This window comes from Schistocerca gregaria, chromosome 1, assembly GCF_023897955.1.
Source record: "Schistocerca gregaria isolate iqSchGreg1 chromosome 1, iqSchGreg1.2, whole genome shotgun sequence".
NCBI lineage: Eukaryota > Metazoa > Arthropoda > Insecta > Orthoptera > Acrididae > Schistocerca > Schistocerca gregaria.
Window position 1 is genome coordinate 1924320 of NC_064920.1, and position 1153433 is coordinate 3077752.

The window sequence follows — 1153433 nt, forward strand, 5'->3', positions numbered from 1 at the left end:
TTAGTGATTCTGAATATAATGCTTTGGAAGGTTTGTTTGAAACATTACGGTCTCAGGAGCCTTCTTGTAAATCGGTAGGTGAGACTGCATAAGTGTGATGACACTTTATTACACATTGATAAGATCTAAGTTTTGGAGCTACAGCTTTTATTGACTGAATTTGTCAGTCAACAAATCACACAATTCTTCAAATGAGAGACTACTTGGTCTGACTAACACACAAATATTATGAACGGCATGGTATAAATGATTGCCTGCAGACAGTAACGAAGCACTTTGATTGTGGGACAGTAAACTGATGTGGTAGGGAATTTGTTCAAGATTGGACAGGTACTGGGACCACAAAATAAAGTATTCCTTAACAACAATTTATTATTAAAAACAACTAAAATCTATGTAAAGAGAAAACACATACAGCTAGATACAGGATGTGGCACCATTCACAGTAGGATGTCAAAAACACACCATCAGGCAGTAACTGTAATTTATTTATTACGTCTCATGTCAATTAATAGTTAGAGGTATGTCACTTACTAATGTATAAGTCATTCTCCATTGTGTGGATTACTTTTTGAATATGACTCCTGTCAAATGATGCCCCCTCTTCACAATACATTTATCTAGGCAGCATTGGAAGCTTTCCATAACTCAGTGTAACGTATTCCCAGGGACATTGCCGATGGCAGTTCTGATGCAATCCTTCAACTTAGGAATGGTGCACAACATGTTTGGAACACTTCTTGCTTCAGGTAGCCCAAAAGGAAAAGGTCTGCACATGAAATATCAGGAGAGAAGGGCAGCCAGTAAATGTCACCAAAACAGGAAATTACTCTAGGGAAATGTCTGTCACAAGAAATCCATGCAAATTCTGGCTGTATGTGAAGTCGCTCCATCTTATTGAAACCATAATTGTTCCACATCCACATTGACCATACCTAATTGGGGAAGAATGAAGTCTTGTAGCATCTTTAGGTTAGCACTCACTGGTGACAGTTACAGCCAAATCACTGTCATCCTCAAAGAAGTAAGGGCCAATAATTCCAAAGGAAGCAACTCCACGCCACACTGTGACACAAGAACTGTGCAAGGGCTTGATGTGCAGTTCATGTGGGTTTACATCACTCCAATAATTCATGTGGGTTTACATCACTCCAATAACGCATATTCTGTTTTTTCACTGAGCCACATAACTCAAAATGAGCTTCATCTGACATCAGGATGGTGTGCAACATTTGTGGCTTTTGGCGAAGGAGATAATGCATGGTTAAGCACAATGTTTTGCGTGAAACCCAATCACAAGGCCTAATTTCCTGAACTATCTGCAGCTTATATGGGTGAAAATAGAGATCTTTGTGCAATATTCTCCTGAATGAGCGATTGGACATATGCACAGTTTGCACATGACAATGAGCAAATCTTTTTGGCTTATGCAATAGAGCAGCACGAACATTTTCCACAGCTTCTGGTGTCCACACAGTTCTTTCACTTCTTCCTGGTTTGACATTGCAAACAAAACATGTTGTTTGAAATGCATGTACTCACCTCACTATGGTCCATCCGTCTGGAACTTTCCCATGGCGTCCCAAGTTGAAATGTTGGCAAAATAGATGCTGGGAAGCAATAACAGAGTTGTTATTCTTGAAATAACTTTCAACAGCAAAGGCATGATGCTGTGCACTCCACCGCTCCATATCACTGTCACACTTCAAATGGCAGCTCACTAGTACATAAATGCAGCCTGAGTTGGTGCGCATTCCTGCAGTACGTCATTATACTACACAAGTAAAGTTATGCTATGAACACTGCTGCACCCTGTACTATCCTTGAAATGGATGGGCATAAGGTGATAATTCAGAAACAATAAAGATCAACTCACACAGAAAGCCTAAGTGAAATCATCACTAATTCAAGTACTCTGAAGTCGCTAACAAATTTTCAATCATTCTTTGATATTGTTTGTTCACAGAAAATTCAAGAAATGGATTAACTATACTCAGCAAAATCAGCTTAAGTCACAATAGAATGTGTTTATTAGTAAGCCAAAATAATTTAGTGTTACAAGTGGGTTATTAGTACAAGTGGTTAATAAAAGTTACAGGCCATGACTAATCAAAGATTACTCTTAGCAACTACGAAATGGAGTAAGGCTCAATAATAAAGGCCTACCATAACTAGACCAAAATAATTTAAAAGTACGAAGTAGTTGCAGTGAGAGTATAAATAGACAACTGCAGGTCAACAACATCATTTGATAAAACAAATAATTACACTCAGCAATTACACAAATGACTCAAGGCCCAATGAAAAAAAAAAATAAAAGTACTGAAGTTTTATATACAAGGAATTTTAAATAGTATTTAAAAATAATATTTACAGGATAACTGAATTAACAGTCAGGAGCCATGAAAATAAGCTTTACAGTCAGCATAGATGCTTTAGAATCTGCCTGACATTTGATTAAAATACAAGGAGCCCATAAGTAACTGACAGGGACCTTTATAGCACAGAGGCCAAGCAAAACAATAAGGTGATCTTATACTAATTATCACCTATAGGCAGTATTTACTTAAGGGGCAGCAGATAACCTTAAAACAAACCATTTACGTCAAACCACGTAGAATTTACATAACTGAAAGAATGTGAGGCAAATGCTTAAGCACAGGCATAACAGATAAGCAAAAGATGACAGCAGTTGATAAAGTACACAGACTGAATGGGTAAGGATTAGCAGGTGGCATGGTAAATAACAAACCATCATGTAGGTGTCTAGTTTGCAAAATAACAAATAACAAGTATTACAAACTTAATGCAATCAACTGTCCAGCTGCTCCCTCCGCCTCCCCTCCCCTTCCCTTCCACATAGAGTGGAGCTCTAGGTACATATGGATACAGGTATTTCATTACCCTATTATCCTGCATGACATAGAGCTCTTCTCTGGGGCTTAGTAATCTCTTTCCTGCAGCTGTTGCCTCTTCTTGAGTTTGTTATTTGGTAGATGTCATTTCTTCTGTGTGTTGCTGTTCTGCATTATCTTCAGACACAAACATGTGTGCAGGTTTAACCCAGTCAGTGGAGATAGTTTGTCCCTTTCCATGACGGTTCATCTGCAGCATATGCTCATCTCTTGCCAACGCTTTAAATGGTCCAGTATATGGTGGCTGAAGGGCTGACTGTACAGCATCTGTTTGCAACCAGACATAAGGGTAATTTCTTAGCTCATTATGTACAAATGGTATATTTGTGCTGTGCTGAGAAACTGGTGCCAGGTATAGATCCATCACGGAACTATGCACCTGCTGCAGTAAATATGGCATGTCACCCACTTTTCCACCTGGTGGTTCTGTGAAAAGCTCTACTGGTAGTTTTAGAATGTCTCCATTAAACAGTCCAGTGATGGAGGTGCTTAGTTCCAGCTTACATGTGGTTCTGAGACCTAGCCATACCTAGATATGCAGGCAATTTTTTAACTCGCTGTGTACAAACAGGGTATTTGTGTCATGCTGAGAGCATATGGCAGCTGAAGGGGTGATTGTATGGAATCTATTTGCAACCAGATATACAGGCATTCTCATGTAACTATGCACCTGCTGCAATACATTCAACATGTCACCCACTTTCTAATCTGGTTGTTCTGTGAAAAAATCTGCTGGTAGTTTTAGGATCTCTCCATAAACCAATTCAGTGATGGAGGTGCCTAGTTCTGGTTTACGTGTGGTTCAGAGTCATAGCAGCACTAACAGCTATGCCGATGTCTACTTGTATTTGTGACATTCAGTGCTGTCTTTAGTATCATATGTCACCACTCAACCATGCCATTGCCCACTGGGTATACATGGTAGTGCAGTTGTGTGAAAATCTACATAGTTTGGTCAATTGTAGGAAGAATATGGGTTCGAATTGTCACCTTTGATTGGTTGTCACGTACAGCTGACACCTAAAAATACTCTCACTGCAGTCTCTGTTTAAATGTCTGACAGTGGTGATGCTTCTGCTCAACTTTTATAGTGATCTGCTGCCATCAATAAATATTTGTACCATTTGGAAGGTGGTAATGGACCCACATTATCTAAGTGCATATATGAGAATTTCTTTGTAGCTGGAAGAAAATTTCTCATAGCTTCTTGTATATGGCATCCGATCTTTCTTCTTTGACATGGCATGCTTGTCTTTACCCTCTGTGGCAACCTTTTTTTATGCCTGGCCAGATGAAACACTCTGTCATAAGCTTTATGCTTGCTCTAGATACTTGGGTGATTCATCCTGTGGATGCTATCAAAAACTACCTTCTGTAGCTCCATTGGGACAGGCATTTCTCAATTTATTGGCTTCAAAGGTTATTGGCTTATGGTCAGCGAACACATCAAATGTTCTTACCTCTACATACGGTCAGAAGTACCTGTTTGCTTAATATATTTCCAATAGTTTGTTGTCATAAGCACTCCACTTAATTTGTGATACTGCAAGTTTATGGGGGGGGAGGGGGGGGGGGAAGAAGGCAAAGGCTGTCACTGTCCATTTATGTACCGATGTAGTGCTGCTCCCAGCGCTTGCTGAATCACATCTACTACTACTGGTAGAGGTGCCTGTGATACTGTGAACCTATTAGTACTGCCTTCATTTGTTGACTAGGTGCTTCCCATTGTACTAGGTACTTGCCATTTGCAAGTTTCTCTGCAAGAACAGCTGTTAATGGCACCTGTACCTCTGCTGTGTTTGGAAGATGCTGTCAATAGAAACAGACTCACCAAGAAATGTTTGAAGTTCCTGTTAAGTCGCTGTTTGGGCCATCTCTTCATTTATCACTGTCTTATCCCTGAGTAGATGTATTCTGCCTGCTGAAACATCATAATCCAAAAATGTCACTTGCCATCTCCACAGTTTACATTTTGCATCATTAACTATTATGTCATACTTGTCAATATGATCAAACACAGCAGACAGTAACTAGCTCATTGTGCAGTTCTTCTGACATCAATTGCTCCAATATTTCATTGAGATAGGCAAAACATCCTTTCAGCTCTCTTAAAGCTACATCTATAAATCATTCATGTTTTGCGCTGCATTTTTCAACTCAGAAGGCATAATGATGTACTCAAACCAAATGGCATTGTAATTGCCATCTTAGATATAATATTTTTACCTCTGGTATCTGGTGATAAGCTTTTTTACTGTCAATAATGCTACAGATGTTCACCCCTGCTAAGAACCTAGGAATGGGTGGAACCACAGGCACTTGGCTTGAATCCTATCTGTGTGGCAGAAAGCAAAAGTAATCATGGAAGGACTGCACGGTGGCCAGGTATCTTTAGAATGGGGCTCCATTACTGCAGGAGTACCTCAAGGCTCAGTATTGGACCCACTGCTCTTTCTAATATTTATAAATGACTTAGCACTATGTACAGAATATGGGAAAATGCTCATGTTTGCTGATGACGCCACTTTATCAGTTAATAATCTCTCAGGGATTGTGTCAAATGAGGTGCAAATAAAGCTTTTGCGGATTTGACAAACTGATTTGAAACCAATGGCCTTACAGTAAACCTAAAAAAGACAAATTACATTCATTTCTCTTCTAATGCAAATGTTACTAAAGAAATGAACCTAAAAATGGGTGAGCATGAGATTTTGAAGGTTGAGTCCTCCAAATTCTTGGGTCTGCATATAGTTAGCAAAATGAAGTGGCACCACCATATTCAAGATCTGTGCAAAAGGCTAAGCTCAGCAACGTTTGCCTTAAGAATAATTTCAGACACTAGGGAAATTAGCACAATAAAAACTGCATATTTTGGCTATTTTGACCAACTTATGGCCTATGGTATAATATTTTGGGGAAATCAACCAATAGCAAAAAAAGTGTTCCATGCACAGAAGTGAGCAATATGACTTGTGTGTGGAGTACATCCTAGGCACTCGTGCAGGGATCTGTTTAGAGCTCTACAAATCCTTACAATACCTGCCCAATATATTTTTTCCCTAATGTGCTTTGTTTCAAAAAATAGTAACTTATTCAAAATCAATAGCTCATACCACAGTTATAACACCCAAAGGAAACTGGATATCCATTATGAGCTAAAAACGAAAAGCATGGTCCAGAAGGGGGTTTTATACAGTACCACCATACATTAAAGAACTGGTTGGAAACATACCAAAGTTTAAAGAAAATCTGAAGCAGTTCCTTTTAGATAAATCTTGTTACAGTATTGATGAATTTCTTAGCAAAAATGCATAGAATCTCTTTTTTGTGCTAAAACTTTACTGTGTGACCTCTACAATTGATTAATCATAATCTGTTAGTACAGTGTAACTTAATACAATACTCAAATTTATGTATGTCTGCATATGACGCCTGTATAACTTAAGAACAATACCCAAATTTACGTATGACTGTATATTCTTTCAGATGTCCTGTATCTTACCTAATATGTAAGGGTATATGCTAAACTTCACAGTTTCTTTAATCTAATGATAAGATCAATGTATCTGTCCACAAAACAATAATCTGTAAAAAACCTTGACTCGTTCTATATCCAGGGATATGTTCCCATATGGAACTATGGAACACGACATAAATAAATAATAAATAAATAAAATTCAATTGTGAAATTATGAAGGTCAGGTACTGTCTAATAGTATGGTATGGTATATGGAACTATGGAACACGACATAAATAAATAATAAATAAATAAAATTCAATTGTGAAATTATGAAGGTCAGGTACTGTCTAATAGTATGGTATGGTATGAAGATTCAGCCTGCAATAAACTCCACATGGCCTCCACAACATGTCTTTTCTTCTTCACCAAATGTGCAGGTGATGCCCATGGGCTATCTGATCTATCTATCACACCTGTTGCAAGTAATTCCTGAAATTCTGTTTTCACTGCTATGAACAGATCAGGTGCTAACCTGAGAGGTCATTGATGAACTTGTTAACCAGGCATGGTGTAGATGTGATGCACAGTCTTGTGGATCACTGTGGGTATGCTTATCACCTTTTTAGCCTTTTTGCCATGAAACATCACTCCCTATTTAAGCTTGATGAATTTGTTAACCAGGCATGGTGTAGATGTGATGCACAGTCTTGTGAATCACTGTGGGTATGCTTATCACCTTTTTAGCCTTTTTGCCACGAAACATCACTCCGTATTTAAGCTTGTCAGTGAGGTACCTGTCTTGTACCAATATAATAGTTACCATCTCATGATTTCCTTCAGTTTGTGTATTATTGATATCTGTTATGATTTTCATGTTGTAAAGAAAATGTACACCTAAAACTGCTTCTGAAACATCTGCCAGAATGAGATTCCAGCAGCTGCCTTGCTCAAACCCTAAGTCCAACTCTAATTTGCATGTCCCCTGACTGACTATAGCATATTTATTTCATGCAGTTAATCACATTAATGTAATTTGATTCATGTACTGATAGTCTGTGAAAGTTAGTACACTGACATCTGATGCAGAGTCCACTAATTAATAGTGGTTTGGCTTAATGTCCCTGACATACAGCCTTCTTGAAGGAGTAAGAAAATTTTTAACATTACTCACCCTTCTACAGTCCACATTGCCACCACCCTCTGTTGTAGGCACTCTTATCGAATGTTGCAGCCCACTCCAAATACTGCTGACAATTGTTGCCATTTGGATACATGCATGGCTTCAAAGATCACATAGCTCTATCCCCAAAATGCAGGTGGTACTAACACATTTGACAACCAAGGTTAGCTTCATCACTTTTTCCATTATTCTTGCCATGCATGCTCTTCTTATTTTGCAACAACTGTGATACCTACTGTTATAATGGTGTTACTTGCTGTGAGAGTTCTTGTAGTTGTTTAGCGCCATCTGTCTGTTGAGTCTTCTGTATTCCTGCCATCACTTGTGATGCATCTCTCTAATTAATTATTACAATGCATGTTGCACATAAACTGTCCAAAGTCATGTGTTCTCTGCCAGCTATCTCCAGCACAGTATGCATGTTGTCTTTTCTGCTGGTTACAACTTCTGTTTTTACTGTGCCTGACAAGTGAGCCAGGCATATGTGCTTGACCATAGCATCTGGCAAATCCACTTTATTGACAATCCCTCAAGGATGTGTTCTGATGGTGTCATAGCGCCTATATATTCCTCCTTCAACACTTGCCATATGTGTTGATTCAATGGTTTAAACATTCTGCTCATTAAGACTTTTTTAATATTGTATATGGTCATTCTGATGGAAGTCAGAATATTGTTTCCTCTCCCATTGCTGCTGCTGTGGCATCAAGGGACTCACTGTCATTGCAAACTTCGTGTGCTTATTGACAACCTTGTTCTGGAAGAAAGGGAGCCCTATTGTCATGAACCAGAGTTCTGGTTTTTTTTTGTATGAACTGTGGTGTCTTGTATTTTCATCTGTTGCTTGTTTTCAATCATGCTGATATTGTCTGCTAAAGCACACATGCTTGTCGTTGGAGCAGTTTGCATTTCTAATAGCTAGCTACTGAAATTCTTCAAGTCATCTTGGAAGCTTGCTAATTGCCTCTCCTTGATTTTCCTTAAAGCCTCTGGACTCAAATATATCATTCACCTTTTCATAATACTTCTTGTTTAGCTTTAGTTTTTAAGGTCACCACTTTAGCATATGTGGATCTGCTACAGATTAAACTTTGGTTGATCTCACTCTTTATTTTGATATTCAAATTACAAAGACAACTGAAGAAAACTGTGAACAAAGGGAACTCTCTCCACCAAGAAAACAAAGTATAGACATATTATGGTGTGACATTTGTTGTGGAGTAACCACCAATGTCCACTGTATGTTTCCACTATGTTGCTGGTGGTTACTATGAATGCATTAAATATTGGTGAACTTGTTCTGTAATACACACATACAGGCAGAATAAACACTATTCTTCTTAAGTATAAAACCAATGTATAAAAATAGGTTTGACAAGCACCAAAAGCATTACACAACATACCAACAAAATACAGGAGGCCAATGCATAAATTTGTTGGGCAATCAGAAAGTGCCAAACAGTATTTTAATGAAATGCCAGAACCATCACATGGCTGATGAACATTGAATAAATACTATTTTCGTAAATCACAAAGTACTAGATAACATGTAAGGCAGGTAGGTAAAAGTTAACCTTAATAGTAAGTTCCTTGAAGACTACTTTAATAAAATACAAAACACCTTAAAGAAAACTGGCAAACATGACACCAAACAATCAGGGCTAGTATTCTACAAAATGATATAACAGAAAGCACCTCTTGTGCACACTACAAGCATGCAACAATGCCAATACTGCTAAGTAGTGTGATCATTAGACAACAAAATTTGAAATTTAATGCATGTTTGCCACAAATCGCTAATACATGCCTAGCATCAAAACAAAGAGTGCCTACTCACAATACTAGACTGGAGTAACAACACAAATATCAAGCTGATGTTTAAGTAAGCAGGATGCAGTTGTTTATATGTAAATTCAGAATAAAATTAATGCTTCTTCCCAAAAGGGCACATCATAGCCCACAATATGGGCAGTCTATGGTTATCTGAGTGGGCTCACTTCCTTGAATGGTTGTGAAGATGAAAGTTAAACTACCAACTGGGTGATAGTGCTGATGACAGTGTACAGGCCAGGCCACTACCTCCAAGCTATGGTTGGCCAAACAGAGTGTTCATATATCCTTGGTAAATGAGGATCTCCAACTGCCCTCTGCTCCTAGCAAGTCACTTCCACTTAGCTACGTCAGCATGGCCCTATATCCACATCCATCACTGCTTATGCATGTTCTCTTGTGGCCAAACAGCCTCTAATCTCCCACTAACAGGCCAGAGATGAACGCAGGGAAAATAGAATCGATACTAGAGTAACAGAGAAATTGCATGCATATGACACAGAAATGACACAGACAGATGTCTTAGGTTTTATTTGCATTCTCAAAAGAGATAAATGCTGTCACAGAAACACTGACAATGGTAATGTATTCTGTCTGGGATAGCAGCTGTAGCAATTCATTGTTTTACTGCTGTTGTCTCTCTAATATTCTGATGTATCTATTATACAGTGAGTAAGGTCTTCATCACAAATTTAGTAGTGCACAAGAATCCACAGTTAAAAGCTGGGATTCATGAGTATGAGCAGGGGAACTGCAAACACTGAATGCAAACCCTGGCATCCTCAGTGGACTGCATCAGACAGGGAGCAGAGTACCGGTTGGAGAGATCCAGTAGATTAGAGCACCAGAAGTCATGGCTCAGTTGTCACTTCAGGCACACTAGATGTCATTTTGTGATGCACAGAAAAGGAAACATAGCTAGTGTCAGTGCCAGTTGCCAAGTACTTCAGTGTTACTACAAGTCGATTGTAAGGTTAACTTTAAGAGCAAACGTTTTAGGTTTGGCTTTACTGTGACTGTTATTGACATAAAACGAAACAAGTTTACTGCTATGAGTCATTGTGACTGGAAAGTGTAAATGTAGATTGAATACTATAGACAAGACATCCAAATGGCAACTGCAAATGTAGACTGCTCATACAAACCAGAGTGTGTGAAGAGCCCTTTAGTGTTCATACAAACCAGACAACAGTATCATAATGGGAGAAACTCTGCAAGTGTTGTTCGAGAGATTGAAATCAAGCGGCATACACTGGTGTCTCAACAAACGTATTTTTTTTCCAACCTAGAGTCAAGTATCTATGCCATACTTTAAGCAGGAATGAATTGAAAAGAACAGATGAAAATATCACTGTCATACATCACCTTTCTGCCCCTGGAAATCGGAAAGCCATGTAGTCTACAGTAGGTTAGTTGTTGGAATTAAAGGGATCAACTATGAGCACATCAGTCCCTTCATCTTACAAACAGAAATAATCCTCAGAGAAAAAACACAAAAGCCAAATGCTGGGAAGTCCAGTTGTAACCAAGATACTATAAGACAGAGACAGAATCAAGAAGAAGTAGCAATGGAGCAAGAGGGAGGAGGGAGGAGGGTGGGGGGAGGCGGTGAGCTGCTTTACCCAGAATGCAGTTGGAGGTCCACGGGGCATGGTATGTGGTGAGAGACACACCCTCTGTGTCCAACCGGCATTACCTTGCCATCCATTACCTCAAGAAAATGAGTAGCACAGAGAAGATGAAAAAATGTTAAGAAAGTCAAAACATAAAAAACAGCAAACATCAGAGAATAAGGAGAAGAAAGAGGTGAGAAGGATAGAGAGCAGAGGTGAGAAGGATAGAGATCAGGCCAAACAGCTGGGCAAGACACTGCCATGGGTCCCTTGGGTCAGAGCAGGTGAGGATGCCCCTCAGGTGCTCAATGAGGCATAAGTGCCCCACCTCATAGAACAAGTAGATACCACCTTTGTGGGTGAAACATAAAACCAGATCAGCCACTTTCATGTCATCCACTAGCACCTGAGGTGAGTCAGGAAGTTTTAGACATTTCTGTAGTCTACTAGGATGTGGGATACTGTCAGGCAGGCACTGCATCAGCAGTAAGGTGGATCATCCACAATCCCTACAGACTGGGCTGGCATCACAAAAGGAAGACATGTGCTTCATTCATTTAAAGCAATGCATGGGGGAGGGAGGAACATGGTTTCATGTCACATTGGTATACCAACAACTTGACCTTTTCAGGCAATGAATCATCCTCAAAGACCAAGATAAGGACCCTATCGTCACTTGGCCCATGGACATGATGGACTAAGTGCACAGTCCATCACTCCAAGTTGGAATGTAGCTCAATGTCAGACTGCAAGAGGAGGTCACATTGGAGAATGATGCCTTGAACTAAGTTTGGAATATTATGGGGAGTGGTAGTCACCAGTATGTCACCCAGCTTGTCTGTGACTTTGTAGGGGGTGCTGTTTTAATCATAACTGCCCCACTCTTGATTTTGGAAATGACTGCAACTTTCTAATACTTGTACTCTATATTCTTTACCAATATTGAAGGCTTTATGGCCAAAAAAGAATCCTCGTCTGTCCTTGTAAAAATCAGGTATTGGGGGGAGTATTTCTCTGCTCGCTGTTTAGCCCCACATTCCTCTCATAGCACAGCCAGGGAAGGAAATATTTTGATGTCATATCTCTCTGTGTGGAACGAGTTCTTTTCTTCTGAAGAGACTGATGGAGCACCTGTGGAAGAAAGCTTTATTCACTTCATATGCAAGTCATCTGCCATGTTTCCACCCACTCTGAATGAGAGCTCTCTTCATGGGCACACCCAGCCTCTGCAACGGCTAACTGGACAGTAATCTGCTGCTCGGAGTCCCCAGACCCCATTAATGATGGGAACATACTCCTTTGCATACATGGGTATGCTTCAGCTCAGGCAGCCACAGCGCCATGTCAGGGGCTAACATCGTGCAAGAACTTGACGACTCCCCACAACAGGATGGCTACCTTGCTGGGTTTTGGGCATACTACTGTACTGGAAAGAATGAGTACTAAGGTGGAAAGACACAAAGATGGAACAAACATCACAATGAACAACCTTCCCTTCAGGATAAGCACTCCCTAATAATTTGGAAAAGTGGTGGAAAGTCAACCCAAACAATGGAGACCATACATTTATTAATCAAAAAGTGAAGAGAGTGCCAGAAGTGAAATGGAAAACTAGGGTCTTAAATCACGTACCACGTCCAAGTGGAGTCTGCACCAGAATGACCATCTGATGGAAAGACTGAGAGGAAAAAGGGATATTGGAAGTACAGGCTTGCAGCGCAGAAAGGAAAAACTGCAAAGGCTGGGGCACCAGGGCAGCCAAACATGTATCCTCTGAAGAGTTGTGAGCTGCCAGGGGAGACCTCTAGTCTGTCACAGGTAAAATTAACTATTACACTAAGTTTGAAGGTGGCCACAGTAATATAACCACTAAACCATTTGTGCAAAAAAAGGATTCAGTCCATATGGTCAAAAGTATGCCAGAAATCATAACTTCTGTGTAAAAAAATTGAAATTGTTATATTATTAGCTTCTAACTAAATGCCAGCTACTTATTTAGTTTTTCCCATGTTCTCTCATAGTTTACCCCTTAAGGTTTGTGCAATTTTATGTATTTATGAGGCACAGTCAGACATTTTCTCTGTTGGGCCCAAAGTGCAACAGGTCAGGACTGCTGGTGCTCTGTATAGTGATGACTTTCCTGCCTGGGTAGTATTGGTTCATTAGTAGCTTAGGAGATGGTAGTGGATGGCATTGGTAACTGAAAAGAAACAAATGATGAACATAGACACTTCTTCATTAATTCATTCAACTTGGGCAGCCATCTGAGTGCACCCTCGTCTCTGGCATCATTTAGCATGTTCTGGTAAGATTCTATCTGGTAGCACGAGCTGACAGTGTACAGTTTATTTATTTATATGTATGGCTCACATGCAATTTAAAAATACAAGTATATGACATTATTATATGTGTATAACAAGAATACAAAAATACAATACTACATATAAAACTAACTAAATGTCAGTATCTAAGTTCCTAATCCATATAAAAGCTGTATCATCAGGTTTCCTTAGGTCACTCCAACTCCCCTGAAATGAGCACAAGGAGCATTGATCTCTAATGTGCTCGGTTATCTGGTTCGGAGTCCCACAGTCACAAACTAAAGATTCTGTAGCACCCCAATTGTAAAGAGAGTCCTTGCTCAGCGTTCAGTTTGACTCATATACTCATAGTTTACTGTTGAGTTCGGTGCGAGCAGTGTTACAATTATACTTTTGGAAGTGCTCACACTCTTCTGGATTTTCAATAAGTTGACAGTTCTGATCCCAAAGGTCTCTCACCCTGGTATTAGTGCCATTTAGCTATTCTACTAGCTGTAACGGTGGGTTTCTTGAATGGAGTCTATGTCATAGTATGTCTCCCTATATGGATAATTCCAGGTTTTCCTGTAGCTTGCAGTATTCCCTAAGCAACATCTCAGTTCTACAGGTTAAAGATGGATAGATGTTGCTCAGCAGAAGAAGCCAATGAATTGGTGTTGGTCAGATTGTCCCAGTTATTATCTGCATAGTGTGGTACAACTGGACATCAGTGAAGTTGGTGTGGCAGCTGTTTAGTCTCACTGGGGCACAATACTCGGTTGCAGAGGAGACCAGTACAATAGATGAGGTGCACAAGGTATCTGCTGGAGCTCCCCATGTCATTCCACATAATTTTTGAATACTACTGTTACGAGTTTTTATCTTGCATGCTATTGGCTGACATCTTCTTCACAGCCCTTTCCATCAATTGTACCCAAATGGCACACAGGTGCTTGACTTTACGCCATAACAATAGCAAAAGTGATGACAGTGATATTACACATGACCTACTCCAAAGTCTTGACTCTGCTAAAAGAAGAGAGGCATGGAGTCTTCTGCATAAGCTTGGTGAAGCCTCCAACAAACCCAGGCAGATGCCTGGTATTTCAGGTAACCAAATCACTAACCATATAGCTGAAACATGTACAACAATCAACATACTTCCAAAATAAAATGAGAACTCACCTCTTTCAAATATCCGTGCCCAAATAAGTCTAATTTCTCTTCACCATTTACACTGACTGAATTGAAACAAACTAAACATCATAAAGCACCTGATCTGGATAATATAAACCCAAAATATCTTATAGACATGGGCTATTATGAAAAAATGGTTGGTCTGCTTCTTCTCCAACTTCCTAGATAGGGGATCATTCCCCAAAGAGCTAAAGAGAGCAAAAATTTTGAAACCACATAAACCAGATGACCTTCATCAAAGTTTCAAACCAATTTCCCTTTTGAGCTATACTTATAAACCCTTAGAGAGACTCATTTATAACAGAATTAGCGGTTTAGTTCTACAACATGTCGAAGCTGAGTAAGCGGCTTCAGAGAAGTTGCTGCAACCAGGTACTGCTCCTAACAACTTTCATAGAGGTTGGTTTCCAAGAAAACTTGAAGACATCTGTCGTGTTCATAGACCTAACTACATGGTATAGAAATTACGAAACACAATGTGATGCTGAAAACTGTAACTCTCATAACACCGTGATAAACAATAGATATTTCTGTGTTTACCTGGGAGACAATGTGAGGAAGGAGAGGATATTAAGCAAGGGTCTACTACAGGGCTCTGTCTTAGCCCCCCTATTACTCAAACTATATAATACCAGGTCAAAAAAATTCTGCTACACAGATAATATCGCTCTTGCTTGCAAAACCAAGGATCTCAGACAAGCAGAGACAATTCTCAAAGAAGATCTATCCTTTGTGAGTTCCTATTTTTGGAAGTGATGACTTAAGCACAGTACAAGTAAAACTGAAGTATGTGCATACCATTTGAACAACAAACAAAGTAACATGGAGCCCAGAGTGAAACTTAACAGAAACACTCTCTAGGAGTTGAATGACACCAGTGACCAAGGCAAGATGCACCTTTGCTATGTACTGAAGGCACCCAACAGCATCTTCTCCAGTGTGGCAGGTCATAGCGTTGCCCAGAATCTAACTCTGGAGTGAAGGGTGCAGAGCAGCAGTGAGTGGCCGGTGGACTCCGGCGGCAGGTATAATGGTGAGCCGTCATGTAGTAGTGGTAGCAGTGTGTTGGCCACGGAGGTCTGGGTAATCAGGGAGCTGTCCTTGGGTAGCAGCAGTACTGGTGGTGACATCATTACGCTGAAGACTCTGAGATGGCTGCAGCTGACACAGATTGGGTGCAACTACATTGCCCGTGTGGCTGATGGAGTTGGTTGGCCCAGAAGCATTTAAACACCACTATTCCTGGCCAATTTCACAGAACTGATCCTGCTTCTGTGTCACACTGGGATGACCTGGAACATGGTTAGTGACCAATGCTCTGGGTGATCAAAAAGTCAGTATAAATTTGAAGACTTAATAAACCACAGAATAATGTAGGTAGAGAGGTAAAAATTGACACAATTGCTTGGAATGAAATGGGGTTTATTAGAACAAAAAAGAAAAACTAAAGTTCACAAAAAGTCCAACAGATGGGGATGGACAGCAAAACATCAGTGACTGTGCATGACAATCATGTATAAAAGGAGCTGTAATGAGAGAGAGAATCAGATGCATCAGCAGTTGCAGCATGTTGACGTTACCTGAAAAGGTGCTTTTAGTGAAGCTGTATTATCAGAATGGGGAATGTGCTAGTTCAGCATTCTGATCCTATCACCATAGGAAGGGGATTCAAATGGATAAAGGTTCATTGACAAATGCAGCTGTGGAGAGAAAGTTTTCGAAGTTCAAAGCCACGGGTTGTTTAGACGACAGACCCCGTAGTGGCCGACTGAGCACAAGGTGCAATGCTGCTGAGACAGTTCAGGAAGAAATGCAGACTGTAGTGGGTTCATCTATGAATGGGGAAGTCAGCACTCGTATAGTCGCATGTCGCACTGGCATTCCATATGCTACTGTTTGGCCAGGGGGAAAAATCTGGCTTATGTGAAGCGAGCATTGGTCACCTAATCACCCTCAAAGCAGTTTCCTTGGCACTTCACACACTTCTCCCAGCAGTGCCGTCATTTTTGGAACATGCCAAAAAGCCTCTTTCGGATTGGAGTATAGCTTGGCTGTCATTGCTGTCATAATGTGCTTTCTTGTCTGTAATTGCGTTCATTTCAGTAGCCTCTTGAGTTTGGGGTACAGCCAGACGTTGCAGGGGGGCCATATCAGGAGAGTAAGGAACCTGTTGAAGCACAGGAAATTGGTTTTTAATCAAAGAAGTTTGAATCAAGTGTGAGAAGTGTTTGTCATGATGGAAGCACCAATTTCATGTTGACCAAAAGTCTGGTCTCTTTCACCACACAGCATCACATAGGCAATGGAGGACATCCCTGTAGTACTCTTTGGTGATTGCACAACCCTGTGGTGTGTGCTCATGGTGTAGGATAACGCAGGAGTCAAAGAAAGCAGTCAGCATCCCTTTGATGTTGTTTTGCACTTGACAGGCCTTCTTTGGTCTTGGTGACAAGTAATGCTTCCACTGTGATAACTGGGATTTGGTTTCTTGGTTATTCCTGTACACCCATTGATTATGGCGCTCATGAAGTCAGGGTCACTGCAGAGTCTAGCATTTTCTGTGAGACTTCAACACGAAGTTGCTTTTGCTCCACCATAGCAGCTAATTGCTGAATGGAGCAGGAATCCTCTCCAGCGATGTGTACCCATCTTTAAACCAGTTGTATCACTCCTTAATCTGTGTGATATCCGCCCCTGGTAGCCGAGTGGTCAGCAAGACGGAATGTTATACCTAACAGTCCAGGTTTGATTCCCGGCTGGGTCGGAGATTTTCTCTGCTCAGGGACTGGGTGTTGTGTTGTCCTTATCATCATCATTTCACCCCATCAACATGTAAGTTGCCAAAGTGCCGTCAACTCACAATACTTGCACCAGGCGAATGGTCTACCTGACGGGAGGTCCTAGCCACACTGTATTTATTCATTTATCTGTGTGATGCTCATAGCGTTGTCAGTGAAAGCCATCTGAATCTTCCAAATGGTTTCCATCTGGATGTTGCTCAGTTTCTGCCAAATCTGATGCAGAAGTGCTGCTGCAGTCATTCTGTCATTTCCTTTCATAGATAACTGGCATGAGCACAATACACCACCTCCCTAAACTGCTGCTTGCCAATCTCCAAACCATTTTGCTTTTGTCTCCAAAACTGTAATGGACCTGAAGTAACAGCAGAGAAACAAGAGTGTAATATAAATATGTCTTTTGTGACATCCATTCAACTTGGGCAGTCATACGAATGCTCCCTCACCTCTGGTGCAGTTTAGCATCCTCTCATAATACGAGGGTCGGTCAAAAAGTAATGCCTCCCATTTTTTTTCTACTTAAAAAAATTAAGTTAAGTGAAAAATTTGAATTTGGCGCCATTCCTCAAACCTTCTTCTGCAATCCACAGCAGTAGTAACTTTCTGTGTCAACAGGTGGCAGCACAGCAGAAGTTTGTAAGATGGCCGACATCGATGTTCGTTTGAGACAGCGTTGTGTGATTGAATTCTTGAATGCAGAAGGTGAAACGCCCATACGCATTCATGAAAGACTGAAGAAGGTGTATGGTGTTGTGACAGTGGATGTCAGCACTGTTAGACGATGGGTTCGTCGTTGTAAGGAAGCTGAAGGGCAAACACCGTTGACTGACGAAAAGCGGAGCGGCAGGCCGGTGAGTGCAGTGACTCCACACAACATTCAGCAAGTTGATGACATCATTCGTGGTGACCGTCGGGTGACTGCAGATGAAGTGTGTCGCATTATTTCTCTTAGTAAAGGCAGTGTGATCACGATTATTAAACAATTGGGGTACTCAAAAGTTTGTGCACGGTGGGTTCCAAGAATGTTAACCGATCAGAATAAAGAGGCAAGGAAAACAATAGCCTCCCAACACTTGCAGCGCTTCCGTTTGGAGGGAGATGAGTTTCTGAAAAAAATTGTGACCGGGGACGAAACATGGGTGCATTTTTTTGAACCCGAATCAAAGAGGCAGTCAATGGAGTGGTGTCACACAATCTCGCCGAGGAAGAAAAAATTCAAAACTGTGCGATCGGCAGGGAAAGTTATGGCAACAGTTTTCTGGGTACAGAGGGTGTGATTCTGGTTGATTTTTTGGAGCAGGGATGCACAATAAATTCTGTTCAATACGTCACAACCCTCAAAAAACTTAAAGCACGTCTTCAGCGAGTTCCCCCAACAAAATCAATGGCAGATGTTCTTCTTTTGCATGACAATGCAAGACCACACACCAGTCGTCACACCTCTGACGAGATTGTCAAAATTGGATGGGAAGTTTTGCCTCATCCCCCATACAGCCCTGACCTGGCACCATCAGACTTCCATCTGTTCGGGCCACTAAAAGAAGCTCATCGTGGGATTCATTTTGAAGATGAGGAGGCCGTCAAAACATCCGTGCGTCAATGGCTTAGGAAGCAGAGCTGTGATTTTTACAGTGCTGGGATACATGCCCTTGTTCAAAGATGGACCAAAACTGTAGAGACGGGCGGAGATTACATTGAAAAATGACAAAATGATCCTCAATGTTGTGGTTTTCAACCTATGTAATTGCATTTAAATTTCCTGACAATGAAATGTAGAAAAAAAATAGGAGGCATTACTTTTTGACTGACCCTCGTATTCCAACTAGTAACAGCAGACGATAGAGTACAGTGAGTGGTGTGCATGTGCTGCTCAGAAGGTGGCATACTGAGGTGATACAGCTTGCACATTGAGAACTGAGTTAACAGTGGTGGCCATTAAAGACACAAGGCAACCAGTAGCACTCCTCAACTGCAACATGTCACAGAATTTCCCAGAATCTGACTCTGTACCAAATTCTTGAGAGTAGCAGTGAGCATCTACCGAACTGCAGAGGCAGATGCAATGGCAAGCAGTCCTGTGGATGCATCAGCCAAGTATTGACGGCCAAGTTTTGGGCACTCAGGAAGTGGTCCTTTGAAGCAGTCCAGCAGCAGCAGTAATGGCAGTGACGCGGTTGTGTTGAAGACTCTAAGAGTGTAGCTGACACAGACTGGACACAGACCAAAGGAGTTTAAATGCAACAACTCCTGGCTACTTGTTCTGGGTTGCTGTGTCAGCTGGAGCCTTGTCCAGTGGTCGATGTCCAGGTTCCTGTTGCTCTGTTTGAGGCACTCTTTGTGACTGTCCCATTACAACTCCTTCCACTGAGAAGCATCTGACCCATAAATTTATATTGTAGCTACATGATTTCACAAGGTGGGAAGGGAATGGAAATCAGGATGGCATTCTAGCCCACTCACGGGTTTTATGCTAAAATATATTCTCATATTACATATTTCTAATAACTTAAATGAAAGTCTGATATACAACTTTCAGCCAAACCCTGTATATACATGAACAACAGTATGTGCACTTTGGTACTAATATCAAGGAGCCCAGGATCAACCCGATGTGTATGATTCTGTTTTCATTGATCTATGTGCATACTGTCCTGTTACCATTTCACTATGGCCTAACAAATAATGAAAGTTATCTACATGTGGAAGGGAGTGAGTGGCAGCATTACTGTTACAACATTATCGGTTGTATACATGGGGGTTAATTCTATATCTCCAATAACACAGTCCATTTTATCTTCTTAACAGAATTTTTGCCCTCACAATGCAGCACTAAATGTACATACAAACAGTCCAGTGATCCCATCACACTGAACTCTCTAATAGCATGGGCTTACTTTTTGGGTTACTGTTGCTTTCTAGCTACCCTTCTTCACCATAATACATCTTTGACAAACTTCATAATATTTTACCTAGTACTGATATGTTCTTCAATAATATCAAATTTTACAAACACCACAGGCAGATTTACTGGTGTTATGTGGAATATATCCTGGCAGATGTGTAGCAGTTTAATTGATGTCATCATGTCTAATGATCATCTAATGTCTGTGTGGTGCTTCAACATGTTGCTCCTTTGGGTCAGTGTCTCATAATGTAAAGACAGGAAATCTCAACCACCCGATTCTGTGGCAACTCTCAGAACATGCTCTACCTGCTCAGTGCGGTTCTGCCACTGGTTATAGTTTCCCTATTACTATACATGATAAATTCATACTATTCACATATTCCACATAATACACTCCTGGAAATTGAAATAAGAACACCGTGAATTCATTGTCCCAGGAAGGGGAAACTTTATTGACACATTCCTGGGGTCAGATACATCACATGATCACACTGACAGAACCACAGGCACATAGACACAGGCAACAGAGCATGCACAATGTCAGCACTAGTACAGTGTATATCCACCTTTCGCAGCAATGCAGGCTGCTACTCTCCCATGGAGACGATCGTAGAGATGCTGGATGTAGTCCTGTGGAACGGCTTGCCATGCCATTTCCACCTGGCGCCTCAGTTGGACCAGCGTTCATGCTGGACGTGCAGACTGCGTGAGACGACGCTTCATCCAGTCCCAAACATGCTCAATGGGGGACAGATCTGGAGATCTTGCTGGCCAGGGTAGTTGACTTACACCTTCTAGAGCACGTTGGGTGGCACGGGATACATGCAGATGTGCATTGTCCTGTTGGAACAGCAAGTTCCCTTGCCGGTCTAGGAATGGTAGAACGATGGGTTCGATGACGGTTTGGATGTACCGTGCACTATTCAGTGTCCCCTCGACGATCACCAGAGGTGAACGGCCAGTGTAGGAGATCACTCCCCACACCATGATGCCGGGTGTTGGCCCTGTGTGCCTCGGTCGTATGCAGTCCTGATTGTGGCGCTCACCTGCACGGCGCCAAACACACATACGACCATCATTGGCACCAAGGCAGAAGCGACTCTCATCGCTGAAGATGACATGTCTCCATTCGTCCCTCCATTCACGCCTGTTGCGACACCACTGGAGGCGGGCTGCACGATGTTGGAGCGTGAGCGGAAGACGGCCTAACGGTGTGCGGGACCGTGGCCCAGCTTCATGGAGACAGTTGTCAATGGTCCTCGCCGATACCCCAGGAGCAACAGTGTCCCTGATTTGCTGGGAAGTGGCGGTGCGGTCCCCTACGGCACTGCGTAGGATCCTACGGTCTTGGTGTGCATCCGTGCGTCGCTGCGGTCCGGTCCCAGGTCGACGGGCACGTGCAACTTCCGGCGACCACTGGCGACAACATCGATGTACTGTGGAGACATCATGCCCCACGTGTTGAGCAATTCGGCGGTACGTCCACCAGGCCTCCCGCATGCCCACTATACGCCCTCGCTCAAAGTCCGTCAAGATATCTGATTACAGTGGGAATTGCACGATAGCAATATCTTGCAGAGGAAGAAGAGGTGGTTCTGGGATGCCTGTGCCCTGGAGATGTGTTTTGTAAGACGAAGTTGGTGACGGACTGAAACTGGTGATACCTGAAAAGGTGAAATTGTGAATGAAGGGTGTGGATCCATTGAAAGGAGTTTTTACAGTTAGGTTGGATGGGTGGGGGGTGGTGGATTCTTTGGTTGGGCAGCATTTATGGAACCGGATGTGGGACTGGGTTTTACCTATAGAAAGGGGTGCTTTTCTGAACTAATGGAGAAAGATGGAGCAGGATTCCATTGTGGCAGTGATGGCATTGCAAGTGGGCAAATGAAGATATTAGGTCATTGTGAAGGGAGCTGGATAAGATGAAAAGACGCATACAAATACGTGTAGGCACCTGTTAATACGTTAAAATGCGTAAAAATACAAATGCGCATAAATACATACAAGAAAGTGGGAGAAAAAAGACAGAATGGGTGAGGTATAGGGCAAAGCGTGTGTTAGACTAAGGCAGGCTACTCCAGCTCGGTGGCTCTGTTGTGAGCCGCAGAGCGCTCCCTGCTCCAGGGAGCCGTGTCGCTCGCTGTGACTATTAAAATGGGCCAGCATATTGCAAGGCTGGCTGAGGCAGGCGGTAAGGCAAGTGTTTTGATGTGCTAGCTGCGTCTTACAAGATCGACAACCTCATACTCTTAGCTCCTAAGACGTGGTGACATGCTACACCAGGAAATACGATGTTCAGGAAATAAATAAGAAACAACTGTTTTACAAGAAATTGCATACTAAATTGACATTTTCTTTTCATTACAAGATCGGAAATATCAGGCATCAAAGTGTTCGCAGCGATAATGCAGAGGATGGCCTTCATTGTTGCATCCTGAAGAAACGATCGTTCCTTACTTTTTACTCTTTTCATTGCTGAGAAAAGCTGCTCACAACAATTCGTAGATCCAAACATGCACATGATCCGAGTGACATTGTTGTGAAGCTTGGGAAATGTTTTTTTGCTGTAATGAATGATACCATCGTGAGGCCGCACAGAATCCACACACTTCACGACATCTTTCATGACGCCACCTATCTCTACTATTTCAGCACACAGTGCTGGTGAATAAAACAATGAAGAGTCAAAATTTCTTTACCGAATTCGTCCCTGAGTTTATTTTTCAAACGAGAAGCAAAACCTTGGTGATGCCCGATCATTTGTGGTGCACCGTCTGTCGCTACAGAATGGAGCTTATCCCGCGGTAAACTCATAATATTGTCCACTGATTCAGAAACAGCTTCAAAAATGTCACGTGTAATCGAGTTGTACCACATCCAAGAGTTCTTCAGTTACTTGCAGCTCCATGTCGACACCACGCACAAAGACTGCAAGCTGAGCACCGTCCGATATGCCGGTGCTTTCGTCAAGCGCTAGCGAAAATGCAACAAAGCTCTCCGCCTTTTTCCTGAGCTGTGTCTCTACATCCGCTGCCATGTTCAGGATTCGACAAGACATTGTTTGCTTTGACATGCAAACCCCTTCAACTGCCTGCACCTCCCTCGGAAACAAACATTCTGCAACTGCTACCACGAACGATTTTACGAGTGGTCCCCCCGAAAACGGCTTGCCAGTCGTCACAGATGATGTGAGCGACCGTGTAGCTTGCTCGAATTGCAGATTCTGCGAGCTGCCGCAGTGAGCGCTCCGGAGCGCTCCGGTTCCCTGGAGCTCGGTTGGAACAGCCTGGGCTAAGGGAGGAGCTGGAGGGGGAATTGCACAGACCCACATCCTCGTGTGGCACAGGTAAGTGCTCAAACTAAAACACGAAAATACAGGAGGATGACGCAGGAAATGTGATTAACAGAACAATTTAACTTGTAATTATCGGTGGGGAGAAATTGGGGTGTGAGATGTTACACCAACGATCCACGCGGGTACGCTAGTACCCTGATGCGGACAATACCATTGATACAGTGTGGCTCAGAGCGTGTGTGGTTTGAAAGGCGATGAAGAAACCCAGGATGGAAAAGAATGACTGGACACTAAGTAGAGCAATGTTATAGAAAAAAATAACAAAGGAAAACATCACTGGGTTGTAAGATGGGACAAAGGCCGTTAGGCAAAATCAAACAGTGGAACATCACCATAAAGAGGATGTATTACTATTTACCATACAGATTTCAAGCTGATTTTCATATACTCATGATGAAAAGACTTTACATATAAAGTATTCTGTCAGTCAAAGCCTTCTTCAGAAAAGAAAAACGCACACACATTCACAGAAGCAAGCACACCTCACACACAGTCGAGGGAGGATGCATGTGTTACAATTCATACCTGTGGAAATCCAACTTAGGTAACGGCCACAGCCATGCAACTATAGTTGTATGTTATGGATCATTACTTGTATGAACGAATTACACTCAGAAATACCTATATTATTCACTCTTCTGGAATATGAGGTGTTTTTAAGATGTTTATTGTAAACTTTGCGGTAAATAATTCCATCAATAAAACGAAAATCCCACTGCACAATTTGTATATGCCGCCCAGACAAGTACACTACCTGATCAAAAGTGTCTGGACACTTGGCTGAAAATGACATACAAGTTCGTGGCGCCCTCCATCAGTAATCCTGGAATTCAGTATGGTGTTGGCCCAACCTTATCCTTGATGACAGCTTCCACTCTCGCAGGCATACGTTCAATGGCTTTCAAGAATATCCCAAAGGTGTTCTATAGGATGCATGTCAGGACTCTGTGCAGGCCAGTCCATTACAGGGATGTTATTGTTGTGTAACCTCTCCGCCACAGGTCGAGCATTATGAACAGGTGCTCAATCATGTTGAAAGATGCAAACGCCATCCCCAAATTGCTCTTCAACAGTGGAAAGCAAGAAGATGCTTAAAACATGAATGTAGGTCTGTGCTGTGATAGTGCCACGCAAAACGACAAGGGGTGAAAAACCCCTACATGAAAAACATGACCACACCATAACACCACACACTCCGAATTTTCTGTGTTCGCCACACCCACACCCTGCCATCGGATCACCACATTGTGTTCTGTGATTCATCACTCCAAACAACGTTTTTCCACAGTCGTCCAATGTTTATGCTCCTTACACCAAGTGAGGCGTCGTTTAGCATTTACCGGCTTATGAGCAGCCATTCGACCATGAAATCCAAGTTTTCTCACCTCCCACCTAACTGTCATAGTACTTGCAATGGATCCTGATGCAGTTTGGAATTTCTGTGTGATGGTCTGGATAGATATCTGCCTATTACATATTACGACCCTCTTCAACTGTTGGCAGTCTCTGTCAGTCAACAGATGATGTGGGCCTATACGCTTTCGTGCTGTACGCGTCCCTTCACGTTTCCACTTCACTATCACATTGAAAACAGTGGACCTAGGGATGTTTAGGAGTGTGGAAATCTCGGGTACAACTGTATGGCACAAGTGACACTCAATCACCTGACCACGTTCGAAGTCCATGGTTCCACAGAATGCCCCATTCTGCTCTCTCACGACGTGTAATGATTACTGAGGTCGCTGATATAGAGAACCTGGCAGTATTTGGCAGCACAATGCACCTAATATGAAAAGTGTATGATTTTGGGGGCGTCTGGATACTTTTGATCACATAGTGTACTTGACGCTCTCCCCCCATGTTTTCCTCAGGCTGTTATATTTCTCTCTTCAAGTTCACAATTCCTTTATTCCTTTGTACTGTCTCTCAACCATTTGACTTAAACAGCTGAAATCGACTCTCATCAGTAAATACAACCTTCCTCTGAAAATAGGCCCATCAGAGTAATGTTCTCATGCAAATGCAGTCTTCACTGTGCTGACAGGTCCACCATTTCCTGGAAAGATTTTCCTTTTAGAAACTACCTGATGCAGGTTTCTCTCTCTTCTTTAGTAGTTTGGCGATCTATACTCCTTAAACATCACGCAGCGGGCCGGCCAGTGTGGCCGTGCAGTTCTAGGCGGTTCAGTCTGGAACTGCACGACCGCTGCGGTCGCAGGTTCCAATCCTGCCTCGGGCATCAATGTGGGTGATGTCCTTAGGTTAGTTAGTTTTAAGTAGTTCTAAGTTCTAGAGGACTCATGACCTCAGCTGTTAAGTCCCATAGTGCTCAGAGCAATTTTTTTTTTTTTTTTTTTCACGCAGCGGCTTTGAAAAACATATGGATGAAGGAAGAGGGGGAGATGCGTCCGTCAATATGGCAGCATAACGGGGACCTTGTTTGACACCAGTTGGCGTATGATTTTAAATGATCTGCATCTGTTCCCAAATTAAGCAACATATGAACTCAAATAGCGTTGTATTTCTAAATGAAGGTATTAACTAACGTAAGGACAATAATTATTTCTGACATATATTTTGTATGATTGTGCTTGTTATGTTCTATGCACTAGTGGGAGATGAATACTAATTCGAGTCACTTTACGCCTTGCCTACCACTGAGAAGTATATAGACATGATGCATGTAATTATAACCAGTGGCGCTAGTGGGAGATGAATACTAATTAGAGTCACTTTACGCCTCGCCTATCACTGAGAAGTATATAGACATCATGCATGTAATTATAACCAGTGGCGTAGTGTGGTTGTTAAGGTTGGGGAGACTCTTATATTTATTATAGGTACACAAAATAGTACAATAAACAATAATTTAAACAAATGAAACAAAATTCATCAAATAAAACAACAACAACTACTACTACCGCTGCCACTAATAATAATAATAATAATAATAATAATAATAATAATAATAACTAACTAACTAACTTTTTCAAGAAACGATGACAAATTTGTAGAACTCCAGCAGCAAGAGAAGAAGCACTTATATTTTCTTGTGTTCAAGCGCAATGCGCCTGTCTTTTCTTTCCACGAATCAGTCTATAACTCGGTCTACAAAGATCTGATCACTGGATAGCTCTCCAAGTACTGTCTTTTCTATTGCTAATGTGCTCAAACATGTCATCCGGGTGTTGGACACTGAATTCCTTAAATAATTCTTCACTCGTTAAAGAGTACTCATGCTTCGTTCACTGCTTGCTGTAGTTGCAGGTAGGGTCAAAACCAAACGCAGGAACTTCATTGTTTCTTCATAAACAGAGTCTAGATTATTGCTGACAATGTACTTTAAGAGGATTCTTGGAGATATTTTTTTTTCACATTAGCGTAAATGTTACACAGCGCATTTTCAAGTTGTTCTTGTTTGAGGAAAGGGTACTGTTCTAATAACTGAAGCAGTTTCAACTTTAGGAATTCTTTCTGATAGTTCGGGAAACACTTTTCGTTCAAAAGTTCACAAACTAAACTTGGGGAAACTCTTGAATTCTTCTTTCCATCTGAACAATTTGCAAATCCAGTATCACGTAAGTTAGTGAACTGAAAGATGTCTTTTGACTGTCACGGAATGATAAGTTGCCATTCAAACACAAACTGCATTTAATGCATCCATCAACGAATGTTTCCGTTCTTAATTCCCGTAAGTTTTTCAAAACAGTTCTTATTTCATCGTCGCAAGCAGTTAACTGACAGATTTTGACTGAAGAACATTAAAGAATTGAACAACATAAACAAAGCAACCTCAGTAGAAACAAAGCAAGTAGGCAAACGTAGGATTATCCGTCCGTCGTTTCATTCTCACAGCACAGCTCAAAGATTCTGGGTCCCATTGAGAGTCTGTATCATCAACTGTATAATTAAAAACACTATATAGCTCTGAGAAATGACTGGATATTGTTCAAACTGCCCTGGCATAAAAGTTCCAGCGAGTGTTGCTTGCACGTGACAGTTCTTAGCAATACAGTTCGTTTTGATGATTTGCTGAAAAACGAATGGAATGCAGTAAAATCACTTACAAACATGCGTACTTGTCGTATGATTTTGGAGGCATGTAACGGTACCAAATTCAGTTGGTGTGCGTAACAATGAATAAACAGCGCATGGGGACAGAACTGCTTCACCAATTGTTGTAATCCTCTTTTTCTCTGCCCGCCATTACTGAAGCGCCATCATATGTTTGACTAACCACTCTTCTTTCCACATTCCATTCTTTCAATACTGCATGAATAATGTTTGACAAACCTTCAGCAGTTTTATCCCCAGAAAAATTGTAAAATCCAACGAATCTTTCCTCAATTTTGTCTGCAATATTATACTCGTTTGACTGTTGAATGACACGTCTAATATTTCAACAGCTTCAATCGAAATGAAATTGCAGTTCTGAATTTCAGATCTTATTTTCTCATTAACTGCCAGAGTTATCATTTCTATTACATCATTCTATGTATCTGCAGAAGTTCCTTTAAAGGTTGAAGATGATGACAGATGGTCTTGGATTAACTGGTCTCCTTGAGCTAGTACATCCAACAATTCCAGATAGTTATCTTTGTAGCTGGAGGATTCATCCTCTCGATGGCCGCGAAAGGTTAGTTCTTGTTTACAAAGAATTACAATTGCCTGAATAATAATACAAGCCAATACTCTACTGTTGGATACAACTTGTTCGTTGTATTTTATTGCTGTCAGATGAGCGGCTTCAGAAAGGGCGTGCTCAATTCTACTTTTGCCCAATAACTGAAATTATTCTTTGTTCTGCAGGTGATATTTTGATACCTGGTGCTTTGGTGCTTTCAGGTCAAAGTTCATTATTGAACAAATGCCCTCATTGCACCATTCCTTTTCACCACTAAACGGAAGACATATACAACAATATAATCTGTTATTAACTGCATTCGCAGTCAGCCAAGTATACTTTTCGTACCAGGCCGTCTGAAAAGTGAGTTTTTGTTTGGCTTCACTTAAAACTACACTGAGTATAGGAGTAGGTCGTTTGTCCTTCAATTCTCACTTTTTTTCGTACGTTAATGAAGAAAAAGGCGTTTTTAAAAAAAATTATTTATGGGGTTCAGTTGCTGGCTCACTCATGTTGGCGACACAACGAAAATATGCACTAAAACCACACAATAATGATTATGAACACAAACCGCGCGACTTCACTTCCGTGTTAAAAGCCAGCATAGAGGCGGCAGAGGGTAGTCTCGATACCTGCTAGCGAGTGCAGCGCACCGGCCTTCGTGGAAGAGGAGAAGTGGAGGGGAGCCGAGAACGCTCAGGCGCACACAGCCAGGTAAGGGAAGGGAGGCAGAGACTGGGAGCAGTCGAGTCTCAAACAGGCAGATACACCAATACTCAGGGTGCGGCGCGGGCTACAAGACTGATGTCTTCGCACATTTAGAGCTCTTCGCAGGAAGTTGTTTATATTTTTGTTATGAATTACTATTGAATCTTTTTTAAGCACGAATACAGGGGAGACTAAGTCTCAAAGTCTCCCCACACGCTACGCCACTGATTATAACAGAGGTGTGTTTGAATATATACCATCTGTGGGCGTATTTGTGACAGACAATGTACAGTCGGTGACAGAATTTGCGAGACGCCTCGCCTCATTGTTATGATGAACCGCACAGCTTTACTGTCTGTTAACACAACATAACATGCAAGGGAGACGAAGCGCTACCGACTTACAGGGTACGTTCCGAAAGTAATGCAATTGAATTTCCCGCGCCGCTCCTAGTAGTCGGAGTGGCAGCGGGCCAAATGGAGTAGGTGGGGGGGGGGGGGGGACGCTAAGCTTTGCCGCGAAACCGGTTTCAGTGCTGTGGAAGCGGCAGGACGTCTGTTATTGTAAACCTCTGCGCGCCGACCGTGTCACGGAAAAAATGGAATCGACGATCGAGCAACGTTACGCGATTAAGTTTTGTGCTAAACTGAACAAATCTTTTGAGGAGACTAACAAAATGATTCGTGAGGCTTACGGGGACTCTGCTCTGTCCTACTCACAAGTTTCGAGGTGGTTAAAGGCCTTTAAGGAAGGCCGGGAAGAGGTTCACGACGAACAACGCTCTGGGCGGCCGTCAACCAGCAAAACCGACAACAATGTGGCTCGTGTGCGACAACTGTTGGACTCTGACCGTCGATTGAGTATCAGGATGGTTGCCAATGAACTGAACTTGTCGTCTACTGTTGTTCTTCGCATTGTTACTGAAGATTTAGCGATGAGGAAAGTGTGCGCCAAGCTCGTGCCCAAGGTGTTGTCAGACGACGAAAAGACCAACCGAGCGGAAATTTCAAGTGAACTTTTGCAACGTGTTGAAATTGAACCTGATTATTTGGACAACGTCATCACTGGTGATGAAACCTGGGTTTTTGAATACGACCCAGAAACAAAACGCCAAAGCTGTGAGTGGCACACTGATCAGTCCCCCAAGCCCAAAAAGGCAAGAATGAGCAAATCAAAAGTGAAAACAATGCTCATTGTCTTTTTTGACAGCAAAGGAGTGGTCCATAAGGAGTTTGTTCCTCAAGGACAGACAGTTAACGCTGCCTACTACGTGGATGTGCTGGAAAAACTCCGCAAAAGGGTCGTCAGGACGAGAAAGGACATCTCCGCTACCTGGCAACTCCATCACGACAACGCGCTACGAGTCCGCGAGTTCCTGGCCAAACACCAGGTGCCAACGCTGCCCCACCCCCCCCCCCCACCCCCCTATAGTCCTGACCTCGCCCCAGCTGACTTCTTTTTGTTTCCTAGGATTAAGTCAGCCCTGAAAGGAACCCGTTTTTCGTCCATAGACGAGATCCAATCCGCCGTGACGAAGACCTTGCGAGAGGTCCCAGAAGACGCCTTCCAGGGCGCGTACCGGTCATGGCAGAGTCGCTGGAAAAAATGTGTAGAGGCCCAAGGACAGTACTTTGAAGAATTTTAAGTGTTTGTGCAAATCTGTTCAATAAATTACTTTTAAAAAAATAATTGCATTACTTTCGGAACGCACCCTGTATTTCTACAGCTGGAAGTCAAAGAACTATCCGAAAATTGTCACATTATTTTAGATAACGTGGGAGTCGCCAGAAACAACACGCAGTTCAGATCCCGCTGTAAACTGAAGATTCCTTTCTCCGGTTGGATATCTGAGGTACCGGTAGGTTAGGGACACACAAGCCGCCGAAATGGCGATCAACAGAAAATAATAGCACAGGCTACTGAACCACACGAAATTATTATTATTATTATTATTATTATTATTATTATTATTATTATTTAGACACATAATTAAGTTTGTGCGGAAATCTCGGAGCGTGAGTCCTGTCGCACTTATCCGAGTTTATGTGGGACTGCAAAGCTTCCTCCAAAAGCTGACGATATATTTATTTCGACCAGCCGACAGCTATTTCTGTGACTTTCTCACCTCAAAAAAATAACAGTTTTTTACTAGAGATGACTGATCTGTGCTTATAACTAAATCAGCGGTGAATTCAGAAATTACGGTGGATGTTTGAAGTTGAAAGGACGTTGCTGCTTTCAGTAATTCATCAAACATAACTTTGTCATTGGCGTTGATGTATTTAGTGACACGGCAATGCTGAGTTCTGTTTTTCCTCTTAAATGAATTCCACCAGCTGTTTGACTTCAAAACTTTCTGACAGCAATGAGGCTGCTGCAGCAATCGCCCATTAAAACAATACTAACCTCATGTCTGTTTCTTCTAGCTAGCCTATAAAAGATCGAACACCCATGGATCGCTCGTTTTATATTTACAGCGAGTCAGTGTTCTGCTTTTCACTTGGATCCTCATTCGCGATGTATAACCCTTCTCAAAAAACTGTTGCTAACAATTTTTGTTTGGCTGCAAGAAGTCAGTGGCAAATTTGATCCTTGAGTACAACATGTAAACCAGTCAGTGGAACGGCATCATAACGTGTATGCAAGAGCCACAAAATCTGGCAGCTCACAAAAGATACCCATCTTCAGTGTTTGGAGAAAATTTTGTGACCTTACACAAAAATGAAGCCGTTTCTGTAGATTATTCAGTCATGGGATGGGCAAAACTTATCCCTCCTTATGCGATGACCTGGCTGGCGATGGAATCGGAATATTGACTCGTTGATTAAAAGCAATTCTGCCGAAGTGCATGCCGTTCTGTCAACCCTACAATGTATATATTTACTGAGAGGTGAAGAATTACATTCGCCCATTACAAAAGTGGCCTATTCTCATCACACAAAAAACGGAAATCACAAGCAGAAGCGATGAACTTAATAGAATATGTGCTTGGATTCATAAGCTATTGCAGGCTCCAGCTATCGAGGAAATGCTTTGCCACGAAACTATAGCCAGATCGCGAGCTATTTAGAAAGTTAACGAAGTTGCTTTTCGTGATGATATTCGTATTAAACACTATGATTACGGGATATGTGTCTTCATACCTTTTGCACATTGCTGGTGGTGCTTGGATTTTTTTATGCTTTGAAAGTTTTTATTGTAGATAGCACTCTGACGAATACACTTGTTCTAAGTATAAAAGTAAAAATCAAAGCAAAGATTGATATATTAGAATTCATACCTTTTCCTTTTTCAGTTAAAAAGGTTCTATAAGATTTGTGATGATAAAAAACTAATTTTAAAAATAAAGCCCGCCCACTTAGCGGTGCGGCCTAACGCACTGCTTTCAGAGTGGGAAGGCATGCCGGTCCCTGGCACGAATCCGCCTGGCGAATTAGTGTCGAAGTCCGATGTGCCAGCCAGTCTGTGGACGGTTTTTAAGGCGGTTTTCCATCTGCGTCGGCGAATGCGAGCTGGATCCCCTTATTCCACCTCAGTTACACTATGTCGACGATTGCTGTGCAAACACTTTCTACACGTATGCGCACCTCATAATTACTCTACCGCGCAAACACTGGTGTTACACTCATCTGGTGTGAGATGTTCCTGCGGGGGGGGGGGGGGGGGGGGGGGGGAGGGGGGGGGGGAGGGGGGGGGGCACTGGAAGCCGAACTGCACGATAACAGGGATGCGGTGTGGGGCGGCGGTGGGGTGAGTGGACTGCTGCAGCCTGTCGTGGGGTTGTGAACCACTGAGGGCCGTGGAAGGGATGAAGCCTCTCCATCGTTTCTAGGTCCCCAGTTCCATAAAATACAGTTTTGATAATATTTGAAATGTTTATTTATTTTTTAAGAAATTCCATTGTATTTTCTGATGTCACAAAAATACTGGTGTCTCATACTTGCGTGACAACAAAAGGAAATAACAACAGCATAAGATTGGATTTGAACATGGAGGGCAAAATTCGATACTGTGTCGTTATTTGGTACTCTACCATCTTTCTTGGTATAGCATCATGTGTACGAACTGGTGGATTCGCTTCCAGACTTTGTCATTTTCTGGGAAACTATTGAGTGTTGGCACCTAAGACAAAATAAGTATCCGTTCAAACAAATTTCGGGCTTGCAGACGGTCTTCGTTTAATTCATTGCACGATATTTCGACTGGGCACTTGCTAGTCATCTTCCAATGAGTCATGAAAGACTGACAAAGACGTGCTCTGTTCCGCCCTATACACTGCACTACGAGTATTCCTCACATGCATCGAAATTCAAGTTGACAGATGGACCACACGCCACAGTGACAACACTTTCGCTTGTGGAACCACAGAACTCAGCTGTCCTATATGTTACCACTCACCGCGGTCGATTAGAACAAATCGTGAATGTGATGGGGTTCCTCGCACTATCCAACTGGTAGCTGCTATCACAGTTCACCACGCTTAGTTCCATGGATGGTATAATAATGAAGTTCCAAGCAGATGTAGTTGTGCTCTGTGTGTGGTCTGTTTGTGTGAGCCATAAAAATGGTTCAAATGGCTCTGAGCACTATGGGACTCAACTGCTGTGGTCATTAGTCCCCTAGAACTTAGAACTACTTAAACCTAACTAACGTAAGGACATCACACACATCCATGCCCGAGGCAGGATTCGAACAGGCGACCGTAGCAGTCGCACGGTTCCGGACTGCGCGCCTAGAATCGCGAGACCACCGCGGCCGGCTGTGTGAGCCATACCACACTGACAAAGTATGCTGTAAATTCTGGCCTTCCACAATAACAAGTCATCTTTCACTAACCCCAAAATGTCTGCAATCTTAGATGGTGGGCGGAAAATCTCTTTCATTTGAAATTAACAGAGGATTCTTGCTATTTTCAACGAAATGTGGCCCACAAATGAAAGAGAAGCTAAAGATTTTGCCGGTGTGTTCTCCCCTTATCCACTTCCGGGGTCTTTATTTTAACTGGTAGTGCCTTGTTAATCTGCTGGGTAGAATATCTATTCTTTCTAAACACTTCTTTAGCTCTTCTGGCAAACTGTCAAGATCTGAGACAGTGTGGGCTCTGTGTAGAAGTGTTACATGCACACTCATATTTCACAGTGGGTGATGATAACTTGATGTTTGCAAATACAAATCAGTATGAGTAGGCTTACAATAAACTGAATGCCCCAGAGAGTCACCATTCTTTCGTCTAACAAAGACATCCAAGATAGTCAGACAGCTATCTTTCTCTGTTTCCATGGTGAACCAAATGCTGTTATGAACAGAGTTGAGGTGCTGAAGAAACTCCGTCAATTTATCTTCTTCATGAGGCCAAACTATGCAACTGTCACCCATGTAACTCCAAAATATAGTTAGTTTAAGGGCAGCTGGTTCAAGCGCTCTCTCCTCGAAATCCTCCATACAAAAAAAAGGTTTGCGTCCAAGGGAGACAGAGAGCTGCCCATGGTGATGCTGTCAGTCTATGAAAAAATATTCTTGGTTGAGCATAAAATAAGTTGAGTGTAGAGCATGCCAAAACAAAGCAGTGACATCTGCCTGAAAATTTTTGGCAATTAGTGTCAAAGAATCTGTGAGAGGGACCTTTGTAAAAAGTGATGCTACATCAAAGATAACCAAACAGTCAGAACTGCTCAGACAGAGAGTCCCCAGTATGTTTATATGGCCAGCTGAGTTATGGATGTGATGTGGGTACGAGTATTTTCCCACCAATTGTCTCAGCAACGAACCCGGCTAAATCACATGAAGGCGCTCCAACGTCGCTCACTATTGGACGTAAAGGAACATTTTCCTTACTAAGTTTTGGATGGCCATACAGTCCCAATGTTACGCCACCATCTGGTCTTAACTTCTCGATGATCCTTTGAGGTAAGGAGGAGGAAATTAGCAGTGCAGAAGTTTCCTATTACACATGTTCTGTTGCCTTACCTTCATAACCACTACATCAGTGCCCTCTCGTAGATTTCATAATGCAACCCTTTCTGCAGAGGTTGAGCTACTACATTGAGGAGGAGTTTTCAAACGAGAGTGGCAAGTTTCCCTAGTTATTTCTTCTGCAGAATCTGATGGAAAGCGTAGTATGGCTTCTTCAACACCATTCACGAGCTAATTAAAGGCAGTGCACTAGATGCAGATGCAAAATTGATTTCCTTGCTTAATACAGAGAGTATCACATAATTCACATTTTTCTCCTTGAAACTGACAATGGACGAATGCTGTGGCAAGAAACGATCAAGTTTTGACATCCGCGAATACTTGCATCGTTTTGGATCCAATCGAACTTGCCCAAAACCATTCCATCAACCCATACCCATGATACAAAATTCAGAAAATAAGTGCCCATTTACATTCACCCTTCTTTCACCACGAAAAGCTTCGACTGTGTCAGAGAATGTCCTATTGCGGCTCCTTCTTGCAGGTATAGTTTCAGAAAGCTGCTGATGTAACTCCAAACCTGCCCATGGAAGTGGAGTTCTTCTGTATTCTCACACAAAAACATAGCTTGGGCAATGCCTATGGTCCCTAAACGTCGATCTTAAGAAACCAATGTACTATCGAAATTAATCACTACATCATTCATCCCTCAGGATTACTGTGATGTAATTAGGCTTGTCAAAGTAATGTGAAACTGTGCCGATTCTGTGGAATCTGACAGTTTCATTTCCTTTAATGTGTGGAGTTTTTTATTCCCCCTTTCTGACTCTCTTCCTGAAACTACATAGTTGCTGAACTTTTCGATGACACTGTAAGATACTAGTTGGTGGTCGCATCGCACCGGGACTGGGATGACGACAGCCTTGGAGGGCGGACGTTCCCCACCGACACCTCGAGTTACCAAAGCGTTTGAGAAGACTGAAAGAGTTCTTCAATCACCTGTATTTGGCATTCGTTATCTGTGTAGGGGCAATGTGAAACCGGAAATAGTTACAGAAGGAATGATTTTGCTTTCATCTCCAAATGTCTGATACATATTTCAACAATGTTTGATCTAAATTCGTTACCTTACCAGTGCTTAACTTTTTCGTGTCATTTCACAATGACAGAAAAAGTGACATGTCTAGTCGCCATGCCAATTTGTCCTTTTGGTTTTACCCTATTTATGTGACTTTTCAGTTAAGCAAGAGCCTGTGAGCAACTTTTTCAGGAGACAACTTGATACATGGAGTGACTATTTTGAAATCATTATTAAACGTTTCCAACAGTCTCCAGGATAAAATTAAATTGTAGTTAGCATTGGCTCCTGAGTCAGATCCAGCCACAAGTGCTGTAATATTTTAAACGGCAGTCTGTGTTGGGAGTTACACAGTGGTAATTCGCATGTGAACAACAAGAACTAAATTGAGAGTAAAATGCGCCAACTGTGGGCTACTGCATAGAAATTCCTCCCCACACTCTCCTAGGGTATGTTAGTTCTTGTCAGTCTTACACTATCTGAAAATTGAAAGTAATAGAATTCTTTTTTTAATTTTGTTCGTATGCCACCTTTAATATGTACTGTAAAGTAATACAAAGTAATGAATGCTGACATTCTGGAGTTTTTCCACACATCAAAATGGTCCTCACATCAAATTACTTGAATTTAATTTCCATTTCTTTCGAAAAATGAGGGAAATAAGTATTTCATGAGCATATGCGCAAATGATATAATTAACCATTTAAGACGATTTCGAGAAAACAGTCAAATACCATATTTTCAACCGACACGAAGATAACTAAATAAAAAATCACCAGCTGGAGCCCTGTATGTCATGACTATTACTATTAACTTCCTGTGAGTTTCTCCTTCTGTAGCACAAACTTGAAAATGCTAACCAGTGTAAAACCTAAGGGTTTACCTAAGGTTTACGTATTCCTCCTTAATGCAAGTAACAAATACAGCTTCAGTTTCACTTTTTGTATGGTTGGAGCTCCCTGAATAACTATAAATCCAAATGTAAAGTTCTTACAGTATGTGAAACGAAACAAAACTACGTAGCCTCGCTCATGACTTTGTCACCAGGGAGCCATATTGTCGCAAAAGATTCATCAGTTTCCACGGAAATTCAAGTGATCAGTGTTTAACCCCTGTGATCTGCAATTTGCCACACACTTACGATTTGCAGAGAGGATCATGTGCCCTGGCAGTCAATTGCTTTGATCCATTCCATATGTTTTTAGCAGCAGAAATATACCAACTGGAAGTGCATTAGTTACAACATGTGAAGTATGTGTCTCTTCGTGATCTTTCTACACATGCATAGAATATGAATTTTATTGCTGGTCGTTTCACTCACAGCAATTTAAGCTATCCTCTTAAGTTCCTTCTTAACCACACACTTGGAAATTGCTACACATTCACAAAAATATGTATTTCATTCTTCTAATCAGACAGAAATGTAAATAATATCAAATAATGCAGAATATACTTGCATTACATTCATGACAAAGTCCCAAAATGTATTAAAAACCGTAGGAAAAAAATTAGAGCACAGTAGGACATGAACATACTTACTTTTACTCTGTGATCCAACACACTATCCATTATGCTATGTTTCAGACATGCGTTTTCCATTTTGTGTCTTGGCTATACAGTATTATTGATGCATAATTAATGGGTATTTAACAATAAGTGTGATGTGTTTGTGATAACCTGTCACTGCGCTGTTGCCTTTAAATGGTATACAGAAACTTAAAATTCAAAATAGCTAAACACACTAAAATGAAAATGGTGCTTGCCACATCGAGGCAAATATAGTTGGTGTGTATATATATATATATACAGTATATTATAGTCAGTGGTCCTAATAAGAAGTGGTATAATTCTTTTCATTATACATGTTTCATGATGACTTATATATCGTTTCCATGATCGTTTCATCACTGGCATTAAAAAATATAAAGTGTGCATTCTGAGAGTTTTCTTTGTGTGGTGCAAAATAAATAATTATTTCACTAGAAGCCACAACTGGTGAGTTCGACATGACAGTACATAAGACTCACTCGAACCATTATTTAATTTTACTATGGAAATTTAAGCCCTTTTTAGGTAAACTAATCATCAAACGACGCAAGTATGGGAATTTTATATGTGGCGTTGAAAATAGCACCTTTCTGGCCAAAAAAATGTTGATAGGGTTTTTCCAGGTGGAGTTCCAATTTACCGGAAGTAATATTAACAATGAGATGACAAAGTATCATTATACTGAATTCCACTGCCAGCACAAGTCGAGGTCACCAAAGGATTGGCGGGAGAATTGTCCAACTTGAAATAAGCTGCCTCTCCCCCCCCCCCCCCCCCCCCTATTGCTCTCATCTAATAGGAATCATTCGAGTTCTGTGTTCTGCAATGAGAAGATCCTTTGCTTAGTTATGTAACAAATTATTATTTTAAAAAATTTATAGGAGTGGCGTTGTGACACTTTCATCACACTGACGTGACTTCATTGATGCACTGGCGCAATGCCACCATCGACTCCAAATCGACATTTCACCTAAGTGCTACAGTCCTGGTATGTGTTGTGTAATGACTGCAAATTTTCCCCTGGCCTCCCAGCACCCACACATGTTGCAATCGTTTCTGCAAATGAGGCATCACGCAATTTTTGCAAACACCCCATTCATGTGTTATACACAGAGCGGCAGACATTAAAAAAATTATCCTGATAATCTATATTTATAAATAGAAGTTAAACTTGCACACATTTTAATTACATTGCCTGGAACCCACAGAATGTAACTCTGCCGAACGTCAGTCCTATAGTGCACTGACTTCACGTTACTAGCACTGGAATAACCTAGTTCAGCCACTGTGGTACAGTCAGTGACGGAATTTGCAAGACCTCTCATCTCATCTTTATGATTAACTGTACAGCTTTAACACAGCATAACATGCAAGGCGACGCAGCTCTACCAACATATTGTCTACAGCCATGAAGTCTAAAAAGTATCGGAACATTGTTAGACTGTTTTAGATCATGTGGGAGACTATAATGCTGCTGAACTATTCATTTCTTATGTTTGCTGTGTTCATCAAGCTAACGTAAAACTGCCATTCACATGCACTGCACTAAAACAAATGAATTAGACGTTATCATGATGACATTACGAAAAAGGCGATTATAATAAAACAAAGTATCCCAAATTGTCACGAATTAGCAGGATAATACACACTTGCGGCTTGGAAATGACGTGTGTCTATGCTCAGTCCACTATCATGATGAAACAGCGTCACAGGATTACCATGGAATCCAGTAACAAATAATTCAGTGCCACCATTAAGTAAAAACGTTTGAAAGAAGCCAAAAAATCAGGTGCTAAAAACAAGTGGGCAATGCAGCAAGTTCTTCATCTTCAAACCTATGGGGTTCAGAATCAAGGTAGCGAGAAACACGATGAGGAAGAAGTTGTCTTAGGATTTCTTTACTGATTGTCGATCGGCCAGCTCTTCACTCTTTCACAGAAGAAGTAAAAACCTCGTCTCCACCGAGTTTAGAACCAAAAACCAACGCACGCATCTGCTTGAACGGCAAACACTTTACCACTTTTTTTCGGTATAGTTCGTTGCGTTTGGTCTGGGCGGACGTCACAAGACATCCGTTCAAGTTGATCGTTGAATCCTTACTCAGTTTTTTTTTTTTTTTTTTTATTACAGAGAGCGCGCAGCCCTCTGACCGAACACGCTGAGCTACCGTGCCGGCTTAATTTTAGCAGAGCGTGTACCACTCAGCTGGCGTACAATTATGGCATAGGGCACTCCCTTGTTCTCCCAGCGAATCATAAGACAGAGAATTCACAACGTAAATAGCGAAATAAGCTGCAGTTTCTGTTGGAACGAGCTTCCTGTACTCAAAACCATAAATTTGTTACCTCTGTGTCATCCCTTAAGTGAGAATAATGCAGACTACTTCATCTAAATGGCAATAAAATATCAAATGAATTTACCAAGACAGTTCTGAACCAAAACAGGAAGTAAACCGACACTCACATAGCTACCCAATGTCTTTTAGAACGTGGCCAATTTCCTACTGGACTAGTGACAATGAGACTACATTTGCTAAGGCGCTGCGAATCTTGAGTCGCTGTAGCTCGTCCTTTGAAGATGCAGTCGCACCAGCTGACACTGCGTTGCCTAGGAACAGAAATGGCTAGTATAGGCCGATGAGTTTTATTCGCATTTCTGTAACTAGGATTTTGGTCTTAAAGTGCAGTCATAAGAAATATTCAGATGAGCTAACTGCAACTCGAACATTATAAATATATATCAGCGAAAATGATTTCAGCAGTTTTCCTCTTTTGTAGTTGTGATAGTTTTTTCCCTGGGTTAATCTAACAGCAAACTAGAAAACTCATTCACTGAAAGCGATTCGCTTTTTTAGCAACACAAGACGCTGCTAACATTATGAGTAATTAACATTCATATTAATATTACATAATTGAAAACAATTTTACTGTTACACATAATAACACAAATTAAAACACAATATAACACTGCTTGTGGCTATTTGGTGTTTGTAACACTTACATGTGCTGCCAATAACATGCAGTTTCAAATTATATAAACAAAGCATGTAAGGAAATTCTTCGCAATGATCGAAACCTAGGGTTCAAAAGTTAACAGATAATTAAACAAGCGAATCATTGCAGTGTAAATTCGATTCCAGATTCTGATAACCTGGAAGGAGAAGCAGTTACAACGGGAATGTGAAGCAAGCAAAAAAATGTGCCAGCAACAATTTGTCAAATATGTCATTACTTTTGAATACATTGTGGTGTATGCAGTGAACAATGTTATTACAAATATTTACTATCAAAAACAGTCTTGGTGACAAATTATTTATTCAGGTGACCGGTTTGGACCACAACTGTGGTCATCTTCAGACTAATGAGTAAGAACCTCCTTCTGGTGGTAAATTTGTGATCACGACTGTTTTTGATAATAAATATGTCATTCTTCAGCAAAACTATAATTTAGTCTACAAAAACCAAAGAGAAGAATAGTAATCATCTGCTCGTAATGCTTACCATATAACTGCTGGTGCCATTCCCATGAACCATGGACCTTGCCACTGGTGGGGAGGCTTGCGTGCCACAGCGATACAGATGGCCGTACTGTAGGTGCAACCACAAGGGAGGGGTATCTGTTGAGAGGCCAGACAAACGTGTGGTTCCTGAAGAGGCGCAGCAGCCTTTTCAGTAGTTGCAGGGGCAACAGTCTGGATGATTGACTGATCTGGCCTTGTAACACTAACCAAAACGGCCATGCTCTGCTGATACTTCAAACGGCTGAAAGCAGGGGCAAACTACAGCCGTAATTTTTCCCGAGGCCATGCAGCTTTACTGTATGGTTAAATGATGATGGCGTCCTCTTGGGTAAAATATTCCAGAGGTAAAATAGTCTCCCATTCAGATCTCCGGGCGGGGACTACTCGTTATCAGGAGAAAGAAAACTGGCATTCTATGCATCGGAGCGTGGAATATCAGATCCCTTAATAGGGCAGGCATGTTAGAAAATTTAAAAAGGGAAATGGATAGGTTAAAGTTAGATACAGTGGGAATTAGTGAAGTTCGGAGGCAGAAAGAACGAGACTTTTCGTCAGGTGGATACAGGGTTATAAACACAAAATCAAATAGGGGTAATGCAGGAGTAGGTTTAATAATGAATAGGAAAATAGGAGTGCGGGTAAGCTACTACAAACAGCATAGTGAACGCATTATTGTGGCCAAGATAGTTACGAAGCCCACACCTACTACAGTAGTACAAGTTTATATGCCAACTAGCTCTGCAGATGACGAAGAAATTGAAGAAATGTATGATCAAACAAAAAAATTATTCAGATAGTGAATGGTGACGAAAATTTAATAGTCATGGGTGACTGGAATTCGGTAGTAGGAAAAGGGAGAGAAGGTAACTTAATCATAGCTAACACTTGGTTCAAGAATCATAAAAGAAGGTGGAATACATGGAAGAATCCTGGAGATACTACTCGGTATGAGATAAATTATACAATAGTAAGAGAGAGATTTAGGAACCATGTTTTAAATTGTAAGACATTTCCAGGGGCAGATGTGGACTCTGACCACAATCTATTGGTTATGAACTGTAGATTTAAACTGAAGAAACTGCAAAAAGGTGTGAATTTAAAGAGATGGGACCTGGATAAACTGACTAAACCAGAGGTTGTACAGAGTTTCAGGGAAAGCATAAGGGAACAATTGACAGGAATGGGGAAAGAATTACAGTAGAAGAAGAATGGGTAGCTTTGAGGGATAAAGTATTGAAGGCAGCAGAGGATCAAGTAGGTAAAAAGACGAGGGCTAGTAGAAATCCTTGGGTAACAGAAGAAATATTGAATTTAATTGATGAAAGGAGAAAATATAAAAATGCAGTAAATGAAGCAGGCAAAAAGGAATACAAACGTCTCAAAAATGAGATTGACAGGAAGTGCAAAATGGCTAAGCAGGGATGGCTAGAGGACAAATGTAAGCATGTAGAGGCTTATCTCACTAGGGGCAAGATAGATACTGCCTACAAGAAAATTAAAGAGATCTTTGGAGAAAAGGGAGCCACTTGTATGAATATCAAGAGCTCAGATGGAAACCCACTTCTAAGCAAAGAAGGGAAATCAGAAAGCTGGAAGAAGTATATAGAGGGTCTGTATAAGGGCGATGTACAATGTTATAGAAATGGAAGAGGATGTAGATGAAGATGAAATGAGAGATATGATACTGCATGAAGAGTTTGACAGAGCACTGACAGACCTGAATCGAAACAAGGCCCTGGGAGTAGACAACATTCCATTAGAACTACTGACGGCCTTGGGAGAGACAGTCCTGACAAAACTCTACCATCTAGTGAGCAAGATGTATGAGACAAGCGAAATACCCTCAGACTTCAAGAAGAATGTAATAATTCCAATCCCAAAGAAATCAGGTGTTGACAGATGCGAGAATTACAGAACTATCAGTTTAATAAGTCACAGCTGCAAAATACTAACGCGAATTCTTTACAGACGAATGGAAAAACTGGTAGATGCGGACCTCGGGGAGGATCAGTTTGGATTCCATAGAAACACTGGAACACGTGAGGCAATACTGACCTTACCACTTATCTTAGAAAAAAGATTAAGAAAAGGCAAACCTACGTTTCTAGCATTTGTAGACTTAGAGAAAGCTTTTGACAATGTTGACTGGAATACTCTCTTTCAAATTCTGAAGGTAGCAGGGGTAAAATACAGGGAGCGAAAGGCTATTTACAATTTGTACAGAAACCAGATGGCAGTCATAAGAGTCGAGGGGCATGAAAGGGAAGCAGTGGTTGGGAAAGGAGTGAGACAGGGTTGTAGCCTCTCCCCGATGTTATTCAATCTGTATATTGAGCAAGCAGTAAAGGAAACAAAAGAAAAATTTGGAGTAGGTATTAAAATTCATGGAGAAGAAATAAAAACTTTGAGGTTCGCCGATGACATTGTAATTCTGTCAGACACAGCAAGAGACTTGGAAGAGCAGTTGAACGGAATGGACAGTGTCTTGAAAGGAGGATGTAAGATGAACATCAACAAAAGCAAAACGAGGATAATGGAATGTAGTCGAATTAAGTCGGGTGATGCTGAGGGAATTAGATTGGGAAATGAGACACTTAAAGTAGTAAATAGGTTTTGCCATTTGGGGAGCAAAATAACTGATGATGGTCGAAGTAGAGAGGATATAAAATGTAGACTGGCAATGACAAGGAGAGCGTTTCTGAAGAAGAGAAATTTGTTAACATCGAGTACAGATTTAAGTGTCATGAAGTCATTACTGAAAGTATTTGTTTGGAGTGCAGCCATGTATGGAAGTGAAACATGGGGGATAAGGAGTTTGGACAAGAAGAGAATAGAAGCTTTCGAAATGTGGTGCTACAGAAAAATGCTGGAGATTAGATGGGTAGATCACATAACTAATGAGAAGGTATTGAATAGAATTGGGGAGAAGAGGAGTTTGTTGCACAACTTGACTAGAAGAAGGGATCAGTTGGTAGGACATGTTCTGAGACGTCGAGGGATCACCAATTTAGTATTGGAAGGCAGCTGGAGGGTAAAAATCGTAGAGGGAGACCAAGAGATGAATACACTAAGCAGATTCAGAAGGATGGAGGCTGAAGTAGGTACTGGGAGATGAAAAAGCTTGCACAGGATAGAGTAGCATGGTGAGATGCATCAATCCAGTCTCAGGACTGAAGACCAGAACAACAACAATAACTGCTGGTGATGATTTGCCAGTGCAAGAAAATGCGCAGTCAGTAGTTGCAGCATACATTCGCATATTAAGGTCACAAGAGGACAGATCACGTGTGATCTCATGAGGAATACAGATGGCTTTCACACAGTATGTTTAGGTTTGATTTCTAGCATCGTAAATTATTTTACTTTTTTCTTTATCATTTACAAACGTACAAGAAAACCCCTGATTTGATAGTGAAAAGAATTGTTGCAATGTACGTACATAGCGCACAGCAATGTCTCCACAGAAATCTTTTGAGCTCTTTACGACAAAAAATAAAGAATATCGTAAAGGAGTACAAGTATTGTAAAGATATACCTAGGACATTTCGCTGTATTTCACAGTTTTTGGTTTATTACAACGTGCTACCAATTTCAAAGTACGTAAAAATGAAAGTATTGCCTTGGCTATGTGTTTTAATGCATAATTTGTCACTGAACAAATGGACAGTGGCAATCTACAGCACAAACACTGAAGAGTTTAACTTCAGATCCCTCAATGGGTACAATAAGTAGAAAAATAGAGAGTGCCACTAACACGATTTAATTTGAAAAGTTGTATTTGTAATCAAAACAGCACGAAAATTGTCGTTCATAATGAATTGTAAAAAGTGACAAGTTCGCAGGGTGACTTTATGTGTACGCATGAATTAATCTGAATCTGGGTAATAACTCCATAGCTGCAAACATGCTATGTAATTTTCACTGTGACCACAGATGGTAATGTGCTTTTAAAAGAAAAATGCATTTGACAAAAAAAGTAGCAATTTTCTTATACTCATGCATCTATGGTGTGGTTTGTAGTTGCTTTAGAGTCAGTCTCTTCACAGAAACGAGTAATTTTTTTCAGAGAGTAGGTTTATTTTACTTACAGTGAAATTTTCACGTTTCTTATTTCCATAACATAAAAATCTGCTTACAGGAAAAGTACAGAAAAGCACTAGCAACTTCGACTTACATTCCTATAAAACACGTATGGCTCCATCTTACTCCTGGGCTGTGATGTCACCTGATCATCAAATCATTTTCAATAATGTAACCAAATTCCGAAATTAAATGATTTTTAAGCTTTAATTACATAAAAATAATGGATATTTTGTGAGAATGTTGAATGAAAATGCTATTTGAATGTTATAATCATTCAGAAGAACAATAACCTGAAGATTATTTTCTTGCAAACTATTTCTGGAGATCAGAATATAAGGGTGGAGGGGAAGAAGTATTTGTTAAAACAGCTGGGAATTATTTCAGCAGTATGAATGATACATGCAAAAATTTACCCAAAAGCAAAGAAAAAGATTTTGAAAGTGTAGGTATTGTGCACCATGAGTTAAAAGTATTCTCTGTGTACCTGTCGCCAAGTAGCAACATAAGTCCTTTCCTCAAAAAATGCAACAATCTGCTAGGAAAAATGGAAGACTGTGTAACATATGGCGATTTGAATATTGGTATGGCAAGAGTAACGCAATGGAAGTAAAAATTTGAGGATCTGCTAATACAGTACAATATGAAGGCAACTGTAATGCCAAGAGTAACTATGGAAACTTAGTCAATTATTGATAATATTATCACTAATATATATAGCAATGCATGTACAACAAAGGTTCTACAAATTGGACTTCCTAATCATTTTGGATGGCTATGAGAATTATTGGGAACTCTAAACTCACAAACTGAAGACAAAAATGTAGAAGTGGTATTAGGCTTTTGAATCAACAAAACATCAACATATTCAAAGTAATGTTGAGAAAAGAACTGTGGGTAGACACTCTTCAGGCTCAACTTAAAACATTATTTCAATACAGCATTTCCAAAAAATGAACAGGAAAAAAGAGATTCTCTAAGTCAAGCAGAGGATCATGAAAGAAATAATAAAACTGAAGGCTACCTTACGAGTGATACAACAGAGGGAAAGTATTGAATTCTACAAACAGCACCAGAAGAAGTACAGGCAGCTGATAAGACAAGAAAAATCTAGATCAATTAAGATGGTTATTTCAAAATCAACGAATAAAATAAAAATTGCCTGGGGTATAATTAATTCTGAGAGGGGCGACAGAAAAGACACATTAGAAAGAATGAAATAGAAAGTATAGACGTGGGTAACAAGATAAGTACATACAGAATATAAATTGCCAACATCATGAATAATAATTACACAGATACATTAGAAAACCTAACGTATGTATCTAATAACTGAGAAAGTCACCAGACATCAGAGACACTTAACCCATGCCAATCAATGTTTTTGAAACTTGTATATAAAGAGAAAGTGATAAAGTTTACAAAAAAGATTAGGGCAAGGAAGACTGCTAGGTATAATGTGTCAGACTATCAAATGAAGCAGATGACAGAAGAAAAGTGAGGGTCACTCCAAAATAAATGCACACTATTTTTGTAAAAATAAAGTTTTCGTTCTGTATGTGTGAAAGTTTTACAGTGTGTAGATATATCATTCCCACTTGTTTTCAAACTTAGTGCAATATGTTCCCATGAGTGGCGCTGTCACAGCATGTCTTCAAGATGGCTGCTACACTGGACGTTCGTCAGAAGCAACGTGCTGTCATAGAATACCTGTGCTGTGAAAACGAGAAACATCCACAAGAGGTTGAAAAAGGTGTGTGGAGATGCTGCTATCGATCGCAGAACAGTTAGTCGGTGGGCAAGCAGGTTACGTGATGAAAGTGGGCATGGCAATATTGACGATTTCCTCGCAGCAGCAGGCCTCGTACTGCACACATTCCAAACAATGTGCAGAGAGTTAATGAATTGGTGACTGCTGACAGACGCATCACAGTGAACGAATTGTCACGCTATGTTCGAATAGGGGAAGGAAGTGTTCACAGAATACTGAAAGTGTTGACGTTAAAAAGGTTTGTGCCAGGTGGGTTCCCAGGATGTTGACAAAAAAAACCAGAAACAAGGTATGTAGCGAACTTTTGGAACAGTACGAAAATGGTGGAGATGAATTTCTTGGAAGAATTGTGGCAGGTGATGAAAGATGGCTCCATCATTTTTCATTAGAGACATATTTGGCTAAGTTTCCACAGCTAATAGATCTCTGCTCCCTGGGACTCGAACCCAGCGCATGTTGTCGTTGTTTGCTCACACAAAGAGGTGTCAACTATCAAACTCCATTTCACTAGTGGTTAGGATCGCACTATTCATAGAGACAGGGATGAGTTTGGCATTGTGAGGAAGGAACGAATTGATGGGACAGTGTCATCTCAAAGGATTCAAGTCCAGAGAAAAATTGGAATTGGCGGTCGAATCCCAGTCCACTGTTAATATTTTCAAAATCTGGACATTAGTTAAAATAAGAAATTAAGATCCTATGACCTTACACATTGGCTTGTGAACTAAAATAACAATGCTAGTGTAAGAAAGCTTACTAGAGACAGAGTTTCTGCAAGCAACGACTTCCGCCTCTGACAGCCAAAACTAATCCAACTCTGTTCCTGTCAGTACCAAATGGAGATGTTTCATGTTGGTTTGGAACTACAGCACAGTCCTGCATTCTTTACTTGGCGTGGCTGGAGGTGAAGAGGGTATGTTTGTGGATGTTAAAAAGTGGTACCCACAGTGTGAATCAATCCCACACCTTAGCCATTACAAGCTAGCCTCACTTCAACCAACCACCGGATTTCACATGTGTTACCATCATGCTTTTGTCATAATGGGATACACAGCACATGGTACGAGACGTGGTGACATCCACCTAAGCTGTTGTTGTGAATAACCTGTTCGTGGTCTAGTAGTCAACATTGTGTAGTGAGACATCAGAGCTGTAATATCAGACTCGTAATTATCTATTTTTTATGCTGTATTCGGACTGTCTGCTGAGACCATCTGTCTGACACAAGATCAAAGACAGTTACATTCATTTTCTAACCAGACAGTAATATACAAGTCTTGCAGAAACATATTTGTGAGCCGCACAAGGTGCCTAAGCTCTGCCATGGTTCGCACAGCTCATCCGATTGCAGGTTGGAGTCCTCCCTTGGGCGTGGGTGTGTATGTTGTCCTTAGCCTAAGTTAGATTAAGTAGTGTGTTAGCCTAGGTACCGATGACCTTAGCAGTTTGTTCCCATAATAACTTACCACAAATTATCCATGTTCATGATAGGACTCATGGACATCTGTCATGGTAACACCAATTTTAGCACCATCAGCCACTGCCCACTTGATACAGACTGGCGTCGGCCCAAGTGATCATACCGCTTTGGGAAAGAGCTCTATGATCTCCAGTGGACTTTTCTGCAGTCAAATTAACAAGTATAACATCAGTTAACATCATGTATGATTTAATACTATGTTTCACTATGATCCATGCCGTTTTTGCATGGCTTGTGGCTATAAGCGTATTTAAGTATCCTCGTTTCTTTCGTTGTAGTACAGCTCATGCCATGACAACTAGGATATTTCTTATTTTTGACATTGTGAGCAGCGTCGTTTATGCACTAGAAAATGGAGTCTAAAAGCGGGTAAAGTCTAACATTTGTGATGCCATGTTCTGTTTGTGTTTAATAAAAGGGTGAAAGCTGTAGAGGTAATTCGAAACATCTGTGCCCTGCATGGCGTCAGTGATATGGGAAAGTCAAGTTATATCGTTTGAAGTACAATCGTTTTGAGATAAATGAATCGCCACATTCAGGTATACAAACAGGCTTTGATGAAGATAATTTCTGCAATTTACAACTCTGTTCAATGACAGTGTATCTGATAACTAGCAAGTGTGATGACCAATTACACTTCGTGCAACACTTTCCATTAGTAGCTATATTGAGGTTTAAAAAAAGGATGGAGTATTACGGTACAATGTCCCGTCAAAACCGAGATTAGACGTGATTGTAAGGATTTCTGTGCCCTTTCAAAGGATTGATCCTCGCATTTGCCATAACAGATTTAAAGAGGTCAATATAAACCTAAATTATTGTAAAACAAAAAATAGGAGTGCGGGTAAGCTACTACAAACAGCATAGGGAACGCATTATTGTGGCCAAGATAGACACAAAGCCAATGCCTACTACAGTAGTACAAGTTTATATGCCAACTAGCTCTGCAGATGATGAAGAAATTGATGAAATGTATGATGAGCTAAAAGAAATTATTCAGGTAGTGAAAGAAGACGAAAATTTAATAATCATGGGTGACTGGAATTCGTCAGTAGGAAAAGGGAGAGAAGGAAACATAGTAGGTGATTATGGATTGGGGCTAAGAAATGAAAGAGGAAGCCGTCTGGTAGAATTTTGCACAGAGCATAACTTAATCATAGCTAACACTTGGTTCTAGAATCATAAAAGAAGGTTGTATACATGGAAGAATCCTGGAGGTTCTAAAAGGTATCAGATAGATTATATAATGGTGAGACAGAGATTTAGGAGTCAGGTTTTAAATTGTAGAACATTTCCAGGGGCAGATGTGGACTCTGACCACAATCTATTGGTTATGACCTGTAGGTTAACACTGAAGAAACTGCAAAAAGGTGGGAACTTAAGGACATGGGGTCTGGATAAGCTGAAAGAACCAGAGTTTCAAGGAGAGCATAAGGGAACAATTGACAGAAATGGGGGAAAGAAACACAGTAGAAGAAGAATGGGTAGCTCTGAGGGATGAAGTAGTGAAGGCAGCAGAGGATAAAGTAGGTAAAAAGACGAGGGCTAGTAGAAATCCTTGGGTAACAGAAGAAATATTGAATTTAATTGATGAAAGGAGAAAATATAAAAATGCAGTAAATGAAGCAGGCAAAAAGGAACACAAACGTCTCAAAAATGACATCAACAGGAAGTGCAAAATGACTAAGCAGGGATGGCTAGAGGACAAATGTAAGGATGTAGAGGCTTATCTCACTAGGGGTAAGATAGATACTGCCTACAGGAAAATTAAAGAGACCTTTGGAGAAAAGAGAACCAGTTGTATGAATATTAAGAGCTCAGATGGAAACCCAGTTCTAACCACAGAAGGGGAAGCAGAAAGGTGGAAGGAGTATATAGAGGGTCTATACAAGGGCGATGTACTTGAGGACAATATTATGGAAATGGAAGAGGATGTAGATGAAGATGAAATGGGAGATACGATACTGCGTAAAGAGTTTGACAGAGCACTGAAAGACCTGAGTCGAAACAAGGCCCCGGGAGTAGACAACATTCCATTAGCACTACTGACAGCCTTGGGAGAGCCAATCCTCACAAAACTGTACCATCTGGTGAGCAAGATGTATGAGACGGGTAAAATACCCTCAGACTTCAAGAAGAATATAATAATTCCAATCTCAAAGAAAGCAGGTGTTGACAGATGTGAAAATTACGGAACTATCAGTTTAATAAGTCACAGCTGCAAAATACTAACGCGAGTTCTTTACAGACGAATGGAAAAACTAGTAGAAGCCAACCTCGGGGAAGATCAGTTTGGATTCCGTAGAAATGTTGGAACACGTGAGGCAATACTGACCCTACGACTTATCTTAGAAGAAAGATTAAGGAAAGGCAAACCTACATTTCTAGCATTTGTAGATTTAGAGAAAGCTTTTGACAATGTTGACTGGAATACTCTCTTCAAATTCTAAAGGTGGCAGGGGTAAAATACAGGGAGTGAAAGCTATTTACAATTTGTACAGAAAGCAGATGGCAGTTATAAGAGTCAAGGGGCATGATTGGGAAGCCGTGGTTGGGAAAGGAGTGAGACAGGGTTGTAGCCTCTCCCCGATGTTATTCAATCTGTATATTGAGCGAGCAGTAAAGGAAACAAAAGAAAAATTTGGAGTAGGTATTAAAATTCATGGAGAAGAAGTAAAAACTTCGAGATTCGCCGATGACATTGTAATTCTCTCAGAGACGGCAACGGACTTGGAAGAGCAGTTGAACGGAATGGACAGTGTCTTGAAAGGAGGATATAAGATGAACATCAAAAAAAGCAAAACGAGGATAATGGAATGTAGTCAAATTAAATCGAGTGATGCTGAGGGAATTAGATTAGGAAATGAGACACTTAAAGTAGTAAAGGAGTTTTGCTATTTAGGCAGTAATATAAGTGACGATGGTCGAAGTAGTGAGAATATAAAATGTAGACTGGTAATGACAAGGAAAGCGTTTCTGAAGAAGACAAATTTGTTAACATCGAATATAGATTTAAGTATCAGGAATTCGTTTCTGAAAGTATTCGTTTGGAGTGTAACCATGTATGGAAGTGAAACATGGACGATAACTAGTTTGGACAAGAAGAGAATAGAAGCTTTCGAAATGTGGTGCTACAGAGGAATGCTGAAGATAAGGTGGATAGATCATGTAACTAATGAGGAGGTATTGAATAGGATTGGGGAGAAGAGAAGTTTGTGGCACAACTTGACTAGAAGAAGGGATCGGTTGGTAGGACATGTTTTGATGCATCAAGGGATCACAAATTTAGCATTGGAGGGCAGCGTGGAGGGTAAAAATCGTAGAGGGAGACCAAGAGATGAATACACTAAGCAGATTCAGCAGGATGTAGGTTGCAGTAGGTACTGGGAGATGAAGAAGCTTGCACAGGAAAGAGTAGCATGGAGAGATGCATCAAACCAGTCTCAGGACTGAGGACAACAACAACAACAACAACAACAATGATAACTACATAAGGAGAAAGTTGAGGGTAAGCCATAACAACCTTTATCTCAAACAATAGCCCAAATGATGTATATATATATATATATATATATATATATATATATATATATATATATATATGGTCTCAAAAAGAATGTGTTTTGTGTAACAAACTGCTTCACAGGGATGTGCCCTTCGCAGTTGACATCTACTGCCAGCACATTATATGCACAGCAGTAGCAGAGTAACAGATGTGACCTGTAAGATAGAACCAAGGAGCCTGGCTGGAAAACACACCTACCACACGTCTTCTAATAAGGCACCTGGATGTGTTTACCTTTCTCGCCCCTTATCGATCAACCTCCAAGTCAGTTTCTGTTTCCTTTTATTTGTTTTGTCTTGGTGATGGCGCTTAAAATGTGGCTTAACTCAGAATCATCAAGTCATTACAGGCATGAGACCGATAAACTATGTGCACATCATTAGGCGATTTTCGATAACAAGATGGAATATATTTTGACAATTTTTGTGGTATCTTTGTCTATTTTGTTCAATAATCTACCAGGAAACGCAATTAATATGCGCTACACTAATACAACTAGTGTCTCATCAAAATACCATACAACAAATGGGTACCATAATTAAATATGAAGTCTTTTGTCATACTAAAGTAGCTTTACCGGACTAAAATGTAAATACAACAATGTGGCTGTGAGAGTAGTTGCTGAATGAGACATAGTTGACAGAGTATTCAGTGGAACGATTTCATTAACAGATTTGTGTATTTTCAGTTGCAGTTCCACTGTATTTTATGTTTCTTACCTTTAGATCTACTGGTTACTGACCATGGAGAGACGTCTTATGGTGACAAAATTTCTAAAGATGGCGTTTTGAGTTCGATATATCTGTTTGTAGCTCGGTCAAAGGGGAGGTAAATGCCAGATTGGAACTGAGAGCTGCTGCCTCTTACTCTTTACACTGAGTCGGCATTTTCATGGAGCAAGCAACCAAATGCAGTGTTCATCGCCTCCTCATTGCCCGTGTCTTCGCTGACACAGATAATTCGCAATTCAGATGACAAGATTAGGTGTAGTTGCTGCGTGAAAGTAATCTCAACTGTTTGTAAACACATATTCGATAAATTTATGATACACCAAAGTGGAATTGATTTATAATCTTTAATTGGTATACAACGAATATACAAAGTGAATCTTGTAAGATAACTCTCTGTCAATGCAGGACCTATCAACACAGTCACAGCGTCACCAGACATGCTCCACTATGTTCATGACCCTATCATTATCGTAGCACGATGATTATGTATCTACAGTCAATGTCTTTTTTGAGTGGACTAACAGTTTAGGAGTGCATCTTGTGCATCAACAATGCAGTGGTTTAATTACTTTTTCTAGAATGTCATGAAGAGTATTCTAGTGTTTATGACGAGGAAGAAGAATGGAAAGTTGCACAGCCACCACAATACACACAAATGAAAATAAACTCAGACCACTGATTTACAGATCCATTTCATTTCAACATGTAGCAGGATGAGTGAACAAATACTTTGTTCCAATGTTATGAAATATACTGAATATTACTTATTGACATCAAACCAGCATGGAATAGGGAAGCATCACTCTTGTGAGACACAGATGGCACTTTATTCACATGATGTACTGCATATAGGGGCCCTCAAATTAATTCCATATTTATAGAGTTCCAAATGGCTTTTGATATCATTCCTCATATGCAGCTTCCAAACGCATTACTTTCATATGGACTATTGTCTCAGGTGTGCGAGTGGAAATGATGAGTGTGATTGCGCAAGTGAAAGTACGTAGTCCTTTTCCCTTTTCCAATATATATAAACTAATGAGGAGGTATTGAATAAGATTGGGGAGAAGAGAAGTTTGTGGCACAACTTGACTTAAAGAAGGGATCGGTTGGTAGGACATGTTCTGAGTAATCAAGGGATCACAAATTTAGTATAGGAGGGCAGTGTGGAGGGTAAAAATCAAAGAGGGAGACTAAGAGATGAACACATTAAACAGTTTCAGAAAGATGTAGATTGCAGTAGGTACTGGGAGATGAAGAAGCTTGCACAGGATAGAATAGCATGGAGAGCTGCATCAAACCAGTCTCAGGACTGAAGACTACAACAACATAAACTATTTAGCAGACAGTCAGAACATTTGTCTTCGATTTGTGACAGGTAATGCTGCCATCTAGTAAAGTCCTCAGAAGAGCAAAGCGAAGCGCAAAATGAAGTTGAAAATACATCTTAATAGTGCAAAATGTGACAATTGACCTCAACAATAAAATGGGTGAGGTTCTTCACATGATTATTAAGAAGTTTTCGTCAAGCTTCGAGAAACGCATAAGCAACAAATTTGAATGTAATAGATCTAGCTACAAATATAAAAGAAGCACCTGGGAAACAACACATATTGTGGCACTGATGAAACAAATGTTGGTTTATTATGTCGTGGAAATAACTTGCCTCAGTGAAATAACACTTGGTTTAATACTGTGTCGCCCCCCATCCCCCCTCTAACTCCAGGGGGAAAGAAAGAAAAACATCCATGAAACTTGCTCCTCTAATTTGTTACAATACAAAATCAGTTGCATTCTTTCGACGTTTTTGATGTGCGCAGTCAATCCCATCAGGTAATGATCACACAGTGCTGAGCGGTATACCAGAGGACAATATGTGCTGGGTTCGAGTCCCAGGGAGCAGAGATCTATTAGTTGTGGAACCTTATCCAAATATGTGCACATCTCGCTACTGGTGAAGAAACACTGAGTATTTCATTTCTATTTGTACCTATAAGAAAACAAAGAAAGATGTGGCGTCTGGATTCCTGGCAGACAAAAATCATTTGTCTTGTCCTTTCAGTTTCCAAAATCATGTTATTGGTGAACATATTGAATATCTGAAATGTAATTGTGCTTAGATAACGATTCATACAGATGCTAGGTTCTATTCCCGATCCATCTCCACAACTTTGGGGTGCAGTGAAGGAGCCTCCCTGAAGATTGCAACAGCAAGATACAAAAGAGAACCGCAATCAGGTGCATCCCAGGCAACATTGACCTATCAGCGGCTAATCCTTCAACAACCGGAACGGACTTCTGAGAAAATGAAGACCTATAAAACCCTACCCAAATGATCTTTTCTAAGGCCACTTGTGACGATTGCGATAAACATAGAAGGAATATCAAGAGACAAAGAAGTTTTTTTATCTGACCTGTGTAAAAAATGTCAATGTGACTCCTCTTGATTCAAGAAACTCATCGGGGCATTACAAGACCCACACCCAAAATAGATCGAATGAAGATGATCTTGGAGAGACCACATGAACGGTATGGTAGTGTCATCTTCGCCAGGCCAGGAATTAGAGTCACTTCTGCATCACTGACTGACAGGCAAGACATTGAGATATTAACTGTTCGAACTCCACAGTATAGAGTCACCTCTGTGTACAAACACCCAGAATCAGATTATGTCTTCATTGAGCCAGTTACCAAGACTTTAATTTTGTATTGGGCGATTTCAACTGTCAGAGCACTACATGGGGCTATAAAGAAACTAACAGCAGTGGAGTGGGACTAGAAACCTGGGCTGAGGTACATGATCTACTGCTCATACATGACCTGAAACTGCCAAGCTCCTTTAATAGTGACAGATGGAAGAAAGGGCACAATCACGATAACATCTTTGTTAGCAAGAAACTCGCTGGCCAATGAGGAAAACTGATTGGGGACCAGTCCCCCATACTCAGCATTGGCCCATAATTGGCACAGTCAATGCAGTTGTTAAGCCTGAACAAGTTCCTTTCAAAAGAAGGTTCAATTTTAAAAAGGCCAATTGGAAGAAATTTAGTGAGCTCACCGATGTAGAAATAACAAAAATCCCCCCACAACCTGAGATGTACGACTCTTTTGTCAAACTCGTTCAGAAGGTTCAGAGGATGCAGAACACAGTATATTGTGGGACTGTCTGAGGACGCAAAGCCACTACTGGAAAGATACCAGAAGCTCTTCGATAACGACCCATTTGATTATGAGACACTTCTAGCAGGCGATGAACTCATGTCAGTCATAGCTGAAAACCGCAAAGCCAAATGGCGTGACCTCGTGGAGAACCTGGACATGAAAGTGAACAGTAGGCGGGCTTGGAAACTGTTAAAGAACCTTAACGGTGACGCCACAAAGTCAAATGATAAATTTACTAACGTCACGGCAGACCAAACGCCACTACACTCCTTATGAATGGCAAACCCCACGGCAGAAAGTACCAGGAACCATTAGCACGTGATCTGGCAGAGGAAAATCATCACGTGACGGCACCATTTACAATGTCAGAACTTACTGCAGCCATTTCCAGCTTGAAGATTAACAGAGCTCCTGGTATCGATGAACTTACAGTCGAGCAAATTAAAATCTTTGGCAGTAATACCCTACAGTGGCTGCTAGATTTGATAAACACATGTGTAGAAAGGCTCCATATCCCAAAGATGTGGAGGAACGCCCGAATGGTTGCACTTCTGGAACCAAGAAAGGACGGACTCCATATCCCAAAATTGTAAAGGAAAGCCCGAATGGTTGCACTTCTGGAACCAGGAAAGGACTCTGATGACCGAAAAAACTTCCGACCTGTGTCTCTTTTATGTCATTGTTTTAAGATCTAGGAACGTCTGACGCTAAGTAGCATAGAAAGCGTCTTGGAACAACAGATCATCCCACAGCAGGCAGGTTTCCGACCAGGCAAATCGTGCTGCAGTCAAGTCCTGAACCTGACCCAACATATTGAAGATGGGTTTGAGAGGAAAGAGATTATGGGAGTGACATTTATAGACCTTTCAGCTGCATATGATACTGTAAACCATCGGAGGCTCCTTAGGAAAGTATATAATGTGACAAGAGATTGCCATTTAACATCACTGATAGGTATTTTCCTGCATAAGAGGAGATTTTTCGGCTGTCTCCAGGGCAAGAAGATCAGGTGGAGAAATCAGAGGAATGGTCTACCTCAGGGAAGCGTCGTCGCCCCAGCTCTGTGTAATATATATACAAATGACCAGCCAGTGCCAAACATCACGCGCCAATTTATGTATGCCGATGACACTGCATTTGCAGTCTAAGGTAACAATTCCATAGGTGTAGAGGAGAAATTAACCAGTACCTTGGAAGCTCTCTCCCAGTATTATGAGGCAAACCACCTCAGGCCGAACCCTTCCAAGACGCAGGTCTGTGCATTCCATTTAAAGAAAAGGGAGGCAAATCGTGAATTAAATGTAATATGGAGAGGTGAACGTCTCGAGCGTTGTAAAACGCCCAAATATCTTCATGTCACGTTAGTTCGCTCACTGACCTTTAAACTGCATTATAATGCCACAAGGGAAAAAGTCTCAACTAGAAACAACATCATCAGGAAACTAACCAGCGGATCCTGGGGTGCAAACCCAAAAGTCCTGATAACTTCAGCCCTTGCGCTCAATGTGTCAGCCGCGGAATACGCCGCTCCAGTATGGTCTGCATCAACATACGCGATGAAGGTTGATGTCGCGGTGAATGAAACGGCACAGATTGTTACCGGATGCTTGAGGCCAACCTCAGTGCACAAGATGTACTTAATCATGGGGATCGCATCGCCCAACATACGACGTGACATCGCTGCCGAAGCCGAAAAAGCCAAGCAAGGAAAGGACATGCATCACCCTTTATATGGACACCAGCCTGCTGACCGATGGCTTTGTTCAAGGAAGAGTTTCCTGTCACGTACCCGAGCCTTGTAAGGATTGGCTGCAGAGAATCGTCTGAAAAGGTGGCAAATCGGCCTGAGAAACCCCCATAAAGATGTAAAAGAAGAATTGGCGCCTGTTGGAGATCTGCCATACATAATCTGGAGAACCCTAATCCTTATGAGGGTACAAGTGCCAAAGTGCAAGACAAACCTGCAGCAATGGAATTTCCTAAAAGAGAATGAGAACACTCTGTATATATGGTTCTGTCCAGGATCTTCAACACCTGCTTATCTGTCCATATTTAGACCAGCCCTGCAAAATGAATGACTTATGGGAGGCAAATGACAAGGCCATATTTGCTGCCGATTTTTGGACGTTTGAAGTCTAGTTTCGGGCACAGAAAGTAAGTATCACAACTTTACTTCATGGCGTTTCACACTTGTGCATTGCACTTTATAAGATACCTTTCGTGGTCACTTCTCATGGTCAATATAAGCGTCATGGGGTTCATGGTGCAGTGCTAAATGTAATGTCATTTATTTACAGGTTTGGACATTTGGTTTTGTAAACTAATACTGGTGAACACTTCATTTTTCATCTCTTTGTGTCTTGTTCAGTCTCGGTGAGACACACAAGCTTTTTTTGGTTAACAACGGGTTTAAATTTGGATGACAAACAAAAACTTGTTATGTCATTTAATGGGTGTGACAAGATTTCTGAAGTATCACTGCTCATTGTAGCAATCAGTTCAGATGTAAACTAATACAATAAGTAATGAAGTTTAATTTACAAGCATTAAGGACTGTCGCTTCTCTAATAATGTATTTTCTAATATTTGTTGTATTGTGGTATTAGTTTACATCTGAACTTACTGCTACAATGAGCAGTGTTCTCTGGTAGTCTCTTGTGGTACCCACTGTGTAAAGTCAAACGACTGTACTGCAGAGGGTTTAGAGGAAATTGCCACACAATTATGCTGTTTTGGTTGTATATATTCTGGGGCAGCCTACTCATTGGAATTCAGAGGTGGCTCGCTTTTTGTGCTGTCGAGTGTATTATATAAGGTAATAGGACGCCACAAAATTGTATTTCTGTAAATTCTGGTGTATGTATTGTCAATCATTGTTCATTATGTAACATTATATATACAATATGCAAGCTATATTTTCTACACTGTATGCATGATGGCATGTCCTATGTTATAAGTACACAGGTATACAAAAAGTAATTTGTGGAACCACTAAAAATTACGATCACAATATTTTTAACTTTGTAAAATAGCTTATTATAAAGTGTAAGTGAGGATTATCTGTCATTGAAGTATGAAATTTGTTTTATGCTCATGCATTAGATGTTTCTCAATAACAGACCTCTCAATAAAAATCAACATGGATTCTGTAAACAAAGGCCCACTGGAGCACAGCTTGTTCTGTTTATCCATGAGATCCAGAGTCGATAGACAAAGATGCTCAGATTGATGCCATGCTCCTTGACTTTAGGTAGGGATTTGATAAATTTTTGAACTGTCATTTAGTGAACAAAACGAGAGATCATGAAGTGTTAGACCAGATCTGGATTCAGGATTTGCTAGCACACAAAACTTAAAAACGTTGTTCTTACCTAGGCATATCTGACAGATGTAAATGTACCTTTGACAGTATTGCATCCATTAAAATGTACTGGATTTTACAGCATCACTGATTACTCAATAACAGATTGTTTTCCCCAGTTAATTAATCTTTTGGAACCTCTGCAGCCTTGTTAATCATTTGAACTGTGCAGTCGAAAATCGTTCGGTTTGAGTTGTCCAACTTCTGTCATTAAAGTCGATTAACCCTGGGAATCCTATGTTGACTAATTATATCAGACATTAGAGACTTGATGTACATTAGAAATTAAAAGTACATAGTTGAGAGCTATTTGTCTCTCAATATTTAAATTACTAGAAGCAGAAGAAGTATCATATTTCTGCTTTGGCGTTCCTCTAATTATTTAACCTCTTATTATTTAACCAAGAGGCTATGGCAAAAGCCCTCTATGCAATGCATTCTTCGTTTTTCACACTGTCAGCTAACAGTGTTTCAGTGCTGGAGACGACAAAAACAAAACCATTCTACTATCTATGTCTAAAAAAGGTGCTGCTTATACTAATGACACTTTCAAATCATACACACTATAACATCTGTTACAGCTAAACCCATCAAGTCCTAACTTTGGACACTGTTTCAAACGTGACCAGTCGGACTACTGTGCTGATGTGACCAGATTGAAGAGAACACGTAACATGCTGTCATAATGGACAGTACACACACACACACACACACACACACACGCATGCACTCAGGATGAAGCAGGTACCATGGGCCATTCCAAATGTGTCCAAAACGAGTAAACATATCATGGTGTGGTTTTCGATTATTATTTTTTTTTAATGGAACTATGTTATTTTGTCTGTGACAGTAATACGACATGTGTAGAATTTTAATATCAAAAAGCAACAAGATAACAGCTCCGCAAACCAGTGTCCTGCCATGAGGGGAAGAAGTCCCACACTTGCCTGCCCTGCTGGATAGTAGATGCGAACACACGAGACTCTGGCATGGTCAGTGTGTTTAGCTGTGTGCTGGACGCCTATCAGTCTGTGCTCAGCTGCTGTAGCAGTCGTGAAACTTGCTCGTCTAGCTGTAGACTTCAACAGTGTACACAACAGTCGGAAAAATCAAATATGATCTTGATGTAACGCGTATATCGCCAGACTGTTAGAGTAACAGTGTGGTTGTATACTGGAAGGGAGCCCTCAGTTTGCCAGGCCTGCACCAGCACTCTTTCCAAAATTATAAACAAAATTCAAGAAATTTTAAGTTAGGAGACTAAAATACTCGAGCAAAAAGGAGCAACAGCTGTTCAGAGAAAGACCATTAACATTTTTGCTGTGGTATCAGAAACATTCACGTGTCACTAAGAGCCACTTGAATCTATAGGTGGGATCAGTTAAAGGAGTATTCTGTGAACACTGCATTACAATCCTTTCCACATTTCAGTCTGTCAGCAGCTTAATGGGAAAGACTTTAACTTCACTTATAGTTTTCTGCATGGTGTCTATGAATACTGCAAAGTGGTGCGAGGTTTCTAGGCAACAATCTGTGTGCAGATCAATCTTTGCAGTATACCCCACCGCTCAGTTGAATAGTCACTGGCTGAGAGAATTAGTGTGACATTGCTACTGGTTTTATTCCTAACAATTCAACCACATTGCGACATAACATATTCTTCTTTAAATGAAAATTTTATATTAACTTGCTGCAGTTCAAAAGGCATAAACTTATTTCCATTTAAGCTAGACAAAATGTGAACAGTCTATATGGGTGAAGTATCTTAGCACATATAACTTGATATCTGCTCATTGTCCCGGAATTCTTCCTGAGAATTGGATTCATATCTTAGATTCGTTCAGTGTGCCTAGATCCGTTCAGTGTGTCTAACTGCACAGCAAAAAGTCGTTTCGGGTTTGCCTCATTAAAAAAGGAATGTTTGTCCTTTTTTTCTCTGGCACTTAGATACTAGTATTGCCACTGCTCTTTATCCAAACGAGATCACTTACTTGCCATGTCATCGTAAATGCGCATGTGGCTATTATTTCATGGCTGCTCATAGATCGCTGTACAACTGTTGAATTTGAGCACTACAGTACTCCCTAAGCTCCTTCACTGCTTACATCTAGTTCCGAGTAAACATACAATATAAGTTTCTAAAGACTTGTGACATTTGACATGATGGAACTGTTGTATCCATGAAAGTCATTGTAATAAAGATATCTTGAACGCTCTTTGCCTAGTTGCAAAGACTATAAATAGCGTACAGCGGTGTCGTTTTATGTAAGGTTAATTGAGTTCATTTTTAAGAATGGCCGGTCTTTACCAATGCCGTCCAAAATGCATCTGACTTTGTTACTCGCTATGTATGTATGTCCTTGGAAAAAAGTTTGACTAACATTTCTACAAGAAGAGGCAGGTACTAAGATCTTTGTCTCCGTGTTCAAGCTGTAGGGCAGAAGTGTGGTGTGTGGAAAATTGTACGGCGTGGGACTTCGTTGCATCCTCGTTTTAGGAGGATTGAAGAAGTGCTAAATTATCTCTTTTCTTATGGCTCAGATTGAGGAGGTCGACAGTGGAATGGAATCCTTAACAGCAAGTAGTAAAGACCTTACGCCAGAGAAGATCCGAAGCGGTTCTGACGATGAAGATGATTTGTCGGATGAGGTGAGAAATAACGATCTTATCCTCCTTGACAGCGTTTTCGTTAATTGCTGTTTGCGCAGTTAAAACCATAAAATGTTGTCAGTTTCTAGCTGTCGAACTATGTGTCTATTTTTTGCTTAGGGGACAGTCATTTAAGGCTAGTAATAGTTTATGGTGTCCATGAAGGAAAAGTGACTGCAGCGTCATCTCGAGGTATAGTTAAAATTTCATACCCTTGACTACAAGAGGAGCTACAGTTTGTGGGTGGAGATGACATAATCATGTGAGGGCCAAGATGTTAAGCTAATAAACTTAATGCCTTTGAATTTCTGAGATTAGTTTATAACTTAAAGCCATCAACGTTTGAAAGAGTTTGTAATTGAAAGTCGGGAAGGAATTTACTTCATAGGTTAACTTGGATCATTTAAACTGTAACTTCTCACTTGAAGCGTTTAAGTTCCCCACTGAATGAGAAGACACGAGCAATATTTTGAGATATACAGGATTTTGTGTGTAGCGCATTCCTGTGAAGGAAGTGACATAGAAAGTATTAAGTGGACAGTGTAAGACTTATAGTAGTAGCAGGCTTCAGAACTACATCCAGTCATGTTAATGTAATCATGGTTGTCTAGTGGCCTTTGATATAAGTCTTGACAATTTCAGAAGGCATTAACACACTTGGATTCAGAACAAGAGCTAGGGTGAATTTGACATCTTTGGTTTGTGTGTATTCTACTGATATCACTGTTAAGTCAATGAGATTCATTAAGCCTATGGCATGAATTTGAATTTCAGTTAGTGACTAGGTGCTGGACGTTGATTAAATACATTTTCAGAAGTAGAAAATTTAAGATACTGGAAAACAGCACAGTGTTTTGATAAAGAGGGCATGTTTGATATTGTGTACAAATAAATTAAGAGGGTTTTCACACTTTACAAATTGATGAAGCATGAAAAGCTGTATTAGAACCAAAGCAGGTGGGGGACTCACCTGTGGTATCTATCGAAACACTCAACTTCCTCCCCATTTTTGTTGTGACAGACTGATCTGAGACTTAGCCCGAGGCCTAGGTTGAATGTTCGTAATAGGGTTGAGTTGGCAAAATCAGCGAATGTTAATGCTAAAAAAGAATAGTGGCACTGTAACAGATGTACAAGTAGTGTAGAATAATGTTTACGTTTGTGCCATATTTAAATGCATTTTCATCATAAAAACTAAAATTGCAAAGTAAATTCAGAAAATTTAAATTGTGATGATCACATATCAGTATTTTGATACATTATGCGCTTATTTCATGCATAAAATAAGAAAATGGTGAGAAGGTACACTGTAACTTTTATGGCAAATGAATTAGTAGTTGGAACAATTTGCTTTCTGAAATAAGATAACCTTCTTGGACTTGCAGCATTTCTTGCTAGAATACCAAAAGTCGGTATATTAACATTTTTCCTTGGGGTCATGGTACCAAATCTAAAATTGATGCTGAATTTATTACAATTATTACAATCCCTCATATTGGTGACGTCATGGGTCAAAGCAGACGGGTGGAATCTGATGCTTCTGTAATCCCCAAAATGTTTATGTAGTGTATTAGTATGTGTATGTAAAAAGCTTACAGCTGCTGGAAATTATTCATTTATTGCTTTTTGTGCCTTATGGGTGGACTGTTGAATAGTCGATAGCAATTTATTACAATTTATTACAATATTTGATTGTGGTTGTGTTTAAGATATCTCCATTTAAAATAAACATGATTTATCCATTTGTGAATTTTGAAGGGTGTGTCTAAAAATAAATGTAAGATGGGTGAGTGATTGAAAGGGAAAAGTTAACTTTGTTAGTCCATGAGGTGTGATCAGGTAACATGATTGATAAAGTACTGTCTGAAGTGCAGTGATTCTCACATTCTCAGGATGCAATACTTCGTAATTTAGACTTTATAGTCAAATGTAATAGTGTCAATGATAGGGCCTTATCAGTAATCTATTAAACAGCAGTTACTCTTAAGTTGGTATGTAGATTCTGAAACTGCAGATGTACCATCACACATTTTCAAAAGTGGCATGAGCATAATCCAGAAAACGGGACATACAGATAAGTGTGAGAACTATCGCACAAACACTTAGCAGTTCTTGCACAAAAGGAGATTGAGGGTCTATTAGAAGTCGGTCAGTTTGGGTTCGGTAAAGGTAATGACTGCGAGCAGTCAGTTATAACAGTATACTTGTAAGAGGAAAGATGATTTAAGAAAATTAAACACTTTAATAAAGTTTGTTGACTAGTAGAAAATGTTTGACAATGTGAAAAGATGAAAGAATTCAAAATTTTTACTGAGGTTAAGTAATTGACTACAGGGAATGACAGATAGTATGCAATACAAAGAACAGAAGGAAAAGCTGGAATGGGTGCCAAAGAACAAAGTGAACAGATTATAAAGGGTGTAAGTCAGGCATTTGATCTTCAACTCCTGATATTCAATTTATACATCAAAGAATCAATGAAAATAATAAAGATTTTGTGTTAAAGCACATCATTGATTAGTCACTGATATTGATGTCCAGAGTTATAGTGATGGGGTCAAGGGAAATGCCCATTTCCAATTTTGGTTGGTTTTGTGGTATTGATAGTTATGGCGTGATTATAATTTTTGGAGGAGTTTGTTGCTTAATTTGTGGTATTGACAATTATGGTTGAGCTATGTAGGTGAAGGGATGTGACAGATTCCTGTTGATATTTTAAGTGTATCGGAATTTGGAAATTTTGTGGTGTTCTTATGTCATCGTCTTGTACGTTTTGGGATCATTGTGTGTCTGTCCCCACCCTAAAACCCCCAATTTTCCACACTGGTCCTGTTAGTTTGATTGCATTTTTAGTGAGAGGTGTTTGTTGGTTTTGTATGTATTTTCTTGTTTGTTGTTATTGTTGATGAAATGACATCATAGGTGCCATATTGGAGATTTTGAGAATGGTCGTTTCCCTCATATTGGTGACGTCATGGGTCAAAGCAGACGGGTGGAATCTGATGCTTCTGTAATCCCCAAAATGTTTATGTAGTGTATTAGTATGTGTATGTAAAAAGCTTACAGCTGCTGGAAATTATTCATTTATTGCTTTTTGTGCCTTATGGGTGGACTGTTGAATAGTCGATAGCAAAGAGGGGGAAAAGAAAGGTGGTGATTATGATGTTTGGTTTGTAAAGCACTCAGCTGTGTGGTCATCAGTGCCCGGGAAAAAAAGAAAACGAGTTGTTAGAGATTGAGCACCAACCCTAGAATCCTGTATCCATGTTTGTAAACAGTACATTAAACCTATTGTAAAATATCTTGTGTGATTCAATCAACAGCAGTCTTCTAAAGCCCTTTGTTATACTTTTATCACTATTATTTCACCAATTTATGGGGTGTACAGCATGTGTGTTATTTGCGTGTATATTTTTTATCTATGTTTTAGCTGCCATTAACTAACAGAGGCTAAACAAATTACTGAATAAATAACATTCAACTGAAGTTAGAATTCTCCTCGTAATAAACAGAAGACCATCAGTTTCTTTGAGCAAATTATGACAGGCACTAGATTTGATCAAATAAAGTTGACAGAAGGTGACATTTGGCAAAAGTTCTCTATTACATTACATCAAATATATTTATCAGTCTTAAATATATGAAAATGGGGGAAATATGTGCAAGATATACCTCTCACACCTATCTTTAAGGGTTTTTACCTTAACAGCTATAATATTACTTTCTACATGTCAGTGGAAGCTGACACACTTCCAATATCAATGGTCTCGATGACTGATCCATGTAGAAACTTCCAGGGCAAGCATTTTCATCTCTGAGCAGAATCTGCATCCAACATTCTCAATTATTTGTTGAACATACTCCAATCTGTCTTCCCCCTCAGTTTTTGCTGACTACACATTTTGTACCATGGAAGTTACTTCTTGATGTCTGAACACATACCCTATCATCCTGGCCCTTTTGTCATTGTTTACCACATTTTCCTTTCCTTGCACATTCAGTGGATAAATTCATTTGACCAGTTCACTTAATTTTCAACATTCTTCTACAACACTTTATTTTCCCTCGTCTCAAATGCTTTGATTCTCTTTCCTAGTGTCCATGCTTCATTTCCACACATTGTTGTTCTCCATACACATCTACTCCGACATTTCTTTCTGAGACTAACGCAAATAGTATACTCATTTCGGCCAGAAATGCCATCTTTGCTTGTGCAAGTCTGCTTTTTATGTCCTCCTTGCTTCATCTATTTTGTTACTTTGTTACCCTGTTAGCACCATTCTTTCACTTCATATACTCTATGGCCCGCAGGTTTCATAAGATTATTGCTTATCTTATTTCTTCTACTCTTCATTGTCTCTCCTCCCCCCCCCCCCCCCCTCTCCCATCGATAGGTCAACAGCAGCTCATGATACCAAAACACACGTAGCTATGACAACAAATTGGGATCAGTCACTTCCCATGACCTATACAGCTCAGATAAAACTGACTATACCAAAAAAATTGAAATAGAGTACTTCCCCTAAGATATATATATCAACCACAAGTGCTGATATCAAAACATCAACCACCAACACATGCACTAAATAACACCAATCCAACAACACATAAAAAACCCACTGAATATAACACACGAACTGTAGACCCAAAAAACGAATATTTACTATAAAAAAGTTCCGGCGCTACACACTAACCTCGAACCCAAACATTCTGCTTGCATACACCGCATTTCACTATCTCGGTCACAAGCCCAAAAAGTTGCAGAAACTTAATGATGGACAACATGGCATCCCCATTTCAGCCCGCAGATGCGCACTATTGTACTTAGAAGTCATATCCATACTTAAAAAAAGAAGCCACAGATTGAATTAAATGACTTACCTCGTGACAAACAGCAAACCAATAAAATAAGAAGACATTGCAATACCATAAACACAACAGAAATTCTTAACTCACTGACACTAATTTCCGTTCTATAACAGTCATGACCGATAAATGCACACTTCAAGCACCAAAAGCCAATACACCACATAACATGTGGACCATACACACACCACCAGAGGACACCACCAACCGCAACAAGATGATATCTGCAAACACAACGCACTCATAAACTAAACTCCGCGCCAACATGATGTCTCACAACACTCTTACATCACTGGTCAAAGCCGACGGGTGGGATCGGACGCCTCCGTTGATGCAAATGTTGATTGTACATAACAAATATGTAAATTGAAGGTACAAGGGAGGAGAAAGAAAATGGGACTGTTGGCGTAAGCTGCCTCGGGATGTTATGTGGAATCAGTGGCGACCAGTGAAAATGTGTGCTGGACTGGGATTTAAACCCGGGAACTCCTGTTTACTAGGCAGTTGCATTAACCACTGTACTACCCAGACACAGTGTTTATCACTATTGCACGGACTATCTCGGAATACCTGTCTATGCCGCCATCTAGTGCCACCCATCCGCAATCCACAGGTTTGAAATAATTGGCACCACACATTCATTTTAAAAAATAAGTTTGGTATTATTTGTTATCTTCTGTTCAAACCAATCCTTGGGCTTAAAACAGCTTTACCTACCACAATGTTAATATCGTTACCTGTTGAATTTCTTATTGTTAGGTATAATATCAAAACAATTTATGTGAAATTTGTTTTTTGAAAGTGTGATACTAGAGGCTCCATTTTAAAAATTTAATCTATAGTGCTAGATGTGGTGTGTAAATTCTTGTATTTTGTCCATCAACCGGAAGATTGGTTTGATGCGGTTCCATTCCTGTCAGTATTGTAATATTCTGTAATGGAAATAAACGGAATATTGATGTTTGCTACATCTGTCACTTAGATTGATTATAAGAATGAATTTGTGTGAATCAGTAAGCTGCTGAACAAGAAAGAAACATACTTTCGTCACCGTTTATGTAACAGTCAAGAATTAAACTTCCTAGTAGATTAAAATTGTGTGGCTAACTAAAACTCCTAGAACCTTGCTTTCTTGTGGGCAAAGTTCTTACAGAAGTAGCTTCTCTATATACCATCTCCACTGAAGCTCTCCTCCATAATCAACTGGATTGGAAATTTGAAAAATAGGAGAGGTACTGGCAAAAGTGGAAACTATGAATGCATGTTGTTATGCCTGGGTTAAAGAGCAGTTGTGTTGTGGGTGACTTTTCCACTGTATGCTGCTGTTGACACTTAATTTCTGTTGGTCATAGCCAAGTGGGTGATTGCTGAATCTAATGAGTTCTTTTCACAGAAGGTACAAATTGATTACTTTTAGACATGAGTAGCATGCGATTGACAATTATTGATCTGAATATTATAGATTATAAACTTGGTTATGGGCCTTCCTATGTATTTCTTGTACTATGTGTTTGCTTGAATAGGACAGGATTTCTTGGGATATTATTTTATATTCCAGTGTAATAGAGTTTGGTTGTGAATTGGTGAAACCATCCAGTGTAACTGGAGGAAACGCTGGCTGCAGTGACTAATGATCCTTTCAAAAACTTTCTTCGATATTTTCAAAATGTCCTGGTTTCTGAGGTTGTGGTTATGTAAAAACCGAAGAGTACAGTTAAAATTTATGGAACATTCTGTTTTATATGAACATTCTGTCGAATATATTCCATTATGCCACCAAGTAATTTCTTACTCTCCATCATGACAATGTTTACTGAATACTATTTTCTCGGCTGATTGTCCAGTCGTGGTCCGTCATGTTCACTTCCCATCATTCAGTTTGCATGCATAACAGAAAATCTGCTCACACTGTAAGCACACTTTTACCTGTGCGAGACTAGCCATTGGAGGGAGCATGGTCCATCAAAGGAAGTTTGAAAACAGTGTACACTTTGGTACACTGTCCTAACAGTCGGGTGTTTTTTTTATACAGCAAAAATGTGGTGTTAAATTAGTATAAATTCTTTGAAGAAAAATCAAGAATGGAGAAATTAGTCTGAGGTATTGTAAGTTGTATAATGTTTTCTGAAGGCTTTTTAAAGAGAGTCATAGCTATGTGTAAAGGCAGATTGTGGTAGTGTGTAGGCTACAGTATGAAAGGTTATTTTACTGTTGAGCTAATATTTTTAAATGTTTTCTTGTTTTGTAAATTCTACAGATAAAAGATAATTCAATCCTAAAGATTGTTGTGAACATAACAGCACTTTACTTAGGCATGGTCCTGTTGGAGGTGGTATACTCTTGACCTCCTTAACCAAATAACTTACCCAGCAAACTTCAACATGGAATTTTTCACACCAATTAATCATTACCAGAGGTGAAAGAAGCTATAAGTGACAGAAAAAACGTCTGGAACCAACTGTGGTGCTGAATCCCAGGTTTTTGATTAGGAGCAGTTGAAAGGAATGGGTAGTTTTTTCAGAAGAGTTTATGAGCACCAAGAAAAGGAAAAACAAGGATAGTGAACATAATGAAATAAATGATGATGTAGAGGGAATTATATTGGGAAATGAGATGAGATGTAACAATAATAAAAAAAAAGTTGTCCTGTTTGGGATGAAAAATAACTTTTGATGGGGGTACAGGAGAGGATATAAAATGCACACTGGCTTGTAGAAGCAAGATGTCTGAAAAATAATTTTTCAACACTGAATTTAAATTTAAGTGTTATGAAATATTTTGTGGTGTATATCCTTGCACAGAAGTGGAAATGTGGGCACTGAACAGTTCAGAAGAAAAGATTTTGGAATGTGGGGTTGTAAAAGAATGAAGAAGATTAGATTGGTATATCATGTAACTGAGGCACTAAATCAAATTGAGGAATAAAGAAATTTATGACACAAATTGACTATAAGAAGGAATTCTGAAGCTACACAATTGTTAATATGGCACTTGAGGGAAGTGCGGGAGCAAAAATTGTATAGGGATGAATTAGTAGTCAGTGAAGGAAAATTAGGGAAATAAATGTGTGTAGTTGCAAATTTGTGTACTGATAGCAGCAGGGTAATAAAAAATACTAAAAATCTAGACTGTTGAGATGTGAATGTGGGGGTGGTGTTAATTTAAAGGTCACTATTTTATGTCTTTCTAGAATAACTAGAAGACTACTGCTTCTAGTGAAAATGTTTCCCTGTACAAAATTAAGCTGTACTAAATTCCACACAAAAAAATCTTATTCATTTTTCTCGAGGACGGATAGTTTCATGTTGCAGGTGATGGAAAAATTGCAGATTATTACAAATAGGGATCAACAAATTAGAACAGCATTGGACAAAGTGTATAAGTCTAAAAGGAGACTGTCGAAAAATAAAAAAGGGTTACCCCAAACGCATAATAGTTTTTATTTTTGCTCGGACTTTTCAAACGCCCCTCATACAATGTCAGTTTCATTGTCTCCACTATCAATGGCTGGAATACTTTTCACAGTATGTGAAGATATCAAATGCATAATCCCAGCCTCAACTATCCCAACATCTGAAGAGGCCCAGAGGCATAAATTGATTCCCTCTGCAACAGAAGTTAATCACTTAGATGTTAAGGAAATAATGATACTTCAATACAAGTCAAGCATTTAATTACAGCAGATTACTGTTCTAGGTTTAAACATGATTAATTCTTTTCCTTCAGGCATATTGAAACCCACTTTGCAAGATTTACTGTGGGTGTGCAGTAAGTGGCTTTACTCACTTCAGCCCATTCTTTAAGTGCCACAATTCCTGACTGGAGGAGATTTATGCAGTCCACCAACACATTAATTGTAAGAGAAGTGCGGTGACTTTCTGGTCATTCATTAATTTACCATTGAGTACAACATGGTTACTGGGCTTAACAATGTGCTGTCAACAAAAGACAGCATCAAAGTGCCACATTTACCATTGCAATAACTCTCTCACCAACATTACGTAGGTCCCTTATATCGTCACACTCACAAATTGAGCACTTCTCAGCCATTGTTTGTAGGAATGTATTTTACACAAAAACTCACTTAGCATCAGCAGATAATTACTCACTTAATAAATTGAAAGGAACTCCTGTGTAGAAACACTAGTTCAGACAAGTTATTTTGTATACTTACATTGGAGAACTGGACAGGGAATGCCGGGGAGATACAGTCAGTCTGTAAACTGAAAACCACTTGTGGGGTAGGAAATAAGCTTTCGTAGAAGGAAGATAAAACTGATGCACAGCATGACTTAATTTCCCCCGTTGCAGTGTAGGTTAGTGTACAGAGACTTATGTAGTCCATATGCTTTTCTTTTTATATTATAAGTAATCCATATCTGTATTCAGTAACATAGTGTTACTAAAACTGGGAAAGAAGGGAGAACCAACCAATAGAGGTACTCAGGGTACCCTCTGCCACACACTGTCAGGTGGCTTGCGGAGTATGGATGTAGATGTAGATGCAGAAAATAAACAACCCCTCAACCTACTGGGAGTGTATGTGCACTGTCATGAGTGATTCATAAGGTGATCTGCAGAAGGGTTGGTATACCTCGGTGACACTCTCATTGCTTTTTATGACGACGTGTGGTAAATAACATTGAGAAGTGTGTGCTCACTCTTCATGACCTATGAATGAGGAACTGCGTGACAACAATCTGGTAACGTACCTCCCTTATGTCTCCAGAACACAATTTATCCTTGAATAATTGCAAAAGGTGGGAAATTAAGGAGATGGGACCTGGATAAACTGACTAAACCAGAGGTTGTACAGAGTTTCAGGGAAAGCATAAGGGAGCAATTGACAGGAATGGGGGAAAGAAATACGGTAGAAGAAGAATGGGTAGCTTTGAGGGATGAAGTAGTGAAGGCAGCAGAGGATCAAGTAGGTAGAAAGACGAGGGCTAGTAGAAATCCTTGGGTAACAGAAGAAATATTGAATTTAATTGATGAAAGGAGAAAATATAAAAATTCTGTAAATGAAACAGGCAAAAAGGAATACAAACGTCTCAAAAATGAGATCGACAGGAAGTGCAAAATGGCTAAGCAGGCATGGCTAGAGGACAAATGTAAGGATGTACAGGCTTATCTCACTAGGGGTAAGATAGATACTGCCTACAGGAAAATTAAAGAGATCTTTGGAGAAAGGAGAAACACTTGCATGAATATCAAGAGCTCAGATGGAAACCCAGTTCTAAGCAAAGAAGGGAAAGCAGAAAGGTGGAAGGAGTATATAGAGGGTCTATACAAGGGCAATGTACTTGAGGACAATATTATGGAAATGGAAGAGGATGTAGATAAAGACGAAATGGGAGGTAAGATACTGCGTGAAGAATTTGACAGAGCACTGAAAGACATGAGTCGAAACAAGGCCCTGGGAGTAGACAACATTCCATTAGAACTACTGACGGCCTTGGGAGAGCCAGTCCTGACAAAACTCTACCATCTGGTGAGCAAGATGTATGAAACAGGCGAAATACCCTCATACTTCAAGAAGAATATAATAATTCCAATCCCAAAGAAAGCAGGTGTTGACAGATGTGAAAATTACTGAACTATCAGTTCAGTTAGTCACACCTGCAAAATACTAATGCGAATTCCTTACAGACGAATGGAAAAACTAGTAGAAGCCGACCTCGGGGAAGATCAGTTTGGATTCTGTAGAAATGTTGGAACATGTGAGGCAATACTGTCCCTACGACTTATCTTAGAAGCTAGATTAAGGAAGGGCAAACCTACGTTTCTAGCATTTGTATTCTTAGAGAAAGCTTTTGACAATGTTCACTGGAATGCTCTTTCAAATTCTGAGGGTAGCTAGGGTAAAATACAGGGAGCAAAAGGTATTTACAATTTGTACAGAAAGCAGATGGCAGTTATAAGAGTCGAGGGGCATGAAAGGGAAGCAGTGGTTGGGAAGGGAGTGAGACAGGGTTGCAATCTCTCCCCGATGTTATCCAATCTGTATATTAAGCAAGCAGTGAAGGAAACAAAAGAAAAATTTGGAGTAGGTATTAAAATCCATGGAGAAGAAATAAAAATGTTGAGGTTCGCCGATGACATCGTAATTCTGTCAGAGGCAGCAAAGGACTTGGAAGAGCAGTTGAACGGAATGGATAGTGTCTTGAAAGGAGGATATAAGATGAACATCAACAAAAGCAAAACAAGGGTAATGGAATGTAGTCGAATTAAGTCGTGTGATGCTGAGGGAATTAGATTAGGAAATGAGACACTTTAAGTAGTAAAGCAGTTTTGCTATTTAGGAAGTAAAACAACTGATGATGGTCGAAGTAGAGAGGATATAAAATGTAGACTGGCAATGGCCAGGAAAGCGTTTCTGAAGAAGAGAAATTTGTTAACATCGTGTATAGCTTTAAGTGTCAGGAAGTCATTTCTGAAAGTATTTGTATGGAGTGTAGCCGTGTATGGAAGTGAAACATGGACGATAACTAGTTTGGACAAGAAGAGAATAGAAGCTTTCGAAATGTGGTGCTACATAAGAATGCTGAAGATTAGGTGGGTAGATCACATAACTAATGAGGAAGTATTGAATAGGATTGGAGAGAAGAGAAGTTTGTGGCACAACTTGACCAGAAGAAGGGATCAGTTGGTAGGACATGTTCTGAGGCATCAAGGAATCACCAATTTAGTATTAGAGGGCAGTGTGGAGGGTAAAAATGGTAGATGGAGACCAAGAGATGACTACACTAAGAAGATTCAGAAGGATGTATGTTGCAGTAGGTACTGGGAGATGAAGCAGCTTGCACAGGATAGAGTAGCATGGAGAGCTGCATCAAATCAGTTTCAGGACTGAAGACCACAACAACAACATCAATATCATTTAACAGAAAATATGAATTTTGTACCATTCAGCTACTATTTCTAATAAACAGAGATTTTTCCATCCAAATGGTTCCTTTTTGGGGAAAATGTAATGTAGTTTTAATTATGTGCGGGTAAACGGTAAACAGTTGGGGTAAAAGCCATAGTGTTAATAATTAACACTTCTTTAATAATTAAAGAAAAAACTATTAAGGGGCCTGTACACCTGGTGCCCTACCCATACACTCACATCACATGCGTGAAGATTTTTAGTATTTTGTTCATAGCAGTGTCCCCTACAACTACACGCAGTTTCGTACAGCTTACAAATTTTGGTGTTCGTTGACTGAGCTAAATACTAAAACAGGTTCACATTTATGTAAGTTGCAGTAGTCATTTGGAGAAGGGGGGGGGGGGGGTGGATAGATTACCGTGGAGAGATGCATCGAACAAGTCATTCTTCTGTAGACCACCATCCCAACAGTGGGTTGGACCTACTTCGTTCACCACTGAGCCACATGTCAGAGATATTTACGTATGTCATATGACTGAGCAACAGTTAGGATTCCCTGCCTTACCACAAATAAATTATCAACACTGATACTCTGTTTTCACTGCTTGGTGTGTATTGGAATTGACCTGCTAAATTTGCAGTGAAAGTGTTGACAATGGACACTAGTAGGGTGATTTCCTGGTTGCAACCTGTAACACATTTACAGTTATAAGAAATGATCCTTCCACTTCAAGCACTGACTGTCTCCTCTGCCATCTCGCTAGTGCCATACTGTTCAATTTCTCATTTCTCTGAATACGTGAGAGCATCTTCCAGCAACTCCTTAATGTAGCTCTCCTATCACAAGTATCTTGCTCTTCCACTTCTGTTTCTGCCACATTCCCTTTTTTTCAGTTAACTTTGTTTTTCTCTCTATCTTCCGTTGCATGTTTTCCTTCCTTCCTTCATAATCATCCTTCTTCTTCAGGTGGTGTGTGTGTGTGTGTGTGTGTGTGTGTGTGTGTGTGTGTGTGTTTTTCTCTTTCCTTCGGCTTGCATTTTCTCTTTTCTGTATGTCACTTCCACTATAGCTAATTTGATTAACTGTTTTGCTGTGGTCACAAAAAACTGTGCATATCAACAATTCATTGCCTTGTCTTAAGTATAAATTTTAAAATTAAAACCGGTTACGTTGTGTCCACTGGCCTTGTCTTTGGCTGCACAGTGACTGGAAGAAAGTTATTGCTGTAGTTACATATTTTGTTAATTTAATAAAAGTTTATTTCTATTTCCTTATTAACAGTCTTAAGTCTGACACATGATTGTTATTATTATTTCAGGAACTCGATGAAACTTTGGCTGAACGATTGATGGGCCTAGGTGAAATGTTTCCAGAGAGTGTTCGTAATATTACATACTCTCTGGTCAGTGGGACCTATCAGGGAATAAAAGGTTTATAATTACTGCATTTTGTAATAATTTTAATTCAACATTTTTAATCTGCTTAAATACTGCCAGTGTTGTATATTTGATAAGAGGAAAAAGATTTATGTACCATTTGTAATCCATAATTTTGATTACAGGTCTTTACAGCTTTGGGCGAGTTGCAACATGGCTGTTCTTCAGTTCCTCAGTAATCCTGTTTGCTCCTGTCATTTTTGAAGTTGAAAGAGCTCAAATGCAAGAAATGCAGCGTAGCCAACAAAAGCAGGTGTGTATTAAATGTTTGATTCAGCAGATATGATGGGGTACCATAAGGAGTTAGAGTAAACCAATCCATGCAGAACCACCGGTTGGCTTTGATGTGCGATGTATGTTGTTACGTGATGTCATGTTTGCAAAGCATATTTGAAATGCTTTGTGTGTGGGGATGACATTTGTCTGTTAGTGCTTTGTAGGGCTGAATTCCTAAATTCAGGAATTGTATGTTAGTGAGGCATTGTACTTAGTGATGTAGGTTACTGGTCGTTTGTTTTTGTTGGCTTGTCAGCAAGTTGTTGTAATGTCATTAGCTACTGATTTGTGTTTTTCTATGGAAATGTTAAGTCACTGTGTTGTTAATGGTTAGAAATTAAACTTTTAGATTGTTGCTACTAACAATGAAATACAAAAAGTTGTGCATTAGTTGTTGCGATGGGTGGTGGTATTACCATGATAAATAATTCATTAATATGGCCTAATGGTGGAATTTTGAAGTGTGAACAGGGTGGTGAATTAATGAAATAGTTGCTACATCTCCAACAGGAATGAGTTTATGGTGGTGTCACTGTGGCAGTATTTGGAGATAGGTTAGGATATGTACCTGGTTTGAGAAATCTAGGCAGGATATTATTTTGTTGATTTGTTATTACTGATGTTGCTTGTCAATTGCATTTTATGCCCATGAGACAGGTGAGAGCTTGGTTTCATCTTTGTAGGGAGGTTTCTTCAAAGTTTATAAACGACAGGACAGAGGCGAATTTAAAAATTTTGCATCCTGAGCACTCCATGTTATATGCAACGCCCTCCAACTTCCCACAAAAAAAAAAAAAAAAAAAGTTTTAAATAATAACTATTACCAGATCAGTTCACATTTGCTGTTTTGGCTGGCAGCGCTGTGAGCTGTTTCCGTACTCTGTGTTGTTCTGAAGGACACGTCAGCAATCTAGTCGCGCTCAATCAAAATGTAGTATCTTTCCTAAACTGTGTTTGGTGTACGGCAGCAGATAAACTTAAAACTGCATCGTATTAATAGATTCTTCTGTTCAAAGACAACAGAAACGAACACAATGAAAATGACTTTTCTTTTATCGTTAAAAAATTCATCAGATCGTGTAGGAGACAATGGATTTTTGTTATACATTCACTTTTAATATGTTATTTCACACAAAACCACTGAAAATGAAAGTAAAGTTGTTACGATCTAAAAATTGAAGTGAATGTGTCAAAAATTAGAAATTAATATGTACTTTTACAGAGATGCGTTCACAATTAAAATTGTTTTATGATATAATGACTTCAAAGAAAAAACAACGTTCGGTATTAATACACGAATCTATAGGAAATTGTAAGAAATAAAAATGAAGTAACATTTCGGTGCCTGAACTAATAACTAAAGACAAACAAACACATAACTGGATTCGCTATTACATAGTTGTACAGACTAGTGTGGAAAAATCAAATTTGTTTTATAATCTAATAATTAATGTGTAAAGCATTAGGGGCTGTGCAGCTAGATGCTGCATAATAAGTGTACACAATATCTTTCATCCAGGGCTGAACTGTTTTGTACTGCAGCTACTACTCTCACCGTAGCTCTTTCTAACGGTATTAGCAAAGCTTTTCCGCATTTATCGATAGAACTGAACTAAGTTATTTATTAACAGTTTTTCATCTGAGCGATCTCTCTGATGAGATATATATATTTCTGCGATAACTATACTTTTCAGCTGACATCAGGAATACATATCAGTTGTAAAATACTAAAGCATCAGCATGACTTGGCTGTACAGTGCGGAGTGGCGTGGGTCATTCGGGTATTGTTTAGTTTTGTCGGGCGCCTTCGGTCACGTCTACATGTAAAGAAGGTTTAGTTCCATGTTCTGCCATTGGCAATTGTATAACAACAGATAATACGTAGTTCGTAAATGGAATGAATGTGATCGTAGTTGTAATAAAAGAAACACATTATAATCTTCCATTTTTAAAACTAATATGAATAAATAAACGAACTTGCCAGACAGCAAAGATTTCATCTGGCTTTGATGGCAGAAAACTCCTTGATCATATCTTCATAGTTCAGTCTTTTAAGAGTCGAAAATGAGCATTCTGTCGAACAATTTGTAAGTGCCATACATATAAATATTTCAAGAGCAATGGCAGCATTTGGAAACACAGATTGTAAACTCACTTTTCAAAAAAAAAAAAAAAAATTCCTGGTGTATCACTAATCTCAGAAATTTTCAAAAGTTCTACGAAATGTACACATTCACTAGGGAATGTAGGCTATAAATCTGTGTCATATGATGCTTGGAGTTTTGCTGCACATTCAGAAATATTGTCAGGTGAACTTCTTAATGTTACCTAAAACTGTGGAGTCCAACTGTGTCTTATAGCTTTCCTTCCTCATCACTAACTTGGTGTAAAAGTTGTTGAGTACTGGGAGAAATGTTTAGATACTAAATTTTTTCCTTCCAGTCAGTAAAATTTAAGAGTCCGCTTCTTTGTCATCATGAAGTTTGTTTTCTTGATCTGTTATAGGTACATTGTCTATATCAGTCACAATCTCCATGGATTTATTTTCATAATAGTGGAACATGCCATGGATAGATGCAATAAATCCTACAAATGATTCATATAATTCATGCACTATGTTAGTATTAATATTTAAACTTTGCAATTTCAGATTTATGCTATTTAATCTCTGGAGTATGTCCTTCCAAACAGTCTTCATGAATACTGTTTCTAGTCTGCTGAGGTGATTCAATAAAGCCGATGTGCCATTTCATCCAAGTGGTTTTTCAAATGTATTATTGGTAACTTGTAAGGGGATTGATAACTCTCTCCCAGTTTTCATATAGACTTCCACATGCTTCCTCCCTTGCTGACAAACCTGTTTATCAAAAACATTTTTATGTTGTTGCTTCCTGGTTTAAAAGTAACTTTATCCCAGTGCTGTGTAGAAGCAGAGAAAATATTATATAAAGGTTTTGCACTACATTGAAAAATGAACATGCTTCCCAATAACAGCTTGCAGCACTAGTGCCAACTAAATTCAAAGAATGTTCTGCACAAGGCACATAATGCGCTTTCTGATTTTATTCTTTAATGCGTGCCTGCAAACCAGTATAGGTTCCTAACCTATTGCTAGCATTGTCATGTGACTGGCCTCTACAGTCAGTGATATCAATGGAATTTGTAGACAGGATGTTTAGTATGGCCTCAGCTAAGTTTTTGGACTTGCAAAAACAGAAGGAAACGTCACCATTCTCATTCACATATCTTAATATGAAAGATAATTAATCAATATATGAATTGTCCGCAGTAGAATCTATTATTATAGAGGAATATTTGGCCTGTTTTATTTCACTTATGATAATTCTTTTTATTCGTTCAGAAAGAAGCTCTATTATTTTATCACAGATTGTTGGAGAAAGATAACTTGTGTGTCCCTGCCCTGGATTTCCATGTCGTTCAATGTGCTCTGCGAAAAAAGGATCAAACTCAGCTGTAAGTTAAAGAGACATCATAAATTGGCCATTATGTAATGAATGGAACCTTTCAACGTGTCCACGTAGAAGAGATCCAAGACTTGTTAGCGTCTTCACTTGTGCAAACACTGTTTTAAACACACTGCGCTAATAAATTTTTTCTGTCTCAATATATGACTCAAAATGGTTATGTATTGTTCCAAGTGACTTTTTTCTTGTTAAGACTGATAACTCAGAATTATTGTGTTAAAGTGAATTGTAATGATGAGATAAAATATTAGAAATATTTTTCCAATCTGCAATACCATTAGCAGCAATTGCGGCCTTACCTCCTAACAATTTACATGGTGCATAAAGAAAAGCACTGGTGCTATACTTAAAGTAAACTAGAAAATCACCCAAAGTTGATTCTCCATTTAAAAGTTTATGGTTAAATACATTTTTGTTCAGATATCTGATTTTATCACCTATTGATCATGAATTAGAAAAATAACTGTACAATTTCGATTAATATCATGTTATAAGAGAATGTTGATTGTTGCTTCATTAACACACTATTCTGCAGGATGATCACTAACGAGGTTATTTGTTTTTGTAATGTCTGACTCGATACTTAGTTTTTCATGAAACTCGAAATCAGGAACAGTTTGCTTTTCATCATTTTTAATTTTTGTTTTGTCTGTATTTACTTCTTTTACAACAGCTGCAGTGCCAGAAATATCATCCGTACTACTTGAACTCTAAGTCAAACCAGCAACATTTTTTGTGAAAAATTTATCTACTTTGCCAAACATTTGTAGAACATTGGCTTCTAGTTTTCACCTTTCCGTCGATAATTTCAGAAATGCCACCCCACTTAATTTTGACTTTTTTGTAACCGCACGTGAGCACAGAGCTTTTTACTTTAATCATGGTGCGATGAACTGACCAACTCGGATCACTCAACATCACAGTGCAAATTTTTGCAATTTCTTGCAGTGAGGTGTTCTGGATACATTCTTATCCCATTTAATCTTAAAACATTTTAGCGGTTTCTGTGGGCATAGAAGACAAGACTACACAGTTTAAGTAGGCTTGTTGGCAGTTGATGTGGGGTGTTGTCATTTGTGTGAATACTGCTGTTTGGTATACACGCAAATGCACCTTTTGTTCCAACATAAAATAAAAATAACTGTTCCTTGAAGAAGAAAAAAAAGCTTAGTTAAGCAGTTTAGTATAAAATTTGCAATCCCACGTAGTAATTGATTGCTCAATGTGGGAACTTTGATAGCTTGCAGGGTGGAAATTGAGAGCCTTCATTTGGAAAGGCAGTGATGCAGTTGGTGCAGTAGGAACCTGGATGTGGAAGGGCTGTTGCTTCAGGGATTGGGTGTTCTGATATCATATTTAGAGTGGTGCTTCCTGCTCCTTTCCTAGAGGGCTTACGGCTTTTTCATGGGTTCATGCTTGCCACTCATAAGGCGTCAAGCTGTTGTGGCCCTCTTGTCCTTCCTGTGCTGCATTTCCTTCCCCATGTCCTTTCCGCCCTATCCTCACTCATACCCTCCCCACAGTCTCCTTCCCTTCTGTGTCCATACTTTCATCAGCCCACATTTCCTCCTGGTTTCTGATATTACTTCTGGTTTTAATTTCTCTTGTTTTTTTTTTTTTTTTTTTTTTTTTTTTTTCATTCATCTTTCCTGTGTTTTTGGTCCCCTTTGGGAGTTTGAGCTCCCTTTCTACATTTTCTCTCTGTAGTGTGAGCCAGCTGCAGAACACCACCATAGCTAGCGTCTTTGGCATGTGGACTTACTGCCTATTCCATCTGTTCCTCAATGCTGTTATTCTTAAATGCTCTATAACCAGCACAGTTGCCAGATGTGTGGTGGAGTCATTACATATCCTTTTGATTGAGGCACTAACAACATGGGAATATTCTGAGCTGTTGCCTAGGTGTGGTTTCCAATTCTGGAGAATCTGAACTCCCAGCAACAGCCGCCGTGCCAGGTGACCTGTGCTATGGGTGGTTCGTGCCCAAGGGGAGAGCCCCTGATGGGAGTGGGGTGTATCTGGGTGGGCACTTTGCATTTGAAATGCAGTATACTTCAAAAAACTGTTCTTCTGTGGCTATCTCTTTAGTTGACAATGGATCTTCTAATGGTGCTTCTTATGATCTGCAGCCTTCCATTGCATGGCTACACACTGGGAGGAGGGCCAGGCTTGCTGGCTTGAGTAAACACTTTCCCCGCTACCTGGTCTGCACCAATACTGACGGAGAACACTTTCACAGCCACCAAGCCATTGTTTTTCATGGAACCTATCAAGGATGCTATTGTCAAAGTGAACTCTGTGTAAGAGGTTGTCGGGTTTACTGTTGATCGAAGTACTTCTGCTGTCCACTCTGTGGTCCAGAACTGATGAGGGACTAAGGGCCAGTCTGGAATGGCAGATAGTTAATTTCGTTCAGCATGTTCAAAAAGGCCACAAGGAAAATGTGTAAATAAAGGCTCCTTTATTCTGACATTTGAGGGGAGACACTCCCAGAGGTCATAAAGGTTGTGTGTTGTAACTGGGGTATAAACCTGTATGTCTTGCCACCGCAGGTCTTTCCACTGTACAGTGGCCCATCCGTGCGGTGAATGTGGACACCCTTTCCATGAGGGGAGCCCCTGTCTTCCCCCATTCATTATGTTAATTGTCACGACCATCACTCTCCACGCTCCACATATTGCTCAGTTTATAAGAACGAAACGAAGATGTATGAGTAAAAGTCCCTTGATCATCCATCCTACAGTGAGGCTCCAGAGAGAGAGAGAGAGAGAGAGAGAGAGAGAGAGAGAGAGAGAGAGAGAGAGAGAGAGAGAGAGAGAGAGAGAGGTGGGGGGGGGGGGGGGGGGAGGAAGAAGAAACAGAAGTACTAGGACACGGCTCCAGAGGTGCCAACTCCCCCTCAGGACCTGAGTCTGACCTTTTATTTGTGGATGTAACCCCATCCTTGTTGGTGACAGATGGTGCCCCAACAGTGTGTCAAGGGTGCCCCAACAGTGTGTCAAGCTTTGGTTTATTTACCTCCCATTTGGATCCTCATTCCATTCTTATTCAATGGAACTGTAATGGATCTACAGACACCTTTTGGAGTTGCAATCCTTCATTTCCTTTTACTCTGTAGCTTGTGTCATACTCCAGAAATCTCATTTTACTGATGCTCACTCATTGAGCCTTTGCTGGTTCCATGTTTTATTGGAATGAGGTTGGTCTTTTGAGGGCTTCTAGTTGTGTTTCCACATTGGTCCATACAGACATTGTTAGTAGATGGGTCCCCCGTTGTGCCACATTGGAAGTGGCTGCCATCCGGGTCAACTTAGAATCTACGGTCACCGTTTGCAATCTCTCCCCCTCCTGACAGGCCACCTATGCCCACTGACCTAGTTGGCAGTTTTCAGCAACTTCTCCCTCCCTTCCTCATCCTTGGGGACTTAAATGCGAATCACCTCTTGTAGGGCAGTGCTTTGTTGTCTAGTGTCGGCTCCTCCTTATAGATAGATTTGTCGTGGATCACAACTTCTGAGGATTCCCCTACCCATTTTAGTGTTTCTTGTGGCACTTTCTCTGCCATGGATCTTTTGCTTACTTCCTCTCCCTTGCTCCCTTCCTTACAATGGTCACCACATGGTGACCACTGTGATGGCGACTAGTTCATGTTGATTTTGTTATTCCCTTCCCACCTCCCAAGTTCCAGTTTGCCAAACTGACTTTTCCTTCACACTGACTGTCCTCTATATACCTCCCAGGTTGTTTACCCCCTCTTTGTCAGGTTGCATTGTTTGTCATTCTGTTTTTTATTTGGTTGATATACCAGCCTAGAATTCAGATGAATTTAGTTAGTAAATACGTTTTTATAGTTTTTTTTTGTTTTTGTTGTATAAGATAGTATGAGTGTTTATGCACAAAATTTTCATTGAGATGTGTGGGGAAAAAGTGGTATCGAATTAGTTTTTTTAGGATTTGTGTGTTCAGTTGTTAATTGAAGTTCATAATTATTAGTTGATATTGGTGGTCATAATAGTGTTTTGTTGTTTTGTTCAGATTAGACTTTCAATAATAGTATTTGTATGGAGTGTACCCATGTATGGAAGTGAAACGTGGACGATATATAGTTTAGGCAAGAAGGGAATAGAAGCTTTCGAAATGTGGTGCTACAGAAGAATGCTGAAGATTAGTTGGGAAGATCACGTAACTAATGAGTAGGTATTGAATAGAATTGGAGAGAAGAGAAATTTGTGGCACAACTTGACTAGAAGAAGGGATCGGTTGGTAGGGCATATTCTGAGGCATCAAGGGAGCACCAATTTAGTATTGGAGGGCAGTGTGGAGGGTAAAAATTTCTGAGAGAGACCAAGAGATGAATACGCTAAACAGATTCAGAAGGATGTAGGTTGTAGCAGATAGTGGGAGATGATGAACCTTGCACAGGATAGAGTAGCATGGAAAACTGCATCAAACCCGTCTCTGGACTGAAGAAGAAGAAGAAGAAGAAGAAGAAGAAGAAGAAGAAGAAGGTGATGACGACGACAACAGTAGTTACATCTGAGAGTTGTGGTCAAGAAGTAATGGAAAGTGATGTGGAAGTTTGGTACTAGTCAGTGGATGAGGACAAAGTAGTTTGTAAATTAAATGTTGCTACTTGGTTGGCATATATCAGACAAGAATGCCTTGTGGGGCATGTTGAATTTCTTGCAAAAATAAATAAGATAAGAGATTGATTGTCGTTTGTGTATCTTATTTCTGTGTTGGTGTCATAAAATATACTAATTAGTAATTGTAAATAGTTCCTGCTCACTTTAGGTTGACTTTACATTATTAAAGGAGAAGAAAACGAAATATTTATACTTTACTGTGGTGTAAGTTTAATGCCATAAAAATCAGAAATAACAAGTGTCTCGTGCTGGCTATTTTCGCAGCAGCTATATATAAATACCCCCTGTGGGACCCGGGGTAACAATAGACCCGAGGTATTCCTGCCTATCATAAGAGGTGACTAAAAGGAGTTTCACACGTTTCGGCCTTTATGTGATGGTCCCCTGTAGGGTTTGACTTCCATTCTTCAAAATTTTCCTGCAGAGCGAGCAAACTGGGGAAGGGTGCCTTACATGCTGCATTGTGTCTATCAGCATTAAGATCTTTAGCCCACTTTCTCATCGTCACATTGCAGTGTCGCCCATTCTCCATCTTTGGCGAGGACACCTTCCTGGGTGTGTTTTCCACCATGCACTTCCCCTTGGTGTTGTTCCTCCGTTTCTGCACTACCTACTTCAGGAGCAACCCCCCCCCCCCCCCCCCCCCCCAACACCTCCCCCGCGTGCAAACCATCAGGGATGTCAGTCCCAACTTTTAAGCCAGAGGAGCCTAAGTCTTCTTCGGCTTGTCTCGCTAGGAAGGGGCCTCTTAAGTCGCTCCCTTCCCAGGTTTCTGCTAGGGGAAAGAGGGCATATGCCAGTGGCTGAAGAGCCCAAAAGCAGCTGGTCATAGGGCTTCACGCTCATCCTCAGTCACGGAGACTGAGCAAGTGAAGTCCACTCAGCCAGGGAAATCCAAGGAGCAGCGGAAAAAAAAAACCTAAGCCCTATGAAATGGTGGCGGCACCCACACCACCACTACCTACAAGCTCTGTGTCTGAGAATGGGGTGGAGATTTTGGCATCCACTGAGGACCTACATCTCACCAGACCCTCAGTCACATTGGATACAGACTGCTCAGGCAATAGGTAGTGGCAGCAGGTGACTCAGATGTGTAAACTGCCTCATTGAATTTTCTGTGCCTTCCCAGTCTCATATCATCATCATCCTCCTGTGGAATTGCGGTGGCTTTTTCCACCGTCTGGCTGAGCCATAGCAACTATTAAGCTTTACACCTGCTATCTGCAGTGCCCTCCAGCAAACCTGGTTCCCGGCAATGCAGACCGTTGCCCTTCCCAGGTATAAGGGATATTAAAGGAAATGTAGTGACTATAATAGTGTCAGGTGGAGTTTGTCCTAAACTCGGCCTGTAGTGATGCTGTGCCCCTTCAAACTCCTCTTGAAGCTGTGGCGGTCAGAATGACGACGACACAGGAAATAACTGTCTGCAATGTATATCTTCCTCCAAATGGTGCAGTACCCCCAAATGTATTAGCTGCACTGATTGATAAATTCCCTAAATCTTTCCTACATTTGGGAGATTTTAATGCCCATTACCCCCTTGTGGGGTGACACCATGCTTACTGGCAGATATAGAGATGTCAATATTTTACTGTCTCAGTTCGACCTCTGCCTCTTAACTACTGAGGCCGCCACACATTTCAGTGTGGCTCATGGTAGTTATTCGGCCATTGATTTATCAATTTGCTGTTCAGGACTTAACACATCTATCCACTGGAGAGCACATGACGACCTTGTGTTATTGACCACTTCCCCATCTTACTGTCACTACCCCAGTGTCAGGCCCATGGATGCCTGTCCAGATCAGCTTTAAACAAGGCGGACTGGGAAACTTCCACCCCTGCTGTCACCGTTGAATTTCCCCCACATGGGAACATCGATGTGATGGTTGAGCAGGTAACTACAATTGTTTCTGCAGCAGAAAACACTGTCCCTCACTCTTCAGGGTGCACAAGGTGTAAGGCAGTCCCTTGGTGGTTGCCAGAAGTCGCTGAAGCAATTAAGGAATATCGGTGAGCTCTAGTGGCATAAGAGACATCCTTCACTGGACCACTTCATAGCCTTTAAACGGCTCTGTGCCTGCGCTCGCCAGCTTACCAAACGACAGAAGCAGGAGTGTTGGGAGACCCTTGACCATTGAGTGCCACACTTCACCTTCCCAAGTCTGTTCAAAGATAAAGTGTCTTTTCTGGTACCAGACCCCTACAGGTGTTCCCGGTGTTACCATAAATGGCGTGTTATCTACTGATGCAAATGTGATTGCTGAGTACTTTGCTTGAGCCTCCGTGTCTGAGAATTACTACCCAGCCTTTCACATTACAAACGGTGGCTGGAAGGGAACATTACCTCATTCACTACATGCCACGGTGACTCCTATAATGCCCCATTTACAGAGTGGGAGCTCCTCAGTGCCCTTACAGATTGACCCGACATAGCTCCTGGGCCTGACAAGCTCCACACCCAGATTTTTAAACATCTCTCATCTGACTACAAGCGACAACTCCTCGTCACCGCCAACTGGATCTTGTGCGATGGCATCTTTCCATCGCAATTGCAGGAGAGCACTATCATTCCAATGCTCAAACCTGGTAAAAACCTGCTTGATGTGGATAGGTATCAGCCCATCAGCCTCACAAATGTATGGTATGTCAGCAGTTGGTTTGGGTCCTGGAGTCACATGGCCTACTGGCTCCATGTCGGGGTGGCTTCCGCCAGGGTACCTCTGCCACTGATAATCTTGTGTGCCTCTAGTCTGCCATCCGAAAAGCCTTTTCCACTTGGCAACACCTGATTGCCGTCTTGTTTTGACGTGCATAAAGCTTATGACACGACCTGGCAACTTCATATCCTTGCCACATTGTATGAGTGGGGTCTCCGGGGCCCGCTCCCAATTTTTATCCAAAACTTCCTGTCTCTCCACGCTTTCTGTGTCCAGGTTTGAGCCTCCCATAGTTTCATCCATATCCAGGAGAATGGAGTCCCGCAGGGCTCTGTATCGAGTGTCTCTATTTTTAGTGGCCATTAACTGTCTAGGCAGTCTGTGTATGTACGTAAGTGTGTGTGCGTGCGTGCGTGCATGCGTGCACGCGCGCCTGTCCATTTTTTTCCCCCTAGGATGGGTCTTTCCGCTCCCGGGATTGGAGTGGCTCCTTGCAGACTTACCAAGCGGGAAAGCGCCGGTAGATAGGCACAATAAATAAAAACACACACACACACACACACACACACACACACACACACACACACACACACACACACACAGAATTTCGAGCTTTTGCAACCGGCAGCTGCTTCGTCAGGAAAGAGGAAAGGAAAAGGAAAGATGAAAGGATGTGGGTTTTAAGGGAGAGGGTAAGGAGTCATTCCAATCCAGGGAGCGGAAAGACATAACTTAGGCGGAAAAAAGGATAGGTATATACTCGCGCGTGTGCACACACACACACACACACACACACACACACACACACACACACACACACACACACACACAAGCAGACATATTTAAAGGCAAAGAGTTTGGGCAGAGATGTCAGTCGAGGTGGAAGTGCAGAGGTAAAGATGATGTTGAATGACAGGTGAGGTATGAGTGGCGGCAACTTCAAATTAGCGGGGATTGAGGCCTGGTGGGTAACGAGAAGAGAGGATATATTGAAGGGCAAGTTCCCATCGCCGGAGTTCGGATTGTTTGGTGTTGGTGGGAAGTATCCAGATAACCCGGACGGTGTAACACTGTGCCAAGATGTGCTGGCCGTGCACCAAGGCATGTTTAGCCACAGGGTGATCCTCATTACCAACAAACACTGTCTGCCTGTGTCCATACATGCGAATGGACAGTTTGTTGCTGGTCATTCCCACATAGAAAGTGTCACAGTGTAGGCAGGTCAGTTGGTAAATTGCGTGGGTGCTTTCACATGTGGCTCTTCCTTTGATCGTGTACACCTTCCGGGTTACAAGACTGGAGTAGGTGGTGGTGGGAGGGTGCATAGGACAGGTTTTACACCGGGGGCGGTTAAAAGGGTAGGAGCCAGAGGGTAGGGAAGGTGGTTTGGGAATTTCATAGAGGTGAACCAAGAGGTAACAGAGATTAGGTGGACGGCGGAAAGACCCTCTTGGTGGAGTGGGGAGGATTTCATGAAGGATGGATCTCATTTCGGGGCAGGATTTTAGGAAGTCGTATCCCTGCTGGAGAGCCGCATTCAGAGTCTGATCCAGTCCTGGGAAGTATCCTGTCACAAGTGGGGCACTTCTAGGGATCTTCTGTGAGAGGTTCTGGGTTTGAGGGGATGAGGAAGTGGCTCTGGTTATTTGCTTCTGTACCAGGTCGGGAGGGTAGTTGCGGGATGCGAAAGCTGTTTTCAGGTTGTTGGTGTAATGGTTCAGGGATTCAAGACTGGAGCAGATTCGTTTGCCATGAAGGCCTAGGGTGTAGGGAAGGGACCGTTTGATATGGAATGGGTGGCAGCTGTCATAATGGAGGTACTGTTGCTTGTTGGTGGGTTTGATGTGGACGGATGTGTGAAGCTGGCAATTGGACAGATGGAGGTCAACGTCAAGGAAAGTGGCATGCGATTTGGGAGTAGGACCAGGTAAATCTGATGGAACCAAAGGAGTTGAGGTTCGAGAGCAAATTCAGGAGTTGTTCTTCACTGTGAGTCCAGATCATGAAGATGTCGTCTATAAATCTGTACCAAACTTTGGGTTGGCAGGCTTGGGTAACCAAGAAGGCTTCCTCTAAGCGACCCATAAATAGGTTGGCATACGAGGGGGCCATCCTGGTACCCATGGCTGTTCCCTTTAATTGTTGGTATGTCTGGCTTTCAAAAGTGAAGAAGTTGTGGGTCAGGATGAAGCTGGCTAAGGTGACGAGGAAAGAGGTTTGAGGATGGGTAGCAGGTGATCAGAGTGAAAGGAAGTGCTCCATTGCAGCGAGGCCCTGGAAGTGCGGGATATTTGTGTATAGGGAAGTGGCATCAATGGTTACAAGGATGGTTTCTGGGGGTAACAGACTGAGTGAGGATTCCAGTCTCCCATCCTTCATCAAAGACACCAACCACTTTCTCGAACGCCTGGAATCCTTACCCAGTCTGTTACCCCCGGAAACCATCCTTGTAACCATTGATGTCACTTCCCTATACACAAATACCCCACACGTCCAGGGTCTCGCTGCAATGGACCACTTCCTTTCACGCCGATCACCTGCCATCCTATCTAAAACCTCTTTCCTCATTACCTTAGCCAGCTTCATTCTGACCCACAACTTCTTCACTTTTGAAGGCCAGACATACCAACAATTAAAGGGAACAGCCATGGGTACCAGGATGGCCCCCTCGTATGCCAACCTATTTATGGGTCGCTTAGAGGAAGCCTTCTTGGTTACCCAAGCCTGCCAACCCAAAGTTTGGTACAGATCATGAAGATGTCATCAATAAATCTGTACCAAACTTTGGGTTGGCAGGCTTGGGTAACCTGGACTCACAGTGAAGAACAACTCCAGAATTTCCTCTCCAACCTCAACTCCTTTGGTTCCATCAGATTCACCTGGTCCTACTCCAAATCCCATGCCACTTTCCTAGACGTTGACCTCCATCTGTCCAATGGCCAGCTGCACACATCCGTCCACATAAAACCCACCAACAAGCAACAGTACCTCCATTATGACAGCTGCCACCCATTCCATATCAAACGGTCCCTTCCCTACAGCCTAGGCCTTCGTGGCAAACGAATCTGCTCCAGTCCTGAATCCCTCGACCATTACACCAACAACCTGAAAACAGCTTTCGCATCCCGCAACTACCCTCCCAACCTGGTACAGAAGCAGATAACCAGAGCCACTTCCTCATCCCCTCAAACCCAGAACCTCTCACAGAACAACCCCAAAAGTGCCCCACTTGTAACAGAATACTTCCTGGGACTGGATCAGACCTTGAATGTGGCTCTCCAGCAGGGATACGACTTCCTAAAATCCTGCCCCGAAATGAGATATATCCTTCATGAAATCCTCCCCACTCCACAAAGAGTGTCTTTCCGCCGTCCACCTAACCTTCGTAACCTCTTGGTTCATCTCTATGAAATCCCCAAACCACCTCCCCTACCTTCTGGCTCCTACCCTTGCAACCGCCCCCCCGGTGTAAAACCTGTCCTATGCTCCCTCCCACCACCACCTACTCCAGTCCTGTAACCCGGAAGGTGTACACGATCAAAGGGAGAGCCACATGTGAAAGCACCCACATGATTTACCAACTGACCTGCCTGCACTGTGATGCTTTCTATGTGGGAATGACCAGCAACAAACTGTCCATTCGCATGTATGGACACAGGCAGACAGTGTTTGTTGGTAATGAGGATCACCCTGTGGCTAAACATGCCTTGATGCACGGCCAGCACATCTTGGCACAGTGTTACACCGTCCGAGTTATCTGGATACTTCCCACCAACACCAACCTATCCGAACTCTGGAGATGGGAACTCGCCCTTCAGTATATCCTCCCTTCTCGATATCCGCCAGGCCTCAACCTCCGCTAATTTCAAGTTGCCGCCGCTCATACCTCACCTGTCTTTCAACAACTTCTTTGCCTCTGTACTTCCGCCTCGACTGACATCTCTGCCCTTACTCTTTGCCTTTAAATATGTCTGCTTGTGTCTGTGTATGTGCGGATGGGTGTGTGTGTGTGTGTGTGTGTGTGTGTGTGTGTGTGTGTGTGTGTGTGTGTGTGTGTGTGCGAGTGTACACCTGTCCTTTTTTTCCCCTAAGGGAAGTCTTTCCACTCCCGGGATTGGAATGACTCCTTACCCTCTCCCTAAAAACCCACATTCTTTCATTTTTCCCTCTCCTTCCCTCTTTCCTGACGAAGCAACTGCCAGTTGCGAAAGCTCGTAATTCTGTGTGTGTGTTTGTGTGTTTTGTTCATATATATTTTCCAAGACTTACCAAGCGGGAAAGTGCCGGTAGACGGGCACAATAAAATAACACACAAAATTTGGAGCTTTCGCAAACAACAGTTGCTTCTTCAGGAAAGAGGGAAAGACGAAAGGATGTGGGTTTTAAGGGAGAGGGTAAGGTGTCATCACAATCCCGGGAGCGGATAGACTTACCTTAGGGGGAAAAAAAGGACGTGACACACACACACACACACACACACACACACACACACACACCTGCACGTTTACAAATGTGTGTGTGTGTGTGTGTGTGTGTGTGTGTGTGTGTGTGTGTGTGTGTGTGTGTGTGTGTGTGTGTGTTGGGGGGCGGGGGGGGGAGTGTATACCTGTCCTTTTTTCCCCCTAAGGTAAGTCTTTCTGCTCCTGGGATTGGAATGACTCCTTACCCTCTCCGTTAAAACCCACATCCTTTAGTCTTTTCCTCTCCTTCCCTCTTTCCTGTGTTTGTGTTTGTTTGTGTGTCTATCAACATGCCAGACCTTTTGTTTGGTAAGTTACATCTTCTTCGTTTTTTTTTATTTTTCCCACGTGGAATGTTTCCCTCTCAGTTTTGGGTTCCCTGTTGTTGTTTTTAAGGCCTTAACCTTTTACCTTCAGTGTAGAGAAGAATGTCAAACATGTCACAGATTTTGAATCAGCCGTATTGGATTTAAGATTTTGAGACTTAAAGATGAAAGTGTTTATTTTTCCTAATCTATGCTTGTAACATTAAGGAATTAATTACAGTGTCAATTTAAAGTAGCGTAGCTTACACTTCTTAACATACCCAATCTTTTCGTAACAGGTGTTTTATCATGATTTTGTGTTACATTTAGGACACCACTCTAAACATGAAATGGTGGTGCCTGGCATGCCTGCATGTGGTTCATGCCACAGGTCAAATCTGACAGGTGGTGAGAGATGTTGGACATATCAGTATTCTAGGAGCTGCTGTGTTAGTTATTTCCTTCTAATTTTTCTTCTAAACTGTTCCCAAATACTCTAATATCAAGGGTCAAATGCTGAAATGAAGATACAACAAACTGCATATTCAGCTCTAAAACTGAATCCCAGAAAGAATCAGTTGGAGATCTTAAGGATAGTAAATGACAGCTATCTGCAGACATACATTCAGTATAGTTTATTGGCTTTTCAAAGAAAACAATGCAATACAGACCAGAAAAATTGTCATTACAAGGAACTTTAGTAAAAATTGTCATAGATGTTACCTCTACAGCTGTCATGCTTCATTCAACTAAGAAATATGTTGTATGATATTGAGAGATGTCATGTACTTTTTAAACAGAATTTTGAGGACTCTTACTTAAGTGACATCCTCACTGGAATCATCCGCATTGGGCAAATTCTTGTAAAAATCATGAAGAAAAGGGACACTGGAGCATAGCATTGATTGTCTGCGTCCTTCTCCTCTGTTATACTTTAAGGCCAATGTTGTGAAACTTAGCTACCTGACATCTTGTTTAGTTAACCTCACTTTGTAGCATTCCACATTCCCATTTTGTTTTTACTTTAACTGCAATATACTGGGCTTCTGTTTGGTGATACTGATGCTTCCTAAGTGCATCATGACTATAGTTTATTCATCTTTTTTCCTGTTTATAAAAACTGACGTTAAATTGTCAGAGCTGAAGGAATCATCGCTTTTGTGTCCACCACACGAAACTTAAAGTAAATGGTACAATTTTTTGGTTGCCTCATCTTGCTCTAAATGTGACTGAAGTAATTTTCATTGGTCAGATAACTGTTGCCTGGGATAAAAAAATGTATTGCATGATCTGTTTGATTTGGTGGGGATGGTAGTCAACTAGTTTGCAGTAGGATGGCTAAATCTTTGACACATCTGTTTTGGGTAACTTCAGTGTGAAAGTACTAGAGTTTGTTCTGTGGGCTTAACATCCAGGTGCTTCAAATCAGCATTGCATCTCATCAGGTCATCTGCCTGCTACCCCCGGATACGAGGGGGTGAACAGTTACATAGAAGTAAGAAAGTTGTCTACAGTACACAATATCAGAGGTTCTTTCATAGATCAAACACAATTTCAGTTCCGTCTTCCTCCCATTATTAACCTTGCAAGGGTCAATCTGTTGACAATGCAGTTAATTTATGTTTACTTTGCAAGAGCCTTTACAGTTTCAGGAGTCTCACAACTTGCAATTACAGGCTTGACTTTATTTTGAAATACATAATCATTTTCCTGTGATAATGCAAATTGAAGCTTACACTCAGTTTTCAAAACTGTTTCATTTAACAATGAAAAGGAAAGTTACTACTCATCATATAGTGGAATGCTGAGTTACCAATAGGCACAATCTCCACTATGTGGTGAATAGCAACTTTACTTTTCATAAATTGTTACATTCCATCCTGGCTTTTCCATTGTTCAATTTTCATATAACAATTGTGACACAATTATAGACTGTGTTTTTGTTTACTATTAGTGCAACGTAAAATAAAGAATGTAGTGCAGAAGCCTCCTAATGGGACTACTCTTTTTGTCAGTAGTGGCTCCTATAACAAAAATGAAGGATTTCTGGCACATTGAATTCAGTTTCTTTACCCAAATCAGCATCCAAACGAATTCCACAAAACTTAATATAACAGCAATCTTTAGTGCCTGACATATGCTAAACTGAGCCAACTGCATACATTACTGATGATCTTGACATTAAATGGTTGTAATAATCAATTAGAAACATATCTTAGTGGACAGCTTTGTGTACTTCTCTTAATAGTTGTCAAATTTAGCATAGGACACCCTCGTTCAGTTGTTTCACTTTCATGTTTGACTATAGCCTAATATAATAATACACAAGAGAGCATTTCACACCTTTTTTAACATAGTTTATGTAAATTTAAATATACAACATAATGCCCCCCCCCCCCCCCCCCCCATGAACCATAAACCTGGCCGCGGGTGGGGAGGCTTGTGTGCCTCAGCGATACAGATGGCCGTACCATAGGTGCAGCCACAACGGAGGGGTATCTGTTGAGAAGCCAGACAAACGTGTTGCTTCTGAAGAGGGGCAGCAGCCTTTTCAGTAGTTGCAGGGGCAACAGTCTGGATGATTGACTGATCTGGCCTTGTAACACTAACCAAAACTGCCTTGTTGTGCTGGTACTGCAAACGGCTGAAAGCAAGGGGAAACTACAGCTCTAATTTTTCCCGAGGGCATGCAGCTTTACTCTATGGTTAAATGATGATGGAGTTCTCTTGGGTAAAATATTCCGGAGGTAAAATAGTACCCCATTCAGATTTACGGGTGGGGATTACTCAGGAGAATATCGTTATCGGGAGAAAGAAAACTGGCGTTCTACAGATCGAAGCGTGGAATGTCAGATCCCTTAATCGGGCAGGTAAGTTAGAAAATTTAGAAAGGGAAATGGATAGGTTAAAGTTAGATATAGTGGGAATAAGTGAAGTTTGGTGGCAGGAGGAACAAGACTTTTGGTCAGGTAAGTACAGGGTTATACATTCAAACTAAGATAGGGGTAATGCAGGAGTAGGTTTAATAATGAAAAAAAAAAATTAGGAGTGCAGGTAAGCTATTGCAAACAACATAGTGAACGCATTATTGTGCCCAAGATAGATATGAAGTCCATGCCTACTACAGTAGTACAAGTTTATATGCCAAATAGCTCTGCAGATGATGAAGAAATTGATTAAATGTATGATGAGATAAAAGAAATTATTCAGGTAGTGAAGGGAGACAAAAACTGAATAGTCATTGGTGACTGGGATTCGAGAGTAGGAAAAGGGAGAGAAGGAAACATAGGAGGTGAATATGGATTGGGGGTAAGAAATGTAAGAGGAAGCCGTCTGGTAGAATCTTGAACAGGGCATAACTTAATCATAGCTAACACTTGGTTCAAGAATCATAAAAGAAGGTTATACACATGGAAGAATCTTGGAGATAGTAGAAGGTATCAGATAGATTATATAATGGTAAGACAGAGATTTAGGAACCAGGTTTTAAATTGTAAGACATTTCCTGGGGCAGATGTGGTCTCTGACCACAATCTATTGGTTATGAACTGTAGATTAAAACTGAAGAAACTGCAAAAAGGTGGGAATTTAAGGAGATGGGACCTGGATAAACTGACTTAACGAGAGGTTGTACAGAGTTTTAGCAAGAGCATAAGGGAACAATTGACAGGAATGGGGGAAAGAAATACAATAGAAGAAGAATGGGTAGCTCTGAGATATGAAGAAGAGAAGGCAGCAGAGGATCAAGTACGTAAAAAGACGAGGGCTGGTAGAAATCCTTGGACAACAGAAGAAATATTGAATTTAATTGGTGAAAGGAGAAAAAATAAAAATGCAGTAAATGAAGCAGGCAAAAAGGAATACAAACGTCTCAAAAATGAGATCGACAAGAAGTGCAATATGGCTAGGCAGGGATGGCTGGAGGACAAATGTAAGGATGTAGAGGCTTCTCTCATTAGCGGTGAGATAGATACCACCTACAGGAAAATTAAAGAGACCTTTGGAGGAAAGAGAGCCACTTGTATGAATATCAAGAGCTCAGATGGAAAGCCAGTTCTAAGCAAAGAAGGGAAAGCAGAAAGGCCAAAGGAGTATATAGAGGGTCTGTACAAGGGAGATGTACTTGAGGATAATCTTATGGAAATGGAAGAGAATGCAGATGAAGATGAAATGGGAGATAAGATACTTCGTGAAGAGAGTGACAGAGCACTGAAAGACCTTAGTCGAAACAAGGCCCCGGGAGTAGACAACATTCCATTAGAACTACTGACAGCCTTGGGAGAGCAAGTCGTGACAAAACTCTACCATCTGATGAGCAAGGTGTATGAGACAACCGAAATACCCTCAGGCTTCAAGAAGAATATAATAATTCCAATCCCAAAGATAGCAGATGTTGACGTGTGTGAAAAATTACCAAACTATCAGTTCAATAAGTGACAGCTGCAAAATACTAACACGAATTCTTTGCAGATGAATGGAAAAACTGGTATAAGACGACCTTGGAGAAGATCAGTTTGGATTCCGTAGAAATGTTTGAACACATGAGGCAATACTGGCCTTACAAATTATCTTAGAAGAAAGATTAAGGAAAGGCAAACCTACATTTCTAGCATTTGTAAACTTGGAGAGCTTTTGACAATGCTGACTGGAATACTTTCTTTCAAATTATGAAGGTGGCAGGGGTAAAATACAGGGAGCGAAAGGCTATTTATAATTTGTACAGAAACCAGATGGCAGTAATAAGAGTCGAGGGGCATGAAAGGGAAGCAGTGGTTGGGAAAGGAGTGAGACAGGGTTGCAGCCTCTCCCCGATGCTATTCAATCTGTATATTGAGCAAGCAGTAAAGGAAACAAAAGAAAAATTTGGAGTAGGCATTAAAATCCATGGAAAATCAATAAAAATGTTGAGGTTTGCCGATGACATTGTAATTCTGTCAGAGACAGGAAAGGACTTGGAAGAGCAGTTGAACGGAATGGACAGTGTCTTGAGAGGAGTATATAAGATGAACATCAACAAAAGCAATACGAGGATAATGGAATGTAGTCGAATTGTCGGGTGATGCTGAGGGAATTAGATTAGGAAATGAGACACTTAAAGTAATAAAGGAGTTTTGCTATTTGGGGAGCAAAATAACTGATGATGGTCGAAGAAGAGAGATTTGTTAACATAAAGTATAGATTTAAGTGCCAGGAAGTCATTTCTGGAAGTATTCGTATGGAGAGTAGCCATGTATGGAAGTGAAACATTGACGATAAATAGTTTGGACAAGAAGAGAATAGAAGCTTTCGAAATGTGCTACAGAAGAATGCTGAAGATTAGATGGGTAGATCACATAACTAATGAGGAGGTATTGAACAGAATTGGGGAGAAGAGGAGTTTGTGGTACAACTTGGCAAGAAGAAGGGACCGGTTGGTAGGACATGTTCTGAGGAATCAGGGGATCACAAATTTAACCTCCAGCTGCCCTCCAATGCTAAAGATCGTAGAGTGAGACCAAGAGATAAATACACTAAACAGATTCAGAATGATGTAAGTTGCAGTAGGTACTGGGAGAAGAAGCTTTGCACAGGGTAGAGTAGCATGGAGAGCTGCATCAAACCATTCTCAGGACTGAAGACAACAAGAAGAACAGTGTGTGCTTGGTTGTACAGAGGATGGAACTTACATCATGTAACCACACACCAACATCGCTGTAATTTGACTTGTGAATTTCTCAATCTTGGTCTGTCATTATCATTGGATTTAGTTCACTTTTGCACTGATGATAACTGTAGGCTTAACATATGTCAGAAGTACTGACATGAAAAATGTCACTGTGTAACCATTGTCTTGGTTCATTTTGCCCTATGAACATTTGAGATTCGACCAATGAAATTCTACTCAGAAGATGCTGAAATTTGTATAACCCATACTTGCAAATGACTGTACAGCTGAATGCTGCTAGAAGTGGTATAATACATGTTACATTCATCAGTTTTTTCCATTTTGATCACACTTCTTCACGATGTGTGGTAACTCCTATTTGTGGCAACTGCAGCTGCCCTCTCCATGTGGGGAGTCCTTGCACCTTACTGCCCTACTGCATGAACTGTTGTGGTGTACATTCTTCTTCTTGCGAGTCAGATTGCCTGATCTATAAAAAGGAAAGGAAGATTCAAGAATTTCAAAACTGTCTACTATATATCCTACTGTCAGGCTTTGTCAGTCTTCGCTTCGTTTGCGTCCTTTCATCCTCCTCCCATTACTTCCTGTTCACCTCCATCCTGTCCCCCTTACTGTTCCTCCTTCCTGGTGGTTGTTGTTTCCTCCCTTCACATACCTGCTGCTTCTCCTCAGCCTAAGAACAAACCCTCTTATCTGGCACCTGCCAGTTATGGGGCTCCCTCTAAGAGCCCCCACCCAGACATCTCCAGGACAAGGAGCTTCTTACTTTTAGTTGGAAACACCCTGTGGGCCTCTAGGCCACTCATTCTCTTTGGGATGCTGATTTTGCTGTGACTTGCTCTCTTCCCAACCACACCTCCACCTGTCGTGAGGAGGAGGAGTGTAAGTGTAAGTTTTGGGAGAGTGCCCCCCCCCCCCCCCTCCCCCGTTGACATGACATCCCAGAGGGTGTCGCTTCCTCCCCCTCAATCAGGGTTCGATCTTACATTCATGGACATCACTCCATCCTTGCCAGTGATGAACACTGACTCAGTACAGTGATTGATTCTGGCCCGTTCAGTGTCCATCTGGGCTCTTGTACTGCTCTCCTCCAGTGGAACTGTAATGGTTACTGTCATCACCTTCTGAAATAGAAGTCTCTTCCCCTCTACTCCGTAGTTTGTGTTGTTTTGCAGGAATCTCTTTTTGTGAATACTCATTCACCAACTCTTCGTGTTTTGTTCTGGAACTGGGTTGGCCCTTTGCGAGCCTCTGGTGCTGTCTGTACATTGGTCCACATGTTCATTGTTACCGCCGACTGGGGCAGGACTGATGACAACACGCTGGCAGGGCTTGATATCTGCCTCCTCAACACTGAAGTTCCCACACATTTTTGTGTGGCCCATGGCACTTTCTTGGCCATTGATCTTTCCTTCTGTGGCCTTGGCTTTCCCCTCTCCCCCCCCCCCCCCCCCCCCAAATCAGTGGGGACGCCCTTCTATGTGGGCGCCTACTGATGCTGATGCTGATGCTGATGCAGATTGGGATGTGTTTCCTGTTGCTGCCATCCCAACTGCTCCACCACATGAAGACATTGACAAGTCCGTACAGAGTTTTACTGATGCCGCCCTTTTAGCAATTTCTCTCTCTCTCTCTCTCTCCCCCTCTGCCCCCCCTCCCCCCTTTGGCATCCTCCTGACGGAAGACTGTCCCGTGGTGGACTCCCAAAATTGCTGTTATTAAAGACTGCCATCATGCGCACCACACGTGGCCTTTAAACAAATTTTTGCCTAGATCCGTTACCTAATTAAATGCAAGAAACTCTTTTGTTGCAACTGTATGTTGCTACTGTAAGGGTGTGTACTCCCCCTGTGCATGTGTGCAACAATCAGGTGCATTTCTGGCTGCCATCTTAGTACGGGTGCCCATGAATTTCCCTGAATAGTGTTATTCTCACCAGCCTGGACTCCATCGCTGATCGTTTTGCTTGTCATTTCACCCGGTCCTCAGCATCAGTCTGCTATCCACCCACTTTCTGTCTTCTCAAACTCCATCTGGAACAACTCCCATTATCTTCCATTCGCCATTGCTTGAGCCTTATAATGCCTAATTTAGTGAGCGGGAATTCGCCAGTGCTCTTGGTCTCTGCCCCAACATTACTCCTGGGCCAGGCTGGATCCACAACCAAATGCTTCAACACTTGTCTATGGTTAGCCAATGTCATATAATTGCGATTTTCTACTGTCTCTGGAGCGAGGGCAAATTCCCTCCCCAATGCCAAGAAAGTGTCATTCCAGTCAAATTTGGTAAATAACCTCTTCAGGTGGACAGCTATCGTCCTATCAGTTTAAACAATGCCCTGTGCAAGTCACTTTCCTGGGGCATACCCAACATGTAGGGGAATGGGGTATCATAGGGTTATCATCATCATCATCATCTCCTCTCAGTGGTCTGGTGGCGGCTGTGGTACCCACTCCAACAGTTGATAGCTTATGTGTTGAGCATCTGCTGCTGCCTGGAGCACACAAACTACTGTCTCCTCTTTCCTGATACAGAGATCTGCCTCCTGCAACAGCGGTCCAGGTCTGGGGTTAGAATTGTCATTCACATCTGATCCACCCCCCCCCCCCTCCTCCCCAGAATTCCACTTTTTCTCTTTACCACATCTCCGGACTCACTCATATTCTTCTCCATAGTGCACATCTGCCCATAGTGCTCTGCCTTGACCTGTCTGAAGGACTCAGTTCCACCCGAGATCCTCCACTGTCTGTTCTTTTCCATTCTCATTGCATGTTGGGATTCACAAGTAGTCTATACTGATGACTCAATGGTTGCCAGTCACTCTGGCTTTGATTACATTTGTGAGGAATGTAATGAAATCTGCTCCTTGCAAGATGGCTGCAGTGTTTTCACTGTGGAGTTAGTAGCAGTCTCTCATTATTTTGAGCATATCCACTCTAGCACCTGAGAGTCCTTCATCTGTAGTGACTCATTGAGCAGTTTACAAACTCTTGACCAGTGATACCCTTACCATCCCTTTCTCATGTCTATCTAGTATTCTGTTTTTGCCCTCAATGTGGATGCTTGGTAGTTTTTGGTCTGGATTTTGGGTCACATTGGGAGCCCTGGAATGAACTTGCTGACAGGCTGACCAAATTAGCTATTGGCAAGCTGTTTCTAGAGAGAGGTATTCAGACACCAGATCGATGATTGGTAATATGCTGTCAATTTCTAAGGATATGGAATACAGATTGGCATACTCTGACTTCACTGAACAAACGACAGACGCATGACTAGTGGTCATCTGCTCTGTCTCATGGACCCGCCCCAGTGTCATTGTCATGCCAATTTGATGGTGGTCCACATTTTGTTGGACTGTCTGAACCTAACTGTCCTCTGGACTCTTAATCTTTCTGGCTTGCTACCCCTAGGATTGGATGATGCCTCAGTGGCTGACATAATTTTTCAGTTAATTTTGCTCCCTTTAAGGGAGCCTCAGCCTTGTTGGGCCTTTTAGGGCTTGGCAAGACACCTTGTTACCTCCTCTGCCCTGACTGGGCAATCTATCTCATCTTGGTGATCTGCCCCAGCCCTCAACCTACCTGCCCGTTGGCTCTCCTTCCCTTTCTTGCATGTTCTGTCTTAGTGTTATTCCCCTGTTTTATTGTGCTTCTCGTGCCCAGTCCATGTCACTAGTTTTTACTGTGTGTTGTTGAGTGAGGTGTCTTTGGTAAGTGGCAGGATGTATCTCCCTCATCAGTGTCTGCCTGCGGGCCTCCTGCTGTTCCTTGGACTGGGCACCTTTTCCATCTTTCTCCCCCCCCCCCCTCTTCCAACTTTTCTTCTTCATTGTTCCTTTATCTAGGCTTTGTTGACATTCAGTAGACCTTAGCATTTTCTTACCTTGTATTTTGTGCAGTAGGGCCTTATTTTGTGTGTAGTTTTGTTGCCCTGCCTATTTCAAGTAGGAGGGACTGATGACCTCACAATTTGATCCATTTAATCCTTAAACAAACAAATTGACCAACCATCTGCTGACATCACACAAGAAAAAGTCAGTTTTGTCCACAGGCAAATCGTTCAAGGTATTTGTAACACCACGGGACTATCATATGGCACATGTCTGCAGATTTTGTCAGAAAAATTGAACATGAGGAGGATTGCTGCAAAGTTCATGCCACAGCTGCTGAGTGGTGATCAGAAAGAGCAATGCGTGAATAGATTTTCTTTCTAAGGTCATTACAGGTGACGAAATTTGCGTTTATGAATATGACCATAAAATTTGTCACAATACAAGAAATTTAGGTGGAATTAATCTGAACGCTCAGAGGGACAAAGACTTCCAGGGTGCATTCCATTCATGGCAGAAGTCCTGGAATCAGTATCTGAGCTCCCTGGGGGACTACTTTGAAAGTGATTGGCGAATAAGTCTTGTATGATGTAATTGTGTTTAGTGTTGGATTTTAGGAACTTCTGGGTAGTGCCTCATAAGTTTCCTTACCAGAGTTTCTCTCACAAAAATATTTTCCACTAAAACACACACTAGTTTTTGTACGCCAGCTATCAAACTGAATGCAACAGTGTTAACTGTATAAAGGAAACTGTTATAGATGATCATAGTAGTCCCTGAAATAAATCTGGGAATGGGTATCATTGTTTCAAATTAATAAAAACATACATACATAGAGAAAAGTGTAATCATTTAATTTTAAAATCATGGTGGTATTTTTATGTGGTTTGAAAGAATGCAATGAATAATATGTGTCCTTAAAATAATGTAATTGTGGTTTTGTTATTTACTGGGTCTGAATTACTTAGTTTGTTGCTGCAATAGCTCTGTATAGCACAGAGCTCATGTTATCAGTAGTTTCTAGGTGCTGATGATAAGCAATGGCCCTTTCACCCCAAAGAAGTAGAACAGGCTGAAGACTGGGTAATTCTACTGTCCAACATCCATAAAAAGTTTCTCACAAAACATAACTATACTCCTTTAATAGTAATCTCATTGTGCTGAAATCAAACTTTGCAGTTCAGATTATTAAGATTTTTGTGTGCAAAAGGAATTGTAATGTGTGCTGGGGTGAATTAATGGGAATTGTTGACGCCTTCTAAACTAAAGAATAATAGTATAACCATTTATAATGGCAATTCTTCAGAGCTTCAGGTGCATGCTCATTACTTGATTCTTTGAGAGACAGAGCATTCACTGTAGAAACGTCTAGGATAAAGAGTGAACATGCCATTTGGTTCCTCGTGTCCGCTTTGAAGCTTTTAATCATTTTATATGGAGGGGATTTGTGAGTGTAGTTGATCTATACTTAATTTCCTTTTCTTTGAAGCTTTGAGATCAGATGTTAAAACACATTTTAAGGCTATAGTTGAAGAGTTGAGGATGTTCTACTGTTCTTCCGTAATCTGAACACACAACACAATGTTGAATGAATTTTGATAGGTTGCTTTTGAAGCCTTATAGTCTTTTTGTCAGTAACAGAGTTCAGGTTCTAACAGAAATGCTCAAATACATGTGAAATTTTATGTGACTTAACTGCTAAGGTCATCAGTCCCTAAGCTTACACACTACTTGACCTAAATTATCCTAAGGACAAACACACACCCATGCCCGAGGGAGGACTCGAACCTCCGCCGGAACCAGCTGCACAGTCCGTGACTGCAACGCCTTAGACCGCTTGGCTAACCCTACGCGGCTCAGGTTCTAACATCTTAAGTGCACTTTTCATACTTCATTAGCAATTTGGATTTTTGTACTTTGAAGTAGTAATTTATATTGCTCGTGAGAAGTGGCTATCACAACTGAAATGTAAGTCCGGTTTGGCAGTATTCAGTTACTTTTTTATTGATATTAAGTAGCACACATTGGCGTAGTAACTAGATGAAACCTGGATTAGTTGTTTCAGAATGTCTATCCAAGTAGATTCAAGCCTGCTACTGCTGTATCACCAATCAAAATCATTAGCTACATAAATTGTAAGATAATATTCATCATTTATGTGAAGCTCACCAGCCAGGAAGGAAATATTGTAGTGTCAAAACATGCAAATTGGTGAAAAGATGAAAATTGCAGCATTGCTTTATTTGTTCCTGGTTCAGCTTATTCACATGTTCAATGACAACTAATATGTCATTCATTTTGTGACATTGTATTCCATTTTCATCTTTCTTTCACAAACACCACCACCACCATCCACCTTTTGCAGAAACAATTCCCTCTCTCAGGGAAAAGTAGCAGCAGAGAAGGGGTGTGGGGGATGTAAGGTCATCATTTGCAGTCAAAATTTAACTAGTGACACCATAAATTTGTGTCCTATATGCTATGCTGTACCTTTTAGTAATTTCACTCACGAACAAAGACAAGACAGAAACTGTATGAAATAGTTTAAGGCTCTTTTAATCTCAGCTGAGAGTGGGGTTTGAGATACACATGAATTATCAATACTGGAAACACTAAAAGGGAAATTGACAAATGCAAAATCTTTGTGTATGAGAACAAGAAAACTTGTGGTACCCTACTAGGTGCATAGGAAGTTATATTTCAGCATACACCTAATGTCTGGCTGAATTGAAGTGGAAGAAAGGAAGGCACTGTATAATTCTTCCACCCATTTAAACACGTTAAAGTTACCAAGAATTGAATCCAAGGAGTGGTCAAGTGTGGTGTTAGTGCAACAGTTCCCTTGTATTAAGTTGATATTTCTGTTAATCACACTTGGCTGGAAACATAAGATACCATGTGCCCAACTGTAGGCAGAACTTTCAGACCACCAAATCTAGTTGGTCTTTCTTTGGATGTTTAAGCTTATGGGATTCTGGTTTACATACAGGGTGTGGTAGATAAGTAATGAGACTCAGTCTAGAAAAACAAATTTATTGATCCAATTTGTACAAAATGTTAATATTCTTCTAAGTACTTGCCTTGGGCGTCGACACAACGTTGCCAGCGCGTTTTCCAAGCTTCATAGGCCCCACTGTAGTCCGTTTGAGTTATCGCAGGTAGTGCCTTCGTGACAGCACGTTGGATGTTCGGAATATCATCGAAACGATGACCCTTCAGGCATCTATTGACCTTCAGAAATAGGAAGAAATCAGGACGACTCAAGTCAGGGCTGTATGGTGGCTGTGGCAGAACTTCAACTCCAATTCGGGTCAAGTAGGAGGTCACGAGGAATGCTGTGTGCGCCGGAGCGTTGTCGTGGTGGAGACGCCAGTGTTGAACAAGGTCCTGTTGCTTCCGTTTGACAGCTCTTTGCAATCGCTGAAGGACTTCTTTATAGAATTCGGCATTGACAGTCTTCCCCTGAGGGACAAACTCTTTGTGAATTAACCCCCGCTTGTTGAAAAACACAATCAGCATTGTCTTGATGTGGGACTTCGACATTCTTGCTTTCTTCAGCCGCGGGGATGCCGGTGTGTCCCACTCCGAGCTCTGGGCTTTTGTCTCCGGGTCGTACTGGAATGTCCACGATTCGTCGTCTGTTACTACTTTGTCTAAAAAGTCTGGATTATTTTCCAAATCATTCAGCATCTCACGGCAAATGTCCATTCGTTGTTGCTTTTGTTCGGCGGTGAGCACTCGGGGAACCAATTTTGCACAAACTTTCCTCATCATCAAATCTTGCGTAACAATTTGGTGAACCGTAAATTGATTCACGGAGACCTCATTGGCGATCATTTTAAGACTTAGACGGTCGGAGTCCAGGAGTTCTTTCACTTTGGCCACCGTTTCATCCACACGACTCGTTGAAGGGCGTCAAGATCGTTCCATGTCTTCAACGGATTCCCTCCTGTTTTTAAATTCATTAAACCACCGGAACGCTTGAGCTCTTGATAGGGAGTCTTCTTTGTAGGCCTCCGTAATAATAGCAAAAGTTTCCGAAGCAGTTTTGCCCAAGCTAAAGCAAAATTTGATTGCATACCGCTGTTCTATCGAGCGATCCATCTTCAGCGTTTTCACAAGTGTCACGGGCACACAAACAACGTAATACGCGAAGCTCGACCCTCACTGCACCAGAGCTCCGACGCGACTGCGAACCAGTTCTATTTTTAACTCAGATCCCCCACGACGTGACGTACAGGTGGAGACCGTGCTGCAAGCGACTGGGGCACCGCGCGGCGGCCAGTCTCATTACTTAACTACCACACCCTGTATGTACCATTATAATAAATTAAGATATTCTTCTAGCTTGGGTCTCCTGTATTCTTAAAAATCCATTGTGTTCAGCCTCATTACTGCTGCTCTCAAAGTATTTTCCTGTTGTTCATTTTAAGATCCTGAAGCTCATTTTCTTTAATACGTGTAACACTTCCCATTAATTACCAATAAAATTTGTAGTTTCTGAGTTTTATGTATGTTTCCTGCAGTTGAGTAAAAAAATTCCGTGATGTGAAACATACTAAGCGATTCTCTATGACACCTACTTCTTTCTCATGACTGTGAGGCTTATCTGGCAGTTCAAAAGCTGTGCATTGGTAGGTTTAAGAAAACATTAATTAAGATTTCTTGATTACCACTGGATAATACTCGAACATGCACAACACATTCCAGTAGCTCTTGCCTGGCAGTTGGAAATGCTGGGCTAAGCAGCTTGTGTAGATACAGTTATGCTTGTCTGATGAAGTTCACATACAGGACACAATAGCTGTAGCTTGTAAAAGTAATACTTGACAATTTCCGTTTGTCACCAATAACAAACACTACAAGAACATAACCATCTCCCATATGGAACGTACAACACAGGTGATCATGTGCAGGGTTCCATGCCTTTCCAGTACTATTCTCTCCCTTTTTCCATGCTGGAAGTGTAACCTTGGCGGGAGTGTCCTGTACAATTAACAACCCCCCCCCCCCCCGAGTCAGAGACTGGGTCTTCACCTGTGGTGGCCAGTAATGAGCAAAGGGAAGTCCGGCTTTCCGAGTTTGTTGCTGTTGTGGTCTTCAGTCCCGAGACTGGTTTCATGCAGCTCTCCATGCTACTCTATCCTGTGCAAGCTTCTTCATCTCCCAGTACCTACTGCAACCTACATCCTTCTGAATCTGCTTAGTGTATTCATCTCTTGGTCTCCCTGTTCAATTTTTACCCTCCACACTGCCCTCTAATACTAAATTAGTGATCCCTTGATGTCTCAGAACATGTCCTAACAACCGATCCCTTCTTCTAATCAAGTTGTGCCACAATCTCCTCTTCTCCCCAATTCTATTCAATACTTCATTAGTTACGTGATCTACCCATCTAATTTTCAGCATTCTTCTGTAGCACCACATTTCGAAAGCTTCTATTCTCTTCTTGTCTAAACTATTTATCATCCATGTTTCACTTCCATACATGGCTACACTCCATACAAATACTTTAAGAAATGACTTCCTGACACTTAAATCTATACTCGATGTTAACAAATCTCTCTTCTTCAGAAACACTTTCCTTGCCGTTGCCAGTCTACATTTTATATCCTCTCTACTTCGACCATCATCAGTTATTTTGCTCCCCAAATAGCGAAACTCCTTTACTACTTCGTCTCATTTCCTAATCTAATTCCCTCAGCATCACCCGACAATTCGACTACATTCCATTATCCTCGTATTGCTTTTGTTGATGTTCATCTTATATCCTCTTTTCAACACACTGTCCATTCCGTTCAACTGCTCTTCCAAGTCCCTTGCTGTCTCTGACAGAATTAAAATGTCATCGGCAAACCTCAAGGTTTTTATTTCTTCTCCATGGATTTTAATACCTACTTCAAATTTTTCTTTTGTTTCCTTTACTGCTTGCTCAATAAACAGATTGAATAACATAGGGGAGAGGCTACAACCCTGTCTCACTCCCTTCACAACCGCTGCTTCCCTTTCATACCCCTCGAATCTTATAACTGCCATCTGGTTTCTGTACAAATTGTAAATAGCCTTTTGCTTTCTGTATTTTACCCCTGTCGCCTTTAGAATTTGAAAGAGAGTATTCCAGTCAATGTTGTCAAAAGCTTTCTCTATTTCTACAAATGCTAGAAACGTAGGTTTGCCTTTCCTTAATCTTTCTTCTAAGATAAGTCGTAGGGTCAGTATTGCCGCACGCGTTCCAACGTTTCTACGGAATCCCAACTGATCTTCCCAGAGGTCGGCTTCTACTAGTTTTTCCATTCGTCTGTAAAGAATGTGCGTTAGTATTTTGCAGCTGTGACTTATTAAACTGATAGTTAGGTAATTTTCACATCTGTCAGCACCTGCTTTCTTTGGGATTGGAATTATTGTATTCTTCTTTTAGTCTGAGGGTATTTCGCCTGTCTCATACATCTTGCTCACCAGCTGGTAGAATTTTGTCATGACTGGCTCTACCAAGGCTGTCAGTAGTTCTAATGGAATGTTGTCTACTCCTGGGGCCTTGTTTCGACTCAGGTCTTTCAGTGCTCTGTCAAACTCTTCACACAGTATCGTATCTCCCATTTCATCTTCATCTACATCCTCTTCCATTTCCATAATATTTTCCTCAAGTACATCGCCCTTGTATAGACCCTCTATATACTCCTTCCACCTTTCTGCTTTCCCCTCTTTGCTTAGAACTGGGTTTCCATCTGAGCTCTTGATATTCATGCAAGTGTTTCTCCTTTCTCCAAAGATCTCTTTAATTTTCCTGTAGGCAGTATCTATCTTACCCCTAGTGAGATGTGCCTCTACATCCTTACATTTGTCCTCTAGCCATCCTTGCTTAGCCATTTTGCACCTCCTGTCGATCTCATTTTTGAGATGTTTGTATTCCTTTTTGCCTGCTTCATTTATTGCATTTTTATATTTTCTCCTTTCATCAATTAAATTCAATATTTCTTCTGTTACCCAAGGATTTCTACTAGCCCTTGTCTTTTTACCTACTTGATCCTCTGGGTGCCTTCACTACTTCAGTCCTCAAAGCTACCCATTCTTCTTCTACTCTATTTCTTTCCCCCATTCCTGACAATTGTTTGGTTATGATCTCCCTGAAACTCTGTACAATCTCTGGTTCTTTCAGTTTATCCAGGTCCCATCTCCTTGAATTCCCACCTTTCTGCAGTTTATTCAGTTTTAATCTACAGTTCATAGCCAATAGATTGTGGTCAGTCGACATCTGCCCCTGGAAATGTCTTAAAATTTAAAACCTGGTTCCTAAATCTCTGTCTTACCATTATATAATCTACCTGATACCTTTTAGTATCTCCAGGGTTCTTCCATGTATACAACCTTCTTTCATGATTCTTAAACCAAGTGTTAGCTATGACTAAGTTGTGCTCTGTGCAAAATTCTACCAGATGGCTTCCTCTTTCATTTCTTAGCCCCAATCCATATCCACCTTCTACGTTTCCTTCTCTCGCTTTTCCTACACTCGAATTCCAGTCACCCATGACTATTAAATTTTCATCTCCCTTCACTATCTGAATAATTTCTTTTATTTGATCATACATTTCTTCAATTTCTTCGTCATCCGCAGAGCTAGTTGGCATATAAACTTGTACTACTGTAGTAGGTGTGGGCTTCGTATCTATCTTGGCCACAATAATGCGTTCACTATGCTGTTTGTAGTAGCTTACCCGCATTCCTATTTTCCTATTCATTATTAAACCTATTCCTGCATTACCCCTATTTGATTTTGTGTTTATAACCCAGTGGTCTCCTGATCAGAGGTCTTGTTCCTCCTGCCACCGAACTTCACTAATTCCCACTATATCTAACTTTAACCTGTCAATTTCCCTTTTTAAATTTTCTAACCTACCTGCCCGATTAAGGGATCTGACATTCCACACTCCAATCCGTAGAACGTCAGTTTTCTTTCTCCTGATAACGACATTCTTTTGAGTAGTCCCTGCCTGGAGATCCGAAGGGGGTCCTATTTTACCTCCTGAATATTTTACCCAAGAGAACGCCATCATTATTTAATAATACAGTAGAGCTGCATGCCCTCGGGAAAAATTACGGCCGTAGTTTCCCCTTGCTTTCAGCCGTGTACAGTACCAGCACAGCAAGGCCGTTTTGGTTATTGTTACAAGGCCAGATCAGTCAATCATCCAGACTGTTGCCCTTGCAACTACTGAAGAGGCTGCTGCCCCTCTTCAGGAACCACACGTTTGTCTGGCCTCTCAACAGATACCCCTCCGTTGTGTTTGTACCTACGGTATGCCTATCTGTATCGCTGAGGCACGCAGGCCTCCCCACCAACGGCAAGGTCCATGGTTCATGGGGGGTTCAGAGTTGTTGTTTGGAAAATGCCACCAGTCTTTTGTTACTTTAAATTCTGGACATGCTCCAGTGACCACTGTGGGGGATGATCATGCAAGATTGTATGTTTTGGACACTGAGGATTTTATAAATGTCTGTATAAAAATCCTCAATCTCAAGCTGTGTTGAATATCAGTTTGATAGATGGCTATTTAGACTAGTCATTAGTAGAGAACCTTAGGGAAACCTGCTGCACCTCAGCCTTAGTCAGCCAAGTGAAGCTTTTGCTGGGATGGGGCTGTACAGATCCATAGTTATAGTGCTAACAGTGTGGACCCTCACACAAAACGGATCGGTTTATAGTAAGAATGTGCTGTTAGAATGGCCAGCTGCACACAAGTAAGAGGGTCCCCCGAAGGAGACCACATGCAACCACATTAAGAGCATCCAACCTCAATAGTTGTAATAGGGCACAAATTTGTCAGTCTTGTGGCAAAGTGAGTTAAGGGATGCACTGAGTCTCTTAGTCAACAAAATGTTAGTGTGTTCATGGAACTATAAAGCCAGTCAAGCAACTTCATAAAGGAATGCTTTTGGTTGAAACTACTACATCTAGACGAGCAAACACACTTCTGAACTACAGCAGTAGAAAAGCTCAGCACACTTAGCTTCAGTAATGGCGTCAAAAGTGCTAGCGATATATTACACATAGACACCATTGAACTGCACAGAGAATGAGGAATAGGGGTTATAACAGAAGTTCAAAATAAAATGTTGAGAGTGTATGGAAGCTGCAGAAGACTACCCTCTTTGATTCTTTGTTTGCATGCACTTCCACAGCACAGAAAGGCTTATTAGACTGATGGTGAGTCCTTGTGACCCAGCCTGAACCTTGGCTATAAAAGTCAAAGATATGGTCACACCACAAAAGGATACAATAGCTAGGTAGTACGTGGGAAAGTTTCCCATGAAGCTGGATCATTATGCTCAATGCCAGGCTTTAGAGTGAGTTACTCAAGTAATTACAAAGAAAAGACAATTCAAGAAATTAGTGAACATTGCGAAAGTGATTCTGTTGCCATGCAAATGTGGGTAAACGTTTTTGACAAAAGTAAATGTACATCCAATAATAGCTGTGTTACTAAGCCTGCAGGTGCTCCTAAGCCACTTCTAGCAAAGGTCACTTTAAAAATGCAGACATAACCCTCAGCCACAAAGCTAAATGCACTGAACAGTTTAATCTTAGCCAAAGATCCTAACCACAAAGACAACATGCAAAATCCATACCCAGGAAGAGGCAAAACCCAAAGAAACCTTGCTTGAAACAGAGGAGGAAGTATCATTGTCAACAAAGCTTAGTCTGAAATGAAACTAGATACTAATGGAGGGGGGGGGGGAGGGGGGGGAAGTGAGAGAGAGAAGGGGGAAGGAGCACTCTTATCTGACCTGTTCTGATTAATAGTTCCTGTACTGAAATATAATGTAAATAATTTAAGTAAACTTGTTGCAGAACTGAAGCTTTTAAAGGAGTTTAGATCCCTTGTCTACATCAAAGACACATTTGAAGTCTTGAAGCAACACTGTGCTTCTACGGCTACACCATTCACAAGAAGGATGATACAGGTCGTGAGAGGCTGACGATGGAGTGGTGGTATTTGTCCATAATGCATGCCATTCTGTATCTATTTACCCACATCACTCACATTTCCAGAAATAGCTATCCCTCGTGAACATGTGGATAATGAGGCTGTTGAGGACCTCATCCACAAATGCCATCCCTCTCTCCTGTGAGATTTCACTGTGTGCCATGTGTAATGGACCTATACAGAAAGTTGTCTTAGAAGCCAAATATAAGAATGATGCCGCACCGTACATTTACGGTCCATGGCTGTTGTTGCCCCTGATGAAGCCAGTGTGGATTTTTGGATGCATTTTAAGTAAATTTACATTAGCATGATGAGTAAACATCGCTCCAATGGTAAAGAGCACATGTTGGGAAAATGTAGGGTCATCTCTCAGTTGCTGAAGGGCAAACCTACAAAGTTCTGTAAAACATTCAAAATCACGGTTGTCGAGTGCTTGAGTTAGTGACAGATGATAGGGATAGAAATTCTGTTGATGCAGGATGCGAATGCCACCCATCTGGCTCATTCCACACTCCTTAGCAACATGGGTCGTACCACTGTGTGGATTCATGGGGTTGTAGGCAGAACAGTTTTTTAGTGTTGTCAGTTGCAGTCTTCTTTCTTGCCCTCTTTTTGACATTATAGTAGGCTGTCCGCACTAGCAATCTTAATTATTTGCGCAGGTACCTAATGTGTTGGTCATTGGTGATCTGGATCAATAGCTCTGTACTGCTGTACTGTTTTTGCACCAACTTCTCATTGGTTTACACATCTGTATCTAATGAACGTTGAAGCAGAAATAAATGGCTTGCGGTGCAGACAAGATAACAGGAAAATGCATTGACATTGACAGTGTAGTGTGAGAGCTGTACATGCCAGTGTTTGCACTAATGTCGATTCTGGTCACCTTGTTCTCAAATTCTAGGAAATTGCTCGAATTTTTTGATGGCATATTTCAATGTCAGCACAGACAAATGCCGCATCACTTGTAATTGTCTTCTCAAGAGCTAATGAATGCAGTTACATAGTATAAATTTCCATTTTATAAAAATGTACTTGCTTCAGTATCTCTGTTGGCATCAATGCTACAAACATACATGCACCTTGGTGCTGTAAAATTTGCCAAAAACCACATCTCAATATGTGTAACCATCCACAAAGTAGAAGGGATGTTAAGACTTCTCACCCTATACTAGGTGAACCGGTATGAAATGAGCATTTCTTTTTTTTGGGGGGGGGGGGGGGGGAGAAGGAGACACTATTTTTGAATTGAAAAGTAAAATTTTATTCAATGTACTGACCATTGCTTTCTATACATTTTGACCACATTTCTGGCAATTTGTGGACACCGTGCCAGTAGAAATGCTCGTCTTTTGAAGCAAACTAATCACACCCAATTTTCGACTTCTTCGTAGGAATCGAAGTGTTCCTCAGCCAATGCGTGTCCCATTGATGAAAAGAAATGGTAGTCGGAAGGGGCCAAGTCTGGTGAATACGGCAGGTGGGATAGCAGCTCCCAGCCAAGTGTTTTGATTGTTTCCTGAACCAGTGTTGCTTTGTATGAGGGTGCATTGTCGTCTGGCCCATTCTGGTCTTTAATTTTTTTTGATCAATGCATAGTTCAGATTGATCATTTGTTGTATGTAGTGATTAGTATTCAGTTTCACCGGGTTTTAGAAGCTCATGATACACCATACCTTTCTGATCCCACCAAACACAGAGCATTGTCTTTTTGCTGAATCGTTCTGGTTTTGCAGTCGATGTTGAAGGTTGTCTTGGATTAACCCATGATTTTTCCCGTTTAGGATTCTTAAAATAAATCAATTTTTCTTTGCCAGTAACTACTACATGCAAAACATGATTTTCTTTCATGTTGCTTTGACAAATGGTTTTTCAGTTTTCCATCTGTCTTTCATTCAATTCATGTGGCACCCATTTTCCACACTTTTGGATCTTTCCCATAGCTTGTCGTGCAACATTTAGCATTGCTGCCATTTGCTTCTGGCTCAAGGTATCATCATGATACAATATTGCTTGCAGTTCAGCATCTTCGAACTTTTTTGGTGGTCTTCCACATTCTTCATTTCTTACATCAAAATCATTATTTCTGAACCGTTGCGACCATCTTTTGCATGTTGCTTCTGATTGAGCATGATCGCCATATGCCTCAACAAGCATTCAATGCAACTCTGCAGCACTTTTTTTTTTCAAATGAAAACAAAATATTAATGCTTTCCTCAAATCATCACTTTCTGGTACAAAATTCGACATTGTTAACTCGATGAAAACATATGATGTTTGTTCCATGAGTTGATGTATACTAAATATCTTTGACAGATGTCATACCAACCAAACAAAAAAAATGTTCCCTATCGACATATTTGTATCTTAACACTTCATTTCATACCGGTGCACCTGGTATATGCATGCCTCATGTTACACACAACTCCCTACTCTCCTTAATTGCAGTCGTCTCTTGGGAATTTGTTTCCTATGATCTCAACAAGACAGTTAATTGACACTTTCTACTTCCGTGTGTAACATAAAACTAAATATTTTTCTTCTTTTATAGTTGTTTGAAGTTTCTGTGCCATGCTTTCCCTCACTTTGTATTTACAATCTTCCAACTAAAAACTCGGAAACTGGCCAAGAAAAATGAAATAAACTGACAGTTCATTGTGAGAGCAAGAAAATAATTGTGAAAAGTGTAGTTTTCAATAAATTTGTAGAAAATGGACGCATCTACAATTTAGTTTATTCTGAATCACATTGTGGCTTGTCATTTTTGGCAGCGAAACTTGGCAGATATCCTAATGTGTTAATGCAGAACCAATTTACGCTAGGGAGAGAAAGGTTTCAGTTTTGGCCAAGAGGTGCAAATATGGTACTGTGAATGCAAGAAAGACATTTAGAAGTGTTTCCATATGTAATTGATTGGAATGGGACACTGGCAGCAAAAGGTCAAACAAATGAGAAAGGCATAATGTAGACTTCATTATTAATGGACACTTTGCTCAATATGAACACTGAAGATGTAAAGGAGATGCTGCAACTGTAAAACGATATGATCAACATTTGGTCACAGCAGGTCTGACAAGACCTGAAAAATTTATTCCTGTGTCAGGTAGAGACCTAACATGTCCATGGTAAAGGCATCCATTTAGATATGCCCAGAGCCAAAAGTCACAAGCATTCAAGTCAGATGATTAACACAGACCATGTGTTGGGAAGCTCTGGAGATAACGTTCATGGAAGGTTGCATTAAACAGATCATACACTGGGCTAGTAACATGAGGTGTTGCTCCATCTTACTTGAAAACAATAGTTTACACAGTTACACTTTTCTAAGTCAGGAATCACTTTGTGTACAAGGAAGTTTCGATACTGTGCAGTTAGTCATAGTACATCTGGCAGGCCGTCTGAGTATATTCTCTTCACAGAAGAATGGATTGAGAATGAAAGTGCTTGTGAATCTATACCACACTCACATAAGGCTAGTGCAGTGACTGATTGTGCACAGCACACAGTTTCACAGTACAGACTTCAGCAGGTCTGTGTATTCATTGCACTCTGCAGTGTAAAATGTGCATCGGCCCACCATAGAATATTTCTCAGCCACATATCGTCTGTTTCAATCCGTGCCAGAAAACTGAGAGCATATTCAGAATGTTGTTGCGGATCTTAAGGTTTCTGTTATCTTGATCTTGTATGAGTACCAGTGTAATATAGACACAAAAACTTTCTGCCCATGGATCGGACAAGTCTCCCTAGGTCAGACACTTGCTGCATGCTTAGTTACAGTAGAAGTAATCTCGTCTTGACCTTCACTGGGATAGGACACATTGTTCTTCTAGGTGCCACAGCAAGCTCACCTGTGTTTATGAATTCCACTATAGTCTTCTTTAAACCATTTAATGACATCGGGGCTCTCCAGATGTTTCAGTCGGCGATATTCTTTCAATATGGCACTGTAATTGCTGCTGTTAACATAAAACAGTTTCACTAACAGCGCAAAGTATCTCTTCTCAATAACCATACTATTCATTCACGTTATGGCTTGTCTGACAGTTATATAAATGTTTTACAGAACCAGATTTGCCCCTGGTGGCCACAATTGGATCTGATGTTTTTTCCAATGTAAATTGGTTTTGCAGTAACACATTAGTGTATCCACCAATTTTCATTGCTATATGATAACTACAGCCAACACTGTACCTCCATGAGTAGCTTCACTGTAATTATAACCACTTGGTATCTCCCTTTTGCCATACTGTGTATCCTATCCACTGCCATATCGTGAACAGCCTTTTATCATACACTGTTAAATGCAGGCGCCACTCCTACACTTCACCATGCCTCTATATGTATACTCCGAAATCCACATTATGGTGTGTGACAGAGGACATTATGTACTACTGTGACGTCACTCTTAACCTTTTCGTCACAATTGGTCAGCGAGAAGAAAGCTAGTTGATAAGCCACCACATGATCTCAGATCTCTGAAATTTTACCTTCATGGTCTTTTCATGAGATGTATGTAGGAGGAAGCAATACACTGGTTAATTTTTCTAGGAACACACACTCAAAGAATTGTAGCTGTAAACCATACCATTTGGCCAAGAGTTTCTCTTGCAGTGTCTGTGAAACATTTTTGATTACTAAATGAACATGTAATGAAGCTTGATGGTCTTTTATAGATATGTTTCCTTTATCAATCCCGTCTGGTCAGAACCCAGATTGATGAGCTATATTGAAGCATTGTCAAACAAAGGTTTCTAAGCTACCTTCATTGTGGGTGTACTGCACTTCATACAGATTTGTCTAATGAATCTCTGGTATCTGCCTCACCTGTGGTCGCTTTTACGTGGCCATTCCACTTCAAATCACTGGATACACATACTTCAAGGTCTTAAATTAATCGTACAGCAAAAGATTTTTATGCGTATTTATGTGCTTTATCTTAAGTGTACAATAAGATTATCTGCGTAAATCCCCAGAACTTCGAACACTATCTACTATGTTATTTGTGTATATTGTGAAAAGTAATAGTCCTAAAACACTTCCTTGAGGTACGCCCAAAGCTGCTTTCACACCTTAAGAAACCTATCCTTTAAGAATGACATGCTGTTCTGTTTGCTAGGAACCTTTCAGTAAAATTACATATAGTCTGATATTTTGCATGCTTGCATTTTGTTCAGTAGGCAGCAGTGCAGAGCTGTAGCTAATGCCATGTGGTACACAAGTCAAGGAGCATGTTATGATCTTTTGTTTTCACATAAAGTTTGTCTTGTTGTTTTTGTCGTCAGTCCAACTTCTGTTTGGTCACACTCTTGACCTTTTCTCAAGAGAAATCCAACAGAGAATCTCCTTAGTCTCTCTCTCTCATATTTTTGTCTCACTACAGACACAGCCTGTGTTCATCGTGTGTGTTAACAGTTTGTTAAACATTGATTAAATGGTAAAGTTTTGTATCGATCTTGGTGTAAAAAATGTCATTTTGACATATTGATGTAAACTTGTACAAAATTTTTGTTTTCTAATGCAATTATGATTTTCTTGCCTCAGGCAAATGCATGCTCCATTCTGTTTGAAGGAACGTACAATTTTTTCCACTTTGCCTCTTCATCAGAATTGATAAATAGAATAACTAGGTACCAAGGCATCCTCTAATTATTCTAGTTTTGTTACAAGGGAGTTCAGAAATACAGTTTTGGAATCTGAAAACCACGTTTTGTGCAAATCATTTATTACCGTACCTCTCCATAACAAGTCAATCATACTTATGCCTCCAAATTATTAGAAAAACATTGCAATATTAATGGTATACTTCTGGGGCTACAACCTAGCTGTTGTTTCCATTTTATGCATCATCTAATGCGACATGGATTTGGTGTAGTGTCTGAGAAGAGATTACCTAATCTTGCACCTTGTACCTGTGGCTGCAGCTCTGATTTTTTTCTTTCTCTGCATGCTAGTTATAAATTGGGAATTGAATGGTGAAAAGAATTACACATTGCTTTTTCCCCTTCATAAATGTAGTGATTTTCTCATGTTTTCTTAGCATAATCATTGCATTCCATTTTTTCTGTAATAAATGGAACTTTCCTTACCAATTTACTGTTGGGCATCAGCACTGTTCGAGAAAGCTGTAAGGACAACAAAACTACCACAAAGGAAATATGTTACTACTAATTCTCCCTTCAGTTTACATTGTGCAGACATATATACCCCCAGAGATAAAAACTGATTATGAAGTGAGATGCTTTCATTGCAGTAGTTAAGATACATAATTACCTGAAAGAGTATGCATGGCACTAGAGTGCTGTCTTTATCCTTTCACAGGTGGTTTTCTCTTGCAACAGACCTGTACGTTATGTACCATTCCATTCCAGAATTGCATATGTTCCTATTCCTGTTAGATTCTATTTCATATTATCACACATTCCCATTGCTTCTTATGGATATTAGAGGCTGGAAGCTGTTTTCATTTATTGTGTGACAGGTGCATCATGTTTTTCATATTTTGTTAGCTTCGTTACATTTAGAAATCTGGGAAGGTCATAAAAAGTGACAGATAAGAATATTCAGTGAATTTCCTTTGTATATTTTTCATATTAAGAAGTATCTTGACAGTCCCATTGCTTCTTATGGATATTAGAGGCTGGAAGCTGTTTTCATTTATTGTGTGACAGGTGCATCATGTTTTTCATATTTTGTTAGCTTCGTTACATTTAGAAATCTGGGAAGGTCATAAAAAGTGACAGATAAGAATATTCAGTGAATTTCCTTTGTATATTTTTCATATTAAGAAGTATCTTGACAGTGATAAATATGTTACGGTCATATATAGACTTATTTACTAGAAGTGTCTATGATACTTAAACTGTATTATGAAAAAATAATATTGCTACTCACCTTGTAGCAGAGAGGTTGAGTTGCAGATATGCACAACAATATCAAATAAGTAAGCTTTCAGCCCAAAAGGCCTTCCTTGGAATCGGACAAAATGCGCGCATACACACAAGCACACACAACCACAGATCAGCCTCTGGCTGCTGAAGCCAGATCAGTCTTGGCATCCAGTGTGTGTGTGTGTGTGTGTGTGTGTGTGTGTGTGTGTGTGTGTGTGTGTGTGTGTGTGTGTGTGTTTACGATGAAGGCTCTTTTGGCCAAAAGCGTATTTGTTGGACAGTATTTTTGTTGTGCCTATCTGCAACTTGGACATTTCTGCTATATTGTGAGTAGCAATCCATCTTCTTTATAATATTGTCACTGTTTCATCCTGGATTCTCCATTGTTCGATTATACATAAACTATGGTCATCTAGCAAGTGCCTTATTACACCATACCTGAAAATTTAAGGCATGTCTTCAAAGGGTGTAAGTAAATGAAAGAACCAAATGCATTGTTTTTGTGCTTGATTTAAACTGTTCAGAAACTGGTTTAGGAGAGTAGTATATAAAAGACAGTGGTTGATTTCCATTGAGAGGGATATTGTGCATTCTCCAACAGTAAAACTAAATAATGAGCAGTGGGGACTCAAAAATTACATTAACTGGTTTTCCTGTAAAGCCTTTTTAGTAAGTTGTGTACAATACCCACTGATTAAAATTAGTCAAAGTACCATCAGTATAGTAGTGTTTAAAGTTAGTCAAAATTTTATTATCTTGTGGACATTTGAGTATTTCTCCCACATTGTTCCTCCATACTGCCTTAGTTATTTGTCCTACAATGGAATTAAATTTCTGATTGTAACTATTCTGCTCTTCAGTGAAATGTACCTGACATCTTGAAAAACTGAGGAACACATTGTATTCGTTATTAAGTACTTGTGTTTAATCTGTTTTCAGGTATTACTTGGGCCAAACTCTGCTGTATCAGGAACCATGGGTTTATTGCCACCAGTGCCACGATAATAATAACCTAATTGAACGCTTCTGGGGAAGACATCAGTAACGAGGCAGTACAATGAGCCACTGTGTCAAGAAGACAGAAGTTGTTAAATTTCTGTAGTATCCCAAGTTGTACATTTGCTTGATGTATAGTTTTTTACATTACCGTGTTAAAATTTTTTATGTGTAACAACACGCACTGTCTCATACTGAGAACTTTTGTAAATTTATTTCTTGGTATGTTTGATTGCGTGATACCTGAATTTGTTTTATCAGTATGTTAATTTTTTTTCTAAGAGCGTTACTCCTCAATTTATAAAGTGTAAGAACACTACAGACACATGACTATATGGTCGAATTTGTAGCATAGCCAGTAAAATTAAAATAGTTGTATTGAAACATCTACGTTGGTTCTTGGCATATCGCATCCAAGGTAGTTAATGTAATTTGTTGCCAGCGTTATGGCAAAGGCAATTTCCCAATCAGCATTTTACCTCATTTGGTAATCCAGTTGCAGAATAAAGTAATGGCAGAGTGACTGATCACACTGTATGTTAGTAATATATAAACAATCTAAAAACAGCTTAAAAAAGTAAATGTTTGGTGTATCCATGTAACATTTTGTGTTATTGTATGCATGTGAGTGTGTGTGTGCGCCATATCACGAACTTTGATGTCAGTATGTCAGATAAATATAATTTACAAAAAAAAAAAACTGGAGTGTTCTGGAATTAACAGAATGTTTTCAGAAACAACCTAAAATATTGTGTAACTTAAAAATCCCCACCATGTAGAGAAAATGTTATTTCCTTATCAATATTATGTAAATGATATATTAGATTACATAAACAGATGTCATTAAACATTCTGTTCACTTTGTACAAGTTAATAAAACTGTTTCCAGTGTTGGAGTACAATGGCCTAAAGTAACTATGGTTGCAGTCATGATTAGGACATTTTCTGTAATTTTAAAACTTAAGTGATGAGCTGTATTTCATTAAGCACTTGGCCAGAGCTTTTCTGTCACTCACTTGCTGTGGAAATTTGTAGTAATCTTTCAACAGATTGATAAATACAGAAGTATAATCTTGGTGGAATATGAAAAAATTCTTTGCCCATGCGTGTATTGAACAGTGTAGTGAAAGAATTAGAAAGGAATGTGTCAAAGTGACCAAAAGAAGTTTCATGTTCCACTTAACAGAAAAGGTTGTCATGCGTGAAAATATAACTGCATGCTGCTATTACATTGAAATTACATTTGTGTGAATGAATGGGTAGTATCGGCATATTCCATGTACAATGAAGCATTGAGAATGACATGAAACACTGAGAATAACATTTGATTTTGAAAATGAAATAAACTACATAAATTTGAGTGTCGAACACTATAGAAAACGTGAGCACCCTTAAGAGCCTTGTGACAATTCTAATGAGTACTTTCCTGGGTTTGAAAATGGGGAATTTGTGTTGCTGCAAAATATGAAGACATGGTGGAAACCAGGTGCACATTCTCATCCTGTAGTTGAAGGTAGGTCGGTCTCTCTCTCTCTCTCTCTCTCTCTCTCTCTCTCTCTCTCTCTGAATTTAATTTATAATGTGTAGAACATCTTTAAAGAGTTAAAAATACCCTGTACTAAGGAAAAAAGTCGGAAAGATAGAAATGGAGCTTTGCAGAAAAGCACCATAAAGTGGTGACATTAATGCCACGAAGTTCTAATTATTTCTTGTTCAAAGTAGATAAATGAAATAGTGCAAAGGTCTCAACAGGTTTAGGTTTGTGAGGTTACTGCCCAGTTGAACTACTGCCTTTCCTCTGTAACACTGAAATTACAAAGTCTCCTCTGCAATTGGTCGAATTTGAGTGATGTTTCAGTGCCTGAGACACCATCATTGATTTATATTTGAAATTAATTCAAATTTATTAGTGCCAAAACACATAATGACTATAATCGCTCGTGCGATCAGCTGTTTTTATAATTCAGCTAAACTTAGTTAGCAACTAGTCTGGGTTAACTGTAAACATTTTTATAGTAGACATTTCCACAGTGTCAGCACTCATGTGGCTGCAAATGATGAATCTTTACAAAACACCGTGTTGAGAGATCAACATATAAATTAATATTGTGGACTGTATTCCGAGATGTTACTGAACAATTACTGGGTGCAGACTGATTCAAAGAACAAAACAAACGACTACACCATGCTACAGAAATGAATGACTCCTGCAGACTGCCAGAACTATTCCCTGGTGTTTCGGTGTAGATGAGGGTATTGAGTCAGCAAATACATTTCAGTTTGTTATAACACAAAGATCAAATTTAGTTCTGAAGCCATTCTTAGTGATCCAAGCAGTAAGTTAGTTTATCTATGAGATGGATGACTGAAAATTTACGAAGTTGGGTAGACTATTTCATTCATACCTTCTGCACTACTTTGGGGATTTACTGAGCTTTGTGCTAAATTCACAGGTTTGAAATTTAATTTCTTAATTAATAAATGATTCTGATAACAAAATGTATTTTCTAGTTCAATAAAAATTAGTGTAACATAATCAATTATTTAAGTTAAACATTTGGTCCAAATAATTAAGATATTTTCTGAATGGTGGAAACTTTAGTTACAATTTTGTTTTGTCAGAAAAAGAAGTGTTAACTGAAAAGAGTGAAATCAGGATTTTAAAATAAACTATGGCCCTTTGGAAGTAAACAATTATTAGCTCGCAATATTTTTTTGAGCATGCGGTTCCTGAACATAGTAAATTAGATTTCTCTCAGAACATTTACTGAAAAACTAATTATGACGTTGGTATTAGCAGAACTGAAACTAACGAATAGATTTTCCTGAAATATCTCCTAGGTAAGAATTGATACTTTAGGGAGTGTGAGAAAAATACTGCAAGTGTAATATAGAATATGAAAAGTTAAATAAGGAATAGAATTGTAAAAAAGTTATTTTGCCTTGATGTTTCATTGAATTATACAGTCAGTCTGTGTGCAATACATAAGTACAAATTTTTGAAAAATAACAACATTCAATATATATTAATACAAAATCCCACAAAAAGGTTATCACATTTTCAGTCCTGTTTACAAACATTTTTAAAGAAATTATAAATTCTCGAAGACTTTTTAAGTGCGGCAATATATTTTACATAAACCTCGATAAGTCCTTCAAATATTTAGCACATTTTATAAGTCTCTAAAATTTTGATTTTGAACACTTGTGTCCATGACTTGCAGAATTTTGAAAGGTGGGTCTCACTCCCTTTTTTCGTCAGTTCCAAGCTACTCTTATCATCTGGATATGGTCCATTCTTGTATGGCACTGCCTGTCTAGGTATCCAATTACGTAGACTTCAAGGTTTACGTACATGCAGAGAAACAAAATTACTCTGCATGAGTAAACTACAAAGATACTGCACAAAACCTGCATAAGGTTGTAACTTTCAGATAATGAACTGCAGACCAAAGCAAATTACTTAATTCATCAACCTTCAATTATTTCAAGCCTAACTTGGTTCATAATATCACTTTGTCAGTTTTTTTGAACACTTTTCTATTTAATCCAGGTAATAACAACAGACTGTTTCATAATCAGTATGAATGCAACAGCATGAGCTACCCAATACATTCCAAAATGCTGTGCATAAAAATTAGATCTTTCTGGGACTTATACCTCAGGTTCTGTTGGTGATAGAAAGGTAGGGTCAACTGTTTTGGACAGCCCTATGGCTACAGACCATTTGTATTATTCAACAGAAGAATCGTCTTAGTGTCATTGTCTTACAGGACACGATCAAAGTATAAATATTACATGCTTCCTCCTGCTTAGTCAAAAGGAGCAAATCATTTGGTTCTTTTTGCATTTGGTGTGGTTTAGGTGGGCCTTTAGGTGCTTATGGAACCACCATTAGGTCATGTGCAGTTTCTTAGGAAACCACAAACAAAGGATTCTTTACCATTTTTTTGTACCAAAACTGAGCAGCAAATTTCAAGATGTCTGCAGAATGAATGGCTGACATTTACACAATATATTCCAAAGATCCTGATCTTGAATAACTGTAAGAATTGCCGTGATATTTTATTTATTTCTGAGCTATTCAAAGTTACTGTATATGTCCACATATAACACACACAATTTGGTGTAAGGCTAAATGTAAGTAGCAACTAATCGCAGCAAATTGCTCAGATTTTAATGCTGTATCCTCTAGGCCTTTATTGCTCAAATTTTAAAGCTGTATTCTCTAGGCCTTGATGTTGAAGTTCCATCTTCCTGTTTTCAAAATGCTTTATCCATTATGAACAGACTACCCAAAAACCTGGTTCTTGGGTACTAAAACCGAGCCGCAGATTCCAAGATGGCTTTGCATTGCAAATGAGTGTATTTGTTTGGATATTTTTTTAAGATTCTACTTAATTTGGTCCCACGGAACAATAAATAAATAAAATAAAAAACCACAAATATGTTTGCTTGTCAAAATTTTAGGGAAGATTTTTTAAGGTGCTGAGGAAGGTAGAATGAGGTAGCTGGTACCCCACTTTTCAGTCAGGAGCATATTCGCCTTTTTTGTGCTGTGATAGGGGCATTTTTCTACTGGTATCTTTACTGCTTGACATTAGTACAGAAATGTCAACTCACACAAGGTAGGCATAACCCTGAAGCCAAAATTCGTATCTGTGTACATATGATTTAATGATATAATTTAAGATTCCATTCAACCTTTTTAACCCTTCTAATGCCAGGATCTTCCCCCCCCCCCCCCCCCCCCCCCTCCCTCCCTTGACTGAGTACCTCTGTGGTCAGAAAGAACTCAAGTGATTTACCTGAGAATTATTAAGTCTTTTAATGAACTAACATTACAGCTGTTGAATGTAGCAATCACCATGCTATTCTCATAACTCTTGAGATTGGGGTCATGTTGACTCTACTGGTACTAGGAGGATTAAATAATTTTGACTCCAGTATACTAGGAGGGTTGAATAATTGTGGCTCCAGGGGTACTAGGAGGGTTAAATAATTTTGTTGCAATTTTTCAGTATTGAGACATTACTGTCCTGTTTTTAACTACAGTTCTGTTACTTTCACATAAATTATCAAAAATGTTGCCTCGAATCACACGGCATAGATATTTTACTATAGCAAAAATTTATAGCTTCTACATACTCCTACTTACCATTTAATAATGTCTGTTAAATCATTATGTTTTTTATGTACGAACTTGTTACCTGAAGTAGCACATTTGCACGAAGTCATGGTTTGTAAAACACACAAGTGAAGGACGTGGTAGGCAAAGGCTGAGGCCGGGGGCTTATGGGAATGTAGGATACATTGCAGAGAGAGTTCCCACCTGCACCATTCAGAAGACTGGTGTTAGTAGGATGGATTTGGGTGATGCAGGCTGTGTACTGGTCATCGAAGTGAGGCACATTGTCCTGGGCAGCATCTTCAGCAAGTGGGTGGTGCAGCTGCATTTAGGCCACAGTTAGTGGGCATACATTTGGTCAGAAAGTTTGTTGGTTGTTATGACCACGTAGAAAGCAACATGTGGAGCCCTGCCTTTGATGGGACAGGTGATATCTTGTGACTGGACTGGAGTAGATAATGTTGAGAGAACGTATAGGACAGGTCTTGCACTCGGGGTGGGGAGCAGAAGTGAAGTAGGGATGCAGAAGGATGTTGGTAGTGGTGGGAACGATAGCGAGTAGGATATTCGTAATTTCACAGCACAATGAGAGATAGTCAAAACCCTGGCACAGAATGTAATTCATTTGCTCCAGACTTGGGTCATAATGAGTCATGACGATAGTACTACTTTGTGGCCAACTGAGTGGGATAGCACACTGGACTTGCATTAAGGAGGGTGACGGTTCAAGCCCACGTCCAGCCACCCTGATTAGGTTTTCTGCGATTTCCCTAAATCACTTCAAGCAAATGCTGGGATGCTTCCTTCAAAAGAGCACCGCCACTTACCTTCTCCATCCTTCCCTAATCTGAGCTTGTGCTCAAGTGCAATGTTTCAACTGCCCCGGTATAGAACCCAGGCCGCTGAAACATTGCACTTGACGTTTGCGTATGAGGTTGGCAGCGTAACAGTGTAACAAGTGAAGAACGAGAGACGCTAGGCATTCAGCTTGGGGCGCCAGCCAATCACAGCGCAGTGAGTACTGGTGTTACTCACATGCTGTGACGTCAAAGTTCCCGCGTTGCCGGCTTGGTTTGTGAATGTGTAAACAATGTGAATTGTATGTTGTTTACCGCGTGTTTTCGTTGTACTGTGTTCTATATCGTAGTGACTTTTGTTTCGTTGTGAGTTTACATACTCGGAAAATACCACCGAAAAGACTTCGTTCACCTAGTAACAATCCTTTGCGTCGAGGGGTGCCGCTAAACAGCCAGGCACTGAAGTTACTACGCAGAACTCGTGAGTTTTACGAGCAGGGGAAAAACTACGTAAGCATTCATAGACAGCCATCAATTCCTGCCGATAAAGTGGTGGAACGTACGTCGAAAACTCTTGGAATTAGTTCAAGAACTGTAATAAGTAAGGGAGTATTACTACAAAACTCGAGAGATACTGAAGTGAGCCGTAATGATTCCGAGCTGGATCAAATAATACATTTTTAACGACCCCGGGAAAGAAGAGAAAGCAGCCTAGTCCTATCACAGATTTAGATTCTTTCCAGACTGATGCAATTCGCAGGCATGTTTATGCTTACTACAGCAGAAAAGGGTATCCACCTCTAGCCAAGTTATTAGTCTTTTTAAAAGAAATTGAATTCTTCAGGGGAGGAAAACATCACCAAAAATTGTGCTAAAAAAATATGGGTTTCCGTTACAAAACGCTAGACGGACGCAAAGTACTGTTAGAAAAGGCACATATTGTTACCGCTCGAAGCATTTTCTTGCACAAAATTGTAGGCAGAGACATTCATTCCATAATTTGGCTAGACGAACGTGGGTTAATGCCGGGGAAGCTGTCAGTAAATGCTGGACGGATCACACCCAGCAGTAGCGGCCATCTGCCGACGGGAAGAGGTGCTAGATTAATTGTGGTCCATGCAGGCTCCTCCAGTGGTTTTGTCCCCGACGCACTTTTAGTTTTTAGATCAAAAAAGACTGCTGATTACCATGAAGATATGGATCACACCGAATTTGTTGAGTGATTCAGAAACCTTTTAAAACAATTTCCTGTCCCTACAACAATTGTAATGGACAATTCTCCATACTGAAAAAAGCCTCAACCACAAATGATCGGAAAGAATTTATGGTGCAGTGATTGCAGGTTCGAAATATTGCAGCGGATATGAGTATGACAAAGGTTCTATTATATTCTCCTGTTAAAGAAAATAAGGCTACGACACCTACATATATAGTAGACGAAACTGCTAAGGATCAGGGTCATAGTGTAACAAGGCTGCCACCATATCACTGCCATTTGAACCTTATTGAGTTGGTATGGAGTGATGTAAAAATGTACGTAAGGAACAAGACCTTTACAATAACAGTGATGGAAAAGCTGTTGCGTGAAGCTCTTGTGACTGTGGATGCAGCCTCATGGAGGAAAAAAGTTGAGCACGTCGAGGAGCTAATACGAGCACCACAGGCAATAGAAGGCATTATCAGTGGCTATGAACAGCTAATGATTTGTCTTGCTGATGAAGACGGTTTTGGCGATGAATCGGACAACAGTGACGATTTTGGATGGAATTGCGCCATTATCACTGTAATAGGTGAGTGAAAAATTACTAATATTGGTTATTTATTACACTCTCGGTTATTATTTATTTTGTAAAAACTATGTACAGTATTGATTTTAAAGTACAGTCGTCAGATGCTTGTTTTCTGTATTTCTTTGCTCCGTTATCGAAAGGGTGTGCATTCTTATGCTTTCACGTGTATTATTATACGGTTGTTTACTTCCTGTCATTGTAGTATAACTAAAAAGGAGTTTTTATATACATTGTAATTGCTCAATCGCTTGCATTTACGAGATGGGACGGAAAACTATCGTCTGCTGTGGGTGTATAGAGGCTGATGTTGCGACATCGCTATTACAATATAGCCAACTTAACTTGACAAAAAGCGAACTGTCAAGTGCAATTATAGTGACTTCATTGTCTACGGGACGTTAAACTGATATCCTCCTCCCTCTCTCGTTTGTCGCCAGATGGTGAGAATGTGGTTCAGATAAGATTAGTTTTTCGTTCCATAGATCCGTGCTGAGAAGATCCTCATGGATGTGGAACATGTCATTTTTTTAAAACTGAAATAACAATACTAATAGTATAAATATATACAATACATCATTAGTTTCTATTAATAATATCGCCAGTGGATTAGAAGGAGTTGGCCACTACTAAGTCTTTCAGGCTCCTTTTAAACTGATATTTATTTGTAACTAAATTTTTTATGTTCGCTGGCAAATTATTGAAGACGAGTTTTCCGGAGTAGTGGGCCCCTTTTCGAACTAAAGTAAGTGCTTTTAAGTCCTTGTGCAGATCACTTTTGTTCCTGGTAGGCCTATCGTATGTATGAACTGAGCTGTTTGTTGGAAAGAGAGATATATTATTTTGGACAAATTTCATTAAGGAATAAATATACTGAGAGGCAGTAGTTAGTATACGCAATTCTTTGCAGCGGTTTCTGCAGGGCGTCCTTGAATTTACTCCTCAGATAATACGTATTACACGCTTTTGGACTCTGAAAAGTTTTGTTTGACTTGAAGAGTTACCCCAAAATATTATACCATATGACATTATGGAGTGAAAGTAGGTAAAGTATGCAAGCTTTTTGATTTTTATGTCGCCTATGTCTGCTAACATTCGAATTGCAAATACAAGTTTGTTAAGGCGTTGCTGCAGTTCTGTGGTGTGCTCCTCCCAACTGAATTTATTATCAAGTTGTAATCCCAGGAATTTAAGACTGTCGACCTCTTCTATCTGCTCTTCATACTTTATGCATATGCTGGGTGGAAACCTCTTACAGGTTCTGAATTGCATATAGTGAGTCTTTTCGAAGTTTAATGTCAGTGAGTTGTCTTTAAACCATTTATTAATATCCATGAAAATATCATTAGCAGATCTTTCTAGAACTACACTCGACTTACTATTTATTGCAATGCTTGTGTCATCTGCAAACAAAACGGACTCTGCTTCTGGCAGTGTAACTGATGAGAGATCATTAATGTACACAAGAAATTTGGCCCTAAGATGGATCCTTGTGGGACACCACACGTAATTTCTTCCCATTCTTATGATGACTGATAATTCACTAGTCCCTTGCACTGGCACCCTTTGTTTCCTGTTAGTGAGGTATGACTTGAACCATTTTGCAGCACTGCGTTTGACACCCTAGAATTCTAATTTATTTAAAAGGATGTTGTGGTTCACACAATCAAATGCCTTTGACAAATCACAGACAATACCTGCTGCTTGTAATTTGTTATTTAATGAATTAAGTACATTTTCACTGTAGGTGTACATAGCCTTCTCGATATCAGAACCCTTCAGAAATCGAAACTATGTCCTTGATAATATATTATTCGTGGTCAGGTGGTTGAGAAGCTGCCTGTACATTACTTTTAAATTTTTGAGAATCGGTCTGTATTTGATGGTGTCTCTTTATCCCCTTTCTTGAATAGAGGCTTAACATCTGCATATTTTAGCCAGTCAGGAAATGTCCCAGTTATAATTGATTGGTTACACAAGTAGCTTAGAATTATACTAAACTCACAAGAACATGCCGTAATTAACTTTGTTGATATTTCATCATAACCACTAGAATGTTTTGTTTTTAAAGATTTTGGTGAAGCGAGTGATATATTCATGTACCTGCAGCTATTTGTAAAGGCTAGTTTTAGATAGTCAAGGGCATTATTTACTGATCCTGACAATCTCACTCTATCAGTAATGGATATAAAGTACTTGTTAAATAGATTTGGCACTCTATGCCCATCGGTTACTAATATGTCATCTACCTGTAATGCTACTTGCTCCTGTTCCTTTCTGATTCTACCAGTCTCCTCTTTCACTATATCCCATATTGTTTTTATTTTGTTCCCTGACATTGCTATCTTCTTCCCGTAGTGCATTTGTTTAGATGTCAGAATTACTTTTTTTTAATATTTTGCAGTATTTATTGTATTTATCTAAATCATCAGCATTGGAGCTATTCTTAGTCAACAGACACATTTTCCTTTTTGTCTTACAGGAAATCTTTATTTCTTGTGTAATCCATGGTTTCATTATAGACTTCTGTTTATTTTGAGTAACTTTTAGAGGAAAATAGTTTTCGAACATGGTACTGACATTGTGAATGAATGTGTTATACTTTTCATTCATGTCATGAGCCCTATAAACATCTTTCCAGTTCATATCTTTGAGCAGTTAGAAAACACTCAATTTTTGGTTGATTGACTACTCTCCTGTACTCAGGTTTAGCAGTCTTGATAATCTGCTTAGAATTTACATCTAGAACAAGGAGCTGCATGTCATGATCCGATGATTACAGGTTTTATGGTACGATTTTGTTCCTTTGATTTGTCTATAAAAATGTTATCAGTGGCTGTCCTTGAGGATTTAGTGATCCTAATTGGAAATTTTACAGTTGAGTTAGATTGAAAGACAACATTACTAACTGTAGTAAATGTTTACTGGAAGATTGCATTAGAAAATCTGTATTAAAGTCACCAGCAATCAAAATTTCTTTGTTTCTTCCTGTTAAATAAACCAAAAGAGCTTCTAGATGACTTATGAATAGATTATAATTTCCTGTAAGTGCTCAGTAAATAGTTACTATTATATAGGATCTGTTATGGAGCTCTATTTGTGTTGTACATGCTTCTAGATGCTGCTCTAAACAGGATTTATTAATGTCAATGTTCTTGAATTTATGGCAGTTTTTAATAAATGTGGCAACTCCTCCTCCATCCATTTCTACTCTGCAGAAGTAGGAAGCTAACTTAAATCCTGAATTTTTTTATTTATTTATTTATTTCGTATTCCATTAATCCGTATTGTGATAAATCACAAGGATGTGGAATGAGTCATGATTACATGCAACAGATATAATACACATATATAAAATGACAAAAATGTGCCATAAGATTATGAATAAGTTTGTAGGTTAAAATCAAATCAAAGGTATAGCTCAAGTAATATAAAACAATACCTAAAAAGGAAATATAGTACATTTTCCAAATTAAACAGTTAATGTGACCTATAGCAAACAAATTTTTATCAGTATATAAAATCATTGCTTTATCTGTAGATACTCATCAAGAGAATAGAAGGAATTTACCATTAGGTATTCTCTCAATTTACATTTAAAAGTAGGTAAGACATTAATGTGATCTTTAATACCTGATGGAAGGGAGTTGAAAATTTTTGTGGCTGAATAATGAACACCTTTCTGAACAAGACTTAAATGTTTCAGATCCCTGTGTAGATCATTTTTAGACCTAGTATTATGATCATGACATTCACTATTAGTTTTAAAAAGAGATAGGTTGTTAGAAACAAAAATCATCAAAGAAAATATGAATTGAGAGGTAAGTGTTAATATTTGTAACTTATGAAACAGACTCCTGCAAGAATATCTTGGATGAACACCACTCATGATTCTAACAGCTCTCTTCTGTGCAGTAAATATTTTTTTGGCTAAAGGCTTGTTGCCCCAAAATATTATGCCATACGACATGATAGAATGAAAATAACCAAAGTAGGCAGCTTTAGTAGCGTCCTCATCACCAATGGGGGTGATTACACGCAGAGCATAAGTTGCCACACTGAGCCTTCTATGTAGGTCTAAGATATGCTCAGACCAGTTCAGCTTGCCATCAATTAGAATGCCCAAGAACTTAGATGATTCACAGTGTAGTATATTTTGGTTACCACAGTTTAAGTGGCATACTTCATTTTCTTGTTGAGATGTGTGAAATTGCATATACTGAGTTTTCTGAATGTTAGTCCGTTGCACTTAAACCAGTGTAGGATGTCAACGAGTACAGCATTACATTTATTTTCTAGGTCACTGTTAGTTCGACTTTCAAGCAGAATAGTGGTGTCATCGGCAAAAAGAGTAAATTTACACTCGGTGTCTGTGCAAAGTGGGAGATCATTGATGAAGATAAGGAAAAGCAAAGGTCCTAGGATGGACCCCTGAGGCACACCACACTTTAATGTGCCCCAATCAGAAGAAATGGGACTATCATTGGCACCATTAATTATCACCTTCTGTTTTCTGTTTTGCAGATATGATTCTATCCATCTACCAATGCTACCTCGCAAGCCATAAAAATTAGCCTTATGTAAGAGAATGTTGTGATCCACACAGTCAAAGGCCTTAGACAAGTCACAAAAAATTCCAATAGGTGACATTTTATTATTTATTGACTCTAAAATTTCATTTGTGAGAGAAAAAATAGCCTGCTCAGTTGATCTACCTTTTTGGAAACCAAACTGGTTTCTGTTGAGTATGTTGTGGCTGTTAAGATGTTCTACAATTCTTGTATACATTAGTTTCTCTAATACTTTTGAGAAACTACTTAGTAGTGATATTGGACGGTAGTTAGATAAATTAGTTTTGTCACCCTTCTTGAAAAGTGGTTTCACAACGGCAAGCTTTAATCTCTCTGGGACAACACCTTGCTGGATAGACTCATTAAAAATGTGACACAGGGCTTGACATATGTGGTCACTACAATGCTTCAGTATTTTTGGTGAAATGTTGTCAATACCAGTGGAATTTTTATTTTTTAAGGCCTTGATGGTATTTTTAACTTCAGTAATAGTAACTGGGGCAATACAAATTGGGTCATACGTGTTAGGGTTAGCTCTGTGTAATAAATGCGTAGCAGCATTTAAGGAACCGTTACAACCTACTTGTTCTGCTGCAGTTATGAAGTGATTGTTGAATATGTTGGAAACTGTTACAGGATTATGAATAACCTCATCCTTATAGCTTATCTCTGTGGTATTAACATTCTTGTTACTCTTGCCACACTCTCTCTTTATAACATTCCAAACTGCTTTTATTTTGTTCTCAGATTTATCAATTTCAGACTTAATAAACAGGCTCTTGGATTTGTTTATCACCCTTTTTAAAATTTTACAATATAACTTATAATGAGACCTTTCAAGGGGATCATTTGATACTCTTAGTGAGGCATGTAACTCCCTCTTAGTCCTGCAAGAAATTTTTATACCTCCAGTAATCCATGGTTTACTGGAAGAAACCTCATTGTTCTTTCTGACAGTTTTTTTTTGGGAAAGCCATTTCAAATACAGATATAAATTCATTTAAAAAAAAGGTTAAATTTATCATTAACATCTGATGTGCTGTACACTGGCTCCCAATCTATCTGCGACAAATAGTCGTTAAAGGCAGACACAGTTTCAGTGTTTATACATCTATAGGACCTATAGGTGTGGGAGATTTTATTGCACAAACTGATGTTATTTACTTTCAGAAGTTGTCCATCATGGTCAGACAGGCCATAAATTACTTTGCTCACACTAGCACTGTTGACTATTCTTGTCAATGAAAATATTATCTAGAAGGCTCTTGCAATTTTCTGTAACTCTAGTGGGCCAGGTAACCATCGCAGCCAAGTTGTAAGAATTCATTAAGTGGTCCAGGTCAGTTTTGAGGTTGTTATCAGTTAAGAAGTTGACATTAAAGTCACCTACAATTATTAAATTTCTAGTTTTAGAGAACAATTTGGTCACAAGAGATTCTAACTTATTCATAAAGATGCAAAACTTCCCTGCTGGAGCTCTGTAAATTGCAAGCACAGTAAGTAACATGTCCTTTGCAGAAATTTCAGTCCCGCAAACTTCAAAATGTTGATCTACACAATACTTACTTAGATCTAAAGATTTATAAATGATTTTACTGTCTATATAAATTACAGCACCACCTTTCTCCTTACTTGTTCTGCAGTAATGAGTAGCTAGATCATACCCATCAAGCTGCAGCCCATCAATTCCAACTGTTACATGATGCTCAGTAAGGCATAAAACATGAGGACGGTCAACAGTGTCCATGTCCCCTAAATTTACAGATAAAAACTCTAATTTACTTTTGAGACTTCTGATATTTTGATGAAGAATAATAAGATTCTTATAGCTACCTCTACTGTCCTTCTGCTGGTCTGCTTGTCCATTAACACCGTTTGTCCCCGTTGCACTCAAAGCTGTGTTGGATACATTAAGACCTATGTCGCAGCTGGAGATTTGTTCACTAGATGTCGTTGGCGAGGTCGGGTGGGTGCTGGCCATAAAAAATCACTGTTTCTTTTTGGAATTCTTCTTTCTCTCGTAGAAAATCGGGGATTACCTTTTATCCTTGGAGATACTGCATCGGAATTATTTTCCAGTCCTTGAGGTTCTTTGGGTGGAACTTCATCATATGGTATTAATATGTCATTGGCAGTGACAGGGTGAGACACAGCTATACATCTGTTTCTTGTATTCACATTGGTTCCCTGTCTATCTTGGCATGAATTGGTTTCTACAGTACCGGTACAAAATCTGACCTTTCTTGCAGAGCTGGTTGTAAGTGTTTTTACTACATCACACTGTTTCCATGGGTTTGATACTGATGAAGCAATGTTCCTGCACAGTCTGAGCTTTCCTGTTTTGTTCAGGTGTAGTCCATGATTAGTGTAATCAGGCCTTTGCAAGAATAAATTGACATCAATTACTTTCACATTAACAAAATTAGATGACAAATTCATTATATATTCATTAAATCTGTACACTGTTTCGTTGACTTCTGGCTTGTCATAACAGTAGGGAACGGTACATAACAATAGCTTTGTATGATCAAGTGCTGCAGTCAACTTTTCTAAGTCTGGAATAAAGTTGTTTTTCTTACGAATGTCATTTATTCCTGCAAGGATAATAACTGCATCGTCCAAATTGAAATCACTAGTAAGATCTGATGCCCCTTCAACTACACCACTGAGGCATGCATTTGGTTTAACAACAGATGATGTGTAGTACTTGGGTTTCAAAAATTCATTTAGCAATGATGCACAGTTTCGCCCATGACTGTCCGATAGTAATAAAATCTTATTCGTTGGCTGACTCTCAATTGGTATTTTTGTCGAATTTTTAGGAACATTGTCTCGTCCTACCACCTGAGTAGATTTCTCTGTTTCATCAATTTTATCACTTAAGGCACTAAAACGGTTGCTTGTATTCAGATGATATAACTGCTGAGAAACGAGATGTTTTGGTATCTTCTTGGGCTGGTGACAATTTGTGCTCTCGTCTTGGGATTCACTTTTGTTCTGTTGACTTCTGGCAGACAATGTGACATTTACAGCTTTCAGTCTTTGCAGTTCTTCTAACAACACGGAAATTATTTCTTCCTTGCTGTCTATAGTGCCCACTTTTACGCAATTATCACATTTCCATATCTCTTGTTTTGAGTCCACCTTTGCACAGTTATAATGATAAACAATTTTACACTTAAAGCACATAATACCTTTAACGACTTTCTTTCTGCATGAGCATAGTTTGCTGTTTGTTATTTCTTGAAGCGCAATTTCGTGGCTGTATGATGAAGTTGATGCTAAGCAAACACTGAGTTTCTCATTTTTTACTACCACCTTCATAATTAAATAACAAGAGATGCACTTCCCATCACTAAATACGTCGAACTTCTTACACTTCACACAAACTTCGGATTGTTTGCTTTTATTTGCGGAACTCATGCTGTTCTGTTTACTGATCGTCAACATGGTTTCTTTTTCACAGTTTATAGATGCATCACAGTTTTTTTCAGATACTTTTAACACAATATAACACGTAATACATAACTGGTCACAATACCAACCGACATTTCTGCAAAATGCACACTTTTCTTCATTAAATTTACATTTATTACTGGAACTAACACACTCGCGAATTTCATTCGGCGCCATCTTGAAAAGAAATGTCTAACATATCTATGCCAGTGGTCACTTGATGTTCAGAGAGGCAGATTGTATCAATTTGGTTTGATGAATTCATTTCATCAATACAAATGAGTAGTTCATCAATTTATTTCTGAGTCCCGGAATGTTCTGGTGTAATAAAGATAACTGATACTGCATACTAATGGGATTATAACTGCTTTAGCAAAGATGAACTGGCAGTTTCTGATTACTTTCTGTTAAACATTGTTTAAATGGAGGCTGTATCCTAAAATCTGACTCTTGTTCATCTGTTTTCTCAAACTGAGTGTGTCTGCCAATCTCTGTTAAATCTCATTTTCTTTCCCCCTTCCCTATCCTAAAAAAGGCATCTCTCTGACACCTGCGACCACTGGTATTTTACCACTTGTGGCAGTATCCCCCCTTAAGTTTTCCGCAATCAACCCAGACAGTTTTCCCTTCCCTTTCCTATTGAGGTGAAGGCCATGCCTAGTGTAGTCCCACCTATCAATAGCATCCACAGGAAGCAAACCAAAATGGGACCCTATATCCTACCTAAGCAGCCACTCCAACTCCAAGTTCACCCTCCCGACGGAAGAGTTCAAATAAGGCCGATCATGGTGTCTCAACACAGACACAAATCCCACAATCGTATGCTTCGTTGCTGATGCTATCTTCACCGGGTCACTCTCTATGGAATATGTGAGGTGGTAGGTGACTGGAGAGAAAAGCCACTGGAGATCTGTTTCTGTACGTGGTTCGAAGGGAAATTTCAGTCTGTGAAGTCCTCAGCGAGACCCTTGTGTATTTGGAGTAGGACTGCCATGGTTGGCTATGCTGTGCAGAAGGAACTTCTTGGTATGGAATGGGTGGCAGCTGTCAAAGTGGAGTTATTGCTGGTGGTTGGTAGATCTGATACAGACAAAGGTACTAACACTCTCATCTTTGAGGACGAGATCTATATCAAGGAAGGTGGCTTGTTGGGTTGAGAATGACCAAGTGAAGTGAATGGAGAAGAAGGTCTTGAAGTTCTTGTGGAATGTGGATAGGGTCCCGTGACCCTCAGTTCAGATCACAAAGATGTCATGAATGAATCTGAACCAGGTGTGATTTTAAATTGCGGGACTTACCTGGTGAAAGGACTCTGCCAGCTGTCAAATTTGTCCTACAAACTCTGCCACATTGACCCCATTTCAGAAATCCAGCAGGATCTCCAGTCTCCTCTCAGACCTGTCCCAGAACCTGTGCCAGCTGTCAGATTTGTCCTCCTACAAACTCTGCCACATTGACCCCATTTCAGAAATCCAGCAGGATCTCCAGTCTCCTCTCAGACCTGTCCCAGAACCTCTGCTGAGTCTATCTCTCTCCCTACCCCTACCACACCCCACACATCTACCTTCCACATGCTTCCTAAATTTCATAAACCCCACCACCAAGGATGCCCGATTGTGGCTGATTACTGTGCACCCACTGAGGGAATCTGTGCTCTTGTGGACCAACACCTTCAGCCTATCCAGCCTAATTTTGCAGTATTAGGTGAAATCCAACATTTACTTTACAAATCATTTGCCAGTCCAATGCAGTGTAATAAAAAACGTAGAGCATTACAAATCTTTCAAATATCTTTTCACTAAACACTGCAGACATACTGAAATTTGCCTTCTGTACATTGGTTACTCTGCTGTCATGTTCAAAAAGTTTGCTTTCATTTAATATTCTACCGTCATGATACTTTTACAAACTTTATCTGTCACAATGCTATTCATGTTTGTCTTACCTACCATTTAATTTACCTTTTTGTTAATTACTGCCTTTCGCATTCCTCTGTCAGCTTGCATTTACTTATGGTTCACTTTTATTCTACACGAGCATATGATTGTGTCGGCCTTATATTTGATACTCGCTTATAATTCCTAGAACAATAAGTGGCAGCAAAGCGGGGCACATGGTTTCACAAGTAATGTTCACAGAATTCCACTGATTTAATGGTTAGTGAAGGTACGAGGAAGTGTTTAAATAACACTTTATTTCAGAATGTAAATGTTCATATAAGACGTCTGTGGCCACCTGATAATCAGTAGGTATTATAGCTATGTAGTGAGAATGTTGAAAGTATTTTTTCTCTTTGAAACAAATGTGAGTGCAAATACGGAGATCTAATTAACTTTGAAGGACAGTGGACTAGATTTGTGATAAAGTACAGTGGTTAATAAGCTGCAAGTTGGTTTTGTTTGTGAAATAAAGACTTAATTTCACAGAACAATGGAGTGTTGTTTTGTTGCATGTAAAGTGATCACGTAAGAATGTAATCTATTTGTTGCTGGAATTCCTTTTTACAGACATAACAACTGATTATGTGTGCACTAATGGTTGTAATGGTAAGTTAAGATCATGACTGAGATATATGTTCCCAATTGTGTAAAATTGTCAAACAAAATTGATAGTGTGTAGAATGACCTAAACATTCTTAGCAGGGGAAAATGTGTGAGAGAAACAAAGATAGGCCTTACTTGATATTAATTGTAAGCTTTTGACTTCAGTGATGATGCTTAATTGCACCTAAGCTCAATCAGAAATTTTAATATAAAATTGTCATGTTTCTACAACTAAAACCACATCATTTCAGTGCTTACATTCTGAAAATCATACGTTTTAGTAGTGAAATGATTGCAGAGATCTTGTGCCATTTCCTCTGCTAAGTAATACAGCTAAAAGATCAGTTTAAAATGATCATCCATCTTGGTTATGAAAGCACCTATCACATGAGCACCTATTGTTGCCCATGTTTGAATTAATTAGGGGCTGTCCATTAATTATATAAGCTCAAAATGGAGGGGGATGTGTCCGACAAAATCTCACCAAATCTCATTTAAAGGGGAGCATGTAAAACTCACATCAGCTTTTAATTCTAAGAGTGTATGTTATTTTATCAGATAACATTTTGTTTTATACACTATCCAGTCACATTATTGTGTCCACCTGTCAGAGGCCTGAATAACCTCTTTTTGCAACATGGAATGTACAGAAAGAGAGTCAACAAGGTTCTCGAAGGTACCGACAGGAATGTGGAGCCATGCCGGCTTCAGTGCCTTGGCCAGCTGGCATGAACAGCCTAGTCTAGGTGGTCCCAAAGATTTTCAATTTGATTTAAACCCAGGGAAATTTGATATGGTAAATCCACCATAGTGATCATTGAGCCACCCATGTACACTGTGAGCTGTGTGATGTGTTGTGTTGTCCTGCTATTAGATGCCATTGTGCCAAGGAAAACAAATAGTGCATAGGGGTGGACGTGATCCCCAAGAATAGGTGCACACTCGTGTTGATCCATTGTACCTTCCAGAATGAAGAGATCATCCACGGAATGCCACAAAAACGTTCCCCAGACCATAATGCTCCCTCTGGGTTGTGGGGTATTTGCTTTCAAACATTACATGACAGTCTGATGGAGCATAAAATGTGATTCATCTGAAAATCCAACTGTCATTCCCAATGAACAACAGTCAGCTTGGGTGCGTAAACTAGTCACCTACTTTGGAAGCCAAATGCAGCAATGTTCATTGAAGGGTAATTGAGGAGACACTGTTGGAAGCCCCTTTGTTCAGCTGGGCAGTCTGTTGCTCAACAGTCACATATCTTTTTCCTGTACACACCTCTGTACCTGTTGTTCACCCCTGTCATTTATGGAACATGGTGCATCATGTTTGGCTAGAGTTTTGGGTAGTGTGTTTTTGCGACACACAGTATACTTTAACCACAGCAGCAAGCAAACAGTCTAGAAACCCAGTAATTTTGAAAATGCTTCCACCATGGCCTGAAAGCCAATAATCATACCCGTTTGGACGTCAGATAAATTGCTCCATTTCTGCATTACAGCGATGACTCCACTATTTTCCACAGCCCCCCCCCCCCCCCCTCCGCCCCTGCAACTTTCTATACATACCATCTGCTGCTAATGTTGCCACCTGTCATCTGTGAATGGTTATTGCATATTGATGCTGAATATAGGTGGTGGTCACATCAATGTGACTGGACTGTGTATAAATAATCCCAGCATAGACTACATTTGTCCACTAGTCTTTATGGCCTCTCTAAACTGAACTGAATGTTTATTTTTGAAGAAGTGTTGCAAAAGTGTGAGATTTCATTCCGGGAGTTCCTTGCAACAGTGGTCGAAATCACTGCATGTCAGGCCTGATATTTTGTAATGCATATAAATCTGAAGTTATTGTGTTAAACATGAATTTATGTCAAAATGTTTATGATGTGTCTGTTAAGTGGTACATCAACAACTCGAAAGCAACATATGAGCAAGAAGTTACTCTTTTTTGGAAGGAAGCTAAGCTGAAGTTCACTGACAAGAATTCTCTTAGTGATCATATAAATCAGAGGACTAAAAAGCTACATAATCATACCATTCAAGGCAAGGTACAAACAATATTGGTTTCACCTGCAAAGTACATGGTGATGTCAATTTTTTAGTAATGTATGAAAATGGTTAATGTTAAAAACACTGTTTAATATAGTTTATAAATAAAACATGGTGTTATTAAAACGTTTAATGAAGTTTAAAACAAATGTTTTTTTTTTTCAATTTTACACATTTTTATCTGATGATGGGGTAAACGCAGTGTGTTGCAGAGAGGAGGGGGGATCCATGACATCTCACCAAGGAGGGTGCAAATTTTAAAGAAAACACCTCACATAACCAATGGGCATCCCCTTTGCTTCAACATAAGGCACTCATAACTACACGGAAAACTATTCTGATCATGACTGACACTTGGAAAGTATTGAGGACAATGAACTGTGATTTATTTTCAAAGAATATTCTTAAGAATTTATTTTATTTACTAGCTATTCATCAAGAACATTAACACATTTAATCACACTATGTAAGCATGGGAGTAGTTGCCAGGGAGTAACTGGTGAAATCATAACCAAATTCCTTTTAACAAATGGAATTTTTATTCACTTTAATAGTGCCTAAACCATTTTTTTTAAAGAAACAGATTTAAAATTATAATCAGAAAGCACCCTCTACATATCAAGGTTACAATTTATTCAGAGGCATAAAAAAACAAGTTTTGACTGAATGAGCTTTCGTGCAGAGAAGCTTGCCATTCCCTTTTGAACCAGCCGTAGTTACTACCGCTCGCAACAGGCTCTGAAAGACTACTCTGGTGCAAATCTGCAACACAACAGATAACTTTAAACTAAGAGTTTTAACAATTTACTCAAGCACACAGGCTAAGAATCCCCCCCCCCCCCCCCCCCCCCTTGTAGGAGGGATGGAAATAGTACAAAACACTAACAATTAAATATTAACCTTGCCACCAAAGATGCAACTTGATTTTAACTTCTAAGAGAAGTCTTACAGTGAAAGGGTGGCAACTTTATATAATAAAATGATCATTTTAAATAAAAGCCCATGAAATGCAATCTTATATAAAATTCTTCAAGGTTGGCCAAACAATAGTTAAGATGCTCTACAGTACACAGATACCGACTCTTAAGATCATAGGCAATAATATCAAAGTTTCCAAAGTTCAAAACATTTCAGGTATTAGGCCATTACACTCCAAGCAATAACTTCGTTAACGCACCAAATCCAACAAACATGACAGAGGCAGCTACTAACGTATGGTAGATTGATAGGAGAAGAATGGCGGGATGACCCCAAAGCAAAACGGCTGGTGACCTCACCAAGAAAACAAGAGTAAATCAAACAACATATTATCAATCACTTTATCTTCTAATAAACTGCAATTCCTCGAGAAGACCTGGCGCAGCACCCTCAAATCGCTCTCCCAAACCGTTCGCTGCCAGCCGCTTCAACGGACACAGGAAGACGCGCCGATCTCCCGTCTCCCGGTGTCGCAGCTCGCACCGGCCAGACTGATGTCGTGGGTTGACTCCTGTTGCTCTCCTGTCGACCGCGAAGTCACTACCCCTTGCTATATGCTGCAACCCACTGGACTCACGTGGCAACCTCACATGCGACGACGCTCAAGATGGACAAGTCATCTTGTGTCTCAGTGCGCGATCGACCAACTGATCAATCCAACTGCCAATGACCATTGCCTGAGCAAACTCGAGCAGACTGGCGGCCTAACACGAAGACTCAGATGCAGGAACTAAGCCCCGACCGGGCGACCACTCGCTGAGTTCTCTTACTGGCGGAGTGAAAAGACTCTCATTTTGCCGGCTTTAAAGTTTAATCCGAACGACAGACATACTAGGACTCCGAACGACATACAGACACTAACTGCCTAACAAATGCGGACGAGAGACAGACTAGCAAGCTGGGGACGAGAGACTGACCCAGACTTACCGACTGGCGAGCTCTTAGCGTCCCTTAAATGCACATGAAGAGGCAACCTTTCCCCTTTCCACCAGAAGGAGACACCAAAGCTGTGGTGCCACTGCCAGAAATGGAGGGTGACTGCTTCACACTACGCGCAGCGCTCTTCAAAACAGCAACTTTTACCACGGCTCAGACATTACAGAGGCTTTGCTTGTGATCAAATACGACAGTGCAACATGTAGGTTTGGGTAGCTCCCTCATTTATGTTCGAGCATGCATTTCTTCCATATTTTTGCCCAGTTCCTGTATGTTATTACTTTACTTGAAGCTTTTGAATATGTGCCAGTTATGATGTATTCTTTGGAGCTATAAATGAAGTGAAGGTGATTTGAAGTTGACAGAGTTTTGCATTTTTATGGTTTATAGCAAGAGAAAATCACTTCATGATGTGTCATGAACGTTTTATAAATTTAATTTCTATATTAAAAGAAGTATTTTTTTTATATTGTGAGTAGAACAGAAGGTTTTAAGGGATATCTCCAGTTTTAAAGTTGCTCGACAAGAAGACGGTAATGAAATGTGGAAGAAAAATATTTTACTTCAAATAATTCAAAGGATCCATAAAATACATTACAGCTCAAATAATTTGATTTAAATTTGAGGATGAAAAATCAGATGGTCAAGTATATTGAGGCGAGCACTCTATTAAACATAATCACTGGTTGTCTAAGCAAAGCACAAGTTTCATGCAAGAAGTCTTAAGGCAATAAAGCCTGTGTTTCTTCTCAAGAAGACAAATCTGGAAACTAATAAATAATTCATATACATGAAGAAGAAGTAGTGGTGTACGTGTAGCTGTTCACAGTACATGAAAAAACTTAAGAAATTTTTCCAGTCAGATTGAAGAACATCCAATATGTGTTGTAAGTTGCACATAACAGCATACAAACTATTTTTCACAGGTCTAACTATTACTATTTTCATTATTTATGTCATTATTATTTCTATGTGCAATTCCATATTAGGAGGAAATCAGAAAACCCTGTTATTCTTTAAAGAATAGAGGTCCCGTGTTTGAAACAACTTCAAAGGTATGACTACAAATGAGTTAATGTGTTAAATATTAGCTTCAAGCTTTAAGTGAGAAATAGTGTAGGGAAGGTTTGAAATGATGCTTGAAGTTCATTAGGAGTTGCTAAGTGCTCTCATCGTGAAACAGTGGATGGATGGTGGGACATAAACTAGGTAATTTGCACTGCATTTTAAACAAAAGCTAGATTTTCACGCATGTAAATGTTCATTATGTCATATCTCCTGAACAATGATGTAGCTGTATAGGTAAATCCAGTGATACTTTCAGATACTGTCTGTGAAGTGTGTTATCAATATAGTTAGTAGTTATCAAGTAATAAATTAAAATGTCATGCATGGCGAAATTTGTGTCCACACCATTTCAAGCAAACATTTTTTCATGTCTGTAAGTGTTTATGGCTTCATATCTTTTGAACTCCATGTCATACAATGATATAATTTTGCAGATACATTCAGTGATAAATGTGGACAATGCAGACTGTGAATAGAGTAAGGAAGTAATAAATTAAAATGTCATGGCTAGAAACTGCTCTTTTACTACCCCTACCACCCCCTGAACCACCTATACCTTAAAGACACAAACCATGTATAGAATAAGACTATCATAAATTCAGTGAACCTGCAACCACTGCACAGTACACATGTAATCTAAATAAGACAATAAGAATAAATTAATGCTTCAAGACACCTATATTCCAGAACAAAATATTGCAAATGCAAAACGTGACACCCCACAAATAACCTGTAAAACATAGCACAACAAGACAAAAACATATAACTGTAAGATTATTAGTTTTAAGAAGAATTATAAATGTTCAGAGAATAGTTTTTAAGTTAACTTTGAGCATTTTACATGTTCAAAAATAATCCAAATGTGAATGCAACACAAAGGGAGCATGAAATTTTTAAATGCATAAATAATACAAGTATACTCTGAGATGACAAAAGTCAGGGGATAGCAATATGGACATACATGGATGGTGGCAGTGTTGCATGTACGAGGCATAAAAGGCAGTGCACTGGCGGAGCTGTCATTCGTACTCTGGTGATTCATGTTTCCGATGTCATTGTGTCTGCTTGACATGAATTAACAGACTTGAACACTGAATGATAGTTGACATGAGGCATTCGATTTCACAAGTGGTTAGGAAATTCAGTATTTGAGGCCTACAGTGTCAAGAGTGTGCCGAGAATACCAAATTTCTAGCATTACCTCTCACCAGGGACAACACAGTGGCTGACAGCCTTCACTTAATGACTGAGAGCAGCACTGTTTGCAAAGAGATAGTTAGTTAGTTATGTGTTCCACTGACCAATCTCATGGAAACTGTTATGATGTGGAATGTGTCAAGTGCTTAAGACATACACTTTTTTATTATTTTTTTAAATCTTAATATTTTTATTACCTACCCCATTCCCTTAAATGGAACAAAATGTGTACCTATAGATTTACTTATTCCTATAAAAGAATTCATCTATGGTATAGAAGAAGTTGCCAAGGAGATATGATTTCAGTTTATTTTTGAAACTATTAATGCTGTCTGTCAGACACTTTTTTTTTTCATCTGATAATTTATCGAAAAGTCTTACAGCAGCATATTTTTACCCCTTTTTGTGCCAACGATGGGTTAAGTAGAGGATAGTGAAAGTCTTCCTTTCTTCTGATATTATAATCATGAATGTCACTGTTGTTTTTAAACTGGTCAATGTTATTGAGAACAAATTTCATTATTGAGTAAATGTACTGTGAGGCTGTTATAAGAATTCCTAATCTTTTAAACAGATGCCTACAAGATGTGTGACTATGTGCTCCATGCATTATTCTAACCACTTTCTTTTGAGCAGTGAATACTTTTTGCCTAAGTGTTGAGTTTCTCCAAAATATTATTCCATATGACATCAGAGAGTGATAGTATGCAAAGTATGTTAGCTTGCTAATTTCTATATCCTCAAAATTAACAATTATTCTGAGTGCAAAATCTGCTGAATCTAGTTGCTTTAGGAGGCCCAAAATATGAATTTTCCAATTAAGATTCTCATCTATACGTACACCCAAAAACTTAGTGTGCTCTACCCTGGCTACTGACTTTTGTTGAGGTGTTATATTTTTTGAAGGAACTGTGTACCCCTTGCAGTAGAAAATTGGATGTACTTTGTTTTTTCAAAGTTCAGAGCAAGCCCATTCACAGAAAACCAATCAATAACTTTTCCAAAGACATTATTTGTATCATTTTCTATTGGAGTTTCTTTTACTGGATTAATGATGATTCCTGTATTATCAGAAAACAGTGTCAGTTTAGTTTCTTGTTTGAGTTAAGAACAGAAGGGGACCCATGATTGAACTCTGTGGAGTTGTCAGTTCTAACAGACAAGCAACACTTTGTGAAATAACCACAGACATGACTGTGGGACATATGACAGGGCAGCGAAATTTGGTGCTAATCGACTATGGTAGCAGATGACTGAGGCGAGTGCCTTTGCTAACAGCACAACGGCTCCATGATGGTGTGGGCTGTGTTTTCATGAAATGAACTGGATCCTCTGGTCCAACTCAACTGTTGTTTGACAGGAAATGATTATGTTTGGCTACTTGGAAACCATCTGCAGCCATTCATTGACTTCATGTTTCCAAATGATAGTGGAATTTTTGTGGATTGCAATGTGCCTTGTCACTGGGTCACAACTGTTTACAGTTGGTTTGAAGAACATTCCAGACTATTTGAGTGAATGATTTGGCTATTCAGATTGCCCAACATGAATCCCATCTAACCCTTAAGGGACATAATCAAGAGGTCAGTTTGTTCACAAAATCGTGTTCTGACAACACTTTCACAATTACTAGAGAGTCAAGCTGGTTCAGAATTTCTGGAACTGACTTCCAATGACTTGTTGAGTCAATGCCACATCAGGCTTCTTCACTACACTGGCCAAAAGGAAGTCTGACTCAATATTAGAAGGTATCTCATGATTTTGGTCACCTTGGTGAATATGTGAGAAACGAAAAGTTTTAAATATTAATAAACTAAAAGAAAAACTGTATTACCTAAGTGTATGAAAAGAGCAATCAAGACGCTGGCAAACAGCGCAACCCAGAGGATGGGACTAATAAATAAAATAAAATAAAAAAGTAAAAAAAACTGCATGAACAGCAGAAGTATAGTCATCATTTTGTGGGGGTGGGGGGGTGGGGAGTGACAGCAATAAAAAGCTTCGAAAAGGTTTGATGTTAGGTGTAAGAGTTGTTGGAAGCTGCTGAGTGCTCTCATGCATAGATAATCAAATTCTTGTTGCCCTGGGACCCATTGGGTATGCTACCTGAAAACAGACCTTGTAACTGTGCCCTAGGATTTGGGATGGGTGTTTATTAATGTAGAGAACCAGCAGAAAAATGCTCCTGTTGGAGTGCAAAAATGGCAAATATGCTCCTCTTTAAAAGACTGGCAGGAAAGTGGGGAACCAGCTGTCTCAATCGTTATTCCACCTTCCTCACCAAAACTTGTGCATGCGCACATAATCACACTCTTTTAACACTGAAAGTTCTAATTTTTTTTTACCCATTGTCTCTTTGTAATGAAACCTTCATATTCAGCATCTCCCTCTCACTGCCACTGTCTATATACACAGATCAACAGGGACATTATGACCATCAACCTACTAATGCTATAAACCCGTCCACACAATAAGGAATGACTGCTGGTCAGATACACATAATCAGATGTGGTATCAGTGATTAGTAGAGCAAAGCCAGTTCTGGGGCATTTGTTAGTGCGAGTTGCTTATGTTCAAGGACAAAGTTGACTGATTTATGACTCCCCTCTCCCACCCTTAATTTTTTGTTCTGTTAATTGATTTACGACTCACTGGGGCTTGATTTATGACCCTGTGGATATAATCTATCCATCTGAGAAATCCTTCATCCCTCCCCTTCCTTCTCCCCCACCTCTCTGGGTAGCTCCATTGACGATACATGCACGCCTCCCCTTCTGGGAAATCTCACAGCCCTCCCCTCCCACCTCTGACCAGAAATTGGTGGGAAAAGAACTCAGTCTATGCTGGAGAGGAAGGATCTCATGACAGGATATTAAATTACAAAGCAAAGGATATACTGTTTATTTATAAAATCCAATTTACATGGGTTGGATCTCTCTTTTATTTGGTGGGGAAAGCTCATTGTCCTTTCCTGTTTCAGTAGATGCAGGTCTTGTAAGATACATCAGAAAGAAGTAATTAAATAGATCACTTTTTTTCTGATCGCGCGAGGAATACTGTCACAAAATCAATGTCAACATAATTCACTGCTCTTAATCTTCTAATTGCATCTTTGCGCCGACCGCAGGGCAGACGTGGCAGCTGCTTCCTGTATTTCCAAACGCACAGGGCCTGCAAATGCTGTCGGTTACCGCACCACTAGCTGCCTCGAGTATTACCGTGCGTGCAGGTCAGGAGAGAGGTGTGCTGTAAATTGAGCTAATCCCTGAAAAAAGTGTCAGTTAATGACAACCCTTTGCATGACTGTGCTAACAGGTAAGAGGTGGTAGGAAGCACTAGCTTTCCACTTCCAGAAACATCACACATGATGTCCAGCTCTGATTACAGTGCTACAGTTTGGCAGTGGGAATAACATATCGCAAAAAAATAGTAGCCTAACACATATGCGGCAAAAGGTCTCTATAAGACATGCACCCACTAACAGCTCCGAGTAAGTGCACAGTGCTAGGAAAAAATAACTCCCTTACCACGCATTGCTTGGACCATCACGACAATGTGTCTACTTCCCACTGTGTCTGGAAGCCTTGTGGCCAGACCCCCAGACAACTAGCGAGTGATCCCAGCGTCTCCAAGTGACATTGGTGGGAGCTAAGGGAGTGCCTCGAGTATTGCCACCTGGACAGTCCAACGACCCAAAGCAGAAGTCAGTGTCATTTTGTTATTTGATACCTGGTAAACCATCCAATGACCCCAGGGCAGAAGTAAGTGTAATTTTTATATTTGACGCATGGTAAACCATCTCTGCTCTCTCTGAAGTGCTTACTTCCGGCCCAGCGAGCATCTGTCATGTGCCACACTAGCCCATCTTTTGTCCTGAACAAAGTAGGGGATAGCTGGTAAATCTACAGCTGTGGCTCCCTTGGAAATATTCCCTCATTTTATCAGATTGATTCACTAATTAATTGCTGCCAGTAACCCACGCTATCACAAAGGCAGCCAAATGCATCCTGTATGGTAGTTCACTATTCACCCACCTAGAGAGTGCCTTGAGTGTTGGCACCTGGACAATCCAATGAACCCAGGGCAGAAGTAAGTGTCATTTTTATATTTGACGCATGGTAAACCATCTCTGCTCTCTCTCTGACGGTACTTCTTGGCCAGTGAGTGTGTATCATGTGCCACACTAGCCCATCCTTTGTCCTGAACAAAGTATTAGAAACCTGGTAAATCCCCAGCTGTGAATGCCTTGGAAATATATTCCCTCACTTTATCAGATTGATTTACTAATTCATTAAATCAATACCCTTTGTGTGCGGGCAGTTTCTCCCTGCATCTTATTGATGGATACCGGGACTGGTATATTGCCAGGATTCGATCCTGCAGCTCACCGATTTACAAACCCTACTCTTCCCCTTCTGGATTATTTTTTCCTTGCCTCCTGCTCATGGATACTGACACAGTTAGGTCATTTGGTAGGAATTCCATTATGTTGGAGGTAGCTGAAAATTTCAAATTTCAAATCAGTTGCGTGCTATGTCCTTAAACAATTTGTGCCACGGGATGGGCAGATGCTTTCAGAAACAATAAACTGGTCAATTGGGAATTTGATGTTGCGACTGATTTTTTTAAAGCACTATAGAATTCCTAAATAGGTTCTCTCCTCTACATTCAGGAGGAGGAGGAAGATCCTATTGCCTCATAGGATAGAGACAACAACAAATACCACAGCAAGACAAGAGTCCACTGTCATGTTCTGTGAAGCACTAAACATGACACACTTAAACCATGATCCAATCTGTAGTAGAAGTAGTAGTAGTAGTAGTAGTAGTAGTAGTAGTTGTCATGGCTACAGGTAGGAGATCACTGAAACACTTGCACATCCCGCACACTCAAGTCGCAATCTCCACACACAGCACCCCGGGCCAGATGTCGCACATCACTAGTTGCCATTGTGGATGTGCGTCTCAGTGAATGCAGCCAGACTGCAACCAGACTCGGCCCACCAGAGATAAGTGCCCAGTCGTGGAGGGCATCCAGGGCGATCAGAGTGGTGGGAATTCAGATGTTATCAATACATACAGTGTCAGAACTTGTCCATGATCAGTACTGAATCTTCTCAAATATCCACATAAAAATTGGAAATACTCACAACACACATCCACATTTGTCGCCACTCAACCAGCATACTGGCTAGATCACTGTTCAACTATCCACAGGTTGCTGCGTAGGCCACCACAGGACTTGTCCCCACTGCTCCATGCAAGAGCTGACTCACTGCCCAACCAGAATGTTTCTCTGCACTCACCACTTGCAACAGCCTTAAGCTGGAAATGTCAATTCGTCACAGCTACCGGCTACCTCCACCATGCACCCCTCATGCCAAATGGTGTTGTCCTAGAAAATCAGCCACCTATTTATTTCTGTAATTACAATAAAAGATAACGATTGCATTCCTAAGCTGATGACATTCGACAATGAGTGAAGTACTGGAAATAGCTCCTCCTGATGGCTGTGGCTTTCGAAATGTCGATGTCTATATCCTCCTTATCACTGGACATAACTTTCCACATAAAATCTTTCATCCCCCTTACGGCTGTTGATGCACTGGAATCGCAGTTTTCCACGTCAAATCCATACCTGTCTTACGATCAGACATAGTCATTTACTATGCACATGTCAGAATACTGAGCACAGTAACTTTACACTCCAACATATACTTTATGAGCTTGCTAATCACAGCGAATCTATCACGCAGCCCATGCTAAGTATAATACTTCACCAATAACTGAGTGCTGGTAGCACCAAACAATGCTGCGAGTAAATTCCGGAATATATGGACATGCTCCATTTCTTTTTCTTGTGAGTGGTACCAGTGTGTCCTAGGAAGAGAGACGTAATCGTCTTACAAGCGACCAGTTTATTAAAAACATGATCACAACGACTATCTTACTGTCACCCTGTATAAAAAGAGTTGTTGGTTCTACAGGCATAGACAAGGGCAGCTAACTATAACCATGTTAAAAACTATATTTGCTTTATAAATTGAGGTATGCTATTGCCTCTGAATGACACAAATACAGTGACACTGAATGTGGGTGGTGGTCGCTGGGGTGTGTATTAACAGACTGAAAGTGCAGATGCAAATTGCCAGTGGTGTAAGCTCGTAATAAAATCACCCTTCTCACCGAGTTTAAGAAGTGATTCGGCTAAAGAACATGGTATTTGCAACTCACTCATGTCGGTGCTAGATTTCTCATACCAGTGAACAATATTTGGAATGCATTCTATCTCAGTGCCTTGTAGTCAGTGTAACAGAGGTTCCGTGATAAAGCTACTGGGTTATAGGCGAGGGAGGCTGATGTTTGATTGAGAATGATCACATACAGTAGGTGGTATACTATGTGAAGAATCACTTAAAAAATATAACGTTAGATTGAAGTCATAAGAAATGTACAAAACCCTATGATCAATACACTGGCTTTTCAGATCTACAGTGTTATGCTTTCTGGTAGAAAGCGATTTGGAATCAAGTCTCTCTATTCAGCCACATACTTGCATTGGATCCTGTGGAGATGTCTTTTAATGATTACAGCCACTCTCATATCTATCTTCTACAGTAAAAATCCAGTGTGGTTTTTAGACATTCTCTCTGCATCTTGTGACTGTTCCCCAATCTCTGCCGCACTCTCCATGCAGCTTTGTCCATGTGATAGTTTCAGTTTAAGCTGGAACTGAGAGGAAGTCAGAGAGTGCCATATCTACCACCTTCTGCATCCTGTGAAGAAACACGGTGAGCTGAGTTAACACGAAAGGACTGTGTTTGACCACTCGGTGAAAGTGGGAACATTTTGTTGTAGCTCCGCTAACTGTATTCAGTGTGTAAGGCCAGCTTTCTCCTGCAACACAAGGTAGTAGAAAAGACAATACAAGCAGTACAGTGGTGTTTCTTATTGGAAAAATTTCTACAACTTCACATCATATGAAATCTGGAAGAAGGATGAGGATTTTGCTACTGCTTTGTGGTACATTTCCAAACTACAGACAGTTAGCTCAGTCTAAAGGAGATCCGCATGTCTCAGGCTGCATTCGAATATGTCAAGCAAACATTCTCTGTACTGTGGGAGGACCATATCGCATAGACTATCAATCACAAGATACTGTTCCTGTGTTGTTCTTTCACAACACATCCATTTAGTGTGTGACTACAGCTTTGTACAATACCATACATTTTGTTTTTCCACCACGACTTTGAGGTCTGTGTCAGGTGCCAGATGTCAGGTGCTAAACCAACATTAATTGGCTTTCACTTTAAGCTGGATATCACATGACACAAATTATGCTGCTCCTGCAACACAAAGGACAGTTGAAATAAAAGACAGAGGCAGTATTTCTTATTGACAAAAATGTGGAGGACATCACAACATATGGAAACTAAATAAGTTTGTGGCATTGTGGAGCTTATTCAAACAGCTGCATGAAGCTCATCTTCCACAGTCTTCCAGATGTCTCAATATTATGTTTTTCAAAGACACCCTGAGCATTGATTCCTCATATTGGTGGTGTTTATTGCATCCACGTAAATAATTGCTGCCGGCCACGGTGGTAGGCGCTCAGTCCGGAACCACGCGACTGCTATGGTCGCAGGTTCGAATCCTGCCTCGGGCATGGATGTGTGTGATGTCCTTAGGTTAGTTAGGTTTAAGTAGTTCTAAGTTCTAAGGGACTGATGACCACAGATGTTAAGTCCCATAGTGCTCAGAGCCATTTGAACCATTTTAAATAATTGCTGTTTTGGTGTCTCAGGTGGTAGTCATCCTGATCTCCAGATCTTTGGACACTGCATCTTTCATTTTTATGACTTACAGTTCATAACCATCTGTGGAACAAGGGGGTATTCTGCAGGACCACAGAGCATGGATAGTATGCACCAACAGCTGTCTATCCTACAGGTGGAGGAATGGAATGATTTGCAGATACCCAAGCGAGCATGTAAGTACCCTCATCTGTCCACATAATTGTTGTATTTTCATCAGTTCTATGTGTTTTCCATCAATTTTCATAATTTTACTAGGTGTCCGTAATTTTAATGCATTTTACTTGATTACTTGACGTCCAAACCACCATTCGTGAGCCAATGACACTGCAGAGTTGTTCTCAATTTCTATATCATTGCTAAATCATCCCTTCCATTACTTTTCGGGGATGATATACATAACTTATGTTACACAGTCTACATCACATGACACAAATATTGTTTCTTAGTGTAGTAAATAGCCATCAGCAGAGAGGAGGTGCAAAAATACATTCCTTAGCCGAAACACTTTATAAATTCAGTAAGATTTTGTTGCAATTTGCCATGCCCCCTATGTGGATGAAGTCACAAAGTGAGAGATTCGAAGCTCTAGCACTCAGTCCTCTGAGTGAAACTATATATGGCTTCTCTGTATGCCTCTCATGACTTTTCCTCAACCTTTAACCAACCCTCCTTCCCACCCCCCCCCCACCCCCCTCACCCCCTTCCCTGCCCCGAACACTGTCTCTAATTTTATTTGAAACTGATCAGAAGTAGGAGGGTACTATACCCACTACATTCGACATCTCAATTAGCTGAGCTATGCATAACCACTACACTTCGATATTTTGCTTTCACAAAGGGTATAGCAACTGTTGCAAATTTGTACTGACTGACGCTAGTGACGCAGACTGCTTTTCTTATTCCAATACTGTAACTACCATTCTGTGTAGTCTGTTCCATACCAATCTTACTCATGTCACCCATCCAAATACACATGATCTGTCTAGATGCTTGCATGCTGAGGAGTTTGGTGTATAATAGATACTAGCCTGCACATTTGTGAGTGTTGTGGTGATGTAACAGACAACTAAGAAGAGGAAGCAGAAGAAGAAGAAATGATTGAGTTATGCATGATGGAGCTCCAGATGGAAGGAGTTTGATACATTTTATGTAACTCACCTGTGCTACCACTTCTGTAGAATTGTTGCAGTGTTTGGATTCCATGCCATGAAGTTGCTGGGAAGAGAGAAATGATAATAGGACATACACAGAAATGCATAGGAGAACTGTTTGATATGTAAAATTACACACAATGCTGCACTAACTCTGTGAACAGAACACACTCTTTCTCACACACAATGAGTGCAGTACCTCACAATCCCCTGTCACTAACTTAGAATCACTGCAGTTATGAAACTCAATACTCGATTTATGCCCTATGACTCTGAAGACTCGATTTCTATCCAAGATCTGGCAGAGAAACAGAGTACTTGAAATACATCTTCGTTCATCTAGAGGAGTATGTTGGAATAGGACACGATTCGCCACAAATGTGTTGGAAATCCTCTGCTGGCTGTTGTATGGAGATGTTTGCTGTTAATGATTGCAGGTAGAGAGTGCTCTAAGTCACACACAGAACACGCTATTGTATATGAGTCGAACACAAGTTATATGTTCATGACCAAGTGGGTTACAGGCAGCATGTGGAGGAGTGTGCTTGTGTTCTCAAATTTAATTACTTCTTTTTGATGTATTTTACAAGTGCCGCATCTTCCAAAACAGCAAAGAATGATGAGTTTTTACCACCAAATGAAAGAGAGATCCATGCGAACTAAACTTTATAAATAAAAATAAACAGTATATTTTTTGCTATGTAACTGATTTTCCTGTCGTTTGATTCCTTCTCTCCAGCAGAGACTGAGTCATTTTCCCATCAATTTCCAAATTGGGGTGGTAGGGGAAGTCTTGGGGGCTTTCCCAGAGAGATAGGAGTAAATTAATATGTCGATTTAATTAATCAGTTGATTTATATCAAAAGTGTGCTCATATTGGCGAGGGAGTTTCCCAGAGGGGGGGTGTTTGAGGGGGAGGGGGAGAAGGGTTCTCTGAAGGACACAGGGGTTCACAAATCAACCTCCACGGTGTCATAAATCAATTAACAGAAAAATAGAGTAAGAGGAGGAGGAAGTGGTCATAAATCAGTCAACTTAGCCCCTGAATATATCCAACCCACATCAGAAAAATGCCTGAGAACTGGCTTTGGCCTACTACTTCAATGAGCATGCTATCGTGTGTAGAATGGGGACTCTTGCGACCCTACATCTGGCCATCATGACTTAGGTTTTCTGTGATTTCCCTAAATTGTTTGAGGCAAATGTCGAGATGGTTCCTTTGAAAGGGTACAGCCAGTTACCTTCTTCATCCTTTTCTATCCGAGCTTATGCTCCGTCTTGATGACCTACTTGTTGACAGGACGTTAAACACTAATATCCTCCATATAATGCAGAAGGTACACAGTCTATGTGAGTTTGACCAAGGGCCGATTGTGATGGCCCGGAGGCACATCACAAGGATTTTGGAAACAGCGTGCTTGTTGGGTGTACGAGGAGTGGTGTGGTCAGTGTCTCCAACACATGGCGAAAACACTGTGAAACCATGTCCAGACATTGTGGGCTGGGTAGCCATCTCTCATTACAGATGTCAGACATTGTAGGCTGGGCAGACGGGTAAAACGGGACAGGCAACAAATTGTGGCGGAACTAGCTTCAAACTTTAATGCTGGACAGAGGACAAGTGTGTCTGAACACATTGTGCACCAAACACTCCTAACAGTGGGTCCCTGCAGCTGACGATCCATGCATGTGCCAAAGTTAACACCACAGCGTCAGCAGCTATGAGTGAAATGGACATGTGACCATTGGTACTAGACACTTGCACAGTGGCAGAGCATTGCATGGTCCGATGAATCTCGATACCATCTTCATTGTGCTGATGGGAGGGCGCGAATACAGCATCTTTCAAGGGCACAGCTCTTGACACCTGTACTGTTGGATGGAGACAAGCTGGCAGTGGTTTCATTATGCTCTGGGGAACATTCAGTGGGAATCTATAGGTCTAGTGGAGCTCGTGAAAGTTGCATGATAGCACATTACGAGGAAGACAATCTCTTTGGCTTCTGAAGGTACATAGATGATGATGCGCAGAACAGTTCAAAACTGGGCCTCCTGTGAGCTTCACACACACACACACACACACACGCACACACACGCACACACTATAAATGTCGTCGGATCTTTTTCTATACAACCTAGACTCAGTGCGTTGCTTGACCACAAGACTAGCGAAACGCTCCCGCACTTCCAGGGTCACTCGTTCTATTTATTGTTTGACATTCTTGCGACCTATATCTCTTCATGATGGCCATGTTTTTCTCTCCCACTGTCTCGTTTTCTCCCATTTACACTTTGTCCTGTCTGTCTCACCCACAGTCACTGTCTTGCTCCCTTTCTCTCACTCTTCTTTACCACTGTCTTCTCCTCTGCCGCTTTCACTGTCTCTCTGACCCACTGCCTCTGTTTTGTCCCATTCTTTTTTTCTCCCTTGCCACTGTCTCCTTACAGTGTGCTGTCTTTCAAGAAAATAAACAAGAAATAGGTACACATAACGTAAGATTAACAAAAAATCGTCTCCCAACCAACGCAAGATCAGTTTGGATTACTTTATATAAAAAGGCACAACATTCTTTAGGCTATGTCTACAGTTTGCCAAAAAAAGCGGACCAAGGAAGTCGTACGACAAAATAATTGCTTGTATTGTGCGTACGCCGACAGGTGTCACCGTCAAATAATTTCCAGCTGAAGACAATTTGTATACACAGCGACGGCAAGTTATAAAATTTTATTTGGGATAAAATGACTCTAAAATGGTATCGAAAAAGTTTCAGTGTTTGCGGAGAACATCACCTTAGGAGCATACACTGAAGGACCAAAGAAACTGGTACACCTGCCTAAAATCGTATAGGGCCCCCGTGAGTATGCAGAAGTGTCGCAACACGACGTGCCACGGACTCGACTAATGTCTGACGTAGTGCTGGAGGAAACTGACGCCATGAACCCTGCAGGGATGTCCATAAATAGGTAACAGTACGAGGGGGTGGAGATCTCTTCTGAAGAGCACTTTGCAAGGCATCCCACATATGCTCAATAATGTTCACGTGTGGGGAGTTTGGTGGCCAGCGGAAGTGTTTAAACTCAGAAGAGTTTTCCTGGAGCCACTCTGTAGTAATGCTGGACGTGTGGGGTGTCGCAATGTCCTGCTGTAATTGCCCAAGTCCGTCGGAATGCACGATGGACATGAATAGATGCAGGTGATGAGACAGGATACTTACGTACGTGTCACCTGTCAGTATCGTATCTAGACGTATCGGGGGTCCCTTATCATTTCAACTGCACACGCCCCACACCATTACAGAGCCTCAACCAGCTTAAACCGTTCCCTGCTGAATGCATGGTCAATGGATTCGTGAGGTTGTCTCCATACCCATACACGTTCATCCGCTCGATACAATTTCAAAACGAGATTCGTCCGACCAGGCAACATGTTTCCAGTCATCAACAGTCCAATGTCGCTGTGTCTTGCAGTCATCAAGGGTACACAAGTGGGCCTTAGGCTCCGAAAGCCGAATGTTTCGTTGAATGGTCCGCACGCTGACATTTGTTGATGTCCCAGCATTGAAATCTGCATGAATTTGCGGAAGATTGCACTTCTGTCACGTTGAACGATTCTCTTCGGTCATCGTTGGACGCTTTCTTGCAGGATCTTTTTCCGGAGATTTGATGTTTTACAGGATCCCTGATATTCACGGTACACTCGCCATACGGAAAAATCCCCACTGCATCGCTACCTCGGAAATGCTGTGTCCCATCGCTGTAACACTACGGCCATACTCACTTAAATCTTGATAACCGGCCATTGTAGCAGCAGTAACCGATCTAACAACAGCGCCAGACAATTTTTGTCTTATATAGGCGCTGCCGACCGCAGCGCCGTATTCTGTCTGTTTACGTATCTCTGTGTTTGAATACGCATGACTCTAGAAATATCTTTGGCGCTTCAGTGCATGTTAAAACTTTAGACCATTTGCTATGAATAAAAATTATAGAAATGTCCATCTCCACAACTGCTACTGTTGGTATCCAAAAGTCATCGTTTTTCAGATGTATGAAGATTTTCGAATACGGGAAAGTGGTGTTTCTAGGTAAGTGTGCAGAGTATACGGTTAAAATTTGAGACGTTTTCTATGGTTAGTTATTTAGATAATTACGAGTTACGGTTCAAATATGGCTAAACAGTATTTCTACGGTTTTCTGCATAAGTACGGTAAATTTCTACTCTGGACCTCGGTAACGAATAATGATCTCAAAAGTTTTCGAAGTTCCCGCCATCATCATCTTAAGAATATACCTTACAGAAGAATTCCGACGGTTTGCCACGAATAGAAATTATAGAAGTGATGTTCTGAGTACTCGAAAATAATGGTTTTTCGGAGTTTTATCATAAACCGTCCGTGAACAAATGGTGCTTTTGTAAACCATGTAAGGTCGAGCCTAGACTGCACCTAATGCAAAAGCAGGAACCGATTTGCTCAGTTTGCCTAGGCTGGAGGAGTGCTTAATGTTTAAATTCTGACCTTGGAGCTGGCCGTAGTGGCCGAGCCTGAGCGGTTCTAGGCGCTACAGTCTGGAACCGCGAGACCGCAGGTTCGAATCCTGCCTCGGGCATGGATGTGTGTGATGTCCTTAGGTTAGTTAGGTTTAAGTAGGTCAAAGTTCTAGGGCACTGATGACCTCAGCAGTTAAGTCCCATATTGCTCACAGCCACTTGAACCAATCTGACCTTGGACTGTGGGGCAGCTACAGTATGCCCATCGTTCCAATAGGTGTACGAAAGATCGCTATCCAAATTAGCTGACCCGTTGTGGCTTGTCGATACCAACAGAGACATGATCGCCTGAGAAATAGCACGTGCGTCGCGGCTTTTCGGAACATATTGGTAGCGGTACCGCGGTCTGTCGTGCATAATGAATGCAATGTAAAAGATGTACAATATTTGGTTAGATGGAAAGGTCCCCGTACACGACCAAACGTGCTTGACAAAATCGCACAGGACAGAGTAGCATGGAGAGCTGCATCAAACCAGTTTCAGGATTGAAGACAACAACAACAAATATGCATGTCAAATACTTGACCGTGTACGGTGCTGTTTGACATGTTTGTCAAGCATAGATCGTGTTAGCGAGAAATTTTGATTGACTGAAAATTTGACAAGATTGCGGACGTCGTTTCTGTCGATGTGTCGCCACGTATGTATAATGTTTCGTGAGTTTACACAAATATGAAAACTACTATCAAGTATAAAAACAACACGGCACTGACAATTGATAAAGGTAGAGGTGAAACATGTTTCCCAGCCATATATTCAGCATGAAGAGGTTATGAACAAACACTATACAAAGAGTTACACAACAGTGACGTAAAAGCGCAGTGGAATGGATTAAAAGCTTCTTCATCTCCCAGTACTTATTGCAACCTACATCCTTCTGAATCTGCTTAGTGTATTCATCTCTTGGTCTCCCTCTGCGATTTTTACTCTCCACGCTGCCCTCCATTACTAAAGTGGTGATCCCTCGATGTCTCAGAACATGTCCTACCAACCGATCCCTTCTTGTAGTCAAGTTGTGCCACAAGCTCCTCTTCTCCCCAATTCTATACAATACCTCCTTCTTAGTTTTGTGATCAACCCATCTAATCTTCAGCATTCTTCTGTAGCACCACATTTCGAAAGCTTCTATTCTCTTCTTGTCCAAACTATTTATCATCCACGTTTCACTTCCATACATGGCTACACTCCATACAAATGCTTTCAGAAATGACTTCCTGACACTTAAATATATACTCGATATTAACAAATTTCTCTTCTTCAGAAACACGTTCCTTGCCATTGCCAGTCTACATTTTATATCCTCTCTTCTTCGACCATCGCAGTTATTTTGCTCCCCAAATAGCAAAACTCCTTTACTACTTTGTCTCATGTCCTAATCTAATTCCCTCAGCATCATCCGACATGCATATTTACTTTTGACAAAATGTTTGATCGTTTACGGTGGCCTTAAGAGAAAACTCGATGGCCCTTACCTTGCCAGGATAACAAATAGAAAACGGATGTGCCCTCCTCCACACACCGGAAATTGGGTTTGCGGAGTAGAATGTTGAAGTTGGAGAGTAGAGGTAACCAGTAACAAAGATGCACATATTCGGCAAAATGTTAGAAAATAAGGAAAGAGATTGTTACACCAACTTGGTGCAGCGGCCGAAAGAAGTAAGAAAAAGGAAAGAAATATCCAGTTTTTGCGAGCACTCCACTGGCAGAAGGAATTCGTGGCAGACAGAGAGAAGTGGTCGCGAGAACGCTGCCGGGCGCTGAGGCTGTCGCCGCGTGTTCAGAGCAAGTAAGGCTGCGGTCAGAGTGGCTCCGACGACGGTCGTCAGAGGCCGTCGCCAGAGGTGGCACGATAACATCGGCCGACAGCTTGCTCACACTGCGGCCAGTCTGATTCGTCGGTTTTTGACGGAATAGAGGAGGTTAGATTAGAAACTATTTTATGCATGAAGTAGGTTAATTTTAACCTCCAAGGGCGGGACGGATATCGCGACGGCTCTGTGGTCGGAGACGAGTGCTGCAGTGCCGGTTTTGCTGTTATAAGACGCGTGCAAACGAGCTGCAGCTGTCTCAAAGCGCACGTGTAGATTCCATCCTCAGTTACTGGAATTACCAGACAAGTTTTACGAATAAACGAGACGATGGGAAAAACACAACGCCACAAAAGTTAAAAACGCTTTAACTTTGTGACGCCATTTTCCTTCTCTCACCAGCGATCAGCTTCAGAGGGGACCACCACCTTAGAAACTAACAGTCCGTAATTGAGGTTTTTCATACTTATAGGTATATGTTACGAAAATATATAGTTTCAGTGATACACTGCACTACTAATGATCTGTTCAGAACACATTGTTCAGAGTGTGGTTTATTATACTACAGTGGCAGGATCTGCGACTTCAGTCTATAAAGTTTTTGTCAATGAGGTTATGAGCACATAATGCTTAATTTACGTGGTGAAAGTACATGTTTCTATTATACCATGCGTGGATAAAATTTGTATGTAAGGAAGCAAGTGTTATCTAATTAAAGACAGATTTATGGTTTCACAATATCTTACTTTTTTCTGAAAATGGTGAAAATCAATGCAGTACTGGCTAGATATTCAGATAATCAGATTCTAGTACACTTCACGGCTCCCTAAACATGTAGCCAGTGGATTCGAAAAAGGAAGTAACAATATCCCTGGTCGCAGTATTATTTCAGATTGAGTGTCACTTTTAATAAAGAAAATCAAAATTTGGTTCAGAAAAAATTAAAAATTTCGTAGAACAGGGATTTGAGGTGCAAGAGTGAAAATATTAGATTTCAAATTAGTATTTAGAGCATTATAAATAACATCTAACATATCATAGAAAAACTTTGAAACTATACTTTTCAGAACGTGGTATAGGCCTAATTATTAGGAAAATGTAATCGACAGATGTCAAATATAAAAATTTCATTTCTGGTTTTACTTGAACCAGAACTGCATCTTTGATATAAGAATTGGATTTTTGTAATAGGACACGAATCACACCTCTACAAGTAAGGGATTACTCGAAATCTGTTTTGCTGAATTTATTTAACGTTGTGCAGGCACACGTCAAATAACCTCTAATGACTGTTATTCAATATACGTCCCAAAGACAAATATAAAGTTTAATGTAAGATACTCTGAACATACAACGCACTGAAAAGTGGAAACACACATGTACACTACATTATCCTCCTGCTGCACCACACTATTAAGCAGTAATAATAATTTGTATACAGCTTATGCCCACCTGCCACAATACAAAAAGAACCACTTCAGTAACTTTAAGCAACAGATAAGCCATCCTTTTCACTTGAACAAATTATTTCTCCAGGATATCTAAAGAAGCTTTCCTTTCTGGCAAAGAACATACACTCTGTCCTCAGTTATCGGAATAACCAGACAAATTTTACGAATATATGAGATGACGGGAGCAACGTTCTATCATACTCGAGATAATTCATGGTGACCTTGAAATGCAAGCTATAAACGGTGTGTTTCGCTGTATGCTTTTAAAGTTGTGCTGATGTACGTCAATTAACCTTGAGCGAGTGTCATTTAGCACGCGAGTGAAAGAGAAGCATAAGGTATAGCATATGTCGGTTAACCTTCAGTGACTGTCATTTAGCACACGAGTGAAAAACAAATGTGACGTGTAGTATAGGGTACTCTGAAAACCTAAAGCACTGAAAAGTGGAAATACATACCGCACACCACATTTGCAAACCATATTAACAGCATCACTACCCTACTGGCATAAAACGGCAGTAAGCACCACAATAAAAATGCAGTACAGTAGCTATAATCCACCGTTTCCACTTGAACAAATTAATTTTTGAAGTTATAATCTATGCCTAATATTTCCAGTAAAATTTTTGCCTATTTGAGGTTTCGAATAGACCTCTGATTTCAGTTCATAGATTCCGAACTTTATCCCGATTGTGATATTTTCATCCTCAGGATGCCACAAACTCAATCCGTCTTGGCCTAAACTTATCAGTTTCTCACGATCGATATTTCGTGTGCGAGAACGTCGGTCCATTTGTCGCAGAAAAACTGAATTTCACCGAATGTCGTCCGCAGTCTTTGCTTTCGGGAGATAGGGTCGGCTGTAGTGTGACCAAGGAAGTAGTGGCGTAGTGATTTGAAAAGATCGGCCATCTCCGGCCGATGTCGGTCGTCGGCTGAATCACAGACATACATTGCTAGACTGGCAATACCGTATAACAGTGTCACTGGTGCGACTGAAGCCGCGGTTTAGAACTGCAGTATGGCGGCGATCGCAAAGGACGTACAAACAGCTGTTTGTGTATCGATAAAACAGTCGTAATAAATGGGAATAAACTGATACGACGACGTTATTTTTAGAGTTTTGACGTAACAGTCAATGCATGCGTCGTGTTTGGCTGTAATTTTTCGTACAACAGACGGAAAATACAAGGAAAGCAACATGTCTCAGTGGAAGCATAACTTGAGACATCTTACGTATTTTTGATTTTGTACTGTATGGAAGCCTAAATAATTGTATTACAGTTTGCCATATCCGATACGCCGGTACTATTTGAATAGTTTGTGTATATTTTAAGGAGTTTAACGATTAGTGTTAAGAGATGTACCTTAATGATGTTCTTTAAACAATTTTGATCGACTCGGCCTTTTCGTCGAGTGGTTATGTTCGTTGTGAAAGTGCTTCTATAAGTAAAACGTACTATTTCCTAGAAATGAGACCAAGGTTTCCTAATATGAGACAGTAATAATATTTTGCTTTAATTATTTTATTACAGAATAATATACAATTTTTACATGTTCATTAATTTATGTTATCCTTCACTCATTTCACACTACTTAGGAGGTGTATTAACGACATCCGGGGCAAACAGAATTGTCTTCTGTGACACCGCACTCTTCATGAGCCCAGCGATAACATTTCGTGCACTGTACCCGTTTCTCCCCGTGTTTGTCTTCAGAAAAGCGCCCAGTACAGACACTCGGCGTCATCGTCATCACTGCTGTCTGAATCCTCACTGGCATCAAGATGGATATCGGATGGCGGTCACCAGACGATTTTTCTGCTTTAGGTCTACGATTTGAAGATTTTTCCACTCTTCTCCCCAAATAACTTTCTGGCTGCTTTCTTAGCTTCAGCCTCTGATTTCTTCTGTTTAGATTCTTGCAATTGCTTCACACAAGGAGTTGAAGTTAGAAACGCAGCAGAGCACGAACGCGATGTTTGGCCTATTTGATCATCTCCAGGTGGTTTTGCGATGTGTGGGAGAGGTCTGATGTCCACCAAGACTGACAGCTTGACCATCACCGCCAGTAGTTTCATTTCCGTTTTTGACATCTCTTTCTTGAAGAGCGTCAGCATGGCGATGAACTGAAAATTCATGTTCCCTAAAGATGTTTCTGTTGCATGGGATGAGACCTGTTTTTCTGAAGACATTCGCAGATGCTTTCATTGTTGCTGTTCAGCTGTAAATTGCCCAAATAACCTGGCTGTTAATAATGGGGCGATAACACGACCTGGGTTACTTGCCAACCACGTTTCTATCTCTTGGGCATAGTAAGTTTTCAAAGGCCCCATAAATCCGACGTCAAGTGGCTGCATTTTATGCGTTGAGTGAGGCGGCAAACATACAATATGAACATTGTTTTCACGTGCTTTATCTAACACATCGAGATTCTTTGTGTGGGAATAATGCCCATCGAGAATCAAAATGACAGGGTCATTTGAAGATGGCTTTACATGACTCACAAAATGATCAAACTACTGAGTATAAATGTGAGTTTGTATCCAGCCACTTGCATGACAAGCTGATATTGATCCTGCAGGTGCACCGTCCATCAATTCCTGCTTGATATTCTTCCTTGGGAAGAAGATTAGGGGTGGAACATAAGTGCCAGCTGCGTTCATACACGTTACAATTGTGATGAGATTTCCTTTTTCTGATGAAGTCAAGGCAGGAGCTTGTCTCTTCCCTTTCATAGCAATAACCTTGCTGTGTTTGTGCTGCACAGACGTCACCCCAGTTTCGTCAACACTGAAGACTCGATGCGAGTTATGGTTGACTTTAGATAGCACAAATTCGTAAATATCAAAAAATCTCCCCACATTTTCGGGAGTGAAAGCTTTCACTCTTGCTGCTCAAGACCCTGAGGAGTGCTCATTGATAAAATGGGATGTCTCTTAAGGAAAGCCCGGAGCCATTTCTTTCCTGCTGAAGCGTTTCCTGAATTGAAGGGATTCTTCAGCTTATTCCTGACAGCGAACTGGAAGGCCATACTTCGTGTGTCCTTAAATTTAAGAACATAAAATCGCTCTTCTATTGCAAGGCAGTATTTCACTAGTTCATCTGCCAGTTGAGATGAGAGGACAGGCCTTCTGCCAAGATTAACACCAACCAGCTTCTCGGGTGTACGAGTTTTATCCTTCACATACTGAGAGGACAGGCCTTCTGCCAAGATTAACACCAACCAGCTTCTCGGGTGTACGAGTTTTATCCTTCACATACCTTTCCAAACTACATTTTGGTACAGCAAAAAAACTTTTGAGGCTTTTAAGTACCCCATCTCGCCATTTCTCACACATGTAATGGCACGAACCATGGTGTCTTTATCCCACGTTTTCCTTTTAGGTGCTGTCCACTCAGCTTTAAGCTGAAATATTGTCTTAACACTGATGTCGCAAAAACTCCGAACACAAGAATTTTGTATCAACCTCTACTTACTGTGTTCGGCTCAACTATGGCGTCCTGCTCGCTGAGTCGTCGTATGGCACGCAATAGACGTGTTTAAGAAACTCTCCACCACAGTGCAACCCCTAACATGAGCACAGTTGGGGTGTCTCATATTAGGGAACTATCGCATAATAGGCACCTTTCCTCTATGTCTGTGGGCGGGATCCAGTGATATCGGAGACACTGTGACGGCGGCCCGTGTGCTGCCGCGCACCGCCGGACAGCGGCGGGATGTATCGGCGACAGGTGTGGTGAAGTGGCCTGGCAGAGTCCGCGCCTCGCCACCTGGTGGGGGGTTCCCCGCGGAGGGCGGTGCTCCGCTATTTGCAACCAGTGTGGGAAATGGCCGTGTCGCCTGCGGCCGCCGACGTCCGCTGCTCGTAGCGACGCGGTAAGTCCACACACACACACACACACACACACACACACACACACACACACACTGTGCAGCCGCGCCGTCTCCGTCCGACCCGTGGACCCCGGCGTCTCCGAATATCTCCTCATGTCACTTTTTACGTTCTCAATGTGAAGTTCCCCCCGCATCTTACAGAAAAAACAGCGCAGCTTCTGGAATCGAACAGTTGGTCGCAAGAACGATAAGTAATAGTCAAAACGAGTGACCCTGGAAGTGCGGGTGCGTTACGCTAGTCTTGTGCTCAAGCGAGGCACTGAGTCCGGGTTGTATAGAAAAAGACGCGACGACGCTTATAGCGCCGACGAAGCTGGCATTAGGCCCAGTTTTGAACCGTTCTGCGCATCCTCCTCTACTTACCTCCAGAAGCCAATTGATTCGGTATTCCTCGTGACGCCTTGTCAATAGTGTCGTATGGTGGTTAATGCTCTCCGTCAGACTGCAACAGGGACATACTTCAGGGACCGTGCTGTTTTATTAATTTTTGTCAAAAATAACACTTTTACAGCCAACGCTCTTGCCGCAGTGGTTACACTGATTCCCGTTAGATCGGCGAAGTTAAGCGCTGTTGGGCTTGGCTAGCACTTGGATGGGTGACCCTCCGGTCTTGCTGAGCGCTGTTGGCAAACTGAGGAGCTACTTGATCGAAAAGTACGGTTGGGACAGTGGTGTGGTGACCACCTGCCGCACCATATCTGCATCTAGTGACGCCTGTTGGCTGAGGATGACACGGCAGCCGGTCGGTACCGTTGGGCCTCCACGGCCTGCTCGGGCGGACTTTAGTTTTTAACACTTTTATAACAGGAAGGGTCTCTTAGTGAGGGCTGTGACTCTCTGCTGAGGGAGGCTGTTGGGCAGCTGAAGAAAGACCAGTGACGATTAAAATGACGGGCTCGATTGCAATGATTAGCGGACGTCGCGGAGAACATGACGTCGATGGCGTCCGGCTGCTGACTGCGCGGGTTCCGCTACTACGTCGGCGGGTTCCCTCGTTTCGTGACCGTGGGTCGTCGGACTGCGTCACACTCCCGGGCTCGCAGCTTAGCGGCCTTCTGCGGGTGACGCGGCAGGCGACGGACCCCGACGTGGCGCTGTCGGGACAGCGGCAGAGCGCCGAGCTGCTGCCCCTGGAGCGCGGGCAGCGGCTGTGGCAGGAGCGCCTGCGTCATCGGCGCGGTGCGGCTCGGAGTAGCACAAGGCTGACGTCACGTCGCTGTCCGGCGATGACGGGCTGGTTCTAGCGTCCGTAAGGCCGGTATTACACTGCCAACTTTCTCTGACAAATATCTTTGTGAAGAATCTTTGTCAAAGATATTTGATGGTGTAATACGGAACTTTGTCAAATGTCGTCCAATATTTGATCAAATCTAGAGCCTCGCTGTACGTTCGATCAAAGAAGTCGCTTGTCTTCTGTTCACTGCATTGTGACATGTTACCACATGGAGTGCTAGCATCGCTGTGCGTTTTTATAAATATTGCCGGTAAATACAATTGGTTTCTGCTGGCAACTACAAAATTAATAGAGATGTATGAAGCTGATGAGGCGCTTTACAACGTAAGGCACGCTGAATACAAAAATAGATTAAGAAGATTGGAGACCTGACCTAACCTAACCTAACCCTTTTCTGTAGCAAGGAATCGGAGTAGTGAGCCTGTCTTCTGCAGATGTAGCAGTTCTTAAGTGAATATTGTGCTTTGTGATATGAGGATACACTTCACTGAGCACATACAGAAATGTATGCTCATGCATTCTTAAGTAATTGATGTACGACTTGACGTCCTCCACTGTAAGCTCACTTAACAAGTTTTGTTGAATGCTTTTATCGTGTCGTCGTAAAACCCACGGCTTCACCCAGGTACGTCTCCTTATTTTCCCCCGCTTCTCTTCCGCATGTGCACACAGTGCAATTGTGGTACATGCAACTGCTGCAGTTAATAACAAGTAGCTGTTGTCAGCCGTGTTGAACTTTGATGAAAAATATGATGACAGTGTGCAATACCCCTTCTAGCACTACGTCAAAGATCTTTGTCAAATATATTTGACGGAATATTTGATCACATCTTTGATCAAATGTTTGACAAAGAAATTTGATAGTGTAATACCGGCCTAAGCGCTGCTCCTGCCTGCAGACTCTCCTGTTTACTGCGGTTAGTGTATCACGGCGAGCAGGCCGGAACGGGTCAGCGACCTCCCGTTGCCGGCTCTTCATGTGTCAGCAGCAAGTGGCGTCTGCCGTCACCGCGGTCTTGCTGACCGCGCAGCCCCATCGCCGGATGTCAGCGACCTGGCGGTGCCCCGGTTTCGTTATGATGCTCTCCTGCCGGTTCCGGGACTTGCTCTCTACACTTTATAATGCTTTGCTTAGTAGAAAATGTTTGCCCTCCCTGTAGCACCACGCGGACTTGCTGACAGGATCAGCAGAATCGAGAAAAGTATACATCTACATTTGCATCCGTGTACTTTGGGTCAATCTTCACTTGTTTCGGGTCACTGCCAACCTCTCCCCAGCATGCAATGCAGTGCGCTCTGACTGTTGTCGGCCTCAAGTGCGGATCGAGGGTTGGGTTCTGGGCAGTTCGAGGAGACAGTTTCTCCCTTTCTTCTCTCGTCTCTACCCCCGCCAAAATTGAACTTACAGTCACATTTACTTTTAATTACCACAGCTGCTTGGGATTTAAATAATAGTAGCAAATATAGAAAATATATTTAGCAATAATAATAATAATAATTTGTTTGTGTTAGTGATTAGTACATAAATTTAATATAACTTGCAAGAAAGTGCAGTTCAGGAAAATACATCATTTTCAAAGTATTCGTCCAAAAATTTGAGAAATTCGTGTGTCGTGGAACTGATTTGAGAACTATAATAGCAACAACGTCTCACAACTTTCTCATCATAATTGGGACGATATAAAATTGAAAGCTGCACACACTATTACCAACATTACGGCTGTGTACACAGATCTGCAACCAGTGGAGTAGTGTGGATTTCTGCCACCTCGTGCGAGCCTTAAATTTGTCGCCCTCCTTTTTCCGCAGTTAAGAAAAAAAAATCAGGATATGTGTGATGTAAAACTGATCTATCCTGCTCGATGAGCTACTGATAAGGTGAGTGAATCTGGAGGTGTTGCCATCCGTATGTCGCGATGTGTCGGCGAGATGAAGGTCCTATATAAAGGTCTCGAGGTCAGGGTGGGGTGAATGGCGCAGCAGCTGGTCAGTAGGCACCAGCATACATCTGTCACCATGTCATCCAGTCGAACCTGACACTGTTTCGATATATTCTCTGTGAAAAAACATGAGCGTCCTCTCCTCGTCCCGACCCAGGAGGACAGTAGATGTTAAGTAACTGCACGGCGTTGACCATATGGCCATGCCCCTCAATTCTGGTGATATCGCATGTCAGTGGTGAGCAAACTCCTACATAGAAGAATGGCAACACTCCTGTCTTTGGCGGGCATGTGAGACACTGACCACATATCCAAAGAAGTCAGGGAAGCTTGCTACATGGAATTCTTGTAAGAAGGCAACGTCAGTATCTGTTGCAGCGAGCATTTGTCACAGCAGGGTCAGCTTATGCCATGTCCAGATTGTACTGATGTTAACAGTGACTAGACAAGATGTGCTGTCTAGGCCTGCCAGCTGGAGGTGTTGTCAGAGCTGACAAATGGGAGAGAGAAAGTCCCTGACCTTCATGGTCTGCCACCCTGGTTAATGGGGCTGGTGATCCGAGGTGACAGACGAAACGCCAACGCCCTCCACTTCCCCCGTCGCCACATCATCGGCATCCTGAACGTCATCACCCCGTGGGAAAAGAGAGGTTGTTGGTGTGAGTGGTGACTCACTATTCCCTTCATCGTGGGCTGCTGTGTCATTGGCCAGTGCTATAGGGTCGCCGTTCTGGCTATCTGATGCTGGAGTCTACCTGGGGACTGATGTGATAGATCAGTGTGCCTTCCAAATCACCATAATCAGCCGTTCTCTTCCAAGCCAGACGCATGATGGAAGTGGCCATTTCTTGTGGCGCCAAGGTAATCGTTGTTTATGGACATCCATGTCGGTGTGCGGTGGATGTTCCATTGGTACCTCATTATCCGTAAGGAAGCCAAGTGTTGGCACAGTATTAGTGTCCACGTCCATCTTTCCTGAGTACATCCTCAGGCAGCTGGTGGTCTGTGGACGCAGTAGACACCTTCGGAGTTGTAGAAATCTCTGAAATTGTGTCATCCTGCCGTCCAGTAGCTGCTGTTTCCTTTGGGACATCCCTCCTTTCGCTGTCCACTTAGATCGGCGTGGAAGGCCTGACAATGTAGTGGGAGAATAATGGTCTTCGTGGGTACTACAACATCCTGTGATGCCGAGCTCGTAAGACGACGCTGAAGGTATGCTGACCTAACATGACCATCTTGCCTTCATCCAGAGCACGTTTGAAGTTGGCCGTAATATATGATGATGGCACTACATTCAGCTATGTTCAGGCACAAAGGGCCATGTTTTGAGAGGTCGATTTTAACCTGATGTACTTCGTTGCAGACTTTGTACGTTTTGGAAGTCTGTATTTTTCTGCCCTATTGTGGGGCGGCAGGTGGAATAATTGTTAATTTTCCTATTATTTATTTAATGCTGTTGTTTTCCGTTCTCAACACTGGCTCTCTAACTACAATATTGGCAACCATAAAGTGATTAGCAAAACGTGAAGCCTGTAATTAGAATTCCTAGTGCCCACTTCATCTGAGAAATAAATTTATAGCTACAGCTTACAGCTCTGAGGAATTAGGAGATTGTCTGGGATTCATAATCAAAAACCATTCTCTCTAAAATGTTCACTAAATTCTGAAAGTCACAAACCAAAAAGAATCCACACAATCCAACTACCAGAGCAGTTCAGAGTCTAATGCGCTGATGCAACTATAACTGTTCAAATTAAATGTTTAAGTGCAGTTCTGCAGTGCTAGCTATGCAGCGAGCAGGTGTGGCCAGCGGGTGTTGACGCTGCGCGGCCCAGCGTCCGGATTTGGGCGTTGTGTGACCGGCCAGCACGTTCGTAAAAGGTGCGGGCGGCCGCCTGGAAGAGTTCACGCAGCAGAGGTACTTCCGCGATGTCGTGAATATGAGCGGTGGGGAAATCGTAAGGCAGGTACAAGGCCATCCGAAGAATGAGATTCTGCAGTGTCTCCAGCATCTTCATGTTCGTGTGGCAGAGCAGCGCCTTGTAGAGAGTGATGCCCAGACGCGGTGGTAGGCCGGAGCCGGGGTTCAGCACCGGCTACAGGATGCGGAGCCGGTTCCGCACTTTGGACTTCACTTCGCGGATGTGCGGAACCCACGTGAGTCGGCGGTCGATGGTGACGCCAAGGTAATGCGCCGTGGGACGCCACGGGACAGGGCTGCTACCGACGGTGAGCGGTTGCAGACCCGTAGGAACGAGTCGCCTGGTGACGACCAGGAACTGCGTCTTGGCCCCATTGAATTGTAGACGCCACTTGACGGCCCAGGCTGCCAGGATGTCAATGGCGAGCTGCAGACGGCGGCGCATGACGGCGGCATTGAGGCTCCTCGTATATAGAGCCGTGTCATCCGCGTACAGGGCGAGTCGCACACGGTCGATCTTCGGCGCTTCAGAAGTGTACAGCGAATACAGGAGTGGTCCAAAGACCGAGCCCTGTGGCACACCGGCGTTGATGCGGCGGACGGAGGACAAGCCATGCGCGGCCCGCACATGGAAGGTCCTATCGGCAAGATAGGAATGGATGAGACGGACGTGCGACGTCGGGACCCCAAGTTCAAAAAGTTTGAACAAGAGGCTGCGGTGCCACACACTGTCGAAAGCACTCGACACGTCCAGGAACACCGCGCCGAAGAACTCGCTCTGCTCGAGGGCGACGAACGCATCTTCCACTAGCCGTAGGAGTGGGTGAACAGCCGAGTGGCCCCTGAGAAAGTCGAACTGCTCTTCGGGCAGGAGGCCTTCCTCGTCAACGTGGCGCTGCAGCCGCCTGATGTACACCCTTCCAAAGACCTTGGAGACGGCCGGCAGTAAACTAATAGGTCTGTGGTTATCGGGCTGACGCAGATCCTTCCCCATCTTCGGAATCGCCACGACCTCTGCATGCTGAGGAAAACTGCAGGACCGGAGGATTACATTAAAGACGGCGGTGGGATGAGTGACAGCCACCGGCGGCAACTTCTGGAGTAGGGCGTTGGAAACCTCATCTGGGCCCGCAGCTTTCCTGGGGTTCAGGGCACGCAGGATGGACGACATCTCCTCCGCCGTCGTCTCTTCAATGACGTCATCGTCGTCGCGTGTCCCCAAGTAGCGTGGGAGCCGGTCAGCAACCAGGTCCTCGTGGACAGCGACGGTCGGGTCTTCGATCGGTGTAAACGCAGCCTCAAAGACGTCTGCGAGGGCATCAGCCTTCGCAGCTGGTTCGCAGACAGCCTGACCATTGACCAGCAGCGGAGGGATACGTTGCGTGCGGCATAGGAAACGCTTCGTCGTCTGCCAGGCCGTGCCGTCGTCAAGACAGAGGGTGGCGATCTTGTTATTCCAGTCGCGATTGCGATGGTTGTCAATGGCGACCCGGATGTCCCGCCGCATCCTGTTGAGGAGGCGTTTGGTGTCGGCATTTCTTGTCCGCTGCCACTCCCGGTAGACCCGGTTCTTCTCAGCGATGGCCACAAGGATGTCCGGCGGCAACTGGCGGGAGTAGTCAGGCGGAGTGCGAGATCGGGGCGGCGTTGCTATGTTGGCAGCGTCGATCGTGGTTGCCGCAAAGTGCAGAAGTGCTGCGTCCGCTCCAGCTTCCGCAGGGGGCGGCGAGGCGGCGAGTGAGTCCGTCACGGCTGCTTGAAAACTGCCCCACTCGATGCCAGCAAGTGATGCCTCGCCTGGGCTGTTTCAGGGCGTCTAAGTCGATATCAAAAACCACTGGGACATGATCAGAAGACAGTGCCGTCCTAGTCGTGGCGGTGATCTGATGAGGGATGCTCTTGACGACTGCGATGTCGATTATATGCGGGAGGCCACGGGCAGGGAAGATTGTCGGGTCGTACGGCCCCACCACAAGCGCATGGTGGCGTTCCGCTACCCGGAGCAGGCAGCGGCCAGCGGCATTGGTGATCCTGGAGTTCCAGGAGACATGTTTACTATTGAAGTCCCCGGCGACGAACACCTGCCCCCTCAAGGAGAGCAGAGCATCGATGTCAGCAGGGTCCAGTGGACGAGACGGCGGTCGATAGGCAGCGACGAACGTGATGGCGCCCGCCGAGGTGTGAATGACGACACCAGTGGCCTCCAGGATTGCCAGTGGTGGAAGTTGTATCACGTGATGACGAATGCCATTGCTGACGTAAACGCCTGCCCCACCACTCGCCGTCAGTCGATCGGTGCGATAGCTGGAGTAGTTGGCCACCCTGACGTCGACCCCAGGCTTCAGGTGGGTTTCGTTGATAAGGCAGACGTCGACGGCTTCATCTCGAAGAAATTGGCGAAGTTCACCAGCTTGAGTGCGGACCCCGTTGGCATTCATGCGACGACCGTGAGCCCTCTAACACTGCTCATGGTGCAGCTGGTGAGTGTTGACAGCGGTCGGGGCCGGAGAGGCCAGCGGCACTGCAGCGGTGAGTTGATGCGACAGGACTTCAATCAACTTCGTAGCACTGGTCACCAAGGCAGTGAGCTGCACGACGAGGTTGGCCAGGTCAGCAGTGGAGGCAGCCGGCGCGGCCCCGTCGCTGGAAGGGGGAGGCGTGGCTGACTCGCTGTGAGAGTCCACCTGGGGCTGCTCGACTGACGGTGCTGAGCGCTGGGTACCCACAGGGCGATGACCCCCGCGCCGGCGATTGGCGGGGCGCGGTCCGGCCGACGTCCCGGGAGAGGCAGTACCCGGGTCCGCCACTAGCAGCTGTGGTGGAGGCGCAGGAGCCTCAGGTATCGGCACGGCATCGGACGCGGCAGGAGCAGGATCAGCCGGGACGGCGGAGGGCGCCGCTGACGTTGCCGCCGCGAAAGAGACGCCGGGCCGTCTCGTTGCTGGCTCCTTCGGACGCGGCACTGGTGTTTGGCCACGTTGGCGAGCGATGGCACGCTTCCACACCTCACACCCACGATAGCTGGCCACGTGAGCACCGCCACAGAGTGCACATGTCGGCTTCTCGGTGGGCGGACGGGGGCACGCACTTCCTGCGTGGGCGCCGGCACATTTAACACATCTGACAGGCATAGAGCAGTGGCGCGCGACGTGATTGATCCCCTGGCAGCAAAAGCACTGCACAGGGCCTCTCCTGGAGCGAAGATCTTCGGTCTGAACCGGAACGTCGGCGACCCACAGTCAATTGGTATAGTTTGCGGTTCTCCACGGTGTCGGAGCAGACGACCAGGAAGAGCGGCATATCATCGCGTGATTTAGGCGACTTCTTCTTCACGACTGCCCGTATGTAGAAGCCCAGGTCAGCGAGTTCGCGATGCAGGTGATCGGCTTCCATGTTGAATGGGAGGTCCCAGATTACAATCTTCAAGACCTTGTCAGGTGCGGAAGCGTGGGTATAGAACGGGATACCACGCTCAGACGCCTCCTGAGTGACCCGGCGATAGTCGTCAGCAGTGCGGAGTGTGACCCTGTACAGGTCTCGTCCGGCAGGCTTCACGGTATACACCTCCGTTGTCCAGCTGCGCAACAACTTCTGCAGTTCCCCATAGGGCGGCCGAAACTGGAGGACCACCGGCGGGAGATGGGAGTCTTTCTTTGGCGCAGGATCGCGCGGCAGCTGGTCCGGCGCGTCAGCGAGCGCGTCGAATGAATTGGCGACGGCAGTTGGAAGCGTCGTCGATGACTGCATGCGTCTTGCAATGCGCCGGGCCGGGACAAAACCATCAGCGTCAGGGACGAAATCTTGCTTGCCCTCTTCTCGATCGGCGAGCTGCGAACAGCGGACGTCGCGGCTGTTGCCCTCCTCTTGTGTTTCCCGCTTCTTCCGCGTGGCTGAGGGGCGGTGGAGCTCTCATCTTCAGAATCGGGGAGCGGAGCAGACAGCTCTGTCTTCAAAGTTTCCGGAGCTGCGTCCATCAAACCCATAGCCATACCACTGGTCGTCATAAGTGGGGGCTCAGATGGGGCCGCCGATGGCGCAAGCGCGGCCGGACGGCGCTCTGCCACACCCTTCGCGTCGCTAGCAAGCGCAGGTACGTCCTTCTCGCGGCTGCACATCTCAGCGACTGCGTGGTGGTGCGTCTCTTCGTCTCTCGGTCAGCGTTCTTACATATAAAGCCGCGGTGCGGACGGCTAAGGGAACGCAGATATGCTCTCCCGACTAACCGCTGGGCTAGTAATGCACCACTTCAAGTTATCGAATAAATCATTGCTTCCTTTGCTGATGGCCGATGAAGCTCTCAATTTAAATGTGCAATCAGCACACAAGTAAGTAATCATAATAAAAGTCCGACGTGGCTAAGTCAAATATTTTGGGCGAGATAATTAATTTAATTGCACTACACGCAGTAGACGAGCTCTGTACTTGCTCTTTGGAGATACGCTATAGCTATAGTTCTATAGCTATTCTGTTGAAACTTCTCACATTTTTATGACTATGGCGGATCTTCCTACTACTTAAATTTAAACATCCTAGCTTTATTTATTCGCCTACTTAATCTATCTTGCTTCCTTAATTTCTAAGACAAAAACCAGAAAATCATGAACTTAAACTAAAATTTTAATTTGTGAGATCCAGAATACTGTTTCTACTACACTCCTGGAAATGGAAAAAAGAACACATTGACACCGGTGTGTCAGACCCAACATACTTGCTCCGGACACTGCGAGAGGGCTGTACAAGCAATGATCACACGCACGGCACAGCGGACACACCAGGAACCGCGGTGTTGGCCGTCGAATGGCGCTAGCTGCGCAGCATTTGTGCACCGCCGCCGTCAGTGTCAGCCAGTTTGCCGTGGCATACGGAGCTCCATCGCAGTCTTTAACACTGGTAGCATGCCGCGACAGCGTGGACGTGAACCGTATGTGCAGTTGACGGACTTTGAGCGAGGGCGTATAGTGGGCATGCGGGAGGCCGGGTGGACGTACCGCCGAATTGCTCAACACGTGGGGCGTGAGGTCTCCACAGTACATCGATGTTGTCGCCAGTGGTCGGCGGAAGGTGCACGTGCCCGTCGACCTGGGACCGGACCGCAGCGACGCACGGATGCACGCCAAGACCGTAGGATCCTACGCAGTGCCGTAGGGGACCGCACCGCCACTTCCCAGCAAATTAGGGACACTGTTGCTCCTGGGGTATCGGCGAGCGAGGACCATTCGCAACCGTCTCCATGAAGCTGGGCTACGGTCCCGCACACCGTTAGGCCGTCTTCCGCTCACGCCCCAACATTGTGCAGCCCGCCTCCAGTGGTGTCGCGACAGGCGTGAATGGAGGGACGAATGGAGACGTGTCGTCTTCAGCGATGAGAGTCGCTTCTGCCTTGGTGCCAATGATGGTCGTATGCGTGTTTGGCGCCGTGCAGGTGAGCGCCACAATCAGGACTGCATACGACCGAGGCACACAGGGCCAACACCCGGCATCATGGTGTTGGGAGCGATCTCCTACACTGGCCGTACACCTCTGGTGATCGTCGAGGGGACACTGAATAGTGCACGGTACATCCAAACCGTCATCGAACCTATCATTCTACCATTCCTAGACCGGCAAGGGAACTTGCTGTTCCAACAGGACAATGCACGCCCGCATGAATCCCGTGCCACCCAACGTGCTCTAGAAGGTGTAAGTCAACTACCCTGGGCAGCAAGATCTCCGGATCTGTCCCCCATTGAGCACGTTTGGGACTGGATGAAGCGTCGTCTCACGCGGTCTGCACGTCCAGCACGAACGCTGGTCCAACTGAGGCGCCAGGTGAAAATGGCATGGCAAGCCGTTCCACAGGACTACATCCAGCATCTCTACGATCGTCTCTATGGGAGAATAGCAGCCTGCATTGCTGCGAAAGGTGGATATTGTGGACATTGTGGATGCTCTGTTGCCTGTGTCTATGTGGCTGTGGTTCTGTCAGTGTGTCAGGAATGTGTCAATGAAGTTTCCCCGTCATGGGACAATGAATTCACGGTGTTCTTATTTCAATTTCCAGGAGTGTAAATTATTATGCAAAAGGAATCTAAATATAAATTTTTAAGTTTCTAGCTCTTTTCTGTTGTGCCAATGATTTTTACAGAAAAAAGTCCAAATTTAGAAAATAGTTAAAGTTATTGAACTTATATTCAACACATATTGATTTAGTATTACTCCTGACATGCTAGAAACGTTTCAGGTTATTTACTTGATTTTTAAAGTATTGCGCAACATTTATGACGTCAGAGCCAGTTAAAGCGGACTGGCTGGCACACAATGGAAAGACTGATGTGAATTTTATAAGGCGTGAGTAGGCTGCTTCCCTACACTATGTCTGATAACATTGCCATAAGTCAAAAAGCTGCCGTGACATCTTACAGTACCTCAAAAGGTAGCTGAAGTAATCACAGCATCTGTGGGCCAAGTCCCTTGTGGTCCTCCATGACAGCTCTGAGATAACTCTCGATGTGTCTGTACTCAGCGGTATCCGCGTACTTAACGACCATGTCAGTGCAGACGGGTGCAGATGTCATCTCTACACAAATGATACCGGCCGTTATGGAAAAATGTGTGGCCACAACGAGCGATGGATCCAGTCTGCGTTGGTCTCGAAGATCCTGCTCGATTTCGTAAGCAAGTGGCGTGGCGTGATGCAGTTGAAAAGTGATCTATACCGTATCTGCCTGTAGGTAAGTGCGCTGAACGTGAAAACAAAACTAACCCTTAAGCGACAAGGAAGTAAACACAAAGTACTCGTGCGTGGTTCAAGTGGCGGGACGCAGCAGACGTCCTCACCTCGCCACTGCTTAAAGCTGACTGTCACTTTATAGCTATGACGCCTCGATCGCTACTGCAGCGGTACTTTTGTTGAACGCCGTTTATCATACTGCTACATAAGCAGCAGTCATAAAATGGCTTTCTAGTAAATTATGCGTTTGCGGATCCCATATATGTTTATCGAAAATGTTCAGTTCCAATTACCTATCGATGTCATCAATTCTGAGTCGATGGCGCATCATTAAGTTTAGGGGTCGTTTTCTCAAAAATAGAAGGTTGTCGAGCCAAGATATTTTAGAGTTTTTCGTTTTAGGTTGTACACAGCGACTTGCCAAATGTGAGTCAAATCGATTGGCCGTGACTGAGACATTCCACTTGTCAGCAGAATTTATTTAAGCGTGTTTAGTGCATCCATTTACGGCAGCTTGGACCCGATCCGGAAGAAATGAGAAATAATGAAGAACAGGTCAGATCGGTACATCAAGAGGGATTTCCTTTCTAGCTCGTCACAGGTGAGCTAATGTACAATTCTGTGGCGTTTATCCACAACTCCGTGTTATTCACAAGGTTGTTTGAATAATCAAATCAGGACATTTGGCCTATGTCACTGACAAGAATGACCTGCAAATGGCGATCTGTTGGAATGATTTCGTAACTTTACATTTACTTGTGCTCGTTGGATTGCATTTGTTTACGATATAGCGTCGGATGCCAGTTGCCAGTTTTTCTGTAAATATTTCTGCGAATCACAACACTTTTCTCGATATACGATCTCTTTTAAAGGAGCAGCAATGTTTGCAGTTTAATACACTGAGCTTCCAAAATTCAGTAATAGCGATATACTCATATACAGATGGTGATAGTATCGCATACACGAGGTATAAAAGAGCAGGGCTTTGGCGGAGCATTTGCACTCAGAGGATCGTGTGAAAAGGTTTCCGACTTGATTATGGCGGCACGAATGGAATTAACAGACTTTGAACGCGGAACGGTAGTTGGTGCTAGATGCATGGGACATTTAGTTACGGAAATCGTTAGGGAATTCAGCATTCCGAGATCGATAGTGTGAAGAATATGCCGAGAACACCAAGTTTCAGGCATTACCTCTTACCAAGTACAATGCACGGGCCGATGACCTCACGACAGAGAGCAGCGTCGTTTGCGTAGAGTTGCTAGTGACAACAGACAAGCAACACTGCTTAAAATAAGTGTAGGACGTAGGACGAATGTATCCTCTAGGACAGTTAATGGGCCGTGCCAACAGAAGACCGACGCGAGTGCCTTTGCTGACAGCACGACATCGCCTGCACCGCGTATCTTAGGCTCACGACCATGTCGGTAGGAACCTATACGACTGGAAAACCGTGGCCTGGCCAGATGAATCCCTATTTAATTGGTAAGAGCTGATGGTAGGGTTAGAGTGTGGTGCTCACACCACGAAAACGTGGACCCAGATTGCCAACAAGGCACTGTGCAAGCTGGTTGTGGCTCCATAATGGTGTGGGCTGTGTTTACATGGAGTGGACTGGGTCCTCTGGATGTTTAGCTGCTGTTCGCATCCATTCATTGATGGTATGTACCCAAACAACAAGGGAATTATTATGGCTAGCAATATGCGTTGTCAATGTGCCACAATTCTTTGCGATTGGTTAGAAGCACATTCTCCACAGTTCGAGCGAATGGTTTAGCCACACAGATCGCCCCCCTCCCCCCCCCCCCCCCCCCCCCAGGAATCCCACTGAACATTTATGTGCCATAATCGAGAGGTCAGCTCGTGCAAAAAATCCTGCACGGGCAACACTTGACGGCTATAGAGGCAGCATGACTCAAAATTTCTGCGGGGGACTTCCGACTCGTTGAGTCCATGTCACGTCGTTTCTGCACAACGCGGGGCAAAAGGAGGTCAGACACGATCTTAAGAGGTACCGCGAGACTTTAGTCACCTGACTGCAAGACGCATGTGAAAGTCAGGTAGGTTTGGACATGGCGCGGCTGCGCGGCCGAAGCCTCACTGTTGCCTCTTCAGCACAGCTGCTGGAAAGCACGTCCATCTGAACCTGCTTACAATAGCCATGCCTTGGTCTGCCTCTACAGCTTTTGCCCCCTTACTTCCCTGCATTACCAAACTGACGATACTCTGATGCCTCAAGATGTGTCGCATTCCTTCTTACAGTCATTTGGGCCATTACTTTCTTTTGTCCTCATTACGATTCATTACCTCCTCTTGTAATCGTCAGCGTTCTTTTATAGCATCCCATTTCAAAAGCTTCTACTCTCTTCTTGCCTGAACTGTTTATCGTCCGTTTTTTACCTCCGTACTGTACAAAAGTACACTTTAGAGAAATTACTACAGAATATACTACGCAACATTTAAATTTATATTCGGTGTTAAAAATGTCTGTTTTTAAAAATCTCTTTTTTTGATAATGCCAGGGTGCATTTAGCTATCCACTCTCCTTCCATCGTCAGTTATTGTGCTGCCCAAATAGCAACACTGGCCAACAGCTTTGCCGCAGTGGTAACACCGGTTCCCGCCAGGTCACGGAAGTTAAGCGCTGTCGGGCTGGGCTAGCACTTGGATGGGTGACCATCCGGTCTGCCGAGCGCTGTTGGCAAGCAGGGTGTACTCAGCCCTTGTGAGGCCAACTGAGGAGCTACTCTCGGAAACAGACATACGGCCGGAAGAGCGGTGTGGTGACTACATGCCCCTCCATACCCGCATTTTTGGCTTGAGGATGACACGATGGCGGGTCGGTACCTGTGATGTACAGACGGTAGCAGAGCCAGGATGGGGAAGGTGTAGCCACATTTATTTGGTCCAAGCCTTGTTGACACAAATTTATTATTTAACAATAATTGGTTATACATCCAAGTTAATACAATAAACAGTTTAAAAGGAAATTTTAGCAATAATTTTTTTTAAACATTCTCTAGGAGAACGTGCAGCCCCACTCTGACACATTACATAAAGGTACTGTTAGTAAAAGTTATATTATATCGTACAATAGTGCAACATGTACAAATATTAACAATTACACCAGAAAAATATTGAACTTGTGATTTGTACTACATGTAAATCAAACCTAAAAAAATCCAATTTGGCAAGAGTGCAACAAATTCCCTACTGCCTGCTAAAAAACATGTGGCAATGATAATAGGTTTTTTACCTTCTGATTTCACTTAAGCTTACGTAAACCGTACACAAATGTCAATGTCATGTGACATCAGTTCACCTTTCGTGACAAATACACAAAATTTCTAAATTATTTCATACCAGTCAAGTAAGCTACAAGACAGAAATAACATTAACGACTGGTGACATGAGTGAACGCTGTCAAGTTTTCAATTTCACGACGGTTGTGTTATCTAGCAAGTTTTCATTTAAATACTCCCCCCACGTGTTCCAAAATCAATTCAGTCAGTCTCGAGAAGAAACACAACTTAATACCCAAATATGGCAAAATCAAGAAATAGATGGGTTTATCCCAAGCAATATTAGTAGAATTAGGAAATTTGCAATTTAAACGCACCAATTTTAACAAAGTGTAATGTAATAATAATTTGGACAAAAATTTCACAAAATGATCGATGATAGTGGATACCGTGGCCATACACTATGAAACAAATTAAGAATTATTCACAGTAGACACCTGGCACATGATATTTCCCCCCCCCCCCCCCCCAACAAACCACATCTGGTCATGGAGAACCACGGTAAGAGAGCGAGCATTCCGTCCTCCGCACATGTTCGCAAACTGCCACACTCATCGCAGTCCTTAATCGGCAGGCACCAGTTGACTCCCCGCCGCTTCCGTCCTGTCGCCATATACGGATCGGGCCGTCGTTCCAAAAACTGTTGCTTCGCGCACCAGCGCCAACAGCGCTCAGCGATCACGCCCCCCATCGCTGCGGTGAAAACAAGTGAACAATCTCGCGGGTAAATAAAAAATGCTGAGCCGTGACCCGGCTCAGTACCGTTCGGCCTTCATGGCCTGTTCTGACGAAGTTTAGTTTTAATAACAAAACTCATCTACTATTGTTAGCGTTTCATTCCTCAGTATCGCCTACTTTACCCCGACTGGATTCCACTACCGTGCTTTTACTTTTGTTGACGGATCTCTTTTCTATACACCGCCTATTTCCGTCCCACTGATCTACTCTGTTTAGCTGATCTTTCAAGTCGTCTGCCGCATTTGACAGAATTACATCGACAAACCTTAGAATTTTTATTTCATCACCCTAAATTCTAATTATGCTTACAAATTGCTCTTAGGTTTGCTTCGTAGCTTGCCCAACGTACAGACTGTCAGTTTCGTAGAGTAGGAATGTTTATGTAATGAGCATTCATATCCGTAGAACAGGATTTTTGTCGTCAACAAACATGTGAGTTCGGTATTGCGTAAAGTTTGCCCGCAAGCACATTACAGATTTTGAACATCATTACGACTGAAAAGAACAGTGGATTTTGTACACATATTTCACGGGCATCGTAACAAGTAACACTGGACGTCGCCAAAGAACTTGGCTTAAAGTTCTGAAGGGATAAATGCAATGTTATTTCGCTTGTTTGTGGCTAGTGTCGCACCTCGGATGTGACAGTTTTTTCTAGCAGGGAAAGAAGGATGGGCATCGCCATTTTTGAGGTTGAGGCAGTGCGCTTGGTCCGCCTCCGCAGCCGACTGGTCAGCTCGTGTGGCTCTCCTGCGGAGGACACGGGTACAGTTCCCGGTGCTGCCAGGGGTCTGTCCGCAGTGGCTGGGCAGCACTCAGCCTCGTGGTGCCAGAGCGAGAAGCGGCCGCGGCCGCGGGAGCGGGTGTCTCCATCACGTGCCGCTGCGTCCAACAGACAGGTGACGTAACTGGCGGAGCGTGGCACAGCCGACGGTCGGCATCGCGTCGTCTTCACGACTGCTCACGGATTTCTCAACTAAGGCTGTACACGATTCAAAATATTGGTCAACTGAACAACACTTTTGAAGCAGACGCTGTTTGTCTATGCTGCATTTTCACCGTAATAGGACTGGCTACAAATTCACATAAACTACTTCTAACGTTGACTCTGGTACTGTGTTTAACGAAGAAGAAGAGAAGCACGTTGGTCCAAGGAATGGTTTAAAGTGAGAGGAAATGTTACACTCGCAACCTGATGATCACACCAACTTCCTCCGAATGGACAGTGAAACTTTTATTAACTTGTTTAGAGTTGCTTCGTTCTCACGTTGAAAAATAAGACACTAATATGCGAAAATTTATTCTCTTCCGCCGGCCGCGGTGGCCGTGCGGTTCTAGGCGCTGCAGTCCGGAACCGCAGGACTACTACGGTCGCAGGTTCGAATCCTGCCTCGGGCATGGATGTGTGTGATGTCCTTAGGTTAGTTAGGTTTAAGCAGTCCTAAGTTCTAGGGGACAGATGACCTCAGATGTTGAGTCTCATAGTGCTCAGAGCCAGTTGAACCAGTATTCTCTTCCGCTTGGTCCTGTAATAACAGTTTGTTGAAAGCTGTGAGAAATGCAAAACTGAGGCACGTCCACACATTAAACGGCAAGAGAAATACACCAGCTGTCCTATGGAAAAACCTGCGTAATCTTCGTATCGGCAAAGTAAAAGCTGCAGCTGATTCCATTAACCCAGCCGAAGAACTGAACCGGCACTTGAAATTACCTACAACCACATTTAAACCGCAAACGAAGCAGACTCGTTGACTACTTCATGGAGGTAAACTACTGTAGCTATGAAAAGTTCTATCTAAAGCGTATTACTTGGAATACCGTAAAAAAAGCCATCATGCGTATCTGATCAGGATCTTCTGGACATCATTTCATCACAGTCCAAATGATGAAGCTTGTTATTGATCCACCACAGCTCACTACAACTAATATCTTCAACCACTCCTTAACCACAGATGTTTTCCCTGAGAGCTGGAAACAGGTATCAGTAAAACCATTACGTAAAAAGGAAGCTGCCTCTGCACCCCCTTATTACCGACTTATATGCTTTCCTCCTGCACTGTCCTAGGCCTCAGAATAAACAGTCCACGACCATCTAATAAGCTACCTAACTACAAGCAGCCTACTAGGCGAATACCAATCAGGCTTCCATAAGCAAAACAGCGCAACTGCCATAATAAAGGTTTTTAACAGATGATTTGAAGCTTGTCATGGATGCGCAAGAAGCAACTATCTTGTGATACTTAGGTTTCAGCAAAGCCATTGAGACCGTCAACTATGACAGTTTACCTGGTAAAATTAGCAGCCTAAAATTATCAGCAAGTGTAGTCCAATGTTTTCGCCCATACCTGGCCTCCCGCCAGCAGTACGTCATGTCCGGCTCCTTAACGTCACAATGGAAGCAAGCAGGATCAGGTGTCGCCCAGGTCTCGGTATTAGATCCTATACTATTTGCATTGCATGTAAACGACGTGTCGTAAGTTTTGTTCTACTGCAAGTACCACATGTGCGCTCATGACTTTCAGTTGTATTTAAAACCAATAAATCTGAAGGCAGCTATCGGGAATCTCAATGCTGCTCTGTGTGCTCTATCAAAATGGCCATAGGCTGTAGACTTAAAGCGCAACCCAACCATAACCCAAGCGATACTGGTTGGTCATTCTAGACTCATTAGCCTGAATTATCGGGAATCCCCAGCGTCTTTAAACCTAATTGGGGCAAATATCAACTTCTATCCTTCAGCAAAGAGTCTAGGAGTAATAATAGATAGAAATCTAAATTGGAATGAGCACGTAACTGCAATGTGCAAGAAGGCATCAGCATCTCTCCAAGGTCCGCAAAAATATAGATAGGCTCGTAGCTCTTGATCTGAAAAAGAAGCGTGCACAGACATTTACACTTACAATTACTGATTACAGTGATTTTATCCTGTAAGGCCTTTCTCAGGAAAGCTCATGGCGCCTGGAACTTGTTATGAAGATCTGTGTTCGTTATACCTCTGATATTCGAGTCATTGATCATATCTCACCATCATATGCACAGTTGCCGTGGCTGCGTGCAGACAAGTGCGGAGATTTCTATGCTTTCTGTCTTCCCTACTGTCTTATCAACGAACAGTGACCCTCTTATCTTTCATCGACCTTCGCGCTCTTATCTGAGCAACATGGCAGGAACACCCATTCCCATCAGACTTAAATTCTTTTTGTATCATCCCATCGTCCAGCCGCTTTCCAACTTCAGAACACAGTTAATGACTTTTCTGATGAAGCAACAGCAAGGATTACCATTGGCCCTGTATGCACTCGTTACCCTTGCACATATTTTTTCCAACCAGATCTTCCTCTTTTCCCTGTATTCTTAGCTAGTGCAGTCTCCTTAAATTTCTTTTCCGCGTAACTCGTTGTGTCAGAAGATACCCATGTTGTATGCCTATGCATTCTCTTTATACCTGCCACTATTGGCAGCAGTCGCAGTAGTACAGATACTGCGAGTATTAACTTTATTAGTTCATACCCAGTGTTATGTACTCACATTACCACTTCAGACCCTCAGATCATTTTAATACTGTTTGTCATATGTGTGCTCCCTTTAAATGGCCTACACATATAAATAAATGTTTGTAATAATCCTTAGTCGTGCCGTCCTCGTGCGGCGAAGATATCGTAGGGAGGTATAATTATATTTAAGTAAGCTGACAGAGAATTGGAAGTTATATTATCAGTTTTTTATGTCCTAAATTGTTTTTTTTCCCTTATCCCGGTGTATGTAGATCTTTTCAGCTCATGCGATAAAGACGTATATACCTGCACTTTCCCAATATTTTGTTAATTAAAAGTTATAATATGCGGAAGTCGCAATGTTTCATTCTCCTACCGAGCTACACCCTATTCTCCACACCCCGATGTGACGAGGACTCGCGTTTTTTAATGGAGCTTTCCGGAGAAGAAGTGAATACGAAGAGAGAATGGCCAATGCAGTCACGCCAGCATTGTTTTGCATCGTTTGCGAGACGAGGTAAATATCAAGTGGTACACCAAAACTCAAAGATATTAATCTTCAATCAATGTTGCAGAACTGCCACAACATTTCTTAACCCGCACGCATCCATGCCTGCTTGCGTTTCTGGAGTTACAGTTTCTGGTGCAGCAAAATGTGTATCAGAATAACTATGTCAGCTCTGAACAATTCACATTATTACGGTATATTGGTAATTTTAACTTTTGAACCACATAACTACAACTGAATGAAACACAATTTTTGTGCCATATGCGTTTCGCCTTTATTCTCTGCAAGGCATCTTCAGTAGCGTAGCCGGCTGGGGTGGCCAGGCAGTTCTAGGCGCTGCAGTCTGGAACTGCGAGACCGCTACGGTCGCAGGTTCGAATCCTGCCTCGGGCATGGATGTGTGTGATGTCCTTAGGTTAGTTAGGTTTAAGTAGTTCTAAGTTCTAGGGGACTGATGACCTCAGAAGTTAAGTCCCATAGTTTTTTTTCAGTAGTGTAGACTATATAGTTATTCTTACCATTTGGTTAACATTTTGGGACAATGTACCTATAGATTATAAACAGTTCTGGTGGTTGGTTTTTCTCCAATGGAGCAATATTTTAAATTCCACTTACAGATTGCGTGGACGATTTTCCACATGTTGTGTTTTTGTTCCATTTTTGGTGCTGTTCCACTTCTTATAATTGCCACTTTGGGTTTTTCTTTTCCACATTTCACAGCACTTTGAACTTAACACTTGTTTTGATGCATTGTTTTGGTTTGTATTGCCGACTGTCGGATGTTATTGCCAAAGATCGAATGTTATTGCCGAGTTTGAGTGTAGTTTTTGAGACATCTGTGATCTGTTTGTGTACTGCTTCTTCAAAAAGAGAGAGGGGGGATTGCAGGGTATAGAGGAGGTAAGCTCCGCCTACCGTCACACAGCATATTGGCGGGGTAATAAGTCGCGCTAACGTTACGCAGTACTGCCAACACTCTGGCGTCCACATAAAAGTTGTGCTCCAAGCGTTATACACAATGCCATCTGTTAGCTGCAGCAGCAACTCTTTAATGTTGCGCATATACTAGCGCAGAAGCGGACAGCCGCGTAATAGAAGATTGCAGGATACATGAAATTATTTATGTGTAAAACCCAATATAGCAATTTCGACGGTTGGCCGTTATGAAGTGAAATCGAAAGTTTCGTATTGAATGATACTGCCTATTGCTACTTCTCTTGGACAATTTGGCATTATACAGAACTAGTAGAAAAACTTACATTGTGGCAATAAAAAGAGAAGGAATAAATTTGGAATCACTTTCATTGTACTCCTTCTGTGTGTGCTTCATGTTCGTCGCTACTGTCCGCTTCGGCAGTGTTAATAATGATATCGTCTATTGCTAGGTTATTTTCTTCTTGCTAGGTTATTTTCTCCTTCTAGTTGTTGGACCTTCCTGCAGTACCCTTCCCAGTCATCGGCAGCTACAGACAAAAGGGATTCACTTGCTGTCACAAAAAGGTTAACTTTCGACATGTCCCCTGAAATGTTTTGCTCCCTAAACAATCGTTTTAATTTCGCCCATGCCAGTTCTACCGCACTCAAATCACAATTGTTGGGAGGCAAGCGTACAACCATGTGGCCTTTCTCTTTCGCCATTTCGTGAATAACTTTTTTTAGCAGGTCTATTCTCTTGTATTAAAACGAACAGAACCTGATTTCTCATGCTCTCATTACAGGCGACACGCCTATTTTGAAGCCATTCCAACGTCCTCATTTTGGTGTCATACCGTGTGGGTGTTTTCTCAACCTGCCTGTTAACGGTATGGAGCGTTGTCCATCACATTTACCGCCTTCGGAGGAAGTTTCGGGAGCACCATGCTTGAAAACGGCATACAACGACTCTCGCACTGCTCCGCACGGAATATCGTGGAAGTAATTTGCCTCTGTTCGTGATACGATACAATAATGATGTCTGAAATGTTACTTTACTGCTAGAGCGTGGAGATATTGTTGATTGGCGGTCGCGTTTCATTGTGCAAATGAAACATCTGAGGGAAGCAGCCACAGAAATATTCTATTTGGATGAAACGTGGATCGACAGCAATATGACAGTAGATAAATGTTCGCATAGGAGTGGTATTGTCGGCGTTGTGGGTTGGGGAACGTCCTGAAATGTTACCAAAAATAATTTTGTAGTTTTATCAACTCGGCAATAACATTCGATCTTTGGCAATAACATCCGAAAGTCGGCAATACAAACCAAAACAATCATCAAAACAAGTGTTAAGTTCAAAGTGCTGTGAAATGTGGAAAAGAAAAACCCAAAGTGGCAATTATAAGAAGTGGAACAGCACCAAAAATGGAACAAAAACACAACATGTGGAAAATCGTCCACGCAATCTGTAAGTGGAATTTAAAATATTGCTCCATTGGAGAAAAACCAACCACCAGAACTGTTTATAATATAGAGTTCTCAACAACTTCCTCGCGGGAAGTTTCTTCGCAGTCCTACACAACGAAAATTCATCAGTGACTACATTTTTCGTTTGTACTTTTTGCCACGTGAATCCCATGGATTACAAAATATTCCGCAGTGAAGTAACACCCCATGTCCATTCGATCTTTTCTTGTAGTACAGGACGAAGTGTTCTCAGACCGGGAGCAATCTTCATTCAATTCATTCAGTTCAGTGTTACATCACTGAGGTTGGCAGCAGCCGGACGCTAAACACGAATGAACCGAAGTGGACTGAATTTTAAAGACTCAGAACTAGGGAGGCCTGGCTCTTCTTTTTGTGAAGAAGCAGTATGCATTTGCGTGTGTGTGTGTGTGTGTGTGTGTGTGGGAGAGAGAGAGAGAGAGAGAGAGAGAGAGAGAGAGACGTTTTTTATGGCTGCATGTGCAAGAGGGAGGATTTTTATCATAGCACTCTCGCATATTCAGCCGCAAAAAAAAGTACCTCTCTCTGTCCCTCTCTCCCTCCCCCCCCCCCCCTTCCCTTCGCCTTCTGGTCACACACACACACACACACACACACACACACACACACACACATGCATACACGAACAGATCACAGATATCTTAGGAATTACAATCGAAAGTCGGCAATATCGTAAGATCTTTGGCAATAACATCCGACAGTCGGCTACATAAACCAAAACTTTGCATCAAGACAAGTGTTCAGTTCCTAGTGCTGTGAAATGCGGGAAAGAAAAATCCGAGGTGGCAATTATAAGAAGTGGAACAGCAACAAAAATGGAACAAAAACATAATATGTAGAAACTCGTTCACGCAACCTGTAAGTGTAATTTAAAAATATTACTCCCTCATAGAAAAACCAAGCACCATAACTGCTTATAACCTATAAGTGCAGTGCCCTAAAATGTAAACTAAATAGTAAAAATAAATGCATATTCCAGGCCACCGAAGATGCCTTGCAGAATATAGAGGGAAAACGCGTATGGTATGAAAACTGTGTTTCATGTAGTCCAAACGTAAAAATTTTCAATATACCGCAAAGTACATGCAACTGAGGAAACAGGACTACAAAAGTTGAAGATTTCACATTATCTCTCTTCCTGTCCACTGCATATATTAAAACTGTTATTTTTTTGGGGAGCTATGATGTAAAAATGGCAATATACATGAAACCATGGTTAGATGGCCCTAATCAGATCAGATTAAATAAACAAATAAAGAAATAATATAAAATAACTAAATGTGGCCCGTAGAACAACCAGAGAACTTCAACTTTTTTATTTTAGACTCCCACTTGTAGGCTATGTTGTGTGCAGAAAACAGAATTTCTTCTTAGCTTCTTCATGCATAATATATGGCTGGGAAAGATGCGACATCTATGCCATTTCGGTATCTGGTCTTGCTATTTCGTTTTTATCCTTGATCGTAGTTTCCATAGCTGTGAAAACTCACGGTTTAGTAAAATAAATTGTAACAAAACTGACAAACTGCTTATTTGCTTCTGTCTCGGGTTCTTCGGCCGACGTTCGTGTGATGATTTTGCTGACGTTTCGCCAGCACGAGTGGCTGGCATTGTCAAAGCTTCACCCTCCATTGCCGGAGGTGAACTGGAGCCGGGCTCGCGGCCGCAGACTATATGTACCTTGCGCGCCAACGTCCGAGGGCTTCTCCGCGGTCATTTCCGCGGTCATTTCCGGTGCGTTTCTCCTCTTGCTACCTGCTACGGTCGTTCTCTGCAGTACGGGAAGCCAGGAGCCGTTTACCTTAAGGCTTTCTTCTTTCTTGTTGAAGCTGTTCCCGTGTTTGTGTATTTCTACAGCTTCTCTGTACAAGCGGGTGTGATAGTGCTTCTCTACAGCCAGAACTTCCGTGTCGGTGAATTTTATTACATGTACCTGGTCGGTCTCACTCAGTGCGTGTTCTGCCACGGCCGATTTTTCCACCTGTCCCAACCTGCAATGTCGCTTATGTTCTTTGATCCTGGTGTTGATTGATCTTCCAGTCATTCCGACATAAACTTTCCCGCATGTGCATGGTAAGCGGTATATTCCTGACATTGCAAGTGGGTCCCTTTTATCCTTTGCCGATCTAAGACATTCTTTGATCTTCCTTGTCGGTTTGAAAATTGTCTTTACGCCGTGCTTGTGTAATATACGGCCGATTCTGTCCGTCACTCTGGGAATGTATGGCAGAAAGGCCGTACCCGACATTTCTTTTTCTGGTTTCTTACTTCGCCGGTGGTTTGGCTCTGTTACACTTCTAATATCATTTGTGGAGCCGCAGCACCTTAAACGCGAAATGCAACACCTGGGAAGTGTTCTGAGGAGCAATGGGTACTCCACAAACTCCACTTCGAGCAATGGGAGTCTACTTGTCTTTCGTGCTGAAACTTGGAATTGCCTGAGTTATAAGTCAACATCTCGAACTGTCTGTTGTTTACACGAGGATGTTAACGTTCATTGGCGATTACTTCCCCATGACGAAATACGATTCCTGTAGAACGACTGCAGCCTACTATCGATGTTCTTGGCTCAGAAAAATATCCTGTCTCTTCTTAAGGATCCCACACATGACCAACAGATGACATAAATCCGTCGCCGGGTCGCGCTATCTGTCCGTAGGTCGCACGTGTGTGCGCAGGTCTTTGGTCGAAGAGATCCATCGCTGATCGCTCCTAATTCCCAAGCAATTTGATAAAGGGCATGCAACGATCTTGAATGTGTAGTAATATGGATACCTTGCTGCGAGTCGTTTACCAGGTTATCAAGTGTAGTTGTGAGTAGTTGTGAAGCATCATGTAGTTTCACTATGTCCACGTGGAGTATAATTTATGAGCGTTCATGGAGGACGAGTCTCTCTGAATAATGAAATTCAGGCCGGAATTGCCACTAATATTAAGAAGGAATACAAATGAAAAAACGACGATACTCTCAGATTTTACAAAGACAAGCGTTTAAATGCTTATGCCGTAGAAACAGGAATTCATGACAAATTCGTAGTAATACATAGCCAAAATATACTGCGTTGCAGCAAGTGCATTTCAGTTTTTATGAACCAACAAGACGCACCACTTAAGTGATTAACTTACGAAACAGCGTATTAAGAGCACATTTTGATCTGAATGTTCAGAGCGTAGCTGGACATAGCTTCATTGTGATTTCACCAGATCTGTCTCATACAGTTTATTACAAGAGCGATGAAAATAAGCAGCGGTGCTATTGCTACCATTTCTACAGCCACATCGAGATTGCAAAATTAAACTAAAAGACTAATAAATGAAAGATAAATCTAAGACTGTAAGACGTATTTGTTGTTGTTGTTGTGGTCTTCAGTCCTGAGGCTGGTTTGATGCAGCTCTCCATGCTACTCTATCCTGTGCAAGCTTCTTCGTCTCCCAGTACCTACTGCAGCCTACATCCTTCTGAATCTGCTTAGTGTATTCATCTCTTGGTCTCCCTCTACGATTTTTACCCCCCACCCTGCCCTCCAATACTAAAGTGGTGAACCCTCGATGTCTCAGAACATGTCCTACCAACCGATCACTTCTTCTAGTCAAGTTGTGCCACAAGCTCCTATTCTCCCCAATTCTATTCAATACCTCCTCATTAGTTTTGTGATAAACCCATGTAATCTTCAGCATTCTTCTGTAGCACCACATTTCGAAAGCTTCTATTCTCTTCTTGTCCAAACTATTTATCGTCCACGTTTCACTTCCATACATGGCTACACTCCATACAAATACTTTCAGAAATGACATCCTGATATTTAAATCTATACTCGATATTAACAAATTTTTCTTCTTCAGAAAAGCTTTCCTAGCCATTGCCAGTCTACATTTTATATCCTCTCTACTTCGACCATCATCAGTTATTTTGGTCCCCAAATAGCAAAACTCCTTTACTACTTTAAGTGTATCATTTCCTAATCTAATTCCCTCAGCATCACCCGACTTAATTCGACTACATTCCATTATCCTCGTTTTGCTTTTGTTGATGTTCATTTTATACCCTCCTATCAAGATACTGTCCATTCCGTTCAACTGCTCTTCCAAGTCCTTTGCTGTCTCTGACAGAATTACAATGTCATCGGCGAACCTCAAAGTTTTTATTTCTTCTCCATGGATTTTAGTACCTACTCCGAACTTTTCTTTTGTTTCCTTTATTCCTTGCTCAATATACAGATTGAATAACATCGGGGATAGGCTACAACCCTGTCTCACTCCCTTCCCAACCACTGCTTCCCTTTCATACCCCTCGACTCTTACAACTGCACATCTGGTTTCCGTACAAATTGTAAATAGCCTTACGCTCCCTGTATTTTACCCCTGCCTCCTTCAGAATTCGAAAGAGAGTATTCCAGTCAACATTGTCAAAAGCTTTCTCCAAGTCTACAAATGCTAGAAACGTAGGTTTGCCTTTCCTTAATCTTTCTTCTAAGATAAGTCGTAGGGTCAGTCTTGCCGCACGCGTTCTAACGTTTCTAAGGAATCCAAAATGGTCTTCCCCGAGGTCGACTTCTATCAGTTTTTCCATTCTTCTGTAAAGAATTCGCGTTAGTATTTTGCAGCTGTGACTTATTAAACTGGTAGTTCGGTAATTTTCACATTTGTCAACACCTGCTTTCTTTGGGATTGGAATTATTATATTCTTCTTGAAGTCTGAGGGTATTTCGCCTGTCTCATACATCTTGCTCACCAGATGGTAGAGTTTTGTCAGTACTGGCTCTCCCAAGGCTGTCAGTAGTTCTCACGGAATGTTGTCTACTCCGGGGGCCTTGTTTCGACTCAGGTCTTTCAGTGCTCTGTCAAACTCTTCACGCAATATCATATCTCCCATTTCATCCTCATCTACATCCTTTTCCATTTCCATAATATTGTCCTCAAGTACATCGCCCTTGTATAAGCCCTCTATATACTCCTTCCACCTTTCTGCCTTCCCTTCTTTGCTTAGAACTGTGTTTCCATCAAAGCTCTTAATTTTCATGCAAGTGTTTCTCCTTTCTCCAAAGATCTCTTTAATTTTCCTGTAGGCAGTATCTATCTTACCCCTAGTGAGATAAGCCTCTACAGCCTTACATTTGTCCTCTAGCCATCCCTGCTTAGCCAATTTGCACTTCCTGTCGATATCATTTTTGAGACGTTTGTATTCCTTTTTGCCTGCTTCATTTATTGCATTTTTATATTTTCTCCTTTCATCAATTAAATTCAATATTTCTTCTGTTACCCAAGGATTTCTACTAGTCCTCGTCTTTTTACCTATTTGATGCTCTGCTGCCTTCACTATTTCATCCCTCAAAGCTACCATTCTTCTTCTCTGTATTTCTTTCCCCCATTCCTGTCAATTGTTCCCGTATGCTCTCCCTGAAACTCTGCACAACCTCTAGTTTAGTCAGTTTATCCAGGTCTCATCTCCTTAAATTCCCACCTTTTTGCAGTTTCTTCAGTTTTAATCTACAGTTCATAACCAATAGATTATGGTCAGAGTCCACATCTGCCCCTGGAAATGTCCTACAATTTAAAACCTGATTCCTAAATCTCTGTCTTACCATTATATAATCTATCTGATACCTTTTAGTATCTCCAGGGTTCTTCCATATATACAACCTTCTTTCATGATTCTTAAACTAAGTGTTAGCTATGATTAAGTTATGCTCTGCGCAAAAGTTCTACCAGACGGTTTCCTCTTTCATTTTTTACTCCCAATCCATATTCACCTACTATGTTTCCTTTTCCTCCTTTTCCTACTGACGAATTCCAGTCACCCATGACTATTAAATTTTCGTCTCCCTTCACTACCTGAATAATTTCTTTTATCTCATCATACATTTCATCAATTTCTTCGTCATCTGCAGAGCTAGTTGGCATATAAACTTGTACTACTCTAGTAAGCATGGGCTTCGTGTCTATCTTGACCACAATAATGCGTTCACTATGCTGTTTGTAGTAGCTTACTCGTACACCTATTTTTTTATTCATTATTAAACCTACTCCTGCATTACCCCTATTTGATTTTGTATTTATAACCCTGTATTCACCTGACCAGAAGTCTTGTTTCTCCTGCCAACGAAGTTCACTAATTCCCACTACATCTAACTTTAACCTATCCATTTCCTTTTTTAAATTTTCTAACCTACCTGCCCGATTAAGGGATCTGACATTCCACGCTCCGATCCGTAGAACGCCAGTTTTGTTTCTCCTGATAACAACGTCCTCTTGAGTGGTCCCCGCCCGGAGATCCGAATGGGGGACTATTTTACCTCCGGAATATTTTACCCAAGAGGACGCCATCATCATTTAACCATACAGTAAAGCTGCATGCCCTCGGAAAAAATTACGGCTGTAGTTTCCCCTTGCTTTCAGCCGTTCGCAGTACCAGAACAGCAAGGCCATTTTGGTTAGTGTTACAAGGCCAGATGAGTCAATCATTCAGACTGTTGCCCCTGCAACTACTGAAAAGGCTGCTGCCTCTTTTCAGAACCACACTTTTGTCTGGCCTCTCAACAGGTACCCCTCCGTTGTGGTTGTACCTACGGTACGGCTATCTGTGTCGTTGCGGCACGCAAGTCTCCCCGCCAACGGCAAGGTCCATGTATTTGTAATTACAAATTGGAAAGATGCTCACAAACCACTGGGCGGCAATGAAAAGTGTACTGTTTTCAACGATATCAACTACCGCTGCCGTTAAACATAGCAGTCCATTTTTCATTGCAGAACTTGACTTGGTACATCACTCGTGCATCGTAGTGAGCGATTTATTACAGGCGATCCCACTATAGTGGCCGGCACGAAAATAGGGCTTCAAGGTCATCTCACCGTCTTGGTCTTGCGGTAGCGTTCTCGCTTCCCGCGCACGGGGTCCCGATTTCGATTCCCGGCGGGGTTAGGGATTTTCCCTGTCTCGTGATGACTGGGTGTTGTGTGTCTTTCATCATCATTTCATCCCCATCGACACACAAGTCGCCGAAGTGGCGTCAACTCGAAAGACTTGCACCAGGCGAACGGTCTACCCGACGGGAGGCCCTAGTCACACGGCATTTCCATTTTTACCGTCTTACAGAATTGCCAGTTTTTTATAGTGGTAATTTCAAATGTTCGTAACAGTTAAAAAATATTGAGCAACTCCATTTTTAGTCTAGAATACGATGGAGTACTTTCCAAAAGAAAGTTCTCACTAGTTCCTAGGAAAAAAATGAAAACTAACGTTACAAGGAATTTTGGCAGAAAATAATTTTTTACTTCAACCTGTGGTAGTGACAGAATTACTAATGTGAAAAAAATGAACATCCTCAAAGTTTACACATGCTTATTCTGTGTCTTTGATCTCGGAAACATAAAAGCATTCTTAGAAAAAAAAAAAAAAAAATATAAGAGGCGTTAAACTGTGCCGACTGCGTAACGAAAAATGTAGTCACTGATGAATTTTCGTTGTGTAGGACTGCGAAGAAACTTCCCGCGAGAAAGTTGTTGAGAAAACTACAAAATTATTTTTGGTAACATTTCAGACATCATTATTGTATCGTATCACGAACAGAGGCAAATTACTTCCACGATATTCCGTGCGGAGCAGTGCGAGAGTCGTTGTATGCCGTCGCCAAGAATTTTGTTCGGATGGCTCGCTTTAACATGACCGAGAATATTCCCTACTTCCCGAAAATATTTTACTGGCTTCATCATTGCATCCATCACTCAAAACGCCAATATAGGCTACGCAAAAGAAACTGCAGTTATGCTGAAGCCAATATTTTCACTGAAGTCGAGCAAAATATTTGTTCTAAAGGTTTTCTGACACCCAAGTTCGCTGTAAGCCTATTATTCTGAGCACGCAATGCGTGCTTGGGACACGAAAACCTCGTTCTTACTACTGCAGTGTTCCTGTCTTGTATTACAAATTTCTTCTACCATTACAGTTTCTGAATTAAAAATCAAGGGGGTGGAGAAGACAGTGCATTGAAGTCACTGGACAGAATGCATTTCTCTAGCCACCGGATACAATCCTGTGTCATACTAAACTAATATAATTCTACGTTCTAGTTTTTTGTAAAAGTAGTCAAATATCATAGATTTCCATGCTCTTCTGGGAGTATCAGAATAGGTTCTGGGACTGTTCTGATGTTATTGCACTGTTTATATATACAGTCGATACAGAAGCACCACAACGTTTTGTCATTTTACGAACTGCATTACCTTCACTACGAAACATCCAGTAAATCCTTCAATGAAAAAAAGAAGTTAAATTTCGAATGTACAAGTAAACCGAATGCATTAAGATTATGTCCGATTGTAAAGACATTCGATACAGGTTTTTTAGGAAAAACTTGTTAATTAATGCAGAATTCACAAACATATTTAACTGACAGGTACTGTCGGGTAAACTAATCGCCAGCACTTGTGATAAATTTATCAGACGTTTACTCTAAGAAAAAACATTCGTAGTATGTCCTCCATAACTGAAATGAATAGACAAACACTTGAATCAAGTCAGCTTTTCACGTAGACGGCACTTACCTAAACTGGGCCGGCCGGAGTGGACGAGCGGTTCTAGGCGCTTCAGTCTGGAACCGCACGACCGCTACGGTCGCAGGTTCGAATCCTGCGCCGGGTATGGATGTGTGTAATGTCCTTAGGTTAGTTAGGTTTAAGTAGTTCTAAGTTCTAGGGGACTGATGACATCAGATGTTAAGTCCCATAGTGCTTAAAACTATTTGAACCACTTTGAACCTAAACTGGAGGATGTTCTGGCTCCGTGTCTTCAGATTCACTTTCGCTTATTTGAGGAAGTGTATCATCACAGATTCCACTATGGTGTCTCTTAAACTCTGGTTCAAGAAATCAGTTTCTTGCAATGCTTCTGCATGTTTTACGCACCTCTCCCAGTCCTGCTGAGTAACATTGTCAAGAGCTTGGTGTGTTGGCTTCTCGACACCAGCAATTTTGAAAGCAGTATTTTTTCTCTCTACTTCTTACTTTACTTTGACCCATATCAATTCAATTATACTGGTAGTGATACGGTGGCAGACGTACCACTTGGTGTCCAATTTTGTTTGCCAATTAATTGATTTCGTAAGTCGTTTTGGCACCTACGATTTCTTCCTTAGACAGGAGTTCAGCCTTCGTTTCATCGACTTAAAATGAAACATTCTTTCTCTTTAACCATTCCATAATATCTGCCTTGTGCCAATTTGAAAGTGGCAGCTTTTCTATCTGAATGGAATGGTAGCTGGCGTTATCCATCACAATAATTGACCCTTCTTCCAGCGCAGACAACAGTCGAATAAACCAATTCTTAAAAACTTCTCCATTCATTTCTGGATAGTAATCGGATTGGCAAGGACTTTTCCCACCACGAAAAACAAGTCTGGTCTCTGGTATGAAGCCTGTGGTTAACGAACCAGCATGGGCGATGATTAATCGGCCACCTCAACCATTAGGCACTTTCAAACCGCCGTTTCCTTTGGAGTCGTGCCATATACTCCCACTGGTGTGGTTCTGTGAAACCGAACTTTTATCCAAGTACACTACAGATCTAGTGTCTTCAGCACGCAAGAAGTGCATTATACGCAAAAACTTCGTTCTTGCTGCAGCAATGTCTCTGTGTTCCATTAAGAATTTCCGTTCGTCATTACAATTCTTGATTCGGAAACCAAGGGAGCGGAGAACACGAAGAATGGAGGTCTCTGAGCCCGAGTAATTAATTTTATTCACGGAGGCCTGTAAGTCAATATTCCGCAATTCGTGGAAAATAGTTGGTTTCGCCGCTCAGATCATGGTAGGCAGATTTTGCAAACAATTCAATACCTTCTGGTAAACAAGCAAAAATGTGTTAGTATTTTGTTCGGAATACCGTCCCTTAGGACGGCTGCAGTGTAAAGAGAGGCGCACCGAGGACTGCCACACCCGCTCTGCTAGCCAGGAGATTGACCCACACTCCCAGCCGCTGGATCAGTCCCAGGCAGCCGCGCATACGCAAGTGAGACTTAGCTGTGTATCGTACGCCACGCCACGAAGAAAGGCTCACGGTCCTCGTACTTGGAGACGTAACGAACAGGGTGAATGATTACTGTCAAGATACAGCTGACGCAGCATCTAAATCCTGTCATCTGTTCAACACTGAGAAATACACTGCGTGCCTTTTAATACTTGGTTACCAAATTACGCTGTTTCTTATAATAGTCACAAACATATAAGTACGTGGTATCACGTAGCATTCCGCCAATGCGGACGGTATTTGCTTCGTGATACATTGCCCGTGTTAAAATGGACCGTTTACCAATTGCGGGAAAAGGTCGATATCGTGTTGATGTATGGCTATTATGATCAAAATGCCCAACAAACGTGTGCTATGTATGCTGCTCGGTATCCTGGACGACATTATCCAAGTGTCCGGACTGTTCGCGGGATAGTTGCGTTATTTCAGGAAACAGGAAGTGTTCAGGCACATGTGATACGTCAACCATGACCTGCAACAAATGATGATGCTCAAGCAGATGTTTTAGCTGCTGTCGCGGCTAATCCGCACATTAGTAGCAGACAAATTGCGCAAGAATCGGAAATCTCAAAAACGTCGGTGTTCAGAATGTTACATCAAAATAGATTGCACCCATACCACATTTCTATGCACCAGGAATTGCATGGCGGCGACTTTGAACGTCGTGTATAGTTCTGGCACTGGGCACAAGAGAAATTAGGGGACGATGACACATTCTATTTAGCGACGAAGCGTCATTCACCAACAGCGGTAACGTAAACCGGCATCATATGCACTATTGGGCAATGCAAAATCCACGATGGCTGCCACAACTGGAACATCAGCGACCTTGGCGGGTTAATGTATGGTGCGGCATTATGGGAGGAAGGATAATTGGCCCCCATTTTATCGATGGCAATCTAAATGGTGCAATGTGTGCTGATTGCCTACGTAATGTTCTACCGATGTTCCTACAAGATGTTTCACTGCATGAAAGAGTGGCGATGTGCTTCCAACATGATGGATGTACGGCACATAGCTCGCGTGCGGTTGAAGCGGTATTGAATAGCATATTTCATGACAGGTGGATTGGTCGCCGAAGCACCATACCATGGCCCGCACGTTCACCGGATCTCACATCCCCGGATTTCTTTCTGTGGGGAAAGTTGAAGGATATTTGCTATCGTGACCCACCGACAAACCCTGATAACATGCGTCAGCGCATTGTCAATGCATGCGCGAACATTACGGAAGGCGAACTACTCGCTGTTGAGAAGAATGTCGTTACACGTATTGCCAAATGCATTGAGGTTGACGGACATGATTTTGAGCATTTATTGCATTAATGTGGCTTTTACAGGTAATCTACTGTAATAGCATGCGTTCTCAGCAATGATAAGTTCACAAAGGTTCATGTATCACATTGGAACAACCGAAATAAAATGTTCAAACGTACCTACGTGCTGTATTTTAATTTAAAAACCTACCTGTAACCAACTGTTCGTCTAAAATTGTGTGCCATATGTTTGTGACTATTATAGCGCCATCTGTCATAAAGCGAAAAAAGTGGTCCAGCTAAAACATTCATATTTATTTACGTACTAAACGAGTATGAAATAAAAAAGAGGTGTTCCTATTTTTTTAAAAGAACGCTGTTGATATCCGTTTGACCTGTGGCAGCGCCGTCTAGCGGGCCAACCAAAGCGCCATCTGGTTTCCCCATTCAAGCTAGACAAGTTTCGTTCCTTGTAGTTTTTTCATTTGATGTTTATTTCGTGAGATATTTGGCCCGGTCGCGATCAATGGACCACCCTGTATATATATATGTGAGACAAGTAGCGTACTAGTGGGCGTATACTGCGTCAGTTTGTTGGATGAACACACGATTCGAGCAATGTTCACCTGCAAGTAAGTTACGACAGTTTGAGTTATTTCCTCCGAAGCTATAGATCTCTAAGCCATTACGCTTATTTTAAAGTAGTCTTAATAGAAATATGTGCTATTAGTAGAGGTAATCGTGTGCAGAATACGTCGATTAATATTTTAGTTTCCCTAATGTTAACACCACCCACGAATCATAGACCTTGTCGAAAGAGGATTTTAAACTCTTTAAGACATTTCGAGGGACAATGTAGACTATGACCATAGTTTATCAGTTGTTAAAATTGGCATTCAAGGGAAGCAGCGACTGACGGAGGGCGTAAGACTGTGTTTAAGCCTGTTCTCGATGTTCTTCAATCTGTAAGTTGAGCACACAGTCAAGAAAACCAAGGAGAGAGTTGAAAAGGGAACTAAAGTTCAGGGAGAAGAAATAAAATCTCCGCGGTTTGCCGATGTTACTGCAATTCTGGAAGAGCAGTTGAACGGATTGGTTAGTGTCTTGAAAAGAGCTTCAACAACATAAAACAAGGGTTGTGGAAAGTAGCCGAAAGAAATCGAACGATGCCGAGGGAATTAGGCTAGGAAATAAAACACTAAAATTAGTAGATTAGGCTATTTGGGCAGTGAAATAGCTGATGATGGTTGAAGTAGAGAAGCTATAAGACTGGCAGGGAAGAGTAATTTGTTAATATCTAATATATACTTAAGTGTTAGAGAGTCTTTTTTGACAGTATTTGTCTACAGTACAGCCTTGTATGGAAGTGAAACGTGGACGATAAGCAGGTCAGAGAAGAAGAGATTAGAAGCTTTCGGAATGTGATGCTATAGAGAAATGCTAAAGATAAATTGTGTAGATCGAGTAATTAATGAAGAGTTACTGGATCGAACTGGGCGATAAAGAAATTCATGGCACAAGTTGATTGAAAGATAGGACACACATTTAGACGTGAAGGACTCGTCAGTTTGGTAATTGAGGGAAGTCTGGGGGGTAAAAGTTGCTGAGGGAGACCGAGGGACCCAATACAGCAAGCTCAGGTGTTGCAATAGTTCAGATGGCTCTGAGCACTATGGGACTTGACATCTTAGGTCATTGGTCCCCTAGAACTTAGAACTACTTAAACCTAACTAACCTAAGGACATCACACACATCCATGCCCGAGGCAGGATTCGAACCTGCGACCGTAGCAGTCCCGCGGTTCCGGACTGCAGCGCTAGAACCGCACGACCACCGCGGCCGGCTGTTGCAATAGTTATTCGGAGGTAACGACCCTTGGAGAACTGCATGAAACCAGTCTTCGGATGGAAAACTATAATAACAGCAACAACAACAAAGGATTAACAAGAGTAAAAAAATTGTGCCACAAAGTAAAAATGATAGAATCTCGTCCCTAAAACTACTTCAGTGTGTGATAAGTGGATAACTTGCTGCATGTGGTAACTCCAAATTTCAAGTTTGCGGTTCACTTTCACTTCGACGTACTAGAATGCCGTTTCGCTATCGTAACATAATTTATTAAAACAGAGACTCGGTAATATGATAAAGTGCAGTACAAAATAGCAGTGGCTACCCATTCACTTCCTGCAAATATATATATATATATATATATATATATATATATATATATATATATATATATATATATATATATATAGATCTGGGTAGTTGTAACATTTGGTGTTTATCGCTTCAAAATTTTAAGCCAAGTTCACTTTTTTTCTGTTATAGAATGCAAACTATTCAGAAATCTTACGAATCTGTTGTGCAAAATCTGTTGCACTTTTGAACGGACTTCGTCTTTAGTAGTAGTGTAATTATGATCGATATTAGCTGGGCGCATACGAGCAAACCTTAACGCTGTACCACACGTAGCCAAGTGAGTTTGGAGGCATGCCAGCGCCATACATATTCCTACTTTATTGTGATATCGCCAACGATTTATCACCCATACATACGTAAGTATTTCTTACTTAAGTTCTGATATTTTCTTGTTTTATGCCCATTAAGCTCTAGCACTAAACACTTTGTTGAATTCCCGAGAAAGTTACATTTGCTGCCGACGGTCGCGATTGTCCTTTGTTGCCCGCACGACTCTTTTCGGGAAATAATTCTCAATATGAAGTCCATTTGTCGTGCACTATGGCGTCTCAAACATGACGCTGGCGATGTGTGACCTGCTGCACTGTTCTGGTGACTACTATAAGGTGAACACGCTAATTTGTGCAATTACTGATGCACCTTACCTTATAGATACAAGCGAATTTCTTTATAACTTTTACTTATAGGCTTCATTATTGTTGATTTTGAGCAGGATTCCAGATACATGGCCAGAGCTTTTTGTTCCAGCGGCATGTTTTTGAAGTGGCTTTCAGCAGTTGTAAGAACGGTGAAATTGTCAGGTTTCATGTCATATTGATTTTTGTTACTCTGAAAAGAGCGGGCTCCAGAATACCTAAACGAGAAGAGCTTGTATAACTATACAGAGTAGCCTTATATATCGTTGTTTTAGCTCATTTTTTTTCAGAGGAATCCTGTACAAAAAAATAGAGATTAGCTTAAGTAAAGTTTATATAGATGCAAATTCCATATGCCTATTATAGTTAGTGTTCAATACTTCATTTAATTCTGTGTTGTCGATACGTCGAGAGACACTAAATCCATTAAAGAGGTGTTCTTCAATCAAATCATTTGTCTGACTTTTCAGACGGTCATTAATATCCAGAATATACTATGTAGAAATTTGGCAAATAGGACACTTACATACAAGAAATGATAGTAAAAACATACTGATCTATATTACTAAATGGCTAACCCCTTTTCATGGTTCATGGCTCATTAAGATGTATAACCTCACTGAGAGCTCCTAATTAATTGCAACAAATTTGACACATAATTTGTAATCATTAGGGCATTTTTTCTCTTTGACATCGCCTCAGAATTACGGAAGGAAGAAAAACTTTACCACTCACTTCACGTTCGCTGTTCGTGCAGTAAAACTGCTGCATCAGGCATTAAGTTTTAACGTATTACTTCTTTACTAATAATTCTATTCGCAACACATTTTGTGCAGAATATCCACATATACCACTGAATGTACTTGCAAAATTATGTCACTGTACGGCGTATAGTTCAGGAGATATGGCGTCATTGAGATTAGTGAAAAACTAGCTTTTGCTTAAAACAGAGTGCAAATTGCAAAGACGATACTCATTTAATCTTTGATAATGAGAGACTTAGCGAGTTACAATGAACTTTAAACCGAGTTTCAAAAGTTTTCTAAACTTTTTGTCGCTTACGTGGTTAACGTCACATATTAAAAATCAAATGGCTCTAAGCACTATGGGACTTAACTTCTGAGGTCATCAGTCCCCTAGAACTACTTAAACCTAACTAACCTAAGGATATCACACACATCCATGCCCGAGGCATAATTCGAATCTGCGGTCGCAGCGGTCGCACGGTTCCAGACTGTAGCGTCTAGAACCGCTCGGCCACCACGGCCGCCCACATATTTAACATATTAACCCAGTTGTAATGTAATCAGAAGTTTGAAGCCATTTGACGAGGTGCGACAATGAAGTAATGAGACAAATTTTCTTTGCAAGATGTGGCATCCCTGCAGGCTTGCGTAGGCACAATATCTTTGACCTCACTCCATAAGGTGCTTCTAGTCCAAGTGGCACATCGATGCAACTGCTCAGTTGTGAGTTGTGCTGTAATAAGTTAACATGTGTTTGTGTCTCTCTTCACGGAAATGGAACCTCATAATATTGCGCAATGGTATGCCATTTCCTTTTGCGTTAAATTATGCGAAAACGCTACGACAACTTACAGTAAGCTTTAGAAGGATTTTGGAGAGGAGGTTATGTTAAGATTTCAGGTTTTTCGTTGGCATAAAATGTTTAGTGAGGGCAGAACGAATATTGAAGATGAAGACCCCAGTGGACGACCATCAACCTCACAGACCGATGTCAACTTGGCCAGGGTGCGTGAACTTGTACGATCTGATCGAAGATTATCCGTGAAAATGATTGCAGAAGAACTGAACATCAATCGAGAAACGGTTCGTCTAATAATAACTGAAGATCTTTGTACGAGAAAGATTTGTGCAAAAATGGTCCACAAAATTCTCACACCACAACAGCGAGAAACACGGAAAAATGTGGCAGCCGCTCTGTTAGAGCAAACGGAAATCAATCCAGAATTGTTGAGCCGTGTTATCACTGGCGATGAAAGTTGATTTTTCCAGTACGATCCAGAGACAAAACGCCAAAGTTCGCAATGGTGCTCAAAGGGATCACCGAGACCAAAAAAAGCTCGCATGTCAAAGTCAAAAGTGAAATGCATGCTTGTGTGTTTCTTTGATTCCGAGGGTTCATAAAAAGTGGGTGCCTCCAGGACAAACAGTTAAATTTCTTTGTAGTAATATTGGTTAACTTCGTAAAAGAGTTCTTTGTGTCCATGCCAACATTACTGATAATTGGATTCTGCATCGCGATAATGCGCCATCCCATACGTCTCTGTCAGTACAGCAATTTTTAAATACAAAACAAATTTCAGTACTACCACAGCCACCTTATTCAGCAGCTATCGGTCCGTGCGACTTTTTTCTGTACGTGGGAGTTCGATTCTTTAAACAATAGGGGAGTTACAGGTATTTAGCTAAAATCTTAATTTTTTTCTATGTCATTGGTACTATTAATACAGTTGTACACTGAACATACACTAGACATTATTTGTGATTAACAAAAATACTATTAAGTTATATTTCGATCACATAAACATTATCTTCCAGCATCTGTCGCACCTACCCAACTTAAATGTTCGGTGCGTCTGACGTAGATGTGGGGCAGCTCCAGTTACCAAACCAGGTTGAGGGCACGTTGTCCACGCGGTACGCGGCGGCCGCCGCTAACGATGACGGTATCGCGTTTCCCACCATCGCGCCAACGATTCCGAGTTACGTCTATGTTCAGAGAACGGGACTTCTACCACTGTGATCTTGAAAAGTACTATAGCTTATTACGTTTTTTTTTTGTTTAATTGAAAGTCTTGAATCGTTTGATAAGTGTTATTAGAAGTTGGCCTATACAGACCATTAGTATCTTGCCCATTAGGATATATAGGGTGAACTGAAGACATTCAGATATCTCGAAAACTACACATCGGATCAAACAAAGTTATTATCCCAATTTGTTTGTCTCGGAGGGGACATTCAATGTTACCACACTCGATCCCCCACCCCTCTCTTTGCATGGACGGCTGGGGGCAACCTTGAAATTTTCAGTGCAGATTACGATTCTACGGCTGTTCAATGGCCCTTGAATATCCAATGACACATGGGACCCCACCTCCATGCTGCGAGGGTAGGACCGACCAGTATTTCATAACTTGTAATTGAAAACCCCATTCGCAACGTTGTATTCCTACGACGTTTCGAACAGGGGGCTATAGATGCCCCAGTGTAGGCGTTAAGCGAATTACAACGTTTCATAACAGGCAGTAGACTGCCACCGGAGCTCAGCCACCGTGCAGACACAGCATTACAATACTTGTGCAGTGTTTATTGCGTGCACACCTACATATCGTTTGGAGAACAGACGCGCAAGTGGATGATAAATGTTGCACCACAACTCAGAAGAAAAATTGAAATGGTTCTGATTTACGTAGAATGTAGAAACGTTGAGACTGCTGTTGCCTTGTATGTCGAGCGTTTTCCACAGAAAACTCGCTCTTGTTTATTCTTTTAAAAGGATGCGCACATGTGTCTTACGCCACCGTACAGACCGGCAAAGGGAAACGAAGCACTCGCGTTACTGGAGAAACGAATGATATAACTGCACTAGCGGCAGTGCACCACAATCCACGGATAAGCGCCTGGCATCCACACCGCAATTTCGGTGTGTCCGAAGGCACTAATATTACAATACTACACCGACATAAGTAGCATCCATATCACGTATCACTGTATGTAGAACTTCATGGCTTCGATTTCCATAACCGCGTGGCAGTTTGAAAACGGGCACGTGGGTACTAAGTGACTGGGAGAAACGATGACGAAGCTCCAACTTTACACTAGTCATGGTATTTGGCTACCTGACTATCGTCCAATCGTCTTCAAAATCATTACAGCCATTTCCGGTAGTCCCACGAGCGTAATTTCTAATTGCGGCCTAAAGGACGGCAATCATTGATTACACATGAAGAGGCACTTGGCTACCTTAAGATCGTCCTATCTCCGTCCAAATTCAGAGTGCCTCATGAGGTTATTTTCGAATTTCAGCATGTAGTGTGGCACCCGAAACGCTCGTGACGAGGCATTTGGCTACCTTAAGATTGTCAGATCGCTGAAGAACCATTACAGGAAACTCTGGGTGTATCATGCTCTTCAAAATCTTAGGTCAAAAGACCCAAAATCGCGGCCTTTAACGCGGTGTGGAATCATGCTCGTGAACAGGCTTTTGGCTATTTTACGATAGATCAACGACTGTCAACATTTATAGTGCAAATTTCGATTGTTTCGTAAGTCTAGTTTCAAACCAAAACACCCACTATTGCGGGCTGTAGTATGTTGTGAAGCAATAAACGGTAACCGCCATTTGGCTACCTTACGATTACACGATAGCCGCTAAAATCAATACAGTATAATTCACGATTTTTTACAAGACTATCTTCAAAATTTCATACCGAAAGACTACAAATTGGGCCCTATGTAGAACCGATCATACTTGTAATCATCTATTGGGAAACTGCGAAGCTCGGGTTGGTTAACTGAACTGAATCATACACACATCAAAAAAAGTTTTGCATTACCTAGGTTCCGAGAGTTCCGGAACCTGTACAGAAAATAGGAATAGAGATCAACATAAACCTCCTTTCCGCCCTTTTTATTGCTCATGAAAACCACAAATTGCATATTGTACCGCCATACAGTGAGACCTTCAGAGGTGGTGGTCCAGATTGCTGTACACACTGGTACCTCTAATACCCAGTAGCACGTTCTCTTGCACTGATGCATGCCTGTATTCGTCGTGGCATACTATCCACGAGTTCATCAAGGCACTGTTGATCCAGATTGTCCCACTCCTCAACGGCGATTCGGCGTAGATTCTTGAGAGTGATTCGTGGATGGGTCATGTCGTCCATAGCCAGCCCTTTTCAACTCTATCTCAGGCATGTTCGATACGGTTCATGTCTGGAGAACACACTGGCCACTCTAGTCGAGCGATGTCGTTATCCTGAAGGAAGTCATTCACAAGATGTGCACGATAGGGGCGCGAATTGTCGTCCGTGAAGACGAATGCCTCGCCAATATGGTGCCGATATTTCTGCACTATAGGTCGGAGGATGGCACTCACCTATCGTACAGCAGTTGCGGGGCTTTCCATTAGCCGGCCGAAGTGGCCGTGCGGTTCTAGGCGCTGCAGTCTGGAACCGCGTGATCGCTACGGTCGCAGGTTCGAATCCTGCCTCCGGCATGGATGTGTGTGATGTCCTTAGGTTAGTTAGGTTGAACTAGTTCTAAGTTCTAGGGGACAAATGACCTCAGAAGTTGAGTCCCATAGTGCTCAGAGCCATTTGAACCAATTTTATAACTAATGATTGGTTACTTCTTAAAATTCAAAGTAGACTGTGAAGAAGACGCACAATTCTCTGTAGACCAACAAAACAATAAATACAGTAACAGACAGGCGTATAACATCAAGTGAAGGTATTGACGCTAGTCAAGAAGAAGTAATATTTAGTGCTCAGAGCCATTTGAACTATTTTTTGAGCTTTCCATGACCATCAGCGGACCCACACAATGCCACTCCAAAACAGCAGGGAACCTCCACCTTGCTGCACTCGCTGGACAGCGTGTCTAAGGCGTTCAGCCTGACCGAGTTGCCTCCAAACACGTCTCCGACGATTGTCTGGTTAAACAAATATGCGACACGCACCTGTGATGCCAATCCTGAGCGGTCCATTCGTCATGTCGGTAGCCTCATCTGTACCGCGCTACATGGTGTAGTGGGTGCAAAGATGGACCTCGCCATGGACGTTGGGAGTGAAGTTGCGCATCGTGCCTATTGCGTACACTTTGAGTCGTAACACGACGTCCTGTGGCTGCATTATTCAACAAGGTTAGCGTTGCTGTGAAGGTTCTCCCGAACCATAATACGTAGGTAGGGTGGCCTATTCGAGGCATGTCATCGACAGTTCCTGTCTCTCTGTACCTCCTCCATGTCCGAACCACGTCGCTTTGGTTCACTCTGAGACGCCTGGACACTTCCCTTGTTGAGAAACCTTCCTGGCACAAAGTAACAATGCGTACGCGATCGAACTGCGGTATTGACCGTCTGGGCATGGCTGAACTGCAGGCAACACGAGCCGTGTACCTCCTTCCTGGTGGACTGACTGGAACTGAGCGGCTGTCGGACCCCCTCCGTCTAATAGGCGCTGGTCATGCACGGTTGTTTACATCTTTGGGCGGATTTAGTGACATCTCTGAACAGTCAAAGGGACTGTGTCTATGATACAGTATCCACAGTCGACGTCTGTCTTCAGGAGTTCTGGGAACCGGGATGCTGCAAAACTATTTTTGATGTGTATAGTATGCGCAGACGCGAAAGAGAGAACGGCGTTCAGTTTTATCTCAGTTTTCCCACCCGCTTCGGTTTAACTCGATTTGCGCAAAGTTTCAACTCGGTTAACTCGATGTGCCGTAACCCCATCGCTCGCCTGCCGTTACAAAATATGGCTGCCAGTGATGCTTATTTTTGGCACCCAGAGCGCTGTAACGCATAGATAGCCTCCACATATTGATTATTTACCTCTTTGACGTTATATTATGCAGTAGGTTTGGTTCTTCAGAAATGGCAACAAAAGGACACTGAACAGACAACTCATATGAAGTGAGTCTCCTGCAGATCCGGAGAAATCTCTGAATCGTGCTGTAGTTAGCATAATAATCAACGAGGGTTACTTCGTGCAGTTCTGTGTATAAACTATTAAGGTAGATGCCTGCGCGTTCACGGTACTGACGTAAATACGTACTTCGAGTCAACAGTTTCTCGGGAGCAGCTGTTCGTTAAAGCACGTGGCACCCCAACCGTAGTGCAACGTCCACCAAGTGCATGTCGACTGTTTCTCTTGAGTGGCTGTCCGTTTCAAGTCAACCATTTTGCGTCTAAATTATGGGGAGTGATAAATGCGTATTTTTATCGCCCGTCAATACGGCAGTCTTTGCAGACAGGATCGTCGACCATAGATGTAATCTTGATGTTGATTTTCAATTTTGTTTCGTGTATTTCACATACTGTACGTAAAAGAAAGAGATATGTCTGTTAGCGATAACAACAAAATCAGTTTTAAATATTTACAGTGGATAAAGTGCAATTATTTCCACTGATTCTCTAAATATTACTTCTTGACTAGCGTCAATACCTTCACTTGATGTTATACGCCTGTCTGTTACTGTATTTATTGCTTTGTTAGTCTACAGAGAATTGTGCGTCTTCTTCACAGTCTGCTTTGAATTTTAAGAAGTAACCAATCATTAGTTATAAAATTGGTTCAAAGGCTCTGAGCACTATGGGACTTAACGTCTGAGGTCATCAGTCCCCTAGAACTTAAAACTACTTAAACCTAATTAACCTAAGGACCTCACACACATCCATGCCCGCGGCAGGATTCGATCCAGATTGTAACGCCTAGAACCGCTCGGCCACTCCGGCCGGCTATAAAATAGGCTAACTTCATTTTCTTCTGTCGTTTTTAAGCTATAGATGTCCACTTCTTTAATAATAGTAGTGCTTTTGATTCCATCTGATCTGCACTTTACTGCTATTCTGAGAAGACGCATTACTGAACTGAAATAAAATGTTTTCCATTGTCGTTCATTTATAATCCATAATTCACATCCATAATACTATTGCAAAAGGCACTGTTTTTTAGTTCTATATTATTTTTTGTGCCAATCACATATAAACTGTGACAATTTTTTATGACTATATTCGTATTCTTAAACGTTATTACAACCTACGTAACTGAAATGATAACTTTGCTGATACTTTCTGATGTAGGCTACAACAGTTTGTTAAGGAAAAGGATTTCCACTTCATAGCGTGTTGATACAGCATCCAGTATGCAGAATATGGTGAAAACATTAACAGTCTTGGTTACAGAATTGATTTTATTGCTTTATTTATTCATGACGCGCGTTTCGCCTAATACAAGCTTCTTCAGATTGACCTGCATCAATTACACTTGTATTAGGATTTTGTTGAAGGCACTGGTACTGTAAAATACCGTAAGTTGCCTATACTATTACCTTTATACAAAGTATAACTTTATATAAGAAGGGTTAAAAACAACAACCATAAACGTAAGGAAGTTAACTAGGAGTACCACCTCCACCTACCGTGAAGAACGGTCAGTGCCACGGAAGCATAGTGTATCAGATCGAAGAACGGCGCCTCGAGCCTATGTACTATGTGACGGACAGTTCACTAGTGTAGATCTGATACTGTCTTTTATTCACTGATATGTGCTTGACAGACCTGAAAGGTAATTTATTTAGTCTTTCTTCTGCTTTCTTACCCATACGGACTGTAGCCATCGTAAAGCCAACCACTACAATTCTTTTCATATTTTAATTTATTTTATTTCAGTGTATAACATATGACGTGAGCACATACCTGCTTGGATTTATTTTACTATGCATGAGGAGGGCACTCTATTTTTGCCAATGCCGTAATCGTGGCACCCAAAACCCACGGCTTTGATATAGTCAAGCATAGTCTAAAAAAGACGTGAATAGTGGGGCTACACCGATGTCACCCCACATGCCATTGTTGCTAAATTTATTCAAGATGGCGGCGATGACGTCGTCCAAGATGACGATGTGCAGACATGGCAACTGCGCATGACGTCATCCAAGATGGCGGATTTTAGCGGGAAGTTTGAATTTTGGCGTGAAGATTTGCACAATTGAGCTACCTCCACTAACCTAACACTCCAAAAAAATTGGCTGGAAATTCAAATTGCAGCAGGATAACACATCACACCACGAAAATTGCGGGAAAATAGACCAATTGGGCTACGTCCACTAACCTACCCCCAACCACCTAGGAAATGGAGGCAAGTTCAAATTCCAAGAGGATAATTCACTACACTGCTCTTATCTCTATTACGCAAAGAAAAACGCTCGAAAATAGCTCACTTGACCTACCTCCGCTAACCTAAGTCGCCAGCCGGTGTGGCCGTGCGGTTCTAGGCACTTCAATCTGGAACTGCGTGACTGTTACGGTCGCAGGTTCGAATCCTGCCTCGGGCATGGATGGGTGTGATGTCCTTAGGTTAGTTAGGTTTAATTAGTTCTAAGTTCTAGGCGATTGATGACCTCAGAAGTTAAGTCGCATAGTGCTCAGAGCCATTTTTTTTAACCTAAGTAGTAAGCAAAATTCACTTCACATATGTCTACTAAGCTAACAAAATGATGCGAAGGAAAAGGCACTTTACTAACCTCAGTCGCCAGACTGCCACCACCACCTATGGATTCATGGGAAAAGGACTTGGACATAAGACTTTATTCAAACAATTCCATGCAGTTGTGTTCACCACAAGGTCAGGACTCCAACTGACGTAGTACACATCGCCACCTCCAGAAGGCGCTCTCATCTGTGATGTAATCGAAGATGGCGACATCCAGTGTATTCACTACGAGGTCTGGACCCCAACTGACTTAGTACATAGCGTCACCACTAGAGGACGCCAATGTGACGTCATCCAAGATGGCGACCGTGACGTCAATCAAGATGGCTGCACCTAGTGTATCGACCATGTGTAAGATTGTACACTTGGCCTATCTCCACTACCGTAACCCCCTCCCCAATAAAAATCGCGCTATGTTGAAATTCCAGCACCATAATGGCGGGAAAACCGGACTTGTCTTTGTTATTTAGACAATTCCGTGCAATTGTCTTCACCACAAGGACAGTACTCAAAATGACGTTGTACACACCACCACCAGAGCGCGCTCTTATCTGTGACGTAATCCAAGATATCGATCACAGCTATGAAAAAATGGTCTGAAATAGGCCAGTTGTGTCACATCCACAAACCTAAGTCCACCTCATCCTACGAATTCTCGCCAAGTTTGAATTTTGGCGGTCAATTACGTTTTCGCTGCTAAGCTATGAAAATCGTGTAAAATGAAGTACACTTTTACTAACCTAAATCACCTCTTGTCGATTGGCAGGAAATGGACTGAAATCTTTATTTGATGCAGTACTGTCATCACTTTTGCTCTAACAGACTTAGTACACATATTTGAGATGGCTACACTTAGTGCGCTCGTGACTATGTCCAGACTCCAACTGACTTAGTTCAAATCGTTTCCAGCAGAGGGGGCTACCCCTGGCGCCACCGGTCAGAGGTAGCCCTCGGTCGGATTGTTTCCCTGGACAGTGGAATCTGCCCTGACGTCATACAACCGCTGGTCCATCACGTGGCTTGCTCGACAAAGAATGCTATCGCTAAGTTAACTGATGATGCAAGTGTTATTATTCAACCCACATGGCCCGATGCATTATCCTGCTAGAATTTGAATTTTTCACCAATTTTTTTTTCTGGATGATTAGGTTAGTGGAGTAGCCCATTTGATCTATCTTCCTGCCGAAATCAAACTTCCCCTCAAAATCCGCCATCTTGGATGATGTCAGCTCTGTTGCCAAGTCTAAACACCGCTTTCTTGGACGATGTCATCGCTCCCATCTTGAATAAATTTGGCAACAATGGAATGTGGAGTGACATCGGCGTAGCCCCGCTACTGTCATGCATGAACTTGAAGAATATCCAGATTTGAAAGTTGTCGAGAATTGTTGTAGGAGCAGATTTCTTCGTCTATATCATGGGTGACGGCCGTTGGTACTGTGCAATATGGTGCATTTCATCGATCCATTCATTGTTTTCACCAAGACGTGAATGCGTGACAAACTTCCTCGCAATATGATTCAAAAGAGTCAGTTCTCGCTTATGTAAGATGGAATTCACTTTCACAGTAGGCTTCAGTAGGATATTGTAATATATAACCTGAATGTTCTGAGGGAATTAATTCATGTGCTTCCGCGGCGTATTAGTGACTAACGGCAAGTCTTTTGTTTTCTAGAAATACGTGTACTTTGTGACGTGTGCTTTTCAGTCGGCCTTTATGAACATCTTTATGCAGAGTTTGATCATTGTCACTGAATGTGTTTGCGATTCTACATTTTACTCACGACGAAGGAGTTTTTCTTATACAAGGTGTACATACAGTCCGGGAAGATTTTCAATTATTTATTGCACAAAGAACTCAAACATTGAACAGATGTCATACAGATTGTATTTTGAAGAAAAACTCTATGCGAACATTGAGTGACCCAGCAGACATTAATGCGATACTGGAATTCGTACCATAGCCGTCCCAGCATGGCATCGTCAACTGTGGCAGTTGCTTCCCGTATTCTCTTTCGGATCTCCGCTACATTACGTGGTAGAGGCGGTACATACACCAGATCTTTAATGTGTTCCAATAGAACACGGAGTGAGATCTGGAGATCGGGGAGGCCATTTCATGAAACAGTTGTCCCGTTCTGTAGCACGGTACCTGCACTCGCCATGTTTGCAACTAGCGCTGACTATTGGCAAAATTACAAAACCACGCTGTGAAAAAAAACTTCCAAGGTTTCTCTTCAAAATGTCGTATGTATGATATCTGTACAATGTTTGGTTCTTGTGCAATAAATAATTGAAAGTGTTTCCGCACTTTGTGTACACCCTGTATTATGTGAAAAGTAGCGACTCACTGACGAGAGCGAATTTTATCTGAGAAGTGATTTCTTGCTTACGTCGTTTTGGTCCTATAACGATTTGTTGTTCTTAAGGGTATACAGAATTCCCTATGCTTACAATGTTAAATTGAGCTAAAAGTTAGGAACATTTTCTCATTTGTTATTTGGATGATACTCTTGATTTTTTCACAGAACGCAGAGATATGTAGTGCTTTTATGCTGAATTATTAATTTTGAAAAAAAAATAACAGATAGCTTTTCAAATATTTTATTTTTTTAAATGTTAAAAAAGTTATACATTTAACAAGTATTTTAAAATTTACATTCATTAATTCAAAATAATTCCTCATATCTTTTAATTCAGATATTCTAGAAGGTCTTAAGGAACAACTACAAAAAAATTCATCTTTCTACTATAAATAGGCCCTGAGAAAATGTACCACAAAAAAACCAAAGTTACGGGATATTAGCTTCAAAGTTTTTACTTCAGTACAAGCCTGCTCCATAGCTTGTATCATCAGAATCGTCCAACAGCTTCCTCTTGATGGCTCTGCTATGCTGTCTAGCCATCTTTGAATATACTTTTATGGCATTATCTGAAGACCTGAGCCGTTCCTTGTCCAAACAATGCATAGCTGCGGCAGTTTGTAGTCCTACACAGAGCCCCAACTTCTACAGAACTTTGCACTTTGTTATATTGCTCTGATTGAATGATGAAACAGCATCATAAACGCCAAAGTGAAGTGTGTTTATACCCACAAACACAGTTTTAGGTTGTCTATTCCAGATCACATGGTTCACACACTCATTTGGATTTTGAGTCCGGCCATGAAGACATTTCTTTAGTAGACTAATGTCTGTGAGGTCTCGGAATATTGGTTTTATTTCATCCATTATGGCAGGTGGCAGGTGATGAGGGTGATTGTATTGTTTCTTAGTTACCTTGCCTCTGTTGTACTTGCACCAACTATCGTCTCCTTTTGGACATAGCCCATGTTGGGGATTCTCATTGTTTGAAGCTGTATTAAAAAGCAGAGCCCAGACTGCTCTTCTCATTAATTCTTATTGCTAGACCATAGCACTTCTGAATATGATGTATTGTAGGATCTGTCAGTCTATGTTTCCCATCTAAAGTTTTTCCATCGCTCAATTTCTTGCCTTTCATGCTAGCCTTGAGCTGTCAAAGTCTTGATTCCATCCTTTTCTGAACATGGCCAACACACTCCAGTTTGGAAATTTTCACATTGTTACCATAGTGTCTCAGTTCCTCAGATTCTTTGAAAGCCTTTGAGTCACCATCTCCAAGATAATTTATGTATCTAACGTACCATTTTACTGAGCGTTGATAAATACTTCTTACACCAGCAACTTCCATACCACCACTTGACCCATAGTAATTTGCCATGCACTCCTCTTCATGTTTATTTTTCATTTTCTCCTTGCATCTGCAATGCTTGGAAAGTATTGCCACATCAACTACCTTGCCAGTGTCCATACTTGTAGCTCTTACTACACCATTCAGAGATGTGTGGCCTCTCTTCTGCCAGCTTCCATCAAAAGCTATGGACAAGTCTCTGCTATTATTATTTTCAACAACTGCTTCCTCAACAGCATCCTTCATGTTTTCCAGTGCCACATCTTCTATAGCAGAGCCTATAGCAATTATGTGTTTGTTAAATTTTGAAGGTGAGGAGGGAGGTTCATCACACCACACAACATGGCACCTGCTGCCCTGCCCTTTCCTATACACCGTAATCCATAAACCAGTCTAATGTTTATATCGTATAGTTTACCTGTATCTGTAGTAACATGTGAGGAATTGAAGGAAGTAACACTGTGTTTTCAATAACTGCACATCAACTCTAATTCACAAGCAAGTCCTACATATAAGTTTGTTTTCGATGAAACAACACATTTTCCACATTGTTTGGAGCACACATTGTTCTTCAAAACGTCTGATAATAGACGTTAATTGCCTCATATTTTGTAGTCCCAGCATTTAGTTTCTTGTATTATTCTTCAATTCCAGCTAGTTTTCTTCTTGAAGCACTTTCCGGTGTAGTGGCAGCAGCATCACTCAATGTATCGCTACCAGTGTTGAGGTTAGTCGCTACTGGGACATCAGATACTGATGAAGATGAATCAGACGAATTTTTAGTACACTTTACTTTCTTGTGCCAATGTACACGCTTTCTAAATACCTTCAGACTAGGTCTTGGCATGTTGAAGGAAAGAAAACTCAATGACTTCTCCGCATACGACTTTTACAACAATGACATGGATGTACTCACAAAGGAAACAATACAAATGGTGCAGAATCTATTGTCAACTGTCTAGCAGTGTAGCCAACAGAAAAGCTAACTCTCTTGTGCTCAATTATATCTCTGGCAAGGATGTCTATATCAAGTATATTTCGCGTCTCATATACAAGGTGCGGAACATCGTGTGTCGAAATTATTTTAAAAAATTATTTAAAATAGTTCTATTCACGTCATCCAAATATTTTATATATGGTATTAAACGGGAGAGTCTAAAGTTTTCGAAAACGCATTTACCTAAAAATCGATTTTTTCATCGAAAAACTCATTCCGTATACCCTTAATACTGTAGTGACGTAGCTTACCAGTCTTCGCAGGTAGAAATCACCCAACAAGAAAATTCTTTGTGTTCCTACGAATTATCGGCATTTCTCCGTTACTGTCTTTATTTTTTGTCGTTTTCTTTATCTTTTTTTCAGAAGTAGTGTGTCTTGTCAAATTATCATCGAAGGCTGGATGAAAAACTAGAAATTTGTGTCTCGTCTATGATTAGCTTCCCAACGATTCAGCGTATACCGTAGATCCCATCAAGACAGAACTCTTATTTGAGGCACACGTGCCGTCCCATGCTAAGACCGTTGCGCAGCATTGTCAGAGGAGAGTACAGTGCATATTCTGAGTTTCCTGCACACACCACTCTGCTGTGATACGGATGACAGCTGTTATCACAGTGTGCGAGTAGTGCCATTGGATCACTGGGTCCCGGGTTCGATTCCCGGCCGAGTTGGGGATTTTCTCTGCCCGGGGACTGGGTGTTTGTGTTGTCCTCCTCCTCCTCCTCCTCATCATCATCATTCGTGACAGTGGCTGGACTGGATTGAGTAAAGAATTTGACAGTGTAAAAATTGGGACTTTGTACGGGCGCTGATGAACGCGCATTTGAGCGCCCCACAAGCCACACATCATCCCAGTGTGCGAGTGAAATGGCGCGGCAGCTGGAAACGTTCTCAAAAGTTGCAGTACACCGTACTGTACGACTCGTGTGGGCAAAACATCTAACTTGCACAGATATTCATCGTGAAGCTCTGGCTGTGTATGGACCAGAGTCAACTGTTGGCAAACAGTTGGACCAAGGCCTCACAGACGTGTGTGACGCTGATCGTGATGTCCAGATCTTACGCCACGGCATTTGCATTCTTTCCCCAAACTGAAGGGTGGGTGGAGGGGAAGAGCTCTTCCACGTTCACTCAACGATTCTCGAATGGCTCCGTGACCAAGGACCGGATTTCTGTCGTCGTGGAAGTGGACGGTTAGTGGGACGTTCGGACCGTTGCTTACAGAGACTTACTGTGTTGACAAATACTGTGGCGTATCTGTTTCGCTTCGCATTCAATGCAAGAAATCTGGCCTGTGTCCACCCATTTAGCTGAATCGCCAACGCGTCTGACTACCACGCAGCGGGCCCGGGTTGGATTCCTGGCCGGCTCGGAGGTTTTCTCTACTCAGCGATTGGGTGTTGTGTCGTCCTTACCATTATTTCATCACCATCAACACGCAAGTCGCCCAATATGGTGTCAGCCCGAAACCACTTGCAGCTCGGAGGCCCAACTTTCCGAGGTGAAGAATCCCGGCACTTCAGTGCCATACGGCCTTCCACTTGGCCTGTCATAACAATGTATAACTTGCTTCCTGATATCCCGTCGTATTAGACAGCTGCGGTTTATCTGTTTAGCTGAATTTGACGGTAGTTGTCAAGAGAAATAGTTCCCTTCACCTATAACTTACGCTTATCACACCGGCATTTGCTATGTCGCTAACGGCAATGATCAGAGTTTGACTCTTGATCATTAGATAATTTGTAGGCGTGACTAATGTAGTAGGTGTTTTATTTCAATTTAAACGGTCTAAGCTTCCCAAATTCTTGCTTTATGTTAGATGGGAGCTTGCTGAGTGTTACGGAGCCCCTTAGCTCAGCTGAGCCGAGCATGAAGAATGAACTCCCGTTATCAAACTAACAGTGCTGGTATTTACCGTGAAAGAGTCGGGGAAACTACGGGAAACACAAGTCCCTATCGACAGGCTGGGATACGGATCCCTCTCGCGAAGAATGCCTTCAGCATCGTGGCGCGCCTCATTCGGCCCTGTCACGTCACTGTGATACTTCACTTGAATTGGACTGTTCATTTTGTGTGGTCTGGATACACAAGCTGTCTCAGCCCTTGTAAACGGTGGATCTTCTTCCCCGGCAGAATTCCGCAGCGTTCGCTTTGGCGCTCCCAGCATGAGTGACTGAGAGAGAGAGAGACATATATAAATAAACAAAGGTGTCCTGAGGCGCCGCTTTGCTGGCAGGCCGCGCGATGCCGCCTCAGTCCGCCGCTTGCAGGCCGACGCGCTCAGCGAAGCGCCGGCCGGGCAGTCGTGTGTCGAGCTTCCACGAGCAGTGAGCCGGTCTTGTGCGTTCCGAGACTTACGGCGAGTTGCGTGGTTAAGACCAGCGCCTGCTGCCGCCTTCGTCTGTGGATAAGGTTGACCGGGACAGGATTTACGCCAACGAGAACTTGTTCAGCAGCGGCACTTTGTCGTATTCGGCGGCCCGAGGTGCTTATTTGAAATTTATCTGTCCCATTTTAGAGTACATATTTACAATCCTTTTCATTTCGCATGCTTAAACTGTAATTGTTAATACAACACACTCATATTTTTCTTAATATCTTGCTCAGTCATTAAAAATGGTTTCAGTGATAGAAAAATAATACATTTGCTCCTTCGGGTATGGAATAATTTATTTCTACACAGATGACTTGAGAAAGAAAAAGAGGATGAAGAGAGTTAAAGAGAGATGCAGGACTTGTTGAATATGTATTTGTCGTGTTTAAAACCTGTTGTCGAAATTTTAAGTCGGCATTAAATAACAACTGCATGTGAATGTGTTTCCAGTGATTTGAGTTACACTACACTGACTTTGCATGTTCTAATGTATGCTAATGTTCTTTTTGTAAATTTTGATTAATTAGGAAACTAAAAACTAACGCAGTGCGTCTATGCACTATTACGTCTACTAAGAACATGGTTTTACTGTTATTCAACTGTGTGTAAACCATGCTAATGGCATTATTTACCGTAGCCATGTACTTCGTACTAAACCTATGTAATTCGTACGAATGTGAAACCTCACCCAAATTTTGGTTGTGTTTGTTGTAATAATTTGTTATTTTTACTGCCTTGTTTGTGGTATCCACGTAACTGATTCATTGCTTCATATCTTGCAGAACCGTATCAATTTCGATGTTTGTAATTTACTTACCGAGTCGTCCGGTCCCAGTTCTCTTGTTTCCCAGGCATCCTTTAACTGCCAGTGTCTGAACGGGGCTCACAGCAAGATCACTGTATGGTGCACAGTTCCTGCTGCACTTGCAGCCTCCTTCCCGACTAACTGCAGCATATTTTACTTTGATGATTACCGCAACCTTTTTTTTTTTTAGCATCGTGTCTCAGCAGCTTTACTGGTCTAGTTTCTCTATAGTGTCCATGGAATACCAATGGGTCATACGTGTTAAATGTTCTTTGTCAACAGCCAATTCTTTCTTTTCGTTAAATATGCTGTCTAGACTTACAACTATAATAGTGACTGATGGAAAAAGTGATAACAGATCTTTCACGTAATAAAGTATTGGGTCAGAAATGGTATGTTAAAGTGATACCTACAAATATTCTACCAGTCTCCGACAGAAAAGTAAATGCAATATTTACTTATTGTGATATGATAACCGATATATAAGGAAGATAAAGATGTTTTTGATGTAAAGAGTGGAGTAAACATTATTTCTAGCCTAACTCAGTTTTCTTATTTTCTTTGATTCGTACGAGTGAGAATCACACTGTTCTAACAGTTATATTTCTTGTATTTTAACCTTTGTCCATTTAAATAGTTTATACCCTTTACAAGAAAACATACTTTCTGACAAAATTTTCCATCTCCAACCATAAAACAAGTATAAAGTTTGTAGTAACAAAACAGCAGAAAATAAATATGTGAATTATTACTGTTTCCATACAAATCTTTTTCGTACAGATAATGTCCGAAAAAAGTGACGGAATACTAGAAACGTATTCTAATGAAATCAACTAATTTTATTTAGTGAATAAGGAATAAAATAATATTACTTGAAGTAGAAAAAAAGGTTTTGTACATTAAATTTTCATCTCAAAGCGTTCATTTTACATACGGGAGATGCATGTTAACAAGAGAGTACGTAGATTAATACCGTTTTTTCTCAGAAGATATGTTGGTAGACAAATACAGTACTTCAAGATCATTCTATTCCGCGAACACATCGGAAACAAAAGACCATTTACTTACAGACAGGTAAATAATGGTTATTGTATAACATCGTGACAGGCGGCAGCTAAGTTATTGTCTCTGACGTCTCAGAAGATATGTTGGTAGACAAATACAGTACTTCAAGATCATTCTATTCCGCGAACACATCGGAAACAAAAGACCATTTACTTACAGACAGGTAAATAATGGTTATTGTATAACATCGTGACAGGCGGCAGCTAAGTTATTGTCTCTGACGTCTCAAAAACATGGAGATAAAAAAAGAGGGGAGGTAACATTACTTCACAAACCTAAAGACGATTCCGCCATTTTAACTAGCCTAAAACATTAGGTTCACCGCATTTATACCGCGCGTTGACACTTCCTCGTGACGTTACTCTGAGTTGTGTCATATTAATAGAGAAAATACGCATTCAAGAACAGAAAAAAGTTCTAAATTGCCTTCCTGGCGCTATGTTATTCATGTAAGCTCTACGAGGCCTGTCTAAAAAGTATCCGACCTCTGGCCAGAAAAAAATATTTCGAATACCTGACGAGATTGGGACCCCAATCCCCTTCAGAGTAGTCCCCTTGCGATTGCACACACTTAGCTGAGCGATCCTTCCACTGCTGGAAACACCTCTGGAAGTCATCTTTTGGAATGGTGATCAGCTCTATCGTCGTGTTCCACATTGCCTTCTCTACTCTCAAAACGACTGTCTCTTTGCTTTTGGGTCGTACCCAGTTATCACGGTGTTCAGATACCCAGGATCAGTGTTGGTTGTGTCCAGAAGGTCCCGCGCAACGTCAAAACTGAGGTCTTTTTGTTCCGGCGACAACAACGTGGGCACGAATTTCGCAGCCACTCGGTGTATGTTCAAATTGTCACACAAAATTGCACGTGAAGAATCTTACTCACTTCGACCTCTGGGGCAATCTCCCGCACAGTCAAACGACGATCTGCCATCACCAAATTTTGCACCCTCTGAACAACAGCTGCACTCCGACCAGTTTGGGGCCTGCCAGAACGCCGGTCACTCTCTGCTGATGTGCGGCTCTTTTTGAATCTGTTGAACCACTCCTTAAGTTCTGTTACACCCATCGCAACTTCTCTAAACACCTGCTGAATCTTACGATTTGTTTCGCTTTGAGAACCACCAAGCTTTTGACAAAATTTGATGCAGTATCTTTGCTCAGCACGTTCACTCATTTTGATAGAATCGGTAATCCGACGAGCACGTTGTGTAGCACCTCACTCACCGACCGACAGGCAGCGACTGACGCGCTGGAAGACGGGGACAAAATTCACAAATGCCCAGAAAGGTCTCTTCCTTCAGTGTGTACAGTGGCGCCGTGCTATCCTCTCTATTTTGCGCCGGAAAATCAAAGGGCGGATACTTTTTAGGTAGACCTCGGTATAATGTCTAGTATTTAAAACATTTACTGCGCGCACACGACAGAAATAATGAACAAGAAGCACTTGTAAATGGTAGTCTACTAATGTTTTGGGCAATTTAAGACGGCACCTACTCTGGCTTCAAAGCAGCGTACAACATAAGTCTGTAGTGCCACCTCCTTTCTTTTTTATGTCCATGCTCAAAAGGTTCTTCACGTCTTCATTTCTTTGAAACGGACATAATAAGGTGAAGAATTTACTGCTAAAAATTCTGCAGTGATATCTCTTCATCTGAAGAAATTACTAAAAAAATAAATCAAGATACTGAGCACAAGAACACTCCTCCACTCCCTCCATCGTGGGACCTTTTTTTCCGGCATAACAATTTTCCCTTCAGTACGTGTCGTGAATTGTGTTTACTAACAAGTGTCTTAGTCCTAGTTGTGAGCATTCGTTTGTGATAGTGCCACGGTTTAAATTTACAATGACTTGCCAACTGACGCGATTGGAGTTTGTTGTGTACCTCGGCCAGATAATGAGCCATTTTCTGAGCAGTTGGCTCAGCGACGTGGTAATTAACTTGGTAAATGAGTTCTGTCTACCTAGAGGTGACGTCGGCGTTGCTGGTTCCAGAGCTGTGGGCTGGCGGCAGTCGGCGGCGAGCGAGAGCGAGACAGCGGCGCGGCCATGGCGGCGATAGGCCGAGCGTGGGACTCACTGTGCAAGGTGGCTGTGCGGGAATGCTGTCTGTCACACTCACACACTAGGCTAGTCCACGTGCCCAGGGCAGGCACGAGGCATGCCCCTCTGTGCTTGCAACACTAGCGTGTAGAGTCTCCGTTTGTTGTCATTGTCGTTTGGTTCTGGTAGTGTTACGGAAACTAGACTGCTCCTTGCATCTTCTCGTCCGTACAGTTTTCTGCCCCTTTCTTACTTTAGTGAAACTGATTGTGAGTTCCTTACCTTTTTCTGATTTCCATGTGTCATTAATATATGTGCCACAAGAGTGTTGTGTAACAACCTTATGATTCCAGTACGTGACGGAAAGGAAACTTTAACGTAGTTCGATGGTGAGGTTTGTCTTCTCATAAAAAGGGGTCGCCAATTCACGATTCTGCAGAGATAGTCGTCATTGAAAAAAAACTCGACAGCTGTACAGACTTTTAACTCAACATTACAGACGTAGAAGTTTCCTGCAGAGCCGGTCCTGTAGACGAGTGGTGAGCGCATCGAGCTCGGGTTGGCCTGCTTCCCAGTATTGACGAAGCTTCTTTCCTCGTGCAAAGTGTTCTTTCTCCACAAATAGTAATAATTTCAAAATTAAAATTAGTTTTATTAATTTGGTGTGGAACAAGTGTCAACGGGGTCATTCACTTACAGCTCTCTGGATAGTAGTATTTTTTCAAAATTGTCAGAATGCCCGAGAAATGCTACAATTGAGCAATGGAATAATGCAGTTGAGGTTTATTGTCATTTAAAAAATTCAATTTTATCGTATTATATGAAAATGAAGTAAATATGAACTGCTAATGAAATAAAAGTGCGAAGTATATTAACCTTCGTGATCTCTTACCTATATAATGAATAAAACTATTTATAATAGCCCACGAGATGGTTACGGTCATTAGGCTTTTTCTCAGAATCTAAGAAATATTGAGCTAGAAGTAGAAATAAATCTAGATTTTGTTTTTCAGTGACGAACATCTTTACGAATTGTTTGCAAAATCCCAGATGCCCAGTCTGTAGAGTTTTTGTATAGAACGCATGCTTCAAGGAAAGCAGGACTCCCCTTCATAGATGAACTATAGTATGATTACAGTAGTTTTTGTGTAGAACTCATTTTTCCATGAAAGGGAAGTGGGTTACAAAATGTTTTGTACAAATAAACCGGCATCATGCATGTTAGCTGAGTAGTGTCAAATTTTTGTTTTGCACATACCAATAAAGTATGTGGCGAGTTGGTAGATCCTGTAAGAGCATTCTGCTCTTCTAAGTGCAAAGCTTTTATTTTTCGTTAAAAATTGTTTTAAGCTTACGTTTACATTACTACAATGAAGAACCTTAAAATTGCAAATTGTGCTCAATTAATTTAATTTTCTCTCCGTAATTCAAAGTCTTAGACAAATTAAGTGTGGCTTGGCGGTACAGTCAGAGCGAGACTACATTTTAAAGGTCTTGAATTTGATCCCAAGGCGCTCCTATGATTTTTCAGTTACTTTCTGGTTCACCTCTGCCAATGATATGGAGATGTGAAAAATGCCAGGTAGCACTTTGGACTGGAGTTCACAAATTGTATAACGCCTAGGTGAATCAGATAAAGAGTTGAAGGAAGGCAAGACCATGCCATTTAAAGCATTGTGGTGTTCAAACCAGCCTTGGACATAAGGAAAGATTCAATTTGTTCCCTTACTGACAGTAATCAACTGCTTTTTCTCTCTTGTGTTAAGAAGACCATGTGTTTGTGTGAGGCTCACTGATTGAAAGTGAGGAATAATACGCTGCAGTCCTTAAAATGCGACCATAGCTTACCTCCTCTGGACGATGACGAGCTGAGGAAGCAGCCATTACACGACTTGGAGTGGGACATTTGCTCATTGATGTGTGGCTTTCTCTTACGTCGCAAGGAGCTACGAGTATGTCAGAGTTGTGGGGTGCAGCTGTCGATAGGACATGCTTTATATGTCACGGCCAGAGTGCTAATCTGAGTCGCCCCCGGGACCTGTCCTCTATTTTAGCTGATAATGTGGTGAGCGTGCTTCATGTTTTTAAGATTTTTTTGTGATGTCCAGAATTCTTTTTACAGTACTGTGTGAGGTGAAGTTACGTGTTCCAAATACATATAAAGTCTCAACATCATCTATGATAATAAGTACAGTCCGAAGTAATGAATTAACATGGGTCTTCTGCAGTGTGTTGGTCGCGGTGCCAGGAGGGCGCTGTGGTTAGTGTATCTGCCTAATAAGCAGGAGAAGCTGGACTGCAAACAGCCCCCCGATACAAATTTTAATTTATTACTTTGGCCTGTATTCGTCATTGGGTGTGAGATTTTACTTTCACAGAGTGGATGGGTCAGCGTCATTCAGCCACAGTCACCTTCTTCTTCTTTTTTTTCTTTTTTTTTCTTTTTTAAACCTGTCTGTATTGGCATTTTGTCCTTGATTTTATGTAGTTATTCTGCTGTGTATCGTCTGACTTTTATTGAGGGTTCTACTGATACTCACCTTATCGGGGTTGTCTTTTAATTTCCTGTGTGTGAAAGGAACTTAGTCTTCCGATTTATTATTCTTTTTTAATAGATTTTCACCACCATCGTGTATCATTCATGCATGGGGTCCTCTTACCGACAAATCATCATCTGTTATGTTGGGTTTATGAATTCAGTGTGGCATATGCTGCCTTTTATTTGGGAAAATCGCCGTCCGTTGGTAACGCTAATGTTGATTCTGCGTTGGAGATCGTGGTGCCGAGATCTGTTGTGTTTGTGTCTTGTATCTCATTAATTCGGACAACAGAGTATGTTGTTTCGTCATACATAAAGCGGATACTAAATGTACTGACAATTTTAAAGATCTGCAACAGCAGCTGTGATTTCTTCGTTTAGAAGTGGAACTGAGCTTAACCTGTTGGTCTGCCATCTGGGCATTCGCCGGAGCCTGGACGCCCGCTTGCCCCACACACAGGCAGAGACATGCGTGCAGGTGCGTATGTCTTCCTCAACATTCCATTCGCACATGTGTTCATACTGGGCGGCTCCGTTTCCATGTCGGACAAGATACAGCCGCACAGGTGTAAACCCATCTGTAAGGCGACGTGTGCCACAGCCTCACACTGCTCGCCTGTCCACGCAGTAGCCACTGTGTGTCCCATTCGTCCGACGCGAGATGACCCTTTTCCAGCCCTCCCACCAGACGGTGCGAGGGTTATTTATTGACTGACTAACGTTTTTTTGCAGGAGCTTCTAGTATTTTAGCACCATAGAATAATTAAAATACTACAAAACGATTTTGTTCATTGCATTGGCTGTGGATAAGTAATATTGTATGTTTGTGTTTTTAGCGACTGTACATGTGAACAGTGCACTCTGAAGTCTGCGGTATTGCGATCACATAGTTTGGCAACGGGCACCCGGTTTCACAGTTTGGAGCCGGAGGGTTGTCGTTCTGATATAGCCATTTCCTCTTCTCTTCCACCAGAGTGGGATGTTGTGTTCAATCTTCACAGCGACTGTAGATACTTATGAAAGAGGCAAGACGCGTAGAGACGACTGCAGGTGCATAGAACTTCGTGAACCGTGAAGTGTCACATAAGAGGGATATTCAGAAACTGACTTACGGTTCAGAATTTAAAACAAAAAGCAGATAAAAAGAAATGTTTATTACTTACACTTGAAAGGCTGTGTGCTAATATTCAGCTTGATTTGCGCTATAGATTAGGATATTTATCGTAACGGTGCACCAGCTTCTTAACTGCATCGTCATAGAATTTTGCCATCTGAGATTTGCCCTTTGGAAGGACGCCTGCATGCATTTCCTGGTGTGTCCCGCACTCCAGCAACGAAGCACTGCCCCCTCCCTTGCCAGGATTTCTACCGCCACGGTGCTCAGTTGGTGCTGGAGGACCGGTTATTCTTCATGTTTTACCGTTCCTGTTAATATATTTCGATCAAACGGATATCGCAATAGACCATTTTGCGACTGCTCTATCGAAGGCCTCGTAAAATTCCACTTTAAAAATATTTTTTTTTGTTACTGGAAATAAACCGACTATTTCCATCGATAGTGGATGCAAAAGGCGTGATAAGCAGTATTTTTTTTTTTATGACTACAGCTAGACACTGCAAAAACGAAATTGCATATATCTGCTGAAATGACAGAGGAAATGCGCCTGACGGCCTTTAGGAGAGACACCCTGCATAAGACGGTACAAAAACTTACGATACAATTTACTTTATTGTCTGTTACCTGACTGAAGAAAGGCCATCAATTCTGGTGTGATATTATCCTATCGTAGGCATTTTGAAATATAGGAATCTGAACTGCTCGCGTTAATCGATTTGATTTTGATGATTATTTTGTCTTTCATCATGCAGGGTAACAATTATTGAACTAAATAAAATCGTCACAACTTCTGAATGGTTTGCGTTACGATGTTAACTGCACGGTTGGCCATGGGGCATGAAAGGAATTAGTATAAGCATGCGTGGTATGGTTGACCACGAAGCTCGCTTTCATTTGGATGGCTTTCTCAATAAGCAAAATTGGCGTATTTAGGGGACTGAAAATCCGCATTTCGCGGTGAGAAATCTCTTCAACCTCAAAGGGTGACTGTGTGGTGTGAAATGTCCAGCCACGCACTAATGTATGCGATATGCTTTGATGGCACGGTGACCATCGAAACGGTACTTGAAGGTTTTAGAGAATGATTTCATCCCCATTATGCAAAGTGACGCCGATTTCGACAAGATGTGGTCCATGCTAGACGGAGCTCGACCTCATTGAAGCAGGAGAGTGTCTGATGTCCTGGAGCAGCACTTTGAGGACCGCATTCTGGCTCCGGCGTACCCAGAGGCCACTGGTGTGGCCATCGATTGGCTGCCATATTCCCCGGATCTGAACACATGCGACTCCTCTTTAAAGACAAGGTGTAGAGCAATAAGCCCAAAACTATTGCTCAGCTGGAAACAGCCATTGAGGAGGTCATCGACAGCACCGATGTTCCGAAAGTTCAGCGGGTCATGCAGAATTTCGCTGTTGGTTTGCGCCATTTACATGTTGAACAAATTGTGTGCACGCCGTAGTTTGTAACTAATTTACGTTTTTTTCATACGATTCAGTAACTGCATCCTTTACTTGGGCCTTTTTCGACGTCCCAAGACTACACCAAACTATGACTAACCCATATAGCGTCACCAGCAAGCGCTTCTATTAAGCTAAGCCAAGATTTTCCACAAAACGTTAATTGCACCTTGCTCTGTGACCCTGACGCTTCAGATGCGGTCTTTCAGGTGGCGAACGTGTCCCACACAACCACTTCTGTTCAATTTCTACCAGTGTATCCTCAGAGATGGGTGTCCGTCACTGGCCGGAGGAAATCTCCCTCATTGTTCGGCAGACTTTGTCGTATTTCTGTAAATGCTTTTGAATTTAATCCTAAGTTGTAAACTGACTGTGACAGTAAGAGCAGCTCGTGTGGCGCTAGCTGGCGCTGGAGGGGATCTCGTCGCCTCCCGCAACTTGCGCCCAGGTGCCGGCCGGACTGCGGTGTCACCGCGCTGGATCCGCGAGTCGATGCTGGGGCCGTGGCTGCAGCTGCTGCACGCGCCCGGCGCCGTGCGCGGCTGGCCGGCGCTGAGGTTACGGAGGCAGCTGCGGCTGTGTGCATCCGGAGGCGCGGCGCGAAACGAAAGCACAAAACATATCCTGCTGTACCGCTCCACAAACCAACTTCCTCAACACAAAGATAAATTCTTCAGTTTCACTAGAGCGCCTATATAAGATTTCGATGGAATATTAAAGAAAATTGGATAACGTAGGGAAGGAAACAATAATCTCCTATAATACTATACAGGATGGTTCATTGATAGTAACCGGGTCAAATATCTCACGAAATAAGCGTCAAGCGAAGAAAATTACAAAGAACGAAACTCGTCTAGCTTGAAGGGGGAAACCATATGGCGCTGTGGTTGGCCCGCTAGACGCCGCTGCCACAGGTCAAACGGATATCAACTGCGTTTTTTTAAATAGGAATCCCCATTTTTTATTACGTATTCGTGTAGTACGTAAAGAAATATGTTTTAGTTGGACCACTTTTTTTTTGCTTTGTGATAGACAGCACTGTAATAGTCACAAACATATGGCTCTCTATTTTAGACGAACAGTTGGTAACAGGTAGATTTTTAAATTGAAATACAGAACGTAGGTATGTTTGAACATTCTATTTCGGTTGTTCCAATGTGATACATGTACCTTTGTGAACTTATCATTTCTGAGAACGCATGCTGTTACAGTAGATTACCTGTAAATACCACATTAATACAATAAATGCTCAATATCATGTCCGTCAACCTCAATGCACTTGGCAATAAGTGTAACGACATTTCTCTGAACAACGAGTAGTTCGCCTTCCGTAATGTTCGCACATGCATTGACAATGCGCTGACGCATGTTGTCAGGCGTTGTGGGTGGGTCACGATAGCAAATATCCTTCAACTTTCCTCACAGAAAGAAATCCGGGGATGTCAGATCCGGTGAACGTGCAGGCCATGGTATGGCGATTCGACGACCAATCCACCTGTCATGAAATATGCTATTCAATACCGCTTCAACCGCACGCGAGCTATGTGCCGGACATCCACCATGTTGGAAGTACATCGCCATTCTGTCATGCAGTAAAACATCTTTTAGTAATATTGGTAGAACATTACGTAGGAAATCAGCATACATTGCACCATTTACATTGCCATCAATAAAATGGGGGCCAATTGTCGTTCCTTCCATAATGCCGCACCATACATTAACCCGCCAAGGTCACTGATGTTCCACTTGTCGCAGCCATCGTGGATTTTCCGTTGCCCAACAGTGCATATTATGCCGGTTAACGTTACCGCTGTTGGTGAATGGCGACGCTTCGTCGCTAAATAGAACGTGTGCAAAAAATCTGTCATCGTCCCGTAATTTCACTTGTGCCCAGTTGCAGAACTCTACACGACGTTCAAAGTCGTCGCCATGCAATTCCTCGTGCACAGAAATATGGTACGGGTGCAATCGATGTTGATGTAACATTCTCAACATCGACGTTTTTGAGATTCCCGATTCTCGCTCAGTTTGTCTGCAACTGATGTGTGGATTAGCCGCGACCGCAGCTGAAACACCTAGTTGGGCATCATCATTTGTTATAGGTCGTGGTTGACGTTTCACATGTGGCAGAACACTTCCTGTTTCCTTAAATAACGTAACTATCCGGCGAACGGTCCGAACACTTGGATGATGTCGTCCAGGATACCGAGCAGCATACGTCACACGCGCTTGTGGGGCATTTTGATCACAATAGCCTTACATCAACACGATATCGACCTTTTCTGCAATTGGTAAACGGTCCATTTTAACGCGGGTAATGTATCACGAAGCAAATACCGTCCGCACCAGCGGAATGTTACGTGATACCACTTACTTATATGTTTGTGACTATTACAGCGCCATCTATAACAAAGCGAAGAAAGTGGTCCAACTAAAACATTCATATTTCTTTACGTACTACACGAACATGTAATTAAAAATGGGGGTTTCTATTTTAAAAAAAAACGCAGCTGATTTAAGTTTGACCTACGGCAGCGCTATCTAGCGGGGGAACCATAGCGCCATCTGGTTTCCCTCTTCAAGTTAGACAAGTTTCGTTCTTTGTAGTTTTTTCGTTTGATGCTTATTTCGCGAGATATTTGGCCCGGTCACGATTAATGGACCACCCTGTGTCAAGACAAGTCGTTGTTCAATGTTCTGCCCAGAAATATCTAAAATTACTTGACCGATTTACTTCAAAATTTTACGTGATACACTAATGAAAATTTCAACGGAAATAGACGATATGTTTATTATGCAGTGATGGAATAAAATCGGAACATTAAGGAGTTGTGCGACACAAATGAAAATTGCTAGGCGTGTTTCTACATCAGAAAGACGATGTCTATTCAAATTTCGCGTCTGTGATACAAATCAGGTTTGCTTTAATTACACGCTGTATCGGTCGTGAGCTTTAGCTGCCTTCGTGCTTGGACGTGGTGAGTTGATCCCATTCAAGAATACCTCTAACGCGACAAAGACGCAATTATCGACACCTCACTGAGTTTGTACGTGGTCGTGTAATATGGCTACTATATGCTCGATGTTCCCTCTGTGATATTGCAGGAATACTTTTCAGGAATGTATCCAGTGTACATGACTGCTGGCAGCGGTCGCCACGGGAACGTACTGTCGCGAGCTGACCGGGCTAAGCGGATTTTAAAAGTAAATAGCTTTCGTGGCAACCTTGTCAAATAATTGTGTATACGTAGCATGTCATTCACATTTTAAGCACTTATAAAGAGTGCTTAGTGTCTCTGAAACAATAAGTGCTGCACGACGAAAATTACCTTCTGCCGAGGCACTTCATTTACTTCGGAATGATACACGTTTACTCTGTACTTCAGTTAACTGTTTCATAAAGGATTCATAGAATGGCTTAAATATCTTGACTGAGTTCTAATTTCTCTTATGTTAATACAGTTTTTATGGCGGTGGCAACAAAAGTTGCCTGCATTCGGAGGAGAAAGATTGTGATTGAAATGTCGCGGAAATAGCGTGCCATGGTGGAAAAGCATTTGTTTTAATACTGCGTCCCCAACTCGTCCACTCGCCTCCTCCGCACTCCAACCTCAAGGAGAAAAAAGAAAACCATCCGCGACATTCTCTCCCCGAATTCGCTGTACTTCAAAATCAGCTGCCTTTTCGATGTCCTCCGTCAATCCCGTCAGGTAATGATCACACAATCCTCAGCAATATTCCAGAAGAGGTCGAACAACTGTCTGGCCGTCTCCTGAGTACACTTCTTGGTTTTTCTAAGGGTTGCGTCAATAACCCAACATTTGTTTCACGTTCGCCACAAAATGTGAAGTTTCCCAGTTACTTTGTTTATGTTGATAACCCCTAGGACTTTCGTTACATCTGTAGTTGTTGTTGTGGTCTTAGGACTTTCGTTACATCTGTAGTTGTTGTTGTGGTCTTCAGTCCTGACACTGATTTGGTGCAGCTCTCCATGCTACTCTATCCTGTGCAAGCTTCTTCATCTTCCAGTACCTACTGCAACCTACATGACTCTGAATCTGCTTTAATAACCCTCAAATTTGTTCTACTTATAGATTTCTCGTAGCCTGACGAAACCTTTTCACAAGGAAAGCTCTCCATCGTACCCCCTCAGATTTAGTAGTAAGAGGGCCCAGGGACAGCTCGTCAAAAAATGAACACAGATCAAGCATTAAAACAGAAAGAAGGTCTACTAGACTGCAAAAAAAAAGACAAAATAGACGCAGTGAACGATTCAAGAACAAGAAGTGCAATATAGAGCAGCCAGGCAGAGGAATCGCGTCCTGTTTCAGTGGTTGCGGTTTTCCACTGCCAAGCGGGCGAGCCGTGTTGAAGCGTTCCTCGAGGTAATTTATCTAGTTTCTTCTTTTTCGCTGTCCGCTTTACTCTGTGTCGTGGTCTAACGTCCGTTTGCAACAACGAGGTGCAAGCTAGGGACCTATAACAGCTGATTCTGGACAAGTACTCTATTAGCAGCCGAAAGGAAGTGACTCTCGAATGGGAACCAAAACGTTGGATGACAAGGCGTCAGGTCAATAGCGTCCTCCACCGGAAAACACATCTGGTGTGTCATACACGGCATTACTGACAGTACATGTCATATGACAGAGATTTCTTGTCGACGCACCTAATTTGTGCGACTTGTAAGTGAATGAGATATGCCGGTTTGCTCGATTTAGTATTCGTATAAATGTGAATGTGATCGCTCCCAAGGAAATGATGAAAACATAATAGTTTCTCCCATAAACTGCAACAAATGAACGAACGGTTTCACAATCACGCAGTTTCTCTGTGCTCTGTCAAAACATATGTTTCTAAGGTTGTTGCAGTTGAGTTCCCTTTTGGAAGTTTTGACTATTGAATTCCTTTGTTGTAACATAGTTCACATCCGTTTATTTGTTGTTTTTTTTTTTTTTTTCATTTCTGTGAGACGTCTGTGTCCAACGTCGCCTGCCCTTACCATTCATCACATTTGCTTGCGACGGTAACGTATTCTTACATGACTCGTATTCTGTAACCAATGTATAATATGAAAACTGCCAAGTCTACAGAAAGAGAACAAACATTTTAGTGACCAGATGCACAGTTGATAATATTGTGGAAAACACACACACACACACACACACACACACACACACACACACACGGAGGAGTTCGTCGGTTTACCGGCCTAACACTGCGACCACTTACCCACGACGCCATTGATATTTTAGGTTGCTCTTTAATGCACTTCTTGGACCGTTCACTGTTCCTAATTTGCTTTTTTTCATAGTTCAATAAACCTTCTTCCTGTTTGCATGCTTGATCTTTATTCAGTTTTGGACGAGCTATCCATTGGGCCACCTTACCACTAAATCTGAGGGAGATGCGCTGGGGAGGTTCCCTTGTTGGTAATCATGTGGAGAACCTCACACATTTTATTGTTTAGGGGCAATTATCACGTTTAGAACTGTAAAGGTATATTTCCAACATAATTTTGCAATTCGCTTTCCTCTTCTGAGGTGTTACTAGACGGCAGCATTACCTGCCACAAATCTAACAGAAATCTAAGATTGCCTGCTAAATAGTTCATATAAGACATAAATAAAAATTACACCACTCCGGTTCCCAGAACTCCTGAAGATGGACGTTGTCTGTGGATGCTGTATCACAGACAGTCCCTTTCACGGTTCAGAGAGGGGGTCCGACAGCCAATCAGTTCCAATCATTCCACCAGAAAGATTTTGTATCCCCTCTGGAAGGCGGCGCGTGGTTGTGCTCCTATAAACTGAAGGGTATACCGAATGTAGGAAGTGAATAGGAGCAGAAAAAGGTGAAAATGTCTCGGTACTGCTATTAGAAATGGTTTTACTATATCACAATATTAACTGAATACATAACTTTGCACTGAGGTGCGAAGCCTTAGACCCGTCGTAAGTAGTACATAGTCTCAAGAGCAAGCTGAGGTTGAAGTGATATTTCCAGGCCGTCTGCTCCTGATGAAATGAGCTGAATCTGGAGCGGAGCTCGTAGAGCTCCACAGCACTGGCTAGAGGGCGCTGTTGTCGGTGTCTCGTAGTAGTGCCAACCTAGTAGAGCGCACCAACGTTGAGGCATCGTAGCTATGGATACCACTGAAAGAGGTGCACGGCCCATGTTGTCTGTAGTTCAACCATGCCTAGACGGTCAATACCGCGGTTCGGTCACGTCCGCATTCTTACTTTGTGCCAGGAAGGGCTCTCAACAAGGGAAATGTCCAGGCGTGTCATAGTGTTTGGACATGGAGGAGATACAGAGGCAGGAACTGTCGATGACATGCCCCACTCAGGACGCCCAAGGGCTACTGCTGCAGTGGATGACCGCTACCTGCGGATTATTGCTCGGAGGAACCCTCACAGCAACGCCACCATGTTGAATAATGCTTTTCGTGCAGCCACAGGACGTCGTATTACGACTCAACGTGTGCGCAATAGGCTCCATGATGCGCAGCTTCACTCCCGAAGTCCATGGCGAGGTCCATCTTTGCAACCACGACAGCATGCAGCGCGGTACTGATGGCACCAACAACGTGCCGCATGGACCGCTCAGGATTGGCATCACGTTCTCTTCACCGATGAGTGTCGCATATGCCATCAACCAGACAATCGTTGGAGACACGTTTGAAGGCAACCCGGTCAGACTGAACGCAGACACACAGAGTGCAGAAAGGTGGAGGTTCCCTGCTGTTTTGGAGTGGCATTATGTGGGGCCGACGTACCCTGCTGGTGGTCACGGAAGGCGCCGTAACGGCTGTACGATAGGTGAGTGCCATCCTCCGATCGATAGTGCAACCATATTAGCAGCACAATGGCGAGTCATTTGTCTTCATGGACGACAATTCGCACGACCATCGTGCACATCTTCTGAATGACTTCCTTCAGGATAACGATATCATGGCCAACATGTTCTCCACTCATGAACCCTAACGAACATGCCTGGGATAGTTTGAAAAGGGCTGTTTATGGACAACGTGACACACTTACCACTCTGTGGGATCTACGCTGAATCGCCGTTGAGGAGTGGGACAATCTGGACTAACAGTGCCTTGATGAACTTGTGGGTAGTATGCCACTACGAATACAGGCATCAATGCAAGAGGACGTGCTACTGGGTATTAGGAGTACCAATGTGCATAGCAATCTGGACCACCACCCCTGAAAGTCTCGCTGTATGGTGGTACAACTTGGCAATGTGGGGTTTTCATGAGCAATAAAAAGGGCGGAAATGATGCTTGTGTTGATCTCTATTCCGATTTTCTGTACAGATTTCGGAACCGAGGTAATGCAGAACCTTTTTTGATGTGTTTCTATTAGAAAAAGCAGAAGGTCTACATCACTTTATATGCGGAATCACACTCATCACTATCCCTATACTAGATGACGTCCTGTCAGTTACTGCGAATTATGACCTTTCAGACAGGAATCACAAATCCAGTCGCACATCTGAGACGATGGTCCATAGGAACGCAATGTGGTTGGAAGCCTTTTATGAGGAATGAAATCAAAAGCCTTTTAGGAACTATAAATGCGGAATCAATTTGAGAGCACTTGTGCGCAGCACGTGATGATGGCACGTATGTCTCACAAGAGTGACGCTTTGCTAATCCATGCTAGTTTAATGTCAATAGGTAATATATTCGGGGTATGTCATAACACTGAAAAAAATATTTGTTCACACGTTCTGCTAAATGTCTATTTGACTGAAATGCGTCTGTAAATCAGTGGATAACGTTTATTTTCTTTCGTATGAATTGCAGTGGTCTGAGAAACTTTCCATTCTTCTCTCTCACTGTAAATACTAGAATATTCCTCATGATGTCGTAGTAAAAATAATTAAACACCTGCATCGTCGGTTCACAAGATGCACTCCTAAATTGTTAGCCCACTCAGAAAAGACATTGCGTGCAGAAACAAAATCGTCCTGCTGCGACTATGATAGTCGTGAACACGTCTGGTGACGCTGTTATGGTTTCGCTACTTCGTTGAATGACAGAATTAGCTTGCAAGATTCATTTGCTATATTTCTGATATACCAATCAAATATTCTGAATGAATTCCACTTCGGTCTGTCATGGACTTAAGACATTTATGTTTACAGACAGAGGGAGATTACCTTGACGCAGCAGCTACAATTAATCTCGTTGTCTACATTGCTGGTTATGTGATTCAGCCATCACGAGGCCAACAAGGAGGCAAGAAATGCTGCAGCTGGTCGCTTGCTCCATGAAAATGTCGACGTACTGTAAAGAGTAACAGGCAGTAACTGTCAGTTCCAAACCGGCGCGAGAATGACATTTTACTTCCTCTGTGACAGAACTACAAACAGCTATATCGAATTCAGAACGAAATCTTTAGAAATTTTGTAATCGTAAGACTTCTCACTACGTGCTCGTAATTGGACAAGAGAAGGACTCACCATTGTAACTTGTGTGATGTACGTGCTGGGACATGCCGCGAGGATCCGAGCAGAGCCGTCAATGATCTGTGGTCTGCAATTAGAGTAAAGCAGCAAGTGCGTGACCCCCCATAAATGATAGGCAACGCCTCCCTTTCAAGTTGAGTGTAGCTGCGTTGCGCCTCGGTCAATGTCTCTGGCACAAACGCAGTTGACCTGTCACTGGAGCTTGCTCGGTGTGATAACACTGCACCAGTGCCACGAGATGACGCGTCTACTACAAGAGTCACAGGCTTGCTTGGGTCGAAATGGACCACATACCGATCGCTTAGCACTGCGTCTTTCAATCTCTGGAGAGCGGCCTGACATTCGGCCGAACATACGAACGGAACGCCCTTGTGGTGTAACAGATGTAGAGGCGCCACGATCTGAGGAGCATTCTGAGTAAAACTGACGTAATAGATTAGATTCTCCGTTACAAGTTGCAATTCACGTACACTGGTTGGCGCAGGCAAGTCGCGAATGGCAACTATGTGCGACTGTGACGGATGGATGCCGTGCGCATTAATCACGTGGCCAAGATAGTCAATTTCACTGAGAAAGAAGGAATACTTAGAACGGTTGCACGTCAGTCCCGCTTTGGACAACACTTGAAACAATGTCTCTAAATTTGGTAAGTGTTCTGCTGACTTACGAGGCAACTATAATATCTAAATGCAACAAGGAAATACCTGCGATGTCAGCTGCTCCATGTACCTTTCGAAAATAGCTGGGCCGGAAGCGCTGCCGAATGGTAACAGCTTAAACTGGAATAATCTTTTGGGTTTGTTGATCACAAACATCTTTGGCTCTTCATCTAATGGCAGTTGAGATCAGTTTTTTTAAAGGAAATGATCCAGACCTAATTTGTCCATGAAATCCTCAGAGCGGGACGACGGGAAACAAACGACAACAGTGTCTGCACTGACTCTGAAGGACCGTCAGTGGTGACAGCTATTGGCTGGCCGACACTGTTTTGATAAAACGTTCTGCTCGAACCGCTGCAGCTCTGCGGCAACCCGGTGGCATAATGCATAGCTGATACAACGAGCACGAAAAAACTTGGGCTGCGCAGTGACTGTCACTGTCACATTGGCCTCGAACCCTTGGGCCTTGCCTAAACTAGTATGGAACAGAGAACTGAACTTGTCACATAACGCATTAATGTCGATCAGGAACCGAGATAAATTAATTTGTAAGACTTCCCCGTGAACTGACAGTCCGAAAAAGTCAAAGCTGTTCATGCCAAAAATGTCAGTAAACTCGCGAGAACACAACACATGAAATAAAAATCTTTTAGTAGTACCACGGATCGTGGCTCGTAAACTACACACTGCAAGCACTGGACTAAGTTGTCCATTGTATGCTGACAGTGAGTTACGTGGTTTCTGAAGCCGTGACCCAGATAACCATTCATATGTAGCTTTGTTGAGCAGCGTCACAGTAACATCAGTATCTAGCTGGAAATTAACACACTTGATGAAGATATAACTTATTGGATTGCCGATTGATAAGTTCAGAGTTTGTGTCCTGTCAGTCTGCCGAAACAACAGGATCGGCGGACCGTTGCACAGTAGACACAAAGACACAGCATACGCCTCACTAGAATCTGTGTCTGACATGGAATGTGAAAGTTGCCTAACACTGTATATATACTTAGACATACCGACTGTATGTGGCCCTGTTCGCACGGGCACTGCGCCCCATCATGTACTTGAAAGCAACGCGGGCAGGACTCCCGCGATTCTGTGGACTGCGCCACGGCCTGGTGGTCTGACTGGTTCGCATATGACGCAGACGTCGGACGACATCCGACTTGAGCGGGGGTGCGCGGGGAGGGGATTTTGGCCCCCGAACTGTCTCACTCTCGGCATCAGAAATTGCAGGTGCTTGAAACTCACGCTCAGTTACATCGAAAATGTCCTCTGACTCAACAGTTGGCAATACTGTACTGAGGTCAGGGGTTGTTTGCTTTAGTATGGCAGCACGAATACGGGAATCAGACACATTCTGAGTAATGACATCTCTTATCATAATGTCACTCTAACTTAACCCACATGAACACTGAAAGTAACATTGTTTACTTCTATTACCCACAGTTTGTAGGACTATCCCGGCAGCTGTTTTAATCTGAAAGACTTATAAACGAGCAGCCGCTACATGCACTTGTAATTTAAAATGTTTTGATAGTTTTGTCAGCTAACTCGTTGTAGGGGACCTCATTAGTCTGGCCATCTGCAAACAGTTTTACTATTAACTCAAGAAGTCACCCTCAGTCTGCCAACGGCCTTGTCAAAGAGTATGGAGGAGCGGACAGAAGGTTCAGTGTAGAGGGCACGGGTTCGCAGGCTATGCCCATTTGCTAATCCATAGCAGAATATCATATCCGCCATTTCACTTGACGACTAGTAGGCGGCTATTGATAGCAAGTGGCGGGAAAGAGGAAATGTAAATATAATACTCCATTTGTACATACAAACAGTGCAATAAAAGTAAACACACAAGTGAACCCGCGTTTGGAAGAAGGTAAAACCGAGGGTTGACTATATTGTACTATAAGGCACACAAACACGACCTAAATTAACGTAGCCTACAACACGACTCGAACCACACAGCTAAGTGCAAATCATCTACCAGTTGATACAGTGCTGTGGATAAGACGTCATAATACCCTGCCGACGCATTTAACGGAGCGCCAATGCAAGCGAGCGTCACGCAGTCCTCCCTACAGACGCGTATTTATCTCGGAAAGTGTGCGTTTCGGACCCTTCTCCGTTGGACTTATTTTTCTTGCTTCTATGAGTACTACCACCTCTCAAAGTATTCGACACTTTTTTGAACACTCTATATAGGCTCTGTATTTCTATTGAAATGTTTTTCGCAACCGGGGAAGTTGTATTTTTAGCTTATCGGCTTATCATTACATCTACTACAGAATCTGAATTTGCCATAACAGTAAATGAGCTCAAAATCAGACTGACAGCGGAATAGCAGACTGACAGAGGGGTGGGAGGAAATGGACAGAGAGAGCGGGTGGAGGAGAAGATGGAGATAGAAAGGAAGGAAGAAGTGATGAGGAGGGAGAGGGGACATGAGGACACGGAGTAAGTGGGACAGTGGAAGGGGATGAGGCGATGGACAGAGAGGGGAGGGGAGGAGGGATTAAAGATGATGGTCAGAGACAGATGGTAGAAGGAAATTAGTTGTTGCTGTTGTTGTTGTTGTGGTCTTCAGTACTGAGACTGGTTTGATGCAGCTCTCCATGCTACTCTATCCTGTGCAAGCTTCTTCATCTCCCAGTACCTACTGCAACCTACATCCTTCTGAATCTGCTTAGTGTATTAATCTCTTGGTCTCCCTCTACGATTTTTACCCTCCACGCTGCCCTCCAATGCTAAATTTGTGATCCCTTGGTGCCTCAGACCATGTCCTACCAATTGGTCCCTTCTTCTTCTCAAGTTGTGCCACAAACGCCTATTCTCCCCAATTCTATTCAATACCTCCTCATTAGTTATGTGATCTACCCATCTAATCTTAAGCATTCTTCTGTAGCACCGCATTTCGAAAGCTTCTATACTCTTCTTGTCCAAACTATTTATCGTCCATGTTTCACTTCCATACATGGTTACACTCCATACAAATACTGTCAGAAACAACTTCCTGACACTTAAATCTATACTCAATACGTATATTCAATTCCCGTACATATCAGCAACGTGTGCTTTCTCTTTCTGTTCCATTTAACCTGACTGAGCCACAGAAAGTCATGGCTTGGAATAGCGAATTAAAAACAAATGGAGATGCTTGCTTGCATGACAGGTGTCGCTCCATAGTTACGTTTCCCGCCGAAGCGCAATACGGGCACTCATTTCGCTATCCTGTTACCTTCCAGTTAAGTTTTGTGACGTATTAGTCGGTAAACAAATACGTTATCAGCTTTAGGTAGAGTACAGGTGTCGTCGTAATGGCTGAGGCGACACCCATAACTTAAAACAGGTCGACCACTACAAAATTTCTCGTATTTCACTGCCTGTGTTCCCTTCGTTTTAACGGAAATTCTCGTCATCCTAGCACATGGTTCCCACAGGTACATGGGACGTGATACATTCCCAGCTGTGGAATCTCATACTAACACCTGGCGTCCTGTTTAAAAGAAGCCTCAGCATCTCATCTTACACGGGCTGTGTTGATACAGGTACAAAATAGCACAGATTGTGCGACGACCTGAGACCGGCAGAGAGTAGCCGTCCGTCGGGTTTGGCGCTCTGTCAACTCGATCTGAGCCAACGTCGTTGTCTGCAGGACACTCAGGCGCTCAGCTGTTATTAGCCGTAATGGCGGGCGTTTCGCACGTATTAAATGCGTCATTGCTTAAGACCGTGGGTTCTTTTCTTTGGCTTGCTGATCACGAGTTTGATTATGGCCTTCTGGTATTCGAAGAGGATTGCGCTACAGTTCTGCTGCAACCATTGCATCTTTTGGGTAGGGATAGCGAGAATAACGTAGGATAAATCAGGCAGTGTACCAATGATGTGTACAGATAGATTTCTGTCACTCAGTACATTAATGGAACAGTACTTCTTGTGAAGTCCATCCGCTATTTTCGGTGCAGTAGCTTGGGGTGTAATGTGTACATACAAATGTCAGTTGAGGCAAAGCCACGAACACTTCTTAAGATACAGCTCAAAAATACCGCTGGAACTGATGCACTTATAAGATATAGAGTCTACTTCAAAGTATAATATTTTTTTATATTTACTTCAAAAGCCGAAGTTTCTGAGTGAAAGTAGCTACAGTGAAAGAGTTATCTCACTTTTTGCTTGAGTTGAGGGACATGACACCTCTAAAATAACAAATTTAAATAATTCGGAAACAAATTCTTCGAGAATACTTAATTTATAGCTATTTTCAATCAAAGAATATAGAGGGTGGTCCATTGATCGTGACCGGGCCAAATATCTCACGAATTAAGCGTGAAACGAAAAAAATACAAAGAACGAAACTTGTCTAGCTTGAAGGGGGAAACCATATGGCGCTATGGTTGGCCCGCTAAATGGCACTGCCATAGGACAAACGGATATCACCTGGATTTTTTAAAATAACAACCCCCATTTATTATTACATATTCGTGTAGTACTAAAGAAATATGAATGTTTTAAATGGCGCTGTAATAGTCACAAACATATGCCTCACAATTATAGACGAACAGTCGGTAACAGGTAGACCTTTGTGAACTTATCATTTCTGAGAACGCATACTGTTACAGTGTGTTTACCTGTAAATACCGCATTAACGCAATAAATGCTCAGAATGATGTCCGTCAACCTCAATGCATTTGGCAATACGTGTAACGACATTCCTCTGAACAGCGAGTAGATCGCCTTCCGTAATGTTCGCACATGCATTGACAATGCGCTGACGCATGTTGTCAGGCGTTGTCGGTGGATCACGGTAGCAAATATCCTTCAACGTCCCCTACAGAAAGAAATCCGGGGACGTCAGAGCCGGCGAACGTGCGGGCCATGGCATGGTGTTTCGACGACCAATGCACCTGTCATGACATATACTATTCAATACCGCTTTAACCGCACACGAGCTATGTGCCGGACATCCAGCATGTTGGAAGTACATTGCCATTCTGTCATGCAGTGAAACATCTTTTAGTAATATCGGTAGAACATCACCTCGGAAATCAGCATACATTGCACGATTTACATTGCCATCAATAAAATGGGGGCCAATTATCCTTCCTCCCATAATGCCGCACCACACATTAACCCGCCAAGGTCGCTGATGTTCCACTTGTCGCAGCCATCGTGGATTTTCCGTTGCCCAATAGTGCATATTATGCCGGTTTACGTTACCGCTGTTGGTGAATGACGCTCCGTCGCTAAATAGAACGCGTGCCACAAATCTGTCATCGTCCCGTAATTTCACTTGTGCCCAGTGGCAGAACTGTACATGACGTTCAAAGTCGTCGCCATGCAATTCCTGGTCCATAGAAATATGGTACGGGTGCAATCGTTGTTGATGTAGCATTCTCAACACCGACGTTTTTGAGATTCCCGATTCTCGCTCAGTTTGTCTGCTACTGATCTGCGGTTTAGCCGCGACAGCAGCTAAAACACCTACTTGGGCATCATCATTTGTTGCAGGTCGTGGTTGACGTTTCACATGTGGCTGAACACTTCCTGTTTCCTAATATAACGTAACTATCCGGCGAACGGTCCGGACACTTGGATGATGTCGTCCAGGATACCGAGCAGCATACATAGCACACGCCCGTTGGGCATTTTGATCACAATAGCCATACATCAACACCATATCGACCTTTTCTGCAATTGGTAAACGGTTCATTTTAAAACGGGTAATGTATCACGAAGCTAATACCGTCCGCACTGGCGGAATGTTACGTGATACCACGTACTTATACATTTGTGACTGTTACAGCTCCATCTATCACAAAGCGAAAAAAGTGGTCCAACTAAAAGATTCATATTTCTTTACGTACTACACGAATATGTAATAAAAAATGTGGGTTCCTATTTTTAAAAAAAACGCAGTTGATATCCGTTTGATCTATGGCAGCGACATCTGGCGGGCCAACCATAGTTGCATCTGGTTTCCCTCTTCAAGCTAGACGAGTTTCATTCTTTGTAGTTTTTTCTTTTGATGATTATATCGTGAGATATTCGGCCCGGTCACTATCAGTGAACCACCCTGTATATGTCCGAAAGTGTCACCATGTATATCTCCGAAATTGCCACACTCATTCAGTTTGAAGCTTTGATCATTGAACGATGAAAATACTTACGGTAAGTGCTTTATCGTAGAACAGAATGACTGATATCTGTGCTGTAAAGTTATTTACTTGTTTGAAAGTCATACATTTTATCGCCCACTTTCTAGGATTGGCTGTTACCTGTCTAAGTATAATCGAAAATTACCGTACACAACAGACTGTTTGCTACTCTGCTTAAATGAGGTCAGCTTTGGGGGCGTAGGCTCATACTAAACATTATTGATACTTCAACAAGACATGTTTAATTCAGTGTTGTAAATATGCTGACTATAAAGTGGAACAGTGGAATCAGTACTGAAAAAGAAACTGGAAGTATTCTTACAGAGAGGTTCCCAGGCTGCTTCTACTTTAAGGAATTACAATTTTCTCGCAAAGATGTTTATTTCTCTCAGTTTAGAATCATTTGGCATTTGAAACAAATGTTCAAATTATACACGATTTTATTCAAACCACAGTTCAGCCCTTGCGTAATACGGATGTCACACCCGGTAGAAAATGTGTGGCGTACCTCGTATTGTATTTGCAGCAGCAACTACTTTGTCCACAGACGTTCTGTCATGTTAAGAAGTCTTAAGTACATACAAATAAAAGTTCGGTCAACGCTGTGAGTCTCAGCAACGAAAGATAAATAATGGTTAAGTGGCTAAAGGCCAAAATGCCTTAACAAAATGTTCAGGTTCTGGTTCAGTTGGAATGTATAGGTGTTTCTACAACAATTAGTAGTTGGTGGGTAGCCAGTGTCTAACGAAGTAAATTCAGTGTCTCTAAGGTCAGTAGAGAATAGAAGTTACTCACTGATCGTCTCGGTAGAGTCGGAAATAAAGGAAGACGATTATTCAACAGCGGGATTCTGACTGGCGGGCTACAGTTGCAGTAGGCAACTGGCCCAGAGAGTTAGAGGGAATAACTGGTTCGATATCTCAGACCGAACTGCTGATTTGGTTTCTTATTTATACGCCGTAGGTCGAAGTTCCATTGCCGAAGACGATTCTGACTTCAAAGCGTAAGGTGATAAGATGCAGGGAATCCATTTATTAACACACTTTTGTGGGCAACCTATCATGGGCCTTATATCTGTCCGTAAGGTAACATGTATCTACAGGACATGTGGCCCGTAATTGATCTCTCCATTGGCAAAAGATTCCGGAATAGAGCCCCATACGGATCTCAGAGAAGGGACTGTCAAAGGGGAGGTGACTATGAGAAAAAGCTCGAATAACCAGCAGAAGGATAACGTTCTAAGAGTCGGGGCGTGGAATGTCAGAAGCTTGAACGTGGTAGGGAAGCTAGAAAATATGAAAAAAGAAATGCAAAGGCTTAATCTAGATATAGGAGGGGCCAGTGAAGTGAAATGAAAAGAAGACAACGATTTCTGGTCAGATGAGTATAGAGTACCATCAACAGCTGAGGAAAATGATATAACGGGAGTTGGATTCGTTACGAATAGGAAGGTAGGGCAGAGAGTGTGTTACTGTGAACAGTTCAGTGATAGTGTTGTTCTTATTAGAATTGTCAGAAAACCAACACTGAGAACGACAGTGCAGCTATACATGACTACGTCACAAGCCTAAGATGCGGAGGTAGAGGAAGTACTAAAAGGGTACTAAGCTCGTAAAGAGAGATGAAAATGTAATATTAGTGGGGGACTGGAATGCAGTTGTAGGGGAAGGAGCAGAAGAAAAGGTTACAGGAGAATATGGGGTTGGGACAAGGAATGAGAGAGGAGACAGGCTAATTGAGTTATGTAATAAATTGGAGCTAGAAATAGCGAAAACTCTGTTTAAGAATCACAAGAGGAGTTGGATTACATCATGGTCAGACAGAAATTCCGAAATCAGGCACTGGTTTGTAATGCGCACCCAGGAATAGACATAGACTCAGATCACAATGGAGTAGTGATAAAGAGTAGGCTGAAGTTCAAGAGATTACTCAGGAAGAATCAGTACGCAAAGAAGTGGGTTTACAGAAGTTCTAAGGAATGACAAGATACCCTTGAAGTAGCCTAAGACTGTAGACACAGCAGTAGGGAAGAGCTCAATTGGTAGCACCGTAGAAGAGGCAATCACAGAATTTGGGAAGAAAAACATAGGTACAAAGAAGATAACTGCGAAGAAACCATGGGTACAGAAGAAATACTTAAGTTGATCGATGAAAGAGATGCAGAGGAGAGAGCAGATGAGGTGGAAAGACTACATTAAAGGCCTCTATGAGGGGGAAAATTTGATGTGATAGGAGGAGGAACAGGAGTTGATTTAGAAGAGATAGGGGATCCAACATTAGAATTACAATTTAAGAGAGCTTTGGAGTGTTTAAGATAAAATAAGTCAAAAGGGGATACGTAACATCTCATCAGAATTTCTAAAATCATTGGAGGAAGTGGCAACAAAATGACTATTCACGTTGGTGTGTAGAATATATGAGTCTGGCGACATACCATCTGACTTTCGGAAAAATATCATCCACACGATTCCGAAAACTGCAAGAGCTGACAAGTCCGAGAATTATCGCAGTCAGCTTTACAGTTCATGCGTTCAAGTTGCTGGCAAGAATTATATACAGAAGAAAGGAAAATAAAATGAAGTGTTAGATGACGAGCAGTTTGGTTTTAGGAAAGGTAAAGGTACCAAAGAAGCAATTCTGACGTTACCGTCGACAATGGAAGTAACCTAAAGAAAAATCAAGACACGTTCATAGGATTTGTCGACCTTGAAAAAGGTTCGTGTAAAATGGTGCAAGATATTTGAAATTCTGAGAGAAATAGGGGTGAGCTTTAGGGAGAGACGGGTAATATACAATATGTACAAGAGCCAACGAGCCGAGAAGGAATAATAAGAGTGGACGACCAAGAACGAAGTGCTCCGATTAAAAAGAGTGTCAAATAGGATGTAGTCTTTCGCCTCTGCTATTCAAACTGTACATCAAAGAACTAATGATGGAAATAAAAGAACGGTTCAGGGGTGGACTTAAAATTCAAGGTGAAAGGATGTCAATGATTCGAATCACTGATGATATTGCCCTCCTCAGTGAAAGTGAAGAAAAATTACATGGTCTCCTGAATGGAATGAACAGTCTAATGAGTATATTATGTGAATTGATAGTAATGAGAAGTACCAGAAATGAGAACAGAGAGAAACTGAAGATTACTATTGATGGTCACGAAGTAGATGAAGTTAAGGAATTCTACTACCTCGACACTAAAATAACCAATGGCTGACGGAGTAAGGAGAACATCAAAAGCAGAGTAGCACTGGCAAAAAGGGCATTCTTGCCCAAGCGAAATCTACTAGACCTTAATTTGAGGAAGTAATTTCTGAGAATGTACGTTCGGAGTAGAACATTGTATGAAAGTGAAACATGGACTGTGAGAAAAACGAAACAGAAGAGAAACGAAGCATTTGAGATGTGGTGCTTCAGACGAATATTGACAATTAGGTGAGCTGATACGGTGAGGAATGAGGAGGTTCTGCTCAGAATCGCTCAGGAAAGGAACATGTGGGAAACACTAACTAGGAAAATGGACAGGATGGTAGTGCATCTGTTAACACACCAGGGAATGACTTCCATGGTGCTACAGGAGCATTAGAGGTCAAAAGCTATAGAGGAAGATGGAAATTGGATTATATCCAGTAAATAATTGAGGACGTAGGTTGCAAGTGCTACCCTAAGATGAAGAGGTTGGCACAGGAGAGGAATCCGTGACGGGTCGCATCAAACCAGTCAGAAGACTGATGACTCAAAAAAATTCTCCAACTGGTGGAGTGACATCATAGTGGTGTTTTACTGAAGAACGAAACACTTATACCTGTGCCATGAGAGAGGAACAGTACGCACCGGTTTTGTATATGTACAAAGTACAGCACATCAATCTTGTGATGCAGTTTCGTCGACCGTCTACGTACTGCTTCCATGATCGTGTCCAGACGGAGTTCTGCGTGTGGGTCGACGATGCTAATGTACCGACTGGCACCCAGTATCCACCTTATTTTGGTGAACCTGCTGGTGGACGATCTGATGTGCGCTGAGCCGTACGCCTTATTCCGAAGTGACGCATCGTGTTTATGGAGAGAAAACTGTTAATCCAAAGTGACCTCCAGATGCTTTACTGTTGGACTCCAAGGGATATTTTGTCTATATAACCACAGACAGGCAGGAAGTAGAGGCTGTTTCTTACTAAGATGGGTAGTCGCCGTCTTAATGGGATTAAGTTGCACCTTATTAATCGTAAACCTGGGAGCCGTGGCGTCCGGTTAGGTGTGGTGGTGGATTATTCGTGGTTGAGCGCCAGCCTAAATAGTGTCGTAGAGCACGGATAGTGTGCGAGCTGTGCGTGACATGGCGGAGGAAAATGTGGCCGTGATCGTAGCGCCACGGCGTGGAAGCGCGCTCACCCCGCAGCTGTGCGTGACATGGCGAAGGAAAATGTGGCCGCGATCGTAGCGCCACGGCGTGGAATCGCGCTCACCCCGCAGCTGTGCCTGACATGGCGAAGGAAAATGTGGCCGCGATCGTATCGCCACGGCGTGGAAGCGCGCTCACCCCGCAGCTGTGCGTGACATGGCGAAGGAAAATGTGGCCGCGATCGTAGCGCCACGGCGTGGAAGCGCGCTCACCCCGCAGCTGTGCGTGACATGTCGAAGGAAAATGTGGCCGCGATCGTAGCGCCACGGCGTGGAAGCGCGCTCAACCCGCAGCTGTGCGTGACATGGCGGAGGAAAATGTGGCCGCGATCGTAGCGCCACGGTGTGGAAGCGCGCTCACCCCGCAGCTGTGCGTGACATGGCGGAGGAAAATGTGGCCGCGATCGTAGCGCCACGGCGTGGAAGCGCGCTCACCCCGCAGCTGTGCGTGACATGGCGAAGGAAAATGTGGCCGTGATCGTAGCGCCACGGCATGGAAGCGCGCTCACCCCGCAGCGGTTTTGGCCCCTTCCCGTGGCGACGCTCACAGACTCTGTGGACAACAAATCGGGGTGTTGTTGTTGTTGTTGTTGTCCTGAACATTTACGGACATGCGAGACGAGCGCGGTCTGTGGTTGGCTCGCAGGAACTTCTGCCTGTTGTGGCAAACGATGCCTGCAGCGTGGCACGAGTGTGTTGCAGGTTGCTGTCTCGTAGGAGGGATACAGCAGTCCAAGTAGCTTTCACTAACTATTCCTTTATCAGTGTTGATGGAGCAATGATAGCGGGAATGTGGCTGCAATATGGTGAGAGCGTTTGTGTCGGTCCGGGTATGGTGGTTGTGAAAATTGAAAATCCCATGTGTAGAAAGTGTTTCTTTATCCGTATCTAATACTCTGCTGAAATACTCTGTATATATGTTCAGCAGACAATTGCTGCATGATGTACGATATTAGAAAGAAAGACAAACTTTTAAATCCTGCACGGGAAGGGATACGCTAGTTGTTCTGTTCGCCGATGGCCGTGACAACAGAGCAACCCTCGAAGGATAGATGTTCGATATCCTAGTAGGTGGCACTAGTTTTAATGTGTACAGAAATTGTGGGCCTGTAACTGGTCAGTATGACGATGTCTCACTAATGAAAGTTCGCTTGTTGCAGAGAAATCAGTTGCGATATGGATCTGTAAAACATAAGGCACCTGAATATATATCCTAGTGGCAGGCGTGCTTATTGCAGATACGTGATTTAACACTTAGACGCAGGAAGAACCAACAACTTACAAATAAACAAAGGAGTGATTGGAAGAAATATTATAATCTTGCAGCTTCCAGGCTTTAGTGACAAGAATATATCTAAACCACGTCTACACATATACAGGATGGTCAGAACCAGTCTGGAAGACTTGTAAGGTTGTTGCAGCGGTTGTGTTGAGAAATAATCCCTAAGAAAAAAAATGCGCTACTTTCTGTCGTTTCCGAGCTAATTAGCATAGACGTCAGCCAACCAGGCAGTTGCGCGCGCAAATTCAAGCGGCCCGTCAGATACAATAGATACAATCAGTGTCAGTTGTTCTCTTAACGTAATTGCCTTTGGCCCAGGTTCGATCCTTACTACCGTCCCGTGTCGTATTTTTGCGTCGCTGTCATGTTCGGTTTTAGGAAATCAAACGAAGAAAACGTTTGACGATACCGCCTCAGGCGGGTCTCCTGAATTTGTGAGCACAACAACTTGATCGGTAACTCGGAGACGGCGCAACGTATCCAACGTTTACGTAACAGTTATTTCTCACTACAAGCTACCTTCGCGGCGTTCCGCCGAGTCCCGTAAGAATTCGAGCGTGGTGTGTGTCGGCACTGAAGGGATCATTGGCCAGCCACGCCTTAATTAAGTACGTGGTGCGTGTTCTTTCAGATTTGTCCGAAAGAACAAACACCATTCTGGTTCTGCAGCCATTGTGAATCAAGACACAGGAATGAATGACATTTAGGTGCATAGTGGGAACTGACTTACATCAATAGGGGAAAGTTGAAAATATGTCCTGGACCAGGATTCGAAAGAGGTCTCGTGTTTACTGGGCAGATGCTCTGATCACTAAGCCACCCGGACACAGTGGTCAGAGCAAGTGCACGGACTACTCTAGCGCGCCTTCCGTCAGGCCCAAACTGTCAATTTATCCACACGTTACTGACTGTCCATTACTCTCATTACTCGCGTCATTTAGCCAGTTGAAGCGTGCTGTGCATCTGCACCCTGTCTTACTTATATGTGTAAATCAATGCCCACTACGTAGCTAAATGTCATTAATTCCTTTGTGTCTTGATTTATAATGGCTTCAGGATCAGAATGTCCGAAAGAACAGACACTGCATGTAGAAAATAAGAGTTTCATTGTGAACGGCAATGTTTATGGGACCATAAGAACTGTCATTATAAAAACAAACTGAAAAGATTAGACGCTTGGGGGGGGAAATAAGAGAGATGTTAGAAAGTGATGTGCATGAGGTGAGGAAAAAAGTGGAGTCTTCACTGACATCTTTCGCCATGAATTCCCAGTTGCTAAATATCTCAGAGTGACCATTAACATCTCTGGTGCAGATACAACTCTCCTAGTAGAGATGTCTTCTTTGGAAATTTTAGGGTCTACTAAATTCAATAACAGTTCGATGCTTTCATTCGGAAAAAATTATGATATAGGGCATATTCCAATTCAGCTTTAACTTCAGACAATTTCATCCCACCACACTTCATCCTCGTCCACCAGCTCCATTTCTTCATTTTCTGATCAACTTTTGCAGTGAACTAAATGCTGCACATGAGACTACTTCTAAATCATCTTCTTCCCTCATAACAACGAGCGGTGAAATTGTAATTAAACCAATAATTTATTGTAATAACAAAATGGGAGCAAACTCGATAAGTTATCAGAGCCAATTGCGATTCCACATAGCCGAATCCCTTGGCCCCAATCCTTTGGTTTGAGAGGTCGTATGCCAATGCGTTGGCGAAAAACGCTCGACCGAAGCCATTGGCTGTCGTACGTTGGTCTAGTGTGTACCCGCCTTTAAACATTTTACCGTCCAGTCCCAGTCCGTTTTATGGTATTTATATTTCTAGAGGCAAGCTAAACAAAAAAAGCCAAGACATAACATGTGTGTCGTGAAAAGTTCGCAATATGGTTTTGTTCTTCAGTTGGTTAGGTGTCAAGCTAGGAACGCAGAATGTAAGGTACTAACCAACGCTGAATTTCTTCCACCCTGAGATCTACGTCTACATCTACGAATACATACATTCTGTGCAAGGCACCGCGAAGTGCATGGCAGCGGGTACTTCTGATTTTATGACATACTGTGCTTTTTCCAGTCCATTCTCGTATTGTGCACAGGAATAGTGACTGATGCTTTAACGTCTCTGTAGACACTGTAATTGGTCTAACCTTATTTCTGCGGTCGCTGCGGGAGTGATACGTCGGTGGGAGGTTTCAGTGTGTACCGCCATTCGTCGCTTAATACTGGTTGCTTGTTCCTTACGAGTAAAATCGTTGGTCTGGTTAGTAACCTCTGCCGCCTCTTTGTGCAACCTACACTAGAATTCGCTCGCGGCAGCCGGTACCTGAGCCTTATGAAATTGGATACTATTGTCCCTTGGCTGCAAAGCATTTTCTATCACTTTCTCCCTTTCTGTTGTTGCCCTTATGTGTTTGTAGTCAATTTTCCCACCGTCCATTTTGTGGTACCCACGTACACGTCCTCACAAGTACATTGTACCCTGCAAATTCATACTTTTTCAACGCTTTGCGAAAATCCTTGGCCGACTTTAGATGTTTCGGTTTCATTTCGAGGCTTTTGTACAGGGTGGCGATTTTCCAGGAACGGGTATTATTATACGCTATCGGCTGTAGGGAGAGGTGAGAGAGATCAGCCGGCCTGGATGGCCGTGAGGTTTTAGGCGCTACAGTCTGGAGCCGCGAGACCGCTACGGTCGCAGGTTCGAATCCTGCCTCGGGCATGGATGTGTTTGATGTCCCTAGGTTAGTTAAGTTTAAGTAGTTCTAAGTTCTAGGGGACTGATGACCTTAGCAGTTGAGTCCCATAGTGCTCAGAGCCATTTGAACCATTTGATAGAGATCAGTACACGCCAATACTTTTAATCTGAAGGGGGAGCGTGTTATCCGAATGACGTCTGCGTTCCGTTGCTGAAGAAGATGTGTACTTGTCTTACAGCGTGGGGCGATGTCAGTAGCGGATGGTAGCGATCGACAACCGGAAATGCTCTCGAGTTTTGGAAACACACAACGTCACGCATGCGCACGGGAGGACGTGAAAAAGATCTCTCACTGCAATCAGAGGGAACCTAGGCTGTGCACAGACATTCGTACGACAATAACGATCACCGCACGCCCCCCCCCCCCCCCCCCCTCCCGCCTCTCTCCCCCCCCCCCCCCCCCCGTTAAAGACGTCGCTCGCAGTTGTGGAGGAAACTGTGGGTTTCACCATGCAGTTCATTGCAGAACGGCAAAACGATCCTGAATATTTTAGCATGTGTGACATTTGCGGCAGTAAATGTTCACATTTTGTAATTAGAGTGTTATTAAGCACGAAAGAAAGAGTAGCGGAGTGTTGATTAGCAGTGTGACATTGAGACAAGAAACTTGTCTCAGAGACTAGCACCCGAGACCTCGCCTGCTGCGTCGAGATTAACTCAAAGAAACAGAGCTTCCATTCACTGACACACTGTTTGCGTCCAGCGTTTATTTCCTCGTACCTGGCACCGTGCCCAGACTCTAGCTGTCTGTGTCGAATTCCTGCACACCGTGTTCCCGACTCTCACTTTTTCTCGTTTGCGTTAACATCATTTATTTCTTCTGTTCCTTTACTTTTATTTCCCAAAGTATCATTTTTTACTTTGATACTGGACCACCGCTACGATTCGCATGTTTCTACAATATTTGTCGCACGGCTATAAATGAAACAAAAAGACTGCATCATTTTACGAGACCTCTGGATTCCTACAATACTGGTATTCACGTACCCGTGGGGCATTCAATAATAATGCAACACATATTATTTTCTCGGACAATATCAGTTGAAAAAAATGCGGGATTTGGTTGGGAGACACCGTGGAATATTCCCAATTGCGCCGCTGTAGTTTCATGACGTTCCGATAGGGCTCAACACGTTAGAAGTCCTCTGCAGAAATACTGAGTCACTCTGCCTCTCTAGCTGGTCATAACTGTGAAACTGCTCCCGGTGCAGGATTGTGTGTACGAACAGTCTTCTCGATTATGTCCCATAAATGTTCGGTGGGACTTATATTGGGCAATCTGGGTGGCCAGATCATTTGCTCGAATTGTCCAAAATGGTCTTCCAACCAATCGCGAACGATCGTGCCCTGGTGACATGACACATTGTCAACCGTAAAAATTCGATTCTTGTTTGCGAAAATGAAGTACAAGAACGTAAATGGTCCACAAGTAGCAGAAAATAACCATTTCCAGTCAATAAATGGTTCAGTTTTACCAAAGGACCGAATCTATTGCATTTAAAGACTGTGTAGGGCACTATGGAGCCACCACGGGCTTGCACAGTGCCTTGTTGACAACCTGTATCCACGATTTCATGGGGTCTGCTCCACACACGAGCCTTACCATCAGCTGTTACCAGCCCAGGTGCTCTATTCTGTATCGATCATACCGATCGGCGCAGTAAGTTAGTCTCGTTATTTTCGGTTCTTTATCCGAAGTTCCTATTCAGTAAACTTCTGAGACCTGTTACTGATCGGTCCTTCTGCCGATTTTTCGACAACTGTAGTGAGAGGTCTTGGATTTCGGTATGAGCCTCTTTTTATGTTCAGTGATTTATTTACATCTAGAACTTGTTATTTTAAACATATTGAGCAGTTTTAATTTCTAATTTAGTGATTGTGTTACTGAAGAATCACCAGGGTATGTCTAGGTGGAAACTGAGTTTATATTGACTATTTTTCTTTGTTAGAAATATGACTTTTATTGTTGTTACTGTGAACGATATAACATAAAAAAACAATTTCGCTCAAAATTCTCACAAAATGCCTGTTATTTTTACGTAATTAAGAGTTTAAAAAATCATTAAATTTCAAAAGGTTGGCATATCACATGAATGTTAGCTGAAATTACCATTGACATCGCGTACATTTTTTGGCAAATGGTTTACCTATTAATTATCAAAACGTGTGTAAACCTTTTAAGTAACAATGCAAAGGAATTTTGTGAATCCTGATAGAGGAAACCTTCCAAAATTACATGCTTTTACGGCTTACGATCGCATCATTCGCAACGAAGTCAGCCTGCATCTCTCTCCACTGGAATTTTGTGAAATAAAGCGCTGTGGACAAGCGAGTTGTAGTGGAACTGTGCATAAGGCAACCAACTGCCGTGTCAAAGGAAGTAGGTTCTAATACTGCTGCGCACCGAAATATTCTTTTTCCTCTTAGTGTTTGTAACGCATTGTGAGAACTCGTTAATTGTCAAAGTTAAGCATTTTTCTGATATATTCGTTACTATTTACACGTAAGAGCGTGCTTTCTCAGTAATGAGTATCTTCGATTTCGTGATTTCCATATGTTTAAAAAATGAAGATGAAATTACTGTGCATGAAACAACTGACAGTGACGTTTATACTTTTCTTGTCACAAATAAATTACAATTTTTTTCTCAATACGTAGCTATTTCCGAGTGTGTGGTCACATAGGAATTTAAGAGCACAACTTAAATTACTTTGAATTAATCTAGCAGTAATCATCGTTATACTTTAACTTGTCACAAGTATTTATCTGCGATCGAATCCTTAACAGCAGTAGACTTATGAAGGATCCCCCCACACACACAAACACACAATATTTTTAGACTCTACCACCATATGTGAAACATTTTGATTCATCAGATACATGTTGTAAACTACAACGAACTTCTATAGCTGCACTCGCCACACGGTCTCTCAAAGAAATTTTTTTAAAATTTTGTTTTTATGAATCAAATAGTTGATTTAGCATATAGCGAAGTAGGCTACTTGATCATTTGGATCTCTAGGAGCGAGGTACAACCACATTCTATGGATGTTCTTATTTTTTGACACTCTCTTAAACATTTCTTCTGGTTCATGGGGATGTGTTCCGTCTATGCAACTAAATGGAGGCAGTTTGTTTATTGCATTGCGCGCTTCGCTTCTTTTATTTGTGAAGCACCTTCACGAATAAAATAAGCGAAACGCGCATGGCAATAAAGAAACTGCCTTCAAATTAGCTGCATAGACGGAACGTACTTCCATGAATTTTGAAACAACTAAGGAACGACGGAAAACAGAAAAATGGCGAATTTTTCACGTATTTCTATACACGTATTTGTACAATGTGGTATTACACTCCATTACTAACTCATATTCCGAAACGTAAAATACAAAACAAGACGCCGATGTGAATGAGTGACAGTTTCCATAACACAGTCAATATTCTGTCGTATCACGGATTCATGAAAGCACGTGGTCAGCGCAATTTGAGCAGTATTACGTACTCTAACCACACGTTTCGGTACTGTGAAGAATAGCATGCGTTTGTCGACGGCTAGCCGCTTCGGGTTCGTGCCGCTGTGGTGCTGCAGCGCGCGGACCTGAGGCAGGTTGCTTTTGATTGGTTGGCACGAGGAGAACTGACAACAGCGTTTCGGTTCACTAGGACCGTTCGGCATCGCTTCCGAAATACTTACAGATTCATTTTGGGGCTCCCGAAAACGAGACTGTTTGGTGCACTGGACTACGGAACCGATCGGCAAAATGGCGGAAAGATACAGAATAGGGCACCGGGAGAGACACTGCAAGCGATGTCGTGCTATTAGCAAAGACACGTCGATCATCTGCTCATTTAAGCCAAAAGTCTTCGCACTGTCCTAACGGGTACGTTAGGCGTATGTACCATGTTGATTTCTGCTGTTATTTCACGCAATGTTGCTCGTCTGTTACCACTGACAACGTTACGCAAACGCCGCTGCTCTCGGTCGCCAAGTAATGGCCGCCGATCACTCCGTTGTCCGTGGTGGCAGGTAATGCCTGAGACGTGGTACTCTCGGCACACTCTTGGCAGTGTGGATTGCGGAATATTGAATACCCTAACGATTTCCGAAACAGAACGTCCCCTTCGTCTAGGTCCACTACCATTCCGCGCCCAAAGTCTGTTAATACGGCCGTAAAGACGCCGCAAACCTTTTCGCGTGAGTCACCCAAGTACAAATGACAGCTCCGCCAGTGCACTGTCTTTTATATGTTGTGTTCGCGATACTATCGCCATCCGAATACGTGCATATCGCTATCCCGTGACTTTCGTCACCTAGGTGTGCATAAGTAATCCAACACTTTTTTTTCGTCGGGTTTCGGTTAAAAAATGCGGAATTTTGTTGTGGGGCATCGTGGAATATACACTACTGCTTATTAAAATTGCTACACCAAGAAGAAATGCAGATGATAAATGGGCATTCATTCGACAAATGTATTTTACTAGAACTGACATGTGATTACATTTTCACGCAATTTGGGTGCATACATCCTGAGAAATCAGTACCCAGAACAACCATATCTGGCCGTAATAACGGCCTTGATACGCCTGGGCATTGACTCAAACAGAGCTTGGATGGCGTGTACAGGTACAGCCGCCACAGTTCATCAAGAGTAGCGACTGGCGTATTGTGACGAGCCAGTTGCTCGGCCACCGTTGACCAGACGTTTTCAATTGGTGAGAGATCTAGAGGACGTCCTGGCCAGGGCAGCAGTCGAACGTTTTCTGTATCCAGAAAGGCCCATACAGATCCTGCAACATGCGGTCGTGCATTATCCTGCTGAAATTTAGGGTTTCGCAGGGTTCGAATGAAGGGTAGAGCCACGGGTCGTAACACATCTGAAATGTAAGGTCAACTGTTCAAAGTGCCGTCAATGCGAACAAGAGGTGCCCGAGACGTGTAACCAATGGCACCCCATACCATCACGCTGGGTGATATGTCAGTATGGTATGACGAACATATGCTTCCAATGTGCGTTCACCGCGATGTCGCCAAACACGGATGCGACTATCATGATGCTGTAAACAGAACCTGGATTCATCTGAAAAAATGACGTTTTGCCATTCGTGCTCCCAGTTTCGTCGTTGAGTACACCATCGCAGGCGCTCCTGTCTGTGATGCAGCGTCAAGGGTAACCGCAGCCATGGTCTCCGAGCTGATAGTCCATGCTGCTGCAAACGTCGTCGAACTGTTCGTGGAGATGGTTGTTGTCTTGCAAACGTCCCCATCTGTTGACTCAGGGATCGAGACGTGGCTGCACGATCCGTTACAGCCATGCGGATAAGATGCCTGTCATCTCGACTGCTAGTGATACGAGGCCGTTGGGATCCAGCACGGCGTTCCGTATTACCCTCCTGAACCGACCTATTTTATATTCTGCTAACAGTCATTGGATATTTACGACCGCGAGCAGCAATGTCGCGATACGAAAAACTTTTATCAAAGTCCGAAACGTGATGGTACGGTTTTCTCCTCCTTACACGAGGCAACAGCGTTTCACAAGGCAACGCCGGACAACTGCTGTTTGTGAATGAGAAATCGGTTGGAAACGTTCCTCATGTGAGCGCGTTGTAGGTGTCGCCACCGGCGCCAACCTTGTGTGAATGCTCTGAAAAGCTAATCATTTGCATATCACAGGAGCTTCTTCCTGTCGGTTAAATTTCGCGTGCACGTCGTCATCTTGGTTTAGCAGTTTTAAAGGCCAGTAGTGTAGATTCTTCAGTCTCGATAGTTTCGTGAAGCTTGTCCACCAGCTTGGGTACCTGAACACGTGCGCCCACTGGGTCCATCGCCGCCTAACAGAAGACCTCCGTCGGTTTGGTCCAGTGAAAGATGCACGCGTGAAGCTGCACGTGGATGAGGGGACTGGTGCAGCTCCCACGACGATAATAGAATGGTACTGTGCAAGCATACAGGACCTCCAGTAAGGTGGCGTAAGGCTGTGGCATTGAACGGAGGTCATGTTGAAAAACAGGGTTGTTTTAGCCAGAAGACTGGGGAATAATGTGGTCTATTGGAATCTTGAATGAAACCAACCTGCTTTTGGGAAAAAAGTGTTGCATAAGTTATCGAAAGGCCCTCGCACATCTCGTGCACGAAACAGTGTCTGGTTCTGATAATGCATACGCATAATATAGCTGCGTTCTCTTCATTAATGAGTCTCAAAGATGCGCGGAGAAAATCTCAGTGGATTCAAGAGACGCTGAACATATTGGTAGTAGAATTTTATTCTGTTGCTGATATATTTGAAGAAATTTTCGGGCAATGGCGAGAACCTTCGGGCACCGATGTACGTTTTCGCGGGGTGTTAGCGCAACAATTCGAAAAAAACTCGTCATTTAATATTCCCTTGTTGTGGCAGTGAGCTGAAACAGCACATTTTCACAGTTTGTTATTTATCTTATAGCAAGAGCTAGGTGTGGCACTTTAGCTTTTCTAAGCTATATTCCTATATGGTTTCAGCCGGTGATGTAGACAGTGGTCTTCCTACATACTGACGCACGTTATCGAAATACGACGGAACTTAAAAGTGTCGTTAACGTGCTTGACATTAAATTCCACCTTGTAACAGAAATTGTCCCCCTCCACATCGTCGTTGGCTTTGGCGATCCGTGTGACGACAGCTTGGGGCAGGGCGAGTCATCTGCCAGCTTCTACGGTAGAGAGGTGGCCTTGCGCCATCAACGGTAGTGCAGAGCAGCTTCAGCAAATGCGCAGTCATCTATTGGCTGACAAAAATCACTATTTGATTGAAGACGATGTTGTCCATTGGCGCCTTTTCACGTTCACTACTGATTTAGCGACGGGAAGACAACTGCAGGACTGCAGAGCAACAAGTCACCACGTTTACGTGCTACAAAACTCGGAGCCGACTTTAGTGGACGTCGCGCTTAGTTGTTAAGCTCCATTCGAGTTTGCTGGCCCGAAGGAACATTGGTTTTTCAAGCGCTAGTTGTTTTGTTTGTAAATGAAATATCCGAAACCGTTTGCTCGATGATGTAAGGTTATCAGTACTTTTATAATATTTTTTATAAAGAAAGATTAGGGTTTCCCTACGGATGTCACTGAATTCGTTTTTTTAAAACTCTTGTTAACCGCGCTGGAGAAAAAGTGTTAAATGAACACTGGTAGATGATTCTTGTACACAAATGTTGTACGCACTTGGAATGTTTAGAAAAATTCCGAACGAATAAAGGAGATATTTGTTTTTTAGTCTGTCCCATAAATAAAAATGACACAATGTGAAGTCCGGTGGCCTTGGAGGGGGTGGGGGAGGGGAGGGGACAGAGGCCTCTACTGACAAGCCTGTTTCTGGGGAACACGTTGGTGATGTGACCCGTTCTTTGGTTTGCTGTGTGAGCTGTCGCTCCATACTGTTGCAATACTGCATCTGTTAATTGTGTACAGAAATAGTCAAAGATTTCTACGTATTTGACACTGTTCAAGGCGTAATTGAAAAATATGGGTCCAATAATGTGCATGCTGGATAATGAACGCCAAACAACTATCTTCTTTAAGTGGACAGGTTCTTTATGCAGAATATGTAGATTCTCCTACGACCAGTATCTGCAATTCTGGAGGATTACAAATGAAACCAGGCCTCAGCTGACATGAAGTAAAGCGAAGGTTCCAACTAACCGTTAGCGGCTGATGTTAACAGCCAGTTACAATAATGAACACTTTTTCCTCATCCTCAAATTTCAATGCTTGCACCACACTTACACGATGGGCTTCTAATGTCATACCTTTTAGCACACTGTGACACCATGTACGAGAGATACCAAACTGCAGCGATAATCCCCTAAACGGCTTGCGAATTCTGTCAATACCTTCAGGGGTCTTCACCGTCAGTCGCCTGTATTCTGAACGGGCCGTACAACTGTCCATTTCTTGCACAGATCTTGAAAAGTACTGGTCGTGGGGAGTTTCCTACCAGGATACTTCGCACGGAATTTGATAAAATTGAAAGCGACATTGTTACGTGTTAACTGTGGGATGTTGAGCATCACATAGAGCAAGAACAGAAAAAATTTATGTACTGCACATCCACGCTTCCAGGACTTAAGGTTATTTGTATTTAAATTCTACGATTTACGTCCAAGTAATAGAAGTGCGTCTCGCCACTTTTGTAAAGTTAACTCTTTATTGTTACATAATTCTCCCGCAAAAAAAGGCTCAAATGGCTCTGAGCACTGTGGGCTTAACATCTGAGGTTATCAGTCCCCTAGAACTTACAATTACTTAAACCTAACTAACCTAAGCACATCGCACACATCCATGGCCGAGGCAGGATTCGAACCTTTGACCGTAGCGGTCGCGTGCTTCCAGACTGAAGCGCCTAGAACCGCTCGGCCACTCCGGCTGGCTTTCTGCCAAAAAAGCACATGAAGTGATTCAAGGCATCACGCTGGGCTTAGAGTAGCTGATCTTTTTTTTAAGGTGTATAATTTGCCCAAATGTATTTATGATACTCTGATGTAGGTCTGGAACACATTAAAATTCCATGACTTTTACTTTTGTGTTGCGATGACGTGGACTGCGTGTTAAGAGTGTCAATAATCTATATGCTTCTGGAATACTGGGCAGTCTGACTTGCGGTCACTTATCATGGCTAGCATTGTCTCCGTCTATTTTAGCCCCCATACAACCTCCCAACTCCTATATACGGGTTAAGACTATAATACCGGTAAGCATACAGTTTAGCACAAAAAACAACATGATCCCGTAATAGCATCACACGCAGTGACAGATGACATTGAACATTCTATAATTATGTGCAAGAATTTAGCGAATGTTTGGTCACTAGAAACTAATTGTTTACGAGAGACTCAGCCACTAAAAGAGAGAGTAGATTTCACAGTTTACAAATTAGCCAGCAACACATAATATAGGTTAATTCTTACAAAGAAGAAAAAGCAACCACCCACTATAAATACTGCTATTTATTTAGGTAAATAGCGCCGTTACCGGTTTCGAACTGGCAAGTTTATCATCAGGCGGCTGTTCACATGTATCTTGAAAAGTGGCCGGCCAGAGTGGGCGAGCGGTTCTAGTCGCTACAGTCTGGATCCGCGTGACCGCTACGGTCGCAGGTTCGAATCCTGCCTCGGGCATGGATGTGTCTAATGTCCTTAGGTTAGTTACGTTTAAGTAGTTCTAAGTTATAGGGGTCTGATGACCACAACAGTTAAGTCCCGTAGTGCTCAGAGCCATTTTATCTTGAAAATCACGTGAACAGCCGTCTGATGATGAACTTGCCAGATCGAAACCGGTAACGGCGCTATTTACCTAAATAAATGGCAGTATTAATAGTGGCTGGTTGCTGTTTTCTTCTTTGTAAGAATTAACCTACATTAATTGTACACAGCCACGGTCTCACCATGTCAGTTTTAGACAAAATAACGTAATATAGTATTCTTGTCAGTCAGTTCACTTTTTGTTATGCAGCAAATGTGTAATCCTTTATCTACCTCTTTCCATATAAAAAGATTTTATTTTTATATACACTCCTGGAAATTGAAATAAGAACACCGTGAATTCATTGTCCCAGGAAAGGGAAACTTTATTGACACATTCCTGAGGTCAGATACATCACATGATCACACTGACAGAACCACAGGCACATAGACACAGGCAACAGAGCATGCACAATGTCGGCACTAGTACATGTATATCCACCTTTCGCAGCAATGCAGGCTGCTATTCTCCCATGGAGACGATCGTAGAGATGCTGGATGTAGTCCTGTGGAACGGCTTGCCATGCCATTTCCACCTGGCGCCTCAGTTGGACCAGCGTTCGTGCTGGAAGTGCAGACCGCGTGAGACGACGCTTCATCCAGTCCCAAACATGCTCAATGGGGGACAGATCCGGAGATCTTGCTGGCCAGGGTAGTTGACTTACACCTTCTAGAGCACGTTGGGTGGCACGGGATACATGCGGACGTGCATTGTCCTGTTGGAACAGCAAGTTCCCATGCCGGTCTAGGAATGGTAGAACGATGGGTTCGACGACGGTTTGGATGTACCGTGCACTATTCAGTGTCCCCTCGACGATCACCAGAGGTGTACGGCCAGTGTAGGAGATCGCTCCCCACACCACGATGCCGGGTGTTGGCCCTGTGTGCCTCTGTCGTATGCAGTCCTGATTGTGGCGCTCACGTGCACGGCGCCAAACACGCATACGACCATTATTGGCACCAAGGCAGAAGCGACTCTCATCGCTGAAGACGACACGTCTCCATTCGTCCCTCCATTCACGCCTGTCGCGACACCACTGGAGGCGGGCTGCACGATGTTGGGGCGTGAGCGGAAGACGGCCTAACGGTGTGCGGGCCCGTAGCCCAGCTTCATGGAGACGGTTGCGAATGGTCCTCGCCGATACCCCAGGAGCAACAGTGTCCCTAATTTGCTGGGAAGTGGCGGTGCGGTCCCCTACGGCACTGCGTAGGATCCTACGGTCTTGGCGTGCATCCGTGCGTCGCTGCGGTCCGGTCCCAGGTCGACGGGCACGTGCACCTTCCGCCGACCACTGGCGACAACATCGATGTACTGTGGAGACCTCACGCCCAACGTGTTGAGCAATTCGGCGGTACGTCCACCCGGCCTCCCGCATGCCCACTATACGCCCACGCTCAAAGTCCGTAAACTGAACATACGGTTCACGTCCACGCTGTCGCGGCATGCTACCAGTGTTAAAGACTGCGATGGAGCTCCGTATGCCACGGCAAACTGGCTGACACTGACGGCGGCGGTGCACAAATGCTGCGCAGCTAGCGCCATTCGACGGCCAACACCGCGGTTCCTGGTGTGTCCGCTGTGCCGTGCGTGTGATCATTGCTTGTACAGCCCTCTCGCAGTGTCCGGAGCAAGTATGGTGGGTCTGACACACCGGTGTCAATGTGTTCTTTTTTCCATTTCCAGGAGTGTATTACATGATTTTACAAGTACACAAAAGTATGAACAATGAAATGAAATGTCCAAATCTGACAACCAGTCCACAGCACATGGAATCACTTGGTGTAGAGCCCTCAAGATCACTGTCAGATGCTCCCACGGGGCACTCGTTAAAGGTGTGTTCTGTTGATCGCTCCTCAAATCCACAGTCAACAGATGAATGGAAACCTCACTTCTTCAAGGTGTAACCATACCTCCCCTGATCCATCCTAATGTGATTCAGCCTCGACCGGGTTTGGAGCGGTGGTTGGAGTTCCTCAGCCTTCTTTGTTGGATCTATAACCAGGAGAGCGTTGCTGGGTGGATGTCCAGCGTTGATATCACTTGGAGGTCATGTGGAAGGAAGTGATACTTTTTGAATTAACACAAGGTGGTTTATGTGATTTCAGACGAGTTGTTGGTGGATGTTGTAGGACATCGTATATGGTGGAGTTCTCATTGGATATGATCTTATCATAGGTGCTTTCTTCCTTAGATCTTACGGAGCTGTATTAGTTAGGACAGGTAATCACTGCATGGAGGTAGATCTAACAGTCCCAGTGATAACTTTCAAGGCTCCATTAAGCTGGACATCAATCTTCTTTGTGTGGGCGCTGTCTTTCCACAGGAGAGCAATATCCATCAGCAGAATACACAAGAGCGAGTGCAGCAGAACATAAGAATATTGGCGTCCGCACCCCAACTGCTTCCAGCTATCTTGCAAAGTAGATTCACTCTTGAGCAAAGTTTCCGAGATAACATGATTCACTGTTGTTTGATTACATAGAACCGATCCAGAGTGGTTTCTAGATATATTGGGTTGTAGTTACGTGGTACTTTGATTCCATCAAAAGGCACGTGCAACTTTGAGGTTTTTATTATGCAGATGGGATGCAGTAACTCAGTTTTATGTGGATTAGGATTGTAGTCACTCAGTTTCATCAGATCACTTGTCCGCACGTTCTCCATATATAAGATCTTTACTCTGGAAGACTATTGCTAGGTCATTTGCAACTGGATTTTCACGGAGTGCGTGTCTGACATGTGTTTAAACAGGGCCGCTAGAACTGATTCCTGAGGCAGACCGTTCTTAGCTTTTCCATTCAGGAACACATGAAAGCCCCTGTGGGAAAGCATGTTGTGTATTAGAAACGCTATCTTTCGACATGGATGATTTCAGTAAACTTCGAATTAAATCTCTCCCTTCATACAGTCTCATAACCTGTCGTAAGATCCACAAAAACTGCAGCTGAGTTGAAACCTCTTTGAAATCCAGCTTCTACTAGAGATATCAATGTTAACGGCTGATCGCAGCAGATCCAATATTTCCTAAAGCCACTTCTTTAGGCAGGTATGTTTTTATCGATGGCCTCTAGCAGCATATAGGTCACGCTTAGTAGCGATGCTGATCGCTAGTGAGAAACATCTGTTCCGTCTCTGCTTGGTTTTACGATAGCAATTACATTAACATGTTTAATAAGCTTCAGTAATTTTCCGGTTCTCAGAATCTCACTGAAAAATTCAATGAGCCACATTTTTCTTTTAGTTCCTATGGCTTTAAGAAACTGGGATATATGGCATCAAAGCCAACAGTCTTATTTTCCCTTAGTCTGTTCAAGGATTTATCAACTTCCTCAGTACAGAAGTCTGAATGTAGTTCTAGATGGGCATCTTTATGTAAATTCATTTTTCACAGTTCTTGTTAGTGTCTTTTGTCTACTTCTGGTTTCGAAACCTTCATTAGTCTGGCTGGAACATAACTGGCATTCACATGTGTGACTGTACTTAACAACCTTGATCCTGTACCAGATTTTCTTATAAGGCTCCAGGCTTTCCGATTAGAATCTGTAAAATTGAGCCCTACCGTAGTTTCACACCATTTTTCTCTTCTGGTCTTATTGAGAGCTCTCAAGAGGTTATCAGACGTTGTGTCACTGTGAGATTCCCAATACTTAGCTCATTACTCATATCATTCTTGATACCATCCGGGGATGTACTGCTTTCGGAACCCATGTGGAATATATTTACTGCCATTAACTTTAATTGTACCCACACATTGTTCATAACTGGACGGAATTGGGAGAATCCGTTGTAAAGGATTATTCAAGATCTATCGGAAAAATACAGTCGAGGCTGAGAGACGGATGTGGCTAATGGAACTTCAGTACCGTAATGAATTATGGCTGGCCTGTGCTGGCCGTGTGAAAGAGACCTAATGACCTTTTTGTTTGCCTGTTATTTCCAGAGTTAGAAGTGATGCACGAATCAGGAGAATAATCCTTTAGGATCTACCAGATTGGAACGTTCCCGGAGCTTTAGTGGCGTACACAAGCTGGAGATTGAAGATATCTCTCCATTCATTTAGAATAGCTCCATTGCTGTCTTCTTCTGATATCCTCAAACATGATTATGGTTGTTGAAACTTCCTGGCAGATTAAAAGTGTGTGCGGACCGAGACTCGAACTCGGAAGCTTTGCCTTTCGCGGGTAAGTACTCTACCAGCACTACTGAAGGTAGCAAAGCTGTGATGACGGGTCATGAGTCGTGCTTGGGTAGCTCAGTTTTAATCTGCCAGGGAGTTTCATATCAGCGCACACTCCGCTGCAGAGTGAAAATTTCATTATGGTTGTGGAAGTCACCAACATAGACAACTGGGTGACTGAAGGGCCTTGTAGATGGATTTGGCCAACTGCGAAGGTTTGTAAATATCCACAATAGTTGTGCCGGAAATACCCATAGCCAAAACAAAGACATGTGCTGTTCTAAGTTACTTTGCACTTCAGTAACAATCTGTGTCATGCTTGGTGTGAGCCTCCTGTACTGTTATGAGGGCGTGCTGAAAAGTAAAGCCTTCGAATTTTTTATGTGAAAAATCTTAAAGCTTTTTTAGTGAAGTAAACGTTGTTAGCATTCTTCATCTTTATTCTTCATGTCTACATATTTGCATCTCTATGCCGCTAGAGGGCTCCGAATTGTAGCGTGTAACATGGCGGAGTGTAACGTCACCATGTCAGTACGTGAGTAACACAGTGGTGCAGTTGAGCTTCGAATTCGAAGAACTTGTTCACACATGGGGCGCCCCCTCCTTGAGCATGACAATGGCAGGCCACACACGAGCGCGCGGCATATGGTTCAGTCCGACACCTTGAGTTTGTCGTTATCGATTATCCTCCATAAAATCTCGATTTGGTCCCATCCGTGTTTCATCTGTTTCTAAAACTTAAGGAACACCTTCAAGGACTTAATTTCGATGGTGATTATAAGCGATGCATGCAAAGGTGAGGTTGTGGTTCCGTTACCAAAGCCAAACATTCCACAGTGACTGTATCAACAAACTAGTCTGTCGCTGGGAGAAATGTGTTCGTCACCAGGGTGACTATGTTGAGAAATAAATCTGTTGCCATGAAGGATAAAGATGTAAAACGTTACGTTTTTTAATAACTTAATAGAACGTATTAATGTTCGATTATAATAATATTTATTAGTTCGTATGAACCCACTTTCGCCTTCTTAGGCCATCGTCAGATAATGTTGAACAGACAGTGCACACAACTTAAGCGAGAATTGATAGTTGTACAACGAATGCTGTACAAATATATGTGAGATCTTACGACTATATCGATACAAAAGACAAGCATGATGTTATACCTAAAGAAACACCGAACAAAATAGCCTTAAATTACCGTGTATTCAAATAGGAAACAGAAATGTTCTACAGGTGAGTAATGGCACAGGGTACCATGTCTTACGGACAAACTGGTGAATATGAGGAACAGATCCAATAAAGGGAGGGGAAAAAGAAGTTTATAGAATGTGGGTGTGGAACAGTTATAACAAGCTTATTAGCTAATGGTGAGAGGAAGAATAACTTGTTGCTACTTTAATAAGGGTGAGTAATGAAACTATGTTGGTCATTAAGGACAGGGTCGGATTCTTTGAGTAATGTTTATTAGTGGCCAGAATTTCAAGTAATGTTAATTTTCTCCGTTAGTTCCTTTGTGGAGAACATCACATTTCACATCATAAGAATGACGTTCATTCAGAGTGTCTTCAGCAAAGGTGTTATCTATCTCAGTCTCCAACTCCTTTCATGCTCAGTCAGTCTAGTAGTTACAGCCCTAACTGACGGACCAATGCCACATAGATTTCAGGAAGTTCTATAAATTCCAGTTTGTTGTAAAGATGGAATCCGATCTTTACTGTTGAACACAAGGTGGGGAGCAAGTATTCTTAAGGTAAGAAGCTGGACTATGGTTTCCCGATTTAAACTTCGTGGCAAAAACCTCTGAAGTCCTACCCACATATAGCATCGGGGCCCATTTGCTACTAGTGCGGTTTTGTGCTGTCTGAGGTGGATAAAGGAGAGCTGTTATGCTCTGTCTCTTACTCACCCTTATTAAGGTAGCAGCCAGTTATTACTCCTCTCAACATTGGCTAATAAGCTTGTTGTAACTGTTCCACACCCACATTCTACAGACGTCTTTGTTCCTCTCTGTTTATTCGCTGTGTTCATCACGTTGACCAGCTTGTCCATGTGACATGGTGGCCTATGCCATTTCTCACCTGTACAACATTTCTGTTTTATACACTCACATAGTTTTATATGTGAATATACTGTAATGTGAGATTTATTTCCTCAGTACGTCTTTACGTGTTGTAATATGACTCTCTTTTGTATCGACATAGCCACAAATGTCACATATCTTTGTACAGCTTTATTTGTACAGTTATGAATTCTCGCTGAAGTTGTGTGGACTATTTGTTAAACATTTAATTATCTGACGATGGCATGAGAAGCCGAAAGATGGTTCATAACGAACCAATAAATATTATTGTGGAACACTTATACGTTGTATTGGAGTTATTAATATGTCTATGTTCCCCCAAGTGCGACGGAACATTTCATTAATATTAACTTTTGGTTTATTTAAAAAGCCTTAAGACTTTTTACATAAAAAATTCAGAGAAATTACTTTTGAGAACGCCCTCGTATGATATATACAGCATTCTGAAGCAGATGAAATCGATTCAGTGATCAAGTGACACGTCCGTAAGTTCTTATCAGTTGGGATGGATGAGTGTTGTGTACTTGGTTGGTCCTGAAGAGGCTATTCATAGATAAGTCCTCTTGCATAGTTATTGCTGTGTAGCAGCACCTTCTTGGAAAAAAATTAGTCGGTATTATACCGTTACAGAGGTAAAAAGTGCTTCTCTTGAATTAAATACAGGGAATGGATAGCTTTCTCGTCAGTCGAATCCTCCTTTTTTTCGTTCACTCCACAGAAAATCGCTCCGTCTACATTAATCGACGTATTAGAAAGGAAGTACCGACCAGGCAAAGAAATGAAGTCTCAGTTGCGCTTACATAGTAACGAATATGGATTCTTGAAGGTATTTTCCGAAATATTATAAGAAACGGCTTAATTTGGCGACCGAGTATTAACAGGCATGCAGTGTATTTCTCAGTGTTGAACAGATGATAGAATTTAGATGCTGCGTCAGCTGTATCTTGGCAGTAATTATTCACCCTGTTCGCTGCGCCTCCAAGTACGAGGGCCGCGAGGCTTTCTTCGTGGCGTGGCGTGCGATACACAGCTAAGTCTCACTTGGCGTATGCGCTGCTGCCTGGGACTGAGCCAGCGGCTGCGAGTGTGGGTCGATCTCCTGGCAAGCAGAGCGGGTCTGCCAGTCCACGGTGCGCCTTTGTTTACACTGCAGCCGTCCCAAGGGACGGAATTTCGAACAAAATACTGCCACATATTTGCTTGTCTACCAGAAGTTATTGAATTGTTTGTAAAATCTGCCAACCATGGTCTGAGCGGCGAAACCCACTATTTTCCACGAATTACGGAATATTGACAAAAGCAGATGAATGTCACGAACGCATTAGACTAATTAATGCAAAAGTTGAATTATTTGGTACCAAAGCAGTGCTGGAAGCAACAGCCAGGTCGTGCCCGTGCAGATTGAGGTGCATTCTTCAAAGCAGGGCGTCAGAGCTGTGCCGTAACACGCAGCAGTGACTGGACCGAACGGTGTCATCACGTATTTAGTAAAGGAACTGGGATACATGGTACAGATGGAAACTGCGTATCAGTATGCCGAAAAAAACCGACATTTAGTAGTAATTAAATTGATTTTCGTGATTTGCACTGACGGTGTATCGATAGGGTCGACGCATTTCTCCAGTATATTGGGCTTTCGTAATTTTGTTTTGTTGATTAATGAATTTATTTTGTGGGCTGTGTTTTGTTTATAGACATTGTTACACTACCATCTATAAATGCTAATCTGATAATACCTCATAAGCTAAACAAAGACTACAAAATGAATCTCTTTCGAATTATACATTCACAACATAAAACATGGGTAGAACATACACAATTACAAAGCTTAGGTGGTCACTGTGAACTTTCTTAGAAGCTTCTCAAGCATAGTAGGCAATACACAATAATTTTTACTGCCCTCCGCTCTGTAGTGATTCAGATTGAGAAAACGAGAACTTCCATACCGATTTATTATCAAATAAATATACCGGGTGTTTCAAAAATGACCGGTCTATTTGAAACGGCAATAAAAACTAAACGAGCAGCGATAGAAATACAGCGTTTGTTGCAATATGCTTTTGACAACAGTACATTTTCAGGCGGACAAACTTTCGAAATTACAGTAGTTACAATTTTCAACAACAGATGGCGCTGCGGTCTGGGAAACTCTATAGTACGATATTTTCCACATATCCACCATGCGTAGCAATAATATGGCGTAGTCTCTGAATGAAATTACCCGAAGCCTTTGACAACGTGTCTGGCGGAATGGCTTCACATGCAGATGAGATGTACTGTTTCAGCTGTTCAATTGTTTCTGGATTCTGGCGGTACACCTGGTCTTTCAAGTGTCCCCACAGAAAGAAGTCACAGGGGTTCATGTCTGGCGAATAGGGAGGCCAATCCACGCCGCCTCCTGTATGTTTCGGATAGCCCAAAGCAATCACACGATCATCGAAATATTCATTCAGGAAATTAAAGACGTCGGCCGTGCGATGTGGCCGGGCACCATCTTGCATAAACCACGAGGTGTTCGCAGTGTCGTCTAAGGCAGTTTGTACCGCCACAAATTCACGAAGAATGTCCAGATAGCGTGATGCAGTAATCGTTTCGGATCTGAAAAATGAGCCAATGATTCCTTTGGAAGAAATGGCGGCCCAGACCAGTACTTTTTGAGGATGCAGGGACGATGGGACTGCAACATGGGGCTTTTCGGTTCCCCATATACGCCAGTTCTGTTTATTGACGAAGCCGTCCAGGTAAAAATAAGCTGCGTCAGTAAACCAAATGCTGCCCACATGCATATCGCCGTCATCAATCCTGTGCACTATATCGTTAGCGAATATCTCTTGTGCAGCAATGGTAGCGGCGCTGAGGGGTTGCCGCGTTTGAATTTTGTATGGATAGAGGTGTAAACTCTGGCGCATGAGACGATACGTGGACGTTGGCGTCATTTGGACCGCAGCTGCAACACGGCGAACGGAAACCCGAGGCCGCTGTTGGATCACCTGCTGCACTAGCTGAGCGTTGCCCTCTGTGGTTGCCGTACGCGGTCGCCCTACCTTTCCAGCACGTTCATCCGTCACGTTCCCAGTCCGTTGAAATCTTTCAAACAGATCCTTTATTATTGTATCGCTTTACGGTCCTTTGGTCACATTAAACCTCCGTTGAAAACTTCGTCTTGTTGCAACAACACTGTGTTCTAGGCGGTGGAATTCCAACACCAGAAAAATCCTCTGTTCTAAGGAATAAACTATGTTGTCCACAGCACACTTGCACGTTGTGAACAGCACACGCTTACAGCAGAAAGACGACGTACAGAATGGCGCACCCACAGACTGCGTTGTCTTCTATATCTTTCACATCACTTGCAGCGCCATCTGTTGTTGAAAATTGTAACTGCTGTAATTTCGAAAGTTTGTCCGCCTGAAAATGTACTGTTGTCCCAAGCGTATTGCAACAAACGGTGTATTTCTATCGCTGCTCGTTTAGTTTTTATTGCCGTTTCAAATATACTGGTCATTTTTTAAACACCCTGTAGCAAAGCCGGTAGTCTATACTGACAGGTGTAGTGTACTTAGTGGTACAGTTATGGCGATGCAGGAAACGTCAGGTAGTAAATAATGTGACGTCCTTGCGAGAAGACTGTTAGATGCAGAGAAAAAAACAGCTAATGCACTGAAGTGGACACAAATTAAGCATATCAAGGTACCAAATAATCAAAATACAGTATAATACCCCTTACTTCTGATTAACTGTATTCTGCAGGGGGATTAGTTTGTAATCGTTCAACTGATCTAAGCTTCCTTTAGGCGATGAAATTCGAAAGACGCAAACATCAATAAGAATGCCGTATGTAGCTTTGGTTCGCAATGTAAGCTCTTGACTTTCATGGTACTACACCTCTGTGATCTGTGGATTGTTTTCGTTTCGTCCTTATACGTGACATTCAGTGGGGTAAACGCATGTACGTGACGACTTGGACTGTGCTTTGCCGGAATCTCTTGTAACGCAGTGTGCGCTATTTCGGAACTGCGTATCGTAGTGGCATTGGATTCGAATGTGGAGCGTTGCCTTTCGCGGTTAATGTTCTGCTGTTACTCACTGAGCTGACAAGACACAACCAACCTGCTACTCCCTCATACTTCGTCAGTACCTATGTCTTACATTCCAGACTTTGCGGAAGTTCTCCTGCACAGTTCGTTGGACTTGCACGCCGGGAAGAAAGATGTTGGGGAGAAATAGCTAAGCCACAGCTTAGGTTTTGTTTCCCGAGTGGAGTCGTGACCTGCGCCTGCGTGTCTCAGTCAGTAAGATCACTGTTTCATCCACGTCGACTTGAGAACACCCTCGCTAGATCAACGTCCAGTGATACAACACTGAACGGAATCAAGCATAACAAGAAGCTCAGACAGGCAGGTACTAAAGATGTTAAAGTATCACAAGATTCTAATAAAAGTACAGCGAAAAATGATGTTGGTATATTGGATCAGCGTATCAGGAGATTAAAAAAAAACAAAGTAAATGAACTTCTGGTTTGTTTGGGAGATTTAGCAACAGAGAATTCAATAAATGCACTATACCCTGTTTGAACATCATATAGTCACAGATATGTAAGTGGATATTAACTTTCAGCATATGTAAGTGGAGACAATATGGAAGAAGGAGTTGCCATACATGTTAAAAAATACGATAACGTGAAAAATTTAGAAACTAAAAAGCTACATAGAAAGAATGTGCCTGTGAGCTTAAACAAAAAATGGTATTTTTTTATCTGTAACTGTGTTTGGGTCCCCATTGGCAAATTTTCAAGTGTTTCTGCAAAACCTGGATTTCTTCTTGTGCTATCTGTCAGGCAGTCGGAAGCAAATTAATATTTGTGGGGGATTTGAATGCAATTTTCTGAAAGTATCTGATAGGAAGTATTGTCTTGAAGTATTACTCGGTTCTTTCAATTTGACATCAGTTATTGATTTTCCTATTCAGGCAGTATAGGAAAACAGTAAACTGATAGATAATATTTTCATGGCCCAAATAAATTTAAGTAAATAAACATTTGTCGTGCTAAGAATCGTCTCTGTGATCATGATGCATAGCTAATTACAGTATATAACAAGCTCCATAAGGTAATGCAAAACAGTGTTCCAAAATGATCATTCAATTAATGATTTAATGACTGTAAATTTTAGTCAAAACTTGCAGCAGTTAGACTGGGACGATGTGTACCAGGAACTTGATGCTAATTTAAAATATAACTTATTTCAAGATACATTTGTCAGTAGTTCTGAAAACAGTTTACCTAAGAAACTGTGAAATGAAATTGAAAGAAACCATGCAAAAACATGGCTTACTAAAGGGATAAAAATACCTTGTAGCCAGAAAAGGGAAATCTATCTAATAGCAAGAAAGAGTAAGTATCCGGAAAGATAGTGTTCTACATCAAGGAAAGTTATTAAAAAGCCCAGAAGTATGTATACTATGTCTGAGATTATCACCTCTGTTAATAAAATCAAAACAATTTGGAGTATTATTGAAAGGGAAACAGAACAACCAAGAACACTGAAGGATTGTGTTACCATCAATATGAATGAAAAGTTTATTAAAAAAGTAGGAGGTTGAAAATATTTTTAATAATCATTTTTTAAACGCTGTGGAGAAAATAGGATACAGTTCATTAGAAAAGGCAAATTTGTATATGGAAGAGGAAATACGTGTGTAGTTTGATGAAACTGAATTTCTACTTACCTCTCCTTCTGAAGTTACGAAGATAATAAACTTAGTCAAAAGCAAAAGCCTACAAGGAATTGATGGTACCTCCAACGAAGTACTAATATCTTGTTCCCAACAGATAAAGAGGATTTTCAGACATATATGTAGTAATTCATTGAAACAGGTCATTTTTCCTGATAGACTGAAGTGTGACATTGTTACATCATTTCATAAAAAGGGGGATAAGCCTGATGCCAACAACTACCACCCAATCTCACTTCTAACAGCTTAGTCCAAATTTTATGAAAAAAGTAAAGAATAGCTTCACATACTTGTAAAAACAATTTACTAACAAAATGCCAATTTGCTTTCAGAAAGGCTTTTCAACAGCCTATACTATATATGCTTTCACTGATCAAATATTAAATACTCTGAATAACCAAACATCACCAACTGGGATTTTCTGTGATCTCTCAAAGGCTTTTGAGCATGTAAATCATGGAATTATTCTAGATAAGGTTAAGAGTTGTGGAACGAGTGGGACAGTGCAGAATTGTTTAATTCATATTTAACTAGGTTGAAATAAACAATTCATATAACGCACAAAACACCCAGTAGATTCCTCAAACTGGGGAGGTATCAAGAATGGGGTCCTACAGGGTTCAATTTTTGGTCCCTTATTATATATTAATGATTTGCTGATCTATGTTAACAAAAGTGAGAAGCTAGTTCTTTTTGCTGATGATATAAGTATAGTAATCACATCCAATGGACAAGAATTATCTGAGGAAATTGTAAATAATGCGTTTTAGAAAATTAATAAGTGGTTCTCAGAAAACTGATTCTCAGAAAACGTTGATAAGACACAGTATATATAGTTCAGTACAGTAAATAGCGAAACACCATTAATAAATATAGAGATTGAACAGAAGTCTGTAGTTAAGGCAGAATATTCCAAAATTTTTGTGTGTGCGCATTGCTGAGAGATTGATTTGGAAGAAATTCATTGATGATCTGTTGAAACGTTTTAGTTCAGCTACTTATGCTATTAGGGCTACCGTAAATTTTGGCGATGAACATATAAGTAAATTAGTTTACTATTCCAGTTTTCATTCACTGTTTTCAAATGGCATCATATTTTGGGTACTATATCATTAAGGGAAAAAGTATTCATTGCACAAAGACGTGTAATTCGGATAATAACTGGAGGACAGTGAAGATCATCTAGCGGATATTTATGTAATGGAACAAGGGATTCACAGTAGCTTTCCAAAATATATACTCTCATGAAATTTGTTAGTAATAACCCATCCCAATTCAAAACCAACAGCAATGTTCATAACTATGACACTAGGAAAAGGGCTGGCCTTCTCTACATTGGGTTAAATCTAACTTTGACACAGAAAGCAGTGAATTATGCTGCCACAAAAATCTTTGGTCCCTTACCAAATAGCATTAGAAGTCTGACACATAGCCAACGAATATTTAAAATCAAATAAAAAGAATTACTGAATCTATTCAATAGATGAAGTTTTAGACGTAAGTTAGTAATTTTACAACTAAAAAAATTGAATTAAAATAAAATCCTGAATTATGGAATCTAAAGAAATCCCTTGTTGAACTGACACGTTCCACATCATTACGAAGTGCCGTATTCGTGATATATGGAATTAGTATTAATCGAATCAAGTCTGATAGCAGGGAGGATTTCTTGTATGAATTTCACTGTTTATGGTCCTGTAATATAACAGAATATGCATGAAATTATTGTTTAGAAGGCTTCTACATTATATACAAGGGCTTTATATTTTACGTACTTGAGGATAGGTTTTCCTTTATGCATTACAGCTCAGAGGACGGCGTCATTGATATGGAGCATGTTGAACACGATCTTCACTGAAATCAAGATAAAGGCGACATGTGTTAAAATGTGACGAAACGCCAACTAGCCATTTGATTCGTTCAACAAATGAACTAGGTAGTGTAGTAATAGCAAACGACCTGAGCTTCTACGTCTGTGGATACATGCAGGCTGAAAAAAAAAAAAAAACTTAAGTAAATCAACTGACGCTGCTTACATGCCCCAGCATGGCGACACAGAGAACAGCATTCAAGAAAACATACGTAGAGATGCTTCTTTTCTAAGAAAGGAGTACCGATGATTTTGTCGGAGGAAATAGAAACATGCAGCCACCGACACAACAAAGCTGACTGTTTCTTGAATGACCAAATAGAGCACATAAACCAAAGTACCTACAAAACATCATCTAACCTTTGCACTTCTGTGCCGATGATGGAATTTGTATTCTTTCATAGTTCGTGTACCTTAAGAAAAACATTCATCTAGAAAACTTTCAGTTTACATTGTCAGTATTAAAAAAATTAAATGTTTAGTGTCTATCGCGATCTAGGCTAATAAACAGAATCCTTTCCTGAAATATGTAAAGGTAATATAATGTAAAAGATTTTGTAAACAAGAAAATCACGAATATTCCAGGGAGTATTTTTCCAACAGGGTAATGCTCATCCACATACCGCTGTTGTACAGAAATCGACATATTGCCTTGGACTGCTCGATCACGAGATCTGCCTCCAATTAGAGCACCAAAACTGTGATACAAGAAATTCACGGTGCCACCTGACTACCGACTCAGGCCCGAAACCATTTACGGCGAAATAAATAATTCACCAGCAAGTGTGGCTGGTTTGCAGTTTTTTCTTCAGTGATAAAAATACGATCATTGGCTGTGGAAGCGAAGGCGTCGGGTTCGAGTCTCAGTTTTAATTTTCCAGGAAGTTTCGAAGCAGGTTTTTCGTATGGCTTCAATGGTAGAATGTCATAACAAGTGACCCTTGATCTTAATCTGTGGCGTAGTGAATCATTAGGCAAGCAACTGGCTACGTCGAAGAAATGAAGTACTCGTGTAAACCACTGACTGCTTAAGATGAGGAAATAAACTATAGAACGTTCCGTGGAAGAAAATAGTAACTCACTTTGACTGTGACACTGACGCAAAAAAATCACAACACAAAGGAGGAATTGTGCGGGGTAAACGAAATTTGGTAGGTGTGTTTCTACCTTTGAAAGATGTGGTCTCTTCAAATTTCGGGCAAGTCGCACTAGACTGACCCTCATAGCGCCAGTATGAGGATGCAGATCAGGTTTAATTTAAATACACGCTGCAATAATCGTGACTGTTAGTTACTTTCGAGATTTGACTTGGTGAGTTGATGTTGGTCAAGAATGCCTTTGAGGTGACAAAGACGCCATTATGAACACAAGGTCGTGTACTACGGCTACGAGAAGCTGTATGTTCCTTCTGAGATGCTGCAGAAGGTCTTGGCCGGAATATAGCCACAGTACATGGTTGCTGGCGGCGGTGGTCACGAGAATGTACAATCACTAGAAGACGGGGCTGCAGGCGGCCACGTGGCACTACCGAGAGGGAACACCATCGTGTTCGGATGTGGCTCTGGCGCGTCATACTTGATCTGCAGCAGAAACTTGAGCAGTTAAAATAAAAAGAAGGTCAGCGTTGGCCGTACCATCTTCAGTGCTGTGGTGTACAAATTAAACTCAGACACTGGTATCAAGTCATCAGTAACCAAAACTGAGAAGCGATCACAATAGAGTTGAAAATCAATTTTGCTATCAATATAACATCAATATTACGGCCAACGCTGACCTTCCGCACAGCACTCCATGGAGTCGCCAATCAATAATTTCAGCAGTAGTTGGCACCACAGTGGTACAACGAACAGTCAAAATTCGGTTAGTTAAGAGCAACTCCGAGCCAGACGCCCTGTAACGTGCATCCCACTGATTCCGAACCATCGCCATTGGCGGCTTCAGTGGTGTCAAGCGAGAGCTTATTGCAAGGGAGAGTGGAGATCTCCAGCATTTTCTGATGAAATCTGATTCCGCTTTGGTGCCAGTGGTGGCCGTGCGTTGGTTGGAAGGAGGTAAATTGAGGGCCTGTCTGCGTACTAGACACACTGGATCTACACCTGGAGCTATGGTTGGGGGGCGGAAGAACTCTCATGATTATCGTAGGCATCTTGACTGCGAATTTGTGCGGCAGCCTGGTGATTTGACCTGTTGTGCTGCCATTTATGAAAAGTTTTTCAGGAGGTGTTTTCCAACAGGATAATGCTCGTCCGCATACCAATGTTGTAATCCAGCGTGCTCTATATAATGACGGCCATAACGAGCATTAACCGTCCGTGTATTGTCCTACCAAGTACAATAAGCACGGAACTCTATCCTGCAAACTGAGATCCGACACCTGTACAACTCAATGCTTGCACTTTTGCGCTCTGTAGAGCATCTTGGGCTACAGCAGCGGTATGTGGATAAGCGTTATCCTGTCAGAAAACTCCCCCTGGAATGTTGTTCATGAATGCCAGCACAGCTGGTTGAATCTCGAGACTGCCGTACAAATTTGCAGTCAAGGTTCGAGCAACACGTCTCACAGAGATTCTTCGGGAACTTAGATTGGAATCCCTGGAGGAAAGGCGACGTTTTCTTCAGGAATGCTATTGAGAAAATTTAGACAACCGGCATTTAAAGCCGACTGCCGAGCGATTCTACTTTCGCCAACATACACTGCGCGTAAGGGCCAGGAAGATAAGATTCGAAAAATTAGGGTTCATACGGAGGCATATAGACAATCGTTCCTCCTTCGTGGAACAGGAAAGGAAATGACTAGCAGCTGTACAGTGTACCAAATGTTCAACTATGTGTGAAATCTTATGGGACTTAACCGCTAAGGTCATCAGTCCCTAAGCTTACACACTACTTAACCTAAATTATCCTAAGACAAACACACACACCCATGCCCGAGGGAGGACTCGAACCTCCGCCGGGACCAGCCGCACAGTCCATGACTGCAGCGCCTTAGAACAGGGTACTCTCGGCCACGCACCGTACGTTGGCTCGCCGAGTATCTATGTAGATGTAGATGTGGAACATTCTAGTGGCTACACTGGTTATTAATTTTACCAGCATTTGACGTAACTCGCGCTTACATCAACCTGTAGCCTTGCAATGTTAATCACTTAAATATGTGACGTAGATAAATGTATTCCAGAAATTTCTGTCTCTACATTAATTATTTTTCGTTGTTGTTATATTTTTCCGCCAGTGTATATTGTGAATAGTCCCAGTTTCCTAATCACGGCCGAACATTGACCAAATAAGAACTGCACTCACTGTAGGAAACTTGAGACGCGCCAGGTTTCCTTCTAGCCGGGTACGCATAGCCAACTCGGCTCGACGAACTAGGCACCGGCCCTTGGCTGGCGCTCGCCGAAGGCACCTACAATTTTACATCTTTACACATTTGGTTGCGTCCATTGTCGCGCAGTTCAGCTGTCGACATGCCGCTGCAGATTAAAACTGAGCGCCGAACCGGGACATGGCGCCGGAATCTTGCCAACAGCGTTGCGTGCGTTTGGCAGGTTTCCATGTACGTGTCCCAGTCCAGAAGTTTCTAAGCAGCCTACACACCGCTGCAGGGAGAACGATTCATTCTGGCAATTGATTTCGTGATTTCTTTCGTGGAAAGTTAATGAATCTCTTTCAGTTCAAAGTCAGTCATAACTCTTGGCCTTCTTCAACCACTCTCCACAATTTTAGGCGTTCCTCTCTCTCTCTCTCTCTCTCTCTCTCTCTCTCTCACACACACACACACACACACACACACACACACATACACCCTCATTTTGAACTGATAGTCTTCCATTATAACTGTGAGGTTTAAAGAAAGTGATTTTACTGCATGGGCTGCTGTTTTATTGTGAAATAAACATTTTGTTTCATTGTTTAGCAAATGGGTCCCCCTCGAACAATACCAAGCCCATTATAATAAATTGCAGTATGTTTATATTCCAAACATCATTCTTATGGGAAAGCAGAATATGTTGCCTGTGCGAAAAATTTGTCAGGGGCAACATTACATTTTGCTTTCCCAAAACGCTGATGTGTGGACTATAACATTCTGCAAATGCACCAAGTTTTACTGTGATGTAGCTTGGTAATGTCCGAGGGGGCGAAATTAGATGACTGCTAAACAATGAAATAAAGTGTTTATCTCTGAATGAAGAACAGTCTACACAGAAAAATGACTTCCTTTAACAAATTTACAACGGCTGTGAACCCCTAAAGACAAAAGACTTATTAATTTTGCCTCCTTTGTTCTCAGCTCTGTGGATGATATTAGCTTTGCAAATCTGCAGATACCCGGTAACAGGGAGGCTTTCCAGATGTTAGAGCTTTGACACTACTACAGTCGGAGCCACCGAGTTGCACCTGCTGAATGGGAAGAGAGGAAATTTAAATTTCGCCTTCCGTAGTCTCATCGTAGCGTCCCTTGTTCGAATATATCGGGTTAAGCATCCGTTTCACTTTAGATCCGTTCCGTACGCTAGATACTCATAATCTCATTACTGTGACGAGAAGTATCTAAGTCCCCATAAAATAGCAAACGCTGCTCTATCAAACCTCATTACAAACTGAGATACAAGCATAAAAATCGTTTCTTTCAATGAAACTGTACTAATTATTTTTTGTTTATTCCAAAATGTTAGTTAAAGCTAAGTTTTGCTGCTGTTTATGGATTATCCACAATCTAATCATTCACGACTACAATCCTTGTAATTAGTATAAAATTTTGTAGGTGTTGAGACCGCATCAGATCTGAGTTAATTCGAGCTTTCGAAGATAAGCACCATCTTTTTAGTCAAGAGACGTTTGTCTGCAAGGGGCAACGTTTGCCTTCTTTATTGTGGCGCTGAAGCACGTCATTGGTCAGATGAAGTCACCCGACCAATGGCACTGTAAAGGAGGAAGACGTTGCTCTTGACAGACATTCATCTCTTCACGACGAAGATGGTGATTATTTTCGAAAACTCGGGTTTTAACTCAGATATGACACGGTCTGGACACTGACAATTTTATACAAGGATGCCGTGTCGAGAAACTAAGGCCAAACGACATGGTTAAGATGTGGTCTCTGTGGTTTTCAGTATTCAGGCTTCTAATTCGTTATCGGCTATCCGGAATTCGGTTTTCCATGGTTTCCTAAACCATTTTTGCCGAATTCCAGGATGGTTACTTCAAGAAGGGTCAGCCAAATTGACGCTTATACTCCATCTCTAATGACTAACCTTCCTTTCTAAGTTGGATTGCCTTGCTCCTCACCTCACATGGTGCATTTTGACTGAAAAGAACCTGAGCTCTACAGGAATCCACCATGCCGAATTTGGGAGGAGAACGTAAATCAGACTAAAGAAAATGTGGCGTTGTAGTGGGAGAATTGGAGGTGCAATGCACTACATGGATATTCTGACATGTTCTCGGCGTCGTCCAGAAATAGCAGCACTAGGTGTGTCATTCTTTTCCCCACCGGAGGTTGCCCCTATTCTCAATGGGCTCAGTGTAAAATTAGAAGTCACTCTGCCTAGTAGCTGACACTAGGCATCTGTCTGAATAAGTTGCATTCCGTGAATTTTCAGAAAAGGAAAAAATTACGTATCGTGCAGTGACTGTGGTGTTTTTATGTAAAAGGAGGTGTCATGCTAACCGAAATTCATCCGATATTAATAAATGTTAAATGATAATACGTTTTTCCATATCGGGCGCCACTAATACAAATTTATTAAAAGATATTCTTAAATATTTACAAGCAAAAAGACAAGGACCATCAGTGGAGAAGGCACAATATTTTGAATTTAACTGAAGAAAAAGGTGCAGAAAATGTGGAAATCAAAAAAGTGCAATTTGGCAAAGAAAGAATGGCTAGCGGACGAATACAGAGCAGTGGAAGCAGGCATTACTACGGGAAATATGGATGCAGCCTAAGGAAGATAAAACGTATCTTTGGAGAATAGACAAGCACCTGTGTGAGTTATTAACAGCTCAGATGGTAAGCAAGTACTAAATTAGCAAACAAGGAAAACATACAAAGAATATACAGGAGAACTTTTCTACAATTTTTTCTTATAGTCTTACACCATTTTTATCCCAAGCTCTTGGTTCTTGTGTATGTTGTATACTACATGTCTTTCCGTATTTTTCTCAGAATTTCGAAAATCTTGCACTGTTTTACGTTGGCGAACGCTTTTTCCTGGTCGGCAAATCCAATGAACATGTCTTAATTTTTCTTCAGTCTCGCTTCCATTATCAATTTCAACGTCAGAACTGCCTCTGTGGTGCCTTTGCCTTTCCTAAAGCCAACTGATCCTCATTTAACAGGTTCTTAGTTTTATTTTTCTTTCTTCTGTATACCAATCTTTTCAGCAGCTTGGATGCATGAGCTGTAAGCCGCTTGTGCGATAATTCTCACACTTGTCGGCTTTTGCTATTTTCAGAATTATGTAGATGATGATTTTCCGAAAGTCAGATGGTATACCACCAGTCTCATACGTTATACGCACAAACGTGAATAGTCGTTTTGTTCTTCTAATAATTTCCGGGTATGCAGCCGGATTCCGTCGACATTCTGCCACGATGGGAGCCCTTTGTCCCCTGGGGTAGCTAATCTCTTTATGGAGGACTTTGAGGAGAAAGCACTTGAGTCTGCTGTCTTAAAGCCTACGGTCTTCTGGCGGTACGTAGATGATACTTTTGTTGTATGGCCTCATGGCAGACAGTAACTGGAGAAATTCCTTCATCATTTAAACTCTTTACATGAGAACATCAAATTCACGATGGAGATTGAAAAAGACGGCACTTTACCATTTCTAGACGTGCTAGTACGCCGTAAAAATGATGGGTCATTAGGACATTCTGTGTACAGGAAACCGACTCACACAGATCTGTATCTCCAGGCGTCAAGCTGCCACCACCCAGCACAAACAGCCGGTGTTCTCAGTACCTTAATACATCGAGCGTATGTAATATTGGATGATGAAAACCTCCACGCAGAATTAGAACACTTGCAGAAGGTTTTTAAAGAGAATGGCTACACTTCACGCCAAATAAGAAAGGCCATGCGCATCTGTCATAACAAGAAGCAGCGCACTGAGGACGCTGATGACGACTTTAAATCAACTGCGTTTCTTCCATACGCCGGGAATGTGTCGTCGAAAATAGGCCGATTACTGAAGAAGAATAAAATCAAGGTTATCTTCCGTCCACCAGCAAAGAACCGGGCCCTGGTTGGATCCGTTAAAGACGATTTACAACTGAAGAAAGCAGGCGTCTACAAAATTCCCTGTGAATGTGGCTCCGCATATATTGGCCAGACGACAAGAACTGCCCATGAACGATGTACAGAACATGAAAGATACACCCGTCTGCGGCAACCGTCAAAATCGGTAGTAGCAGAGCACTGTATTTCATTGGGACATTCAACGGAATACAATGGAACAAATTTTAGCTCCGGTTTCCGGATTTTGGGATTCCGTAATCAAGGAATCAGTGGAAATACGTCTTGCCGATAATCTTATAAATTGTGACAACGGCTTTCAACTGGATAAAAATTGGAATCCTGTTATTAAAATTATACAATCACAGCGGAATAGACAGCGTCATTCGATATTCAACGACTAGATGATCTTTTACTTTCACCACCGAGGGTAGCACATACAACTCGGCTATGCCGCGCATGTCAACACGTGACGCATGCGCTGTAGGATGCCAGTACATTTCGCATGCGCGAGATTCGGCATAAATACCGCGACTGCACCTGGGCTCTTCAGTAATTGTGTACTCACCTGATGATGGCCGGACGTCTCTGGGCCGAAATATCGTGGCAGAATGTCGACGGGATCCGGCTGCATACCCTGAAATTATTAGAAGCACAAATACGCCGGGAAAATTTCAGAAATCGTTTTGTTGCCACTTCCCCCAATGATTTTAGAAATTCTGCCGGAATGTTTATCCCTTGTGCTTATTTGACCTTAAGCCTTCCAAAGTTCTTTCCCCTATATCTTCTATACTGACTCCTATATCTTCTTCTACTGCGTCATCAGACAAGTCTCCTCCTCCCTCCCCCTCCCCCTTGCCCCCCCCCCCCTCGTAGAGACCTTCAGTGTACTCTTCCCACCTATCCGACCTCTCCTCTGTATTTGACAGTGGAATTCCCATTGCAAACTTAATGTTCCCGTCCTTACTTTTAATTTCATCGATGGTCTTTTTGACTTTTCTACACTATGTGATCAAAAATACCCAGACACCCTCCAAAACATACGTTATTCATATTAGGTGCATTGTACTGCCACCTACTGCCAGATATTCCATATCAGCGACCTCAGTAGTCATTAGACATCGTGAGAGGACAGAATGGGGCGCTCCGCGGAACAAACGGACTTCGAACGTAGTAAGGTGATTGGGTGACACTTGTGTCATACGCGAGATTTCCACACTCCTAAACATCCCTAGGTCGACTGTTTCCGATGTCGTAGTGAATTGGAAACGTGAAGGGATACGTACAGCACAAAAGCATACAGCCCGACCTTGTCTGTTGACTGACAGAGACCACCGACAGTTGAAGAGGGTCGTAATTTCTAATAGGCAGACATCTATCCAAACCATCACACAGGAATTACAAACTGCATCAGGATCCACTGCAAGTACTATGACAGTTAGGCGGCAGGTGAGAAAACTTGGATTTCACGGTCGAGCGGCTGCTCATAAGCCACACATCATGCCGGTAAATGCCAATGACACCTCGCTTGGTGTAAGGAGCGTAAACATTGGACGATTGAATAGTGGAAAAACATTGTATGGAGTGATGAATCACGGTACACAATGTGGCGATCCGATGGCAGAGTGTTGGTATGACGAATGCCAGGTGGACGTCATCTGCCACCGTGTGTAATGCCAACAGTAAAATTCGGAGGCGGTGGTGTTATGATGTGGTAGTGCTTTTCATGGAGGGAGCTTACACCCCTTGTTGTTTTGCGTGGCACTATCACAGCACAGGCCTAAATTGATGTTTTAAGCATCTACTTGCTTCCCACTTTTGAAGAGCAATTCGGGGATGGCTATTGCATCTTTCAGCACAATCGAGCACCTGTTCATAATGCACGGCCTGTGGCGGAGTGGTTACACGACAGTAACATCCCTGTAATTAACTGGCCTGCACAGAGTCCTGACGTGAATCCTACAGAACACCTTTGGGATGTTTTGGAACGCCGACTTCGCCGGCCTGTTTGGCCGAGAGGTTCTAGGCGCTTCAGTCTGGACCCGCGCGACCGCTATGGTCGCTGGTTCGAATCATGCCTCGGGCATGGATGTGTGTTATGACTTTAGGTTAGTTAGGTTTAAGTAGTTCTGAGTTCTAGAGGACGCATGAACTCAGATGTTAAGTCCCATACTGCTCAGAGCCATTTGAATGCCGAGTTCGTGCGAGGCCTCACCGACCGACATCGATACCTCTCCTCAGTGAAGCACTCTGTGAAGAATTGGCTGTCATTCCCCAAGAAACCTTCCAGCACCTGACTGAACGTATGCCTGCAAGAATGCAAGCTGTCGTCAAGGCTAAGGATGGGCCAACACCATATTGAATTCCAACCTTACCGATGGAGGACGCCACGTACTTGTAAGTCTTTTCAGCCAGGTGTCCGGATACTTTTCATCACGTAATGTATACACTGAATCCATCCTTCCTACAATCATATCTTTTTCGATTTCTTCACGATTTTCATGTAACCGTTTTTCCATAGCTCGCTGCACTTTCTATTTGTTTCTTTCCTATTTGACCTCTATGTCTGTTTTCCTCAATTTCCCTGAACATTTTTGTGCTGTCGTGTTTCATCGATTAACTAAAATATATCTTCTGTTAACCATGGTTTCTTCGCAGTTACTTTCATTGTACCTATGTTTTTCTTTCCAATTTCTGTGATGGCCCTTTTTAGACATGTTCATTCCTCACCAACTCAACTACCAGAGCCGGCCGGCGTGGCCGAGTGGTTCTAGGCGCTTCAGTCTGGAACCGCGCGGACGGCAACGGTCGCAGGTTCGAATCCTGCCTCTGGCATGGATGTGTGTGATGTCCTTAGGTTACTTAGGTTTAAGTAGTTCTAAGTTCTAGGGGACTGACGACCTCAGATGTTAAGTCCCATAGTGCTCAGAGCCATTTTTTTCAACTGGCTGCTGAGCTCTTCCTCATCGCAGTATCTACGGCGCCAGAGAACTTCAAGCGCATCTCCTCATTCCTTCGTACTTCCTTGTCCCACTTCTTGACGGATCGGTTCTGCCTGACTAGTCAGCTAAACTTCAGCCTAGTCTACACTATTACCAAATGGTACTCTTGGTCTAATTCTGTCACTGGGTAGGCCGTGGAATCCACTATCTGATTTCGGAGCCTCTGCCTAACCATGTTGTAATCCAACATCTTCCCGTATCTCCCAGTCTTTTCCAAGTACACCTGGTCCTCTTCAGACTCTCGAACAGAGTAATCGCTGTTAAAAACTGATATTTATTGCAGAACTCAGTTGATATTTCCCCTCTTTCGTTCCCGCTACCAAGCCTATGTTCTCCAGCAACCATTTCCTCTACTACCTTCCCCTCAACCGCATTCCACTTACCCATTATTATTAAATTTTCATCTCCCCTTACGTACTGAATTACACATTCAATATTCTCATATAATTTCTCTGTCTCTTCATCCTCTGTTTGCGACGTCGGTATGTATGCCTCAGTTATTGATGGTATTGATTTGCTGTCGATTCTGATGAGAACAACCCTATGACTGAACTGTTCACAGTAGCCCACCCTCTGCCGTACCTTTCAATTAATAACAAATTCTACTCCCATTTTACCATTTTCTGTTGCTTTTAATATTATCCTATACTCGTCTAACAAGAAATCTTTGTCTTCTTTCCATTCCACATTGGTGATTCCCACTATATGTAGACCGAGCCTCTGCGTTCCCCTTTTCAGATTTTGTAGCTTCTCTACCACCTACAAATTACTGACATCCCACGCCCCGACTCCTAGAATGTTAGCCTTTCGTAGATTCTTCAATCTTTCTCTCGTCTTTACTTACCCCCTTGGCCGTCCCCTCCCAGAGATCCGAACGAGGGACTAGTCCGGAATCTTTTGCCACTGGAGAGATCATCATTTTTTCAATTATGGGCCACATGTCCTGTGGATACAAGTTATGTGTTTTTGATGCAGTGGTTTGCATTGCCTTCTGCATCCTCACGCCGTTGATCATTGCTGATTCTTCCGACTTTAGGGGCAGTTTCCCAACACGAGGGCGCGAGAGTACCCTGAATCTGTCTGCTCATCTGCCATCTTTGACAAGGTCGTTGGCAGAGTGAGGGTGACTTCTTTTGCCGTAAGTCTTCGGCCGCCATTACTGGTGATTTTTATTCAAAATTTAAGCTGTTTTTTTTTTTTTTTTTTTACTGGGTGGTGGGAGCGGCAGAGGCAGGGTGGGAGAGGGTCGCAACCCCTAGGCCCGGTGACTGTGTCTCCTCGCTCCCATTCTTGCGATGTGGTCCAAGGGCTGAAATGTTTTGTTAATTTTATTTATTTATTTTTTGCCACTTCAGGTGCAAAAACACACTTTAAAGATACTAAAGGCCCCATTCAACATATCCACACGTAAAACGGCTCCCAACGCCGTCTAGATTTAACGAATTCACTTACAAAAATTAGCACTCTCCAACGGTAGAGTTGGTGTATATTCATATTGGCTTCTCGCCAACTTAAGGATGATATATGGTCTCTTAAGTACATCAGGCATGAACGTAAGACCCTGAACCATGATCCACTTTCGCATTTCACTTCTCACACTCGGAATACCACAGCTAGCCAGACGACCGTGGTTAGTGAACCCAAGCGATTGATAACACGTTTTCTATATTTTACGTGTCGCCGCTGTTGTAATGAGTACCAGAAGCCGTAGACATCCTTGTCATGCGCACGATACAGATGATACGTCGCCATCTCCTTTACTCAGTTCGCGGCGTTTGTCCGGGATGTGGGACAGTGTATTTCGTCGGGGAAGAGTAGGTCATCAGCTTTGATCGCCGCGTATGCCGTACGCAATAAAATGGCCAACGTTTACTTCGTGCGAAGCCAATACTCGATTGCCGCGCCATAAACCAAAAGACGCTCGTCGGAGACGACGACGGCGCAGTGGGGGCATATCGGTGTGTCGACCAGGACACGCAGACCACGGACATGGAATGTGGACAGTAAATGGTAAATGGTTCAGATAAGAAGGGAAGCTGTTGAAATAAGGTTCTACAGGGGATTGCTGTAGATTATATGAGTAGCGACGAGGAGGACTGAAGGGAATCGGGGGAGAAATTATGAACAACGTCATGGAAAGAAGGGATTGGTAGGGAGAACACATCTGAAGGCATCAAGGAGTCGTCAGTTTTGTAATGGCGGGAAGTGTGTGAATGGACGGGGGGGGGGGGGGGGATGAACTGTAGCGGAGATTAAGGGATGACTGCAGTATTCCGGTTCAGCTGCATGTCACTTGAAGCAGTTATTCGAAGCTGAAGAGACTTGCAAGACTCCAAGAACTGTATCAAACCAGTCTCTGAAGACCACAACAAAGAGAAACGTGTGTGGTGACTTGCTTCCGAATTTGAAAGAGGCCGTGATAGTATCCAAGATGATCAATATGAAAGACGTCCGCTTAGTGCAAATACACCAGATACCTTCGAAAATGTTCTCGAAAAGGTGCACGAAATGACTTTCTAACATAGGCGTACGAAGGTGCGTGAACTTTCCTAGATTGTAGGGACTTCATAAGAACATGTCGGCTGAATTTAGCATGAAGAATTACACTTGAGGAAGATTTTTGTAGTATGGGTACTGCAGCTACGCGCGGCTGATCAGAAAGGAATTTGAACGGCAGTTTCCGAACTGTTTCGTTCGGTTTAGTATAAATAAAACTGGTTTTCTGCGTCAGTATGTGAATAAGGATTTACGATTACTCCTCAGAATAAAATCGCTCATCGAAAGAGTCGACAGAAGCCGGTTCTTCAGTTTCAGTGACGTTGAATGTGATGTCCTCAGAGCGAAAGGTCGTTGAATCGGTTTTCTAGCAGCAGGAATTCTGTTTATTAATAATAACTGGGGAATATTATTCTGTCCTTCTCACGCATAAAAATGCAAAAAATTCGACAAAAGGGATCTGATTGGTAGAAGAAAAATTCAGCTTACACAGGGAGAAAGCAGCTGCCACGAAAAGCGTCTTGGTAATGGAAAAATTGAGGGATGTGCGCTATGAAGGGTTGAAACATTCACAGGAAATGACAGAATGGCGCATACCTCTCCTTACATCTACAACATTTGACAACAAAAGGTAAGAAACACATATTTCAAAAAAACCAACACCTCAATAACCATTACTATGAACAGATCAATTCGTATATGAGTTTAGAGTTACTGGAACACTGCTGGATTAATTTTGTTTTCCTCGACTTCGGCATACTGTGGATCACGGAAAACAATTATTGCTTTGCTTGATGGTCTTCTTTTCTCCTCCCAGAACGTCTTCATTCTTTCGTTGAGGTTTCTCCTCCTTTTCCGTGCCCAGATGATCTCGGCCCTTGTACTTTGCTTTTTCCGGAAGCGCTTAAGGTTGTCAACCTTCATTCGAAATACCTCTTTACCTCAGATTAAATTTATTAATGTTAAAGAATATTATGTCGACTACCCTATAAAACACATTTTACTGCAACAGAATTACCGCAATTGATAGATATGCACTGCTATCTCTACCAGACTCAGCACTGTCCGACTTCGCAGCGCGCTAAATTTTAGTGCAACATTACCGTAAGTTGGGCCTGTAGCATAGGATACTTCAGCATAAGACATAATAAAAATGAGTGCCCCTAAATTAGCTAGTTTTGTTGCATCCATTTACATTATGTCTTATATTTCCCCGTGATGTATTTGGCTGTTTATGGAATGACGTAATACCAACAACTGTTTCAAAAAATATCAGTTTTAATGTAATTAAACAGTAAATCTTCATTGGTGGCTGTTGTCGAACATAATTACTATTTGTTATGAAATCATTTCACTTTGGTGTGTGAACAAGAAGCATTTCTTAAGCAACTACTTGCACCAACAGCTTTTCCTGTGAATTCGGTTGGCCCTCTTTGCTACAGGGCTGAAACTACCAATGGCTCCCCTGGCTTGCTTCCATTTCATAAAGTTCCAGGACTGCTGTAGAAAAGTGCGGCATGGCAACATTATTACTGAACGAACACCTCGAATTTATCTCGCAAAAAAACGCATAAAATTCATAAAAATCACCACATGCAAATTTAGATGTTGCTCTTGGTATTCATTCTGATGAGCTTCGAAGTATCTGACTAACAGTTAGAGTGATAGTTTGAACTTTGGGAGCACACTAATGCCTCGCAAGCGGGAAGACGGTTGATCTTAGAAAGATTTTACCTTGTATACGCTACCAATGATTATGAATACTCGTGCAGGTTGAATTAAGGTGATGCAACAAACACCTACATCGTATTATGAAATAACTGAACCAATCCTTCCTAAATTCAACCTACACTAGGAGTGTTCAACAGGTCTTACTGAACTCGTCGCCCTAAACGCGTGACGAGTGTCTCTCCGTAAGGTGGCGGCGTTACTCGGCCAATCTTAAAAACGTCCTGGCAGCGCCAGTTTGGTGGGCGCCAGGAAAGCGCCAGAAACGCGACAAAAGTGAAACTTTCCACTCTACACTGGCCAATCACAGAGGTGTACTTTTTAAGAGGAATGGGAAGTTTGTTGCCTACGGCCAACTGAGACCACACTGCAGGCGTCAAAAATAACACGAGCTACTCTCATTCTGGAACTGTAAACTGTGGAGCTCATTCTTGAAGGGAAATGTCGTAAAAGGATTGTACAGGATGTTGATGCGAAATGCGTCATTTTATGTGAAGCAAACAGAACCAGAGTAACCTGCCAGATTAATTGAACGTGATTTAAATTTTCCTTATAAATGTTACATGAAAGGGTGGTAATACAGCACAGTAACACAACTCTGCTTGAGTATTAGCCAGAAATATGTTAACAATGAAGTTCACACGACTGAACAAGGTACAAAGGCACTGAAATAGGTAGCAAATGTGCCTGGATACAAGAACTTTATTACGTACCGGGAGACAACGCTGTGGGAATGAAGGACAGCCGCACACATAAGTAGTCAAGAGGATACGCACGAAATGAAAAAATAAAACAGGAAATTGAGTGCGAGAGAGAGAGAGAGAGAGAGAGAGAGAAAGAGAGAGAGAGAGAGAGGTACTAATGATGGATGGCACATGGCAATTTACTTCAGACGATGGGCTGGACGCGACCGTAATTGCGAATTGCCTCAGGAAATCCGGATGAAACGACTGTCGCAACTAGCGAGAAGACAAGATCATTAACTATTTCTCCCAATGAACGGAAAACTTTTATCGACTCTTCTGATGCCTGCAGCACTCAGTTAACCTATCTCAGCATTGCGGCTAAAGGGTGTGTCTATGTGGTGTGGAGACTGACTGCAGCAGTCACGGGAATGGCAGAAGAATTCGGTTCGCAGCGAGGTAGAACTCTTTATGCGGGGATTTTTAAGTCCTCATTTGGACAGTTTTGGCCAGGTTACATAGTTGCATGAAATTACCAGACACTGGCTTCCACTGACGGCGAGAACCGTTGCTTTGGCGACTTTCTAATGTATTGGTACACGAAGAAGCTTTGGAACTTGGCACAAAGGACTCCCTTACAATAGAAAACAGACTCTTGGCGAAAATTACTAACTTCTGAAGTAACTGCAGTTACGACTAACAACAACGATGCGCTACACCTACACACGTGCGCATTGTTACTGTCCACCTGGGATCACGTTCGCCCTCGCAACTCACATAAAATTGCGAATTGAATGATTCTCAAAATTAATTGGTATTATTGCCATCCTAAAAGACTGTTAATCTCTAATTAACCTAATTTTGGTGTGGTGATAATATTTTGGCACTCTTCGATAATGTTGAGCGATTCATTCCAAGGACAACTCACCAAGGCTTCGCGGCACACTATAAAGAAACTGTTGGCCCACCTTATTGATCGACTTCTAGCAATGAGTCTGGCATACAGTGATTTGTCACAGTGGGAGCTGACTTTTTTATAACCAGAGAGAGGGAGAAAAGTGGAACTGGCATTTGTGTAATGACCATCTCAGAAAGTTGTCTCATGCGGAAGGGTTAGCTGGTACCTAGAACTCACAGGGTGAGACTACACTATGTTGTTTATACATGTTGAGGTGTGGGTGAGGCAGTAGATGGAAAGTTTTGAAGGGTAGCCGTTTACAGCAGAGGGGAAAAAATTGTACACGATTGCAGACAAGTGTTAGCGCTACTGGCGGATTACTCTGCAGGGTCGACAGATCATGCATAGCTGCAAGGATAATGGGCAACGCAAGTTGTTGCTGGGCGTGTTCGACGTCTCCTGGGCCAACCGCAGTGGCCTCAAAACTGTGAAATGTCGAAGTCATCATCGGAGCGATTATTTTGATAATAGAACCGGCCATCCAGTGTAGATTGTAGTGACGATTGTATGACCTTCCCAGTGAAAGCCTGCTGTTAGACGGCATAAGCGCAGCTGGCAGAGCCTGTCACATTTGTTCATATACAGGCCGAGTCAGCTGTCCCCACCTGTGCGTTTTATGCAACCCACAGTACGTCTGTACCAGGAACGGAACTGGTCGACTGTTATCGAACGGATTCATACTGTAAAAAATACAAGTTTGGATTGGCCATGAGTTACGCGACATTTTTGGACCAGCATATATCTTTCTTTTGCCATGTTTATCCAAGTATCTCCAGTCTTTCTTTGTGTAATTAGCGGTGTAGTCATACAGGTTTTGGGTGTCTCTGTAAGTTTATTCCTTTGATAGTACTAAATCTTTCGTAATTGGTTCAGGGACGTTGCCTTATAAAACTTGTTCGTCCCATCGGAAACAACGAAATTAGCGGAAGATATCAAAATGCGAAGTGTGGAAGCAACAACTTTCCAGTATAAAACCCAATGAAAGAATTAATATATGACTCGCTGCATTAGTGTGCTCAAGTAGTTTCATAAACAAAATTCGTACAGTAGCTCTAAGATGTCTTCGTATAATGTACCAGTTATTTCGCAATATTCTAACATTGTTCTTTACATCTCCAGAGCAATCTGGGCACTAACATTGTTCTGTCATGTGGCGTTGCCTAAAACTACGGCAGTAGGGGCAGCTGACTCACGCTGTATATGTATATGGGGGCTCCACGTTTCGTGTTGTCAGCGTCTCTGGCACTGAACATGCCACAGGTTGTCAGTTTTACCTACGAAAGACTGCTTTTAGACAGTTTTGTTTTCACCTACAGTCGTAATCATAATTGCTCAGACTGAGGATGAAGAGGTTTTGAATGCCTCGAATGCATGTACAATCAGTTTAGTGAGTTCCTTGAATATCTCCAGGGGGGCATCTTGGCGAAACCGATTGTGCACGAGCACGATGCGTATGTATCGTAGAGCGTTGCTCATAACCCGTACAACGTTGGTCTGAATGAGCTGCAGAGGCGCAGATGAGTCACAGGAGCATATCCTGAGAATGGAGCTGGGTATGTTATCAGCGATCTAATGAATGTAAAGCCTCCTATTTAGAGTACTTTGTCTGTCAGAGATTTTCTCGACCCTTAAGAGTTCTCGCTTAGCGACGTATTGTATGCGGTCGCGCAAGGCCGTTTCAGGACCAGCAAGACATTGAGGTCCTTGTGGCGATCCTCGCAACGAAAATTATCCACTGTTCCCTTAAATTGAGGTGACAGGGATAGCGATATGCACTAATACAGAAGTAAACGAGGTATAAAAGGGCAGTGAACTGGCGGAGCTATGATTTGTACACAGGTGATTCATGTGAAAAGGTTTCCAGGGTGAAAATGGCCGCACGACGGAAATAAACAGACTTTGAACGCGGAATGGTAGTTGGAGGTAGACGCATCGGACATTCCATTTCGAAAATTGTTGGGAAATTCAATTTTCCGAGATCCACAGTACCAAGAGCGTGTTGAGAATACCGAATTTCAGTCATTACCTCTCACCATGGACACCGCAGTGGCCGAAGGCCTTCACTTAATGAGAGCAGTTGCGTTTGCCTGCAGTTTTCAGTGCTAACATAGAAGCAAGCAACACTATGTGAAATACGACGAACGAATCAGTTAGAACAGTACCGCGGAATTTGGCGTTAATGGGCTATGGCGGCAACGACCGACGCGAGTGCCTTTGCCGACAGCATGATATCGCTTCAAGTGGGTTCTTGGCCATATCGGTTGGACTCTAGCAGAAAACCGTGGCCCGCACAGATAAGTTCCGAGTTCAGTTGGTAAGAGATGATAGTAGAATTCGAGTGTGGCGCAGACCCCATGAAGCCATGGATCCAAATTGTCAACAAGACACTGTACAAGTTGGTGGTGGCTCCATAATGTTGTGGCCTGTGTTTACATCGAATGGATTGGGCGCTCTGGTCAAACTGAATCGATCATTGACTGGAAATGGTTATGTCCAGCTACACGGAGGCCATTTGTAGATATTCTTGGACTTCACGACGCCAAAGGACGAGTGAACTTTCAGGATCAGATTTCGCCATGTCACTGTTCCACAGTTATTCGTACTTGGTTTGAAAAACATTCTGGACAATTCGAGCGAATGATTTGGACACCCCGATCGCCCAAGTCGAATCCCATCGAACATTATGTGACGTAATCGAGAGATCAATTCGTGTGCAAAATCCTGTACTGGCAACACTTCCGCAATTATGAACATCTGTAGAGGCAGCTCGGCTCAAGATCTCTGCAGGGGACTTCCAAGGCTCGTTGAGTCGATGCCACGCCGAGTTGCCGGACTACGCCGGACGAGAGGAGGTCCGTCACGACATTAGGGGGCGTCCCGCGGCCCTTGTCACCGCGCTGTATATGGCGTAAGGCAGTCGTCGGCGAGACTGCAGTCGCAGTTCCCTCCTCTGTGCGATCACAGCTGCCACTAACTCCCTCCGTCTGTACTGGAGTAGCGACACGTGTAAGGTGCCTAATTGTGTGTCGCCACGTGAAAGCAAAACAAACAGTTACTTAAGTACCTCCCAGTCTGTCGTCATCAGGTGATGTCGTCATCTCAACGGAGACGTACCACGGCGATCTGGAGTGCCGTTCTTTTGCCGTGAGGCTTAATGGAACTGCCAAGATACAGGATGAGGCTCCATCGTACTGAAATTATGGAGGCTGTAATTTAACGGGATTTGGTGTAGTGATGCGCTGGCCTGTAAAAATCACATGCAAAGAAACTAATCGTTCTTATCGGTAAATAAACAAGTGTTCCTCGTTTTTAAACAGAGTACCAAATGTTGTTAAGATGTCACGAATCAAATGACATTTTCCTAAACACGAGTATACTCTGCACTGCAATCCGTGCAGTCTAGTAGGCACCTCGACTAACGACTCAAATGTCTGGCGCGAACCACTACTGCGGCGCTGTCTGCTTGCTCCAATGTTTTCTGAAAAATGGTGTTTTGTGTATGTGGTGACAGCGCAGAATTAAAAGTTTTACCTATGTTGTTAAAAAAAATGGTTCACATAACTCTGAGCACTATGCGACTTAACTTCTGAGGTCATCAGCCCCTTAGAACTTATAACTACTTAAACCTAACTAACCAAAGGACATCACACACATCCATGCCCGAGGATTCGAACCTGCGTCCGTAGCGGTCGCGCGGTTCCAGACTGAAGCGCCTAGAACCGCTCGGCCTCCACTTTTCCTATACTATTGTACGAGTAAAATAATCTGAATTCTATTTCAGTAATAATTAATAAACGAAAATAAGATTTTTGGGCGGAGTGGACAAGGAAACCACTCCATCTTTTATTTACGGAGGCTATTTCCCACGATAAGTGTAACTGTACAGTATAGCATAGCGTCCTCGATCTGCAGCGTTCATATTTGTAAGGGCGAGCAGAAGACGCGGTGCCAGCGGATGTGTCGTCAGCTGGCCGTGCAGCTGCTACCCTGCCCTTCCTCGCAAGGTGCCCTCTCTGTGTCTCTCGGCGTGACACGCAGGCCCTCCGCGATAGAGTCGCTGACGCGCGGCTGCCGCCCAATCCGTTATCCGCGACTTCTTGTTGTGCTGCTAATAATACCCGATCCGCGCACTATATTTAAGCTGCACAGCATTGCCAGAGAATGGGCCACGTGGGCTGCCACACAGCACCCATTCTCGACGTCGCTATTCACTAAACTGTCGAGCAAAGTACTTTGCCATTCAGACCAGAACTAATGGGCAGCCTATTTATTTTCGACGGCGCAAGTGTCCTGCACGAAACAGGAACCAGTCGTAAGCGTCGGGAATGACAGTGGATACAAGGAAACATAGAGGTCATCTCCCTTATGAGAGGTATTGAACATGAACTATTTCTTTTTAACGTCCTCCATTGCTTTGTGGTCAGCGCTGCTGACTGCCATGCGGAGGACCCGTGTTCAGTTGCCGCTAAAGCCAGGGATTGTTTCTTGGTGCGGGAACTAGAGTGGGGTGCAGTCAGCCTCGTGATGCCCGCCCGACCCAGGAGCTACTTGAGTGACAAGTAGCGGCTGCGAGGTGTGCAAAGCCGGCGGCGTCAGGGCAGGCAGAGCGGTCTGCTGGACCCACGGCGGTCGGTCGGTGTCGCCGGTGCTCTGGGCCTAATCGTGGAGTTTCGCTTTTTATGTTTTACAAATAACTTACCGGCATTTGAGATCAAAGCTATTGTAATTCATTTGTAATGTGTTCTTCATTCTCTTTTTGTGGTGCATTTCTAAATTGACGTAGTACGGGAAGCTGAAAAAGAGAGAGAGAGACGGAGAAGGTGATATATAACCGCGTCTGATAAACTCTTCTCCTCGAAAATTTCTCCCCTTCATACATCCTCTGTTTTACGACAGACGACGTTTCAGTGATCTCATTTGTACACGCGAGGTGCCTGTTTGCTTGCACAGCCTTGACTGGGATGCATAACTTCTAATTAATGTTCACCAGCTTGCAGCAGTCTTCTACAGTTGTTGTCCCCTGCCCAGAAAACACCACGTAGGTCGTGAATCCGTTATATTGAGGCTGTAGCAAACTCTCGGTGATGAACTCATACTGGATGAATAATTCAATTTTCAGTAAGTTTTTCTACACGGAATGCCAGTCGCTTTTTACTAGCAGAGAACGAGAAACTGCACTTCATGAACTACAAATAATCTCCTATCTTTCCACTTTGATGAAAACAAAACAATGAACTGCGTATTTCCCTAATTATAATCAAATTCTCTCCAGTTACACATCCAAATAACCACAGATTGCTGATTAAGTCTAAACTGATACCGACCGCGGAAGACAAACATATGTGTCCTCCGAGACTGCCGAAACACCTCCGATGTTACTGACGAACCACTTCGCCCGCCATCCAAATTAGGCGCGATCCGAAAATCTCAGAATCGCTTCGTCTGCCTTTACATTTAGCAACTGTTTATTATTGTGCTGGTGAAATAATGAAATGATCGCCTGCTATTGAGAGATCCTTTTCAATGAAATTCAAGTAAATTCACTGGTTAGTTTTTCTAACATCAATAGCAGAAGTTTGTCATTTTTGACGCGCTACTTGCGAAGGCAGCAGCAGCCAATTGCAGAGAACAACTACAATTTAGGCTTTCTTTCTCACGATACGCGTACCGGATAAGCCATCTGTCATCGCTCCATCGACTACATTACGTCATATTGCCACCCGCTGCCTTCTGAACTGCTCTAAGAAGAGCTTTCTGAAGTTGAATATGGGAGCTGTAAAGCCAGAAATAATACGCTTGAATGTGATTGTTATAAAACCAGAAATATTACAATAGCAGATACCATCACCTAGCAACTACGTTCATAGTTCATTTCATGTGACATTTTGTGCACGTAGTTTGTTATGCACTTACCAGTGCTACTAGTATTTTGTAGTCTGGCCAAATATCGAATGCCTGAAATTTGCCGGCTGATTAAATCTTTCTGTCGGACCAGGATTCGACCTCGCAACGCTGCCTTTGGTGGGCAATGCCCCTTAGTCTCAACTATCCAGTGACGCATCACAAGTTGCCGTCACAGGTTCACTGCTGTCAGCAACTACCTGTTATCAAAACTTGGCAGTTATTTTGCAAACGTTAAGGGACCAACGCTCGTGGAACAAAAGGTACTGTGGAGAAATGGCTTAGATGCAGCGTAGACGATTGTTCCAGAGACTCGTTACGGCACTCAGTTTTAATCTGCCAGGGAGTTTCAAAACAGTGCAAAGTCCGCTGCAAATAAAGTTTCTTACTGGTATCTTGTAACTATATGTTTTGATATCTATATTTTCGAAAATATATTTTCAAATATATTTATTTTATATTTTCTTCTCTCTCTTTTTTTTGGTCCAGGATTCTTAATACAGGTATTAACCGAACCCACGAAATGTTTAAGTGTTATTAAAACATTAAAAACCATACTGAAATGTTGTCTAAACATTATACTGAAGATTTACGGTAAAATAATATTTCCGTTCTGAGCAATAACACCAACTTTTGGAACGGCATTTAAAATTAATTGAAGTAAGAAATAAAGTGTTTAATTATCAACTATAATATAATTTTCATTGCATCACTTCCAAGGAAAACGCCTCTCTAGCAATTGCGTTACTTACCACATAGTGTCATTCGCGGAGTTGGTGAATTCTTTGCGGATCGGTGTAACAGCTATCTTGTACAACTGGCACGGCTGGTTGACGCGCTCTGTCTGTACGGCGGTAGTGTACTGGGAAGTACTGTGCGAGTGCGGAGAGTGTATTTTGACTTTTTAGCGCCCTTAAGTCTTCTGAGTGTCTTAATGTATGCATTCGCAGTTAGTCAAAGCTGTTACTCATTTTCTCCAAAGCTTCTTCTACGTCACTTTTCTTGGCGATTCTATGCCACGTCAAAAGTTCGCACAGCAATCTCCAAACTCACTATGGTTGTTCTCGTGAAGTCCACTGGAGTTTGGAAGCAGCACAGCGAGGCCTGTCCCGCAGCTTGCCAGACGAGCGTTCTTGGGGCCGGCCTTTACGTACAGCGCTGATCATTAGTAAGACCGGCCAACTGCAGGGACTGGAAGAGGAGGAAAAAAATGCGTGCTTGAACTTAAATGCAGAGGCTAGCCAAGCGCGCAGGTTGCGCTGTTGTGTTTCACCACTAACGGCCACCTGTGCACTGTCCCCAACACGTTGCAAGTGTCGGTCGTGATCACAAGAGTGCTTTGTGTACTTGCCAGTGCATCTTGTCGTAACTACGTGAGTTCGAATGTCGACAAACTGTTGGTGCTCGTATGGTAGGTGCTTCTGTATCCGACGTGTTTGGTGTTCCAAGAGGCAGCGTATCGAAGATATATACCGCATACAGCGAAAGCGGGAAAACGTCATCCGCTAAGTGACAACAGCGATGAAAAGATTTGTTGAGATATGGCGCCGAACGATAATTGAAGAAGACTGTGACGAATATAAGAGGACGGCAACTGCAAAGTCAATGCAGAACCCTATCAGCACCGAAACAACACGAAGGAAGAAGCAGGGATATGCGAGATGGAATTGCAAAACCACTCATCAGTGAAGCAAATAGTCGTAACAGGGGTGCCGAAGCCATAAAACCTGGACTGTGCAACGATGGGAATACGTCGTTTGTGTGGCACGGTTTACGTCTCAAGTGTGAAATACCTGGTGGGGGGGGGGGGGGGGGGGGGGACGACGACTTGTGATGATCCGAGGATCCATATCGTGTTATTCCGTGGACTCCTTGGCTACTTTGCAATGCCGCATTACTGCTGAGCATTACGGGATCATTTTGGGTGATCAGGTCTACCTCATGGTACAGTGTTTGTTCCCTAATGGTGATGCTGCGTTCCAAGACGACAGGTCTCCTGTTCACTCAGATTGTGTGCTCCAGAAATGGTTTTGTGAGTTGTTGTTGTTCTTCTTCTGGTTTCTATCCGTTCCGGATGTTGGCAACCATCTTGGCAGTGCTTTCCCTGTCATGCAGCTCTAAATAGCTCTGTACATGTTTTAGAGGTCCACGTTGTGATGTTATTAAGCCAGGATATTCTTCTCCGGACAACGTTTCTCTTCCCTGCTATTTTTCCTTGCAGGATGGTCTGGAGGAGATGGTATCTTTTGTTGTTTCGCGATGATGTGTCCCAGGTACTGGATCTTTTTTGCTTTCATGCTTTCTCAGTGGCCAGTACTTCTTTCTCTTTCTTCATTCTTCGTAGAACCTCGACATTTCTGATATGCGCTGTCCACGGTATTCTTAACATTGTCCTGTACAGCCACATCTCAAAATCCTCCAGCCGCTTACCCAACGGTTCTGTCAGAGTCCATGTTTCAACACTATAGTAAAGGGTGAGTTGTTGCAGTGACCATATCTTAGTATTATGTAGCTCTATGGTCTACTTTGGAGAGAAGAGTGAGTGATCGCTGTCCATCTTCACCATTGTTATACAAAATTCCCGCTATTTTGTAATGGTATCAGATTTCGCAGAAAAGCATGCAGTATCTATATTTTTCCATCTTGAGACGACTGCAAGCTGTCTTGAATGCCTGCGTATGTCAGTGTGTTCCTTTTGTGGTGCGTCCATATTTTTTGACGCTACTTACCTTCCTATTCAGCATCATTAATTTGCCTTTTGTGGGGAGACAATTATTGAATTATGTGAAATAAAATCGTCATAACTTCTGAACGGTTTGCGTTAGGACGTTCAAACTGCACTGTTGGCAGCGGGGCACGATGGCGATTAGCATGCGCGTGCATGGTTCAGCAACGAAGCCCACATCCATTGGGAATGGTTCGTCAGTCAGTGAAACTGGTGCATTTGGGGGACTGAGATTCCGCATTTCGCGGTCGAGAAGGTGACTGTGTGGTGTGCAGTGTCCAGTCACGTAATAATCTGTGCGGTATTCCTTGATGACACGGTGAGTACCTAAACGATACGTGCAGGTTTTAGAGGATGATTTCATCCCCGTTATCCAAAGAGACCCTGATTTCGGCAAGATGTGGTTTATGCCAGACGGAGCCCGACCCCATGACCCCATCGAAGCACGAGAGTGTTTGATGACCTGGAGCAGCACTGTGACGGCCGCACTGTGGCTGCGGCGCACCGAGGCCACTGGCGTCGCCCTCGGTTGGCCGCCGTATTCTCCGGATCTGAGCACATGCGACTCCTATATTAAAGAAAAGGTGTACAGCAATAGCCACAGAGCCATTACTGAGCTGAAAAAAACCATTCTGAGGTCATCGACAGCATCGATGTTCCGACACTTCAGCGGTCATGCACAATTTCGCTATTCGTCTGCGCCACATGATCGCCAATGACGGCAGGCGTATCGAACATGACGTAAACTAAATCCGAATATCTGTAGTGACGTTTACATGTTGAATAGTGTGTGTACGCCGTAGTTTGTAACTAATTGTGCTGTGCGTACTGTAAGACCTTCGGTACACACACCGTCTGATTATTTGACTTGTCGCTCTAACGAACTAGGCTAGTGTCAACAATATGTCTCGTGGTCTTATCGTGGCGTGTTTGTCTTCTGCCGTTGGGTCAGACGATAGAAATGCCACTTGCACCCTTAGAGTAGCAGATTGACTGTGACCCACTTTAAACAGAGCTTGATTAATTTTCACACACATTTATTAAAATAATAACCAACATAAAAATTACTTGACTTGGTTCTGGATGCTATTTGCAATCTTATTCTCACATTTCTCTTCATGGCTATGTACAGGAATATGATAATCTTATTAGGCGCAGACTGAAACTTGACTATAGACAGGTACAGACTAATGCAGACTGACTGATCGGAGGTCTTGGTTCAAATGGCTCTGGGCACTATGGGACTTAACATCTGAGGCCATCAGTCCCCTAGAACTTAGAACTACTTAAACCTAACTAACCTAAGGGCATCACACACATCCATGCCGAGGCAGGATTCGAACCTGTGACCGTAGCTGTCGCGCGGTTCCAGACTGAAGCGCCTAGAACCAATCGGCCACACCGGCCGGCGATCGGAGGTCTGTACACTCGTTATAATACCTCGCGCGTTCAGGTATCACTGCGGGAGTGTGATCCGCGAGGAGAAAAGGTCCTACGTTAGCAGCAATCTCATTGGCTGCGAGACACATTAATACGCGGATCGGCGGAAGCAGAATTTGGTCCGTCTCTAAGACAGCGCCACCTCGTAGTGCGGAGACGGACGAACGCTGCGCCTGCGCTGTTGTGCTTAGCGCTCTGTTGGGAAAGTTGTGTACGCACTGACTACGCGGAACTATGAACACAACACTAATTTGCGCTTTTTGTCATGTAATTCAATTCAGCTTGTAGGCTGAACAGTGAATTCCAAAACTGAATGTCGAAACGTGAAACCAATTATGAAATGACCTAGAGATGGGCATAATCGCCAAACCGGATGCAATTTAGATATACCACCTTCAGTTGTGACTGGTAACAGATTTTATTCAACATGAGGGAAAAATCATGGAGTTCAAGAGCATTCATTACGGAAAAAATACACTCATACTTGTTATCAGATAATGGCAATATCATCTCTTTCGTGTGCAGTTTCTTCGTCTAAGGTGGAATTCGTCGGCGAAAGCTGGATCTGGGCTGACGACTTGTGGAACCCATTACAGGCTACACGAAAATTTAATCTTTTTCTGCTTTTCCACGCTTGCGTGGTTTCCTTCAGTAAATAAAGGGGGCTACGTTTTATTATCTGTTTCTTAGATATGCTTCTTCGTTTGGTTCGCTACTTTGGTATGCAGCAGGACTGCAACGCACTTTCTCTGCACTTCTACACCGTGTGCAAACAAAAACTGCCCAATTACAAACATGCCATTTGATGCGAGTTATGCCAACTAGTAGGTACTGGGAGATGAAGGAGCTTGCACAGGATAGATTAGCAATCTCAGGGCTGAAGACCACAGCAACAACAATGTCAACTGCTGCACGCTGTTTCTCTAATTTTGCTTAAAATGTCATTAATTGGTTAACAATAGCTGCATTTGTTTGTATGTTTTTACTGAATGTTTTCAGGAGTGAGAAGTGGTAAAAAATCGTTGGTTTCCTTTGTTGCAGCGCCGTCAGAGTCTGAGCGCCATGGCCCACAGGAAGCGGAGCTTGCCACGGGTACGTACCGGTAGTCAGTGTGGTGCACTTGCTGGCGAGTGGTCGACACGGTAGAACATTGTAAGCATCGAGCGCGGCGAGTGTTTGGATAGAAAAACTTCGCGTGAAGCCGCTACGCTCTTCATTAACTACGTTCCATAGTCGCGACATCGCGTATACAAGGTGCGTCCAGAAAGTTCGTTCCGTTTGGTAATTTTTTTTAAAAGAAATAAAGGAGTACAGATACAGGAGAACCATCTATTGAAAAAAAACTACTTATCTTAAACTATCTTTTCGTATGACTACGACCATTTTGTAGACATTTGACATACCGTGGCACTAATTTTCCTTCCTGATGGAACATTACCGCCTTTGATGCTGTCAACCATATGTTAGCATGTTCTATGCTGTCGTCTTCGTTGTTGCGTTGTTGACGACCAAGGAAAGGATTCAGGTGCAAAAATAGATGAAAGTCGGTCAGGGAGAGGTCAAGGCTGTGCAGAGGGCAGTCAAATGGCTTTAAACTGTTACTACAGCGCCGAAAAAGTTATCTCTTGTTCGCAGCGTGAGATAGGGCGTAGTTACGAATCAAAGCAAAATAGTTTATGAGCTTTCCGTGTCTCTTATTATGCGAGGGTTGACTGAAAAGTAATGCCTCCTCCTTGATAACTCTTCAACAGTTGCAGCATTGGTATGCGCTAGGTACTGGCTTGTTCCGTAGCCTCTTCTCTACAGCTTCAGTGGGCGGGAAGCCTTAACAAACGGTTCAAATGGCTCTGAGCACTATGGGACTTAACATCTATGGTCATCAGTCCCGTAGAACTTAGAACTACTTAAACCGAACTAACCTAAGGACAGCACACAACACCCAGTCAGAAGCCTTAACATTGAACGGTCGTGTTGTTACAGTGTAAAGTATGGAACCCCGCGCAGACGGTCGGTCAATGCGATTTAAGCAACGTGCAGTCATTAAATTCTTGACAGCAGATGGTGTCACTCCAAGGGAGATTCATCAGAGAATGAAAGCAGTTTATGGTGATTGTGTTGATGTGAGTACTGTGTGTCGTTGGGCTAGTAACTTTAAAGATGTTGAGGGCGGAACATATGAAGTGCGTGACAAACAACGAGTTGGACGTCCTGTGACAGCAACCACCGAGTTTCACAACTAAAATGTTGACAGATTGATTCAGGACGATCGTCGTATGACTCAGAGAGAAACTGCAAACACAATGGGCATTTCACATCATTACTTTGCTTGGCTATCGGAAGATCTGTTCAGGATGGGTACCCCGGATGCTGGCTCCTGAAATGAAAGCGCACAGACTTGAAATTCTCCAGGAACTCCTCTCCCGATACGAGCATGAAGACACACAGCGATCACATCAACACTGTTTTCATTCTCTGATGAATCTCCTTTGGGGTGACACCTTCTGCTGTCAAGTGTTCATTGACTGCACGTTGCTTAAATCGCATTGACCGACCGTCTGCGCAGGGGTCCGTACTTTACACTGTAACAGCACAGTCGTTCAATTCCGAGGCTCCCAACCAACTGGAGATGTAGAGAAGAGGCTACAGAACAAACCAGTACCTGCCGCATACCAATGCTGTCAACTGTTGGAGAGTTACGAAGGTGGAGGCATTAATTTTCAGTCAATCCTCGTATACTGCTCGATGCACTCTCATAAGCGCCTCACAGCAAACATTTGCTTTGAAACTTATCGGCGGACACTCCTTAGCAGAGTGAAAATTTCATTCTGGAAACATTTGCATTGATTGTTTCACTTCGCTGTAATAATGCAGCAGTGGAATGCTCTGTCCATCCCAAAACACGGCACACAAGACTTTTCGCGGTGTCAAGATGTGCTTGGTTTACATCTGCATTTACATCTACATCTACATACATACTGCGCAAGCCACCGTACAGAGCAAGGCGGGGGCACCTTGTATCACTTCTAGCTACGCCCTTCCCTGCTCTACTCGCAAACAGAGCGAGAGGAAAACTACTGCCTCCGTACGCCCCCTAATCTTTCTTGTCTTCTCTTCGTGGTCCTTACGCGAAATTTACATTGGCAGCAGTGGAATCATTCTGCAGTCACCTGAAAACGCCGGTTCTCAAAATTTTCTCATTGGTGAAGCGAAAAGAACGCCGTATTCCCTACAGGGATTCTCATTTCAGTTCACGAAGCGTCTCCGCAGTACTCCCGAGTTGATCGAATCTTCCGGTAACGAATGTAGCAACACACCTCCGAGCTCCTTCTACATTCGTGTTTAATCCGATATGGTGGAAATACCAAACATTCGAGCAGTAATCAAGAATCGGTCGCACTGGTGTTCTCAACGTTATTTCCTGTACAGATGAACCAAATTTTCCAAAAATTCTCCTAACGAACCGACGTCGACCATTCGCCTTTCCTACCACCGTCCTTACGAGCTAGTTGTATTTCGTCTCGCTTTACAACGTTAGTCCCAAGTATTTAACCGACGTGACTTTGCCAAGCAGCATACCACCATGCTGCGTTTCAACGTTACGGGTTTATTTTTTCTTACACGGCTGCGTTAGCTTACATTTTTCTACATTTAGAGTAAGTTGCCATCCGTCGCACCAAATAAAATATTTCTCTAAGTCATCCTGAATCGTCCGACAGTCACTCAACGACTGCAGTTTCCCGTACACCACAGCATCCATCATCAGTAAATGGCCGCAGGCTACTGCCCGCCCTGTCCGCCACATCAGTTGTGTGTATAGCGAACGACAGCCGTCCTGTCACACATCCCTGGGGCTCTCCTGACGATACCCCTGTCTCTGATGAACACACGACGTCGGGGCCAACATACTGGCTTCTGTTACTTAAGTCACTGAGTCACGCACGTCTCTCAGAACCTATTCTGTGCGCTCGTACCTTTGTTAGTGGTCTGCAGTTGGACAAAGTGTGAAATGATTTCTAGAAATCTAGGAATATGGAATCTTCCTGTTAACCTTCATTCATGGTTCGCAGGATTTCGTGTGAGAAACGGGCAAGCTGAGTTTTGCACAAGCAATGCTTTCTAAATCAGTGCTGATCTGTGGGCAGAAGCTTTGTGTTTCAAGGAAATTCATTGAATTTGCACTTCGAATACGCTCAATATAGCAACCGATGTCAAGGATATTGCTATATAATTTTCCGGGTCCTGTCTTTTACCTTGTTTTACTGGGTGATTTTTTTCCACCGTGTACTAGGGATTGATTGATAAGAGCATACGGAACAAAGAAGATCTAATGAACTTACGTCCGGAAATACATGTTTTCCATGCTAGAGACCATTTGTTCAATCTTACTTTGTTACAGGGACTGTCTAATAAGCGCTGTTCGATGCAGCCATGTTGTTTGTTTTCCTCCTAGAGGTTCTGTTCCTCATACGTCGTATCCTAGCGCCCTCTCCTGCCATACTAATTGATAACGTCGACTCCGATTCACTTCTCTTGCTGACTCTCCTCGCAGTGGATGAGATACAGCGTTGTACACGATGGTTCCGTTTCGAATCGAGAGCTTGCCGTCTTGGTGTTTACTTGTAAAAGACAAATGCAACGGGCGGCGGCCAACAAGGTTGCATCAGGAGACCTAGCCCCGCCGACAGCAATCACATCGTTCAATATCTGCAACAGTGTTTCGCCGTTTGTCTGAGACAGGGTCGTTTCAGAAAGTATGAAATCATGAAGGACGTACTCGAAATGTTCGGATAGCAGACTAGGAGAAAAATGTAATTAAGACAAGTGAAAGGCGACCGCCATGTTAGTACGAGGCAGTTGGCCCGCCAGTACAAAGTAAGTCAGATGACCGTGTGAAACATTCTCCATGACAGTTGTTACTATCCTTATCACTTACAGCGTGCACAGGGCTTACCAGCGACAGACTTTCCACATCAAAAATGGTTCAAATGGCTCTGAGCACTATGGGACGTAACATCTGTGGTCATCAGTCCCCTAGAACTTAGAACTACTTAAACTTAACTAACCTAAGGACATCACACACATCCATGCCCGAGGTAAGATTCGAACCTGCGACCGTAGCGGTCGCGCGGTTCCAGACTGCAGCGCCTACAACCGCACGGCCTCCGCGGGCGGCTTTCCATACCGGGAGCCGTTTTGTCACTAGTTTCTACACCAGGCAACAACGTTTCCGGGCTCTGTGTCATCCATCCTACTAACAGATGAGGCCATCTTTACGCGCAGTCGTATCCTAACCTTTCATAATAGTCACCTGTGGGATATTATGCAGAACCAGCTTGGTATGGTGACAGCGAATCATCAGCATCGGTGCAGCCGGAATGTGTGGGCCGGGATAATTGACAGCCATATTTTTGGCGTTTCTTGCGGGTGACTTCGCCTCCCCTCCTGAAAGAAGTGCCATTGATGCTTTGAAGGATTATGTGGCTGATGGTGTTACAGCCCACGTTGCCGTTAACGCATCTCAATCATTTCTTCCCTGGTTGATGGATCGGATGAAGGAGTCTAGTAGCATGGCCTGCTCGTTCACCGGATCTCAACCTGTACGATTTCTGGTTATTGGGCCATCTCAAAACTATCGTGTACGCAGAGCCCATTCCTGATATGGAGACGCTGGAGCAGAGTATTCGTGCTGCCTTTGACTGTTCGGATGCAGCCTGGCCGATGTGAACGTGTGAGACAGAACAGGCGGCGCGTACACGCATGCGTTGAGGCACGTGGAAACCATTCTCAACACATACTGTAACTGTGGCTGCATGGTACAGCGCGTATTATACCGCAGTCTCTGTAACAAGGTAGGACTGAAGAAAAAGTTTCTAGGATGGAAACCATCCAGTTCTGGACGTAAGTTCATTAGACCATTTATGTTCCGTATCCTCTCATCGATCAATCACAAGAGTTTGTACACGGTGGAAAAAGTCACCCTTGATACAGAAGTTAACTGCGATTTTTTACAGTTGGTTGGGACTATGTGCTGGGCGAGAGATTCGCGATAAATAAAATCTAAGTTCCTTCTCAACACCAGTGATGCTTATTTCTATGTCCTCCATAAGGGACACCGAGCGACAGTGAAACAATTGTATACCTGTATGCTGTTTCTGCGTGAATGGTTTCCTAAACGCGAAATTTTAAGCTTCATTTTTCCTTTTGCTGTCGTCTATTGCTACATCAGTCTCCTCGATGAGAGACTGGGTAGAAGCCTTCGTCCCTCTTAGTGACTTTACGTAGTATCAGAATTTTCTCGGGTTCTCGGTAGATCCTTTGCTAACGTATAACGTCGCAAGCTGTTTATACTCCGCTCATCGATCATTTTATAGACACACAAATTTCTAGTAACCTGTATAGATTTCGGTGTTTTCTTTTGAACTAATGCAACAATCTCTGTTTTCTCAACTTTTTCCGAATTTTCTTAGTAAACCACGGTGGGTGTTTTCCGCCCTTAATCCACGTACTCGGCGCATACTTCTCCAGAACGTGATTTACAGTCAGTTTAAACTTTGCCGATAATACCTCTGTGTCCATTAGTTTGTAACTAGATGATGTCCCATTCATTGTTTAAGGAGGATGTTAACAACTGCGTATCTGCTCTTTCCAGCATAGAAACTCTCCTATGCTTTTTGATGTATGTATTGTCTTTTGTGACCATGGTCGCTGTGGTGACATCGTGATCACTAATCTCAGTCTCTCCACTGACACCGTCGATAAGGTGAGACGTGTTTGCAGATACGACGTCCAAAATATTTCTAATGCGTGCAGGTTTTTGAACTAGCTGCTCAACACAGTTTTCGGAAAATGCGTTCAGAAGTCCTTCACAATGCTGTCTATCATACAACCTGCAGCAAATCCATAGACGTGCCAGTCTGTACTCGGTAAGTTAAAGTCGCCTCCAACTAAAGTTGCACCATTGGGATTCTTCCGCGCTACTGAGCAAGGGCTTTCTTTGGAAGATTCTACTGGTGGCCAGTAAAAACATCTAATGATTTAAGTTGGGTTCACCTTAGAAGGTTTGTCGCGTTGAGGTAACCTCGCAGTCAGTCTTCATTTCTACCTATATGGGCACTTTTTTTTAATCAGTTGCAATGAACATTCCCCCTCCTACGACGTCTAATCTGTCTTTCCGATATGCGTTCCATTCCTAGTTAAATATCTCTGAGCTTCGGGTTTCATCCAGCTGTCGGTTCCGAGTATAATTTGAGCGCGACTGCTTTCCTGAAGAACGGTAAAGTCATGAATGACTCTGCAATTTACTGGTGACGCAATGTTCTTTCATTTCATTGAATGTCATTTCGATTGAGGGGTTGCATAAACATATAGTTTTCGAAGATTCAGTTTTTAGTAAACGATTTCATGAAGGAGTGATCTTGAAAATTCCGGAAAGTTCTTAGAAAGTTAAGGTACTGTAAACTTACAGTTTTAATTTGCAAGTTATTGATCTTCACGAACCAATTCTTCATTAATCAAACATGGGGGCCCATTTCGTTCGCTGTCGTGCACTTAGTCGGTTTCTTCATAGAAGTGTCGGACCCATCTTCTTACCCATAACCGTTCATCTCATTTTGTCTATAAATCCTGCAAATATCCGATGAATGTCGATTGGTTTTGTGTTCTCCGCATTCAGGAAGCGAATTACGGATGTAGTCTCACAAAAGGTGAGATTTTCGACCAACTTCGACATACTAGACAAAACACTGTACTGCGTAAACAACGCACCGACGACTTAAAATGGTTTTATCTTCTTCATCTTCACACAAAGCAAATACTGCACAGTGCGGAACTGCAGTAGTGCTCTCGCGGAAAGACATACGAACGGAACTTCCTTTCTGGACGTACCTCATAGAACACACACACACACACACACACACACACACACAAAATGCATTGATTATCATGACGGCATTTTCCATCCACTGCTAGAGGCGGACCTCTATCGTCTCCATATTTTGTACTCTTAACCTTTACGTATCCTACTTGTCCCGTCGGGTTCCTCATTCCTTATTCCACGTTCAATAAGTTCATGGGCTAGGCCGTACCCTATAAGCAAAAAGGCCAACAGGTAATTCCCTTGGTGTCTTAGTCTGGCTGTACGCCGATCTACCTAAACCTCAGTTTCGGTACAATCGCTGTATGCAGAATAACACCCACAGTTACAATTTGTTTCCGCAATTTGTTTCCGCATACAGCGCGGCATTATTAATCTGAAAATTTCGTGGTGTGTATGTTTCACTGCCATCAAATACTACATAAAGAGGTCTTTTTTTGGGAGGCGTGGGGGGTAGAACCCAAATGGTGGTGGGAAGGCTGTAATTTAATAGAGGTGGTGAGAGCAGCTGACCGTGCAAGGCAACTGAAATTGCGTGCATGCACCATAATCCATTCGCGGCCGCAGCCCACTCGTCCTAATCAAACAGCCGTCACCCAGCTGGCGCTGCCGCCGTAATACTGCTTCACTTTCAGCTTCATCACTTCCTAGCTTATTACGAATCTCTTAATTTTCAGGAGTGCATGTGTTCGCAAATAGCCTGCCTGGCCTCTAGGACCTACGTCTGCGCACTTACTTTGAAAATTCGCTGTGACAGAGCGTGGTCAGGGGTATTTTATACTAACGATTTTCTTTCCACATTGCCTGAAAGAAGTGAAAGTCCCTGAATGGGAAGAAAACATGAAATGAGAGCGTATGTGATGTTATTTCGGTGATTAAAGAATCGAGTCAAGTTTACAGTGAACTTGGTAGTAAGATCGCACGCATCAAAATAATGTTGTGCTTCCGCTGGCCTGGATGCATCCGTTGATTCAGTTGGAGAAGGTATCGTGAAGCCGCTGTATCCTCTCCTGAAGTGATGGTTCAAATGGCTCTGAGCACAATGGGACTTAACATCTGAGGTCATCAGTCACCTGGAACTTAGAACTACTTAAACCTAACTAACGTAGGTACATGACACACATCCATGTCCGAGGCAGGATTCGAAACTGCGACCGTAGCGGCCGCGCGGTTCCGGACTGAAGCGCGTAGAACAGCTCGGCACACCGCGGCCGGTATCTGGAAAATATGGCGGCCAACCAAGGCCCACGCCAATGGCCTCTGCGGTACCCCAGAGCCACAATACGTTCCCCAAAGTGCTCCTCCAGAACATCAAACACTCCCCTGCTTCAGATCATCTTCCAAAACCTTCACGTACCCTTTGGTAGACACCGTGTCATCGAGGAATATCGCACCGATTATTCCGTGCCTGGGCATTGCTCACCACACCATCACCCGCTGAGGATGAAGAGACTTCTAGATCAGGAAATGTGAAATGCAGATTCTCAGTCCCCCAAATGTGCCAATTTTGCTTATTGAAAAATCCATCAAAATGAAAGTGGGCTTCGTCGCTGAACCAAACCATACCATGCATAACAATTCCCATCATGCCCTGCGGCCAACGCTGCAATTTGAACGTCCTAACGCAAACCGAAGTTATGAGGATTTTATTTCATGCATTTCAATAATTGTCACCCTTCATCAAGGATTAGTTAAAACAGTTGCTGACGAGCTCACTTGAGGAGAGCCGGCCGGTGTGGCTGAGCGGTTCTAGGCGCTTCCGTCCGGAACCGCGCCACTGCTACGGTCGTAGGTTCGGATCCTGTCTCGGGCAGGGATGTGTGTGATGTCCTTAGGCTAGTTAGGTTTAAGTAGTTCTACGTTCTAGGGGACTGATGACCTCAGATGTTACGTCCCATAGTGCTCAGAGCCATTTCAACCATTTGAATCCTCCAGATCTGAACACATGCGACTGCTTTTGTGCGGCTATATGAAAGACAAGGTGTACAGCAATAACCCTAGAACCATTGCTGAGCCGAAAACAGGAATTCAGGAGGTCATCATCTATAAGCATCTATGAGCCAACACTTCAGCGGGCCATGGACAATTTTGTTATTCGTCTACAGCACATGATCGCCAATGATGGCAGGCAATTCGAACATGTCATAATCTAAATCCTAGTATCTGTAGTGACATTTACATGTTGAATAAAGTGAAGTTTCCAACTAATTTACATTAGGCTCTGCCTTCCAAAAAGACGTCTGTTGTGTTCGAGGGGTGGATTACAAGAGAGAGAGGAAACTGTGTTTCGCACCGCAGAACACCCCAGCGTGCACACACGTGACCTGTATCCCACGCACGCTATTGGCCGAAACCAATGGTGTGAATTCGCTAGCAGTTTCAGCAGAGGTCTCGGGGCGTCTCTTGTCAGCAGTTTTAACTCGACAGAACTGCCTCGGTTCTGAAAGGCAGGCAACTTGTGTCACAGTGTAAGTTGCTCTAGGAGTAAACTTGGAAGAATTTCACTGAGCCTTTGAAATAAATTTTTTAAACGAATTCCCTAAAATATTCCTTGACTGGCTGCCACCCTGTACAGCTGATTCATTAAGAGAAACATTTTCTTCAGGACGGTCATAACGTTGGAGCTTAAAATTTGTTCTAGACCCCCACGATAGAGGGATGCTATCGATACTGGTCTGTTTGCCGGTTTTATACCATTTTTGTGAGCAGAGTGACGGTCACTCTTTTCAAGTTACGTGGGACTATCGGCTGCACGAGAGTGTCTCGGTAAGTGTCCGTGTGGTGGCTAGCAGAGAAGGAACGCAGCGATTTATGATCTGTCATCCTTGTCTCCACCATATAAGTGATTTGTAATGCCTCTCCTCCAAATGCCTTTTATTATTACTGGTGATAAGTTCCTATGGGACCAGACTTCCAAAGTCATCGGTCCCTAGGCTTACACACTACTTAATCTAACTTACACTAAGGACTACACATACACCCATGCCCGAGGGAGGACTCGAACCTCCGATGGGGGGAGCCGCTCGAACCGAGGCAAGGCGCCTTAGAACGCATGGCTACCCTGCGCGGCTCCCCAACTGCTCTTATATACAAATGTCAGGCTGTTATTCTGTTGATTGGGGAATGGATAAGGTGGCTTATTTATAACTCATATCCTTATTGATGGCTTAATTAGGATAATTATGGCGTAAATTGCCGGATCTGAGATGGTTGCTTCGACGTTTATGACCCTTATTTGTATGGTGGATAATTTATTACACAATTAGAATAATTTGACCCATATCCTTATCGCTGGATTAGTTAGGATAATTTATGGCCAAATATTGCGTTCCAAGATGGCTGCCTTGACCCTTATCCTTAATGCTGACTTAATTAGGATTTGCACTGACCTAATATGGCGATCGAAGGTGGCTGCCACTATGATGTCTCAATCAAATATGGTGGTCCAAGATGCCAGAAGGTCTGGCCACCAAGATGGCTGCCCATGATGGTAGATATGTAAAGTGTCATATAAGTCCACTCTCAAGAGGGTTAGCCCCACACCCCACCACCCAGGTCCAAAACAGTTGTTGCAGTCACGTACCCCTACCACTCATCTGCAGTGTCTGGGCTTATTAGCTATAGATGGGCTCAGCACTCGTGCGCTTTATACCATAGTAAAAGGCTGATCATTACCATCGTAATGAAATGTCATCTGGGATCTGATACCTCCAGACAGAGTCGAATGTAAGTATTGTTCCTTACTTCTCTCTCATTGTTCATTATTACTAATTGTTTATGTGTTTTCATTTATTAGTATTTCTCCCTCAGTGCAACAGCTCCCTGATGCATTGGAGTAGAAATCAACAGACTGCTTACCTGGTATATCAGAGCAAGACACACAATTGTTTCCAGACTTTGGGTTTGACATTGTCCACTCAAAGCATAACGTTTATGACAATATTCTTATTTAGAAGTACGCACATCACTTTCAAACACTTGATGTAACTTATGTGAAAGCTATGTGAAATATTATATGAAAGGAGCATCAGTTGTTCAGCAAACAAATAATAGCTGCTTGTGTTCAAATTACGACTCTGTTCCATAAGTTTTCTACACATTTCAAAGACCAGCTTACCATATCCTTAGATTTAAGCCACACAGACTGACAATAAGCTTTAGCACTCTTTCTTGTAGAATTCAGAGTTTTACAGTTGCATATCGAGATGTATTTGGGAATAATTATTTCCAGAATACTTCGGACGACTGGGATAAGTAAATTTCGTGAAAACACCAAAGTCTTGCAGTCATCATTTTCTTTTAGCAGTTATTTAATGGATCAGTTCAAAGTACTGAAACTTGCTTCATTGTTCAGAACCTGCAGCATACATTCACTGCCATCATTAAAGTAACAATCACATTTATTAAGAATAGCCGAAAAAGTTTTTCCACTCGTACAACTGTCAAAGGGTGAACATGTCGATGTTCCACTCCTCAAGGCAGTCGTCATGTGAGTATCAATGATGATGATAATCAATATATATATTATATAAGTTAGTGTCCATTATGCTTGCCGCCAAACCTCAGAAACGAGTCCTGGTACGATCAAGGGAGTTATATGGTGACGAATCCCTCTATCCCCCATCCATGAAGCTCCCGCTTTTAGCTGAAGGGCGTGCTTTTGAAGATATAAGGGGTGGGAAGTTTCGCCCTGTATAAATTTCCAGAATATTCCAGAACATTATAGAGTATTCGAGGGTATTCAACAACATTCCAGTGTGTTCTGGAATGTTCAACTATGATCCTGGCTGTTCTTGAATGATGGGGAACAGTCTGGAACATTCAGGAAGATTCCAGAAAGCTTCGGGACACCCCAGAACGCGGAGGAACATTCCAGAGCACACTCGAATGTTGTGGAATGTTTTGGAACTTTTTGGACAGTTATAGGCCATTTTGGTGTGTTCTGAAATTCGCCACTGGTGGGGAAAACCCATTAGTAAGGGTATGTAAACCAAGACCGGTTGTGGGTTCGAACGTCAGTTTCTTATTAGTGACGAAGGGAGAAATCGAAAACGTGGTGTCTGACTCAATAAAAACCAACAGTGGAGTGCGAGTACTCGGAGTGATACAGTGACTGAATATAAATCGAAAATGTGTAAAGTGTGCGTAATGTATTTGTTAGTAAAAAGTTGATTTGATTTATATTTTGGACAATGCCGAAACGTAAAAAAAGGAAATCTTACCAGTTCTGAAGCAAAATGACGAAAACAAAAGAGAAATTCTAACAACATGTAACCCACCGAATCCAAAACAGCTGCGGGACTACTTCAAACAGAGTATGAGTGATGAGATCCTGTACCAAATCCGACAAGCTCATCCTGAACTGAACATCGAATTCAACATCATCTTCTATGAAACACTCCTTCGCCTAGAAGATAAATGGTCTGGTTGTTTAATGCTAAACAACTTGGGCTGCAAGCACCACGAAAAGATGCTATCAGTGTGCTAAACTTCGAAATTACGAAGGAAAAGGAACTACTTCAATATGAACGTGGACGCACCGGGAGGCACCGGGAAAACATTTCTAATAAATCTATTGCTGGCGGAAATACGTGCTAAACAATATATTGCACTGGCATCATTTGGCATTGCGGCCACACTGCTGGAATGACAAACTACCCACTCCGTCCTACAACTACCGTTGAACATAGCCGAAGAACAATGCCCGGTATGTAAAATCCCAAGAGCATCTGGACGGTGTAAACTTCCAAAGCAAGCTAAAATTATCTTCTGGAACGATTGCACAGTAGCGCATAAAAAAATCACTCGAAGCCACAGACAGAACATTACAAGACTCGGGAGGAAACTCTCAAGTAATGAGAGGAGCTCTACTGATACTCTCAGAAGATTTTCGACAAACACTTACAGTTATCCCCAAGTCAACAGCAGCAGACGAAGTAAATGGATGCCTAAAAATAAACGCATCTCTGGCCACATACACACATTGCGACTAACAAAAAATATGAGAGGTGAACTATCGAAAGACGAAACAGCAGCAGATTTTGCTCAACAACTTTTACGAATAGCCGGAGGAACATATCTTACTGACTTGACGACCAGCGTCATTGAACTCAACAGTGATTTCTGCAACATAGCCACTGCTAAAAACGAACTTATCAACCAAATTTATCCATAATTGTTCGTAACTATACCAATCATTTGGTCATTTGGTCATTTGAAAGGGCAATTATGGTAACTAAAAATAATATTTAAAATGTTTATTTGACGCCACATACGGTCGTCTAGCCACAGTCACTACAACAATGAAATTAGGTTACAAAACTACACTCCTGGAAATGGAAAAAAGAACACATTGACACCGGTGTGTCAGACCCACCATACTTGCTCCGGACACTGCGAGAGGGCTGTACAAGCAATGATCACACGCACGGCACAGCGGACACACCAGGAACCGCGGTGTTGGCCGTCGAATGGCGCTAGCTGCGCAGCATTTGTGCACCGCCGCCGTCAGTGTCAGCCAGTTTGCCGTGGCATACGGAGCTCCTTCGCAGTCTTTAACACTGGTAGCATGCCGCGACAGCGTGGACGTGAACCATATGTGCAGTTGACGGACTTTGAGCGAGGGCGTATAGTGGGCATGCGGGAGGCCGGGTGGACGTACCGCCGAATTGCTCAACACGTGGGGCGTGAGGTCTCCACAGTACATCGATGTTGTCGCCAGTGGTCGGCGGAAGGTGCACGTGCCCGTCGATCTGGGACCGGACTGCAGCGACGCACCGATGCACGCCAATACCGTAGGATCCTACGCAGTGCCGTAGGGGACCGCACCGCCACTTCCCAGCAAATTAGGGACACTGTTGCTCCTGGGGTATCGGCGAGGACCATTCGCAACCGTCTCCATGAAGCTGGGCTACGGTCCCGCACACCGTTAGGCCGCCTTCCGCTCACGCCCCAACATCGTGCAGCCCGCCTCCAGTGGTGTCGCGACAGGCGTGAATGGAGGGACGAATGGAGGCGTGTCGTCTTCAGCGATGAGAGTCGCTTCTGCCTTCATGCCAATGATGGTCGTATGCGTGTTTGGCGCCGTGCAGGTGAGCGCCACAATCAGGACTGCATACGACCGAGGCACACAGGGCCAACACCCGGCATCATGGTGTGGGGAGCGATCTCCTACACTGGCCGTACACCTCTGGTGATCGTCGAGGGGACACTGAATAGTGCACGGTACATCCAAACCGTCATCGAACCCATCGTTCTACCATTCCTAGACCGGCAAGGGAACTTGCTGTTCCAACAGGACAATGCACGTCCGCATGTATCCCGTGCCACCCAACGTGCTCTAGAAGGTGTAAGTCAACTACCCTGGCCAGCAAGATCTCCGAATCTGTCCCCCATTGAGCATGTTTGGGACTGGATGAAGCGTCGTCTCACGCGGTCTGCACGTCCAGCACCAACACTGGTCCAACTGAGGCGCCAGGTGGAAATGGCATGGCAAGCCGTTCCACAGGACTACATCCAGCATCTCTACGATCGTCTCCATGGGCGAATAGCAGCCTTCATTGCTGTGAAAGGTGGATATACACTGTACTAGTGCCGACATTATGCATGCTCTGTTGCCTGTGTCTATGTGCCTATGTTTCTGTCAGTGTGATCATGTGATGTATCTGACCCCAGGAATGTGTCAATAAAGTTTCCCCTTCCTGGGACAATGAATTCACGGTGTTCTTATTTCAATTTCCAGGAGTGTAGTTTCGAAGCAGAGAATCATCATTTTCAAATGTAATCACAAACCTGGACAACTGCGTTAATAACTGCAACCATACTTCTTTCAAATATTGCAAAAAATACAATAAAACCAGTAAAATGAAGAACAGGCAGCAGAAACGAATCACAGGACGTCAAGATAAGTTTTTTGTTGGTCAGTCCTTTCACACTGTAATGCAGTGTAGACGAAAACTGCATCGGAGATGAAAGATATTACATACTCTTGCATTACGTCCTGCAGTAGGTTAGACACTATGCAATGATGTTACTCAATATGTGTAACTGCCCCAGTCCACTATGATGGTCATATTATACATTAGGAATATTTAGCCCAGAAACCTTTTGCTTCATCGATGTTCAATAATAATTATGAGATTAGGATTCTCATTCAGCACTAGGACGCTTTAACGATTCCAAGCAACATCTTACTATACTACTTGGATTGAAAATTTTTGAGAAAGGATGGAAGCCCTACAATGATGTAGCTATTTACACGTCATGGTTTCACATTTCTGTTTCAACAAATAAGGCTGTGAACTGAGTGATGTTGAAACTGGCGGTACAAGAAATGTTGAAATCACATCAATCCCTAAAATGTAACTTTCTGCATCAACTTCGGTAATACATGGTTTAGAAAATGCACGATGGTTCATAGATGGATCGATACTTGACTATGAACGTTCTAGTTACGTGTACAGCTCAAGGTGCTAATTTGATCTACGTGTATAAGGGGCGTTCGAAAAGAAACTAGCCGGAGTCTGGAATATGCAAACCAGTGACAGGAGGATAATATCGTGGCGTGTGTAACAAGGTGTGGTTCCGACCAGAGCGTGGAAGTTCACAGCCCGTCGCTAGAGGGCACGCGTGCACGTCACGTGACTATGCAGAGCCAGAAGCAGCAGCAGCAGGCATCAATCGTCCAACCCCGCCAGTCGCATTGCAAACAGTGACATGGAGGCGCCAACAGAAGAGCAAAGAGGTATTGTTCGTTTTTTGGCAGCGGAAGGAGTAGGAGGAACGGACATCCATCGACGAATGTCACAACTCTATGGCGGACACTACATATCCCTTGCAAGGGTCAAGGCGTGGCTCAAGCGCCTTAGGGAAGGCCGGGTGTCGCCATCAATGCTGCACGGCCTGGAACACCACTGTGCATTACCGATGACGTCGTCCAGCTGGTGGATGCACTAATTACCCAGGACCGCCGAGTGACAGTGAAAGCCACAGCCGCAGTGGTAGGACTGAGTGTCGGAAGTGTTCACGAAGGAACGTCTGCACATCCGCAAAGAGTGTATCCAATGGATGCCCCACACTCTTCAACCACACCAGGAAGCATGTCGAATGGCCTACTGTCTTGCTGATCTACAGCACTATGCTCAGGAAGGAAATGCGTTCCTGGCACGAGTGGTGGCTGGAGATGAGTCATGGTGCCACCACTTCGAACAAGAATCAAAACGACAAAGCCAAGGCCATCCACACGAGTGCAGGAAAGGTTATGTTGACGTTCTTCTTTGACCAAGATGGCCCCCTTCTCATTCACTTCCTGTAGCATGGGACAACAGTGGATGTCCAGTGTTACTCGTAAACCTTGACCACTGTTCGCCAAGCGATCAAATCAAAACGACCAGGCAATCTCACCCAGGGGTCATTATGCTCCATGACAATGCAAAGCCTCATACGGCCAACACAGTCGCGGCACTCCTGCAGAAATTCAAGTGGGAGGTTCTCGGCCACCCTCCACACAGTCAGGACCTCTCTGTGATTACGCCGTCTTTGGGCCCCTTAAAAAGGCACTGAGGGGCAAACGATTCACCTCGTACGACGACATCCAGCTGTGCGTGCGGAACTGGTTAACATCGCAGCCCTGGGAATTTTATGAGACAGCCATTCACTGCCTAGTGTCACAGAAGGACAAGTGTCTGAACAGCCAGGGTCAATACTTCTAACATACAGGTACTGGTTTCTGTAATTGTGCCTCCGGTTCCTTTCTTTTTGAACGCCCCTTATACTTCTATACTCCAAAAATCACCGTGAGGTGCATGGAAGAGGGTGCGTCCCACAGTACCAGGTACTAGGGTGTCTTCCATTAACTCATGGATCACGGAAAGAATGGTTGATCGAATGCCTCTGTGTCTATAGTAATTATTCTAATCTTATTCTCATGATCCCAACGTGAGCGATGCATAGGGGATTGTAGTATGGTCCTAGAATCATCATTTAAAGCCGGTTCTTGAAACTTTGTTAATAGACTTTGTCAGGATAGTTTATATCTACCTTCAAGAGTCTTGCAGTTGAGTTCTTTCAGTATCTTTGTGATACTTTGGGGATATAGAAATGCGTTATCACCAATGAAAAGTAAGAACTAATTCTGGTACAAAGTTAATAGATAATAACTTATGTGTCCAGGGACAGCAGGGAGATATTGAAGAGAACAGAATTCTGCTTGAGAAATTAATATGGAAGAAATCTCATATTTCTGTAACTGTTAAGTAATGTTTAAAAGTTTTAAATGTATTGAATGCTGATATTCAACTTATACTAAGTTTCCTTTCGTGGTCTGTTGTTTGAATATCACATATTACCAACTGCACCCAAACAAACATGGACTATTTAAACAGCTGTTCAATTAGAGACACCTCAGTTCATTAGACTAGCAATGCAAACCAACAGGAAGGAGAGCCAGAAATGCGATTCAAGTGAATTTAAAAACTGTATAACAACCAAGGCCAAAGTTCAGCCTAATTCAGATTTCTACCCATATGTTAATTTACAGCTGGTCTGGAGTGATCATGTTAACAGTCTACTGTTCGACGTATACGCAAGTTTCCACCTTTCTTACTATGAGGGTGTTAAAGAAAATCAATTTGATGCATCTCAACCCACAGAAATTTAAGTAATTAGCACACATTGCCATGACAGATCGCACACAAGAGAATGAAACTGTGAAATCCAGACCAATACATGTCCATATACAATTTGAACTTTTAGAAAATTACCCCAAAGACACTGTAGAATATGCATTAATACTGCATTACCATGTGATTAATTATTCACTGCTCCTAGGTATTGAGCAATGTGTTGTGTACATGAAAAAGTTCTGCATCACATCTGAAGCATTTCATGATGACATCTTAATATGAAAATATCGTTATTGGCACTCAGGTACCTGTGATGTGGACTCCCTGTTTAAAGATATTACCTTCATCACATTCACAGACGTTGGAGCTGTTATTATGACATTGACCACTAACGTGACATCACCGGAACTGTTTGCGGAAGTGAAGTGTACTAAGACACGAAAAACGGTATTATATGTAATGTGTAATTAGCATAGAATACACAGGAGTGATCCCAGGAGAGGTTATGAAGTTATGCTGACATCTGTTCAAATACTTGATCATACAGACACAACCATGTACAGGGAAGGCAGTGAGAACGCTTCATGGATACGTGAAATTTACGATCACACTGCAATTCAGAACATGGAATTGAACAGGAGCTTAGCCCTCCAGTGACTTAAACAGAAATATGAAGAAAAAAATAGTGAAAAATGTGTTCCTCAGATAATGTAAAATTACTACTGAGTGAGAAGTAAATGATTTTCTTAAAAAAATGTATTAATTTGCAAGTTACTCCTCTTTTGCCAACAGGACTGAACAATTTCCCCTACACGTACACGTAGGATCTGAACAAGAATATATGGTATCATATTTATTCAAGACACGTATAGATCTTTGTTTATGAAATTTCATGCACATATGATGTCTATGGAATTTACGTAGCACATGAGATAGAATTTTATGCAGGCCTTCAATGTGTTTACGGAATCAGCTGTAATCACATACTGCCCTCTCCTATGGGCCAATACATGTAGGATGATGTACAAAATCCCAAGCAGTTATTTTGTGAACCGAGTTACACTTCTTATCTGCAAACAGCACTTCCTTACCAGCAGCATTTGCATGTAATCCATATTTTGGGAGGAGGTATTATAGATCTTTGGACTTGGGAATCAAGATACGCTTTTTTAAGTAAGAACATTGATATACAGTGGTAAATATACACATGAATAAGAAAATCTTTTTATATACATAATTTTCTTAAAATTAATTTGAGTACCATCCATAAAGTAAAGAAGATCTGTACTTGCAGTCTGCACATTTGTCTCGCGGCAGCAGCTCGTTGGTTTCTGGTGTTCAGAGTGAAGCAAATAGTTGCTGAATGTAGTCGAACTTTGGCACGCGGTAAGTGCAGAGCTAGCTGTGATCGTTAGACCGTGACATTCACTGCAGACTTGTTACCATTTATGGCGAAGGTGTAATGAATGCAGCCAGTGTCTGACAGCAGTGCATAATGTTTAAAAACGGGAGAACAGACGTTCATGACGAAGACAAATCAGGGCGACCTTCCGTCATCAAAGGTGTGATGAAACGAAAGGTGGACCGCACCATTCGAAAGAATCGAAGATTCACGATTAGCGACGTACAGGAACAATCTGAGGAAGTATCTAGTTGAATTGTGCACGAAACTGGGTACCAGAAAATCTATGCACGGTGGGTGCCACATATCCTCATGGATGACCAGAAAGCTGCGTGAATTAGCATTCTTGAATAATTATGGAAAGAGTAGCATCACGTTCATTGACCAGGTTGTTACGGGATATGAAACATGGGTTTCTCATAACACCCTTAGAACGAAGTCTACGGAATTGAGGCATCTTCAGTTTCCCAGAAGTCACGCTAGTTCATACAAACTGTACGAACTTAAAAACTGATGGCTTGCAACACACTAATCTGGAGCGATGCAACTGATACCCTTGAACATCTTCGCTGGTCTTTCCAGAAGCACCAAAGATCTTGCAAGCTATTGCATGACAATACATATCCGCACACTGCCCAGCAGATTAAAGTCCTGCTGAGTGAGAAATTCCTGAGACTCCTCCCTACAGTCTGGATCTGCCACCGTTGGACTTTTGCCAGTTTGCAAAACTGAAGAATCGCCTTGTTGGTAAACGCTTTGCAAATTATGAAGACCAGAGTCATGCTGTCATGACCAGGTTGAAAGGCAGGCGATCACATGGTGTGAGGAGGGTACACACCAATTGGTGCCAAGGTTCGACACATCCCTTAACGTCAAATGCTACTATGTGCAAAAATAGACATAGTCTGTTTCAAAATGTGTATATTCAGTTTCTGTATATTATTAAACGATGTCATGGTGCGGCGAACCGTTCTTTATATCAGGATGGAACACCTATACAGCATTTTTTGCACACAATGTTCTTCCCATGAGAGTCTTTAAAGGCTACAATCAACCTTTACAGTTGTTGGATTGTTGTAGTTATCATTCTTTTTTCGATAAAGCTGTTGCGATAGTAGGAAGACGCTTCACATGAAAAATAAAAAGAAATATGTGACACTAAAAGCTAAGAGTACTGACTTGGGTGACTAGCAGCAAGTTAAAACGAAACACCAATGAGATGTAACTGTAGAATCGACCCATACATACAGTATATACAGTTCATGTACACGTAGTGTGAAGACAACTCAGATACATACATACTGTAATATACAACTGAAGCACACACACACATACCTACAAACATAATTAGTCCATGGTAAACAGGCCCTACTATTCCACATACACATTTTCGCTATACAAACTTACATCTACATCCACATAGATACTCCGCAGCCCACCGTACCATGCGGAAGATACTCTGCACCACTACTTGTAATTTCCTTTCCTGTTTCACTCGTAAACAATGTGAGAGAAAAACGACTGTCCTTATGCCTCAGTATGAGCCCAAATTTCTCGAATTTTAATCTACATGTTCCATATACAGAATGTATGTTGGTGGCAGTAGAACGTTCGGTAGTCAGCTTCAAACGCCGGTTCTCTAAATTTCCTCAATAGTGTTTCTCGAAAAGAATATCTCTTTCCTTTCAGGGATTCCCATTTGAGTTCCTGAAGCATTTCTGTAACACTTATATGTTGTTTGAACCTACCGGTAACGAAACTAGCAGCCCGCCGCTGAATTGCTTCGATGTCCTCCTTAAATCGGACCTGGTAGGGATCCCAAACACTCTAACGATATTCAAGAATAGGTCCCTCCAGCGTCCTGTGTGTGATCTCCTTCAAGGTGAACCACGCTTACCAAAATTTCTCCCTATGAACCGAAGTCGACCACTCGCCTTCTCTACCACACTTTTCACATACTCGTTCCACACCATATCGCTTTGCAGCGTTACGCCCAGTTATTTAAGCGACTTGACTGTCTCAAGCAGACAGTAGTACTACCGTATGCCAACATTACAGCTTTGTTCTCCCTACTCATCCTCACCGGCTTACATTCTTCCATACTTAGAGCTGGCTGCCATTGCTCACGCTTTGTCTAAGTCGTCTTGTACCTTACTACAGTCACTCCCCTTCTACACATTACCGTTCGCCACAGCATCGTTAGCAAACAATCACAGATTACTACCCACCCTGTCCGCCAAATGATTTACGCGTATAGAGAACAGCGGCCTATCACACTTCCCTGGGGAACTCCTGACATTGCCCTTGTCCCTGATGGATACTCGCCCTCGAGGACAACATACTGGGTTCTATTACTTAAGGAGTCTTCGAGCCACACACAGATCTGTGAACTTACGTTTCGAATGCATTGGGTGGTATTATTACTTCATATGGATGACAACACTTCTCCCAATAGATGAAGCTGTCCGTATCCATATGAAGTAACTCTGGGTCTACAAAATGAGTTTCTGCAAACTCATAATGAAACTGGTACATGTTGAGTTTGGATAGGTCCAATATACAGATACGTACATATATGCTCGTACCTTCATTAACAGCCTGCAGTGGGGCCCCCAGAAATCTAGAAATATGGCATTTGCCTGTTGCCCTTCATCCATAGTTCGCAGTATATCATGTGAGAAAGGGCAGGCTGTTTTCGCACTAGCGAGGCTTTCCAAAACCTTGCTGATTCGTGTACATTAGCGTCTCAATCTCAAGAAGGTTTATTATATTCGAGCTGAGAATATCGTCAAGGATTCTGCAGGAAACCGGCGTTAGGGATATTGTTCTGTAATGTTGCAGGTCCATTCTTCTACCATTTTTATTTACTGCTGTCACCTGAGCTTTTTTTTCAGTCGCTTGGAACTTTCTACTGGATGAGAGATTCCTGGTAAATGCAAGTTGGGGTAATGCTGTAGAGTACTTTTTGTAAAACCGAACTGGGATTGCTTCTGGATCAAGTGATTTAATTGCTTTCAAGCCCTTTAGTTGTTTCGGCACCCCAGGGATGCTCGTAACTATGTCCCCCATACGGAAATCTGTCCGGTGGTCAAATAATGGCAGTTTCAATGATTCTCCTGAGTGAGCGATTTCTTAAACTTGAAATTTAAAAGTTGGACTTTCGTTTTGCTATCTTCAACTGCCACGCCAGACTGGGCAACAACAGTCTGAATGGAAGCCTTAGTTTCGCTTAGCAATTTTACATAGGCTCACTGTCTATCACCCAAGTGAATAGTGTGAGTACAACAGGTTCCCAGTTCAAAAATGGTTCAAATGGCTCTGAACACTATGGGACTTAACTTCTAAGGTCATCAGTCCCCTAGAACTTAGAACTACTTAAACCTAACTAACCTAAGGACATCACAGACATCCATGCCCATGCAGGATTCCAACCTACGACCGTAGAGGTCTCGCAGTTCCAGACTAGCGCCTAGAACCGCTCGGCCACCTCTGCCGGCGTTCCCAGTTCCATCCTCACCAATGATCCGCTTATTGTCATGACATGACAGGCTAATATTAAACTGCGATACAGTGTCTGTTTCACAAGTGTATGTTAAGCTGGCACACCTCATTCGGGACCTATGACCGTAGCAGCCTGGCCCCTTTAATCCCACAAATCAACCAACCAACACCACATCCAGAGGACCATCATTATACGCAAAACCATGCAGGCATTCCTAGGAATCGTCAGCCTCGAGCCATGCTGTGCACCATTCACCCACCACTGGGTGGTGCTGTCAGTGCACGATGTGTGTACATTTTTGATCTAAGACCTACAAACTCCCCAACCTGTGACCCATTTGTCTTGTCTTTTATGAGACTGATAACTTTATTGTTAAAAAAATGTGCCATAAGGATTATCAGCCCCATATTCATACGTTTCGAATGCATTGGGGAAGCACATTATTACTTCATATGGATCACTTCTCCCAACAGATGAAACTGTCCATATCCATATGAATTAACTTTGGGTCTGCAAAATGAGTGTCTGCCAACTCATAATGTAACTGGTACATTTGGAGGTTGGATAGGTCCAGTATATAGATACATAAACAGGTATTTTGAACTCCACGAAACCTTACCTATTTCCAGAGTGGCGAATTAAACGTTGAAGATAGTCACCCATTTAAATATTGTCTTCACAAAATAATCTCTCACGCCATAATGTGCACCCCATTTTATTGTTAAGTGAATTTCATTGTGGTTTCATGACTCTCGTTTTCCTGAAAATTGCATTATTCATAAGTCTGTAAAAAATCTTTATCAAAATCACACATCACAAAAGCCCTCTTCGTGGTGTTAATGTCAAAGTATTTCTTAGACCAGTGTGACCGGTAGAATTTAACAGTGCAAGCGGCTCTAATCAGTTCCATCCCCAAACTGAGTCATTGCTAGAGGTTTATATTATGCATGAAGTATACATCTTGTTTTATCCCGAGCATCATCATCAGTTGGGGAAGAAATCATTTGGTGGAATTTGGTGCTCTGGACTAAGCAGCAAATTGCTCTCCACGTGATGCAAATTTTTAGGATATTGGAAGTCCTCCTCCAAGACACGAACTACATCAAAATCTGCAGCCATATACAAGAAATGACCTAATCCAATGATTCTATCATTGGACAGTCCACGAAACCCTCCAATAGGCAGAGAATGTTGCATGGTATGTCCGTATAAACAGCCTACATCTAAGTACAGGATACAACTTGAATTCCAGGGTTTTCTGTTGAACTACTCACTCATTCATGGATGACCCGTTGGACACAATTACAATGTCCATCGCAAATTCCTCTTTCAAGAAACAGCAGTAACTTGACACTCGTTAAGAATTCGGCGTCGATTTCCGTGGTTTCGAGAATTGCATTCCACGAAAGTTCTGGGCATGATCTAACAGGACGCATGATCCAATTTCGATGCATACTCAACAGAATTTCTCGAAAAAGTGCGGAAGTAAGCATACGTGCATGTCCATGGAAAGATTTCCATACTCCCTTAATTAGAGATGTTAAACTCCTGCCACAGACTCACCGCACATCCATAGCCTGCATTCGTTGTGGTATTGCCTGTAAGATTATTGGAAAATGCAGTTATGTAGGGCAATGTGGTTTCTTCGAGTTTCTCTATCGAACCCAGATATTCATTTGAGAAAACCACCTTCTTTTTCATGATCCAAAGTGCAGCATAATATTCTTGGTGGTTTACTTCGAAAATGTATATGTCCCCATGCATTCAGCTGGTACACTAACCCGATTTTGGCTCAAGGCGAAAACAGTCAAGTACTCAGCAAGGAAACGCTCATCATACTCGCTCAGAATTGTGAAGGACATCAGGTATGTATCGTGGCAGTTCGCGGTATAGATTGCGTTCACTGTTTGCTGCACTGTGGAACATGGCTGTTAGATGAAAATTTATTAACTAAAGGCAGCCCACAAACATAGCAGTCATCTGATTTCTTGTAAAATGTTTTATTCTCCAGCGACTTGCTCTTAGGAATTTTGGTGCGTTAAATCACATAAACTGTCCATGCAAACCTTGTCCAAACTCAGAGAACAAACTTCTTACAGAATTTTACACAGTGTATGATTCAAAATAATTAAGACTTGACCCATATGAACACACAACTAGATATGTTTGTGCATATGATACGCATTGTTCTATGAATTTTGGCATGTGAGGTAGTGGAGTCACCCTCAAAGTGTGCCACAGGAGTGAGAAGGCGGTCAAAGTCAGCATATACAACAAAAGATACGTGCTCCTGGTGGTGAAATATCTTAATTTTTAAAAACCTCTTCCCTTCAGTAGACATCTCCTCATTTACTGGGTTATGTGTACAGCATTCCAGTAGATCCTGTGTTAAACAGTTGGTCATACGAAATTGGTTTACGCGGCTAAGACAAATATGCTGTGCAGAGGTATGTGAATGTAATTGGGCGGAAATTAGGCGACACATGTTCTTGACTCAGCAGTAATATTGTTTGCCCCTCTGAGAGAATAACAACAAATCTACGTGTTTCTGACACTGGCCGATGAAACTGGAGAAGTTAAGGAGTCAGGGGTGGTTCGAGAACATTCTTTGACACAAGCGACTTATCATTTGGCGTCCTCCTCCCCTCCCCTCCCCACGTTATTTCTCGTCTGCTTCCACCCACGTCAGAATTCGCTACTAATTGTGATATGCACTGTATACAAATCTAGTACTAGGAAATCCGTAATGCCTGTCCTGCTCGGTAGCCTAAGTAGGTGCTGGTAACAGTGACACGTCCTGTGTGGAAACTCTGGTGCCCCTCCCTGCGTGGTGTCCTAAGCGGCCCAGATCGGGGCTAACGATTGCGGTTCGCGTGTGGTCCCTTCTCTCCGAGCTGGAGTCCTCCCCGTACCACCTTTACTTGCAGTCCGTTCACGTACGCCTCCATGGTGTACGCCTCGGCCGCAGCTTAGTCTGGGCCTTTGGCATGGCCCTAAGGACTCCGTTAACCCCGCCACTCTCTACTGTCACTTCCTCTCGATTCTTGACGTGTTCTGCGGATCTGGAGCGGTTTACACCGACGGCTCAATGGTTTATGGTCACGTAGACTTCGCAAATGTTCATGGAGGCCATATTCAGCAGCACTCCTTGCCAGTTGGCTGCATTGTTTTCACTGCAGAGCCGGCGGCCATATCTCGTGCTCTTGAGTACATCCGCTCACGCCGTGGCGAGTCATTTCTCCTGTGTACTGACTCATTGAGCAGCCTATTAGCTATCGACCAGGGCTACCTTCGCCATTCAGGAGTCCATCTATGCCCTGGAACAGTCCCGCCGTTCTGTGATGTTTGTGTGTGGACGCCAGGACAGGTCGGAATCCCCAGCAACGAATTTGCCGACAGGCTGGCCAATCATTCGACGCGGAAACCGCTTCTGGGGATAGGCATCTCCGAAGCTGACCTGCGTTCTTACACCGCAGGGTTTTCCGGCTTTGGGAGACGGAAGGGCATAACAGCACGCACAACAAACTGCGTGTCATTAAGGAGCCTATGAATGTGTGGAAGTCTTCTATGCAGGTCTCTCGCAGGGAATCAGTTGTCCTCTGCCGGCTCCGCTTTCCCCATACGTGGCTGACGCATGGTCGCCTACTCCGTCGCGAGGACCCACCTCAGTGTCGCCGTGGCTCCCAAATGACACTCGTCCACCTCTTGCTGGACTGTCGCTATGCGGCAGACTTTCAACTTCCCAGCACCCTGCCTTCGGTGTTGGATGACAATGCCTCCACAGCAGCTTTAGTTATATCCGTGAGGGTGGGTTTTATACTTCTCTATGTAGGTTTTAGCGCATGCCCTTAGTCCCTCTGTGTCCTCCACCCTAGTGCTTTTAGGGTGGAGGTCAAGAGTGGCTGACTTTCTCCTTTTATTCTCGTGGTTTGCCAGCCACTGTAATTTGCTTTCATGTTTCTAGCGTCTCTCTGTTCTTTTCTTGTCCTCTTTTGTTCCTTTTAGTGTCCGCTGCTTTCCCTTCGTTTCTTGTAGCTTTTCCTTTCATTTCGTTTTGTGTTACATGTTCCGTCCGTTTTATTCTCACACTTGTGGCATTGTTTTAGTAGGAACAAGGGACCCATGACCTCGTAGTTTGGTCCCTTCTGCCGACTTTAAATCAACCAACCAACCAACAGTTGACAGTACACGATACTAGAAGCAAAAAAGTCTCAGTAAACGTAGGGTCGAAAACACATACATTAAGAGCTACTGTGAAACAAATCTCTTCGACTGCAAGTTCTTTGCTTTCCATATTTTGGGAAGTGGTAGTATGGACCGAAATAAGAAAAAAATGTCCAGCAAACATGTGCTCTTAAAAGCATACCTTATAAGTTACCAGCACTTGATAATTAGAAGAGTGTTGTTTCAAAGTAGCAAATATGAACAAGTGCTCATAGCTCATAAGGAAAGCATTTTAGAGAACATGTTTACTGAACTTTTTTTTCTTTTCTCATAATATGGAAAGCAAAGAACTTACAGTCGAAGAGATTTGTTTCACAGTATCGAAGATGAAAAATTGCTCGTAGCTCTTAAGGTATATATTTTCGCCCCTATGTTTACTGAGACTTGTTTGCTTCTAGTATCGTCTACTCTCAACTGCATGCGTTTACGCCATTAATTATGATACACCTTATAAACAGAATTTTTTTTTTTTTTACATTGCCATCATGTTTTGCGGAATGGTGAGCTTCCAACATAACACTGCGCTGCACATAATGATGGGATACCACAGATCATATACGATTTTAGGATGCTCCTGTCCCAAAACATGTTGGCGTATGTTTCGAATATAAATTGGGACTTGTCCCAGACCCTGGAATTATCAATGTGAACATACGAGATCTTATCAGTAAATCCACCTCTAATCACTGACTATGGCAAATCTGTGGCATAGCATACTTCAAAGTTATCGACACCATCAGGACTAGTCAAAAGAATGCCGCTAGCCAACAGATTATTACAAGTACCAGACGGAAACTATGCCAGCTGGGGTGTTTGCGACAGTCCAGGCTGAGGTGATTGTGACAGGCCCACTGGGGTAATTGCAGTGTTGATGGAGTGACCGTGTGAGACAGTGACTGTGACATACGTGGTGTCTGGTTGGGTCTTTATGGAAGAGCTCTTCTTAATGATTCCAACATCCGTAGAAAAAAGCGCAATACGTAAGTGCTGTGTGCGACAATTCCAGAGAAGAAAACATGGTAGACAAGTAATTTTTTTTTACATGAACTGGTGCTTATGTAGGCAGTCATGTGCAACGGTATTACTGCATATGTACTTGATTTTCACATCACCAAGCTCTAATTGAGTAGTGCTTGTTCATTGCATCATCAATATCAGGTTCTAATGTTATTCACAGGGCTATCAAACATTTGAGATATTCATGTCATATCCAGCATTCCTAGGAACAAGAAAAAATCTGATAAGCACTGTATGAAAGCGTAAATTATTAACGTTTTTACAGGAAGAATTTTCTGAGTTATCGCTTATGTATGCGCTCGTCCACAATGGCACCTCAGCCCTGTGAGCTCATGGTTAAGAATGGCTTTAACGTAAAGGGCTGTGGTGATTCAGATGCTAACGTCATATCTGAACGAGTCGTCTTTGCCTCATTGTCAGAAACATGACTAAGCCTTATATACCTTTCCATCACATATCACCGGCCTTGTGATGTTTGAGGAGAATATTGGTTCAGTATTTGTAAGTACCTGGGAGAATTTATAACAGGAAGGAACAGGAGCAAGGAGGGAATAACAGAGAGGATAAAGAAGATGAGGTCAGCCTTCTGCATCACGAGAGAGATATTCAATAAAAAGAATATAGCCACAGAGGCAAAGATAAGCCACTACAAGGCAACGGTGAGGAATGCAGTATTATATGCTGCTGAGCCGATGACACTAGGAAGTAATGGGGCAGAACAACTAGAGAAAGGAGAGAGAAAAATGCTAGGTCACAAAAGAGGTGGAGAGAAGTGGATGCGAAGACGTAGGGAATAATTGTACCGGTACATGAGAACAATATCCGGGGAAATCAGACTCAAAAGGGCAAGGTTTGCTGGACATGTAGTTAGGATGAGTATGGACAGAATGACGAAGAGAGTGTGGGAAACAACAGGGAGGACAAGGGGAAAGACAGGAACCAAGTGGGTTGTTCAACTACGGACTGATGACCGCAGAAGTTAATTCCCATAGTGCTCAGAGCCATTTGAACTACGGAAGGACTCGTTGGAATTGGGGATCAAGGTCGAAGGAAAGGAAAATTGGAGGAACAAATATACACCAACCAATATGCCGGAGATCAATGAGATAGTAGAATACAGGAGAAGATTAGAGTGTCACCAGTGGAGCCGCCAGGAGAAACGGAAACTGAAGATCTCGGAAGAACAGCGGGAGAGAAGAAGAGAAAGAACGAAGAGGTTCTGGGAGAAGAAAATCCAGTCCACAAAGAGGTCACCAGTGGTCCTACAGAGGCCGTAACGCAAGAAGAAGAAGAGTAAGAGGAAGAAGAACAATAATAACAACAACAACATCAAAAGACAATCGCATATAAGTATTAAGTGCAAATACGCTGGCGTACTTAAAGAGGAATCTAACTTTTGCGTAATGTGTCACTACCACATAACAAATGAAACTTGGACCATAGACAGAAAGAGCTGATACAATATAGTACGTAAATAACTGTAAGAAATACCGACTGAGACGAACAGAAAAGACACTTTTATGGCCCACTGGACATTAAAAGCGACAGGACATGTTTCTTAACAGAATCTAAATCTGCAAATGCTGTAAACGTAGGTTCGCTTTCCTTTAACAACCTGTCCTCTAACACAAGTCGTAGGGTTAGTATGTCCCCACTGGTTTCTATGTTTCTGCGCAACCCAGACTAATTTTTCCTGAGGACAGCTTCTAACAGTGTGTTCTTTTGTAAACATACCGTGTCAGTGTTTTGCAACCATGTCACGCAGAATCGCTGCTGAACTGGTTTCCAGTTGTGGATCAACACGCTGTTAACAAGATGGTTATATTTCTATAAATGATGTGGTGGTTAATTTTAAATCCCCTTGAGTATGTTCATGGATGTGTTGTTGCAGAAAATAGTGAGAAAACGTGAAAGAAGACAGGCACTTTGTACGGAAGTGGCAGTTGACCCTCAACATACACACAGCAACAAAACTTTTGCATTACCCATGTATTTCGAAGTTAATGACACAGAAAAATGTGGTTGGCTCTGAGGCACGCGTATATATTCATTTGCTGTGCGCTCAAATCACCAAATCAAAAAACAAACATTTGTATAGCGACGAAATTCCCGTTTTCCCATGGGATGATTTCACAGCGTGACCGAGCAAAGGCAGTACGTGGTGGAATCTCACCTCCTTCGGATGGTGGACTGAATCCATCGAGGCATACAATCCAAATTATTCCAGTGTCCACGGACATACTGTGTAAGTCGTGCAGGGCGCGTGATCGTTGTCGACGACCAAAAACAACACGTTTCAATCGATCTCACACGTGTTCGATTGTTTCATGTCCAGAAAACAGGCAGGCAACTCCATTCTGGTGCTCCTACCATGCTGAAGGAATATGTTGGCGAGAACGGACGGTGGCGTGCGCGTTATCATCCTTTAAGATGAAAAATAATGGCAACCTTGATGATACGGTCCCACGATTGGTTGCAGTATCTCGTTCCTCTACGGTAGAGCAGTGAGATTACCCTTAACAACCACGAGAGGTATACGATGGCCCCATGTGACGCCATCCCAGAAAATCACTCTAATACATAGTATTGGAGGCGTTCGATATTACCAAGTTGTCTCCAAACTCATAGTCTGCGACTACCAGGATATGGAGTTCCGTCCATAAACAACACCCGACGCCCGTCCTGGAGCGTCCATCTGCAAGAATCCTTGGCCATTAGTAACGGAATCGATGGTGTTATGATGCGAGACTTGATGCTCTCCGTGGTTGACGGGAATGGAGATTAGCACCATGCAATCGTCTCCTAACAGTTTAATGCGATACTTGAAGTCGTGTAACGTTTTAGAAAGCCAAATTCAGTTGTGGGGCAGTCAGACGGCGGTTCCTGAGAATCATGTCGTAGGTATCGGTTATACGGTGCACGCGCCGGACGTTAACGGCCCATGCGGTGTCAGTCCTCAACACTACCTGTGGATCGAAGCCAATACCACGTCCACACCACTTCACTTTGGCTCCGGCGCGCACATCGAGCAACTTCGCTGGTTTACGAGCATTCGACACTAAGTTGGTAGTGCGGACTCAATCACTGCTCGCTATTGAAACTTCCTGGCAGATTAAAACTGTTTGCCGGACCTTTGCCTTTCGCGGGCAAGTGCTCTACCACCTGAGCTACCCAAGCACAACTCACCCCCCGTCCTCACAGCTTTACTTCCGCCAGTACCTCGTCTCCTACCTTCCAAACTTTACAGAAGCTCTCCTGCGAACTTTGCAGACATAGCACTACTGAAAGAAAGGAGTGCTTCTGTAAAGTTTGTGGAAGGTAGGAGGGGAGGCACTGGCGTAAGTAAAGATGTGAGGACGGGGCGTGAGTCGTGCTTGGATAGCTCAGTTGGTAGAGCACTTGCACGCGAAAGGCAAAGGTCCCGAGTTCAATACGAGCCTCGGTCCGGCACACTGTTTTAATCTGCCAGGAAGTTTCATATCAGCGCACACTCCGCTACACAGTGAAAATCTCATTCTGGAATGCTCGGTATTGTCCTTCGTGACATGGTGGAAGTTCGCTCCAGGGTTCCACAGACGTCTCTAATGCGTCCCTAGGTGTTATACTTACAACTGAAAGGCTGCACTCCGTTCGAGGGCGGCGTTTTACTGCTACGTAGTGCTCATTGTAACTACACTCCTGGAAATGGAAAAAAGAACACATTGACACCGGTGTGTCAGACCCACCATACTTGCTCCGGACACTGCGAGAGGGCTGTACAAACAATGATCACACGCACGGCACAGCGGACACACCAGGAACCGCGGTGTTGGCCGTCGAATGGCGCTAGCTGCGCAACATTTGTGCACCGCCGCCGTCACTGTCAGCCAGTTTGCCGTGGCGTACGGAGCTCCATCGCAGTCTTTAACACTGGTAGCATGCCGCGACAGCGTGGACGTGAACCGTATGTGTAGTTGACGGACTTTGAGCGTGGGCGTATAGTGGGCATGCGGGAGGCCGGGTGGACGTACCGCCGAATTGCTCAACACGTTGGGCGTGAGGTCTCCACAGTACATCGATGTTGTCGCCAGTGGTCGGCGGAAGGTGCACGTGCCCGTCGACCTGGGACCGGACCGCAGCGACGCACGGATGCACGCCAAGACCGTAGGATCCTACGCAGTGCCGTAGGGGACCGCACCGCCACTTCCCAGCAAATTAGGGACACTGTTGCTCCTGGGGTATCGGCGAGGACCATTCGCAACCGTCTCCATGAAGCTGGGCTACGGTCCCGCACACCGTTAGGCCGTCTTCCGCTCACGCCCCAACATCGTGCAGCCCGCCTCCAGTGGTGTCGCGGCAGGCGTGAATGGAGGGACGAATGGAGACGTGTCGTCTTCAGCGATGAGAGTCTCTTCTGCCTTGGTGCCAATGATGGTCGTATGCGTGTTTGGCGCCGTGCAGGTGAGCGCCACAATCAGGTCTGCATACGACCGAGGCACACAGGGCCAACACCCGGCATCATGGTGTGGGGAGCGATCTCCTACACTGGCCGTACACCTCTGGTGATCGTCGAGGGGACACTGAATAGTGCACGGTACATCCAAACCGTCATCGAACCCATCGTTCTACCATTCCTAGACCGGCAAAGGAACTTGCTGTTCTAACAGGACAATGCACGTCCGCATGTATCCCGTGCCACCCAACGTGCTCTAGAAGGTGTAAGTCAACTACCCTGGCCAGCAAGATCTCCGGATTTGTCCCCCATTGAGCATGTTTGGGACTGGATGAAGCGTCGTCTCACGCGGTCTGCACGTCTAGCACGAACGCTGGTCCAGCTGAGGCGCCAGGTGGAAATGGCATGGTAATCCGTTCCACAGGACTTCATCCAGCATCTCTACGATCGTCTCCATGGGCGAATAGCAGCCTTCATTGCTGCGAAAGGTGGATATACACTGTACTAGTGCCGACATTATGCATGCTCTGTTGCCTGTGTCTATGTGCCTATGTTTCTGTCAGTGTGATCATGTGATGTATCTGACCCCAGGAATGTGTCAATAAAGTTTCCCCTTCCTGGGACAATGAATTCACAGTGTTCTTATTTCAATTTCCAGGAGTGTATATGTTTACAAGCAACGTCGGGATGAGCTTCCGATCGGTACAGCAACAGCCAAAACGGAAACTTATCTGCATGACGTACGAGAGTGATGTGAAACTTTTGTTGATGCGTGTGAGAATAAATGTAAGGCACTTAAGAAAAAAACAAGCGGGAAAAGCTGTTACTTATGGATTACGCGAGCGGCTGTCCACAATTCGAAACAGTAACGACCGTGACGTTTAACGACCACATAAAACTAGTTGTAGGGAAAACGGGTGCCAGTCTTTGATTCACTGGAAAAATCCTACGAAAATGAGAATTGCTTTCGAAGACGGAAGATGGAAGAGAGCAGATGGAAGATCATAACGGCGCCGAAAGCACTCTCTGCCACACTCCGTAAGGTTTGGAGAGAGGACCAAACAACGAGGTCATCGGTCCTATCGGATTAGCGAAGGATGGGGAAGGAAGTCGGCCGTACCCTTTCAGAGGACCGAGCGAGGTGGCGCAGTGGTTAGCACACTGGACTCGCATTCGGGAGGACGACGGTTCAATCCCGTCTCCGGCCATGCTGACTTACGTTTTCCGTGATTTCCCTAAATCGCTTCAGGCAAATGCCGGGATGGTTCCTTTGAAAGGGCATGGCCGATTTGCTTCCCCATACTTCCCTCACCCGAGCTTGCGTTCCGTCTCTAATGACCTCGTTGTGGACGGGACGTTAAAAAAAACTAATCTCTCCCCTTTCAAAGGAAGCATCACGGCATTAGTTGAAGCGATTTAGGGAAATCACGGGAAACCTAAATGAGGATAAACGTCGTTCTTCCGAATGTGAGCCCAGTGTGCCAACCACTGCGCCACCTCTCCCGGTCACCGTAAGGCGGTCTGCGAACCAGGAAGTTCTCGTTCCCCTCGCTCCTGGAGCCAGCTGGAAGGACGTAGTTGCCCGCGAGCCCGAATCGTCGCCAATGAGCGACGCAGACGGCTCACGCCCAGCTTCCCCGGGGCCATCGATCGCGGCGTATTTTAAGGAGCCTCCTAATGCCTTATCTGGCTGCACGCGGCGCCCCCGGCACTGTAGCGCCAGCAGCAGCGGCGGCGGCAGCGACGGCTCGTAAATCTGGTGGCCGGCGCGATAAGGGCGGCCGCACGATTTGCATAGGGGAGGGACGAGAGCAGGGCAGGGCAGGGCGCAGCAGCTGCTACCTGGCCACGCAGCGGGCGCGCCGCTGCCGGCCTAGCAAATGAGTCCTCGGGGGCTGCAACGCTCCCGGCGTCCCTCCGAGGCGGCCGGCGCTCTGTCCGTACCCTGGCTGCTGCGCCTCTCCTCTCCCACCTACGTCCACATGACTACTCTGCAATTCACATTTACGTGCTTGGCAGAGGGTTCATCGAACCACAATCATACTATCTCTCTACCATTCCACTCCCGAAGAGCGCGCGGGAAAAACGAACACCTAAACCCTTCTGTTCGAGCTCTGATTTCTCTTATTTTATTTTGATGATCATTCCTATATATGTAGGTTGGGCTCAACAAAATATTTTCGCATTCGGAAGAGGAAGTTGGCGACTGAAATTTCGTAAGTAGATCTCGCCGCGACGAAAAACGTCTTTGCTTTAATGACTTCCATCCCAACTCGCGTATCATATCTGCCACACTCTCTCCCCTATTACGTGATAATACAAAACGAGCTGCCCTTTTTTGCACCCTTTCGATGTCCTCCGTCAATCCCACCTGGTAAGGATCCCACAGCGCGCAGCAATATTCCAACAGAGGACGGACTAGTGTAATGTAAGCTGTCTCTTTAGTGGACTTGTTGCATCTTCTAAGTGTCCTGCCAATGAAACGCAACCTTTGGTTCGCCTTCCCCACAATATTATCTATGTGTGGCCAGCATGTACTCTAGACATGAACCATATCGTAATTGCCTGTAGAGAGAATGAAAAGGGCTGTTTATGGACGCCGTGACCCACCAAACACTCTCAGGGATCTACGCCGAATCGCCATTGAGGAGTGGGACAATCTGGATCAACAGTGCGTTGATGAACTTGTGGATAGTATGCCATGACGAATAAAGGCAGGAATAAATGGAAGAGCACGTGTTACTGGGTATTAGAGGTACCAGTGTGTACAGCAATTTAGACCACTACCTCTGAAGATCTCGCTGTATGGTGGTACAAAATGCAATGTGTGGTTTCTTGAGCAATAAAAAGGGCGGAAATGATGGTTTATGTTGATCTCTATTATAATTTTCTGTGCAGGTTCCGGAACTCTCGGATCCGAGGTGATGCAAAAGTTTTTTTTTTTATGTGTGTATTTATCCAAGCATAGGAAGATTCAGTACAAATATGCACCAACAAACAGAGTCCAGATATCACAGTGCCACAAGCAAATGTCTCTCTGTACTGAAGCAGAAACGATGAAGACAGAGCTGCGACCTGGCGGCATCTGCACAGCATCACGTTGGGAGGCGGAGCGGCTGCCGCCGGCTGACCTGTGTCGCGGTGCCAGAGGGCACTCGTGGCGCAGAGCCGCCGCAGGCGTAGCTCGGTGGGCGTGCCTCATCGCCCGTCGGATCCCACGCAACCGCTATCGGCGTCTTATGGGAACTCGCAATTCCGTTGCTATGTTGCCTGTAGGACGATGTTGACATGTGATACCACAAATTGTATAGGCCCTGTAAGCTCCTTAAGGTACCGAAAGGATAAACTAAGTACTTATTGGTACTATGAAATATCATTCATTCTGGAAGCCATGTCCAATCAGCGAAATACAGGGTTTTAGGGATGTAAGTGCAGATATTTTTATTGATGGCTGATGACAGTTTACTGAACAACACTACCTCAATATTTACTTAATTTGCTGACTAATGATTATAACTATTAAGAGTAGTACACGGGTCATTGATTAATTAAACAGACAAATTGGTGTGGGGAAAAACTGGTAGTAGGGCTAGTTTGGTACTTTTATGGCTTTAAGTTGGCATCACTGGCATGAACCCTGACCAGATGATATATAAACATTGTTTTGTTTATAACCTCAGAAATACATTTCAAGATGACAGTCCGCTTGAAACGTCCACATTAGTTGAACAACGTTCTGTTATTCATCAGGTTACCTTCCATTCAGAAGTCTGTTGCACTCAGTGGCTGTTATATTGACTTGTAAATAATAGATTTCAGCTATCAGTCGTCTTTTTTAAATTTTATTGGTAGATCTAGATCAGCTAGAAACTAGCCATTCTCAATGCACTATCATTTTTGATGAACGCATGTAATACCTGCTGGCCGGGCTTCATCCATAGTTCATTGAATACTCAATACACTATTCAATGAACTGCGGATGAAGCCCGACCAACAGGCATTACATGCATTCATCAAAAATGATAGTGCATTGATAATGGCTATTTTCTAGCTGAAATATAGATCTACCAATAAAATTTAAAAAGGGCGACTGATAGCTGAATTCTATTATTTGCAAATTCTGTTATTCGTTTCTTACTTGATGAAGAGAAACCAGTGAATATATACTGTAGAATGTCTGAAGTTTATAGTGAAGGTTGTACGAATCTTGCGAAAGTGGTCGCGACTCAGTGACTGACGAACACCATTCTGGCCGACCAGTTGCATTTTCAACTCCCTCACTTGAAAGTCGAATTGATGACATTATTCGTTCCGACCGCCGTGACTGTGGAAATGATAGTTGATAAGGTTCACGTCAGTACTGGTACAGTTCATTAACTGTAACAAGCTGAAATGCCGCAAAACGTGCAGGATGGGTGCCAAACGAGTTGACGCGGCTACACAAGGAAACAAGGTTGAGAGGGTACACAGAGCTAAAGGTACGTTATGAGAGGGGAGGATAGAACTTCCTGAACAAAATTTCAACTTGTGATGAAATTTGGGTTTGCTATTATGAGCCATAATCAAAAAGACAAAGCATGAAGTGGAAGCACACCAACTCACCTGTCAAAAACAAATTCAAAACCCAAGCATCAGCAGCAAAAGTCACGTTCACGGTGTTTTGGGATGCTGAAGTTGCAGTTTCTTGTGATTATCTCGAAGAGCAGCGTACAATGAACAGCCAATACTACTCGGATTTGCTTTTAAACAAGGTGAAGCCAGCCATGAGAGAGAGACGTCGTGGATCTCAGAGGAGAGGTGTGATTTTCCAGCACGACAACGCACGTTCTCATATTGCTCAATTAACTTGTGTAACCATCGACAAAATGGGCTGGGAAGTATCATTTCATCGCTCCTTACAGTCCAGATTTAGCACCTAGTCGTGTCGTGTGACGAGAACCTCCCGTCGGGTAGACCGTTCGCCTGGTGCAAGTCTTTCGATTTGACGCCACTTCGGCGACTTGCGCGTCGATGGGGATGAAATGACGATGATTAGGACAACACAACACCCAGTCCCTGAGTGGAGAAAATCTCCGATCCACCCGGAAATCGAACCCGGGCCCTTTGGATTGACAGTCTGTCGCGCTGACCACTCAGCTACCGGGGCGGACCTAGTGATTTCCATTTGTTTGGTGCACTGAACCAGGCATTACGTGGGAAGAGGTTGCAGGACAAGAGGACGTGAAAACGGCCTGGCAAACATTTCAACCCATCGCCGCTGATTCTGCATAAAGTCCCGATGCAGCTTATATCATGCAGCTTATATCATGCAGCTTATATCATTAGTTCCTTTGCTTTCTTTTCCTTTCTCCCCTCTCCACCCTCAAATAATATGTGGACATAAAATGGAAAGTCTATCCTGCAAGCTTAGTCCACTCTGTGGTGCAGTTGCAACCATGCAGAAAACATCAGTACGTAAATTATGTGACGTGTTTGCGAGAAGACTGTCAGACACAGGGAAAAAAAAACAACTAAGACATAAGTTCGTACATATTAAGATACCAATGACGACAATATCTACACCTCTACCCCTCACACGCTGTATAATCAAATTTTCCCGTATCTGCAAAAACTAACCCAGCCTTGGAAACCTAGATAACTGGTAACGTGCCCCTCTCCAATCTGCTATCTATAACTCTGTTTAACTTTGTTTAATAGTATGTCCATCCTGAGTACCTCCATATTTTCCACCGAATCACATTCGTCTAATACAAATGAACTGGTTCAGTGTCCTACCTTTCTGTCAGTCAGATGGCTGCTGGCTGCACAAGACTGCGCTAATTCAAAGCTGCTCCCCCCGATTTCAAACTCCCTCCCTCTTGACCCCTTCTTCTCACCACCACTGAAGACACTAGTCCACCTCGACTTCTGGTTCTGGTCTTAAGTCTCTCTCTCTCTCTCTCTCTCTCTCTCTCTCTCTCTCTCTCTTTCTATATATATATATATATATATATATATATATATATATATATATATATATCCCTCTCGTCTCTCCTTTCCTTGGACCACCACCTGTATGCCACACCTTACCATAAGACCACCAGAACTGCTGCCTCAGAGTTGTTCATAACAATCTTATAGGACTGATGTACATGGTCTCCTTCTCTGTAAAACTTTGAAGACACCATACTTGGGCCATGGCTTCGCAGTTGCAAAAATTGCTTATGATAATGAAATACGCCGTAGAACACGGAGATTCATTCTTTATCCAATACCAATCGTGAGCTATCACGCTTTATGCAAGTTAATAAAAAAAACTCACGTCGATTCGAAATAATTGTGTGTATAGCACACATAAATTTTCCTTATAACGCCAATTATCCGACGTTTAAGTGTATTTATGGCCATATTATGGTGTAAGTACCAGAACAGGAATAAGCTACCTGTGTTTAAGTATAGATTCTCATTATCTATGTATCTTTAATTATGTACACTTTAGGAATGAACTGAGTCACTGGCAAACTTCTCTAAGTACATAATTAAATAATTAAACGTGTTTAGCTGCAATGTACTGCACTTACAATCTAGTGTCATCCACAGATCAGAGGGTATGAATCTCGTATAATTTCAGCGCCTAAATTTAGTCATTTTCTGTTCATAAGAGGAATGACCAAACTTCTTAATGTCAGCAAGTTAGCAAATCCTTTTGACAATATACTCTTAATTATTTTATTGTGATGATTGCCGGATGGAATCGTACAACACAAAAAGCCCAATTTTTATATAGGGCGAGTCCGTGATGATGTTAGAAGCTTTCAGGTATGACGGAGAAGAATAAACGCACCTGATAGTTATCCTTTCTTCAAATTTTTCTTAATGTATACATTATTGAAAATTTTCGATGGTTAAACTAAAATGACGGAGACACGCCTATCACGTAGGGTTCGCACCTGGGAGATTCTAGGTTCGAGTCCTGATAAGGTAATTTTTGCTATTTTGTTGTGTGTCTTATTACTTTTAGTTATTGGAATCCAACCCTGGGATGTCCTAGATTCGCTCCCTGACATTAGTTACCTTTTCAGTTTTGGTGAATTTCGACAGTTGTACAGATGTGAGCTCATAGGCGAGACTTTTAATTATTTGCTTGTACAGATAGGGTGCTGCTTTTTCACCGCATATGTGTAATTAGGCGATTGATGGGTTTTGAGGTATTACTTCGAGGATTCTTTCGATTTGATGCTTCAATTGAACCACGTTGAGTTTTAGAGGATGCTGATATTCCACACTGTGGGTAATGCGTTTAATGAGTACCATGCCAAGTCAACGTTCAGGTAAACGTGGAAAAGGTTTGTGTTGTACTATGAGCCGCTTATTCTATTCCAGGAACGTGTTGTACGGCATCATTGTTGAGCTATCTCACTAGTGTCAGTTTTCCATAGAATTATGGAGCACACTTTATTCTAATGTGTCGTGGCTGTTTTGTGTACCGACAAACTCCTCTGCCAGAATCAAGACTTAATAAATAAACACCAATTATGTGGAAATCAGCTTGCTATATTCACTGTATAGACCCAGAAAGCTGCAGATAATGAACCTGAGGTTTAAGCCGTGTTTGCTGACTGTTGGAGAATCTTTGATACAGTTCCACACTGCTGTGTGATAAACAAAATACGTGATAACTCCAAGTAGGACAGCTAGGTTCCTAGAACCTAGTAAATAGTTCTCAATAGGAAAATATCATCGGAAGTGAAAGTAGTGCGCATGGCATCTGATTGGCGTGAGATGGGATAGTGACTTTTTTGGTGCCTAAGCGATATACCTAATGCTGAAAGTGTTCGTAAAATATTTCACATAAACCAACACTTTTGGACCTATCATACGCTTTCTGTAATTTACAAATGATGAGTCAGAAGAACATACAGCTACAATATGCAAAATAACGCTATCAAAATGTTCGCGGAACTACTTCTCTAAACGAAGCACGATGGCCGGCATATACTCGAAAAGATTTAGTAACAGACTACAGTGTCGTTAGAAACACCGAACTAACTCTCGACTTGGCGCATGTCGTCAAGCGAATGTGACGTACTTTATTTACTTCGCACGTATCCACTGCATGCACGCAGTCAACACGAGTCAGGCAGTATCTTGTGTGGCACCTTTTTCCGAGATAACTTTTTGCATGGACAGTGAATGCACGATATAAACGGATAATGGTACTGTACGTTCTTGCCTTTAGAAATGGCGCAGTTCTTGGTGTCTTCTTTCTCTATGTATGTTAATAGTACAGTCATGTTTTTAACGGATGTTTGGTCTTGTAGGTGAAATCGTTGACATGAAATTGACCATCGGTCATTAATTTAATTATCTTCTTTTTCAGCAAGATTCGCTTCCAAAAAGAGAGTTTACAGAGGAAGAGCTTAAAGGTAAAAGAACCGCAAGCTCCGAGAGCCCCTTCCTTAATCCCGTAACAGCACACTAGACTAATTTTATCCCAACAAGTGCATGTCGTGCAGTATGTGTTCGTGTGTGGCTTCGTGTTGCGCGAGTCCCGTCCAAAGCTAACACACACAGCGCAGGCGCCAGTGTCTTCCTGCTGCATCAAATAAAATGTTGCGTGGATATGCGGATAGTTCACCTCAGCATGTGCTAGAGACGTTGTTGTACGACTTATGGATATTATTTTTGTGTAGAAAGCCTATGTGATAAAAACAAGCTGGTCACATAAGTGTAAATTAGTGAGTTTGGAGTCTCATTTTACTATTCCCGGATGTATCGCTAATACAGAGAAGAAGGGAGCTTTATTACGAAGGCACATAGTTGTGTTGGAAAACTTTAATCAGTAAGAGGTGTAATTAAATTGTAGAAATGACCAGAAATGGGAATAAATTAGTAGGATGTCAGAGTGATGTGTTTGCCATCAGACATACGCCAGTACAGATAGTGAATGCTCTGACGCATTGCAGTTTTTTAACCATATCAACAACTAGAGGCTAAATTTACTCTGTACATCAGTGATTAGCAGCAGTGGACGAAAACAGGATACGAAAAAACAAAAATCTTCAACTGGAATGGTGTTATGCTGCGACGAGAGGTTTCATTTTCTCCGTCCTGCCCCAATCGTGTCAACAGATTAGTAAGTCGGATGATTCCACGGATAGCAATACAGGAGCTGCGTCAGACTGGGCTACTGTCCACCAGAGTGCTAAAAAATTGTGTGTTCGTATGTGTTTCGTCTATTTAACCCTGCAGTGTGGTTTGTTATTTTGAGAACTTTCAATAAAATAAATGCCTGGGTCCATTGGAAGCACCACACTGGGTGAATTTGAAGATGGGGTTACCACCTTAAATGCATCAAGCCGTCACAGTAAAGCAGAGCGTGTGGAGCAATAAACAGATACTTGAGGGACAAAACTCAGAAAGAAAGAACATGAAAGTTGCCAAAACAGTGCCAATTCCTACACCGTTGCATGCATGCATGCAAATTATGCGTCACAAGGAGACAATAAGAGCGGCACATCCAGGAGTCAGAAATGATGTTTGTAACATCCGTGAAGATAAGCAAACGATCAAACTGCGAGGGTTGGAACTTTAATAGTGGCAACTATTTATTTACAACTCGTACAAAATAGATACGTCTTTCAAAGTTTTACTGACCTTCAAAGTAGTCACCAGCATTGTGTATAACCAGTTGCCAGCGATGTGGAAGTCGTAGGATACTCTTAGCAGTGCCAGTTGTGTTGGCAGTTCGAGCGGCGCGGTCTATTGTCCAACGAATTTGTAGCAGTTCGGAAGCGAATGCCGTGAAGTGTTCCCTTCAGCTGAACTTACGAGGGCTTAAGTCAGGGGAGGGCAGTAGGTGGTATAGCACTTCGCAGGCCCATCACGTCGAACAAATCAGTAACAGCTTGTACTTTACGTGGTTGAGCATTGTCCTGCAAAATGATGGTCAGGTCCTGCAAAAAGTGTCATCACTTCTGTCTCTATGGTGGTTGTAGGCTGTGTTCCAAAAATGAGCCTCCCTTGACTGCTCTATGGGATCCATGTCTGGCACATGTAGACACCATTCCACCCAGACCATCTCTTCTCCTTCCATTCTCTCAGTTTTGTGCGAATGGACATCAGAGATCGTCGCACCAAGAAAACGTGGAATCTAAATTCCACTATCTTGGTTCTATGTTCGACAGACATCGACTCTCTTCCATAAATATGCCATATGTTTTTGAATTTCTCACAGTATCTCCCAGACCACGACGCAGTAATTGCATTCCAGTATGTTTTGGACGCTGTGTAGAATGCGTCGTGTTCTGGCGAACACAACCCCTAGTTGTTCGCAACAGGAGTTTGTCTGAGGGTATGACCGTGGTCCACTGCTTCCCGGTATTCGAGTGGGAATCTCAAGGTGTTTTATTAGTTCTGTTATTATTATTCCTACTGGACAAATTACTTCAAGTTCCCACGTGAACATACCGTGGCATCACTGCATTCTGTAGACGATATTTTGATCCACAACAATTCCAGTGTTTCTAAACAACAATATGTCGCCAGACACCCTAAGTGTTGTGTGAGGAACGGTACAATAAAAATGAACAACGTCATTGACCAACACAGTCATCAGACTGTTGCTTTGCTAAGTCATTTTGTTTGATCTACAGATTACGGAAGAAAACTGCATCAAATGAATGGTACGCTTAACGAGGAAATGCATAAAACTGGACTGGAGATTTTTAGCTTTCCAGACACACATTCAAGTCCGAGTGACGTGAAGGTACCTAACGTGTTTGAATGTGTATGTTACTTTAAGGTTTGACGATATCGACAAATTTTCTAATATGCCCTATTTTAAGCAAGAGTGTATTTATATATTTTTATTTTGCTAAATATCTTGTATTACCGACATCTTAGTGTGACGCGGAAGCACTAGCTGTCGGTGCCGCAGTACGTCAATAGTGAAAATTCTTCATACATATTTATTTACATGCAGTTACGTTGAGAACGCCATGTAAAGATCTACAGCACTTGATGACCGCGTCTAGAAAGAGTTTCTCAACGGGAAGAAGTCTGACAGCTACAGTGAATTACACTTGCCTTGCTTTCCGACGTAACCCTCTGCCAACTATCTGTGCCTGCTTAGCATTTTCCTCGCATTTACTGCAAACAGTATCTGACAACTGTTGTTTCTCTTCTCCGTAACTTGCGATGAGTTAGTTTTGCACTTCTTTTCAATACAATGAATTTTTTATGTATGATTATTCTATATTTTGATTATGTTTCTTGAGTCCAGTATATCGGGATTGCTCATTATCATGTAATTTGAGTGAAAATGGACGTATAAAATTATAGTAGACTCGGCGAAATTAGCTTGCTACTTAAAACTGTCTATAACTTTATTTTGGGCGAATTGATAACAGAAACAACGCTTCGAAACATCCAGAGGTATTAGACGTGTCAGTCAGACGAATATTCACTTCGAGATATTTGCAAAATTTTGAACAGTTAGCAAGATTCGTCACTGCTTACACTCCACTACAGACTTCGACATATGTTCTGGCCATACTTGTGTTAAAAATACGGCCTCGGGTCTGTCGCCGTGTCGCGTTGTGTATTATCTCGAAGTACCTGTTGGACTTGATCAGGTGGGGATTGCTGGTTATCACTGACAAGTGGCAAGTGCCGGTGTTCGTACTTGGGAGGTCTCGTGACGCTGGTGCCGCTCGTAAGCTCCACGCGCGTGACCCAGCTGTGGTCTGCGGTGCTGGACGAGCGCGTGCAGCCATCGTAACAGTGTAAGGTGCGACAGTGTGTTTTGACAGTTCAAAACATTTATTAAGGCGATGCCATACCCTGGTACCAAGTTACAAAGGCGTAGGATCGTCATGTTACCTCATGCAGGCTATTTTCGTGCCAGTTACGACGGTACGAAGGTAAGGACAACACAACGCCCAGTCCTCGAGTGAAGAAAATCCCCGACCACGCCGAGAATCGAACCTACCAAGGTTAGTAGCTACTATACTGGGGCGGACCAGCATCGGAAACGCTTATATTTCACGGTGGGATCTAATGGCAGCAAGTGCAGGCCTCCAGGCTGCACTCACTTGGAATCACTGGTAGCTATTGATACTGTAGGTCCATATGGCCGGCACACCTGCCTAATATAGTGTAGGGCCCCAGCGAGCATGCAAGAAGTGCCACAGCAGTATATAGTCTAGATGCCCAATATTCATAAATGTCAGCATTACTCAGAAGCAAAGGCTCTTTAAAATAGATATTACATGTTCTTCCAAACGAGCACAGTGATGTTCTAAATCCATCTCGTTACCACTTGTGACAGGCAATGTAAGTTTTCATGTGAACCCCATAAACCATCATTTTTGAGTTGCAGTTTCGATATCTCCATCTGACGTTGAACAGAAATGTCTAGGCTCATCAAAATCTATATCCATACGAGTTATTTGATTTCACGGAGATTTATCCTGTCATATAAATGATAGTATTTCGGTCCTCGTGTTTTCCGTTACATTGGTAGTCAGAACTTTGTTTTAAAATGGGGATACACTGCAGTTTCAATCAATAAATACGGAGTATTTCTCGCACAAGAACATCTCCTGTGCGAACTTGTATTTACTGGCGATGGCAGCAGACGGACGCAACATAGTGTACTAAGTTTCATAGTGTACTAAAGTTCGCGCGAAATATGTGAAAGCTTTGAGACCGCCATCTCTTCCTAGGGATTGGCGAGAAAAGGACTCGGTCTGTGCTGGAATAAGTCTGTATTTTGCAAGCACCAGTCTTTATTTAAAGTACCACCATCCAGTGTCTTCGCCACGAGGTCCGGACTCCAAGTGACCTAGTACACAGTACCACTGCCAGAGGGCACTCTCATCCATGACGTAATCCAAGATGGCGTCATGATGTCAGCTGATGACGCAAGTACCATTATCTAAGATGGCGGGAAACAGTGTGTTCACCACGAGGTCTGGGTCTAGTACACACTGTCCACTGGACCGCGCATTCACCCTGAAGTCGGTATGCACCCCCAGTGAAGTGACGCACAGGTGACCGTTCTTGTTCTGCAAGCATGGACGGCGACATACCTTTCATATTTCGTACCTGAGGAATTCCTCTCGAAATGTGTCCACCTAGGCACCATTGCTGACGCAACGGGATGGGGGTGAAGACCTATTTGCAGAGTGCTGACGCTCCAACGGCGCGAGCCACCACCAGAGCCATCATCCTCATGCCGCTGCCGACGGCATGTGAAAGTTATCCAAGTGTTGTACTGAAGCCACACGTCTATCAAAATACGCGCCAAGTCATCCTCTGGGCCACACGTAAGTGCGTTTGCTGCTGCTACTGTGATCCCTCTCTCTACCTCCGGTCCAGCGAAGATCTAATTGCAGAGCAGCTCACCCTGTCAAACGCTATAGAAAACTGTTGCAGCACTCGCGATTCCTAACGGAACACGTGAGACGTGTCTAGCCAAGCGTAAATGACACAGTGCTGCAAAATGTGCTCGCATAGCTACAAACCACCGCAAGCACATCTAACAAGGTTCTCAAACTTATAATGATATCACATGGCTATGTAAAAATAAGAACCAAGTCGATCTCTCGGAAATTGTATAGTGTGCCAGAAATGGTTAACGCTCGCTTTTGTAAGAGTTTTCATGAAGTCTCAGCTTCTATGCATGCAAATTCTTGTTCTAACAGAATCTGTTTACGAAAATAGCACAGACTAACGTCGAATGCATTCTTACTTGCGAGCCATCTGCGACACATGAGCATATACAGATGCTCTCCAAATGTGGAGGTGACTGTATACAATCGATTACAGTGCTATACTACGCCTCCTGATCAGTGCATTTGGGCTACGTGTGGGCAGATATACTACATTTACAAGCAGTGTTAGAACACAGAACGAAAGGTTATAGCATGATCGTATAGATGGAACTGACATTAAATCGACAGAATTGTGGGAAAAGACTGGCGTATAGGTATAAATTGACTGAACATACACGGAAATGCAGAAAAAATTGAGGAAGTACTTGTGCATCTTCTGCTTCGTGCTGAATAATTTGTACATGGGAACAAGCATGCGACAGCAAGAGGTATCCGAGTAAACATGGACATGGAAGCGAAGGGAAGTAGAGAAACAGTCACTTTTTATCCATCGAGTTATCATTCTAATGCATGTCGATTGAGGTAACAGTGATACACACGAGTTGTCTACTGTATTTGACGCTTTTCAGGAAGACAGTGAACCATCAGCCTCTAAATCACTTGCATCTGCGATATAGGACGACATAAAGTGAATGGATTGGTTGGTTGAGATAGGGTTGTAACAAGGTGCGATTTAATGGTAGACTGAGAGAGAGAGAGGGGGGGGGGGGGGGAGAAGTTGCTGCGGGTTTTTGACCACTCTTTTTCTGGTGTTCCGTCAGGATGCATCAGATGTGTGACATAGCCTGCATTCGACTCGTATGCAACCACTTGTTGTGTGTGGGTCTGAGAACAGTGACCACTTGTGATCACGGTGCGGGTAGCCGCGCAGTCTGAGGCGTCTCGTCACGGTCCACACAGCTTCCGTGTCGCAGTTCGAGTCCTCCCTCGGGCATGGATGTGTGTGTGTCATCCTTAGTGTAAGTTAGATTAAATTGTGTTTACGCATAGGGACCGATCACCTCAGCAGTTTGGTCCCATAAAACCTTACCACATATTTCCAAAATTTTCTGCTTGCAATCGTTAACAGTAAACCTCTCGGTTATCAGAGGACTTCCATCTCATGTGTGACGTACGTGACACATTGCTCTAAACGAACGAAGATTTATGTAACGTACTCCATTCTTCTGTCGCATCTTAAGTGTAAAGTCGATACCTCAGTTTCATAACTAAGTTAGCGATAGGTGTTTGTGAGACACTGCAATCCCCTGTGTATATCTGGTTGACAGATGTGCTGTTTACAATGTTAGTGGCGGTATGACTTGTAAATTCACATGTCAGACGGTGCTGCTATGCATTTATCTGTTTTCTTGTAAGAGGTATTCCCCATTATTAACGATCACTTTATATAGGGCTGAGGCAGGCATAGTACAATTTCTGGACTGTGATCGGATGTGAACAGTGGAAGCTATATGATGCTCATATCACACACAGCTGATGTTTTAAGGCAGTAGTTTTTTCGTTTTATGGTTCGGTAATGTAGTTTATCATAGAGAAACCGGGAAGAAGGATGTATGTCATGCGCTTGAACTATATTTCTTACATTGAAATATTAACAGCGCTACATTCCATACAACTGATAGGTTGTAAACGCAAGCGATCTAACATTATAGCCATTTCCCGCCAATCCATAGGAAGAGGTGTCAATCTGGTGACTTGAGTTAGTGGAAGTAACTCAAGTGACCTCTCTTTCCCGCCATTTTCTTAGGTTAGTAGAGGTTGCATCGCTCTGCCAGGGGGTGGTGTGTGTGGCAGGGGGTCGTGGAAGGGGGGGGGGGATAACGTTACTTGCGTCATCAGCTGACATCGTGGCCGTAATATTGGATGATGTCATCAACTGACGCCACGGCCGCCATCTTGGATGATGTCATCAGCTGACGTCTGTTGATGATGTTATCCAATATGACGGTTGTGACGTCAGCTGATGATGCAAGTATCATTATCCAAGATGGCGGAAAGTGCCACGCCCGCCTGCCTGAAGTCAGCTGATGACGTCATCGCCACCATCTTGGCTAACTTACGAGCAACACCGTACCCCATTCCGCTATGCTCCTCTACCGTAACACATGTTGCAGCGAAATAACGCCAGAGTATGAAGGTCTGCGGGAATGGTCACTGACTTCCTGCTCGCATTCCATACTACCAACCCACAGCCAAATTCAAATTATTTGCAGTAATGATTAAAATGCACAATTTGTCGGTGCGTTGTATCATGTCTTTTGGAATTCAAACGTAGATAAATACGGGCAGGTGTGCTAAAAAGTCGTGGCTGTACATCACGATGTCTGCAGCTTGCCTTGTTAATTCGGTGTGCTTTAGGCTCTAGTTTAACGAGACATTCTAGCCACGGGTTATTGCTAATGCATTTCGCACTTACGCTTGCCAAAAATCTGCTCCTCGCTTATTCTCTAAACATCTAGGTGTTTCTTAAAGGCTCTTTTTAGCGTGTAGGACACCCTTTCAAGTGTGGCTAGAGCTCGCTCATCGATCCTGAGCCTCTGGCACGCTGGCAAGATGTCATGGCGGCAGTCCAGTTCTTCTGGGCTCCTTGTCGTGCGTGGGAGCTGACAGTTCTTTGTAAAGAATGGTTTATAGCGAACTGTGGTGCAGACTTAAACTGCAGTGGTCGCGAGTGCGACGCGAGGACACTGCACAATCCCTCTGCATAGATGAAAAAGTACGACTGACAGTCTCTGCATTGCGCAAAAAGAAATAGCAAATTAAATTTGCTAAACTCGTGACGTACACTCTGCTGGCATTTGAAACAGCAGCTCCAGAAAGGATAACAACGCAATCTTACTTATTGTGTTATACATTGTAATACATAGAATACATAATTAAATTAGTACGTGCTTTGGGAAACTGCAGGATTGCGATATTTAGTACATAGATCTGCTACGTCTGACAGCAACAGTATATCTAATCCGCTTAAGCATCGAGAGGAACTGAGCATAGATACTCCATCCCATGCTGTTTTGGTGAGTGGTGACATGATCAGATGTTTGCGGTGGGTAAGAAATCTGGAGAACGTGCTGACCGGGGCAACAGTGAAACATCCTTTGTATCGAGATAGATCACGACAGTGGTTGGTTTAGCGTAATCTTGCTGAAAGATAACGTCGTGGAGAGCTCTAGGAAAGGGCACAGCCACTGCTTTTGAAACGTCAGAAATGTAATGACTGCTGTCGAAATTACCGGCAGTGCGAACCAGAATAGGTGGTGTAATGTTCCCAGTGACATCCCATGCTATCACGCCTCTTAACAGAGACGTCGCCGTACTGCTTAGCGCAACATGGAATACCGAGATCTCGAGGACGACGTGGACGCATCGAACGAGAAGGGACTTTATGCTCATACGTGACAATGCCGTGTGCAAGGGCACACCGGTACCCCACCAGCAGTCACTCCACTTGGCATTGGTCAAGGAGGATTTGCACGAAAGCTTGTGGCACTTTAATCACTAGAGGAGGCTGCATGGCAGAGAAAAATTTATTTATTTTAACGATTGCCGACAAGTGTTATCGCACTGTGTTCTCTTGAATATTAGGTCAGTGTTATCAGGTCAGTGTTGTGACTACTTCGCCGGCTAACTCGATTTTAACATGATTTGACTCATCGTCGTGTAAGAAAGCGTAGAGGTATACGGCAATCACATATCGCTAAAAGCAGTCTCTTATACATAGCAGATTATATTTCATCAACACAAGTCCGTCGTCAACTGAGTCTATTTAGGTTTTGCTCGCTCTTCAGGGTTTCCAATTTTCACTTGGGACATTTCCTAATGAACTGGTGACGCAGTCGCATTTGCTTACCAGTAAAATCTGCTTCACTACATGATTTGATATGTCAGTTTGTTGACGATATGTGTACAATGAAAACCAAAAACTATAGAGAATTTTCACCGCGAAGGGTCAGTGAATGATATTTTCCAAATTGCAGGTGACGAAAAGCCTCGTTGGAGAACGGATATCCTGAAGATGGAGCATAAGTTTCGAAATACGTATGTGGAACAAAAAACCGAAATAAGAACAGTCGACATATGTTTATTTATAAAATATATTTCTTTAAGTGTCTCTGTGAGCCACGTGGAACTGCACTGAGGAGCCAAAGAACCTGGTACACCTGCCTAACCTCGTGTGGCGCACCCGCAAGCACGCAGAAGTGCCGCAGTACGACGTGGCACGGACTCGAATAATGTCTCAAGTAGTACTGGAGGAAAATGACACCATGAATGCTGCAGGGCTGTCCATAAATCCGTAAGACGACGAGCGGGTGCAGGTCTCTTCTGAACAGCACGTTGCATGGCGTCCCGGAAACGCTCAATAATGTTCATGTCTGGGGAGTTCGGTGGCCAGCGGAAGTGTTTAAACTCAGAGGATTGTTTCTGCAGCCACTCTGTAGCAATTATGGACGTGTGGGACGTCGCGTTGTCCTGCTGGAATTGCCCAAGTCCGTCAGAATTCACAATGGACATGAATGGATGCAGGTTATCAGACAGAACCGTTACGTACGTGTCACCTGTCAGAGTCGTGTCAGGGGTCTCACATCACTCCAACTGCAAACGCCCCGCACCATTACAGAGCCTCCACCAGCTTGAACAGTCCCCTGCTGACACACAGGGTCCGTGGATTCATGAGTTTGTCACCGTAGCCGTACACGTCTGTTCTCTCGATACAATTTGAAGCGAGACTCGTCCAACCAGGCAACATGCTTCCAGTGATCAACAGTCCAATGTCGGTGTTGACGGGCCCAGGCGAGGCGTAAAGCTTCGTCTCGTGCACTCATCAAGGGTACATGAGTGGGCCTACGGCTCTGGAAGTCCATATCGAAGATGTTCCGTTGAATGGTTCGCACGCTGACGTTTGTTGATAGCACTGCACAGAAATCTGCAGAAATTTGTGAAAACGGTTGCACTTGTGTCACGTTGAACGGTCCTCTTCAGTCGTCGTTGGTCCCGTTCTTGCAGGATCTTTTTCCGGCCGCAGCGATGTCGGAGATTTGATGTTTTACCGGGTTCCTAATATTCACGGTACACTCGTGAAATGGTCGTACGGGGAAGTCCTGACTTCATCGCTACCTCGGAGATGCTGTGTCCCATCGCTCGTGCGGCAACTTTAACACCACGTTCAAACTCACTTAAATCTCGATACCTTGCCATTGTAGCATCAGTAATCGATCTAACTAGTGCGAGAGAAACTAGTTGTCTTATATAGGCGTTGCCGACCGCGGCGCCGTATTCTGCCTTTTTACGTATCTCTGTATTTGAGTCCACATGCCCATATCAGTTTCTTTGACGCTTCAGTGTATTATGGATTCCTGAAAGAAACGAACACTTTGATCGATAATTTCATCAAACCTGAAACGGCTTTCAGGTCAATAACCGTTTAACAGGTTGACGTCAAATGGCCGGCAGAAACAGCGCGCGTGCGACATTGCGTGATCGTGCGCTCTCCCACTCCCACTCTCTCTCTCTCTCTCTCTCTCTCTCTCTCTCTCTCTCTCTCTCTCACACACACACACACACACACACACACACACTTTGCAGGAGTGCGCGTAATATTCGGGGCACATTACCTTATAGTGAGGACTGTCATACCCGTAAGGAATATTTTGGGCGTAGCAGGCCTCACTTAAAATGGTGTGACGGTCGCCCCCACAGCTGCGCGTGAGCGAGGCAGATTACAAACCAAACAGGCCCTGTTTCTATTCCCAGTCAGTTAGGAGATTTCACCTGCTCGAGGATTCGGTGTTGTGTTTTCCTTACTTTCGTACCATCATAACTGACACGATAATCCCCTACATTGAGTCACATGACTAATCTAACAACATGTAGCTTCGTATCACGGTACGGTTTGACTACTGAAAATTCTGAATTGTTGAAGCACGGTGTCGTATCGTCTTTCGACAGCTGAGGTCTTTGTATGGGCACCTTCCGAAAGCCAAAAAATTAAAAATATTGTTGTATCCGAAATGTTACAAGCGTGGCATTCCTCCCAACACCGAAGGAAACATATTACGAGTATGACAGTGTTAAATAGTGGCATCGTCTTTCCCGATGCTTGGTTCTGAAAGTTCTCAAAAGCTAGAAATGTTCTGGAAATTTGTGCACTGTTCTCAGATATTCTGGAATCGGAAATCTGATGTTTAGAATGATTTCGAATGTTCGTGAAAAATATCCACTGTTTTTGAACTCGAAATACTCAATGCTGTTTTGTAGAACCCACTCAATGCTGTTTTGTAGAACCCACTGTTTCGGATAGATCAGAAAGCAAATTTAGTATGGACTGAGTTAGTCACAGGTGATGAGATAAAATGAATACTTCATTTAGATTTTAAACGTGATATTTAGCGAGTTTGTGATATTCGATATTTTATTCCGAATCGTGTGAGATGGTTCAAATGGCTCTGAGCACTATGGGACTTAACTTCTGAGGTCATCAGTCCCCTACAACTTAGAACTACTTAAACCTAACTAACCTAAGACATGACACACATCAATACTCGAGGCAGGATTCGAACTTGCGACGGTAGCGCTCGCGCGGTTCCAGACTGTAGCGCTTTGAACCGCTCGGTCACTAGGGCCGGCAATCGTATGAAAGACTTTACCAAAACTCTAGTGGAATCACAGAAAGAGATGGCGACACGAAGCAGTGAAAGCCGACAAGAACAAGAATTTCTTCAGAACGAGAATATTATCAACAAACGAGAACGCAAAGTGACAAAATTGATGTAGTTACTTTTTTCAGTATTGGCAGATTGTTTGTGAGAATCGACCGACTTTACGGAAGAAGTGAAGAGGTATTTGAAAAAGTTGACCGAGCAAAGTGTGTCAGCACCAGGTAGTAAAGTAGTAAAATGAAGTGCTTCTAGTCGTTCTGCGTGATATTTAACTAACGATATAGTATAAACACAGCAGCAAAAGTCGACACTGGAATAAAACAGGTTGCAGCAAGTGGTGGCAAAATGAGTCACGTTTCCGACGTGAGGAGGAGGGAATACTACAGACTATGCCGGACAGCACCGGCTGCTGCGGCGTAGTTCTGGTGCAGGGACCGCCGTGTTGACGTGACTTATGTGTACAGGTGCGTCCGTAAGGCGCAGGTGGACAGCGGCGACATGCGGCGACACCCCGCCCGCCGCAGTTGTGTTTCTATTAACAGCCGAGAGGCGTCCAAAGCTTAGCTCTGTTGTGCTCCGGCGGCGCCGGGCGCGCCTTTGAGGACCGTCCAAGTGTGGTGCGCCGGCGGCGGAACATGAAGGCGTGCCACGGCCGTGTCGCCACACGCGACCTGCAGGGGCGCACGCCAGAGCCGACGTCGCGCTGATCTCGCATTCGGAAGCCAACGCTGAGCGCGCCGGGTTTTCGACACCGTGGCGTAGAAAACCACGTTGGCGTGTCTCTCCGAACGTGTATCGCGAAGTCGAGCACGATAGATACTCTGAACGTAGACCGCTGAGATGGAAGAGCGCCGCCTTCGTCTCGCGTACGCCATATTTTTTTCAGTACAAAGTCCGGAGACGCCGTATTGCCATTCGGTTGAAGCCTCTGTACGGTGGCTTTTATGTTATAATGTATGTACAATGAAGCTACGCAGTTACAAAGCAGAAGCAGACTGAGGTTACCTCGAAAACCCATCGTTTGTGGTGCGATTTATCGTAATAAGACGAAGGGAAACGTATTGGAGCTTAAAGAATTTTCGAATTGTTAGTGGAATGAAAGTAAGCAATTTCGAGACAAAGGTATATTGAAAAGCCATCAAAAAGACATTCTTCTCGCTACGATTTGTTATAATTAAAGGTTAGTTAACAACACATCAGCGGAATCATGGCTTAGCCACAGCCTGAGGGATGTTTCCAGAATGAGATTTTCACTTTGCAGGCTGCTAGTTCTGCAAAGAGAGCTTCTGTAAAGTTTGGAAGGTAGGAGACGAGGTACTGGCGGAAGTAAAGCTGCGAGGAGGGGGCGTGAGTCGTGCTTGGGTAGCTCAGTTGGTAGAGCACTTGCCCGCGAAAGGCAAAGGTTTCGAGTTCGAGTCTCGGTCCGGCACACAGTTTTAATCTGCCAGGAAGTTTTATATCAGCGCACACTCCGCTGCAGAGTGAAAATCTCATTTTGGAAACATCCCCCAGGCTGTGGCTAAGCCATGTCGCCGCTACATCCTTTCTTCCAGAAGTGCTACTTCTGCAAGGTTCGCAGGAGAGCTTCTGTGAAGTTTGGAAAGTAGGAGACGAGGTACTGGCGGACGTAAGGCTGTGAGGACTGGGCGTGAATCGTGCTGGGGTAGCTCAGTTGGTAGAGCACTTGCCTGCAAAAGGCAAAGGTCTCAAGTTCGATTCTAGGTCCGTCATACAGTTTTAATCTGCCAAGAAGATTCATATCAGCGCACACACTGCTGCAGAGTGAAAATCTCATTCTGGGAACACATCAGCGATTAAAGCCTTCACAACGTAGTAAATTACCATACCAGTTCGTACATTACAGAGAGTATTGAAAAGAGACAGGTTTACAAAGTGATGTGTGATGTTTAGCTGATTTGCATCTCGCAGTTTCTCATTTTTTTAACTCGCCTTCACGTTCTCCAACTGGTTCTCGGATCATCTTGTTAATTTCATAGAATTACATGCTATACATAATACGAGTATACTGTGTTATGTAAATATAAGTACAGGAGTGTCTGTTTGCTTTTATATACAAGGGAGCTGGCACCAGTTGCAGTAAGATAGTTTGGACTTTCTCGTTTAAACTCTTGTATTTCGCATGTTATAAACATTTGGCTACAGAACAGAAAGAGTGATCAATTAAAAATGGTCTTAGGGTTTTGTTAAAAGGTAAGAATGATGAAATAATTTTTGTCTTATATAGAAGACTATTTTAAATTTGTACCACACTATTTGTAGTGGAACTTTCATGAACTGGTGTCCTTACTGACTGGACATAGAACTTTCGTTTTAGCCTTACACCATGTTGATGGGTATTGAAGCTTTGATTTACGTACATTACACACGTTACAACATAACTGGCTTGCAAGCCAGTTATAGCCACAACTGTCGCTGGAGCGCGCTGCGATCGCATATATCACTTGTGCTGCATGCACGAGCCGTTTCTGAGTGTTGAGCAGCACGTTGGGGATCACGTCGCGGCTCGTGTGACGACGGCTTAATCCGTGAGCCGGCTCAAACACGTCCCAGTTCCACCAGTTTTACAAGAGTATGCGCTGCTGGCATCTCAGTTGCAGCTCAGCGCAGTACGACTGCAACATCAGTGAATCGGAATGTGAATTAGCCAAGTGATACTGGGTATAACATATTTGTAGGGATATGAAATGGAATGATGACATAGTTTCACTCGTGGATAAGGCGTGTTGTACACTCGGTTCATCGGTACGATACTAGGTCTGTGCAAGACGTCTCCAAACCACTTTGCTTGCAAAACACTCCTGCGAACTGTCGTAGAATATTTCTCAAGTGTGTGGACCCCGTAGCAAACAGAACTAACAGGGTACAATAGACACATGTAGAAAGATGGGCCACATCATTGGTGGCAGCTTTGTTTGGCCAGTGTGAGAGCTTAATGTAAAAGCTGAACAGTCAGAACTGGCAGACGCTTGAATATGGATTGCAGCTGTTCCGTGGAAGCCTACTTTTTAAGTTTCAGTAAACAGTGTTAAGCGACGAATCTAGCATTAACCGTAACACCCTCTATACCTCTCCAATAGGAACCACATATCCAAGATTAGATTAATTACAGCATACATAGAGACATTTAAACAACCATTTTTCTTTCTCTTCAGAGTCCAATGGAACAGGAAGAAAGCATAATACAGTATATGGTACGATGGGATGTACCCTGCGTCATGCATTTCACTGTGAAATGCAAAGTATAGGTGTAGTTCTACATGTGAAAATACATTCTGCGACGTACTAGAAGCTACCTGTACCTGCGCTCGCAGAAGTAGCCTTTGTGGCGCCCTGGGAACTGTGTTGCGACCCTTGCTGTTCATGTTGTATATTAATGACCTTTTAGACAACATTAAGTTTGGCACATGATGCAGTTATCTGAAATGAAATACTGTGTGAATAAAAGCTGCGTAAATATTCAGTCAGATATTGATAAGATTTCGAAGTGGTGCAAAGACTGACGGCAATTTGCTTTACATATCCAGAAATGTAAAACTGTGAACTTCACAAAGTGAAAAAATGTAGTACCCTCTGATTATAATATCCACGAGTCACATCTATAATCTGTAAACGTATACAAATACCAGGTTGTAATATGTAACGTGGATACGAAATGGAACGAACACATGGGTTCAGTCGTGGTTAAAGCAGGTGGCAGACGTCGGTTTACTGGAAGAATACTGGAGAAATACGATCAGTCTACAAAGGAGACTGCTTACAAATCAATCATTAAAAAAAAATGGCTCTGAGCACTATGGGACTCAACTGCTGTGGTCATTAGTCCCCTAGAACTTAGAACTACTTAAACCTAACTAACCTAAGGACATCACACACATCCATGCCCGAGGCAGGATTCGAACCTGCGACCGTAGCAGTCGCACGGTTCCGGACTGCGTGCCTAGAACCGCGAGACCACCACGGCCGGCATCAATCATTAGATTCCTCCTAGAACATTGCTCAAGTGTGTGTTATCCGTACCAAATAGGAGTAGGAGGGGATTTTCTGTTCCGTACTTATTTAGATTCAAGGGTAGGCCATGTTCCTCCTCAAGGCTGATGCTATCTTCATACCAAATTTCATCGAAATCGGCCCAACGGTTTAGTCGCGGAAACAGCACACAGAATCACTTTCGCATTTATAAAGGGTGGTCGGAAATTCCCGTTGGAAACTTCTAGGACATGTAGAGGGGACTAAGTATATAATATTTTGAATAGGAAACCACGCCCGGAAACGTATCATTTCCGTTCTACTACGGTTTTAATTCAGATTTCTAACTCATCCATTTCTGATTGAGCGATTGAATTGGGCGTGATGTAGTATAATCACTAGGTTCGAAAAGAAACATACCGAAACATCCATTCCTTACTTAAGCACATTTGTTTGTATCAACACTTATACATTACATGTTTACATAATTCCAAAACAAAAAAGAACCCAGCAAAATGGTTCAAATGGCTCTGAGCACGATGGGACTTAACATCTGAGGTCATCAGTCCCCTAGAACTGAGAACTACTTAAACCGAACTAACCTAAGGACATCACACACATCCATGCCCGAGGCAGGATTCGAACCTGCGACCGTAGCTGTCGCGCGGTTCCAGACTGAAGCGCCTAGAACCGCTCGGCCACATCGGCCGGCACAGAACCCAGCACACTATACGTTCAGAACAATACTGATGCACTGCAACAGCGGCTCGATGTGGCAACCACCATTGTTCCAAACATTGTACCTATCAAGACATCCTGGTACACACTCTCCATCCCACGCGATGCCTCTTCAGTTGCTAAAGCAGCGCCCAGAACTCGTGCCAGGAGATCTTCCTCTGTATCTACAGGAGTCTCGTAAATGAATCTTTCCATAAACTGTGATAAATGGATGTTTACTTATGTCTCCTCTCGAATTGTTACCTAGTGATTGTACTGCCTCACGTCTAATTCAATTCCTCCAGCAGAAGTGGATGAGATAAACATATCTGAACTGAAACCGCGGTAGAACGGAAACGTTTCCCGATGTGGGTCCTTATTCAGAATATAATGTAGTAACACCCCTGTACAAGTCCTAGAAGTTTGTAAAGGGAATTTTCGAACAGCCTCTAACATCAGTATGCAGAACGCCCGGTTAACTGGGTGGTAACGTGCTCGCCTCCCATGCAAGCGGGCCCGGGTTCGATAACCGGCCGGGTTCGAGATTTTCTCCGCTCGTGGACTGGGTCTTGTGTTGACCTTGACCTCCTCATGATTTCATCCTCATCACCGGCACGCAAGTCGCCCATTGTGGTATCGACTGCAATAAGGCTCGCACTCGGCGGCCGAACTTCCCCGGATGGGACCTCCCTGCCAGCAATGCCATACGATCGTTTATTACTGTGCATTGGGAACTTACCAATACCACCTGGAAATTGGTTCGTGCTCTACACGTGTAGCGTTTGTTTGCCTTTCTGCCGCGTATTCCGTGCGCGGGGTAAAAAAAAAATAATCTTTAGACAACGTATGTGTGAAAGTACTTGTCAGCTGTTGTTTCTAATATCGAACTTTTGCTAGATCTGGCACACTGATGATATTTGTGGCAAGTTAAGCGTGTGCTGAAAAGGGCTTGAAAGCACATATGGACCACTTACTTTGTTGTTACATTAGAGGTTCCACAGTGCTTAACACAATGGACTCGCATTCGAGGAAATGACGGTTCAAATCTGCGTCCAGCCATCCAAATTCATGTGTTCCGTGGCTTCCTTAAATCGCTCAGGTCAATACCTGGGATAGCTTGTTTAACAAGGACACGGTCGATTTCCTTCGCCATCTTTTCCTAGTCAGAGCCCGTGCCTCATCACTAATGACCTAATCGTTGACGAGATGTTAATCTGTATTTGTGGTGCTTATTTTTTCGAACATGTGTAAGACAGACACAATGTTGATCCAGTAGCCACTGTGAATTAAGACACAAAGGAATTATTGTCGGTGAGTGGGCACTGATTTCAATGAATGGTGAAAGTTGAGAACTGCACGGACTGCCGAAGCATGCCTCCTGTCGAACCTAAATTCTCAACATATCCCTTACACCACTAATGCAGAGCCTCTTGCCCATTATCCTCACTATTCGCGGCATTTCGCAGATTCCCATCAGAGTTCGAGCCTGGTGTGCATCAGGCGAAAAGATACGATTAAAGCGGAGAGATCATTTGGCATCATCGCCTTGATTTTATATATTAAAGGCAACAATGGCCAATGATCTCTTCAGTTTGGATGCACATCGTGTAAGCTTATTTGTCCGTCGCTGACACGGAAGATCACAAACCTTCTTTCCTTCCCATCTGGGCAAGCTGTGCAGTGAATACGGTATATGTAAAAGTCGCTGGGACAGGTCGAGAGGTGGCATGAGCCCCCTCTCATATTTCTACCTTACTCTGAGTAATTCGATTTACCTCTCTAATTGCATGCGGTGAAAAGTCGCTATTCCTTCACACGCGGACTTCCCACGCAGCGTATCTCGTCACCCGGGTGGTCCGGTGGCAGGCGTGTTCTGCGGGGCTGGAAAGGGTTGAGCCGACGGATGTGAGGGAGTCGAGTGGATGCTTTTCAGACGCCGACATTGTCATAAGAGCGGGAGCGACACGCCCAGACGGGCCAGAAGGGGCGGCTGATCTCCGGAGAAATTGGCGCCAAGTATCTCCATTGGTGGAATGGTAGTGCTTCGGCAACAGAGTGGAATTTTCCGCCGGTTTAGAATCGCTGATTGGAACGTTTAACCATGACCACTGTCGTGGGGGTGGGAATGTTCTATGTTCGGTTTGTATGGGTGCTCTTGAGGGAGTCGGCTCTCGCCTTTCGGTCGTCGCTGCTCTGGACAGCCTGCCTTCCGTTGGCTGTCTAATATACTTTCATTTAATTGTAACTGTTTGACGAAGTTGCTGAAGTTTTGACTTCAACGTAACTTTCCGAGTACAGTTGGCGGTTGAGCATTCTGCGTACAGGCGGCCTATGTTGTCCGTCTTGAGCAGTTTTGGCCTACATTGACTGTATCGGAGTTACTGTGTGACTTCGCTTGTTAAAATAAATCACTGTACCGTCAGTGATTGTGCGGCGGGCCTTCTTCGTCTCCCTCAGAGGAGAAGTCTTTAGTCTGGAACAACCAGAGCCGGCCGCAGTGGTCTCGCGGTTCTAGGCGCTCAGTCCGGAACCGCGCGACTGCACCGGTCGCAGGTTCGAATCCTGCCTCGGGCATGGATGCGTGTGATGTCCTTAGGTTAGTTAGGTTTAAGTAGTTCTAAGTTCTAGGGGACTGATGACCACAGATGTTAAGTCGCATAGTGCTCAGAGCCATTTTGAACAACCAGACCACGATAATTTGTTTCGGGCTATACTCGCGACATTACCATCACCACGACGGGACGTCCAAGCAACCTCCATCGCCTCCGGTATGCCAGATCGTGTTCTTGCAGTTGAGAAGACAGCTTGGTAATGTATGTCCGCAGCACCGGCAGATTAGGGATTTTGGTAGGTGATAACCAGAACTCAGCAGAGCGCGCCTGTTCATCTTTTCTAACTTGTTCTGTCTTGGGTTTTCATTGTCTGAGTTCTCACTACTGTGGCAGCAATTAATGTTCGGTTGGGTGGGTGTTTCTCTTAAGATTTCAGCTGCAAGGAATTGGGTCCACATACCACTTTGTCATAAATGTCACAATCTAGTTTATGGTCAACTTGAGCTTCACAGCATTTATTTGAGTATCTAATTTCACGTATTGTAAATGTTTCGTGTGTTTTGTTTACTATTTTGAGTTTAGTCATGATAATTCAAATTGTTATTTTGGACAGAACTTTCATTCTGTTACTCGGTAGAGCACCCCTTTCATTTCTCACTACGTTAATGAAACTTTACTTAATTTCTATCCAATTAAATTAATGCAGGTGCCAAACTCTTTTCTACTCCACTTGCAGGGTCGATTACAGTCAGTTCGCGTTTCTTCTTAATCCATGTGCAACAGCCAAAGTCGGAGTTAGAAAGGGGGGGGCGGGGGGGAGGCTTAGAGCATCATTTACATATGAAGATTCTAGAAGAATTTAGTGTTAAATACACTGCTAGCCCCGGCACCTCGCAAGGTTAAGTGCTAGCTACGATGAAGTCGATAATTCCATTGTAATACTGGCATTTAATTTTGATATTTCCCATAATTTATAAAAATTACAGAAATGTGAATTGTTTTGACCACTCACACTCTCCTGAGAATGGCACACTAACTAATCTGCAATTACGCCCGCCGGTTACCGGCAGCTATGTTGATGAATACTCGGCACCTCGTAAAGATAACTACAAGATCAAGAATACTCGATAATTTGTTAGAAGTGGTGAAGCGTTGGTGAAAATCTCGCTTCTGAGCACACAAAGAGGTCCAAGCGCAAAGCTCTGCATGGAACGCGTGTTGGTGCAATGCTGCGATGCAGACCATTCATCTTCCGCGCTGAACCTCGACCTAAAAAAATTCGCAATCCTACACCTATAGTGAAGGCAATTACTCCAACTCGCCCTATGGTGAAGGATACCGATAATTCGGATGGCTCTGCCGTCTCCGAATCACAGCACTCCCAGTCGTAATCTCAATAGAAAGTTGCTTCTCAAACTTCCACCCCTGCGGACAGCACAAATCCTCCAAGTTAGAAATCAGATGCCAACATTCTTTTGACAAAACCCGTAACGCGAATACGAGAAAAATCCCTCTCTGCACTATTCTGCACAGAGGAACAATTCGTATCTTAGATCTCACTGGATGCGTCCTAACTTGTCGACGTCCAAGTCGAAGTCCCGCCCTTTTCGAAGACGATGGCCAAGACGCCGTCTTCAAGTCCTTATCGCTCGATGCCTGAAGGCAAAGTCCGGTTTTTCCACAATTCTCCCGTTTTCCCCGCGTACAAAAACGCAGCGTAAGAATACTCAGATGTCGAACGCTCTAACTTCGCCGAAATCCCTCCAAATCCATTTTTAAGACTCTACCCAATTATCGTGTCGGTCATATCGCCACTAGGCAAACGAAATGTCCGTCTTCGCCGGCTCTGTAGGCTGGCCTTCCCACAAAGGCTCCGTAGTGTCCAAATGGTTCAGATGGCTCTGAGCGCTATGGGACTTAACATCTGAGGTCATCAGTCCCCTAGGATGTAGAACTAGTTAAATCTAACTAACCGAACGGCATCACACACATGCATGCTCGAGACAGGATTCGAACCTGTGACCGTAGCAGTCGTACGGTTCCGGACTGAAGCGCCAAGAACCGCTCGGTCACCGCGGCTGGCGCCGTATTGTCCGTCGTTTCCGGTGACCGCTACCTGCCGGCCACATCGGCCTTGCTAGCTACGGCCAGCTGCAGACTTCATGTTCCATAGTTCTCAACTACGACACTTTTCACCAACACTTTAACTAAGTATCTTAATCATGCAGACATGCAGGGAACACTATGCGAGAGGGCCTCATATTGATCATAAGTCAGTAAAGTCGTGACCTGGTGCCCTTGCCAGTCCCTGTCGAAAAGCTAACATGTAAGTGGCCAGATCCTGCCAGCTTACAACCGTGCAAAATGCCGCGAGTTATGAGGATAATGGGCAAGGGGCACTACATTACTAATGTATGGGGAAGATGAGACTTTGGGTATGCAGGAGGCATGCTAGTGTAGTCGGTGCTGTTGTGACGACCACTGTGTCCAGATGGCGCAGTAGTCAGTGTATCTGCCTAGTTATCAGGAGACCTGAAATCAACACGAATTTTCAACTTTTCCGATTGATTTAAACCAATGCCCAATATTAGGGGGAATACGCCAGTATTACCCCAAGTACCATTTTCTAAGATGAGGCGATCACGCCATCCAAGATGGCTGCTATGACATCATCTGAGGACGTAATCCAAAATGGCGGCTTTTGCGAGAAGTTTGAACTTCGGGGGGGAAGATAGGTCACTTGGGCTGCCTCCACTAACCTAAGTCATCCAACCGCCACCTCACCCTAGGGATTGGCGGGAAAATGACTCGGCCAGAGCTGGACGTAAGTATTTTGTATGCAGTCCTTATTTAAACAGAGGCAGTACAACCATTAAGCGTGTTCGTCACGCAGTGTGGAGTCCAACTGACCTACGAGGTGCATTCAAGTTCTAAGGCCTCCGATTTTTTTTCTAATTAACTACACACCCGAAATCGATGAAACTGGCGTTACTTCTCGACGTAATCGCCCTGCAGACGTACACATTTTTCACAACGCTGACGCCATGATTCCATGGCAGCGGCGAAGGCTTCTTTAGGAGTCTGTTTTGACACTGGAAAATCGCTGAGGCAATAGCAGCACGGCTGGTGAATGTGTGGAGAGTGTCTTTCATAGTTGGAAAAAGCCAAAAGTCACTAGGAGCCAGGTCAGGTGAGTAGGGAGCATGAGGAATACCTTCAAAGTTGTCATCACGAAGAAACTGTTGCATAATGTTAGCTCGATGTGTGGGTGCGTGGTCTTGGTGAAACAGCACACGCGCAGCCCTTCCCCGACGTTTTTGTTGCAGTGCATGAAGGAATTTGTTCTTCAAAACATTTTCATAGGATGCACCTGTTACCGTAGTGCCCTTTGGAACGCAATGGGTAAGGATTACGCCCTCGCTGTCCCAGAACATGGACACCATCATTTTTTCAGCACTGGCGGTTACCCGAAATTTTTTTGGTGGCAGTGAATCTGTGTGCTTCCATTGAGCTGTCTGGCGCTTTGTTTCTGGATTGAAAAATGGCATCGACGTCTCATCCATTGTCACAACCGACGAAAAGAAAGTCCCATTCATGCTGTCGTTGCCCGTCAACATTGCTTGGCAACATGCTACACGGGCAGCCATGTGGTCGTCTGTCGGCATTCGTGGCACCCACCTGGATGACACTTTTCCCATTTTCAGGTCGTCATGCAGGATGGTGTGCACAGAACCCTCAGAAGTGCCAACTCTGGAGGCGATCTGTTCAACAGTCATTCGGCGATCCCCCAAAACAATTCTCTCCACTTTCTCGATCATGCCGTCAGACCGGCTTGTGGAGCCTGAGGTTTGTTGTCACACGATGTTCTGCCTCCATTAAACTGTCGCACCCACGAACACACTTTTGACACATCCATAACTCCGTCACCACATGTCTCCTTCAACTGTCGTTGAATTTCAATTGGTATCACACCACGCAAAGTCACAAAACGAATGATTGCACGCTGTTCAAGTAAGGAAAACGTCGCCATTTTAAGTATTTAAAACAGTTCTCATTCTCGTCGCTGGCAGTAAAATTCTACCTGCCGTACGGTGCTGCCACCTCTGGGATATATTGACAATGAACGCGGCCTCATTTTAATACAATGCGCATGTTTCTATCTCTTTCCAGTCCGGAGAAAAAAAATTGGAGACCTTAGAACTTCTAGTACCTCCTAGTACATGGTACCACAACCAGAGGGCACTGTCGTCCATTCTGTGATGTAATCCAAGATGGCGGTCTGGGGTGGGGGAAAATGGCACGAAACAGTGTGTTCACCTTGACGTCTGAACATAGTACACAGTACCACCACCAGACGGTGCTCACATCCCTCCCATGACGTAATCCAAGATGACGCTTGGTGGTGGGGGAAAATGGCGGGAAAATGACTCCGCCTGCACTGGGCTACTGGAGAGAGGAAGGAGTGTACTTTATTTATCTTGGAAAAATTTATTTATGGACAGATTTCACATTGTTTATTTGTCACACTGATACAAAACACATGCTCAGACATGCTTGGGGTCTCCCCACACAGCCTACAGACCTGCAAACTACTCGTAAATTACCGTAATAACGCATTTTAAACGCTCTGCAGGCAGGAAAACAACGTCTAAATTACTGAAATAATGCACTACACAGCACTCAGACGTGCAAACTACTCGTAAATAATGCAGTACATTGATGTGCAGATACGAAATCACTTCGTAAGTTGTCAAAATAGCATACAGACCAGCAAGCTACTTAAAAATAACCGAAATAATACAGTACACTGATGTGGACACCTGAAAACTACTCGTAAATCACTGAAATAATGGATATCTAACGCTCTGGCAACACGCTCACAATGCTTAAACAGCCGAAAACAATGCACTGCATGAACACTCTTTGCACTTAAAAATCGCTTTCCAACTATTCTCAATCGCAACATATCAGAGGCTCCAACACACGCGCTCGTTGACACTACCGCGAGCCACAACTGCTGCCTAGCCAGATACAGGTGTCCATTATGGTCCTGCAAGCATGAGGCGGTGGCATCCCTTTCATACTTGAGACCTCAGAAATTCCTGTCGAACATACATGTTCACCTAGGCACCATTGCTGACGCGATGACGTGTAGGTGCAGTGTGCATCCAGCGCCGAGGGAGGTTTCCATAGCAGCTAAAAGGTTCACAATGTTCTACTGACATCACATACCTCCAAGACGCGCTCACACTGATGCCATATGCAAAACGCATCTCGGCACATGTGTTCACCATTGCTGACATCACAGATTGGGCAACAGAAATCTATTTGACCGTTTTCTCTCCATCTCGATCCTAACAGGACATGCGAGATGCATCCAGCCGAGCACACATGGCTGATGCATCGCCTCAAAACATGTCTGGCTACTCACCAACTAAAAGGTTCTCAACATTATAATGACGTCACATGGCTATGTACAATAAGAGCCAAGTCGACCTCTTGGAAATTGTATGTCTTCCCAGAAATAGTTAATGGTGGCTTTTGTAGGAGCTTTTATGAAGTCTCAGCATGTCTGCATGGAAACCTGTTTACGAAAATAGCCCTGAATAGCGCCTAATGCATTCAGCCTGGTGGTTTTAACGTGACACCCGTCCATCACATGTTGCCCGTCCTGGAAAACTTTAAATCTTCCTTTCGGCAAACATCTTCAAAACGCCAACGTTCTCATCACTATGTAGAGGCTCTCACTTGCCGGCACAAAGGATGTCTTGTGCAATGAATGGAGTATAATTATTGGTTCTTATTGAATTTAAGCGGCGAATTACTAATTCCACCAGAGTAAAAACACTGTGCGCCTTTCTTATTTTCTTTCTGCAGACGAGACTTTCAGTGGCAAAAAGCTATTTGGCATTGATCACCGTATTGCTCCGACATTTAAGCCTTGGAATGTGGCCTACAGGTCGTGAAATATGCAAAGACTCTTATTCAATTGCACTGCTGTGCCACTGAGGACAGGAGCTTGAAAATTAGAGCGTGAAACCTATCTCCAACCCAGCAATATATCACCACATACCGTGTTGATATGGTAAACATTCAATTCGTATACTGCACCATACAAAAATCGCCCCTTTTATGTCATTTGTATAGCTATCGACCACCAGACACTTGTACATATACCACAAAGACAGACAGCACCATATATGCTCCTTGCAGCACCAGATAATTTCCTGCAGCCGACCATCACAAGTCATCAATTTGCTAATGTGTGACCAGAGTGTCCTCAGCAGACCAATGTCACTCTCAGAACTGTTCTACAAATTTGGGTTCATTTCCCCTTGGCACAAACGCGATACTGTTTCTGGTCCGGACCTGTATGCTTGCTTTCTTTTCTACACCCATCTTCAGATCCTGCGATTACAACAACAGATGTATCTTCGCATGGTTTGCCATAGTATTATACCATTTTGGCGGTACTTCTCGATGTCAAGCACACAGCATCTAACCGATCACTCGCGCAACGTAATTCTGAAGATGTAGACTGTAAATTATTTCTCTACTAACGCGAAACTTTAGCGAGGTGGAGCGTGCTGTAAACCACGGAGTAACTAGAAACTTAATATTTGTACAAAACGACCTTTAGAGGAGAACTATAAAAAATAGAGGAAAATGATATTTCCACTCACGAATACCGATGTCTGTGATGTAGCAAATTCCAAATCACCCCTACAATTTACAAAGTCAAATAAGGTCTTTCTCATATCTAGAGAACCAGCAAACGTCTTTCACCTGCTAGATGCACACTCCACAATCGATGTTCCCTGAACTAAATCAAGGCGCCAAATGTGCAGAAGCAGTCAACCGGACAATTTACATAAGAGGGAATTATGGTCCAGCACAAACACGCGTCCATATAGAATCTTCTCAATTTTCCACGCAATCATGAAAGCTATCCAACACATACTAGGTATTAATTCGCTATTGCGCTGTCTTGAGGACAACATGATAAAGTGAGGTACTTTCCTACACTCCTACAGGTCTCTACATTTGGACGGCTCCAACAGTTAATGGGAAACGTGAATCTTTCCCGCCAGAGGTTACCGACACTGCATGCCTAGGAAAAAAACCGACCTCATATATATTTTGTCCCTAAGCTTACAACTAAATATTACGATTGCGGTCTAAGTTTAAAGACATTCAACAATGAGCAATGTATCAGAAATACACCCTATTGAAGGCTGTAGGTCTGGAAATAGGAATATCAGTACCATTCTTATGACTTGACATACTTCTCCCTTTGCTATCACAGTACTCCACGTCAAATCCATGCCTTCCTTAAGGCTGGGCATAGTTATTTCCTTTGCACACGTTTGAAGACAAACACATACTTTATAAGCCTGATGATCAAGGCGAACCTATCATGCATCCCCTACTACTAAGTGTAACACTTCTTCAATAACCGATTACTGGCGATACGAAATAATACTGACCTAAAATCAACGTTGGGAGGACATGTGTCATAAGTTTTTCCTGCAAGTGCTACTACCGTGTCTTAGAAAGAGAGGCGTAATCTTCTTATAAAACGCTGTATGTTAAAAAAGTCACAACCATATTGCCGTCATAAGGTGTTTGGTTCTACAGGTACACACAAGTATCCAAGTTAAAAGCTGTACCATCTTTATAAATCCACATATGGCATTACCTACAAATGATGTCGTATTTACAGACAAATACCGTGACACTAATTATAGACAATGATTGCCGGAGCATATATTATCACACCACAAGTGCGTCTACACGTTACCAATGGTGCACCCGCATAATACAATTACCGAATTTTGAAATTATTCGGCTAAGGAGCATGGTTGAAACCGGTATTTGCAACTCCCACACGCCGCCGCCACTAGATATTTCTCCAGTATTTGTAACACATTCTGTCTTGATGCCATGTCAGAGGTTTTGCGATATATCCACTGAGTTATAGGCGATGATTGATTGAGAAGGGCCACAAACAGTGGTAGATGGTGTGATTATTTAGGTCGTAAGAATTGTGTACTAGCTTTTCACATCTCTAGTGGTACACTTTTGTCAGAAATGATGTCTATGATTTGGAATCAAGTCTTTCCATTCAACCACATACCTGCACTGAATACTGTGGAGACGTCCTGTAATGATTACAGCCACTAGTGAATCATATTTGTGGAACTCTCATACCTCGAAATGGACCCACTTTCTCGAACCTACACTGAAGTTCCAACATGGTTTATGGTAGCCCCTACGCATCTTGCAACTACCCCTCCGACTCTGTGCTACCGTCCCTGCAGCTTTGAACATGTGATCTGCAACCCATGTAGAAAAAGGCAAAGCTAAGTTACTGTGACAGAACTGTGTTTTGATCATTCGATGGAAACGGAGCCTGGTCCTGCAACATGAGGAACTGGGGGAAGGATGTCGATTTTGCTACTGCATTGTGGTGCTTCTCCAAAGTACAAGCAGGTACTACAGGTCCACATCCCTCAGCGCCCATTCACATCTATTACCCCAATATTCTATCATCGTTATTCTGTTCCACCCACAAGAGACAAATTATGAACTATAAAAGCTCCACTAACTTCATCCGATAGAGAACTCAATAAGATTTTTATCGCATCTCTCTCCTTGCATATATCGAAAACAAATTATGCATGCATGCTGGTGTCGAGCACAAGTGACGATCCTATTAAATACACAGGTACCGATCCACTGCACACCTGTACTGTAGGAGGATGACCATATCCCACAGACTATACGGTAAGTCGCAAGACATGCACCCTGCGATCCTGTCTCATTGTATGAAACATTGCTTTTTTTTCTGTTGCAACTCGCTTTGTACACTGCCAAACATTTTGTCTTTCCACCACGACTTCGAGGTCTGTGTCAGTTTCTAAACACATTCTGATCCATTGCCTCTCGCAGAAAACTAGACGTTGCACACTGTAAACCATATTGTTACTGCTGCTATCATAACACACCACACACATTGGGTGATTTTAAATAAAAGTCAATTACAACGTAAGGAAACTGGAAGAGTTTGGCGGCATCGTGGAGAGTTTACAAACAACAGTCCCAAGGTGATTCACGAGCTCTACATTCAAACTCATCTGACGGTTGCGGAATACCTGATGGCTCTGCATTCAATTACGACTGTTTCCTCATATTTCAGTCATGTACACGATCTTTATTTTCGTGCTATCCGTCCACAGAAGGTATTGTCCCACCACCAGATTTCTTTCTCCAACTCAAACAAGCAATGTCAGTCAATCATTATGTTGTAACCAACAGCATACCAGTGGATGGATGAGGTGGAAAGGACACCATCGATGTACTCTAATAATAAGCACCACAGTTGATAGTATAAACAGATTTAGCAATTTTACTGTAATTTCAACACCGAGCAATGCTGCAACAGGATTTTTCCCAATTTCAGTATCATAGCTAAACCGCCCCCTCTCTACTTTGCGAGTATCATCGCAAATGTAGATAGGTGACTGTGCACTACGTGCATTAATTATTAATTGTCAAACACATACATCAACAAAGTATACCACACAGTGCTCTACATTTATCTAACACCTCAAACATAATGCTTAATTTATGACCTCTTTCTATGCTCCTGGAGTCACTGTGCATTCTTCCAGTCTTTGGGTAAAATTAGAGACTGAAAGACCCCCTCACACTGTCATTGACCAACCCGCACTGCATCATTGTTACCGATTTAATCTGCAACCGACCAAAAGTAGGCTGCTACATTTCATATCTTGTGAATGTATGGAGCTAGCTAAGTCCTTGCCCATACAAGTACACAATATTTCTGAAGATGCACCCATGTCGAAGAGATTAGCACCCCTTAGTGGTGTATAGTATAAGAGTTGAAAGTGTTGTGATGTGGTTAAGAAGAACAAGAAACGGTTATATGTGGATGTATAAAGCTGGTGTAGCTTTTAACATAGATACTTGAGTGCACCTGTAGAACCAAGACCGTTTATGATGGTAATATGGTTGCCCTTTTTTTTAAAAATATACAGCAGTTTGTAAGACGATTATACCTCTCTTCTAAGACAGGGTGGTAGCACTCGCAAGAAAAACTTATGAGACATGTCCACCAATCGTTGATTTTAGGTCAGTATTATTTCGTATCGCCAGGAATCGGTTATTGAAGAAGTATTACACTTAGTAGTACGGGATGCATGATAGGTTCGCCTTGAGCATCAGGCTTATAAAGTATGTGTTTGTGTTCAAACATGTGCAAAGGAAATGACTATGTCCAGCCTTGAGGAAGGCATGGATTTGACGTGGAGTACTGTGATAGCAAGGGGAGAAGTATGTCAAGTCATAAGAATGGTACTGATATTTCTATTTCCAGAGCCAAAGCCATCAGCAATGTGTATTTCAAATACTTGGCTCATTGTCGAATGTTGTTGAGCTGTGACTGCAATCGTTGCAAGCACAAGGAAAAATATATATGAGGCCGGTTTATTTCCTAGGACTATTCTGTCTATGCGTGCTTAGCGTGCAGCGTTGGTGATCTGTGGCGAGAATGATACACGTATCCGATTAACTGTAGGAGCCATCTGAATGCAGAGACATGTCGGAGAGTAGTAATGTAGCTGACTTAACGGCGTTCTAAAGACAGCGCAATAGCGAATTAATACCTAGTATGTGTTGGATAGCTTTCATGATTGCGTGGAAAATTGAGAAGATTCTATATGGACGTGTGTTTGTGTTGGGCCATAATTCCCTCTTATGTAAATTGTCCGGTTGACTGCTTCTGCACATTTGGCGCCTTGATTTAGTTCAGGGAACATCGATTGTGGAGTGTGCATCTAGCAGGTGAAAGACGTTTGCTGGTTCTCTAGATATGAGAAAGACCTTATTTGACTTTGTAAATTGTAGGGGTGATTTGGAATTTGCTACATCACAGACATCGGTATTCGTGAGTGGAAATATCATTTTCCTCTATTTTTTATAGTTCTCCTCTAAAGGTCGTTTTGTACAAATATTAAGTTTCTAGTTACTCCGTGGTTTACAGCACGCTCCACCTCGCTAAAGTTTCGCGTTAGTAGAGAAATAATTTACAGTCTACATCTTCAGAATTACGTTGCGCGAGTGATCGGTTAGATGCTGTGTGCTTGACATCGAGAAGTACCGCCAAAATGGTATAATACTATGGCAAACCATGCGAAGATACATCTGTTGTTGTAATCGCAGGATCTGAAGATGGGTGTAGAAAAGAAAGCAAGCATACAGGTCCGGACCAGAAACAGTATCGCGTTTGTGCCAAGGGGAAATGAACCCAAATTTGTAGAACAGTTCTGAGAGTGACATTGGTCTGCTGAGGACACTCTGGTCACACATTAGCAAATTGATGACTTGTGATGGTCGGCTGCAGGAAATTATCTGGTGCTGCAAGGAGCATATATGGTGCTGTCTGTCTTTGTGGTATATGTACAAGTGTCTGGTGGTCGATAGCTATACAAATGACATAAAAGGGGCGATTTTTGTATGGTGCAGTATACGAATTGAATGTTTACCATATCAACACGGTATGTGGTGATATATTGCTGGGTTGGAGATAGGTTTCACGCTCTAATTTTCAAGCTCCTGTCCTCAGTGGCACAGCAGTGCAATTGAATAAGAGTCTTTGCATATTTCACGACCTGTAGGCCACATTCCAAGGCTTAAATGTCGGAGCAATACGGTGATCAATGCCAAATAGCTTTTTGCCACTGAAAGTCTCGTCTGCAGAAAGAAAATAAGAAAGGCGCACAGTGTTTTTACTCTGGTGGAATTAGTAATTCGCCGCTTAAATTCAATAAGAACCAATAATTATACTCCATTCATTGCACAAGACATCCTTTGTGCCGGCAAGTGAGAGCCTCTACATAGTGATGAGAACGTTGGCGTTTTGAAGATGTTTGCCGAAAGGAAGATTTAAAGTTTTCCAGGACGGGCAACATGTGATGGACGGGTGTCACGTTAAAACCACCAGGCTGAATGCATTAGGCGCTATTCAGGGCTATTTTCGTAAACAGGTTTCCATGCAGACATGCTGAGACTTCATAAAAGCTCCTACAAAAGCCACCATTAACTATTTCTGGGAAGACATACAATTTCCAAGAGGTCGACTTGGCTCTTATTGTACATAGCCATGTGACGTCATTATAATGTTGAGAACCTTTTAGTTGGTGAGTAGCCAGACATGTTTTGAGGCGATGCATCAGCCATGTGTGCTCGGCTGGATGTATCTCACATGTCCTGTTAGGATCGAGATGGAGAAAAACCGGCCCAATCTGTGATGTCAGCAATGGTGAACACATGTGCCGAGATGCGTTTTGCATATGGCATCAGTGTGAGCGCGTCTTGGAGGTATGTGATGTCAGTAGAACATTGCAATCCTTAGCTGCTATTTAAACATCTCTATCGGCGCAAGACCCACACTGCAGCTATGCAACATCGAATCAGCAATAGTGCCTAGGTGAACATGTATTTTCGACAGGAATTTCTCAGGTCTCACGTATGCAAGGGATGCCACCGCCTCATGCTTGCAGGACCGTAATGGACACTTGTAGTTGGCAAGGCAGCAGTTGTGGCTCTCGGTAGTGTCAACGAGCGCGTATGTTGGAGCCTCTGATATGTTGCGATTGAGAATAGTTGGAAAGCGATTTTTAAGTGCAAAGAGTGTTCACGCAGTGCATTGATTTCGGCTGTTTAAGCTTTGTGGGCGTGTGGGCAGAGCGTTAGATATCCATTATTTCAGTGATTTACGAGTAGTTTTCAGGTGTCCACATCAGTGTACAGTATTATTTCGGTGATTTTCAAGTAGTTTGCTGGTCTGTATGCTACTTACAATGTGATTTCGTGTCTGCATATCAATGTACTGCATTATTTACGAGTAGTTGCATGTCTGTGTAGTGCATTATTTCAGTGATTTAGAAGTTGTTTTCGTGCCTGCAGAGCGTTTAAAATGCATTGTTTCGGTAATTTTCGAGTAGTTTGCAGGCGTGTAGGCTGTGTGGCGTGATATCAAGCATGTAGGCTGTGTGGCGTGATCTCAAGCATGTCAGAGCATGTGTTTTGTATCAGTGTAATAAATAAACTATGTGAAATCCGTCCCCAAATAAATTGTTCCAAGATAAATAAAGTACACTCCTTCCCGTAGCCCAGTACAGGCTGAGTCATTTTGCCGCCATTTCCCTACACCCCTAAGCGCCATCTTGGATTACGTCATGGGAGGGATGTGAGCACCCTCTTGTGGTGGTACTGTGTACTAGGACTCGACCCTCGTGGTGAATGCAGAGTTTGCTGCCATTTCCCCCATCCGTAACCACCATATTGGGATGGACGACAGCACCATCTGGTGGTGGTACTGTGTACTAGGTCAGTTGGACTCTGGTCCTCTTGGCGAACACATTGGATGGTGGTAGTGCCTCTAATTGTTTAAATAAAGACTGCATGCAAAATAAAGACTTACAATCAGCACAGGCCGAGTCATTTTCCCGTCAGTCCCTAGGAAGAGGTGGCGGTCAGATGACTTGGGTTAGTGGAGGTAGCCCAAATGACCCATATTCCTGCCATTTTGCTGATGGATTTTGAACATCTCACCATTTTTTGGCCGTGGTATGCGTGCGTGTGTGTGTGTGTGTGGGGGGGGGGGGGGGTTAGGTTATTTGAGGTAGCCAAAATTCATACTTCCCGTCCAAAGCCGCCATTTTGGATGACGTCTGCAGATGACGTCCCGGCCGCCATCTTGGATAACGTGATCGCCGCCGTTTTGGACTGGTAGTTTGTGGCGACGCCGGCCTAGACCCCACCTTCTCCCCAATACAGCGAATGTCTGTAACTCCTTTTTGCCTTAATTCATAGGGGCCACTGGATCAAAATGGTGCCTGTCTTACACATGTTCGAAAAAAGAGACACCACATACATAGATTAAAGTTTTGCATCTTGTGAAAGATTATGTGATTAGTGAGAAAATAAAATGTTAATTATGGTGTGACACTTTTTGACAGTGGAATTATCAGACTGCTCTCATGCTGTAACTAACATTTTATTTTCAATGCATTTGTATAATTTTTAGTCTTATTAAAACCGTGACAGTTTTAACTAACGACGTAATATGGACATCACATCGGTCTAGACATTGTTGACAATAGCGGTAAATGCTGAAACAGTCTATAGTGAATAAAGGTTAGTTATTATCAGCAGCAATGTCGGTGCATCTGTTCTAATAAGCATGTCGTTATCCGGACATATATAGCACTGCTGGCGCTAAAGAAGAAAAATGAAACAGTTCGGCGGCCGCCGGCGTGGAAAGGCTTTTTGCTGCGTGAGCACTGCTGTGTTAACCATTTGCACACAGTGTCAGGCTGCCGCACCCTGTAACACAGCGGTGGCCTGCGTCATTCGCAGAGCACAGCACTTGACTCGCCTGCGGCTGCCGCTGCTGCAGCCCCCTTTTAACTTCGCTCATCTATTACCAGATACGGTTGGTGCGCTTCGTGGCGTACTCTGTACTCACCTGCAGCGGTTTGAAAGTGAGTACAGGTGGCGACGGGGCCAGAGCACAGAGGTCCACCCCGCTAGCCATGGCCCGCAGGTGTTGCGAATTAATCAGCCGGAGCGGAGGTGGAGGAGGAGGGCGTGTGCCGCAGTCGCACTCCTAATAGCAGCAGCGCCAGCAGGCACGGTTATTTCCCGCCGTTTATTTAAGCTTCGCTTTATCGGCCTTCGTAAAGCAGCGGGGAGCGAGTCACCGGCTGAAATTAAAAGGCTGCGTGCAGTGGAGCAGGCTAAAGGTCACACCCTTACTTCTGTTCCTCTTTGTTAGGCTTGCGTGCGTGTTTGCTTACATCATTCTCTGTGCGTGTCGACTCTGTTGATAACAACCAGGAAACTGGACAGCTACAGTTCGTGAAATTCTCGTGAAGTCGCAAGGCCGCACCACTGTGCCTAACCCTTGTAGAAGTCTGTTAATGTTTCCGCATCACTCCATCCCCTGCAGGTTAGACTTTTGTATTGTGTGGCACTGGACATACAGTTTTGTTACTTTTAATTCAGCTTGTGCATCTTGACTTTACGTTGAAACCACTGCTGAATGTCATTATAAATTCCCACGATGAAACCACGGTGAACCCCAAGGCTCACTCTGCAGCGGAGTGTGCGCTGATATGAAACTTCCTGGCAGATTAAAACTGTGTGCCGGGACGAGACCCGAACCCGGGACCTTTGCCGTTCGCGGGCAAGTTCTCTACCAACTGAGCTACCCCAGCACGACTCACGCCCCGTTCTCACAATTTTACATCTGCCAGTACCTCGTGCTTGGGTAGCTCAGTTGGTAGAGCATTTGCTCGCTGAAGGCAAAGGTCCGGAGTTCGAGCCTCGGCCCGGCACACAGTTTCAATCTGCCAGGAAGTTTTAAATCCCTAACCTCCATCTGACGTTCTTCCCTGACCAACAAAATTGTCCCGCATTCTAGGCGAATGCTAGGTTATTTCGTAGCGGTATGATGTGGGCGTTACACTCCCTCTCTTTGACAATTACGAGCAATTTGAGATTAACGTCTTCTGTACTGACGTCGGTATCATTACCATCACTCTCGTTCAGTACATCTAATAAGCATTCATAGCTAACAGAACTTGGTGCGTTGCTCTTATAGGGGTAAAATTAACTGATGTGGCTTGTATAAGCGACAGTGAAATAAAACGAGACAGGTGGAAAAAGTAAAGTACACATTATTTCAAAATTAATCACCATATCTGTTAATACATTCATCCCACTGTGAGACAAGACGGTCAGTGCATTCATGGAAAAATATTTGCGGTTGCTTACAGAACCATGGAAATTTGGAAATTTGTGGTAAGGTCTCATGGGACCAAACTGCTGAGGTCATCGGTGCCGAAGCCTACACACTTCTTAATCTAACTTAAACTAACTTACGCCAAGGACAGCACACACACACTCATGCTCGAGGGAGGCCTCGAACCTCCGACGGGGGGAGTCGCACGGACCGTGACAAGGCGCCGTAGAACGCGCGGCAAACAGAACCATTATTTTACTCAGGTGTGCACTTCTTCGTCCAAAGCAAACCGACAGACATGATTTTTTTTCAGGGCTTCAAAAATATGGCAATTGCAGGGGTAGAAATTTGGACTGTATGGAAGATGTATAACTGCTTCACTACGAAACTTTTGCAGCGTGGTCGAAACAAGAGAGGGTGCGGGGGATGGGGGCGGGCTCAAATGTTACCAAGGTTGTTTGTGGTACGTTGAAGAAGTTTCGCTGAGAAGCCCTTATACTTTTTCCATACAGTCCCAATTTCTCCCCAAGAAATTTCCATTTTGGAGCCCTGAACAATTGCACTGATGTCCGTCGATTTGCTTCGTATGAAGAGGTACCTAGGCAACCACAAACATGAATCCACTGGCCATCTTGTCTCACAGTGGGATAAATGTATTAAAAGTAATAACGATTACTACTGAAATAATCATCAGTTTACTTTCTTTTTTTTTCTTTATACCTATTTTTCATATGACTGTGTGTAATAGAGCACTAGGTTTTTTCTGATCGCGATGTGTCGGTGGGCGATAACAGAACCTCCGTGAGGCTTTCTCCGGAAGAAGTTCTGTATGAAGTGGAATTGCAACGCCAGAAAAGCATACCAAAACTGTTCTGATTTTACTTAAATTAAGGGAAGAAAATATGAAGCTATCACTCTCAGAATAAGTTCATGGAGAACGCCGTCGCTGACCAGAAGTAAAAGACACCATATTAGCATGGCGTACGGAAAATCGAAGGGCAGAGAATTCCAGAACATTGGCAGTGCTAAACGTTCAAGCAATTACAGGAAATGCAAAAAGGAGGCACTAAACTGGACCGGCAAGGAGGTCAGAGGCAGATGAGGCCTCCTCGCTGCTCATATGCGCTGATAGGTACCCTTTCCACGAGCAACGAAATGGGTGCGAAGCACCGACGTAAGAAACTCTCTTCAAACCGCACGGACGGGAGGTCAGTGCAAATAAAAGGAGACGGAGACCTAAGAGTGTGCCAGAAATCAGGAAACGACGCGAAAGCTAATGAATGCAAGGTACCCAGTTGGAACAGTGGAGGCTCCCTGCGGGATTCAGCAAGAGATCTGAGGTATCCCTTACAGAAGTGTCCCTGCCGAAATCTGAGTGTACAGGACTGGAAGACTGGTATTGTGCGTATGATTCCTCAACCTTGGAGGCTAGTACGCCCATTCCATATTATGCCTCCCCACATCATAACATGTGGACCACTAAAACGATCGCTTTCGACAATGTTCATGGGTGTATTATGTGTTCCCATTTCTCTCGGTATGAACTTGAATAATGGCAACAAAACCAGCTGTTGTATTTGAATCTACCGTCGTTTATTCTTTTTAATACATGCTACCAGTTTCGTATCATCTTCAGGCCACGAACGTGACCTGCCATCCACAATTGCTTGCAAGTGCTATCAACAGAGTCTTATGCAGCGGGCCAAAATTAACTGAATTACGTACCTTCTGTGGCAACAACCAGGGAAGATAAGGAATCCAGTTAATTTTCTCCCGCTGCATACGATTCTGTTCATTGCCCATGCAAACGATTGTGGACAGCAGGTTACGTTCGGGGCCTGAAGGTGACACCATGTCGTTTCAAAACTGGTAGCACGCATTAAAAACAATAAATGACGGTAGTTTCAAATACAACCGTCGGCTTTGTTACCATTATTGGAGTACTACGTGTCCCACTTTCTTCCATGTGGACCACTAGTCTATCGGTATGACAGTAGGCAAGTCGTTCTGGTGGCCCAGGTGTTACAGTGAAATGGCTCTGAGCACTATGGGACTTAACTGCTGAGGTCATCAGTCGCCTAGAACTTAAAACTACTTAAACCTATCTAGCCTAAGGACATCACACAAATCCATGCCCGGCGCAGGACTCGAACCTGCGACCGTAGCGGTCGCGCAGTTCCAGACTGTAGCGCCTAGAGCCGCTCGGTCACCCCGGCCGGACAGGTGTTACAGTGTGGGGATGCATAATGTTGGGAGGGTGTACACGGTACATTTAACGACCAACTTTATTGTGGCACCATACTTCGTCCCCATGTGCATTCGGTCTTGGCACTGTGCGAGTACATCGAGCAACACAGGCGGAGGGGCCCTTGAAAAGACCGAATGGACTGGCCTGTCTGTTCCCCCAACTTAAATCCCATCGATTGCGTGTGAAATGCCCTGAGGCGGGAGGATGGGATGGAGGAGGGGGGAGGCGCAGACGTACTGACGTACTCCATGTCCACATGCATCGGTGACCATCCAGTAAAATTCTTTGTCACCTCGTGGCCAGCATCGGAGTACTTTGCAGAGAAAGCATTGGTGTCCGCGGTGACCACACACACACACACACACACACACACACACACACACACACACACACACACGCGAGCGCGCGCGCTATTAAGAACCATATCCCTCCTTCTTTATTGTCCAGGGGACCATCACGTATCGCGGCTACTTCGGTTCAGTTATCTTTGAATAAGTCATCTCTGTTCGTGTCATTACCTAGGTCTTTCAGTTGATTTCTGTAATACTGTAGCAATTGTGTCTACATATGGTCGAAGTTTCATCGGGCTGTGTTGCGTGACAGTGGCATATCGTGCGAAAGCTACCTTCGTTCTTAAGTTTTGTATCGACGTAGGAAATCAGAGATATGATAGCATATAAATAAATAAATTATGAAACAATAATTCTGGGAATAAACAGCATTGTATTGGAGAAAGCGTAAAACCTACCCTAGTATCCTGTATTCATCAACAAATATTGAGCTTTGGGCTCCGTAAGAGTCCATTTCTGTCGGAGTGCGGCAAGGAGTGGATAATACGCGAGAATGTGAGCTATCCTCAGCGAGGGAGGTGTATGTGTGTTTGGGGAGGGGGAGGCTGTCGGTGTTGGACAGCTGAAAAACGTCTGTCAAAAGATTGCGACCTATAGGAAGTCGGCCTTAAACAATGGGCAAACGGTAGCAGAGACGCCGGAGAACAAAGGACTTGTTGATTGTGTACAGTTTATTGGAGGGCTCAACATTCTCTGCTCCAGTTCCAATGGATCACAAATAACAACTGTCCTCGCAAATGAGTGCATGCCACCCTCATTGCCAATATCGACCTCGTGGTTGCTTCTCTGGCTAAACGATCAGCTAGTTCATTCCCAAGGATTCCCATATGATTCGTGACCCAGAGGAAAACGATGGAGACAAAAAACTGCGGATAAAAACAGGACGTGATGGCGCCAGGCAGTATCGTATGCTTTATGCTTCAAAAAAGACAAGCGGCTTGATGGTGGTTCTCAACAAAACCCTGTCAGATTGCCGTCTGTAAATGGACTAGGCAGGCGGTTGTTGATTGACTGTCGCAGAAGCCAGACTGGTAGGTGGACAAAGGCGTAATGTTTGAAAAAATCAATAGAGGAGATGGGTCACAGTCCTCTCGAGAGATTTGGATAGCAACTTAGAAACTGGGCTATAGGTGGTTCCACGCTAGTGCAATGGGAGTTAAGATCTAAGCGAGATACGGTTTTAAACTATGAGGATGCGGCATTTATGGCCTTCATTGAGGTGTTACATATTGTAATTGTGAATCGGACCAGAGCCTGGGGCCGTCTCGCGAGACGAGTGCAGGCCTTTAAAGAATTCCTATTCATCAATAGGCTTGTTGTATGTCTTGAAGCAGTACACAATTAAACATTAGTGCACGTTTGCCACTGACCAAATACGTGCTTGGGAGGTAGAAGGATAAAATGGCAAAGTGCGTTGTGAAATGTTCGGCAAGAACAGACACTATGACTAAATAAGAGGCTAGCGACGTTGGACACAGGAAGTCTTGAAGATCACGCAGCGTCGCTTACACCCAACCTCACGCAGTCCTATGGGGTCCCCATTCCACGGATGCCACCCAGCTGTGGCAACTGTCACCTGTCATCGTGGGGCATTTTTTCCCCAGAAATAAGCGAATATGGCGGTTTCGGCCTAGGTTTTCGGGAGATTTACTGTGATTGTAAGGAGTGTGGCAAAAATGGCGAGTCTTTCCCATTTATTCCCAATTCGGGTCCTTCATTTGCCCCACTATCAGCTTACCTGATATTTGGCAGAACAGAACAGCGACTAGCCAGTGAACAGGATATGGAACATCGGAACATCCTGCTGAGCTCCTAGGGGTGGAGAGAGACGCAAAATAAAGAACACTACGTGGTACAGGTTAGTTTCCCCCGCTACGCGGCCATTTCTTCAACAGAGAGGCGATGTGCTTTCTGGGTAGGACATCGAAAGAAATTTACGTCCGGTTGCTGACAAGGCCGTGGTCGGCAGCGCCAGCAGACATGTCGCCAATTAAATGCGATGAAGTAGAAACTTAGTCGTTCCCCAGCCAAGCATCATTGCCAAATCGCAACGAAAGTCGCAAGCCGCTTGGGATAATGTATGGCATGGTTTCATTCGGGAGCTTTAAGACCATTTTCCTGCGAGAATACACGCCTACGCCTCCTTCTACGGCATAGGAGGTTACTCTGTAACAATGCCACTAACTGGGCTCCCTTTACCGTGACACAGCTGTTTCATTTGGTCTGAATTTGCTATCATATTCTCCTTCAGAAATGAACTACCTGTCACTTCATTTGTCAATAAAATAACCTTGTCCGTAAGGGTGCTATATGTTTCTCTGGCAGTGTACAAAGGAGACTACTTATCAAACACACCATGCGACTAATTCTAGAATACTGCTCATGTGCGTTGGATCCAGAGGCTATTGAACAGGTCACGGATTTGTTAGCACCCACTGGACAGATGACCGAAATGTTGAAAAGGCCGACCGAGATGGCCGAGCGGTTTTAGGCGCTACAGTCTGGAACCGGGCGACCGCTACGGTCACAGGTTCGAATCCTGCCTCGGGCATGGATGTGTATGATGTCTTTAGGTTAGTTAGGTTTAAGTAGTTCTAAGTTCTACGGGACTGATGACCACAGCAGTTAAGGCCTCTCACGCAGGCTGGCGTGAGGTCTGGAACAGAACAAGGAAATTAGAATTTAGAAACAACGGACGTAGCTGGTGGAATACTTAACTTTAATCCATTAATGACGAACGTCGCTCTTGACATTACATGATTCACCATATCAGTAGTAACTGATAATGGCGCCTTGCTAGGTCGTAGCAAATAACGTAGCTGAAGGCTATGCTAACTATAGTCTCGGCAAATGAGAGCGTAGAAGTCAGTGAACCATCGCTAGCAAAGTCGGCTGTACAACTGGGGCGAGTGCTAGGAAGTCTCTCTAGACCTGCCGTGTGGCGGCGCTCGGTCTGCAATCACTGATAGTGGCGACACGCGGGTCCGACGTAAACTACCGGACCGCGGCCGATTTAAAGGCTACCACCTAGCAAGTGTGGTGTCTGGCGGTGACACCACAATTCCCATAGTGCTCAGAGCCATTTGAGCTATTTTGTTGAAAAGACTAGGCTGTCAGACACTTGATGTTGGACGTCTTAAGTGTCTTTCGAGAACAGGCACTAACCGGGCGATATAAGAATATACTTGAGCCCCCTGCGTGTCGCTCGAGCACGGATCGCGAACATAAGATCAGACTGATTACAGCTAGCACAAGGTGGTCCGTCTTTCCGTGCTTCACACGTTCTGACTGCAACGGGAAGTCCAACACGTGGTACTGACCTACAGTGGGAATTTTCCTTGCAATTTACAATTGCATACAGAGCTTACGTCTGGCGTCCATAAAAAAAATCTGGAGAGATCTGCAGTTAATCGGCGCTGGGGTCAGGAACTTGCAACGCAAATAAGTGCAACGTATTGCTCCTAAATTGGTGGAATTGTCCATTGTTATTCACTTACACGATTAGCAATCAGTCACTGGAAATTGTAACAATTACACTACGCAACGGAATTAAAGGACCTCTTCTCGAAACGCCGTAATTGACACCCATTTCGACACAGAAGTTTGGAATTTGGGTGGAAGATGTCCATTCCTTCCTCTGTATTCGCGCAAAACCGTGTCGTCCTGAGACGTCGCCAGAGGGCTCGGGGACGCTTTAAACAGCGAGGTGTGGACACGTGCGGGGAAAAGCCCAGCACTCAGAAGTTCGGGTGACGTGTGAGATGCGTTAATGACGTCCCGTCTGCGCAATATTTCACCACAATTCTATCCAGTACCATCGTAGACGTATCATATGATGGGAGGACCTTCACAGGCCTTATTACCAACATTTCACTACCGCGATTGAGGTCAGAACCATGACGCCTAGCGTCTTTTTATTTCGGACACGCTGTCGTTTAGAATCGATAGGGAAAGGAATCAGGTGCCAGCATAAAGGACGTCAATGAAAGAACGTCTTTCCTTCGGGCATCGATTCCCACACATTTCGCGGTCGAAAGCGATGAGTAAGAGGACGGCTTTCCTGACACCCTTTGACTCTGGTGATTCCTCCTGAGGGATTCGACCCTTCTCGACGAGCATCAGGGGGCTGCAAACCCACTGAACGTGATCTCACTCCTTTGGAGTGCACAGCGACCGCAATTTTTGTCCGCGCGTACACCTTAGAACCACTAGGGTCCGGTCACAACCATTCGTCGAGAATAGTAAGTGATAGGAAGCAGCAAAGAAAGGGTGCTTATGCTTCTTCACTCCTTCTGCTTCACGTCCTGCTGTGGCGTCATCACGGGGGTCTACTGCACGCATACTGGCGTCTATAAAACGGCAGAGCATCGCTCTAAGACCCCAGGTTAGCCAAACGGCACGGTGGCATCCTCCCACCTTAAAAATGTGCCTTTACAGAGGCAACTGGCAAAGTAGTCCTAGGCGCCCGAAGGCAGGCAACTGAAATCGAAAGACTGACGAAGGGTTACCTGCCTATGCGCTCATAGGACTGGTTCACAGGTCGCCTCTGTAGAGGTTAATTTTGAATCGTCCACGAGGTATAAATAGTGTCAAAGGCCGTCAAGAGCCTCATCGCGGTGCTCATCGGAGTACAACTTCCTCTTTTCTGCTGCAAAATTTGTGGGAATCGACGCTCCAAGGATAGGACTGGTTTCACTAACGCCCTTTAGGCCACCCGCTGAGGCCTTTCCGTTTCCATTTTGACTGACGTTCTGTCCGAACAATTTTCCTCGGCCGCGTTATTTCAAGGCTGGGCGTCGCGGTTCTGGCCTCCATCACAAAGGCATCAAAAGAAGGGGTCAAATTGTGCACTTCACAAAACTAAAACACGCAAATGTTGTCAGTACAACTTAAATGAGTCATTTTTGGAATCTGTTGCTTGTACAAATGCAGTTAGTAGGGATATGAAATGGAATGATTATATTCACTCAGTCGTAGGTGAGGTAAGAAGTAGGGGTTGGTTCATTACTAGAATAGTAGGGAAATGAAATAATTCTGCAAAGGACATTGTTTACAAAATACTACGAAGGGTGTTCAGTAAGTAGTGCAACACATTTTTCTGCAAGCAGATTGGTTTTATTCGGTATTCCATACAGCACATTATTCTCCACTCACTTAGCTATAAAATCCTACTTCTCAACATAATCTCCGTTCAGAGAGGCGGCCTTACGCCACCTTACTGGGAGGAAAGATGTCAAAAATCCGCCTCAGTTTGAAATGTTACCGGTCTTTACCCAGGTTTCATATAGAGTAATGTAGCCTTCTTCAGAAGCATGAAATAAACTAATACATGCCAGAATAAGGCACAGTCAGATATAAAAAGCTAAAGTACCGTGGTACCGTGTCAAGCTACGTTACTTGGTTCAGGAACAGCCCCACTTCGTTCCAACGTAGCGTCCGCGGCTAACCGACCGCTTTCCACGAAGTGGGGCCGGGGCTTTTAATGTCTGACCGTGCCTTATTCTGGCATGTATTAGTTTATTTCATGCTTCTGAAGAAGGTTAGATTACTCTAGCTGAAACCTGGGTGAAGACCAGTAACATTTCACAACTGAGGCGGATTTTTGACACTTTAATTTATCGCAGTTGCTGACATGGCTGCAACATGTTAAAAATTCTTAGATTACTGAAAGGACCTGTATGCCCGTATGGTACGATTCTGCTGGTCGATGTCGGGGCCAGCCTCTTGCTTCATCAGTGACATCCCCAGCATCGACCTAGTGCTTCCCGGGGAGTGCATCCTCCCTGAGACCGAACATGGGAGTCGGAAGGTGAGTAGGCAACGAGGAACCCTCAAGGCGGACACCTTTGACCTTTGAGTAACTGCTGGAAACAGTATCTACCGCAAAATATTTAGGGTAACTATTCAGACCTATGTTAAGTGAAATGACATACAAAACAAATACAAGGAAAAGCATCTACATCTACATCTGCAACTACATGATTACTCTGCAGTTTACAAAAGCGCCTGGATCCTCTCGAACACTGCGCGGAAACAACGTACAGTTAAATCTCTCCGTGCGAGATCCGATTTCTCTTATCTAATTATGATGTTCATTTCTCCCTTCGTAGAACGTCTCCTACAAAATGAAGTCGGAGTCGGATGAAAAAGTTGGTGATTAAAATTTCATGAGAAGATTCCGCCGCAACGAAATACGCCTTTGTTTCAATGATTGGCACCCAATTTTGAATGTCACGTTTGTGCCGCAGATGCCAGACTGAGATTCATAGTAACAATCTTAAGGAAATGTAACTCATCCACGAAGTTAGTGGCTTATAAGGCGCTCGTTCGACCGATTAGTGGGTGTTGTTTACCAGTCTGCGATTCGTAGGAGTGATATAAGAGATAGAGATGATCCAACGAAGAGCGGCGCGTTTCTTCAGCGGATCGTTTAGTCGGCGTGAAGCTCAACAGGCTCGATGGTCTGTAGCTCGTGGTATAGTGGCTAGCGTTGCTGCCTCACGGGGGCCCGGATTCGATTCCCGGCCGGGTTGGGGATTTCCTCTGCACGGGGACTTGGTGCTTGTGTTGTCCTCATCACTTCATAATCTTCATTCGTCACAATGGCTAGATCGGACTAGTGAAAAAAAATGGACTGCGTAAAAATTGGGATTTTGTACGGGCTCTGATGACCGCGTCGTTGAGAGCCCCATAAACAAAACATCCTCATCATCAGACTCTATTGGCAGACGTTACAAGAGAGGCGTTGTGTAGCACGAAGGGGTCTACTATCGAAATTTCGAGAAAGTACTTTTAGGAAGATTCGGGGAACATATTACTTTATCCCACACACTTCTCGTCTAATCTTGACGAGAAAATTGGAGGAGGAGATGGAGGGAGAAGATTAGTGTTTAACGTCCCGTCGGCAACGATGACCCTAGAGACGGAGCCCAAGGACGCATTAGGGGAGGATCAAGAAGGAAAGCTGCCGTGCCCTTTAGGACAATTCGACAAATCATTGCAATACCGAGGCTTACGGGCAATAGTTCTTCGCATGCGCTAGTGGAACAGGGTATTGGGACCTGTTAGTGGTACCAGATGTACCTTCCATCACACACTATACAGGGTGGTCCATTGATAGTGACCGGGCCAAATATCTCACGAAATAAGCATCAAATGAAAAAACTACAAAGAATGAAACTCATCTAGCTTAAAGGGGGAAACCAGATGGCGCTATGATTGGCCCGTTAGATGACGCTGCCGTAGGTAAAACGGATATCAACTGCGTTTTTTTTTAAATAGGAACCCCCATTTTTATTACATAACCGTGTAGTACGTAAAGAAATATGAATGATATAGTTGGACCACTTTTTTCGCTTTGTGATACATGGCGCTGTAATAGTCACAAACATATGGCTCACAATTTTAGACGAACATTTGGTAACAGGTAGGTGTTTTAAATTAAAATACAACGTACGTACGTTTGAACAGTTTATTTCGGTTGTTCCAATGTTATATATGTACCTTTGTGAACTTATCATTTCTGAGAACGCATGCTGTTACAGCGTGATTGCCTGTAAATACCACATTAATCTAATAAATGCCCAAAATGATGTCCGTCAACCTCAATGCATTGGCAATACGTGTAACGACATTCCTCTCAACAGTGAGTAGTTCGCCTTCCGTAATGTTGGCACATGCACTGACAATGCGCTGCCGCATGTTGTCAGGCGCTGTCGGTGGATCACGATAGCAAATGTCCTTCAACTTTCCTCACAGAAAGAAATCCGGGGACGTCAGATCCGGTGAACGTGCGGGCCATTGTATGGTGCTTCGACGACCAATCGACCTGTCATGAAATATGCTATTCAATACCGCTTCAAACACACGCGAGCTATGTGTCATACATCCATCATGTTGCAAGTACATCGCCATTCTGTCATGCAATGAAACATCTTGTAGTAACATCGGTAGAACATTACGTAGGAAATCAGCATACATTGCACCATTTAGATTGCCTTCGATAAAATGGGGGCCAATTATCCTTCCTCGCATAATGCCGCACCATGCATTAACCCGCCAAGGTCGCTGATGTTCCACTTGTGGCAGCCATCGTGGATGTTGCATTGCCCAATAGTGCATATTATGCCGGTTTACATTACCGCTGTTGGTGAATGACGCTTCGTCGCTAAATAAAACGCGTGCAAAAATCTGTCATCGTCCCGTAATTTCTGTTGTGCCCAGTGGCAGAACTGTACACGACGTTCAAAGTCGTTCGCATGGAATTCCTGGTGTATAGAAATACGGTACGGGTGCAAACGATGTTGATTTAGCATTCTCAACACCGACTTTTTTGAGATTCCCGATTCTCGCGCAATTTGTCTGCTACTGATGTGCGGATTAGCCGCGACAGCAGCTGAAACACCTACTTGGGCATCATCATAGCACACACCCGTTGGGCATTTTGATAAACGGTTCATTTTAAAAGGGGAAATGTATTACGAAGCGAATACCGTCCGCACTGGCGGAATGTTACGTGATACCACGTACTTGTACGTTTGTGACTATTAATGCGCCATTTATCACAAAGCGAGAAATGTGGTCCAACTGAAGCATTCATATTTCTTTACGTAGTAGAAGAATATGAAATAAAAAATGGGGGTTCCTATTTTTAAAAATCGCAGTTTATATCCGTTTGACCTATGGCAGCGCCATCTAGTGGGTCAACAATAGCGCCATCTGGTTTCCCCCTTCCAGCTAGACAAGTTTCGTTCTTTGTAGTTTTTTCGTTAGACGCTTATTTCGTGAGACATTTGTCCAAGTCACGATCAATGGACCACCCTGTAGGTGAGTTACGGAGTATGACGTAGATGTAGAATTGCAAGCATCATGCACCATTTTGCATTTCCGAACGCTTTTGCTAGATCGACATATCCAGTAGAGGTGTCTTGTACTTCCTTGTGTGTTGCTCCCATTATGACGCGCAACGCCAAAACTCGCCGCCTGGCGGCCCCACCCCTCCTGAAGTGGACACGTGGCACACGTGGCGGCAGAGGTCCGGGGCGGCCGTGACCCCGCGGCGCGCCCACCCCGACCCCTCTCTGCGTCCTTGACACGGCGGGCCGCCTTCCGCCTCCGGCGCTGCTGGGGGCCCGCCGCCACAGTCGATAGCCGCCTCCCCTCCCACGAAGACCACCAGCTCAGGCCGTGATAACGACGTGGACATCTACATGCACATCCATTCTCTGCACTTACCGCTGTACCGCTTATTAGGGTTTTCCACGTTCCGTTCACGTGTGGAGCACGGGAAGAACGATCGTGTAAAAGCCTCTCCACGTAGTAATTAGTTTCATCTTGTCTTCGCCAGCTCTGCTGGAACAAAAACTAGGGGCTCGTGCTATCTTCCTAGATTCGTGGCTTAAAGCCGGATCTTTAAATTGTACGTCATCTTCAACGCGATAATTTTCGCCCATCTTCAACCGTCTGCCAGTTGATATTCTTCAGCATTCTTCTCACACTTTCGCAGCGCTCAAACAACTCGTGACAATTCGTGTTGCCGTTGGATGCACAATTTCAGTATTGCCTCTCAGTCGTAATCGGTATGGGTCCTATACGTTCGAGTAGTATTATACGATGGGTAGCGTAAGTGATTTGTAAGCAATCGCCTTTGTAGACTGATTGCATTTCACTGGTAGTCTACAAGTAAACCGAAGTCTGCTACTTGTTTTACCTACGACTGAGAATGTGCGATAGTTCTACTTCATAGGCCGGCCGCTGTGGCCAAGCGGCTCTAGGCGCTTCAGTATGGAACTGCGCGACCACTACGGTCGCAGGTTCGAACCCTGCCTCGGGGATGGATGTCTGTGATGTCCATAGGTTAGTTAGGTTTAAGTAGTTCTAAGTTCTAGGGGACTGATCACCACAGATGTTGGCCACAGTGCTCAGAGCTATTTGAGCCATTTTTTTGTTCTATTTCATATTCCTATGAAGTGTTGACACCCAGGCATTTGTAGGAGTTGGCTGACGACAACTGTGATTGATTGATCTTATGGTCATAGGATACTACGTTTTTTTCGTTTTCAAGTTCCCAATTTTGCTTTCCTGAACATTTAGAGCGAGTTGCCAATCTTTACACCTCTTTTAAATCTCAAATATGATCGAAGCAGACTAAATCGATTAAAATTTGTGCCGCAGCCGGGACTCGAACCCGGGTCTTCTTGCTTACTAGGCAGATATGCTACCACTACACCACCGAGGCACTATGGCAGACATAGCTGCACGAACTACCTAGGTCGAGTTCCCTCCCCAACACAAACTTTAATTCATTTTCCCTTAATATCGTCACTATTGCCAGGGCTCGCCGGTATTGGCGACCTACCCAGCATTGTACGTAGCGGGACGTCTGCTGTACCATATGGTGATCTTCTCAGATCTTATAATTAGATGTGTCCTTTGAGACTCCCGTCTCGTTATTATCTTACGATAATGATCAAATATGATCGAAGCAGACTAAATCAATTAAAATTTGTGCCGCAGCCGGGACTCGAACCCGGGTCTTCTTGCTTACTTCTTTTAAATCTTACCAAGATCCGACTGAATATATTGTCTACGTATACTCGTATGTATATAGTGAAAAAAAAACATCTCTATTCGTGTTCATAGAGGGCGTTTCGGGAGGAATAGTTGATATTTTGGGAGGTGGTAGTTCACACTTTCAATAAACGTTTCACATAACAAGTTTGCAATTTTTATTCGCAACACAAATACAGGCATCAACTCTCTGGGATACCCGTGCGTATTACTGCGCCACTTCCGGGAGGGGAGGTGTGCTGACCTCGGATCGAGTCCACGAACTGGACTGACGATGAGGCTCGGTGTGCCAGCCAGTCTGGACGCGGTTTTTAGGCGGTTTCCCACATCCTGCTAGCTGAATGCGGGGGTGATACCCGAGCCCCACTTCGGTTACGCGTTTCGCAAGCACTTAGAAAACTTTACATCGCTGTCACACGAATAACACAACACTTAGAGAGTTGGAGCAGGGAGGGCATCCGGCTACGCATTAAATTAACCATGTGAACGCGTTGCTAACCGTACTGAACGTACTCCGATGCGGGACGAGGGCACAAGGGAAAGGAGAAGAGAATGAAACCAAACAAGTACTTTACAGAAGACGCTAAGAAAAGGCAAATCATTAAGTTCAAAGCTGTCATTCAGAAACTGCGTCTCCGATTTCAGTACACTTTAGAATTATCTTGCCAATAGCACTGGTCGCTGTTCTCGGGTATTGTCGGGTTCTTTCATCAAGGCACGATCCGAACGATCGCTAGCCGCATTAAGAGTCGCATAAGAGTGGGGCTAGATGCGCCACTATCAGGATCCAAACCAGGTTTGCTTTAAATACACGTTTTAACGGTCGTGAGCTAGTTACCTTTGAGATTGGACGTGGCGAGTTGACGTTATTCGAGAGTGAGGTGACAAAGACGTCATTATCAACACTTCACCGAGTTCTAAGGAGGTCGTGTAATAGCGCTACGAGATGCTGAATATTCCTTGTGCTATATTGCAGAACGACTTAGCAGGACACTGGACACGCATTCGTGGGGACGACCGGCAATCCTGACGTAGGTTTTCCATGATTTCTCTAGATCGCTGCGATGGCCTGGCTGTTTGGTCCCCTGTCCCAACCAACCATCTTGGCAGGAATGTTGCCGCCGTACATGACTGCTCGCTGCGGTGATCGCGAGACTCAACGGTCACAAAAGAAGCGGGCTCCGGCAGGCCAGGTGGCACTACTGACACGGAAAACCGCCGTGTTCCGCGTATGACTTTGGCGCATGCTACTGCACCTGCAGCAGCAGTTCGAGCCGCAGTGACATATCAAGCTGTTACAAATAGGGCAGCTGTGTGCCAGACGCCCTGTAGCGTGCATTCTACAGACGCCAAAGAACCACGGTTTGCGACCAGTGGCGTCAAGCAGGAGCTCACTAGAGGGCAGCGTCGAGGTCTGTTGTATTTTCTCATGAAAGCTCGTTCTGGGTCGGTGCCAACGATGGCCGTGTGTCGGTTGGAAGGAGGCTAGTTGAGGGCGTGCAACCAACCTGTCTATGTGCTAGATACACCGCACCTACGCCTCGAGTTACGGTCTAGAGTGTGATATCGTGTGACGGCAGGAGCACTCTCGTGGTTATACCACGTATTCTAACTGCAAATATATGCGTCGGTCTGGTGATTCTATCTGTTGTGTTGCCATTCATGAGACAGCATTTCACGAGGCGTTTTCCAACAGTATAACGCTGGCTTAAACACAGCTCTTGTAACGCAGCATGCTCTGCAGAGATTTGACGTCTTGCCTTGGCCTACTTGATCACCTGATCTGTCTCCAACCGAGCACATATGGGACGTAATCCGACGACAACTCCAGCGTCATCCACAAACGGTATTAACCGTCCCTGTATTGAACAGGTGGAACAGGCTTGGAATTCCATTCCACAAACTGACATCCGGCGCTTGTGCAACACTATGCATGCACGTCTGCATGCCTCCATTCAACGTTCTGGCGGTTACACGGGTTATGTGGTTCCTTCTCTAGATTGTAGCACAGATGAGAAAATGATAGATATCGAAATAGACGACAGAGGGATAGAGAAACAATTGAAATCGCTCAAAAGAGGAAAGGCCGCTGGACCTGATGGGATACCAGTTCGATTTCACTCAGAGTACGCGAAGAAACTTGCCCGCCTTCTTGCAGCGGTGTACCGTAGGTCGCTAGAAGAGCGTAGCGTTCCAAAGGATTCGAAAACGGCACAGGTCATCCCCATCTTCAAGAAGGGACGTCGAAGAGATGTGCACAGTCGTTTAATGAACAAAGTAAGAGCATATGGACTATCAGACCAATTGCGCAATTGGATTGAAGAGTTCCTAGATGTCATTCTCAACTGAGAGAAGTCTTCCGAAGTAAGAGTGATTTGAGGTGTCCTGCAGGGGAGTGTCGTAGGACCGTTGCTATTCACAATATACATAAATGACCTGGTGGATGACATCGGAAGTTCACAGAGACTTTTTGGGGATGAAGCTGTGGTATTTCGAGAGGGTGTAACAATGGAAAATTCTACTGAAATGCAGGAGGATCTGCAGCGAATTGACGCATTGTGCAGGGAATGTCAATTGAATCTCAATGTAGACAAGTGTAATGTGTTCCGAATACATAGAAAGATAGGTCCCTTACCATTTAGCTACAAAATAGCAGGTCAGCAACTGGAAGCAGTAAATTCCGTGAATTATCTGGGAGTAGGTATTAGGAGCGATTTAAAATGGAATGACCATATACTGTTGATCGTCGGTAAAGCGGATGCCAGACTGAGATTCGTTGGAAGAATGCTAAGGAAATGCAGTGCGAAAACAAAGGAAGTAGTTTATAGTAGACTTGTTCGTCCACTGCTTGAATACTGCTCAGCAGTGTGGGATCCGTACGAGATAGGGCTGATGGAACAGATAGAGAATTGTTTTTCCGGCAGTGTAGTTAATGGGCGACTAACAAGCTCTGCATGCGGAGGGGCAGACCCTCCTACAGCCGCCCCCGATACATGACACGCAAAGCGGTACAGAGGAGGACGACACCCACTGATCGACATGCCGTAAGTTGCTGTTAGTGGATCTCCTCAGTGCTGCGACCTGCTGCCAACACAGGTTACTCGCGCCCTTTGACGCCCACGTCTTACGGCAAACAACAGAGAAGGAAGAACGCGTGTAACTGTTGCGACGTGGAGCTGGCAGAGAAATGCACGCGCGGGTCCTGAAGCCGCTCCGCGAGCGACATCAGTTCACGCGGCTGAACAGAGGCGCTAACAGGATGTGCAGTCGTGACGGGGGCGGAGTGCGGGGGCGGCTCGTGGACGGGGTGGGGGAGCGGGCGCTGCCAGCTGCCGAGGAACGCCGCCACGCCGCCTCCGCTGCACATCGATCGGCGGGCGTGGAAGTTTTATTAGTGTCGCAGTCCATCTGCGCCCCTAACGTTTCTAAAATTAAGCAGAGTGGAAAATCAACTCTTGCAATTTATACTGTATTTGCGCCTGTTATAACACTGGGAATAACCGTGTTCGTTCCATCCGTATTGTGTAAAGGTATACCAAATCTCTATCCTTTCCAAATTTCAGAATTCCCTCCAAATCCTTGACGTCACGCTCTCCGACTCAATTTCCTGATTATAACGGTACTTTGCGGGCAGGCGTGTCAATTAGCATCATATTAATTACAATCGGGGATGAATTAAAAAGGGCAAAGTAATACCAAACTTGAATAACACAGTATTACTAAGAAGCAATATAATGAAAAGTAATAAAAAGCGAAGTAGCAAAGACCAAACGGGACAGAAAGATATAGGGGCGCGTTTATTTTTTAATACACATAAAAGAACACGTAACACATTACTGAGCTCACTGCCTTCAGTTATCGCGATCGGGCTAGTCGATGAAAAAGTGGTACGCGACTGCGAAATTCGTTGAGGAGATTATTTAAGGACTCTTGAAGCACGTTTAAAATACATTACGTGTGACGAAGTAATCAGAGACGTTTATTGTCGGGTGAAGTGAAAATGATTCCGACAACATAATCCGAACTTTGTGTTAGCTCGGAAAAATACGCTTGGGAAACTATTATGGTTGTGGAACCCACGAACGTTCTACGCAACAGAAAGCTATAGTTTACGTAATTCTGAATTTTATGAAATTGTGAAACGTGTGCGCGCGGAACATTAAGACGGTTGCGGGGGTAACTGATACAAACAATGCGCCGGCATGAAAATAGTTCGCTTATTAACTACCAGATATTAATTAACGAGGACCTAAAATACTAAAAACAGTGCATACACCGTTAAATTGAACCCTGCGTGTGAAACACAATCACATCGAACATTTCGAGAGCGAAGAATAGACATTTAAGTGCCGGATTGATGGCCTGGGTCGTGTCGATATTTGGACATCATATGACACGCGTTATTCAGAACACGATATTGACCATTTTAATACTGGAAAGAAGGAGAGGATCATCACCCCCAATCCCGATTCATATTTCATATTTAGTTAGTGAGAAGAAAAGTGATAATAAACAAACTACATTTCAATTTTATCCGCGATTTTGGCCTCATTACGTAGTCTTGACTACATGATAAACAATATCTTTGGAAGTTGTATACAACGTATCGTCATAATATTTAGCCAACCAATATTGTGGGACACCAAAAATGTAAATGCATGAAACTGTTCTTACAGCGGATGTATAATGTGTGAGTACGACGAACTATATTGAGAAACTGAAAATCCATTACGTACTTGCATGTTTATCTGCGAAAATGGTCCTTGTCGGTACATCAGCATAGAGTTCGAATAGAATAGCTGGATCATTACAAACCATTCATATTAATCGAACATATAAATACGCATAATGCTGGTATCATCAGGATGTGTCCTTTTTCCTTACCCCCGTGGCAGTAATTGAATTAAGAGTCAGCCGGGAATAACATTTAAATCAATTGACGACCATTAGGGTAGCGTCACGAATTTCCAAACGTCCACTGCCATGTATGAAGGCGAGTGACACCACGAGTGTTAACGTCGATCGAGGAGTGTCATCGTGATCGTATTGAATGACATTGAGCGGTCACATTAACCGTGATTTTACATTTACATTGACATTTATAGTCACATGATGCTGTAAATGCTATTACTAAGCTGATGATGGTTTGTCGACCGAAACTGGTTTTTAAGTAAAGAATTATATCAGCAGCTCGAAGCGGTGATCATCACATTTTTCTAGTAAATAGAAGAGATGAATTGATCGGATTATGAACAGTACAGGATTCCATGTTTTTGTTTAAATTCTGCAAGCAACACTGCTGTCACTTGTCAAAAATAAGAGGGACAAAGATTACGTAACCTCACCGGTAGGTCATTAATTTCACTATCGATTACTTCTGACGTCGGTTATCTTCGGTTTGTGATGGCGCTGGAGTTTACGGTGTGTGTGTGTGTGTGTGTGTGTGTGTGTGTGTGTGTGTGTGTGTGTGTGTGCTATCTTTACGGGGTTTCTGTGAAAGCCGATGTTTTAAATTGTCTTGCACTGTTGTTGCTTGGTGCAGTTTTGCCTTGAAAACGGCAGGGTGCGCTCCTGTCGAAATATCCGCACTTGTCGACGACGTCTCCCGGCTGCATTCCTCTAAGTTATTTGAATTGCGCAGCCTACCTTTCGATCGTCTCTTTCGCGGCACGCATGGGGTGACTGAACTGCTAGGCAGTTCCGTCGTCCTGGAGAGAATAGGTGCAAATACGCTCGAAATGTCGGTTTTATGATCGTTTTAGTGTTTGATGATAAGATTTCAGTCTTCCAGCCTACGCAACGGAGAAGCGCCAAACAGCTTTGAACAGTAATCTGTAGAGTATTTGTAGAACATTTGTCTTTTGCGGGCACTCTAACAACATCTCGCGTGAAGACGTACCTTGGTGGGCCAGTACCCTGTCATATGATTCTGTTCTTGTGACACGGGTAGTTATGCTTCTAGAAGACCCGACGGGAAAGACATCAAGCACAAACACACCCGCCTGTACGATATGTGGTCACGTGGACACCTTAATTCACAGGTTCACCTATGATTCAGCTGGACTGATGACGGCGACTGACGATAATTGACAACAGGAGAGCTTCTGTAAAGTTTGGAAGGTAAGAGATGAGGTACTGGCAGATGTGAAGCTGTGAGGACGGGGCGTAAGTCGTGCTTGGGTAGCTCAGATGGTAGAGCATTTGCTCGCAAAAGGCGAAAGCTGAGTTCGAGTCTCGGTCCGGCACACAGTTTTAATCTGCCAGGAAGTTTCATATCAGAGTACACTCTACTGCAGGGTGAAAATCTAATTCAGGAATGTTTATTAGCGTGCACAATTTAAATACAATAAAACAGATAAATTTCACAATCTCACAGGAACACAATAATTTTTTTCTTAAACCCCTGTTAAAATCCGCATAACAAATGCACAAAACATTAAGAAAATTTCATTTGGTGTAAGTACTTAACACAATCAAAACTTGCCGAACTCTGAACCCGCACGACGTACAATGACTTCTCTTTCGCAGTATAACATTAAGGCATATTATGAGCCACACCAGTAACAATCGGGCAACTTCTAAAATTGTAACGCTCGGCAATGTAGACGCCTCGCACACGAATTTGTGATTAACGAATAATCCAGTCGATACCAATACAAGTAGGCACTAATTAAATAACAAACAATTAATAAAAAATATCTGCTCAGCATCTCAACATTCCCTGCGAACACACGCACATGAAAGCCTCATTTATAAAAAGTAAACCTCACAATCAGCATGCAGAGTACAAATATGATACAAATGGCTGATAAGGGCACACAGAATTAAGAAGGCGGAGCCTCCAGAAATCTGATCGGGCACTAATTACAGAGCGACCGGTTTTACAGGTTTACATTCATATTTACAGCGAAGGTGCATCCACCAAGGCGGCGGAGGAACGAGCTACAAAGCTTAACGACTTGACAGAGCCAGGAACAAAGAGAACAGCAACACTCAACTTAAGGACGAGATCGAGGCTTGAGGGCCAGCAGCACGGAGCTCGGTCTAACGAAACACAGCTCCACTGGCAGCGGCCAAGTTGTCAAGCCCCGGTGCCACGTCCCACCGTACCGGACGAAATACACTGCACTTCACAGCACACTTCAATTGCTCATTCACATTACATAGAAGAATACAACATAACATCAAAACAGGAAGGCTCGTCCACAAAAAAGATTTTTCTTAACTCAACACTTCAGAATTCATTTAGACACTGCAGTACACGCGTAAATAAGATTGTCCCTTGAAAGGTAATGGCAACAGCGTAGTATTACTTTAAACGGGCAAGAGCCCACCAGAACTACACTTTCTTAGAATGTGAGGTAGTTTTACGAGGCAACGTCGTCCTTCGTTAAGGTGCAAATTTTGGTACTTCCAATGACCAAGATTACAACAATTTTAGATATACTATCACTCAATAATAAAGAGCTCACCGGGTTTCCTTACATATAGCTGCAGCTCGTTCCTCAAGTAGTAGGAAACTAAGATGGAAAGCCCGAGCCCCGTTATCATGGCATATGTGGCATAACCATGACATATCACACTCGTCACCTTTCTAGCTGCCCATTATGTTATTTTAAAGTACAAAGTTTCTAGCAAATCCGTGATCCCAATGTCGTCTCCTCCCCTTGTAAATAAAAACTGTCGTGTAAACTTTTCAGTCAAGAAACTTGAAAGTGATCCGGATTCAAAAACTTTATTTGCAGTTTAATTAGATGAAGATGTCATTCATTTAATGAAATGCGAATATTAGACGAATAGTTTGTGGTGTTGTCAACTATCCATACATCCGATCGTTTATTACTTCCTCACTGTCGGAATACGGACTATAGTTTTATCGGCAACTGTCAGGCGTGGTATATTAGTGACCTTGTGTTCCATGACCATTTGCACCGTGGACGACTGTATTTTCTTGTTGGCCGTCTGGAGATTGGGCAGATTAATCAGTCTCTCCGTTGTCCATAACTGCTTTCATCACGGGTCACTTACATCGCTTTCACGACTGAGTTCTACCTCCCGTGTAGCACCTTCCTAGGTGCCATCTATACATAGATGAACTTCACACTCAGCGACAGAACAGAATCACAGTGACCATCCAGAAAATACTTCCTTCAGATTAATTAAACAACTATACCTCACTATGTCGAACGTCCGTCCTCTACTATGCCTCAGTCAAAGCTGAATTTACTCTGGTGATGGCTGCAGGTGGTGTGTGTGCAGTGGCGCGTGCACGGTAACAAACAAACGGACTGCAGGGTCAGAGTGGCCCTGGTGTACATTTGTAGGATTAACAGTGGCTTATCAGAGGCACCGTAATTCTCTAGTCCGGCTAACGCAGCTCTCCGACCACTGGTCGCGGATGATACAGAAACCTGCGGGGAGTGCATTACTGGTTGTGGGATGCCAGGAGCAGGTGTGAAGCCGTTACGGTGTGCTTGTTGCACAATACGGCGTCAATCCCCCCTCCACTCTCTGTGCCCCCCCCCCATCCCCTTCTCTTGGTCAAACGTGGTCTCCCCGCATTTTAACGACGAGCATGCCTGTCTTAACGTTGCCATGCAGCCCAACACTTGGCCACTGTCACGTTCGAAGCCACCACGAACCTGGATATTGCAGCCAGACAAATGGAGACCCACAGTGAGGCCTCTTTCTGACTCTGGCATGTGCTGACAATAATGCCTCACACGAGTACGCGGCATCTCCGTCTTCTTCTCAGTGATCACTTAACTTCTGCCCCTTATAGACCGTACCAAGCCTGGCAACAAACGGAGCGAGGTGGCGCACTGATTAGGACATTCGACTCGCATTCTGGTCGATTGAAACTCGCGTCCGTCCATCCTGATTTAGGTTTTTCGTGATTTTCCTAAATCACTTCAGGCAAATGTCGGGATGGTTCCTTTGAAAGGCCACGGCCGAAATCCTTCCTCAACCTTCACTAACCCGATGGGACCTATTAGCTTGCTGTTTGGTCCCCTCTCTCAAATTAACCAACCAAGGAACCTGGCAACAAGAGTGCGGTGTGTGTAGTAAGACCTTCGGTACACACACCATCAGATTATTTGACTTGTCGCTCTAACGAAATACGCGAGTGTCAGCAATATGTCTCGTGGTCTTATCGTGGCGTGTTCATCTTCTGCCGTTAGGTTAGACGATAGAAATGCCACTTGCAGGCTTAGAGTAGCAGATTAACGGTTACCGACTTTTAACAGAACTTGATTAATTTTCACATACATTTATTAAAATAATAAAAATCATAGGTATTACATAACTTGATTTTGGATGCTGTTTACAATTGACAATCTGAAGTTCCTTTGACTTGATACATTAATCTTATTCTCACACATCTCTGATACTTGACTAAGCGTCTATACATTTCTCTTCATGGCTATGTACAGGAATATGATAATCTTATTAGGTGCAGACTGAAACTATGGACTGGCAAAGACTAATGGCACTGGACTCGCATTCGGGAGGACGACGGTTCAATCCCGCATCCGGCCATCCTGATTTAGGTTTTCCGCGATTTCCCTAAATCACTGCAGGCAAACGCCGGGATAGGTCCTCTGAAAGGGCACGGCCGACTTCCTTCCCCATCCTTCCGTACACCGATGAGACCGATGACCACGCTGTCTGGTCTCCTTCCCCAAACAACCAACCAACCAACAGACTAATGCAGACTGGTACAGACAAATGCAGCCTGACTAATCGGAGGTCTGTACACTCGTTATAATATCTCGGGCGTTCAGGTATTACTGCGCGAGTGTGATCCGCGAAGAGAAATGGTTCTACGTTAGCAGCAATCTCATTGGCTGCGTTACATATTAACACGCGGATCGGAGGAAGCAGAATTTGGTCCGTCTCTATGACAGCGCCATCTCGTAGTGCGGAGACGGACGAGCGCTGCGCCTGCGCTGTTGTGCTTAGCGGGGCGCGCTCTAGTGGGAAAGTTGTGTACGCGCTGACTACGCGGGACTATGTACAAAACAAAGGATAGTTTTCATCCCGAACGCTTGGAACCGCACGAAACCGTTCTTGAAATAACACTCAATACAAAAAATAAAAAAGTGGTCTATGTCATTTCTATACACAACATTGATGCGTTCTACGACAAGTGATATTTTACGTAATTCAATGAAGTCAGTGTATCATTACAGTGGCACACAGTTTACACAGCAACCCGCATGTGGATACTCCAAGATATCTGTTCGTGATGCCGCTATACCATTCACGCAAATCGATCACTGTTAGTGCAGCTACAATATGGTACCGTCTGGTGGCGCTAGCGGAAATGGCACAATTTATTGGTCGAGTGTTTGTCTAACCATGGTTTCGTGTGGTCCCGACCGTTCGAGGTCAAACGTGTCCTTTGTTAAGTACGAACAACACTAACGCAGTCTGGTGGCCGTTCTACTTGTCGCAGAGAAATGCAGCTCTTTAATCATCTACATACCCACCAATAATGTGTACGTGTACAAAGTTACTCTGACATCCAAATGTCTTCTCGGTGCTTCACTTCTTTTGTGTAGGCAGTGTACAAACTATGATGCAAGCAGCCAATTTTCACACGATGTACAGTTTTGGCGCCAATGAAATAAATTTTAATTGTTAGGAAAAAAAGGACAGAAGCGTTAGAAAGGAAGAGGAATGACTGGCGACTAATCTCGCAAAAAATATTTGCGACGAGTTGTTCACATCCTTCACAGTATTGCTGTTTACCACTGTATTTTCGCGTGTGCTGCGTGAGTAAACAGGAAGGAGGGCGACATCAACAGCGAGCGGTTTCGGCAGGAGAGTGCAGTGTGGCACAGCGCCCGGAGCGCGGCGGCGCCGTCTGAAGGTGGGCCCGTGTCATCGTGACCCTGCCTACGTAGGCGGCGGCCCGAGCGCCTTGACGATATTGCGAGAGTGTGTTTACCGGCCGCTCGCTGTACCTCGCTCCCAGCGCGTGCCGAACCGTGTCTCCCGTGGTGGCTCGGCTCGCGCGCCAGCGGTCGCTCGCTATAAATAATGGCGACCCTCCACTCCTGGACACCTCCTCCTGACGGCCGCTTGGCTCAGGTCACCAACAAGTAGCGAGGGGGAGGGAGGGAGGGGTAGCAGTCTGTTACCATCTAGATCTCTACATTTACTGGATGACAATGACTGAACTATGTGAAAAAACATCTACATCTATGAAGTTCTGTAGAAGTCAATGTACTTACCTCTTAATAAACAAAGTGAATTTCTATGCGTATAGATATCGTAGTTGTTACGCTTGAAGTAAGTACTGTACTGTAAAGTATTGTTGTGCTACAGAAAAGGCTGTTTCAATGTAGCTATACCACAAAAGTTACCACTAAAACATGTTTTCCTGTCCAGAAGAATTCAGAAAAACTGCGCAGATATAAAACAGATACACCGAAAAAGCAACAATGTAAATTGTGTCAAACATTAGTAGCGTCGTGGTATAGTCGTGTAGCTGTCAAATTAACTAACTACTGTGTCATACGGGTGGTGTCTGTTTTGGTCACGATTTACGTTGTAAGAATAGCCTTGTAGTGTCCAGTTTTATTTCTGTCATCGCGGAATTGTGACGGAGTCCCCTTAGAAAAATTTATGAATGACTGTGCTGATTAACCTCTTACATTATTTAATTTTCAAACAGCTGAGCAGAACTGAACGTACTCAGACATTTCGCTCTTTACTTATTCTAATCATCACTAAATTGTCACACAACACTTTTTTTTGCGCAACGCAGTCAAACTTTCAATAATCTCTACAAAAGAATGGCCCTGACTAACATTAACCTATACCTTTCACAAATCACTTACCTCACAAAAATCTTCGTTACTCAACTACTGCAATACAGCGAGCGCCACTACTGCCAGCTAAATAAAAGATTCAAACTACTGAAGGCACTAGCTACTGACAGGCATAGTTAGCAAATGAAAGATTTTGATAGGGAACAAACAATGTATTTACCTTAATAGTGTTCAAAAGTCATAATATATATATACCAGTTCATGGCATCCAGTCTTACAAATTTACTGTTTCTGATGGACACACGTCCAGATCGTCCGATCTCAAAACTCCGCCATCTCTCTCCCCACATCCACCACTGCTGGCGGCTCACCTCCAACTGTGCAACGCTACGCCAACTGCCCAACACTACAATACCAAATTCCAACAATGCAAACCAGCCACAGGCTGCACACAGAACATTCAGTGATATTCATATAGAGCGCTACATGGCGTTACCAACATAAAAACCTAAATAGCTTACTTACAATGGTTACCCTGCAATACACAATGGTTCATCGAACCATTTTCGTACTACTACTCTGTCATTCCATTCTCGAATGGCGCGTAGGAAAAAGGAACACCCTAATCTTTCCGTTCGAGCTTTGATTACTCTTATTTTATTATGACGATCATTTATCCCTACGTAGGTGGGTGTCAACAAAATATTTTTGCATTCGGAAGAGAAAGTTGGTGATTGAAATTTCGTAAATAGATACCGGCACAAAGAAAACCGCCTTTGTTTCACTGACTGCCACCCCAACTCGCGTATCGTATCAGTGACACTCTCACCCCTATTGCGCGATAACACGAAACGAGCTGCCCTTCTTTGCACTTTTTCCATGTCCTCCGTCAATCCTACCTGGTAAGGATCCCATACAGCGCAGCAATATTCCAGCAGAAGACAGACACGTATAATGTAGGCTGTCTCTTTAGTGGGTTTGTCACAACTTCTAAGTGTTCCGCCAACAAAGCGCAGTCTCTGTTTCGCCTTCCTCAAAATATTATCTATGTGGTCTTTCCAATTTAAGTATCTCGAAATTTAAAGGTAAGGAATGAGGAGGTTCTACGCAGAATCGGAGAGGAAAGGGATATGTGGAAAACACTGATAAGGAGAAGGGACAGGATGATAGGACAACTGCTAAGACATGAGGGAATGACTTCCATGGTACTAGAGGGAGCTGTAGAGGGCAAAAACTGTAGAGGAAGGCAGAGATTGGACTACGTCAAGCAAATAATTGAGGACGTAGGTTGCAAGTGCTACTCTGAGATGAAGAGGTTAGCTCAGGAAAGGAATTCGTGGCGGTCCGCATCAAACCAGGCAGTAGACTGATGAGAAAAAAATTTAAAGGATTTCTTTTAGTACCCATGTGGATGATCTCACAGTTTTCTTTGTTTAATGGCAAATGCCACTTTTCGCAACATACAGAAATTCTCTCTAGATCATTTTGTAATTTGAATTGATTGTCTGATGGTGCGGTTCTAGGCGCTACACCGAGCGAGGTGGCGCAGTGGTTAGCATTGTTTTCCGTGATTTCCCTAAATCGTTTCAGGCAAATGCCGGGATGGTTCCTCTGAAAGGGCACGGCCGATTTCCTTCCCAATCCTTCCCTAACCTGAGCTTGCGCTCCGTCTCTAATGACCTCGTTGTCGACGGGACGTTAAACACTAACCACCACCACCACTACCATCTAGGCGCTACAGTTTGGAACCGAACAAGCGCTATGGTCGCAGGTTCGAATCCTGCCTCGGGCATGGATGTGTGTGGTGTCCTTACGTTAGTTAGGTTTAATAAGTTCTAAGTTCTAGGCGACTGATGCCCTAAGAAGTTAAGTCGCAAAGTGCTCAGAGCCATTTGATCGCGTGATGATTTTACTAGACGGTAAATTACAGAGTCATCTGCAAACAGTCTACGATGTCTTTTAAGAAATCTAAGGGGGCTGCTCAGATTATCACCTAGATCATTTATGTAAATCAGGAACAGCAGGGAGCCTATGACACTACCTTGCGGAACGCCAGATATCACTTCTGTTCTAATCGATGACTTACTATCACTACGAACTGTGATCTCTCTGAGAGGAAATCACGAATACAGTCACACAACTGAGACGATTCTCCATATGCACGAAATTTGATTAATAGTCACTTGTGAGGAACGGCATCAAAAGCCTTCTGGAAATCTAGGAATGTGGAATCTGAGAGCCCTTGTCGACAGCACTCATTACTTCATGGGAATAAAGAGCTAGTTGTGTTGCACAAGAACGATATTTTCTGAATCCGTGTTGATTATGCATCAATAAGTCATTTTCTTCAAGGTGATTCATAATGTTCGAGTACAGTGTATGCTCCAAAATCCTACTGCAAATTGAGGTCAGTGATATGGGTCTGCAATTCAGTGGGTTACTCCTATTTCCTCTCTTGAATATTGGTGTGACCTGTGCTACTTTCCAGTTTTTGTGAGCGGTTGCATATCATTGTTAAGAAAGGCGGTATTACGTCTGCATACTCTGAAAGGAACCTGATTAGTGTACCATCTGGACTGGAAGAATAGCCTTTCTTAAGTGATTTCGGTTGTTTGGTAACACCTAAGATATGTACTTTTATGTCACTCATGCTAACAGCTGTTCTGGTTTCGAATTCCGAGCTGTTTACTTCGTCTTCTTTCGTGCAGGAATTACGGAAAACTGTATTTACTAACGCCGCTTTAGCGGCACCATCATCGCTGACATTTCCATCGCTGTCGCGCAGTGACGGTATTGACTGTTTTTTTCCTACTGGTGTACTTTACACAGGACCAGAATCTCTTTCGGTTTTCTGCCGTATTTTGAGACAATGTTTCATTGTGGAAACTATTAGAAGCATCTCGCATTGACGTCCGCACTAAATTTCGAGCTTCCGTGAAAGTTAGCCCGTCTTGGAGATTTTGCGTTCTTCTGAAATTGTCATGCTTTTTTCGTTGCTTTTGCAACAGTGTTCTGACGTGTTGTGTGCACCACGGTGGATCAGACCAACGTTAATTAGTTACGAACTACGGTGTACACACACTTTATTCAGCTACTAACATCACTAGAGGTATTCGGATTTAGGCTATGACATGTTCGATATGCGCTCCCTCATTGGCGATAATGTGGTGCAGAGGAATAGCGAAATTCTGGATGACCTGAAGTCTCGGAACATCGGTGCTGTCGATGACCTCCTGAATGGCTGTTTTTAGCTCAGAAATAGTTTTGTGGTAATTGCTGTGTACCTTTTCTGTAATATAGCGCCTGCTGGTGTGGCCGTGCGGTTCTAGGCGCTTTAGTCTGGAACCGCGTGGCCGCTACGATCGCAGGTTCGAATCCTGCCTCGGGCATTGATTTGTGTGATGTCCTTAGGTTAGCTAGGTTTAAGTACTAAATTCTAGGGGACCAGTAAAAAGGCCTTCTGTGAGCACCTCATATCAAAGAACGCGTCTTGTTTTTAAAACTCACTAGCGGAGCCCGCACTGTTTCGCAATTGCTCAGTATGTTTGGGAATTGCATAACATACATCCTAAATTCCTTGCCCCCCCTCCTTCTCTCCCCTTCTTCTCACCCCTGCCTTCTATCCCTCTGTGTAGACTTCCTTGTCCGCTCTTTGTCCATCTCCTCCTTTCTCCTCTTTCTGTCCGACTCCTCCCCCTCTCTATTTTCATTTACGTCTCGGTGTTCAGTAGCTCCTTACATCTCCTTCCTTATGCCTGCGCGTAACCTCCTCCACCTCTCTCTAGCTATCTCCTTCGTCCCCTCTCTATGTCCGTGTTAATGCTCAGTAGAGTATCTGTAAAAATTCGAAGTAAATCCGAAACCTTTCCGAGATTTTTGGAAAGAACATTTCCCCGTTATATATTATACATACAGAGTGAACATTAATAAAACCGACAAACTGCAGGGTCGGGCGGGATTAGCCGAGCGGTCTCAGGCGCTGCAGTCATGGACTGTGCGGTTGGTCCCGGAAGAGGTTCGAGTCCTCCCTCGGGCATGAGCGTGTGTGTTTGTCCTTAGGATAATTTAGGTTAAGTAGTGTGTAAGCTTAGGGACTGATTACCTTAGCACTTAACTCCCAAAAGACTTCACACACATTTGAAGAAACTGCAGGGACGCATTTCTGACTGGAAATGGATGAGAAAAGGTCCTATGAGCATGTGTTCGGAAAAGCATCGTTGCCACAGTAGATGCCTCCGACGAATGGCAGTTCCGCTGACCACTTGCCGTTCCGCTGACCACTTCCCGTCTGTTCCTTGTGTGTTACAGCCTGTATGACTGAGGCGGCGTAATGTAAACAGCAGAATGCTCTGGTAATGTCGGGAAGAGACCGAGGGAGCGTTTGTGTATGGCCAAGCAGATGGAAACTGTCGACAGGCAACACGGCTATATCAAAGCAATTACCTCATAGACACCACCACATCACATAACAGTTTAAACCCTTGTTGGGCGTTTGTGGCATCATGGGTCCTTTGACAAAGACAAACGTGGAAGGTGGCGTAGGACTGAGCGTACAGCAGATGTAGAGCGCCAGGTGTTACAAGATATTGAGACGTACCCTAGTACAAGCTACAGGTAAGTGGCCGGCCAATATGGTGTAAGCCAAAATACGATTACGTGTATCCTGCATGACATTGCGTGCCATGGAGGCCACTTTGAACTCCTGTTGTGACGTGGGTGCCATGCAGCTCTGTACTGTGTTACGGAACCATTTGTTGTCGCTGCTTCCGCACCGCCCATTTCCGGATGCATGTTCATAGGACCTTTTTGCTTCATTTCCGGTCAGGAATCCGTCCGTCAAGTTTGTCGGTTTGATTAATGTTTGCCTCTTTTACTTATGTATTATATATAACACAAAAATATTATCCTATGTCTGTTCCAAGGTTCATTAGAGTGTTGCCAATCCACAGTCACGATCTCACACACACAAAAAATCTCAGGTGACGATATTTCATACATCCGACAGTTGATTTTTAGTGAAATAGCTACATGGATTTGTAAAGCAGTGACATTGTGCTGTTTGTGTTCAGAGCCACTTATACGTTCGTACCTGCCTCCGTAGTCGACGTCATCAGCTCATTCTTGTCCAGTGGTGCTCGATTTGGAGGTAGCCGCTTTGAATTCTGGTGTTGGATGAAATTTTTAACGTCAGCATTTTGTTGGCATGGGCTTGATCACAAAACGGTGCATCATTGTGCAGGGTTCTATTCACTCCTCACTACCTCAAACACATGTGCATGGTATGAGAGCATTTGGTCCGTCCGTCGGAAGCTGACGTTAACTTCGGCGATCCTCATGGTCATATTCGAGAACAGTAAGTTATGTGAAGGTACTGAGTTTCACCAGTGTCTCCTCTCATCGCCATACAACACAAGCCTGACACCACTCTGTACAGGATGATTCCGTGATGATGATAAAAACTTTTAGGGATGATGGAGTAAGGCGATGCATCAATTTGAGCTTGAGGATCCTGTTCCGGAAACGACCGAGCCGAAAGTTATAGGCGAAAATCTTTCTGATACATCAGACAGTCGAATATATCTACAGGTACTATTATTGCTCAACTTTCAGAGATGGTAATACGGACCGAAACAGGAAAAGGAGTTCAGAAAATACTGGCCCTAAAATGGATACCTTACGAGCTACGAGCACCTATTGACCTTCGGTAGTGCGAAACGCAGGGCACTTGTTCACGTTTCATACTGTGAAGAACAACGCTCCTACTGAACGAGTGCTCACAGCTCCTAAGGTATGGATTTTAGAGCCCAGACATTTTTTTTCTTGTTTCTCCGATACTACCACCTCCGAAATTTGCGTAATTTACAGTCTTAACAATAACAGTACCGGTTCATCGATTTTTGCCGATAACTTTAGATTTAGTCGTTTGCGGACCAGAGTCCTCACGGAAAATTGATACTTTCACCCTTCTCCATTATCCCTGAATGTTCGTAACATCACCGCGGAATCATCCTATATACATACACATTACAGTCACCTGCAATCAAGATTTCCGCTTAAGGCGGAACCCTAGTACACCGCGAAGCAAGAGAGTATTGTGCATCGAGATAAGAAATGCACCTTTTCTCATTAGAAGACTCAGCATCCTCCTTGGCGTCTTCCAGCCAACAATACCACACGACTTTTCTTTTGCAAGCGCGTCCGCGATCGTTTTGGTGTTGCGCCCATTTAGCGATTGTCGAACTTTATTAAGTCACCATGTAAATCTATCTCATTACAAATCTTTAGGAATACAAAACTGCAAACACTTGTTGGAATGAGACCGAACGAAGTGGCGCAGAGATTTGGGAGGACTGAGGACACAAATCCTCGTCCGCCCATCCAGATGAAGGTTTTCCGCGATTTTCCTAAACCAATCGACTTCCTTGCCCACCGTTCCGCAGTCCAAACATGGGCTCCATTTGTAGTGGCCTCGACCTAGGAGAGACTATAAGCTCTTAATCTTCTATTCTCGCTGAAATGCGGTCCGTAAAGCGGTTGATAAAAACCAGAGAAAGTAAATGGCTGCATAAGAAAACTGGCGAGTGGTATCCAGAGGGGTATCGACCGGGCAAGAAGAGAGTGTAACATTCTGAAATGTGGTACTACAGATAAACGTGGAACATTAGAAGGATAAGGCATGAGGTGCTGTTGAATCCAGTCAAGCAGACCAAAATTTTATGGAGCACATTGACTAGCAAAAAGGATAAATTGAAATGATCATCTTCAATAATCAAGAAATAGTTACTTCGCTAACGAAGGCAATTGAGAGAAATGCTGTTATAGGGGAAGACCAAGACATGAATGCAGTGAACAGATTCAGATATACTGTACGTAGGTCGCATAGTTGTATGGATGTATGGAGATGAAGAAAATTGCTCGGAGAAGAGTGTCTTGGAAAGCTGCAGAAAACCAGTTTTCGAAATGAAGACTGCTGAAGAGCAAAATTCATATTCTATTTTCTTAGGTGACATGATTTTACTACCATGTTCGATGGCAAGTCCTTTAACTGCTTAGTATCCTTTTTACGGTTGACAGAGAAGACCAGCACAAATTGATAACCGTAGGTACACTATAAAATGTTACTTATGCTCTGTTTATGATAGCATTCGAACGTTCTGATTGGTTCAACAATGCTGAAACACTTAATGACATCTGACTTTGTATCACAATGCTGTTTCCGTATTTCATACATACTATCGGGACTGCGTAAATTTTCTTTTTTTTTGTGCTTTTGTCCCACATCGGCGCCTAGTCGGCTTGGTTGTTAACGGATTTGCGTGGTGGGGTTAAGGCGTGGTCGAGTTTACGTGTACCGCAACCGTCTGTATGTACCCAGTGTTGTCCATGTAGAAGTGAGCGAAACTTTTCCAGATGTTTGCGAATCGTGCAACTGAGGCTGGACTTGGCTACCAGCCCGGAATATACTTAGTGGGATGTGGGAAACCGCCGGCACACCGACCCACCAACGTCGTTAATCCTCTGTGCCAAAACGATCCGCGTCCCGAAAGCGGCGCTTTAACTCGCTCGGCTATCCGGGCGGGTTTCAAGGCTGCGTAAATACTGCCTTAAGTCAACTACTTAATCATTCAATTGCAATGAAGCTAAGCATTGTGGACATCAAATCACGAGAAGAAGCATAAAGACAGAAATCCCGTTGTAATTTTGTCTGCAATGTGGGTTCGTGAGAAAAATCAGGCACTTTTGTCCGTAGTTCAAACCGTGTGCCAGTAAAAGGAATATAACATTCATAAATCCTGTTGCCTTTGCAACTGAGTTTTAACGTCGTTCAACGCCGTTAAATGTCAAGAACGATTCGAAAACGGCTCTTTGTTCATTGACACTAAATAGCCAATCATCATTCCTTTGTAATTAACAACCTCTTTAACGCAGATCATAATTTTCAAGGAACAGACGACTACTGAGTAAAACAGAAGTGACATACTTTGAGTCCAAAGCGAGCACTTTGAAAAACTTCTGTATCTGCCAGATAACACATACACTCCTGGAAATTGAAATAAGAACACCGTGAATACATTGTCCCAGGAAGGGGAAACTTTATTGACACATTTCTGGGGTCAGATACATCACATGATCACACTGACAGAACCACAGGCACATAGTCGCAGGCAACAGAGCATGCACAAAGTCGGCACTAGTACAGTGTATATCCACCTTTTGCAGCAATTCAGGCTGCTATTCTCCCATGGAGACGATCGTAGAGATGCTGGCTGTAGTCCTGTGGAACGGCTTGCCATGCCATTTCCACCTGGCGCCTCAGTTGGACCAGCGTTCGTGCTGGACGTGCAGACCGCGTGAGACGAAACTTCATCCAGTCCCAAACATGCTCAATGGGGGACAGATCCGGAGATCTTGCTGGCCAGGGTAGTTGACTTACACCTTCTAGAGCACGTTGGGTGGCACGGGATACATGCGGATGTGCATTGTCCTGTTGGAACAGCAAGTTCCCTTGCCGGTCTAGGAATGGTAGAACGATGGGTTCGATGACGGTTTGGATGTACCGTGCACTATTCAGTGTCCCCTCGACGATCACCAGAGGTGTACGGCCAGTGTAGAAGATCGCTCCCCACACCATGATGCCGGGTGTTGGCCCTGTGTGCCTCGGTCGTATGCAGTCCTGATTGTGGCGCTCACTTGCACGGCGCCAAACACGCATACGACCATCATTGGCACCAAGGCAGAAGCGACTCTCATCGCTGAAGACGACACGTCTCCATTCGTCCCTCCATTCACATCTGTCGCGACACCACTGGAGGCGGGCTGCACGATGTTGGGGCGTGAGCGGAAGACGGCCTAACGGTGTGCGGGACCGTAGCCCAGCTGCATGGAGACGGTTGCGAATGGTCCTCGCCGATACCCCAGGAGCAACAGTGTCCCTAATTTGCTGGGAAGTGGCGGTGCTGTCCCCTACAGCACTGCGTAGAATCCTACGGTCTTGGCGTGCATCCGTGCGTCGCTGCGGTCCGGTCCCAGGTCGACGGGCACGTGCACCTTCCGCCGACCACTGGCGACAACATCGATGTACTGTGGAGACCTCACGCCCCACGTGTTGAGCAATTCGGCGGTACGTCCACCCGGCCTCCCGCATGCCCACTATACGCTCTCGCTCAAAGTCCGTCAACTGCACATACGGTTCACGTCCACGCTGTCGCGGCATGCTACCAGAGTTAAAGACTGCGATGGAGCTCCGTATGCCACGGCAAACTGGCTGACACTGACGGCGGCGGTGCACAAATGCTGCGCAGCTAGCGCCATTCGACGGCCAACACCGCGGTTCCTGGTGTGTCCGCTGTGCCGTGCGTGTGATCATTGGTTGTACAGCCCTCTCGCAGTGTCCGGAGCAAGTATGGTGGGTCTGACACACCGGTGTCAATGTGTTCTTTTTTCCATTTCCAGGAGTGTATTTAATGTAAAGTCTTGTCAGAGTCAACATAATAAATTCTAGTAAGATGTCTTCTCTGTTACACTTAACTACAAATTCTATATCACAAATCAAGAAAATGCTCTTTAATGCTATCATACACTATCTTGTTTTTAGAAAATAGTGAGAGTTTTAAAGAACATAGTCGCTCGTTACCTAGACTTCGGTAAAATAGTGTGAACAGGAACAGTGGGGTGGATAGACACGAAACTTCCAAAACAGTACTATGCTATCGTGTTGTGAGACAAATAGAAATGTCATTCAAAGAGCTGTTTGTCTACGTTCTTAGTGAAACAATCTAAACTGGAATTTGTGAATTTCAGAGTTGTCGCTTCATGCTTTCTTCACTCTATGATAAAAATGAGATTCGCTGACTTTCCTTCCTTAGAACTTTACTACGAGTATGTACTGGCAACAGCCTAAATTCTGCTGTTTTAATTTAAGTACACGACAAGGAAATTTGCAATTCCATTTCATTAACCAAAGTTCTGTTTTAACGTATACTTTAAAGTGACTCGTGTTTCGGCTGCAAATGTAGGGTTGTGTTTCGAAATTTGTGTGGTGGATAGAAGCAGTAATCTTCACTGTTTCTTCAGAAGAAAGGATACTGTGGAGACATGGCTTAGCCACAGCCTGGGGGATGTTTCCAGAATGAGATTTTCACTCTGCAGCGGAGTGTGCGCTGATATGAAACTTCCTGGCAGATTTCTTTCAGGAGTGCTAGTTCTGCAAGTTTCGCAGAAGAGCTTCTGTAAATTTTGGAAGGTAGGAGACTGATACTGGCAGAAGTAAAGCTGTGAGCACCGGGCGTGAGTCGTGCTTCGGTAGCTCAGTTGGTAGAGCACTTGCCCGTGAAAGGCAAAGGTCCCGAGTTCGAGTCTCGGTCGGGCACACAGTTTTAATCTGCCAGGAAGTTTCATATCAGCGCACACTCCGCTGCAGAGTGAAAATCTCATTCTGGATATTTTATCGTGATGATCATTTTTCACTATGTAAGTGAAAACCAACAAAATATTTTCGCATTCAGAGGAGAAAGTTGGTGTTTGAAATTTCACGAGCAGTTTGTGCCGCAACATTAAATGCCTGTGTTTCAATGTCTGCCACCGTATTCACACATCATGTCCGTTGCAGTCTCTCCGCTATTTCGCGGCAGTACAAAACTATCTCCCCTTCTTTGTACTTCTTCGATGTTATCCGTCAGTCCCATCTGATGCGAATCCCACACTGCACAGCAGTACACCAGAAGAGGGCAGACAAGCGTGGTGTACGCAGTCTCTTCAGTAGATCGGTTGCATTTTCTAAGTATTATACCAATAAATTGTACTCTCTGTCTTGCCTGACCCACAATATTCTACAGATAATATCAAATAGCGAAAGTAATACATAACTTTGTTTGCTCCAATTGAAGTCTCAGTTGCTAACAGTAAGTCAGAATGTTGAAATATATACAGATATCAAGGTATACAACTCAGTCAGTCTTCAGGATAATGAGTATTCCGTAGATGTCGTGAAGTAGCAAACGCACCGAAGGGGCTGTGTGCTTCCGTGTTTGAACTTAATCGGAACCGCCGATGGAGCTCCGGAGAGGGCACGCTTCCATATCGTTGGCAGGGGTGTAACCGTCCACGGTGGCGGCCGCGTGGTGGGCGGCGCGCATGTTATAAAGTGGGGCCGACCCGACGGCGCTTGGCGCCGCTGTGCACACGCGGCACCAACTTCCTGTCTCTTGTTTGCAGTCTTTAACCAGGATATGAAGAGCCAGTTACAAACAGTTCCGAGCCACCTTGTCTGCGTGCATACAGTTCTCAAGGAGTGCAAAGTCATACTGACCAGCAGGCTCATACTACCACGTCCTTTGTCTATCTCGACTCGATTCTGTAATCACTGAAATAACATCACATACCCTCTGAACTTCTCAAGTTTTATTTCGTTTCCTCCTCCCCTTCTGTGTGCTTAACTATTATTGTCAGGCATTATTCATACAGCAATTAATTAAAAACGAAAAAAATAGTTTCATTTTCTTATACAGTGAGGGTCAATTATCTTTTATTATAGAATACATTTAAAAGTTTCGCTTTTAATTATGTTATCTGAACCTACAGGCTGAAGAGCGGATTACTTTTACTACTGCATCTCCGTATGTGGTGGGGCTGATAAAACACCTATAAAGAACATAGAAAGCTTGCTGTCTGTAACGCTATGTCGGTTACTTAATGGTCTGTTAGAAAAATTGCAAAAATACTGGGGGAGCACGCAGCTGGTGTGTCTTGCAGCGTTACACCTCACAGAGTTCATCGACGGATATCTGAGACGAGTGCGGTAGCAGCACAAAAAAAGGTTCACATGGCTCTAAGCATTGTGTGACTTAACATCTGAGGTCATCAGTCCCCTAGACTTAGAACTATTTAGACCTAACTAACTTGACATCGGAAGTTCACTGAGGCTTTTTGCAGATGATGCTGTGGTGTATCGAGAGGTTGCAACAATGGAAAATTGTACTGAAATGCAGGAGGATCTGCAGCGAATTGACGCATGGTGCACGGAATGGCAATTGAATCTCAATGTAGCGAAGTGTAATGTGATGCGAATACATAGAAAGATAGGTCCCTTATCATTTAGCTACAAAATAGCAGGTCAGCAACTGGAAGCAGTTAATTCCATAAATTATCTGGGAGTACGCATTAGGAGTGATTTAAAATGGAATGATCATATAAAGTTGATCGTCGGTAAAGCAGATGCCAGACTGAGATTCATTGGAAGAATCCTAAGGAAATGCAATCCGACAACAAAGGAAGTAGGTTACAGTACGCTTGTTCGCCCAATGCTTGAATGCTGCTCAGCGGTGTGGGATCCGCACCAGGTAGGGTTGATAGAAGAGATAGAGAAGATCCAACGGAGAGCAGCGCGCTTCGTTACAGGATCATTTAGTAATTGCGAAAGCGTTACGGAGATGATAGATAAACTCCAGTGGAAGACTCTGCAGGAGAGACGCTCAGTAGCTCGGTACGGGCTTTTGTTGAAGTTTCGAGAACATACCTTCACCGAAGAGTCAAGCAGTATATTGCTCCCTCCTACGTATATCTCGCGAAGAGACCATGAGGATAAAATCAGAGAGATTAGAGCCCACACAGAAGCATACCGACAATCCTTCTTTCCACGTACAATACGAGACTGGAATAGAAGGGAGAACCGATAGAGGTACTCAGGGTACCCTCCGCCACACACCGTCAGGTGGCTTGCGGAGTACGGATGTAGATGTAGATGTAGATGTAGAACCTAAGGACATCACACACATCCACGCCCGAGGCAGGATACGAACTGCGACCGTAGCTGTCTCACGGGACCGGACTGAAGCGCCTTAGAACCGCTCCACCACATCGGCCGGCACACCAGCACACTCTGGCCGGTTCCAGTCTTGCTGTGACCCACCGTTCAGCTGGTAAGACTCGTTCATTGGAGCTTTCATTGGAGCTTAGGCTCAACTACAGATTACAATAGAACATTTGTCGTCCGCCCCCAGTAGCTGAGTTGTCAGCGCGACTGAATGTCAATCCTAAGGACCCGGGTTCGATTCCCGGCTGGGTCGGGCATTTTCTCCGCTCAGAGACTGGTGTTGTTATCATCCTCATTCCATCCCCATCGACTTGCAAGTCGCCGAAGTGGCGTCAAATCGAAAGATTCGCACCCAGCGAACCGTCTACCCGACGAGAGGCCCTAGTCACACGACATTTACGTTTGCTTGTCATAGATCTTCAACGATATACTGCAACGAAGGACAGACAATAACAGTCCAAAATACCTGCGTGTCTTGGAACTGACAGCAGTCAGAGGCGCCAGCTTGATGTTTCCGTCTTCTCCAGCGCCATACCTGCACGTATTCTGCAAGTCTTAACGGACGTTTAACACACTTACACTGACGTGACAAACGTTACTGGATAGCGGTATGCACCTACACAGATGACATTAGTATCGCGTATCCAAGCTACAAAACGGCAATGCAATGGCGAAGCTGTCATTTGTACTCAGGTAATTTATGTGGTAACGGCTGCACGATGGAAATTAACGGAGTTTGAAAGCGAAATGGCAGTTGGAGCTAGACATATGGAACATTGCAGCCGGCAGGTGTGGCCGAGCGGTTCTAGGCGCTACAGTCTGGAATCGCGCGACCGCTACGGTCGCAGGTTCGAATGCTGCCTCGGGCATGGATGTGTGTCATGTCCTTAGATTAGTTAGGTTTAAGTAGTTCTTAGGGGACTGATGACCTCAGAACTTAAGTCCCATAGTGCTCAGAGCCGTCTGAACCATTTTTTTAGGACATTCCATTTCGTAAATCGTTAGGGATTTCAATATTTCGAGATCCACATTGTCAAGAATGTGCCAAGAACACCGTATTTCAGGCAACACCTCTCACCGTGGACAAAGCAATCGTAGATGGCCTTCCTTTAGCTACTGAGAGCAGCGCCTTTAGCGTGGAGATGTGAGTGCTAACAGACAAGCAACAGTGCGTGAAATAACCGGAGGAGTCGATGTTGGAAGTACGCCGAAGGATTCCGTTAGGACAGTGCGGCGAAGTGTGGCGTTAATGGGCTGTTGTGGCAGATGACTGACGCGAGTGCCTGTACTAACAAAACGACATACCCTGCAGCGCATCTCCTGGGTTCGTGGCCACATCGGTTGGATCCTAGACGACTGAAAACCCGTGGGCTGTTCAGATGAGTCCCGATTTGTGTCGGTAAGAGCTGATGTTAGGGATCGAGTGTGGCGCAGACCCCACGAAGCCATGGACCCAAGTTGTCTACAAGCACTGTGCATCCTGGTGGTGGCGTCATAATCCTGTGGGCTGTGTTTAAAACGTATGGAGTGGATTCTCCGGTCCAGCTAAACCGATCATTGACTGGAAATGGTTACGTCCGGCTGCTCGTAGACTATTTGCAACCATTCATGTTCCCAAACAACGACGCGGTTTTTATGGGGCCACAAGTGTTCGCGACTGATTCGAAGAAGTAGCTGGAGAACAAGAGCGAATGATTTGTCCACCCAGATCACACGTTATGACTCCCATCGAACGTTTATGGAACAGAATCGAGAGATCAGCTTGTGCAGAAAATACTTCATCGTCAACACTTTCGCGATTGTGGACCGCTGTAGAGGACTAATGGCTCAATATTTCTGCAGGGGACCTCCAACAAGTTGTTGAGACCATGGCACGTCGGGTTGCGGCTCAACGCCAGGCAAAAGGAGTTTCGATACGACATTAGGAGGTGTGCCATGACTTTTCTCACCTCAGTGTATTAAAGTGTGCATCAGCTTGGATGTTGTATGCAAAAGTGTGACATGTAGCTCGTTAGTGTGGGGTCCCAGTGGTTAAGTGGAGGCTATGAATCGAAATATCGGAGAGTCTACGATTTTTGTCAGTCACGTATCGCTTCTTTAACATCTGGGGAATTTTTCGCTCATTTGGAAATTTTCGAGTTTTACCGTGGTTCAGGTACCACGCTCGATTGTAATTTCCCCTGTAACTCGCTGGGTAAATCAGTTGAAACCTCAAAACATAGCGGGGGCACAGCACCTCCTATAAGGCTATGCTTAGTGAACCGCAACCCTCGGGATGACGATAGCTTTATGATTACCTCACAGCAGAGATAGCTGTATGTTTACCTCACAGCAGAGACGTGTACTCTGTTCCATAGGTGACATAACTTTGGTCAACGATCTTCTAGGATTTTACATGTTGTCCATCAGCTGTTGGTCATCTTCTGGTAGAGAACTGCACCTTTGTAATTAACCGCATTCTATCTCGTGTTTGTCGACGAATCTAGTATGTGTTGTTGAAGACATCGGAAGGTGACTCGTATCTCGCGAATGGAAGAGCAGAATCGTCACGGTGAAAACGAGACGAAGTGGTGCAGCGCCGAAGGAACCCCGACCTGTCGCCGGAGCAGTGCCGTGCCGTAGCCGCAGAAGAGGCTGGCGGCAGAAATAGCCGGTGATTCAGGACGCGCGGCCGAGCACAATGAAGCGGCGCGCGAGCACGCAGCGAGACGACGGCATGCAGTCGCCCTGGCTGTACTCACTAACCCGCCGCTGCAACACTCTCAGTAGTGCTCCTGGTTCACTGTACAGCGTGCTTATGTAAGAGTGTGCAACAATGTAACGGGACATGAAGAGTGCTCCACTGAAGAATGTGAGGCCGGGGAAGCCAGCTTAAGGAGATAAGGAAGTAAACTTGTCTAAATCTATGTCTAGCATTACTGTTTTGCAGCTTATTTACAATTAACGTGCATACAAATTTATACGCACTGTGCTGGTTATTTACATGTACATTCCTTATTTCTTGCAAGGGAACAAGTACGACGAGCCTGGTTACCGGTAAGTCTACCTGGCCGCCTGAATGGCCACCTTACCTGAGACTCATGCAAAGAGTTGTACCTGCGTCGCTGGAGGACGTACCGTTGGCTATTCGTGAGAGGATGTGCATACAACATGACGGTGCACCGCCTCACTTCAGTGAGGATGTTCGCAACCATCTCAGTGCTGCATTTCCTGGTCGCTGGAATGGAAGGGGGGGGGGGTCCGGTTTCATGGCTTGCGGGGTAACCGGATGTGAATCCCCTCGATTATTTCCTATGGGGATATCTAAAGTCACTTGTGTGTGAGACCCCAGTGGATACGGAGATGGAATTAGTTGCCAGATTTGTAGCTGCCTGTGATGTGCGTCACAATCTTGTTCGCCAATGTCGTGCTTGCATTGAGGTGGATGGCGTTCAGTGTGAGCACATTTTGTAGGATAAAGTAGAAATAGTACGTTCATTCAAATGTTCAAATGGCTCTGAACACTATGGGACTTAACTTCTATGGATATCACACACATCCATGCCCGAGGCAGGATTCCCACATGCGATCGTAGTGGTCGCGCGGTTTCAGACTGTAGCGCCTAGAACCGCTCGGCCACCCCGACCGGCTATGTTCATTATACCAATGATTGTATTTGCAGGTAACTGTATCTAATGTGCCCGCGATCGCGAGGAGCAGTAGCCCCGAATGACAAACCACAGTCTCGATGGACTGCCTGCCTGTTTCTGCCAGGTTAGTGACAGGTGTTTCGACTCGAGTCGAAACAAGGCCCCCGGACTAGACAACATTCCATTAGAACTACTGACGGCAATGGGAGAGCCAGTCATGACAAAACTCTACCAGCTGGTGAGCAAGATGTATGAGACAGGCGAAATGCCCTCAGACTTCAAGAACAATATAATAATTCCAACCCCAAAGAAATCAGGTGTTGACAGATGTGAAAATTACCGAACTATCAGTTTAATAAGTCACAGCTGCAAAATACTAACGCGAATTCTTTACAGACGAATGGAAAAACTGGTAGATGCGGACCTCGGGGAGGATCAGTTTGGATTCCGTAGAAATGTTGGAACACGTGAGGCAATACTGACCCTACGACTTATATTAGAAGAAAGATTAAGAAAAGGCAAACCTCCGTTTCTAGCGTTTGTAGACTTAGAGAAAGATTTTGACAATGTTGACTGGAATACTCTTTTTCAAATTCTAAAGGTGGCAGGGGTAAAATACAGGGAGCGAAAGGCTATGTACAATTTGTACAGAAACCAGATGGCAGTCATAAGAGTCGAGGGGCATGAAAGGGAAGCAGTGGTTGGGAAAGGAGTGAGACAGGGTTGTAGCCTCTCCCCGCCGTTATTCAATCTGTATATTGAGCAAGCAGTAAAGGAAACGAAAGAAAAATTTGGAGTAGGTATTAAAATTCATGGAGAAGAAGTAAAAACTTTGAGGTTCGCCGATGACATTGTAATTCTGTCAGAGACGGCAAAGGACTTGGAAGAGCAGTTGAACGGAATGGACAGTGTCTTGAAAGGAGGATAAAGATGAACATCAACAAAAGCAAAACGAGGATAATGGAATGTAGTCAAATTAAATCGGGTGATGCTGAGGGGATTAGATTAGGAAATGAGACACTTAAAGTAGTAAAGGAGTTTTGCTATTTAGGAAGTAAAATAACTGATGATGGTCGAAGTAGAGAGGATATAAAATGTAGTCTGGCAATGGCAAGGAAAGCATTTCTGAAGAAGAGAAATTTGTTAACATTGAATATAGATTTATGTATCAGTAAGTCGTTTCTGAAAGTATTTGTTTGGCTTGTAGCCATGTATAGAAGTGAAACATGGACGATAACTAGTTTGGACAAGAAGAGAATAGAAGCTTTCGAAATGTGGTGCTACAGAAGAATACTGAAGATAAGGTGGATAGATCACGTAACTAATGAGGAGGTATTGAATAGGATTGGGCAGAAGAGAAGTTTGTGGTACAACTTGACTAGAAGAAGGGATCGGCTGATAGGACATGTTTTGAGGCATCAAGGGATCACAAATTTAGCATTGGAGGGCAGCGTGGAGGGTAAAAATCGTAGAGGGAGACCGAGAGATGAGTACACTAAGCAGATTCAGAAGGATGTAGGTTGCAGTAGGTACTGGGAGATGAAGCAGCTTGCACAGGATAGAGTAGCATGGAGAGCTGCATCAAACCAGTCTCAGGACTGAAGACAACAACAACAAACAACAGTGACAGGTGCTGGCGGACGTTTATGCTTCTCACAAGAGGCATACAACGACGTCATCGCAAACAGCCTACACTCAACTGCGATTCATGATTGAAAAATCAGCTGCGTAATCTCTCTTTACATACAGACCCTAGATGGCTCTTCTGGTACCTACCTTATGCATTTTCCCTGAAATGCTAATCATCTGCTCATACAAGTAGGTAATGCATTTCAGGTCGATTTCACATTTATTACAAGCCGTGTCTTGGTGCTGCAGTTTTAAGGGCCAGCAATGTAGAAGGTAAGGCTGTTTATACTCACAACCACTACGTCGCACTACTGAGATGTTCACTACTAGCGTTTTAAAATTTGTTTACTATTGTTAAAAAAAACGCCAGCTCAGACATTGGTTTCTTGATAAAATATGGAAATATTCGAGAATGTATTCGTCGGATGATGATTATCTTCGTAACGGCCTAACTCTTCAACGTCGAATCGAACTGTTTCGTTCAACTTTTGCCTATAAGTCACCTTCTTTGCAGCTGGTTGACAGAATTTCGTCGTCCTCCTGCTTCTGTCAGCGAGAAATTAGCTGAGTATCGGCCAAAATCGGCAGTCGTTGTACAGGAACACTGACGCTCCGCGCACCGTGACTGAGAAAGATCAGCACGGCGCTTACTGTGGCAGTGGGTAATTGGAGCGTCTGAATATACGGTTATATGGACCCTGCGCAACGGAATCTTTATGTAGCTGAGGTGAGACACCTGTGATGAATGTTGAATATATGTGACTAATTGCGAGTTAAAGTGATAACACTTCAGTTTTATGACCCGTGCAAAACAAAAATAATACAGTGAATTCGAAAGGTGGATTTGGTTCCCATAAATCTACAAAGTGAAGGGACGTTTATCTGAAATCTTCTTGCTTCAATCAATATCATGAAATTTGGGAGAAGGAAATGTGGGGAAAGCGCAGTACTATGATGAACAAAAAGGTGTATGATTAAGGTCTGTTACTAATTAAAACCAGTAAAAACTATTTAACCTTGTCTGACACGCCGTGGGCAGAAAAAAAATTTATGAGTATATAATACGTTAACTTGGTCAGACACCTCGTAGTGAAGAATTCTAACGACCAGACAGCAACGCTCAATACATTATAAAAATATGTTGGTCAACTAGCAGAATTGACAAGAAAACAAGCAGTTAATCATTTTCTGCAGAAAGTTTCCTGCGGATTAACCTCGTTTCCATAACTGCTGTAACCAGTGTTACTGGAGTTGAGTAGTATATTTTACTATTTACTATTCGGTGTTATTTTCATTGTGTGTGTGCTGCTCCAGTCTTTCTCAGTGGCAACGAGATTTTCATCAATGTGAAGGGCCCCAGGCCACAACACCTTAAATTCCACACAATTTGTCCAAAGCTCACAAACAGGCTACTGTCAATCTTTGTAAGGAAATATTCGAGAACTCTCGTGGAGAGCATACAAAATCTGGATACAGCATTGTAAAAGCACAAAAAAAATTGGAAATAAGAGCCAGAAACTAAGCAGCAGTCAACTGTCTGTGTATCCCAAAATGATCCAAAAGCAACAAAACTGCTTCTACAAATGACAACTCCACCAATAAGGGAAAAGCCGCAAGCAGCCGTGCCAACCCACTTGCGAACAGGCGCAGGCAGTCTAGGCTAGCCGCCAGATATCGTTTCCGAACACGTTCTTCGCACGTGCGAGCAGCTCGGCCAGCCCTGCTGGCGAGCGCTCGGACGCTGTACGTCCCGGCTCCGAAACTGCCCGCACATCGGACGTTTTGCCACCCCTGACTCTGCCCATCTAGCTACCCCCACGTCCACACGTTATGCGACATCCTACTTTAAGAGACTAGAACAAGTTACTGCTGAATGACATACAATAATTTGTTTGCCACTGGACATCGACGAAATCAACAAAAACAGGCCCTCGGTAATAGAAAAAATGCTTCAATTGATAGACGAAAGAATAAAATAAATAGGAAATGCAGGGAAGTCAAGGCGAAAAAGCTCCAGGAAAAATCTTATAGAAATCGAAAAAGACATTGTCGTCGGAAGGGCCGATTCAGCATAAAACAAAGTTAAAACAACCTTCGTCAAATTAAATGTAAGGACGTCAACAGTATAGTGCAACGGAAATTCCACTGTTAACGGCGGAGGACACAACGGATAGGCGGAAAAAGTACACTCAAAGCCTCTACGTGATAGAAGAGGAATAGCAATCAATATGGAAGACATTGCGGATCCAGTATTAGAGTCGTAGTTTAATAGAGCTATGGGAGAGATGCTATCAAAAAAGGCGGAAGGGTTAGACAGCTTTCCTTCAGAATTTCTAAAATCATCGTGGGAAGTGCCAACCAAACGAATATTTACAGAGGTGTGTAGAATCTATGGGAGTCTAGACATATCGACTCAGTTTCAAAAAAAATATCACCCACACAATCCCGACGAGAACTATCTCGCAATCAGCTTGACAACTCACACATTCAAGTTACTGACGAGAACAGTATACAAAAAAATTGAAAATAAATTGAGTATTACTAACATGACCATCAGTTTGGCTTTCGAAAACACAAAAGCGCAAGCGAAGTAGTTCTTAAAATGCAGTTGATAATGGAAGCACGACTGAAGAAAAATCGAGGCATGTTCGTATGCTGTTTGAGTATTCGACAATGTAAAATGGTGAAAGATGTCCTAAATTCAGAGAAATATTGTAGTAAGTTGTAAGAAAACGTGGGTAATACACGTTATGTGCAAGGACTAAGAGGGAACAATATGAATGAAAAAACGGAATGAATGGATTGAAAAGTGTGTAAGACAAGGGAGGGTAGAGTGGGCAGAACCTTCTCCAGGTCTCTCACTGGTCATGGGATACCGAGAGACTGTCACAGCCCAGCCACCACAGTAGATGAACTCTGGCATAGGGTTGAAGCAGCCTAGAATGGCGTACCCGTAGCTGTCACTCCGGCTCAGTTGCAGCCATGTTAGAACCACTGTTACTGAAGGTGGTGGCCGCTTGTGTTATCATCCTTGTCGATGATGTCATTAAGTCACAAACCCCCTTACTATCACATGACCAGTCTCACACCCCGCCATTCACTTGCCTCCTGTCTCCAGCCAATCACATCCTACTATTGAAATATAGTAATTTAAGTTATTGCCAATCAGCCAAAAAGCAAGGTGTCAGAAATAACACAGTTGTGCTAGTGGGAAATTTAAAACCTCCACTCTCTCCTGGCTATCACAGCCTGGTATTTCAGGATCCATTAAAATGGAAAAGCCAATCAAAATTCAAAATGGCGGAATTATTCCAGTTCTCTTAGTGGGGAAGAATCCATGATGGCGAACATAGCTCAGTTGTGCTTTCTAATATCCCACCTCTTTCCAGTCAGAGGCTAGTATTTTAGCCAGCACCAAAATGAAACTGCCAATCACTATATAGCCCCAGAGCACCCGTCTTGGTTGTGCTCTACTATACCAGACGACCTGCATATTTTACCAAAAAATTAAGCTTGCAGTATTTCCAAATATAAAATACGCAGCAGAACACACACATTTGAAAACTGTAGTATAATCTCTACACAATCTGCATAGAATGACCAATGTTTAAACAATAAGGTCAACTTTGTTATCATTCTTGACTACAAAAAATTGTTTATGGACAATCTCATCAGGTACATCAGCAAATTTCACTGCAAACTAAATATCATTTACTGTGGAATATAAAAAGAGTAGTTAAAAAAAAAACTTTACTTTATGAAAAGTAACCAATGAATTAGTAACATGTAGTTTTAGAAGTTGAGTTTTATGTTAAATGGTATCAGGAAAACTTCAAAAACGTGAAATAAGAGTTTGTGTTTTGCTGTTTTATTTTAGACGGGGAAACAAAGCGACGTTTAAAAAGTTTCTGTTTGAGGACGTTGCTGTAACTTGTATGCAACATAGCAGCACTGCAAAGTAAATCACCGAGACTAGGTAAGCGATAAAAGTGGCCTATGTGTCATTCCGATATGTGTGCAATAAGAGTGGAAATGTGGACTATGACGGCGTTATTACCAAATGTATTCGAACACGACCAACGTGCTGTTGTTCTTTTCTTGGTTGCAGAAGGATAAACACCGGCAGACATTCACCAAAGAATAAAGAATGTGGATGGGGCAGCATGTCTGCCGAATTCACCATTGTGGAATGCTGCACCAGGTCCTGTGCTGGTTGCGATTCGACACAAGGCTCTGGTTGATCTGGGCAGCCGACTCAAATCCAGCCGCCGCACTATAGTCCTCATGTCTCCCCGTGCAGTTCTCCCTTAAAAGAGAACATGAAGGGTGGACGATTCCTGTCAGACGAGAATGCGCAGCAAGCAGTTCCGAAATTCTTCATCCTGCAGGACAAAGTGTTTTAGGGAACAGTACCTTCAACATGGTTCATCGTTTGGATGATTGCCTCAATGCTCCCAGCGATTTTGTCTGATTGGCATAGCAATTCTGGATTGTACAGTCTTTGAACGGAAACCTTTTCATCACCCATTATAATTCAAGTCGCACCGATATTTTTTTAGTACAATCAAGATGGGTCTCTGGGAGCATATTGTTATTGGCAGTTTCATTTCAATGGTCGCTAAAATACCGGGCTCTGGCGGATAGATGATGGATTGCTGTGTTCGGGTGAGGGCTGACTTGGCATCCCTTCGCTCACAGCTGCAATCGGCGCTGACTTCGGTCGCGCAGCTTGAGGCTGTTGCCAATGGGCACCACTGTGGGGAGCCGGACTCGGGTATCACGGGGATGTCAACCTCGTCCCGTCTGTCCCCAGATCGGTCTGCCGCTGTGGTTGCCCCGGTTGCTGCCCGCAGTGGGGCTGAGCCCTCGCCTGTGGTTGATTGGGAGGTCGTTCCAAGGCGTGGCAGGCAGCGAAAGGCGTCCCCGGAGGCTGATGAGAAAGCCTCCCCGGTGCGTCTGACAAACCGGTTTCAGGCACTGTCTCTGGCTGAGCCAGATGCAGCTGCCTGCCCTGTTTCAGAGGATCATTCTCAGCCTTCAAGGTCCGGGCAATCGCAGAGGGTGGGCTTACTGGTAGTTGGGAGCTCCAATGTTAGGCGCGTAATGGGGCCCCTTAGGGATACGGCGGGTAAGGAGGGGAAGAAATCCAGTGTGCACTCCGTGTGCATTCCGGGAGGAGTCATTCCTGATGTGGAAAGGGTCCTTCCGGATGTCATGAAGAGCACAGGGTGCAGCCAGCTGCAGGTGGTGGCACATGTCGGCACTAATGACGTGTGTCGCTTTGGATCTGAGGAAATTCTCTCTGGATTCCAGCGGCTATCTGATTTGGTGAAGGCTGCCGGTCTTGCTTACGAGATGAAGGCAGAGCTCACCATCTGCAGCATCGTTGACAGAACCGACTGCGGACCTTTGGTGCAGAGCCGGGTGGAGGGTCTGAATCAGAGGCTAGACTTGCGCCATAGGGTGGTGGGGTTTCGGGTTCCGCTGAATAGGTCAGGAGTTCACTACACTCAGCTGGCGGCTACACGGGTAGCGGAGGCTGTGTGGCGTGGACTGGGCGGTTTTTTAGATTAGAAGGCCTCGGGAAAGTGCGGGATGGGCTGCAATGTCAAAGGGTGCTTGGCAATTACAGGACGTGCTTGGATCAAGGAACAGTCGGAATTTTAGTTGTAAATTGTTGTAGTTGCGCTGGAAAAGTCCCTGAGCTTCAAGCGCTAATAGAAAGCACAGAAGCTGATATCGTTATAGGTACAGAAAGCTGGCTAAAGCCTGAAATAAGTTCTGCAGAAATTTTTACGAAGTCTCAGACGGTGTTCAGGAAAGATAGATTAGGCAGAATTGGTGGTGGAGTGTTGGTGTCTGTCAGTAGTGGTTTATGTTGTAGTGAAGTCGAAGTAGATACTCCGTGCGAATTGGTGTGGGTGGAGGTTATACTTAACAGCCGAATTAAGTTAATAATTGGCTCCTTCTACCGACCCCCAGACTCCGATGATACAGTTGCGGAACAGTTCAGAGAAAGTTTGAGTCTCGTAACAAATAAATACCCCACTCATACGGTTATAGTTGGTGGGGACTTCAACCTACCCTCGGTATGTTGGCAAAAATACTTGTTCAAAACCGGTGGTAGGCAGAAAACGTCTTCCGAGATTGTCCTAAGTGCATTCTCCGAAAATTATTTCGAGCAGTTAGTCCACGAACCCACGCGAATTGTAAATGGTTGCGAAAACACACTTGACCTCTTGGCCACAAACAATCCAGAGCTGATAGAGAGCATCATGACTGATACAGGGATTAGTGATCACAAGGTCATTGTAGCTAGGCTCAGTACCATTTCTTCCAAATCCATCAGAAACAAACGCAAAATAATTTTATTTAAAAAAGCGGATAAAGTGCCACTAGAAGCCTTCCTAAAAGACAATTTCCATTCCTTCCGAACTGACTATGCGAATGTAGACGAGATGTGGCTCAAATTCAAAGATATAGTAGCAACAGCAATTGAGATATTCATACCTCATAAATTGGTAAGAGATGGAACGGATCCCCCGAGGTACACAAAAAAGGTCCGAACGCTGTTGCAGAGGCAACGGAAAAAGCATGCGAAGTTCAGAAGAACGCGAAATCCTGAAGATGGGCTAAAATTTACAGACGCGTGAAATTTGGCACGTACTTCGATGCGAGATGCCTTTAATAGGTTCCACAACGAAACATTGTCTCGAAATTTGGTAGAAAATCCGAAGAAATTCTGGTCGTATGTAAAGTACACAAGCGGCAAGACGCAGTCAATACCTTCGCTGCGCAGTGCCGATGGTACTGTTATCGACGACTGTGCCGCTAAAGCGGAGTTATTGAACGCAGTTTTCCGAAATTCCTTCACCAGGGAAGACGAATGGAATATTCCAGAATTTGAAAGACGAACATCTGCTAGCATGAGTTTCTTAGAAGTAGATACCTTAGGGGTTGCGATGCAACTCAAATCGCTTGATACGGGCAAGTCTTCAGGTCCAGATTGTATACCGATTAGGTTCCTTTCAGATTACGCTGATACTATAGCTCCCTACTTAGCACTCATATACAACCGCTCGCTCACCGATAGATCTGTACCTACAGATTGGAAAATTGCGCAGGTCGCACCAGTGTTCAAGAAGGGTAGTAGGAGTAATCCATTTAACTACAGACCTATATCATTGACGTCGGTTTGCAGTAGGGTTTTGGAGCATATACTGGATTCAAACATTATGAATCACCTCGAAGGGAACGATCTATTGACACGTAATCAGCATGGCTTCAGAAAACATCGCACTTGTGCAACGCAGCTTGCTCTTTATTCGCACGAAGTAATGGCCGCTATCGACAGGGGATCTAAAGTTGATACCGTATTTCTAGATTTCCGGAAAGCTTTTGACACCGTTCCTCACAAGCGACTTCAAATCAAGCTGCGGAGCTATGGGGTATCGTCTCAGTTGTGCGACTGGATTCGTGATTTCCTGTCAGGAAGGTCGCAGTTCGTAGTAATAGACGGCAAATCATCGAGTAAAACTGAAGTGATATCAGGTGTTCCCCAGGGAAGCGTCCTGGGACCTCTACTGTTCCTGATCTATATAAATGACCTGGGTGACAATCTGAGCAGTTCTCTTAGACTGTTCGCAGATGATGCTGTAATTTACCGTCTAGTAAGGTCATCCGAAGACCAGTATCAGCTGCAAAGCGATTTAGAAAAGATTGCTGTATGGTGTGTCAGGTGGCAGTTGACGCTAAATAACGACAAGTGTGAGATGATCCACATGAGTTCCAAAAGAAATCCGTTGGAATTCGATTACTCGATAAATAGTACAATTCTCAAGGCTGTCAATTCAACTAAGTACCTGGGTGTTAAAATTACGAACAACTTCAGTTGGAAGGACCACATAGATAATATTGTCGGGAAGGCGAGCCAAAGGTTGCGTTTCATTGGCAGGACACTTAGAAGATGCAACAAGTCCACTAAAGAGACAGCTTACACTACACTCGTTCGTCCTCTGTTAGAATATTGCTGCGCGGTGTGGGATCCTTACCAGGTGGGATTGACGGAGGACATCGAGAGGGTGCAAAGAAGGGCAGCTCGTTTTGTATTATCGCGTTATAGGGGAGAGAGTGTGGCAGATATGATACACGAGTTGGGATGGAAGTCATTACAGCATAGACGTTTTTCGTCGCGGCGAGAGCTTTTTACGAAATTTCAGTCACCAACTTTCTCTTCCGAATGCGAAAATATTTTGTTGAGCCCAACCTACATAGGTAGGAATGATCATCAAAATAAAATAAGAGAAATCAGAGCTCGAACAGAAAGGTTTAGGTGTTCGTTTTTCCCGCTCGCTGTTCGGGAGTGGAATAGTAGAGAGATAGTATGATTGTGGTTCGATGAACCCTCTGCCAAGCACTTAAATGTGAATTGCAGAGTAGTCATGTAGATGTAGAGTACGAACCACGGCTGGGCTACTTCCACCATCTTTGATTTTGACTGGCTGTTTCATTTTAATGACCCCTAAACCACGAGGCTGTGATTGGTTGTAGAAGGAAGAGGTTTTAAATTACGCACCAGCACAATTGTGTTAGTTCTGCTACTTTTTAAACGGCTCCTAAAGTACTAGACTGTGGTCGGCTAGACAGTGGTGGAGGGAGGAAGGGAGGAGGTGGGCGAGGTGACAATGGGTGTTGCTTAATGATGTCATCGAGGCGGATGATGTCACTGATAATTATCCCATGTGTTCAGTCTTACTGGTGTTATGTGTGCATCTGATAGCCATGTATAAGACCTTCATTATCATGTGATGGGCATGTGATCAGCTGCAACGTCAAATATAGATCTGAATGCGTTGGATAGTATCCTAGTATGTTTCTCCTCTTCGTGTCGCATTTGCAATGACTGGCAGGGCAAATTCACTTACATGCCATTCAGAATGTTGTGGTTTACGTAGTAGTCGACTGGTAATCAAAACTTCCTCGGTCCCGGGTTCGAACAACGCCACCGCTCAAATTACTCCTACCCCTGGTGCAGGGAACTGCCTCTAAGGCGGAAGAATCAGCCATGATCAACGGCACAAGGATGCAGAAGGGAGAGGAAATCACTGCATTAAAGACACATAGTGTGTATCCACAGGATATGTGACCCATAATTGAAAAAGTGTCAGGATGATCTCTCCATTGGCGAAAGTTTCCAGACTAGTTCCCCCATTCGGATCTCCAGGAGGGGACTGCTAATGGGGAGGCGACCATGGAAAAAAGATGGAATTACCTACAAGAGGATAACGTTCTACGAATTCAGGCGTGGAAAGTCAGAAGTTTGAACGTGGTAGGGACGCTAGAAAATCTGAAAAGGGAAACGCAATGGCTCAATCTAGATATAGTAGCAGTCAATGATGTGAAATGAAAAGAAAAGAAGGATTTCTGGTCGGGTGAGTACAAGGCAGTATCAACAGCATCAGAAAATGGCATAATGGGAGTAGGATTCGTTATGAATACGAAAGTAGGGCAGAGAGTGAGTTACTGTGAACAGTTGAGTGATTGCGGTTGATCTCATCAGAATCGACAGACGCCGACAACGAGTTTGGATATACACTCCTGGAAATTGAAATAAGAACACCGTGAATTCATTGTCCCAGGAAGGGGAAACTTTATTGACACATTCCTGGGGTCAGATACATCACATGATCACACTGACAGAACCACAGGCACATAGACACAGGCAACAGAGCATGCACAATGTCGGCACTAGTACAGTGTATATCCACCTTTCGCAGCAATGCAGGCTGCTATTCTCCCATGGAGACGATCGTAGAGATGCTGGATGTAGTCCTGTGGAACGGCTTGCTATGCCATTTCCACCTGGCGCCTCAGTTGGACCAGCGTTCGTGCTGGACGTGCAGACCGCGTGAGTCGACGCTTCATCCAGTCCCAAACATGCTCAATGGGGGACAGATCCGGAGATCTTGCTGGCCAGGGTAGTTGACTTACACCTTCTAGAGCACGTTGGGTGGCACAAACACGAATACGACCATCATTGGCACCAAGACAGAAGCGACTCTCATCGCTGAAGACGACACGTCTCCATTCGTCCCTCCATTCACGCCTGTCGCGACACCACTGGAGGCGGGCTGCACGATTTTGGGGCGTGAGCGGAAGACGGCCTAACGGTGTGCGGCACCGTAGCCCAGCTTCATGGAGACGGTTGCGAATGGTCCTCGCCGATACCCCAGGAGCAACAGTGTCCCTAATTTGCTGGGACGTGGCGGTGCGGTCCCCTACGGCACTGCGTAGGATCCTACGGTCTTGGCGTGCATCCGTGCGTCGCTCTGGTCCGGTCCCAGGTCGACGGGCACGTGCACCTTCCGCCGACCACTGGCGACAACATCGATGCACTGTGGAGACCTCACGCCCCGCGTGTTGAGCAATTCGGCGGTACGTCCACCCGGCCTCCCGCATGCCCACTATACGCCCTCGCTCAAAGTCCGTCAACTGCACCTACGGTTCACGTCCACGCTGTCGCGGCATGCTACCAGTGTTAAAGACTGCGATGGAGCTCCGTATGCCACGGCAAACTGGCTGAGACTGACGGCGGCGGTGCACAAATGCTGCGCAGCTAGCGCTATTCGACGGCCAACACCGCGGTTCCTGGTGTGTCCGCTGTGCCGTGCGTGTGATCATTGCTTATACAGCCCTCTCGCAGTGTCCGGAGCAAGTATGGTGGTTCTGACACACCTGTGTCAATGTGTTCTTTTTTCCATTTCCAGGAGTGTATAAGTTGACGTCGCAAGATGGAGATGAAGAAATAGAAAAAGTATACGAGAATATTGAACGGATGATTTAGTACATAAACGGAGATAAAAATCTAATGATCATTGGGGACTGGAATGCGGTTATAGGGGAGGGAATAAAAGAAACGGTCACAGGAGTATTTGGGCTTTTTACCAGAAATGAGAGAAGAGAAAGACTGAGTTCAGCAATAAATTTCAGATACTAATAGCGAATACTCTGTTCAAGAATCAAAAGAGGAGGAGGTGTACTTGCAAAAAGCTGGGAAATACGAGAAGATTTCAGTTAGATGACATCTTGATCACGCAGACATTTTGAAAACAGATAACGGATTGCAAGTACAACAGATATAGAATCGGATCACAATTTAGTAGTGATGAAGTGTAGGCTGAAGTTTAAGAGACTAGTGAGGAAGAATCAATGAGCAAAGAAGTGGGATATGGAAATATGAAGGAATAAAGAGATAGCCTGAAGTTCTCCGAGGGTACAGACACTATGTGCCGTAGGCAGTTCAAGTTCAGTTGAAGAGGAATGGTCGTCTCTAAAAAGGACCATCACAGAAATTGGAAATAACATAACTGGAAAGAAACCATGGATATCAGAAGCAACACTTCAGTTGATCACTGAAACAACGAAGTACAAAATGTTCAGGAATAAAGCAATACTAATCACTTAGGAATGAAATAATTCGGAAGTGCAGGGAATCTAAGGCAAAATGGCTGCATGAGAAAAGGGAAATCGAAAAAGAAATGATTGTAGGAGGACTGACTCAGTATCCAGAAAATTCATATTAACCTTCGATGAAATTAAAAACAATGGTAATAACATTGAAGAGTGCAATTGGATTTCCACTGAATGCAAATGAGAGAGCAGATAGATAAAAACAGTATATTGAAGGCCGTTATGAGGGAGAAGATTTTCCTGATGACGCGATAGAACAAAAAATAGGTATCGATATAGAAGAGTCAAGGGATCGAGTATTATAATCAGAATTTAAAAGATCTTTGGAGGACTTAAGATCAAATGAGGTAGAAGGGATAGATAACATCCCATCAGAATCGCTGGGTGGGGGGGGGGGGGGGAGGGAGGGAGGGGGAGTGCCAACAAAACGACTATTCGCGTTGGTGTGTAGAATGTATGAGTCGGGCGATATACCATCTGACTTGCCGAAAAATATCATTCACACAACTACTGACAGCTGACAAGTGCGAGAATTATTGAACAGTCAATAGCTCACGCGTCCAAGTTGCTGCGAAGAATAATATACAGCAGAATGGAAAATAAAATTGATGATGTGTTAGATGACGGCTTTTACGAAAGGTAAAGGCACCAGAGAGGCAGCTCTGACGTTCCGGTTGATTATGGAAGCAAGACTGAAGAAAAATCAAGACCCGTTCATAGAATTCGTCGAACCGGAGAAGGCGTTCTACAATGGAAATGGTCGAAGATATTCGAAATTCTGACAAAAATACGGGTAAGCAATGTGGAAAGATGGGTAATATACAATATGTACAAGAGCCAAGAGGGAACAATAAGCGTGGAAGACGGATTAAAAGGGGAGTAAGAAAGGAATGTAGTCTTTCGTCCCCACTGCTCAACCTAGACGTCGAAGAATCAATGACGGAAAAATAGGAAGGTTCGAGAGTGGCAGTTACAATTCAAGGTGAAAGGATATCAACAATAAGATTCGCTGATGAAATTGGTACCCTCGGAGTAAGTGAAGAAAATTACAGGGTCTGCTGACTGGAATGAACAGAGTAATGAGTACAGAATATGGATTCAGAGTACATCGAAGAAAAACGAAAGTAATGGGAAACAGTAGAAATGAGAACAGCGAGAGATTTATGCGATTGCAAGCTATCACGGCGTGTTTTCAACTATGAAATCTTCTCGGATAATCACAACGTTTCAGTGTATTCCGTATCCATTATCTTTGCCTGAAGGTGACAGATACGGAAGCCATTGAAACATTGCGAAAAGACGACGACACCACTCGGCTGATAACCCGAGAAAATTTCATGGCGAGAAGCTTAATATCAAGATTGGTGATCATGAAGTAGTCGAAGTTAAAGACTTCTGCTACCTAGGCAACAAAATAATGCATGACGAAAAGAGCATGTAGGACATCAAAAGCAGATTAGCACTGACAACAACAGCACTGCTGGCCAAGAGAGGTCTAGTAATATCAAACACAGGCCTTACTCTGAGGAAGGAGTTCCTGAGAACGCACGTTTGGAGCACAGCATCTACATCTACATTCTACATTTATACTCCGCAAGCCACCCAAGGGTGTGTGGCGGAGGGCACTTTACGTGCCACTGTCATTACGTCTCTTTTCTGTTCCAGTCGCGTATGGTTCGCGGGAAGAACGACTGTCTGAAAGCCTCCGTCCGCGCTCGAATCTCTCTAATTTTACATTCGTGATCTCCTCGGGAGGTATAAGTAGGGGGAAGCAATATATTCGATACCTCATCCAGATACGCACCCTCTCGAAACCTGGCGAGCAAGTTATACCGCGATGCACAGCGCCTCTCTTCCAGAGTCTACCATTTGAGTTTGCTAAACATCTCCGTAACGCTATCACGGTTACCAAATAACCCAGTGACGAAACGCGCCGCTCTTCTTTGGATCGTCTCTATCCCCTCCGTCAACTCGACCTGGTACAGATCTCACACTGATGAGCAATACTCAAGTATAGGTCGAACGAGTGTTTTGTAAGCCACCTCCTTTGTTGATTAACTAAATTTTCTAAGGAGTCTCCCAATGAATCTCAACCTGGTACCCGCCTTACCAACAATTAATTTTATATGATCATTCCACTTCAAATCGTTCCGCACGCATATTCCCAGATATTCTACAGAAGTAACTGCTACCAGTGTTTGTTCCGCTATCATATAATCATACAATAAACGATCCTTCTTTCCATGTATTCGCAATACATTACATTTGTCTATGTTAAGGGTCAGTTGCCACTCCCTGCACCAAGTGCCTATCCGCTGCAGATCTTCCTGCATTTCGCTACAATTTTCTAATGCTGCAACTTCTCTGTATACTACAGCATCATCCGCGAAAAGCTGCATGGAACTTCCGACACTATCTACTAGATCATTATATATATTGCGAAAAGCAGTGGTACCATAACACTCCCCTGGGGCACGCCAGAGGTTACTTTAACGTCTGTAGACGTCTCTCCATTGATAACAACATGCTGTGTTCCTTTTGCTAAAAACTCTTCAATCCAGCCACACAGCTGGTCTGATATTCCGTAGGCTCTTACTTTGTTTATCAGGCGACAGTGCGGAACTGTATCGAACGCCTTCCGGAAGTCAAGGAAAATAGCATCTACCTGGGAGCCCGTATCTAATATTTTCTGGGTCTCATGAACAAATAAAGCGATTTGGGTCTCACACGATCGCTGTTTCCGGAATCCATGTTGATTCCTACAGAGTAGATTGTTTCCAAAAACGACATGATACGCGAGCAAAAAACATGTTCTAAAATTCTGCTCGACGACCCTTCTTGAAGACTGGGACTACCTGTGCTCTTTTTCCAATCGTTTGGAACCTTCCGTTCCTCTAGAGACTTGCGGTACACGGCTGTTAGAAGGGGGGCAAGTTCTTTCACGTACTCTGTGTAGAGTCGAATTGGTATCCCGTCAGGTCCAGTGGACTTTCCTCTGTTGAGTGATTCCAGTTGCTTTTCTATTCCTTGGACACTTATTTCCATGTCAGCCATTTTTTCGTTTGTGCGAGGATTTAGAGAAGGAAGTGCGGTCTTCCTCTGTGAAACAGCTTTGGAAAAAGGTGTTTAGTATTTCAGCTTTACGCGTGTTATCCTCTGTTTCAATGCCATCATCATCCCGGAGTGTCTGATTTAACGTAAGACCAGAACTTCCTAGGATTTTCTGTCAAGTCGGTACATAGAATTTTACTTTCGAATTCACTGAACGCTTCACGCATAGCCCTCCTTACGCTAACTTTGACATCGTTTAGCTTCTGTTTGTCTGAGAGGTTTTGGCTGCGTTTAAACTTACAGTGAAGCTCTCTTTGCTTTCGCAGTAGTTTCCTAACTTTATTGTTGAACCACGGTGGGTTTTTTCCGTCCCTCGCAGTTTTACTCGGCACGTGCCTGTCTAAAACGCATTTTACGATTGCCTTGAACTTTGCCGATAAACACTCAATATTGTCAGTGTCGGAACAGAAATTTTCGTTTTGATCTGTTTGGTAGACTGAAATCTTTCTTCTATTACTCTTTCTAAACAGATAAACCTTCCTCCCTTTTTTTATATTCCTATTAACTTCCATATTCAGGGATGCTGCAACGGCCTTATGATCACTGTTTCCCTGTTCTGCATTTACAGAGTCGGAAAGTTCGGGTCCGTTTGTTATCAGTAGGTCCAAGATGTTATCTCCACGAGTCGGTTCTCTGTTTAATTGCTCGAGGTAATTTTCGGATAGTGCACTCAGTATAATGTCACTCGATGCCCTGTCCCTACCACCCGTCCTAAACATCTGAGTGTCCTAGTCTATATCTGGTAAATAGAAATCTCCACCTAAGACTATAACATGCTGAGAAAATTTATGTGAAATGTATTCCAAATTTTCTCTCAGTTGTTCTGCCACTAATGCTGCTGAGTCAAGAGGTCGGTAAAAGGAGCCAATTATTAACCTAGCTTGGTTGTTGAGTGTAACCTCCACCCATAATAATTCACAGGAACTATCCACTTCTACTTCACTACAGGAAAAACTACTACTAACAGCGACAAACACGCCACGTCCGGTTGCATGCAATCTATCCTTTCTAAACACCGTCTGTGCCTTTGTAAAAATTTCGGCAGAATTTATCTCTGGCTTTAGTCAGCTTTCTCTACCTATAACGATTTCAGCTTCGGTGCTTTCTATCAGCGCTTGAAGTTCCGGTACTTTACCAATGCAGCTTCGACAGTTTACAATTACAATACCGATTGCTGCTTGGCCCCCGCATGTCCTGTCTTTGCCCCGCACCCTTTGAGGCTGTTGCCCTTTCTGTACTTCCCGAGGCCATCTAACCAAAAAAACCGCCCAGTCCACGCCACACAACCCCTGCTACCCGTGTAGCCGCTTGCTGCATGTAGTGGACTCCTGACCTATACAGCGGAACCCGAAACCCCACCACCCTATGGCGCAAGTTGAGGAATCTGCAGCCCACACGGTCGCAGAACCGTCTCAGCCTCTGATTCAAACCCTCCACTCGGCTCTGTACCAAAGTTCCGCAGTCAGTCCTGTCGACGATGCTGCAGATGGTGAGCTCTGCTTTCATCCTGCTAGCGAGACTGGCAGTCTTCACCAAATCAGATAGCCGCAGGAAGCCAGACAGTATATCCTCCGATCCAGAGCGACACACATCATTGGTGCCGACATGAGCGACTACGTGCAGATGGGTGCACCTTGTACCCTTCATTGCAACCGGAAGGACCCTTTCCACATCTGGAATGACTCCCCCTGGTACGCACACGGAGCGCACATTGGTTTTCTTCCCCTCTCTTGCTGCCATATCCCTAAGGGCCGCCATTACGCGCCTGACGTTGGAGCTCCCAGCTACCAGTAAGCCCACCCTCTGCGATCTTGCAGACTGAGGGGCAACCTCTGGAACAGGACAAGCAGTCATGTCCGGTGGAAGATCAGTATCAGCCTGAGACGGAGCCTGAAACCGGTTCGTCAGACAAACTGGAGAGGCTTTCTATTCAGCCCTCCGGAATGTCTTTCGCCCCCTGCCACACCTGGAGACGATATCCCACTTGTATGGTAGTGAAACATGGGTTGTGGGGAAACTGGATTAGAAAAGAAACAAAGAATTTCAGATGTGGGGCTGCAGACGAATATTGAAAATTAGGTGGACTGATAAGGCATGCAATGAGGAGATTCTCTGCAGAACTGGCGAGGAAAGGTATATATGAAAAATACTGACAAGGGGAAGGGAGACAATGGTGGGACATCTGCTAAGACATTACTGAACAACTTCCATGGTACTAGAGGGAGCTATAGTGGCCAAAAACTGTAGAGGAAGACAGAGATTGGAATACATCCAGCAGATAACTGGGAACATAGAATGCAATTGCTGCCGGTCGGAGTGGCCGTGCGGTTCTAGGCGCCACAGTCTGGAGCCGAGCGACCGCTACGGTCGCAGGTTCGAATCTGCCTCGGGCATGGACGTGTGTGATGTCCTTAGGTTAGTTAGGTTCAAGTAGTTCTAAGTTCTAGGCGACTGATGACCTCAGCTGTTAAGTGCCATAGTGCTCAGAGCCATCATCTGTGTGGGCAGCACTGGAGGACATTAAGAACCACGATCCGACTTTTGTTATGTTCAAGAGGCCACCATGAATCGCGGTGACTTCAGTGTTATTGTTGTCTTTGAATAAAACGATCATTTCTGTCCGTCCTAATATTACCTTCTCTGCTGTACTGTAGCAGTTCTTTTTGTCTACGGTCCAATTCTCAGTGAGCTGTGTCACTTGGTAGTGACACATCATGAGAAAGTTACTTTCGCCCTCACGTTTTGCACAGCACTGTGTTTACACGGAGCAAACACCGACTGTGGAAGCCGAAATGCGGCAACCAAAGTCGCTTTTCAAGAATCGGTATTGGCCAGTCGGTACAGGGTGTTTCTGCAAGAGCGTGCAAAATATAACAGCATACAGAGGATGCTCCACTGAACAATTTGAGGTAGGGAACCTTGGGTAATAGGAATAAAAACATATTACTGTGTACTATTTTATTTTCATTACTTAACTGAAAATACAATCATTGACGTAATGAACGTACTATTTCTACTTTATCTTACAAAATGTGCTCACACTGAACGCCATCCACCTCAATGCAAGCACGACATTGGCGAACAAGATTGTGACGCACATCACAGGCAGCTACAAATCTGGCAACTAATTCCATCTCCGTATCCACTGGGGTCTCACACACAAGTGACTTTAGATATCCCCATAGGAAATAATCGAGGGGATTCACATCCGGTTACCCAGCAAGCCATGAAACCGGCCCCCCCCCCCCCCCCCTTCCATTCCAGCGACCAGGAAATGCAGCACTGAGATGGTTGCGAACATCCTCACTGAAGTGAGGCGGTGCACCGTCATGTTGTATGCACATCCTCTCACGAATAGCCAACGGTACGTCCTCCAGCGACGCAGGTACAACTCTTTGCATGAGTCTCAGGTAAGGTGGCCATTCAGGCGGCCAGGTAGACTTACCGGTAACCAGGCTCGTCGTACTTGTTCCCTTGCAAGAAATAAGGAATGTACATGTAAATAACCAGCACAGTGCGTATAAATTTGTATGCACGTTAATTGTAAATAAGCTGCAAAACAGTAATGCTAGACATAGATTTAGACAAGTTTACTTCCTTATCTCCTTAAGCTGGCTTCCCCGACCTCACATTCTTCAGTGGAGCACTCTTCATGTCCTGTTACATTGTTGCACGCTCTTACATAAGCACCCTGTTTAGGTTCGGGAGGGCCATTCGGGATCTCAGCCGCCCCGCGCGCATAGCGCCAGAGAGGAGGTCACATTGTGCCCTCGGCAACGCAGTATCGTACAGCCATAAGGAAAAAATAATGATGTTCACAGTAAAAGAAACGTTTCAACGAACTGTGTGTTGACATTTTGAGCGCCTAAGAATGGCAACATTGCTTCGCACTATTCGGCGGCAGAGAGAGAGAGGTGCAAAGACGGCGGTGCGCCCAACGGCAGCTCTGGGCACTGGAGTGGCAGAAAGTCGTCTTTTCAGACGAGCCGCCGTTTTACGTACGTCGTCACGGCGGTTGTATCTGTGTGTGGAGACTCCGAGAAGAACCAACGTCGCTAGATTGTGTTCGTCATTGTCATACAGCTCCATCACTTGGCACAAGAGTACAGGGTGCCGCTGAGAACAGGACACAGTTAGTACCCGTTCGCATAGCCAGCAATTTGGACAGTAACTGATAAATTTCTGACGCGTGAGGGACAGCGGTTGCGTCGTATCTTGGAATTCTGTTCCAACGATGGCCCTGGCCAGTTACCCTCTGCTATGGACCAACCTGGAAGTACCTGTTCGTTGATTTGGTAGCAGTCCTCCACTACAGACTGTCATAATATTGACTTGGTCAATGTATTCGTGACAGCTTCCCATCGCAGGAGGTCGGACCCGGTACCGATTCATATCGGTTGCCCACGGAGTAATAAGGTAGGTCTTCAGCAAAAGGTCGGCCTGTGGGTCCTATTCGAATGTTGTGATCCCACCAACTGAAAACATGTGGTTCTGGGTTGGCGAGAGACCGGCACTCCACCACTGGCCGGCCAGTACGACTTACGAACTCTGCCGCAGAGTGGAACGAGTCACCCGTATCTGCCGTCCGTACCAGGTGCGACTCGATACCCACGCAGACTGGCGACAATGTTGCTGGCACAGGTGGCAGATTTGTGTACTGACTTCCTCATCCCGTGTGCCCCCAAATCAGCAACAAACCTAATGATGCATTTTCCCGCAATACAATAGGTAAAATATCGTTATTTGCTACGCTTCCTGGTGCTGCTTCGCTGGCCAACAGTGTAGGTCACAAGCGGAGGCCACGACGTTGTGATCATAGGTTTACTTCAGACTTTCTGCACCTTTAGCAGGCCATTAAAACAACAACTCGCACTACTCTGGTAATTCCAAGAAAATAGCAAGAGAAATTAAACGCGTCTATTATGCGGGGTACGTGTCTGTGTGTAGCGGCGGCCGTTTGAGCCCGCGGTGGACAAATAGTTAGCGTTCGAGCCACGTCAGACGAACGTGTATCAGGGTTCGACTCCCTGTCAAACTTAATTTTTAGTCTACAATTTTTTCATCACTGGTCATATATGGTTTGCATCCAAACTATCGGAAGAAAGAGGATTTTTTCAAAATGTCAAAGAGATGTGTGTTCCCTTGGAAACTTTTTACATTCCCTGTGAGTGAGAGAAAACTCTACTCATCCAATGCAGTAGATGCCGTTTCCATGTTTTTCAAGTCTGTATGACAAATACCATTCTGCAACGTGTGATTTCGAGAGCTCATCCGACGAGGATTTGTACATTACTCTTGTCGTCTGGCACATTGTGACTTACTATATTAGTGAATAAGGTGATTCGCATCATTATTTATGGAGGTTTGACTTGGGATTTCGAAGCCTGTCGCTCGTACTTGAAATTTAATTACAAGCAGTAAATAATCAAATAGGATATGAAATTCATTACAACTTCATGAAAATGCAAGTGTTGTTTTCGTTATATTATCTCTCAAATGTCATGTAAATTAAATAATGTGACCAGCGATGAAAAAAGATGCAGAAACTAAATGTTTGTGACATAGCCGTCGCCTCTTCCTGGGCCCTCTTGCTTTTTGCGTTTTGTTCGTTATTGTTCGCTGTGTTTAGTCGTAGTGGACGTCACATGACGTCCATTGAAGTTCGTTGTTGATCCCTTCAATCACTTTTTTTTATTACAGTTGCTAAGCGCGAACGCTAACCAGGTGGCCACACTGACATCTGACGGGCAGCGCCTTCGCACAAATACATAATAGACGGGCAAAACTTCTCTTTCGATTTTCGTAGAACTGCCAGAGTAGAGTGCCTTAGTACTTGCACGTTATGTTGTTTTAACGGCCTAACAAAGAGGTTCAGAGTTTGAAGTAAATCCGCGATCCCAACGCCGTGGCCTCCCGTTGTCAGTCTCAGTGAGTTACGTTAACACTCCGGGTGAAGAGTGAGACGTACGGAGACGCCTGTCTGAGGATCGGTAGCGCCTCTCCTTCCGCCGCGGCAGTCAGCTGGCAGCTGCCGGCTGCGCAGCTATCGCCACCCTGAGGCGGTGGCGGCGGCGGCCACACCCATCGATCTAGCGAGCCGGGCCCCGCAGGCGGCATCACGCAATGGGCCGCCGCCGCCGCTTCGATTGGACTCTTGCCGCGCCGCGGACCGCGACCTGCACCAGTGGAAAATTCCCCTCGAGTAGGCAGCCCGCCACGCCACGCCACGCAACGCAACGCTACGTTGAGCCGCCTCGTTCCGGCACGAGTTCTTGGCGTGCCGGCGCAACTGGAATGGTCGACCGGCCGTAAGAAGTTAGGTAGTTATTCACAAGTTGTAAAGTACTGACGTAGCGATGTTTATTGGTACATACGTCCAAAGCCTCAGTGTATCATCTAAATGGTGCACAATACATATAAATAAAACTACTGGCCAGTCTCGGTCTTAGACCATTATTAAATCTATGACACCGGTGATGTGCGTGTCACATTTGAAAAATATTTTTCCGCTTTATGTGGAGACAGACACGTTCGCATGCACACATGTCGAACGTTACAGATATGGTCTGGCGCATACCAATCAGCTTACGACAACAACTTTCACGATACGTCATCTAGGTAAAAAACTTACTAACACATAGCTTACAAGCCCTTGTACGTTCGTTTAACAACCTACTGTGCACATTTCCGCATTCATTCCTACATGTGTACTTTATACGCAGGGCGCGTTAGAGGAATCAAACTCACAGCCTGCGGTGGTTGAAAAAATTGCATTATTTACGGCTTAGTGTTTCTCAAGTACGTAAAAATATACCTAACATTATCCGTCTCTGCAACTGAATGTCCGAGCGGTTCTAGGCGCTTCAGTCTGCAACCGCGCGACCGCTACGGTCGCAGGTTCGAATCCTGCCTCGGGCATGGACGTGTGTGATGTCCTTAGGTTAGTTAGGTTTAAGTAGTTCTAAGTTCTAGGGGACTGATGACCTCAGATGTTAAGTCTCATAGTGCTCAAAGCCATTTGAACCATTTTTGGAACTGAATGTTAATTACTGTTATCGATCACATACGTTTCACCTATAAGTGACGGTGAGTAATCTGTTTATTGTATTTTATTTTTTGGTCATCAGTCTACTGACTGGTTTGGTATAGCCCGCCACGAATTCCTCTCCTGTGCTAACCTCTTCATCTCAGAGTAGCACTTGCAACCTACGTCCTCAATTATTTGCTTGACGTATTCCAATCTCTGTCTTCCTCTACAGTTTTTGCCCTCTACAGCTCCTTCTAGTACCATGGAAGTCATTCCCTCATGTCTTAGCAGATGTCCTATCATCCTGTCCCTTCTCCTTCTCAGTGTTTTCCACATATTCCTTTCCTCTCCGATTCTGCGTAGAACCTCCTAATTCCTTACCTTATCAGTCCACCTAATTTTCAACGTTCGTCTGTAGCACCACATCTCAAATGCTTCGATTCTCTTCCGCTCCGGTTTTCCCACACTCCATGTTTCACTACCATAGAATGCTGTACTCCACACATACATTGTCAGAAATTCCTTCCTCAAATTAAGGCCGTTATTTGATATTAAGTAGTCTTTTCTTGGCCAGGAATGTCCTTTTTGCCATAGCTAGTCTGCTTTAGATGTCCTCCTTGCTCCGTCCGTCATTGGTTATTTTACTGCCTAGGTAGCAGAATTCCGAAACTTCATCGACTTCGTGATCATCAATTCTGATGGTTAAGTTTCTCGCTGTTCTCATTTCTACTACTTCTCATTACCTTGTCTTTCTTCGATTTATTCTCAATCCGTGTTCTGTCATTCATTAGACGGTTCATTCCATTCACTTTCACTCAGGATAGCAATGTCATCAGCGAATCATATCATTGATATCGTTTCACCTAGAATTTTAAAATCACTCCTGAACTTTTCTTTCATTTTCATCATTGTTTCTTCTATGTACAGATTCAACAGTACGGACGAAAGACTACATCCTTGCCCTACATATGTTTTAATCTGAGCAGTTCGTTCTTGGTCGTTCACTCTTATTATTCCCTGTTTCCTCTTGTTCATATTTATATGACTCGTCTCTTCCTATAGCTTACCCGTATTTTTCTCAGAATGTCGAACATCTTACAGCACTCTACATTGTCGAACGCTTTTTTCAAATCCCATGAACTTGTCTTGATTTTTTTTTAGTTTGCTTCCATTTCCAACCGAAACGCCAGAATTGCCTCTCTGGGGCCTTTACCTTTCCTAAAACCAAAATTTTCTTTTCCAATTTCTGTATATTATTCTTGTCAGCAACTTGGATGCATGAGGTGTTTAGCTGATTGTGCGATAATTCTCGCATTTGTCAGCTCTTGCAGTCTTCGGAACGATGTTTTTCCGAAAGTCAGATTGTATGTCGCCAGACTCATATATTCTACTCACCAACCTGAATAGTCGTTTTGTTGCCATTTCCCCCAATGATTTTAGAAATTCTATCCCTTATGCCTTATTTGACCTTAAGTCCTCCAAAGCTCTTTTAAATTCCGATTCTAATACCGGATCCCCTGTGTCTTCTAAATCGACTCCTGTTTCTTCTTCTATCACATCAGACAAATCTTCACCCTTATAGAGGCTTTCAATGTATTCTTTCCACCTATCCGCTCTCTCCACTGCAGTTAACAGTGGGATTCCCGTTGCACTCTTAATGTTATTACCCATACTTTTAATGTCACCGAAGGTTGTTCTGACTTTCCTGTACGCTGAGCCTGTCCTTCCGACAATCATTTCTTTTTCCATGTCTTCACATTTTTCCTGCAGCCATTTCGTCTTAGCCTCCTGGCATTTTTTATTTATTTCATTGAGCTACTTGTATTTTCGTATTCCTGAGTTTCCCGGAACATTTTTGTGTTTCCTCCTTCAATTGAAGTATTTCTTCCTTTAACCATGGTTTCTTCGCAGTTACCTTCTTTGTACCTATGTTTTCCTTACCAACTTCTGTGATGGCCCTTTTTAGAGACGTCCATTCCTCTTCAACTGTACTGCCTACTGAGCTACTCTTTATTACTGTATCTATAGCCTCGTCGTTCCTTAGTATTTCCGTACCCCACACATTTTCGTATGGATTCGGCCTGACTAATGTCTTCATCACTACTATATTGTGGTCTGAGTTGTGTGTGTGTGTGTGTGTGTGTGTGTGTGTGTGTGTGTGTGTGTGTGTGTACAATATGGTGAGTAGCAAATCATATAAGTACTGCATATACTTTGGAATATTTCAAAAATACAATCCTGCAACTTTGCAACAAAATTTCGCGGAATTTTCGATGGCACCAACACACCAAGAATATTTCGCTGCAGTTGGAGAATAAAAATCGAAAACTGACTATTATGTAAAGTGCATCTTGTGAATCTTGTGAACAGACGTCTGATGATGAACTTGTCAGATCGAAACCGATTTCGGCAGTATTTACTTAAATAAATAGCATTATTAACAGTGGCTGGTTGCTGTCTTCTTCTTTTAAGGTTCGAGCTATAGTAAGTCTTTCTTTTCCGTCACTTTGCTTCGAATGAATAGGTGGACGCCTGAGCACAATCATGGTCCCTTGGCAATCGCAAACATTTTTCCATTAAGCCGTTGATCGCTATGACTCACAATAGAATAAACGTAGTAACAGTTATTTTTGAACTAATAAACTGTTTACTTACTTTTTCCATCTGTCTCGTTTCCATTTGACTGTCGGTTGGATTTGCGTTAGACGTCATCAACCGTCTATAAATAATAAAAGTGATAACTGTTTAATTACATCTATTTTGTTATGAGGCATGTATACAACTATAGGACTGTGTATTATTACTTACTTTTATGACTCCCGTTCTTTGCCCGCTAGTTTAGTGTAGGATGTGGATCGTAACATGGTGTTTCCTGTCACCCCATGTGTGGTATCCCTGCTTGCTTTTCTGGACGCCTCGGGCAGTTTTCGGCTGCAGGGAGAAGGGCGTTTTCCTTAATCCTAAATGCGTGGTGTCTCGAGCCACTAGAGAAATTTTAAGGGCAAGTATTTTCCCGTCTCAGCCGGTGTCTCCCATTGCAGAAACGGTTCTTATAGTGTTCCGAGAGGCAGCACCTTAGAGCACGAGCAGGAAATGGCTGAGGAGAATGCCTTCATCCTGCTCCTGGCTCTCACTGGCGACACGTTAAGTAGTTCCGCGGAGCGGTCTGCTGCGTGGGAACTCTAGGGATGGGAAGTGGGGAGTCCTTTGAGGCGGAGCTAGCGTTTCTAGCAGAGAGTATGTCAGAAGCCGCGAGTAGGTGAGCCGTCACGATCGACGCATTACTTAGCGCAGTACGGAAGACAGGTGGGCTCCTAAATGCGTTCCCTGGAGGGGTGTGAGACTGTGCTTGGAACACTCTGTTCTTGTCGACGAGCGTTTAGTGAGAAACTGGTGGGCGTGGACTCCGTCGGTAAAGAGCGGTGACGCATTACCTAGCTGCAGATGGTGTGGCGTGAAAGTGACTGCCTTGCTTCATTTGCTGTCGTTCGAATTTGAGAGTGACGCTTTAGCTGTTACTCTCCCTATTGAAGTTTAAAAGTATTTCTGTTTAGTTTTTGTCCTGATTACCGGTGGATACCGTATATGACCTGTGAACCTATTGCAGTCCAGTGGTACAGTCTCGGAAATGTGCTGAAAGTAGTCAGATACCTACACGGCTTCTAATTATTCGCTTCGGTGTTGTGAGAGGTCTAATCCTGTCTCGCGGGTCAACCGAGGCAGCTATCATTATTTCATCCGCGTCCAGTAGTAAACATGTGGTGTCTAGGAAGCCTGCCTACTCGGTTCGCTCGACAAACATTCAAACAAATCGTATTAATGAGTCTTATTACAAAATGAAAATTACAATACTTAAGTTTTGCAAGTACACAGATATGTCGCAACCAAAGGGCCACACACGAAACAATCTTCTTCAGTATGCTACACAAGTCTATGCTACACAGAGAGTGCAAGCAGAGTGATCTAGCGTTGACGCTGTTATCCAAGTCGCTAGTCTTGAAGCTGCTATTCAACTGGGCCATCGCCAGTCGGTCGCGGCGCTTGTGTCCTCTTCACATAGGGGCCACCACTGTCACATTGTCATCCTGGAGAGGGATAGTATGGGAACAACGTTCGCACCACGCCAAAGTACCGTTATCCAAGATGGTGGCGATGACATCATCCAATATGGAGGCTTTGACGTCAATGAAGATGGCGGATTTTGGCGGGAAATTTGAATTTGGCGGGAAAGTGCCACGTCCCCTCATCCAGAATAATAGCGTGAAGTTCAAATTCCAGCAGGATAGTGCACCACACCACCTTTACCGCTACTAAGCAAAGAATTTGGCGTGAAGATAGCTCACGTGGCCTACCTCCACTAACCTAAGTCAACCCTACCGCCACTTCCTCCTAAGAACTGGCGCCAGGTTTGAATTTTGGTAGTAAACAAAGCTCACTTTGGGTTTCGCTACCAACCTAACAAAATTGTGGGAAAGAAAGTACACTTGTACTAACCTCAGCCACCCGACCGCCACCTACTCCTAGGAACTGGCGCCAACTTTGAACTTGGCTGAAATGTCACTTGGGCTTTCGTTACCAACCTAAAAAAAATTGTTGCAAATGAAGCTCACCTCCACTAACGTAAGTCACCCAATCGCCATTCGCTAACAACCTAAGAAAATTGTTGCAGACGAAGCTCACCTGCACTAACCTAAGTCACCCAACCGCCACATCTTGCTAGGTGTTGGTGGTAAAAGGACTCAGCCTGCACTAAGCTGATGGAGAGAGGAAGGAGTGTATTTATTTTCGAGCATTTTATTTATGGGTGGAGTGTGTTTATCACAGAACACACGCTGTGATATGCTCCACAGCATACGGACCTGCAAACTACTCCTACATAACTCTTGTATAAGGATATACACTCACGCTTGCTCATTGTAAACAGAGAAAAATAATGCATTGCACAGCATACAGACATGCAAACCGCTCGTAAATAATGCAGCGCATTTACGTCCAGAGAACCAAACAACTCATACATTCCAGAATGAGATTTTCACTCTGCAGCGGAGCGTGCGCTGATATGAAACTTCCTGGCAGATTAAAACTGTGTGCCCGACCGAGACTCGAACTCGGGACCTTTCCCTTTCGCGGGCAAGTGCTCTACCAAATGAGCTACCGAAGCACGACTCACGCCCGGTACTCACAGCTTTACTTCTGCCAGTATCCATCTCCTACCTTCCAAACTTTACAGAAGCTCTTCTGCGAAACATGCAGAACTAGCACTCCTGAAAGAAAGGATACTGTGGAGACATGGCTTAGCCACAGCCTGGGGGATGTTTCCAGAATGAGATTTTCACTGTGCAGCGGAGTGTGCGCTGATATGAAACTTCCTGGCAGATTAAAACTGTGTGCCCGACCGAGACTCGAACTCGGGACCTTTGCCTTTCGCGGGCAAGTGCTCTACCAAGAGCACTTGCCCGCGAAAGGCAAAGGTCCCGAGTTCGAGTCTCGGTCGGGCACACAGTTTTAATCTGCCAGGAAGTTTCAACTCATACATTGTCAAAATAATAATCCATCTAAAAGTGCCTGCAAAAATGCTTGTTAATCGTCAGCTGTCGAAATCATACACCAGTCTTTATTAAAACAATTAGAGGCAGCAGCACGACCCAGTGTATTCGCCACTGAGTCCAGAGTCCAACTGGCGTAGTTCATATCGATGCCACTAGAGGACGCTGTAGTGACGTCAGGTAATGACGCAAGTACCGTAATCAAAGATAGCGTCGCCTAGTGTGTTCATATTGGTAAGAAAAGGGGGTCACTATACTTTCAACTACTTTTCAAGGTCATCCGACTACCCACTTTCCACAACCGAAATACATGCCCATGGATCAATGTATATAGGAAATGTGTTAGGAATTTTGGTACATTAGCGAATAAGACAAGCAAATATTCTCGTACCAAATCTTTATTAACTTTTGCATATGCATTTACGTACATCAAACAATTATTTCATTATTTTTGGTAGGTGTAGCTTTAATAATGTCCAATTTAATTTTTAACTTATAACATAAATCCACATCTGGAGCATCGATTTCTTTCTCCAGCTAGTAATGTGACGAATACAGAGAAGGTATGTTTTCGAACTCTAGTATATATCTAATTTTTTCCTGTAAACTACCTCTTTTAAGGCTTTAATAATTAGCTCTGTTCCTTCAGGCAGTTCTTCTAGACGAGAGCATTCGGGGACTTTAATTTTTCCTCTTATTTCCTGCATGACACTGTTGTTATGACACTCCACATCCTCCTGGGGATAAGCTGCAAGTTCTTCTGCTGCATATTCTTGCGGTATTTCGATATAGAACTTTAAGTTAACAACTTTTTCAAACGAATTGCCATTAAAGGTTGTTATTCCATTAGTTTTAAGCTCTGTAAACGGCTGTTTTGTTGCTAAGTGTATGACATCGAGCCCACTGATGGATTTTGATAAACACATTTCTCGTGTGTCCCTTAATATAGTAAACGTTCTCGATCCCACTGATTTCGGCCAGTACACCAACATATGACCACTTACCACTACTCTTTACAGTAAACGCTATTACATTGTATTCCCCCTTCGTAGTCAGATTTTTCCATACAGAATGTTTAAATCCGTACGTAAGCCTGGCCTGCACATCGGAAATAGCTTCTTCATTTTCCAGTTGCAGCTTATATTCCTCCTATATAACACTCGTCTTCTCCATGTAGCCTAGTTTCCTTTTCTTCGAGGTCCTCTATATCCAGTTTTGTTTCCGCACACTTAATACATTAATTGCACTTAAAGGAGTAATTTCTTTAATGGGTAACGGTTTAAGTCTGTTTGATGCATTGGTCCTTTTTCTAGAGACTTGAGACATAACATTATTTGTATGAACAAATCCCAATGCGGCGATATCTGTATCGTACAGTATTGTGGAGAACAGTGTTCTAGATTGCTTTAACATAACACTTATGCGTAATACTTATATTGTCTTTGTTGGAGTCAGAGTTAAGAACCTCGACGTAGTTTACAGGCAGATAGTTAAAACTGTAGGCAGACAGAGCATAACTTATAAGCTTTTCTTGGTGCAGAAAGTCAGGCAGACTTACTTGCACACCAGTCAATTTTAGGGTGTTCTTATTACCCCAGTAGACAAATTGCAGAACGTTGTTAAACACCACACAGCAACTGTTCTGTAAATTATTAGTTAGCCAACACCACATACCACGCAATTGGCACAGAGTAAAGTGGAGCACATTGTATATATTGCTTGTTGACACTTAAACAGCTTTGCACTGGGTCGAACACACGGTCCATTCTGTAGTTGTATATTGTGGCCTCCAGCCTGGTAATGGCATGCTCCTTAGCCAAAGAAGACGTAAAAGTTTCCCGTAATCGCGTGTCTGGATACTTTATAAAATCTATAACATGGTTACCTATAACTTTGTTTACTCCTGGACCTGTCTTTCTTTTGACATATAAATTTTTTATATACCTTTACCCTACAATTGGAGCTCAGCCACATTAAACAGTCTATTTCAGCTGTTTAATCGTTGTTCACAATCATATTGCTGCGTCCGTGATGCTCTCCTTCCATGCAGATGTCGTGGGTTGACATTAGGTTGCAGCACATCTCCATTTTATTAAAAATTCCGGCAAAGTCTTGCGCTATGTCTTAATAATAAAGGTAATAATCGTCTACAACTAGCTGCTGCAATATTCCGGGCAAGTCATCCATTATAACATCCAATTTAACGTCCTCTAATTCCACTTCACATGGTATAGCCACAGGATTATTATATTTCTTCGAAAACGTCTCCAGAGCTTCCTTGTCGATATTGTCCAATATTCCCCTTGCTGTCACACTGTTGCTTCCATGTAGGAGAAAGGGTAGCTTCGTCGTGACACCATGTCTTGCGGTGACGAACTTGGAGAATTTACTACATAGACAATAGTTAAATGAGCCACACATCTCCTTCTTTAACATTACAGATCGTCCCTTCTCTAACTGCTCCTGACAGTTCTCTTCATCATAGATTTTAACTACCATAATGTTATCGCAAAAGTGCTCTGTAATAGGAGTAAGCACATTCAAATTCTTCTTGCTAAGGGAGGTACAATTTTCGGTGTAATTTGTATTACCAATGTCAGTAACAAGATTGTCCAGGTTCTCCAGTAGTAACCATAAACCAAAGCGTTCGACTGTTGGTCTCGTCCTCCTCCCTAATAGTTGAGGCATGTTAAGCAGTTTGGAGGAATCCATGTTGACACTTTCAACTATCACACAAGACTGATTAGATGCGTCCAACATGCATTCTTTTACACTCTACAAATCCGAGATGATTGAACTTCTGGTCACGTGATTTTCGGTCATACGCTCTGCTTATACCCTAGCCCAATTGGGCTATTTCATGCGCAAGATGTCTGTGGGAGGGAAGGCGACTGCCCCCGGAAAGGAAAGAGTAAATGTATATGCAAAAGTTAATAAAGATTTGGTATAGAATATTTGCTTGTCTTATTCGCTAATATACCAAAATTTCTAACACATTTCCTATATGAACTGATCCATGGGCTTGCATTTCGGTTGTGGAAAGTGGGTAGTCGGATGACCTTGAAAAGTAGTTGAAACTAGGTAGTTGAAAGTATAGTGACCCGCTTTTCTTATCTGTATGAAGTCGAATCACGTGACTAAGCAGTAGCAAATAGGAGTGCAGCATTCTAGAGGTGGAGGTAGGGGTGCTAGGTCATAGCGGTGATAGCGGGAAAATGTGGAACTTCTCATTTCATCATTGAATATAGAAACTGTAATTTGACTTATTGAATATGATTAAAATTGAAATGAAATTAAGTACTTAGGTAATTGATAGCTTAGATGTTGGTGTCACTAGTGTTCAGTTAAATCCGTAAGCATATTTACAGAAGACTATGTCCGGTGCGAGTATAAAGGTGCGGGCTTGAGGCTGTGGCGTCAGCGGTCGCTCGCTCAGGGGCCGGTGACGCGACGTGAGAGAGAGAGAGAGAGCAGACGATCTGGTGTCATCACAGTTGCGCCCTCTGGTGGGCACAATATGAACTAAGTCAGTTGGGCTCTGGAGCTCGTGGTGAACATACTGGGTGCAGCCATCTTGAATAACGGTGCTTGCGTCATCACCTGACCTCAGGAGAGTGCCTTCTGGTGGCGACGATATGAACTAAGCCAGTTGGTGTGCAGACCAAGTGGAGAACACATCTGCTTGAAATTGGTTAAATAATAAAGAGAAGTACTGTTGTGGTTGGCAGGAGAGCCAACACCGTGTTACTAGAGGAGGCCGAAAGGCACGCGTTTTAGCTCACGCAGGCTGGCGTGAGGTCTGGAACATGACAAGGGAATTAGAATTTAGAAACAACGGACGTAGCTGGTGGAATACTTAACTTTAATCCATTCATGACGAACGTCGCTGTTGACATTACATGATTCACAATATCAATAGTACGGATACTGGCGCCTTGCTAGGTCGTAGCAAATAACGTAGCTGAAGGCTATGCTAACCATCGTCTCGGCAAATGAGAGCGTAGAAGTCAGTGAACCATCGCTAGCAAAGTCGGCTATACAACTGGGGCGAGTGCTAGGAAGTCTCTCTAGACCTGCCGTGTGGTGGCGCTCGGTCTGAAATCACTGATAGTGGCGACACGCGGGTCAGACATATACTAACGGACTGTGGCCGATTTAAAGACTACCACCTAGCAAGTGTGGTGTCTGACGGTGACACCACAAGTACTTTGCTTAATAGAGATAAGCGTGGTGTGCTGCTTTATCATGTTGGAATTTGAACTTCCCGCCATTTTTTTGGGGGACGGGGTATGGCACTTTCCCGCCAAAATTGAAACTTACCGCCAAAATCCGCCATCTTGATTGACGTTACTGCCGCCATCTTGGATGATGGTACCTTGGGGTGGTACGAACGTTGTTGCAGTACTAGGGATCGGTCGGCGTGCGATTCGCTGACCTCTTCTGTCGTTCCCGACTGGCGTGCTGGCGCTTAACAAAACGCTTCCAAGGCCGCCGAGCAGAATGTCGCGTGATTTGTGTCGCGCCTCACACGTCGCCGGGACTACTGTCAACGAGTGCTTCGAGAGAGGGACGGAGGAATCGTTTCAAGATAAACGCAGTATAAGGTTCTAACTGACTGTGTGTCACAGTTGGGCTTTCCATTGGACGTAAGTTTACTTGTTCTACAATTCACTTCGCCTCGCTGCAGGGTTAGCTCAAGCGTCGCAGGCCACCAGGGGAGTGGCATGATGGGGAGCGGAGGAGGGTCAGTGTGTGTGTTGCAGTAGGGGCAGTCTGCGCGTGTGTGTGTGCGTCGATGTTTTCATTTACCAATGAGGAGCGTTAAACATGCTCTCCACCAGACTCGTGAGAAACATTCAGACCATGCCTAATCTCCTCGCATATTTTTGCGACCATGTTTAGAGTTCCTGCATTCACCGCTGTTCCGTGGCATCGCAGTTCACGGAAAAGCTATTGCGAGAGGATGCAGTTACGCAGAGTTTCTTACGACCTCACCTTCCCTCCCCTCTGTCTGCCGCAACCGCATAACGCGAAGACAGGCGACCGTGGAGGCCAATAATGCAGTGCGAGACGCATAAACGCCTTACGGATGATCCATAGTTGCGGCAACTCGTTGTTAAGAAATACTCTTGCATGTGGGTGCCCATGTTGTAGTAACCAGTGAAGTTGAAAAACTAATTTATTTTGTCGTTCTGTGGTATATCCTCTAGAAGACACGAGAGCCCACATAGAAGAGCGACCAGCTGCCTACGAGTCACGCGCAGCTTACTGAAGGCTAAGCTCCAAAATTCAGGGCATACGATGAAGGTTATCTTTGCCTCTGCCTTACGTCACACAAATGGTTCCTAAGTGGACATCCACCCGCCAAACGTGGATATAAGCAGACACGGCTCCACTAGTCACTCAAGTAGTTAGCCAGTGTTGTGAGTACCTCAAGGACGTTGTCTCCACAGGATCTTTCCTCAGCGAGTGTCTCAGAACTCAACCACACTCGCTCACAGGGAGAGCGAAACAGTAAAAAATGTAATGTTGCTGAGCGTTCACTGGAACTGCGACTGTACCAGTGTTTAGAGACATCAGTGCCAGTGAACACTGATCTATACTGCCGCGCAGACTCTTCACAAACAGGTTAATATCTGTTGATAAATTTTCGTTAATTGGTGCTATTGTGCATTCCCACCTATTTTTGTCGTAGCTGTTGGCTACTCCATTTAGAACTGTGACGACTCTGTTCGCTTTAAGGCACCTCGCGACGGCAACACATTTTTGCGGCAGAGCGTTCTTTCCCTGTCCCATTTTTATGTTCAACGTCAACTGCATCTGTTGATGCAGCATTCTCCCAACTGTGGAAAAAGCAGCCCTGAAACGTATGCAGTTACGTGGTTCCTGTAAACTAGCGAACTCACAGCAGCACGGAGAGCGCCGCGGGCAGCGACCTGAGCCGAGGTAAACTTCCAGTTTCGCCGCCAAGTTTCTGCCTTCATTGATGCAGGACATACATCTTCTGAAACCGGATTAACAATGTTGAAACACTCTATACATTGCCTACAGACTTTTTAAATACTATGGATTGGTTATCAACGAATAGGGTATTCTTGCGTGTTCCGGGGTATCTTCTTATCCTTTCCTCGGGACACCTCCCCAGAGAGTTTAGCAGTTTTAATGCATCCTGAGCCCACTGAAGTATACCAGATGCGTTCAGAGACTGAAATTCCACCTCTGCCCCTATCCGCCGTATGCTCTGCGAATCATCCAGAGTGTATCGTCGGGAAACAAGCAGCACACAACAACGGGGACGCCCTTCTCAGTGTTGAGACATGTTAACGTCCAGAGACATGAAGCATCAGGTACCGGCGCGCAAACATTCGGGCTCCGTACAAGTGAGCCACCGGCTCGTACAGTTCCTCTGCGTGCCGTCGTGTCATTTCCGAAGTACAATGTAGCACAGAGTGGTTGGAGATGACAGGTAATTTGCGCTCGATAAAATCATCTGAAGTACCACGTTATACAGTATTTACTTCCCGCCACTAAGACAAGATTAAATCTTTCTGACCTGTCTTTGAGTATGGTGTTTGAAGAGGAAAGGAAGTCATGTACACTATTGTTGGCTTGCAGACTTCGAGGGGTAGGTGTTCAGTCGCGTAGTTGCAGAGGATTTCCTTCCTGCGCACACATCGAATCCTCGCCTTGTGCTGGGGTTGTGTGTTAAGTGCGTCTGTAGGGCGTAGACGGCTGTGACGAACGTGTGTATAGAGTGGTGCTACGTTTGTTGTGGTGACGTGATGGGTGGAGGGAGGGGCCGGAAGCCCGTGCCCCTCAAAAGCGCCGACGGCGCCGCAGGTCTTAACGTCCCCGCCTCACAGGCAGTGTTACATGCTCTCACTTAGTGCCTCCCTGCGGATTGGCGTGGAATTTAATCCAGGACATAAAGTCTGGCGATAATGAACTTTGCGCCATCACTTCTCCTCCATTTGCCTGGCAAGAGGTGTTAAATGGTTCAAATGGCTCTAAGCACTATGGAACTCAACATCTGAGGTCAACAGTCCCCTAGACTTGGAACGACTTAAACCTAACTAACCTAAAAACATCACACACATCCATACCCTAGGCAGGATTCGAACCTGCGACCGTAGCAGCAGCGCGGTTCCAGACTGAAGTGGCTAGAAACGCTCGGCCACAGCGACCGGCAAGAGGTGTTAATTTATTCTCTCAAAAGGCCAGCAAGCCATTACGTCTGGTCGCACAAGCGTGCTTCAGTGACTTCGGGTACTATCTTCATGGGCTTCCTTCTTGCCCTTCAGCCCCACCTTGGTCTCGCCATAAAAAAGTGCCTCAATCGCCTCGAGCATGTTGTTTGTGGTGCTGTTTTCCTCGTGGAGTTTTTCCCGCAGCTTCTTACAGATTCCTTAAAAACTCTTCTGGCAACCAAAACGTCGTCTTGGTAGAAGATTAACTACTTCCTGAAAAACAATTAAATACTTCTTCATGTAAATTAGATACCCCAGAAAATGCGAAAGTTTATTTGTGATCATGTGTTACCCTTTCACGCTGAAATGGCTGGACTGATTTAGAAGAATTTTGGAATAGAATTAGCGTATACTCTCAATTAACGCAGAAGCTACTTTCAAAAGTGTGTAGTACAAGACATTTATTCATTTGAAGAATATAATGCAAAATCCTGGACAATAATTACTCATAGAAAAAGCTGTTTACTCTTTCGCTTTTGACCTGTATCGTATTTGTAAAAATGCTTGTATTGTTTAGTGTGTCCTACATGGAGCGATCCAACGTGATGAATACAGTGGCTATATAGTCTTAAAGTATTTAATACATACTTCCATGTTACCCGCTCCATTTTACCTGCTGAGCATGAGGCGTACCTTACAGCTACTGAGACGCTTGAAGACTGACAACGACGGTGGGTGTCACATAAAGGCCGAATGGCAGAGAGCCGTCGTGCCTTTGCGTGTAGAACCCAGTGGGCTTTTCGTGAGGCTGGACTTGATTATGATATGGGAGCGCAGCTTCTGGTACCAGGCACACACGTGAGGGCAGATGACGTAGGTGCAAGTACAAATATAAAATTTCTGCTGCATCGAACTATAAATTCCTTATTTACTTTCTTCGTCGGGTTAGTATGTTTGTTACTCCTTCGCGCTGAAGTGGCTGGACGGATTTGTATGAACTTTGGAATGGAGATAACATATAAACCGAATTAACAGTAGGCTACATTTTATTCCGAAAAAAGATATTGTTTCCGAGGGATGGTTTACGTGACTACTGTTCCGCTGGAATGGGTAGTACTGCTAAAATGTTATCCATGAAATTTATCTATCAAGTGACTGCCACAAGTTCAGCGTGGTGACTAGTTTTTAACTCTTTTGTCAAATGAAATAAGTACGTACATAAATCTAGGCCAGCATAAATATTCCTGTAGGATAAAATCATCAGTAAATTTCATAAAAATGTAACGTATGTGCACGAAAATATTTCGCTGCACGTAGAATGTTTTGGAAGTATATTGGATTGTGATATTATCGGGATTCTTAACCACAACTTCGCTTTTTTGTTCTGCTTTGAATGATTCATAATTCCTTTTTGTAAATTTCGTTTGCTTCTAGGCCCTCGATAGTTTAGAAGAATTAATGTCAGGAACCTGGATTGTGCAAGTTCAGTTGTGAACGACATGTATTCTGTCAGGTTCTCCAATCGTCTCGAAACTCCGTGTTTTTTTTTCCGATGTAGCTGTTCGCACGCGCCTCAGTATCTCCAAGAGTTAACTTTTGTTTTCGCCCATGCGCACGGATACCGGTTTTCGGCACTGACATTTCTTTATAAATAACTGTTCGTTGACAACATCGCTTGCCGCAGGTCGGGAATACAAAAAACGAAAACAAAGAAATCTCCCCGTGGACAATACAAGAAAGCACAATGTTGAGATGAGAAGATAAAAAGAACGTAAGTCCTATTTCGTCATGAGCGGCATGCCTTTGTGCTTCGCAAGCCAGTGAGAGACTACTTTAACTATGTCAGACACCGGGTTTCAACTCTACAGTGCTCGTTGCTAGTCCATGTACGTACCTGGCGCCACCCATGTTTTGAATTTGCAGTTACGTTTGTGTTCTTGCTGTTACGTTTGTCCGCCTTGGCTCGCCGAGCTTGTGCCTTGGGGTCGGCTTAACTCACCGGCACGTGCCCACGTGCCAGGAGCGGGTCCAGCAAAACGTGGCACGTGTCGCAAATAATGACAACGTGAGGCGGGCGGGCGCCGTGATCCCACCAGACCGACGCGACGACACAAAACTGCGACATCGAGTGCCGACCGCGCACTAAAGTCACCCCACCACCGTGCTGCTACCGAAAGTCAGGCGAACGAGTCGGTCAGAAGCTTCCAGCACGTGTGGCACGCACTGGCGAATTCCGGAGCTTTGCTTACGCCAGTTGACGTGGACACTCTGTTACGGGACGCGATTATGACAGTTTCTGGCACCTCTGCCAACTTGATTCCGTCTTTCAATTGTAGTCTTTCTTTGTAAGTCAGTCACAACTTACTAGTAAGGCATATAGGAGATTCAATCAGATTTAAGTGTGGTACACCTGCTACAGGCTACAGTCCGCATCTTTGATTATGACCTGTCCATTTCGTACTATCAAGGCTATTTATCTGCTATTGGATACAGTAAATTTCAAAATTCTGCAGTGATGATTAGAACCCCTGCGATAGTGAACGAACATATGTTAGGTAGGTCCATGACACTCGCAGCACTGTTCATGCAATAACTTTGTTGTAAAAGTTATTTTAAGTATTTGTGACGAAAGTGGAGTACTTGGGACAATACCCTTGTAATAAAACGCTCTCAGTATTCAAATTATAGTAAAAGTCAAGATTTCAGTTATTACTTTCATTGTCTTGCAGCCACTGACTGCTGCGACTTTAATTATTATTATTACTATTATTATTACACTACTGGCCATTAACATTGCCACACTACGAAGGTGACATGCTACAGACGCGAAATTTAAGCGACAGGAAGAACATGCTGTGATATGCAAATGACTAGCTTTTCGGACATTCACACAAGGTTGGTGCCGGTGGCGACACTTACAGCGTGCTGACATGAGGAAAGTTTCCAACCGATTTCTCATACACAAACAGTAGTTGACCGGCGTTGCCTGGTGAAATGGCTCGTGTAAGGAGGAGAAATGCGTACCATCACGTTTCCGACTTTGATAAAGGTCGGATTGTAGCCTATTGCGATTGCGGTTTATCGTATCGCGACATTGCTGCTCGAGGTGGTCGAGATCCAATGAGTGTTACCAGAATATGGAATCGGTGGGTTCAGGACGGTAATACGGAACGCCGTGCTGGATCGCAACGGCCTCGTATCACTAGCAATCGAGATGACAGGTGTTGTGGTTGGCAGGAGAGCCAACACAGGGCTACTAAAGGTGGCCGAAATGCACGCATTTTAGTTCACGCAGGCTGGCGTGAGGTCTGGAACATGACAAGGGAATTAGAATTTAGAAAAACGGACGTAGCTGGTGGAATACTTAACTTTAATCCATTAATGATAAATGTCGCTCTTGACGATACATGGTTTACAATATATCGCCTTGCTAGGTCGTAGCAAATAACGTAGCTGAAGGCTGTGCTAACTATCGTCTCGGCAAATGAGAGCGTAGAAGGCAGTGAACTATCGCTAGCAAAGTCGGCTGTACAACTGGGGCGAGTGCTATGAAGTCTCTCTAGACCTGCCGTGTGGCGGCGCTCGGTCTGCAATCACATAGTGGCGACACGCGGGTCCGACGTATACTACCGGACCGCGGCCGATTTAAAGGCTACCACCTAGCAAGTGTGGTGTCTGGCGGTGACACCACAACAGGCATATTATTACCCTAGCCCAATTGGGCTATTTTATGCGCAAGATGTCTGTGGGAGGGAAGGCGACTGCCCCCGGAAAGGAAAGAGTAAATGTATATGCAAAAGTTAATAAAGATTTGGTATAGAATATTTGCTTGTCTTATTCGCTAATATACCAAAATTTCTAACACATTTCCTATATGAACTGATCCATGGGCTTGCATTTCGGTTGTGGAAAGTGGGTAGTCGGATGACCTTGAAAAGTAGTTGAAACTAGGTAGTTGAAAGTATAGTGACCCGCTTTTCTTATCTGTATGAAGTCGAATCACGTGACTAAGCAGTAGCAAATAGGAGTGCAGCATTCTAGAGGTGGAGGTAGGGGTGCTAGGTCATAGCGGTGATAGCGGGAAAATGTGGAACTTCTCATTTCATCATTGAATATAGAAACTGTAATTTGACTTATTGAATATGATTAAAATTGAAATGAAATTAAGTACTTAGGTAATTGATAGCTTAGATGTTGGTGTCACTAGTGTTCAGTTAAATCCGTAAGCATATTTACAGAAGACTATGTCCGGCGCGAGTATAAAGGTGCGGGCTTGAGGCTGTGGCGTCAGCGGTCGCTCGCTCAGGGGCCGGTGACGCGACGCGAGAGAGAGAGAGCAGACGATCTGGTGTCATCACAGTTGCGCCCTCTGGTGGGCACAATATGAACTAAGTCAGTTGGGCTCTGGAGCTCGTGGTGAACATACTGGGTGCAGCCATCTTGAATAACGGTGCTTGCGTCATCACCTGACCTCAGGAGAGTGCCTTCTGGTGGCGACGATATGAACTAAGCCAGTTGGTGTGCAGACCAAGTGGAGAACACATCTGCTTGAAATTGGTTAAATAATAAAGAGAAGTACTGTTGTGGTTGGCAGGAGAGCCAACACCGTGTTACTAGAGGAGGCCGAAAGGCACGCGTTTTAGCTCACGCAGGCTGGCGTGAGGTCTGGAACATGACAAGGGAATTAGAATTTAGAAACAACGGACGTAGCTGGTGGAATACTTAACTTTAATCCATTCATGACGAACGTCGCTGTTGACATTACATGATTCACAATATCAATAGTACGGATACTGGCGCCTTGCTAGGTCGTAGCAAATAACGTAGCTGAAGGCTATGCTAACCATCGTCTCGGCAAATGAGAGCGTAGAAGTCAGTGAACTATCGCTAGCAAAGTCGGCTGTACAACTGGGGCGAGTGCTAGGAAGTCTCTCTAGCCCCGCCGTGTGGCGGCGCTCGGTCTGCAATCACATAGTGGCGACACGCGGGCCCGACGTATACTACCGGACCGCGGCCGATTTAAAGGCTACCACCTAGCAAGTGTGGTGTCTGACGGTGACACCACAACAGGCATATTATCCGCATAACGGATCGTGCAGCCGTCTCGATCCCTGAGTCAACAGATGGGGCGTTTGCAAGACAACAGCCATCTCCACTAAGAGTTCGACGACGTTTGCAGCAGCATGAACTATCAGCTCGGAGACCATGGCTGCGGTTATCCTTGACGCTGCATCACAGACAGGAGCGCCTGCGATGGTTTACTCAACGACTAACCTGGGTGCAGGAATGGCAAAACGTCGTTTTTTTCGGATGAATCGTGGTTCTGTTTACAGCATCATGATGATCGCATCCGTGTTTGGCGACATCGCGGTGAACACACGTTGGAAGCGTGTATTCGTCATCGCCATACTGGCGTATCACCCGGCGTGATGGTATGGGGTGCCATTGGTTAACCGTCTCGATCACCTCTTGTTCGCATTGACAGCACTTTGAACAGTGGACTTTACATTTCAGATGTGTTACGACCCATGGCTCTACCCTTCATTCGATCCGTACGAAACCCTACATTTCAGCAGGGTAATGCACGACCGCATGTTGCAGGTCCTGTACCGGTCTTTCTGGGTAGAGAAAATGTTCGACTGCTGCCCTGGTCAGCACATTCTCCAGATCTCTCACCAATTGAAAACGTCCGGTCAATGGTGGCCGAACAACTGGTTCATCACAATGCGCCAGTCTCTACTCTTGATGAACTGTGGTACCGTGTTGAAGGTACACGCCATCCAAGCTCTGACTGAATGCCCTGGCGTGTTAAGGCCGTTATTGCGGTCAGAGGTGGTTGTTCTGGGTACCGATTTTTCAGGGTCTATGCACCCAAATTGCGTGAAAATGTAATCACATGTCAGTTCTAGTATAATATATTTGCCCAATGAATACCCGTTTATCATCTGCACTTCTTCTTGTGGCCAGTAGTGTATTATTATTGATATTACATTGTAACACAAAAAGACGGACCTTCGAAGGAATTATCGAGATGGTATGAAAATCGGTAAATGTGATATATATATGCAGCTATTCGGCTTGGCAGTTTTTGGTAGAGTTGCTGGATGTCCTCCTAAGGGATATCGTGCCAGAATCTGTCCGACTGACGCGGTAAATCATCAAAAACCGAGGTGATTGGAGGATCCTGCACATAATGTTCCAAATGTTCCCAATTGGGGAGATATTCGTCGACCTAGCTGGTCAAGGTAGGGTCTCGCAACATACTCCCTCGCCGTGTGCAGGTGGGCATTACCTTGTTGCACTGTTAAGTCCAGGGTGGCTTGCCATGAAGGGAAAAAAAAGAGGTGCGTAGAATACCGTCGGCATACCGTTATTCTCTAAGGGTACAACAAATGACAACCAAAGGGATCCTGCAAAGAAAAAAGAAATGGCACGCCAGACCATGACTGCTGCTTGTTGTGCTCTATGGCGGGCGACATCCAGGTTGGTATTTCACCGCTGTTATGCGTCTCCAGACGGGTCTTCGATCTGTAATCTCATTGACTGGAGTAGAATTGTCTTCACTGACGAGTTCTGCTTCGAACCGAGCCTCGATGTCCAGTGAAGACGTGTCTGGAGACGCCCCAGACAGAGATGGGATACCAGCATGGCTGTTGCCGGCCGGACGGTGCCATATTATTTTCACAGGAGGACCCCTTTGGCACCCTATCTGTGGCACCCTTACATCACAGTAGTAGCTTGATGTTATTCTGACCCCATTTATGTTGCCGTCCACGGTGAGCTACCCTGGGATTTCATTGCAGGAAGATAAGGCCCGCCTTGGCGTGAGTTTCTGCTACTTGTCTTCGGGACTCGCTAGCGAGATCTCCGGAACTCTGCCCAACTGAAAACGTTTGGAGCACTGTCCAACCAGCTGGGGATTTCGACGATCTAACGCCCAGTTGGGTAGAATTTGGTACGATATGCGTCAGGAGGACGTCCGACATCTCTCTCAGTCAATGCCAATCCGAATAGCTGGATGCATAATGGCCAGAGGTGGACCATAGCGGCCGGCCGGAGTGGCCGAGCGGTTCTAGGTGCTTCAGTCTGGAACCGCCCGACCGCTACGGTCGCAGGTTCGAATCTTTCCTCGGGGCATGTTCTTAGGTTAGTTAGGTTTAAGTAGTTCTAAGTTGTAGGGGACTGATGACCTTAGAAGTTAAGAGCCATTTGAACCATTTTGGACCAATTCGTTATCGACTTGCTGAATTTGTGAAGACCTTTCTCTCGAATAAATAATCATTTTTTTCTGAAATTGTAATCCTTTGTCACATGTAGCATTCGGATAATCCCTTTCTGGTGCATCGTTTTTTTTGTCTTAGGACTGTAGTTTACGTATGAACATATACGAGCATATCCCATGCCATCTCAAGGAGCCGCAATTTTATTAGCCAACAGCGTACTTTACTGAAATATTAGCGGTTTTCTCCCATACTCCATTTCCGTTTGAAGGAACGCCAAGCAACTGTCTACATAAACCCCAATGGTCTGGCCTTATCTACATGAGCCCTGTCAGAAATGGACGCGACAGAATGTGGTATTTCCCCAGACCCTTCCTGACGTTCTTGGACTCACGCAGTACACCTTCCAGTCACATTGATGTTACCACTCACCGAAAGTCTGAATGATCAGCTTTTGCAGCGCTGACCGCTGCGACACCCGTGGCAGGAGAGTCAGGTATGTACCGACAGGTATGTGGGGCAGTGCGACTGGAATGGCTTGGCTGGCTGCGCTGTGTTTCTGGGTTGAGGGTCCTTGGCGTGTACAGTCCGATCGAGACGGGTTTAAATGTGGGCGTCAGAGTAGTAGCTCTTGGTGCTCTTCAAACCACGCACGTGTACAGCCACCTGCATTGCCCTGTTTGTAGATACCATCGTGTCTAGGAAAAACAACTGCACATGGGGGTGGACATCATCCCCAAAGACAGCTCCGTACTTCTATTGATGCCTTGTACCTTCCAGAGTGACGCGATAAACAAAGGAACGTCTCTAAAACGATCCCGAGACAATAACGCGACCTCCTCCGACCTGGACCACCCGACAATTGTGGCAGGATGTTTGCTTTCACACCTTTAAAGCCGTTCACGGCAACACACGTCTTTCATCTCAAAATGCCACCTGTCCCCGCTATGTGGACGTACAGTTGCAGTATTCCCGTGCAAATTCCAACCTTTGCCGCCGATGAAAAGCAGCCAACATGGGTGCATCAACGAGGCGCCACACGCAGCGACGTCCGCTGAAGCTCGTCGAGCATACACCGGAACCCCTCGGCAGTCAGTTGCCCAGCAGCTCCACGCCTGCTCGCCCACACACTCCTCCACACCTCCGTCAGCTGTGCTCCGTGGTGGACCACGGTTGCCTCGGCGCCATTTTTGAATAGCGACATTTTGCCACGGACAGTATACTTTTACCTAGGTGGCACGCCAGCAATTCACAAAACTAGTAGTTTCGGAAATAGGAATATTTCCACCCTTGGACCAAAAGCCACTTATCATGTCCTCCTGCACGTCAAATAAATCGCTCCGTTTCCGCAATACAATATCAAGTGCACTACTGCACCGTGTATGTTGCTCTTGCTTTTCCTTATGGTATTATTTTATCTAGGATCGAGATGCTGAACCGTGTAACAAGTAGAAAGTTTGTTAAAATTTACATGCTATTTCTTACGGTTTTCTCTCTGTGTGGCTCTTTCTGTGTTTCTCTTTCTATCTCTGTCTCAGGCACACTAACTCTCTCTCTCTCTCTCTCTCTCTCTCTCTCTCTCTTCTCTTTCTCTCTCTCTCTCTCTCTCTCTCTCTCTCACACACACACACACACACACCACACACAGACAGACATACACACCCAAACTTAACAACATACAACATTTACTAGAATATCACAATTTTTTTTTTGAGTCAACCTGTACACCACATCTTAAATTAACTCACTTTTCACAGTATACTCGCAATAGTACAGTATAACGTAAAGCGTAATGGTTTTGATATCAGCTCTTTCTACAAGACAGCTTTACTTACTTTCAGGAAGATAGAGATTGGAATACATCCAGCAAATAACTGAGGGTGTAGTTTGGAAGTGCTGCTCTGACAAGAATTCCTGGCTGACCGCATCAAACCCCCCCCCCCCCCCCCCCCCCAAAAAAAAAGAACTGATATTCAGAAATATGTGACTGGAACAGAAGAATTATTTATTTATGGAACCCAAAATGTTATGTTGGAAGCAAATGTTTAATATAGTTTATACTTTATAGTAAGACCGGTTGCAGTGCGAGGAAATGCAATAGAACGGCTAATTTTCTCAAAATATGCAAAGAGTTTATAAGAGAGCACTAGATGCACTTCTGAATTTTTTTTTTTGTGTTCCTATCTACATCTACATGGATACTCTAAAAATCACATTTTAAGTGCCTGGCAGAGGGTTCATCGAACCACCTTCAGAATTCTCTATTATTCCAGTCTCGTATAGCGCGCGGAAAGAGTGAATACCTATTTCTTTCCGTACGAGCTCTGATTTTCCTTATTTTACCGTGGTTATCGTCCCTCCCTATGTACGTCGCTGTCAACAAAATATTTTCGCATTCGGAGGAGAAAGTTGGTGATTAGAATTTCGTGAGAAAATTCCGTCGCAACGAAAAACGTCTTTCTTTTAATGATTTCCAGCTCAAATCCTGTATCATTTGTGTGACAATCGCTCTCGTATGGTGTTCGGGAAACTATCGTCGCTGTGTTCTTGTAAGGAAATGCAGAATGGCCCGGCTGTAGCGAGTAGCCTAGCAGGTGCTCACTTCATCTCACCCGGCGTGGCAGGGCGCTAATCTGTCTCGCGTGTGTCGCGGTCAGCGCAGTGTACGATAGCGTGTTCAGACGCTGGCGCGACGCCTGTGGCGGGACAGTTGGCAGCCGTGCCTGTCATCCCCCGCACAGGCTGGCCATCCATAAATCTGGCGCGGACAGCTGGCAGCGCAGACGCCGCTCTCCTCAAAGCACGCCCGGGGCTTGTGGCGCGCTCTCATCTGACGCGATCTGCCTTGTGCGCGCCGGCGGCCGCTAATTGTCCTGCTAGGCGAGCGGGTCTTTGTCGCCACAGAGGGCCAGAGAATAAAGGACCCGCGAACTGAGATGTGGAGCGCATCCCAGGGACCTCGAACTTTACTGCGTACACCACGGTTAACTACTGACTACTGCAAGAGGGAGGAGCTTGTAAGCGCTCTTTTCTGCAGTGATATATACGACATCGCTAAACCTCCCCCCCCCCCCCCCCCCCTCCCTCCCACCTATGTGAGTGAGCCGTGGCTGGTTCGTGCTATGCGTTGGATTAAACCTTGGTTGCTATTCTGTGTTTAATCTCCCACTCTTATCGCGATTATGCTGTTATCCTCTCTTTCCGCGAGTGGCAGCAGCGGTATGTATTAATATTAGGACCTTGGACTATCTTTGACCTGGCGCTTGTAGTTTCCCGCTGGGCTGTGTGCAGGCAGTTGGTCGATTGGCGTGGAGTAGAGACGAAATCTCCGAGGCACGCGGTTTGGCCGGGCCCGCTGGCGGCGTCTACGTAGTGTCGGAGTGTGTAGTGCTGTTCCCATTGCGACGAGTTTCGTGGCTCACCGATCCTGGACATGAAAGTTCAGTTTCGCCTTAATCTAACGGCAAGTCACGACTGTTCATTATGTCGCGAGCAAGAACGTGTGTTTTCAAGTTGGCAAATTTTAGCCATCCTCCGGTGGAGTTTAACTGTACTTGGTTATTTGAACTGAAGTGCACCAGCGGTATCTTCTACCTTGTGGGTCTTAACGTTGCGTTTAACTGCCCTGGCCGTTGACGTAAATTCAGGCAGTGTATTTTCCTCATCGTGTTGTCGCTGTCCAGCGTGGTGTGTAGTTCGACAGCTGAACGTATAATTGGTTGTGGGCGCCAATACCTTCCACGTTGTTCTATTGAACTCCCTGTTGTGTGGTGGTCGGGTGAAGCGGAGGTTAACTTGTCGGTGGGACCACTGACTGCCTGTCGGTTGGGTTTTCGTCGGATCGACAGTGGCTGGGCAGACTGCCTGTCTCACCTAAGCGAGCGTCAGTGTTTGAACTCCAGGCCGACCCTCGGAACTTCTGAGCCTTTTCTTGTTTGTTCTTCTTGTTTCTACTTGTATGGCTTCCGGCAGATTTCTAGGTTACGGTTGTTTTGCCCTTAAGGCGTCAGATAGTTTGGGCCTTCAGCTTAACTTAAGAACTATTTTATGTAAAGCCCTTGAAATTTTTAAAATTAATGTTATTGAGTCTTAAGTTTGGTCCTTCAGCCGATTTTGAATTTAAGTTGTTTTGTTCTTCAGCTGTCAGATTCTGTGGGCCTTCAGCCTCATTAAGGAACTGTTTTAAGATAAGGCTTTGCCTTTTAAATTTCCGATTTTGGTTGAGATTTAAGTTATTGACTTTCAGCCGTTTTTAAATTAAAGTGGTCTTGCCCTTAAGGCATGAGATTGTACGGCACATTCAGCCGCTAAGTAAGTTCAAAAACTAGAGCTGTGTTTTTCTTTTTTTTAAAAAAAATTCTTGGCTCTTGTAATGTTTGATCAAATAAAAGGTTGTAACTGACAGCCGCTTATTTTGGCCCCGTTCCACAACTCAAAATACTTGTCCTGTCCTGCTGGTTTAGCAGGGCGCCTCAAGCAGGCATCAGCTTTTTGTCCAGTTATCGTCGTGACGGAGGGTTCTGCCAGTAACTGGGTCTTTATTCTTTATATTTACAATAGATTCCGTACATTAAGGAAAAACTCACAAAACCGGCATTACTTCGAGAAGGCCGTGTGGCATGAGGGTGGAATGTGGCTGGGGGGGGGGGGGGGGGGGGAAACTGGAAGACTGCTTTAATGCAGCTCTCCAAGTGAGTCTATCCTGTACGTGCCTCTTTGTCTCCAGACAGCTGTTGCAGCCTGCATCTATTAGAACTTCCTCCTTCCCCCATTAGCTAATTAACCTTCCCTTGATGTCATGGGACATGCCCTACCGTATTCCTTGTTTTAGTCAACACGTGCTATAAACCTCTTTTCTCCACAATTCTTTTCAGTATCTCATCATTTGTTATATACTCATTTAATCTTCATATTATTCTGTAACATCACCAGCGTAAGGCTTTGTTCTATATTTTCATTCACCAAATATTCTTATTATCTTCTGGAAGTAATATTGCGCTTTTTTCGTTTATTGTCTTTCTTTTTTTTCGGGGGGGGGGGGGGGGAGGGGAGGGTGTGTGCCAAACCTCTTCATCTCACACTACCACTTGCACCCTTATTTTTATGCCCTCAATTATTTGATACATGTATTCTAGTACCTGTCTTGCCCTACAGTTTTTACCTTCTAGTTCCTAAGGAAATACGGTCGCAGGTTCGACTCCTGCCTCAGACATGGATATGTGTGATGTCCTTACGTTATTTAGGTATGGTAGTTCTAAGTTCTAGGGGATTGATCTCAGATGTTTAGTCCCATAGTGCTCAGTGCCATTTGAACCATTCTAAGAAAATATTCCCGGAAAAACGAGTCCTGTCATTCTGTATCCTTTTATTGTCAGTGTTTTTCATACCTTCCTTTCACCGACTCTGTCGATAACCTCCTCACTCCTTATTTTAGCAGTCCATGTTGTTTTCAATATCTCAAACGCTTCGCTTCTCTCCTGTTTAGGCTTCCGTGATTCACTACTGTGCTTCAAGCGTACACTCTCAGAAATTTCTTCCCCAGACGACGATAATAATAATAATAATAAGAATAAGAATAATTTCGTGTGACTCACTGACTTGTTACAAGTCATTTATTTGAAGGCCGCTTCGGTGACTTGCATGTTCCCAACGTACATCGAGTCCCGGCTGAGGCAGGAGATTTTCTCCGCTCAGGGACTGGGTGCTGTGTTGTCCTCATAATCATTTCATCCCCATCTACGGCGCGCAAGTCGCCCAATGTAGCGTCGAATGCAATAAGTACTTGCCCTCGGCGGCCGAACTTCCCAGAATGGGGAATTCCCGGCCCACAGTGCCGTACACACATTTCCATTTTACCGTTAGTCTAACTGGGGAAAGCCGACCTATAGGTTAACGTGTAACCTCAACTACGTGTCGTTTCTGTTAGCTCCTCACATGGTTGAGAGGTGTAGTTTAAAATGCAGACCGAAAAATACGCAGTCCGACCGACATTGGAGCTCACGACAGTCAGGCTGTTTACCGCTTTTTTTCGTAAGTTCCTCACATTCCAGAATATAACTAAATCTTTAAAGAAGTAGTACCGCCGCCACTTTTATTCTAAACCTAAGAAAAAGGTCAAAAAGAGCTCCACTACTTCAGGTATTGGCCCTGTCAATGAGGCCCCCTATACCCTCTACTAAAAACAGGAGAGGAAGATACAAGGAAGGTCTTTTTTTTAATCCATCTATGATGTTAGACCACGAGGTCCGACATGTTCCAGATTAAGAATGATGTTTGTTACTGTCACGTTTATATTGCCCATTCTTGCCCTCTTTGCCTGTGCTAATCTGTTTTTTATTTTCTCTTCGCTTCGTCCGTCAAGTGTTACTTTGCTTCCGAGGTAGAAGAACTCCTTAACTTCAACTACTTCCTGGTCGTCAGTTTTGATGTTAACTTTAGCGCCATCTCATTCCTGCTACGTCTCATTATTTTCGTCTGTCGTTCCATATTCTATGCTCATTAGACTTCATTTCATTCAATAGTAACTGTAACCCATCTTAATTTACACTGTCAGCGAATCTTTTCATTGATATCCATTCACCTTGAACTCTAATCCCACTCTTGAACCTTTGTTTTATTTTTGCATTGCTTCTTCGATGTATAGATTCTGCAGTAGGGGCGAGAGACTACATTCTTGTCTCAAACTCTTTTATAGTCCGAGCACTTTGTTCTTTGACTCCTATTCTTTTTGTTTCCTCTTGAGTCTTGTACATACACGTATATTATCCGTTTTCTCTGTAGCTTATCTTTATGTTTCACAGAATTTCGATCATTTTGCGCCATTTTCCACTATTTAACGGTTTTTCCAGGTCAACAAATCCTATCAATGTCTCTTGATTTTTCTTGAGTCATGCTTCCATTATCAACCACAACATGAGAACTGCCCTTGTAGATGTGTTTGAATTCTGAGGTTGTCACATAAACTGAAGAATTTCTTGAAGAAATTGCAATTACTAAGATTGATTTATTTTCTTCAAAAATTTGATTGGACCGTCAGCTATTTTCCTAGACTCAGAATAGGATCATCAGCTGGTGACTTAAATAAACACTTGCTAAGTAAACAATGTGGAGTTCTTAAAAACGTACTGAACAATTGATAGATATAGTCTCTTACCAGTAATCATCTTTCAGAAACAGCGCTCTATAATACTTTGTTCACATCCAGTACGCCAGTTCATCTCTTCCGGAATTTATGATATGCTTCACTTACACTGTTTCAATTACGCATGCCAACCTGTATTGCCAGTGTGCTTAAAATTGCGACTGATGACGGAGACGAATATAACGTGCTGAATTATACAGGCGGAATTATTTTCCTGCTTCTTGAGTCAGCAGTGCCACATTTCGTCACCCAATAGATGCAACAAATCAGATGTTTGATTCGCGCGAGACAGTGGCAGAACTGCATAAGAAGCGCAAAAGAAACAGAGGCGTTGTTTCGTTGCCGCAGGATCTTATTACGAAATTGCTGTCACCAAATTTCTCCTCAGAGTGAAAATATTTTGGAAACGTCCAATGTACCACGCGGTAGCTTAAACAGTTAGACAAGGGTATGCTAAAAAGTAATGCCTTTTAAAGCTTCTTAAATAAAAAAGGAAGTTATTAATATACTACATTTTTAAAGTTCATGTCCAACATTTATTTCTCAACAGAGTCACCCCGGCGACAAACACATTTCTGCCAGTGAGAGACCAGTTGAGTTGCAGTCATTGTAGAATGTTTGACCCTGCTGTCGGTGCCACCATCTAGCCTTTGCTTGCACCGCATCATCGATATCAAAGTTAACGTCCGCGTGCTTAGCTGGGTGGTAACGTGCTCGCCTCCCATGCAAGCGGGCCCGGGTTCGATTCGCGGCCGGGTTGGAGATTTTCTCCGCTCGAGGACTGGGTCTTGTCTCGTCCTCATCATCATTTCATCTTCATCACCGGCGAGCAAATCGCCCAATGTGGCGTCGAATGAAGTAAGACTTGCACTTGGCTGCCGAACATCCCCGAATAGAGGCCTCCCGGCCAACGATGCCATACGCTCATTTCATTTTATCAAAGTTAACTTCTGCAAGATGTCCATTAAGTTCTAGAACCAGATCGAAATCGGGTGGGACCAAGTCGGAACTGTATGTGTTGCCTGGCATTGTCACGCTGCAGCGCAGGGTGCTACATGTGAAGGCGAAATCTTCCGAGTTCGAAACTCAATTAGAGCACACCATTTCTCACGCACCAACATAACACTGGGGAATAAAAAATCGCAGGAGCAAAAAATAATTAATGCAGAGTAATGAAATTTCGAGAACACATTTGCCTAGATAACATACAGTACTTGCCATCAAAATTGCTACACCAAGAAGAAATGCAGATGATAAATGGGTATTCATTGTACAAATGTATTATACTAGAACTAAAATGTGATTACGTTTTCACGTAATTTGGGTGCATACATCCTGAGAAGTCAGTACGCAGAACAATCACCTCTGGCCGTAATAACGGCCTTGATACGCGTATAAATTGAGTCAAACAGAGCTTGGCTGGCGTGTACAGGTATAGCTGCCCATGCAGCTTTAACACTATACCTACTATATACACAGTTCATCTAGAGTAGTGACTGGCGTATTGTGAGGAGCCAGTTGCTCGGCTGCCGTTGACAAGGTGTTTTCAATTGGTGAGAGATCTGGAGAATGTGCTGGCCAGGGCAGCAGTCGAACATTTTCTGTATCCAGAAACGCCTTTTTTTTTTTTTTTTTTTTTTTTTTTTTTTTTTTTTTTTTTTTTCAGTCTGCTGGCTGGTTTGATGCGGCCCGCCACGAATTCCTTTCCTGGGCTAACCTCTTTATCTCAGAGTAGCACTTTCAACCTACGTCCTCAATTACTTGCTTGACGTATTCCAATCTCTGTCTTCCTCTACACTTTTTACCCTCTACAGCTCCCTCTAGTACCATGGAAGTAATTCCCTCGTGTCTTAGCAGATGTCCTATCATCCTGTCCCTTCTCCTTATCAGTGTTTTCCACATATTCGTTTCCGATTCTGCGTAGAACCTCCTCATTCCTTACCTTATCAGTCCACCTAATTTTCAACATTTGTCTATAGCACCACATCTCAAATGCTTCGATTCTCTTCTGTTCCGGTTTTCCCACAGTCCATGTTTCACTACCATACAATGCTGTACTCCAGACGTACATCCTCACAAATTTCTTCCTCAAATTAAGGCCGGTATTTGATATTAGTAGACTTCTCTTGGCCAGAAATGCCTTTTTTGCCATAGCGAGTCTGCTTTTGATGTCCTCCTTGCTCCGTCCGCCATTGGTTATTTTGCTGCCTAGGTAGCAGAATTCCTTAACTTCATTGACTTCGTGACCATCAATCTTGATGTTAAGTTTCTCGATTTTCTCATTTCTACTACTTCTCATTACTTTCGTCTTTTTCCGATTTACTCTCAAACCATACTGTGTACTCATTAGGCTGTTCATTCCGTTCAGCAGATCATTTAATTCTTCTTCACTTTTACTCAGGATAGCAATGTCATCAGCGAATCATATCATTGATATCCTTTCACCTTGTATTTTAATTCCACTCCCGAACCTTTCTTTTATTTCCATCATTGCTTCCTCGATATACAGATTGGAAGAGTAGGGGCGAAACGCTACAGCCTTGTCTTACACCCTTCTTAATACGAGCACTTCGTTCTTGATCGTCCACTCTTATTATTCCCTCTTGGTTGTTGTACATATTGTATATGACCCGTCTCTCCCTATAGCTTACCCCTACTTTTTTCAGAATCTTGAACAGCTTGCACCATTTTATATTGTCGAACGCTTTTTCCAGGTCGACAAATCCTATGAACGTGTTTTGATTTTTCTTTAGCCTTGCTTCCATTATTAGCCGTAACGTCTGAATTGCCTCTCTCGTGCCTTTACTTTTCCTGAAGCCAAACTGATCGTCACCTAGCGCATTCTCAATTTTCTTTTCCATTCTTCTGTATATTATTCTTGTAAGCAGCTTCGATGCATGAGCTGTTAAGCTGATTGTGCGATAATTCTCGCACTTGTCAGCTCTTGCCGTCTTCGGAATTGTGTGGATGATGCTTTTCCGAAAGTCAGATGGTATGTCGCCTGACTCATATATTCTACACACCAACGTGAATAGTAGTTTTGTTGCCACTTCCCCTAATGATTTTAGAAATTCTGATGGAATGTTATCTATCCCTTCTGCCTTATTTGACCGTAAGTCCTCCAAAGCTCTTTTAAATTCCGATTCTAATACTGGATCCCCTATCTCTTCTAAATAGACTCCTGTTTCTTCTTTTATCACATCAGATAAATCTTCACCCTCACAGAAGCTTTCAATGTATTCTTTCCACCTATCTGCTCTCTCCTCTGCATTTAACAGTGGAAATGTTGCACTCTTAATGTTACCACCGTTGCTTTTAATGTCACCAAAGGTTGTTTTGACTTTCCTGTATGCTGAGTCTGTCCTTCCGACAATCATATCTTTTTCGATGTCTTCACATTTTTCCTGCAGTCATTTCGTCTTAGCTTCCCTGCACTTCCTATTTATTTCATTCCTCAGCGACTTGTATTTCTGTATTCCTGATTTTCCCGGAACATCTTTGTACTTCCTCCTTTCATCAATCAACTGAAGTATTTCATCTGTTACCCATGGTTTCTTCGCAGCAACCTTCTTTGTACCTATGTTTTCGTTCCCAACTTCTGTGATGGCCCTTTTTAGAGACGTCCATTCCTCTTCAACTGTGTTGCCTACTACGCCGTTCCTTATTGCTGTATCTATAGCGTTAGAGAACTTCAAACGTATCTCGTCACTCCTTACAACTTCCGTATCCCATTTCTTAGCGTATTGATTCTTCCTGACTAATGTCTTGAACTTCAGCCTACTCTTCATCACTACTATATTGTGATCTGACTCTATATCTGCTCCTGGGTACGCCTTACAATCCAGTATCTGATTTCGGAATCTCTGTCTGACCATGATGTAATCTAATTGAAATCTTTCCGTATCTCCCGGCCTTTTCCAAGTATACCTCCTCCTCTTGTGATTCTTGAACAGGGTATTCGCTATTACTAGCTGAAACTTGTTACAGAACTCAATTAGTCTTTCTCCTCTTTCATTCCTTGTCCCAAGCCTATATTCTCCTGTAACCTTTTCTTCTACTCCTTCCCCTACAACTGCATTCCAGTCGCCCATGACTATTAGATTTTCGTCCCCCTTTACATACTGCATTACCCTTTCAATATCCTCATACACTTTCTCTATCTGTTCATCTTCAGCTTGCGATGTCGGCATGTATACCTGAACTATCGTTGTCGGTGTTGGTCTGCTGTCGATTCCGATTAGAACAACCCGGTCACTGAACTGTTCACAGTAACAGACCCTCTGCCCTACCTTCCTATTCATAACGAATCCTACACCTGTTATACCATTTTCTGCTGCTGTTGATATTACCCGATACTCATCTGACCAGAAATCCTTGTCTTCCTTCCACTTCACTTCACTGACCCCTACTATATCTAGATTGAGCCTTTGCATTTCCCTTTTCAGATTTTCTAGTTTCCCTACCACGTTCAAGCTTCTGACATTCCACACCCCGACTCGTAGAACATTATCCTTTCGTTGATTATTCAATCTTTTTCTCATGGTAACCTCTCCCTTGGCAGTCCCCTCCCGGAGATCCGAATGGGGGACTGTTCCGGAATCTTTTGCCAATGGAGAGACCATCATGATACTTCTGCAACTACAAGCCACATGTCCTGTGGATACACGTTACGTGTCTTTAATACAGTGGTTTTCATTGCCTTCTGCATCCTCATGTCGTTGATAATTGCTGATTCTTCCGCCTTTAGAGGCAATTTCCCACCCCTAAGACAAGAGAGTGCCCTGAACTTCTATCCGCTCCTCCGCCCTCTTTGACAAGGCCGTTGGCAGAATGAGGCTGACTTCTTATGCCGGAAGTTTTCGGCCACCAATGCTGATTATTTATCAAAATTTAGGCAGTGGCGGGGATCGAACCCGGGACCGAAGACGTTTTGATTATGAATCAAAGACGCTACCCCTAGACCACGGGTGCACAGACCACGCCCGTACAGGACCTCAACATGCGGTCGCGCATTATCCTGCTGAAATGTAGGGTTTCGCAGGGTCGAATGAAGGGTAGAGCCACGGGTCGTAACACATCTGAAATGTAACGTCCACGTCAATGCGAAGAAGAGGGGACCGAGACGAGTAACCAATGGCACCCCATACCATTACCCTAGGTGATCCGCCAGTATGGCGGTGACGAATACACGCTTCCAATGTGCGTTCACCGCGATGTCGGCAAACACGGATGGGACCATCATGATGCTGTAAACAGAACCTGGATTCATCCGAAAAAAATGACGTTTTGCCATTCGTGCACCCAGGTTCGTCGTTGAGTAAACCATCCCAGGCGCTCCTGTCTGTGATCCAACGTCAAGGGTAACCGCAGCCATGGTCTCCGATGTGATAGTTCATGCTGCTGCAAACGTCGTCGAACTGTTCGTGCAGATGGTTGTTGTCTTGCAAACGTCCCCATCTGTTGACTCAGGGATCGAGACGTGGCTCAACGATCCGTTACAGCCATGCGGATAAGACGCCTGTCATCTCGACTGCTAGGGATACGAGGCCGTTGGGATCCAGCAGGGCGTTCCGTATTACCCTGCTGAACCCGCTGATTCCATATTCTGCTAACAGTCATTGGAACCGCAATCGTGATAGGCTACAATCCGAACTTTATTAAAATCGGAAACGTGATGGTACGCATTTCTCCTCCTTACACGAGGCATCACAACAACGTTTCACCAGGCAACGCCGGTCAGCTGAGAAATCGGTTGGAAACTTTCCTCATGTCAACACCCTCTATGTGTCTGGCGACAGCCTTGTGTGAATGCTCTGAAAAGCTAATCATTTGCATATCACAGCATCTTCTTCCTGTCGGTTAATTTTCGCGTCTGATGCACGTCATCTTCGTCGTGTAGCAATTTTAATGGCCAGTAGTGTATTTAAGCAATTAACATGCGCAACATAAGCTAGTGTAGGTGTGAGATGCTGATACATTAATAACAGATGTTGCCGCCATAATGCTTAATGCAAGCATGCGTTGTTTTATTCAGGTGCCGGATGGCAGTTTGTCGCTTGAAGTTCCATGCCAGTTGCTCTTGGTTCGTCGATACAGGGACGGTCAATGGTGGTTATGGATGACGATAGAATTGTCGTCTGATGATGCCCCAAATGTCCTCAACTGCAGACTCTGGTGATCGAGCAGGCCAAGGCAACATGTCGACACTCTGTAGAGCATGTTGGGTTAAAACAGCACTATGTGCGGGGGGAAGGGGTGAGGGAGCGGGCGTAATCCTGCTGGAAGACGCCCCCTGGAATGCTGGTCGTGAATGGCAGCTCAACAGACTGAATAAGCCAACTGGCATACAGGTGTGTGGTCAGGGTACGTGGCATAACCACGAGAGTGCTCCTGTTGCCATACCAGACTATAAGTGCAGCTGTAGGCCCAGCGCGTTCAGCACGGAGAGGAGCTGTTGCAGGCCTTCAAGTGGCCTTCTCCTAACCAACACACGGCCATCACTGGCGCCGAGGTGGAACGAGCCCTCCAATGAGCTCTGGCGTGACAGCACTGAAGTCGCAAAAGGGAGTGGGTTGGGGCCAGTGGAATACACGCTGCAGGGCGTCTGGCTCGGAACTTTCCTTAAAGTAACAGTTAGTTGTATTGCTGTGGAGCCAGGTACTGCTCAGTTGGAGCTGGAGATGCAGTACGATGCGCCAGAGTCATACGCCAAACAAAATGGTCCTCCCTCCTCAGGGTAGTGCCACGTGGCCGTCACGAGCCGGGTTTTCTTGCGCCCTACATTCTCGTGACCACCGCTGTCAGCAATATGTACAATGACTATATACCTGTCAAGCCTTTCTGCAGTATCGTAGAAGGCACACCCATCTTCTAGTAGCTCTGACACATGGCCTCGTTCAAACTCAGCGAGGTGTTGATAATGATTCCTTGTTCTCGACTAACGTCAACTCATCACGTCCCGTCTCAAAGGTAACCAACGCTCACGACCGTTACAGCGTGTATTTAAAGAAAATTATTTGCCACGGTGGCGCTGCCAGCGCCACTCTCATGCGACTGGCGCGAAATTTTAATACACATCATCTTTCAGATGTAGAAACACGCCTACCAACTTTCGTTTATGTCGCACAACCCCTTCATGGCGTGCCGATTTTTTTCCGGTCAGTGTGTAACGTAGCAGATTATTAGGAGTTGTCGCCTTGCATTTAAAGCGCAGCTCGCCGCGGAGTCGGCAGGAGAGCAGACGTCGGCTCTCACGCTGGTACAGCTGAGGCTGACTGCCGGTCTGGGCGAGCCGTGTGCTTGTCTTATGCTGAGTGCAATACGTTACGTATACTCTACGTGAACCTGATGAAGTACGTGGAGAACTTGTTTGCGCATCAATCGCCACATAGCGTAACTGAGGCGGAATAAGGGGAACCAGCCCGCATTCGCCGAAGCAAATGGAAAGCCGCCTGAAAACCATCCACACACTGGCCGGCTCAGCGGACCTCGGCACAAGTCCGCCGGGCGGATTCGTGCCGGGGACCAGGCGCTCCTTCTCGCCAGGAAAGCTGTGCGTTAGACCGCACGGCCAACCGGGCGGGCTTTTTTCATACTTGGTGTAACAAATTCTATAGATGACACAACCATACTGTTAAAATTTGGAGAGAGAAATTTTTACCCACAACACAAAATAAACCGAGAAGGTACCGTAATGTATTCCAAAGGCCAGCGCCGAGAAATCACGAAGAGGCACAATGAAGGTCACATTTATTAGCCATTACGATTTTCTTCACTGCAGACAACCAGCTGAAGAAGGATGGGAGAAAAAATGGTTCGTGTTCAATGGTTATTTAAGCAATTAGCTAGGACTCTGCAACTAATAATTTAGGAGAACAGTCGAACACCTAAACCAGCATTGCTGGATAGCGATTTAGCACCACGCCTCCCGAATAAAAGGGTTCTTCCTTTTTAGCCACCACCTCATCATGATACATCTGCGTATACACTCCGCAAGCTAAATTATGGTGTGTGTCAGAGAGTTAAGCTGTTTTTGTGTGCCTTTGATTGCGAAGGGGGGATGGCAAACAGCCTGGCATTTGCCCTACCTGGCCTATAGTGTAATCAACACACTCAACACTGTCCGGTTTACAAGATCAGCGGTCGCTAAGCCAGAGCAACTACAACCACTAGGATGGTTCACATAATCTAATTTTTAAAGTTTTCGATAGTTTCACTGCCACAGATTTTTGACGTAATTAACAGTACACTGGAAAGTCGTTATTGTGTTTTGGTTGTGTGAGTGTTTTGCAAAGACTGAGAGAGTGAATGGAAGACACACAGTGAGAATCTGATATATTTTATTAAAACTATGTAAATGTAAGCTTGAGGAAGTTGTGTAATAGGATACTTTGTGGCGTATGTCCTTGTGAGCTCAATTTTGTGAAATGCAGCCAGAAGGGGCTGAGTATTAAATTTGTTAGTCATTTATTTTGTGGAAATTTTGTCTTCATTAAATTTTATGTAGTCTCGGAATTACGAGATTTCTAGTCTAAATTACTTCTGATAATCTGATTAGGTGACGTTGGATATACCGCGAGTATAGAAGTGCTGAAGATGTTCTGATTGGTTGCTTAACATACTAGCCACAGCATTTCCTGCGCGTTTGAGTTGGGCTTTGTGCCTTGTCGAGATAGTCGCTTGGGGGCCATCTTCTGGAAAACACCTATGTCAAATCGCGCTGATCAAATTAGTACCAAAATGAAGAAATCCACGCGTTTTATCGGTTTTTCTGTAATTGATGAAAAGCGAGGGCAGTGTCGAGTATTTTGAGGGAGTCTGAGCTTTGTGAGTGTACATTTCAGGTCGCACATAAACCACGTGTGGCGTGTTTCGTGCAAGTTACTTCTGTTCTAGAACACTACTGAACTACTGATTGTGTTAACTCGCAAGTGGTCGCGGGTCAGTGACTGTTTATGACGTTTAAAATAACGGGTCGGACTAAATATCTTGTGGCTTGTTTTGGGTGTGAACTTTTTACAGAGACAATCAGTAACATAACATAATTACTGTCGGGATATTAAATAAGGATTTGATAACCATTTGCTGGGTTTTAAAGACAAAAAACCAGCTTACAGGATATTTTAGACTTTTTCAAACGAGTCATGCAAGAATCTCAAACGACCGATAGACGATAGTTTAACTAACTTTCAGATGCTGCACATGGGCTGGAGTTATGTGGCATTTCAATGGTAGGTATTTACTCGACTTTTCTTCAACGCTGCTTTTATCTGCTAAACCATTATTTACCACCGCAGAGTGAAGGACGACACAACCTGAAGCCTATCCAGGTAGGTTTACTGATTGTTAAAACGATAGTGAGAGAACAACCCGCCCGCCGCAAGTGTAGCACCGTGCTACACGCTACATTTCGGAGCCCTCCAGCAGCAGAGGGCAGCAAATACGTAGACATGAAGAATAAAGATGAAGGATGTCGTTGACGTTTGTTTTATGTGAAAGCTTTAGGTATTTTGACATACAAAATTCGGAGGCATTATGTTTCATCACGCCCACTTAGTTACTTGCACTGTATAATTATAAGCATTATACTGCGCCTACATGCCAAATATGTAGCAGATCACGGAAGTTATAGTATACTTTACAAATAAATGCAGTATATTAAAAATTGAGACCGGTAGTTATTTATTATACACAAGTCCCTTCTGACATGTAGTACCTGTTGGCACAGAGTCGCTTAGAAATGTCCTACAACTGCTGCTATCATTTCCTTAGGGATTACTGCTAAATTTTAATGTCAAGCAGTGGAATATAGCTCCAAGCTCCAACCATCCTTGAAACACAAACAAACCTAGTATAGCTTTCGAGACGTGGAGTTAGACTCTAACCCAGTACTTGCTCTGGCTTAGCGACTCTTGATCTGGTAAACCGGACAGTGTTCAGTGTGTTGTTTGCGCTGTTTTCTACGCCTGTTATCGTAAATGCCAGGCTGCTTGCCATCCCCCGTTCCCAATCAAAGGTACACAAAATCAACTAAACTCTCTGACACACTCCATACATAATTGCGGAATATAGATGCAGATGTAGCATGATAAGATAGTGGCTAAAAACTAAGAACTCTTTTCTTCGGGAGGCATGGTGCTAAATCGCTATCCAGCTATTCTGGTTTAGGTATTCCGTTGTTCTCCTAAATTAACAGATACGGAGTCCTAGCCAATTGCTTAAATAGCCATTGAACACGGTCCATTGTTTCTCCCATCTTTCTTCAGTTGATTAAGTCGTATGCAGTGAAGAAGATTACTAATGGATAAAAAACCAGACCTTCATTGTGTATCTTCGTGGTTTCTCCGCGCTGGCTTTTGGACGTGGAGCCGTCGAAACTGCCTTTCCTTGACTGCTTGTTTGGGCGTACATCTTACGGCCATCTCCAGAGGGAGATGACTGCCTGCAGCACTCGCGTCCACCCATTTGTATCCGAGGTCCGGTCCGTGGCACATGACCATCATGCCTCAGAGATATTTTCTGGGCGCTGAAGTTTCTTAAATGAATTTCTTTTGATTGGCCGACAAATGTAGTCAGTGGTCAGACGTTCGAAACATACTGAGATAATGACGTGTCGATAGAAGCGGCATTGTAGCGATACGAAGTGTTCGTGATCTCTCAACTACTAAACTGTACCACTTTGCATTGTGCTGCACGTAAAAACTTATACCGAAAGAATATCGACATGCTATTATATACCTGCTTGCGTCAGTTTCTCTTTCTGTAGTGAACTATGGGGCTTTTCATCCAAGTCTGTGTCCACTACCGATGGAACGTGTATCCAAACGATTTTACGGCCGTAATATGTTAAGGGATCCCTTATACAATAATTAATTATGTTTAAGTGCATCTGTTTGCGCCACGAATGTTATGATTCAAAAATGGTTCAAATGGCTCTGAGCACTATGGGACTTAACATATGTGGTCATCAGTCCCCTAGAACTTTGAACTACTTAAACCTAACTAACCTAAGGACATCACACACATCCATGCCCGAGGCAGGATTCGAGCCTGCGGTCACGCGGTTCCAGACAGAAGTGCCTAGATCCGCACGGCCACACCGGCCGGCTGAATGTTATGTACTAGATGTATTCCAAAGAACTGTTGGTGTCATTCATTTGCCTTTACAGGAATGAATGGTCGCCATCCATGATAAAAAGAATCTTGTCTGTTATATAAATGATTTTACTACCATCTATACCGGTATCCTTTCCACCCGCGTGTATCTATCCCCGAAGCACCAAAGGATATTTAAAAAAAGAAACGAATGAAGTGAGAAATGTGGACCGTGATAGAATACAGCACGACCTACGATATGTTGCCTTAACTGGCACTCTCGTTTAGACTCGCGTTGTCCGTTGTGCCAAATCCTAATTTGGTTCATACATTGCGTCATATCCGTCGTGCCATGAGTCACTGTATAAAATCAGCGAGGTAACTAGTGTATGTGACGTACATGGAGACGGGCCTTTTTAACAGTATTTCAGCATCTGTGATCACACGCAAACTTCCAGATGTTCGGTACCAAACGTTGTTTGTCGCCAGAGTATCAACCAGAACACCGACTTAGTTTGTGCTCTGTGCTGTCGTCCAGTAGAGCGGCCGTAAACAGTAATTAAAAGTAACACCAGAACTGCGAATCACATCAAAAGCATAATGGTGAGTGACTGTCAAATGAGGCCTCCGTGGAAAGTTGGTAGTGCTTCAGTAGTGTAAGAAGGGTCCCAGGGTCAAACCCCAATGACGATAAACTTCTTTACTGTATTATTCGTGAAAGTGTTATATGGGACGTTGTGTAATGTAACGTATAGAAGGTCTGGAGTTTACAGCAATATTCTCTTGGCAGTCTGCATTCGCGCCGGCCAGAGTGGCCGTGCGGTTCTAGGTGCTGCAGTCTGGAGCCGAGTGGCCGCTATGGTCGCAGGTTCGAATCCTGGATGTATGTGATGTCCTTAGGTTAGTTAGGTTTAATTAGTTCTAAGTTCTAGGTGACTGATGACCTCCGAAGTTAAGTCGCATAGTGCTCAGAGCCTTCAGTCTGCATTCGCTTTGTTTCTTTGAAAGTAGTAAACCTATAGGGTAGATTGTAGTTTCACAGAATGTACAAGAACAGAAAAAGAAGGAAACAATTGTATGGCACATACGGATGGAATAGTAATAACAATAACTAATAATAAACAAAATAATAAGTTCAGTAGGAAGTACGTTTAACTCACGAAGAGGAGACTGCCAAAATAACATTGCTACAAGCTCCGACAAGTCCTTTTACATGCCAGGAAAATGTTTTCCCACGTGACAGTTTGATGCGTGAACAGTTAAAAAAATAGTCAGCATTGTGGTTTTTGTAGCACAGCGAACGTTTTACCACTTTTTTTTTTTGGTGGATGTCGCCGGACACCGTGTCAGCTCGTCGTTGACCCATCAACTCGGTTTTTTTAATACAGAGCGCAGCTAGCCCTCTGACAGAACACGCTGAGCTACCCTGCCGGCACCTCACCAATGCGAGCCATACAATACAATGACTCATAGACACGGTTTTCCTGTGCTTCGTATCTCTGGGTACACTTTCAGTTACCGTTTACGCACGTTCTACTGGACCACAGCACACAGCACGAACTAAGTCGGTGGTCTGGTTGATACTCTATCGACGCACAACGTTTGGTACCAATCCGAGTGTCTGACATCTGAAGATTTGGGTGTCACTTTATCATTATCTCGATAATCGAAAGTAGAACTGCTCACACACACCCTCACGTGGCGATTCCTGTCACGGCTCAAGTCATAATGTATTTACCATTCCTACAGCTAGGGGTCCTTGAGTCGTCAAAAACGCAGAATCTAGATGGCTTAAGAGCGCGATGAGCAATACGCCCTTATGTGATCCCGCAGAGTGCGACTCTTAAGTCAGACACACAAGGATCACCGAGTTGGGCCTTTCCACATTGCAGGTTCACACAACCGCTAACCAGAAAGCGGCTGCTGATGCCACCATATTTGACAGTGACCGTTTTCAGCCTTTTCATTGGTTGTTGTCGAAAATTCAGAACTGTACTAGGGGCAGTTCAGGGTAATTCAGATCCTTACCCAATACAAATCACTTGGTATGAGATGCAACCATAGCTATGATGACACATTTCAGATTATGAAAACCTCAACAGCTGACGCAGCTCTTGCAGTTTTCACCATTTGAAACCGTACCTCGTAATTGTTGGTTCGTCCCACCTCACCTGGATCTACGGTGTTCCCAAATTTCCCAACTCACTAGAAGTCATAGAGATGAATTCGACACGTCTGAGCACTTCCGGCCGGAGATGTGGAGTAGGTAATGCGCGAGCGACGGCCATCCCTGAGCAAAGCGAGGGTGGCGGCGAACACTCTCTATAAAGGAAAGCTGCCTAGGCGCACACGAGTTACGGGTACTATCAGCTCCAGAAGTAGCTTCGCGGATTTTCAAAGTAGAACAGCACTTCAAACTGGTAAACAGGGTCACATTTAAAAGGGGAGCGGCGGAGCATTTGGATCATGATCATACCCCCCCCCCCTCTCTCTCTCTCTCTCTCTCTCTCTCTCTCTCTCTCTCTCTCTCTCTCTCTACGCTTCACAATCCCCTTCTGGGTATAAGAATTTTACTTTTTACCTACAAGTAGTGGAAATGGAAAATTATCAAAGTGCTACTTTATCACAAAACGCGTTGTCTGCGGTATTGTGTTCTCGGTACTCTATTGCATGTCCCTTGATCCACGTGCCAAATCCCGGAGCTAATCTCCCAGACATGCGTTGGGTTAGCAGATGTCGCCAAGCTGTGCTTCCCCCTGAAGTCACAAAAGTTTAAATACGAGAAGTGGTTCTTGTTGACTACAGTTCTACTTCCTGCTTTTTTTTTTCTTGAAAAAAAAAAAAAAAAGGTTCAGATGGCTCTGAGCAGTATGGGATTTAACTTCTGAGGTCATCAGTCCCCTAGAACTTAGAACTACTTAAACCTAACTAACCTAAGGACACCACACACATCCATGCCCGAGGCAGGATTCGAACCTGCGATCGTAGCGGACGCGCGGTTCCAGACTGTAGCGCCTAGAACCGCAAATGACATTTTTGTGACTATGGATGTGTACAAAATACAACTTGTTTCGTGCACGGAAGAATCCAGCAACCCAGCCACTGTTAATAATCCCATTTATTTACATCAGATAACAAGTTACTAGTTTTTAATCGACGGGTTCATTTTCAGACGGCTGTTGACTTTAGTGTTACTCTTGTTTACAGTAGCTGTTGGACAGAAAACACCCAACAACTAATGTTTACAACAATAAACACAATGTAAACGTGAGAAGCCGTCTGAAGATGAACCGGTCGTTTCGAAACTGTGACGGCGCTGTTTGTGTAAGTAAACAGCGTTATTAACGGTGGCAAGTTGCTGTTTCCTTCTTTGGTAGAATCACCTTGTAAAATCTTACTTATTAGCACGTAGAACCAATCAGTTTCCCGGTATAACAGGTCTAACGTTATTAATACAGTGTGTGTTTTCCAATTTTTCTCCTTGTTTTATTTTGCGGTTCTGCGGTAAGCAGCATAATTCTGTGGTATCAGAATACATTTTCAATTTTTTTGGATGCAAATTTGTTAAGTACAAAAAGAGATACACTGTTTTGTCGTTCTCCTGACAAATGTGAGATTTGGCACTTGTACGACCGTTTCACGCTCCATTCTTCATACACAAAGTTCCAGCCATCACAGCTGATTCTCAGAAAATTAAGTAGCACGACAAGAGTCTCGAAAGTGCCAAGGAATTCTAAAAAACAGAAAACACAAGCTATGTTTAACACTGGGTACTTGTCACTGCTTACTCGAGGGTTAGCACACATCGGATGGCTTGCGTCCTGACAGCAGGTGGAGAACATTCCAGTCGGCTAAAGGCGCCGTTTCGCTGGCTTATCTTACCTCTTGCCAGCAACAGATCCGACACGGTTCGTAAGTGCACATGCATTTGATTAAAGCTAGAAAGAAAGATCCTCTACCAAGGAAAAAATAGAAATATGGACTTTTACAAAAGGAAAAGGAAACTACTGTGACAAATAGAACCCCCCCCCCCCCCTCCTCTCTCATCCCACAGTTGCATTCTGCAGACCTGTGTACGCAATCCTAATACTGGCTCTTTTACATTTAATATCGTGTAAATTATGATAATGGCCAAGTTCTCAGAGTTTTTAAATCATTTCCATCACAGATGAACATCAAATTTTCGTCTGAATGCTTTGAAAATGATGTACTTTCTTAATTGAATTTTCTTGAAAGGTACGCTAAAGTGATGTACGAAGCAGTAATGTACACAAATTATTATTAGTGTATTAAGTCGTGTTACATATTTATTGTTATTATTAGTTAAATGCTAGACAACTCTGGTACGTTAAGTAACTATTTGGGCAAGGTATATTTTTTGTGTATGTGGGGGTGGGGGGGGGGGGGGTCAGTCAGAGAGAAGCGGAGAAAGTAAGAAACTGCCCCCCCCCCTCCCCTCCTACAACTTGTATACGTGTCTTCTGGAAAGATGATGCTTCATTAAGGAAAATTGATTGAGACCTTAACTGGAGCATTTGCAGAGTCTCTGAATCATAATCTATTACTTTCAGGTACCGTGCATTTCATAAAGAAATTAACTATACACACATCAAAAAAGTTTTGCATCACCTCGGTTCCGTGAGTTCCGGTACCTGTGCAGAAAATTGGAACAGAGATCCACATAAACATCATTACCGCCCTCCTTATTGTCCATGAAAACAATACATTGCATGTTGTACCATCATAGAGCGAGACCTTCAGAGGTGGTGGTCCAGATTGCTGTACGCAGCGGTACCTCTAATACCCAGTAGTACGTCCTCTTGCATTGATGCATGCCTTTATTCGTCGTGGCATACTATCCACAACGACTATACTCAACGACGGTTCTGCGTAGATGCCTCAGAGTTGTTGGTGGATCACGTCGTCCATAAACAGCCCTTTTCAATCTATCCCAGGCATGTTCGATAGGGTCATTTCTGGAGAACATGGTGGCCACTCCAGCCGAGCGATGTCGCTATCCTGAAGGAAGAAATTCACAAGATGTGCACGATGGGGGGAGGGGGGACGCAAATTGTCGTCCATGAAGACGAATGCCTCGCCAATATGCTGCCGATATGGTTGCACTATCGGTCGGAGAATGGCATTCAAGTATCGTACAGCCGCTACGCTGCCTTCCATGACTATCAGCGGCGTACATCGGCCCCACCCCAAAATAGCAGGGAACCTCCAACTTGGTGCACTCGCTGGACAGTGTGTCTGAGGCGTTCAGCCCGACCGGGTTGCCTTCAAACACGTCTGCGACGATTGTATGGCCGGAGGTATATGCAACACTCATCGGTGAAGAGAACGTGATGCCAATCCTGAGCGGTTCATTCGGCATGTTGTTGGGCCCATCTGGAACGCGTTGCATGGTGTCGTGGTTGCCAAGATGCACTTCGCCATGGACGTCGGGAGTGAAGTTGCACATCATGCAGCCTACTGCGCACAGTTTGAGTCATAGCACGACGTCCTGTGGCTGCAAGGAAAGCCTTGTTCAACATGGTGGCGTTGCTGTCAGGGTTCCTCCGAGCCATAATCCGTAGGTAGTGGTAATCCACTGCAGTAGTAGTCCTTGGGAAACCTGAGCGAGGCACGTCTTCGATAGTTCGTGTCTCTCTGTATCTCATCGTTTTGGTTCACCCCGAGACGTCTGGACACTTCCCTTGTTGAGAAACCTTCCTGGAACAAAGTAACAATGCGGACGCGATCGAACCGCGATATTGGCCGTCTAAGTACAGTTGAACTGCAGACAACACGAGTCGTGTACCTCCTTCCTGGTGGAATCACTGGAACTGATCGGCTGTCGGACACTCTCCGTCTAATAGGCGCTGCTCATGCATGGTTGTTTACATCTTTGGGCGGATTTAGTGACGTCCCTGAACAGTAAAAGGGACTGTGTCTGTGATACAGTATCCACAGTCAACGTCTATCTTCAGGAGTTCTGGGAACCGGGGTTATGCAATTTTTTTTATGTGTTTAAATTAATTATAGGAACTGCAGAAGCTGTTGGATTCTTAATTCTGGTATTCTGTAAATATTAGGTTGATGTATAAGTTCGCATCGTTTTTGTTTTGCTGGGGGCTTATTTATTGATTGTCGTTTTTTATTTGTAGTTCACTGTCGTTGTGTCATTTGTTGATAGTGAATGGACCTGTGGATTCTAGAAAATGGAGTGCCAAATGGAGAAATCGGAACATATCTGACATGTTCTCCGGCTGGAGTTCAACAGAAGGGTGACAGCAGCAAAAGGAGCCAGAAACATTTGCGCTGTGTGTGGGGATAATTCCAGTGGGCAGAAGACCATTTTCGTGCCGTGCACTGCCCACTGGAATTTTAATGAAGCTCGTTTTCGCATTAGTGACTCTCCACGTTCAGGAAGACCTTCGGGGTTTGATGTAAATCGTTTAAATGCGTTAAACCACAATGATCCACATCAGTGTATTTGAGAAGTGGAAAATCTGAAGAACTGTGATCATTCCACCATTGTGCGACATTTGCATACAAAGAGGAATGTTTAAGAATTGGGTGTATGGGTACCTCATGCTCTAAGCCAAAATCACAAAAAGTAGCAGACCGATGACCTTGCAGTTTGGTCTCCTCTCGCAAACCAACCCAACCCAAAAAAAACTGCCGGTGGCCACGCGTGCGTCGCTGCTTCTTCGTCGTCATTTCGTTCGTGAGGAACACCGATACTTTCTGTCCTGTGTCATTATTGATGACGAGAAATGGTGTCTTTATGGTAACATAAGGAAAAGAAAAGAATGGTTGAGCCCAAACAAAGCAGAAACTCCCTGTACAGAGATCAGCGCGTATCCACAAAACATAAGGTTATGCCTCTGATCGAACAAATATTGTTATGCATCTGGTGGAACGGTGACGGGTTTGTGTACTGCGAATTGCTTCCCCGTGATGTATTCCATCAGAGCTGACATTTATTGTCAACAACTGAGACGCCTCCCAGACGCAGTCCAAGAAGACTGCCAGCAGTCTCACTCCACGGTAGCGCCCGCCCGCCCCTGGGATTCACTCCACACCCACCCTATTCACCTGATCTTGCGCCCTCAGATTTTCACCATTTCCATTCTCTATCGAACAGCCTTCAAGGAAGTTCCTTTCCGGATGAAAATATGTTCCGAACATGATTTGACGAGTTCTTCGCCTCAAAATCACATGATTTCTACAGTCGCGGAATCAGAAAGTTACCCCAGCAGTGGCAGGCTGTTGTAAATACTGAAAGAGAACATATTTATGACTAAATTCTCTGTTATTTGTATCCGTTGTGTTTTAAAGTTATGGAACAACTCTACGAACTTATTGCCAACCTAGTATATAACAGATACAAATTACAGATCACGTGTAGGTTCTTGCACTCAGAACATGAAAAACTGTGCCTGTCTAGCCCACAAAAGTAGACCGACAGTTGAACATAGAAGTAGTTTAAAGCAACATGGCACAGTTACAGATTTTAAAGAAACGATGATTGTACCTAATCAGGTAATAATGGAATTAGAGCGTTCCAAAATGTGACTCTAATTACATCTGTGTTAAAAATAATTAAGGCGTGTTCCGGTTACCAAGAATGCTGATCGAGTTTTGAAACCCAGGTCAAATAACGACCACTAGCTACAGCTGCACATGCTACAGGCGTGAACCCAACGCAAGTCTCTCAGTAGTGTTCAGCAAAGAACAGGCGGTTCCGCAAATCGTACCCAACGCTTAATGACGTCTGAACGTAGTGGTCACTATTTATTGCTACATTGGACCCCGGAGGCACAAGGATCACAATTACATCACAGTCATCAACCACTAAAAATGGGAACTGATCGATTCAGAAGACACGACCCACGTCGGCGAAGGCATACGGAAGCAGTGATTGTTCAAATGGCGTCGGCACACTTTCCGCAGTAAACAACCGCCAGGCACTACACGGCGACCACACGGCGTTCCTCTCTCTGTGGATTCTTCAAATGGCTCAAATAGCTCTGAGCACTATGGGACTTAATGTCTGATGTCATCAGTCCCCTAGGACTTAGAACTACTTAAACCTAACTTAACCTAAGGACATCACAGATATCCATGCCCGAGGCAGGATTCGAACCTGCGTCCGTTGCAGTCGCGCGGTTCCGGACTACAGCGCCTAGAACCGCATGGCCACCGCGGCCGGCCCAGTGGATGCTCTCAGCAGAACAGCCGTACGGAGGAAACTACGCAGAGAGCCTCGTGTGCCCTTAAAGTCCCTTCAAGCTACAAGTCGGCCCCCAGAAGGCCGTCGCTGGGGAACGAAACCAGAGATATTCAACCCACGGCTGGAATCGATATGACTGCATGCACGGCTCACAGCACCCGAACATATCATTCTTGCAGCGTCCGCATGGGAACTTTTTGCAACTACAGTTCAGTATTTTAACACTCCATCACAGTGAAGGCAAGGACGTGTAACAAACGTGAAATTGTCGTTATGTGTACCACATGCTATATGTGCCACGGGACTGCACTGCTGATAATCTTGGGAGAGCCGGCCAGCAGAAAACTCTTCCATCTGGTGTGCAAGACAGACGAAATACACCCAGATTTCAAGAGGAATGTAATAACCCAATTCCAAACAAAGCAAGTGTTGACAGGTGTCGGAACTACCGAACCATCAGTTCAGTAAGTCCCTGTTGGAAAATACTAACACAGATTCTTTACAGACGAATGGAAAAACTGGTTGTAGCCGACCTCGCGGAAGACCAGTTTGGATTCCGTAGAAGTGTTGGAACACGTGAGGCAGTACTGACGCTACGACTTATCTCAAAAAATAGATTAAGGAAAGTCAAATCTAAGTTTCTAGCATTTGTTGACTTAGAAAAAGCTTTTGAAAATGTTGACTGGAATACTCTATTTCTAATTTTAAAGGTGAGAAGAGTAGAGTAGACGGAGAGAAAGGCTATTTACAGTTTGTACATAAACCAGATGGCAGTTATAAGAGTCGAGGGACACGAAAGGGAAGCAGTGATTGAGAAGGGAGTGAGACAGGATTGTAGCCTATCCGCGATGTTATTCAATCTGTATATTGAGCATGCAGTAAAGAAAACAAAAGAAAATTTGGAGTAGGAACTAAAATCCATGGAGAAGAAACAAAAACTTTGAGGTTCCCCAATGACATTGTAATTCTGTCAGATACAGCAAAGGACTTGGAAGAGCAGCTGTAGGGGATGGACAGTGTCTTGAAAGGAGGAGATAAGGTGAACATCAAGAAAAGCAAAAGGAGGATAATGGAATGTAGTCGAATTAAATCAGGTGACGTTGAGGGAATTAGATTAGGAAATGAGATAATTGAAGTAGTAAATGAGTTTTGCTACTTGGGGAGCAAAATAACTGATGATGGTCGAAATAGAGAGGATCAAAATGTACATTGGCAATGGCAAGAAAAGCGCTTCTGAAGAAGAGAAATTTGTTGACATCGAGTACAGATTTAAGTGTCAGGAAGCCATTTCTGAATGTATTTATGTGGAGTGGAGCCATGTATGGAATTGAAAGATGGGCGATAAACAGTGTAGACAAAAAGGGAATAGAAGATTTCTAAATTTGATGCTACAGAAGAATGCTGAAGATTAGGTGGGTAGATCACGTAATTAACGAGGAGCTACTAAACAGAATTGGGGAGAAGAGGAATTTGTGCCACAAGTTGACTTGGAGGAGTGGTCGGTTAATAGGGCACGTTCTGTGGTATCAAGGGATAACCAATTTAGAATTGGAGGGAAGTGTGGGGGGTAAGAGCTAGAGAGCGAGACCAAGAGATCAAAACAGTAAGTAGATTTAGAAGAATGTAGGTTGCAGTAGCTATTCAGAGAGTTCTGCGCAGCATACAAAAGCATGGACAGCTGCAGCAAACGAGTCTTCGGAATGAAGACCATAACAACATATGCAAATGATTAGCGCTTGACTGCAACTGAAGTAGGGTAGAAGTAATGGCATCTATATTCCGTGTACAAAGAAACGTTACAAGAGCTAACTTGTCTTTCAGAAATCACATTTGAATGTTTGTAAGATCGTGTTATCCATCGCGTAAGATGGAAAAACACCGCTCACAGTGTGTCGAACTTCGACAGTGGTTCGACTTTAACCTGCCTGGACTGCGGTGCACCGTTCTACATCTACATCTTAACCCCCTCCTCTGTATCCTACAGGGCACCCTACTGTAGTTGACGGAAGCCAGTTCGAGTACGACTATCTTTCCCCCCCTTCCCTGTTCCAGTGGCGAACGGCGATTGGGGAGAATTATTGTCAGTAAGCCTTCATTACAGCTGATGCCCACCAGGGCCAGCGCCACGGAAACTGTTGATGTTGTGTTGGATCTACGCAGAGGTATAAGAAGTCGTCGAATGCGTCCTAATATCGTGTCGGAACTCCTTTTCCCCGCCATAGTGCAGCATTTAGCCCTGTTATGGACTCAACAAGTCGGCTGCAGTAATACTGAGCCATGCTGCTTCTACAGGCATCCGTAACTGCGGAAGTGTTGCCGGTGCATGGCGTTGTGCGCAAACTGATCCCTCGGTTGTGTCCCATAAATGGTCGATGGGCCAAATCATTCCCTCGTATCGTCCAGAACGTTTCTCAAACGAATCGCGGATAGTTGTGGCTCGGTGACGTGATATAGTTATTTTGGACCACTATGCGGTCGGCTGCACTCACAAATACGCGCGCCGCCAGTTACGCCGCCGCGTTTCCCACAGCCGCCACCGCGGCACGAGGGCGCTGCCTGCCACCAACGATTAAGCCGCAGCCAGTGAGGTGCGAGCGCCCCTCTCCGGAGCTCCATCGGCGGATGTGCGTAAGTTCCAACATTCATGCACTGACCCCATTATGTGTCTTCGCCAGTTGCATAGCATTTACAAACTTTCATAGTGGCCAGGGCTTAACACCTTCTCAATAGACGTTGTGTTAAAGTCTAATTGATTTGGCCGGCCGTTATGACTGAGCGGTTCTAGGCGCTTCAGTCTGGAACCGTGCGACCGCTACAGTCGCAGGTTCGAATCCTGCCTCGGGCATCGATTTGTGTGATGTCCTTAGGTTAGGTGGAATGATGACCTCAGATGTTAGGTCCCGTAGTGCTCGGAGCCACTTGAATCATTTTTGAACTAATTGATTTGAAAATCTTTTGTGTCTGTATATATCTCTACATTGAAATCTACTGTTGCAACTGACGCTGCTCCCATAGCAACAAAGCTACTTTTTGATATTAGACGTAGAATAAATTAATATCTAAATTGTCTGTTCATAAACATCGTAAGTTCGTTGCTGCCGTATCAACTAAAGAACCACGCAGCACTCAAAGGAATTTATAACAGAATCCATGAATGGCTGCAAATGGTCTCCAAATAGCCAAACATAACAATTTCCATTCAATGATCGTTTAGTTGGACCGGAGCACCCAGTCCATCCCATGTAAACGCAGCACACGCCATTATGGAGACACCACCAGCTTGCACAGTTGACCACTTCGGTCCATTGCCGCGTAGGGTCTGCTCCAGACCTTACCATGAGCTCTTACCAAGTGACATCGGGGCCCATGTGACCAGATCACGGTTTTCCAATCATGTAGGGCCCAGTCGATACGGGCACGAGCGCAGGAGAGGCGCTGCAGGCGATGTCCTGTTAGCTCAGCCACTCACATCATTCCTCTGCTGCCATAGTCTATTAACTCCCGATTTTGCTGCACTGTCCTAACGCATGCCTTTACCCCGTCGCACACCGATTTCTGCGGTTATTTCACCCAGTGTTGCTTGTCTGTCAGCATTGACCACTCTGTGCAGACGCCACTGCTCTCGGTCGTTAGGTGAAGGTCGACAGCCAATGCGTTCTCCACGATGGGAGGTAATGCCTGAAATCTGGCGTTCTCGGCACAGTCTTGACGCTATGGATGTCAGAATATTGAAAAGCCTAATGATATCCAAAGCTGAGCGCCCCATTCGTCTATCTCCAACTACTATTCCGCGGTCAGAGAGTTATAATGTCCGTCTTCCTGCCATAACCACGTCGAAAATCTTTTACATGAATCACCTGAGTACAAATGACAGCTCCATCAACGCTCTGCCCTGTTAGACCTTGCGTACCCTGTGCTACAGCTATCTGTATATCTGCATATCGCTATCGCATCACTTTTGTCAGCTCGGTGTTTGTCTTAAACAAGGCAAAAAATCGCCTAACACTTGTTGCATTCAGTGATTAATTACACTTCTGTGACTGTTTTGAGTGTGTTATCTAATTTTAATTTCTCCTTTTCTTTCAGGTAAGTAGCAGCAGATGTAGCGGCTGACCTGCTAGTTCGTGCACGGAGTTGGTATGTATGTGCAAACGCTCGTGGCGGCCCTGCATCACACTGTACCCGCAAGACAGCAGCTCAAATCCCAATCTAGCCTCCAAAATTGGATTTCCCTAAATCAGCTGAAGGAAAATCAATGATGACTCATTTGACGAACGCACTGCCGATATCCTTCTGCAGTCCGGGGTATTGCTGCTCGCATCGGTCGGGTTCGCGCGACTCCTCATGCCAACATGGAGTTGATAGTTTCCGGAGGGCTACACTCAGCGACACGTGTGGTCTCGATGGCACGTCGCAACTAGCGCCCGGGCGGACACACACGCATTGATCGGCCGTGTACGGTCGTACAGCCACATCTGAAATGTGTGTTCTTATGGGACAACTATCCAAGGAGTTCCACCAAATAATATCCAAACAGCGGACTCTGTACACAATTTATTAAATTGCCAAAACTAAACTCTTCTGAATAACATCAAATTCATATAACTTACAGAACTTAACAAATGGTTGAAAGAGTGAGCTTTAAAAACAATAACGGCGGCTTTCCACCATAAATCAAAGAACCTTTTACAATAGTGCTTTTAGAGTTTACCCAAAAGACAAAATCCAATAATAAGTTAACTTGGCATTACAATTTGAAATGATTTATAGAAAACAAAACTTTGAGAAAGATAATGGCGCTTGGCACCATAAAATAAAAGAAGCGCAACACACAACCAATAAATATAATAACAAAATAATAATTTGATACAACCAAATGGTGAGGGCAACTCCCAACGAAATCACAGACGAGCGAGCTGACTTCGGAGCCTTCCCACGAGAAACGGTTCCCGAAATAAACCGCTGAGAGCTCCCCGACATGCCTCCCACAACTGCGCATCACTTACGCGCCTTGGTTATGTTCTGTAACACACGACAGATAACATCAACACAAGATAAAATTCAAAAATGCAACCTAACATCCCGACAGCACATCATAACCACGGCGCCGTTAACTCGGGCTCTCTTAATAAGTGTCCGAAGCCAACACACACAAATCTCAACAAACAATTCTCGCTTCTTAAAACGAAACAATAAAAGCCAAGTTCACATGAATAGTCAAACGACAGTCTTAGAAGTGCCTTAACGACACCAAACGCGACTATTCCATCAAGCTAATAGTAACACAGTGAGAAAAATACAGAATATTACACTAAATGCTGTTACACAACCAAATTGACGAGATCGTGCTGTTCAGGTCCCAGAAGACCACATATACAAAGCAGCAGTAATTCACAATGTATATACTGTACAAAACCGCCCTTCTTATGCAGACTTTACCTAACACATCGAATGCCAAATATACCATACATGAACGCAACTCCGGACAGGACTCAAGTTGAGCAAATAAATTAGTACCCACAAATATCGTATCGAGCCACACACACACACACACAGCAAAAAGTTCCAACAACGCCGTCCCACATCAGAAACCGCTGCTGGAGCTTCCAGGGGAAAATCTGAAGAGCCAGCCGAGCCCACACCCTAACCTGGCAGACGACTCCAAAATTCAGCAACTAGTTGTCTCCGGGCCAGAGTATCACAGGACCCCACCGGACCTCCACATCAGACAGGCAGAACAAGTACGCCGACTCCAATTAATCACCACCGCATGGCCAGCACAGCGGCCAGTCGCCTCCACCCCAGACTACTCTGCTCATATTGCGAGGCACAACAACCTTTAGCGCTAGTCACTAGCAGGTCAAGCAGAGGGAACTCCCCATTCCGTGCAATACCCGGATAGCAACTACCCTCTCGCTTTCCGCCGGCCACCGCAAACACACGCCAGCGACATCATAGCAAATCAGCACCGGAGCGCCACCCGCACGAGGACAGCGAACTATAATGGATTACAGCGCGCTCTCTGAACAAGATCACAGGATAGTGGCACGCGCCATATCAACATCACATACCTTGAATGAGAAAATCATCTTTTTTCAGCAAGATAAGTATTGCCAAGGGCAATAGGATCACGTCGGAGCACCACGAAGCGCCAGTAAGGAAAACATTGTTACGGCTTGCCTTGGTGCGGCTGCTGAGGGAGGCGCGGCCAATGGCGACGCTGGCCGTGGGAGTGGCCACGTGTCGCCTCTCCGCTCTGCGTGCGTGCGGGGGCTCCGGTGCAGTGGGGTACCCGACACCATCACATAACCTGCCTTAAGGACGGTAGCCATCGTACGTGGTGATCAGAATTAAACTCCCGCTACTTGAGGGGGCCCACATGTAAAACGAGTGATGGTAAGACAGAGAAACGTTTTGGAAACATTGTAAGGACATGTTGTTGTTGTGGTGGTCTTCAGTCCTGAGACTGGTTTGATGCAGCTCTCCATGCTACTCTATCCTGTGCAAGCTTCTTCATCTCACCGTACCTACTGCAGCCTACATCCTTCTGAATCTGCTTAGTGTATTCATCTCTTGGTCTCCCTCTACGATTTTTACCCTCCACGCTGTTCTCCAATACTAAATTGGTGATCCCTTGATGCCTCAGAACATGTCCTACTAACCGATTCCTCCTTCTAGTCAAGTTGTGCCACAAGCTCATCTTCTCCCCAATTCTATTCAATACCTCCTCATTAGTTATGTGATCTACCCATCTAATCTTCAGCATTCTTCTGTAGCACCACATTTCGAAAGCTTCTATTCTCTTCTTGTCTAAACTATTTATCGTCCACGTTTCACTTCCATACGTGGCTACACTCCATAAAAATACTTTCAGAAACGACTTCCTGACATTTAAATCTATATTAGATGTTAACAAATTTTCCTTTTTCAGAAACGCTTTCCTTGCCATTGCCAGTCTACATTTTATATCCTCTCTACTTCGACCATCATCATTTATTTTGCTCCCCAAATAGCAAACCTACTTTACTACTTTAAGTGTCTCATTTCCTAATCTAATTCCCTCAGCATCACCCGACTTAATTCGACCACATTCCATTATTCTCGTTTTGCTTTTGTTGATGTTCATCTTATATCCTCTCTTCAACACACTGTCCATTCCGTTCAACTGCTCTTCCAATTCGTTTGCTGTCTCTGACAGAATTACGATGTCATCGGCGAACCTCAAAGTTTTTATTTCTTCTCCGTGAATTTTAATACCTACTCCGAAATTTTCCTTTTTTTCCCTTTATTGCTTGCTCAATATACAGATTGAATAACATCGGGGAGAGACTACAACCCTGTATCACTCCCTTCCCAACCTTTACTTCCCTTTCATGTCCCTCGACTCTTATAACTGCCATCTGCTTTCTGTACAAATTGTTAATACCCTTTCGCTCCCTGTATTTTACCCCTGACACCTCCAATCAACATTGTCAAACGCTTTCTCTAAGACTACAAATGCTGGAAATGTAGTTTTACTTTTCCTTAATCTTTCTTCTAAGATAAGTCGTAGGGTCAGTATTGCCTCACGTGATCCAACATTTCTACGGAATCCAAACTGATCTTCCCAGAGGTCGGTTTCTATCAGTTTTTCCATTCGTCTGTAAAGAATTCGCGTTAGTATTTTGCAGCTGTGCCGGCCGCGGTGGTCTAGCGGTTCAGGCGCTCAGTCCGGAACCGCGGGACTGCTACGGTCGCAGGTTCGAATCCTTCCTCGGGCATGGATGTGTGTGAAGTCCTTAGGTTAGTTAGGTTTAAGTAGTTCTAAGTTTTAGGGGACTGTTGACCACAGATGTTAACTCCCATAGTGCTCAGAACCATTTGAACCATCTTTTTTTTTGTAGCAGCTGTGACTTATTAAACTGATAGTTCGGTAATTTTCACATCTGTCAACACCTGCTTTCTTTGGGATTGAAGTTATTATATTCTTCTTGAAGTCTGAGGGTATTTCGCCTGTCTCACACATCTTGCTCACCAGATTGTAGAGTTTTGTCAGGACTGGCTCTCCCAAGGCTGTCAGTAGTTCTAATGGAATGTTGTCTACTCCTGGGGCCTTGTTTCGACTCAGGTCTTTCAGTGTTTTGTCAAACTCTTCACGCAGTATCATATCTCCCATTTCATCTTCATCTACATCCTCTTCCATTTCCATAATATTGTCCTCAAGTACATCGCCCTTGTATAGACCCTGTATATACTCATTCCACCTTTCTGCTTTCCCTTCTTTGCTTAAAACTGGGTTTCCATCAAAGCTCTTAATATTCATGCAAGTGGTTCTCCTTTCTCCAAAGATCTCTTTAATTTTCCTGTAGGCAGTATCTATCTTACCCGTAGTGAGATAAGCCTCTACATCCTTACATTTGTCCTCTAGCCATGCCTGCTTAGCCATTTTGTACTTCCTGTCGATCTCATTTTTGAGACGTTTGTATTCCTTTTTGCCTGCTTCATTTAGTACATTTTTAAATTTTTCTCCTTTCATTAATTAAATTCAATATATCTTCTGTTACCCAAGGGTTTCTAGTAGCCCTCGTCTTTTTACCTACTTGATCCTCTGCTGCCTTCACTACTTGGTCCCTCAAAGCTACCCATTCTTCTTCTACTGTACTTCCTTCCCACATTCCTGTCAATTATTCCCTTATGCTCTCCCTGAAACTCTGTACAACCTCTGGTTCTTTCAGTTTATCCAGGTCCCATCTCCTTAAATTCCCACCTTTTTGCAGTTTTTTCAGTTTTAATCTACAGCTCATAACCGATAGATTGTGGTCAGAGTCCACATCTGCCCCTGGAAATGTCTTACAATTTAAAACCTGGTTCCTAAATCTCTGTCTTACCATTATATAATCTATCTTATACCTTTTAGTATCTCCAGGGTACTTCCATGTATACAACTTTCTTTCATGATTCTTGAACCAAGTGTTAGCTATGATTGAATTATGCTCTGCGCAAAATTTTACCAGGCGGCTTCCTCCTTCATTTCTTATCCCCAATCCATATTCACCTACTACGTTCCCTTCTCTTCCTTTTCCTACTATCGAATTCCAGTCGCCCATGACTATTAAATTTTCGCCTCCCTTCACTACCTGAATAATTTCTTTAATCTCATCATACATTTCATCAATTTCTTCGTCATCTGCAGAGCTAGTTGGCATATGAACTTGTACTACTGTAGTCGGTGTGGGCTTCGTGTCTATCTTGGCCACAATAATGCGTTCACCATGCTGTTTGTAGTAGCTTACCTGCACTCCTATTTTTTTATTCATTATTAAACCTACTCCTGCATTACCCCAATTTGATTTTGGCGGACGGAAATAAGGAATGGGCTACTGAAAGAATCACAGTTGAATTTCCGCGCGAGAGGATAACATTTCTTAATTCCGTACCACGTTTACGTTCCAGGGTACAAGCGATCTACATCCACGGCCGCCTGGACCCGCACTGGAGACTGCTCTGCTCTTGCGGGGAACATCTCAGGTGGGATGTTGGCTACCTCCCTTCCTACGCTCGTCTCCAACCTATAACGGGTGTCAGTGTCGCGTTTACAGACCCTGTTCTTCAGGCAACCTCACAGCCAGAAAAGGCACTGGTTTAGATGTGCTGATGTTAGTGCCCATGCAGTCTGGAACAATTGGCCATTTCGAACTTCCGAATCGTGTTATTCAACCCCGGCGGAAAGACGAACTGTCCGTACTCTTTTACTGCGTCCACACTCGCGAAGACCGGCAGCGCTATTTCTGTGTTTCGATAAAAGAGCTTTATGTAGACAGACACGATCGTTTTGTCAAGACCCATGTTCACTGTTTGCCATTGTGATGCATACTGTTGCATGTGTTTCAACCCTACGTCGGCCTAACGGCAAGTGTCGGCACTAACAGAAGTAACGACGCAAATCCTGCAGCGTGCAGTCCGCACACCATTCGCATAAGGTTGTGTATCTATACGGTTAATAGTTTTCGGTGGCACACTGCCTCCAGCAGCGGAAGTTGAATTACGTCCACCCCGTGTCTCTGATCTGTTAAGACACATTGTGACAAGCTGCACATTGTGAATAAAATGTTCCACACTGGCTGTTAAAATACTTTTATTAAAAAGTCGCGAAAGGTTTCGTATCACTCACTGCAGATGCATCTTCAGGTGATCGGTACAAGAAATTGAAAGATTAAAGAATTACCGCGGTTTCAAAAATAGATTTGTCGTGCCATAAAGAGCCATTTCATTTATTTAAAGAGTCATCGCGCGACAAAGTAAATACTGAGATCGAAGTCCCATCGTTCACCGTCACGATTAAACCAGTAACGCGCTAAAAGTCTTTGTCTATGATTAAACTGTGTGGGATAGCACTGCATCTTTAAGAGATAGGAAGCCGAATAAAAGAATATAAATTTCTGACTCCCATGTAATTATGGTTCAAAAAATGTTTCAACTCTGACCACTGTGGGACTTAAGTTCTGAGGTCATCAGTTCCCTAGAACTTAGAACTACTTGAACCTAAATAACCTAAGGACATCACACACATCCATGCCCGAGGCAGGATTCGAACCTGCGACCCTAGCTGTCACGCGGTTCCAGACTGAAGCGCCTAGAACCGCTCGGCCACCGTGGCCAGCTGTAATTATGGGAACGAACTGAAAACACCACATTACCATGTCTCAACTTCGACACACGTGTATAACAAAGCGTTGATTGAGTGCGTTACCACGCCGTAGAAGTGCCAACTGAGGAGCTACTCGATTGAGAAGTAGCGGCTCCGGTCTCGGAAACTGACATACGGCCAGGAGAGCGGTGTGCTGACCACATGCCGCTCCATATACGCAGTCAGTGACGCCTGTTGGCTGAGGATGACACGGTGGCCGGTCAGTACCGTTGGGGCCTTCCAAGTCCTGTTCAGGCGTAGTTCAGTAGTGCCACTCTTATGCGACTGGGGGAATTTAAACAGACGTTATATTTCAGCTGTAGAAACACGCCTGCCAACTTTCGTTTATGTCGCACAACTCCTCCTCGGTGTTACGACCTTCTTCTCGCATCAGTCTATACGGCGGGCAGCTTGCGACACGGTACTCGCGGACGGTACGTCGCGAACACTCGTGTACGGTAGTCTCATTTACTTCGTCTTCCCTACTGCCACGCCCTCGTACCGCCTGTTAACGTGTGGGACGAGGGCGACGCCGCGGGCGGACCGCAGGCGGCAGAGTCCTCGGAGGCGGTCCTGTCTGCGGCGCGCCGGGGGCGGCCGCCGCGCCACTCTCGCCGCCTCCGCCTCCGCCGCCCCCAGCTCCGCGGAGCGTATTGATCGCGCGCGCGCCGCCCAGACGCCGGCCGGATCACCGTCAGTCGACGCCCGCCCGCCGACGCCGCCGCAGCTGCCGCCTCCGACGCAGACACCGGCTCCCACTCGACACACTAGTAGCTCGCCATGCCGGAAGGTAAGACCAGCGCCGGCCCTCACTGCTGGGCCCGCAGTCATTGTTGTCGACGTGCCGTCCTCTTACGTCGGCATGCAGTGGACGACGCCAAAGACACGCACCTGTGGGCGTTGCGCTGTGCTTAGTTTCGGAACCAACTATCTGCGATCACTGGTCTGTGAAGAAGCCCTAAGGTTGTGAGGTGACGGCTGCAACGATTCTGTAGAATTCGTGTCCAACGTAAAGGACCACAGTGCAATATGAACTACTATTTACTTTCACAGGAAACACAACAGTACGTTGATAAAATAAGCACTGTGTTGATAAAGTACGAAGCAGTACTTTCACCTATTCAACTTAAAAATGTTGTTAAAAACCGGAGTCTGTTAGGGAACACCCTGTCAGGTGTTAAACGAATGCGTTTATTTTACTGTCAGTTCCGACCTACACAGCCATCACCGCACCACAAAATGTGACCCTAGCGTAACGTAAGAGGTTCGAAATAACGATACAGGCGACATGCGCGTTAGGCAGTTTGTGGCATCTGATGACAGCACATAAGTGTTCAGATTGGTGCTGTCTTTTCAAATTAACCCATCACACAAATTCGATATCTAAGTTTGTTCGTGTCTTGTGATTCTAAAGCAGAAATTTAAAAGCAGATTTGACCAAAGGTGTTTTCAACTGGAGGGAGGTAAGTACTTATGACGGATTATACGAAGATAATGCTAAGGTGATGCTTCGCGGCGTGATCGTGATGTAGTAGTTAGTGACTGGCAGCGCGCCGCAGAGACGCACTTAGCAGCTGTCGGCGTATTTTGCGACGTGGCTCACAAAGTACGTCGAGCGGCGACCACAGAAAGTATCGTTAAACGCTTAGCTCTTCACTCTTACCGACACTTTAATTCAGTATATAATAAACTGCATACCCCGACAACTTATTATTATTTATGAAGTTTTCCCAGCTCATTTCCGGATGTCCGGTTGCGTTCGGCTGGTTTCAGATAGCGAGCGTGTCTCAGATCACAGCTCTTGGCAGCTGACATGATGAACCGATCAGTTGACTGAGTACTGTGCGGAGAAATGGAATCGCCAGCAAGCCTGCATATGTGGAAATCAAACTAGTATTCGTCTCGTGCCGGTGCTGCTCCAACAAAGGCAGTAACTTGAAAAAACGTGTTTATTTTTCCCATCTCAGACTATCATTTTCCTGATTCGTATCCAGTGCATGAGCGCCTGAGTGTGAAACTGGTAAGTTACTGCACTACCTCTGTATGTTTACTAGTTTAACAAAGGATTTCAGACGCCGCATGAAAGCAGTCTGAACAAACAGCGGCGTAACGGCGACGTGGAATACTGCGTGCGTTGCAACGAGGCAGCGAGAGAGGAGCTTGGGCAATTTTGTGGAGATTGAGGACTTGTTTCTTGGTCACACGCTTGGTTTTTACCGACGTAGGGTTGCTCTGTTTTCCAAAGTATAGTGTACAGAGTGAGAGCAGCACGAAGGCTGCGTGCGGGCTGGTGTCGAGCAGCAATCTGCTCCTACGCCCCCCCCCCCCCCCCCCTCCATCACCCTATGCCAGTAACGTTGCCGCCCAGCTGGACGTCCTCATATGACGGACGAATGACCTCCAACAGCATCACATGCGCTCAGTCACCAGACTCGCCTCAGCGCGCTGATAAGCACTGCGCAACAGCTCCACCACGACCACCAACCACCATAACGACCACCTCTACCTCCACCACCATTTAAACTCCAGTGGTGAACATTTTTTGCGTCACTAGGATTCGAACCGGATACTACCATGTCGACGAACACCGTTATCGATATCGGCTATTCAGACACGTCTTTCACATCCCACAGTCAAATGGTGACATGAGGAAACATCCGTGTCCCAGAAGTAACTGCACTGACACCATATGTTGGCCTCCTGTGATCTTCCACAGATAATATGGCATACCTATTACTTAGCATCATGAGTTATTTCCATTAAGTGAGAAAGCATGATTAATACGGACAAACAACGATGCACTAGCAACGCGTTATAAGGACAGATACTAGGGTCTGCCTCCAATAATGTAGGTATGGTTTTCAGACTTGTGGCAGTAACACATGTTCTTTTGTCACTGAGGCAGGAGAGAGACGGGAATGGCTGCTGAAGGTTTTTGGTGTTTCTGCTTCTACCGTACAATATTTGGAGAACAGTTACCATCTGCTGTATATTACAACAAGAAATACCAACTGCTCGACAAGCATTTACAATTTCAGTGAACTGAATCTTCCGACGGTATTTGGTAGAACATCATCACAATAAATGAAAAGCGCTAGTTTGCTTTTGTCCTGCATTCCCGAGCCTAATTCTCTTGTAAAAAATGACATCAGAGCTTTAACAAAACAACAATATTATTAACATATTCTCTTTCTACAAATTTAATAGATATTAATTTTTAAATTTGTGATGTTAAAACAAAACATATGCATAAAGCACACTCTTGGAACTTAACAATTTTTTAAAGGCACGAACGTAAATTGCATCTGTAAAAGAAGATGCAAAATTAATACCTCCTGATTTTTACTTTTAAACCATAACCATAAAATGTAATCCTGAAGTTTCTTGATCAAATGGAGAATTTTTGTAGCCTTGAACACATACACAACATTATTATTATTATTATTCCATTAAAATGTTCCAAGTATCAGTTATTGGTTTTGCGTCTTGAGCTTACTGTAATTTAATTGAAGAGAATTGTACCAGACGCATTTCTCTTTTATTTACAAAGCGTCTTCTGTGGTTAGTCTGCAAACTGGACGCGTACGTTTGTACATTTTTTTTAGATTAAAAACAACGTTTCTTTATAAACTTAGCATGCAAGTTACTTACGGTGACTTTATAAACTTAATGTTGTTTTTAACGTAAAACAAACAAAACTGTAGAAACTTATGTATGCAATTTGCAGAATAATCACGAAAAGTGCTTTACAAATAAAAGCGAAACGCGTCTGTTATAATTCTCTTCAATAAAATTCCACGAGCGAGGTGGCCTAGTGGTTAGCGCATTGGACTCGCAGTGTGGAGGACGACGGTTCAAAACAGCGTCAGGCCATCCAGATGTAGGTCTTCCGTGATTTCCCTGAATTGCTTAAGGCAAATGCTGGGATGGTTCCTTTGAAAGGGGACGGATGAGTTCCGTCCCCATACTTCCCTAATCTGGTGGACCGATGACGTCTCTGTTTGGTTCCCTCCCCCAGATCAACCAGTTAACCAGTTAAATTGCAGAAAGCTCAAGACGGAAAACTAGTAATCACTGATTTTGACAGCTGTTGCGGAAGATGGAAAATGCAAACAAACGTACTATGTCAAAGTGTGATTAGCTTACTTGAAACACATCAAGTACTTCGTGTATTCTACAAATATAACTAATATTTAACACCAGCTGTGCCTTACTTTAGGAGGCAAAAGCGCATGAAGCAACAACCAGTGCGCAAAAAATAAATAAATACATAAATAAATGGAAATTTGTGGTTAGTTCCTGTGGGACCAATTAGCTGAGGCCATTGGTCCTTAGGAATGCACTAACTTAAACTAACTTGCGCGAAGGACGACACACACAGCCATGCCCGAGAAAGGACCCGAACCTCCGACGGGGGGATCCGCGCGAACCGTGGCAGGGCGCCTGAGACCACGCGGCTACACCACGTGGCAATGCGCAGAAAGAAAGTATTTCAACAGCTCGGACCACACCATCGTTAAGAGGTTGTCTGACCAACAATGCCGTTAAGAAGAAAGAAAGAAGGATAATTAAACATAACAAACAAACGCCAGTGACGATGGTGTTGCAACATTGGCTTCAAGCAACTTTAGAACACGATAGCTGACGTCGAACCCCACCTTGACGAGCGAACGTGGAGATCATTTGTGCTCTTGAAGAAACAGCCGTCAGTACCGGAACGCAGCTAACAACTGGCCAAGCTGCTGGCTCGGCCGGGCACGGGTACACTAGGCGGCTCCCAGTGGCCTGTGCACGACCAAGCGTGGGCGCGCGTCACCCACGGCCTGTTCTGCAGGGGTCGGGCACAAATATGGAGACACCAAGAGCGCAGCACTTTACCGTGCCTAATACGTTGCAGGAACACCCTCTGAGATTCAAAAAAGCTTCGATTCTTCTCGGAACGGATAAATACAGGTCCTGTTTTGTTTCCAAGGGAATTTGTTACCGTTCTTCCTGCACAACAGTGGCAAGTCTAGGTAACAACCATGGACGTCAATAACGATCGTGCATCCTCCTCTCCAAAACAGACCATAAAGTCTCAGTAATATTGAGATCTGGTGAGTGCGGTGGCCAAGGGAGATGCTGGCAGTTCACCCCCGTGCTCGCAATACTAGTCCAGTGATACGTGAGTCGCGTGAACAGGCGCCCTGTTGTTTTGGTGCACGGCGTCGGGAGTGGGGACCACACATTGTACCATGGGGTGGACCTGATAAGCCAAAGTGGTCATATAAACATTGGCAGTAGCGTGACCTTGCAGAATAACCGTGGCACCCATGGAATACCACGACTTGGCTGCCCAAAGCATCAGCGATCGACCCGGCAAGTTTCACTCGGACAGAAGAAAACAAATGGTTCAAATGATTGTGAGTACTATGGGACTTGACATCTGAGGTCATCAGTCCCGTAGAACTTAGAACTACTTAAACGTAAGTAACCTAACGACAGCTCACACATCCATGCCGGAGGCTGGATTCGAACCTGCGACCATAGCAGTCGCGCTGTTCCAGACTGAACAGAAGAAACAGAGTGAGACAAGACACACTAGCAAATAAGTTTCTTTCATTGCTCCATAAACCTGCGACCATAACAGTCGCACTGTTTCAGACTGAACAGAAGAAAACATTGTGAGACAAGACTCACACTAGCAAATAAGTTTCTTCATTGCTCCATAATCCTGGTTTTATGACTTTGTCACCACATTTTTTGGGGATTTCCGTCAATGGGGAGCGGTTTTGGAAATACATATCCTCCTGCAGTTCGCTGGTTATGGAGCTCCCTTCACGATGTTTACGTGCTGATAGGGTGCGCGAGAGCGATATTCAGTTTTGGTGTTACGTTTGCAGCTGTCGTCCTGTGTTTCGTCACCATACTTTTCAGTGACCGTGTGTCACGATCACTGAACTCACGACTTAGTGGAAGATGTGCACAGTACTAACCTTCGATTATGGTTAAAAGGTAACTGTTTGGGAGCTATGTGAAAATGATTCAGAGTGTATGCAAAATCTAGTTTACTGACAGCATTTCTTTTCCCAAAAAACAAAGACTAACATAATTTATACAGAACACGTTATGATAGAACATCATAAACACAGGTGGTTTAACACCCAAATGGACAGAGACCCTCTTGGCAAAAGTGAGTCAAGTACTCTGCCCCTAAACAAAGGTGGATAACGCAATCGTCGGCCGATGTGGCCGTGCGTTTTTAGGCGCTTCAGTCCGGAACCGCGCGACCGCTACGGTCACAGGTTCCAAACCTGCCTCGGGCATGGATGTGTGTGGTGTTCTTAGATAGGTTTAAGTAGTTCTAAGTTCTAGGAGACTGATGACCACAGCAGTTATTCCCATAGTGCTCAGATCCATTTCTTTGTTCTCGGATACTGAACCCTACCACCATGCGAAGGCAGTAATTTTGAAGTTTTTACATCAACCTTATATGATTTCACTATCTTCACTGGAGCAGGATTCACAGCCGTGTAGTGTAGCACTTTTTAAAGTACAGCATTATTAACTTCGTCAGTCTGTTTTATTTCAGTCATCATCCTAACGGACACTGACCTCTGCGGTTATTTCACACAGTGCTGCTCTCAGTCGTTAAGTGAAGGCCTTCAAGCACTGCATTGTCCGAGGCGGCAGGTAATGCATGAAATTTGGTATTCTCGACACACCCTTGACACTATGGGTCTTGGAATATTAAAATTCCCTGACGATTTCTAAATAGAATGTGTCGTGCGTTATGCTTCAACTACCAACCCGCGTTGAAAGTCTGTTAATACACGTCGTATGGCAATAATCACGTCGGAATCCTTTTCACATGAATCAACTTACTACAAATGACAGCTCCGCCATTGCACTGCCCTTTTCATCTTTGTATGCTTTGCTACCGCCATAAATAACTCTGCATATCGCTGTCCCATAACTTTTGTCTCCTCAGTGCATAGGTGACATGTACATACAAAACAAAATGCATTGACTTCACAAGCTGCAACATCGTCGCGAAAACACGCAGTGACCCGTATATGTCATAAGTTTCCTTCAATTTACGTCTATGGTCACAATCTTTTCTGTTTAACAGATTACCGGTTTCGGTCTTTAATGACCATCATCAGATCTGTCTCATAAAAACAGTGCATTAGGACTTTGTTTTTATGAGACAAATCTGATGATGGTCATTAAATACGGCAACCGGTAATCTGTTAGAAAAGATTGTGACCATAGACGTAAATTAAAGGAAACTTAAAATGCGTTGACGTTAGCTGAAATATGTTGTTGTTGTTGTTGTTGTTGCGGTCTTCAGTCCTGAGACTGATTTGATGCAGCTCTCCATGCTACTCTATCCTGTGCAAGCTGCTTCATCTCCCAGTACCTACTGCAACCTACATCCTTCTGACTCTGCTTAGTGTATTCATCTCTTGGTCTCCCTCTACGATTTTTACCCTCCACGCTGCCCTCCAATACCAAATTGGTGACCCATTGATGCCTTAGAACATGTCCTACCAACCGATCCCTTCTTCTGGTCAAGTTGTGCCACAAACTTCTCTTCTCCCCAATCCTATTCAATACTTCCTCATTAGTTATAAAATTAATCAGTAATAGCGTAACAAAAATGAGCGTTTTGTTTATGAACAAATAACTTACTTAGAATTCTTATTTGTGGTCGCCTCAAGTTATGTGAGACAAAGTTCTCGATGCTACTTAAATCCGAAGTGTAGCTTACACATCGAAATGCAAAGTTCATGTTGGCGACAGCTGTTGACTGTCGAGGACTCGCTGTTGCAACTAGCATCGAGTGGAGACAGCAACAAAAGTCGTTCTGCGTCCTGTCTTTCAATGGACGCAGCTAGCGCAAAATTGTGGTTCGTGATTTTCTCCGAGATGGCGGCACTGCAACTCCTACAGACCTACAGAGTAAGGGGAAGGACGGATGTCGCACATCACCACATATGGTCGCCGCATTCCATAATGTTTTGTGGCGGTTCGTGAGAGACGCCGTCCGTGTGCCTCCACTTCCTAAGCAACGCGTCTGGATGCAGTAACTGTAGACGTGCTCGTCAAAGTATGGGGCCAATTCAGCTGTCCTTTGGATGTTAGTCGCTTTTCTGGTGTAGGGCACGTTGTACGTTGGCGAAAGGTAAATGAAAACTTTGATCATAAACGCAGTTGTACATATAAAGTACCCCAACGTAGAGGATGTGCGGGAAGTAGGGACAAATATTAAAGTGCTATAGAACATACAAGATTTATTGGAAATGCTAGTTTTTTTTACAAACACATTACGTAACTTCTCCCATTTATGTATGAAAAATTTTATCCTTCACCCAGCAATGCGTTCATTGAAGTTCTCGATGCCCCATTCACAGACATCTGTAGGGATGCCGTTAATAACACTTTTAATTTCATCCCTCAGTTGTTGTGCTGTTTGTGGTTTGTTCACGTTCACTTTTGATTCCTCAGATCCCCAGAAAGAAGTCACAAGGCGTAAGATCGCATGATCTGGCATGAGATTCCTGGTTGCCACGCAAAGAGATAATTTTTTGAGGAACCTTTTCATTCAGCAGAGAAACCGGTCCACAGGATGTGTGACATTTCGCAGAGGCAAAAAGCAACAAGAAAGCACGTTTCGGTAACGGTCGCCGTTCACAGTGATGGCAGCTCAGTCATCGTTATCAGAAAAGTACGGGTCAATCACTCCTCCTGCCCTGAACCCACATCAGACAGTCGTGCATAGTGGGCGCATCTCATCTTCCACAGCCACTCGCGGATTTTCGATACCCCACATTGTGCAGTTCTGCTTATTGACGCACCCACTGAGGTGGGAGTGCGCTCCATCTGAGAGAACTATTCTCTTTCTGAAGTTCTCGTTCTCCGCTTGTCGAGCCGAGGCCCATTGAGCAAATCGATACCTCTTTCCATGATCTGCGGGCTTCAGCTCTTACGTAAATTGAATCTTGGACGCATGCATTTTCATAACTTTTGAAAGGATTGCATGCAGTGTACTATGTGATAAATTCAATTGTTGAGCTCGTCAGAGAACCGATTTTCTGGGGCTTACAGTCACATTGTCATACACGACAGCAATGTTTTGATGTGTTTGAACAGAATGTGGTCGTCCTGTTTTCTTTTTCTCAACGTTGGAAACAGAACTGGAGGTCTCAAACTTCAGGATCAACTTCCGAACTGATGATTCTGTTGGAGCAGCGTCACGTACCAGTGGCCCACGCAATTCACGAACGATTGCCCTGGGTTCAAATGGTTCAAATGGCTCTGAGCACTATGAGACTTAACTTCTGAGGTCATCAGTCGCTTAGAACTTAGAACTAATTAAACCTAACTAACTTAAGGACATCACACACATCCATGCCTGAGGCATGGTCGCTCGGCTACAGACTGTAGCGCCTAGAACTGCACGGGCACTCAAGCCGGCGAATGCCGTGGGACTTGCACTGTTTTTGTAATAACTTTTTATCACTTGAATACGTTGCGCAATTGTCATCCGCTCCATGAAGAAAATAAACATCAAACAACAATGCTCATCACACAACGGTTATCAGGTTTCTAACAGGAAGGATCGGAGATAACAAACGCGAAAAAGAGCTGCCAACCGTCATATGACAATATGGCGCAAAAATTATTCATCGCTTCCCGGTATGTGTACGCATCTAAAAAGCGTACCCTTGTAAATTGGAATAGTAGTTTTGAAAATGACGACTGTGTAGTAGTCCTGTTCTTATGTTAAAATTCACCCAAAGTTTCTATCTTGATGCATATAGTGAAATCGGAGGAATCCGGTTAGAACATTCTGTATTTTTGTTTGCCTTTGCACGACTTGTAGCTTACACTCGAGCTCTCCATTGGCGACGTGTGACGCAGTAAAATTCCTGTGCACCAGACACAGCACCAACGTCCGGGCCTAATTACAAACCCCTCCGCCACTTAGAGCGTACTACGCTGCTGCTGGTGATCCTGCCGTCGGAAGGGGACGTTTGAACTGACTGCCCTTTGGTGATACTCAAGAATAGTGGAATAGTGCCGAGCACACGTTTCATGTTTTCTCTTTTGTCACCACCATCGTCGTCGTCGTCGCCGTGATCGTCGTCGTTAACAACATCAACGAAAACAACTGAAACGCGTCACTTTAAACGTGCGCATTACCGTCAGTTACGTGAAATAGTCGCAGTGAAGCACGCCTGACAAGCAGGTTGCCCAATTAACGCCAGCTGTCAGTGTTTGCACGAGGACCGTGTCACAGAAGTACATACAAATTTAAACTAATCCTCATTTGTTTTGCGGGAGCCACTCTACATTGCGTGACAGAGAAGGATGGAAGATCGTTCTCCGGTTGTTGCTGCGCAACAATGAATTGGTGAGAGATTTGCGGCGTCATGGACCTTTTGGAAGCCCTTGCAATTAACGTCAGTCGACAGCGGCGGCTGTAACAATGCGTTGTTTCCTACGGCAACTCTGCTCTCTGGCGGCGAGGACGATACGTCTCGAGTCGGACTGGATGTACACTCGCACCGAGTCGCTCAATACAGGGACGGTTAACGCTGTCTGTGGATGACGCTGGGTTTGTCATCCGGTGATATCCCGTACACGCTCTATTGGAGACTGATGTCGCAAACGGCGGTGGTTTGCTGTCAGTAGAACGCACACTACAGGGCTGTCCGTGAAGTATCCAGTTTGTAACGGCACGCGTAATAGACAGCCAAGCAGCTCCAATAAATGGTGGTTTTCGACTAACTTTACCATGTTTCCAACGGATTTAAGCCCGTCTTCCTTAGAAGGACAAGAAACATGCATATAATGCCATAAAAAAATCTTCCAATCAAACCATCATGGACGAATACTACGTGTCAGACAGAACTTACTACCTACAACAAGTGTAGGCATGTCAGAAACAATGTCCTATATACGAACATAGGACAAGTAGTTCTTACAAACTTAACATTAGGAATGAGTCAGTAAAGCTATTTCCACATTAAATGTGTCGGTAACACTCTGTTCGTCCATATGTAAAAGTTAAGGCCCCTAGAATCAAGGGCGTGTCACATCAGTAAACCCAATCTCATATAATAGCGCACCACGTTATGAGCTAGAATGAAGAGCCTGGATGCCAGCAAACCAAATCCTGAAGCGCATGCGCCCACAAACACGTGCTTTCGACGGTAATGAAGACGAACTGGAGAGGCTATTCAATGCATTTAATAACTTCCATAGAACATTTGCCCTCAAAAGAATTTCAAAATAAAGAAGGGAGAGGTAAATTTTCTCGTTCAACAATTTCGGTAGAAAATGAATCTTTGAATTTCAATATCTTCCGTAAGCAAACTTATTCAGACAATATTATTCCTGCTGATTCAACACTATGTGAAGTATGTTAGCGGCAAGAAACAATCAGTGCCTTCTCTGTGCGATAACAATGGAGATACTACCGAAGACAGGGCTGCCAAAGCACAGTTACTAAACACAGCCTTCCGAAATGCCTTCACAAAAGAAGACGAAGTAAATACTCCAGAATTCGAATCGAGAACAGCTGCCAACATCTGTAACGTAGAAGTAAATATCCTCGAAAGTAGTGAAGCAACGTAAATCACTTAATAAACGCAAGTCTTCTGGTCCAGACTGTATACCAATTAGGTTCCTTTCGGAGTATGCTGATGCATTAGCTCCATACTTAACAATCATATACAACCGTTTGCTCGACGAAAGATCCGTACCCAAAGACTGGAAAGTTGCACAGGTCACGCCAGTATTCAGATTTTCAGAAAGAAAAAATGTCCGACGTTTTTCAACGACCTTTCCTCTCCGAAGAAGAAATTCATATGCAATCCTTTCCTAGGAAATGTTTCTTATAGTATATTATTTCTGGTTAATAAATATAACCGTAATGTCTCTTCCTCTGCAAACAATAGTCTGCAGAGAAGACTTTTGCATAGAAACGACTCTTTTTCCAATTCAGGGGTCTACAAAATAATCAATTGCCGATGCTGTTACATTGGTCAATGAAAATTTGTGCCGGGAACCGAACCCGGATTTCCTGCTTAACGCGAGCGGTCGTCCTACCATTTGGCTACCCGAGCACGATTCACGGCCAGACGCAAATTTCCGTAGGTCGTCAATCATGTTTCTATAACATGTACTCGTGCATCCGTTACGTGTATTCCCGTACAAGGGGCACAGCTTACTTCAAAGTCGCGTGCCCGGTGTCGGCAGATAAATACGATATTGCAGAAACTATGCATCGTAATCCGGAATAATACAGGCAGAGCAGTACCGCATAAGTCGCTTTAAAATCACACAAATATTTCCTACAGGCTGTCCCCGTGAAGAACATGCGTCACGTCAATTCATGGTTGGGATTGAAGTGCTATTTGCCGAAGGAAGGGTACAAGGACGTTGGGGAAGGATGTTGAGGGAAATCAACAGTTCCGTTTTCTAAGGAGCCAACCTGGCGCTTCACGTAAGCGATTGAAGGAATGTACGGAAAATTCAAATCTGCATTTCGGGACGAGGACTTGAACCGCCCTCTACCCGAACGGCCTCCATGTCTTCATGAACCATGACACCTTACTCTACTTCTTTCCGATTCACGGCGCGGATTACCCGCGATAAATTTTCCTAGTTACCAACAGTGGCACATAACGCACTCAGGAGGTGCTCATACGATAGGTGTCAACCACTCTCTGCACCTGAGCGTATTAACGCTTTGCCAAAGCGGCCGTCCGCACGTCTCGTACAAATTTATTCGCTTGGCGCAGGCAGCGCTAATTCGGATTACTTGGCTTGTCGCCGGCCGCTTGTCACCTTTCCGTTGATGACAAGCTCCACACACATTGACTTTTGCGCGCTTCAATTTTCCGTAAATCCTCTATTTTGCCGTATCGTTCCACAAACTCGAATTTCCTTTTCAGGGAACTTCTCTGGAAGTTCTACACTGTTATAATAATTATCCGTGCAGAGGTGATGCCACTTTCCATCAGAACGTGTCAATAGTTCCATCACTGTTGTTGCTAAAGGCTGTCCAGCGTCGGAATATATCTTGAATAATGAAATGTATCCCGTACTCGAATCTCACAGCATCCGAATGAGTATGCCGTATTTCGTAATTTTCGACGGATTGTAAACTTTAAAATTTAACCGTCCACGCCGCAGTATCATTCCTTCATCAGTTGAGATGTTTTGATTTAGATTAAACGTTTCTTTAAACTTTTTGGAAAAATAATCAATTACGAACTGCACTTCGACAAGCCGGTCGGCATTACCCGGTTTATTGTTGCTGTCGGAAAAATGTAAAAATGATAATATTTGTTTGAATCGGTTGCGGGACATCGTTTGGCGAAATATCGGTGTGTCTATCAACGGATTCGTTGACAAATAATCATCGGTACTTCCTTTTTTTACAATTCGCATAAGGATAGAAAGCCCAAACAATTTTCCAAGTTCGGATCCCGTAACGTCGACAAATTTGGCTTTTTTTTTTTTAAATCCAGTTTCCTTCTATTGCAATTTTGACTCTCGTATTTGTTGGCGGCCGAAGACTTCCGGCATAAGAAGTCAGCCTCATTCTGCCAACGGCCTTGTCAAAGAGGGCGGAGGAGCGGATAGAGGTTCAGGGCACTCTCTTGTCCTAGGGGTGGGAAATTGCCCCTAAAGGCGGAAGAATCAGCAATGATCAACGACATGAGGATGCAGAAGGCAATGGAAACCACTGCATTAAAGACACGTAACGTGTATCCACAGGACATGTGGCCTGTAGTTGAAGAAGTGTCATGATGATCTCTCCATTGGCAAAAGATTCCGGAATAGTCCCCCATTCGGATCTCCGAGAAGGGACTGCCAAGAGGGAGGTTACCATGAGAAAAAGATTGAATAATCAACGAAAGGATAATGTTCTACGAGTCGGGGCGTGAAATGTCAGAAGCTTGAACGTGATAGGGAAACTAGAAAATCTGAAAAGGGAAATGCAAAGGCTCAATCTAGATATAGTAGGGGGTCAGTGAAGTGGAAGGAAGACAAGGATTTCTGGACAGATGAGTATCGGGTAATATCAACAGCAGCAGAAAATGGTATAACAGGTGTAAGATTCGTTATGAATAGGAAGGTAGGGCAGAGGGTGTGTTACTGTGAACAGTTCAGTGACCGGGTTGTTGTAATCAGAATCGACAGCAGACCAACACCGACAACGATAGTTCAGGTATACATGCCGACGTCGCAAGCTGAAGATGAACAGATAGAGAAAGTGTATGAGGATATTGAAAGGGTAATGCAGTATGTAAAGGGGGACGAAAATCTAATAGTCATGGGCGACTGGAATGCAGTTGTAGGGGAAGGAGTAGAAGAAAAGGTTACAGGAGAATATAGGCTTGGGACAAGGAATGAAAGAGGAGAAAGACTAATTGAGTTCTGTAACAAGTTTTAGCTAGTAATAGCGAATACCCTGTTCAAGAATCACAAGAGGAGGAGGTATACTTGGAAAAGGCCGGGAGATACGGAAAGATTTCAATTAGATTACATCATGGTCAGACAGAGATTCCGAAATCAGATACTGGATTGTAAGGCGTACCCAGGAGCAGATATAGACTCAGATCACAATATAGTAGTGATGAAGAGTAGGCTGAAGTTCAAGACATTAGTCAGGAAGAATCAATACGCTAAGAAATGGGATACGGAAGTTCTAAGAAATGACGAGATACGTTTGAAGTTCTCTAACGCTATAGATACAGCAATAAGGAATAGCGCAGAAGGCAATACAGTTGAAGAGGACTGGACGTCTCTAAAAAGGGCCATCACAGAAGTTGGGAAGGAAAACATAGGTACAAAGAAGGTAGCTGCGAAGAAACCATGGGTAACAGATGAAATACTTCAGTTGATTGATGAAAGGAGGAAGTACAAACATGTTCCGGGAAAATCAGGAATACAGAAATACAAGTCGCTGAGGAATGAAATAAATAGGAAGTGCAGGGAAGCTAAGACGAAATGGCTGCAGGAAAAATGTGAAGAAATCGAAAAAGATATGATTGTCGGAAGGACAGACTCAGCATACAGGAAAGTCAAAACAACCTTTGGTGACATTAAAAGCAACGGTGGTAACATTAAGAGTGCAACATTTCCACTGTTAAATGCAAAGGAGAGAGCAGATAGGTGGAAAGAATACATTGAAAGCCTCTGTGAGGGTGAAGATTTGTCTGATGTGATAGAAGAAGAAACAGGAGTCTATTTAGAAGAGATAGGGGATCCAGTATTAGAATCGGAATTTAAAAGAGCTTTGGAGGACTTACGGTCAAATAAGGCAGAAGGGATAGATAACATTCCATCAGAATTTCTAAAATCATTAGGGGAAGTGGCAACAAAACGACTATTCACGTTGGTGTGTAGAATATATGAGTCAGGCGACATACCATTTGACTTTCGGAAAAGCATCATCCACACAATTCCGAAGACGGCAAGAGCTGACAAGTGCGAGAATTATCGCACAATCAACTTAACAGCTCATGCATCGAAGCTGCTTACAAGAATAATATACAAAAGAATGGAAAAGAACATTGAGAATGTGCTAGGTGACGATCAGTTTGGCTTTAGAAAAAGTAAAGGCAATTCTGACGTTACGGCTAATAATGGAAGCAAGGCTAAAGAAAAATCAAGACACGTTCATAGGATTTGTCGACCTGGAAAAAGCGTTCGACAATATAAAGTGGTGCAAGCTGTTCAAGATTCTGAAAAAAGTAGGGGTAAGCTATAGGGAGAGACGGGTCATATACAATATGTACAACAACCAAGAGGGAATAATAAGAGTGGACGATCAAGAACGAAGTGCTCGTATTAAGAAGGGTGTAAGACAAGGCTGTAGCGTTTCGCCCCTACTCTTCAATCTGTACATCGAGGAAGCAATGATGGAAATAAAAGAAAGGTTCAGGAGTGGAATTAAAATACAAGGTGAAAGGATATCAATGATATGATTCGCTGATGACATTGCTATCCTGAGTAAAAGTGAAGACGCATTCATCGTAAATAATCCCATTTTCTCTTTCGTCCACCACGATGAAAGGGCACAAATACTTATAAAAACAAAATACTTCTTGGCGTGTGTAACTTGCTGTTAACAAAACACCAACAGAATGCAGAAGAAGGTGCTGTCGCCGGCCACTGCGCGATTCTCTGCTCAGGAGACCACAGTGGTGTCGCTGGCCGTTGACCGCTGTATCCCGCACAACACCACTGTGGTGTCGCCGGACAGCATATTGTTAAGGAGCCACTCGACAGTGAAGTCTCGGCCGTATGGTAGAGTGGCTGCTTAGTTACTGTGCTGTAGTGTAAACAACAAGTGCAGCATGGCACGGCTCACAGATAGGCGGCCTCCTGTGTGCTAAGTGGCTGTGTAAACGGGCAGGTCGGTGACACCTCCTGAGGGAGGCCATGTCAATCAGCTGCTTCTCGAAGCATTGTTCCCGCCGATCACATTGTCTTGTAATTAACGTTAACAACTATTATCGCAACGTTCCAGATAACGGCCGTACTATCAAACTCTAACGTTATTACATGTTTTAACAGAAGCCTGACAGTTTATCTGTGAGGAGTAGTGAGCAGGTTATTTCATTTCTTGCACACGTATGTATGGCTTCAATATAGTACGCAAAAATTCAACGAGGGTGAAAAAGAAAGCTGTCTTGTCGCGACAATCAATTAGAACCACGTCTGTCACAATGACAACAGTTCGTGAAAGATGAATGTATTTTATCTTTCCTCCTTTTCCACTGATCCCTAATCTGTTCCATTGAAACTATAAAAAAGACGTTTGGGCGCAGTTCAGACGAAAAGTAAGACGTCTGTACGAAATAAGAAACCGTACCGTGGCTCACTAAATCACCTGCCCGTTTACACATGTTACAAAGAATAATTATTTTAATATTCTCTAACAGTGCTAGAGAAGATTACACCATTTAAAAGAAACAGGGATATAGACTGTGTTCCTGTGTTTTCATTGAGAATTAAAGCCGAACTTCAGTTCAATATATGTCAGTGTCAATGTTAAACGGCACTGAGGCTACATTTTCTTCTTTTAGCAGTATTATGTAGCCTGTGAATGCATTCGTCTGTATTTTTTGGCGTTGAAAATTAAGTTATAATGCTTTGAAACTGTTTTGCAAGGAACATACATACAGCAGCTGTGTAGTGGCATTTCTTCTCCTTAGACACTCGAAGATCGCCCACGTCCCGCAGATGATCAGTTTCCTCATATGTCTTTAAGTGCACACAGTCAATTACATTCATTTCGCTGTGGTCAGCACTGTTCATCAGCCAGATGTAGATAAGTTTTTAAATATAAGAAACCAGCAACAACCTGATATTCTATTTATGTGGCCAGTGACTGAGAATCAGGGTTATGGTACGAACCAATTCCATAATTTTTTTCCAAAAAATTTATCAGCTTCATAACGGCTAGAGTATATCAAAATGAAGAAAGGAATCGAACTGTGGTGATCTGTTTGTAGAAAGTTGAGGGAAATATCGACAAAGAGAGACCCTGTAACGCTGCCGACTTGAGGAGACAAAATTTAGTGCCGCCTTGGCTTCCCTGAACGTGCACCGCAAGTATCGCCAGCAAGCGAGAACAGAAGTGGACTGCCTTCGCTCAAGCTGGCTGCTTTAGGTGTTTTGCGAGTGCTCCTCGCACGATATTAGCCTAGTTCGCCAGTTGCGCGCGCCGCCACTGTACAGTCTCCTGCGCTGATAACGTCGGGGGGCAGGGCCTTATCCGCTCAGGTGATCCACTCCAGATAAGGCGCGACGCCGCTTTGTAGTCACGGCGTGGGCCGGAATCTATACGGCGGCAGCAGACAGGCCCCTGTAAAAAGCTACACTTCCTCCCTCAGCTAATCAAGATTTTGAAAAGCCCCTACCTTAATTACAGCTTTCATTAACCTCCACAGTAACTGCACCCGAAAGTTTAATTGGACACAGTTTTCCGTCAAATATACCACGCGAGCGCTTTACCGAAGAGTAAATCGGGCAGCTGTTTTCCGCGACAAGGAGGGCAGTAATAGTTGAGCCACTGGACTTCATTCCGGAGGTGTGGGCTCAATTTGTACTGGAATAGACTGCCGCCAGCACAGCAGGTGGCAAAGAGGTTGCGAGAAGACAGCAGACGCAAGCAACGCGCCTAACAGAGACTCGCAAGCAACGTGCCGCCAACGCACTCTCGACCGCCGTGAACCGGAGGCCCCAGTCAGTCATCCAGTGAGTCACCGAGTGGAGTCTTCAGTCAGACTGTCACAACAGTCTCAGGCCACACACAGCGACCACAGTAGTGTACATGGCTGAGTTGTACTTCACCAGCAGTGAGGCTAACGTGGACTATTACGGAAGAGCTTGTACCGCAACACATGTACTATCTTAAGTAAAGTAGCTCTCTCTTTGTGTTAATAAATAAAGAACCCTGTTAATTTATGCATGCAGTTGTGTTATAGAAAGAGGGGACCAGTCACCAAAGAGCATCCTGTCCCTGCATCGCATGACAGAAGCCTACAGTAACAACGAGATGACAAAACAATTCACAGTCCTGCATTTCTGATTTAAATTTTCGGAATCATTCGGACAAGTGGCACGGCTTGAGCTCACCACTGTCCTTGCCAGCTCATCAGATTTAGACTAATGTGACTGAGGTAATAGGAATCTGCATACGTCATGACCCAGTTCGGGAAAAAATAAACATTTGTCAGGCTAGCGCAGTTATACCTTTCTCTTTGTCTTCTTCTTCTTGTTCTTCGTCTTCATCTTCTTCCTCTTCTACTTTTCCATTTAATACTCTATCTAACCATAAAATTCTTCTTCACCCTTTTTTTACCCCCAATTTTCCCTCCTGTTATGAACTTTACTGGTATAAACAGTGACGTGACAAATTCATGCAAGAGCGGTGGTATCGTGTACACAAGCTATAAAATGGCAGCGCATTGGCCGAGTTGCCATTTGTACTCAGGCGATTCATGTGATCACGTTTCTAACATGATTATGGCCACACGACAGGAAGTAACAGACTTTGAACGCGGAATGGCAGTTTGAGCCAGACGCACAGGAAATTCTGTTTCGGAAATCGTTTGGGATTACGACGGCATCAAGAGTCTTCCGAATGGTCCAAATTTCGGGAATTACTTCTCACCGCACAATGCAGTGGCCGACAGTCTTCACTTAACGACCGAGGGCAGCGGCGTTTGCGTACGGTTGTCAGTGCTAACAGACAAGCAACGCTGCGTGAAATAGCCGCAGAAGTCAATGTGGGACGCACGACGAACGTATCCGTTACGACACTGCGACGAAATTTGGCGTTAGTGGTCTATGATAGCAGACAACTGACGCCTTTGCTAACACCATGACGTCCCCTGCAGCGCCTGTCTTCGACACGCGACGGTATCGGTTGGATTCTAGACGAGTGGAAAACCGTGACCTGGTCAGATGAGTCCCGATTTCAGTTAGTAAGAACTGACGATGGGGTTACTGTGTGACGCAGACCGCATGGAACCATGGAATCAAGTTGTTAACAAGGCACTCTGCAAACTGGCGGTGGTTCCGTAATGGTGTGAGCTGTGTTCACATGCAATTGACTTGGTCCTCTGGCCCAATTGAACCGATCATTGACAGGAAATGGTTATCTTCGGTTACTTGGAGAGCATTTGCAGCCATTAACGCACTTCACGTTTCCAGTCAACGATGGAATTCCCTGTGGATGCCAATGCTGCAAGTCAGAACATTCTGGACAATTCCAGCAAATGATTTGGCCACCCTGATCGCCTGACACGAATATCATCGAATATTTAAGGGACATGATCGAGAGATCAGTTGGTGCAGAACACAGCAACATTTTCGCGATTATGGACGGCTATAGAGGCATCATGGCTCTATGTTTCTGCAGGGGACTTCCAACTACTTGTCGAGTCCATGCCACGTTGAGAAACTGCAGGCCCGAAACGAATTCAGGAGGCATCCCATGACTTTTGTCAACTCAGTGTAACAACTACTTGTCCCGGTTGAGTAAGAAATAAACAATTCTGAGCCTAGTTCATTGATACCTTCGCATTGTTTTTCTTCTCTTTCTTCTTCTGCCCATTCATTATGGCATGTTGGCTACCAAACGGTGCATCTCCAGTCTATGAGCCGTAAAATGTAGTGGTTGATCTCCACTTGGAAATTCTATCCATTGCCAATGCTGTATCGATCGATAGCATTCTTCTTCACTCTTTTCTTCTTTTGCCCTCAATCTTTCCTTGTGTTATCAGCTTTACTAGTCTGTATATTTGGAATTTAGTAATGTATGTCCTAATTATGCAGTCTGTCTTCTCGCGGCTTGTATATTCTTCGCAACACTTCCGTGTTAATTATTCTCATTGTTCACTGTATTCCCAAAAATCCCAGTTGGTTAACATGGGTGCACTGCCCCAATAAACCGCCAAAACCCCTATTGGAACGGTTGACTCACTTCAGTTATGTTCAGTTCTTCATCATTTCTTTCTTCAGTACTGTCTATTATGTTAATACTTGAGCATCCTCCAGTAAATCCATATTTCGGAGGCTTCGATCTTTCTATTTTCATATTTAGTGCCCATCCTTCAGAAGTATAGACGAGACGTTAACATCTGAGGAGTCGATCCTGGGTTTTAGGCCTAGGTTTGTATTTGTGAGGATTTTCTTAAATTTTGTGAAAGCGTTTCGGGCGTTCTGTATGCGACATTCTATCTTCATGTCTGATATCGAATCTTCACAGAGCCACCACTTCGCAATGTACTTAAACGTGTCTGCGATTAAATCGTAGATTTGATTTTGTAAAACAGCCGGGCTGTCGTGTGACGACTATAAAATGCAACTTTTTAGCTTTAATATTCACACTTATATTGATGATGTAACTCTCTGCTATGCTGACGAGTTGTTTAAGGTCATCTTATCTGTCAGCAGTCAGTGCTGTATCATTATCGCAGCGAATGTTGTTGATCAAGACTCCATCAACCTTGAAACCTTTTTCTATGTCACCAAGTGCTTCCTGAAAACTACTCCCAGAGTACGAATTGAAAACACAGGCCACAGAATACATCCTTGTTAAACTCCTCTACCTGTGCTGTCTGATTCCAATATAAATTCTCTATGCAGCGGATGTCTATATCCATTCTTTTGAGAATTTCCATAAGTTTATTATGTGGTACTCTACCGAAGACTTTTCCATAATCAATAAAGCAGATGCCTACATTGTTATCCTGCTCGTAGGGGCTTTACACTACAATATGTAGTGCAACTGATGCGTCTCTTGTACCTAAACCGAAATTTTGTCTCACGAATGTACTTCTCGTATTTTTCATACAACTTTCGGTTTATGACTTTCAGAAATATTTTCAGAGAGTGGCTCCTAAAACTGAGTCTACGATCTTCACGTTTTCACTTTTTGTTCTTTTTTATTATCGGAATGAAAATTGAGAATAGCTATTGGGCAGGATAATGACGTGTGTCGTAAATTTTGTTAAACACTTTCTGTAATCCAGAATGAGATTTTCGCTCTGCAGCGGAGTGTGCGCTGATATGAAACTTCCTGGCAGATTAAAACTGTGTGCCGGGTTCGAGTCTCGGTCCGGCACACAGTTTTAATCTGCCAGGAAGTTTCACTTTCTGTAATACTCGGTTACCTTCTTCATCACAGCGTTTAATGAGTTTCGTCAGAATTTCATCAGGTCCTGTTGTTTTATTGGTTTTTGTTTTTCTTCTTTCTCGATTTCCTTTTTAGTATCTGTGCCACATCGCTGTCAACGTTTACTACATCTTTGATGCTATACTTTAATGCAGGGTATAGGAAGATTTTGTAACGGGAAGCTAATGAGTAGGTAAGATCACATAGCAGACTCATCGAACGACGCACCAGATGGTTAGATAGAGTGAGAACGGCCCGGCGAGGGAGAGCCGTACCTCACTGGAGCAGAGAGAGAAACAGTGGGGATTCAGCTACCACGGTGGAAACCAAGAAGCGAATCTTTTATTATTCATATTTACTGTTCAGATATTACTATACAGCTCCAACCGCGCTGATGATGTTACTCACACTGAGAAATTCTTAATAATAATTTTAGTATCACTCAATTCATCAGACCATGCTGCTGTAAATTTTAATTACTCTCGGTGCTTATCGATGGAAATGATGGAATCTATCACAATTGCGCTCTCAACAGACAAGTATAAAACTACTGAGATAGCTGACTGCCAGTCTATGATCTGTTTCCGAAGTGGTAATACATGAATCTGAGTATGAAATGTGATCTCACGTAAAGACGGAAAAGTTTGTTGAGCAATTTCCTCGGGTGACGTACTTGTGTAATGTTGTGTTAAATCAGGGGAGTCTACGATCTGTCGGCAACATGCGAACTAGCGTGTGAAGTGCAACTCCGCGTAAACACGGAATTAACAGTTAAAGTTCCCTCGGAAAACATATTTGTGCGATCTCATGTTGACTCTAAGATTGTGCGAGGGATTTTTTTTGGGGGATTTTTGACGTTCTCTGGAACTATTGATTAATGACCCGAAAACTTGTTATGATTTTTAGCCATAGACTGGCTCTAGAAATAGTTTAACTAATTTTGCGATAAATGAAATAAAACATAATTAGTTGGTATCCTAACATTTGACGATTCTTATTACGCTTAGCCTTTCAACCTACACACCTGTCACATTACTATGCACTGTTTATGGGGCAAGCGTCAGAGCTCGCCAGCGACAGTGAAGAACACAAGTGGGACAACAGCCACGGGACATCTCTAGAAGCCGTGAGGTAAGCCAGTTGCCTCCGGTTGTGCTAGGGTAAGAGATCGCAGACATTTCTTGCTAAAATCCACCGTGTTTGTTATTTAAGATTGGAGGAAATTTCGCTGTAACCCACTGTGGAGCTTACGGAGGTAAAAGTCCGCGTATACTATGAGACTACATTTCACTACCGACCCTAATATTCGTTACAATTGGAGGTCGTGATAACAGCACGTTTTACATTACTAATCACTTGGACAGAGCATGAAGACGTCCGTGGGGCGGCTGCATTATGTGGTACGAGATTTCTACGTGTAAACTGACTCACTGGTTCATGACTTAAAATGCTAATCAACTGCAGGATCTTTTCTAGCAGGCACAATCAACCTGTACTGATTTTAGCGAGCCACGTTTCGACAGTCACGAGTCTTGATTCTCTTTTCGTTGTTTCCATGATCTATTTCGTTCTGTCTGCTCTCTCAGGCGGTGGAGTTAGCGAGCTGGATGTGCTTCGTGCACACTGTCACTGTCACTGTCACGGCTTTTTATCCGTGCGCACTTGGTGACCACAGTACTACTCAGCCCTGCGTCGGAGCGACACAGAAGACGAGAAAGAAAGCGATAGCAAACAGTATTTGGTCTGCTGTCTACTGGAATTGACAGAGATGGAGAGCCTGCTCAAGTGATCGCATCGTGCCATCCATTATTGACCGACATTCGTTATAGTTCTGTCCATAGTTTCGGGCGATGTCAACTATTTGTATTATGCTTCAACCTTAGCATTCAAAAAAAGCCGAGGAAGGACCGCACATCTTATTCTGTATTCAGATTGGTTGTTATCGTCTCGCTCGAAACGAACGTGCAGCCTTCTTTCACATTTGCAAGCTCTTCTGGCAACGCATTCATGTAACTGTTATATGACATTGTACGCGTCCCAAGTTTTTCACACCAGTTAAGGGGAGTTAGAACGGAAAAAATTTTTTTTCACGTTTTCGGATTTTTATCTCATAACATTTGCCATTTTCCGAATAAAATGATATATACAGGTATATCACTTATAAACCCACATGGGAAATATTTTATTTTATTAGGTATAATTTACACTGGATGAAAATGTTAAAATTTTTGTGTGCGTTTCTTTAAGATCTAATAAAATCGGTAATTTTTTATGTAGAAGGCTCTGGATTTCTCTGTTTTCTATGTGCATTGCTTTAAGATCTAATAAAATCGGTAAATTTTTATATAGAAGGCTGTGGATTGCTGTGTTATAAAGATCATGTGTTGAAGAGGATGGGCCCCAGGCCGAGCAAGTTGAAACAAAGTCTGAGAGACAAGAAATCTTCTGATGGCAAAACCATAACAGGCAAGCTTACCGACAAAATGATTGATGAACTACAGTAGAATTATGGGATAACCATTAGAAATAATACTGAGGATTTATTGAAAATGAAGCAGGCAGTATGTGATACCTTCTTCCACAGACTGTCAATGGATGAAAAACCAGTACACCTGCACCTGATTCATGGAGCAATTGCCGCAGTGCCCAGTACTCAAAATAGTTCATATAGTCATAATTCCATCCCAGCAGCAGTCATGGATATCTTAACACCTGGCAAATTCTGAACTGCTAAAGAAGTGTCTGCATGCTCAGACTCAAAATCTCAGTGAGTCGTTCAGTAATCTTCTATGGACTTACCAAAAAAATTTTTGTTGGAATGGAAACACTAAAGTGGGAGTCAGTGATGCTGTTATTGCTTTTAACGGTAGCAACATTGGTAGGGTGAAAGTGCTACAGGATATGGGAATTAATCCTGGAGCACACTGCAGCGGAGAACTTGAGCGGATGAACAAGGTTCGCATTGATAAAGCAGAATATGCAGCACAGTTGGCCACTAAAGAGTCGAGAAAAAAGAAGAAAAAAACTTTGAAAAATGTCAAGAGAATGATATACAGTATGGTGGAGGGTGCTTCTGAGTGACTAAAAATAAAAAAAAATTAAGCATAATTATATTAAGTGACTTAGTCTTTTGAAACTTTAGAGGCAGTTCCTGAAAATTTACATTTTCTGTTCCATTTTTCCCTAAATCTCAGAAACAACTTCGAGTAGAGTATTCAAATTTCCGGGAAGTAATAACATACATATCCTGAGACTACTGAACTAAAAGAAGAACATAGTGTTATGTATAATTAAAATTATTTAGGATAACGTACAAAAAGAGTACAAAAGTTTTAACGGTGTCATTAAAACATTTTACTTCCGAAAGCGTGATTGAAATGCAATTCTTGCAGAACATACAGCTTAATGTCCTATAAAAGTTTCATGTCAATGGCTACCGTGATTCCTGAAATACAGGAAAGCCAAGTTACTAAATTTAACATTGTCGGGCAGGGCGTTCCAACTCCCCTTAATAGATTCTGTCTCCACCGGCGAAGTTTCATTGGAATAAGTTTTCAGTGCGTCTGGTAGAAAGGGCTGCGTCGCAGGGTCGGTTCACTGCAACAAAGCTGTTTTAAATCAAGTCATTTACGTAATCTCCAGTTGCCATGAGCAGCGTCTAAACTATTGTTTTCCGAAGTGCAATACTAACTTCAGCATCTAGTCGGCCACGGTTATCCACTTCTTTTTAACCCTGATTGCCGCATTGATATCTGTTACAGGGAGGACACCTTAAACGTAGCGCCGGCCGCGGTGGCCGTGCGGTTCTAGGCCCTGCAGTCCGGAACCGCAGGACTGCTACGGTCGCAGATTCGAATCCTGCCTCGGGCATGAATATGTGTGATGTCCTTAGGTTAGTTTGGTTTAAGTAGTTCTAAGTTCTAGGGGACTGATGACCTAAGGTGTTAAGTCCCATAGTGCTCAGAGCCATTAGAACCATTTGAACTTAAACGTAACACTGACGGAAAAAACGTCATAACATCAAGGAGGAGTTGCATGAACCAAGATTCTGAAAGATGATGTGTGTTCAAATTTCGCGCCAGTCGCATAAGAATGGCAACTATGAGGATACAAATCAGTTTTGCTTTAAATACACGCTGTAACGTTCTTGAGCGTTAGTTACCTTTGAGATTGAACGTAGTGAGTTGATGTTAGTTAGCAATGCCTTTAAGGCGACAAAGACGCCATTCCTCACTGCGTTTGGACAGGGTCATGGAATACGGCTGCGAGAAGCTGGATGTTCGCTCTGCGACATTGCAATAAGACTTGGCAGGAATCTATCCACTGTGCACGAGTACTGCTGGTGGTGGTCGCGAGAATGTACGGTCGCAAGAACACCGGGCTCCAGACCGCCGCTTGGCACTGCCGAGATGGGAGAGCGTCGTGTTCAGCGCATAGCTCTGGCGCATCGCACTGCAACTGCAGCAGCTATTTGAGCATTAGTTACCAACACAGTGACACAACGAACTGTTAAAAATCGATTCCTTCAACGAAAGCTCTGAGCCAGACTCCCTGTAGCGTGCATTCCACTGACCCCTAACCACTCCCATTTGCGACCTCAGTGGTGTCAAGCGAGAGCTCGTTGGAGGGCAGGATGGAGGTTTGTTGTATTTTCTGATGAAAGCTGTTCTGTCTCGGTGCCAGTGATGGTCGTGTGTTGGTTAGAAGGAGGGCAGTTGAAGGCCTGCAATCAACCTAAGTGCATATAGATACACTGTACCTACACCTGGAGTTATGGTCAGGGCTGCGATTTCGTATGACGGCAGGAACACCCCCGCGATCATCCCACGCACCCTGACTGCCAATTTGTATTTTAATCTGGTGATACGACCTGCTGAGCTCCCATTTATGAACAACATTCCAGGGGGTGTTTTCTAACTGAATAACGGTCGTCCACATGCCTTTGTTGTTAGCCAATATGCTGTACATAGTCTCTACATGTTGCCTTGGCGTGCTCCATGACCAGATGTGTCTCCAGTCGAGCACGACAACTCCATCTTCATCCGTAAACAACATTAACCGTCCGTATATTCAAAGGGCTCTGAGCACTATGAGACTTAACATTTGTGGTCATCAGCCCCCTAGAACTTAGAACTACTTAAACCTAACTAACCTAAGGACATCACACACATCCATTCCCGAGGCAGGATTCGAACCTGCGACGGTAGCGGTCACGCGGTTCCAGACTGAAGCCCATAGATCCGCTCGGCCACCCGTGCGGCCCGTCCGTATATTGACCCACTAAGTGCAACAAGTGTGGAACCCCATGCCATAAACTGACATCCAGCACCTGTACAACACAATGCATGCACTTTTCCACGCTTGCATTCAACATACTGACGGTTACACGGGTAATTAATGTGTCATCATTTCACATTACCAGTGACTCACAATGCGCTCTCATTAACCTGTAAGCTTGCAACGTCAATTGCTTTACTATGTTACCTAGACGTTTATGTTTCAGAAATTTCATTAATCCACATTAATTATTTTTTGGTCTTGCGATTCTTTTTAATCAGTGTTTGTATCCGTTTGTTTTAATTTTGCCCACCGATAAAAAAGCCCAGTTGTGTGCTTCCTGAACAACTATCTGTAAACGTTCTGTTAAGAATAAAGTGTCCTCATGGCTGATTAGCGATTGAAGGCACTTTAGAAGATTATTTATTTTATTTAGCGTATGGCATTACATATGAACAGCGACTAGCAATTATGGATTACGTGGTTTTACAAAATTTTACAAAATATATTAATTTCATAATTTATAATTTAAAAATAAGTAGAAACTAATATCTAATTTGTCGATCCATTCAAAGACTGCCTCTGTCACTTCAAAGAAATCTTCCAAGTTCCCATGGCAGGCTCTTCTGCTACAGTTTGTTACAATGTGATGGATCGCCTAGTGTTCATTTCTACAGTTGCACTGAGAAGATGAAGACTTTCCCCATCGGTAGAGGTTTTTTCAGCACAGATGCCGTAGCCAGTGCGGATCCGATTAATTGTTTTCCACTAACTTCATATGAGTTCCATACCGGCTGGTGTTGTGTCAGGTCCTTGGAGGATCTGATGTTCCTCGTGGGCAATAGTTGTTCCACATTTCTGTCCATTTTTGTTGATACTGAAAGTAGCTGCCTGTGGCGATCGTGCCCGTAGGACAGATGGCTGCCTAGATTTTAATCGGTTTATTCGGGGTGGAGGAACGCCGAAGTGCATTGGAAATCGGTGATTTTAAGTAATTTTTGGTATTCGTTGACGAGGGCGATCTGTATTCGTAGTTCTGGTGGCGTTATGTTGCTTAGAGGTGGTAACCAGTACAGAGGAGGAGATTCGATGCAGCCTGTTAGTGTCCTCATTGCTGCATTTAGCTCCACGTCAATTTTTCTCACATGTGTGCTGTTGGCCCACACTGGGGCACAGTATTCGGCAACAGAAACTTTAAAAGGGTAACTGTTTAGTAACAAAATCAAAACTCAATCATAATGTCCTTGAATGAATATCTACACAAGTACATACAGCTGAGGCGTTAGTGGGCCGATAATGTCGACGTATGACGGCTGAGACGCTAGTGGTGCAGACCAGAAGGGATGGGGCGCTGAGACGAAACTACTGGTGCTGCCAGCTGGCGGCGCTGGAAGTGAGCTGCTGATGCGGCCGGCCGGCACTATTGGTACTGCCAGCTTGTAACGCAGAGCGTAGCTCACTTAGTACGGTCCGCCAGTATAACAGGTCGGCCGCGAATGGATATCCGCATGGCTCTGCGTGGGAACGTCAGCTGGCGCGGCAGAGTGTAGTGCCCTGCTGGCAGCGCACCCAGCTTGTAACGCAGAGCGTAGCTCACTTAGTACGGTCCGCCAGTATAACAGGTCGGCCGCGAATGGATATCCGCATGGCTCTGCGTGGGAACGTCAGCTGGCGCGGCAGAGTGTAGTGCCCTGCTGGCAGCGCACCCAGCTTGTAACGCAGAGCGTAGCTCACTTAGTACGGTCCGCCAGTATAACAGGTCGGCCGCGAATGGATATCCGCATGGCTCTGCGTGGGAACGTCAGCTGGCGCGGCAGAGTGTAGTGCCCTGCTGGCAGCGCACCCAGCTTGTAACGCAGAGCGTAGCTCACTTAGTACGGTCCGCCAGTATAACAGGTCGGCCGCGCATGGATATCCGCATGGCTCTGCGTGGGAACGTCAGCTGGCGCGGCAGAGTGTAGTGCCCTGCTGGCAGCGCACCCAGCTTGTAACGCAGAGCGTAGCTCACTTAGTACGGTCCGCCAGTATAACAGGTCGGCCGCGAATGGATATCCGCATGGCTCTGCGTGGGAACGTCAGCTGGCGCGGCAGAGTGTAGTGCCCTGCTGGCAGCGCACCCAGCTTGTAACGCAGAGCATAGCTCACTTAGTACGGTCCGCCAGTATAACAGGTCGGCCGCGAATGGATATCCGCATGGCTCTGCGTGGGAACGTCAGCTGGCGCGGCAGAGTGTAGTGCCCTGCTGGCAGCGCACCCAGCTTGTAACGCAGAGCGTAGCTCACTTAGTACGGTCCGCCAGTATAACAGGTCGGCCGCGAATGGATATCCGCATGGCTCTGCGTGGGAACGTCAGCTGGCGCGGCAGAGTGTAGTGCCCTGCTGGCAGCGCACCCAGCTTGTAACGCAGAGCGTAGCTCACTTAGTACGGTCCGCCAGTATAACAGGTCGGCCGCCAATGGATATCCGCATGGCTCTGCGTGGGAACGTGAGCTGGCGCGGCAGAGTGTAGTGCCCTGCTGGCAGCGCACCCAGCTTGTAACGCAGAGCGTAGCTCACTTAGTACGGTCCGCCAGTATAACAGGTCGGCCGCGAATGGATATCCGCATGGCTCTGCGTGGGAACGTCAGCTGGCGCGGCAGAGTGTAGTGCCCTGCTGGCAGCGCACCCAGCTTGTAACGCAGAGCGTAGCTCACTTAGTACGGTCCGCCAGTATAACAGGTCGGCCGCCAATGGATATCCGCATGGCTCTGCGTGGGAACGTGAGCTGGCGCGGCAGAGTGTAGTGCCCTGCTGGCAGCGCACCCAGCTTGTAACGCAGAGCGTAGCTCACTTAGTACGGTCCGCCAGTATAACAGGTCGGCCGCGAATGGATATCCGCATGGCTCTGCGTGGGAACGTCAGCTGGCGCGGCAGAGTGTAGTGCCCTGCTGGCAGCGCACCCAGCTTGTAACGCAGAGCGTAGCTCACTTAGTACGGTCCGCCAGTATAACAGGTCGGCCGCCAATGGATATCCGCATGGCTCTGCGTGGGAACGTGAGCTGGCGCGGCAGAGTGTAGTGCCCTGCTGGCAGCGCACCCAGCTTGTAACGCAGAGCGTAGCTCACTTAGTACGGTCCACCAGTATAACAGGTCGGCCGCGAATGGATATCCGCATGGCTCTGCGTGGGAACGTCAGCTGGCGCGGCAGAGTGTAGTGCCCTGCTGGCAGCGCACCCAGCTTGTAACGCAGAGCGTAGCTCACTTAGTACGGTCTGCCAGTATAACAGGTCGGCCGCGAATGGATATCCGCATGGCTCTGCGTGGGAACGTCAGCTGGCGCGGCAGAGTGTAGTGCCCTGCTGGCAGCGCACCCAGCTTGTAACGCAGAGCGTAGCTCACTTAGTACGGTCCGCCAGTATAACAGGTCGGCCGCGAATGGATATCCGCATGGCTCTGCGTGGGAACGTCAGCTGGCGCGGCAGAGTGTAGTGCCCTGCTGGCAGCGCACCCAGCTTGTAACGCAGAGCGTAGCTCACTTAGTACGGTCCGCCAGTATAACAGGTCGGCCGCGAATGGATATCCGCATGGCTCTGCGTGGGAACGTCAGCTGGCGCGGCAGAGTGTAGTGCCCTGCTGGCAGCGCACCCAGCTTGTAACGCAGAGCGTAGCTCACTTAGTACGGTCCGCCAGTATAACAGGTCGGCCGCGCATGGATATCCGCATGGCTCTGCGTGGGAACGTCAGCTGGCGCGGCAGAGTGTAGTGCCCTGCTGGCAGCGCACCCAGCTTGTAACGCAGAGCGTAGCTCACTTAGTACGGTCCGCCAGTATAACAGGTCGGCCGCGAATGGATATCCGCATGGCTCTGCGTGGGAACGTCAGCTGGCGCGGCAGAGTGTAGTGCCCTGCTGGCAGCGCACCCAGCTTGTAACGCAGAGCGTAGCTCACTTAGTACGGTCCGCCAGTATAACAGGTCGGCCGCGAATGGATATCCGCATGGCTCTGCGTGGGAACGTCAGCTGGCGCGGCAGAGTGTAGTTCCCTGCTGGCAGCGCACCCAGCTTGTAACGCAGAGCGTAGCTCACTTAGTACGGTCCGCCAGTATAACAGGTCGGCCGCGAATGGATATCCGCATGGCTCTGCGTGGGAACGTCAGCTGGCGCGGCAGAGTGTAGTGCCCTGCTGGCAGCGCACCCAGCTTGTAACGCAGAGCGTAGCTCACTTAGTACGGTCCGCCAGTATAACAGGTCGGCCGCCAATGGATATCCGCATGGCTCTGCGTGGGAACGTGAGCTGGCGCGGCAGAGTGTAGTGCCCTGCTGGCAGCGCACCCAGCTTGTAACGCAGAGCGTAGCTCACTTAGTACGGTCCGCCAGTATAACAGGTCGGCCGCGAATGGATATCCGCATGGCTCTGCGTGGGAACGTCAGCTGGCGCGGCAGAGTGTAGTGCCCTGCTGGCAGCGCACCCAGCTTGTAACGCAGAGCGTAGCTCACTTAGTACGGTCCGCCAGTATAACAGGTCGGCCGCCAATGGATATCCGCATGGCTCTGCGTGGGAACGTGAGCTGGCGCGGCAGAGTGTAGTGCCCTGCTGGCAGCGCACCCAGCTTGTAACGCAGAGCGTAGCTCACTTAGTACGGTCCGCCAGTATAACAGGTCGGCCACGAATGGATATCCGCATGGCTCTGCGTGGGAACGTCAGCTGGCGCGGCAGAGTGTAGTGCCCTGCTGGCAGCGCACCCAGCTTGTAACGCAGAGCGTAGCTCACTTAGTACGGTCCGCCAGTATAACAGGTCGGCCGCCAATGGATATCCGCATGGCTCTGCGTGGGAACGTGAGCTGGCGCGGCAGAGTGTAGTGCCCTGCTGGCAGCGCACCCAGCTTGTAACGCAGAGCGTAGCTCACTTAGTACGGTCCGCCAGTATAACAGGTCGGCCGCGAATGGATATCCGCATGGCTCTGCGTGGGAACGTCAGCTGGCGCGGCAGAGTGTAGTGCCCTGCTGGCAGCGCACCCAGCTTGTAACGCAGAGCGTAGCTCACTTAGTACGGTCTGCCAGTATAACAGGTCGGCCGCGAATGGATATCCGCATGGCTCTGCGTGGGAACGTCAGCTGGCGCGGCAGAGTGTAGTGCCCTGCTGGCAGCGCACCCAGCTTGTAACGCAGAGCGTAGCTCACTTAGTACGGTCCGCCAGTATAACAGGTCGGCCGCGAATGGATATCCGCATGGCTCTGCGTGGGAACGTCAGCTGGCGCGGCAGAGTGTAGTGCCCTGCTGGCAGCGCACCCAGCTTGTAACGCAGAGCGTAGCTCACTTAGTACGGTCCGCCAGTATAACAGGTCGGCCGCCAATGGATATCCGCATGGCTCTGCGTGGGAACGTGAGCTGGCGCGGCAGAGTGTAGTGCCCTGCTGGCAGCGCACCCAGCTTGTAACGCAGAGCGTAGCTCACTTAGTACGGTCCGCCAGTATAACAGGTCGGCCGCGAATGGATATCCGCATGGCTCTGCGTGGGAACGTCAGCTGGCGCGGCAGAGTGTAGTGCCCTGCTGGCAGCGCACCCAGCTTGTAACGCAGAGCGTAGCTCACTTAGTACGGTCCGCCAGTATAACAGGTCGGCCGCGAATGGATATCCGCATGGCTCTGCGTGGGAACGTCAGCTGGCGCGGCAGAGTGTAGTGCCCTGCTGGCAGCGCACCCAGCTTGTAACGCAGAGCGTAGCTCACTTAGTACGGTCCGCCAGTATAACAGGTCGGCCGCGAATGGATATCCGCATGGCTCTGCGTGGGAACGTCAGCTGGCGCGGCAGAGTGTAGTGCCCTGCTGGCAGCGCACCCAGCTTGTAACGCAGAGCGTAGCTCACTTAGTACGGTCCGCCAGTATAACAGGTCGGCCGCCAATGGATATCCGCATGGCTCTGCGTGGGAACGTGAGCTGGCGCGGCAGAGTGTAGTGCCCTGCTGGCAGCGCACCCAGCTTGTAACGCAGAGCGTAGCTCACTTAGTACGGTCCGCCAGTATAACAGGTCGGCCGCGAATGGATATCCGCATGGCTCTGCGTGGGAACGTCAGCTGGCGCGGCAGAGTGTAGTGCCCTGCTGGCAGCGCACCCAGCTTGTAACGCAGAGCGTAGCTCACTTAGTACGGTCCGCCAGTATAACAGGTCGGCCGCCAATGGATATCCGCATGGCTCTGCGTGGGAACGTCAGCTGGCGCGGCAGAGTGTAGTGCCCTGCTGGCAGCGCACCCAGCTTGTAACGCAGAGCGTAGCTCACTTAGTACGGTCCGCCAGTATAACAGGTCGGCCGCGAATGGATATCCGCATGGCTCTGCGTGGGAACGTCAGCTGGCGCGGCAGAGTGTAGTGCCCTGCTGGCAGCGCACCCAGCTTGTAACGCAGAGCGTAGCTCACTTAGTACGGTCCGCCAGTATAACAGGTCGGCCGCCAATGGATATCCGCATGGCTCTGCGTGGGAACGTGAGCTGGCGCGGCAGAGTGTAGTGCCCTGCTGGCAGCGCACCCAGCTTGTAACGCAGAGCGTAGCTCACTTAGTACGGTCCGCCAGTATAACAGGTCGGCCGCGAATGGATATCCGCATGGCTCTGCGTGGGAACGTCAGCTGGCGCGGCAGAGTGTAGTGCCCTGCTGGCAGCGCACCCAGCTTGTAACGCAGAGCGTAGCTCACTTAGTACGGTCCGCCAGTATAACAGGTCGGCCGCGAATGGATATCCGCATGGCTCTGCGTGGGAACGTCAGCTGGCGCGGCAGAGTGTAGTGCCCTGCTGGCAGCGCACCCAGCTTGTAACGCAGAGCGTAGCTCACTTAGTACGGTCCGCCAGTATAACAGGTCGGCCGCCAATGGATATCCGCATGGCTCTGCGTGGGAACGTGAGCTGGCGCGGCAGAGTGTAGTGCCCTGCTGGCAGCGCACCCAGCTTGTAACGCAGAGCGTAGCTCACTTAGTACGGTCCGCCAGTATAACAGGTCGGCCGCGAATGGATATCCGCATGGCTCTGCGTGGGAACGTCAGCTGGCGCGGCAGAGTGTAGTGCCCTGCTGGCAGCGCACCCAGCTTGTAACGCAGAGCGTAGCTCACTTAGTACGGTCCGCCAGTATAACAGGTCGGCCGCCAATGGATATCCGCATGGCTCTGCGTGGGAACGTGAGCTGGCGCGGCAGAGTGTAGTGCCCTGCTGGCAGCGCACCCAGCTTGTAACGCAGAGCGTAGCTCACTTAGTACGGTCCGCCAGTATAACAGGTCGGCCGCGAATGGATATCCGCATGGCTCTGCGTGGGAACGTCAGCTGGCGCGGCAGAGTGTAGTGCCCTGCTGGCAGCGCACCCAGCTTGTAACGCAGAGCGTAGCTCACTTAGTACGGTCCGCCAGTATAACAGGTCGGCCGCGAATGGATATCCGCATGGCTCTGCGTGGGAACGTCAGCTGGCGCGGCAGAGTGTAGTGCCCTGCTGGCAGCGCACCCAGCTTGTAACGCAGAGCGTAGCTCACTTAGTACGGTCCGCCAGTATAACAGGTCGGCCGCCAATGGATATCCGCATGGCTCTGCGTGGGAACGTGAGCTGGCGCGGCAGAGTGTAGTGCCCTGCTGGCAGCGCACCCAGCTTGTAACGCAGAGCGTAGCTCACTTAGTACGGTCCGCCAGTATAACAGGTCGGCCGCCAATGGATATCCGCATGGCTCTGCGTAGGAACGTCAGCTGGCGCGGCAGAGTGTAGTGCCCTGCTGGCAGCGCACCCAGCTTGTAACGCAGGGCGTGGCTCACTTAGTACGGTCCGCCAGTATAACAGGTCGGCCGCGCATGGATATCCGCATGGCTCTGCGTGGGAACGTCAGCTGGCGCGGCAGAGTGTAGTGCCCTGCTGGCAGCGCACCCAGCTTGTAACGCAGAGCGTAGCTTACTTAGTACGGTCCGCCAGTATAACAGGTCGGCCGCGAATGGATATCCGCATGGCTCTGCGTGGGAACGTGAGCTGGCGAGGCAGAGTGTAGTGCCCTGCTGGCAGCGCACCCAGCTTGTAACGCAGGGCGTGGCTCACTTAGTACGGTCCGCCAGTATAACAGGTCGGCCGCGAATGGATATCCGCATGGCTCTGCGTGGGAACGTGAGCTGGCGCGGCAGAGTGTAGTGCCCTGCTGGCAGCGCACCCAGCTTGTAACGCAGAGCGTAGTTTACTTAGTACGGTCTGCCAGTATAACAGGTCGGCCGCGAATGGATATCCGCATGGCTCTGCGTGGGAACGTGAGCTGGCGCGGCACAGTGTAGTGCCTTGCTGGCAGCGCACCCAGCTTGTAACGCAGGGCGTGGCTCACTTAGTACGGTCCGCCAGTATAACAGGTCGGCCGCGAATGGATATCCGCATGGCTCTGCGTGGGAACGTGAGCTGGCGCGGCAGAGTGTAGTGCCCTGCTGGCAGCGCACCCAGCTTGTAACGCAGAGCGTAGCTCACTTAGTACGGTCCGCCAGTATAACAGGTCGGCCGCGAATGGATATCCGCATGGCTCTGCATGGGAACGTGAGCTGGCGCGGCAGAGTGTAGTGCCCTGCTGGCAGCGCACCCAGCTAGTAACGCAGAGCGTAGCTCACTTAGTACGGTCCGCCAGTATAACAGGTGGGCCGCGAATGGATATCCGCATGGCTCTGCGTGGGAACGTGAGCTGGCGCGGCAGAGAGTAGTGCCCTGCTGGCAGCGCACCCAGCTAGTAACGCAGAGCGTAGCTCACTTAGTACGGTCCGCCAGTATAACAGGTGGGCCGCGAATGGATATCCGCATGGCTCTGCGTGGGAACGTGAGCTGGCGTGGCAGAGTGTAGTGCCCTGCTGGCAGCGCACCCAGCTTGTAACGCAGGGCGTGGCTCACTTAGTACGGTCTGCCAGTATAACAGGTCGGCCGCGAATGGATATCCGCATGGCTCTGCATTGGGAACGTGAGCTGGCGCGGCAGAGTGTAGTGCCCTGCTGGCAGCGCACCCAGCTTGTAACGCAGAGCGTAGCTCACTTAGTACGGTCCGCCAGTATAACAGGTCGGCCGCGAATGGATATCCGCATGGCTGTGCGTGCGAACGTGAGTTGGCGCGGCAGAGTGTAGTGCCCTGCTGGCAGCGCACCCAGCTTGTAACGCAGAGCGTAGCTCACTTAGTACAGTCCGCCAGTATAACAGGTCGGCCGCGAATGGATATCCGCATGGCTCTGCGTGGGAACGTCAGCTGGCGCGGTAGAGTGTAGTGCCCTGCTGGCAGCGCACCCAGCTTGTAACGCAGAGCGTAGCTCACTTAGTACGGTCTGCCAGTATAACAGGTCGGCCGCGAATGGATATCCGCATGGCTGTGCGTGCGAACGTGAGCTGGCGCGGCTGAGTGTAGTGCCCTGCTGGCAGCGCACCCAGCTTGTAACGCAGAGCGTAGCTCACTTAGTACGGTCCGCCAGTATAACAGGTCGGCCGCGAATGGATATCCGCATGGCTCTGCATGGGAACGTGAGCTGGCGCGGCAGAGTGTAGTGCCCTGCTGGCAGCGCACCCAGCTAGTAACGCAGAGCGTAGCTCACTTAGTACGGTCCGCCATTATAACAGGTGGGCCGCGAATGGATATCCGCATGGCTCTGCGTGGGAACGTGAGCTGGCGCGGCAGAGAGTAGTGCCCTGCTGGCAGCGCACCCAGCTAGTAACGCAGAGCGTAGCTCACTTAGTACGGTCCGCCAGTATAACAGGTGGGCCGCGAATGGATATCCGCATGGCTCTGCGTGGGAACGTGAGCTGGCGTGGCAGAGTGTAGTGCCCTGCTGGCAGCGCACCCAGCTTGTAACGCAGGGCGTGGCTCACTTAGTAAAGTCCGCCAGTATAACAGGTCGGCCGCGAATGGATATCCGCATGGCTCTGCATGGGAACGTGAGCTGGCGCGGCAGAGTGTAGTGCCCTGCTGGCAGCGCACCCAGCTTGTAACGCAGAGCGTAGCTCACTTAGTACGGTCCGCCAGTATAACAGGTCGGCCGCGAATGGATATCCGCATGGCTGTGCGTGCGAACGTGAGCTGGCGCGGCAGAGTGTAGTGCCCTGCTGGCAGCGCACCCAGCTTGTAACGCAGGGCGTAGCTCACTTAGTACGGTCCGCCAGTATAACAGGTCGGCCGCAAATGGATATCCGCATGGCTGTGCGTGCGAACGTGAGCTGGCGCGGCAGAGTGTAGTGCCCTGCTGGCAGCGCACCCAGCTTGTAACGCAGAGCGTAGCTCACTTAGTACGGTCCGCCAGTATAATAGGTCGGCCGCGAATGGATATCCGCATGGCTCTGCGTGGGAACGTGAGCTGGCGCGGCAGAGTGTAGTGCCCTGCTGGCAGCGCACCCAGCTTGTAACGCAGAGCGTAGCTCACTTAGTACGGTCCGCCAGTATAACAGGTCGGCCGCGAATGGATATCCGCATGGCTCTGCGTGGGAACGTGAGCTGGCGTGGCAGAGTGTAGTGCCCTGCTGGCAGCGCACCCAGCTTGTAACGCAGGGCGTGGCTCACTTAGTACGGTCCGCCAGTATAACAGGTCGGCCGCGAATGGATATCCGCATGGCTCTGCGTGGAAACGTGAGCTGGCGCGGCAGAGTGTAGTTCCCTGCTGGCAGCGCACCCAGCTTGTAACGCAGAGCGTAGCTCACTTAGTACGGTCCGCCAGTATAACAGGTCGGCCGCGAATGGATATCCGCATGGCTGTGCGTGCGAACGTGAGCTGGCGCGGCAGAGTGTAGTGCCCTGCTGGCAGCGCACCCAGCTTGTAACGCAGAGCATAGCTCACTTAGTACGGTCCGCCAGTATAACAGGTCGGCCGCGAATGGATATCCGCATGGCTCTGCGTGGGAACGTGAGCTGGCGCGGCAGAGTGTAGTGCCCTGCTGGCAGCGCACCCACCTTGTAACGCAGAGCGTAGCTCACCAGCATGTAACGCAGAGCGTAGCTCACTTAGTACGGTCCACCAGTATAACAGGTCGGCCGCGAATGGATATCCGCATGGCTCTGCGTGGGAACGTGAGCTGGCGCGGCAGAGTGTAGTGCCCTGCTGGCAGTGCACCCAGCTTGTAACGCAGAGCGTAGCTCACTTAGTACGGTCCGCCAGTATAACAGGTCGGCCGCGAATGGATATCCGCATGGCTGTGCGTGCGAACGTGAGCTGGCGCGGCAGAGTGTAGTGCCCTGCTGGCAGCGCACCCAGCTTGTAACGCAGAGCGTAGCTCACTTAGTACGGTCCGCCAGTATAACAGGTCGGCCGCGAATGGATATCCGCATGGCTCTGCGTGGGAACGTGAGCTGGCGCGGCCGAGTGTAGTGCCCTGCTGGCAGCGCACCCAGCTTGTAACGCAGAGCGTAGCTCACTTAGTACAGTCCGCCAGTATAACAGGTCGGCCGCGAATGGATATCCGCATGGCTGTGCGTGCGAACGTGAGCTGGCGCGGCAGAGTGTAGTGCCCTGCTGGCAGCGCACCCAGCTTGTAACGCAGAGCGTAGCTCACTTAGTACGGTCCGCCAGTATAACAGGTCGGCCCCAAATGGATATCCGCATGGCTCTGCGTGGGAACGTCAGCTGGCGCGGCAGAGTGTAGTGCCCTGCTGGCAGCGCACCCAGCTTGTAACGCAGAGCGTAGCTCACTTAGTACGGTCCGCCAGTATAACAGGTCGGCCGCGAATGGATATCCGCATGGCTCTGCGTGGGCACGTGAGCTGGCGCGGCAGAGTGTAGTGCCCTGCTGGCAGCGCACCCAGCTTGTAACGCAGAGCGTAGCTCACTTAGTACGGTCCGCCAGTATAACAGGTCGGCCGCGAATGGATATCCGCATGGCTGTGCGTGCGAACGTGAGCTGGCGCGGCAGAGTGTAGTGCCCTGCTGGCAGCGCACCCAGCTTGTAACGCAGAGCGTAGCTCACTTAGTACGGTCCGCCAGTATAACAGGTCGGCCGCGAATGGATATCCGCATGGCTCTGCGTGGGCACGTGAGCTGGCGCGGCAGAGTGTAGTGCCCTGCTGGCAGCGCACCCAGCTTGTAACGCAGAGCGTAGCTCACTTAGTACGGTCCGCCAGTATAACAGGTCGGCCGCGAATGGATATCCGCATGGCTGTGCGTGCGAACGTGAGCTGGCGCGGCAGAGTGTAGTGCCCTGCTGGCAGCGCACCCAGCTTGTAACGCAGAGCGTAGCTCACTTAGTACGGTCCGCCAGTATAACAGCTTGGCCGCGAATGGATATCCGCATGGTTCTGCGTGGGAACGTGAGCTGGCGCGGCAGAGTGTAGTGCCCTGCTGGCAGCGCACCCAGCTTGTAACGCAGAGCGTAGCTCACTTAGTACGGTCCGCCAGTATAACAGGTCGGCCGCGAATGGATATCCACATGGCTATGCGTGCGAACGTGAGCTGGCGCGGCATAGTGTAGTGCCCTGCTGGCAGCGCACCCAGCTTGTAACGCAGAGCGTAGCTCACTTAGTACGGTCCGCCAGTATAACAGGTCGGCCGCGAATGGATATCCGCATGGCTCTGCGTGGGAACGTGAGCTGGCGCGGCAGAGTGTAGTGCCCGGCTGGCAGCGCACCCAGCTTGTAACGCAGAGCGTAGCTCACTTAGTACGGTCCGCCAGTATAACAGGTCGGCCGCGAATGGATATCCGCATGGCTGTGCGTGCGAACGTGAGCTGGCGCGGCAGAGTGTAGTGCCCTGCTGGCAGCGCACCCAGCTAGTAACGCAGACCGTAGCTCACTTAGTACGGTCCGCCAGTATAACAGGTCGGCCGCGAATGGATATCCGCATGGCTGTGCGTGCGAACGTGAGTTGGCGCGGCAGAGTGTAGTGCCCTGCTGGCAGCGCACCCAGCTTGTAACGCAGAGCGTAGCTCACGTAGTACAGTCCGCCAGTATAATAGGTCGGCCGCGAATGGATATCCGCATGGCTCTGCGTGGGAACGTCAGCTGGCGCGGTAGAGTGTAGTGCCCTGCTGGCAGCGCACCCAGCTTGTAACGCAGAGCGCAGCTCACTTAGTACGGTCCGCCAGTATAACAGGTCGGCCGCGAATGGATATCCGCATGGCTGTGCGTGCGAACGTGAGCTGGCGCGGCTGAGTGTAGTGCCCTGCTGGCAGCGCACCCAGCTTGTAACGCAGAGCGTAGCTCACTTAGTACGGTCCGCCAGTATAACAGGTCGGCCGCGAATGGATATCCGCATGGCTCTGCGTGGGAACGTGAGCTGGCGCGGTGGATTGTAGTGCCCTGCTGGCAGCGCACCCAGATTGTAACGCAGAGCGTAGCTCACTTAGTACGGTCCGCCAGTATAACAGGTCGGCCGCGAATGGATATCCGCATGGCTCTGCGTGGGAACGTGAGCTGGCGCGGCAGAGTGTAGTGCCCTGCTGGCAGCGCACCCAGCTTGTAACGCAGAGCGTAGCTCACTTAGTACGGTCCGCCAGTATAACAGGTCGGCCGCGAATGGATATCCGCATGGCAGTGCGTGCGAACGTGAGCTGGCGCGGCAGAGTGTAGTGCCCTGCTGGCAGCGCACCCAGCTTGTAACGCAGAGCGTAGCTCACTTAGTACGGTCCGCCAGTATAACAGGTTGGCCGCGAATGGATATCCGCATGGCTCTGCGTGGGAACGTGAGCTGGCGCGGCAGAGTGTAGTGCCCTGCTGGCAGCGCACCCAGCTTGTAACGCAGAGCGTAGCTCACTTAGTACGCTCCGCCAGTATAACAGGTCGGCCGCGAATGGATATCCACATGGCTATGCGTGCGAACGTGAGCTGGCGCGGCAGAGTGTAGTGCCCTGCTGGCAGCGCACCCAGCTTGTAACGCAGAGCGTAGCTCACTTAGTACGGTCCGCCAGTATAACAGGTCGGCCGCGAATGGATATCCGCATGGCTCTGCGTGGGAACGTGAGCTGGCGCGGCAGAGTGTAGTGCCCTGCTGGCAGCGCACCCAGCTTGTAACACAGAGCGTAGCTCACTTAGTACGGTCCGCCAGTATAACAGGTCGGCCGCGAATGGATATCCGCATGGCTCTGCGTGCGAACGTGAGCTGGCGCGGCAGAGTGTAGTGCCCTGCTGGCAGCGCACCCAGCTTGTAACGCAGAGCGTAGCTCACTTAGTACGGTCCGCCAGTATAACAGGTCGGCCGCGAATGGATATCCGCATGGCTGTGCGTGCGAACGTGAGTTGGCGCGGCAGAGTGTAGTGCCCTGCTGGCAGCGCACCCAGCTTGTAACGCAGAGCGTAGCTCACTTAGTACGGTCCGCCAGTATAACAGGTCGGCCGCGAATGGATATCCGCATGGCTCTGCGTGGGAACGTCAGCTGGCGCGGTAGAGTGTAGTGCCCTGCTGGCAGCGCACCCAGCTTTTAACGCAGAGCGTAGCTCACTTAGTACGGTCCGCCAGTATAACAGGTCGGCCGCGAATGGATATCCGCATGGCTGTGCGTGCGAACGTGAGCTGGCGCGGCAGAGTGTAGTGCCCTGCTGGCAGCGCACCCAGCTTGTAACGCAGAGCGTAGCTCACTTAGTACGGTCCGCCAGTATAACAGGTCGGCCGCGAATGGATAACCGCATGGCTGTGCGTGCGAACGTGAGCTGGCGCGGCAGAGTGTAGTGCCCTGCTGGCAGCGCACCCAGCTTGTAACGCAGAGCGTAGCTCACTTAGTACGGTCCGCCAGTATAACAGGTCGGCCGCGAATGGATATCCGCATGGCTCTGCGTGGGAACGTCAGCTGGCGCGGCAGAGTGTAGTGCCCTGCTGGCAGCGCACCCAGCTTGTAACGCAGGGCGTAGCTGACTTAGTACGGTCCGCCAGTATAACAGGTCGGCCGCGAATGGATATCCGCATGGCTGTGCGTGCGAACGTGAGCTGGCGCGGCAGAGTGTAGTGCCCTGCTGGCAGCGCACTCTGGTGCGACAGGCACGATGCCTGTGGGCGAGGTGGGCGCCCCTACACGCTGTGGAAGCGACGTTAGACGCTGTAGAGGCGACGTATTACTCCGTGGTAAACAGTCCACGCCACTGAAGTGAAGGATCTCTGTTTTGACGTGAGCAATATACGGACGTCTTCCTGGTGGAGATGCTACCGGTACGGCAAGTCTGGTGTGCAGGGGAATCGATTATCAGGCGGATGCAACTAAGAAGGCCTGTATTTATGTGTGCGGTGTGGGCAGGACATCGGCTTGGCATGTTGGTACCATATACACTGCCTTGTATGCAGTAGTGACTCCTTTAGTGACTCCAGTATAATTATAGTATTTCGCACGAACTGAAGATACCCGCGGCTGTTGACAGTTCCATCAATAAAACAGAGATCGACAGTACAATAAAACAGTGTTGCGATCTTTGTAAAGCCTGCACTACACTATGGCAGATGAAGATCGTTGTTTATTCACTTCTCTTGTAAGCTTATCTGTCCGTCGCTGACATAGAAGACTGCAAACCTTCTTTCCTTCCCGTCTGGGCATGCTGTGCAGTTACTGGAGTACATGTAAAGCTTACTGGGACAGGGTAAATGTTAGCTACAATGAAGTCGATAATTCGATCGTAATATTGGCATCTTAATTTGATATTCCCCACAACTGACAAAATTTACAAAAAAAAAATGTGAATCTCTTTGGCCACCCACACACTCCTCAGAATGGCACATTAACAATTTGCAATTACGCTCCCCTATTATCGGCAGCTGCGTTGATAAATACTCGGCACCTCGCAAGGATAATTTCTAGATCGAGAATATTAGGTAAGTTGTTGGAAGTGATTAGGCGTTGGTGAAAATTTCGCTTCTGAGGACACAAAGACCTCTAACCGCAAAACTCTGCACGGAACACGCGTTGGTGACATGCTGCGATTCAGACCGTATATCTCTCTTCGAAGACGATGGCCAAGAAGCCAAGTCCGTACCGCTCGATGGTTGGAGACGATGTCCCCTCAATTCTCTCGTCTCCCCTCAATTCTCTCGTCTCAAACGCGTACGAAAGCGCGGCGGGAGAATACTCAGTTTCGGCCAATGTCGAACGCTCTGTCATCGTCGAAATCCCTCCACTGAGATCTACCCAATGATCGAGTAGGTCATAACGCCCCTAGGCAAACGAAATTCCCGTCTTCGCCACGTGTTGCCCAGCACAGGTGGCTCCTGAGGCCGGGCTATCCCCAAAAGCGCCGTATTGCCCCTCGTTTCCGGTGACCGTTACCTGCCGCCCACGGCGGCCCGGCGAGCTACGGCCAGCTGCAGACTTTACATTCCACAATCCTCATCTTCCGATGCTTTTCACCAACGCTTTAAGTTAGTGGCTCAATCCTGCAGACATGCAGGGAGTACTGCACGATAGTGCCTCATATTTATCATAGATAGAGTCATGATCTGATGCCCTTGCCAGTCCCTTTATTATTAATACTAATGTTGGTAAGCTAACGTGTAAGTGCCCATGTCCTGCCACCTTACACTCTTAAGCAGCAAAGCTTTTCAGGTGAATAGTAGAACGTATTGTGAATGTTGGTATCCCTGTGATTGGTAAACAACGATTCATTCATTAGACAAAATCTTGCACAGAACGCTGAAACACTTTACTGTTATCGCGGACACCATCTGTAAAACAGAACCGATTTTGATAATCATTCCATGAAAATGATGAAGCAGCGAAATGTGGAAAGGATTAAAAGTCTTGGGATTCAGCATTCGCGGAAGACTGATTTCGCTAATGCCACTCACTCGTTCAAGTTGCTTCATAGTGAAACGGCGATTGTGTGTTACGGCTGTTGAAATGTTCGCTGCATTTCTCTCATCAGCTCTTGTAATTTATAGTTGACGTAATTTGTTCTTCACAGTCCCAGTATCTTGATTTCTGTAATAATGTTACGGAAGACATATCGTGAATGTATGTCTTAATGATGATGATGCACTGGAGTGGCCGAGCGGTACTAGGCGCTACAGTCTGGAACCGCGTGACCGCTACGGTTGCAGGTTCGAATCTTGCCTCGGGCATGGACGTGTGTGATGTCCTTAGGCTAGTTAGGTTTAAGTAGTTCTAAGTTCTAGGGGACTGATGACCTAGGATGTTAAGTCCCATAGTGCTCAGAGCCATTTTGATGATGCACTTCGGCATCGAGCATGCAACAACAGTGCCATTCCATTGGGCGACATTCGCCCGAATTGAAATCGCTATCCACTTTATCGGTTGTAATATAAATTCTCGAAGTGTAAACGATACAGCAGCAGATAAAAGGCTGACGTACTTTTACCCTCTCCCGTCCAAACTACGAAATACTGTATCAATGGTTTTAATATTTGTGGAGAATGTTATCAAAGCAACTACAAAGTAGCGCACTTTAATAAATTTCTTTAAATTTAAGTACAAAACGCAAATGGGACGTCTGAGTTCCGTAATTATATCATCATCGTACCTGATCGGGTTATTTACTTATCGCATTACTAATATTATTTTACATTAAGTGAAACAGTACAAAACCTAGTTACCGTAAACATCAAAACACCTACAGCAACGTCCATCCACTTCAACATGGCCCGTAAACTATTATGACGAAATGAACAACACAGTGGTACTGTATGAACGTCTGTTATTTGGTGTTCTCTGTGGGCAGAGATACTGAACTACCACAGCTCAAGAGTTTCCTTCTTTCAGCACAGGTACCCAGACGTCCTGGCAGGATGCCAGAGCATGAGTTTAACTCCATGTAGTTTTATGATTCTAGAAAGTGGACGAAACTTCTAAGTTCTATCGGGCAGCAAAAGGTTAAACGTATTGCTTTACCTTGTTAATATTTCATCAAGCTCCACACATGCCAAGTCCCTGAAGTCTATCCAAGAAAGTACCTACACCACGCTTGTTCGTCCTCTGCTAGAATACTGCCTTGCTCCTTGCTCTGTTGGATCCTTACCGGATAGGATTGGAGAAGGACATCGAAAGAGTTCGAAGAAGGGCAGCTCGTTTTGTATTATCGCGAAATAGAGGAAAGAGTGTCCCGGATACGGAAAGCAAGATGGGATGACAGTCATTAAGACAAAGGCGTTTTGCGACGCGGGGAGATCCTTTCGTGAAATTTCCATTACCAGCTTTCTCTCGTGAACGTAAAAACATACATACACAGAAATTATCATCATAATAAAATAAGAGAAATCAGAGCAAGATTTAAGTGTTCATTTGTTCCACCCGCTGTTAGAGAATGGAACGGTAGACAAAATGTCTGGAGGTGGTTCGAAGAACCCTCTGTCAGGCACTTCAGTGTGAATTGCGGAGTAGTCGTTCAGATATAGATGTAGAAGTCGTGTTCGAAGGCTTTTACCAGTGTCACAGAAAAAGCATATAGTTCTACTTAATTTTTTTAAGGTTGGTGTGACAATATACCAGGTATTAACATTACATTTGACTTACCTATGTCAGAAAATTCGCCACATTCCGCGAAAATCGCACCTGTATGCATTTTGTCGCTCTGAACATGTTTGCTATTCTACATATACTTTTAATTCGCTCTTTGTGGCGATGTCTGTCAAGTACGCTTTTCACGGATTCCCCAATTGACTCCAAGCTAATGCTTGGATCGGCCCCTGCACAAAGGCACGCGCGATTTCCTTACCAACTCTTGTGCTATCTGTGTTTGTGTGCTCCATCTCTGATTATATCAGAGTCTATTGGGACAGTGACCACCTTACTTCCTATAGCTTCTCACAGGTTTGATCTTTCCCCGCACCATGCGTCAATTCGCTGTAGATCCTCCTGCATTTCAGTACAATTTTCCATTGTTACAACCTCTCGACATACCACAGCACAGATAGTGTCCAGGAGTTGTTTTCCGCCTCGGTTGCAGAGTGACGGAGCACACATGCGGGTTTTAGCTGCCATACGACGTGGCCAGAGGCGCTATCTGCTGCGCAGTGTTTGCACGTGGATTATGCACAACAACATCATAAATGCGCGTCAACAGCAGTAAATCTCTCTCGACGCCGTTGCACGAGGCAGAAAACCCAAGGGGAGAGGTGGGGAGGGGGCGTGGCTATGGAGGGGTGGGGGGTCAGGGGGAGGACAGATGAGAGATGGCGGTAACAGGTACCATCCGTGTGGCGAAACACAGGAGCAGAAACCACGCCACGAAATTTACGAGCGACTCAGCACAGCACTGGCTTGTGGACACTTTATGTGCACATTCAGGTCCACTGAGGTGCGACAAAGAATCCAGAATTCTCCCTGTACAACTAGACATCTTAAACATTGTCTCCATATGGAGAACGAGTCCGGATTAAAAGCGGAAGTAATATAACGTACTTTTCCCATACCTGAAGACAAGCAGCCAAGGTAATAAAGGGAGTGGCCAAAAGTTACGGGAATGGCGTCGATCGTCGAGTGTTGCAGCGTACGCGGTGCCTTTGTCTCTCGCAACAGTCCCCGGATTCCTGGCGCCCCACATTCTGATCCTCGGCCATCTGATCCTCAGCAGACCGTCCGGCTCTGCGTATGCGACATGCCACGTGACGTCACGGTTCGTCAGATACTTGTGGTCGCCGTGTGCGGCAGTTAACGTATGTTGACACATTGTCTCTGCGAGACACAAGACGCTCTTGACCTCGGAAACCCGAATTCTTGTGTAACCTCTGGTATTTTACGGCCCATGCGCCCCTCATTGGCCACGTTCCAGTACGGTTAAATCGCGACGTGCTGCCACGTTCACACCACAACACGCTGAGCAGTTACCGCGTCTGAACTCGCGCCGTACGTCGGACACTGGGTACTGGTGCTACAATTAGATGAAGAGATGGGCGCGTGAGAGGAAATCGTGGCCAGCCACATGAAGACTGATGATAAAAACGCAAGCAGAAAAGTAGTTGCAGTGGTCAGCAGACTCCACACTTGTTCAGGAGATGTCAGCATTAATGTCGGGAATCATAGTCGCATTTTTCGATATCCAACTGCTTTAGAAAGGCTGTTTCTGTACGAAATTTCAACGAGTAACGTCTTGGCCAGTCTTTAGAATATTGTGCAGGATATCGTAACTGTTACTTCTACATCCATATTCTGCAAACCACCGCGAGGTTCATGGCAGAAGTCACGTACCATTGTACCAGTTATTAGGCTTTCTTCCCTTTCCATTCACGTACGGAGTGCCAGAAGAATGATTGTTTGAATGCCTCTGTGGATGCAGTTATTCTTATTCATGCAATCCTTCTCTGAGCGATACGTAGGAGGTTTCAGTATACTCCTAGAGTCATCATTTAAAGCCGGTTCTTCAATATTTGTTAGTATACTTTCTCGGGATGGTTTACGTCTATCTTCAAAAGTTTTCCAGTTCAGTTCCTTCGGTATCTCTGTGACACTCTCCTACGGATCAAACAAACCTGTAACCATTCCTGCTGCCCTTCTCTGTATACGTCCAACATCCCCTGTTAGTCCTATTTGACACAGGTCCCACACACTTGAGCAGTATTCTAAAACCGGTCGTACAAATGATTTGTAAGCATTCTCCATCGTAAACTGATTGCACCTCCCCTGTATTCCACCAATAAAGCGAGGTGTACCACCTGCTTTACCCACAACAGAGCCCATGTTATCATTCCATTTCATTTCCTTACAAGTGTTACACCCAGGAATGTATGAGTTGGCCAGTTCCAACCGTGACTCACTGATATTACACGTATAGGATACTATGTTTTTTTCATTTTGTGAAATGCACAATTTTACATTTCTGAACATCTAAGGCAAGTTTCCAATCTTCGCACGACTTTGAGACGTTAATAAGATCTGGCTGAATATTTATGCTGTTGATAATTGCATCATCTGCAAGAAGTTTGAGGCTACTATTAATATCGTCTGCAAGGTCATTGATATACAACTTGAACAGCAGGAGTTCCAACGCACTTCCCTGAAGAACACCTGAAGTTACTTCTACATCTGACGATGACTCTCTATCCAAGACAACATGATGCTTTCTCCCCACCAAACAGTTCTGAAGCCATTCACAAATGTCGCTTGATATCCCGTATGATCGTACTTTTCGTACTAAGCGTAGGTGTGGTAATGAGTTATTTTCGGAAGAAATACTGCATCTACCTAACCGCCTCGACCCAAAGCTTTCAGTGTGTCATGTGAGAAAAGTGCGAGTTGGGTTTCGCGTGATCGATGTTTTCGGAAACCATATCCACGCTACTTGGTACTGAGGAAGTCATTTATTCAAGATACCTCATCAGAATACGTTCTAAGATTCGACAGCAAATCGATGTCAAGGATATTTGACGGTAGGTTTTTGGATGACCGCTATTACCCTTCTTATAGGCGGGTGTGACTTGTGCCTTTTTCCAAGAGCTAGGCACAGGTTTTTGTTCCAGAGATCTACGATAGGTTATAGCCTAATTAAAGGAGGGGCTAAGTCAGCTGCAAATTCAGTATAGAATTTGATAGGTATTCAGTCGGGTGCTGGGGCTTCGTTCAATTTTTACGATTTCATCTGTTTGTCAACACCGCCGACACAAATACTTATTTCATTTGTACGTGTATGAAACTGGGGTAATACTCCTGAGTTTTCCTTTGTAAATGAACATTTGAAACCGGAGTTAAGGTTGGAAATCGACCGACTCGGTAGCAACTCTGTATTCCTGCGCTTCTCCGAAAAACATCGTGTGTGCAGTCTGACACAAACGAAATGATTCATCAATAAACTCGAGTATTTCTCGAGTTACGCCAAAAATTTCCATTTTATGTTTGTTGCAACGTTTTTAACGTACAGTGCTGTGCAATATAGAAAAAAACGGCAAAATGCGACAAAAGCTCTCACTCTGAGGGTTCCAAACGAACTGAATTCTGTATACTGACAGGTCGCTCATAGCAGTGGTCGTCGAAATGAGAGCCGCGGTCCGCATGCTGCACGCGGCCCGCAGTTCTCAGTAGGGTTTCCTTTAATTTACGTCTATGGTCCTAATGTACACTGATTTTATGTAGCCTACACTGTTTTTATAAAACACAGATCTGAAGATGGTCATTATAGACCGAAACCGGATATCTGAGAATAAAACGTTTGTGACCATAGCCGTAAATTAAAGGAAATTTATTCTATATACGGGTCACTGTTATATTCGCAACAATGTCGCAGGTTGTGATACTCAACCCTACTGAGTTTGATAAAATTCCGATTCATCGATATTTTCCCTAAAATGCATCTTTATGCATCAGTCATATCTTTTCCTCGATATATCGATGTCGACAAGGCAATATGGAGCGCCGATATTTTTATTTCATATTACACTTTTTTTGCAATTTTCGGTAAATAATTAGAACTGTTCTTTTGACATTGTAGTAGAATATAATTTAACTTTCACTGTGTGAAAGACTTTACCTTCTTTTTGAATATTCATCACGTCCAGCTTATCTCTCTGACTCTGTGAAGCAGCTAAAGATGGCACAAAGCAGTGCGATTGCAATGGGGATGGTGATGTGAATAGAATAAATAGATACCCGATGTGAAGAAATACCGTACCAACTACGTGGTTGTTGTTGTTGCTGTCTTCAGTCCTGAGACTGGTTTGATGCAACTCTCCACGCTACTCTATCCTGTGCAAGCTTCTTCATCTCCCAGTACCTACTGCAACCTACATCCTTCTGAATCTGCTTAGTTCACTCTTGGTCTTCGTCTACGATTTTTACCCCCCACGCTGCCCTCCAGTACTAAGTTGGTGATCCCTTGATGCCTCAGAACATGTCCTACCAACCGATCCCTTCTTATTGTCACGTTGTGCCACAAACTCCTCCCCAATTCTGTTCAATACCTCCTCATTAGTTATGTGATGTACCCATCTAATCTTCAGCATTCTTCTGTAGCACCACATTTCGAAAGCTTCTATTCTCTTCTTGTCCAAACCATTTATAGTCCACGTTTCACTTCCATACATGGCTACACTCCATACAAATACTTTCAGAAACGACTTCCTGACACTTAAATCTATACTCGACGTTAACAAATTTCTCTTCTTCAGAAACGCTTTCCTTGCCATTGCCAGTCTACATTTTATATCTTCTCTACTTCGACCAACATCAGTTGTTTTGCTCTCCAAATAGCAAAACTCATTTTCTGATCTATTTCCCTCAGCATCGCCCGACTTAATTCGACTACATTCCATTATCTTCGTTTTGCTTTTGTTGATGTTCATCCTATATCCTCCTTTCAAGACACTGTCCATTCCGTTCAACTGCTCTTCCAAGTCCTTTGCTGTCTCTGACAGAATTACAGTATCATCGGCGAACATCAAAGAATTTATTTCTTCTCCGTGGATTTTAGTATCTACTCCAAATTTTTCTTTTATTTCCTTTACTTCTTGCTCAATACACAGATTGAATAACATCGGGGAGAGGCTACAACCCTGTCTCACTCCCTTCCCAATCACTGCTTCCCTTTCGTGCCCCTCAACTCTTATAACTGCCATATGGTTTCTGTACAAATTGTAAATAGCCTTTCGCTCCCTGTACTTCAAGCAATACTAGGAACGTAGGTTTGCCTTTCCTTAATCTTTCTTCTAAGATAAGTCGTAAGGTCAGTATTGCCTCACGTGTTCCATCATTTCTACGGAATCCAAACTGATCTTCCCCGAGGTCGGGTTCTACAAGTTTTTCCATTTGTCTGTTAAGAATTCGCGTTAGTATTTTGCAGTTCTGACTTATTAAACTGATAGTTCGGTAATTTTCACAACTGTCACCACCTGCTTTCCTTGGTATTGGAAATATTATATTCTTCTTGAAGTCTCAGGGTATTTCGCCTGTCTCATACGTATTGCTCAGCAGATGGTAGAGCTTTGTCAGGAATGGGTCTCCCAAGGCTGTCAGTAGTTCTAATGGAATGTTGTCTACTCCCGGGGCCTTGTTTCGACTTAGGTTTTTCAGTACTCTGTCAAACTCTTCACGCAGTATCATATCTCCCATTTCATCTTCATCTACATCCTCTTTCATTTCCATAATATCGTCCTCAAGTACTTCGCCCTTGTATAGACTCTCTGTATACTCCTTCCGCCTTTCTGCTTTCCCTGCTTTGCTTAGAACTGGGTTTCCATCTGAGCTCTTGATATTCATACAAGTGGTTCTCTTTTCTCCAAAGGTCTCTTTAATTTTTCTGTAGGCAGCAACTATCCTACCCCTCGTGAGATAAGCCTCTACATCCTTAGATTTGTCCTCTAGCCATCCCTGCTTAGCCATTTTGCACTTCCTGCCGATCTCATTTTTGAGACGTTTGTATTCCTTTTTGCCTGCTTCATTTACTGCGTTTTTAAAATTTCTCCTTTCATCAATTAAATTCAGTATCTCTTCTGTTACACAAGGATTTCTACTAGCCCTAGTCTTTTTACCTACTTGATCCTCTGCTGCCTTCACTATTGCACCTCTCAATGCTACTGATTCTTCTTTTACTGTATTTCTTTCCCCCAATCTTGTCAATCGTTCCCTAATGCTCTCCCTGGAGCTCTCTACAACCTGTGGTTTAGTCAGTTTATCCAGGCCCCATCTCCTTAAATTCCCACCTTTTTGCAGTTTCTTCAGTTTTAATCTACAAATCATAACCAATAGATTGTGGTCAGAGTCGACATCTGCGCCTGGAGATGTTTTACAATTTAAAATCTGATTCCTAACTCCCATCGATATTCTTCAGTCGCTGAAGCTGATGAACAAAAATCTGCTTGACAAGATTGATCTCTGTGGTGGGCGGAGACCTGTGCGGGAAAATGGTGAGGCAATCGGTGCTCGGCGCTACCAACAGAAACTGCAACGTTTGACTTCACAACGCAATTTTGACGCTCCAAGTGCTAGGTCGCTGAAAAAACACGGAAGTTGACACGAAGTTGTCCGAACTTAATTATACAGCTCTAAAACAGACCGTATATTTACAATATGCAGCCTATATTTTTATGTCGTTACCCCTGTATATCGAGTCTTTTCGATATATGAATGAACGATATTGATATCTTTTTTTAAACATCGATGAACTGATTCCCAATATTTTTAAAAATATCGACAGTCCTAGTTCGCAGCTGTATTTTATAATAGTATGCCTCTGGCAACTTACAGTCAAATTCAAAAAAAGTCAACTAACATTATGATCTTCTGAAGTGTGTAATTTTCCTGCTCAACAAAAATACACAGAAAGACAGTAATATTTTAATGTATGATTAATTTTAATTGATCTGGTGAATTTCGCAATGAGGGTCAGAGGAGCAGACAGATATGTCGTCGTGGGGCGAAGCGATATGGCCCCAACGTACCGTCCGACCGCCGTGTCATCCTCAGCAGACAGGCGCCACTGGCTGCGGAGATGGAGGGGCACGTTGTCAGCACGCTGCTCTCCCGGCCGTTGTCAGTTTCCATAACCGGAGCCGCTACTCTCCATTTAAGTGGCTCCTCAACTGGCCTCCCAAGAGCTCAGTTCATCCCGCTCGCCAACAACACTCGGATATTGTTTTATCAAGTTTCATCGCATTTTTTTTCTTTTCGTTAATGTTTTCAGTTTTTGCTTGATACTTTCATTTTGCGGTTACCCACATAGTTTCACGCATTTCGTTCCTTCGCTGAATTTCAGGCGATAGGCTTCCGTTGGGGTTTCAATCTGACACCTGTGTGACTGAAGAAAACGAACTGATAATCGTGCGCGTTAGTCCCTTTGATCTGCAGACCAACCAGCCAACAGCAGTCGACAGACCCGGGCAGTCAGCCACCCAAGTGCTAGCCAAACCCAAGTTCGGTGATCTGACAGGAACCAGTGTTGCCACTGTGCCAAGCTCGTTGGCTACTGTGGAGACTGTCACCTTCAAATGTGGTTCATGTTTGTAGCAAGGAATATGAAATTAAGTTAAGTAGGACACAATAAGCAGAAGGAAAATGATATTCAAAACATATGGTAATTATTTTTGATCGTGTCTCATATTGCGTAATGCATTTAAATATAAGTACATCATTATTATTAATCAACTAGGGAACCCAGAAATGCTCCTCAGTTGCTAAGAACAGCGTGTTTCTGTAGGAGAGTGCAAAAATTTAACAGGACATACAACTATTTGAGGTAGGGAACCTGGCGTCGGAGAAGCCAGTTTAAACAGGTAATAGCGATAAAATCACGTTACTGTGTACTTTTTTATTTACATTAGTTACAGTTAACTCCAAATACCATCATTGACACAATGAACGCACTATTTGTGCTGTATCCTATAGAATATGTGGAAACTGACTGCCATCAGCCTCAGTGCATGACATCGACGAACAAGATTCTGACGCCCCCTGACAAGTATCCCTGGTGTGTTCTTAATCATATCACAGGCAGCTACAATTGTCGCAACTAATTCCATCTCTGTATCATCTGACGTCTCATACTCAAGTGACTTTAGGTATCCCCATAGGAAATAAGCAAGGAGTTTCAGGTAAAGTGACCTCGCAGGCTGTGGTGTAGGACCTCCCCTTCCAATCCAGCTTAGAGATGGTTGCGGACAGCCAAACTGAAGTGAGGCGGTGCACCGCCATGTTGTATCCACATCCTCTCACGGAGATCCAAGAGTCGTTCCCCAACAACATGTTTGCACCATCCTCAAGTACAGATGGCTATTCAGACGGCCAGGTAGAAGATACGGCCCAATGAGATTTTCACCTACTATGGCGTCCCAGATATTCACAGCAAAACTTACTTGATAGTGTGAAACGTACTTAATGGTGTGACTACTTGACTACTACACATGGCTGTTCCTGCTCTTCGAAGTAGCATCACCATCAAATAAGGCATCGTCAGTGAAGAGCACGATTTGGAAGAAATCTGGTCGATCGATCCATTGTTGGAGCAACCACTAACACAATGCGACCCTTGTGCAAAGTCAGTCACAAGCATTGCGTGGACTCGTTGTGGGTGATGCGGATGTAGTTATTGTTCGTGTAAAAAATGTTCAAAAGTGTGTGGAATGTTACGGGAACACTGCTTAACGTAAATTACCCCAGGGACAGAGACACACACCAGGAGAGGAACGTGCGCCGGGGCCAGCCGCACAGCTGTTGTTCTGGCAGCACTCTCCTCCCTCCAGTACGCGCGGCCCCATTTCACGTGCAATACGACTGCAGTGGCGTCCGCTGCATCGCGTTCCAGCACCTCCTCTTCAAAACGGGGTGTGCGCTTCATCTTCATGTTGCCAGATCCCTCGTTTCTTCTTCCCAATGAACCAGTCTCCCGCATTCGTCGAGCGAGAGCAATAAACTCTCGTCGTCGTGGATGACGCCTGTTGGGAAATCGTTTCCTTTACAGCCTGTCAGAAGCGAGAGCAATGCGAGATACTGTCCTACACACAAGGTGCATATCGGTGAGTGATGAGAAAGAGTACTGCTCCATCGTATTGTAGTGTACGTCCCTGAATAGCACCTAGAAACGAATGGACCTGTTGTTCAAAATGGTTCAAGTGGTTCAAAAATGGTTCAAATGGCTCTGAGCACTATGGGACTTAACTTCTCAGGTCATAAGTCCCCTAGAACGTAGAACTATTTAAACTTAACTAAGCTAAGGACATCACACACAACCATTCCCGAGGCAGGATTCGAACCTGCGACTATAGCAGCAGCGCGGTTCCAGACTGAAGCTCCTAGAACCGCTCGGCCACAGCGGCGGGCGACCTGTTGTTCATTCACAGCACGTTCTGTCATGGGACAATATGGATGCGATACAGCAGAGCCGCCTTGTGTACAAAGTGGAGTAAACAAAACCTGCATCGTGACTTCCTAGTTGTCAGGCTCGTCCTCACTGTTTCCTTGCAGGAAATAAGGAATGTACGTGTAAACACACAGCACAGTGCGTGCTAACTTGTATGCAAGTCAGCTGTAAATAAGTTGGAAAGTTGTAATTGTAGACAAAGCAGTAGACAAGTTTACTTCCATATCTCCCTAAGCCGGCTTCTCCAACCACAGGTTCCCTAGCTGAAATTATTCCACCGGCAGGAGTGGCCGAGGGGTTCTAGGCGCTACAGTCTGGAACCGCGCGACCGCTACGGTTGCAGTTTCGAATCCTGCCTCGGGCATGGATGTGTGTGATGTCTTGAGGTTAGTTAGATGTAAATAGCTTAAGTTATAGGGGAATGATGACCTCAGCAGTTGAGCCCCATAGTGCTCAGAGCCATTTGAACCGTTTTTAAATTATTGACTGGAGCATTCTCTATGCCCTGTTAAATTTGTGCACGCCCTTAGGGAAACATCCTGTACGTATGAGAGTAGGATATACTTCCCAGTCGTTGGTATCCTTGGTAATTATGTCAGGACGCAAATTTCGGCTACTTTGAAGGTTGAAACTCGAAAATATAGTAGTTATACACAATATAAATAAAAATATTCCTTTGTTTTAGTTTTTGGTTTTTACTCCTTTTAAGAGATTTTTTAAACTTTTTGTACAAAACGTCAGATTTCCTAACATTTTTCTTTTTAATTAGAGTATGTGGTAAAAACTATGATCTAGATTTGTGCACTACTAGTTAGTGAAAGGGCAACATACAACTAATAATGCGAAAATCGCCCTTATCGTGAATGAGTATCAACTTATTTAAATGTCTGACCGTGAGTCTTGTCTGATGTTACTGCGAACGAAACTTGGATTGGGAACAGAAGTCGCTCAAAATGAGAGGGTGAATCGCTTAGGATCGTTGGTATACGGGGTGTGAGAGCGACATCTCCAACTGCCCAAGCTGTGAGATAGCAGCTTCAGTGACACTACGTACTTCTCGCAGTTTTAATGCACAAACAGGAACCTCCGCAAAGCTTAGGAGGAATGTGGTTGCGCTGATCTGAAGCTTCAAACTGTCCGGGGAAGTGCAGCGGAATTCAGTGAGGTTGGAAATCCTTAAGGGTATTCAACTGCATCTCCTTTGGTGACTTGATTTCGGACGATTCAGATTGCCTAGTAGTATTCTAATTATATGTTGATAAGTCATAAATACTACTTTTATAGTATACCACAACTGTCAGTATAGCCTAACCGTTTTGCCTCCATGCGTCCACACCTTAACATTCGACCTGCTGTCCAGGGGAAAATAAACATTAATAGTTGCCACATGTAATTGGAGGTACTAAACAACCTAAAAACGTACTGCTCCAAATAGAATTATTGGTCAGCAGATGAAGCAAATTCTGATGTAATGGTGTCTCTGTCACTTCAGTCACGAGTAAAATTATCTGCACTTAAAACCGTTACACCATATATACAGGGTGGTCCATTGATAGTGATCGGACCAAATATCTCACGAAATAAGCATCAAACGAAAAAACTACAAAGAACGAAACTCGACTAGCTTGAAGGGGGAAACCAGATGGCGCTATGGTTGGCCCGCTAGATGGCGCTGCCATACGTCAAACGGATATCAACTGCGTTTTTTTAAAAATAGGAACCCCCATTTTTATTGCATATTCGTGTAGTACGTAAAGAAATATTAATGTTTTAGTTGGACCACTTTTATCGCTTTGTAATAGATGCCGCTGTAATAATCACAAACGTATAAGTACGTGCTATCACGTAACATTCCGCCAGTGCAGACGGTATTTGCTTCGTGATACATTACCCGTGTTAAAAAGGACCGTTTACCAATTGAGGAAAAGGTCGATATCGTGTTGATGTATGGCTATTGTGATCAAAATGCCCAACGGGCGTGTGCTATGTATGCTGCTCGGTATCGTGTACGACATCATCCAAGAGTCCGGACCGTTCGCCGGGTAGTTTTGTTATTTAAGGAAACAGGAATTGTTCAGCCACACGTGAAACGTCAACCACTACCTGCAACAAATGATGATACCCAAGTAGGCGTTTTAGCTGCTCTCGCGGCTAATTCGCACAGTAGTAGCAGACAAATGCACGAGAATCGGGAATCTCAAACACTTCGGTGTTGATAGTGCTACATCAAAATCGATTGCACCCATACCATATTTCTGTGCACCAGGAATTGCATGGCGACGACTTTGAACGTCATGTAAAGTTCCGCCACTAGGCACAAGAGAAATTACGGGACGATGACAAATTGTTTGCACGCGTTCTATTTAGCGACGAAGCGTCATTCACCAACAGCGGTAACGCAAACCGGCTTAATATGCACTATCGGGCAACGGAAAATCCACGATGGCTGCGATAAGTGGAACATCAGCAACCTTGTGAGCGACCTAAAATTGTGAGCCATATGTTTGTGACTATTACAGCTCCATCTATCAAAAACCGAAAAAAGTGGTCCAACTTAAACATTAATATTTCTTTACGTACTACACGAATATGCAATAAAAATGGAGGTTCCTATTTTTTTAAAAAAACGCAGTTGATATCCGTTTGACCTATGGCAGCGCCATCTAGCGGGCCAACCATAGCGCCATCTGGTTTCCACCTTCAAGCTAGACAAGTTTCGTTCTTTGTAGTTTTTTCGTTTGACGCTTATTTCGTGAGATACGTGGCCCGGTCACGATCAATGGAACACCCTGTATGGTTCTGAGGACTATGGGAGTCAACATCTGAGGTCATCAGTCCCCTAGAACTTAGAACTACTTAAACCTAACCAACATAAGGACATCACACATATCCATGCCCGAGGCAGGATTCGAACCTTCGACCGAAGCGGTCTCGCGATTCCAGACTGCGGCGCCTAGAACCGCACGTCCACTTCGGGCGGACCACCCTGTATACGGTGAAACAGAATATATTGGAAGAAACAATTTATCTAATTATTTAAATGCCCTACTATCGTTTACCTGAGTCGCAACAAAGCTCCGGGAGTAGACAACATTCCATTAGAACTACTGACAGCCTTGGAAGAGCCAGTCCTGACAAAACTCTACCATCTCGTGAGCAAGATGTATGAGACAAGCGAAATACCCTTAGACTTCAAGAAGAATATAATAATTCCAATCCCAAAGAAAGCAGGTGTTGACAGATGTGAAAATTACCGAACTATCAGTTTAATAAGTCACACCTGCAAAATACTAACGCGAATTTTTTACAGACGAATGGAAAAACTAGTAGAATCTGACCTCGGGGAAGATCAGTTTGGATTCCGTAGAAGTATCGGAACACGTGAGGCAATACTGACCCAACGACTTATCTTAGAAGCCAGATTAAGGAAAGGCAAACCTACGTTCCTAGCATTTGTAGACTTAGAGAAAGCTTTTGACAATGTTGACTGGAATACTCTCTTTCAAATTCTGAAAGTGGCAGGGGTAAAATACAGGGAGCGAAAGGCTACAATTTGTACAGAAACCAGATGGCAGTTATAAGAGTCGAGGGATATGAAAGGGAAGCAGTGGTTGGGAAGGGAGTGAGACAGGGTTCTAGCCTCTCCCCGATGTTATTCAATCTTTATATTGAGCAAGCAGTGAAGGAAACAAAAGAAAAATTCGGAGTAGGTATTAAAATCCATGGAGAAGAAATAAAAACTTTGAGGTTCGCCGATGACATTGTAATTCTGTCAGAGACAGCAAAGGACTTGGAAGAGCAGTTGAACGCAGTGGATAGTGTCTTGAAAGGAGGATATATGATACACATTAACAAAAGCAAAACTAGGATAATGGAATGTAGTCGAATTAAGTCGAGTGATGTTGAGGGCATTAGATTAGGAAATGAGACACTTAAAGTAGTAAAGGAGTTTTGCTATTTGGGGAGTAAAATAACTAATGATGGTCGAAGTAGAGAGGATATAAAATGTAGACTGGCAATGGCAAGGAAAGCGTTTCTGAAGAAGAGAAATTTGTTAACATCGAGTATAGATTTAAGTGTCAGGAAGTCATTTCTGAAAGTATTTGTATGGAGTGTAGCCATGTATGGAAGTGAAACATGGACGCTAAATAGTTTGGACAAGAAGACAATAGAAGCTTTCGAAATGTGGTGCTACAGAAGAATGCTGAAGATTAGATGGATAGATCACATAACTAATGAAGAAGTATTGAACAGGATTGGGGAGAAGAGAAGTTTGTGGCACAACGTGACCAGAAGAAGGGATCGGTTGGTAGGACATGTTCTGAGGCATCAAGGGATCACCAATTTAGTGTTGGAGGGCAGCGTGGAGGGAAAAAATCGTAGAGGGAGACCAAGAGATGACTACACTACGCAGATTCAGAAGGATGTAGGTTGTAGTGGGTACTGGGAGATGAAGATGCTTACACAGGATAGAGTAGCATGGAGAGCTGCATCAAACCAGTCTCAGGACTGAAGACCACAACAACAACATCGTAGTTCAGAGAGACGGCGCAAAAAAAAGAAATAACGCAGATTTCCACAACAAAGTGTTTTCTTTACGCAATATGTTTCAAGAGAATATCTATACTTTGTTGCTTTAATGATCATATATGTCCGTCCAAGTGTTTATTAGAGGATCGTATAAAAATCTGTCAAGAACTTTTTGATATTTTTGTTAATAACGCTTCCCCTTTATAGATTAGTACATATAGTATATATTAGTACATGGATCCGCTCACATGGACAACACAATGCCTCAAGAGGCAATTACATTCTCACAACTTTGGAGTTGCTGAAAATGGTAGCAGTCTGGAAAATAAAATAGTTGCCACGAAGAACTCCAAATGGTGCCGAATTTAAACGATCCGTAGTTGGGGAACGATGGTGATCTTATCGTGCCTTCACTATAGCTAGTCCTTTGGAGGCACACCATGTGCTAATTGACGTGAGTTATCAATTAATATTAATAATGGTACTTAGGTAACCTGCGATGCCGTCCCACAATGTCAGTATTGGACCTTGAACAAAAAAGATTGATTAGCACTGATCTATAGGTTTTGATGAGTGAGTTTGCTAGTGTCAAAATATGTGAGATGTGTGACGTATTTTTGAGTTAGGAACTTAAATTATTTACACAGCTGAGTGAACGTAGAGCTTAGCTTTTGACATTAATTCCAAGTTGATACTTCTACCCGTTCCTGAGAAAAGAGCTTTAAGAGACGGGCAAACAGATGGAGAACGAAGTTTGAGGAATGGAAATCTAAGCAGTCGCGTGTAAATACAGTGCCACTACATATGCTGTAAGAGTTAGTCTCAACAACAAGTGCGAAGGTCCTAGGATTTTTTCTGATTCCAGTCGCTTTTCTCGCATCTGGCAAACCACCTCTGTATTCATGAACCGTTTGTTGCTGTCAATAGGTGTTACTCTGTAACGAGCCACCGGAAATCTCGGATCCTTGATACCAAAATTACCTGGAATATATACACCGAAAGAGCATCCGAAATTTTGTCTGTAGTTTTCCAGATCTGCTGTGCTTTGCTTTCGGTGTCTGCAGCGATCAGTTAGTCCCGTAGCGCGCTGCAGCAGCAGCAGCAGCTGCAGGGCTTAACTAGTTTATACCTCCGGCTCTTCCCCTGCCAGATAACACACTGGACTACGCGCTGCCCTGTTCCCTGTCTGATGCGGCGAGAAGACCCACGGCCGGCCACAGGTGTCAGTAAATCCAGAGTAAAGCGCTTACCTCGGCGCAGGATTATGCCCAAATAGCATTACCCGCGTCGATCCCTGTGCACCTAAACGTACTGGTCGAACCCTCAGGTAACGGTCGGAGCAACGAGGCATAGGAGATGCCTCATGAATAAAAGGGTGCGGTTGACAAGGGAGTCTGAATCGGGAGAAACGCGACTGGCGTATTTATCGCTGCGGTATTGTAGCCTTTTCATCGGAAGATGACTGTAATTTATCATCCTCGAAAGAGACATCACAAAAGTGTTGGGCTATACATAAACTTTTTGCGTCGATCTCTCGTGACCATTAAGAGAATACGTGTCCACTTCTGGTGCACAGTAAGAGCTGTTCGTGCGTTTTGCATTATGACTTCCAGCAAAGTACTGTAATTATTGTGAATATGGTATTGCGGTAGCGGTCTCGCCTGCCGCCCACGGGGTCCCGGGTTCGATTCCCGACGGGGTCAGGGGTTTTCTCTGCCTCGTGATGACTGGGTGTTGTTGTATCGTCTTCATCATCATTATTCTACATCTACATCCATACTCCGCAGGCCACCTGACGGTGTGTGGCGGAGGGTACCTTGAGTACCTCTATCGGTTCTCCTTTCTATTACAGTCTCGTATTGTTCCTGGAAAGAAGGATTGTCGTTATGCCACTGTGTGGGCTCTAATCTCTCTGATTTTATCCTCATGGTCTCTTCGCGATATATACGTAGGAGGGAGCAATATACTGCTTGACTCTTCGGTGAAGGTATGTTCTCGAAACTTTAACAAAAGCCCGTACCGAGCTACTGAGCGTCTCTCGTGCAGGGTCTTCCACTGCAGTTTATCTATCATCTCCGTAACGCTTTCGCGGTTACTAAATGATCTTGTAACGAAGCGCGCTGCTCTCCGTTGGATCTTCTCTATCTCTTCTATCAACCCTATCTGGTACGGATCCCACACCGGTGAGCAGTATTCAAGCAGTGGGCGAACAAGCGTACTGTACCCTACTTCCTTCGTTTTCGGAATGAATTTCCTTAGGATTCTTCCAATGAATCTCAGTACGGCATCTGCTTTACCGACGATCAACTTTATATGGTCATTCCATTTTAAATAACTCCTAATGCGTACTCCCAGATAATTTACGGAATTAACTGCTTCCAGTTGCTGACCTGCTATTTTGTAGCTAAATGATAAGGGACCTATCTTTCTATGTATTCGCAGCACATTACACTTGTCTTCGTTGAGATTCAATTGCCATTCCCTGCACCATGCGTCAATTCGCTGCAGATCCTCGTGCATTTCAGTAGAATTTTCCATTGTTACAACCTCTCGATACACCACAGCATCATCTGCAAAAAGCCTCAGTGAACTTCCGATGTCATCCACAAGGTAATTTTTAAGTGTTGTGAATAGCAACGGTCCTAGGACACTCCCCTTCGGCACACCTGAAATCACTCTTTCTTCGGAAGATTTCTCTCCATTGAGAATGACAGGCTGCGTTCTGTTATCTAGGAACTCTTCAATCCAGTCACACAATTGGTCTGATAGACCAATGCTCTTACTTTGTTCATTAAACAACTGTGGGGAACTGTATCGAACGCCTTGGGGAGTCAAGAAACACGGCATCTACCTGTGAACCCGTGTCTATGGCTCTCTGAGTCTCGTGGACGAATAGCGCGAGCTTGGTTTCACTCGACCGTCTTTTTCGAAACCCATGCTGATTCCTAGAGAGTAGATTCCTAGTCTCCAGAAAAGTCATTATGCTCGAACATAATACGTGTTCCAAAATTCTACAACTCATCGAAGTGATATCAGGTGTTCCCCAGGGAAGCGTCCTGGGACCTCTACTGTTCCTGATCTATATAAATGATCTGGGTGACAATCTGAGCAGTTCTCTTAGACTGTTCGCAGATGATGCTGTGATTTACCGTCTAGTAAGGTCATCCGAAGACCAGTATCAGTTGCAAAGCGATTTAGAAAAGATTGCTGTACGGTGTGTCAGATGGCAGTTGACGCTAAATAACGAAAAGTGTGAGATGATCCACATGAGTTCCAAAAGAAATCCGTTGGAATTCGATTACTCGATAAATAGTACAATTCTCAAGGCTGTCAATTCAACTAAGTACCTGGGTGTTAAAATTACGAACAACTTCAGTTGGAAGGACCACATAGATAATATTGTCGGGAAGGCGAGCCAAAGGTTGCGTTTCATTGGCAGGACACTTAGAAGATGCAACAAGTCCACTAAAGAGACAGCTTACACTACACTCGTTCGTCCTCTGTTAGAATATTGCTGCGCGGTGTGGGATCCTTACCAGGTGGGATTGACGGAGGACATCGAAAGGGTGCAAAAAAGGGCAGCTCGTTTTGTATTATCACGTTATAGGGGAGAGAGGGTGGCAGATATGATACACGAGTTGGGATGGAAGTCATTACAGCATAGACGTTTTTCGTCGCGGCGAGACCTTTTTACGAAATTTCAGTCACCAACTTTCTCTTCCGAATGCGAAAATATTTTGTTGAGCCCAACCTACATAGATAGGAATGACCATCAAAATAAAATAAGAGAAATCAGAGCTCGAACAGAAAGGTTTAGGTGTTCGTTTTTCCCGCTCGCTGTTCGGGAATGGAATAGTAGGGAGATAGTATGATTGTGGTTCGATGAACCCTCTGCCAAGCACTTAAATGTGAATTGCAGAGTAGTCATGTAGATGTAGATGTAGACGTTATAGATATAGGTCTATAGTTCCGCCCATCTGTTTGACGTCCCCCCTTGAAAACGGGGGTGACCTGTGCCCTTTTCCAATTCATTTGGAACGCTAAGCTCTCCTAGAGACCTACGGTACACCGCTGCAAGAAGGGGGGCAAGTTCCTTCCTGTACACTGTGTAAAATCGAACTGGTATCCCATCAGGTCCAGCGGTCTTTCCTCTTTTGAGCGATTTTAATTGTTTCTCTATCCCTCTGTCGTCTATTTCGTTATTTACTATTTTGTCATCTGTACAACAATCTAGAGAAGGAACTGCAGTGCAGTCTTCCTCTGTGAAACAGCTTTGGAAAAAGACATTTAGTATTTCGGCCTTTAGTTTGTCATCCTGTGTTTCAGTACCATTTTGATCATTACGGTCGGAGGAAGGCAATGGCAAACCCCCTCCACTAGGATCTTGCCTAGTACAGCAGTGCGTGTCTCCCACAACGTCTCCTACGGTGCTCTGAATATGGGACCTCATCGTCAGCAAATTTTACAGCAAATGGTGTCACAGTTAATTGGCAGGAACAATATCGCGTGACAGCATGCTACTGTACCATCAGCCGTCAGAATCTCACAGAACAAAGTGGACGGGAGTCGCCGTCTGTGGCGACGCTCGGCAGTGGGGAGGCAGCAGACGATCGCGGCCTGCCCGGCCGGGTCTGCAAATACCGGCGCCTTGGCCCCGTTCCGTCCTGCAAGGCAGGCGGCCGGCCGCTCGCTACTCGCGTGTCCGTAGCTGACTGCCGTGTTTACACGACGAAGCGCCGGCTTCCGCTAATCGCGGCCGTCCAGGTACTCTACAAGTCAATTAATAAGCACGGCGGAGAAAAAAAAATTAGTCTCTCCCGGGACACATGTGACCTAATTAACTGCAACACCTTCTGAGGCCTCGATAACGGGCTCTATTAGGCAAGCATGAGAGTGCTCAAGTTTCTTCAGGTATCCCATATGAAGGTGAAGTCATTCGTCGATGAGTAGATGCGGTAGGGCTACCAAATGATGGGAATGTAGGATGGTACGTGTAACACCTCGGTTCAGTTTACAGTGATAAAAGCTATAGAAAAAATAATTTAAAGTTAAGAATAGAATTTTTAGAGGGGAAAATAGTGTAGAATCAGAGTTCGGTAATTGCAGATCAAAATTATAGTATATCAGCAAGTAGTTTAACGTCTAAGTACAGCAAAGCCACGGAAGCTCCGTCATGGAGAAGGCAGTGACGTTAAACTCTTGTGATGAAGAACCCATAAAAAGGCCTGGTCATCATTGTTGCCGCTTTTTTCCTTGATTATTTCGTTAAAGGGCGGGGAATCCTTGTCAGTCAGCGAGACAATAATTAGATTGGACTTTATCTTGTTAATATTCACGATAAACTCATAGAATGTTACTGAGATTAAAAGTGATGCAGTGTACGATCTCTGACTGTTGGTAGCTACGGAGTATTAAGGGGATTTTAGAACTGTAGTGCTAGATTGGAACTTTACGGACATATAGACGACAGAAACTCAAATTATCTGCTGATAGGAGTGAATTCAGAGGTACCGGTATTCAGATATTAACATGTGGACTTTTGAAAGTGTCGTATGCCGTTAGTTGCGAATCTAGACGTAGAGCGCATGCATATCGTCATTTGCGGACTATTTAGATTTCTCCAGGCTAGGAACCTTTTAAATAGACCATCATCCATGACCATGTTAATCCTTAAATATAGAGTGAAAGTGAAATACAAGATTGTTGCACTTACGTCATTTACCTAGTACTAATCAGTGAAGGTTTTACGGAACCAAAGCCCGCATCTCGTGGTCGTGCGGTAGCGTTCTCGCTTCCCATGCCCGGGTTCCCGGGTTCGATTCCCGGCGGGGTCAGGGATTTTCTCTGCCTCGTGATGGCTGGGTGTTGTATGATGTCCTTAGGTTAGTTAGATTTCAGTAGTTCTTAGTTCTAGGGGACTGATGACCATAGATGTTAAGTCCCATATTGCTCAGAGCCATTTGAACGGAACCAAAGCTATTCAGCAGTAAGTCAGCGCCATCCAGCGGAAAGCGTAGGCATTAACTAACACGCTAACTGAAGTGAACGTTTGCGTGTTTTACGGACTGCTTAATATGAACTTTTGTGGCTCTTTGACGTCCCCAGTCCCTCCGAAAGGTGGCGCAGGCTATCTTAATCATAAAAGGGGAGAGTTTTAGCTGGGAAAATTACTAAATATAAGCGATATTTACAAGACTCGCAGTAATAGCAAAACACAAGCACTGCACCTCATCGAAGAGTCGTCGCTGTCACGTCGGGAAGTAAAGTCGGGAAACCTACCGACGATACGTATCTACGAGCAGACGTCGACGTGGAGTACCTAAAAAGGGAACCACAAGAGAGTTGGGGATGCTTCATACGTCTGACCTGCTGTTCCAAATTGTGAGAGACATTTCCTGTCGGACTGCCATCGCCTGATCTAACGAGAGACGAGATAGGATGCCGGTTTCCTCAAACAGGAATGCACACATCAAGACCTGTGAACGCGGCTGTTGTTATATGGGGAGGAAGACATCTTCATCTACATCGATCGCGAGTCACCATACGATGTGTGGCGGAGGGTACTTTATACCACTACTGAAAAGGACTGTCTATATGCCTCCGTATGAGCTCTAATTTCTCGTTTCTTATCTTTTTGGTCCTGAAACGCAATGTAGGTTGGCGGCAGTAGAATCGTCTGGCAGTCAGCTTCAGATACCGGTTCTCTAAATTTTTCTCAACAGTGTTTCTGGAAAAGAATGTCGCCTTCCCTCCACGAATTTCCATTTGCGTTTCTGAAACATCTTCGTAACACTTACGTGTTGTGCAAACATACCGATAACAAATGTAGCAGCCTGCCTCTGAATTGCTTCGAGGTCTTCCTTCAATCGGACCCGGTACGGATCCCAAACACTCAAGTAGTACCCAAAAATAGGTCGCACCAGCATCCTATATGCGTTCTTCTTTACAGGTGAACCACTCCTCCCTAAAATTCTCTCAACAAAGTCGACCAATCCTTTTCCCTACCACAGTTCCTACATGCTCGTTCCATCTCGTATCGCTTTTCGACGTTACGCCCAGATATTTAAATGACCTGACTGTGTCAGGCTGTGCACTATAATACTGTATCCGAATATTACTGGCTTGTTCTTCCTACTTATCCGCATTAACTTAGATTTTTCCGCATTTAGGGCTAGCTGCCATCCATCATATCAAGTCTTGTATTTTCCTGCAGTCACCTTACCCTACACCACGGCATCATCAGCAAACAGCCGCATATTGCTGCCCACCCTGTCAGCCAAATCATTTATGTATATAGACAACGACAGCGGTCCTGTCACATTGCCCTGGGGAACTCCTGACGATACCCCTGTGTGATAAACACTCTTCGCCGAGGACAACATACTGAGTTCTATTACTTAAGAAGTCTTCGAGTCATTCACAAATCTGCAAACTTATTCCACACGCTCGTACCCTCGGTAAGAACTTGCCATAGGGCAGCATTGTCTTGCATAAATGTCTGCAAATGGTCTCCAAGTAGCCGAACATAACCGTTCTCAACCATTACACAAACTAGGACAAATTCATACGGAAACAAGAGCCAACACACAAACTCGGCAGCAGGATATTTGGAATGACACAGATACAGGCACAAACACAGAAATAAATGCTGCAGCATATACAAACAGTGAGATTAATACACAGACCTAGATGTAAGATAAGACTAAATGAAGGAACACAGAAAGTGATCCACGGTCATTTTAATATATGTAGAACCGTCTTGAGTAATACGTGTAATTTAAATGATTAAGGTTATTCAAAATAAAACCTGTAATCAAAATGATGCAAATGGTTGTTAAACTTATGTAAGATATTACCGTACGGACAACACAAACACCATGCACATGTAGCAGTATGGAAGTCAATGGTGCACATATAATGTACCGATTATACCATGGTGTAAAGTACACAGGACGTTTAACAAATCTAATATAAGAGTAATACAACACACGTTTACACACATCAATGTATGAACGATATTTTGTAAGCTACCTCGATTATGACAGGCTCGATGATTTGGCGAGCGCTCACACCCGCGATAGTTAGCTACTGTGATGTCTAATACACATCTATGCGCTTTCCTATTGTCTTCTATTTCTCTGTCTTAAACTCAATATTCTTGTTATTTCAGAAAATTTTAGCGAATTCATGTCATAAAGTGATAATATGTCGTAACTTTTTTCTATCTTCCCTTCATAAAGTAATTTTTAAGATTTTCATTTCTTAATTACTTTGAAGTCTATAAGCAGATGCAATATTATTAATCCTTATTACAAATAAAAATATCTAATAAATTTCCCATTCTGTACATGTACAATCCCATATTGTGAAAATGCGACTTACTTTAGTAATTAGGTGGCAAGTCAGTTCTAAATGGCAGCAGCAAATAAATAAAGAATAAACAACCATCCTCAGTGAACGATCCAGTCCACTCCATGTAAACGCAGATCACACCACCGTGGAGCCATCACCAGCCTGCACAGTGCCTTGTTGACAACTTGGGTCCATCGCTTCACGTGGTCTGCTCCTCACTTGAACCGTACAGTCAAGCCTTACCAACTGAGATTTGAACTCATCTGATCAGGCAACGGCTTTCCAGTCGTCTACGGTCCAGTCGATACGGCCACGAGCCGAGGAGAGGCGCTGCAGGCGCTGTCGTGCTGTTAGCAAAGGCGCTGTCGTGCTGTTAGCAAAGGCACTCGCCTCGGTCGTCTGCTGCCGTAGCCCATTAACGCCATATTTCGCCGCACTCTCCTAACTGAAACGTTCGTCGTTCGTCCCACGTCGATTTATGTGGTTTTTTCACGCAGTGTTGCCTGTCTGTTAGCACTGACAACTGTACGCCAACGCCGCTGGTCTCGGGCGTCAAGTGAAGCCGTCGGCGACTGTGTTGTCCGTGGTGAGAGTTAATGTCTGAAATTTGGTTTTCTAAGCACGTTCTTGACACAGTGAATCTCCGAATATTGAATTCCCTAACGATTTCCGAAATGGAATATACCATGCACCTGGCTCCAACTAACATTTATTGTTCAAAGTCTGAGTGAGGCCATAATCCACATGAATCATCTGAGTGGAAATGACAGCTCCACCAATCTGGTGCCCTTTTATACCTTCCGCACGCGATATTGCGAATGGCCTTGCCACAGAGGTAACACCTGTTCCTGTCAGATCACCGAGGTTGAGCGCTGTCAGGCTTGGCTAGCGCTTCGTTTGGTCACCATCCGGGTCTGTCGAGTGCTGTTGGCAAGTGGGGTGGACTCATCCCTTGTGAGGCCAGTTGAGAAGCTAATTGATTGAGAAGTCACGAAAACTGACAGTGGCTAGCAGAGCGGTGTGCTGACCACATGCCCCTCTCTATCCGCTTCTGGTGACACCATCGGAATGAGGATGACATGGTGGCCGGTCGGTACCGTTGGGCCTTCAAGGCCATCTTGAATGGTGTTGTCTTTTTATTTCTATTTTTCTTAACAAATAGATATACACGATGTTACCATCATTTCTAAATCTGTGTATCGCTATCCCATGACTTTTATCATCACAATGCACGTGTCAGCTGTGTTAAGGTTTCTGTGCACACGCAGCCTCCATATGGTGGTCGTTGGAGTTCTGGGTGGAATCTGCCTCCCAATGCTTTCCTGAAGCGCCGCACTTGAGACATACAGCGGTACGCAACTGTCTTGCCTTTCGGTTGTTGCAAAGAATCCAGATATTTTTTGAAAGTGGGCAGTACTAAAATAAAAAAAAAATATTTAGGTAAGTACTTAATTTGTTTGTTTGGGGATACATGTCTGCAGTGTCGGTGAACATTCAAATCCTCGCTCGATAGTACCGCAGCACACAGCTAGATGGCCCAGAAGAAAATGGCGAAGCCGATAAACGGGGTGTCGTGCGGTAATTCTATTTCGACAGCACCGGAAATTTTGCTAACGCGACAGGCGGCTGCAGAACTGATGTCTATTGCCTTGACACAGCTGCGACATTTCCGTTAACTGCTGAAAACGATTTACCGCGCGGCGCTCTACTTTATATCAGTTCGCTGCTCCTTTTCGTTTTGGCTGCTCTTGTATTGTGCTTCGACTATTTTCCACGTCAGTTTAACGAGACTGTTTAAAACCGCTAATAATAAGAGGCTTCTGAAATAACAGTTTTCAGCTTTTTATTCCTGTTATTTCCTGTAATAAACGTATAAATCGAACAAAGTTTGAAAAATTTTGGCTCTTGCGGTTTCAGATACAAAAAAAAAAAAAAAATAAATAAATAAATAAAAAAACTGAATAAAATAGGCAAGTAAAAGAATACTTTGTCCTCCACCTTTTGCTCTCTTCTCGAAAAGTTCAAAAATGGTTCAAATGGCTCTAAGCACTGTGGGACTTGGCATCTAGGCGCAACAGTCTGGAACCGCGCGACCGTTGCGGTCGCGGGTTCGAATCTTGTCTCGGGCATGGATGTGTGTGATGTTCTTAGGTTGGTTAGGTTAAAGTAGTTATAAGTTCTAGGGGACTGATGACCTCAGAAGTTAAGTCCCATAGTGCTCAGAGCCATTTGAACCGTTTTGAACTTAACATCTGAGGTCATCAGTCCCCTAGACTTAGAGCTACTTAAAACTAGCTAACCTAAGGACATCACACACATCCATGCCAAGGCAGGATTCGAACCTGCGTCCGTAGCCGCAGCGCGGTTCTGGACTTAAGCGCCTAGAACCGCTCGGCCACACCGGCCGGCTCTCGAAAAGTGATAAGTGGTTGAATACCATGAAAAATCACCAGTGTTCTCCTAATCAGTCTAATATTATGAAACTCTATTGAAAAAAAATTTTTTTAATGGATAAGTTCAGTGTTGTTCAGGCCTTAGGAATAGCCAGTGCTATAGGGTGAAAACTGACGTTCAAGACGTCTGTTTTTCTTGTTGATTTGCCCGTTTCCAAGGGCTACAGGCAGATTAATCGATATTAAGCACAGGCAGCAGATGAGATAGTTGTTACGTTTATTGTATACTTAATTGTTGTTAAGTTTTTGATTTATTACTGTTATCATAATTTTCTTCATCTTTTATTATTTTATAGAAACGGCAGACTGATCTTTAATCCTTTAGAAGCAAATCAAGCATTGTACGTCATTGCTACGTCACTTCTTAAAAGTATTTCCAGAGTTGAGTTCGTGGCATTCTGCAGTGCAACGACGACAGCGAGAGAGCGCCGTGCAGCCCAGGTGGGGGCAGGTCTTGCACACCGCAAGTACACGCGCGCCTTATTGTCTCGACTGACGGCGTCAGTCTCACCAGCGCTGTAGCAGCTCTTACGCCTTGTGTTTCTTGCTCATTTCTGCCAGCATTGTTTTTAAAGTAGCACTGATCGGTTTCCCAATTTTATATATTTCTTACCAATGCAAATTTTACAAGTATAAATTTTTCCAACTCTTTAAAAAAGGTTTATCTAAAGAAGAAAAATTTTAGTACTGCCGCTACGACTTATCGATATTTCGTTTTTTTTTTTGCTCAGTTATTAGTACAAAATAAAAAACACGTGTTCCGATTGAGACCAAACAAATACCAAAAAATACCGGTTATTCACAACTAAAGTACGGTATCGGCTTTAACCGGTAGGTTTTTCCAATACCTAGTACTGAGGTGCAGGAATTTCACAGTGCAGACTTGTACCTGCAAACAAATAAGACAAATATTACGTAACTGTTTTTCTATGGGATGATTAAAGCATTTATGAGTACCCCATTTAAGAGTTTCCCTGTTTACATAAATAAATTTGTTCAATTATTGTCCCTTTCTCGTATCCCTTTTTCAGTTCACTGCAATGTAGCACATTCGTACGCTTGTCAGACCTCCGCCTCTACCCAGCCGTGTGCTAGGGATTTAATATACTGACGGAAAAAAATCGCAACACCAAAAGTAGTAGTGTGACATAGACGAAAGCAGGCACGCGTGTTCCTACATCTGAAAGACGTCTATTCGAATTTCGCGCCAGTCGATTAAGAGTGGAGTTACGGTCTGGGGTGCGATTTCGTGTGACAGCAGGAGCAGTCTCTTGGTTATCCCACGCACCTGACTGCAAATTTTTCTACGATATGGTTTTTGTGGTTGGCAGGAGAGCCAACACCGTGTTACTTGAGGAGGCCGAAAGGCACGCGTTTTAGCTCACGGAGGCTGCCGTGAGGTCTGGAACAGGACAAGGAAATTAGAATTTAGAAAAACGGACGTAGCTGGTGGAATACTTAACTTTAATCCACTAATGGTGAACGTCGGTTTTGACGGTACATGATTCGCAATAGCAATAGTAACTAATAATGGCGCCTTACTAGGTCGTAGCAAATGACGTAGCTGAAGGCTATGCTATCTTCTCGGCAAATGAGAACGTAAGTAAGCAGTGAACCATCGCTAGCAAAGTCGGCTGTACAACTGGGGCGAATGCTAAGAAGTCTCTCTAGACCTGCCGTGTGGCGGCGCTCGGTCTGCAATCACTGATAGTGGCGACACGCGGGTCCAACGTATACTACCGGACCGCGGCCGATTTAAAGGCTACCACCTAGCAAGTGTGGTGTCTGGCGGTGACACCACAATGGTGATGCAACCTGGTATTCCACCAGCTACGTCCGTTTTTCAAAATTCTAATTTCCTTGTCCTGTTCCAGACCTCTCGCGAGCCTGCGTGAGCTAAAACGTGTGCCTTTCGGCCTCCTCTAGTAACACGGTGTTGGCTCTCCTGCCAACCACAAAGGTAAGGGCATTGGTTTATGTGTCATTTCATTTTTATATGTATCTTTTTCTGTTAAATACAATTTCTATCAGAGATAGGGAGTTCTTTAATGTTACTGTTTTTTTTTTCGTGTTGCTTCTTGTTTCAGTACAACAACATTGAACATTACCGATTGTGAACCTGCAGATATCGCCATAACTAGTTTCCGACATGTTCTACAGTTCTTGTTGTTGTTAGACATGGGATTGTATTTTATGCACCATTTCTAAATATTTCGCGTTCTGCACATTTAAGTGCAGTGTAATATATTGAGTTTATTTGAAATAGAAACTGAGGTGGAAAAAGTCGTTGGATGCCACCTGACATGGTGTAGCAACTCCTTTTGCCCGGCTGAGTGCACCAACTCGACGTGGAATGAACCTCACAAGTCGTTGGAAGTCCTGTGCTGTAATATAATAGTAAAAAACCTATTATAATTCACGTGCAACAGCAAATTACGGAACAATTTCAAAACGTCACAACTACAGGCAGCGACTATGGTTTATTCAAAGTTGACATACGTCCATATACAACGTCAAGACATGTACTGGTGAAGGCAATAAAGCCGAAATAAGCTTGCATATTAAAATAAAATATCATGCAGCATACGTTGTACCAATTCCCTGCATAGTGTCATCGGGATTTTACGATGAGCCCCAATTTTGGAAAGTCCACAAGTAACTGCTCGCACGAATCATGTCTGGTATTCATATCATGATTAGTTAATTAATTGCCGCTGTCAGGTAGAAATGAACGTAACCTTCTTTCTTCATCCAACGACGCATGAAGAGTGTGGGAATGTTCACCTCCGCTGAACGCTTCCATGTCGATTTTGCTGGCGAACGAAGCAATGACACATATAAGCGTTCTGTGACTTCATTATCGTCGTCATATTTCTTCGGCCTTCCCCTGCGTGGTGTATGCCAGCGACCAAAAGAGCAAAGCTATTTCTTTCCAGTTTCCGAAGATTAGTCTCCGTTGTGACTTGTTTCTTGAAGCGATTAAAAAATTTATCCCTATTTGCATCACATGTCTCAGCCGTTCGTTCCGTTTCATGCACCCATACGATAAGAAGACGCTGTTATGACTCTGCTCGTAACTGCCATTATAACACAGATTTTTACAACAACATCTCGTTGGTAGCACAACAGAAGAGGATCGCATGCCGTAGCATTCGCCAGCACCAGAAGCGAAACAACACAATCATACGCAGTATTTTCATTGTTATATTGTTATATTGTGAGTGACCTTTTTCCGAAGGCAGACATATTACGGGCAGGGAACATTATTTTCAACGTAGAATATATTTCAAGATGAATGTAGCCACATAACTATATGTTAAATTCTTTGATTGCTTTCCGACTTCTGACTCACCCTGTTGTGCGGTTTTCTACATGTGACTCTAAAATCAATCAGTTGACTGAAACTGACCAAAAACCATCGCTTGTTCCTGTGCACAGTGTTCCCTACTAACAACACTCTCCACTGTTTTCGTTCCTTGTGGAGGTATAGAGGTGTCCCGCAGTTGTACAGACGCTCCTTCTCATTCAGAAGGACGAGGGTTTCATTAGTTCTGCTGATAAAATATCAATATATCTATAGTCGTTCCCAAAAATATCGGTATATAGTGGCTATATCTTATTTGCCGTTGCATCGATATATCGATGTCGAAACGGCAATGTCAAGTTCAGATATTTTAATTGTATATTATATTTTTTCGTAATTATCGGTAAATATTTGAAATTGTCCTCTTGAAATTTCATCACGTCCAGCCTTTCTCTTTGACTATGTGAAACAAGTGTAGGTGGCACAAAGAAGTCCGATTATCCTGGGGGCTGGCGGTTTGAATAGAATAACAAGAGTTCCGATGCGAAGAAATGGCACACTGATTGCGGCGCTACTAACGGAAAATACAAATTTAACTGTATCACGCAATTTTGATATTACAAGTGCTAGCTCGCTGTCGTTTGCAGTAACGAAAAAATGAGGGACGTCGATATGAAGTGTTCCGGACAAATCCGATATGTGACGAAATTTGTTGACGTAACCATCGAACGCCTTTTATTGTCCCACTTACATGCAGTTACCATTGTTAGCAAAGTGGTTATCGCAAAGCGTGAATGTGCATCGTTTTCCCTTCAGTTCTTACTCTAAGGGGGATAAGCAGGCTGCTAGCTTGTTGATTGACAGAATATCTAATAATAAATCAACAAATACATAGCTCTAAAACCGGCAATATATTAAAAATGTGCAGCCAGTATTTCTATAGACCAGTACTTCGATACTTTTTCCGTCAATATATCAATAATTTTTCGATATCTCTAGGAAGCTTCTGATATTTCTTGAAATAACGATATATCGGATTCATAAAGTTAAAAAAAATCAGCAGTGCTAGTTTAAAGCAACATCCGATCAGTCCGATTTAGTTTTTTCGCGATTTGCATAAACTGGTTATGGCAATAATCTGCAGGGCACCTTTGAAAAGGACAGTGTCAGTTCCATTCTCCAGTCGTATTTTTTGTACCAAACAATAAGCTCCCAGTCGATGGGACGTTAAATTCAAAATTACTTAATTTGATATTGTGAGCGCGTGTTTCCGCTAAGAATGTTGCAATGCATTGCCCGCTTTTTCCGGTTGACTAAGCCCGCCGGGCATTCCTCACCGTCCGTAATAACGCCAGCCCTGACAAGGGGTTAGCTGTCTGGCCTACGGGCGAGATCTGCGCCGATAACTAACCATGCGTGCCCCATCCATCACGCGGGTATCGTTAAGGCTGCGTGTTATCGCGGCAGTGAGGGTAGAGACCCGGCAGATTTCGTCATTTGTGTACACTGAAAAACAACAATGATGTGAAACGTACTTTTCAGAATTCTGTCTCTCTTTCACACACACACACACACACACACATGCGAGCGCGCGCGTGCTCGCACACGCACACACAGACAACATGTATAAATCTATTGTTTCACAAACGTTCTAACATACGGAAAACATAGCATTGATAATAGTAAGCACATAGTATAATTCGTAAACCACCCACTCGTTTCGTGTAAGATCTTGATGGTCATTGAGAACATATGTGAGTCACTGTGACAACTGCTCACAGTTCTGATTGTAAGAGAACGGAACCCAGTGCCTGACTATTCCTGCGCAGTTGGAGGATACGGCTCACGACTTTGCGCGCAGTGTTTCCGTAGAGCTGGTAATGTACGACGCTTTCTCGACGTTGACCTTGTACGAAGTCACAAATGTAGTCCGAATGATGCGGAATTTGTCTTCTTATTTAACTGCGCCTCAAATTTTTAGAATGATTAGTTCGTGCGGGGTTACATTACGATTATAGAGTTCAGTTAAATCACTGTTCTTGACATCAGACAAGCTTTCTCAAAGCAATTAAAACATGCTACTCCCGAAAGAGGAGATGTTGCGAATGTGAGATTGAATTTTGAGGTATTAGACAGTGAAATACTGATGTTGGCAGCTACACGTAATTAACAGCTGTACGTAGATACAAAAAACATGACAAAACCGTTACGAGTCACTGACAAAGGAAAACAAAAACTGATCATCTTCTACAAGGGTTGCGACATGTATGCAATTAGGGATAAATTTTTTAATCGCTCCAAGAAAAAAGTCCTAACGGAGGCTGATCTTCGGAAACACACATGTATACAGGACTGCAGTTGGAGGAACGGCCGAGGCCATTGCGCTCCGTGCAGACATAAGTGGAGGCGACATCTGGGGACGCCAGCGATACAAACCCACGTGCCTCGCGCTCTTGGCTGTAAAGGTGCAGCCAATTTCGGGCGTGACGCCTTCAGCAGCAGACTGCTTCAGACAATGGCGAAGCTACCACATCCGACAGTCTCGGCCACAAGTGTTCGTCAGCAAGGCTCCAACCCAACGCAAAGTGGCCTCCTACATGTTTTCTTCCTTTTCCCTTAGTTTACTCTGATTGCTTTGTCTGTGATGTAACATCTATCCAAAGCGGATTTACCGTTGGAAGCGCATGGCTTCCTCTGTGTCTTTTCACTGACGCTTCGTTTTTATGCCAAACGAATTCCTCCAGAAACACATTGCGGTCATAATTTCATATTTGGTTGTAACGTGATTTTGGAAAAGGTAAAGGTACTAGCAGCAGACCAGATAACTTCTATATTTGCTATCTGTCCTCTCTTACTATCCCTTATAGGGAGCTCGGATCGGCAGTTTAAAACGTGGCGTCGGTCGCTAGGGCCATCTGATGCCAGAAGGCTCCGACCCCCTCGGTCAGTAGGTTTATGCCTGATGATGAAGGCGGAGACAGATGTCAAAAGCTTGAGAGTATAGACACATCAACAAAAGTTTTGCGTCAGCCCTTTATTCCAAAATTCATGGCACAATAAACCAAATTTGGCTCTGAGGCATGCATATATATTCATCTGTAATGCGTGCATATTTGTGTAACCACGAAATCGATTGATTGAATTTTAGAGGGGAAAGAGGAGCAGAGATGGGAGCCTTAAACGGGCTTTTGGGCAACAAAAGAGGTGGAAACTGACGTCAATTGGTGACAGAGACTTCTGCAAAAATACAATCAGTTTGGACGCAACATGTCCCTTAGATCTATTTTGTCCTAAAATACCTAGATCTTTCTCTCCTAGTTGCGGAGTTGCTAGTGATGAATAAGGAGAAAGGTTCCATCAGGATATTTCTGTAACGGAACAAAGAATAGATCCAAGCAATGCTTGTAGATTACTGCGGTATTTGTATAGTTCTTCTCCAGAAGACAGTCATAAGAGGCATCCCAGAAGAGGTACAGCCATAAAGCCACCACATGATTCTCTTCAGTCTCGACAAACTGAAAAGTACTCTTCCATTAATGTAGAACTCTTAGAATGTATCTGTCAGTGAAAAAAAAAGTCAAATGGACTTTCACTGTTGCTGGCATATGTAATTAAAAAGTGTCGTCTTGTCTTGATCGGTTAAAATAAAATACATCCGCCTACTAAGCATCACATAAAGTACAGCTAATACTACTTTTTACTTGTCATATTCGTTTTTATCGACACAGAATTAGTGTGTTTTGGCTCATGAATCGAAGGAAACTTGAAAACAGTTTTGCATTGTAATCGGTGCAACAGAAGTTAAAGAGTTGTTGTGGTTCGGCGATGTAGAAAGTATGAATGACGATAAGTGACAAAGAGAATTTCGTAATGTACTGAAGGTAGGAGGAAGAGAGGACGCGCACCAAGAACCAGGAAGGAAGATGTCTGTGAGCCAATGGTGACTGGAGGATTCCAGAGCGAAGATCGGCTGAACACGGATAAGTGAAAGATTGGGACGCGGGTAGCGTCGACACGAAAGATAACACATGCGATATGCATGTATGAAAGACAACGTATTACAATATTGTAACTAATATTTTCTCTATTTATTAATTACAACCAATTTTATTCTGTAATTCATTGAAGTGTTACAATTTCTTATTTTTATTTTTATTTTATTTTATTTATTTATTTATTTTTATTTTTTATTTTATTTTATTTAATTTTTTTTGCTATTGTCTTCGCTGTTTTGAGTTTTCATTAACTATATGTTTTCAGGCTGGTGCATTTGATATGTGTTCATATGCACGACTCTGGTTAAACACATGGATACGAAACACAGTTATCTAGCAATAACTGGCAACAGCGTGCAGTACATGTGTCTACTTGGATTGTCATTATTGTCAGGAGACCAGTGGTAAATTAGAAATTTTAATGTTTTCGTTAATAATTTTCGATTCAGACTGTCTCCATATCAGAGCTCCCTGCCTGAAACTCAAAAATTTGCGCTTCTGCGTCGTCCTGGAAGCGTGCTGCCCCGGGAACACACTGTATGCCACAGAATGGCTTAGGCGTAGCTGGTTTATTGTTTCCAGAATTTGACTCTCCATCTGAGGTTAGGGCAAGTTGAAAAAGAGGGAGTAATAGTGAGAGAGATTTACGTGCGCATGATAAACCCTTTCCCTCGAAAATTTCTCTCCTGCCTACTTCCTCTGTATTACCACAGATGACGTATCACTGATCTCATTTGTACTAATATTACAGTACACGCGATTTGGCTATTTGCTTCCACTGCACTGAGTGAAATGCATAAGTTCTAACTAATGTTCACCAGTCTGCAGTCTTCTACAGTTATTGCCTGCGCAGAAAACTGCACGTAGGTCGTGAATCCGTTATCATGAGGCTGCAATAAATAGTAAGCGAGGAACTGACATTGTATTAACAATTAGATCTTCAATTAATTTGTTTATACGGGATGCTACTCGCTTTTTTTTAGTAGCAGAACACGAGAAACTGCGCCATTTTAATCCACTTATGAATCACAAATAACCTCCATTCTTCGAACTTCCATAGAAAAAAAAGAAACAAATTAATGAACAACGTATTTGCGTAGTTACAATCAAATTGTTCTCAATTACGTGTCCACGTAACCGTAGAGTGCTAATTAATTCTTAACAGATACCGATCAAGGCAGACAACATGTCCGTCCTCCGAGACTGCCGCTCTACTTTTGATCTTACAGCCGAACCACTTCGCCCGCCTTATAAGCTAGGCGCGATCCGGAGATTTCGGAAGTGCTTCGTCTGCCTTTTCTTTTAGCAACTGTTTACTATTCTTCTGGCAATTAACACTTCTGAAATAACAGAATGATAGACTGCTATCGACAGATGCTTTTAAATGAAGTGCAAGTAAATTCACTGTTCTAATATTAATAACAGAAGATTATCATTTTGGCACGCAACTTCCGAACGCAGCAGCCAATCACGGAGGAAGACCATAATTTAGGCAGTCTTTCTCATTATACCCGTACCGAACAAACCATCTGTCATCTGTACCTCACACCACATTATGTCATCTTGCCACAACTGCATTCTCAATTGCTCTAAGAAGAGCTTCTTGTAGCTCAATAGGATGGCTGTAAAACCAGAAATATTGCAAGGCGTGCGCTGAACTGTAACTCCTCGTAGATTATGCCTGTGTGACAATGTTCTTTTGCAATTGCTAAGCTCTTACATATACATTGACCAGTCAGAATACTGTGACCACCGACCTACTGTCGATATAACCCGTCCACGCGATAGAAGAGTCACCTGGCGAGGAACGGCTGCTAGTCAGACACACACACGGTGCCTGTAGTATCAGTGAGCGTGCTGTCTATGTGTAGAATGGGGAAGGTGCACCATCTGTCTGAGTTTGACCGAGGGCAGATTGCGATGGCTCAGAGACTTAGCACAAGCATTTCGGAAACTGCACAACTTGTCAGCTGTTCTAACAGTGCTGTGGCGAGTGTCTCAAACACGTGCCGAAACCGAGGTGAGACCGTGAAGCCACGTTCAGACGTCGTGGGGTTGGGCGGATACCCTTCGTTACAGACGTCGGACGTCGTAAGCTGGGCAGACTGGTAAAACAGTACAGGCGACGAACTGTGGCGGAACTAACATCGGACTTTAATGCTGAGCAGAGTACAAGCGTGTCTCAACGCACAGTTCACCGAACACTCCTAACAATGGGGCTCTGCAGCCGACGACCCGTGCATGTACCAATGTTAACATCACAGCATCGACAACTAGGGCTGAAATGGGCACATGGCCATCGGCATTGGACGTTGGCGCAGTGACAGAGCGTTGCATGGTATGACTAATTCCGATACCTTCTTCATTATACCGATGGTAGGGCGCGAATACTTCGTTTTCCAGGGGAACAGCGGGACAGAGACAAGCTGGCTGCGGCTCCATTATGCTCTGAAGAACATTCGCATGGACATAGGATGGGCCCAGTGGAGCTCGTACAAAGTACCGTGGTGGCCAAGAAGTATCGAACACTGGTTGCAGACCACGTACACCCCTTCATGACGATTACTGGCAGTGATATTTTTCAACAAGGTTTTCAGCAAGGCCATGTCACAAGGCCAGGAATGTGATGGAGTGGTTCGAGGAACACAGTGGCGAGGTGAAATTGATGAGCTGGTCCACCAACTCGCCAGATCTGAACCCGATCTAAAACGTCTGGGAAGTGACTGAACACGCGTCAGAGCACATCAGCCCCGTCCTCGGCATTTACGGGATTTAGGTGAATCGTGTGTGCAGATGAAGTAGTGCCGGCTCGCTCGACCGACCCACCAAGACCTCATTGCTTGCATGCCACGACGCCTCGCCGCTGTTATCCGTGCCAAAGGTGGACATACCGGCTATTATGTAGGTGGTCATAATGTTCTGGCTCATCAATGTATGTCAGCGGCTGTACTGTGTCTTTTTCGCGTAAAGGCAAATAAGTGCATCTTAGGACGTACTCGTACTATCTCAGTTCATACTGAGACGCAGGTTTTGGGCAGAGTGGACACTGACTGGGGGTTGTGTGAGTGTGGACTTACAGAGAATACCCTTCTTTGATAAACAGCGAATCGCAATGTACGAGCACATAAGAAAATCAGGACGTTGCTGCTTAATAACACAAGAAGTAAATTCAGATCACTGCTGATACCAGAAGTAAAAAATGGTTCAAATGTCTCTGAGCACCAAGCGACTTAACTACTGAGGTCATCAGCCCTCTAGAACTTAGAACTACTTAAACCTAACTAACCTAAGGACATCACACACATCCATGGCCGAGGCAGGATTCGAACCTGCGACCGTAGCGGTCAAGCGGTTGCAGACTGTAGCGCCTACAACCGCTCGGCCACTTCGGCCGGCGGGCGCGAGTGGAAGATGGGCTAGAGGTATGCGTGCTTGAAATCTCACTGCTAATAACGGGTTCGCAACAGTTCCTGCTGACACGTCTGGGCTAACAAGCCCTCTTACGTGTGCTGTGGTAACTGTACAATCCGCCACTGCTGCCCTTACAATGCGACGATCCTGGCGGGCATCTGTGCTGCGTGGAAGTCAAGAAGGTCGTCTACATTTGTGAGAATGTTCAGGTGACCACAGGTACGAGCATCATTGCACAACTAACGCAGCACGTCCAACTTGTGTGGCAATTCTCCGAAAGTACCTCCCCAGTTTTAACGGTTTAGTAATGTACATAAATGGAGACCTAAACGGACGAAAACTTGAATCTGTGAAAGAAAAAAGAGGGTAGACTTCAGCAAGTGGCACTTCCACTGCATCAGCGTCGTGCGAGGTCGATGGAGCAGCCTTGACCAGTTCCTCGGAGTTTCCTTCCGTGCAAACGCAGCGGCGGCCGTTGATGGCTATCTCCCAGTACAAGCTCGGTGACCCACAAAGATACGAGCGCGCCACGCAGGCTCCGTCCACTTCCCTCATGCACGAACTCTCCTCTCCTACCCTGTAACTCTTGTCCGTCCCTCCACTACTTCCCTGCATCTTTTGTATTGATCCACGTCAAGAATTTCCGTCACCGCTTACCGACTACCAGTTACCCAACGGGGAATCGCGTCTGTAATTGGCACACCAGCCACCGTAGCCGAGGTTGTTGTCGCACGGTACGGCGGTGGTATTCAGGCCGAGAGTATACTCAGGGTGGAAGGAAGTTTTGATGGCCATTGGCAGCAAGGGAAGGGGAAGTGGTGGTGAACAGTTCATCAACTCCATTCGTTTCTGTAATGTCCCGGTATCATTCCCAAAAATGTCCGCAGTGTACGATGAACGTAGGACGTGCGACATGTTGATGCTAATGCATCAGTGCCACTGGCAGTCTGATGGGTGATATTAGACAGGAGTGAGACACATGCCTGCCAGTGCTGCGCTCCCCTGCGTCTTTTGCTATCACCTTGTGTGACATCTAGCTGGGCTGTTCAAGCACACCTCACTGTCACAGGACCGTAGTAACCTAAGCAATTCGAATACCTCCGTTGTTCTCAACGCCCACTGCCAGAGTATGGGAGTAATTTTTACTTCATCATCATCAACTGTTTGTCATACCATTGTGGACAAAGACCGCCTCTTGATTTTTGCACGCGTCACTGTACTTTACGCAGTCACATGGCTCGAGGATGTTTTCGAATGCCCACTTACCACATCGTCTTGGTCCTTTCCCATCTTTTGGAGTACACCAGAGAACATCCTTGATCCACTTACCTTCATTTCTTGTTATTACGTCTTATGTTCTACTCTGTGCTCTTTTGTCTCTTTTTGCTTTAATTATCCTGTCTCCCCAGAAATTACGAACATGTTGGTGAATTTCCATCCCACTGCCATAAATCGAAAATGGCTTACACGACGACAATGAAACTTCCGTTTCAGAGACATCGGAAATATTTGTCTTTTTTAAGCACATCAGGCGATTTATTCTTCTGCAGTTTCCTGTACCCTGCATTGAATGGTCAAGTCCAACCTACATCTACATCTACATGGATATTCTGCAAATCACATATAATTGCCTGGCAGAGGGTTCATCGAACCACCTTCACAATTCTCTATTATTCCATGCTCGTATATTTCGCGGAAAGACTGAACACCTATATCTTTCCGTACGAGCTATGATTTCCCTTATTTTATCGTAGTGATCGTTCCTCCCTATGTAGGTCGGAGAGAAAGTTGGTGATTTGAATTTCGTGAGAAGATTCCGTCGGAACGGAAAACGCCTTTCCTTTTAACGACTTCCTGCCCGCATCCTGCATCATTTCTGTGACACTCTCTTCCATATTTCGCGATAATACAAAACGTCCTGCCTTTCTTTGAACTTTTTCGATGTACTTCGTCGGTCCTGTCTGGTAAGGATCCTACACCGCGCAGCAGTATTCTAAAAGAGGACTGACAAGCGTAGTGTAGGCTGTCTCCTTGGTAGGTCTGTTACATTTTCTAAGTGTCCTCCCAATAAAACGCATTGTTTGGTTAGCCACCCCCACAACATTTTCAATGTGTTCCTTCCAACTGAAGTTGTTCGTAATTTGTAATACCTAGGTATTTAGTTGAATTAACGTCTTTTAGATTAGACTGATTTATCGTGTAACCGAAGTTTAACGAGTTCCTTTTAGTGGATCGCCTGACACTTTTCATTATTCAGGGTCAACTGCCACTTTTCGCACCATTCAGATATTTTTTCTAAATCGTTTTGCAGTCTGTTATGATCTAATGATGACTTTATCAGTCGATAAACGACAGCGTCAAATTGAAACAATCTAAGACGGGTGCTCTCTAAATAGAAAAGTTCGTTAACTGATTCTGTAACTTCATCGTTAGCTTGTCATACTTTTGTGTTGCTGATACCGTAACGTAGTTATATTATAGTCGATTTTGGTGCGTACCTTCAAACTGAATTTCCGTTCCTTGTGGAAATGGCGAACAGTACGATGTCACGAGCCTGACGACAGTGTAACTTTCTCTGCCATAGTTTACGGTTTGAAGGAAACAATTATCTCCTATATACAGGTGTATTGAAAATAATGTTAGGACCGTGCCTTCCTCTCGTCTCTTAATCTATTGGAAATACCTGAATCTCTGATTTTAGCGAGCCGTTGTGGCCGAACGGTTCTAGGCGCTTCAGTCTCGAACCGCGCTGTTGCTACGGTCGGAGGTTCGAATCCTGCCTCGGGCATGGATATGTGTGATGTCCTTAGGTTAGTTAGGTTTAAGTAGTTCTTAGTTCTAGGGGACTGATGACCTCATAAGTTAAGTCCCATAGTGCTTAGAGACATTTGAACCATTTTTTGAATCTGATTGTACATGTACACATGCGACTGAGAACGGGACAAAAGCTCTCCTGTGTGCTTTCCACAGCACAGCTGTAGACTCTCCTTAGTATGATACGTGTACAAGAAGCGACTAGATGGGGAGTTGCGTTCGAACAGCGGAGGGGTGCGCATCACTGGTTTTAAATGGCTCTGAGCACTACGGGACTTAACATGTGAGGTCATCAGTCCCCTAGAACTTAGAACTGCTTAAACCTAACCAATATAAGGACATCACACACATCGATGCCCGAAGCAGGATTCGAACCTGCGACCGTAGCCGTCGCGCGGTTCCAGACTAAAGCGCCTAGAACCGCTCGGCCCCAACGGCCGGCTCTTGACAACAAACTACCAATCGATCTCGCATCTGGTTGGCTTGCAATTCAGTGTCGGCTCAACGATTGTTGGAAACAGTAGAAGTGACCATCTTTATATTGATGTGTGGAGGGAAAGTAATGAAAAAGACGGCTGATAAAACCGAACGAGGGTGTCGCTCCCGGAAGAGCGACGCTTAAAATAGCCGCCTGATCAGCCAAATTTAAGTTTTCCGTGTAATTTAAACCGCTTTAGGGAAGTATTGGGCTAAGAGGAACGACTGTTTTCCTTCCACATTTCTCCTCGTACCGAGCTCTCTCAAGGCCACGTCGACGACCTTACTTGGGTCCCTTACTTTCCTTGTTTCCAGTTTTTTAGTGGCGGAACTATATTTGGCGTAATCTTCGACGTGGAGTTAAGAGCTACGTCACTCCAACTCTTGGCTAATACTCTTATGTCTTTATCCAATAAAACAAAGGATAGGTTTTTTTTCAGTTCTGGATTCCTCTCCAAAAAACGACAGCATGATGGTGTAGCGTTCATCAAGGTGCATTTGGAACGGTGACTGTGCCTTTCTTCACTTTTTTTCAACTGTTTCTGTGGCTCCAGCCGTGTTTCGTTGACTAGCGAATTGGAATAGCGTGCACACATGATAGCACTGCAGCAAATTTTCGTTTATTACATGGTCATGTTTTTTTTCGGTACATTGTCGAAGGACCATTTGCGAACCTTCTCCATCATTGTATGAAACCTTCTTGTGACACGAGTGCAAAATCAACATTTAATGATAGGAAGCAGCCGTTTCCACTCCAGTGTAGCCCCATCGTCTTCAGTAGCGGGTTAACAGATTTTGTTAGCGGTGTGTTTAACGGTTTTTAACTTCATGCAGACCGTATGTGGTGAAGACCCTAAATACGTTGCGCAACATCTGACTTCTTCAGTGTTACCTACATGTTGATGTTATCGCGACTCATACCAGACGGCATCCGATACCAAAAAGGCTGTGTTTATATAGTTTCCAGAGAGCTCGAGTTCATTTCGTTCACATTAGGAACATAATAACCTTCGCAACAGAAAATAGAAGATAAACTCACGAGAAAAAATATTAGTCAACGCCTTAGAGAAAGCTCACTGGTCCCTTTGGTGCCCTGAAGATGGTGTGAAATGGCAGTGAACCTGTACGGAATCGGGGCAATGAGATGGGTTGACGTACAGGCGTGACAGAATGGTGGAAGGAAGCTATCGTGTTTTGATGAGCCCATGACCATGGTATGAATGCAAATGACCGAGTTTTTGGTGTATCAGTGAGACCTCTCGACAACGAGTGGTGTAAGCAGCCGTGTAACGTGGCCTGAAGGCAGTGCTTGTAGTGAGCAGGGGTTGGAGACGATCGTCTCGGACTGTCGCTGACAAAGCCGAAAAGAGCTGCTGCCCTCGGTGGTCTTAAGTCTGTGACGGAAAACTGCGAAGAGAACGACGTTGAATGGGTATTTGGAGTGGAGCACATCGTAAAAGACACTTTTCCACAGTGTCACATACAGCTGTACGTCTCGATAGGTGAGGCGGCGCAGAAACTGGACAACAGTCGAGTGGAGGTGTACATCGTGGTGGTCCAGTGTGTCGCATTACATACTGATAGCAGCCCTGAGGTAACGTTACATTCGTAATGGAATTGCTAGTTAGTCGCGCGATCTCGGACGGATCGAATGACGCGCGCCCGCTGAGCCACACCTCCGGCGCTCTGCACCTGGAGCGCCCTCTGCCACCGGCGGCAGCCGCTCGGCCGCTGGCGCTCGGAGCCACTTCACTGTATGTTGGTATTCAGACATCAGCTAGCCGATACCATAGTTTGTGCTGTAGGGCACGGAGCCTTTTCCTTGTGGATATCATGACCTGGACTGTATCTCCTACTCCAATATTTTCTAATGATCTTCGTTCGCTTGGTGCGATACAAGTTAAGTAAATCTCCTGTTTGCTGTGTTACTTGTTCGCTAATCATTTCCGCTTTCCTACGACGACAATTGCCACACCACTGTGTACTACACCCTGCCTTATCGTGTATGAAGCTGTGCACAAGACGACGAGTCGCGATCCTGCAGTTTTCCGTATGATGCCAGCCGTGGAGTGGATCGACAGCCCACTATCGTTAAGGTACAGTGTGTGGAGTGTTTAGTTCAGACCGCACATGCTTCTGTCACGTTTTGAGGATGTTTTTCGTACCATGATCTGGGCCCACTTTTTGAGGGCACCCTGGATATGAACCAGCATGTTTGTTTCAATCTTCTCGCTCATCTAGACTTGTCCTTTTCTACATCTTCATAGTGTGTATGCTGTTAGTGGCTTACATGTCCTGTAGACTACTTGAGCAATTCTTTTATCAACATGATGTGGAACAAGTCAGTTTAGTGTTTAGTGTTAACATTAACGAACGCATTGTGTTTTAGTCCCAGTGATGCCACGATATCGGAAAACAAGTTCTTTTTTCATTTTTTCTTTACAAGATACCAGTTTTTAGACAGAAATTCGTCCTGGGATAGGAGTTGTCCAGGAGAAATGATTTTATGTTAGATTTAAAATTGTCAGATATTTCACGGTGTTGGTCAAGAGCACAAAAATTTTTGTTGCTGCATATTGAAATCTTTTATGAGCCACTGACAACTTTCATGGTATGTAATAAAGGTCACTTTTCTCTCATGACAACTGCAGATGAACACCACATATTATTCCTACTGCCCGCTTTTTTTGGTGCTAATTATACTTTAATTTTAAGTGATTAGTTTCCCCCAAAAAATTAGTCCATGAGGCATTATTAAATAAAGTTATACAAAACATGTGAGAGGTTCATTCGTTTGTTTGCAAGACTAGCAATTATACGAAGTGCAAAAGTGGGTGACCTTAACTGTTCTCGAAAATCAGCAATGTCCTTCTTCCAGTTCCATTTTCCATCCACATGTACGCTCAAAAATTTGAACATTCTACAATGTTCACTGTATCCTGTCCATGTGTTACGCCAGCTGTTTGTATTGCTGTATTTGTTGCGCAGAACTGAAAATAGTGTATTTTTCAAAATTAAGGAAGAGTATTATAACACTAGTATCATTTGCAAGAAGTTCTGATTCTGATTTATGAATGTTAAGTGGCAGGTCATTCACATATTAAAGGAATAGGTCTGGACCCAGAACTGAACCCTGTGAAACCTCTTCATCTCTGCATAACTATTGCAATGTACATCCATTTTCTCACTATGTTCAAATCTTGATCTCCCTCTTCAAATTTTACTACTCCTCCCCCATCCCCATTTCCGTCCATTGCCAAACTCACACTTTCATGATGCGTTGGAATGTGTCCTAGCAATCGGTCCCTTCATTTAACCAACAAGTGCCACAAATAACGTTCCTTCCCAATTAAAATCCTCTTCTTTAGTTATCCAGTCTACGCATCTATCTTCAGCATTCCTTCAGCAACATCACATCTCGGAAGCTTCTATTATCTTCTTCTCCGAACTGTTTGTCGTCCACTTTTCACTTCCAAATGAGGCTACATCCCAGCCAAATACCTTTCGAAACGGTTACGTGAGACTCAATGTTTATACTCGATGTTAGCAAATTTCTCTTTTTCAGAAGATCTGCTACTGCTATTGAGTGTTTGCATTTTATATCCTCTCTACTTCGGCCATCGTCACTTACTTTTAAGCTACTACTTTTAGTCTCTCATTTCCTAATCCAGTTTTCTCAGCAGCGGCTGATTTCTGCCGAATATAATTCGATTAACCTGTTTTTAATGTCACTTATATTCATCCTATGAACTCTTTGCGAAACACTATTCATTCCATTCCATTGATCTTCCAAGTCTTTCGTCGTCTCTTACTTCAAAGTTTTTATTTGGCCGCCCCCTCCCCCCCCCCCCCCCCCACCGCAAGCTTTTTAATTCACTTTTAGGAACATGGTGTTCCTGATACATGCTGCTCGTCAGGCAAAATATGATATATTGTGCATCTTACAACTGTACTTCCTGTTACCAGTAATTCTTCAAGACCAGTTCTGTTGGTTCCCTCTTCATGGTGAACTGATATTCAGTAACATACACCAAGTATTTTGTATAGTTGATCTGACACATTTGGGAGCAGTATGTGTTATCCTCTTTCAGTAATTAATTTAGTTTGTGTCTGAGGCCCTATATATTGGTATAGATATGTTGGCGTAGAGATTTTGTGAATAACGCCATCTATACCGTGCAAAAGATTATTGAGCCCGCTTTATTTGTAATCCTCGCCTAGGTATAGGTTTTATTAATTGACACTGACCTTTGTCTTGCAAGTTCTAGGTTTGTATCTGGTGGCAGTAGCCGAAACGACGTTAACAGACAAAGTAATGTAGGAAGTTGTGCTGTGCAGTACGGCACGTTTGTCGTTCTCGCCGCTAGTGGGATATGAACCATCTGATTTAGTGGCAGGACCTACATGAACAAATTGGCAGTTGGAATCTACTGGCCAAAGCAGACACATCCTGAGATAACAAATATTTCAAATGGCTCTGAGCACTATGGGACTTAACAGTTGAGGTCATCAGTCCCCTAGAACTTAGAAGTACTTAAACCTAACTGACCTAAGGACATCACACACATCCATGCCAGAGGCAGGATTCGAACCTGCGACCGTAGCGGTCACTCGGCTCCAGACTGCAGCGCCTAGAACCGCTCGGCCACAACCGCCGGCCGTGAGATAACAGTACCGGTACTCTCTGAGATAACGATCTTTGAATCAGGTTCGCGGGTCACTAAAGGCTGCCCATGCCTGGTGTCTCTACATCGTACTGTGAGTAATATGTGAAAGCTACATAAATATCACAGTTTGTCAGTTACGTTGACCGGTATATGTGTTGCACCATATGATCAAAGTCACTTATAAAATATCAGAGAAACACTCGCAGCAGATATCTCGCTAGTACTAACAACACCACGTACTGTATGGATAATGACGTCTTTTGTGCGATCGCCAAAAACGCGAGCTGGTTGGAGGTCTCTGCCAATAATGCTCTGAACTTTTTCAATTGGCGAGATCCCGCGACCTTGTTGGCCAAAGTAGGGTTTGGCAAGCAAGAAGATGAGCAGTACAAACTCTCGCTGAGTGTGGACGGGCATTATCTTGCTGAAATCTAAGTTCAGATGGCTTACCGAGAAGGGCAACAAAACGGCACGTAGAATATGGTCGACCTGCCGTTGTGCTGTAAGAGTGCCACGTATGGTAACCAAAAGGGTCCTGCTATGAAATAAAATGGCACCCCAGACCGTCAACCCTGGTTCTCGGATCCAGTGGAGAGCGACAGTCAAATTGGCTTCTCATTCTCCCAGGGCGTCTCCACATGCGATTTGGGCCTGGAATCTGACTGGAGTATAATTGTCTTCAGTGATTATTCCCTTTTTGAATTGAGCCCTGTTGACCAGCGAAGGCGTGTCTGGCGTTTCCCTGATCGGGATGTTGGCGACCTAAAGTGCCAGTTGGACAGAATCTGACACTATATCCCTCAGGAGGGAACCCAACACCCCTATCAATCTGTTGTGTACATAGTTCCGCGTAGTCAGCGCGTACACAACTTTCCCACTAGAGCGCGCCCCGCTAAGCACAACAGCGCAGGCGCAGCGCTCGTTCGTCTCCGCACTACGAGATGGTGCTGCCTCAGAGACGGACCAAATTCTGCTTCCGCCGATCCGCGTATTGAAATGTAACGTAGCCAATGAGATTGCTGCTAACTTAGAACCTTTTCCTCTCGCGGATACCTGAACGTGCGAGGTATTAAAACGAGTGTACAGACCTCCGATTAGTTAATCTGCATCAGTCTGCATTAGTTTGCAGTCAAGTTTCAGTCTGCGCCTAATAACATTATCATATTCCTGTACATACCCATGAAGATAAATCTATAGACACATTTGTCAAGCATAAGAGATATGTGAGAAAAAGATTAACATACCAAGACCAAAGGAACTTCAGATTGTCAATTGTAAATAGCATCCAGAACCAAGTTAAGTTATTTTTATGCTTGTTATTATTTTAATAAATGTGTGTGAAAATTAATCAAGTTCTGTTTAAAGTTGGTCACCTGCTACTCTAAGCGTGCAAGTGGCATTCCTATCATCTGACCTAACGGCAGAAGATAAACACGCCACGATAAGACCACGAGACGTATTGCTGATACTCGCCTACTTCGCTAGAGCGACATGTCAAATAATCTGATGGTGTATGTACCGAAGGTCTTACAGTACGCACACCACATTGGCGACGAGGTACCAAGGAAACAGATGATTTCAGCACAATTACGGATGACCACGTGTGAGCCTGAAATAAAATAGAATTACAGTGGACTTCGGGACGCTACATACTTGACTGTTAACCCGCTCTCTTGCAGCTAAAATATCATTACGCACACCACACAGCCAATGCCAGAGATGGTCCAACGCATCACTGACTCGCTCAGTTTCTGAAGCGCTTTCTCTGGAATAAATCGTCCTGTCTTTGTGAAACTGTAATCCTTTTTTATATGTACATGTACATCATATGTATCGATTAGCGTCCTATTCGGATAATTTTACCGCGGTGTCTTAGAGTGTAATGAAGGTCAGGAGCCACCTCACCACGTGTCGCGACAGCAGCGCTCCTAGCTCATAAAGTCAAAACTACATCGTTCGTGACGAATGTCATGCATAACGCACAGATATGGATGAAATCTCTTTCTTAAACGCCAACACGGCAAATTATGTCCCAAAACACGCAGTTTTGAGAGTACGCGTGGTTTGCATAATTCGCAGACAGATGACATACACATTTTTATCCTTTCAATTCTGGCGTCTTAAAGAGCGTTGTGACAAACGGGAAAATGTTAAACTGATCATGAGCAAAACTCGGTACAATCAAAACTTGTATGGAAAGCGACACAGCTCCAACAGTAAGGAACACTAATCGTTCAGATAGTTCGTTGGAAGAGAAATAGATAATTCTTCGTAATTTGTATATTACTTTGATCTCCCGTATGACACAACACAATCATTAGTTTCTGGGTGAACTTCATTTTATAATCAGAACAGGTCACCGTTTTATGAAATTAATTCGAAATAATTTCGATGAATGCGAATATCTTCGTACAAGCTGTATAGATACGAGGCATTTTCAAAAATTTTCGGAACTTTGTCCACAAAATTTTTCTACTTTTACTTATTGTGCGTGGTCTGCTTCCAAATAGCCTCCTCCACAGTTGATACACCGCTCTCAACGCGAAAGCTGTCTTGGTACGGCTCTTGTTGGATAGAGCGAAGCGCCGTCTGCGAATTTTTTTTATCTCGTCTAACGTTGGAAATTGTATCCCTTTCAACGGGCTTTTCAACTTTGGAAGTAAAAGAAATCCGCAGAGACCAGGTCTGAAGAGTATGGAGCATGAGACAGCACACTGGTTTCGTTTCTGGCGCAGTAATCACGCACGGACAGGGACGAATGTGCGGGTGCGTTATCGTCATGCAAGAGCTCGAATCGTCTCGCCGCATTTCAGGCCGTTTCCTTCTCGCATTTTCTCTCAGGCGTCGCAACATGTTCCAATAGTACCATCGATTAACAGTGCGTCCCTGGGGCGCGAATTCATGATGAACTAATTCTTCAAAATCAAAGGAAACTATCAGTATGGCTTTGACATTTGACCTGACCTGACAACCTTTTTTATGTCTTGGAAAATTTTTACTGACCCATTGTGAAGATTGAACCTTGACCTCAACACAATAACCGTGGATTGGTTCAAATGGCTCTGAGCACTACGGGACTCAACATCTGAGGTCATCAGTCCCCTAGAATTTAGAACTACTTAAACCTAACTAACCTAAAGACATCGCACACATGCATGCCCGAGGCAGGATTCGAGCCTGCGACCGTAGCGGTCGCGTGGTTCCAGACTGAAGGGCCTAGAACCGCTCGGCTACATCGGTCGGCCATAACCATAGACCCACGTCTAATAACCACCTATGATTCTCTTAAGGGACATATAGTTCTCATTTGCGCGGTTCGAAAGCTCTTCACAGTTTTCGAGGCAAAGGTCTTCCTAGTCTGGACTCATGTGCTGGGATGAACTTGGTGGCAACACGATGCATTGCCGGCCGCGGTGGTCTCGCGGTTCTAGGCGCTCAGTCCGGAACCGCGCGACTGCTACGGTCGCAGGTTCGAATCCTGCCTCGGGCATGGATGTGTGTGATGTCCTTAGGTTAGTTAGGTTTAATTAGTTCTAAGTTCTAGGGGACTGATGACGTCAGCAGTTAAGTCCCATAGTGCTCAGAGCCATTTGAACCATTTTTTGAACACGATGCATTCCAAGATTCTGTGTCAGGATTTCACGAATGACCGAATTGAAATGTTATATTCTTGTGCAATATCTCACACCATCAATCTCCGATTGGCACTCACCAGTTCGTTAAGGTTTCTGACACGAGTGTCATCGGTAGACTTCGAAGGGAATCCTGAATGAGGGTCATCTTAAACTTTCGTCCAGCCATTTTTAAACTGTGTGGAGCATTCGTACCGCCGAGTACGGCTTAAGCACTCATCACCTTAGGCTTCATGCATCGTTTGGGGTGTCTCTGTAAGGCTTTTCTTGAGTTTCACTCAAAGTTTAATGCAAATGCGTTGCTCCTCTAACTCTGCCATCTCGAAATTCGCAAACTGTGCGACAGAGCGTTCTTCTCAATGCAGCACTGAGCAGTAAGTAACAGACTTACTACAATGAAACTTGCGGAAGTTACGCATGACACACAGGCGTGTGCAGGGATGCCAACCGTATTTCGCTCCAACTCACCATTGGCGCGAAATTAGGAATGTTCCGAAATTTTTGGAACAGACCTTGTATATTACTTATTAGCGAGATAATGAAAATTTTTGCCGGAGCAGGACTCGAGCGCGCATGTAATTTACTTTCCGAGGCTGGCACAAGACGATAATATTACGAGTCTCGATTTCTTACAGCCCAGTTGTCACTGGTGCAGTAATACAGAGTAAAGGTTTGAGCATTTAGTGGTGAACGTGTGCGGACTCTTGTGTGTGGATGGAGACAATGTGACACACCCAAGTTTGGGTCGGTCCAGCAGGCGTTCACGGATAGCCGAATGTAGTTTATGCGATCGCCCGTAACTAGTTGGAAATCCACAGTCAGTAAATTTATTTCAAATTAATTTCGACGTTTGTCAGTCGTCATTAATGTCTGTTCTGCCAGACATGCAAATACTCGAGTCTAAGCGGCACTTTTTTCCGGTTTTTGTAATCCAAAAAACCGCCTGCGGCTTAGAATCGAGTGCAAAGCAAGCGGAAGTTCTTAAAATTGTTGGTAGGTGCCGCCTTAACTAACTTCCATCATCGAATATATGTAGCGGCACACAGGCACGCTTTGTAGGCACAAAGATAAATACTGGCTCCAAAACCTCTGCGTCAGTAAATAAATTTTAAAAAAAAGGTGGAAAAGGAGCTTTTTTTCTCTGCCCCGAGTTTCGACCATACATATTTTCATACATTATCCAACGAAGTAAATACAAATTCCGTATTGTTCATCTTCGAATGTAGCAGCATTTCAATGTACTACGAAAATCCGACTGGCAAGACTGTTTGGGATGTTTGTCAATGTGGCCAACTCTACATCCTGAATTCCCTCCTACCTGTGACAAGAGATGGTTGCTAATAGGAGCTTTTATGAATTGTGTATCACATGCAGTATTCACTTCACCGTAAGAATAATACGAATATAAACATTTTGCCATGTATTGTTTCGTGTTTGCTGCTATCTCATTTAAATCCTGTCTGTCTAATAAACTACGAAACTAGAGTGAGACAACAGTAAACGCGGAAGAATATACACATCGTGTCATGTTTATATTCGTATTATTCTTATGCCGAATAGTGATACAGTCAGAAATGAATTGACTAGATTTTTAAATCTAAAATGACTCTAATTTCTGCGCAGAATGTAATGCACTAAAGAGGCGCCTGCAGAAATTTTCAAACGGTGAAAAATTTTCGCTAAACTCTAGTTCAGAGCATCTTCTATCATTCGCAGCTCATTATTTGATTCTTGTTCATCATTATCAAAGAAAGCAGCAGTAGAAGTAACAACAAATAGCAGTCTCTTGCCATTGTTTCTCTAATGAGACAATTCTTTTTTCTAAAAAAAAAAAAAAAGAAAGCGGCGGTAGCGCGCACAAAAGCAAGCACAGGTCGTAAACCCTCATTATCAGAATGCGACAAACAATGCATGCCACAGTACAGTAATGCATTTTCAGCTTAGCGTGACGTAAACACCTATAGCAAAGAGGACGTAAACACCTATAGCAAAGAGGACGTCACTTATCAGTTCAAACCAGACGAAGCACGTGAAAAAGGAAGGGTACCCGTATAAATACGGACGGAGCGCCTGACGCGTAGCAATGGCTACCTGGCGAAGCTTAACTGCTAAGCTTACGACTCGAACCAAACTACTGTAGCTGTACCGTCATTCATTCAACCTAAATTGTGTCTCATATTACAATGGACCAACTTCGTTTCGATTTGGAGGTGCGGCGTAAAACTGTTCTCTCCCCTTGAATTTCGAGTCTCAAATTTCAGGCGCGGCTTAGGTTCAGGATTCTTTTTTTTCCTTGATTTCGAGTCTCATTTTTCAGGTGCGGCTTAGATTCGAGTCCGGCTTAGATTCGAGTAAATACGGTAAATAAATTATTAACGAAATAAGTTTATTTATAGATCCTCTTAAGCGCTTGTGATTCCCTTGAGTAGTACTGTTGTAAACAGAGCCCCGTAAAACATTGGTTTCTGCAGTCGCAACAGGACAAGTCACGCAAGATACAGTTCCGGCGGTAAACTGCGTGTATTAGCGGTGAGCGCAGAAGTTTAACGTCTTTACGGAGTAACTGCGTCGTTACGATGTGGTGCCGCGGATTGCAGACTCCTGGAGTTCGGCGAGCACAGCAGAAGGCAGGCGGCTACGTCACGCTATTCTCTTCCGAGAGCGGGTAGCGCTTGAGTTTAAGTTTGGCTATAAAATGCACAAGCCTGTCCCTCCACAACTGGGCATTCATTACGTATTCCTAGCGTTGGCGTGCTTTCGCCCGCTCCGTCACAGCAGTAAACAATGAGAAGTGACTGCTCGGATTGAAGGTCGCCAAATCTGTTTCATCCTTTTAGTTTTAGCCACCCGAACGAACAACCTCGGCTTTTCTCTGTATTAAGTTAGGGGTTTCCAGTAGCAATTATGTACAATGGATTTTTAAGTCGGAAATAACTGCATAGAGGCAGTCTGTACTTTCGGAGCATGGTTGTGTGATCGAATGTAACCAGACGTTCCAAAAAATGCGGGTTATGTTGTTGTTATAATAATAATAATTATTATTAATGTTGTTGTTGTTGTCGTTGTTCAAAAATGGTTCAAATGGCTCTGAGCACTATGGGACTTAACATCTATGGTCATCGGTCCGCTAGAACTTAGAACTACTTAAACCTAACTAACCTAAGGACATCACACAACACCCAGTCATCACGAGGCAGAGAAAATCCCTGACCCCGCCGGGAATCGAACCCGGGAACCCGGGCGCGGGAAGCGAGAACGCTACCGCACGACCACCAGCCGCGGGCAACTACCGCCACCTGCAGCTTTTTCAACTCACACACAGTGTTCATGTCCTGATCTGCCTCTACGGTTTTTACCACTCCTCCTCCCGCCCCCATTCTTGTCCATTGCCAAATTGATAGTTCCATGACGCAATGGGATGTGTCTTTCTTTTTATCGACAAGTGCCGTATATTACATTGTTTCCTCTTCTTTAGTTATTTGATCTATGCATCTAATCTTTGGCACTCTTTCAGTGGCAAGAGATTTGGAAAGCTTCTGTTCTCTTTTTCTCTAAACTGTTGTCGTCCAGTTTTCTCTTCCAAACGAGGCTGCATCTCAGGCAAATACTTTTCGAGAAGATTTCGTGAGACTTAAATGTATACTCTGTGTTTACAAATTTTTATATTTCAGAAACGCTCTTATTGCTATTCAAAGTTGGCATTATATATCCTCCCTACCTTGGCCATCGCCACTTATGTAAGTCATCTACTACTTTTACTCTCTCAATTCCCTGAACTACTTACCTCAGCGGCTTGTTGCGAACTCCAGAAATTATTTTTTAACATCAAAATTACTTATCAGATCGCCCCACATTGGCGCCAAAAATGTTGCGAACTCGGAGAAATTATTTTGTAACATCAAAATTACTTATCAGGTCGCCCCACGCTGGGCACCAAAAACATGGCGAGCTCGAGAAATTAAATGCAATCAAACACATAGGGTACAAAATTAAAGGATTCACTTATGAATGTAAAAGATTGCTCATATGATCGAAACATGAAAGAAATGTATTTATACTACTGGCCATTAAAATTGCTACACTAAGGAGAAATGTAGATGATAAACGGGTATTCATTGGACAAATATATTATACTAGAACTGACATGTGATTACATTTTCACACAATTTAGGTGCACAGATCCTGAGAAATCAGTACCGAGAACAGCCACCTATGGACGTAATAACTGCCTTGATAACGCCTGGACATTGAGTCAAACAGAGCTTGGATGGCGTGTACGGGTACAGCTGCGGGCATGCAGCTTCAACACGATATCACAGTTCATCAAGAGTAGTGACTGGCGTATTGTGACGAGCCAGTTGCTCGGCCACCATTGACCAGACGTATTCAGTTGGTGAGATATCTGGAGAATGTGCTGGCCAGGGCAGCAGTCGAACATTTTCTGTATCCGGAAAGACTCGTACAGGACCTGCAACATGCGGTCGTGCATTATCCTGCTGAAATGTAGGGTTTCGCATGGATCGAATGAAGGGGTTATAGCACATCTGAAATGTGGCGACCACTGTTCAAAGTGCCCGTCAATGCGAACAAGAGGTGACCGAGACGTGTAACCAATGGTACCCCAGACCATCACGCCGGGTGATACGCCAGTATGGCGATGACGAATACACGCTTCCGCGATGTCGCCAAACACGGATGCGACCATCATGATGCTTTAAACAGAACCTGGATTCATCCGAAAAAAAAATGACGTTTTGCCATTCGTGCACCCAGGTTCGTCGTTGAGTAAACCATCGCAGGCGCTCCTGTCTGTGATCCAACGTCAAGGGTAACCGCAGCCATGGTCTCCGATCTGATAGTCCATGCTGCTGCAATCGTCGTCGAACTGCTAGTGCAGATGGTTGTTATCTTGCAAACGTCCCCATCTGTTGAGTCAGGGATCGAGACGTGGCTGCACGATCCGTTACAGCCGTGCAGATAAGATGCCTGTCATCTCGACTGCTAGTGATACGAGGCCGTTGTGATCCAGCACGGCGTTCCGTACTACCCTCCTCAACCCACCGATTCCATATTCTGCTGACAGTCATTGGATCTCGACCAACGCGAGCAGCAATGTCGCGATACGATAAACCGCAATCGCGATGGGCTACAATCCAACCTTTATCAAAGTCGGAAACGTGATGGTACGCATTTCTCCTTCTTCCATAAGGCATCACAACAACGTCTCACCAGGCAACGCCGGCAACTGCTGTCTGTGTATGAGAAATCGGTAGGAAACTTTCCTCATGTCAGCACGTTGTAGGTGTCGCTACCGGCGCCAACCTGTGTGAATGCTCTGAAAACTAATGATTAGCATATGACAGCATCTTGTTCCTGTCGGTTAAATTTCGCGTCTGCAGCACGTCATCTTCGAGGTGTAGCAATTTTAATGACCAGTAGTGTATTTTGGTGCTTTTGAGACAAAACAAAACAAAAATATAAATCTCAGGGGCGATTTGACTGGTTGTGTACAGGACTCAGTTATTACGCGGAAGGAGGAGAGAAGTAATCTTCCCACCATTCTTGCCACGGTTCGTCGTATATTGCTGCCAGCGGCAGGTGCTGCGTCGGTGCGTCGCGTCGTGTCGCAGCTGTGCTGCGCGGGTCGGCTGCCCTGATCATCAGCCGCGGCTTTGCGGCGGGTGCGAGGTACGATCTCCATATTGTCTGCGCGTCGTCGGTTGCGTGGCCCAAGCTGTGCTATCACGGCATCGGAAGGCAAATGGTGACGATGGGTGGAAGAGCGCCCATGACCTCTCCCTTCTGCGGTGTCTCCACAATTCCCCCTTTTCGCTTCTCATGCATCTCTCAGCTCAACTCCCCTTCCAAACATTTTTCCTTTCGGCGTTGTCATTGGCGGACGAAATTTTCAATGTAGCCCAACGACAGATCAGCGTTTCATTGCCACGCTTCTCCGTGCAGGGGGGACATTTTCTACCTGCCGTGGGCTGGCGTGTACCCCATGAATTGGCATCTTCCTCACGATTTCACATTCTTAAGATGTTTTCCTGCATTCCGACGCTGTTGGGAGAGCAGCTATACAACACTTCTTTATAACCGCTCTCTCTGCGTGAGCCCTGGACAGACTCATCTTTGGGCTCTGTCTCAAAATCTGCCGGCGTCCGTCATTTACAAGGAATGTCCTCACTGTCGAGGAAAACCTCTTCTCGAGAATGCTGGTTTCTTTCACACGCCGATTCCCCCTGTGCCCGTGGGGTGAAGGAATTGTCGGCACATCCCTGTTTTCTAAGGCAGGTAAAATGACTGCCGCAAGGCCACTCGATCTCAGAGCCTACATTCTTGGCGTTTTGTGCTAATGGCTGCAGGTGTCCATCAGCTGTCGGCACGCTTCCCGTTGCCAGACAGGCCCTTCGCGTCGTGTCTCTTCTTGAGCGAGGCGAGGTCGTCGGCCCGGCTCCCCGCTGTGTGCTTGCAGGATGACTGCATCCGGAGGCTCGCCCCAGGGAGTCGGGTCCCTTCCCCCCTTCACGGCCGCTCGCGGCGACTTGGCGAAAGTGGCTGCAGTATTACGAGCTCCTCATTTGAACCGAATTTATTCCATTCATCTGTTTTTAATGTTGTTAATATCCATCTTATAACCTCTTTGCAAAACACTGTCCATTCCGTTCAACTGATCTTTCAAGTCCTTTGGCATCTCTTACAGAATTATGGTGTCTCCTCAAAGTTTTTATTCATTCTTCCCAAACTTTTTGATTCCCTTTTCGGAACATGCTGTTTGGTCGAAAATGCTGATACCTGCTGCTGATCACGCAAGATATGACATATTGTACGTCTAGCAATTCAAGCTTGAGCCATGGTCTAGGGGCATCGTCTTTGATTCATAATCAAAACGTCTTCGGTCCCCGTCACTGCCAAAATTATGATAAATAATCAGCATTGCCGGCCGAGGAATTCCGGAATAAGAAGTCAGCCTCATTCTGCCAACAGCATTGTCAAAGAGGGCGGAGGAGCGGATAGAGGTTCAGGGCACTCTCTTGTCCTAGGGGTGGGAAATTGCCCCTAAAGGCGGAAGAATCAGCAATGATCAACGACATGAGGATGCAGAAGGCAATGGAAACCACTGCATTAAAGACACGTAACGTATATCCACAGGACATGTGGCCAGTAGTTGAAGAAGTGTCATGATGATCTCTCCATTGGCAAAAGATTCCGAAACAGTCCCCCATTCGGATCTCCGGGAGGGGACTGAAAAGGAGGAGGTTACCACGAGAAAAAGATTGAATAATCAACGAAAGGATAATGTTCTACGAGTCGGGGCGTACAATGTCAGAAGCTTGAACGTGGTAGGGAAACTAGAAAATCTGAAAAGGGAAATGCAAAGGCTCAATCTAGATATAGTAGGGGTCAGTGAAGTGAAGTGGAAGGAAGACAAGGATTTCTGGTCAGATGAGTTATCGGGTAATATCAACATCAGCAGAAAATGGTATAACAGGTGTAGGATTCGTTATGAATAGGAAGGTAGGGCAGAGGGTCTGTTACTGTGAACAGTTCAGTGACCGGGTTGTTCTAATCAGAATCGACAGCAGACCAACACCGACAACCATAGTTCAGGTATACATGCCGACGTCGCAAGCTGAAGATGAACAGATAGAGAAAGTGTATGAGGATATTGAAAGGGTAATGCAGTATGTAAAGGGGGACGAAAATCTAATAGTCATGGGCGACTGGAATGCAGTTGTAGGGGAAGGAGTAGAAGAAAAGGTTACAGGAGAATATAGGCTTGGGACAAGGAATGAAAGAGGAGAAAGACAAATTGAGTTCTGTAACAAGTTTCAGCTAGTAATAGCGAATACCCTCTTCAAGAATCACAACAGGAAGAGGTATACTTGGAAAAGGCCGGGAGATACGGGAAGATTTCAGTTAGATTACATCATGGTCAGACAGAGATTCCGAAATCAGATACTGGATTGTAAGGCGTACCCAGGAGCAGATATAGAGTCAGATCACAATATAGTAGTGATGAAGAGTAGGCTGAAGTTCAAGACATTAGTCAGGAAGAATCAATACGCTAAGAAGTGGGATACGGAAGTTCTAAGGAATGACGAGATACGTTTGAAGTTCTCTAACGCTATAGATACAGCAATAAGGAATAGCGCAATACGCAGCACAATTGAAGAGGAATGGACATCTCTAGAAAGGGCCGTCACAGAAGTTGGGAAGGAAAACATAGGTACAAACAAGGTAGCTGCGAAGAAACCATGGGTAACAGAAGAAATACTTCAGTTGATTGATGAAAGGAGGAAGTACAAACATGTTCCGGGAAAATCAGGAATACAGAAATACAAGTCGCTGAGGAATGAAATAAATAGGAAGTGCAGGGAAGCTAAGACGAAATGGCTGCAGGAAAAATGTGAAGAAATCGAAAAAGATATGATTGTCGGAAGGACAGACTCAGCATACAGGAAAGTCAAAACAACCTTTGTTGACATTAAAAGCAACGGTGGTAACATTAAGAGTGCAACATTTCCACTGTTAAATGCAAAGGAGAGAGCAGATAGGTGGAAAGAATACATTGAAAGCCTCTGTGAGGGTTAAGATTTGTCTGATGAGATAGAAGAAGAAACAGGAGTCGATTTAGAAGAGATAGAGGATCCAGTATTAGAATCGGAATTTAAAAGAGCTTTGGAGGACTTACGGTCAAATAAGGCAGAAGGGATAGATAACATTCCATCAGAATTCCTAAAATCATTAGGGGAAGTGGCAACAAAACGACTATTCACGTTGGTGTGTAGAATATATGAGTCTGGCGACGTACCATCTGACTTTCGGAAAAGCATCATCCACACAATTCCGAAGACGGCAAGAGCTGACAAGTGCGAGAATTATCGCACAATCAGCTTAACAGCTCATGCATCGAAGCTGCTTACAAGAATAATATACAGAAGAATGGAAAAGAAAATTGAGAATGCGCTAGGTGACGATCAGTTTGGCTTTAGGAAAAGTAAAGGCACGAGAGAGGCAATTCTGACGTTACGGCTAATAATGGAAGCAAGGCTAAAGAAAAATCAAGACACGTTCATAGGATTTGTCGACCTGGAAAAAGCGTTCGACAATATAAAATGGTGCAAGCTGTTCGAGATTCTGAAAAAAGTAGGGGTAAGCTGTAGGGAGAGACGGGTCATATACAATATGTACAACAACCAAGAGAGAATAATAAGAGTGGACGATCAAGAACGAAGTGCTCGTATTAAGAAGGGTGTAAGACAAGGCTGTAGTCTTTCGCCCTATCAATGATACGATTCGCTGATGACATTGCTATCCTGAGAGCAAGTGAAGAAGAATCAAATGATCTGCTGAACGGAATGAACAGCCTATTGAGTACACAGTATGGTTTGAGAGTAAATCGGAGAAAGACGAAGGTAATGAGAAGTAGTAGAAATGAGAAAAGCGAGAAACTTAACATCAAGATTGATGGTCACGAAGTCAATGAAGTTAAGGAATTCTGCTACCTAGGCAGTAAAATAACCAATGACGGACGGAGCAAGGAGGACATCAAAAGCAGACTCGCTATAGCAAATAAGGTATTTCTGGCCAAGAGAAGTCTACTAATATCAAATACCGGCATTAATTTGAGGAAGAAATTGCTGAGGATGTACGTCTGGAGTACAGCATTGTATGGTAGTGAAACATGGACTGTGGGAAAACCGGAACAGAAGAGAATCGAAGCATTTGAGATGTGGTGCTATAGACGAATGTTGAAAATTAGGTGGTCTGATAAGGTAAGGAATGAGGAGGTTCTACGCAGAATCGGAGAGGAAAGGAATATGTGGAAAACACTGAGAAGGTGAAGGGACAGGATGATAGGACATCTGCTAAGACATGAGGGAATGACTTCCATGGTACTAGAAGGAGCTGTAGAGGGCAAAAACTGTAGAGGAAGACAGAGATTGGAATACGTCAAGCAAATAACTGAGGACGTATGTTGCAAGTGCTACTCTGAGATGAAGATGTTAGCACAGGAAAGGAATTCGTGGCGGGCCGCATCAAACCAGTCAGTAGACTGATGACAAAAAAGAAAAAAAAAAAGCAGTTCTGTACTTTGCCTCAGAGTGGTGAACTGATATTTAGTAACATATATCACCTGTTTGGTATAGTTAATGTGTGACATATTTGGGAGCAATATGTGTTTTCCACCTCCAGTAACTAATTTAGTTTGTCCCTGATGCCCGATGCATTGGTATAAATGATAGGCATTTTGTGAAAGACACCTTCTAGATGCTTTAATAGATTACTTTATGAAACTCCATTTATTTACAAGCCCCGCCTAATGTAGACCGTGCTGACTGACACTGAACGTTGACTTACAAGTTCTAAGTTGGATCTGCTGATTCCAGGTACTCGAAACGACGTTGTAAATAAAGTAATATTGTTAGTTGTGCTGTGCATTGCGGCACATTTCGCAGCTGGTGGGTCATGCCCCATTTGATTTCGTGGCAGGATCCGATATGGACACCAACAACGAGTGGAGAGCCACAGACACCTCCTCCGGCTGTCAACGGAAGGCTTGGTACCGCTGGAAACTGATCAAGGTCTCCCACAAACTTAGGCAGTTGTTTGGATACGTGATACAAAATTGGTGAGAAACCCCTCCCTACGTCTTCCAGCCAATGAGATCGTAATTAAATGGCGGGAAACCTCTTCCTTCCCCCTACAGCCACGAGCTTCGAGCATCCACTCCTCCCCTTTATCATCTTTTGCGGATGGGAACACTTGAGTGAGAATGATTCATGCTACAGCTGAGTAGTAGCATATCGAGAGGTTGCAGTCTGTGTCTATTTGTTAGTAAGAAATTACGTTAAGCAACATCAGCCGAGTGCTGCTTTTTAACAGCAATTTAATACTACGTCATCCGAGGCACCAGCGGAGACCACACCCAGACAGATACGTAAATACTCCCATCCACCCTACTTTTACGTATTTTCACCCTTTTTCCTATCTTTACAGTATTTTCCTCAATTTTCGCATTTTATACAATTACGCAAGATCCACAGCAGTGTTTCGCAACGGGGCGTCGACTACATGATGCTCTCAGCCAATCACACTGGAGCATGGGCCTAATTTAGTTTAAATGGCTCTGAACACTATGGGACTTAACTTCCGAGGTCATCAGTCCCCTATAACTTAGAACTATTTAAACCTAACTAACCTAAGGACGTCACACACATCCATGCCCGAGGCAGGAATCGAACCTGCGACCGTGGCGGTCGCGCGGTTCCAGACTGTAGCTCCTAGAACCGCTCGGCGATTCCAGCCGGCGGGGCCTAATTTATTTATAATTCCTCAGCCACCACTACCAAATGTGTGTGACTTCACAGAGCATGTGGTAGAAATAATGATATCACAGCAGATTCTATAAGTACTACCGATTTCCAACCAAAGATACAGTATGTATAAGAAATACCACACTGCATTGGATAAAACATCCGCTAAGCCACCACCAGATTGTATGGTATTATAGTAAAAATTCTGGGAGTTACCAGTTTCTAACCGAAGATATTGTGTGTATAAAATATTCCGTACCACCACACATACGAGAGTATGTAACATCATAGCAAAACAAACAAACAAAATCTAAAATACAAACCATAATTAAGGATATAACGCCGAAAGAAGAACCTGCAACTAAAAAAAAAAAAACCTATGTGCCAACAAATTATCTGGACCACAAAACGAATAAAACGTACGAACGTTTACGTAAGACAAATGAAAAATTAAAATTTCACATCACCAGTAGTGTGAAAACACGAATTAGATCAGGAAAAGCTAAAATCTCAAAATTTTCCAGTCTTCCAATCCAGGAGTCCACAAAATTTCTTGTGGAAACTGCACGAAATTCTACATCGGACAAACCGTAAGAAACGTCAACGTCAGATTAGAAGAACGAACGACAGCAAGTGAAAGCAATTAATCGACTTTCTACCTACAACTACAAAATTAAAATCACGACGCAGAACAGATTCAAATCTAATGTCTGTAAACAAATACTCTTTCTTCAGGCGAATCCTGCGTCTCACAAGTTGCTGTTAGGAAGCTGAAACCTTAGCATGTTTGGTAGCGTACAGACATTCGTTCTATTTATTTCACTTGCACTCTTCAGAATCGTTTGTTGTTAACTAACTTTCAAACTTTGAAGTGTTCCTTACATTTTACTTGTCGGTCTGCAGCACGAGTACGAGCATGCTTCACGATTGGCTGTTGGCAGTTGTATGAGGCTGAAACTGAAAGACGGCATTTCATTGTACGACCACGGGACTTGTTACAGCGCCCTTGGCTCATTGCTCCTCATTACCCGTGCGGACGGCTCCAGCTGGTACCTCGAATCCTTAACCGCAGTCACGAAGGGTACTAAGCGTTCACCTCATCCCTGTACGACAGTGGCTTCCATGTCGGAAGCAGTTCTTACAGCGTGCTTCAAACACAACTGCTACTGCTCTCCTTCTATAACTCAGCGGTGTAATTCTGCAGTCCTGTCGTTCTCCAACAAACACACGTGATAATACAAGGCACTGAAAAAAGCAGTCTTCGTTCCTCTGCCAAGAACATTAATGTAAGCAATGTATTTCTGAAATTTAACAAGCTCTTCAAACTACTGTATTGGTTTATTAGGTTTATTTATTTTTTTAGTAAGAAATAATATTTCTGCAACCTTGAACTGTCTTTTTCGGGCACGAACTGAAGAAAGCAAATACAGATCCCTAAAGACGTGGAGGCGCTACACATCACATCTCTTTTATGTAAAATTCCATGTTACTTTAATGTGTAGCAAAGCTATAACCAACCTGTGACATTCTGACCACTAACATGGCACGACAAAAATCAGCGTTCATAGAAGTTCAGCTGACTGCGTCATACGGTATGTCGCTCTGGCAACGTGGCAAACAATGAGGTCGAGATTCTATGCTGAACTCAAGACAATTGCCAGCGTTAATTAATCACGAAAATTGTATTTCATTGAGTACGGTTCTAAGCATTAGGAAAGACATAAGATCTATTTTGGTAACAGGATTCAAAATTAGAAATCAGTTCATCAGATTGATTATTGGTTTATAAGTATATTATTTATGTAAGGCTCGTTAAGTACCTAACAAAACAATATTATATTTCTTAAATAAATTTTAGGTGGGAAGAAACAAGATCACAGAATAAATTTAATAAGGACAGTATCTGAATTGGACGAGTATATGAATCCCAAACACCATGTTCCGTTATTCCACATTGTCATAATAACGAAAATTATGCACAGCAGTAGCCAGAAGAAAAGCGCAATCCTGCTCTTGTGATATTTAAATGTGTCTTCTGAGCCCAACAAAGTTTTGTCGTGATAAGACTTTATGCTACCTATGTTAAGGAGTCAAAAGAAAATGTGATGTAGACTTAACAAGTGACAAATGGTAAGGAAAATAAATGACGGTTTTGTAATATCTGGAAGTAAACATGACCACACAGAATTCGTGTTGGAAAAAAAAAAAAAAATTGTTGCGTCCGCACCTGTAGGAAAACTAATGACATTATTGAAATTTATTTTACAGGAACGTTATCTGCCATTCATGCCGCACCCAGATTTTGCAACCTCTCCTTAGCAGGAAGTAAATGTCCAAAGTTATGTACTTTCCATAACAGAGATCGCTCTTACAAAGAATTTACTTTTAAAAAATCCGTAGCAACAAATTTTGCACCGTGCCTCAGGCTATCATTGTCCTGTTTAAGTAGAGATCTGGCTCCAGTACCTCATACCCAAATGTCGTCAACGATCTTTTCAGCAGCATAATTCTCTTAAAATAATAAATAAGCCGGAAAATATAAAACTCTGTAGTATTTCACTTAATTCTCACTCAAGATGAACATATGAAAAAATTTCAAGTTTTCTAAACTTCTTCGTACTTCTGTTTACGAGTACATACCGGTAACCGCATTGCAACCCGCCTAAAAATATTCCCGTTTCTGTTTCCAGTCTTCTTAGCGTTATTTCTTCCAGTCGGGTGTATTCTTTGCAGGTGCCAAACAAGTGTGTGCTTGCGCACCCAAACCGTGAAATTCACACGTAAACATGTATGTTCAAACTGCACACTGGTCAAAACATTCGAAATAATATTACCGTAAATCATTGCTTGGGTAGCCTGTAAAAATGCACGCACGTTCCTGTCCGATATTAGGTTTGACAAAACGTTAACGGATTTAAAATTCGGTTTTAGATTTTGTCATTCAGCTCTAACCGCGGTTGAATGATGTGTGGGATCGTAGTGTGGAATGTTAACTACAAGGGATGTGTTGTTGAAAAGGGGCAACGGAATGACAAAAGATTTTGCTTTCACTTTGAGAACAGTTTCATGTACGTTAAGCGTAATTTACCGTGCTGCACTAACACCAAAGCTCTGCATCCCCAATTATTTGAACATCACGCGCAATTAAACAAACGATAAACGATCTGATCCACGTTCAGGATGCTATATATACGAATCAACGTTGTCTGAACGTGCCGTTATTTACCTTCTGTAGTGCAAAGTGAGCGAGAGAGTGAGTGAGTGTGTCAGTGTGTGTTCTTCGTACACGTCTTCAGCCTTCCTTGCCTACCGTTAGACGATGCTACGGACATTAATCCTTTAAGTAACACTGGCAAATAAGGTCACCGGACAGAAACAGTCACCCCCAGAGGGATCATTTCGAGCACCATTTAATATCATATAATTCCACCTCTGGACTTGATGACCGCCTGGATTCCGTGAGGAAGTGAGTCCGCAAGGTTGTGCAGCTAGGTCGCATCCAAGTTTAACCACTCGCTGAGAATTTCATCGCGCAGTTCCACCAAATTGTGGGGATGCTGATGTAGACGTTTTACCCCCTGCTCCAACACGTTTCTATGCGGTTTAAGTCATCTGATTTTTTAGGCCAGTAGAGATGTAGTAGGTAGGAGGAGTGGTCAGAAAATCTGTCACATATTCTTCCGGTCCAGTGAGCTCTGCTGTTAGAAATATCAACAACGTACTCGTCATGCAGATGTTGACTGAAAGGAAGCTCCTGGTAATTCTGACTGCTTCAGTGAACACACGAATTCATTTTAGTGTTTACCTCAGTGAGCGACCTAAATTCATAATGAGAAAACACCCCAAAACATCACAGACCTGAACTTGCACACATTCAGCATGAAAGGTTTCATTTGGCGTTCGGTGCACTCGACGACGTGTGTCATTAGGACACAGGCAAAGAGTCATTGGTCAGGCACACTACGGCCCGCCAGTCAGCTGCTGTCCACGTTTGGTAACTCCTGGCTCATTGCCTTACGCGCGGCTTGATGCATCCGTGTGAGTAATGGCCTCGTGCAAGGCGACCGATCCCAAATTTGACACTGCGTGCAGCTCCTGTCGCAGTGTTCTCTCGCTAACACGTGGGGACGGACTTTTATTCACTGCCTGCACCAATTCCTCTCGGGTCTGGAAGCGATTTTGGTTCACGAGCCGTGGAACGCCTCGCCTCTCCTCTCCATCAGGATGTTTTTACGACCACAGTTCAGCCAATACGTTTCGTGGCCACGTGTCTTTCATCATTGCTGGTAGCAATGCTGAACAGTCCGTCACGAAACGCCCACTAACTCAACAACTACACACGCCGTACAGCCATGGCACGGCCAAACACGATTGCTCCTCTGTTACGATCTAACCCATATTTACTTACAATTTCCATTTGAGGCATAAACGTCTCATTGCTCACTGTTTCGCGTGTGCGGTTGAACACGTGACACGACCGCTGCGCCATCTGTAACGGCGTAACGATTTATCTCTGCATTCGCACTGGCGTGACTAATTTTTCGTTCGATGAGGTTATATGTACCATGTATAATTATTTTGCTCCTCATTCATTGGCATGAATATTTACTTTCCCAAACTCAGGGTAGGCTTAAAACTAAACAAAAATTGAGCAAGTTTATAAATTGCTATCCTGGTCTTCAGGGCCTGCTCGCAGTGTTTCCTTCTTTTTCCGTCGTTATGCTGAAAAAATCTTTCGTCGCTTCAGGTGTTAGACGGTAAGTAAGTGGAACGTGTTCAGATAATTAAGCAACTGCGCAACGTCTTCACTGACAGCAACCAACAAATATATCTCAGAACGAAGGTGTATTTGGCTCGTATTAAAATGTGCGCAATTTAGTAGCATAGTAATTGTCACACAGATTTCTGCTCTGACGCTGTTCTTACTGCGAATTTCATCAACAGAGCTTCCACGTTACCTAGCCGGCTATGTGAAAGGTCAGACGAGCAGGGCGTAACCGTGTGACCACGCACAGGCGTGGCTTACGTAAACAATGTACTGAGCCCATCCCAGTAGAGAGAGGTTCGAGGAACCTACAGGGCTGCTCCTGTTGCATTTGCTCATTCTTTTCTCTCCTGCTCTCGCTATCACATGCCGCTGACTGACTAATGTAACAGACACATTACCGGTTTTCGAGTCGCATTCTCATTTCTGCCTGATACTATTCAGAGTACCGGCGTTAGCTATGCACAGACGCCTAGAAGGCGTCTCTACTGATACCTCAAATCAGTACTGTATCCGACACATTCCATAGTTGCTGGTAGGTTACTTGGATGCGTCTCTTGGCAAACTCAGCGCTGGACACGATACCACAGTACTGTTCAATATTGTTAACTTAACATTCGGTGAATTTAGGAGCCAGATAACTACTCCAAAGTTTTAACCATTCTCTACATTTCATTACAGTTACGACCACGCTACCTAGATGAAAGAGCCATCCTGTAAATGTGAATTTGGTCTCCAACAAAATATCAGTAAATAGATGTGTTCTGGTTTGAAAGTAAGTTACCCAGACCATAACTCTCCCCCTACCTATGTTTCAACGCACCCTGCCACCTACCTCCTATTGTAAAGCGTACGTGAAGGAAGATGAAAATTTAATAGTCATGGGGGACTGCAGAGCAATTGTAGGGGAAGGAGTAGCAGAAAGGATTGCGGGAGAATATGGGATTAGCATTAGGAATGAGAATTGAGAAAGACTAATGGAGTTGTGCAATAAATTTCAGTAAGTAATAGCGAATACTCTATTCAAGAATAACAAGAGAAGGAGGCATACTTCGAAAAAGCCGAGAGATACGGGAGATTTCAATTAGATTACTTCGTGGTCGGGCAGAGATTCCGAAATCAGATATTGGAGTCTAAGGCGTATAGAGTCAGATCGCAATTTAATAGTCATGAAGAGAAGCCTGAAGTTCGAGAGACTAGTCAGGAAAAAACATTGCCCAAAGAAATCGGACACGGAAACACTAAGGAATGAATAGATAGATGTGAAGTTGTTTGAGGTTATAGGTACTGCATAATGAATAACAGAATAGGCAGTACAGCTGAAGGGGAATGTGCCGGGTGATCAAAAAGTCAGCATAATTTTGAAAACTGAATAAATCATGGAACAATGTTGATAGAGAGGTACAAATTGACACGCATGCTTGGAATGACATGGGGTTGTGTTAGAACCAAAACATATAACCGTTCAACAAATGTCCGACAGATGGCGCTTCATCTGATCAGAATAGCAATAATTAGCGTAACAAAGTAAGACAAAGCAAAGATGATGTTCCTTACAGGAAATGCTCAATATGTCTACCATCATTCCTCAGCAATAGCTGTAGCCGAGGAATAATGTTGTGAACAGCATTGTAAAGCATGTCCGGAGTTATGGTGAGGCATTGGCGTCGGATGTTGTCTTTCAGCATCCGTAGAGATTTCGGTCGATCACTATACACTTGCGACTTCAGGTAACCCCAAAGCCAATAATCGCACGGACTGAGGTCTGGAGACCTGGGAGGCCAAGCATGGCGAAAGTGGCGGCTGAGCACACGATCATCACCAAACAACGCGCGCAAGAGATCTTTCACGCGTCTAGCAATACTTTTTTTTGTTCTAATAAAATTCCATGTCATTCCAAGGACGTGTGTCAATTTTTACCTCTCTATCTACATTATTCCGTGGGTTATTAAGTTTTCAAATTTATACTGACTTTTTGATCACCCGGTACATCTCTAAAAAGGGCAGTTACAGTAGTTGAAAGAAAAACATAGATACTATGAAGGTAGCTGCAAATAAACCATGGATAACAGACAAAATATTTAAGTTGATCGACGAAGGAAGGAAGTACAGAAATGTCCAGGAAAATCCAAGAATACCGAAGAACAAATTCACTTAGGAAGTGCAGGGAAGCTAAGACGAAATAATCACTTGAAAAATTTAAAGAAAGACATGATCCTCGGTAGGGCTGACTCAGCATACAGAAAAGTGTCAACAACCTACGGTGAAATTAAAAGCAAAGGCGGTAACATTGTGTGTGCAATAGAAATTCCACTGTTAAATGCAGAGGAATGTCATATGACGCCACATTGGGCGACTTGCGCGTCTGTGGTGATGACGTGATGATGAGGACAACACAACATCCAGTTCACGGGCGGAGAAAATCTCCAACCCGGCTGGTAACCGAACCTGGGTCGACTTCATGGTAGGCAAGCACGTTACCTCTCAGTTAATCAGGAGGACATAGAGCTCAAGAATTTAGTATTAGCATCAAAATTTAAAAGAGCTGTGGAAGATTTAAGATCAAATAAGGCAGAAGGTATTAATTACATTCCATAACGATTTAAAAATCCCTGGGGAAGCATCAACAAAACGACTATTCACGTTGGTGTGTAGAACGTATGAGACAGGCGATATACCATCATACTTTCGGAGAAACACCACCTACACAGTTAGGAAGATTGCAAGAGCCGACAGGTGCGAGAATTGTCGCACAATCTGCGTAACAGCTCGTGAATCCAGTATGCTGACAAGAATAATACACAGAAGAACGGGAAAGAAAACAGAATGTGTTACATGACGATCGGATTGTCTTAAGGTAAGGTAAAGGCAGCAGAGATGCAGTCATGAGGTTGCTTTTGATAATGGTAGGAAGACTAAAGAAAAATTCAGACGCGGTCATAGGATTAGCGGTCTTGGAAAAAGCACTCAGTCATGTAATATGTTCGAAATGCTGAGAAAAATGTGGGTAAGCTATGAGGAAAGACGGGTAATATATAACATGTACAAGAACCGAGAGGGAGTAATAAGTGTGGAAGATCAAGAGTCGGCCGTGGTGGCCGAGCTGTTCGAGGCGCTACAGTCTGGAACCGCGCGACCGCTACGGTCGCAGGTTCGAATCCTGCCTCGGGCATGGATGTGTGTTATGTCCTTAGGCCTTAGGTTACTTAAGTTTAAGTAGTTCTAAGTTCTAGGGGACTGATGGCCTCAGAAGTTAAGTCCCACAGTGCTTAGAGCCATTTGAACCATTTTTGAAGATCAAGAAAGAAGTGCTTGGACTGAAAAGGGTGTAAGACAGGGATGTAGTCTTTCGTCCCTACTCTTCAGTCTGTACATCAGTGAAAGTGAAGAAGAATTACAGTATCGGTTGAATGGAATGAACACTCCAATGAATACGGAATATGGACTGAGAGTAAATCGAAGAAAGATGAAAGTAATGAGAAGTAGCAGACATGAGCATAGCGAGAAACTTAACATCAGAATTAGGTACCACAAAGTATTTGAGGAATTCTGCTACCTAGGCAGCAAAATGACCCATGACGGAGCAAGGAGGATATAAAAAGCAGAGTAGCAATGGCAAAAAGGACATTCCTGGCCAAAAGAAGTTGTATAGTAGTGAAACATGGGCTGTGAGAATCGAAGCAATTGAGATGTAATGAAAAATATGTGGGCTGATAAGTTAAGGAGTGAGGAGATTCTCCCGGGAATGGACGAGGATGCATATACCAAAAGTGGATCCAAACGTCGAAGATTTCACATAATTTTGTAATATACTTCGATATTAAAGCCACAGCACTTTTAAGAAATATAGTTTAGTTTGTTTCCTACTGTTTCTTATGGATAGTTTTTAGTCTTTTATGCTGTCAGCAAGTTTGAAAGTCTCCCACTGACGAGATTGTTCGCTGCTTATTGTTTCAGGTCGAGTCACGAAACCGTACGACCCCATTTTCAGTCCGCAGATGTCTCGTGACGTTATTTGTCCGTACCATTGAACTAAACTGCAGGGGGACAGGCAGAGAGCCGTATCTCAGTCTCGATAACGGGCGCGGCCGGGATGAGCCTCCGTGGCTTGTACGCAACGCATTAATCAGTGGCAGTGGTGGTGTTGGTGTTGGTGTTGGTGGTCGTGGATAGCCGTATCGGAACCGGAAATCTGCACTCTGTGCGCCGCGCAGGGAGGCCCGTGAACACGCGTGCACGTGAGTCGGCCTGCCTGCTCAACTAAAGGTCACGCGAGCGGCCGGCTAGGGCGTGACCCAAGTCACGAAAAAACTCAAGACCGGAGGTAAGGAGTCCTCAGAAAGAGAGAGTTGCCCCACGACCTGTAGGGCGACTGACTAATTGCTCATCTGTCCTGTAAACAACAAGCGTTTTCCTATTACGACCACCGATGACAGTTACGGTACACAGAGGGATAGCGAATTTGAATCATGTGATAATCATCTGCCACTCGCATATTTCCTGAATAGCTTATGCCAGCAACTTCGTTAGCGACAATCTCTAACCCGAATGAATTTTGAAAAATCCTTAATCTTATTATCGGGGCAAAGAGGGATATAAAAACTCCAAGGTGAAGGTCAAAAGGGCGCAACGATAAAGAATTGATGTGTTTGTAAGCAAAGATGCAGACATTTGAAGTATGAAATACCAAAAGACGTGGATAGGGGACAATATAGTTTTGAACTTAAAGAAATTACGAAAACTAAGTAATTGATTTAAATACAACATTTTATATTTTCCCGACAGGAGCCATTATAAACAAATTATCCTACCTAGTGACCCGCGAGCAAGCTACGTAGAGTTGTCTCAAACGGATGAAGACGCTAATACGAAATCACAACAGTTGTATCACTTCAAGTACATCGATTGGCAACACGCGGTGAAAACCTCCGAAGAAGTGAACGAAAGAATTTTTTTTAGTGTCAACTCTACAAACTTATCGATGACAGTAGCAAGGTCGGCTCGACAAACTTATTAACGATAGTTACACCGGAATGAATTCAAGAATATCTATGGATAATGTGATTAAACTGTTACCATTATTATTATCATGATAAAACGTTCCAAAACACTACTTTTTACGCATTCTGTTATTTGTATTCTCGTTTTTTTATATAATACCACACTACTGGCCATTAAAATTGCTGCACCACGAAGATGACGTGCTACAGACGCAAAATTTCACCGACAGGAAGAAGATGCTGTAATATGCAAATGATTAACTTTTCGAAGCACTCACACAAGGTTGGCGACGGTGGCGACACCTACAACGTGCTGACATGAGGAAAGTTTCCAACCGATTTCTCGTACACAAACAGTAGTTGACCGGCGCTGCCTGGTGAAACGTTGTTGTGATGCCTCATGCAAGGAGGAGAAATGCGTACCATCATGTTTCCGACTTTGATAAAGGTCGGATTGTAGCCTATGGCGATTTCAGTTTATCGTATAGCGACATTGCTACTCGCGCTGGTCGAGATCCAATGACTGTCAGCAGAATATGGAATCGGGGGGTTGAGGAGGGTAGTACGGAACGCCGTGCTGGATCCCAACGACCTCGTATCACTAGCAGTCGAGATGACAGGCATCTTATCTGCACGGCTGTAACGGATCGTGCAGCCACGTCTCGATCCCTGAGTCAACAGATGGGGACGTTTGCAAGACAACAACCATCTGCACGAACAGTTCGACGACGTTTGCAGCAGCATGGACTATCAGCTCAGAGACCATGGCTGCGGTTACCCTTGACGTTGGATGACAGACAGGAGCGCCTGCGATGGTTTACTCAACGACGAACCTGGGTGCACGAATGGCAAAACGTCATTGTTTTCGGATGAATCCAGGTTCTGTTTAAAGCATCATGATGGTCGCATCCGTGTTTGGCGACATCGCGGAAGCGTGTATTCGTCATCGCCATACTGGCGTATCACCCGGCGTGATGGTATGGGGTGCCATTGGTTACACTTCTCGGTCACCTTTTGTTCGCATTGACGGCACTTTGAACAGTGGAAGTTACATTTTAGATGTCTTACGACCCGTGGCTCTACCCTCCGTTCGATCCCTGCGCAACCCTACATTTCAGCAGGATAATGCACGACCGCATGTTGCAGGTCCTGTACGGGCCTTTCTGGATACAGAAAACGTGCGACTGCTGCCCTGGCCTGCACATTCTTCAGATCTCTCAACAAATGAAAACGTCTTGTCAATGGTGGCCGAGCAACTGGCTCGTCACAATACGCCAGTCACTACTCTTGATGAACCGTGGTATCGTGTTGAAGCTGCTTGGGCAGCTGTACTTGTACACACCATCCGAGCTCTGTTTGACTCAATGCCCAAAAGTATCAAGGCCGTTATTACGGCCAGAGGTGGTTGCTCTGGGTACTGATTTCTCAGGATCTATGCACCCAAATTGCGTGAAATGTAATCACATATCAGTTCTGGTATAATATATTTGTCCAATGAACACCCGTTTATCATCTGCATTTGTTGTTGGTGTAGCAATTTTATTGGCCAGTAGTGTATAAAACTACTGCTGCCCCTATTTTTTCTTCCGATATAATACATTGGTCCGTACACGAAACTGAGTCCATCCACATAACAAAAACATGTTGGAAATTTTACTTATTTTCATGCTCAACTCACGCTTGACGAAAAATTTCATTATGACAACATCGTTTCCACAAGAAAAAGCTCCCAACGGTTGCTAAGAGAGTTTCTCTGTATCTTCTATGGATTCCGATTTCCCCGTGTAGCTAACTTGGCTTCTAGGCGGCATATCAAGGTTAAACATGTTCCAGATTTTAAGTTAGACGTCCAGAAGTACAACTGTGAAAACTGGATCCAATTTTGTGCAGCAGTGTTCGCGTGATGCGCAGACAGACAGGCAAACAAAAATTCAATAATTAATTGTTTTGGGTTCTATTACTGTTATAAAGACATCTCACATTAGGTTTTTTAAATATTTCCTACTTAAGACATCGGTCAATTGCAATTTTATTACAAGATGTTTCGCAGTAGCTGACCTAAAATAACTGTAAACAGATCCAAGTAACAGAGGTGAAGCGAGTGGCCTCGAATGCTCATGACCTCACTAAGATGGACTCAGAAAAGTAACGACCGGAATTTTTTATTGTGTTCTCAATCTCGGTTGACACGCACACGCAAGGTGGCACAAGTTGCAGTTCTCTGCCGCTAGAAGGCTCCGAATTATAGCGCGTAACATGAGGGAGAGCAACGGCGGTACGTCTCAAGAGAAAAACAGCTCATAAAACTGAAAGCAAGAATTCGAAAAATCTTCCACGCACGGATCACCCTGTCCTTCAGCACGACAACGCCAGATCACGTACGAGCGCTGCGGCATGTCCGAACCCTTGGGTTCACTGTCATTCGCTAGCCTCCGTACAGGCCGGACTTGGCCCCGTCCGATTTTCATCTCTTTACAAAACTTGCAGAATGCCTTCGAGGATTCACTTTGATAGCGAAGATGCGATTCAAGGAGAGGTAACGCTGTGGCTCCGTCAATAAAGTCAAACCTTCTACAATGACGGAATCAACAAACTGATCAGTTGGGAGGAATGTCCGTCGCCAGGGTGACTATGTTGAGAAATAAATATGTAGATATGAACGATAAAGATGTAAAATATCAATAAAATTGGTTTTATTTAATAAGATTTAAGAGTTTTCAAATAGAAAATTCGGAGACATTACTTTTCAGCACGCCCTCGAATAAATCACGCATCTCAAAATATAGTCGTAAGAGCCATTCACTCGCAAAACTGTGAATGACGAAGCATTCAAGCTCTAAGTCTACTTCGTTAATGAGGCGAAACAAAATATCGACGTAATAGGAGCGAAAAGACACATATTTCATCGTCTCATCTTGTTGGTATAACTCTGGTTGGTATAATTCCGCTTAAGTAATTACGTCTTGTGAACAAGAATTTGTTCTACTAATCTGATAGAGCTGCATAGTTTACAGTCTTCAAAGTGCAGGCGTGGCATTTCTACGAACATCACGTTGTTAACTCGCAGTCATTGGTTGAGATCCCCAGGAAACCAAAAAGTGGACAAAACAGCGTAATGGGTTGTCTGGACATTGCGTCACTTTTTACGAAAGTGCCGGTAAAAGACAGGCTGGATCTTTTGTTTCCACCCGAGATCGACAAGCTGCCCACCGCCATGCCTTAAAGGCAATGGCCTTCCTGTACCGTAACGAATATTACTAGACGACGGATGGCAAGGCGATGCGATCCCCATTGTCTCTGGCCGTCGCGAACTTCTTCATGCATCAGTTTGAGGAGCAGGCACGGAACTGTGCGAGGGTGCGTCCACCTTCCTCCCTACGATACGCTGACGGCACTTTCCTGATACAGCCTCATGGTGAAAACGAATTGCAACATTTCCCAGACCGCAATAAAGGAGTCCACCTCAATATTAAATTTATTTTTTGAATGTAGTGGACGTGCTTTTACCTGTTAATATTTTATTTTACATTTACAATTTCGGCGTTTGTCCCATTTTCGAGCATTTAAGAAACATAATACATCATAATGAGAGCAACGTTTGTTGAACTTCGTACACTTACAAGATTTTTGACATATAGGTTGACGTTCAGGTAACAACGAAGAATTTACAACAAAGAACAACTAGCCAGCAATATCAGTCAATATTCCATTTTATGTAATGCAATTTTGAGTGGACTGTATATATAACGACAGGTTGACCCGACAATGTGTTGTGGTTGCTCTTAGGGTTTGGGTTGATTTGGTAGAAGAGACCAAACAGCGAGGTGATCGGTCTCACTGGATTAGGGAAGGATGAGAAAGGAAGTCGGCCGTACCCTTTCAAAGGAACCATCCTGGCATTTGCCTGAAGCGATTTAGGGAAATCACGAAAACCTAAATCAGAATGGCCGGACGCGGGATTGAACCGTCGTCCTCCCGAATGCGAGTCCAGCATGCTAGCCACTGAGCTCTTAGAAGGCGCTATAAAGCTCTTTTTTTTTCTAGAGAAATCATTAATCAGCCTTTTTCTACACTATGTAGTACCTTTGAAGGTTCCTCGATGCTGCTGGTGTTAGGATCTACTTTCGTAGATGTGCACTAAATGGAGATTTACAGTTCTCGATCATGTTTGTGTGGTGTCTGAATCTGGTGGAGAAACATCTACCTGTGCGCACCACACAGAAACTTTAACATTCACCACATTTGATTTTATAAATGGTTTTATTTTTTGAGTAATGCATCTGATAATTGTCCCTACTTTGTTCTTCGTGGGGAACCCGATTCGTTTGTTAGTTTTACGGGAATTATCGGCATTCTGTTTGATATGGCGCTATAATAATATAAAGCGAAGTATTTCGTCCTTTCTGGTTCTGCTTCTGCTGCTAATTTTATTTTTTTAACTGTATTGTTGCTTTTGTTACGTAATTTTGTGGTGTGCATTTCGTCTACCATATCAACATTGTAGCCGTTATTCGTTTCTATATGTTTTGGTATTCACAACTATTTGGTAATTTCGATGTGTTCCAGAGGGCGCCCAGGTTCCCGGGTTCGATTCCCGGCGGGGTCAGGGATTTTCTCTCCCTCGTGATGACTGGGTGTTGTGTGGTGTCCTTATGTTAGTTAGGTTTAAGTAGTTCTAAGTTCTCGGGGACTGATGACCATAGATGTTAAAGTCCCATAGTGCTCAGAGCCATTTGAACCATTTGAACCATTTGTTCCAGAGGAAAGTTAGTGATTCTGTTGGTCATGGAGTGAAAAAAGGCAATCTTATGAGTTTCTGGGTGGCACGAACTGTTGTGGATTATGCTGCCAGTGCAGGTTGCTTTTTGAAATATTCCGAATTTTTGGACGCCACTGCGACAGCATACTTTGATCGACCAAGGTAAGAAAGCATCGCATTCATAGGAGACAAGGGCCATCTACACAGCAGCTAGCTCCATCTTCTCCACTGGCCATGGCGGCAATCAGTACTCATCACTGAATAACAAACAAAGTGCGAGACCTTCCACCTACAGTCCATCAGTGTGCAAAGTCACATTTGCCGCCAGAGGGATGGCCTAATGGCAGGCGCTTTGTCAGAAAATTTAATTAATTTGGGACCCTTAAGTACACAAATGGCCATTTAGACAAGTGACGCACGTGTCCTGATTTATTTTCACGGAAGGCCTCATACCATACTTCCGCCCGTTTTCTGTATCCGGGCTATTTCGATTATACAGAATTTTTTCAGGGCGTTACTTACATGTTCGATGATCGGATTAAGGAAAAACTACCACGACGCAGAAAATTCCATTATACAAACGCTATTTAAGTTTGATTAAATTGTAGTCATAGCACTACAAATGGGTAAATTGCTACTTACGTCTATTCGTCACTTACGTAGTGTATAAATTCAACTAAGTAGAAGGAACTCTTTTAATCTGTTTTGAAACGTATGTAATTGGTTATAGATGTATTTTTAGATCTAATTCTTGATTAAAATATTCAATTGACGTAATACAGATCATTTTAGATTCTGATATTACATTTATTACAAATATTTTAAAATTAGGATAAATTACCGATAGTAACATTCTTTTTTTCGGGGGAAAATGTACTTTTCGACTGTCTCTGGTATTCCTAATCATTTGAGCAGATCCAAAGAAGATTTTTGGGTGTAAACATAAAGTAAAATTTCGTACTGTCTTGGAGAATAAATGTTGTTCTTTTATCTTTTTGTATTTTTACGACACAATTACATGAAAATTTCAGACTGTCATAACCGCTTTCGATCAGCCACTTATTATATTTAGAGTTAAGGCACATGATAATATATTACTGATAATACAGCAGAAGCTCCTTGATCCATGTGGCTTTAGTCTGTTAATAGTACTGTATTACTACCAATGCAACGAAAACCACATGCAGCATGCGCCTATAGTGTGAAGATGACTACTGGCTGCTCGAAAACGGTTATGATATTCTGAAGTGCTCATATGGTGTTACGTAAAAAATTAAATAAATAAATAAAATAAAGTTATGTATTGTCATTAAAGCTGCACGGACGTCGCTTAGAAGACATCATACGAGTCCTTTGTACGGCAGATTATTCAATACATTTCGAGAGCTTGCATTTGGTTGCATAGAAGCAGAGAAGGAATTCAAGAGGCATGCGTGTATGCTTGTATACGTATTTGTGGCCAACTGGTGCTCATTGATCTTACATCCGACTCGTTGGAAGAAAACCGTATTTGTCTCTGAAACTGCACATGAGCAAGTTTGAAGATCAATATTCGAGACAGACTGTAAAGTTATTCTTGTCCCTCCGACGGCATCCCGCGGAAGTGACGTAAGATCAACACGGTCAAACACAGTCCAACACGTACAGTCACGACATTCCCTCCCACTTTCGTAGCATACTGTGGCACTAGCATTCTGAGCGGAGAGAATAAGCTACACTTCCGAATGCGATAACAGCTGAATGCGAACATTATCTTTTATATTGGTTTATAACATAGCTTTTACTATTGGGAGCGTATATAGCGGCATAAAAATTGGCAAAAAATGACACCACGTCCGTCTTTCCTTGGTTTCCTAAGGACCGTGGGAACTGGGAAGTATGAAACGGTACATCACAGGACACTTTATTTACAACTGTCTTGTAATCTACTGATAGTTACTGAAGAAGATCGTTTTCCCTTGAAACAAAAAATGGCTAGGAAACAGTAGAAGACCTGAAGTTTTGCGGAAAGACGTGTATCTGCTCAACCCAACGGGGAAGCTACCTACAACGCTTCTAGTTAAATCAATAAATGTAGAGCGTAGGAAGCTAGTATGGAATGCAAAAGCTGATGTAATAACAAAACGTCAAAAGGAATGAAGCTGTTTGCCAACTCGGAAGAAACCAACTCCACAAGTGTTGCTTCTTGTACATCCGAACCACAACCGGCAAGAATCTCCAACAGATTCGCTTTTAAAGCAAAAATAACGAAATTTACAAAAAATATTGGTCTATTTGAAAGTTGAGTGAATTGTGCGAATGTACGAATCATTATACTCTATAGAATACTGCGTGTCACGGAAAGTCCCTATGTTAATGAGACAACAGAAATACGTGCCTCTCATGGATGAAATATGTGTTTATATACTCTTGCTTTCACCAGAGTGAGTAAGCTGCAATGATACACATATTCGAAAATATTTCTTCGTAAATAAGTTGTAGATTATGGCACTGAATTAGTAAGGTTCATTTGTTTTTACATTTGTTATCACGATTTTTCATGTCTCTTAATAATTTGCTGATGCTCTGGACTGAAAAAAAAGTATTTCGTTATTTAAATAGAAAAATAAATGAAAACAAACATTAATCTTACGGCCTGCTTTTTCGCTACTTGGTCCTTTAGTGTCGTTCAGATGTCAGATGATAACAACTTTCACAACAGTCAGTGTCGTGGCTATACGTTAGACTGTTATACAAGGCTGTTTCAAAATCGCTACCGCCGACAGCCAAAGAGAATGTCTCGAAGCTGTCTGCAAACCCGATGGTTGTCGTGATGTGAGAATGTACTGCTGAATATATGTTCGTTTTACTATTTAAGAGAAGAAAGAACAGATTTAATGTGTCGGTGACCGAGACGTCATTACAAATGAAGCACCAGATCTATTGAATTTGAATGGGAAATATGCATTTGTCTGAAGCGAATAATGGAAATTTACTGTAAACCTAAATGACGAAGTTCGGGTAGGGTTGTAACCCACGACGTGTCGAACCACTTCGCCCCCTCATACAGGCCGGCATAGCCTTGGTGCTCTCATGATACTTACGATAAAACATTGTCTTCTAGTACGAGGCATTCTTACAGCGTCTTTGCCCATTATTCTGCCAGATACCTTGGTGTAAGTGAGGAAGGTACGAAACTTAATTGAACGTTCTCGTGCTGCCGGACGCGTCAGGTAGTTAAAGTACCACGAGCTTTCGTCTGACGTCTCACTGGCCATTGTCAGGTGAATGCTGTTGTGGCCTGACGTTCTGTGTGTGCCAGCTGTGACGTCACTGACGCTCACGGCATCGCCATATACCGGTATCCGATGACGCAGCGTGGGATGCGCCCGCTGCCACCACACGATCGTTAGACATGCTGCCGTTAGTGGTAGGTCGCCGTCTGTGTTAAGGCCGTTGTCCGCGATTTTTATTTCAATGGATTCTGTAATTACACTGCCGCAAGTGCCGTTAGTGCGAGCCGGCATTGGTGTGTGTGTTGTTTATAGCGTAAGTTAGTTTAAGTTAGAGTAAGAAGTGTGTAGTAGGCTTACGGACCGATGACCTGAGCAAAAAAATGGTTCAAATGGCTCTGAGCACTATGGGACTTAAGTACTGAGTTCATCAGTCCCCTAGAACTTAGAACTACTTAACCCTAACTAACCTAAGGACATCACACACATCCATGCCCGAGGCAGGATTCGAACCTGCGACCGTAGCGATCGAGCGGTTCCAGACTGTAGCGCCTAGAACCGTTCTGTCGATGACCTCAGCAGTATGGTCCCATAACATCCTACCACAAATTTTCAAAACATCTCCCGCATATTTTGATTGCCTCATAGTTGGCAGATTTTTCGCGGAGAACTGAAGATCGACCAAAGTCTCGTCAGAAGGCACCTAATCGCCAAGCCACAAAACGGCAAAAACTCAAATTTCTCTCCTGCTCTTCGTAGGGGCCCTTATTCATTCGGTGATATTTGTAACCACTGATGAAGAGCTCTCGGCTCCCCAGCCTGGTAGGGGTGTTAAATACCGCGACGTTTTGGAGAGTGTCGTAATCTTCTGGAAAAGTGTACTCGGTACTTTCTGTTTCAAATCTGAAACAGCTCTGGTGTTATTCGTCTCCTTGTTGGTCGTTTGAGCTCCTGACAGTCTGTCAGATTTGCCGATATGTTTGGCGGCAACGTGCCGTTTCTATAACTCGCAATCCGGCCTGTTTCCCGTTTGTGATAGTAGCGTTTCATCTGCTCCCCGTAGAGGTACCGCATGTGTGAGTGTAGACTCCCCCAACGTATACTATTGATGAAAAGCCTCGGGTTTCCAGCTGGGTGGCGGTGTTAAAATGTCGCGTCGTTTCGAAAAGTGTCATACTTACCATCTTCCGACCAAGTGTTCATCTCCAGTAAACGACGGGTGAGTCTACATTCACACGCTGCAGGCATGTTTTCGAAGGTCTGCCCTCATTTCGTGTGACAGGTTATCACCGTTTGGTACCGATCTGTCACGATGTACCACAATACGATTCTGTGCCGGATGGCGATGGCTGGTGAAGAACAAGTAGAGGTGTGTCGTTTCCTGTACGCGCTGCGCCATTATGTTTGCGGCGGACGAGGACGTCGACGACGGCAAAGAAGCGTGTATTTCTCCTTTCTTAGTGAACTGGGTGTGTTAATGCTTTTGAGACGTTATAAGAACTGATTTAAATTTTTCGCGCCGATGATACCAAATAATGAGCGTGTATCAACGTACTGAAGGACCGTGTCTATGATGATGCATTCCGACTTCCCCATAAAAAGGGTCTGCGTCTGTTGCAAGTGAAGGACTGTCCATCACAACGGGATCCACCGAATCTTAATACCGTCCATTGTATAAAAAATAGCCTGTACAGCTAGACTTCGTCACTTTCAAGGAAGTGCGACATCAGATGTAAAGAGGCGCAGCCACAAATAGCACTAGCACATCAACGCTGACCGTAATATGACGTTAATTATGTCGAAGACGGCTAATACGTCTGACAAAACCGGCTGAGTTCTTAATACGAGACGCACAGTGACCAAGATGCACAGTGAGAAGAACGGCGAAGTGCTTCGCCGGTTTGTTCGGCGCTTACTAGAATGAGGTGGAACGGCGTCCCAACTTTGTGGATTTCTGGTAGAGAGTAAATCGTAGATCGTCTCGGTGACTCAGAGAGAAGATTTCTGATTACGACTTCCTCCAGCGACGAGCGCTTACGAAGCTCAGATGTAATTTTCTTTTATCCTCGATATCTGGCCAAGTGGGAGTCTGTACTGTATGTCCTCACCAGGCAGCACGCAGGTCTTCATATCGTATTCAGTGCATTCTATCTTTGCAGAGCAGAAGATGGAAAAAATCTATTAAGATCTTCTCAGTCCTACAGACACTAAACACATGTAACATATAATATGGGATGTATCTCGTTTTTTCGAGTGTAATGAAAGTTTTATTTAGTCCAGACGCGGTTACGAGTAGTCACTATAAAATTGTGTTTCTTTTACAAACTTGTTTGGCGAGATCATGAGTAGTTTTCATGTCCGTAATTTACTATTATTACTCACGTGTTTCTGGCTCCTGCTTCATTTCCTAACGTTCTTCCACACACAGTTATTCGGCTTATGTCACACTACACTTCACTGATACAACGTGTACGTTATCGTTTTCATCTTTTGCCACTTCACCTCGCTTACTTTGTTTTGATAGCGCGGAATGAAGTGGTTTTTTTTTGCTTTGCTTTTGTGGCTGTGGCAACCTCTGTTACTGCTTTGTGTTTTTCTCTTTCTATTGGTGTTTGTGTGTATTATTACTATTTTGGAATATTCCCTTTCAAGGGTGCGTTTGGAGTACACATGATTTTTGTTGTTCTGTAGTTCTCCCCAAATTCTCTTCATGTGCTCGCTGTGTTCTTTCTTGCTTTCTTCTGACCACTTATTTCCTGCTCTCTTTCCGTGTGTTTCAGTTTAAGCGTATCTCTTTTACGATATTTCCAAACTCCTCTGGTTATCTCGTGTGATCCTCACTTCTTTCACCTTCTCTTTCAGTAATCCATTTTGTCGTGATTCTGCTAGAGTTCACTATCCTGAAGATCTCCTTGTGACCCATTTCTTGTTCTTCCTGTGTATTTGTCCACAAAATTTCATCCTCCTTTCTCAGAAGGTGTCCGTTATTGTTTCTGTCTATTTATAGATCTCTCTTGACGTCCTCTTTGCACATGATTCCTCCACGAAAAACTGGCCCAAATATTATCTTGAAAATTTTCCTTTCTTTCCAGTCTACCTTATTTTTACTTGCATGACTCAAAGAACGGACTTCGTCGACAGTCTACAGCCATGCGAAATGATTTGAATTTATTCGCTGATTGCGAATTCATCGATGTCAGCGGTATTAGCTGTCGATGTGCTACCTATTAGTGTCATATGTAGTGGACTGTCGCAGAAGGATGTAGACGATGTGACGTATGAAGGTTTCGATCGATCTTGGAAGAGTGCACAGATAGCCAAAGTGGGCAGTCAGCCTCTGTCAATGGAGCAGCATGGACGTCATATTTATTTACATGCTTCAATAACGTACATGTGTTGTTGTTGCGTACCTCAGCCATCTTCGTGCACTAAATTTACATAGAAGAAGAATGACTGACCCATACCTAAAATCGACACTGAAGTTCAGTTTCTCGAATGAGTATGCAAGCCCAAAGGCAATGGAAATCGATCAGTTCTTATGATTGACTATAATGATTTTGTTGGCGTGCATCTTTCAGTTCTGAGCAGTATCACATATGGGAAGGTGGTTAAAACAAGACTTGCATCAGTGTTCTCAGCACGATGCTAGATGGCCTTAAATTATGAAACTGTGACAGATGTATAATTAATGTGCAGGTTGAACATGTGGGGCTCAGAGAGAGGACTATCGTTTGAGACTCAACCAACGTGGTGGCTACTGGGTGATTAACCATAGGACTGAAAAATGGAAGCACTTCACCACATACCCAGACCTCAACGGGTTGTGACAGGTCCACATCGAATTTTCAAAACATGTCCCATCCTATCTGTACATCGGCGACTGTAATTCCATCACCACCCATAGTAGTCAACCAAAGACGTGCCCAGGATGTGGCCAAGCAGTGCATGTCTGTTCAAGTTGTGTGCAATGTCAAATTACACAACCACCATAAGTGGAGAAGCAGGTGACGACCATACCGATAGTGCTCTCACTGACTCACACTGAGGCCCTGCAAGTTGACCACCACCCGCCAACTGTGGTGTCATCTTTTACAGGACTATCATCGCCTCTGGAGCAGCATGATGATGCAGAAAAAACAAAGACACCAACTGGGCCCTCTCTGGCCATGCCTTCATCACGAGTTGGTGGGAAGACAAAGATGATGGGGATGGAAACCACCTACACGGTTGTGCCAGTGCTAACTGACGCCTTTGACCCAACAGTCAGCAGCCTCACATATCTTCAACACCAATGCCCACGTGTGCAAACAAAGGTTACCAAAGCAGTGGAACAAACATTGGCTGCCTAAATCAGACATTAAGAAGGTGGTTTCTCAAGAAGAAAATGATTTCTCTGGCAGCGATTTTTAGCCACAGGACGAAACAGTCACGGAACCACCAGTCTGGCCCCAATCAGGGGCCGCATCAGTGATGCTCATGCGCAGCGACATGCCTGTGGATGTAGGTCAAAAGCCATAACCGAACCACGACTCTGTGGAAGATACAACACTGACCACTAGAGACACAGTGCCGCAAAGAAACGACCACTGACCCAGCACTCCTCTGTGGTCCGACGATATCAATGAAGGGATGCTGCCGCGCCGTTCTGTGAATCACAAATGATGATGGATTTCAGGGGTGAGGGGTGGCCGACGGCAGGGTTGTTTCGAGTCCCTGGCCCCTTTCTACCCTCATGGAAGTCTCTCATATCGCCATTCCCAACAAGCTCGTTGGACAGGCTCTATTAATTTGAACGCCATCAGTACACGAGTTAAGCTCCAAATGCTCTACAACATGTTGAGGATGGCAGACGTCGACGTGGCCCTCCTTGAATTGCTTCCATCCTCGTACTTATTAGTATGATATCTACCACACGTCATGCGCGGTTAATGGCTGTGGGATAGTCATACTCCTAACGAACATAGCAAGATGTATGATGTCATCTACATTCTATTTGTTTGGGGCCTCACCGTCAATTTTTGGGACATCAGGCTCATCAATGTTTATACGCCCTGTAGTAGTAATAAAAAAACAGAATGGCAGAAGTTTTATATAGAAGAGGTAGCGCCATTTTCGCTACGACAAAATCGTACTCAGAGGTGACTTCAACAACCTGAAGAGCCAAATTCCATGCTTCACCACAAGTCCAGAACTAAGGTGCACCTTGTCGATACTGGTGATGCATAAACAGCGACTGGCAAGTATTCACTTATGTCACCAGCCACTCTGTGACCCACGTTGTCTGTGTCTGTCTCCCCAGTACTTAGGCAGAAACGCCCGATGCGGAGTTGTGGACTACGGCGTTCTCCAACGATGTCTCTTATCTCTGCGCATTACGCTCACCATTTCAGAAGGTCGACACCTGACGGCCCTAAAGGAAGTTGCTGATGCCTTTGTGTCCCGGTGGTTGTATGAAACTGAGGATCACAACACCTCAGCGACAGGTGATATTCTCCAATCACTGACTGGGCTCCTCGATGGAGATGCTGTGGCGAATAAGACAGATATGATCACGATGGATGACGTAGGTGACACTTTTCTCGAAATGTCTGCCAACAAATCACCAGGCCCAGAGTCTTTCTTATTAGAGTTCTATCGTGCATTCGAAGAGGCTACTGCTCCTTGCTGGGTAACGGTGTACCAGAAACTGATGGGCTCCGTCATTCCCCACCACCTGGATTCATTGAAGGCCTTCTTTCCTGGCCTGCAAGCTGTCAGACGGCAGGAGTGTTGAACATTATTTGCCTCTCATTTTCTTAACAGTGACTAAAACTTTTACCCAATTTCTACCTGCTCGCATTTGGCGTGTCCTACCCGAAATTGTCTCCTTGGACCAAACGTACCTGGGTGGTGGCAGTAATGTAGACAGTGCCTGAGGATATAATGGCCCTGTGTGAGACTTGTCACGTGAGCAGAGCAGTGATGTTGGTGGACTTTGATCACAAGACACTTTCCATAGGGTGAATCATGACTATTACCTGGAGGTGGTGTTCGCCCCACCGCCCCTCCCCTCCCCTCACCCTTTATTTCGGTTGGTATGCACTTACCTCAAGGTGCCACATCGTGAGTGACGACCAATGGACATGTGGTAGACTTGCTTACCACCTCTCAGTCGATACGGTAGAGATGCCCACTATCAGTGATTTTATTATGGCATTGCCCTCCAACCACCGTTCACTAATTCAAAGGTTTGTTTGTGTAAGCCTTCACCTGACATCTAGAATATCACATCTGGTCACTATTTTACCAATGCCACAGGCAATGGCGCACAGTTTGATAGTGGTCTTCGGTTACTTTGTGATTACGGATTTGATCATGAAAGTAGGATATGATACACTCACCTTACCCGCTGGCGACAGCAACCTAGGCCCCGTCGATGTCCATGTCAGAATGGCGACCTTTTATGTCTACATGATGATAAAGTTGTGGACCCGACTTCGGCAAATATTAACAGGCACCCTGATCAGCTGACTCCGCCCTCCCGACTACCACCCATCGCAGTGACGCGCATTTCCTGATCACTTTCCGATGTCAAGACTTATTTCGTTGACTACAGTTGCATCCATGCTGACCTCCATGTACCAAGGTCCTTATGGCGGGTGGTGTTTACCACGTTATGATGTGGGAACATAATAAGACTGTGATGGAACTCTCAACCTATGATAGCTTGGCCTGCGGTCTGACGGTCAATACACCAGCCCGTCCAAACTGGTATCTGCTGGCTAACCAAACACATATGACATGGCAGTGGCTCCATGGCATTAATACAGCCGACTCTCCATTCTTGATGGTGTCATCTGATGGATATGGATGTACATCGCCTGCAGTGCGGATCTTATGTGGAGGTGTGGCAGTTGACAGGAAAAACACTTTCCCTTCTTCTTTGCATGACCCTGCATGTAGTGCCCTCGCAGACAATTTTGTTCCTGGACGAGACTTTTTCCCTAGTACTGAGACCAATGCCGTGCCAGGTATCAAATGAAAGTCGTTATCTCATCTATTCTATGACGGTGACAAAAACATTCTTGATTTTTGGTCTTTTCTATAGGAATGTTTTACTCGTGTTCAGCACCACCTGTGCAATAGACAATACTATGCCATTTTTTTGGGCAGTGCTCTCTTGAACCCTCCTCATGGCTGGCGACATAAAAGGTAACTTCATACTGAATTCTCAGTACAAGACCAGTGACAGGGACATAGGGCAATTTTCTTCGAGAAGGCGTGCCCAAACCTCTGCTACAGGACGAGGGATCAATTTGTTAATAACAGAAAACAGCCGTGGGAGAGCGGTCTTTTCCTATTTTCCATTACTGTACATTGTGTTGCTGTTGTTTTCTTACCACATGGAACCAATTGTTACCTGAAAAAAATTGTGTTTGAGGCAAGCGCTTGAGATAAGCGGGAAATGCGGGTTTTGAGTCCTGGTCCAACATACACAGTTTCTTACGTCACTGATAGGTAGTAAGCCTATACGTAGTAGAGCTGATGTCAAAGAATTTGCAGTTGAAAAAAATGGTTCAAATGGCTCTGAGCACTATGGGACTTAACATCTGAGGTCATCAGTCCCCTAGAACTTAGAACTACTGAAACCTAACTAACCTAAGGACATCACACACATCCATGCCCGAGGCAGGAATCGAACCTGCGACGGTAGCAGCAGCGCGGTTCCAGACTGAAGCGACTAGAACCGCTCGGTCACCACGGCCGGCGAATTTGCAGTCCGAGAATAAATTTCGAATTCTGTTATTTTTCTTTGACCATAAATCACTGCAGCGTATAATTCAAGCTTATGTTTTCTCAATTTTAAGAACTCTATTTTCTGGAGAAGTATACTAAACTTATGTTAACAACTCACTCAAGCCACCCATTCCGACAGAAATGTGGTGTAATGCCTTGATTCTGCATTGACGGAGATACTTTTTTTACTGTAGTAACTCGGAGAGATCATGACGATTCGTGACCATATCCGACTCTCAAAAGTATAAAAAAACATATGATACTCAGGTATCTGAAGTGCCCAAGCTTGGGTTCTCCGCTGTTGTCTGTAAACATAGTGACGTCGTCTCCAAAAGCCAGACACTTCATGTTCAATCTCCGCTCTTTTTTAATTGCGAGCTGGATTCCCTTTATTTCCTTTTTCCATGTAATCAAAACTTTTCGCAGAATTACGTAGGTTTGTAAACAGTGAACGTACGAAGCTCAAGTACAGAGTTCTCTAGAAAAATAGGCAACGCAGCTGCACAGGAGTGCAGGTGTGCAACACCGGTCCCAGTTGCTTCTTGCTACTCCACGAAACGCGTTGCAATCAAAGTGATAGACGTTTCGACATACGAGGGCTGTCCAGAAAGTAAGTTACGATTGATCGCGAAAAGGAAACGACTATAAAAATCCGATAAAGCTTTGCAAAGATGTGTTGGGCAGTGTCTCTAGTATGACTCTAGGTAGAATTATGTCGCTCTTTTCATTCCTGAGCTCTTAGAGAGCGCGTAAAGATGTTATAGAAAATAGTGTCTGCCGCCAAGTGCGAGGGCCTGGTGAGAATGTTCCCCTGAAGCTATGCAACCAACATTACATAACTGTCGTGCGGTTTCTTCTTGAAGACAATTCTCAGCCTCATTCTGCAGGGGCAAAGAAGATGTTGCTGCATCGTTTCAATTAGAAATGTTTGGTTACCCACAATACAGCCCGTAATTGTCTTCCACTGATTTTCATCTCTGCTCAAACGAACCGCTGGCTATGAAGACAAAATTTTGGCACAGACAACGAGCTTTAGGCCAGCGTAGAGAATTGGCGGAAAGCACTGGCGGCTGCCTTCTATGATGAGGGTATTGGAAAGTCGGTACAACGCTACGACGAATGTCTGAGTCAGAACGGTGACTACGTAGAGAAGTAGCTGAAAGGTGTAGCTAACTGTTGCAAATGAAACATTTCTGATTTTCACTGTGATTTTCATTTCGCGATCAATCGTAACTTACTTTCTGGACAGCCCTCGTAGTTTCCTGGGGGCAGCTCAGATAGGCGGCAAAATTGTGGCGTGATACCTGAGTGAAGCCCCTTAAAGCTGTCGCAGTTGCAAAATCAAAGTTTAGTAGCTGGTTTACGATGTGTTTATTCGTTGCTATTTTAAACACGCAGTGTCGTAAGCAGCGTACAAAACATGTGTATGTGTAGAGTTAAATGTACTTTACACAGAAATCAGTCTCGAACACTTCGGCATTTTTGACTTTTTTAAATACCGTGTTAAGCGTCTTAGTTCTCTGCTAATATCAGCTGGCAGAGGCCGATATAAGTAAGAAGCGGTCCAGCAGTCTAATAGAAATTTCGCAGAGCCCCTGAGCTAAGCCTTAGCGTGCGGCAGCTGGCGGTCCGCAGGGTGCAATGGCCGACCCACCCGTGTCCGTTTTATTGCCGCCGAAATAACGGCCGGCCAAAACACGGCAGGTGTGTGTGTGTGTCTGTGTGTGTGTGCGCGCGCGCGCTCGCTGCCGTACCTCCTCAGCTGGCGATTCTTCACTTTTCACACTGGGTTCACGCGGCCATCTCTCTGCTGGCGTGCAGAGCTTGCCGATGACAAACCGAGCCCACTGAGTCTTATTGGCCCGTTTAACCTGTACCATCGCCCTTACCCCGCTGCTCGCATCGGTCCACGCCAGGCGACGATGTTGTAGCTGTAATCCGGTTGAAATTGCTTGGTAGTTGACAATTCACGCCCTGGAGCTGGTTTCTTTCAATCAGAGCACTCAACTCCAGGGCGATATAGTTCGCCGTTACCAAACTGACACTGCAACTGGTCATTCACTTCTAATTCCTTGTGTGGCATTCTGTATCGATGTGTTTTGATCCCGAGTCATGGGTCTGGTACTTTTCTGTCGTATTTCACCACACATGGTAACCACACCACAAACGCATACAGATACACGCACGCATAACGATGCTAGTGAAATACGCACGTTCCACACACCGCACTAACCAAACACTGATGGATACTTCCGCACAAGGCGCTGTTCAGCGTCATATACACAGTTACCATATTCACAGAGATCGTCTGCGCCACACCGTTACCAATGATGGTAGGCAATGGAACACGTCGTAACCTAAATCCGAATATCTGCAGTGACGGTTACATGTTGAGTAAAGTGTGTGCACGCCGTAGTTTGTCACTAACTTACGTTTGTTTTCATACAGTTCAATAATTGTCTCCCTGTATCTGCTTCATGCGGCGTAGCGCAATGGATAGCGTATTGACGCGAAGTGTAAAAGATCGCAGCTTCGGATCTCGGTATATCCAATACAGTTTTTTAATTCGTAAATCTAACCAAAAGATTTTGATTATTATTGTTACTCATTTACTTGTTTTGAGTGCAGTTTTCTATTTCTAATTCTGTGCCACGTCATTTTTCATCTTGTATGATTTCTTTTATTTGTTCGTAGTTTTATGCCTGTATCGCCTGTAATATGCAACCGAGTGCCAACTAGGACTGTTCATCGGTTGGTAACGCGACAGCTCTAGGTAGTGTGAGGATAGTTTCAATTAACCAATGACAGCGCGAAATGTCCGCCCCGATAGCTGAATGGTCAACGTGACGGATTGCCGCCCTACGGGCCCGGGTTCGGTTCCCGACTGGGTCGGGGATTTTCTCGGCTCACGGCGTGGATATGGCGCTGTCTTCATGATCATTTCATCCCCACCCTGCACCCAGGTCGCCCAATGTGGCATCAAATGTAATAAGACCTGCAAGGCGGCCGGACCTGCCCCGCAAGGGGCCTGCCGGCCAATGACGCCAAACGTTCATTTCCATTCATTTCCAACGCGAAATTACAGTTTGGCTTTTAGCGCTGAATATGAGTTTTCTCTTCCTCGAGTTTGCTCGTAAAAGTTAGCTTTAATCGCCGTGAACGAATCGGCAGTGATTTTAGTTCCGCGCCAGAGTCTTGACCGGCATATCCCCGGATTTATGGCACATCTGGACGTTGCGGTTACGGCTACAGGACGCGTCGTGTGCTGCAGCTCAGCCACTGGTCACTTAACATCAGCTGTCGGCCTAACATCTCGCATTCCCGACACACCCCTCTGAGGCTCCCTCCAACGTTGCTCCGAGTTACACACGAGCAGCATTTGTGAAGCGACCCTCCGTGTACGTGTGTCGCCTGTAACTGAGCAGCAAGGGGAAGCCGGCAGCCGAAGTGGCGACAGCAAAGTCGCAAGTGAAAGATGTCAGGTGTCAAGTAATTTTAACTGGAACATGCATCATCGGCTGAGGCAAAGTGCACAGCGGTACCGTCCAGCTAACACCACTCCCATTCCGAGATTTACACCTGCTTCCTAAAGAGTTACGTAGGTTGACTGAGCCATTGAATGAACTGTTATCTGTAGAATTTATAATCTTCAATTATTGCAACTTTAGATAAAGAATAAGTTTTATATTTAAATTTGTTTCGTATCAAATAAATATTCCTTATTGCTTCTTCTTGAGAATTTGAATGAGTAGTTTTTTGTGCTAGGTTTGCTAAACTTTATTGAAAGAAATACAAATATTTATTGCGAAAGAGTTGAAATTTATGGTAAAATGTGTTTGAGAGCTAAGAATGGGCTCAATATGGATATACAACTACAACCCCTCGAACTTCCTGTGTTTCTATCTTCATATCCCAATTGTGAAAAAATTGTGTACTGTGTTATAGGACAAGATTTCTTATCCTATTGCGTTAGCTGACGTACATATCGTTGCTACAGGAATACTTAGGGAATGTAGCCTTACTTTACTTCTACTATATATACAGTAATCATTTTGTAGAAGTCGTTGGACATCCTACATACAGTTATTTGTTCCTCTGTAGTAGATGCCACTCATGATGGTTGGTAAACCCGAAAACCGGTTTTGGTTAATAAAACACTGCTAGTGGAGCCCATCATGTACAGAAGAAGTTTAATGAGCATCCACTAAATATGATGGCGGATAACTGCAGATATAGTCCACATCCGAGCGGGCTTCTGTCCAAGAAGTAAATCTTATTGCAGGTGTCCGCTGATACACCCACATCTCTAACTACGAGGGCTATTCGGGAAGTAAAGTCCGATGGGGTGCGAAATGGAAAGCACAATGAAAATCAAATGAAGCTTTGCACAGATGTGTCGAACAGTGTCTCTCGTATGCCCACAGATCGCATCACGTCGCTATTTTCAGTTCTGAGCGCACAGTGAGCATGTGAAGATGCCCAGCGCTATAATTTCCCCCTTCAAGTATGACGGCCTGGTGTGAGATTTCGCCTGATGTCATGCAGCCCACATAATATAACCGTCATACGTTTCCTCCTCCATGACACACCTCGGCCGCTCTCTGAAGGGGCAATGAAGATTCTCCTGCAGGGTTTTTGATAGGAAGTGTTTGTCCATTCACAATGTTGTTGTGTTCAGTCCAGAGACTGATGCAGCTTTCCTTGCTATTCTATCCTGCGCAAGCTTCTTCATCTCCCAGCACCTACTGCAACCTACATCCTTCTGAATCTGTTTAGGTTATTCATCTCGTGGTCTCCTTCTACGATTTTTACCCTCCAATCTGTTTAGGTTATTCATCTCTTGGTCTCCCTCTACGATTTTTACCCTCCACACTGCCCTCCAATACTAAATCGGCGATCCGTTGATGCCTCAGAACATGTCCTACCTTCTAGTCGAGTTATGCCACAAATTTCTCTTCTCCCCAATTCTATTCAATACCCTCTCATTAGTTATGTTATCTACTCATCTGATCTTCAGCATTCTTCTTTAGCACCACATTTCGAAAGCTTCTATTCTCTTTTTCTCTAAACTATATATTGTCCACGTTTCACTTCCACACATGGCTACACTCCATACAAATATTTTCGGAAACGACTTCCTGACACTTAAATCTATACTCGATGTTAACAAATTTCTCTTCTTCAGAAACGCTTTCCATTGCCAGTATACATTTTATATCTTCTCTACTTCGACCGTCACCAGTTATTTTGCTCCCCAAATAGCAAAACTCATTTACTACTTTAAGCGTCTCATTTCCTAATCTAATACCCTCAGCGTCACCCGATTTAATTCGACTACATTCCATTATCCTCGTTTTGGTCTTGTTGATGTTCATCTTATACCCTCCTTTCAACACACTGTCCGTTCCATTCAGCTGCTCCTCCAGGTGCTTTGCTGTCTCCGACAGAATTACAATGTCATCGGCGAACCTCAGAGTTTTAATTTCTTCTCCATGGATTTTAATCATCCACAATAGAGCCCGTAATTGACTCTCCCTAGGTTTCATCTCTGCTCACATGAACCGCTAGCTATGGAGACAACGTTCTGGCAGAGACAATGAGTTGCAGACCAGCGTAGAGAATTGGTAGGAAGCACAGACGGCTTGCTTCTATGACTAGGGCATTGGAAAGCTGCTACAATGCTACCACACACGTCTAAATCGGAGCGGAGACTATGTACAGAAGTAGCTGGAAGGTGTAGCTAACTGTTGCAAATAAAAGATTTTTGATTTTCGCAGTGGTTTCCATTTTGCGACCGATCGGACCTTATTTTCCGAATAAGCCTCGTATTATCAAACCAGCTTCTCAGTAATCGTGTGACTGTCTCTGTGTGCAGACTTGCGGACTGCGTTCGGGCTGCTGGACCGGAACCGCGACGGGCGTGTGACGGCCAGCGAGCTGCAGTTCATGCTGACCAACCTGGGCATCCCCGTCAGCGACGACATCATCGAGCAGCTGGTCAAGGACGCCGGCCGGTCCGGTGAGCGCGCGAGTCCGCCGCGCTGGCTACTCTGCACTAGGGCTGCTGATAAAACATCGATACGTGGAGAGTTGTACAAAAAAAGTCACCTATAAACATCAGCGACATTCTCTTTCCCTATACGCCGATATATCGATGTTGTTGTCGTTGCTGTGGTCTTCAGTCCTGAGACTGGTTTGATGCAGCTATCCATGCTAATCTATCCTGTGCAAGCTTCTTCATCTCCCAGTACCTACTGCAACCTACATCCTTCTGAATCTGTTTAGTGTATTCATCTTTTGCTCTCCCTCTACGATTTTTACCCTCCACACTGCCCTCCAATACTAAATTGGTGATCCTCTGGTGCTTCAGAACATGTCCTACCAACCGATCCCTACTTCTAGTCTAGCTGTGCCACAAACTTCTCCCCAATCCTGTTCAATACCTCCTCATTTGTTATATGATCTACCCATCTAATCTTCAGCATTCTTCTGTAGCACCACATTTCGAAAGCTTCTATTCTCGTCTTGTCCAAACTAGTTATCGTCCATGTTTCACTTCCACACATGGCTACGTTCCATACAAATACTTTCAGAAACGACTTCCTGACACTTAAATCTATACTCGATGTTAACAAATTTCTCTTCTTCACAAACGCTTTCCTTGCCATTGCCAGTTTACATTTTATGTCCTCTCTACTTCTACCATCATGAGTTATTTTGCTCCCGAAATAGCAAAACTCCTTTACTACTTTGTCTATCTATCGATGTCTAAATCTCAATACCGAATGTCGATATTTTTATTTTGTATTATTTTTCCCGAATTTCGGTAAATATTTGAAATTATTCTTTTGGAAATGCAGTAGTACATACTTTAACTTTCCCTTTGTGAAGGACTCTTACTATTTTTTGAGCTTTCATCATATCTAGTCCTTCTCTTTGACTGTGTGGAGCAAGCATAGGTGGTTCAAAGGAGAAGTTCGGTTGCACTTAGGGGTAGCGGTGTGAATGAAATAACAACATTTCCGATGTGAAAAAGTAGCACAGAAGTTGTAAAATTTTGTACATGGCTGCACGTTCAGAGTCCGTGAATAGTTACAATTAAAATAAAACAGCTCTCGGTCACTAATTTTTAACGAATTAACCTGGTTTCGACGCTGCTAGAGGTGTCTTCCTCAGAATTTCAACCAAAGAATGGTCTATAACATGGTCACAGAATTATGACTAAAAACGTATGATAAGTACGGAATTATCGTGAAAGACTGGCAGTACTTACATGTCATTTATAAAATAATAAATATGCCAAAAGGGCATTAGTCACAAAGATATTTAAGATAAAAAAAAAACTGTGATGGCGAGCCACGAGGGGCTGCTCGTTACTTGCGTGGTGCAGGTTGTAAACCATTCTTTGGTTTAAATTCTGAGGAAGCCACTCCTAGCAGTGTCGAAACCCGGTTAATTCGTTAAAGATCAGTGACCGAGGGCTGGTTTCTTTTAATTGGCACAGCAGTTGTGTTTAAAAAAATTGATTTTTCACGTCGGCATTCTTCAAAAACAGTTGCTGAAAGTGATGAACTAAAATGTAAATGACAAGACTGCTCCTTGTGGTGGGCCGACACGTCTGAGGGGAAATGCTGACGAAATCAGCTCTCGGCGCTACCAACAGAAACTGCGACCTTGATCTGTACCACGCAAGTTTGACACCACAACTGCTAGGTCGCTGGCGTTTGTAGAAATGGAAAAAATAGGAAATTCGACATGAAGTTTCCCAGACAAATCCGCTATGTGACGAAACCGGACGACGGACCCATCCGACACCCTGTGTTGTGCCACTTACAATCAGTTGTGACGCAGCATGTGAAAGTTGCTGGATTTGGACGGGTTACTCCTGTAACTGAAATATCAGATCAGAAGATGGTTCTGAATGAACCGAAACCGGTCATATGAATAAAAAAAATTGCAATCAAGATAGATTATAAGTAACATTATACGATCACTGATTGATGCTACCCCATCAGACATTATGTCTGTTTTTGCAAACATTGCTCAGTTACCATCGTTAGCAAAGTGGTTATCGCCAAGCGTTAATGTGCTTCGTTTTCCTTTCAATTCTTGCTCTAACAGGGATAAGAAGGATGGTAGCTTGTTGATGTACAGAATATCTAATAATAAACCAATACTTAAATATATAGCTCTAGAATCGGCACTATATTTACAATGTGCAGCCGATATTTTTATAGGCAGCTACGTCGATATTTTTCTATCGATATATCGTTATTTTTCCATATATCGAGAGCCGATAATGATATTTTTTTTAAATATCAAATTATCGGATACCCAATATTTTTAAAAATATCAGCAGTCCTTCTCTGTAGCGTGTCACTGGACACCACTTTTAATCTTTGTGGATGTTCTGTATGCGGTTGTGGCTTTCTAACACGACATTCTGTTCGTAACGACAGTGTACCTGTAGCAGAAAAGTCAGTTAAAACAGTGGATTACTAACAGACGAGCAGCACCCGCCTCAACCTCTGATTGTTTGTGGACTCGGACTCCTGTGTATAAAACAACTTCAGACGTGTGATTAAGAAGTCCAGGATGGGGCAAATAAAAGTGTTGGGGAGAACAGAGTTCAAGGGTACAAAAACCACAGCAGAGGAAAGGAAATACAGTAATAACCTGACTACAGCAGATGCTGAAAGCGACCGCCATTCATTTCTTGACACTTTTGGACCCTGGTCGGCAAGTTGCTTAAATCTGATCGAAGTTGGTCTGCTGGCATTGCTGCAGTCTCATCCTATTGTTATGCTGCGGTTCTCGCACACTACAAGGGTTGGTGCGATACACCTTAGACTTGAGGCCACCCCACACAAAGTAATCACACACTGATGGATCAGGTGACCTGGGTGACCAGCTGGGGGCGCAACCAAACTGACCTCTGCTAACAACTCTTGTCAGACGTGAGGATTGTGTAAATGCTCCGAGGTTCAGCCGGCTGTATGGGTAATTACTCTGTCCTGTCGGAAGAAACTGTAGGTCTCTTCGTCCTACGTTGACGCTCCCACAAATGGTAATCCAATTCTATCCCCTCGTCCGGGTCACTTTTGTTTCCCCCACCCTATTTTTAACGTTAAGCAAGTAAAATATCTGCTGCGAAAGGCGCGAAACAGTAATAATTTTGGTTTCATTAATTTCGTTTTATTCGCTGGGTGAGTATAGTCTGCGTAATTTGCTCTCCGGCTGAAGAAAAGCAGATTTTTTACATATTTCGATGTTTATGACGTCATATCTCTTGTTTTATACAGTGATATAATTATGCAGGTGTGTTCAGTGGTATATTTTGATACAGTCTCCAAAATCTGTTGTGAATAGAGTGAATAGTAAAGGAGTAATAAATTAAAACGTCATGCATGATGCTAAAAAAAATGGCTCTAAGCACTATGGGACTTAACATCAGAGGTCATCAGTCTCCTAGACTAGAACTACTTAAACCTAAGGACATCACACACATCCATGCCCGAGGCAGGACTCAAACTTGCGACCGTAGCAGCGTGGTTCCTGACTGAAGCGCCTAGAACCGCTCGGCTACAACTGCCGGCCCATGATAATAGAGTTTTACTGCATCAACAACAACAATATAGTAAGCTATAAACTCGTTTCCTATAATTATATTGTTGGGAGGGGAGAGTTAATGAGAAAAAATTTCTAAGAGGTTTGAGATTACGAGTAAAGTTTGTTACAATTCAATAATTCATTCCCAAGCACTGTATGAATGTAAGCTGGGTAATTTTCGCGCTCTGAGTTACTCTGCCTCAAGACATTACCAACTTTGGTATGTCACTTACTGTGTGAAACCGTCACCGTAATATATTATCTCTTAATGAGCACGTTATGACAAAATTTTAAATTTTTAAATTCCGTTAGTAATTATTCAGGGTGTCCCGAGGAATGGTTAGGTTCCAGGAATATGACAGGAACGATCACCCGAAGCAAAAAAAAACCTCTACTAAACATGGGCTCTTAAATGCATACCTTAAGACCTATGAGCAGGTCTTCTCATTCGATACTGTGGAACGAATCTCTTCTACTGCAACCTCTTTGCTTTCCACATTCCGGAAGGCGCTAGCATGGATCAAAACAAGAAACGGTTGCCCATTAAACAAAGGGCTCTTAGTTGCATACCTTGAGAGCTATTAGCACTTTCTCTGTAGAAGTGATCTGCTACATAGCAACGAAGATCAACACGTGCTTGTAGCTCATAGGGTAGGCGTTTTGGAGTCGATGTTTACCAGACTTTTCGCTTAAATGATCGTTCTGTCATATCCCTGAATATCGTTTATTCCGCTTTGGCCTCCATGTGAGGTATACTGAAAATGAACTTTTCTGGTTCCAGGTAGCCGTTACATGGTCAATGTGCAACTGCTAAGGGTGGCGAGGTCATTTATAGCAGTTTATCACTATAGATTTCTTTTTTCTTGTGATTCTTAATGTCCCGGCGCAAGTATTTCAATTGGACACCATTTGGCGACTTTCCTGCCCATAAGTCCCTAACCTACGTCATTTAACAGGGGAATCCGAACCACGCCTCGTTGATAGCGACCCCTCATATCGATGAGACGTGAAGGCTACATTAAGATCGCACGGGAAATTACCGTCGTCCTCCCGGGCCTACTGGGTTTTGATCCCGCGACCTGCCAGTTTCCAGACGGGGGGTTTACCGCTGGATCACAAGGCCCGACAGTAATATTGATAATGCACCGTAATACATCTCCAGCCCAGCTGGCAAGCGTGATGATTGCACATAAATAATTTACCCTCAGGAAATGTAAGACACAGAAACAATACAGATCACAATATGGCAAGAACCGTTATTAGATCCACAAATCTAAACTGAATACTCAAAACATAACTGACACAATGAAACCATATCAGGTTAAATCGGAAAGCACACAAACCGTGTCCTAGATGCAAGAAAATCTAAAATAATACAAACAAAGAGGCAAAAGATCTTAGCAAAGCCAATGACGAGATGGGCTAACCAGTTTTTTAAGGAAATGACGATGACAATGGTGATTATGTATTTATTGCACTCGTTATTTTCTGTAAATCCGTCTTTCAACTGTCCGTATAGTGTCTAATTTATATTTCGTTGTTAAGCATTCAAACACATGTAAACGTTGTAGTCTTCTGTTGTTTCAGTTTTTTTCTAGAGATGCATTTGTTGTTGTAGATATTTTTAGTTAAGCCGTATGCTGTTTCCGTTTATACTAAATCTTACGTCTGTCGAAAAGTTTTATAGTCCATTCTACCACATTATTTCTACAAGACATTTAAATTTTCTAACATGCTGTGGTTGAGAGGGGAGTGAGACAGAGTTGTAGCCTATCCCCGATGTTACTCCATCTGTACATTAATTAAGCAGTACAGGAAATCAAAGAAAAATTGGGAGTAGGGATTAAAGTTCAGGAAGAAGAAATAAAAAGTTTGAAGTTTTCCGATCATATTGTAATTCCATCAGTGACAGCAGCTGAACGCAATGGACAGAGTCTTGAAAGGAACATATAACATGAACGTCAACAAAAGCAAAACGAGGATAATGGAATGTTGTTGATTAAGTAAGAGTAATAGAGTTTTGCTATTTGGGCAGAAAAATAACTAATGAGTACCGAAGTAGAGAGGATATAAAATATAGACTGGCAATGGCAAGGAAAGCGTTTCCAAAGAAGAGAAATTTGTTAACATTGAATGTAGATTTAAGCGTTAGGCAGTCTTTTCTGAAGGTATTTGTATGGATTGTAGCTTTGTATGGAAGTAAAACGTGGACGATAAACAGCTCAAACGAGAAAAGAAGCTTTTGAAATGGTGTGCTACCAATAAGGAAGCACTGAATAAAGTTGGAGAGAAAAGAAGTTTGTGGCATAACCTGACTAGAAGAATGGATCTGTCGATAGGACGCATTCTGAGACATTAAGCGATCACCAATTTAGTACAGGGGGGAAGTGGGGGAGGGCGAGGGGGAGGGCAATATTCGTAGAGGGATACCAAGAGATGAATACAGCAAGCATATTCAGAAGGATGTAGATTGCAGTAGTTATTCGGAGATAAAGAGGCTTGCACAGGATAGTGGAGTATATGGAGAGCTGCATAAAACCTCTCTTCGCATTCAAGATCACCACAACAACAAAAATAACAACACAACAACAACAACAACAACACAACAACAGCTAGTTCTATTTTTTGTTACTATGAATTTTGGAGGCGTTATATATTTGTCGTGAATTTCGTTACAATTATTATTATTAGACTATTATTATTATTATTATTAAACAGCATGCAAGAGAATACTCTTACAGCAAGCTACATTTTCTTTACCGGTTTTCAAACCTAACATACTGCGTTACATATCGTTTTAATTTCAAGCTATTTATATAAGTTACAAAACTCTTCTCACACACATTCTCCGCCTGGCATTGCCATAGCTATAACCAGTACGGTATGAGACCGCTAAACATTATTCGTCCTTGGCAAACAGCCATTTCATTTTTTCGTGGTATGTCTCAGAAGCGCTGACTATACTTGTAGTTCCGCACTACCACGTACATGCAGAGAAGGTGCGTCTTGCGGCTTTTATACTACAAACAAGCATTTCTGCGAAAAACTAGTTAAGTCCTTGCTGTGGACCAACGACCTTGGTGTGATTCGTGAGAAACAATAAGTTGCAGAATGATAATCAACACAGCCTTCCCTTCTCTACTGTGGGTTTACGTAATGACCGGTGATTTGCGATAGCTCCACTGGCTTGCATCTCGAGCGAGGATATCGAGTCGTAAAGTTTATGGTCCGCCCCCTCTAGTGCGCATAACGAATTTAAGTGAGAGTAATTAGCGTCCGGCGCTCGTCCAAGTGCCAATTACGCTGAGTAGCTCTTCAAGGGCGGCGGCGCTTCTTTCGGCTTCCCTGACAGGGAGGAAGCTCTGACTTTGCTTACGATAAGTCATCCACTGCATACCGAGTGAAGAACATGTTATCCAGTTGGACCTCTCTGACGAACAGACGGTGTTTCGTTTAGTTACAGAAATGGAAAAAAAATGAGCATCTGTCGACACATCCAGCAGTTAGTAAAACAAGTAACGTTACACTCGATTTCGACGATCTTAGGATTGGCAAAGAAGAGCGGAAATCTTACCATTGATCTGTAGATCACCTTCACAGTGCCGTCAATAAATAAATACTTTAACGGAAGGACATATCTTTCAAACACTACCAGCTCTGATGCAGTTCTTTTTGCTTCAAGCCGTGACACCTTTGGAGTCGTAACCATTTTCAACTGTCCGACTTGTCACAGAGGAACAAATTCTTCCCTGACAGATTTGTGTCTTCAGCAACAGATTACGTACATGCCCATTGTTTGACGAAATCCATCATTGAAAATGTTGTCCGAACTTTTAAACAGTAAACGTAATAATGAAACTTTAAATAACTGTAAACTGCAGGGCACGCAACGTTTTCTTAGGTACGCCTTACATAGTTCATATCAGGAATGTCTTCTATTTTATAAGACTCATACTACTGTGGGCACACTGTACTACTAAAACATCCCATACTATTGCAAGTGTGGTTCGAACCACGAATTTAGTAATTAGGCTTCACATTAATTGACAGAGTTGTTGGATGTCCTGCAGGGCGCTGCCCATAATGCACCAAACATTCTCAACTGGGGAGAGATCCAGCGACCTTGCTGACCAGGGTAGTGTTTGGCATTCACAAACACAAGTGGTAGAAACTCTTTCTATGTGCTGGAATGTAAGCCCGGCATGGCTTGCCATGAAGGGCTACAAAACGGGGCTTACAATACCGTCGACGTACACGTCTTTGCTTTTCAACGGGGCTTGGTTCGAAGACGCCCTTGACAGCGGTTTGATACCAAAATAACAGGAGCCCGCCACACGGCTCAACAACCATGAGTGACGGTCCGGGGTGCCATTTCGTTTTACAGCAGGACATGTTTCGTTGTCAACTGCGAGAACCTACACAACTGGCCATTAAAATTCTACACCAAGAAGAAATGCAAATGGTAAACGAATATTCATTGGACAAATATATTATACTAGAACTGACATGTGATAACATTTTCACGCAATTTGGGTGCACAGATCCTGAGAAATCAGTACCCAACCCAACCACCTCTGGCCGTAATAACGGCCTTGATACGCCGGAGCGTTGAGTCAAACAGAGCTTGGATGGCGTGTCCAGGTACAGCTGCCAATGCAGCTTCAACACGATACCACAGTTCATCAAGAGTAGTGACTGGCGTATTGTGATGCGCCAGTTGCTCGGCCACCATTGAGCAGACGTTTTCAATTGGTGAGAGATATGGAGAATGTGCTGGCCAGGGCAACAGTCGCACGTTTTCTGTATCCAGAAAGGCCCGTACAGGACCTGCAACATGAGGTCGTGCATTATCCTGCTGAAATGTAGGGTTTCACAGGGACCGAATGAAGGGTAGAGCCACAGGTCGTAAGACATCTGAAACGTCACATCCACTGTTCAAAGTGCCGTCAATGCGAACAAGAGGTGCCTCACGCGTGTAACCAATGACACCCCATACCATCACGCCGGGTGATACGCCAGTATGGCAATGTCGAATACACGCTTCCAATGTGCGTTCACTGCGATGTCGACAAACACGGCTGTGATCATCATGATGCTGTAAAAAGAACCTGAATTCATCCTAAAAAATGACGTTTTGCCATTCGTGCACCCAGGTTTGTCGTTGAGTACACCATCGAAGGCGCTCCTGTCTCTGATGCAGCGTCAAGGTAACCGCAGCCATGGTCTCTGAGCTGATAGTCCGTGCTGCTGCAAACGTCGTCGAACCGTTCGTACAGATGGTTGTTGTCTTGCAAACGTCCCCATCTATTGACTCAGGGATCGAGACGTGGCTGCACGATCCGTTCGGTTACAGCCATACGGATAAGATGCTTGTCATCTGGACTGCTAGTGATACGAGGACGTTGGGATCCAGCACGGCGTTCCGTATTACCCTCCTGAACCCACCGATTCCATATTCTGCTAACAATCTTTGGATCTCGACCAACGCGAGTAGCAATGTCGCGATACGATAAACAGCAATCGCGATAGGCTACGGTCCGACCTTTATCAAAGTCGGAAACGTGATGGTACGCATTTCTCCTCCTTACACGAGGCTTCACAACAATGTCTCACCAGGCAACGACGGTCAACTGCTGTTTGTGTATGAGAAATCGGTTGGAAACTTTCCTCATGTCAGCACGTTATAGGTGTCGCCACCGGCGCCAACCTTGTGTGAATGCTCTGAAAAGCTAATCATTTGCATATCACAGCATCTTCTTCCGGTCGGTTAAAATTCGCGTCTGTAGCTCGTCATCTCTGTGGTGTAGCAATTTTAATCGCCAGTAGTGTACATAACACAGGTACGTCGACGAAATTGTACGATCAGTTTTGTTGTCCTTCATTGCAAGCCATCCGACATTCCAGGTTTACATTTCAGCAAAATAACGCTCGCCCGCTCATGGCGACAGTTTCTTCTACTTGTGTTCGTGCTTTCCAAACCTTAACTTGGCCAGCAACGCTTAAGACCTCTCCCCAATTGAGGACGTTAGTAATATTTGAGGCAGGGTCCTCCAGCCGGCTCGGGATTTTGTTGATGAAACGCGCCAGCTGGGCATAATTTGGCATGAGATCCCTGAGGAGGACATCAAACATCTCTCTCAGTCAATGCGAAACCGAATTACTTGCATTAGGTTCAGAGGTGGAAAAAGACGTATTGACTTTTCCTTTTCTTTTTTTGTGTTAGAGTGTGTTTTATTTCCTTGAACTACGCAGTAAGCCTAATTGACGATAAAGATATTTATGCCACTACTTGAATAACTTGCTTCGATTAATGGGGCACCTTCTTAGGCATCGACGAAAAGCGAACGTGGTAAAGGAGGGGGATGTGGGTAGTAAAAGTTGCAGAGCCACATCAAGTCTTAAATAAATGAGTATGAGTTGCAATAGTTACGTAGAGGTTGCTCCACTGAGACAGGATAGGCTAGTGTGGACAGCTGCACGAAACGAGCCTTCGGACTCAAGACTACAACAATCCATTGCATTTATTTGTACGACATTTGAATTACGGTACGCTTAAGTGCTGGATCTCTCGCAAACGTTCGTGCGTCTTAAAGCGAACATTCGACGTCAAAGGCTACGAAACTGACGTCTCTCCTTTTATAACAATTTGTGAGCCGTGTTAAGCGGGCCGTGCTGGGCTGAAATGAGGCATAATTTTTCCCCCTGCTAAACGCGCCATGTGCATTCAGGATCGCGTAAAACTCGTTTACTCTTGGAGGACAAATTGGCTCGCCCGTGCTCGTCTATTTCTGGTAAATTAAGTCCATCCGCGCTCTCAGGTTACGACTTGTAGGAGTTTTTAACATCGCGGAGAGGCGATGAGAAGCTGACAGCCTCTCAAACGCGCGGCGCTCGTAAAATGCTTCTATTGCCGACGATTTCTGACGCTGCAGACGGTTAAACGGTTTTTTTGTAGTGCTTATTCTCCAAACAGCTCCACTAAGCGTTCAGATAGTTGCCAACATCGTTTTTGTTGAAAACTGTTCCATGTGGAACCGTCGTAAATGTTTCTCGAAGTGTTGGCAAGCGCCGTGTTTCTTTATTTGAGAAATCGCTCGATGACGGAGGAGAATTTTTTTAACTTTTTGTCGACCTGCACATGTACCCTGTGGGCGACAAAATGTTATCGTAGCAGTCCCGGACTGTGCGGCTGGTCCCGGCGGAGGTTCGAGTCCTCCCTCGGGCATGGGTGTGTGTGTTTGTCCTTAGGATAATTTAGGTTAATTAGTGTGTAAGCTTAGGGACTGATGACCTTAGCAGTTAAGTCCCATAAGATTTCACACACACATTTGTTCTTATCGTTCACGCGTTTTCGTTTTAAGGCATTTTCTATTGGTGAAAGTTCGATATTTGGATCCGTGTTTACTTGAATACACACAAGAAAAGGCGCAGCACGAAGGATTATCCCAATGTGATGGAAATCGGTAGATATGTACATCTACAGGCAAGAATCATTACTGTTTCGGAAAAATTGTATGATTTATTCAAGAGGAAGAGCTTAACAAATTGAGCAAGTCAATAACAACTCGGTCCATCTCTGGCCGTTATGCAAGCAGGTATTCGACTTGGCATCGACTGACAGAGTTGTTGCATGTCCTCCTGAGGAACATCGTGGTAAATACTGTCCAGTTGGCGCATTAGATCGTCAAAATCCCTTGACGGCTGAGGGCCCAGCCCATAATGCTCCAAACGTTCTCAATCGGGAAGAGATCTGGCGACCTTGCCGGCGAAGGTTGTGTTGGGCGAGCACGAAGAGAAGTAACAGGAACTCTCGACTTGTGCAGGTGGGCATTATCATGTTGAAATGTTGGCCAGGGATGGCTTGCCATGAAGGAACAAAACGGGGCGTAGAATATCGTCGACGTACCGCCGTGCTGTAACGGTGGCGCGAATGACAACCAAAGAGATCCTGCTGTGAAATGAAGTGGTGCCCCAGACCATTACTCCTGGTTGTTGGGCCACATGGCAGGCGACGGTCAGGTTGGTACCCGACAACTGTCCAGGGCGTCTCCAGACGCGTCCTCGCTGGTGATCGGGGCTAAATTCGAAACGGGGCTCGTCACTGAAGACAATTCTACTCCAGGCAATGAGATTACTGATTGAAGACTGGTATAAAGTAGAAATAAAGGCGATCCCATAACGTATACAACTAGCTGTCGTGTCTGAACGTGTCCATGACCACACGGTGAATGAAGTTGACAGATTTCTTGGTGTATCAACTAGTATAGTCTAGCGTGTCTACGTCGCACACAGCCATATAATACGGCGTAAGAACAGTTCTCCTAAGAATATCACAACCGACAACGACTGAAGACAGCTGTCACTCCTTGTGGGTGACTACCGGATAGAAACCGGACAGGAACTGCTGCTATTACGGAATACAGCTGTATCTCAACCAGTTTTCGAGCGGACGTTGCGATGGTCGCGTTGGGTACGTAGGAAGAGGTCATCGCTCAGAGCTACACGTCTTTAGTGGGTGAAAGTACTCAGAAAATGGACAGTAACAGCCGGGAGAAGTGTGGTGGAATCCCGCAAACTTCAGTTGTTTCTTATTTCTAGCGATCCAAGCTGTCGAGTCCAGCGACAGCCTACTGAGGTGTTTAACCTGTAGCGTACGAAGGGTGGAATCCAGGACAAGGTTGGTTCTTTAATGTTTTCAGGGTGTTTCTCCACCACGACTCACACCGTAACGCCACGCATGCCACCGCCTGGCCTCTCCAAAACATTTGGAGCTCCAGACCTCTCCCCGCGTCACCGCCATACTAGCAGACGATGCTCTTTCAGGGCGCAGTGGAGAATCGCGATTCATCGTTGGTTGCAGTGTGACGCCATTCATCAGCCGTCCATGCTTCCCGGTTACGTCACCACTCCAAACACAGCCGTTCGTGTTGCTGTGGAACAGTAATTGCTTAATGCGGCTGTGGAAATGGAAATGAGCGTTTGGCGTCATTGGCCTTACTGGGCAGGTCCGGCCGCCTTATTACTTTCGACGCCACATTGGGCGACCTGCGCGCCGCATGGGGATGAAATGAAGATGAAGACAACACAACACCCAGTCCCTGAGCGGAGAAAATCCCCGACCCAGCCGGGAATCGAACCCGGGCCCGTAGGACGGCAATCCGTCACGGTGACCAATCAGCTATCGGGGCGGACAATCCGGCTATTGCAAGTCTCCAGTCGGCGGACTGTCGCAGGGATTCCATTACTTATTCTCTGATGGCAGGCGGGGGTATGAGCGGGCCACGATGTGCTCGGTGCACGGTATGGCGGTCATCCCTTGTGACCATCAGGCGCGGTCGGCTGGCACCTTGGCGATAGTATGCGTGCCCTCACGTTCACAAGGCGGCCAACTTTGGGCTACTGTCACATCCAGATGCCCCCAACTCTGGATAACGCACGATTCAACAGGCTGGCCAAGTGCAGACACGCAGTGGGATTCCTTTCCAGACACTGTCAGCTGCTGATTACGCAGTGTGTCCGCGTCCTCGACAGAGATCACTCAACATCTGTCGCTGTTCGTGCCCCTTATATATCCTTCCTGGCCTGCTAGCAACACTAAACACGAACAATGTTAATGCGCAGAGTTGGCCTTTCTGCCATTTTAATCATTTACACACTCGCCGATGGTGAGTACATTGAAGCACTTACATTGACGTCCAACCATATCTTCACTTTTTAGTCTGGCAGTGGAGGTGAAACACTTTTATGTCTGTAGTGTCGCGAAAACAGGTCATCACTATTTACCGGGTGATCAAAAAGTCAGTATAAATTTGAAGACTGAATAAATCACGGATTAAAGTAGATAGAGAGGTACAAATTGGCACACATAATTGGAATGACATGGGGATTTATTACACCCACAAAAATACAAAAGTTCAAACAATGTCCGACAGATGGCGCTTCATCTGATCAGAATAGCAATAATTAGCGTAACAAAGTAAGACAAGCAAATATGATGTTCTTTACAGGAAATGCTCAATATGCCCACCATCATTCCTCAACGATAGCTGTAGTCGAGGAGTAATGTTGTCAACAGCACTGTAAAGCATGTCTGGAGTTACGGTGAAGCATTGGTGTCGGATGTTGTCTTTCAGCATCCCTAGAGATGTCGGTCGATCAAGATACACTTGCGACTTCAGGTAACCCCAAAGCCAATTACGGCACGGACTGAGGTCTGGGGACCTGGGAGGCCAAGCATAAGGAAAGTGTCGGCTGAGCACACGATCATCACCAAACGACGCGCATCTGTCGGATGGTTCTAATAAAACCCCATGTCATTCCAAGCAAGTGTGTCAATTTTTACCTCTCCATCTACATTATTCCGTGGTTTATTAAGTTTTCAAATTTGTACTGACTTTTTGATCACCCGGTATATTACTAAGAAATGTGAATGTAGACGACACATTTCGCTTGAATGAATAAAAGAAGTCTGTATTCTACAAACCAGGACGCTTATTTCATCATTCTTGGCAACCGAGTACTGCCAATTCTTTTACAGTTGCACGATGACCATACTGTGCGCACATCCGCTTTCTTTCCAGATAACATCAGCTGTGTCCACACGGCACTGCGCAAATCTTCCGGGTTTCGGTAATAATCACGGCCCCTAACGGACCCGCAAATCACCGGATCTCAATCCGTAGATAACGTCTGGGACTGTTTGGAACAGAGGCTGAAGCGGGCAGTCGCCACCCCCGCTGTTTGGTACCTCTAGCAGGTCTGCTCGCCACCGAATGGCATCAGCTCGATACGACGTACCTGACATGGCTGAACAAAACCTAAGAATAGTTTGGAAACAAGGAGAAGGAAAACGTGGGATGGCTAGGCAAGGTTCAGGGAAAATATCTTTCACCCTTTAGTTCACACACTTTATTTAAACAAGACACAACATTTTTCAGTTAGAAGAATTCCCAGTGTTCTACGAAATGCGATTGAAACAAAAACTCACCAATCCTTAATAAAAATGCTAACCATCGGTTAGAAGCAGCATTTACTCTTTTTAACATTTTAACCATTTAAGAAAAACGACCATTTAAGGGACATAGCCAAGATACTTTCAAGGCTAGCTAAGAATTATTCACGATTGCTTTAAAATATTACAGTCTACTTGATTTCACCACACTTAATAATATCTTACAGTTTCTTTCATTGAAGAAACAAGAAAACTCTTAAAGTATCAATGATTTGAGAAAAGAGAAGAAAAACAACATTAGCATCCCCGCCCAAGGTACACAAGGTTTCAGTTACGTATAACTGCTTTACGCAACTCCTGATCGGGTGAGCGGCGTGTCGAGCCGGCGTCCCTCATGTGTTGCCGGTCTGCGCGTTCCTCTGACTCGTCAGACCAGCGTCGTCTTGTACAAGGGGTGCTTCTCACGCCGACAAGAAGCCAAAACACACTAAGGCGCGTGTTAAAGGCCGGTTCCATACCACTAGTCGAGATGTAGTTTCACTAAACGCGTACGGCAGAGAGATGAATGTCCGATTCGAAATAACGTAGTGCCTTTGTAAAACCACAGTCAAAATGGAAACTCCGAGCTACCAGGGGCTGGAAAGGCAGCGGGCAGAAACCAAGGCCCGCAACTCCACGCGACCGTACCGATCAAAAACACCAGAGAGATGTTACGAAGACCCAGAACAACTCAGCAGTGGCCGACAGATGCAAAGGTCGGAGGACCAAGCAGCTTGCACAGTTCACGATATGAAATGATGGTTTTTTTTTGTTAAATTGAAACACTAATTTTGAATTGAAAAGTAAAAACATTTTATTCAAAGTACTGACCATTGCTTTCTATACATTTTGACAATCTTTCTGGCAATATGTGGTCACCACGCCAATAGAAATGTTCGTCTTTTGAAGCAAACCAATCAGACACCCAATTTTCGCCTTCTTCGTAGGAATCGAAGTGTTCCTCAGCAAATGGGTGCCCCATTGATGAAAACAAATGGTAGTCGGAAGGGGCCAAGTCTGGTGAATACGGTGGGTGGGGTAACAGCTCCCAGCCAAGTGTTCTGATTGTATCCTAAACCAGTTTTGCTTTGTGTGCAGGTGCATTGTCGTGTAAAAAAAAAAAAATACTTTTCCATGTCTTCTGGCCCATTCTGGCCTTTTTTGATCAATGCATAGTTCAAATTCATCATTTGTTATCTGTAGCTATTAGTATTCACAGTTTCACCGGGTTTTAGAAGCTCATGATACACCACAGCTTTCTGATACCACCAAAAACAGAGCATTGTCTTCCTGCTGAATCGATCTGGTTTTGCAGTCTATGTTGATGGTTGTCTCGGATTAACCCATAATTTTTCACGTTTAGGATTCTTAAAATAAATCCATTTTTCATCGCCAGTAACAATTTGATGCAAAATTGATTTTCTTTCATCTCAAGGCAAATTTGACAAATGCTTTTTCGGTTTTCCATCTGCCTTTCATTCAATTCATGTGGCACCCATTTTCCACACTTTTGGATCTTTCCCATAGCTTTCAAAAAGTCAGAAATTGTTTGTTGTGCAACATTTAGTATTTCTGTCATTTACTTCTGACTCAAAGTATCATCTTCTTCCAATATTGCTTGCAATTCGGCGTGTTCGAACTTTTTGGTGGTCTTCCACGTTCTTCATTGTTTCTGAACCGTTGAAACCATCTTTTGCATGTTGCTTCTGATGGAGCATGATCACCTTATGCCTCGACAAGCATTCGAAGCGACTCTGCAGCCCTTTTTTTCAAATGAAAATAAAAATTAATGCTTTCCGCAAATCATCACTTTCTGGTACAAAATTCGACTTTGTTAAGACGATGAAATCATATAATGTTGTTTGTTCCATGACTTGATGTATATTAAATATCTTTGACAGATATCATACGAACCAAACGAAAAACATTAAGGATCGTTCACAACAAATGTTCCCTATCGACACATTTGTATCTTAACGCTCATTTCATACAGGTTCACCTGGTACACACCCATTGCCCCGAACACGACGGAAGAATCCAGAATACACCTGGAAGGCCTTTAGATTAATTTGGTAGATATAACACGACCGCCAGCAAGGCGGTACTATCCAGGCTCATTCTTACAGGAACTCACGTTTGCAAACAGCAAAGCCATAAGTCAGAGTTTGGAAGTAGGATCAAAATTCATGTCCGTGGTCACAGAACTGCAGCCACTCCACCAGATATGGCAGTTAAAGATGATCACTAGTTAGCGGAAAAACGACCAGGGTGAGCGATGATCCTCTTCAACCGGACGGAAACACCTGTGGCCCTCTCGTTTTCAAAAACGATGGCGCCGTCTCTTGTGTTCAAATGGCTCTGAGCACTATGGGACTCAACTTCTGAGGTCATCAGTCGCCTAGAACTTAGAACTACGTAAACCCAACTAACCTAAGGACACGACACACATCCATGCCTGAGGCAGGATTCGAACCTGCGACCGCAGCGGTCGCGCGGTGCCAGGTTGTAGCGCCTAGAACGGCTCGGTCAGTCCGGACGGCGTCTCCTGCGTGTTGTGGCGGTCGCGCCCCTGCTGCTGCTGTCACTTCGTCTGGCAGAGCCGCCGAGCATCGATCGCCCCACCCGCCGTACTGCCGATCGCGCCCTCTCGCGGCCACCGTCGCTGAAAGCGAGCTGCCTCCGCGAAGCAAGCGCCTGCACCTGGACAGAACAACTCAGAAGCTGACAAACAACGGCCAGACAGACACCGCGAAGTCGAAGGAAGTTGAGCCGCGCGGCTCAGTACCTGAAGGAACTTGTAGACAGTCTTCGTCGCCAAACTGATGCCAATCAAGACTAGCGGCCGTGCTACATCTACATCTACATCTACGTACTCCGCAATCCACCATACAGTGGCGGAGGGTACCTCGTACCACAACTAGCATCTTCTCTCCCTGTTCCACTCCCAAACAAAACGAGGGAAAAATGACTGCCTATATGCCTCTGTACGAGCCCTCATCTCTCTTATCTTTCTCGTCTTCCCTCGAAATGTAAGTTGGCAGCGGTAAAATTGTACTGCAGTCAGCCTCAAATGCTGGTTCTCTAAATTTCCTCAGTAGCGATTCACGAAAAGAACGCCTCCTTTCTTCCAGAGACTCCCACCCGAGTTCCTGAAGCATTTCCGTAACACTCGCGTGATGATCAAACCTGCCAGTAACAAATCTAGCAGCCCGCCTCTAAATTGCTTCTATGTCCTCCCTCAATCCGACCTGATAGGGATCCCAAACATGGTGCTAGCGCCGTCTCCACTGGAGGTGAAGAGATCGGCACAGGATACAAAAAAAGTTAAGAGGGCATCACAGTAGTCGAAGACCCAAACGAAATGTTAAACGCCTTGGGCCTGTTGAAAAGAACTGATCGTCGACACGAAGAATGAAGGTGAGTAGGTAGGTGCCGTAAAGACACTAGAGAGCTCTCGGCCAATAATCTGCCATGCACGTACCGCGGCCCAGTTCGTTACGCTGGTGCTTCCTGCGCTGAAGCGAGACAAGGCCGCCGCTTAATTAACTCCGGCCTGAGGAGGCGGCGACGGCGATCCGGGGCGGCGCAGCCCACACGCGCCTCGCAGACAGCGACCCACGCGCCTGTGCAGGCAATTAGCGCATCCTGCCTCACCTGGGCCTCCGTCCACACTGAGGTGACAAAAGTCGTGGGACAGCGGTATACCCATCTACAGATGGCGGTAGTATCGCTTACACCAGGTATAAGAGGGCAGTGCGGTGGCGGAGCTGTCATTTGTACTCACGCGAATCACGTAAAAAGGATTCGGCGTGATAATAGTCGCACGACGGGAATTAACACATTTTGAACGCGGGATGGTAGTTGGAGTTAGACGCATGGGACGTTCCGTTTCGGAAATCGTTAGGGAATTCAATATTCCGAGACCCACAGGGTCAAGAGTGTCCGATCATCTCTACCCGTGTAGCTCCTGCTTCGAACAGTGCCTACACAAGATCAACCCTCGCAAGGCCAGGTACTCCTGTAAAGATGGCAATGTCCCAGACATCTGGCGCTCCTTATCCATGCAGGTAAATAGTGGGCTTTCGTGGACCACACACTAAGTGTTGGCTCTTTCAACCACTTGTAAGAGGAAGTGGCCGGTGGGTGTGGTCCCCTTGGAGCTCCAAGCAGGTGCTTCACATTCAGACTGCCAGCTTCGGTGCATTTTCCTCTGGGCCGAAGCAGGTTGTGGGCTCTTCTGGTGTCAAATGTCCAAATAGCGGCGTGTAGACGGCGATGAAAGTAAGTATTCCTTACCGTGGCTCCACAGCGACTACTGTAGCTTACGTGTTGGTGAGAGGTGCAGACGGTGCCCGGTAATGCCGTATGGAATTCCGGATGTAGATTACATATATTGCTGCACCTCCTCCAGCAGTGCGGCGATCGTTCCTGTAGCACGTCTAATTTGCAACATTTTCTCTTAGTCCTGGTTTATGATGAGTTTCAGAGACTAGGCAAATGCCGATATTCTCGCTGTGGGAACTGACAAAACTCCTACAGTTGGAAATAAATGTTACTAGCATTCTGTATTGCAATTGCAAAATCTTCTAAAGTTACATTCCTGGCTGTAGGCAGGCCCCTATGGTTGAGAGATGGTCGTCATGTTCTGATCGCTGCAGTGACTGTTTAACGATGAGGTCATCTCAGTGACGTCCACGAGGAGAGTCCTGAGGGAGCGTAGCAGTTCCGTGGTGTCCGAATGCTCCATTTTAGCCCTTTGCACAGAGTGCCGCTGCAGGCTTGCGGCAGCGCTCGTGGCAGTAGCTCGTTGCTGAGTTGTCGAAATCTTCTGCCGCTGTTGGTGTCGTAGAGTTGTCCTTTACAACGTCAGACGCTAGACCTTCATGTCGGATTCTTCTGACACGTCTCTCCATGGGAGGTGGTAGCGCTGACTTGTCTTCTCGTCGTAATGTAGACGACAAAGTTGTGTCTTCGCTCCATGGTATTCACGAATTTCTTGGTGTGACGCAACCTCTGCTCCTGTCCGGGAATCGGTCGCCGCAGCTCCGACGAAGCTCCTTGCTTCTCGTGTTTCTTCGTCCCGAGGAAAAGATTTCCTGGCGGCCCCTGATGACACACTCGATTGTCCTTGGCTTCGTTGCAGGAAACGCGTAGCATGGCATGCTTCCCGCTCCTGACACGTCCATCGCTGTCAAATGGCTCTGAGCACTATGGGACTTAACATCCTTGGTTATCAGTCCCCTATAACTTAGAACTAGTTAACCCTAACTAACCTAAGGTCATCACACACATCCATGCCCGAGGCGCCTAGAACCGCACTGCCACACCGGGCGGCACCATCACTGTCACTTCGGCACTGGTAGACGTATGAAATAATTTCATATCATCACCACTTGCTTGTTTGGCAGCATTCTTCAGCCAGCTGAATAATATCTTGCGGTTCTGGGGATATTGTAGGACTGTAGTTGGTGTCTTCGGTTATCTTCCGTGGTTGTTGCCGTTGTTATTACCGCTGCTGCTGCGGCACTGTGTTGTTACTTGCTAGACCAGGCTCACCGTCCCACAAGGCGCCAAACGCGTTTCTCATCACTGCTCATGGTAACTCGATGACCCCGTTTTGCCTACTTCTTCCGAGGCGATTTCTTAAATCCACCACCACTTGTTGCAGATGTCTGGAAATGCTAGTGGCGAATGCATCGGTTCGCTTACGTCTGTAGGTCACAGAGGTGACCTCGCACTCTGTATTTTGTTCGGCGGGACCCGTGCCGCAATCCCTCTGGGCATCCACGTTGACGCCCTGGGTCGGCACGCTAGAGGTACTTGTTGCAACAGCCCGAGTCGTCGTAACTGCGGCCTGTGGGGCAAATCCAGCAGGCCTCGCGTCAACCGAACGGGTCCAAAGTGGGCTAGGCAGCCACTTCGCTGAGTTCCGCGCTCTTGGACATCGGACACTCAACTACCTACCATTACTCGTTCACTTATAAAAGCGAGGCTTCCCCGCTTGTGCTGAAGAAGTGGGATTATTGGGCAAAATTCCTCCAGCTGCTGTTGCTGGAACAGCGTCATTGGATGAAAGCGAAACCGGCCGAGGAATCGACAGGAATGTTTATCAACTCCTCGCGCGGAGTTCTCTCGCTGGTCGTTGTTTGCCTTCCTCGCGGACAGTCGCTGCGTATTTTATTCTCTGATGGCGGGAGGCCACGAAGCTGGAAGCCTTCTCCGTTGAAGTTACACGCGTTTTCCGAAATATCAATCGCTTCTCCGACTTTCCTTCCATAAACGTTGGCTTCCTCCGTCAGGACATGCACGTTGTTGAAATCTGTGTGTTGTCGCAGTTGTCCCAGCGTCTCATTACCACGGACTTCACCCTTTGTTCTAACCATGTGTGACGTTCAAGCCCTTTAATTTATTCTTTTACAGTCTTTCGCGTTTGGCCTGTATACCCTCTACTGCGTCACTTCAAAGACTCCCTCGGTGTGGAGGTAATCAGGTGCGTTAGTTTCGTTTTGGAAAAATGTCCTTGTCCTTGCTCCGGTTGAATAGTGTGGCCTGTATACCATTTTTTCGTAGAATTCTGCTAATGCTGTGAGTAACTATAGAGAATAAGTGTAACCTAACAGAGTGAAAAGGCGGTTCCTCATAATAAATAATGATAATAATAATAATATATAATATAATAAAATTTCGTCCGAAATCTCATTCTATGGACAAACCATGGCAGCCGTTGAGCTTCACTGTCTTTTTTATGTCTCTATGCTCGTCGTCGAATATGAGGAATCTAGCAATCCTACGTACTCTGTTCGATAGACAAACAATTCGAACAAATCGTATTGATGATTTTCATTATAAAATGAAAAGAGACAACACTCTACTTTGCGATTACAAGGATGTGTCACAAGCAAAGGGAGACATTCGAAATAACCAATCGTCTTCGGTATAATAAGTCGTTTCTGTACAGCTACTACTGTACTGGGCCGCGACCAACTTTTTTTTTCTTTATTGTTATTTTTATCACCGTATACAAGGCGGGCTGTCAGCAGCAGAGTACGCCGCTCTTCAGCCTTGAGTTTGACAAAAAGTAGTACATTTGGAGGCACAGAGAAAAACAATCAAGACGGCGGGAAAAAAATAGTAGACACTAAAAAACAAAAAACATGAAGCCGTTCACGCTGGACGAGAAATATCACTAGCACTAGTTGACACGGCGCACGTAACATGGATGTCGGCGACGGCACACGTGAACAGTGGTGGCGTGACGGCGAAGAACACAAACACAAACGAAGGCACACACACGAGACACTGATGGCGATGATCTCCGGCGCGCGAATGTTCACTAACCGTGTACGAGTCCGGGGACCTGCCAAGAGAGGAGGAGGGGGGGAGGGGTGGAAGAGGGAGAAGGGAGGAACGATGCCATGGGCAGGGGAGATAGGGGGAGGGGAGAAGGAGGGGAAGCCCGGGAGAAGAGGGGTGGAGGAAGGGGATGGGGGAAAAGGAAAGAGAAGGGAAGAGAAGGGAAGGAGGGTGCCAAGAGGAGAGGACACAGGAAGTGGGGGTGGGGAGGATCAAAGTTGATAGGAGGGGTAGATGGAGGGGAGGAGGACATCATCATGGAGGGGGAGCTGCCGGAAGCCACCTTAGGAGAGGTTAAGGAGGGTGGAGGGATGGAGACCGGGTGGGATGTGGGAATACAGGCGCGGCAGCGGGCGGGGGTGGGAGAGGATGGGCGAGACAAGTGGGTGGGGAGGGTCGAGTTTGCGGGAGGTGTACAGGATACGTATCCTTTCAAGGAAAAGGATTAGGTGGGGGAAAGGAATGAGATCGTACAGGATCCGCGTGGGGGAGGGGAGACGGATGCAATAGGGGAGGCGGAGAGCATGGCGTCAAGGATTTGAAGGGATTTATAAAAGGTAGGGGGGCCGGAGATCCAGGCCGGATGGGCGTAACAAAGCATAGGGCGGATGAGGGATTTATAGGTGTGGAGTATGGTGGAGGGGTCCAGACCCCACATACGGCCAGAAAGGAGCTTGAGGGAGTGTGCCTTGGCTTGCATTGTCCGGAGATGGCGGGTCCAGGAGAGGCGACGGTCAAGGGTGACGCCAAGGTACTTGAGGGTGGCAGTGAGGGCGATAGGACGGCCATAGATGGTGAGATAGAAAGCAAGGAGGCGGAAGGAAGGAGTGGTTTTGCGTACAATGATCGCCTGGGTTTTGGAGGGATTGACCTTGAGCAACCACTGGTTGCACCAAGCGGTGAACCGGTCAAGATGGGATTGGAGAAGGTGTTGGGAGCGCTGCAGGGTGGGGACAAGGGCAAGGAAGGCAGTGTCATCGGCAAACTAAAGAAGGTGGACGGGGGGTGACGGCGGCGGCATGTCCGCCGTATACAAAAGGTACAGAAGGGGGGAGAGGACGGAGCCTTGGGGCACACCGGCGGAGGGAAAAAAGGTGTAGGAGTCCGTGTTGTGGATGGTGACGTAGGAAGGACGGTGGGAGAGTAAGGAGCCGATCAGACGGACGTAGTTAATGGGAAGGGCGAAGGTTTGGAGCTTGAAGAGGAGACCGGAATGCCATACGAGGTCATAAGCTCGTTCGAGGTCCTGGGAGAGGAAGATAGCGGAGCGATGGGAATTAAGCTGGTCGGAAAGGAGATGAGTGCGGTTAAGGAGAAGGTCGTCGGAAGAGAAGGACGGCCGAAAGCCACACTGAGTAATAGGAAGGAGGCGGTGCTAGCAGAGATGCTGGTGGATGCGTCGGGTGACGATAGATTCCAGGACCTTGCTGAAGACCGAGGTAAGGCTGATGGGACGGTAGGAAGAGACGGCGGACGGCGGTTTGCCATGTTTAAGGATATGGGAGGTGCCGCGACCAGTCGGGAACGGCGCTTATATATTCTTCACCTAGGGGCCGCTGCTGTCGCTTTGTTGTCCTGGAGAGGTGTCGGTTAGCGTGCGATTGGTTGGCGTCTTCTCACAGTGATCTCTTCTCTGTCGTTCCCGACTGCCATACCGGCGCTTGACTTTACACCGTAACAGTCTTCTTTCAGAAATTCGTCTTAGAATCCAATCTATTACTGTCTCTGACGTGTAAAGTATGCGAAGACAGAGTGCTGAGCACTGCTAGCTTCTGGGCTGTTTGTAGTGCGAAGGGGCATCTTAATACCTATTTCTGTTTCTAGGTTTCATATACACTCTGTGTGCTAGAGTACTGTTACATCATCTATACACCAACACATCTAGGAACAGGAGACCGATATCACTCTCACTCTCTAGCTCCAATGTGAAGATGAATCTCGTTTAAGGAATCGTGAAATATGTGAAGCTGTTATATACTGTGTGGCCTTACAACAGTTGTGTCGTGCACATAGAGAAGACAATAACAGGGCTTCAGTGGTGCATTACTTAACTCCTAACAGTGTCATATTGTTCATAAAATTGTCCTTAATATTTAAAATAACTCGATCGTAGGCATAATGCAGCTAGACCAGTCATATCTAGTATTTTACCCGGGAACGTCGCTTCGTCAGCATATGCTGGGAAAACTCACTTTTATGAGTGGGCGCAACAATGGTCTTGGACATTGTGCAGCTAACTGTGAACAAAAGGTCCCAGCAGAGGTTGAATCGTCGATCGTGAAGAAGAAACAGGACAAACATGACGCTGTGTAACAACTTTGACAATTTTACCTTCTAATACATAAATTCTTCTAGAAGGTGTCTTGATAGTTGTACTGGGGTTGCTTAATGATATTCCAGTGTTATGTAAGAGATGTGTAGAAGAAGCTGATATTGGTAATTATAGGAAAATAATATCCGGAGTGGCTGGTCAACCAAACGCAGCTGATATGGTTTAGGAAAATATTGCCAATTTGGCTTTGGAAAGTACAATAGTTCAACCATATGACCCCGAGTTTCTTCTTTGGTCAGTTCAATGTGATGATATGCTGTCTGCATCGAATCCTGCATTGATATCAACCCGATAACGCGAGACTGATCCAAAGTGTACTTGGCATCATGTATCTTCCCTCCTTCGTGGAGCATCTTCTGTAACGCACCAGATGGAGCGTATAATTGATGGAGGCACCTTGTTGTGGACGTTGTTCCATATCATCGACCAGTCGTGGAGTAGAAAATACGAGAATAGTGGGATTGGCGGATGTTGTAGTAGCGAGTTATACAGGTGGACCGTCGATTTTTTAAGAATTTCTTCGCCAATATAGCTCATTTAGAGCTAACAGACATCGATATAACTGATGTGGTGAGTATAAGAGCTCCGGTCATAGGATGGGAGAAAAATGTGCAGTTGAAAAGGACAGAAAAAAAACGTTGGTAGACATTGTCATTGTCGGTTGCCAGAATTTGATATGCTTTTTTAAATGTATGGTCTCGCCTGATGTGTGGTCTGAGGCCTTGGCCAGAAGCCTAGTCTATGAGGTCATTTCTCTGAGGGCTGATATTAGTTTCCGGAAATATTTTCATACTTTTGTGCTCACATCACGTGACTTTTGCATCTCAGCCTGTCTGGTAATGCAACCATAAAGAAGGATTGTTTTCTATCGAAATGAATAGCGTTTCATGTTGACCAAATAAGTCTTATAGCACACAAGTTTGGTTGGTTGGTTGATTTGGGGGAAGTAACCAAACAGCGACGTCATCGGCCCCTCCACAAGTTTCTCGGTGGACGCACATAGTGCTGTGCTGTGTAGCTTCGAGTGCTGCACGTTTCTCAGGGGCGGCAGCAGTTTTCGGGACAGGACTCAATAAACTTTACAGCCGGTCTCGTTTACTTCAATTAGGAAGCGGCACGCTTTGACAAGCTAAGCTTAGGACTTCACAGTTCGTACAACGCAGTGAGGCGTCAGTTTGCGCTGGCAGATGGCGTTAGCCGAGGTCGACACACACACACACACACGCGCGCGCGCACGCACGCACACAAGCTCGCACGCGCGCCAGACCAGAAAGTAAACAATAGCAACCCTCCCAACACTCCGGGGTAAACGGTAGCCGATCAACAAGACAAACGACGTAGGGCGGTGTCTGTTTCTGGAAAGTAACACCTTCATAGGATCTTCCCTTTTTCCATTCTATAGTGGTACGTCAGATTTCATTTTCATACGCACAAGATCAAAAGGTAACAACCGCCTATAATACGGAGTAACTTGACTGCGATCGTTCTGCCACAGTGAGTGGTAATGTGTGCGAACTAATCTTGTTCAAACAAGTGTTAAGTACAACGTACAAATAGGTGGAACGACCCGTTATTGTATGATTGTACGAGTGCCGAACAGCTACTAGAAACTGTCAATCGATTAAATATCTGGAAGCATATGTATGGAGTTATTTAAAGTGAAACGACCACATAAAACTGACCATAGAAAACGCAGAGTGCAGACTCAAATTCATTGGAACAATCCTCAGGCAGTGCTGTCCACCCAAAAAGGGGATAGCTCATAAAACCCTCGTTCGACCGATAGTTGAGTATTGCTCATCAATCTGCGACTATTAGCAGACAGAATTGACAAAGGAAGTACAGAAGATCCAAAGAACATAAGTGCGTTTCGCCAAAGGCGGCTTCCGGGGAATAGATGTAAATGAACGGCGAGTTTCGTCACTGGACGCTTCAGCAAGCGAGAAAGTATTGCAGAAATGGTCGCCGGCCACTGTAGCCGAGCGGCTCTAGGCGCTTCAGTTCCGAACCGCGCTGCTGCTACGGTCGCAGGTTCGAATCCTGCCTCGGGCATGGATGTGCGTGATGTCTTTAGGTTAGTTAGGTTTAAGTAGTTCTAAGTCTAGGAGACTGATGACCTCAGATGTTAAGTCCCATAGTGCTCAGAGCCATTTGACTGTGATACTGAGGTTTATTTTGCTACTGGTTTCAGTCTTAAACGTTCTTCAACAGCAGCAAACTTATCAGAGATCTGTAACATGTCATACATGTTTTGCACAAGTAACGTATGTCAAATCATGTATGACATGTGATAAATCTGCGATAAGTTTTCTGCCATTGAAGAAGGTTTAAGAATGAAACTAGTAGGAGAATAAATATCAGTATCACAGACAGAAGAGTGTAATGCATTTTGTACCAAGAAGAGTCAGCTGACGTGTGTTGGGGGGACTTCAGAAAGTGAGTTACACACTATCGTGGCAGGGTAAGTGACTTTTGTAGAACGCTGAACCACTCTTCGGAGTGAAACTGATACATGAAACTATTTTCAGTATAGTGAACAAGTCTCTTTAATAGTTTCATTATGCGACGATAAAAGTCCGCTCCTTGGTTACGGAGTCATACAGGAATTCCTGTGTGAGCGTCCTTCATCCCTGAACAATCTCTGTTATTCCCAGATGTTCTTTAACTTGCCGAAATGATGAAAACTGCACGGTGCAAGACTTGGACTTACCGATCAAAATCAGCCACTGTCGGGCGGCCTTGGTCAAACGTGTCTCCAAGCCTGGAGGCGGTCCATATACAGGCAGAAGTTCACAATGAATCCGTGTCAGTTTAGATGTCTTTCCGCAAGAATCTTAATGTCCCGCGCACTTTACCTCTATAGTTTACGTCCAGCTGCCGCGTCATTTCACGCGCACGTTGCGACGCAGCTGTTATCCGCATCGCGGCAGAACTGCGTCTGCAGGAGACCCGGACAGTGTACTTTCTACCGACAATGTGTCACTCTTGTGCTCAATGCTCTTGGCATGCGGCGCCGGGTGTACCTTATTTCCTGAAGTCCGTACATACATCCTGTCACGTACCTGTCAATTACTGACGGTAAAACCAGAGAAATTACAGCTCAATCCGTTCTCCGCACATTCGCGAATGTCCAAAGATGGGAAAATGGCGGAACTAGCAGAAGTAAACCACGCTACACGCCATCAGGTAGCTTACAAAGTATACGAAGTCCGTTCAGAAAATACCGAAACCTTGTCCACAAATTTTTTTCTGCGCTTACCTTTTACTTATTGTGCGTGGTTTCCTTCGAAATACTCTCCTCCACAACTGATACACCGCTCCTAACGCCGTTTCCACTCCCGGAAGCAGTCTTTGTATGCGTCTTGCTGGGCCACCTGTGAATTTTGTTTTGTTTATCGTTGCAAATCTTCGTCCTTTCAACGGCGTGTTCAACTTTGTAAACAAAACAAAAACATCCACCATGGCCAGATCTGGAGAGTACGAAGGATGAAGGAGCACAGTGATTTCGTGTTTTGTGTAATAGTCAAGCACCAACAGGGATGAATGTGCGGTTGCATTATCGTGATGCAAGAGCCGCAAATTGTCTCGCCACATTTCAGGCTGTTCTTCTTTCTCACATTCCGCGCAGACGTCACAAACGTCCCGATAGTACCATCGTTCAGCAGTTGTCCCTGTGGCACGAATTCATGATGAACTAATCCTTCAAAGTCAAAGTAAAGTATCAGCATGGCTTTGACATTTGACCTGACCTGGCGAGCTTTTGGTTTTTGTCCAGGGGAGCCTTTCCCGACCTATTATGAAGACTGAAATTAGTCTCAGCATCATAACCTCAGAACCACGTGTCATCAGCAGCCATGATTCTCTTGAGTAACGATTCGTTCTCATTTGCGCGATGCAAAAGCTCTTCAGAGATTGCGAGGCGGATATCTTTCTGGCCTTGACTCATGAGCAGTGGGACGAATTTGGCGGCAACGCGATGCATTCCAAGATGGTGTGTCAGGATTTCATGACATGATCCAACTGAAATGTTACATTCTTCTGCAGTCTCTCGGACAGTCCGACCGGCATGCACAGTTTCATTGACGTTCCTCACATGAGCGTCATCGGTAGACGTGCAAGGGCGTGCTGAACGAGGTTCAGCGCCTCAAATGTTCCCACTTACCACCGGCTGGGAACCCGCGGCCTAGTACAATCGACAGAAAATCAAAACGAAAAACAAAATGGTTTAGGTAAGATACAGAATGGTGTGGAAAGTACCAACTGATCCTGAACATTATGAAGCAGTAAGTACATGACTACTAGGAGAAATACGTTAAATTTCTATTACATGCTGAATGGTAATGATTTAGAAGTTGTATGTACAACTAAATACAACAGTGAGGAGCAACTTAAATTTGAACGATCATTTAGAAAATGTACAGATGGTGAACCAAAGACTGATTTCTTGGCAGATCACTTGCAGCTGCTATATGACATGGGATACTTACCAGATATGACTGACAAGAGACTTCGAAAAAGTGTAAGTAAGACCACTCGCATTGTGTTATTGCGAAAGAAGGGAGAGAGTTTCACGGATATGATAAGCGAGTTGTGATGACAACGATTCAACCGAAGCTGTTCAACGTTTCTGCGAAATCTTTTCACGATATTTCGATCAACAACTTTCTCCTCCGAATTCCAATTTATTTTGTTGCCTCCCACTTACACACGGAAGAATGACCATTCCGACAGAATAAGAGAAACCTGAACTTACTCGGAAAGATTTAGGTGTTCATTTTTTTCCACAGTGGAACGTCGGAATTATTTTCTGAATCTGGAGTTTTACACCTTCTGCAAACCACTTAAGTGTAGATGTAACTTGTCAGTTATTCCGTCGAAAACCCAAGAGTTCATTTAAATGAAGTGTTCTGTGAAATGATGTAAGTTTAATATGATTTGATGCGCCGTCCATCCTTTCTGTTCGGACTCAACCTCCCCTTCCCCCCTCCCTGTTTACCTATTGCATGATATTAAAACTGTAGCACCTAGAAGAACAGGGAAACGGAATCAAATTTCACGAGTTGAGTAGGTGTATTATGTTATTTCAGTCAGGACAAAATAGAGTCATGTTTACGAAGAACTATAGAAGGGCGATGTACTTGAGGACAATATTATGGAAATGGAAGAGGATGTAGATGAAGATGAAATGGGAGATACGATATTGCGTGAAGAGTTTGACAGAGCACTGAAAGACCTGAGTCGAAACAAGGCCCCGGGAGTAGACAACATTCCATTGGAACTACTGACGGCCTTGGGAGAGCCAGTCCTGACAAAACTCTATCATCTGGTGAGCAAGATGTACGAAACAGGCAATATACCCTCAGACTTCAAGAAGAATGTAATAATTCCAATCCCAAAGAAAGCAGGTGTTGACAGATGTGAAAATTACCGAACTATCAGTTTAATAATACTAAAGCGAATTCTTTACAGACGAATGGAAAAACTGGTAGAAACCGACCTCGGTGAAGATCAGTTTGGATTCCGCAGAAATATAGGAACACGTGAGGCAATACTGACCCTCCGACTTATCTTAGAAAATAGATTAAGGAAAGGCAAACCTACATTTCTAGCATTTGTAGACTTAGAGAAAGCTATTGACAATGTTGACTGAAATACTCTCTTTCAAATTCTAAAGGTGGCAGGGGTAAAATACAGGGAGCGAAAGGCTATTTACAATTTGTACAGAAACCAGATGGCAGTCATAAGAGTCGAGGGGCATGAAAGGGAAGCAGTGATTGGGAAAGGAGTGAGACAGGGTTGTAGCCTCTCCCCGATGTTATTCAATCTGTATATTGAGCAAGCAGTAAAGGAAACAAAAGAAAAATTCGAAGTAGGTATTAAAGTCCATGGAGAAGAAATAAAAACGTTGAGGTTCGCCGATGACATTGTAATTCTGTCAGAGACAGCAAACGACGTGGAAGAGCAGTTCAACGGAATGGACAGTGCCTTGAAAGGAGGATATAAGATAAACATAAACAAAAGCACAACGAGGATAATGGAATGTAGTCGAATGAAGTCGGGTGATGCTGAGGGAATTAGATTAGGAATTCAGACACTTAAACTAGTAAAGGAATTTTGCTATTTGGGATCAAAATAACTGATGATGGTCGAAGTAGAGAGGATATAAAATGTAGACTGGCAATGGCAAGGGAAGCGTTTCTGAAGAAGAGAAATTTGTTAACATCGAGTATAGATTTAAGTGTCAGGAAGTCGTTTCTGAAAGTATTTGTATGGAGTATAGCCATGTATGGAAGTGAAACATGGGCGATAAATAGTTTGCACAAGAAGAGAATAGAAGCTTTCGAAATGTGGTGCTACAGAACAATGTTGAAGATTAGGTGGGTAGATCACATAACTAATGAGGAGGTATTGAACAGAATTGGGGAGAAGAGGAGTTTGTTGCACAACTTGATAAGAAGAAGGGACCGGTTGGTAGGACATGTTCTGAGGCATCAAGGGATCACAAATTGAGCATTGGAGGGCAGCGTGGTGAGTAAAAATCGTAGAGGGAGGCCAAGAGATAAATACACTAAGCAGATTCAGAAGGTTGTAGGTTGCAGTATAAGTACTGGGAGATGAAGCTGCACAGGATAGAGTAGCATGGAGAGCTTCATCAAACCAGTCTCAGGACTGAAGACAACAACACGCGAAGAACTTGGTAGTATGAACTGGCTTACTACCATGACGCTGCACCCTGTGACCTGGATGCATGACGCTGATTGGGTCATAAACTCGGTGCATGCTCTTCTGAGGCAAGCTGACCCACAACTGTTGTAACTGGTCCTTGTACCCAGGATCCTGGCACTAGGACATGTTTGACGTCCGAGTAGGGGTCGTAGCTGCCCCTTATATGTTAGAGGACCCGCACAACATGCAAGCAAAGTGGGCTGTCGACCTCCGTTCAAGAGCTCATATCAGAACATCGCTAGTGGATGTAAACGTTAACAGACCTTCCACATAAACACGGCACTACTTCGTGAGAAGCTAATAGCACTTAGTGCTGCAGTCCGCAGAATCGGTGTTAATAGAACGCCAGCAGAGTCAGACAGCTAGGACAGCTCCGGCCAATACCTACGCCGGCTCTAGCCCATTAGACACTTGCCGTAGACTTCAGCAGAAAGTTGTATCTTGTTGGGCGTAACGCCACTTTGTAATTGTGTAACGTAGTGTTTTGGTTATTATTTTTTCTTATTGTCTTGTACTCTTATCTGACTTTTGCCACCACAAGAATTGTTGTGTTTCTTGTTGTTATTTCGCCTGGAAATTATTGCACGCCAACAACGCGTTTTAGTTAAATTAAGTGTGTTCCAACTCGATCGTTATCTCTTTCCTGCCAACCGCAGGACATTGCAGGAGGTGCCACACATGTTCTGTCAGCTATTAACCTGGGGATCTTGCAGGACACAGGAATCAATCAACATGACGCACACAGTCCGGGGACACAAGCACCGTGTATGTATGAGCATTATCCTGTTGAAACATGGCACAACGATATTGTCTCTTGAGAGGTAACAAGTGAGGACACATGATATTGGTTGTTTGGTTGACTGATTTGTAGAGTAAAAGGACTAAACTGCATTGTCATTAGTCCATTTTCCCTTAGTCACACAGTTCTCTGATTAAAATCGAATCCCAAAAGAATCCTATTGCCTGAAATCCGTAATATAAGTGTGTAACGAAAGAAGCAAGCCAAATTGAAAACATGAATTAAGGTGTTAAAACAATATAGCAGATGACATGTACTGACTGGTCGTAAGAATCAAAAAGCATGAGTGAGCTAATCTGCAACACACTGAAATGTCTAGCCTAAAAGCACAAGGCAAGAGAAACACAGACGGTGAAAAGACGAACATCTAGTCGAACAAACAGCACTGGAGGGAGCGAGGAAGAGTTAAAATGCAGAAAGGATGGAGGCCTTGGAGAAAAGACCAGACGCCCACACTTAAACTGAGTGATAAAAACCTCCCTCTCGAATAAAACTTTTCAACTAGATCAGCCGCTGAAACATTGTCACCTAATACCAGTCCACCTCAGGCGGCTAGATTTGGACAGTCCAACAAGATGTAGACCAATGTCAAGCACGAACCACTGTCAAGAGTAAAACACTGTCAATTGCAAACCACAGCGGCACTGCGGTAGGTCCTCGCGACGTAGGAGGTGACTGTGAGTCAGCCCAAGTATGGCCAATATGGAGTTGGCAAAAAATAATCGAGTCCTTGCGAGAGACTCGCATTGAGGGCCTCCACACATTCTTCGTCTGCTTTATCATATGTAACGTATTCGGCAAATTTACCACATGTAACTTATTCGGCAAAGTCAGGGAGCGTCATTCTGTATTCCAGAGCCCAAAAACTTTGCGCCGTAATACTGATCGATGATCATATTCCGGTTTGCCGATCTCCAGACCCGGTTTACGAGTAGTCTCTTTGACTAGGCTCTCTGCTTAAATTAATTTCCCGGAATTCCGACGTGTCCCGGGGTCCGTACGAAGACCACTGACTGAGGACGCCGGATGTCCCTGAATCACTACCAACCGTGACCTAAAGTTACACTATGACGTCAGGAGTAACACAATTATGATTGCTGAAAACTTGGAAGAACGATACCTCTACTCAAATTGCCGTCATGCAGACGAACGATGGTCGTCAAGGGTCGTGCAAATCGCGATTTACCGCTGAATACAATGTCTTACCCTCGTCGGCAGTTCATGCTTCTCCGTTACTGCACCTCTCCAAACACGAATGCCTGTATTGTGTTACCACTGGCAGTGTACGCGTGGGACGGGAAATCCCTGCTTGCTAGTGTTCGACCAATGGTGCGGGATGACAGAATGTTGCAGGATATCAGTTACTCCTCGGATGGCTGAATGCGTCGTGATGTGCCGAGTGCACGATACGCCAATTGTCGGTTGTGGTGGTCAGACCGGAACCTTTACCGAGCAGGGTGGAGCGGTGGTTAGCACACTGGACTGGCATTCAGGAGGAAGATGGTTCAAACCCGCGTCCTGCCATCCTGATTCAGGCTTTCCTTGATTTCACCAAATTGCTTCAGGCAGGATCGTTCCTTTGAAAGAGCACAGCCAACTTGCTTCCTCATCCTTCCATAATCTGGTGGAACGGATGGCCTCGCTGTTCGGTCCACTCCCTCAAAACATCAACCTTCCAGAACTTTGACGAAGAGAGTGCCTGCCCTCATGTTCCAATGCTGTCCAACATCGGGCCACTGTCACATCCAAACGCTCTAGAAACGTAGATATTGCTCGATTCGACCAGCCCGCCAAATGGGGGTCTCCAATGAGCCCCGTTTCAAACTTTTTCAGATACTGATGAAGATCTCTCACCCAGTCTTTGTGTCTTTAGCAGTACTTAACATCTGACGCTGCTTACGTCCCTTACACAGGGTGTTTCTGTAAGGGCGTAAAAAAATTTAACAGGGGACAAAGGATGCTCCACTGAACAATTTGAGGTAGGGAACCTGGGGTCAAGGAAGCCTGCTTAAGAAGATAATAGGAATGAAATCACATTACTACTGTGTAATTTTTTATTTAGCTACTGAAAATACCGTCATTGACACAATGAAAGTACCATTTAGACTGTGTCTTGCAAAATATGCTGAAACTGCCGACCATCAACCTCAATGCAAGCATTACGTTGCTGAACAAGATTCTAACGCACCCATACAAACATCCCTGGTATGTGTCGAATCACATCACAAGCAGCTACAATTCCGGCAACTAATGCCATGTCCGTATCCACTGGGGTCTTGTACTCGAGGTACTTTAAATATACCCATAGGAAATAATCAAGGGGTTTCAGGTCAAGTCACCTGCAGGCTGTTGTGTAGGACCTCCCCTTCCAATCCAGTGACCGGGAAATACAGCATCGAGACGGTTGCGGACATCCACACTGAAGTGAGGCGGTGCACCGTCACGTTGTATCCACATCTTCTCACGAACAGCCGAGGGTTCGTTCTCCAACAACGCAGGCAGAACTCTCTGCACGAACCTCAAGTGCAGGTGGCCTTTCAGACGGTCAGGTAGAAGAAGATATGGCACCCTGAGGCTGTCGCCCACAATGCCGGCCAAGATATTCACAGCAAAACGTACTTGACGGTGTAACTCTGTTACAGAGTGAGTGCTTTCCTCATCCCTCACATGGCTATTGCTGCTGTTCGAAATACCATCACGATCAAATGAAGCCTCGTCAGTAAACAGCACGATTTGGAGGCAATATGGTCGATCAATCCATTGTTGGACAACCACTGAGACAATGCGACCCTTGAGGCAAAATCAGTCACAAACATTGCGTGGCCTTCTTGTGGGTGATATGGGTGTAGTTGTTGTTCCTGGAGCACTCGCCACATTCCAGTATGTGCAGCTCCCATTTCACGTGTATTGCGACGAGTACTTGTAATGAGATTCGTTGCAACACGTTCCAGCACGTCCTTTTCAAAATCGGATGTGTCATGGTCGCCATGTTACCAATGAACCAGACTCCCGCATTCGTCAAACGTGTGACGTTGTACGCGTGTTAGTTTTAAATAAGGTGGGAAACAGTAATGTTAGACACAGAGGTAGACAAGTTTACATCCGTATCTCCTTAAACTGGCTTCTCCGACTGCAGGTTCCCTACCTCAAATTTTCCAGTGGAGCATCCTCCATGCCCTGTTACATTTTTGCACGCTCTTACCGGAGCACCCTGTATAGCTTACCAGGCCTGGTAACAGCACTAGTGCACTGTGATGGCCTCTCAACCTGTCGCAGGGGATTGCAACCGTAATCATTTAGATACCTACCAGTGGTGTGAACGTTTATGATTTTCAGTTGACTTTTGACGCTGTCTTCTGGCAGCTCCAATGAGTGTAGTTTGTGCTTTTCACGCAACCAGCACAATTGGTACAAATAGCTGATAAAAGATTTCATTTTATTTTTACTTATGCGTCCGTTAATAGATATTCCGACACCAAGACAGCGTATAAATTACGCAAACTTGCATATAATAGGGGTCAGACTTTCGTAGCAAGACAGTGCTATAAAAATTCGCAAAGAAAAAAACATTGGCTTTGCATTTACTTTTTGTTGGTGGGTTCACTACTTTTATCATACAAGGCGCCTAAACGGTATACAGGGTGAGTCACCTAACATTACCGCTGGATATATTTAGTAAACCACATCAAATACTGACGAATCGATTCCACAGAGGGCCTAGTGTATTTGTTTATATGTTCAGATGTGCTAACAAAACAAACAGGGTTCCATTTAAAAAAAAAACGTAGGTTTGTGTTAAAAAACATACTTCCGTGCATTTTTTATGGTTTGTATTAACCAATTACACTAACCCCTCTCCTCACGTTCGGTCTGTGGAATCGATTCGTCAGTATTTGATGTGGTTTATGACATATATCCAGCGGTAACGTTAGGTAACTCACCACGTATATATACAGGGTGTTACAAAAAGGTACAGCCAAAATTTCAGGAAACATTCCTCACACGCAAATAAAGAAAACATATTATGTGGACATGTGCCCGGAATGCTTAATTTCCATGTTAGAGCTCATTTTAGTTTCGTCAGTATGTACGCTCAATGGAGCACGTTATCATGATTTCATACGGGATACTGTACCTGTGCTGCTAGAACATGTGCCTTTAGAAGTACGACACAACATGTGGTTCATGCACGATGGAGCTCCTGCACATTTCAGTCGAAGTGGTCGCACGCTTCTCAACAACAGATTCGGTGACCGATAGATTGGTAGAGGCGGACCAATTCCATGGCCACCACGCTTTCCTGACCTCAACCCTCTTGACTTTCATTTATGGGGGCATTTGAAAGCTCTTGTCTACGCAACGCCGGTACTAAATATAGAGACTTCGTGCTCGTATTGTGGACGGCTGTGATACAATACGCCGTTCTCCAGGGCTGCATCAGCCCATCAGGGATTCCATGCGACGGAGGGTGGATGCATGTATCCTCGCTAACGGAGGACATTTTGAACATTTACTGTAACAAAGTGTTTGAAGTCACGCTGGTACGTTCTGTTGCTGTGTGTTCCCATTCCATGATTAATGTGATTTGAAGAGAAGTAATAAAATGAGCTCTAACATGGAAAGTAAGCGTTTCCGGACACAAGTCCACTTAACGTATTTTCTTTCTTTGTGTGTGAGCAATGTTTCCTGAAAGTTTGGCCCAGCATAAATTTGAAAACTGAATAAATCACGGAATAATGTAGATAGAGAGGTACAAATTGACACACATGCTTGGAATGACATGGGGTTTTATTAGAACCAAAAAAATACAAACGTTCAAAAAAAGTCCGACAGATGGCGCTTCATCTGATCAGAACAGTAATAATTAGCATAACAAAGTAAGACAAAGCAAAGATGATGTTCTTTACAGGAAATGCTCAATATGTCCACCATCATTCCTTAACAATAGCTGCAGTCGAGGAATAATGTTGTGAACAGCACTGTTAAGCATGTCCGGGGTTATGGTGAGGCATTGGCATCGAATGTTGTCTTTCAGCATCCCTAGTGATGTCGGTCGATCACGATACACTTGCGACTTCAGGTAACCCCAAAGCCAATAATCGCACGGACTGAGGTCTGGGGACCTGGGAGGCCAAGCATGACGAAAGTGTCGGCTGAGCACACGATCATCACCAAACGACGCGCGCAAGAGATCTTTCAAGCGTCTATCAATTCTTTGGTTTTTTTGTTCTAATAAAACCCCATGTCATTTCAAGCATGTGTGTCAATTTTTACCCCTCTATCTACATTATTCCGTGTTTTCTTAAGTTTTCAAATTTATACTGACTTTTTGATCACCCGGTATATTAAGATTCTTTCGTTAATAGTTAAGACCAAAGCTGTTGTATCTAACTTGGATCTAAAATATTGTAAATACTGACACTGTAATAAAATAAACTCTTTGCTGTGCAAGCTATTAGTAAATGACTGCTTTAAACTGCTTTGTGGTTGCTGCTAATGAAAAAGACATGAAACATTTTGTGACATTTGGAACTGCCGCGTAATGGTGGCTAATTGTTGCACACCCTCGATTTTCTGTTTCCTGGCGGCGCGGCAGCTATAAACTGGTAGAAACTTTTTAAATATTTAAATCATTGACATGAGGAATCGGTAGGTTACTTTCAATAATAACAAGGCTAACATTTCATACACGTATTAACAGTTACAACATAGACACCTCCTCAACGTAAATGACTCTTTCTCCAAGAACAGCGAAAACTAAAGGAATATAGGCAGAAGAAGTAGCAGCGATTACGACCGCTTCTTTTCTGTTATTATCTATATATTGTTATCTATATTTGCAGTTGTCAGGGTTATTGTTCAGACAATGTGTGTGATGAAAAACAATTGCTCTACATTTTAGACATTTTACCAATAAGTTAGAAAAATCACGCAGTTTACAATGTCCAAATTTGGAGACGTTATACAAATTATAGTAATAAACCATAGTGCCTGGAAACAAAGTGGATTAGTTTAGATTACTGATCGGTGAAAAGTTAAAGAATTCTATAAATACAGTAATTATTCAGATATGCTATGTAATTCGGTTATACGCGCCTTCCCTATTGTAAAGAATAAACTGTTCACAGATGTGGCACCTGGCGCCTAACAGAAGTCAATTAGATGCTACAAAAGCTCTTCGAGATTACAGACACTCAGTTTTATGTGCAAGTTACAGTCAGTTAAAAAGTCGGTAGCGCTGAAATAAGTTGTTGTATCTTCGAAGAAACTGTAGTGGTGAAATTAGTTTGATGTTGTGACATCAATAGTTTCGTCGCGCTACAGATACAAGATCGGGCAAGTATTTATTCATTTGCACTTCGTGTAGTTTAAGAAAAGTAGGGAGAGCGGAGAAGGGGAGAGAGAGAGAGATAGAGAGAGAGAGAGAGAGAGAGAGAGAGAGAGAGAGAGAACCATTACGTCTCTTTGCTCATGAGTGCCAGCGGGAGAAGAATAGAGGATTGTAATACTATTGAACAAATGAAATTGTAATCTAAACAGATATTAGTTTATCACTATGAAACAAAGTGATCCCGCAATAAGACTCTCAGGACGATGCAATACTGACCGCCACGTCATCGTCTGTCATAGGGTGCCGTCATCTGCAAGCCAATAATACGCCACTCCTCCCCCCCCCCCCCCCCCCCAAGCTGTTGAGAGCTTTCCAAATTTTGGAGTCGCTTCTCGTTCAAGTGGCTTCTCAGTTGGTATCACGAGGCTGTACCGGGAAGTGAACGTAGCAGTCGGATGTACCGACTGTTCATATATTATTTATTTACTTACTTCTACTACGGATAAGGACAGCTTTTACAAAGCTTTCAAATCTGTTACCCTCTCTCAGGTATCACTTGTGTATTGCTGTTTCTTGCTGTCTATCTGTTCCCTGGGACTAAAGAGGTAACCGTATATAAAAAGAACTAACATCAGAGACATTTATTTACAGACTTCCTCCGTTAATGACTACTGAAACCTTGAAATGAACAGCACTCGTAGTAGTTCCGTCTCAAATTTTGTACGATAGGCTAGTTCCATTCTAAGATGTTGGAAGGGCGCCATCATGACTTCAGGCGTGATGGATGTTCAAGGGACTGCAGTGCAACGGACCTGGCTCTCATTTCCGATACTGTCAGGTATTTTCCCTTGGCTGGAAAATCGTAATGGGCTGCACTCATGGTGATAGTTTACCGTCTACTCGCATAAGCAGCTCCAGCTTCCTGGAAGGAGTGGCGTGTTGATCAGTCTCCCTGGAGACAGCTCCCAATGACGTCACTGGCGGAGGATGACGTGACAGCTGTTTGATAACGAGTGGTACTCTCATGCCAATCTTGAGCTTTAGATCCCGTTGTTGTGGTCTTCAGTACGAAGAAGGGTTTGCTGCAGCTCTACGCGCCGGTCTTTCTTGTACATAAGCGACCAATAGATGTCACTAGAGGCGAATTCGCCAGTGTAAAAGTACGCGGAGAGTTTTGTATTGCCAGTATAGAAGAGGGCGGGGTGGTCATGGTAGCCACTCGAGTGATACACCCGTCGCGTGTATTTGAGCCCTTCCAAACCAGCCCAAAGGGAGAATTGGTGATGGGATTCTGAAGTGAATACGCGAAGAAACAAGGAGATAAGAAGAACCGGGTACAATAGTCGATCAGTTCCACATGAGCCACACACGTTTCTAATGAAAGGTGAACCGCACTTTAGGTAGTGTAAAGAGCGACGCCATTGGACAGTGGGTGAGTGAAAACGAGTGATTTGGACTGATGAATCACTCTGCTGCCTCTGGCAGTCGGGTAGAAGTGTCTGAGATTGGTGAATACCTGGATAAGTTGCCTGTCATGAAGCGTAGTTACAATAGCGAGTGACGGAGAAGATAGTGTTTCTGTAGGTTAGGGTACGGTCCCTTTATTGCACCTAAGAAGACGCTAAATGCTGAAGGACATGAGCGGACATTGGAGCATTGTCTGCTGTTTACAGTTTAGGGGCAGTTGGAAGACGATGATTGTTCACATCACTGTGACAAAGCCCTGTCATAGACAAAATCTGTGAGGTAGTGATTTGTGGCCAAGAATTGAACTGGTGTGCCCAGACTCCCGACCTGAACACATTGAACATCATCGGGATGAATCAGAGCGTCGACAGCAGTCCAAACCCCAGAATGCAACATTACTACCTCCTCTGAGTTCGGCTCTTGAGCAAGAAGGGGAGACCAGCTGTACAGACATTGATGCACCTCACTGAAAGTGTTCAAGCCGCCATAAAGCCGAGGGGTAGACACGCCCCATTTTAATGTCCACTAATAGCTGTCTCAATACTTTTGATGAGTTCTCGTTTCTGTACAACGCAGGCCTAATGGAGAGGAAATGTTAAATTTTATGTGGTTACAGCGCTCACAAGCCAAATACACTGTTGCCCATTAAAACTGCAGCACCGTGAAGGCAGCATGCCACAAACGTCAATCAGCATTCACTTATACCATATGCTTTGGTATGGAAATCGTGAGCACCTGCATAAAGCCGGTAGGCATAATGTCATATATAGTCTGTCTATGAAGGGAACATTGCAGACTGGGCTTCCAATTCATAGTCGCATTTGAATGTTGTTTGTTTGTAAGGATATGATGTATTAATTCGTCTAAGAAGAATAAAGATTTACCAGCATGTGTCGGTATTCGAAGTGGCTGCGTTATCGCCCATTGTGACATGGGTTTATAGTACAGCGATATAGCTGTGAAAATAAACACTATTTGGACTGTATAAAAATGATTGAGAATGTATGAACGATTTAGTTTACTAACAACATTTATTTTCCCAAAACAAATACAGACATAAATTATGCTAAACAAGTTTTTATTGTACACTGTAAACAACTAAGTGTTGGTTTAAAACCGCAGTGGACCAGGATCCTGCGTGGCAGAAGTGAGTCAAGTACTCTGGCCTAAAAACTTGGATAACGCAATCTGAATTGATCTGACGCTGAGCAGACTTTGACTGATAACCTACAGAAGTTTCTCCATATAGGTGCAACTGAGAGCAAGTGGCGATTATGATCTGTATACTCTGATAAGCCTCCCCCCATGAACCATGGACCTTGCCGTTGGTGGGAAGGCTTGCGTGCCTCAGCGACAGAGATAACCGTACCGTAGGTTCAACCACAACGGAGGGGTATCTGTTGAGAGGCCAGACAAACGCGTGGTTCCTGAAGAGGAGCAGCAGCCTTTTCATTAGTTGCAGGGGCAACAGTCTGGATGATTGAGTGATCTGGCCTTGTAACATTAACCAAAACGGCCTTGCTGTGCTGGTACTGCGAACGACTGAAAGCAAGGGGAAACTACGGCCGTAATTTTTCCCGAGGGCATGCAGCTTTACTGTATAATTAAATGATGATGGCGTCCTCTTGGGTAAAATATTCCGGAGGTAAAATAGTCCCCCATTCGAGTCTCCGGGCGGGTACTACTCAAGAGGATGTCGTTATCAGGAGAAAGAAAACTGGCATTCTACGGATCGGAGTGTGGAATGTCAGATCCCTTAATCGGGCAGGTAGGTTAGAGAATTTAAGAAGGGAAATGAATGGGTTAAAGTTAGATATAGTGGGAATTAGTGAAGTTCGGTGGCAGGAGGAACAAGACTTCTAGTCAGGTGACTACAGGGTTATAAACACAAAATCAAATAGGGGTAATGCAGGAGTAGGTTTAATAATGAATAGGAAAATAGGAATGCGGGTAAGCTACTACAAACAGCATACTGAACGCATTATTGTGGCCAAGATAGATACGAAGCCCACATCTACTAGAGTAGTACAAGTTTATTTGCCAACTAGCTCTGCAGATGACGAAGAAATTGATGAAATTTATGATCAAATCAAAGAAATTTATCAGATAGTGAAGGGAGACGAAAATTTAATAGTCATGGGTGTCTGGAATTCGGTAGTAGGAAAAGGGAGAGAAGGAAACATAGTAGGTGGATATGGACTGGGGCAAAGAAATGAAAGAGGAAGCCGCCTGGTAGAATTTTGCACAGAGCACAACTTAATAATAGGTAACACTTGGTTCAAGAATCATAAAAGAAGGCTGTATACATGGACGAAGCCTGGAGATACGGACAGGTTTCAGATAGATTATATAATGGTAAGACAGAGATTTAGGAACCAGGCTTTAAGTTGTAAGACATTTCCAGGGGCAGATGTGGACTATGACCACAATCTATTGGTTATGACCTGTAGATTGAAACTGAAGAAACTGCAAAAAGGTGAAAATTTAAGGAGATGGGACCTGGATAAACTGAAAGAACCAGAGGTTGTACAGAGTTTCAGGGAGAGCATAAGGGAGCAATTGACAGGAATGGGGGAAAGAAATACAGTAGAAGAAGAATGGGTAGCTTTGAGGGATGAAATAGTGAAGGCAGCAGAGGATCAAGTAGGTAAAAAGACGAGGGCTAGCTGAAATCCTTGGGTAACAGAAGAAATATTGAATTTAATTGATGAAAGGAGAAAATATAAAAATGCAGTAAATGAAACAGGCAAAAAGGAATACAGACGTCTCAAAAATGGGATCGACAGGAAGTGCAATATGGCTAAGCAGGGATGGCTAGAGGACAAATGTAAGGATGTAGAGGCTTATCTCTCTAGAGGTAAGATAGATACTGCCTACAGGAAAATTAAAGAGACCTTTGGAGTTAAGAGAACCACTTACATGAACTTCAAGAGCTCAGAAGGAAACCCAGTTCTAAGCAAAGAAGGGAAAGCAGAAAGGTGGAAGGAGTAAAAAATGGTTCAAATGACTCTGAGCACTATGGGACTTAACATCTGTGGTCATCAGTCCCCTAGAACTTAGAACTACGTAAACCTAACTAACGTAAGGACATAACACACATCCATGCCCGAGGCAGGATTCAAACCTGCGACCGTAGCAGTCGTGCGGTTCCGAACTGAGCGCCTAGAACCGCTAGAACACCGCGGCCGGCGTGGAAGGAGTATATAGAGGGTCTATGCAAGGGCGATGTACTTGAGGACAATATTATGGAAATGGAAGAGGATGTAGATGAAGATGAAATGGGAGATACGATACTGCGTGAAGAGTTTGACAGAACACTGAAAGACCTGAGTCGAAACAAGGCCCCCGGAGTAGACAACATCCCATTGCAACTACTGAGGGCATTGGGAGAGCCAGTCCTGACAAAACTCTACCATCTGGTGATCAAGATGTATGAGACAGGCGAAATACCCTCAGACTTCAAGAAGAATATAATAATTCCAATCCCAAAGAAAGCAGGTGTTGACAGATGACTATCAGTTTAATAAGTCACACCTGCAAAATACTAACGCGAATTTTTTACGGACGAATGGAAAAACTAGTAGAATCCGACCTCGGGGAAGATCAGTTTGGATTCCGTGGAAATGTTGGAACACGTGAGGCAATACTGACCCTACGACTTATCTTAGAAGCTAGATTAAGGAAGGGCAAACCTACATTTCTAGCATTTGTAGACTTAGAGTAAGCTTTTGACAATGTTGACTGGAATACTCTCTTTCAAATTCTGAAGGTGGCAGGGGTAAAATACAGGGAGCGAAAGGTTATTTACAATTTGTACAGAAACCAGATGGCAGTTATAAGAGTCGAGGGACATGAAAGGGAAGCAGTGGTTGGGAAGGGAGTGAGACAGGATTGTAGTCTCTCCCCGATGTTATTCAATCTGTATATTGAGCAAGCAGTGAAGGAAACAGAAGAAAAGTTCGGAGTAGGTATTAAAATCCATGGAGAAGAAATAAAAACTTTGAGGTTCGCCGATGACATTGTAATTCTGTCAGAGACAGCAAAAGACTTGGAAGAGCAGTTGAACGCAGTGGATAGTGTCTTGAAAGGAGGATATATGATACACATTAACAAAAGCAAAACTAGGATAATGGAATGTAGTCGAATTAAGTCGAGTGATGTTGAGGGCATTAGATTAGGAAATGAGACACTTAAAGTAGTAAAGGAGTTTCGCTATTTGGGGAGTAAAATAACTAATGATTGTCGAAGTAGAGAGGATATAAAATGTAGACTGGCAATGGCAAGGAAAGCGTTTCTGAAGAAGAGAAATTTGTTAACATCGAGTATAGATTTAAGTGTCAGGAAGTCATTTCTGAAAGTATTTGTATGGAGTGTAGCCATGTATGGAAGTGAAACATGGACGCTAAATAGTTTGGACAAGAAGACAATAGAAGCTTTCGAAATGTGGTGCTACAGAAGAATGCTGAAGATTAGATGGATAGATCACATAACTAATGAAGAAGTATTGAACAGGATTGGGGAGAAGAGAAGTTTGTGGCACAACGTGACCAGAAGAAGGGATCGGTTGGTAGGACATGTTCTGAGGCATCAAGGGATCACCAATTTAGTATTGGAGGGCAGCGTGGAGGGTAAAAATCGTAGAGGGAGACCAAGAGATGACTACACTACGCAGATTCAGAAGGATGTAGGTTGTAGTGGGTACTGGGAGATGAAGATGCTTGCACAGGATAGAGTAGCATGGAGAGCTGCATCAAACCAGTCTCAGGACTGAAGACCACAACAACAACAACTCTGATAAGGCCAGAGCTGCAGTATGTTTCTCTGTTTGCTTTGTGCAGCGATGTAACTTGCAGAGACTGTTAAACCAAAAACGAATAATTGTGCCCTCGGCAAACGAGTAGTCCGAGACGCGTGAACTCATACTGTCAGTACAGGCTCCCCAGTCTAAACTAGAGTTAAGAAATCTGTGTCTCTGGAAAAATAAAGACACTGCCAGTTACTAGTTTTTTTAAGTTTTCATGGAGGGGGAAGAATTTTTTCTCTGAAGTCGCTTCGTTTCCCATGGCAGCAACTCAACAGATACAACCTTAAAGATCTTTATCTAAGTCGCCTGTGCCATGGAGCTTGTTAGTGCTAACTATGAGGTGTTATAAAGATTCTATTTGTAAGCGTTTCTCAGACACAGGAATTTCTTACACAACCGAGGCAGCCAATGGAAGTGGGTCACAGGCCTATTTGCAGTATCGGTGAACACAGAAATTTTTATTACGTGTGGCTCTGCAGACCTTGCCCAGTTTATAACTCCAATGTGTAAATGCGTCCCTTCAGTCCATCGCCCCCAGCCTGGTGCCAGTGCAGGTATAGGAGCATTGTTCTATTGGAGACCTGTCTTGACGAGGCCTGTACGGCTGTGGGCCTGTCCAGCAGTATTTACTGAGGGAGGGGGTCGCCGCCAATTGCTTCCAACGCCCAAGATGCCGTTTCTACAAGCTAAGAACTATAAAAATACGTCATGCTTTTAGCGACCTACCAGGCTCCATCAAAGTCTGTTCAGGCTGTTAACTTTCTACAGTCTCATTGAAGGTGTGTCAGTTTGTAATAAAAACTTTAATAATTCTCTGTATACAAAAAATAGCTGAGAGTGCAATTTGTCCTATTTCAGCTGCTCACATTGGTCTGAATCTAGGCATATGATATGAATATGAGATCTGTGGGTCCAAGAGCAGCATACTCAATACTGTGCAGGGTCTCAACGACTGTAAGCGACTACTGCCCAAGGGGACAGACGTATTGTTCACTGAGATGGGCATGATCGTACAGTCACATCATATAGCTTCTGTCAGGTAATGAGTGAATTTTCACAAGGACAATCCGATAATGTGTGGAGCACCATACACTGTCAGCACAGTGAACTTAACTGGATGCAAAAATAATCATGTAGCAAAATCTACAAAACACCCAAGAGATTAGACACTTATGGCCAGTCTTGCGACATGTGTTATTTTCTTCCAATTTTACATTGGCTACCTTCCCAGTGTTGATTTACACTGTAGGATCATCTGTTGACTACTTGGCAATAAATCTAAACTGATGTGGCTTTCATTTGTTTCCCGTGAGGTTGGTTTGGTACGTGGAGTCCAATTAATTGTGGTCTTACGCTAGGTGAGTAGGTAGTAAGCGAGAAGAGGTCCCAAATGGAAAAAATTGAGAGGTGATTTTAAATATCGAAATTAGCTCATAACAATTGAAAACCTGATAGCCATGCCTGTTAAAGTGGTTTTTTCAGGGTGGGGAGGTGTACTGGCGCAAGATCGATTCCAACTGGCGTACTAACGACGAGAGTTGATATGTTGGCCAGCCTGGATGCGGTTTTAGGAGGTTTTCCACAGCCTGTTACACCAGGCAGGTACCCGAGTCTCGCCTCAATTACACGATTCACAAACATTTAGAAAACTTGCGCTCACTTTCATACAAATAACACTACACGTAAACAGTTGGGTTGCTCATATTCCGTCTCGGGCTGTAACTGGTTTGTGACAGGAAGGGGATCTGGCCACCGTTTAAAATAACCTTGCCAGCCCTGTGCCGATGCAGGCACAAGAAAAAGAAGGAGAACCGTTGGAAGCCTAAACAACGCAAGTGAGAGGATGGACAGTGACTGGTGGCATGGTGATTGATTGTTGAATGCGCCGAGACCCGTACAGTTTTTATAACCCACTGCATTCCATTCCTGAAGTTGGTATCTGGAAGGTCTGCATAGTGTCCTACATTTTCGTGGGACTTGAAATGCTTCCTAGAACAATTGTCTGGAGAAGGTGGGTTCGGTTCGACCGGTTCACCCTTTTCGTCGGTTGGGAGATACGGAGGCGGTGCGCGCTTTGTCACCCTCATCTGCAGCCGCCGGCCGGTGGAGGGGGGGGAGGACAGCAGAGAGCTTGTTGACCCGGCTCGCGGGTCTTTAATTTCGAGAGCTGAGGCTCAGCAGTATCGAACGCAGCCCCTAGCCGCTCTCCACTCCTACCCCATTCATCCTCTCTCTTCCCCCTAGTCTCCCCTCGTTCGCCAAGACGGCGACCGACTCCGCCACTTCCGATCACGGCCGGCCGATGGCGTTCCCATTTCGCAGACCAGACCGCTTGTTGCGACCCGGAAGTTGCCAGAATGCAGCTGTAACGTTTTCAGTGGACCTGCGTACCATTCAGTAAGAAATTATGATAAACACACATCGTAAGGAATTTCAGAAGTAGGCATCGGCAATCAAAACACCGCCGTGGAGCAGAGTGGAAGGACGAAACTTTGCCGTTCTGTGGTTCAGTGACACGGAATACTAAACCTAGTGGCTACTTAGTCACGAGCTTCCTGCCGACTGTCCACCGGACGTTGTTAAGTGGCGATGATTCTCCTCGACCGTATACTCGGAGAAATCATAGAATTTTAAGTATCTCATCAAAAAAACTGAAGCTTTTGCAGTTAATTATGCAATACTTTCAAAAGATTTCAAAGAAACATTTACTCAAAAAAAATCTTCCAGAAAGAAATAGCGAATAGAACTTATGTCAAGATTTCAGCTGAAAAACAAAATTCAGTACAAACGTAAAAAAACTGGACAAGCGCGAGCAGGACCCGCGCCCTGAGGGCTGCGTACAAACTTAATTACGTACTTGGACGTGTCGCCTATAGGTTCTGATTTGCCGGTTTGCGAGTATGAAAATATGTGACAAATAAATCGTATCTTTTGATTGCATTGACTCAGAAGCTTAACTTTTGTTAAACCACCAAGGGGCCGTAGAAATTAGTCTGTGATATATATTTCAACCTGATACCTTTACCTCTTTATGAGTAAAAAGGGTCTCAACAGACGGACAGATGGACGGACAGATCGACAACAAAGTGATTCTATAAAGGTTCTGTTTTTAGAGGATCTTAAAGAGGTCCAAAATACAGAGAAACGCAAGTAGCCAAAAAGGAGCGAATTTGTAAATTTAAACATATTGGAGAAAGTATAAAACAGAATGGACTAAAAAAATCTGCAATATATATGAAAGTTAATAAAATGGAAACAACATACGATATGAAAAAAATAGCTTTAGTAGGAAACGCATATCTAGAAAATCGAAACTAAATCTCTGTACAATAGTGACAAGACATGAATGTTTATACGCATGTGGATGCTTAATGGTGAACTACACTCCTGGAAATGGAAAAAAGAACACATTGACACCGGTGTGTCAGACCCACCATACTTGCTCCGGACACTGCGAGAGGGCTGTACAAGCAATGATCACACGCACGGCACAGCGGACACACCAGGAACCGCGGTGTTGGCCGTCGAATGGCGCTAGCTGCGCAGCATTTGTGCACCGCCGCCGTCAGTGTCAGCCAGTTTGCCGTGGCATACGGAGCTCCATCGCAGTCTTTAACACTGGTAGCATGCCGCGACAGCGTGGACGTGAACCGTATGTGCAGTTGACGGACTTTGAGCGAGGGCGTATAGTGGGCATGCGGGAGGCCGGGTGGACGTACCGCCGAATTGCTCAACACGTGGGGCATGAGGTCTCCACGGTACATCGATGTTGTCGCCAGTGGTCGGGGGAAGGTGCACGTGCCCGTCGACCTGGGACCGGACCGCAGCGACGCACGGATGCACGCCAAGACCGTAGGATCCTACACAGTGCCGTAGGGGACCGCACCGCCACTTCCCAGCAAATGGGGGACACTGTTGCTCCTGGGGTATCGGCGAGGACCATTCGCAACCGTCTTCATGAAGCTGGGCTACGGTCCCGCACACCGTTAGGCCGTCTTCCGCTCACGCCCCAACATCGTGCAGCCCGCCTCCAGTGGTGTCGCGACAGGCGTGAATGGAGGGACGAATGGAGACGTGTCGTTTTCAGCGATGAGAGTCGCTTCTGCCTTGGTGCCAATTATGGTCGTATGCGTGTTTGGCGCCGTGCAGGTGAGCGCCACAATCAGGACTGCATACGACCGAGGCACACAGTGCCAACACCCGGCATCATGGTATGGGGAGCGATCTCCTACACTGGCCGTACACCTCTGGTGATCGTCGAGGGGACACTGAATAGTGCACGGTACATCCAAACCGTCATCGAACCCATCGTTCTACCATTCATAGACCGGCAAGGGAACTTGCTGTTCCAACAGGACAATGCACATCCGCATGTATCCCGTGCCACCCAACGTGCTCTAGAAGGTGTAAGTCAGCTACCATGGCCAGCAAGATCTCCGGATCTGTCCCCCATTGAGCATGTTTGGGACTGGATGAAGCGTCGTCTCACGCGGTCTGCACGTCCAGCATGAACGCTGGTCCAACTGAGGCGCCAGGTGGAAATGGCATGGCAAGCCGTTCCACAGGACTACATCTAGCATTTGTACGATCGTCTCCATGGGAGAACAGCAGACTGCATTGCTGCGAAAGGTGGATATACTAGTGCCGACATTGTGCATGCTCTGTTGCCTGTGTCTGTGTGCCTGTGGTTCTGTCAGTGTGATCATGTGACGTATCTGACCCCAGGAATGTGTCAATAAAGTTTCCCCTTCCTGGGACAATGAATTCACGGTGTTCTTATTTCAATTTCCAGGAGTGTATATAAGCTGGACAGAATAGAGGTACTTGGACGACAGATAATTTAAAAAAAAATAATAAAATAAAAACTAGAGATGAATCGAAAATGAGATGTAGTGAGGAGATTTATTTTATTTTTATTTATTTATTTATTTATTTATTCAAGCTGATCTGATTAGGACCATTAGCCCATCTTGTCCATCAGACCAGGGTTTCACACTCACTGTATTTTTTTACATCATAAGAAACAACAATTTAATATGACAAATCAATAATATAGAGAAAATTACATACAGAGAAAATATGAGAAGTAATGCCAAAGTGAAGATTAATTTTTTTGGACTCCTCTACCAAATAAATGAAAACAAGCTGATGAAAAAAATATTCCTGTATTTCTCTAAAAAGAGAATAGTATGGAAAAAGAGAATAGCATGGATTACACAAATAAGTAAAGAACTAGAAACAAACAGCGCCAACAAACCTGAAATAACAAAAATAGAGGTTTTTAATGAATAGAAAACTAAATTTAGAATGTCTTCGGCCGGCCGCGGTGGTCTAGCGGTTCAGGAGCTCAGTCTGGAACCGGGCGACTGCTACAGTCGCAGGTTCGAATCCTGCCTCTGGCATGGACGTGTGTGATGTCCTTGGGTTAGTTAGGTTTAAGTAATTCTTAAGTTCTGGGGGACTGATGACCACAGATGTTAAGTCCCATAGTGCTCAGAGCCATTTTTAGAATGTCTTCAAGGCAGAAGAAATAAGAAATCGTGAACACTGATAGAAGAAAGGAAAAGAGATATATTCAAAATATGTGAATTTCTAAGGGACCAAACTGCTGAGGTCATCGGTCCCTAGACTTACACACGAATTAAACTAACTTAACGTAACTTATGGTAAGAACAAGACACACATCCATGCCCGAGGGAGGACTCGAACCTCTGGCGGGAGGGGCTGTGCAACCAGAGACATGGCGCCTCTAACCGCGCGGCCTGTCCGCGCAGCGGGGAAAAGAGAACATGAGAAGAGGACGCAGTCCTGGAAAATAGGAAAGAAAGAAAGGAGAGAAAGTGAAGTTTTATGTATCCCAGTTGGTCAATACAAAGATAAAGTTATATAATTACTGTTTGGTTGGTGTGGAGGTGCCTGTCTTGTAGTCGTGGCACACAGTACCGCGTGGCGCCACAGTACCGCAGCACGCCACTACAGGGAGCTGGAACAAAACACTGCACACCATTGTTTAAAGTGCAGTATCGTGTGATACTTAGTTTTCGGCAGCTGTGGAAATATTGCAGCAGTTTAGGTCAAGGCCAATCCACACCGCTGAAGAAGACATCTATACTGCCTTGATTATGTCAGAACATTTCCGCTGCTATAGAAAACAATGTACCGCTCTTTGTCAGTGGTGGGCGCTATGTTGTTGTTCCTCTAATGGCGTGCCACACTACTACGCCACTGGCCTCTCAATGGATACCATGGCTGCAGACATTTTACCTGCGTACAAATGAAATGTTATTTACATGACATTATTTCTTGAATGAGATTTTCACTCTGCAGCGGATTGTGCGCTGATATGAAACTTCCTAACAGATTAAAACAGTGTGCCCGACCGAGACTCGAACTCGGGACCTTTGCCTTTAGCGGGCAAGTGCTCCACCAACTGAGCTACCCAAACACGACTCACGCCTCGTCGTCACAGCTTTGCTTCTGCCAGTATATCTTCTTCTACCTTCCAAACTTTACAGAAGCTCTCCTGCGAACCTTGCAGAACTAGCTCTCCTGAAAGATTGGATATTGCGGAGACATGGCTTAGCCACAGCCTGGGGGATGTTTCCAGAATGAGATTTTCACTCTGCAGTGGAGTGTGCGCTGATATGAAACTTCGTGAGTCGTGCTTGGGTAGCTCAGTTGGTAGAGAACTTGGTCGCGAAATGCAAAGGTCCCGAGTTCGAGTCTTGGTCTGGCACACAGTTTTAATCTACCAGGAAGTGTCACATTATTTCTTTTTTCGAAGTGATAATTAAAACTGTGCTGCATGGGAACCATTTGCCATCCTACAATACCCGAGGAGCATTTGGCCAAAACTTCTGGATGTGGCTGGGAAGTCTTGAACGGTTTTGTTCAGAAATGATGTCGACGACCGCCATGTTGACGATCTGTGCGAATTAGTAAACAGTGAATGCAAAGAGCCTTCCTCAGTGCATCTGCCATTTTGAAAGCACACGTTTCAAGTCTCACGTTCTTGGGGGTCACCTCCGATTTTACTTCTTCAGACTTTCGAAGCCATTTGTTCTCATTAGGACAAACAAGAACTTGGGCTACCCCTCACAAGTCTTTAGGGAGCATGGAATTGGACTTACATTTTTATGAGGTGTCCCATCTTCAACATGAAGAAGATTTTCATGCACCGTCAGCACCAGGTTTATATCATGGCAACATCAGCATGAGCATCATCATTTCTGATTATGTTTTAAATGGTTTATAAAATAAGTTGTTTTTAAATATATTCGCCAATTAATATTTCAAAATAGAATCTAGATAATCTGTATTATATACCAAACTTGTGTTAAAAATACAGTATAAACCTTTTGTCTGATGACTGATCTTACCCTCTGGTAGCCTGTTGCACACATGTGGGATTGATATAACAATAAACAGATGAAAATTTAAATCAAGACTGAGGTGACATGCTGTTCATGTGTGGCTGTGCAAATAGCTTTGCTCGTGAAGCAACATGCCTGTATACCCTAACAAATATTGTATAAAAGATTATGAACTGTTCACTTATGTAATCCCACTTTGCATAAACGCGACTGAGTACCTGTATTCATTCCATTATGCTGTGGCAGGCGTAGTGGGAACTTATTGTTCTCATAATGCATAACATATAAAATTAAATGACGTGGACTCACATCTTGTGCATACATAAATACAATTCATCAGTATTCTGCTTCTTTTGTATGAGCGTAATAATCTTACCAGCACAATCATACATCTGCAACTACACACATTAAAATTTTTTTTGGAACACCCCAGTTCCCAGAACTCCTGAAGATAGACTTTGATTGTGGATAATGGCATTCTGTCACAATCTGAACATCGATTTAGTGCAAACCATTCAACTGAATCAGCAGTTCACTAGTTTCTATTAGAGGCGCTGACAGCATTAGACAGCAAAAAACTTACGATTGACATATTTTTAGATTTGTCAAAGACATTTGACAGCATAAATCATGCAAATTGCTAAACAAGCTAGAAAATCTTGGCATTAGGGGAACAGCTAACAACTGATTCAACTTTTATCTAAGAGCAGGGAACAATACGTGGAAATATCACGAAAGGGATAATGTCATTAGGAAATATAATTCCAAGCTACTGACTGTTAAATATGGTGTGCCACAAGGATCAGTAATGGGTCCTGTTCTGACCTAAACATACGCAATGGCAGCAGTAAAATATTTCAATTTGCTGATGATACGAGCGTTGTATTTAGAGGAAACTCAGACGAAACTCTTGTAAAAAACGTGAGGGAAGCCGCTTACATGTTACTTTGATAACATGACTTAATAATAAAAACTGGAAACACCGTAGCTATGGATCTACACACAGTACAAGCAAAAAATTTGGTATCACCAATCTAGAGCTATATGGGCAGACAATTACCAAAACAGCCTGTACCAAATTTGTTGGACTTCATCTACAAGACAACTTGAAATGGAAAGCACATATTGAGCAAATGAACAAAAATTTAAATACTTCTTCATTTGTGCATTAAAAAATTGTAGCAGCTACATCACTCTTCAGCATGTATATTATACAGTCGTACAATCTCACCTCTGGTATGGAATTATGTTCTGGGGAAATTCTGGAGATTCCATCAAAACATTCAAAAATTTAAAAAAATTATAACTATAATGGAAGGGATAGATAATCGCAAATCATGTAGACCATTGTTTCAAAAAAGGATGATCCTGCCTCATATATATATATATATATATATATATATATATATATATATATATATATATACACTTGAAAATGTAATGATTCAAAGCAAAACTGTCACACAAAAAGACCACTCATCAAACCACACATTACACAGCTATGATACAAGACAAAAATTGGATGTACATGTTCGAAGTCCCAATGCAAAGTACACAGTTATTTCAAAACAGTCTTATCCATCCTAGAATCAAACTATACAATGCCTTACCAGATACCATTAAAGACATACAAAACTTTGGTCACTTCAAATCTAAATTGAAGTTGTACTTGGTTGATCACTGGTTTTGCACAGTAAATGAATATATAGAAAGATACATTTTTGTATGTTAACTCAGTGTAGTCTCATACAAAAGAACATTTGTATATTATCTCTCTGTATACAATGTAACAACATTTATTTAAGTATTCATCATTAATTGATATATTAAAGTGTGTTATTATGTACAAATGTATATTATGTGTAAAATTGTTAATATTAACATAAAAATCCAAATGTCTCTTGCACATTGTGCAGCTGTAGCTGTAATGGATCAATAAATCAAATCAAAATGGATACTGTATCACAAACACAGTACCTTTGACTGTTTGGAGATGTCACTAAACCCGCCCAAAGATGTAAACCACCATGCACGAGCAGCGCCTATTAGTCGGAGGCGGTCCGACAGCCGATCAGTTCCAGGCAATCCACCAGGAAGGAGGTACACGGCTCGTGCTGTCTGTTGTTCAACCATGCCTGGACGGTCAATACCGCAGTTCGATGGCTTCCACATTGTTACTTTGTGGCAGGAAGGGCTCTCAACAAGAGAAGAGGTCAGGCGTGTCGGAGTGAACCAAAGCGATGTTGTTCGGACATGGAGGAGGTACAGAGAGGCTGGAACTGTCGATGACACGCCTCGCTCAGGTCGCCCAAGGGCTACTACTGCAGTGGATGACCGCTACCTACGTATTATGGCTCGGAGGAACCCTGACAGCCACGCCACCACGTTGAATAATGCTGTTTGAGAAGCCACGGGTCTTCGTGTTACGACTCAAACTGTACGCAATAGGATGCTTGATGCGCAACTTCACTCCCGATGTTCATGGCGAGGTCCATTTTTGCAACAAAGGCACCATGCAGCGCGGTACAGATGGGCCCAACAACATGCAGAATGGACCGCTCAGGATTGGCATCACGTTCTCTTCACCGATGAGTGTCGCATATGCCTCCAACCAGAATTGGAGACGTGTTTGGGGGCAACCCGGTCAGTCTGAAATCCTTAGACACACTGTCCAGCGAGTGCACTAAGGTGGAGGTTCCCTTCTGTTTTGGGGTGGCATTGTGTGGGGCCGACGTGAGAGACCCGCTACTCTCATATTGTCTGATAAAGAAAAATAAAGGAGTGGCTCTGTACGAACCTGGCTTGCTCGTTGAGTGTGTAGAGGCATCATTTTTGTCGCAGCACAAGTGCAGAGAACCTCCACAGGCGGCTTCTACTTGCCTAGGAACAACACTGGTTCCTTCTCGTAAAGCCGAGGTCACCGTTTGAGTTCCGCCTCCCATATGGGAGTGGGTCTTAAGTGTGGCGAGACTGTGAGCGCCATGCATAGCTACGAAACATTCAGTAAAAATATGGAAAATGAGGTATGATATTTATATCCGTGTTCATTCATCTGTTATGGTGATTTAACAGATTCAGAAATCCTGTGCCACAGTTACGGAGGAAAGAGCGTTCTCCTCCTCCCGGAGGTGTATTTGATACAGAAGGCCACAAAGAAAAAAATTTTTTCCGTGATAAAGGAAAAGGACCAATAAACGAATAGTACCCACAATGGAACCCAAACGTACATGTCCTACATAGGGTGTTTCAAACACATTCATCTGTTTGAATAAGACTAGTATGAATGATTACGAACTAGGAGATGTAACTATAGACGCAAAAATCATAAACCACAAGGCGGCGGTGAGGATTGCGGCACTCTGTGCGGTTGAGACAGTAACATTAAAGAGAAATGGTGCGGGACAACTAGAAAAATCAGGGACAAAAAAGTACAGAGGATAATACTACCTCCGAAAAGTGGTTGTAGAACGTGGATGCAAAGAAAAAGGGAAGAACTATACTGGAGTATAATATTAGGAGGAGTCGGACTGAAAAGTGCAAGTCGTGTGACCCGTACGAATGTGGGCAGAACGACGAAAAGACTATGGGGAACAACAAGTAGGACAAGAGGAAGGACATGAGCCAAGTGGGTTACTGAACTGAGGAAGCTCAAAGTGGAAGGGAAGGGTAATTGGAGATCGGAGTACACGTCGACCAAAATGCCAGAGATCGGCGACAGAGAAGGAAATAGGAAAAGAACACAGCGTCATCAGTGGAGCTGGCAAGAGAAGACGGTGCTGGAGAAGAACATCGGCAGAGAAGAAGAGATAGGATGATGAGGCTCCGAGGGGAGGAGAAGAAAAAAATGGGTTGCGTGATGGGGGTGTCTGTGGTCTTATAGATACAATAACTCAAGAAGAAGCAACCTGGTCAGGCTGAACGCCTTAGACACACTGTCCAGCGAATGCACGATGCTTTGGGGTTGCATTATGTGGGGCCGACGTACGCCGCTGGTGATCATGGAAGGGGCCGTAACGGCTGTACGATACGTGAATGCCATCCTCCGACCGATAGTGCAACTATATCGGCAGCTTATTGGAAAGACATTCGTCTCCATGGACAAGAATTTTCGCCCCCATCGTGCATATCTGGTGAACGACTTACAGGATAACGACATCGCTCGACTACAGTGGCCAACATGTTGCGCCCACCAACCATTCTGAGGGATTTACGCCAAATCGCCGTTGAGCAGTGGGACAATCTGGACCAACAGTGTCTTCATGAACTTGTGGATGATATGCCACGACGAATACAGGCATGCATCATTGCAAAAGGACGTGGTACTGTGTATTAGAGGTACCGGTGTGTACAGCAATATGGAACACAACCTCTGAAGGTCTCGCTGTGTGGTAGTACAACAGGCAATGTGTGGTTTTCGTGAGCAAAAAAATGGGTGGAAATGATGTTTATGTTGATCTCTATTCCAATTTTCTCTACAGGTTCCAGAACCGAGGTGATGTTTGATGTGCGTTATATGCAATTTCATTAATTACATAAACATATACTGTTACACCAAGTTTTATACATCACTCTTCACCATTTTTTGGAGGTCCAATCTGTCGTGAAATTAAAACCACAGTGAAAACCCAAAATCTGATAAAGCTCTGTGTAGACGTGTTGTGCAGTGTCTATAGTATGTTCTTCGATCGCATCTTGTTGCAAATTCCAGCTATGAGTGGACAGAACAATAGAGTACCCCATCAAGTGTGAATATGTGCTGTCATTCAATTTCTTCATGCTGAGGGATTCCGCCTGATTTCTATACATGTAACTGTCATGAGTCATAGTAAATTGTGGCAATAGTGCAGGAACTTTCAAGCAGGACGTTCATGATACAGATGCACGGAGAAGGAAGCTAGTGTCAGTCAATGATCTTGTTAGCAACGGATGAGGTGAATCGAGAAACGGTAACTATGTAGAGAAGCAACTGAAAACTATACTAGACGTTGCAAATAAAATATCTTTGGTTTTCATATTGCGATGGAATGGACCTCGAAGAAACAGCCCTTGTATAACACAGCGCTCACAAGTTTGAATCCATTAACTGATGTCTATATATATGAAGCAGAGTGTATTTGTCTATTTGTGTATGCCCAGGATCTCCTCCCAAACCCTGCATCGACTTCAACCAAACAGGGCACAGAAGCGGCAGGCCTCATGAGTATCAGCACGAGTTTACAACCTCCCAGATCGAATAGGAGTTGAGGTATAGGCAAAAACCTATTTCTTCAAGCCCCTAACATTGCTTTGTTTCAAGTCAGTTACAGTACGTGGATTGCATAGAAATCAGGCGGAATGTCTCAGCATGAAGAAATTGAATGACAGCTGATACCTCACACTTGGTGGGATACACTATTGTTCTATGCACTCAGAGCTGAACAGTGCAACATGATGCGGTCGAAGAACATAGTACAGACGCTGCATGACTGGCGGATAGTGTGGGAGTAGTATTGGCCCGCTTAGTAGGGTAGCCCACATGTCAAGGCAAGAAACAGTTTCCAGCCCCTGACATACACGCTGTCTCACATCAGAAGTGTGATGTGTTGTAGTGTTATCTGTCTGATTTATCGATAGGGCAGCCTACATGTTTGGAACAAAAAAAAATTTTTTCAAGTGCCTGAATTGAAGGCTACCCTGTAGAACAGGTGTGTTGTCAGAGTGGTATTGGCCTGCTTCATCGACCTATTCTGCAGAGGCCACACATATTGGTGAGCTAGGCTGAGTGGGGAGTGGGAAGGAGATAGATGGAGAGGGTGGGGGGAAGATGATGCAGAAGGGGGTTAGGAGGAGATGGATGGACAGAGATGGGGGAGGAGGTTGGAAGAGGAAATGAACAGAGAGAGAGGGAGGATAATATAGAGCATGGGGAGAAGGTTACAAGCATAAAGGGAGGTGAAGAGGTGTGGTTTCTGGATAGTATTGAAATGCCTCACAGGGGCTAGACATGCAGTTGGGCATGCTGAGAAGAGAGAAGTGGGTGAGGAAGTGGATGAAGAAAGGAGTAGATGGACATGGAGATGGAGGAGGATGAGATGGACAGAGAGAGAAGGGGGAAGAGTTGATGGACAGAGAGAGATGGGGAGGAGGAGTAGATGGACAGAGAGTGAGGGGGAAGAGAGGTGCTCAGAGGGAGGGACCATGAGGAGATCGACGGAGAGGATGAGAGGAGGAGATGGGCAGAGAAAGGAGAGGAGGAAATGAACACGATGTGGGGATGAAGAGATGTGTGGAGAGAGGGCGAGGAGATGGGAGAGAGGGCAATGAGGATGAAATGAGCAGATATGTGCATGAGGAGGAGATGGACAAAGGAAGGGAATGGTATGAAAAGAGATATGGGAGGAATAAAGGGCAAAGATGGTAAAGTTGATGGACCACGATAGGGGGAGGAGAATATGAATGCAAATGTATCTGTCAAACAAGTAAGTGGGAAAGGGCTAGTTGAAACATGAAATCAACAGACCAATAAATTGCCTTCTTCTAGCCAAAGACACACTTTTTTGTAGTGTACATGACTTTAATATAGTAAAAGACCCCAAAGGGCAGGTTCAGCAGCCTAATTAAAAAAAAAAATCCTGTTCCCTACGCCCAGAGGAACGTTTCCTTCATGAATTATGAGAGCAGTAGGTATGTGTGTGTACATAAAAGTGTATCTGTTAAATGTAGATGACTGAAATGGTGTGTGTGTGTGTGTGTGTGTGTGTGTGTGTGTGTGTGTGTGTGTGTGTGTATGTGTGTGTGTAATGTACGAGGGCTGTCCAGAAAGTTAGTTACGATCGGTCGCGAAATGGAACGACTATGAAAATCCGGTAAAGCTTTGAAAAGATGTGTTGACAGTGTCGCTACTATGACTCTAGGTAGAATTATGTCGCTCTTTTCATTTCTGAGCTCTTAGTGAGCGCGTAAAGATGTTATAGAAAATAGTGTCTCCCGCCAAGTACGAGGGCCTGGTGAAAATGTTCCCCTGAAGCTATGCAACCAACATTACATAACTGTCGTGCGGTTTCTTCTTCAAGGAAATTCTCAGCCTCATTCTGCAGGGGCAATGAGGATGTTACTGCATCGTTTGAATTGGAAATGTTTGGTTACCCACAATACAGCCAGTAATTGTCTCCCACTGAGTTTTTTTTCTCTGCTCAAACGAACCTCTGGCTATGAAGACAACATTTTGGCACAGACAACGAGCTTTAGGCCAGCGTAGAGAATTGGCAGAAAAAGCACTGGCGGCTGCCTTATATGATGAGGGAATTGGATAGTCGGTACAACGCTACGACGAATGTCTAAGTCAGAACGGTGACTACGTAGAGAAGCAGCTGAAAGGTGTAGCTAACTGTTGCAAATGAAACATTTCTGATTTTCACTGTGATTTTCATTTTGTGATCAATCGTAACTTACTTTCTGGACAGCCCTCGTAGTATCATGTTTGTGTTGGAGACGAGAGATGGGACGGGATGAAATCGAATGCCAGCACGTAGCCTATGGCTTTCAAAGAGAATCAAGGGTCCCAACAAGCTTAACGTCCCCATCTGATGTACGGGTCACCATCAGTGGTGTCGCATACCCTCATTTCACGAGACACTCCAGAGAGGTTCGGAATTGGATCAAAGACAAAGACTGCTGATCAGGAATTTTACGCCACCATTCATGTGTCGCCTTTGCCATAAAGGCAAAGGGAAAAGTGTCATTATCTCGCGGCATACTGTGATGGTCACGAATCCAAGTAATGGCCATGCCTGACAGGGCTTAACTTCGGAGATATGACGGGGACCAGTATACCTACCTCAGCACTGCCATTCACTTTCAAAACGCTCAAATCTGTGTGAATTTCTAAGGGACCAAACTGCTGAGTCATTGGTCCCTAGACTTACGCACTACTTAAACTAACTTATGCTCAGAACAACACATACACCCCACGTTCAAGAGAGCACCCGAACCTCCGGCGGGAGGGGTCGCGCAGTCCGTGACATGGCCATTGACCTTAACGCAGTAAGAAGTCAGGAAACATGCGCGGTAAAATAAATGTCCCACTAATGATAAGGACGACGGTTCAATCCCGCGTCCGGCCATCCTGATATAGGTTTTTCGTGATGTCCCCAAATCGCTCCAGGCAAATGCTGGGATGGTTCCTTTGAAAGGGCACGGCCGACTTCCTTCCCCATCCTCCCCTAATCCGATGAGACCTCCTTCCCCATCCTCCCCTAATCCGATGAGACTGATGAGCTCGCTGTTTGGTCTCTCCCTCTAAACAATCCAAAATCCACTAATGATATTGCAAAGGCAAAAACAAGGGGACACGTTCGTGACTTTATTAAAATATAAAGGTAGAACCGTTTTTCTGACGCAACAACACATCAGCTTTACCTGTATCTCTTTAAATTCCTGTATCTTTATCACATGAGTAGAATTATCTACAGAGGCGCACTTCCCATGTTAAACAATTCTTACATAAATTTCTGCATTTGCTCAATTTGCAGGTCTCGGATTTTCTGATGCACAAGGGAAATAGCCCAGCTAAAGCCGCATATAAACGATTTTTGAATACGGACATGTGTCTGTTCAACCAGCCATAAAACTCGCTTATCTGTCAAACTCTGCTATTATGTACAATCGATGTGTGACGGTTGACTGATGTACAGACTAGAGAAACATTGCCGTGTGCAGACAGTTATGACCAACAGTTTCACAACAGTCATAGATGTGTTATTTATCACAAAGCTAAATGTTAGATTGAAACAAGGCATGTTAAAATATGCAGCAGTTACAGAGTCTTATTTCCCAAAGTAGAATTGTTGTTTCGTTGTATGTCCTTCCTCTATTCGTCATCAAAATGAAAATGTGGAGTTTCAGTGGAGTCATTAAACCACAGTGGAATGGAACTCCACGAGACATAGATCTGGACAATGTGATCCATGTGACTTTTAATGCAGTAGTACAGCATTGCAGACAGAACGAAAGTGTCGTATTGTGTCCACATGGCAGCATTCGTCAAGTGATCATACCATCCCATTCCGTTGTGTTTTAAACATCTCTTTGGAATTTCACGTGTTTTGCTTCTCGATGACAAATAAGGGAATAACACAGCAACTTCTATATTGGAAAATGTAGCTCTGCATACACTGTGTGGGTCAACATATCTTGTTTCAAGCAAATGTTAAGCTTTTTGTTAGACAATACCTCGTCTGTGAGTCTCGTGTCCTCCCTCCATAGCTGAGTGTCGGCGCAGTTGACTGCCGTGCGGAGGACCCCGGTTCATTTCCCCGAGTTCACCTCCCTGCGTTCACTTCTCGGTACTGCCAGTGATTTTCACTTGGTGAGAGGGCTGGAACGGGTTAGACTTAGCTTCGTAATGCCAATTGACGAGTTGCTTGAATGAGAAATATCAGCTGCAAGGTGAATAAAACCCACAACGATCGGGAGACCGGTGTGCTGGCCCCATACCCGTCCATTTCGCATCTCGATGACGCCTCCTCTGAAGGTGGCACGGCGGTCGGTCGTCCCCGATTGGCCAGCTTGAGGCGAGAACGGTGGGGCTACGACTCTTGTGATTCTGGTCCTAGTTATCTGATCCAAGATATTGTTTCATCAGCATCATCTTTAGATTCGTTAACTTTCAATCATCGATTCTACACCGATGTATTGATAGATAAATCAATTTGTTGGGTGGCAGAACAACCAATATCCCAATTTTAAAATAATTTTATTTGATTTTAGCCCTTGTAAGTACGTTAATTTTTGCTCCATTTTACATATTAACACTTATTTTTGCACAGAGTCTTACTTTTTATTTCTTTTTTATCACACGCACCTTTCCCGCATGTAGTGAAGAAAGCGATGACAGATTACGTATTTCTATCATTTTCGAATGTATCTACACTAGGCATTAGTGAAACAACGTAAAAACGCTCCTGTCGGTGGACAAAAAAGGCGAATATGCTCCTTTTTAAAAGACTCTGACAGAAGCGAGGTAGCAGCTTCCTCATTCTACCTTCCTCGTCGCGATAAAACATATTCGCTCTCTTTTTAACATGCAAATCACATCTCATTCCCACAAATTCCCTAACTGTAACTCGCTCACACCCACTAGTACATCGCTGGAAGTCACTCATACCCATCTGCTGCCTCTCAGCCACAGTCTCCACCGTTCTGTCCTGTTACTGCTGTCTGCTCTCTCTGTCGCTGTCTCCCTCTTGCTCTCTCTTACTGCTGCCACTGTCTCATTCATTCGTTTCCACTGCTGCTCTCCTCTCGCTGACACTCTCTCTTCCTCGTTCTCATTGTCATAGAGTCAGTATTTCATAGTCACCGGCTCTCACCCACTTCCACTCTCTCTTTCTCTTTATTCTTCTCTCACTGGCGCTACCTCCTACACTCTTTTCCTACCAGTGTTCTGCTAGTGTAAACTATGTTCCACTGGTGCTGGGTCCCTCTCTCTCACTGCAATTGTCGCCTTCCCTCTTTGTGGATCACAGCTACTGTCTACTATCTTCCAGTATTTATTACTTTTCCGTCCCTTTCCCACTTCTACTGTCTCCTTCTCACTCAGCACATAAAAGCGCGAATATGTTCTCATGCAAAATTTTTGGCATATTTTTTAAGGTGCGTAGTAAGGTAGAATGAGGCAGCCTGTATCCGACATTTCACTCAGCATATTGTCGTTTTTGTGCTCCGATATGAGCATTTTTCCGCCTCTTCCCTTCTCATGTCTGCAAAGCGGAGCATGTCGCTCGTATGAAGATAGCTTTATGGCTTGGTAAAAATTTTGATAATTTATTTATGTGAAATCGAAATAACGCAAAACTAATTTTACGGTACATTACAGACCGGATTTTACGTGCACAGAAATTTTGTATGTGCTTCAGTGCTACAAAATGGGATTCCCAGAACCCTTCTGATGATAACGTGTACGCTTTACTCCATATTTCTCCGAGCTACGTCACTTTATAAATTACGAGGGCTCTCCAGAAAGTAAGCTCCGATTGATCGCGAAATGGAAACCACAGTGAAAATCAGAAATGTTTTATTTGTAACAGTTAGCTACACCTTCCAGCTACTTCTCTGACTTAGACATTTGTCGTAGCGTTGTACCAGCTTTCCAATACCCTCATAATAGAAGACAGTCGCCAGTGCTTTCTGCCAATTCTTCGCGCTGGCCTACAGCTCGTCAGCAGAGATGAAACTCATAGGGAGAAAATTACGGTCTGTATTGCGGGTAATCAAAGATTTCGGAAAGAAAACGATGCAGGAGCATCTTCATTCCACCTGCAGAATGCGACTGAGAATTCTCTTTCAGAAGAAACCGCACGACAGTTATGTAATATTGGCTGCATAGCTTCAGGCGAAATTTCTTAGCAGGCCCTCGGACTTGGCGGGAGACACTACTTTCTAGACCACTTAACGCGCTCACTGTGAGCTCACAAATGAGAAGAGCGACTTGATGCTATCTCTAGGGTCATACTAAAGACACTGCCCAACACATCTGTGCAAAGCTTTATCGGATTTTCATAGTCGTTTCCATTTCGCGACCGTTCGGAACTCACTTCCTGGACACCCCTTGTATATTTTCGTCTCACACCGTATTTTACGTGCATCCCCTTACGTGTACAAGCAGGGTAACTTTGAACCTCTGTATCTCGGGAACGGATAAAGATCTCAGTAAAATTTTCGAGTTATTTCAAGATCGGGATCTTGGAAATATATCATAAAAAGTTCAGCCATTTGCCGTGCATAGCCGTCTTGGAATCCGTAGCGCTAGTTTTTTAGTTTTCTGAGGAAACGCCTCTGCACTAATTGTGCCTCCGAAAGCACCTTAAGGCCTGCCGTAGACGGCAACAGATGCACAAAGAACCAACCAATTTATCCCATTTGCCTAAGCAGGAGGAAGAGTGGGATATTCTTCGCTTGACCCAACACTGTAGGATAGTGACACGAGACGTTCCTTCTGTTGGATATACAAACGGTTCCTAGCCGAAGGGCTGTCCATAACACTTATCCGTAGCTTCCTATTACCAACTTAACCCGAGTTATGAGCCCAGGAAGAATCCTGTTTTCATGCGCGGCCTTTTGGAACATATTGGGTAGTTCACGCTTCCACAAGCGTACCGATGTAACGTATTGCACGCAAAAAGGCGGAAAGGCTCATTGCTATCCTACTACAGAGTCGGCTACCAGTAATTAGAAGCAACAACAACCTTAAAATGTCTTGTAGTAAGTTTCCAAAATGAGCGAAACATTGAACCATTGAAAACAAAGACCGTAGCAGGAAAGAAAATTTCAGACCGAGATTCTTTGAAGGAATCATAAGGAAATGTAACTCTCCCACGAAGGAGAACCGTCGTTGAACTGACTCTTGGATACTGCTCGTCAGTATGTGATCCTTGACAGGTAGGATTGATAGGGAAGACAGGAAGAGTGGTGCATATCGGCGCAGATACGTATTAACGGTCAGCCAGTCACTCGCTCCATGTTGCAGGTCGCCTATCTAATGGCTTTCAGGGGCAATAAAAACTTCATTTTCAGTATTACGTGTAACTATTGGCCGAATTTAAAAATCTGGAATATTGTCACATTCTACTCATTAAGAGACGTAACCTTACACTAAAGGCTTAACACAGTAGGTCAAGTATTGTGTCTTGAGGGAGCTTAACTCATGGCGCGCGTCTTACCCAGACTACATTCATCCAGTACTTGGGATTGACAGCGCTTAGCGACTTCCGACACACTTTACATATAATTTCAAACTTTTCTGAATTTTTTTCTCGTTGGCACTATCACAAAACAACGAAAGGAAGGAAAGTTATCACTCATTACATTTTCACTGTCTGTGCACTAAAACTTCAGTATCTCTAATGATGTTTTTATGTATTACTTCTTTGTCACTACGTGTACTCGCAACACACTTTGCAGACAGTGTCTGCATACATACGTGTATCAGCAAATTATATAATTCTACGAAAAGTAATCCAGGAAATACGACGTCATAAGCATTGAGATGCATGAAAAACAAGCTTTCTTTATTCAAGCTGTTTTGCACTTTGGCGATTCGACTCTTTGAAGAATCTGGGTTATGATTAACTGTCTGTTTATAAAATTCAGTACAGTCACGGATTTATGTTCGTAAAGCTCCTGTGTCTGACGACGCAAGAAGAACTTAATTCTGGTTTTGAAGTTGAAATCCAGAGATCCTACATTCTAAGAAGAGTGAGGGGTGAGCATTACTTTCTTCCATACAAATTTCACGAATTGACCATGGACGGAAAATTAAAAGAAATTCGTGAGGATACGAAAGATAACCCCGCACCATTTGCGAACTGAACTGGATAGGAGGGGAGGGTGACTACATTTGTATCTCAAGCAATCTTCGTCACATGCTTCAAGTTGTCTTGTCGAGGATATATGTAGACGTAGACGTATGTGAGTTTCATAAATTCGACAATTACTTGCAACGTAGCGTGAGAACTTCGCTAACCCACTAGAGTTCTCAAATTTTTGGAAACAGGACGTTTCTTACATAATTTCATGCATCAAGAGAATGTAAAATAACATTGCGTTCTTGTTGGAACTCACGTCAAATAGTGAATAAATAAAAATATTCAAACTGTTGCTGCATCTTAAAAGGAGTCTCCTTCGCCACTGTTACCCATACTGCGGTCGAAGACATCATAGATGTCTGCATCTATGTACACAACCTGACAAAAACAAGTATTGTATGAGTGGAATTTTTTGTGAGACGATTTTTTGGAAATCAGTGTTAGTGGATTTTATGATTATGAAAAGTTTCTTCGGTCCTAGCAGTGGGATGTTTAGACTGGGTAGATATTTTTATTAATTTCAGAGGCTGAGGATTCAGGACTTAGAAATTTGTTGTCTGGGCATAACAGGGCAAAGGAATAGTTGATGGTGGAGCATTTTGAGAAAGGATAGTCGTGGAATCCATATACTTACTATCATCGGATTTGTTTTCTGATACCTTTTATTCTGGGATACGAGTTGTACGAATACCGAGTGTTTGGATTTTCTGGATGGAGCGGGATGGGGAGGCTGTTTCTGGGAAAGTGGGAGAGTTGGTTGACTACGAGATTACTTATAGAGAGCGACCTCGTTTTTATGAAAGATGCTGTGGCGGATGGTGTCAGTGCTGTTGCAGGTGAAGCTGCTGGAGTGGTTCTGCGTCTCGGTAGTTGCGTTGCTGCTAGCGGTGCAGAAGCTGCTGATTCAAAGGAAAAATACTGGGGTGTAATGGCGGAAGTATTGAAGGTAGGCACTGAAGGGGCAGGTGGAAATCGTGGCTGGCGGGAAAGATTACCGTGGTTGGGTCAGCTGACTGGTATGTGTATGTGATGATCGTGAAAGTCCTTTCTATTTTTTGGTGGTGGTACACGTATTCACGAAAGATCGCAGACAATATAAGTGGTGATGATGTGCGGTGAGTGCCACAGTAGGAGCAACCGACAGGTAACGCGGATGGCTGTCGTGGTCGGTGCAAAAACAGCAGGAAAGTCGGCGTATTTCTCCGAACGTCGGTCTCGATAATGGCCTCAGCTGGGCGCGGGAGAGGGTCCACAAGCTTCTTGTGGTATGCCACATCCAATTGAAGCCATCAGTTGACGACAGAATCCCATAGATCCACCACAATCATGGGTGTTTTGTATCACCCGCTTTTCCAACCAGTCCTCATAAATTTCTGTGCGATTAAGCGGGCCAGCCGGGGTACGGTACAGTGCCTGAGTTTTTGTCAAACCAGCAATACGTAGGTTCAGTCCTGGGAACACGGATGTTGTCATCTTGGAAAGCAGGAGAGTCCACAACATATGATAATGAAGATACAGAAGAAAGGGGAACAGCTGGTCTCCGAGAACAATGGATAGACACGCTGGTTTATGTTCACGGTCACCTGAACGAATGCGCTCAAATCATGGCACGAAAACACCCCCAAAAGCACGACAGAAACACCTTTGCTCCGAGCACTTCCTCCACACGCTGGAGGTTAGTCACCTCGTTTCGGCTGTCGGTGGACCAGATGTCTTGCCTCAGCTGAAAAGAACCAAAATCCGGACTCATCGTTCCACACTGCATGTCTCCACTCGACTACTGTCTAAAATCTGTGTCTGGCGCGTTGAAGACGTGCAGTTTTAAGTGCCACTGTGCGCAGGTGCCCGACTCCAGATGCTCATTGCGTGCTGTTCCTTCCCTTCACAATGTTCGCTAAGTAAACGGCATGTGGTGGGCATGAATTCACTGAAACCAATAATTCTGTCGGCTGTGAAACTGATTATCATTGAAAGGCGGTCCCTGTCGGTTAGCACCTTTTCAGAGCCACTGTTCTTCTGCCGTATTACGTGATCGAGAGTAGCAGATCAGTCCTTGTAGACACACTAACAAATCTGTCAAGATCATTAACGGTGTAGGCACTGGCGCGTGCGGTCATGACGATATTTCCATTCCGCCATTCTGTCTCGTCTTCTCTTTGACAAACCTCATCGTGTTGATTGCATGCATTGGAATGGCTCAGATACACCATTTCACTGACTTAGGTCAGCGGTGGAGGGTAACATGACCTCCTGGTACCAATTCTGCACCAAAAGCGCTCCAAAGCAACTTTTTTTTTCGGCCATTCTTACAAAGGTCAGAGGCGTATTTTTCCAGCAGAAAACGCCCGTCTACGAATTTGACACCTTACTCAACATGTTGTGCAAGACACTGATCAACAGAATCACCAGATCTTCGCTCCCTTGAACACGTGTGGGACGCGATGGGACTGAGAGTGATACAACAAATTGACTTGTGGTAACATGCGAAGGAGGTGTGTAAAATTATGTCTCGTGGTGTTATATCAAGTTTTAAATGCCGTCGACGACGAGGTCAGTAGAGACAGAGCGCAAGTTTGTTTGATATTCGTATTGCGTCACGAGAATTTCGAATTTGCTAGTGTAGTACAGAGGATTGCAAAACGGGGGTTAAACGGGCCTGGTAAATTTCTGCCCAGGTCGATATCATCGAGTTATTCGACTTCAGGGCACTGCACGTAGGGATGTGTACTCGTGCACAAGGTAAGCTGCTTGCTGCGACTCACTGGTGGATGAAAGAACAATCTGCACTTGCCCAGGATTGTAAAATACTCGTGCGGGCTCTTTTCGAGTGGTCGTCGAACGCATGGGCCGCAGACAGGTCTGCGTGTCCGGCAGGCGTGTTAATAATAAACTGGCCATTACAGTCATGCGAGTGCATTACAAAGACGCTGATCTTTTTCACGGGCAGCGAGCGGAATAAAGATTGCTCATCAAGAAACTACTGGCAGATCTCCAGGAGCAGTTTTTCGGCGAGCCTAAAAATATTTTCTGACTGCCCACCTGCTGATTCACCTCTCAGCGACGGTATGTTAATTAGAACACGTACAAAGTGTGGTCTATAAATAATGCTCTTCCTCTTTTCTGGGGTAATAACTGTGTAATTCAATGAGCATCACAGACGGTATAGTCATTTGGACAGAACGTTAAAGAAGACTGGGAACGTGCCAGCCATACTGCTGAGGAGTTTACATCTGCATTTATAAGCCACGAGCCGGCAGAAACTGTTTTCCTCTATGTATCCCACTGACTGACGCTACAAAGGAGAAACGGCTACTCGTAGGCAACTGTACTCGCGTTTGCAGCTTTAATAAGCTCATCTGATACAAGTCAGACACTCCCCTAAAAAAGTACATTGTCTACACCTGCATCAGTACCCCTCGCGAATGAGGCATGGGACGAATGATTGTCGGTAAGCCTCTGTATTGGCTCAATTTCTCAAATTTCTCCATCGTGGTAATTTCGCGAGGTGTATGCGGGAGGAAGCAACATCGTTTCCTCTTAAGCTCATTGAGTGCTGTAGAAATGGTACCAGGTGGCAATACGACCCTCCGCCGCTGAGGTTGAGTGATGGCGGTGACGCAGTTAGGACAGTAGATGCCAGTCTGTGAAATCGGTGCCGTAAAGCCGGTGGGCGTTGAGAAGCGGCACTGTGCCAGAGCGAGATGTCATGTTTGGACGTGTCCACGACCTCTCCGTAATCAATCTGTTGGTGCATCATCGCGGAGTGTCCAACATGTCTACAGGAAATAGCGTTAACACCATCTGGCACGATGCAGAACAGACGGCGTTGGTACAGTAGTCGTAAAAAGATTGTAATTTAGAGACATTAGTTTCATACCTTGTCAGTGACTACCATATCGACTCATTTTCAATGTTTAATACCACACGAAAGCATTCAAACGGTTGCAAAGCTGAGAAAACCCCTAGGCCAACCTTAACAATCATGTAAAATGCATCAGGCGAGACAGATTTCATTGTGTGATTGAAAGATATTATTGTTTTATGTCACACACTGCGGGAAATTTCTGAAAAACAGTCCAACTCGTTTAGAGTAAGGAAGGTACTGTACGAGAAGTCGAAGTCTTCTGCGATAGGGAAAACACAACTAGAGGCGAAAGGAGGAGGAGGTTTGATGACTACAATCGAGCTGGGAGAGAAGCTCACTTCAGCATTATGTTTCTATTGATACTATACACTGTAGAACAGTCGAGATAGAAGATCTCTCTGCACTATGAAACTTTGTAGAAGTGAAAGGTGCAAAGAACTAACTGTAGGTAGCGTAAATGACAGCTTACTTGAAATTGTTCATGCATTTTTTTTGCAATAATGAAATTTTATTTCGCTACATAATCTCTCTTGGAGACAGTGTACTTATAGACTGGACTGATGGAAGCGACAGAGAAGGCGAAACAAGGGCGGACAGTTTCGTCAGGGGATCGTTTAGTGGGTGTGAGAGCGTTACGGAGGAGCTCAACAAACTCCAGTGACAGAGGCGTTGAGCACCACAGGGAGGTTCGCTGTTGGACATTTGAGAGGGAACTATCCGGTAGAAGTCGGACGGCATTACTTCCACCCACGTACATCCCGCGAAATGACCACGATGAACAACTTCGAGCCGGCCGCTATGACCGAGTGGGTCTAGCCGCTTCAGTCTAGAACCGCGCGACCGCTACGGTCGCAAGTTCGAATCCTGCCTCGGGCGTCGATGTGTGTGATGTCCTTAGGTTAGGTTTAAGTAGTTCTAAGTTCTAGGGTACTGATGACCTCAGATGTTAAGTCCCATAATGCTCAGAGCCATTTGAACCATTTGAAAAACTTCCAGAAATCAGAGCTAATGCAAAGGCTTGCCAACAGTCATTCTTCCCACGTGCCATTCGCGAGTGGAACAGGAGAAGGTGGCCAATTAGTGATACCAGAAGTACCTTCCGCCACACACCGTCAGGTAATTTGCAGAGTATTGATGTAAATGTGGATATCTGGTCCAGCAAGACAACATTTTTCTTATTCATTCAAAAAGGAAGTTCGTTTCCAGCTATATGTAACACAGTGAACATAATTCTTCCTTCAACTACACTCTTTTCTCCTCCTAGTCCTTTTGTTCGTGTTAGTATATGAAAAATTTTCGTATTGTGTCAGATCTGGGACTCGTATTGAATAAGTGTAAAGTGCGCGTTGTCTTTCGGTATCACAGCAGGTATGGGTATTGCCCTGTAACAAGATCGGGACACTGCTCATTGTGGTGATCATCATATAAATTGTCCTTATTTTTGCCCCTCCTGCTTCAACTCGCTGTTTAAACAGACGAATAACGTTGTTAAGTAAGAGACAGTCACTGTGTCACACTTTCCCGAGTACTCAATCGGGATGGCTTTCCTTAAGTCCCAAGTCACAGTCGCTGTCATTCATCTCACCACAAAACGTTCCTCCTTTTTTCTCGCCAACCCACTATTTTCGCTGCGGTTTTGTCCGCAGGTTACAAATGCAGATCGAAGTTTGGTCTGCAGGTACGCAATGATGCTGAACCACCTTCGGATTATGCTTCAGCTTTTCCAAATAGTATTCTGAAATCTTCTTCTGCGATAAGTTTTTTGATCTTGAATTGACAACTGCGGAACCTCTTACACATTCGGATTCTTCGTCAGCAGAGCTCCAACTGTTCTTATGAGATTCCTAGCGTTTCAACAATCTCACGAAGCTTAATCAACGGTCTTCTATAAAGGTACGATGAATATTATGGGCCATTTCTTCAGGAGGACCCCACGGAACTTACAAACTCTATATCGCTCGTACTGCCGCGTTTCAATAATTTGTCATGTGCTTGTACAGTCTCAATCAACTTCCTACAACATACTTTCAAATGATTCCTATATCCACTTTTTGAATAGAAAATGGTTTATTAGTCCGCATTATTCAACTTGGCCCATTTCTACGAAACGTGTTACGCCAATCAGCTGAGATAGTCTCTAACAAACAGCGGCTCGGAGGCATTGTTTGGTAGTTTGACCAAAACTGGTACACTTATCATGGTTGTCAACTGTAAAGGCGTTAAAAGTCCCATTATTTCATTCAGATTTACCAGACTTATCGAATAAACGTTGTAAATTACGGCATGAGTAGCTTATTTAACGGTGAAAAACGACTAACTGATTTTTGTTATGTTAACATTGGTTTCTGAGTTTGTAATGAACCAATATTAGTGGAGCAAAACGCAATCTGTTTGCTTTTTACCGTAAAATGTGAAGTTGTTCTAGCAACAAGTGACAAAAGTATCCATTAAAATGGAGAGATGTTACCCAAAACAGGCAAAGAAAGAAATTGGAAAACAAGCCAATCAGAAATCAGCCAAGTCATCCATAACTCGTGTATCTGGTAATTAAGATCGAGTATAGAGGGAAAGACTGAAGTGGACAACCAAGACTGAAGGATTTACGAGCAGCATAGACGTTGGACGACACTGGCTTAACATTTCAGTGGGTTTGTTCAGCTGGAGCGGTTAGAATGGTCAGGGGCAAAATTGTAGACCGCAGTCATGTTCATCGACAGAGTAATGAATGAAGACACAAAGAAAAGTGCTGAAATGAGTATAAAACAACGTGTCCGTTGAGTATATGCAAGGACTCCAAAAATGAATGAAAACACCGCTGCCGGGTGCTGAAACTTTGTTTTAATTTACCACACCACCTGTTTCACGGCTTACAGCCGCATCTTCAGGTGCAACAAAAATTATTGCATTAATCCATCATACGTTATAGTCAAGATATAAGATACGTAGTTTGTTCCAAAATAAAATAACGCGCGTTCAGGAAATTTTGACGGGCGCTATCTGTCCAAAGCGTGAAAAACGGGATTTAAAAAATGGCAATGAACAGGAAATACTCTATCTCAAACACAAGGTGTAGGAAAGGTCACGATGCCGTGTGTGAACATGTAGTCCTGAAACTGCATGTTGTTAGATGCAGCATCACCTCTAACAGTGCATAACAGAGAAAATCGTAGAAAAACACTAACGTGATAAACGACGAGCGAGTTGTTCTCAAAATAGAGTTTATTTTTGGACGGGGAGCTCTATGGCTGACCTTGTCACAGTAAAATGCAGAGGAAGTACCGTACTTCAAACCCACCACGTTCGTGCAAATAGCCTGGCAGTATCGTGTACCACATCAATCTGGTCACATCACGATTCGATTACCGATAGTCTCAATTATAGTCTGAGCTTCGCCGTCGGCAACCAACAGAATAGGAAGGCTGTATTGAGCTGTCTGGGACAACACCCAAACACGCGAGTGGAATGTGCTAGTGCCTGGGTTCGGTTCCGCATTTAGCCATGCTGATGCCGTTCTTGAATTAGCTTCTTAGACTCGTTACCAGCGATGCTGGAGGATTAGTTCCCGAGAACAGGCAGCTAAGGAGTCGTACACGGTTACACACTTCGTGACATTGCTTCGTCTCGTCGTCGGAGATGTGTCTCGCGAACCCGTTGCAGAATCCACGCGCTACTGGAGACGTGCGGCGCGCGAGGCAAACTTACGCGGCGTCCTGCAGTGCCAGTTAGCTATATAGGGCGTCCGACAATTCACGTTACACACTTCTAGGACTCGTGGAGGACACTGAGTACATAGCATTTTGAATAGGAACCCATTTCCGCAAACGGAATGCGTCCGTTGTGCGACAGTTTCAATTCAGATGATTAACTCACCGGCTTCTGCCTGAGAAATTGAATTACGTGTGACGCAGTACAATTGTTAGATAAGAATTCTAAAGGCAAGGTAACGAAACATACATTTATTAAAGAAGCATGCGTATATCAGTTAAGCACATTTATGTATATTACCATTTAAACATTACGCGTTTCTTTATTCCAGAACAAAAAAATATCCCAGAATAAATTTATCTACACGTTTCGTTTCTATATAGTGGTAAACAGGTCTCAAAGTTCAATTTCTTAGCAAAAAATTATAATGGCAGAAACTAAAAAATGCTTCTGTCAATTTTAAAATTTTTGATTCAGACGTCTTTTGTGAATACAATCTGTGATAACCAACAACAAAAATTTTTGTTGAACGATTGGATTTACCCACTTCATTCAGCATGCCAAGTTACATTAAGACACTAATTTTCAGCCCCCTGTCATTTTTTTTACGATCGTGTAGAAATTTCAGCGGTACCTCCCCTTAATGAGCTCTACGCTCGTAAAAAATACTGTATGATATATTCCCATGCTTCTGTGGGTTAGGATGCGACTTGCGATTTGTAAATGGGTATAAATGTGTTTCATTCCCAAGTGATGTGGCTACAAGAGTCCTGTATACAGGGGCAGGATGTTACAGGCACAGTGGCGCAGTGCGTCGCTGTTCTAATGTTGTTGTTACCTGTCCTTATATTCCTCCCAGCACCAGATGTTCACTTGTAGATCGGCAGGGGGCTACTTCCCTGCACTTCTGCGATACGTACCCTGCTGTTCTGTTATTACTGCCTCCCATACAGGGCTACTGGCTAGAGTGGCTGGAGCAACTCTCCAGTGCTAGACTAATAGCGGAAATATCCCCTCCACATCTAGCAGTTACTGACGAAACTAGATGGCGCTACGGTCTATTGAAATAAACAATATACCATATTGCATGTAAAATAAAGACTTTTGTCCATCGTATCCAGCAGTTTAGCGCACGCTGAGTCCCTTTCCTGCCAATTTCTAGACAGGAGAGGGAAGGGGAGGGGAGAGAATAGGAAAGGAGAGGAGAGAAGATGAGATGGTGAGTGGGGGGGGGGGGGGGGGTGAGGGAGCACCAACAGCACCCTCTGGTGGTGGCGCTGTGAAATACGTCACTTGGTCTCCAAACCTCAAGTTAGAGACAGATATTTGATATTCCCACCAATAAATTTCACCCGCCATTTTCTGACTTTCTCCTCAACATTTCAATTTCCCACCCTTTCCAGAGGAGGTGGAGGGAGAATGTGCATGATCTTATTAATTAATTTGCATAATTGATTTGATACCAAAATTGGGTTGGTACCTCCACTGCCTCATTACTGTGGGTACTTTCTAAAGCAAGTCTGAATAAACCATTTGCACACACTGAGCCTTTTCTTGAACTGTTGTCATTATGACTGACTCACAACAACTTGAAACACTCAAAACAAAACTTTTTGAGCATGTCTCTCACATAAGACAAACATTGTGTAAACTCTACTGTTTGTAAAAAGTGGAACACTCAGAAGCACTAGTCCACAACACGCCACAATTAGAGGACATATGGAACAGCAGAACCACAATAATTGATTTAAATGGCAAGCAGGTGGCGTGCACATACCCCCAATGGCGCCCTCTTTTGTGTCACCAGACAGGTCAGTGTTAGGCAATGCTCGGTCGCTGGGGAGCTGTCACATGATGTGGAAACGTGTAACTAAAATTCGCTATCATCGCCAGTGTCATAGGGTGGAATATCGGCCTGTGAGTGCATTTGAATGGGGAAGAATAATTGGTCTCCAGAAGGCGGGTTTGTTGTTCCGTGACAATGAGCTCTTACGGGGCACTCTGCTCCAACAGTGACGTGTGTGTGGAGCCGGTGGCCAGAAGAGAGCCGTACACAGCACCGACTGGTTACTCATTGTGGCCACAGCGCAAGATGAGCGCCACCTTGTCCGCTTGGCGGTAATGGACAGAACGGACAGCTTCGTCAACGGCGTTGGAGCGACATTATAGCAGTGCAACGGGCGCGCACATATCTGCGTCGACAGTTAGACGCCATTTTCTGCAAACTGCTCTAGTGGCACGCATTGCATTGCGTAGGCTTCCGTTGACCGCAACCTAACAACGCCGCAAACAGCAATGGCCTTGTGAACGCCGACACTTGCAGACAGTATTGTTAAGCGGCATATCGGATAAATGACAAGAGTGATTGTTTGGAGCACCGTTGCCTATAAAACGCAATGTCACCCCCAACATGTTGATGGCAGTCTGAAGAGCTACACCACGGAGGTTTTACAGTCCAAGGCACCGCCCCTCCGGCAGGCCACTCCTCGTGCCATATTTCAGCGGGACAATGCTCGGTCGCATGTGGCGAGCAAATTGCAAGCCTTCTTCGAAGAACGATGCTACCACTGCTTACCTGGCCTGCCCATTCGCCTGACATGTTACCCGCCAAACGTGTCTGGTGGTATGTGGTCGATCAAAAGCTTGTTCATTCAGTCCTCCTGCAGCCACTCTTGATGCTCTGCGGACGCACCAACAAGCATAGTCCTCAGTACCAGATTCAGGCGCTGTTTCATTCCATGACGCGATGTCTAGTGGATCTGACTGCAGCAGTTGGTAGCGCTACTCCATACTGAAATCCCACAGTCACAATGCATGTACACGTCTGTAATGCTAATCGTCTGCGTAGTTTCATGTCCCCAATCAGTGGAATAAATTTCATTTTTATCACATCTCTCGGTCTTGGTCCAAACAGTAGAGTATCTTACTTAGTTTGGGTGCTATAACACAACCTTAGTTTACTTTTTGAGACGCCAAGTACATGTACATAGCCTGTAAACCACGGCGAAGTGCATGACAGAGAGTACTTAGCATCGTACCACAATATGTTGGGGTTTCTTCACCTTCCAGCCTTTTATGAAGTGCAGGAGCAATGACTACTTAAATGCCTCTGTGTGTGCTTTATGATCCCGAGAGCGATATGTAGGGGGCTGTAAAATATCCCCGCATTTTTCACCTCTTAGGCTTACTGGTCCTTGAAACTTGAAAAGCGGGTTTTAACGGCATAATTGACATCCATCGTCAAGGTTCTGCCAGCTCAGGTTTTTCAACATTTAGTTCACTCTCTCCTGTGACTCAGACAGATCTGTGACCATTCCTTCTGCCCTTCTTTGTATACGTACGATATCCCCTACAGACCTATTTGGTATTGGTCACGCACACCTTAACAGAACTCCAAGATGAGATGTACAAGTCGTTTATAAACACTCTCCTTTCTAGATTAACTAGATTCTCCCAGTGTCCCGCCAGTGGAACAAAGTTTGCCGCCTTCCTTAACTACAACTTAGTCTATGCGTTACATTTTATATTGCTACAAATAATTACCTTCGGGTTTTTGTATAGTTAACTGATTCCATCTGTAACTCACTGATGTCGTAGAGTCACAGGATACAACGAGTTTTCGTCACATTTCGAACATTTAAGACAAGTTCCCAATCTTTGCACTACTTTGAATCCTCATCAAGATCTGAGTAAACATTTGTGCATATTTTCGTCACGTAGGACTTCGTTGTAGATAGTTGTATCATTTGCAAAAAGTTTGAGGTTACTGTTAATATTTTCTGCTAGGTCATTACTACACGACAAGAACAATAAGGCTCTCAACACACTTTCCTGGACACGTCTAAAGTTACTTATACGTCGTTTTGTCTCTCCAAGCCATCAGAACTGTTCGCATTTTCTCTACCGAGAAATACTGAATACTGTCGCAGACTTCGTTTGACATCCCACTTGATCATACTACTTCTTCTCTCTAAATACAGAGTGAGTCAAGAGGAAGGATACATGCTTTGAGGGGTGATAGTATTAGTGATTCTCAAAAAAAAAATCATATGAACATATACCCTGTTCTTAAAAGTTTCCGAGGAAACTAGTGGAAACAATGGGGAACAGAACAAATGTATGGAATGTGCAGGAGCTCCGTCATTCTGAAAGCACACACGATTGCCAAATGAATATCCTCCAAGCATTCTGGTAATACATTTTGAAGAAAAACAAGGTACCGTAATCAGTTACGACAGTTAACTAAAACAACGACGAGATACTCATCGGTAATATCGCACCACACGTTCACTGAGAAACGTCGCTGAAAATTTGTTTCCACAGTAACATGCACATTTTGATCTAACCACACATTACAGTTGCACATGTTGTTGATGCCGTTGCGGGTAAACATTCCGTGGTCCGCCGTTGTTTTTGGCAGCTGTACAGCAATCTCTAGTGTGGTTCCCAGCTCTCATGGATGTAGATGGTAGTCATGCCGAGCAACCTTGGTAACTTGGAACGTAAACATGGTACGCAATTAACAAAGGTTACCGTCTCGTGTGGAAAGTAAAATGCCTTCCTTTCAATGTTTTATTCGCTATTTCTCCCCCGTGAACCCTTACACATGTTTCCACAACGGTTCATTGTCCTACCAAAAATGGTTCAGATGGCTCTGATCACTATGGAACTTAACTTCTGAGTTTTGTGACGGCTCCCAAACCCAAGGTCCTCGGTGGTACTTTTGGGGCAGCCACCACAAATTGTATAAAGTGTGGGTAGTGATCAGGATGTAGCTATGTCTGTTGGCCGAAAAAAATAATTAATGACAAGAATTGCACCAGCTAGAATGAAGAGATAACTTATTTTTATTTCTGACGAAATGTGCACCATCAATACAAGTCCGAGTAATATCCAAGAGTACTGAGCCTAGTCGAATACAATAGCAAATATGACACTGCAATGGCTCCGCTATAAACTCCACGAAAGGCTGGCAATAGACAATCGACAACAGACTGTCCGTCTCGGGGCGAGCGCTCCTCCTTATATGCAAAAGGCAGAGGGCCCTGCGGACCCGAGCTCAGCCGTGGCGCGACCTCTTCCGTCGGCGGTAGCGCCCCGAGACGCCGACGGCCGCGACAGGAACTGTGGCCGGCGATGTCACGGTCAGGGCGCGCGTGCGCCAGTTGGCTGGTTGGTTGGTTGGGTCCGTGGATACAACACTAAGGTCATCAGTCCCCTAGAACTTAGAACTACTTAAACCTAACTAACCTAAGGACATCACACACATCCATGCCCGAGGGAGGATTCGAACCTGCGACCGTAGCGGTCGCGCCGTTCCAGATTGTAGCGCCTACAACCGCTCGGCCACTGTTGATGGAGACACCTCTCAAGTAACGAAAATTTAATTATAACCACCGTGTACACGCAGTCTCCTTATGTACATGTTATAAGTTAATGTCCCCTGCTACCTTTTTCTGCCTATGTATGACTGTTAGTCTAAAGAACTACTGCAGGAATTTTGATAACATTTTCGATAATAGAGACATTACTTCACGAGGAACGTGCAAAGTTGACTGAGCTATCGAATTTCAGTCCTAAGCCGCTTTTTTTTCTGTACGTGAATGTTACGATCAGGAACTGGTGTTGGGATGGACTGACGCTACAGCCGAGCCAAGAAGTGAGGCGCTGCCGAAGCGCCACGCCTTTGATCCACGGCTCGCATTGTTAGAGGGTCGAGGTCAGGCACTCCGCTTACGCCTGTAGGCCCCGTAGTACGCCGGCAAGTGGTCCCTGCTGCTTAAATCGTGTAATCTATATGAAACTAATGACATTCATTTACCGGTAGCTAACGCGGTTCTTTGATTTTAAGTCATAACCCTATGCAGGGCCACGCAAACAAAATTACCGGGAGAGAAGAGCGCGAACTGGGTATTGCTTGACATGGTTTTGGAATCCTTGCTGAATGGCATGGAGACGCTTATTATGTATGAATTCAGAATATGCACTAGGGTTAACAACAGACGACGGCTGTGGACTGAGGATGACACGGCGACCGGTCGGTACCGTTGGCCCTTCACTGCCTGTTCGGGCGGAGGCTTTTTTTTTTTTTTTCTTCAACAACAGATGAATGCCAAACGCTAAAAGTTAACATACCGTCTCTAAATGGATCCTTGTAATTTCTGGAGAAATCTTCATGGAGATAAAACAGGGTAGTAGTTCACAACTACATAATTCGAATGATACACCGAAATGAAAACACTTCAAATTTCCGCAAACAGAATGCAGATTAATTGATCCTTGTCATGTCCATCACTTCCCTGAAACACTAGATCCAGCTAGCTAATGGCGACATCGTCTTATGTAAGGCCAATGCCTGCAATTTATGTGCTCGCTCACAAGGTCACAAAAATCACATACAAAGAACCAGTGAAACCGATCAGAATTCAACACCCACACATTGGAACGCACCTGTAAACCCTTATGTGCTTTCTCTACTGCAAGAGTAAGTTTGTTGCATCACTAAATAAAGCACACGACTTGCTTTCTAGAGTTCTGAGCTACCCTCAAAATTGTTTCAACATTCAGAACTTTCAGGTTGCAGCCAGCCTGGCCTCAGGGGATGAATGATCGGCTTTTGACTCAAAGTATGTAGTCTCATCGGTATCCTTCTTCCACCAGTAACACTTCTCTGGAAAAAGTGTCAGATGGTAGTGGGGCTGGCTGGGGCAAAGCAACCTTTTGTGTGTGTGTGTGTGTGTGTGTGTGTGTGTGTGTGTGTGTGTGTATGCAAGCATGTGAAAGCATGCTCTTATTTATGTACCTGTCAACTTATCAGTGCCTCAGTTCTGTAACGTATATTTACCTTAAGACACAGGAATTGTCAATCTCAGCATCACTGTTCTACAAAGGCCTTCCCGCTATTGCCATGTTATCATGTGGCATCATGTATCGATACCAACCCACTGGCGTCAAATCAATGCAATTTGAGTTTCCATGAGAGGCTGATAGCAGTCATGTGGGGTCCAGCAGACCCGATGAAGCATGCCCAATGAGCCACACCCTAGGGGCTCGGTACCATGAGAACCATGAACGCCTTGGTATACGTAGAACGGTAAGTGGCAGTGACACAGTCCACTCATGCATGGAGCCACTTTGCAATGGGAGACAATGAAAATGCCACCTAGTTGCAACACTGACATCAACGTTTGTGGTTCAGTACTGCCACTGGAATGGTCTATTCCAGCTTGAACTCCGATGGCACATACATCTTGCATCCTCATATGTTAGCTCTCTTGTGACAGTATTGTTGTTCCGTGTGTCAACAAACAATGCGGTATGTGCATGATGTGTCTATATAGACTGCCTGTGTGATGATGAGGTAGTTTCATGGCCAGCAAGATCCCCAGATCAGTCCCCGATAAATGTGAGGGGCCAGTTAGGGTATCAACCCCTTCCCAGGGCCAGTTTTGAGAATATCTGACTCTAGCTATAACAGCTGTGGGCCAACTTGCCTCAGGAGATGGTACATGGCTTTATGACACCCTTCCCAACAAATTGAGTGCATGGATCCAGACCAGAGGAGGTGTAATATTATTCTGATAAATAAATAAAATAGAAAGAAACTTCCACATGGAAAAAATATATTAAAAACAAAGATTCCAAGACTTACAAAGCGGGAAAGCGCCGGTAGATAGGCACAATAAATAAAACACACAAACACACACACAGAATTTCTAGTTTCGCAACCGACGGTTGCTTCTTCAGGAAAGAGGGAAGGAGAGGGAAAGACGAAAGGATGTGGGTTTTAAGGGAGAGGGTAAGGAGTCATTCCAATCCCGGGAGCTGAAAGACTTCCCTTAGGGGGAAAAAAGGATAGGTGTACACTCGCACACACACACATATCCACCCGCACATACACAGACACAAGCAGACATTTGTAAAGGCCTGATAAATTCTGATAAATAGGAGTATGCTGTCAAGTTATTTGTAAATTTGGCTTGATTTTGAAATAAGATCGCATAACCCCTTAAACTCATGAAATTTCATTTTGTTTCTCCCTACTCTTGTAAATGTTTCAGTGTTTTGTCAGGCAGTGTATATCCATAACTAACTTACCTTACTTTCCATCATGAAGGAAAAGCTTCAAGGATGTGGAATGAATCATGTTAAACAAAGGAAAGCATCTATTAGAACATTTACAATTAACTATGGTAAATTGCTGTGAATTATTTGGGTTTACTGAGGCTAAATTTAATATGGTGAAATTATAAGGGAAGCTGTTGGTTTCTTTGTACATACGTTTCCATTTTAATAAGAAAAAGTAATAAAAAAACAAGATCTGCTTCTTCTTCACTTTTATTGAAAAGTTGCTGTTTGTTTTCTGTTTCAAGTTGAGCATCTAACAGAGATCTTCTCTTAATAGAAATTGGTATTTTCATGCACCAAACAGGATCCTTTACCCCCAAACTTAGGCAATTTGTAGAAAGATTGATTAATATGGTACATTTTAAATTTACAGGGTTTCTTGAATTAATATAATAATTCAACCTTGAACCCTAGAAAAGGAAATATGGTGTACATAGGAATTATTTCTCTGTCTTGTATTATGTTTATGTAAATCACCTGACTAATGAAAGAGAGTTCCTGTATTAGCAACAACTGTTATTAAGGAATGAAACTATTGAAATGTGAGTTTATGGTTCCCAGGATCTGTGAAGAATCATCTACAAGATGTCTGGGTAGCTTGCTTCTTCTAAATGAATGTTTTCTTTACTTTAGCTACATTCCTCACAAGACAACAAGGAGTGAAGATATGCAATGTAATTTAGCACTGTATTCTTGAGCTAAGCGAAATGGGAGATCAACTTATCCATAAACTGACTCCATTTTAGCTTTTTATACCCAATGACTCTAAGAAATTTTATGTGCATTGCTTCATTTAGTGTATAACCATTGACTGTCTCTTGCTGGCACCAGGGGGCCACTTTTATTTCTTTCATGTTGCATAATGTGAGAATGAGATCGTATTTGACCCAGACTTAAGTGTAAGCTATTCAGCTATAATCTGTGATGCATTTATTCTGGTGAAGGATCTGCCTTTGATTAGTACGAGCATGTCAAATTTCTTTGATTAGTACGAGCATGTCAAATTTTTAGACGCTGCATCTTACATTTTTATGTGTTTTTTAATGGTTATAACCCAGTTATCATGAGGTGAAAATGAGAAATAAACACCCATAAATATGATTTTGTTGCACCTTTTTTCATAGTTAGCATGTTTTGTAGAACTTTTTTCTTCTTCCACATCTTTGATCCTTTCATGACAGATTTTATTTAAACTATTTTTTACAGTCATTGGTGAATGCTATAGTTTTGGCATAAATGAGTCTCATCATAGACATATATTCAAAAGTTTGTTTATGAAAACCAGTTGAGACAGAGACATCTTTGAATATGAGGTAGGTTGTTATGTTGAAGAGCTATTATGAAATTTTGTGTTATTTTAACTTTCCTTTGGGCTGATCAATCTGATATATCCGAAATTGTCTGTCATTTATTTCTCAACCATTGATAGCAATGATACCTTCCCACCAGTAACTTCACTTTTCCATTGTTGTATACTTAGGTGTCAGAGCAACTGCTCTGTTGTCGAGATTTGTGCCAATTGCTCAGTTTGTTATACTACTCCCATTCCCAATTCCTCCGAACAATACATTTATTTGGTTATCACCATAACGTTATAAACAGTACAAAGGTACTTTAGAATGTACAAGGTGTGATTGAAAAGGTGGTGGTAATTACATGCTACTGTAATGCATCTCCTTCAAAGTAGTCACCTAACTGAACACACTGACTCCAACAGTGTTTCCACTTTTGGAAACATTCCTGGAAATGTTTTTCCTGAAGTGTGTCAAGGACGTTCTCCGTATTTGTCTGGATGTCTTCAGTCGAGTCAAATTGCTTCCTTTTCAGTGAAAATTTCAGTTTAGGTAACATGTAGGAGTCAGCAGGGGCCAAATCAGAGGAATATGGTGGTTGTGGAAGCACAGGAATTTTCAATTTCATCAAAAATTTAATGATGGAGAAGGCACAATGAGCTGGAGCATTGTCATGGTGTAGCACCCAACTCCTGTCTTTCCACAATGCACGCCTTTTCTTCCGCACCTTTTCGCACAAACGCTCAAGGACACAATTTTAGTATTCCTATAAATTCATGATACACAATACTGGTAGAATCAAAAAAGTCACCAACATTGTCTTCACCTACAACAAACTTTGACGTGCTGTTTTCAGTCATGGTGAACCTGGAGTCTTCCACTGCGAAGACAGCATTTTGGTTTTAAGATCGTATCCATATACCCACAATTTGTCACCTGTAATTACCCTATTTAACAAATATGGGTCATCTTTAGTCTGATTAATCAGTCCTTGGCACACTTCAAGTCGGTATTGTCTCTGGTAGCTTTTCATCACTTTTGGAATGAATTTTGCGGATGCTCGACACATGTTCAGATCTTCAGTTAAAATTGACTGAACTGCATAGAAACTTAAATTAAGTTCATCAGCCATCTCCCTAATTGTAAGTCCATGAGCAGAGCATACTAAATCATTCGTTTTTGAGGTGGAAGGACAGCCAGACCGTGGTCCATCTTCAAATGATTCGTGACCATTTTTAAATCTGTTGAACCAGACAAAAACATCTGATTGGCGCATACAATTATCTCGAAAAGCTGTTTTTAATAGTCTGTAAGTCTCAGAGGTTGATTTTTTGGTTTTAAAACAGAAGTTCAAATAAACTCATTGGTTCATTGTTAAGACCATTTTCACACAGACAGAATTTGGCAACAAGCCCTAACAGACCTGCACTCAGCCAGCTACCACAATGAAATGAATAAAGGAAATGCAGTTTCCTGTCAGAGGGCATTCAAGGACAAGGCAATGACTCACTCCCCACCCACCGTGTACCTGGCTGCGAAACCAGTAAGCAGTAGCAGATCCATTCTTAAAACTTTCCAATCACACTTTGTAAAACACATTTTTTTTTTCCTGGAATGTGTAATCACATATGATGGGTGTCTGAATATCAAGCATCAAATTGATGTACTGCGCACAATTGACTTAGGATGCATATGACTGGCTGGCTTTGGTAACACCACCTGATCAAAGGTATCGGGACTCCTGTTGGTGGACATTGTTATGTCATGTGTCTGCCCTTTACTTCCTGTATGATGGCTTGAACTCTGTTGGGGAGGCGTCTGAATGTCTGTGGAGGAATGACACCCAGTTCTTCCTCAAGTGACAAATCCAGAGAAGGTAGTGATATTGAGTGTTGGGGGCTGGAGTAAAGATGTTCTAACTTATTCAAGAGATGTTCCATTGGGTTCAGGTATGGACTGATGGAGCACTTTAGAAGTGACTAGTGGTTCCACCTGCTGATCTCATGATTTTTTACAACCACCCACTGAAATGCAATGCTCAACAGTTCCTGCTTGTCACTATATGAAGTCTGCTTGGTCTTGGTTTATCTGTCGTTGTTTGTGCATTTTTACACTTCATAATCACATCGCCAGTAGTCACCCTGGGTGGCTTTAGAAGGATTGAAATGTGTCTGATGGATGTGTTGCTCAGACGACTTCCAGCAAGCAGCACAAGTATAAAGTCACTGAATTCTCTGGACCGACCCCTTCTGCTGCTGCTGCCTTTCTGCTGCCAACACAATTTTTTAGTTATTTTTTTAATGTTTCATTCCCTTTCCCTTGTGTGGAGGGGCTGGGCTGCTTGAAAGCATCTTGTTGTTCTTTTGAGGCATTTGGGTTGTGTTATGCTGTTCGCATCTTTATTAGTATTTTTGTTGTGTTGGGTTTCTATGTCTCCCAACTGGGAATTTATTGAGAGGGTGTTGTTGGGGAACTCAATACTCCCTGCCTCCCTTCATACTGGCAGGCATGATATCTTGTGGCAATTGCACATTACATAGCCATGTCCAGATACTTTTGATCAGACAATGTAATCTCCTCAACCCAAAACATTTTGAATAAATCCAAATGTTGTAGTTTGTGGAGGATAATATTGAAATTAATATGGATTTTGAAGACATAGTAGAAACAGGCTGTGATGATGAAGTTCAGCAGGAAGATTCAGAAAGAGGAAGATGACAGTAAAGATGATTAGGAAGTACTTGACAATAACAACCATTACTACATTTTTTGGAAGGCACAAAGAGACAAAATGGAATAAAGTTCCACCATCACAGAGAGTACAGATCAGGGCCGCAATATTATCTGAAAGTTATCTAGACCTACAGGTCCAGTGAGAATCATGAAAACCCCTTTGGAATGCTGGAATTTCGTCAGAGATGACTTCATTTTGTTCACACAGCTTTGCATACAAATCAATATTTGAGAATGTTAAAAGTTTTATTTCATCATGAGAAAGACATAAAACCAACAGATGTTATGGGACTGAAAGCCTTCACTAGTCTCTTATGTTTAGCTGATGTTAACAGCAGTAACACGTAAAGCTTAGAGGACTACTTGATAGAAGAGTCAAGAACAAAAACTCTATCTTTTGTTGATGATGAAGAAGAAAAAAAAACTTGAGAATTGCCTACCAGTAAGGAAGAGCTGTCCACAGTTAGCTTTTTGGATTCAAGGAAGCCTGTATTCTACTTTCCTATGTTCTCAAAAAAGTTAAATGAGTTACCCTGGAATCAAGCTTGCATAAGAATAATTCAGTAGACTCTGATACAGGAGATACACGCAAGACATACATTGTAACATATTACACTCCTGGAAATTGAAATAAGAACACCGTGAATTCATTGTCCCAGGAATCACATGATCACACTGACAGAACCACAGGCACATAGACACAGGCAACAGAGCATGCACAATGTCGGCACTAGTACAGTGTATATCCACCTTTCGCAGCAATGCAGGCTGCTATTCTCCCATGGAGACGATCGTAGAGTTGCTGGATGTAGTCCTGTGGAACGGCTTGCCATGCCATTTCCACCTGGCGCCTCAGTTGGACCAGCGTTCGTGCTGGACGTGCAGACCACGTGAGACGACGCTCATCCAGTCCCAAGCATGCTCAATGGGGGACAGATCCGGAGATCTTGCTGCCCAGTGTAGTTGACTTACACCTTCTAGAGCACGTTGGGTGGCACGGGATACATGCGGACATGCATTGTTCTGTTGGAACAACAAGTTCCCTCGCCGGTCTAGGAATGGTAGAACGATGGGTTCGATGACGGTTTGGATGTACCGTCTACTATTCAGTGTCCCCTCGACGATCACCAGAGGTGTACGGCCAGTGTAGGAGATCGCTCCCCACACCATGATGCCGGGTGTTGGCCCTGTGTGCCTCGGTCGTATGCAGTCCTGATTGTGGTGCTCACCTGCACGGCACCAAACACGCATACGACCATCATTGGCACCAAGGCAGAAGTGACTCTCATCGCTGAAGACGACACGTCTCCATTCGTCCCTCCATTCATGCCTGTCGCGACACCACTGGAGGCGGGCTCCACGATGTTGGGGCGTGAGCGGAAGACGGCCTAACGGTGTGCGGCACCGTAGCCCAGCTTCATGGAGACGGTTGCGAATGGTCCTCGCCGATACCCCAGGAGCAACAGTGTCCCTCATTTGCTGGGAAGTGGCGGTGCGGTCCCCTACGGCACTGCGTAGGATCCTACGGTCTTGGCGTGCATCCGTGCATCGCTGCGGTCCGGTCCCAGGTCGACGGGCACGTGCACCTTCCGCCGACCACTGGCGACAATATCGATGTACTGTGGAGACCTCACGCCCCACGTGTTGAGCAATTCGGCGGTACGTCCACCCGGCCTCCCGCATGCCCACTATACGCCCTCGCTCAAAGTCCGTCAACTGCACATACGGTTTACGTCCACACTGTCGCGGCATGCTACCAGTGTTAAAGACTGCGATGGAGCTCCGTATGCCACGGCAAACTAGCTGACACTGACGGCGGCGGTGCAAAAATGCTGCTCAGCTAGCGCCATTCGACGGCCAACACCGCAGTTCCTGGTGTGTCCGCTGTGCTGTGCGTGTGATCATTGCTTGTACAGCCCTCTCGCAGTGTCTGGAGCAAGTATGGTGGGTCTGACACACCGGTGGCAATGTGTTCTTTTTTCCATTTCCAGGAGTGTATAATGGCACCAACTGTGGAGCTGCCATTATGGATACGTTGACCACTTCATACAATGTTGCAAGAAATTTGTGCCATTGGTCCGTGGTTACATTTTATCCAATGATCAATACGAGTGAAATCAGTGCACAAGTAATTTATATTAGCAACAATGAAAACTGTATAAGAAGAAAAGGGTTCCTGAACCATCCATCTCATGTGCTGCTTTTGCCTCATTTGGTCCAAACATGTTTGGACACCTCAGGAATTCATATGGATTTTCAGTGGAGTTTAAAAGTGTTGTCGGACACTGTGTGAAGAAAAAGCAGAAGGCAAAAGCAGAAATAAAGGAGACAAAACTGGGGACAAAAGAAAAATGTGTAATATCAACACGGTAAAGACTGACAAAATATTGTTGCAGAATGAAACAAAAGCCAAGCCGTTCCATTAACACTGATACTTTTTGCCCTGATTGTGATAAAATTCATAGTTTGTTACCACTGACCAACAGTGATGAGAAACAATTGAATGATTAATGTCATCGTTGTACTCTTTTGTCTTTCCGTAAAGATACTTAAGAATAAGCAATTTGATCAATTGGGTACACCAAGCGCTAAGTTTTTGTGGAGAACACCACACCTGACAGAAGGTTAATCACTGGTAATGAACTGCAAATGTCAGTGATATTTCATTGACGGACTCTCATGCTTCATTTACACTTTTCTTAGTACAATATTGTAAAGCACTAACTTATCCTTCAAGTTGCTTTGCAGTTGAGTACCTTTACTCTTGATTATATCCTTAAAGTAATGGATACCATGTCTTCAGACACTTTGAATAGCCTACTTCTCATGCCATTGATGTTAGAACTAATTTTTAGTTTCTTCTGTCTGAAATCATAATACATATGAGATGATTATAATTAAACTTTCAGACCACTGTAAAAATGACACCACTGGTCAGGATGACATCAAATTGCAATGAAATATTATCAGAGAATGGGGAAAATGTAGGACAGAAGAAAAATAACTAGTTAGAAAATGTACCAATAGATAGCACTGTAATCATCATAATTTAATAGTGGTCAACTACAAAAGATAAATGAATCATATAGCAGTGCAAAAGGTGTACATTTGACATTAAACAAACTGTACTAATCAGTGTGCATAGGTGTACAGGTGTGATACTGTTAGTTACATAAGCCCATCCATCACAGCAAGGTCATATCACATCAGATGGGAAAAATCAGTTTTTAATTGTCCTGAAGCCAAAAACTGTATAAAAAGCATCACTCTCATTGGTTTTTAACTATTCTGAGGTGGCAGTCATCAGACCAATACCTTAAATGTCTGGAACTTCTGCAGAGTGACGTGTGCAATCATCATTATAGACCGATCCTGCTGTGAGACAGTCATGGGGAATGTTGTAGACGCGAAAGGAGTCAAAGCCATGTACCCAGTGTGTTTATAAGAGCTTTAATAGGTCGTGCATATGACAGGTGTTTTCATTTACATATTCTCACACATACAGTGCCATCTTTTGATCAATTTTCACACTATTTTTTTTCTTCTGCCACACGTTTTCCCCCTTCTCCGATAATATTACATTGTAATTTGACATCATTCTGACCAGAGGTGTTATTTCTACACTGCTCTAACAGTTTAACTTTAATTATAATCACCCTGTACATATCAAGGATCTGAAGCCTTATTGGATGCACTGTTATGCATCTGCAACCTTGAAAGATTGTCTCCTAGTCACTTTCCTCCTCTTCTAACTCATGTTTAATCTCAGAAAGTGAGGAAAGATATTTCTAAATATTATTATCTTTCTAGTGATTTATTTTTATTGGAAAATTTATGGTTTATACACCAGCTTTTGATCCAACAGAAGTGGAAAATATATCTTAATATTTTTTGCAGAAATATTTGTACACTTCATATATAGTGCAGAAAAAAATCATAATTTGGTAATGTGGATCACTATTGTCACATTATGAATAAAAAAAGGTTTGCTACATCTATGTTCAGATTCTGCAAACCACTATGAAGTGCGTGGCATGGAGTACTTGTCACTGTACCACATGCTATGGTTTCTTCCCATTCCAATCACATTTCAGGAGTTTCGTTATCTGTTGATGTGGTTGTGCAACTGCATTTTGAGAGACACTGTTTGACTTTGGTGTCAGCAACTGTCCTTGTGGTCAGACAAATCATTTAAAATTTGCCTGACAGAAATGTCTAGATTCTATTTCATTTTGCAAATAAATTGTGAATTAATATGCACGCAGTGACAATGGCTCTGGTAGAAACTTTTGTTATAAGAATAAGATTATGTAATTGTGACATCTTCTCTGATCAATTGTTAAGAGCCTGCCAAGAATTACTTCATAAAATTGTCAAAAATTGTACTATTGCTCCCCTTCTGTATCATTTTCTTTAGAAGAAAGTACAAATGTCTCATAAACTAAACATAAATCAAACAATCAAACTTGTGGACATTCTATAGTATTAATATTTTTAGTTAATCTGTTTCAGATCTCAAGTAAATTACAACATGCTTTAACTCTCCAGAACAAAGATAGTAAAAAGATAAAATTAATAAATGCAGAGTGCATTTTTCATTACTGCAGACCATGTCTCAATATGGCTGCACCAGGAAGTATCCCTGAATATTCTGATGAGCTGTTCCTACATATATCCTCATTTCATTACCGTTGTATTTCTATCTGTTGACTGGATAAATATTAACAATAAATAATTTATTTATTTATGATATTGTAACAGCACTCTACAAAATGGCCAAAACCACAAATAATTCCTGACAGATGATGCTGCCTGCATAGAGGAGGTTCCATGCAATAAATATTTCATTTGCTTCAATGAATATAGCTGATATTGCTTCTTCTTCTTCTAGACAGAGGAAGAAGAGAAAAAAAATCAGTTTTATTTGTACTGTGTGCCACTAACATTTTTGTGTTATCTACCTTTATTTTTACTTTATTATAAAAAGGATCGATTGTTAATCACCATATTGAGGAGAGGTTTAATTGCAGACCAGCACAACAAAAAGACTGCTACACAGATAATATTTATGCCAAAAGACATTTTCTGTAGTAGAAAATACACACACATTCACACAAGCACCTATGTCTGTATGGAGAAGAGCAATTGATTCTTTTCATAATGTTGTTTTTATTCCATCCTGGATTTTCCTTTGTTTTTTACTTTCATTTCCAGCATCTCATAATCATTGGCCAGTCTATAATTACAGTATGACCCACACACAGTACTTATCAGTCTCATTCAGAATATATTCTCTGTGGTTCAGAAAATGGGCTCATCAATGAGGCTGAGTTCCTCCAGTGGGTGGCACGTATCCAGGCCTTGACACAGGACACTGAGGGAGATGACGATGTCACCAAGGACTTGATTGCTGCCTTCAGGGTGTTTGACAGAGACTGCAATGGCTACATCACTAAGGTAAGGATACAGAGAGGCTGACTTGTTTGGATGTTTCTTTATTTTATGTTCTAGACCTATTAATGTTTGCTGATGCTTAAACAGTCCAGGATAACAAAGTCCCTTCATTCTAGATCTAGGACTTTACACTATTATTAAATTAAATTAAGTATAAATAACAGAAGGAGTAAAGGAAATTGTGTATGTGTGTTTGGTAAAGCAAATTTCTGGATGGTACATAAAACAAGGAAAAGGCAACCACTCAGCTATAGCACCCTGCATGGCTACATTGTGCCAACACTACAGTTTAACTCTTCCAGTTTAGTTTCTGCGCCTGTCATGAACTTAACGATACTGTGTTGTTTCATTTACTTTTCCATTATTTATATTCCCCAAAGGACTTTCCAGTGCCATATTAAATTAAGCATAAACCTGAGAGCTTGAAGGTGGAAGATTTTCAAATCTCATCCAGTGCAGTCCCCAACAACCAGTGTTTCCTTCTCATCCTGTCTCATAAGTCTCCCCTGATGTGAAGTTCTGGGTGACTTTTCCAAAAACAATGCTCTCCACTTCCTTTCCCTTCACCCCTCTTCCATCCCCTTCAACCATTCTGATGGAAGAAGGAGCCACTGGCACCAAAAGCTTGCATAAGTAAAATCTTTTTTTATATATACATGTTCTCCTGCCACCATTTTGATAGTAGATATTGTCAAAAATGATTATTTTCATTGTTATATAAGCATAACTAAGTACTCAGTAACTAACAGATGTGAATCTATGAATTAACTATACCTCTTATCTCTTCCAGGATGAGCTCAAGTCAGCCATGGATATGATAGGAGAGACAGTAACAGAAGGAGACCTGAATGAAATGTTGGCTATGGCTGATGTAGATCGAGATGGGAGGATCAACTATGAAGGTAATGTACCATTTTGTGTCCTGAAGTACTGCCTCGAATTTGTTTGAAGCTGACAGACGTTTATTGTACATTAGTAAACTTTTCTGAAACAATATTGAACATCATAATGGAAAATCTTGAGTGAAACACAAACAATAGAATGAATTTTCAGTAATATGATCACATGCCTCGTATAACTGATACGCTGGGCCACCTCTGGGATTCAAAACATCTTGAGTCCTCTTCAATGCAACCACCATTACATTTACCCCTCTTCTAATTGCGACTACAATGGCTTTATTAGTATCACATTTAATGACTTCAGAGGCCTACAAATGTTCTATGACCATATTTATCATTACAACATGGGGCATTTTCAGTTGTGTGTGGGAACACAGCCATTTTTAAATATGTAATCTCCTAATTCATCACTGAATTAGTATGCATTAAAAATCACTATTTGACAGCTCAAACAATCATAGAACCTCCACCATGCTTCACAGTTTGAAAAATACTATCTGGATAGTATGGAGCTCTGGATGTTCACTATATACAAGCTAGCCCCGCTAATACAAAATCACACTCATTGGACAATGTTTAGTGCCCTACAGATTGCTAGTCACAGAATTGTCATGTTCCTTGAACTACTAAAACCTCTTCATTGTGTTCACCAGATTTATGGGGAGTTTGGCAGCAGTAGGTCTTCCTTGAAAGTATTTTTTGTGAAGTTACTGTCACACTGTTTTTATTGACTTTTCATTCTCTAGACATATATTAAGATCAGTAGTTGGTTTAGTGGTAATGGTCTTCTTACTGGATGTAACAATCTTCCTTAATTCTCTCCTGCCTCTCTGAGGAAGTCTAGAAAAGTTTTCCCATTACTAGTATCATGGCAGCACTAGATATGTCAGCTCTAGAAATGCCTAGTAGATTTCCAACCAAAGTCATGAGTACACTAGCTGAGCAAAAGCAACAATTTTCTCTTGTTGACAGTCTGTAAGGCCAGACACCGGGACAAACTGACAACACCACACTGATTGCAGGCACACTGGTAATCCAAACACCTCCAGAGATATTATGGTACTAAAAAAGCAACAATAAGATCAGTGCATTACAGATAATCAGAATATAAGTTTAGGAATCAAAGTCATGAAACCAAGGTATTCATATAAGACCAGAGATGTTTAAAAAATAAAAAAAGTAATCAAAACAATTAAGATTTGTTTTTATGGGTTCCACTCAAGCAGTTTGCTAAAATATAACCATAGCCATAAATATAATTAGATTTAAGTATCCTGTATTATAATGTTTTTTTTAAAAAAAATTGATAATACAAGAAAATTAGTGAATCAAAATAAAACATAACTAAACATAATGTAAAGGAGGACAATTACATTGGTTTAGCACATCAATAAGTTTATAAATGACCAAGTGATTTTTTTTCATTACATTAAATTTAAAAGATAGGATAAAATAAAATTTGATCTTTTTCATCACATGTGAATAAGCACACAGTACAAAGAATTTTTTTGTCTATGTAAATCTTATTTTGTGATAAAAATTGTGTATTCCTAATATTACTATTGTTTAACAGCTAAAAGCATTCTTCAGGATGTATGTCAGTGCCACTCTATGGCATTAGGTAACAAGACATAGAACATTCTTTGTTATAACATATGAAATCTGTTGAGTTACACATTTATTAAATTCACCAAGAGGCAGAAGTGCTGCGTAGTCGATAGGTACACAAACGAAAGGTACAGAGCTTTGGTAGCTTTCAGAATTAGCTTCCTTTTTCAAACTTGTAGGCAAAACGTCTACACACATGCATGCTTGTGCGTGCGCTCACACACACACACACACACACACACACACACACACACACACACACACACACACACACACACTATTGGGTGGGGGTGGGGGAAAACCAGTTACCTTAGGTTTAGCCAGGGAGATTACAGGTGCGAAGGATGTGCTGTAAAGGTTAGCTCCCATCTGCACAGTTGAGAGTAGCTGGTGTTGGTGGGGAGGATCCTTGTTTTTGGCAACAATTTGGTGGTGAACATTCATTCTAGTTGACTGTTGGTTGGTTGTCATACTAATCTAAAATGCTGTGGAGTGGTTGCAAGAGAGCTGGTATACAACATGGCTGTTTCACAGATCACCTGGCCTCTGATGGTGTAGGATAAGCCTATGGAAGGACAGGAGTAGGTGGCACTGGGTGGATGTATTGGGCAGGTCTTGCATCTGGGTCTTCCCCGAGGTTACGATCAAAGTCGCCGGGGACTGGTGTGGGAGTGGCATAGGGATGGACTAGAATATGGTGGAGGATGAGTGGGTGGGTGGCAGAACACCACTTTGGGAGGGAAAGGAAGTATCTCGGATAGGATGTCCCTCATTTCAGGGATGATAAATGATCAAACCCTGATGAAGGATGTGGTGCAGTCATTCCAGTCCTAGATGGTATTGGATGACAAGGAGGGCATGTTTTTGTGGTTGGTTCTAGCAGTGGCTGCAAAGTGGCACAACAAGCAGTGGAGCACAACATGTGAGATTTCAATGGCTGCTTCACAGCCTGTGCCATCTGCATTCTCCCTCCCACCACGAGCTCTTCTGTGCTGCGCAGATGGAAGCTATCCTTACAGCACATCCTTCACTCCTGTAACCTCCCTGTCCTGAACATAAGTTAACTTGGTGCTCCCCCCACCCAATAGTGTGTTTGTGTGTGGTAGGGGGGGGGACCAGCACTTGCCCCAGTATCCCACCCAAATCGTGTCAGCTAGTTGTCAGCCATCTGCCACCTGCCCCATCAATCTTCACCTCTTAACTAGCCCACAGATGGCTCTCCACTCTCCCATGAGACACGAGATGCTTTTCCCCAAACCCCTTCCACGCCTCCCATCTCTCTCTTCATTCCTCACTCCATCCCACTCAGCACCCCTGCCTCACCCGAGTGTGCGTGCGTGTGTGTGTGTTTGTGTGCATGTTTTTCCTACAAGCTTGAAAAAGGAAGTTCATTCCAAAAGCTAGCAAAGCTCCATACCTTTTGTTTGCATATCTATCATCGACAATACAGAGCTTCTGTCTTTTGGTGAATCGTTTCCTTTATTCCTTCGCAATTTTTAATTCTCAACCAGGATGTTTGATACATTCATGAAATTCAAAATACAAAAGAATTTATCATCTTGTTTCAAAAACATGTTACAGTTATTAGTACATAACAAAAATATTGTGTCAAATTAACACTGATTCATTTTCATTGCAGAGTTTGCACGGCTCCTCTTGTAAAGAAAGACAAAACCTGTGTGAGTAGCATCATATTCTAACATCACTGTGAAATACAGCTGTTACCTTTGCAAAGCTAAATTTTTGTTATTGAAATGAATGTAAAAGTGATGACAGCCAGTTGTAATGGTAGTGCTGACATTGTTTACATAAATGCACACTTATTTTTGTTAAGGATATTGTATATATTTTGTAATGTGCCTATTATGTTGTTGCAATTGTTTATAATACTGTACAAGTAACTCCAGTTATCTGGTAATAATGATGTAAAATAATATTCAAAAGCTGTTATTTTTTTCAAGTTAAATGAATGATGTAGTTGCTGATAGTTACATACTGTCAAAATATTTTGTACAGATTCTGAGATAAATAAATTCAACATGCTAAATTCAATATATTTCCAATTATTATTTCCTTTCATTTGTGCACAGTGAAGATTAAATAAATTTTAAACATAGCTGCAGCATCATCAATATTATTTCCTCTTGGGAAATTGCAGGTAATTGGAGAACATAGTTCTTTTCCATTTCATTCCATTTTTCAGCTTCTTGTAGGACAGCATATTCCAGTTCTGTTTATAATGTATTATCAGTGCTTTTGAAATTGACATTCTATCTGTCCTACCACTTTTCTTTAACTTGCATTTTTCATATACATCAGTACCATTTTCTTGTTAATTCTTACAACATATTCAACTTATCTCTTCAACTTTTTTTTTTTTTTTTTTTTGATTAGCTAATTCATCAAAATTTTTGAAAAGTGAAAACTGTGTGCTAGACTGTAACTCAGACCTGGACATCTGCCCTTTGCAGTCAGTGTTCAGCCAGTAGCATTATCTAAGCATGCCTTGTGGACCCTGGACTTCAACTTACCACTTATTACTTTCTATCCATCCAAGTACCACAGAGGCTGTCCCACAACTGACACCTGTGTGAGTAACAATATAGCAGAGAGTTGGATTTATCTACAACATGAGAGATTTTACTGATGTACCTTTTCTTTAACAATTTAGCAGTGCAGAATATGTTGCTACTTGTCATGCATCTAACTTGTGTTCACTCCTTGAATCTAAAGAATCAGATAATTTATAAGTGCTTTGGTATTAAAGCATATTTTAAATTTTGCTTTGAAGTTGTAATGATTCTCAGTTAATTACTTTATGTCAGACTCTGAAGATTTTGCACAACACTACAAAACCCCCTCCACACCCTTGACAATGATGTCAAATCTATATGGAATTATTTTTACATTTTATATTGTGGTAGTTGGACACAGCTAACTTTGCCCAAGAAAATTTGAGCCATTTCGCTGTAATAAATTACTGACTGCGAAAAAACCTGTTTAAAAAGACTGCAAGGGGTTAAGTCAGTGTGTCTTCCTAGATGTACAGAAACAGGCATATTAATCACTAGGCTCCCAAAAGAAGACTAACAACAGCAGCATAATTTTGATACAATGGGTTCTTGGTTTCACTGTCAATGAAAGCAGAAATAGCTGCAAAAGTCTGCTCAAGAATACATCTCTTATAGTGTCAAGTAAGAAAGGTGTGATGACACTTGTATCCTTATGACAACCGCTACTCTACATCTACATACATGCTACGCAAGCCATCATACGGTATGGTGGAGGCTACCTTGTACCGTTGCTAGTCATTCTTGTCCTCTTCTACTTACAAAACAAGTGAGGGGAAAATGGCTATCTATATGTCTTCTTACGAGAATCTGTCTTGTCTTGTCTTTGTAGTCCTTATGCAAGAAGTAGAACTGTTTTGCAGGCAGCCGCAAATGTCTGTTTTCTAAATTTTCTCAATAGTATTTCACAAAAAGTGTGTCATCTTCCATCCAGAGAGACCCATTTAGTTCCCAATACATATCCTTACTTCTCAAGTCTGATCGAATGTATTAATGTGCTGGTAACATAAATATAGCAGCATGCCTCTGAATTACTTTGATATCTTCCTTTAATTCAATCTGGCTGGGATCTCAAACACTTGAGCCATATTAAAAAATGAGTCATACTAATTTTCTATATGCAGTCTCCTTTACAGATAAACTACACTTTTCTAAAATTGTGACAATAAATATAAGCTGTCCATTGACCTACCCTGCTAACCAACCTAACACACCTATTCTATTTCCATTGCTGTAGTACATCTAGATATTTAGTGGGTGTGACTGCATCAAGCAGAACAGCATTAATACTGTATTTGAACATTACACGTTTGTTTTTCCTACACGTTGCACATAAATTCAAGAGTAAATCATCCACAGTTTTAGATGAAGTTCCAATGTGTATACTAAAAGACTGCATTAGTAACATGAAAGAACCCTTAGCGGACATTATAAATGAGTCGTTCTCATTAGGTTGCTTCCCTAATTATCTAAAGCAAGCAAAAATTCTTCCCATACAGAAAAAAGGTGATACAGAAAATATAGAGAATTACAGACCAGTTTCATTGCTGTCTTCTTTCTGAAACATAATGGAAACTATTTTGAAAAACAGACTTACAGACTACTTAAATAAATACCAACTCCTATGCAAAGAACAATTTGGTTTCAGGACTGGAAAGGGAACAGAAGCAGTTATAGAAAAATTTACAAGAATAGTTCTAGAAGCCCTAGATAAAGGAGAACAAGTAACAGGCATTTTCCTATATCTCAGCAAAGCATTTGATACAGTTGACCATGAAATACTACTAGGTAAACTTGAAGCACTAGGAATCAGAGGGGTTGTAAATAAATGGTTTAGATCTTACCTTGCAGACAGAGTGCAGAGGGTGGAGATATCTCAAATTTCAAGTAGCTCAAATTATTTAGGGAAACATCTTTCATATGAAGAATATTTGAACATATGTGTGTTAGGCCCAATACTATTTCTCCTTTATATTAATCATTTCCCACAGTGGGTAACGCAAGGAGAAACAGTGTTGTTTGCTGATGACAGCAATATAATAATTACAGACAGGACACCAGAAATGTTAAATTTAAAAGCTGAAAAGGCACTTATGGAAGTTCACAACTGGTCAAATAACAACAAAGTAACCCTTAATGTGAAGAAGACTAATAACATAAACTTCTATATAAAGAAAAACTGAATATGACAAAACTTAAAGTTCAAAATGAAACTGTAGCGTGTGTAGCCAGCACAAAATTTTTGGGTATGTATGTTGATCAACAATTAAAATGGAATGAACATATTAGGATGCTTGGCAAAAAAAATTAGCACAGCATGCTATACCTTATGCATATTTGTCACTGTGTGCAAGAGAGTGACATATCTTGCACACATAACATTCTATAATAAGTTATGGCATAACATTCTGGGGTGCAAATGCCCAAAATGTGAAATAGTGTTCAGATTCAAAAAACGAGCTATCAAAATAATGAGCAAGAGTAGCAAAAGAGCGCACCGCAGTGAGCTATTTAAAAAGTGGGGTATTCTGACAATCCCAAGTGAATATATCTTGCAAACTACAGTTTTTATTCACAAAAATATTGAGCAATACTTAGAAAACAGCTGCATACATGATCACCAAACCAGAAACAGTAATTGCTTGTAGCTAGACAGAATAAATAAAACTAAAACCCAAATCACTATGTTTTACCAATGTGTCAAGATATACAATAAATTCCCAAAAGAAATCAAAAGAATAAAGGAACTCTGTAAATTCAGAGCATTCCTTAAAGAATATTTATTAAAAAATAGTTTTTACTCAATTAGAGAATTCATGCAGCATACAATTGGCATAAATAAATAATTAGGTCAATCAATTATTAAGTGGACATTCTAGATTGTAATTTACCCATACAAGTATTAGAGGAGTCTTGTGATATATTTCTTTTGAATGAAGAAGGTTCTTCTGCATTATGTAATTCAATTATATATATATATATATATATATATATATATATATATATATATATATATATATATATATATATATATATATAACATACAATTCTGTCTGCTTGTGTCTGTGTATGTGCAGATGGATATGTGTGTGTGTGTGTGTGTGTGTGTGTGTGTGTGTGTGTGTGTGCGAGTGTACACCTGTCCTTTTTTCCCCCTAAGGGAAGTCTTTCCACTCCCAGGATTGGAATGACTCCTTACCCTCTCCCTTAAAACCCACATCCTCTCGTCTTTCCCTCTCCTTCCCTCTTTCCTGAAGAAGCAACCATCGGTTGCGAAAGCTAGTAATTCTGTGTGTGTGTTTGTGTGTCTTGTTCATTGTGCCTGTCTGCCGGCGCTTTCCCGCTTGGTAAGTCTTGGAATCTTTGTTTTTAATATATAATGAATTTATTATATATAGCTTGTATTTCATTACCTTATATGACAAAATAATGTACATATGTATGTATAACGACAACATCCATACAAAGAAATTTGTTTACGATTGAATAAATAAATAAATAAATAAATATGCATTAACTTGCATTATTTCTTATTTAACAAGCTACCATTCATCACACCAAATAAAAATTCTGTCAACCTGGATCCTCCTACAGTTAATCAATGATGGCATTTTCCCATATACAATATGGTCATCAGCAAACAGTCACAGACTGCTACTCACCATATCCATCAGACATATGCAGAGAACAAGACATCATGGGGCACTCCTGATGATACTCCCCATCTCCGATGAACATTCACCATCCAGGACAATGTACTGGATTGTATTACTTCAGTCACTCATGTATCACAGAACCTATTGTATATGCTTGGACCTTTGATAACTCATAAAAATGTGTTTCTGATAAGAGAAAAACAGTTTTTACAGAAAACTGCACCTTGTTCTTTTTGGATAGTTACAATGTGGACAAATAATTGTATGAGTCTTCATTTTCTGGAGTGAAGCTGGCATTCTAAAACACACTATGAATTTTTGTAGAGTCAAGATTCCAAGCACTGATATCCATAGCTGTCACATGATTAGCTCTTAAATCACTCTCTCCCAAACAATGTACTACAAATGAATGGCTTTTTGTTTCAGTATAAGTTATTTTTGTTCCCAATCATTTCTTTCATGGCACAAAAAATTAATTAATTAATTAATTTTAAAAAATTGTAGCTCTCTCCTTGTGAAACAATAAGACTATCAAGTTTTCTACTTGAGAAAAAGGCAAAAACAATAAATAAGTAGCACAAATTTCACTGAAGGGACTAAATTCACATATAGATGTCAATGATTAAGTTTTCCTCAATTCTGCACATTTCTATTGAAGCACAGCATTGTATTTTGTGATTCATCACTGCATAAAATGTTTTTCCAATATTTCACTGCCCCATATAATGTGTCCATTGTCCACATATGGCAGTATCTTAGCTTTTATGCAATCTGTGGGCCCACACTGAGTCAACACAGCTACGTCAAAATAAATTCGGGTGATTGCCTTTTAGACTGATTCATGATAAACAGCTTGGTTGTAAGAAGTACTTGGCTCAGTTTGGTGGTTGAAAAACTGGATCAACAAGTGATTTTATTCTGAAAGACCAAGAAATTTGGAAGAGTGTCAGTGATAGTGAAATAATTTTATTGAATGTCTTGATGAAGAACAAAGAAATGAGATCTCTAAATGAAGATTGTAACAAACTTAAAAAGCATGATGGGGCAACAGGTAAATTTTAATGGGACAGAGTCGCATACGAAACCAAAATAAATGACGTGCTGGGCCAATGATGTAAAAACTGGCATTCTAAAATGAAATCAGGTCTGTATCAAGTAGGACTATAGAAAAAATACTTTTAGTTTAGATAAAGAAAAACTTGAAGGCAAAAACAACAGTTTCATTCATGACACGGAAGTACAAAGAAAATCTAGTGATCAGAAAAGCAAAAATGGAATTCATTATCATTTTTATAATACTGTTAAGAATAATAGTACTGAACCCATCAGGTAAACAGATCATCCACATGAAGAAGTAACAGGAACTGAGAAGGTTTTATTTCAATTCATATTCTGATATACTGATGTACAGTAAAGTATGTGATAATACACGGGACAGCAACCTCACATTTCTAAAGATAGGGAAACTCAAAGCAACTTCACCTGGCTAGAAAAGAGATTAGTAATACAAAGCTATTAAAAATAATCTGATATGGGTTGATAAAATCAATAGACTGGAAAGTTATGGATGTGCAGGGTAATGTTTTTGATATGGGGACATACCGAAATAGTTGATGACTGAGCATAAACAGGAGATAATAATGTGAAAATTTGAAAGATATGATCAGTTATGTATCAATGATTTGCAAGCGCAACCTGGAGAACACAAAAAGGAAATTTTTGGAGGAAGAACAGCAGGAATTTAGGCCAACCTAGTGAGAGTGTATCTGTGCCGGCACCTCACTGCTCATTAAATGATTTGGGTCAAATCTTCATATCTTACTCTATTTTGATTCAGTAATATTTCAAATCAACTGCGTAATTTGTTGTGGCATTATCAACTGTCTTAGAAGTGATGTGGATAATTTTTGAGCTGTTGATAGAACTTGTGAAACTACCTGCAGTGTTGTCAGTCTACATTGCAAGGGTGGATCTGTATATCTCTTCTTTCTCCTTTTTAATAACACTATTTTTGGCATGACAAACCACTATTACAGTCATTAGATGATTTGAAGAATATCATTTTGATTTGTTCACTGCAAGTAATTCACTCAACTAGTGATGTGAACAAATGCATGGCAAAGGTTTCTGGTGAGGAGCGAGATGCCTACATGACCTGTGACCATGATGTGCCTGCAACAAGACTTCCGACGAACAGTGAGATGCGACATGAACAACGAGGAGACAGCAGCACAGCTTCATCAAAGGTGTATCCTAAGCCTAGGTCCTCAATGCTGGTCTGAGACTTGTATTTGTAAACTAATAACGGAGGAAGAAGACAGTCTGAATAATATTGTCGGAAATTAAGAAAACATACTGCAAAGAAAAATGTTTTAATGATTTTATTTATTTATACATGTCCAGAACATAACATTAAATATGATTTATCATACATAGAATGTCATACATGGCATATCATACATATATATTACAAGTATTACAGAGAATGTGTATATATTTATATTCCATGTGCTGCCCAGAATTCCACTGCATAGACTGCCTTATCATTGGCGATAATCAGATCGTCCATGGACAAAGGTTTCAACAGTTTCCTGCAGTTGAGTAGGTGCTGATGGTCTTGAGGTTCACCACACTCACATAGCTTGTCCCTTGAGATGTATCCCCATTTCTTTATGTTCTCCTTACACCAAGATACTCCAGTTCTCAGTCTATTGAGTACCTTCCATGTGGTGTATGGGACATGATGACCTGTAGCAAGTTCTTCCTTGGGGTTCTCCCAATATTTCTCTGATGATGAGTTACGCCAGAGTTGTATCCTATGGTCTGCAGGTGATGTCTGGATTGGTTGTGTTGTCCTGAGAAAGCTTTTCTCAACTTGCGTCCTGGTGTTTGATGCTCACACCCAAACAGGGGGTGTCTCTGATTCATCTCTTGCTTCTTTCTTTCCACTTCAGCTGCTGTTCCCCTCCAGATGTCTGGAGGTGCTATGCCCATGAGGTAGCAGATTTTGTCAACAGGGGTTGCCCACAAGCATCCAGTTACAATTCATCCTGCTTCATTTAGGGCAATATTTATCTGTTTGGCATGGCTGGAATTCTGCCATACAGGTGCTGCATATTCAGCAGTGAAGAAGCACAAAGCGAGGGCAGATGTGCGGAGGACCTGTGGGTGTGACTCCCCAGTTGTTGTCCGTCAGTTTCCTAATAATGTTGTGCTTCACACTGACTTTCATTTTTGTATCTGTACAGTGGTCCTTGAAAGTGAGGGACCAGTCCAACTTCACTCCGAGGTACTATGGGGTGTCACAGTGGGTCAGCTATTGACCTCTCCAGGTTATTCTCAGTTTCCTCCGTGCTTCCCTGTTCCGTAAGTGGAATGCACACACTTGTGTTTTTGAGGGGTTTGGCTTCAGGTAGCTGCTATTGTAGCAGTTAGATAATGCCTCAAGACTTATTGTGAGTTTTTCTTCCATCTCCTCAAAAGTTCTACCTTGTGTGGCAAGTGCTGTGTCATCTGCATAAATAAAGATCTTGTGACAGGATTAACTGGCTGGTCATTAGTGTAAATATTAAACAGCAGTGTGGCTAGCTCACTTCCTTGGGGGATACCATTTCTCTGTGCTCTCCACCCGCTCCTCTTGTTTTGAAGACTAACAAGGAAACGTCTGTTTTGTAGCAGGCATCTTATTAACTGTGTTAAGGGGAAGTCTTTCATGATGGCATAGATCTTTGTAAACATTTTCCTGTGATTAATGGTGTCATATGCAGCAGTAAGATCTACAAAGGCGACACTGGTGATCTGCCCACATTTATATCCATCCTCTATGTGTTGTGTCACGTTCAAGATCTGTCCACAACACGATCTCCCGGGGCAGAACCCAGATTTTTCTCTGATCAGTGTTTGATTTGGTCCGAGGTTCAATTGTGGATCACTCTCTCTAAAACTTCGTATAGATGACATAAGAATGATATGGGTTGGAAATTTTTGGCATCTGTTGGCTGTTTCCCCAGTTTCAGTAGGGCCACAACTTTGGTTTTTCTCCAGATCTTTGGTATTTGCAATTTTGATACACAGGTGTTCATCATATCTAGAATCAACTTCTTGGTTGCTGGTCCAAACATTTTTATCTGTTCCATCCTTAAGTCATCTAACCCTGCAGCTTTATTGTTCTTCATTGATCATCTTGCGGTTTCTAATTCTTACAATGAGAATGGTGTGCCAATATAGTTATTCTCCTCAGTAATTCTCTGGATCTTTGGAGTTACTGATTTTTTGTTAACTTTGCCATTCAGCAGTAACTGATGTGCTATCTGGTTAGGTGTTACATCAGAGATGGCCGATGGAATAGCTGTTGGGTCATTTCCAAGGTTCTTCAGTAATTGCCATGTTTTAATGATTAATATGTAGGACAGTAATAGACATGAGTAATTCTTGAGTAAAACAGCTATCTTCTGAAACTAAAAGATATGTAGAAATACAGGTAGAAGTTCAGGTTCATTTTGAATTGACAATAGAGTCGAACAAAGGAGCCTACTGTCCTCACATGTCATAATTTTTTAATGTCTGGAGTAATAAAAGTACTGACTATACACTAAATGAATTAGTGTTTGCCCATGACATATTGGCATGAGGAGAAAAAGAAATCCAGAACAGACAAATCAGACTTTATGCAATGGCGCTGAAATGCTAGAAAACAGAAACAATTGCTTTGGTGATAAGAGGAAATTAGTTGATTTATATATATCCTCTGCATGCCACTGTACAGTGTATGGCAAAGGGTACTTTGTGTATTAGCCACACACTGTTCCCTTCCATTCACAAACTGAATATGAGAAAAATAGCTATCTACGTATGTCTGGAAATGGCCTGCTATATCTCTTACTTTGTTGTCATAATTACTAAGTAAAATGTACATTGGAGGCAGTGGAATTGCTGTTTTCTGCCCCAATACCAGCTCTACTAATTTGCACTAACGCGTTTTGTAGCAACAATTTTGCTTTCCTTCCAAAGCCTTCGATTTTCAAGTTTTTATTCCAATTCATATTACTTCGTAGTATTACCCAAGACATGCAAAATGCAAAATACTGAAATCAGGTACCACTCAGGTCTTATGCTTATTTTGGTCATTGTCTTATATTTATCCACATTTAAAATTATTTGCCTTCCAGTACAGCAAATGAAAATATGAGCTAAACCAATCTGCATTTCCGTACAAGCATACAGTGATAATACTTCTGTGGAGACCACAGCAACATCAGCAAGAAAGTTTCAAAAGTGCTTATCTGATAAACTGTTTACATAATTTGAGAAACTTAACAGTTCTGCTGCATTTCCTTGGAGTACACTTGGTATTATTTTTAACTCTATTAAAAATTTGCATCCTGTGTATCATTTTGGGCTCCATCCATAAATAATTTTTGGTACAATGACATAATTTAATAAATACTTGACATAATCATATCTTGGTTATCAATGAGCAATGTAATGCAGAGCTGAAAGCTTTTCAGGAATCTATGAAAACAGAAGCTACCTGTTCAATGCATGCAATATTTTAAAAATAACCTGAGTGCAAAAGCACACTTTGTTCCCCCCCTCCCCTACCCCTCTAAAGCTGTGCTTTTTCTGTGGGAGAATCTTGTTTTACACCAATAATGCAATAATTACTGAACTTTAGAATAGGCTCACAATTCTGCAGCAGACATACATCAAGGATGTTGCCTGTAATTTTGTATATATGTTCTGTTGTTTGTCTTATTCTCCCCCAGGATGAGTAAGAAAAGAGGCGTACATTACACCATAGCTAATGAAAAGTCGGATCCACTAACAGGAATTCCATCAGGATCTGGACCATTGTTTGTGATGAGTAGCTTCAACTGTTTTTCATCTAAAACCAGGAGTGTTTACAATTATGTATCCTATCTGTGAATTTGCTCATGGATGAAATAGTGATATGGTAGTAATATCATACACATTATAATTGCCTTTTTAAGTGGAAAATTTAATGTGATGCTTCAGGGTTCCTTGACAATATTTATGGCGTACAGGTTTTTCAGTTTGCAACCGCATTTCCTTTTTTTTTTTTTTTTTTATTACACAATATTTCGACTTCTCTAGCTGTCTTAGCTGTTTAGACAACATTCATACTGAGAACAGAAGAGTCTGTGAGACCCTAATAATTGTTTCCTAGTGCCATTAAAAATAATGACCTTCAAAAATCATTCTGCATGAAACATATTTTGCTCCACTATTTATAATGGGTTGAAGCACCAACACTGAAAGAAACAGCCAGCAGCCATGTATAACAAATGTAATGAAGTTCCCCCATCTCTGCCTGTAAAGGAAAAAGCAGGAAACATAAAACATAAAATGTGGAGTATGAGAACAAATCTGTAAATTACCAGGACACCATTCTTTTCCAGACAGATTAAAACACACATTTGTTAAGCCATTTACTAAGAAAGGTGACAAGACAAACTTAGACAACTATCATCCAATTTTCTTACATATTTTTTCCAAAATATTCGAAAAAGTAATGTGCTCAAGAGCATTTGCACATACAAATGAAAACAATTTACTCAGAATATCACACTTTGAATTCCAGAAATGTAGCTAAACTGAGAATGCTATTTATATATTCACTCATCAAATAGTACAAGTCTTTAACAATAATATACATGAAATGTATTCACAGTTGTGAACACAAACAGCTATCAGCTGTATAAGGGAATGGCGACAATGAAAATTTGTTCTGGACCGGGACTTGAATCCAGATTTCCTGCTTTACACAAGTGGTTGCCTCTACGGCTGTGGCTAGTTTTGCATGACCCACAGTGGATCCAAACGTCTATATGTCATTCTTCCTGCATCATAACCTGTACCTGTACACACATTATGTAATTCCTGTGCAGGGGAGGACACTTTTATTGAAAGTTGCTGCCTGGTATTGGCAGATAAGTACGATACTGCAGTGCCTGTATTCTTAAGAAAAACGATGCATTATTCCTTTTGACATGGAAATACACAAAATATCTCTGGAGGTTGATAAGTTTGTTTCCAGGATTAGCAAGTATGCAAAGAACAAAACTAATGGAACTTCTTTCTTCGAGAAGCTCAGTAATATGCTTCTTCCAGTCCAAGTTTTCATCATTATGTACATGGAAAAATTTGGAGCATTCTACCCTCTTTACTACCTCCTGCTCATGTTCTACATTAATTGTTGGTATGAAATTTTGCTGCACAGAACTGAATATAGTGTGCTTTTGGCAAAATTTAGGGAGAGTCCTTTTTCAGAGAACCACTTAATAATTCTTTGGAGAATATCATGTACCAGCACTTTTGCTTCCCCTATGGGATTTATTATAACACTTGTGTCATCTGCAAGAAGTACCAATATCACTTGTTGAATGTTACGTTAATGGTCATTCACATATATAAGAAATATGACTGGACCCAAAATTGAACTCTGTGGAACTCCCTTTGTGATCTGCCAGATCTGCCCCCCCCCCCCCCCCCCCCAAAAAAAAAAGGTCATAAAAATTTTCTGTCTTTCCAACACTGTTTGAATTATACAGCAGCACAACCTCTTGCATTCTGTTTGTTGAGTATGACTCCCCCCCCCCCCCCCCCCCCCAAAAAAAAAAAAAAAGTGGTGGCATGATCTACACAATCAAATACCTTGGAAAGATCATGAAAAATACCAACCAGCTATATATTATTATTTAAGGCTTGTATTATTTGATGAGTGAATATATAAATAGCATTTTCAGTTGAATAACCCTTCTGGAATCCAAATTGTGATTTGATAAGTAGATTGTGTACAACTACTCTTCAGTACATTACTTTTTTGAATATTTTGCAAAAAGATGTCAGTACAGAATCTGGATGATAGTATTTTAAGTTTGTCTTGTCACTTTTCTTACGAAATAGTTTAAAAACTGTGTATTTTCACCTGTCTGGAAAAGTACCCTATGCCAGTGATGCATTGCATCACTAAGGATATTACTCATTAACTCAATAAGTTGGAACAGCTTCTCAGAATTCTGTTTGAAATTACATCAACCCCACTAGGGCTTTTGTTCTTTAGAATTTTTATAACTATATTAATTTCAGTGAAGGATATTGGTGCTACTTCCAGTTGCTTAAAGTTTTGTAGAATTACATTTTTAATCTATCCTCATGCTTCTTCAACTGAACAGTTTAATCCTATATTTCCTACTGCATTTATGAAGTGTTTCTTAAAAGCACTTGCAACTTGTGAATTATCAGTCACAACATTTTCAGTTAGTTTAGTTGTTATGCACTGACTGGCTGTCGTATCACCAACTTGACAATGTCCCACATAGTTCCGATCTATTTCAGTATCTGGATCATTTATTTCTGTCGCGATATGCATACTTCTGGACATTTTAATGACTTTAGAAGTCCATATATCAGTTGTTTGATTTGGTATAACAAGCTACCAAATGCTCTCAGAACATACACAGGAAATGTTTTTAAAACAAAATTAAAATCTTTTCTAATAGATAAATGTTTATATTCTTTCAATGAATTTAAGATAGTGATTGTAACATGAGGCATTAGCATATAGTTGTAATGTGTAAAAAAATAGACATAAGAAGCCAAGGCTTCAGAATATAGTGTATTTTATAAGTGTAAATATAACCGCAGTATTAAGTATGATGTTTGCAAAAGCCATCATTACGATGGCTCCATGCAAAGAAAATGTAAATGAATAAATAAATAAACTTTCCTTAAAATACTACTGTATCTGCTGTAGTATGCAGGTAGTGTCAGACCACTGGCTTTTACATACATTTCCCTCTTCCTCTTAGATGAGATGTTCATTCTCTTAGTTATCCATGGATTGTTTTTTTTAAAAAATGGATCTTGTGCATAATTGTTTAGGAAAGCAACTTTCAAATACTGACACAGATTTACTATGGAATACATTTAATTTGACATTAGCTTCTCTTTCTATATATACTTCATTCCATACCATCCCCTTTAGCTTACTCTTATAACACTGTATCATGTTCTCTTTGTATGCACCTGCCTCAAGATTGTAAGTTGCCATACTGTTTACTTTGATTAACTGTGCATCATTATCAGATAGTCCATTAGTAACTGAGTACACATTAATTGTCTCAGCCTGAGTACTATCTACAAAAACGATGTCAATCAGTGTCCTACTATTTTTCTGCGCACAAGTTGGAAAATTGCCTACTGAAATTAGATTGAAACACTCATGTATGAAATTACATTGAAATCTCCACAAGCTACTAACTGTTTCTTCTTGTCTGACAGGTGGCTCAATAATGCATTTAGATTTCTCATAAATAGCTGACAGTTTCTTAGAGGTGATCTATAGAATTATCAGAGAAGTATTCTGCAGTAATAACTCACAAGCCCGTACTTCTAGGTCCTGATCAACACACAAACTATTTGTTTCAATATTTCCAACCATGTGGCCAACTTTTACACATGCTGCAACTTCTCCTTTTTCCATGTTAATAATACGTGAAAATGATGCAACTCTGTAACGCTGATATTTAACTTCTCTATCTGTGTGATTATATGGTATTCAGAGAGGCACAGAACATCTATCACTTCAGAATTTCTAATAAAGTCATCTAACTTGTTTTTCAACCCTCTAATGTTCTGATGAAACTAATTCCATCTTTCTGTAAATTGTTGCATGTATTATAGGCTTGTACTGCTACAATTTCTTTCAATACTCTCTGTCTGTAACCTGATTCTAATATAAAAAATGTGCCACTTTGATTTCAGTAATCACAGGGATTTTGTCTTGTGTGTTTGTGCCCCTGTCCCACCTACCCCCCAATTACACTTTCTGAAAGGTGATCAACTAATCTTTCCTTCACCCTCCTACTAAGGTGTAGGCCATGATCAGTGTATCGTATCCAATTTGCAGCCACAGGCACAATGCACACGAGTCTTTGTTTCAGTCAAAAGCAATTCACTCAGCTCTTTTTTCACATAGCTAACAGCTGTGTTAACCCAGGGCTGCAAAACCTCAACAAACACCCTGTAAGTGTGTGCTGTTGCTGTTCCTATTTCCTCCAGGTCAACTTTAATGCTCTGCTCTAAGTTGCAGTCAGGTTCTTTTCTGCTTCTCCTATTATAAGTACCTTGCTAGCCATCAAAATATCTGCACAAGCCCATATGTTCTCTGTCACCTGGCTAAGCTTTGCACTATGTTCCACAATGCTTGTGACCTGGTATTTGACATGTACCTTTTCCTGTAGCAACTGACCTACACCTTTCCCATGACTCTTCCCTACTAACAAGACACTTTTCTTTTGTACGTGACTTTTTACAGACCTAGCCTTAAAGTCATGCCTCTGAGTGTGCTGTACCCTAATGAACTCAAAAACTGGTTGGGTCTCCTCTCCTACTTTAGATAAAAATTCAAACTGACTGCTAACAAAAATTTGAAATGTGATATAAGGTTTTCTCTTTTTGCCTACTAATTCTCACAGTCTCCCAACTCCCATTGTCTCTTTTCCCCTTCAACCTATTTAATTCAAAATACGCCATTTCTAATTCTGCCTGGACAGCACAAATCTTTCTTCCCTGTTCCACAATTTTCTTGTCTTGTTTACATATCTACAACTCCATGGCAGAGCCTCACCTGACACTTTTTTAGCTTTCTCACTGCATTCTCTGCAGTGAAATACCAAGCTACAGTTCTGACATATTTTTTCCATACTAGTTAACCTATGGCAACATCCACATTTGTCCACTACTATTACAGTAAATTAAACAGTGCTACAAAACACTTAAACTGTAATACAGTAATGATCAGCAACAACTTATCTCTCTCTAATTCCTTTTCCAAAAATTTAGAGCACATCTCATCATATCTCTGGTTGTAAATCAAATTTAACCTCTCATATTTCATACTTTTATACCAGTATTTTGCCAGGAGCATCGTCACAAACTGTGCACATGACAAGTTTTGTTTTGATTGCTCACAACCTAACAAACTATGACAGTTTTCTTCTAAATATTGTTTTTGTTTCACAGCACTCCGCATCTGAGTAATAATAATAGACACCTGACCCTTCCAGTTCAAAGTACATTCTTTATCTGCTGACAGTACATGTAAATGCATAACAAGAATGTTAGCATCTGATTCAGTACTATCACCATCTGTCTACATGCTGCTAGTTTCATCATCTAACATCACAGTAGCATGCAGTATGTTTGGCAGGTTAAGAATGGAACTAGGTATCTAAACTAATAAGTCTTTGTCTAAAACTGCTTTCAACTGTGGCTCAGTAGATGCTGAACATTCCGGAAAAATAATAGGTATCTCTTGCATCTCATTACATGCGTCTGAGTGTTCCTTTTCTTGACTCTTCTTGAACATCTTCTTCAACTTCCTCTCGAACCTCCTTAAATACCTTAGCGATTTCCTCTCACCTTTCCTTAAATGTTGATTTCATTTCCTCCTTAAATATTGATTTTAATTATTCTTTTAATTCCTTCACAACTTACTTTATTATCCTTCTATTCCTTGGCAAATTCTATTATTGCATAAAACAGGGCTGCTATATCCTGCCTAATGATACCTGTGTGTGACTGATGTTTGTTTGTACTACTAGGTAGGGTTCTCTCTCCTGCTTCATGTTTTTGTATCTGTTTGCTGAGCTTTTCCTCAGGCTTAATTCCACCGTTAATTTTTTGACTACGGGTTCTCCCTTAGTCATGTCCTCAAAACCAGAATCTTTGAATCTTGCACTGCCATACTCTCTTTACCGTATCAAAATGCCACAATATTATCTACTGGTATTTGCTCTTTTAATGATGAAATTTTTACACTTGGGAGTCAAAGATGCAAAATACAATCATAACTAACTTCTTCCACACAGAATAGTTTGAAAGTTTCGTCTACAACAGCAAATTCAAACTATGTCTACCTGGCACTCTTGCAATACTTAGGTTTATTTCTACAACTGTTAATTTTTGTGTCAGGGTGTTTAGCTGTAACTGTGCCACACTCTCTGTGCATCATCAGATTGGCTGCAATCCAAGACGCTGTGGATTTTTTATCGCACACAGCTTCCTTTTTGCAGTGACACGTGTTTTACTCCCTCTGTATGTGGACTCATCACACTGTTGTTCACAGTTCCGTCTCATTATCGAATTTTTGAATCACTATTCTCCACTCAAAAGCTGTATTCCTCACGTTATGCCACCTGTAAAGCTCCCTTATTGTCTTTCATATTAATTTTTGTGGCCATCAGACTCGAGTACGGAAGCTTTACAAAAGAGAATATGCTTCGTTCCTAAATTAACCTGTTTGTGAGTATCAACGTTTCTCAATTATAAAATTGAAAAAATTCACTTTGAAATCTTTTTATTCTGCCTGGAAGGCGGTGCGTAGGTAGGAGCAGGAGCAGGAAAAATGTGTCTGTACTGCAGTGTGAATTAAAATCACCTTTACTTTAGCAACAAGAGTGATGCATAACTATGCCCTGAGGTGCGAAGCTGAAGCAAAGTGTCCCGGCCATCTGCTCTTCATCAAATGGGTTGAATCTACGGTGGCGCTCATAGAGCTGAACAGCGCCTGCTAGAGGGCGCTGTCGTCGTCGTCTGTCATGTTGCCTACTTAACTAGCAGCTACGCCACATCCTAGCTATCGATACCACAGAAATAATGGCAGTGCATATCACGTTACTTCTTTTTATTGTCCTTCAGGCACGTAACACAGACCCTAACAATGGCTAGGCTCCTGAACACTCCTGTTAATAGCTGAGTTTATTCCACCTTGATGCTGAAGTAGCCACTGCTGCATTGCATTCCTGCATTAATTTATCAGTTTATCACCATTCACAGAAGCCTTACCATTTATTTTCAAGTAGCAATATTTTATGGCAATTGAAGTTGCAAACTAGTAACATCAACGGTAAATCACCCACTAATTTCATGAATAATTCCACATACCCTGCTATGAATAAATCAAGTCATAAATTACTTTTTCCATACAAACTAAAACAATACTTTTAAACTCATAATCCACTCTTTAGCAAATTCTTCAAACAGTTAATGCATAACATGGCTGTATATGACCACTCTGCACCAATCTGAAACAATAACTCTCTGCTAATATACATGGTGTCCCATTTACCTTGATCACCCTAAATAACTGTTTGTCCGGATGCAAATTACAAAATGTTTCAAGCAAATGTTCTTTAGCTGTCAGGGGGACATCAATCAGCATGATTGCCTTAATTGTAGCTTTGTTTTTTTACAAATATATGAACAGTGGTATGATTTTTTTTAAATGGCACCATGTATTTTTTATTCAGCAATTCATTTCCTCTCCTAAAGACCTATTCAAAAATGTATCACAGTGTACCATTCACTTAAACACCACGTGACTGATTACATAACACAACATCAACGTTGATGTTCCCAGCACTTAGTGCAGGTACTCGGGGTAATGGAACACATCCACGTTGACAGAGGACAAATGTAAACATAAGTATAATGCACATTATTCCATCAACCATTGTCAGTTGAAGAGTTGTGTGAACAGAATGTACACCAATGAAGAGAAGGTAGAAATGTTACTCATCTATGGGGAATGTAAGTTAGCAGAACAGTAATTGCAATACTGTTTTCTTATGTTTGGGTACATTTAGTACAGTCGTTTAGTACTTTTAAATACTGTTGTGTAGAATAGGCATACAGTAAACATAAAGTTTCTTTTATTGTTGTTGTTGAAGCTAGGCGAAATGCTGCACAGGCAGCGGAACAGTACAGAGAGTGACATCCTCATAAGAACCCTCCTTCCCGACAGATGTTTTCTCATCTTGTTGTGATGCTTCAGGAAACAGGAAGTTTCAACCCACGATGAAGCTGCTGAAGTTACTGTTCTCGCTTCCGTTGCTATGAATCCAGATGTGAGCACACGACAGCTTGAACATGAGACTGGCATTCCTAAAACCAGTGTACATCATATTCTTACATGTCACCAGCTCCATCCTTACCATGTACACCTGCATCAAGAATTGCATGAGAATGATTTCCGGAATCGTGTACAGTTCTGTCAGTGGGCACAGCAGCAAATCCTTGCCAACCTGAACTTCTTCACCAATGTTCTATTTAATGATGAATGTTCCTTCTCAGACAATGGACAGGTAAATACAAGGAATGTGCATTATTGGTCCAGCGACAACCCATGATGGCTTCGACAGGTGGAACATCAGCACCAATGGAGAGTTAACGTCTGGTGTGGGATGCTTGGTACTACAATTTTTGGCCCTTATTTCATCAATGGTAGTCTAAACGGCACAGCATATGCCAACTTCATCAGATGAATTTTTCTTCACGGTGTATATGTGGACAAGGAAGAAAAATTCCCGGATTTTTCCCGGATTTCCCGGTTAAAAATACACCTTCTCCCAGGTGAAATACACTTTTCGGCGTTAAGTGACAGTATACTCTTCCTCGGCGCAGTAAAACTCATCAACCCTTTGAATATTTATGGTTTTATATACCGGAGTAGAATTTCCTGGCACTTTAGAAAATGAAACTCAGGAGGAAAAACAAGTTTTGAAAGACCTTTGATGTGCAGCAACATGTACGCTGCATATTTTCGTATTATGAAGGTATAAATTTGAATTCCACTCAGCACCGCAAGATACTTTCTGAAACATTGAAATCGAGATGGGGATGCGCTTTTGTAAGACAGTCATAGCTCATGTCACGTGATCTCGCCAGCTGATGGCAGCATAGAACGCATGATGCAGTAAGCCAATAGCAAGATCACTCTTCAATAGTGCAAACGCACAAATAAGAAAAGTTAATGGTTTAAATTAATATACATAGCGTTCACATATAATATTGGTCTCGAAGATTAATAAGCTCTAAGAGAAGCTAAGTTTCCATATTTAATGTTGATCATTTTGCACATGTTACACTTTAAGATACATCACACAAATGAGCCAGTAAAATTTTTAATAACGACGTAAATGTCTGATCTTCTGGGCTCGAAATTCTTCTAAAATCGTCATCCTCAAAGAGTTGATTTTTAAATGATAGCTGGCCATTGTGACCAAGTAGTTCTAGGCGCTTCAGTCCGGAACAGCATGACTGCTACGGTCGCAGGTTCGAATACTGCCTGGGGCATGGATGTGTGTGTTGTTCTTAGGTTAATTAGGTTTAAATAGTTCTAAGTTCTAGGGGACTGATGACCTCAGATGTTAAGTCCCGTAGAGCTCAGAGCCATTTGATCCATTTTTAAATGATAGTCAAATGCTTTGTGATTTAAGAAATTCATCGTACATTCTCGCACATAGTTCATCTTGTGTAAAAGGAAATCTGCTTTGAATGTAACACTTTTCAAACCACCATTCGCAATATTTTCCCATGACCTGTTAGAAATAGGTTCGTTTCAGCAAGAGAGCACCACATAACAGGCATCACCGCACTTGCGCAGCTACGACGACGAAGGAAGCCCATATGTTCGTATGTGTAAAACATTAAAAGATCTTACATATGTCCTAAAAGAAACAAGACATCAGACGATACTTCAGGTGCATCGGAATTTTGTAAACCATACTAAAACGCATAATTTGGCTTAAAATGCACATTCGTATGTAAATTTTCTTAGAGCGCCAGTCTGTATTATCTAAGGTTTGATTTTTTTATTATATGCAGCGAACAGTTGAAACCAACCAATAGTGTGAAATTAAACACTTCGATTCACATAAATTGACTGCCTCAGCATAAAAGATTAATTTTCAGCCATACCTCTTTAGCAAACCGGCAAAAATAACTTCATTGTTCTGTAAGGTGATTAATGCTTGACTGTCGGAAAGGTGGAGATAAAATCTGAAACTAATGACATATTTTAGCCTTCTGTAATTATGCGAATGTATTTCAATTCATTTGATAGTTCCTGACCACAAAAATCCATTTTGTTATCATTTAACGCGAGAGCAATAAACAAAGAGGAAACAACAAAATCACTGAACGTAAACACAGGTCACATGGAGACTCCCCACCTCAACTCAGATCACTGTGTGCATCAGCTCCAGATTTACTGTATTTCCGAACCGGGGCAATATTAAGTAGTGGCGACCAGCCACACTTCCATGACCAGAAGCGGGAGAAGGTACTACTCATACGTGACTCAACTGCATACGCTCAAGAGCCCGCCCGCAACAGCTCAAACGAATCTAATTTAAACAGTTGTCACATCACGCTCATAGGAGGAAATTTGTTATAAAGCATTGCATAGTCTTCCTAAAGACTCTGACACACACTGCTGTTGGCAGATGCTTGTATGAGCACTGTTTTGTTGTTGTATGCGGTGCATTTCCTTTGCAACTTAAGTTTTATTTTCTTTTCTCTCTCTCTCTCTCTCTCTCTCTCTCTCTCTCTCTCTCTCTCTCTCTCTTGTTAATGTTTTGTTGCTGCAGTATTATTCTGCAGTAGCCGGATACACTAATATCCTTTGTTGGTTCTTACCAGTAAAAATCACAAAAATTTAACTGAAAAACTAAACAATGAAAAATTCCCTGAATTCTAAACAATTCCCGGGTTTTTCCCAGTTTTCTCCCGGATGAAAAAATTCCCGAGTTTTTCCCAGATCTCTTGGTTGTCCCGGGTCATATACACCCTGTTCTTCCTCTTCTGATCAAGTGCCACTAAGAACCAGAATGCTTATGTGGTATCAACGCGATGGATGCCCAGCACATAATGCCTTGCATCCATGTCGTGTTCTGAACAGAAGGTATCCTGCCAGATGGACTGGTTGAGGAGGAACAGTTACTTGGACTGCTAGGTCTCCTAATTTAAATCATCTGGACTTTTTTTTTGGGGACGTGATATTTCAACAACTCCAGAGGACATGCAGGAACATATCATGCTTGCTTGTAATTCTCTTCGGCGAGCAACACTGGAAGCAGTAAATAATTCTTTCATTCAATGACTGCACCAGTGTATCGGTGTCCAAGGTCACCACTTTGAGCACCTCTTGAATGCTGAATGTTCTGCTCTGGGCAATGGTACAGGAGAGTCAAAGTCAATTTTGTGTTACGTTTTCACTAGGTTTTCATTTGTTTTCTGAGAACTCCAGCAAGTGGACGAGTTTGTGATCCCGGGCTTAAAGTGTTTCAGTGACTGGTACACTGTGATACGTTTTTGAATAGGTCTTTATGAGAGGAAATGAATTACCAAATAAAAAATACAGGGTGCCATTTAAAAAAGTCATATCACTATTCATATCTTTGTAAAAAACAAAGCTACAATGAAAGCAATCATGCTGATCGATGTCCACCTGATGGCTAAAGAACATTTGCCTGAAACATTTTTTAATTTGCATTTGGACAAACAGTTATTTAGGGTGGTCAAGATAAATGGAACACCCTGTATATGCACATAACCAGTACCGTTTCAGCCTTGTTGACATTAAAACTAAGACAATGAGCACACCAGAAAAAGGTGCACTCTGATTTGAAAGTTTCAGAAAACAGCAACGTGCAAGAAGTACAATTTACTACATCGTAACAACCATGATAGAAGTACTCTTTACACAACAACACTCCTTATACTGACATTATAAATTGGTAATAGCGATAAAAATTATGCTGATGACTACCTGGGAGGTAAAAGTGAGTGGTTAACTTTATCACTTTTAGCCTTCAGAGGTCCCCTTTCACAACTAATTCAGAAACAGACTGGGCAAGATGGAAGCATCTAACATCATTTTATAATAGCAGTCATCTAACCACAATGCACAGAAGGGCATGTTAAGGGTTTCAACTGTATTGTTTGAATATTAGTCAATTATGGTTAACTCCCATCTTGTTACAAATAAAATCATTCAAGCTCTGTGATGGTCTACAGGTGGTATCCAGATATCTCAATGACAAGTCCCACAAAAAGATAAGTTTTGAGGTTTGATATGCAGTTTAAAAAAGAAGTTAAGTTTCCCATTCATATTGATGTGTGTTCCATTAGAGAGCAAGGAATTTCATGTTTCATCATAACACAAAGATCTGCTGTTGTTATATACTGAGCCACCTAACATAGCAGAGTGCTTAGTTTGTCATAAATACTCCAAGAAAAATTAGTGCAAGTCAGTGTTCAGCATGACATGTCTGTTCAAATAGCAATCAAAGTATAAGCATTTCTGAAACAATGCACAATGCAAACATTTCAATGTTCATTTCACTACCACTGTGCGTGACAAAGTTATTTTCCTGAGAGAGTCAATTATACAAAATTGTGTCACCAGAAGTGGTCTCTGTCACACAGCATCTCTGAAGAATTCTATGGAGACTCTGCAAAGAGATGTGAAGCGATGATGTGCGATTTACAAATTTGAGAAGATACGAAGGTAAGCTACTTATTATACATGAACTGGTACTGTTTTTCAAGTACTTTCGGAATGATCATGATTCAATGCAGGCACGGGTTCAAATTCATTCCAACATTTTCATTGTGCTATTTCTTTCTATTTTCCAGAAAACATGAAAAATGTGTTATATGCAAACTTTACATCGGTCAGACAGACAGACAGAGAGAGACAGAGGGACAACAAATGGCAAAAAAGTATTTTTTTCATGTGGTATAATTACAAATTAAATAACTGATGATGGTCAAAGTAGAGAGGATATAAAATGAAGACTGGCAATGGCAAGGATAGCGTTTCTGAAGAAGAGAAATTTGTTAACATCGAGTATAGATTTAAGTGCAGGAAGTCGTTTCTGAAAGTATTTGTATGGAGTGTAGCCATGTATGGAAATGAAACATGGACGGTAAATAGTTTGGACAAGAAGAGAATAGAAGCTTTCGAAATGTGGTGCTACAGAAGAATGCTAAAGATTAGGTGGGTAGATCATGTAACTAATGAGGAGGTATTGAATAGGGTTGGGGAGAAGTTTGTGGCACGACTTGACTAGAAGAAGGGATCGGCTGGTAGGACATGTCCTGAGGCATCAAGGGATCACAAATTTAGCATTGTAGGGCAGTGTGGAGGGTAAAAATCGTAGAGGGAGACCAAGAGATGAATACACTAAGCAGATTCAGAAGGATGTAGGTTCCAGTAGATACTAGGAGATGAAGGAGCTTGCACAGGATAGATTAGCATGGAGAGCTGCATCAAACCAGTCTCAGGACTGAAGACCACAACAACAACAACAACAACAATTACAAATTAGCAATTTTCATTTGTTTTTCTTTTACGTATGCTGTGACATCTTGCTTCTTGCCAAGTTTCATGATTCTATGTCTATATGTTTTCATATGTAAGTTGTACGTATTTAAATATGACATAAATGCCCATATCTTTTGATAGCATTGACTTAAAAGTTTATTTTTTTTTTTTAACAGCACCAAGGGTAGATCTTAAAACTTGACAAAAATTTCAGTTTAGTATCTCTAACAGTACCTGAGCAAAAGGCAGTCTTAGCAGACAGAAAGAAAGACAGCAAAATGATCCCATAAAGGTTCCATTTTTACTGATTGAAGCACAGAACCCCTATAAAAGCACTTACATTTAACTATTTTGTATTTAATTTGAAATATATGCTTGAGAGACATTTGTTTAAAAAAAGTAAAGAATTTTCTATGGTTTGTATAGTGTCTATTAAATTACTAAAATAGGATTTCTGAACAATTTTTGAACATATGTGGAAAGTGAAAGCAAGTGACAAACGTTTGAGAAAGAATGAGTATTGTTCCTGCAATTATCAGCTGTCAAACAGCTCCTTTACTAAATATCAGCTGGTCAAAGTCAAATCAATTTTGTAAAAATTTGTACCTCTTACCTTCACAGTTTTTCTTGAACAAAGGAAAATCATTCGTTTTGCTTCATTCAGTTTGTAGCACCATTGTCCTGCAGGTTCCAGATGCTTAGTACGAGTTTTCCAGTCATAAACATACTGTCCCAAGTTTGTTAACCTTTCTATGTAAGGGCTGTTGGAACTTTATTAGTAGCAACTATTTATCTACAACTTATGCAAAATAGATACACATTTCAAAGTTTTTCTGTCTTTCAACTTAAGTCACCAGAACTGCATGTAACCTGTTGTCAGTGGTGTGGATGTAATAAGATACCCTTAGCGGCACCAATTGTGTTGATAGTTTGAATCGAGCAGTCTGTTGCCTGACAAATCTCTGTAACAGTTCTGAATCAAATGACATGAAGTGCTTCCTTCAATTTATGACTAGTTGAAATCTGGGGAGTGTGGTGGGTGACACAGCATTCCCAGCCCCTTTGACTGAACAAATCAATTGCAACTCGCATCATATACACCCAAGCATTGTCCTGCAAAATGATGGCCAGGTCATGCAGGAAGTGTCGCTGCTTCTCTCTCTAAGCTGTTCATTTTTGGAAAACAGGCTTTGACCATATTAAAGAAAGAGGCGACCCTTTCTGCACAACCTGCCCATCATTTTACAGGACAATGCTCAGGTGCATATGGTGCAAGGTGTGATTGATTTGTTTGCCTAATGAACCTAGGAATGCTGCATCACCTACCACACTCCCTGGACTTTTGTGGCTTCAACTATATTCCTAAATCGAAGGAAGTGCTTCATGTTATTTCCTTCAGAACTGTTACAGAGATTCATCAAGCAACTGACCACTCCTCTTGAACTATCAACACAACTGCTTCCGTTAAAGAGTTTTCTGTGACTTCCACATCACTGGCAACGTGTATTACAAAATACTAGTGATTACTTTTGTCAATGGAAAAACTTTGAAACATATATCTATTATGTATAAGTTGTAAATATGAAGGCTATTCAGAAAGTGGGGAGCATTTTGGCATTTAAAAAAGCTAAGTACAAGAAATACATTTTATTATATATATCCAAAAGAGTGACTGACATACCACTTTTCCACATAGTCACCAAACACACTGAGGCACTTATCATACCAGTGGACAAGCTCTGAAAGAACTTCATTGTAAATTTCGGCTGCCTGAGACTCCAGTCAGTGTGGTGTCACCGCCAGACACCACACTTGTTAGGTGGTAACCTTTAAATTGGCCGTGGTCCATTAGTAAGCGTCGGACCCACATGTCGCCACTATCAGTGATTGCAGACCGAGCACCGCCACACGGCAGGTCTAGTCTAGAGAGACTTCCTAACACTCGCCCCAGTTGTATAGCCGACTTTGCTTGCGATGGTTCACTGACTACCTACATATGCTCTCATCTGCAGAGGCGACAATTTAGCATAGCCTTCAGCTACGTCGTTTGCTATGACCTAGCAAGGCGCCATATTCAGTTACTATAATCTGAACAGATAATATTGTGACTCATGTACCGTCAAGAGTAACGTTCATCATTAATGGATTAAAGTTAAGTATGAAACTAATTAAGTCTGCTTTCTGAATTCTCATTCCTTGTCATGTTCCAGACCTCATGTCAGTACAGTTCTTCCCACCCCACGCCAGCCTGCGTGAGCTAAAAGGCGTGCATTTCAGCCTCCTCTAGTAACACGTTGTTGGCTCCTCTGCCAACACTACAGTCAGTGAGTCACAACCGCCTGGAGTTCTGCATCGCCATCAAAGCGCTGCGTTGTAAGCCAGTTCTTCATCTTGGAAAACAAGTGGAAGTTGCTTGGTGCAAGATCGGGACTGTAGGGTGGATGAGGGAAAATAACCCATTTGAATGAATTAAGGAATTCTTTAGTACATTTGCCATGTGAGGTCAGGCATTATCATGCAAAAACAAAATTTTGGACGTCAGCTTTCCTTGGTGTTTGTTTTCAACTGCTCTTCTAAAGCTGTGCAAAGTTTGACAGTACTGGGCAGAATTTATGGTTGCTTAACGTTCCAGAAAATCAATAAGAAGCATACCTTGCCTATCACAAAACACTGTCACCATCAACATCAACTTCCTTGCTGACAAGATTTGCAAACATTTTCTTGGTTTTTTTTTGGGGGGGGGGGGGGGGGGGGGGGAGCACATGTGCCCCACTCTATGGACTGTGAATTTTGTCTCGCAATTGACGTGTTTCACCCAAGTCTCATCACTGGTTACGATTCGATCCAGTAATGAATCACCATGTTTGTGGTAGGCCTCCATAAATGTCAACATTGCCCCCATTCGCTGTTCTTTATGGTGCTGTGTAAGCATTTTGGGCACCCATTGTGCTCAAAATTTGTGGTAGCCTATCTTTTGAGCGACAATTTCAAACAACAAAGTCCATGAAACTTGTGGAAAAGAAAATGAAAGCACCATTACTGTGAAGCGAGGGTTTTTATGAATTGTTTCATCAACTTTAGCGTCAAGATTGTCAGTCACAATGCTCATGTGTACACTCTTCTCTTCATCATGAACATTGGTTCGGCCATTTTTAAACCAAATGCACCATTTCTGGATGGAACATTCACTCATTATGTTGTTTCTGTTACCTTCGCACAGTTCACGATAAATTTCTTTAGGTTTTAGGTTTTTTGCCAACAAAAACCGTATCACAGATCGCACCTCACAGCTGGCAGAATTTTCGATTGCAGCACACATTTCAAATTCAAAAATATATATATATATATATATATATAAAACAGAAAGAAACTTCCACATGGGAAAAATATATTAAAAATAAAGATTCCAAGACTTACCAAGCGGGAAAGCGCCGGCAGACAGGCACATGAACAAAACACACAAACACACACACAGAATTACAAGCTTTCGCAACTGGCAGTTGCTTCGTCAGGAAGGAAGGAAGGAGAGGGAAAAATGAAAGGGTGTGGGTTTTAAGGGAGAGGGTAAGGAGTCATTCCAATCCCGGGAGCGGAAAGACTTCCCTTAGGGGAAAAAAAAGGACAGGTATACACTCGCACACACACACACACATATCCATCCGCACATACACAGACACAAGCAGACAATATGTCTGCTTGTGTCTGTGTATGTGCGGATGGATATGTGTGTGTGTGTGTGCGAGTGTATACCTGTCCTTTTTTTTTTTCCCCTAAGGGAAGTCTTTCCGCTCCCGGGATTGGAATGACTCCTTACCCTCTCCCTTAAAACCCACACCCTTTCATTTTTCCCTCTCCTTCCTTCCTTCCTGACGAAGCAACTGCCAGTTGCGAAAGCTTGTAATTCTGTGTGTGTGTTTGTGTGTTTTGTTCATGTGCCTGTCTGCCGGTGCTTTCCCGCTTGGTATATATATATATATATATATATATATATATATATGCAGAGGTTCCCGCTGTCACGGATGGATGCCGACTGAGGTGCCAAGCATGCACATAGCAAAATACATACGATCATCATGCACCTAGCGGCATCAGGCAGAAACATTCCATACTTTCTAAATAGTCCTCGTGAGTAGACACCAGTGTTAAAGTTCCAACCCTTGCACTGCTTGGGAGTGACTGCTGCTTTTTTTCTCTCTTGTGACTTTTCAAATATTCCCAGAAACAAGGCCAGACTAGCAAAAGCTTCTTGTTGAGCTGCGGACAACTATAAAACATTTAAAGCATAGTATTATCATACCAATGCTTTTATTTTGCCCTTCGCACTTATTGTTGTGGTCTTCAGTCCAAAGACTGGCTTGAGGATAGCTCTTCACACTAGTGTACCTTAAGCAAGCCTCTTCATCTCTGTGTAACTACTGATATCTACATCCTCTTAAAACTGCTTATTATGGTCAAGCTTTGGTCTCCCTCTATCATCCCCCCCCCCCCCCTCCCCACACACACACCAAAACTTCTCTTTTTTGGCAAATTGGACATTCCCTGAAGAACCATGATGTATACTATGGAACAATACCTCCTTTTAGTCTAGTTGTGATGAAAATTTTACCAACAGATGGTGCTGTAAATGTCTTAATGTAATGCTACAAATGACAGATGAATCACAATACAACATTACACAATGTGTAATGCTCAATGTCCATGACTGCATGAGTTTGCCAGTCAACAGTAGTGACACTGTTACTTAAGTAACTCCCATCCACCACTGCAAGGTCATACTACATTGGTTGGAAGAACTCAGTGTTTAATCTTCATGAGGCCCGAAAACCACACAGAAAGTAAAATGATACCGGTTTTTAATTGTCCTATGGCCAAAAGCTGCATAAGAAGCAAAATCACATCAGTTTTTAATTGTCCTGGCACCAAAAGCCATATAAAAAGCAAAATCACATTGGCTTTTAATTGTCCTTGGGCCAAAAGCCATGTAAAAAGGAAAATCACATCAGTTTTTAATTGTCCTGAGGCCAAAAACTGCATAAAATGCAAAATGACATTAGTTTCTAATTGTTATGGGACTGGCATAAAACAAGTTCAATATGTTATCACTGTTTTCTGCCACAAGTTGAAATCAAGAAACAGCGCGTTCCACAAGAGATCAAAGTGTCTCAGGGGTCACAGTCAGAATGTGTTGTGTGATGTGTGCCTTCAGTTCAGTTGCACTTATAGCTACAGCACTGAACATAACATCTTTCAGATTACTTCACAGTCAGAAGTCATACAGATTACGATCAGGTTATTTGGGCAACCAGACTGTACAGAAATGACAGCTGATAACTCTACCATTTCCAAAATTTCTTTGCAGCAGCCACTTCACTGCCGTGCAATGTGCGGAGGAGTGTTACATTCCATGAAAGTTACACTAACCCAGCATCCACTCTGTTGAAGAAGTTGAAGGGCTGGAATGGTGTTGGTGGGCAAAAGACATTCTCATGTTTACCGGTGATAGTATAGGTAACAGGACCCACAGAATTCATCTCCTCAAAAAAATACAGCCCTGTAGTAAATGATGCCAACCTGCATCACACAGTCACCTTTGTGGAATGAAGTGGTACTGGTTGATGTTCATGAGGATTTTCCATTGCCCGTATTCTGCAATTCTGTGTATTGGCATGTTCTTGGGAGATGAAAATTGTCTTTGTATGTCCATAGAATGTTCCATGCCCTTTCACTGTCCACTTCCATTGGACACAGAAATTCCAGAGCCAACATTTGTCTTGCTGCTTGTCAGCAGGAGGCAACGCCTGGACATGGGTGATTTTGTATGGACAGTAGTGTAGAATGTTTTATAGGATTTTATGCACCATGCTTGCATCCATGTCCAATGTTTGGGCAATTTCCTGTGCACTGCATGTTTGCACACCACTGCTTGACCCATCCTGCAGTGTTGTAGCCACATCTTCAACAGAGATCAAATCAACTGCTTTCCTCCCTCTGCCACATTGCACTTCAAAAGAACCTGTCTTTTCAAATTTCATAATCATTTTCTCCCGACCCCTAGCAGACATCTGGCCAATGACTTTTTCCTTCCCTTGAGTGTACAGAACTTCTGCATAGTTACTGACACACAAGTCACCATTCTGGTAAAAGAGCTTTACCGGCAGTATGTGATCCTTCATGGAGACAGTCATGTTTGGCATCTCAGACATGAACTGAGGAACAGCCATGTGCCGCACATTTGTCGTTGTGCATATTCCGATGCTTATAGCAACATCTACTGACCAATTTTCTTTTTTGTTTAATTGTGTTTCCCCTGCGTCAGTAATGGCTCTGAGCACTATGGGACTTAACATCTGAGGTCATCAGTCCCCTAGAACTTAGAACTACTTAAACCTCAGTAACCTAAGGACATCACACACATCCATGCCCGAGGCAGGATTCGAACCTGTGATCATAGCGGTCGCGCGGTTCCAGACTGAAGCGCCTAGAATCGCTCAGCCACAACATCCAATTTGGTGTCATTCTGAGAATTTGGTTCTCTTTCTACAGCATTTTGAAATTGGAACTTTAATTATGGTCACCCTATAGTCTCCATCTTTATGAGAATTCATTTTCTGACTCCTTAGAACTAACTGTGAAAAAGTTCGACTTTTGTTTCACTTTACTACTTGTGCATGTTTTCATGGAAACGTATTTCCTGTCTGATGTAAAATATTATGGGCAAAGCAATTGCATGGCAGTGGGTAGTCCAATCTCATCTGTCATAAACAATATGAAGACAAGGCACTAGGACCTGCCATGTTCAAACCAACATCTTTCTTTCGATGCGTGGATGGCACATTTGTGGTGTGACAATATGGAAAGATAAAACTTCATGAGTTCCTGGAACATTTAAACTCTATTCATCCTACTACAAAATTTACAGAACTTGAGAAAGAGGACCAACTACCTTCGCTCAAAAGAGTAGTTAAAAGAAGATGAATTCCTGGGTCATAGAGTATTTAGTAAATACATACACAATTACCAGGATGCTGCAGCCAAAATGAAGAATTCCTGAGAAATAAGTTGAGACTGAGACAGACAGAGAAAGAGAGGCACATAGTCACGTATCTTCCTTATGCTGACCCAGGATCCAGATAGATTAGTAGAATCCTATGGAGACATGGCATCTAGAGTGTTTTGCTCCCTTTGTAATGTTCAAGATGATTTAGATCTTCAAAATCTGGGTTTTTACTGCATTTCATGTGAATGTGTCATGTCGAACATGGAGAGCAGACTATTGGAATAGTCACGGAAGGATAAAAAAAGCATCAGCAACAAACTCAACTAAAACAACCACGCAAATAAGTTATCACCAACCTGTGCCTCAAATATAATCATGAAATGAAATCCAATCTGACATGGAAGTTCCAGTTTAAATGAAGCTCAGGGTCCTGTATTCAGTTTTTTGAGATCTTATTACCCATCACATCCACCACAACTGGGAAATGCTGAGAGTATATATGTTTTGGAGAATATTAGTACAGGCCCTGAAAAACAAAAGAGCATCAAAGGGCATATTGAATCCCAGAAATAAAACTTGGGTCTAAATAGCACTGCAAAACCAACAATAGTTCACAGTCTGGTTGGAGACCAGGCAGAGGGTACAGATAACACCACAATTCGCTGTATCTGTGAAAGACAGTGGGGTCAGCTGCCAAAATATTGTGCATAAAAGGAAGCAAAAAATCAGGAGAATATGTGGAAGGAGACTTAAAAGACTTTGAAACTCAGCTGGACAGATTGGATAATCTACTAAAAACAGGTTATAAGATGAACATCACAGTTGGTGAGAATGGTTGTGAGGGCCTAATTGTATAGAAGGTTGAACACAATGCCACGAGACATCAGGTTGAAAGGGCAAAGATTTATAACACATGATCAGGATAAATATGGTCAGAATGATCAAATAGTATGGGAAACAAAAATTAGGACAAGAAGAATGAAAGGACCAAAGCCTATGAAGCGCTGTGCATGATGGTGATAACATTTGAGTCCTATATCGGGAGGGGCAACAGGACAGAGGAGGGGGAAACTATTGACTTGAGGGTATGGGGATGATAAGTGTAGATTAAAACCAGGAGGATTGTGGGAGTGAAAGATGTGTTGCGAGGATAATTCCTATCGACTTAGTTTAGAAAGGTTGGTGCTGGAGGAAAGGTTCCACATGGCCACTGGACTCGAGCTTGTTGTGCCATAGGGTGGTCAACTTTGTTCTTGGCCACATTTTGGCAGTGTCCATTCCTTCCGGTGGACAGGTGGTTGGTTGTCATGCTGATGTAAAAAGCTGTGCAGTGGTCGCAGCAGAGTTGGCGAATGAAATGACAGCAGCAGAACTAGCATATGACAAGGCTGCTATCACAGGTGGTCCTTCCTCTGATGGGATATCATAAGCCTGCGGCAGGACTGGAGTACAAAGTGTTGGGTGGGTGAATCAGACAAGCCTGGCACCTGGGTCTTCCACAGGAGTATGACCCCTGAGGCAAGGGATTGGGAGTGGTATAGGGATGGACCAGTGTGTTCCGTAGGCAGGCTGGGCAATGGAATACCACTTTAAGAAAGGTGGAAAGGTTCTTGGGTTGGTTGTCCCTCATTTTCAAGCATGATCTTGGATAATAAAAGCTGTGACAAAGAATGTCATTCACTTGCTGCAGTCCAAGGTGATACTGGTTGATGAGGATGGCACTCCTTTGTGGCTTGGGGGTGGTGAGAGGATTAGGGTGCATGAGTATGTGGCACAGGTAATCTGTTTATGGGCTAGGTTTGGGGGTAGTGCCTGCCTGTGGAGCCCCTCATGAGATCTTCAGCATAATGGGCAAGGGTTTGTGTGGCTGGGAAGGGATCTAGGGAAGAATGGTGAAGCCAAGATGGAGGCAGGGAATTCCTGGAAGGTGACCAGGGGTGATTAGGTGGGAGAGTCATGGTTGGATGATAGTATGAACTTGGAGAGGCAAGGTTCAATGTTGGGATTAGGTTACATATGTTTAGAGGTAATGGCAACAAAGAAGTGTTGCCACTGTAGGGATCGCCTGAAGGAGAGACCTCTTTGACGAGTCCAGCATTGCTAAACTTTGGTGTGTGGCTGAAGGTGAGGCCTTTGGATAAGACTGAAACTTCTTTAGAATTGTTGTTTTAAGTGGAAAGGTTAACAACAGTGTTTTGGGTTTATCTGCTGAGAGAGATTTTTGAAGGATGTGACAAACTGAAAAGGTCAGGCAGGCATGGTCTGGGTGCTTTGAGGTATTGACAAGGAGATTCACTGTGGGTGGTATTGGTGGTATTGATTGGTAAAGGTGCTCCACTGTGTATGTAGAGTGTCAAAAGGTTGGATGATTTATGGAAGTGATATCTGGAATGCTCTTCTAGGTGTTGGAGGGCAAGGGTTTTGAGTTTAGAGATCTGTGTATATACTTGGAATGCAGTCCTGTTACAGGCTTATCATATCCCATCAGACACAGGGTCACCTGTGAAAGCAGGCATGTTATATACCAACTCTGCTGCAATCACTGCACAGTTTTTTATGTTGGCATGACAACCAAACAGCTATCCACCAGAAGGAATGGCCATCACTAAACTTTGGCCCAGTACTAAGTTGACCAACCTATAGCACAACATGTTGCTCAGCACAACATGCTAAAGTTCAATGGCTGCTCCGTAACTCACGTCATCTGGGTTCTTCCCTCCAGCACAAGCTTTTCTGAATTAAGTAGATAGCAATTATCCTTCGAATGTTTACTTCATTCCCATAAACCTCCTGGCCTCAGTCTCTGCTAACCCACTGTCCCACACCCTCCACCCAACAGTTTCACCTTTCTCTGTCCTGTCACCACCTCCCAATCCATGTCTCCATGTCATCTTCATCGTGGGCTCCACCTCACCAGCTGTGGTACTAGTGTGTCACATGCCAAGCCAATGCACCTGCCACTTCTCCCTCCAGCATTCCTAGCCACCTCACCCACTCCAAGCTGCCAGCTACCTATCCCCAACCCGTCTTCCTGTTATCTTGCCTCTTTCTTCCTGTATCCACACCACCCAAAATAACTCACTTGTAACCCCCACTCTACCTTAGTCAACAAGCCGAACTGACATTGTAAGTCTCGCTGGCATAATGTGGGGGGGGGGGTTTACAGGTGTGTGTGTGTGTGTGTGTGTGTGTGTGTGTGTGTGTGTGTGTGTGTGTGTTTATACTCTAGCTTGTCAAAGAATTTCTTCTGAAAGCTAGCAAGTTTTCATTCTCTTAAGTGTGTGCCTATCAATGACTCAACAGTTCTGCATTCAATGAGTGGTCTTCTTTTCTCCTAAATTATTTGATTCTGCCAGAGCTTTCCTTACTGTATTTTCTGAAAAAGAGAAATATGTTAACATCTAAAAGATATAGCCTAAGTGCAGAACTGTCCCCTCCATTCAATAAAGGTAAGTGTTATGCTGAAAATTAGTTGGTTGAATCAAGTAACTTACGAAGAAATTACTGGATTAAATTGAGAAGTAAATAGCTGCACAGCACAAATTGACAAAAAAGATTGTACATGTGATACATTCAGAGGCAAAACCCCAAACCCTTGTCTTGTTCATCTGGTAACTGAGCGAACTGTGTGGGGTAAAACTTGTAGAGGGACACAAAGCTTGAGTACAGTGAGCAAAATCAAATGAATGTAGGTTGAAGCAGTTATGCAGAGATGAAGAGACTTGCAAAAGATACAAAAGTATGAATAGTGGCATCAAACCAGTCTTTGGCCTGAAGGTCACAATAACAGCATAGTCTTGTATTTGTGGGGTCCAAAATTTAACTCTGTCTAGCTGACATCTGGTGGGGAAAAAATGGAGTACTGGGAGGGACTGAATGTTACTTGGTTCTCCACAGCTGCTCTGTTGCAGGGCCAGGCTTGTGGCACTGAAAAATAATTGTGATCAACTTGGTGTTTTCTTACGAGTCACACAATTAAGTTCATTGTATGCGAACTGCATTTACTTTACTGCAATAATTGTTTATGCAATGCACTTTATTTATCATACAACAACAGTAAGAAAACAAACAAAAATGTGTACAGAGAAACAATATGTACAAGATTGATACAGAGCATAATTCACAGTCTCAACTTAACGTCTGTAACTAATAGACTACAATCAGGGTTGCCTTGATGACGATATTCCATTTGCTGCAGCATGCTCTCAGACTATGTCACAAGATGGTGAGTTATTTGGCTGAGAGCACCACAGAAACCTTATAGAGATATCATCTTCAGCCATAAAAACAGTGAAGAGTTCAGATTTCATGGCAGCATCAGTACCTAATTGAAAAACACATGTATGATCCATACTGAAATAAGCTCCAAAAAGGTGAGATTTTTATCTATTTGTAATTATAACATACTATAAATTGCAAAAGTGACACAGGTTTGTTGAAAAATATTGACTGATATCTGATAGAAAACATACACCGATGAGATAAAAGTCATGGGATAGTGATAAGCACATATACAGATGGCATTAGTATCACGTACACAAGATATAAAGGGGCAATGCATTGGGGGAGCTGTCATTTGTACTCAAGTGATTGATTTGAAATGGTTTCTGACATAATTATGGCTACACAACAGACTCAACAGACTCTGAACGCGGAACGGTAGTTGCAGCCAGATGCATGAGACATTCCATTTTGGAAATTGTTACAGAATTCAATAATCTAAGATTCACAGCATCGAGAGTGCTGTAATACCAAATTTCAGGCATTAACTTTCACCACAGACATTGCAGTGGCTGACAGCTTTGACTTAATGACCGAGAGCAGTGGTATTTATGTAGAGTTGTCAGTGTTAATAGACAAGCAAAACATGTGAAATAGCCACAGAAATCAATGTGGGATGTATCTGTTCTGGTATTGTGACCATGACAGCAGACGAATGACGTGAGCGCCTTTACTAACAGCACGACATCGCCTGCAGCACATCTGGGCTCGCGACCCTAGATGACTGGAAAACTGTGAACTGGCCAGATGAAGACCAGTTTCAGTTGGCACGAGCTGATGGTAGGATTCCAGTGTGGCACAGAGCTCACGACACCACGGGCCCAGGTTGTCAACAAGGCACCGTGCCAGCTGGTGGTGCCTCACTAATGGTGTGGGCTGTGGGTACATGGAACGGACTGGATCTAGTGATCCAACTGAACCAATTATTGACTGAAAATGGTTGTGTTTGGCAACTTGGAGACTTTTTGTAGCCACTCAATGATGGAATTTTTATGGGTGACAAAGTGCCATGTTACAGGACCACAATTATTCATGACTAGTTTGAAGAACATTCTGGACAATTCACTCAACAAGAATCCCGTCGAACATTTACCGGACAAAACTAAGAAATCAGTTGGTGCACAAAATCCTACACCGGCAACACTCTCGCAATTATGGACATGGCCCAGTATTCTGCAGTGGGACTTCTAACGACTTGCTGAGTTCATGCTGCATACAGTTGCTGCACTATGCTGGGCCAAAGAGTTCCAACACAATATTATGAGGCATCCCATGACTTCTGTCACCTCAGTGTAACCCGACTAACAAAAACTCAACTCACAAAATTTCAAGCTCCAGTCTTCTTTCAGGAATCTAGGAAGAATCCAGTGGATGCTTACATGCTGATCCTAAAGAGCTATGTAATCCATCATTCTTTGCCTGGTCCTTCTGCTGGTTGAACTAAGGGGAGAAAAAAAATTATAACAGTAATATTTCATACACTGAAAAGTACTTACTGACATGGGTTTTACAACGATTGCAACTCATCCTTTTTTTGTGTTTTACATATCTTATTACTAAAATTATCTGTTGCCTGTTCTTTCAAGTTTCTCAGCAAGTTCTTATTTTAACTTACCCATAATTCTTCCATTTCAACTCTTCCGTTGCTCGTGTACAAAAAATTGCTTCAAAATACTGCTGATTAAGACACATGTCTCCCATTTATTTCTAGTCTGAAAACCCTCCTACTTTTGGCTTCATCTTAATGCCTTCCTTCTCTTTTTAAACTCCTACAGTCCCTTCTTCTCCCCTTGACAAGCAATACAAATGACAGAAATTTTATCAAACTCAGATCTCCAATATTGGTTTCTGAGCAACCTTCGTCCAACAGAAATGTCTCTTCATCCTCTGAAAATGCCTGCTTTTCAGTAGACTATGTAGCAGTGTACACAAACACATTCTTCAGCCATCAGGTCTATATGGAAGTAATAGATTTCAATTAAAGCTCTGCACTGTAGCACACTCATTGCCAAGCAGGATCAGAAAAAAAAAAAAAAAAAAAAAAAAAAAATCAGCTGACCTGCTTCTCATCTCTGTGTATCTCTTTTTTCTGCAACAATCTGACTGCTATATATTTCACTTGGCACTAATGTTAGTACCACCAAAATGACAACAACAACAACGACAACAATAACAACAACAACAACTACTACTACTACTACTACTACTACTACTACTACTACTTGTTTACTACTACTAGTAATAATAATAATAATAATAATAATAATAATAATAAAACTGCTACTACCATCTCCACCATCACCACCACCACAATTATAATCACAACTACAACTTCTATTCCACTAATAAATGGACAGATACAGTCTGGCATCACATCAAGGTTTGTATTCTACTCTAATTACTATCCAAGCCACTAGTTTCATTTAGCAACTCTACCGAGAAATTTAATAAATGTAGAGTGACTTGTATTGTCTACATCACTGGTGAGCAACTGACTGTCTGCAGGCTGGATCTGATCCACAATTGGTTGCAATGTGTCCTGTGGACAAAATTCATGGAAGAGACAGTAGGGCACTGCAGAATTTTGCAATGGAAGTTTCAAAGACAGCTATTGTCAAGTGTCATAAGTAAAGAAACAATATTCATTATTTGTAAATAAATGTAAACATCTAAAGATGTGTTGAACATAAAGTGAATGTAGATACTCCCCCAAAAAACATTTTTGTGACATAATTTGCCAGCATGGCTTTTTGGGAAAGAGGTGCCATTCATATTGGTGTGTTTTCCCCATCAGCATTAACATCTGGAATGCTACAGTTTTGACTTTATGTGCTAGGAGCACTGATGTCATGTCATGTGACGAAGTGGCCTGAGAGCTTAAGAAAACTATGTGAATGAGGCCTGCAGGTCACCAAAGGCTGCCCCCATCTCATCTACATCAAGAGTACAATAAAGATTATTCTCTGTTCTCTTACATGTGAACCATTTCAAAGCTCAAATTTAAATATTCAAGCTTGCATTTCTTCTTTTATTTGCTCTCTTCTTTTTCTTGTGGCACTTCATTATTTTAACCAGGATTACTTAGTAAAAAAACTACAGAACACTATTTTGCAATTACAAAACTGCTACTTTTCTTCTAAACTGATAAGAATGAAGAGAAGGGAAGTTTAGAGCTTGATGTCTTATGGTACAGATAACATGAGAGAGAGAGAGAGAGAGAGAGAGAGAGAGAGAGAGAGAGAGAGAGAGAGAGAGAGAGAGAGATCACTAACTCAGGTGCACCAAGATGGTGGGAAAAAAGTGGCCATGTCCTGTTAAGGAACCATACTGTCATTTGCCTCCAACGATTCAAGGAATTACCTAAGACCTATACCATGTTGGCTAGGTAAGGATGTCGACCACACTCTCTGAAAACCCGAGTCCAGCATCTTACACTTCACTTGGGTTAAATTACCTGGAGAAATGTGAAACAGCTTGTCAAGATAATGACAGGCGTCAGTCCCTTATTTGCTGAAGACTGTATACTGTTGACCAATGTACTTGCCTTGTTTCCTCATTGGTGTCACTGTTAAAGAGGTTTAACACTTTGGAGACCAAGTCCAAGCATAGCTCGGCCCACAACCTGTCGCTAGAAAGACCACACTCAGGTATAGGTCGGGTCACGATGTCCATGACGTGCAGGCCACCTATGGCTCAAAAATTGTATTCATTTTATATGAGAAGAATTAAGGGACATCTTGAGACTTGACACTTGATTGATGCTGCCGTCTCTTATCCATTTCTAGAATTATTTCAAAAGAAACATTAGCAAACATAACCGCTGCTATCGTGAATGGCTCAGCCAATAGGATCACACTGACATAATTTTATGCAGCTACTCGTTAAGTTAAGCAGTTTTCTGTAATTCTGCTACAGTTACGTCACATTTGTTGAATGGCCAAGAAATTCTGGAAGCTCAAGAGGAAGAAAGTGATTTTTCTTGGGAGGATTATTGTGTTTTCCATCATCGTTATTTTAAAATTTATTATCTATCAAAGATCTATAACAACTATGAAAAATAGATGTTGAAGCTTGGTCCTTTTTTTTGTATGTATTACTCTTGAAGATACATAAATTACATATGTGCAAGTAGCACCTTATGTAACACCTTCAATGGCCAATTTCCAGGCCCGATATTCTTCTAAGTACCTGTCTCCAAAGTGTTAACCATTCTCCTATTTCCAGTCACAGTTAACGTGCCACTACCACAAACGTAATTAAAGGGAAGCAGCATTCGAGGTGCAGGTTGGTTTGAAAGTGTCACAGGGTTTTACTAGGTGCATATTGATCTGTCTGATCTGAGAACTAGTTTCGCAAGCCAGTTAGTTATGAAACTACAGATAAGGTGAAATACAGGTCATGCTGTAACCTCGTATTTTTCACTTACTCACAGCACTGCCAGATATGAAGATCACTTCAAGTTACAAGTAATATTTGATGTCTGATCAAGGACCAAACCTCAACCAAAAATCTGTGTTTGGTACTCACCTGCAGAGATGCCCAAAATGACATAACACATGGACCAGTAAAATGAAATGTTTGCTGAAACCAAATAAGGACAGTGGAACCATCTCCTCACCAAGCACCAACAAACTGGTAAACAACTGATGTTTAAACACTCACTAGCATTCATTACATGACAATGCTTTGTTGAGCATAAGGCACAAAGGAAAAGGTCTGAAGAAGTGTTTCTCCGAGCAGTTTTGTATGTGGCTTATCCTGCTTATGATAAAGGATGTTCACAAAATGTTACTTAGTGTGGAATTGTAACTGTCACATTGTCACTTCAAGAATTTTTGATACATGTTGATAGGCTAAACACATTCAAAAATAAAATTCTACAGCATGATAACGAGAATATTTGAAGTATGTTGTGGTATTAAAATTTGCCATTATAGAATGAAAATAAACAGTGTTTGAAGAAATTAAATATACAGTGCAGGAAAAGTGATAAACTAATGTTGTAATATCAAAACTTAATACAATGTGGCTACTGTGCACTAAAGAATAAATCAAACAAGTCATTCTTCATACCACAGTAAGAAAATATAAGTGAATTTTGCATAAAAAATCAGACTCACCTATTTACTTTTCTAAGAAAAAAATCTACTAAGAGCCCAAATACCTCATAATATTCAGTGGGTCAGGTCATGAAGTGTCTGATTAAAGAACCATTCCAGTGCTTGTTTAGAATACCATATGGAAACAGTTAACAGAATTCCTTTGCAACCAACATTGTCCCAAACATAAATAAACACCTTATTACTATTAATAATACTCATATCATTACCACCACCTCTACACAGAAGAAGTGCCATATTGTTTCACACAATTTCGTCTTATTTCACTGGTAAGAAATTTCTACAATTTCTAACCTTTTCATTTTTAATTTGCCTCTTGAATCAATATTTTATCAAGCATTAATATGCACTTTCTTAGTCTGCTATGTTCTTTATGGTTATTATTACAATCCTCGAAACAAACTGTTTTCAGCAAAAACGTATCATGATACCATTAAACACATTATGGTGAACTTAACATTTGCAAAAATGCAGGGTGTATAAAAATGAATCATCTGATTTTTAAAAATTATCTTAATTGATATGTTGAGATATGTGCGTGAACAACTTACTGTTGGAAAGAGCAAACTCTCAAGTTTTACATGGTTCCAACTAGGTGGCAGCAGTGTGCGCATTTTGTATCTGTGTTTTGTGCAATGCAAGTCAGTAATAACTGTTCAGCATGACTTTTGTACAAGGTATGGTTTGGATCCTCCTACAGCACAGAGAATTAGATGATGGCATGAACAATTCTGAGAAACAGGTTGTTAATGTAAAGGCAAATCACTGGGCCATCCCCAAGTGTCTGACACAGCCATTGAATGCATCAGCCATACTTTCACAATGACTCCACAGAAATCTGTTCACCATGCAGCTCGATAGCTCAACATGCCCCCGATGTCTGTCTGGCATGCATTGTGCCAACGTTTACACATGTAACTACACAAAATTCAGCTACCACAAGCTCTTCATGAAGGTGACAAACAACAATGTGTGGAGTTCTGCAATTTCGTTCTTGGCAAGATGGAGGATGACAGTTTTTTTTCACGCTTAGTGTTTAGTGACGAGCAACATTCCATTTAAATGGAAAGGTGAACCGTTGTAATGTGAGAACATGGGGTACGGAACAACCACATGAAGTTCTACAAAATGAGAGGGACCCTCCAAAATTTAAAATTTAATGTGTTTTGTGCAGTTTCATAGGAAAAAGTGTGTGGCCCATTTTTCTTTGCTTAGAACACTGTTACAGGAAGCACATATCTCAATATACTTTAGAACTTTCTTTTCCCTCAGATGGAGCCTGATTTGAATGACTTCATTTACCAACAGGATGAGGCCCACAACACTGGCATTTGGAAGTGTGGGAATTTTTAAATCAAAGGATTACTGAATGATGGATAGGTCATACTGAACCAAATGGTTCAGCCTTACATTACTGACCACCAAGGTCACCGGATCTGTTTATGTGCCTCCTTTACCAACAACAATCAATTAACTGAGACCTTGCCTAATAGCAGCTGCGGAAGCTGTAGCTCAAGACATGCTCGCTGCAGTGAGGGAACAATCTGAATACTGCATTGACATATGCAATGCGTCTCAAGGGGGGCATATTGAACACACATGAAAAGGTATGAAAAACAATATTTTGAGTTTTCCGTTCATCAAAAAACAAAATTCATTGTAAGTGTTTATTAGTTTCAGAAATAAATATGTGCCAATATGGATGATTCTTTTTGATACACCCTGTATAATCTCCTTTTTCCTTCTGTCACTCTCTTTTGTTTCTCCTCTCATGCCACAACAGGAATTGAAATTATTTCCTGCCCTTTTTTTGTCTCACTTGTTGCTCATTGCACTAAACAACACACGATGCAAATACTGTACTGTCAGCCATTGAAGATAAATATAAAAATCAGGAATAGGGAACAGCTGCCTGTGACCTAAAGGCTTGTTTAAATACTACAGTGCTTTGTCAAACATGGTCCTCTCAGAGATGGAATGCCGTTACTTTCATCAAACTAACTTACTTAGCCAATTATTAGAGGGCATACAGTATAATATAGACACTGAAAGTTGGTATTTTTTCCACATGTGCAGCTGGAAATAGATTTGAAAAGAATTTCTAAAAGTTTAAGCATACAATATACCCCATTACTAACAGCTTAATTTAATAACTATTCTGTCAAACAATCACTTCTGAAAAAATCTAAATAATTTATTTGATTCAAATGCATAACATTCTATAATATATAAAATATTTCACTAAATTTCCTGACCTTGTTATAAAATTAGGCAGAGAGTGCTACTAACTAGTTATGGATTGGAAGACTCAAGTGATTAGGGCAGGGGGTATGGACAACAAATTGTGTGAAATTGGTATAAATGTCTTGTCTGAAAATTACGTTGAGTGATTAATCACTTGTGAAGGTAACGTCTTAGGTTTGCTGGGGACAAACAGCTGACTCAGTCAGCATAAGGAACTGGGGATCAGTGATTGTATGAGCATTACACTGAATAGAACCATAACAAGGAATACACAGAAAGGTAGGAAGACATTTCCGCTTAGTGAGAGTGACACAAAAACAGATTTTATATTACCTGAGAGGTCAACATGGAAATTTTATCTCCAGCACTAATAAAATTGAGCATCAATAGGCAAAGTCCAAGGGCAGTGTACAATACACTTTGCTTGGTTGGTTGGTTTGGGGAAGGAGACCAGACAGCGTGGTCATCGGTCTCATGGGATTAGGGAAGGATGGGGAAGGAAGTCGGCCGTGCCCTTTCAGAGGAACCATCCCGGCATTCGCCTAGAGTGATTTAGGGAAATCACGGAAAATCTAAATCAGGATGGCCAGATGCGGTATTGAACCATTGTCCTTCAAAATGCGAGTCCAGTGTGTACAATACACTTTAGGCAGGTGTGTGTCAAGTACAGTCGTGCGGGGTGGGACAGACCTGCTGTGTTTTGACAGCTGTGGTAAGAATGTGCTAGGAAAGCAAGGAGAGCTTAACTGCAAAATTTAAATGTAGCCAAAGCCTCAACAAAAAATTGAATGAAGCCAAAATTAGTGTAAGGAGACTGTAAAGCATTCAATGAATTCAAAAGTAAAATTCTGACAACCTACTTGACATGTTGCAGTAAGAAGTTTTGGTCTTCTGTTAATTGGTAGATGCACCAAAGCCATATGTTCAGACACTCTGTGATTATAATGGCATCAAAACAGAGGATGACACACATAAGGTCAAAATATTAAATGTCTTTTTTCAGAACTGTTTCACTGAGGAAAACTACACTGTAGTCTCTCCTTTAAACTGCCACACGAACACCAAAATGACATTAAAATAAGTGGGCATGGGGTAGGAAAGCCAATAAAATTTCTTAACAGAGGAAAGACCACTGGACCTGATATGATACTGATGTAATTATACACAGAATAGATGAAACAACTCGCTCCTTTTCTAGCAATAGTGTACCATAGATTGCTAGAGGAGCAAATGGTTCCTAATGATAAAAAACGTTAATTCCCATGTTCAAAACAGGTTGTCAAACAGATGTGCAAAACTCTGATGTTGGTCTTTTGTAGAATTTTGGAATAAGTTTTATGCAGAAATATTATGAGATTTCTGGAGACTGAAAAACTTCTCTGTAGGAATCAACATGGTTTCCACAAACAACAATCATACGAAACCCAGCCTGTGCTGTTCTTCCTCAAGATCCAGAAAGCATTAGATACTGGCATCCAGGTTATTGCTGTGTTCCTTGACTTCACGAACAAGTTAGAAACATTTCAGCACTGCCGCCTACTGAACAAAATATGAGCATACAGAATATCAGAAGAGCTATGTGACTTGGTTTAAGAGTTTGTAGCAAACAGAACACAATACGTAAGTTTCAATGGAGAGAAATTTCCCCATAGAAATAATCTCCAGCATACCCAAGGGAGCGTTGTAGGACCCTTACTTTCCACAGTATATATAAATGACTTAGAGGATAATATTGGAAGTTCCACTAGGCTTTTCACAAATGATGCTCTTGTATACAGAGAGAACTGTAGCAAAACACAGGAGGACCTGCAGGTGATTGAAACTGACTGTCAACACAAACGACTGAGAGGTATTGGACATAAATAGGCAGAAAGACCCATTATTTTAAGGTTACTGGTTTGCAGAGCAATCCCTGGAAGTGACTGGATTGCAGAGCAATCTCTGGAAGCAGTTACAACCATAAAATATGCAGGAGTATGCAAGTGGGGCAATTTAAAATGGAATTACCTCATAAATCTTCTTGCAGATAAGGCAGATGCCACACAGAATCCTCAGGAAATTTAGTCCAGCCACAAAGGAGATAGCTTACAAAACCCTAGTTTGAGCAACACTTGAATACTTTTCAGCAGTCTGGGATATGTGCCGGATAGGATTGATAGGAGAAACAGAGAAGATCCACGTGTGTTTTGTTATGGGTTTATATAGTAAGCACAAAAGTGTCATGGAAGCATTTAAGCAATATCAGGGACACATGCTACAAAAAATGCATTCTGCAGGAGAGTCCACCAATATACTGCTTTCTCCTATGTGTATCTTGTGAAAGGGGCATGGTGGCAAAATTACAGAGCTTTGAGCCCACACAAAGGCTTACCAGCAACCATTCTTCTCATGAACCATTCATAACAGGGACAGGGAAAGGGGAAAGTGACGGTGGTACACCAAGTACCCTCCATCACACACCGTAACGTGCCCTGTAGATTATAGATGTAGATGTAAGAAGACCAATGACCCTGAAATTTAGGGCAAATAAAACAATTATGAACTCACAGTACCTTCCTTCACATTGTGAAGGTGGTATAATGTAGCCTCCAATTGGCTCGTGAACCACCACACTGAGCTGCATGCAGAAAACATATATCATGTCTATCTTAGTGTCCCTCCCATACCTGACATTTTATTAGACATAAGTATTACCCAATCATCCACACAATTACAAAAGGAAAAAAATTCAATAACATTTTTTCCACAAGTGGAATGCAGTGTGAAAGATTACACATCTTACTGAAAATCAAAAATACAAATGAAAATTATAAAATTTGTGGAAAGGACAGAATGTGAAAAATGGTGAAACATATGAAACAAGGAAGAAAACCCAGCTGAAGAAATCATGGATTACTTTTATTCCTCATCGTGTGTTACTTGTGACCAGGTGGGATAATCTGCTCAGATGGCATTCCAGTAAGATAATTTAGAGATACATGCCAAATACAATAACTGGAATGTATTAATCAGCTACTTAAACAGGGCCAAGGCTTCCTAAAATCATGTCCTGAAATGAGATCCATTCTGTCTGAAATTTTGCCCACCACACCCAGAACAGCTTTTCATCGTCCTCCCAATCTCTGCAATATTCTTGTCAGACCCTATGCTCCTTCTGCATCCATCTCCTACTCTATGGCTCCTACTCATGTGACCATGCCTGCTCCAAGATTTGCCCTGTGCACCCTCCTACCACCACCTCAGCAGCCTTGTAACTGCAAAACATATACTATCTAAGGGAGAGCCACCTGTGGAATGAAAAATGTAATATACCGTCAAATTATCAGTTAGGATGAATGGGATAGGCAGAGGGTGTATACTGGGAATACACAATATCTTATTCCAGACACCAGTTTCTCAGAACTCCATAGGTGGGAACTAGCGCTACAAGTTGTCCTAGGTTCTTGCCACGTCGTGGCCTTAATTTACATTAATTTCTTCCAGCTCAGCATTTCTTCACATTGACTACTCTTTTCTTCACTCTGCTGTAGTTTTCTATGTCTTTCATTGTCTTACGCATCTTATTTTTCACCGCCCCTCTCCCATACAATGCACTCAGCTTTTCTCTCTTATCAACTCATGGATGATATTTAAGCAGTAATCTCTGTCTTGCATATTACCCTGTCTTCCACCTTTAAGCTCTCAGGTTTTCAAATCTCGTCTGATGCAGTTCCCAACAATCAGTCTTTCCTTCTCATGCTGCGTGGTAAGTCTCCCCTGACCTGCAGTTCTGGGTGACTTTCCCAAAATCTACCTCTTTTCCTAGACCTCTCCAGCCCTTTTCCTTCACCCCTCTTCCTTCTCCTTCAACCCTCCCCCTAAAGTAAGAGCCACTGGCTCCGAAAGCTTGCCCGTCTCTCTCTCTCTCTCTCTCTCTCTCTCTCTCTCTCTCTCTCTCTCTCTCTCTCTCTGTGTGTGTGTGTGTGTGTGTGTGTGTGTGTGTGTGTGTGTGTGTGTGTTTTCTGCCACCTAATAAGTAGATTTTTTTATCTATCCAATTAAATTATTTTGCCCAAAACTGTTTTTGTTGTTATATTTAACAATACATAACATGCTGGTGAACTGTTAATATATTTGACACTCACAGCCAAGTTTGCAGTAAAATAACAAATCAAGGTAGAACTTTTACATACAGAAAAGAGCCTGATTCCCATGTGTTGGGCATAGACCCTAGGAGAATCATGAGCTTATACTTTATGATTGCCTCCTTAACTAGTGCTGATTGCTGACAGGGGGAACCTAGGTTTGGTTCTGATTGACCTCAATATGTTGTTCTGCATTGAAAGCGTCTTGACTGGGATTCCACTTAGCCTTGTGAGATCTAATGGCTGGCTGATTAAGGAAATAAGAAGTGAAAGTAACACGAAAGCCATGAAAGTGGCATAAGAGTGAAGAGCTTGCTTAGGATGGAAACAGCAACACAACACTTTATTCATTTATAGCTGAAGATTTTCAGACATGACACTAAAAGACTGTCTGGCTACGCATTTGACGATACACACTTGCTGGCACAATGTCTTAAAATTACTGAAATTTTTGTGGCAGAATGAGTGAACCAAGAGAATTAACAGAGTATGATAAAAGAACCAGAAGTTTCAGCATTCAATCAGAGGGATAACACACAAGTAGGACATTCCTTGCATAGTACTAACAATGTTGTTGTTATGTGGAAATATCTGTGGAGGACTTAACACTCATCACTCTGGTAGACCTAAGAAATTAACTGATGTATTTGTTAGGCATTCTCTTCAACTACTCTGAGTATTTATGTTGCAGCTGGGATACAGAAGTCAGTGATAGAATGATCAATTGACAAATTCACTTTTTACATTTGGGATGTGGCCCAAAAGCCACTAGTCAAGTGAAACAGTGTGTGACACTGTTCAGAGTCGCTCAAGCAGTGACTATTGCATATAAATTGGTTGCACTTTTTATTTACATGTTTCGTGCTTTTAGAACGAATATCAAAGGATCTCTGAAGATCTGAAGATTTACTTGGTATAAGGACTTCTGGAATAACTGAATTGTTTTTAACATGGGGGGGGGGGGGGGGGCTTTAAACTTAATTTACAAGATGTGATAGTAACTAAACATTTCTAATAGAAAAGTCATTAATTTCCAGCAAGTCCATTCCAATTTCTTCCAACAAATACCCAAAAGGTAGACACAGAAAATAACACACATACATAAAATATTTCATTATATGGGAATAAACATAACATTATATTTTTTCAAACATATATAATTATTCTACAAACAATATTTACAAACCTTTTCAATGCATACTCACAAGCACTGTTTCCCTACACATTAAGAAATAATGATTTGTAAACTGAATAGAAATTTTTAATATACACCGCCACAACATATAAATAATACTGAATTCAGACTAGTACAGTACTGCAAACTAAAATAAAAGTATCTTACCATAATCTATAGTAGTAGCCACCAAATAATCTTCTTTATCAAATACAAGAAAATTCCAAAATTAAAAGCACAAAAAGAAACATAGTAATTTGTTGAATGTGAAGTCAAATACAAAGGAATTAATCTCTTACTATATAATCACGGAATGCCAAAGCTGTAATTGCCTTCTGATGACCTGAGTAGACCTTCTCAAGATTTCCCGTTAGAACATTCCATAAACGGGCAACACCATCTGATGATGCTGAAAAACAATTACAAGAGGGAACATCACAAATGGGCCTGCAGCCAATACCATTCTATATGACAGATATAAAATCTTGCTGAGAAATTTGTACATTCTATACTGTTTTTGACAGGTGTCTATATTTATTAATGTACTTTGAATTCAAGATGACAACATTTATACGTTGCTAGTGGAAGATTCAACAAGAAAGGGACAAAATGTGTTGTATCTGTTAATGTTTTGGAGTTAAAATATTACACTATTGTTCCATCTTGAATGATCAATCAAGCCAGGATTGACCTCTGATCACTGTTCAAATGCTCAGACAACCAGGATCAAGTAAAATCAGGGGCTACTTTCTTTTCACTGTCAAATGTTAGGCCTAAAAAAAGGTGTTGGGAGTAGCACTCTATTACTGATGGGATTTTGCTTTTTTACTGGAATTGTACGAGGGTTGGAACTTTAAAGTTGGCAACTATTTATTTACAGCTCATACAAAATAGATACATGTTTCAAAGTTTTACTGACTTTCAAAGTAGTCACCAGCACTGTGTATAAAACATTGCCAGTGATGTGGAAGTCGTAGGATACTCTTAGCAGTGTCAGTTGAGTTGGCAGTTCAACAGTTCAAGCGGTGCAGTCTATTGCCGGACGAATTTGTAGCAGTTCTGAAGTGAATGCCATGAAGTGTTTCCTTCAGTTTAGAAATTGAGTTGAACTAATGAGGGCTTAAGCCTGGGTAGTGCAATAGGTGGTATAGCACTTAGCAGCCCAATCAGTCAAACAAATTAGTAACAGCTTGCACTCTATGCGCTTGTGCATTGACCTGCAAAATGGTTGGTTGGTTGTTTTGGGGAAGGAGACCAGACAATGAGGTCATCGGTCTCATCGAATTAGGGAAGGACAGGGAAGGAAGTCGGCCGTGCCCTTTGAAAGGAACCATCCCGGCATTTGCCCGGAGCGATTTAGGGAAATCACGGAAAACCTAAATCAGGATGGCCGGACGCGGGATTGAACCATAGTCCTCCCGAATGCGAGTCCAGTGTATAACCACTGCGCCACCTCGCTCGGTCGCCTGCAAAATGATGGTCAGGTCCTGTCTCTAAGCGGTGGTAGGTTATGTTCCAAAAATGAACAGCATAGAGACAGAAGTGTGGATTAGACAAGAGTTCATTATGCAGTAATGACGGCCACTGACGAATTTCATCAGTGGTGGCAGTGTTAGGAGGAGGGGGGGTGGGGGGTAGGGGGCACTTCAGGAACACTTCATTTGGTAACATTGAATGTATTAGGGGTTTCTGTCAATAATTCATAATATAATCTATCAAACAAAATGTATAGGGAAACAGAAATAAACACTTATTACACCAGTGTTCTTCTTACATACACCAAGAGTTTCATATACGGTATTCCTAGATAACATGATAGGAAGCATTTGTAAATGATTTTGAGAGATAGCAGATAGATGGGTAGGTAGGTAAGTAGATAGATAGATAGATAGATAGATAGAGAGAGAGAGAGAGAGAGAGAGAGAGAGAGAGAGAGAGAAAGTGCAAGGGTGCTTCCTTTAGCTATCTTTTACTCATGTCTGCATGAGAAATAAAATGCAACAGCAACTCCAAAAATCTCACTCGTACACAAAAATGTATGGGTGGATATATCAACTGCACAATTCTTCACTGCTCACAGATTATGTGTGGACACATTTACCTGACCGTCTTAAGTGTGGGGTGTTTTGATGTCTAGTTGCGTAAGATGCTGGTAAAGGATGGCCCTGAACTACAAAATTTACAAAACTGCGAACCTCAGCAAACAACTGCATTGTAGCCATTAGCAAATCCTTTGTTTCCTCTGCTTTGCTTTGTGTTGTACTTTCCTTTTTTTCCCTTTTCTTATTTTGAAATGTCTGCAGAGACCAATGTTGGTCTGTAATGGGGTTTGTATAAGACTCTCGCAACACCAGTTCAGTGATCCATATGACCATTATGTCAGTTTTTCCTTCACAGGAGCACAGGACATGGGCATAGGCTGCCAGCCCTGTCAGAGGAAAGGGGGGCTTGCTCCCCCCTCCCCCTCCCCCCTGCAATGCTCTTCTCCCCTTCACTGACCAAAGTCCTCATTTGTTTATGTTTGCGCCAGACTGCCAGAATAGTGTCCAATATAGCATAAGTGTCTTTAATATGATAAGTAATAGTAAGTGCATAAATTGTTCAAAGTTGTAACGTGGATTTTGGAAACAAATTTAATCAAATTATCAGCATTCACCAAAAGTAGCAACACCATGAGTTTAAGACAGGTTCAAACTAATTAGTATCAATGGTATTGGAGAGCCCTTCACTGCTCCTTCTTGTTAGCAAATAGATCTATCGCTACTGAATTGAATTTTCAACTTTATACACAAATGACTTTTCACATGATAGCATCCCTAAGGCACTAAGGAATTCTTCTTTCATAGTATTTCATAGAAACATTTTAATTCTCTTGAGCATTGAAAAGCACCGCCCAGTTTCTGATGTTGAGAAAGGTACCGTTACTAGCAGTTTCAAAACTTTAACAGTATCTACGAAAGTATCACAAGGCTCACCCTTTAGAGTCAGTGAAGGATATGGAATGGCACTAGAAATTGCTCTCAACTCTAGCGTAGCACAAAAGACTTGAAACTCTCCCTTCAGCTCTCTCTTTTCCAGAAATGAGTGTGTGTCCATAATTTCAAGGTACTTCTCTGGAAAATTTGTGTTGTATTTGTCAAACTGATTTACATCAAATAACATGGATGGAAAGAGGTATCCAGTAACTGAAAATGTAATTTTATTTAAGAAAGGCTGGCATCATAAACTTCCAAGCATCTCCTTTTCTTTTAATCACCAACAACTCATGGTTTCTTGTCAGGCATTGTTGTGTCGTTTTCAAAACTAATCTCATTAATGAAGGCACCAATGTCTTCTCTGGATACTGCTTCAAAATTGTGGATATCTTGTTTTACTTTGGTTGGTTCAGTTATCTTCTTTTGAAACTGATTAAAAAGTATGTCTGCATGAGGCATTACCTTGTAGAAAAATGACAGCTAGAAAATGAATTCCTTATTTTGCAGTCTTCACTTGTGTGAACCTGCTTTCTCAATAGCAAAGGACAGTTTTATGCTCTCACTTGTTTCAATGGCTTCTGTTACAGTAACAAGATCTCCTCTGTTTTCATAAACATCCTTTACCACTTGCAAATGATATTTCCACCTCATGACAAACACATAGGGCAAACTTTTCTGAATAATGTTATGCAACATTTCCAGTCAATTATTTTCTGTATCTCTTTTGACTTGTCACTTATAACATTTACGCTTTCATAACTCTGAGCTACTAGTTTTCCTCAGGCAGCACTCTAAATTTCAGGATTAACAAAGTTCCAAAGTCTTTCAATGGGTTTTCCCCTTAACAACATATAGGGTAATCAAAATATCCACGGGTGTACTGCCGGTCTATAGTGTCCAACGGGACACTATAGACCGGCAGTACACCCGTGGATATTTTGATTATCAAATACGCCGGGAGAAACTCAAGAATCACAACATATAGGGTGACAATTATTGAACTACATGGGAGAAAACATAAATTAGTTATAAACTACGGCATGCACACACTTTATTCAACATGTAAATGTCACTACAGATATTCGGATTTAGGTTATGATATGTTTGATATGCCTGCCATCATTAGCGATGATGTGCTGCAGACAAATAGCAAAATTCTGCATGTATCTTGTCAAAATCAGGGTCGCCTTGGATAATGGAGGTGAAATCATCTTGCAAAACCTTCACATACTATTCAGAAGTCATGTGCCATCAAGGAATATTGCACCAATTATTCCATTACTGGACAATGCACACCACACAACCACCTGTTAAGAGTGAACAGACTTCTAAATCATGAAATGCAGATTCTCAGTTCCTTAACAGTGCCAATTTTGCTTACTGAAGAACCCATCCAAATGAAAGTGGGCTTCATCACTATATCAAACTGTGCATGCGCATACTAATTCAAATCATGCCCTGTGACCAAGTGTGCAGTTTGAATGTCCTAATGCAAACCGTTCAGAAGTTATCACAATTTTATTTCATATGGCTCAATAATTGTCACCCCATATCACAAAACACAAACCAATCAAAATTTGAAGACATATCTGTGGTTTCATCTGTGTTTATTGGAACATAATCAAAATGCTTTATTTCTCTAAGAACTTCCTCGTGGTACACTTCCAACGGTCGCAATGCAGTAATTCATCCTGAACAGTATTAGAGAAGCCTTTGGAAAGTGATGTTTGACCGAGATGAAGTTGAAAGTCTTTATACAGTCTCACACTAAAATGAATTAGCTCACGAAAAACCATCTTATTTTGAGAGGCATCAGTTTCATTGTAGCCCCTGAGAGACAGTTCCAAAGTGCCACAGAACCAAATAGAACTTCAAATTAAATTCAATATATGACTGTTTGCGCCCCCCTGCCCCCCCCCCCCCCCCTCCTTTGAACCACAGACCTCCCCGTTGGTGGAGTGGTCAGGTGTCTCAGTGCTATGGATAGACATACCCCAGGTGCAACCACACTGAAGGTGTATCTTTTGAGAAGCCAGACAAACATGTGGTCCCTAAAGAGGGGTAACAGCCTCTTAAGTAGTTACACGGGCAACAAGTCTGGATGACTGACTGATCTGGCCTTGTAACACAACCAAAACTGCCTTGCTGTGCTGGTACTGTGAAGAACTAAAAGTAAGGGGGAACTACAGCAATAATTATTCCCGAGGGCATCCAGCTCTGCTGTATAGTTAAATGATGATGGCATCTTTTTGGGTAAAATATTCCAGAAGTAATATAGTCCCCCATTTGGGTCTCTGGGTGGGGACTATTCAGGAGGATGTCATCAGGAGAAACAGAGCTGGCATTTATGGATCGGACTCTGGAAAGTTAGATTCCTCAATTAGGCTGATAGGTTAGAAAGTTGAAAAAAGGAAATGGATAGGATGAAGTTAGATATAATAATTAGAGAAGTCCGTGCCAGGAGGAACAGAACTTATGCTCACATGAATAAAGAGTAATAGACAAAAATTCAAATAGTGGTAATGCACGAGCATGTTTATTAATGAATATGAAAACACATATGTGGATAAGCTACTATGAACACCATGGAAGTGAATGCATTATCAAAGCAAAAATAGGCACAAAGCCTACACTGATCAGAGTAGCACAAGTTTATAAGCCAACTAGCTCTACAGATGATGAAGAGGTGACAGTTAAGGCACATGAGAATTTAATTGTGATGAGGAACTGGAATTTGACAGCTGGGAAAGGAAGAAAAGGAAAAATAAGAGGGGAATATGGACTGGGGGAAAGAAATGAAAGAGGAAGTCATCTGGAGGAATTTTACACATAACATAATTTAATCACTGCTAACACTTTGTTTAAGAATCATTAAAGGTTACACATGTGGAGAAATCTGGAGACACCGGATGGTGACTAGAACAGTGGAAAGGAATTCAGCAGAAGATGAATGGGCAGCTTTGAGAGATGCAATAGTGAAGGCAGCTAATGATAGGTAAAAAGACAAGGTTTAGTAGAAATCCTCGGATGTGTCAGTACATATTGAATTTAACTGATGAAAGGAGAAAATATCTGATTGTGTAAATATTACCAACCTATCAGTTTAGCAATTCATAGTTGCAAAATACTGACACAAATTCTTTACAGAAGAATGGGAAAACTGGTAGAAGCTGACCTCAGGGAAGATTAGTTTGGATTGTGTAGAAAAGTAGGAACATGCAAGTCAATACTGACACTATGACTTATCTTACAATATAGGTTAAGGAAAGGCAAACCTACATTTCTATCATTTTTAGACTTAGAGTAAGCTTTTGACAATGCTGACTGGAATATTCTCTTTGAAATTCTGAAGGTAGCAGGGGTAAAATACATATAGTGAAAGGCTAACCAGCAGGCGATTATAAGAGTCGAGAGGTACGAAGGCAGCAGGGGTTGAGAGTGTGACTGGATTGTAGCCTATCCTTAATTTTATTCAAACTCTACATTCAGCATGCAGTAAAGGAAATCAAATGAAAAAATGGAGAAGGAATTAAGTAAAGTGCAAGGAAAAAATAAAAACTCTGAGGTTTGCCAATGACATTGTAATTCTGTCAGAGACAGCAAAGGCTTAGAGGAGCTGTTGAACAGAATGGACGTGACATAAGATGAACACCAACAAAAGCAAAACAAGGATAATGGACTGTAGCCAAATTAAATCACATGACGCTGAGAAAACCAGATTAGGACACAAAACACTGAAAGTAGTATATGAGTTTTTCTATATGGCAGCAAAATAGCTGACGATGGCCAAAGTAGAGAGTTTATAAAATGTAGACTACCAATGACAAGTAAAATGTGTTTTGTGAAGAAGAGAAATTTGCTTGCATCAAATGTAGATTTAAATGTTAGAAAGTCTTTACTGAAGTATATGTATGGAGGTGAAACATCAAAGATAAACAGTTTAGACAAGAGCAGAATAGAGGCTTTTGAAATATGATGCTACAAAAGAATGCTGAAGATTAGATGTGTACGTCACATAACTAATAAGGAGGTACTAAAGAGAACTGGAGAGAAAAGAAATTCGTGGCACAACCGCATTTAAAATTTTTGCACCCACTCCGAAGAGTTTGCCGGCAGTTAATTTTATTAGTTCAATTGAACGGGCAGTTTGTAAACTACCTCCTGATGCTACAGAGGTGGTTAGGAGGGAGGCATGCCGTGTTTTGAGTAGGGCTTGTCCACCCAAGAGTAATGTAACAGCAGCAGAGAGGGCTGCTTTACACTCTATCAAAGTTGATCCTAATATTTTTATTTTACCTGCGGACAAGGGCAATGCCACCGTTGTTTTAAATAAACATGATTATGTAGAAAAGATGCAACGTTTACTATCTGATGCAGCATATTGCAGAATCGATGCTGACCCCACAAAAAGTGTTGAGAAAAACACCAACAGCATCCTGAAGAAAAGTGGTTAGTCGCAGGATACTGTCAAGAGTCTTAACACCTATAGTGCTGTTCCCCCTAGGTTATATGGCCTTCTGAAGGTTCACAAGGAAGAGGTTCCCTTCCATCCTATAGTGAGTAACATTGGCGCTCCAACATATCGTGTAGCCAAGCATCTTGCTTCTCTGTTGAGTCCACAAGTAGGTTGGTGTGAACATCATATCAGGAACTCAGCTGATTTTTTACATCATTTGGGGGGACTGCAGTTGAATGACTTTGATATTTTAGTGAGATTCGATGTGGTCTCTCTCCTCACTCGTGTTCCTCTGTCTGATTTGTTGCAGTTAATCGAGGCCAAGTTTGGCATGTGTTGACATCCACTTACTTTTTATTTAATGACCAGTATTACAAGCAGACAGATGGAGTTGTGATGGGTAGTCCGTTGTCTCCTGTGATTGCAAATTTGTTTATGGAAGACTTCAAGGAGCGTGCACTGGAGTCGGCGCCTCTGAAACCCGCCTATTTCTTTAGATACGTTGATATTTGTCATTTAGCCTCATGGTAGGGAGAATTTGAATGTCTTTCTAGAACATCTGAACTCGATCCACCCGAACATTCGTTTTATGATGGAGGTGGAAGAGGATGGTTGCCTTCCCTTTCTTGACGTGTTGGTTAGGAGGAAGGATGATGGATCATTGGGACATGCAGTCTACAGGTAACTTACTCACACCGACTTGTACTTACAGGCTAATAGTTGTCACCATTTGACTCAGCGTGAAGGGGTACTTCATACCCTGGTACACAGGGCACATGTCGTTTTTGACGCTGAAACTTTGCCAGCTGAGCTGTCCCATCTTGAAGTTACATTTTGTCAAAATGGTTATAGTGATAGACAGATTGAACGTGCGTTGCACTATCGACCGACTGTACATCGTGGAGACAGAAAGCCAATAGGCAATGTGTCAACATGTGGCCATGAAAGGTTCAAAGATTTTGTACACATTTCTCTGTTTATTGTTACATTATGTTATACAATTAAACTTCGTAACCTTCGTTGGTAAAATGCCCCAACTAACAGCAACAATAAAGGTGCTAAGTAAAACATACCTGTAAGGACATATTGGGAATCTGCACTGAAGGCGGCATCCCAGACCCAGCGTTGGTCATCATGCTTAAGTTCCTGAAGCAGAGTAAAGTCAGATGTTTTCCACACTCTTGCAGTTTGGTCCGCTGATGTTGTTACAAGTAACCTGCAATACATTAAATTTATCTGTAAGTCTTTTTCCGTTTAAACACCAAAACAAACTGATTAAAAAATCTGTCCTCTATTGCGAAGTATTTGTATCTGTGTCATTCAAAGCAGAATTCCTCACCAAACATAAAAATATCCAACAGCTGACAACCAAAATCAAGTTTATCACAAATATATTGATTTGAGCCTAAAATCATGACATAGTGAGGGTTTCAAAACTCGAAAGCAAAACTTCAGGAATGGATTCCTCATACAACAACAAGAAAAAAGGCTATATCACATGGGTCCCGAAAAGCACCATTACAGATTGACTGAGCCTTCAGTTCTACAAACTGCACAGCATATATGTTATGCCCGCTGGTACACTCTGGTTATGTATTGGAGAAAATGTTCAAAGTGACCTCCTCCTGACTGAATATAGGCATCCATTTGTTGCCTTACTGAATTCTGCACATGATCAAAAATGGCTGGTGTACTTCAAACTGTCTGAAAGGCCACCACAATGTGTGCATGGAGAGTAGGTTCATCTGGAAAAGCAGTTGAATACACGAGAGACAGTATGTGTCCCCCCAGGTAAAAGGCTAGGGGATTTAAGTCAGACGAACGGGGTGGCCACGGAATTGGTCCACCTCTAGATATCCAGCACTCAGGAAAATGTGCATTCAGCTGCCTCCAGGCATCAAGACAAATGTGAGTGAGAGCACCATCATGCATGAAATACAGTAAAGTTGTCAACAGGATGCAAGTGGCATATCTTCTGCACACTCAAGCGATGCATTGTGTGAGAAATCTGTACAGTTCTATCCAGTAAGTTTTTTCTGGTACGACTTAGGGTCCCAACAAGCAACTGCCAATATGTTAATGGAGAACCTCTGTTGGTGATATGACTAGATAGTTGCATGGAGATTGGTGTCTGCCCCCACACTTGCTTGTTATGCAGTTATCGGATTCTGTCCCTTGTGTATGTCATATATTTTCCTAAAGTAAACGACACTTGTCAGCATGCACTGCATAACAGTAACATTCTCGAATAAGTCAATAACTACTTGACATGTTTTTCTTACTGTTATATGAGGAACCCATCTTGAAGTTTTGCCATTGAGTTTTGAAACACCCTGTTTAACACCTACACATATAATACTTACGTTGAATCAGGGCTGAAACTGCATTTCAAAGCATAACGTCTATGAGCCTCAATTTTATGCTTTGGATTTAGCTTTGTGGGCTCTTCACCTACTCCTCCAGTGAGACTCCATATGTAACAATGGCCTCGATTATTTACTGCTGCCATGTATGAAGCTTCGGGGTCTATAGCTATATGCTGTATTGATGCTTCAGGTTCAGGAATCTACAGCACAAACAAATAAAAACTTTCAGTCTGAAATAAAACACATAAATTAGAAAGCAGTTATAATATTACAACTTACTAATTGTTCATTGTGATCAGTTTTCAAGTCCCACAAATGTATCACACCACTCTGGTCACCAACAACAAGTTCTGCCTGGTTTGGGTGAAGACAAACACAATTTACAGGAGCTGATACCTGAAATATTCTCTGACACTGGAGATTTCGTGACCTGAAAAGATGATTATAACAATTTATTTCTTTCGTATAACATATACTGCAGTACTGTTTATTTCACAATGAATGAAAATCATAGATAATATGAACTGCAGATACAAAATAGAGACTGGTTATCACTCTTTAACTGGACTCACAAAACCATTCACTAGATCAAATTATTCAAATTGATGCTCAGTGAAGTTCTACAGTGAAAGACATGTTTCTTCTCCTGTGTGTGATATTATATGGAATGCACTTACTTGGCCATTAAGTAAGTCATTAATAGAAGGAAAAATATACTAGTAAAATGATGTAATTTCCCTGAAAAAAATAGTAACAATATAGGAAGGTGAGACTCATGTTGTGAACTTGGAAGTTTAGGTGAACACAAAGTGAACAGGAACACTGATCTTACTTGTGATTGCTGGCCAGTAAGGAATAGAAGATAGAATTAACACATTACGAGGCAGAATTGCTGATGAATACTTAGTGAAATGTATAGTGCAGTCAACAGACACATACACATAATAATAAAAGTGATATACTTTTTGTCTTTTGAAATTCATAGTTTCTGCCTCAGGAAGAGACAGGGACAAATTGGAGAAGGTTGAAAAGGAAGGAAAGGTCACCCAGACCCCATGATGAGAGGAACCCCACCTGCAGTGAGGAGACTCTTTGTATATTCATCAACTGTACTGGCACTGTAAACACCATAAATGAGAAGGAAGGGATTAATCATCGTGGACACCCATTTGATTGTGCCAACTATTGAGATGTATTATGATGGTAACCCAGTTACCCACATGCTTATCCAGCTTATCATAAAGGAGGTTGAAGATGATGCATTGTAACACCGAAATCAATACAAGTAAAGCAAGACCTTTGTATACTGCTGAATGTTTCAGTCATGTAGAAATTTAAAAATAAAAATAATGTACTGTGGATGTCTGCCCTTCTTTTTAACCATTCCCAATCAGATGGCACACTTCAGTTCATTTGCAGCATACTGTGAGAATGCGATTACTCCACCAAGAAGATTGCTTGCAAACCACTTGTGTCCCATCTTGGAATAGTGCTCAAGTGTGTGAGACCTGTACCAAATAGGATTAACAGAGGATGCAGAATGTATGCTAAGAAGGGCAGCATGAATGGTCACAGGAGAGCATAACAGAAATGCTGAACAATCTAAGCTGGCTGTCTTTTGAAGTTAGATACCAAAGACTACTTCAAATTTTACTATTTTTTAACATTTTGTTGAAATATTATGCCAGATGTGCTTTTGACTGTGGGGAATTGGGGCAATCAACTTGCACAGAGCATCTTCATAGACAATTCTCTGTGCACAATATTATGAACTCATTCAGTTGAGATGCTCACAGTCTCAGCATCTAAATGAATTTTTATTCGGCAGTCTTGTATTACCGTATCATGGAATTTGTAAATGGTTTCCTTTGTGGTGACTTCAACTGGATGCCTGGAGCTTGCTTCATCTTTGGTGCTTGTCTGACAACTATTAAATTCATTAATTCAAAAGTAAATGATCTCCAATGATGGTGCAGAGTCCATGTGAATTCTGTTCTGATCTGTGTGGCAGTCCAGCTTTCACTGCTGTGTTTCACCTGGCAGGGCCACGAACGTGGTCCTGCAGGTTGCTTAAAAAAAGTGTTTGCCATTTATGTCTATAGCAGCAAGGCCATGTCTGTATCTAGCTGAGTTGCCCTATTCTGCTTTTGCTATGCAGTTAATTTACCCCATTAAAAAGGAATTATATAATAACTATGCCTGCAGTAACTATTGTTATGAATCATTGAAAAATAAGTGATAAGAAATAAAATACCGAAAAATTCAGAATGGAAGATAATATGTATGAAACCCTCCCCCCGTGAGCCATGGACCTTGCCGTTGGTGGGGAGGCTTGCATGCCTCAGCGATACAGATAGCCGTACCGTAGGTGCAACCACAATGGAGGGGTATCTGTTGAGGCCAGACAAACGTTTGGTTCCTGAAGAGGGGCAGCAGCCTTTTCAGTAGTTGCAAGGGCAACAGTCTGGATGACTGACTGATCTGGCCTTGTAACAATAACCAAAACGGCCTTGCTGTGCTGGTACTGTGAATGTCTGAAAGCAAGGGGAAACTACGGCCGTAATTTTTCCAGAGGGCATGCAGCTTTACTGTATGATTAAATGATGATGGCGTCCTCTCGGGTAAAATATTCCAGAGGTAAAATAGTCCCCCATTTGGATCTCCGGGCGGGGACTACTCAAGAGGATGTCGTTATCAGGAGAAAGAAAACTGACGTTCTATGGATCGGAGCATGGAATGTCAGATCACTTAATCGGGCAAGTAAGTTAGAAAGTATAAAAAGGGAAATGGATAGGTTAAAGTTAGATATAGTGGGAATTAGTGATGTTCGATGGCAGGAGGAACAAGACTTTTGGTCAGGTGACTACATGGTTATAAACACAAAATCAAATAGGGGTAATGCAAGAGTAGGTTTAATAATACAAACAGCATAGTGAATGCATTATTGTGGCCAAGATAGATAAGAAGCCCACATCTACTACAGTAGTACAAGTTTATATGCCAACTAGCTCTGCAGATGATGAAGAAATTGAAGAAATGTATGATGAAATAAAAGAAATTATTCAGATAGTGAAGGGTGACGAAAATTTAATAGTCATGGGTGACTGGAATTTGGTAGTAGGAAAAGGGAGAGAAATAACGTAGTAGGTGAGTATGGATTGGGGCTAAGAAATGAAAGAGGAAGCCGCCTGGTAGAATTTTGCACAGAGCACAAATTAATCATAGCCAACACTTGGTTTAGGAATCATGAAAGAAGGTTGTATACATGGAAGAACCCTGGAGATACTAAAAGGTATCAGATAGATTATATAAAAGTAAGACAGAGATTTAGGAACCAGGTTTTAAATTGTAAGACATTTCCAGGGGCAGATGTGGACTCTGACCACAATCTATCGGTTATGAGCTGTAGATTAAAACTGAAGAAACTGCAAAAAGGTGGAAATTTAAGGAAATGGGACCTGGATAAACTGAAAGAACCAGAGATTGTATAGAGTTTCAGGGAGAGCATAACAGAAAAATTGACAGGAATGGGGGAAAGAAATACAGTACAGGATGAAGGGATAGCTTTGAGGGATGAAGTAGTGAAGGCGGCAGAGGATCAAGTAGGTAAAAAGACGAGGGCTAGTAGAAATCCTTGGGTAACTGAAGAAATATTGAATTTAATTGATGAAAGGAGAAAATATAAAATTGCACTAAATGAAGCAGGCAAAAAGGAATACAAACGTCTCAAAAATGAGATCGACAGGAAATGCAAAATGGCTAAGCAGGGATGGCTAGAGGACAAATGTAAGGCTTTAGAGGCTTATCTCACTAGGGGTAAGATAGATACTGCCTACAGGAAAATTAAAGAGACCTTCAGAGAAAAGAGAACCACTTGTATGAACATCAAGAGCTCGATTGGAAACCCAGTTCTAAGCAAAGAAGGGAAAGCAGAAAGGTGGAAGGAGTATATAGAGGGGCTATACAAGGGCGATGTACTTGAGGACAATATTATGGAAATGGAAGAGGATGTAGATGAAGATGAAGATGAAATGGGAGATATGATACTGCGTGAGAGCACTGAAAGACCTGAGCTGAAAGAAGGCCCCCTGGAGTAGATAACATTCCATTGGAACTACTGACGGCCTTGGGAGAGCCAGTCCTAACAAAACTCTACCGTCTGGTGAGCAAGATGTATGAAACAGGCAAAATACCCTCAGACTTCAAGAACAATATAATAATTCCAATCCCAAAGAAATCAGGTGTTGACAGATGTGAAAATTACCGAACTATCAGTTTAATAAGTCACAGCTGCAAAATACTAACGCGAATTCTTTACAGACGAATGGAAAAACTTGTAGAAGCTGACCTCGGGGAAGATCAGTTTGGATTTCGTAGAAATGTTGGAACACGTGAGGCAATACTGGCCCTACAACTTATCTTAGAAGAAAGATTAAGGAAAGGCAAACCTACGTTTCTGGCATTTGTAGACTTAGAGAAAGCTTTTGACAATGTTGACTGGAATACTCTCTTTCAAATTCTAAAGGTGGCAGGGGTAAAATACAGGGAGCGAAAGGCTATTTACAATTTGTACAGAAACCAGACTGCAGTTATAAGAGTCGAGGGACATGAAAGGGAAGCAGTGGTTGGGAAGGGAGTAAGACAGGGTTGTAGCCAGTCTCAGGACTGAAGACCACAACAACAATGTATGAAACTGTAAACCAATACTCATCCTGTCCTGCCAGACTGGAACTTGGACGTGGAACACTGGAGATCACATTTGGCAGGTGAGCTGATGGATATCTCCGATAGAGCACAGTAATAAAATGGGAACTATGGTATTCCGCATGTATCCTGGATGATTTCATGTGACCTCAACAAATACCACAGGTGTACTGTCATTGTAAGCCAGTACTTGTTACAATACAAAGCTCAGACACTATCCAATATTTGCCACTTTCTTGGACAAAACTTTACTCACAAATTAAATCTAGATGTTTGAGCAAAATTATCTCCAGGCACTAACCACAACTTCTAACTGTTTATTCTCCCAGTTCCATATTTTGGTACAGACACGGAGGTGGGCTGCACAGAGATGAGAGGTGAGAGCAAGATTTGCGAATGGTATCCCAGCTCATTCCCATGCCACTGCAAATGGATCCTGATGAACTTGGCTGAGATATAGTGCACAATTAGTCACAATTAATGCTGCAATCACCACGCAATCAGCAATGGATCCACATCTGACGTGTTGGTATATGCATGTGTGGTTAGCCAGGATGAGTAGAGTAATAAAATGGAACACCGACAGTCGTCCTTACAATGTCATTTATTACATGGCTTTCAGTTTTGGTTTTTCAGTGCATGATCATCCGGCCTTAGCTGATGCTGAAGGGATTGACACCATTTGTATACATGATTCATCAGTAGCCAACATCCATAACAATAGTTATAGATGTTGGCCACTGATGTATCATGTATACGGATGGCGTTAACCCCCTCAGATCCAGCACTGAAACTTGTAGCCTTATTATAAAGGGCATCGTAATCATGGCTGTAGGTGTTCCATTTTATTTCGTAAGTGAATGGTAAAAGTCACTCAGACCTCAAATCACAAGGATGGACATTGAAAAACAGCATGAGTACTGGTTTACTGTTTCATACATATTATCTTCTATTAAAAATTTTCCAGTATTTTATTTCTTATCACTTATTTTTTCAACAATTCATAACCATAGTTAATGCAGGCAGTTATTATATAATTTCTTTTTGGTGGGGTAAATTTAATGCATAGCAAAAGCAGAACAGGGCAGCACAGCTAGACACAGACATGGCCTTGCTGCTATAGACACGAATGGCAAACCATTTTTTTAATCAACCCCAGGATCAAGTTGTTGGCCCTGCCAGGTGAAAAATAGCAGTGAAAGAGGGGAGAATTCCATAGTTGTGTCAAGTGTTAGGCTGTTGTCAGCCAGAAGCCAAGATTAACGCAGGATTTTAAATATCAGACCTCTGAGATGGAGGGGAGAGATTTACAAAGATGTACAACCATGGTGTGCTTCCAAGCAGCAACCAATTACAGTACACCTCCAAGTCTTTAATTCTTAGATAAACCTACTCATTTGTACCTAAGGCATTCATATTTCACTCATTTTCATTTTGCATCATACTCACCATCATTAGTGACATGTTACCACAATGAGACAATTCGTATAATTTAAATCGGCATATGTTGTCAATTATCAGGACATAATAGAGGGAAACATTCCACGTGGGAAAAATATATCTAAAAACAAAGATGATGTGACTTACCAAACAAAAGCACTGGCAGGTCGATAGACACACAAACAAACACAAACATACACACAAAATTCGAACTTTCACAACCAGCGGTTGCTTCGTCAGGAAAGAGGGAAAGATGAAAGGATGCAAGTTTTAAGGGAGAGGGTAAGGAGTCATTCCAATCCCGGAAGCGGAAAGACTTACCTTAGAGGGAAAAAGGGATAGGTATACACTCGCGCATACACACATATCCAACCGCGCACACACACATATCCAACTGCTGTGCCTTTACAAATGTCTGCTTGTGTCTGCGTATGTGCGGTTGGATGTGTGTGTGTGTGTGTGTGTGTGTGTGTGTGTGTGTGTGTGTGTGTGCGCGCGCTCGCGAGCGAGTGTATACCTATCCCTTTTTCCCCCTAAGGTAAGTCTTTCCGCTCCCTGGATTGGAATGACTCCTTACCCTCACCCTTAAAACCCGCATCCTTTCATCTTTCCCTCTCCTTCTCTCTTTCCTGATGAAGCAACCACCGGTTGCAAAAGCTCGAATTTTGTGTGTATGTTTGTGTGTCTATCGACCTGCCAGCGCTTTCGTTTGGTAAGTCACATCATCTTTGTTTTTAGATACAATTATCAGGACATATAGAAATGCATTAAACCAACCTTAAATCCCATATTCTTGCACTGCAATCTTCTCCGCCAGTAAACATCCATTTCCCATCCTCTTGAAAGCCAACACCAGTTACATTCTTCGACACACCTTCATAGTTTATCACAGGATTTGGATTATTTGAAGTTAAATCATACATTCTGATATGTTGGTAACCTATAAACATAAGAAAGTCTCATCAAGAAAGAAGTTGTTTAGCACTGTTTCTGCACTCAATATACAGTATATACTATGTTCACGACATCCTGAACAAATTCCAGGGGTGTGTGTAGAGCGGCGGAGGTAACCTCTGCCCACCAATTCCCAGCACATGAGCAGCTGAGTGGGAGATGCAGGGCGTAGTATGGAGAGACGGAGAGGTGGGAGGCAGACACTAGCTACTGTTTTGTCACACAATGCTGGCACTATGCATTAACTCACCAGTTTGCCACAACATGGCAATCACTTCATAACAACCACACTACATGGGAGTAATAGTATTAGATTATCAATGTCAGCAGCGACCTGAGAAAGCATTAAGGGACCAAAGTTGACTGACTCCCGCCGATTCAGAATTGGCGAGCCCTCATTCACGACATGTGAACAAACCACAGATTATTCTCATTTTCAGTTTTGAGATACCGAACAAAGGGAAGAAAGAAAAGAGGTATTAAAGATAGTTTTGAGTATAAAAAGTAAAATAGTATAACAATAAACATAAGTTAAGAAATTATGTAAATGGACAGAATGTTGTCATATTTTTCACTGAACAAGTATACTCTAATTGTAAACTGAGCTGTCTCACATAATGAAAAGTTGTAAAATGATCCACACAACGTGAAAATAACTACCTAACTTTCATTCTTACATGTAGCTTGTACAAATTATTTTGTCTTTCCTTCTTCTCTTAAGGGTCAAAAAGCTCATGAAAACTCTAGGTCATCATACTGGAACTCTACCTCAAATTTGGTTACATAAGGAAGGAAGATCAGGGTTTAATATCCTGTTGATGATATCGTCTTTACTGATGGAGCACAAGTTCAGAGTGGGAAAGGATATTGGCCACATTCTTGCCTAAGGAAATATCCCAGTATTTTCCTCAAACAATTTATGGAAGCCACATAAACCATAAATCTGGAAGTTTGGCATGTGTGGTCAGAGGAGGAGGGAGCGGGTTCATCATGGGAATCATGAGATTTCCCCCCCCCCCCCCCCCCCTCCTCCCAACAGAAAATTTTGCTAAAAGCATTTTATATTTCCACATATATCAATTTCCAAGACTCTTAGATAATTTTTGGAAAATAAAGTAACATGAAAACAGTGCAAAAATGACAATAAATTTCGAAAAAATTACAAGCTATGTTCAACACAGCACATTTTTCAGTTGCCCATTGATCCCTAGCCTACATGAATGTGTTTGAGAACTGATCAGCTGCGGAGAGTATCTTGGGCAGGAAAAAGGACACATTTGCAAGCTTGCCTGCTGTCAAAAACAAGTCAGACAATGTTACTGAGTCCACACACTAAAATAACTATCTATTCTCATTTATCATCATTAATGTGCAAGTTGATAAAGTGGCATCAACTAAAAGGCTTGCACCAAATGGCCAAATGCCACAGAACTACCTGGCCACAAGTGCCATACACACATTTTTTTATGTTCACAATGACAGTGCTGAATGAAATACTGGTAATGGTGAGAGCACACTTAGACTTTAAATTGTGTGAATTATTATACTTGCAACCTACGCTACAGCGGTTAACTAAGGACTGATGTAAGCCAGGTATTATTCTTGTTATAATACAATATTTTATGTTGTTACTATTATTATTAAATCCTAGGCAACCATAGTATGTCAAAAGTGGGAAAAATTATAATTACAGGGAAGGGGCAGAAAACAACGACCCAACTCTGGATCTGTGCCTTATGGCCATGTGGAGATTTGAAGCAGAGACATCCTAAATGCGAGTCCAGTACCTTACCAATATACTACCTTACTTGCTAGGTTTGGCAACAGGCTGCCAAACCTGTTCACATTTCTTGGGACAATAGAAATTAACTAAATGCAAAGTAACAGGCAAAAGAAGAGTATTTAGGCTGTTATTTTCGCAGAGCCTGTGTATGCCCCTTTTCGAAAACATGACATATTTATGCACAAATTCAATCTATTTCCCTTCTTGTTGTAAACTAACTTTTGGTTTTTCCTGACCATTTGATATAAACCAAGAGTAGCACATAACACATGCAGGAAATCATGCAAGTTATACTCATTACTCTTCACACCATGTAGGCAAACTAACTTGGCTGTAAACCCAACAGCTTTATATCACTAAAAACGGTGCATGTATAAATACAGATACAATTAATTTTAAAAACTGATAAAAAGAAGTGCTGTTCTGATAACAATCACTTGTAGAAGTGCCTCAATGTGTTACAAAGAAAATATGCCGACTTAAGCACCACACTGTACAGCACTTGGTAATTACTTTATTTCTGCCTATGCAACATCCCCCCCCCTCCCCCCTCATGAACCATGCACCTTGCCGTTGGTGGGGAGGCTTGCGTGCCTCAGCGATACAGATAGCCGTACCGTAGGTGCAACCACAACGGAGGGGTATCTGTTGAGAGGCCAGACAAATGTGTGGTTCCTGAAGAGGGGCAGGAGCCTTTTCAGTAGTTGCAAGGGCAACAGTCTGAATGAATGACTGATCTGGCCTTGTAACAATAACCAAAACGGCCTTGGTGTGCTGGTACTGCGAACGACTGAAAGCAAGGGGAAACTATGGCCGTAATTTTTTCCAAGGGCATGCAGCTTTACTATATGATTAAATGATGATGGTAACCTCTTGGGTAAAATATTCCAGAGGTAAAATAGTCCCCCATTCGGATCTCCAGGCGGGGACTACTCAGGAGGATGTCATTGTCAGGAGAAAGAAAACTGGCATTCTTCGGATCGGTGTGTGGAATGTCAGATCCCTTAATCGGGCAGGTAGGTTAGAAAATTTAAAAAGGGAAATGGATAGGTTAAAGTTAGATATAGTGGGAATTAGTGAAGTTCAGTGAAAGGAGGAACAAGATTTCTGGTCAGGTGACTACAGGATTATAAACACAAAATCAAATAGAGGTAATGCAGGAGTAGGTTTAATAAAGAATAGAAAAATAGGAATGGGGGTAAGCTACTACAAACAGCATTATTGTGGTCAAGATAGATAAGAATCCCACACCTACTACAGTAGTAAAAGTTTATATGCCAACTAGCTCTGCAGATGATGAAGAAAATGATGAAATGTATGATGAAATAAAAGAAATTATTCAGATTGTGAAGGGAGACGAAAATTTAGTAGTCATGGGTGACTGGAATTCGGCAGTAGGAAAAGGGAGAGAAGGAAACATAGCAGGTGAATATGGATTGGGGGTAAGAAATGAAAGAGGAAGCCGCCTGGTAGAATTTTGCACAGAGCACAACTTACTCATAGCTAACACTTGGTTCAAGAATCATGTAAGACATTTCCGGGGGCAGATGTGGATTCGGACCACAATCTATTGGTTATGATCTGTAGATTAAAACTGAAGAAACTGCAAAAAGGTGGAAATTTAAGGAAATGGGACCTGGATAAACTGAAAGAACCAGAGATTGTATAGAGTTCCAGGGAGAGCATAACGGAAAAATTGACAGGAATGGGGGAAAGAAATACAGTACAAGATGAAGGTATAGCTTTGAGGGATGAAGTAGTGAAGGCGGCAGAGGATCAAGTAGGTAAAAAGACGAGGGCTAGTAGAAATCCTTGGGTAACAGAAGAAATATTGCATTTAATTGATGAAAGGAGAAAATATAAAAATGCAGTAAATGAAGCAGGCAAAAAGGAATACAAACGTCTCAAAAATGAGATCGACAGGAAATGCAAAATGGCTAAGCAGGGATGGCTAGAAGACAAATGTAAGGCTTTAGAGGCTTATCTCACTAGGGGTAAGATAGATACTGCCTACAGGAAAATTAAAGAGACCTTCAGAGAAAAGAGAACCACTTGTATGAACATCAAGAGCTCAAATGGAAACCCAGTTCTAAGCGAAGAAGAGAAAGCAGAAAGGTGGAAGGAGTATATAGAGGGGCTATACAAGGGCGATGTACTTGAGGACAATATTATGGAAATGGAAGAGGATGTAGATGAAGATGAAATGGGAGATACGATACTGCGTGAAGAATTTGACAGAGCACTGAAAGACCTGAGCTGAAAGAAGGCCCCCTGGAGTAGACAACATTCCATTGGAACTACTGACGGCCTTGGGAGAGCCAGTCCTGACAAAACTCTACCGTCTGGTGAGCAAGATGTATGAAACAGGCAAAATACCCTCAGACTTCAAGAACAATATAATAATTCCAATCCCAAAGAAATCAGGTGTTGACAGATGTGAAAATTACTGAACTATCAGTTTAATAAGTCACAGCTGCAAAATACTAACGCGAATTCTTTACAGATGAATGGAAAAACTTGTAGAAGCTGACCTCGAGGAAGATCAGTTTGGATTTCGTAGCAATGTTGGAACACGTGAGGCAATACTGGCCCTACAACAAGAAAGATTAAGGAAAGGCAAACCTACATTTCTAGCATTTGTAGACGTAGAGAAAGCTTTTGACAATGTTGACTGGAATACTCTATTTCAAATTCTAAAGGTGGCAGGGGTAAAATACAGGGAGCGAAAGGCTATTTACAATTTGTACAGAAACCAGATCGCAGTTACAAGAGTCAAGGGACATGAAAGGGAAGCAGTGGTTGGGAAATGAGTGAGACACGGTTGCAGTCTCTCCCCGGTGTTATTCAATCTGTATATTGAGCAAGCAGTGAAGGAAAGAAGTGATGAATAAAATAATAAATGACTACCACATTTCATCACGTGTAAACCTACTGTATGTCCCTTGCCTTATCCATTGTTCTGATTTAGTACAAGTCTGATCACTTAATTTAGACAAAAATAACTATTTGGTGCTGTGGCAGTCATGTGCTCTCTCTTGTGTACTTTATTATCAGTATTATTATCACTAAAAATATAGAGCTAAGTTTACAAATTCATGAGTTGTCAAATTTCTGTATGAAAATGTACATTCTAAGGGTAATATATTTACAAAGCATTAATCTTAAATTATGCAAACATAAAATGACAATTAATCTGCAGTAAATATATTCCAGCAATATCACAAGTCACTTATCCAACCTCTTAATTTAGTCATTAAATGACAATTGATAGAAATATTAGTTTTTAATGTCCTGTCGATAATGAGGCCGTAAGAGAAGGAACATGAAGTCAGAATCAGCGAAGTTTGGGGAAGGAAATCAGCTGTGTGTTTCCAAAGGAACAAATTTGCATTTACTGTAATAAATTTGGGGAAACCAGAGCAAAATTCAATCTGGAGGGATGAATGGGGTTTGAACTGCTGTCCTCCCAAAGCAGAGACCAGAGTCTCACCATTGCGTCACCATGCTGGGTAAATGATAATCAACATACTACACATATATGAGATGAATTGAATGTTTTGAAATAAAATGAAATCATTGCAATACATTTAATTCATTTCATACATATCCATTGTGGCAGTGTAAGACAATGACCTACATTTTCTCAGTGGTCCTACAGATAACAGTGAAAGTTAGTTTTTGAATCAGAACTGAAGGCATACTTGAATAGTTTACTGGTTGACATTACTGGTTGCGATACGCACGAGATCTGTCCTGTCAAAAATTTTAAATTTTCACTACATATTCATTATTATGTTGCGGTCCATATATAGATAACGTATTTATATGTTACAATAGTCTACGTCACAGGAGAGAGAACTACGAAATTGGAAACAGAATGAAAGAATAGTTTAAATCAGAGAACACAAATAACAACTCATAAGTATGTGGGTATGAATCTGAATAAACAAGAAAGTCCATCGTTAAGAGTAAATGAACGTAGGTTATTTTGGAGATAAAGCAACAAGTATAACACAAAGAATAGAACAGTAAATTTCTTAATTTGCTATCTGCAAACTGAATGTGAAAAAGACAGGGCTTACATCAATCTCTGTCGGCGTAAGTATCGACAAGTAAGATGCAACTGAAATGACAGATTCTTTTCTAGTAGACTATATAAAATAAATTAACTTACCTGCCGCAGCAATTAGTTGTTTATCGGGACTGATATCCAGTGAGTTGACTTGCTGTTTCTCTGTCAAGGATTCACAAAATTACCTAAATATGTAAATTCAAAATCTGGTATTAAAAATAATAATAATAATAAATCGTTGACACACTATGAATTCACGTCTTGTCTAAGGATACAGAATCAGTGTGCTGAGCTGTACGTTGACAGACGCCAGTATGGGCCTGCCATAGCTTTATTGTATGATCATATCCTCCAGTTGCCAATATAACGGTTTCATTGAGGCCCTGACTATCATTCGTCATTTTTTATAGCTGACAGACGATTTACTGGCTTCAAATCGATTAATCACACAGTTACTCAGATTAAGACAATATTCTGGTTGTCAGTAAACAATATTACATGATGTAAAACGGAAATATGCTTAATGATTTTGTGCTGTCACTAAAGCTTCTTTATTTACTCACACTACATCACTTGTAAACAATAATATTGTCCAAAGATATACGTAAAGATATATCACAAATAGGACCACAGTCTAACATAAAGCCCGGTCCACACGCAACGATCTGTCTGCGCAGACATCGGCGCAAATGTCTGTACATGCAAAAGATCGCTGCAAATGTGGTGTGTTCACACGACATAAATCCCCAATTTACTACTCGTCCGCCATCTGTCGTTGTAGAAAAGAAGTATCAGTGGCAAGCGACTACGCTCCCCGTGAACGTCAAAAATTTAATTCAGTTATTTTTAAATATAGAAATGGATGAAGTTCTGTTGTGGCCTGTGTTCGCAAATTGCGTTGCAAAAAACATTCAGACCAACCACAGGAAACAGAGAAAGCGGTCAAAATGGTGTAGACAGTGGCTGCTAAAGCGTAAGCAGTTTTCTCACGTAAATTTACTGCGAGAGTTGCAGGGCGAACCTAACGACTAGCGAAATTATTTGCGGATGGATGTCAAAACTTATAATTACCTCTTTTGAGAAAGCCGAACAGATCAAAATACCATAACGTTGGCTGGTATACTTGATCTACTCCTACACCAGATCTTCTAGGTTTCTGAACTTTGGATAACTCTTTTCGGTAAACAGTTCGCAATGATTTTTTAAACTGTTTCTCTGTTTGCCGAGGCGTCAACTGCCCGGAATTTTTCAATTAGAGCATTGTATGCTGCTGCCTTTTTGTCTCGGTCACTATAGTCTTTACTTATAATCTTCCACAAACATGGGTGGTTCCTATCTATTTCAATGAATTCACTTAGAAACTCTTGAGAACACTGACGAGTATCAGCTATTTTAATGCCCTGTGCGCACAAATACAAATACTAGACTGAGCAAACAGCTGGTTTGTACCCTCAGCTTTGAGAGGTTTCGCTCAAACCGCCAGCCTAAACTTCGAGGTTTGCACACACCTCAGGTTGGTGCATATCTTCTGTCCACACGCAACGATCTATCTGCACAGATGTGATGTGCGCAGACAGATCGTTGCGTGTGGTCGGGCCCTAACAGTCGCGACACTTCGCCTCGATTTTGTTGCCTATCGCCAGCAGCGCCCCAAGCGGCCAGTTACTTAAGCTGTGAGTTCGGCGTGATCGTGAAAGCGAGAAGTATGGTTGTTTATTTTGATTTCTACAATGGTTTTTACTAGCGGGAGTGTTTGGAGAGCAGTAAATTGCAGCAACAATAGGAAGAACACACCTCAGCTGTCTTTTTTTAGGTTTCCTAAGGATCCTGAGAGGTATATACTATCATGTTACTAAACGGTATCGTTAGGATTCACTTGCAAACTACATGTGTATTAATGATTAATGTTTCGTTTTAGGAGCAGAAAATGGCTAGTTAATAGCAGATGAGAAGACTTTATGAAGAGAGACCCAGTTTAAATGTATAATAATATTAGATTTTGTTTGCTACATTTCTAACAAAACCAGTTCATACACTCTTGAGGGATGCAGTACCCCCACTGTTTGACATCCCAAATAAACCACCTCAACTGACGATGAAGAGGAAACTGCCACAATGATTCGACAATCCATCTAAAGCTATAAAACAGTCCTATGGCACAGAAGCAGCCAGTTCAGCTGTCCATGTATCAATGCCAGATTCGTGTGAATCGTCAACACAGACATGCTTTGACGTTGAAGTAGTTAGGTTAAGTGCAGCTATTCGTGTCTTACAAAATCGTAATGTTTGGTATGTATTTCATTCACTTCTGTTATTACTCACTTAATTTTCCTTGCCTCCTTCCCGTGCTGTCATTATTTTGTTAGCACCTCGTTCACTGACGGATTGATTGCAAATTATTCAAATATTTGGTTTTGCGTGAAATGTAATGTAATCAGCTCATTATAATGTTTTCAACATATTTCACCCACTATTTGGCAGTTGCTTGTCCCACTTAGAATAATATAAAGATGAAGGTCGTACTTGTGGCAACAGGCGACAAACACAGTAGGCCTACAGAACGATAAATGAGCTGTCGATCGCGTTTGCATGAAGAGGTACATGTCTGTGCTTCTTACATGTGAATCAGTGTGTTTATATTCTTTTGATATCAGCGAGGTAAGCTTCAATTCTATCCGACGTCACAAGAGTTTCTTCACGAATGTGTTATAGCTTGCCACTCGATTCATGGTTTTTGTCCATACTTGCGCTTATTTTACAATCATTTTTAGAAGCATATATGCCTTCTGATACTACACAACCCTAGTAGGCAAGAAAATAACTCAGATATTTCGTAAATTTCGTAGGAAATGGATGCAAAACAAACATTGGTTGTACATATAGCATCAGTAGTTGTTATATGAAACTACATGGTCAACACAAAGTAAATTTAGTCAGACTCACACACGCTCTATATGTCAAACGGTAACAACTTTTAAAGCAGTGAGTGTCACGACTGTTATGTTAGACTGTGAATAGGAATCTCCTCTAAATAATCCATCTTGAAGGAACATTGAACACATCGAATTAAAGTCGATTCACACTAGACATCAACAGAACGAAAAAGACCTTTACAGCGACGGAGCGCGAAATTTCCCAGTTTCGAATAGTGAAAGTGAGGTTATGAGATATGTATTTTAGTTGGTCTGGGAAATCATTTTTTTAGCGCATTGTTTGTAGGTATGATATAGTCAAGGGGCACAACAGTACAGTAGTCATTGTGACCACATGGTCAATACTATCAGAGAACATAACAATGTACATTGGTTGTACATATGGTATCAGTAGTTGTTATATGAGACTACATGGTCAACACAAAGTAAATTTTGCCAGACTCACACAGGCAACGAAAATGACACAACAGCTAATGAAATACTGTATTGCCACTGCAGTTGCCTGTGTGAACACCCAGTTTCCAGTGGCGTCACTCAAGTGCTGCAGCTTTTGTCATGCCATGAAAAGTTCAACTTGGTTGTGACACATTAGCTGAGTAGCTTTGAGAGCAAGCGGACATGTGAGCGGGGCTGCACCAATTCATTCCATCACACGGTTACTCAGCCATAGGAATCCGTCGTTTCGGACATGCTGGTGGTTCAGAGCAATATGTTCTGAATGCTAAGGTTTCTGAGCTTCAGATTTATTTCAAGTCAGAGTTGCTGTTACAGAAAGATTTTGGTACCAGTGGCTAGATATACAGCAACTTTTGGGAAATCACGATTTAGGGAAATCACGGAAAACCTAAATCAGGATGGCCGGAGACGGGATTGAACTGTCATCCTCCCGAATGCGAGTCTAGTGTGCTAACCACTGCGCCACCTCGCTCGGTCCTGTCGATATCATTTTTGAGACGTTTATATTCCTTTCTGCCTGCTTCATTTGCTGCATTTTTATATTTTCTCCTTTCATCAGTTAAATTCAATATTTAGTCTGTTGCCAGGTCCCATCTCCTTAAATTACCACCCTCTTGTAGTTTCTTCAGTTTTAATCTACAGTTCATGACCTATAGATTGTGGTCAGAGTCCACATCTGCCCCTGGAATTGTCTTACAATTTAAAACCTGGTTTCTAAATCTCTGTCTTACCATTATATAATCTATCGAAACCTGTCAGTATCTCCAGGCTTCTTCCACGTATACAACCTTCTTTTATGATCCTTGAACCAAGTGTTAGCTATGATTAAGTTGTGCTCTGTGCAAAATTCTACCAGGCGGCTTCCTCTTTCATTTCTCACCCCCAGTTCATATTCACCTACTACGTTTCCTTCTCTCCCTTTTCCTACTGACGAATTCCAGTCACCCATGACTATTAAATTTTCGTCTCCCTTCACTATCTGAATAATTTCTTTTATTTCATCATACATTTCTTCAATTTCGTCGTCATCTGCAGAGCTAGTCGGTATTTAAACTTGTACTACTGTGGTAGGCGTGTTCTTCATATCTGTCTTGGCCACAATAATGCGTTCATTATGTTGTTTGTAGTAGCTTACCCTCATTGCTATTTTCCTATTCATGATTAAACCTACTCCTGCATTACCCCTATTTTGTGTTTATAACCCTGTAGTCAACTGACCAGAAGTCTTGTTCCTACTGCCACCGAACTTCACTAATTTCACATGTCTTTGTACATATTGTGATTCACTTGTTTGTTTTTTGAAGAGAGCTAAATGTAGCTTTTCTTGGGAAAAGCTATTTAAAAAAATGTTTAAATATGGTCAGAAACTTATCACATTTTTCTTTAGTGTCATTACAGTTGTATTCATTCTGTGATACAAAAACGCAAAGTATGGTATCACAATTATGGAACTAGCAACGATAAAGTCTATTGATGTTCTTGATCAATTTTGTGTGGTAAGTTATTGAGAAATGAAAGAAAATTCTAAAATATCGATGTTTATTTGGTAGCGAAAATGTACAGATACAATCACATCATACAATATTTACAATGGAAACAAAGAGTCTGTTTACTTTGCCCATTATATTTTTGCCTTTCCTAAATAGCAAATAACGTCATAAGCAACTATATTTTTCTTCCATAGAGCCGACTTCTGCTTCTACTAAAAGGTTACTAAAAGGATATTTAAAGAATACTGCATCATCAATTAATGTTTCTATTTATACATAGTGCACGTGTCAGGTCTGTTGAGTTGTTGTTAAACCTAAATCATCATCTTCAGATGCATGATCTCTCTTGGGGAATAACACCTAATAGATAAGAAAATTCCAAGTCATTGTGGCACATTTGCAGTTTGTCAGAAAAAAAGGGAAAGAAACAAAAAAATAACTAAGAAGGCACAAAAGCACAAAATTCGCGCGAGTGAGTGTGGGGGGGGGGGGGGGGAATTGGTTAACTTCCTACACTAGCAGACGACGAAACAGCCCAGCCCCACCAGAGTCAACGTCAAAATTTTCTTCCTGTGAAACCTTTACAGTGATGTCTCATTCTTTTCTTTCCCATTCCAAATTTTTCATGGTCTGTGTGACTGTCGCCATGTGGAATGTTTTGACATTTCGTTCCATCAAGTGTTATGAATAAGCCTTCAATCGCTCAGAGTGAAACAAAATGTAATGGTGATCAGCCAAATTAAAACCGAAAATGCCACTGGAGTACTGGTGTACTGAAGCACTGGTGTAAATTTATTGTTAAGGTCCTAAGTCACATATTTAATGATCCTAGGAATCAAGGTACTGTCCCTAGACTCAAACATTGATTGGTTGAACTACTGTTCAGAAGAGGAGATAAAGCTGAGTTTTCCAACTATTGGTCAATTTCATTACTGACAAATCTTTCTAAAATCTTATATAAGCTTATGTACAGGAAATTTATGTACCATATTAATAAAACACAATATTCTTAATAAATGTGCTTTTATTCCAAAGCATATTTCAAATGAAAAGGCCTTTTCTCATATTTCAACCAGATCCTCGAATCTATAAAAAATAAAACGTCATCAGTTAGAAACTTTCGTGATCTGTCTAAAGTAGGTCTGTTCAGGATGCAGGAAGGTGAGCAACGGTGTTCATCCTCACTCGCGGCCTGGGAAGTGAGCACTAGCTGTAAAATGGGGCCATCAGACATAATTATGTAGTGGAGCCTTGCTAGCCTAGGGGAAATGCTCACAGTGGAGTTGTAGACTAAGAAGGGGCAATGGGAATGGCCATCTTTGAGAGCTTTCACTATTGAGGGTTTTGAAATTTAGAGGCCACAGGCCCAGATAATTTTTAATTAAAACCTAAACAAGACCAAAATTTGTTCAGTAAAAAAAAGAGGCAGTTAGGAGTTTGAGGACTCATATGTATGCAAAATATAAACATAGGCACATACTTACACATTCCTAAGCTGTGGTAATCGTCCATAGTGTGTTCAGAAATTTTAGAATTTTTGTGAAACGTTGCTTCAAATTTAAAAACTGTAGAGTGATTACTAGATGTCTGTTAGAAGCAGAGTGTACATGAATTGCTTTTTAATACCCATACCATGTGGACAGGTGTACTAAAAGTACATGTTTAAAATAAGTGCTTGAGTGCAGTGAAGAGCTTACCAGCAGTTTATTAATTTCTTAACCTAAGCTTTACATCCTTAAAGTTACTTTCTCAAAGGTTATACACAATTATTACATACTTCATTTAATAAATATGGAAATACAACAAGATGAACTAGAGACATCTAGATTCAAGCAACAGTTCTTACACACTGCACACATCAAGATTAGTACTGGAGATGTATACATTTTATATGCCAAAACTACGAGCAGAAAAACGTTTTTTTCTGTTGAACACACCCAGTATCATGGACACTTTATCTAGTTGTAGTCACTGACTTAAATGGGTGCACCTCTCTGCCTGTATGACTGCTTTGGTGTGAAACATAAATAATAGATCTGAACAACAGAGAAATTATCCTATGGTTTCTTTTGTAAAGAGAACAACATACCTGTTAAGCAATAGCAACTAGGGCAGTCAGTTTGAAACTTACTGTTGAAAAATTACTTCAGAACTTGTAAATTCTTAAGGGACCAAATGAAGATAGAGGCCTCTACTTGACTTGCCTTCAACTTCCATTTGAAACTCTCAGGGAAAACCCATCAATAGGGATAAGCCTAAAATATCTGGTTATAAATGTGCTTCTAGAATACCTTGATTTTCATATTGATTTCATTTCATTTCAGTCTTTATTAAGTTTGATTATGCATACTATATAATTAATGCAAATTTATCTATGATTTTTTGTGGCAAGTAGTTTAAACAGTTATTGAGTTATTGTATTATCGAGAAGTAGAGCAGAAGAAGGTAAGTATCTACATTTGTAATTAGATTCCTACTATCTCGAAATTTTCTAGTGTCACAAAAGCATGGACAATGAAAGTTCTATAATCAATGCAAATATATTATTCTTTCTTCACACCGCTTTATGACAAATAACACAGAGTTGTTATATCGAAATGTGTTACAAATTGATAAATCATTATGTTTAACAAAGAAATGCAGGTTTATTAAACAGTAAAATAAACATAATCGCTTTATGCTCTGAAAAATTGGTTTTCTTGTCAGCTGCAATATATATTTTATACATCACATTCATCTGAAAATCACCATGTGACCATGATGGCACCTATCTACCCCTATGAGCCCACAGGCTACACAGAGAGAAAAAATAGCAATAAACATGTAAGTTATTATCGATCACCGAAATAATCTCACAAATCTTTTTTTGTGAAAAGAATTCATCTTTCTGCCTTTCAGAAAAGAAAGCAAAGAAAATCAAGGGCTGAATCACTCACTGATCTTTATCCAGATACCTTTTGCTTGTGGAGAAAATAAAGATGGTGAAGGAAATAACAGTCAAACTGTTCACTCTGGCACTGGGTTACAGATAACTGCTGATATCATGACTACAAACACAGGTAAAAAGCCTACTATATGTGAACCTAATGAAGACTTCGACATAAATGACAGCAGAAAAATACATTACAGACAGTAATGATGACAAAATGACCGAGAATTAATGTATTTCTGATGCATCTAACTTTGAGCCCTCTTTATCCAATGATACTCTATAACGGCAAATACCTGTTCCAAAGCATATCAAAATTTGAAATACTTCATTACACTTTTCAATAATCACAACAAGAGAGGACCTTTTCAGTGTATAGGAAGACCAGGTGAACACACTAAAAAAAGACATTATTTAATTTTATTGCAGTTTCACTCACATTTCAACAATGCTAAATATTTAAGGAAATTATGCTATACACACTATCAGCAAAGGAAGTGTATTTCTTTGCAGCTAATTATTTGCCTCTTATGGTTGTACTAAATAGTTGATTTATTTGTGATTGCTGTCTATGGTGGAACTTGAATCGAAAGATATCAAACATGACTTATAGCCTGAACACTTGTCAAAATTGTAGAAATGGAAAACAATCCCCAAGGGGCTTTCAGTACTTAAATGCCATTGTTTAAAACTTAAAGAGTTCACTGTTGGGACAAGGAGAGTGTCTTCTTATTTGTCAAAAATTAATTAGTTTTTCTTTTGGGTATAAAAAAGGCTGAATGTTACCAATTAATTATTTACAGCTTTTCAGATGAAAGAAGACAACACTGTGGAAGTTCAAAAATTATTAGGAACTTTTCATGTCAGAAAAGATCTCAAGGGATATATCAAAAGATAATCAACAGCAGCTAGAAGAAGATGGGCTGGATACTGCATTGTCCAGGTCTCATAGTTATGACACTACTGTGTCAGTATCATACATGAAGAAATACAAAGAAAAATTCTAGAAGTAAGTGAAAGAGCTCTTTTCAGTATCTTTGCTAATCATTTCTCAAATCATTATGGATTTCATGCATCACATGTACTCCTTCTAGTGTCACCTATTTTGTAGCTGTAGAGAAGTTATATTCATTCTTCTTGTCTTCTGTGTATGGATGGACATTACTTGTAGAAAAAAGAGGAAAAAGCTTGAAATGACTTCTGATGTTCACTGGTGTACTCATTAAATTTTAGTTAAAGTCATAAAAATGTGGAAACAATTATGAGCACTTTGAAAGGTATACAAGATCCATGTCTCTTAGATCTGCAGCAAACTTGCTGCTTCCAGCTGTATGCGATTTTACCTTTTTGACCTACATCAACTTTTGGTGCATCACACTGGAGGGGGTACATTTAGTGCAACAATATCTACAGTCTCCAAAAATTACTCTGGATAAAGAACATGATAAATTAAAAGTCCTGAATAAGTTTCTACTCATGGACCAACTATGGTTAAAGACAATATTATCATTTTTGGTGCTAAAAATGCAGCACAAACATTTACATTGATCAACAAGGAAAAAGGAAGATAAATAAAACAATAGTGGAAGAACTAAACCATGTCTCTAGATTATCGATTCAAGAAGAAGTTTGTTGATCAGTACTTGGATGCATAGAGTGATTTGTACAAGTATTGCCACAATGATATATGGTAATGTAGGAAATTAAAAAAATTCCAAATTGTTAACACAAAATTTATACTTGAAGCTCCCATTAATGCTCTGCCTGGAACACTGGAGAATCCAATAGAAACTTATGATGAGTGTGATAAGAAATGGGTGCCAAAAGAAGTAAAAAGTTTATGTAGAAATCTATGTGCAACATATACGACTGTGAATGTTGCTACTAGATAGAGAGCCCAAGAGGTCCTTGAATTTATAGATAAATGGGGCTTCAGTGCATCTCCTGTAATCCAAGACTTCTTGATCATTTGTGTCTCAATGCAACATGTGAGAGAAATTTTTCTAAACTGAAACTAATTTAAAATTATCTTCATTCTGTGATGAATCTAGAATGACTATCAAATCTTTCCATTTTATAAACTGAAAGAAAAGTTTTAAGTAGAGTAGATTTCAGTGACATTATTGAGGATTTCAGGAAAATACAGGCACAAAAACGTGTACTATAATAGTGGTAATTGCTGTCTCACACTAAGATTACGAAACTAACTGATATCATAATTGTACGAGCTTTATTTCCAGGCATATTGTATATTATTTCCTAGCACTCTATCTGATTGTTTCTGTGTTAGATGCTATTTGTAATTGAATTTCTCACTTATATCTTTAAGTATGTGTATTACAATCAGTAAAGTGTAGAATATACATGTTACAAATATTTGATTTTGCCAGGAGTTACATCTATGTTACTCACTTTTTATAAAATGTACAATTCAAATACATCAGTATCTAAGCTGACAAAGGGCCTCATTTAGCTCCACTGACCTGTGTCTCAGACAGCTGTAGTCTACAATTGACACAATGCAGTTCTTTCAGAGAAATGACCATTTTTTGGTTCAACTTAGTATTAAACATGAATATGCATCCTTAGGGTGCACTACTTAATGTGGACAGCGGCTCTTTTTAAAACAATTAAAAGTATCATGATGGTCAGGATAGGAACTTGGAAGTGAAGGTCTGACACACCAATTTCAATTTACAACTTACGAGTGCAGGATGCTTGTATATTTATGATTGCTATGGTGGCTTAATATGCTTAGGGCGCTTCACAGCTCAGAACGCAATGAAAAGAATTAAGTTTATGATGGTGTTACGATACTTTCTGTGCTATGGTGGTGGACATTTGGAAGGTGAAAAGTGAGAAGGAGAGTTGCAAAAATATGTTAAGTAATGTGACAGAAGTAAGTATTTATCATTTAGGGTTGAAGAAATAAACATATGAATAGTCTTCCCCAACATATTCACTATGAAAGTATATTTTTCTTTTCAGAAGAAATACTCAGTAAATGGACATCCAGTTTGAGCGAGCTAGTATATTGCTTTTCAGATTGGCAGAGAAAGTTATCGTGCAGCTTCACAGAAAGAGTTTATGAAGACATGCTTTGTAACTACAGTTGTGCTTCGAATCTCAGGCGATTAGTCTCTCTCATTCGCCTCTCTCATTCACCATTTGACACAGAATTCAAGAAATAGCTAATAAGTTTGAGATAAGATAATGGTTCCTACAGAAAGTTTTCTTGCTTTTTATTCGTTGTTGGATGAGTGCATGAGTGCTCAGTTCCATTGCCCCACGGCTGACTTGCCTCCATGCGATATTTTCTCATTCCCACGCATTAGAAGGGGCATGAAAGACCACCGATTTGACAACATTCAAGAAGTCAAGGAAAAAAACTAGTGAGAAGCTCTTTAACCATCTCTTAAGATGAGTACAAAAAATGTTGCGAATAATGGAAGCATCAGTGGGACAAATATATTAGTGGTAATGGAGGGTATTTTGAAGGGGTAAGGTTGTTTTATTACGATTTGCAAATATATAGCTTTTATAAAATAATTCCGTTTTTCTGGGTACCCCCTCGTAAGAAAAAAGGATGTTTAGACTTTAATGTTCCGCTGCTCACGATGTCATCACAGGCGGAGGACAAATTTGGATCGGGGAAGGAGAGCCCTATCAAAGAGAAACCTTAATCTGGACTGCCAAACCGGGATCTGAAGCTCCATTCAGCAGAATACAAGTCGACCACTGCTCCACCTCAGCCGATGGTGTCGGAAACATCGCAGCAGGAAGATACTAGCTGCACACTGCGCCTCATACGGCTGTCGTGAATTACAGGGTGGCGCACGAAATGTGTTACCAGTTATTTCTTTCACAATTTACGACGCACATTAGATATCCCGCTGGGATCTGTACAGCAGTACCAGCAGAGCTTGGAAAAACAAATGTTATTCAAAATGACATGTAATTCACGATACTGCCGCTAGGAGACTAGTAAACAGCAATGGCTGACAATGGAAGACTGACGACACAGAAACGATCGGCAGTTCTGTTACTTTTTCATGAAACGAAAAGCCTTGTTGTGACTCAGAGGCGTTTTCGACAACAGTTTAACACGCGATGGGTCCCTTGCAAGAAGACCATCCACAGGTTGTACGATAAATTTGTACAGGAAGGAACAGTATTGGAAGCGAAGTGACCTTGGCCTAAGCCTGTTTGTTTGCCGGAGAATATTGAAGCGGTACAAGATGCTGTACAGAGAAGTCCCGGGAAATCGTGTAGAAACGCAGCAGTGTAACTGGGAATATCCAGACGCTCCGTTCAACGCGTTCTTAAAAGTGACCTCCATATGTACCCATACAAGATGACCTGTGCACAGCTCACTGAAGAACACAAGCAGCAGAGACTACTGTTTGCTCAGTGGGCAGAGGATAGGGAAGAAACTCTCAACAACGTTTGGTTTTCAGACGAGGCGCATTTTCATTTAGACGGCGTGGTTAACAAACAAAATGCATGCTTTTGGGCCACTGAAAACCCACAAGTGCTTCATGAACGACAACATTATGCTCCGAGGATTACAGCGTGGTCAGCAATTTCCAGTCACGGACTTATTGTACCCTTTTTCTTTGAAGAAACTGTGAGCAGCGAGCATTATTTGAGCACGCTTCGCAATAGCTTCATTCCACAGCTTCTTGCTACTGCCGTGCCCTTCAACATGCAGTGGTTCATGCAAGACGGAGCAAGGCCACATACTGCAAACACTGTGTTGGAGTTTTTACACGAGCATTTCGACATGCTGATCATCTCACTCAAGTTTCCATATCGCTTCAATGATGGACAAATTTGGCCCCCCAATAGTCCAGACGTCAGTCCATGTGACGTTTTTATTGGGGGTACCTAAAGGAAAAAAATTCCCAGAACGTCTATGTGATTTAATGGAGCTCAGTGAAATTACGGAAGACGTAGGGTAATCACTAACTTCAGTATTCGTTTGAAGGAAGTTAGGAAACGAAATGGTGGACATATTTAGCATGTGCTGAGTTAGAACAAATCTCCATGGACGGCTCTTCAATTGTAGTATATGTTCCTTTCAGATTGTATTGACGATGAAGTTTATATTCAAAAACAAAATGGTAACACATTTCATGCGCCACCCTGTACACACCACGGCATAACATCCTGTGGTGAGATCTTCATTGATTATTTTGTGGCAACTGGTTCGATACATTACAGTGGTAAAAATTGTATTCGTATTGATCTTATACAGGATAAACATGGAACTAACAGCAACAGGAAAGCGCGATGTCAAACATTCTGCAATGTGATCAGTCTCGTCTCTTTGCCCTGTTGCTATATAGCATTCTTAGACATATGAAAGTTTAACATAGCTAAAAAGCATAACTGAATGTTATCGGTGCAAGAAATGTAGCTGGAACTAATGCCCGCGTTGTCACGTTGCTATTTGTTGTCCGCCTATTTGTCTGTCCGCCTATTAAGACACTTGTTAACGCCCGACGCAAAAAGAGGGATGTTGCAATTTTAATGAATGTATATCTCTGTGGCATCGTATCTCTTAAAAGGTCCTATTTTAATGTAGTTTTTGTAATTCAAAGCTGGATTTAATCGGGGTGGTTCTCAGGTGCATTCCGTGAAAGTCTGTTCAGCCGTCTGAGTTTCATCAGCTAACTTAAGTAACAATGTCTTCCGCCAGCGAGCCCTCTGCTTATTAGCTACTTAACACATAAGAGCTACGCCAGGTGGTGTAATACCAAACTGTAGAGCTCAAATGGATGTAAATAAAAGTCCAAGAGTACATTTTTTTTTATTTTTACTATTGGCCAACATTGATACTTTCGCATTTTGAAGTCGCCCATTGAAGCACCTAGAAAAAAGGATGCTTGTGACTGAACTGTAGAAGATAATCATGTGCCCTCGCAGAATTTCTTGTAGTTCTTTTTGAGGTCAACAATTCAGTATTAAATCAAATGAGTTTGCCCTAATAATTTAGGTAGCCTATTCCAAGAGAACGCAGTGGCCGCCGACTTTCTTCCGACTTCCTTTAGAATTATCGCCTCTGCTTTTTGCTTCTGTTATCTAAATTAGTTAAATATATACTAATACACAGTCACTGAATATATGTGTGAATAAAGAAAAGAAACACGTAAACCTCATAAGTGACGAAGGTAAAATACGATGATAGTGTTTAATACATTTCAATTACTAATAGTAATGCATTTTAATTACTAATAGTAGCTCAAAACTGCACGTGTGACATTGCATTTCCAGAAATACATGTATTGTCAGAATACACAGATTTCGGCGAGACAAAATCTCGCGTTACTATTTTGTTTTTCGTCACGGAAAGCATTTTTGTGAATGTGGGGATGGAGTGTCGATCGCAGAGTGTCTACTAGTAAAATATAAAGTTTAAAAATCATTAAGCAAAACTCAAATTAAAAATTTAGAAAGAACCTAACAAAAAATCTAAAAAGTAAAAAAATAGAAATATGTACTGCCGCTTCTGTTTAATATAAGTAGTAATGTTTTGATCAAAGCATACTTCTAAAAATGATAAACTATAAAATTTAAAAACACGTAAGCTACTTAGGCAACGCAGGTAAATATCAAAACAATAATATCAAATCGATGAGTCTAAGTCTTATATATTTTATTCCGAAAAATTCGATATATAGACACAACCGCGAACGACGCCTCCCCTCGCGCGACTCCACGTAAGACAGATGAATGCTTAAAATAATTTCATAAGTGATCACGTAAATACATTATATAAAATAAACAGGTAAATGTATTTTATAGCCGGCCAGGGTGGCCGAGCTGTTCTAGGCGCTACAGTATGGGACCGCGCGACCGCTACGATCGCAGGTTCGAATCCTGCCTCGGGCATGGATGTTGTGATGTCCTTAGGTTAGTTAGGTTTAAGTAGTTCTAAGTTCTAGGGGAGTGATGACCTCAGAAGTCCCATAGTGCTCCGAGCCATTTGACCATTTTTTGTTGTTGTATTTTTTGACAATGTAAGGCTAATTAAAGAGAAATTAGTTTTCATATTTTATGTAATAAGTAATTATACACGGTAGAGCCAAAGAAGCTGGTACACCTGCCTAATACAGTGTAGGGCCCCCGCAAACACGCAGAAGTGCCGCAACACGATGTGGCATGGACTCCGCTACTGTCTGAAGTGGTGCTGGAGGGAAAAGACACCATGAATCCTGCAGGGCTGTCCATAAATCACTAAGAATGTGACGAGCGGGGATCTCTTCTGCACAGCACGTTGCAAGGCACACCACATAAGGTCAATAATGTTCATGTCTGGGGAGTTAGGTGCCACTTGAAGCTTGTAAACTTAGAAGAGAGTTCCTGGAACCCCTCTGTAGCAGTTCTGGACGTGTGGGGTGTCGCGTTGTCCTGGTGGCATTGCCCAAGTCCGTCGGAATGCACGATGGACAGGAATAGATGCAGGTGATCACACAGGATGCTTACATACGTGTCACCTGTCAGAGTCGTATCCAGACGTATCGGGGGTTCCATACCACTCCAAGTGCACAGGCCTCACACCATTACAGAGCTTCCACTGGCTCGAATAGTCACCTGTCAACATGCAGGGTCCATGGATTCATGAGGTTGTCTCCATACCCGCACACGTCCATCCGCTCGATACAATTTAAAACGAGACTCGTCCGACCAGGCAACATGTTTCCAGTCATCAGCAGTCCAATGTCGGTGATGACGGGGCCAGGCGAGGAGTAAATTCTTGTGTCGTGCAGTCATCAAGGGTTCACGAGTACCACCGAAAGCCCATATCGATGACACTTCGTTGGATGGTTTGCACGCTGACGTTTTTTATGGCCCAGAACTGAAATCTGAGGCATTTTGCGGAAGGATTACACTCCTGTCACGTTGAACGGTTCTCTTCAGTCGTCGTTGGTCCCGTTCCTGCAGGATCTTTTTCCGCTCACAGCAATGTCGGAGATCTGATGTTTTACTGGATTGCTGATATTCACGGTACACTCGTGAAATGGTCGCAAGGGAAAATGTCCTGATGAACACTCACCAGTCGACGTGCAGACAGGGAAATCAGGACGCGCTCAGTGTAAAGACACTTCAGCTATCAAGATATTAGCAGTAAATTTTCAGAGTGTTCGGAATAAAGTTCCTGAATTTACTGCCCTCCAGGAAGCGTGTGGCGCGCAAATTATTCTCGGGCCTGAGACCTGGCTGAACGCTGAGATAGGAAGTTCTGAAATATTTAGTGAGGGTAGGAACGTGTATCGGAAAGATAGATTAGACACCGTAGGAGGTGGTGTCTTCATTGTAGTTGACAAAAATATTGTGTCTACTGAGGTCGAAGTAGAGTGTGATTGTGAAGTTATCTGGACGCGTTTAACAGAGCTAGTGAATATAAAGATAATTGTTGGGTGTTATTACCGGCCACCAGGTTCCACCGTGACAGTTCTAGAATCATTCAAAGAGAGTCTACACTCTGTATCGCAGAAGTACCCGGATAATGCTATATTAGTAGGAGCCGACTTCAACCTACCTAGCATAGACTGGGATGTCTATGGATTCATTACAGGTGATTCAGACAAGCCGTCGTGTGAATTACTTTGGAACACATTATCCGAAAACTGTCTTGAGCAGCTAAATCGACAGCCAACGCGTAATGGAAATATTTTAGATCTGGTAGCCACGAACAGACCAGACCTCATCGACGGTGTCAGTGTCACTATTAGGGATTAGAGATCATGATGTTGTCATTACGACTATGGTTACGAAAGTTAAAAAGTCGGTCAAGAAGGTTAGGAGAGGATTCTTACTAGAAAGAGCAGATAAGCAGTTGTTAGCATCCCACTTAGTAAATGAATCGACCTCATTTACTTCCGGTAGGATGGACGTGGAAGAATTATGGGCAAATTTTAAACACATTGTAAATCACACATTGGACAAGTATGTGTCCAAAAAGTTGGTTACGGACGGAAAAGACCCACCGTGGTTTAACAGCGCAATTTGGAGAATGCTCAGGAAGCAAAGACAGTTGCACTCGCGGTACAAGAAATATCGGGAGAATGAGGACAGACAAAAGTTAGTAGAGATTCGTGCTGCTGTGAAAAGAGCGATGCGCGAAGCATTCAACCACTACCCCCGTCATACCTTAGCAAAAGATCTTGCTGAAAACTCAAGGAAATTCTGGTCTTACGTAAAATCGGTAAGCGGGTCGAAGGCTTCCATCCAGTCACTCACTGATCAGTCTGGCCCGGCAACGGAAGACAGCAAAACGAAAGCTGAAATTTTAATTTTAGCATTTGAGAAATCTTTCAAGCAGGAGGATCGTACAATCATACCGCCGTTTGAGTCTCGTACAGATTCCCGAATGAAGGACATAGTGATAGACATCCCTGGGGTTGTGAAGCAGCTGAATGGGTTGAAAATAAATAAATCGCCAGGTCCTGATGGGATTCCAATCCTGTTTTACAGAGAGTACTCTACTGCATTGGCTCCTTAACATCGGTTTGTTGCAGGATTCTCGAACATATTCTCAGTTCGAGCATAATGAATTTCCTTGAGACAGAGAAGTTGCTGTCCATGCATCAGCACGGCTTTAGAAAGTATCTCTCCTGCGAAACTCAACTCGCCCTTTTTTCACATGATATCTTGCGAACCATGGATGAAGGGTATCAGACGGATGCCATATTCCTTGACTTGCGGAAAGCGTTTGACTCGGTGCCCAATGCAGACTCCTAACTAAGGTACGAGCATATGCGATTGGTTCCCAAGGATGTGAGTGGCTCGAAGACTTCTTAAGTAATAGAACCCAGTACGTTGTCCACGATGTTGAATGTTCATCGGAGGTGAGGGTATCATCTGGATTGCCCCAGGGAAGTCTGGTAGGTACGCTGTTATTTTCTATCCACATAAATGATCTTTTGGATAGGGTGGATAGCAATGTGCGGCTGTGTTTGCTGGTGATGCTATGATGTACGGAAAGGTGTCGTCGTTGAGTGACTGTAGCAGGATACTGGATGACTTGGACAGGATTTGTGACTGGTGTAAAGAATGGCAGCTAACTCTAAATAAAGATAAATGTAAATTAAAGCAGATGAACAGGAAAAAGAATCCCGTAATGTTTGAATACTCCATTAGTAGTGTAGCGCTTGACACAGTCACGTCGATTAAATATTTGGGCGTAACATTGCAGAGCGATATGAAGAGCATGTAATGGCAGTTGTGGGGAAGGCGGATAGTCGTCTTCTGTTCATTGGTAGAATTATGGGAAGATGTGGTTCATCTGTAAAGGAGACCGCTTATGAAACACTAATACGACCTGTTCTTGAGTACTGCTCGAGCGTTTGGGATCCCTATCAGGTCGGATTGAGGGAGGACATAGAAGCAATTCAGAGGCGGGCTGCTAGATTTGTTACTGGTAGGTTTGATCATCACGCGAGTGTTACGGAAAGGCTTCAGGAACTCGGGTGGGAGTCTCTAGAGAAAAGGAGGCGTTCTTTTCGTAAATCGCTACTGAGGAAATTTAGAGAACCAGCTTTTGAGGTTGACTGCAGTACAATTTTACTGCCGCCAACTTACATTTCGCGGAAAGACCCCAAAGATAAGATAAGAGAGATTAGGGTTCGTACAGAGGGATATAGGCAGTCATTTTCCCTCGTTCTGTTTGGGAGTGGAACAGGGACAGAAGATGCTAGTTGTGGTACGAGGTACCCTCCGCCACGCACCGTATGATGGGTTGCGGAGTGTGTATGTAGATGTAGATGTAGATAGCTATCTCGGAGATACTATGTCCCATCGCTCGTGCGCCGTCTATAACACCACGTTCAAACTCATTCAGATCTTGGTAACCTGCCATTGTAGCAGTAGTAACCGATCTAACAACTGCGCCAGACACTTGTTATCATATATAGGCGTTGCCTATCGCAGCGTCGTATTCTGCCTGTTTACATATCTCTGTATTTGAATACGCATACCTCTACCAGTTTCTTTGATGCTTCAGTGCAAATTCACAGGCTATTTTGAGGTGTGGCTGCGGGACCGTAGGACTGGAAGAGATGATGCCAAAGAAGAAGAAGCTAATAGGCAGCAATAATGAAAGAATGCTGCTGTTAACTTCTTAATTTTTTTTTATTTACTTAGGGGTCCCCTGACGCGAAGACACTTGGATCAAAATATTATTACTTAAAGGGCCAATGCATACTATTTTTTACTTCTTATAGCATTTTCGTGTCGGTTTTTTAAAGTTTATTTTAAGTTTTATTATTAGGAACGGGTACAGCTATCAAGTTTAAACTACGACAGCAAGTTGGTCTGACTGAAATCACGCATCACCAGACTGCGTCTATGGGAAAAGAAGCAGTTGCAAGCCGCCAGATAAGGAATAAACAGAGTACAATGCAGGCTTCAACTACAAGTTAAAGTAGATGCACCGGGTAGATACATTCGTGATTCCCTCTCTCAATAACTCGTATTCTTCTTTCATTTTCCTTCCTCAGAAGGAGCCACTTTTCAATGATGCGCAGAAGTTAGCATGGAATGGTATAGAAAACTATTGTAGGAATACAAAGGCACATGGTGCTTGATTTGTTTTAGAATGGTGTGTGTGGCGAAAATAACTGGGAGTATCTATCGATATATGTCGAGCACTTTTTTTTTCTTTTTATCTTAGTCGGTAAAAACGGAATCCTTATAGGACCACTATACTGTCAGTCTGTCTGTCCGTCCGTCTCTTAAGACCTTTCTTCTCCTCAGAGGTATTAAGTTGAAATTTATCTCATATACTATAGTCTATGGTCCTTTGGTGGTATGCGAAACCGAAGCTTCTAAGTCAATGCAGTTAAAAGGTACGGTCTTGGTGTCACGTATTTTGATATTCGCGAACTCTCATCAGACCTATACATGAACCACCAATGTAGATAATTAAGTTTGTACGGAACTGTCACAACACGACTCCTGTTCGCCCTTGTCCGGCTTTTTTAAAAACTTTGTTTATGCCTCTTTTGGTTTTGAAGCTCCTGCAGCAGCCCTGTTTGCAGACCAAATTACTGGGTATCATGTTTTTATATGAACCCAAATACGTTTCAGCACGTTTGTGCCATCGTTACTGGATATTCGTCATCCAGTTGTGCAAAATGGAAACATGTCTGAAGTAATAATTATTCTAACGAAATATGCCTAAACTAGTTTTTGTCTGTTGTTGTCTCTACATAAATTTTTATACATCATTGTATTACGTAGAACCCTCTATACACTATCGGATATTGGTAGCCTGTCATTTGCAAATTAAATGATGTTACTGTGATTTGGGAGGTGAGTTAAAAACTCACTTTATCAATGGTGTTTGTGTATTCATTTTAACAAAGGACTAGGATGCATATAAGAGAGGATATTTGGAAACTAACTATAAGTAATCGTGAAATTCAGGCGCAAATATTTGCGCACAGCAAATTTACGTTTTTACTCAGAATGTTTCTTTAACTTACCAATCAAACTCACAGAAACATCGTTTAACTTGAACACGACAGGATACTAATTTCCTGTTACGTACACAAGTCTCTACATCAACCAGAAATGTAGAAAAAATTAAGATAATGACAAAAACTGACAATGGTTTAGACCTAATTTCGTTGGAATAATAATATTAGTACTTAATATTTACATTTTGCAGAATGAATAAAAAATACCCATTGATGATGGCACCAAGGGGCTGAAACATGTTTATATATATTTATATATATATATATAAACAGTGGTTTGCGTAACAGGTGAAAATGATATCAGTAACTTCTGTTTGTTTTGACTGATGCACCATTTTTTGGGGATTTATGGCTTCCATGCATCCATACGTATTTACTACAGAATATGCACACCTCTTAGTTTTCATAACGAACGATATTCAAGGTGGATTTAAACAACAAAATTAAGATTACAAGGTTTACATGAATCTCGCACATCTGTACACCATGTTCACAGTAGAAGCAGAAAAGTCACAGATCTTCATCTCACGTCATAGCAGCACTGCGTTTATAATTATTCCCAGCCTGCCTTTACAGAAATTTCCAGCCTGCTTTTATAGCAACTTGGCTCTACAGAACTTCCTGGCTTTCTTTTCGCCATGCTGCCTTTTATACCAACTTACTGACGTGATTAATGTACACTGGAAAGCTTTTGATAAAAAAATCACGATATGGGTTGTGAGGCAAAAGTTTCCCTGAAGTGTGCTACGCATGTTTGACGGATTTAGCACAACACTATCATATTTGCTAATTTCCACCTCCACGCTGTCATGGATAAATGTCAGCTACAGCGAATAAGACACCATGATCAGTTGGGAGCTTTGATAAATTCGGACTTTATTTGTTACACAGACACGCTATATTAATGACGGTTTTATCGGCCACTGTCATTCTTAATGCGCTCAAAAATGAACGCGAAACAGGTTGCATCGAGATACGTGAACATGAAGTTTGAGAAACTGACGTTTTCTGTCTTGATGACACGCAGCTGAGGTTTTTGCAGATACGAATTCAGCTTACGAACCTGCTATCAGTAAATAATATTGCTTCTCGCTACTCTAGCTGAACTCCCACATGGTTCGGAACGTACGAGTACATCTGTGATCTGCTGCCTGCTAGGGAATGTGTTTGAAATAGATTAACTCCCGGCAGGATATGGAAGGAAAGAAAGTTAGGGTTTCATGTGCCATTGACAATAAGAAAGGGAACAAGCCTGGATTGGAGACGGAGAACAGGGCGAATTCATCAGGTCCTTTTCATGGGATCTAACACGTCATTTGCTTTAAGCCAGGAGTGGGCAATTGTTTCGACACGGGAACCACATTGTCTAGGCGGAGCTTAGCGGACGGCCGCATGTTTTAAAATGATTGCTTTCACTATCTAACACTGCATTTATGGAAAGATATAAATTGTACAGCAAAAAATTTTATATATAATAAATTAAAAATATAAAATAAATGATATATTTTTTTAAAAAATAAGAGCGCTGTCAGAGTTATTAATGCAGTCTATCGCTCTGCCAACATACAGAAAACATAAACAGGCCACTTACAATATTTTTCCACATATGGAAATTTTTCAGCACACAAATATTTGTAAAAGTCAACTAATGTCCTGTGACTTAGCGTCAATAAGTTCAAGCAGCAGGTCCTCAAACGCTGTGTCAATACCAACAATAATGAGATGAGAGAGAAAATTGAATCGAGACTCAGTTTTCTTAAAGTCCTAAATTCTTCTTGTGACCTCGTCCTCTAAACACTGAAGATGATCCATAATCTTAGCAGAAACACTACCAGGAACGTTCTGTTTCCCTAATAAACGTAAATGACAAAAATTGCCTACAACTGCTTAACTTGCAATTAGACTTCGTTTTGCTGTGAATACTTTTACATGCTCCCTTTCACTGCAATGTCACATTCAATTCTTTCAGTTTCTCAAACGTATTGCAATAGCTGCTAGCATCATCTCATATCTCAACTACTCACATCCTATTTATGTAACAAAATCATGAGATATCTCTTTCATGACCAGAAACAGGAGGATTTGATTCTGAAATGCCCAAATCGTTTTTAACTCTTTGCTCAAGCTCAGCCAATCCACACTGTTGTGGTAAATTGTATCTTCATACTCTGCCTACAAGAGGACAGATTTGAACTGTCTATGGTGGAGTGCCCTATGTTCACCATAGCAACAATAGCATCTACCACTTGCTTTAAGTCATTTGCAGGTCGCATTTCTCATGCAAAATGCAATGAAAAGACAGGATATCACTGTCTGTGTCTTATGCTTGTAGCTTATTATTTTTTTAAACTGAACCATGTCTACATTTTTCCCACTGAAAGCTCTAGTCGCATCAATTGTAATACTTGCCATTTTGTTCTAGGACAGTGCACTTTTCTCTACGTAAACCATAACACACTCAAGCAAGTCCTGGCGAGAGTTTCTATCTTCCACTGATTCCAGGCCTTGTAATCTCTGTGTGGTGACGAAAGTTTTCATTAATTTCACGGATAAAGATGAGAAATTGTACAGTGCATTCGTGATCCTTCTTGCAGTCTTCAGCTGTTGTGCGGCTTCGTCACTACGTTACCAAGTCAATGCGCATCAGTGTGGTCCTTCTTAACAAAGAAATGCTTTCAAATTTTCTTCTGACATCAGCACACAAAGCGATTACACACTTTAACATACAATAATTAATAAACTCACCGTCCGGAAAAGGCTTGGTTTGTTTAGCAATTTTATGAGGCTCTCCCAAAACATGCCTCTGTAGCGCTAGTTTGAAGTATTGATGCTGTGTATGTAATGTTTGTTGCTTCTTCACAGCTTTTTCACACACTCTGCAGCTGTAATTTTGCGTTCATCCTTGGAAAGGCTGCAGCCACATTCGCTATGTTTTGTTTCGCGACTATACTTCTTAAATATGGCTACCGCTTAATGACGCAATAAACATACTGCTCTATTTGGTATATTATTAAAGAAATAAATGTTTCTCCATTGTCTGTTAAACGCACGATAGTCATCGCTGATTTTACATTTTTGCTGCGGGTTCAAGGTTTCACTAAAGTGAGATGTTTATAGCTTTATTACTGCGTAGACAAGTACACAATACAACCAGAAAATCCCTACGCATCGTACTATTAGCGTAAAGTAAGGTAGTACTTGGCGTGGTGGCCAATTGGGACGGCCATAAAAGGAAAATGCCCTTTCCATCAGCCATCGCACTAAAATGTAATGAAAAATGTAATTTATTGCGAATACATAGACAGAAGGATCCTTTATTGTATGATTATATGATAGCGGAACAAACACTGGTAGCAGTTACTTCTGTAAAATATCTGAGAGTATGCGTACGGAACGGTTTGAAGTGGAATGATCATATAAAATTAATTGTTGGTAAGGCGGGTGCCAGGTTGAGATTCATTGGGAGAGTCCTTATAAAACGTAGTCCATCAACAAAGGAGGTGGCTTACAAAACACTCGTTCGACCTATACTTGAGTATTGCTCATCAGTGTGGGATCCGTACCAGGTCGGGTTGACAGAGGAGATAGAGAAGATCCAAAGAAGAGCGACGCGTTTCGTCACATGGTTATTTGGTAAGCTGACAGCGTTACGGAGATGAATAGAAAACTCAAGTGGCAGACTCTGCAAGAGAGGCGCTCTGCATCGCGGTACAACTTGCTGTCCAGGTTTCGAGAGGGTGCGTTTCTGGATGAGGTATTGCATATATTGCTTCCCCCTACTTATACTTCCCGAGGAGATCACGATTGTAAAATTAGAGAGATTCGAGCGCGCACGGAGGCTTTCCGGCAGTCGTTCTTCCCGCGAACCATACACGACTGGAACAGGAAAAGGAGGTAATGGCAGTGGCACGTAAAGTGCCCTCCGCCACACACCGTTGGGTGGCTTGCGGAGTATAAATGTAGATGTAGATGTAGAAGTGTCACCTTGGTTTGTGCCAATAAATTTACAATCCGCATGTGTGCTGAAGTGGCCGTCAAGTGAAAATCTTTGGATGCGCACTGGAGGAAATCCCGGTTCACGGTGGATTTCTGTATGAGGGCGGGCCGCATAAAAGTGCTTAGCGGACCACTATTTGCCCTCCACTGCCCTGAGCGATTTAGAGGTCATAGAAGTCCTAAACTAAACGTCTGGAATGGGATTTGAAATACGGCCCTCTAGAATGTGAGTCCAGCGTCTTACCTACACGCTAGGTTTCTGAATAAGGACTTACAGGGGTGAGGGGTGGTGAGTGGGGGAGGGTAGAAAAATACGAGGGAATCACCAGAAACAGAACACATTATCGCATTTAACACTGTGTAGGAAACACGTTGACATTCGAAACAGTTTCCAGTCGTCTCGGAATGGATAATACGGGTCCTACACTGTTCTCAATACAATCTTATACCAGTCTTTCTGTAAAATGGTAACAAGCAAGTCACCAAGGCTTAGTAATACTGACATCTGTTGGCAGTGGTGGCCAGAGGAGATGCGAAATGTGTGGACAAGGAGCCCGACGTCTTGGAACACAGCATCACCATTGGGGAACAAATGTTGTACCACGAGATTGAAATGATAAGCCAGAATGGTCACATACCCCATGACAGTAATACAGTCTTGCAGATTAACCACCGAGCGAGGTGGCGCAGTGGTTAGCACACTGGACTCGCATTTGGGAGGACGACGGTTCATTCCCGCGTCCGGCCATCCTGATTTAGGTTTTCCGTGATTTCCGTAGATCACTTCAGGCAAATGCCGGGATGGTTCCTTCGAAAGGGCACGGCCGATTTCCTTCCCCATTCTTCCCTAATCCGAGCTTGTGCTCCGTCTCTAATGACCTCGTTGTCGACGGGACGTTAAACACTAATCTCCTCCTCCTCCTCCTTGCAGATTAACCACGTGGCCTGTGGAATACCGCGATGTGGATGCCCAAATCATTGCCGAACCCCTGTCATGTTTCGCTCTTGGGACGTAAACTCGGTCAGAAGTTGGTAACAGTGTGAAAAAAGACTCATCCGACCAAATGGCGTTCTTCCTCTGGTCCACAGTCCAGGTTTTATGGCTTCAGCGCACCCATTTTCGTGTTACAGGTATTTGCATCAGTGATGAATGGTTTTGGAATTAGAGCTCGCCCTGCAGTTCCCTGCTTATGGAGCTTCCTTCTTGTTGTTGTAAGTAGGCTGTTTAGGTTTTTATGTTGGTAACGCCACGTAGCTCTCTGTAGTGTTGAGCAGTTGGGCGTTGCGCAGTTGGAGGTGAGCGTCCAGGGGGGAGAGAGATGGCAGAGTTTTGAGAGCGGACGATATGGACGTGTGTCCGTCAGAAAGAGGAAATTTGTAAGACTGGGTATCATGAACTGGTATATGAATGATGACTTTTGAACATTATTAAGGTAAACACATTGATTGTTGTCTATCAAAATCTTTCATTTGCTGACTATACCTACAAGTAGTTAGTGCCTTCAGTAGCTAGAATCTTTTATGTAGCTGGCAGTAGTGGCGCTCGGTGTATTGCAGTAGTTCGAGTAACGAAAATTGTTGTGAGGTGAGTGATTCATGAAACGTATAGGTTATTGTTGGCCAGGGCCATTCTTTTGTAGGGATTATTCAAAGTCAGATTGCGTTGCGCTAATAATATTGTGTGTCAGTTTTTTGATGATCAGAATAAGAAAAGAGAGAAATTTTCGAGTACGTTCAGTTTTACTCAGCTGTCTCTGTGTCAAATAACGTAGAAGTTAACCAGCACAGTAATTTATAAATTTTTCCAAGGAGACGTTTCATTGTTTTGGTGCTGGCAGCGTTCGTGAGTGCGACATTAAATTCTGCACTGACTTTTGCTGCTGCCGTTCAGCTATTTTTTTCTTCCCTAGCCTCTTCAATGGCCGTCAGTCACGATCACTCAACAGACACTATCGCCCGCGTTATCACTTAGCATATCATGTTCCTAACCTTTCCCTGCATGTTATGGTGCCTCTTGAAACACCAAACACTTTGGTTCACATGGTTATGGAAGCACCCACCATACAACCAACAACAATTTTCCCAAGTTCCAATTCAATTAACTCTTACATAATGCATTTGCAAATATACTGGGTGATTAAAAAGTCAGTATAAATTTGAAAACTGAATAAATAGCGGAATAATGTAGATAGAGAGGTACAAATTGACACACATGCTTGGAATGACATGCGGTTTTATTAGAGCCAAAAAAATACAAAACTTCAAAAATGTCCGACAGATGGCACTTCATGTGATCAGAATAGCAATAATTACCATAACAAAGTAAGACAAAACAAAGATGATGTTCTTTACAGGAAATGCTCAATATGTCCACCATCATTCCTCAACAATAGCTGTAGTCGCGGAATAATGTTGTGGACAGCACTGTAAAGCATGTCCACAGTTATGGTGAGGCACTGGCGTCGGATGTTGTCTTTCAGCTTCCCTAGAGATGTCGGTCGATTACGATACACTTGCCACTTCAGGTAACCCCAAAGCACGGACTGAGGTCTGGGGACCTGGGAGGCCAAGCATGGCGGCTGAACACACGATCATCACCAAACGACGCGCAACAGACCTTTCACGCCCAGCAATATGGGGTGGAGCGCCATCCTGCATAAACATCGTATGTTCCAGCAGGTGTTCATCAGCCAGGCTGATGCGATTCTGTAACATATCGACGTACCTCTCACCCGTCACGGTTGCAGTTACTGACGTTTTGCTGTCCAGCGCCATCTGTAGGACATTTTGTGAACTTTGTTTTTTTTTTTGTTCTAATAAAACCCCATGTCATTCCAAGCATGTGTGTCAATTTTTACCTCTCTATCTACATTATTCCGTGGTTTATTGAGTTTACAAATTTATTGGCTCTGAGCACTATCGGACTTAACATCTAAGGACATCAGTCCCCTAGAACTCAGAACTACTTATACCTACCTAACCTAAGGACATCACACACATCCATGCCCTAAGCAGGATTCGAACCTGCGACCATAGCGGCAGCGCGGTTCCAGACTGAAGCGCCAAGAACCGCTCAGCCACACCGGCCGGCTTTCAAATTTATACTGACTTTTTGGTCACCTGGTACACTGTTCTGACGACGATAGGTGCTGTTCGTAGTCAGATACAACAGCGCAAGCTGCAGACTTACTATCACATTTATTTATGTTCAAGCACGCATTTCTCGCGGTTCTTCCATATTTTTCTCCAACCCATGTAATAGGCTGTTCCAGTTTGCAGAGAAAGCACATTGTGAACGAAATCGTACACATGTGTTAGTGACCTTAGGCAAATGTTGGGACAATGAAGCACAGCCGTTCATCACTGAAACTTTTGCTCCATAACAGCATTTTAGTCTGTTGATTCTGTGCTACTTCACGTCAGTTCTCTCTTTTTGGAAACTAAATAAATCCAAATATTGTGTCTGCAGTGTAAACAGAAAAGTCATAGCCGGCCGCGGTAGCCGTGTGGTTCTAGGCGCTGCAGTCCGGAACCGCGGGACTGCTACGGTCGCAGGTTCGAATCATGCCTCGGGCATGGATGTGTGTGATGTCCTTAGGTTAGTTAGGTTTAAGTAGTTCTAAGTTGTGGGGGAGTCGAGTCCCGTAGTGCTCAGAGCCATTGTTCAAGTTTTTTGAGAAAAGTCATAGTTTGGGTGAGTAGGATGAGAATTTTACGAAACAGTTTTAAAAGCAATAGAAACACATGAAAATGGTGCAGAACGACCGCAGGTTTCGACGTGTGCGGAATCTCTGAATGCAACAACGCTTGCAAAATATGATCGATTCAGTTGCACGTTTATGCTCGTTTTTGTATGTATGAATGTGTACATACACATTTGACAAGGACGTACTGTGCAGTCGGCCTGTATACAGTCGTGTGTGTGTGTGTGTGTGTGTGTGTGTGTGTGTGTGAATTCCTCGCAAATTTTAGTTCAGGTGAGACGATTTCTATGAGATATGATGTGGCTGGTGCCAACCACTGTCAAATCGTTCAACCGGATGGAGACGACAGAAGCATCAAAGTGGCGATATTATGCAAAAGTTCCTCGATTGTTACGGAAGATGGGTTGTGAACGCCGCAGCTTTGAAAGTACCAAACTCGCCAAACGTTACTGGTATTTCTGGTGTCCAAAACATTTGCCATCAGAATCCAGATAAAATATGCGTTACAGTAGTCAGCAGAGAACAGAGGAAGAACAAAATAAGGGCGGAAATATTTATCGTTTCTTTTCGCCCCGTGGCTGTCTGCGTTATTGGCCGCCGGAAACATATTGCTTTGCGGGCAGACCAGTTTCAATCTTGCTGTGTTTCATTGTCGCGGTGTATGATGTCCTAGATTCAACTACTTTTTTGCGTACAGTTTTAGAAGAAACAGGAAAGTTTGAGTGAAACGTCTATGCAGACATCACGTCCACATCGTAAGCAAAAAACGGATTAGGAAACCCCGTCACTGGCGATGTTTTAACTGCCGGCCGTGGTGGTCTCGCGGTTCTAGGCGCGCAGTCCGGAACCGTGCGACTGCTACGGTCGCAGTTCGAATCATGCCTCGGGCATGGATGTGTGTGATGTCCTTAGGTTAGTTAGGTGTAAGTAGTTCTAAGTTCTAGGGGACTAATGACCACAGCAGTTGAGTCCCATAGTGCTCAGAGCCAGTTGAACCATTTGATGTTTTAACTGAGTGAAACGGAATGTGTATCGAGGCGCGAAAACATATTCCAGTAGTTGCGCTGCTATACTTTGTTCATCGTCAGTCCCCACGTAATGTAAACAAAATGGCCGCTCAGCTGCGCCCACAACACACCTGGCCCTACTGGAAAAGGCCCTACAGACGTTTCAGTTAATGTGTTACAAGATCCGATCGTAATGGCACAGAGCTGTCGAAACTGGTAATCAATAGAAAGATTTATAATCGATTTTGGCTTACCTGATAATTCAGAATAAAATTTATGTTATTTCATTATTATTCTTGCGCCAGCGACACGATCAGGAACACTGAAGCATTATAGGCCTTCTTCATTCTTCCTAATCACCATCTTAAATGTTCAGGCCATACTGTTCTTGTTCAAGATCTCATTGGACAGTCGCATTTTCTCTCACGCCAGTCACTCTTACATGGTTTTGTCATTCGTAGGCGCTGTAACTTAATTACTTAGACTTGGTTCCTCCAACGCCAGGTAGCACACCAGGAAACAAGTTTGCTCCGGCGAACTCTGTAAGTGCCAGGTTTCCAGCTTCCTCCCAGTTAACGTCTACGCACTGAAGATCCTTCGCAGTAGTTCGTTACGAGTTCTTCCTCTCTACCTGTGTCCATCCATCGGCTTTCACAACAGTGTTGATTTGGGAACTCTGCCATTTTGATGAGCAGAACATGTCCAGTAAGCTGCAGTCTTCTTGCAGGAACGATTGTGTGCAGGCTGCGTCAACCATCTGTTGTTAGCATTTCGTCATATGAAACGTTGTAATATTGATGCATTAAGTTGTTCTGAAAGCGGTGCTGATATTCAAGACAATAAAAGCGGGTTAAAAACTGTGAGCTATCTGGGGAAGTTAACCTTGCATTACTGAGCAACTGTTTCACCAGGTATCCAGTCTAGCTTACCAAATTCCCAACCAGACTAACATTAATTATAATCTTTTAATAGTCATCTTACGACAACCGATGATATATATATGAAGAGAATTTAAATAAAAAGAAATAAATCAGTTTTTATTTGGACATTTATTTTAACATTGATCATTGTTCCATTAAAATTTCAGCATATTAAACTTGATTCATAACTAAACTGGTGCCTTATTTAGGATTGTGAAAATGTGAGTTTGTAATCTTAAAGGAACACATCAAATATGGGGCCAAGACTTGGAGACTGCATACAACACTGCATTCATAAAATAACACATGAAGAACGATGAAACATATGCAAGAGGAAATTAACCACAATCAATCGATTCAATTTTCACCCAAAGAAGTTACGTTCGTAGTGCAATCCTGTCCGTCATGAAATTATCACACACTGGTATACTAAATTCATACTAACTCTCAGTGAAATCTTGCCGAAAAGAATAGCTGAGGGCTACTTTGATGATTGCACCGCATGCTTCACCTGGTTAATTTGATTCACACAAAGAGTGTAACTCCACAATAATTTTTATAATTAAAATCAATTACATCGAAACGCAATTTACAAAAGAAAAACTTCGAACTTGTTACTATCGTCTTATTATTAGCCTGATGGGTCAAACAATTGTATAAGCACGTGGTACTGGTCTCACAAATTACACCCCCACGTGGGTTGAATATAAAGAGAAGTTGCTATATTGAAAAATGTTGTCAAGACGAGACGTTATAATCTCACGCAAATTCACATTTAAGATTGATGATCTTAGTTAGAGTTACGTATCATCAACACGTGATTCCACTTTACTCACAAAGTAGTGACAAAGCAACTACTGGAAGATATTCTGAACTGATTCGAATTATACTGCGCTGCAATTTAAGATAACATTGGATATTTTAGATCTAATCCTGAAATAAAGGTGATTAAATTTTCAGTTAGGCTAAACTTAAGAAATCCATTGTCCTACGGGCTTAGCAGAGACGCGCGTAGCCAATTACCACTACAGACGCTCGCCGTGGACTGTCTGGTGTGGGCCCCTACCGAGGGTGCTTCACAGATACAAATGGAAGTGACCAGAGAGGCAGCTTCTTATACCTACATGACAAGGGACGGACAGGACCATACTAAGAACAGAAACCTCTTTGTTTTTAGACAGCGTAGCTACCTGTTCCGACGTTGGTTCTACTGTTCTCTAGAAGACAGGCTTGTCTGCTACCATCGAGCATGCAACTAGAAATACATTTGCTCATTCATCATTTCACACAGAAGGGAAGGGGGATGACTGTATCTTATCATATACACTAAATAAAAGAAAGCGCATGTAGGTTCCATACGAGACTGTGTGACATGAATTACATGTAAACTGTGTTTTAAAGTGTAGTAGTGCGACAGATCGTTCTTGTTTATGTGTAAAAGCAACACGTTCCACTGCTCAGTCTCGTTCCAGATAGTCAGAAACACCACAGTAAATTTAGAAGTGGAATGTATGCCGTAAATGACAACAGATTTAAGAAATTAACATGAAAGGAATCCAACAGAGACCTTTTAACGTGGTCGCGTCAGCATATCTTCAAAAGTCCCCCTGCGCACCTTTGGCGAAATACATTCAGCTTGTATACCGATTTTGCTGACATATTCCAGAGCTCAAATGTGTGTATGGCCCTCGATAGGATGATACAGGAGTACAGCCGAATCTTTGTGGACAGCCTGCCGACAAACGGAAATTGGTCAACTTTTTTAGTACCTCCTGTTGCGCTATAATTTAAGAATGTACATTTCGACTTTTTCCTGCACGTCCTTTTTGTTTTATCACTATTTATTTGTACAATGTACAAGCAAAAGTGAGAAGTGGCCGATATTATTTCGAAAGTATCAGTGCAATGAATAGGCGAGACAGTTTAATACATCTCTATCGCTCGATACAGTGACAGTCACAGTGCTGAGGTAACTGCTTTCATGACAACATTTTTAGAACGGCGTATTCCGTTCCGTCTAGAATATGAAACAATTCACGCCCATCTCGCTGTTATATTCCCGTCGCGTGAATTCATGTCAGCTGTGGACAGCAACGGTGAATGAGAATCCTTTTGCGTGATCTCCTCGAGAACCGTAGCAGAAGCCATGGAATGCATTTGTTCGTTGCTTTCATAGAGTAAAAATACAGTGGTGGACAAAGATTTGGAAACACTACAAACACGACACATTACCATGTGCGATACGGTATAGGAAACCCGCTGGCTTCCAGTCGTCCCGGAATGGATAAATACACATCCTGTAGGGTTTTCAGGGTAATCTTATGACTTACTTCCTGCAAGATAGTGGCACGTTCCGGTAACGAAGATGAAGGTGGATGGCGATCACACGCCATTCTCTCCAAAGCAGGCCACAAAGGCTAAATAATACAGTTTGTCTACACCGAAATTACCTAGTTTGTGAGGCAATTTAAAGTAGTACATCTTTCTTTGTTTCAAGTCTGACTAGTCGGTTTGGTGCAAAAGAACGTAAGTTTGGTGCCTAAATCTTTTCAACATCTCACGCATTTTCATTGTTTAATTGTTGTCTGTAGAAGCGGAAATGGCGTCAGTTCAGGAGAAGGCACAAATTGTGCTGTGGTATGCAGAGTTTAAATCCATAGTTATGTTCCAAAGGCAGTTTCGTGGTGTTTACAGGAAAGCAGCACCAGACGTCAATGAGCATAAAAGCATGGCGCAGTCGGTTTCTGGAAACTGGTAGCATTGCAAAGGGGCGTGAAGGAGGTCGGTGGGTTTCTGAAGAACAAGTTGAGAGTATCCGCCAAACATTCCAACGAAGTCATCGAAAATCAGTTCGTCAAGCTTCATGAGGACTTCAGCTGCCTCGTGCAACTGTTCGTAACGGCCTCAGAAAGCGGTTGCGTCTGTATTCATACAAGGTGCAGATACTGCCGGCGATATAGCCTGATGTCCGGCAGCGACGATACGAATTTGCGTGGGAAATGCTTAACCGAATCGACAGGAGCCCTGCGTTACTGTCAAATGTAATGTCTCTGGAACTGTGAACAAGCAAAACGTTCGAATTTAGGGGTCGCAGAATCCACACAATATCAGGGAAAAGGTACGAGATAACCCGAAAGTGCATGTTTGGTGTAGCTTCTTGTGTGACAATATAATTGGACCATTCTTCTTTGCTGAAACAATTTTCATAGAAACGACGTACCTAGATATGCTGGAAATCTTTGTCTTTCCCCAGGTTGAAGACTTGAAACCAAACCTTTGGTTTTAGAAAGATGATACTCCATCTGACTGGTCGTTGGATGTTCGGAGAGCTCTAAATATAACATTACCAAGACGCTGGATTGGATGAGGTGCAGCCATGGCCTGGCCTCCACGGTCTCCTGACATCACACCGTTGTATTTTCTTCTGTGGGGCTACGTCGAGGACAGGGTGCTCGTGACTGCAGTGCGGGACGTTCAAGACCTCCGTACTCGGATCGTGGAGGTCATTGAGACCATTCCTCCAGATATACTGCAGCGGACCTGGACGGAAACTGAAAACAGACTCGACATTCATCGTATTAACGCAGAGGCTCACGTGGAAGTGTGTTTTTTTATTGTAATTTTTTTTCAAAACTTATCTTCACACACAACCTATTTTTGGAAAAAAATAAAGATATTTCATTTAGCTTCGTATATGGAACACATTTTAGATAGGGAATTTCGGTGTAGATACTCTGTATTTAGATCTGCCCAGTGCGATGGGCAGGAAAGATGCGACAATTCATCCTCGTTGTCACGAAACCAATCATGAACGGTGCGAGCTATATGAACAGGATCGTCCTAGAATACACCATCACCTATGGCAACAGACATTGTACCATGGGAGTGACGTGATAATCCCTGGCAGTAATGCTACCTTGCACAGTAACCATGGCTGCTCAAAACATCGCCGAACACCTGCCGTGATTCATTCTTGGGACGTAAACTCGGCCAGAAGTCCGAAACAGTGTGAAACAATACTCATCCGACCAAGTAACCTTCTCTCATTGCCCCATAGTCCAGGTGTCATGACTTCGACACGACACTTACCTGTTACGGGCATTAGAATTACTGGCGTGTAGTTTATGCAATTCTAGCCTGCCCTGCAATCCCTTGCTTGTGGAGTTCCCTCCGTGTTGTTTTGTTGCTGACAGGGTTCGCGAGTGCAGCAGTAAGTTCTGCAGCGTCTTATGCACCTGTCGTTCTCTTTATTTTTCGTCACAGTCCTCTTGAATGACCGTCTCTAACGATTACTACACACACGCACTGGCCTACGTTATGGCTTAATGGATCATTTTTTCCACTTGTAAATCTTCGATCACGGTGGCTCCTTAAATATCTAACACTACGACTTGCTTAATTACGGAAGAACCCATCGTACGAGCAGCAACAATTTGCCCAAGTTCGAATTCACTTGTTGTTGTGGTCTTCAGTCCAGAGACTGGTTTGATGCAGCTCTCTATGCTACTCTGCCATGTGGAAGCTTCTTCATCTCCCAGTTCCTATTGCAACCTACATCCTTCTGAATCTGATTAGTGTATTCATCTCTTGGTCTCCCTCTACGATTTTTACCCTCCACGCTGTTCTCCAGTACTAAATTGGTGATCCATTGATGCCTCAGAACATGTCCTACCAACCGGTCCCTTCTTCTAGTCAAGTTGTGCCACAAACTCCTCTTCTCCCCATTTCTATTCAATACCTCCTGATTAGTTATGTGATCTACCCATGTAATCTTCAACATTATTCTGTAGCAAGACATTTCGAAAGCTGCTATTCTCTTCTTGTCTTAACTATTTATCGTCCATGTTTCACTGCCATGCATGGCTACACTACGTACAAATACTTTCAGAAACGACTTCCTGACACTATATATGTTAACAAATTTCTCTTCTTCAGAAACGCTTTCCTTCCTTTTTTCAGTCTACATTTTCTATCCTCTCTACTTCGACCATCATCAGTTACTTTTGTTCCACAAATAGCAAAACTCATCTTCTACTTTAAGTGTCTCATTTCCTAATCTAATTCCCTCAGCAACACCCGACTTAATTCGACTACATTCCATTATTCTCGATTTGCTTTTGTTGATGTTCATCTTATATCCTCCTTTCAAGACACTCTCCATTCCGTTCAACTGCTCTTCCAACTCCTTTGCTGTATCTGACAGAATAACAGTCTCATTGGCGAACCTCAAAGTTTTTATTTCTTCTTCATGGATTTTAATACCTACTCCGAATTTTTCTTTTGTTTCCTTTACTGCTTGCTCAATATACAGATTGAATAACATCGGGGAGAGGCTACAACCCTTCCCAACCACTGCTTCCCTTTCATGCCCCTCGAATCTCATAACTATCGTCTGGTTTCTGTACAAATTGTAAATAGCCTTTCGCTCCCTGTATTTTACTCCTGCCACCTTCAGAATTTGAAAGAGAATGTTCGAGTCAACATTGTTAAAAGCTTTCTCTAGGTCTACAAATGCTAGAAACATAGGTTTGCCTTTCGTTAATCTTTCTTCTACGATAAATCGTAAGGTTAGTATTGCCTCACGGTTTCCAACATTTCTACAGAATCCAAACTGATCTTCTACGAGGTCGGCTTCTACCAGTTTTCCCATTCGTCTTTAAGGAATTTGCATTAGTATTTTGCAGCTGTGACATATTAAACTGATAGTTCGGTAATTTTCACATCTGTCAACCCCAGCTATCTTTGTGATTGAAATTATAATATTCTTCTTCGAGTCTGAGGCTATTTCGCCTGTCTCATACATCTTGCTTACCAGATGGTACAGTTTTGTCAGGGCTGGCTCTCCCAAGGCTGTCAGTAGTTCTAATGGAATGTTGTCTACTTCCAGGGCCTTGTTTCGACTTCATGCAGTGTCATACCTCCTATTTCATCTTCATTTACATCCTCTTCCATTTCCATTTCCCCAAGTACATCGCCCTTGCATAGACCCTATATATACTCCTTCCACCTTCCTGCTTTCCCTTCTTTGCTTATAACTGGATTTCCATCTGAGCTCTTGATATTCATCCAAGTGGTTCTCTTTACTCCAAAGGTCTCTTTAATTTTACTATAGGCAGTATGTATCCTACCCCTAGTGAGATATGCCTCTATATCCTTACATTTATCCTTTAGCCATCACTGCTTAGCCATTTTGCACTTCCTCTCGATCTCATTGTTGAGAAATTTGTATTCCTTTTTGCCTGCTTCATTTACTGCATTTTTATATTTTTTACATTCATCGATTAAATTCAATGTATCTTCTGTTACCCAAGGATTTCTACTAGCCATTATCTTTTTACCTACTTGATTCTCTGCTGCCTTCACTATTTCATCCCTCAAAGCTACCCATTGTTCTTCTACTGTATTTGTTGCCCCCATTCCTGTGAATCGTTCCATAATGCTCTCCCGGAAACTCTCTACAACTTCTGGTTCTGTCAGTTTATCCAGGTCCCATCTCCTTAAATTCCCACCTTTTTGCAGTTTCTTCAGTTTTAATCTACAGTTAATAACCAATAGATTGTGGTCAGAGTCCACATCTGCCCCTGGAAATGTCTTACAAATTAAAACCTGGTCCCTAAATCTCTGTCTTACCATTATATATTCTATCTGAAATCTTCCAGTATCTCCAGACCTGTTCCATGTATACAGCCTTCTTTCATCGTTCTTGAACCAAGTGTTAGCTACTATTAAGTTATGCTCTGTGCAAGATTCTACCAGGCGGCTGCTGCTTTCATTTCTTACCCCCATTCCATACTCACCTACTGCTTTTCCTTCTCTTCCTTTTCCTACTATCGAATTCCATTCACCCATGACTATTAAATTTTCAATATCTGAATACTTTGTTTTATCCCTTACATCTCATCAATCTCTTCGTCATCTGCGGCGCTAGTTGGCATATAAACTTGTACTACTGTGGTAGCCGTGGGCTTTGTATCTATCTTGGCCACAATAATGCCGTCGCTTTGCTGTTTGTAGTAGCTTACCTGCACTTCCAGTGTTTTTATTTATTATTAAACCTACTCCTGAATTACCCCTATTTGCTTTTGTATTTATAACCCTGTATTCCCCTGACCAGAAGTCTTGTTCCTCCTGCCACCAAACTTCACTAATTCCCACTATATCTAACTTTAACCTATCCATTTCCCTTTTTAAACTTTCTAACCTACCTGCCCGATTAAGTGATCTGACATTCCACACTCCGATCCGTAGAACGCCAGTTTTCTTTCTCCTGATAACGACATCCTCCTGAGTAGTCCCCGCCCGGAGATCCGAATGGGGGATTATTTTACCTCCGGAATATTTTACCCAAGAGGATGGCATCATCATTTAATCATACAGTAAAGCTGCATGTCCTCGGGAAAAATTACGGCTGTAGTTTCCCCTTGCTTTCAGCCGTTCGCAGTACCAGCACAGCAAGGCCGTTTTGGTTAATGTTGCAAGGCTAGATCAGTCAATCATCCAGACTGTTGCCCCTGCAACTACTGAAAAGGCTGCTGCCCCTCTTCAGGAACCACACGTTTGTCTAGCCTCTCAACAGATACCCCTCCGTTGTGGTTGCACCTACGGTACGGCCATCTGTATCGCTGAGGCACGCAAGCACAGAAGCATCCCCCTTGTCACCCAATATTATCCTGGCCTCGAATACATCAATAAATTACTCCGCCAGGGATATGACTTTCTCAAGTCAACCCCTGAAATGAGATCATCCCTTGACAAAATTCTCCCCATACCACCCAGAGTTGCCTTTTGTTGCCCCCCTAACCTCTGTAATATCCTTGTTAAACCCTACAATATTCCCAGACTACCTTATCTACCCAGCGGATCCTACCCCTGTAACCGACCCCACTGCAGAACCTGCCCCATGCATCCCCCCACAACCACCTACTCCAGCTCCGCTACTGGTAAAACATACACAATTCAAGGCAGGGCCACGTGTGAAACTACACATGTCATTTATCAGCTGACATGCCTGCAGTGCACAGCTTTTTACATCGGTATGACAACAACTAAACTGGCTGAGCGCATGAACGGACACAGACGAACTGTCCGCCTGGGAGATGTCCAATAGCCAGTAGCGGAGGATGCCCTCCAGCATAAATTTAGGGACCTAGGAACCTGCTACACCGTATGTGCCATTTGGCTTCTCCCGCCCAACACCAGTCCCTCTGAACTGCGGAGATAGGAACTTGCACTCCACCACATCCTTTCATCCCGCCATCCCCCTGGACTGAACCTACGTTAAACAACCTCACTCACATTTACTCTTCAGTCTTCTCCTCTTTCCCTTTCCTCTTTAGCCATTCACCCATCTTTTCATCCTACATAGTTGTGTTTATTTCTATACTATATACCTCTTTACTTCTATATGCATCCTCTTTGGTTTGAAGCTGGCACAGTACTTACAATAGAATATCTTTGGCTTCCCTCTGACAACCATGCCTCCATCCTTGCTACCCTCCCTGTTTTCCTTTCCCTGTTCCTTCATAACCTGGGTTGTGAGTAACTAAATCCACTTTCCCTTCTTCCCTTTCTTTCCCCTCTCTCCTCCCTGATGAAGGAACATTTATTCCGAAAGCTAGAACGTAAATTTTCGGTTGTTTTTTGTGTATCTATCGGCTGTACTGAGCTGAGGTAAGTACTGGCCAGCCTCTCTATCTCTTTGTTAGTATTTGTTTCACATCTTTATATGAGATTTTCCATTAATCATCTATATTATCATTCCATTTTGTGGTGTCTAGGAAGCCTGCATTCTCGGTTCGCTAGAAAAACATTCAAGCAAATCGTATTATGAGTTTTATTACAAAAAGAAAAGTTATAATACTCAACTTTTGCAACTACACAGATGTGTGGCAAGCAAAGGGGGATATACAAAACAATGAATATTCTTCAGTATGAACAATTCCAAGTCTGTGCTACATAGAGAGTACAAGTGAAGTGAATAGAGTTGACGCCGCTATACAAGTGCCTCTTCTTGAAGATGCTATTGAAATGGGCCGTCATTAGTTCTTTCGACATAGGGCCACCCCTGTCGCATTGTTGTCATGGAGACGGGTTGGTCAGTGTGCGATTGGGTGACGTCTTCTCACGGCCATCTCTTCTCTGTCGTTCCCGACTGGCGTGCCAGGGCTTGACTTTACCCTGTAACACATTTCATATCTGTACAAAGTGACACCCAGGTGTTTGTATGTGTTGGTCGTTTCCAACAATGACTCATGGATAATATAGTCACAGGGCACTACTTTTTTTCGTTTTGTGAAGTGCACATTATTACATTTTTGAGCATTTGCAACAAGTTGCCAATCTCTGGACCACTATGACATCTTATCACGATCGGCCTGAATATTTATGTATCTTCTTCCAGACAGTACTTCATTATAAATAACTGCATCATCTGCAAACAGTCTGAGGTTACTATTAATATTGTCTGCAAGGTCATTATTATACAACATGAACAGAAAGAGTACCAACAAACTTCCCTGGGGCACACCTGAAGTTATATCTACATGTTACGATGACTAATTATCCAAGATAACATGCTGCCTCCTCCCGACCAAGACATTCTTAATTCAGTCACAAATTTCACTTGTTACCACATATGATAGGACTTTTGACAATAAGCGCAGCTCTGATGCTGAGGCAAATGCTTTTACATCTATTGCTTCTACCTAAGTACCTCTACTACCCTTCTTGTAGATGAGTATGACCTGTGCTTTCTCCTGATAACTGGTACCGTTTTTTTGTTCTAGGTATCTGTGACAGATCATAGTTAAAAGAGGGGCTAACTCAGCCGCAAGTTCAGTGTAGAATAAGACACGGGATCCATCAGATGCTGGAGCTCTGTTCAATTTCAAAGATTTCAGTCGTTTCTCAACACCACTGAAACTAACGCTTATTTCATTCATCTTTCCAGTGGTATGAGGGTTAAGATGGGGTGACGTGGATATGTTAAGAAAATTAAAAATCGGCTACATTTCTTGTATCTGGAATGCTGTACCATGCATGACGTGACCCACAAATATCTGCAGCCTATAAACTACTCCAGAGACTCTGTCTTTAAATTTTCGTCCACCTTGTACCCCGTATTGTATATTAGAACAGCATTTCATCCCACACTCAGTGACAAAAGATGAACTTTGTTGAGCGACTGGTACGACCGACAGCGCTATGCACAGCAGTATTTGTTAGGTAGATCGATCGGTGGTGGGGGGAGGGGGGATTTCAGCTGTCAGGTGGTCCTTCTGGCCCGACTTTCCTTTTGTCCCTTCACCCCTCCCCCCCTCCCATCCTTAAACCAACCAACCCGACTTTTCGGACAAGGAATATTCTTCGGTTGGTCGGTCAGACCGCCTACTCGCGTTCAATTTGTCGGTCGGTCGGTTGGTACGTGTGTAGGACGCTTAAGCAGTCTGCTGGACGGGGTGCGGTGGCTGGCCAGAGCTGGTGATTGGCGATCGCGCTGCGAGGTGGCATGGAGGAGTCGACGGGAGTGGACGAGCACTGTGGAGTGTGCTAGACGCCTTGTTTTGGTGAGACGTAGTGCGCGTATGTTCTGTGAGGTGTGAAGCGTCTGCAAAACAAAGCTGGACGCTGTTCCTATGGTGAGCTGTAACTTTGGGACACTGTTAGCGTCGCGGGTTATTAGACGTTATACATCGCTTTCGTTGCAATAGCCGGTTTTGTATTTATAGCCTTGTGGCCGTTTAAATGCTTGGGACTTTGTACGAGGTTAGTCCGGAAAATACGTATAAAAGTTGAATAACGTCTTTATGTTACAAGTTGCAGTCACCGCCAGGTGGGACTACTGCTGTAATCAATCCCATCAACGCTCAGTTCGAGTCAGAACACTGTGCATGAAGGTGGGAGTGTGCGGAAGCTTGTTGACAGTTACCCTTTTTCACCTGCCATCGGCATGGAGCTCTCTCTGATTGAGGAACAGCACGTCAACATCAAGTTTCTTGCAAAGCTAGGCAAGAATGGCCGTGGGATTTTTGAGTGTTTGAAACAGGTTTACGGAGACAATTCTCTGAGGGAACTAACCGTGAACAAGTATTTAAAAAGGTTCCGGGATGGCCGAGAAGAAGTGAACAATGACCCTCTCCCAGGACGCCTGTCGACGTCGAGTTCCAATGCAAATGTTGAACGAATTCGGGCTTGTGTTCTTAAAGAACGTAGGTTAACAGTCAGAATGATTGCTGACGAGCTGTCAGTCCCCAAAACAATCGTTCATGAAATCCTGACACAAAAACTTGAAATGAAGAAATTGTGTGCGAAAATCGTACCGAAGCTCTTGACGCCAGAACAGAAAGCAAAGAGGGTTGAGTATTGTGAGGATTGGTTGGAAGCAGAGGAACGAGGGGACTTTCTCAACCAAGTCATCACTGGAGACGAGTCCTGGTTTTGCGAATTCGATGTCGACCTTAAACCTCAAAGCAAGGATTGGAAACTATCAGGAGAACCGAGAACAAAAAAGTCGCGAAAATAAAGGTCCAATGTGAAGACAATGTTGACTGTTTTCTTTGATTCTAGGGGCATTGTTCACAAGGAATTTGTTCCTCCCGGCCAGAGAGTGAACGAAAATTTTTACGTTGAAGTTCTGACACGTCTCACAGCTCGTGTGGCCCGAGTTCTACCGGAGTTGGCAAAAGGGGGCAGGTGGATCCTTCATCACGACAATGCGCCCATTCACACGTCGTTCGTTGTGCCCGAATTTTTGGCCCGAAGCTCAATCACCGTGACAGACCACCCGCCTTATTCACCCGATTTAGCCCCGTGTGACTTCTTCATGTTCCCGAAATGCAAAATGGTGCTTCAGGGGCCACACTTAGGAAATGTGGAAGCCATCAAGGCGGAAACGACACGGCAACTGAACAACATCACAACTGAAGACTTTCAGAAATGTTATCAACAGTGGAAACGACGTTGGCAGAAGTGTATCGCGTCTCAGGGCGAGTACTTTGAAGAAGACCATATTGTAATACCTGAATAATTGTAAAATAAAGTTATTATTCAACTTTTATACGTATTTTCCGGACAAACCTCGTACGGGCGCTGATGACCGAGCAGTTGAGCACCCCACAAACAAATCATCATCATCATCATTTAAAGGCTTTAATTGCCAATATTAATCCCACCTCACGCTCTTTGTCAAATGCCTGCTTGCATATTACTCCGCTAGACGTCGAAATTGCGAAAGAAACTATTTTGGAACTGTTGATATATCTCGTCAACAAGTATGACATTTGTGAAATAAATATTTGTGGCTTGCTCTGTTTTGCAGACTTTTACGCCTATGGAAAGTATGTTACTTGGGTTAACTAATTTCACTTGTTTGCTCACAAGTGGTTCAAATGGCTCTGAGCAATGTGGGACTTAACATCTGAGGTCATCAGTCCCCTAGAACTTAGAACTACTTAAACCTAACTAACCTAAGGACATCACACTCATCCATGCCTGGGGCAGGATTCGAACCTGAGACCATAACGGTCGCGCGGTTCCAGACGAAGCGCTTAGAACCAATCGGCCACAGCAGCCGGCCACTTGTTTTCTGGAGAAAGCTGATGATACCCTGGGTTCTAGTTTTCCACGCTACCATGGCATTGTTTTCTAATTGTAAGCAGCCTTAATTGTGCTGAACGCATTCTCTGAAAATTATTTCGAGCAGTTAGTTCATGAGCCCACGCGAATAGTAAATGGTTGTCTAAACACACTTGACCTCATAGCAACAAAAGCCGTTGTGGCCGAGCGGTTCTAGGTGCTTCAGTGCTTCTGTCTGGAACCGCGCGACTGCTACGGTCGCAGGTTCGAATCCTGCCTCGGGCATGGATGTATTAGGTTAATTAGGTTTAAGTAGTTCTAAGTTCTAGGGGACTGATGACCTAAGATGTCAAGTCCCATAGTGTTCAGAGTCATTTGAACCATTTTGAAAACCTATTCATGCATTAGTGAACACAGGGTTGTCGTAGCGAGATTGAATATTGCAATCCCCCTCGAAAAATAATCGAAAAATATACCTAATCAAAAAAAGCAGATAAAAATTCACTTGACGCCTTCCTGAGAGATAATCTCCACTCATTCCAAATTAATAATATAAGTGCAGACCAGATTCAAAAAAAATAGTTTCGGCAGTAATTGAGTGATTTATACCAAATAAATTAACAAACGACGGAGCTGATCCTCCTTGGTACACAAAACGGGGTAGAACACTGTTGAAGAAGCAACGAAACAAACATGCCAAATTTAAACAGACGCAAAATCCCCAAGATAGGTGATCTTTTACAGAAGCTCGAAGTTTAGCGCTGACTTCAATGCGAGATGCTTGTAACAGTTTTCACAACGAAACTTTGTCTCGAAATCTGGCAGAAATCCAAAGAGATTCTGGTCGTATGTGAAGTATGTTAGCGGCAAGAAACAATCAATGCCTTCTCTGCGTGATTGGAACGGAGATACTATCGAAGTGCTACCAAAGCGGAGTTACTAAACACAGCCTTCCGAAATACTTTTACAAAAGAAGACGAAGTAAATATTCCAGAACTCGAATCGATATCAGCTGCCAACATGAGTAACGTAGATGTAAATATCCTTGGAGTAGAGAAACAACATAACTCACTTAATAAAAGCATGTCTTCTGGTCCAGACTGTACACTAATTAGGTTCCTTTCGGAGTATGCTCATGCACTAGTTCCATACTTAACAATCATATACAACCGTTCGCTCCACGAAAGATCCGTACCCAAAGACTGGAAAGTTGCACAGGTGACACCAATATTCAAGAAAGGTAGAAGGAGCAATCCACTAAATTACAGGCCCATATCGTTAACGTCGACATGCAGCAGGATTTTGGAACATATATTGTGTTCGAACATTGTGAATTACCTAAAAGAAAACGGTCTATTGACACACAGTCAACACGGGTTCAGAAAACATCGTTACTGTGAAACACAACTAGCTCTTTATTCACATGCAGTGTTGAGTGCTATAGACAAGGGATTTCAGATCGATTCCTTTTTTTCTGAATTTCCGGAAGGCTTTTGACACGGTACCACACAAGCTTCTCATAGTGAAATTGGGTCTCAGTTATGTGACTGGATTTGTGATTTCCTACCAGAGAGGTCACAGTTCGTAGTAATTGACGGAAAGTCATCGAGTTCTTAGCTATATAACCGATTTGGAAGACAATCCGAGCAGCCGTCTTAGGTTGTTTGCAGATGACGCTGTCGTTTATCGACTAATAAAGTCATCAGAAGATCAAAACAACTGCAAAACGATTTAGGAAAGATATCTGAATGGTGCGAAAAGTGGCAGTTGACTCTAAATAACGGAAAGTGCGAGGTCATCCACATGAGTGCTAAAAGGAACTCGTTAAACTTCGGTTACACGATAAATCTAATCTAAAAGCCGGAAATTCAACTAAATACCTAGATATTACAAATTACGAACAACTTAAATTGGAAGGAACACATAGAAAATGTTGTGGGGAAGGCTAACCAAACAATGCGTTTTACTGGCAGGACACTTAAAAAATGTAACAGATCTACTAAGGAGACTGCCTACACTACGCTTGTCTGTCTTTTAGAGGGTGGGATCCTTACCCGATATGACTGACGGAGTACATCAAAAAAGTTCAAAGAAAGGCAGCACATCTTGTATTCTCGCGAAATATGGGAGAGAGTGTCACAGAAATGATACAGGATTTTGGTTACACATCGTTAAAAGAAAGGCGTTTTTAGTTGCGACGGAATCTTCTCACGAAATTCCAATCACCAACTTTCTCCTCTGAATGCGAAAATATTTTGTTGACACCGACCTAGATAAGGAGGAACGATCACCACTATAAAATAAGGGAAATCAGAACTCGAACGGAAACATATAGGTGTCCATTCTTTCCACGTACTATACGAGATTGTAATAATAGTGAAGGCCGCCACATACTGGGACTCGGTAATTAAAGAGGCGATATAAATTAGAATGTGCGATAACAATTTTAATCGTGACAATGGTTACAATCTTAGTGGTGCATGGAAGCGAGCGCTCGATATGGAGAAGCGTCAGAGATTCGCCGCGGGTCTTCGATACTCCGGGACGATGGCGCCACCAGTGCAGGCGTCGACAACATCTGCGACACCGTGACTTATTCGCCGTCCAATCAGGAGCTGTCCAATCACAAGCCGTCCTGGGGCTACATAAGGTCCACCACAGCTGCTGTTTAGCCAGTCAGTTTCCTGACGATGACGATGGTGGTGAATATCGTCGAACGCTAGAGGTTTTGCCAAGATTTGACGCGGTAAGAAGTCCGAGAATATTTTATTCAACTGGTATGGTCGAACTTTCGGGCAGAAGTTCACGAGGACATATTACTGCTTTTCTCTTAGGTAGTGTTACTGTAATAAATTTACAATGATCGGAAGCCATTTGTTTATGACAGAACATTGTTCTGAGATTGTAAGTTTTTTTGTCATCTTTCTACTGACTGATTTGATGCGGCCCGCCACGAATTCCTTTCCTGTGCTAACCTCTTCATCCCAGAGTAGCACTTGCAACCTACGTCCTCAATTATTTGCTTGACATATTCCAATCTCTGTCTTCCTCTACAGTTTTTGCCCTCTACAGCTCCCTCTAGTACCACGGAAGTCATTCCCTCATGTCTTAGCAGATGTCCTATCATCCTGTCCCTTCTCCTTATCAGTGTTTTCCACATATTCCTTTCCTCTCCGATTTTGCGTAGAACCTCCTCATTCCTTACTTTATCAGTCCACCTAATTTTCAACATTCGTCTATAGCACCACATCTCAAATGCTTCGATTCTCTTCTGTTCCGGTTTTCCCACAGTCCATGTTTCACTACCATACAATGCTGCACTCCAGACGTAAATCCTCAAAAATTTCTTCCTCAAATTAAGGCCGGTATTTGATATTAGTAGACTTCTCTTGGCCAGAAATACCTTTTTTGCCATAGCGAGTCTGTTTTTGATGTCCTCCTTGCTCCGTCCGTCATTAGTTATTTTACTGCCTAGGTAGCAGAATTCCTTAACTTCATTGACTTCGTGACCATCAATCCTGTTGTTAAGTTTCTCGCTGTTCTCATTTCTACTACTTCTCATTACCTTCGTCTTTTGCCGATTTACTCTCAAACCATACTGTGTACTCATTAGACTGTTCATTCCGTTCAGCAGATCATTTAATTCTTCTTCACTTTCACTCAGGATAGCAATGTCATCAGCGAATCGTATCATTGATATCCTTTCATCTTGTATTTTAATTCCACTCCTGAACCTTTCTTTTATTTCCATCATTGCTTCCTCGATGTACAGATTGAAGAAAAGGGGCGAAAGGCTACAGCCTTGTCTTACACCCTTATTAATACGAGCACTTTGTTCTTGATTGTCCACTCTTACTATTCCCTCTTGGCTGTTGTACATATTGTATATGACCCGTCTCTGCCTATAGCTTACCCCTACTTTTTTTAGAATCTTGAACAGCTTGCACCATTTTATATTGTCGAACTCTTTTTCCAGGTCGACAAATCCTATGAACGTGTCTTGGTTTTTCTTTAGCCTTGCTTCCATTATTAGCCGTAACGTCAGAATTGCCTCTCTCGTGCCTCTACTTTTCCTGGAGCCAAACTGATCATCACCTAGCGCATTCTCAATTTTCTTTTCCTTTCTTCTGTATATTATTCTTGTAAGCAGCTTCGTTGCATGAGCTGTTAAGCTGATTGTGCGATAATTCTCGCACTTGTCAGCTCTTGCCGTCTTCGGAATTGTGTGGATGATGCTTTTCCGAAAGTCAGATGGTACGTCGCCAGACTCGTATATTCTACACACCAACGTGAATAGTCGTTTTGTTGCCACTTCCCCTAATGATTTTAGGAATTCTGATAGAATGTTATCTATCCCTTCTGCCTTATTTGACCGTAAGTCCTCCAAAGCTCTTTTAAATTCCGATTGTAACATTGGATCCCCTATCTCTTCTAAAATGACTCCTGTTTCTTCTTCTATCACATCAGACAAATCTTCACCCTCATAGAGGCTTTCAATGTATTCTTTCCACCTATCTGCTCTCTCCTCTGCATTTAACAGTGGAATTTCCGTTGCACTCTTAATGTTACCACCGTTGCTTTTAATGTCACCAAAGGTTGTTTTGACTTTCCTGTATGCTGAGTCTGTCCATCCGACAATCATATCTTTTTCGATGTCTTCACATTTTTCCTGCAGCCATTTCGTCTTAGCTTCCCTGCACTTCCTATTTATTTCATTCCTCAGCGACTTGTATTTCTGTATTCCTGATTTTCCCGGAACATGTTTGTACTTCCTCCTTTCATCAATCAACTGAAGTATTTCTTCTGTTACCCATGGTTTCTTCGCAGCTACCTTCTTTGTACCTACGTTTTCCTTCCCAACTTCTGTGATGGCCCCTTTTAGATACGTCCATTCCTCTTCAACTGTGTTGCCTACTGTGCTATTCATTATTGCTGTATCTATAGCGTTAGAGAACTTCAAACGCATCTCGTCATTCCTTAGTACTTCTGTATCCCATTTCTTAGCGTATTGATTCTTCCTGACTAATGTCTTGGATTTCAGCCTACTCTTCATCACTACTATATTGTGATCTGAGACTATATCTGCTCCTGGGTACGCCTTACAATCCAGTATGTGATTTCGGAATCTCTGTCTGACCATGAAGTAATCTAATTGATATCTTCCTGTATCTCCTGGCCTTTTCCAAGTATACCTTCTCCTCTTGTGATTCTTGAACAGGGTATTAGCTATTACCAGCTGAAACTTGTTACAGAACTCAATTAGTCTTTCTCCTCTTTCATTCCTTGTCCCAAGCCCATATTCTCCTGTAACCCTTTCTTCTACTCCTTCCCCCACAACTGCGTTCCAGTCGCCCATGACTATTAGATTTTCGTCCCCCTTTACATACTGCATTACCCTTTCAATATCCTCATACACTTTCTCTATCTGTTCATCTTCAGCTTGCGACGTCGGCATGTATACCTGAACTATCGTTGTCGTTATTGGTCTGCTGTCGATTCTGATTAGAACAACCTGGTCACTGAACTTTCACAGTAACACACCCTCTGCCCTGCCTTCCTATTCATAACGAATCCTACACCTGTTATACCATTTTCTGCTGCTGTTGATATTACCCGATACTCATCTGACCAGAAATCTTTGTCTTCCTTCCACTTCACTTCACTGACCCCTACTATATCTAGATTGAGCCATTGCATTTCCCTTTTCAGATTTTCTAGTTTCCCTACCACATTCAAGCTTCTGACATTCCACGCCCCGACTCGTAGAACGTTACCCTTTCGTTGATTATTCAATCTTTTTCTCATGGTGACCTCCCCCTTGGTAGTCCCCTCCGGGAGATCCGAATGGGGCACTATTCTGGAATCTTTTGCCAATGGAGAGATCATCATGACACTTCTCAACTACAGGCCACATGTACTGTGGATACACGTTACGTGTCTTTAATGCAGTGCTTTCCATTGCCTTCTGCATCCTCATGTCGTTGATCATTGCTGATTCTTCCGCCTTAGGGGCAATTTCCCACCCCTAGGACAAGAGAGTGCCCTGAACCTCTATCCGCTCCTCCGCCCTCTTTGACAAGGCCGTTGGCAGAATGAGGCTGACTTCTTATGCCGGAAGTCTTCGGCCGCCAATGCTGATTATTTATCAAAATTTAGGCAGTGGCGGGACCGAAGACGTTTTGATTATGAATCAAAGACGCTACCCCTATGCCACAGGTACGTTGGAAGTTATGTGACCTTATATCCTGTAATGTACTACTAAAAGGTGGTTAAAGCTGACCTTATACAGTCATCTGTTGGTGTCTCCTAACATTGCAAAACATTTTTCTCCTGATGAATACTTCAGAATTTCCTTTAATAATTTCATTTTATGGGTAACAACGCAGCGATATTTTAGTGTTGCAATATCTTACACTGTTTGATGTACAAGGAATCTAATGAGGCGCTGCAGTCTGGAACTGTGCGACCAATACAGTTGCAGGTTCGTATCCTGCCTTGGGCATGGGTGTTTGTGATGTCCTTAGATTAATTAGGTTTAAGTAGTTCTAGGCGACTGATGAGCTCAGAAGTTTAGTCCCATAGTGCTCAGAGCCATTTTGAATCAACGAAATTGTTCCTTTTAAGACATATCTGTAGGTTAATAGCTCCCATTTGATTATATCCTTCTGTTTTACATTTATGTTGTCTCTGGGACTTACCCTGTGTGTTTCGTTTCTAAATAATACTATTGTTGTTAATAAACTGAGCTGAAGTTTTACTAATGGTTTTGAGTACCAAGGAATGAAGGCTTTTACTGTAGCAATGAGCATGGTTACTCTGCAAAGATTGTATACCTTGGTGCAGAGTAACTAAGTTAACTTTATGATTAAGGGTAAAAATTACAGGTCATTAAATAATTACTCAGCTTGCAGCAACTATGTCATAAAGTCGAGAGCAGCATTCGGACTGAAACTCTTGAGGAAAGATCTGCTGCAACATGAGTTAGGCATCCAAGGCGAAGGGAATGAAGGCAATACGACTGATGTGAGCAAGTGTTTGCAAGTTGTGTTGGACGAGCTGGCCCACATCACAATGAATGCACTTGGGGAGGTGAGAACCACAGGTTCCGCAAGCTTTTCCATGCTTGGTGTAGTTAAAGATGGTGTTCATCTTCCACCCCCCCCCCCCTTTTCCAACCACAGGTGCAGACTCTGATGGACCACATGATCAGCTGTGTGATATTCAGGTTGCTTATAAGGAGCCTAAATATTTGGCGGATAGTCAGGTGTTAGAGCAGAAAATTATTTAGGTACAGAGGTTCCTTTCCCTTCTCAAATAGAAATTAATATGAATAGCATATTGCTGAGAATTGTGGACCATAAAGCATTTTGGATTCTAACTCCAGGATATAAACCAAGAATCAAGTTTTGCAGTTTTTATTAATCAAATTTCATTTTTCTATACCAGAAAAAATCTCATTTTCTCATTTAAAATTTTATAAATCTAGTAAATTTCAAACATCATTTGCCTATAGTGAAAAACAAAATGGTCATTTTCTCATTAAAAATTACGAAATCTGTAAATGTTATTCTTTATAAATAAGAACCATCAAACCGTTTGCCTATACCATTGATTGAAATTTAATTTTATAAAAACTCATAGGTACATTTTAACAAAATAAAAATCAATTTTCATTCTGTATAAATACAAAAAATGAAAATGAACAACAAATTTGAGCCATTTTAAAAACTTAGAAAATTATGGTAAAGAAAAGTATAAATTGCATTAGATTTACAAAATTGTTGTAAAGAAAATGGTTATTTAAATTTAATTGGACAATGTCTCATGGAAATCAAGAAGAGAGAACGAAAATATAAAACTACAAAAGAGCTTTGATCAATTTGTAAAACAGAATTTAACAAGACTTAGTCCAAACTTAATAAGCAAAAATTAATGAAGCCAATTGTAAATCCTATTGACGATATTAATAACAATACTAATGATAACTAAATGAAGAAGCTCTTAAAAAGAGCTTCATAAGAATTGTAAAAGAAATTATTCTAAACTTAGAATAAGACAATCGTTCATAAACAAAAAACTGAAGATAAAATTAGTGCCACTTATGATTTCAGAAAAAAGTCTTCAGATCTTCGTAAAATTTGTAAAATGAAAAATTAAAAAATTATTCTAATCATGGTCCACATTAATTAATAGCTCTTGTCAATAAATTAAGACTAACATTAATAATAATGATATTGAGATTTATTTTCAGTAGCTTCTATTAGATAAATATGAAGAAATTAAACAAAAACTTAACAGAAAAATTTACCATGTTTCAATTTACTAGACAATGAAGTATTTTTTCAAATCCACTAAACGAATTTAAAGAAAAACTTCAGCTTTTAAATCAAGAACATTAACTTACAGAAAAGACAATAATGATAATATTGTAGAACCCCAAGAATTTTTTAATCATATTAAAGCAGAAATAATCACCAAGCTAAGGAATATTTAATACAAAGAAGAGTGATTAAAGATCACATGATATTTTCTTGTAACTGAAAAAAACAAGATGAAATACTTGACTTTAATTTTAAAACAACTAATCAAGTTTTATTGATAACAGATTTAGATTATTATAAAAAATCAATGATAAACTTTTAACTGAAATGGAAGAAATGTAAAGGAAAAGTTTTAGCTGACATTTATTTTGTATAGACATTTTAAAATTAATTGTTAATAGACACAATCCAATTTTTGGTTCTTCTTATATCGACTTACCAAAAGTAATTAGAGATAAAAAATGGCAGTTGACATCAAAACACAGGTAAAAAATGTTTTCTTTATTCAATAAAATTGGCTTTATATTCAGCAAACGATCATGTAGAAACAGTTAATAATTATAAAAATATTGGATTAGAATTAGAAGAAAAAATTTAAAAAGAGAAAATTAATTTTCCTGTTCAGTCAACAGATATCCCAAAATTTGAAAAGAAATGAAATATTTAAGTTAATGTTTATGCATATGAAATCAATGAAGAAAAAAATGTTTGTATGCCCCCTTTACCATACGCATACAACACAATGGAAAAATGTATCTGTGTGATAGTTTTTAATATATTTTGATTCACAAGAAATGCAATCACGAAAACAATTGTAAAAAACGTAAAGAAGTGAAAATATATATACCTGTAAAAGGTGAAAAATTGAATTTCAAAATTATAGTATTCATTAAAGGTACCATATGTAATTAATACAGTTTTGGATTTTTATTACAGCATATTAAAATTTGCCACAAAATCCTGAAAAACCTAATATTAACAAATATCTAAAGTATTTACCATTTTCGTTCAGTTATTATTTAAATATTTTAATTGTGGTTATGAAAATCCTGTTACATATATTGGTAATGTCGATGCAACAAAGTTAGTTGAAATGTTAAAAGAAGAATCTAGAAAAATTGCTGAAGTATATAGACAAAATATTGCAATGATAATTACTGAACAAGATGTAATCAATATTAAATAATCAGAAACTTGTTTAATTTGTGAAAAAGAAATAACGTTTAGAGAAAAGAAGGTAAGATATCATTGCCTTTTAACAGGAAAATATCGAGGAGTTGCACATGCAGAGTGTAATCTTAATTACCAAAATTCAGTTTTTTCCAGTTTCTGTTCACAATGTAAAAAAATATGATCTTCATTTATTTATCAATGAATTATCAATAGATAATGAAGATACTGATGCTATTCCAAATAATAAACAAAAATATATTTCTTTTAGTAAATATATTGAAGATGGCTTAACAGTAAGAGATTTGGATAAATTTGAATTTATGTCTTCAAGTATTAATAAATTAACTTCTAAACCTTACAAATGAACAACTTAGAGAAATAGCAAAAGATTATGAATGTGAACAATAAGATTATTCATATGAATATATTGATTCTGAAGAATAATAGCAAGAAACTAGATTAACCAAGAAACAATTTTTTAGTCAAGACTTGATAAAGATAATATATCTAATGAAGGTTAAAAATGAGCAAAAACGGTTCGAAAAAATTCAGTTTTAAATATTTCGATGTGTATACAAAATTATATAATAAATCTGATGTTTTCATTTTGGCACAGACTGATCGTCCAAACGACTTGCTAGCCACCAATCGGTACATGAAAGCTCAAAGACCAAATTGCTATGGAAGTGATTATCCACAATCAAATAAGTATTAAGCTGTCAAAACTACACACTGTGTTGGACAGTGACAACAGGTGAAGAAAGGAAACTGCCTGAAATTACTTTAGTGGGCAGGGCAGGTAATTGGATCCCTAATGGCCACAAGGTAGAAAATTCTGACGGTGCACTTGGATTGTAGTCAACCAATATAGTCAATTCCACTGCATGGCGTCTCGATTTCACCACTACAACCACTCAGTATTGTTCACAGGAAAAGCTCCCCAATAGCGAACCACCGAAACAAATGACACAACACAGACGTGGCTTGGGTACTTAAGACACCACTCACATTTCATGTCCTGGGTTTATGAATCATGAAGCTCGATGGGATCAAACAGCTCCACACATGCTCTGACACTGCACAGGGACTGCCCACAGACTCAGCCATATTTCTGGAATTTGCCAAGTAACTAAGAAAGGTTGAAGAGAAATGAAAGATGAAAATTGTGGAAAAGTTATGATACAATATGTTAGTTTAAGATCGAAAATGTATGCTTCCAAAGTTGGTGATAAAGAAGACACAAAAACTAAAGGAGTTAGAAAATCTGCCGTGAAAAATAAAATTACTTTAGATTATGTTCAACTAGCAAAATAAAAAAAACAGAAACATGTATTTAATTAGATCATTTAAACACAAATTGCATAAAGTTCAGTGTAATAAAATTGTTCTAAGTTCTGATGATAAATGTTTTCTATTACAAGATGGAATGAATAGATTTCCATATGGTCATTATAAAATAATACAACTAAAATAAAAGATGCTAAAAATGATTTCTTATGAGAATCAAACAGTTAAGATTAAATAATTAGGTTTTAATATTATTTTTTACTAATACATCAGTTTTTGATGTCTTCCAAATTAATTCTAAAAACAAATTTCAAAAGGAACATCCAAATTTTTGATAATATATTGTTTTTGTAATGAAAAACAGGTTTCTTTCGTGTTAAGAAAATTAAGTTTGTGATGTTTTTGGATTTCACATTCTTGAGATGAAGAAAGAAATTGTAGAACATATGAAAATTTCAATCAGGTTTATTTTCTTTAGTTACCAATTCACAATTACATATTGGAGAAAATTTTCAAGAATGCAGATGTTTTGCCACCCATTAGAAATCACGATGAATATGAACTCAAAGAGAAAATAACACACTTGAAAAAATTTAAATAAAAAGAAAAATGAAAGTATAGATGATATCATAGAAGTAAATCGTGATGCAGTTGGAATAATAAACGAAATGTATGTAGAAATAAATACATTACAACACATAGTTTCTCAATTAAGTGATCCAAATTAAAGATAAACTTTTGTTATTTTCAGAGTACATTATTTCAAGTATGAATATTATGTTATTTTAACACAATTTGGAAATGTACAAATTCAAAAAATTATATTCAGGAATAGCATTTAAACTTTGAAGAAAATATAAGAATTAACTATATACCAAATTCAGTACATTTATATCAACAAATGAAAGAAACTATACGATTTAATTGCAACCGAAATTATTTCAATAAATTACATAATTATTCTTGAAAACAATTGTATTACAATATAGTTAATATAGAAAACGTTTCTCAGTATATAAAGCTAAATTTCCAAATACTTTTTCAATATAAAACTTTAGTTAAAAATGTTAAAATTTTTTATGCAAATCTTATAACCAAAATTCATTAAATTCCATATTTTATTCCATCAACTCAGATTTAAAACCCACTAATGATTACGATATTAAGTCGTTTTTGTTCACCTAGATTTGAATATCAATATGGACTATGTCCTTTGATAAAGTAAGCATAATGAATATTATATTCAACACCATAATATTTAAATTTTGAATAACCTACTCCATATGTATAAAAAATTTTATGAACATTTTAAAAAATTACATTACTTCTTTGTATCCAACTATTGAGAGAATTACCAATACATAACTATATAACATATACTTTATTACTTTTCTCGTTTAAAACTTTTTCAACAAGATAAATCTCTGGAAAATTAGTTTTAAGCAGTTCCTATTCATGTGATCTACCCATTTAATATTCAGCATTCTTCTGTAGCTCCACATTTCGAAAGCTTCTATTCTCTTTTGTCTAAACTATTTATTGTCCATGTTTCACTTCCATACATGGCTACACTCCATACAAATACTTTAAGAAACGACTTCCTGACACTTAAATCTATACTCGATGTTAACAAATATCTCTTCTTCAGAAACGCTTTCCTTGCCATTGGCAGTCTACATTTTATATCCTCTCTACTTCGACCATCATCAGTTATTTTGCTCCCCAAATAGCAAAACTCCTTTACTACTTTGTCTCATTTCCTAATCTAATTCCCTCAGCATCACCCGACTTAATTCGACTACATTCCATTATTCTCGTTTTGCTTTTATTGATGTTTATCTTATATCCTCCTTTCAAGACACTGTCCATTCCGTTCAACTGCTCTTCCAAGTCCTTTGCTGTCTGTGATAGAATTACAATGTCATTGGCGAATCTCATAGTTTTTATTTCTTCTCCATGGATTATAATACCTCCTTCGAACTTTTCTTTGGTTTCCTTTACTGCTTGCTAAATATACAGATTGAATAGCATCGGGCAGAGGCTACAACCCTGTCTGACTCCCTTCCCAATGACTGCTTCCCTTTCATGTCCCTCAACTCTTACAACTGCCATCTGGTTTCTGTACAAATTGTACATAGCTTCTCGCTCCCTGTATTTTACCCTTCCACATAAGAATTTGAAACTCTACAAAAGTTAGAAACGTAGGTTTGCCTTTCCTTAATCTTTCTTCTCAGATAAGTAGTAGGGTCAGTATTGCCTCATGTGTTCCAACATTTCTACGGAATCCAAACTGATCTTCCCCGAGGTCGGCTTCTACCATTTTTTCCATTCGTCTGTAAAGAATTCGCGTTAGTATTTTGCAGCCGTGACTTATTAAACTGATGGTTGGGTAATTTTCACATCTGTCAACGCCTGCTTTCTTTGGGATTGGAATTATTATATTCTTCTTGAAGTCTGAGGGTATTTCGCCTGTCTCATACATCTTGCTCACCAGATGGTAGAGTTTTGTCAGGACTGGCTCTCCCAAGGCCGTCAGTAGTTGTAATGGAATGTTGTCTACTCCCGGGGCCTTGTTTCGACTCAGGTCTTTCAGTGCTCTGTCAAATTCCTCCCGCAGTATTGTATCTCCCATTTCATCTTCATCTACATCCTCTTCCATTTGCATAATATTGTCCTCAAGAACACCGCCCCTGTATAGACCCTCTATATACTCCTTCCACCTTTCTGCTTTCTCTTCTTTGCTTAGAAATAGGTTTCCATCTGAGCTTTTGATATTTATGCAATTGTTTCTCTTTTCTCCAAAGGTCTCTTTAATTTTCCTGTAGGCAGTATCTATCTCACCCCTAGTGAGATAAGCCTTCTACATCCTTGTATTTGTCCTCTGGCCATCCCTGCTTAGCCATTTTGCACTTCCTGTAGATATCATTTTTGAGATGTTAGTATTCCTTTTTGCCTGCTTCACTTGTTGCATTTTTATATTTTCTTCTTTCATCAATTAAATTCAGTATCTCTTCTGTTACCCACTGCGTTCCACAAGCCCTCGTCTTTTTACCTACCTGCTGTCTTTACTATTTCATTCTTCTTCTACTGTATTGCTTTCCCCCATTCCTGTCAATTGTTCCCTTACGCTCTACCTGAAACTCTGTACAACCTCTGGTTCTTTCTGTTTATCCAGGTCCCATCTCCTTAAATTCCCACCTTTTTGCCGTTTCTTCAGTTTTAATCTACAGTTCATAACCAATAGATTGTGGTCAGAGTCCACATCTGCCCCTGGAAATGTCTTACAATTTAAAACCTGGTTCCTAAATCTCTGTCTTATCATTATATAGTCTATCTGAAACCTTTTAGCATCTCCAGGGTTCTTCCATGTATACAACCTTCTTTCATGATTCTTGAACCAAGTGTTAGACATGATTAAGTTATGCTCTGTGCAAAATTCTAACAAGCGGCTGCCTCTTTCATTCCTGAGACCCAATCCATATTCACCTACTACGTTTCCTTCTCTCCCTTTTCCTACTGTCGAATTCCAGTCACCCATGACTATTAAATTTTCATCTCCCTTCACTCCCTCAATAATTTCTTTTATCTCATGATAGAGTTCATCAATTTCTGCATCCTCTGCAGAGCTAGTTGGTATATAAACTTGTAGTACTGTAGTAGGCATGGACTTCATATCTATCTTGGCCACAATAATGCGTTCACTATGCTGTTTGTAGTAGCTTACCCACACTCCTATTTTTTTATTCATTATTAAATCTACTCCTGCATTTCCCCTATTTGATTTTGTATTTATAACTCTGTAACTGCCTGACCAAAAGTCTTGTTCCTCCTGCCACCGAACTTCACTAATTCCCACTATATCTAACTTTAACCTATCCATTTCCCTTTTAAAATTTTCTAACCTACCTGCCCGATTAAGGGATCTGACATTCCACGCTCCGATCCGTAGAACGCCAGTTTTTTCTCCTGGTAACGACATCCTCTTGAGTAGTCCCCACCGGAAATCAGAATGGGGGACTACTTTACCTCCGTAATATTTTACCCAAGAGGACGCCATTGTCATTTAATCATACAGTAAAGCTGAATGCCGCCGGAAAAAACTATGGATGTAGTTTCCCCTTGGTTTCAGTTGTTCGCAGTACCAAAACAGCAAGGCCGTTTTGGTTAGTGTTACAGGAGCAGATCAGTCAATCATCCAGACTGTTGCCCTTGCAACTACTGAAAAGGCTGCTGCCCCTCTTCAGGAACCTCACGTTTGTCTGGCCTCTCAATAGATACCCCTCCGTTGTGGTTGCACCTATGGTATGGCTATCTGTATCGTTGAAGCACACAAGCCTCCTCACCAACAGCAATGTCCATGGTTAATGGGGGAGTAGAAAATCATTTTCTTTGAAATTACATTATTTTCAATAACTTATCATAAACTTTAAAATTAAGTTTTACAATTCATTTATATATGGAGTTAAATCTATTTTTGAAATAACTTCTTCAGTATCCTTTTCTGTACAGTATTTACTTAGTCCTCATTTAGTAATGTAATAGTTCAACTGTGTTACAAGACCTGTATATTCAGGTTTTGTAAGAAGGTTTGATAATGTATTCTGAAAGTATGTTTGTTCACTACATCTTTTGCATATATTGGATCATTCATATTCACAGTTCTATCTTTAAAACAAATATAAGATATAGTTACTTTGTTGTTACTAACTTGTTGAATTACGTTAACTATTTATGAATCTACTGATGATAGAAAATTTTTGATTTTTAGTATTAATTCATTATTAATTTTAGGTTATAGTGATTGAAAATGGTTATTGATTTTTTTCCTCAAAAAGACCATTTATTACATTCAAAATATCATTAATCTTATAATTAAATAATAATAGGTTTAAGATAAATACATAAATATCCACAAATTATTTCATCAAATTTATGCATTCTCTCAATATTGTGGTAAAGATTATTTATTCCCAAACCTTTAACTAGTTGTTTAGGTAAATTTCCATACACTATTCCTCTAACTACTGTGGCAGCAACTTTTTCTAGTAATGAGGAAACGCTTGCATACAAAGATCAACAAGATTCTCTTCTTCAGTTGACTACTGATAATGATAATTCTGCCAAAAGAAGGTTAAATTGTTGTAAAAATACGGAAATTCATGTTCCTGTTGACAAATATGAAACAGGATACTCTCTTTAAGTGGAACAAAAGACTTCAAAATCCAAAAATTCCATTTTCTTTCTTTGAACTCCAAATTCATAAATCTGTTGGGTTACAGAGAAAATTAAGTTTTGACCTACAAATTACTACTTATTACAATTCGACCAAATGTGATATGCATTAGTTTATTTTTGTTGGTTTCCAACTAATCTAAAGCATTATCAATTAAATGATTCTTCTTTATTCGATCCCATTAAATTACAAAATATGTATGTTAAAAATGGAAGAAATGAAGTTTTTCATCAAGAAGTGATCTTGATCCACGAAGTATCTTCTTAAAATATTATGGTTCTTTTACAGATTTTAAAAGACTAACCCAATTAAATAATGATGTAAGAGAAGGTCCTTTCAGTTTTGTTCAAAGTTAGTGTATCTGTGTAATTTACATGTCCAGCAGAATGGATGTTGTAACTACTCAATAAAAGGCAATGAAATAATGTGCATTACACAGATACAATTACATGTGTTACTACGTGTGGTAAAGAGAATTTAACTTATTATTCACAACACAGAAAGCCTTCTGAGAATATCCAACTACATAAATGAATAAAAAACTAGAAAAATTAAAGAAATTTTAACTTTTTGTTTTTATTTGCTTTTGAATTATTTCCAGAAAAATAGAGATGATTAATTTTTGAAAATTTAAACTTTTCAGATTTTAACTTTTTTTATATTAGTGAACTCAAAACAAATAAGTGTAAATGGTAACATTGAAAATCTATTAACTGAACTTAACAATTACAGTAATGGTTGTGCAGAAGTGTTCACTGAATTATCAGAACTGAAAATCACATTGATCTTACATAATTTTAAAATCTGAAATTTTAGCAACTAAATTTGCTGATAATTATATGAATATAATTAAATCTTTTTATGTGATAAATATAAAATTGCTCTTTCACAATGTTATACTAAAATCTTTACAAATGATTGTGGTAAATTACACAAAATTGTTGGATTACATTTAATTTATCAATGTAAAAAAACAAAATAAAATTGTCCAATTCATGTTACTGAAGTTGAATAAATTTTAAAATTGATGTATATTTTAATTAAATTGAAATTAAATTAAGTTTCCTTAACTATAATTCAAGTTTTTTTTTTTTGAAATAGGGCATTTTGAAATGAAAATTTCGTTTTGTAGGTACCTACAAAAACTTTTTGGTTGGTGGATACTGCTAAATTAGAATCTTGGCCTATATTTTGGAATTTTTAATCGAAAATGCTCTTTGGTCGAGAACTCTCATCAATATTCTACTAACAAGCGATTATTTTCCTTCTGGCAAGACAGCCAAATAATGGCTCCAACTGAGGAGGACTGAATTGGCAAAGGAAGTTGTCTTGAGAAAGGGAGTATGTAGCCAAGTAGTGTCTGCTGGAATAATGAGCTCGCAATTCACAATTCAAGGCTTCATGAATATAATTACAGGAACACCAACTTTATTCATGCTTGTGCATCGAACTCTATAATGAAATAACTACAGGTTCTGAAAAGGTTTGATACCATTAGTAGCAATGTGCATGAGACAGAATGACTGCTAATTGCTTGTCAGCAAGCCATTTTTCCAGAAAGTGTTAAAATGACTTTCAAGAACCCAAACATGCAGTCTGTCAGATGCAATATTGCGGTAATTAGTCTTAAAATAAATACACTTAGACCATTCCCAGTTAATTCAATTATCGTCTAATAATTGCATTTGTTTACACAAGCAGTGTAAAAGGAGAAATTATTCTGGGAGGAGAAGATGAGTTTATTAAAGAAATTTGACGAAGAAATTACAAAAATTCAGAGAATATTTCGTCGTTTTCAAACGCAGCTATTGAAACATTGTCTTCTCTGGCAACATGAATAAAGTCATTTAATTACAGATATTAAGTGGCATTTATAAGGAAAACGTCCAAGGCTTTCAGAATAATTTGACTTATGTAACACATGAAAGATTAATTTTTATTTATGGATTATTTCTTTACTTCTTGCTAGTACAATTCCACATGTAATGCTGAATAACAAGTACATTGTTTTTGTTCTACTGTTTGTTTATTTCGAACTAGTTTTTAGCTTATTAGGCCATCTTTAGCAAACAACACACTAGTGTCAGGAAGGGGCACTGGTTCTTAGGTAACCAAACTTGCATATAGTGTTCTGCATCAGACTTGGTTCTTAATGTTGAAAATACGCTTTAAACAATAGACAATGTTAAGCACAATAAGTAATTAAAAAACACTATGTTACAGGTTAAATGGACTTTCTTACGAGACACTGTTGAACTGAGTACTTTTCATTTACTCTGCAACAAAATAATTTTTATTGTAAACTAACAGATTTATAAAATAACAGTGGCAATCACAAAATCACTTCCAATGACTGCAATGAACTGTATATTGGTCACACAGCCAGGACCACAACAACAAAGCTGATTGAACACAAACACACCTGGAGATTGTATAAGCCAGACTACACCTTTGCCAAACATGTGCTGAAGGACAAATACCAAATTCATACAGAAGAACAACATGTAGTAAACAAAGGAAGAAAATGAAGCCTATTTGGAATCGTTTAGATAAACAGACATTTAGCTCAAAATTCGCAGCTGGTTCTAAATGATCAGTTATAGTTTATCACATTCCCACTTTTAAGCTTGACATAATACTATGAACCAGCAACATACCCACAAACCACCACAATGATGCATATTTCTAGACAAAATTAAGTTTTAAGACTTTCATGTCCTTTATCTCACAAACTTCTACAATGTAACTTCCAGTACTTTGATACTGTATATTTAATCACATAACATGTTCAATATTGCCCACTGCATAAAAATGTTATTCACATGTAAAATATGTTTTTCAATACAAGCTGCAAGTGCTCAGTTATGACATCATAAATATATGACCTGTAATAATGTTCATTGTTTTCTTAATCTGTAGACATTTTGTATTGTATAGATGGAGTGACAATTTCAATACATTCACAGCTCCCCCCCCCCCCCCCCCCCTGCCGCTCACTCACCATTTTACACGCGCGTGTGCACACACACACACACACACACACACACACACACACACACACACACACACACACACACACAAAATTTTGGGAAACAGTGGTTCACCCATATAGGAGACCACATATAGGATGCTGGTGCGACCTATTCTTGTGTACTGCTAGAGTGTCTGCGTGTTTGGGATACTTGCCATGTCGGACTGAAGGAAGACATTGAAGCAACTCCGTGGTGGGCTGATCCAATTGTTACCGGCAGTTTCGAACACCACGAAAGTATTATGGAGATGCTTCGGGATCTAAGATGAAAATCCCTGAAGGGGAGGCGACGTCCTATTCGAGAAACACTACTGAGAAAATTTAGGGAACTGGCATTTGAAGCTGACTGCCTAGCGATTCTACTGCCACCAGTATATATCGCATGGAAGGAACAAGAAAATGAGATTCGAAAAATTAGGGCTCATATAGAGGAGTACAGATAGTCCTTTTTCCCTCGCTATATTTGCCATTGGAATAGGAGGGGAAATGACTAGTGGAACAGGGTACCGTCTGTCAGGAACCTCTGGTGGTTTACAGAGTATCCATGTAGATATCACGGCATACATTATTTATCAAAATGTAAATTATTAATCTATGGTAAATACCCACTCACCAAAAAGCGAAAGTATCTTTACATATACCTGAAAGAGACAGAAATATGGGTGTTAACCCTTTCATGACAACATGATAATCACATGCTTAACTTGACATCTTCGCATTTTCAGAATAATATGCTTTCACCATTACACTTCACTCATGTACACCAAGCAGCCTGTCTTTCAAGGTAAGCAGTAGCAGCAGAATCATTCTTATAAAATAAGACGTTACACGTATTTTGTATTTGTGCTTACTGGTTTATGGTTACATATTTTATAATGATTTTCCTTCTTGAACTAGTTCGTCTTGACTGTTTATCTTCTACATATTTGGTTTTAACTACATTGGGATAAGGAGACTAATTAACCTTTTAGTTATCTATTCTAATTATATTATATAATACTATCCAACATGTGAAATTACAAGTCTTGCCGTCACTAACTCTGTAACCAACACGTGTGTCAAGCAGATCTATACACGGGGATTGCAGTGTCTCACATACACCTATCGCTAACTTAGTTATGAAGCTGAGGTATCGACTTTACACTTAACATGCGACAGGGAAATGGAGTACATCGCATAAATCTTCGTTCGTTTAGAGGAATGAGTCACGGTTCATCATACGTAAGATGGAAGTCCTCTGATGACCGTGAGGTTTACTGTTGATGATCGCAAGTAGACAGTGCTCTAAGATCCACACAGAACTAGCGGTTGTGTTCGAATTTAACGCCGGTATGTCATGCGAGTGATGAATCCTGACAGATCAGTGTAAAAAAATGGTCAGATTTCCTGCGCCAACATATCCATCCCTCTCTAGAGTGCATCGTCAGTGTGCCATTAAATCGTACCTCGTTACAGCTCCATCTCAATCGACCACCCCGTCCACTCGCTGTTATCCTTTAACGCAGATGCACGTAGGTTTAGAGGCCAATGGTTCTGTCTTCCTGAAGAGCGTCAACTCGCGTGTATTACTGTTACCTCAATATACGTACAGATGAATGCCGCCTCAACAGAAGAAAAAGTGATTGTTTCCCTGCTTTAGTTCGCTTCAGTGTCGACGGTTTCCTGGATTCCTCTTGCTGTCGCCTACTTAGCCCCATGTACAAATTGTTCTGTGCCAAGTAGAAGACACGCAAGTACTTCCTGAATTTCCCTGCATTTCAGTGTATTTTCCCTTAATGTGTAGTTGTTTTCCGCAGTTCTTTCGATTTTTATGTCTCTTCTACCCACATGATCATAAAACCTCTCATTCTGTGTTCTAAAATTGCTTGTAAATGTAGCACAGCTGCCAACACCTAGCCCAAATGCACTGATCGCAGGGTGTAATATAGCAATGTACTCAGTTGTATCGAGCCACCCCCACATTTGAAGAGCAAATGCTCTCCCCTCTGTATGTCTTGTATATACATGTGCTGCAGAAGTCTCCCAGGACCCGCAGTAGACCCGAGTTAGCATTCAAGTGTGGATCCACCATGTGTTATATCCGGAGCAATGTTGGTCATTGGATCCACAATGGGGTAGGGTCTGAAGGTGAATCTGCCACACACAATGTACAAAGCGATGTTGGGATGCAGATCCACAATATACCACTTCCGAGTTAGTATTCAAGTGTGGATCTGGTGCATACTATAAATATCAGGGCTAATATTAGGAGGCAGATCCACCACACATCACATCTGGAATAGGGGTCGCAGGTGGACCAATCATGGTCTATGTACGAATACGTGCTCTATGTTCGAAGTTTGGTTCACCAGCGGGGAGACTGGGTCCTGGGCTCATTTATATACACATACATACAAAAAGCAGAGGTTGCTCTCTCCAAATGTGGAGGTGGGTGGATACAATCGAGTACATTACTATACTACACCCTGCTGCTATGCATTTATCTGTTTCCTTCTGAGAGGTATTCCCAATTATTAACGATCATTTTATATAAACTGATGTGGGCCTAGTATAATTTCTGTATCGTAATCGGATGTGCACAGTGGACAGTATACATCTCTGGAAAGCTATATTGTCCATGTATCACACAAAGCCAGTGTTTTACAGTTTGTTACCATAGCTTATCATAGAGAAACCTGCAAGAAGGATGCATGTCATTGAAATGTCATTGAAATCTGGTATCACAGGACAGAGCGGATCAGGATATGGTTGTGGAAAGGGGCCAAGATCAGTTATGGTTGGTTGCACAAACATACAAACTTTATTTTACTAAAACACTTAATCACACATGCAATTCAGAAACAATACGGCTGAAGACTCGAACACAAGTTATTAAAATTGCCTTAAGGCATACACACAGCTGAAGGCCTGGATAACAAGAATTTCAGTAAGAAAATTTTTAAAGGTTTTAAACAAATGTCCTTTCAACTTTAATTTAAGACGACTAAAGGCCTTATCTTAAAATATTTCATGTAGAAGTTCGGCTGACGGCCACATACTGAACATTAAAACCAACTAAATTAATATATGGCTGGAGGCCTCGCACAGTAGTTGAGACTGAAAGAAAATCACAGTCCATAATAACAGAACAGTGGTGCTCAGGAGTGTTCGAAGGGTCGGCCTGGGGAGGAAACTCTAACATAAGTTTAGGTGAGACAGGCAGCCAAGCGTAATACTACCTAACTGGGTGGCAACCCGATGCAGGGACGGCTGAATGACCGACCAACAACCTAATCAATTCCCTTCCGCCCAGCCAGCAGCACGACAAGGAAAAATCTGCGATGATGAAGATACCAGCAGCACTACGTCTTCAAATATTGGCGTCTAAATACAGCCAAGGCACAATAACCACTCAAAAATATGTCAAACTACGCGCCATGCCAGACAGCGTCACATGGCGAGGAAAAACACACGCTCGCTGCTCTGTCGCAACCGACCAACAGGCTACTCCAGCACACAGAAAGTATTCATCTGTTCAGTGGAAATCACAGAAACTACACACAGTTCCACGTAAACACCTGCATCAAGAACTCTGACAATCCTAAAACCAATCACCTTGGAACAACAAGGAGAAATGACAAGTCGATACATGCAGAGTTTCCATAAGTGGTCGGCGACCAAATACACGTCGTCCTATGGGACGACCGACCGAACGACCATCCAAGGTCGTCCCTACTCAAGTTATGTGTTTCGGCAACGGTTGGGCGAGTCTTGGCTGTCCGGAGCTCACTGCAGCTCCAGTCCAACTCAACTCGATGTCCGTTCGGAACTCGGAGACAGGGCGACACAGGCACTCTGGCTCGGACCCAACAATTCAGAGGTAGCTCTTGCCCACAGGCCCCACGTCTCTGCACAGGGAGGGAACCGCCCTACGTCTGGCAAGATGACCTATTGATGAGGCCCAGAAACGGTCAAAAGACCAAATACACGTCGCCCAATGAGCGACCAACCATCGGTCGTTGTCGCTCCAATCTTCTTCCGTCGAACAGTTCATATGTGTCGCCAGTGGTCGGCGAGTACTGGCTGTCCGCACCTCACTGGCGCTCTGTTCCCGACTGGCTCTCCGTCCCGACTGAACTGCCGACAGACAACGACCCGAAAATACTAGCGGTCGCTCCAGAGGTAGTATGACAGTGCACTTATCGATAAACGCTGCTGCTGCCACTCGCGGGAAAGTAGACCCCCAACTTAGTAACGCCAGTAAATCGAATAACAAGAAAGGAGACAGCGGCGCCGTAAAGTCAAACTGTCCAGCAATAAACGGGATGAACGCGAGCCGCACATGGCTCAGTCATGCTCTGGAAATATATTTCTTACATTGGTATATTAACAGTGCTTCATTCCACACAACTGATAGGTCGGAAACTCAAGCGATCTAACATTATAGCCTGTTTTAAGTGCGGAACGTTATAGCCTTAGAAGTGCAAGTGTTTATGTTCTCTCTTACCATTATCTTCCAGGTACTGATCTTTGGACTCTAGAACAATACTTTAGGGTTGATAGCGTAGTTGATTTATGTAAAAAGCTGCAAACTCCAGATAGATGGAGCTCCATAATGCATAAAGATTACCCATTTCCTGTTCTTCTTAACCCTGTGCTATTTCATGACAATGCTTTCAAATCTGTTACTATACACCGATAAGATGTGCTAATCTCCTCGACATGGGTGCATCTGGGAAACTCTTGCGCACTTGGATGGATGAGAACTCGGCAAGCTCCGTTCTTCACGAGACGTGGAATGTAGCGGTCAACTCCTGGTCATCATCACAATAAATTGGTAATGGTGCTGCAGGGCGGGCTGATCAAAGACAGTGTGGGGAAGCATTTCAGTCTCTAATTTTATCGTAAGACTGCGAGAATGCTCTTAAACTCCCATTCGCATAGAGATAGATCGTAAATTATGCACTATGCTCAAGGTGTTAGAAATTTGTAGAGCGCTGTCTGGTATACTTAGATGATTTATATGTTCGGGAATTAACAATGAATTTCCTGACTGAATGCCCGTTTTTTTTAAGCGGCCGTTTTAGCGAATGACTCGCGAGCTGTCGTCCGCATTTTACCTTTTATGCGGCGCAGCAATACGCCGGATGACATTTAATCTTTAGTTCGGAACCGTCGTTGTCTCTCCCGCGTATTTTTTGGGCTTTTCTCCAATTGCAAGTTCTTGTCCTTAGGTCTCTTTTCTCCATCCGATTGTGTTGAACGTGTAGTCGTTCGTTACCAACTCCTTTTTCGTGTTAGTGTTCTGAGGAACTGACATGAGCGCGTACGACGTTAGTTGTTTTTGAACCCTAACACATAAAAACTCCTCTCAGTAAACTTGAGTCGACCATTTGCTATCTCTAAAATTGACCTTACATGCTTGTTTCACGGATAGATATTTAATCAACGTGACTGTGTAAGTAGTACACCATTAATACTGTCTTCAATCAATATTGGTTTTCGCATCTTATCTGCATCAGCTTAAATTTTTCTACAACTCGAGCGAGCTGTCATTCATCACACCAATAGAAATTTTGTCTATCTCGTAGAGTCACTGAAAGATGACACCTTCCCTCACACCACAGCGTCATCAGCAAACAGCCGCAGGTGGCTGCTCAACCCACCCGTCAGATTTTGTGTGTGTATAGACAACAAGAGCGGCTGTATCACACTCCGTTGTCTTCGCTCCTGACGATAACCTTGCCTCTGAAGAACACCCGCTGTCCATGACAACCTACTGTGTCCTAATACTTCAGAATCTCTAAACTACTCACATTCTTGAGAATCTGTTCCGTATGGTTGAACCTTCGTTAATACTTCATGGGGCATAGAGTCAAATGCGTTCGGCAAGACCTAGTAATATGGAATCTGCCTGTTGGTTTTCATCCGTGCTTCGCAGGTGATCCTGTGCGAAAAGGGGAAGCTTTGTGAATCCGTGCTGTTTTGTGGACCTAAGTTTCCTGTCGCGAGGAAATTTATTATTTTCGAATTTAAAATAGTGTAGCAAATCGTGTTAAGGATACTGGTCTGTAATTTTGCGGGTCGGTTTTTTACCCTCCTTACATACAGAAGTCAGCTGCGCTTTTTCCATTAGCTTAGGACTTCGTGCAAGGTGAGAGATTAGTAATAAATGCGGGCTATGTAAGCACCCAGTGCTTTAGAGTACTCTCTGTAACATCGAACTGGGATTCATTCCGCACCTGGCGACTTATATGTATTCAACTCTTTCAATTGTTTCTCGGCGCCAGGAATGCCTATTTGCCTTCCGTACTGAAGTCTGTGCGATTATTAAACGGTGGTGTGTCTGTACGATCCTCCTGCGTGAATGATTTTATGTAAAATCCTTTTCTGCTCTATTGCTACACCGGACAAGTGAGTGAATAGAAGTCTTCACACTGCCCAGCGTTTTTGTGGGATTCTCCGCAAGATATTTCTCTAACGTATGATAGCTGAAGTTGATGTGTGTTTCGCTCAGCGATCTTTCCACAGATGCACGAATTTGTTATCTCCTGCTTCTTGACATTCTGACGGTTTCTTTTGTAACCAAGAATGCAACCGTAACCATTATCTCAGCATTTTCCGTATTCTGTTAGTAACCCACGGCAGGTCTTTCCCGAACTTAATCCAATTACTCGGCACATACTTCTCCAAACCGCAATTTACGGTTAGTTTAAACTTTGCCCCTAATTCCTCTAGTGCACAATATTTGAACTAAGTAATGTCCATTTATTGTCTAAGGTGGATTGTTACAACTGCTTATCTGCCCTTTCCAGCATAAAAATTCTCCTAGCCTTCTTTGCAGTTTTGTTGACTTCGGCAATCATCGTCGCTATGACGACGTAATCAGTGATCCCAGTCTCTGTACTAACACTGTCGACAGCGCCAGTCCTGTTTGTAGTTAAAAGGTTCACAAAACTTCCATTGCATGTGGGTTGTCGAAGTAGCTGCTCAAGACATTTTTTTTTTTACTACACAAGACTGTCTGTACCACATGCAGTGAATCTATAGATGTCTGTCTATACTTCACAGTTTAAAGTCGCCCACAAATACGTAATGTCGCATGATCGAGGTACTTACGCACTATTCAGTGTAAACTTTCTTTGAGAAGGAATCAGGTGGTCGGTAAAACATCCGATGATTAGCTTGGGTGCAACTAGGCTAGTTAGTCGCATCCAGGTAAATCCACATTTACTCAATTTGGAGAGACACAATATTGTTGTCGATTGCAATGAATACTGCCAGTCCTATTGCGTCTAACCTGGCTTTTCGATATAGGTTCCACGCATCGCTAAATATTTCGGAGGCTTCTGCTTCAGGTTTTATCCAGCTGTCTGTTCCGAGCATAATTTGAGCGCAATAGTTCTTGAAGGATTATACATTCAGGGACTTTGTTACGAATGCTTTGACAATTCGCCGTTACAAATTTTGACGTTCGAAGTATCTTTTTCTTACGGTGATCTGATCTCTCTGTGTACTGACTGACGAGCGTTCATCAGATGACAAACATCGCCTATGTGAATTCCGCAAGTACTTTGCTACCCCAATAGTTGCCTCTTTTAGTGCATCCTTGTACACCCTTCACCTATCAAATCCTGTAATTCTCCATCCCGTAATACAGGTCAGGAAAAATGCAGCGGAGACCGTGGTAAATGTGAGGGGCCGGCTGTGTTTGTGTTTGCTAGTATGGGGTGATGCGACGGTAAACTAGTGATCTTAATCTGTTTTTCTGATTAAAAATAGACAAAATGGGACTTGAATATGTTTAACTACTAATCGCTGTTGCCTTTATGACATACACTGGTGATGGTGCCGTATCCCGTAAGTACAATGGCCACACTGTGGCTAAAGGGGGAATTTCTGCTCTAAAACCAAGTGAAACAATTTCCTTATCCTGAAACAACGGAAACAACTCGCATGGACACACATTGTGTTTAGTAATACACAAACTTGGCATGATTCAACTTGCTGCAACAGAGTTATGTACTGCTGATGGAAAAGAACAAGAGGATGTCGTAATGACTTCTTGACAGGAATTCGCGATGCTGACAAACTTAACATTTCGTTAACAGATAAGCGCAGGACAAGAGCAGAGCGAGAGAAAATTTATGTGAATTACAGTCATTGAAACAAAAGAGCGAACGCTCCCTTCAACGTAAAGTAGGGATGTATGAAGAATTAGGCTTACGACACAGATGCCAAAGATTTGAGCAATTCAGAAAGAGTCTGGCTCAAAGAGCTCGGACTATTAACCATTTTGATCATAAACTAAGTAATGGTACGCGATGAAGCAGTTGCACTGCATGATAATTTTACTGTATTTTATGGTTTTATATACATGTTAGCATTATTTTTGGTTTTCAAACGGTGTGTTGAAATGTCCATTCAAACTAAACTCGCCTTTTTATTATGAATATCAGCCAGATACGTTGCTCTTTAAAAGGTTTCTATTTTATAAGTCATTCACGATGAGCCGATTTCGGCATACTGCCATCATCAGACGTTCAGTAAATACATAAGTAAACGATGGTCTTAATATAATGGTCTGTAACTATGACTAGAAAAGTTATAATTTTTTATTCTTAAAGAAGACGGGGCATGGCAACAACGATGTTACATGTAAGGTAAAAGCACCTAACGATGTATTATAACTTTTCTGATCGTAATTACATATCATTATAGTAAGAGCATCGCTTACTTACGTATTTGCATAGCACCTGACAACGACATTATGCGAAATGGGCTCATCGTGAATGATTTATATAATAAAAAGCACTTAAAGAGCAGTTGCAGCTGACTGGTATTCGTAATAAACTCGTGTGTGTGTGTGTGTGTGTGTGTGTGTGTGTGTGTGTGTGTGTGTGTGTGTGTGTGTGCGCGCGCAAATGGTAATGTAAAATTATGAAGAATGTAGCAACCGGGCACGCGCATGAAGGCCACCACCAGGTGCAAGCCACCACAAGCCATTGCTCTCACGCCGCTGCTGCCTACAGCGAGCAGGTGAAAGTTCCCTCTATTTTCGGGTAAACAGCTAGAGTTCTTCAAGTGTTTTAGTGACGTCACAGAACTCTAAGAGGCGTTACGCCGGTCCCATATGTGAGACACCTCTGAGGCATCAGTTCAGCTGCAATACAGCCAGGTCCATTGGGTTGCCTAACGTTATAGGCGCTAGCTGTACGTCAACATGATGTTTGCTGGCAGGTTTGTGAAAGGCTCCACACAGATCAGACGGGCCAACATCGCCATCGGTGACGCTAGAGTCTCCACACAATTTTCTTACACTGATCTAGTGTCCACAGGTGACTGAGACACACAGCCTGCTACAGCCCCAGTAGTTAAAAGACTTATCTGCCAGTTAGCCGGTCCTATTCGCAGAGAGAGTTCAGAGTTCATTACATCCTATTCATATCTCTCTGAATTTCTGTTACACAGCCAGTGCAGGGAGTTCCAGTTGTAAGAACTAGTATACTACAGCCATCTGCTGTCCAGCCACTCATTGTGGAGTCAACACTCTGGCCATCAACCAGCGTGAACTTGGAACTCGCCTCAAAGTGAAAATTTGATTTCTTTGTTTGGACACAGTGATAAAGTATCTTCGATGTTTGGACCAAGCCATCGAGTGATCAAGAAACTTCTTAGCTTGACATAGCCTAAAAGTGATCATTTAACATACGTAATTACTTCGTTTGAATTTTGCCCCAGAAATTTCATTTATTTACTCAGATTGGACTGTGCATCCAAGAGCTTCTATAACTTTCTGTCACTAGCCATGCTTTAGTGGATATACCAGTTTCCATCAAATTTCCGAAGTTTAGCAACATCGGGTGTGGCCAGTATTTGGGTAGATGACGACCCAATTTTGCTTCAAGCTGTTTACAATTTTCCTCTTTGCTTTCATGGAGGAGGGGACTGGAGGGGTGGTGACGTAAAATCCCCTGACCACCAGATTTTGCGCCCGTGTCCTGGATAAAGTTCCAAACATCTTTACAGTGTCCCATGAAGTGAGGGCACGTGGTACTGTTGATGGTGATTAAACATTTGTCATAACGTACTCAGTTTCGACTACGTGTCCCAACTATAATTCTCTTTGTTGTACCGCAAAAGGAAATGATCATTTTGTTTGAAGTTGTGCAAAAAAGAAAATTTCTAGACACTATTGTTTGGAAGCTTACTGGCAGATTAAAACTGTGTGCCGGACCGAGACTCTAACTCGGGACCTTTGCCTTTCGCGAGCAAGTGCTCTACCAACTGAGCTACCCTAGCACGACTCACGCCCCGTCCCAACAGCTTTACTTCTGCCAGTATCTCGTCTCTCGTCTCTCGTCTCTCGTCTCTGGTTCGCAGGAGAGCTTCTGTAAAGAAGTAAAGCTGTGAGGACGGGGCGTGAGTGGTGCTAGGGTAGTTCAGTTGGTAGAGCACTTGCCCGCGAAAGGCAAAGGTCCCGAGTTCGAATCTCGGTCCGGCACACAGTTTTAATCTGCCAGTAAGTTTCATATCAGCGCACACTCCGCTGCAGAGTGAAAATCTCATTCTGGAGTCGTCCACTTCTATGCTCTGTGACTCCCTTGGTGAGGCTGTCATTTGATAATCATATAGTCACGTAGGAGTCATTCTCCATCAGCATATGCTATTCCACAGTCACGACAGTATTAATGGAACTTGTTGAAAACTGACTTCACAAAGTACAAGTTGATTGTCCCAAAGAAGACATCAACTAGCCACTGTTAAAAATATTTATTTACTCACGTAGTGCCGTTGTCAGTTTCGAATACACAGATTTATCTTCAGACAGCTGTTCTAAAACTAAAATTATTGCTGGCCCCCTCCCCCCCCTCCCCCCCCCCCCCCCCGGGAAAGCATTAGATACGCGAACTGCAATTGTGTATAAATTCTGCTGTCGCAGTACAAATATGAGTCTGCACGGTTGACGGGTGTATTCAGTCGCGTCGACAACGGCTCTCACTCTCTAACAACTTAAACAATGAGGCTAATATTTTTAGCTTGTTCTTGTAACTTAACCATAACAAGGGCCTATTTATATGAATGAATAAAGTTTGATATTTACATTCATTTTAAGCGTAGCTGATCTCATAGTAATCTTCACAATACGATTAGAAAATTTTATAGACGTGGACTAAAGTTGAGCGTCCACTCTAACACTTCAACAGTGTCACATTTTTATTCGAGGGGCAGTCTGAGTGGACTCTCTTACCAGGTGACCGAGCCTCCTAATAACCAACGATTTTGTCCACATTTATTATATGTAGGGCCAGAAATGAAAGTGACAGAAACTGTTGTTCCAGGTGGCTTAGCGTTTAGAAAGAGTGCATTTGGCGTGGGTCGAGCGAGACATGTTCCATCTGAGTACGAGAAGTTTCCCGGGTGCTATTGGCGCTCCAAAAGAGTACAGAACGGTAAAAAGGGGCTCGTAGGGTCAAGTCCCTATTCCGCAATTTCATTTTCACTTTTTGCCTTACTTACAGTCCTAATAGTTGCTGTTGTTGTTGTTGCTGTGGTCTTCAGTCCTGAGACTGGTTTGATGCAGCTCTCCATGCTACTGTATCCTGTGCAAACTTCATCATCTCCCAATACGTACTGCAGCCTACATCCTTCTGGATCTGTTTAGTGTCTTGGTCTCCCTCTACAATTTTTACCCTCCACGGCTGCCCTCCAATACTAAATTGGTGATCCCTTGATGCCTCAGACCATGTCCTACCAACCGATCCCTTCTTCTTGTCAAGCTGTGCCACAAACTCCTCTTCTACCCAATCCTATTCAAAGCCTCCTCATTAGTTATGTGATCTACCCATTTAATCTTCAGCATTCTTCTGTAGCTCCACATTTCAAAAGCTTCTATTCTCTTCCTAGCCAAACTATTTATCGTCCACGTCTCACTTCCATACATGGCTACACTCCATACAAATACTTTCAGAAACGACGTCCTGACACTTAAATCTATACTCGATGTTAACAAATTTCTCTTCTTCACAAACGCTTTCCTTGCCATTGCCAGTCTACATTTTATATCCTCTCTACTTCGACCATCATCAATTATTTTGCTCCCCAAATAGCAAAACTCATTTACTAGTGTCTCATTTCCTAGTCTAATTCCCGCAGCATCACCCGACTTAATTCGACTACATTCCATTATTCTCGTTTTGCTTTAGTTGATGTTTATCTTATACCCTCCCTCCAAGACACTATCCATTCCGTTCAACTGCTCTTCCAAGTCCTTTGCTGTCTCTGACAGAATTACAATGTCATCGGCAAACATTAAAGTTTTTATTTCTTCTCCATGGATTTTAATACCTACTCCGAATTTTTCTTTTGTTTCCTTTATTGCTTGCTCAGTATACAGACTGAATAACATTGGGGAGAGGCTGCAAACCTGTCTTACTCCCTTCCCAACCACTGCTTCCCTTTCATGTCACTCGACTCTTATAACTGCAGTATGGTTTCTGTACAAATTGTAAATAGCCTTTCGCTCCCTGTAGTTTATCCCTGCCACCTTCAGAATTTGAAAGAGAGTATTCCAGTCAACATTGTCAAAAGCTTTCTCCAAGTCTACAAATGCTAGAACGTAGGTTCACCTTTTCTTAATCTAGCTTCTAAGATAAGTCGTAGGGTCAGTATTGCCTCACGTATTCCCATATTTCTACGGAATCCAAACTGATCTTCCCCGAGGTCGGCTTCTACCATTTTTTCCATTCGTCTGTAAAGAATTCGCGTTAGTATTTTGCAGCCGTGACTTATTAAACTGATGGTTGGGTAATTTTCACATCTGTCAACGCCTGCTTTCTTTGGGATTGGAATTATTACATTCTTCTTGAAATCTGAGGGTATTTCGCCTGTCTCATACATTTTGCTCACCAGATGGTAGGGTTTTGTCAGGACTGGTTCTCCAAGGCTGTCAGTAGTTCTAATGGAATGTTGCCTACTCCTGTGGCCTTGTTTCGACTTGGGTCTTTCAATGCTTCACGCAGTATCATATCTCCCATTTCATCTTCATCTACATCCTCTTCCCTTTCTATAACATTGCCCTCAAGTATATCGCCCTTGTATAGACCCTGTATATACTCCTTGCACCTTTCTGCTTTCCCTTCTTTGCTTAGAACTGGTTTTGCATCTGAGCTCTTGATATTCATACAAGTCGTTCTCTTTTCTCCAAAGGTCTCTTTAATTTTCATGTAGGTAGCATCTATCTTACCCCTAGTGAGATAAGCGTCTACATCCTTACATTTGTCCTCTAGCCATCCCTGCTTAGCCATTTTGCACTTCCTGTCAATCTCATTTTTGGGACGTTTGTATTCATTTTTGCCTGCTTCATTTACTGCATTTTAATATTTTCTCCTTTCATCAATTAAATTCAGTATTTCATCTGTCACCCAAGGATTTTTACTAGCCCTCGTCTTTTTACCTACTTTATCCTCTGCTGCCTTCACTAGTTCATCCCTCAGAGCTACCCATTCTTCTTCTACTGTATTTCTTTCCCCCATTCCTGTCAATTGTTCCCTTATGCTCTTCCTGAAACTCTGTACAACCTCTGGTTCTTTCAGTTTATCCAGATCTCATCTCTTTAAATTCCCACCTTTTTGCAGTTTCTTCAGTTTTAATCTACAGTTCATAACCAATAGATTGTGGTCAGAGTCCACATCTGCCCCTGGAAATATCTTACAATTTAAAACCTGATTCCTAAATCTCTGTCTTACCATTATATAATCTATCTGATACCTTTTAGTATCTCCAGAATTCTTCCATGTATACAACCTTCTTTTATGATTCTTGAACCAAGTGTTAGCTATGATTAAGTTATGCTCTGTGCAAAATTCTACCAGGCGGCTTCCTCTTTCACTTCTTCCCCCCAATCCATATTCACCTACTTCGTTTCCTTCTCTTCCTTTTCCTACTATCGAATTCCAGTCACCCATGACTACTAAATTTTCGTCTTCTTTCACTATGAATAATTTCTTTTATCTCATCCTACATTTCTTCTATTTCTTCGTCATCTGCAGAGCTAGTTGGCATATAGACTTGTACTACTGTCGTAGGCGTGGGCTTCATGTCTATCTTGCCCACAATAATGCGTTCACTATGTTGATTGTAGTAGCTTATCCGAATTCCTATTTTTTTATTCATTATTGAACCCACTCCTGCATTACCCCTATTTGATTTTGTATTTATAACCCTGTATTCTCCTGACCAAAAGTCTTGTTCCTCCTGGCATCGAACTTCGCTAATTCCCATTATATCTAACTTTAACCAATGCATTTCCCTTTTTAAATTTTCTAACTTACCTGTCCGATTAAGGGATCTGACATTCCACGCTCCGATCCGTAGAACGCCAGGTTTGTTTCTCCTGATAACGACGTCCTCCTGTGTAGTCCCCGCCCGGAGATCCGAGTGGGGGACTATTTTACCTTCGGACTAGTTATAATCTCAGATACTCTAGTAATAGCCTTACACAAAAAATTTTGACTGTGATGAAGCCTTAGGTGTAGGCGAACAAATTTATTCTGTTAATTGACTAAAGGGAAGACAAACAAATCCACAATTATATCACGAGACTTTTGGGGTGAAGGGGGATTGCTGTTGCCCGGTATTAGTGATTCCCCAAACGCACTCCGTTAGTGCAACCCTGTTGCTTGCAATCAGGTAAAGAATATGATCAAAATGCTTCAGAACTGCTTTTATCACAGAGAGGGAGAGAGAGAGAGAGGGAGAGAGAGAGGGGGGGGGGGGGGGGGGAGAAAAATTGCATCCCGATAAAACTGGATCAAAATACAGTGAAGTATACATAAACGGTTATCCTCGCCAACATTTGGCGAAGTAATGCGTTACGCGTGGTTTGCTGTCAAACTGTGAGACGAGAGAGAGAACATTTTATGAAGGTGTACAAAGTTTATTTTTTTTGGTAGAAATTTTGAAACAAACGTGAAATTGTCAAAATGCGGTGTCTGTGTAAGATACCGAGAAAATTACTACTACAGCTGTTTTTACGATGAATATCACCCCAGTTGATTTACAACTGTAACCTAATAAAAGTATCTAATTTTACGCATTTTTCGCCTTCCAATCCCATCCTGGAAATTTATTTACAGTCCCAAATTTTCCTTTGCCTTCATTTTCGTACCATTACGCATTATTTTGATTTATTTGCAATGTAAGTAACGTAAAAACTGAAAATTAAATAGATGCGTTTGCATAGGTACTCCTTCCACTGCGCCAACATATGGTTGCAAATGTCACCAGTATCACCGGCTCATGTCTTAACCGACCAACGCTGAAAATGCTATTTTTTTCTAACCGCCTGATTATCTAGATCTTCCACTTCTGTCAGATTCATTTCTGATTGAGCTCTGCATATACAGTCAAACCTCGATATAACGAATTTCATGGGACCTGATAAAAAATTACATTAAAAGACAAATAATGAAACATTTTGTTCACTCAATTTATTAATACTGTACCTGTAGGACATCTTCCTTTTGTGTACAGAAAAAATCACTGTTTTCCTTTGTTTCTTTCTTAAAGATTCTCTTGTGAATATTGCCTTTATCTCCTCTAACGCAATCAGTTGTAGCGCTGAAGCACTGGGAATTGAAGATGCTACTTGCTGAACGGTTTCCAACTGAGCTATCAGCTCCATCAGAGGAGGGGGATTGGCACTTATCACATCACTGTCGTCGTCAGAATCTTCAACACGCGAATTACCCTTTAACTCCTCGATCATAGGTCCATCGGTATATGTTTCAAACACCAACGCCTCATCATCCACTGACAAGTATTGAACTACTGAAACATCTATGGTTTAACCAGTAACTACTCTATAAATCTCAAAATCACTTTGAATATCATCCTGCGCTATTTCATCCACAACAAATTTCTCACCAACACCTTCACTTTCGGAAATTCTTGCATTTTTCCAGCAGTTGACAACACCTTTGGCTGTACAGTGTACCAGAAACTAGCAATCATGTCACAAGCCTGCTTAACATTGAAACTGTAGGCATCCCTCACCTTTCTTTCAATGTTTGCCGTCACGTGTTGAACTAAAGGTGGACGGTATTTTGTCTTAAAGCTCTTAATTATGACCGTATCTAGTGGCTAGAGGATCGAAGTGCAGTTCGGGGGCAGGTAGCATGGTTCAACGTTCTTCAACGTTATGCGCACTGCAATTATCCACCAGCAATGCAATTTTCTTATTCTTGATTGACATCTCTTTATAAAGCGAAAGCAGCCACTCACTAAAGAGAGTAGACGTCATCCATGCTTTTCGATTTGCTTTTTAATTGACAGCAATAAAAGAAATCACGTTTGCAATACGACTGTAGCAAAACATTAGAGCCGAAGCTATACTGTACTGAATTAACTTATAAATTAAAGGAAGGTAAAATAAAATGTATGTAGCCTCCTCCCTGGTAAGCATCTGACATTTCTGAAGCACCTTGGGTTTGCTGATCGTCCCATCAGCAGTGGTGTCAACTTGCATGCCCGTGACGCGTTGCTGCAGAGGAGAACAGTTAGGCGTACTTTAGACTGCTTCGCTCCTTTACACTTTTCGTTTTCTCTGGCATCAGTTAATCTGCGTTGTACACGTTATCAGGACAGTATTTTTCTAACAGTTTACACGTGGTGTTTTTCCTCCAAAATTCTGCATCACCTAAAGGGTGCTGATTTTTATTCTCCTGAAATCACTTTAAAAATGATTCCACGCCTGTCCTTAAATCTTTGCAACCATCCGTTACTCGCCTTAAAATTAGAATCGCCAAGCAACTTAGCGAAATATAAGGCTTTTTGAAATATCAAAGGAGCATTAAAGCACCGCAGTGTAGCACTGTCCACAACGTCAGCAGCAACCGTTCTCATTCTTTTTATTCAAGGGTTAAATTTGCTACCTACAAAACTTTCTCAATTTCTTTTTGTTTCTTAAGGAATGTAGCTGACGATGATTGTGGAAGCCCTTGCTTGCGTTATCAATGTCTTTGAAAACCTCCATTTTTGTCTCGAATCTAATTTGTTTCCGAGTTTCAGCCATTTTCACAGAATGCAAAAAAAAAAAAAAAAGAAAAAGAAAGAAAACCAGGGAGATAAGCTGCGTATGAGCCCAAAAAAACACTTCTGCTACTGAAGCTCAACAATAGTCAAACTAAATACCCGTTCAAACGAAGGAGAGGAGCTCTTTGACGTTTGCCGCTCAGCACATCACGCCTGCGGCTGTAGGCTATTCTCTTTACCGCTCGAATAAATACAGTACTGTAGTATGTGGCGAAGCTTCTGGAAATAAAGCGTCGAACGTCTAATAACTAAATAAACAATACTTACCGCTATAGTGAGCTTCTTCGAAATAGAAAATAGTAAATTCCTCGAAATTTTTCCTTCGTTATAATAGGGTGTTGCTAAATTTGCTTCGTCGTTGTAATGAGGGGTAATTGACACAGTACATATAGGAAATCAGCTGGGACCATATAAAATTATCGCTATACCCGGGTTTATAGTTGTATTGGTAATCGTTATACGGAGGTCTGACTGTATTATAAATTTGGAAGAAATCGGCGGTGAGGAGTGAGCGCGGTCCTCTTCTACATCTACATCTACATGACTACTCTGCAATTCACATTTAAGTGCTTGGCAGAGGGTTCATCGAACCACAATCATACTATCTCTCTACTATTCCACTCCCGAACAGCGAGCGGGAAAAACGAACACCTAAACCTTTCTGTTCGAGCTCTGATTTATCTTGTTTTATTTTGATGATCATTCCTACCTATGTAGGTTGGGCTCAACAAAATATTTTCGCATTCGGAAGAGAAAGTTGGTGACTGAAATTTCGTAAAAAGGTCTCGCCGCGACGAAAAACGTCTATGCTGTAATGACTTCCATCCCAACTCGTGTATCATATCTGCCACCCTCTCTCCCCTATAACGTGATAATACAAAACGAGCTGCCCTTTTTTGCACCCTTTCGATGTCCTCCGTCAATCCCACCTGGTAAGGATCCCACACCGCTCAGCAATATTCTAACAGAGGACGAACGAGTGTAGTGTAAGCTGTCTCTTTAGTGGACTTGTTGCATCTTCTAAGTGTCCTGCCAATGAAACGCAACCGTTGGCTCGCCTTCCCGACAATATTATCTATGTGGTCCTTTCAACTGAAGTTGTTCGTAATTTTAACACCCAGGTACTTAGTTGAATTGACAGCCTTGAGAATTGTACTATTTATCGAGTAATCGAATTCCAACGGATTTCTTTTGGAACTCATGTAGATCATCTCACACTTTTCGTTATTTAGCGTCAACTGCCACCTGACACACCATACAGCAATCTTTTCTAAATCGCTTTGCAGCTGATACTGGTCTTCGGATGACCTTACTAGACGGTAAATTACAGCATCATCTGCGAACAACCTAAGAGAACTGCTCAGATTGTCACCCAGGTCATTTATATAGATCAGGAACAGTAGAAGTCCCAGGACGCTTCCCTGGGGAACATCTGATATCACTTCAGTTTTACTCGATGATTTGCCGTCTATTACTACGAACTGCGACCTTCCTGACGTCTCACAAGAGACGTGACTGAGGCCACTCGAGCTGACACCAAAACCTGAACTTGGCTTTACACTGTTGCGGACGGCACACCTAATATTGGATTTCAAACATTTGTAGCTGCACTCATTTGCAGAACTGCTGGCTCTGCTGCACTGGAAATTTTAGTGTTTTATATTTTTGAGAAGGTGGTTACAGTACATGTGACTGCTGAGCGTTACGTCGATAATGTTTCAATTTTCTGCGCCAACAACTTTAAATACTACACACCAACACGATAGAAATGGAGTAAATCCAAGTGTTGCGACACCACTTGCTCAGGACACGTGTGAACAGTGCGTGATATCATGCCTCAGCGAAATTCTTTGGCCGCCATGTTCGTCCCATATATTTCTGATGTATTGTTATGGAAATACTTGAAATCTGAACCTCGCATTCACAATCTTCACATGGGAAACGAAACACAACCTGTCATGAGTAATAAAGAACTGCACCAGAAGAAACGTAAGCAATAGCAGTATCGAACTTTGAAGATGACATCATCTTCGCTCATCTTCTACACCTAACTTGTTGATTATATTTTGGTTTACCACGAATATTTTAATAGTGAAAATTAACCAAATAATGTGCTAGAATAGCTTAACGAGCAGCGCGTTAGTTTGTGACACAGGGAGGTAAGCCGAATCGGATCGAATCGTCGCGACAGATTGGCCGGCGTTGCGCCAGGCCAACGGCCATTAGACTGTGGTGTTTAGGCGGTTTTCCACGCTCGTTTAGGCAAATACTGGGATGGTCCAACGTCTCTGTCTCAGAAAACCAATACACAATCAGCTAAAATACGGTAATACACAGAATAAAGTTTACACACTTAATATTATAATGAAACATCTACCTAATGTTTTGCAGAATATTTATTTTGATTCGGCTTCTCAGCCTATCTTCAGGCGACAACTGAATGTCGCAAACAGAGATAAATATCGTGTGCGACTTACACACAGATATTATTTATGCAGAAGATACAAAACTGACAGTGTTTACGCAAGAAAATATTACTATAATTAACTAAAAAGGGAAAATAAAGCTTTTATGTGGAGACACATATAACAAATGATTGAAATAAAATGAACTACAAATGAATCTTAGTGTTTCTAACGTAAACTTAATATAGCAAGGAGGAAAATGAAAATTGAATCTTTTCATATGATACTAGGCTGGCAAATAAACACAATTCTGCAAAACAGTAGGAAATGTTATCCTCAAAAGATCTACGCTTCCCTACCGAATATTACGTTCACTAGCGACTAAGGCGACAAAACAACATCATGTCCCAAAGGTAAAATAAATTTCCCAGAGCTTGAAAACAGCACACCCCGTACGACGGAAACGAGAAAAACTGAAAATCAAATAGTTTCTGCTTGAATTTTTTTTCGTGTCCATATAAAAAAACTGGGTCATGTTTAATGTAATGAAGACAGTATTCTTAAATATTTTTCAAGAAAATATAGGCTTCTGTCAACTTTCAATTCCCCAACGCAGCTGACATTCCTATACTATGCTATAACTTTTGCATGCAAACTGTTGTCCTTTTCAATATACAGCAACGCAGCGAGAAGAAGATATCTACTACTGTTTTCGCTGTAACAACATAAATTGGTATATATTCAGCAGGTGGTGTTTGGAGGTTGATGTGATTCTTTATTAATTATTTGTTCGTTCAGGGATCATCTCACAAGAATACAAGATTTGTCATCATAATACAATGAAAATACAGGTCAGAGTATACATACAAATAGAAATACGTTTATATTAGTTTTGGGCGGGTGGTCGGCTGTGACCTTGCCTGAAATGATTTATAAAGCCACGGAAAACAAATCAGGGTGGCCGGACAAAGCAATCTTCAGCTTCCCAGGTATGAAGCCAGTATCTTAACAACTGCACTCCCTCTCTCCGGTGGTCCTCATTGCACAATGTTCTTTTGATCACGCACAGTTTGCAACACATAAAACAATGTATTACTGCACACAGTGTATACACTGGTGACACCTGGTGCACGAACATTCTGCTTTGACCCTTACACTCCTTCAGGTCTATTCGAAAGAATGACTTCAGGACTGTAAAGAGGCAACTGTATTCCATCCACATCCTCGTGCCTTCCCTTCAGCACGTCGGAGAATGTGAGTCAGCAGCCCTCCATAATCTACATCTACATCCATACTCCGCAAGCGACCTGACGGAGTGTGGCGGAGGCTGCCTTGAACTCCTCTATCGGTTCTCCATTCTATTCCAGTCTCGTATTGTTCGTGGAAAGGATTGTCGGTATGCCTCTCTATGGGCTCTAATCCCTCTGATTTTATCCTCACGGTCTCTTCGCGAGATATACTTAGGAGGGAGTAATATACTGCTTGAATCCTCGGTGAAGGTATGTTCTCGAAACTTCAACAAAATCCCGTACCGAGCTACTGAGCGTCTCTCCTGCAGAGTCTTCCACTGGAGTTTATCTATCATCTCCGTAACGCTTTCGCGATTGCTAAATGATCCTGTAACGAAGAGCGCTGCTCTCCGTTGGATCTTCTCTATCTCTTCTATCAACCCTATCTGGTACGGATCCCACACCGGTGGGCAGTATTCAAGCAGTGGGTGAACAAGCGTACTGTAACCTACTTCGTTTGTTTTCGGATTGCATTTCCTTAGGATTCTTCCAATGAATCTCAGTCTGGTATCTGCTTTACCGACTATCAACTTTATATGATCATTCCATTTTAAATCACTCCTAATGCGTACTCCCAGATAATTTATGGAATTAACTACTTCCAGTTGCTGACCTGCTATATTGTAGCTAAATGATAAGGGATCTTTCTTTCCATGTATTCGCAGCACATTACACTTGTCTACACTGAGACTGAATTGCCATTTCCTGCACCAAGCGTCAATTCGCTGCAGATCCTCCTGCATTTCAGTACAATTTTCCATTGTTACGACCTCTCGATACACCACAGTATCATCCACAAAAAGCCTCAGTGAACTTCCAATTTCATCCTCAAGGTCATTTATGCATATTGTGAATAGCAACGGTCCTACAACACTCCCCTGCGGCACACCTGAAATCACTTTTACTTCGGAAGACTTCTCTCCATTGAGAATGACATGCTGCGTTCTGTTATCTAGAAACTCTTCAATCCAATCACACGAGTCGTCTGATAGTCCATATGCTCTTACTTTGTTCATTAAACGACTGTGGGGAACTGTATCGAACGCCTTGCGGAAGTCAAGAAACACGGCATCTACCTGGGAACACGTGTCTATGGCCCACTGAGTCTCGTGGACGAATATCGCGAGCTGGGTTTCACACGATCGTCTTTTTCGAAACCCATGCTGATTCCTACAGAGTAGATTTCTAGTCTCCAGAAAAGTCATTATACTCGAACATAGTACGTGTTCCAAAATTCTACAACTGATCGACGTTAGGGATATAGGTCTATAGTTCTGCACATCTGTTCGACGTCCCTTCTTGAAAACGGGGATGACCTGTGCCCTTTTCCAATCCTTTGGAACGCTATGCTCTTCTAGAGACCTACGGTACACCGCTGTAGGAAGGGGGGCAAGTTTCATCTCGTACTCTGTGTAAAATCGAACTGGTACCTCATCAGGTACAGCGGCCTTTCCTCTTTTGGGCGATTTTAATTGTTTCTCTATCCCTCTGTCGTCTATTTCGATATCTACCATTTTGTCATGTGTGCAACAATGTAGAGTAACATGTTGAGCTCAGGAGAATGTAAAGACACTACCACCATGCTATACTGTTGTTAGCGTGTGATTTTCTTGTAGTAGTAGTAGTAGTAGTAGTAGTATCCATAGAGCACTTTTTGAAGTATATTGGGCAAGTCTTGGAAATTCACTTTACAAACAATAAAAATAGCTTAATTCCTATACACAGCCATTTACGTAAAGCTTGACAAGAATGGGAAACGTAGTCGGCCGTTGCCTTGCGGCGGCCACCATGCTGTCAATCGAGGCCAACGATTTCTCGTTGGCCTCGGCTGTCAATTGCCTGACGTAACTTGGAAAGCCACGGGAAACTAAATCTGGATGGCCGGACGAAGTCTGGAACCTCCACCCTCAGTGAATACAAGGCCAGTCTGGTTAGAACCGTGCTACCTCATTCGGTCTAACCGTGAAATACAATACTGTGTTAGAAGGAAATTATTTCATACCGTGAAAGGCTAGTGCTAAACTATTCATCCACTTCCCAATCCCGGTCGTTGCGAGCGGCGCCACGCACGTGCCGCACACGCTATCTCAGCTGATTTCAGGATGTTGGCTTTTCATGTCGTGTACCGCAAGTTCATTTGCTAACCAGGAAAACCGAGTCAGTATCTGTCTATAAAGAGTGAGATGTAGAGCTCAGAAAGAGGACAAAGTGTTAGCATTATGACAGTTTATAGCCTTCGGAGCAAGTTTTTTTTTCAGTAAAGAAGGGAAAACAGTATGGAAGAGTTATGTGAAATGACGTATATTTATCATTATCATATGTTACATTTTTCAGTAAACCACTAGTCATATGACTTACCATTCAATGTATATCATGTATTGCTTTAACAGGTAAACTGACTGCCTGTTTAAATAACTTAGTTTTCGTTATCTCTCTAATCTCCTTGGGCAATTTATTGCACAATTTTATTCCTCGACAGAAAAAGCTGTTTTGAGCTTTGGGTTTATCCTTCCTTGTTAAATGTCTAGATCTTGTTCCGGTGTTATGGACAGAACTGTTAGCCCAGCAATTATCAATTTCTGATGTGTACAAGTGATTAGCAAGTGTACTCACATGGTGTAGTTTTGAAAACATCTTTAAAATGAGCTCTATTTTTGGTTACTGTTATATATCTTTCCTGTCGTTCGAAAACTGTTTTCATATTTTGTGCATTTTTTTCTCGGGGAAAACTACGTCGCTAAGAATTGAGTTTACATATCAGTAGTTCGTAACTAGAAGGCGATGGTTGCTACACACTGATGACGGGACTCTGTCATAACAATGTTGATGACATACTGTATATGCAAGTATCGTTGTGTGTCCCCCTACTTCAACTGAGAATCAATTCCCAGACATTGTTACGCAATCTGTAGAGGCGTCCTTAACATTTGTCCTTGTCCTGCTTTAAAATGAAATTGATGGAATCTATTCATTACGCTGCATATTTACTAGCTGTTAACTTCCTTAAAGGTTTCATCTGGTTTCTCTGCAAGGAATTCTCTTGTGTCCTCAGTTACTGTGATACTGCTCTCGTCAGGAAAGAGAATTTTTCCCCATGATAAATAGTACTGTAAAAGAATTACACTCTGATCATGTATTGTAATATAATAAGGTTTCCTGGTGTCATCTGTCATTATTAACTGCTCTGGCTCCTCTAAGTATGCATTATTGAAGAATTATATTTTATTACATTTTACCTGCCGTTTCGAAAGGTTGTATTTTATCAATCTTCTTCATCTCCTTGAGTAACGTACTACACATTGTTGTTTTCTAACAGAAAATCTGAGTTTTTGTTTATTTTTCCTCGTAAAATATAAGTCCAGACTAGATCTTGTTCCATGATTATGATCAGAACTTTTAGTCAAATGTTTACAGTTGTCCTTGACACGCACAACACAATGTTAGATGTATTGAAATGGTTCAGAGGGGATACCTAGAGTTATGAATATTTTTATGATGAGCACCAATACTACTTCAAGTTATTAGTCTGCTTTTTGAAAACTGCCTCTTTCGTGCCTTTGATCCATAGAAAAAAACTGAGCCCATGTCGGAACAAGATGCCACTAGAAGACATTAGCTCTTATAAACTGATGATGGTATGCTAAGAGCATAACAGGCTGATGGCATGCTAAGAGCATAACAGCCTGATGAAGTTTCTTTGCGTTCTTCTTTGTATGTCCATTCCATGTGGATTCATAATATTCATGCATAAAAATTTCGTTTCATAAATGCAATCTATAGTTATCAATTATGCTCAAAGCGATAGTCCTCTCTCACTGCGCTGAAGTGCAAGCTGTTTTAGTCCATTGTTAATATATACTGCCCAATAGTAAACATTCTTGAGTTTCATTTGTTCTCAGATTTTTTCAGTAACTAGGACATCGCTGTCATCAGCAAAGAGAACTTTCTCCATGTCTTATGCTGTATGAAATGTTTAGGAATAAAGGAGACGACTTAAATGAAGGCAGATGTGCTGCGTCGTCTATAGATACACACACGTACACAAAAGGTACAGACGTTTACTTTGCTAGCTGTCTTAAGCTCGACGACAAACATGCACATGTACACGCAAATGCGAGCACGCACGCACGCACGCACGCACTCGCACTCGCGCGCGCTCGTGCGAGATTTAGCCCAGTGAGATTACGGGAGTGAAGGCTGTGCTGTAAGGATGGTTCCCATCTGTGAAACTCAGGAAAGCTAGTGGTGGGCGGCAGGATACAGATGGCACAGGTTTTGAAGTAGGGATTGAAATCTCGATGTTATATTCCGCTGTATGTTGTGCCACTGTGTGGTCAACCTTGTTTTTGGCAACAGTTTGAGAGTGGCCCTTCATTCTGGTTGACAGATGGTTGGTTGTCATACCAATGTGAAACACTGTGCAGTGGTTTCAGCAGAGCTCGCATATTGCAAGGCTGCTTTCACAGTTGTTCTGGCCTATAATGGGATAGGATAAGCCTGGGACTGGAATAGGAGCTGCTAGGTCGGTGGGTATGGCAGTTCTTGCATCTGGGTCTTCCGTGAGGGAATGACCCCTGGGGGGGGGGGGAGGAGGGTTTTGAGGGAGTTCTCATAACGCAGATGTATCTGACATAGGTTCCCAGGTTGTGTGAAAGGATTATTTTTTGGTGTGGCAGCTGTCAAAGTGTGGGTACTGTTAGCCTGTTAGTGATTGTTCGGTTTGATGTGGACAGAGCTGTGTTTCAAGCCATCTGAGGAAACAAAAATGTGTGAGAGGAGGAGACTGACATCTAATAAGGCGACACAATGGATGGATGAGGACCAGGTGAAATGGATGGAGAGGAGATTGTGAGGTGTCTTGGCCTTGGGTCTAGATTATAAAGATGTTATCAATAAACCTGAATGAGACCAGGGGTTTGAGAAGCTAGAAATGTTTCCTCTAGGTGGTCCATGAAAAGGTTGTCGTAGGAGGCTGCCATGTTGGTGCCCATGGCTGTGCAACGAATTTGTTTGAACACCTTCCCTTCAAAGGTGAAGTAATTATGGGTTAGGATGTAGTTGGTTAGGTGTATGAGAAATGAAGTGGTGGGTTTGGAATCTGTATGGTACTGAGAGAGGTAGTATTCAATTGCAGCAATACCATGGGCATGAGGGATGTTGTGTATAAGTAGATTGCACCTACAGTGATGAGTATCCCTGAGAGGTAAGGTTGTGGGTATGATGAGCCGGTGCAGGAAGTGCTTGGTATCTTGAATGTGGGAGGCAAGGTTTTGGACAATTGGTTCCAGGTGTTGGTCGGAAGGGATAAGATTCTATCGGTGGAGGCACTGTAACCAGCCACAATGGGGTGCCCAGGATTGTGAGGTTTGTGGATTTTGAGCAGCATGTAGAAGGTGGTTGTGCAGGCTGTTGCTGGGATGAGCAGGGAGGTTGTTTCAGGGGAGAGATTTTGGGAAGGGCCTCAGGATTTCAGCAGGGATTGAAGGTGAAGTTGGACTTCAGGGGTGGGGTCACTTTGACAGAGCTTGTAGGTGGAGGTGTCAGACAGCTGATGAAGGCTCTCGACCAGGTAGTCACTTCAGTCCATCACAAAAGTGGTGGAACCTTTGTGTGCCAGGAAGATGATCAGGTCGGGATCGGTTTTTAGGTTGTGTAAGGCAGTCGTTTTTTCTGCTGAAAGGTGGCTATTCTTAGAGGGACCTGGGGAAGGACCATGAGGCCATGCTGGAAGCTAGCCTTGGAAGGTGACTACAGGATGGTTAGGTGGGAGTGTGGGAGGTTTGTCATTGGATGGTGGAACGAGTAGGAGAGGAAGGGTTCGATATTAGGACTGGACTGGAATTGATTGGGGGTGAAGAAGTGAAAGTAGGTCTTTCACGAGTCCAACATGGTCAAACCTGGAAGTACAGTTTTATGTGAGGCCTTCAGCTATGACTGATTCTGTGGGGCTGAGATTTTGGCTGAGAGGTTAACAACAGTGTTCTGGGATTGTTTAGCTTCTGGATTTGTGAACTGCTGGTAGGCAGTTTTGAAGGATGGGGTAGGTTGAAAAGGTCAGCTAGACAGGGCCTGGGTGCTATGAGGGATTGATCAGGAGGAGTAGGGTTCAGATTCCAGCAGTGGCTTTTCCTCTCAAACCTTGCTATACAAAAACAAATTTCCATGGCACAGGTATACCCGAACCACCTGCTCTCCATCTGCAAAGTACTGCTACTAAGCAATCCTGACTTCCAACACCATATCACTCAAATTAAAATTGTGACACTCCAACACTTTGAAGAACACTCCAAACTCCACATGTGAAAATTATCCAGCCTCCTGACACCTTACTCCCTCCAGGGGGTACCTCTATAAAACCTCAACACTACTCCCAGTCCTGCTTCTTGTCAACGTCTTGTATCACCCAAACACTGCCTAGCTTCCTTTTCAACCTATCACATTCTTCAAATCGCCCTGCCAGCACTACACAAAACCCAAAACCAAAACAATTCCATAACATTGCTGTTAACCTCTCTACCAAAATCCTCAGCCCCACCGAAGTTTCAGTCCTACCCAAAGGCCTCATGTTAGCCCCATCCCTGGGTTTAACCATGTTGGACTTGTGAAAATCTTACTCTTCTTCTCCTGCTCCCTACAGTGGAAACATTTCTTTGCCACATACCACTTCAACCAAAGCCAGTCCAATCCTAATACTGAACCCTGCCTGTCCGAATTTGTACCACCATCCAACTGTGACCCTCCTACACTGCCACCTAACCATCCCCTAGTCACCTTCCAGGAATTCCTAACTTCCAACCTGGCCTTCCCCAGGTCCCTCCCTACTTTCAGCAGGAAAAAGGTCTGCCTTAGACAGCCTAAAAATGGATCCTAACCTGATGATCCTCCCAGCAGACAAAGGTTCCACCACTGTTGTGATGAATCAGAGTGACTACCTGGTGGAGGGCATCTGCCAGCTGTCTGACACCTCCACCTACAAGCTCTGTCAAAGTGATCCCACCCCTGAAGTCCAACAAACCTCTAATCCCTATTGAAATCCGTAGACCCTTTCCAGAATATTTCCCCTGAATCCATCTCCCTGCTCACCACAACAATAGCCTGCACAACCACCTTCTACACATGCCCAAAAAACCCACAAATCTCTCAATCATGGACACACCATTGTGGCTGGTTACAGTGTCCCCACTGAAAGAATATTGGCATTTTTGACCAACACCTGCAACCCACTGTCCAAAACAATCCTCCAACATTCAAGATACCAACCACTTCCTCCACCATCCCCACAGCCTTAGCTCCTGGGCCTCTACTCGTCACTGTAGATGCAACCTCCTTATACATAAACATCCCTCCTTCCCATGGCCTTGCTGTGACTGAACACTACCTCTCCCAACGCTCTGCAGATTCCAAATCTACCATTTCATTCCTTGTACACCTAACCAACTACTTCCTAAACCATAAGTACTTCACCATTGAAGGGAAGGTATAGAAACAAATTCGTGGCACAGCCATGGGCACCTGCATGGCACCCTCCTGCGCCAACTTCTTCTTGGGCCACCTAGAGGAAACATTTATAACTTCCCAAAACCGAAAACCCATGGTCTCATTCAGGTTTATTGATGATATCTTTATGATCTGGACCCAAGGCCAGGACACCTCATCCTCATTCTTCCACACCTTCTCTCCCAGTCACTTCATCTGTACGTCCTCCACCCATCGTGTCATCTTTATAGGTGTCGATCTGCTCCTCTCAGATAGGTCCATTCATACCTTAGTGCAGTTCCTCACATCCATTCAAAAAACCAACCACAAAGAACCGCTGCCCTTGTCACCCAGTACCACCTGGCACTGGAACGACTGAACCACATACTTTGTCAGGACCCTTAAATGACGACACCCTCATTAATATACTTCCATCCCCTTCCAAATTGGTGCTCCGCCACCCACTCAACATCCACAACATCCTAGTCAATCCCTATGCCACTCTAACTCCAAATCTCCTGCCTCAGGGATCATACCCTTGTGGAAGACCTACATGCAAAACCTACCCTATCCACCCACCCAGTACCTTCAGTCCCATCACAGGTTTATCATACCCCATCAGAGGCAGCCATGTTATGTACCAGCTCTGCTGCAACCACTGCACAGCATTTTACTTTGCTATGAGAACCAACCAGCGGTCAACCAGAATGAAAGGCCACTCCCAAACTGTTGCCAAAAACAAGGTGGATCACCCAGTGCCACAACATGCAGCATAGCACAACTTGCCAGATTACAACGGCGCCTGCTTCACAACCCGTGCCATCTAGATAACCAGCCCTTCTGCACTGTACAGATGGAAGCTATCGTTACACTTTGCTCCATAACCTACCTGGCCCTAACCAAAGGTAACTCACTGTTCCCCGACTCCCCACCAAATAGCGTGCACATGCATTTTCCTCCTACACCTATAAAAAGGAATTCCATTCCAAAAGCTAAGAAAGTAAAGCTCTGTCCTTTTTATGTGTGTAGATGTCGACAACGCAGCACTTCTGCGTTTAGGTGAGCCATCTCCTTTATTACTAAATAATTCGTTATTCTCAACTAGAACTTTCCATACATTACTGTATGAAAAGTTATTGGTATGTATTAAGAACAGATTTGGGCCCGATATGCTACCCTGAGGCACGCTGTATTTATATATTTCTTGCCCGACAATTGTTGCGCTAAACAATTATCATAAGCTGACATGTGATATCTACCTTTCGCACCCTATTTTCCAGGTAAGTTTGAAACCACTTACTTGATAGTGCTGTCCCATCTAGCGCTTCTACGTTGTTAAGTGGAAGTAAAACAGTTTCAAGCTTCAATAAAACAAAATATGAAGTATTACTAGAGAACTACCGATTTAAAGCGATACAGTCCTTCAGTATCGCGAGATCAACTTTGGCTTCATTTCACTGTAAGATTCCACGCCACAAGTGTCACGCAGTCTATTTTAATAGTAATTTAAAGCGGTTGGAGCAGATTTCCACCTTGGCTCCTCCGGAGACCCAGACTTATTTTAGATTTGACTAATTTTAAGAAAGATAGTAGACCAGATTTTCCATTCCAATCTCACTTTTTTAACGTTTTTGATGCGCATCACGGTTTTACACTGATGGCTCCAAACAGGAGAATTTCCTTGGCTGTTCTGTAGCGTTTCCTGATCATGTTACCCGGATTCGCCTCCCTGATGAATATACCGTTTTCGCAACGGAGCTCCACGCGATCCTGAAGGCACTGGAGTGAATGAAGCCGGCATCTCGTGGTCGTGCGGTAACGTTCTCGCTTCCCGCGCCCGGGTTCCCGGGTTCGATTCCCGGCGGGGTCATGGATTTTCTCTGCCTCGTGATGGCTGGGTGTTGTGTGTTGTCCTTAAGTTAGTTAGGTTTAAGTAGTTCTAAGGTCTAGGGGACTGATGACCATCGATTTTAAGTCCCATACTGCTCAGAGCCATTTGAGTGAATGAATCGTGTTCGGGGCGATCGATTTCTCCTCTGCGCCGATTCTCTTAGTGCCTTACAATTATTTCAGAATCTGTACCTAACTGAGGAGATGGTTCAGCCGATATATGACCAACTGTACTTTCTCCAACGGCGGGGTAAGGAGGGGTCCTGCTGGGTGGCTGGTCGTGTAGGAATATGGGGCAACAAACAGGTCGATCGGGCTGCCAAGGTAGCCTGCAGAGAGCAGGATATGGTCGAGTGTCCTATTCTCGTGCAGTCTGTCAGTTCTGCACTCCACAAGAAGGGCATGGAGTTGTGGGAGGAAGAATGGCTGGCGGTGACGGCCGATAAACTGCGGTTGGTGAAGTCAACAACCCGGCCGTGGCGTTCCACCTGCCGGCGAGAGGAAGTGACCCTCACGCGTCTTCGGATAGGGCACTGTCCTCTCACACATAGCTTTCTATTACGGCGGAGGGATCCCCTGTTTTGTGATGCTTGTGGTGTGCACATCTCTGTCCGCCACATTTTAACACACTGCATTTTATACCGCGATGCACGGGCAGAAGCACAAATTGCTGGGGATCTGCCTTCTGTTTTAGCTAATGATGAGACGTGTGTGTCTAGGGTTATAAAGTTTTGTGATGTGTCTGGACTCTGGCCTAAACTTTTAGGCTGGAGGTCTTAGTGTATTGCACAGTGGCCGGCTCCTCCCTTTCTCCTTGCGGTCAGCCAGCCACTTGCATCTGTTACATTGCTTTAGGTCCCTCTGCCACTTTCTTCCTGAGTTGTCCATGTTTTACTGCTGACGACATGCTTCGTCCCACGCTTCGGTGTGGGTAGGCACATAGTTTTCCAAGTTAGTTTCCTGTGTCTTACGTTCTGTTTTATCTTACTGTTTTGACTCTTTTCATGACATCCGTCTCAATGTCTTACTGAGCGGGCGCTGGAGACATTGCCGTCGTGCGGCCTTAAAACAGTCTCCATCCATCGATGCACTACGTTATTAACTCTCTAAATACCGCGTGCGTCAGTGTCTCCTGAGATGCCACACGCGAACCTCGGTGCCTCGTTCCCAAAATGACACCATCCGTACATTTTTGTAAGTATTATTATTTGCACATCAGTACAATACAAGGACGTCAAACGTCACAGAAAAATATCTTAACTTTGGTACCAATTCTGGGGATAAAAATAAATGAATACGCAACTGTGCTTTGTATTACATTAGCAATGCTTCTGCTTTCAGTAATGTGTAATATTGATTAATTACAGTACAGATCATATATATTTATTTCGCATACTAACTGAAACTGATATTACAGTATACAGGGTGATTATAATTAAAGTTAGAAGTTCAAAACGCTGATCAAATAACGTCACCGGTCAGAATGACGTCAAATTGCAACTGAACGTTATCGGAGAATGGTAGAATAAAAAAATAGTGTGAAAATTGATCAATAGATGGCGCTGTATGCGTTAGAATAAGTAAATGAAGACACCTGTCATGTATACGACCCATTGAAGTTGGTATAAACACGCCGCGTACACGGCTTTTCGCCATGACTGTCTCAATGCAGGATCGCGCTCTGCTTGTAAAGCTGTATTACAAGAATGATGACTGTGCACCCGTCGCTCTGCAGATATTCCGGACTTGAAAAAAGGCGTTTTTCCGGTGACTCCCGTGGTCTGGAGAAAATGATTCGGAAATTCGAAAAGATGGGTTCTTTTGGTGTGCAATCTGGTAGAGAGAGGAAACGAATTGATTCGACGTCGGAGGAAGCAGTGGCCACAGCAATGCAGGAATAGACGAGTGGTGGCGAGCAAATGTGTAGTGCGCGGAGACCTCTCCGAACGAACATTGGACATACCCGTGCGTAAAATCTACAAAACATCCATCTTTGCTATCCACCCGAAATTACCCATGTGGGACGTCCACTTCATCCTGAAAAGATCACTGTGTGGTGCGGGTTTAGGGCATCACTTATCATAGTGCCACATTTTTTCGAAGAGCGGTTCTAGACGCTTCAGTCTGAAGCCGCGTGACCGCTACGATCGTAGGTTCGAATCCTGCCTCGGGCATGGATGTGTGTGATGTCCTTAGGTTAGTTTTAAGTAGTTGTAAGTTCTAGGGGAGTGATTACCTCAGATGCTAAGTCCCATAGTGCTCAGAGCTATTTGAACCATTTTACCCATGTGCACGAGTTGCTTCCTGTTGACCTGCCACCAAGAGAGACCTTTGCTTTAGAACTTCTTGCTCGCATGGAACTGGACAGTGATTGGCCGTGGAAGCTTTTGTGGACAGACGAAGTCCACTTCCATCTGACAGGGTACGTCAATACACGGAATTGTCGAATATGAGCAACGGAAAATCCACACGCAAGTCAACGAGTACCACTTCATCCTGAAAAGATCACTGTGTGGTGTGTGTTTAGGGCTTCACTTATCATAGGGCCATATTTTTTCCAAAGAGACAGGTGCTTCCGGTCCTGTTACCTGTACCGTCACTGGTAAGCGCTATGAGTGTCTTTTGCGCAACCACGTCATTCCAGCTCTCCAACAGCGTGGATGTATGGATGGGATCGGATCATTTCTATGCAAGATGGCTACCTCTGCACATTGTAAATCCAGTTAAGCAGCTGCTGAAGTGTCATTTCGGAAATGCTAGAATTATCCGCTGCCATTTCCCTACAGCCTGGTCGTCCCAGTCACCTCATCTTAATGCGTGTGACTTCTGGCTGCGGGGCTACCTGAAAGATGCTGTGCTCAGTGTTCCGACTGCACACTTTGCTGCATTGAGGGCAACACATTCTGAACGTGAGCACGGAACACTTGGATCAGTAGTGGAACATGCCGTTTCTCGGTACGACCTTGTTGCAGGAAACGGTGGACAGCACACTGGACATGTTCTGCGCCAGTCCCACGGAAATTAATAATCCGATTTGATTTTGATTGATGCATTTTGTGCGGTTTTTTGCTCCAGGACAATTAAAAACCTATGTGATTGATGCTTTTCATGCGGTTTTTAGCCCCAGGACAATTAAAAACCTATGTGAGTGGTGCTTTTTATGCGGGTTTCGGTCTCAGAACAATTAAAAACCGTTTTCTTTCCATCCGATGTGATATGACCTTGCCATGATGGATAGGCTAACAGTATCACACATGTACACCCATGCACCCTGAGTAGTACCGCTTGTTTAACGTCAAACGTACACCTTAGGCATTGTTATATGATTCATTTGTCATTTGTAGTCGACCACTACTAAATTATTATGCTTACAGCGCCATCTATTGCTACATTTTGTAACTACCATTTTGTAACTACTTATTTTTCTTCTGTCATACGTTTTCCCCCTTCTCCGATAATACGAGGGTTTGAACTTTAATAGTGGCAACGTACAGCTCGTACAAAATAGATAAGTGTTTCAAAGTTTTACTGACCTTCAAAGTAGTCACCAGCTTTGTGTATAACCCGCTGCCATCGATGTGGAAGTTGTAGGATACTCTTAGCAGTGCCAGCTGTGTTGACAGTTCGAGCGGCGCGGTCTTTTGCCAGATGAATTTGTGGCAGTTCTGAAGCGAACGCCGTGAAGTGTTTCCTTCGGTTTAGAAATCGAGTTGAATTCGCGAGGGGTTAAGTTACGGGATTGCAGTAGGTGGTATAACACTTAGCAGACCCATCAGTCAAACAAATCAGTAACAGATCGCACTGTACGTGCTTGAGCATTGTTGTTCAAAATGATGGCCAGGTCCTCCAGAAAGTGTCATCACTTCTGTCTCTAAGCTGGTCGTCGGTCGTGTTCCAAAAATACCCCCCACCCCACCACCTCGCGGTATAGTTATAACCCTTTATTGGGGTAGGTTTTCCCATTTATGTGTCTAGTCCCTCGCAGTAATGGATTCTAGGTAACAAAAATGGTTCAAATGGCTCTGAGCACTATGGGACGTAACATCTGAGGTCATCAGTCCCCTAGAACTTAGAACTACTTAAACCTAACTAACCTAAGGGCATCACACACATCCATGCCCGAGGCGGGATTCGATCCTGCGACAGTAGCGGTCGCACGTTTCCAGACTGAAGCGCCTAGAACTGCTCGGCCACAACAGCCGGCATTTTAGGTAACAGGACGATATTTTTTTCTTCTTTGGCATATAGGATACCAGGGAGCAATCGTCCTGGAATCCGAACAGAGAAGTGCCCCTTTCTCGAGATTTCAGATTCAGAAAGTCAAGGGGGATTTCCTTTTTATTGTACCAACAAACGCTACACCGTTCTCAAGAAGAAACTGCACCAATGCATAGCTAGAGTAGTAATTGTCGGTAGTCACATTTCTATGAGAACCTAAGACGGTCTGAACCAGTCGCTTGAGTATCTCAAACCTTCCCTTTGTTTGCCGCAGTATATCTCAAAGCTGTGAACATAAAATGTTCGACTTTCGCACATGACATCAAATTTCATGCCTTACGTTGGTGGTTTGGTAGGAATGTATTGGATGAAACGACACCTCCTCGAAAGGAAAGCAGCATTTCATTGATTTCATCGATGGTCACCAATTCTGATACGGAGTAATTGTTTTTACAGTTACTTTCAAAGTCCCTGTTTACTCCCTCATGTCTTACCATACGTTTCTCGTGTTCCCCTGGTCGGCCCCTCATTAAACCTGATAGGAAACCTCAGCTATTATTCCCACATCATTGTCCGTGCTCTTCGGGCATTTGCGCAATTTCTTTTGTTGAGAGCTCTCAAGAATAAAACTCCGCAAAGAACTTCCATTTCCGAAGAAGTAATTCTAGAATCTCTTTCCCTCGTATATTGAATTATAGGTTTATGAACCCAAAAATTTTGTTGCCCCATTCTTGTAGGATGACTCTCAAAAATGTGTCCAGTTGTGAAGCAATATTTCTACCCGGGCGGGTAGGGCCTGGCAATACCTTCATTTTTTCATTGACAGAGATAAGGAACTGCTTATCCAAAGTGTTTTCTCACGTTCTCCGACGTAAAAAATCCAATAATTGCCTTGAATATCATCTAAGGGATTCCAATTTTCGTCCCCGTATTGTTCTGAGTCCCATGTTCTTGAATTTTGTGTTAATTCTTATTTATAGTTCTTTAACTTATTCTTTTAAAGCTACTTTACTCTTTGCATCTGTAACATGTTTTCTACGTTCCTATCCATAAGGTTTAAAGACGTCCCATTCCTATTTAAAATAAGCCTCTAACAAAATTCTACTGAAGGAGGTGGAAGATATGTAAGGTGGTCATGTCATTTTGATCTTTGAATGTCATCGATGTGCACGCCAGACGTTAGAGAGAGAGAGAGAGAGAGAGAGAGAGAGAAAAGAGAGAGCGAAAGAGAGAGAGAGAGAGAGAGAGAAAGAGAAAGAGAAAGAGAGAGAGAGAGAAAGTTACTGTTAAGCAATGTTTGGTTTTGTCATGGCACAGTCTTTGCCTCTGCGCAATCAGATACATTCTTAGTTGATGTATGGTAGATGATGGAAGTATTTAGTAGTGCTGTATGGATCTGTGACTGTGTCTGTTAGATGAAGAAAAGACAACAAGGATGAGTATGATGGGTTCCTTAAAAATGAAAGGAATATAAATTTTGAATAATTCCATTATCTTGGAGAGATGTGTGAGGTAAGGCTGCATCACTGGGCATGGATGTGTGTGATGTCCGTAGGTTAGTTAGGTTTAAGTAGTTCTACGTTCTAGGGGACTGATGATCTCAGATGTTCAGAACCATTTGAACTATAAAGCTGGGCTAAATTTCAGACAAACAAAAATTATTGGGAGTAACTTACAACGTGTTGTTATCAAGAGGTCGAGCTAAGAGCAGGGAACACCAAATCACTAATCAAACATCAGACAGTTGACAATCGTTCATTGGCGAGAGTCTTACAGTCGCTCTGTCTTCTTCCTGGTGCTGCGTAGTAGCGTCTGCGCAGAGTCAACACTGCTTTAAAGAGCGAGGTGTCATGTTGGTGCCCGGCGAGGAACTTTCTGAGTGCCAGTCCTAGCTTTGTCTGGTCGGTGATAAGGCCCGTGCGTCGGCTGTGCGTTTCCACAGCTCATGATGTATGTGAACATCTGTTGGATCTCTGGCGATCTCGATGGGTAAATCTGCATTTACAGTCATTCCCAGAGTACTGCATGCCCCGCAGTCGGTTTTCGAGATATCTTGAAGGTAGAAGACTCGGCAGCAAAGCTGAGGAGATTTCCAGCGTCTGTTCCAGCATACAGTAAGTATGCGGTGGCGACACAGGCACCCAGAGCCCACGTTGAACAGCTTGCAGATGGGCAGGTCTGTTCTTCATTCTGTGGAAGAATGGCTTGGCCCCCATCCTCAGTTACTCACCATTGTGACTTAAGTGTGCGCCTCATTTACGACGGCGGCCGAGTTTAGGTTCGTTCTGCGCATCTGACGTCCCAAAACACAGTCAACCAATGAACAGAGAACGACGTTGCCAGAGCTCTACTGCAGTGCAGAGCATGGACGACTGTCTTCAGATTTAGAAACGTTCAGTCATGAATCAAGTAATTGAACAAAAGCAATGTCTTGATAGCAGACTTAATTTTTTTGAAAGTTTGGAATAGCATTTTTATATAAATCGCTTTTTTATTCTATTAATTAATTAAACCAAACAAGCAATAAGCCTCCTAATTCAGGCGATAGCAAGGAAAGGTGTTTGTATCATTCTCACTAACCACTTTTTCGCAATAAAGGACAGTGGTAGATGTTTATTTCCTTTTGTACTTCGACGAAACGTGAGCAATTCATTGTCATACCAACAGTGTTTGGCGGTAGTTTGCGTGTTATCTTAAAGTCCTTTGGAAGATGTATTGTATGACAAGCTGCATTAGTGTAGTGGTTAAAGTGCTTAGCTGTTAAGCGAAAGGTTCTGAGTTTAAACCTTCTTCGGGGCTTAATATTTTCTTAATTTAAAAACAATATCGAAGTGTCTTACTTCATGAATTTTATTCGTTAGGATGTAATTTTTTGAAATTTCTAGTGGCAACTAAAATCGACCATACAGAAAGTATACGCTATGGAGTTTTACCTCTACAAACTCTTCAAAATTTAGTGCAATGGTTTACTACATCTAATGCTGTACAATAACTACGTTGAACATCAAACAAAATTAAGTCATTTATGGGGGGAAGGTATCAGGCAAGAAGATGTGTAAAAATCAAATTATTGGGCCAAATAGTTTTTGTGGAATCGAATGGTAAAGTGTGTCAAAGCAGTCGAAACACCGTGTGTCTGCACAGGCGAGCAGTGCAATGATGACAAAATCGCGCACAGCGCGGAATGCTGGAAGCACGCCTCTGTAGCAGCGAAAGGGTCAATGCGGCCGTGGTGGCTTTACTTCATGAACTGCGCGCTCCCCCCTAAACGTAAGTTTGCGAACTATACTATGGCGCTGCTTCTCTTGGCGCGTGCAACTAGCAACGCAGCAATCTCCCGCGTCTGGGCGGGCATGCGCGAACCGCCAAGATAAAAGAATTCAACTATAACAGTACTGCAACTTGCAAATCCAAAGTTCCCTCCATAGCTGGGCAGTTGTGGGCTTTGCAACAGTGGACTCCAATATGACAGAAGCTTGTAGACACATCACCAGTGAATCCAGCAGCTTAATAGAGCTGGTCTTCCATCGATATCCGTGATACAGACTGGATGGTCTCACCAAGAGAATGAGTTCGAGGAGGGTGATGCCTCTATAGCCGGCACGGACTTGGAGTGATATTACTCGAGAGGCAGACACATAACAATAACTACGTCTAAACATTTTCTTTGCCCTGAAGTTTGTTAGCTACAGTCGCAGATTAACAAAAATGCTGCTTCTCCAAGAGTGAAGTTCTTTCGCCGATAGTTCATTTTACGCTACTCGTTCAGAAAGACGGATGGTAATGAGCGCAAGATTTAACACCCATACATAAGGAAATTCATTCTTCAGATTGTCGGCTTGCAAAGCAGTGGGAGGCAGTTTGGCTTGATGATAAGCCTGCCACAGGAGGTAAAGCGGAGCAGACGACCGCCTTGTAAAGTTATGACAGGGGATTTGCTTTGCTGATAAGATTGTTGTGCAGTGCAGGAGCCGCACACGGATCCAGCACGTGCTTGCTTTCCTACAGAGGCGAGACACGCAAACACGTTTGGAAACCCCCAGAAAGAATACTTCACTCCGCAGCGAATTGTGGGCTGATTTGAAACTTCCTGTCGTTTTATAGCTATTTAGGGAAGAGAGTGGTCATCTGCCCTCTATAAAGGCGAAAAAATGGGCTGTACCAAAGAGAAGAGAATAGCCCTCCTGAACGTCTACTGTAACGTGGTAGATGATCTTCTGTATACTGTGTAGAACCCAGTTGGTTGCGTAACTGGCTTGTTTGAGAAAGTGTGCTATCGTTCGACTATGTACAAGGCCTATGTGCTGCGAAAGCTCTCCAAGACGATGGTGTCTGTTCTTTCGGACATGTCCAAAAGAACAGACACCATATGCATATAAGTATATAGTTCTGGCAATGCCGGCCATGACCTCCTTCTTCTGTGCGGATGCCCACATATTCCCCGCCGGCCGGAGTGGCCGCGCGGTTCTAGGCGCTACAGTCTGGAACCTCGCGACCGCTACGGTCGCCTCGGGCATGAATGTGTGTGATGTCCTTAGGTTAGTTAGGGTTAAGTAGTTCTAAGTTCTAGGAGACTGATGGCCTCAGAAGTTGAGTCCCACAGTGCTCAGAGCCAATTGAACCATTTTCGAACATTTTCCCCGAACTCTTACGGGACTTGGTAAGAATGTTTTCCACGAGTAATGATTGTGTTGGGGTGGGACTCAACGAATGTAGTGTGTGGACATATAAGGTGAGAATGTCGGTCTCGCGGGAGGCGTGCGCGAGATAGTTCCTGCAGCCGCACAAACCTCTGAGCCCTCGGTGGCTCACATGGACAGAGTGCAGTGTCGCCCTGCGCGTCGAGCGAGCAGGTCGTAGTTAACTCCCACCTGCGCCGCAGCGCCGCAGCTACTCAGTCTTGTTGCTGTATCGGCCGGAGTCACATCGTAGTTGCGCTGCGGAGTTTGTTGTCGTTTTCCTCTTGGCTGCGGTGTTTTCTGCCCGCGTCATGGTGTCTGTCGAATCTCCTAAATCTGTTCCTCGTCGAGCTACTGTTCGTTTGAGTTTTGAAAAGAACTCGCGTCGTGTTCAATCTAGCTCGTTAAAAATTCACGATTGGTTGGCTGATGTTATCCCTGTTACACCTGATCAGGTAGATACTGCTTACTTCCATTCTGATTTGTATGCATTCTTTGAGAAGTTTTATGACCCCTTTAAAGTAGAAAGACTTCTCTTCCGGGTTGGTTCTAAAGTGTTGTTTACACATCGCGGTGGCTCCGTTAGTCAAGTCCTCCTTGAAAATGCAGCACTCGAGTATAGTCCAGTTAGAATTTATAACCTTCCTCCTGAAGTGGACGATTCATTTCTGAAAGCAGCGTTGCTTCCATTTGGAATCATACGGGATATTCGATGGGAACGCAACTGAGCACAACATCGCTTCCAGTGTTATAGTGGTATCCAGACTTAACTGTTTGTGGTTACCGCATCCATATCACGTATACAGGGGAAGAAGGAACTTTTTTCTCTGTAACGAAAGCGATCATCTCAGATCTGCTTGCCCGCGCCTTACTACTGCTCTGACGTCTTACCAAAAACGTCTTCCTTTAACGTTAGCAGACATAGTAACTTCGCAGGCAGCTGTCAGTCTCCAGCTTTAGGCGATGTAGGGGCAACATCACCCTCTACTCCTCGCGAATTTTCACCGTTACCGATGCGTCCCAGTGCTGCCTCTGTCCAGGAGGGCACGACGGCTCCTGCAGCGCACGTCAAACGCCGGCGGACTGAGGACGGTGCAGATTTCGAGGTCGCCCCACTCCAGTCTCGTTCTCCTGACACGGCGTTGACAGATGCTGCACCTTCTGGCGGTAAAGCGTTGTCTACTGACGTTAATTGTGATCCCAGTATTACCAGAGAGGATGTAGCTGCTTCTGTTGATGTTGAAATGTGCGTTCAATCTGCATGCCCCCACTTCACCTGTCGACGTGACGGTTCCTGTGGGTTCCGTTGTTCCCACAAAGACGTTGCCTGCTGGCCAGCCTTTACAATGTTCCTGTGCAATACCACCCCTCCTCCACGCTGAGACGGTCGAGCAACAGGATTCTACGGGTTCTCTTCCTGATGTTCAGGAGATGCCACCCCACACCGGCACTGCATTACCTGTCTTCTGTACCTGATATTGCTGTTGGTCGTTCTGAGTTGTGTTCCCCGATTTTCGATAAGTGCGGTGACGATGGCTCCTCTGTCCAATCGGAGCTTGACGTGCCCCCGACCCCTCCAAGTTAAGAGTGTATGTTTTCGCGGAGTGGTGTGAACAGCGTTTTCAACCTGCCCGTGTCGCGGCGCGTCGTAAAAAGAAAAGCGATGATTCCTCGGTGTCAGATGGGGAGGACTAGCTTGTACCTTCTTTTCCCCGCCTCCGGACGTTGGGGAGAGACGGACGTGATAGTGCTTTAATGTTGTTTTATTGACCTTACATGTGTTTACGGATGCAGGCGTATACGTTTCTAACCCTTAATGTTAATAGGATACGAACCCCATTACGGTTTGCTGCGTTACCCCAGTTTATTTACGATTCCCAAGCTGATATCGTGTGTTCACAAGAGGTATTATTTGATGGGTTTCGTCTTCCTGGATATTCTATGTTTTTCACTGTCGCGCCTGAAAATTCTGCCGGTATGGCTTTGCTTTATCGAGATGGAATCCCGCTGACGGACTTCGACACGCTAGATGATGGTCGCGGTATCGGCTGTAGTTTTTATGACCTCGCCTTAATTTTTCTTTACGCTCCGTCATGATCTGGTCGCTCATCTGACCGCGCGCTGTTTTATGCGGAAGGAGTTGTTTCTTTACTCCGACGGAACGAACCCGCGCAAGGTTTTGTTAGGGGGCGATTTTAACTGCGTCTTACGCCGTATTGATCAGACCCCCAATTATACATTTTGTCGTGAACGTAATGAGATGGTGACGTCCTTGCATCTCCCGGATGCTTGGGTTCGCAGATGTCCTACACTGGTGCGGTTTACGTTTTTTACAGCAACTTCAAATAGCCGATTGGACCGCTTTTATTTATCTGCCCCCATATGCAGTCACCTTCTATTGACTGATGTAATTCCTGCCAGTTTCACTGATCGCTGTGCTGTTTCAATGACTTTTAACCACGCCCCGCAGCGGATCCATCTTTCGCGCTCTTTATGGAAGCTAAACACACTATATCTCACGGAACTCTCTCTGGAAGGCATCATCGCAGACGTATGGCGGCGGACAACCCAGACCCAGACGCGTAATTCCTCTCTTTTCGAATGGTGGGTTACCTTTCCAAACCCCGGATTCGAAATACACTCAAGCATTTTAGCACTGAAAAGGCGCACTAGGGAATTTTATTATGCAGTCCCTCGCGATTTTTACGATAAGGATCGTGATGCCCCCTTGAGGGTCGTCGACGTCCACCGTGTGAAGGAAAAACTTCTCCAACTCAGACGCAGGCCAATGGACGGGGCCCGACTGCGTTCCCAGCCTCGTTCAGTCGTACAGGATGAGTTGACCTCTCTCTATCATCTTCTCCGGCTTCACAAGCGATCTCAAAGGGCGTGTCTTTCCACCATTCGTTCTCGAGATGAGCGTGAGTGGTCCTCCCAATATGATGTCATTCGTGAACTTTACCAGTACTTTTCCAAACTTTATACTGAATTGGATTTTGACGGTCCACCGTCAGTTGATTTCACCTCCCTCCTTGGTCGTGTTGTTACACCAACTCTCCTGGAAGAGTTTTTCTCTGTATTCCATCGCGATGATACACTTGATATTGTGGCTCGCTCTCCCTCCCATAAGTCACCTGACCCCGATGGCTTTCCCAAAGAATTTTATATTCGATTTTGGTCCCTAATAGTAGATACGATAACTTCATGGTGAATGAAGTGTTTCACGGAGGCCTTCTCCCGCCCAGCTTTAAGGTTGCTAAAATAGTCCTGATTCCCAAAAAGCCGGGGCGTTTGCGTGTGGATCAGGTCCGCCCAATAACTCTCTTCAATTATAAAATAGTGGCGCGAGCGGTCAATAGCCCACTATCGGTATTGTTGACTACCATCATCGCGAGTCATCAAAGCTGTCTTCCGGGTCGTACTCTCCTGACTCCCGCTGCTGAATGTCGAGACTTAATTTCGATTGCTTCCACCATTCCCGTGCCCAGTGCTTTGCTTTTCATTGATTTTCACCAAGCGTTCGACCGCGTCAATCATGGATTCCTTATGCGAGTATTGACGGCTGTTGGTTTTTAACAATGCTCCACGACGGCTGTTTAGCTCTCTAATCACTGGCATTCGGGCGTCCATTGACGTAAATGGCCGTCTTACTTCCCCCATTGCGGTGTGTCAGTGCATTCTTCAAGGGAGTCCATTATCAGTGTCGTTCTACGTGCTGTTTCTGGAACCATTATAGCTGCTGGTTTGAGTGGATGGTCGCTGCTGGGAGAACTACTTACCGTTCGTACATGTGCTGATGACGTTATGGTTATTTTCCGTACCCATGATGATATACCACTGATTAAGGAAGTTTTGGGTGCCTTTTGTCGTCTTACGGGAGCGCGGGTAAATGACCAGAAATGTTGTTTACTCAATTTGCGAGGATTTGGCGCTGTTGAAATTCCATGGCCTTCGAAGGTCACCCAATATCGATCGTTGAGTGTTATAACTGACAGCTGTCTGCTAAAGATGGCTACGATAAACTGGAAGTCTGTCACGGATAAAATTCAGGGTGCAATCATCGAACACGAGCGTCGCTATCTCTCACTTCTTCAAAATGTTCGGGCCATGGAAACGTAGGTGTTAAATAAGGCTTACTTTATTGCACAAATCTTTCCACTTCCTGCGATGATGTCCCGCAAGTTGCAAAGTTTAACTGGCAGGTTTATCTGGCACCACTCTGTACTTCGCGTGCGTTATGGGGTGATGGCGCGGCCTTGTTTGCAGGAAGGTTTGGGCCTCCCTTACAATCGGGTTAAGGCACAGTGGTAACGTGTTAACGCCCTCCCCCCCCCCCCCTCCCCCCGGCACTTACAGCTCGCCTTCATGACTGTATCCGACTGGCGAGTTTAACACCTCCAGTAGATATTGGTAGGATTAGTTTTAAGCTAAGGCATGTTAAGGAATTTTTTCTTGTTGTCAGTTATTTAGGTAGACAGAGAAAGTTACGTTGAAGAAAGAAACAAAGCCAAACAGATAATTACACCATACAAGGAGATATCTTGGGAAGACTTTGGAAACAGGTTGGAGACTATGGGTCAAGCTGCTGGAAAACCAGTCTGGAGTGTAATTAGTAGTCTCCGAAAGGGAGGCAAGAAAGAAATGTAAAGTATTTTGGACAGGTCAGGAAAACTGCTGGTGAATCCTGTGGATGCCTTGCGCAGATAGAGGGAATATTTTGGAGAGTTGCTCAATGTAGGTGAAAATGCGATCAGTAATGTTTAGATTTCGAGGTAGAATGGGATAGGAATGATGATGGAAATAGGATCACATTTGAGGAAGTGGAGAAAATGGTCAATAGATTGCAGTGCAATAAAGCAGCTGGGGTGGATGAAATTAAGTCGGGACTCATCAAATACAGTGGAATGTCAGGTCTTAAATGGCTACACATGATAACTGAAATGGCCTGGGAGTCGGGACAGGTTCCATCAGACTGGACAAAAGCAGTAATCCCACCAGTCTTTAAACATGGAAACAGAAAAGATTGTAACAACTACAGAGGTATCTCTTTAATCAGCGTTGTGGGTAAAATCTCAGGTATCGTTGAAAGGGAAGTGCCAGTATTAGTTGACTACCAATTGGATGAAAATCAGTGTGGGTTTAGGTCTCTTAGAGGTTGTGAGGACCAGATCTTTAGCTTACGGCAAATAATGGAGAAGTGTTATGAGTGGAACAGGGAATTGTACCTATGCTTTATAGATCTAGAAAAGGCATATGACCGGGTTCGTAGGAGGAAGTTATTGTCTGTTCTACGAGATTATGGAATAGGAGGCAAACTTTTGCAAGCAATTAAAGGCCTTTACAGAGATAGTCAGGCAGCAGTTAGAGTTGACGGTAAATTGAGTTCATGGTTCAGAGTAGTTTCAGGGGTAAGACAAGGCTGCAATCTGTCTCCACTATGGTTCATATTATTTAAGGATCATATGTTGAAAACAATAGACTGGCAGGGTGAGATTAAGATATGTGAACACACAATAAGCAGTCTCGCATATGGGGATGACTTAAGTTGTGATGGCAGATTCGATTGAAAGTTTGCAAAGTAATATTTCAGAGATAGATCAGAAATGTAAGGACTATGGTATGAAGATTAGCATCTCCAAAACAAAGTAATGTCAGTGGGAAAGAAATATAAACGGATTGAGTGTCAAATAGGAGGAATAAAGTTAGAACAGGTGGACGGTTTCAAGTACTTAGGATGCATATTCTCACAGGATGGCAACATAGTGAAAGAACTGGAAGCGAGGTGTAGCAAAGCTAATGCAGTGCGCGCTCAGCTAGGATCTACTCTCTTCTGCAAGAAGGAAGTCAGTACCAAGACTAAGTTATCTGTGCACCGTTCAATCTTTCGACCAACTTTGTTGTATGGGAGTGAAAGCTGGGTGGATTCCGGTTACCTTATTAATAAGGTTGAAGTTACGGATATGAAAGTAGCTAGGATGATTGCAGGTACTAGTAGATGGGAACAATGGGAGGATGGGTGTGCACAACGAGGAAATCAAAGAAAAACTGGGAATGAACTCTACAGATGTAGCAGTCAGGGCGAATAGGGTTAGATGGTGGGGTCATGTTACACTCATGGGAGAAGCAAGGTTACTCAAGAGACTCATGGGTTCAGCAGTAGAGGGTAGGAGGAGTCGGGGAAGACCAAGGAGAAGGTACCTGGATTCGGTTAAGAATGATTTTGAAGTAATAGGTTTAACATCAGAAGAGGCACCAATGTTAGCACTGAATAGGGGATCATGGAGGAATTTTATAAGGGGGCTATGCTCCAGACTGAACGCTGAAAGGCATAATCAGTCTCAGATGATGATGATGATGATGATGATGATGATGATGATGATGATGATGATGAGTTATTTAGGAGCAAATATCCTTTCCCAAGCGAATCTCTCCCTGAAAGTGCTGCTAAGCTGCTTGCCAGTTCGTCATAGTGTTCCCCCTGTGGAAGCCTTGTCGCCAGAAACGAACTGGAAGATTGTTTGGTCCACGACCAACCTCCCGACCTTCCCGATGGAAGTGGCGTCCTCGTGGTACCAAGTTGTTCGTGATACTGTACCTACTAACGTGCGACTTTTTCGTATTGGCCTCAGTGTAACGGATCGCTGCAATCGTTGCCATGAAACTGATACATTATGTCATCGGTTGATCTCCTGCGGCCATGACCATTGGAGATGGCTTCGCCAACAACTGGCTTTTCTCCTCATGACGTCGGAGTCGGGGGAGATTGTCGTGTGTTCCGATTCAGTCTTCTTTCCTCGATCGAAGAACAATAGCGTCATGTGGCTTGTTGGCCATTATGTCCACTACTTGATGGTAAGTGGATATGACGCAGATCCGTGTGCCGTTTCCCACTATATGGCCACCGCAGTTGGACGTGGCTCCGGATGCCCCGTTATCGTGAATTTTTTTTTCTAATATCTTGTATTTCATCGCCAAGACGTTGGATGAGTTGCCATGCCCCCCCCCCCCTTTTTATTTTTTGTTTTTGTGGACACTTATATGGATTTAGGTATTCCACGATGTAAAAGCGACGGAAGAAAGAATGGGCAAGTTAAAATTGACGCCCCGTTCCTTCCTATACGTTCTTCTGATTTCACCCTTTTGTTTTTGTAGAAATGACTTTTTTGTTTTATATTAATTGATTGCCATCAATAACTGTTTTGGAAAAAAAAGAGTATTTTCGTTTTTTGAAGGAATACACTGCCATTTGAGTGTATATTCCGGTGTGTTTCCTGTCTGTAAAAAAAAAAAATTGCATGTCATGGTTGGTTGGTTCATAAAGAGCAAAAAATACAGTCCTGGAAATGGAAAAAAGAACACATTGACACCAGTGAGTCAGACCCACCATACTTGCTCCAGACACTGCGAGAGGGCTGTACAAGCGCACACGCACGGCACAGCGGACACACCAGGAACCGCGGTGTTGGCCGTTGAATGGCGCTAGCTGCGCAGCATTTGTGCACCGCCGCCGTCAGTGTCAGCCAGTTTGCCGTGGCATACGGAGCTCGATCGCAGTCTTACAACTGGTAGCGTGCCGCGACAGCGTGGACGTGAACCGTATGTGCAGTTGACGGACTTTGAGCGAGGGCGTATAGTGGGCATGCGGGAGGCCGGGTGGACGTACCGCCGAATTGCTCAACACGTGGAGCGTGAGGTCTCCACAGTACATCGATGTTGTCGCCAGTGGTCGGCGGAAGGTGCACGTGCCCGTCGACCTGGGACCCGACCGCAGCGACGCACGGATGCACGCCAAGACCGTAGGATCCTACGCAGTGCCGTAGGGGACCGCACCGCCACTTCCCAGCAAATTAGGGACACTGTTGCTCCTGGGGTATCGGCGAGGACCATTCGCAACCGTCTCCATGAAGCTGGACTACGGTCCCGCACACCGTTAGGCCGTCTTCCGCTCACGCCCCAACATCGTGCAGCCCGCCTCCAGTGGTGTCGCGACAGGCGTGAATGGAGGGACGAATGGAGACGTGTCATCTTCAGCGATGAGAGTCGCTTCTGCCTTGGTGCCAATGATGGTCGTATGCATGTTTGGCGCCGTGCAGGTGAGCGCCACAATCAGGACTGCATACGACCGAGGCACACAGGGCCAACACCCGGCATCATGGTGTGGGGAGCGATCTCCTATATTGGCCGTACACCTCTGGTGATCGTCGAGGGGACACTGAATAGTGCACGGTACATCCAAACCGTCATCGAACCCATCGTTCTACCATTCCTAGACCGGCAAGGGAACTTGCTGTTCCAACAGGACAATGCACGTCCGCATGTATCCCGTGCCACCCAACGTGCTCTAGAAGGTGTAAGTCAACTACCCTGGCCAGCAAGATCTCCGGGTCTGTCCCCCATTGAGCATGTTTGGGACTGGATGAAGCGTCGTCTCACGCGTTCTGCACGTCCAGCACGAACGCTGGTCCAACTGAGGCGCCAGGTGGAAATGGCATGGCAAGCCGTTCCACAGGACTACATCCAGCATCTCTATGATCGTCTCCATGGGAGAATAGCAGCCTGCATTGCTGCGAAAGGTGGATATACACTGTACTAGTGCCGACATTGTGCATGCTCTGTTGCCTGTGTCTATGTGCCTGTGGTTCTGTCAGTGTGATCATGTGATGTATCTGACCCCAGGAATGTGTCAATAAAGTTTCCCCTTCCTGGGACAATGAATTCACGGTGTTCTTATTTCAATTTCCAGGAGTGTAAAATAAAAATAAAAAGCCCTCCCTGGTGCCAATATTATTTCTCTTATTTCACTTTATTAAAAATTTTGTCTGTGTCGTGGTATGTAAAAAATAAAATAAAAAATAGAGCATCTGTCATGTAAGCAGGAGATCCCGGGTTCGAGTCCCAGTCGGGGCACACATTTTCACCTGTCCCCGTTGATATATATCAACGCCAGTCAGCAGTTGAAGGTATCAATATAATTCTAATTTATCTGAACACGGATCGTAACGTAGAGGTGCAACAGGAACCAATTCCTAAATAGGCGAATGCAGTCTCCAAACGTCAACGTAGAGAACCTATTCAAGTAGCATTAGATAGTGCAGAGGCTATTGGATGGCATCTCTGTGCAGTCACTGTAACATGGTGAGGGGAGCTAGGTTTCCTGTGCTCTCACAGCTATGAGAAAATGTGTATTCGTCTTGCAGATCCACAAGCTCATCTGAGTTTTCGGGGTTAAGCAATATCCATCTCTAAACACCAATGTTGAGGCTGTATTGAATTAGCTTTAGAAAATGGTAAGGCTGTCGGTAGCTTCTCTGTCCAGTCTTACGAACACTGGAGTATTTATTAGTGACTGATGGCTGCTGTATTTAGCTTGTGTGGCGATGATTTGACTGCTTGAGCAATGTCTGTTCTGTACCCATTACTCTATGCAGCTACACCTAATGCAGCCGCCTTAACACTCCCTTAACAGATTGGTGTAGAAATTCAACCTTCTAACTCTTGTGATTTCTCCCAGGGTCCAGGTATGCCGTGTCCTATTCCTCTTCAGCATCTAACTTCCCTCTTCTGTGCCGATTTCTGTAACTGAAATGCATATAAAAAACAAAACACTGCTGCTCTACTTACACTATGCACTGGTTCCAATTAACTGTGTATACTATCACAAGCTTTCGCGAACAGTTACACGTTACCTGGTAAGTTATAGCTCCCAGAACCAACTAATCTCTCATTAACATGTCTGTTTTGTTTTGTTTTAGAGCGCAAAAACGAGGCTCATACGCGCCCATATCAGAACCGAAAAACACGAAGACAAAAAAAGGAGTTAAAGTGACTACACGTTGAGCCCAATCGGCTAAAGGAAAGAAAGCTAAAAACAGGTACTTGGAGAAAGGTCCGTAAAATACGCCATAGAGAAACAGAGATCCTGAACTAAAGAATAAATATCCTTCGCCATAAAGCTATGACGGATAAAAAGTAAAATGCGGTTGATAACCCGCGCGTCTACATCTACATCTACATGGATGCTCTGCAAATCACATTTAAGTGCCAGACAGAGTGTTCATCGAACCACCTTCACAGTTTTCTATTATTCCAATCTCGTACAAGAGTGAACGCCTATATCTTTCCGTACGAGCTCTGATTTCCCTTATTTTTTCATGGTGATCGTTTCTCCCCATGTAGGTCGGTGTCAACAAAATATTTTCGCATTCGGTCGAGAAAGTTGATGATTGGAATTTCGCTAGAAGTTTCCGTCGCAACGGGAAACGCCTTTCTTTTAATCATTTGCAGCATAGATCCTGTATCATTTCTGTGATACACTCTCCCATATTTCGCGATAATAGAAAACGTGCCGCCTTTCTTTCAACTTTTTCGACGTACTCCGTCAGTCCTATCTGGTAAGGATCCCACATCGCGCAGCAGTATTCTAAAGGAGGACGGACAAGCGTAGTGTAGTCAGTCTCCTTAGTAAGTCTGTTACATTTTCTAAGTGACCTGCCAATAAAACGCAGTCTTTGGTTAGCCTTCCCCACAACATTTTCTATGTATTCCTTCCAATTTAAGTTGTTCCTTATTGTAATACCTAGGTATTTAGTTGAATTTACGACTTTCAGATTAGACTGATTTATCGTGTAACCGAAGCTTCCTTTTAGCATTCACGTGGATGATCTCACAACTTTCGTTATTTAGGGTCAACTGCCACTTTGCAAAACGATTAAAAAAAATCTGAATGGTGCGAAGTTTGTTTTGATCTTCTGATGACTTTGTTGGTCGATAAACGACAGCGTCATCTGCAAAAAACCGAAGAAAGCTCCTCAGATCGTCTCCAAAATCGTTTACATAGATAAGGAAAAGCAAAGGGCCTATAACACTACCTTGGGGAACGCCAGAAATCAATTCTGTCTTACTCGATGACTTTCCGTCAATTACTACGAACTGTGACCGATAGTATCTCCATTGCTATTGCGCAGAGAAGGCGTTGATTGTTTCTTGCCGCTAACATACTTCACATACGACCAGAATCTCTCTGGATTTTCTGCCAGGTTTCGAGACACGTCGTTCGCTAAAACGGCCGATACACAGATGGCAAACACAAACGAGAACGTAACTTGATAAAAAAAAGGACATTAACTCAGGAAATAGCGAATCGTCAAAGGTTGAGCGGAATGAATACAAAGTGGTGTGGGAGCACCACTTAACAAATGGCGATGGCAAAGAAGACCTCGCAAAATAAGAAACCTCTCTAAAATGATCCCTAGGCGAGAGGGCTGAGAGGGGGTCGTCCAGCCGCTGGGAGAGGTTTAATTTCCCGAAGTTCGCTCCCATGAAGGGAGGACCAGTGGTGATGCCAAAGTGACGCCATCTGCTGACAGATCATTGGAGGGGATGAAAGAACTAGTGGGCCGAGGTACAAGGACTGAAGCCTCGTTTCCTGTTAGACCAACGTGACTAGCCAGGAACCCACAAACACCACAATGTTCCTGGACTCGCTGCACTAAGAGATGGACAGTGCACAGCACACAGAGGCTCTTAAGGGCAAAGAGAGTCAGAGCAGATGACGCAATTGAAAAGCCTGTGTCTCTGGCCGGATACAGGGCAAAGCGCACTACTGTAAATACTGAGCAGTGTTCCAGAAGCCCATACCGAAAAACGCCAGTGCCAATGACGAAGATACACCTGACATTATGGTAGGTCCGAGAGCCATCATTGTACACAAAGGTTCTATCACGAAGTTCTGTGCAAAGGTCGTGGAACTAAAGGCGATAGATCTAGGGTGGAGTAGTGACCTTAGTGGTGCTGAACATTGAGGGACCGTGTACAGTGTGCAGCCAGGGAAGACATGTGGGAGGACCAACAACGTTTTCTATCGAGCATGAGCCCCAGAAATTTCGTATCTCTAACGAACAGAAGAGCAACAACCGAAAGACATGAAGACAGTGGAAGCAACCAATTGCGCCACTAGAAACTCATACAAACTCTTTTGTCAGTGGAAAAACGAAGGCCATGTCTATGCTCCATAAGTAAAGACGATCGAGACACGGCGAAGACGCCGCTCAGTGAGAAAGGTCCGTGGAGCACTGCCATAAATTGCAAAATCACCTACACAAATGGTGCCGGAGATGCCTGGAAGGAGACAGGCCTCTATAGGGTTAATGGCGCTAGCAAAGAAGATCGCACTTAGGACAGAACCCTGATGCTCACCGTTTTCCTAGATAAATGTGTCCAACAAGGCAGAACTCACACGTAGCTTGAAAATTCCGCCTTTTACAAATTCCTGAAGGAAACGCGGCTGGCGCCCACAGAAGCAGAGAGTACAGAGGATACCATTCATCCAGCAGGTGTCGTAGGTTTTCTCCAAATGGAAAAACATGGCCAGTCTGGTATTTCCGCAGAAAACCATTCATGACAAGGGGTGACAAAGTCATGAGATGGTCAACTACAGAACATTGTGCTCTAAAGCCACAATGTGCAGTGGTTAGTACATTGGAAGACTCAAACTACCATACCAACTGGGTATGAGTCATATGTTCCATCACGTTGCAAACACAGTTGATGAGGTAAATGGGTCTTTAGCTAAAAGGAAGGTATGTTCTTGGCGTGCTTAGGAATGGGTATGGCAATGGCTTGACGCAAGCGTCTGGGAACCTTTCCCTCTGCCCAGATACGGTTCAACGTATGAAGCAGAAAGTGCTTGCCCACAAGAGAAAGGTGCTGAACGTCTGAATCTGAATATCATCTGGCCCTGGGGTGGGTGATTGGGATGTGAGAGCATGATCTAGCTCCCCCATAGCAAATGCGGCATTGTAGCACTCACGATTCAGAGAAGAGAAGGGCATCGCCTTAGCCTCCTCCGCTCGTATCCGATGGTGGAAGGTAGAGTGATACTGGGTGAAACTCGAAATCACAGCAAAATGGCTGCCCAAGGTGCTGTTGATGATAATAGGGTTCACTATAACATCTGCTACCGTCAGGTTGGAAACTGGGGAATGGAAATTGGTCCCAGATGCCGTCGGAGGTTGACCCATACAACGGAAGAGGGAATGGAACTGTTGAAAGTAAATGAAATCCAGCTAGCATTTTTGCTATCCTGAAGAAAGCGACACACTGTGCACCGAACTTTTTATAATGAATGCAGTTTTCCACCATAGGATGAAGGTTAAATATGCAGTGGGCCCCTGCACGCGCGAACGAAGTCCACGAAGGGACTGGGACACGGCGTGATAAAAAGCAAGTGCCAGGAATGAAACGTTCTGCGCCGGTAAGGACAACATTTGTAAGATACTCCACCCGATCATCACAACTGTTCGTTAGTCGAAGGTCTCCAGGGAGGAGTGAAGCCTTAGGAAGCCACCATTTGGATGTGAACGTTGGTTGAGTAGGACTCCGCACACAGATAGCACATGGGAAAAGGTGGCTCACATATCTGTCGAGGTGATGGGCAAGCTTGGCAGTGCAGAATGAGAAGTCTAAATGGGTATAGATGTGCATGGAGCCTGGAAGGATTGTGGGTGTTACTAAGGCACATGAAATTAAATTGATGGTGAAGGTCAGCCAGAACGGTACCTCTGTGGCATGTTCTGGGAGAACACAAAGGGGGTGATGCTCATTAGTCACCTAGCAGTAGAAAGGTGTGAGGGAGTCTTCCTATATGACACCAAATGATAGATGTAAACAGTACAACTGTTGCAGGTGCGCATCAGCGACGTGGATGTTGGCTGGACGGTGGTATCACATGGCGACATCTTGTAAGATAATCTTCAAAACAGTGAAGGAGAAGACCATTTGCCTTTGACTTCTTGGAGCATTTCCAGTTGTCAGAGAGACTCAGATATTGCTTATCTAAAGGGACTTACGAAGTCTTCACGGGAGTATTCCTTCTGTCCTTTTCAGCCTGCTGGTCGTGTAGCAGATGACTTCTCCCAGTGAGGCAAAATCGGTGGACGAGAAGACGGGGCTGCTACCATGACAATGGGAGATTTTACAACCGCAGTCATATGTTTGCGTGGCCATGTCCTCCGAGCAGCATTAATAACAGTACTGTAAGGGCCACATGGTATAATGCGGGGTTTCAGACCAGTGAACAACTTGCGAGCGGCCAGGTAAGGCACTTTTTCCTTCTCTTGGACCTCCTGAACAGCCTGCTCATCAAGATACACGGGACAATCCCGGGAGGTGGTGAGATTGTCGCACATGCAGTTGATGCAGTGGGGAAGAGGTGGTGGACAATCGCCCTCCTGAGTATCCCTATCACAGGTTACATATTTGGCTGGGTGTCGACAGAACATTCGAGTGTGACTAAAATGATGACACTGGTAGCACTGCATCAGGTTCGGAATGTAAGGTCAACAGTGATAAATTCATAGCCTGCTTTGATATTTGACAGAAGCACCACTCCATTAAAAGTGATAAAAAGAGAGTGTGTGGGCAGTAAGGAGGCATCTACCTATTTCTTCACCCAATGGACTCCAGTGACACCCTGATCAGCAAGGTATGTTGGTGAGGCCATCGAGGAGCTTAGTGTAAATAACACCATGGAAAGAATTCAGCGTTCGATAGGACTTGCCACAAAGAGAATAACCATGGAGGAGTCAAGCTGCAAGTAGTTGTTGAGAATCAGAAGTAGTCCCCAGCGGCAAAGAGCCATCGCGTAAATGAGAGCAGGATTTCACAGGGCCAGCAATTGCTTCAATACCTTCCTGAATAAAACGTGGATTTACCATAGCAAAGGACTGCCACCTTCAGGACGTGAAACCATGAGAAACCGTGTTATGGCTGGGAGGGTCTTTGAATCGGGAGCTTCATTCCATTTACGTTTGTTAGCTGTTCACTGTAAAGATGATGACTGGCTCTTTACGAGAAAATCTGCAATGATTGCCAGTGTCTCCTTCCATCTGGGTGCCCCCTTGAGGAGGGGGTGCACCCACCTTAGGTGATGGTTCACGTCTCAAGTCTCACCCCAGATCACCTTACAGAGAGACCAATCGGCAATTTGGGATGTTAGGAGCTCAGGCCATCACTCCTCCCTGGGCCTGGCCTGTACCAGGGGGTAAGTACAAACCTACCTGTCAACATGGGGCTGGAAATTATGCGTTACCCAGTCACCTGTTACGTGTCAGATGTTTGGGCTAGCGAGTGTAATACGGACAAATCCCACATCTCCCTATAAAAGTTAAAAACAAACCACCGATATCACATCTAATTACTACAAAATTTAGCAAGAATCACTAGTTACATCCTCGATAGTCATGACGTAAAACATATTGTACCGTGTTCTTCAAATCCATTGCCGACTGACTTTTTTTGTCAAGTACTTCATTGCTTGTTCTTTTTTACTATTTCCACATTGCATAAGCTTTTCTCTTTTCCTGTTGCTGGCGTTACCAGAAATGTTTTGGAGGTATGGGCGAACGTACTTTGGAAAAAAATGTTCTTTCTTTATGTTTGAAGTCATATGGTATTTAATTGGTACTTGATCACCAATATTAAATTCCGGTGTTCTCGCCTGTATATTATACCGTTTCACTTGCGAATCCGTGCTGTATGTTTTTTTGCACTTGCTGCTGTACCTTCCCTTTGGCTCTAGTTCTAGCCTGAAAGCAATTAAACAATTTTATTAAAGATTCTCCTGTAAATGGTTTATCGAATATTTCCATAGGTGACAACGCCGTTGTTAAATGTGGTAATCCATTAATTATCCATTTGAATTCAGTGATCAATTGCACCCAGCCACTATGTCTCAGCAAACAATATATTCTACAAGGTCAGCAATTTCTATCATTACACATTCACAAGGGCAGCTTTGCGGGTGGTATTTCGAGTTAGCAATATGTCTAACATTTTCCCATGTTAAAACCTCTTTAAAGGCCTTACAAACTGTGGGCCTTTGTTCTGTCACTATACGTGGCTTTCCTATATCTGAGAAATATTCATGTAGACATCTAATCACCATCTCGATGTTGGCATGCTTAATAGGATAAACATATTTAGCCAACGCTCAACTAGTACAAATATTTAAGTTCCCAGTACACTCAATGGTAATCAGTCAAAGAAATCAGCAGCCATGAGGTCATGTAAGCCTTTACGATTTATCAGGCACTATCGCTTGATTGTTGCCTTTCATCTCTTGGCAAGTTTCACATGTACATAGTACAGGCAGTACTTTTTACTTACGTTCTTAAAGAAGAAAAATGTTGTCGTATGTTGAACACATTTCTGTACCCCAAAGTGTCCATATCCTTAATGAGTACACATAATTAAATCAAGTTCTACAGATTTCGGCATACAATGTCACCATTTGAGTGATTTTCTTTACTCTCCATAAATAAACGTGATTTAGCATAGTCCACTTTACCATACTGTAATCAGTTGTCTCGACTTGGTCTAAGGTTTGACACTTGTATTTAAAATATGGATCGTCAGTGATCTCCTCCTTTATTCTTAAGGCTAATTACTGCAGTATTGGTATAACCTACTCATTAAAAATTAATATTTAAGATAACACCAGGGCATGTCCGTTTTTACCAAATCATTCATGCCAAATGATAAGCATGGTGATGCATCAGGAACCTTTTATATAGTTAATTTCAATTTGATATTCTTGCAAGAATAGTACCCATCATATCAAGCTTCTATATAGTAGTCGACTTTCCGTAAGGATCAGTATACACGCTTGTTTTAGGTCCTCAAATTAGAGTTTGAAACTTTTTGATACTCCGCATTGTAACAGGTAATTCTCTCTTGCTGAGGAATTCAATTCATGTTTGCTTAGAGCTCAGCTCTCAAAAACTAGTATATTATGTGCTCCCATGCTAATATCCTACTCTCCCTGTATCAAATCTCGTGCTATTCCATTCACTGAGGCGTCAGTACTGTACGTAACAGGTTTGTCCATCTGTGAGCATTTTAAAATGAGTGTCTCTACTACAGCTACTTTAATCTCATGAAAGGCCTTAGTCTCTTCATTATCCCAAATCCAATAAGTTTAATAACTTAGGATTATTCCTAGGTTGACCCCCAATATATTTCCTATAGACTCGTGATAGTCTCAGAAATGCTTTCATAGTTTCATACTTTTACATTCTCGACATCTTTTATGATTCTCATTGTGTCTGGAACTGATTTTACTCCATTTGTGCCTACAAAGTGGCCAAGAAACTTCAGTTGTTCTGCCCCAAAAATCGGCTTGGACAGTCTTATAGTGATACCTTTAATGTAAAACCTTTCTAGTTTTCTAACCAGTAAATCACAATGTTCCTCCTGTGTCTTTGACACTAGGAGGCTTATTAGTTCTTTCCATAAATCCTTACCCAACACAGCATGCTAGGCTCTTAGAATACCGCCACAGACATTTATTCCAAAGGGTAACATTAAATTGGTACGAGAGCCTCATACAAAAAAGCACTAAATTTCTTTGAAGTTTCATTAAGTTTGACTTGCCAGTACCCATACATGAGATCCATCAAGCTAAAATACTTTGCTTATTCAATCTTTATCAATGTTTCACCTATACTAACAGATTGATCTATTCAGGTTCTGTGTGCTTATTTAAAGCATGTGTGTCCAACACTAAACCTACTCCATCGTTTTATGCACTACTAAAAAGAGGTTATTGCATATACTAGAACTCTATTCTATTATTCCTTCTCCTAACATTTATTAATCTCCTCTTTAACGACTGGTTGTACACTTAATGATAATGGGTAGGGTTTACAGAAAAATGGCGATTCATCTTTGATCTTAAAACTACATGTATAGCTACCAAGTACTCCAGATTTTGCTGAGATAGCTTTGAAAGACTTAATCAATATATGGTGTAGATCATTTTTCTGTAACTCTTAACAGATCATATTCATCAACTTTCATCCTAATTAGTTGTTGAAGCGAATTCTGCGTATCAAAAGCGCCCTCTAAATCTACAACAGTGCTCGTTGATACTAAGTGGATGTTATATGTCTTGGTATTACCATTAAGTGGTACTACAGATACTTGATCTTGATAAGTACATGTTAGTAACTGTGCTGAAAAATTCAGTATTACTTTAAATACTACTAGCCTCTCAATACGTAGTAACAACTGTGTATTTACATTAGGCACTACTAAGAATGTCTGCATAAACCTAAAATTGTTTTATGATACTGGTAACTGCACGTCACAGTTGTCTTGCTTTTCTCCCAGTTATTCCTACTATGTACAACCCAGGATATTGGATACACTCTCTTATGTTTTAATACTTCTAACAAGGTCACTGACAACATAGAATTTTCTCACTAAATCTATGTACACTCACTTCCTGAGTGTCAATCGCTCCCGAAACTATTGGTCTAGTAAACTCGATACAGCAAGTAACTTATTTCGTAGTGGTGTTACCTCACTAAAGGCAACCAACGTTTTTTTCATATGAATCTATACTTAGTTGGACACTCCTGAATCATGACCCCTTGACCAGGACATCTATCGTCTCCCAATACTATTGTTTGGTTTTTCGAAAAGGGCTGTACTATTTTAGTACTTTTGTTTAGACCACTATTTGAGAATGTTTGCATATCAACGCTTCTTACTCCCCGTGTTTGTTGTTTAGAATTGCTGTTCTGACTTATTTATCCTATACTAATTGACCTCTCGTTTTTTCTGGTATTTAGAATAAAAGTTATCTCCTTCCTGGGACATATCCTCATAACTGGGATTATTGCAGTTATTATTCATTACATTTAGATTTTCAGCAAACAACAGAAATTCATTCGCAGATACGAACCTCTATATGAAATTTCCTTTCTTACATAGTACGGAAAACGCCTTACTATTACCTTTGCTAGATGTACATCGTCTATTGGGTTAACTAAATACTTAGATTTTTTTTTGAAACTACATATGAACTTTTGGAATGTTTTGGGTCTAGTAATTATAGCATCAGGCCAATATTTACTATTGAATTTCTCCTGAAAATTGACAGTTCCTCATTCAGCAACATCTTGAAAATAACAAGAATTCTGTCTTTCTAGAGTCTTCCAATGTTTGAGGCGATGACCTGGGAAACACTCACAGCAAGTATGTTGGATGTACTTCTCCCATCTAAAAAAAATGTTCAAATGTGTGTGAAATCTTATGGGACTTAACTGCTAAGGTCTTCAGTCCCTAAGCTTACACACTACTTAACCTAAATTATCCTAAGGACAAACACACACACCCATGCCCGAGGGAGGACTCGAACCTCCGCCGGGACCAGCCGCACAGTCCATGACTGATCTAACGATGCTTGTATTTTTCCTCCAAACCTGAATATCTAGCGTGAATATACGGAATCTCCGTTGTCGTTTCTCTGTTCTAAACTTTTTAAGCACATCTGACACCTGATCTTTTACCAAATTACATTCTATTTCTGCGAAGTTGCGTAAACTAGGTCCGTATGCATATCATTAATATGTTCATGTATCTCTTTCCCAACTAATTGACATTGTTTGAAGATTTCTGTGTGTATTTCTTCTCGTAACATGTTGAGTCTGATCTAGCTTACGTCCTAAACGCGCCTGTAACTCTTCATGAGCGTAATCTGAGTTTCCGATTCCTGTCGCAGCCTCTTTTAGTTTTTCATTACTAGGTCGTGAGTGTCTTTAATGCGATTTACTAAGACTTGGCGTAGTTGCGAAAACTTAATAATACTCTCTTGAATTTACCATGACTGTCTAGTATTTGTAGGAATCTCTTATCGATCTTCGAAACTTTTTTTCATTAGAGTGTTCTATTATGCGTGTCAACTTTTCCTCTGACTGTCAGTACGTCTGCCGATTTCTGTAGCAACATTTCCATACTAACTTCTGCCGACGTTTTCCTTTTTATCACTGGCATAAAGTCACAAATATTACCGAATCATCGCTCCACGCCCACAAAAACAATTTGCGAGCTGCATGCCGCCCACCATATATATATATATGGTGGGAGGTTAAACCAGAGACAAAAGCACCGAGAACCGGAACAAAATGGAGCTAAGAAAGAAGAACTAAATTTTCGCAAACAATGAAAAACTGGTGGGCAAATAAAAAGAACCAGAAGACCAAGAAGAACGGAAAGTGAACCAGCTTTACTTAGCGTCTTCCACATGGGAGCTTTACGACTAATAATAAAAATAATTATATATATACCGAAAAACCAGGTGGAAGCAGGGGTTTCATAAATCACTTACAAGTAGAACTTGCGAAATTTATTGCCGTTCAGTCTACTCGGTTGCTTGAACCGGAACAGAGGCAATAAGTAAAGTAATCACAAAGATGCTTGATTGAGAAATTACTGAAGTATCTGTTCCCCTATATGTCAATCCACTATTACCGGTGGCTAAAGCAGTAGGTAGTATGTACTTTGTGCAGGATGCGGATACTATAAATAAAATTATAGTACCAGTTTAGACACGTCCTGAAGACCACCGGTTGAAAAACTGATGTAGAGTGTTTATCAACAAGTGAACTGCCATCGTGTTGGAAGATCTTTATCTCTTAAGATTCTGGGAGATACACAGGTTTTTTTTCAGTGTTAGAAGTTATGGGTTCCGTATCTTACCACGAGTATTTAATGTCAGAGCAGACATATTTATGACAGATTTAGACATAAAACTGAGCCATGATCTTTTATACAAGGTCACGGCATATGTAGATGGTCTATTGATAGCTACATCCAAATAGAAGCGATACCTTGAGGTAATTGAGAGTTTACAAGTTTCAGGAGACGTGTGTATTGAAACTTGGAGAAATTTACATTTTCCAAAGAGTAAAGGGTTTTCAGCTCAAATTATCGCACCAGAAGATATTGTGCCAGACCCAGGTAAAATAGATGCACTGAAAAACTTATCACCTTCGTGCACAAAGAAACAACTAAAAAATTTCATAACCATGCATTTTCTTAATAGTGAGCTTAATATTGAGAAGGAATGCATCTCGGTGATACGGAACGCCGTGCAGGATCTCAACGGCCTCGTATCACTAGCAGTCGAGATGACAGGCATCTTATCCGCATGGCTGTAAAGGATCGTACAGCCACGTCTGGATCCCTGAGTCAACAGATGGGGACGTTTGCAAGACAACAAACGTCTGTACGAACAGTTGGACGACGTCTGCAGCAGCATGGACTATCAGCTCGGAGACCGTGGATGCGGTTACCCTTGACGCTGCATCACAGACAGGAGCGCCTGCGGTGGTGTACTCAACGACGAACCTCGGTGCAAGAATGGCAAAACGTCATTTTTTCGGATGAATCCAGGTTCTGTTTACAGCATCAAGATGGTCACATCCATGTTTGGCGACATCGCGATGAACGCACATTACAAGCGTGTATTCGTCATCGCCATACTGGCGTATCACCCGGCGTGATGGTATGGGGTGCCATTGGTTACACGTCTCGGTCATCCCTTGTTCACATTGACGGCACTCTGAGCAGTGGACGTTACATTTCACATGTGTTACGACCCGTGGCTCTATCCTTCATTCGATCGCTGCGAAACCCCACATTTCAGCAGAATAATGCACGACCGCATGTTGCAGGTCCTGTTCGGGCTTTTCTGGATACAGAAAATGTTTGACTGCTGCCCTGAGCAGCACATTCCCCAGATATCTCACCAATTGAAAACGTCTGCTCAATGGTGACCGAGCAACTGGCTCGTCACAATACCACAGTTCATCAAGAGTAGTGACTGGCGTATTGTGTTGGAGCTGCATGGGCCGCTGTACCTGTACACAGCATCGAAGCTCTGACTCAATGCCCAGGAGTATTGTAGTAACGGCCAAAGGTGGTTCTTCTGGGTACTGACTTCTCAGAATCTATGCACCCAAATTGCGTGAAAATGTAATCACATGTGAGTTCTAGTATAATATATTTGTCCAATGAATACCCGTTTATCATCTGCATTTCTTCTTGATGTAGCAATTTTAATGGCCAGTAGTGTAGAAACAGATTATGTTAGATAATGAAGAGAGAGCTGGCCGGTGTCTCAAGCGGTGCTTGTAACGTAGCGAAGGCTACAGAGGTCTTGTGGCCAAAGTGCCCTGCGAATATTTGCACCATCAATCCGGATCCCTACGCTCAACCGAACTTTCAGTAGCAGAAAGTCAGTCCAGCATAGAAGTTCGATCATTGTGTATCTGGCTTCGAGTTGAAACTCGTAAAGCTAAATGTAAATGCAAAACAACGGTAAACAATACCAATACGGGAGTGTCCATTCCAAAGTGAACATCACTGAAGTTCGTGCATCTTTGAGTTACATAGTGAACCCGTATCACATGACTACATCTCCAGACGCCGGTTTCATTATATCCCTTGTAATGACAGAATGAACAACACATATAACATTGTGAACCTACTAAGATTGCTCTAGAACAAAGTCCCACCTACTTGTAGTAGAGTGGCAGAAGCACTTCAGGAAGGGCGTCCCTGAAAAGGTGCAGATGATAAGCAACGTTAGTTTAGTAATAGCTTCCAATCATTTCCGCATCGATTATCCACGACCACAGCTGCAAAAAGTGGCAGAGAGACAAAATATCAAGAGACGTAATACACAACAGAGAGGCTACTGGCTGGCCCCTGGCGGTGCTTGTAACACAGGAAGGGAAATTAGTTTCGCTGTGGTCCCACTGCTGGGAAAAAATATACACCAGCCAATCCACATCGGTAAGCTCAATTGATTTTTCGAAGCCATGCTATATCAGTTTTCAGTTAGCTACAAAGAGACCGGATTTGGTACAAAAAATCGATGGAGAAGGGAAGACAGTTCCATAAGTGAAGATGGATTTACGAAGAAATTTTACAATGGATAAAATACTTATATTTTCCAGCATCTTGATTTGAACTTTGGAGATCTCATTTCGACATGGTATTCCGCTCTTCATTATACTAGAAACTAATAAAAGTTTGCTTCCTAGGTATGTTACTTAAATGACTAGTAAAATTGTCTGACCTTTAGGTGAACCATGGTCCATATTGGCACTTTAACACTACTTATTCTGAAGGCCTGAGTCCCATAACGTGATATTTTTTCGCCAATTTTATATACGTTTCACACTTCAGGTATTGCACAAAATCTCAGTCTGACTAAAGACTACGCGCTGACGAGGATAACTGCAACACTCCTACAGAATCGATGTTTTTTCGTGGACTGTCAAGGGAAACATGGCCGATGGAGAACTCAAAATTGCTGTGAGCACTATGGGACTTAACTTCTGAGGTCATCAGTCCCCAAGAACTTAGAAACACTTAAACTTAACTAACGTAAGGACATCACGCACATCCATGCCCGAGCCAGGATTCGAACCGGTGACCGTAGCGGTCGTGAGGTTCCAGACTGTAGCGCCTAGAACCGCTCTGCCACACAGGCTGGATAGAACTCAAAAGAACGGTCTCTCTCATGGAATTGTACTGTCACATATTTTATTTAATGTGTGCACTAAAAATCAACCACAGTCTCAAGGAAGCAAAAGCTTCATATATGCTGCTGACCTTGCTCTTGCTGCCCAGTGCAATCGGTTTGAAGGTGTAGAGATAATGCATACACACGGTCTACAACAGCTTGGTACTTACTATGAAAAGTATCAACTCGCACCCAATCCTAGGAAAACCCAAGTGTGTTCATTCCATCTGAAACATAAACAAGTTGAAAGGAAACTTGAAATACTCTGGAATGGAGTCACACTAGAATATTGTTCCTACCGCTGGTATCTGGGTGTCACTCTCGACCGTACATTGACCTACAAGGAACATGGTCTGAAGCTGAAGCAGAAAGTATCCTCCAGAAACCGCCTTCTTCGGAAACTGACGGGACCAATCTGGGGTACACATCCAAAAACATTAAGAGCAACAGCTCTTGCCTTATGCTATTCTGCAGGAGAGTATGCTAGCCCAGTGTGGTACAATTCAGTACATGCAAAGCAGGTTGACGTAGCCGTAAATGACGGTTGTAGGATTGTTACAGGCTGCCTAAGGCCAACCCCCATGGACAAAGTTCAGTGTCTCGCTGGGATTGCTCCATGTGAGGTTCAGAAGAGAGGTCGCCGCTAACATCGAGAGGCATAAATCAAATACAGTGACCTCACATCCACTCTTTGGACATCAATCTGCCAAGCCAAGACTAAAGTCCAGGAAGAGTTTCCTAACAAATTCACAGCCCTTAGAAGGATCACTTGCGGCTACCCGACTCACCAAGTGGAAAGAAAGATGCCAACACCTGTCAAACTGGATGACACCACAAGAATCCCTGACGCCTGGACACATGGAGAAATGGGTCATCCAGAAGTCTTTGAACAGTCTGCGGACCGAAGTCACAAGATCGAGGGACAATCTCCTTAAATGGAACTTCCAACTGCCAACACAAAGCTGTGCAAATGCTGTGAATTGCAGACAACCAGGCATCTCTTCAAATGTAACTTATGCCCAATCAGCTGTACCATGAAGGACTTAACGTCTGCAGCACCCAACGCTGTCAAAGTTGCCCAATTATGGGTGAATACTGTGTAGTTTTCTTTGTATGTATTGTATATGTGTTCATTTTAGTGTACCTCTGACACGAATAAAGAAGAATGAACTTCTGGTATTACACTACGCACAAAATGAAATGAATTTGCGTGATATGCTGATCATACTGCCTATTGGCGTCATACGCCTATGGTATGGAAGTCTATCTAGAGTTTCTACAGACTATGTTAACCTGATGGAACGCTATGCAAGTGGAGAATATTTAAAAAAACATTTTAAAAAAAGCATAATATTTCTCCATAAGAATCTATTAGTACCATACGTAGACTACCGAAAATTTATGTTTAGTACTATGGGAGAAAAGAAGTATTACCAAGAAACACTGTATAGTACCTCAATTTGATAGTTTCTTCACGTAGAGGCAGACGATCACATAACTAATAGTGAAGGCTCAAAAGACATAATGTTAAAAGATTTTAAAGTGAAATTGAATAGCGCAACTGGCTCAACACTTATCTTCACCTCTTGCGACTTTCGACCGGTTTCGGAGTACGTAGTACATTTCAAGTATACACTCACAAAATTTTTGGTACTGAAATACACTCCTGGAAATGGAAAAAAGAACACATTGACACCGGTGTGTCAGACCCACCATACTTGCTCCGGACACTGCGAGAGGGCTGTACAAGCAATGATCACACGCACGGCACAGCGGACACACCAGGAACCGCGGTGTTGGCCGTCGAATGGCGCTAGCTGCGCAGCATTTGTGCACCGCCGCCGTCAGTGTCAGCCAGTTTGCCGTGGCATATGGAGCTCCATCGCAGTCTTTAACACTGGTAGCATGCCGCGACAGTGTGGACGTGAACCGTATGTGCAGTTGACGGACTTTGAGCGAGGGCGTATAGTGGGCATGCGGGAGGCCGGGTGGACGTACCGCCGAATTGCTCAACACGTGGGGCGTGAGGTCTCCACAGTACATCGATGTTGTCGCCAGTTGTCGGCGGAAGGTGCACGTGCCCGTCGACTTGGGACCGGACCGCAGCGACGCACGGATGCACGCCAAGACCGTAGGATCCTACGCAGTGCCGTAGGGGACCGCACCTCCACTTCCCAGCAAATTAGGGACTGTTGCTCCAGGGGTATCGGCGAGGACCATTCGCAACCGTCTCCATGAAACTGGGCTACGGTCCCGCACACCGTTAGGCCGTCTTCCGTTCACGCCTCAACATCGTGCAGCCCGCCTCCAGTGGTATCGCGACAGGCGTGAATGGAGGGACGAATGGAGACGTGTCGTCTTCAGCGATGAGAGTCGCTTCTGCCTTGGTGCCAATGATGGTCGTATGCGTGTTTGGCGCCGTGCAGGTGAGCGCCACAATCAGGACTGCATAAGACCGAGGCACACAGGGCCAACACCCGGCATCATGGTGTGGGGAGCGATCTCCTACACTGGCCGTACACCTCTGGTGTCAACTGAGGGGCCAGGTGGAAGTGGCATGGCAAGCCGTTCAACAGGACTACATCCAGCATCTCTACGATCGTCTCCATGGGAGAATAGCAGCCTGCATTGCTGCGAAAGGTAGATATACACTGTACTAGTGCCGACATTGTGCATGCTCTGTTGCCTGTGTCTATGTGCCTGTGGTTCTGTCAGTGTGATCATGTGATGTATCTGACCCCAGGAATGTGTCAATAAAGTTTCCCTTTCCTGGGAAAATGAATTCACGGTGTTCTTATTTCAATTTCCAGGAGTGTATGAAAGCCTCTGAAATTAGCCCTAGTACGAGAGACCTATAGCACTTGACATAATGGCCACTGGACGGAATAAAGGTTTTCCCAAGTTACGGTGCGTCCAGTGTAACAACGGAATTTAAAAACAGAATTACTCGAACAATCTCCGACTAGACTCAACTTTCCGAACTTAAAAGACTGTTTTTTTTACAAACAGCTATCACACAGGCTATAGAAACAACATATACCTTAACACCCAAGAAAGCAACATGATAGATACCAGCCCTGCAGAGGTTTTCTGGGTGGTTCTCCCTGAACAGTTAAGCAAAAGCCGGACATGTTAATTTCTTAATCAAAAAGCACTCTACTGGGCGATAAAAGAGTTCAAATGGCTCTGAGCTCTACGGGACTTAACTGCTGTGGTCATCAGTCCCCTAGAACTTAGAACTACTTGAACCTAAGTAACCTAATGACATCACACACACCCATGCCCCAGCCAGGATTCGAACCTGCGACCGTAGCAGTAGCACGGTTCCAGACTGTAGCGCCTAGAACCGCTCGGCCTCCCCGGCCAGCCGCGATAAAAGAGGTCAACCCTAGTATTAAACAGGGAGTGGCACCACGGAAGCACAAATTAACCTTGACCCTAACGACCCCTCCAACTGTTGGAAAACGGTCCTGCCATCCCTTCACAAACGGAATGAATATACTCATGTGTAAGCCTAAGCGTAAATCCATCTAGGCAACTGAATACAACGAACCCACAGCATTCTTTCCGTAGTGTGTTGCGACCTTCAGCAAATTCAGACGCTTGTAACGGAAGTATTATATTAGAACAGTTCTTCGATCTACGCGGAAAAATAAGAATTTTCTGCGGCGAGTGAAATACAATCGGGATCTGAGAGTACCTGATGTCTACAGTGTGCCCTTTGAGTAAGGCAAACATTAGTTAAGGCAACAATCCATACCATTGCCAAGTACTGTGTTGAACATACGTATACGGCACACGACGGTTGCGGTCTTGAGAAATGTGCGACAGAGGAACACGGCATTTCGGTAAGGCACGACACCGACTATGAAAAAACTAAGGACCCCCCCCCCCCCACGTATTGACCTCCTGGGTAGGAATTCGCATGATCAGGGACTGTCAACAGATACAAGGTTATGAGTGACGCCAGCAGGAGAGCACCTGAGACTCAGCCCCTTCAAAAGAATTCGAACAAAATTATATCCTTGAACCCGACTGGTGGCATTAGGGATGATCTCCATTCCCTTCCGCTTCTCAATCATGGCCTGGTGGTGCAGAGGGGCCATACCGTCCCATTATCCGTATCCTTTATTTGCACATTTGAATCCCTCCCTCCCGGCCAGTAGAATTCTGGGCGATTTCATCCGACCAATGACAAGCTTTGTATTATAAAGGAAGTAGACTTCGCTCGTGCAAGACAGTCTATTACTGACGAAGAACAACGTGGTAATCTTCGAAATCTCGCGTTTAAACTCGTATCTGACGCTGTCTGAGCACCGATAAGACATTCTGACACTACCATTATCTTTCTCACTTACGAAATATTACCGCGAATTTAAAGATAAGCAAAATTTTCTTTTTTCATTCAAGAATCACCGACCTCCTGACACGCACCGCCGCCAGCAGCTCCTCCTGACACCACTCACCCACTGTGGCTTGCGCCCAGAATACGAATTAAGACTGATCTTTAGGCTCTTCATAAAGTTTCATTCGCCCGTATGACCTTTCGACGGCTTTTCCGTTCGTGTCAGTTCCAGGTTGTAGCAAGGTCATGAATGTTAGCAGTCGCGATGCGCTAAGAATACGACGAATTGATTGGGTAAACATTTTTGTTTTAAATTTTTTCAGTGAAATGTAAGAGTTTTTTCTTTTTGGATTGTGGTTTTAGGGCGGAAAACGGTCATAAGCGTCCAGCCTGTGGCTTAGTTAAGGGTAAAAACAAGAATTTAAATTAGCAGCCATGGGAGCGAAATTCAAGAAGGAGGGGAAGGACATCTTGGAGTAGGGCTATTGAAGGGGGGTTGTTTTCCCCGAAAAGGGCTTCAAATGACCGATGCCTATAAACTCAAGAACACGATCGGCTGAGAGCGCGTCACCCGCCAGAAGGGAAGATATATCAGGCGACAGCTGTAAACGGGCGCGTAGCGGATTAAAATAGGGGCACTCAAGTAAAAGGTGTCTCTCCGTCCACGATTGAGAGCAGTGCGGGTAAAGCGGGGGAGGATCGCCACTTAAAAGATGTCGATGCCTAAAAATACAGAGAACAATCCGGAGTCTAGTTAAAATTACCTCATCCCCACAACGAGGCCGGGAGGAAGAGGTCCAAGCGCAGGGAAGAGGTTTTTTATCTATCTATATCCGAATCCCGCTCGAGCTACTGCCGGGTCTGGGTGTTGACGAGTCCTCTCCATTTGGCTCGGTCCTCCCAACACTTTTCTTCCTCCACTTGCTGCCAGGTCACACCTTTCAACAGATATTCTCACTTCCATTTTCCACCGTGTTCTTGGGCGCCCTCTAGGTCTTTTCCCATCCATCTTTAGTTCTTCCATAATTTTGGGGAGTCTCTGCCCATGCCTCCTCTTAACATGCCCATACCATCTTAATCTCTTTCTTTCAATTTCTTCTCTCATACTTCCTCTCATACATCGATGTTGTCGCCAGTGGTCGGCGGAAGGTGCACGTGCCCGTCGACCTGGGACCGGACCGCAGCGACGCACGGATGCACGCCAGGACCGTAGGATCCTACGCAGTGCCGTAGGGGACCGCACCGCCACTTCCCAGCAAATTAGGGACACTGTTGCTCTTGGGGTATCGGCGAGGACCATTCGCAACCGTCTCTATGAAGCTGGGCTACGGTCCCGCACACCGTTAGGCCGTCTTCCGCTCACGCCTCAACATCGTGCAGCCCGCCTCCAGTGGTATCGCGACAGGCGTGAATGGAGGGACGAATGGAGACGTGTCGTCTTCAGCGATGAGAGTCGCTTCTGCCTTGGTGCCAATGATGGTCGTATGCGTGTTTGGCGCCGTGCAGGTGAGCGCCACAATCAGGACTGCATACGACCGAGGCACACAGGGCCAACACCCGGCATCGTGGTGTGGGGGGCGACCTCCTACACTGGCCGTACACCTCTGGTGATCGTCGAGGGGACACTGAATAGTGCACGGTACATCCAAACCGTCATCGAACCCATAGTTCTACCATTCCTAGACCGGCAAGGGAACTTGCTGTCCCAACAGGACAATGCACGTCCGCATGTATCCCGTGCCACCCAACGTGCTCTAGAAGGTGTAAGTCAACTACCCTGGCCAGCAAGATCTCCGGATCTGTCCCCCATTGAGCATGTTTGGGACTGGATGAAGCGTCGTCTCACGCGGTCTGCACGTCCAGTACGAACGCTGGTCCAACTGAGGCGCCAGGTGGAAATGGCATGGCAAGCCGTTCCACAGGACTACATCCAGCATCTCTACGATCGTCTCCATGGGAGAATAGCAGCCTGCATTGCTGCGAAAGGTGGATATACACTGTACTAGTGCCGACATTGTGGATGCTCTGTTGCCTGTGTCTATGTGCCTGTGGTTCTGTCATTGTGATCATGTGATGTATCTGACCCCAGGAATGTGTCAATAAAGTTTCCCCTTCCTGGGACAATGAATTCACGGTGTTCTTATTTCAATTTCCAGGAGTGTATGAACGGTGTACACTCACCATTATAGAAACCCTGAGCGTCTGCAGTGATGTTCACACTTTGAGATATTGTGGAATGCTCTAGAGCCGGCCGTTGTGGCCGAGCGGTTCTAGGCGCTTCAGTCCAGAACCGCACTGCTGGTATGGTCGCAGGTTCGAATCATGCCTCGGGCATGGATGTGTGTGCTGTTCTTAGGTTAGTTAGGTTTAAGTAGTTGTAAGTCTAGGGGCTGATGAACCCAGATGTTGAGTCCCATAGTGCTCAGAGCCATTTGAACCATTTGAATGCTCTAGGTATAGCGCAGCACCTTTTCATTTATACAGCTTGTTGCACAACACTGCTGAGCGGGCAGTAGTTGATCACACAGTCATGTAGAACTAGAGCATACGTGGCGGCCTGTTCTGGGAAATTTGTCGAAGATTCAAATTAAATTCGCGCATCTATAGGTCCAGACTTAATTATCTCGTATTGTTTTGACCAGTCTATTACGATGATCGGTGATAGCTCCTTGAACTTCCATGGACTGAGTAGACACCCCTCTTCCTTCGTCAGGACATACATACTAAGAATCCCGAAACCTGGCAAACATTTCATATGCTAGACTGTATACATTTTCATCCCATTGCAGGTGTCAGTTGTTATATGGGTAGAATCATGAATTAATGTAGACTGGCGTTAGTTAACCTGCAGTTGTGGAACACAGTGGAATAATTGCTATATTCCCTCTTCCATCAGTCTGAAACTCACATATGATGAATCTAGGCGTCTCTAGCTACGAAGAAGTTTTAATAGCCCATGTTTGTCTGCTTGCAGTCGGTAGTACGGGATACCTGAAAACCTCCCACGAGCGAAATGTACCGGAGTCCAGGACTTTCAAAAGCTTCAAACGCTCCTCGTCTAATACACTGATGCGAGGCATTTTCGACATGTTGCCTCTTGAACTTCTTGAATGTATTGAGTTGTTGTACGTTGTACTCCGTACCAGAATGAGTTCCTGTTAAGCATTCATAATAATCTGCCTCATATCTTCAAAGTAGCCCATAACCATTTTTAGAGGTATGCAAACAGTAAATCGCTTGTACTCTGCAAATGTTTTATCCTTCGCATCGTCTATGAAACATCCCACATTTTCTAAACCATTCTAATCAGTGGATGATGCAGAGCCATATGTTTTAAGGGTTGATATGCCGACGTTGCGTGTACGGTCGATCTCTGACCCATTGAGTTCATAGCGTATCTCTTGAAACAGGAATGCTAAAGCGTTACGTGTAAGCTTGGATACCACTGTATCGCTGCCGTCGGTTTTCTTGAATGACCCTTCGAGATATATGAAACTCTTGCATGGCAGCGTCAGTACGTCTTTATGCTGGACGACAATCCTAATTTCATCGTTCTTGTTAAATGTGGTTGAAGCGTAAGGTTTATGACAGAAGTATTCCTGACGTACAATTCTCTCATCACACCCTACTGGACTGGTTATATTGAGTGAGGATGTCATTGCGCGGTTTCAAGCCAACTGATTTAAGAAATTCGTAGTTCGCACGTGTTATCTTTGCGGTTCGGTACCGAAGTGACGTGCTGTGGATTGCGTGCACTTGTTTCATACTGTACGCCCATCCTGCCTTAGATGTAATCGTACAATGATTTCCTCACCACGAAAGTTAACAAGTTGATTATTCTGGTCCACAGTACACAGCTCCAAATAGTCCAATGTCTGAGCTTTCGCTGGAAGGTATATTTCATAAGCAGGGATCTCAACAACCTTATACCCCTTTGCAACTGAGGGGAAGAATTCGTAAATAGTATGAATCAGACTATCGTTGAGACAGGAGTTCGTTACAATGTTACACGCGGCTCGGATTGTGCAGATGGGTAGTATGTCCACAGTTTGAACTGAGTTGTAAAATTTACTTGGAACCTTTTTCAAAACCTGTCCTCTAGCGAAACCCAGTAGGCGCCCTACTGAACATGTCTGGTTGAAGTCATTCGTTACAGTTACAGTCCTTATTTCAGATTTAAGTGTACTGATGTTTGCACGTATCTCAATACCTTTTCCAGACTGTTTTAAGACTTCATTTAAATAAAAATATATCGAATGCGCCAGGTTCTATTCCCACAATTTCTTTTTCACCATTAATATCCAGATGCAGTTTGTTGTTAGTCTCGGTGATATTTGGGATGTTGTTGGACGTCTCCAGTCCAATAAATGCAATACTACATTCACCAATGCTCAAATCAATTGGCAGGAAGTAATTTGCACGCAGTACCGATGATCATTCTTTTAACGTCATAGTGTACGACATTGCATCTGAACTTCAACTTATGAAGGAATGTTAAAGCTCCTTCTTATATATCCTGCTTCTTCTTCTTCTTTGTAAACGTCAAGAGAAACATGATGCATATACGTTCACAGAGGTATGTAATAAAGTCGTGATAGCGCCGAAAATTGTAAAAAACACGTTGTAAATCTTCGGGTGGTTGCAGGTCACCAAATGAGTCGAAATAGTAGACGGTATCCACATTTTTCGTAACATATGTAACCCTGCGGGTGTCTGAAGCTCTATCAACATCTAAATTCACAATGCCACATTCATCAGTTTTCCACTTAGCCTTCGTTAATGTATCCCACATAAACACACCAAGGAATGTTAGAATGTTGAATCTTTTTCTAACACACTTAAGAAGATCAGTATTTTGTAGGACCGCTAATGGGATTTTTTTATTTATGAGTAGGCCAAGCCATTTCCTGTACGGTTTCAAGTATAGTCCTTTTCTGATTGTTGCGACTCCCATCATGGGGATATGTCTTCTTGCCTCTTCTAACTGCGCTTGGGAGTTTTTCGCGTTCTTGACTGTTCGAGCAATAGCTGCAGCACCACCGGCGAGGGAACCTATTGCCGAGAGCGCGAAGAGGGCCGGGATGAGGAATGGAAGAGAACCACCGGAGGTCTTGGGTGTTGGTAGAACTCGAGGTGCTTTACCGATCCTCCTTCTCCTCCTCCTTTCCTGTTTCAGTGTTTTAGCTGTGTACATCGCTGTCAGGATACAGTTCAAACGGCTCTGCTTCCGCACTTCTCCTTCTTCTTCTTTTTCTTTCGTGCACAACGTGCTGCATTCATAACTCGCTTGAAATTCATCACTTCTAACCCAGCTAATTTATCCACGCGTGGATTTATCAACTGCAAATGCTGCGATGATTTGAGCTATACAAATATCCTTTCTTCTGCATATCGCCTTAGCTTTATCAGCTAAAACCCTATTTGCAATGTCACGACTTGAGAAATCTTAATTTGCATTATAAGCAATGTCATGTTCCACACTCGCTTCGTCGAGCATATGAACCCCCGTATCGCCTTGTGCCAAGCGTTTCTGAATCTTTGTTCCAGGTCCTAGTAGTTATACCCTGGAATGTGTAATTCCACTGGAAGTTTGTCTAGAATAGCACCACCACCTCTAATGCGTCTCCTAGCATGCATTTTATGCAGTGGTTGTGGACTGTGCGCCCCCGTTATATAGCAAATCGTTAGCATCAATCCAACTTTAGTGCTGCAGAAAAACCAAACTATTTGTCTAGCGCTCTATTTCCCCGACGTCTTATGACTCTCTCCACGAGAAACACATCCGGTTCTGAGCTTTTCTGCAACTCCTCGGTGTTGAAGCAGCCTGCAGTTTCTTCGCCTTTACTATCCCCCAATAGATAAGTCGTAGGATTCGTTATTTGCAACTTATAAACTGTAAATATCTCTGTTTACCAGTTCAGTAGGTATGGTTTCTCAAATGCTGTCTTGTGTTTTGAGATGCGTACCAAATCATCTACCTTAAATTTCTGTCTGCGTGGATCCAGCATTTGTACGCTGTATCCATTCGTCCACTATCACCACTGTCGATTGGTCTCGTTTTTATTGTATGTTTGGTTCGATTACACCGAGCAGTTATTTCTGGGAGGATATCTGTCCATTTGTATGAGCCGCGAAGGTTACAGTGTATCCTGTTATACCGGAGCCAAGGCAGCCCCTGAGGGCCGGCAACCCATATTACACCACTGAGATTGAGGTTGTCTATCCCCAAGGCGTACCAAAAGCACCGCGATAAACACGGGCTATTTACATACAAGATAAAGGAAACAGACATTCCGAGGACTTCCTGCAGGGGCAGCTCGAGCCACGGCCTGCAGGAAGTATCACCACGCCGCAATCTGACTGGCTGGAGACAGCCTTGAAGTTCAGTTCACGCCGGATGCCGACCTCGTGTACAGCGACTGTTGAAGGTTATGTCTTCGTCTCTGAATTGGACAATAACTAGTGTGTATGTTACCACGAACCTTTGTGGAAAATTAGAAGTGAACTTTTGTTTGCCTAAATTATGAGACTTTTACTGGCATCGTTGTTGATAAATAAAAATTCTGGTTGTGAAAATTTGCGAAATGTTAGTCACAACACATCCACATTCGACCTTTTGTTGTTCTGTTCCGACTGTCCACGATACTTGCCTTCAGGTGAGTGAATGTTAAGTAGTGATGTATTCCATACAGCTACATCACGGTCTTGAAATACCTATTGTAAACTCTTCACCGTGATTGATCGGTTTGGAGGTTGTCTGGGCATCGGTTCGTCCCTGGCTGTAGCAAATGCTGAAACACACCCGCAACATTTCTACCCGTTTTTATTTTAACAGGTAATGTCCAGGCAAATTTGGAGTTTGTATGAATAACCATTAAAATATATTTGAATCGATTATTCTCATGTGAATATTCTCTATTATCTACAAGATCAGCCTGCCATAAGTCATGAAAACTTTAATCAAAACATTCCTTCGATGGAACGTTTTGCGTGCTGGTTGGTGCAGTTCTCGAACTACTGTCTCTATACTTATTCGATGATACCTATCTCTATCTTCTCCTCTCTTTCTATCTGTCTCTATCTCTGTAAGCTCACAGATTATTGAAACAGCTACATTCGAAGGGGCTGCATTACCTGCAGAGGCTGATACCATGAGCAGTCCTAGTCCATCTATTAGTTCGTTTGAACCGTCGTAATATGTATGCTGCGGGATTCCATTGTTCACTGCTTTGTGCTGAGTGTCAATGCCATTGCCGCTGCTGCTACTGTTTTCGCCATCAGGTATTGGTTTTATAATAGTTTTATATTTGTTGTTGCTCAGGCTTGTTATTAGCTTATGAACATCAGTCAAATGTAGTATTTCACAGTAAATTTTCGTATCATTAAATGGATAATTTGTAGCTTTTTGGTAGGTTTTAGGAACAGAAGATTCATTAAGCCAGATGTTCTCTCGAGCCGCCTATCACCAGTCTGTATTGTGTCATCAGTTACATTTATAAAAACAAATGGTTCACATGGCGCTGAGCACTATGGAACTTAACATCTGAGGTCATCAGTCCCCTAAAACTTAGAACTACTTAAACCCAACTAACCTAAAGACATCACACACATCCATGCCCGAGGTAGGATTCTAACTTGCGACCGTAGCAGTCGCGCGGTTCCGGACTGAAGCGCCTAGAACGCTCGGCCACCACGGCCGGCTACTTACATTTATAGAATGGATGCCCATCATGTACGGTCTCCCCGTGCTAACGCCAGATGTGCTATCTATCTGACCAGGGGCGTCACGGATAATGAATTTGTCAATGGCGACACCATCGTTATCGCGTGGTTTTGTTTTTGCTGAGAGCTGTCAGACATTCAGTAACCAGTTCAAAGGTATCTCTCAGTGGTGTCGATCCATATGGCCTATCCTCAGCAACCTTAATTTCTTTCGAACCGCTTTCCGAGCTTGAATGACTTTCTGCTTTGTTGACATCTCTGTGCATACTAATCAGACGTCAGACCGAAATTTCCACTCTGCAGAGATGTATGGGCTGATATGAAACTTCCTGACAGGTTAAAACTATGTGCCGGACCTAGACTTGAACTCGGGACCTTGCCTTTCGCGAGCAAGTGCTCTACCATTTTGTTGCGTAAACATCCCCTAGGCTATCGCTAAGCCATGTCTCCGCAGTATCCTTTCTTCCAGGAGTGCTAGTTCTGTGTAAGGTTCGTAGGAGAGATTCTGTGAAGTTTGGAAGGTAGAAGACGCGGTACTGACGTAATTGAAAATACGAGGATGCAGCGTGAGTGGTGCCTGGGTAGCTCAGATGGTAGAGCACTTGCCCCCAAAAGACAAAGGTAACGAGTTCGAGTTTTGGTCCGGCACACAATTTTAATCCGCCAGGAAGATTCATAATCAGACGTCTCGGCAGCGTGTATTTAATTTACTGATAAATCGTCGTTTGTGAATTGAGAACCACGTAAGCTTCGTTTTTATGAATAAAGTGTTAATTGCTACAGTTTCTAGTGTAATATAGTACACATCAACGCGAGGAGACTACATCTTCATCTCTTGATCGATGCCCATTGAGGCAGAGTTGTTTTCTTTTTGATATCAGTTGCTTTCGAGTGTAGATCAAATACGCATTAAGAAACCCAGAAGTGTTTCTTACGTTATGACTTGGAATGACCTTTTCATTACCAAGCAGAATAAAAAGTAACCATTTGCAGTGAAAGTGTAATTAAATATAGAAGCTTTTCGTATGGTTCGCTGTTATTTCAAACACCATTTTGCGGGTAATTATATACGTATTATATTCATTATAACCTGTTGTCATTTATATCTGAGTACAAATATTTTGAAAGGAAAACCCCTTCGAATAACCAGGTACTTTGGCCCCAGTTTTCTTATAACGTTACCACCATGGACTGAATTACAATAAATAGTTTTACGTTTTAGTTAGTGCTGTTTATTACAAGATCATGTTAACATGCTCAATTTCAAATGAGCACAGCCAGTCATACGAAGTTTTATGAGCATAGTAACTGTATATTTATGGTAAAATTTAAAGTTGAATAATTGTTTTTGTGTCTTTTCATCTGTCTACCCACAAAGGAGACAAATCCCAACGGGAATAAATAACAATGAAAGGGAAGGAAAGAGAGTATGAGAATAAATGGTATCAAGGAAAACGCGCAATTTTAGATCGCAATCCTTCAGGTAAGGAAGCCACTTATTAAGACATATCTTTATGTTCAGAAATTAGGGAATAGTGGATGAACATGACCTTTCTCTTGTGAATTCTGAGAGTGCGTGTTACGTTTCAAGTCAGGAATTGTCAGTTAAGCATCAGAAGATAGAGGAGTCTCGTTCAAATCAAGGGGTCATGTAGAGTCGTCGTCAGATTTTTTTCCCTTTGTCGATTAGTTTCAACGGAAGAAGGTTGGGTGGTTTAAGATGGGGGAGAGGGGGGGGGGGGGGGAGGGAAGGGACCAAACTGCTTGGTGATCGGTCCCTTGTTCTTGATAAACAATTCCACAAGGGAAAGTATAAAACTAAACACACGTACAGCACAATACTGAAAGGAAGGAAAAGCCACAAGAACGAAGGAAATGCAAAAAACACCACAAGGAACAAAAGAGGACAAGAAAACAGCAGAGAGATGCAAGAAACAGATTGAAGAGATTAGAACAAGAGAGCAGATTTCCGTGGCTGGACGACCACGAGAATAAAAAGGAGAAGCCAGCCATTGATGACACATTAAAACCTCCAACCTAAAAGCAGTAGGAGAGAGATAACAGAGGGACAAACAACAAGCGCTAAAACTTATATAGAAGGAGAACGCCCCTCCCCTCGTCACGCATAAAACGTAAAACTAGATCAGCCGATAAGGCGTTGTCTCCTAAAATTATCTGTAACCAATCCGATAAACGAAGTTTATGACGCAGGGCAACCAAAGGAGGACAACAGGAGATAGCCGTGAATCGTCCAAGCGTAGCCAATGCGGAGTCGGCGGAGAACCACAGAGTCCTTGAGAGAGGCCCGCATGGAGGACTTCTACACATCCGTAGTTTGCTTAATGTCACGCAGTTTGTTGTGCGTACTGAGACTATGGCATTCCGTCTCCCACAGCCAGAAACCTTGCGGCATAATGATGGACGCAGGTCAATTATTGGAATTCCAATCTCCAAAAGCTGTTTCAGTGTAGCCTGGTTGGCCAGCCAGTCGTCAAGTTCGTTGCCCAGGATTCCGACGTGACCTGGGGCCCAGACAAACACCACTGAACGACTGGACCGTTCCAGGGCATGAATGGACTCCTGGATGGTTGCTACCAAAGGATGACGAGGGTAGCACTGGTCGATAGCTTGGAGGCTCCAGCACACAGAAGAGACGACTCCCCAGGGCACGAGCGGATGTGCTCAAGAGCACGAGATACGAGCGCCAGCTCTGCGGTGAAAACACTGCAGCCGTCTGCTGTTCAATATGGCCTCTGTGGACGTAGGTGAAGCCATCGTGACAATAATCCATCGACCTGTCGGTGTAAACCGCTTCAGAGCCCCAGAACACGTCAAGACTCTAGAGGAAGTGGCAACTGACAGCCGCGGGAGTAACTGAGTCCTTAGGGCTATGTGAAAGGTCCAGGCGAAGCTTCGGCCTAGGTTTACACCACGGATGTGTACGTGTATGGAACTCGAGTAGAGGTGGTAAAGGGAAGGACTCCAGGCAGAAGGGACCAGACGTGAACCGCAATCGTAAGTCCTGACTTGGGCCGCTGATGCGGGAGATGAAGCGCCGTGGTTGGGAAAACGAGACGGTAATTAGGATGCAACGTAACTGGCGGGCAGCTGCGCACGTCTGATCTTCAATGGAGGGACTCGACCCCCCACCAGTATGCTGGTAACCGGACTCGTCCTAAAAGCTCCTGTCGCTGGTCGAACTCTGCAATGGTGCACAGAGTGGAGTAAACGCAACGCAGAGGGCGCCGCCGAACTATAAATCACACTCCCATAGTGAAGGCGGGATTGAACAAGGGCCCTGTAGAGCTGCAGCAGGGTGGAGCGATCTGCACCCCAGTTGGTGTTGCTCAGGCAGCGGAGGGCGTTGAGGTGCTGCCATGCGCTTCCGCTTAAGCTGACGGAGGTGAGGAAGCCAAGCCAATTGAGCGTGGAAAACCAGTCCGAAGAATCGATATGTCTTCACTACAGTGAATGGATCCTCATTAAGGTATGTTCTGCTTCCGGATAAACGGTACGACGCCGACAGAAGTGCATGACACACGACTCTGCGACTGGAAACTGACAGCCGTCGGCCATGACTGCACCTTCTGGATGGCTCCCTGTAGGCACCGCTCAGCAACACCAGTACTGGAGCAGCAGTACGAAATGCAGAAGTCGTCTGCATACAGAGAAGGTGAGACAGACGGCCCGATAGCTGCTGCTAGACCGTTAATGGACAGTAAAAATAGAGATACATTCAATACAGAGCCCTCTGGGACACGATTCTCCTATATATGGGGAGCACTAAGGGAGGCTCTAACTTGGACACGGAAAGTGTTTAACATGGCAAGGAAATGATGTCACCAGATCGTGTCGTAAGCTTCTCGTAAATAAGACGGCAACCAGGTGTTGGCGCCTGGAAAAGGCTGTTCGGTTGGCAGACTCGAGGGACACAAGATTACCCCTGGTAGAGCGACCCTGGAGGAAACCTCCCTGGCATGAAGCCAGTAGGCCACGTGACTCCAGGACCCATCACAACTGCCAGCTCACCATACGTTCTGGCAGCTTACAAGGCTCTAGGGCCGATAGCTATCCACATCAAGCGGGTTTTTACCAGGTTAGAGCACGGGAATGATGGTGCTTTCCCGCCATTGCGATGGAAAGACGCAGTCGCAGCAGATCCGGTTGAAGATTACGAGGAGATGTCGCTTGTAGTCGGACGACGTTTAATGATCTGACTGTGGATCTGGTCCAGGAGCTGTGTCGGGGACAAGTGCAAGGGCGCTGAGGAGCTCCCGCTCTGTTAATGGGGCGTTATAGGATTCACTGCCGCGTGTATTGAACGAGAGGACTTCCCTTTCCATCCGCTGTTTGAGGGTGCGAAAGGCTGGAGGGTACTTCTCCGACGCAGAGACCCGAGCATACTGCTCAGCAAAGCACTCGGCAATCACGTTTGCGTCGGTCGATAACACGCCATCGATGTTCCCGCTAGGGACACCTGTTGGACGGTCTGACCGAGGCCGAAATCCAATCATACCTCTATGATCAGGCTATCATTGCCGTCCATCGGGTGATGAAAAAGATAGTCCTCCTTACTGCCTACCCACACTCCTTTTCTCACCTTTGATAGCGTGGTGCTTCCGTCCAAGATCATAGCAGGCTATGAAATTATCACGGTCCGACTGTACATTCCGAACACTACGCGCTGCTGCCGGTGTCATCATTTCAACCATACTCTAAGGTAGTCACCCAGCCAAATGAGTAACCTATGGTAGGGATGCGCGTGAGGGCGATTGCCCACCTCCTCCCCCCCCCCCCCCTCCGCCTCTCCCCCCCCCCCCTCCCCTTTCCCCGCTGTATCAACTGCAATGGCTGCCATGCCGCTTCCTCTGGGCATTGTCCTGTGTATCTTATAGCGAAGATACGGACTGCAAATGCGGAAACCCACTGATATATGCGGTTTTGATGAAGGGCACATTGTTGTGGCCCTGCGGCTGCAAACAAGTCTGTGAGATGACGAAGCTGACCGCCTGTTGGCGTACTGCTGTCGTGAACGCCTATGGAAAGTGGTTGAAGGGTGATGAAATAGGGAGTGTGTTGCATGATATTAGACGACCACTGTTTAATCCAGGATAGGCAGCTATCTGTTACACATCTCAAGACAGAGGTCAATGCTGGTGCAGGCACCAGCGTTTCGGAACACACTGTTCAGAGGCCATTGCCACTGTTGAATATGGAGCTCCACATCACTCAACCCCAACGTGCTCATCTATTGACCCAACGAAATCACCAGTTATGTTTGCAATGGGCGCCGCATCACGGAGTTTACAGTGGCTCAAAAGAAATGTCGCCTGTCGAAAGAATCGCATTTCTTGTTACACTAAGTTGATGGTTAGGTCCTTAACCGGCATTATTCAGCCGAATGGCTGCACGAAACATATACCGCGCCACAGATGCAGAATTACGCAGTGGAGTGCACTGGGCTGAGCTTACATGGGACTTGCGGCAGTAATCGAAGGCGCAGTGACGGCAGTGAAGTACGTGGACATTACTGCGGACCACCTGCATCGCCTCATGCTTCAAGTCTTCTCCTATGCCGATGACACTTTCCAGAAGGATAACGATCGGTGTTTCAAGGTCAGAAACGTGCTAAAGTGGTTTGATCAGCATTACAGTGAAAACAAATCGATGTCTTAGCCAGCAAATGTGCCCGATCTGCCAGCCGGAGTGGCCGAGTGGTTCTAGGCGCTACAGTCTGGAACCGCACGCCGGTACTGTCGCAGGTTCGAATCCTGCCTCGGGCATGGATGTGTCTAATGTCCTTAAGTTAGTTAGGTTTAAGTGATTCTAAGTTCTAGGGGACTGATGACCTCATAAATTAAGTCCGATAGTGCTCAGAGCCATTTCAACCATTTTGTAGCCGATCTGTACCAACAGGAACACACATCGGGCACCAGCTGCGTGTCCGTAAACGACCATCATGTAATTTGCACAAAATTTAGTGATCCCTGAATTTATATCTTTTGCCACATACTTCTAGAATCCTGACAAGAACTTGTGAATTCAGGCCAAGCAGTAGCTCTGTTGAATATTTTGGCTCATCGGTGTTCATATCTGTGTACATCTGTATCATTTTATGACGACGTGCAGCAGTTACGTTTCATATGTCTTGTGAACAAAGAATGCTGTATGGAATTGCTTCCATTGCGAACTGGATGACTTGTTTTTTAGAAATGCATTAACAGTGTCAACCATGCCTAACAGCAGAAGATTCCGTCAGTATTTCGTCCTCGTACAAGCATGCGATGACGGCCTAACACTTTGATACAGCAACGTCGCAATATGATGTCTTTGGACAAAATTAACACTGAACCTGAGATTCGTCATCATATTAAAGACTCATGTGCCGAATTAAGTTCGCTCGCCATTTCTACATTTTTCGCAACGAGTACGCGGACATGAATAAGGTGTGATGTTAACAGAGAGTTCACAGGTCCTGAATTTGCTTTATAAGGTTGTTTAATAATCCGCTGATAGTTCTGTCTATGCCACGAGGATGTTGGTCGGATGTGAATACTATCACTGGTCTGTTCACCTGACACCTATACAGCATTTTCGTAGTTTCAGTTTATTCAGAAAATTAATAACAACTGGCAGAATATTTGAATTCCATTTTCCAAATGGCTCTGAGCACTATGGGACTTAACATCTGACGTCATCAGTCTCCTAGACTTAGAACTACTTAAACCTAACTAACTTAAGCACACCACACACATCCATGCCCGAGGCAGGATTCGAACCTGGGACCGTAGCTGCCGCGTGGTTCCAAACTGAAGCGCCTAGAACCGCTCGGCCACCGCTGCTGGCTCCGTTTTCCCATTCTCAATAATTTACTCAGAGACCGTCTCAGCAAACGATTTTCTATTTTCGTCGACTGGGACACGGTGCCAAGTCATTGTGCACTGCTATATATACCATTTTCTTTTTTTTTACCCTTAGGGGAGGGCAGGGAGAGCTTATTGTAAAATTCCGTGGTACCCAAGTAAATAACTTGTGTGAAGTTCATAATTGACACCACCTCTTAAGAACAGTGACTCCTTTAGTGTAATTAAAAAACAAATTTTCATTTACTGACTACTGTTTTCAATCTACGTTGCACGTCTTGAGGTCTACGAGCCGCAAAGTGCAGTCTGTCGACAGTTGCGTAAAACTAGTAGACGATAAATCAAAAGATGTGGTCCAGGAAGGGTTAGTTGATTTTACTGTGTTAAGTAGGAATATACCACTTATGAAAATACAAAAAGCAGCAGTAACTTTCAAATTTTGCAACATGTATCAACTGAAAGGCTGTTGCTTCAATTGGTCTCTTAGTATGTTTACTCCAATTCAGGGACACGATAGTGTAACACATTGATTGGCGCCCTCTGTGGTCCAGGGACCCAAATTTCCACTCGGACTATACGACTGTAAATTCAGGTCCCGAAACCATCACAGCTATATAAAGTTTATGAGAGAAGTAATCTTGTGTTTCAACTCCATACATAAATTTTGCGTGCACTGTTGTAGAACTGTCAGCCTCCATTGTTTCCAAATTATTCTCTCTCAAACGTTAGGTACATTGAAGCATGCCTCACCATCGGTTTCTTCATTTGGTAACGCTATTTTACACGGCTAAATCTCGAACAGCCAAAGGAAAGCATGTGCTACAGCTGGCCAGAAATAACAGGGAACAGCGACGAACTCGACTCGCTTTCGGGAGGACGACGGTTCGAACCCGCCTCCGGCCATCCTGATTTAGGTTTTCCGTGATTTCCCAGAAACACTTAGAGCAAATGCCGGGATGGTCCCTCTCAGGCAAATGCCTTAATCAACCAACCAACCAACGATAAAGATCAAGTGGCTGAACAAAAGGAGGTACTTGTCGCCTGTGTCTGCAAGCTTTCGCGCTAGTTGTCATTAATAATAAAATAGGAGTCACATTTCTCTTGAAACTTCACAATCCCACTTCTCGAGCCGCACCTGGTATCTTCTGCAGGATTCCACTAGCAACCCTCGATGGCTGAAGAGTCAAAATACTGCAGCATCACTTAGAGGTTATTTTCACGCCCTCCTTCGCAGAACTGGAGTTGTTGGGTACATCTTCAGGCTGCTATTGATGGTCCGTCGTCATACTGAAGGCAGACACTGACGGGAAATCCAAAATATTGTTGTCGCGCCGCCTTGTTTGTTTCCTGTCAGCCTTTCGTCGCTCGCTCGCCGTTACTGGTGTGTACTTCCACAATACCGTGTAGCCACAAAGACCTATTGAAGTACTTCTATTGCAACTCTTGTGATTTTATTGTGTGGGATCTCTACAAGCCAGTAACTGGGGCATTTGCCTGACTATTGAGGAAACCCCTCCGGAGGGTTTGCGATTGATCAGTTTGCTTTCTTAGGTGTTGAAACGTGTCGTCTATTCTAGGTTAAGTCATGGATATGTTGTTGCCATTGCCTGTGCAATGGCACTGGGATATGATGGGTGTTTGTATCTTGGAAAGCTGAGTAGAGCCGGCGGCCGTTTCAGGAAATCTCTTTCTTAGATTATATTGCTCGTCTGGACACAGTGTAATTTGCTGACAAGTAAAAATCTGTCGTCCAGTGGCTCTGTATCGACAAAGTGGTATGTCTCTATTGGGTGCTTGGGCCACTTCGAGGCTGTTCGTAGCCTCCTTCTATCCGTACTAAAAATCTTGTGCGTATATACTTCAGATGTTAATCAGTTTGGTGCTATGTACACAGCAATTCGCCTGAAGCCGCAATATGTTCAGATACGTGTTGAGGTAGTAGCATCATTTAAAACATTTTCGAAGTCAGTCCATTTCGAGCCTTATTTATTACTTCCTTGCTTGTCTGCCTGTACGCCAAGGTATTATCAAGTTCTTCACACGTATTTCATGGTGCCCGCTGGTAACACTTCTTCCCTCGTAGTGCTTAATGTAAATTTTCAGTATTTTGCGCTTGTTAGTGTGAGGTTGTCACGGTGAAAAATCAGCTGGGTTTTATGGGCATTTGGACATATCCTCCACTTAAATACTCAGGGTCGCAGCATATTAACATACTCTGTAGTGTCTCAACTTAATGCCATACGTGCATGGTAACTTAAGCATACAATCCTAGCCTTTGATCTAATTTTCTTCGTAATGAAATATCTGAGGGGTATATGACACCGGTTCTAAAACATGAGTTGGGACTCGGCCCTTTGTAGCAATGGTGTTGATTTATTATAATTCATATCGACAATGGTTAGCCTTAAGCCCAGATAATGTCATATTACTATAAGTAATTTATCTGGGAAGCGTAACTTTCTTTTTAGAACAGTAAAGAGCGCAATACACTGTCAAAATTACGTTAGTATCTACCATAAGCACAAGTATACCGTCTCCAAAGTTCAAAGCTCCGTTAATACTGCTGAAGATAATAAATGCTACATGCGTATAAGGGCCTCCTCATAGATCAGTTTTCGCTGATGGAACCATATTTCTTTTACCATCGACTTTTATTACCAATTCCAGCTGCTTCATCGCTAATTAAATACGGATAATCTGCAACTTCGGAAACCCAATTCAGCTTCTGGAACTGGATGGCCGCTGCTCATTTTCTTCCAACTTTGTGGCTACAGGAAATCGAGCCTGGCCCACTAAGATAGGACGATCACACAGAGATGCCAAACAGCTGCATTACTGGAGACTGCGATACCATCCGCCCACTTTCATCAATAATGTCGTCACCACGCCGACAACCTTTGTTTCGAGCGTATCCAAGATACCATGCTCATAAATTCATCCACTACACGGAAGGGAAAAAAATGCTGCAAAGGCTCGGGCCCCGTGGTAGCCAAGCACGAACCCGCCAATGAGTGGCGAGCCCCCTGTTGCAAACGGACGCTACAGACGACACAGATGCAAATATGAATACAGCGAACAACGAGAAAAATTGACAGGAGGGAGCTTTTTGAACATGGCTCTCCTGCGGTTTAAACCAACAGTGACCACGTAACCACGACGCGATCGCTATTCCACATTTCTCTAATCGTATGTTGTACTTCTTGGACCGTTCACTCATTCTGTTTTGCTTTCTTTTCTCAGTACAGTACACCTCCTTCCTATCTTCACTCTTGTTCAGTGTTCAGTTTTTGACGGGTATACATGGGGCACTCCTATCACGAAATCTGAGGGGGGCTTGCGAGTGTGACTTGCTAGTGGTTTCTGTGGTGTCTTACCAGTGGATTACTTACCTTGAGAACAGCTGGTGTCTGCTTATCTGTGCACATACTTGGGTAATTTACTAAAATCAAAGTATAAGAGCGAACGCGAACAGCGAAGCTATTGAAATGTGAAAATATTTTGTTGACGCCAACCTACGTAGAGAAAAATTGTTACTATAAAAGATTAAGATTAATTAGTGTTCGTGTAGGAAAGATATTAAAGTTCATTTTTTTCCACGCATGCTGTTCGAGAGTAGAACGGTAGGGAAATAATCTGAATGTGTTTCACTTTATGTGATCAAAAGTAACCGGACATCTGGCTAAAAATGACCTGAAAATTCGTGGCGCCCTCTATCGGTAATACTGGAATTCAGTATGGTGTTGGCCCACTCTCAGTCTTGATGACAGCTTCCACTGTCGTAGGCATACGTTCAGTCAGGTGCTGGAAGGTTTCTTGTGGAATGGCAGGCCGTTCTTCACGGAGTGCTGCACTGAGGAGAGGTATCGATGTCGGTCGGTGATGCTTGGCACGAAGTCGGCGTTCCAAAACATCCCAAAGGTGTTCTGTAGTATTCACGTCAGGACCCTGTCCATTACAGGGATGTTATTGTCGTGTAACCACTCCGCCACAGGCCATGCCTTATGGACAGGTGCTCGATCGTGTTGGAAGATGTAATCGCCATCCCCAAATTGCTTTTCAACAGTGGGAAAAATCAATTTAGGCCTGTACTGTGATGGTTCCAAGCAAACGAAGGGATCCAAGCCTCTTCCATGAAAAACACGACCACACCATAATTTTACTGTTTTACTGTTGGCTGTACACACGCTGGCAGATGACGCTCTCTGGGCATTCACCATACCCACACCCAGCCTTCGGGTCGCCACACTGTGTACCGTTGGAATTCCTGAGTGATGGATAGTAGTCTGCCGGTTACACATTACGACCTCCTTCAACTGTCGGCGGTCTGTGTCAGTCAACAGACGAGGTCGGCCAGTACGCTTTTGTGCTGTACGTATCGCTGCACGTTTCCACTTCACTATCTCTTCGGAAACAGTGGACCTAGGGATGTTTAAGAATGTGGAAATCTCGCATACAGACGTATGACACAAGTGACACGCAATCACCTGACCACGTTCGAAGTCCATGAATTCTGCGGAGCGCCTCATTCTGCTCTCTCACAACGTCTAATGATTACTGAGGTCGCTGATATGGAGTACCTGGCAGTAGGTGTAGCACAATGCACCTAATATGAAAAACGTATGTTTTTGGGGGTTTCCGGATACTTTTGGTCACAGTGTACATCCCATCCCGAGTTGTCAGTGTTGATATTCCTGAACTTTGTTTGAGCTCAATTTTATTACTGTTAGTGTAAGTATGTCCTTCCTGCATCAGAATATCTGTAGACTGAAGAGTAAAATATATAACCTGCTTAAGTGGCTCGTTGAATCATTAGTTCACACAACTGAGTATACGTTTATCACAGTCTGAGTTTCTTATATGAAGCAGTTCGTGCCTTTTGGCACCATGCTGTGTCCGGTGTTGCGGTGGGTGAAGATGTGTGGTTTGGTTATGGGTGAGCTAAGCCGAAATCGGTATTTACTGCAGCATTATTTATATATTCATGCAACTGAGAGCGACAACATGAAAACTTATTGAATTTCTTAAATATGATACCCTTGCAAACGTGCTATTTCGAAGCATTATGTCCCGCATCAGGACCTAAAGATGACGCAAGAACTGATTCGTCGTAACATAGCAATACCAGAAATGTTGCACTCTTCAAATGTTCCTTCGCGAACGAGAATGAACGAATTTTGCTTTGTTTTAGGACGCAAAAACAACTAGGGCCTTACGAGCCCATGTCAGAACCGTAGAACGGTGAGAAAAAAGGGAATTAAAAACGACTACACGCTAATCCCAAGCGACGGAAGAGGAGACAGCTGAAACCAGGGACGTGGAGAAAGGTCTCTAAAATACGCCATAGAGAAACGGAGTTACTGAACTAAAAATTAAATGTTCTCTGCCATACTGTTACGACGAATAAAAAGTAAAACGCGTTCGCCAGAGCTAAAACGGCCAATAACTCAAATGGGCCGGCCGGTGTGGCCGTGCGGTTCTAGGCGCTTCAGTCTCGAACCGCTTGACCGCTACGGTCGCAGGTTCTAATCCTGCCTCGTGCATGGATGTTTGTGATGTCCTTAGGTTAGTTTGGTTTAAGTAGTTCTAAGTTCTAGGGGACTGATGACCACACAGTCCCATAGTGCTCAGAGCCATTTGAACCAACTCAGACGGCAAACACAAACGTGAACGTAAGTGGTTGAAAAAAAAGTGCACTCCACCAGGAAATGGCGGACGGTCAAAGGTTGAGTGCACTGAATACAAAGTGGTGGGGGAGCACCACTTAGCACATGGCAACGGCTAAAAAAACAGTGCCCGATTCGCATCCTAGCTAAAATGATTTCACGGCCAGAGGGCCGAGAGAGGTCGTCGAAGCCGCTGAGAGCTTGTTGCCAAGAAGGGAGGAACAGTGTTGATGCCAAATTGACACCACCTGCTGACAGAGGTCAACACAGAGATCATCGGAGGGAGTAGAAAAACCAGCGAGGACTGCAGCCGTGGTAGCAGCGTCAGAGGCGTTGTTTCCTATCACACCGACGTCAGCGGGGACCCACATAAACATCACAGTGGCTCCATCGAGGATGACCTAGTGACACTTTTCGTGGAACCGTTGCACTAAGGGATGACGGTGTACAGCAAACAGAGGCTTAGAAGGGCGCTGAGAGAGTATGAGCAAATGACGCAATTGAAAAGCCTGTGTCGCTGGATGTACTGCGTGGTCTGTTACAGGGCGAAAAGCTCCGCTCTAAATACTGAGCAGTGTTCCGGAAGCCGATACCGAAAACCGTCGCTGCCAATGATGAAAGCATACCTGACACCTCGATCAGTCAGAGAGCCACCAGCGCACGCAAAGGTACTATCGCGAAGTTTCGTGCGAAGGTCGTGAAACTGAAGGCGATAGAGCGAGGCTTGAGTAATGCCCTTAGGAAGCGAATGAAGGCCAAGGTGAACACGGGCCGCCCCACGAAGTGAAGCTGGTGAAGGATTCACACAGACCGGGAAAGTGTCAGGTAGCGTGAAGTTAAGCTGCCAGAGCAAAAACCAAAAGTGAACTTGAAACACCCCCGTTTAACTCCTTTATTGGATTTTGTGAAATTTATCCAAGCCGCCAAACAATTATTATGATTATATGACCGTGTGCTTAATGGATGAAAGGCTATCGGTTTTTCTGCTGTGGTTTCGGGGGTATTTCAACCAAGTGCGGCTGTTTTGCAACTGAATAGTGGAATGATTGAAAGTTTGTCTGTTATTAAGGATTACAAAGGTTGCGATGTACAAGCTGTATTGTACTTTCTATGAACACACAAATTCTGAGGCAGTTGCTACCTTCGCCTTAGACATCTAATTACGGTTATATCTGTTATTGGTTGCTGATTTTAAGTATTTCGTCACACGCAATGATGATGGTTAACATCCACAACAATCCTCACTGCAATCCATGGTTGTTGCTGGCCGACGCGGTTGACGCGAAACACGAAATTCGTCACTTGTCACTTTTGGTGCCACATCACTCGCGAATCGGTATCGATGAGGGTCCACCCCACGACGATCAGGGGGACGCGCTCATCTGTCACACTTCGGTAAATTTACTCGACCACCATTCTTGCCCGTCTCTCCAGCACTGCTTCTCACTCCACACTCTCCAGTACTACTACTCGACGCTCGTCTCACTGCCTCCTGCAGCACCTGACAATCGACTCCTGTCTACTATCGACCTGGGCGTCTGGTACTAGCATCTATGTTTGTGGGATCACGGATCCCTTACAAACTCCAGGAGGTAACAGAGGTCACACACCATACCGACGATCAATGGAGTCATCGAAGAAGGAGACCTAAGATGGAAGGCACACGCATTTCAGAAAAACGGCGTGTGTATCTGATCTGCTGAGGAGAGAGTCACAGTGGTACTTCGGCAGCATCTGCATACAGACTCTCAACTGGGCTAGTGTAAAAGGCGTCTGTGGCCAAACTGATCCCCCCAGGGGCTCAGCATTCACTTGCTGAGTACGGGCTTGGCGACCCCGGGGTCCTGAGCTGGGGACTGGTCTGCGCCGCCAGTGTCCTGTCACCGTAACCCCCGGACATGCTTCAGCGACCACCGTACGGCGCGGCGGTGAAATGTTGTGTGCTGCGGGGAATGGTAATCTTGGCTTGACCGCCTGGATTGCGAGGAAGGCCAACCTCTATAAAAACCCCTCAATCTTTCGGTGTGCTCCGCGCCTAGAAGATGCATGGCTGTTGGGGTGGAACAGTCGCAAGCGGGCAACCTCTGGGGCACCTGCCGCACCCCAGTTGTATAAGGCTTACTCAGGCACGCGGGGCTCTGTCTGAGCGGACTTTTAGTTCCCTAGCTGCTCGTGGGACCACAATGGACCCTTCGACCTCTACATTTCCCCCTACCAGTGGCTTGGGTGGGCCGCTGGTAGGAAAACACACCCAATCGAAAAAGCGGCTACGCGCTGCGAGTCCTCCAGCGCCTGGTGTTGCTAGAGATTTAACAGAATGTAGTAACGGAGCACATGCTGATAATCAGAATGTGTTTTTGATTATTAAAAGGAAGGAGGGTAGCTTTGAGAGGGTTTCTCCCTTTTACATCCACAAGGGCCTTGAGGGAATTGCAGGAACACTGAAATCTGTAAAGCGACTGCGCAATGGGACTCTGTTAGTTGAAACTTCTAGTTCCCGTCAAGTCGCTGCCCTTCGGAAAGCAAATTGTCTAGGAGAGTACGCTGTCGAGACCGAGCTCCACTCCACTTTGAACTATAGTAAGGGTGTTGTGACGTGTAGGGACTTGGTGGATATCCCCATAGACGTGCTAAAATCTGAGTGGGCTGACGAAGGAATTGTTGACGTGCAGCACATTATGAAACGAGTCAATGGGGACCTCGTCAAATCTGACTCGTTTATTCTCACATTCAGTTGCCCGAGACTGCCGGAGCATGTTAAAGCGGGGTTCTTACGTTTGTCCGTACGGCCATATTTCCCCAACCCAATGCGCTGTTTTAAATGTCAGCGCTTTGGGCATACTACGTTGGGGTGCAATGGAATAGCCACGTGTGGTAAATGTGGTCAGCCTGCCCATGACGGAGCCGATTGTTCATCGCCTGTGAAGTGCGTGAATTGCTCTGGGAGTCACCCTGTCTGGAGCCGGATCTGCCCCATCTATCTCGAAGAGCGGAAGGTACAGGAGATTAAAACATCTAAGCGCATCCCCTATGGTGAGGCCAAGAAGATCTTTAAGGCCATGCAACCTCCTGTGTTTTCCACATCTTTCGCTTCCGCTCTCAAAAACCCGGTACAACTGGCCACTGTTGCTACACAAACGGAGGTTGCTAGTGTTAGCACTAAAACCTGCGCTTGCCAGTGCACTTGTGCTGCTGCGGTTGTTTTGCAATCTGCGGCTCTCCCCGCTACATCGGACAAGGCCGTGGTTGCTGACATTGAGGTACTTCCAGCCTCCCCCATATGGCGCCTTCTGCCCAAGCGAGTCAACCTCCAACTGTTGACAAGGCTCTGCATTCCAAGCCCCCCAAGACAAAGCCTCAGAAGATGAAGGTTCTGCCACCTGAGGAGACTAGTCAGCGTCGGTCCGATGATGATGCCATCGTGCTGTCTGACATCTCCCGTGGGTCGTCATCGGATCTTATGGACATTGATGTCGACCGGGGGCGATCTTCTCGCCCCAGGAATAAATCTCCGGCCAGTACGGTCTCTCCTCCAAAGCACAGAGGCAGGGTGAAAGTTCAACCACCCTGATCACTGGCTCCCATATTACAGTGGAACCTGAATGGTTTCAGGACGCATGTGGCCGAATTACAACTCCTCATACGAGAGTGCCCCTTGTGCTTATGTCTCCAAGAGACACATTTTCGGGCCACTGATTCTCCTTCTTTACGCGCCTATACCGCATATCGAAAAGATGATCTGACGGGGCAAAGGGCAAAGGGTGGTGTTGCAGTTTTTGTCCGTGATGTGCACCCCTCATCTGAGCTCCCTCTCGTCACCGACTTGCAAGCAGTTGCAGTTGACATTCTTGTGGGTCGGAGGCTCACAGTCTGTTCTGTTTATTTACCACCTCCGGATGCGATAGACACTGAGGCTCTCATGGACCTTATTAGCCAACTCCCTCGCCCGTTTCTTCTTCTGGGGGACTTCAACGCTCATAATGTCTTATGGGGCTCTCCGACTACTTGCCCCAGGGGTCGCATTCTGGAAAGCGTCATGATGTCTGAAGAACTGTGCCTCCTCAACTCTGGTGCTCCCACTCATTTCTGTACTGCTTCCGGATCGTCATCGGCTATTGACCTTTCCTTTTGCTCTCCAGCACTCGCGGATTCTGCTCTGTGGGAGGCTGCAGCTGACCTCCATTCTAGTGACCACTTCCCCCTCTGGATTCGCCTCCTGGATGAGGCTGTGGCATTACCAGTGCCGCCCCGGTGGCACCTTTGCAGAGCTGACTGGACACTTTTCAGCCAACTGTCTGTTTTGGAACACCGTGCCAGCGTCCACGAATGGGTAGACCATGTTGCAGTTGTGATCTCTCATGCTGCTGAATTGTCCATCCCACGGTCATCCGGTCATCCCAAGAGGCGTCCTGTCCCTTGGTGGACCACTGAGTGCCACTCAGCCATCCGCGCCCGCCGTGCAGCACTGCGCCGCTTCAAGTGCCGTCCCTCAGCTGACAATCTTGCGGCCTTTCGAGTGGCAAGGGCCAGAGCGCGGCGGGTGATTAAAGAGAGCAAACGACGGTCATGGCAATCGTTCTTGAATTCCATCTCTCGCTCCACTAGTTCTACGAAAGTATGGGAAGCCATCAGGAGGATTTCCGGGAAACTCAGCCAGCTACCTGTCACGGCATTGCTGCATCAGGGATGTCTCCTCACGGCGCCGAGAGACATTGCCCAGACACTGGCCATGCATTTTGCGGAATCTACCGCCACTATTAACTGTGATCCAGATTTCTGCCGCTACCGCACTGCCGTCGAAAGGGGTCATTTGGACTTCCGGTCTCTAAATTCTGAACCCTATAACTGCCCCTTCACAATGTGGGAACTGGATTCTGCGCTGTCTGTGGCTCATGATACTGCGCCTGGTCATGATCAAATCCGGTACAGCATGCTGCGGCACCTGTCGCTGCCATCCAAGGAAGTTCTCCTGAACTGTTTCAATATGATATGGTTATCTGGCACGTACCCTGACTCGTGGAGGGAGGCAATTTTGATTCCCCTCCTCAAACCAGGGAAGGACCGAACGCATCCCAGTAGTTATCGGAGTATTGCCTTGACGAGCTGTGTTGGGAAGACGTTGGAACGCATGGTCAACCGCCGCCTGGTTTGGCTGCTCGAGACCAGGCAGCTCCTTAGCCCCTCTCAGTGTGGCTTTCGGAGATGTCGTTCCACTATAGACAACTTGACCCTGCTTGAGGCCGCCATCCAGCAGGCCTTTCTACGTAACCAGCATTGTCTAGGGGTCTTCTTTGACATTAATAAGGCGTATGACACTACTTGGCGCCGCCTTATCCTCAATCAACTCCATGAGTGGGGCTTTCGTGGCCGTCTCCCCATCTTCATTCGGTCCTTTCTTTCTCACCGCCTCTTTCGGTATCGGGTTGGTAATGTGCTATCGGATTTGTACGTGCAGGAGAATGGTGTTCCTCAGGGCAGCGTTTTAAGTGTCACCCTCTTTGCCGTTGCTATTAACAGTATCACATCCACTATCCGGAGTCCTGCCCAATGCTCCTTGTTTGTGGACGATTTTGCTGTTTTCTGTTCTTCCTCCAGTCTTGTCAGTGCTAGTCGGCAGTTACAGCTTACGATAAAGCGCTTAGAGGCATGGACTGCAAAGACGGGTTTTACCTTTTCTGCAGACAAATCTGTGTGTGTTCATTTTAATCGTTCTCGGCGTCTTTTTACCTCCCCTGAATTGCGTCTGAGGGACACCGTTCTTCCTTTTAGAGACACTGTGAGGTTCCTGGGCCTCACTTTTGATTCCAAGTTGTCGTGGTTGCCTCACCTTAAAGACCTCAAGGTGCGGGCCCTGAAGGCACTGAATATTTTGAAGTGTCTGAGCCATCGGTCCTGGGGAGCAGATCGGGCGCGTCTGCTGCAGTTTTATAGGGCTTTCGTCCGATCGCGTCTTGACTATGCTTGCACCGTGTATGGGTCAGCAAGGCCTTCGTATCTGAAGATCCTTGACGCAGTACACCATGAGGGTATCAGGCTGGCCACTGGTGCCTTCCGTACCAGTCCCATCCCCAGCCTGTGTGCTGAGGCAGGGGAACCGCCGCTCGCCATCCGGCGGAAACTCCTCATGGTGCGACGGGTGTGTCATTTCCTTGCCTGTCCTACCTCCCCTGCGTACCCTACCGTTGCCCGACCGCCTATGGAACGTCTCTTTTCCAGTCGTCCCAGGGCAACAAAACCATTTGGGATTCGTGCCAAGCATTTGCTTGAGTCCCTTGGTGTGGAGCGTGTGGCCCCCCAACGACAAGGTTTTACTCGCCTGCCTCCCTGGTTGCTCCAGAGGCCCAGCGTCCTCTTAGACTTGTCGGAGAACCGGAGGAACTGCACTCCGGCGTTTGTTTTTACCTCCTTATTTTACGATATTTTAAACCAGCATCCGGACCATGTACCTGTATTCACAGATGGCTCTAAACAGGGGGACACTGTTGGTTGTGCTGTTGTTTTCCCTGATCGAGTCGTCAAGTTACGGCTTCCTGCGGTGTTTACCATCCTCGATGCCGAATTGTTTGCAATACTGCGGGCATTGGAGCAGATGAGATGTGTTCCCAGTATTAAGTTCCTCATCTGTTCTGACTCCCTGAGTGCCCTTCAGACCATTCAACACTTGTACCCAGCGGATACGGTCGTCCAGAACATCCATGATGCCCTACTCCACCTGCAACGGCAGGGGAAGGAGGTTTCTTTCTGCTGGGTGCCGGGGCACGTGGGTATTAGGGGCAACGAACTGGCGGATGTGGCTGCCAAAGATGCATGTTCCCTCCCTCACGTTGTTGAAGGTGCCGTCCCCCTCCATGCTGTAACCTCCCTTTTGCGTTTTCGTGTTATGCATCAGTGGGAAGAGGAGTGGTTGGCAGTTTCTGACAATAAGCTGCGTCTGGTAAAGGCCACTACGCGACCATGGCGTACGTCCTACCAGTCATACAGGCGGGATGAGGTTCTCCTCACTCGCCTCCGCATTGGATACAGTCCCTTCACGCATGGTTTTTTACTCCGGCGGGAGGACCCCCCAATCTGCAGTGCTTGTGGCGTCCAGATTACTGTCCGCCACATTTTACTTGACTGTCTTTTATTCTCTGACCAGAGGGCGGTGGTTTCCTTGCCACCGGATTTGCCCTCTATTTTGCAAGACGATGCAGCGACTGTGGTTAAGGTTTTACGGTTTTGTGTCCTGTCCAATCTGTTGCCTCGGATTTTAGGGAGAAGGTTTTAATGTGCTGCTGGGTGACTGGCTCACCCAGTTTTTAGGTAAGAGGTCCGCCAGTCACGATTACCTCCTTGTTTCACTTCGGTATCTGTTCGCTTTTCCTTGTGTTTCCTTTCCTTTTTTAGTGTGTTTCTTCTCCTCTTGTTTTGCCTCTGTATGTGCGCATTTGGAACTGCATCAGGCCTGTGTCTTTTAGCCGTTCTCCTTGTTCGGCGTCCGTCTTCGTCCCTTCACCGCCTGTGTTCCTGTTTCTATGCGCTTGGGCGCTGATGACCACGCTGTTTAGCGCCCGTAAACCTCAAACACACACACACACACACGCCAAACTGATGCCACGATGGTGAATAGCATTAAGATGACGTAACAAGGGTGGACGTTCAGAACCGGGAAGGAAACACTCATAGTCTGTTTTCGAACAGACAAGGGACTGGTAGAAACAGAGGAGAGTGGTTCGATCTGCTTCCCAGGAAGTACCATTCAGCACATGTAGAACATTTATGGACCACGTACAGCGAGCTGCCAGGTAAGACCTGTGGCCGGACCAAGAAAGTTTCCTATCGAATATGAGCCCGAGGAATTTCATAGTTTCAACGACCGGAAGAGCAACAGGCCCATGATGTAAAGGCAGTGGAAGAAACCAATTCCGCAGAAATTCATACAACGATTTTGGCAGTGGAAAAACGAAAGCCAATATCGATGTTCCACGCGTGAAGACGATCAAGACATCGCTGAAGACGCCGCTCAATGAGATAAGTCCGTGTAGAACTGCAATAGATGGCAAAATCGTTAACGAAAAGGGAGCCAGAGGCGCCTGGTGGGAAACGGGCCATGATAGGGTTGATGTGGATAGCAAAGAGGACAGAACCCAGAGGTACACCGTTTTCCTCGCTAAAGGTGTCCCACAAGGTAGAACCTACAGGTACCTTGAAAGTCTTAAAAATTCCTGAAGGAAATGGAGCAGGCAGCCAAGGAAGCACCATGTGTAGACAGTGCAGATATCAGTCCTCCAGCAGTCTATTTTCAAATCGAAAACACGGCCTTTGTTTGGAATTTCCACAGAAACCATTCATGACAGGGGTGGACAAAATGACGAGATGGTCTATTGTGGAACGGCGCGCTCGAAATCCACACTGTGCAGTGGTTAGTGAATTGTGAGATTCGAACCACCATATCAGTCGGGCATGAATCATACATTCCATCACCTTGCGAACACAGCTGGTGAAGGAAATGGGGCGGTAGCTAGAAGGAAGGCGTTTGCCTTACCAAGCTTAGGTAAGGGTATGACAGTGGCTTCACGCCAGCGTCTGGGAAACCTGCCCTCTGCCCAGATGTGGTTACACATGTGAAACAGGAAGTGCCTGCCCACAACAGAAAGGTGCTGCAACATCTGAATGTGAGCAGCGTGTGTCCCTGGGACGGAGGATCGGGATTAACTAAGAACATCCAAGATCAAACCAGTTGACACAGTGGGGAAAAAGAGGTGGACAATTGCCCTCGTACGCATCCCTACCACAGGTTATACAATTTGGCTGGGTGTCAACAAGACATTCGAGTGTAGAAGAAACGATGACACTGGTAGCAGTGCATCAGGTTTGGAATTTACCGTCTGTGATAATCTCATAGCCTGCTTTGATCTCGGATGGAAGCACCGCTTTATCAAAAGTGAGAAGAGTGCATGTGGGCACTGATGATGCATCTAACTTTTTCATCATCCAATGGGCGGCAGTGACATCCTGATCAGAGAGGTACGTTCGGATTACTGTCTCTGTCAGATCATTGATCAGCCTATTGGAAATAACACCATGGGAAGAATTCAACACAAACAGGATGGCCATGGAGAAGCAATGCAAAAAGTAATTGTTATGCTTGAGAATCTCAAGTAGTCTCCATAAGCAAAGTGCCATTGTGTAACCGAGAGCGGGGTTTCACAGGGCCAGCAATTGCATCAACAAAACTTTCATAATAATAACCGGATTTACTGTAGCGAAGGATGACCATCTTCAGTAAATTAAACCGCGTGGTACCGTGGTGGAGCTGGGAGGATCTTTGAATCATTAGCCTCATTCCATTTACATTTCGTAGCCGTTGACTGAAGATGATTAGCTGATTGCCAACGTCCGTGATGGTGCACTCCATCCAACTGGTGGCCCCATTCAGTAGGCGGCACACCCGCCTTCACACCTCAGGTCACACGTCCCAAACACCTGACAGAGGGACGAACCGGCAGGGGATCTTGAGAAGGAGCTCTAGAAACACAGATTAACAGAGGCTGTTCGAGGTCCTTCAGTAGAATATCGAGCGGATCCCTGCTGGCCTTCACGGTTACGGAGGATGTGCAAACAGTCTGAACTGTTGGCTGTCAACAGACTTGACTGACATGAGTGGGTAGGCATCTGACAGATTGTGACTGCATAACTTGCCAGCGGTTGGACACTGGCTTCACACAGGAGACTGTCAGCAGGGCTCATACAAAAGGCCCCCATTGCTGTCTGCACGCCAGTGTGATGAAAAGAATCTAGCAGGCTGAGTACATGTGGTGCTGCCTACGAATAAGGCGTACGATCAGCACATCGTAGAATCTCAGAACTCCTTGGTCCACGTCCCACGAGGAGTGACGAAGAAGTTGCTGCTAGGCTGAATACCGTAACACCTTCAACCATCAAAAAGAAACTCAAAGTATATCTATTTAAAAAACTGATGAAAATGCTCTTAACGCCTTCTCAAGAGACAGTCTTCACTCCTTCCGATCTGATCATGTAAGTGTAGAAAAGTTGTGGTATGTTTTCAAAGAGATAGTATCGACAGCAATAGAGATACATACCACATAAAGTGATGGTACTGATCCCCCATGGTACACAAAAATGGTCAGATCGTTGTTGCAGAAGCAACGAAAAAAGCATTCCAAATTTAAAAGATCGCAAAATCCCCAAGATTGGCAAAGTTCTACAGAAGTTTGAAATATGGCACGTACTTCAATGCGAGATTCTTTTAATAATTTCCATAACGAAATTCTGTCCCGAAATGTGACAGAAAGCCCATAGAGATTCTGGACATACATAAAGCACACGAATGACAAGACGCAATCAATATCTTCACTTCGCGATGACAACGGTGAAGTCATTGATAACAGTGCCACTAAAGCAGAGTTATTAAACACGGTTTTCCGAAACTCCTTCACCAAAGAAGACGAAGTACATATTCCTGAATTCCAAACAAGAACAACTGGCATGATGAGAAACATAGTAGATATCCTCGGTGAAACGAAGCAGCTTAAATCACTTAATAAAGGCAAGGCCTCCGGTCCACATTGTATACCAGTCAAGTTCCTCTCAGAGTATGCTGATATAATAGCTCCATAGCAATTATATACAACCACTCGCTCACAGAAAGATCCGTACCTAAACACTGGAAAATTGCTCAAGTTACACCAATACCCAAAAAGGGAAGTAGGAGTAATCAGCTGAATAACAGGCCTATATCACTAACGTCGATTTGCAGTAGGGTTTTGAAGCATATACTGCATTCGAACATTATGAATTACCTCGAAGAAATCGATTTATTGACACATAGTCAGCAAGGTTTCAGAAAGTATCGTACTTGTGAAACACAACTAGCTCTTTATACTCATGAAGTAATAAGTTTTATCGACAGGGGATGTCAAGTTGATTCCATATTTTTAGATTTACAGAAGGCTTTCGACACCATTCCTCACAAGCGTCTTCTAACCAAACTGCGTGCCTGCGGAGTATCGCTTCAGTTGTGCGACTGGATTCGTGATTTCCTGTCAGAAAGGTCACTCTTCGTAGTAACAGACGGAAAGTCATCGAGTGAAACAGAAGTAATATCCGGCGTTCCCCAAGGAAGTATTATAGGCCCTCTATTGTTCCTGATCTATGTTAACGACATAGGAGACAATCTGAGTAGCCGTCTCAGATCGTTCGCAGATGATGCTGTCATTTAACGCCTTGTAAAGTCATCAGATGATCAAAACGACTTGCAAAATGATTTAGATAAGATATCTGTGTTGTGCGAAAATTGGCAATTGACCCTGAATAAGGAAAAGTGTGAAGTACTAAAAGAAATCAGTTAAATTTCGATTACGCGATAAGTCACACAACTCTGAAGGCTGTAAATTCAACTAAATACTTAGAGGTTACGATTACAAATAACCTAAATTGGAACGATCACATAGATAATATTGTGAGTAGAGCAAACCAAAGACTGCGATTCATTAGCAGAACACTTAGAAGGTGCAACAGGTCTACTAAAGAAACTGCTTACACCCCGCTTGTCCGCCCTATTCTGGAGTCCTGCTGTGCGGTGTGGGATCCGCATCAGGTGAGACTGACGGGTGACATCGAAAAAGTACAGAGAAGGGCAGCTCGCTTTGTATTATCGTAAAATAGAGTAGATAGTGCCACTGACAAGATACGTGAGCTGGAGTGGCAATCATTGAAACAAAGGCGTGTTTCGTTGTGACGGGATCTTCTCATGAAGATTCAATCACCAGTTTTCTCCTCCGATTGCGAAAACATCCTGTTGGCACCCACCGACATAGGGAGACATGATCATCACAATAAGAGAAATCAGGGCTCGCACAGAAAAAATTGAGTGCTCGTCTTTCCCGCGTACGTTTCGAGAGTGGAACGGTAGAGAGACAGCTTGAAGATAATCCATTGAACCCTCTGTGGGGCACTGTATTGTGAATAACAGAGTAATCACACAGATGTAGATGTAGACGTAGAAACAGAACATTCAGGTTCTTTATGCAAGTTGCCTTAAGGTGGCGGACATGCGGCTGCCAAGTTACCTTGTGGACAAATAAAATACCTAAGAATTGGAAAGTCTCAGCGATTTGAAGTAAGAGGTCATCAAGACAAATTTTTGGGTGCAGGTCTACAGTCTGGAGTCGACAATAAAGTCGTAAGTCGTGATCTTGCAGTGGACAATTGATGGCCACGGTTCAGGGCCCAATCATGGACTCTGAAGAGAGTCAGTGGTGTGCAATCATGCAGAGCCATTCAGCGGCAAAGATATTCCTTGTACTGTGACAGAGATTGTTGAGCCCACTGTATTTACGATACCACTATTGGCGATAAATTGCTTTACACTCAGAACCAACCCTTGAGGGAATACATTTTCCTGTAAAAAGTGATTGCTGAGAGTCGAACCTGTCCGCAACCGAAGAAATTGATGACAGGAAATCCCGGATAAAACTGTATAAACTGCCATGGAAACATCACTCATGTATTGCAGAGAGGATGTGATGTTCCCAGTTCGTATAGTATACCTTCTGTATGTCAAAGAACGCAGCCATCAGATGTTGGCGATGCACGAAAGCATTTCTCCCAATGTATTCCTAAAGAACCAGAAGATATGTAGTGGACTGGAAAGCGCAAAAACTTTTTTGTAAACGTCCCCTCCAGTTTCGGGGCACCAACAAAGACGACAGTTGTGTATTCGTATCTATAGCTTACACAGCCCATTCGTCAGAGAGATTAGAATATGTAGGTCCTTTCGCGCTTTCGGGACAGGAATAATATCATCCCAACCTTTAGAGGGGTTGTTGTTGTTGTTGTTGTTGTTGTTGTTGTTGTTGTTGTTGTTGTTGTTGTTGTTGTTGATGATGATGATGATGATGTTGTTGTTGTTGTGGTCTTCAGTCCTAAGACTGGTTTGATGCAGCTCTCCATGCTACTCTATCCTGTGCAAGCTTCTTCATCTCCCAGTACTTACTGCAACCTTCATCCTTCTGAATCAGCTTAGTGTATTCATCTCTTGGTCTCCCTCTATGATTTTTACCCTCCACACTGCCCTCCAATACCAAATTGGTGATCCCTTGATGCTTAGATCATGTCCTACCAACCGGTCTTCAGCATTCGCCTGTAGCACCACATTTCAAAATCTCCTATTCTCTTCTTGTCCAAACTATTTATCGTCCATGTTTCACTTCCATACATGGCTACACTCCATACAAATACTTTCAGAAACGACTTCATGACCCTTAATTCAATACTCGATGTTAACAAATTCCTCTTCTTCAGAAACGCTTTCCTTGCATTGCCAGTGTACATTTTATATCCTCTCTACTTCGACCATCATCAGTTATTTTGCTCCCCAAATAGCAAAACTCCCTTACTACTTCAAGTGTCTCGTTTCCTAATCTAATTCCCTCAGAATCAACTGATTTATTTAGACTACATTCCATTATCATCGTTTTGCTTTTGTTGATGTTCATCTTATATCCTCCTTTCAAGACACTGCCGATTCCGTTCAACTGCTCTTCAAACTCCTTTCGTGTCTCTGACAGAATTACAATGTCATCGGCGAACCTCAAGGTTTTTATTCCTTCTCCATGTATTTTAATATCTACTCCGAATACTCCAGCCAAATGCGATTGAAAAGTCTATGTTTCGTGCTGTCGAAACAAAGAAGTTTGAGGATTTGGGCGTGGATTTCTGTCGGGTCCATGGGCCAAATCGCAACACTGCCGAAGCATTGCGAAGCTCCCATTCACTGAAAGGGACATGGTATGACAGACAATCGCGTCCATGGGAAGACAGCAGATGGATTCAGTCTGGAACTGCGCGACCTGTACGGTCGCAGGTTCGAATCGTGCCCCTGGCATGTATGTGTGTGAGGTGCTTAGGTTAGTTAGGTTTAAGTAGTTCAAAGTTCTAGGGGACTGATGATCTCAGGTGTTAACACCCATAGTGCTCAGAGCCATGTGAACCATTTTTTCAAAACATTGGGAAACCGCGGGATAAGTGCAGATGTTACCATTGACAAGGATGGCAGGAAACACTGTGGGTGGTGGATGGCTGCAAATGCGACTGAGTTTAATATATTAAAAAGCCCGTCTCAGTTGCGAAAATTTTCTGGTCTTTACCCAGGTTTCGGCTATAATAATCTAGCTTTCTTCAGAAATTAACTAAATTGCCGCTGCCAGCCGACCGAGTGGTAAAGTGATGCCGGGCTGGACTTCACTTAAGTAGGTTTAATTCGACATGGTACCACGGTACTATAGGTTTCAATTTTTAATGTTGCCTGTGCCTTACTCGGGCATGTTATAGTAATTTTATACTTCTGAAGAAGGCTAGATTGTTGTAGCCGAAACGTGGGTAAAGAGCAGAAAACTTTCGTAAGTGAGGCGAATTTTTTAATAAATTAGTCTGTCACAGTTGTTGACGGTGCTGCAACATGCTAAAAATTTTTAGATTTCTACCTGCTGACTTCAGTCCTTACTTGGGACGATGGGGTGTGGGACTGCATAGTTGAGACGTATTGCCCCGACACTGCTGCTTCCTTCTTATTACAAATCGCAGTTTCGCTCAGATTCTCTTGAAAGCTATTAAATTATCCAGAGGGATGGCACTGGGGCCGTTTAAGGGCCCTGCGGCGTTTCCTGATGGCTGTAACTATAGCTTCAGGCCACCGTGGCACCAGCAGTCGTCGGGATGAGTCTGAGGAGAAGGGTATCGTTTCTGCTGCAGCATGTTTAATAGTATCAATAGTATGCTGTACCAGTTTGTTGATATTCGTCACATGACTGGCTGCAAAAGTGGCTGCAGAGAGAAAGCCTGCCGATCAGCTTTCCAAAGTGACCAATCTTGATTCGGCTCACAATTCTGGTCCGACAGTAAGTTTACAGTTATATTTCCTTCAAATGGATACACTAGTTTTGGAATCTTGAAGACGAGATTAGACTGATAACAAAGAGCGTTTAAGCAGTCATTCCCACTGCATTCCCAACGTGAATGGAACGGGAAGAAACCTTCACAACTGCCGTGCATTTCAGAGTGGTTTGTAGGATCTGGAGGTATACGGTCCAGTCACAGTAAAGCGATCACCCGCCAAAAGCCTGAATAACCAACTTTTGCAGCACTCACCGCCAAGAGACGTGCAGGAAGAGAGTAACGGAGGTTCTGGCAGGCAGTGGCTGGGATGTAGGGCTACGCTGGCTGCAGCGCCACGGCCCGCTGTACCAGGTTTCTCGGATGACAGTCCATGCCGCCAGCAGCCCGATGGAGGTTCAAATGGCTCTGAGCACTATGGGACTCAACTGCTGTGGTCATTAGTCCCCTAGAACTTAGAACTACTTAAACCTAACTAACCTAAGGACATCACACACATCCATGCCCGAGGCAGGATTCGAACCTGCGACCGCAGTAGTCGCACGGTTCCGGACTGCGCGCCTAGAACCGCGAGACCACCGCGGCCGGCCGATGGAGGTGGTCCCACACATTCTCAGTTGAGTTTAAATCTTGATGAGTTTGGTGACCAGAGGAATACGGTAAACTCATCGTGGTGCTCTTCGAACCATGTACGTGCTGTGTGACACTTCGCGTGGTCCTGTTGGTAGCTGCCAATATGCCGATGAAAACCCAAATCGTAAGTGAGATACGATGTGGTTCCTAAGATACATGCTTTTGTTGAGACAGTGTCCCTTCCAGAATGTCGAAAGGACCCAGATAATGCCACAAAAATATTCCCCAGACCATTACGCTACCTGTATGTTAAAAAATATATCGGCTCAACCACTTGTATATAGTGTAAAACACTAAGATTGACGTCTTTCGGAAGTCAAGATTCCGTCATCAGAATAATAAAAAGTAAAAAAACCTGTTAAAACTCGCTAAAATGGAACATGCACAGGTACAATTAAATTGATAATAAAATTAAAACATCGTGGCTACTTCCCTTGTTGCAGCCGTCTTCCAAGGTGCATCTCCACATAGTCGTCAAAACATAAAAAAACTCTAAAATGGTGTCGCCTATGGTGTTCAACACCTAACCACATGGCTCTCTCCTCTATCGTCGTAAACCGCCCGTGCGTCTTCGCACTTGATACCAGACACCACGTAGCCAAATACGACACTGAAACGCGAGTGAGCTCACGCGCAAGTAAACAAGAAAGTCACAAAGGTGTCTATACAAACAGATAACGTATACATGTCCCAAGGACCTCATGAAATGATGGTATCCTACCAATTGCTGAAAATGTAGTTACTAAAAGAAACCAGTGAAATGTTTGAAAAAGTTATTTGTGTCACGAGTTAGCTGTTGTTGGTCACTGAATGAACAATCTTATTGTTTTACACTATATACAAGTGGTTGAGCCGATATATTTTTTGACATTGACATTCACAACCACGACCTCTCATCCAGTATGGATAAAATCAAAATTGCGCTACCTGTTCCAGTCTGGATGCTTAAGACTATTCTTTCAGGCCTGTAGACGCCGAGGACCATCTGGTCAAAACAAGATTCATCTGAGAAGGTCACCTGTCGCAACTCAATGAACATCCAGTTGCGGCAATGGCGCGCAATTTCCAGCCTTCGGAGGAGATGATCGGCAGTCGGTAGTGGTGCACGGAGCACGCGCCTGCTGCAGGGGCCCGTACACGGCAACGTTTGCTGGACGAGCGGTGGGGAGGCACAGTCGGTAGCCACAAGGTTCATCTGGCCGGTCACTTGCCCAACAGTTGCACGTCTTTATTGAAAGGAAGGTCAGCGTTGGTCGTAATATTCATGTATTATTGATAGCAGGATCGATTTTCGATCACATAGTGATCATCTTCGGTGCTGTGCACAGACACACGTCTGTTCGCCCGTACACGTGTCCGCGACCGTCGTTCAACCGTGTCAGCTGTGTCACATGGTTCACCCAGTTGCCTTGGGCCAGGGACTGGGTGTTGTGTGTCTTTCATCGTCATTGACTCTCAAGTCGCCGAAGTGGCGTCAGCTAAAACGGACTTGCAATTTCGGCGGCCGAACACCCCGCATGAGGTCTCCCAGCCAACAATGCTGTACGACCCTTTCATTTCAGTTCCTGTAACTTCCCCACAATATCTGTCTCTGTATGGAATTCAGCCCAACTTTACCTCCCAGTGTATAAAATGTCTACGTATTACCAAAAGTCGATGTACTCACAAACTGTTATCCAACTTAAACTCGCATGCTAACCTTTGATTGAACAGAACGTAATTTGAACTGAACTGTATCTGGTCTCAATACAACTTGTCTTTATAGTAAACGCACAGCTGAAGTAAAAAAACTATCTGCCCTAATCAAAATTTCCACTTACCTCGCGTCTTGACAACATTGTTGCACAACAGTAGACAGGAAGTAAGCAGCAGGTATGCTAGACTTCTATTTCTTTATATAAAATTTCCAAACGATATTCAAACTGTTGCGTACCATATGATGCAATGTGATAATGTTAAACCTCCTTCAAACAGTGGGGAATGGGGCAATAAATATTCCTGTGAAATGATATTCGAAAACAACGATTTTAGAATGAAGTATGTACTCAAAAAGAGTGAAATATCGAGTGTGAGATTCATTCAAAACATTGCTCTGCACAATACTGTGCTTACCGAACTCAAGAATGATTAGAAGAGGCGACTAACTGTGCAGTGCTGCAGCCTTACCTTTGTCTCCTCAAATATATATATATATATATACAATTAAAAATTTGTATTCTTTTCATCTACTGACTTTTTGATCACCCGGGACATCATATTCATCCTTGCTGTCCTTTACAATACAGTTTTCTTCCTCTAACAGCTACAATCACAAGTGTATCAGACTGCGCAGAAGCAAAGACTGTACCACAACAAGACCAAAGATTGTTTAACAGTAACATAGCTTGCTCTGCTTCTGACGTCCACGTCGATAACTCACAAAAATCAAAATGACATGCCCACTTTACATTCTGTGCAAGCTGGCTTGAAATAGTGGGGAAGAAGTACTGATATGTACAACGGAAAATACAATATACATAAATTCAATGACAATGTCAATACTTTGTAAGCATTCCTCTTCCGTGTATTAGTTCTGTTAACCTGTTTGGAATGGAATGAACCAGTTTTCTGGTAGTATCTGAGGTAGTATTTTATTGTTTCAGAGCAGTATTACTTCGTATTCCATGTTTTCTTATCATTATTTCGAGCGTACACCAAAGACGTTGTATTGGATTAAGGTGCGCGCTCTGTACTGGAAACTGGAGGACACGAGGAATACACAGGAACCACAGACGAACCATTTCCGCTGTACGCTTAGGGGTCCCATTAACAGTTTTTGGCAGGTTTTCCTTTAGGATATTTAAATACTGAAATCTATGCATGATACGTTTAACAAAAACAAATTGTCCAGTACCAGATGCAGCCATACACCTCATACCTTAGCTCCTCCATTACTACGCATCACTGTGGGCTGAATGCGCCTGGGATCCAGATCAGTATTTGGTCGTCTGCACACCAATATTCTGCCATCATATACAAATACGTTAAACTGACTTTCATCTATGAACAGGACCTTCTTCCAGAAACCTATGTTCTTGCTTAGATGCGCTCGAACAAATATAAATCTCAGTTTCTTATTTATTTTGCTGATGTATGGGTTTTGTTTTTGGTATTCTCGTTAGATAGACTACACTGGTTAACACATAGCGAATAGCTTTTGGTGGGTTTTCCTTCCCGAACTGGTCATTAACATGCGAAGATAATGCAGAAGCTCTTAATTGAGGATTTTTATAACTATCCTTATCAACATATTTCGTCCTCTTTGTGTTAGCTTCTGTGGCCGATCTCTTCTTTTGCTGGTAATGAGAGAATTTCTTTCTCTAAATCGTGAGACTATGGACTGCACAGTTTCCCGGCTTCTTCCAATAACATCGGCTTCATTTCTGAAAATGTGTTTCAGTTTTCATATTGGCAGCCAACTGTTTCCCTTTCCTCCACAGTCGTTTTCTTGCCCATTTTTCTGTTGCACGGCTCTGACGGCGTATCAGAATCAACGTGCAACTATCCGCTGCTGCAAGCGGTTCCTCAGTCGTCCCCGTATTTAAGAGCTCTATCTACTTTTTGCAGGCGCCCAATTTAATTAATCGTTTTATATGTGTAAATCAGGGATCCCATACATTTATTTCTTTAAAGAAAATTCAGCCTTTTGACTGTTAATTGTTCATTTATTTTACATAATTATGATATGAGCTTTGTAGCCACTCTCAAGTGCGTGCTGAAACGTTAAAATATGTCTGACGTGTCTCTTTACATTTCTGCAGCCACTTGATAATGGTTGCAAAACCGAAATAGTTACTGTGTGCAATAACAATTAACACTCGAATGGCGGAAATTTCTTAAAAAAAAGTGTGAAATCTTATGGGACTTAACTGCTAAGGTCATCAGCCCCTAAGTTTACACACTAGCAAACCTAAAGTATCCCAAGGACAAACACACACATCCATGCCCGAGGGAGGACTCGAACCTTCGCCGGGATCAGCAGCACAATCCATGACTGCAGCGCCTAAGACCTCTCGGCTAATCCCGCACGGCTGCGGAAATTTCTTTCAAGAACTTCTATATGACTGTGATCCCCTACGAAGAAAAGATCTTCGTTTGCGTTGCTATGTCGTCCATACTTGCTTTACAATTCTTGAGCGTATTTTCGTTCCATCGTTGAAACTACAAAAAATGCGTATGCTTTTTTTTCAGCAGACGCGTTTCGCTTTATTGAGGTAAAGCACCATCAGTGGTGGTGATTTCCGCTTGATTCCTCGCCTACATCAGGAAATGGCTTTTGATAGCGCACCGTTGATGTTTTTCATCTTTAGACACTGATAGCTATAGTCTAATTTTTACCTGCTCCGCAGCACTATGCATTTTTTTATGTTTTGCACAGCACACTTTTTCGCACTACACTGATTTCTGTGTGTTTTTATACTGTGTCTAAAGAAAAAAATTTTTGTAAGCCTCGTCGCCAGTTTTGTAAAGGCCTCATCAATACTGCTGTCCGCGCGACTGCTACGGTCGCAGGTTCGAATCCTGCCTCGGGCACGGATGTGTGCGATGTCCTTAGGTTAGTTAGGTTTAATTAGCTCTAAGTTCTAGGGGGGTTGATGACCTGAGAAGCTAAGTCCCATAGTGCTCAGAGCCATTTGAACAATTTTTGAACTACCGCTGTGGAGGTGGAGTTGCCACCGTGGTTGCGGTAGGCCGAGCTTGTGAGTCCGCCAAACGGCTTCTGGTGCAGTACGCCGTCGAGAAAATTTCTCCCTACCACTATTACACAGCTAAGCCCCCAGGGTGAGGCAACAGGATAGAAGGACGAAGTTTCTACAACACTTCAACAAATTCGTAACAAAGTGAGTTAAAAATCTTTACTTATCTTTGTGACTTGCTGAACTGCTTGTAATGTAACACAAGAAAGGCCCTCAATGGGTAAGTGCAAATAATCGTAGATAAACTTCTCAGTACATTGCAACTGCAATTTACAAGTATCTGTTGACTTCTAAGTCAGACCTGGACGAGGATCTATAACCAAGCGGGCGAAAGCTGTTCCACAATCGTGCGAGTAGGCTTCTGCCCGACGCCGGCCAGCCATTGGCGGATTTGACTCGGCCGGCCACTGGCCGAGGCGAAGTCGACATCTTCGCCGTCAGCGCCGCCCGTGGCGCGGGCGGAACTCGAGCAAGTTGCGGCCGGCTCTGTGGCGCTGGCTCCAGCTCGCGTCTTTGCGCCTCCGCTGCTTCTGCCCGGGCTGTGTCTTGCTCATCAACGGTGTGCTAGCAGGCGGCATTTCCCGATGTATGCGAGAAATCAAACGGAAATCACCGCCACGGATGATGCTTTACCTCAACAAATCGAAACATGTCTGGTGAAAAAAACACGCATATTTTGTAGCTGTAACAACAGAACGAAAATATCCTCAAGAAGGAAGTATCATTAATCACTTGCCAAATAACATCTCTGGTTCTGATCTTTATTTCTAATCATAGAGTATAAATACCTGTGGAGTGAGCATAGCCTAGTGCGCGTGGTAATGGGACGTCGCTGCTTGTCTGCAATTTGTGGTAACAGCTGTACGTAGGCTGTTTAGGTTTTTATGTTGGTAACGCCACTTAGCTCTCTGTATGAAAATCACTGATTGTGCTGTGTGCAGTCTGTGGCTGGTTGGCAATGTTGAAATATTCGCTATTGTAGTGTTGGGCAGTTGGATGTGAACAGCGCGTAGCGTTGCGCGGTTGGAGGTGAGCCGCCAGCAGTGGCAGATGTGAGTAAAGAGACGGCAGAATTTTAAGAGCCGACGATCTGGACATGTGTCCGCCAGAAAGAGTAAATTTGTAATACTGGATATCATGAACCGATATATATATATTTTGACTTTTGAACGTTATTAAGGTAAATACATTGTTTGTTCTCTATCAAAATCTATGATTTGCTGACTATGCCTATCAGTAGTTAGTGCCTTCAGTAGTTTGAATCTTTTATTTAGCTGGCAGTAGTGGCGCTGGCCGTATTGCAGTAGTTCGAGTAACTAAGATTTTTGTGAGGTAAGTGATTCATGAAAGGTATAGGTTATTGTTAATCAGAGCCATTCTTTTGTAGGAATTATTGAAAGTCAGATTGCGTTACGCTAAAACTAAATATTGTGTGTCAGTTTAGTGATGATCAGAGCAAGTAGAGAGAGAAATGTCTGAGTACGTTCAGTTTTGCACAGCTGTTTGAAAATCAATTAATGTAGAGGTTTATCAGCACAGTAATTCATTAGTTTTTTTAAGAGGACGTTTCGCAGCGAAACTTTAATATTACTCGCATTCGCCTGTTTTTACATACGCTTCTACACGTCTTAGTGGTAATAACAGCCATGGTGCACTATTGTCGTTGCTACGGATGTAAAGAGAAGTACGTTAAAGTAGGACCAGTTACTTTCCATAGGCACGTACAAAAAATCTCTAGTAGTGAATATTATATTTATGTGAGGCGCTTTATATTTTTACAAGTATTATGTCTTCTATTGTAGAGCAGATTTCTGTGTTTTTTTTTTGTCTGTGTGCTTACGAAAGAAATGCTAGATAAATTTGCAAGTGCGTTTAAGCTGCCAGTCAGAGTTTACGCATTCCTGCTATGTTTATCTGCAGATAAAATTTATGTGTGCTATGTTTATCTGCATTCTCTGCCTCGTGATGACTGGGTGTTGTGTGCTGTACTTAGTTTAGTTAGGTTTAAGAAGTTCTAAGTTCTAGGGGACTGATGACCATCGATGTTTAGTCCCATACTGCTCAGAGCCATTTTTGTTTATCTGCAGATAACATTTATGTAAAACAGTGTGATTAACTTCCTCCACTTTATCCAGGTCCTCAAACCCTTGTTTGTACGTAAGTACTAAGTTGTTATTCTGTAACTGTCTCTAAAAAGCAAAAAAATAGTAATAATAAATAAATAATAAAAAACTGAAGCTAATGGATAAGCAGATGGTGTGAATTGATTACTTACTGTAGCAGTTTCATTGCTACAAATGCGATTTTTCCCCCTTTGTGTCATGTTCAAATGTTCAAATATGTGTGAAATCTTATGGGTCATCCGTCCCTAAGCTTACACACTACTTAACCTAAATTACCCTAAGGACAAACACACACACCTATGTTCGAGGGAGGACTCGAACCTCCGCCGGGACCCCTTTCTGTGATGCAGCGGCGCCTAATAGTGTGATTGTAACGTAATTAATTAGAACGAAGATTTGACAATATGAATAAGTGCAACAGAAAACCTAAAAAGATATTGTTGGCTGTCAAATAAATAAAGCATATGGTGTAAATTTCTTATTTACAATAACAATTTAATTGCTACAAATGCGTTTTTCCCCCCTTCCTGTAATGCATCGGCGCCCAATAGTGTCATTGTGACGTAATTCATTACAACGGAGATTCGACAACATGAATCATTGCCTTAGAAAACCTAAAAAAGTATAGTTGGCTGTCACTTCTTTTCCCGCACCCGTAAAAACGTAAGTAAAGTGGAACTGAGCTATGGTACTGTGACGAAAAAGCACAATTCCCATGCTATAAGACTATTTCAGTTGCAGATATAACAATTTTAAGATTTTCGTGAAACGCATAAACGGAGTTTCAGGATACTTCTTACGGTGATCTATCTGTTCTAGCGGAGTAATAACAGTCAAACTACGCTAAGAGCTATACGGACTAACATGCCCCGTCCCAAGACCACGTGACTTGAGCAGCAGGAGTAGGGGACATTTCTCGTTTTGCGCATCCGACTGCTCACTCCACACATATTTATACTCTATAGTTCTAATACATATTCAGGGTGCGTCAAAAAATTTTACATACTTTGAACTGTTATAGACAATTTATTTCCCGTTCGAGAAGGTTAAATATCTTTGAGAAAGTAATGATGTTTCTTCAACAGGTGGCTGCAGTGGCAAGGAAGTAACTGCAACATGGCGAACGTGCGTTTGAGCTTTGAAGCGCGGAAGCAGGTAATTTAGTGGTACTGGGAGTTTGAGAATGTAGCTGCGGTTCGAAGACAGTGGAGAAGTGAGTCTGGTACAGAACCACCTTCACGGTTAACAATTACACGTCTACGAGACAAATTCGAAATTCATGGATCAGTGTGTGATGTACATAAAGGTCGATCAGGGCGCCCTCCTACAGCTACAAGTGCTGATTCCACAGCTGCGGTCTTGGAACTGTTTCAGCGTTCGCCTCAGAAATCTTCAAGGCAAGTGGCACGTGAGAGTAATGTAAGTGCTAGTAGTGTGCTACGCACACTGAAGAAAGGCAAGTCTCGTGTGTACATTCCAAGGCTGGTTCAGCAGCTAAGTGACGACGATCCAGATCGAAGGTTGGAATTTTGTGAATGGGTTCAGGAGATGGTGTGATGTGAACCAGAATTTATGGGTAGCATAATTTGGTCGGATGAAGCCCAGTTCACTCAATGGAACTGTCAATAGGCACAATTGTGTGTACTGGGCTGAAGATAATCCTCACATTACAGTTGAAAAGCCTGTGAATTTGCCTGGTGTAAATGTGTGGTGTGGTCTGTCTGCAAGGGGACTCATTGGCCCTTTCCGCTTTGAAGGTAGTGTTACTGGAGAAACGTACCTAACAAGGCTTGCTGACTCCATATTCCCTGCCATTCGTGCATTATACGGTAATGATGAGTTTTATTTCCAACAAGATAGAGACGTACGAGCATACCTGGATCACAATGTGCCAGGCCAGTGGATAGGACGCAGGGGACCAATTGAGTTAGCTGCACGCTCTCCAGGCCTCACGCCGCTGGATTTCTTCTTATGGGGCACAGTAGAAGTTGAGGTGTACAAACGTAAATTACGTAACCTGGACACAAATTGTAATGAGATTCAGGGGGTGTGCGCAGAAATCTCATTGGTCACTTTGGTTCGATGTACGGAATCAGTGGTAACTCGTACTCAGAAATGGATTGATGCTGAAGGCCACCAGTTTGAACATTAATCTCATTTGGAAAGTACATTTGTTTTTCCAATTGGGCACTAAGCTTTCCATTTGCAAAAATTTATCATTGTAGAACGGAAAATAAATTTTCTATGGCGCTTCAAAGTGTGTGTACATTTTTTGACGCACCCTGTAGTTATCCTACGCGGTGTATGAATACTTTTGCCCACGACCAGACGCAGACGCAGGACGTCAGCGCCCGCGGCTGCCGGCCGCGTTCGGCGCGCGGCCGCCAGGGGCGCGGCGGTCGGCCCCCGGCCGGCAGGGTCCTCCGGGGCGTCGTCGGCGGCGGCGGCAGACGCAGCCCGCCGGTCCGGCGCTCGCCTTCGCCATGTGGAGCCGTGTGCGCGTGTGGTGTCGCGGTTCGTCGTGGGCGGCGCGCGCGCTGCCCCGCCAGCAGCTGCCGCCCCCGCCGCCGTCGCCTCGCGGCCTGCCGCTCCTCGGCACCACGCTGGACCTGCTGGCCGCCGGCGCCGCCCCCCGCCTGCACCGCTACGTCGACCGCCGGCACCGCGAGCTGGGGCCCGTCTTCCGGGAATCCATAGGGCCCGTCGACGCCGTCTTCGTCGCCGACGCCAACGAGATGCGGCGGGTCTTCTCCGTCGAGGGGCGCTACCCCGCCCACATCGTGCCCGAGTCCTGGCTGCTCTACAACGAGGTCTACGGCTACAAGCGGGGGCTCTTCTTCATGTAAGTCCCGCGCGCACCACTGCCACACTCTCACTTCGTTGAGGACGTACTTTGTAGCAATAAGTAAGCAATTCACAGCATCTGCTTAGCCATTATCTTCAATTTATCTATCCATTTGTTTATTTGTTTTTACTCAATAACAACTTAGGTACGCACAAGGGTTTGAGGACCTGAATAAACTGGAGGAAGTTAATCACACTGCCTTACATAAATTTTATCTGCAGATAAAAATTGCACGAATACGTAAACACCGGCTGGCAATTTAAAAGCACTTGCAAATTTATCTAACATTTCTTTCGTAAAAACACGGGCAAAAAAAAAAAGAATACATCACAGAAATTTGCTCTACAATAGAAGACATTATAATACTGCGTCTCGATAATTTTAAAAATGTAAAGTAATCAATGTTATGTAATCAATATGATATTCACTATTATAGATAGAGACAGAGATAGAGTGTGTGTGTGCGTGTGCGCGTGCGCGCGCGCGCGCGTGTGTGTGTGTGTGTGTGTGTGTGTGTGTTTTAGGGGCTCTCAATGACGAGATTACCAGCGTCTTTACCAAATTAGTAGAAATAAATGTGTTTGAAGTGGAAAAAAAAGTGACAAAAGAGATAAAAATCAATCTCAGATGAAATCACACCCATTCCATCCAGTCTCACTCATGAACTCATGCAGCATGACACTAGCTCACAGCATGGAAGGTACCGCTAAAAGTATTCACATGTTTTAAAATTATCAAATGAAACGACAAGTTTACTGTTACCAGTCACTGTTCATTTACCTCCACGACGCGTCTCAAAGGTGGATATCCATTTGTTAGTCTGACGTATGCGTTTGTTGTGTTACGAGTCTTGGAGGAACTTGAGGCCGTCTCTGTTTACAAAAGATGACGGTATACAAGCGATGTGTTACGACAGTGAAACGAACTTGTGACCACTGGAGACAGTGCCACAACCAGCCGGAGTGGCCGAGCGGTTCTCGGAGCTTCAGTTTGGAACCGCGCGACCGCTACAGTCGCAGGTTCGAATCCTGCCTCGGACATGGATGTATGTGATGTCCTTAGGTTAGTTAGGTTTAAGTACTTTTAAGTTCTAGGGGACTGACGACCTCAGATCTTAATTCCCATAGTGCTCAGAGCCATTTGACCCATTTTGAACAGTGCCACAAGTTTCTCCAAAAATCTTAACACATCAGAAACATATGTCATACTAACAAATGTATATCGACCTCATGATGAAGGTTTAAACCTTTGAAACGTGTCTTGCAGATAAAGTGGTAACAGTAAACTTGTTTCATTTGATATGAATATTAGTCGCGGTAATGCCTAATCTAAAACGTTCGCATTTAATGTTCTAAAACTATTGAGAAAAACTAAGGAGCCGAGCGAGGTGGCTTAGTTGTTAGCACACTGAACTCGCATTCGGGAGAACGCCGGTTCAAACCCGAGTCCGGACATACTGAATTAGGTTTTCCGTGATCTCCGTAAATCGCTTCAGTTTAACGTCGGAATGGTTGTACTGAAAGGGCACTGCCGATTTCCTTCCGTCTCTTTCCCTAATCCGATGTTACGGATAACTTCGCTGTTTGGCACTCTCCCCCTTATCAACCAACCAACCAAAACTAAGGAAGACGAGAGCAAAAGTAAAGTAGATTTGCAGGAATATATGGCTGGGTGATCACTCGCCAAAAACATGGGTGAGCCAGCACCCCTCACAGCACATTCAAAACGTCGCCATAAAATCTTAAGGAAGAAATCGTTGCATTCACAAAATTTTAAATGTCATATTACAGTAGTTTGATTTCCAGCTAAAATAGATGTCAAATCTGTCACTAAAAGTCATCTACATTTGCAGAGTTTGCCAGGAGGAATGTTGAAATGGATTTGACACGAACAATAATTCGAAGGCAAAAACTCTAGTGAACATGTTTTCTCAAATGCATACCGCAAGGGCTATAAGAGCGATTCTGTGAAACAAACGTCTTCTACTGTCAGCTGTTTTTTTCCATATGTTGGGTGGGGGCAATATCGTCCATACAAGAAAAAACTGCCTATAAACAAGGGCTTATTTTAAAAGCCATCAGCACTTGTTCAGGAGAAGAGATATCTTTCATAATAGCGAAGAATAACCAGTGTCCATAGCTTGTGAGGTATGCACTTCAGAGTCTCGGTGTTTAGTAGAGATATTTTTCTTCTTTTGCTGAGTAGTACCATCACGCATAACACGGAAACTAAAGAGCTTGCAATACGACAGACTTTTTCACAGTAGCGAAGATGAAGAAGTGCTCATAGATGTTAAGGCATGCATCTTACAGCCCATGCCTAATAGTCTTTTTGGCTTCGAACCATCATTTGCATCATGTCCCTGTGTATTGATCATTCCTCCTAGGACACCCTGTATCCTCCTTAAACTACGTTACGATGTGTGGCGCAGGGTACTTTGTCAATTCTCCCCTTTTCCTGTTTCAGCTTCCCAGGAAGAACGAACGTTGATAAGCCTCTGTGCGAAATCGAATCTCTGTAATTTTACCTTCACCGTCTCTTGACTAGATATATAGTAAACAACACTGTGATGCTGTACGCATCTGCGTGACGTTTTCGCGCTTGCTAAAGGAACCCGTAACGAAACGCGCTGCTCTTCTTTCTGTTTTCCGTTTCCTCTTCCATCCCTATCTGGTACGCAGTATTAAAATATTGTTTTACCAAAGGCCTTATAAACTACATCGTATACGGCTGAATTCTTCCAGTGAATCCGCTTTACCTGCAGGTAGCTTTACGTCGTCTTGCCATTTCAAATCGTCCCCTTGGATACCTCCTAGGTGTACCTGCTTTCCGCGAATGTCCTGCACACGTGTACACACACAGTAATCGGTCTTTCTGTCCGCAGTACGTTACAGTTGTTTATGTTGAGGCTTAACTGATAATCCCTGCACCAAGCGTCAATTCTCTCAAGTTTTCCTCCATTTCCTAGCGTCGCAACTTCACTGTATGCAACAGCATCATCCGCGAAATGCCTTGTTGAACTTCAGACATTGTCTACTACGTCATTTACATTTATACTCTGAAAAGTAATGACTCCCAAAACTCCCTCCAGCGACGCCGGAGGTACTTATTCAAGATTTATCTCCGTTGAGAGTGACATGCTGTCTTGTAGAATGAAATTTTCACTCTGCAGCGAAGTGTGCGCCATAATGAAACTTCATGACAGATTAAAACTGTGTGCCGGACCGAGACTCGAACTCGGGACGTTTGCTTTTGGCGGGCAAGTGCTCTACCATTGGGCCACGCAAGCACGACTCCCTCCGGTACATCTTCTACCTTGAAAACTGACAGAGCACTTCCCCGAGAAAGGCAAAGGTCCCGAGTTGGAGTCTCGGTCCGGCACACAGTTTTAATCTGCCATGAAGTTTCATGCTGTCTTCTGTTTGCTAAAAACTCTTCAATCAAATCACACTGCTGGTCTGATGATCGCTACCGTCATAGTTGGTTCGTCAGGCGCCACTGCGGGACTGTATCGCTTTGGGAGAAGTCAAGGAACACCGCATCAACCTGAGGGCGGTATCTGTTACTTTCTACGTCTCGCGGACGAACATATCGAGCTGGGCTTCACACGATCGTCGTTTTCGGAATCTGTGATTATTCTTATGCAGGGTATTTGCGTAAGAGGGCGCAAAAATGTAACAGCACATACAGAATACTGCATACGATTTCAGAAAGAGACTCTGCGGTTGGATAAGTCAGCTTATGGAGATATGGAAGTAAACTTGTCTATCGCTTTGCCTAGCATTGCTGTTTTCCTGCTTATTTACAACTAACATGCGCACAAGCTTACACGCTTATTTATGTGCACGCTCTTCATTTCCTGCAAGGAAACAAGGAGGACGAACAGCCCGATTACCAGGAAGTCAGGGATCTGTGGCATCGCATCTGCTTTGTCCCTCGACAGAACGGGCTACGCATCAGCGACAGACCCATTCAATACTCAGTGCATTTCAAAAACGTACTGTGCAATACGATGGAGCAGTACTAGTATAGTATAGGGGAATTCCTATTCCATCGCTTGAGAGGTCACCTGACCTGAATCTCCGTGATTATTTCCTACGGAAATATCTAAAGTCACTTTTGTATGAGTCCCAGTGGATACAGAAATGAATTAGGTGCCAGAATTGTAATTGCCAGAGATATTTGTTAGGGTGCGTTAGTATCTTTTTCGCTGACGTCATGCTTACAATGAGGTCGATGGCCGTCAGTTTCAGTACATTTTGTAATATGTGGCAGAAATGGTATGTTCATTGCGTCAGTGATGGCGTTTGCAGTTAACTAATGTAAATAAAAAGTACACAGGATCGTTATTTTATTCCTGTTATCTCCTTAAGCTCGCATATCCGACCCTAGCGTCCCTGCCTCAAATTGTTCAGTGGAGCTTCCTCTATGTCTTGTTAAATGTTTGCACGCTCCTACAGAAACACCCTATATAGGAGATTTTCGGTCTCCAAAATTCGAAAACAGATCGAAGTAAGGTCTAAAATTTTGTATGGTTGTTCGACGACACCTCTTGAAGACGGGAATGACCTGCTCTTTTTTGTGTCGTTAGGAACGCTTCGCAACTCCGGAGACTTGAAGTACACTGCTATTGTTGATCTTTCTTCCTACCAAGTTGGAAGAAATACGTATGATTGGAAGAAGAGCTGCACCGTTCGTCACGAGTTTCTTTGGTCAGCATGAGAGAGTCACAGAAATGTCCGACAAATTACAGTGGAGACCTAATAAGTAAGACGTGTGTTGCAGAGCACCTTATTCACGGTGGTGAATTTAGGAAAAAAATTGGGCAGGTATAGAATGACAACATCAGTCTTTCCCCCAAATATCATCCGTAAATCGTATAGAGTGATGGCGAATGGTGATAGTCGTATACTAATACAAGGTTTCAGAAGGCGACTGTGTGAAAAGTACAAGACACATAGAAAATAGACCGATAGTAGGGCGTAGAGTATCGCCCAAAGTTTCTACTAACAATACGTGTGCTCAGTACAAATACTGTGTGTGACGTGGGAAACGTCAATACGTGCTTCGAATTCACTGAAGTCGCTGGCACAAACTGCCTGGTTAGGCGCGACCGCTGCCCGCTTAGGAACGTTGTACACTGGGATGCCTATGCACAGGCGCGAACTAATTCAATGGCACAATACGGAGCGGCCAGTTTGTCTTCCTGATCTGACGCGGCCGCTCCGTAGCGTAAATACTCCACGGCGCCTATTATGTGTCGACATTTGGAGAGGTGCTCTGTCCACTGTCTTTTTCAGTGTGCCTTGCAGTTTTCACGCAGCCGACTTTCGAACCTCCTGAGGTACTTTGAAGTAACCCTACATGCATGCACCCTCTGCCACACACAGTGTAGTCGATTTCACAGTACTGGTGTAGCGCACACGAGTCACGGTGAGTCGTGCCACGTATCTCACGAGGGAAGTGCGTGAACTCGAACTCTGGGAAACGCACGAAACTGTGATTAGGATGCGTCACTCGTCCCAAAAGTAGCGTGATCAACCATTCGCATGTAAAACGGCTCGTACTGCCACGGGATACATGTGAAAGATCACGTATTGAACGTCTAATAGCACAGTTTTGGTAACATTGAGAAACAAAATTTCGTTATAATAGGGTGAAAAACACCCACATTCCAGAGTCGTTGAATTTACATCTGATTGAAATAATTACAAAGACTGAACAACAAACTGTTTCCACTGACCCGATAAACGCTCCACAGCTGTTCTGTCTTCAACGTGCAGGTGTGTGATGCCAGTGAGCAGGTCCAATCGAAGAGGGACGGATCAATATACGCATTTGATTAACGCCTCTTTTCCGCATTCAACGTCACTTGCGCCTAATATGAAATGCCACACTAATTACATTTTCAAATGATGATTTTGGTATGTCAATGTCATAAGCTGCCTTTTGCTTAGCATATTGTAACATATTCTTATACACTGAGCTGTGACGGATCATAGGATACCTCCTAACCTGTTTTTGCCGAGCATAGTGTAGCTGCCCGATGTGAGGCAGCAAAGTCGTTGGAGGTCCCCTAAAGAAATATTCAGCCACATTGCCTCTATATCCCTCCAAAATTGCAAAAGAGTTGCCGCTGCAGGATGTTGTGCACCAACTTGTCTCTCGATTACGCACCATAAATGTTCGATGGGATTCATGTCTGGCGTTCTGTGTGCCCATATCACTTGCTTGAACTGTCTAGATTGTTCTTCAAAGCAATCGTGAACAGCTGTGGCCCGGTGCCATTACATCGTTGTCTGGGAACGTGAACTCCGTGAATGGCTGAAAATGGTGTCCAAGTAGTCGAACATAACCATTTCCAGTCAATAATCGAATCAGTTGGACTAGAGAACCAAATACATTCCTTGGAAACATTGGTCTTACAATTACGGAGGTACCACCAGCTTGCGCAGTGGCTTGTTGACAACTTCAATCCATGGCTCTCTTGGGTGTGCGCCACACTCGAACCCTACCATGCGCTCTTACCAACTGAAATCGGAACTCATCTGACCAGGATACGGTTTTCCAATCGACTAGGGTCGAACCTGTGTGGTCAAGAGCCCAGGAGAGGCAGTGCAGGCGATGCCGAAGGGACTCGCAAAGGTCATCTGCTACCGTAGCCCATTAACGCCAAATGTCACCGCACTGTCCTAAGGGATACGTTCGCCGTATGTCCCACATTGCTTGTCTGTTAGTACTGACGACTCTAAGCAACGGCCATCCTGATTTAGGTTTTCCATGATTTCCCTAAATCGCTCGAGGCAAGTGCCGGGACGGTTCCTTTGAAAGAGCACGGCCGACTTCCTTCCCCGTCCTTCCCTAACCCGATGAGACCGACGACCTCGCTGCTCTCGGTCGTTAAGTGAAGGCCGCCGGCCACTGCGTTGTCCGTGGCCACAGATAACACCTAAAATTTGGTTTTCTCGGCACACTCTTGACGCTAAGCATCTCAAAATGTTGAAAGCCTGACGATTTCCGAAATGGAATGTCCCGTGCGACTAACTACAATTACCACTGCGCGTTCAAAGACTGTTAATTCCCGTCGTGCTACCATAATTACGTAGAAAATCTTTTCGCATGAATCCCCCGGGTACAAATGGCAGCTCCGTCAATGCGCTGCTCTTGTATACCCCGTGCACGGGATGCTACCGCCATCTGTATGTGTGCGTATCACTACTACATGAGTTTTGTCTTCTCTCTGTACTTCGGTGCAGAGTGTTGATTGTACACCATAGACTGAAGTCTGATTATGAAACGGCAGTTGAGTAACTTTACCTGTGTTTTTTTTCACATTCTAGTCTTAGAACGCCCACGGTCCTTGTCTTTTTTGAAGAAGTACACATCAACAGGTAGGCAATACTTTGTTATCTTCTGTTTTTGATCATACGCTATCGACATTTTGTGTCTTCGCGTTACCGAAAGTCCTCTCTTATCCGTTGAATGGATAATCCTTCAAATTTCTCCCTTGGGAACACGTACGATTTCTTTTTTATTTTTATTTATTTATTTATCGATTTTTGGTCGCGGATGGCTCATACTACTATTTTTGCGCTGACCGACTTCAATACCGAGCACATTTTGGAGCCCCGATGAGCAGCGGAGAGGCGTCTGGAGACGCCCCGAATAGCGGTAGGACACCAGCCTGGCCGTCGCTCGCCTCAAGACCCGACAACCTGGACTGATGGTCTGGGATGCCGTTTCATTTCATAGGAGGATCCCTTTGATGTCATTCGCGGCACTCTTACAGAACAGCGGTTCGACCACGATATCCTACTTCCCATTTTGTTGGCCCTCATACGAAACCACCCTGGGCGTACATTTCATGAAGACAACACGTCGACAGTTTCTGCCGCTTATCTTCGGGTTTGCCAGACGTTACCTTGGCCAGTAAGGTCGCCGGATCTCTCCCCAGTGGAGAACGTTTGGAGCGCTGTGGACAGTATCCACCAACCAGCTGGAGACGTTGGCGATCTAACGCGCCAGTTGGACAGAATATGGCACGGTATCCCTCAGGAGGACATGCAGCAACTCTATAACTCTATCAATCAATGCTAAGCCGAATAACAGATTGCATAAGGGCTAGAGATGGACCAACGCGCAATGACTTGCTCAGTTTGTGCAGCTCATTCTCTGGAACAAATCACTCAGTTTTTATGGAGTTTTAATCATTTATATATATCTGCATCTACATGTCTACATCTACATGGATAGTCTGCAAATCACATTCAAGTGCCTGGCAGAGAGTTCATCGAACCACTTTCACAATTCTCTATTATTCCAATCTCGTATAGCGCGCGGAAATAATGAACACCTATATCTTTCCGTACGAGCTCTGATTTCCCTTATTTTATCGTGGTGATAGTTCCTTCCTATGTAAGTCGGTGTCAACAAAATATTTTCGCATTCGGAGGAGAAGGTTGGTGATTGGAATTTTGTGAGAAGATTCCGTCGCAACGAAAAACATCTACCTTTAATGATTTCCAGCCGAAATCCTGTATCATTTCTGTGACACTCTCTCCCATATTTCGCGATGGTACAAAACGTGCTGCGTTCCTTTGAATTTTTTCGATGTACTCCGTCAGACCTACCTGGTAAGGATCCCACACCGCGCAGCAGTATTCTAAAACAGGACGGACAAGCGTAGTGTAGGCAATCTCCTCAGTAGGTCTGTTACATTTTCTAAGTGTCCTGCCAATAAATCGCAGTCTTTGGTTAGTCTTCTCCGCAACATTTTATGTGTGTTCCTTCCATTTTAATTTGTTCGTAATTGTAAACCTACATACTTAGTTGAATTTGCGGCTTTTAGATTAGACTGATTTGTAGTGTTTAGAGTGATTTATAGTGTAACCGAAGTGTAACGAATTCCTTTTAGACCTCATGTGGATGAACTCACACTTTGCGTTATTTAGGGTCAATTGCCACTTTTCGCACCATTCAGGTATCTTTCTCAAATCGTTTTGCAGTTTGTTTTGATCTTCTGATGATTTTATTTGTCGATAAACGACAGCGTCATCTGTAAACGACCGAAGACGTCTGCTCAGATGGTCCCCCAAATCGTTTATATAGATAAGGAACAGACACGGCCTGTAACACCACCTTTGAAAAAGCCAGGAATCACTTCCGTTTTACTCGATGACTTTTCGTCAATTACTACGAACTGTGACCTCTCTGTCAGGAAATCACAAATCCAGTCACATAACTGAAACGATATTCCATAAGCACTCAATTTCACTACGAGCCGCTTGTGTGGTACAGTGTCAAAAGCCTCCCGGAAATCCAGAAATACGGAATTGATCTGAAATCCCTTGTCAATAGCACTCAACACTTCATGTGAATAAAGAGCTAGTTGTGTTTCACAGGAACCCATGTTGACTGTGTGAATAGACCTTTTTCTTCGAGGTAATGCATAATGTTAGAACACAATATATGTTCTAGAAGCCTGCTGCATATCGACGCCTTTAATTTAGTGGATTAGTCCTACTACCTTTCTTGAATATTTGCTGTCTTTGGGTACGGATCTTTCGGCGAGCGAACGGTTGTGTATGGTTCTTAAGTATGGCGCTACTGCATCACCATACTCCGAAAGGAACCTAATTGTTATACAGTCTGGACCAGAAGACTTGTTTTTATTATGTGATTTAAGTTGCTTCACTACTCCGTGGATGTTTACTTCTACGTTACTCATGTTGGCAGCTGTTCTCGATTCGAGTTCTGGAATTTTTCCTTCGTCTTCTTTTGTATATGTGCTTACGAAATTATAATTTAAATCATTTGTACATGTACAGGACATTTACCGATTTGCGTCCCGTTTGGATAATTCCTTCGTGGTGTGTCGTTTTATTTATTTATTTATTATTAGAGCATATATATATATATATTGTTTATTATTTTTTTAGAGTATTTTCGTGTTAGTTATTAGAAGAGGTAATTTATCCTCCCAGCACAATTTGATTTTCTGCACCGGCAAAGCACGATAATCAGACTTTCTCGACACTTGCCGACGGAAGATAAACTGTAGCTAATGAGAAATAACATTTTGACATTTTCTTCCCTTGTTCTTGACTTACATCGATTTTTTTCGTAGCCGTCTCTGTAAGACGTACATTAATTTAGCTTACTGACGTTCCTAATATCCGGTGACTGTGAACTAGTGCTAAATACGAATAAAGAGATCTGCATTTCGGCCCTCAGTCACTCGTGGGAGTTTTATCCGTCACCTACCGTTTATGTCAAATCTGGAAATGTTTGTTGATGTGAAAAGTGTACAGTTTCACCGTAATTCAGAGTCCTCGTATGGACTGTAGGTTCCCCTAAAACTGGATTGGTAAGTCAGTTCAAACGAGAGCATACTAGATGCTAGTAATGCTGCGCAGTGTTCAAAATAAGCTTATGGTTTGTAAGAGTTTCAATCGATACAGTATGTATCCTAACAACTATGTAACTACTTGTTCCCGTACACACTTTTCTCGGTGTTCCTGACGGCTTCTAAACCTCGTATTTTATTTCAGACAAGACGCCCCTTGAATACCGAAATATATTTGAAAATGAAGCAGATCGCGTAAATACTGTAAGTGAAATGCAACTCTGATACACATCGTATAATGTGAAGACAACTTTCAGCGTAAAACGTCTACATTAAAGTACGGTAGAGTAGCAGGGCCAGTTCCGTCGCAGGTTCCGGACATAGGTTGGCGGTGACTGGGGGACGGCTTTGCGGCGTTGAATGAACAGCTGACTGACTTTCCGGAGTTAACGGCCTTTCATGCGCGCCTGCGCCGAGAAGAGAAAGGGTGGTGTTTACGGAAGTGATTTGGCGAGTCTTAACTGGCGGAGTTCTGCAGTTGTTTACTACATCGCTGTCGAGCGATACCAGCTGGACGTCAAAGAAGGAATTGTGTCGCCTCCGCCAATGGAGTGGGGGGAAAAACTTGTGCGACTCATTCCTTCTCATATCGATGCTTTGACGGGAAACGTGTCTCTTTTCGGCGCCGTAGTGTACGTCTATCCGTTCTCAACGGGCGCTACGATATTTGAAACTAATTTGTGTCTTTTTATCTTGAAAAATATAAAACATACAAAAATACGTCTTGCACCAATTTGGAGATGAATAACGTGGTATCAATCGTGACTTTCTCTGACGGTACGTTTCGGTCAAACTGTCCGTCTTGTTTTACACGTTATTTGCTACGTCGTATTAGAGAAATAGTTGTGGCTAATAAACTTATTGGCAATTTTCGTGACTGATATTTCGTCCTCTGTAAAGCAACCTCTGTGAAATCTGTCAATTAAAATTCTTTGAGCTACGACGCTAAGGAGAAACACCGTTGTGGTTCTTTAGCTATTCCTCAGGAGTAATTCGTGACGAAATAGGTTACAAGCGAACAGTAATTCTGCAAGCGCCTGCATTGTCATCATCAGATGAGTTATGGCGTCGTACGGGTCGTTTGCCGAAATATTGCGTCGGACACTGCCTCAGGCCGTCCACGCGTGAATTTTTTCGTCAAAAACAAAATCCGTGTAGAATTTCCAGAATCATCGAGATGCTGATTTTTGAAAGGCGAAAGTGGAGGTCTCTGAAAGCGTCTCAAACTGGGCAGACAGGCGTCTGATGACGGCAGTGCTACCGTATTCCGTAGCGACTGCGCAGGAGTGCTGTGCAGCGAGCACTTGAAATCCCGGTGACGTAGGCGCTGTTTGGTCGAGAACGCATACGGACTGATTCCCAGAGGAGCTCAGACCCTGAGCGGAAGCGGATCCGAGCCGGAATTAATAGTTCACATAACCGCTTCTCGTCAGCTGTGGAATTTCGATGATCAAGTGCGAGCACTCACAAGTAGGCCTACTTAAGCACGAGGTTTAGGATGAATTGTTGGATTCAGCAGAAGATGTGCGTGGTGAAATAATACCTAAAGTGGGTTCAAGCCGTTCACTACTAAAAATCGTTGCATTTCTTCTATTTGAATTCCAGGTGATGATACACGATTTGTAGTTGTTTGCGAATTGCATCACTGCCGCTGGTTATCCTTAGCAATAGATTTTATATATGTACATATGGGGTGTTTCCAATGTGATGGTCAATAGTATGGTCAATATTCACGGATATGACAGGAATGATCATTGGAAATAGAAATAACAAATAAACAGGAGCTCTAAAACGTATATCTTAAGAGCTAAGAGCAATTTTCAATCTTCGATACTGTGAAACAAATCTCTTCTGTTGTAAACTCTTTTCTTTCCGTATTTTGGGATGTGGTGCTACGGATAAAAACAAGAAAAAAATGTGGAGTAAACATGTACTCTAAAATGTACTCCTTAAAACTTATGAGTACTTGTTCAGTAGAAGAGTTGTGTTTCAGAGTAGCGAGGGTGAAAAAGTATGACTATAGAGGTCAGTCTTACGCCAAGCTCAGTCGTTGCAGATCCTTCAAACTAAGAGCAAACGCGCAATCAAGCGCCGATATGTCTCGTCGACGTCCAAGGACGCAATATCAGCATGTGAGTGAGTTCCAACGGGGCTGAAAGATAGGTCCCCGGAAAACAGTTTTGTGTAGGCCGCTGCGGTTATAGAGCACGGTGTTACGACAGTGAACCGTGTGTGAAACCAGTGGATAGGAGAGGGTGGTATATAGCAACGAGCGCGTACTGGACCACGCAGTATGTGGCTACAGTGCAGGACGACCGATATGTTATTCGGATGGCCGTAACCGACAGAACAGCTGCGTTCGAAGTGTTGGCTAAACTCGTAACAGTGGAACGGGGTATAGGAGATGAGATACTGGCAGAAGTAAAGCTGCGAAGACGGGGCGTGAGTCGTGCTTGGGTACCTCAGTTGGTAGAGCACTTGCCCGCGAAAGGCAAAGGTCCCGAGTTCGAGTCTCGGTCCGGCCCACAGTTTTAATCTGCCAGGAAGTTTCATATCAGCGCACACTCCGCTGCAGAGTGAAAATCCCATACCATCAACAGAGGTTGCTCCAGTGAAGAGGAGGCTGATGTGCACTGTTTGTATTGCACAGCGAATAGCAGTGCCCTTGAGGCTGCGATGGTGTATGTAACTTTTCCTCTCAGCACGCAGCCCGACAGGCGTACATTTAGCCGGTTACATCAGCGCCTTAAAGAGCTTGGGAGTTTCGCACACCATGTACGAGAAGGTCGACCCAGATTCATAACACCCGATGTTGAGGAAAGGGTGTTACGCATTGTACACGGACGTCCGAGTTCTTCAACAAGGAGGATTGCTACCCAGCTGCGTGTCCTGAGGTAGGCAGTGTGTGGCGGATTTTACATTGGCAAGTCCATATCATCTAGGGCGTCTGAGAGCCCTCAACAATGCAGACTTCCCTCCTAGAGATAATTTCTGCCAATGGGTGGAACAACAGTGTATCCTGAATGCCCTGTTTGTAAGCAGTATTCTGTTCACGGATGAGGCTGGATTTGCCCGTGACGGTATTTTTAACTACCATAACGTCACATTTGGTCGATGTCAGTCCTAATGCAACACACGTATCACGAGACCAGCAGCGTATTTCGTTGAACGTCTGGGCAGGACTGCTCTAGGACCGCATAATTGGACCACACTTCCTACCACAGAGGCTAACCGAACAGCAGTACAAGCTGTTTCTGCGGAGTGCACGTCCAGATGTACATGATGGTGTCCCACTGAACCAAGCCTGAACATGTGGTTCATGCATGGCGGTGCTCCAGAACATTTTGATTTACGAGTGCGCTGGCTTCTAACTCGGACGAATGGTTTACATTGATAGGTAGAGGAGAGCCTATGCCGTAGCCTCCAATGTCTCCGGATTTAAATCCCGAGGGTTTCTGTGTGTGGATTCATGTCAAATGCCTGGTCTGCGCTACCGGGATCAACTCTTTTGAAGAATTACGCTTGCAGACTAAAGCATCCTTCCATTATTTACAGAATTCCCCAGACCAGGATTCGCAACTCATTTCAGAGACGAATTCAATGTTATATTCAGACGTGTGGACGACATTTCGAACACCTACTTAAGCGTTCAGAGGTGTCACGTGTTCATCGACACTGGTAAGCCGCAACAGAAAATGTATCTTGGCAGCGCTTGATTTGTGGATCTATTTTTATTGGAACTTTTTAGGTACTTTAGGCCTGTACTTTCCATGTGTGAATTAGTGACCATCAGTTCTGAAACAACCTGTATAGTCTTCTCGAACGAGTCCCCCTTCAGCTTGTCCTATAGAGATGACCGCGTACGTGTTCGATGCTACCGTGGAGAACGCAGTCGGGCGAGACTGCATTGTAGCGGACAAACAGCAAGCGTGAAAATTTGGGACACATTGGCTACCACATGCTATCTCGCCTCCCACCTATTAAAGACAATCTGAACTGCAGCCACTTCAGCAGAGAGGTTTTAGAGGCCGAGGCACTCACTGCCCATCCTGCAGTCATCTCCACGTGCCATATTTTATCATGAGAAAGCCCAGTCGCATACGGCGAGGAATATTCCACCACGGCCTGTACGTTCGACTTATACAGGCTGGTCCATTGATAGCGACCGGGCCAAATATTTCACGAAATAAGCATCAAACGATAAAACTACAAAGCACGAAACTCGTCTACCTTGAAGGGGGAAACCAGATGGCGCTGCCATAGGCCAAACGGATTTCAACTGAGTTTTTTTAAATAGCAACCCCCCTTTTTATTACATATTCTTGTAGTACGTAAAGAAATATGAATATTTTAGTTTCACCATTTTCTTCGCTTTGTGATAGATGGTGCTGTAATAGTCACAAACGTATAAGTACGTGGTATCACGTAACATTCCGCCAGTGAGAACGCATTTGCTTTGTGATACATTACCCGTGTACAAACGGACCGTTTACCAATTGCGGAAAAGGTCGGTATCGTGTTGATGTATGGCTATTGTGATCAAAATGCCCAACGGGCGTGTGCTATGTATGCTGCTCGCTATCCTGGACGACATCATCCAATTGTCTGGACCGTTTGCCTGATAGTTACGTTATTTAAGGAAACAGGAAGTGTTCAGCCACATGTGAAACGTCAACAACGACCTGCAACAAATGATGATGCCCAAGTGGGTGTTTTAGCTGTTGTCGCGGCTAATGCGCACATCAGTAGCAGACAAATTGCGGGAGAATCGGGAATCTCTAAAACTTCGGTGTTAAGAATGCTACATCAACATCGATTGCACCCGTACCATATTTCTATGCACCAGGAATTGCATGGCGATGCCTTTGAACGTCGTGTACAGTTCTGCCACTGGGCACAAGAGAAATTACGGGACGATGACAGATTGTTTGCACGCGTCCTATTTAGCGACAACGCGTCATTCACCAACAGCGGTAACGTAAACCGTCATAATGTGCACTATTGGGCAACGGAAAATCCACGATGGCTGTGACAAGTGGAACCTCAGCGACAGTGGCGGGTTAATGTATGGTGCGGCATTATGCGAGGAAGGATAATTGGCCCCCATTTTATCGATGGCAATCTAAATGGTGCAATGTATGTTGACTTCCTACGTAATGTTCTACCGATGTTACTACAAGATGTTTCACTGCATGACAGAACGGCGAAGTACTTCCAACACGATGGATGCCCGGCATATAGCTCGCGTGCGGTTGAAGCCGTATTGAGTAGCATATTTCATGACAGGTGGATTGGTCGTCGAAGCACCATACCATGGCCCGCACGTTCACCGGGTTTGACGTCCCCGGATTTCTTTCTGCGGGGAAAGTTGAAGGATATTTGCTATTGTGATCCACCGACAACGCCTGACAACATGCGTCAGCGCATTGTCAATGTGTGTGCGAACATTGCGGAAGACAAACTACTCGCTGTTGAGAGGAACGTCGTTATTCAAACGTACCTACGTTCTGTATTTTAATTTAAAAAAGCTGCCTGTTACCAACTGTTCGTCTAAAATTGTGAACCATATGTTTGTGACTATTACAACGCCATTTATCACAAAGCGAAAAAAGTGGTCCAACTAAAACATTCATATTTCTTTATGTATTAACTATTATGTAATAAAAATAGGGGTTCCAATTTTAAAAAACGCAGTTGATATCCTTTTGACCTATGGGAGCGCCATCTAGCGAGCCAACCATAGCGCCATCTGGTTTCCTCCTTCAAGCTAGACGAGTTTCGTTCTTTGCAGTTTTTTCGTTTGACGCTTATTTCGTGAGATAACGGCCCGGTCACGATCAGTGGACCACCCTGTTTAACATGTTTGGGACATGACTGGTCGGCAACTTGTTCGTTCTGGTCCTCCTATAACCACTGTCGATGCTGTGTAGGCGCGTGTGACAATTGGATCCGACTGACCACCGTCTCATCCTCTACCGGTGGCGTCATCGGAAACGAAAGCTAGCGGTCAGCAAATCGTTCTCCCGGTCTAGGGTTTCTTGGCCTTGGAACCGTAGTTAATACGTCGGGTAGCTCCGCATTTGCCCTCACGAGGATGAATGTAGTCCATGGTAGTGCGGGGAACGAACCCGGGTCCCCCGCATGGCCGTCAGCCGTGCCGACACTCAGCTATGAAGACCGAAAAACGAAAGTCCTAATGATCTTAATTCACTTTTCCCGCTCAACAATAAACAGTTAACATTTTTTAGTATGTCCATCATTTACATTTTCCACACATTTTTGAAACCGTGATCTGGCACTGCAGGTATACTCTTTTGTCGTTTTATTGAAACTACCAGTTCTCATCAAACGACAGACCATCAGGGGGCATGAAATATCATTTTTAATGCATCAGGATGTTGTGTTTCACCAGAACTGCTAGTTTTACTTAAATTATATCCAGATACTGTGTGCGATCATAATTTTTCAAAAATAAATGTTTAATGTGAAATGCCTTCTAGCCAATTTTTACAGAAAGTCTTTGGATACCTGAAGATGGCTCTTATAGGCGGAAACCACACATCACAGGAATTATCTTTCCACTGTATTTCAAGAAGTAATTGATTATATTAACAGAATCTTCTGTCGGTTCTTGGTAGAACAACATTATAATAAATGAAAAGCACCAGTTTGCTTCTGTTCTACAATATCACTTTTATTAACCGGTTTTTCGGCTTACAAGTCCATCTTCAGACGTTTACTGAGTATTATCACCAAAGAAGTTAAATGTTAGCAGACAACATTGGAAGACAAGTAACACGCCTAGATTGAAGTAGAAACATACAGAAAGTAACATCTTTGCAATGAAATAGTAAAAACTGGACAGTACATAAATAACAATGGAGTTGACAGGAAAACCTTTAGCACAAAATAGAAATAGCATGCCTACATAACAGTTTCTATTAATAAACAAAACTAATAAAATAAAATTAGTACTAGACAAGGCTGCATCAGGAGGTATGAAACACCAATTAAAAGAAGAGACAGTTGTCAATGTAAATACAGAGTACATAAGGAATTTAAGCAATATCAATAAGATAAACAGAAATTAATAAATGCAGGAAAACGGAGGTGTTTGAGGGAACCTACAGTTTGAGAGTGTGGTGGTACTGCATTTTAACATTAACATTATAATCAAAGCAGTGGCTGTGTACCAGTTTTCAATAAATAAATGAGCAAAGTAAAATATGAACAGTATTTGATGAGACAACTACAAGGAGTGTTAAACATGGACAGTAATACAAGTACCAGTTAAAAGAAAGCCTTAACTATTGAAACTACAGTCTATGTGGAATACAAAGACAACTTCAACAAATAAAACAACTTAATGAATACAGGAAAATGGGAATATGTAGGAAGAGAGAGTGTGGGATGTACTGTACAACAAAGTACTTGATTGCGAAAGTACGAAAAGGAATGCATGCATGTTATTACTTAAATGGCAGGTGTCTTTGGTGCCAATGGTTTTTCGCAGACTTTGGGTCACACGGATATGTACATCTCATTAATTTTTTTTCCTTGGGAAAGAAAGCTACTGCGAAAAAGACGCGAAAAATAACTGCAGCAATTTCACGTGTTCTTTCTTACGATTATTATCAATTTTGAACCGACAAGTAAGATACGAAATGAAGACGCAGTAGAGAGAACAGACAAATAGTGATTATTAAGGCGAAATCATAACTGCACAGTTAGAACAGGCTGCTGTGATGATATGATAAGACGCCTAGAGTTGGCTGACGGTGTTTTGAATGTTAGAACTGCCAGGCGGCTATGCAGAGTTCAGTAGGGCGAAGGACAGAAGAGAACGCCTGGGGACTATCTAAACTAGACCATTACCGGTAACTATAAAATGAAAATGTTTTGTTTCGCTTACGATGTATTACAGTAATCTAGTACCTGTTTGGTCTTCGTCTAATAATGGTTTGGTGTTTCCAAGCCATCTGCGTTATTGCAAAGGAACACAGTTCCACGGTACGAGAATAGCGGGGGAATCTGGAATGATCCAGTAAAAGAAATTATCTCGTCACGCTCCTGATGCGGTCTGGAGAACCGCAGTAATCTAATACTGTGAAAGCCAGAGGGATGTTTCAAACCCGACCCATCGGAATACGATCTCCGTTGGGGAACCACAAAGCAAGAACCTAGTTTTCGTGGAATTCACATTTGTTTAATAAATTCAAAAAGGAAATTGGATTTCTCGTTTATGGTGCCATTAGAAACGCAGCATTTCCTGAAACGTACGGTTAGGGGTTCCTATTCAAAAAGCTGCTCCTGGCATTAGTCTTATGTTGCTTGACGAAATCAGGAAAAATGTACATCAGGTTGTCCGGACGCGGATCCTAAACCCGACCTTCCAGAATACATACATACTTCTTGGTCCAAGGCAAGACCGCTTGATTTTTTATTCCAATTACAAGTTTAGACAGAGCAGTGCTGTCATCGTCAGATTGGCACTACACTGTGTGGAAAGAAAATAAGTAAGCCGTAATCTGCGCAAGATACAACTATTTTTTGGGGTGAGCCACATTTTACAGAAGCTTTTACGTACCTTTCCGTGTGTGTTAACATACATTTGTTGTCGACATTTTGAGAACAAAGTGTAAATACATAAAGAACCTCACATGGTTTGTCCTTTATAAAACAGAGTCCTCCCAGATGGACTGTCAAATAAAAAAAAGGTAAAAATACAAAATCGATAGGTCCAGTAGAGTTAAAACTACACGCCGTGCCGACGACCTCACGTTGACTAAATTGAGGCGCCGCAGAACCCCTGTGACTTGTCGTGTGGGCATCAGGTGGCGCCATCCTATTAACCGGCGATATGTTGAAATATTTTGAAATTTGTCTCATGAAAATTTTGCACAATTTAAAAAGCATATTGCATACTACAGAAATAATAAAGGTAAATCTTTACACTTGATTTATATATAAAGATATGCCTCATTTCACCAAGTTAAACTATATATATGGACGAACGTAATGGTAACAAAGGTTTGTAATCGTCACGCCATTGTGTGCTACAAGGCGCTCAGTTGCAACAACAGTGGATGGGCTCGCCCACTGTACACGAGGATCTTTTTATTTATAAGCTGTAAGTACCATTCGCCGATCTATCAAGTCAAGTTATACAAAAAAGTATTGTACTCACAATAAAACAACGAATCTAAAAGACACGGGGAGGGAGTGGCAGGATGGGAGGATAAGGGAGGGGGAAAGTGGGGGAAAGGAACGTTCTAAGGGGGAGGCGAGAATAGGGGGAGCGAGAGAGGGAATGCGCTATATCTCTGTAAATGAATCAGGTGCAAATATTTCTGATTCTTTTGGTATATAACACGATTTTAAATTGCGTAAAATTTTCACGACACTAATTTCAAAATATTTCACTATATCGCCGATTTATGCTATGGCCCACCTGACATCTACATGGCAAGTCACAAGAGCTCTGCGGTACGCAAACAGAACTGTCTCATCTCTTGTAAACTCGTTCGTGCTACCGCGAGAAACACAAGGAGAACCGCGTGACATATTGGAACGTCATTCGTTCAAGTGATTTACGTGACGCAAGGTGACTATTTAATAACAAATGGTTTTTATCATTATTTATTAAGTAATTGTTACTATCTTAAGTTGGTTACTACTGTTCTGAATAACGCACTACTTAATCTAACTTAAAGTAACTTACGCTGAGGACGAGACACACACACCCATGCCCGAGGGAGGAGTCGAACCTCTGACGGGGAGGGGGGGGGGGGGCGTGCGAACCGAGACAGGACATCCAACACCGCACGGTTACCCCGCGCGGCGTGGATGACCATGCGCGGCAGCGTCCAGCTGGACGGGTGGAGGACCACTTACACTGAGGGGATATCCGGCGACTTGGACAGGCCTGCCCGTTGCCCATCGAGCACGTGTAGTACAAGTTGCGGACACGGGTTGCATTATGCCGTGCTGCTGAAGCAATGGAACCCCCCTGGGTAAGCATGGCAGCACCTTGCAGAGCACGCACTGCCTACCGCGGCCGTCACTCACACTATTAACAACTATGTCCCACTTGGCGACCATCATAAACCGTGCTCACTGAAATTATTGTCTTTGGATAAAAGTGCCATTTCTTTTCGTCTAATAGTGGACTTCTTTTAGTTACCTTCTGCGCTGTACTGCACCAGTTCTTTCTATGTGTGGCCCAAGTTTCATTGAGGTATGCTATTTGGTAGTATCACATCATGCGAAAGTTACTTTCATCCTCAAGTTTTGCACATCAGTGCGTAACAGTGTCAGACGGTCACTCTGTCCGCCTCAGTAGGCTATCATTGTCTCTATCAATACACGATGGTAAACCAAACTCCATGTTTTCCGAACTAGACTAGCACTCACCTCTGACAATGCACTATATTAATTTAGCTGGAAGTATTATCTTGCCAACTGGTCTAACATTCACAACTGCGAGCCGGCCGAGGTGGCCGAGCGGTTCTGCTACAGTCCGGAACCGCGCTGCTGCTACGGTCGCAGGTTCGAATCCTGCCTCGGGCATGTATGTGTGTGATGTCCTTAGGTTAGTTAGGTTTAAGTAGTTCTGAGGCTAGGGGACTGATGACCTCAGAAGTTAAGTCCCATAGTGCTCAGAGCCATTTGAACCGTTTCACCACTGCGATACACGGCTCTTCGCTAGATTTTTCCTATCACTACACTGATCTACTAGAACCGTTTTGCGTGACTATCTTGGCTGCCAAACAAGAAAACAGAGCGCAATTTTAAGGTTTCTTTGTGCTTTGGAATTAAACGGCACGAGAATCACTCATTGTGAGGCCGTAAAATCGTTGGACATGGGAGAAGGCTGCCAATATTATGACAACGTGACGGCTGACCGCTGTGTTGTGGTTCTGTATCAGCAAACTGATCCTTGCGTCATTGGGTCGCGACCTCAGCCATAACGTGATACAAGTTAATTTGGTCGTTGTGCGTCACCATTCACTGTAGCGTGATTAGTTTTAACGAAAATTAGTGCTGCATCTTTAAGTATCCTCAGATTAGCTGCGTACAACTGCTACTTTGCCTGTATTTACAATAAGTCATCGTATTTCGCGCTGCCTCTTATATTGAACTGATATAAATCTGCGTTACCCACGAATCACGGTTCATTTTCAGAAGCGCAGACTCATTCGTTTTTCTACCATGAATTCGTGTGTAAGAAAGGATTATGTTTAATGTCGTTATTGTTGAATTGCTAAATCAAACAGTATTACCTAAAGCGCCTAACTCCTTTCGGCGAAAGGATATTCCAGCTTCTCTCTCCCTAACTCTCTCTGTCCAAATATTATTTTCTCTTTGTTTACTCTTTCTTTGTGCATCTATCTTTTATTCTTTTTTCACTGATTTTCCCCCTCACCTTCTCTCTCTCTCTCTCTGAAGCGCCAAAGAAACTGGTATAGACATGTGTATTCAAATACAGAGATACGTAAACTGCCAGAATACGGCGCTTCGGTCGGCAACGCCTATGTAAGACAACAAGTGGTTGCCACAGTTGTTAGATCGGTTACTGCTGCTACAGTAGCAGGTTACCAAGATTTCAGTAAGTTTTAACGTGGTATTATAGTTGGCGTACGAGAGACGGGACGTGGCATCTCCGAAGTACCGATCAAGTGGGGATTTTCCCATATACGACCATTTCACCACTGTACCTGAATATAGGCAATCTCGAAAGCATCAAATCTCCGCCATCGCTGCGGCCGTAAAAAGATTCTGCAAGATCGGGACCAACGACGACTGAAGAGAATCATTGAACGTGACAGAAGTGCAACCTTTCAGCAAATTGCTCCACATTTCAGTGCTGGTCCATCAGTATGTGTTAGCGTGCGAACGATTCAACGAAACGTCATCAAAATGGGCTGTCGGAGCCGAAGACCCACTCGTGTACCCTTGATGACTGAACGAAACAAAGCTTTAAGCGTCGCCAGGGCCCGTCAACACCGACATTGGACTGTAGATGACTGTAAACACGTTGACTGGTTGAACGAGTATCGTTTCAAATTGTATGGAGCGGATGGACGTGTACGGATACGGAGACAATCTCATGAATCCATGGGTCGTGCCTGACAGCAGAGAATTGTTCATGCTGTTGGAGGTTCTGTACTTACTTTACTTTTTCGTGTCCGGAAACTACAATTTCTTCGCCCAGTATTGGGCAATGTCCAATGCTTCTTTTTTAGCCAGCCATAGATCGTCGAGGGTGCATCTGTGGTGGCAGGCAGGACATTGTAAAAGATGTTCCATGTGCTGTCGAGTGCCGCAGTCGCATTTGTCGTCATTTTCGTCCAACAAACCCCATGTGATCAGATTAGATTTCACAGGAGCCACCCCAGTTCTGATGAGGATAAGCATTCTCCATGTTTTCCAATCACCAGAAACGCCGCTCGGTGGGTCCTTTCTTAGTGGATAGGGGGCTCATCTGAGGCGCAACTTAGGACACGGGGTCTGGATTTGAGTCTGTTGGGGCCACACTCTAGGCCAAATGTTGCGTGACGGGCATCAGAGGTTTGTTTTAGGTTTTCGATATGTTTATGGGCTTTCCTTCGTGAGTCAGGGTTTGTGAAACCTGCGGCCCTGAGAAGATTTTCTATGGGGGTTGGTTTCATGCAGCCTGTCACTATCCTGCATCTTTCATTCAAACTAATATCTACCTTTTTTTTCGTGCGCGGATCTGCACGATACCGGGCAGGCATATTCGGCAGTTGTAGAAGCACAAAGCTTGGGCTGAAGTGCTGACCACGGTAGGTTTGGCGCCCCATTTGCTATTGGACAGCTCTCTTATTAGGGAATTTCGTGCTTCTACTTTTTTGCGTGTTTTTTCGCAATGATATTTGTATGTCAATGTTCTCTAGTAATGTCCCATCCCAGGTAACATTGAGCCTGTACTCTGCCTACCTCGAGTTCAGATGGAATGCACTCACTTAAGTTTTGGAGGAATTGGGTTTTAGAGAATTCTTTTGTAGTAGGTTGACATTGTAGAAAGGGCGGTTTCTAGTTTCTCCTCGATGGCTTCAAACCTGCTGCCTTGAACTATTATTGTCAGGTCCTCTGCATATACAAAAGTTTTGGTTTTGTCTGGAGTTGGTTGGTCATTTATATATCTGTATATATGTAATGATGGCGTGTGCAGTTGGAGTGATATGGGATCCCTGATGCGTCTAGATACGACTCTGACAGCTCACACATACGTAAGCACCCTGTCTCACCTGCGTCCATTCATGTCCATTGTACATTCCTATGGACATGAGCAATTCCAGTACGACAATGCGACACACAACACGTCCAGAATTCCTACAGAGCGGCTCCAGGCACTCTCTTCAGTAATACACTCCTGGAAATGGAAAAAAAGAACACATTGACACCGGTGTGTCAGACCCACCATACTTGCTCGGGACACTGCGAGAGGGCTGTACAAGCAATGATGACACGCACGGCACAGCGGACACACCAGGAACCGCGGTGTTGACCGTCGAATGGCGCTAGCTCCGCAGCATTTGTGCACCGCCGCCGTTAGTGTCAGCCAGTTTGCCGTGGCATACGGAGCTCCATCTCAGTCTTTAACACTGGTAGCATGCCGCGACAGCGTGGACGTGAACCGTATGTGCAGTTGACGGACTTTGAGCGAGGGCGTATAGTGGGCATGCGGGAGGCCGGGTGGACGTACCGCCGAATTGCTCAACACGTGTGGCGTGAGGTCTCCACAGTACATCGATGTTGTCGCCAGTGGTCGGCGGAAGGTGCACGTGCCCGTCGACCTGGGACCAGACCGCCGAATTGCTCAACACGTGGGGCGTGAGGTCTCCACAGTACATCGATGTTGTCGCCAGTGGTCGGCGGAAGGTGCACGTGCCCGTCGACCTGGGACCAGACCGCAGCGACGCACGGATGCACGCCAAGACCGTAGGATCCTACGCAGTGCCGTAGGGGACCGCACCGCCACTTCCCAGCAAATTAGGGACACTGTTGCTCCTGGGGTATCGGCGAGGACCATTCGCAACCGTCTCCATGAAGCTGGGCTACGGTCCCGCACACCGTTAGGCCGCCTTCCGCTCACGCCCCCACATCGTGCAGCCGACCGCGGTGGTCTAGCGGTTCAGGCGCTCAGTTCGGAACCGCGCAACTGCTACGGTCGCAGGTTCGAATCCTGCCTCGGGCATGGATGTGTGTGATGTCCTTAGGTTAGTTAGGTTTAAGTAGTTCTAAGTTCTAGGGGACTGATGACCACAGATGTGCTCAGAGCCATTTGAACCATTTTGAACATCGTGCAGCCCGCCTCCAGTGGTGTCGCGACATCCGTGAATGGAGGGACGTGTCGTCTTCAGCGATGAGAGTCGCTTCTGCCTTGGTGCCAATGATGGTCGTATGCGTGTTTGGCGCCGTGCAGGTGAGCGCCACAATCAGGACTGCATACGACCGAAGCACACAGGGGACACCTCTGGTGATCGTCGAGGGGACACTGAATAGTGCACGGTACATCCAAACCGTCATCGAACCCATCGTTCTACCATTCCTAGACCGGCAAGGGAACTTGCTGTTCCAACAGGACAATGCACGTCCGCATGTATCCCGTGCCACCCAACGTGCTCTAGAAGGTGTAAGTCAACTACCCTGGCCAGCAAGATCTCCGGATCTGTCCCCCATTGAGCATGTTTGGGACTGGATGAAGCGTCGTCTCACGCGGTCTGCACGTCCAGGACGAACGCTGGTCCAGCTGAGGCGCCAGGTGGAAATGGCATGGCAAGCCGTTCCACAGGACTACATCCAGCATCTCTACGATCGTCTCCATGGGAGAATAGCAGCCTGCATTGCTGCGAAAGGTGGATATACACTGTACTAGTGCCGACATTGTGCATGCTCTGTTGCCTGTGTCTATGTGCCTGTGGTTCTGTCAGTGTGATCATGTGATGTATCTGACCCCAGGAATGTGTCAATAAAGTTTCCCCTTCCTGGGACAATGAATTCGCGGTGTTCTTATTTCAATTCACAGAAATAGCTGCTGCAGTATAGTACAGCACATAACTGAAAGCAATAACACGAACGGAAATGACACTTTTTATTTAAAAACAATAATTATACAATGAAGTCACCAACAACGTGCCGAATGAACCGCTCAGGATTGGCATCATGTTATCGTCACCGATGAGTGTCGCATATGCCTTCAACCAGACAATCTTCGGAGACGTGTTTGGTGGCAACCCGATCATGCTGAACGCCTTAGACACACTGTTCAGCGAGTGCAGCAATGTGGAGGTCCTCTGCTGTTTTGGGGTGGCATTATGTGGGGCCGACATACGCCGCTGGTGGTCACGGAAGGCACCGTAACGGCTGTACGATACGTGAATGCCATCCTCCGACCGATAGTGCAACCAAATCGGTAGCATAGTGGCGAGGCATGCGTCCCCATCGCGCAAATTTGGTGAATGACTTCATTCAGGATTACGACATCGCTCGACTAGAGTGTCCAGTACGTCTCGATACATAAACCGTATCCAACGTGGCTTGGATACACTGACAAGGGTTGTTTATGGACGACGTGACCCAGCAAACACTCTGAGGGATCTACGCCGAATCGCCGTTGAGGGGTGGGACAATCTGGATTAACAGTGCCTTGGTGATCTTGTGGATAGTATGCCACGACGAATACAAGCATGCATCAACGCAAGAGGTCGTGCTACTGGGTATTACAGGTACGGGTGTGTACAGCAATCTGGAACACCGCCCCTGAAGGTCTCTCTCTAAGGTGGTACAACATGCAATGAGTGGTTTTCATGTGCAATAAAAAGAGCGGAAATGATGTTTATGTTGATGTCTATTCCAATTTTCTGTACAGGTTCCGGAACTCTAGGAACCGAGGGTACAGAAACAGATATTGTTGTAATTAGTACCCTCTTCGGCGTTTAAGTGTTATTTCTCTGTGTTTAACAGTCTTCGCACAAATACACCACGTAATTTACTACGTGATGTTTTCTGCGCGGTCGTGACTGCAATGCGAAGTAGATGGCGCTTCTCAGTATATACTATCTGTTTTTCGTCCATGCATTCATACATCAGTGCATCTACACCTACATCTACATGGATACTCTGCAAATCACATTTAAGTGCCTGGCACAGGGTTCATCGAACCACCTTCACAACTCTCTATTTTTCTAATCTCGTATAGCGCCCGTAAAGAATGAACACCTATATGCTTCCGTACGAGCTCTGACTTCCCTACATAACCTGCTGCCCAGAGGAAAATGAACTTTAAGGCCTCGCTTGTGCCACGCGTATTTGTAGCTACTAACCAACCTAAAAATATATTACTCGTAATAGCGATGGTGATTAGTCTGGAAATGAAGTGTGTACTTTTGTAATTTTGTTCGAGACACTCCCCTCAGTCATTAATAGACATATCTGCAGTTATACCGTTAACATTCGTTATGTGCGTGTCGGTGTGTGTGCGTATGTGAGTGAATGGGTGTGTCGTACACTGTATGGAGGAAGTCCAGTGCTGCTATGAGTAATTAATCACGCCCTCTCATGGGAGACCTCGGGCAGCTTACATTAAGATTCACGTCGTGCGGCGGTCGCAGGGGTGCTTGCCCAGCACGTCGCCTGCGCCACTTCTGGCAGAGACGCGGGCGTGTCCCAGCAGTGGCAGGCAGTCTCTTCCGCTATCCTGCGAAGATAGAGCAGGTGGGACTCTTGGAAGCGAAGTCAGTAGTTTGACGTAGACCGCCACCGGGCAATAAAGGCAGCAGAGAAGCGTCGGCAGTGCCGTGTCACCAGCGTAAACTGTAAACGATTTTTTCACGCAGCTTCTCTGCAGCACGAGGTAACAAGCTAAACATAGCAGATGACGCATCCGCTGCTTTCCAAGACTGAGATATTCTGGTATATGATTGAATAGTTCCTAATTTGTGTCTAGATCTCGAACCATTCCATCCATTGAAAGCGAGGCATAATTATTCCGTGGTGTGCCGTATACGAGTGCGTTCTGTTCCAATAGAGGAACAGTAGTAGAAGGGGATTTAGTCGTAACTGCTGACGGTAAGAATCGCGACTGTATCACGAATGTTCGTGAAGTGATAAAAGTTTTAAGCTTGTGACAAAGCGCACCTGTTGAGAACCACTGGTGGTTTATTTCAAATCTTTCAGTTGTTTCTCTACGCCAATTATGCTTAACACTATGTCTTCCATACGGGACGTATGCTCAAGTCGCACTGTTTGTGGGCGTTCAGCACTACGTCGATCTCGGCATGCGTGACGTTGGCGTTTGAAAACACGTAACGTGTGCCGGCGGCTGGAGAGGCAGGTCGGCAAAGCGCTCAGAGCCCGGGGTGAGTCGGAGAGAGAGCTGGCAGCGAGCGGCCGGGGCTATTTGCAGAGCGCGCTGCAGCGCGCAGGTCACGATTCTCTTGCCGCGGGAGAACAATTGGCGGCGAGATCGCCGCCGGCGCCGCTTTCTATTCGAGAGGCGGCGCGGCCGGGCGAGGGGGTTCAACGGCCATCCTTGCCGGGTGGCAGAGCCGGAGTGGCTGCCGGCGTGCTGTGTAACAGGACAGGGCCGGCGGACACGCCCCCGCTCCGGCGCGGCTACGTGTCCGCTTGGCACATTTCTCTCAGCCAAACGGAAGGCACGGGCCGACCTCACACGGGACGCGGGGGCGGTCGCGGACTGGCAGCTGGTCGGGTTCTGTGACGTCACTAACTCGTAAGCGCCACATCACACTGCCCGTCACGTCAGCGTGTATTCACACACAGTGCGTCACGTGACAGCACGTCAAGACAGTTCAAGTCACGTGACCTCAGCTCACACGGCTCTCCTCAACTGTGTTTTTCGCGGGAATTGCGATTCTCGCAAGATGATGTCCAACTGTGTCTACTCGTGAAGTGCACATACACAACGTGGAAACTTATACACGTCAATGCTGGAGTCCAAATTTATACGAAAATGACATTTCTTGCTTGCAGACTGTTTGCAGCATGCAGGGATAGCTTGTATAGTAGAGAAAGAAGACGGAAGTGCGGAACAACGCGAAACAAGTGTATGGGTCCGAAAAACGTCCTTACATGGTTCATAAGGGAAATTTCACGCACTATACAAGGAGCTCAAGGAACAGGAATCTGCATTTTATAACTATTTTAGAAATTCGAAGCACCAATTTCTTTTTATTTGTTACGCCACGTGGCATCTAGAATTATTTAAAAAGAACTCGGCGTTACTAGCTGCCATCACATCCTATGAAAAATTGGTTTGTTTAAGGTTAAGTTTAGTTGTCAGTGCAAATTTTTGTGCAATAGTTATATCTTGCTCAACACCTAACACTTCAAAGTTTATAACATTTCTTTAGATCTGGTATTTGGCTCCTAACAGTTCAAGAGGCTTCTTTGTACTGGGGTTAGCTAGTGAAACCATATACACTACTGACCATTAAAATTACTACACCACGAAGATGACGTGCCACAGACGCGAAATTTAACCGATATGCAAATGAGTACTTTTTCGGAGCATTCACACAAGGTTGGCGCTGGTGGCGACACCTACATCTATGGTCATCAGTCCCCTAGAACTTAGAACTACTTAAACCTAACTAACCTAAGGACATCACACAACACCCAGTCATCACGAGGCAGAGAAAATCCCTGACCCTGCCGGGAATCGAACCCGGGAACCCGGGCGTGGGAAGCGAGAACGCTATCGCAGTACCACGAGCTCCGGACTGAGGTTAAGTAGTATGTAAGCTTAGGGACTGATTACCTCAGCACTTAAGTCCCATAGGATTGGACACACATTTGAACATTTTTTTGAACCACGAAAACCACGACAAAACGAAATATGGAGATATGCGAATGTCAGTGTATCGGAGGAAATGAGCTCTGGGATCACGTGATGAACGACGGGCGGGTGACATCAGCTGTAACAACTTTCTGCCCAAGAAACCTTAGCGGTGGCGCCCAGCGTTGTGCCGCCATCTGAAATGCATCGCAGAATGTTTTGACGGGACGGGACATGGCGTGACAGCCAGAGTCAATGAAAGACTGAGTAAGACAAATCAGATTTTTGCTTCGTAGACAGGAGTGAGGCTATTCACATGAAGGAGCTACGTCAAAGCAGAATTTGGGAGGCGCCATGTTGGATACAGTCGTTTCCATTGGAGGCCATATTTGGTGCATCTTGTTTCATAACTTACTTCCTCTGTATGTACGCTGAATCGCAGCATCACCACATAGAGGATGCTCGAAAACGAGCCCTCACTGGTACGACTTTTGGTAATAAAATGACGGGAAACTTCCTATTTCGTTATTTCCGCATTATAACTTGCATGCTGTGGAAGTATGCCATTTCAATGCAAAATCACACTGAAGATTTATCAAAAAACGCTCTGTTTTTGTTACGATTTTTTTGTAATTAAGTGTATGTTAATAAGATATGAATGACTAAATCGTAACGTTAAAGACATGGTCGTTTATGATACAAGTTCAGTTTAATGTAATGAATAGTGGAGAGTGGTACGGTTATTATTAAGTGAGTGTATATACTGCCAAAAATAAATTTATACACCTGGAAAGACAACGGCTATTTTGATCCGATGACGGCATACGCCACCTGGAAGATAGCAGCTAATAGTTTCGACGGCGTCCGCCCACAAACAGCGTAGAGACATAGCGATCAGAGCACCATCTGTGTCTCCCCTTTCACAGGGAGTGCTCACAGGCACGGCAACCGCGCGCGGCTGTGCTCGACGGTATGGGACGCTTACCAGATGCGACTGACACGCGAAACGGAGAAGTTTCACAAAAAAATCTTTTCGCCACATTGTTGCAAAACTGAAGAAGCATCTCATCAATCACATTTCTTTGGCTGCATGATTGATTTAAAAGTAATTAATCGTTGTTAGTCCTTACCTTTCAAATATTTAAAACAATTATTTTAGGAACCGTCTTAATTTGTTTAGGCAGTTTTATTTTTTCACTTGTCACTAGTCCATTATCAAATAATCCATGTACGTTTTGCGACACAACCAGACGTGCATTACAGGCATTGATAAATAACAGGAAAATGTAACATCATTTAAGGATTTGTTGGCGCAAACTAAATCCATTTTTTTAGTTTTATTATACAACACACATTAAACAAAAGATGAAAACCAGAAGAATGCCGGAGAGTGGATGGATTGTTTGGGTAAATAACGGAAACGTACTGAATCAAAAGGAACTTTATGATACAGCTTGATTAAAAGAAGGGATCGCTTAATAAATGGCTCTTAGCACTATGGGACTTAACTTCTGAGGTCATCAGTCCCCTAGAACTTAGAACTACTTAAACCTAACTAACCTAAGAACATCACACACATCCATGCCCGAGGCAGGATTCGAACCTGCGACCGTAGCGGTCGCGCGGATCGCTTAATACGACAAATCTATTCGTATAAAGGAGTTGTCTGTTTGAAATGTCGAGAAGTGTGCAATTTTTAGAAGCTGCATCAAACCAGTCTTCATTCTCAAGTTCACAACAGCAATCTATGTGCTCTGTACGTACTAACAGAAATACATTTCGTCATCAGTGTACTGTTGACGTAATGTGATGCTATCTGCACGGGAATGTATACCAAACAGTCATTAGGATTCTTCTAAATTTTTTGTGTTGCTATTACCATTTCTGGAGCTGACCCGATACCACGTTAGTGAATGCATTACACTGAGGTGACAAAAGTCATGGGATAGCGATGTGCCCATATACAGATGGCGGTAGTATTGCGTACGCAAGGTATAAAAGGGCAGTGGTTTGAAGGAGCTGTCATTTGTACTCAGGTGATTCATGTGGAAAGTTTTCCAACGAGATTATGGCAGTACGACGGGAATTAATAGACTCTGAACGCGGAATGGAAGCTAGAGCTAGACATACAGGAAATTCCATTTCAGAAATCGTTAGAGAATTCAATATTCCGAGATCCACAGTGTCAAGAGGTTGGCCAGAATACGAAATAACGAGTTTACCACTCATCATGGGCGATGTCCTGCACTTAACGATCTAGAGCAGCGGCGTTGGCGTGGAGTTGTCAGTGCTAACAGACAACCAACACTGCAGAAACCAATACAGGAAGTACGACGAATGTATCAGTTAAGGAAGTGTGGCGAAATTTGGTGTCAATGTGCTATGACAGCAGACGACCTACTCGGGTGCTTTTGGTAAGAGCACGACATCGCCTGCCGCGCCTCTCCTGGGCTCGGGGCCATATCGGTTAGACTTTACACGACTGTGAAACAGTGGTCTGCTCAGATGAGTCCAGATTTAGGTTGGTTAGAGTTGATGGTGCTGGCCAAGGCAGCCGTCGAAATACCCGCTTCCATTGTGCGTTCACCACGATGCGACCATCATGCTGCGCTAAACAGAACCTGGATTGATCAGAATAAATGACGTTTTGCCATTCGTGCACCCAGGTTCGTCGTTGACTACACCATCGCAGGCGCTTCTGGCTGTGTTGCAGCGTCAACGTAACCGCAGCCATGGTCTCAGAGCTGATAGTCCATGCTGCTGCAAACGTCGTCGAACTGCTCGTGCAGATGGTTGTTGTCTTCCAAACGTCCCCATCTGTTGCCTCAGGGATCGAGACGTGGCTGCACGAACCGTTACAGCCATGCGGATAAGATGCCTGTCATCTGGACTGCTAGTGATACGAGGCCGCTGGAATTCAGCACGGCGTTCCGTATTACTCTCCTGAACCCACCGATTCTGTATTTTGCTAACAGTCATTCGATCTCGAACAACGCGAGCAGCAATGTCGCGATACGATAACCCGCAATCGCGATAGGCTACAATCCGATCTTTATCAAAGTCGCAAACGTGATAGTACGCATTTCTCCTCCTTACACGAGGCATTACAATAAGGTTTCACCAGGCAACGCCGGTCAACTGCTGTTTGTGTATGAGAAATCGGTTGGAAACTTTCCTCGTGTCAGTAGGGGTGTCACCACCGGCGCCAACCTTGTGTGAATGCTCTGAAAAGCTAATAATTTGTACATCACAGCATCTTCTTCCTGTCGGTTAAATTTGGCGTCGGTAGCAGGTCATCTTTGTGCTGTAGCAGTTTTAATGGCCAGTAGTGTATGTATGGTGTCCATTTCAAGTTCGCATCGCGATCTGGGCTTAAAACTACGGACACAAAAAAATAAAAAACGAAAATCGTCCGATCGTGGGAAAACTTATTCAAGTCTGTTAATAAGCATAGCCAAGGTGAAATGTAAATACGTTTTTAAGAATTATTGTCTGAAGAGTCAAGAGTGCAGAAAGAAGCTTTTCATTGCTAATATATGTCTTCATGATAGAAGAAGAAGACTCTTCAACATGCAGCTCTGTTTATTACGAAGCACACTGCCTATCCCTTATTTTCTGCTCCTCAGCTCTGTTGGGAGAGCCTGACGAATAGCGTAGATGCTGCCCAGGTGGCGGCGAAAGGAGCGGGGGTGGGGGTGGGGGGGTGGGGGGGGAGAGGAGCGTACCTGTGTCAACTCCGTGTTTTCAGTGGCTGCCGGATACTACTGACGTAATGATTACGTAAGCTCGCAAGGGATCAGTTGGACTGGAGTACACCCTCGTCGTATACACACTAACGACGTTAGTCAAATACGTTCACTTCCGTCCACAGGTTTAAATTTGATCACAAGGCAGCAAGCGATGTCAACCGCATGAACTAGATTATATGTCTCTGGCCGTGGAGAAGTTTCAGGATTGGTTGCACAAGAATACCTTAAAAATAGAGGACGTCAAACACCTTTCAGCCGTCAAATTTCCAACCTTATTTTATTTGGCAACCAGTTTCAGCGTATTACTACGCCATCTCCAGGCTGCTGACCGATGTGTAGGAAGAATCTTCCTCGGTTGTGATCAAAACAGGGGCCAGCAATACTGGTGTTAGTAGACACTTGCTACAGTGATCACTTTAACTATCGCCTGCCGACTGGTTGCCAAATAAAAAAAAGGAAGATTTGACGGTGAAAGGCGTTTAATTCGACATCCTCTATCAAACAGCCAAGTCCCGCAACCATCTCTGAAAAGATAGACATACAGGAATCTCAGAAATATCGCCAGCCAGATCCACCGGTGGCATTTGCACGAGCCTTGGAATGAAGAATATCTTTGAGTCGCTTTCTCTTCGCTGCCACTTCTTAGCAACAGAAGATTACTACTAGTACTCCACAGATGACATTGTGTATTAAATTTCCTGCTATGGCTCACCAAATGTAAGCAACCTACGAGACGGTATCCTTCCGCTCAGAAATATTCGCTTGGCTGTGAACCATCCAACGAGTTGTTGCGCCGACTTCTGCAGGATCTTATGGGCACAGATTCTGTAGCGCCCCAGAAGGTAGACAGTAGAAGTCTGCGGTAATGTCCTAGAGACAGAGCGCGACGACTGGCTGCAGCGCAGTGCTTGAGTCGTCCCGTAGAGTGTACCTGGTGGACAATTGGTGTACTTCAAAGAAGTACTTGACGCGAAGGGCAGGCGGATGTATTCTCATGAATGAGCTGCTCCTATGTACAAGAGTTCACCTCGAAGACAGTGTGCATTTCTGGACCCAATGGACTTGTTTTCTAGTTTGAATGAGTACTACCCTCACAGTATGTGTGTTGTATAGGTAAATCACGTAAGTAATGAGGAGGTACTGAATAGAATTGATGAGAAAAGAAATTTGTGACACAATCTCACTAGAAGAAGGGATCGGTTGATAGACACGTTCTGAGACATCAAGGGATCACGAATTTAGTATTGGAAGGAAGCATGTGGAATAAACATCGCAGAGGGAGACCAAAAGATGAATACAGTAAATAGATTCGGAAGTTGTAATTTGGACTAGTTATTTGGAGATGATGAGTCTTGAAAAGGACAAACTAACATAGAGAACTTCATCAAACCAATCTTCGAAGACCTCAACAACTACACGTTATAGTAACCAAATTGATTATGTAGCGTAACTTACAACTACAGCGATAGTATTGAGATGTATCTAATCTGAGACAACGTTACGTATGAAGTTGTATTGTTTCTTACTCTTTGGAATCAGACCACTTCAAACTGTCGTGATGCCGACTTTACACTGTCTTTTCTTCTCGAGATCTCTGAGAGTAATCATGTGACTTTCATTTGCACATTTTGATCGCATATTGTAATTTTTATTGTGCCATCGTACATAATTTGAATAATAATTCAATGTATATAAATTTGCTTTCCTTATTTGTGGTAATCGATTCTTTTCATCATCTGCTTTGATTTAAAAACTGATTTGCAATTCATTGAGGCCTGATTTATCAGACGTCGCTGCGACCGAGCGATAGTAGCTCTCTCATGGACCATTTTAGTATTAAACAGAGCCTGCGTCTTTTGGTAACATGTTCCGCCTTTTATATTAATGGAAATGCTGATATGTTCTACATCCTGGAGGACCTCCTCACTACGGATCAATTGGAATGAAAGTAAATCTAATCTAATCTAAACTAGTGTGACTTCAACAGTTTATTTTCATAGTTGTTACTCATCAGCAGAGCAGTAATGTAAACGAGATCGTGATAAGAAGTAATGATTCCACGTTCTTGTTGCAATGGTCGTAACTTCAGCAATATTAAGTGTGCCTTTAACAGAGAATCTAAATGCTAATGCCGGGCTGCAGTGAGCGTATAATTTTCTACTAAAACTAGTTCCTCTTTTAGTTAGCTCCTCTGACAGTCCAATTACGAGGCAATGTTAAATCGAATAAATCATATACAATGTCTGCCGTTTCGGAAACTCCAGCCTTTAAAAAAATGAAAAATAAGGAAAAGGAGAAAGAAAACTGTAGAGTAATTAGTTTCTTGAAGAGGCGCAATGGCAGTCAATGCAAAAATGGAGGCATGTGTGTACGTAGTACGGGAATATGGTAACACCCAATGTTCCGATTAATTTACTGAACAACAACACATTGACATTATTGTAGAACACAGATCAAAGCATAGAACTTACTGCACACTACCTAATGCTCAGACTAGCGTGTAGTTCAGCCACTGTGTTAGTAAAAGACTTCAGCATGTTGCACTATTAATGCAGCGCCGACAGGATAACTTTACTTATACCCTAAAACTAAACGCGCTTCAGCCCTTCCTACTAACAAATGTCCATGAGTACTATCACGTCTCAAAATATTCTACACTTTTTAACATTTTTCTCGCAACGCTCCTGTTGGAGCGAGGTAGGTAATTAGTGGTGAGTTGGTGGCGTTCAATCTGTTAGTGACACTCTGGAAGGCTCAGGGTCGGATTCATTTCTACGATGCACAGCGTTTATAGTGCCTTGAAAAATCGTGAAGCAACCAGAGAGGGAGGATAAAACGAAACGAAACTTCGCGGGTGGAGAGGTTATGCGACGCTATTTTGGCGACCAATATCGAATCAAATTTAGAAAGAATTTGACAGTACGAGCCCAGTCCATTTATCGCTACGACGTTGCACCCCGCCTGGCCCAGGACTGTGCAGTGACTCGCTTGGGAAGAGGAGTCACTCAGCCATTTGTCTCCCCTTCTACTGAGATAAGTTGCGCCACAACTTTTGTAACTGGTACTTGATACCCAGGATCTATTCCCGACAGAATATGTGTGTTCTCGACGTCACGGAGACAGTTCATTGAGAAAATGTACCACCTGTGGTCGAGTGTTGTCCTGTTGAAAAAATCAGCACGGTACTGTCATGAGGACGCAGCATCTCCGTGACGTACAGTTGCCAGAGTACCCTCAGTCACTATCAGCCATGACCTCAAGTCCCAGCCATGATGGCACGTTTAACACCGCTGTCCCTCCCCAAAACTCTTGAAGAATAAGACCTGACCCTCGTCGCCTCCACAATGGCTGACGGCGGCCGTCTGAGGTAGTGCAGAACCGCGATCCATCTCTGAACACTGCGCGACGCCAGCAGTCCTTGCTTGCTGGTGCCGGCACCATTCAAAACCGTAGCCGTTTGTGCTGTGGTGTCATTGGCAGCCTACACATCGCACGATAATTGCCCTATACTCAGATCACCATAAGAATAAACCTGATGTAAACATTACGCCTGTTTGCTCGAATCTCATTATATTTCTTTTCAAATGGAGCGGAAGCAAAGCTGTTCGTAGTACAGTCAAGTACAATCATAAGGATACGTTTTATGCTGTATTGCACATAGGTCGCGCGCATTAAACTTGGACAGTACTGGCCAACCAGCCGGTCCAACTACCCTGCAATGATGTGAGCAGTTGCAGTTCAGACGGAAAAAGAGACGAACAGAGAAACAATGCAGCTTCGAACGTCATTTAATTTTTAAAGAGAGCGAAATAATATTCCATAAAACTCCAGCCCTACCGCAAGCTTCTCAGCTGACAGTCGGACCATGAAATGCTCTCGTTTAAACTAATGTAGTATTCTAATTACAAAAAAGAGTGCTGAAAATTCCTAACTTAAATACATTGTGATTTTTCTGAGCGAGCTGCGTGTGATGCAAAGGCATACTGCAGAGATTTACCATATTGTTGGATACTGAAGCCAATGAACGTATTAATTTCAACAATCGTCTGGCACTCTCTTAGCTCCTTCCTTATTCGAATACGAGAGAGACAGTTCAGTTCTGGAACTGTCATCTGCTACGTTGATGAAAAGTTGATGAACAACGGACTTGACGGAGCCCCCTAGGTGCGTCATTTTCTCCTCTTCTTTTATGACGTGCCGTTCTAAATCCCGCCAGCGTTCGGCAGTGACGTGTGAGAAAGATACGCCCGTCACTTCCAGTACGCCTGCCATCTTAACAGTCTTGTTACCTATCGGGACAAATGTTCTAACTTGCTCCAGATCACTGCTACTGGGTTCCTATTGTAATGGTCCTGTGGCAAATGTAAAAATGCAGCATTTGCATGTTCTGCTCGATGCTGTGAAAGTGATTGTTGTTCGTGTTTCACTTATGGCTCTGGTTCGTGTGACACTACATCTGTGGTATAAAACAATGGACATAGTCCAAGTAAAGAGTGTTTGGTTTTTTCAGTTTTTTCCTCAAAATTAAATTGTTATGTTTTCTTAATCTTTGTTCAGATGGTTCAAATGGCTCTGAGCACTATGGGACTTAACATCTGACGTCATCAGTCCCCTAGAACTTAATCTACTTAAACCTAACTAACCTAAGGACATCACACATCCAAGCTCGAGGCAGGATTCGAACCTGCGACCGTAGCAGTCGCGCGGTTCCGGACTGAAGCGCGTAGAACCGCTCGGGCACAACGGCCTGGTCTTAATCCTCGTTAACAATTTTTCATAAAGTGTCGATAATATTATATTTGAAATGAAAACAGGAATTTCGTGTGCAATGTGTGATTAGAAACAAGAACACGTGCATTATTCATAAAAATTGATGATGAATTTTACAGTTACGACACGTAGCTATGTAAAATCGTACGAAAAAAAAAAGGATGACCAAACCGAAATTTGAATCAGCAATCCATGAACTGAATCAGATTTTCAATCTACTATGCTACCGATTTCGCTACACATCGTTTGTATTTGTATTCCAGCTGTGTCAAAGTAGTCTTTTGGAAAACTTTAAAACCGATTTTTTTCTTTACTTTTATGAAGAAAAATTAAGAACAACGTATTTCTTGGCACTTTTAAACCGTGTTCCACACACGTGTTTCACTACGGAACAGGAATCAGCCTCAGCCATTTTCATACTGCGTATTAACAGCGCGACAGAGCACAACAGTACAGATTTTTGAAATAAATATTACATAGCTAAAGCGTGATTAAGAAAAACGTTGATGGCTGCTAAAACATTAGAACATCTTAAAGTTTCATTTAACGGAACTTAGTAACAAAGTATCTAATAAATAAGTAGGACCTACTTAAACAATACCAGTGTACGTGTGCTACGGCTTCTGGCCAATCACTGCGTTCGTGTTTGTGTTTATTGTTATGACGAACAGCGTGTAGTGCGGCTGCTGTTAGTCTCCGACCAATGGTGTGGCATGACAAATGACGTACAGCGAGTCCGTCACCTGTTCCGTCCTGCACGCGCAAACGCAAGAGGGCTACGATGAGCTTCCTGCACAATACAGAGATTCTCCATCTCACGCTCTTTCGCGGCCCGCCTACTTTTCACTCAAAACTGCAACCAAATGATTTGATTCCCATCAAAATGCGTGCATGTACACGTTTCACTGACGTAGGGGATACGTCTATTGGTCTTTTGTGGTGTTCTATGCGGAAATGTGGGCGCGAGTGAAGGAGAGACTGTAGCTGGATAGCTGAGAACTACATTTTATATTTTACCTTTTGATGCATACTTAACCCTCAACTGGTATCGTATGTTTGTGCGACAGCTGTCGAACTCTCTGGTGCACACCTCTTCTATTTCCGGAGTCGTTTTGCTTTTTCCCTCCGTGTACCCGTCAGATGGAATAGTGATTCCTTGCTTTGAACGTTGGGTGCCGATCGCACTATGTCTTCTGTAAGTCCACAGTAAGGTCGCCGCAGTGTCTCCCAGAAATATGGTAGCACTTGCGTGTTTATTATTCGTCAGCTGTGTTTATCAGCAACTCATGTTTACTGCGATACCTCTGGGGTAATGCATTATGGTTATTGTTTACAAATCTCGTAATTTATTTGCACAGTACAGAGCCCGTAGCAAAACAGCTTGAACAGAGCGGTTATTCTCAACGAGCTCTGAGAGTAAAATAACCAAACATCAAAATACAGTTGGGAGATATGATTAACCAAGTTCTGGATGCATATTACGAGATAGTGTTCATGACACAATGCGGCGGAGGTTCGAGTCCTCCCTCGCGCATGGGTGTGTGTGTGTCTGTCCTTACGATGATCTAGGTTAAGTAGCTTGGGGACTGATGACCTTAGCAGGTAAGTTCCATATGATTTCACAGTAATATAAGTTTACATTCATAACTTCAGCTTTTCTATTTCAAAACTGACATTACAGGCAGAAACTAAAAGAGACAGTGTTAGACATATTTTACAGATTTATCGTGAAATGTTAGTAGTGTCAGGCTCCACCTTGTTCTACGTGCATTGATGAAATGCTTGTGTCTTCCATGGTTGATCTATATTTCCAACGTAAGTACCAATAAACCGGCGAAATATGGGTTAAAGATTGTGTGTGTGACAGACACCAGTACCTATACAACGCTTGCAATGTGGCCTCTAAAAAATTTTAAAGTCATCATTAAAATGTGAATGTATTCTTGAAATCTCCCAGCAAATTTGTCTCTGACTCTTGAACTTTTAAGAAAGACTGACATAGAACAGAATTAATATCTACTAGTCTTATCTCTACATTTTTTTAGAAAAGCAGGTAACCTCTCTTTTTCGGTAGATGACTTGCTTTTTTCTCTCTGCATTTTCTTCTTGGTTGTTAATATGTTTTGTGTCATTTCGCTATCGCGTGTTGCAAAATACATGTTGCCGCTAGTTGAGATATAATAAACAATTAATAAGTTAAGATACTATTGTATAAATCAATAGTAAGCTTCTGGAGTCTGAGACACTATGCTGCGAGCTACGTCACAGAATCATATGACACCAATTAAGGGTTAAAAAATAAAAAATAAAACTAAATCCGCTTCCAGCTAGTTTATTAAGGGCACTGATGAACTCGCTGTTACCACCACCACCATGTCTAGTGGTTGCTTCACTGTTTTTCTCAGACTGTACTTCGCCGTTTGGTTTCGGAGAGCTCATGGAGCATGATTCAAACCAGTGCACATCGTGCCAGCGTGCTGTGAAGCGTTTCGAAGCACTCTAGAGTGTGTTATTGGCTGTCCCTTTGGTGTTTTCAACGGTAATACAACACCTGCTGGCTCAACGACCCCAGTCATTCCTTTCACTCCCGGACTCATCCATATGGAAACAGGCTCACCGCTACGCTTTAACATGCACCCACCGGACTCTTCTACCTAGCTCTGTTACACAACAAACAGTGGTCGGAAGAGAACGACGGGAATCCGACTTCTTCGGAACTTTGCTGAGGAAGGGACAGCGGCATTCCGGCGTCGCTTCACAACTTTGTTTAGACAAAGAAGGGGCGGTGTCACTGTGACCGGCCGTTTGTAGCAGTCAAGCGGATCCTGTGCGTCCCCTGCAGCTTGAAAGGGAGCGGACGATTTATCCACTTGAAAGCGTCAGTTGCAGCAGGGGTTCCTTCCTGCGCGTCTGACAAAGGATCTGCAAGGGCGGACAGGTAGGAGGCAGAAAGTGGCAGGCGGTGCGTGTCCTTGGAGGTCGCTTCTGCCACGCGGCAACAGGGGGCGCTCAATGGGAGCACGATAGTCTGTGCAGACAAGACCGACTCATTGTCCAGGGGGCAGGCTAAGAGAGGTACCTAAATCAAGGCGGTATGCATGAATGGACGTCAAAAAGAAAGTTCCTATCAAAAATGGTTCAAATGGCTCTGGGCACTATGGGACTTAACATCTGAGGTCATCAGTCCCCTAGAAGTTAGAACTACTTAATCCTAACTAACCTAAGGACATCACACACATCCATGCCCGAGGCAGGATTCGAACCTGCGACCGCAGCGGTCGTGCGGTTCCAAACTGAAGCACCTAGAACCGCTCGACAACTTCGGCAGGCTCCTCACGTTGCAGGCCAAGTAACTACTAATGAATTCTGCACTGCACCTCAAAATGACACAGATACTTGACACTGTTTTTCAATGTAGTCATCACGCCTCTGTGAAAGACGGTCGGAAGGTTCTAAGAATCGTTCAGTTCGTCGAAGATATATACTGAAGGGGCGAAGAAACTGGTACACATGCCCAATACCGTGTAGGGCAGCCACGAGGACGCAGAGGTACCGCAACACGACGTTTCATCTACTCCACTAATGCCTGAAGCAGTGCTGGAGGGAACTGACACCATGAATCCTGCAGGGCTGGAGATTTCTTCTGAACAGCGCGCTGCAAGGCATCCCAGATACGCCCAATAATGTACATGTCTGAGGAGTTTGGTGGCCATCGGAAGTGTTTAAACTCAGAAGAGCCACTCTGTAGGAATTTGTCCTGCTGGAATTGGCCAAGTCCAATGGAATGCACAATGGACATTAATGGACGCAGGTGATTAAACAGGATGCTTACGTACGTGTCGCCTGTCAGATTCGTACCTAAACGTATCAGGGTTCTCATATCAGTCCAACTGCACATACCCCACACCATTACAGAGCCTCCACCAGCTTGAACAGTCCCCTGGTGACATGCAGTGTCCATGGGTTCATGATGTTGTCTCCATCTGCTCGATACAATTTGAAACGAGACTCGTCATGTTTTCAGTCACCACAGTCCAATGTCAGTGTTGACGGGACCAGGCAAGGTCTACAGCTTTGTGTCGTGCAGTCATCAAGGGTACGCGAGAGCGCCTTCGGCCCCGAAAGCCCACATCGATGATGTGTCGTTGAATAGTTCGCACGCTGACGCTTGTTGGTGGCCCAGCATTCAAACGTGCAGGAATTTGCGGAAGGGTTGCAGTCCTGTCACTCTTCAGACCTCGTTGGCCCCGTTCGTGCAGGATCTTTTTCCGGAGATTTGATTTTTTACAAGATCCCTGACACTCACGGTACACTCGTGAAATGGTCATATGGGAAAACCCCAACTGCATCTCAGCGTCGGAGATGCTGTGTCCCATCGGTAATCCGCTGACTATAACACCACGTCCAAGCTCACTTAAATCTTGATAACCTGTGTTTATAGCAGCAGTACCGGATCTATCAACTACCCTTTTATACCTTGTGTATGCGACGCTACCGCCATCTTAATATGTCAATATCACTCGCGCATGACTTTGTTTCAGTGTGATCACGCCAAACAAAGGAGTTGCTCGTGGCCGGCAGACTTCAAGCAAACACCAAGCAACGCCGGCTGCAGCCAAAATAGTAGCGGTAATCCAGTGAGGAAGAGAATCGATAAACACGAATGCTCCTCATTTAAAAAAACCTTTACGAAATTCGGCCTTTATGTTTCTGAAGATCATCGTCAAGCGATATACATAGCACATAATCTATAAATAATCCACCTGCCTAAACAAAGGAAAAATAATAAACTTAGTTGAAAATACTGAAATTTATTCTCACAATTGGTCAGTCCCCAAATGACTTCCTACAAAAATAATAAACTTAGTTGAAAATACTGAAATTTATTGTCACAAGTGGTCAATCCCCAAATGACTTCCTACAAGACCAAGTCCACCCAACAACATTTTTCCGTAATTTACTTATGCAATCACACACTAGGTACCGCCATGAGAAAGTATAATACTATTAATAAATGAAAGACGATTTATTTCTTTTATCAAATCCAATATGAGCCCGATTTATTTCTTTTATCAAATCCAATATGAGCCCATTCAATTTATACAGTTGCCCGACATGATAAAGTCAGTTGATCTACCTTATTCTTTGTAACTGTCACTTCAGCTGCGAGTAAATTACGTAATATTCTTTTATCCAAAATATCGTATGTTATTTTTGTAATATTCCATATGGCTCACTTCATCATTCTGTACTGCAGTTGTCAAATAACCCTACATGGCACTCAGTACATCCACGCTAAACACTTTTGTACTCAAACACAGGCTTGAGCTAGAAATAGTACTCTTAGAACTTGTAAGCAAAACATAATTTTGACCACAGATACTATTCTCCGATGTAAAGAAAGATGTCAATGTGCAACATTGCCGATACAGCGCTGTTTTAGTACAACGTAGAGATGAAAAAATGTTGGTGACACGATTATGAACGCAAGAATCTGAGGGACAACAGGCAGAGTAGAAAGTGAGAAGGCTGCCTATAACGAGTAATATACCGTAAATGTACAACTCGCCAAGTATAGCAGCTAAATAAATTCGCTTTTTGCACAGGCCAGCAGCAATATCCAAATTGCAGTCGATGTTTTGACCATGTACTAACAACTTAAATACACTGACGAAAAAAAATTGCAGCACCAAAAAATAATTCATGTAGCGTAATGAAATGTCATGGTGTGGGTTCCTGTAGTCATGTCCTAGTTCATGAACAACGGGCAACGTATGAGTGGCCAAGTAAGTGGTCCCGACAGTCGGGATACCAGTTACTTTGGAATAAGGCTGGGCATCTCGGACATTTTCTGAGTCGTGGTCACCTTTGTGCTCATACGGCAAAGACTACCAAATCCACCGGTTAGTCCCTCAATCGTTAGGGGTAATACCCAATGGGACTCAGGGCAAGTAAGACTAGCAACCTGCTTCTCTGGTACTTTAAATATGATGCTGGCAACAATCAGAGCAAAATACCTCGGACCTTTGCAGGTGACGGAGTCCCACCTCTAACTGACAAACCAGGGACTCCTAAGATACGACTTGGCAAACAAATGGTAATGAGATGGGGAGCTATGAATATCAATGGGGGCTACTCTGGGAAGAAGGTAGAGCTGGCAGAGGCTGCAAGTAAGATGGGGCTGGACGTTTTAGCTGTTAGTGACATTCGGATAAGGGGTGAGAAAGAAGAGGAAGTGGGAGAATACAAAGTCTACCTGTCAGGAGTCAAAGCAGGAATAGCACAATGGGGTGTAGGGCTGTACATCAAGAAAGAAATGGAACCCAGCGTAGTTGCAATAAGGTATGTAAATGAATGACTGATGTGGATAGATTTGACAGTGTCTAGCAAGAAAATTAGGATTGTGTCAGTATATTCCCATTGTGAAGGGACAGACCAAGATAAGATGGGCAGTTTTTATGAGGCACTCAGTGAAGTAGTTGTTAGAGTAAAGGACAAGGACAGTGTTCTGCTCATGGGTGATTTTAACGCCAGGATTGGAAATCGAACAGAAGGATATGAAAAGGTTATGGGTAAATTTGGAGAGGATATGGAGGCCAACAAGAACGGGAAACAACTCCTGGATGTCTGTGCCAGTAAGGACTTAGTAATCACAAACTCCTTTTTTAAACATAAGAATATTCATCGGTATACTTGGGAAGGCAGGGGAACCGGATCTGTCATTGACTATATAATAACAGATCAGTAATTCAGGAAGGCTGTGAGGGACACACGTGTATTCAGGGAATTCTTTGATCTGCAGTGAAATTGGGATTGTGAGACCGAAACTGCAGAAGGTCAGATCCATATGTAGGAGGATAAGAGGGGAGAAACTTCTGGATAAGGAAATCAGGCACATGTACATGACAGCGATCTCAGAAAGGTAACAGTTAGTTGAATGTAGTCAATTACAGTCATTGGAAAAGGAATGGACAAGGTACAGGGACACAGTACTGGAAGTGGCTAAAGAATGTCTTGGAACAGTAGTGTGTAAAAGTAGGAAGAAGCAAACAGCTTGGTGGGATGACACAGTCAAGGCAGCCTGTAAAAGAAAAAAGAAGGCGTATCAAAAATGGCCACATACTAGAACTCAGGTAGACAGAGAAAGTTATGTTGAAGAAAGAAACAAAGCCAAATAGATAATTGCAGCATGCAAGAAGAAGTCTTGTAAAGACTTTGGAAACAGGTTGGAGACTATGGGTCAAGCTGCTGGAAAACCATTCTGGAGTGTAATTAGCAGTCTTCGAAAGGGAGGTAAGAAGGAAATGACAAGTATTTTAGACAGGTCAGGAAAACTGCTGGTGAATCCTGTGGATGCCTTGGGCAGATGAAGGGAATATTTTGAAGAGTTGCTCAATGTAGGTGAAAAAACGATCAGTACTGTATCAGATTTCGAGGTAGAATGGGATAGGAATGATGATGGAAATAGGATCACATTTGAGGAAGTGGAGAAAATGGTCAATAGATTGCAGTGCAATGAAGCAGCTGGGGTGGATGAAATTAAGTCGGAACTCATCAAATACAGTGGAATGTCAGGTCTTAAATGGCTACACAGGGTAATTGAAATGGCCTGGGAGTCGGGTCAGGTTCCATCAGACTGGACAAAAGCAGTAATCACACCAATCTTTAAACATGAAAAGAGGAAAGATTGTAACAACTACAGAGGTATCTCTTTAATCAGCGTTGTGGGTAAAATCTTCTCAGGTATTGTTGAAATAAAACTGCGAGTATTAGTTGAGGACCAATTGGATGAAAATCAGTGTGGTTTTAGGCCTCTTAGAGGTTGTCAGGACCAGATCTTTAGCTTACGGCAAATAATGGAGAAGAGTTATGAGTGGAACAGGGAATTGTATCTATGCTTTATAGATCTAGAAAAGGCATATGACCGGGTTCCTAGGAGGAAGATATTGTCCTACGATATTATGGAATATGAGGCAAACTTTTGCAAGCAATTAAAGGTCTTTACATGGATAGTCAGGCACAGTTAGAGTTGACGGTAAATTGAGTTCATGGTTCAGAGTAGTTTCAGGGGTAAGACAAGGCTGCAACCTGTCGCCACTGTTGTTCATATTATTTATGGATCATATGTTGAAAACAATAGACTGGCTGGGTGAGATTAAAATATGTGAACACAAAATAAGCAGTCTTGCATATGAGTATGACTTGTAAGTTTGCAAAGTAATATTTCAGAGCTAGATCAGAAATGTAAGGACTATGGTATGAAGATTAGCATCTCCAAAACGAAAGTAATGTCAGTGGGAAAGAAATATAAACGGATTGGGTGCCAAATAGGAGGAACAAAGTTAGAACAGGTGGACGGTTTCAAGTACTTAGGATGCATATTCTCACAGGATGGCAACATAGTGAAAGAACTGGAAGCGAAGTGTAGCAAAGCTAATGCAGTGAGCGCTCAGCTACGATCTACTCTCCTCTGCAAGAAGAAAGTCAGTACCTAGACTAAGTTATCTGTGCACCGTTCAATCTTTCTACCAACTTTGTTGTATGGGAGTGAAAGCTGGGTGGATCAGGTTACCCTATCAAAAAGGTTGAGGTTACGGATATGAAAGTAGCTAGGATGATTGCAGGTACTAGTAGATAGGAACAATGGCAGGAGGGTATCCACAATGAGGAAATCAAAGAAAAACTGGGAATGAACTCTATAGATGTAGTAGTCAGGACGAACAGGCTTAGATGGTGGGGTCATGTTACACGCATGGGAGAAACAAGGTTACCAAGAGTTCAGCAGTAGAGCGTAGGAGGAGTCGGGGCAGACCAAGAAGAAGGTACCTGGATTCGGTTAAGAATGATTTTGAAGTAATAGTTTTAACATCAGAAGAGGCACCAATGTTAGCACTGAATAGGGGATTGTGGAGGAATTTTATAAGGGGGCTATGCTCCAGACTGAACGCTGAAAGGCATAATCAGTCTTAAATGATGATGATGATGATGATGATGATGAATGAAACTTCAGGAAAACATTTGTCTAGGTAATACATTTAAGTATTACCATTGCAAGATCACAGGGTAACGTAAGCGGGAGATAAGCCACTGGAAACCTGAAATGCTGGTACATTAATAACCGGTGTAGCCGCCAGATTGTTGAATGCAAGAATGCAAACTTGAGCGCATTGTTTTGTGCAGGTGTTGGGTATCAGTTTTTTTGATGGAGTTCCATGCGTGTTGCACTTTGTCTGTCAATATAGGGGCGGCCAACGTTATTTGTGGATGACGCTGGAGTTGTCGTCCGATGATGTCCCATATGTGCTCGACCTAAGACAGATCTGGTGATCAAGCAGGCCAAGGCAACATCTAGGCACTCTTTATAGCATGTTTGGTTACACCAGCGGTATGCCGGTGAGCGTTATCCTGTTGGAAATAGCTCCTTGGACCGCTACTGTTGTCATGTGAAATCGCACTGGTCATTCCAGATGCAGGTGTCTACCATTGAGACAGGTTGGTTGCAAGCCCTTAATGGCCTTCTTCTAACCAAGATACGGCCGTCACTGGTACATAGAACTGGCTTTCATAAGAAAACATAACACACCTGCTCTCCACTCTCCAATGAGCTCTCTTTTGATACCACGGAAGTCGCAAATGGTGGCGATTTCATGTCAATGAAATGCGCGCTATAGGGTGTCTTGCTGACTGAGGGAGAACGGACTCTTTAATTTATTCCTATTCCATAAGTATGCGCTGTAGCTATAACGTAGGATTGGCCCTGCTTGGCATTTTCTTTACGTACATACTGCACTCCAAACAACCCTCTCACCAAAACGTGATCTTTCCATTCACGCCTCCGCCTAAAAACTGTGCACTTTAGTCCCATTTAGTATCGCTCCTCAGCATTAGCACTATATATTTAAGCGATGTGACGCACTCAATACGTTGACACCTAGTCTTATAATTAGATGTTACAGGTTTCGCGGTAAACTACAAATACACTGATTCCTGAAATGTACTTCACCTGTAACCAAGCCCCTATCTCTGATCATTCCGGTTGGTATTGCTATAAAGTTGCATCGCACGGTTCATTTCAGCTGCCACTCCTTAACTGAATATGTTAAATGTATTCGCAATTGTGAATATGGACAACTATGAGCTGTAGAATGGAGTGACGACAATGGAATTTTGTGCCGGATTGGAACTCGAAGCCTGATCTCCTGCTTATAGCTGATAGTTCTCCATATTCGCAATTGCGAATACTTTTAATGTATTTCACAACGGCTGTAGTGGCCGCAGTAATGCAACTTTGCATCGTATTCGCAATAACACAGGCATTCCAATATCGCCTTAATTGTATAATGCATAACTTTACATTTCCCTGCGTTTTGAGTTAATTCCTAGTGTTTGCTCCATGCTGATACGTTTAAGATATAACTGAATAATAGAAAACATAACATTGGATGCGAAACTTCTGACATTGCAACCAATACTATTTGCTAAGTTATTAATGTATAACATATACACTGTTACTATACTGCGGAGCCTGTACATGTTCTCCCGTCTGGAGTAATGTGCTGCCTTCCTCATGTCAAGAAACTGTCAGACTACTCTCACATCTAATTAGTTGTGCGTTGTGTACGAGTACGGTTTCATGATCAACGTTTTCGGGACCAATGTTGGTTTGCGTGAGGGACATTTCGTAATGTGTAGGTTAGCTCTGTTCGTATCGATTATAAATTGCAGACGTCTGCTGAAAACACTGGTGAGGGGTGTATAGCTCTTTCCTGTTTGTCGATATGTGTCCCCGTGCTCATCTACTTGCTGCTGAGGCGCGTGGCGTACCCGCGCGGTCTCAGGCGCCTTGCCACGGTGCACGCCGCTGCCTCCGTCGAAGGTTCGAGTCCTCCCTCGGGCATGTGTGTGTGTTGTCCTTAGCGTAGGTTAGATTTAGTAGTGTGTAAGCCCCGGGACCGATGACTTCAGCAGTTTGGTCCCACACAAACGTACCACAAATTATCAAATTTTCTTACTGCTGAAGGAAACTGCGCTTAATTATTGTTAACAGTAGAGTGAGTTTACTTGAAAATCACGTATATAGTTCGAGCGATGCACGACGGTTTTTATGTAGATGTATGTTTAAAGTTTACAGCTGTACCACCATTTGCTCGAACGCTTGTGTTTGATCACGTGCAAAATGTTCCACGAGATATTACTTCAGTCCCGGTTGTCGGTGATAAATGTTTTATTCGTTGCGAGACAACGTACTGCATATGACGGCTTGATCAAACCAGTGGAGAGACCTATTCTTGAATATTGGTCGAGTGCCTGGGATTGCTGGTCGGACTGAAGGAAGACATCGAAGTAATTCAGAGGCGGGTTGCTAGATATGTTGCCAGTAGGTTCGATCAACGCGCAAGTATTGCGGACATTCTTCGGTAACTCAAACGGGAATCCTTGGAGGTAAGGCAACGTTCTTTTCGAGCAACGCTACTGAGGAAACTTAGATAACCGGCATTTGAAGCTGACTGCAGAACTTCTCTTCTGCCACAATCTCACATTGCGTGTAAGGATCATCAAAATAAAGTAAAAGAATTTGGGGCTCGTACAAATGCATACAGACAGTAGTTTTCCCTTCGCTCTATTTGCGAGTGGAGCAGGTAGGGAAATGTCTAGTAGAGGAATAGGGTACCCTCCGCCACACACAATACGATGGCCTGCGAAGTAAACAAATAGATGTAAATGTAAGTTTAGTCTTTCTATTAAAATGTCAGTCCGTCTATTTATAGGCACATAAAAGTCACAGAAGAATGTTGTCTCTTATTTATCGATAAAACAAAAGACGGAACTTCAGCTGCTGATTGTCTCTCTGTAGAGTTGCTCGCGGAGTATATACGAGGGTTGGAACTTTAATAGTGGCAACTATTTATTTACAGCTCGTACAAAGTAGATACGTGTTTCAATGTTTTACTGACCTTCAAAGTAGTCACCAGCACTGTGAATAACCGGTTGCCAGCGATGTGGAAGTCGTAGGATACTCTTAGCAGTGCCAGTTGTGTTGACAGTTCGAGCGGCGCGGTCTGTTGCCGGACGAATTTGTAACAGCTCTGAAGCGAATGCCGTGAAGTGTTTCCTTCAGTTTAGAAATCGAGTTGAACTGACGAGGGCTTAAGTCAGGGGAGTGCAGTAGGTGGTACAGCACTTAGCAGCCCCATCAGTCAAACAAATCAGTAACAGCTAGCACTGTACGTGCTTGAACATCGTCCTGCAAAATGATGGTCAGGTCCTGCAGGGAGCGTCATCACTTCTGTCTCTAAGCTAGTCTTAGGTTGTGTTCCAAAAATGAACAGCATAAGGACAGGAACGTCAGAAATCCTCTCTGTTCCATCGTTCTTCCACTTTCTCGAAGTCTTTCTCAGTAGCTAGAACACGTATCTGGAAGAACCTCCTGCATTATGTTACAGAACTGAATAACATCTCCAGCTTCAGAAGACAGTTAATGGCATATGTACCGAAGCAACAATAATAAGTACCAATGTCCTGCAAGCAGTCGTTACCGCTGTACATCCTTCTTTCCAACCAGCTGTTCCTCATTTCCCAGTATTCTTTGCTTGAGCAGCCTCCTTAAATTTCCTTTCCTCAGAACTCGGTATGTCAGAAACATCTACTTTGTACACCTATAAGCGCCACTATCACTGTTGTTATTATTGTCATTATTATTATTGTCATTATTATTATTATTATTATTTGTGACAGCAGTAGTAGTACTGCCAACATCATATTCAGTATTATTTACTCAAATTGTCTATATAGGTACTTATTAACTCTTAATTATTAATTCTGTTATGTAAAAAAGGTACTGTATGTGTTAAGTCCTGGTCTTATGTAAAAGAGGTAAATAAATAAATAAATATTTTCGTGAGGTATAGGTTCAAAAATTGTTCAAATGACTCTGAGCACTATGGGACTTAACGAGGTATAGGTAGGAGGTGGCATTATAATGTTTGGCTCTTCTAGGAACGTACGCTCTCGGGGTTTTTATAGTAAATCTCTTCTTTCGTCTGCGTCTGGAACTGGATACGTGCGTTGAATCAACATGAAGAGAACTTTTAACAATCCTACCTGGTTATGTACCACAACGAGGAGCAATGCCCAAGTTTTGGTTAAGGGAGGGTATTGTAAGCTACGACCTTCGTTGGCGGACTATACTTCCAATCGATCTCAGAGCATCATTTGTGTTTCCTGCGTTTAGTTTTATGTCATCGTACTACTTTAAATATCTCCATACGAATACTCCCTGACGTATAATGGCTATGACTCTTTTAACGATGTAAGGCACATGTGTAATAAACAGCAACGGTTTTTCCCGTGCAGCCCGCTACATTTGTCAATGTTGTACGTCAGCTACCAATCCCTGCACCGATTGCCGGTACTCTGTGCAGCTCTTCCTGCATTTCGCTACAGTTTCTTAGAGTTGCGACTCCTCTTTTGTCACATGAAATTCTGTTTAGTCATTCACCATATATCGTATCTCCAAACGTCAGTAAAGAAAACAAAACACTGGAAACGGTGATGTCAATATGACGGAAGTATCCAGTCTGACAGACTCTGGTAGTCATTCGACGTACAGATTAGTTGCAAATGACAAAAATTATATGTTAAGAGCCATGCAGACTTTTCTTTTTGTTTTCTTTTTCAGTCTCCTGAACGAGACCATTATTTTTTTCACTCACCTACATCCTTAGAGACACATATATTGCAGCCAAGGCTATAAAACCTCCGTGAAACCGAGGTGAAAGTCTAAAGCTTTCCCTGTTGTCTACATATGTACGCCTTACTGTGTTATCTTGACAAATGTGATGTACGAGCATACCGTTACGTCAGATGGCCTACTTGGATTAATTGTGGTAGCGTAGTCCTTTGGCAGTGGTGTCAGTGTCGATCACAGACAAGTAGATTTGATAGTTAGCGTAAGATTCAAGGTTTTGTAATATTTTATCGACTGAATTTTATAGCTCTTCACCTCATATAATAAGGAATAATTTTTTATTTACTGTTTATTTTTTTTAGATAGAAGTGAACCAACAAAGTGATACAGTGGCTAAAGTACTGGAATAAAATTTTTGGAGATGGGATGGCCTACCTGATGTAGATTTCCTCTGGTTCCCACAGACTGCTCCGACTGAATGCTGGGTGGTTTCTAAGAAAACGCCTCGGCCTTTCCCGCCTACACACCTCTGCCCAACTAAGCCAACTGCGTTTCAGTAATGAAATTCAAATCGGCGGCACGTAGATCACTAAATACTTCTTTCTGTAAGCGTATAAGCCAGAAGAAGTTTCGCGATGTAATTAACGTAAGGGTAACGCGCGATAAGATCTGTTTCCGATCTGAAGAGCTTTCTGCTGGAAAAGTTTTAACAGCCATTATTCTTTTGAAATAAACGATACTACGATCCCTTTCGAGCTACCCTGTCTATGGACGTTCGGCCCGCGTTGCGTTCACAGCGCCCTCCGCAGTGTGCGCCGTGTCTTCAAGTGTTTATGAGCCGGAGGACCAGTCCTCTCGTATCGCCCGTTCCACCGCCAGGGTGACCAACTTCACATATTGCAGAACGTATCATTCACAGATCTTCCTGTTTGTGACAAAAGTTTAAAATATATGTTTTCTTCTATTTTGTCTAAAACTGGCATTTAGAGACCGTGGTTGTGTAGAAAATAAGTTGATTCTTTCAAAAAAGAAAACAGCAACTGAAAACACGTGTAAACTTCAAGAATTGTACATCTTGTGAACACCCGTCTGAAAATGAACCTCTCGACTCGAAATCGGTTGCGGCGCTATTTATGTGTATAAATAGCGTTGTCGATAGTAGCTGGTTGTTGTCTTCTTTGAAAGGCTCAACTTATATGCGTTTTTTCCGGCTATTCCGATAAACAGCTGTTTGCTTACAGGAATGCATGAAACAGTCGTGATGTTAATGAGGAAGGTTCGGGTAGAACTCCCACCGGCATAAAGAATATGGAGGGGGGGGGGGGGGGGGGTTACAACTGGCAGAGAGACAGGCACAGAGCGGAACGAGACGAAGAACAAAGGAAAAGAAAATGTCGTAAGCTTGTGTCAAAGGAGACAAAACCGTATCTAAGTCAGTGGCGAGGTTTTACTGCTACACAAATGCCGCAAAGTACTCTCCTGCAAAACATGTCAACACGCGATAAGCAATCTCACTAGAGATCGTCTGGTAATGCCATTATTCAGTGTCACCCACGAGTTCAGTGTCCTGCAGTGAAGGTCGTTATTTGCGCCTTTTAACCATTTAATGCGAAACAGCTCTCCTTCCGCACGTGGCTGTTGCATCTGACGTGAATTTCCGCTGTTTTGGGGTACGCTGAACTCTCGATAAAATCAGAGTATACGCCGGCAGGTATATGACCGTGCGAAATCGTACCACCTGCCAGGCGTGGGGGACGGCAGCGCCGACCGTGGACACCCCCGCGGGTGTTCAGGTAACTGGGGCAGCAGGCAGGGTACCTGGCCAGGATTCCTGCGGCCTCTGTGTCGCTGGCTGGACGTCACTCTGCGGTCCCAAACCAGCCTCAAAGGAGCGCGGAAAAGGGGGAGGGGGGAGGGTGCGGCGGTGATGCCCCAGCACCGTGGGAACCTGTCTCGACTGTACTCACACCTCTGCAGGTCACGTATCAGTCTTCTAGCTGAACGTTTGTGTAGAAAGGGTTGCCTGCGTGTTCTTTGGGAGGAAGGGGAGGGGGATGGCACGACTGACGAACACCAGTCAACTCTATATAAAATTAAGTTAATCCTACATTGTTTTGGTTTCATGATCAGTAACTCAATATTGAGCAAGCAATAAAGGAAACAAAAGAAAAGTTCGGAGTAGGTATTAAAATCCATGGAGGAGGAATAAAAACTTTGAGGTTCGCCGATGACATTGTAATTCTGTCAGAGACAGCAAAGGACTTGGAAGAGCAGTTGAATGGAATGGACAGAGTCTCGAGAGGAGTATATAAGATGAACATCAACAAAAGCAAAACGAGGATAATGGAATGTAGTCGAATTAAGTCGGGTGATGCTGAGGGAATTAGATTAGGAAATGAGACACTTAAAGTAATAAAGGAGTTCTGCTATTTGGGGAGCAAAATAACTGATGATGGTCGAAGTAGAGAGGATATAAAATGTAGACTGGCAATGGCAAGGAAAGCGTTTTCGAAGAAGAGAAATTTCTTAACATCGAGTATAGATTTAAATGTCAGCAAGTCGTTTCTGAAAGTATTTGTATGGAGTGTAGCCATGTATGGAAGTGAAACGTGGACGATAAATAGTTTGGACAAGAAGAGAATAGAAGCTTTCGAAATGTGGTGCTACAGAAGAATGCTGAAGATTAGATGGGTAGATCACATAACTAATAAGGAGGTATTGAATAGAATTGGGGAGAAGAGGATTTTGTGACACAATTCGACTAGAAGAAGGGATCGGTTGGTAGGACATATTCTGAGGCATCAAGGGATCACCAATTTAGTATTGGAGGGCAGCGTGGAGAGTAAAAATCGTAGAGGGAGACCAAGAGATGAATAAACTAAGCAGATTGAGAAGGATGTAGGCTGCCGTAGGTACTGGGGGATGAATAAGCTTGCACAGGATAGAGTAGCATGGAGAGCTGCATCAAACCAGCCTCAGGACTGAAGACCACAACAACAACGATATTCGAATATTTTCGTTCATCCTCAAACCATCACCTACATTAGCAGGTACCGCGTTATTAACAAAACAAAACGTTTGCAAACAGTTTGAGTGTTCAGAGTACAGCAGTCCTAAATGGCATCAATGCAATAAACCTTTTATGACATACCTGAATTTGCAATGTGTACCTGTACGGAATATAATTCTTTTTACGTCAGATCAATGTAACAAAAATTACTTGGCTGTATTACGGCTGTCTTGGTCCATTCAGAATTCTAAAGGCGTGTTTAGTTGTTTACAGGTACAACTCTGACAAGCGTCTCCACAAATTATGGCGCTAATGACATGCCATAAGCTGAGTTATTGAATCATGAATCATTAAAAAAGAAGAGCAAAGAATTATAGCATTAAATGTCTCAGCTCTCATCCTATTTTGTCTAAAACTGACTTGGTGAGACCGTGGCTGTGTACAATTAATGTAGGTTAATTCTTACAAAGAAGAAAACAGCAACCAGCCACTATTAATACCGCTATTTATTTAGTTTACCGGTTACCGGTTTCCGAGCGGAATTTTTTTACGTATGTATAGCAACCACGTAATCTTACACATTAATTTACGCTGTATTTCATCGTTTGGAGGTTGGTTATTTTAACATAGGGCGCATCTAACACTGTTTTCTACCGTAGGGCAAAAACAAACCAAAAATACTTCACCACAGTAGAATAACAAAAGTCGAAAACGGACGATAATATGAAGTGTATCTTGAAAATCATGTGAACAGCCGTCTGATGATGAACTTGCCAGATCGAAACCGGTAACGGCGCTATTTACCTAAATAAATAGCAGTATTAATAGTGGCTGGTTGCTGTTTTCTTCTTTGTAAGAATTAACCTACATTAGTCTAAGCTCTCAGTTGATAGTATTCAATATGTTTTCAATACTCGTACATAACATCGATCCAGTAAAAAATCTGGTTAGATATCCGATACGAAAGAAGGCGTCGAGGTGAAATGAATGAAAAGCTTTTCGATAATTTGGAAACAACGAGCCAAACTGTTTCCCTTCGGCCATGACTAAACCGTAAGTTTATTTTCACTTGGTCATTATCTTCGGAACCTTTCCTAAGATACACTAACTTATGTAGCACACGGATTAGTCATATCAACAAAAAAAATAAAAATGGTTCAAATGGCTCTGAGCACTATTGAACTTAACATCTGAGGTCATCAGTCCCCTAGAACTTAGAACTAATTAAACCTAACTAAGGACATCACACACATCCATGCCCGAGGCAGGATTCGAACCTGCGACCGTAGCGGTCGCACGGTTCCAGACTGTAGCGCCTAGAACCGCATGGCCATTACGGCCGGCAGTCATATAAACAGTAACTGTAACTATTTCTGCAAACAATACCAGATATGATTAGTTCTCTCTCACTGAAATGTCAAAAACAAGTAGACCGAAAGTTGTACACAGCAATAAAACTTTGCCAGTAGCTATTAAAAGATTAAAAATACATTGATATTAGTTCGTGCAAAATTAAGACTCTACATCTACGTGATTAAATAGCATTCAGCATGTATGTGTTTGGCAAATGGTGCAAGACACTACTTTTAAACTACACTGTTGCGTCAACAGTCATGGGAGACCGTATAGAGATGGCGATAGTATCGTGAACTCGAGGTACCAAAGGGCAGGGCAGTGTGTTGGCGGAGCTGTCATGTTTGAACTCAGGTAATCCGTGTTTAAATGGGGGCTATGGCAGACGACCGGCGCGAGTGTCTTTGCTCACAACACGACATGGCCTGCTAAGCCTCTCCTGGGCCCGTGACCATATTTATTGGACTATAGACGACTGGAAAACCGTGTCCTGGTCTGAAAAGTCCCGATTTCAGCTGGTAGCCGCTAATTATAGTGGTAGAGTGTTGCGCAGACTCTCCCCCCCCCCTCCCCCCGTTCCGAAACCATGGACCCCAAGACGTCAACAAAGCAACATAATGATGGAATCAAGTGGCTCCTCGGGTCCAACTGCATCGGTCAAAGACTGGAAATGGCTAGTTCGGCTACTGGAAATGGTTATGTTCGGCTACTTGGAGACCAATGACGTTCACTGAATTCATGTTCTCAAACAACGATGTAATGCCACCGGATTACAACAGTTCGCGACTAGTTTAAAGGACATTCTGGATAATTTGCGAGAATGATTTGGCCGTCCAGATCACTCGACGTGAATCCCACCGAACATTTATGGGACATAATCGAGACGTCAATTGGTGCACAACATCCTGCACCGGCAACACTTTCGCGATCGTGGAAGGCGATAGAGGCAGCATAGCTCAATATTTCTGCAGGGAACTAGCAACGACGGGTTGAGTCCGTCCCATGTCTAGTTGCTGCACTACAGCGGGCGAAAGGTCCTCCGACACGATACTAGGAGGTATCTTGTGACTTTTCTCACTTCGGTGTGCATCTCTACCGGTTTACTCTTGAACAGAACGTGCGAAAAATGATCTATTCTTTTCGGCGAGAGTGGTAGGTCACGAAATATTTTGACATTCGCAAGAGGAAGTTGTTGGTTTAAATTTCGTGAAGAAATTTCGCACTAACGAAAATCGTTTTTGTTTTAATTGTCGTCGTCACAACTTGGTTATCACAACCGTGATAGTCTCCTCCCAATTTCGTTTGCCAACACAAAGCAAAGTACCCTTGTTTGATTTCGACGTTTTCTGCGTGTCGTACTTGTTAACAATATCATTGTATATATATCATTATTACATACACACACACACACATATATATATATATATATATATATATATATATATATATATATATATATATATGTTATATCATTGTATATATATAACATATATGTTGTGGTATTCAGTCCTGAGACTGGTTTGATGCAGCTCTCAATGCTACTCTATTCTGTGCAAGCTTCTTCATCTCCCAGTACCTACGGCAGCGTACATCCTTCTGAATCTGCTTAGTGTATTCATCTCGTGGTCTCCCTCTACGATTTTTACCCTCCACGCTGCGCTCCAGTACAAAATTGGTCATCCATTGATGGCTCAGAACATGTCCTACCAACCGGTCCCTTCTTCTAATCAAGTTGTGCACAAACTCCTCTTCTCCCCAGTTCTATTCAATACCTCCTCATTAGTTATGTGATCTACCCATCTAATCTTCAGCATTCTTCTGTAGCACCACACTTCACAAGCTTCTATTCTCTTCTTGTCCAAACTGTTTATCGTCCATGTTTCACTTCCATACATGGCTACACTCCATACAAATACTTTCAAAAATGACTTCCTAACACTTAAATCTATACTCGATGTTAACAAATTTCTCTTCATCAGAAACGCTTTCCTTGCCATTGCCAGTCTACATTTTGTATCCTCTCTACTTCGACCATCATAAGTTATTTTGCTCCCCAAATAGCAAAACTCCTTTACTTCTGTAAGTGTCTCATTTCCTAATCTAATTCCCTCAGCCTCACCCGACTTAATTCGACTGCATTCCATTATCCTCGTTTTGCTTTTGTTGATGTTCATCTTATACCCTCCTTTCAATTGAAAGAATATCGTAGCACTCAACAATTTGTCGGACGAGGAAGCATAGTGTAAGCAGAGCTTTCAGTCAGTAAAATAGCAAGTCTTTGATTAGGCTGCTGTACGATACTTCCTTTGACAGTAGAAATGTCAGATTTTGCACCACTTTAAATTAATTGTGCGAAATTACGAGCTCTCATCGTTCTGATTTTTCTACTGAGAACGCTCAGAGAAAATCATCGTCACTTTCGTTGTGACCGACCCAGTGGAGGGATCAGAGTATGTCGCCGGGTCTTCCGAATCGATCGACGCCCTCCGGTTACGAAAGCGTCTCGTGAGCTTGAGGTGAAGAACCTCTCGAGGATTCACATGTGCTTTATGTAAGATTGGGAAACAGTTTGCCTGCTGGCGTGTGACGTCAGCTCGTGCAGACAATGCTCCTATAAATAACAGGAGACGTGTCTAGACAGTGAAAGTGCGCAGATGCCGCGGTAAATAGTGGCAAAACCTCTGCGCCTTGCGCCAAGTTCATCGACCTTCAGCAACCATAAAAGACAGATAATGATCTGCGTCATTGGCAAGGGCAGACACCGAGACTCCAGTGTCTATTCGCCTCGCCACTTTCGGAAAGAGTTTTCTGTTGTTCATTTCATTGTGGGGAATTACGTTAGACTTTAAATATCATATTCACCAGGTCTCTATTACACTGACGTGCATCATTGTGGATTAACGCGTTTAAACGATCTTAATCAAACTGCGAAGCTCGTCCTGAACGTGGAGAGTCACGAATGTCAAAACGCTGCTCCTTAAACGAGAACACCATTTTCTTGCCGCTCTCTGTCCAGTGGCATTACCCCCATACACGGCGCAAATGGCTGTGGCTGCCTCCGCTCTCATCTCCCCTCTGTTAAACTCAGACAGAAGAATACGTCGGAAATTTTCCGCTTCTTTCACTTGACACTCCATTTCTTAGGGTCGGCACCTCCACTCATCATCTCCAAATGACAAAATGGCAATACGTAAACTCAAATAGCAGCAGTGAACTACAATGTTTACTTGACACTACAATAATGAAGCCATAGTCACAGTACATAATTTTTTTAAATAAATAGGTACTGTTACTGTGGCTTCACTATTGTAGTGTGAAATAAACATGTAAGTTGTATTTTGGTCACTCTCCTTACGACAATTGATAGTGAACAACGAATTAAGAATGACAATCGGTAACCACAAAAAAAAAAAAAAAAAAACCGAAGTGCCAACATGCGAAACAAAATCGTTATGAACTTATGCACCAAACTAATAACTGTAATTTAGCGTTTGTTTTCCTTCTGTCGGTTTCCTCTGTGCTGAAATGCAAAAAAAATGGTTCAAATGGCTCTAAGCACGAGGTCATCTGTCCCCTAGAACTTTGACCTACTTAAACCTAACTAACCTAAGGACATCACACACATCCATGCCCGAGGCAGGATTTGAACCTGCGACCGTAGCGGTCGCGCGGTTCCAGATTGTAGCGCCTAGAACCGCTTGGCCACTCCGGCCGGCGTGCTGAAATGCAGTTTGCAGTGTAACGTATCACTTTGTAGAAGCGATAAGCGACTACCTGTGTCTGTTAGCGACGAATGACGACTGCCGTCTGGACATAAAAGATTCGTCAAGTGGGTAACAGAGAGGAGTACGCACGTTGTGCGGGAAGTCGTTTGTGTGTGCATGAAGTCGGGAGGCCGGACGCAGCGCCTCCACTAGACGGTGGGCCGGCTCTGACAGCTGTCTGGCGCCATTCGACACTTGCTGCGTTGGCTGTTGCTCTAGGCCACGGAGCTGCGCTCCTTCTCCCAGACACGCACGGCTCCACAGTATGCTGAAGGTCGTGACGACGAAAATGATGACGTCACGAGGACAGCCTACCCCATGAACTGAAAGGCTGTTAATGTAACGAATGTAAATGTTTATTGAAAGAAATATATTAAAGGAAGTGTTTCTTGTGGCCGAGCGATTCTAGGCGCTAGAGTCTGGGAGCGCACGACCGCTACGGTCGCAGGCTCGAATCCTGCCTCGGGGCATGGATGTGTGCGATGTACTTAGGTTAGTTAGGTTTAAGTTCTAGGGGACTGATGACCTTAGAAGTTAAGTCCCATAGTGCTCAGAGCCATTTGAACCAAGTGTTTCTTGCTGTCATATTCTGTTAGTATACAAGGTGTTTCATAGTTCATGTTACACACGTCTAGAGCTAGTAGAGGGGACATAGTAGACCATTTTTACACTGGAACTTATATCCGGAAACGTCATCCTACGACGCTACAGAGCGTCTAAGTTAAAGGCACCAGGGCCTGTAAATTTATGTATGTATAAAGTGATTCCGTGATGATGTTACAAAATTTTTTAGGATGATGGAGAAAGAAGGGCAAATGTATCAGTTTGAGGTAAGGGTCTCTATACCGGAAACAAACGACCTCTGACAGAGTAATACATGCAGTGGTACTGTTGTTGCTAAGATTGTAGGGTAGGCAATCTACAGAGGTGTTAGAATGGATCAAATAAAGAAAAAATGTCTAGTAAACATAGGCTCTAAAATGCATACTTTAACAGTTATGAGCACTTATTCAGTAGAGGAGATGTGTTTCACTGTAGCGAAGACGAACAAGTACTCATAGTTCTTGTTTTGCCCATACTAGCACCTCTGAAAGTTGCCTACCGTACAATATTGGTAACAAAAGTATCAGTACATCTCAGAGGGATCAGAACGGTTTTCGCTTATAACTTTCCGCTCTTTTGTTTCCGGTACAGGCACCCTTACCTTAAATTGGTACATTTATTCTTCTCCTTCATCCTAGAAAGTTTGTAACATCACGGAATCATCATGTATATACACACATTTACATGCGCCTGTGCCTATAACTTTGACGCTCTGCAGTGTCGTTGGAAAACGTTTCTGGACATGGGTTCCTATGTAAAACATGATGTACTAAGTCCCCTCTACAAGCTCTAGAAGTGTGTAACATGAGCTGTCAAACACCCTACACAACAGTTCAAATGTTCAAATGTGTGTGAAATCTTATGGGACTTAACTGCTAAGGTCATTAGTCCCTAAGCTTACACACTACTTAACCTAAATTATCCTAAGGACAAACACACACACACACACACACACACACACACACACACACACACACACACACACACACATGCCCGAGGGAGGACTCGAACCTCCGCCGGCACAATAGTTCATGAAGAAGCGATAACTTTATTTTGTGGATTCGACAGATAGTCTGGGCTGACTTTTCCAGCCTCAAGATTTCAGCCCACGAGAAAAAAGTAAAATAGGTTATCAGCTGACCGTTTCATGGTTCCTGTGCTATTTCAGGTGTAGCTCTTAATCTAACTACTAATTATCTGAGGTGGAACACGCGTGACATTTCGAGTTGAGCATGAGAACTTGCTGGTAGTGTGCTGTAGATTTCGCCACAGACATCCACTTTGTCTTTGATACCCATTTTAAAGGGCTAGCTGATCGTTCTGATTGGGAAGAGAGCTTCAGGAACAAAGACAACAGACTTTCCACGAATCTGTCTGCCAACGGGTATTCATCGAATGGCAATCAATCACTGGAAGTCGTGAAAATCGAAAAATCGAATCGGGATGACCTACAGCGCAAGGAACGCGTAAAAAGAGTTATAGGAAAAACGGATTTTTGACTGATTTCACAAGGCAGTTTCATTCACTCACGAAAGAGGTAACGTCATAAAAGCCTCGTCTGACAGACTGTTGAGCATTCCTCTGGAAGAGCAGCAGCATGTTACCAGGTTGTTTAGTAGGCATGGGTGAATCACAGAAACTACTGGTTAGAAATGCTCCCAGTGGCAGCAGGACCAAGACAGGTGTTATTGGTCACTTCTGGCATTTCAAGAGGTATGTTCCACTCTCACACACTCGCGAAATTATTGTGATGTGAAATATTAGGGAATTTCGAGATCATACGGGGCCCTACCAACTATTGTTATCCCGAAAACCATTCGCTGCTGGAACGCACCAGATTGAGAGGGGGAGGGGGGGGGGGGAATTAATTGAGTCTGAAGGACAGTAGGTGTGGTTCTTTTCTTTGACTCACCAGTCTTCCGAGCCGCAGCTCGCCACGAACTGCTCTCCGGTCTTTACATCTCAGAGTAGCTCTTGCAATCTGGGTCCTCAGTTATTTGCTGGACGTATTCCAATCTCTGTCTTCTTCTACAGTCCTTACCCTTTTCACCTCCCTCTAGGGTCAAGGAAGTTATTACTTAATGTCTTAAAAGATGTCCTATCATCCTATCCCTTCTTTTCGTCAGTGTTCTGCATATTTTCCTTTCCTTGCCGATTCTTCGGAGAACGTTATTTGTTATTACAGGTAATCTGTCTTGAGCTAACTGCAATTTAATTCAAAAGAGTAACACCAGACGCATTTCGCTTTTACTTACAAAGCACCTTCTGTGCTATTCTGTAATTTGGATACATACGTTTGTACATTTTTTTTATTGTTTCAGGTTAAAAACAGCGTTTTCTTTATAAAGTTGGGCTGTAAGCTACTTACGTTGTTTCTTTACTTTATCTGCTCCTTCCCTTGTTGTAAATAAAAGAGAAACGCGTCTGGGGTAGTTCTTTTGAATTAGATTGCAGTCAGCTCAAGACAGATAAAGTATAGTAACACATGTTAACAGCTGCTGCGGAAGATGGCCACACAAACAAAGGTATTATAACTTCGTCATTCCTGACTTCATCACTCCACCTGATTTTCAATATCCTTCTGTATTACCACATCCCAAATGCTTCGATTCTCTGTTATGTAGAATCATCATCTCAGAGAACTGTTTGCTGTGTGAAAAAGGAGACTTTTGATTGTGACATATATGGAAACGAAGGTTGAAGACCAATTAGACGACGATCAGATTTATTTTCGGAAAGGTAAGAACATCAAACTGCAGTCCTGGCGATGCGGCTGATAATGCAAGGTTGTCTAAAGACGACATGTTCACAGGATTTGACGACTTGGAAAAATAAAAGGTGTCCAAAGTAAAATGGCGCAAAACGTTCGAAATTCTGATAGAAGTTGGAGTAAACTATACGGAAAGACGGACGATATGCAATGTTTCCAAGAAGCAAGAGAGGACTGTAAGAATGGAAGACAAAGAACGATATGCTCATATTGAAATGGTGTAAGACAGGGCTTTAGTCTTTCGTCCGTACTGTTCAATTCGTACATCGAAGAAACGATATCGGGAATAAAACAAAAGTTCAAGAGTGGGATTAAAATTCAGGGAGAGAGATATCAGTGATAGATTCGCCGATGTCGTTGCTGTGATCAGTGAGAGAGAGGAGGAATTACAGGTGCTTTCTCTCTTGTTTGATTTCCATTCAACCAGGCTGACTTCCAGCAACCGCGTGCCTGGGAACAGCTATAGTCCGTTTCACGAACGATGGCGGTTCCCGCACGTTGAGACGCAGAAGGTGACTGTATTGTAGTCGGTTCCCAGTGACAGTTGCGTTACGGGCGTACAACACGCGTTGCGCTTGAATCGTGCAAACTACGTCCCTCGTTTGCTGGAGTTTCCCGCTTACCACGAACATCAGCGATTATAAAATGGTTCAAATGGCTCTGAGCAGTATGGGACTTAACATCTATGGTCAGCAGTCCCCTAGAACTTAGGTTAGTTAGGTTTAAGTAGTTCTAAGGACGTCACACAACAACCAGTCATCACGAGGCACAGAAAATCCCCCAGCGATTATAACCCGCTCCGACACTCACAGCAGATATGTCAGAACACCACTGGACGCTCATTGGCTGTCGGAGAATGCGTGACGTAGGTGCATAGTACAAGACTAAACTCGATCGCTATCGTTCGTGACTCCGACTAGAGTCCTAAATAAGTAAATGAACAGTCTTGTGCTGCCTTCGCGCAGTGAATAACACCGTGCCACCTCCGTCAAACATGTTAGTTATCTAAGTGGTGGATCACAGGATGCAGGGCTGTGATGTATCCGTGCGTCTGGGTAAGACTAGGCATTAATACGGTCCGTCAGGTGATAGATAGTGGACGAAACGCGAATGAGGGTAGCGATTTGAAGATCAGAGGGAAGAAGTGCCGTGGGAGAAAAACCTCTGCGGCAGTGGGATGGATAGTAAGAGCAGTGGTGGCTTACTCGGCTGTCAGCTGCCGGCTTGCAGTCTCGGCCGCGGGTGTTCCGCGGAACAGCCGTGATGAGCCAGCGCGGCAGAGTCTGCAAGCGTCCCTGCGTCTCACTTCCACCCACAGAGGAGCTAGCCTCGTATCGATAGCCGTGGAAGTAATAAGGAACGCGAAACTGGATCACAGAGACGTTCATGTTCAAACACATTCGCTACATTGTTTACATCACAGCTGATTGTCATCTACATCTACATGTATACTCTGCAAATCACATTTAAGTGCTTGGCAGAGGGTTCATGGAACCACCTTCACAATTTTCTGTTGTTCCAATCCCGCATAGCGCGCGGAAAGAAATACTATATCATTCTGTGCCCGGTCTGATTTCTCTTAGTTTATCATGGTGGTCGTTTCACCCTATGTGGGTCGGCGTCAACAAAATATTCGCATAAAGTTGGTGATTGGAATTTCGTGAAAAGATTCCTCCGCAACGAAAAACGCATTTGTTTTAATGATGTCCAGCCCCAAATCCTATATCATTTCAGTGACATTCTTTTATATTATTTATTTATTTATTGTTCCGTGGGACCAAATTAAGGAGAAGTCTCCATGGTCATAGAACGAGTCAATACATGAAATTATAACACGATAGTAGCAAAATATAAAATGAAATGTAAGAAACATATTCAGGCGACAAGTCGTAAGTTTAAATAAAGAAAATCAACAACGTAACACTGGAATTTGCTTAATTTTTCAACTCTTCCAGGAGCTCCTCGACAGAACAGAAGGAGTGAGCCAGGAGGAAACTCTTCAGTTCAGACTTAAAAGGGTTTGGGCTACTGCTAAGATTTTTGAGTTCTTGTGGTAGCTTATTGAAAATGGATGCAGTAGAACACTGCACTCCTTTCTGCACAAAAGTCAAGGAAGTGCATTCCACATGCAGATTTGATTTCTGCCTAGTATTAACTGACTGAAAGCTGTTAACTCCCGCCTATTTCGCGATTATACAAAACGTGCTGCCCTTCTTTGAACGTTTTCGAAGTACTCCGTCAATTCTATCTCGTAAGGACAAACGTGTGGTTCCTGAAGAGGGGCAGCAGCCTTTTCAGTAGTTGCAGGGGCAACAGTCTGGATGATTGACTGATCTGGCCTTGCAACATTAACCAAAACGGCGTTGCTGTGCTGGTACTGCGAACGGCTGAAAGCAAGGGGAAACTACAGCCGTAATTTTTCCCGAGGACATGCAGCTTTACTGTATGATTAAATGATGATGGCATTCTCTTGGGTAAAATATTCCGGAGGTAAAATAGTCCCCCATTCGGATCTCCGGGCGGGGACTACTCGGGAGGATGTCGTTATCAGGAGAAAGAAAACTGGCGTTCTACGGATCGGAGCGTGGAATGTCAGATCCCTTAATCGGGCAGGTAGGTTAGAAAATTTAAAAAGGGAAATGGATAGGTTAAAGTTAGATATAGTGGGAATTAGTGAAGTTCGGTGGCAGGAGGAACAAGACTTCTGGTCAGGTGATTACAGGGTTATAAACACAAAATCAAATAGGGGTAATGCAGGAGTAGGTTTAATAATGAATAGGAAAATAGGAATGCGGGTAAGCTACTACAAACAGCATAGTGAACGCATTATTGTGGCCAAGATAGATACGAAGCCCACACCTACTACAGTAGTACAAGTTTATATGGCAACTAGCTCTGCAGATGACGAAGAAATTGAAGAAATGTACGATGAAATAAAAGAAATTATTCAGATAGTGAAGGGAGACGAAAATTTAATAGTAATGGGTGACTGGAATTCGAGTGTAGGAAAAGGGAGAGAAGGAAACATAGTAGGTGAATATGGATTGGGGCTAAGAAATGAAAGAGGAAGCCGCCTAGTAGAATTTTGTACAGAGCACAACTTAGTCATAGGTAACACTTGGTTTAAGAATCATGAAAGAAGGTTGTATACGTGGAAGAACCCTGGAGATACTAAAAGGTATCAGATAGATTATATAATGGTAAGACAGAGATTTAGGAACCAGGTTTTAAGTTGTAAGACATTTCCAGGGGCAGATGTGGACTCTGACCACAATCTATTGGTTATGACCTGTAGATTAAAACTGAAGAAACTGCAAAAATGTGGGAAATTAAGGAGATGGGACCTGGATAAACTGAAAGAACCAGAGGTTGTACAGAGTTTCAGGGAGAGCATAAGGGAACAATTGACAGGAATAGGCAAAAGAAATACAGTAGAAGAAGAATGGGTAGCTCTGAGGGATGAAGTAGTGAAGGCAGCAGAGGATAAAGTAGGTAAAAAGACGATGGCTGCTAGAAATCCTTGGGTAACAGAAGAAATATTGAATTTAATTGATGAAAGGAGAAAATATAAAAATGCAGTAAATGAAGCAGGCAAAAAGGAATACAAACGTCTCAAAAAAGAGATCGACAGGAAGTGCAAAAAGGCTAAGCAGGGATGGCTAGAGGACAAATGTAAGGATGTAGCAGCTTATCTCACTAGGGGTAAGATAGATACTGCCTACAGGAAAATTAAAGAGACCTTTGGAGAGAAGAGAACCACGTGTATGAATATCAAGAGCTCAGATGGCAACCCAGTTCTAAGCAAAGAAGGGAAGGCAGAAAGGTGGAAAGAGTATATAGAAGGTTTATACAAGGGTGATGTACTTGAGGACAATATTATGGAAATTGAAGAGGATGTAGATGAAGACGAAATGGGTGATACGATATTGCGTGAAGAGTTTGACAGAGCACTGAAAGACCTGAGTCGGAACAAGGCCCCCGGAGTAGACAACATTCCATTAGAACTACTGACGGCCTTGGGAGAGCCAGTCATGACGAAACTCTACCAGCTGGTGAGCAAGATGTATGAGACAGGCCAAATACCCTCAGACTTCAAGAAGAATATAATAATTCCAATCCTAAAGAAAGCAGGTGCTGACAGATGTGAAAATTACTGAACTATCAGTTTAATAAGTCACAGCTGCAAAATACTAACGCGAATTCTTTACAGACGAATGGAAAAACTGATAGATGCGGACCTCGGGGAGGATCAGTTTGGATTCCGTAGAAATGTTGGAACACGTGAGGCAATACTGACCTTACGACTTATCTTAGAAGAAAGATTAAGAAAAGGCAAACCTACGTTTCTAGCATTTGTAGACTTAGAGAAAGCTTTTGACAATGTTGACTGGAATACTCTTTTTCAAATTCTAAAGGTGGCAGGGGTAAAATACAGGGAGCGAAAGGCTATTTACAATTTGTACAGAAACCAGATGGCAGTCATAAGAGTCGAGGGGCATGAAAGGGAAGCAGTGGTTGGGAAAGGAGTGAGACAGGGTTGTAGCCTCTCCCCGATGTTATTCAATCTGTATATTGAGCAAGCAGTAAAGGAAACAAAAGAAAAATTTGGAGTAGGTATTAAAATTCATGGAGACGAAGTAAAAACTTTGAGGTTCGCCGATGACATTGTAATTCTGTCAGAGACGGCAAAGGACTTGGAAGAGCAGTTGAACGGAATGGACAGTGTCTTGAAAGGAGGATATAAGATGAACATCAACAAAAGCAAAACGAGGATAATGGAATGTAGTCCAATTAAATCGGGTGATGCTGAGGGAATTAGATTAGGAAATGAGACACTTAAAGTAGTAAAGGAGTTTTGCTATTTAGGAAGTAAAATAACTGATGATGGTCGAAGTAGAGAGGATATAAAATGTAGACTGGCAATGGCAAGGAAAGCGTTTCTGAAGAAGAGAAATTTGTTAACATCGAATATAGATTTAAGTGTCAGGAAGTCATTTCTGAAAATATTTGTTTGGAGTGTAGCCATGTATGGAAGTGAAACATGGACGATAACTAGTTTGGACAAGAAGAGAATAGAAGCTTTCGAAATGTGGTGCTACAGAAGAATACTGAAGATAAGGTGGATAGATCACGTAACTAATGAGGAGGTATTGAATAGGATTGGGGAGAAGAGAAGTTTATGGCACAACTTGACTAGAAGAAGGGATCGGTTGGTAGGACATGTTTTGAGGCATCAAGGGATCACAAATTTAGCATTGGAGGGCAGTGTGGAGGGTAAAAATCGTAGAGGGAGACCGAGAGATGAGTACACTAAGCAGATTCAGAAGGATGTAGGTTGCAGTAGGTACTGGGAGATGAAGAAGCTTGCACAGGATAGAGTAGCATGGAGAGCTGCATCAAACCAGTCTCAGGACTGAAGACCACAACAACAACAACAACAAGGATCCCACACCACGCAGCAGTATTCTAAAAGAGGACGGACAGACGTAGTGTAGGCAGTCTCTTTAGTAGGTCTGTTACATTTTCTAAGTTTCCTGCCAAGAGAACGCAGTCTTTGATTAGCCTTCCGCCACAACATTTTCTGTGTGTTCCTTCCAATTTAAGTTGTTCGTAATTGTAATTTCTAGGTATTTAGTTGAATCCAGGGCCTTGAGATCTGACTGATTTGTAGTTGTAACCGAAGTTTAACGGACTCCTTTTAGCACTCATGTGCATGATCGCACACTTTTCGTTATTTACGGTCAACTGCCAATTCGCACACCATTCAGACCTCTTTTCTAAATAGTTTTGCAATTTGTTTTGATCTCCTGATGACTTTTCTAGTCCGTAAACGACACCGTCATCTGCAAGAAACCTAAGACGGCTTCTCAGATTGTCTCCCAAATTATTTAGGTAGATAAGGAACAGCAGAGAGCCCGTAACACTACCGTGGGGAACGCCAGAAATCACTTCTGTTTTACTCGAGGGCTTTCCGTCGGTTACTACGAACTGTGGCCTTTCTGACAGGAAATCTCGAATCTAGTCTTATAACTGAGAAGATATTCCGTAAGCACGCAATTTCACTACAAGCCGCTTGTCTGGGACAGTGTCAAAAGTCTTCCGGAAATCCAGAAATACGGAATCCATTTGAAATCCCTTGTCAGTAGCGCTCAACACTTCATGCGAGTCAAGAGTTAGATATGTTTCACAAGAACAATGTTTTCTAAATCCGTGTTGACTGTGTGTTAATAGACCGTTCTCTTTGACGTAATTCATAATGTTCGAACACAATATATGTTCCGAAATTCTGCTGCATATCGGCGTTAATGATATGGGCCTGTAATTTAGTGGATTACTCCTACTACTTTTGTTGAATGTTGGTGTGACCTGAGCAACTTTCCAGTCTTTGGGTACGGCTGTATATGATTGTTAAGTATGGAGCTGTTGTATCAGCATACTCCGAAAGGAAGCTAATTGGTATAAAGTCTGGCTTATTGTGTGATATGTAAGAGTGACTTCAGTATCTCTCATAGGACTGATGCGCCTGCTGTCCACATTCTTGTGCAGAAGATCATTAGTGGAACGAAAGAGAAGGCGCCCTAAAATTTACTCAAATACTTCCATAACGGTAGCTAGGACATTAAAAACGATGCAGGGGAGCTACGGACAGTATTTTTCATTCTGTCAAACCTGATATCAGCTGTAGGTGTACGGATTGTGGAGATAAATTAGCGAATTTGTTTCACATGATTAACTTCGCTAGGATGATGACATGAATAACGCAGACGTAATTGTGTAAAATATTTTGGCTCCAAGAAGTGTTAAGAGCTTCATTGGTGTCTTGAAAGATCCAACAAAATCAAGCAGCCTTTTCGCCATTGCACCGTTGTCTCCAAGAAAGAAAACAGGAAGATATTGCCACTGGTTGTAAAAGCGGGTAATCCATAGGCTTTTTGACTACACTGCGGAGGCTCGTGAGACAGCTGATGCTATCTACAGTCGGATTGAGCTTTCATGATTTTACGTAATACGGATGTAAAGAACCTGACTACATACTGTGCCAATAATGAAAATGTAAATTCCCGGAAGCATAATTCTGTGTTTAAACTGCTTCAGAAAGACAACAGGCATTTGTTGAAACGAAATGCTCGAACCACATACTGCACATTGCAACAAAACAACCATGTGACGCATTAGATGCAGATACTGGAGTGATTGTCTTGAAAATACTGGGCGAGTCAAAAAGGACTCAACAACTTTGGAATGACATAAAAATTTATAGAGATAGCTTAAGAAATTGGTAGACGTCTCATTTTGTAGCAAACAACCTCCAGTTAAACATAAAAGTGTCAAGTGTCATTTTGGTTCGATGTGACTACCGTTTGTGACACGGCAAACATCCACACCAATAATCAGTTTCCTCCCACACTCGTTGCAGCATATCGGGAGTAAATTGTGAAGCGGCAGCGTAGATTCGATTTTTCTGATCGGCTAACTTGTTTGGTAGGGCGAGACACACGGTCTTTGAAGAAACTCCGAAGAAAGAAATCCAGTGGTTTCAAGTCAGGGGAGAGGGGCGGCCATGCGACTGGATCTTCACGGCCAATCCACAGACCTGGAAAGCGATTATCAGGGAAACCACCAACTTCCTTCAGGAAATGAGGTGGTGCAGCGTCTTGTTTGCGCTAAGCCAACCCATCTGGGTCGTCTCCATCGATATGTGGAATTAAAAAATTTTCAAGTTCGTTTCATGAAACCAAAAGAGACACCGAGCTCACTCCGCACCAGTGAAAGTAGCCGTTTTAAATATGCACTGCGTTGGCGCTGCTAGTGGCATTCAAGCAAGACACAGCCAGGGCGAAAGCACTACAGGCGCAAAGATGCGAGCTGGTGCTGGTGCCATAGAGACTCAAACAGAAAGAGGTTCTTACGCAATGGTCTGAAGATGACCACAGCAGTGGTCGAAACCGGTCACCTTGATAAATACATCGTGATCAAGACTGTTTTTACTAGTAAATATCTGTAACACATTGATCGCTGCCACTCCCATAATGTATTCAAAAGTATTTAAAATATTTTCGTATTCGGAGGAGAAAGCTGGTGATGTGAATTTCGTGAGAAGATCCCGCCGCAACGAAAATCGCCTTTCTTTAAATGATGTCCACCCCAAACCCTGTATCATTTCGTGATAATGCAAAACGTGCTGCCTTTCTTTGAACTTTTTCGATGTACTCCGTCAGTCCTATCTGGCAAGGATCCCACACCGCGCAGCAGTATTCTAAAAGAGGACGGACAAGCGTAGTGTAGGAAATCTCCTTAGTAGGTTTGTTACATTTTATAAGTGTCCTGCCAATAAAACGCAATCTTTTGTTAGCCTTCCCCACAACATTTGCTATGTGGTCCTTCCAATTTGTTCGTAATTGTAATACCTAGGTATTTAGTTGACTTCTCTAAGTTACCTCAATAAATTTCTGTATCATTCCAAAGTTGTCACCGACCGGAGTGGCTGTACGGTTCTAGGCGCTATAGTCTGGAACCGTGCGACCGCTACGGTTTCAGGTTCGAATCCTGCCTCGGGCATGGATGTATGTGATGTCCTTAGGTTAGTTAGGTTTAATAAGTTCTAAGTTCTAGGCGACTGATGACCTCAGAAGATAAGTCGAATATTGCTCAGAGCCATTTGAACCAACCAAAGTTGTCAAATCCTTTTTGTCTCATCCTCGATAAAGACTTGTGCAATTACCACTCATTCTAAGGAAATGCGATGTAACTGTGCAGTAGAGCTTTATTGCAATTAAATCTGCCTTGAAACACCCTTCAGATCATGGTCAAATGATGGTCACCCCCCCCCCCCCTCCATAAAATCGTGGTCAAATGCTGACCGCTCTAATGTGGAGACAGATAAATTTATCACGCAGGAGGAAGTAAAACGTGCTCGTCTCCTGGAGAGGCCGTGTTTATCCGCGCCCCTCGTCGGCGGCAGCAGCCGCTCGCCGCGTTTTCGCAACGCGCTGCTCGCCACTATGGTAGACAGCTCGCCTTGTAACCCAGTTCAGCTTCCTGCTTGGCCAGCGCCCCCATTCACGTAGCGTAGCTGTAGCTGCTCGGGCGTGGAGAGAGATCCGTTACTCCATACCGCGGGGATCACTGACCCCCTGGAGCCTCCAGCCGCCGTCGCGCGTTCCAGGCGGCCGCCTAGGCCCGGAAGAAGTCGCAGAGCAGGAAGCTCGCCTGCCCGCCGCACCTGCCAAGTTGTCAGCTGCTGATCGTCTTTTGTCAAGGCTCGTAACTCGGTTGAACTGGGGCTCTTCTCCTCTTCAGAGTCACGCCAGCATCCAGAGAGCCGCAGACAAATCACTAGTTCACATGTACGAGTCTGGGGGAAGGAATGGCTCGTAACTAGAACGAAGGAGCGCCCTCTGCGCTCTCATATGCCGGTGATCAAACCTGTCCTCTCATGGGACGTTAAAACTAAGGCGACCATATTTTCTAGACTCAAATTCGGGACATTAACATATTTCCTAGGCTCAAATCCGGGACACATTAAAAATTTTGCAAAATAGGCTATATTTATTCATTTATTAATTATATGAAAAGAACATTTCAAATAAATGTAATAAATACGAAATATCAATTGAATTTGTTACAAAGAAAAGCACATTTACATTTTATTAATACCTTCTAAGATGAATGAGTGTGATCAGGGCAACTGTATTTATCAATGCTGTGAATTTTCTTTATCAAGTCTCTATTTTTCAACAACATATGCAAAAAACTCGACACAAGTTTCATCATATTTTATTAACATCATATTTTACTAACATTGCTTTCAGGGTTTCTACAGCCAACTGTTTTTTGTCAATTGTCCATACATTGTTCATGTGGGAAAATACCCTTTCAGTAGCAACATTAGTGCAAGGAAGACACAAAAGAACCTCCACTAGCTTGAATACATTTGACAATGGCACATGATTCTGGCTGAAATGAGAAATCATTTCAACCCATCTTTGACCTGGAACAGTGTTGTTAGCAGTCCGTGTTTGCACAGTAGAAACAGTTTGATAACGGTTTCGAAAATTTGCCATAACCTCTTTCAAACAATTTCCCATTATAACTAAAACTAATAATAAAATATACCGATACAGGTGAAATGAATGTCTAATTCGGGACACATTGGGTCATGATTGTTAATTTCGGGACAAACAGGTGTCCCGAATTACCTTTGAAAAAATTCGGGACAGACACACAAAAATCGGGTCCCGAAAAAAAACGGGACGGATGGTCACCTTAGTTAAAACGCACGGGGGAGAGGAGCTGGTGACGCCATAGCGTGGAGTTCCACGGCCTCTACAATGTGGAGCTTGAAATAAAGAATCTGGCATGCCAGATTATTGCAACCGTGTCAACCCTTTTACACTCGAAATATTAAAAATTACTTTTTTAATTTTCTTGTTTTTATTAGATAACTAGGCATACATTGAGACAGAAAAACAACAGTTACACAAATTAACTCAGCATGTACGGGATCGTTTGAAAAGGAGTGACCTGGTAGTTGCTTTCTGGAGATAGGCATAGCGCCACTTCACAGAGGAGAGCGCACTTCCACCTACTTATGTGGGGTGCCTTCTTCGTGATACTGTGTACATGGTGCCTTGAGGTGCCATGCATTGGTAGACGTTTTGTTTCTGTTGTATGTTTTTCATCCGTCATCTTTTTTTCTTTGCTAATGGCTTGTTGCTCTCACTCTCTGAAATAATGCAAGGGAACAATGATTTTTTTTTCGTTCGGAAATGGAGATCACTGTCTTCAAGTAACACATCTCAAGTTTCATTGCTACAGTCGATCTAAGTCGGCATAGAGAGAAGTCTCTTTCAGAAGGGACGCCGGAATTTCCTCTTCCTTCGTTCTGCTAGAGTACATCTTGTGAAACTGGAAATACAACAACATGTCACAGCTTGTCATGTTGCCTATAGCGCCACAGTTGTTTCCAAGGGAACCACACGACTACTATGAAAATTAAATACGTACCTTTAATTATTATCGCAATACGCATAGTATAAACTGGAGCACGACAAATTTCTGTGCCTAATTCACGCGGAAAACAGCCTTATAGAGACCAAGTCAATACCAGTTTGAAAACAATGACAATCGTTCACTGCATACAAAAATGGCTCCTACGTTTGCTCGTCTAACTGCTAAAATTCGAAACATGTGAAAGCTACAGCCGCTAAAGGGTAGCAGCTACTGGAGATGCAAAGGGAGGCTATAGATACTGTGCAGACGCCACAAAATGTGTAAATCCTAGGTGACTTCAAACGGAACCACATAGTCTGAAAGGGTTAAACATCGTATTTGGAGGGCTGTCTTTCTCACAGAATACGTGGTATGAATACAACCTCTTTCAGAGAATCAGCAAATTGAGGATCTCTCGGAAACGCTTCGTTTTACCTACTCTTTGCTGTAATAAAAATGACAGGAAACTTCATATCGGTAGTTAAAGGCTTCCTGTAGCTGATGTACACTACTGGCCATTAAAATTGCTACACCACGAAGATGACGTGCTACAGGCGCGAATTTTAACTGACAGGAAGAAGATGTTGTGATATGCAAATGATTATCTTTTCAGAGCATTCACGCAAGGTTGGCGCCGGTGGCGACACCTTCAACGTGTTGACGTGAGGAAATTTTTCAGCAGATTTCTCATACACAAACAGCAGCTGACTGGCGTTGCCTGGTGAAACATTGTTGTGATTTCTCGTGTTTGGAGGAGAAATGCGTAACATCACGTTACCGACTTTGATAAAGATCGGATTGTAGCCTATCGCGACAGCGGTTTATCGTATCGCGACAGTGCTGCTCTCATTGGTCGAGATCCAATGACTGATAGCAGAATATGGAATCTGTGGGTTCAGGAGGGTAATACGGAACGCCGTGCTGGATCGCAACGGCCTCGTATCACCAGCAATCGAGGTGACAGCTATCTGATCCGCATGGCTGTAACGGATCGCCCAGCCACGTATCGATCCCTGAGTCAACAGATGGCGACGTTTGCAAGACAACAACCATCTGCACGAACAGTTCGACGACGTTTGCAGCAGCATGGACTATCAGCTCGGAGACCATGGCTGCGGTTGCCCTTGACGCTGCATCACAGACAGGAGCGCCTGCGATGTTGTGCTCAACGACGAACTTCGGTGCACGAACGGCAAAACGTCATTTTTTCGAATGAATCCAGGTTCTGTTTACAGCATCATGATTGTCGCATCCGCGTTCGGCGACATCGCGGTGAACGCACATTGAAAGCGTGTATTCGTCATCGCCATACTGGCGTATCACCCGGCGTGATGGTATGGGGTGCCATTGATTACACGTCTTGGTCACCTCTTGTTCGCACTGACAGCACCTCCAACAGTGGACGCTACATTTCAGATGTGTTACGACTCGTGGCTCTACGCCTCATTCGATCCCTACGAAACCCTACATTTCTGGATACAGGCCTTTCTGGATACAGAAAATGTTCGACTGCTGCCCTGGCCAGCACGTTCTTCAGGTCTCTCACCAACTGAAAACGTCTGGCTCGTCACAAAACGCCAGTCACTACTCTTAATGAACTGTGCTATCGTGTTAGAAGCTGAGCACACCATCCGAGCTCAGTTTGACTCAATGCCCAGCAGTGTCATGGCCGTTATTACGGTCAGAGGTGGTTGTTCTGGGTACTGATTTCTTTGGATCTATACACCTAAAACGCGTGAAAATGTAACCACATGCCAGTCTATTACAATATATTTCTCCAATGAATACCTGTTTATGATCTGCATGTCTTGTTGGTGTAGCAATTTTAATGGCCAGTAGTGTATTCGGTGTTAGAACTGGTGTGCTACGAATGTAGTGCTGCGTCACAATGATCTATCGAAAGCACCTCTTTCAGTTCCTATGTTACACATCAAGTACAGGCATTTGTAGTTACCGTCTTAGCGTATGCAATACGCGGCAGGGCAGTTCCTACGTCGAAGCTTTAGCGCAGTTGATAGCGTCGTGAGTTCCGAGTTGTGAAGAAGTAGTCAGAAGGTTCGCCTCCACATTCCAAATTCTTTCCACCTTTTGTTTTCTAAAAGATTGCGGCTCTTTCTTATTAATTTAATAGAAGCGTTACCTGAAATGTCGATATTATTTATTATAAATAATGTGTCTGCTGCAATTCTTGCCGCAATGGCCAACGACTGAAACGTTACTCCAGTGGCCAGAAATCTTAACGTGACTACCAGTCTTTATCTGAAAGTAAACACAAGATACACAACGAAGATTTTGCTATTACGAAACTTTATGTAAAATATGTGTACCTATCTCTGGGGTTATGGACCTGCTGATGTTTGTATCTTGCCAAGCAACTTCGAAAGAATCTCCTCTTTCAATCAAAGGAAATTACGAAACGAATCTCGATCTCGAAATCTATGTGATAAAGCACGTTATTTCAGAGTACTGTTAGTCAATACAACATCCAGAATATGGATAATATGCTTGTTCAGAGCGACATTTAACGCTATAAATTAACTATATTATATTTAAAATAAAAACGTGGTGAAGACTCCGTTCAGTTAACGAATAACCTGTGCTAGTATGTATCTCAGATCGTTGTACAGCATTATCTAGTGTTGTTGTACCAGCAGTTCGCTGTTCAAGCCCTCACAAGTCCATAATGTTCTTCGCAATTTCTCCCTCTTTCCTTCAACTTAGCTGTTTATCACAAGCGTCTTCTAACCAAACTGCGTGCCTAAGGAGTATCGCCTCAGTTGTGCGACTGGATTCGTGATTTCCTGTCAGAAAGGTTACAGTTCGGAGTAATAGACGGGAAGTCATCTAGTTAAACAGAAGTAATATCCGGCGTTCCCCAAGGAAGTGTTATGGGTCCTCTATTGTTCCTGATCTGTATTAACGACTTAGGGGACAATCTGAGTATCAGTCTTAGATTGTTTGCAGATGATATTTTTATCGTCTTGTAAAGTCATAAGATGATCAAAACGAATTGCAAAATGATTTAGATAAGATATCTGTATGGTGCGAAAAATGGCAAATGATCCTGAATAAAGAAAAGAGTGAAGTTATTCAGATGAGTACTAAAATAAATCCGCAAAATTTGGATTACGCGATAAGTAACACAAATCTGAAGGCTGTAAATTCAACTAAATACTTAGGGATTACAATACAAATAACCTAATATTGTGTGATAATATTGAGGATAGAGCAAACCAAAGACTGCGATTCATTGGCGGAACACTTAGAAGGTGCAAAAGGTCTACTAAAGAGACTGCTTACGCTAGGCTTGTCCGCCCTATTCTGGAGTATTGCTGTGTGGTGTGGGATCCGCATCAGATGAGACTGACGGATGACATCGAAAAAGTGAAACGAAGGTCAGTACGTTTTGTATCATCGCGAAATAGGAGAGATAGTGCCACAGACATGATACGTGAATTGGAGCTGCAATCATTAAAACAAAGGCGTTTTTCGTTGCGACGGGATCTTCTCATGAAATTTCAATGACCAGTTTTCTCCTCTGATTGTGAAAAAATTCTGTTGCTACCCACATACATAGGGAGAAATGATCATCACGATACAATACGAGAAATCAGGGCTCGCACAGAAAAAATTAAGTCCTAATTTTTCCCGCGTGCCGTTCGAGAGTGGAACGGTATACAGTCAGTTTGGAGGTGGTTCAAATGATTCAAATGGCTCTGAGCACTATGGGAGTTAACATCGGAGGTCATCAGTCCCCTAGAACTGAGAACTACTTAAACCTAACCAACCTAAGGACGTCACACACATCCATGCCCGAGGCAAGATTCGAACCTGCGACGTGGCGCCTAGAACCGCTTGGCCACTCCGGCCGGCGAAGGTGGCTTATTGAAACCTCTGCCAGGCACTTTATTGTGAATAGCAGAGTATCACGTAGATGCAGCTTTCTTAAGCGCGTCTGTCGTGGCAAGGAAACTGTGTGGCCGACAAGTGCCGCTGGAGAGTGCTAAGAGCGGAAACCACTGCCAGCATCTCGGGCCCCGTAGCCTCAGGCTGAGGCCGGACGCCCTGTCCACGCCCTCGCCGTCAGTTGCCTCGTCCCGCGTGCCGACGGCTGAGGGAGTATGTGGAAGGAGTTGGTGAAGCGTGTCAAGTCTGATGAAAGTACTGCATCTTCTAACAATTCCTATTTCAGATCCCTCACTTTTCTCTTTCGCAATGCTTCATTCTAGGCGGATACGTTCAACTGGAGAAGCTTTTTTTATTTGTTTCAATCCATTATTCTTCTGGCATCTATTTGTGCCCATTTAGTCCAGAAAGCAGGAGATGATGAGGGAATATAAGGGCTATTTCGATGTGGGAATGACTTGTCAAAGATAGAAAATTGGCTCCATACTGTTCGTTAACGACATTGCGCTAACTGCCGAAACAGAAAAGAAAATCACGGTAACCTGTAACCGACGCCTGCTAAAAATTTGCCCACGGAAATTGGCGAGGAATATGTTGAACGTAAAATATGCGAAAGAATACAAACTGGGTAAATATCGATTGAACTACCAGTAAACTATTAATTTCGGTCTCTTAATCGGACATAGATCGGTATTTTACTGGTTGACAGGACGAAAAGACCAATAAGCTCACCGGACAGTAAGGTACTTACTCATAGAGAAATGATGACAAGCAACATTTAACAAGCCGGCCGCAGTGGCCGAGCTCGTTCTGTGCGCTACAGTCTGGAACGGAGCGACCGCTACGGTCGCACTTCGAATCCTGCCTTGGGCGTGGATGTGTGTGTGCTGTCCTCAGGTTAGTTAGGTTTGTTCTAGGGGACTAATGACATCAGCAGTTGAGTCCCATAGTGCTCAGAGACATCTGAACATTTAAACCGTGTAATTCTGCTCGTGTATTTGATGAACGCCAGAATTCCATTAGGAAGCGAGTACACAAGATTGTGCGGATATGACGCTTCCGGGTTAAACCACTCGCTGAAGATTTGATCACGGAATTCCACCAAATTGCGGGGATGCTGATGTCGCACCGTTACCAACTGTTCGAACATGCACCACAGACTTTCTATAAAGTCTGATTTTGCAGGTCAGTCGAGAGGTAACAGATCGGGGAAGTGTCCAAAAAACCAGTCATGTGTTCTTCCAGTCCTGCGAACTCTGCTGCTGTCGTCTTGAAAAACAGAGCTATAGGATAACCATTATTGAACTATATGAAAACAAAACGTAAATTAGTTACAAACTACGGCGTGCATACACTTTATTCAACATGCGAACGTTACTACAGATATTCAGATTTAGGTTATTACGTGTTCGACATGCCTGCCACCTTGGCGATGATGTGGCGGAGAAGAATAGCGAAATTCTGCATGACACACTGAAGTGTCGGAACATCGATGCTGTCAATGACCTCTTGAATGGCTGTTTTCAGTTCAGCAGTTGTTTTGGGTTTTTTTCTGTACACCTTGTCCTCAACATAGCCGCACACAAAAGGAGTCGCCTGTGTTCAGATCCGGAGAACATGGCGGCCAATCGTGGCCCACGTCAGTGGCCTCTGCGCACCCCAGGCCCAGAATGTGGTCCCCAAAGCGCTCCTCCAGGACATCAAACACTCTCCTGCTTCGATGGGCTCGAGCTTCGCCTTGCATGAACCACGTCTTGTCGAAGTCGGAGGTATCGATGTCGGTCGGTGAGGCCTGGCAAGAAGTCGGCGTTCCAAAACATCCCAAAGGCCTTCTGTAGGATTCAGGTCAGGACTCTGTACAGGCCAGTCCATTACAGGGATGTTATCGTCGTGTAACCACTCCACCAAAGGTCGTGCATTCTGAGCAGGTGCTCGATCGTGTTGGAAGGTGCGATAGCCATTCCCGCATTGCTCTTCAACAATGGCAAGCAAGAAGGTGCTGAAAACATCTACATATGCCTGTGCTGTGATAGTGCCACGCAAAAACAACAAGGGGTGCGAGCCCTCCCCATGAAAAACACGTCCACACCATAACAGCGAATTTTACTGTTGGCACTACATACGCTGGCAGGTGACGTTCAAAGGGCATTCTTCGTACCCACACCCTGCCCTCGTTTGGCAGTTACCGGTGTGATGTGAGACTTATGAGCAGCCTCTAGACCATGAAATCCAAGTTTTCTCACATCGCGGCTACCTGTCAGAGTACTTCCAGTGGAACCTGATGCAGTTCGGAATTCCTGTGTGATGGTCTGGATAGATGTCTGCTTATTACACGTTACGACACTCGTCAACTGCCGGCGGTCTCTGTGAGTCAACAGACGTGCCGTACGTGTCCCTTAAAGTTTCCACTTCACTATCTCATCAGACACAGTGGACCTAGGGATGTTTAGAAGTGTGGAAATCTCACGTACAGACGTATGACACAAGTGATCACCTGACCACGTCCTAAGTCCGTCAGTTCCGTTGAGCGCCCCATTTTGCTCTCTCACGATGTCTAACGACTACTGAGGTCGCTGATATGGAGTACCTGGCAGCAGGTGGCAGCACAGTGCACCTAATATGAAAAACGTATATTTTTGAGGGTGTCCGGATACTTTTGATCACATAGTATATTTCGTCAAAGACGTATTAAGCATTTATAATCTTGTACCTGATCTAAAATGTATTAAAAAAGCACTCCGTCTTCAGGCCATGAGTGGCCTACCGGGACCATCCGACCGCCGCGGCATCCTCAGTTGCAGATGCGGATAGGAGGGGCGTGGGGTCAGCACACCGCTTTCCCGGACGTTATGGTGGTATTCTTGACCGAAGCCGCTACTAATCGGTCGAGTAGCTCCTCAATAGGCATCAAGAGGCTGAGAGCACCCCGAAAAATGGCAACAGCGCATGGCGGCCAGGATGGTCACCCATCCAAGTGCCAACCACGCCCTAAAACATAAAACGCTATCAAAAAGTTTCCGTTTTATAGCGTTGCTGCAGCGTATATGCTTCGTAGCGCGACTCCTTTGCACGCAACAGATCACTGTGGCATTCGTGTCTTTTCGAATTGCGTGCGGTAAATTCGGAAACGTGAACCATGGCGATGTAACAACCAAATGAATCAAAACAGGATCAACGTGCTGTTATTCTTCTACAACAAACACCCATACACATTAGACATCCGTCGGAGAATTAGGAATGTGGATGGGGCAGGATGTGTGTCGAAAAGCACCTTTCTGAAATGGTGCGCCAAGTTCTGCCGTGGTCGCGATTCAACACATGACTCCGACCAGTCTGGAAGGCCAGCCTCACCCATTATACCAGCTAAAGTGGGACACTCTCGAGCCGGCCGCTATGGCTTCGCGGTTCCAGGCGCTTCAGTCCGGAACAGCGCTGCTGCTACGGTCGCAGGTTCGAATCCTGCCTCGGGCATGGATGTGTGTGATGTCCTTAGGTTAGTTAGGTTTAAGTAGTTCTAAGTTCTAGGGGACTCGTGACCTCAGCAGTTAAGTCCCATAGTGCTTATAGCCATTTTTTTGACAACACTGTCAGTAACAAAGCACTGCTTTGTTGTTTCTCATGTGAATCTGAAACAATAGAGATCATGGATCTGGAAGGCAATGCAACTGAAGAGGAAAAGAGAAGAAAAGAATAATTTTCTAAGCTATGCAAAGGGCAGAAGAGAGTGAAGCATTTAAACAATCATGTTTGATCTTGAGAAGACATTGCCATTACCGGGGATCCCAGACAGCGCTACATTCTATAAAAAGCTGTTGTGGGTTCATAGCAACCTTGTCCACTCTAATACAACAGGAAGAGGGTTTTGCTTTGTTTGAGTTGAAGGCGCAGGAGGGGATGGCGCCCAAGAAGTAGGTTCACATCTCAAGAAGTTTATGGAGAATAAGGTAAAGGAAAACACCACTCAGCTAATTTTGTGAACAGATTCACACAGTGGGTGCAAATGAAACATCAAAACACTCTTAAGTTGAAGGCTTTATGGAAAATCATTCGTCTCTCATCTCAGTTTCTCTGAGATTCCTCAATGCTGGGCACGCATAAATGCCAAATGATGCCAATTTCAGTGATGTTGAAGGAGCTTTGAAAATTCCGCAACGCATTCACGAACTAAGAGAGTATCTAAATGTTATGAAAACTTGTACGAAAAGAGGTTCTCGTGTTGTAACTTTAACGGAGACCGACAGTTTTGTTGAGAGCAGTAATGTGAACTGTAAGGATGACACCACAGGAAACAAAATTAATTGGACGCAAATAAGCGAAATCGTGTAGAAAAAGGAAGATCTGTTCAAGCAGAACATAAAACAAGACCATGATTATGATTCCTCTGTTACAATGGACCTACAGAACATCAGCAGTGAAGATCCTGTATTTCAAACTTTGGGTTTTTTAATTCACTGTGGCCTCAAGAGAATGCCATATTTAGTCCTAAACTTGAACATGTGAAATCCATTTTATTTATATAGACCCAGCGATGCCTAGCAGCTTTATCGTTTATTGATGATAAGGTCTTTGTTGACATCTAAGGATTTATTGGAAAGTCAGTTTTTAAGAAATGCGTAAAAATGGTAAGAAGATTGCATAATGTGCAAAACAGAACATTGGACTGGATAAATTTTTCACAATACGTCTCCAGATATTTTATCTGTTTTAGCATAGAGTAAATAAATACTGCTTAAAATATGTTATATTGATTGTTATAACCACATTACCAACGAAATATTCACAGTTTATTGGATGATATATTGTTGCTAACCAAGCAATAGTGATCAAAGAGAGCCGGCCGCTGTGGCCGAGCAGTTCTAGGCGCTTCACTTTAGACTCGGACTGCTGCGTCGGGCCTGTATGTGTGTGTTGTCCTTATGTTAGTTAGTGGACTGATGACCTCAGATGTTAAGTCCCATAGTGCTTAGAGCCATTTTATTTATTTTTTTTATCAAAAGGACATCTGTTACACAACACTGCATATGCATGTAATATTTTTGAACACTAACATATTTTTAATACCACGTAAATAATTACCTACATTTGCACTATTTTTGGAAACGATACCTATTATGCTAGTCTTACAATAAGAAGGTTTACAGCTTGTGATTTTGGAGTTCGGGTCACTATTACTAATCGCGTTCGAATTGTCAGTCAAAAATGAATCATTTATCTTTAGGAAATATTAATACATGAAAATACGTCTACACCTCACTGTACCTCCTAGTCACACTTGAGTGAACACTTGCATTCTCAATTACAAAGTGAAACTTGAAAGTAAATACTATGACTTACAGAGCCAGAAAAGTCACATTCCCACTCACACAGGGATAATAACCATCACGATAAAATGAAAGGAATCAAAGCTCGCAGAGAAATATTTCGGTGACCATTTGCCTTACATAAGATTCAGCCGCTGTTTCCTGCCTTGCGAGGGAACCAATAACCCCTGTAGGGGAGGCAAACTGCTATCGGCGCATGTCGTGCCGGGCCGTTGTCTCGACACTGTGGCCCCTTGCGTATCGATTAACTGTTGCGAAACAGACTCGCACTGCGCGGACTCGAAACTCAGATTTCCCGTTTATCGCGAGCAATCGCCACAATCACTTCGGCCATGCGAGCATCCCTCCAGGGCTGATCCTGCTGTGTGGAGCTTTGTACACAATGATAGGGAGAAACGGGTTTAAGAGTGGTGCAGCAACTGCCGTCCTAGGTAAGCTGGTCGGGAGCAGAAATGATTATCGAACAAGTTAATGCAACAAACAGAAGATTGACTTAACCTGTATGTCTCCAAGTGCACAAACACTTATTGTAAATAAGCAGCAAAAAATAAGTGCAACTATTAGGACAGCAGCAGCGATGAGGCTCTCTGTGCTAAGCACGAACGTCAGTGTCGAAGCGAAGGGGCTGCTGGTGCGAGTGGAGAGTCTGGCTGCCGCCGGCCGTCCTGCACCGTGGTCGTAGAGGGCGCTCTTGGTACGAAGCCGCTGGTGTCTTGACTCAGCGGGCTTGCACCATTGGTCCCACGGATCCCACACGACTTCTGTCGGCGTCTGATGAAAACTTCCCATTCTCTTGTCAACTTTGACGCCCGTGGGGTCATATCGATATTTGATACCACAGATCCAAACTTCTGTACGTCACGGAGTTGCACATTCCGTGATTGCCTCACAGGGAGAGAAATACGCTATCGTCATTTTAACACGTTAAGGCATGGATGATTGTAATGCAATCTGAAGATACAGACATTATGCGTGCACAGATATTGTAACCATTAATAATGCATCGATTAACGGTGTGTACTGTTGGTCGCTTAGTGTGAGATAGAGTAAACGTTTCTTTTTTTCCCTTTTAGTTCCCTCGACAGATGTCGCATGATGGCAAGGCGCGTCTTCCCTATGTTGAACAGAAATTAACACCCAATAGGGCTGACCTAAACGTACTTTTATTTACAGTGGACGTTCGGAATGGCTCCCTTCTATCGCCAGAGCAGCCTGACACCATCTGAACTCATCAAAGAATCCTCGTCGAATTTCGGGTGCTAAAATCTTTAAACTTGAAGCCTAAGTGTATGAGAACTCTATGCGTACTACTTACCTTTGAATATCCCGCAAAAAGATAAAAAATCGTATGGGTTTGATGCTGCAGGAGGAGGAGAATAGACAACTATCAGACCGTGCGAAACATCTCGTAACACTATTATAAACTCAATGCACGTGTTCTCTTGCTTTTTCCTGCACGAAAGTACAGTCGGTCCTTTCGGTATTTGTTAGTTCAAGGCTAAAATACACAATTCGTACTCTTATTTGGAGTTGCAATGTGACGGTTAATTGCCCACCACAGGTTTAACAAAGTAAGTCGATCATTAAAGTTAGACGCTGTGCATATGTTTTGAACCAATACGGCTTAAAGCACGTAAATTACCCAGACTCTTTATCCAGTAACCGAAGATGGAGGTACTTAGCGACCTCCAACAAAGTTTAAGTATAATTTGAAACCTTTTGTACCTTCAACCATTAAAGCTATATAGGCGTAACGTCAAATATTTAACGCGTTAACTCACTTGAATAGAATTGGGGAGAAGAGGAGCTTGTGGCACAACTTGACTAGAAGAAGGGATCGGTTGGTAGGACATGTTCTGAGACATCGAGGGATCACCAGTTTAATATTGGAGGGCAGCGTGGAGGGTAAAAATCGTAGAGGGAGACCAAGAGATGAATACACTACACAGATTCAGAAGGATGTAGGCTGCAGCAAGTACTGGGAGATGAAGAAGCTTGCACAGGATAGAGTAGCATGGAGAGCAGCATCGAACCAGTCTCCGGACTGAAGACCACCACCACCACCACCACAACAACAACAACAACAACAACAACAACTCACTTGTAAAGAAATCAGACGTTTGAAGCTGATTTATTCGTGGCAGTTGGATTGTTTGCAGAATTGGGGTTGATGGTGAGTGCTGCTGTTGCGACTCTCTTATTGTATAGTGCAGGTGGAGACACACCCGAACCTTCATTTGTACCACTGTTAACATCAGAAAACTGGACACTATATTTGCGTGCTTGTTGTATTATTGCCATGGCAGTTTCTTTGGCGCTTCAGTGTAGTTTCATTTGTCCAGAGCCACGGATACCTCGGGAACGGACCGCGACTGACACTTGCAACGTGCGCGGAGATCCCGCAGGTGTCGTTCGCGGTCAAATACAGCAGCGCAGACGGCAGGCTTGGCTAACGTTGGCATTTATATTCCAGCAAGCACCTTCCGCGGTGTTTGGACATTTGTGCCTGACGCCCTGTGAGTGCCGGGTGACAGTGGAGCTGTTGTCTGCCCCACAGGGATGGCGAGGAGTGGCTGCGCTTCCGGCGCGTGCTGAGCGGGCAGCTGCTGCGAGCCGGCAGCGGGCCCGAGCTGCTGGTGGCGCCGTGCCGCGCCGTCGCCGAGAACTTCGCCGCCGAGCTGGCGGCCGGCCAGGTGGTGCCCGACCTCGAGGGCCACATGTACCTCTGGGCCACCGACGGTGAGTGCCGCAGCCCGCCTTCTCTGCGTACTCTGCGTGTCCAGTCAGCAGGTCGCTCGCATTTCCGACACTTTAATCGCGAATGGTCCGAGGGGAGGCCGGGTGTCGGTAAACTTCCCACATGAGCAGCTGCACGTCTGTTTTTCAAGTCGTAGCCATCTCGAAGAATCTACACTATTGGCCATTAAAACTGCTACACCAAGAAGAAATGTAGATGATAAACGGGTATTCAATGGACAAACAAATTAAAATACATGATTACATTTTCGCGCAATTTGGATGCATACATCCTGAGAAATCAGTACCCAGGACAATCACCTCTGGGCGTAGCAATGACGCCTGGGCATTGAGTCAAACAGAGCTTGGATGGCGGTTACAGGTACAACTGACCGTACAGCTTCAACACGATACCACCCTTCATCAAGAGTAGTGACTGGCGTATTGCGACGAGCCACCATTGACCAGACGTTTTCAATTGTTTTAGTTCGTCTACATACACACACACACACACACACACACACACACACACACACACACACACACACACATTACGTGAAATACGTGAATGACACATAAAATCGGCCAGTTTCTCTCCGTTTAAACTTCTCTTTGCCGAAAAACATCGCAGTTCCATACAGACATCCTTCATTATCTAATCAAAAGAGTTCACAATTGTTAAAATTTCCAACATGCGCATACTTCAATTCAATGAGCATAATCTTTTAATAACCTTCGGCTTTAATACAACAGAAACCTCCACTTACATAAACATGGGACGTACAGAATTGCTATTACACAGCCTCCAGGTTGTCTTCACTTGGCGTGCAAAATAAAAAGATCTCTTGGGGGTCAATGTCTGCAGCAATTCATACCCCAAATTTCAAAATCGTTCCGAAAATGTCTCATAGTCTAATTAAATTTTACACATAGCGCGTTTGCTTACACTCGCAGTTCCTCTTCCCGACACGGGAACTCACATTCTCTTGTTTTAACAACAAAGTACTCTCAACCTGGAGAACATTCACAAAGATAATATTTATCGTTATGCGGGACAGCACATTACCTCAGCTACAGATTAGCATTTTCATATCATATTATAATTACAACTTTTTCAGATGTGAAAAAGACAATACAATTCCATAGTTAGGCAACAAGACATACATGAACAACCGTAAGGTATATATTGTGCAATAAAAGTGGAGAATAAACAAATGATTGCATATGCTGATACATAGGGGGTGTACAAAAATATGAAAGTGCTTAAAGCACAACGTATTACCATGCTTCTTAAAATGGTTCAAATGGCTCTGAGCACTATGGGACTTAACATCTTTGGTCATCAGTCCCCTAGAACTTAGCACTACTTAAACCTAACTAACCTAAGGACATCACACACATCCATGCCAGAGGCAGGAATCGAACGTGCGACCGTAGCGGTCGCGCGGTTCCAGACTGAAGCGCCTAGAACCGCTCGGCCACCCCGGCCGGTTTTGCAGCTATCTTTTATTTTTCGTCACATTGGTCTTCAATGAGCGACCATCACGATCACTCTACACATACAGTTGTCACTTATCGGATATATTTGTTTCGCTTTCCCCAGTATGCTGTCTACACTGAGATGACGAAAGCCATGGGACAGCGATATGCAAGTTACAAAGGAGCGGCGCATTGGAGAAGCTTTCATTATGTAGTCAGGTGTTTCAAGTGAAGACGTTTCCGACGTGACTATGGCCGAACGAGGGGAATTAACAGGCTCTGAACGCGGGATGGTAGTTGGAGGTAGACACATGGAAACTCCAGTCATTAGAGGATTCAATATTCTGACATCCAGAGTGCCAAGAGTGCGCCTAGAATACCAAATGTCAGGCATTACCTCGCGCCACGTTCAACCTGAATGCTTATTTTGATGTATTCAAAAACTTAGCAATTTGAGCAGTGTCTAGAGCCACAGCATGTTGGCGTATGATCACCGGCGACGAGCACACTTGGCCATCTGGCGCAAGCTCCGCCGCAGGAGAACTAGACCTTTATACAGACAAGCCACCAAGCGGCACCATTGCGGTCCCACTGCACATTTGTTATGCACTATCGAGTTTTCAATTAACAGTCACTGTTTTGTCAATTACCTTACATTTACGGTTATGGTTTTTATTGTTGTGTCATGCAGAAAGGTTTCTACTTAAAGATGTGATATGTTATACTATTTTTAAACTTTAGTCAGGCTTTTGCACAATTGTGTATTTTTTACTTTGACGGGCTAGGAGCTTAACGTTATTACTCTTTACAGCGTGCATGTGGATTTTAACTCTGTAGAAGATTCCACATTTTCAGACGCTCATTTTCCCTTGCGAAGTAATTTTAATCAATGATTATACATACTGCATTTTAAACACTAAATTTACTATACTGGTTCCTCATGTATCCAAACTATAGTGCCCTCAGTTATTTGTATAAATATCAGACGCACCCAGGCCGTCACCAGCACTTACTGGCTTCACAGATGTATAGATTTTGACGTTGATACCATCATCACAATGTTTTTCGGTTTCTATGACCGAGCGAGGCTACGCAGTGGTTAGCACACTGGACTCGCATTCGGGAGGACGACGGTTCAAACTCGCTTGTGCGATCGTCCTGATTTAGGTTTTCCGTGATTTCCCTAAATCGCTTCAGGCAAATACCGGGATGGTTTCTTTGAACGGGCACGACCGACTTCCGTTCCCATGCTTTCCTAATCCGATGGGACCTATGACCTCGCTCTTTGGTCTCCTCCCTCAGACAAACCAATCAACCAAACGACGGTATGTATGCCTGGTATGCAAGGGTCTTAATCATATAAAATTCTTTTACTTTTCTTACATATCATCATTTGTGGTACAGATTTTGCTTCAACTAAATGAACTTGGTTTGTTACACCATGTTTATTTGTTGTTTGTAATTGATCTGAAGATGGCAGTAGCCGAGGCAGATAATAGCGAATTGTGAAGTTTGTGCGTTCAAGAGGGTTATGTACAAATAAACTCCATGTAGGCGTAGAAGCAGTCAAACATCCCCTCTATGCATTTTACTGTGGTACGCAGATCTAGATGTAGAAGCTAATTAACGAAGTGTGAACAGGGAGGTGCTGTGAACAGTTACTGACTAGAATGTGCTAGAGTGTTCTACAGTATCGAGAATAAAGTGAAATGAGGAACCGGAGAGCCCAGACGTTAACATTCGCAAGCGCGGATAATCGCACAAGGGTCAGACAAGGCAGCGTAACGGACAGCTCCACGTCACGGCAGCTTTCCTTACTGAACAGGGGGCCACAGCGTCGTCTTAATGCACACCTGAACCGTCCGTAATCGTGCTGCGAGCCACTTTACGCATGTTTGTTTACGCGTACGACGGAGACACACGCTGGGCGCAGTTTGTTCCGGGAATACTTTGCTCGCAAATTTAGAAGAGCTATTTTCGTTTGAAGGACGTGCAGGCGTTCCACGTGCTTTACACTGCACTCATATCGCTGAGAGAGTGTTTCTCATTCAACAAATGCAGCTTCCTTTCATAAAACGTCTCAATAGGTTAGCCTGATCACATTCAAGGAACTTTATGATAACAATTTTGATGGTAGCTAACAAGAATTTTTTTATGACGTCTTAACATTCATTTAAAAAGTTCGGTCTTAAGAGGCTCAAATCGATATATGAAATTGTTCCCTAACTTGCGTCTCTGAGTGCATGAGACATCTTCGGCTTGCATTAGCCGTTTTATCTCCCAAGACTTCTCACACAGTCGAAGTATACAGCGGCGGTCAAAACCTACAGTGCATGAATGTATTGAAAATGTTTATGGTTGAATTGGTGCAAGATGCTGGAAATCCTCAGAAAAAGAATGCATTTGTGTGTTTTCCCAACTCTCTTAGTAATTTCAAGTAGGCAACTGTCTATTAACACTGCAGACAATAAAATAAGATTTCAACATCTTGAAAAAAGTTGTAATGACGTGCAATGGCAGTGCAAAAATCTACAATGCTTTTGGAAACTAAGTGAAAATTGTAACAGTGGAACACCATGAAGGCATTACATGAATGTCTTACGATTACGACAGTGTCACAGCGTATAACTACCTGCATATTAAGAGACTGCCGCTGTGGCCGAGTTGTTCTAGGCCCTTCAGTCCGGAACTGCGCTGCCGCTACGGTCGAAGGTTCGAATCCTGCCTCGGGCACGGGTGTGTGTGATGTTCTTAGGTTAGCTAGCTTAGTGTATACCTACATCGTCTATGAGAAGCTCGGTGTTTGAGTCTCAGCTATCTTGAATAAACAGCTATCTTGAATATGTTTATTACATTTGCGTTCTTCTCCACCCCCTCCCTCTACACTCCCCCTCGCTGTCTAGGAATCTATGTCTCAGACACATGACCTAGTGCAAGCACGAATACGGCGTCTGTGGAATGAACACACACTGGCAAATACTCACTTTCCCAGAGGGTACTCGAATCATTTATTTCCTTTTTCGAAGGCAGCAGTGCAATCTAGCGTGCACACACGCCATTGAGCATCATTCCCATTGACCAATTGCTGTTACCCCATATGCTTGTCTCTTTCGTCCTGAATATCGTACAGCGAGCAGAATACTGCGAGACTACTATTGTGTCTTGGCTAAAGTTTATGTAGAGCTCTAAGAGTTTGGTGACGTCAATTCCTATAGCTTCACGTTAAGAAGAAGTGTAACACAAAATAAGTAATGCAATATTTTGGGAACATGCTAAGAGAGGTTGAGCCAATGAGAGTCGAGAATTCCCTTACGACACAAGCAGCACTTCCGAGACGCCATATTGTACACATCGTTTTCAGTTGTTTGGTGGGTTTTATATCATAACTTACACCTTATGAGTTTACGCTGCTTCTAAACACCAGAACACTGACGATCTCTCGACAATGGGTCGTTATTTGTAGGATTTGTTGTAGTAAAATGACGACAAACGACATACTGGAGGTGGAAGAAATTTTGTTTTTAGTTATTTTTGTAATATAACTCGCGTGATATTGAAGTCAATGTCACATTAAAGATTCATCAAAAACCAATCGTTTTTAGTATCACTCGTTATTATTAAATGGCAGTTAATAAAGTAGTGGCCAATAAAGGCTATAGAAGATTGTAACATTTGTTGAAGAAGCTGAATTTAATGTGTTGTTGTTGTGGTCTTCAGTCCTGAGACTGCTTTGGTACAGCTCTCCATGCTACTCTATCCTGTGCAAGCTTCATCATCTCTGCGTAACTACTGCACCCTACATCCTTCTGAATCTGCTTAGTGTATTTATCTCTTGGTCTCCCTCTACGGTCTTTACTTTCCACGCTGCCCTACAATACTAAATGGGTGATCCCTTGATGCCTCAGAACTTGTCCTACCAACCGATCCCTTCTTCTACTCAAGTTGTGCTACAAACTCCTTTTCTCCCCAATTATTTTCAGTACCATCTCATTAGTTATGTGATTTACCCAGCCGGTCGCGGTGGCAGTGCGGTTCTAGCGCTGCAGTCCGGAACCGCGGGACTGCTACGGTCGCAGGTTCGAATCCTGCCTCGGGCATGGATGTGTGTGATGTCCTTAGGTTAGTTAGGTTTAAGTAGTTCTAAGTTCTAGGTGAATGATGACCTCAGAAGTGAAGTCCCATAGTGCTTCGAGCCATTTGAACAATTTTTCACAGCTACCAACATTTATTTTACAAAACTAGCATCACATTTCGAAAGCTTCTAATCTCTTCGTGTCCAAACTATTTATCGTCCATGTTTCACTTCCATACATGGCTACACTCCATACAAATACTTTCAGAAACGACTTCCTGACACTTAAATCTACACTCGATGTTAACAAATTTCTCTTCTTCAGAAACGCTTTCCTTGTGATTGCCAGTCTACTTTTAAATCCTCTCTACTTCGACCATCATCAGTTTTTGGCTCCCCAAATAGCAAAACTCCTTTACTACTTTAAGTGTCTCTTTTACTAATTCAATACCCTCAGCATCACCCGATTTCATTCGATTACGTTTCGTTATCCTCGTTTTGCTTTTGTTGATGTTAATCTTATATCCTCCTTTGAAGACACTGTCCATTCCGTTCAACTGCTCGTCCAGGTCCTTTCTGTATCTGACAGAGTTACAATGTCATCGGCGAATCTCAAAGTTTTTGTTTCTTTTCCATGGACTTTAATACCTACTCTGAATTTTTCTTTTGTTTCCTTCAGTGCTTGCTCAATGTACAAATTGAACAACATCGGGGAGAGGCTACAACCCTGTCTCACTCCCTTTCCGACCACTGCTTCCCTTTCATGTCTCTCGACTCTTATAACTGCCATCTGGTTTCTGTACAAATTGCAAATAGCCTTTCGCTCCCTGTATTTTACCCCAGCCACCTTCAAAATTTGAAAGAGAGTATTGCAGCCAACATTGCCAAAAGCTTTCTCTAAGTCTACAAATGCTAGAAACGTAGGTTTGCCTTTCTTTAATCTTTGTTCTAAAATAAGTCGTAAGGTCAGTATTGCCTCACGTGTTCTAACATTTCTACGGAATCCAAACTGATCTTCCCCGAGGTCGGCTTCTACCAGTTTTCCCATTCGTCTTTAAAGAATTCGCGTTAGTATTTTGCAGCCGTGACTTACGAAACTGATAGTTCGGTAATGTTGACATCTGTCAACACCTGCTTTTTGTGGGATTGGAATTATTATATTCTTCTTGAAGTCTGAGGGTATTTCGCCTGTCTCAAACATCATAACCAATAGATTGTGCTCAGAGTCCACACCTGCCCCTGGAAATGTCTTACAATTTAAAACCCGGTTCCTCTTCCATGTATACAACCTTCATTTATGATTCTTGAACCAAGTTTTTGCTATGATTAAGTTAAGCTCTGTGCAAATTTCTATCAGACGGCTTCCTCTTTCATTTCTTACCTCAATCCATATTCACCTATATTTCCTTCCCTCCCTTTTCTTACTCTCGAATTCCAGTCAGCCATGACTACTAAATTTTCGTGTCCCTTCTCTATCTGAATAATTTGTTTTATCTCATCATACATTTCATCAATTTCTTCATCATCAGCAGAGCTAGTTGGCATATGAAGTTGTACTACTGTAGTTCGCATGGACTTCATGTGTATCGTGGTCACAAAAGAATGTAGCTGGTAGAAATGCCGCCTTTTGCATCAATGTGCTTTTTGGTATATCCAATTCTTTTTTTCTCATTCGGTTTTTCGACTTTCTTATACAGGGTGTTACAAAAGGGTTCGGCCAAACTTTCAGGAAACATTCCTCTCACACAAATAAAGAAAAGATGTTATGTGGACATGTGTCCGGAAACGCTAAATTCCCTTGTTAGAGCTCATTTTAGTTTCGTTAGTATGTACGGTACTTCCTCGATTCACCACCAGTTGGTCCAATTGAAGGAAGGTAATGTTCACTTCGGTGCTTTTGTTGACATGCGACTCATTGCTCTACAGTACCAGCATCAAGCACATCAGTACGTAGCATCAACAGGTTAGTGTTCATCACGAACGTGGTTTTGCAGTCAGTGCAATGTTTACAAATGCGGAGTTGGCAGATGCCCATTTGATGTATGCATTAGCTCGGGGAAATAGCCGTGGCGCGGTACGTTTGTATCGAGACAGATTTCCAGAACGAAGGTGTACCTACAGGAAGACGTTCGAAGCCATTGATCGGCGTCTTAGGGAACACGGGACATTCCAGCCTATGACGCGCGACTGGGGAAGACCTAGAACGACGAGGACACCTGCAATGGACGAGGCAATTCTTCGTGCAGTTGACAATAACCCTAATGTCTGCGTCAGAGAAGTTGCTGCTGTACAAGGTAAGGTTGACCACGTCACTGTATGGAGAGTGCTACGGGAGAACCAGTTGTTTCTGTACCATGTACAGCGTGTGCAGGCACTATCAGCAGCTGATTCGCCTCCACGAGTACACTTCTGCGAATGGTTCATCCAACAATGTGTCAATCCTCATTTCAGTCCAAATGTTCCCTTTACGGATAGGGCTTCATTCCAACGTGATCAAATTGTAGATTTTCACAATCAACATGAGTGGGCTGACGAGAATCCGTACGCAATTGTGCAATCACGTCATTAACACAGATTTTCTGTGAACGTTTGGGCAGGCATTGTTAGTGATGTCTTGATTTGGCCCCATGTTCTTCCACCTATGCTCAATGGAGCACGTTATCATGATTTCATACGGGATACTCTACCTCTGCTGCTAGAACATGTGCCTTTACAAATACGACACAACATGTGATTCATGCACGATGGAGCTAATGCGCATTTCAGTCGAAGTGTTCGTACGCTTCTCAACAACAGATTCGGTGACCGATGGATTGGCAGAGGCGGACCAATTCCGTGGCCTCCACGCTTTCCTGACCTCAACCCTCTTGACTTTCATTTATGGGGGCATTTGAAAGCTCTTGTCTACGCAACCCCGGTACCAAATGTAGAGACTCTTCGTGCTCGTATTGTGGACGGCTGTGATACAATACGCCATTCTCCAGGGCTGCATCAGCGCATCAGGGATTCCATGCGACGGAGGGTGGATGTATGTGTCCTCGCTAACGGAAGATATTTTGAACATTTCCTGTAACAAAGTGTTTGAAGTCACGCTGGTACGTTCTGTTGCTCTGTGTTTCCATTCCATGATTAATGTGATTTGAAGAGAAGTAATAAAATGAGCTCTAACATGGAAAGTAAGCGTTTCCGGACACATGTCCACATAACATATTTTCTTTCTTTGTGTGTTAGGAATGTTTCCTGAAAGTTTGGCCGTACCTTTTTGTAACGCCCTGTAGAAATATTTTCTCTAGTATTGAATGTTAGGTAACTGTAAGTGTAGTACTGTCAGGAGCGGCGCGTCCAGTGTGAGAACGGCGGACGTGCTTTGATCCTCGGCCACGCCGTGCACAGTGTCTGTGGTGACTCGTGCTGTGTGCCTGCAGTGCTGGTGGCGGTGCTGCTGGGGCAGAGGCAGTACTCGGCGATGCGCTCGGAGCTGCGGGCGCCGACGCAGCAGCTGGCGGCGGCCGTGCACCGCGTCTTCGGCGAGTCTGCGCGCCTCTCTCTGCTGCCGGCGCGGCTGGCGCGGCTGCTGCGCCTGCCCGCCTGGAGGGACTTCGTGGACGCCGTCGGCGCCGCCCTCACTCAGGGTGAGTCGCCGACGCCCTCTAGCCGGGGCTCACGGCTCTCACTGCTGTGGCCTACTACGCACCACGTGAAATACCTTGTGCCTTCTTCTTCTTCCCCTTTCTTTCTTTGCAGTTGTTGCTCATCTCTTCCCTGTACTCTTCTCCCTTCTTCTCTCTATCCTCACCTGTCAATTTCTTTGTTTTTTCCTGGAAGCCCTTGAAACATCTTATTTCTGCTATGAACTTTTCTCTTTCTCCTATTTCTCCCTCCATTATACACCACTGGCCACTCAAGTTGCTACAGCAATAAGAAATGCAGATGATAAACGGGTAATCACAGGACAAATATATTAATATGTTATACTAGAACTGACGTGTGATGACATTTACACGCAATCTGGGTGCATAGATCCTGAGAAATCAGTACCCAGAACAACCACCTCTGACCATAATAGCGTCCTTGATACGCCTGGGCATTGAGTCAAACAAAGCTTGGATGGCGTGTACGTGCAGCTTCAACACGATATCACAGTTCATAAAGAGTAGTGACTGGCGTATTGTGACGAGCCAGTTGCTCGGTCACCATTGACCAGACATTTTCAATTGGTGAGAGATCTGAAGAATGTGCTGGTCAGGGCAGCAATCGAACATTTTCTGTATCCAGAAAGGAACCTACAGAGCCTGCAACATGCGGTCGTCCATTGTCCTGATAGAATGTAGGGTTTGGCAGGCATCGAATGAAGGGTAGAATCACGTGTTGTACCACATCTGAAATGTAACGTCCACTGTTCAAAGTGCCGTCAATGCGAACAAGAGCTGACCGGGTCGTGTAACCAATGGCACCCCATACCATCACGCCGGGAGATACGCCAGTATGGCGATGACGAATACACGCTTCCAATGTGCGTCGACCGCGATGTCGCCTAACACTTATGCGACCATCAAGATGCTGTAAAGAGAACCTGGATTCATCCGAAGAAATGACGTTTTGCCATTCGTGCAGCCAGGTTCGTCGTTGAGTACACCATCGCAGGCACTCCTGTCTGTGATGCAGGGTCAAGGGTAACCGCAGCCATGGTCTCCCAGCTGATAGTCCATGCTGCTGCAAACGTCGTCGAACTGTTCGTGCAGATGGTTGTTGTCTTGGAAACTTCCCCATCTGTTGACTCAGGGATCGGGACGTGGCTGCACGATACGTTACAGCCGTGCGGATAAGATGCCTGTCATCTCGACTGCTAGTGATACGAGACCGTTGGGATCCAGCACGGCGTTCCGTATTACCCTCCTGAAACCACCGATTCCATACTCTGCTAACAGTCATTGGATCTCGACCAACGAGAGGAGCAATGTAGCGATACGACAAACCGCAATCGCGACAGGCTATCATCCGATCTTTATCAAAGTCGGAAACGTGATGGTACGCATTTCTCCTCCTTACACGAGGCATCACAACAAAGTTTCACCAGGCAACGCCGGACAACTGCTGTTTGTGTATGAGAAATCGGTTGGACTCTCTCCACATGCCAGCACGTTGTAGGTGTTGCCATCGGCGCCTACCTTGTGTGAATGCTCTGAAAAGCTAATCATTTGCATATCACAGCATCTCCTTCCTGTCGGTTAAATTTCGCGTCTGTAGCACGTCATCTTCGTGGGGTAGCACTTTTAATGGCCAGTAATGTATCTGTTTCTCTCAGATCTCCTTTAACTTCTTCAATCCGTGTCATTGACGATTTGGGTTTCTTTCACAAAAGTTAGGAATTTGATTTTTTTATCCTCATTTCACCTATCCATTGTAGATGTCCGTAAAATACAACGCATGGTTCTGTCATTGTGTCTGATATTCATTTTGCTCTTTCCAAAAGTTACTCCGGTTTTATATTGCAAATATTAGCGGCACCAGAAAGTACTGTTGTTTCTGCGCATTTCGATATTCATTTGTCATTTCTTAGGTCGATGTTTTCTTCAAAAGTTGTGCCGTAGACATTTTAAGATTAGGGTAATTTAAGATTACTTGGAACATCGTTCCAGAAAAAACAGCGCTCTATTAATATAACTTATTTAATTAACACAGTCATGATCTCATTTTTGTTAATTTTTGTTTTTTAGATCATTATTTTTGATCTTCTAAGAGATCATCGTCAGATAATGACAGCAGGAATCATGGGAGTGGAGCAGGTCTCTCCATGTTCGTGTAGAGAGCAAGACGCTAGCATGGACGGACTCGCTCCACGCCAGCGATCCCTACTGTCATCAAGCAATGTAGATCTAATGACGAACTCTTACAAACTCAAAAACCGGTCACCTAAAAGACAAAAATTAATAACTCAAATGTGATAATGACTGTGGTTATTAAATAAGTTAGTCATGTGTTTACTCATAAATAATAAAGTTCATTTATCAGTTTATGGTGAAACACCTAGCCAAATACCAGAAATGTTACATATCTGGCATCATATCCTTTTTGAGTGTCACAAGGATGGTAACATAACAGTTGCTACCAAAAACATTTGGAATGTTTATCCCAGTGCATTACACGTTCATAAATACCAAAAGTATTCTTAGTTAAAGTATCGTGACATTAGTCTTTCAAACTCGTATCAACTAGGGAGACCATCTTTACACAAAGACATGTTAACTCTTGAACTGGAACCAAATACATGTCAGACAAACGAGTAACTGTCAAACCCTCTTACCCAACACACTAACAGTTACACTTACACTTACTCTTACACTTGTTTAAGCAGCCAAGAACGTTTGCAGCAGATTGGGAAAAGAAACACAATCTAGTTGATTCCCTACATGCAACTTACTCCTTGAATGGCACAATGCAGAAGCGTTCTTATCTTTAATCACTTGATCACTGGAAATGGCAATTGCGCCCTCCAGGATAATCCAAACCGCAAAAGTCAGTGGTTCCATCTGAATCAATTGCCAGAGAGAAGAAATATTTACACCCCAAGAAACATTAGTTAACTGCAAATATCATCACTGACACAATGAACGGACCATTTGTAGTGTATCTTACAAAATGTTCTGAAACTGATGGCCTTGAAGCAGAAAGCAAGCATGACATCCACGAAGAAAAATCTGAGGCACTATAACAAACGTAGCTGGTGTGTTTCGAATCCCAAGCAGCTACAATTCTGGCAACTAATTCTATCTTCACATTCACTGGGGTGACTTTTGATAAGGCAATAGGAAATAATCAAGGGGATTCAGGTTAGGTGACCTCGCAGGTCGCAGGCGATGGAGTAGGTCCTTCACTTCCAATCCAGCGACCAGGAAATACTTGTTCCTTGTTTCCTTGCAGGTAATAACGTACATGCAAATATACAGTACAATATGCGTAAAATTATATGTATTTAAATAAGCTGGGAAACAGTAATACTAGACAAAGCGGTATACAAGTTTACTTCGATGTCCCTTGAGGTGGCTTCTCCAATCCCAGGTTTCCTACTTCAAATTGTTGAGTGGGGCATTCTCTATGTCCTGTTACATTTTTGCATGCTCTTACGAAACACCCTGTATATGCATATCGGTCCCTATCTCATGACTTTTCTCAGCTTAGTGTATTTGTGAGTGGAACAGGAAAGGAGATATCTGGTATCAGTAGAACGTACCCTCCGCCACGCACTATGCTGTATCTTGTAGGGTATGTATGTAGACTTAGAGCTGGTCGTGGCAAATTAAATGTAAAAAACTCGCTCTGGTGGACTATTATTACAACAGAATACATTTCATAAATATTATACAATAGTTTTGAACTTTACTATTTAGGTGCTGGAGGCTGGTGAGTATGACAGTTGAACTGACTCCAGTGGACATCCTGGATGTGGATTTCGGGAGGACGACGTTCCAAATGGTCGTTCGGCCATGCAAATTCGGGTTTTCTGTGACATTCGTAAATCGCTGCAGGTAATCGCTGGGATGGTACCTTTGAGAGGACACAGCCGATTTCCTTCCCCATCCTTGAAACATGCTTGTGCTCCAGAATGTGATTTTCACTCTGCAGCGGAGTGTGCGCTGATATGAAACTTACTGGCAGATTAAAACTGTGTCGGGACCTTTGCCTTTCGCGGGCAAGTGCTCTACCAGGTTGGAAGGTAGGAGACGAGGCATTGGCAGAAGTAGAGGTGTGAGGACGGGTCGTGAGTTGTGCTTGGGTAGCTCAGTTGGTAGAGCACTTGACCGCGAAAGGCAAAGGTCCCGAGTTCGAGTCTCGGTCCGGCGCACAGTTTTTATCTGCCAGGAAGTTTCATGCTTGTGCTCCGTCTCAATGGCCTCCACGTCGATGGCACGTTAATCCCTAACCTCCCTCCGTCCCTGCCTTCCTTCCTTCTGGGTTGGAAGTGGCTCGCGCTGCAGCAGAGACCTCGGCCTGGAGAGCTACGGTGACTTGGGTGTGTGGGTCGGCAGGTAACGCGCTGGTGACGCAGCTGATCCCGGCGTGCGAGGGCGGCGCCGGGCTGCTGGGGCGGCTCCTGGCCGCCGGCGTCTCCCACGACGACGCGCGCCGCCTCGTCGTCGACCTGCTGCTCGCCGCCGGAGACACCGTGAGTACTGTCCAGCTCCAGCAGCTGCGTCTGTCCGGCTGCCCACCCATCACAAATACTACAGCAGAGACATAAATCATAACAGCACACCCCAACAGAGCAATATTTCACCTACAGGCTGCCATTTTTCCACATAGGCACCACCATTCGCTATCCACTTTTGCCAACGATGAACCAGAGCCTGCATGCCGCGCATATAAGAATCGGAACCAGCTGAGGCTAATTGCTTGCTTACATCTTTGACAACAGCATCCGAGTCTTCAATATGTTGCCGGCCGTGGTGGGCGAGCGGTTCTTGGCGCTACAGTCTGGAACAGCGCTACCGCTACGGTCGCAGGTTCGAATACTGTCTCGGGCATGGGTTTGTGTGATGTCCTTAGGTTAATTAGCTTCAAGTAAGTCTGAGTTCTAGGGCACTGATGACCTCAGAAGTTAAGTCCCATAGAGCTCGGAGCCATTTGGACGAAGCCATTTTCTTGAAAATGTTCGCCAGGTACTCCATCTTTCAGAAGCCCAAATAGATGGAAGACGCTAAATTGTCACTGTACGGTGGATGTGGTAAGACAGTCCAACCAAATTCTGCAATGAGTTAGGTGGTCGCAAAACGTGTAGGGCCTGCCGTTATCAAAATTGGCCTTCTTCTCTGCACGTACCCTGGAAATTCGTGCTTGCAGTTTAGTCAGTGTCGTCTTATAGGGTGTCGAACTGACAGTTTCTCCAGGCTCCAAAAGAAACATCGCCCAGTTATCCCAGAAGACTGTGCATATCATTTTCCCTGCACACAGCTGTGTCTTGAACTACACTACTGACAATTCAAATTGCTACACCAAGAAGAAATGCATATTATAAACGGGTATTCATTGGATAAATATATTATACTATAACTGACATGTGATTACATTTTCACGCAATTTGGGTGCATAGATCCTGAGAAATCAGTACCCAGAACAACCACCTCTGGCCGTAATAACGGCCTTGATACGCCTGGGCATTGGGTCAAACAGAGCTTGGATGGCGTGTACAGGTACAGCTGCCCATGCAGCTTCAACACGATACCACAATTCATCAAGAGTAGTGACAGGCGTATTGTGACGAGCCAGTTGCTCGGCCACTATTGATCAGACGTTTTCAGTTGGTGAGAGATCTGGAGAATGTGCTGGCCAGGGCAGCAGTCGAACATTTTCTGTATCCAGAAAGGCCCGTACAGGACCTGCAACAATCGGTCGTGCATTATCCTGCTGAAATGTAGGGTTTCGCAGGGATCGAAGGAAGGATAGAGCCATGGGTCGTAACACATCTGAAATGTAACGTCCACTGTTCAAAGTGCCGTCAATGCGAACAAGAGGTGACAGAGACGTGTAACCAATGGCGCCCCGGCGATACGCCAGTATGGCATGAATACACGCTTCCAATGTGCGTTCACCGCGATGTCGCCAAACATGGATGCGACCATCATGATGCTGTAAACAGAACCTCGATTCATCCGAAAAAATGACGTTTTACTATTCGTGCACTCAGGCTCGTCGGTGAGTACACCATCGCAGGCGCTCCTGTCTGTGATGCAGCGTCAAGCGTAACCGCAGCCACGGTCGCCGAGCTGATAGTCCATGCTGCTGCAAACTTCGTCGAACTGTTCGCACAGATGATTGTTCTCTTCCAAACGTCCACATCTGTTGACTCAGTGATCGAGATGTGGGTGCACGATCCGTTACAGCCGTGGGGATAAGATGCCTGTCATCTCGACTGCTAGTGATACGAGGCCGTTGAGATCCAGCACGGCGTTTCGTATTACCCTCCTGAACCCACCGGTTCCATATTGTGCTAGGAGTAATTGGATCTCGACCAATGCGAGCAGCAATGTCTCGATACGATAAACCGCAATGGTGATAGGCTACAATCCGACCTTTATCGAAGTCGGAAATGTGACGGTACGCATTTCTCCTCCTTACACGAGGCATCACAATAACGTTTCACCAGGCAACGCCGGTCAACTGTTGTTTGTGTATGAGAAATCGGTTGGAATCTTTCCTCATGCCAGCACATTGTAGGTGTCGGCACCGTCACCAACCTTGTGTGAATGCTCTGAAAAGCTAATCATTTGCATATCACAGCATTTTTTTCCTGTCGGTTAAATTTCGCGTTTGTAGCACGTCATCTTCGTGGTGTAGCAATTTTAATGGCCAGCAGTGTACTTCTTGGACGAAGAATTCACATTTCACCATTCCGTGGACTGTCGTTTGGGTGGTGACACTGCGTCTTATTTCCGGTGACCATAATTTTCAGAAAGTTGTCACTTTCAGCTTTATATTGATCCAGCAGGTCCTGACAAATTTTCATTCTATGAGGTTTTTGTTCTTCAGTAAGCGTCCGCGGGAAACATGTCGCATAACCGAGATGTTCCGACATCACTTGAAAAGCACTACAGCCGACATTCAGTGTGACACACAATTCTGTTGTCGTCATCCGCCGATCAGCACGGATGAGTTGATCCAGACGCTGTTGATTACGAGAGGCCACAGGTGTCCAGGGGCCGGCCGGGCCGCGCCTGGTCATCTACACCGTTCCCACCGCCTTCAAAATGTCGCACCCATCGCCTCACATTGCTCACGTCCATTCTGTCGTCTCCATACATCTTTAGCAAGCAAGCGTTGATCGATTTCAATCGGCACATTGTCTTCAGCAGTGGGGAATTCAACCGCACATCGCTGTTTTATACGCTCGTCCATATCAGGTTCCATTTTGTAACACTCCTCTGCTAGCGTCAACTACGGCAGGACGACGGAACCACCTGCAAAAGAAAGAGGAAGGTTCAAGCATTATCACTACACCAGCGACATCTGGCACGTTCGGAACGATGTATAAGCATACCCCGGCCACTGGCTTCATGATAGAGGTGCGGTCGGAGGGCGAGATTAGGGTGCCAATTTCCCGGATGAGACAGACGGATAAAAGCTGTGGCATCCACATGCAGCAGAATAACTTTTTATTGTTACAATTCTTAATTATATAAAGCTCATGTCAGTGAGCCAAAGTCTCTTAGAAATATCTGCTTGACATTCCCTTTTACAGGCATCATTACTTTTGACGAAGAGCAAAACTGATCTTGTAGGAGGTCAGCTGGAAGTTCGCACCTAACTAGCACTGACAGTGGGAAACCTGAATGACCTCCAGCCGCGTACCGAGTAACAAAAAGTAAGTCCCAACTAAAAATCTGTATCACACAGAGATACGAACCCGGATCTCCGACTTGTCGCTAGACATCCGAGTACCAAATCATGCAGTGCTCAAATAGAATGTTGTTACTTTATCCAAAGTACAAATGTACTGTACAGTGTTGATGGATTTCGTGGGAGAAAAGAGGAGGAAACTGGAAGAGATTACGAGGATATTAGCGTTTAGTGTCCCATCGACGACTGGGTCATTACAGACTGAGCACGAGTTCAGATCAGAGAAGGATGGGTGCGAATTCGACCGTGCTCTTTCAAAGGAACCATCGCGGCATTTGCCTGAAGCGACTTAGGGAAATCACGTAAAACCTAAATCGGAACGGCCGGACGCGGATTTGAATCGTCGTCCTCCCGAATGCGAGTACAGTGTGCTAATCACTGCGGAGAACGAAACTCCTGAGTTTGCTGAGAGTTAAACATAATGAAGAAAAGGATTATTTTCTTACACTTATGCATAAATTAACAGTTCATCTTTCTAGTGACTAAAACGCACCTGTACCTTTTTAGCACACTTTGTAGCCATTTTGCACACGAACTTTACCCGACTTACGGAAAGTGATTCGTTCGAATGCAGAATACAGAGCACCGGACCCGTGAAGAACCTGTTGGCCTTTCACGTTTGACGTCAAGCTATGGCGCACCACGTACTACGTGCTGTCGGAAATCACCTTCACTGTTTTATCAGTGCTGAGGGGATGAGGCACTATGCTGGGTGGATTATGTGCTGGACGGCACAAAAGCTGGATTTCGGACTAGATTACAGATGAGCCAGTCTAGCCATTAATCAATAGAACAGCTTCCCACGTAATAACATTCTATGGTGTCGCCAACTATCACCTAATCAAACTATCACCTTCCAGCATAACTTTAATCCTGGGTTACGCTAAAGTCAGTCTGCGTATATATCGTTTCAGAAAATAGTAAAAGTAATATCGAAGCAAAATCAACGTAGTCAGCGTTGCACATTACTGCCAGAAATAAGTTCGTCTGGCGTCACATTGTCTGTGCTATGGCTGGACAACACAAAAAAACAGAGCAGATGTCAAACTAATTTACATATTTGTCAAGATGAATTCGCCTCTTTGGTGCTCTTTTTTAATGTAATTTGAATTTCTGTGCTACAGAAATGTGCTACTTTGATGTAATGACACATTAACTACTCCTCTGTACGATATTTGTTAGAAAAATGCCGAAGAATGAGACGTCAGCAAATAATAGCGTTGCCTGCGCAAGCAAATAATTTGCCAATATTTAATTCTATGATCTAAACACTGAAAATTTATTTTATGATGGTTACACCATAGTGGAATAGTACGTAACGGGTGTGGAGTCTCTGCTACAACCTCAACTAATCGGTGGTTACTGCTATGGTAGTTACTGTGGCTGAAACTGAACCGTGTGAATAGAGATCGTCACAGCGACTGCAGCAAAGCTACTAACGGCAGAAGGTGTTGCACCGGTTGAATTTTATTTGGGTTTGAAAACAGCTTATGTTAATGGCCATGTCTACCTTGCGTAAACAGATATAAAGCTTTTATGGCCGGAAGCCGGCCATCGTGGCCGAGCGGTTCTAGGCGCTTCCGTCGGGAACCGCGCGACCGCTACGGTCGCAGGTTCGAATCCTGCCTCGGGCATAGATGTCTGTGATGTCTTTAGCTTGGTTATATTTAAGTAGTTCTAAGTTCTATGGGACTGGTGACCTCAGATTTTAAGTCCCATAGTGCTCATAGCCATTTGAGCCTTTTTTTATTGCTAGAACAATGGTAACGCGATGGCATCTGTAATTTAGGTTGCTGATGAAATTACTGCTGTCGATTTCTTTTAACCTCAACACTACGTAGGACTCTGCTAAATGTAAAACAGCACCTCAGGAGGATTTGAAGGTAGAAAGATAGTGTTATATTAGCAAGGAGAGAATACGAGGCCACACGCTTCAGATGCTACCATGAAACAGCTGAGAACGGCAATACCATGAGAATACTTCTTTCACCATATATTCTAAATTTTATGCCCGATGTTCTTTATATATTCCCTGGAACGAAACAAGGCGTTCGCGGGCATCACTACACCTCTCTCATAACGACTTCGTGAAGCTTGTTCATCCTTCGGAAACATACATCCAGTTACGTAGCAACCGTATCGAAAAATAAGAGCATGTAATTAAAGAGGAAATTCCAATGGCACTCTCTGCGATTCATTTACACAAATATTTCCTTCCAGCCATTCATACTTTCCATGGACATTACTGATTATTCAGCCCTTTGGATGGCCTACAGAAAAGACACAATGTAATAGCAAATCGCGGCCAATAAGTGTCAGGAAGGTATAAGTGAGTTGGAATTTTTTTCCATTTTACCTGCATCTTATGAGAGAAAACAAAACAAAAAAAAATTCGCTGTTTGCCATAGAGGTAGTCAGTCTCCGTAGATGAGCAGTGAACGTCTCTGGCTACCATGCGGAGGACACAGATTCGATTCCCGCCACCGCCAGCAGCTTTTCCTTGATGGGAGGCCTCTAACGGAACATACTGAGCCTAGTAAACCCAGCTGAGGAGCTGCTTCAGCGAGGAGTAGCGGCGCCACGCAGCGGGCATCGGGCCCTGCGTAGTCCTTTTAGAACTTCTTCCTTATTCTGCTGGAATTTTTCCACGTCTTCAGTGGCACCAGCGTATTCATACTGAGGCATTGTATTTTTAGTGGTACATTTGTCAGGTAAATTGAAGGGGATCACTGCTGGCGGCTGTAGCGGGACATTACGCGGAATCAGCGGTGACGAGTAAAAAATGTGTACCTGACCAGGATTCGAACCCGCGATCTCTTGCTTACTGGGCAGGAGCGTCGTACACTGCGCCATCCGAGACATAGCAGTATCATAACTGCGCTCACTATCTCTGCACGCCTGAGAGCAGGTCCACATTCACACCGAGCGCCCCATATCCACAGTCTTTGTCCGTTTTATCCCGTTCTCTGCTGTGAGATTCACACAGGAGGCCGGATGTATTTGTGCATCCACACTTAAAAAGGTGGAGCCATTGCCCAGGTAGGCGTATCAGTTATCCGTAGACGATCAGCTGGCGCTCAGGAAGGCTGCCTGCACTCGCTCTGTTTTGACTCTGCAGGCAACAACCGTGGTGGGTTTAGAGGTGAACAGCGTTGCCAACATTCGAGAGCAACTGTGACCTGCCGATATGTACTCCTGTTGAACAGCTTCAGCCTTTTGAACGGGATCAAGATCTAGACGCATGTGCCAAGACCACAGCATCTGTTCAGATTAGTCCTCACCACAAAGGAAGACAGAGCAGTAATTTTAATCTTTTAATTCTGATCGCAGACTCGCACTCCTAATTAAATTCCAAGTAAACTGATTACCTAACGCAGACCAATCGATTAATTAATTAACAATTCTTCAAACTTAACTGCTGAATTAACCCTACTAAATTAAGTTTCCCGAGTCCACAGAGGCTACCAAGGTTTTGTCTACATACAGGACCTTCGGTTGTAGCGGGCAGGGCAAATTTAACATTCTGCGGTTTAATTAATGTAGAACGTGTCCAAGATGGCGAAATCTTGCTTGCTTTTCTGCCCGTTATTTGGACTCGTCGTCGAAGCCTCACGGTGAAGGAGGCACACACATATCTGCCACGTTCTGAGAGTTCGCTCCGGTTCAGGCCATCCAAGTTGAGGGCCGCAACTCTACCACTCCAGGGGGCCAGAAACGGCACCACCTCTCGCCCCTGTTAGGTTGGCTACAAGGACTTTTTCCTGTACCGCGGAGGTGCACCGTGGCCCATCGGCCGAGTCTGCTCTCCATTCCATTCCGTTGCAGCTCCTAGAGGGGTCAGCACAGCGAGGTTCCGTGTACGGCACTTACAGCCAATTAGTGGGTAGCGCTCATTACCTTGGAAATAGCCAATGTTAGACATCTGCGGACCACTCGTGATGTTTAGAGTAAGCACATCGCAGTTACAGTGGTCTGTGGCTGTTCTAGCGCTACGTCTGCGCCGCAAGATGCCGGCTCTGCAGATCCACCTGTACCGTAGTACGCTCCTGTTATCGTAAGCGCGAGCCACGGTTAATTTCTCTGCTCTCTCTGGGAACTGGTCTTTATCCGGAAGGCGATTTTGTCTGTTGCTCGCCAGCGACTGTATTGTGCGAGCGATAATTTATGAAAACTTGTGATGGGGCTACCTCTCACTTAAGTGTTCATTTTTGAACATACGAGAGCTATCCGGAAACCAAGGTTCCAAGACGTGTAGCTTGAGCATGGAATGCCGGTGGGGGAAGTTGGCGCCATTGCCGTGTAGAGGGAGGACAGCGGAAGGAATGAGCATTCCCAACAATCAGTAGCTCGTCGGCTGGAGTTGTGTTCACTGTTAAGAAATGAGCGTTCTCATCCCGACTTCCGCCAAGTGCGAGATGGGCGCTGCAATTCGCTGCCTAAATGCTAAGGCCATGAACGCCGCTGCTCTTCATCACGAAATTATTTCAGTTTATGAAGAGGATGTAATGCCAAGGTAGTATGTGTCAAAACGGGTACCGAATTTCAATTTTGGAAGGACGGAAATTCACGATGAAGACAGAAGCGGAAAGCCGTCTGGTGTGACTGATGATGCGGTGCAGAAAATTGAAAAACATCTTCTGTCTGATCGCCGTTCGACAACTGACGACCTGCGTGCAGTTTGCTCACTCATTTCACAAACGGATTTTCTGATTATAGCGACAGGTAAAGAAACTTGAGCTTATCACCATACACCAGAAAGGAGACGACAATCAACGCAGTGTTGCCATACTCATCCTTCTTCGGCCAAAAAATTCAAAACTCAGCATACAGCGAGGAAATTCATGGTCTCAGTGCTTTGGGACAGAAGTGGGGATCTGCTAGTTGATTTTTTGGAAAGAGGTCAAACAATAAATATTGCACGATGTTGTGAGACCATGAGGAAGCTTCGCAGAGCCATTCAAAACTAACGTCGCGTGATGCTGACAACGGGAGTCTGTGTCCATGACAACGCCCTTGCGCACACCGCTCCTGCAACACAAGCGTTGTTAACTTCGTTTAGTTGGGATGTTTTAAGCAACCCCTCTCACAGCCCCGATGTCGCACCTACTGACTATCATGTGTTCACCAAATTGAAGGAAACCCTTCGTGGAAAACATTTCTGACGACTATGAGGTGAAAACCGAAAAGGCGGCGGGAGATGTCTATGGTCTATGACACAGGAATCAAAAAACTCGTCCCACGGATGACAAAATGTATTGAGGTACATGGTGATTACGTGGAAAAATATTTATTATAATAATTTTTTTGGTGCACTTAATTTCCAGATTAGCTTCGTATGTTCTCAGGATTATTCCGGCTTTGATTGCCTGTAGTTTCCGTAATGCCCTAAGCCGGTGCCTTACTGCGCTATGAACCAGCTTCTGTAAGGAACGAAGTCTCACTGCCGGTGAAACACCTGTTCTCAAGAGCGAAGTCCGTCGCCTGGGACAGAAGATCTGATGGGGAACAATGTTTGTCGGTGCTTCATTGCTAATCTGCCACAGTTCCATCTACGACATGCGGTATACAGTGAAGCAGTAAGTTACTCGCCACTGCCGAATTCGATTGCAGGATGCCGTTCTTCATGTTCACGACTGTTTCGCAAGCGAGATACGCGCCTGGTTTATCGTCAGAAGAGGGTACATTACGTCTTCGTATGACTCTTTGGACACCCTTTACGGTGAATGTGTGTTTCATTTGTCGTGAATTCGTTGTCATATACTCCCGCAATGACGAACCGCCTGTCACATGACTTGTCAATAAATTGACCTCATCCTTGAGAGTGCTGCATTTTATTTTCCGGCAGTGTAGTTGAAAGTATAGTCTGTCTGTAAACTCAAGAGCGAGCAGTGCTTTTGGTGGGGGAAGTGGTGTTTTTCGGATGAACCCTGCCACTGGCCTACAGGCAGCCCAAAATCAGTTGCCCGTTACCTATGTTGCGGTGTAGCTCGGCGTGCAGTGATATACGTCGTTTCTGTTCATGGGATCTGAGTTGCCAATCTCAGTCAGTTGACTTTGTGTACTCACTGATATACTGCATTGCAAGAAAATGTGCAGAATACGAAGGAGATATTTGCGGAGAAAGAGGGTTTGATCGTCTCTTACGTTATTACAGCTTGCGTTAAGAAGGGTACACAAAAAAAAGAACTGTTGGCTAATATTACCAGTCCCAATCAAAGGGCTGCAGTTTATGCAAACGTCAGCCTCTCCAAAATAGGAGGCATAAGGAAGGAACGCGAAATCAAGGCTCACGGTTTACTGGAATCGCCGCGAAGGAAAACTAATAATTTACGGAGGAAACCCATCGTTATAGACAGTTTCACAAAATCGGTCATTCGACAAACAATGGAGGACTTTTTACGTAAACCAAAAAATAATGCCCACATTACGGAAATTACTCAATGGCGTGAAGCGAAAAATACATTTTCGTTGCAGAAAGATGTTTCACACAAGACACTGCGTGAAATGGGATTTACCTGAAAACACTTTTCAGAAATGTTTACGAAGACAGTGACAAAAAAAGCTGTCCGAATCGAACTAATACAAGAGACGTAATTAAAAATTTCTGGTTACTTTTTAAAGACTCTTCGTGTTGCAAGAATTGTTAAGTTTTAATGCAGCCCTTCAAAGAAAACTTCTACCTTTTAGTGGAAACACAAAGTAATAACAAGCCTTAAATTCTACAGACTGATTGCACTATATCTGGTTCGTCTTACGAATACAGGAACATACATTCATATGAATAGGCATTCGGTTCTGTGTTTGTAGTAGAATCCTGACTTCCGTTCTTGCATCAAACCAGTCTCAGGACTGAAGACCACAACGACAACAATTTTTTGTTTCGGAGAAGCTATCGTCTTTCGTTTTCCTTATAATCTTAACGCAGCCGGGACGCATCTGTACACGGCGTGGTCACAGATTTAAAGCGCACGCCGCGGCGCGGCCGCTACTACGTTGTGAAACAGCCTGTAGAAGCGCCTTGTGACGTAGCTGGGTGGGCAGAGTGGGAACTCGCTCGCTCGCTCTTCAGTTTACCGACAGACTATATAGTTACATGTGTTTTGGTAGCATCAACCATTATCTGTTCTGTAAAAAAACAGATTTATAAGAATGGAATAAAGTGTATGATAATTTTAGAAATGTTAAATATTACTCTTGGTGAGTCTGTTATGAATAAACCAAGGGGATACAAGTGGTATAAACATTTCAAAGTAGGTCTTGAAGGACAGCGATTTTACAAGCGTGGATAAGATTAAAAATGCTCAGTTAAGAGACCTATAAACTATCCCGAGGAAACAGTTACTAAACTGTTTCGGGAATTGGAAAAAGCATTGGCATAAGTGTATATTATGTAATGGGGAATATTTTGAAGAGGACAACATTGATGTAAATTGACGAAGTTCTTACCAAAAAATAAAAATTAATGTGTGAACACACTTTGTATGTCAAACCTCTTACTTAGATGTCCAGAATCTGTGTACATGTTTCGAAGGAAATTTCAGCAGTGTTTACAGCAGCTAATGCGGACATGTTTTAAGCTATATGTCTTAGAAACAGGTCAGTAGTAACCGAGATAGAGATTTAGCGACAGAATACATTTAAATGCTGCTGTTCCGCAAGCATCAAAGGTTGTACATGATTGTGAAACTGTCTATAACGATGGGTTTCTTCCAAAATTATTAGTTTTCTTTCGTGACGATTCCAGTAAACGACGCAGCTTATTTCCGCGTTCCTTCCTTATGGGTCCTATTGTAGCGAGGGTGACCCTTGCATAAAACTGCAGCCGCTTGATCTGGACTGGTAGTGTTAGCCAACAGTTCTTTTTGTGTCTCCTCTTTAACGCACGGTTCAATAACATTAGAGACGATTGAACGGTCGTTACTCCGCAAATATCTCCTCTCCATCGTATTCTTCACATTTTTTGCAATGCTGGGTGATTATCCATCACTTCTGGATAGCGAAGTATATCAGTGAGTAAACAAAGTTAACTGACACTGAGAGCACGCTGCTCTACGCCGCTAGACAGGTAAGGGGCAACTGATTTTGGGTGCCACTGAAGGCCGGTGGCAGGGTTCTTCCGGCAAAGGCCACTTCCCCCACCAAGAGCGCGTCTACAGACAGACTACAGCCAGGCTGTGGACTGAGCCGGGCGGTGTGGTGTGGTTGCAGACGGCGTACTCGACGCTGTGGCTGCTGTACCTGCTGGCGAAGCACCCGTCGGTGCAGGAGCAGCTGCACCGGGAGCTGACGCGGGCGCCGGCGGAGGAGGTGGCGCGGCTGCCGCTGGCCAGGGGCGCCATGCGGGAGGCCCTCCGCCTCTTCCCCGTCGCGCCCTTCCTGTCGCGATACCTGCCCGAGGACGCCACCATCGGCGGCTACCACGTCCCGGCCGGGGTGAGTGTAGTTATAGTACGTTCATGTATGTACTGGGTCACCAGAAACAGTCTGAACAGCTTGTGACGGTGTTTGCCTTGCTCCAGTGGTAACAACGGTCCCCGTTAGTAAACAGAACTTAAAGCACTGTCGGTCTCGGCTAGAACTCGGATGGGTGAACGTCCAATTCTGCCGAGCTCTTTCGGCAAGAAGGGTAGACTTAGAAAGATGCACTTAGCCCCTATAATGGTGGTGGAAGAGTACTTGACTTTAGATTAGATTAGTTTTTCGTTCCATAGATCCGTGTTGAGGAGATCCCCACCGATGTGAAACATGTCATTTTTTTTAAAGCTGAAATAACAATACTAATAGTATGACTGTGTACAATACATCATTTGTTTCTATCAAAAAATTCGTCAATGGAGTAGAAGGAGTTGGCCATTAATAAGTCTTTCAAGCTCCTTTTAAAATGATCTTTATTTGTAGCTAATTTTTTTATGTTTGCTGGCGAATTATTGAAGATGAATGTTCCTGAGTAGTGTACCCCTTTTTGAACTAATGTAAGTAATTTTAAGTCCTTGTGCAGATCATTTTCGTTCCTGGTACTCTATGTATGAACTGAGCTGTTTGTTGGAAAAAGAGATATATTATTCAGGACAAATTTCATTAAGGAGTAAATATACTGAGAGGCAGTAGTTAGTATACCCAGTTCTTTGAAGAGGTTTCCACAGGACGTCCGTGAATTTACGCCACAAATAATACGTATTACACGCTTTTGGACTCTGAAAACTTTTGTTTCAGTTGTAGAGTTACCCCAAAACATTATACCATATGACATTATGGAATGAAAGAAGGCACAGTATGCAAGCTTTTTCATTTTTATGTCACCTATGGCTGCTGAGAAGTAGCAGCTCCATTCGCGAAAAACTGGCAACGGCCTGGAGAACGGTGTGCTGACCACGTGCATCGAGTGACGCCTATCGGCTGAGGATGATTCGGCGGTCGGTATATACCGCTAGGGCTTTCGAGGCTTGTTTGGGCGGAGTTTGGGTTTTAGCTCGACGGTACACTGTCCTGAGAGATAACTTTTAAGTAAAAAATTCAATTCGTTCCGCCATTCCCGGGTTAGTTACCACTGGAGTTAGCTGATGGAGGCCTTCGTGCGAGCAAATACAAACGGCGACAGCGTCTCTCAGTAATTCAAGAACAGTCTTAAACGCATTTATTATTGTTATAATACCGCCAACCGGTTTCAACCCGACGTAGCGCTCATCTGCTGGGCGTTTGCACCATTGGTCGACTGCTGGCGGTGTCACTCCCGTCTACATAACGGCAGGAAAGTATCTCACCGTTATGTAGACAGGAGTGACACTACCAGCAGTCGACCAATGGTGCAAACGCCCAGAAGATGAACCCTACGTCGGGTTGAAACCGGTTGGCGGTATAATAATAATAAATGCGATTAAGACCGTTCTTGAATTGATTAATCATACTAATCGCTGCTTCTCTCCACAGCCATGTTGTCCAAAAATGCCAGGATCTCTGGTCAGCCGCTTGAATTTGCGTACGCAGTGGCGTGATTGGTTAACTTCGACGCTGGTTAACTCGAAAATAGCGCAACATACCGAATTTTTTTCTTGACAATTATTTCTCATCATAATCTAGCCTACAACACCCTTGCAGGTTCTTGAGACTGCATCTGACCACTCCATGTAAAGGGAATTCCGTGATCATGTTACAAATTTTCAGGGATGATGGAGAAGTGTAAATGTATTAATTGTGAGATAAGGGACCCTGGTCTGGAAACGACCGAATTGTAACTTCTAAGTGGAAATCGTTTTCTTACTTCTGACAGTGGGACACCTGTACCGGTACTTTTCTTGCTATGATTATAGCATTGGCAGCTTTCAGAGGTAGCAGAGTGGACCAAAACCAGAAAAAAGTATAGTAAACATGGGCCCTAAAATACACACCTTATGAGTTATCAGCACGTGTTGAATCTTCGATATTGTGACACACATCTCTCCTAAAGAGCAAGCGCTCATAGTTCTTAAGCGATGTGTTGTGTATGACTTTCTACACAGCGGTAATGAGAGGTAGGCTACGGAGTTGGCGCGGCAACTGCCATCGTAGGAAAGTTGGACAGGAGCTGAAAATAATTACTGAACAAGGTAACAGAAGATTTACTTAGCTTGCATTTCTCCAAACGTACATAGACATAACAAAAAAATATTCAAACGTGTGTGAAATCTTATGGGATACCTAACTCCTAAGGTCATCAGTCCCCAAGCTTACACACTACTTATCCTAAATTATCCTAAGGACAAACACGCACACCCATGCCCGAGGGAGGACTCGAACCTCCGCCGGCACCAGCCGCACAGTCCATGGCTGCAGTGCTCTAGACCGCTCGGCTAATCACTCGTGGCTAGACATTACAAATTACGCAAAAAGAAATAGTCCAGCTACCGCAATGTTACAAAAAAGAGGCTCCAGGCACGAGCAGGCTGACCTGCCGCTGCCTGGTGTTCTATACTGTGGAGGCAGGCGGCGCTCGTGGTACAGAGCTGGCTCAGCAGGTGTGCCCCATTGGGTCCACCGGATCCTGCACCACTCTTATCGGCACTGGACGGAAACGTACAATTCCGGTGCCAATTGTGACACGCCAGTAGAGTGATATCGAAACATGATTTCACAATATGGATTTCAGAGCCAATGTTTACCGGCATTTTTTCTTGTTCTGGCCCATTCTACCACCTCTGAAAGCTGCCTACCCTAAAATTTACGCAACAACAGTATCGGTAGATGGGTTCCACTACCAGAGGTTTTAGAATGATTTTCGCTTATAACTTTCGACTTCACCGTTTCTGGGAGAGGGTCCCTTACCTCAGACTGAAACATTTATCCTTCTCCGTAATCTCTGTAAGTTTGTAACACTGTCACGGAATCACACTGTGTAGTCCGCCAGGAATAATCGAACAAGCTTTGAATTTACGTCACAGCAGTGGCGCTTTGCAGAAATGCTCTCTGAATGACCCTGAAACTTTATGAATACAGTCTTTTCTAATGCATTTCAAAGAAACATGACCACGGCCGTGTTTCGCCACTAGATGGCATGTGTAATCAATTGACAATGGAGAAACTTCAAGGTAATCTTGGTGAACCCAAGAATGAGCAAATGGAAATATTTTGATCCCACTTGTTTCTCAGAGTTCTCGAGAACTCACGTCAAATATTCAGATATCACATCCGGTAACAAAAGCTTGCTTTTATAGTTGGGAAACAGCTCCTGTCAGCAGCATTCCAATTATAACGAGAGCAGTTATTAGTATGTTTCCTATAAGTTCTCGGATGTATTTTTGCTTCCGTTATTTTCCAGTTGACTCCTGTTACGTTAATTCTGGCAATGGATTTCTCTTGTTCAATTTGTATTAGAAAAATTTTTTTTTATTGAAGGATATACTTATAAAATTAATTCTGTAGCATCATAATAATTGTAGCCAATGAAAAGTTAACAAGTCATCTAAGAAGCTGCGATGTGAGACTGAAAGATGTGAATGAATAATTTTTGTTACTGGTTAGTTTTCCTGAAATTAAGTGAGGAAGACTGCATAGCACAGATATTATAGTAATCAAAACAGTGCTTTTATAGTCAATCAATAAAAATGGAACCGTTATAGGATCAGTTTGTTGTCCAGGTGTGTGCCTGTTTCTTCATATCTGTTTCACCCAGGAACGAGTGGAGGTATGAAGCTCAAATGACTATCAGATGCTAAGGTCTACAGTCCCTTGGAGGTGTACAGAACCATCAGACTGTGAATCCTAGTCGCACTTGTCCAGTTTTTTTTATAATGTGGCGAAAAAAATAAAATTTTAAATCAGAAATTAAGTCTATAAATGGATGTCATTTTGCTTCATTTATGTTGTGTATGACGTCATACACGATGGTAAGGAGAGTTGGGGTACAGAGTGGCGAGGCAACTGTCATCGTAGGAAAGCTGGACAGGAGCAGAAATGATTAGTGATCAAGTAATACAGCTAACAGAAAATTTACGTGACTTGTATTTATCCGAGTGAAGGAACATTTATTACAAATAATACAGCAAGAAACAGAGTGCAGCCTATCACAATGTCAAAACGACGAAGCCAGAGCAACGCCTAAGTGGCTTCTGCATTGCGTACCATAACAGTGTCTGCGTAGCAACGTGGCTCCAAGTGCGTGCGAGCTGAGTGGCTGCCACCAGCCATCCTGTATTGTGGTGGCTGAGGGCGGTTGTGGTACTGAGCATGGGAGGCGTGGCTCAGCAGGCACGCTCTATTGGGTCCACCGCATCCCACATGACCACTGTAGGAATCGATTAATCAAGGCGTCTTCTCTGCCGGCGGACATACAGAGAAACCTGCGCAACACAGAAGCCCTACCACTTCGGCTGTATGGATTTCCCAAGATCCATAAGAACAACGTTCCACTAAGACCGATTGTTAGCGCTCCTCGCTCACCGACGTATATAAACTGGGAAAACACTTGGTCTCTCTGCTCCAGCCACACGTGGAGAAGACCGAGACATACATAAAGGACTCAGGACATTTCATTGAGAAGCTGAAGAAACTGAAACTTGCTTCAAACGACATCCAGGTCAGCTTTGATGTTGTTTCTTTGTTTACGAAAGTGCCACTCAGTGAAGCTCTGGAGCACGATTGTTACATTTTACCGCAAGGCATCACAAAGCTCTTCCACGCATGTCTTACTACGAGCTATTCCAAGTGGAATGGCGATTTCTACGAACAGCTGGAAGGCGTCGCCATGGGTAGTCCTCTTAGTCCAGTGGTGGCCAACTTCTTCATGGAAACCCAAGGTGTGATATAGATACGTCGATGATACTTTCGTTGTGTTGAGCTATGGTGAAGAACAGCTCACTGACTTCCTAACAGCTCACTAGCCTCCATACAAACATAAAAATTTACCATGGAAGTAGAAAAGGACACAAAACTGCCATTTCTAGATGTGCTGGTCACAAAGGATGGCAAAACATGGGGAACAGCGTGTATATAAAACCGACACACACGGACCGATACCTGCACAAACTATCAAACCAACACCCTAGCCAGAGAGCAGGCATGATTAGTAGCTCGTAACGCGAGCAGGACGAATATGTGAGCCGCAACACCTCAGACGCGAAATGCAACACCTGGAAAGTATATTGGAAGTGTAACAGAGCTAAACACTCGGCGAAGTAAGGAACCGGAAAGAGAAATGTCGGGTACGGCGTTTCTGCCATACATTCTCAGAGTGTCTTACAGAATCGGCCGTATATTGCGCAAAAATGGGGTGAAGACAATTTTCAAACCGACAAGGAAGATCAAAGAGTGTCTTAGATCGGCAAAGGAGAAAAGCGACCCACTTGCAATGTCGGGAATATACTGTATATCATACACATGCGGAGAAGTTTATGTCGGAATGACTGGACGATCAACCAACACCAGGATCAAAGAGCATAAGCGACATTGCAGGCTGGGGCAAGTGGAGAAATCGGCCGTGGCAGAGCACGCACTGAATGGGACCGACGGCGTAATAAAGTTCGCCGACACGGAAGTTCTGGCTGTAGAGAAGCACTTTCACACGCGCTTGTTCAGAGAAGCTGTAGAAATACAAAACACGCGAACAGCTTCTACAAGAAAGAGGAAAGCCTTAAGGTAAACGGATCCTGGCTTCCCGTACTGCAGCGAACGACCGTCGCAGGTAGCAAGAGGAGAACCGCACCAGGTACATATAGTCTGTGGCCGCGAGCTCGGCTCCAGTTCACCACCGGCAATGGAGGGTAATGCTTTGGCAATGCGAGCCACTCGTGCTGGCGAAACGTCAGTAAAATCATTAGGTGAACGTCGGCAGAAGAACCCGTGAGAGAAGCCAATAGGTGGTTTGTTAATCACGGATAAACTTTAATAAAACTTGAGCTAAAGTTTGGCAAAAAGGAAAGTTGCTGTTTGGAGGACTCTTTTGGTGTACAAAATGAACAATACAATTGCTGTCGCAGGCGAGGCATCCCCCACGTGGAATTGCATCGAGGGGTATTGAATTTCTTTAGGGCTCTGAGTTACGAAATGTTGAAGTTGTCGACAGCGTGCCCCACTACCTGAAACCCTCCTCTGAAGTGTTTGTGTAGCAGGGAGCTGTATGTTTTCCGCTCTTCTGCAGCAACTGGTGGTGTTGTCGCTGTACACGAGCGGCCGCAGCGAGGACTACTTCCCGCAGGCGGGCCGCTTCTGGCCGCAGCGCTGGCTGCGGGACCCCGGGGGCGGCTACCGCGGCGTCGCCGCCAGCCACGCCTCGCTGCCCTTCGCCATGGGCGCGCGCTCCTGCGTCGGCCAGAAGCTCGCCGAGACGCAGATGGCGCTCATCGTGGCCGAGGTGCGTACCCCCACCCCCACCCTACACCGTCACACACCGCTTCCCTCTCAGTGTGTGGGCACAGTGCGCGCAAGATAACCAAATCACTGCCACACAGTAAATATCTCTGGAGTGAGCATTCACACGCGGAGAACAAATTCTGTATTGTCAACGTACATTGCCAGCCTGGTCACGTGTTCTCGGGACGTCGTGTGTTTGTCCGTATAGCGCCCTGTATATTTAGAATGCCACCACATCCCTAGCACAGGCGGATTCTTTTCGAACGTGTCGTGGATTATATATGTTGCGCAGACATTTTAACAGTATCCATTTGATACCGGGAATAAACCAGCTACCTAAATTTTAAGGGCAAGTGATATTACATCCTGCTTCTTTGCGGTAGGTGTCACAGTTCAGATGCACTCGATTTTTGGTAGTTTTCGGTATGATACGGCACTTTATAGTATTACAGAGCTTTGCAGTAATAGTCTTGCAAAATGACTTGACACTACGCTAGTACTTTTGCAAGTGTCCGAAAGACACCGAATTTGGCACTCATTAGCGATTATATCCTCGATAATTCGTACTTATTTTTCTGCTATTTCTGCGTATTTATTTTCTCGTTTTTGCGACCTAAAGCACAATTTTTCTTACTGGTGACGCTTTGAAGTATTTATTTAACGCATCTTACGTACTTGCTCCCAGTTTATTAAATAAATAGTAAATTCCGTAATCTATATACTTAATCAACAAGTCACTGATAAATACATGGAGCATAGCAACTAACCATTCCCTTTCCTGTTCCACTAGCAAATTTACGAGAAAAAGCGATTGTTTGTAAGCTTCTGTACGAGCCGTAATATCTATTATATAGTCATAAAATCGTAGAAAGATAGGTCTACAGAATCAAGCCTTAATTATAATGCGTCTCGAAATTTTTAAACATATACAGTGTCTCTTAGTAATATGATAACTATAATTGGAGCTACATGGTATGTACCCATGAAAAGTTACTATCCATCCTTTCACATACACTCTTGGAAATTGAAATAAGAACACCGACAATTCATTGTCCCAGGAAGGGGAAACTTTATTGACACATTCCTGGGGTCAGATACATAACATGATCACACTGACAGAACCACAGGCACATAGACACAGGCAACAGAGCATGCACAATGTCGGCACTAGTACAGTGTATATCCACCTTTCGCAGCAATGCAGGCTGCTATTCTCCCATGGAGACGATCGTAGAGATGCTGGATGTAGTCCTGTGGAACGGCTTGCCATACCATTTCCACCTGGCGCCTCAGTTGGACCAGCGTTCGTTCTGGACGTGCAGACCGCGTGAGACGACGCTTCATCCAGTCCCAAACATGCTCAATGGGGGACAGATCCGGAGATCTTGCTGGCCAGGGTAGTTGACTTACACCTTCTAGAGCACGTTGGGTGGCACGGGATACATGCGGACGTGCATTGTCCTGTTGGAACAGCAAGTTCCCTTGCCGGTCTAGGAATGGTAGAACGATAGGTTCGATGACGGTTTGGATGTACCGTGCACTATTCAGTGTCGCCTCGACGATCACCAGAGGTGTACGGCCAGTGTAGGAGATCGCTCCCCACACCATGATGCCGGGTGTTGGCCCTGTGTGCCTCGGTCGTATACAGTCCTTTTTGTGGCGCTCACCTGCACGGCGCCAAACACGCATACGACCACCATTGGCACCAAGGCAGAAGCGACTCTCATCGCTGAAGACGACACGTCTCCATTCGTCCCTCCATTCACGCCTGTCGCGACACCACTGGAGGCGGGCTGCACGATGTTGGGGCGTGAGCGGAAGACGGCCTAACGGTGTGCGGGACCGTAGCCCAGCTTCATGGAGACGGTTGCGAATGGTCCTCGTCGATACCCCAGGAGCAACAGTGTCCCTAATTTGCTGGGAAGTGGCGGTGCGGTCCCCTACGGCACTGCGTAGGATCCTACGTTCTTGGCGTGCATCCGTGCGTCGCTGCTGTCCGGTCCCAGGTCGACGGGCACGTGCACCTTCCGCCGACCACTGGCGACAACATCGATGTACTGTTGAGACCTCACGCCCCACGTGTTGAGCAATTCGGTGGTACGTCCACCCGGCCTCCCGCATGCCCACTATACGTCCTCGCTCAAAGTCCGTCAACTGCACATACGGTTCACGTCCACGCTGTCGCGGCATGCTACCAGTGTTAAAGACTGCGATGGAGCTCCATATGCCACGGCAAACTGGCTGACACTGACGGCGGCGGTGCACAAATGCTGCGCAGCTAGCACCATTCGACGGCCAACACCGCGGTTCCTGATGTGTCCTCTGTGCCGTGCATGTGATCATTGCTTGTACAGCCCTCTCGCAGTGTCCGGAGCAAGTATGGTGGGTCTGACACACCGGTGTCAATGTGTTCTTTTTTCCATTTCCAGGAGTGTATTTTTCTTTGCATCCGTAGCAACAACAGTAATTCACCATCGCTATTACACTATCAACAAACGGTGAAACACAACAAAAACTCTTGATATTATAAACTTCAAACGCTGCAGAAAGTACACACGCACAGCGATGTCCCGAAAACACGTGACAATCGACAATCCTGGTTTAATGTTAACAACATGCGCAGAACGCAATGCTCACTCCAGAGATGTTTACTCTATGGTCACTACCAGCGGGGATGGACTGCTAGGACGGGAAACGAGTGTAGTGCTGGGAGTGTCCTCTGCTGACCCACTGCAAGATAGCAGAGTCGAACAGCTGAAGGTCACAAGCACACCTTGGAAGCTACAGCTAGCGAGTTTGCAAACAACAGTTTAACAGAATGAAATTTTTCACTCTTTAGAGGAGTATGCACTGATATGAAAATTCCTGTGTCCCGTACTGACTCTCGACCTCGGGACCTTTCCCTTTCACACGCAAGTCCGTGGTCGTGCTTGGGTAGCTCAGTCGGTAGAGCAGTTGCCCTCCAAAGTCAAAGGTCCCGAGTTCGAGTCTCGGCCCGGCACACAGTTTCAATCTGCCAGGAAGTTTCACAACAGTGTAACCAGGTTATGCCAGTACAGCAAGTCAACTGTCTGTTATTAAAAACACCACATGTTACAGGATTCTGCAAACATTGCAAAAGATGGGACGATTTATTTTCGTCTCATTTCTAAATCTTTTTCTCATTATACATCCATTCTCCCCAAGAAACCTGACGATGTGTGGCGGAGGGTACCCTGAGTACCTCTATCGGTTCTCACTTCTATTCCAGTCTGGTGTTGTTCCTGGCAAGAAAGATTGTCGGTATGACTCTGTGTGGGCTCTAATCTCTCTGATTTTATACTTATTGTCTCTTCGCGAGATATACGTAGGAGGGAGCAATATACTGCTTGACTCCTCGGTGAAGGTAGGTTCTAGAAACTTCAACGAAAGCCCGTACCGAGCTACTGAGCGGTCTTTCTTGCAGAGCCTTCCACTGGAGTCTATCTATCATCTCCGTAACGCTTTCGCGATTACTAAATGATCCTGTAACGAAGCGCGCAGATCTCCGTTGGATCTTCTCTATCTCTTCTATCAACCCTATCTGGTATGGATCCCACACTGCTGAGCAGTATTCAAGGAGTGCTCGAACAAGCGTACTGTAACCCACATCCTCTGTTTTCGGACTGCATTTCCTTAGGATTCTTCCAATGAATCTCAGTCTGGCATCTGCTTTACCGACGATTAATTTTATATGGTCATTCCATTTTAAATCACTACTAATGCCTAGTCCCATATAATATACGGAATTAACTGCTTCCAGTTGCTGACCTGCTACATTGTAGCTAAATGTTAAAGGATCTTTCTTTCAGTGTATTCGCAGCACATTACACTTGTCTACATTGAGATTCAATTACCATTCCCTGCACGATGCGTCAATTCGTTGCAGATCCTCCTGCATTTCAGTACAGTTTTCCATTGTTACAACTTCTCGATGTACTACAGCATCATCCGCAAAAAGCCTCAGTGAACTTCCGATGTTATCCACAAGGTCATTTATATATAATGTGAATAGCAACGGTCCTACGACACTCAGCTGCGGCACTCCTGAAATCACTCTTACTTCGGAAGACTTCTCTCCATTGAGACTGACATGCTGCGTTTTGTTATCTAGGAACTCTTCAATCCAATCACGCAATTGGTCTGATAGTCCATATGCTCTTATCTTGTTCATTAAACGACTGTGGGGAACTGTATCAAACACCTTGCGGAAATCAAGAAACACAGCATCTACCTGTGAACCCGTGTCTATGGCCCTCTGAGTCTCGTGAATGAATAGCGCGAGCTGGGTTTCACACTATCGTCTTTTTCGAAACCCATACTGATTCCGACATAGTAGATTTCTATTCTCCAGAAAAGTCACTATACTCGAACATTGTTGCCGTGTTAACATTAGCTTCTTTTGCCTAACTCCAGTGGGGTTTACATCTCTCTAACTTGCCACTGCAGTTACAGTTCTGACAGAATTTTGAAACATACAACCTGGGCACAAATGCGGTTACGGAAAGTTCGTGCTCAGTATAAAAACTAACGTGTATTTTCTCAACTCATATTGTTGCCAATACATAGTAATCTTCATTTCACCAGCAATCGATGGCTCTTAAAATCATCACAGTATTTCATTAGTCCACCCCTTAGCTCAGGAGTCAGCAGTCTGACTGCTGTGCAGTAGGCCCGGGTTTTATTCCCAGCCAGCTCAGAAATTTTGTCCGCTTGCGGACTGGGTGTTGTGCTGTCCTCATCATCAACAAGCAACTCGCCCCTCTATACGTCCTATGCCAGACTGCTATGCTGTGACGCAACCCTTCCGCGCTTTACTTAATTAGTTAATTACATGTTCCATAGATCATTTGAGCGATGCTCTTAACGCAATGGTGTGGAACGAGTCAGTTTACAGGATATGTACAAATGATTATTGTTAACAGTAATGAAAACAGTATTATTTTCATTCTACACATGCAGTTACACAACTTTTTTTAGTGGGTACAAGTATTTTTTAAGTAGAAGTTCGCCAATAGAATATTTGTTGTCTAGGAGAAATGACTTTAAATTAGATTTATAACTTTCTTCGCAAACTGTCAGACAGTTAATGTTTTTGGACAAATCATCAGAACTTTTTGTTGTTGCATATTGAAATCTTATCTGAGCCCGTGACAACTTTAACAGTGGATAATAAAGCTGTTTTTCCCTCTAGAATTGTAGGTATGTTTTCACGGTACTTCTCAAATTGTGATGTATTATCAGTAACAAATTTCGTTAGCAGATATATATATATATATATATATATATATTTTGGCGGCGCAGTTAAAATGACTAGTTCCTTTAAGAAGTACTTAACATGAGGTCCGTGGGTGAGCACCACACATTATCCTTACTACTAGCTTTCTTGCAATCAGTACTCTGTCTCTAAGTGTTGAGTTGCCCCAGAAGAATGTTTCACACTGCTTTGTTTAGTGCAAATGTGCAAAGTATATTGTGAAGCTGATACGTATCTTTCCAAGATAAGCAATTACGTGAAAAGCATATGTGGCTGAGCTTAATTGTTTCAGAAGTTCAATAATATGCTTTTTCCAGTTCACATTTTCACCAGTATGTAGACCCTAAAATTGGAAGCAGTCTACCCTACTTACTGACTCCTGATCATGTGCTACATCCATTGCTGGTGTGACTCTTTGAAGTACAGAACTGAATGTAGTGTGTTACTTTTTTTTTCAAAATTTATGGAGAGTCCATTGTCAGAGAAGCACTTATTAATTCTTTGGAAAATGCCATTTACCCAGTCTTCTCTTGCATTCTCTCTAATGTAATTTATTATAATACTAGTGTCACCTGCAAAAAGTACAAATTTTGCTTGTCGAATGTTAAGTAGAAAGTCATTCGATGTAAGGAATAAGAGTGGATCCAAAATTGAGCATTGTGGGTCTCTCTTTGTGATTGTTTTTCCCAGGTCACTAAAATTTCTACCTTTCTGACATTGTCTGACACACTGAGCAGAAAGTCTTGCATGTCGTTTGTCAAGCAAGCAGCTGTGCATAGAGGCATCAGTTCCACGAAACTTGAGCTTTCTAAGTAAGTATCGCTATCTACACAATCAAACGCCTTGGAAAGATCACAGAAAATACCAACTGGCGATGTATTATTATTTAAGGCATGTACTATTTGATGAGAGAATTTATAAATAGCATTCTCAGTTGAGTAAACTTTCTCGAATCCGAAATGTGATATGTTAGGTAAATTGTTTCCATTTAAGTGTGCAACTAATCTTGAGTACATTACTTTTTCGAATATTTTGGAAAAAGATGTCAGTGAGGTAACTGGATGACAATTGTTTAAGTCTGTCTTGTCACCCTTCTTATGAAAAGCTTTAACAATTGTATATTTTAACTCATCTGTAAAAATTTCCTGTGCCAGTCATTAATTGCATATATTAGTAAGGACATTACGCATTAAGTTGGAACAACTTTTCAGGATTCTGTTTGAAATTCCATCAACTTCACAAGAGCATTTCTTTTCTACAATTTTTGTAACTGTATTAATTTCAGTGAAGGGTATTGGTGCTACTTCTAATTACTCAAAATTTTTTGGAATGACATGTTAAATATATTCTTTTGCTTCTTCAACTGAAGCATTAATTCTTACATTTGCTGCCACATTTAGAAAGTGATTCTTGAAAGCACCTGCAACTTTTAAATTATCAGGCATAACATTGCCATTTACTGTAACTGCTATGGAAACTTGTGCACTAACTGGCTGTGCTGTCTCCTATTTAACATTGTTTCGTAAAGTTTCAACCTTACTATCTGCATTATTTTTTTGTATCAGGATATGGATATTTCTGACGTTTGAATGACTTCCCTCCAAGTACTACAGCACTGTGTATGAAATGCAAGTACTTTTGGATCATAACTCAAACTGAACCTCTTCCTCTTATATAAGGTATTCATTCCCTTAATTATCTACAGCCTACTTGCTTTTTAAATGGATTTTTTGTATAATTTTTGAGGACGTCAGCTTTCCAATATTGACATAAATGTAGTATGGAATAAATTAAATTTGACATTAGCATCTGTTCCTACACATACGTCATCCGATACCAGCCCTTTTACCTTACTCTTAAAACATTGTATACTGTTGTTATTAATAGGCCTCATTTCTTTGTATGAACCTACCTCAAGGTTGTAAGGAGACATGCTGTTTATTTCCATTAATTGTGCATCATGATCAGATAGTCGATTAGCAGTTGCGTGCAGATCAATTGTTTCAGCCTGAGCACTGTCTATAAAATTGTTATCGATCAGTGCCCTAGTAGTTTGCTGCACATTAATTGACGGAAAACCGACTGCTGAAATTAGATTGAAACACCCAAATAGTAATCTTAGTTCATTTTTCCTATCGATATCTTTTAAGAAATCTACATCGAAATCTCCACAAACTACTAATTGTTTTCTCTTCCATGACAGGTAGCTCAATATTTCGTAGAGGAGGTCTGTAGACTGTTGCAATTAGCAGAGAAATATTCTTGCAGTAATAAATCGCAAGCACATGTTTCTTCTGATACCGAGAGCCACGGGTTTCGAATCCGCGCCAGACATGGACGTCGGTTTCCAGTAGAGGTACCGACGTACCCTGTCCTGTATTTAAGCGGCTGCCTCTCACTCAGCGAATGAAAAAGTCTGTAGGCTGTAGAGCAGGGTACTAAACCGCTGCCAGCCCGCCCCCTTCTGGGGGCATTGAAAAGCAATAAAGGAAAGGGAAAAAAAAAAGCTCAGCGAAGCAGTCTGATATTCGCGTGGTCTATCGACATCTGCCCTACAGACAGCGTGTTTACTTTACTCTGTTTCCGTGTACGAGTGGACGTTGTGGATTCGTGAGGTTGTGGCCCCGTTGCTTACTGCGTGTTGTAAGGTCTTCCTCGGTCGCCCGTCGTTGTGCTTGTCCGTCCTTTCCCGTTCGTTTGTGTGTTCGTGGGCCGCTCCTGTTTCGTCCCGCCACGCTTCGCTCTTGCTAATCCAGAGTACGTTCCGGTTGCGGTTACAACATTTTGGCGACGACGTAAACGAAGGTAGTTGTTGGCATGGAGGCGAAGTTGGTGTGTCTGCTGCAGCAACACCAGCAGCTGATGCAGCAACAGCAGCTCCAGTCAGACATCTTACAGCAGTCACCGCCATTGGTAATAGACAAAGCCTATGCAACGGACGCACTGCCACAACAGCTTCCGAGCCCTCGGGTGTTCGATGCTTTCCCATTTAATGACTCTATATAAGACTGGTAAACATACTTACTTCGGCTGGAACAACATTCCACGGCTTTTCAAGTCACGGATGCCTTCTCGCAGCTGTCGTTTTTGGCTTGGGGCTTTCCAGCCACGTTTTTTTCTTCTACACAAGTTGGCACCGTTGTCCGATCCTGTGGCTTTCTGTTTCCAGGAGATTTACCTTTTGCTGACAAACTATTATCCCCGACGCTACCATGTGGTCGCCTCTCGGCTGGAGTTCCACCAGTACCATAAACAGCTTGGTCAATCGTATCGTTCCCGGGTCACGGACTTGCAGGGTCTCAGCCGTCGGTACGATTTTACGCGCACCAGTCAGCAGTGTACGGCTTCGTATGAGGACTCCCTGATCCGGGATGTGGCGGTTCAGCTGGCTCCCGACGCTGAGGTCCGCACAGCGGCGTTGAAACTCGACAACCCCTCCTTGGAAGACATTCTCCGCATTGCGCACTCCTTTGAGACTGCTCAAGCGGCTATCGAGCGTCATGGCGCGGCCGCAAGTGGCGGCGGTCGATGCGTCTCGGAGGGTTCCGCCCTCGCGACGTCGACGTGGCCCGGCCGACAGGGGCCAGCGTCATCAGGACTCCTCGTTGTCCGACGTCTCTGTGGCGTCGGCGCCTTCGGTCGCCCCTCGTCGCCGGCTGATTGTCCCCACCGCTGGAAAACGAGCACGCTGTGTAACAAGGAGGGCCACATCCGATCAGTTTGTCGTAGTCGCTCGACTCGCTCCAGCCTTGCCCTTCCTGGGCCTCAGGATACAGTCCATGCTCTGCAATCGGTCGTCTCACAGGATGACACGTGAGCGCGGAAGCTTTTCCTCGCACTCCGCATTTTCAGAGGATGTCAGTTTTCAGGTCGACACTGGGGCCACCGTCTCTCTGATTAATGTGGCGACGCATACCTGACTGAGCGCTCCTCAGTTGACACCTCCCTCTCGGCGTTTGGTCGCCTGCGGTGACGGTTCCATTCCCCTTCGTGGATAGTTCATCGTCCAGACGACGTACAAACGTGTTCCCCGGCTTATTGCGCCATTTGTCGTCGACCATCCGTCGGTTTCGAATATTTTTGCCTGGGTGCGTTTCAGGCACCAGGTACTCTGCTTTTTACGATTTACATAAACGATCTGGTTGAATGATATTGACAGCGGCCTTAGACTGTTTGCCAGTGATGCTGTACTCTACAGGAAAGTAGTACCACACGAAAGTTGTGAACAAATCAATTAGGATTTGCAGAAAATAAATGCGTCAGTTATATCTCAATATTAGTAAGTGTAACCTACTGCGTATAACAAGTTGAAAATCCCCGTTAATGTATGAGTACAAAATAAACGACCAGTGTTTGGAAGAGGTAACATCAGTCAAGTATCTGGGTGTGACTATTCGAAATGATCTCAAATGGAATGATCAGATAACGCAAGTAACGGGTAAGACGAACTGTAAAGTGCGGTTTATTGGTAGAATCCTGAAGCGATGCACTCCTTCAACAAAGGAAGTAGCTTACAATACGTTAGTTCGTCCAGTCTTAGAGTATTGTTCGTCTGAATGGGAGCCTTACCAGGTGGTCTGATTCAAGAGATTGAGAAGGTCCAAAGAACAGCGGCAAGATTCGTGACTGGTACATTTAGCCATCGCGAGAGCGTTACAAATCTCATAGAAAGTTTGAAGTGGGACGCACTTGCAGATAGACGACGCGCTAAACAGAAGGGGCAGCTCACTAAATTCCGCTCGCCGAGGATGTAGAGCATATATTATTACCACCAACTTTCAAATCGCGTAATCAGACACTCGTTTTTCGCTCGCACGATCCGCGAGTGGAACAGGGGGGGGGGGGGGGGGGGGGGGAGGGGAGGGAGGGGGAGGAATATGACATTGGCGCGAATTGCGCCCACCACCACACACCGCTTGGTGGCTTGCGCAGTACATATGTAGATGTAGAACTGTTCGGCTTTTCAATTTCCGACGAAGTTAAGGTCGTTTCGACGGCTGTTCCTTTTCAGGACTTGGACGATCTGTGCCCCGCTTTTGCGTCGTTGTGTGCAACGGATCTCGAATGTGCTTCCGATTTTCAGGCGCACATCACACTTTGGCCAGATGCGCAGCCTCGCTTTTTGTGGGCCCGACCCCTACCGGTGGCCTTACGGCCGGCAGACAAGCAGGAACTTGACCGGCTCCAGGCCACTGGCGTTCTGGAACCTGTAACTTATAGTGCCTGGGCGACGCCAATGGTGGTCATACGGAAACCTAACGGATCCCATCGGCGGTGTGGGGACTTCGGCACTACAGTCAGTGGTCAGTCCCTCGTCGACACTTACCCACTCCCCGACAGGAAGACCTTCTCACCAAGCTTACAGGGGAGCGAGTACCACCAGCTTCCCTTGGACGCAGATTCCCAGAACATCTTGGTTATCGATACGCCTTTCGGGTTGTACAAGTACAAGCGCCTTACATATGGTGCCTCTTCGGAGTCGGCCATTTTCCAGCCGTAAAAATTTATACCGATTGCTAACCGGAAACTGAAATCTGGTTTTTAAGGTTTCCTCCTCTGCTTTCTCCCTTGTGAAACATGAACTCACAGTCCTGACATTTTTCTCGTTTACCAAGTAACCTACGTGCAGTAACACTCGTTCGTGCTCTGTTAGAATATTGCTGCGCAGTGTGGGATCCTCACCAGGTCGGATTGACGGAGGACATCGAAAGGGTGCAAAAAAGGGCAATTCGTTTTGTATTATCACGTAATAGGGGAGACAGTGTGGCAGATATGATACGCGAGTTGGGATGGGAGTCATTAAAGCAAAGACGTTTTTCGTCGCGGCGAGATCTATTTACGAAATTTCAGTCACCAAATTTCTCTTCCGAATGCGAGAATATTTTGTTGAGCCCAACCTACATAGGTAGGAATGATCATCAAAATAAAATAAGAGAAATCAGAGCTCGAACAGAAAGGTTTAGGTGTTCGTTTTTCCCGCGCGCTGTACGGGAGTGGAATGGTAGGGAGATAGTATGATTGTGGTTTGATGAACCCTTTGCCAAGCACTTAAATGTGAATTGCAGAGTAATCATGTGGACGTAGATGTGACTTGTCACCTTCTCCCAGCTTCAATTATCTCTTATTCAAAATACGCCATTTCTAATTCTGCGTGGAGGGTGCAAATCTTTCTTCCCTGTTCCACGACATTTTTGATTCGACTATATAATCTACAACTCCAAGGAAGAACCTCATCTGATTGTTTTTTAGCTTCCAAGCTGCTTTCTCCCTAGTGAAACATCAGCCCACAGCCCTGACTTTTTTCTCGATTACCAAGTAACCTACGGCAACATCAGCATTTGTCATACATGACGCTACTCTTACAGTAAACTAAAAAGCACTACAACACACGTAAGCTGGAACAAAGTAATAATCAGTAAAAATTTATCTGTCGGTGAGCTGTGCAGCTAACTTCCAGACGTCGAGCAGATGTGCAGTAACACGATTGAAAGTCGTTGAACATAGGTAGTACAAGACACGAAGTGCATGAAAGTTTTGAAAGAATGATATTTTCTAAGAACACTACTAAGCCGACGCTGTCAGGAAATCATTTAAAGCACTGTAATTGAGACAAGACGACACGTAGCGATTATAAGGCGAACAAATATTGACAACACAAGCCTGTAAATACACCACTGATATTCACGTAACGTAGGTTTAATATCTCGGAAGGCACAAAACAAATGAAAACTCTAAAGTGCACGATATTTGTAACACCAGTATTAAACAGACGTTTTCCGGAAATTATGGAGAGCACTGCACTGTATTTAAAACAACTCGTAACGCTACGACACTATGGTTGTTTATGTCAGCGCGCGTCAGTGGTGCCCTACATCGCACGCTATTTTTTTACCGATTTCATAACGTAGCCTCACATGATTTGCTGATGATGGAATGCTGTTCCAAGCCATTCCCTTTCCTTAGCGGTGCCTTTTCTCTTCATACTACTACATAAGAATAGCAATTTAAATAATTGTGAGGTGTGAGTTGGCATCTAAGGTTTGGAAGATACTGTCACCTTCCGAAGCAACAAACAGCGACAGATTCCTTGTGCTTCTCCACCCTAAATCCAACTGCGCGATGGATACGACTCGAAGGTACGATTAAATCGTTATGTTTGCTCCGTCGTATCATCAGTAATTACTACCTCAACTATTTATCTCTGAATATGAGCTCCCTACGTGTACATTAAAACGTATTTGATCCTTACATTCTGAGTTATTTTCCTTTCAAACTAAGTGTTTATGCTAAGCCTTTATGTGTTAATTTCTCTCGACTATGGAGTAATCCATCGCCCATCTGAGAAATTGCACATTTACAAAAAGAAAAACTGCGTATTCTCTTGAAAGAGGTGGCTTAGTTTTATTTTCAATGAGCCGTGGTACGACACAGTCTCCAGTCTCTCAGGAATGTACCTAAGTTTTAAGGTCTCTGAGCTTCATTTCTCTCTCCCTCCTCCTCTCCTCTTTTTCCTTTCTTTTCTTCGCTTTGTAAGTTTCGAGTTCATAGTACAACTATTAGGTTGGTGCAAAAGTTCCTGGCACTTTTCAGCAAACACAATAAACACACGTAACAGAGACTTTAGTGACGAATAGTATATTATCCTTCACAACTTACCTTTCAAATTCCGCGACTATAGGAATCGCGTGGTTTTGAGTCGAAGAACTCGTTGAGCCATGTTCTAGATCGCATTTTCATAGGGAAAGGAAGTTCCTTGAAGACGGTTTGATGGAGAGCGGTAAAGGTGAAAATGTGAGGGCGCAGGATTAGGTAAATAGGGCTGTTGCATAATGGCTCCCCAACCCAACTCCTGTATAATGTTTTTCGTCTGTCTAGCAGAATGCGGGAGGGCGTTATCATGGAGTAGCATGGCTTCACGCAGCGTTCCTGGTCGTTGTTTTTGAAATGAGCCTCCAAGACATCAGTAAAAGTCAACACTAATGGTCACGCCTCGGGGAACCAGTTCGCAGTACACCACACCGTCGGTGTTCCATCAGATGCATAACATTATCCTTCGTAGATGCGCAAAGCTCTTTGTATGTGGAGCTGCTGCTTTGTTTGATCTTAATCATTCCTTAACGTTCATAATTTCAGCATAAAGACACGATTTATTGTCACCAATAACAGTGCAGGATAGGAATGGTCGGTATTGTTCATCAACCAATTAATGACGAACAAGCAGAGATGCACATATGACAACCCGCCGATTCCTGTGACTTTGGCTTAGTGCGTAAGGTACCCATACACCCGATTTGTGAACCTTTCCCATTGCATGCAAATTTCGCTCCATGATCGCAGTTCATCACATTTGACAGTTCTCGAGTACACTAACGTGGATCATTTTGGATTAATAATTTTGAACGACCATCATCAAATCCCGAAGATCTTCCTGAACGTGGTGAGTCACTAAAGTCAAAAAGATCCCACTTAAGTTGCGTAAACCAGTTTCTTGCCGTGCCCTGTCCAATCGCATTATCTCCATACAGGGTGCAGATGTTTCTGGCTACCTCGCTGCTCTCACCCCTGTACTGAAGTCAAACAGATAAATATGTAGAAAATGTTCCGATCTCTCTACTTCGCCATTTTCTAGCTTCCACATATCGATTCATTATCTACAAGTGACAAAATGAAAATGACAACATGTAAACTCAAATAGTATCACTGAACTAGAAATAAAAAATTACAATCGGAAAAACAAACCCACAGCAACCGGAATTCCAACATGCAAAACAAAAATGCTACGAACTTGTGCAGCACCCTAATATTATAATATTAATCGACAAGTAATGCATGCTTTTGTTACATTTATGTACGTATGTGTATCTTTTTAATTGTTTGTGATCCGAAAGTTTTATAAAGGCCCAGGTGAATAATAGAGTTAACAAATACTCTTACGTGTTTAGTTTAGCTTCTCTTTCAGAAGATATGGTAGTGTGTGAAAGTTGTTCAACGACTAGCGGGGAGGTAGTGGACACCGACAGTGTGGTTAGCCATCCGCTGACAGCGTGGGAAAATTTACCCGCTGAATGGTGGTACCCAGCTGCCTGTGGAAGGAGCACCTGGTTCCTTGTGTTCCAAGAGCAGGATAAAAGTTGCCTGAAAATGGATTAATATATTCTGACACTAACGTAAAGAGTAAATTAATAAAATTTCTAGACAGTTGGTACCTATTTTTACACGATGAATATAAATCTGATATGATTATTGAGTTATATTATTTTGTTTTGAGAAATTCAGCGAATACGCGTTTCGGTCTTCATCCGTCTTCAACTGGAGTATTACATATTTGACTCTTCAGTAAGTAAGTACATTGTTAGAGCATCAACAGCAAATTGGATGATGCAGCTACCCTACGCAAAAGAAGAGTTTTGTTTAGCTAGTACACTTCGCGAGTTATATATCTGCGGTATAGTACTCATTAGTTATACTTACCTTCTACTCTGCTTGTTGTTATTCCGATTTTCATGTTTACAGATGTGGCACAGATATTTTTCGAGATGTATCTAGCCCAAAAATAGCGCAGTATCCGTCACGTTGCCGTCTAACATCTTTACTTACATCTGAAAATTATATCGATGATCAAAGCTATACTTTTTGCTTACAGGTTCTGAAAGTACTGTTTCTAGTTTTAGCTTCTGTATGGCTAAAAAAACTGAAATTATTTAGCAAGATTATATTGCATTCTCTGTATAGTTATTAAATATGTGTATTAGTGACTGTTTAGTTGCACTATATGGAGTATTATAAAAATAAAAGTTCTTCTGTTCGTCTAAAAGAATCAATATTCCATATTTAAATCAGAGCTGGTATGGCATGTCACTTCAACTGTAAACATGTAATATTAGCTGTCTCCTTAAAAATGTGCTTTATTGTTTAATATTCAGTATTAACCATTCGCTGCAGCACTTATTAAACAACTATAGATAGCAGTCTGTACAATCATGATAAGCACTTTCAGTTGTATACTCAAACAGAAGCTTAAACAAGAAATAGTACTTTCAGAACCTGCAATTAAAAGGTGACTTTGACCACAGACATAGTTATCGGATGTAAACGAAGATGTCAGCCTGCAGCATAGCGGATACTGCGCTGTTTTTTGAAGCAACGTGCAAATGAAAATGTGCTGGCGTCACGATGAGAGATACGAAAATCGGAACGTCTAACGAGTAATAAATCGTAAATATACGACTCGCGAAGAATATTAGCTAAACTGAGTGGCTATTTTGCACAGGGCAGCTGAAAAATTCAAATTTCTGTCACCTTTTAACGATGTACTTACTGAGTTCAAATATGTATTAGGCGAACTAATGATGGTTGAAAGCCCTAATCCCGCACTGGCCTAAATAAAAATACGTAAAAAGTGGCTGGCTGCTCTAGTTCTTAAAATATTATAAGTCTGATAATTTTGTGTATGACAGCATGACATCCAATCCCACATCAGTACAAAAGGTCGGTGTTGCGGACTGAGATAACAAAATAACGCCCAAATTCAGATTTCCGTGATCTTGCTCCCCTTCGTGAGGAATCACGTATCTCAGTCTGCTTGAGAAAGGATGGCGATGTTTCTGGGAAGCGATGGTGGAATTTTTGTTTTTTACAGTACATCAAGGTATTGGAGGTGGAAGACGTCATCAAAGACTTCCCATACGAGATTGCCTTTCCCTTTATTTTGGTTCATTTACTCTGTTTCCTTCAGTTACCACTTAGCCTCGTTCAAAAATTAACCAACCACTTGATGTGTCTAGGAAGCAAGACGACGGCTCGGGATTTATATACGGTTACTGCTCTTTTCGCCATTAGGTGCAAAGTTGGACAGAATGAAATTTTCACTGTGCAGCAGAGTGTGCACTGATACGAAACTTCCTGGTAGATTAAAACTGTGTCCAGGACCGAGACTAGAGCTCTGGACATTCGCCTTTCTTCTACGAGTGCTAGTTCTGCAAGGTCTGCAGGAGAGCTCCTGTGCAGTTTGGAAGGCAGGAGACGAAGTGCTGGTGGAATTAAAACTGTGAGGACGGGTTGTGGGTCGCGCTTGGGTGGCTCAGATGGTAGAGCATTTGCCTGCGGAGGCAAAGGTCCCGAGTTCGGGTCTCCGTCCTGCATCCAAGTTTGATCTGCCAGGAAGTTTCAGATGCAAGATTTATTGGACAGGCGATCTGTTCACAGTCATGTGGCACAGGTTAACAGCACAAGTAGTAAGCTGACCCACCCGCCAGGGATTTGACAGTGGTGCTGCGTGCCTTCCAGATTACGAAGAGGTTCCGGCTGGAGCTGGCCGACGACGAGGATCCGGAGATGGTGCTGAGGCTGGTGTCGGTGCCGTCGAAGCCCATCAGGCTGAGGCCGGTGCCCCGGCACTGAGGCGGGGACGTCACGTCGAGGGACCTCAGCAGCGATCATTCCGTGCGCCCGAGCCGGCCGGCAACTCTTCATCCTTCATATGTACCTGCGTGTGTGACAGCGATTAGGAGAGATATGACGAGAGCGCTGACGTGTCCTAGTATGACGCCGTTTCTTCGGAAACAGGAAGCTGACCAACGAAATTACGTACTATGATCTCAGTCAAAATCACATCCCTCTCGAGGACCTCATTATTTATTGTACCTAATGTTCAATGTGTTACCATTGTAATTATACTCATGGATAAAAATCACGTCTAGTGTTCCATTTATTTAATGTATTTATCACCTATCCTGTCATAAAGTGTTTCGGGTTCATCTTAATATGCTATGTTCCTTGTTTTCTTTGGGTTTTCTTCTTTTTGTTGCCTTCTTCCAAAGTGTGTTATTAAAGTTGGTACTCTACTCACACAGTGAATGCCTGTCAAAAAGCTTTTAGACATTGTTACAAGCTACCAACAGCAACCATTTTTAAACTCCCGCTTTAAGAAACATTAATTTCCTTCTCAAAGATTTGGGCAAAATTATATTTATATCTTTACTTAGTATGCTGAAGTATGAACTGAACTACAAATAACGTACATGAACTGCATTATTTTATAAATTAAATGCAGCTAAACAACCAAATCTACAGTTGATATCTAAATCTTGAATCCAGTCATGCCCTACCTCTGTCACTTTACGGAACTTTTCTAGATTTCCAGGGTAATCTCGTCTCTTACAGTTGCCTGCAGTGTATCTGATGGTCTGGCTTACATCTGCACAATCACATTAAGAAAATGAAACCTTTTCTAATCGGCGGAGGCTTTCTGCAGGGGTCTTATAAGGGTCTATTATTCCTTATGAGCAACATTATTACACGTTTCCGACCACTTCCTGCACCTGCCAAAATCCAATGCTTGCAGCGATTCTGCCATTATGACTAGTGACTGCCTCCGTTTTAATCGGTTCATTCTAAGTGCAGGCACATTGGAGTGGATTGGAAACTCAGAAATTTTAATCAATTTTTAGTGTTACTTAAGGAGAGTACTCTGTTTCCGAAGATCTGTTGCCACGATGTACTTCAGAGGTGGGAGCCAGTGAAGAAGAGTAGATCTAATACAACTTGTTTTGTTCTCATTGCTGGATTTAGCTGAGCATCGATTTTTCTCACATGACAACTACTAACTTACACTGGAGCACAGTATTCGGCAGCAGTGTAGAAGAGTTCAAAGGATGAACAACGTAGTATTGTAGCTATTACACTCCATGAAGTACTACTCAATAGTACAACATTGTCATTGTGCTTTGCTTCGATGGTTTGAATGTGTCCCTTTTTACGACAAGGTACTATCAATAGCCACATCTAGGCATTTTGGAGAATATTAGTGGTGGAGGACTTCACCATTAAAGGTGGCAGGTCGTCTCGTATTGGTCATTCTATTGTTAAGATCCAAGCAGCTGAATCCAGTCTTAGTTGCATTTCATTTTAATCTTCACACTCCGATGCACTTTATTCAGATCCACATAGTGTATCCCTTCACCAGCTTCACTGTTGAGTTGCCAAAGCCAAACCATCCGCGTAAATTAACTTCGTCGTTCTCCATTTACATTATGTGAGTTCAACCAAAATAGTGCCAAAACGGAATCCTGGTGAATACTATTATTAGGTTTCTTGTGTCTCTTTACTCGTTAGCCGAGGGCCACTTGGACACATCTATCATGTGACATGTTGTTTACGTGCCTAATTATGGTTTTGCATTGTAATTGTGCCTCCCTTTCTACTGTCTCGATTTTTAGAATCAGAAGTAAAATTTTCACAAAACAAGGTCGCATCATACTGACGACAACACGAGAACAATAAAATAATGAAAAACGTAAGCTTTAGCATTGATGAGCTGTAGTAAAGTTCTCCTACTTCTAGTAGTTTGAACTGATTAAATACCTGCCATATTTATGAAACTGAATCACCAGCCACAGAAGTCGATGGTGAAAGGTGGAAAAGCTTCGTAACACTCGACAGAGTCTTCCATTAGGTTTCAACGCAAAGAATGATTTTCATGATAATAGTAATAATGACTGGAGTTTGTTAACATAATAAACTGGAGGCTCCAATAATGCGTGCTGAAATTTGGAAACGATAGTGAACTTATAGGGCGCAATCTTTGTGTTGCGAAATCAATCACTTGCAACCAGTTATCAATACACTTAAAAGTTTTAGGATTTGTGGAGCATGTTTCTGGTTACACTGCTTGGAAAAAATTAGTTACTATGTCATTAGTAATTACCATACCAAATGATACAGAACTTTCTCATCTGGAAACTGTAAAATGAAGCAAAACAAGAGCGAGTCCTATATCATTTTTTGCATTTCAAAATAATAGAAGAGCAGAAGTTTCATAGATACCTGAGTGTGCACATGAGGTAAACTTCCTACAGTACAATTAAGTCCTTGACACTGAGTCATAATGATTTTTTATAATGCCTCCTTCGGTGACAGAGACAATGTCTGTCAAAGATTTTGAAAGCGCCACTCAATCATGTTTCAGCTGGGCGCACATCGTTGACATAACGATACTTATTATGTAGTTATAGTTAGTGGAATATGAAGCTGTTTGGCTAAACAAGTATTTAGTTGCAGGTAGTAACAGTTTTTATCCAATTGGTTTCAGACAATTAATATGTGAGAATAGGTTTCTTTGCAATGACATCTAGACATGATCATAATAGATTGCTTAAGGGATTAAAGAGAGTATAAGATGTCATGAATAGTGATAAAATCTGGAATTGTAGCTGCTCTCAGGACTATTTAAGCAAATATTGGCACCCCATTTGGATGTACTCAAAGAAAACCTGAGAAAACTGCATTGAGGCCTTCAAATGTCAATACTTTACACAATCAAAATTCTTATGGAGTGTTAAACAATGAGAACGGTACAGAATAGATTACAGATATTAATTCTGTATCACTGAGGCACGCAAGCCTACCCACCAACGGCAAGGTCCATGGTTCATGGGGGTAGTTACAAAGTAATGACATAAAATTTTCAGGGTAGGCAATTAAGATCTCACAGAACATTTGGTTGAAACATTTTGTAATGTGCATCTGGACAAACAGTTATTTAGGGTTGTCGAGATAAATGGGACACCTGTATATGGATTTGTGTATTATCTCCTAGGAAACCGATAGTAGACTAGTGAGCTATCTTAACAATTTAGAGCCTACCCTGTCAGGGTGCAATTGCGACTGGTCATCCTTCACATCAATAAGCACTGACAGTAACTAAAATTTGTAACTAGCATTTGTTGATAAACTGAGTGATATTGAAATTATTATTAACAAGTTTTCAGTGCAAGTAACGGTATCAACAAGGTTGGAGCTGTATATTAATATTTGAGCAGTAAATATAAGAAATAAAAGATTCGCTTCTTGGCGCCCAGCGCTGTAGGTGAATCCCCACCGTCTCTGCTGCTCCAGTTCGATACGGCACTCGCTCGCCCTACCGTTCTCACGCTGTCACCATCTGGCGCGTCGTTCGATGACTCGGGTATGTGATATTACCTACTCTCTAGCCTCCCTTAACAAAATCTTCCTATAATGTGCGTGAAAACAGTAATGCAAAGTAACAAAGTGGGGCAATGATGTGGCATAACCGCCACGCTACCTAGAAGTCAACCTTATTGTTTCACATAAAAGGGTGAATTATGCTGCCATAAAAATATTAGCTTCTCCCATGAACCACGGACCTTGGCGTTGGTGGGGAGGCTTGCGTGCCCCAACGATACAGATAGCCGTACCGTAGGTGCAACCACGACGGAGGGGTATCTGTTCAGAGGCCAGACAAACGTGTGGTTCCTGAAGAGGGGCAGTAGCCTTTTCAGTAGTTGCAAGGGCAACAGTCTGGATGATTGACTGGTCTGGCCTTGTAACAATAACCAAAACGGCCTTGCTGTGCTGGTACTGTGAACCGCTGAAAGCAAGGGGAAACTACGGCCGTAATTTTTCCCGAGGGTATGCAGCTTTACTGTATGATTAAATGATGATGGCGTCCTCTTGGGTAAAATATAACGGAGGTAAAATAGTACCCCATTCGGATCTCCGGGCGGGGACTACTCAGGAGGACGTTGTTATCAGGGGAAAGAAAACTGGCGTTCTAAGGATCGGAGCGTGGAATGTCAGATCCCTTAATCGGGCAGGTGGGTTAGAAAATTTTAAAAGGGAAATGGATAGGTTAAAGTTAGATATAGTGGGAATTAGTGATGTTCGATGGCAGAAGGAACAAGACTTTTGGTCAGGTGAATACAGGGTTATAAGTACAAAATCAAATAGGGGTAATGCTGGAGTAGGTTTAATAATGAATAAAAAATAGGAGTGTGGGTGAGCTACTACTAACAGCATAGGGAACGCATTATTGTCGCCAAGATAGACACGAAGCCCATGCCTACTACAGTAGTACAAGTTTATATGCCAACTAGCTCTACAGATGATGAAGAAATTAATGAAATGTATGATGAGATAAAAGAAATTCTTCAGGTAGTGAAGGGAGACGAAAGTTTAATAGTCATGGGTGACTGGAATTCGAGAGTAGGAAAAGGGAGAGAAGGAAACATAGTAGGTGAATATGGATTGGGGGAGACAAATGAAAGAGGAAGCCATCTGGTAGAATTTTGCACAGAGCATAACTTAATCATAGCTAACACTTGGTTCAAGAATCATAAAAGAAGGTTGTATACATGGAAGAATCCTGGAGATACTAGATGGTATCAGATAGATTATATAATGGTAAGACAAAGATTTAGGAACCAGGTTTTAAATTGTAAGACATTTCCAGGGCCAGATGTGGACTCTGACCAGAATCTATTGGTTATGAACTGTAGATTAAAACTGAAGAAACTGCAAAAAGGTGGGAATTTAAAGAGATGAGACCTGGATTAACTGAAAGAACCAGAGGTTGTACAGAGTTTCAGGAAGAGCATAAGGGAACGATTGACAGGAATGGGGGAAAGAAATACAGTAGAAAAAGAATGGGTAGCTCTGAGGGATCAAGTAGTGAAGGCAGCAGAGGATCAAGTAGGTAAAAAGACGAGGGCTGGTAGAAATCCTTGGGTAACAGAAGAAATATTGAAATTAATTGATGAAAGGAGAAAATATAAAAACGCAGTAAATGAAGCAGGCAAAAGGGAATACAAATGTCTCAAAAATGAGATCGACAGGAAGTGCAAAATGGTTAAGCAGGGTTGGCTAGAGGACAAATGTAAGGACGTAGAGGCTTATCTCACTAGGGGTAAGACAGATATTACGTACAGGAAAATTAAAGAGACCTTTGGAGAATGGAGAACCACTTGCATGAATGCCAAGAGCTCAGATGGAAACCCAGTTCTAAGCAAAGAAGGGAAACCAGAAAGGTGGAAGGAGTATATAAAGGGTCTATACAAGGGCGATGTACTTGAGGACGATATTATGGAAATGGAAGAGGATGTAGATGAAGATGAAATGGGAGATACGATACTGTGTGAAGAGTTTGAATGAGCTCTGAAAGACATGAGTCGAATCAAGGCCTCCGGAGTAGACAACATTCCATTAGAACTACTGACAGCCTTGGGGGAGCCAGTCCTGACAAAACTCTACCATCTGCTGAGCAAGATGTACGAGACAGGCGAAATACCCTCAGACTTCAAGAAGAATGTAATAATTCTAATCCCAAAGAAAACAGGTGTTGACAGATGTGAAAATTACCGAATAAGTCATGGCTGCAAAATACTAATGCGAATTCTTTATAGACGAATGGAAAAAGTGATAGAATCTGACCTCGGGGAAGATCAGTTTGGATTCCGTAGAAGGGTGAAAATTACCGAACTATCAGTTTAATAAGTCACAGCTGCAAAATACAAATGCGAATTCTTTACAGACGAATGGAAAAACTGGTTGAAGCCGACCTCGGCGAAGATTGGTTTGAATACCGCAGAAATGTTGGAACACGTGAGGCAATACTGACCCTACGACTTATTTTAGAAAATAAATTAAGGAAAGGCAAACCTACATTTCTAGCATTTGTGAACTTAGAGAAAGCTTTTGACAGTGTTGACTGGAATACTCCCTTTCAACTTCTAAAGGAGGCAGGGGTAAAATGCAGGGAGCGAAAGGCTATTTACTATTTGTACAGAAACCAGATGGCAGTTATAAGAGTCGAGGGGCATGAAAGGGAAGCAGCGGTTGGGAAGGGAGTGAGACAGGGTTGTAGCCTGTCCCCGATGTTATTCAATCTGTATATTGAGCAAGCAGTAAAGGAAACAAAAGAAAAGTTCAGAGTAGGTATTAAAGTCCATGGAGAAGAGATAAAAACGTTGAGGTTCGCCGATGACATTTTAATTCTGTCATAGACAGCAAAGGACGTGGAAGAGCAGTTGAACGGATTGGACAGTGTCTTGAAAGGAGGATATAAGATGAACATCAACAAAAGCAAATCGAGAATAATGGAATGTAGTCGAATTAAGTCGGGTGATGCTGAGGGTTTTAGGTTAGGAAATGAGACACTTAAAGTAGTAAAGGAGTTTTGCTATTTGGGGAGCAAAATAACTGATGATGGTCGAAGTAGAGAGCATATAAAATGTAGACTGGCAATGGCAAGGAAGTCGTATTTTGAAGAAGAGAAATTTGTTAACATCGAGTATTGATTTAAGTGTTAGGAAGCCATGGAGTGTAGCCATGTATGGAAGTGAAACGTGGACGATAAATTATTTGGACAAGAAGAGAATAGAATCTTTCGAAATGTGGTGCTACAGAATAATACTGAAGATTAGATGGGTAGGTCACATAAATAATGAGGAGGTACTGAATAGAATTGGGGAGAAGAGGAGTTTGTGGCACAACTTGACAAGAAGAAAGGACCGGTTGGTGGGACATGTTCTGAGACATCAGGGGATCCCCAATTTAGTATTTCTGGGCAGCGTGTAGGGTAAAAATCGTAGAGGGAGACCAAGAGATGAATACACTAAGCAGATTCAGAAGGATGTAGGTTGCAGTAGGTACTGGGAGATGAAGAAGCTTGCACAGGATGGAGTACCATGGAGAGCTGCATCAAACCAGTCTCAGGACTGAAGACCACAACAACAACAACAAAAGTATTAGAGTACCTCAATTGTACATTTTACGTTACTGTAGACGATGAAAACAATTTTTAAAAAGATTTAAATTGTTTCAGCTGTACAACTCCTTCTCCTCCATAGATTAATGGTGTTCGATTGAGTAACATTCATTGGTCAGGAAATTAAAAATTTCGATATGGAAATGATCAGCGTGTAGCTGTAACCCCAATGACAGAAAGTATATTAGTAAACGTGCTCACTCTGTCCGAGTGATAGCGGGCTGTGTCCCACATGGCCGAGGCAGGAAACCTAACGTGCAAGCGAGTGACTGGAGCGGGTTGCTGCTGTTGCAAGCGCACGGCGGGTCTGCCTATCGTGCCAGGGGACAGGCTACTACTTACCACCCACAAGCTCTCGCCTAACAGAGTTACCTTGCCAGAACTATCATAAACTCATCAACCGCGCATTTGAGAACATGCTCTCTTAATTTGTACAATACTGTTTCGGAGATAGTGAAAGCAAATATTCCTCATACGAAATAAGTAGGAATTACCATCTGGTGAGGCTCTATACACCCACTTAGAATAGCTTTTGTGACGTCAAGAAGTACTAATATTTAATCCACCAACATGAAACTTCTTTAAACCTATTTTTAAACAGGTTTTAACCATATAAAAACCATACGAACAGGCCCTGGAAGGCCCAACGGTACCGACCGGCCTCCGTGTCATCCTCACTACACAGGCGCCACTGAATGCGAATATGGAGGGGCATGTGGTCAGCACACCGCTCTCCCGACCGAATGCCAATTTACCAGACCGAAGCCGCTATTCTCAATCAAGTAGCTGCTCAGTTTGCCTCACAAGGGCTGAGCATACAGCCAACAGCGCTCGACAGACTGGATGGTCACCTATCCAAGTGCTAGTCCAGTCCGACAGCGCTTAACTTCCGTGATCTGACGGGAACCGGTGGTACCACTGCGGTAACGCCGTTGACAATTTTAACCGTCAGTTGTTTTTATTATTTGTATTTTAATATCTGCTCGTTTCCGTAGGGGACCATCTTAACTGGATATAAGGCAATAGCAGATCACATATACAGATAGATCATTTTCTTTTCTGCCTGACAGAAAATGGAAAATGTCGTAATAGGTATAAGAAAAGAACACAACATGTCCCACAAAAGTGTAATAGGGGATGTCTTGTATTCTACGAAGATGGTCCATGACAGATGAAGGTATATATTATGATGAAGATACCAGAAGCAGCTCGTTGTTAGAATGCGCTTTTCCAGTTACTTAGTGGCTGTTGGATGTCACTTCACCAATACGATTTGTCTTCTTGTACTTCACAGTAAGTACATTTTCTGATTTCAATGATGTCTGTTTCAAAACTTATTTGTTTCCTTCATCATACTTGTAAGTCAGCTGACTATCAAAATTGTAAGTGATTAATTTGGATCTCAGCGTTTAGTTAATGAACACCGCTCGAACTGTTGATCCATAGTTTACTTTAGCTCTCGGCGCGTTTCACTCTTCGTTTGCTGGCCACTTACAATTGGATCCGTAATTGCCAATGGTAACACACACCCACACACACATAGTAGGACACGAAAAACTAAGTTTATACCTGTGCAGTACATGTATACACAGGGTGGACCATTTATAGTGACCGGGCCAAATATTTCACGTAATAAGCATCAAAAGGAAAATCTACAAAGAAGGAAACTCGTCTAGCTTGAAGGGGGAAGCCAGATGGCGCTATGGTTACCCCGCTAGGTCAAACTGCGTTTTTTAAAAATAGGAACCACCATTTTTATTACTTATTCGTGTAGCACGTTAAGAAATATGATGTTTTAGTTGGACCACTTTTTTCGTTTTGTGGTAGATGGCGCTGTAATAGTCACAAACGTAACATTCTGCCAGGTCTGACGATAGTTGCTTCGTGATACATAATCCGTGTTAAAATGGACCGTTTACCAATTGGGGAAAAGATAGATGTCGTGTTGATGTGTGGCTATTGTGATCAACATGCGTAACGGGCATGTGCTATGTATGCTGCTCGCTATCCTGGACGACATCATCCAAGTGTCCGGACCGTTCGTCGGTTGAAGTGGTATTGAATAGGATATTACATGACAGGTGGATTGGTCGTCGAAGCACCATACCATGGCCTGCACGTTCACCGGCTCAGACGTCCCCGGATTTTCTTTTGTGGGGAAAGTTGAAGGATATTTGCTATCGTGACCCACCGACAACGCCTGACAATATGCGACAGCGCTTTGTCAACGCATGCGCCAACATTACGGAAGGCGTACTACTCGCTGTTGGGAGGGATGTCATTACTCGTATTGCCAAATGCATTGAGGTTGACGGACACCACTTTGAGCATTTGTTGCATTAATGTGGTATTTACAGGTAACTACGCTGTAGCAGCATGCGTTCTGAGAAATGATAAGTTCACAAAGGTACATGTATCACATTGGAACAACCGAAATGAAATGTTCAAACGTACCTACGTTCTGTATTTTAATTTAAAAAAACATACCTGTTACCAACTGTTCGTCTAAAATTGTGAGCCATATGTTTGTGACTATTACAGCACCATCTATCACAAAGCGAAAAAAGTGGTCCAATTAAGACATTCATATTTCTTTACGTACTACACGAATATGTAATAAAAAATGGGGGTTACTCTTTAAAAAAACGCAGTTGATATTAGTTTGACCTATGGCAGCGCCATCTAGCGGGCCAACCATAGCGCCATCTCGTTTTCCCCTTCAAGGTAGACAAGTTTCGTTCTTTGTAATTTTTTCGTTTGACCCTTATTTCGTGAGATATTTGGCCCGATCACGATCAGTGGACCACCCTGTATACTGATGTGAAGTGACGCTAAATTATTAAGAAATTTAAAGTCGGTTGCTCTTAAAAGTCACATGCCCAATGATGTCGCAGGAAAAGCGGACGTGCCATGATTATAAACAACTGTATATTTCGATATATTAAAAATATTGCCATGCTTCAGCTTTAGAGGAAGTTATATTAAGATACTTTTCTTGTGTCTTTTACGTGGAATATTAACATGTCCATACTGTGCAGATTATAGTATTTGTTGACTCAGAAACGGAATTAGACAATGTTGACTGGAAAACACTCTTTGGAATTCCGAGGTAGTATGGATAAAACGTAGAGAGCGAAGGGCTATATTTAACTCATACAGAAACCATACATCAGTGTCGCAGGTGGCTAAAGAGAATCAGTGGTTGAGAAAAGAATGAAACAGAGTTGTAGCATTTCTCCGATGTCATCCAATCTCAATTAGGAGCAAGCAGTGCAGCAAAGCAAAGAAAAATTTGTAAAATAAATTAAAGTTCAGGAAGAAGAAACAAAACCTTTGAGGTTTACCTATAACTTTGTAATTCTGCCAGAGACTGTAAGGGACACGGAAGAGTAGTTGAACAGAATGGACTGTCTCTTGAGAAAAATATGTAAGACGATCATAAACAAAAGCATAACAAGGATATTGTAATGCAGTCGAATTAGGTTAGAAAATGAGAGACTAAAAGTAGTAGACATTTTTCGTTATTTGAGCAGCAAAGTAACTGACGTTTACCGAAGTAGAGACGATATAAAAGATAGACTGACAATGGCAAGAAAGGTGTTACTGAAGAAAAGAAGTTTGTTAACAAGCGACATAAATTCAAATGTTAGGAAGTCTTTTCTGAAGGTGTTGGTATGGAGTGCAGCCTTGTATGGAGGTGTAGTGTGGAGGACAAGCAGTTGAGGAAATGAAAGAATGAAATGTGGTGCTACAGAAGATTTTGAAGATTTGATGGACAGATCACGTTACTAATCAGGAGGTACTGAACAGAACTGGGGAGAAAAGAAATTTGTAGCACAACTTGCCTAAAAGAAGGAAATGGTTGGCAGGAGACATCCTGAGACGTCAAGGAATCCTCAAATAAGTACTGGAAGGAATTGTGGGTGATAAAAATTGTATAGCAAGACAGAGGGGTGAATACGGTAAGCAGGTTGAAATGTATGTAGGTTGGAGCAGTACCTCAGAAGTAAAGATTCTTACAAAGCAGTCTTCCGATTGAAGACCGCAACAACAATGATGCACGAACCATGACAGTTTCAGATCCACATGAAAATCGCGAGGATGAGGAGACCGAAACCGGTCTGGGTCTAAATAAAGTGTGTGTCAGCGGCTGCAGCGGCCTGCTGTTAGCTGAATCGATAGTTGCGGGACATCAGGCGTCTAAGTATGAAGAAACTAATACTTCTCCCGTTTCTACACACCACCAAAAATCGTGTGTTGGCGGCCAGTTCAGTAAGCATCTAAAAGTATGTAGAAGTTCGGGACCAAACTCAACACTCTCTGATTCTGACATAGCGAATACTAGCGCCGTTGTTTCCTCAAATGTGCAGTATACCACAACCTGACTTTAAGATTACAACGAGAGTTACACTTCTTGTCTAAAGTCTTTACAGTCTTTTCATCGATCAAATGGGGGGTGCGTTGGGGAGACGTCCATATGCACAAAGCTCTGTCCGGCAGTTGCCAACTTCGCTGGTGGAGGAAAAAGTCGTTACCAATCTTACTGCCATCATGGGGGAACGTTGCAGAGCATGTAATGCCGTCCGTGGTGTTCGGACGTCGTGTTACGTACCATATCCCCGCCTTTTGTTGTGCCCAGGGGACCATCATGAGTCAGGTGACTACAGTGAAACTGTCCGCTGTTGCATAAAAGTGTCGTTTGGGTTCGTCTAGTTGCATATTTCCTTCTTACCTTCTGTAATACACTGCAGCAGTTCTCCCTTTGTAGGTGCAACTTTCATCGAGCTACTTAAGCTTTGTACACCAGCCAGCAAATGGGAGGAGCGGACCTGGAAATTCCTGTCTGACGATGCTGATTTAGATTACTTGTGGTTGCCACACTTCACAGTAAAAACCGTCGAAGAACCTTAGCAGTGTGTTTCATTGATTTCAGTTTTCTTTGGACCGCAGAACAATCTTTATCATTAATAGCCAGCGTAGTAAAAGATTTGCTAATTTGACAGTACGGTAGTAAATGTCGTCGAGTCGTAGCAATGCTGACGCACCGTTAAATGTAGCTTTAGCTTGAAGATACTGTTTGTAGCTCGCTACATTCAAAAGTTTAGCCCAGAGGTTGAAAATAGTTAAGCTCTTCCCCAAGCTATTGTCTGTCTATTATTTGGAAATTAAAATGCTAGAAATAAATAAAACAGCCATGCCAGTGTGCACGCACAGATGAATCGTTTGACATTTTCAGATGGTGCGGCGAACAAGTCACTTGCTAACGGCACACACTTCCTGTGTGTGAGTGTAAGGCTGTAACAATCAGCGTGACATTTATGTTCCAAGCGGACATTGTACATAAACATGAGTAAATGCAAGGACGTGACAAATTGCCAGAAAGACGCACATGTGTATCGGCTGACCCACAGCCATGCTGTGTGTGAAGTTGATGGGTTTTTTGGTATTTCGCGGCGGACTGATCATCGTGTCTACAAGTAGTGGAGTAGGTCATGTGACTACGAAACACGACGTCACAATTGTCGTCGGAAGAAAATGGTGACTGCGAGGGACAAGACACGCGTTTCACAGCCTGTGAATCTAAATCGCTTCGAAACCGGACAGGAATTGCTTCAAGCAGTGAATGAAAATCCATTCCAATTTCTTACCAAGAGAATATCGCGAGGGGAACTCCATGCAATTATCAAGTTAACATTCCGAGTCTGTCACTTCACAAGATGCCATTGCTCCCACAGGCACATAAATACGACAAAATACGACAATGCAGAATTCATCCGGCTGGGAGGAAGTATGACTGGTTTTCTAAACACTCCAAGCCCTATCACACCTCAATATGGAAAACCATGTGGCCTGAAATCTACACAAAATCTGTGAGACATGTTGGGAAAACGGGCGAAACGCCGATACCTGCCACTTCGCACTTTTGTGGAACAACGCGGTCAGATCCTCAGCGAGCGACTTAACCTGGATGCGACTTACCTGCACGGCCTTGTGGCCTTATTTCCTAGCCGAATCCACGCGGTCAACGAGTCCAGGAATGGAATTACACGCTATTAAATGATGCTTGCAATGGCTTTTCTAGTGGTGACTAATGTTTTGTCTGGTGAGTTTAGTGGTCCATATTGCGCTCGGACTACTTAACATTAGCTTAAGATAGCCCAAACTCAGGAAAGGAAGAATTGCCGCTACAAGCGGATGTCCATTGACAGTCCTCCGCAGTCTTAACCAACAGGAGCCAACAATGAAGAGCAATCTGTAAGGAGCAAGCACTACACTGAAGAGTGTCGAACCTCACGCCAGCCGCTGTATTACCGCGTGACAAAACTACGAGAAAGGAATCAGTAGATATCATCGGGGATCAGTAGGCACGTCTACGCAGCATCCATCTGTAGCTACAGTGTCCAGTCACATTGATTAATGTGGCCTCCTGCCAAAAGCCAGAATGATCACTCTGCAGAACGGACCGCTGCCAGACGCGCAGGGCTAACGAGGTTCTGGAAGGAACCGAGCGCGAGCTGGAGCCATGCCGACTGCAGCGTCGCGGCCAGCTGCGTTAGGTTCCTCGACTGACGATCCACAGCACGAACAGCCCCATCGAGGCCATCCCACAGATGGCCGACTGGGTGTCAGTTCTGGGAGTCTGATAGCCAGGGGAGTGCGGTAAACTCATCCTCATGATCTTCTATTCGCGCACGCACCCTGCCGATTGTGCAGCACGCTGCATTGTCCTGTTGGTAGGTGCCTCACACCAAGGAAAAACAAAGTGCGTGTAGGGCTGTACTGTATAATTGTTGATTAGCCAGGGAATGCCAGGAAAGCATTCCCCAGACCATAACGCTCCCTCCTTCGACCTGCACCCTTCCAACGATAGTTGCATTTCCTTTTCTTTCAGACGTTTCTCGCTGTAGACGTCAGTGGCCGTCTGTGTGACGTCTGAAAAGGCGACCTGTTGCACTCAGTGGCGGTCCAGTAGCACTTCCCTGTCTTTGTCGTGTGAACACCAGTCGCCATGGGTGCATGAACGAGGCGCCATATGCAGCGACGTTCGCTGAACGGTCGTTGAAGAGACACTGTTGCCAGGCCCTTCGTTCATCTGGACGGTCAGCTGCCCGACAGTTCCGCCGTACACATCACTGCAGTTGTGTTTCACCGCCTTCATATACAGCTCGTGATGAGCCACAGCTCAGACGTTCGTTATCTTAGATGAGACATCTGTGCTTGCCAAGGGAGGAAATTTTGCTGTTAGTCCGCGTTTTGTGCCCACGGAAGAAATTATAGCCAGTGTAGAAGCAGAAATTCGCAGTGTGGATTCTGTAACAGCTGAAGAAATCCGTACAGAAACAGTGAGAACATTAGCCAATGCAAAACCACCGAAGAGTAATATAACTGTGCGTGAGAGAAGAGCTTTAAAAGTCCTGAATGACGACGATAGTATTTTGATTCTCCCAGCTGACAAAGGAAACGCAACGGTGGTTGTGGATGTGGCCGACTGTCAGAGTAAAATTACTGATCTACTGGATCCGCAAGCATATAGGAAGCCGAATAAGGACCCCACAAACAACGCTCTCAGAATTGTGACGCAGTTAATAAAAAGTCCTCCACTGAAGAGAGTGTACAGAAAGGTCTCTGCAATTCGGTTGCGCTACCACCGAGGCTCTATGGACTGCCCAAAATTCATAAAGAAAATGTGCCGTTAAGACCGATACTAAGTGCCATTGGTTCACCCGCCTACTCGTTAGCGAAGTTTTTCACTACGCTCTCTAAAACCACATGTGGGCCGTTCGGACTCTTACATAAAGAATTCGACACACTTCATCAGCAGATTGAATGGTATGGTGGTCCAGCCGGAAGACATATTGGTCAGCTTCGATGTGGTATCGCTGTTTACCATGGTTCCACTTAATGATGTATTGGAACAGCTGGATCGGATTTTTCCTGCCGACACTTCAGAACTCTTTAAGTGTTATTTGACGACCATATACTTCAAGTGGAATGAACAGTTTTCTGAGCAAACGGATGGCGTGGCTATTTCCCGTAATTGCAAACTTCTTTATGGAGAAATTCGAAGAACAGGCCTTTGCTACTGCCAGCAAAAAACCAAATGTATGGTTCCGCTACGTGAATGATACGTTTGTGCTGTGGAGACATGGCAGGGAGGAAGTAAGCCGGTTCCGCGAACATCTGAATAGTATAAGCTCGAGGATTCAGTTTACAATGGAGGCGGAGGCAGATGGCAAATTACATTTCCTCGATGTGCTTGTTTTTAGAAACAAAAATGGTAGTTTGGGCCACTCAGTATATCGCAAACCCACGCACAGGGACCGTTATTTGCACCGGGATTCGAACCACCACCCACAACAGATGCGGGTTGTTATCAAGACGTTAGCGGACTGAGCTAGAAATATTTGTGAACCTGAGTTGCTCGACGCTGAGATGGAACATCTCCACAATGCACTACTGAAGAACGGATATTCGTCCGCAGAAACAAAACGTGCGTTGAGGCAGCCACGCAGATATCATAGTGACGTACAGGCTTCTGCAAAATCTAAGGTTTCCTGCCGTTTGTTAAAAATGTAACGGAAAGAATAGGGAGGATCTTGACGAAGCGGAATATTACTGTAATTTACAAGCCCACCAGGAAGATACAGGAATACCTTAAATCTGCCAAGGACGCTCGCAAACCGTTGGAAGAAGCTGGAGTGTATAGGATCCCATGCAGCTGTGGAGATGTTTATGTGGGTACCACTAAAAGAACTGTTTCTAAACGTCTGGAAGAGCACAAGGGCAATTGTAGGAGAGGAGAAACGGAACGATTAGCTGTTGCGGAGCATGCTTTCCAGCCAGGGAACCACAATATTCGTTTCGAGGAGACGCAAGTACTAGCGGCCGCAAGCGGATATTATGAAAGATTCTATAGGGAGGCAATCGAAATCGGTAAACACCCTAATAATTTCAACCGACAGGAGGAGGGCGTGAAATTAAACGGTATATGACTGCCGGTGTTGAAGAAGATGTGTACCACCCGTCCACTACTGGGTGATGGCAACAGTGATAGACGGCGACGGACAGCGGCCAATTGCACTGACGTTTTCGAAACACGTGACGTCACGCCGCGGCGCGGAAGCGCGCGGACACGGAATTTGGCGGCAGTCAGTAGCGAGCCAGTGGGTGTGTTGGATCTTCCATCGACCTACGGACCCCCTTGAAGATGTCTCCCGCAGTCGGAGACGAAACGTTGGGAATTGACGCTGAATTCGTCAACCGACCACGGCATAACAGCCCAGATAATTATAATGGACATAACATTTCCGGCCGTGAAAGTCTACATTTTAGGTCGTCACATTAATATCACTGGACCGTGTGTAAGAGCGGGCGAGAAGCACGGACAGCGAGAATACCTCTCCTCTAAAGAAGCGGCGGTAGGTGCGGTGTCTTCTGCCAGGTGCCTCTCCTACATACTGGCTGAGACCCAGCTACACCGAGAAAGTTTCTGAGTTCATTGGAACGGGAGACTCATGGGCTCCAGTGTCTCCTTGCGGTAGTAATTGCATTCACTTCGTTTTCTTCAACTCATTTAGCTTTATTTGTACTAACTCAGTACCGGGCGTTGTTCAGGTACGTGTTTGTTCCAGTCTTCTATTAATCTCTATCTGTCCGCCTCCTACATCCAAACTCGCTGTCGAGCATCTCTTCCCCTTGTGTCATTTCATCTGCTCTGCCTTCTCTGTCATTCCACCGACTGCTCCCACATCTGTCCACGTGCTCCTTCCTCTCTCTCTTTGTTTATCTCCTCCACCCCCTCCCTCCGTCCCTCACCTCCTCTTCCCTTTCTCTGACCATTTGTCCCTCACCGTCTCCATTCCCTCCCTCCCCTCTCTATGTCTTCTTCTTCCACTTCCCTTTGCGCATTATCTCCCAAATAGAAGGAAGCTGTTGGCTTCCCCCACAGTATGTACTTTGAAATTAGCACATAACATGTATACCAAATTGCTCAAAATCGATCCAGGGGATTAGGAGGAGCTTTTTTATCCGAGGCTTTGCCAGAATAATCACCTGTCACATATATTTAACATGTATTTAATATTTGTACTCATATTTTAGTTGTATCTCTAGCGAATTTCTCCCTGCAGTTTCGTTTTCACGCAGTTTCATTTTTCTGCCTTTTATGAAGTCATACCTCCCGAGCTACGTGTCGCAAATTGATATAATTCTGCAGGTACATCCGGTGGTACACGTGAATCCTCTCTGTAAAATTTGTTGTGAATAGACTAAGTAGTAAAGAAGAAATGAATTAAAATTTCATGCCTGATGCAACAGTTTATAGCATACACAGCAAAAATGTAGTAACCAATAAACGTTTTTCCTTTGTCATATTGACGGGAATGTCAGCTGGAAAACGTTTGACTTTATATTTAAGGTTTGTGGCAAGTCATTAAGTGCTCTCACTCTAAAATACTGGATACATGTGCACTGAACAGCCAGAAAATTATATATATCTACCTAATAGCCGGTATTTCCACCTTTGGCACGAATAACAGCGGCCACACTTCGTGGCGTGAAGGCAAGGGGGCCTCGGTACGTCTCTGGAGGGAGGTGCCTCCACATCTCCACACACAAGTCGCCGAATTCCTGTAAACTGCTCTGACACCACTTCAGTCACGCCCCAGATGTTTTCGACTGGGTTCAGGTCTGGCGTGTTGGCGGGGTCCGTCCATCAATTGGAACTCACCATGGTGTTCCTCGAACTACTCCATCACACGCCTGATCTTCTGACACGGCGCATTATGTTCTTGCAAAATGCCACTACTTTCAGGAAACATAGGTGCACAAGGGCTGCAACCAGTGCACGATACTCCTTCGCCATCACGGTGCCTCGTACGATCTTCACTGAACCAATGAATGCCCACGTGAGTGTTCCCCTGAGCATAATAGAGCCTCCGCCAGCCTGTCTCCATCCCACAGTACAGGAGTCAAGGAACTGTTTCCTTGGAAGACGACGGGTTCGTGCCCTCCGTCGGCATGATGAAGAAAGTATCGGGATTCATTAGACCAAGCAACGCTCCGCCAGTGCACCAACGTCCATTGCCAGTGGTCACGTGGCCATTTCAGTCATAGTTGCCGATGTCATGGTGCTAACACTGGCACATGGGTCGTCAAATGCGGCGACCCATCAGCGGGAGTGTTCGGTGCACTGTGTGTTCAGACACACTTGTCCTCAGACCAGCATTAAAGTCTGATGATAGTTCCGCCACTGTTCGTCGCCTGTCCTGTTTTACTAGTCTGCCCTGCCTTCGACGTCCTACATCTGTACTGAGGGATGGCCGCCCAACCGCACCACGTCTGGACGTGGTTTCACCTCGGTTTCGCCAGGTCCCAATACACTCGCCACAGCACTCCTAGAACACCCGACAAGTCGTGCAGTTTCCGAAATGCTCGTCCTGATGCTCCAGGCCATTGCCATCTGCCGTCGGTCGAACTCAGTTAGATGACGTGCCTCCCCCATTCTACACACGGACAATAGTCTCACTGACATGACATGCACCTTCATGTGTCTGATTGGGAGCCATTCATCGGTAGGTGACGCTCCTATCATCTCGACTGGTTTATGCCAATAGTTTGTCGCTTTCCATTACGTTCTGCCTGATCAGTGTAGTCTAGGTATTTGCACGACGTGGGCTACGCTCGCTGCTCTTTCACGAGGCAGATGGTTCTTGCCCACACATGGTTCTTAGCTACACAGTGGTTCTTTTCTGACGGTAAGTGATATTTGTACCATGTTAGGTTCAAATTGATCCAGTGGTTTAAGAGATGTGGAAGATACATACTTCCATACGTATATGCATACATGTTCCATAATATGGCTGGACTGTCCGGAAACTATCTCTGCAACAATGCATGCGCTGTGTGTTCTCTTTGAAAGCTAAATTAGTTTGTTCCATCCACTCATGGTAATTGCCACTGACGTCAATAAGGCCCGCTTCACTCTTCGCTCGCTGGCTGGGGTGGCCAAGCGGTTCTAGGCGCTACAGTCTGGAACCGCGCGACCGCTACGGACGCAGGTTCGAATCCTGCCTCGGACATGGCTGTGTGTGATGTCCTTAGGTTATTTAGGTTTAAGTAGTTCTAAGTTCTAGGGGACTGATGACCATAGATGTTAAGTCCCATAGTGCTCAGAGCGATTTTGAACCACAGATGTTAAGTCCCATTTGAACCATTTTGAACTCTTCGCTCTCTTGCTCAGTTCTGTCTCGGCTCCATTTTTCCGGCAGTGTCGGTTATACACAACTGTATAAATACGTTTACTGATGAAGAAGAGTAGGCCGACATGCATTGTCGATCTTCCATAGTTTTCTACGGGATGCAGCGTAGAAAGTTATAGCCCTTAGTTACGAGTGCTAGGGGTACAAGATAAGCAGGGGAAGTGTGAAGTTTGGAAAGTAGGAAAGAGATACTATCGGAAGTACGGCTGTGAGAGCGGCTCGTGAGTCGTGTTGGGACAGCTCAGCTGGTGGAGCGCTATAGAGAAAGGTTTCACATTCGAGTCCTAGTATGGCACACAGTGTTAATCTGTCAGAATGTTACAAAATAGCGCGCATACTGCTGCAGAGTGAAAAGTTATTGAAGAAATAATGGTTGAATTAAAATGGTCATTGATGTGTAATTGTGAAAGAGCTCCCATAGTTATGTAATTTGAATAGTGTTCTTTGACGAAGCGACTTCGCTTAACGTCGTTGCATTACAGTTATTTTACGAATGGTGTACACAGCTGCCATTAGTGGAAGTCGGCGTTAATTACAGCCAGTCAAACTAAGCCCCCTTGACAATGTATGTCGCAACTATCCCACTGGTGTTATTTATTATTAATAAAAGCCACTCAGCAGTAATATTGCACATTTATTGTGTTACGACCGGTTTCGTCCTTTGAACATCCTCAGGATGTCTGCCGTTAAACAAAACAAGAAATCGGGATAAAGCTACAACATGTTATCGAATAAAATGAGCAACTCACTCTAACAACCTTGCACTACATCTTCAACGAGTTACGCTAGAGTCATGACATAAATGGTCTGGTCGAACGTAATGATATAGTCCTTATGTAATGTCAAAGGCGAAATAGAAAATACCTACTGCCAATTGCCTGGCGGAAGTATGGCGAGCAGACACGGCTTGCTACGTAAAGTAAAATGGCCAGGTAAATGTGTAGACCGAGCGACACCTAATTTATACCGGCATATACACTGTTCAAATAACTTACGGGAATACAATCGGGGGACTTCGTCGACAACCACGGACATTTCGCCAGGCGGAACTGTAGCAAGGGAATTTAAAACCTCGGTCTGCAAAGAGATTCAACAAAGGTAGCACATACGCACGCCGCCCCCATCGCCCCTACACCATCCCGCCCCCCTCCCCCCCCCCCCCCTCACACACACACACATACACACACACACACACAAGCACACGCACACGCACGCACACACCCGCACAGCACACAGTAAACACTACCGCCACCACACAGCAGAGTGACAATGTCAGCGCCAAAACACCCGTTATTTCATAATTTTCAGTATTGATCAATTCTGTCATCGTTATCTTTGTCTGTGCGGTGGCGATAATGTGCGTGTGTGTGTGTGTATGTGTGCGTGTGTGTGTGTGTGTGTGTGTGTGTGTGAGAGAGAGAGAGAGAGAGAGAGAGAGAGAGAGATTTTTCTTTCCCCAATTGTTCCGCAGATCGAGGTTTTAAATTCATTTCTCAGTGTTTACTTGTTGCAGTTATGACAGGAGGGTCACCTATCGAAATGTCGGTGGTTGTCGATGACGTCACTTGATTCCATTCCTGTAACTTATTTGTACACGTAGACATAGTGTTTGGACTCCGTAGAATGCGGTAGTCGACTGTGTGAACATAAACGTTACAGGCAGTGACAAATGTACAGAACTGATATTAAGAGCGTACACAACTAATACAAACAACTTAGAAGAAGAAACGAACACAATTCAACAATTATGCCCACTAACAAGAGAACAGTGCCTACACAAGACTATATATTCACTTCGCAGCTATGACAGTAAGTCAATAACTACGAAGTACAGTTGCAAAACAGTTATGTTAAAAAATCAGGAACGACAATTATGATGTTACAGAACGATACTTAGAAAAGACACATTGTCTTTGAAAACTGGTGGTCACTGTATGCTGTTAGTAAAATTACGATTAAGTTAGCTGCAATAACTTACAGTGGAAGAGAAGATATAATATAGTTACACAAAGCAGTATCATCATAAGGCCATACTACTTATTACCCAGTCGATTGTGAAGTAATTACATACGTATTGTACAACATACCCCGTAATTTTGATCGTACAAAGTGATAATGATTACAGAACAAAATCAGTTACAACAAACAACGTTCTATGGTTGAACGTATAAAAGAGGTGAAAAATAACTGAACTGGGTAGATTTTGTGCGTTAGTGACTAACTAAAAGCGAGCTGCTTTGAATTTGATACATGCCTGTATAGTAAAGGAAAAGAAATCAAGGTTAACACAAGGTTGCACTGAAGCGGACGGATAAAACATTATATAAGTAGCAGTGGTTGCATAATTATTAAATCCAAACTAGTCGTCAAATATGGAATGTCTAGGAAACCTGATTTCTCGGATCGCTGGACAACATTCAAACAAATCGTATTAATGAGTTTTATTACAAAATGAAAAAATGCAATACTTTGTGTCGGAAGCAAAGGGCGACAGACAAAATAAGAAATCTCTTCATATAACAATTCCGAAGTCCATGTTACATAAACAGGACAAGCAACGTAACGAGCGCTGACGCTTCTATCCAAGTCGCTAGTAGCGACCAGTCGGGCGCGGCGCTTACGTCGTCTTCACATAGGGACCGCTGCTGTCGCGTTGTCGTCCTGGAGAGGGAACGGTCAGCGTGACGTCTTCTCACAGCCTTCTCACTTGAAGTGCAATTCTTACTGCAAACTGCATCGTCATGTGACACGTGTGCCGGTAAGTAAGTAACTATAAAATACTGTTACAAAGTTCTTGTTGTTGTGGTCTTCAGTCCTGAGACTGGTTTGATGCAGCTCTCCATGCCACACTATCCTGTGCAAGCTTCTTCATCTCCCAGTACTTACTGCAACCTACATCCTTCTGAATCTGCTTAGTGTATTCATCTCTTGGTCTCCCTCTACGATTTTTACCCTACACGCTGCCCAGAAATACTAAATTGGGGATCCCTTGATGTCTCAGAACTTGTCCCACCAACCGATCCCTTCTTCTTGTCAAGTTGTGCCACAAACTCCTCTTCTCCCCAATTCTATTCAATACCTCCTCATTATTTATGTGACCTACCCATCTAATCTTCAGCATTATTCTATAGCAACACATTTCGAAAGATTCTATTCTCTTCTTGTCCAAATAATTTATCGTCCACGTTTCACTTCCATACATGGCTACACTCCATACAAATACTTTCAGAAACGACTTCCTGACACTTAAATCTATACTCGACGTTAGCAAATTTCTCTTCAGAAACGCTTTCCTTGCCATTGCCAGTCTACATTTTATATCCTCTCTACTTCGACCATCATCAGTTATTTTGCTCCCCAAATAGCAAAACTCCTTTACTACTTTAAGTGTCTCATTTCCTAACCTAAAACCCTCAGCATCACCCGACTTAATTCGACTACATTCCATTATTCTCGATTTGCTTTTGTTGATGTTCATCTTATATCCTCCTTTCAAGACACTGTCCAATCCGTTCAACTGCTCTTCCACGTCCTTTGCTGTCTGTGACAGAATTAAAATGTCATCGGCGAACCTCAACGTTTTTATCTCTTCTCCATGGACTTTAATACCTACTCTGAACTTTTCTTTTGTTTCCTTTACTGCTTGCTCAATATACAGATTGAATAACATCGGGGACAGGCTACAACCCTGTCTCACTCCCTTCCCAACCGCTGCTTCCCTTTCATGCCCCTCGACTCTTATAACTGCCATCTGGTTTCTGTACAAATAGTAAATAGCCTTTCCTCCCTGTATTTTACCCCTGCCACCTTTAGACGTTGAAAGAGAGTATTCCAGTCAACACTGTCAAAAGCTTTCCCTAAGTCCACAAATGCTAGAAACGTATTTCCATAATATTTGCCTCAAGTACATCGCCCTTGTATAAACCCTCTATATACTCCTTCCACCTTCCTGCTTTCCTTTCTTTGCTTAGAACTGGGTTTCCATCTGAGCTCTTAATATTCATACAAGTGGCTCTCCATTCTCCAAAGGTCTCTTTAATTTTCCTGTACGTAATATCTGTCTTACCCCTAGTGAGATAAGCCTCTACGTCCTTACATTTGTCCTCTAGCCAACCCTGCTTAACCATTTTGCACTTCCTGTCGATCTCATTTTTGAGACATTTGTATTCCCTTTTGCCTGCTTCATTTACTGCGTTTTTATATTTTCTCCTTTCATCAATTAATTTCAATATTTCTTCTGTTACCCAAGGATTTCTACCAGCCCTCGTCTTTTTACCTACTTGATCCTCTGCTGCCTTCACTACTTGATCCCTCAGAGCTACCCATTCTTCTTCTACTGTATTTCTTTCCCCCATTCCTGTCAAGTGTTCCCTTATGCTCTCCCTGAAACTCTGTACAATCTCTGGTTTAGTCAGTTTATCCAGGTCCCATCTCCTTCAATTCCCACCTTTTTGCAGTTTCTTCAGTTTTAATCTACAGTTCATAACCAATAGATTGTGGTCAGAGACCACATCTGCCCCAGGAAATGTCTTACAATTTAAAACCTGGTTCCTAAATCTTTGTCTTACCATTATATAATCTAACTGATACATTCTAGTATCCCCAGGATTCTAACATGTATACAACCTTCTTTTATGAATCTTGAACCAAGTGTTAGCTATGATTAAGTTATGCTCTGTGCAAAATTCTTCCAGACGGCTTCCTCTTTCATTTCTCTCCCCCAATCCATATTCACCCACTATGTTTCCTTCTCTCCCTTTTCCTACTCTCGAATTCCAGTCACCCATGACTATTAAATTTTCGTCTCCCTTCACTACTTGATTAATTTCTTTTATCTCATGATATATTTCATCAATTTCTTCATCATCTGCAGAGCTAGTTGGCATATAAACTTGTACTACTGTAGTCTGCATGGGCTTCGTGTCTATCTTGGCCACAATAATGCGTTCACTATGCTGTTGGTAGTAGCTTACCCGAACTCCTATATTTTTATTCATTATTAAACCTACTCCTGCTATACTCCTATTTGATTTTGTATTTATAACCCTGTATTCACCTGACCAAAAGTCTTGTTCCTCCTGCCACCGAACTTCACTAATTCCAACTATATCTAACTTCAAACTATCCATTTCCATTTTTAAATTTTCTAACCTACCCTCCCGATTAAGGGATCTGACATTCCACACTCCGATCCGTAGAACGCTAGTTTTCTTTCTCCTGACAACGACATCATCTTGAGTAGTCCCCGCCCTGAGATCCGAATGGGGAACTATTTTACCTCCGGAATATTTTACCCAAGAGGACGCCATCATCATTTAACCATTCAGTAAAGCTGCATGCCCTCAGGAAAAATTACGTCTGTAGTTTCCCCTTGCTTTCAGCCGTTTGCAGTACCAGCACCGTTTTGGTTAGTGTTACAAGGCCAGATTAGTCAATCATCCAGACTGTTGCCCCTGCAACTACTGAAAAGGCTGCTGCCCCTCTTCAGGATCCACACGTTTGTGTGGCCTCTCAACAGATACCCCTCTGTTGTGGTTGCACCTACGGTACGGCCATCTGTATCACTGTGGCACGCAAGCCTCCCCACCAACGGCAAGGTCCATGGTTCATTGGGGTAGTTACAAAGTAATGACATAAAATTTTCAGGGTAGGCAATTAAGGTCTCACAGAACGATCACAAATCATTACTCTGTAACCGTATTTTATAGTTAATTACTTACCGCCACCATACGTGTCACATGACGATGCAGTTTACAGTAAGCACCGTTACGTGTTCCCTTGTTATTATGACAGTTGTATTACATACATTTGTTCGTATCCGTTTCTCAATTGTTTGGATTAATGGTATAATGGTTTCCGCTCTTTAATACGTAAGAGGAGCAAGTTAACACAGCTAGATTTTGATTGACAGTCTAGGGCTGAAACTATCGCGAAGAATTATTTTAGCATCCGACATGTTTAGTGATAATACGTTTTCTTGTAATCGCTTTTATTCATTACTCACGGTCACTTTGAGTGAACAAATTTACATTTCCTTCTTCGTTCTTGTGCAACGCAGCTACCTCTTTATTCGCACGAAGTAATGGCCGCTATCGACAGGGGATCTCAAGTTGATTCCGTATTTCTTGATTTCCGGAATGCTTTTGACAGCGTTCCTCACAAGCGACTTCTAATCAAGCTGCGGGCCTACGGGGTATCGTCTCAGTTGTGCGACTGGATTAGTGATTTCCTGTCAGGAAGGTCGCAGTTCGTATTAATAGACGGCAAGTCATCGAGGAAAACTGAAGTGATATCAGGTGTTCGCCAGGGAAAGTCCTGGGACCTCTGCTATTCCTGATCTATATAAATGACCTGGGTGACAATCTGAGCAGTTATCTCAGGTTGTTCGCAGATGATGCTGTAATTTACCGTCTAGTGAGATCATCCGAAGACCAGTATCAGTTGCAAAGCGATTTAGAAAAGATTGCTGTATGGTGTGGCAGGTGGCAGTTGATGCTAAATAACGAAAAGTGTGAGGTGATCCACATGAGTTCCAAAAGAAATCCGTTGGAATTCGATTACTCGATAAATAGTACAATTCTCAAGGCTGTCAATTCAACTAAGTACCTGGGTGTTAAAATTACGAACACCTTCAGTTGGAAGGACCACATAGATAATATTGTCGGGAAGGCGAGCCAAAGGTTGCGTTTCATAGGCAGGACACTTAGAAGATGCAACATGTCCACTAAAGGGACAGCTTACACTACACTCGTTCGTACTCTGTTAGAATATTGCTACGCGGTGTGGGATCCTCACAAGGTGTGATTGACGGAGGACATCGAAAGGGTGCAAAAAAGGGCAGCTCGTTTTGTATTATCACGTAATAGGGGAGAGAGTGTGGCAGATATGATACGCGAGTTGGGATGGAAATCATTAAAGGAAATACGTTTTTCGTCGCGACGATATCTATTTACGAAATTTCAGTCACCAACTTTCTCTTCCGAATGCGAGAATATTTTGTTGAGCCCAACCTACATAGGTAGGAATGATCATCAAAATAAAATAAGAGAAATCAGAGCTCGAACAGAAAGGTTTAGGTGTTCGTTTTTCCCGGGCGCTGTTCGGGAGTGGAATGGTAGGGAGATAGCATGATTGTGGTTTGATGAACCCTCTGCCAAGCACTTAAATGTGAATTGCAGAGTAATCATGTAGACGTAGATGTGACTTGTCACCTTCTCCCAGCTTCAATAGCCTCTTATTCAAAATACGCCATTTGTAATTCTGCGTGGAGGGTGCAAATCTTTCTTCCCTGTTCCACGACATTTTTGTCTCGACTACATAATCTATAACTCCAAGGAAGAACCTCATCTGTTTTTTAGCTTCCAAGCTGCTTTCTCCCTAGTGAAACATCAGCCCACAGCCCTGACTTTTTTCTCGATTACCAAGTAACCTACGGCAACATCAGCATTTGTCATACATCACTTAAATGTGAATTGCAGAGTAAGCATGTAGATGTAGATGTAGATGTTGTGTGGAATTACTTCATGATTTGTATGACTATTTACTGTTTTATCTCTATTCGTCCGTGCATAAAGCAAATTTAGCTCAGTTCGCTTGTAATTAGTTAGCAATACACAAACCTACCCAGTTCACTCATTTTCAGTTCTTCTACAAGTCCAATGACAAGATGTTGTTTGTGCAATGGCTATTATTCTGTAGTCATTATCACTCTGCATGGTACAGTCAGGTCCAGCTGCACTATATGCAATTACTTCACAATCGATTGCATGATAAGTAGTATGCCGTTATCAACCTAGTGGTGATACAGTTTTGTTTAACCACTGGTGTATGTTCTGTTTCATTGCAAATAATTGGAGATAAGTTAACACAGCTCGCCTGTGATTTTATTACCAGCATACAGTAACCATCAGCTTGGTTGCTTTAACTCTTTTTTGTTTTCAGAAACAATGGTTGTTTCGTAACTATGCTACTAATGACTTATGATCCTTCTCTAAGATTTCAACTACCGGTCCTGATATGTTTCACATAATGGCTTTTCAACTGTTCTTTATTATTATTCACTCACTGTCATAGGTGTCAAATGAAGTTATACTTTGCCTTCAGCACTATCACCTTTTCCCTTGTTACTGTGCAAAGTGGTGTTTTTAATATCTGTTCAGTTCTACTTCTCAGTTGTTTGGATTAATTCTGTATCCGTTTAATATCTGTTCTGCACCTAAGGTTTGGTCATTTCTTGTAACGATTGTGACCAAACAGTCGACTGTCGCACTCGTCAGAGACCAAACGCTACGCTACGTGTTTACCTATGTTGTGGAGCAGCCCATTCCGTGCTGTCTTGTGTACACAGAACCCTGTGTCTGCTCGCCATACTAATGCCAAGTGGTCGACTGAATGTTCAAGGTAAGTGTCCTTGGATTCGGTCTTTAACATTACATGTGACAAAAAGGTCATTTATGTCATGACATTAGCACAACTCCAGGAGGATTTAGAATAAATTGATCTAAACAGTGCATCGAACAATTTCATATACTTGAGTAACTTAGATTAGCTTAGTATGATGTCGAATTTGCTCCATCGGTCCAAACAAGAGACTGCGCCTATAATTAACTGTGAAACTGAAGGGAGTAATTACCTGAAAATGACCAGTGCTATAATGAAAGACGAGATTTCCAATTAGAGGCGGGAAAGAAGTTATTAAAATGTAAGTGCCCTCCAGGAAAGTAATATGTTTTATTTGTGAAACAAGCATTCCTCCAAGCAAAAAACAAAACAAAAAAAACATAAAAAGACAAAAGAAATTAACAGAATAACAAAAACAGTCTGAGCTGTATTCAGTTAAGAAAATCGACTTTTCAGAACAATGATTCCAAAATGCATGAAACGGAGTTTACATACGTCCATTTCTGTACGGTTTACCTGATTTTATGTCTTGTAGTGAGGGTTCCGTACAGACGTAATTACCTATGTAGACAGGTCATCAAGAGATTTTGTTGCGTGAGTTTGTGAGTATCAAAATATGTCGCATAAATGGCAGTTTGCCGGCCGCGGTGGTCTCGCGGTTCTAGGCGCGCAGTCCGGAACCGTGCGATTGCTACGGTCGCAGGTTCGAATCCTGCCTCGGGCATGAATGTGTGTGATGTCCTTAGGTTAGTTAGGTTTAAGTAGTTCTAAGTTCTAGGGGACTGATGACCACAGCAGTTGAGTCCCATAGTGCTCAGAGCCATTTGAACCATTTTTTGAAATGGCAGTATCTTTCGATTCCATTGACTTAGAAGCTTAACGTTTTACACCGCCAAGGGACCGTAGACCTTAGTAACTGATATAAAATTTCGGTTTGATACCTCACACCGTTGCTGACAAAAAGGGGTCTTACCAGACGGACAGACAGATGGAGAGCGAATTGACATTACGAGGGTTCCGTTTTTACCAACTACAGTACGCAACCCTTAAAATAAGGTAATATATTAAAGTCTAAGGGATGATTATGACTATAATCAAAACGTGATTAAGGAGAGCAGCATATGTAGCCAGGCCAACTGATAGTAAATAAAGTAGGGATGTTCCGAGATATTAAGACCATGAGCGAGATCTGATAGGGGCAGGGACTTTGGGGTGTTGTGGAAAAGATGGAGGGCAGAAGGAGGAGGGAGGAGTCGAGACAACATTTGAAAACACGCACAAGTAAAATGGCTACGTATAACTGGAGGCCGTTCTGCACGGAAAAGTCCTGAGGAGGCATTTATCCAGCACTGGTACATTGGACGTCAAACGGTTCCCCGATTACGTCACCCTATCTCGTGTGCTCCGAGCGAATAAAGCGAGTTCCCTTTCTCCTGGCTTCGTCATTATTCAGGAGCTTTAGCGTCGTTCATAGCTACACCGTTCACAAAGTTGGAGAATGTGAACAATGACTGCCAGAGTCACCTCGTCACGAACTTTTCTCGAAACAGTTGGTGCTTAGTGTTGTGCCGCTACAGGCTCCTCGCTAAACGCAAATGCCAAAATAATACCAACTTCAGCAATGCACTTACTAGGGGAGAGGTGCTTGGCCACTACTATAAAATTCGCATATCTTATACTGCCCCACATTTCGTGCTGTTAACGTCAGCTACTTGCTTCTCGGAGCCATATTGTCAGCTATGAGCTCTGTCTGTTGAAAAACAGGTCATCTGAAGCCAGCGATGATTGTTTTTTAGTTTTAATCTAACTTTACGTGGCAAAAGAACTACTATTACAAACGCAAGTAACAACATAATGTTTTATTTATGGATGAACGTACATCATATAACCTTAGTTCTCAGACAGTAAAGAATCTGTATTCGCAGTGGTTTTTCTGTAGAGAATTTACAAAGAAGAAATGGCAACGATTTTGATATTGCACCGGTAGAATTTAAGAAAGTTGGTCTTATAGTGAGCTTTAAAAAGCAATTTTAGCAGTATTAGTGCAACACTATGATTAGAAATTAAGTGGTAAATTTTCGATGGGTTTTTTATCATAAGATAATAATTAAATATTTACTTTGTATCACAGTACGACAACAGAAAGGCGTTGTGGCAAGTGGAACTCAGATGAACTGCGTTTAAATTCAACAGTATATCTAAAATAATATTGCGGATTAAATAAATGTGCGTCCGTATACAATGTGTCTCAGCTAGCAATTAAGGTATACGCGGAAAAGAAAATGAAAATCCAAACGCAGATGTAAAAATATTTGGCTGCTGTAAATTATTTTCCAGCGAATTTGAAAACGAATTGTAAGAGCGTATTCTTACCGCTGAAGCATTTCGAACTTCAGAAAGCTAGCGTTCGAAATTACAGAACGAAACAGACTGCACCATAATTTCAAATTACAAGAATCCATACGGGCAGAAAGTCGACTGAAGGAGGTCATCCAAGAAATATTAGCGAATCCTTCAGAAATGACGGAACCTTAAAACAAAACGTTGTGGCATGGCCAAGGACCCTTTCGGTTAACGAACGGTCCACGAAGGAATAAAAGATAATCGAAGCAAAGGAGAATAAATCGGAACTACAGATCCACTTGTGAAGCCGGCCGCGGTGGTCTCGCGGTTCTAGGCGCGCAGTCCGGAACCGCGCGACTGCTACGGTTTCAGGTTCGAATCCTGCCTCGGGCATGGATGTGTGTGATGTCCTTAGGTTAGTTAGGTTTATGTAGTTCTAAGTTCTGGGGGACTGATGACCTCAGCAGTTAAGTCCCATAGTGCTCAGAACCATTTGAACCATTTTTTCCACCTGTGAACAGGAAGTGTTTTGGGTCCTCTGCGGCAATGTCACCACAGAAACTCATTCGTAAAACTGAGGAATGGTATGGCGCGTTGTGCGAGGAAGATCGAGTATAAAAATGATCAGATAATGAATTGCACAATGTGGACTCATGGAAAGTTGGCATGGGTGGAGAAAGAAGGGAACAAATTGTATTACAATGCCCGAAAATAGTGAGGTGACAACTAAAATACGAAAATTTCGTTAAACATAAAGTAGCACATATCTTTAATCTCGGGGATGTAGTATGTAAAGGTGGTACAATTCATGCAGTACAAATTAGGAAACCGGATTCCTGATTTGTACCACTTGCGGATGTTATGTTTTTTAAACACAGTGTGTTTATTTATCTCGGAATTTATATTCCTGTAAATTAGTTACCAGGGACAATATAAAGCAGTTGAGGATGGCATTGTTTAAATAGTTTTGTAACTTACTGTTTAACCTATAATAAATAAAATCTCCAAAGTTATACAAGTGTCCCTTACTACTATGTTATTATTGACAGGAGTCACTTAGATGATATACTTTACGTAGCTAATAATAAATTTTAATTTATGTCTCATAACTGGAGTTTGTTGATGTTGACTTTGTTACCGGAAACTCAGTAACGTACACCATATAAGTCTGCTGTCTCATTGCCACTTTTAGTGCATATTTAGACTTCAGCGTGTCGATGGTGTATTGTTTCACCACCAGTATTATTTAATGATCGGCTGGGTGAAGTTCTTAATGCACAATAGATTGAGATACCACAATATGTTTATTACAATGTGTGTTCAAAGAAATATATATAATAACGCAAATGCTGTCAAAGAGCTGGGAATTTCTAAGACATGTCCACTCTTTTTTTTGTGGACCTCCAAAAAGTGCACGATAGTGTGAACAGGAAAGCAATATGGCAGCAACTGGTGGGCGTAGGTTCCTAAACAACTAATACAACTCACCCAAGTGTGTATGCAAGAGACAACATGAGTCGTGAAAGCGAATGGAAAAACGTCAGAGAAATTCAAGGTGAAGACTGCAGACTGCCTTTCCACCCTTTTGTTTAATGTGGTTCTGAGAAGAGCATTGAGAAAGGTAACAAGCCAGGGGACAGGAGTACTGCTGGGCAGAGAGATCAACGTTTCGGCTTATGAGGATGATATAGTTGTAATAAAACAGAGTGAGCAAGATCTGCTCCAGGTGGCAAGAGCGTTAATTGAAGAGGCAGCGAGAGCAGGTCTGAAGAGGACTATGGATAAGATCAGTTGCCTCGCTGTGAGCAGAGGTAACGATAACTATCAAAATCCCCAAAGATTGGGATTTACGGGACTGTGATACAGAGGCCTGGACTGTGACAAAAAATAGAAAGAAAATTCCTGGTATTTGATAATAGTGTTCTGGGATAGATTTCTGGACGAGTAAGAAGGGAAAACCGCGAATTGTAAAAGTTGTACAAGTCGCTGACGCTGTGGTTGGAGAGAAGAGACTGAAGTCGTACGAGCATGTAATGTGGCGAGAAGGCCAGATCACAGGACAGGTACACTACTGGCCATTAAAATTGCTACACCAACATCAAATGCAGATGATAAACGGGTATTCATTGGACAAATATATTATGCTAGAACTGACATGTGATTACATTTTCATGCAATTTGGGTGCATAGATCCTGATAAATCATTACCCAGAACAACCAGCTCTGGGCATTGAGTCAAACAGAGCTAGGATGGCGTGTACAGGTACAGCTGCCCATGCAGCTTCAACACGATACCACAGTTATCAAGAGTAGTGACTGGCGTATTGTGACGAGCCAGTTGCTCGGCCACCATTGATCAGACGTTTTCAGTTGGTGAGGGATCTGCAGAATGTGCGGGTCAGAGCAGCAGTCGAACATTTTCTGTATCCAGAAAGGCCCGCACAGGACCTGCAACATGCGGTCGTGCATTATCCTGCTGAAACGTAGGGTTTCGCAGGGATCGAATGAAGAGTAGAATCACGGGTCGTAACACATCTGAAATGTAACGTCGACTGTTGAAAGTGCTGTCAATGCGATCATGAGGTCACCGAGACGTGTAACCAATGGCACCCCATATCATCACGCCGGGTGATACGCCAATATGGCTTCCAAAGTGCGTTCAAAGCGATGTCGCCAAACATGGATGCGACCATCATGATGCCGTAAACAGAATCTGGATTCATCCGAAAAAATGACGTTTGCCATTCGTGCAACCAGGTTCGTCGTCGAGTGCATCATCGCAGGCCCTCCTGTCTGTAATGTAGCGTCAAGGGTAACTGCTGCCATGGTCTCCGAGCTGATAGTCCATGCTGTTGCAAACGTCGTCGAACTGTCCGTGCAGATGGTTGTTGTCTTGCAAACGCCCCCTTCTGCTGACTCAGGGATCGAGACGTGGCTGCACGATCCGTTACAGCCATGCGGATAAGATGCCTGTCATCTCGACTGCTAGTGATACGAGGCCGCTGGGATCCAGCACGACGTTCCGTATTACGCTCTTGAACTCACCGATTCCATATTCTGTTAACAGTCATTGGATCTCGACCAACGCGAGCAGCAATGTCACGATACGATAAATCGCAATCGCGATAGGCTACAATCCGACCTTTATCAAAGTCGCAAACGTGATAGTACGCATTTCTCCTCCTTACACGAGGCATTACAATAAGGTTTCACCAGGCAACGCCGGTCAACTGCTGTTTGTGTATGAGAAATCGGTTGGAAACTTTCCTCATGTTAGCACGTTGTAGATGTCGCCACCGGCGCCAACTTTGTGTGAATCCTCTGAAAAGCTAATCATTTGCATATCATAGCATCTTCTTCCTGTCTTCGTGTCTGTAGCACGTCATTTTCGGGGTGTAGCAATTTTAATGGCCAGTAGTGTAGTAAAAGAAGACATCAGGGGACGAGGGGGAGACCACGACTGAAGTGGACTGAGAGAGGATATGTGTAAGATCTGATTATCTGGAGAAGACTACGTGGACTGAGGAAGATGGAGGACAGTGAAAGCGAGGGTAAAAACCGACTACGGTTTGTTGGTAAGGAAGTATTCAAAAAGTAACGAGCTGGAAAGAGTAAAATGAACGCGCCTTGTTACAGGCGTAACGTCATTGGAACTAGAAGAATGTGCATTCGCTGTACGACCGCTTAGGTCCCAGGCTCGCCGCTAGAGAGACACATGAACGAGACGAGAGGAGGGCGAGAACGTGCATGCATAGACCCTCCAAAGAGTGCTGCAAACGGCGACTCTGCATGTTCCCTCTGGACGCTGTCGTTTTGACTCGGATTCGAAGTGGTGGCACCATTTGTAGTCTCCAGTAACCAGTGGTAGCAGAACTGATTCCAGTCATTGGCATAGCACTCCAGAAGTTCAGCAGAGAATCCCGTTTAATATGCTTCCTGTGAGTACCCACTGGGCGCACACTTTGCGAAACTGCAGTGTGTTCTTAATGGTGGCCTGATATGAGATACGAGATATTAGAAGTAAGGTCCGATACGAAGGCATACAGATACTACTTTTCCCTCCCTCTATTTGGGAATGGAACATGAAAGAAAATAGTAGTGGTACAGGTACCCTCCGCCACGCAGCGTACGGTGGCTTGCGAAGTATCTATGTAGATGTGAACACATCCGACGCTCAATCCAACCTCTGCGCCAGTGACTGCCACCACCAGTCTATTCAAGACTCGCCAGTCTTGAACAGTGAACGGCATCTACTTGTTGGGAAATGCCTTCGGTAATGCGGTGTGGTGTTCATCGTCCATCATCGGCCTATGCTATCCGTCCTTCCGTGAAACGGTTGCGCCACGCATTGACCCTTGCAGTAATCTCCATACACTTGTGCCGTTCTTTGGTGAACGCTGTGCACCCCTTCGTCCTTCTCTTGAAGCGATCATATCTCTGTTCTCAGCACGTCTGGCTGCACTGGCCAGTCCAGGTGTCAGCGCGCTCGCTCTGTGGTCACGTGGCTGTGTGTCCGTGGCTACTCACGAAACTGCATGCTTGCTTGGCGAGCACTCATGCCCCAGCGTGCTTGCGCAAGCGCGCTCAAATTCCTCGCGCCTCCACGCGGATGAAGCATGCTTGTACAAGCACCAGTTTGTTTACGGAAAATGTCGAGCTCACACGACGATGCACTTGATTTGGCAGCCTCTATGGTTCTATTAAGATAAAAAAACACAAAAGTGGGACCGTGATACACGGAGTAAAGGGTGGTTAAAGAAACGAAAACACGTATTATTCCCATACTGAGTGTTCTCCACAGAGACGCTATGGAAACTGTGTCACAATAGTGGTTCAAATGGCTCTGAGCACTATGGGACGTAACTTCCGAGGTCATCAGTCCCCTAGAACTTAGAACAACTTAAACCTAACTAACCTAAGGGCGTCACACACATCCATGCCCGAGGCAGGATTCGAACTGCGACCGTAGCGGTCACGCGGTTCCAAACTGAAGCGCTTAGAACTGCACGGCCACACCGGCCGGCTGTCACAATAGTGCTGTGTCCCTTCTTCTCCATGTAATATTGTGTTCTTTGATTAGTCCTGCAATATAGTACAACCTTTGAGCAGAATGTATTGTAACAGAACAAAATAAAAATTAAGTTAAACCACTGATGAATGCTTGCACAAGCGTCGCTTTTTTGGTACACATGCTCATACACTATCGAAATTCGAACAGCCACCAGGTTGCTTTTTCAGTCCTGCTTCTTGTCCACTTTTGAAGTACATACCCTAAAGTATGCTTGAGCTAACACTCTTGCTCATGCCTGCTTGTCAAACATGGAGTTACGAGAGTAGCTGCCTTTAACGGCAAGTTTTCGATCCAAGCACTCTTATAGGGACCACACCTTCTTTTGCAGGCAGTAGAATTATTATCCTTTCAGAGGTTTTCGTTCTTCCGCTCCCGTCTCGTTCCTTATTTGATTGCACCTCGTATATCCTTTGTCGGAAGACGTTATCATAATATAATCATGTCGCCAGATTCGAATAAAACTTCTAGTTCAATGAATACTTCAAACTTCGACTACATTCCCTACGTGCGAATTACTGCTACCCGTTCTTCCGAAGCGAGACCGTGAAGCTGAGTACACCTCTTGGCATTTTAGGACCGGAAGTTGGCGCCCGAGCACGTCTGACGTCTTCACATTAACGGCTTCCTCGCCGGCTCGCTCTCGAAAACAAGCACCAGTAAAACTCGCGGTAGAGATCTGAGGTGCTCAAGTCCGTGGACCAACACCTCCCAGAGATAGTATCTGTTCTCGCAGCGATCGAGATGCAGGATCGGTGACCTCCCAACCACTATAAACGTATTGACAAATCCCATCTTGTTGCCGCAATTGCGAACGATCAAATCACTTGCCAGGTGCATGCTGCGACAGCTGTAGGGATTGTCATTCTACATATACGCCGATACTCCGCAAGCCACCCTATGGCGTGTGCCGAAGCACGTCACGTCGACACGTGCTCCACAAGCAACACTGTCGTGTATGGCGGAGGTCACTACGTACCGTTATCAACCAAACTCCGCCCCATTTCATTTTCGTATGGATCAAGAAAAAGTGTTTGCGTGTCTAAGTAATTGTCCTGTTCTCATGATCCCCACAAAAATATTACGGAAATATTAGAATTAGTGCATAGGCTCTCTTTAGTCATCAGTCTTCTGACTATGATTTGTTGCATGTATTCTAACCTCTGCTTCCCCTGCAGTTTTTACACAGTAAAGCTCCCTCTACTATCACGAAGGTTAATCTTTGATGACTTTAACACATGTCCTAGCATCCTATATCGTCATCATCTGTTTTCCATACGTTCCTTTCTTCGCTGATACGGCGGGAACTTCCTCATTCTTCTTCTATAGCACAAAAGCTTTGATTCTCTTTAGTTCCAGTATTTCCACAGCCGATTATTCACTATCATACAGTGCTGCGCACCAAATTCTCAGAAATTTATTCCTCAAATTAAGGCCAATGTTAGATGGTAGTAGAATTCTTTTAACCAGTCGCCTTCCTGTCCTGGTCTGTTTTCCATGTTCTCCTTGCGTCGTCCGTCATGTGTAATTTTACTTACAGGTAGCAGAATTCCATCACTTCCTCTACTTCAAGGTCTCCAATTTTTATGTTAACTTTATCACTAATCTCATTTCCGCCACTCTTCACTAATTCCGTCTTCCTTCGGTCCACTCATTATCCATATTCTGTACTGCTTAAAATGGTCATTCCGTTCAACAGATCCTGCAGTTTTTCACTTTGACTAAGGATAACACATATGATCAACAAATCTTATCATTGATATCACTTCACGTTAATCCCACTCTTGAACCTTTATTTCATTTCAGTCATTACTGCTACTATGTATTGACTGAACAGTAGGTGCGAAAGACTGCATCCCTGCCTTGCACCATTTTCAACTGGACCATTCTGTTCTTGATCTTGCGTTATTATTGTTGCCTCTTAGTTTCAGCACCGAGCGACGTGGCGCTGTGGCGAGCAAACTGGACTCTCATCCGAGTGGACGACGCTTCAAGTCCCAGCCTGCCCGTCCAGATCTGTGTCTTCTGTGATTTCCCTAAATCGCTCTGCACACGTGCCGGGGTGCTAGCATTGAAACGGCGCTGCCGACTTCATTTCCTTTCCTCAAAGCAATCCGAGCTTGTGCTCCGCTTTTTATACGTCTACAAATCCAATGAACATACTTCGACTTTTTCCTAAGTACTGCTTCCATTGTCAACTACTGTGTCGGAACGGCTATTCTTGTGTTTTCACCATTCCTAAGGAAATGTTTGTTGTCATATAATAGATTATCAATGTTCTTATTCGTTCTTCCGTTTATTACTCTTCTCACAAGCTTCGATGCATTAGCTTTACCTGATTGTGCAGCGGTTCTCGCAATTATCTCCCACTGCTTTCTTCTGGATTATGTGCATTCTTTTTTTCAGAAAGTCGAATGGTATGTTGCCAGTCTGACAGATTCTATAAAGCAAAGTGCGTAGTCGTTTGGTTGTCACTTACCCCAATGGTTTTAGAGATTCCGGAGGTGTCTTGCCTGTCACTTCCGTCTTATTTGATAGCAAGTCCTCCAAAGTTTTGTTAATCTGTTACAGTACTACTGGATACTCTGTCTTCCACATCGACTTTCCTATCTTCGTCTATCACGTCGTCACCTAATTCTCGCCCCATGTAGGGGCGTTCTGTGTACATTTTACACCTATCCGCTCTATCGTCTGCGTTTAACAATGGTATTCCTCCTGCACTCTTAATGTTGACACCGTAGCTGTTAATTTCAAGGACGATTTTTTTTTTTTTTTACCTTTTCTGGGTATGGAGTCATTCCTTGTGGCGATTATTTCATTAGATTTCTTCACTTTTTTTCTGCAGCTATTTCACCTTGGCTAATTTGCGATTCCTATTTATTTCGTTCCTGTGTGCCTTATACCGAAGTAACAAAAGTCACGGGACAGCGATTTGCTAGTTCACAGATGGCGGTAGTGTCGCGTACACGAGGTATTAAAGGGCAGTGACGGAGATGCCGTTTGTACTCAGGTTGTTAATGCGAAAAGGAGCCCGTCATGAGTCTGGTCGTATGAGAAGAACTAACAGACTTTGAATGCGGAATGATTGTTGACGCTTAACACATGGGACATCCCTTTTCGAAAGTCGATAGGGAGTTCAGTATTCCGAGAGCCACAGTGTCAAGTGTGTGCCGAGGACATCAGATTTCAGCCATTACATCTCACCACGATCAACGCAGTGGCCGACGGTCTTTACGTATTATTCCCCCTCCACTTTATAGTATTTCCCTCATTTTGAAGGCTGATATAGCTGTTAGTTCAAATACTGTTGAGAAACAGGTAACTTTGTCACTTTAACGCACTGTGATTGACTACTGTATTCCATAATATGTATTGAATACTTTGTTAATTGAGAATCAATAGATGCATAATCTCACAACTGTATTTCCGTATTTTCATGATTTTCCAAAATACTGCTTGTGTGATACACAAGAATGCATGTAGAAAATCTGTTTTGAGGCCAAAAGTGAAGTGGTGCAGGGCTTAGCTCAATGGACTCACATTTGGGAGGACGATGGTTCATATCTACATCCAACCATCCGAATTTAAGTTTTCTGTGATTTACGTAAATCACCCCATGACTCCAGGTAAATGCTGGGATGGTTCCTTAAAAAAAATCGTGGGCAATTTCCTTCCCCATACTTGACGCAATCTGAGCTTGTGCTCTGTCTCTAATGACCTCATTGTCAATGAGACGTTAAACACCACTATTCCTTACTATGAAGTCAAAAGTGAGTAATATCGTAGAACATTGTGACATTTTGGCCAGTTGCTTTTTCTTTTATTAAAATAAATTTTCTTCATAAGCTAATAAAGATATGTTTGCAATTAATTTGTATTTCCCCCTACAGGGGGTTCATGGCTCTTTCATGAGCATCTGTGTGCAAGTGCAAGGCCCCAAGCTATTGCAGCACCTGCTTCCTTTCTTGTGCTGCAGTCTCTCATCTCAGACTATCCTTCCTTCTCTTACTTACTTTCTGATGATTGGGGCCTTTGATGCTGGCCCAGCTATCTTCTAGGTTTTGTATTCGCTTCTCGACATTTAATTCATTTACTTTACAAAACCTTTTGGTTGAAGTAATTTTTGGGGCAAGGGTGACATTCATTCTCAAAATAGTGTGTTCTGGTTTAGGAAGAACATCTTAAATAGCATGTACTGCACAATGGACACTGTATTAGGAAGTACGATGGCAATTAAGAAAGTACGGAAAGTTTTGGCATTAAAAAAACTAAGTACAAGAAATACATTTTATTATATACATCTGAAAGAGCGACTGACATACTACTTTTCCACAAAGTCACCAAACACATTGAGGCACTTATCATAGCGGTGAACAAGCTCTGAAATACTTTCGTTGTAAAATTCTGCCGCGTGAGACTTCAGCCAGTGAGTGTCCTCCTGGAGTTCCGCGTCGTCATCAAAGCGCTGCGTTGCAAGCCAGTTCTTCATCTTGGGAAACAAATAGAAGTCGCTTGGTGCAAGATCGGCGCTGTAGGGCGGATGAGGGAAAATTTTACATTTGAATGAATCTAAGAGTTTTTTAGTGCGGTTTGCCGTGTGAGGTCGGGCATTATCGTGCAAAACAAAATTTTGGACGTCAGATTTCCTCGGCGTTTGTTTTGCACAGCTCTTCTAAGGCTGTGCAAAGTTTGGCAGTACTGGGCAGAATTTAGAGTTGCTCCACGTTCGAGAAAATCAATAAGAAGCACACTTTGCATATCCGAAACCATTGCCGCCATCAACATCCTTCCTGACAAGGTTTGCAAACATTTTCTTGGTTTTTGAGGGGACGTTGTGTGCCCCCACTCCATGGACTGCAATTTTGTCTCGCAATTGACGTATTTCACCCAAGTCTCGTCATCGGTTACGATTCAATCCAGTAATGAATTACCATGTTTGTGGTAGGCCACCAGAAATGTCAACGTTGCCACCATTCGCATTTTGGGCACGTATCGGGAACAAATTTTCTGGTAGCCTAGCTTTTGAGTGACAATTTCAAACAACAAAGTCCGTGAAACTTGTGGAAAAGAAAGCGAAAGCTCCGTTATTGTGAAGCGACGGTTTTCGCGAATCGTTTAATCAACTCTAGCCACAGGATTGTCAGTCACAATGCTCCGGCGTCCACTCTTCTCTTCATCATGCCCAATTAGTCTTTCTACTGTCTCGTTCATACTACCAAGCCCATATTCTCCCGTAACTCTTTCTTCTATTCCTTCCTCTAATACTGCGTTCCAACCACAATGATTATTAGATTATCACCTCCCCATACGTAATGAAATACCCGTTCAATATCATCACATACTTTCTGTGGTGTCACTGCCAGACACCACACTTCCTAGGCGGTAGCCTTTAAATCGGCCGCGGTCCGGTAGTATACGTCGGACCCGCGTGTCGCCACTATCAATGATTGCATACCGAGCGCCGCCACACGGCAGGTCTAGAGAGACTTCCTAGCACTCGCCCCATTTGTACAGCCGAATTTGCTAGCGATGGTTCACTGACAAATTACGCTCTCATTTGCCGAGACGATAGTTAGCATAGCCTTCAGCTACGTTATTTGCTACGACCTAGCAAGGCGCCAGTATCCGTACTATTGATATTGTGAATCATGTACCATCAAGAGCGAAGTTCTCCATTAATGGATTAAAGTTAAGTATTCCACCAGCTACGTCCGTTTTTCACAATTCTAATTCCCTTGTCATGTTCCAGACCTCGCGCCAGCCTGCGTGAGCTAAAACGCGTGCATTTTGGTCTCCTTTAGTACCAAGGTGTTGGCTCTCCTGCCAACCACAACATTGGCGACGAGAGTAAAAGTGTTCTTATCTTAATTGCCCTGATTGACTTGTGTAATGGCTTCGCCACAATCTCCAGATTTACTATCCGAATTTTATCGCTTACAGAATCAGCAGACGCAGGCCTTACTGGATGCCCTTGGACAGCTCGTCCAGGGTCAACGCGCAATGCAAAACGATGCGGCAGCAGCCGCTTCACCGCTAACGCAGCCACAACACACTGTTTCACCAACTTTTCGTCCTTTTGATGGTGCACTGGAAAGCTGGACGGAGAGGTCACGCCAATTTGGATTCCATCTCGCCGCCTACAGAATTCAAGGTAACGAGCGGCAGCCTTTTTTGTTGTCTTCAGTAGGGGTGACCACGTACCGTGTGATAGTCAAATTATTTCCCCGACGCGACGTAGCAACTCTGTTCTACGAAGAAATTTTGTCTGCATTGGATGCATATTTCAAAGAATCAGTCAATGTAGTTGACAAACGGTATACCTTCTTTCGTACAAAAAGTACAGCAGGACAGACTAATCGGGAGTGGGTTGCAACCTTGCAAGGCCTTACTAGGGATTGTGCTTTTGAGTGTCAATGTGACTCCCTTATTCAGATACTATGGTACGTGATGCAATTGCACAGAATGTTTCTGATGTTCGTATAAGGAAACAGATTTTGAAACTAGTAAATCCCTCCCTTCAACAAGTGATGGACATATTGGATCGCCAGGTCACACTTGACTTTGCTCAGGAATCATGTGAAACTTCGCCAGCAGTGTGTCAGGTTAACCGGCCCGTCGGGCGAGCTGCACGGAGCAGTAAACAGCCCTCGCGCCCGGCCGCGCCGCTGCCGCCAGGCTCTCAGCCACGTCTGCCGCGCCGGCAAGCAAATGCAGTGCAAATCATGCCTGCGATGTGCTACTAAACATTCGCGTGAGAATTGCCCGTCACGCCAAGCTATTTGCTTTTATTGTAAGAAAAAAGGGCATGTTCAGAGTGTTTGCCAGAAAAAGCTCAGATCGGAAGCTCAGAACCGTTCCAGGCCCTTTGCTTCGCGCCGGAATCGGAATCGAACCAAGGACACTCAGGCTCGCGAAACTTTGCACATGGAAATTCATGTAGTTCATTCCACTCCGCCCAGTGCCACTCTCTCTAACAGTGACTGTGTTCGTCCCAAAAATAGTGTGCGTCGTCATCGCCGGAATTCCCGTCAAGTCGCAAGTGATTATGTACCAGTGTCAGTTCACGTTGCACGAGACAGTCGCTCTTGTAGTCAGCAGGACAATAAACTTTTTGTAGACTTGGACATTAACGGCAAAGTGATACCATTCCAGCTCAATACCGGAGCTGCAGTTTCACTGATCAATCAAGACACTTACAAACTGCTGCGCACACCTCCGTTGCGTACCACAAATGTTCAGTTAACAAGCTATTCCGGGCAACGTATCCCTGTGTTAGGACAGTGCAGCCTTCTTGCAACATTCAAAGGACAAACAAAACTTGTCATTTTACGTCCTTTGTTCTTCTTCTGCAGTGAACTTGTTTGGTTTCGATTTATTCCAGTTGTTTAACTTGTTTATAGTAAATCAGGTCCTATCAGTGAACCAGACGCTGCCTTCAGACAGTGTCTCTCGTCTATGTGAAGCATTTGCAGACATTTTTGCACCGGACCTCGGTTCTGCTACGAACTATAAAGCACATTTGGAACAAAGTAAACGCGCAACCGAAATTTTTCAGAGCGCGCAGTGTTCCCCACGCATTGCGTGATGAGGTCGCGAAAACATTACACGATTTGGAATCACAAGGTGTAATTGAACGTGTGCAGGCTTCTCTCTGGGCATCAACCTTAGTAATTTTGCCAAAACCTTCCGGCAAATTGAGACTTTGTGTGGACTTCAAGGCAACAGTGAATCCACAACTAGTGATTGCAACTTTTCCTTTACCCCGCTCGGAAGATCTTTTTGACAAACTGTGCCCTGGTAAATATTTTTCGAAGTTGGACCTAGCAGATGCGTACTTGCAAATACCGGTGGACGGAGATTCCAGGCGCGTTTTGGTGGTTAACATGCATCTTGGTTTGTATCGATTCAAACGACTGCCATTCGGGTGTGCATCCACCCATGCATTGTTTCAGCAATATCTACAAACTGTTTGTGCGTCGGTCCCTACTGCAGCAAATTATCTGGACGATATTGTGATCTCCGGAAAGACGGAAGAAGAACATTTGGCCAATCTCAGAACATTATTTCAGCTCTTGCGACGAAATGGTCTTCGCTTGCGAAAGGACAAATGTGTGTTTTTGGCTCGGGACTTGTCATACTGGGGACATGTACTCAATGCCCAAGGCATACATCCCAGTTCCACGCACCTTCGTGCCATACAAGACTTGCCTTCGGCGCAGAATTTGAAGCAGCTACAGAGTGTGTTGGGAAAAATCATCCATTTTCATAAATATGTTCCACACGCCTTTTCCATATCAGCTCCGCTTCATCGCTTACGCCGTAAAGGTGTTCCGTTCGTCTGGACGACGGAATTCGACCTCGCCTTTCGCCAGTTGAAATCGGCGTTGCTTTCCAATACTTGCCTTACGCCATTCGATCCCCAGAAGCCCCTCTTGTTGATGGTGGATGCATCGGATTTCGGAATCGGTGCTGTGCTTGCGCACAAAGATGGATGGCACAATCGCCCTATTGCCTTTGCGTCCAAATTGCTCTCGTCTGCTTAAACAAATTATTCACAGATCGAGAAAGAAGCATTGGCTCTCGTATTTGGTGTTACAAAGTTTCATGATTTCTTGTATGGTCGTCACTTTACCATAATCACAGACCACAAACCTTTGACATCGCTTTTTCATCCGATCAAGCCTGTACCTCCACGTACAGCGCAGAAATTCATTCGCTGGTCTATTTTCCTCTCGCAGTACCGCTACGATATCTTGTATCGGTCCACTGCTAAGCACGGAAACGCCGATGCGTTGTCCCGCTTGCCTGTTGCTGAGGATAGGGCATTCGATTCCTCCGAACTTGCTTGCATGTTCATTGATGCGGAAACCGATGACGTGGTCGAATCGTTTCCGATTGACTTTCGACGTGTAGCTACAGCTACAGCCACAGCTACCGATCCTGTCCTTGCTCACGTTGTGCGTTTTGTTGCTACGCAATGGCCCTTGTCAAAGTCACGGATCGGGGACCCGTTGGTTCGCCGATTTTTTGCTCACAAGGAGAGGCTTTTTGTACGACGTGGTGTTTTGCTGTTGCGTTCTGATAATGATCAGTCCAGGGTCGTGGTACCACATTCGTTACAGTTCTGTCTTACAGCTTCTCCGCCAAGGACATTGGGGTATAGTGAGAACGAAACAACTTGCTCGTCAGCACTGTACTTGGTTCGGAATCGAGGCTGCGATTACGAATATGTGCTCTTATTGCATGGTGTGTGCCGAACAACAATTAGCACCACCGCGGAAATTCTTTGCATGGCCAAAAGCCACTTCCCCTTGGCAACGCTTACGCATCGATTTTGCGGGTCCATTCTGGAATGCTCATTCAGTAATTTTCCTTTTGTTGTCCGCATGTCTTCTACGACGTCAACTGCCACCATCCAAGCGTTATCCGCTATCTTTTGCATTGAAGGTCTTCCACAGACTATTGTTTCCGACAATGGCCCACAATTCATGTCCGCAGAATTTCAGTCATTCTGCAAGGCCAATGGTATTCAACATCTGACGTCAGCGCCGTTTTCGCCACAGTAAAATGGTGCCGCTGAACGATTGGTTAGGACTTTCAAGTCACAGATGTTGAAGTTGAAAGAGTCGAATTCTCGGGAGGACGCGTTATTGCTCTTTTTGTCCTCGTATCGCTCTCAGCCCCGAGATGGTCGCTCGCCGGCAGAGTTGCTCCACGATCGCCCTCATCGAACCTTGATTTCTTTGCTACATCCGCCGCATCGGGTTCCTGTGCAGCGGCAGAAACCTGCTTTTGCTCCAGGCGACGTTGTCTACTATCGCCACTACCGAGGTTCACGGTGTAGGCTCGAAGGGCGCATCCTTCGGTGCCTCGGACGCTCTATGTATCTGGTTTTGGGGGCCTCTGGTGAGGTGCGTCGGCATCTCAATCAGCTGCGCCTCTGTCGTCGCACGGGATCTGCCGCTCGCCGTCTGCTTTCAGCGACGGTGCCGTACGGTCAGCGCCCCGGGGACCCAGCTACTGGCTCGCCTCAGCCCCAGGTGTTACCGACGCTGCCTTCCATTTTGCCCTATGGCGACGCGCCGCGACCGCCGCCGCCGCCACCGCCGCCGCCACCGCCTGTTCTCCCGCCGGCAACGCCCGCAGTGGACGCGTCGCTGCAACCGCCGGGCGCCTCCCTGGGTCACGCGCCGCCTTTCGCTTCCCGTGACCAGTTGTCCTCCGACATGGAACTCTTGCCCGCTCCGGACCGTATGTCGTCGTCTTCTCCCGTCGGGTGCCCCGGCCCGATGGAGGTCGACCCTTCTGCCCCTCCTATGTCTCTACGGGCGCATACACCGCATGTTGGCGTGCACCCTGGAGCTGGTTTTCAGGCGTTTCCTAGCTCCCTGCGGTCCGAATGGCAGGTTGCGGGTGGCACAGCCTAGCCTGTTGTTAGGCTCCCCACCTCGTCGCATACGTCAACATGGGATCCTCCCCACGGCGGGCGGAAGCCTTATTCCACAACCGTACGCCGATTTGCGGGGGAGGAATGTGGTGTCACCGCCAGACACCACATTTGCTAGGTGTTAGCCTTTAAATCGGCCGCGGTCCGGTATCGGACCCGCGTGTCGCCACTATCAATGATTGCAGACCGTGCGCCGCCACGCGGCAGGTCTAGAGAGACTTCCTAGCACTCGCCCCATTTGTACAGCCGACTTTGCTAGCGATGGTTCACTGACAAATTACGCTCTCATTTGCCGAGACGACAGTTAGCATACCCTTCAGTTACGTTATTTGCTACGACCTGGTAAGGCGCCATGATCAGTTTCTATTGATATTGTAAATCATGTACCATCAAGAGCGTCGTTCGTCATTAATGGATTAAAGTTAAGTATTCCACCAGCTACGTCCGTTTTTCTCAATTATAATTCCCTTGCCATGTTCCAGACCTCACGCCAGCCTGCGTGAGCTAAAACGAGTGCAATTCGGCCTCCTTTAGTACCAAGGTGTTGGCTCTCCTGCCAACCACAACACTTTCTCTCTCTCTTCAGGCTCTGTTTCCCATGTCGGCATGTATACCTGAACCATTTGTCGCCGGCGCCGGTTTACTACCGATTCTGATTAGAACAACTCTGTTACTCAAATATTTACAGTATCCTTCTCTCTCTCCAACCTTCCTATTCATATCCGTTGTAGCTGGTACTACCCTGAATTTATCTGACCATAAATCCTTATCGGCTTCCCATTTCACTTCACTGATCTACACCACACCTAAACTGAGCAGCTACACATTGCTTTTCGGATTTTCTAATTTGCCTAATACGTTTGAAATTCTGACATCAATGTGCTTTACTTATTCAACTGTGTTTCGCGAGAAAGCTCCCATTTCAGTTTCCTGACTATCTATCCACATGCGGTGCACTGAAAAGTTACGAGCATACGAACTCGTTTATGAAGTTGTTCGAATTCTGTTACAGCAAGGACTTCTGAAGCTGCCGCAGTTCTCTGAAATTAGTCGTAATAGCCTCTTGCAGGAGGTATAAATATATAGAGTGGGCCTAAAGTCTTTGTGCAATTATCAATGCCGGCCGCTGTGGCCGAGCGGTTCTAGGCGTCTGGAACAGTGAGACCGCTACGGTCGCAGGTTCGAATCCTGCCTCCGGCATGGATGTGTGTGATGTCCTTAGGTTAGTTAGGTTTAAGTAGTTCTAAGTTCTAAGGGACTGATGACCTCAGAAGTGAAGTCCCATAGTGCTTCGAGCCATTTGAACGATTTTTTACAACTACCAATATTTATTTTACAAAACTACACAACTCACAGATTCGTGGACACCATTCAGTACCACAGTGGGCAGTGTCCTAATCAACTGGCGCAGCAGTGTGTAGCGATGTACATCCCAAGGGAACTGCGAGAAGGCTAGATATTTTCTCAGTTGTTTGCAAGAGCTGTTGGTGATTGAGCTATGATTCCAGGACGATATAGAGCGGTCATAAAAAGGTGAGAGGAGGAGGGAGGGAGACAGCTGACTCAGTAAGGAAATTTTGATGCAAAAGTGAGCCTGAATCGCCTCTATGGTTTGGTAACAATATTCTTTCAACGTGGTTTCAAATTTTGGGAAACAGAAAAAAAGTCTGCTCCAGCTAGGTCCTGTGAATAGGGTGGTTGGGACACAAGGAGGGTCTGATGTTTCGCTAAACAGCTGTGGACAAGTAGCCGCACCAGCTGCCGATTTGTCATGAAGCTAAAACCAACTTTTTTTCCACAGTTCAGACGTGTTTCTGCCAACGGCATTTCTCAGGCACTCTAAAATTCTCTCGTAGACTTACCTCGTTCCCATCTGCCCAGGTGGTACAAATTCCTGATAGACACTTTAACACCAGATAAAAAATAAAAAAATAAAGAAAAACGGAACCAAAATCATCCTGATTGTAATTCAGGCTCTTAGATACTCGCTTTGTCACTAATCCGATAAGTAGCCCACTTCAGACTGTACACATCGCGGCAACTGACAGTCATCGCCAAGCAATGATAATGACAGTCAGTTGTCTATACCTGAAGCTAGATAAGTTCAGTAGTCGCAGCCTTGTACTGGCTGATGCGATATTTCAAACTTTCGGTCTCTTTTCGAATACAGCTCGCATATTAAGAGTTAAAGAGGCGATGTGGTGACGTATTCGGATTTCTATTGAAAACGATCAAATTGTGTTCAAATGGTTCAAATGGCTCTGAGCACTATGGGACTTAACATCTATGGTCATCAGTCCCCTAGAACTTAGAACTACTTAAACCTAACTAACCTAAGGACAACACACAACACCCAGCTATCACGAGGCAGAGCAAATCCATGATCCCGCCGGGAATCGAACCCGGGAACCCGGGCGCGGGAAGCGAGAACGCTACCGCACGACAACGATATGCGGGCAAATTGTGTTGTATGATATGGGCAGGATGGGCAGATGGTAAAAATGACCAAACCATTTACATATGTAAATGCTTATTGTTGACGACAGTGCGCCTACAATAAGCCGTTGTTATCATTATGAAATATTTCCCAGTGCTTTACCTATATTGTCAACTTCTGAGCTGTTCTAGTTTGCCATTGATTATATTGTCTGGTGCCTTAAAGAGAGAACGAAGTTGACAAGTAAGTGCAGAGTCCTTGTTACATGCCTCTTGTACGCATGCCATATTTCTCAGTGCTTTATAACTTCACCTTACAAACTGTGGAAATTGCTGAGGTGGGGGAGCTTGCGTGCTTCAGCGATACAGGCAGCCATACAGTAGGAGCAACTACAGTGGAGGAGTACCTGTGGGCAGGGCAGGTAGACGTGTGGTTCCTGAGGTGGGGCAGCACCCATTTCAGTAGTTGCAGGGACAACAGTCTGGACGATTATTGATCTGGCCGTGTTACATTATCCAAGTTGTATAGGTTAATTGCTGTCTTTTGCGACTGTGACGAAAGCCTTAGCAAGACCAGATGCGTCTCGCACTAATCTAAAGTATCTTCAGTGATCACTGTAAAAATATGATCTTTTCTCTTACAGTTTTGTTTGCTACGATCATGTACAGTTCGCATGCTTTACTTAGTGCTATGAACAATTTTTATTCTTTTTGTTACTCACGTTTTTTTTCTTGTTTATTTCATCCTTATTTTTCTCCCACGTGTATGTGTTGTGTCTTTGCACACAGCACATTCACTGCACTAAATACATTCCCGTGTTTGTGTTTAGCAGTATTCCTGTCCTCTTGCCATTTAGTCTGTTTTGTTTTGCTGTTGCGGGGTACGTTCGTCTTTTGTTTGTTTTGGCGCTCGTGGGATCGTCTGCTGTCGCACTGGGAGTGGTTATATTTTCCGATAAGAGAGAGAGAGAGAG

General features: G+C 43.4%; 4 protein-coding genes and 3 non-coding genes across 12 annotated transcripts; 5 read left to right on the plus strand and 2 right to left on the minus strand.

Moving 5' to 3' along the window:
* Positions 1-61051: 61051 nt before the first annotated feature.
* On the plus strand, positions 61052-119482 carry LOC126319294 (mitochondrial import receptor subunit TOM22 homolog). Its single transcript, XM_049993516.1, has 5 exons — positions 61052-61442; positions 61525-61743; positions 74803-74914; positions 75046-75173; positions 118058-119482. Exons 2-5 carry the CDS (start codon positions 61627-61629, stop codon positions 118121-118123), a joined length of 423 nt encoding a protein of 140 aa, XP_049849473.1. The 5' UTR covers positions 61052-61442; positions 61525-61626; the 3' UTR covers positions 118124-119482.
* A 31045-nt stretch (positions 119483-150527) lies between these two features.
* LOC126319460 (calcium-binding protein E63-1) lies at positions 150528-726188 on the plus strand. Of its 6 annotated transcripts, XM_049993517.1 has the most exons (8): positions 215902-216118; positions 219871-219963; positions 299112-299162; positions 339502-339547; positions 631199-631342; positions 721478-721629; positions 722417-722528; positions 725776-726188. In XM_049993517.1, the coding sequence occupies exons 2-8, from the start codon at positions 219925-219927 to the stop codon at positions 725796-725798; spliced, it is 567 nt and encodes a 188-aa protein (XP_049849474.1). In that variant the 5' UTR covers positions 215902-216118; positions 219871-219924; the 3' UTR covers positions 725799-726188. The 6 variants fall into 6 exon arrangements, with proteins under 6 accessions (XP_049849475.1, XP_049849476.1, XP_049849560.1 ...); XM_049993519.1 differs by lacking the exons at positions 215902-216118; positions 219871-219963 and adding an exon at positions 150577-150618; XM_049993603.1 differs by lacking the exons at positions 215902-216118; positions 219871-219963 and adding an exon at positions 163231-163283.
* Trnat-agu (transfer RNA threonine (anticodon AGU)) lies at positions 387308-387379 on the minus strand. Its single transcript has one exon. It is a non-coding gene; the product is annotated as a tRNA-Thr (tRNA).
* Trnas-uga (transfer RNA serine (anticodon UGA)) lies at positions 409787-409861 on the plus strand. The gene has a single exon. It is a non-coding gene; the product is annotated as a tRNA-Ser (tRNA).
* A 34384-nt stretch (positions 726189-760572) lies between the features above and the next one.
* Positions 760573-796952, minus strand: LOC126320026 (target of rapamycin complex subunit lst8). Its single transcript, XM_049993750.1, has 9 exons — positions 796523-796952; positions 796350-796401; positions 790216-790378; positions 783574-783724; positions 783292-783494; positions 782002-782144; positions 773797-773906; positions 762157-762275; positions 760573-760878 (listed from the first exon to the last, which is right to left on the minus strand). Exons 1-8 carry the CDS (start codon positions 796646-796648, stop codon positions 762189-762191), a joined length of 1035 nt encoding a protein of 344 aa, XP_049849707.1. The 5' UTR covers positions 796649-796952; the 3' UTR covers positions 760573-760878; positions 762157-762188.
* A 172623-nt stretch (positions 796953-969575) lies between these two features.
* Positions 969576-1104635, plus strand: LOC126320178 (cytochrome P450 315a1, mitochondrial). The gene is made up of 7 exons (XM_049993763.1): positions 969576-970014; positions 1055728-1055909; positions 1064883-1065089; positions 1069485-1069621; positions 1081057-1081281; positions 1087457-1087669; positions 1104230-1104635. The coding sequence occupies exons 1-7, from the start codon at positions 969656-969658 to the stop codon at positions 1104341-1104343; spliced, it is 1437 nt and encodes a 478-aa protein (XP_049849720.1). The 5' UTR covers positions 969576-969655; the 3' UTR covers positions 1104344-1104635.
* Trnaw-cca (transfer RNA tryptophan (anticodon CCA)) lies at positions 1090596-1090670 on the plus strand. The gene has a single exon. It is a non-coding gene; the product is annotated as a tRNA-Trp (tRNA).
* Positions 1104636-1153433: the final 48798 nt, after the last annotated feature.

Coding starts and splice junctions, on each gene's coding strand:
- LOC126319294 (XM_049993516.1), top strand. CDS start 61,627: ATGGCTCAGATTGAGGAGGTCGACAGTGGAATGGAATCCTTAACAGCA. Junction 61,744..74,802: donor AAGATGATTTGTCGGATGAG/GTGAGAAATAAC, acceptor TTATTATTTCAG/GAACTCGATGAAACTTTGGC. Junction 75,174..118,057: donor AGCGTAGCCAACAAAAGCAG/GTGTGTATTAAA, acceptor ATCTGTTTTCAG/GTATTACTTGGGCCAAACTC.
- LOC126320178 (XM_049993763.1), top strand. CDS start 969,656: ATGTGGAGCCGTGTGCGCGTGTGGTGTCGCGGTTCGTCGTGGGCGGCG. Junction 1,081,282..1,087,456: donor GCTACCACGTCCCGGCCGGG/GTGAGTGTAGTT, acceptor GCTCTTCTGCAG/CAACTGGTGGTGTTGTCGCT. Junction 1,087,670..1,104,229: donor TGGCGCTCATCGTGGCCGAG/GTGCGTACCCCC, acceptor CGTGCCTTCCAG/ATTACGAAGAGGTTCCGGCT.
- LOC126319460 (XM_049993517.1), top strand. CDS start 219,925: ATGGCGGCGATAGGCCGAGCGTGGGACTCACTGTGCAAG. Junction 219,964..299,111: donor CGTGGGACTCACTGTGCAAG/GTGGCTGTGCGG, acceptor CCTTTGTTGCAG/CGCCGTCAGAGTCTGAGCGC. Junction 631,343..721,477: donor CAAGGACGCCGGCCGGTCCG/GTGAGCGCGCGA, acceptor TCTGTGGTTCAG/AAAATGGGCTCATCAATGAG.
- LOC126320026 (XM_049993750.1), bottom strand. CDS start 796,648: ATGACGAATGATAGTCAGGGCCTCAATGAAACCGTTATATTGGCAACT. Junction 783,725..790,215: donor GCAAGAATATGGGATTTAAG/GTTGGTTTAATG, acceptor TCATCTTTTCAG/GTCACGAAATCTCCAGTGTC. Junction 783,495..783,573: donor CTGATCACAATGAACAATTA/GTAAGTTGTAAT, acceptor TTTGTGCTGTAG/ATTCCTGAACCTGAAGCATC.